We start from the raw sequence: 867770 nt of genomic DNA on the forward strand, positions 1-867770 counted from the left end.
CCACAATGGAGGACTTCAAAAAAGATGCAGCTGGAGAAGACTGGGCAAGAGTCCGGTGGAATCCAAGGGTGGATTCTTGAAGTGAAGAACATGTAAGCAGAGGGGACAGTGTCTAAGCCACTCGGAGGTGACCAAGAGGCACGGAAGAACAATGCCCACCGATGTCGAATGGTTCAAAAGAGTTGACGTGACCAGTTTGCTGCTAATGTGAGGACCAGGCGATGCTGATGAAGACCAGAATCCATGCACAAGTTCTCATGTCCAGATTCGAGAACCAGGGGTCAGTGTCCGGCGAGAGCACCAACAAGCCTTGGCTGCTACAATAGGCATTGTAAAAGAAGGAGCAAAGTAGGGACCAACAAGGTCCAAGGGACTTACTACAAGCAGGAGTGTCAGAGCAGGCCCCAATAAAGCAGAGGAGCCCACTGAAGCAGGAGAGGACCCTCAGGAGAACCACCAGGCCGAAGGCACAGGCGTTGCATGAGGACCTCGAGCAGCTCACTAAGAAGGAAGGCCCACGGTGCAGAGGATGCAGTAAAGATGCTGTACTTGGCAGGAAGAGATGCTGGAGACTGGAGCTTCTTGTAGCCCAAAGATCTCTGGAGTGCAGAGCCAGCACACCTTGGCAACTGCAAGTCGCTGCAGTGCACAGAGGTTTGGTCCCAGCGGTTCCGATGAGGGATACTGGCCTCAAAATTGCAGAAAGGATGAGTCAGGCCTTGAGGGAGTTGCAGAACCATCACCTGTGTTGCTGAGCCTTCGAAGTCCGTGAGACATCAGGAGCAGCAGATGGGTCAGCTTCGTTGTGGCGCCTGCAGATGCAGGAGAGTGACTCCTTCTCTCCCAGGTAGATTACTTTGAGTGTCCTTGATGCCCACAGGTCTGTAGAAGATCAGGCATGGATGACAAAGAAGACTTGCAGAACACTGAGACCAGAAGCAGCAGGAGTCTTCCTTGATACAGTCTTGGTTCCAGGCAAAATCCAGCGAAGTCCAAGTGTCCAGATGGTCGAAGAGTGAGGTGGTTTCAGGTTTGAGTCTTGTTGCACGACGAATCTGAAGAGCCATCCACAGGTAAGCCCTCAAGTACCCTAGGGAAACGGTTGGAACGACTTGGGGGTCTTTTCTATAGGAAGGGCTGGACAGAGGGCAGGATACTCCATTGTCCTTTGTCCAGTTTCACACAAAGGCGGGAGCTAAGGGCCCCCAGAACTGCTTCCAACTGGAATATGCAAGGAGGGCACCAAATGTGCACTTCAAAGCAGTCTGGTTGCGCTGGGAAGCCCCCCCCGCCCCCCAGCCCAGTACACTAAGTCCTAAATGGGAGGTGGTCACATCGCCCTGTGACAAACCTATTGTCCTACCTTCCCCTGCACAGCAGCAGGAGGGCAGAATTGTGTTTATGGTCGGCAGCAGCACTAGCTTGCTGTCAGACCCTGAAAGGCTGTAACCACGAGTACAGGGAGGGGTACGCTAAGGGAGCTTCCCAGTACATGGGATCATAGTTCCAAAACTGGAATCAGTGTATCATTCCAACATGTTTGATATTAAACATGACTGGGCTCGGTGCAGACACTATTTAGTTAGACATCTTGTAATGTCTGATGCCCACTATATGTATGAAAATGTCTGACCACACTTGTAAAGCCTGGAAAATCGTCTCCGGGGTTTGTAGAGGTGTTCTGCTCATGCAAGAGCACCCTCACACTTATAACCAAGCACCCTGCCTTCAGGACCGAAAGCCTGCCAGAGGGGTGACATGGATTTTAAGTGTAGTGACCTCAGACATAATGAAAAGTATAGCTGTCATGAGAGGTGCTAGCATCAACTCACCCAGGATGCAATAGCAGGCCTGTAGTCACAATTTGAGTGGTCTCTCATGGTTGACACAATACAAAATGCAGCCCATGGAAGACCCCTGGTGTACCTAGGCCCTGAGTACCTTAGTACCATATACAAGGGGACACCAGTAGCCAATTGTGGATTTACAACAGTACTTACTATGGTCAATTTAGGGAGGGAGCACAATTACTGGGATCCGGATTAGCAAGATCCCAGTCAGACTAGTAAAAAACAATATACTGACACTATCAAAAAGTGGGGGTAGCCATGAAAGCAGATCTAACTTTCCTACAGGCAGGTAGATCAAAATGGATGCAGGAACAGAGGTTGCAGCACCGAAATAGCTTGTAAAGCAGGAAAAACATAGAAGCGCATATTGGATCAGCATTAAAGTACATGGGAAAAGAGGCTGTTGTTAGAGCTCCAGATGGCACCAACTGTTATGTTATGTTAGATAGGTCTTCTATAGCGCACGGCTACTCCGAGGAGTGTCCCGGCGCTTTGTGCTACCAGACCTAAGAAAGAGCAGACAAAAACATAACAGTGAAAATAAAAACAAGCAATCACAAATCCTAGAACAGGGCAGGAAGTCTCTAACAAGTAAAGAGCCAGGTCTTTAAGCCCTTCCTGAACGCAAGTAAGTTAGGCGTGGAACGCAAAGTCAGAGGTAAGGAGTTCCACAGCTGAGGGGCTAACAGCTTAAATGACCGTCCTCCAATACGGGCTTTTTTTTATTCGGGGGACTACCGCAAAAGAAAGGGACTCCGATCTCAAGGATCGTGCCGGATGGTAAAAAGCCAGCCTCCTTTGCAAGTATTGAGCTCCTGTGGCATGCAGAGCTTTGTGGGCCAGCATCATAGCCTTAAATATTATCCGCTTCCGGATGGGGAGCCAATCTAACACTTGCAATAGGCTCGAGGCACTGGCTCGCCTATGAAGGCCGAAGATGGCTCGCGCGGTAGCATTCTGGCCCACCTGTAGGCGTTGTAGGAGGTACTCCGGGAGGCCAAGGTATAAGATGTTGGCATAATCCAATCTGGATCCAATGAGGGCCTGAACTGTTGTTCTCCTGTGTTCCTCCGAAAGTAATGGAAAGAACTTCCGGAGCATCCTGAGAATGCCAAAACATGTTCCTGTAAGAGCCAGCACCTGGGATTTGAGCGTCAACCCATTATCCCCAGGTTCTTGGCTGACTGGGATGAATGAGCTGGGGGGAACATGTCGGCGGGCCACCACCCATGCCAATCCGGATCAGATGAGCATCCGAAAAAAAGTATCTCTGTGGCTTCATGTTATCTAATTCACCGAAAAGCTGCAGTAAATCGGAAGCTAAGCCACCACAGACATTCGCAGGAGTCCTACTGTAATAATTTCAGATTCATTCTGGCACGGCGAAGAGATCATGAGGTGAGAAATCTACACATAGAATACATCAGAAATGAGGAATATAATATTTTGGTGCCCTGCATTCATGGACAGAGCATTGCCCAGGAACACCATTAAGCTGCTAACTAAGTACCTGCCAATGGGACATGACCCAAACATACACTAAGGTAAATGATAAGATGACTTTAATGATAAGCACTTTCGTTCCTAATATGTACTGATGTTGTTCTGGCATTATCAAATGTGCGCCCTTGGAAGTGGAGGCTTGGACCACCAGGCTCTCAGGGGTGGATTGATGAGAGAGGAAAATGGGGTCACTGGGCGGTGGCGGCGGGCAATCATCCTATTCACAGGAGCCGCTGTGTTGGGCTGTGTTCTCCCTACTAAAATGTTGTGACTGTTCCACCTTGATAGAGCCTGATGAACCTTTGGTGAAATCAACACTACATCGTCCAGATTTCCTCCCGCTTGTGACCACAGAGATGCTAACAACTCCTGGAGGGATCTCATGTGTAGGCGGGAATGAGGTACTTTTGCTATCTAAAAAGCCATAATTTCTAAAAGTTTTATGATTGTTTTCACTGGGAGGTGATGATGTGGCTGAAAAAAATCCAGTTTGTTTAGGATAATGAGAACCCTTTGGGGATTGGGGTAAACTGTCCCCGAAATGGTATCAAGAATTGACCCCAGATAAGGTTGAATTTGGGATGGATGGAGATGTGATTTTGTCACATTGATTGAAAACCCCAATTGATGCAGTAAAGAACAAGGTACCTTGGGTAACTAGGTATCTGTAAGAGACATGTTAGTTATAGATTCCTTACCTTAGAATTACCACCAGGCGTCAGACTGGATCCGGAGAATTTTTACTCAGCAGTATCCCAGAGCGTCAATGGGTGGCGTCAGTCGACTTCACATCCATTGTTGTGGTCGCCAGGATGATGTTGCAGTGCCGACTTAGATGCCGCCCCTGCGCACTGACGTCAGTTCTGACACAACTTTCCACACCAGAAGTGCAGTGCCATGAAAGACACCAACCACTGGTGCGCCACAATTAGGGCCCTGTAAGGGAGTCCCTATCCCTAGAAATCAGGTCGCAGAGATGGGAGGATGGGTGTGGCGGTAAGGAATCTATAACTACCTTATGTCTATTACAGATACATCGTTACCAAAGGTAAGTAACTTGTTTAACTGAAAGAGACAGTTACAGATTCCTTACAACAGATACCCAGGCAATACCAACCCCAGAGGAGGGACTGCAAACTAAATTCACACCAGAAAGTCCTGGGGGACGGAACTGGCAAAATAGCCATCCCTCCGGGCCAGACTGTCCAGGCAGTAGTGTCTGGTAAATGCACACGTGGCTGCCTAGCAGATGTCAAGAAGGGGGAATCCACGTGCCAAGGCAGTGGTTGCTGATGTAGCCCTAGTGGATTAAGCACGCAGCCCCACTGGAGGCTACTTTTTCGCTAAAGCGTAGCAGATTTTAATAGAACGGACAACCCATCAGGAGATAGTAAGCTTCTGAACAGCCCCATCTTTCTTGGCACCTACATAGCCAACACAGAAATCTTTTGTGCGGTCTAAGTAAAATAACAACACATGTTTTGGGTCCAGACGGTGGAGTCTCTTCTCCTCTTAGGAAGGGTGCCAAGGTGGGGAAAAAGGTGTGCAAAGGGGTTGTTTGTCCTACGTGAAATGATGTAACAACTTTAGGAAGGAACGAAGGCTTTGTTCGAAGCATCATTTTGTCCAGATGCATAGAGAAGAAAGGGGGCTTGGAAAATAGAGCCTGAAGCTCACTCACCCTGCAAGCAGAGGGTGATAGCAACAAGAAATGCAGTTTTTAGAGTGAGGAGCCTGAGAGGAATGTTGTGAAGAGGCTTGAAAGGAGAGCACATAAGGTAAGTTAAAATAAGATTCAAGTCTCTCTGAGGCATCATGAATGGAGATGGAGGAAAGAGATGACTAATGCCCTTAAAGAATCTATTTACAATAAGGGACCTGAATAATCTGGCAGCCGAAGGAAAGTAGAAATAGCTGCAAGATAGCCTTTAAGAGTGTCCAGAGCAGAGCCCTGCTGGGCCATAGAAATTATGAACAATAGAACCTCAGAGAGAGGGGCAGAAAGGGGATCCACAGCCTTCCCTATGCACCATGCCAAAAACTTGTTCCATCAACAGGTGTATATAGTTTTAGTGGAGGGGTGTCTGGCTGCCCAAGATGACATTACAGACTTCGGTGGAAGGTCAAAAGCTGTCAACTGTTGCCGCTCAAACTTCACGCAAGGAGGAGGAGCCTGGACAGGTTCAGGTTGAGGACCGTCCCCTGTTGCTGCGACAGAAGATCATACCAAAGGGGCAGTGTGATTGGAGGATCGATGGCCATGCTCAGGAGCTCACGTTACCAGGTTCTTCGTGCCCAATCTGGAGCCACAAGAATGACTTGGGCCTGGTCGCGCTTGATCTTCTTCAGCACTCTGGGCTGAAGTGGTACAGGCAGAAAGGCGTATAGAAGACCGCAACTCCACTTGTGATGAAAAGCATCGCCTAGCGAGTGCCGCCTTGGAAATTCCAACACGCAGAATTGCTAACATTGCGCGTTCTCTTCGGTGGCGAATAGATCTGACCAAGGCTCTCCCCACTGCTGAAAGAGACCTTGCACCACCTCCAAGTGAAGACACCATTCGTGATCCATCAAGCACCTGCGGCTGAGTTAGTCTGCCCTGGTGTTCAGTGAACCTGCCAGCTATTGAACCACCATGGATATACCCTGAGGTTCAAGCAATGCCCGGAGGCAGAGGGCCCCTTGACATAGGGTCCACGACCCCACGCTGCCTTGTTTGTTGGAGTACCACATGGCGGTGGTGTTGTCCATGAACACCTGCACCACTTCCTCGGACAGAGGGAAGGAATGATTTGAGTGCAAGACTGATCGCCCGAAGCTCCAGAAGGTTGATGTGGAGCCCGGACTCCACCAGAGACCAGAGGCCTCTAATCTCGGCCTCTCTCAAACGGCCGCTCCATCCCAGAAGGGATGGGTCTGTCACCACTGTGTGCTATGGTTGGGGAAGGGAGAGGGATCTGATGTTGACCCAATCCTGGTTTATGAGCCACCACTGCAATTGTCGTGCAGTGCCCTCCGAGATCTGGACGCATTCGGACAGATTCCCCTGATGCTACGCCCACTGGAACTTCAGGTCTCACTGCAGAGCCCGCATATGCCACCTGGCATGATCGACCAGCAGGATGCAGGAGGCCATGAGGCCCAGCAGCTTTAGGGCCATCCTGACCGAAACCCGGGATAGGGGTTAAAAGAACGGAATCATAGCCCGAATATCTCGGACTCACTGTTCGGGAGGATGAACCCGAAACTGCGTCATGTCCAGAATCGCTCCGATGAAGAGTAGCTTCTGAGAAGGTGTCAGGTGTGACTTCGGCACATTGATGGAAAACCCCAGTAAACGCAGAAGGTCGGTCATAGTTTGGAGGTGGGAGATGACAGCCTGGGGCAAGCTTGCCGTCAACAGCCGGTCGTTGAGATAGGGAAAGACTAGAACCTCTGATCCAGAAAAGGGGGTGGTGATGAACAGAGTGTCTGAATTAAGCAGACCACTCTTACCCAGTCCAAAGATCAGGGCTTGATCCATCACCGTTTTTTAGCTCACTGCACCATCCCAGCTAAGAACCTGGCTACATGCAAATTAGTCTGTTCCTGTCCCAGTGCATGATGGGAACAGGGCAAACCAAACTACCAAGCCAATTCTTATACTGGGAAGGAAGCAAGCTACCGGGGACCGGTTTCTGGCATTTCAGCCGTCGTCGGCCCGGCTTGCTTGAATCCTGATGGTGCAATGAGCAAGGGACTCACGTCGGAGTATACCCTTCCACGCTTATGGTGGACAAAATGATTCAGAAAAGGGGGTGGTGATGAACAGAGTGTCTGAATTAAGCAGACCACTCTTATCCAGTCCAAAGATCAGGGCTTGATCCATCACCGTTTTTTAGCTCACTGCACCATCCCAGCTCAGAACCTGGCTACATGCAAATTAGTCTGTTCCTGTCCCAGTGCATGATGGGAACAGGTGTACTCAGACATGAGTCCCTTGCTCACTGCACCATCAGGATTCAAGCAAGCCGGGCCAACGACGGCTGAAATGCCAGAAACCGGTCCCCGGAAGCTGGTCTCCTTTCTGGTGAAGAATTGGCTTGGTAGTTTAGTCTGCCCTGTTCCCATGATGCACTGGGCCAGGGACAGACTGATTTGCATATAGCCAGGTTCTGAGCTGGGATGGTGCAGTGAGCTAAATAACGGTGATGGATCAAGCCCTGATCTTTGGACTGGGTAAGAGTGGCCTGCTTAATTCAGACACTCTGTTCATCACCACCCCCTTTTCTGAATAGTTTTTGGCCACTATAGGCGTGGCAGGGTATACTCAGACATGAGTCCCTAGCTCACTGCACCATCAGGATTCAAGCAAGCCGGGCCGACGACGGCTGAAATGCCAGAAACCGGTCCCCGGAAGCTTGTCTCCTTTCTGGTGAAGAATTGGCTTGGTAGTTTAGTCTGCCCTGTTCCCATGATGCACTGGGCCAGGGACAGACTGATTTGCATATAGCCAGGTTCTGAGCTGGGATGGTGCAGTGAGCTAAATAACGGTGATGGATCAAGCCCTGATCTTTGGACTGTGTAAGAGTGGTCTGCTTAATTCAGACACTGTTCATCACCACCCCCTTTTCTGAATCGTTTTTGGCCACTATAGGTGTGGCAGGGTATACTCAGACATGATTCCCTTGCTCACTGCACCATCAGGATTCAAGCAAGCCGGGCCGACGACGGCTGAAATGCCAGAAACTGGTCCCCGGAAGCTTGTCTCCTTTCTGGGGAAGAATTGGCTTGGTAGTTTAGTCTGCCCTGTTCCCATGATGCACTGGGCCAGGAACAGACTAATTTGCATGTAGCCAGGTTCTGAGCTGGGATGGTGCAGTGAGCTAAATAACGGTGATGGATCAAGTCCTGATCTTTGGACTGGGTAAGAGTGGTCTGCTTAATTCAGACACTCTGTTCATCACCACCCCCTTTTCTGAATCGTAAAACCTCTGATCGGCGCAGATGAGCTGCGACTACCGCTATCAGTTTTGTGAACACCCAAGGGGCGCTGGTAAGGCCAAAGGGGACCACAGTAAACTGAAAGTGCTCGTGGCCTACTGTGAACCACCGGTAACGCCGGTGGGCCGGCAGGACGGGAATGTGAAAGTAAGCGTCCTGCAAGTCCAACGCTACCACCCAGTGTCCAAGGTCGAGGGTAGACAAGACCCGAGTGAGAGTTAACATCTTTAACTTGTCTTTCTTGGATACCAGAAAAAAGTGGGAATAGCAACCACGATCTACTTCTGGGGCAGGACTATTTGCAAAACCCACATGCCCAACGTGATGGCGCGCCAGTGGGGGAGGATCCTGACGCCCACTGGCGTTTGGTGGCCGTGAAAAGTCAGACTAAGAGGGTTTGGAGGCTGTTGCAGAGGGGGCTGTGGTGGATGGCCCACCCGCTGGCCACCAGAACCACGCCGGTGGTTCCCACGTCCCCGGTCGCACTGGGGCTGAACAGCTTGTGCTGGCCTGTGGCCCTGGGTGGGACGTAGCGGGGCACTCCTTCCGTAGCCAAAAAAAGGGCGTAAGGCAGACTGCGCAGGGCGAGTGGTAGATAGGCCCAAGGACCTGGCCATAGCCCCAGAGTCCTTAAAGTGCTCTAGTGCATTGCCTGCCTTGTAGCCAAAAAGGTGACGGCCATCAAAGGGCATGTCCATAAGTGTGGATTGGACATCGCCGGAAAAACCAGTCGAACGCAACCAGGCGTAACGTCGAAAGGCTACTGACCTGGAAATCGTCCTGCAAGTGCTTTGGCGGTATCCAGCCTACAGCAGATGGTAAACTTCGCTGTGTCTCTCCCCTCGGCAACTGCACGGGAGAGTACGGCCGGGGCCTCCTGGGGGCACTGAGGCAGCATCTGCGCCACCGTATCCCACACAGTGAGTGTAACGGCCCAAAAGACATGCAGTGTTTACCGACCGCAGGCTCAAGCTGGCGGAAGAAAACATTTTCTTTTCAAGGTGGTCCAGCTTTTTTGATACCTATCAGGTGGTGCGGTAGGGTAGGCGCCTTTAGAAGTGGAGGCTTGCACCACCAGGCTCTCAGGGGTGGGGCGTTGGGAGAGGAAATTGGGGTCGCCTGGGGGCGGGCGGTCACATCGGGCAATCATCCTGTCCTTCTGTGTTGGGCCTGGACCACATGCCCAAAAGGAAGTCTGGGAGGGATTCATTAAAGGGCAGCATGGACTCTGAAAAGCTTGCTGCCGGTTGAAGGACCTCTATCAGGAGGTTAGTCCCGACTGCCACCATAGGTAGCTTGAAGTGGAGAGCCTCGGCCACCCTACGCAGCACCACTGCGTATGACGCTCCCTCCTCCGTAGCCACAGTAGGAGGAACATGCCATGGTATGGAGGTTGGTTAAGGGGTCCCCAGACCCCTCCCAGTCCTCCTCACCGTCCTCTGGCTGCTAATCTGATCTCAAACACCCAGGGAAGAACAGGGGCACAAAAGTACCCGCCAGCGTTGGATCCAGGTCCATGTCTACTTTGAGGTGGAGGCTGGGGTCGACTTTGAATGGGGACACAGCAGACGCCGGTGGCGGGCGTGGTGCCGGTGGAATCGGCGCCGGGGGAGGTGTAACAATGTTGACCAGCACCGATCTGGATCCTGCCTGGATTCAAGGGGACCCAGCATAACCGAGGCCGAAGCCACCGACACCGAAGTCCCATGGTCCCCAGCCGAGTCAGCGGGGCCTGAAGGCGTGCCAGCAGAATCGGGCTGCCCAAAGATGGCGTGCATCGCTTCGTAGAACTGACCAAGCTGGGCAAGAGTCGCTACAGGTCCTGGGAAGGGGGTAAACCTGGAGCCAACCCTACAGGCTCCGCATGCAGAGCCATGGCAGGCGCACCACCTGCATCCCTCGTCACGTCGCCGACGGACGGGTAGGTCGAAGAGCAGCGATGCTTCTTCGACTTCTTTCTGTGCTTCTACTTACCTGACCCCGAGTGCGAAGACTTAGCGGAAGAATGGTTTTGGCTCCACGACCGGTCCCTCTACCTCCTCCCTGACCAGGAGCTCGAGTAGCTTTTGGTACCGCTCCTGCAAAGAGTTTGGGACCATGGTCCAGCAGTCGGAGCACGACTTGGGGTTGTGGTCGCGCTCCAGACAGTAGAGGCACACGAGGTGAAGATCCATCACCGACATCAGTTGGTCACAGGAACTGCAAACCTTAAAGCCGGGCATATGGGCATCTCTCATGCACCAGGAGTTGATCTGCATTTGCTGGCACAGAAATAGAAAGAACTGACGTCAGCGCCTGAGGGTGGCCTCTATGTAGCTACCGGGACCCCATGCCAGCGACCACGCCGCCGACGAACACGGAGTCGACCGACGCCACCTTCCGACGCGCAGGGGTACTGCTGCCGAAAAACTTTCCGGATCCAGTCTGACGCCTGGGGGTAATTCTAAGGTAAGGAATCTATAATTAACTGTTTCTTTCAGATAGAAATATTTATGCCCCTAGCTAAAGTGTTAGCTCCATCTAAGGCACATTTGATGGTCGCATTTGAAATAAGCTTCCCTTCATTAACAGGATCTTCTGCCTTCTTCACGTATTCCTCTGGAAGATTTTGCAGGCGCTCCTGTACATCGTCCCAGGTAGCTCTGTTACAGCGTGAAAAGATTCCCACAGAGTTTGCAATCTTTCAATGGTTTGCATGGCCTGTAGCAAATCTTATTCTTGCAGCGTCTGTTCTTTTGTGCAGCAGCTCTCTTCCAAGCAGAGGTGACAACTAGTGAATCTACAGGTGGTTGACCTCGAATACATACATTGGGTCGTTTAGTGAGGCGTTTGATTTTACTGGGTCATTGAACACCTCTTTAGCCACATTTAGAATGGATCCAATCATGGACAAATATTGGACAGTTATTTCTCTGTGACATAGTGTTTCAACCAAAAAATCACTTTCATCCTCTGTTGAATGCATGGCTAGGTTATGATATTCAGCAGCTCTTTGTATGAAACTATGATAGGAAGATGTCTCATCGAGGGAGAATGCTTTGTGGACACAGGTGGGTCTATGTCATAATCTGGTAGCACCTTATCATACTCTTTCCATGGGTCAGGTGTCTCAACAGTACTGAATGTACCCTGGGAGTCAGGGTCATGCATTTCTCCCTCTTCTCCTCCTGGTTGAGGAGGTGAACAATTATGAGGTGCAGCAGGTACACTAAACTATACAGCTTGTGTCTCTATCTTCTTGAGTTATAATCTTTTGCGGAATCTCAGAAAGTTGTTCCTCTTATGGTTTTCTTTTTGTATCCTCTCTTTTTGGCATGAACTGTTGTAGTCCCTCAAATACTACCCCATGATCAATGTTCACTAGGAGGCACTCTTTTTGCCCCCTCCTTCAGGCCCGCTCAATAACCATGGTGCTCCGACGCAGTGAGTCCAGCACCAAATGTTTGTGATTCCATGACCCCTGGGAATCACAAACATTGTGGGCTCGTTGACTCTGACTTTTGTGGGTCCCCTGATGTACTATCTTCCATTGCTGGTATGCCTGACCTGATCTGTTTTCCAGCCTCTTGACTCAACCTCCCTCCCTCCCCCACTACCTTCTATGCTCCATTGGACTTGTTTATGTGTTATTCTATGGTCTGGTAACCTGATTTAATTATGTAAAACTGTTTGGCCTGAAGGAGGGGGCAAAAAGAGTGCCTCGCAGTGACCATTTATGTCGAGAGGGGTGTCGGAGTCCCAAAGGGGGGGTCAGGTAAATCAAGAGAGGAGTGCCAAAATATTGAAAGAAGGTTTTTCCAGTCCAATACTGTAGTCCGTGAATACTTTATTTTCAATATCCAATATTGTCCAACAAATCAAGATGTATCAGATCCAATGTAGAAAGTTCATGATCACAAATCCAATATTTCAAAAAGTTCAAAATGATACAGCCAATGACACAGCCTACGCATTTCGTCCTACATGGACATCATCAGGGCTGCGAAATAATAAAACAAAAAAAACAATTAACAATCAAACCGTATCTAGTACATTGTAAATTAATTCCAAACATTTCCATGAGCATCCTGCCTATATTCCATTCTGGTTTTTGTAATAAGCTAACAGGTAATACCAGAAAAAGTATGTCGGATCCACCTTAATTCATTAATTTTGCAAGTGTCCACTCTATCCCTACAGTGCCTACATTTTTATCTCTCTGATACGAATTCCAATATGATGCAACAATACCTTCATTATTAAAAAAAAGGAAAACGAAAGTACTGGGCGCACCAGGAGTGGTCGGAGGCACAGGAAATACAAGGATGGGCACCAGAAATCAGGACAAATTAAGGAAGTAGAGAGAATGTATAGCAACATCACTGGAAGTAACACGGATAGAAGTGATGAATTTGTCTGACAGAATATTGAATAATGATGAATTACATGTACTGAAAAAAGGATTAGCTTTTTGTCCTTCCAATTTGTGGAATTTCACTGACTTAGAGATTAATTTGTTTCAATTTACAAGAAGGCTGAAACTTAAGAGCTTCTTTGCTACTGTTGATAAACCAATGGATGTATGTCATTCGATTAAAAGTTGTGAGATGACTATTTCAGACTTACGGAATACTCATTTGTTGATGTCAATTTCTAAAGGTGATAATTTAACATTGAATGATGTTGCTAGCTCTTTAGATATTCCCACTGATTATAGTCACTCGAGCGGATTAAGATCCAAATCGAAATTTATACCTCAAGGTGCACAATTTGCTGCAACAGATCTTTACACTCAAAAAACATTGGAAGAATTTCATAAATTAGAAGATATGGAATTTAGTAAACGTGTAATGAGATGTGACAATTTGACTAAAAATGAACCAATACATAGACTGAGATCAGAGTATTGTGATACAAAATGCCGACAAGGGTGGAAATATTGTCGTGATGAATAGGATTGATTACTGCCAAGAGATCAATAGGCAGTTACAGGATAATTCATGTTATGTGAAATTGAGTACGAATCCAATTACTCAAGCATCTAAGCAGATTAATGAAAGACTATTTGTTTGGAAGGAAGAGGGTTTATTAGATGAGGCAGAGTACAAATACTTGTATGTGGATAACCCCACCTATCCATTCATATATATTCTACCAAAGGTACATAATTCAAGAACCAATCCACCGGGAAGACCGATTGTTTCGGGGATTGGGGGAATGACAGAGCATTTGTCAGAATTCGTGGATTTACATCTGAATTAAGGATACAATGGATGTCCTCAATAAGTTGCAGGATGTTAAGTGGGAGGATGGTCTCATTCTTGCCACCCTGGATGTGGTAGGACTATACACCAGTATCAAGAATGAGAAAGGGATACCGGCTCTACATCACTTTCTGGGAACACGCAGTGCTAGATTAAGAGATCATTCCACTATGTTGGAAGAAATGTGCATGTTGATCTTGACCAATAATTATTTTCTTTTTGGTCACGATGCGGATCATCAAATAAGGGGTACAGCGATGGGCTCCAGGTTTGCTCCCTCTTACGCCAACCTTTTTATGGGGTGGTTCGAGAGGGAGCACGCCTGGGGTCGTGGTGCCAACAAATGACGGATCACATTTTATTTTGGGTCCGGTTCATAGATGATATTTTGATAATTTGGAGAGGTACAAGGGTAGAATTAACTGAATACCTGGGACATCTTAATGAGAATGATTTTAATGTGGAACGGACTTTGTATTACAGTACCAAAAACATACATTTCCTAGATGTAGAGTTATTTGTGGAAGGAGACAGAATCAGGAGTAAACTGTTCAGGAAGAGCACTTCCAACAAATTCAATACTTCGAGCTGATAGTTCACATTCCAAGTCAGTGATGCGGGGGATCCCGTATGGGGAAATGATAAGAATTAGAAGGAATTGCAGCAAATAAGTAGATTTCAATGCAGAATTAGACCAGTTACAGAATAGACGGCACCAGAGGGGTTATAGTAAGTACTCTTTGCGTGAAGCTAGGGGACGCATTATGAATGTAAAGAGAGAGTCCACCCTGGTAAAGAAACAAAAGATGATCTTGTAAGATCGATTAACCTTTGTTACAACATACACACAGAAGGATAGAATCTTTAAGGCATTGCACAAGAATTGGAATACGTTGAAAGGAGTACCAGGCTTGATGCATTTGATAGGAGATAAACCCGAGGTAATCTATAGGAGGAGTCCTACGATCAAGCAAATGACATACTGTATTCAGACGGATAGAACCTTTAAGGCATTGCACAAGAATTGGAATATGTTGAAAGGAGTACCAGGCTTGATGCATTTGATAGGAGATAAACCTGAGGTAATCTATAGGAGGAGTCCTACGATCAAGCAAATGATGTCTAAAAATTATTTGGAACCTGTGGTCGCCAATAATTACAATTGGCTTCCACAACCACCTAATGGTTTTTATGAATGCGGCTCATGTAATGTATGCAACCTGGGACTGAACAAGACAAAAACGTTTTGTTACAATACTCAACAGACATATGCAATTAAGGAATTTATTAATTGCAATAGTACAGGGGTCGTTTATGCAATTATTTGCGACTGTAATAAAGTGTACATTGAAAGTACTAAACGTTTATTGAAGCTCAGAATACAGGAACACAGTAGAAGCATTAGAAATAAAGATGATAAGTCACCACTTTACAGACACATTAGAGACAACCATGAGACGCAGAATAAAATCAGATTTCATGGTATACAGAAGATAATTCCAAACAAACGAGGTGGAGATTGGGAATTGAATATTAGACAAAAGGAGGCCAGATGGATCAGCAAATGTAGGACGGTACATGCGGGGCTGAACTGTGATAATGAGGTGCATTATTTTTTGTAAACTTAATTCAGTCAGGTGTGTTTTGAAGAGATGACTATTCAATAGTATTGTTGTTCCAGAAATGAGTTGTTAACGTTGGATCAGGATGAGTATTTTTTTCTTGACTTTTGAACTTATGAGTACCAACTTGCGAACTAATGGCTAGATGTAGGTAAATTATTTACCGATTCATAAATACTGAATTTTACTGATTCGGTATTCATGAATCGGTAAATCTAAAGTAGGTAATCATTCGGTATCAAATACCGAATCGGTATTTACCGATTCGGTTATTACCGAATCAGTATTTGCCATTGATTCCTATGGGCCTTAAAGCCCATAGGAATCAATTGCAAATACCGATTCGGTAATTACCGAATCGGTAAAAATACCGAATTGCCAAGGGGGACAGGGTGTCACTTTGACACCCTGTAGCACCCCTGTTTCTGGCTTGTGTGCCATGTGGCCATGTGGTATGTGTGCCATGTGGCACACATACATGCCCTAAGGGCATGTATGTGTGTCACATGGCACAGGTGTACATGCACAGATGTGCATGTACACAAGAATTAGTTATTTACCACCCAATAGTATTGGGTGGTAAATAACGAATTCTTAACGGCCTGTGGCACTGTTTACTGTGCCACCTACATCTGGATTTACAGAATCAGTAAATTTACCGATTCGGTATTTTACCGATTCAGTAAATTTACCGAATCAGTAAATTTACCGATTCGGTAAATCTCAAGCCCTCTAAATTGGCTGTTACCGACCGGTATTTGGTCTCCTACATCTGGCCCATAGTGTTTTAAAACACCTGGGGTGATGATTGAAAGAATAGTGAGGGTAACTGTTCATGGACTTAGTGTCTGACAATATCTGGGGTGACGCTGGAAGGAAGAGAAGAGAGAATAAAGATAAAAGCAAATAGGGATGTTAACTGGTCATGTTAGCATATACCGGGGTGGTGGAAATTGAATCCTTTAGCTTTGCATATGATAATGATTAGCTTCATTATTCTCAATGCCCGCTACTTTCTAGAACAAGACACACAGTGAAATGGAAAGGAATAATTTGTATATAGGGCTGATGTTAATACTGTGAGTAACTTGATACCTTAAATATTATGGGTTACCACAAGAGAACGGAGAGTGTGCATGGTGTATTGGGTTTTACTCTTCCGATTGTTTGCCAATTATGGGAGTGGGTACAAATGCAAATTTTATTTTTAAATTATTGAAGAACGAGATTTGAGAAGTAAATATATGGAGTAAATGGGACGGTTTTAACATCACCATCAGAAACGGGAGTTCATTGTACGTCAGAACGAATTAGGAAAGGGATATTTGAAACTTTACATATGCCTTTAAATATAGAAACGTATGAGCCAATTTGATTGGTCAGAAACAGCATTTCCTGTCTGTGAGATGGATTGTGAAACATGTGGCCACGACAGGAAATGGGATAGTGGACCAGAAAGGGAACTGCATAGGCTAAAGGGATGCCGTATGCTGATTGGTCAAAAACAGCATTTCCTGTCTATGAGATGGATTGTGAAACATGTGGCCACAACAGGAAATGGGATAGCGGACCAGAAAGGGAACTGCATAGGCTAAAGGGAAACCGTATGCGGATTGGTCAGTAACAGCATTTTCTGTCTATGAGATGGATTGTGAAATATGAGACCACGACAAGAAATAGGATAGCGGACCTGAGTGGGAACTGCATAGGCTAAAGGGACGCCGTATGCTGATTGGCAACTGTCATGGGATTGGTTAGCAACGTGGCAGTTCGATACATTTTCTGTGAATAGAATCTGATTGGTGGAACGGAAGAGAGGACCAGAGAGGGAACTAAGATGGTAGAAAAGGCGGGTAAATTGGGTCTTTGTGATTGGTCGAGTGGATTATTTAAGAGACCGGTGAAGCAGGGTAGCGATTTATCAGGATCGGGCGAGTCGCGGGACCAGAAGGAAGCGGTGTTGAAAACTCTTGATTGAAATAAGGAGGAAGGATATATTCTCTTCAATGGCCTTTAGATAGGGTATTGAGCACTTTACTGGGCAGATCAGTGACATATGGTTTCTTTCTTACTACAGCTTATTATTCTAATGAGAAAGACTGGTCCCTAGTGAAGCAAGATGGTTTTGGGGAACTGAACTTAACAAAATCAATGGTGAGCCTTATGTATATACATGGTAGAAACAGAACTGTATGAATTTGTGAGAGATAAAATAGAAAGTACTGTTAGTAACAACACACGAAGGACATGGGGAACAGCTTGATTTATTGATTTAATGTTGTATTGACTGGGGAAATGAGTGATAATTAGAACCATACCTGTTAGTACAGAGATGATCAAGAGCACATAGTCTACAAAGAAATTTTTTGGTTATATTTACAGGTTTTTATGTTAAGCAGTGATATTGACGCATATTGGAAGTTTTTTGAATTACACTAACACCATTGGAAAGGGACATAGCTACTCTATGGTGAGCATTTTATGAAGAACATAGGTGATATGGACATGTGAATTATGTGTTATTTTATCTTTAAAACTCACCTACGCCTGTCTGATTTCTACAGTTGGAAGTGTTTAAAACGTGCGCATATTTGAGGACTTATGTATTCATGCTTTATGGATCGCACAATAATGAAGGTATGGCTGCATCATATTGGAATTAGTATCAGAGAGATAAAAATGTGGGCACTGTAGGGATAGAGTGGACACTTACAAAATGAATGAATTAATGTGGATCCGACATACTTTTTCTGTTATTACCGGTTAGCTCATTACGAAAACTAGAATGGAATATTGGCAGGATGCTCATGGAAATGTTTGGAATTAATTTACAATGTACTAGATACGGTTTGATTGTTAATTGTTTTTTTTGTTTTATTATTTCGCAGCCCTGATGATGTCCAAGTAGGACGAAACGCGTAGGCTGTGTCATTGGCTGTATCATTTTGAACTTTTTGAAATATTGGATTTGTGATCATGAACTTTCTACATTGGATCGGATACATCTTGATTTGTTGGACAATATTGGATATTGAAAATAAAGTATTCACGGACTACAGTATTGGACTGGAAAAACATTCCTTCAATATTTTGGCATTCCTTCTCTTTTGATTTACTTGTGGACAATTTTGAGGCTTGGACGGCGAACCACAGGAAGAAGAGTGCCACGGCAGTTATACTTTGTTCAAGTGGATAATTTTTGAATATACCCATGTGCATACCTGGTATTGCCCTCACCGTCATGGTTTGATAAACCAAAGGGGGGGTCAACTTGAAGAAACAGACAGGCTGGCGACACCAAAACGTACACTGGCGGCATGCTGGGATCAAAGAACCAGTCGAAGCCGTCAATATGGAGGACACCGGTCACGGACCCATATAACTTCAGCATAAATTGTCGGGATTGCAGATACACAAAAAACCCAATCCAAAAACCCAATCCAAAAACCGGGAGGAACCCAACCTCATGGAGCAGGACTGGATGGGGAGGCAGCCACAGGATGGGGAGGGCGGAAGACTGGAAATAGACGATCTCACTCGAGTCGACCCGAAAAACACTTGGGCCACAGGGGCAGCAGCTTCTTTGATTTAACATGCTGCATTGTCAAAGGGAAATCTACTTGGGTGCCCAGGCAGCAGCCCCGGAAGAGGGAGGCAGCTAAGGGGTCAGGAGAGGGCATTCTCTCGGGATTCGTAACGGGCGCAAGCTCAGGGACACAGGGCAGCGGCGTCGCGGCATTCACGTTGCTGCTTTGTCAGGGGAACACGACTTATGCGCCCCAGCGGCAGTCCCAGAAAGGCGTATCAGGATGCCGATCAACCGTGGCCATGTCTGGAAAGTAGGCGACGGCTGGAGGGTTGATCCCCAGCCCATCTCCTCTCAGCTACCTAGGCAGCTCAACCGAAGCATCAGTCATGTTGATAGGGATCCACTAGCGTCTATTTGGATACTTGGTGGGTGTTGTAGCCGGACAACCAACTTCACTCAGGGTGGGAGGAAATGCCGGGTTGCAGTCCACAGATCCCCGGAGTGTAGGTGGTAGAAGGGGGGATAAGTCCCGGGATTAATGCCAAAAGTCAGTCCGTAGTCAGGGAGCTCCCGGACAGAGCTCCTCACCCGGCGGCCATCTTGATGTCCACAGTATGGTGTATTATGGATTTTAGGTCAACTTGAGTCAAAATGACAAGGTCCATGTTCACCACACACAGAACTTTACATGTACAAAGTGGTTTTCCAATGAAACAAAACAGGAGATAGAAAAATGATAGCATGTTAATGTAGAACATCCTGTTGCACCACAAAATTGGGAGAGGTACCCTATTATATGGGAAAAGGGACAGGGTTACACTGTAGAATCAAGCATCACGATCTGCAGCGTGAAATGGTAACTCTCCCCCATAGAAGTAAAACATTGTGGTGTTTTAATTCAAAATTTCAGTACAGTGGTCAAAAATGCGCTATTTGTGTCGTGTTCCCCAAAGGGCCTACTGTAGTTTTCTGTATGTTAGCCTGACAGTGCACGACATGGGCCGCGTTAGCTTTGCACAAGTTACTTGAATCATGTTTGCTTTTGTGCCACATGATTTTTTCACCCAGAATTTACATTTGTTTTCTCTTTCTGTTCTTTGCTGGGATTTAGTCTGAACAGCAGACAAGGTCAAACAGCAACGTCCCTTGTTATGTTCTGGTCAGTCACTCGCGCTAGATACAAAACAGTAATGCAGGTGTAGTTTATGAACATGTTAACTTTGTCATATAGGTATGCACATCACTAACACACAGAGAGATCAATTATTCCTGAGAGAAGATTAGGGCTGTATTTGAGATGTAATACATGCCTCTGTGTATGCTGTGGGGTCCGATGCTAAACCTAGAGATCTTTGCTTTATCATTTTTGCTTCTGTATAAAGGAAGGGAGGTAGGCTATTCGGTCTTATAATACGACAGTGCTTTTTTAATCTATGGTTTATGGACAATGCTGATGGTATGTTTGCTAGGCATTTGTTTTCTTATTGTGGCACATATACTGCATTTCAGAGCACAATAGTTTAAATAAACATTTCAAACTTCCTTTGTGTATCCCTCATATATTCTTGTGGACGAGTACAAGTGAGTGAGCGAAAGGGAGTGTCTTGTCACCGCGATCCCTGAGAAGGGTCGGGTGTGTTGTGTTCTGGAGTGTCAATTGTTCCTCTGGGTACCAGTAGGAGGGCAAGTGAGACGCTATAGCTAGTCAGACTCTGGCTCACGGTACTGAGGTGGAATGGGGACTCAATCCCCAACTACTGATGTTTCTATGATCCCAAGTATAGTTATGTTCCTGAGAAGAATCCCTGCAACATTTGCACAACCCTGAAATATGTTAGTTGTATTTCTCTTTTACACACATTGAAGATCAAAATAAGCTGGCCATGTCCACAAAAATCAGATACTATTGAGACAGATCTTCCAGCCAACAGACAAAATAGATGGAACAAGGTATATTTTACCCTAACAAAACATAATAATTTAACGTTTCTTGCATAAAAATAGCTTTTGTGTAACACTTTGCAATGGAATATGTAACTCATAATTAAATACAGAAGACTTGGCTCCCAATGACAGCTTTATAGTGAAAACATACTGCATCAATAAAAAAAATCTGCAATGAATACTTACAAAACAATAACAATACTCAAATGTTTGCATCAGATTTCAGAGGAATGCAATTTGCATTTTTATGAAACATAATGTGTAAGATAATTATATATATATATATCTTGTTTTAAAAACATAATTCAATCATAGTTATTGATACAGTAGATTAGTAAAAACTGATTGAGAAAAATAAAATAAAAGGATATTAACAATACATTATTATTTAATAGTACACACTTTGAAAATGAAAATACTTTAAATATTTTTTTTCTAATTTTCAATGCCACCTTAACACCAGAAATCCCTGGCGGCAATACTGAGGTGTAAATGACACAATTTGAGGGCTGCTTATGAATTTACCTCTGTGATAATTAGCTGCAAAGAAGAACAATAACTATCTTAGGACAAAAGGGCGCCCTATTGTAGACAAAAGATTATACACAGAATAGGGACCATTTCATATTCAACAGACAGGTAACAAAAGTAAGTATTTGTTCAAATGATTTTTTTCACAGTAAAGATATGGAGTACAAATACAAATGCTGACAGATATTGCTTTATATCCAATCAAAAGGGCATTGTTCTTTTCTGCTTATTATCCATACATTTCGGGAGCAGTGGTGTACTGTCAGTTTAAAGCTGCAAGATAAAAGCTATACAATCACTTTTGAGACATTTAAAAAAAGACTATTTACATTTTTCCTTAGGTTGAAAGTCTACATAGCCAACACGTTACAATCACAGAATACCGACATATAATGATAACGTGTAGCTAAATCTTGTGATGTAGGAACTGCAAATGCAGAGGGAGTGAATGCAAAGTTCATGTTTTTTTCTTGTGCAACCCCATCTTCGGCATGAACAGCCCTGATCTCTGAAACAGAATACGTCCTCCTTGTTTCCTTATGGTAGGAGCTCCACTTCTCATCGCCTTTCCCTTTTGGCATTCTTACGTCGGATCTGCGAAATGAAAACAGTAAAATGTTACATAGTGGGTACATTTACAATCCTTGAGTATGTATCCCTGCCTTGCTTCACATATTCTCCACACGATTTCTGACCTTTGAAACCTCTAACTACAAGATCTGGGTAAAACACTGATACAAATACCGTCTAGCTCAATCAGTCCAGGTGTCCGAACTATCGTTCCACTACTCCGTGCTATTCTAGCATTAGGGAGTGGAGCAAAATGTGTTGCCGCAATTATCAGACACTGCATGGTCTCAGCTCTTGCATGCTTAATTCACTGTTAAGGAAGAAGGGATTACTTACCTTTACTAACACTTTTTTATTTTATATTGGTTTGCTGTCCTGCACGTTCCACCATTTTGAAGATCCTCAAGCTGTCAGACTAGGTAGGAACACTTTCAATAAAACCCATACTACCTGGCAGGGGTGCTGAAGTACCTCCCTCAAAGTGGAACCAAAGGTCTGTAAAGGTGCCACTTGTGCTGGTGACCTCGCATTCAACTAATTCTCATACTCAAGAGATGTAGAGAGAAAAAGACAAAGCCACAAACACATATTAACGTGTAGCCAAAGGCCAACTACTTACTCCAAAGTGCCCAGGCGGGAAAGAAATGATGATCCTCTAGGAAGGAAAATATCCTTTAGGAAAATGTTACCAGAGGTGAAGTAACTTCTTATTCAAACGTATATTTCCTAGCCCCCATATTCGACCTATGCGGCAAAGCTTACCTTACGATGAGGGTCTGAGAAGCCCCAAGAAACATGTCCTAAACCAAGATATTATGAGGCTTTGCTTGCGCAAACCCCAACAATGTTTTGTGAGAGTATAAAGAAATAGTCGAGATGGAATCCAGTAGATTTCTAGAACACACTCCTCCAGAAAGCAGATTCATCTGCCTGGTCTTTTATGAAGTAAGTTGCAATTGCTTCTGGTGGTTCGTTTGGAGCCAAGCAGAGGAGGACCAAACTGGATAGGGTTTGTTTTGTCTCCAAGCTTTCCTTTAGTTTATGAGATTCCAGAAAATAGTTGATGATTCATCGGAAATACTTTGGACATATACAAATAAAAACGCAAAGCTCTTCCCTCATCACTTATATGCTTGTGTTCTCCCACTATGGTCGAAAACTGTCCTCTGAAAAAAATTGCAGAGGAAGCGAGAGTGCCCGCTGAAAAAGTGAAATTACTCTTAGCAGAAAGAAGGACAAGCTTTCTGAATGACTGGACGTGTTTATGGAGATTTACCTGGCTGTGCTTGTAATTCTTCAGCTGCAGTGGCTAAAGTTATACCATTAAGGAATCCTGTCAAAAAATGTGTCTAGACAAACAGAACACAAGCAGAGATTCACAGGGAGGTTTCATTAAGTCATCTCAAAATTCAGGTAGCACAACTGCGTAAAAAAGGGCTTAGGGAGCTATTTGACTGCGCCTTCAAAAGCCGCTAAATACTGTTCAGCAGTGACTGTATTTCATCCATTCCTAGCTAACTACAGAGCAAACTCAATAATAATATATACTTTTGTCCCCATTTCACAAACTTGCAAATCCTCCACATTACAATAATTTGAAGATGGTTTAACAGTGAGTGCAAAGTTAATTCTCAAATATGAAACAGCATATGGGGTTAAATGTTTCTGCAAAATTGCCAAGCTTGAAGAATGAGGTTCTGAATATTTAGATGCAAATTTGTATCCATTGTTGAGAAAGGAGATCCTACCCTCAAAGGTAGTTTTCGCAGCAACAATACACGGTGTCCAATAGAGCTCGGTACACAATATTCTTCACATCCAAAAGAACAAGTTAATTACCTTTGGTAATGCCCTATCTGGTAGAGAGACTATCTAACTGCAGATTCCTTACCGTAGAATATTTTCCAGGCGCCAGACTTGATCCAGAAAGCCTCGAGTAGTATCCGCGTGTGCAGGTAGGTGGTACATGACTCGGTGTCGGTGCCATAAGCGTCGTCAAAGCTGGCTGTGACTCACATGGTACCCATATTGACATCTCCCCAGAACGCTGACTTCAGTTTGTGACTTTTTCTGTGTCAGAAACATGGGTACTATGGCAGAAGGTCAATGACCAGTGTGCAGATGCTAAGGACCTACAAGGACCTTTTTATGGTGGAAAAGTTCGGTTTGCAGAACCAGGAGGAGGAGACGGTTGGTATGGAATCTGCGGCTAGATAGTCTCTTTACTATACAAGGCATTACTGAAGGTATGTAACTGGTTCATCCAACAGATACTTCTAGGTAAGATTCCTTACCTTAGAAAGCAATACCCTGCTGGAGGTGGGTCTGAAAAGTGACTCAGGCAAAAATGTCCTGGAGATCCGAACCGGAAAAATGCATGTCACAATAGACCGGACTGTTGACAGGGGTATTGTTTTGTAAACATGTGAAAAGATGCCTGCATAGCAGCCTGACAGATATCCAGTAAAGGGACTACGCAAGCTTACACAGTAGAAGCAGCCTTGGCTCAGGTCGAATGAGTTCAAAAGCTCTCTGAAGGTTGCTTCCTGACCAAAGTGTAGCATATCTCAATAGAGAGTACTATCCATCTAGAGATGGTCTGTTCCTGTACTGCTTTCCCGTTCTTAAAACTAGTGAACCCTACAAAGAATTGATCGTCCACCTGATATTCCTTGGTATGGTCTTCATAGAAGTTCACTACCATCTAGGGTCCAGGTGGTGTAGTTGCTCTTCCTCCTTGGACGGATGAGCTGGAGCAAAGAAAGTCGGCAGAGTATGGGTTTGGCCAACATGAAAGGGTGTTACAACTTTTGGCAGAAAGGATCAAAAGTTCAGAGAACCAGTTTGTCTGGAAAGAAGCTGGTATATGGAGGTTGGACAGAATGAGCCTGCAGATCGCTGCCTCTCCTGGCCGATGTGATGGCCACCAGGAAGACTGCTTTTATTGTCAAAAATGTGAGAGGATAGGTATAGTTTATATTCATGGTCTGCAAAGCATTGATGGCTGAGTTGGTCTGCCCTGGCTTTTAGAGATTACACCCGACGCTGAACGACCAGGAAAATGTCCTGACATTCCAGCCATGTCCAGATGTGCAGAGCCTCCTGGAAAAAGGTCCCCTACCTCACTCCGCCCTCCTTGTTGCAGTACCATACGGCGATAGTATTATCCATGAAAACCTGGACCACCATCCCTTTTATGTCACTCTTTTGAAACAGGAATAGAGAGCCCTACTGCAGGGTGCAACATATTTAAAAAGCATAACATGCATTTGATATGTTCTGACAGTAAAAAAAATATTGCTCTTTTCACTGTGGAAAGACTTGGTCACCCCATTGGCGAGCACAGGGTTACACGGGGACACTCTCAGCTGTGCTAACTCCTGAATGAAGCACACAAAGTTGCTACTACAAGGTATCAAACAACTTGTTACAGTAAACTAGACTTTGATACCAGACTTGTTGCCCAAAGTCTCCTGTGTCCTTCACGGTTGCACCTGGGGTCTGGGTCCTCAGGAGCAGGGCAGTGGTGACATGTAATCGTCCAGGGCAAAGAAGTGCCTGTGCTGGACGTGGCTCAGAGCAGGATATCAGGGAGAGATTCATTAAAAGGCAGTAGTGGTTCAGAGTGGGACACCCGCGGGTGAAGCACCACCATCAAAACATTGGTCTTGACTTACACGGATGGTAGCTGGAGGTCGAGGACTTCAGCCGCCCTCCTTACCACTATATGAAAAGAGGCCACTTCCTCCATAACCACACCAGGAGGAGAGACCAATCCAGCGCTTGGCGAGGTCTCCAGACCACTTGCATCCGACAGCTCCTCATACCAGTTGTAGTCCTCTGACTGGGTAAAAGGGTCTACTGGACGTCAGGGCAGGCATAGGGGATCCCTCGGAACCACCCAGCTAAAATTCCTACAGGGCCTGTCAAGCAAGGTAGGCAGTGTCTCTGACTTGGACAATCTGTGTGGTCTGGTTGTCGCCTGTGTTTACGTCACCAGTCCAGATCCGTGTCAGGAACGCCTAAGAACTTGACGCTGCTGAGTGGCATTGGTGGCACCAGGAACTGCGCCATGGAACCAAATTCAGGAGAAGGTAGTGGTTTGACAACCAGGGTTAGTCTGGATCCAGAGGCTGGTGAACACCGAAGAATCCCCTTCTCAAACTCAATGGGACAACATTGCAAACTTTCTCTCTCAAAAAATAGAAAACATATATCAAAAGATTACTTCAGCCAACTACCCAGAGTTAGGTCCTAGCATAGACCCTCCCTTGATCACACCAGATGCCTTAACCCGGAGAAAACTTTCCAGCTCTTGTGACGTTCCAAGTGGATGTTCTCCTAAGAACAGTCAAATCAGGGCCCCCACTTGACCATATACCAGCTAAGACCTCTGCCATGCTATCTAAAACACTTGCCGCTCCCATTTGCTCAATCCTTAATAGAGCCATGGAGGAAGGAAGCCTTCCCCTTGAGTGGAAAGCTGCTCAGATCATCCCCATCAGGAAGAACCCTAAAGCCGCTCCGGAAGATGTTGCTAATTATCGTCCCATCTCTCTGCTTCCTTTACACAGCAAACTTTTAGAGAAGCACATAAACAAGCACGTATCAGATTTTGTCGAATCCTCTAATCGTCTTGACCACTCACAATCCAGATTTCGACCTGGGCACAGCACTGAGTCAGCGCTGGTGGAAGTCACTGTTAACATACGAATGCTAGCGGACAATGGTCCGGCAGTACTCCTGGTGCTGCTTGACCTAACTGCAGCTTTCGATACCATCTCCCACCAGATCCTGCCCAAACGTCTAGAGGACATAGGCATCCAGGGAAAGGCCTTGAAATAGTTGACAAATTTCTTAACCAATACAACTCAAACCATCAACTTAGGCTCTTTTCGCTCACAGACATACAAAGTCACCAAGGGGGTTCCGCAGGGATCTTGCTTGAGCCCCACATCATTTAACATCTATATTACCCTCTTGGCCGGCCTACTGAGGAAATTGGGCTTCATTCCTATCTCTTATGCTGATGACACACAACGTCTCCTCTCCTTTGATAAATCCGACCCCAACATTCAATCCACCTATTCGGAAGGTATGAAAAGCATTCTGCATTGGATGAGAGAAAACTTCCTTTAACTCAACACTGAAAAATCCGAAATTGTTGTTCGGAGAAGCAACAGTTATGTTATGTTATGTTATATGCACTTATAGAGCGAGCGATTACCCATGGGAGTCCTGGCGCTTAGTACTGGTCATCCTGGGAAGCTGAAAGAGTGCTACTGTGAAAAAAGCCATGTTTTCAGGCCCTTCCGGAACATAAGGAGATTCGGGGCGGTTTTGAGGGCGAAAGGGAGCTTGTTTCAGGCTCTAGAGGCACAATGAGTAAAACTCCTGCCTCCCCAGTTTAATTTTTTAGACATGGAGACTTGCACTTGTTTAGTACTGGTGGATCGTTATGTTCTCCCAGGAACGTACCAGTTAAACTTTTGCCTAAGAAACTCCGGACCAATACCGTTAATAGCTTTAAAGACTATACAGAGAGCCTTAAAGCGAGTTCTTTGTTTTATTGGAAGCCAATGTAGCTTCTTAAGCTCTCTTCTAACGGAAACAAATTTAGGTGTTCCGGACAGCAGCCTGGCCGCTGCGTTTTGGACTAATTGGAGTCTGTTCATATGTAGTTTTTGTATTCTTAAATATAGGCTGTTACAGTAGTCCAAGCGCGATGTTATGAGGGCCATGACCACTGTCTTGAGATTGCTCTCGGTTAGGAAGAACTTGATTTTCCTTATGATTCTAAGAATCATAAAGCAGGCTGAGGTCACCAGGCTCACTTGATCCACCATGGCAAGTTTGTTATCCACTAGTACCCCCAGGTTTTTGGCCTTCTTAGTGGGTATAGGGCAAAGGCCCAGGTCTTCTGGCTACCATTCCGCTGTTCACACCTGTGGATTATTCCCGAACTTTAAGACCTCAGTCTCATTAGAGTTAAACAGTGAGATGGTCCCCCAGCTGTTGGCCTGGGGAATTAGGATCAGCCCCTTCCCCATAACAGGTAGTGAAAAATCTAGGAGTGCGATTAGACCAGAAACTAACATTAGAGGAGCATGTGAACATTACTGCCGGGGCATGCCATCATACACTCGGCCTCCTGTGAAGGGCTTTCCCTCTCCTGCCACTAGTTATACGTAAAACCCTAATCCAGGCTCTGGTGATCAGCCGCTTGGACTATTGCAATGCCCTGCTGATTTCTGCAAAGGAAACTTCCCTTAAAAAACGACAAGTAGTCCAAAATACCGCAGCCCATTTGGTGATCAATGCCCGACTCCTGAAGCGCATCTATTTCGTTACTTCGAAAACTACACTGGCTTCCAGTAATAAAGAGAATCATGTTTAAAGTCTGCTGTATGGTGCACAAATCCCTAAACAACATGGGCCGTGGCTATCTGACAGAAAAGCTGGTCAGATACACACCGTCCAGGCCCTTGCGATCGAGTCACCAAGCGCTCCTTCACACCCGGTGCTTCAAATTAGCCCGCATGGGCAGCAAAGCTTTCTCCCACCTTGCTCCACGTTACAGAAACCAACTCCCCATCCAATTGCGCCAATTTACCAACTTCCTGGCCTTCAGCAAACTGCTGAAAACTTCACTGTTCTGAATCTTTTTCCTGGGTTGGTCACGGGCAGTCAAAGCGCGGAGATACCCCGATGGGGGTGATTTGGGCGCTCTACAAATTACATAAATAAATAAACCTGTTGACGGAAATTTGGTTGGTGTGCCTCCTGGACCCATGGGGACTGAAGGTGCGTGCTCCAGATGCCCATAAAACTTCATGAGTAGGCAGGGGTTGCTCCAGCTCCAAGAAACTCAGAGAGGAGCAGAGCAGACCCAGGCACAGGCTCTGCAGGTGGAATGAGGGAGCAAGGCAGTGGCGGCTGGTGACATTTGAAAGTGGTGGGGCGGAAACTGATAATCATACTGCACCGTAGCGAGCGAGCGTAGCGAGCGAGCCCGAACCCCCTAAGGAGGGTTCGGGGGGAATTCCCCCCGAGAAAATTTTGAAAAAATTGTGGAAAAATGGTGCATTTTCAAGCAAATTTGAGAAAGCAGGAAGGTTAATAAAGCAATTGTGAAAGTGCAGGTATTACATTATTGAAGAGCTGTCATATAACAGAGGTAGCTGGTTATTCAGTATAACCACAGAGCTTCATAACAGGCTATGCCAATGAAAATACTGGCTGCTACCCGCTGTTATGGCTGACAAATTTGAATAGCGACTGCCCAAATCTATTTACAAGCCACAGGTAATAGAGCTGGAAAATTCAAATGCTTTCGACGGTGGACCAAAACATGGTTTATAGGATGGGGCCTTGCCCTAACAACGGACCACATAATTACTACTGACATATAAAAATAACTATAACAATTTGCACTGCAGGCGAATTTAAATATTGCAAATCCAAATGTGTTTACACGATACAGTTGATGCGCATTAAAATTCCACGGACCAAAAAGTAACTGTTTACTAGACCTTAAGAAAACTTGGTCAGAACAAATTTTATTAATCAGAATTTGTAGTGTAGAAAACAGTTCCTTTCTGTGCACCTTAAATTACACAGAAAGCATTGTAAATGATAAAAGCGGAAAAATTTGCTGCTGCTGGCTAGTGCTGTGTTTTTCTGATTCAAAAGTGCGTCATGGCTTGAAACACCCATCCCTGGGCAGTGCAGTGGGGCACCTCGAGGCGAATTCAGCCTGTTATCACTCCATATGAGATAGCCTCCCTACCTATCCTCCCCAATCCCCTCCACCGAGATAGAGGACAGATACGGCAAAGCCTTCTGAGACACCAACAGGCCACATAAATACTCTACTGTGAGCCTAGCTCTCTGGAACACTCGTTGGATGTGGGAATGAAATTGGAAGCAACCCAGGAGAAGCAGTGGGAGCTTTTCACGGGCAAGGCCAGGGAAGATATTAAGCATGTATTGGTCCAGTTTCTCCCAGAGGGTGTGCACTGTATTTTGTTTTAAAACAAGATAAAAATACATACTTTAAATGGGATCACCTCGGCTTTTGCCCAGGCACACAGGCCTTTCTTAGGCCATGCTTTAGATCCCCACAGTATTTCCCAAATTTATGTGTTATTGTTAGTCAACAAACGCAGTAAAATGGGATTTTGAGCCAGGAATTTGCTAACTTTCTAACCTCACATTCATTAACCCACACAGCAACCCTCCATGCATTTTAATATGTCTTACACAGTTATATTTACGTTATAAACCTCACAAGGATGAAATGTGGAGCCAGGCCGCATCTAACTATCCAACTCTGCCAAGGGCCCGCACCACTTTTAGAATAAGAGTTACTCTTAGAGATGACACCACCCCCACCATCCCATCCACAGGGTAGCCCACCCCTGTCTTATTTTGCAGAGTTGTGCACACTTTAAAACAATGACAGAGGCACATGTGGGTAGAAATGTGGTGTATAACCAAAAGAGCCTCCAGGAAGCTCCGATAGCTTGGAGTTCAAATTGCTTATTCTTGCTGATGCTGTTCTTAAGGCACGCAACCCCACAACTTAAAAAAAAAAGTTAAACAGTATTCAGGACATTTGCTCCCACCTAGATGTGCCCAAAAGCTAATTCAAAAGCATCCTACTGGGAAATTACACGTGTTTTTATAACAATATATCCTTAAAAAGAAGCGAAAATGCAGCAATAATAATAATTTTAAAAACCGCTTTGAAATCCTAATGGTGTTTTCTAGTGTTAGACGTGTCAAAACTTGTGCAAGCAGATGCCGCCTAAAAGTGATTATGGTGTTTTAACAAATTACCAGGGGACTGATGCTTCCCGCATTGCAGGATTTATCCCTTTCCCAGCAATTCACATCAATGCCTGGCGGATTCACCAGCCCTAATCCCTGCTGGGCTCTCTCCGGTAAATATATATATAGAGGCACATCGGTCGAAAGAAGCAATACGGGCCACACCTCCTCATTTAAATCTCATCATACTCTGATATGCATCTGCTCTTCTATGAGCCTGTACGTAAGGTATTCTGGGACGTGTAGTCAATTAAATCCAAAGAAGGATGCTTCTTATGGTAAATGCCCAATGTAAGCTTGAGCCCCAAGGAAAGGTGTGCTTCTAAATTCGGAAAGCACGCTCCACATTTAAGTCCATTTGAGACTCCGTGGCCCCCTGCAATCCCGGGGTGGTGTGACTTTTATTAGTTGGAATCATCACTGGTGTTTATTCTCTGAGGGTTCCACATAGGCAACAGTTAAAAAAGATGCCACATAATACGCTAAGCTATTTGTCCAGGATGTGCCTACAATCTTTCTCTTGGGCATTACCGTAATGTTAGCCCCTCCAACAAAAAGCCTAGTCATTGCTATTAAGTGCAGCTCATAGAAGACGCATCTAGTACAGAGGGCAGTTCAAAATGAAATACATACATGAATACACACATAGACGTCACTTTTCGGATCCCTCTATTGATCCCACTATTGAGGTTTACCTGTTGGGGTTAGTGCAGTGGCCCAGATGTCGTGGGTTTATTGCACCAGCTCCTTTAGAGCTGCACGTGAATGAAGGAGGGCGATGATAATGATGTAGCAAGAGTATCAGGAGCTGTGAGATTTAAAATTGTTCCCTTATAAGCTATATGTATCATGTGATTGATTGGGGTAAGCAAGGTTCAGAGCTAACAGAGCACTATTTGTAACCTGATTAGCGTAAGGAGCCTGGGATGTCCCAGCACATTATTGCAGTCCTTGGAGAAGGCTGGAAAGAGATCTGTCCCATGGGGGTCGGAAGAGCACTGTGCAGGACTGAACCGAGCAACCACTGCAATACATTATCAAAACAGCGAGCAGACACGGCGTTACAAGCATCATGAAAAAAACACACAGCTCTGTCTGGCAAATTTTTCTCTATAAAATCTGCTTTGCACAAGTCATTTAAAAAAAAGGGGGAAAACCAATTTTCTTTTAAAGGAACAGAAAAACATTTGCAATTAATTTTTTTCGGACCCCAGACTGAACAGTTATGTCCAAGGTGGGGTGATGAGTCCAACTTAATCGTAATTGATCCGTGAAGGTGTGCGTGGCCCGTGCTGGGTTTGGTAAAATTACCTCACCCTGAGGGTTGTAGACTAGAGACAGCAGACACATACTTGTGCTGTGATTTGCCAGAAGGCCTGCTGTTAAGCGGTTCTATGAAAGAGAACAGAATGACAGCCCCGGGCACCATGCCTTTTTTTACCTGTCAAATGCAGACAATGGCAGGTACAATACTGGGTATGCACCTCGTGTGCCCACTCTTCACTAGATGTTCGGAATTACTAGTGGCACACATTTTCTGTAAAAAATGCAGGCCAACAGGGACACAGAATAGTTTCATTACTAAAAAAAAATCTTTGTTAAAACACAGTAAAAATACAGCAATGGATAACATTTTGACTTCCAGCCACACTAGTCCAGAGAAGTCCAACTATCAGTGCCATTCACTTTGGGGCTCTGATTGGAAAGAGGATAGTCACTGCATAGAGAAAGAAATACTCTAGACTCACGACAGAACCCGGAGCCATGAGATGAGCAGCCACTTCTGAGTATATGTTTAGTTATGGAAATAAATCATATTCTATAAAATACGAGCGAAATAAATAGTAAACCAGAACAACAAGCCCCACGTCTGAGTACAAAAGGAAAGATTTGTGTTCCAACACAAGCATACATGCAAACATGAAAAGCAATGCCGCCAGCTCTTCAATTAACGTGGTAATACATGCAAACTGCTATGAAGAACTGGCTGTATGATTTATCACATTAAGGGCAGACATTTTGGCTTTCCCAAAGCTTTTTTTGCCACTAGCACAATCCGAATTTTAAGAGTGAAGCCAAGCAAAACAGTGCTGGGGAATTAATCAATGGCGTTCTTTGAAGTAACCTAGTATTAAATCACAGTATACCTTTTCCGTTTCACCTACTTACATGTAAACAAGAAAGAAGAGGAGATTCAGATAGGCACAGGGAGATTAAAGCGCCAGACTTTTAGTTCATGCCAAAATGTAACCGGCATGACCACCTTATAGTAAATGCAACAGTCTCTCTCTTTGCAGCATTATCACTGAGCTTGCAGCCAGCTTGTGCACACAGTTTTAGAACCCTAAAGCAGCCCAAGCACGGCACAACAAATAATTCCCAGAAGTCTTTTCAGTCTTGAAACAAAGAGGAAGTTGCGGGGAAATATTGTACTGCCCTGCCTCTGAAACTGCACGTTAGATCAATGAGTATGCCTACAAATCAGTTATATACAGCTAAAAGGCCATACTCCCAAATTTGAAGTGAAAAGTTAATATGTTTTTTATACAGCTATTTCAAATGTATTAAAAAAAGTTTAAAACCCACACTTATACACATGTGCAACTCCCACAAAAGAGTTATGCTGGCCGGATGCCCATCTTCAGCAGCAAAACACCAATGCTCAGGTTGTTAATCTAGGTCTAACACACAAATCCCTGGAAGGTCTTAGGTAATCAGTAACCAACCATGAATATGTCTGCAGCTGTTTCTGGAGATGCACTCAACAAGACCTTGAATAATCTCAAACTGTTTCCTCAACCACAGAACCCTGTGCCGAAAAAACATCAAATTGTTCTAGTCTGTTATCAAACTGATCTACACACGTTACTGGGGATTGTCCCTCAAACGCTTGGATGTCATATTTACGCAGCTTATTCAGAAACTGACTGCCCATGAATCAAACTTTACCCAACTACAGACCTATGTCCCTTCATCACATAGCACTAAAATCCTCAGAACTGCTGTTAGCTCACAATTATCAAATTATTTGGAAACAAATAACCTCCGCAGTGACTTTCAGTCAAGGTTAAGACTGTGTAGCGGTACCGAAAATACATTACTAAGCATTAAATAACAACTGCTTTCCACAATGACCAGAGTAAGTATCCTCGTAGACATGCTTTATGTATTCGATAAAGTAGATTTAAAAAAAAATTATCTAATGTGCCAGTGAACACTTTTGGCATGGACAAAATTGTACTCTAGTGGTTACGTTATTCCTCTGAAACTTTACCTCCTCCTTAAAATATCACAAGTGACACAAGGGCTTCCAAGAGTTTTCCAAAAAGTCCTTGCCGACAACTACACCACTGAAGGCCTTCCACAGCAGCCATATCACTGGTTATTCGTTTAAGTTCACAGTTAAATTGAAAGAAAGCTCTAATAATAATGAAAACCAGTCAGGGTATTGGCTTTTGCTTTTGCCTATTGAAATGCAAAGTACATGCATACATAAACTCAGAGGGTGAAGTGTTGTTTGCAAGCTGTGGTGCACAGTGAAAGCCATGTTAATGAACGAAATTAAATAAGGGGAGTAGAAATTAGAAAATTCAAATGCTAATTTCATCATTGGCGAGAAAACCAAGGAAATCACTAGGGAAGTATTAATATTGCATCCAATTGAATGTAGAAACAACCAAACAACAAAGGGATTGAACTGTTACACCTACTGCTTGTCAAAGATTAAGAAACTATGTCAGGGAGTTCACGAACAGTCCATCAGTGAGCTGCATGGGTTTTCTTCTCTACCTCAGCCCATGTCTGTAGGCAACTTTAGAAACTAATTGTTCTGGATGACTTTGGAGAAAACCCTTTAGGCGCCTATTTCTGGCCACGTTGTAGTATATTTGACCCAGAATAATAACCCGTAGCTGCGATATTACGCTATTACCATATTGGAAGGTGTCAAGGAGTGCTAGGGTAAACAACTTTACTTTGCAGATAAATTGCAGCAAGAATGGTTTTAAAACAAAACAGGATAGCATTTTGGAAGGTGGCCTTGTATCACTAGTGTCTGGTTTCCATATATTGACCAAACCTGTCTGTTTTTTGTACTTATGGGAAAACTTCAGTGGGGTCTTCCTATAATGACTCTTTGATCAGGCAGTTATTAAACAGTCCATGTTCTGGAATCCAAAGATAGGGGACCATACATTTTCTATATATGTGCTTGACTTTTTGAATTCGTCACCAGGGAATATCAAACAGCTGCTCATCCTGATGAAGTTCCAAAGGGCTCTCAAAACCCTACTTTGTTATCTCAAATTGTCATTGGGTGTACTTTTTACTTACTGTTCAGACACACACTGCTTTTTTGTCTTATTTATTTGATAAGTGAAAGAGACACCTAATTATGTAGATATATTACATAAATTCTCTAAAATAAGGAAAAAATAACCAACACAACGTGCATTATAAAACTCCTAAATAAAATTGATAATGACTGATTAGGTCAGGGAGTTCACGAACAGTCAGTAGTCCATCAGTGAGCTGCTGTGATTTTACACGTGTTCCAAGGCCCATGATATAGGTGTGTGAACTAGGACACCCTCTGGCACCCACAGCAATATGTAATTACTGAGTGCTAAAACCGGGCCATTGCAGAAAATACCGCAGATTATCACGGAGCTGGCAGGCAATGTGTGCAGGAGGGCCAGTGTGAAAAGAAAGGAGCGAGTGAACAGCAAGGGGAGGGGGGGGGGGGGGAGGACTCGTCATTTTTCAACAGGCGCTGGAATGTGGGAGGAAGAAGAGAGTGTGAAAAGGGGTAGATGTCATGTGAGGCCACAATGAACGAAACTTTTTTTTTTTAAACAATAATAAAACAAATACCTGAAACAACTAAACTCGCCTGCTCATTACGAGGCCTATGTCCGACCACAAGTTGGTTTCTGTCTGCTCTGAAACCAACCCACGTGTGAATCACTGGAAACAGCCATCTCGAGTCTGCGCAGACTCGATTTCTCAGCTTCCAGTCTGTTTACAGCCTTAACCCCACCCTTTCCCAACTCGTCACAGTGACGAGTTGGGAATGGGTGGTGTGACCAATTCTCCATTCCCTGATTGACGTGAAGCCCCGGGATTACAGGGCTTCACTGCAAAACGCCCAGGGCTGATTTCATCCCCACGGCATCAGGGGGTGGAGACTGGTCCGCAACTCCATGCTTTTGCCGAGCTGATGACATCACAAGCCCCAGGGCTGTGAGATCGTCAGCCCGGCAAAAGCTGTAGACATTGCCACTCAGCATCAGCCTCGCTGCAGAATGAATCATCGCAGGTAGTGTGTGCGCACCCCCGACCCTGAAATAAAAAATAAGAAACTATCATGCATTTTTAGGCTGTGTGTGTTCACTGTGTCTCTAACACAAAACAGTGAAACACAACACACTTTGCTTTTTTGACGAGTGCCAGCTAAAGTTAAGGGGGCGGAGCCCCGACGCCCTCAAGGAGAAACCGCCCCTGGAGCAAGGTATACACGTGACATTATTCCCGCACATCATCCAAGGACCTGGACCAGCACAGTTGAAGTCCTAGAGCGCTTAAACTTCTTATGCTTGTGGGACTTAACTGATGATGACTTTGAAAGCGACAACACTGACGTGGGCTCTGAGAGCGGGTCCAGAACATTCAACTTGACCAGAACATGGAGCTGAGTCTTCCAATGTCGGGCTGCCAGGGTCTTCATCTCCTGCTCCTGAATCTCTTTGATATTCATGGTGTGGCAGTCGAGACAGTTCCTGGAGTCCTGATCCAACTGTTCTTTTCACAACCGTTTCACATGTTCCTTCGAAGCAGTTTTCTGCTTTTAATTAGGTAATAATAAAATATACATTTAATACTCTTATTTTTTTCATCTGAGCACCTGCTTGTGTTTTTCTCTGGGGACTCATTTAATTGTTACACTCTGTACTCATTGCATCTTTTTCTTTCACAGCCTTGAGAAAGCCCTGGTTAACTTGCCACATAGGGCGAAACACGTGTCGGCGGTTTCCTTTTTTTGTAAAAAACGTTCTAAAAAAACGAGCTAAAAAAGGAGTGAAACCATGCACAATGGATCTATAAAGCGGTGAATGCAAATAAAAACTACCATCATTTAAACCAATTTGGACTATTGTTCTGTGTTATATGAAGCAATTACCCTATTGGCTAAAACAGATAGTTTGTAAGGAAGGAACATATGCTTACACCTCAATTCTTACTTGTTAATACGAAGCTGGAAAGGTCCAGAGCCTCGAGCAAAGTTCCACCAGAACTACAGGAATTAATATCCAGAATTAGGGTCTCTGGACCCTCCATTATTGCCCCGAACTTTAAAAGCAGGAACCTATGCCAGAATGCTATGGGGGGGGCAATATAGTTAGGTGTTGTCACATCTGGGGAGCATGGAGTCATGACTGGAGTTGTGTGGCACTACTTTGCAGCATTGGAAGGCTGTTGCTAGGGAAAGAAATGTCCAGATACCGTGTAGCACCTGGAAAATATCTGTAAGGTGAGGAATATGCAGGAAGATATATTATCCATCAAACACAGACCTTATAAACTAGGCCAAAGGTATGCTCAAAGTCAAAGAAGAATAGATGTCTGAAGGAAGGAGCTATGTTTCAAAGACACTTATTCAAGATGATCCCCATTTCGATGTGGGGGAACTCATTAGAATAGCAAGACAATCTATAAAAGATCCAGTGTTTGATGACTTACCATTGGTTGTAGTTTCTCGGGGTGAGGTCAGAAGACTAATTCAAGCCCTCCACTAATGGCAACGAATGGTGTAAAAGGTATTGATGTTCAACATTATACACTGAATTTTTTTTTGTGAACATGCAAATGAGCTTTCCATTTTGTTATTGTTAATTAGCACCTCAACATCGCACAATCTGGCAACCTAGGTGGAATGTGAAATAAAGCCCTTTTTCTGATAGTGTTGGGCCAGAATACGTTTCACCTTACTCTGTTTTATGGCTTTTGGTGAATCAATGAACATGTGGCACAAAACGCAACAAACGCACATCGTGCCAGCCAAATAAGGACCGGGCACGAACATCTCTCTCTCACAATTCAGGCATGGCTTAAATCCCATAGTCTTCAGTGCAGACATGCCCAGACTTTGTAATACTATCAATCCTGATAAAAAGCGAGGCCATATAGAGAGAACAAATATTAAACAGTTATTTATGAATCGTATCCAATGAATTAAGAAAAAAGAGCTGATAGTCAAAGCCACATGAATCTTTATGAAACAGAAATGCCCCTTCTTAGGAGATATCTTAATATGTGGCTGGTGCCAACTACACTCAGTGTGAGGTATTGATGAGGTTTCCTCCAAGTAAAGTTTACTGTTTGAGGAAACTACAAAGACAAATAATCTGAAAAAGCAAGCCATGGCTCTGACTGCTTAATATTTTTCCTTGTGAGAGACACAGTCGCCCCTTCGACTGCCAATAATTTGGAATGTATACATAAAACGGGACTCCAACCTGAAATTCTCATACTTATCACTTTGATCTCAACTGACGTCAGATTTTTATTTTACTGACCATCTAAAAGATTTGCCCATACTGATCAACTATCCCACTCGTCTGCCACAATATCATCTACCACTCCGCAAAATCAACTTCTCTGTGTCACGCAGCCCCTCAACACATTAGATGACTCTCCGAAGGCCACTTTTTTTTTAAAAAAAAACCTCCTCTTTACCAGGCCCTCTCCCATTACATCCCAACACATGTGCTGCACCTTTAAAACGAAATCTTCACTATGACAAGCAAGTGTAGACTAAAATATGTTTGCTCAATATAAATATATCAGGCAAATACGAGAAGTACAAAAGCCAGCAGGAATTACATTTGCAATTAAGAACAAATAATGTTCTCTTTCTCAATCCAATTGTCTTTCCAAACACAAAAACAAAACAGAAATAAATATATATATACAGAAGACGCAGAGTACAAAAACACTACTTTGATACCACTTTTATCGGATCTGGGGAATAGAAGTATACATAATAAAGGTAGACTTCATTCCCTGGAGGTGACTATGGTCCACACCAGAACTTGTACACTACACCGCTGCTCTACAGGATGTCATCTCAGCTGGCCACTCTGTTAAAATCCCTTGGCTCCTGCATATTAAAGTGTTATTATATCATATATTTGGGCTCCTGAGCACTGGGTGAATCTAGGTAATACTAATTATCCATCAAAATCGGTCCTGAAAAAGCTTTACTGGACAGTAATTGAGATTAAATCTCTAAGAAGATCAGACCTCCCTAGAACATCTTGTGAATTCCAGAATATGAAGGACCAGATAGGATATGAGGCATAATGGGATCAAGTGACGGGTACCAGTCACAGAAAACTGTACTTTCAACCTAGAGCGAGGACTCTCCTGCTGAGGGTTTTCACAAAGCGTTGGTCTGCAGGGGCCGTTGGCACCGGTCTCCTTTGCCCTAACACGATCGAGAGTGTCCCCATGTTATTTCTGCCTCTCCGGCGTATGCAAGCCCTAGCAGGTACTGGTCAGTCCCTGTTTGCAGGCAATTAGGCCAGCAAAGTCATTTAGAAGCTCCATTTTTTGAGGACGGACTCTAGTCTACCCCTAGCTATTTCTCTTGATAAATTCCTTGGGCTATGTGGATATTGCGTAGAAAGCTTTAATCACCTGTACAACATACATTGTAGTTGATAAACCCTGTGACTGTAGCTGGCACTTAGAAGTGTTAATATGTTTTTTAAATGTATATTTATGTCTTCGGCCCTTACATTTTTAAACTGTTTATCATTATGGAGAAGTTTTATCACAAATTATACTGTATTTTTATCCTAGTTTGCTTTATATTTGTATTGTGTTACATTTTATGTGTACTTTTATGACCCTAGTGGCTGAAAGAAAGTATATTGAATGACTGAATGAAAGACACACAACTGACAAACTAGGGAGTCACTAAGGTGTTCCAGGTGATAAGGTCAGAAAATGTACGTGTCTGAATGGCACTTCTGCACCATCCCTATCAGCACGCAACGCTGCTTAGACCAAACTCACCAGTCTCGAAAACTTATGGCCAACCATCCACAAATAATTATGAAGATTCAATATCCTGAGCAACAAGACTATGCTTTCCCTACACTCATTATGGGACGCTAGCTAACAGCATACTATCACGAATAAAACTTAGTAATTACAAGTTATGGACAGTAATTTACAATCCTCCAGCTGTCTGACATTTTCACCACTGCTTTATGTAATGATTTTGGGAAAAATCATTAATACAATACCTGCCGTTACCCCACCGTCTATAAAATCTTAACATTTTCTGCACAACTGTAAGGTTGACGATCAATGTCACTGATCATAAATGAAATCGCCCTAATATCAATCCCCCTTTCTTTAAGTGTGACATACCTACACTTTTCCAGCTTTCTTGAACACTGCGCTCTTCAACCGACTTGCTCAATAGTCATAAGTAGTAGAGCTAAAATATAGTAGCTGTTCCCCTGCATTATTTGATTTCCTGTGTTTTAACATGCCATCACAGTTTTTACTTCATGTCTTGACACATTACAGATTGGTCCGCCTCTCCCTATGCTAAGTGATCCTCTGCTAAAAGTTTCAACAAGGATAGATGTGCTTCTGGCAAAGAAAAAATGAATGGCACTGCACTGGATTCTCAAATCAGAATAGTAAATTACTTACTGTCCGTAACAAACTTTCTTGTGGATACTATATCTATCAGCAGATCCATCACCACTTTAATATCCCAGGTGCAGACTAAAACTGGAAACTTTCAATAGCTTTTCCAGATCAGTAGGGGGTGCTGGTTTCATGTCAATGCTGGAAGCAACACCAGTTATGTCACCGGAGCCAAAAAGGGCCCTAATGCACAAGTTACTACTTGTGTAACAATATATCTGTAAGAGACATTAGTTACTGATAGATTCCTTACCTTAGAATATCCCAGGCGTCAGACTGGATCCGGAAAGTTTTTGCTTAGTAGTTACCCCTGAGCATCAGTAGGTGGCGCCCTGCCGCTCAGAGTCCGTCACTGGCGTCCTCAGCAGCGCTGAGATGACGTCACGGAGAGCACTTAGTCGCCACCCATGTCCGCCGACGTCAGTTCTGTACATGACTTTCCTCGCCAGGAACGCAGAGCCTTGCAAAATACTGACCATTGGTGCATAAAACTAGGGCCCTAAAAGGGGATGACCTTAACCCTAATAATCAGTTCGCAGAATGGGGAGGATGGGTGGGGCGGTAAGGAATGTATCACTAACCAATGTCTCTTACAGATATAACGTTACACAACTTGTGCATTTGAAAGAGACACGTTAGTGATAGATTCCTTACCTTAGAATAGATACCGCAGCAATACCAACCCGGGTGGGGGGTCTGCAAACAAAATTACACCAGGAAGTCCCGGAGAACAGAACGGACAAAGAAGCCGTCTCTTCCGGACTTGACTGTCAAGGCATTAGTGCTTGGTAAATGTGTGCAGCGAGGCCCACGTAGCTACCTGACAAATGTCCTGCAAGGGAACGCCACGTCCCAAGGCAGTAGTGGCTGCAGTTGCCCTGGTCAAATGGGCACGCAGTCCCACAGGAGGCTCCTTCTTGGCCACGGAGTAACATGCTTTGATGCACAGAACGACCCACCGGGAAATGGTCTGTTTGTGCACAGCCCAACCTTTTTTGGCGCCCACGTAGCCAACAAAAAGCTGTTCGTCCACCCGGAACTGTTGTGTATGCTGCAGATAGAATGGGAGCGCACGTTTTGGGTCCAGGCGGTGGAGCCTCTCCTCTTCCCTGGAAGGATGCGGAGGCGGAAAGAAGGTGGGCAAAGTAATGGTTTGCCCCATGTGGAAGGGCGTGACAACCTTTGGCAAAAAAGAAGGACAGGTCCTTAGAACCACCTTGTCTGGATGAACTGAAAGGAAAGGAGGTTTGGAAGAAAGAGCCAGGAGCTCACTCACTCTTCTGGCAGAGGTGATAGCTACCAGGAAAGCCGTCTTTAAGGTGAGAAGACGTAAGGGACAGTTATGAAAGAGCTCAAAGGGAGAGCACATTAAGTAAGTCAAGACAAGATTGAAGTCCCACTGAGGCATTATGAAAGGCACGGGAGGAAACGTGTGCGTAATGCTTTTGAGGAAACGGTTAACATCCAGGGACTTAAGAAGAGAAGGCTGATCAGGAAGCCTTAGAAAGGCGGAGATGGCAGAAAGAGAACCTTTGATAGTGCCCAGAGCAGAGCCCTGCTGGGCCAAGGACAGAAGAAACAGAAAACCTCAGAAAGAGGGGCTAAAACTTCCACAGCCTTTGCTGTGCCCCATGCCACAAATTTGTTCCATCGGCAGGCGTATACCGTTTCAGTGGAGCGACGCCTGGCTGCCAGAATGACATTACAGACTTCGGGAGGAAGGTTGAAAGCCGTCAACTGTCGCCGCTCAATCTCCACGCATGGAGGTGGAGGCTGGAGAGTTTCGGGCGGAGGACAGTCCCCTGAGCTGCGACAGAAGATCCTCCTGAAGAGGCAGTCGGATCGGGTGATCGATACTCATACTGAGTAGTTCGGGATACCATACTCTTCGAGCCCAGTCCGGAGCCACAAGAATAACTTGGGCCTGGTCGCGCCTGATCTTCTTCAGCACTCTGGGCAGAAGTGGTATGGGCGGAAAGGCATCGCCGATCGATTGCCGCCTTGCAAATTCCAACGCGCAGAACTGATGAAATTGCGCGTTCTCTTTGGTGGCGAATAGATCTAACCAAGGCTCTTCCCACTGCTGAAAGAGACCTTGCGCCACGTCCGAATTCAGACGCCATTCGTGATCCATCAAGCATGGGCGGCTGAGTTCGTCTGCCCTGGTGTTCAGAGAACCTGCCATGTGTTGAACCACCAAGGTAATGCCTTGATTTTACAGCCATGTCCAGAGGTGCAGAGCCTCCTGACATAGGGTCCACTACCCCACACCGTCCTGGTTTGTTGCAATACCACATGGCAGTGGAGTTGTCTGTGAATACCTGCACTACCCTTCCCTGGACAGAGGGAAGAAATGCCTTCAGTGCAAGTCGGATTGCCCGCATCTCCAGAAGGTTGATATGGAGCCAGGACTCTGCCGGAGACCAGAGGCCTCTGATCTCCGCCTCTTCCAAGTGGCCTCCGCATCCCCGGTTGGGGAAGGGAGAAGGATCTGCCATTGATCCAATCACGATTCGTGAGCCACCACTGAAAGTGTCGTGCAGTGCCCTCCGAGATCTGGACATGATCGGACAGGTTGCCCTGATGCTGTGGCCACTAGTACTTCAGGTCCCACTGCAGAGCCTGCATATGCCACCTGGCATGTTGCACTAGCAAGATGCAGGAGGCCATCAGGCCCAGGAGCCGGAGGGTCATCCTGACTGAAATTCGGGATAGAGGCTGAAAGATCGGAATCATAGCCTGAATATCCCGGACTCGCTGCTCGGGAGGATAAACTCGAAACTGCATCGAATCCAGAACCGCTCTGATGAAGGGGAGCTTCTGAGAGGGACTCAGGTGCGACTTCGGCACGTTGATGGGGAACCTCAGCAAATGCAGGAGGTCGGCCATAGTCTGAAGGTGGGTGACGACTGCCCGGGGTGAGCCCGCCTTCAACAACCAGTCGTCGAGGTAGGGGAAGACTGATATCCCTGACCTGCGCAGATGAGCTGCGACCACCGCCATCACTTTCGTGAACACCCGAGGGGCGCTGGTAAGGCCGAAGGGGAGCACAGTAAACTAAAAATGCTCCTGGCCTACCGTTAATCACAGGTAACGCCGGAGGGCCGGCAGGACGGGGATGTGAAAATATGCTCCCTGCAAGTCCAACGCTACCATCCAGTCTTCAGGGTCGCTAAGCCCTGAGCCAGAGTTAGCATCTTGAACTTCTCCTTCCGGAGGAAGCGATTGACGTCCCGGAGGTCCAAGATAGGACGCAGACCTACCTCTGTCCTTCTTGGGGACCAGAAAGTAGTGGGAATAACAACCACTCCCTACTTCTGGCCCAGGAATGCACTTGATGGCCCCCTTGGCCAAGAGGACCACAACTTCCTGTCAGAGAAGAAACAAATGATCCCCCGACATGCGGTGGCACCAAGGTGGCATGGCTGGTGATGTGGGGGGTGGGGGGGGGGGGACTCAAAAGGAAGGGACCATGGCAGATTATCTGAAGCACCCATTTGTCTGATGTACTATCGCGCCAGCCGGGGAGGTGGTGGTGGATCCTGCCACCCATCTGCGTGGGGTGCTCCCTGAAGCTCAGTGGCAAAGGAGGACGGTCGTGGCGGCAGAGCCGGAGCGGGGACAAACGGCGCTGGCCGGGTCCGGACCAGCGCCTGCTTCCAATGTGGATCCCAGTTCGTAACAAAATGGTCTAGGAACCGGTACAAAAGTGGGATAAACGGCACCCAGGGTGGAGCAGAGGGTGGCGCCGGTGCCGGAAACGCCGCACCTCGTGGCGCCGCAGGTTCCTGTGGCGCAGGGGCTTTAGCCAGGTGGCGGAGCCGCCAGGCCAGCAGGATCTTGACACGGTACCGCGGGTCCCGAAGGTGCGCAGGCGGGAGCCCGAGGCCTGTTAAAGCAGTCCATAGCAGCAAGGAACTCTTGCATCTGTTCGGGAGTCACCGACGGACCTGGGTATGGCGGGTAGGACGCGGGTCTCCCAGGCTCCCGTGCAGCCGCAGGGGCAAGGCCCCAGTCCCCCTCGTCCGCCTCTGAGGAACGATGGGGGGACATCGGAGAGCGAGCACGCGTGTCCGACTTCTTTTTATGGTGACACTTACCGGAATCCTAAGGTGAAGACTTGGAGTCTGAGGAGCGACGGCTCCGGCCCCGCGAGTGGCCCCTAGACCCGGAGCGGCGACGTGACGAATGCTGGATCTCCAGCAACTTCCGGCACCGCTTCCGCAAGGCCTTGGGGGCCAGGGCACAACAGTCCAGGAAGTCGTGATCGGTCTCCAGGCAGTAGAGGCAAACATCGTCGGGGTCCTCTACCGACATATTTCGGCGATAGGCCCCACAAGACTTAGAGCCGGGCATCCCTACGTGCACCAGGAGAAAAAGTGGGGGGACAAAAGTCTCAAATTAGCGGTCAAAAAGTGACCATGGTACGTGCTCAATCCGGATCTGCGTTTACTGGCGCGGAAAAAAAGAACGGACGTCAGCGCGCATGGGTGGCGCCTAAGTACTCCCTGTGACGCCATCTCGGCGCTGACGACGCCAGTGACGGATGCGGAGCTGCATGACGCCACCTACTGACGCGCAGGGGTACTGCTAAGCAAAAAACTTTCAGGATCCAGTCTGACGCCTGGGGATATTCTAAGGTAAGGAATCTATCACTAATGTGTCTCTTTCAGATCCTGGTGCTCTGACATCAGTCCCCATCCATTTTTCCCATGCCTTTCGAAGCAACATCCAGAAAGAGAACCACATCAATTTGCAAGAATGCACTGCAACAAACTAATTGGGAGATGAATGGGATATCAGTGAGGAATCTTCAAATAGATAGAATATTCACCAGAAAAATTTCCGTTAACAATTTTTTTTCTGATGGATACTTGAACATACAGATTCATCACCTCTTGAACAGATTACAAGACAGTAACCCCAAAATGCACAGGGCCTCAAGGATAGTATTACGAGGAAATCTCACAGCACAGATCTTGCAGAATAGCAATCCCTTCTCACCTGCAATTCCAAAAAATAATGCCTGGTGAAGGTTTGACGGGAAGACCAAGTCATCCCCTTACAAAGCTAAGACACACCTGGCTGGCTAAAGCCAAGGTAGAACACTTTGCACTAGGGGAATGATCTCAAATTCCCTCATGTGGCTCTTTGCAGGGGTGCAACACATCTTGATGCATAACATTTTCCAGGGGTATTTGGTTCATTTCTGGACTGCCCTGCACTTCTTACTACATGTGTTACCTACACACAGATGATCTCAAAGAACGCCTACCAAAAAGTCATGTACTTCCCGCTCATCTACGAGTAGTTTAATTTTGCAAGCTTGAACAACGTAATACTTACAATTATTGGTTTGATTACTTCTTTTTCCACTGGTACCTCTTCCTGGGAAAGGTCTTCACTGACGGCGGGGCTACTTTGTGACACATCCATCTCCTCTGTGGATTCGTTTTCTTTACTTGCTGCTTTTTTTGAGAGCTTACTACGATTTAAAAAAACAAAAACATTAATTGCTATAAACAGTACACAAGAAATATAAAAAAGTCAGCTTTTGGATATAAATTGCGTGACATTGTAAAATACATTATATAATTAATTAATATCCCTGTTCGAAATTACGGCACTGACTGGGTATTTATTTTACTCTGACATTTTCTGGGTTTTGCGATCCCAAAGTTGTAATTATTTACCACCTGAATAGTAAACCTTGACTATTAAACTGTGCCATGACACTACAGGAATGTCAAGTGCAGGAAAGGCAATGAAGTCCTTGATTATCCGAATGGAATGAAATATTGTTAGTAGTCAAAGGGCACCAGTGGCAGTAAGCAGTGGGCACTTAAGTCATGGACAGTCCGAATCAGACACAGAACGACATGAGTGAAGGCAGCCTTTCTCATTTAATTCACAATGGTCCAAATAAATGTGAAGATTGACACAAAAGTTCAAAGATGATTCCCTGAAGCTCAACAAGAAACACTCAAGAGTACACTCTTTCGACGTGAACAAAAAATGGAATCAATTGTGCGGCATTGAATCACACACATATCAAAGTATGCAAAGAAAGAACTTACTTTTTTTTCCAATACAGTAAAATGCTTTGCAGGGGAGCGTGGATGATAGATTTATACATCTGGGAGTGGAGAATGCTATCTTTAAGAAGTTTACAAAATATACATATTTCATATATTGGTACCTTATAGAAAGCGCCTCATTGAGTTGCGTTATTATCTTACAACATAATAGATGTGCTCTGAATATATTAAAGCTAATCATGGTTAGGACTCTTTGGGTACAGTAGCTAAGTAAATGCAATACCTGTAATAGTCCGCAGCACCCACTGGTCTTAATTTATTTTGAACCTCTCTCGATTAAATAATGTTAGTTTTCCTTTGGCAAATGTGGCATGATATAGGTTATTTAAAGAAGCTGATGTTGCCTGAAACCCCTGGCTACTGATACCCAGCTATACTTCGTACCTCTATAGGTTAGTACTGGAACGATGCACACTGCAGTTTGGAGGTGGATTTTTGCTGTCTGTAAGAAGGTACCAGTGGCATTTAAACCTCATGGGGGCATGGAGTATCCAAAAATGGAGCACCAAATGGCAGAGCAAAAACATAGGGTAAATTAAAAAAATAAAATACAAACCAGTCACACAACAAATCACAAGATACATAACAGGAAGCTCATTCTTGTGCACCAAGTGGTGAAATCACTGAAACCTTACCAAAGGGCTCTCTTCATATCAAGAGTATAAAATGATCTTCCTGTGGAAGAGGAAGGATTGGGAAGAACTTTGGGAGAGAAGAACACTTCAAGAAAAGGAAGGAAACGGTTTCAGAGGCACTTGCATACTGTACATATAGCTCTTATGAACTTTACATCAGATATTCTTAAACAAAAGTGTTGGCTCTTCAAGGATGATAAAGCAGATTCACAGTGAGCACAGATGTGGCAGAACAGGACAAAGTTGCTACATGCCTTTGATTAGTTCATATCTTTTAAGAATGGATCAAGCCAGTACAACAATACAAAATGTTTCTATTATCAACCACAGTATCATAAACAATGACCTCCTTGCATATATTCTAAATGATTACAAAATCATATCTAAATTTCATATGATCCTATATTTTTTTTTATCAGAGGAAAGAAGGGGGTCAGGTAGGAGCAAAGAAAGACCCGGTCTCAAGTTAAACATACATAAATTAAATCAACTACGTTTTGTTTTTAGAAAAAGAGGCCAGTCTCGGGAGTGACTTCCTCTTGCCTAGAATGGGTATATAGCATAAGTCAAATCAAAGATGTACTTAAATGGAAAATCAAAAACAGCCCAAGAAGGCCATCCTCTTCAGTCTGGTCCATGTTGTTTATATGAGCATGTTTAGGTATATAGCAGCATCAGATGTAGAAAATAGTAAATACAGATCCTCCCAAGGTAATCCTCCCCACGTACTTGTAATCAGGTGGAAATGTGCACCTTTGCCCAGCTTATAGTCATGTGCTTCTTTTTTGCAATAGACCTGGTAACCAGTTCTTGTTGTATGGGTTCACCAAGCTCAGCTAGCACTGTGCCTACCCCAGAGTCTTTCATGTTGGTGCTCCGTGAGGAGATCCATTTCACTCCGATTACACTTTACTGAGTTCAGTAGCACATTTCAACACAACTTAAAAGATCCAACCTTAAATCCGACCCCTCAACGAAGGTGGACAGCCCCAGAACTCACATCCTGGAGACACTAGCCTCTTTCTCAAAACATAAGTCATTGAATTCAACATGAAAAATTCAAGATTAAGAAATCACTGGTTTCTTAAACTTTTTATGAACACCCACTGAAGCCTCCAACAATAAAATTTAGCAGGCCGGGGTCCCAACATATTGCTCAGAAGCAGCAAGCTCAGATTTCTTCAGGTGAACCCTTCAAGAAGTTTGCCCTGCTCTCATCCACTGAGAAGTGAATTGCAGCTTTTTCAGTGGAGAAATTATTACAGTTTGCCCCTTGGTACCATCTAGCTCTTAAGTTTTAAGCCCTTATTTCTGTTCTCTGCAGTTTCATTCAGAGACAAAAAGTCACATTTCCCTCTTACCAACTACTGCTTCTTCTCCTTGGGCGCTGCTATAATGAGAGAAGCAGTTACCGCCAAGATCAGCGGCAGTGCTCACCTCAAAACACTTTGACCGGTTTGTTTCTGCTCATCTCTTGAATGTCAGATAGGTTTCGCACTGTAGTCCCGTAGTCCTTAGCATACTACCTAGGGATAACACGGCCAAGCCAGTTTAAATCACCAGAACCCCCCTGGGCTGGAATGGCAGACGTACTACTGGTAGAGGAAGACTGATTTCTTCTGGATGATCATTAAAAAGCCAGCTTGTAGCGCCTCGCAATTCTGAGGGTAAACAGGCAGCATTTTGCATGTTTTCATATTCCACCCATATTTGCTCAAGCAAAACCAAGGAGTAATTTTTCATGCTTTACAAGAAAATCTTAACAAAAAACAAGAGCTCTTCTAGGTTCAAGCTTCTGGAAGCATCTCTCTACTGGTGGTGAAGAATTCCATTGTTGGGGGATATAGAAGATTGCTAAAGTTAAATATAAAACTGAAATCACATTTAAAGTCTGGTTGGTTTACTGTCAACATTACTCTAACTGCACTAAAAACGTATGTGATTGAGCACCCTATGGCACCAGTATTTCTCCAGTGTATTTGGCTCTAGAGAGGCAATTTTGAGAGTTCTAGGTTTCAAAAACACAAGTGCATAGGTTTGAAAGATGAAATTATCAAGGATGGTAGAAATAAGTGAAGTAACCAAGAATCTATAATGAAAGGGGTTCTGCAATCAATTCAAGATTATGTGCATAATAGGAAAGGAATAAAATGACCTTGCTCAGAGCATTTGAAGGCTAAGATAAACCAGAATACCTTCACACTACAGGTGCTCAGTACAACTCATGACAAGGTATGTATGTAGGTATGTATATGGTATTTCTACAGCACAATTATAGCCAAAAGGTAGTGCAGCCACACATTGCACAGCTGCGATACTAGGTTAATTGTACTATGAAGTGTTCCAAACAGCTAGCACTGCTCTCCTGTCGAGTGGACAGCTTTATTGGGGTGTCCTAAGAGAACCCAAAACAATGTTAGAAACGGCCATGGGTTTTCGAAGCTACCCAGACTGGGATTTAGGACCCAGACCGGTGGTCTCGGAATAATGTGGGTCAGAAAGCTCTTCAACCTTCTGGATTATCCACATAATGAGAGTTCTAGGAACGGTTATGCAGTGAGGACCGAATAACCAGAACATGCTTAAACTGTCTCTTAGCGATCCCTTCTGGGGGAATTCAAATGAACAGAAAAGAGAAACGTACTGTGTTTATGTGTTAAGACTTGCCAACATCTTCCAGTCAAAATGTATTACAGTCTGCCTGTTGATGGAGGCTGCTATCATGTCCTGAGTCTTCGTGAAATGAGATGTGGCCACTCCAGTTCTTTTACATTTCTGCCCATAGCCACAGAAGATGCGGTTCAGTGCTTTCGGACTGACTCCCCATTCCTAATGACCTAAAACATGGTTGTATGATGGTCTCTCATAATCTGGACTGTTTTTTCATCACTACAGATAGAAAAGGCCTTAGGAGCTAATGAACCACCCAAGGTTGCACAAGGTATATGCATAGTTTTTTTTCCCTGGGAGGTTTAAGGGCCTTCCACTGAACTATCAAACTCCCCATCCAGTAAGAAATATGCCTATGACAGCTGAACACAGGGGTTCTGAGAGCTCCCCCACCAGATAATTTGGCAGGCTGACTCAAACATTAGAGCTTGCATGACAATTCAAAGATATTTGGTCAGGTGATGAAAACTAATTTATTTTGGATGTAAACTTCACCATAAAGGACTCTTTTCAAGGCAGTCTTGAGGCAAAATAGAAATGTGTGGATCATCAGACATCATCTCAGTACAGATCTGACGAACTGTAGCATGTGGAAAACAAACTGATCATCCATAGAATGTTTTACATTGTGCCTGAGTGGAAAAGCTAACTCCGTCACAGTTCCCAGGACCAGACTTACAAATTACAGTTCCTAAGTAGGTCTCAAAGTACCTGCTAAATATCGTGGAAAATGGTGTCAAACTGTCTTTTACACAGTCCTCACTGGTGCAGATTAGCTTTGGTAAGCCTATCAACTAAAAATTATTCATGTGCATCCTCTGTCTATGTGAGCGACTGTTGTATGTTTTGTTAACAACCTCAGGTCATATGGACCAATAAGAAAGACAATAAAGTGATTGTGTTATTCTGACACTCCAAAGCCCATGGTAAATCCCATTTTCTGTGATTCACTTGAAATGGGATAAGAAAAGCATGCATTTAGCGGTCTAGAGAAACATACCTGTCTTGCCCCTAAAGTGCCAAAAGGATTCGTGAAGGATTACTATTTTATCAAGAGCAAAAACACTTTCTGTATCTGAATGTGCAAATCTTTCTCCCCTTATAAAGGCTCTATACAGAAGTTAGTGAAAAGATTATGATCTCTTTGGAAATCGAAGGGAATACCTCATCCTAACAATCTAGGCTGCCCAGTTGTGCGAGGTGATCTGCATCCAATTTTTACCACCGAATACAGTTTATTGATTTTCTGGCAGTCAAATACAGCTTCCATTCAGTACATAGGCATTGTGTATGAATAGAACAAACAAACTAGCATCCACACCTTAAAGTCCCTCACCCCTCCCTCCCAATATACAACATTCAATATTCAGTTGTTCAAGTAGGATCGCATCTACAGAACACTAATGGTCCACAGTATCAGAGTAGTGCAATAGCTAACAACTTACTCTATTGGGCATGAGGTGGAATCCTCACTGGAGACCTAGCTGAATAAATTAAGTGCTCATAGTCTTGGAGGACGGGTCAGCACACCTTAAGCATCACCGATATACAAAAGTACCAGCTGCTAAGAGATTATAAGATTGCTCCTGTCCTCAGCTATGTGACCTATCATATTCTCAGTTGCCACGGTGTCACAAATATGACAAAACCATTTGTGCCATCCAGGAGTCATCATCTGTCTCCAATTTTTGGCAGAAGTCATCCCCCAATAAAAAGTATCTGGTATATCAAGCGCCAGTGTTTAAGAGCACCTCCTTGACTGCATTAAGGACATAGTCCTAGTAATGTCACTGCAGGCTCAGCTGGCACTGTGACTCCCATAATGTCTTTAGTTGTGGATAAGAATTCTGATTGCCCCCTTCAAAAACATGCCTGGTATTTTACAGTCTATCTCCCTCCAATCTAGGCGACAGGATGCCCCTAGTGCCGTGTGAAGTCTGGATTGTCCAACACAGGGTCAGGGGGGATGAGAAAGTCGTTTTGGCGTGCTGGGCTCCCACAGTGCCTCATGTATTTAACAGAGAACTAGTGATTTGGCTACAATGTGTTTTGGGGTCTATTCTTGTGGACATCCACATTACATAATGTACAGCCCTGTCCAGGTGGAACCAATGTTTACAGGTATCCTGCCTAAACCATTCTCCTATTCGCAGTTGAGGGGCTCCATAATAGTGGAGGATATATGTCACAGAGACACCAAAGTTTTTTTTCAGATACTCGGAGTCTTACCTTGTCAGACAAAGTTAATAAAGGGGCAGGTGAAGTACCCCAGTCTGGAGCGTGGCATGTGTAAGGGTAGAGCCTGGAAGACATACAGGAGTTGGAGGACCAAGATAATTTTGATCATTGCAATCCAGCCCAGCCACAAAAGTAGTAGTTATTCCACTTTTGCATTTAGAGTTTAATACACCTCAGGAGCTGGGGGATGTTGGCAGGGATCCACCCTAATAGGGAGCTGGTAAGGTTAACCGCTAGATAGCGAAGAGCTTCAGAGGTAACTGTGAAGGGTCTATTATCTTTTAAAAAATTAATCTCAGAAGTTGTGAGTCCTTCTGTGCCCCTACTTCCGTTTGTCAAGTTACTGTTTGGAGTCTATATATAGCAGGTTAAGACCCTCCTCTACCGTCATTTGATGCCATTGTTTCCCTTCCATTGTGAAGGTCACTCAATATGGGAATATCCAGCAGAATCTAAACTTGGCCATTTTCAGGGTGTCTGTTTACGGACGTAGTTCGCAAAGTTTTCCCAAGGTAGTCTGGGATAGATCTTGGAGCAGAATCAGGGCATCTTCAACAAAATGGAGCTTGGACGTTTTGTGTGCCTCTCGAAGGATGGACTCTTTTGTATGTAGGATGATAATCTGGCCACTATTTGAAGTCTGGGGCTGAAAGTTTAATAATAATTATGAAGGCCGTTAATCAGATAGAATAGTAGAAAAACAATCCAGTGTTGTTTGCTATGTGTTTGATGAATGTTAAGATAACTCTGGGAAAATGAACGACCTGGCTCAGCACCAGTCTAGTAGGTGGCAATTCAGCACATTATCTTTGCACAAACTAAGAGTTTTTTTACCACTTGGTGAACTTGCGCGATGGTGGTGGTTTCCCTCTCTTTCAGGTGCAAAATCTGGGCGAACAGGGAATGGACATATGCCTAATAATGTCTGTGCCCTCAGCTTCCTCCGAGCTATTTCGAATCCTTATGTTGTCTCTTCAATCTCTATTTTCGAAGTCTTCGCATTTAAGCAGCAGGGAGTCGACATGATATTCCAGTGCTTGGAGTCTGTCCGTGTCCAATGCCTGTCTTGCCAGAGTGTTTGGAGGTCTCCCACAATCTCCACAAACCTACCCCCAATCTGTTCTGTGTCCTTTCATAGGGATGCCACAGCTACGTGAAGGTCCCTAGTCAATATCTGCAGTTCCGCCTTCAAATCCAACCTCCACCCAATCCTCGGGTCCTGAAGGCAGGATATCAGGTTGTTCTTTGAGAGGGCATTATCACTTCCCTGCACCATGGTGCCCGCCACAGTCACACCCACACAACTGTGGTAGGCGATTTCTGGCTTTGGTGGGTCCAAAATGTAAGCAGGTTGGATCCTCAATTTTATTGCATTTGGATGGCATTCAGATCACCAGTGCGGTGGCGAGATCGGGGGAAGCGTAGAGGCCGTAGAGCACAGGGTCTGGGCACAACCAGGTGACATCACCACCAACACAGGAGGGGGGCCTCCCCTCTCCAGGAGTGAGCCATTAATAGGTTTTTATTAGTTCAATCTGATAGAGACTACTATCCACAGAGTCCTTACCTTAGAATTATCCCTAGACATCAGACTGGATCCGCAAACTTTGTTGTGAGTAGTACCCCTATGTGCAGGTAGGTGGCGTCGATCAGCTCTGCGTGGCGTCGTCCGCGCTGGATGTGGGGTGCATGTTGGCTATTGTAGACCTGAGCCCAAGAGAGAGATAACCCTTCCGTACATTTTTAACTAGGCTTTTTTAGATAGTTTGTCAAGAGGTTTTAAGTTTTTCCTGGTGTGGCAGGAATGTCCTCTAGGAAAGCTGCTTCAATCCTTAGGGCGCCTGCCACCGACCACTGTTGGTGACAGACCCGCATCTTGTTTTGATGGTTCCTTGAGTGTGATGACTACAAAATGAAGAGCAATGAGGCGAAGAGGACTTTGACTTCACCTCGTCTGATGAGACGAGGACGCTGTCATTTGAGCCATAGCTCCGCTGTTGAGCCAGTGCCTGGGTCAGCTCCACACTTCACTGAGTTTCCGGGAGTCGGAGCCACCCACGCTCAACTTCATGAGCTTTGTGAGGCTGTGCGCCTCATATTTGAGCAGCCTGCTCCCGCTGGCACACCTTTGAACCCAGAGGGCTCAGAAGGGGCACCGACTGGATCACTTGCCGACAGCTCTGGCACCAGTCGGGCCCCTATTGCATCCAAGGATGGATAAGAACAAAAGTTACTTACCTGTAAACTGTGGTTCTCCAGTATTTGTGTCTTTCATAGATTCACATGTTGAATAATTCCCCGTCGTCGAAGTGGGAGTACCACGGTACATAAAATAGTAGTAAGAAACATACATACATAATATATATATATAAATATATAATATATAAATATAATATATATATATATGTATAAATATCAAATAATAAGTAGAAATTTCGAAAAAAAGTTCCATAGAACAGCAAAGCCCGTAGAAAGCATTGAGGGAGAGCTCACTTTAGTAACATATCTGAGTCATTATAATGGTCCACATTCCAGCCAATCATGCTGTAGCACCCTCTAGAACCTTCTCCTCAGAAGCTCAAGCCCTCAGATTTTCGTAGCACAAGAGTGACCAAAGAGTGCATGAGGAGAAGAGAGCCTCTGAAGGGAGGAAGGGTGGGTCGCATGTGAATCTATGAAAGACACAAATACTGGAGAACCACAGTTTACAGGTAAGTAACTTTTGTTCTTCTCCAGTATTCGTGTGTCTTTCATAGATACACATGCTTGAATAAAAATAGAAAGCAGTAAGCCATAACCATAAGAGTCATAAAAGGCATTAATGAAAAGTACAGTCATATAAATATATATTGATAACGTTGCATTATTTGCACAAGAATAACCTGTAATGACAGGAGGCGAGAAGCAGCAGAGGCTCACCTTTATTTGAAGAGATTTCGAAGCACCGTTTCGATGATGACACTGGCGTCGAAGAAGAGGTTGCAGCCGCCGCCGAAGCCATCAGCGTCGACTGAGCCACAACAGTGTCCGCAGTGTTAGAAGTCTCCAGGCAGTATTGCCTCGAAAACGTGTGCCTGCTGGACCACGTTGCTGCCCTACAGATCTGATGTAGAGGCACTCCAGCAAACCGGGCAGTAGAGGATGTTACTGCTCTCGTCGAGTGTGCTCGCACCGGAGCAGAAAGAGGCTTGCCAGCCCGGTGATGGCAGAAGGAGATGGCAGAAGAAATCCAGCGAGTGATGGTCTGTTTAGTGACCGGATGTCCCTTGCGCATCCGCCCATAGGCCACGAAAAGTTGGTCTGACTTTCGAAATGCAGCAGTGCGCTGAATGTAGAATTTGAGGCATCGCTTCAGGTCTAGCGATTGAAGAGTACGCTCAGCGGAGACTGAGGGTTAGGGAAGAAAGTCTTGAGTATTACAGGTTCATTTAGGTGGAAGTCTGATGGAACCTTTGGTATAAACTTAGGGTTCGTACGTAGTACGACAGTGTCCTTTGAAAACTGAGGAAAAGGTGGCTGAATTGTAAACGTTTGTATGTCACTGACCCGCCGGGAGGACGTAAGTGCGAGCAGGAGGGAAACCTTCCAAGTAAGGAATTTCAAATCCGCTGAGTGGATTGCTTCAAATGGAGTCTTGAGAAGCTTCGCCAAGACGAGATTCAGGCGCCATGAAGTTGGAGGACGCCGGATAGGTGGAAACATCTGGAACAGACCTTTAAAGAACGGTCGAATGATTCGAGAGGAGTATAGAGATGTGGAACCATCATGTCGAAAGCGGGAAAGTGCAGCCAGGAAGACCTTCAGAGTGGAATGTGAAAGGCCCGACTTAGCCAAAAGAAGGAAGAAAGGTAAGATTTGCTCAGGGGTGGTGAGCATAGGATCATTGTTTTCTGAGTGGCACCAAATACAAAAGCTTTTCCATTTCAATGTATACGTTTTGATGGTATAAGAAGCCTGTGCATGAGTGAGGACCTCCCTACAGTCAGGAGCAATGTTTAGGTGGGCAAACTCAAGGTGCTCAGGTTCCAAGCGGTAAGCTGAAGATATGCCGGGTCTGGATGGCAGATCTGTCCGTGGTTCATGGTGAGAAGGTGAGGCAGGGGGCGAAGAAGGATCGGATCGCACTGGGAAAGAAGAAGAAGGTCCGTGAACCATCGTCAACGCGGCCACCTGGGCTTAATTAGCAGGATGTGACATGGTTGTGCTCTCATTTTGTGCAGGAGGCGAGGTAGGAGAGGGATCAGCGGAAAAGTGTATGCAAATTTTCTCGACCAGTTGATCGAAAATGCATTCCTGCTTGACCCTTTGCGGGGATGCCAACTTGTGTAGAGTAGGCATTTGCGATTGAGGGGAGTCACAAATAAATCCAACTCCGGCTGGCCCTACCGGCGGAAGACATACTCCAGAGTTGGTTGGTGGAGTTCCCACTCGTGGTTGACCGTGGCTGATCTGCTGCGAGAGTCCGCATCGGCGTTGGAGATGCCCGGTACGTGAACTGCAGTCAATTGGACTTGATGTTGTATTGCCCAGTCCCAGATCTGCTGTGCCTGTTTGGAGAGCAGTAGTGACTTTGTACCTCCCTGTTTGTTGAGGTAGTGCATACAGGTGGTGTTGTCCGTACGCACTAACAGGGACTCTCCTTTCACCAGTAGACGGAAGGATTTCAGAGCAAAGAAGATGGCCAAAAGTTCTAGGCGATTGATGTGCCACCTACGTTGGTCCGCAGTCCATTTGCCGTTGATGGACAATCCTTGGAGCTGTGAGCCCCAACCCTCTAAAGAAGCGTCTGTGGTAAGGTTAAGTGTAGGGGCTGCCTTCTGGAACAAACGCCCTGTTGCGATGTTTGGAGGGTGAGCCCACCAAGTCAATGCTCCTTGTATGAGAGGCGTCAGAGAAACCTTGTCGTTGAACGTCCCCGAGATTTGTCGCCATTGCTTGTCCAATTCTTCTTGGATTACTCTCATGCGTAACCTGCAGTTGGGGATCAATGGTATGCAGGATGAGGTCATGCCCAGAATGGATTTCAATGTTCAGACAGAAACTAGTCTTCATGAGCGTAGAAGAGCCACCATACTGGAGATGAGTGCTTGGCGTTCCGTTGAAACAAACACCTTTGCTAGGTTTGTGTCTATTAATGCTCCCAGAAAGACTCTTTGCTGTGCTGGAAGTATTTGTGATTTTTCGTGGTTGATTGAAAGACCCAAGCTTTCGAAGACTGACAGGCAAACCTCAGTGTGCTGCTTTGCTGCAAGAAAGGTTGGAGCCTTTATCAGGCAATCGTCTAAATAGGGGTAAATTTGTATGCCCTGCAGGCGTAGATAAACCGCTACCGGAGCCATGATCTTTGTGAAGATCCTTGGAGCGGAACGAAGGACAAAAGGCAGAACCTTGAATTGGAAGTGTTTTGTTCCTACTTTGAAGCGGAGGTACTTTCTGTGCCTCTGATGGATAGGCACATGAAAATAGGCATCTTGGAGGTCGATCGCGGAGAGGAACTCGTTGGGGTTCAGGAACTGTAAGATTTCCAACGTCGTCAGCATTCGAAAAGATTGAGACTTGATGTATTTGTTGAGGGCCCTGAGGTCTAATATTGGGCACCACTCTCCTGATTTCTTTCTGATAAAAAAAAAAATCTGGAGTAAAAGCCCGTCCCCTGTTGTAATCGAGGAACCACTTCGACTGCCCCCTTCTGAATCATGACTGAAATTTGTGCAAACAGTTCCTTCAAATGTGCAGGAGGGGAACCTGCTGGAAGGCGGGTGGGAGGAAACTTGATAAATTCTAGAGCATGGCCTCTTGAGATCACATCTAAGACCAAATGATCCGATGTTATTTTTGACCAATTGTAAGAGTATTGGGAGATTCGACCTCCAATCTTCGAAGTAGGAAAAGAGTTGGTTTTGAGGAAGTCATTGTTTTTTAGAGGAATTACCTCCCCTGTAAGATGATTTTCTCCTATACGGTCTTGAATCATTTTGTCTGGTTTGATTCTGGTTGGAGTAACGCTGTCTGTTGTCACGATAGGAGCGGTATTGAGAGGAAGAGCCATGAAAAGTGGATGATGCGCCCCGGCCAAGTGCTCCTCGAAAAGGCTGCTTTCGATAATGGAGAGATCCTAAGGCGCGAGCAGTGTCCGTATCCTTTTTGATAGACTCCAAGGCATAGTCCACATGCTTGCCTAAGAGGGACTCCCCATCGAAGGGCATGTCTAGTATCTTTGCATGCACCTCCGGTCGAAAAGACTTAGCCTTAATACAGCCCGCCTTCTTAAGACTGCAGCGCCTGTCATTTGTCGGAATCTTGTAGAGAAAATATCGATTGCGCAATCTATAATTTCCGACAAAATCTTTTCACCCTCTTGTAGGATCTTTTGTGCTTCCGCCCTAGAGGATTCTGGAATCAGGTCGACCAAGGCTGAGATTTCCGGACAAATTTGCTGATCGTATCGTCCGAGGATGGCTAATGAATTTGCCGCCCTCACTGTAGTCGCAGCCATTGTGGAGAACTTTTTGCCGATGGTATCTAGGTATCGACCTTGCTGGTCAGGCAAAGATATTAAAGGAGAAGCTGGATTACGCGATCTCTTTTGGGCAGCCTGCGTAATCACAGAGTCAGGCTTCGACTGAGAAACAAGGCAGGCAGGTGAATTTGCAGGCGCCTTGTATTTCTTGCCAATACGTCGGAGTACGGCCGGAACTGAATTAGGCCGTTCCATGAGTTTGAGTCCTTCCTGCCAGATGAAGTCTATAATAGGAATGGCATGTACTTGTTTTAGAGGTTGGTCTTTAAAATCATAAAGAAAACAATCCTCTTGTCTGGTGACCAAAAGGCAAGTGGAAACGTTTTGCTGCCCTTCCCATTAAAAGGTGAAATCCTCCTATATCTAGTGGAGGAGATGTCAGAGGAGAATCAGGAGGAGGGGACGGAGTCTGAGGCTGGTAACTGTCCCAATCTGTAAGGTTAGCGTCCTCATTCTGGTCCGTATTGTTATCATTATCATCATCTTCATGAGCAGCGTCTTGATGAACTGGGGACTGGGCCGGTGCAGCCGGAAGTGACGCTGGCATTGAAGGTGGCGTTGGAGGCCTGCGAAGAAGGTGGGAAACGACGATTATAGTCGTCCAGCATATGTTGAAGGTTTGTAATCAACGACAATGGTAATTGAGCCATAGGAACACCTTGGTCATCATGTTGATCGTTATCTGCAATAGAGATATGCGACTCCCGATCATCATCATCACAGTCCTGGTATTTTATATGCAGCTCTGACGGGCTATTTGCAGCACGAAAGGTGTCATCCGCATACGAATCATCAGAGGAATCCTCACCTGCAGATTCAAATAGTTGAGCAGGTGGGCCTGTTGGATGTTGTAAAGGGCTCAAAACCAGTGGTGAGGGACGTTTTCTCATGGTAGCTGTTGCAGTCGCTAGGAAAAATTGTGCCATCGGCAGTCCCGTCGACGAGGTCGTCGAAGTCGCCATGGAAGCCTGCATCGATGATGACACTGGCGTCGACGAAGAGATGGTTGCCGTCGACGAAGCAGAGACCGTCGCCGATGATGACACTGGCGTCGACAAAGAGGTTGCAGCCGTCGACAAAGCCTTCAGCGTCGACTGAGCCACCGTCGACGAGGTACTTGACGACAACGAGCCCTTCGTCGACGATAATTGACACGCCAACAAAGCCTTCGTCGACGAATGACGTTTAGGATGGGCCGGCGACGAGATTTTAGTAGTCGACAAGATATGCCGGACCTCCTGGACCATCGTCGACGAGGTAGATGATGTTGTCGTCGACAGAGTGCTGGTCGTCGTCGAAGTAGGGATGACGGTAACGGATCTAGTCATTGTCGACGGACCCGTCGACGGGCTGGCACTCGATTTTGAGGACGAGGGCATAGCGGGGGTCTGCAACACCAGAGAACTAGGTCCTGCAGGCGTAGAGGCTGGCAGACCCCGTGGGGAGACCGATTTCTGCGTGTCCACAAGCAGCTTCTTTTTTAGAAAAGGAGAAGGAATCTCAGTCTCAGATCCACGCTTCAGAGAGGTCTTAGAATGGTGGGAAGACACACACTCTATGTCAGACCCTGGGTTGTCTGATGTCTTCAACTTCTGTAGCCACAGAAGGAGACGGGCCTCTCTACCCTTTAAAGTTCTGCAAAATTAGCAACTCCCCACCTCATGGTCCGGATATAAGCAGTAGATGCATTTTTTATGAGGGTCCTCAGAGAAAAGGCGAAGTTTTCCACAGGCAGAACACGGTCTGAACAAAGACTTTTTTGAAGAAGACATATTCCTGAAGTTCTGTAGGTTTGAAGAAGAAAAAACTGAGCAGAGCTCACGGAGACTCCCTTCACACAACGTGCAGTAGAAAATCTGAGGGCTTGAGCTTCTGAGGAGAAGGTTCTAGAGGGTGCTACAGCCTGATTGGCTGGAATGTGGACCATTATAATGACTCAGATATGTTACTGAAGTGAGCTCTCCCTCAATGCTTTCTATGGGCTTTGCTGTTCTATGGTACCTTTTTACCAAATTTCTACTTATTTTTTTATATTTATACTTATATACATATATATATATACACACACATATATATATATATATATATATATATATATATATATATATATATATATATATATATATATATACACACACACACACACATATATATATATATATATATATATATATATATATATATATATATATATATAATGTATTTATGTTTCTTACTACTATTTTATGTACCGTGGGACTCCCACTTTGACGACGGGGAATTATTCAAGAAAGACACACGAATACTGGAGAAGGACCGGTACCGGTCGTACCACTTCTACCTTCCCCAACGCAAACGCTCTCAGCATCACTGGCGACCTGTCCCCATTCTGATCCCTGGCTCTGACACAGAGTGGATGGGTGTCACCGGACGACGACTCTGATGGCCGACTGGAGCCATGCCTTCCAGGCCAGAGCCTGAGTCATATTCTTACGGGCTGGGAATCAGGGAGGATTGGAAGGGGTCAGTGGGCCCTGAAGAATACCAGTCCTTTGACCCAAAAATGGACTGGTGGGAGGGTTTGGCAACTTTATCCTTCTACCATGGCTACGGAGGAGCTAGAATAATTTGCAATGGTGGTGAGGAGAGCGGGCAAGTCATGGACCTTGGCCTGACCTCTGTTTGCTTCTCCCTTTTAATGAAGCCCTATACAGATGTCCTGTTTGGGACTTGGTCCAAGCCGCGCATAGGGGCCCTTGTGAACAGGACGATTGCCTGCCATTACTGCCCTGCTCCAAGGTTCACCAATGTCCTCCCACTACACCTTACCCAGAAGAGCTGGATGGTCCACGCCTCAACCTCCCATGTTGCATTCCCTACCAGATAGGGAATCCAAGAGGCTAAATACCTTTGGGAAGAAGAGGTTTTCTTCCAACAACCTGGCACTGCAGTTCGAAGATCGCATACCTTTTGGGCCACTAATCCCACGCTCTGTAGGATACGGTTACGCACGTGCATCCGACGGTCCCAGCAAAGCCCTGGATCGTCCTCTCCCAGGCTGTTCTTGACGGGAGAGATGTAGTCAACTTCACCATCCGATCTAGACTGGATACTACTGACTTGCCGGGCAGAGCAGTTTCATCTGCGATGGCCGTATTGCGCCACGCCAAGCATTTTTAATGGACATGCCCTTTGATGGCTCCCATCTGTTTGGAGACAAGGCGGATTTAGTGCTGGAACACTTTTATGACAGCAGGGCTACGGCCATGACCTTCGGCCTTTCCTTTTAAAAAAAATATTTTATTAAAAGTTTTTGGGTGTTACAGCACAACAAAAACCAGATTTCCATCAACTACAGTACATTCCTAATCATATTTCTGGAGTGTACAGACAGCACGAGTCGATCACGTTAAGGAAAAACAATAACCGTAAAGAGGAAAGGAATATAGGAAGCAGAAAATAAAAATAGGGAAATGAAACAAGAACAAATCTTACAGTCCTTCATGGCTGAGACCCTACCGAAAATTTTTAACTTTTTCTTTCCATTTCTGAATAAGTTCCCATATTCGTCTCCCTAACAATCTGCCCCTTTTACCTTTTTTTGCATATATATTCCCTTTTCTAGATTGAACGAAGCAAGAAGGCAAGCCAACCACTGGTGTAGAGTTGGTGGAGCTCTATCCAACCATGCATTCGTAAGACAGCCATAGCCATAAATAGAAAATGAGCATCAGGCCCCTGCTTGGGCTATCCACTAACCCCAAGAATAATCCAGACCGGTGTGAGTGTAATCTTGATTCCCAAGGACCCAAGTAGAAAAGTTTCTGTGGCTCTTAGGAATGTATATAGCTGGGGGCAGCCAGCGAAAATATGGATTATGTCTGCCTCCAAGGAGTCGCAGCATGGGCAGGTAATCCCTGTGCTCTCCCCCCACTGGGCTATCCTTGCCGGTGTGGAGTATAGAGAATATATTGTTTTATAGTGTTGGGCCTGAAGCCCAGCTGAACACAGTGAGGTCTGTCCTAGATCAAGTGATTTCTGGAAGCATTTCTGCTCTATCCCCAGCCTGTCTGCCCATTTAATGCCATATTTCTCTAGATCATCCGTTTTTATAACAGAGAGCTCTGAGTAGAATCTACGAATGGAGCAGTCCATCCCACTCTCTATAGCTTTGAGAATTTTGTTCTTGTTAAACCCTGCTGACTCTCCCTGTTTTTTCCAGAAGAAGCTCCGAACCTGCAGATATTTAAAAAAGCTCCTTCTATCAATCCCATATATCACCTGCAGCTCAGTGAATTGGAGGATCCCATCAGGCCCCATCATGTCTCCCAGCTTCAAGATACCCTTCCTTCCCCATTCAGCCATTACTGTGTTGGCAAATATTTCTCTTGGGAGGGACACGTTCCTAAACATGCGCGTATAATGAGTAAACCTACCAAGTCCAAATTTTTTAGAAAATGCTGTCCATACTTTACCAACTGCTTGCAGTGTTTAAAACCTTGTTCTTTTAGAATAGCTAAAATCTGCACATTTAAGAAGGCAATTCTCTGCTTCTTCACCCAGAAGTACAGCATATACCTCAGTAGAGCCAACCTTTACTCTTGGGTTCCCTGCCGGTCCCCCTACCAAGCCCTGAGTATACTGGAGCGCCGCCGCCCAGTAATACATTTTAAAATCCGGGATCGCCAAGCCTCCTCTAGCCCTAGGAAGAGTCATATTGCAGCGCTCTCCTTGTCTTGCGGTGAGGGAGCCCATATAAACCTGTTAAGAGTTTGTTCTTGAGCCACAAACCATTTAACCTCAAAAAAGAGGGGCATTGTCCTGAATAGGTACAGAAATTTAGGCAAGAAAATCATTTTGATCACGTTCGCTTGCCCCACTAGTGACAAGTGTAGATTATGCATCCTGTCGAGATCATGTTTAGTTTTAGTAATCATAGGCTCGATATTCCTTTCCACTATTTTATCAAGATCTGCTGAGATCTTGATCCCAAGCTAGACAGCTGAACCAGTCACCGTCTCGTCCTCGCACACTGCCCTATTGTTCTTAATTATCTGGGTTTTGGCCCTGTTAAGGGCATATCCTGAAACCTGCCCGAAAGCCTAAGCTTCTCTCTCGACCTCTTCAACCGTTCTAGCTGGCATTGAGGTTACAATTGCCACGTCATCCGCATATGCAAATGTTATAAAATCTCGCCCTTTCGTTTTTAATGACACAATCCTGCTGTTTAATTCCAACCTTCGTTGCAGTGGGTTAATATAGAGGGCGAAAAGGAGTGGCCAGCACAGACACCCTTGGCGAGTCCCACGCTTAATCAGCAAGAGTGCAGTATATCCTCTATTGATTCTGAGCCGGGCTGTAGGACCTCTATATAGAGCTTGAATGTCTTCTATAAATCCCTCTCCGATACCGTTCCACCTCATAGCCGCCCAGAGGTAGTCTCAGGACACCCTGTTGAATGCCTTCTCTGCATCTAAAAGTAAGACAGCCATAGGGTCCCCTGAGACCTCCGCTAAATCAAAGAGAGTGATGACCTGTCTTATGTGGTGCGCCGTGTCCTTTCCTGGTATAAAGCTGTGCTGGGTGGGACTAACCAATCCCTCTATTACCCTGGCTAACCTTGAAGCTAATATCTTAGAATAGATTTTTGCGTCTGTATTCATGAGGGTTATGGGTCTATAAGATCCTGGCTCTAACAATGGTTTGCCCTTTTTCAATATTATTACTATCCCTGCCCCTGCCCAAGAATTCGGTATAGAAATCCAGTTGCTCATAAAATTTATGTAGTGATCATCTTTTAATAACGCCCTCTCAAACGACCATGAACTCTCCTTCTTAACTGACCTATCCAGCTTAAGGGTGATAACGAACAAGTTACTTACCTTCGGTAACGATATATCTGTAAGAAACATTAGTTAGTGTTAGATTCCTTACCTTAGAATATCCCCAGGCGTCAGTCTGGATCCGGAAACTTTTGCGTAGCAGTACCCCTGCGCGTCGGTAGGCGTCGTCTGCAGGCGTCCCCTGCGGCTCCGCGTCCGTCGTCGGCGTCGTGCGCCGTGATGACGTCGCTGGAGTATATAGACGCCGCCTCCGCGCGCTGACGTCAGTTCTTTGTACACAGCTTTTCCGCGCCAGAAAACGCAGAGCCATGAGAGAACCAACACTGGTGCAATTTGAAACCAGGGCCCTGAAAGGGATGTCCTTAACCCTAGGTATCAGTTCGCAGAACGGGGAGGATGGGTGGGTTCGGTAAGGAATCTAACACTAACTAATGTTTCTTACAGATATATCGTTACCGAAGGTAAGTAACTTGCTCATCTGAAAGAAACACGTTAGTGTTAGATTCCTTACCTTAGAATAGATACCCCAGCAATACCAACCCCGGTGGTGGGTCTGCGAACCAATACATTCCTACACCAGAAAGTCCTGGAGGACAGAACGGCCAAAGAAGCCATCCCTCCAGACTTGACTGTCCAGGCAGTAGTGCCTCGCAAAGGTGTGCAGGGAGGCCCACGTAGCCGCCTGGCAAATGTCCTGCAAAGGGACTCCCCGGCCCAGGGCAGTAGTAGCCGCCGTGGCCCGAGTGGAATGGGCCCTCAGCCCAACAGGAGGCTCCTTCCGAGCCAAAGAGTAGCACGCTTTGATGCACAGAACGACCCACCGAGAGATGGTTCGTTTACACACCGCCCGTCCCTTCTTCGCACCCACGTAGCCAACAAACAGTTGGTCATCCACCCGGAACTGGCGTGTGCGATCCATATAAAATGACAGCGCACGTTTTGGGTCCAGACGATGGAGCCGCTCTTCATCCTTTGAAGGATGCGGAGGCGGGAAGAAGGAAGGGAGGGTGATGGACTGCCCGATGTGAAAAGCAGAAACTACTTTGGGCAGGAAAGAAGGTCTAGTCCTCAGAACCACCTTGTCAGGATGAATGGACAGGAAAGGAGGTTGGACAGAAAGAGCCTGGAGCTCACTCACTCTCCTGGCAGAGGTGATGGCAACCAGGAAAGCCGTCTTCAAAGTCAGGAGACGAAGAGGGCAAGAATGAAGGGGCTCAAAGGGAGCACACATCAGAAAGGTAAGAACCAGGTTCAAGTCCCACTGAGGCATCACAAACGGAACAGGTGGATACATGTGTGTGATGCCCTTCAAGAATCTCGTGACAATCGGGGACTTGAACAAAGAAGGCTGATCAGGAAGCCTTAGAAAGGCTGAAAGGGCAGAAAGGTAGCCCTTGATAGTGCCCAGAGCAGAGCCCTGCTGGGCAAGAGAAAGAAGAAACAGAAGAACCTCTGAAAGAGGGGCAGAAAGAGGATCCACAGCCTTTGCTGTGCACCATGCCACAAATCTGTTCCACCGACAGGCGTATACCGACTTTGTGGAGGGACGCCTGGCTGCCAGAATTACATCACAGACTTCAGGAGGCAAGTCAAATGGCCTCAACTGCCGCCGCTCAATCTCCAAGCATGGAGGTGGAGACTGGACAGGTTCGGGTGGAGGACCGTCCCCTGCTGCTGCGACAGAAGGTCCTCCTGAAGGGGCAGGCGGATCGGGGGACCGACTGACATGCTGAGTAGCTTGGGATACCAGTACCTTCGAGCCCAGTCCGGAGCCACAAGGATAACTTGGGCCCGGTCGCGCCTGATCTTCTTCAGCACTCTGGGCAGAAGTGGTATAGGCGGAAAGGCGTATAACAGACCGCAACTCCACTCGCGCCGAAAGGCGTCGCCGTGCGAGTGCCGTCTTGGAAACTCCAATGCGCAGAACTGATGACATTGCGCGTTCTCTTCTGTGGCGAATAGATCTAACCAAGGCTCTCCCCATTGCAGAAAGATGCCTTGCGCCACGTCCGAGTTCAGACGCCATTCGTGATCCATCGAGCACCGACGGCTGAGTTCATCCGCCCTGGCGTTCAGAGAGCCTGCCAGGTGTTGAACCGTCAAGGTCACGCCCTGACGTTCCAGCCACTGCCAGAGGCGCAGAGCCTCCTGGCAAAGGGTCCATGACTTATGGTTGGTGGCACCTAGTGTAGATGCCAACTCTCAGCGCACAACCTTTTTAGAAACAGATAAGTTTCTTCAATAGATCATTCCAAGTTGTAGTCAAAAATTAAATCAAGTTCATCATTGATTCTCCATGTTTAATTTCACATGTATTGTTTCTTCAGATCAATGAAATTTCACGTCATGCATGTATCCAATATTACAGAGTCTGGGTGCACATCATTTCCCAATGCATTTCGGATACTAGATCCTTCATCAGGGGAATCCTAGACACATCGGTCCGCCGTCGAGGATCATATTTAGTTTACTTTATCTTGTTTCTAGGATTCCCCTGATTCAATGATGAACTTGATTTAATTTTTGACTACAACTTGGAATGATCTATTGAAGAAACTTATCTGTTTCTAAAAAGGTTGTGCGCTGAGAGTTGGCATCTACACTAGGTGCCACCAACCATAAGTGATTTCCACACCTTCTTGTCGGGGGGTGATATCTCCGTAGCACACCACAAAATACCAACTTTGATACACCGAGGAGTGCGTGACCCACACCTTTTTCTTTTTCAAAGGGTCCATGACTCCACTCCGCCCTGTTTGTTGCAGTACCACATGGCGGTGGTGTTGTCGGTGAACACCTGCACTACACTCCCGTTGACAAAGGGGAGGAATGCCTTCAGTGCTAGACGAATCGCCCGCAGCTCCAACAGGTTGATATGGAGCCGGGACTCCGCCGGAGACCAGATGCCTCTGATCTCTGCCTCTCCCAAGTGGCCACCCCAGCCCTGGAGGGACGCGTCCGTCACGACAGTGTGCTCCGGTTGGGGAAGGGAGAGGGATCTGCCTCTGACCCAATCGCGGTCCGTAAGCCACCACTGCAGTTGTCTCGCAGTGCCCTCCGAGATCAAGACGTGGTCGGACAAGTTGCCCTGATGCTGGGCCCACTGAAACTTCAGGTCCCACTGCAGAGCCCGCATCCGCCACCGGGTGTGATGCACCAGAAGGATGCAGGAAGCCATCAGTCCCAGCAGCCGCAGCGTCAACCTGACCGAAACCCGGGATAGCGGCTGAAAGATGGGAATCAAAGCCTGTATATCCCGGACCCGCCGTTCCGGAGGATAGACCCGAAACTGCGCCGAGTCCAGAACCGCTCCGATGAAAAGGAGCTTTTGAGAGGGACACAGGTGTGATTTCGGCACATTGATGGAGAACCCCAGGTCGTGCAAGAGGTCTGCCGTCATCTGAAGGTGGTGGACGACTGTCTGGGGCGAGCCCGCCTTCAACAACCAGTCGTCTAGGTAGGGGAAGACTGAAACCCCCAACCTGCGCAGATGGGCTGTGACCACCGCCATCACTTATGTGAACACCAGTGGGGCGCTGGTAAGGCCGAAGGGAAGCACGATAAACTGAAAGTGCTCCTGGCCTACCGTGAACCGCAGGTAACGCCGGTGGGCCGGCAGGACGGGGATGTGAAAATAGGCATCCTGCAAGTCCAACGCTACCATCCAGTCTTGTGGGTCTAGAGCAGCCAAGACCTGAGCCAACGTCAACATCTTGAACTTCTCCTTCCGGAGGAAGCCGTTGACGTTCCTTAGATCCAAGATAGGACGCAGGCCCCCCTTGTCCTTCTTGGGTACCAGAAAGTAGTGGGAATAGCAACCACGCCCTACTTCTGGCCCAGGAACGCGCTCGATGGCCCCCTTGGCCAAGAGGGCCGTAACTTCCTCCTGCAGAAGTGTCAAGTGGTCCCCCAACACACGGTGGTTCTGCGGTGGCATGGCTGGAGGAGTGGTCTCGAAGGGGAGGGAGTAGCCCCTTCAGACGAGTTGCAGCACCCACCTGTCCGACGTGATTGTGCGCCAGTGAGCGTGGTGATGGCGAACCCTGCCACCCACTGGCGTCACATGGGGCCGAAAGCACGGACTAGGAGGATTTGGAGGCAGATGCTGCGGGGGGAGGTGTGGTCTGACCCTGCCGTTGACCCCGACCGCCGCCACGGCGGTTTCCACGGCCGCCACCGCGTTGAAAGGATTGTTGCTGTGCGTGGCTGGCAGCACGTGTGGGGACGCCCCTTCCTTGGCCACGAAAGGAGCGAAACGAACCCGTTTGCTGGCGCTGGGTCGAGAGACCCAAGGACTTGGCCGTGACCCTGGAGTCCTTGAAGCGCTCCAGCGCGTGGTCCGCCTTGTCACCAAAGAGGCGACAGCCATCGAACGGCATGTCCATCAGGGCATTTTGGACATCGGCCGAAAAGTTGGCGGATCTCAGCCAGGCGTGGCGACGAATCGCCACCGTCGTTGACATAGCTCTGCCCAGCGAGTTGGTCGTATCAAGACCACACCGTATTGAATATTTAGCTGCGTCTCGGCCCTCAGCCACAGCCTTGCCGAGCTTCGCCCGCACCTCCATGGGGCATTCTGGCAGCACTTCCGCGACCGTGTCCCACACAGAGTGGGTGTAGCGGCCCAAGAGGCATGCGGTGTTGCAAAGAGTAGCACGCTTTGATGCACAGAACGACCCACCGAGAGATGGTTCGTTTACACACCGCCCGTCCCTTCTTCGCACCCACGTAGCCAACAAACAGTTGGTCATCCACCCGGAACTGGCGTGTGCGATCCATATAAAATGAAAGCGCACGTTTTGGGTCCAGACGATGGAGCCGCTCTTCATCCTTTGAAGGATGCGGAGGCGGGAAGAAGGAAGGGAGGGTGATGGACTGCCCGATGTGAAAAGCAGAAACTACTTTGGGCAGGAAAGAAGGTCTAGTCCTCAGAACCACCTTGTCAGGATGAATGGACAGGAAAGGAGGTTGGACAGAAAGAGCCTGGAGCTCACTCACTCTCCTGGCAGAGGTGATGGCAACCAGGAAAGCCGTCTTCAAAGTCAGGAGACGAAGAGGGCAAGAATGAAGGGGCTCAAAGGGAGCACACATCAGAAAGGTAAGAACCAGGTTCAAGTCCCACTGAGGCATCACAAACGGAACAGGTGGATACATGTGTGTGATGCCCTTCAAGAATCTCGTGACAATCGGGGACTTGAACAAAGAAGGCTGATCAGGAAGCCTTAGAAAGGCTGAAAGGGCAGAAAGGTAGCCCTTGATAGTGCCCAGAGCAGAGCCCTGCTGGGCAAGAGAAAGAAGAAACAGAAGAACCTCTGAAAGAGGGGCAGAAAGAGGATCCACAGCCTTTGCTGTGCACCATGCCACAAATCTGTTCCACCGACAGGCGTATACCGACTTTGTGGAGGGACGCCTGGCTGCCAGAATTACATCACAGACTTCAGGAGGCAAGTCAAATGGCCTCAACTGCCGCCGCTCAATCTCCAAGCATGGAGGTGGAGACTGGACAGGTTCGGGTGGAGGACCGTCCCCTGCTGCTGCGACAGAAGGTCCTCCTGAAGGGGCAGGCGGATCGGGGGACCGACTGACATGCTGAGTAGCTTGGGATACCAGTACCTTCGAGCCCAGTCCGGAGCCACAAGGATAACTTGGGCCCGGTCGCGCCTGATCTTCTTCAGCACTCTGGGCAGAAGTGGTATAGGCGGAAAGGCGTATAACAGACCGCAACTCCACTCGCGCCGAAAGGCGTCGCCGTGCGAGTGCCGTCTTGGAAACTCCAATGCGCAGAACTGATGACATTGCGCGTTCTCTTCTGTGGCGAATAGATCTAACCAAGGCTCTCCCCATTGCAGAAAGATGCCTTGCGCCACGTCCGAGTTCAGACGCCATTCGTGATCCATCGAGCACCGACGGCTGAGTTCATCCGCCCTGGCGTTCAGAGAGCCTGCCAGGTGTTGAACCGTCAAGGTCACGCCCTGACGTTCCAGCCACTGCCAGAGGCGCAGAGCCTCCTGGCAAAGGGTCCATGACTTATGGTTGGTGGCACCTAGTGTAGATGCCAACTCTCAGCGCACAACCTTTTTAGAAACAGATAAGTTTCTTCAATAGATCATTCCAAGTTGTAGTCAAAAATTAAATCAAGTTCATCATTGATTCTCCATGTTTAATTTCACATGTATTGTTTCTTCAGATCAATGAAATTTCACGTCATGCATGTATCCAATATTACAGAGTCTGGGTGCACATCATTTCCCAATGCATTTCGGATACTAGATCCTTCATCAGGGGAATCCTAGACACATCGGTCCGCCGTCGAGGATCATATTTAGTTTACTTTATCTTGTTTCTAGGATTCCCCTGATTCAATGATGAACTTGATTTAATTTTTGACTACAACTTGGAATGATCTATTGAAGAAACTTATCTGTTTCTAAAAAGGTTGTGCGCTGAGAGTTGGCATCTACACTAGGTGCCACCAACCATAAGTGATTTCCACACCTTCTTGTCGGGGGGTGATATCTCCGTAGCACACCACAAAATACCAACTTTGATACACCGAGGAGTGCGTGACCCACACCTTTTTCTTTTTCAAAGGGTCCATGACTCCACTCCGCCCTGTTTGTTGCAGTACCACATGGCGGTGGTGTTGTCGGTGAACACCTGCACTACACTCCCGTTGACAAAGGGGAGGAATGCCTTCAGTGCTAGACGAATCGCCCGCAGCTCCAACAGGTTGATATGGAGCCGGGACTCCGCCGGAGACCAGATGCCTCTGATCTCTGCCTCTCCCAAGTGGCCACCCCAGCCCTGGAGGGACGCGTCCGTCACGACAGTGTGCTCCGGTTGGGGAAGGGAGAGGGATCTGCCTCTGACCCAATCGCGGTCCGTAAGCCACCACTGCAGTTGTCTCGCAGTGCCCTCCGAGATCAAGACGTGGTCGGACAAGTTGCCCTGATGCTGGGCCCACTGAAACTTCAGGTCCCACTGCAGAGCCCGCATCCGCCACCGGGTGTGATGCACCAGAAGGATGCAGGAAGCCATCAGTCCCAGCAGCCGCAGCGTCAACCTGACCGAAACCCGGGATAGCGGCTGAAAGATGGGAATCAAAGCCTGTATATCCCGGACCCGCCGTTCCGGAGGATAGACCCGAAACTGCGCCGAGTCCAGAACCGCTCCGATGAAAAGGAGCTTTTGAGAGGGACACAGGTGTGATTTCGGCACATTGATGGAGAACCCCAGGTCGTGCAAGAGGTCTGCCGTCATCTGAAGGTGGTGGACGACTGTCTGGGGCGAGCCCGCCTTCAACAACCAGTCGTCTAGGTAGGGGAAGACTGAAACCCCCAACCTGCGCAGATGGGCTGTGACCACCGCCATCACTTATGTGAACACCAGTGGGGCGCTGGTAAGGCCGAAGGGAAGCACGATAAACTGAAAGTGCTCCTGGCCTACCGTGAACCGCAGGTAACGCCGGTGGGCCGGCAGGACGGGGATGTGAAAATAGGCATCCTGCAAGTCCAACGCTACCATCCAGTCTTGTGGGTCTAGAGCAGCCAAGACCTGAGCCAACGTCAACATCTTGAACTTCTCCTTCCGGAGGAAGCCGTTGACGTTCCTTAGATCCAAGATAGGACGCAGGCCCCCCTTGTCCTTCTTGGGTACCAGAAAGTAGTGGGAATAGCAACCACGCCCTACTTCTGGCCCAGGAACGCGCTCAATGGCCCCCTTGGCCAAGAGGGCCGTAACTTCCTCCTGCAGAAGTGTCAAGTGGTCCCCCAACACACGGTGGTTCTGCGGTGGCATGGCTGGAGGAGTGGTCTCGAAGGGGAGGGAGTAGCCCCTTCAGACGAGTTGCAGCACCCACCTGTCCGACGTGATTGTGCGCCAGTGAGCGTGGTGATGGCGAACCCTGCCACCCACTGGCGTCACATGGGGCCGAAAGCACGGACTAGGAGGATTTGGAGGCAGATGCTGCGGGGGGAGGTGTGGTCTGACCCTGCCGTTGACCCCGACCGCCGCCACGGCGGTTTCCACGGCCGCCACCGCGTTGAAAGGATTGTTGCTGTGCGTGGCTGGCAGCACGTGTGGGGACGCCCCTTCCTTGGCCACGAAAGGAGCGAAACGAACCCGTTTGCTGGCGCTGGGTCGAGAGACCCAAGGACTTGGCCGTGACCCTGGAGTCCTTGAAGCGCTCCAGCGCGTGGTCCGCCTTGTCACCAAAGAGGCGACAGCCATCGAACGGCATGTCCATCAGGGCATTTTGGACATCGGCCGAAAAGTTGGCGGATCTCAGCCAGGCGTGGCGACGAATCGCCACCGTCGTTGACATAGCTCTGCCCAGCGAGTTGGTCGTATCAAGACCACACCGTATTGAATATTTAGCTGCGTCTCGGCCCTCAGCCACAGCCTTGCCGAGCTTCGCCCGCACCTCCATGGGGCATTCTGGCAGCACTTCCGCGACCGTGTCCCACACAGAGTGGGTGTAGCGGCCCAAGAGGCATGCGGTGTTGCAAGACCGCAGTCCCAGACTCAGGGACGAGAAGACCTTCTTGCCATATTGGTCATACCTCTTGGATTCCCGATCGGGCTGGGCCGACGGGAATGCAGACTAGGAGGTAGAGGCCTGGATCACCAGACTCTCGGGAGTGGGATGGGCGGACAGGAATTTGGGGTCGTCCGGACATGGACGGTGGCGCCTGGCCACGTTCCGATCAACAGGCGAACCTGAAGCGGGCCTGGACCACGTGCCCAACAGAACGTCTGATAAGGCTTCGTTAAACGGCAGCAGAGGCTCCTGTGGGCATGACTGCGGTTTGAAGACCTCAGTGAGGATGTTAGGCCTCACGGCCGCGACGGGGAGCTCAAGGTATAAGGCCTTGGCAGCACTCATCAGCACCACTGAGTATGCAGCTCCCTCCACCGACTCCACAGAAGGAGGAGAGACAAAACCAGGGTTAGGAGAATCGTCCAGACCACTGGCATCCCCCAAATCACCTGTCCAGTCCGGGTCATACTGGCACTCGCGTGACAGAGGGTCCTCAGACCCCTCCCAACCTTCCCCGTACTCTTCATCTTCTCCATACTCGGAGTCAACGATGTAGACCGGCTCCTCGGGGTTCACAGGCCCCATCGGCGTCGCACCCGGCGTCCGGATTCGGGGAGGGCATGGGGACGGCGCCGCCCGGAGCCGGCGCCGGGCCCCCGGCGCCGGCCGAAGCCGGCACAGGAGAACCGGCGCCGCGCGGGGGCGGCGTCGGGGGCAACCCCGATGGAATCGGCGCCGAACCAGCCGGCAGGCCAGCCGGCGCCGACCCCGAAGGCCCTTGCGGCGCCGGGGTCGGAGCCGTCGGCGGCACCGGGCCCGGAGCACCCGATGGCGTCGAGCCAGGGACACCCGATCCGCCAGGGCCTCCAGACGGTAGCACTGGGCCCGAAGGCGCCGTAGGCCCCGTCGGAGAACTGAGCGCCCTCATGGCCATGAGGAACGCCTCAATCTCCTCAGGCGTCGCACCGTGCCCAGGGACCGGAGGGTATGGGGCAGGCCGCGCCGGCGACTCACGCGGAGCCGCGGAGTTGGGGTCACCCGAACCCCCGGCCACGTCGCGACGCGAGCGTCGGGGGGAGTCGGGGGTACGATGACGACGCCCCGACTTCTTGTGTTTCTTACCTGATGAGCCCGACGAATGGTGACGACTTCCGGAGCGCTCGGCGCGGCTCCGCGACCGCTCCCTCGAACGCTCCCTGGACCTCCGGCCGGACCGAGACCTTTCCTGACGCGGGGCCGACACCCGGACCTCAAGCAGCTTGCGGGACCGCTCCCGTCTAGCCTTGTTAGTGAGGGCCCGGCAGTCGACGCAGGCGTCCACGTCGTGGTCGGGGCCCAGGCACCGGAGACAGAGTCGGTGATGGTCCGTGACCGACATCGTGCGGTCACACCCGTCACAATTCTTGAAACCGGGCATCCTACCAGGCACAAAAAGAGTTATAGAGTTGAACAAAGTTGGTCAAAAGACCGGAGTACTGCTCTTCGGATCTGCGCTTGCTGGCGCGGAAAAAAGAAGAACTGACGTCAGCGCGCGGAGGCGGCGTCTATATACTCCAGCGACGTCATCACGGCGCATGACGCCGACGACTGACGCGGAGCCGCAGGGGACGCCTGCAGACGACGCCTACCGACGCGCAGGGGTACTGCTACGCAAAAGTTTCCGGATCCAGACTGACGCCTGGGGATATTCTAAGGTAAGGAATCTAACACTAACGTGTTTCTTTCAGATTAGTGGGTTATGGTCGGATATGATCTGTGGGAATTTCTCTATCTGGATTCTTCCCATTAAAGGGTTAGTAACTAAGAAATAGTCCAGCCTGACACAAATTTATGCGGTGCTGAGTAATATGTACTACCAGTACCTGTAGGATTCAATCATGCCCAGACATCTACTAGAGAGTTGTGTTGGGCCAAGTTAACTATTGCACGGCACGTCCTTTTCTTACGGCCTGTATAAGCCTGCCCCCACCTAAATCCCTAGACCAGCCAAACCATTAACATTAAAATCTCCACAGCAGATTATTGGTTCCGGCCATAGGGCTAATTCTGTATCCAAGTATTCAAAGATGTCGGGGTCATCGTCGGTTGACCCATAGACTGAAGCTATGGTGAATACTTATGCATTATACTCTCAAGAAGAAACCATCTGCCCCATTGATCTTCCAGTTTCCTGTTCACTGTTATGTCGCCTCTTTTTTAGCTAATACCGCGACCCCCACTAGTCTTGGTGCCTTGCTTGATATGAGCCAGAAGTCAAAAACCTAACTGCTCCAGGAGGTAGCCCCTCATCCCCTCTATGGAAGTCTCTTGTAAACATAACATTGCCTTTAACTTACTGGCAACTTGCTGCCTTTTAGCTTGATCGCTGAGAACGCAGACATTAATTGACGCAATCCAAACACTCATTAAAATACATCAAATGAAAGTCCACATTTTTCCACCAGCAGATTAGAAAAATGTGAACATTGTGATAATCTGGACTGTGCTGTATGTGCTCCCCTTCGTGCCCCCCCACCTCCCCCAACTCCCCCCACCCTGTCCCGTCCCTCCCTAAGCCCCCCACCCCTTATGGGCAAATAGGTCAGCCATGACCATTGTGTGGCCACTAAGCTAGCAGCTGTGGCAGCATCCTCCCCCCTCCTCCCCAGTGCCATGTTGTGCGCCACGATGTGGCCACTAAGCTAGCAGCTGTGGCAGCATCCTCCCCCCTCCTCCCCAGTGCCATGATGTGCGCCACGATGTGTCCAAACGATGTGTTCCTTGCTTCATACACTGCAGATTAATCCAATTATCAGGTTTGCCATCTATCTGTGATTACAGCACACAGAGAATACATGAACCGAGCACTCCTCAATAGCCATATCTCCTACCTCGTACCCTCTCCTGCCCTCATACTCTCTCTTTCCCTTTCAACTCCTCCAAATATTGTTGTGCCTTCACCTCAGAAAAGAACATTTTAACCTGGCCCTTCGTGATAACCTTAAGCCTTGGATGATACAACAGATATGCCTCTGACCCGAGACCCTGAAATGGAGCTATCATCTGCCTTAGCCTCCATCTTCTTTCCACTGTAGCATGGCAGAAGTTTGGGCGGGCAAAGAACGTAATTTAATTAAATGAGCGCTTTGAGTCAGGCTTTGCTTTATCCAAGACCTCCTGCCTCAGGAGGTAATTACCCACATACACCAGGATTGCTCTTGGCCTGTCTGTCTGTGATGTCCCGTGCCCTCTCCTTAGGGTCAGAGGGTATCGGTGTGCTCTCTGTACCTCGGTCTCCCAATTCCGAGAGGTCAACTCGGGGAACGCACCTTTGAGTAAATTAATCAGAAACTTCCTGGCATCCTGCCCCTCGACCCCTTCAGCCATCCCCAGTAATCTTATATTGTTCCGCCTCTGCCGGTTCTCAAAATCCACTAGCTTCCACTGGACATTGTCAGTCACCTTCTCCTGGGCTTGCTTAAAAGACTGCCATCTACTAACGTCGTCCTCAAGTCTTCCTGTCCTTTCCTCGACACGGGCCACTCTGTCTGCCATACCTTCGTACAGCCTGTTCATCTTCCTGAGAGACGCTTGGATTTTTTTCATTGCCTGTTTAGCCCTGCGGCTCTCTATCCTTGCTTCACCTTGCATCTGCTTTAGAGTGGCAAGCAGTCCAGTGAGGCATCCTGCGGTCGAGTCTTAGGGGGGTCGGCTTGCCCTATTTGCCCTTCTTGCTTACTGTCACTACCGCCATCTTGGTACATCTGAGATGTGGCTGAGTAATCCCAAACTTATTTCCTGGCGGTACTAGCTGACTTCTCTATAGCCTTTGTTCTGGATCTCCTTTTTTGCTGGGTATTTGCGCATAATAAATGATACTAACATAACATAACATATTTCTTTGGGCAGAGGAGGTGCTTGCTGAGCCTGAGTCCTAGTCCTCGAGCGAGCTACCTCCACTTGAAAATACTGACTCTGAGTCCTCGTTTAGTGAGAAGAAGCAATCTCCGCCTGCCCCCCCCCTCTTATGCGCGGTGGCTCATTCAAATCAGCCTGCATTAAATCAGTTTGCAAAGTACTCACAGTTCCCTTAGGGGTAGCCTCCTCTGCCCCCCCCACCCCCCTCTCGAGAACGGCTTTGTTTCTCCACCACGGATACTGGGCGGGCCTAAGTATTGCCTGGAGGCTCTCCAAGATGTTCCCCATGCCTCTCTCCCAGCCGCCCTGCAGTAGCGCTCGTGAAGGTCGTAGAATCCTCATCGGCGCTCCTAGCTGCTTCCCCGGGCTGCGGCAATGAATCACGGCGTTGCCTGGCAACCGATTCCTCAGCGTCCTCGCGGCAAACTCCAACGTCGCTCTCCTCCGCATTCGCCGCGTTCTCTGAAGCCTTCGGTGGTAATAGCTTCGGTACTTTGAGTGAAAAAGCTTCATCCAAGGTGGATTGGCGAAGGGAGGAATCTCTAGGTTTGGGAGCTTCTTCTATGTCGCTCTGTGCATAGGCTTTCTGTGAACGATCAGCTGCTCCTTTCTTTAACGTACTTTTGCCTCCTAGGTTCCCGACATTATTGCTTACTTGGAGGTCTGTTGTCTTATTAGTCAGTGTTGCGGGGGGCCGTCTTACATCCCCCGTGATTGGAGCACTGTGCTGTTTGGCTGCGGGGCTGAGGTTTCTTTATTGTGATCCTTGGCGCCATCCATAGGGCATGTAGAGTCTTTAGAATCCTTTGCCGATTTTTGCCACGTGGCACCATCCTAGCGTTGTCTGGTATGGGTTTTGACAGGAACGCTGCAATTCTTGTGAGGCCGTGTCTGGCTAATGCGAGGATCAAAGCTGCCGAATGGAACAACCACCGTACTTTAGCGCCGTCCTGCTGCTTCACCAACACGCCAAAATCCTGACTCGCAGGGGGCCAAAACATTCCCCCTAGACCGTCCTGTTACAACGGGAAGGGAGAAGGGACACCTGCGACTGTGCGCTACGGAGAGTCAGCGGCCATCCTGCCCACTTTGGCCTTTCCATGGCCCGTCCTCACCCCCAATCCACCTTACACTCCTCTCCCTGGCCACAGAAGAGGCTTCCACCTGAGTCTATAACCATTCAGCCACCACGGTGTGCAAGCTTGCCAGCCTCTGAGTGGCTGAGGACGTGGCACCCACAGACCTTGTGGGTCAGGAAGCCAGAAGTCGGGCAAGTCCACGACCCCGCCCCCAGCAGCCGCAGCCTTATAGTCTGCCCCCACTGCCATCATGGGCACCCAATGGGCGTCAGGACCCGCCATCGTCTGCACCATTGGCGGTCTATAACATCAGACCAATGGGTTTGCAGATTGTCCGGAGGGGCTACTCCTCCCCAAAGAGGCTACCTCTCTACCCATGCCACCTGCTTGCAACAGGCTGACGGAGGACCACCTTTCTTTGCTCCGTCAGGAAGTGATGGTTCCCTTGGCCAAGGAAGCCATAGAGAGAGTGCCGACACAAAAGGTGAGTCATGGTTGCTATTCCTGCTACTTTCTGGTGCACAAGAAAGATGGAGGCCTTCATCCTATCTTGGACCTGCATAGTCTCAATTTCTTCCTAAAGGAGAGGTTTAAAATGCTCATACTCGCTCATGACTTGTCTGCCCTGGACCTGGGAGACTGGATGGAGGCGTGGACTTGCAGGATGCATACTTCCACATCCCCGCCCTGCCTGCCCATAGGCGATACCTGCCATTCACAGTGGGCCACAACCACTTTCAATTCTCTGTGCTGCCTTTTGGTCTTACGAGCACCCCATGGTGCTCACCAAAGTGATAGCAGTGGTTGCAGCTGCGAAGAGTAGGGGTGCCAGTCTTTCCTTATTGCGACCATTGGCTGTTGAAGGTAGACTCGCCCCAGACTGTCATCTTCCACCTTCAGACTACAGTGGACTTCCTTCATTTGCTGGGGTTCACCGTCAACATGCTGAAGACACACCTGACTCTCTCTCAGACGCTCTTCTCGAGCATGCTACAGTTTTGGACCTATCCTCCCGAACAGCAAGCAAAGGATATTCAGGGCTATGATACTGATGTTTCAGCCTCTACCCTGGATTTCAGTGAGGAGGACTCTAAGGCTGCTGCACCTCATGGCTTCTTGCATCCTGCTGGTGACACATGCCCGCTGGCATATGTGGGTTCTGCAGTGGAACCGGAATTCCCAGTGGGCACAGCATTACGGAAATCTTTTGGACATGTTCCAACTGCACAATATCTGCTGTGGTGGCGAACAAATCGCAAATGGGTCAGCTGCAGACCCCTCTCCCTTCCCCAACCAGATCTTGCAGTAGTGACAGAAGCGTCACTCCTGGGATAGGGCAGCTACCTGGGAGGGGTGGAGATCAGAGGCCTTAGTCTGCTGAAATCCAGACTCTGTATCAACATTATGGAGCTCCGGGTAATCCATCTGGAATTAAAAGCCTTTCTACCCTCCATCAAGGGAAGGCTAGTGCAGGTGTTCATGGACACCACCTCGATCCTGTAGTACTACAAGAAACAAGGTAGAGTGGGGTTGTGGACCCTTTGTCAAGAGGCCCTGCATCTCTGGACATGGCTTGAACATTCGGCAATTTGCCTGGCGGTTCATCACCTGACAGACATAGATGCCTTATAGCTCACTAATGGCGCATCAGCCGAAGGAGGTTCAAGGTTCCTTTCAGCAGAGGGAAAACCTTGGTTAGATCTGCTTACTATTGCAGAGAACATGCAATGTCCGCAGTTCTAAGTGATGGAGTTTCCAAAGCAGCTCTCGCTTGGAGACTCTTTTCTTCTCGAGAGGAACTCAGGCCTCCTGTACGCCCATATATCTCCAGACCAGAGCTCTCAAGAAGGTCAGGGAAGTCGGGCCCCCAAATTATAGTTGAGGCTCCGGACTGGGCTCAGACAGTGTTATCCTGAGTTGTTGAGCATGGCCATAGGTCCTACAATCAGGCAGCCCCTTCGGGAGGACCTTCTGTTGCAGCAGCAGGGGAGGGTTCTCCACCCGAACCCGTGAACTCTCTGCCTTCTTGCATGGTGATTGAGAGGCGACAGTTGACAGCCTTCGACCTTCCGCCTGAAGTCTGCAATGTTATTCTGGCAGCCAGGCATGCTTCCACCAAAAGGGTAGACGTCTATCATTCTGAGGGCAAGTTTGGGTCATGGTGTGCAGAAAAGGTGGTTGACCCCTTTTTGCTCCCCATTCTCAGATTCTTTATTCTTTTCCTTGCCCAACAGGGCTCTGCTGAAGACACCCTAAAGGGTTATCTTTCTGCTATCTCAGCCTTTCAGCGGTTGTGTGAGTAGCCATTCCTCTTCAAATCCCCTATTGTACATAGGTTCTAGAAAGGTTTGCAGTATGTTTCCTCCCTCTCCCTTTATCATGCCTCAGTGGACCCTTAATCTCGTCTTGATGTTCTTGATGTGCACTTCTTTTGAGCCCTGTCCTCTTAAGGCTCCTTATCATCAAGACGACTTTCTTGGTGGCAATAACATCACACCTGAACATCTATCCGGCGAGCTAGTTCTACGAACTAGAGCTTCCTTTCTACCAAAAGTTATTACTTCCTTTCATGTAGGCCAGCGTATCACTCTGCCTACTTCTTATGCTTCCTTTAAGGAAGAGGAGAGACTTCACTGACTGGACCCAAAAAGAGCATTGTCGCTCTACCTTGTCCGGACAAAAGAGTTCTGAGTGGATGACCAACTCTTCGTGGGGGTAATTCAGAGCAAAGAAAGGAAAGGCTGTTCAAAAACGGCCCAATCACGATTTGTTAGCTAGCTCTGCAGATCCTTTTGCAGTCTCCTACGAAACTAGGATGTAATCCAACTGGTTACCCTGGTGCAATGCCCACTGGCACTTCAGATTCCACTACAGAGCAAGCATGTGCCTTCTGGCAAATTGGATAAGCAGGATGGAGGAGGGCAGAAGTCCTGGCAACCTCAGCATCATCCTCACTGAGATCCAAAACAGAGGTTGAAACATTGCAATCGTAGCCTGATTGTCCAGGAACAGGTGTCTCCATGTAGTCGATCAGGAGCTCCCGGACACCTTCAAAGTAGCTCGCAGCCGTGGCATTTTTCTTTTAATGTTAAGGGAAGGCTGTGTTTACTTTACATTATCATCAAACTACAGATAGCAGAGCCTGATAATGAGTAGTGCTCAGTCAGATTTATGGGCCAGACAGGGTCACAGAGATAAAGAACTGAAGCATTTAACTCTTAAATACCTTTCTGAATGCTTTTAAATAGGAGAAAATAAAAATGAAAAGTTATCTTCATGATTAACTCATTTAAATGTTCTCCTGTTTCAAATTGTTGCATTTACAAATGGGAGAACATTTAAATGATGAGTTTTATGGAATCTTTATAAACAAAGTTTCTCCAGCTTAATTTTCTTGATTCAGTGCCATATTTATAAGCGGAAAATGACGCCATTATTTTAAGATGGAGGAATTTAAAATGCAGAAAAACGTTCCTTACTCTGAGCAACTCTGCAGAACATTTTCCTGCACTTAAAATTTCTCCTATTTGTGTAATACACCACGAAACAGTGCCACATATAGCAAAAGGTATGTCTTGTGCCCCAAATACATACATACCCCATCCGTACACATATACCCCATTCATACGCACACATGTACATACATCCCCAAAGACCACGCTCTCACATGGCTGCCCGGTCATAGTACCCCTAGTCAAAGTATTTTGTTCAAACCATAACATCTGTTTGTATGGATATTAGGCTTAAAGTCAATTAAGCTGGGTGTGGGGGCGTCTGGTAACAATCAATGTCATTGATCAGAAGTAGCTCACACTACAGAAAAGGCTGGAGACCCCCATCTTGGACACTCCGCTCCAGGGGAAGCTCTCACGTTTGAAGATGTGCTGCAATCATCACCATTACGCTCGTGAACCACCAAGAAGCACTGCTAAAGCCGAACAGGAGCACCGCAAACTGGAAATTGTCTTTGGGTGCCACGGCCTAAGCTGAGAAATGGCTGAGCAGGCTGCTGTGCTGGTGTCTGGCATTGCTGGTATTGAAACCCCTTGGTGCAGCAACTAAAGGGTCAAATTGCGACAGAAATTGTCTTCTAGGGGTACACAGCTCTAGGCAACACACTGTGGAACAACTCTACTTGAAGCATTCCAAGGACGAATCCTATTTTCACCAAAAAGGCGAAAGCCATCAAATAGCATGTGCATAAAGATACCTGGACATCCCCAGGGAAGCCTGTAGGCCACTTGAGGCGTGGGGCTGAAGCACCGCACTTGGGCTTGTTGCTCGACCTAAGCGGTCAGTTGTGTTGAGGTGAGACTAAATTATAAACTTTGCAACATCTCACCATCCTGTATAGTTCGGGGTAAAGACACCCATAGTTCTCCAGAAAATCTGACAGGATCAGACCAACTACATACCACAAAGCATAACTGTAGCCTAGAAGGGAGTTAGCATTGAATGAGCACAAAGCAAGGCTAGCTAAAGAAAATATGCAAATAAAAAAAGAAATATCCTTGGTAACTCCGCTTGGCCCCAACAATGCCACGCTCCGGTATCTGATGCTATGAAAAAAACATTCCCAGCATGCGGATTGGGATATTTCATGTACGAATAACAAGTGGAGGAAAGGTGTTCATTGCAAATATTTTAGAAACTCTTTGCACAAATTTGAAGCCTGAACTTACACACTCATTTTCTTTTGTGATGGAGGTGTTTTTGGTGGCCTTCCACGCCTTTTTTGTGGTGTTGATGGAACTGAATTGTCGGCACCAGAATCAGAGGGTTCTGAGCTGTAAATAAAAACAAAGTCTAACTATGCAGATAAAAAAAAAAACTATTCGAAATACAGGCCAACATTCTAGGTCTTATTTAGAAATGTTCCTATGTTTAGATCAATGTAGCTCAAATATCAACTATGTAAAACCTTGCGTATGAGCTAAACCTAATAAATACACATGGTTTGAAACATTCCTCTAAAAAGTTATCTGCAGTCATTAATTTTATTCATACAGACACTATCTGCCAGGTGAATTTGATGTAGCATACCCTTAGGGGCCTGAATGGAGCCAAAGACAGGTCACCCAGCAGTCACAGGATGTGATAACAGTTCCACAGAGAAAACATGATGTATGATACAACTTAAGTCTAGACGTTGGTAGAAAGAAAAAAAATACAGAGGTATTCATAACATACATTATGAGAACATTTTGCTAAAATAGCCCTCGCTTAGATCTGGGTGGGGAGGAGAATACGGGTGATGAATCAGCAGAATTATCCACAAGAAAAACATTTAGTAAAGGCATGTAACCAGTTCCAACGAATAAATCTTTCTACAGTTTCTTAACATTGTTAATGACATGCACAGGTGATTTGTGATGGAAATTACTAAATTCCATGTTGCAGTAAGACAATGTTAGAAATCACTATGGACCTCAAAAAGGTATAGTTTCCTGCTCTCCATAATAGAGCAGAAACCTTTGGCAAACTACTGGTGGTCCTAGCGCTTTCCATATCCCCTTCTACTCACTCCCAACGCAGATCGTATGGCCTTCCATTTGGTTTGCCAGCCCTTGTTTATCTAATCGGTAATTTCCAGTGAAAACAAATAAATGTTAAGCCCTTGGACCACCTAAGTCGACCTCCATGTGGCAACGCTATCGCGCTTACCTCAACAGATTTTAGCCCCCTGCGGGACCTAGTTCACTATTGTGAACGCTCAACAGGCCTTAGTCTCGGGCATATATATACCTATGTCCTGATGAAGATCCCAGTATTCTATTTGTAAGGGATCGAAACGTCTTCGACTGTACACACCTTGACACTGGGTATGTATTATTATTTAATGAGTTGTGCTATGCTGTTTAGGTTCATTTTCGCATGGTAATCTGCTCCTTTGTCTCCAAGTGGCTAAAAAATGCCTGAGCCTCTCTCTCTCTCTCTCCTTTTTTAATTGTCACAGTGTTTGTGTTCCACTTGATTGTTTTTCTTAAATATAAATATCTTAAAGAATTCTTGTCCGGACGGACAAACTAATACAGTTATCATTGCATTTCTATATTAATTCGTTTTTTCAGTCTTTTCCTTTGAGGGACACTGTATGTATAAAATACTCCATAATAGATGAGCCATAACACTTGCCTGATTATCGTAAGAGTTGAATAAGCAGGACTTCTGCCCAGTGTCTCAAATACTATATTACAATCATTTGATATTCTCAATGTAAACATTCTTTATGTAAACACCTACTATGCCACTATGTTTGGTGCACATAGGTTCATATGCGCACTTTACTGAATGATATGCAATATGTGCCTAAGATAAATAATTAAAAAAATACACAAGCATTAACGTTAGATACAAAACTCTGAAAATCTGTGGATGAAAAGTGCAATTAAAGAATAAAGGATATTACGGTCTAACTAAAGTGATTTGAGAAAAAAAGGAAAATACAAGATGGGAGACAAAAAAAAGCTAATAAAACAAAACATTGTACACCACTCATGAGCTGGACTATAAAATTAGATTTTAGGCAACTATAGGTCCAATCTAAAGTAATACATTTTAAATTATACTCTGTAAGAATGCACTCTCACACAAAAAAATAGGGCTTTACATGCATCAAGGTACCTCAGCGGAAGGACCTTACCTTGGGATTGCTTTCCTTTTCTGTGGGGTCTTCGAGGGACCTCGCCTTTTTGGTTTCTCTTCCACATTTTCGATCTCCTCTTCCTCCTCCTGCTCCTCTTCCTTCTCTTCCGGTTCTACAGCTGCTACTGCCGGAAGTGATTTTTTTCGGCCCCTCTTTGTAGCCTTTACAGGGGATTCTTCCTTCGATGGCAGACCTTTTGCTGCTTTGGGAGGTCGCCCTCTCCTTCCTTTTTTGGGAGGGCTGTTCTGTTCATCCTCACTTTCAAGAAAATCAGCCTTTAGCCTCTTCTCGTCTTGCCACGTGATTTCATCCGACTCAATGGTAACTGCAGCTCGCTTCCTCCCACGCTGGCCACCTTTTGTCTTCTGTTCTGGTACGGAGGCCTCCTCCATATTAAAAGTCTCGTCGGAATCTAAAAGTGCTGATTTTTTTCTACCTCTGGGCTTCTCCATCTCAGACTAAAAAAACAGAATGCACAACATTTGATCACATGAAGGAAAATGTTCAAAGAAAGGCATTTAAAAGGAGTTGCACCTTAGTTTAACTGAACACCGTTTAGTGTGCAATGCGGTCACTGGAATTATGTTCTGCAACCATTAACTAGTCTTGGGATTCAAGCAAATGTTAAATATCTACCAACTCAAATGAGGCAAAGGTGGGAATTACTCATTTATTCTTTATTTCGGTTAAGATAACCATAAAAGATTGCATAAAGTAATACAATTAATCCACAAGTACATCCATACAAATTAAAACCCAGTGCTACAGAATTCATTTTAGAGCAAACCTAGACCAGACCCGACCAAATTAACGATGTTCTTGTGGTATTGCAGGTTACATAAATATTAAATAAATAAAAATGTTAATAAAACAGATTTGAGGAACAGCTTTCAAACCATTCCAAAAAAAAAAAAGATGAAGAAAATGATACCAATCATAAAACATTTTTAAAACAAGCATTCTCATGAACAGATTTTTTACATAATATACAAATAAATATATATTTCATATTATTACAGTAAAGTGCACATGCCAGATTCAAATATCTCCCCATTCATTTTCTTAACCTAGAGTTTCAGACCTACCCTTTTTCTCATCAAGCTCACGCCTAACAAATATCGACTGACACTAAAAACAACAGTCTGCCTGGTATCGGAGCGTAATAGTCTCTCTGCTTCAAGGCAGGATCTAGTACCAAGCAGACGGCAAATAGGTTTTATCAATTTCTTCCTACAATGCGCATAGGGCAGACAAAAGAACATAAAATGTGCCTTGCTCTACATTACACCTTGATCACACGAAACACATCTATCCTCCTTGTCCTTGCCCAACGCCCATTTCACTGTATTTGACTTAATTTGTAGGATACCATAACAATATTTGAGATGTAGAGACTTGTCCAATTGTGGCTGTATTTCATCTACTAAAGGTTCAAAATTCCAATCTATTTTCATTTGAAGGAATCGTGTGGTCAAAGCCCCAACCCTAGAAGAATGGGACATGGAATCATGTATAAATGACCAGTAATTTTCCTTTAAAAGCTTTATTGAGGCCAATGTCAGATCGGATGGCTCATCCCAGTAATGCCTTAATCCCAATTTAAAAAACCCAATCATGAATATGTTTTAGCCAGGGCAATCCCACACCTTCATTTAACCCCAACATTTCTTCTAGACCTTCCCTATAGTGGATAAGCTCTTCTGTGCTCCACAAGCGAACCCAAAACAACAACGGTCTAAGGTTAGCCTGTTTGTCGACACTTAAAATGTAAGTCCATCAGAACAGGAATAAATGGTGCCCGTGTGGGCAAACTTAATATTGTCCTAAGAAACTTATTTTCACCCACCTTGAATGTTTCATTTACAACGGGGCCCCACAGCCCTGCCCCAAACAATGAAGCAGACTGTGCTTTATATTTATACACTTCAAGAGCGAGTGAAATTGCTTTGGAAGTACTATTTTCGATTTTCCTTATTAATGGAAATGTATTCTGGAGGAGTATAGTTCTAATTTTCTCTAGCTGGGGCCTCCAGGTCAGTTTTAAATCCAAGGTAATACCCAAATAATTAAAATCATGCACCAGCTCAATTGTCTGATTATCCACAGTTACATTTTTCCTGAAGGTTTTATGTGGGTTAATTGACAGATATTTTGTTTTACTGGGGTTTAATTCTAACCCCTTGGCTTTACAATATTCTCAGAAGGAATTTATTAGATTTTGTAACCCTTTCGGTGTTTGGGAGATTAAAATAGTATCATCGGCGAAGAGGAGTGCCGGCAAAGGCAGCCCCCCTAACCTAGGAGAGTCATGATCGCATCCCAACAATAATAGACACCAATAAGCCGTGGGAGGAGTTATGCGCGCGCCCAGACACAGGTGTGACACGCTCGCCACTTCCTTTTCTTTACTTTTGGTATAAGCGCAGCACCGGCGCTTTACTTTTAACATTAAAAGTAAAGTGCGGGTGCCGCCATTATACCAAAGTAAAAGAAAAATATGTTTTTTTCTATTTCTTTACTTTTGGTATAATCGCGGCACCCGCGCTTTACTTTTCATGTTAAAAGTAAAGCACCGGTGCCACGATTATCCCAAAAGTAAAGGAATAGAAAAAAACATCTATTTCTTTACTTTTGGTATAATCGCAGCACCAGCGCTTTACTTTTAACATTAAAAGTAAAGCGCGGGTGCCGCGATTATACCCAAGGTAAAGAAATAGACTTTTTTTTCTATTTCTTTACTTGTGGTATTATTGCGGCACCCGCCCTGCAATCGGTCTCGCATTACTAAATGTTTGAGTTATTAGCATTGCATTATTATTATTAGCAACGCTAACAGCTCAAACTTTTAGTAATGCGAGGCCTAATACATTGCAAATGCTTGTTTCCCTTAGGGCCACTATATTTTTGGATTTCGAAGCCATAATAAGCTCATTTTTTGCAGTACGACATGCTTTGTTATACCATGGGTTTTTTAACTCAGCCGCCGCCCTAATTGCATTATTAGCTCCCTTCGGGATTTTACTTAGTATAGGTCCCAAGTCCTTACCTAGATTGTGGTGAATATCCATAATAGGAACTTCTGGTACAGGACAGTCCACGTACGGGGTGGCCCTGTCAACTAAAGCTTCATAAATCTGTTTAATAGCCGCTGGATTATTCTCTATCAAAGGCCATTTTAAAGCTCTACTGTTGCTTACAATTGGATCTATGTTTCCATTTCCCCTCTTATTAGGGGAACAGGGTTAAAAAAGGGGGCTGACAATGACAAGCACAGTGGGCAATGGTCACTCTACTCTAGTTTCAACTTTAAAGTCAAGGGCTATTGACCAAAGCTCAATTGAGATTATATAATCTAAATGGCTTTTTGTATTCTTCCTAATAAATGTATGAGCTGGTGGGTTATCGGATGGTAACCGACCATTGCAAGCCCTTAGACAGTATCCTAAAACAAGTCTTAATAGCTGAGCAACCACTACTGTACACAGCACTACTAGCTGGCTATCCAGATGCAGCATATTGTTGGCCAAATCTTCTTCCTGAAAAACATTTTCTAGCCCCACCACAGGTTCATATTTGCGATTAAAATTGCCTCCCACTATTTTCAATGCCCTTGCCTCAATCGTGCTTAATTAGTTATCTAGGTACTCGATTGCCTTCGATTGTTTACTTGTTTGGTGCGGTCTAGAATATATATTTATTATATAGACTTCCTTTATATCGGGTGTTTGGAATTTTACTCCCAGGATGTCCTCAGAGCATATATCAACTTGCTTAACTCTAGACCAAGAGTGACCCTTACCCAGATACAAAGGCCTCCCGAAGACCTCCCTTTAGCAGATGGAATAGCGCTTTTGCTAAAGGTTTTATAGCCTACTTTATGTAGAGGATCTACGGACCAAGTTTCCTGCAGCATAATTATGTCTTTTTGATCAATGTACTCATGCCACACCACGTCCTCTAAATTCCTTCTAAGGCCTGCAATGTTCCAGGAGATCAGTACTATCTCGTTTAATTTTCCTGCTTCACTTTCTTTCATACACTCTGTTGCTGTGCTTAAAACACTAACAAATGTGGATTATTATCTGATCTAATATGATTTTTATAGCAGTTAACATTGTTAACAGGAGCCATATTTAAAGCAAACGTAAAAAACATTGCAGGCCCTCCCTCACGAGGTAGCGGATGGACTAGAGGGAGTTCCATATAAGGCACTGATAATTGTCAGTATTGGGCATCCAAGCCTGACAAAGCATGCTATCTATTCGTCTGTAGAGATGTACACTGTCTAGGTATAAAGTTCCATAGCAGTGGTCTATAAAAAAAAAACAGGGGGAGTGCACAGATGCTAGTATTTGTCAAGCTTTTCTCCTCATTCCTAATCAGAATACGGCGTACCAACTGTGGTCTACAGAAATTTACCACTATACAGTCTGCTTCTGTACTTTTAGAGGAATAGCCAAGCCAGCCTACCCTGAGAACCATTAATATTTCCTTTGTGTCCTTAGATGAAAGTTCTTGTTTTTGGCTAACCAATCTATAGTTTTATTCCGAAGGTCTTCCCAACTTTCTTTCTCCCTTGATCTTTGGGCAGGGACACCAGCTAGTATTATCGTATATGTGCTTGAGGCAGGCGGCAGATTTAAAATGTCTGTGTTAGCAGTTCTACTCAAATTCCGTGCATCATGTACCCTATCTACTTTAGGGACTGCTGTGCAATTCCTTAATGCCAATGGTGAATCTGGTCCAGGTGGTAATGCCGGAGTTCTATCACCTATACCAATCTGCATAATCTGAGTAGTGCTGCCTTTTATTTCCTTCAGTATATTGCCGGGCATTTCATTGTGTAATTATATCCACCCCTTCAACTCTTTCGATATTTCTCCCAGTATAATCTTCACTAGTCTAGTTTCCCTATTGCTCCCCAAATCTTTTACTATTAATTCTAGGCTGTTTAGTTTGTCCCATGACTGTGTAAAGCCCTTGTTAAGCAAGCCCTGCATCTCATTAACCATTGTTTCTATATTACTAGTGGTATTTGTCGCGGCTTCTTTAACATTAGTTATGGCTACATCAAAGATCACAGGGTCTGTCTGTGTGCCAACAGAAGTAGTAAGAAATTGACCTCTATTAGGCACATATTCCTTGCCAGTATTATATATTACCTCTATAGCCCCCCCCCTTGCCCCCCATTTGGGTTTCCTTGCAGGACCCAACCGCTTCCCTTTTGCGTGGATTGTAGGTTTCCCCCTAGTGGCCACATTGTTTTTGCACCGTATGCCTAGTAACTCTACACTCTACCATTTCCAGCATCAGTTCATGGGCGCTAACGATAGAAGGCGAACTTAACGAGGGAATCGTGGGAGAGTTCGTGAGTAACCCATTATTCATACTCAACCCTGTATCTGCCAGTTGGTGTTAAGGGGTCCATAGATAATCGACGTTCTGTAAGTTCAATTTCATGTATCAAGAGCGATTCTGCCCTGACCAGAAAAGCGTCCAGTGTCCCTGCTGCACTCTTGCGTTTCTCCATCTCCTTAAAATGCCCAGTTAATTAACTATGCAGCTTGATCTTAGCCAGAAAGCTGGACCACAATATTGAAAGAACTTCACAGAGCACAGTACCTTCCTGCGGCAGTGTACATCTTGTTTACTTCCTGGGGCAAATGTTAATGGGGGGGCCCAGCCTCTTCCTGGCTGATGGGCGTGGACGGGCCTGCCCTTGGCCTGGGCACGCCCGCCCCGCGCTGCGGGATCCCTGGCCCCCCTTTAGCGCCTCCTGGCACGGTGATGGCAATGCGGCGCTGTGTGGGTTGCCGCAAGGGACGATACTCAATAGCAACAACAATCTGCACAAGGCCAATATTTACATTTACCAGCATAATGACTCAGAATACTTTAAAATGTATCAATTATTATGCATGGGTAACCAAATTGTGATAGCTCTACAGGAGGTTCTGATATGCCAAACTAAAAGCTCCCTTTACGTTTTCCTCTGGAGCACCAAAGCTAAACAGCATCACATTTTGGAACAGGAGCATGTTTGAATATTTTGGCCATTGCTTGTGCCAAGTCAAGATAGCCCTCTTCATTAACCCTCCCACAGTCCACACTTAAATTCCAAACCGATTAGTGTCGAGACCAAACTGAGCCTAAACAAATCAATAGAATTGCCTGAATAATTATATGTGATTTATTGCCATTATGAACCAATAAACACTGGTTGTCAACAATATTAGTTTACAGCAAAGAAAGCTGCTACATCCAGCTAAATTCTAAGGGAATTTAATAATGCATTACCTTAATACAAGTCAATAATTCACCTGAGCATTCCTCAGCGTAAAACATACCTGCATGGTATAGTTTCCAAATAACATGCAATTATGTTACTTTTACTACTGAAAAAAAACCTAACCAGTATTGAGAAATTAACAGGCATATCCCATATGTATGAGTTTTGTTAAGCTTCAGTAACACTCTTTCTGGTGGATAAGCTAACCTTAGGTTCCTCACTTTAAGAATATCCCCAAGCATCAGACTAAAACCAGAAAATTCTCAATAATATTCCCATGGCGCATGTGTTTCTGTGACTTTATTGCACCCTGACGAGGACCAGAGACACCTTTAAGAGCCACAATTTTGAAAAGGCGTCAGTTTCTTATTTATCCTCCTTCCCTGTCTAGAAACACGAAACACTACAAAAAAGTTGCAGATGACAGTGTACCAGACCCTAACTTGGAACCTTACTATGATGTCCACCGAACGAGAGGTGGGAGAGCAGTCAACTAATTGGTTACAAAGCGTAGCCAGCAGAAAAACAGCACTACCAAACGTAAGTAGCTCCCTCTTCTGATAAACAATTCTAAATTCAGATTCCTCAACTTAAGAACAGTTTCCATAGCAGGACCACCCAAAAGTGGCGGGTATGGCGAGTGGTCCCAGGCCACAAAGCCTAGCAGTACTGAGCGGGCAAATTGGCGGTCCCGTCAGATCTGGCTTTCAAGGCAGTAGTGTTTCATGAATATTTACACAGACGCTCATGACCTGTTGTAGCAGCCTTGGCGGAATGAATTCACAGGTCTTCAGGTAGTTGCTTCTTTGCCAGCACGCAGCAGATTTAATGTAAAGAGCTAGACATTGTGTCAAAGTCCTTTTCTGCACAGCCTTCCCTTTTTCTCTCCAAAAAATGCTAGGAAGAGTTGGTCAATGTAGTAGCTGAATGTCCTTTCAAAGTTGAACCTCTGGAGCCTATTCTCCTCCTTTGAAGGATGAAGTTTAGCGAAAAAAGTTGGCAAAGTGATGGATTGGACAGTGTGGAAAGATGTCACAACTTTGGTAATGTAGGGCACCCAGGTCTTCAGCACTAGATTATCCAAAAAGATGGTGGTGCAAGGCAGCTGCATTGAAAGCATCTGCATTTTACATATTTGACATGGAAAGGTGAAAGCAACAGCACATCCAAACGTTTGACCTGCAGAGTCGGTGTGACGAGCACCGTACGAGGCAATAAACCTCTCCTAGCGCCCAGTGTAGATGGACTTTGGCAAAGGCAGTAGGTACCCAACCTCCGGAGAAGAGGCAGTGTCTGAAGACGAATCAGCGACTCTACACCTGTCTGGCACCATAGAGTCCGCCGCCTGAGGCAGGACGTCATCACCATCCGGCGCCGAAGGAGACGCCGGATAGGGATCCATTAAGTCACACAGCGCCAGGGGGGACAAGAGCGGAGCCGAAGAGGCCAAGGGGCAGCGCCGGAACGACACCGACTAGACCTCCGACGAGGCAGCTGCCTGCGTGGAGGGACGAGATGGACTAGGGGAGTGACACGAAGCCCTTCGCCAGCCAAGGCCAAGAATGTGACGGAGGTGGCCCGCTGACCCATGCAGCGCCGCCAGGGCCGATTCAACCTCAGACGAGGCAACTGCCTGCGTGGAGGGACGAGAGGGGCCTCGAGGGGGGAGAGGGGTCCCCGTCCAGCCTCGACCCCGAGCGGGACGAGCGGGGTCCACTGACCCTCGTGGCACCGCCCAGGCAAGCAGGCGCCAGCAGCTCAGCCGTGGACAAGGTCGCCGCCTGTCCAGAGGACCGAGTGGACCTCAGGGATGCGACCAGAGCTCTGGCGACCTTCTGCGATACCACAGGGATTCCCGCAGGAGTTTGCGGCGAGGCAAAGGCGCCGTGGTCCGAAGGAGGGAGACCCGAAGGCCCGCACCCCAACAGCACCACATCCTCCAAGCCAGGAGCCGAGCCAGTCAGCGCGGGCCGGAGCCGCTGGCGACACCGCGGAGGGCTCCGCGCAATGCAAGGGATCCGCTGACGTCCCAGGAGGGGAAGGAGGAGGAGATGCCAGCGAGGCCTGCAAAGCCGCCGCATATGTCTCCATCTGGGCTCTTGACATCCCTTCACTGGGAAACGGTGGATAGGAGGACAACAAGCGGGGCTGCATCACCCGCAGAGAGCCCACACCCCCGGCAGGCCGAACACCAGCCCCCGGGGACAAGCTGCGACACTTACCCACCGGGGAGCGACGCTCTCGCGATATCGGAGAGGGATGAGGGCGCCAACGACAACCGCTTCTGAAACAGTCTACCGAGGCTGATCGAGGGCTTGAAGCCGATCTTTAGAGACGCGCCAAGTGTAGTTTCATCCGGCTCTCCCGCCGCAACTTCGGTTTCAACTGTTGGCACGCCTCACAATCAGTGGTGCCGTGATCTTCCCTTAAACACCACATGCAGATGAGGTGAAGGTCTGTCGCCGACATGAGACGCCCACACGATGTGCAAGTCTTGAAGCCCGAAGGCATTTGCACACTGTTCCACCAAAATATATCACAATGAGGAAGAGAAGGGGCCCAAACAGGCCCGAACAGAGACCGTATCCAAAGGAAAAAACTGAAGTAGGCGCGCCAGGGTGGGACTTATGTGACCTCGCTGATGTCACGTACGTGGACGGCGCCTGGGCGGAGTCGCGTGAGGCCGTCCCTCCGGCGCGCGAGGATGCAGTGGCAAACAGTTTTCCAGTTCCAGTCTCACGCCTGGGGATAATTCTACCTTAAGGAATCTGCGGCTAGTAGTCTCTATCAGATTTTGTCTTTGCACCTCTGGGATTTTCCTCTAATTGGAGCAATTTCTGCTCAGATTCAGGAGTTTTTTTTAGGCAATGGCCCACATCTTTGGGCAAACTGGCTCCCTATGGTCCGCCTTTTGGGCCCAAGGAGGTGGCAGAAGCTCTATTTGTTTTCCTGTCAGCAGGACCTCCCTAGATGCCAACTGGACTCCTTAGATTAGCCCCTAGATCTGGACTGACTCTGGTCCCAAGCCCCATCCCAATTCCAATACCTTTGCTAGGGTTTGGTCCCTCAATACCATTTCCAACACCGAACAAGAAAGCTATTGTTCTGTCTAACCCGGAGCAGGCGTCACATTAACTCTGTCCAAAGTAAAGCCTGGGACCACCGGGACCGCAGCAACCGTATCATTCGTAAACAGTGTCATTGTCTTTTGCTGTTGAATTTGAGGATGAAGTGGCATATGGGATTCTTGACCATTCTGATGACGTTGCTCGGTCCTTCCCTGAAGAGCACTGTTATAAGGAGTTTGGTGGCGCCTCTGAGATTGATACACGCCCCCACCCCAGACAATGACTTTAGGGACGTCCCTTCACTCGAAAAACTTCAGAATCTAACAGTGAAAGCGTGTGACAAGGGTGGGGGGATCGTACTTTATGATACTTCTAGCTATGTCTCCAAAATGGAAGACATGCTGAGCGATACTCGATTTTATGCACCAGTGACCAGAGACCTTACTACTCAGACTAAGAATAAAATAAAAAAAACTAACAGATAAAGCCTTAAGGGAAGGTGAAATTTGCAAAAAAGAATGGGAATATCTAAATGTTACTAATCCCAAATTAGCCAGAATCTACGGAATTCCTAAATTGCACAAAAACATCTTTGACCCTCCCTTAAGGCCCATAGTGACCACCATTGGCTCAGTCACGGAGCCCTTGGCTAAATATGTGGACGCGATTTTATGTCCACACATCTCCCGTATTTCGGGATATGTACAAGACACAAGACACATCATTAATCTAGTGGAAAATGTGAAATTTTGCAGTACCTCCCAGCTGTTATGGACATAGAAGCACTATACAGCAATATTCCCATCATGGGAGCTCTTAAAGCCAAACACTATACATAGAAGCTATGGACATAGAAGCACTATACAGCAATATTCCCATCATGGGAGCTCTTGAAGCCACACACTGGTTTCTGCAAAAATACAATATCACCTGCCCCACTGTATTTGTTCTAGAATGTCTGAAGATTGTACTTATGGACAACATCTTCAATGGCAATCTAATAGTTCGATTGTCCATGTTCTGTTGGTCGTTGTTTTATGCCTCCTCCTTGCAACGCTTCGTTGTTCGTTGGTATTTCTTTCCCCAACCCCGGACAATATTGAGGAGGGACGGGGGATAGAGCTCGAGGTCGATAGGGTTTATGTGATGTTAGGTAACGGTCTAGGGGTCCCCACATGTTCGCCTGCCTATGGGTTTTCGGTGAGTGTTTCGCTGTGATGTTATCTGCCCCCCTTAGGAACGTGACCCAATTGAGCCATGCTTGGGGCGCGGTGTCAATGAGGTCGCGATCTTCTGTCGTTGTGATTGACGGAGACATAAAGCCTAGGACTAGGTTGGGAAAATCTATGTGTATGTCTAGTCCTGTGATCTCATTGATGTGTTCCAATTCTGTTCCAGAATCCCCTGACCTTAGGACAGCTGAGCAGAAGGTGTTCTAGGTCTCCCTTTGCTTTGTGGCAGTTCCAGCATGTATCGCTGTCTTGGATCCTCAGAGCGGCAAGGCGGGCCGTGTCCAGTATGCCTTGTGCACTAGCCAATATTTGGTCTGGTTGAGCACTGCCGTTATTTTCTTCCTACAACAGCAAGGAGTCAGCATGGGTGCTTCATGCGCTCCTACGATTGCCAATATTTACAAGTCTTTTTTTGAAAATCAACTTATCTTCAACGAAATTACACCATTTTATGAATCAGTGATCAATTGGTCATGATTCATTGATGATGTGTTTTTTATTTGGATTGATAATGAAGACAACCTAGATCAGTTTCTCCAATGGATCAATCTGTGTGATAAGAACATCAGGTTTACTCACCATGCAGACAGGACACAAGTGGAGTACCTGGACGTCATTATTAAACATCAAGACGATGTTCTTGCTGTGGATTTATTCGTTAAGCCCACAGCAAGAAACACTTTACTCCACTATGACAGTTACCATCCGGCCATACAGAAAAATAGTGTTCCATTTGGTGAGTTTCTTCGATTAAGACATAACTGTACTAATTTATCAGATTACGATGATAAATCTACCATGATGAAATCTAAATTCTTGGCCAGAGGATATCCTAAAAAAATAATTAGAGACTCATAAGCGGGCCCGCTTTTATGACCGCCAACACCTCTTGGAGCCAAGTAGAGACATAGCAACCCCCAATCTAGTGTTCATTACCAAACACTCAGTTCTAAATGAATGAATTAGACAAACAATATATGCCCATTGGCATATACTAAATGTGAACACACTCAAGGGGGATCAGTTATCAAAACCCATGTTCGCCTATAAAAGGAATAAATCATTAAAAGATCACATTGTACGATCACGCATGACAGCAAGAACTTTAAGTGGACAACAGTCACTGACCAACATGCAACCAGTCTCGGGCACTTATAGTTGTCTAAACTGCAAATCCTGTAACACAGTTATACAAGGCCCTACCTTGCTGTTTAATAAACAACTAATCAAACCCCAAGACCTTAACAACTGCAAAAGCTCCAATGTAATCTACTTAATTATATGTCCCTGCCAAAAAGGATATGTGGGACAAACAGGTCAGGCATTGCATGTCAGACTCACAGAACACCGTTCTGTAATCAGGACACGCAAATTAACAGCCCCAATGGTTGCCCATTACCTAGAGCAGAATCATGCACCTGAAAATATGTCTTGGTATGTCCTGGAGAGGATACACCCAAAGACAGGTTTAGATCCAGATAAGATTAGAAAACTACGTGAAGTGTACTGGATTGTTCTATTGGGGGCAGCAGTTCGAGGATTAAATGCAGAAATACCTTGGGAACAGGCCATAATGTGAAAATAAGATATGGTCAAATATTGAATTGATGCTGTTTCAGTTCTTCTGTGGATTTACAGATGTGTTACGTGTTTTTAATAATTCGTGCTGACAGAAAGTACATTCAATAAATATTCACCACGCATCACACAGTATAATGTGGTATATCATATTCAATAGGGAACTTAGAAAGATCAGATCAGTCCCCCACATTGTATTGACATTCCTTACAATATGCCTCCTTTCAACATTTAATTTTTCCCTCCCTTTTTCTTGCATCGCACACCAGTAAGCCCAGTCTGGCAGTGATTCAGTAATTGTTAAGTTGTGTAGAAGGAAACGCTTTCCATCTTGGAAACCACAAGCAGGAGGTTATCTTGACACATACCGTTTTTGGAGTGGGCCTTGCTATCAGCAATAGTCTATACCCCATACCCTGTCAAGATGGCGGTAGCATCATTTATGATTCTTCGAGTGCCGTCAGGTAGGAACATCTCTCTAGTCGATCTCTATTAAAACACACCTGGAACCCTCCTTTTGATTGTACCAACTCTTTCGCTATTATTACTGGTATCTACATACCAGTGGTATATTTCTCGAACCTTTATATAATAGAGTTTTCCTTTGTAACAATTTAGTTGCTGATCAATCGTTCTAGAATAAGAATTCTTCTCCCAAATTTTTCTCGATTAACGTGTAGTTTTGATATATATAGAGTTATCTGAATATCGGTTTTAAAATTAACAATCTCAGATTTTGTACCCTGTTAAGATGGCGCCTTCATTTATCATACTCGGACACACTGCCGTGAAGCAAGGACACCTTCTCGTTTTATGTCTTGCTTATCGCAAGATTTGGCTTTTTCGCGCGCTAATCTCGACGCTTTAAATAGACCAGTTTGTCAGACTCTGACTTAGCAGGGATCCATTGGAAGACGCCCGTTCCAGGTACCCGATCGTATCTTACCAAGTAAGTGACAGGCGCGTCCACCATGGCTGTTCCGTTATCTAGATCGTTCCATTACCGCTAATGCGCTTGCTTCGCAATGTGAGGGGACTTTATTTAATCTCAGTCAGTTCGATTTATCCCCCTTAGGTGTACTTCTGGTAATCGAACATTCTTGCTAAGATTAGCCTGCCTGGGTAGACATAGATTAAATTATGCATGTTTGCAATAAAGATTGTAAACAAGAGTAGTTCTGGTCTATGCTAAGACGTGCGGCTCCCCCATAACCTTGATATATATAGTGAAGCGTCACAACATCAGTTTATCGGAGAGATGTCGCTACGTTTAGTTCCGTCGATATGACTATAGAATTATTGCTGAATTGCATATACAATATACCCCTTGAGTATACATATCTATCGTTCCCCTTAGATTTTTCAAGCCATGAAGCAATGATGGTACACACACAGCTCCAGCAGAAGCAACTCCCCACACTCTGTTGTTATCATTCTTCGAACTAAGGTAGGAGTGGCATTTTGCTAATTTTCTGGTCACTAGTTCTTGGTAGTAGAACACCAGCGACTGACCGCATGCATGCTATCTTTCAGGTTATTCTTCTTTCACAACAATCTGGTAAAGAACGGGCGTTGATAATCTCATCCATCAGCAGACCCTCGTAATCCCTCTGTTTATTATAAAGGCACCACGAGGATTTCTTTCCCACAATGTATATGATTAGAGCTATACTAGATCACTACAAGAGATAGTGTTTGCTAACCTAGGGCAATTGCACCCTTACTGTTCTATTCTGTTTCATCCTGTTCCCCTTGTTCTTGTAGCTATAATGCGACACACTTAAGAATCCTGGTGCAATTCATATTCGCTAAATACCTTCAGAGTATATCCATCCATACTACAGGTATTCTTTCATACATAATTTTTTCTTTTTTATGAATCCAAGCTAGTCATAGAAGCGTATGATCTATGTCCACTATCTGTATTTAGGGAGACCTTCACCTCCACCCCGGAACAACGGGTTTCTGCTTGGTTTGCTCGTAAACTTCCTTTATTTAGTTGTCCATAACGCTCCAATAATACAAGAATGCGACATTATTACCTTTCAATTGTCCCTCGATTTACATTAAGGTCCGAGTATCTCCCCGAACATTCCATGATCTTAGTATCTCCCCTATTGAATATGAATTCTGTGGCGTGGCCTATCTGTAAGCATATATTGGTTTTGTCCGTGCTTATTAGCATGTCCAAACCAGGATTAATACCTCAGTGTATGTGTGTAAATAGTGTACAGTTGATTAGAAAATACTGGTGAGATATAATTATGTATTGTAAATATGTATATTTATGTATAAAGATGTGAAATTGTGTAGTGTATATTAAATGTACATGAATTATTGGCTCTGCTATACTAGTTTCACTTGGTGTTATGAGAGGTCTTTTCATATAAATAAATTACAAATATGTAGCTTAATTAAATCTTGTAAATGGAGAAGACGTTGTGATTGAAATTGTAATATATCAAATTCTAATTGCATTTCATTCTTTATTTTATAGTAAACGTTATTGTGTAAGAAATACAGACTTCCTGAAGAAGGCTCACGCCGAAACGCGTTGAATGGGAATGTGTTACTGTATTCTATGAATTGTTCTGATTCCTTGATACCAATTTTTTGTATTACTTATTCATAATATTTATGTCACATGTGCAAGCACCTTGTCTGTATATATTTCCTATTAGCTAAAAATGTCCTATAAAAAAGATGAAATAATAATAAATAAAATATCAGAATACATCAGGAACACGTATAGTGTCAATTGATTAATTAGTTCAACGTCGTTTCTCACTCCTTTAAATAGGCACATAACCTGGTGCATTTGTGCTCCCTTTTTCCTAAAAAAAAATTCAGAAGCGGGCCAGTGAGCGGCCATCAGATCGCAGCCAAGAGCAACGCAGCGTCTACCATTGCCATGCCAAGTTTAATTGCCCTCTCCCGAATCGCCTTCTGATGCACATTTGCACAGGCCTTAGAGTCAGGACTTGACCCTCCCCTCACAAACAGACCTAATGGGGATCAGTTATAGACATTTTTCTGTGACATTTCCCACAACACCTTATAGGTTTTCGGGGGTGGGGGAGAGGAACATATCTTTATAACACTGGGTAAAAGAGAGAAATAAACAATAAAAACAACAAAAGTCTATAAAATGTTGGTAAAAATGGGACCAGGGTAGCTCTCCGGATCCGCGACTGTTGGAGCAGAAAGAAATGTGTTAATGTCAGCGCCCTTGGGTGGCACTAATATAGGCACTGCCTACATCACACCAGGCATGGGACACTTTGCCGCCAACTACCGGCACGCAGAGGTACTGCTCATGATTTTCCTAATTGATCTGATGCCTTGAGCTTTTTCTGAGGTGAGGAATATTTGGTTAGAAGTCTCCTTCAGAAAGCTGGTTATCTAACCACTTTGAACTTGTCCAATGAACACAGGTAACAGTTTGCCTATGGTCAAGCCTGTGCAAACGTTCCACCTCCTTAGAAGGAGCAGGAGGTGCATATAAATACACAAGGCACCTTCAACTTTTCTATCCTATGGACCAGTATGGGTGGAGAGATACAGAGTGAACCTTCCAAGAAACCGAACACTAGGTGATACCTAAATAAGGAAGGCTCGTCAGAAATACACTAATAAACAGACAGTACAGGATCATTTGAGTGCAGAAACGGCTATGTTCTGTTGGCGCACAAGACACATAGCGCAGGACGTCAGACGAGCCTTTGAAGGGCCTGCAGCCTGGAACCCTGAAACAAACATGTTCCAAGGACCTATATAGAAAGACTCGGTATCTGGTACCCAGGCAGCTAGGATGACATCAACTACCTCTTGCAGTAAGTTACAAGCCTCTGACTAGTACTGATCAATCATCACTCATGCAGGTGACGCGTCCGAGGTTTGGAGTGGAAGGTCTGACCATCTTTCTGTGAAAGTAGATGTATCAAGACTCCTCAGGTGATGAGAATCAACTCCACATTGTTCTCTATCACTTTCTGCCAGATCCTGCAGCGCTGTGAAACTGGAAAAGATCCATAAAGCAGGCCTGCCACCAGCCGAGTCGGAAGGCTTTGCTAAATCATAGGCAGGCTCAAGCACCATATCACCAACATTGGTGTCAGACAGAGACGCTCTGCTTGCAACAATGTTAAAAGGGATTGAACATCGCACAACATGTGAATCTAGAAGAGATTCATGCTGCAAAATCAAAGTTACAGCCAATGTTGAATTTAGAGAAAAATTACTAATAGACAATTAATTTCAGATAATCTAAAACTATTCTTTTATTTACAATATGCCAAATAATAGAGCCATCGCCAATGAAAAATTTTACTAAAAATGAATGTTACTTTGTTTTTATTGATATAGACAATGGTACTGACTTCTTGTAGTTTATACTATCTACTAGGTTTTACAAAGGATGTACTCTGCCAAGCCAGTACTATAAAATGCAATCAGAATAGTTACCTATAACCAAATCTAAAGACAGCATATAAAAGACTAAAACAGATTTTGGATGGATAATGCAAATGTAATCTCCAATTGTTAAACAACTTATAGAAATACAAAATTGCCTCCAATAAGGCACTCACCCTTAAGAGATCAGAGTCATTACTTTTATCCCCCTTTTTTCCCGATAAAGGGGAACCCATCATAGTGTAGTCTTCACATTCACTAGGATCCAATTCTGAACTGTCAAGCCTTTCAATAAAAAGAAATACATGTTATTTTGAATTAAACCAACTAAGTTCCTCTGATGTAGCTCTGGCATTACATTTTTGAGGCCGTTACTCCCCCATGAAAGCAGCAGCTCGCTGTCTTTCACCCACTCATCCCACCATGTGCATCCCATCACTTACAAGTATTTGTGCACTGTGTTCCAGTTCTCTTAACAAAATCTGTTCAGTTTCTGGACCTTCTTTCATCCTGTTGTGGAATATCTGCTGACCCATTAGATTATATTTTATTGGGGACCAGCAGTTTGCACTACAAAAATATACTCAGATCTTTGAAAGTTCATTAATTGAGTCATGACAAATAATGTTCTGACCTCTGGGTGCAGCAGCCGATCTTGAGTGACTACAACACGTTGAGTGACAACACAATAATATGTAAATTAAGAAAGATGGAGGTTTTTTTGACAATTTGCCTGAGGGTGTTTAGATTCACAAAAAAAAAGTCTATTGTGTGCATCCTGGCAGTGCGCTTCGTTGAAAGTCCAGATTACATAAGATATTAATGATCTACATGCTCTGTCACCAAGGCTTTTGTTAGAAAAGAATAAAATACTGCAAAGTATTGCCTCTGGTCTCTGAATTGACATAGGCCCTGAGATAGAGTTTTACAACAAAGCAACTCCCTAACTTTTGGCAAACTGGGTCGTGGTACACCTAGACTGGGCTACAATGAAAGGTAGATTCTTGGTTTCTGATCCACACAGCACCAGAATGTGTCTGTTAAAACACAGGAAACACACCTTCATCCAAGGCAGGTTTAGATAGGCAGGTTGTTGAAATGTTTTCTGTGTGGTTGTGGCTATTCACTTGACAGGGCACCAAATGTTTGGCCAAGAAGCCTCTGTATATGCTGAAAGATATATAGGGCTCATTCCTTTAGCACTCCTAAGACACCTTGTGGTAGCACTACTGCACAAGTTACTACTTGTGTAACGATATATCTGTAAGAGACGTTAGTTAGTGATAGATTCCTTACCTTAGAATATCCCCAGGCGTCAGACTGGATCCGGAAAGTTTTGCGTAGTAGTACCCTTGCGCGTCGGTAGGCGTCGTCTGCGGCTCCGCGTCCGTCGTCGGCGCCGTGATGACGTCGTCGGAGTACTTAGACGCCGCCTCCGCGTGCTGACGTCAGTTCTTAGCCACAGCTTTTCCGCGCCAGAAGCGCAGAGCCATGACCAAAACCGACACTGGTGCCAAGAAACTAGGGCCCTGAAAGGGGAAAACCTTAACCCTAGATATCGGTTCGCAGAACGGGGAGGATGGGTGGGTCGGTAAGGAATCTATCACTAACTAATGTCTCTTACAGATATATCGTTACACAAGTAGTAACTTGTGCATCTGAAAGAGACACGTTAGTGATAGATTCCTTACCTTAGAATAGATACCCCAGCAATACCATCACCGCGGTGGTGGGTCTGCGAACCAATATTTACACCAGAAAGTCCTGGAGGACGGAACGGCCGAAGTAGCCGTCCCTCCGGACTTGACTGTCCAGGCAGTAGTGCCTTGCAAACGCGTGCAGCGAGGCCCACGTAGCTGCCTGGCAAATGTCCTGCAAGGGCACACCTCGGCCCAAGGCAGTTGTAGTGGCCGTGGCTCGAGTGGAATGAGCCCTCAGCCCAACAGGGGGTTCCTTCTTAGCCAAGGAGTAACATGCCTGGATGCACATGATAATCCATCGAGAGATGGTCCGTTTGTGCACCGCTTTCCCTTTCTTAGCGCCCGCGTACCCAACAAAGAGTTGATCATCCACCCGGAACTGTTGTGTGCGGTTCAAATAAAATGAGAGCGCACGTTTTGGGTCCAGACGGTGGAGCCTCTCTTCCTCTCTCGAGGGGTGCGGAGGCGGAAAGAAGGTGGGCAATGTGATGGATTGCCCAATGTGGAAGGCTGTGACCACCTTAGGCAAGAAGGAGGGCCTAGTCCTTAAAACATACTGAGTAGCTCGGGATACCAGTACCTTCGTGCCCAGTCCGGAGCCACAAGGATGACTTGTGCCCGGTCGCGCTTGATCTTCTTCAGCACTCTGGGCAGAAGTGGTATAGGCGGAAAGGCGTACAACAGACCGCAGCTCCACTCGCAACGAAAAGAGTCTCCGAGCGAGTGCCGCCTTGGAAATTCCAACGCGCAGAACTGATGACATTGCGCGTTCTCTTCGGTGGCGAATAGATCTAACCAAGGCTCTCCCCATCGCAGAAAGAGGCCTTGCGCCACGTCCGAGTGCAGACGCCATTCGTGATCCATCGAGCACCGACGGCTGAGTTCGTCCACCCTGGCGTTCAGAGAACCTGCCAGGTGTTGAACCACCTGAGTCATGCACTGATGTTCCAGCCATTGCCAGAGACGCAGAGCCTCCTGGCAAAGGGTCCAGTACCCCACTCCGCCCTGTTTGTTGCAGTACCACATGGCGGTGGTGTTGTCCGTGAACACCTGCACTGCACTCCCTCGGACAGACGGGAGGAATGCCTTCAGTGCCCGACGAATCGCCCGCAGCTCCAACAGATTGATATGGAGCCGGGACTCTGCCGGAGACCAGAGTCCTCTGATCTCCGCCTCTCCCAAGTGGCCTCCCCAGCCCTGGAGGGACGCGTCCGTCACAACTACGTGCTCCGGTTGGGGAAGGGAGAGGGATCTGCCGTTGACCCAATCGCGGTCCGTGAGCCACCACTGCAGCTGTCTCGCAGTGCCCTCCGAGATCAGGACATGGTCGGACAGGTTGCCCCGGTGCTGGGCCCACTGAAACTTCAGGTCCCACTGCAGAGCCCGCATCCGCCACCGTGCGTGATGCACCAGAAGGATGCAGGAGGCCATCAGTCCCAGAAGCCGCAGCGTCAACCTTACCGAAACCCGGGATAACGGCCCGAAGATCGGAATCAGAGCCTGTATATCCCGAACCCGATGAAGAGGAGCTTCTGAGAGGGGCACAGGTGTGACTTCGGCACATTGATGGAAAACCCCAGCCGGTGCAGGAGATCCGCCGTAGTCTGGAGGTGGCTGACGACTGCCTGGGGCGAGCCCGCCTTCAACAACCAGTCGTCTAAGTAGGGGAAGACTGAGACCCCCAACCTGCGCAGATGAGCTGCGACCACCGCCATCACCTTCGTGAACACCCGTGGGGCGCTGGTAAGGCCGAAGGGGAGCACCGTAAACTGAAAGTGCTCGAGGTATACCGTGAACCGCAGGTAACGCCGGTGGGCCGACAGTTCCTCCTGCAGGAGCCGCAAATGATCCCCCGATACGCGGTGGTGTTGCGGTGGCATGGCTTGAGGGGTCGTCTCGAAGGGGAGGGAGTAGCCTCTTTGGACGATCTGCAGCACCCACCTGTCCGAAGTGACTGTGCGCCAGTGAGAGTGGTGATGGCGAACCCTGCCTCCCACTGGCGTCACATGGGCCGGAAAGCGCGGACTAGGAGGGTTTAGAGGTGGATGCTGCAGGGGCAGGTGTTGACTGGCTCCGCTTGTTTCCCCGACCGCCTCCATGGCGGTTTCCACGGCCGCCGCCGCGCGGCGAGTGGCTGGCGGCGGCACGTGTGGGGGCGCCCCTTCCTTGGCCACGAAAGGAGCGAAAGGCACCCATTTGCTGGCGCGGGGCCGAGAGGCCCAAGGACTTGGCCGTAGCCCTGGAGTCCTTAAAGCGCTCAAGCGCGTGGTCTGCCTTGTCGCCAAAGAGGCGACGGCCATCGAACGGCATGTCCATGAGTGTATTTTGGACGTCTGCCGAAAAGTTGGCGGATCTCAGCCAGGCGTGGCGTCGTACCGCCACCGTCGTAGCCATCGCTCTGCCCAGCGAGTCAGTAGTATCCAGTCCGCACCTGATTGAATACATTGCTGCATCCCGGCCCTCCACCAGGGCTTGGCCGAGTTTGGCCCGTACCTCCAACGGACACTCTGGCAGCACTTCCGCCACCGTTTCCCACAGAGAGTGGGTGTAACGGCCCAAGAGGCATGCGGTGTTGGAAGACCGCAGTCCCAAGCTAAGGGACGAGAAGATCTTCTTGCCATAGTTCTCGTACCTCTTGGACTCCCTACCCGGCGGGGCCGTCGGGAAGGTGGGCTGGGAGTTAGAGGCCTGGATAACCAGACTCTCGGGGGTGGGGTGGGTGGACAGGAAACATGGGTCGCCCGGGGCCGGGCGGTGGCGTCTGGCCACATTCCTATCTACAGGCGAACCTGTAGCGGGCCTGGACCAAGTGCCCAAAAGAACGTCCATCAAGGCCTCATTAAACGGCAGCAGAGGCTCCATGGAGCATGACTGCGGCTTAAGGACCTTAGTGAGGAGGTTAGTCCTCACGGCCGCGACGGGAGCTCAAGGCCCAAGGCCTTGGCAGCCCTCATCAACACCACACCATAAGTAGCACCCTCCTCCGAAGCCACGGTAGGAGGAGAGACAAATCCAGTGTCTGGAGAGGTGTCCGGGCCACTGGCCTCCCCAAGGTCTCCTGTCCAGTCCATGTTAGACTGGCACTCTCTTGCCAGAGGGTCCTCAGACCCCTCCCAATTCTCCTCTTCCCCCATCTCCTGAGATTCAGGGTCTTAATTGAATGAGGTCGGTTCATAGAAACTAAAATCTCCAAACGGCGTCGAGATCGGCGCCGATAGGCGTCGTCCCGACGTCGGAACCGATTGCAAGGAGGCAACGGGGACGGCGCCGCCCGAGGACGGCGCCGCCCGAGGACGACGCCGCTCGAGGACGACGCCGGAGGGGACACCACACGGACCGACGCCGGGGCGGTCGTAAGGTCCACCGGTGACTATCCATCGCCCGAGGAGGGTCCAGCGGCGCCGGCGACGTCAGGCCCGAGGGCACCGGCGGTGTCGGGATCGTGGGGCCCTGCGGCGCCGGGCCCGAAGGCGCAGGCGGCGTCGAGGCAGAAGCACCCGACGGCGTCGGGGTCGTAGCCCCCGACCCACTAGGGCCCCCAGACGGGTTCGCTGGGCCCGAAGGCGCCGCGGAACCCATCGGAGGAGAAAGGGACCTCATGGCCATGAGGAAACGCTCAATCTCCTCCGGCGTCGCGTTCAGCCCAGGGACCGGGGGTATGGGGCCGAACGCAGCGCCCGCGACTCCCGAGGAGCCGCGTGGGCGGTGTCACCCGAACCCCCGGCCGCATTGCCTTCTTATGCTTCTTACCTGACGACTTGGACCCGGAGGAGTAGTGCCGACTCCCGGAGCTGTGACGGCTCCGTCCCCGCGACCTGTCCCCCGACCTCCCGTGGGACCGGGACCTCACACGGCGCGGGCCGACTGGCGGATTTGGAGTCGCCTGCGGGACCGCTCCCGCCTGGCCTTCCTCGAAAGGGTCCGACAGTCAGAGCAGGCCTCGTCGTCATGGTCGACGCCCAAACACATCAGGCACAGGCGGTGGGGATCTGTGACCGACATGGTACGGTCGCACTCGTCGCAATGCTTGAATCCGGGCATCCCTAACGGCACCGTCGGAGTCGTAAAGACTTCAAAATGGATCAAAAGATCACAAAAGTTTAGTCAAAAAATGACTAGGGAACTGCTCTTTCCAGATCTGCGCTGGCTGGCGCGGAAAAAAGAAGAACGGACGTCAGCACGCGGAGGCGGCGTCTAAGTACTCCGACGACGTCATCACGGCGCCCACGACGCCGACGACGGACGCGGAGCCGCAGACGACGCGCAAGGGTACTGCTACGCAAAACTTTCCGGATCCAGTCTGACGCCTGGGGATATTCTAAGGTAAGGAATCTATCACTAACGTGTCTCTTTCAGATCCACATATCCAAAATCAAACAATTTTGAGAAATACAAGAAGGTAAGGACTTCAAGGGTGTCTTTCAATTGGTTTAAAGTTAAATGGGATTAAAATTAAAAAAAATAAAGAATGTACATTTGGGGTTTTCATTCCAGCTGATAACAATTTTTCTTTTATTTGTCTGATATAATGGTTTCCAATACACTACAGCTCCATTGAGCGTGAGTGAATCATTTAAGCTTGTAAAGTTCCAAGACAAACAAATTACATTTTATCTGTAAATGTTTGCTGATTTGCCCCATCGTCAATCTAATATCCATGAACCCGCTTCAATTATCAGTCATAAAAATGCGAGTGAAAAACAAACATCTTAGACTTTTCAAAACCATTCATGTCATTAGAGCAGAAAAGTGAGTTTTGGAGCATGGTTTTATGTTGTTTACAACTTTACACAGAACATATAGCACCTATAATGGACTGAAGCCTGCCCAGTAGATTTGTTAAAACAGTTTCAATAATTTGAGTGGATTTTAACACTAAATGTATAGTCGGGCAGGAACAAGCAACTTAAGCTGCAGCTTGGCTATGAATATACACTAATAAATATGTACAGTAAGGCAGATTATATGATTAATGATGTCATGGTGCTAATGTTAAGAGATCAAGAAACTTCTGCCAACTTTAAAGTAGTGCTGCCTTGCCTGTATACCTTGATTTGATCCTTGCTGGAGAGTTTGGATTAGAACTGTTGCTGTCATTGCTTACAGTTTCCATGCGTGATGATTTGGATTGAGACTGCTTGCCTGCAGCGGCAAGAGGCTTATTGACTACACCAAGGACATTGGAAGCTTTTGGCTGAAAAGAAAACAGTAAGCATGAACATAGTACACTATAACATTTTGCAGAAGAATCTACAAAAGTGCAAATTAGTGCACAGCGTCACATTTCTAATGTTAAATATATTATGTTCTTTGCAATGTGGATAATTGTGTGATCCAAACATTACATAGGTTTTAAACAAAGTGTTGCCTCAAAATGACATATGTGTATTTATGTGCAAAAAATGTTCATTGTGATATCTAGGTCTATATATGTAAGTATTGTAAATATTGTATATGTTGGTGCTTTGCTACAAAGAAAATGACTGGGGGTCGATAATAGGAACCTTGAATATAAAAAACTATAGAAAAAGATGAAAAATCAGGTAACTGAGTTAATTAATAAAACATATGCGGTACAAAGTAAAACTGAATGTATGGTTTCTGAGGCAACACTTTGTTTAAAACGTATCATACTGATTCCAGCCTCTGAATACCCCAACCGAATCACTCCCCCGTTGTGTATACCAAACATTATGTAGAGCAGCATGCAAATTCTTACCATGCAGCAAAATAGATGAGTGATGAATTTCAAAAAGCAGACCGAGAACCCAGAGCTACAAATTCTCCCAGAAGCACAAGTTACTTACCTTCGGTAACGATATATCTGTAAGAAATAGTAGTTAGTATTAGATTCCTTACCTTAGAATACCCCCAGGCGTCAGACTGGATTTGGGAAACCTTTGCGTAGCAGTACCCTTGCGCGTCTGTAGGCGTCGTCTGCGGCTCCGCGTCCGTCGTCGGCGCCGGGTTGATGTCGCCGGAGTACTTAGACGCCGCCCTCGCGTGCTGACGTCAGTTCTTATACACAGCTTTTCCGCGCCAGAAACGCACAGCCATGATAAAAATCAACACTGGTGCCATGAAACTAGGGCCCTGAAAGGGGATGACCTTAACCCTAGATATCAGTTCGCTGAGCGGGGATGATGGGTGGGGCGGTAAGGAATCTAATACTAACTACTGTTTCTTACAGATATATTGTTACCGAAGGTAAGTAACTTGTGCATCTGAAAGAAACAGGTTAGTATTAGATTCCTTACCTTAGAATAGATACCCCAGCAATACCAACCCCGGTGGTGGGTCTGAGAGCCAAAGAAGCCATCCCTCTGGACTTGGTTGTCCAGGCAGTAGTGTCTTGCGAACGTGTGCAGCGAGGCCCACGTAGCTGCCTAACAGATGTCCTGCAAGGGAACTCCCCAGCCCAGGGCAGTAGTAGCCGCCGTGGCACGAGTGGAATGGGCCCTCAGCCCAACAGGAGGCTCCTTCTTAACCAAAGAGTAGCATACCGTAATACACAACACGACCCACCGAGAGATGGTCCGTGTGTGCACTGCCTGTCCCTGCTTAGCGCCCGCGTAACTAACAAAGAATTGGTCATCCACCCAGAACTGGCGTGTGCGGTCCAGATAGTATGAGAGCGCACATTTTGGGTCCAGACGGTGGAGCCGCTCTTCCTCTTTAGAGGGATGCGGAGGCGGAAAGAAGGTGGGCAAGGTGATGGACTGCCCGATGTGGAAGGCTGTGACTACCTTGGGCAGGAAAGAGGGTCTTGTCCGGATGGACAGAAAGACAAGGAGGCTTGGAGGAAAGAGCCTGGAGCTCACTCACTCTCCTGGTAGAGGTGATGGCAACCAGGAAAGCAGTCTTAAGCGTAAGAAGGCGGAGAGGACAGTAATGAAGCGGCTCAAAAGGAGCGCACATCAGGTAAGTCAGAACCAGGTTCAAGTCCCACTGGGGCATCACGAAAGCAACAGGGGGGAACATATGAGTGATGCCCTTCAAGAACCTATTTACAATCGGGGACTTGAACAAAGAAGGCTGATCAGGAAGCCTTAAGAAGGCGGAAAGCGCAGAAAGGTAGCCCTTGATAGTGCATAGAGCAGAGCCCTGCTAGGCAAGAGAAATAAGGAAGAGGAGAACCTCTGAAAGGGGGGCAGAGAGTGGATCCACAGCCTTTGCTGTGCACCATGCCACAAATCTGTTCCACCTGCAGGCGTATACTGACTTTGTGGAGGGACGCCTGGCTGCCAGAATCACATTACAAACTTCAGGAGGCAAGCCAAATGCCTCAACTGTCACCGCTTATCTCCAAGCATGGAGGTAGAGACTGGACAGGTTCTGGTGGAGGACCGTCCCCTGCTGCTGTGACAGAAGGTCCTCCTGAAGAGGCAGACAAATCGGGGGATCGACAGACATGCTGAGTAGCTCGTGATACCAGTATCCTCGTGTCCAGTCCGGAGCCACAAGGATAACTTGGGCCCGGTCGCGTCTTATCTTCTTCAGCTCTCTGGGCAGAAGTGGTATAGGCGGAAAGGCATACAACAGACCGCAGCTCCAGTCGAGATGAAAAGCGTCTCCGAGCGAGGGCCGCCTTGGAAGTTCCAACGCGCAGAACTGATGACATTGCGCCTTCTCTTCTGTGGCGAATAGATCCAACCAAGGCTCTCTGCACTGCTGAAAGAGGCCTTGCGCCACGTCCGAGTTCAGACGCCATTAGTGATCCATCATCCTCCGACGGCTGAGTTCGTCCGCCCTGGCGTTCAGTGAACCTGCCAGGTGTTGAACCACCAAGGTCATGCACTGATGTTCCAGCCACTGCCAGAGGCGAAGAGCCTCCTGGCATAGGGTCCACGACCCCACCCTGCCCTGCTTGTTGGGAGTACCACATGGCGGTGGTGTTTTCCGTGAACACCTGCACTACACTCCCCGGGACAGAGGGGAGGAATGCCTTCAGTGCAAGCCAGATCGCCCGCAGGTCCAGAAGCTTGATGTGGAGCCGGGACTCCGCCGGAGACCAGAGGCCTCTGATCTCCGCCTCTCCCTTGCGGCCCCCCCAGCCCTGGAGGGACGCGTCCGTCACAACTACGTGCTCCGGTTGGGGTACGGAGATGGATCTGCAGCTGACCCAATCGCGGTCTGTGAGCCACCACTGCAACTGTCTTGCAGTGCCCTCCGAGATCAAGACGTGGTCGGACAGGTTGCCCTGATGCTGGGCCCACTGAAACTTCAGGTCCCACGGCAGAGCCCGCACCCGCCACCTGGCGTAATGCACCAGAAGGATGCAGGAGGCCATCAGCCTCAGAATCAGCAGCTTCAACCTGACCGAGACTCGGGATAACGGCCGAAAGATCGGAATCAGAGCCTGAATATCCCAAACCCTCTGTTTGGGAGGATGAACCCAAAACTGCGACGAATCTAGAACCGCTCCGGTGAAGAGGAGCTTCTGAGAGGGACACAGGTGTGACTTCGGCACATTGATGGAGAACCCCAGCAGGTGCAGGAGGTCGGCTGTAGTCTGGAGGTGGCGGACGACTGTCTGGGGGGGAGCCCGCCTTTAACAACCAGTCTTCGAGGTAGGGGAAGACAAACCCCTAACCTGCGCAGATGAGCTGCGACAACCGCCGTCACTTTCGTGAACACCCGTGGGGCGCTGGTAAGGCCGAAGGGGAGCACGGTAAACTGAAAGTGCTCATGGCCTACCGTGAACCGCAGGTAACGCCAGTGGGCCGGCAGGACGGGGATATGAAAATAAGCATCCTGCAAGTCCAATGCTAGCATCCAGTCTCCCGGGTCCAGGGCAGCTAAGACCTGAGCCAGTGTCAACATCTTGAACTTCTCTTTCCGGAGGAAGCCGTTGACTTTCCGCAGGTCCAAGATACGGCGTAGGCCCCCTTTGCACTTCTTGGGTACCAGAAAGTAGTGGGAGTAACAACCACACCCTACTTCTGGCCCAGGAACGCACTAGATGGCCCCCTTGGCCTAGTGGGCCTAGTGGGCCGTAACTTCCTCTTGCAGAAGTTTCAAGTGATCCCCCGACATGCGATGGTACTGCGGTGGCATGGCTGGAGGGGACGCCTCGAAGGGGAGGGAGTAGCCCCTTCGGACGATTTGCAGCACCCACCTGTCCGATGTGACCCCCACTGGCGTCATATGGGCCTGTAAGCTCGGACTAGGAGGGTTTTGAGGCAGATGCTGCAGGGGTAGGTGTGGACTGGCCTCGCCATTGTCCCCGACCGCCGCCACGGCGGTTTCCATGTCCGCCACCGCGCTGAATGGTAGTCTGCGGCCTGTGGCTGCCAGGACGTGTGGGGGTGCCCCTTCCTTGCCCACGAAAGGAGCGAAAAGCAGCCGTTTGCTGGCACGGGCCGAGAGGCCCAAGGACTTGGCCGTAGCCCTGGAATCCTTAAAGCGCTCAAGCGCATGGTCTGCCTTGTTGCCAAAGAGGCGACGGCCATCAAACTGTATGTCCATAAGGGTGTTTTGGGGATCAGCTAAAACGTTGGCGGACCTCAACCAGGCGTGGCGACGAATCGCCACAGTCGTTGCCATCGCGGATACGGAGGGGCCCTGCGGCTTCGGGACCAAAGTCGCCGATGGCGCTGGGGCCGAAGCACCCGACGGCGCCGGGGAACCCGACGGAGGAGTGAGCGACCTCATGGCCATGAGGAAGGCCTCGATCTCCTACGGCGTCGCGTTCTGCCCAGGGACCAGCGGGTATGGAACAGGCCGCGACGCCTGCGGCTCCAGAGGAGTCGTGTCGCCCGAACACCCGGCCGCGTCGCGCAAGGGTCAGGGGGAAACAGAAAAGCGATGACACCTCTTCGACTTCTTGTGCCTCTTACCCGAGGACTTTGGCCCGAAGACTGGTGACGACTCCCGGAACTGTAGTGACTCCGGCCCCGTGACCGCGGCTGACTGCCGGAGTTCGAGTCCCTTGCGGGACCACTCCCATCTAGCTTTAGACGTCAGGGCCCGGCAGTCGGAGCAGGACTTGTCGTCGTGGTCGGGGCAGAGACAGTGAAGGCACCAGCAATGGGGGTCGGTAACCGACATCAGTCGGTTGCAATCGACGCATGTTTTGAAAGCGGGCATCCCTACCGGCACCGTCTGAGTCGAAAGATGATCAAAAAGGATTGAAAAAGTTAGTCAAAAATTGACTTCGGGTACAACTTTTTCCAGATCGGCGCTTGCTGGCGTGGAAAAAAGAAGAACTGAGTCAGCGCGCGAGGGCGGCGTCTAAGTACTCCGGCGCCGTCATCCCGGCGCCAACGACTATGGACGCAGAACCGCAGACCACGCCTACCGACGTGCAAGGGTACTGCTACGCAAAGGTTTCCGGATCCAGTCTGACGCCTGGGGATATTCTAAGGTAAGGAATGAATATGCTACTTACCAGTATGCATCTGTTCTTGGCATGTAGGGCTGCTAACATTCATATCTTAGCATTAGATCGCCGCCTAGTGTTGGGTCCGGATGATCGCACATTGTTGTCCTGGAAGAGTCTTCGAAGTATCCTGAGATAGGTGGCTCCTCCCCTGGACTACAGTGCGCATGGGCATCGGCTCCATCCCCAGATTGTTTTTCGCCATTGTGGCAGAGGATGGAGTGAAAAGTGTAAAGGATGTCCATGCTAATGATTGAATACAATAGTATATCTGCAGCTGCGACAGGCACCGGGGAGGAGGGTGGGCGATATGAATGTTAGCAGCCCTACATGCCAAGAACAGATGCATACTGGTAAGTAGCATATTCAGTTCGAGGCATGTGGGCTGCTAAATTCATATCTTAGCATAGAATACATAGCAGTCCCTCCATCAGCGGCGGTTGCCCGTGCCAGCTGCAGAAACCTGAAAAAGTGTCTTGAGAACAGCCTGTCCTACAGCCGCTTGCTGTTTGGAATGTACATCAACACAGTAGTGTTTTGTAAAGGTATGTGGTGTAATCCACGTGGCTGCTCTGCAAATGTCCTCTAGAGGAATGTTTCCTAGGAAAGCCATGGATGCCCCCAATTTGCGTGTGGAGTGCGCCTTTGGGGGTATTGTTAAAGTGCGCTTGGCTTTTTGATAACAGATTTGAATGCACTTAACAATCCATCTGGCTATTCCTGCTTTGGAAATCGGGTTGCCTTTGTGTTGTGGTGAGAAGGCAACAAAAAGTTGTTTTGTTTTCCTAAAGTGTTGTGTCCTGTCTATGTAGTACATCAATGCCCTCCGTACGTCTAACGTATGGAGCATTCTTTCCGCCACTGTTTGTGGGTTCTGGAAGAATGCCGGCAAGTCGATAGTTTGGTTGAGATGAAAATGTGACACCACCTTTGGAAGGAATTTGGGGTTAGTACGTAGCACTACCCTATTTGGATGAATCTGAATGAATGGCTCTTGGATTGTGAGCGCTTGTAGCTCACTAACACGCCTTAGTGACGTAATAGCAATTAGGAAAGCAACTTTCCACGTTAGGAATTGCAGTTCACACGAGTGCAGTGGCTCAAATGGTGGTCCCATCAGTCTGGTGAGGACCACATTGAGGTTCCACACCGGAGCTGGCGGTGTTCTTGGGGGAATGACTCGTTTCAGACCTTCAAGAAACGCTTTAATGGCAGGCACCCTGAAGACCGAGAGATGCTGCCTGTTTTGAAGGTAAGCTGCGATGGCGGATAGATGTATCCGAATAGAAGTGAACGCTAGTTTGCACTTATAAAGGTGTAACAGATAGCAAATGATGTTAGGGATAGATGCATCTAGCGGGTTTATGTCATTGTCTGCACAGTAAATGACAAAACGCTTCCATTTTGCGGCATAGCATGCTCTGGTTGACGGCTTCCTCGCCTCCTTGATGATGTTCATGCATTCAGGAGGTAGGTTGAGGTATCCAAACTCTAAGACTTCAGGAGCCAGATCGCTAGGTTGAGCTGTTGCGGATCTGGATGCTGAATTTCTCCATGGTTCTGCGTCAGAAGTCTGGGCGTGAGGCGCAGTCTTTGATGCGGTACCACTGAGAGTTCGAGGAACGTGGTGTACCAGGCCTGGCGCGCCCACGTTGGAGCAACTAGGATGAGTGTCATCGAGTGTTGCCTTAGTTTTCTCGCCACCAGTGGTATCAGAGGTGTCGGGGGAAAAGCGTACGCAAATTTGCCTGACCAGTTCATCCATATCGCATTGCCCTGCGATTGCGGGTGTGGGAACCTGGCGGCGAAGCTTTGGCATTTTGCGTTCTCCCTTGTGGCGAACAGGTCTATGTCTGGACGACCCCACCTTTGGAAGTACGGCTGGAGTACTGATGGATGTATCTCCCACTCGTGCATTTGATGGCTGTATCTGCTGAGCAGATCCGCCATCTGATTGTCCTTCCCTGGGAGGTGTTCTGCCATGAGGAAGATGTTCCTCTGAATGGCCCACTTCCACATGCTCTGAGCCAGGTGAGACAGCTGCGGTGAGTGGGTGCCCCCCTGCTTTTGGATGTAGTACATCGCGGTCATGTTGTCCGTCCGGACTAACACCACTTTGTTGCACAGATGTACAATGAAGGACTTGAGCGCCATGAAGATCGCCATCAGTTCTAGATAGTTGATGTGCATCTTCTGTTGCTGCATCGTCCATAGTCCCTGCACCGTGTAAGTGAGCAGATGAGCTCCCCATCCCTGGAGAGATGCGTCCGTTGTCAGGATAACCTGTGGCACTGGCTCCTGGAACAGTAGGCCCTTGCAAAGGTTGTGTGGAGTCCACCAATGCAGAGAGTTGTATGCCCGACTGGTAACCAACACTAGGTCTGTTAATTGTCCCTGAGCCTGTGTCCACTGATTTGCTAAGCACTCCTGGAGCGGGCGCATATGCAACCGTGCGTGAGGGACTATGAAGATGCAGGAGGCCATCATGCCTATCAACTGCATGAACACTCTTGCTGGAAGTGAGTGTCTCGGTCTGAACTTCTGGATTAGAGACTGCATGCTGTCTATCCTGACCTGGTTTGGTTGCGCCTTGGCCGTCAGGGTATTGATTGTCGCACCCAGAAACTGCCGGACATGTGCCGGCTGAAGGTGTGACTTTGGGTAATTCAACGAGAAACCCAGGTCGTGAAGGAGGTGCATGGTAGTCGACATGTCCGCGGCGCACTGTTGTTCCGACCTGGCTTGAACGAGCCAGTCGTCGAGGTAGGGGTAGACATGGATGTTCTGCCTCCTGAGGTGCGCTGCTACTGTCGCCAGGCACCTGGTAAACACCCTTGGGGCTGTGGTGACTCCGAAGGGTAGGACTTTGAACTGATAATGCGTGCCTTGGATAGTGAACCTGAGGTACTTTCTGTGGGACGGGTGTAGTGGAATGTGGAAATAAGCATCCTTGAGGTCTAAGGTTGCTAAGAAGTCTCCTTTGTTTAACATAGGAAGAATCTGTTGCAGTGTAAGCATATGGAAATGCTCTGACAGTATATACAGATTGAGGGGACGGAGATCCAGAATTGGTCTGAGAGATCCGTCCTTCTTTGGAATGAGGAAGTACAGGGAATATACCCCTGTGCCTTCCTCCCCCACTGGCACGAGCTCGATTGCTCCTTTTTGCAGCATCACCACCACTTCCTGCTGCAATAAGTGCAAGTGCTCTGCGGACATAGGTCTTTGCATTGGTGGAATGTTGGGTGGAGTGGATTTTAACTCTAGACAATATCCGTACTGGATAAGTTGTCGCACCCACCTGTCTGTGGTGATGTTGATCCAGACGGGCAGGAACTGCTGTAGTCTCCCCCCGACAGGTGTTAAGTGGTCGGGGGGCAGTGACAGAGAGTCACTGGTTGCTTGGGGCAGAGGAGCGTGAATTGTTGGTCCCTCTGCCGCGTCCTTTGTTGCTGTTTCCCCTGTAGCCCCTCTTGTTCTGTTTGGGGTACGAGGATTGTGCTCCACCTCTAGGGAACTGTGACTGCTGACCCATCTGTCCTCTGGTGACTCCACGGGCACCTGAGCGACGAAAACTATTGCCACGAAACTGCTGTGATTGTAGGGCCCCCATAGATTTAGCAGTTTCGGTGTCTTTTTTAATTTTTTCTAGGGTGGTGTCAACATCTGGACCAAACAGTCTATCAGGATTGACTGGTTGATTAAGTATGGTTGTTTGAATGTCAGGTTTAAACCCCGATATGCGGAGCCACGCCTGTCGTCTCAGCATGACACTGGTGTTAATGGCCCTAGCGGCTGTGTCCGCGGCATCAAGTGCACACTTTATGGCCGCGTTGGAGATCAGTTGTCCTTCCTGTATAATCATTTTGGTGCCCTCTTGAAACTGCGGAGGCAGGTGTTGCACAATTTGCTCTAGTGTGTCGTAATGTGACCTATCATAACGTGCCAGTAGTGCCTGTGTATTTGCAATACGCCAGAAATTGCCAGCTTGCGCAGCCACTCTTTTGCCTCCTGCCTCTAGCACTTTGGACTCCTTATCCGGGGGAGGAGCTTCACCCGTTGTTTGGGAGTTGGCCCTTTTACGGGCATTTGCGACCACAAGGGAGTCAAGCGGCAACTGTCCCCGAATGTATGCAGGGTCTGCAGGCGCTGGTCTGTACTTTTTTTCAATACGTGGGTTGACCACCCTCGCCCTGGTAGGCTCTTTAAAGATGTCCGCAGCATGCTTGAGGACCCCTTTGAGCATAGGCAGTGTCTTTACAGTTCTTTCCGAAACTGAAAAAGTGTCGAATAGAAAGTCTTCTTCAACTGGGTCAGCATGCATGTCCACATCATGATTAGCAGCTGCCCTCTCAATGAGTGCATGGAAACCTGCAGAATCCTCTGTTGGGGATACACGTGTACTGAAAGCCTGTGGGTCTTGTCCCACATTTTGGGTGCCTTGGTCCCCAATGTCATCATATGAATCCGGCTGTGCACCTGGTTCATTGACCGGGAAAGTGTATTGGTCATCTTCATCATAGCCCTCACTTTCAGAGTGGTCTGGAGACGGTGTTGGGCTCCTTCTTGGAGGGGGCTGGATAGGTTCCATGAGGCCTGAGGCGTCCTGTGGAAACTTTTTCTTCTTCAGGGGGATGACATAGGATTCCACCGGCTGTGAAGTGATCTTCCTTTTGTAAAGGGTTAATTTGCCCGTGTCTGCGTCTATGAAGCACTCCGAATCCTCTTGAGTCGAGTACTCGACCTGAAAGTGCCCCTGCCGTAGAAGATTCCGACTTCTTTGGCGTCGATTTTGATGAAAAGGCCTTCGGCGCCACTTTTGGCGGCAGAAGGAAGAGGAGTTTACTTGCGGGCTTGACCGGGACGTCTGTCGCCTTCTGCGGCGATGGCGCCGGCGCCGACGAAGCAGAGGCCTTCTCCCTAATTCTTTGTAGTGAAGAAGCAATGAGAGATGCGTCGGTGACAGTGGCCTTTGGCACCGACGAGGTGGCCTTGCCTTCGGATCCGACGTTCTGTTGGTCTTTTGGAGGGTTGGACGATGATGCCACGTCCGCCGACCCCGAGTCCTTGGACCGATGCGCAGATGTCCCAGTCGGAGCCGGAGCTGTGTCGCTGGCTTTGGCGGGCTTTGCCGGCGCCGGCGCGCTTGTCTTGTGCGTGCCACCCTTTTTAGAGGATCTCTCCTCCGGCGCCGATTTCGACCCTGTGGAATCGCCAGATTTCTTCGACTTCTGTGGACCGGAGGTCGACGGAGTCGATGAGGCTGCAGGCTTATTCGTTTTTGTTGTTACGATCGCCATCTTAGGGACGCCTGAGTCCTTAAGTTTCGGTTTCGGGTCGGCCATTTTAGGTGTAGTCGATACCGTTGCTTTCAGTTTCGGTTTCGATACCCTCTGCGCAGCAAGTATGTCCGTGGCCGGGCCCGAAGGCGGGGCCGTGGCTTGCGCTACGGGGTCTTGGGTAAGGCCGACAGGCGATCCCGTGACCCGCTCTTTATGTCCGTAAACTTCGGGGCATAGCTCGTCCTCTGAGCTATCTTCCGCGGCCCCATAAACCTCTTCGTCGTCCCCTACCTCGTCGACGTATTCAAGGCCTTGACCCACGACTCCGTCGTCGTCTTCCGGATCTGCCTCGACCTCCGTCTCGGGCGGGGAGATTTGAAGATGATGGCTCTGGTCCTCCTCTTCTTGGTCGTCGAAGATGTTTTCTGGATCCGGGGCCGCTTGTTTGGCCACAAGGCGCACCGCGCGCCGAATCGTGAGAGTCTTCTTTGACCTGAAACTCGCACAGGCCCTGCAGTTTCCTTCGTCATGGTCTGGCGAAAGGCATTTGTTACAGACCGGGTGCACGTCTATATGTGGGTATTTGGACCCACAGAGCGGACAGAGCTTAAACGGACTCCGCTCCATGTTGGAAACTCGGTGTCGAGTCGCGATGAGAAGGCCTCGATGTCCGAAGAGTGGAAAAACTCCGCTGATTCCGGCTCCGAGAGACGGAAGAACTCGAGACCGCACGCAAACAATACCGACGTAAAGAACACAAAGCCTTTTGGCCGTTTAAAGTTATGTTTTCTCGGTTCCGACGGAGAGACGTCGAGACCGCATCCGAACCCAATGGCGGAAAAAAACAATCTGGGGATGGAGCCGATGCCCATGCGCACTGTAGTCCAGGGGAGGAGCCACCTATCTCAGGATACTTCGAAGACTCTTCCAGGACAACAATGTGCGATCATCCGGACCCAACACTAGGCGGCGATCTAATGCTAAGATATGTATTTAGCAGCCCACATGCCTCGAACTCGAATACTAACCTGTTTCTTTCAGATATTACTCTCAAGGTAACGATTGTCCCCAAGTTAACACATCTGCTTCAACGAATTCCCATTCATCCACCCAGGCTGTAAATATCCCGGTTAACCTTCAGGAAGGAAATGTGCGCAATGAAAAAGGCATCAGGGGCACAACGGATATACAATACCACAGAACAAGAGTTGGGACACAAAACTCAATTTACCTCATTACTAAAAAGCTGTCCGGGGGCGTGGCCAAGATGGTGGCACAGTAGGATGTGTGTTTTCGCCCCTCCGGCTTAGCCACAACCACGCCTTGTAATTGCCCCATCCCCGGTCCCCAAACAGCTAGATGGGGACCGGAATTGTGTGGCGCTTCCTAAGGTGACAGTGTGAGCAGCTGTCAGCTGTTCTGACGCTCTTTGCCCAGATTCCTGATTGGACCATGAGGGCCCTGGGGTGGTAAGGCGGCGGCAACCGCGCACCTAGACGGACCTGAGACCTGCCCGAGGTGGCTTGCGTGCACAAACCTACAAGCCCTTGCACGGCCGGTGCATGGTCCAGAGGGCGAGGGACGGCCAACGACTGGAGAGATTCTGCCCGGCGAGGGGACACGGCGACTGCCATGCTGGGGCCCTGCGGATTACCCGCCATCTTGACTCCTTCCCTGTCCCGGCCGGGCTTGGCAGTTCGGGCTGGACTGTTCCCATGAGGCACAGGGTCAGACTGATTTGCATATGGCCATGTCTGAACTGGGGTGGCAGAGTGGGCTAAAGAACAGTGATGGATTAAACCCTGATCTGTTGACAAGGTGTGAGTGTTTGATTGGTTCCGATGCTCCGTCCATCACCAGCCCCTTTTGTACCGCTTTGTTCGCCATAAGTTGGCAGGGTATGCTCAGACGTGAGTCCCTTGCTCACTTTGCCACTGGATTCAAGCAAGGCTGGCATAAGACGGCTGGAATGCCAGAAACCCGTCCTGCAAAGCTTGTTTTCTGGTCCAGGGAAGGCATGGCTTTGCAGTTCGGGCTGGACTGTTCTCATGAGGCACAGGGTCAGACTGATTTGCATATGGCCATGTCTGAACTGGGGTGGCAGAGAGGGCTAAAGAACGGTGATGGATTAAACCCAGATCTGTTGACTGGGTGTGAGTGTTTGATTGGTTCAGATGCTCTGTCCATCACCACCCCCTTTTGTACACGCAGCGAATGCAGCAGCCTGGGACTCGAAGCACCCGGAGCACATAGACTAAGCAGACGCACCGGCTACGAAAACCTTAATGATGGAGCTATTCTCCGCTATCAAAGTGGACATTCTGGATTTGAAGGGCCAACTCTCTGCCGATCTCAAAGAAGACTGGCGAGACATAGATGAAGTAGGAGAAAGGGTGGCCGTCCTTGAAGAGCACAAGTTGAGCCGGGAAGATGACCTGCACCAGCTACAACTGGAAGTACTCCAGCTGTGGGATCAAAATCTGGACCTCTAGACCCACGCGGAGGATCTAGAGGACCGCTCATGAAGGAACAATATCCGTATTCGTGCGGTCCCATGGCGAGTGAAGGGAGACTACCTGCGATCCCATGTCCTGGCTCTCTTTCTGCAGGTTTTGGGGGACGAAGGCCCGCAAGAAATTCAGATGGACAGTGTGCATCGTGAGGGTCTGCCCAGAGGAGGGAAGGCCTCCCTCACCAGATGCACTCGTCTGCACGACTTCCAGCTAAAGAGCAGATCCTACGCAAGGACAGAGCGGCCCGCCGATCCAGTTCCAGGGGATCTCACCGGCTCTCTTTCAGGATCCTGCAGTGTCCACAATAACCAAAAGAAGAGAATTCCGAGTGGTCACCTCCTACCTTCGCGACAATGGAACTTCCTACTGGTTGGGCCATCCCTTTAGCATCATATTCAAGCAGCAAGGGAAATTACGACAGCTCCGCTCACTCACTGAGGCTCTTGATTTCCTGGGACTGGACAACACGTTGGAAGCAGAGCGGAAGGAGGGCCCCAAAGGCCGGGCGGCACGGAGACTTTCACAAAAGCACACTGTTGGGAAACCGATGGCCTCTGCGAAACCAGACCTTGAGGAGATAGCGAAGGAACAGTAGGCTGTGATCTCCTCTGTCTCACAGCCCCACGACTGTCTGTGTTCCCCTTGAGCACCCCAATTAACCATACAGGAATGGATGGCATGGAGTGATGCCGGAGGGGCACCTGGGACGGTTATCTTTCCTCGCTCAGTTGAATGCCGCTAGACAGTTCTTGGTTCTCCAGGTACTCTATTCTGTGGTCTGCCGTCAAGGTTCCGTACCCCTTTGGTCTTTCCTTGCAGACAGACTTAAGTCTATTGTTCCTTCATGGGCTTGAGTTATCTTGGGATGTTTTTTTATGCATACTTGTTGAGGTTTCTTTTAGGGGTCTCTCGCACCAAGCCTTGTTGTCCCGTGCACTCTTCAGACCGCCACCTGCGCTCTGCTCCCTCAACCTTATGGATGTGCCTTACACGTTAACCCCCATAGGTTATGTCTAAAGGCCTGAAAATTGTGAGCCTCAATGTTCGGGCCCGAACCACCCTACAAAACGCGTTGCGATCCTTTCCCTACTCGAATAGTCTGAAGGTGATATCTGTATGCTCCAAGAGACCCATCTGCTTGCTAAAGATACTCACTGGAACTCTTTAATTTGCTTGACACCGAATCTCCTATTCCTGACGGAAACTTGGTTCTCGGCAGACTCTTTGGCCAATGTCTTATCTACACTCCCCGACTCCTATTATGCCCTTCGGGCTGACCGTCCAGATGGGAAAGTTGGCGTGGGCATGATCATCCGGTCCAATTTGCAGTTCCAACTCCTGCCCTATCCTCCCATACCTAACGTGGACTTCCTAGTTGCCCGTTCAGTGAATCTCTTAGCTCCCCTAACCGTAGTTCTTCTCTACCGCCCCCCCACCCCCCCCCCCCAAACCATGCCCCACTTTGTGCCCGCTCTCCAAGATCTGCTGGCCACCCTGGTGATCAATAATTTGTCAGTTCTTCTACTGGGTGACTTCAACTACTGGCCTGGTGACCCCAGGGAAGATCAGCCTTCCAAAGATTTTTCTGACACCCTTCGTTGTTTTAATTTCACTTCTCACATTTATGCCCCTACCCACGTCCATGGTCACACTCTTGACCAGATCTGGTCGGCCAGTCGGACCATCTCTTCTATCGCCATCCTTCCCTGTACTTGGTCTGACCACTCCCTCATCTCCTTTTCCATTGAACTTGCAGTCACTGATAAGGCCCCCTGCCCAAGAACGTCTTAGCACGGAATTGGAACCGGGTGGACTTTAACACTCTTCATTCTTCTTTGGTGATCTCTCTTCCTGACTTATCCGACCTCTCTTTCGATCTTCAAGTTGACGCCGTTAACACCTGGCTATCTACTTCTTGTGACTCGGTCGCCCCCCTCAGGAGGGTCAAGGCTTGTCGCCTCCACAAAGCCAATAAATGGTTTTCCAGTTACCTCAAAGCCCTTAAATTGGCTCTTAGACAGTCAGAGCGTCAGTGGAGGCGCAACTACTGGCCCCTCCTGAGGGATCGATATAGGTCTCTTTTAAAGAACTATAAGAGAGCTATCCTCTCAGCTAAACTAGAATACTTTTCTGGAAAAATCTTACGTGCGGCTAACAAATCCAAGGAGATTTTCTCCATTGTTCATAACCTGGCCGCATCTGGCCGAGTTAATCCCAACCCTGTGCCCCCCCCCCCCCCAAGCCCTCGGTCTCTCCCTGAAGATTGCCAATATCAAACGGAACATTCCTTTGACATCTTCTCCTCTTTCCCCCCTCCCTCCCCCCTTTGTCCTCTTCTCTTAATCACTTTTCACTTATTTTGAAGGAATCCTTCCTTGCTCTGCTCAGGAAAGTCAAGTCAGGCTCCCCTGCAGACTGTGGACCGGCCCGCATCTTAAGGGAGCTATTCTCTGGCTGCCCGACCCCCCTTTATCCCTTCTCAATGCATCCATTTCCCAGGGCATAGTTCTGTCCCTCTTTAAATCAGCCACAATTATTCCTATTTTGAAAAAACCCGGCTCTGACCCTACTCTCCCTGCAACTTTAGGCCCATCTCCCTGCTCCCTTACTTAGGTAAAATCCTAGAGAGCCACATTACTTCCTGCTTGTCGGCCTACATCGAGGACAACCATTTATTGGCCTCCCATCAAGCGGGTTTTCGTCCGGTCCACTCGGCCAAATCTGTGGTCCTCTCTGTCCTGGACGAGCTGAAGAGCAAGGCGGATTCCAACTCTCCTCAAGCCCTGGTGCTTCTCGATCTGTCCGCTGCTTTTGACATGGTCGACCACTCCATCCTTCTCGACCGTGTCAGGGCAGCGGGCATCCAGGGCACTGCTCTTTCTTGGCTCGCTTCTTTCCTCAAAGGCCGGACGCAAGCTGTTCGTCTCTCTGGCTTCTCCGCCCCTTCCCTTCCGGTGTCCTCTGGCATTCCCCAAGGTTCTTCCCTCTCCCCTCTTCTTTTTTAATCTTTACATTTATCCCCTTATTATTTCACTGCTCAATATGGGGGTCTCCGTATACAATTACGCTGATGACCTTCAGCTTGTTTTCGATCTTTCTCCCTCTCCTGATTCCCTTCTTAAATTTCAAACTACTCTTATTTCCATTTCTGATTGGATGAACCAAAATCACCTCAAGCTTAACCCGGACAAAACGGAGTTGGTCCTGACTGGTGGTCCTACTAGCCCTTGGACTTCTGCCTTCTGGCCTCCCATCTTCGGCCCTCCCCCGGTTCCTTCTGCTTCAGTTAGAACCTTGGGAATCAAAATCAGCCAGGACCTCTCCATGCGCCCGCAGGTCAGCTCCGTTGTTTCATCCTGCTTTCTGTCCCTCAGGATTATTCTTAAGATCTCTCATTTTTTCACATCTGATGCCCTTAAGATAATTGTTTTGGCTATGATCCTCTCGAGATTGGACTACGGGAACTGCCTGTACGTGGGCATCCCTGCCTACGAGCAGCGCCGCCTCCAGACTATCCAAAACCAGGCCGCTCGTCTCATCCACCGGCTCCCTAGGGCTCATCATACCACCCCCTTACTCAAGTCCCTCCATTGGCTTCCTGTCCTGCAGAGAGCCCTCTTCAAGTTAGGATGCATAGACTTCATGGCCCGCGCTCGCAAAGCTCCTATTTTCATCAATTCCATGATCACCCACTATCTCCCCTGATGCGATCTCCGTTCCTCCAGTCAGGCACTTCTCAGTGCCCCCCGCTTCCGTAAGTCCAGAACAGGCGGCACGAGGTTCTCTAACCTTGCCCCGCGCTTCTGGAATACTCTCCCATTCTCTAAAAAGTCTATCACTGACTATCTGCATTTCAGTAAGGCGCTCAAAACTCACCTGCTTGCTCAAGCTTTTTCTTCTCAGTAATCCCCTGGTGTCCTCTACATTTGCTACCGCCCAACCATCCAGCGCCAGGAAGCTTGGCCACAGTACGCTCTACAAATATTTTCAACTTTCAACTTTACATGTGTACGCAGCGCTTCCCTTGCCAATTTGGTCCTCTGGTCCAGCGAAAAAGAATGGGGTGGCCATCCTCCTGGGGGCTAAATTTGATGGCAAGGTACTGGCTACCTTCTATGAGTCCAAGGGCATGGGCCTGGCTCTCCGGATTCAGTAGGGGTCTACTGTATTCACTTTAATTAACATTTACACACCCAATGCACACCAGGAGCCCTTTCTCCGTCTGCATGTTGCAGAAGGTTTGGCTTCCCCGGACACTGCATTGATAGTGGGTGGGGACCGCAACTTGGTCATGGACGACGACTGGGACCGCTCGGGGCAGCTTTATATGCAGGTGGGATCTATCTCTCCGGAAGGTAAACAATGGCTAGCTGATAGCGGCCTTCACGATGTTTGGCGCCTTAAGCATGCGAACATGCGCGAATACACCCACTACTCTGCGGCACACAAGTCATATGCGCGTCTGGATATGTTTTTGGTCTCCAATGAGCTTCTCCCCAGAATCAGGGACGCCTCTATAGCCACACGCTCCCTCTCCGATCATGCACATATCTCTTTTCGTAAGACCTGACGGGTCTGGCATGTCCCTGCCAGATAACGTAGGTCTCTTACACTCACCTGACACTGTAGAGGGTGTGCGGGCAAAGATATTAGAATACCTCCAACACAATGATACCGGTGAGATGTCCCTGGCTACTGTTTGGAAAACCCTCAAGGCGGTGATTCACATGGAATTCATAGCTATTTCATCCGGAGACGTAAGGAAGCCCGTTCGGGACTCGAAAAAGAAGTGGCAGAACTGGAAGCAATACATAAACGTTCCGGAGCCCCGAAAATTTGGCGGTCACTGGAGAAGACGCGGATGCTTCTTAAACGCTTAGACCTTGACAGGGAAGAATATGCCTTGCTTCGCCTCCAACATAAGTTTTATTTGGGTAGTGACAAATGTGGGAGGTTGTTAGCACAGAGATTGTGTGCCAGGGACTATCCCCTCCCTCAAGCGGCCTACAGGCAAGGAGATCCACCTGGACTTCCAGATCGTTGAGGAATACAGACGCTTCTACCACTCTCTACATAGCGCAGATGCACACAGCCCCCCCGGACGAGCTAGACTACCTGGACTCCAACAACTTCACTCGCCTCCCAAAAGCGCAGGCAGACCCTCGAGAGGACCCTATATAGATAGACAAGGTTATCTCAGCCATTTTTCGACTGAAGCTTCACAAATCGCTGGGCCCTGTTTTATAAAACATTCTGTCACGAATTAGCACCCCTCCTAACCCTCCTGTTCAATTCCTTCCAAGACAGCGGGGCAGTTACGAACTCTATGGCCGAGGCGGCGATCCAAGAGCTTTATCCACCTCATAGACTGTGTTCCCCGCTAGGAGCTGTGCTTTTCTCCGTCGACGCTGAAAAGGCGTTTGATAGAGTATGCTGGAAATACCTCTTCGACGTCTTGCGGGGCTTTGGGTTTGGGACCGCTTCATTCATTGGGTGCAGTGCATCAACCATGCCCCTCGGGCATTTGTTAGAGTTAATGGGGTACCCTCGTCCCCCTTTGAGATCACCCAGGGCACGAGGCAAGAGTGCCCCCTCTCGCCCCTCCTACTTGCACACTACATGGAGCCCCTTGCGTAGAATCCGTGATCACCCAGGCATCCAGGGTCTCAAGTTCGGAGGTGACATCCACAAGATAAGCTTCTACGCAGATGATCATAACAGTGGGGAGCATTAAGATGGAAATATTGGTAATGAGGTAGGGTGAACATAGTATACATGGAAGGGTTTATGGGGTGATCTCAGTGAGATAGAGTTAAGAAACCCAGATAGAGGGTGGATGACGACGCTCGAGGAAAGGTGGCAGGTGCGAACATGGGAAATTTCACAATCGATGGGTGGAAAAGGACTGTTTGGGTATAGAGGGTTTATTGTTTGTTATGATTTTGACTATATTTGTTATGCTATATGCAGGGGCAATAGGTTGTATGCTTTTAATGTTGCGCGAATGAAAAGTGAAATGAACTGTATATGTTCGATCAAAGATTACACAGTAATAATGTGTCATGTCGAAATGGTTTAATTGCAGTTACCCCTGACGAAGGGCTATTTTTAGCCCGAAATGCATTGGGTGTTAATAAAGGAATGCTGTCTTGGACGAATAATGGGTTTTGGTCGTATTCTTGATGAGGTCCGGATGGGCACGCTGTGAATATGAGAAGCATTCAAAATGCACAATAAAACATGCCTGTGGATTATTACGAAGGAAAGCATTATGAGGTCGGGAAACAACTGTATAAATATGGTTTGAAAATGGACAAAGGGACTTTGGAAACTTGAAGTAGGATTGAATATCCTTTCCGGCAGTGCGACCGGGAGTGGAGCATCTTTATGCTCCCCACTGTTATGTTTAATAGTTTGTACCAAATAGGGCAAGGTACATTCCCAGTTAACGCACGCAATTTTTCGATGATTAATAAAATGGATTATAGCGAAAAGCAACGGTGTGCACACCACCCCCCTCTTTATTTATGCAGATGATGTCATCCTCTCCCTCGCACAACCTCTGACCTCCCTCCCCATGCTGGTCGAAGAACTCAAGTCCTTCGGTCTGGTTTCAAGGTCAACCTTAGCAAGTTCCAGGTCCTCAACTTGTCCTTACCACAAATACAGGTGGAAGACCTCAGGCAGACTCATCCCCTGCACCGGTCTTGCGATCCGGTGCCCTATCTGGGCATCCTTCTGACTCCATTGCTCCCAGGCATGCTGGAGCTGAACTATACAACTTTAGTGGCTCAGACATGAAAGGCGCTAGACGGGTGGATTTAACTCAATTTATCTTGGTTTGGGCACATTGCCGCATTAAAAATGATGATCCTGGGGGTGTGGCTTGAGCGCCAACGGGGATGGCGGTGCCGGTGTGAGGCTCCGCGGGACCCCGGAGGGCTTTCCAGTATTTTCGCCCTGTTCCTGCTTCTAAGGACACGTCGCCGCTGCGGAGAATGCCCGCTACCATTTCCTGCAAGGCGCGTCTCTGTAAACTCTACGCCGACGGAGGTTTCTGATCGGGCGGATTTGCGGCCGGACTGCCGCGGTCGCGCCCGCCATTTTGGGATTTGCCGGCGCTACGTATCTCCTGGATTTTGATGTCCTGGACACCGATTCCAATGCCGAGGTGCGTTTTAATGCCCTCCCCAGGTACTTTTGGCCTCATTACACCCTGGATGTACTACAATGCTGCATTTTGTGCATTTTTCTCTCCTCACCTGAGGTGTTCATTCCCTGTCACGGCCGCCGCCATTTTCAAATTTGAACTTTAGCGCTTCATGCAGCCCTGTGCCTTTACGCCTTGTGACTCTTTTGTGGCTCGCATATACTAACTCTATGAAGTCCCTCTGGTTCTCCTGTCATGCTTACAGACCGTGGCTGTCGCGCAATTTCTGCTTCATGAGCGCTGCCAATGCTTTTAAGCAGTGCTGTTTTCGCCCATAACTGTTTCCAGTTGCTACCGGCTGCTGAGGACTAAATGATTTTGTGCACTTCATAGCGCATTGTTTTGGAGCCCCCTCAGGCAGTTGTCACACTGCCTTTTCTTGCCTCAGTGAACGCTCGCTACTTCACACACTGTCTCACTGCTGCCTCCCTGCTGCAACCTTGCCTCAGGTTCTTTTCGACAGTTTCTTCAGCCTTATCCCACAGCGATACCTCAGGTGCCTTTGGTTCTCCCGACCAATTTCTGAAGCACTCTACTACGTTTCTGCATCGTTTCTTGGGCTCTGCGTATGGGTAGGCTTAAACATATGTCGCACAACTCACGCACGACCAAGCCTGCTTTCATCAAGAATTCAAGGATTTTCTCAGCTTTCTTCAGAGTGGAAGATCCCCTGACCTCCTCAGGTTCGGACACACCCATGGAGCTCACCCAACAGGCTTTGGGGAAAGCTAATTCCAAACGACTGAAGAAGGACTCCCCCTCTCCTACTAAACAACAGACACAGGTCTCGATGGAACTACTACTGGACGAGATTCGATCCCTACGTCCTTTTATGGAAGAGACCAACGTTAAACTACAAGTCCTTACGGACAATTGGGCGCAGATGGAAACCAGAGTAACCTCCGTCAAACTCTCTGTTGAATCGCTTCAAGAAACATGTTCTACTGTCTCTCATTTGAACTCGCAAGTGTCAGCCCTGCAGAGACAGGTGGAGGAATTGGAAAAAGGAATCGGCGGAATAATCTCCGCATTTATGGCCTTGTGGAGGGACTTGAGGGGTCCGACCCCCTCACTTTCTTTAAGTCTTTCCTTCCTAAGTTACTACGCCTTCCAGAGGGTACTTCACTTAATATCCAACGCGCACATTGTCTGGGCGACCTTCTTCCGCTCTTTCTCCTTCACAGAAGCCCAGAGGGGTTATCCTCTACTTCCTGGAGTACACCGATCTATTAAAGGTCTTGTCGGCAGCCAAATCTGCCCCATCGTTGTCATGGTCTGGATCCTCCTTGTTTTTTGCCCAGGATTATGCGAAAGCCACTGCCAATCGGCGGAAGGAATTCCTTAACCTCAGGGCGGACCTCCGCGAGATGGGTGCGAGATATGGCTTATATCATCCTTGCCTGTTCAAGGTCACCTATAACAATAAAACTACTGCCTTTGAGGATCCAGTCCGGCTCCGGAGCTTCATTAATGCGCACAAGACTTCAGCTATGGACTCTTCGGGTTCGTCTTCTACTGCGCCTGGTTGAGTGGCAGCGATGCTGCTCCTCTGGCATTTCCTCATAAGGCTCTCTCTCCCTCCTGAGAGGATCCTTCAATTTGTTGTTGCAGTTTCATGTTTTGTTTCTATATGTAGCTATATACGATAGTTTTTCTGTATTCATGTTATGCGCTCCTTTGATGTTATCTTAATGCATGTATTACTGTCTTACGTGTTCTAACCCTCCTCATCTCTCCTTATCTCATCCCTACAGGACCCTTCTTCCCAGTCTGACCTTGCCCTCCGGTTCCCTCATGTGGCTGAACCCGGTACATCGTCTCGCCCTTGTTGCTCCACCCCTCCTCCGTGTTTTCTCTTGTATTTTTTGCATTGTAGGTATGGTTCTCTTTTGTCCTTTATGTTCTGTCTTCTCTTCTTTTCTTCTTCTCATTTTCTCCTAATGTCCTCTCCCTCCCTGTAAGTCTTCGACTTATTTCTCCCTCATCTTCTTCTTAATTCTGGTCTCTTCCCTACTTTGTCTGAGTTTCCACGTATTTTCTTCTCCAGCTGGTATGCTTTTGTCCTCATTGTTGCCTACTGTTTTTTTCGCTGATCGCTTAACTTTCTAACTCCTACGTCTTACTTCTTTCTCTTCTATGACCTCTTATTTCGCCTTACTGCTCATTTTTGATTCTCTCCTGTTCTCTTTCCTTTCCCTTCTCTTCATTATCTCTCTTTTTGCTCCGCCTCTTATTGCTTCCATGGGCTCTCCTTTTTCTTCTTTTTATTGTATTTTCTTTAATCTTATTTGCTTGCAATGTCATTGAATATTGTTTCTTGGAATGTTAAAGGCATTAACTCCCCAATCAAACGTCAGAGAATATTGTCACATCTAGCCAAGCTCAATGTTGATGTAGCCTTTTTGCAGGAAACCCGCCTATCTGAAACTGAATCTCCTAAGCTTAAAAAGGGATGGGTGGGTGAGGTCTTTTACTCACCGGGGGACGGGAAAAGAAATGGTGTTGCTATTCTATGCAGGAAAACGCTCCCCTTTTCTGTTACTGCCCAAGAATCAGACACCAATGGCAGATGGACTTATGTGAAGTTATTGCTTAGAGGTGCCTCAGTCTCTTTTCTCAATGTTTATGCCCCTACTGCTGGTGAGCCCCTATTTTGGTCTGATTTTTCCCGTCACATCACACGATTTATAGATGATAATTTCATTCTCGCAGGAGACTGCAACCACCCCCTTGACTCCTTTGTGGACAGGAATTCCAAATCTCACTATGTCCCCAATAAATCTCATAAGCTCTTTGCCCAAGCCATCTCCCAACACAAACTTGTTGATGCGTGGCGCATCTGTAACCCTTCTTTGCAGGAATTCACCTTCTACTCACCCTCCCATCATTCTCAGTCCCGAATCGATTACATTTTCCTTACCCATAATCTCTCCCAAACTCTCGCTGCTGCTGAAATTGGCCCCATTTTGTTTTCAGACCACGCCCCTGTCTTTATCACTGTTGACGTGCTCCCTAAATCAGATGGACCTAAGAGATGGCGTTTTAATAATGCTCTACTCCAAGATCCCGCCTTCACCTCCTCGTTCACTACCTTTTTTGATGATTTCTTTATGCTTAACGATACCCCCACTATCCCATCCCATACTATTTGGGATGCCTTTAAAGCAGCGGCACAAGATTTTATCATTCGTTTTGTGTCAAAGAAACGTAGACTCGCCCGTGCGTCTACCAAACAAATTTTGTCAGACATCAAAAGATTGGAACATGCCTACTTCCTTTCCCACTCCTAAGACTCTCTTACTGCTCTAGTAGCTGCTAAACTATGCTTTAATAAGAAATCTACTGATGATGCTTCACTATATCTGCTGAAATCCAGTGCCAAATTCTATGGGGGCAAGAACAAAGCGGGTAAGCTTCTTGCTAACTATTTAAAGGTCAAACATAATAAATTGAACATTGCTGCTGTCTATGACACCAACTCCAATCTTCAGCATACTGACACTGCTATTCTTTCTGAATTTTCCCTCTTTTATAAAACTTTGTACACTTCAGAATCTCAGCCCACTCCCCACTCGCTCACTCACTTCTTCTCCACTATTCAGAAGCCCACTCACTTTCCCCTAGACCTCTCTGCTTTAGAATCTGACATCTCTCAAAAGGAGTTGCATATAGCGCTTCAACACCTCAAATTGAATAAAGCCCCGGGACCTGATGGTTTCACTGTCGAGTTTTAACCTCCACTTCTCTAAAATACTCCTCCCCAAGCTTCACTCACTTATTGGCTCATTCTCCGCTTGCGGAGGCTCCTCCGGGACCTTCTTGGAAGCACATATATGCCTGATCCCTAAGGAAGCAAACAAAACAGGTGATGGACCGGTAACACCTCTCATCATCCCGGCTAGCTTGACTCCAGTGGTGTGGAGTGCCTGGGACCCACGTCTGAGCATCCCCAGCGCTCTTATGGCAAATTTGCAAACAAAACAGGTGATGGACCGAATGTGGATCAATGTCACACATTCACCCCAGTCCAAAGATCTGGGCCCAAATCCATCGGTTTTTTGCACTCCAAGCATCCGAGGACCGGACCGGTTTCGAGGTAACACCTCTCATCAGCCCGGCTAGCTTGACTCCAAGTGGTGTGGAGTGCCTGGGACCCACGTCTGGAGTCAAGCTCGCCGGGCTGATGAGAGGTGTTACCTCGAAACCGGTCCGGTCCTCGGATGCTTGATTCCGTTCTGGGAAGGACATGGCTTTTGTAGTTCGGACTGGACTGTTCCCATGGGGCACAGGGTCAGAGCTGATTTGCATATCGCCATTGTCTAACCCAGGGTGGTGTGGAGTGCAAAAAAACGATGGATTTGGGCCCAGATCTTTGGACTGGGGTGAATGTGTGACATTGATCCACATTCGGTCCATCACCTGTTTTGTTTGCTGATCCCTAAGGAAGGCAAGGACGCCCAGTATTGCAAGAATTACAGGCCGATATCGCTGGTAAACATCGATTATAAGATTTTTGCCAAATCTTTGGCCGCACGGTTGGATTCCCTGCTCCAGACCTTTTGGGTGAGGAACCGTCCGGCTTTGTTAAAGGCCGCTATATCACAGATAACACTAGGCTACTCTTTAACATTCTAACAAAATCCCCACGGCTCCACTCTTCACTTGCTGCAATTGCTCTAGACGCAGAGAAAGCTTTTGATAGGGTGGAGTGGTCCTACCTCTTCCACACCCTCAAATGGTTTGGCTTTGGTCCTCATTTTATTTCCCTAATCTCCCTTTTGTATTCTCGCCCACGTGCAGCTGTTTGCGCCAATGGCAGGATCTCTCCCTTCTTCGATTTGGGTAGAGGTGTTCGCCAAGGCTGCCCCCTTTCACCCTTCCTTTTCAATTTGGCCCTGGAACCTTTTCTTTCCAGGTTACGACAAAATCCCAACATCCATGGTTTCCAATCCACTGATTCCCATGTCAAACTTGCCGTGTATGCGGATGACATATTACTTTTCATTTCTGATCCTGAATCCTCCATTCCTGCTTTTCTGGAAGAGGTGCAGGAATATTCCCGGATTTCAGGTTACAAGCTTAACCACGATAAATGTGAGATATTACCGCTGACCAAATTTACCTTTAAACCAGACTTTATTGCTTCTAACTTTGTCTGGAACTCCTCCAGTATAAAATATCTTGGCCTTCACATCACTCCCTCCATACCTGATACAGTCTCCCTATGCCTGAACAAGTGCATTCAGAAGCTCTCTGACCTCACTGCCCGCTGGCACCCTCTTTACCTATCTTGGTGGGGGCGCCTTGACACTATTAAAATGATGTTAACCCCTGTTATCCTCTACACCATATCCAATATCCCTGTACCTATCTCTGCTAAGTCATTTAAAAAAATCAACTCCATTCTGTCTGCCTTCCTTTGGAACAACAAAAAGCCACGGATGTCCATTGCTCGACTAATCCGCCCCATCTCTGAGGGTGGCGTCAACTATCCAGATTTTCCTGCATATCAAAAGGCTTTCCTACTCCGACAGGCGTCCTTCTGGCTGCAGGACCCTGACTCTCCGTGTCCTTTGTGGGTGAAGTTGGAACGTCTCTCCCTCTCTCCTTTTTCCTTTGCAGAGTACCTCTCCTTCTCCCGTAAACCCTCCTCAATTTCCACACCTATTCACAGATTTACAACCAAACTCTTTCTGGCATCCTCTCCCACCTCTCCTAACTCTGTTGCGGATTTTCTCTCTTCGCCCATATGGCACAATACACACCTCCTGATCCGCGCTAAACCCTTCTACTGGAAGTCCTGGAGACAGAGAGGTCTTTTATGGATCTCACAACTGTTTTCCCACTCTACATTTCTATCTTTCCCAGACCTTAGAGAGTTGTACGCCTTACCCGCTTCCTTTTCTTCTAATTACTCCTTGCTTAAGACGGCGGTGATGGCTGTGTATACACCACTTCTCCAATTGCACACAAACTTAGCTCCCCCTTCACCTGCATCACGCCTACATTCCCTTCTCCATACAGCTCCTAAGGCTTCAACCATTTACAAACACCTTCACATGGTTGATACTCCCAGACCCAACTCCAAGGTGGAGTTGCAGTGGGAACACGACTTTGACACAACATGGCCCTCACTTGCCTGGGACAAACTGTGGCTCAAGGTACGCAAATCTTCGAGGGCGGCGTCTCTAACGCAATCCATGTTCTTAATTTACAATAGATTACTTCTTACCCCTTCGACCCTTCACAAGAGATTTCCCTCCACCCCAGATGCTTGCTGGTCATGCTCCTCCTCTCCTGCCACCTTGTTCCACATGTTGTTCTTGTGTCACTCTGTTCACAGCTTCTGGCTACATGTGTGGGCTCAGATCAATGTCATATTTCAAACATGTATTCCTTTCTCTCATGTACACATTTTTCTGGGGAGCTTATCGCCATGTTGAGAGATGTTTCAATTTGATATACACATTGTTGATTTGTTGCTAGCTGTCGCATTCCAACAGATTACTACTCACTGGAAATCCTCGTCTAGCCTCTCATTTCAAGCATGGTGGAACAATGTATGCCATAACCACAGGCTAGACACTACCTTTGTTTTTCCTCCTAAGCTGGCTCCGAAGAGAGCGGACTTATGGCTTCCTGTTGTTTTATACTTAAACAGATGTTCCACTCGTCCTCACTGCCCTTTACCTCTTCAGCAGGAGGTCCCCAAACCTCCTTGATTGCCTTATCATTCCCTTAATGCTATGTTCCTATATGACCTGCTTACCTCCCTTTTACATTGATATTCTTGTGATCATTTCCATACCCATGTTATGCTTATGCTTTTGTATCAATTATACTTGCTATGCTCATGATTGCACTTAATTTTTTTTTTCTTCTTCTTTATTTCTATTTTTCCCATTACTGTTACCCTTGCTCCCTTTCTTTTCTTTTTGTTCTTCCCTTTATGCCTGCCTTTTGTGCCTAATAAAGTCTTTTTGAACTTAAAAAAAATGATAATCCTACCACGCATATTATACCTATTTCAGACCCTCTCATTAATATCGCTACCTAAAGCACTGCGAGCCTTACAGCTTGCTATGAATAAATTCATTTGGGACAATAAGAAAGCACGCCTTTCGGTAGTGCAACTGTCGCACCCCAAGGGTGACGGAGGGGTGAATATGCCGCTGGTCTACCGATACCACCAAGCCGCGCACCTTCGATATGTACTGGAGTGGAACCGCCCACTTTCTGAGAGGCCCTGGACCTTTATGGACCAGGCAGTAGCTGGTGCAAATGCCTGGCGTGAAATCTGGCTTCCCCGCCGATCACGCTTATGGGGCCTAAACTCCTCCCCGGTCACGGCAGCGACAATGAAAGTGTGGGGCGAAGTGGCGCTCTTTAAAGGTCTTACCACCAATGGGACAAGAACCACACTGAAGAATGTTGGCGAGGTTATGGCCTGACAGGCTGCCTTGCACATCTTTGGCACTGCCCTAGGTTAGAGCGCTTTTGGGAGCAGGTACTTAATGACACAGACGTGGCATTTGATACCGAGATCCCCCCTCTTCCCGGCTTACATTCTGCTGGGGCTATCGAACCCGCTCAATTTCCCATTACAGTCATTACGAGGCAGGCAGATGGTGCCGTTGGCACTACTCGCAGCGCGACAGGTGATATTAGTTAATTGGGGTACTCCGACGGTTCCGGATCACATGGCTTGGCTCTACAGGCTCTGGTTGACCCTTGCCATGGAGCGACTCTCGTTGGTCCAAAATCAGAAGAGCAAGAAATACGCAGAGCTTTGGCTACTTTTATAACGCTTGAACCAAAATCCTGAAAGTGTTACGTCTAATACTTTCAAATGTGAAATAGGTAGAGCCCCGTCTGGGAGGGTGGGAGGTATGGGTTGCTATGCAACTCCTGAAATCTTGGTGCAGGTTCCCCTGTTTCCCTTCTCTTTTGGTGGCGGGCGGGAGGGTGGGTTTTCTTTATTTGTTGTTCCCCCTTCTAGGTGGGCGCTCGTTTCTAAACGGACGTTGTCTTTGACATGGTAAGCCGTTTCTAATTGCTAGATTTGACTCTGAGCGCTGGCAGACTCCGGGATGTCGGCATTAATGTGGTGGTGTTATATTTACACTTAATGCATTGTCTTTTAGCCGCCGGCGCCTCTGGTTGTAGGTGACTGGATGTGTGCAAATGTTGACACCTACCAATTAACTCAGTAAAAAGATATGTTCCATAAAAAGCGGTCAAAAAAGCTCCCTATAATGAAACTGAATGGCATATTGAATATTAATTTTCCATAAACACACTGCTTTTACTAAAGTTGCCCAACAAAGCGAGGGAGGGTTACTTCCATGATGTGACTTCTCTGAAAAAGGTGATTCAGGTGAATGCAGAGGGTGTATTCAGGTCAAACATTTTCATATGACTCGGCTATGAGCAGTTCTAGCTATTGACTGATATTTCAAATTGGCTACAATTAGAAAAAGGTCACAGGTGCTATCACCAATTGTCTTCAGAGCTATCCTCAAGATGAGCACATGCAGGCTCTGAGGAGGTTCTACATTCGTCTGCAGCACAGTTTCTATGTTCACATCAAAATACATCCTCATAGACTAGAATGTAGGATGTGGTATTTATATATCACTTTTTAATTCTGAGTTTGGCCAAACACCACGTTTGGGGTAATAGGGAACTGCGGCCCAGTTAGGATGAGATTGTTTGAAAATTTGAACTCAACATTGCAGCTGATGGAGCCATTTACCAAAATAGATGCTCCTGCCAACAACATGCCTGAGGTGAGAATGCCTTCAGATGGAAAGGTGCTAAATGTTAGTCTAGTGTCTACCAGTCTTGATTAGTATCTAGAAATAATTTCAGAAAGTAACCGCGACTGGATCCAGAAGTAGTCTATGTTGTGCTCTGACAGAGATGTTATTAAGTCTCGGGCCTGTTTAACACGTGTCAAATTTCAGGACTGTATGAAGACGGTATTCAATGAATATAGTCAATATGCAACAGTATATTGATCCCTTGTTAGGACTCGCATACCTGACAACGTGAGCGGACTATTTGCTAAAGACCTAACCCCAGCTTACTAAGAACTTATAGGTGCTTTTAGCCTGCCCATTGCTTATGATTGGTTGTCTTTATTTGCACTCTCATTTGTTTGTTTCTTATTCAATGGCTTTCTATTTCCTAGCTTGTCCACCTTATGTTTGTCCCTCTCCTAGAGCATTGCCTCTGTCATCTCTATAATTTGCTGACTAGCAACGTTCCACTGCTCAATTTCAGGGCACCTTTCCGGTTACGCACGACATGAGTGCGCAAGTTCCTTTCCGGTTACGCACGACATGAGTGCGCAAGTGGAGCCTTCCTGCCCCCAAATGCTGTTCCCTTACACTCTATGTTGCTCTCTCACACGTGTGCTGCTCTCTCTGATCTACTTCTTCCCCACCCTCGCACTACATGTTGGTCTCTTCTTCATGTGCTTCTCCCCAGCTTTGCTCTCACCCTCATTTGCTTTACTAATGCCCCATGTTACTCTCACTCGCGTGCATTTCTAACCCGACCTTCTTTCTCCATCGTGTGCTTTTACCCAGACGCCAGAGTGCGGTCTGCCTCATCTGCTGATTTATGAAAAAGTTGCTTGCACATATTTCATGCAAGTGTGCAGTACTGCAACAGCAGCGATTGAGTCATGGCGCCTTTTATCTTTTTTTTCTTTGATGCTGCACAGCTTTGTAAAACAGCATTTTGCTCCACCCTCACATCAACCTTCACCCCTTTATTTCCGCTTTTCAAAGAATTTTCATATTGTTACCTTTGCTGCTTTGCAAATTGACAATGTTTACCAGATTCTCTTAGTATGCAAATAAAATGTACCTTTCCGGGTGTGAAGAAGGCTTTCATTTCCGAAGGCAGGTAGTTTTTGGTGTTACTGAAGTTCTGTAGAACAAAACAAATTAAAAAAAAGGAATGAAAAATGAATTTGAACAAGCTGAATATCAAGTAGAAATTTTAATACAGAACATAAGGAAAAGTTTTTAAAGCAACAACGAGAAAAAAGGACTTATCCAACAACAAAAATAAAACACATCCTTCTCGTTCTCCTAAAATCAATCTGTCCTACTTTAGAAAAAATCAACATGCTCAAAAATGTTAAAGTAGTGACAGCTTTCTATGTGACAATGGTTCTATACTGCAAATGCAAATTTGTGTGGATTGGTCAAGAGCTTCAAAAGCTACTTCAATGTTTCACTTTTGGGTGCGTGCATTCGAAACTCCTGTGTTGAATTTTGCTGTCCTCTGCAGAGCAGTTTTACAACAAATCAGGAAGGAAGACAGAGGATGTGGCAAAATGCATATTTTTTTGTTTGTTAGATGGTGTACATGTTTTCAGCATTTTGGGAGCTCTTTGTCCTTAACTGACTTTCTGGTAGAGAACCTATCTAGCTGCAGATTCCACATCTTTTGAAAGTTCCCCAGGCGTCAGACTGGAATCAGTAACTTTTTTGAAGTTCATCTGTGTGTCGCAAAGTGGCGCTCTGCATCTCCGCATTGATGGTGTTCCGTTCCGAAATGACATATGGTGCCTTTGGAGGTGCTACACTTGCATTCTGACGTCAGTTGCCATCGAAACGGTCTGTGCCTCCAGACGTGGAGCCCCAAAAGTAAGGAAAATGCTACTTAATAATAGGCATCTGTACTTGGCATGTAGAGCTGCAGAGTTACACACTGTGCATAGATTGCCACCAAGTGTTGGGCCCGGATGTTGGCAGTTGTTTTTGTCCTGAAAAGTTCTTTGGAAGTTACGAGATAGGCGACTCCTCCTTTGGACCACATTGCGCATGGGCATCGGCTCCATCCTCAGATTGTTTTTCATCGTTAGGGAAATGATGGAGCTTTGCAAGAAAAGAAAGGATGCCATGTAAGCTGTATCTAATTAAGATAATACTGGAACAGATAAGGGTACCCTGCGAGGCAGGTGGGCGTGTGTAACTCTGCAGCTCTACAGGCCAAGAACAGATGCATACTGGTAAGTAGCATTTTCCGTTCGAGGCATATGAGCTGCAGATTACACACTGTGTATAGATTGTATAGCAGTACCCACTGTATAGCAGTACCCACTCTTAACGGTGACCACCCCTATCTGTTGCAGTAGTTTGAAATACTGTTTTGAGAACAGCCTGGCCTACATTAGCGGAACGAAATATCTCTATAGGGGTCCCTCAGGGCTCCTATTTGAGCCCATTGCTGTTCAATATTTATATGACACCGCTTATCTCTTTGATTGGATCATTTGGGATAGAAGTCACATCATACGCAGATGATACCCAAATGATCCTTTCCTTAGATGATACTACTTCAGAGGTAGAAGCTAACTTCAAAAGCTGCCTAGCGCGGGCTTTCAATGGATGAGGAACAATCACCTTAAATGCAACTCAGATAAGACAGAAATCCTCCCTGTGGGGAAGGATGTTCGGTTTCTTCCCGAGAAGTGATGGCCGGAGAGTATCACCCCACCGCCAGATGTGGTCAAGGTGTCAAAGAATTTGGGAGTACAATTTGATGCAGGACTCTCCTTTATCCCTCATGCGACAGCAGTAGCCGGGACATGCTTTAGCATTATTAGATCACTAAAAAATGTTTTACACTTTCTTCCGATAACAGCGAGGAAATCTGTGGCAAATAAAGCGATTTTCAAGAAACTGCAAGTGGTACAACATGCTACGGCGCGAGTGGTGCTTAAACTACCACAAAGATCGTCAGCATTGAAAAGTCTGCATTGGCTCCCGTTGCACAAGACAGTTCTCTTTAAGATACTCTTGATTACCTATAGAGCCAGGTTGAGTTTAGGACCCAAGTATCTGATAGGACGTTTTACTCCTTACACTACAATGAGGTCCCTCAGGTCATCTGCTGCCAATTTGCTCAAACCCCCCACTTTTAGATTGAAACGAAAAGGAGGAAAAACGGTGGCAGTTCTTGGGTCCAAAGCCTGGAACGCACTTCCCTCACAGCTAAGGCTATTTAACACAGAATCCTAATTCAGGAAGGCCCTGTAGACGTGGATCTTTACTGCCTCAGATGAATTATGCCTTTCCTTCATTTAGGACTCTGTTGGTTATTCTCTCTCTCCGCTTGGATAGCGCCAGGATACTCCTAACCGATGGACAGTCGCACTCTATAAGTACCAAATTACATTACATTAGCTTGTTGTTTAGTCTGAACATCTACACAATACTGTTTTGAGAATGTGTGCTGTGTAGACCATGTAGCTGCTTTGCAGAGGTCATCTAAGGGAATGTTCCCTAAAAATGCCATAGCAGACCCTTTTTTCCTTGTAGAGTGGGCTTTAGGAGGAACAGATAACGTACGTTTAGCTTTGTGGTAGCAAATCTGTATGCATTTAATCTGCCTATGTAAAGGAATGCTTAAAGCACGGTGCAATTTCCTAAAACAATTATTCAATCAAAAAGGCTTTGGCACCAGGAGGCAAGCTGTGTTAGCCTGTCTAAATCCAGAAAATATCCAGCTAAATGGCAGTCTAGTAAAATTCTTAACGATAGCCGAACAAAAACTGCGTATGAACGGTTAAGACAAACAAGGCATAGCCTTCTCATTCAACCTATCTCTGGGAACATGCTCCAAAAAAGACCATCTTCTCGGATTCATCGCTAATCGTACTGGGACCATGCATGCTGTATGTAAACACACCTTAAATTAAACTATGATTAAGATCTGGGTTCTGGCCGATGTGCTATGATGCTAAAGCCACTGTGGGCTACCTCTAAAGAACATACAATAACTTTAAGACCGACTGTACAGAACCTTTTTTTGTATAAGACTTAATCGCAGGAACTTTTACACAAACCTAGAAACGCATTGACAAATGTTAAAAATGGTAAGGGCTTTAGAGCCGGACTGAGATGTTCATAATTTTACTTTTATATCTTTTATCTTGTGTATTTGATTTGGTTTTACTGTAAGCAATGGTTTTAATTAACTATGCAAAATAAATAAACTTAAACACACGTATGCATTTGACAATCCACCTAGCTAACCCAGATTTTGATATAGAGTTGCCCTTGTGTGGTGGTGAGAAAGACACAAAAAGTAGTTTGGTCTTACGGAAGGGTTGTGTTCTCTCAATGTAGTATAAGTATGCTCTTTTGACATCTAAGGTATTAAGAGCTTTTTCTGCTACTGTCTGTGGCTGCGAGAAGAACACAGGCAGTTCCACCGATTGATTGAGGTGAAAGGGAGAAATGACTTTGGGAAGGAATTTTAGATTAGTACGGAGAACGACCTTATTGAGATGCATTTGCAAGAATGGTTCATGAATGGTTAGTGCTTGTAGTTCACTAACTCTCCGTAGCGAAGTAATAGCTACTAGGAACGCAACCTTCCATGTTAAAAATTGTTGTTCTTATTTATGTAAAGGTTGGAAGGGAGGTCCCATTAGCCGTGTGAGAACAATGTTCATATTCTACACTGGTGAAGGTGGTATTCTGGGAGGAATTATTCTCTTGGGTCCTTATATGAAAGCTTTAATAGCAGGCACTCTGAATAGAGATAAATGCTGTCTGTTATGTAGATATGCTGCTATGGCAGCAAGATGCAGTCTAATAGACGTGTAGGCTAAGTTACATCTTTGGAAATGTAATACGTATCATATGATGTGTTGAATAGACATGTCTAGGGGATTAATATTGTTGTGACAATATATTACAAAGAGTTTCCACTTCGCTGCATAGCATGCTCTAGTGGTTGGACGTCTAGCTTCCTTTATGACGTTCATGCAGTCAGGAGGAAGGCTAAGATATCCAAACTCTAGGATTTCAGGAGCCAGGTCGCAAGGTTGAGCTGAGCTGGGTACGGGTGTCTGATCTCTCCACGGTTCTGGGTTAAAAGGCGTGGAGATAGATATCATTTCTGGTGCGGCACTACAGGCAGTTGTAGCAGTGTATTGTACCACGGCTGCCTAGCCCACGTTGGAGCAACTAGGATGAGGGTTAGAGAATGCTGCTGTAGTTTGCGTACTACTAGTGGCATGAGCGGTAGAGGCGGAAAAGCGTATGCAAATTTGCCTGACCAGTTCATCCAGATCGCATTGCCTTTGGACAGTGGGTGTGGATATCTGGCGGCGAAGCTTGGGCATTTGGCGTTTTGGTGGGTGGCAAAGAGGTCTATCCGAGGTTGTCCCCACATCTGAAAGAATGGTTGAAGAACTTGCGGATGAAGTTCCCACTCGTGGATCTGTTGTGTCTGATGACTTAACAGATCCGCAATGGTGTTTTGTACTCCTGGAACATGCTGGGCTAAGAGGAAAATGTTTTGAGGTATAACCCACCGGCATATGTTTTGTGCTAGCTGAGAAAGTTGCAGGGAGTGTGTTCCGCCCTGTTTTTGTATGTAATACATGGCTGTCATGTTGTCCGTGCGGACTTACACAGCCTGGTTTGATATTTGCTTTTGAAAAGCTTTTAATGCTAGGAATATGGCTAGTAACTCCAGATTATTGATATGGAGTAACTTTTGTTGTGGTGTCACCTGCCTTGCATGGTGTGCTGCAGTAGATGTGCTCCCCAGCCGGAGAGCGATGCGCACGTTGTCAAGACTATCTGAGGAACCTGCTCTAGGAACGTTCGCCCTGCATAGAGCGATGAGTCCGACCGTCCACCAACACTAGATCTGTTAATTGACCTTGAGCCTGGTTCCATTGGCGTACTAAGCACTCTTGGAGAGGACGCATTTGTAGTCTTGCATGGGGCACTATGAAACTAGAGACAAACCTCTGCCAGTTTCCTCGGTCCGCAACCTGGGAGCCATGCTCGATAACAAGCTGAGTATGGAAACCCAGGTAGCAAAAACAGTGGGGGATCTGTACAGCCCTGTTACGCTCCCTGCGTAAAATCATGCCACTTCTCCCTGCACAAGCCCGGGCGTCGATAGTCAGGTGTACGATACTCAGTCGCCTCGACTATTGTAACGCCCTGCTCCTTGAGTCTCCAGTCACGCTGATGGACCGACTACAAAGAATTCAATCTGCCGCCGCCAAGCTGGCTCTTGGCTGGACGAGAAGGTCTTCGGCCACAGCAGCTCTGGCCGAGCTACATTGGCTACCCTTAAAGCAGCGTGCGGCATTCAAGTCCCTCTGCATTGTCTTTAAGGCTCTGCATGGACTCGGGCCCAGACCTCTGCAAGCCTTGTTTCTGTGGTACACTCCCACCAGAGACTTACGCTCTTCCTCGGCCTGTCTGGTAAAGGTGCCCAGATTCAATAAAGCCAGAACCGGGGGCAGATCCTTCAGGGTCGCAGCGGCCAAGTTATGGAACAGCCTGCCCATTGACATACGCAAGATCTCACAACTTCTTCCATCTAGGAAACGCATCAAGACCTGGCTTTTCCCCTAAAATCTGCCCGTCCGCTAGTTACTCCGGCTATCCGTCAGCAGAGTATTCTCCAGCGCCAGGAAGCCTGCAAGGTATCAGCCGCGCTTTATAAATACTCAAAATAAAATAAAATAAAATATGAAAATGCAAGAGGCCATTATCCCTATGAGCTGCATGAACACTCATGCTGGAAGGGAGTGTTGTGGCTGAAACTTTGTGAGAAGAGCTTGCATGCTGGCTATCCTTATCGGAGTGGGATAAGCTAACGCTGTCGAGGTGTTTATTGTGGCACCGAGGTACTGTTGTACTTTGGACGGTTGCGGATGGGACTTGGTGTGGTTTATTGTGAACCCTAAGTTGTGAAGCAGTTGGATAGTGGTAGGAGTGTGTTCTACACACTGGTTGTAGGAGCTGGCTTTCATGAGCCAGTCGTCCAGGTATGGGAAGAAGTGGATGTGCTGTCTTCTTAAATGTGCTGCCACTACTGCTAGGCACTTGGTGAATACTCTTGGTGCTGTTGTGACTCTGAATGGGATTGATAGTGCTGCCCGTCTCCGTCCCACTCGTTTTTAATCATACCTGTATTTCCCACTAATAAAGGCAATCCCCCTGGGAACCATCAGTATTTTAAACCCACTGATCTGGATCCCTCCCTTATCCAGTAGATTTTTATCTAAGAACTCCCTCCTGCACCGAGTCCAACAGGAGGTCGAGTTTGCCCTGGTGGTACTACCCTACCAGGGTGGGGAAAGGCTGCCAATGTATTTGAGCTTATATAGCGCACAGCTACCCGCAGTGGGTTTCCCGGCGCTTGCTTAGGGAACCCGTCCTGGTATTCCCCTGTGAGATAACCCCGGCAGGGTATGCACAAGGTGAAAGCCAGGCATCCCGCCACGAGGGGCCGTTGTGGAGATTAAGCAAGCTATTGCCCAGAGTCGCAGAGTGTGAACCCGTGAGTCGAGAAGGCACCGGAGCGAGAATTATCGAGTCCGTGGAATTTTTTTTTAGCCCAAGACCTGCCGAGGCGGGGAATTGAACCCTGGTCCAGAGCTGATCTCAGCTTCCAGGTCTGCCGCCTCTAACCCCTGAGCCACACTTCTCCACAGCCAATGACTGAGCATGACACAATTTTATATGCGAGGGTTCCTCTTCCATATGGATGACCTTCCTTTCCCTCTGCACTCATCCAGGAATTCTGTGACTGTCCTACTTGGACTTTTGTATGTCTGGTTTAGGGTAGTAATACATGACCTTGTATTATCCCTACATTTGCCGTACCTTTTTGTGTTGGTTGTGTCTAAACAGACGGGCTTAAGGTGACTTACCTCCTCCTCTCCCTTATGTGTTAAAAATTGCCAGCCCTGCCGTGATTGGGAGTATTGGCTGTGGGGCAAATCTTATCCCGAGATGAGTCAGAGGACCGCCGCTGGTAACAGTCAGGTGCCTTAGGCGCAGTATCTTCGTCTGGTCAAGTCATTAGCTGGTCTCTCAGAGGGGCAACATTGGCGGGCAGCGCTTTTCTATCTGGTAGGTTTGAGCCCACATTTTACAGTATTCTCACCCTCAAATTCCATCTGTTTCAAGCCAGAACACAGAATTGCATTGTATGCATTCCATGTAATTATCAAAGGGTGGTGGATGGCTGGGCTAGACTGAGGATTTACAAGCGATGTTAATCCCTATCCTGGGGCTTCCTAGGAGAGCTCCTCTTGGTCAGCCATCTTGGATGGAAGGACTTCTCTTCCTTGTGCTGTAATGCATTTAAGGAAACTGTCTCTGGACTGGGTGTTGTCTGGATTCTGAGTGGGCCGGCCGCCTCACATTTGTCAATGCTGAAAGGATCTTCTTCTCTGGAGATGTCCATGGTTTTGGAGGTCGTCTCTTGGAGCATCTTGCAATGTGCTTTCTCTTCAGTAACATAGGGTCATTATTGAGCGGAAGGTAAGGCAAGACTCATAGGAGGCATTGTCAAGTTCACGAGAATGTCACAGGTTTCTGACATCATGCTGATTCAACAGCAGGTCTTTGGAGTTCAACTGGGGAGGTCAATTTTGAGACCATGTTCATTCCAGCACCCAATTCTAGTCCGCATTCTCTTTATTCTATGTCCGAAGGAGGATACTCAGTCCTCGAAGGGCACAATGAGCCCGGTAGCATCCAGGGAATTGACGGTCAGGCCTCTGAATTTGTCTTGTGATGAAGCGAGGCAAAAGGTTGTTGAGGTATCGCCGAGTTATGCTGATACGTCAGTACTGAAATCCAAATGTGTGACCTTAAAAATGTGTTGAAAAAACATTGAACTCTGTGTGCTCTAAATGTAATTCCGAACAAGATGGCAGAGAAGAACGATCTAAGATGCAGTTGGTGCCCTTAGGTATGGTCCACTGAGAAAGCAATCACAGCGCATCTTGTGACTCAAAACACTTCTTCAAAGAAAAACAACACTAGATGGCAGGATTATGCCTAGTATGTAAATCTATAGCCACATATGCGATGTGTGTAGCCTGTAAAGCACTGGTTACCTTCCAATAACTTCATGACACATTTGTACAGAAGTAAGGCCTGCAAATAGTATTTAGTAGACAGAATGCCATTTGAGCTATACAGCATAAGGTGAGGACAGTCATCTGGCATTTTTTCCCAGTAGATTGCATTCAGATAAACAACGTCTTTAACAGTGGCTTAGTTCAGAAATTATTTGGGGATCTAGTGTGCTCTAGCTATCTGAATGTGTGTTGTGAGAACAAGTGCTGCATAGCACAACAAAGGTTCCAGCTGGAAAGGTTATGTGGTTTTGATGCACATTTATTCCAGTAAGCCTTAGGATTAATATAGAGTAACTTCAATTTATTTGTTTTTAATCTTCAGTGAGAGCCAGTAGCGATCTTTCAGAGCTGATATGGCACAGTCGAACTTTTGAAAGCCCAGGTACAGCTTGTTAGCTTATATTAAAATCGTAAGATGTGTATCAGTTTGTTTTGTAAGCTTGTTTAAATTACACAGTAGTAAACTAAGCGCCCTTTCATCTGCCACCTTGTTAACTCAATCCTGGATGCTGTTTGAGAAGAGGGTGAGTTTTGGAGCAGAGAGAGCTACAAGTTGATGTCCTCAACAACAGCATTAAAAGTAGGTCTGCATTAAAGATGATTCACAGATTTTCTGGTTTCCAAGTGATCGATGATGCAGGTTTGTCCTAAGCTAGCAAGTTAAAGGAGAGAGAGAAGTAGAGCTGTGTCATTGCAGATCGATCTTCTGCTTCTTTTTCTTCACAAATTAGATACAGTACACTTGGTGAATTATAATGCTGGATGTGGTTAGGCTATAGGTCATGTTGGACAGACATTGAGTTATAGAAAGATATAGAAGCGTGTCTTTAGAGTACATAAGAATTTGATATTGTATTGGACTAACGGGTGAGATAAGGTATAGAAATAACAATTAAAAGGTAAAAAAAGAAAGCTATGGTTTGTGGAGCACACCACAAGTAAACAGGATTCTCAAGATCCCAAGATGTTCCAGTTGAGTTTGGTTATTGAGGAATCAACTGATACACTTTACAGAACGTAACCTTTACCCAACCTTTTAGTCTGGTCAGCAGAACAATTGAGTCAACTGTGGGTCATCAATTTTCTGGCGGGGTGAAAATACTCTCAGAAGAACTGCATCTAGGACAGCCCATATGAACTTGAGTCGTTGGGATGGGATCAGTATCTATTTTCCCATACCTCAAAAAAGAAAATGAGAGTGTCTTGAAAAGGCTATTTCTGTAGCAGGGCTACAAAAGAGACTCTCAAAACCCAATGGTCTAGGCAGGGATAGACAAAAAAAACTTGAATTAGATGACGAGCTATGATGACTGCAGTACTCTTGCTCTTCACCCTCAAGTTGACTATAACCAACTAAAAGGACTGCAACCTGAGAATGTTTGTTCCTAACAATAAAACTCTGGTATTACTTGTATAGTTTCAAGAAAGGGGAGTGAATGTATGCATCTTTCAAATCAAATAGAAATTAGATTAATCAGTTGTGCACAACAAGTGTGGAGAAACCACTTAATAATGAACATTTGGAAATTTTCCATCTGAAAAATCTTTTTAAGAATCTGAGATCTGAAATAGATCGTTCACGATCAGATTAGAAAGGTTGTGAAGGGACTACCTCAGTCCATCAGTGACAATGGAACAACCTCAATCACGCATTCTGCCAAAAGAGATGCAACCTCTGGGTGAGTGTTTCAAACAAAGTTTAAGTGAGTAACCTTGCTTTAGAATCTGAAGGAGCCTCTATTTTTTCTCTCTGGCCTGTTGAACAAGCATTTACAATGCAATAGGTCTCACAGCTTTAAAGTTTGAGTTACTGGCATTGTAAATGACAATGCTTTGCAGTAATTTTTTTTTAAATTTGCAATTGGTATATAAACATTGTTTGTGAATGGTTAGCTGTTGCTTATGCTAAGCAAAGTTGGCAGTAATATAGAGTGCTAGTCTTGCTTGTTATAAACATGCTGATGAAAAAAATTATTTACCGCAGGAGAATCTTACCGACTGCACTAAAGGGTAATAAGCTACATGAAAATAAAAATATTGCTTAATATGCTTCAGCACGGAGACGGAGTTTCTTCACGTGCGCACTTAACCCTCAGTGTATTTTTTAAATTAATGAGGTGGTTGACGCCATGTGATATTTATTAGTAATGGATGTATTGTATTAATAGCTAATCTTTGATTTTATGTCTCATTTATTTTCAGGATTTGTACAATTGCACACTTTGCAAGTTATTCTTGTTTATTTGAACATTTATTTAAATGTATAATCTGATTTTTAAGTGTCTGCAGCTAGTGCAGTATTTTTACCACTTCTTTGACTAAGCACTATATATGTGGGATAAAAATGGCGTCCAGCAGATTGATAAAGGCTGCTGAACAGCCGAAAACGTTCTCTCTTTCATCTGCTGAGTCACGAGGGACCCTTTTCATTAAAAGAAGCCGTAATCTTACAAGCTTTGTGTTTGAGCCTTTTTTCCTGCCGGAGTAATGGGGTTTTGTGTATATATATATATAGTGCGGCTAGAACCAATCAACAGGAAGAGTTGATGGAAAACTCGGATCCGGATACAGTCTCGCTGGCCAGCTCATCCAGCATGTCCCTTTCAGAAATCAGCATCACAGAGGGTCAACCGGGAAGAATTTTAGAAATCGGCGAAGAAATCGATTTTTTAGTAGAGGACCGGCTGCAAACATTGCGTCCCAGACACAAAAAGAATTACAACGCAAAAGGCGTAACGCAAGACGCCATGCAAGACGCAAAAAGAGGAAAGCCACAGCAGCCGCAACAGCAGCAAAAGAAAAAGAAACAATGGTTCAACAAGAAGAAACAATAAAGGATTGTACCATTACCAATCTTTCCGATGTCACCCTAACCACAGCAGAAGAGCAATTACTAACCCTAGGACTCAATTTTTGTCCGGAAAGTTCATTCAATTACACCAATACAAGAGCGGATGTCTTTAAGTTCATTCGTAAACTTAAACTTAGAAAGTTTTTTGCATCCAAAACTGTGACTAAAAATATGGAACGTACTGCCAACACCACCACCAACCGCAGTACCACTGTCACAGCTCTAGCAGCCCCAGCAGCAAGAGATGCTAGACTCTTGCTCACCCTTTGTGACCTGGGAGAGGCTGTGGATCCAACATCCGGTGATGAAGGTGTTTTAACCACTCAAAGAGAATTGATAAATGTGAACATTCGCCAGAAAGGAGCTGGAGAAAGTCCGTTCAAGCCGGTAAGCACTTTTTTACCTGTCATGCCAAAAGATGCTATTGACATTTATCACGAATGCGTGACGGAAGATCTGAAAAAGTTAAACCGTACTGTGCAGGCACAAACTCATAAGAACAATGCCAGGATCATACAGTATAATTCTTTAATGAAAAAACTAAGTCAAAATCAGGAAGTGGTTATTAACAAGTCTGACAAGGGGGGAAATATTGTCTTGTGGAGAAAGGAAGAATATACGGCCGAAGCCATGAGACAGTTAAGTGACCCCGCTTGCTATGAAAGATCAAATGGGATGGCCTACAAACGTGCCAAAGACAATTTGAAAAAAATGCTAATGTCTTACAAAAGAAATAACCTGATCTCCCAGACTGAATTTGACTACCTTCACATAGAACATCCGGTAATACCGATACTGTATTTGATCCCCAAAATTCATAAGCAGAAAATTCCCACTCCGGGCCGTCCCATAATAGCGGCCATCAACAGCGTGGGGGAGAATATCTCACAGTACATAGACTTTTTTCTGCAGGACATTGTCAAAGACTTGCCCAGCTATTTGAAAGACACGGGGGACTTTCTAAACAAACTTAATTCTATCCAGTGGCGCGATAATTGGTGCATTCTGACTTTAGACATAGAGTCACTATACACCTCCATAGATCACTCCAAAGGTTTAAACGCCATCAAACACTACCTTGGTTCACGATCCTGTGAATATTACGCACACAACAAGATGTTATGTGAGCTAGTGCATTGGTGTTTGCATAACAATTATTTTATGTTTGCTAAGAATGTCTGGAGACAAGTGCGAGGTGTGGCGATGGGATCGTGCTTCTCCCCCAGCTACGCATGTCTACATGTGGGCTGGTGGGAGGAGCGCGGTCTCATCGACACTCCCGGATTTCACAAGGTTCAATACTGGAAACGGTTTATTGATGACGTGTTTTGTATTTGGGAGGGGGATGAGGAAAGTGCTTGTGTATTTGTTGATGCGCTTAATCAGAACAATGACAATCTGTTCTTTACGGCCAACATCAGCAAAGAGCAAGCAGATTTCCTAGATGTTCATGTCACCATAGCCAATAATACTGTTACCACATCGTTATACCGTAAACCCACGGCTGGTAACAGTATATTACACGCCAGTAGCAAGCATCCCCAACACGTAATTACCAATATTCCGTATGGGGAGTTGCTGAGAGTTAAAAGGATCAGCAGCACTCCTGAAATTTTTGAACATGAGGCACAAATCACGATGAACAGATTAAGAGCAAGGGGCTATAAAGACAAAGTCTTGAATAGGGCGCTTAGGCGGTGTCGAGCCAAGCCTAGGGAATCACTCCTGACATCCGAGACTGTAGAACTGGAGTCAGACAACCCTGCTCCTCGACTCATATTGGCATTCAGCAAACAAGAGAGACAAATAAGGTCTATTGTGAGGAAGCACTGGCCTATCCTTCAAACTGATAGTGTCTTGGGTGATATTATCCCCTGTGCCCCCACCATAACTTATAAAAGAGCACCAAGAATGCACAACTGTCTAGTTAAAAACAGTCCAGAACTAGGTAGTGGCAGTACCTGGCTAAAACAAAAAGGTTTCTTTAAATGTTCCTCCTGTAGGGCTTGTAAATTCGGTGTCAACACGTCACATTACTTTACACCTTTCAGTTCTAGGAGGAAAGCCATCCGAGGATATTTTAACTGTCACAGTGAGTTTGCAATATATGTCCTGACGTGCACCTGTGGCCTTCGTTTTGTGGGCAGTACCAAGCTACAGGTGCACTACAAGGATCTTGCAACACTTGCGTGCCATAGTTAACAGTGACAGTTCTTACCCGGTAGCACGTCATTTTAAATCCACACATAACAATGATCTGTCCAACTTAACATACTATGTTATTGATGTGGTAGCGCCCCTCGTTCGAGGAGGCGACAGAGAAAAACTGCTACGTAAAAAAGAAACCGAATATATCATTGAACTAGACAGCAAATATCCAAATGGTTTAAACACCACTGAAGACTTGCACCATCTGTTGTAGTCATGTTTATCTCTGTACTGTTTCTGGTTTTCTAATATCAATTCCAAGTAGTATATCCAGAGAATATTCACATGTGGCTTTCTCATATTTTTCTTTTCAGGGTCTTTCTGAACTCAACAACTGATAATTGTTGGCGCCGACAAGGCACCGCATGGGAGTCCAGTCAGGATTCTTTAATCATACAGATCTTGATGTACATTTGCTCCATGTAAATAGTTATCTCTCTGTCCATTCGAAGTAGAAATTGGTGATTAATGAATTTTATGTCAACCAATAATTAGTTTTTAGCTCACATTTTTTTCACTCTCACTTTAGTTCGTAGTGGGATAAATCACTAGTGGGTTTTGCAATTTGGTTGTTGGCACGCGTAATGTACATGTACATACCTTAGTCATGAGCTATTCATACCAATATGAATTATGTTCTGGGATAGGTCCTTATGATTATAAAGTGGTTATGGAAGGTCATTATGGTAACGTATGTGGATTTGTATATAGAAATAGAGTATGTACATATGTAGATACATGTATATTTATATTATATATTTTTTCATAAATGTTTGTGACAATTGTATATAGATAGTATATTTTTGTAGGAGTATATATATTTATTGACCTAATGGACAAATCTTCATATAGGACTTCTATATATATTTTTGTACATGACCATTATGTATCCTAGTAGGGTATATGCATTCATGCAGATATTATTGTTTTCAGTGCCAGCATCACTGTTGTTTACATTGTAAATATAGGTGTGCACGTAGTTTACAATATAATACGTGTTTTTTCTATGTCTACACCTGGTGACTCACGAAAATGGGTGGAGCATCACTTCAAAAAAATGGTTTAAATTTGTAGCTGACCTGGTGCGCGGTGTGTGACCAAGGGCACTAGTTGCTCGAAACGCGTAACCAGAGAGGTTTCTAATAAAATCTCCTTTACTGCAGCCATTGGGTCCGTGTCTTCGTTTCCACAGCAGGAATGTGGCGTCTTTGAAGATTTTACCGTATATATATATATATATATATATATATATATATATATATATATATATATATATACACACACACACACACACAGAAAAATAACTTAGACATAATTAAACTTTTTTTTCCAAGTAGCACAGGAGGTCAGATGTAAATGTAGCCTCCTACATGTGTCTATATATAGTCACATTTTACAAGACTAGGTTTACATAAATTTAGCTATGACAGGACCACCGTCCTGAGCACCAGTGCCCCCCTCCCGTCTTTTGCCTCCCTACTGCAAACACTAGCTGACCTCCTCCAGTAATCCGTGAAAGAAAATGAGAAATTAGGAATTAGGTCCCTTCAGATGCAGTTAGGAGGGCATACGCTTCATTTCTGCTTTGCACAATGAGCTGGCAATTTTCTCAAAAACTTGGGTATGTAATTAAAGTGAAGAAAAGAATGTCCTGCCCTCCCACTGCAGCGGCGCAAGGCAGGGCTTGGGCTCAGTGGTCCGGGAAGGGTGGGCTCCCTCAAGGCTCAGCCAGCAGCAGGCTAGGAGCAGAAATATTGGCTTCAGAATTCCTGCCCGTGCTGGAAAGATATTCAAACTCTGCCCGCTCGCCATGGTATAGGGAGGATGTGGTCCGGGTTCTGATAATGTGGTACCTCCAAAGCCGTAGGCACAGCCGCTTGCAATGCATAGCTTTGGCAAGGAGAATGAGCAGTGTGCTGGAAGACTCCGGGGGCAAACAGGTTCCAGGGTGAACGTCGCTCGATGGGAAACTGCTGCGTCAGAGTTCCGAGGATCTTTTAGTCCAGTTCACAGTAATATTAATATCTGTCCTTCGTACCATATTCACCATCTGCTTTCGCTTTTAGTACGTTTGCCCATTCTAACTTCATAGCTGCCTGCCTAGGGTTGTCAATGGAGCAGCTTTGGGGGTGGGTCCTGTGTCTGTCAGTCTTGTCCGCCATTCCCGAATGACAGGATTATTGTTTAATTGTTTACTTTTACAACCTACCAACGATTTTTATTCGGCATAGGCAAGGAAAATGCACTTTGAGGCTGAAGGACACACTACAATAACCTAGTAAAGCTGCTCACGTTTAAGTTAGTGCTCACTGGAAACATTTTAAGATAGCTCAGTGTGTTGACTACAGGGATCTATGGTCTTCATTAAGACTGCTCCAGATTTTTAAGATGCCTTTGAAAACACCTGTTTGTGCAGGGACGACAAAAGAGGTGTGGAGTTTATTGGGTCCGTCATTTACTGTGTGCGAGAAAGTTCTGAACCATTACATAAATGTAAGTATTTTTATTTTATTTAATGCGTTTTTATATAGCGCGGACAAAGGTGAAAGGCTAAATAAGTACAGGGACGTACAGAATTTAATGCCGAAATCACAAAAATCCCCGGCTATTATTCCATTTTGGGAGAGGAAATTCCAGATAATTATTATACCCTGAAAATCCCACACCCTATTTTAACAGATGCAATCATTGTTACACAACCCTCTGAGTCGGTTTTAAGCATGGTCTATGTGTATCCTGCAAGTCTCATTGTATAATACTGATAAACTAGTTCAAAAACTATTTTTTTACGAGACAAAGTGAGTGCAAGGACTCACCAAATATAACTGCAGTTTAGGAAACAAGAGACCCCTCCCCCGCCTGGCGCGCGCTTCAGTGCGTCTCGCGCGCGCCTTCCCCTCCAATATTGCTTCTCTCGCGCTCATTGTGCCCGTATCACCCCCCGTGATGCCCCTCCCCTGGGTAGGAAATGCCAGTGTGACCAGTAGTCTCCACGGAAGAAGCCGGACTAACGCTGGTGGGGCACCGGGACCTAGGCGATGTGCCTGGAGGGTCGGAATCAGATGCCCCACCTGGGCCGGGAGGACTGGCGCCGATGCCTTGAGTGGCGCTTAGTTGGAGGCGGCGGGTGGGGCTCTGTGCGCGCATGTATGTGTGTGTGGGCGGCGGTGGGGGATGGGTGGTGTTTGTCTCTCTGTATGTGTGCGTGTGCTTATGTGTGTGTGTGTGTGTGTGTGTGTGTGTGTGCGCGCGCGACAAAGCAGGGGGAGGTGTGGCTGTGTGTGTTGGAGCTTCCCAGGAGATGTGCACACGTGCGCGTGGCCGCTCCGATCCGATTCTTGAGGATGCGTGTGGCCATCTCTTGTCTCCAGGGAAGCTGAGCCGGTGACTATAGGTCTCTAGCGAGACCGCGCTTTCGCGTGGTAATCGCCACGAGACCTAAAAATGAACTGGCGCTTTTCACCCATCACTGAACCAGAGAATCGTGAGTTCTTGCAAAATCAAGTGCTCAGATATATTTTGTAGTTATTGGATCTGAAGGCAAAGAGGAGGAAAAAAGAAGTTTATACTGTGGGACTAGCCACCACTCTCCTTCATTAGGGACCTACATGCTGATCTCTCTGAGGTTCTATTTGAGGTAATCATTGTTTAGCAAACTGAATTTGCAAAATATTTGGTGGGATCTTTTTGAGGTAAACATTAAACCGAAAGTTGGTATATTTAGCTCTACTCAAATCTTAAGAAACAAACCTGTTTATTCGATAAGTAGGCCTGCCTGTCAGAAAAGGGCATGCCCAAAAATCAGACTGCACTTCACATGGAAATTTCGTGGTACACATCAACCAAGCCAATGCACCATGGTATCTGACCCGTCTGCCTTGCTTGATGTGACGCTGTTATGCCAGAGGCATAACGGAAAATGCTGGAGGCCCCATGCAGAAGGTGATGAGGGACCCGGGTGTCTCCCAGATCGCACAGATGTTGATTTCTCTTGGACTCAAAGGGGGCTCCCTGAACAGCTGGTCGCCCCAATACTGCAGGAACCAGCTTGGGAAAGCAGTGTCTTTCCACATATTTAACTATTTCTTGATCCATGCAATTGCACGCATTTTGCAAAGCATGCAATGGCATGGCTTAGGGGGTCAGAGCCCCTACAGCAAGAAACACAGAGGGCCCCCCAAAACATTACAGGGGTCTTCGTTACGCCCCTGTACAATGCCAGTGCTGAGTTTGTAAAAGAATAAGTGCCAGGGACCAAAGGTTTGCTCAGAAGCCCACTGCCGGGGCTATGAATGGGTGGGTGCCAAATGCTAAATAAACATGGTCTTTAATCCACCACTAGACACTCCTTGCCCCATTCACTCATGTGGGTTTCTGCTTTCTCCCTTTCTCAGTTTTCATTCTTTGTCTTCCTCTTTCTTTTCTCCTAGTTTGCTTTCCCCTCTCTTGCTCTGGGTCAAAGTTTAGTGAGGAAAAATGAGTGCTGGTCGGTGCCACCTTTAATTACTGGCCCAAATTAAGCATTGTGCAATGCCATCCTGGGGATGATTTTGAACACAGGAATGCTGGCAATTTGGGAATAGCTAAAGTAGCAATATCCGAAAAGGCTTGGGTACATCTAGCTAACAGGCAGGCTGGGTACATCTAAATAACAGGCAGGCAGTGTTAAACAACTGTATTGCCAGACTGCTGGAAACAAACATTTTCTTCCACAATGTATCAAGGCTCTTTCACTGTCAGGGGGAAAGAAAGTTTAGCGGTCTGCGTTTTACAGGGTGACACCTGTACCATTAATATATCAGGGTTTAGAGTTTTTATATATATATATATATATATATATATATATATATATATATATATATATATATATATATATATATATATATATATATATATATATATATTACCTACTGGCGGTCGCCAGTAGGTATATATAGTTAGGATTTTCTCTCTATGGGATTTTTGAAAATTCTATGTCTAATAACTTTGGCGTTTGTGGACGGAATTGGCTGAAATTTTCAGGAAAATGGAACATTTTGTTTCTGAGCAGCCCCTGACAATTTGGGGGGGGTTTCATCAAGGGGGGGCCGAGAAAAAAGGGGGGCCCCAAAAAGCGTTTTTCCCATGTTAATTTCCATAGGGCGGTTGGCCTCACTTTTAGCTCGAACGGCTGTATGGATTTGCACGAAACTTGGCAAAATTGTAGGGACTGTTAGCCCGATGTGCCTTTGCTAGGTCTCAATATATGTGCTCCAGTGGATTTTGAGTAATTTAGGTTCAAAAAAAGATATATATCTGGGCGGAGCCTAACCACACATCTGATCTGATTGGCTGTCAGCACTTCATCCAAGAAGTGTTGGCAGCCATCTTGGGACCAATATACATGATAGCACCTCATTAAAAAGCATTGTAGTTAATAGAGGGTTTTAGGACTTTAGTTACATTATAAATCATTTGTTGATGGTACCATACTCGTTTTAGGAATTGTGGTGGGTTCTAAGGTGATTTTACCATGTGAAAAAACCCTCTGCTGTGATATCATGAATATTGTTTGAAAGAAAACTAATATCTCATGATTGTCCCACAGTGGTTTGGAAGGGGATCTATAAGCTAAACTGAAAGCATATTTTCTGTAAATTCACATTATCTTTCTCAGTCATGTGAAAATGAAGTCTGACATTCTCAGTAAAACATGTACATCCAACAAGGACAGAGACTGTCAGTTGATTCCTTTGTGTTCTACTGCAGCCTCCTACAGTGTTCTAAAGAACAACTAGAGCGCTAACAGTCCTACTTATTACAAAGGTATGGCACACCTGAAGCCATCTTGATTGGAATAAAGTGGTAACTCTTAAAACATTTAATTTAAAAAGAAACAACATGAGGGGGTATATTTTGCCATAGAAAGTATGATTAGTGCTGCAGAATGAAAAATTAGGGCACATTTTGAGTGACTTCTCAAATCCTTTTCTATTTCATTAAAACATTCTGACATGCAGTCTCCCAAAATGGCCACCAGAGACAAAAGAGCCCAAATGTAGCCCAAATATCACCCAGATGTAGCCCAAGTATAGCCCAATGACAGAATGTCCCAGAGTGTTCTAAAGAACAACTAGAGCGCTAACAGTCCTACTTATTACAAAGGTATAGCACACCTGGAGCCATCGTGATGGGAATAAAGTGGTAACTCTTAAAACATTTAATTTAAAAAGGAACAAAATGAGGGGGTATATTATGCAATAGAAGGTATTATTAGTGCTGCAGAAAGAAAAATTAGGGCACATTTTGAGTGACTTTTCAAATCCTCTTCTATTTCATTAAAAAATTCTGACATGCAGTCTCCCAAAATGGCCACCAGAGACAAAAGAGCCCAAATGTAGCCCAAATATCACCCAGATGTAGCCCAAGTATAGCCCAATGACAGAATGTCCAAGAGTGTTCTAAAGAACAACTAGAGCGCTAACAGTCCTACTTATTACAAAGGTATGGCACACCTGAAGCCATCTTGATTGGAATAAAGTGGTAACTCTTAAAACATTTAATTTAAAAAGGAACAAAATGAGGGGGTATATTTTGCCATATGAATTATGATTAGTGCTGCAGAAAGAAAAATTAGGGCACATTTTGAGTGACTTCTCAAACCCTCTTCAATTTCATTAAAAAATTCTGACATACAGTCTCCCAAGATGGCCACCAGAGACAAAAGAGCCTAAATGTAGCCCAAATATCACCCAGATGTACCCCAAGTATAGCCCAATGACAGAATGTCCCAGAGTGCTCTAAAGAACAACTAGAGTGCGAACAGTCTTACTTATGACAAAAGTATGGCACACCAGAAGCCATTTTGATTGGAATGAAGTGGTAAGTCTGAAAACACTCAATTTAAAAAGGAACAACATGAAGGGGTTAATTTTGCCATAGAAAGTATGATTAGTGCTTCAGAAAGAAAAATTAGGGATCATTTTGAGTGACTTCTCAAATCCTCTTCTATTTCATTAAAAAAATTCTGACATGCAGACAGGAAACATGCACTTTGAATACCAGCAGCAGACGTCCCTGGTGAGCAGTAGCTTTACTACAGTGATCTAATGCGCAACTAGAGTGCTAACATTCAGAATTTATGGCAAATGTGTGACACATCTGAATGCCTTCTTGATGGAACCAAAGTAAACAAGCATTGAAAATGCAATAGATCTCGCCCTCGTTTAAGTTAAAGCCATTCTGTTTGTAATGAGGTGGCTTTTTAGCTTTGCTTTTATTAGTGTTTTTTCAACTTTCATGTAAATAACATGCATCTGTATGCATATAAGTATATGTATGCATGCATTTATGTTTGTATTTATATAGATATACAGATGATATATGTATGTATATATATATATATTCACTGAAAAAAAAATAGGTTATAGACCATATATAGTTAGGAATTAGCATTTACAAAACCTTGAAAATTCACTGAAAAAACCATAGGTCATAGGCCATATATAGTTAGGAATTAGCATTTGCAAAACCTTGAAAATTCACTGAAAAAAACATAGGTTATAGACCATATATAGTTAGGAATTCGCATTTACAAAACCTTATTTTACTCACACAAAACCATTGAAATTCCATATATAGTTAGTTGCACTAACTATATATCGCGCACCCGCAATCCACTGCTGATGATGTCACATATTACATCATTCATGACATGGTCAGTGACATCACTGATGACATCACTGATGACATCACTGATGACCACATCCAGTGACTGTATGTTTCTGTAAAGTTAAAATATGTCTTACATATTGAAGAATGAGTGGATGTATAAGTGTCTGGATGAAGGATTTAGTAGGTGCATGACTGACTGTATGAGTGAGTGACTAAATGTGTCTCACTGAGTGCATGGGTTAATGACTAAACTGTCTTAATTTGTGCATCATTATGTCTGTTGTTCTGTAAACTGTTGCATGTGTTGATAAGTAGCTATATGAGTAACTATATGGGTTATTGATTGGTTGCCCAAGTATTTGTATGGGAGACTGAGTGTGTGTGTGGGTGGCTGGGAGGTGTATGACTCTGTGCATAGATGTGTGAGCAGTTGATTCACTAGATGTATGGTTTCAAAAGTGCATGTGGAAACAGCTGTATGGGCGGTTGACTGTGTGCATGAGTGTATTGGTGAGTGAATGGATATCTCAGTGCTACATGTCAAAGTAAGTACATATGTAAAACACAGTACATGTGAGAGTTGACATATATAAATAACTGTGCATAAGAGCCAGTGAATGTGTGAGTGGCTGTATGGATCATTGTGAACTTGTATCAGGGATTGTATAAGAGAGTAAATATGTATTAGTATATGTTTGAATAAGTAAAGTTTGTATAACTGTATAGTTGAGGAAATGGAGGTGTGATTGATTCTTTGCATGACTGACTAGGTGTGTGAGTAACTCCATGGATGAGTGACAGTCTGTGAGTGTCTGTTTACACTGATTGTATCTAAGGTTATATTAGAGTCTGAAGAGGTTCATCGTATTATCACATGAATGATATCATCAGTGATGTGATCAGTAATGTCAAATGAGATGTCATCAGTGATGTCATCAGTGATGTCATTTGAGATGTCATCAGTGATGTCATTTGAGATGTCATCAGTGATGTCACTGACCATGTCATGAATGATGTAATATGTGACATCATCAGCAGTGGATTGCGGGTGCGCGATATATAGTTAGTGCAACTAACTATATATGGAATTTCAATGGTTTTGTGTGAGTAAAAAAAGGTTTTGTAAATGCGAATTCCTAACTATATATGGTCTATAACCTATGGTTTTTTCAGTGAATTTTCAAGGTTTTGTAAATGCTAATTCCTAACTATATATGGTCTATAACCTATGGTTTTTTCAGTGAATATACATATATATATATTGTATAAGCAGGTTGCCTTATATTTACGACTGGTAGACCCTGCATGCAAAAACTATGGTTTCTACCAAGCCTTCTTCCCACAATCTGAAACCTATTTGAAAGAAATTAAGAACTTGGAAGATTGCTTTTCAGCCACCATCTCTGTGAAGAGAGGATTTAATCAGTTCTCTTGGCAAAGGAATTGTTAGTTTTTAAAAACATTTTTTTATACATTGTCTCTTCAGTCACGGCGAACATCAGAAGGTGAAAATGACTCCTCTAGGGAGTATTAGTAAGCAAGTTTAACAAATTGCCTTCCAGAAGCATTAACTGTGTCTGTAATAAGGAGGCGCAGGATCTTGTGGTGCCGGTGGCGGAGCCGCCGGACCAACAGGATCTGGACACGGGACTGGTGGGCCCGAAGGCGCGCCGGCGGGAGCCCGGGGTCTGAAAAGGCGGTCCATGGCAGCAAGAAACTCTTGCATCTGGTTCTGGAGTCGCCGACGGACCCGGGTAAAGCGGGTAGGCCGCGGGACTCCTTGGCTCCAGAGGAACTGCAGTGGTGGAGCCCCTGTCCCCCCTCATCCGCCTCCTGGGAGCGACGAGGGGAAGTCTGAGAGCGAACATGCTTCTTTAACTTCTTTTTATGGTGTCGCTTACGGGAATCTGATAACGAAGACTTAGAGCCCGAGGAGCGATGGCTCTGGTCCCGCGAGCGGTCCAGTGAACGGCCCGTAGACCCGGAGCGGAGGTGAGAGCAACTTCCAGCACCGCTCCTGCAAGGCCTTCGGGGCCGTGGCCCGAAAGTCTCAACAGTCCCGGGAGTCATGATCGGTCTCCAGGCAGTAGAGGCACACATCGTGGGTGTCCGCCACCGACATGTTACGGCAGCACTACCCACAAGACTTAAATCCAGGCATCCCTACGTGCACCAGGAGACAAAAAAAGGAGACAAAAAGTCTAAAAAAAAGTAGTAAAAAAATGACTGAGTTATGTTCTCAATCCGGAGCTGCGCTTTTGGCGCAGAAAAAGAAAAATGATGTCAGCGTGCATGATTGGCGCCTTAACTAGTCTCCGTGACGTCATCACAGCAGTTACGACGCCAGCGACTGACACACAGGAGTACTTCTAAGCAAAACTTTGCGGATCCAGTCTGGCGCCTAGGGATATTCTAAGGTAAGGAATCTATCACTAACGTGTCTCTTTCAGATTAATAAATTGCTCAAACTCAGGTGTATATTTAAAAGAGAATTACTAATCTATAAGACTGCTGAGGAAACAGCAGATATTTTGGCTACTAAAACAAAATTCCAATAGCACGATTTCTAGCTTTTCACGGGCGTCTTGTGATATTGCAGTAGGATGGAGCCAATAATCACTCAAATCTTGCTTTAATAACCAAGTTTGCATGTGTATAAGCCAGGGAATTGTGATGACTGACTACCCATCTAATAATTGTCTAAAACAATCCCTATCAGAGCCAGGTTCTCAGTTGACCAAAGCTGAATCCAATATAGAATGGGTCTTAAAACTGCAATGTCTGTGATTTATCTGAGATTTAGACTGTTGGAGAGCTAGTGGGAAGTCTTTAAAGAGACATTATAAAGGCATTCTCAGGCTTTTCAAGTGTTTTGAGACAGCAAGAAACCCACAAAGTCGTTACGTCCATTATGCGTAACCAGTGCCAAAAAAAAACCTAATATCCTTGTCGCATCCAAACAATCTTTCCAAATTCTAACCTCCCACTAGACTTTGCTAATCTTAGCAGCCCTAGGGTATTTCATTCTTGCTTCGATAATCTCTATTCTCGGTTTGCTCTTTAACGCATTCACCAAAGCCTTCTTCGTATTTTTACAGAAGTTGTTAAACCATTCATTCACTTTCGGTTTTTGGGGAACTTTGCAATTATTAACATCTTTCATCAACAGTTTCCCTAGCGCTGGGGAAAAATTTTAATGGAGCTTCATAATCTGTAAAGGAGTCTGAGCTTGATTTTCAAAAACATGCAAATCATAGGAGACAATTATAGAAATCTCTGATGACCCTTTCAGATTTAGATATAACCTTCCATTTCACATTTTGCTTATTAGTCAGCACAGTAAGGTTAGATAGTAAAAAGGACGCTGGGCACACTAAGTCCCTTTGTCAGAGACCATTTCCAATCAAGTGTAATAGGGAAATGATCACCATTTGGCGATCAACAACTACCATTTCTACATTTCATGCCAAAATCCTAACATCAATTAAAATAAAATCAAGATTACTTTTACAACTTCTCCTCTCAAAAGTTGGTTTGGCACTGTTGTCAAAGACAGATCGACCATTACACGCTCTCAGGCTTTGAAAAACCACTAAATCTACAAACTGTAGGGCAGCAGAGCCAATTCTAGGTGTTTTCCTCAGGCCAGAACAGGAAGGGATTCCACAACATTCATCTTCATCCCTAGTCAACTCCAATAAAGACACATATGGGTCAAAACAAGTGTTAAAGTCACCGGAAATATTTACAGTGACTACAACTTAGATCTACTAGAAGAGCATTCAACGCTCCTAAAGTCTTGGAGATTTTATTAAAAGGAGATGACATGTTGTAGATGTTAATCAACAGTTATGGAATACCGGACTTGGGAGGGATACCAAGTAATAGATGTTCTAGGGAAACAGGGTCAATTATCTTAATAGAAATATCAATTGACACTTCGGTCCATAAAATAAGCCCTCCAGATAGTCTGCCTGCTTTCGACAGGGTAGCTTTGAAGATATATGTTCTAAATCTCTACATCTGGATTTTTGTAAGCGGGCAAGTCTCTTGAAAAATTCTGAAAGTAAACTTTTCTATAAATAAGCACCAATCCTCCTCTCCAAGTTTGGATCGAACACCTGCAATGTTCCAGTTAAGTAGATGCAAGGAGGAATCAGAATTTTAGGTATTATATTTTGTATTCAAAAAGGTATTCAATGACATCAAAGGACTAGTTGCAAATGAGTTGTTGACACTCGTCATATATAAATTTGTTAGGGTCCCTCTTCCTACCTGGACATGAAACATGCTCCCTCAAAACAGATATCAACTGGTTATCACTTGCAACTGAACAAGTTGGTTGGAGGTTTGTAACAAATGGGAAAATAGATAAAATTTGCAGTTGGTCAAACTCTGTCAAACTACTCTCCTGGGAATGAATGGGCAGAGATGGCAGCATCCATCTGTCCAGATTCAATCCTATTCATGATAGAATTAGCACACCTATCCGTAGTCTCGACCGTACCAACTTCCAAGGCCCTTAACTTAAAACAAATTTCAGATCCATTTGGGAGAGAGGTAGGTTGATCTAATAAGATTAAACCTTCAGCAAGTTCGGAGGTCGCTAAATTCAATTTAATTGAGTCCCAACAAAGATTCTATGTTTTGGGAGAAAGGAAGTAAGATTCAGTTGGTACCTAGGTCCTGAAAAGCTGGAAACTGTAGAAGAGTACAGGTATCTGGGTATGTGGTTTCAGAAAAATCTAAAATGGAAAACCCACCTAGATGCTTGTAGAACAAGGACAGCAGCATCTATAAATGGCCTTAAGAAATGTAATGGAATTTAAGGAGAAAAATCGGAAAGGTCAGTTTTAAAGGCTTATCTAGCTATGGTCCCTGCGCAATTCCTGTATGGGGCAGAGTTACTATTCTTGGGTGGCAAACATGGATGGGATGTAGAGGAGGGAAAAGCTTTGAAAAACTTATTCTCACTCCCTAAAATCTCCATGGTGCAAGCTGTAAGGTTAGAAACATGTGTAACCTCATGTTAGATAACAGTTTGTATGGCCTTAGTGAGATTTTGGCAACGCCTGGATACTGAGGACGAACTAAAGGTCTCGCAATGGTGTAAAAGAGAAGTGCTGGTGAGTGAACGAATATGGGCTAAAGGGGTTAGAAATTCCCTCAGTATGGTTGCAAACTGCTAAGTCTTGATGTAAATCCTGTGTCTTTGCAAATGGAGATCACGGGAAAGGCCTTGAGGGAAGTAGGATATGAGGTATCTCGAGCTGAGGACCTAGCTTATCTAGCGACGAAAAAGTTGGTTCAGTTTATGGCCCAGGCCTGGCAAAAAGATATACACTTCCCTTATATGGATAGATTACCGAATAGATGGCTGAGGAGAGAAGTTCTAAGACTAAGATCTGGATTGAACCCCTATTATGGTAATATTAGAGCAAAATCATAGATGATAGATAGCGCTGGAAACTGTAAGTGTATAGTGGGAACCTCGTGTGATATGATGCATATTTTATTAGACTGTTCAAAGCTCTTAGAACTTCGAAAGGAGATTTTATGTCCAATTAAAAAAAAATATGGTGCCCATAATAGACTTGCTGCAAGTATGCTCCTAACAGAAATGTTTTCTTTGGATATCGCTTGTGCTCTGGGGAGCTTTATGCAAAAAGTTAAACTAACAATGAACTGCGATTAGTCTAAGCCCCGTGCAATGAATTTTAATGAGTTATAGGTGTATATGGTTTTAAAAGTTTTTATCTGACAATGAATTGTTTTTAGAATGTTTTATCTGTTTAAGGACAATGGTCCAAATAAACTTGATTTTTGAACTGAGTCCCAAGTTCCAACAGGCCCTATAAGGTGTTTTGCATACACAATGCCTGAATAGACAACCGAGTAACAATATCTAGTGTGCATGATCCAATGTAGGGTCTTGTTTTTCATTGAATGACTACCTTCATTGGAGCCTGGCAATATCTTCAAGACTTTTACCATGAATACAGAATGACCGGCTCTGGGGGAAAGACTTCTCTGCATCCTACTGACAGAGGCTGCTCCAAGCAGGGGGGGGGTTCCAAGGGATCATAATTATGATTACAATAGGCTAGACCAATTGACCGTAGAGAAATAGGGTGGTTGAATGGTGCTGGGGCATTCTCCAGCATACAAGGGGTGGCTTAGGCTGGTGACATGAAAATAGAAAATGAACAGCTCTGCTATCAGAGCAATGGCCAGAGCTACTGTTGGGATTACAATGATCACTTGAGGGATCTACATAATGAGAGTAAACATTTTCTTGAGAAGCAGATAGTAGACTCTTCTTATCCCGTAAAACCTGTGGGGCAGATAGACTCTGTTCTCTATAAGGCAACTGCAGAGAATGATTTGGAGTCTGTGGCAATTTGCTAAGAGTGTTCACCACACCCAATAATTATGCTTCAAATTGGTCACTTCGTCCCTAAAGCGCATATTATACCAACTGTTTCGGTGAGGGTAGAAGGGTCCCAGTTAAAAGGAACAGGGGGGAGAGGGGTGTGAGGGTGGAGGAGGTGGAAACATTCTGTGAATGAGTAACTGAAGGAAGACCCTCTCGCAGTGGATCATATCTACTAGAGCAATCAGTATTAATATTAACTCAAGTTTCCCCTTTGGGGTCAAAGTTAAAAGTAGCTTTTTTTGTGAATTAAAAATGAGAGGTTACGCCTTGCTATGAAGGGAGCCCAGCTATAGTTGAGCTCTTAGGGACCCTCAAACTCTTGCATATTTCAATATACAGTGTTACCTCTGCACTTAGCAAAGACAAACTCAGTTGTCTTAAAGTTGACTTTGATGCATCTGTTTTTGTATCTTAAGGAGAAGGCTCTGAGGAAAATCCTCTTTAAATAACAGAGAAAGACTATATATCTCAACCATTCCTTATACAACCAAGAACGCTCACTCCTGACCATTCCAATGTACAAACTTGAATCTAGAGGCAGAAGAACCTTTTCTGTAGCATATCACCTGCCTTGGATTTCTCTACCCTTAATGCTTACAGTCTAACTCTCCATCCCCAGCTCTGAAAACCTACCACTTCTATACCCTCAAAAGACTGGCACCTAGATGACTCATTGTGGTGGAGAACCCCTTATAAGTGGCATTATTCACTCAAAAACTACAAACCTTGGGCTGTGGTTTGATTAGAATCTTTTTTTCGAAAATCAAATCAGGAAAGTAGTTGGTAAGTGCTTTGGAGCTCTCAAAGTCCTAAGGAAACTCCTTGACCCGTTACCTACAGTGGCCAGAAAAACGTTTGTTCATGCTCTGGTTACATCTCAAATAGATGATGACAATATTTTATATTTAGGAGCACCTACAGAAAGTCTAATTAAACTCCAACGCATTCAAAATACAGCTGCGCATCTGGTTCTCATCCTCCCGAGAAGAACTTCTGCCTCTAAGGCCCTGTCAACCCTTCACTGACTGCCCATGGAGAAGAGGATCATTATAAGTCCATGTGCTAATGACACAGAATTTGGTGGAATATGAGTCCTAGTTACCTTCGGTCTAGGGTTACTTCCTGTACTCCTAACAGAATCTTAGATCTAGAGACTCACCTGGTCAAGGTACCAAGAATTCAAAGAGCCGGGTTGGGAGCTCGATCATTTAGTTACCTTGCAGCTAAAAAACACTTTGCCTCTGAATCGGAGATCCGAAACCGTGGAATGGACCTTTCGTAAATAACTAAAAACCTGGCTGTTTGCACCTTAACTTGGGTTTTATTAGTCTGTTCCTTTTTAGTCTAGGCTTCGGCCCTGTAATTTGCCTTTTCGTCTTGTCAGATGTTCAGATTTTTAGCACAGGGACACACCGTTGGATGTAACCTGGCACTTTACAAATGGCAAAAATATAAAACAAAAAATTTTCCCAAATAAAAAAAACAACAAAAGCAAAGTATACTTAAAAATTTGACAGGCATAGGGTTACCAGTAGAGAAAGCTCTGAGGATTTAAGTATGTTGTATTTAGAAGGATCACACAACGTTCCAGGAAGGCATTCTGGCATAGCAATACTTCTATATAAAATAGTAATTTGAAGGTAGATTGATTTTCAATCATCAAATACTGTGTCCTACCTTGTCTGGCTGAGTGAAAAACCGAGCTGGAAGTACTGGATCTTTTGGCGATTCCAAGCTATACGTTGTGCTTTTGGCTATGATTATATTCATTGCTACATCACAAACTGTGTAAAGTTTCTGTGAATTAAAGAGCATAAAGATTAGTAGATACATTAAAGCATGTGTTTCAAGAAACCAGCATAACATATAACATGTGTATTTGTAAAGGGTACATTCACCCCTAGGCAACTTAGCGCTGAAAACAGATTTTTATTGTTAACCAACAAAATGGTACTCATTTTATTAAACACAGATGGATGATGAGCTGCGTGGACCTGCCGGGATTTGAACCTGTGACCATTAGGTCAAACACAGGCCCCTGCAGTGGACGCATTAGTGCACTGAGCCACCAAACCCAGCAACATTTGCTACCAGTTTCAACTTTTGGAACAACATACAAATGTCTCCTAGAAAGCAGGTGCATAGAATCAATAAATGGTCATATTTGCACTTTGTCACTGAAAATGGTAGCCTACAAAAACTTTCATTTTTTTAAGTTTATGATCAACCCATGAGACACCAACTTGACAACAAGAAATGTTGGATGTACATGAATTTGTTGCTCAATCATGATGCATAATAGTGATGAATAAAAGTATTTCTGTAGCAAAACACAGCCACAAAATTCCATCCTAAGATATTCACCAATTCAGTCTGATCTCAAAAAAATACACCAACGTTGAGCATACAACATTTCTAATGTAAAAACTACAGGTTTAAAACACCATGTATAAGACAGAACAGCAGCAAATGGGAGGGTAGCATTGGTAAAAGGGCAGATATAAGAAGAATAAGTACTAAATTAACTACACACACTAACTTTGGATGGGAATTTCTTGCTCCATCCTAAACACAGACAAAAGCTTACCATGCCAAGAAAAGTGAATGCATACAGGGGGTATTTGTGCGAACCACCGATGTTGGATAGCGAGGATGACTCTGAGTAAAGACGGAGTGGGGATGGGGGACTTTTGCAATGTACCGGGTAAACTTCATTGTAACAATTGTAGTTATTCCTATCATGTGTATTTACGATTTCATGCTTTACTTATCGTTCTCTACGTATGCACCCTATGATTACTTTATGCCCTGTATTTTCTCAGTAAAACAATAAAAATATATTTTTTTTAAAAAGAAAAGTGAATGCAAGTCAGTGTAACAAAATAGATTCAAGCGAGCAAGCATATACCTTGGAAAAGCTAAGAATGCTGCCCTGATTAAACATTCAGGGATTGAGGTTAAAAAAAGCAACATAGAGTCCATTGTGTGGCTGCCTACCAATTATCCAGATGTTAAAATGCTCATAAAAAAGTTACAGAACTTTAGTAACAATTAGTTTGGTGGATACTATATCTACTACCAGACACCTTGAATATGCTGCAGGCACTAAACTGGATATGGAAACTTTCCATAGTGCTCCTCCGCCTGTAGGTTGTGGTGACTGTGAGAAGCTAGGTTTCTGTTGCAATAACCCCGCCCCCCACACTTTTTGCTAGACTACTGATGCACTTTTGACTCTATGTGCCCTGGGTCCATGCCAATCAGGTTCCCAGGGCCTGTGTCCATTCCCAAAACTAACCCAAACCCGACGGGCATCCCTGGCCACAAGTCAGCCTCTGGTAAGTGGTACCACAGATACCCAGGGCACTGTGTGTGACCAGGGAAAACCTCTAAGGGCAGCAGCACTTATAGTGCCACCCTTAGAGGCCGTGTCTTGGTGCAGGACAAAGTGAAGAGTAGACATGGCACACATCCCTGTGTACCATGCTTACAACACACTGCCCTGGCATAGATCAGTCACTCCTCTAGCTGGGTGCACTATACCAGAGGTGAGGGTAGGGGTGCATGAGCCCTGTACCCCTACAGTGTCTAAGTCCATTCATAGATCTTGTAAGTGCAATGCTGCCATTAAAAGTATAAGTGCTGGGAGTTTGTCATTACGAATTCCACAGCACCATAGTGGCTACACTGAAAACTGATAGGTTTAGTATCAATCTTCTCAGCACAGTAAACCCACACAGATGCCAGTGTGGGATTTAAAAAAAATACACACAGAGTGCATCTTAGAGATATCCCCTGAAAAACGACCTACCACTAGTGTCCAAGCTGAGTGGCTGCTTTCAGCTGCCACCACCAGACATGTTTCTGGAGCCCTGTGTCAAGAGCCTGTTGCCCTTAGGGGCCTGAAACAATGCACATCCTGGGACGAGGTGCCAGGCCTCCTCCCCAGGATGGGCAGGATTCACTAAGGGGAAACTTAAAAGCTTGCCTCATTAGTGAGCTTCCCTAGGAGCTCGCTGCTTTCAGCAACTGGTCCCCACTGGTTCTGACCCCCACTTTGGGCGGAAGAACCGGAGGGAAAAGCAAGTGAGGAAGAGGGGTGTGCCCATCTCTGCCAACTCCACCCCTCAGGTGGGGGAGGCGAGGTGAAGCACAACTCTCAGTCCCCACCATCTTGCAAATGGGGGCCCAGCCATGCAGGGAAAGGCTTATGCATCCCTCCCACTGAAGATTGGCATAATAGTGGGTGTACCCACCCTAGGGAAGGGACCCACTGGTCCCAACCTCTTACCTACCAATACCACCCCTAAATCTAGTATTTAGGGTCAACCGTGAGCCTTGCTTCCTCAGACCAGAAGAAACTACAAGAAAAGAATAAGACGGACTGAACAGCCGTGCCGAAGCCCACTGACGTGGCCTCAGCCCTACCGGTCTGTCTCCACCTCAAACCTGTTCCTGCCAAATCCCAGTGTGCCCTGCAGCCAGCAACCTCGAAAACGCCTGAGGACCCGCCTGCCTTCAGCCACAAAGACTGTGTCTTCTGTGAACACCGGATATGTTCATCTCCAACATCTGGCCCCGGCCGGATACAGCGAATCTACACCACTCTGCATCCGCCGCCACGGCCCGAGCTCAAGTGGGCAAACACCACGTGAAGGTCTAGCCAATGATCCTGACCGTGATGCGGCGACCCCTAACCTGTTTCCGTCTTCCAGCTGACACCTGAAGCCTAAACCCAGAAATCCCCCCAACCGTGACCAGGAGCTGGTAAAACGATCCAACCCTAAAAGGCACCCCTGCAGCCGACGCCCCATGGCCTTGGATGGTCCAACTGACGGTGCCTAACCAACCCTCAAGATCCCAACTTACCGCTCAAAGTGATGGTCGCACCCAGAAGACCTTCGAACCCAAGCCTGCAGTACCTTAGCCAACCTGAGGTTCCCCATTGCAAACAAAAGGGCACCCGATGTTGAAACAGCACCCTGCACCCGGCCAACCTAGTGCCGCTGAGGGTGCACCTTTGGTGCTACTTTGTTTCCCCATTTGCCCTGAGCTAAAGTCTAGGAGCTTTGCTCCCACAACCAAGTGGCCTGCTCGTCAGCAGCCACCAACCAAAGGACCTGTATCCTGCATTGGATAACATTGGTCCTCAGTGCTCTGCACCCAGCAGCCCTAGTGCCGCTGTGGGTGTAACAAGAGTGCATCCCTGACCCTGGGGGACCCCCGAGTCTACCCCAGAACCTCAACCCCCACTACCGCATACTTAGCCTAAAACCGATAACACTATTTTCCTCCATAGGATAACATTGACTATTTTTCTTGGAAAAGTTTGTGTGGAGTTTAAAAACCTAAAGAAATTCTTTAAAATTGCACTAACTAACAGAAAGGATTTTACTTACCTCTATATGGGAAATGTTCCAGTGTAGTATTATACAATGTGTAAGAAAAGTAATCTCAAAAGTAACTTACCTGTAATTTTACTGAAAATGCTATACAAAGTATATGTACTGTATTTACAAAGCACTACATTTATCAGAAAAAAGACTAAGTCAAAACAAAGTGCATTTACAATTACAATATAAACTGTATTACAACTGTATATTTACTGCAAAGTATTTATCACTTCCCTGTGCCAGGCTTGCTTGGTTCTAGAAAATAAAATAACTAAAAGAATATTTTATACAAAAACAATTGGTCTGAAGTTCAGTCTTTGAGTGTGTGAATTCATTTGCTGACTGAGTGTTGACAACAAATGCTTAACACTGTCCTCTGATAAAGTCTTACTGCTCGACCACACCACCACAAATAGAGAGTGAGGTTCTATCTAACTTTACCTCTGCCTCCCTCTGGGGTTCCACTGGACTCTGTGCACACTATACCTCACTTTGGTATAGTATATACAGAGCCAGCTTCCTACAGTGACTCCATCTCAGCTCCAGAAACTGTGCAGGAAGGTGGTGCTATACAGCATCACTAAGGCAACAGTAGTGCCATCCGTCCAGGTCATGGTTCAACACTGACATCAAATCCGAAAGGAGACAACAAAGAGCCAAAGAAAGAAGCTGGAGGAATAACCCCACTACCATCCTCCGCGAACAGCTCTTGGGAAGTACAACAATCACATCAAGAACAAGAAATCCACGTTTTTCTACTCTGCGCTGGACAGCGCAAAAAATAGACCCAAAGAGCTCTATAACATCATCAGGCAACAAACCTCCAAGCCCGCTACTTCCTCAATACAGGCGTCCCAAGAACTCTGCGCCAACTTCGCCAACTTGTTTAATGACAAGATTACTAAGATCAAACTCTCAATGGACATCAACAATACACACCACACAAAGAGCAGCACATCCGGGGCATATGATTTTGCCCCTTGTCCCCCTATCAAATCCTGGCTAAGCTTCCGCCCTATTCAGGAAACTGAGATAATCAGTCTTATATCCATCTCCAAACCCTCATCTCATGTCCTAGACCCCATTCCCCCCCAACTGACCAAAAAGCTGAAGCACTCCCTAGCACCACTCTGGTGCACGATCATAAACAGCTCCATGAAAAATGGAGTCGTTCCAGACTGCCTTAAAGTGGGACAAGTCACGCCTTTTCTGAACAAACCCAGCCTTGACAAAGGGTTTGAATAACTTTAGACCTGCCTCTAAACTTCCTCTTCTGTCCAAAATCCTACAAAGATGCGTACTCCAACAACAAAGCCAACACTTGGACAACATTGACTTCCATCAGTCTGGCTTTATAAAAGGCTGTAGCACTGAAACCGCGATCCTCAACATCATCGATGATCTCCACAAATCACTAGACTCTGACCAATGGTGCATCCTCACTCTCCCAGACCTATCAGCAGCATTCGACACGGTAGACCATAAACTCCTCATTAGGGCTCTCCAAGAACGAGCCGGTCTTGATGAGGTGGTACTCCAATGTTTCTCTTCCTTCCTTCACAATCGCACTCAAAAAATCGAAATCAAAAACTTTGCATCCGACCTTCACCCAGTCAACAAGGTAATCTCTCAAGGCTCAGTGCTCTCCCCGCAACTCTTCAACATCTACATGGAACCTCTCACCAAACTACTAAAAAAAGCCAACATCCACTTCCATCTTTATGCTGACTATACCCAGATCTACTTGGAAACCGCCTCCATCAGAGACATTCAAAAACTCAAAGTATTAAGAGATGTTCAACACTGGCTGTCATGTAACCACTTTAATCTAAACCCTGACAAAACAGAAATACTCCTCATCTCGAACAAAGAGGAGAACCACCAAATTGCTGAATGGCTAAAATCTGTTGATGTGCTCAACGGGAACCTTACCCTGGCCGAATGTCAAATCACTAGGCATCACACTAGACCCGAAACTGGACATGACCAAACACATCAAGAACTCAGCTAAGAACGCTTTCCTTAACCAAAAGCTACTGAACAAAATAAAACCATTCATTCCGCCCAGTGATCTCAAGGCCAGCTGAGCATTGGTGTTGTCAAGACTGGACAATGGGAATGCAGTCCTCTCAGGAATAGAAAAATCACATCTGGCTCCCCTCAAAACAACTCAAGAAATTCGATCAAATTTCTCCAGCACTCAGAGAACTTGAGTGGCTCCCAGTTGAAATGCGGGTTCATTTCAGAACAGCCTGCCTCACATACAAAGCCCTGCACATTGGCAAACCCGAATATTTGGTGGCCAAACTCAAAAAAGCTGGTCAGGCCAGGTATCTCAGAAGCTCAAACTCCCTTCTACTCATCCCGCTGAAAACAAAAAACTGCGGCACGATCCTTCGCCGGGAACGTGCCTAAAATCTGGAACTATATTCCCCCTCACATCAGAACTATTCCCTCTTTTGTAAAATTCAAAAGCTAACTCAAAATCCTGTTCCTCGACCGCTCCCTAGGGAACTGATAGGAGCAGTCGGAGCGGGGAAGCAGACACCTCGCACTCCTTGTCCCCAAGACTTCGAATCAGATTTCCCCACCATCGACCGACACTGTTAATGTTTTTTGTGATTCTCTGCAATGTATCTGTTGTAAAGCGCTCCGATACCCTCGGGTCAGGCCAGCACTATATAAAACTTCTTAAATAAAATAACAAAGAAATAGTGCCTGATCCACCTAGCATTCATGTTGTGATGACTGGGCATACTTGATTTCAGATGGATACTTCCACCTGCCTGCAGATCACTTATCTATTTATACCCCAGGTGGCAGACTGGATAGGGAAAACTTGATTGTTCCCCAGGGCATGCACTACCCCACGTTGCCAAATAGATCTGTGATCAGAGATACATGCATTCAGGGAGGAGGGTGGGATTGTGAATCTACATCACTAAACGTTACAAACAGATGCTTACAGGGTAAAACCTGTTCGTAGCATGTGTTCCTGTATACATGCTCTGCACAGACTATAAAGCAGTACCCCCACCCACCCTACAAGCGGTGACTAGCGCGTGGACAATGCAGACATCTGACATAAGACCTTTTGAACAACCATTGCATGTTCTCTTGCAACAATAATGTTTAGTGAATGTGTGTGGGTTGCCCAAGTGGCAGCTAGGGGAATATTTCACAGGATGCCTTGGTTTCTGCCTTCCTGTGTGCCGAGTGGGTCCTGGGTACACCAGTCAAGGCTCTTTTAACTTGCCCTCGTGAAGTTTAGCAAAGTCTACAAACAATGGTCTGCCTTACGAAAGAGCTTGGCCGTATCAATGTAGCGCTTGAGAACGTGTTTGACATCTAAGATGTAGAGGGCTCTCTACTACCCAGTCTGCTTGTGGGGGAAAAAGACAGAGCTTTATGGCCTGGTTGAGATGAAAAGGGGAGATCACCCCAGGGAGGAACTTAGTGCTAGTTCCGAGTACTACCCTATCTTTATGAATCTGAATGACAGTTACTGTAGCACGGAGGCTTGTAACTCACTAATAAACCTGATAAATATTATGGCCACAGCAAAGGTCCTTTCCAGGGGAGGTACTTGAGAGGACAAGAGTGTAAGAGCTCAAAGAGGGTGGGAGTGGGAATATATTAGGCACAGGAATCTAGTAAGTACTATATTAAGATTTCACACCGGAGGAGGGGGGCCCACTGGAAAAATAACTATTCCGAGGCCTTGCAAAAAGGCTTTAACGATATGTATGTGGAAGAGGGAGGAATGCTTCCTGTTCTGCATGTGAGCTACTATGGCTGCTAAATGGAGCCATAGGCTAGTTCTTACTTTTGCAGATGGAGCCGGTAGCAGATGATATCTTGGACTGTAGTTTAAGGGGTTCCAGGTCATTGTGGATGCAGTACTCAACACATCTTTTCAACTTTTCTGCACAGCGGGCTCTTGTGGTAGGTTTGAGGGAGTCTTTTAAGATGTTTATGCATTCCTGCAGCAGACTGAGTTAGGCAACCTACAGGACTCCAGGTGCCAAATCACAAGATTGAGCTATTTGGTGTCTGAGTAATTGACCTAACCCTGGTCAGAAGGTCAGGCCTGTCGGAGGTTCTAATGGGGCTTTTTATATTGAGGAGTAGCAAGTACCAGGTCAGCCTGGCCAAGTTAGTGGCTACGAGGATGAGAGTCTGACTGTGGGTACCTGGGGAAAAACTTTGGCATTTTGTTTTTTTAAGGTTGGCCAATAAGTAGAAGTGGAGGGCCCAGCCCCGTACGTACTGGTGCAGGACTTGTGGGTAGAGTTCCCAGCTCAGACTCAGCCCCTGCGTTCGCACACGTGACGTCAGCAAGGGCACATAAGGCCTGCCCCAGCGCCCCTGTGCCAGTTTTCTTCGGAGAACTTTTCCGCGCCACAACGCGGAGCCATCAGACAAAACTGAGAGTATAGGAACAGTGTGCGAAAGAAAAAAGCGATGGTGGGGAACAACACCAGAAGGAGTAGTGCCAAACACTGCAGTACCCCAAGCAGGAATAAAGAATAAGGAACAGAGCATAGGCCTGAACAACAACCCTGCCAGCACCAAGATAGCCCCCCTGGAGTCAGAACACATGAAAAGTGTCATGAAAACATACAACAGGACCACAGCCCCAACCAATTACAATGAAGGGGAACCAGTTTGGGACAACCAAGGCACAACAAGACTTCTAGATAGCTCCAACACAGAATGTGACAACCCCTAAAAGGAACATGGGTAGAGGCCCGACCAAAAGACCCCAACCAAAAGGTTAGCAGAGTGGCCAGAACCCCTAACAATGAGAGGGGCAAGAGTAAGGGGGTGGGGGAAGGAAACTAGAACACAAAGGCACAGAAGTACCTACAAACCGATCCTCCAAAGCGCCAAAAGGCAAGGAAGGAACAAATAAACAGGACGAACATCCTGCCAGAAAAGAGCGACAGAATGCACACACTGAAGACATAGCCAACCACAGGGAGGTGAATGCAGAAGACCAAGCCAAACGGTCCTCGCAGATCAGGGAGGAAGGACGGGCCGTTAAGGAATCTGCGGCTAGCATCATCTCAACCAGATACATCGTTACAAAGGGAAGTAACTCGTACATCTGATAGAGACTACTAGCCGCAGATTCCTTCACGTAGAATAGATACCCTAGCCATACCCAAGGGAAAGGAGGGTCTGCGAGAGGACCCTACCGGCCTGGTCATAAGAGAGGGTCTCACAGGGGCAGAGTCCCAAAGACAGGACGAGGAGCCCGTCCCTCAGGCAAGGGGAACCCCCGCAAGACCATCAATGGTGCAGAAAAACAGCAGGTCAGCGAGTGCAGCCAGACGCCAAAAGCACCACGGAAGGATGCCCTCAGGGCAAGCCGGACGTCAGCCGACAGAGAGCGAGAAGGGTCCGGACACCCACAAGGGAAGAGTCCGCACCCATAGTCCAAAGGATGTGGAACCAGGCAGAACCAAGATGCCCGGCCGCAGACAGCAGGCTAGACCAGGCAACAACGCAATGACCCCTGAGAAGAACCCCCCCCGGGCTGAACTCAAGCCGTCAGCAAGAGAATTGCATCTGCAACATACCTTAACGCCACAGAGAAGATAGGCACAAAGGGATAAACAACTCCCCAGCGCATAACAGAGGTATATAACAGCTACCACTGCCCCACATAGGGCATGTTATGTCCCATGGTACAAACCTCTTTGGGAACAAACGTCCACAGCAGAGGACAACAGAAAACACCTGCGAAAAAACCCTGCAGAAGGCATATAAAGCAGCCAGAAAGAAAAAAACAGCAGGCCTAGTCTCAGGGCCAGCATGGTGTAGAAACTCAAAGCAAAAACAAGCAGTCAAGAAGGGCCGGCCAGCGGCCAACAGAACCAGAGTCCCAACAAGGAGGACTCGAGTGGCCATGAAGCACAAACACACAACTGGGGCGACCTACCCAAACAGAAGAACACCTCCAAGAACCAGAACAAGTCACAGGTCACTGAGGGGGGGGAAGAAGGAGGAAGAGGAGGAGGAAGCCCCGCCAAGAACCTCTGAATGGCAGAGTCCGCAGAGGCGTGGAACAAAAGAGCACCATCGAAGGGAAGGTCCACCAGCCGTTCCCGAACATTCTCTGGGAACACACTGTCTCGAAGCCAGGCATGGCGACGGAGGGCAACTGAAGAAGCCATGGCACGACCCAGCACCTCCGAGATGTCCAGAGCGGAGCGAAGAATAAACGCCGCCAGCTCCCGGCCATCCAGCACATGATGCCTCAGATCACCACAGGTACCCTCCTGATAAGCAGCAGACACAAGGGACTCCGCCGATTCCCACAAACAAGAAGTAGCCCTAGCCAGGACACACAGCGTGTTAAGGGCCCGCAGAGCAGCACCGGTTGAGGCAAACATATTGCGCCCCCAGGAGTCCAGTCAGCGGGCCTCCCATGACGGGGGAGACAACAGCGTCGGCAGAGAGGGAAAGGCATTTTGCAAAAGGGGGCCCCTGGTAGAAGGGTGGAGGGAAAGACAAGCCGGATCACGTGGCGCCGATGGTGGCGGTGTAGAAGGTGTTGGGGCACCGGATCCCCCATGCCGGGACGGCCCCAAGTCCCCAAGAGAGAAGAATTGAGTGAACCCTCGAAGGGAAGCAGCAGCTCCCTACCACCAGAGCCCTGATTGGGAACCTCCAGAAGATGGTTCGCAGGTAACTGGGTAGCTGGATCACCCATGCGCAAAATTCCCACAGCTGTGGAAACAGCGTGAGTGAAGGCCCCGTAGAGCACCGCGGAGAGGAAAGGAGCTCCTCGGTAGGTGACGGCTGCAAGCTAAGACGGCCATCCCCCACGCCAACCGGAGGAAGGACGGCCCAGGTCCTGAAAGAAGGAAGAGGGAAGAGGAGTGGGGGACCTGTGGCTCCTCTGGCAAAGACCGCAGCTGCGGAGACGGCATGGAGCCGCCCTTAGACGACGCCGGGGAAAAAGCCACGACACGTCGGCCCATCTCCGGGGAGGATGACACCAACAAGCGCCGAACCTTCAGAGAAGAGGCGTCCGAGGACGAGTCAACGATCCAACGCCGTCCTGGCGCCGTAGAGTCCACAATCCGAGGCAGGACTTCGTAGTCCGACGCCAGGAGAGATGCCGGAACGACCTCCGCCGCAGCACAGGAGACCGGGGCTGGGCCGGAGCGGCGCCGGAAAGGCACCGGCCTAACCTCCGACCAGGCAGCCGCCTGCGTGGAGGAACAAGAGGAACCCGGGGAGGGACGAGGAGTCCTCCGCCAGTCCAGTCCTCGACCAGTGACGGGACGAGAGGGGCCTTCCGCTGACCCCTGTGGCGCCGCCAGGGCCAGCAGCCGCCGAAGTGGCGTCACCTCGGCCTCAGACAAGATTGCCTCCTGTCCAGAGGACCGAGAATGGCTCGGGGGTGCGACCCGAGTCCCGCCGACCTCCCGTGACACCACAGGGACTCCCGCTGGAGTTTGCCGCCTAGCAGAGGTGCCGTGGTCCGAAGGAGGCACCCCTGAAGGGCCGACCACAACCGCACCACATCCTCCGAGCCAGTCGGTGCCGGAGCCGGAGCCGGAGCCGCCGGTGACGCCACGGAGGGCCCCTCACAATGCAAGGGATCCGCTGATGTCCCAGGAAGGGAAGGAGGAGAAGCCAGCGAGGCCTGCAAAGCCGCCGCATACGTCTCCATCTGGGCTCTAGTCGCCCCCCCCACGCCGAAAAACGGTGAATAGGGGGACGACAGGCAGGCCGCACCCCCTGGTGAGAGCCCGTGCCCCCAACAGGGCGGAAACCGAACCTTGGGGGCAAACTGAAACACTTACCGACAGGTGAGCGACGCTCCTGTGACCTTGAAGAGGGGAGATGTCGACTAGGGAAGTAGTGGGTTCGAGAACCCTCCGCAGGGGCCAGGCGGGGTGATGACGCCAACCTGGACATGTGGCCCGAAAGAAGTTTCATCCGGCGCTCCTACCGGGACTTCGGATTCATCTGCTGGCACGCCTCACAATGGGCGGAGTCGTAGTGTTCCCCAAACACCACATGCAGATGAGGTGAGGGTCCATGCCGACATCAGGCGTTCACAAGACGAGCACGTCTTAAAGCCCGAAGGCATTCGCACACTGTCCCCACACACACAAAATAGCGTAAAGGGAGAAAAGACCTAAACAGCCCCAGAGCACAATCTGGATCTGCGTTGCACATGGAAAAGGAAAAAACTGACATAGGCGCGCCGGGGCAGGACTTCGCTGATGTCACATGCGCGGAGTCGCGTGTTCCCGTCCCCACCCTCGGCGCGCGGAGATGCTGTAGCAAAAAGTTTTCCGGATCCAGTCTCACGCCTGGGGGTAATTCTATGTGAAGGAATCTGCGGCTAGTAGTCTCTATCAGATCACACAGATACTTCCAGTGCTACTGAAGAATTGGTTGAGAAAGCAGGCATCCTGCAAGGCAAGAAACACCATTCAGTCTGCTGAATTCAGGGCAGAAGAACCTGAGCCAAAGCAAACATCTTAGCCTCTCGGTGTGAGAAGAAATTCACCAGCCTGAGGTCTAGGATCAGACAGACTGTTGTTCTTCTTGAGGACCAGGGAGTACTGAGAGTAGCACCCATGCCCTTTTTACTGCTCTGCTATCAACTCCACTGCTCCCTTTTGCAGCAGTGCTGCCACCTCCGGCTGCAGAATAATCAATGTTCTTGGTATGCTGCTGTTTGAACGGTAGGGTAACATCCCTTTTCTGCTATCTGTAACTGCCATTGTTCTGAAGTATTGGCCCTCCTGGCCTGTAGAAAAATAACCTCCCTCCCAATGGCCATACATGTTCCCTTACAGGCATGCTACTGCAACTTCCCTGGTGGTGAGGAGGACTGAATCTATTTAGTGAGGCCTTTTTCACTGCCTCTGAACTGTTACATGAGGGGATTGGGCTGCTGTTGCTAGGATGTTCATGAAAAGTGATGCGGTCTGTAAGAATAGCCTCTAGAAAAGGGTCTTGTTCTATTATGGCCATAGGAAGCTTGGAAACCTATTACCTGGGTGCAGCTCGCTCTTCCTTGATTTGTTTTAAAAGGGCATCTGCTTTCTAGCGAGAAAGTCTCTACCTGTCTAAAGCAAGGTCCATTAAATTATTTAGACATCTCCAAATAAGCCCAAGGAACAGATCCAGGGACACCTCCATAGGGATGCGGAAGAGCTCACTCAGTGATGGAATTAGCAGTGCCTAACCCTGCTTTCATTATGTGACTGGCTGCATCCCCTCCATCAGGCACAACCTTAGCAAAGTGTGTTCTGAGTTGGTCAGGTAGGTTCGGGACTATAATGCAAGCCATAATGCCTTTGGGTGTGCTCTAGATGCCAAAACTACATGCCGCATTTAGTGAAAATAATCCCAAATTTCTTGTATTTGGGGGTGGGGAAGGGTTGAAGGGGGGATCCTTTCCTGCCTACTCCAAGTAAATTATTTGACTTCCTGTCCCTCTGATGCTCTGACTAGGGGAAGGAGGAGTTTGAAGGATTCTGAAGCCCTTTTAGCACCAAAATGAAAATAAGCCATTTATTGTGGACCTGGTCCAGGGCTTGGATTTATATCAGTCTCATGAAAGCTGTGAGGTCGGAGGAGCCTGAAGAAAAGGAGGTCATAAGAAAGTATTCCAACAGTGCCCAGGCCTGATATGGGTGTAAGCCAATCGAGTAGCAAATCCACTAAAAAAAAAAAATATATATGTATCTATATATGATATCTTCTCTGTATTGCTCCTCTTCATGAAGCCTTTGTTTCTCCTTTCTTGATCTCACTTTCCTGCATGCAAAGCTGGCAGGAGTGATGGCAGTGTCACTTGTGGTGTCAATGGCACCAGTACCAGGGTTGAACTCTGTGCTGGTGTCTGTGATGGAGCTGGAACAGTTGCTGGGAAGGGAAGCAGCATTGAAAGAAGGCCTCCCTGTACTTGTGGAGCGCTCAGCAGGAATGGAACATTCAGTGTCCAAAAGGAACCGAAAGCGGCCCATTTGGACTCATGAGGCAGTGTGACCCCGTCCATGTACCGTAAGAAATTATTCCAGCATCGCTTGGATCCATTCCAATGCTGGCGAATAGGTGGCATAGATGTCAGCAATGGAGTCAGGTAACAGCAAAGCCTGTTGTGGCGACAAGTCTACTAGTAGGGATGTAGGCAAAGCCTGGGGTTGTGGAGAAGCCATAGGAAGAGTCTTACCTTTGTATGTGGACTACTGGGGTAAGAAGAACAGCACTGCATTTTCTTGTTGAGATGCCTTTATCCCCCATCGATGATGTTGATGAGGAAGAGAAGAATGAGAAAAATCTTACTCTTGTCCTAGAACGAGATCTAGGTCAAAGACAACTTCCGTGTTTGTACTAGCCACAAACAATTTGGTCTCATGCGCCTTCATTATCTTATGACTCATTTTAAGGCAACGATTACACATTGACATCTTGTGCTGGGCCACCATAGGCAACTGACGTGTATCTGTAATAGCCATCTGTACATCACATTTTCAAAAAAACAAGTTACTTACCTTTGGTAATACTCTTTTTGGTGAATACTTTATCTAAGTGCAGATTCTTTACATTAGAATATCTCGAGGCATGGAAACTCAAAAAACAGTGCGCATGTGCACCCACCAGGAGGTGGTGCCGTGCAGCATTACGCTCCGCTCTGAAAGTGATGAAGGTAGCTGCATATGAGCATCACCTACGCACGCAGTATCTTTCGTAGGCTGTTTCGTCCTCTCAGCATGGAGACTATTGGCAACTTGGAAAGATTAGTATGCAGATTCCTAAATAGGGAACTTTTTTAGATGGATAAGGAGACAATTCCTAAGAATGGGGAGGGTAGTGCGAAATAGGCAGTTTGAGTATCCACCAGTAACAGTGTTACAGAAGGTAAGTTCTTAGTTCTTCTGGCAAATATTTCTAAATGCACATTCCTCACTTTGTGAATAGATACCAAAGAGTTATCTCCCAAAGTGATGGGTCGATGGAATGACTTAAGTAAAAAAATCCTGCAGGACCAAATGAGTAAAATGGCCATCCAGATGGACCGGACTGTCAAGGCAACAGTGCTTCATGTAAGTGTGCACAGATGCCTACTAATGCACACTCTGCATCCCAATTCAGTGGTAGCAGCCTTGGCTCGTGTGGAATGAGACCTCAGTCTTCCTGAATGCTGCTTCTTAGCCAATGCGTATAAGATATTAACTCGGAGGACTATCCATCTTGAGATGGCCCGGTCATGCACCGCCTTGCCTTTCGTTGCTCCTAAGAATACAACAAAGAACTGATTGTCAACCCCATGGTCTCTGGTACGATCAGTGTAAAAACTGGTTGCTCTTTTGGGATTCAGCTGATTAAGTCTCTCCTCCTTTTTCTAGGGCTGAGGCGGAGCACATAATGTCAAAAAAGTGATACCTTGCCTGACATGAAAAGGTGTCACTACCTTTGACATGAATGCAGTTTCTTAAAACCAGTTTTATCCAGAAAAAGGGGTGTTTAAGTCAGTTGGACAAAGAGAACCCGAAGATGACATGCGACAAGCAGATGTCACCGCAACCAGAAAGATACATTTCAAGGTCAAGATGCGTGTCCCATAGTGAAATCACAAAGGGTTTTGGTGAAAACAAATGTTGCAAACCTTCGAGATATCCGATAACAGCAGGTGAATTGAACAAGGACGGCTAATCCGGGAAACGTAAGAAGTTCAAAAGGGCTGACCGTTTACCTAACAGTGCCCACTCCACGTCCTTCCTGGGCAAAAGACAAAAATAACAACAACACGTCTGACAGTTTGATCTATAACATTTTCTGTCTGTTGGGTGCCAAAACAAACTACAAACGTATCTCAGCACTGGGCATGCACCAAAATCAAGTAAGGGTGCCTGGCTATCTAGATGGCATCAACCACTTTGGAAAAAAGATCAAAGGAAGTCATATGCTGCCGCTCAATCTTCAAGCATGATGGTGCAGGCTGTGCCGATTCGGGTGCAAAACCCTGCCCTGTTGTTGCAACAGAAGGTCCTCTCGAAGCAGCAGCCCAGTCAGAGAACAGATGCTCATGCCCAGTTGCAAGGGGGGCGGGAGTGTTGGGGAGGACAGTATGCAGAGATGGCTGGTCAGGCAATCTCAAAAAGATGACAGAGCCAACAAATAACCTTAGATAATGCCCACTGTGAATCCACGCTGGTCCAGAGTTAAAACAAACTACAAGACCTCAGACAGTGTAGCCTGTAATAGATCGATATTGAGAGTGCCACAACAAAGTCCATATCTGTCGGAGCTACTGGCAGACAGACTTTGTTGAGGGACATATGGAAGCAACGATGAGCTCCACAACTCCCAAAGGAAGTCGAAAGCAGTCAACTGCGCCTCTCAGTCTCCATGCATGGAGGTGCACACTGCGCAGCCTTGGGTGCAAGACCCTGCCCTGATGCGAAAGAAGATCCACCCGAAGCAGCATCCTGATGGGAGAACAGGTGCTCATGGCCAAAAGTTCCAGGAACCCCACAGTAATTTCTGATCTTTTTCAGAACTCTGAACAGGAAAAGGAGCGGTGGGAAAGAGCAGGGTCCCATGCTCAACTCAAAACGGAATGAGCCTCTGAGATGGAAGTTTTTCAGGATCTCCAAGGCACAAAAATCTTGACACTGTGCTCTCCTAGCAGGGAATAGATCGCACCACAGTTAGAAGTTGCCCTGTGCCACCTCTGAGTGTAGCTGCCAATTGTGATCTGTTAGGCAGCATTGACTGTGTTCTTCCACACTGGCATTTAGATAGATTCCTTCAGGTGGTGCACTATTAGGGAGATGCCCTGATGATGCGGCAAGTTCAAGAGGCTCATGCCTCTTGGCCAAGGACCTCACTCAGTATGTTGCAATTCCACATGACTGTGGTGTGGTCCGTGAGGACCTGAACCAGTTTCCCCTTGATGCACGGCAGGAAGGCTTTCAATACCCAAACAAATGGCACACAATTACAACAAGTCGAGGTAGGTCTCCCCTGGAAAATAGCAGACTCTTCTGATTTACACCTTTCCCAGATAACCCTCCCACCCCCGCAAAGTCCAGCAGCGACACATCAATCACCACAGTCAACTCTAGGTGGATCAGGGAAAGGGGTCCAACTTCAGTTGAGCAGCCACCAGATTTTTTGCAGTGTACTCCAAAATTCTATTTGTTTTATATTTTATTTTGCATTTATTTCAACAGTACGCTGTACAGTGAGCAGAAATGAATATCAAAACCAAAGCAAATGAATAAAGATATTGGATGAAAAAATTATACTTCTAAAATGCAAGCAATTATTATAAGGTACTTAAATCACATTAAACCCAATTAATTATAGGTTCCCATATTTTTAAACCCAATGTCCTTTTTATCCCTTTAAGTTTATACATTGCAATTTCTAAACGATAAATAGAGAGCAATTTAGAACGCCAACGGTGAAAGATTGGAGGTTCAACATCAATCCATCTAGAAGTAATACAGTAACGAAAAATTGACGTACAGATAAACAAAAAAGCTTCTTCGGATGTCGATCTAGTACCGATGTGATCCGTTTGTATACCTAAAATTACTAATTCAGGGGTTAGCTTTACATCAAGTTTTAAGCAATTATTAATAAAAAATTTCTATATCAGAAATAAATCGTGAAAGTTTCCTGCATTTAAAAAACATGTGGATAGAATCAGCCCCGGTCTCGTCACATCGGTTACAACTATCATCAGCATCTGTTTTCCATCTCGCTATTTTGATAAAAAAATAATATAAATCAAAGATTGACATGTAATGTTGACTTTGTAATGAGCCGTTAAAAAGAATCTTAATTGATAATTCAATAGATCTTCCAATATCAACGCTCAAGTTCAAATTTCCTTTTCCATTTGCTCTCTATTGATAAAAGATAGTCTTCAAATTGATTAATTGCAGTAGCGTAAACTAAACCTATTTTTTTAATTTTCTTACTTATTTCTAAAATAGAATTTTTATTCATACAGCTATGATCAAGAAGGCCTTTAGATTCGAAAAAACTACGGATCTGGAGGTATTTAAAAAAATCATTCTTAGACAAACTATATTTAACTCGGAGATCTGCAAAAGAAATAAGTTTAGAATCTTGATATGAATCTCCTAATACGTAAATACCGGATTGATACCATCTTGTGATAATTTGATCATGAAAAATTGCTGGCAAGCAATGATTGTTTAAGATAGGAGAATAGTAGTGAAATTCTTTTAAGCCTACCATTTTCTTCCTTATTTGTCGCCAAACAGTAAGTGACGCTAAAATAATTAAAAATTTGTTTTTTTTGTAATAGCTGGGTTCTGCCTTGTCCCCCTTGATCTAGAAAAACCTTCAGAATTGGTATCTGTAACCCTAATAACTGCTTTGGGATTGGAATAAAGCGCTTTTACTGCAGTGATGTAGAGATGTGGAAATCCCATCCAAGTTAGTACGGACCACAGAAACCCCCAGGTGACCCTGTCGAACGCTTTTTCAGCGTCCAACAGGACCACCACAACGGGGGACTCTGAGGCCTGAGCCCAATCCAGCAAGGCTATGATTTTATTAACATGATCAGTAGTGTCTCTTTTGAAAATAAATCTGTGTTGTCTAATATAAACCAAAGATGGCATTAATGTATTTAATCTATTAGCCAAAATCTTAGAAAAGATTTTGCTGTCGGCCGTAATAAGAGAAATGGGTCTATATTAGCCTAACTCTTCACTATTTTTACCTTTTTTTTTTTTTAAATGATTATTGTGGCGGACGACCATGATGCTGGTGGATAGCCGGAAAAAGCAGACAGAAAAATCTTGGTCAATTCTGGCTTTAAGACAGTCCTAAAGACCCGATAAAATTCCAATGGAATCTGATCTGGTCCCCTTGCCGGCAGCTAAGCTAGGAATGGCTGATTCTATTTCTTCCCAGATAATTGGAGCGCGAAGTATCTCTTTTTGTTCAGTCAATAATTCGGTTCTAGGAATTGCATCAAGGTATTGTTTAATATCTAAATCAGATGGCTGGTTAGCTTGGTGATAAAGTATTTTATAAAATTCATTAAATGCAACCACAATGTCACCTTTCGAGGTTTTCGCGTTTCCATTTATATCGAAGATTTTAAAGATCTCATTAGACATTGCACGCTGACGAAGTCTTTGGGCCAGAACTTTCCCTGTTTGTTCGCTCAGTTCATAACTTTCTGTACGATATTGAAAATAGCGTAATGCTACCTGGTCAGCAATGCGAGAATAAACTTGATTACGTTTAATGGATAAATCAATTTGAGATGATTCTACATTCTTATTATTTTTAATACTTTCTGCCAATCGTAATTCTGCTTCTAGAACTAAGTCGCAATCTTTTTTAAATTTTTCACAATTGCATTTATGTTGAAAATTCGAGTACTTTAAAGTTTCACCTCTAATAATAGATTTAAATGTATCCCAGACTATTGGAATTAATGCGGATCCATTATTTATCTGGAAACACTCTTGAATAATATTTGACATGAAAAGTATATAATCTTGTTGTAGTAACAGATTCCTCTGGAAAGACCAAGTTGATTGCGAGGACGGCCCAATAGATGGCAAGTTAAAGCTGAGAAGAATAGGGTTATGATCAGACAATTTTGGAAGAACTTGTATCTTATATTTATCAGAAAAGAACTGGGAAAGAAAAAAATAATCGAGACGGACAAATTTCCTATGTGGGGCAGAAAAAAAACTATACCCAGGAACTGCAGAATGTAAAGTGTGCCAAGCATCAAAGAGACCATTATCTATTACCAAAGACCTTAAAGCCTTGAACGTCCGTGGTTTAGAGCCAACATAACTTTCATTTTTCCTAATATCAAACTAGCTTCCAAATGAATGTTTAGGTCTCCATTAAAAATAATAGGAATATTACATAATGCTAGCTCCTGGTTTAAAGAATTAAACAATTCTGAGTCATCTAGATTAGGGCCGTATACAGAATAAATCATAATCCTATTCAGAGATAGTAGAATTTCAGCCGAGGCCCACCTACCCCACTTATCAGCTGACGTCTGAAGAACAGTACCTAAATTCCGCCTCATAAGTATAGCTACTCCCCGTTTAATTCCTATTTGTTTGGAACAAATCAACAGGTCTAGTCCCAGACAGAGGCAAAGAATATCAATTTGTAATAAATATATCATTTTGGCAAGGATTCCTCTCTTTTTACCATCATTGAGACCGTTAACATTAAGGGTACAAATTCTAATTTCCCTACCCATCAGCGAAAATAATAATTGAATATCGGCAATTCCTCACCAGGAATTTATTTATTAGAGATCTCCTTGTGATACTATTATCAAGACTTTTAATAAGACAAATTAAACTATCTGAAAAAAGAAAACCGTACAAAATAAGTACCATAATATACAAGTTCTGCTCAGTTCCAGCTGTTGTTGATTTACACCCCCACCACCACCCCCCCAATCCACCCACACCCACCCAGCCACCCCACCCACACCCCCAACCCACCTTATGAGGCACAGGGACAGCCAGTCCCTGGGATCACCGAGTGCTTTCCCCCCCCCGCCTCCCATCTGACTCGAAGGAAAAAAGAAAGAAATTTAAAGCTAAACAAGAAATAAAAAGGCAAGCAGATTGACAGCCTAGCCCGACCTAACCCAGCCAGGACCAGCCTAAAAATTCTATATCAGCATAGAGTCATCGTAGTTAAATACACTCAAAATGAAACTATGTATAACTACACACGATAATGCTTATCTATACGCATTTAGCGACATATTTAACAAACAGTCATAAAGAAGCTAGGTATTCTTTGGCAACAATCTCAGACACAAAAAATCTTGTTTGTCCGTTTACAGTAACTTTCAGTTTGGCCGGATTCTGAAGGTTAACCGTGGCATCATTTTCTTGAAAACCAGAGAATAGCTGTCTAAGATGCCAGCGTTTAGACACTGTTGCCTGGCAAAAGTCGGGTCTCACAAAGAAACTACACCCTTTTGCAGAACGTTTTTTATCAGGTCTGGCTAGGTCAAAGACGGCTTCTCTGGCCAGAAAGTTATTAAACCTCCAAAATTCTAATGCAATCTGACATGTTCCCCTAGTGCCCACAGACTTTAGATCCCACTGCAAAGCCTACATGCACCAAGTAGTATGGTTGACTAGCAGGATGCAGGAGACCAGTAGGCCAAGAAACCTCAAAGCCATCCTCACTGAAAACCAGGACAGAGGTTGAAATGTTGGATCAAACCTTGAATGTCCTTAACTAGTTGATCCGAGGGATAGGCCCAGAAGCGCATCTTATCCAAGATGGCTCAGATAAAAAGGAGCATCTACAAATGAGTCAGATGTGAGTTCGGCAGATCGATCTTGAACCTCAGCGAAGTCAAGAGGGTCGCCATCGGTTGGGGGTGGTCTACGAGTGACTGTGATGAGCCTGTCCTAAATAGTCAATCATTGATGCAGGGGAAGACTGTTACCCCATTGTCTGAAGATGGGTAGCGACCACCACCATTACCTCTGAACCCTTAGGGGTACGGATGAGGACGAAATGGAGCACAGCGGAATTAAAATGCTTGTCGGTGACCTTGAACAGCAGGCAGTCTATGAGCCTGCAGGATGGAAATATGGAAACAGCCTACAGGTCCAACGCCACCCCATCCAGTCTCCGGGATCCAGGCCAGAAAGAAGATTGCAGCTGCATTTTGAATTTGTGTTTTTGCAGAAAGAGATTGAAGAGGGGAGGAGGGTCTGTCTAAGGTACGGAATGAGTTGGAGCCTCCTCACTTCTTCAGCAGAAGGAAATACTGGTAGTAACCAGTGCCAATCTCAGAGGCTAGGACCCTCTCTAAAGCTCTTTTCCACACAAAAAATCTAGACTTTTTGCAGTAGAATGGATAAATGTTTCTTTTTTAAAGTGGCTTTGATGAAGGTGGAAAAATCAAGCAGGACCAAAATTGATGGTAAGGAATAGCCATGTTGGATTATTTGCAGGACCCACCAGTCGGATAAAATAGCTTAACACCGATGTGGAAAATGCATGATCCTGTCACTCACAGGGTGTTCGGTGCTGATAAGTCCTAACTAAGGCAGCTAAGAGCTTGCTGCAAGATGGGTTGAGGACTGAGAGGTTCACTGTCCCTATAGGCCTGGGAATTACCTGCTGGATCAGTACCTCCACCCCATAAGGACTGGGGTACCCGTTGTTGAGGTGGAGTCCCTTGATGATGTCTGTAAACAAAACTCCTAGCGATGCCTTGAAAATTGTTGTGTATGCTGCCTTGCAGGTGTGGAAAGGGTGAGGGTGCAGTGGCTCTACTTTCTTTAAATCACTCAAAGGCAGACCTGGTCTTCTCGCCAAAGAGGTTAGACCCATCGAAAGACATATCCATGAGTGAAACCTGAATGCCCTCTCACCCCCTAACCCCCAGTGCCAGCACTGAGTACCATGCTAGTATTTATTGCTTTGACTCCGCATGCCCGATCAGATGACTTACTTGGCTACATACTGATTGGTCTGCATCAAATTAGAGTAGAATTTTTCTGAAACTACCGGTCAGATTTCATCAACAAGTTACTCCGCTTATCTGGTAGAGACTATCTAGCCACAGATTTACAACCTTAGAATATTCCTCCAGGTGTCAGACTGGATCCGAAAATTTGCAAGCAGTACTCTTTGGGCTCTGCATCGGCAACGCCGGAAGTGATGGTCTCGTGACAATATAGACACCAATCCAGTGCACTGACATCAGTACCTTTCGTGACAGAAGCACAGAGGAAAGACAGAATGCTGATGGACCAGTGTGCCGACACTAAGGACTGCCAAGATTTGCTCTAGAGAGAATTCCATCCACAGAGCGGGGAGGATGGGAGAGTTGGTTAGGAATACGCAGCTAGACAGAGTTTGATCTGATAGAGACTTCTAGCCACAGATTCCATACCTTAGAATGGATACACAAGCAATACCTCCCGAGAGGTGGGACTGCTAACAGATTTAGACCAGAAAATACTGGAGGACCAAATAAGCATGGTGCCCGCCATGGCGGACCCGACTGTCTAGGCAGTAGTGCTTGGTAAATATGTGCAGACACGCCAATGTTGCCACATGACGGATGTCTCTTCAAGCTCATGCAGTGGCGGCAGCCTTGGCTCTGGTAGAATGAGCATGCAAGTCCTCAAGAGGTGCTTCTTGGCTGGTGCCTAGCAGATTTTAATGCAGAGCCCAATCTATCTTCAGATGGTCTGCTTCTGCACAGCCTTCTCTTTCTTCACCCCAACGAACCCAATGAAGAGTTGATCATCCACCTAGAACGTTTTGGCATGAAAAAAGTAGAACGATAATGTTCTTTTTGGTTCCAGGCAGTGGAGTCTTTCTTCCTCTTTGGAAGGGTGAGGCGGAGGTATCACCACTTTCAGCAGGAAAAAAGCATGTGCTCACCCCAGTTTCTCAGCGGGAAAAAGTAGTGTAAGGAGGGTGCACAGAGTGCCTTCAGTTCACTGAACGTCCTCCTGCCATTGTAAAAGCCACTAGAAAAGCTATTTTAATGGTCAAAAGGAATAGAGGGCACCTGTGCATAGGTTCAAAGGGTGTGCACACCAGAAAGGTCAAGACCAGGTTTAGTCCCACTGGAGCATGATGAAGGGTTTTGGAGGCAACATATGCTGTAGTCCTTTTAGAAAAAGTGTCATAACAGGTGACCTCAACAGGGAGGGCTGATCCAGCTACTCGCATATGGCCGAAGGATACCCTTTAACTGTGACTAAAGCAAAGCCTAACCAGACTAACGAGAGAACAAAACATTTTTGGAAGCACACCAAGCCATAAGTCTTGGTTAAGGGGTGCCAGGATGCCAAAATGACCTCACATACTTCTGTAGGGAGAGAAAACCAAATTACACAAGCACCCTCTTAACAGTCCATTAATCTATGAACATGAATGTAGTTGTTTCCAAGGTTCTTGCACCAACATTATTCAATGATTCGATGTCAATTCAAAAATATGGATCCAAAACCAAATCTTGTGCTTCAAGTTCTTTATTATTCAAATAGGTTAAAAAATTCCCAGCTTTACACTGCCGACACGTGTTTCGCCCTCTCCAGGGCTTTTTCAAGGCTGGAAACATAAAAGTTGCAATAAGTATATCTCATAAAATATAAACACTAAATATATACAGTGTCCCTAGATATATACACTTGGTCTATTTACATGGTCTCATACATATAATCCCATATATATACATTCATATTAACATCCCTAGAAAACCACTAAAAACAGGGACATTAACATGTTGCCTGTGGGCTGATCACAAAGAAATAGGGAAGTGTCATATATTGCCTGTAAAGACATCACAAACACATCAGGACAGGCTAGAAAAATCCCTATAGTTTAGAACTAAAAGGCTGTATTCCCATAATACTGCATGTGTAGATTTGGTATATTAGAGGCTTCTTAGCTCCAGTATTTTGAAGGTGTCTAATATCTGAGCAGTATCAGGATTTTATTAATTTCTCACTTTTCACTTAACCATGTTCAAGATATGATAACACATTATTTCGCAAAACATGTTCGGATTTGGATACATAAGATGCAACTGTAATGGGACAAAGACCTACCTATCTTGTTCTGGTCTTATGCTGCTCTGGTCTCGTGCTGCCCTAGACTCGTGCTGCTCAAGATGTTTCAAATATAAGCGAGACTGTAGCCTGATTTAAGGAGACTACCCCCGCTGTGACCAAGACATCCAATAGGTAGGGGTAGTCTCCTTAAATCAGGCTACAGTCTCGCTTATATTTGAAACATCTTGATCCTAATAGCTGTATAACATATGCTGTACTCCATTTAGGTTTCGCATAAAACGCTTCATACCCATGTCTTTTTGAACTATAAACCTCTCCAATTCCAGAGCAGCACGAGACCAGAGCAGCATAAGACCAGAACAAGATAGGTAGGTCTTTGTCCCATTACAGTTGCATCTTATGTATCCAAATCCGAACATGTTTTGCGAAATAATGTGTTATCATATCTTGAACATGGTTAAGTGAAAAGTGAGAAATTAATAAAATCCTGATACTGCTCAGATATTAGACACCTTCAAAATACTGGAGCTAAGAAGCCTCTAATATACCAAATCTACACATGCAGTATTATGGGAATACAGCCTTTTAGTTCTAAACTATAGGGATTTTTCTAGCCTGTCCTGATGTGTTTGTGATGTCTTTACAGGCAATATATGACACTTCCCTATTTCTTTGTGATCAGCCCACAGGCAACATGTTAATGTCCCTGTTTTTAGTGGTTTTCTAGGGATGTTAATATGAATGTTTATATATGGGATTATATGTATGAGACCATGTAAATAGACCAAGTGTATATATCTAGGGACACTGTATATATTTAGTGTTTATATTTTATGAGATATACTTATTGCAACTTTTATGTTTCCAGCCTTGAAAAAGCCCTGGAGAGGGCGAAACACGTGTCGGCAGTGTAAAGCTGGGAATTTTTTAACCTATTTGAATAATAAAGAACTTGAAGCACAAGATTTGGTTTTGGATCCATATTTTTGAATTGACATCGAATCATTGAATAATGTTGGTGCAAGAACCTTGGAAACAACTACATTCATGTTTATAGATTAATGGACTGTTAAGAGGGTGCTTGTGTAATTTGGTTTTCTCTCTTGATTTGTGGTATTTGCATTCAGTTGCATTGCTCTAACACCCCTGGTGGTGGGTGTCTTATCAAGTTCCCAGTGCACCTCTATTTTTTGATACCTCACGCATTACGTACCCGGGGAGAATAACGAATAACAGTAGGTGCGGACGTTTTCTCTGATGAGAAACACTACCGCCATTTTGTTTGTATATACTTCTGTAGGGAGGTCAGAAACTGTCAACTGCTGCCATTCAATTTCCGTGAATGAAGGCGAAGCGTACGCAGGTTCAGGTGCAGGACTCTGCCCTGCTGCTTTGACAGTAGATCCTACCGGAGGGGCAGCCCGATCGGAGGATCGATACTCAGACGATCGGAATACTATAGGCTCCATACCCAACCCAGAGCCACAAAAATTACTTGGTCCTGGCGGTCCTAATCTTCTTGAGAAGCAGGAGTGGTATTGACAGAAATGCGTACAGGAGGCCCAGCGCAACTGGAGATCAACAACCTCTCCGAGCGAGGCCCCTTGGAAACTTCAGAGCACAGAAGTGCTGACACAGCGTTCTTGGCAGTGGCGAACAGATCTAACCAATCCTCCAATCACTAATGCAGACGTCATTCGTGATCTGCTAGGCATTGACGGCTGAATTCGCCTGCTCTGGTGATCAGATAACCCGTCAGATGTTGAACCACCTAGAATATGTCCCAACGTTCCAGCCAAGTCTAGAAACACTGGGTCTCATGACACAGGGTCAATGACTTTCACTTCTCTCTGTTTGTTGCAATACCACATGGTGGTGGTGTCGGTCAACACCTGAACCAGCCTTCCCTTGATGGTGGTAGAAGGGTTTTAAATGTCAGACAAATCACTTTCAACTCCTTTAGGTTGCTCTGGAGCCAAAACTCATCTGCCACTATTAGCTCTGGGCGAGAAAGGTAGAGGGGTCTGCCACTGACCTAACCTCAGTTTGTCAGTCAGTACTGCAGATCATTTTCAGGTCCCTCTGGCAGCTAGACTAGGTAAGAGAAATTCGCCTGATGCTACACCAACTTGGACTTCAGGTCCCATTACCGAGCCCAGATATGCTATGGGGAACATGTTAACAGCCAGATGCAGGAGGCCATGAGGTCCAGTCTCACCCAATTCAATAATAGAGGCTGAAACATGGTTATCTTAGAATGAATATCCTGAACTCACCACTCCAGGGGACAGGCCCTAAACTGCACAGTGGCCAAAATGGCACAGATGAAAGAGTGCCTGAGAGTCAGGTGTGACTTCGGCACCTCGATCGTGAACCCCAGCTAATGCAGGATGTCCACCGTAGTCTAGGGGTGGGAGGCAACTGCCTATGGCGAGCCTGCCTTCAACAGCCAGTCACTCAGGTAAGGAAAGACTGGAACCCTGACCTCTACAGATGTGCTGCAATCACTGCGATCACTTTGGGGGACACACAGGAGCACTGGTAATGGCAAAAGGGAGCACAGAAAATGCTTGCAGCCCACTGTGAATTTGAGGTAACGTGTGGGCACGTAGAAAGGGAATGTGGAAATAGGTGTTCTACAAGTTCAGCGCTACTATGCAGTCTCCAGAATCCAGGGCAGACAGAACCTAAGCTAACATGAGCATCCTGCTTTTCTCTTTCTTCAGGAAGAATGCGCTGGTCTGAATTAGGGTGGAGGACTCTGGTCTTTTAGGACAACAGAAAATAGTGGGAATAGCAAGTACAGCATACTTCTGATGTGGGCACCCTCTGAACGACTCTTTGCGACAAGAGCATGTACTTCCGGACAAGAGGATGTACTTCCGGACAAAGCAGGGAGATGGTGCCCTCATATCAACTGGTTTGCAGATGGTGGCATGGGTGGCGGGGTTTCTAAGAAAGGGATGAAAAAACCCTGCTGAACAATCTGAATTACCCATTTGTTTGCAGTTATGGACTGCCAGTGGGGCAGGTGACGTTGGTTTCTGCCACCCACTGGGTGCCTATGATGAAGAGGGCAAATTAAATGGGGTTTTGATGCTGCTGCTGGAGAGGAGGGGCTGAGTAGACCTCTGGCTGTATGTCCCACGAGGCTTGTGGGAGCTGCGTCCATGGACACAGGATTGGGGAGCCTGTGGGCCTTGGTGGCTGGGAGAATATGCACATGTCCGGCCCTACTTTAGCCAGAAATGGGGCGAAAGGAAGAATGGGGCTGACATGGGGCCATGGAGAGACCCAGCGAAAAGGTAGAAGTCCAAGAGGAATGCGGTGTTCACCAAATGCAGTGCAAGGCTGGCCGAAGGGAATGTTGTCCTGCCATAGGTATCCAGCCTCTTGGATTCCATATCCGGGAGTGTGGTAAGGAACGTGCCACGATTAACTTTGGAGCAGGAGGCCTGGACAATCAGACTCTCTGGGGTGGGGTACTGAGTCCTCAGGAGTGGGGCCCAGGAGTAATTGTCCTGTCCACAGGAGCTCTTGTGCAGGGCTTTGCCCGTGCCTCGAGAAGGACATCTGTGAAGGTTTGTTTAAAAAGGAGGAGAGGTTCTGTAGGGACGACTCCCTGCTGAGGGACCTCTGTCAAGTCGTTCGTCTTGACTGCCACAGAGCACAATGCAGGGTCCAAGACCTAAGTCAGTCTCCTCCCCTCCATGGCTAAGGAAGGCCATTCCTCGTTTGCCACACTAGGAGGAGAGACTAGGCTAGTGTCTGGGGAGGTGTCCTGACCACTGTCATCCACTAGATCCTCAAACACGTTTTCCCCTGGCTCTTCTAAGAGGTTCTGATAATCCTAGAATCCTCCACAATCATACTCCTCACAGAGCCTGTCAAAAAACGGAGGCGCCAGAGTCAACATATCCGTATCGGGTCCTATGATGGCATTGGCGGCGCCGGGAACAATGTCACAGGAAGGTTGCGGTCTTATAACCAGAGCCAGTCTGGATCCAGCATTGAAACCAGGGGGGGCTGACTAGTGCAGAGGGCGGACCCGCAGGCGGAAATCTAGTGGAGGCACCTCCTGAACCCATGGTGCCTTAATGTGCTCCAGAGAGTTCAACTGCCCACAAATTAGGTGCATGACCTCATAAAATTGACGTAGTTGGGCAGTATTGGCTCCGACTCCGGGAACTTGAGGAAACGCGGTGACTGAATAAGAGGCAGGCTCTGCAGTGGACACATTGGAACAGGACCTATTCTGGTGACTTTCCAGTGCCTCTTTTGATGACTCTGACTGTCGTGGTGATGTTGAAGAATACTTTGACTTCTTTGATTTCTTGTGGGATATACCCGACAACTTTAAACACAATAAAAAGCACCTGGAACGGCTTTGCAAACAGACTCAGGACCTCAGGATGTTCCACATGATCGGGACCTGGAGAATTCATGGTATCAACCTGGTGCTTCAGGGACTCATTCGATCCAGAGTAGGACAGAACAACAGGGTCAATTTCCTCCCCTGGCGTGGATGAGGTAGGAACTGGCAAGGACTGTGGTGCCGGGCATGGAGTTGGCTCTAAAGCCAGAGCTGATCCAGAAATAAGTTAGGGTGGCACAGCCAGCACAGAGGAAGGACATGCTGGCAGTAACTGGTCTTGAAAGGGGCACCTTGGGATCCTTCCAACGTCTCAGAGGTAAAGTGTGACTACACTACAGTTTGATCATTAAATACGAACGTGATAACTGCCACAGGTTTTCAGTTTCTACTACACCAACTAAATACTTCAATGTCCCAATATACGAATTCCAATTTCGTCATTTGGTGTCTTTACTTTCAGCGCAACATCAACCATCATTACTTAAAACGACTCCTATTTCACAAAGGGTTTTGCATCCTAACTGGTAAGGACTGGAATTAGAATGATAAGTTGTTATGTTAAAATGTTTCTAAAGCGCTCGAATACCCATGGGTGTCTTGGCGCTGGTTGGATGGCAGTGAAGGTGAGGGTAATGGGGGACTAGAGGTTAAAAAGCCAGAGAAGCATGTTGGGAAGGCTTCACTTTTTTCACATCCGATACTCCTTCCACATTCTCTTTTGGTACAGGGTTCAAACGTTTGAAAGGCAACCAAGCTTGTAGAAGCTTCTTTCCAGGGGTAGACTTCTTTTCCTTGGATAGCCCAACTCCCGGACTCCTCCGGGGGCCCCCAACCATGACTGCCGGTTACTCGGAGGTGGGCATAACACTTCCTGCAGAGTTCCATTGTCTCTGTTGCTCGGTTGCCCTGGGGTACCCCCTCTATGTCTACTTCCCGATACCCCTCAGTCCTCCTGGTGATTCTCCTCAGCTGCCATCGTATTTGGTGGGATAAGAACACCAGGTGGGATGAGATTGAAAGTGAGGATTCACATCATACCAAAATGAACTACAATTTCAGAAAAAATATCAAATGTTTCATGAATAATAATCCTAAGCATCGTTATTTGATTAAAAAAAAATAAGCAATTGGTGGACAAATTCAGAAACTTGTGTAATCTCCAGTGAGTTAGACAATAAAAAAACACTAACCTGTTGAGGGCTCACTGGAGAACTGAAGAGATTGCTACTAGTCTGAGAAACTGTGAGCTCTTCTACTGTGCACGATTTGAACCTGGCTCTCTAACCTGCCAATTCACTACTTCATTGTTAATTTCCTGTGCATATCATTCCATATTCATTATATTCACTTGACATTACACCTAATCTGCCCAGCATACTTGATCTCATTCATCTGACTTTAAATCTATTGTACATTTACTCTTACCTTTAATGAAATCGAGACTTTAGCAATCCCTATACAAACCTTACATGTTTCGCCATCAGTATCTAGACATTTCACTTGGCTCAAATGTAACTATGAGTACCCTTAAAGCCATCCAAACAGTCAGAATGATCTCTCCCATCCTGACCTCTATATAATTGACTGGATCACCAGTACAAGGCAACACAGCACTCCTTAGAACCAAAGCGAGCTATGTTGACAAACGAGAAAACTATCACTTACCTTTAACAGGAGTATTCAATTTCTAGCTTTGATCCACAAATCGTGCATACAATTTCACCACTAAGTGGGTTGACTCAGAAATATCCTCTTGAATCAATGTTTCAAATCTGAGGGTGCCAGCCACATGTAAACCCAATAATAAAGGCATGGTTGCTCTTTTAGCTAAGTAACATGAGTGCCCACCAATAACATAACAGGGGAGAGTTGAAACTAGAGTAGAGGCCTCATTTAGGGCTCTGAGGGGACAAGAAATAACTCCAATGTCTGGGGAAAAAACACTAGATACATAAAATAATCTCTTCTACCATGAGTATATTATGTAGAGAACCTTTAGCAAGAATCTACATTTTAAACCTAGTATGGTGCCGAGGTGAAAGGTAATGCCTCTCACTATCAGGGTAGAAAAAGCTGGTTGGCCTTTTCCTGAAGTTGGTTAGGAAAGGTCAAAAGGTGTTTTTCGAGGAATTACTACCTTCCAATGGGGGAAGGACTAGTCCCTGGTTGGTGTAATGTCAAAATCTATTGAAAAACTGTTCATGCAATAAAGCAACATTACCTTAGTGCAAAACATTTAATGTTATTAGTACTCAAAACATTAGTCCAGAAGAAAATACTTACTTCATTCATTTTAGGGTCATCAGGTGCTTGAGCATCTTTTGTTTGCTTAATATTTTCCACCATTTTTCTAACAAAGGCATGGCTATTGTTTTCATTTTTAGCCATCAAGATTTCCAATATGAACCACAGACACCTGAAAAACAAATGAACTCCTTGTTTGCAATTGGGTAATAATAGATAAAATAATATCAACCACTTATCATAATGCAATCAATTGCCCAAACATTTATATTTATAATGCAAAGACATGCATTCACGTGATGCAGCATCTGTGCTCACTGCTCTTAAGCATCTATTCATGCGATTTGATCCATTACAACCAAGATTCTACAGGGACAGCTTCAAAGCTACACAGATTATGTGTGGTAAGACATCACCTGTCCATTCATGGCATTCACCCCTCATACATGTAGGCTTCATTTAGCACTTAATTTTAATCAGTAGTAGCACAAATGTAAGCGAGTCAGATGTGCTCAGTTAGAACAGGGGCTCCTATTCTTGTGCCAAGCATCCTCTAGTCTCAATCTGTCTTAAAAACCTAGTAGATTAAACAGGACAGCACAGACTGAAATGGAGTAAAAACAAGATTATTTTGAGTACCACCTACACAAGTGTAACTGTCTGCCTTAGAATTGGCTGTTTAGTAGTCCTTTAAATAGGTTGAAGGCGGGCCAATATCTAAGGGAAGTACTCCTCTTTAAGGTCTCTAGAAAGTAAGTAAACCTTACACACCTTGGGAGTGTAGCCAGAAAACACCTGCATTGTAGATGAAACTTTTTTCATCTGCATCTGACAAGCTCCTGGCTTCTGATTTGGCTATTTGCCTGAGGTGGGTATGTTTTTGGATAGCCAGAAACTTAGGGTATTGTTCCTGAGGGCCTTGTAGGTTATGAAGCGCTGGATAGGAAGCTTTGACCTGATGTGGTCACATTTCTTAAGACCTTGATGAAGGTGCCAAAGTGTGTATGGTGCTGTTGACTGGTGCTACAGTGGTACCATGAAGGCCAATCAGCAATGTTGTACCCATCAAAGTGTGAAAGGAGGAGGCCTTGCACCTTTCCTATGAAATCAGTTTCCAGGGGAAGTGTTTCACTTTTATTTCCGAGAGGGAGAAGAGTTACCAAGAAGTCCTGGATTTCCTGGTGATGTATTCTTTGAAAATCAGAACCTAACAGTTAGAGCTGTAGAACTCGAAGCTGGGGTCTTGGGTTTGAGTCCAGACAGGAACGCTTATCCTGTGATTCTGGGCAAATCACCTAAACTCCTCGTGCCTAACAAAAATGATTGCGCCCATCTGTAATGTAACTTAAGCTCATGTAAAGTGCCCTGATACCTTTTGATCGAGTTCCATCTATATATAAAAAAAAAACTAAAAAAAAATCCTGTGTTGAAGGCGACTTCAAGTAATTCTGCATTCATTGACACAACTGACAGGTAAAGGCATCTAAGTTAATGTTGGATAGCCTAGCTTGAATCTTTGGCTATTAAGAGTTGTTGGCAAACAGAAGCAAGTGTGTCTTGTTGGGTTAAGAATTCAGGAGTATCCAACATCCAGGTCTGAATTGACTTAAGGAAGGTTTTATGTCACTGAAAGCTGTTAGAAGAGGAGATGAACAAGTTATTACTTGTATAACAATACGTCTGTAAGAGACATTAGAATATCCCCAGGCGTCAGACTGGATCCGAAAAGTTTTTCATCAGCAGTACCCCTGCGCGTCGGTAGGTGGGGTCGTGTGGCTCTGCGTCCGTTACTGGCGTCGTAAGCGCCGAGATGACGTAACGGAGACTACTTAGGCGCCACCCATACGTGCTGACGTCAGTTCTGTACACGACTTTCCGCGCCAGGAACGCAGAGCCATGCAAGAAACTGACCACTGGTGCAATTAAACTAAGGCCCTGAAAGGGATGACCTTAACTCTAGAAATCAGTTCGCAGAACGAGGTTGATGGGTGGGGCGGTAAGGAAGCTATCACTAACTAATGTCTCTTACAGATATATCGTTACACAAGTAGTAACCCCGGTTTAGGGTCTGCGAATAAGATTACACCAGAAAGTCACGGAGAACAGAACGTCCAAAGAAGCCGTCTCTCCGGACTTGACTGTCAAGGCAGTTATGCTTGGTAAATGTGTGCAGCGATGCCACGTAGCTGCCTGACAAATGTCATGCAAGCGAAAGCCAAGTCCCAAGGCAGTAGTGGCTGTGTTGCCCTGGTAAAATGGGCACGCAGCCCCACAGGAGGCTCCCTCTTACCCAACAACTAACAGACTTTGATGTGGAGAACGACCCACAGAGAGATTGTCTGTTTGTGCACGGCCCAACCTTTTTTGGCTCCCACGTAGCCAACAAAGAGCTGGCCATCCACCCGGAACTGTTCTGTGCGCTTCAGATAGAATGAGAGCGCACGTTTTGGGGCCAGACAGTGGAGCCTCTCTTCCTCTTTTGAAGGATGCCGAGGCGGAAAGAAGGTGGGCAAAGAGATGGTCTGCCCGATGTGGAAAGACGTGACAACCTTTGGCAAGAAAGAAGGACGGGTCCTTAAAACCACCTTGTCCGGATGAACAGAAAGGAAAGGAGGTTTGGAAGAAAGAGCCTGGAGCTCATTCCCTCTTCTGGCAGAGGTGATAGCTACCAGGAAAGCAGTCCTGAGAGTAAGAAGATGCAAAGGACAGTTATGATGGGGCTCGAAGGGAGCGCACATCAGATATGTCAAGACAAGGTTTAAGTCCCATTGAAGCATGATGAACGGCACGGGAGGAAATGTGTGCATAATGCCTTTCAGAAAATGGTTAACAACCGGGGACTTAAAAAGAGAAGGCTGATCTGAAAGCCGTAGAGAGGCGGAGATAGCGGAAAGATAACCTTTGATAGTGCCCAGAGCAGAGGCCTGCTGGGCCAAAGATAGAAGGAATAGAAGGACTTCGGAAAGAGGGGCAGAAAGGAGATCCACAGACTTTGCTGTGCACCATGCCACAAACTTGTTCCAACTGCAGGCGTATACCGTTTTAGTGGAGGGACGCGTGGCTGCCAGAATGACATCACAGACTTCGGGAGGAAGATTGAAAGCTGTCAACTGTCGCCGCTCAATTTCCACGCATGGAGGTGGAGGCTGGACAGGTTCAGGTGGAGGACCGTCCCCTGCTGCTGAGACAGAAGATCCTCCCGAAGAGGCAGTCGGATCGGGGGATCGATCGCCATGTTAAGTAGCTCGGGATACCAGTATCTTCGTGCCCAATCCGGAGCCACAAGAATGACATGGGCCCAGTCGCGCCGAATCTTCTTCAGCACTCTGGGCAGAAGTGGTATAGGCGGAAAGGCGTATAATAGACCGCAACTCCACTCGGGACGAAAAGCGTCGCCCAGCGAGAGCAGCCTTGGAAATTTTAAATGAGCAGAACTGATGACATTGCACGTTCTCTTCGGTGGAGAATAGATCTCACCAAGGCTCTCCCCACTGCTGAAGGAGCCCTTGGGCCACATCAGTTTAGACTCCATTCGTGATCCATCATGCACAGGCGGCTGAGTTTGTCCGTCCTGGCGTTCAGAGAACCTGCCAGGTGTTGAACCACCAAGGTAACGCCTTGATGTTCCAGCCATGTCAAGAGGCGCAGAGCCTCCTGACACAGGGTCCAGGACCCCACTACGCCCTGTTTGTTGCAATACCACATGGCGGTGGTGTTGTCCGTGAACACCTGCACCACACTTCCCCGGACAGAGGGAAGGAATGCTTTCAGTGCAAGTCGGATAGCCTGAAGCTCCAAAAGGTTGATATGGAGCCGGGACTCCGCCGGAGACCAGAGGCCTCTGATCTCCGCTTCTCCCAAGTGGCCTCCCCATCCCAGGAAGGACGCCTCCGTCACCACTGTGTGCTCCGGTTGGGGAAGGGAGAGGGATCTGCCATTGACCCAATCGCGATTCGTGAGCCACCAATGAAATTGTGGTACAGGGCCCTGCGAGATCGGACAGGTTGCCCTAATGCTGTGCCCACTGGGACTTCAGGTCCCACTGCAGAGCCCGCAAATGCCATCTGGCATGTGGCACTAGCAGGATGCCGGAGGCCATCAAGAGGCTGAAAGATCGGAATCATAGCCTGGATATCCTGGACTCGCTGCTCAGGAGGATAAACTCGAAACAGAGTTGAATCCAGAACCGATCCGATGAAGGGGAGCTTCTGAGAGGGACTCAGGTGTGACTTCGGCACATTGATGGAAAGCCCCAGCAAATGCAGGAGGTCGGCCGTAGTTTGGAGGTGGGTGACAACTGCTTGGGGCGAGCCCGCCTTCAACAACCAGTTGTCGAGGTAGGGGAAGACTGACACCCCTGACCTGCGCAGATGAGCTGCGACCACCGCCATCACTTTCGTGAACACCTGAGGGGCGCTGGTATAGGCCGAAGGGGAGCACGGCAAACTGAAAATGCTCCTGGCCTACTGTGAACCGCAGGTAACGCTGGTGGGCCGGCAGGACGGGGATGTAAAAATATGCGTCCTGCAAGTCCAACGCTACCAACTGTTTCCAGGGTCAAGGGCAGCCAAGACCTGAGCCAGAGTCAACATCTTGAAATTCTCCTTCCGGAGGAAGCGACCGACGTTCCCTGAGGTCCAAGATGGGGCGCAAGCCCCCCTAGTCCTTCTTGGGGACCAGAAAGTAGTAGGAATAGCAACCACATCCTACTTCGGGCCCAGGAATGCGCTCAAAGTGATCCCCTGACATGCAGTGGAACTGATGTGGCATGGCTGGGGGGTAGGCTCGAAGGGGATGGAGTAACCCCTCTGGACAAGTTGCAGCACCCACTTGTCGGAGGTGACAGAACGCCAGTGGGGGAGGTGATGACGAATCCTGCCGCCCACTGACGTGGGGTGCACCCCAAAACTCGGAAGGCTTTGACGCAGATGCTGCGGGAGCGGAGGTGGACTGACCAGCCAGCTGGCCCCCTGTGCCGCCAGAGTAGCCTCCACGCCCATGGCAACGCGGAGTTTGGTTCTGCACAGGCTTCTGACTGAACGAGCGGGCAGGGGGGCCCCTTCCGTGGCAACGAAAAGGAACAAAAGGTAGACGTGGCTGGGCGTGTGGTGGAGAGACCCAAGGACTTGGCCATAGTCCGAGAGTTCTTGAAACGCTACAGCGCACTGTCTGCTTTATCGCCAAACAGGAGAGTACTATCAAAAGGCATGTCTATGAGGGAACTCTGGACATCCCCCAAAAACACAGTGGACTGCAGCCAGGCATGGCGACATAGGGCCACTTTTTGTGGAGATCGCTCTCCCTAAAGAATCCGCTGTGTCCAGGCCACACCTAATGACTAACTTCGCAGCATCCTTTCCCTCCACTACCGCCTAGGAAAGTACAGCCTGAACCTCTTCCGGACACTGGGGTAGTGTCTGCGTCGCTGTGTGCCACACAGCGTGAGAGTAACGGCCCAAAAGGCATGCAGTGTTGACTAACCACAGCCCCAAGGTGGCAGAGGAAAATAGCCTCTTGCCAAACTGCTCCAGCTTTTTTGATTCCTTATACGGTGGAGCGGTAGGGAACGCACTCTGAAAAGTGGAGGCCTGAATGACCAGGCTCTCCGGAGTGGGATGATTTGTCAGAAAGGCAGGGTTACCAGGTGTCAGGTGATGACATCTGGCGACGTTCTTATCCACAGGGGCTCCTGTGGCTGGCTGCGACCACGTGCCCAGTAAGACGTCAGTGAGGGTCTCATTAAATGGCAGCAGGGGCTCCGACAAAGTGGACACCGTCTGGAGTACCTCAGTGAAGAGATTAGTCTTTAGGGCCACCGTAGGGAGATCAAGGTCAAGGACCTCAGCGGCCCGACAGAGCACCATCGTGTAAGAAGCGCCCTCCTCCATGGTAGGTGGAGGAGAGGCAAACCCCGGGTCAGAAGAGACATCAAGGCTGCCGGCCTCCTCTAACTTGTACGCCCAGTCCTGCTCAGTCACACTCACGAGCAAGAGGGTCCTCGGACCCCTCCCAATCGTCCTCCGCCGTATGTGGGACACACTGCAGGGGTAGGGACCGGGGAAGGAACAAACAGGGCCGGGAACTGCACCAGACGGGGCCGAACCGGCACAGTGTCCCAATGCGGATCCCAGGTAGGGACAACATTTTCTTGGAACCTGGGCAGAGGCGGAACAAATGGCATCCACTGCGGCGGCGGAGCAGAGGGTGGGGTTGGGGCTGGAGCAGACAGCGTGGAACCTTGTAGCGCTGTGGCTGCCCGACAGGATCCTGACACGGGAGGGACCGCGGGCCCAAGGGCGCGCCGGCGGGAGCCCGAGGCCTAAACAGGCGGTCCATGGCAGCAAGAAATTCTTCCACTTGTGCGGGAGTCGCCAACGGACACCGGTAAGGTGGGTAGGCTGCGGGACTCCCGGGCTCTGAAGGAGCCACAGGGGCAGAAACCCTGCCCCCCTCGGGGGACCGACAGGAGGACGTTGGAGAGCGACAACGCTTCTTCGACTTCTTTTTGTGTGGTCTCTTAACCGAATCTGAAGGTGTAGACTTGGGGCCCGAGGAGGAATGATGGTGGCCCCACGAGCGTTCTCTGGAGCAGCCCCTGGACTGTGATCAGTGCTGGGACGAGTGCTGGACCTCAAGCAGCTTCCAGCAGCACTCCCTCAAGACCTTCGCGCCAGGGCCAGACAGTCCATACAGGACTGGGAGTCGTGGCTGCTCTCCAGGAGAGACAGACTTTGTGGGGGTCCGTGACCGACATATTGTGACAGCAGGCCCCACAAGACTTAAAACCAGGCATTCCTCCGTACACCAGAGTAGACAACTTACAGGAGACAAAAGTCTCAAAAAGATAGTCAAAAAGTGACTAAGTTATGTGCTCTAACCGGATCTGCGCTTACTGGCGTGGAAAAATAAAGAACTGACGTCAGCGCGCATGGGCAGCGCCTAAGTAGTCTCCGTGACATCATCTTGGCACTTACGCCGCCAGTGACAGACGCGGAGACGCACAACGCCACCTACCGACACGCAGGGGTACTGCTGAACTTTCCGGATCCAGTCTGACGCCTGGGGATATTCTAAGGTAAGGAATCTATCACTAACGTGTCTCTTTCAGATTTTTAGGTACAGTCTAGTATTGTTCGCATATTGTCTAGTATTGTTCGCATATTAATAGATCTTGAAATTGTCTGAGTAAGGATCCAATAAGGCACCATGTAGAAAATTCAAGATGAGGTTAAAAAGGATTGATTCTTGGGGAACTCTGCAGGAGACAAAGTGTTCCTAGAATTATACATCCTTACCTGTACAAACTATTGCTGGTTGCCGAGGCAGGAACTGATCCACTGCAGGCCTGTGTCAGAGAGGACCAAGCATGTTTTAGAGGTGAGACTCCATTCATGATGGTCAACTGCTGTGGAGATGTTTAGCAGAAACATGAGGTATGGGTTACTGGTTTGGATGGTGTCTTTGAATACTTGAAAAGATCACTCCGTGCTGTAGCATGGTTTACATCAGACTCATCCCATAGAAGACTATTTCTTGTTGATCTGCTCTTTTCTTATGATGGAGATTGCTTTACTATGATTTTTCTTAAGAAGGATACTTGGGTGATACAAAAAAAACTGGAGAGATTGTGTAGGTTAATGGTTGGTTTCTCCAGCACAGGGAGGATCTGTCCCATCTTAATTGCATCTTGCAAGGTTCCTAAGCTGAGGGGAAATTTACAATGGTGAAGAGGGGTAGAGTCATTTCTTCAAGAGATTTGATGACTAGCAATAATAAAACAGAGTCTGCAAAAGAGGTCACCTAGAGGGAGTTCATAATATTGGTGGTTGTAGATGTCAACAGGAGGTGAAAGCTGTTCATTTAAGGGTTACCATTGTTACCTACATGGGATACGATTGTTGTTATTGGTGATTCTGCGAGTCTATTTATGCAGTGTTCACCAGCCTTAAAACGTAGTGTGTGGTGGTGTTCGTGGGGGGCTGAGAATAGAGAGGGGCAGAGCTTGGCCTCTGCGATCTTTGATTTACCTGGCTGCTCCTGCAAGTCATAAGTACTTGACTTCTTGACCCAATTTATTTAAAAAAAAATTAAATTACAGTCACAATGCTGTAGAGTCAATATACTTTGAAATGGGGTGCAACCACCAGTTGTATAGTCCCCATCCTGAGAGAGATCAACCACCAACCGCAGCAGAGCGTATTGACTTCAGGTACCATGCCTTTCTAACATCCCTGTAAGCAGCACCTGAGGAAATTCTTAATTGCAGAGGTGTTGGTGCTGCCACTCTCACCCAACTGTGGTAAACAGCCTCTACTGAGCTAGAGGTGTAGGCTCAAACCTTCCACCTACAGCAGGCGTGGAGGGTGGTTTTGGCCAAAAGAACCTGCAGGAGCCAGGAAGTCAGGTAGTGTCTGCCGAACTGTCGGCGGGGCAGAGGAGAGCCCAGTGTGTGCAGCTGGGAGTGAGGGGCAGGAAAGTTGCTACTGGAGGGAGGAGCTGTGACAGGAGTGCTCTCCCCTCCCTAACCTCGAGTGTGTGCACCGCGTGGGGACAAAGAGGTTGCAGGAAGTCAGGCATCTGGCCTGGTTGTGGGCGAGTCTCTAGCTGGGCACGTTGTGTCAACAGGAGCTGATGAAGAGGAGAAAGCCTTACTGTGGGTGGGGCTCCCATATGAAGAGGGGTAGCCCTCGTGTCGTCAGGGCCTGGTGTCGATGGAGCGTGTGGCAGGAAGTAACTGCAAACACAGGAATTCAGGCATCTAGCCTGGCTGTGGGCGAGATTCTTACTGGGCACGATGCGTCAGCAGGAGCTGACGTAGAGGCAGGGAGCCAGGCACCTGACTGTGGGCGGGGCTCCCATACGGAGAGGGAGAGCCCCGTGTGGTTCCGGCTGCAGTGGTGAGTTTTGGGGGTGCCCCTTTCCAGGGAGCAAGCCGCACTGTTGTTTCCCGGCCCGAGGGGCCATTGGACGTCATCCCTCGATGCTGTCCTAGCACCAACGTAATTCCCTCATCTGCCTACACCGCCACTGCTGGGCTGCATGGTCGCGGGCAGCCGCCTGCTGATTGGATGTTGGTGGGCATTTTCGCAGCTGCGGCGCGAGGTTGCGGGCAGTTGCCATCTTAGGTGCTCGTGGGAGACAGGAACATGGTGTGTGTGTGTGCTCAACCCCCATATTTGGTGTACAAAGATCCTGGGGCATTTGTACTCGGCAGCGGGGGTCCCCAACGGCATGGTATGCTTCGGGGGCACCCAATCGTTATGAGTGAAACATGTCTAGGGGCACCATGAATTCCACATTCCTTGGTGTAGACCGGCAGGTGGCCCAGAGCCAACATGGGGGAGTCAAAGAACTGTATATTCTTGAATATATGCAAGGGCGCTCTTGGTATGGTAAAGTGTTTTACCCAATTCTGCCTCACTCTACTTGCCACAGATTTATGCCTGGATGTGGGCTAATGCGCACCGTAAAGACGTAAAAAATTACAGGTGCTCATTGCTGATGATGTTGTGTATGTATAACCTACTATGATGCCGACGCCTAGGATGTACATGTTATGGGTACCAAAAGTGTTCACTTTGGTTCACTATTTATTATTTTATATATCTTTGTATTCAACCTTCTGTGTCAGTCAACTTTACATAGACACAGCAGAGTCAATAGAACAATTATGGAGACTTGAGAGTTACATAGTACTGCACTCCAATTGCAGTGAGACATGATAGTTAGTATGATTAGGGTGATGTTGGACAGTCTAGGGAAGGAAGGACAGGGGGATCACATATTCCCACGATACACATTCCATTTACCCCGTATAGCAATCCATTTCTGGGGGCACCCACGTGCAACAGACAGTTTTTTCCCTCACCATACACCAGTCCATATCCTCCTTCCAGGCTGCAAGCATTGGCGGTGTTGCTGTCCCCCACAGGCGTGCAATGTTCCTTTTGCCAACGTTTGACCCAAAGATGCCCATATTTTGTCCTTACTGTTTAGGTCTGTGGGTTACAACACGTTCAGGAGACACCGCATGGCTTCAGGCTTGATCACAATTGTCAATACCTCGCTCATACACATGTGTATCTTCCTCCAGTAGTTCTCAATCAACCCACAGTCCCATAGAATGTGTAGAAAGGAGCCCTCTAGGGCTGTCTCCTGCACAGCCAATCAGTAATCGTCCCCATTTGTACCAATCTGTGCCCAGAGATATATATTCTGTGAAGTATTTTTAGTTGAATGAGGCGCAACTAGGATGAAATCGCGACCTCCCGAGGGGAGGCCACCGCCTCCTGCCATTCTTTGTCATCCAGGTCTAGCCCGTCCCTCTCCCATCACTCTCGTAGAGGTACAAGAGGATCTGGAGTGTTTTTGATGAGTTTTTTATATGTAAGGAAGATTACTTTATCTGGCAGGTAGCCGTAAGCAGCATGTCCTCCAGTGGGGGGAATTCTGGGGGAGAGGACCCATCAGAAGGGTAGACTGATAAGCGTGTCAGACCTGCAGGTACCTGAAGTATTCTGTGTCAGCTAGTTGATGTGTTTGCTGGAGCGAGGCAAACGATACCACCCCGCCTGTCTCCCATAAATCTCCGATCCGTGACAACCCAATGAGATCCTACTAATCGAACCCTTTGGTGCCCCCCAGTGTGCCTAGTTGTTTGGCGTCTCACAGCGGAGTAGCCAGTGTGAGTTTTCGGTCCCAGCATAAACCACGGTTTACCTTGTGCCAGACCTGGACCGAGTGATAGGTTGGTCCTGTTAATTAATACCTGCGGGGTCTGGAGTATAGTGCTCTGCTGAAGTTCCTGCCAGGAGCAGCCATCTGTCCATCCTGTATCCAGGATCGTCACCGAGACGATAGGTACAGTGGTTCACCACTGACAAATGAGCCACCCAATAGTACTTCTTGATATCAGGGAGCCCTATACCTCTGTCATACCACCCCAATGCGAGTTTGTGAAGTGCTATTCGGGGTCTACCGTCCCACAGGAGGTCTCTCTGGAGGCCCTCTATGTCGGTGAAGAACCTTGTCAGTACTGGGTCTGGGGACTTCTTCAGGGCTTATAGAAGGCGCGGGAGGGACATCATTTTGAAGAGCGCAGTACTTTCGAGCCGTGACAGCGGAAGCGCCTTACAGGTCGCAACGTCTCGCCGCAATATTTCTAGGGGGGGGGGGGGGGGGGGGAAGATTGCACTCATACCGACGTTTGGCATCGGAGGTAATGAGGATGCCTAGATACTTGAATCCCTCTAGTGTTAATTGTATGGGGCAATACCGAGATGGTGAGGGAGGGTCTCTGTGTAGAACGTAGAGCAGTGACTTACTCCAGTTAATTTTATACCCAGAGTTTTTCCCAAAGCTAGTGAAAATGTCCAGGACAATAAGAAGTGATTTCTGGGGAGAGGCTAGGTATAGGAGAACGTCGTCAGCGTACAAGGAGATGCGGTCCTCCCACCCCTCTGTCCATTTGAGTCCCCTAATGGATAGGTCTCTACGTATCCAGGCCGCTAACCGTTCAAGGGATAGATTGCACTCATACCGACGTTTGGCATCGGAGGTAATGAGGATGCCTAGATACTTGAATCCCTCTAGTGTTAATTGTATGGGGCAATACCGAGATGGTGAGGGAGGGTCTCTGTGTAGAACGTAGAGCAGTGACTTACTCCAGTTAATTTTATACCCAGAGTTTTTCCCAAAGCTAGTGAAAATGTCCAGGACAATAAGAAGTGATTTCTGGGGAGAGGCTAGGTATAGGAGAACGTCGTCAGCGTACAAGGAGATGCGGTCCTCCCACCCCTCTGTCCATTTGAGTCCCCTAATGGATAGGTCTCTACGTATCCAGGCCGCTAACCGTTCAAGGGATAGGGCAAAGAGCAAGCGGGAGAGCTGACAGCCCTGCTGAGTCCCTCAGTTAAGGGTGAATGCAGCCAACATATTGTTATTAACTAGAACTTGTGCCAGTGGGTCCGAGTAGAGGAGTTTAACCGATCCAGTTAAGCTGGGGCCTAAGCCCAGTTTCTTGAGGACTGCGAATAAGTAAGGCCATTCGATAGTATCAAACGCCATAGTGGCGTCCAGTGACACCACAATCGCTTCTTCCCAGATTGTGGACAGTCTCACCAGTACACTATGCAATTGATGCAAATTTAGGGCTGTGTTTCGATGCAGCAGCAAGCCGGATTGGTCAGGGTGCACCAACTTACAAATAACCTGGTTTAGCTGGGTTCTTAATAGCTTAGCAAGGATTTTTGGTTTCGCATTTAAAAGGGAAATGGGCCTATAGGATGAGCATTCGTCTCTGGGTTTCCCTTCCTTGTGTATGGTGACTAAGGTTGCTATTCTTCGGTCACGTGAATGTTAGCCTCAATCTAAACTCGCCATGAACATGTTTTTAAGGTGGGGTGCAAGTTTGTCAGGCTTAAGCTTGTACAGCTCAATGGGTATTCCAATAGGACCCAGGGCTTTCCCTGGCCGGAGGGTCCTAATCGCCTGAGCTATTTCATCATTTGTTAGGGCACTGTCCAATGTTTGCCGTTCTTCGGCTGGATGGGTAGGCAAGGCGATATCCGCCAGGAGTGCTTTTGAGTCCTCCTCCGGTCAGAGCCGCACTGGTAGACCACTTTGTAGTGATCTGCGAATGCGTTGGCTATATCCTGGGGATCTGTTAGTACATGACCCGCGCGACTTGAGTTCAGTCTACCCATGCACTTAATTTGCCAGCTTTGTCTCCCTGGTCATATAGTCTGCCGTCCCTGTCTCTCGCTAAGGTTTTTCCATGTCTGTTGTGATGGCCTTGTACTCAGTTTTTTTCAGCAGTGAGTGGAGATGGCTATCCTGGGTCTCCCCTGCACCTGCTTCTTCCTCCAGGCGGAGGGGATCACTTCAAGGCGAACCATGTCTTTACATTTTTCTGTACGTGCACCGTCATTGGCCGACAGTGCTTGCACCCTGATTACTGTTTTGAATGCCTCCCAGAGAGTTGAGGGAGAGTCGACCGACCCCTCGTTTTCCTGGTAGTAGTGGTCAATGGCGCGTGTGATTTCAGTTTTAACTACTGGATTGCGTAGGTACCCTGCGTTGATAGGAGCTATACTACCCACTCTTTTGTCACTTATTGCCAAGAGCATCCATATCGGGAGTGATCAGATATCCCTCTTGCCATGTGTCATATTTCACGCACTGTCGCCATCTGAGACATGGGCACGAGCAAGTTGTCTATTCTGGAGAAGGTGCAATGTGCTCCCGAATAAAACGTGTATCGTCTGCCTTTCAGGGTGATACGTCCTCCAGAGATCCGTGAGGCCCACTGCTTCTAGGTGTGAGCCAGCTATCAGTGGTGCCAATGTCCTGGGGCGGAGAACGATTCAGCCAGCCCGAGACAACCGAATTGAAGTCACCACCCACTATCAATTGGCCCTCCAGGAGCGAGAGCATGAAAGTCCCTAGGAACTTTAAGGTCTGGCTCTGTAAGCCTAGTGGCACATAGACCGTTACCACTGTAAGAGTGCGCCCCTCCCATTGTCCCGAGACCACAGAGTAACGTCCCAGTTTGTCAGCCCAGGTGTGCTGTATGCTAAATGGGAAGGATTGTTTAAGGGGAATGCCAACCCCTTGTGATCGTGATGTGAAACTGGAGTGGGCAACGAGTTTGTACCCCCATGTGTTTAAAGCCTTACAGGTGTTTCTAACTAGGTGTGTCTCTTGTAGCAGCACTTCGTCTGGGGTGTTGTTTAATGTATTGGAGCATGATGCTCCGGTTTTACCTTGTTCTCAAGCCAGTTGACGTTCCAACTCAGGAGCGTAAGGCTCTTGTCCCAGTGCTTACTCATTTAAAGTAAGGCGGCATGTGCTAATCGTTTGCAGTATGTAACTCAGTCTTAGCAATCAGAGTTGTGTGTGTCATGACCATCCAGTCCCATCCCAACAACCCCCCTCCCTGGGTCCCAATGAAAAAGAAAAGCCAACCAGTAATCAGAAAACCTCATAAACTGTCCCCTCCCTCCCTGCTACCCTGCTGTGTAGGTTCAACTACCCACATCCCCAACCAGCAGAGCGCATGTCGCCCAATTAACTCGTCAACTGGTAAAGGGGCTGTTAGGTGGCACCACGTCAGGTCCCCCATGGCCCGACCTCAGCCCTCACTAGGAAAGTGGAATTATGATACGTTATCAGTCCTGCAGTGCCCACCCTGCTTAGTGGGTGCCATCCCCTTGTCAAAAATGATGCATTATACATTGCTGAATGTTGCAATGAGTCCCTGAGTCCGATTCCGGTGAGAGGAGTTCATTCTCCACTGGCCTCCAAGGTCGACTGGAGCATTTGATCTCGCCTACTGTGCGTTCCCTTCATCTAGCCAAGCTTGCACCTCCGACGTAGTTGTGAAGAAACATGATTTACCATCTGCTATAACTTTGAGCTTTGCTGGAAAAAACATCATATACTTGATGGCCTTGCCTCTGAGCACTAGTTTCACCCGGTCAAAGGAACGGCGCTCTTGCTGCACCTTAAGAGTGAAATCTGGGAAGAACCGGACACTGGTATTTTCATATCGGAGATCCACTTTGGTTCACTATTGATTATATTTTTTGTGTAATGTTCTGCAAATACAGAGTGCCCTTTGGTCAGTAGTTACTGGTTGTTTTCCCTACTTGTGTGTTCTAAGGATTCTAACAGTGGTCCGATTGGCCCCGTCATGTATATAATCCCCTGTAAAGTAACACCTAGTGCCAGGTGGCACCGTGTATATATGTGATTGCATTCTGATGTTTTAGGAGCAATACAAAGGCTATTTTTTATATAACCTTGTGTAGAGTTTCTTTTGTGGTGTGCCTAGAGTGTCGCTTCCCTATGAGTGTGCTGCGCAAACGCTTTACACATTGCCTCTGGGATAAGCCTGATTGCTCTGCCATGCTACCAAGGGGGTGAGCAGGGGTTATCTTTGGTGTGTAACTCCCTTGCCCCGACTAGAGAGGTGGTGTCTGCCTGGTTTAGGCGCCTGCCCTAGCCAACCAGAAATCCAATTTCTAACAGAAAGGAATTAAAAAATTAGGTTGGTCCGGCTGCTCCTTTCCCTAAAAGTTATATGGATCTGATGTTTTCAGTGATGGTCCACACATGCCAAGTGTAGGGGGGTGGGATCAGCCTGGCAGAAACTGTTAGACAAACATATTGACAACAATGGAATATCCCTACGAAAGCCATACATATGGCTGCACTAGAGAGAATGGTGTTAATTCTACCTTAACTTTTTTTTCTTCAGAAAGCGATGGGCAGAGAAGGTGGCAATGTTGTATATCCTTGTTGCAGTCCACCCCCTGCATTGGGCTAAACCAAAGGCAGAGATGAGTGTCTGAAAGCCAGTGATGTTGGGAAAGTGCTTCCTTTCCCTTTAATGCTTCTTGTTCTTTTACAAAGCAGGGTTTTGGGCAAATAGGGCAAGCTCTTGGCATAACTAAACCCTGGAGCAGGACTAGCACATACCCCTGTTGTGGTGAGGCTCTCTGCTAACTCTCCCTCTCAATTAAAAATATGAAACAGCACAAAAGCCAGGACTAACCGCATGGACAAAAGACAATTAAGGAAAGAGGTCTAACTGATAAATCTGAGATTGCAACAAATAACTCTTGCACAGGAGGAGCTGGGCTCAACTCCACAGTGCAGTTGTGAACAGTTACCGAAGCCAACAAGAGGATATTACACTCACAAGTGACCATGGAGTATGTCTGACTCGAGCATTGAGTCATATGCATTTACAGAAGAGTGCTATGAGAATGTGGCTCTATATACACTGGACCAGAATGAGGTACAGTGTGTATAGAGTCCACAAACCCCAGAGTTATAACAGAGGTTAAAGTCAGGACTGACCTTACTCTCAAAAGTGGTAGCTTGGTCGAGCAGAAAGGCAGTACCAGAGGACAGTGTAAAGCATTTGTTGTACACACTCAGTCAGCAAAGGATTTCACTATGAGTACTCATGTAATTACTTTGCAAGGAAGCAATGAAGTTTGTGAACACAATAGATACAGGGGTTGCAGTAGGCAACACAATTCTAAACACACACTAGCATTGAGCTCAATGGATTGTCATCATATAAGTACAGTTGATTATAATACAGATTACTTTAGAAGTTCGAGGACTAGATCCTAGATTCAGTCCTGGGGTCTAAGCTGAAACCAGATTAGCAAAAAAGTTTTCGTTACTGTAGTGAATTTTCATGAATGTAAAGCGGTTTTAAAAGTTCACACTTAGAAACTTTTCAACGAAAATCTGGCAATGGTATCCAATGGGAGAAAATTCAGGTCGCAGGTAAAGTACGATTGCGTTACTTTTGTAATCCAGTACTGGGCTCCTAGGGCCAGCACTGGGGTCTTAACTCAAACCGGGTAGGTAATTGCTTTTCAGTATTTCGTATGATTTTTAAAGAATATTTCAAGGTTTCCAAAGTAGACAGAAGAAATTTCATAGAAAAGCAGACAATGGGTTCCTATGGAGAAAATACAGATTACTAGTAAACCCGGTAATGATTACTTTTGCGGTTCAGTACTGGGCTACCAGGTACAGTACTGGCTTCTCCCCTGATCACAGGTGAGTAGTTCGGAACTCGGGTGATTTTATCTGAATATTTTAAGTAACCAAAACTTCACACTTAGAAGATTTTTCAAGTCAAACCAATCAATGTTATCCAATGGCAGGTAAGTGAGTTATCGGTTTTCAGGTGAGTACTTGGCTGGTGAAGTTTGGGTTCTGGGCATAGACTCAGGGGTCCCCCAGGGTCAGGTAAGTACAGTTGGTTCACACCCAGAGGCTCAGGTGCGGCCGGGTGCAGAGGTAGTTAGGCCCAATGTTATCCAATGAGAGAAAGGGGGCCTCCGGTTGGTGGCTGCTGCCTAGCAGGCCACGCGGCTGTGGGAGCGGTGCACCTGGTCACTTGCTCGGGGCAAATGGGGAAGTAGGATAGGGTACAGGTTGCACTGCCAGGGGCACTGGGGCGGCTGGGTGCAGGGTGCTTTTTAGCCGTCTGGAGCTTAATGTTATTCAATGAGGAACTTAAAAAGGGAACAAAGGCTGCAGGCTCGGGGACGAAGGATCTTCTGGAGCAACCAACACTTTAAGGGGTAAGTTGGGATCTTGGAGGCTAGGTAGGCACCCAGGAGTTGGGCACAGGGGGTCGTGGGGCGCCGGGTGCAGGGGTGTCTTTTGAGGTCGGGAAATCTTACCCCCTGCTGGTCGCGGTCGGAGGGGTCCTCTGTCCTGAGGCTGCAGGCGTCGTCAAGGAGGGTCTTTGGGCACTGGCCGGGCTCGGCGTGTGCAGAGTGGGTTGGTCCGGAGCTTCCTGGCTGGCACCAGGGGTGTTGTTGCAGCAGAGCCTCTGCTGATGGGAGTCCCAGGCTTTAAGAGGGTCAGGGCAGGCAGGTCCTCTGGGTGTCCCAAGGTTGCTGTCCGCAGGAGTCGCCGGGATTAGGCAGGAGCAGGTTCCAGGATCGATAGGCCGGTATGGCTGGGGCCAAGTCAGTTGTTGTTGTCGTCCTGTTAGCAGCTGCACAGCTGGTCTTCTTCTTGATCTTCTTTCTTCTTTTCTTATCTAAGGAAGGAAGGTTCAGGGAGCCCCTAAATACTGAATTTAGGGGCGTTACAGGTAGGGCAAGGACAGGGACCAATAGGTCCCCGTCCTGGGGTGGGTACACCCCCCTAGCCTGCTCCTCTCCTGTGGGAGGGGGGCAGGAGCCTTGTTGTGATTGGGCAGGGCTCCCCATCTACAAGATGGCCGGAGCCCGGGGTCGTGCTTCACCTCGTCTCCCCATTTGAGGGGTGGGGTTGGGACAGGCTGCACACCCCCCTTCCGGACGTAGTTTTTCCCGCCAGAGTGGGGGTCAGGACTGGTGGGGGCCAGTTGCTGGGTACAGCAAATGGTCTGGAGAAGCTCACAGATGCCTTTGAAGCTTCCCCCTGCCCATCCTGGGGGAGGAGACTTAGCACCTCGCCCAGGATGTGCATTGTTGCAGGCCCAGGAGAGCGGGGGGGCTCTCCATCCAGGGGTCCAGCAACATGTCTGTTGTGTGGCAGCCACTGCAGCCAACTCAGCCCAGATGTGGATTGTAGGTTAGGTTTTCAGGGGGCATCTCTAAGCCGCTCTCTCGTGCATTTTACATTAAATCCGACACTGGCATCAGTGCGGGTTTAATGTGCTGAAAAGTTTGGTACCAAGCTTGTCAGTCTTCAGTGTAGCCATTATGGTGCTGTGGAGTTCGTAATGACAACCTCCCAGCACCATATGCTCTTAACGGCATCACTGCACTTACAGTGCCCAGGAATGGTCCTGGACACTGTAGGGACACAGGGCTCCTGTACCTGTGCCCAAACCTCTGGCATAGGGCACCCAGCTAGAGGGGTGACTGAAGTATGCCAGGGCAGTGGGTTCTGTGGGCATGGCACACAGGGATGTGTGCCATGTCGACTCTTTGTTTAGTTCTGTACTTAGGCACTCAGCCTGCAAAGGCAGTGTGTGGGTGCCAGGAAACAGGGCCCCTGAGGGTGGCACAATAGGTGCTGCAGCCCTCAGGGGTTTTCTCTGGTCACCATGCCCTGGGTACCTAGGCTGCCATTTACTAGGGGCTGAAAGGTGGCCAGAGATGCCATATGGATTTTTAATTTCAACACAGTTTTAGGGAAGGAACACAGGCCCTGGGTACCTTGCTGGCAGGAACCCAGGGCACACTCAGTCAAAGTACATCAGCAATTCAGAAAAAAGTGGGGGCATACCAATGCAAGAAAGATGGCACTTTCCCACAAGTGCCTTGAAGGAGAGACTACTAGAAACATTCAATGCCACGAAGGCTAGAGACCTTCTTGCCCGGATGGGAATTTGAGCTCTACTAAACAGTGAAACTGATTCTCCAAAGAAGATGAAAACTTGGTCCACAAAATGCCTATTGGTCTGGTTTGTTTTAACCCCTTCGAGGCGGATGACGAGCTCAGCTCGTCATGAGTGTTACCTGCCGTGCGCTCATGACGAGCTGAGCTCGTCATGAACCGCGGGGTTTTTAAAACTTCAGTGCGCAGCGGGAAAACCCGCCGCGCGCATGTGGTTAAGACCCAAACATGAGGTCATAAAACGTGTGTTACAAGAGGGGAAAAGCAGGCTGGTAACTGCCTTCCAAAAATGTACCATAGCCTTCTCCAGAGTTACTCACAACAATATCAAAGGGCCGTTGACTATGACTTTATGTGGAAAGGTCCCCTAGGAGTGTGCCATGACACCTTACTGTAAACAAGAGCATTCAGTTATATCCCTGATGGGTCGGACACCACATTTACATTAGGACTCATTCCTCGTGATAAAATCCAATGTCTCTTTAAGAATCAATTCTCTTTGGCTCTGCAAACAAGACATGGTTCCAGAAGGACTACAACAATGCAGGCAGCTCATGCATTCTAGTCCCTAAACATGAGACAGAGAAGTCAAGTGGGCTAGCTGCTGCAAATGACCGATGGGAGGATATGCTTGGCTTAAAAATTCGGACTATTCCTTCCTAATCGGAAAGAAGGCTAAAGAGAAAATAAAACAATAAAAAATAATTGTAAAAAATCTGAAAAAGAACTGGACTACGGCCCACTACACAAACTCACAAAGCACAAGAGAATCTAATTTCAAACAATGCCATTCAATAGAAATAAAGGGAACTAGTAAGGACAAGTGCAGGGAAGGAAGAAGCATGCAGTGTATACCTCATGTTTGATACTGGTAACAAGCTCGGATTTAACAGCATTTGTAGTAGTTTCTGGTCAAGCAACTAGGTGGAAAGGTACCCATACACAGAGAACAGAAAACGGAAGGGACACAATAGTTGTTATTTTGTGTTCCAAAAGGTGGGCAATCATAAGAAAAAGAAGCAGGTAGTAGTGAGAGAAATGTGGGATTCACTGTCCATAAGTTCTGTCAATAGATCATATTCTGCTATCTCCATAAATGTTGCAAATCAGAATGATGAGAAGCAGGCAAAAGAGCATTGACTTGCATGTAGCTCACCATTAGGGAGTGGCAATAATACAGACTGCTCTTGTAACATACAGTGCAAAAAGAGGAAACCAAGTTTTTCGTCAATTAAAACTTTTCCATATGACCACCTCAAAAATGCCATAAAAACAATATATAATTATTCACTCAACCATATGTAAACTTTACTCAAATTTCAAGCAATCTTGCTCTTCTTTTAAGACTGCATATTATCTTTTAGGCCCATAATTACTGAAAAACAATGATAATAAATGGATTAAAAAGCTTACTCTTTAACATCTTTAAGTTGCTCAATATCTTGAACTTTGACGTAATCAGGGTCATGGGCCAGAAGATGTATAGTGTATGGAACAACGTACTCTGGTAGTAAAGATAACAATTTTTCTGAAACAAAATGTGTAAAGGTTTGAATTAGAAAACTGTGCACATTACACAATTTGAATGAAACAAGCAGGTTACTTACTTTCGGTAATGCTCTTTCTGGAGAATACCCTATCTAACCACAGGTTGCCCACCTTAGAATATCCCAAAATCGCTGGAAGGAATCCTAAGATATTTTCAAACCACTGCTCCTGCATGATGCCAAGTGGCGTTGAGCACACCTGTGTTCAAATCACAATGCCTCAGAAGTGACAGAGTTGCATATAGGAGCCCTCCATCCGTGCTGCTAACATTATCTTATCTGGGCCATTTTCGAGCCCTTGATACAGTGCATACACAATTTCTGGCAATGGTGTGCTGGATACTAACTTGGGACATTTTGAGAGGTTTAAAAAAAGCCACCCCAGAGAAGGGCAAGGTTGGATGGTAGTAAGGAATCTGCAGTTAGACAGAACATACACCATAAAGAGTTTACCGAAGGGAAGTCATTTGTGAAGGATACCTCGAACACCAAATTCCTAAACTTTGAATAGATAATAGAGCAGTACCTCCCCAAAGTAGAGGGTCTGTGGAGCAGACTGAAACCAAATGTTTTGCAGAACCAAATGAGCGAAGTGACCTTCCGGTCAGACCTGGCTGTGAAGATAGTTGTGCTTCGTAAAATCATTTAACAGCGCTCACGTTGCAGTGTGGCAGTTGTCAAGGACATGCACTCCACGTGCCACAGTAGTAATAGCTGCCTTAATCCTGGTAAAATGGGCTCTTAGCATTCCGGGGATTGTTTCTTAAGCAAGGCGTTGCAGATCTTAATGCAAAGGCCTAACTACCTCGACATGATCCGCTTCTGCACAGCTTTTCTTTTCTAAGCTCCAGAGAATCCAACAAAAAGCGGATTGTTCCAACAATGGTCCTTACTATGATCTTTACAAAAGCTTAAAGCCCCTTTGGAATCCAACCAGTAGAGCTTCTCCCCATCTTTCAAGGGGTGAGGGGAGCAAAGAATTCTAACATTAACGGATTGCCCAACATGTAAGGGAGTCATGCTGTTTTGTAAGAATGCCACTCGAGTCCTCAGCAAAATTTTTACCGGGAAAAGGATTGTGAAGGGTGGTAGTAATGAACATACGTCACTCATGTGAAGAGCCGACAATCGCAATGAGGATGACAGTCTTCAAGGTCATAAGACACAGCAAGCCCTTCTGCACAGGATCAAAAGGAGTACAGATTAGGAATGTCAAAACCAAGTTTAGGTCCCACTGCGGAATTCAAACGGCTTGGGAGGGAACATGTATGTCTAACCTTTCATGAACCTCGTAACAGAAGACTTAAATAAGGATTGTTGGTCCAGTAAACATAGAAAGGCTGAAAGGGCAGAAAAATAACCAATTACAGTGCCCACTGCAAGGCCTTGCTCGGCAAAAGTTAAAAACAAAAGTATATCCAACACCTTTGCCTGTAAGGGGTAACTGTTTCAAATACTACACCTGGTTCAAAATGTGTCCCAGCACCCAGCCTACATGAATTCAGTGAAGAAAAAGTAACCTACCTTATGTAATGCCTTATCTGGTAAAGACTATCTAGCCACAGTCTTGTCTTTACAATTATCCACAGGCATCAGACTGGATTCGGAATTTTTTGTGTGATCAGTACACCCTGTGCACTGGAAGGTGGCGTAATTTGGCTCCGTGTGGCATTCACACCTAAAGTGACGCATAGCACGCAGAAGTCCGTTTATTTACGGGATCTGCCGTGCCAGGAGCGCCGATCCACTAAGAACAATGACAGCTGATGTGTAAAACTAGGGTCCTAAATGGGAAATAAACCCAGTACCTAGAAATCAGTTCGCAGAGGAAGAGGAGGGGGTCGGTCGGTTAGGAATCTGAGGATACATAGAGTCTCTTCCAGATAAGTCATTACTGAAGGTAAGGAACTTGCACATCTGATAGAGACTTCTAGCCGCAGATTCCTTACCTTGCAACAGATACAGAAGCAATACCTCTCCAAAGGTGGGTCTGCAAAACAATTTCACACCAAAAAGTCCTTCAGGGCGGAATTGGCAAAGAGCCTGTCCCAACGAACCCAACTGTCCAAGCAGTAGTGGCTTTGTGAATGTGTGCAGAAAATCCCACGTTGCTGCTTGGCAAATGTCCAGGACCGGGACTCCAAATGCTAACGCAGAGCTCGCAGCCTTTGCTCTGGTGGAATGAGCACGCAAACCCTCTGAGGGTTGGTTTTTGGGCAATGCTTTGCAGATTTTAATGCGAAGCATGATCCATGAGGAGATGGTTTCTGAATGGTTTTCACTTTCTTGGCTCCGACATACCCTACAAAGAGTTGGTCATCCACCCAGAACGCTTGTGTGGTCAAGGTAGAACGATAACGCTCTTTTTGGGTCCAGTCGAAGGATCCACTCCTCTTCCTTAGAGGGATGCAGTGGAGCGAAAAGGGTAGGCATTGTGATGGAATAGCCTACATGAAATAGAGTGACTATCTTCCGAAGGAAGGAAGCCTTAGTGCAAAGGACTAGCTTGTCCGGTAAGATGTTGAGGTAAGGAGGTTTAGATGACAGCCTCGAGCTCACCAACCTTCCGGGCAGATGTTATGGCCACCAGAAAGGCCGATTTTATGGTAATGAGCCAGGACAGGACAACTGTGCAGCATGTCGAAGGGAGCGCACATGAGAAAAGTGAATACTACACTTTGGTCCCACTGAGGCAAAGGTGAAAGAGGGAACATGTGCTGGAGACCTGTCAAAAGGAAAATGCTACTTACCAGTATGCATCTGTTCTTGGCATGTAGGGCTGCAGAACCACACACTATTGCATTAGATCACCATCTGGTGGTGGGCCCGGATGATTACACTTTGTTGTTGTCCTGGAAGAGTCTTTGTCTTTGGATGACTTCTCCCTTGGATCCTAGTGAACATGGGCATCGACTTAATCTTCAGATTGTTTTCGCCATTGGGCAATTGATGGAGTTGTAGGAGTACAGATAAAGATGACCATGTGTTGTGTATCTAAATAAGATAATACTGGAACAGATACAGGTAGCCGGGTGGGCGTGTGTGGTTCTGCAGCCCTACATGCCAAGAACAGATTCATACTGGTAAGTAGCATTTTCCGTTCGAGGCATATGGGCTGCAGACCACACACTATTGCATAAATTGCACAGCAGTTTCTCCCTTAGCTGCCACCACCTGTATCTGTTGCAGTAGTTTGAAATAATGTTTTTAGTACAGCCTAGCCCACACTTGCTTGTTGTTTTGCCTGCACATATACACAATAGTGTTGTGTAAATGTGTGCGGTGTATACCATGTAGCTGCCTTACAGCTATCATCTAATGGTATATTTCCTAGGAATGCCATAGATGCCCCTAATTTACGGGTAGAATGAGCCCTAGGGGTAACATATTTGAATGCACTTAACAATCCATCTTGAAATCCCTGATTTTGAAATAGGATTGCCCTTATGTGGGGGAGAAAAGGACACTAACAGTTGTTTATTTTTGCGAAAGATTTTGTCCTATCAATGTAGTATAGTAGTGCTCTTTTAACACCTAATGTATGTAGAGCTCTTTCCACAACTGTGGTTGTGGAAAAAATACTGGCAACTCAATACATTGGTTGAGGTGGAACGGTGAAATGACCTTCGACAGAAACTTTGGATTTGTTTTAAGAACCACTTTATTGTGATGAAGTTGTATAAATGGTTCTTGAATTGTTAATGTCTAGATCTCACTCACTCTTCTAAGTGAGGTGACGGCAACTAAAAAGGCAACTTTCCATGTAAGAAACTGTAAATCACACTTATGTAGTGGTTCAAAAGGAGGACCCATAAGTCTGGTGAGAATAAGATTTAAATTCCATACTGGAGAGGGTGGTATTCTGAGAGGAATGATTCTTTTGAGTCCTTCCATAAATGCTTTGATTGCAGGTACTCTAAACAATGACAAATGTTGTCTGTTTTGAAGATATGCTGCTATAGCAGCAAGATGTAACCCGATTCAGGAGTACGCCAGGTTAGATCTTTGTAGATGTAACAGGTAGCATATGATGTTTTGTGTGGAAATATCTAAGGGATTGATGTGGTTATTTGTGCAATACATAGCAAATCTTTTCCACTTTGCTGCATAACATGCTCCAGTAGTAGAAAGTCTTGCTTCTTTTATGATATTCATGCAATCAGGTGGTAAATTTAAATATCCAAATTCTAAGATCTCAGGAGCCGAATTGCTAGATTGAGCTGCATTGGGTCTGGATGCACAATCTCTCCATGGTTCTGTGTCTGTAGATGTGGGGAGAGTTTTAACTTGTGATGTGGTACTACCGATAGCTCTAGCAGTGTGGTGTACTAGGGTTTTCTTGCCCACGTTGGTGCTATGAGAATCAATGTTAGAGAATGTTGCTGTAGTTTGTGTACCACCAATGGAATCAGTGGGAGAGGTGAAAAAGTGTACGCAAATTTGTTGGACCAGTTCATCCATACCGCATTGCCTTTGGACAGTGGGTGTGGGTATCCGGCGGCGAAGCTTGGGCATTTGGAGTTGTGGTGTGTAGCAACCAGATCTATTTCTGGTTGACCCCACTTTTGAAAAAATGGCTGAAGAACTTGATGATGAAGTTCCGATTCGTGCATCTGTTGTCTTTTACGACTTAACAGATCTGCAACTTGGTTGTGAACTCCTGGTAGATGTTCTGCTAACAGGAAAATGTTCTGAGGAATGGCCCACCTCCATATGCTCTGTGCCAGCCGGGAGAGCTGTAGGGAGTGTGTTCCTCATTGTTTTTTAATGTAGTACATTGCTGTCATATTGGCCGTCCGGACTAGTACAGCTTTGTTTGATAGGTAATGCTGAAAAGATTTCAGAGCTAGAAAAAATGCCAGTAACTCCAGATGATTTATGTGGAGTACTTTTTGTTTCAGAGTCCATGTACCCTGTACTGTGTGTCTTTGCAAATACGCTCCCCATCCTGTGAGAGATGCGTCTTGTCAGTATCATTTGTGGAACAGGTTCTATAAACGGCCGGCCCTTGGAAAGGTTTTGGGTGTTCCACCATTGCAGAGAGCAATGTGTCCGGTCGTCTACCTCCACCAGATCTGGTATTTGCTGCTGAGCCGGATTCCACTGACTTGTTAAGCACTCTTGTATGGGGCGCATTTGTAGTCTTGCGTATGGCACTATGAAAATACAATATGCCATCATTCCTATTAATTGCATGAACACTTGAGCTGGTAGTGAGTGTTGTGGCTGTGATTTTTGATGAGATCCTGCATAATCTGTATTCCTGTTGGATTGGGGTACGCTATTGCTTTGGAGGTATCTATTGTGGCACCTAGATACTGTTGAGAAAGGGACGGTTGAAGATGTGTCTTTTTTTTTTATTTACTGTATATCCTAATTAGTGTAGCAGGCAGATTGTCTGATGTTTGTGCTGCACACATTGGTTGTAGGACTTGGATTTTATTAACCAGTCGTCCAGATATGGGAAGACATGGATGTTGTCCCTTCTTAAGTGTGCTGCTACTACTGCCAGACACTTTGTGAACACTTGAGGTGCTGTAGTTACTCCGAAAGGGAGTACTTTGAATTGGTAGTGTTGACCTTCTAGTATGAACTGTAGGTACTTTCTTTGCGATTGATATATTGGAATGTGGAAGTAAGCGTCCTTGAGATCTAATGTGGCAAGGAAGTCGCCTTTCTTTAGCAACGGTAGAACCTGTTGTAGTGTGGCCATATGAAAGTAGTCTGATTGTATGTACAGGTTTAGGGGTCTTAGATCTAGAATTGGTCTGAAGGACCCGTCCTTTTTGGGTATGAGAAAATATAGAGAATAAACTCCTGTGTTTTGATGTTGTTTGATGTTGTTTTGGGACTGGTTCTATTGCATTCTTTTGCAGTAGAGATGCCACCTCTTGTCTTAGTAATATGAGGTGTTCTTGTGAGATGGGACGCTGTCTGGGTGATATTGTTGAAGGAGTGGAAGTGAGCTCCAGGCAATATCCTGACTGAATTATTTGTCTCACCCACCTGTCTGTGGTGATGGAATTCCAGACAGGTAGGAACTGTTGCAACCTCCCCCGACAGGAGTGGAATGGTCTGGGGGTATAGAAGAGAAGTCAATGTTTGGGGGTAGAGGCGTTGCAATTGTTGTTGCCTCTACCTCTGCCCTTATTGTTGTTTCCTCTATACCCTCCCATATAATATCCCTTACTGGGCGATGTTTGGTTGGGCGCTTTGTAGGAAGAGGAGGTATTATCGGTTTGGAAACCTTTAGAGGTGCCCCTATATGAGGAGCGACGAAAGGAAGGTCTATGGGCTTGAGTTTGGATTTTGCCGTATCAGTATCTTTTCTAGTGGAATATCGACTGATGGTCCGAAAAGGTGTTGCTGGTCAAATGGTTGGTTTAAGATACTGGCTTGTACTTCTGGTTTGAAACCAGAGATGCGTAGCCATGCATGTCTACGTATGTGTACCCCTGTATTAATTGCTCTAGAGGCTGTGTCTGCAGTGTATAGTGCACATCTTATGGAGGTATTTGTAATAATTTTGCCTTCTTGTATGAGTTCAGAAGCCCTGTTTTTTTATTGTTCTGGTAAGTGTTGCATGAGTGACTAATTCATCATAATGAGCTCTATCATATCTCGCTAACAAAGCCTGAGTGTTAGCAATCCTTCAGACATTTGCTGCTTGTGAGATGGTGCGTTTCTCTGAAGCATCTAAAAGTTTAGACTCTTTGTCAGGAGGTGGAGCATCCCCTGTTGTCTGTGAGTTAGCTCTTTTCCTCGCATTTGACACTACTAACGAGTCCAATGGCAACTGTCCTTTGATATATGCTGGATCAGTTGGAGCCGCTTTGTATTTTTTTTCTAGTCTTGGATTAATTACCCTGGCTTTGACTGGGTCTTTAAATATTTCGGGTGCATGTCTTACCACTCCACTAAGTATTGGTAGTGTGGTTGTGGTCTTATGTGAGGACAGTAGTGTATCCATGAGGAAGTCTTCTTCCACTGGATCTGTGTGCAAGTCCACTCCATAGAAAGTGGCTGCTCTATGAATGAGCTGCGTGAACCCAATAGTGTCATCTAGGGGAGATGGTCTGTAGTGAATCAGCCACTTTAGTGGTCTGGTGCTCTGTGATGACTCTCGATCACCACCATTGTGTACTGACTTTAGTGTGCTGTTACCTTAGCCTTAATGTAGGATGGTTTTGCATATGCCTATTTCTCTTCTGTTCTATACTCTAGCTGTTTTTCAGTAGAATAATCTTGCCAAAGAATAGAAGGTATGGCTCCACTGGCTTCCGGTTGAGAAGAGGATACACTTCAAGACCCTATGTCTTGCATTTAAAATCCTGAAAACCGCTTCTCCACCCATGCTTAGTCCACTATTAACACCATATACACCTCAGCGCACTCTGCGCTCGGAAGGACAGAACCTTGCAGTCGTCCCCCGTGTAAAGTTATCACGGATGGGTGGCCGATCCTTCCGGTATTTGGCAGCCAAGCTTTGGAATGCTTTACCTTCCCAAATCCGCGGTCTGAATGACCTTCTGTCTTTTAGGAAAGCTAAAAAAAACCACCACTTCGGCTAAAAATGTTTATGTTATTCAAGTTGCAACCTACAGCCGCAGCAAACCTCTATCTTGGTGCAAGCACCGGGACACCCCTTTGCTGGGGCAGCCAAGCGCTATAGAAGCGTATATAACATAACATAACATGTCAAGGTGCAGTGTTGTTGGTGATGGTGCACACATGTGCTCCATAGTGGATACTGAGGGATTAAGTGCATAGTGTTATTTGAGTTAGGTGAATTATGACTTTAGCCTATTGGCTTTGACGTGGTCTAAAATCATTCTGTTTTCCAAGTAGTAGAGGCCTATGCTTGAGCAACTCCGTATTCTAAACTGCAGCCATCTTCGGAGCCTCTTTAGGTGAGAGGTTATATTTTTTTTAGTTTTCATGTGTTGTTCGCTAGCAGTGAACCAGAGAGGACCGGTTCTTATCGGGTGGAATGTGCTCTCTTCGTGCGGAGTCACAACGAAACGCTTGGCCAGCTGCTTGTTGTGCTCTTGGTACGAGGTAGTACAGGAATCCAGTGAGAACTGTAGGAGGAGTTAGCTAGAAACTTCGATGGAGAGCTGCATTCTATATTAGAGAAAGGGGGTCCGAGAGATGAGGGGATGCTGGTCTGGTGGTGATGATACATCATGGTGCAGACGTGCAGTCGTGTTTGTGGAACAGAGAGTCCTGACCCAACCAGAGAGGGAAAGAGAGACGGACCCTTCTTCAGATGAAAAGATGCCTAAGATTATGGTGAGGTGTTCCAGGTGTACTTATTGTATCGAAGTCTTTTATTTTCAGGTTCTATGTATATGTATGTGTTAGTGATTGCTACAAATGTTTACTGTCTTATTCTTCCTTGTCATTCTATTATCATGTAATAAAGAAACCCTAGAAACTTTTGTGACAACAAGGGACCCCAATTAAGTCAGCTAGGGACCTCGGGGAGCAAATTTCTTAAAACAACAGTGGTCCCATGCAAAGTTATATTCACATCCAATAAATATAGACGAAATCAATTCTATATTTTAGAATGACATGTCCAGCCGGACAGAGGTCCTTCAAGTTTACTCAATAAACAGAATTTCAGAATGAAACAAGGATACCTTCCACAATGCGACTAATGTGCCCGTTCACGTCTGCACTGCCTTCTGCAATTAAGCAATTTCGCTAAGAGGCTTTGGTTAGAATTTCTTCACACGAGCTTAATTCAATTAGGTTAACTGCTGCAATCACCTCTTCACCTTTAGAAACAGTGCGACATCTTCACTTGGTTCCTGAATTGGTTGCACCATGCACTAAGAGTCACCCGTTTGCAACTTCAAATTATTGATTCCTTGTTCTTAAAGTGTGTACTTTTCTTTTCTTATTTTTCCTATTTTTCCCTTAGGCAATTTGAGGTTTAGTGAAATAAGGCAACTATTTGTTTGTCCTGATGATGGTTCCCATGACCCTTTAGGGGAACCGAAACGCCGTTGACTTGCTCATGCACCTCATACAAAATTTGATTGTGTAAAATGATGTAATGGTGCAACTTGATATTTTCTGTACAATGGATATGTAAACAGAAAAACGCTTGTTTGCCTTAGAACCTTTCCTATTTTCTTCAACTGTAATCACCCCGCATGTGTTGGGCACAGGCTTGTGTACCTCACGGGGGCATTGTGGAAGGTATCCTTGTTTCATTCTGAAATTCTGTTTATTGAGTAAACTTGAAGGACCTCTGTCCGGCTGGACATGTCATTCTAAAATATAGAATTGATTTCGTCTATATTTATTGGATGTGAATATAACTTTGCATGGGACCACTGTTGTTTTAAGAAATAAAGAAACCCTAGAGCATATCATTAGTTTGTATTCCTTGTGAGGGAAGGTCGGAACCCTTTTTTACCAAGTACTTACAGAGGGATGGGCGATTCCCCTCTAATGGGTATTTGTTGATACGGGAGGGAAATCGGCTCCCATCAGGGATGTCTAAATTCTAATTATTCTATCCAATACATTGCTAGGAGGAGCATGCGCTGCGTACCCTATCGGATGGGGAGGTGCTGTGACTTGTTATTTGCGAGCTCCTCGGCAATAGTCTTATATGTTGTCAGTGTTTATTCCTTTCTTGGGTAAGTATTGTGAAATGTGGTGTCTTTCTGGATACTGAGAAAGGATGTGGTAAGTAATGGCCTGGTGATTGACAGAAGCACCAAAACATACAGAGAAGTAGGTCATTACATGGTCTAGACGGGTATGCGTCGTCTTGTGTCAGATCTGGTGCATCTGGCGCATTAGAATCTTCCTATGGGTCACCTGATGGCCCAGGAATATCATCTGGGTCAGTAATGTCGTCCATGTGATGTTTACTTTCTACCTCCTGTGAGTAACTATTCCCATAATCCTCATCTTGTGGTATCAGACTATGTGTACTAGATGGTGAATGTACAGGAGAAATATCTATAGATATTTCTACTTCTAGTGAAGGAATCCTCAATGGGGAAGTTTGAACATGCTTTTTTAAAGGAACTGGTGGTGGTCTAGGACAATCCATCTTCCTCTTTTTAAGCACTGAAGTAATATGTCCAGTCCTTGGATTAATATGAAGAGTCTTTTGCCTTGGGTCAGGTTTGAAAAGCTCTTCCTCTTGAAAATGTTTTTTCTGCGTTGATTTATCTTGTTTGGAGTCGAAATTAGATTTTTCAATGTCTATTGTCTTCGGAGCCGGTTTTGGTTTCGGTTCACAAGGCTTATCATCTCGTTTTTTCTTAGGAAGCTTGCTCTTTGGATCTAAAGTCTTTGTTACTGGAGTACGTTTGGACTCCTGTACTCTCGGAGCCGAAGTATGTTTCGGCACCGGCGCTATGCTTCGGGTCCACTTTTTTCGGAACCGGGGTGGTCTTCGGTTCGGTAGCTTTGGGAACCTCTTTTGGTGCCGGGCTTGCCTTCGGCTCGACCACTTTCGGTACCGATGGATGTTTCGGTGCCGGCGTCAATTTTGGCTTTAGGACCTTTTGCTTATCGGGACCGACAGGCTGACTCGAGCCCGAGTCGACTGGGGGCTTTTTTATAATCTACGCTGCCGAGCCAGAAGGCGAGGCGTCGGAAGGTTTTGGTCGGTGTGCACTTGGACCCGTAGGTGGAGGTGGAACTGAAGCCTGTCCCGGTATGGTGGGGTGAACAGGGTCGACTTCAGTACTCACGACCTGTTGACCAGCTGGAAGATAGTCATTTTAGGATTGATCCTCGGCTCCAGAAGTTGAACCCTCTGCTTTGGAAGTATGTCTTCGTGCTGCTGTTCTTCGGCGTCTACTTCAATCGGAGCCTCGTCTATAATGAGGTCTGGTGTCGATGAAGATGACTGCACCATTACCCTTCGAGCTAGACGGTCCCGGATTGTTTTCTTGGACCGGAAAGAAGCGCAGGCCTCACAGTCTCTACTCTCGTGCTCCGGAGATAAGCAGAGATTGCAAACCTCATGAAGGTCAGCATGGGGGAATTTGTGTCCACACGGAGGGCACTTCTTGAAGGGTGTTCTTTCCATGAGCCAAAGGCCCAATGTCGCAGTTGGGCCCGATGTCCCCGACGAACGCTGGAATCGAGAAGTGAAGCCTCTCTTCAACGCTGGTAACCGGAATCAATGTCAACGACGATGCAGATGGTATTATGATTGATTTATGGATTCGAAAAGAGATCGGTAATGGGACCGAACGATGAACACATCCGAGCCCGATGGCAGAAAAAAACAATCTGAAGATGGAGTCGATGCCCATGCGCACTATGATCCAAGGGAGGAGTCATCCAAAGACAAAGACTCTTCCAGGACAACAACAAAGTGTAATCATCCGGCCCCACCACCAGATGGTGATCTAATGCAATAGTATTTGGTCTGCAGCCCATATGCCTCAAACACCTATGTACAATAAATAAAAAAAGCTAATCCGCACTCCAGGAATTCTACTTTGCACATTTTTGTTTACATAGCACACAGAACCAAAGCATTTTCAACCATCACAGTCTTGCTCACGGTTATTAATTCCTTTCTCCATTTCCCATTATATAAAAAATGCCAATTTTAAGTAATTCTGGGTTATGTAGCTCTGTAAAAGCCACTTTTTATTTCTTTTCGTTTTTCAATTCTTTCTAAAATAACAGTCTTTAAATCTTAGGTCACTTTCTATTCCTTTCTGCTTCATAAACTTTCCTTTGATCACACATAGCTTTGAATTGCTTACATGTTATGAGGCTAGTATACTTAATTCATTTTTTTGTTTCCTCATGCCAGCATGGTTATTAGAATCCAACAATCCTCATTGCCCAGTACATGTAACTCTGCTTATTGCACTGAATAAACATTGTTGCCTCTGTTTTTATACTGCCTTGTTCCAGTTTACTATACTGGACACTGTTTATATCCTATTTTTGCCTCAGTGGCTTCTATTTATTTCCACAGTTTCATCAACCTCATTGTGAAGCTTCTCATCCTTTATACCTCAGTGGCTCGTCGTATCATGTATGTGCATATGTATCTGTTTGCCCACAGTCACGTTTGTTCCCCATTGCCAACCATTTGATGTATGAATTGTAAATGTTTTTCCCTATTCAATTCCACACTTCAGAGCTGGCATAATGGTTTTAATCTGAATATTCAATGATCTATATCCACTTATATCTCTTCTTAATATTGGCAAGAATCTTCGGAACCTGCCTTCTACAGGATGGCTGTGCTTTACTAAGGGCACGCTAAAGGGTCTTGGTAGGTAGGCCTGCACTGGTGTGGCATTGGACTGTTGAATATTAATTCAGGGGCTGGGTGCTGGATTGGCAGACGGCATGGAGTAACGCGGCCAAAACCAAGAAACTAATTGTAGGGCTGATGTAGCTGGTTGTGGGGATAAACCAAGGAAGCATACTACTGCCCTGCTCGCCTTGAACCATTTAAGAGTGAAGTCTGCCTTGTCCCCAAACAGGAGAGTCCTGTTGAAAAGCATGTCCATGAGGGACAATTGGACATAAAAAGCTGGCCTACACCAAGTATGGCAGCGAATGGCAATAGTGCCACAATGATCTGTCCAATGCAATTGGTGGAGTCAAAGCCACAAAGAACTGAACATGGTTACGTCGCAGCCATCTTTACGGCCTGAGTGAGGACCGGCAGGAGATCGTTGGTGTTACCTCGGAGAACTAGAGCCACTGAGCTGCAAAGGGTGTGAGAAGAGCACCTCAGCAGGCAGCTGGCATTGACTGACCCGAGCGCCCAGCTGCTGGATGAGAAAACCCTCTTTCCAAACGTCTCCACTCATTTAGACTTCCTTTCCTTGGGAGTCATTGGGAATGTTGTAGTGGTCTCTCCTTGTCATTGTCTTTGTTTGGAATGCTCACGTCATGGTTGTTCCTGAGGTGAGCATTCCACTTCAGAACATAGTGTTCTTCGGTTTGAATACTTTGTCAGTTGCGGTCTTATGCTTCAACTGTGCCGGCTGCTGCGCAGTCCCTGTCAACAATAAAACTTATCTTTGGAAATATTCCTCGTTTGCCGTTTGATGTCACTACATTATTGATGGCGACAAGGATGGGATTATCTATCCACAACCATGGGATCAGAGAATTTCAAATCTCCCTTCTTGTTTTTTTTAACTTGTATCTCTTTCTTTCTTTCTCCTTCTCTTTTGTTGTCCTTTTCTTTCCTGACCATGTTTTCTGTTAATTTGTTCAAGAGGGGGGGTGGGGGGTTATGTAGTGGTCTTTCCTTGTCACGGTCTTTATTTGGAATGCTCACGTCATGGTTGTATCCGAAGTGAGCATTCCAGTTCAGAACATAGTGTTCTTGGGTTTGAATACTTTGTCAGTTGCGGTCTTATGCTTCTAATGTGTCGGCTGCTGCGCAGTCCCTGTCAACAATAAAGCTTACCTTTGGAAAGGTTCCTCGTTTGGCTTTATGATGTCACTACAAATGTGCTAGGATTAGTCTTGCTTGCAGTGCAGACACCTGCACCACCAAACCTTCAAGTGAGAGTGCGGAGATAGAAATGAAGGGTTGCCAAGAGCAGGGGATGGCGTCCTGCAATCTGGAGGTTGACGGGGGAGTGGATTTGGGGGGGCATACTCCAATCAAAGTATCCATAAGGACCTTGTTAAATGGTAGGAGGGGCTCAGTAGAAGTCTGCCCCGGCTTAAGAACCTCCAGAGAATTCTGGTCTTGACCTCAAAGTTGGAGAGTTGGAGGTCAAAAAGTTGTGACATTCTACACAGACCCATGGGGTAGAAAGCACCCTCTTCAGTGTCTGGGCCGGGGGGTGAGAGGAGACTGGACTCTTGGGAAGTATAAAGGTCACTAGCCTCCTGCAGGTCGTCATAGCAATTCCTATAAAATTGTTATAGGAATCCATGCTGAACAGGGACTGCAAGGTGTACTAATGTTGCTGTGGAGGCACCTCAATTGGGGGAAATGGGGCCTCAATGTAAAACGTCAGAGAGGGCAATTTAGGCCTCATCTTCCGGAAATCAATTTTGATGCACTGGGAATCGGTGTGGGCAGTGGAGGTGGAGGAGCCTGACCCAGCCAAAGAGACTACTCTTTGAGGGTCTCAATACAATATAATTTGATATACTGAAATAATGTTTGTCCTGAAGAAGGTGAAAAACTATCATATTTTAACCGAAACTCCGCGTCACAGTTTGACAGTTTTTCTTAGTTTTTATGTCAGTTTTTTTAAATCTGTATTTCTCATTTGCCTTTAATGAAGTGGATAAAGGGAATAATATGAATATGTTAATGAAATTACTGTTTTGGGTGATTATATGAATGTGTACTCAATAAATCCGCACTTTAAGAATTTCAAAACAATTTGTGTTTAGATTAACGGTGTTTTTAAACAAAATAATTTAAATTTGAGCACATTCGTGTTTTTGGAGTAATTATTGTTACACATCACAACAACTTGTAAACTAATCATTTCTTTCTTCTTTCTGTAATGTTAGGAGCTTTGTTTTTGTAAATGTCAAGTACCTATACCACATGATCCGAACTTTAGGAAGGTTATAATATCTACTCGTATATCCATCTTGGTTACAGTTGATCTCTCTGAAAAGTGATTACATAACAGTGAATTTATATTTACCTCCTTTTTCATTTATTTCAGTCTTTCACCCATTTCGCAATACTGTTTTTATTCAATTTATGTTCTTACCACTCACTGCAGCATGTTGTTTCAGATAATCCCTTCTCACATTTATATTCTTCACTAGGCATTGCCTGGCATGAGCTCTTCGTTCCTTCACTGGGTCTTTTGCACACAGTGCACATATGGCCATGTATTCCAGTGGTAGCCGTAGTCTAGAAAGGCCTTTGTGAAGTTTCTGAGCAAATATTTGTCTTACTTGGTAACACTCATCCTATTGAAGAAAGGACCAATAAGTATGGGTTACATAGATAGATTTCATTAATCAATGGTGCATGAAGTAATGTGTCTTGCTCAATTGAATTCTACATTTTCATTTAGCATTCAGTTCAGGTGCTTTTAAAGAAACTATGTGTGTAAATGTCAAAAATAAGTACAAAATAAAACATTTAAAGAAATACAAAACAATACATCTGTGTGTATTAATTAAACTAAAATAAAACCAAAGCTTGCATTTTAAGAATAAATCAGAGAGCTTCAACATTACCAATAGACAGTTAGCATCAACTCAGTCACTTTTATCAGACAGAAGAGGGGATTATATCTGATAGTGGTTCAATTCATAAACAAAAAATTACATTCAAACTGGAAATCAGTTACATGGGAACTTCAAATGTAAAAAGATCCTCCAAACGCTGTGAGTAAATACACCTTCAAATACTCCATTTTTAGCATATCTCAAATCTTTAAGTTTATTTTCTGTCACACTGGTGCTCACTTTAACATTTCATTCTTAGCTGACCTTATGTTGCACGAACCACATCTCAAAAACAAACAAGCCTATGCAATGCAATAGGTCTTGCACTTACGCAAGTTTAAGCTATTGGCATTGTAAATGACAATGCCTGTTATTTATGTTTTGAAAACAAAAACAAAAATAAAAGGCATTGTTATTTGCAATGTCAATAGCTCATATTCGCGTAAATGCGAGACCCATTGCATTGCAAATGCTTGTTTTAGGAGGGTAAGCGGGAAGGGAACAGAGTAGGCATGCGTCCAAGTGCCCCTGTCCAGCACGTGCCAGCTGAGGGGGAGTGACTCTAGTCCTGGCAGCCCATTATATATTGTGGTCGCCTAGTTTTATTTTTAAGAATGAGGTTAGTACTGTATTTTCAGCATGTTTTTGGGAGCAACCAGTTTTGTCCTACGCGGGAACTGGAGCACAGGGAGATAACAAAAAGCTACAAGATGTAGAAAGCGGTCAGTTGGTATTTGAATTCCGTGCCTCTTGCACAACGAAGGAAATTTACAATCAAGGGGTTATCCATCTTCCTGTGCAAATATTTTCCTCTGCGTAAAGAGCTTGTACCAGAAGCTCTCAGTTCTTTTATCAGCTGCAGGTCGGGAACAGTCTTGGCATGGAACCTTATCTGTGACGTCCCCTAAAGTTTAACCGAGAACATAAGGTTGCCCCCACACCCAAAGAATGAAGGTCAGGTGACGGGATGGATTCATCCTGGGTTCATCTCAATGAACAGGGCCTTGCGCATTTCTTACCAGCGTTATATGCTATTTCACATCAGACCCCAGAGGAGACTGCTGAGCTAGCTCTCTATTCACATAGTTTGTAACAAGAAAAGTGGCACAAATGCCAATCTTACTTGTAATGTAGCACTAGTGTGCCAAAACAAAATCACTAGTATGCATGCTGGTGATATGCTGAAAACATGCTGATTGTCTAAAAAGCAAAATAAATTGGAAAAGAGAACATCAAGTGCCTAAGGAAATAAAAGACGGCCCGTCATGTTTGAGAAGTTGACATAGATGATAATACGGAAATATTGTGCTTGCATCATAAACGTCGCGTTACAGCGTAAGTGTACATAAAGATTCATCTACGTGACATTCTATAAAAAAAGAAAGTGAGTCACTAATCAAGTGCACCTCTGAAGTTTGTGCATGAAGAGGTAGAAAAAAGTACATTAGCAATGTTGTCCAAGTGCTCGAAAAAAGCGTGAAGGCTAGATGGCCGAAGTGTTTATTATTAAGTAAACGTACTTACTGGAATTCACATGCACTTGCTCATGCTATTGTGAGATGGTCTGTGAAATAAGGTAAAATACAAACTTAAACGGAATACTTGAAAAAGGCTTAACAGCCTTACGACTACACGTGTTGGTGGATGTACTGTGACCAACGCTTACCCTAAAAATGGATGAAGTTAGCGTGGTCCATTCAGCTTAGTTAATAAAGAGTGGCTGTGAACTGAACGTGAAACCAACATTCATTTATTTAAAGAGTTTTATATAGCGCTGGCTAAACCTGTAGGTATCAGAGCGCTTTACATAAGGTCAGCAAAGTAACAACAAAAACAACAATTAAGCGATGCATCAAATAAATGAGACACATTAACGTGAGATAAAGAGAGACTGTAGAGAGGGCAGAAATAGACAGGGAGAAGGGGAGAAACTGTGCCCAAGGTCCGGCTGGGCAGATGACGGTCAGGGGATGAGCCGAGAGCAATCTCCTCATTAGCTGAACAGAGCAGCTCCACAGGGCGTCAGACATAATGCTCGGACTCCGCTGTCAGGAAAGAGGTCATGTGTAAACAGGGATTGTCAGAGTAGGGGGATGGTGGGGGGGGGGGAGTCATGGACCAAAGGAATTGTCGAGATCCTCTTGAGGTCAGGCATAGTCCTGGAGGGGTTGAGAAAGTAAAATTTAAGCAAGGAGGTAGGAGTCATCATTGTCAGCCATGTTGGGGTCAGGCATACTGGGACCCTTTTCCAGATCAAGAGTATGCAGAGTACCATAGAGCTTTGTGGGGAGGGAAAGGTCTGAGTCACCATTGGTTCTAAACAGGGACACAAGATCACCCCTGGAGACCCTAGGCACTCCAGTCGTAGCGTAGTCCCAGAAAGTGAATAGGAACACATCGCCCATTAAGGTGGGCAGCGAAGTGGGAGCCGCCATTTTGACTCACGCTGGGGAGGAGGCGGGTTGCGGGTCCGCTCACCTCAATCTACTCCATCAACTGTTATTTTTGCATTTGTCACCCCGAGTGGGATGGGTATGCTCAGACGTGAGTCCCATGCTCTCCACACCACTGGAGTCAAGCTATCCTGGCTGAAGACGGCTGATAGCCAGAAACCGGTCCTAGGATGCTTGATTCTGGTCCAGGAAAGACATAGCTTGGCAGTTCGGGCTGGACTGTTCCCATGAGGCACAGGGTCAAGGTTGATTTGCATATGGCCATGTCTGAACTGGGGTGGTGTGGAGTGCAAAAAACGATGGATTTAGGCCCAGATCTCTGTACTGGGGTGAATGTATGACATTGTTCTGCATTCTGTCCATCAACTGTTATTTTTCCACCTCAATCTTCAGCAAAAGGAGCCACTCCGGGCAAAATATCCGGCACGTCCACTGCGGCCGAGAGATGATGATCACACGCAGCGGACAGTCCACAAAAGCGGACACGGGCAAATGGAGGATCGCCATACATCAGGAAGAAGATGTGGGCAGGTCCAATGAACAGGGCTGAGCTTACTGAGTGTAATCTCGCTATTCTCGGGATCGAGTACACAGGAAGAAACCCTGAGTCACCACAAATAGTAAGAGTAGTACTGTATGTTTGTTTAATGGACACAATGACATACAGGTAAAAGGCAAATCAATAAGATGCGATAAATAGTCTCGCTGATAACAAGTTAAAGTATACCATACCCATCAGTCGCTGGCCCGGTTCTCAGGAGGGCCTAGTCCAACCGTCCTCTGCAAGAACACCGGTCCCGGTGTTCGCCCAACAGAGGACACCGTGCTAAGCAACGGCCGAAAATGCCGTTCGTGTACGACTGATGGGAGCGGGGCCTTAGTCCAAAGTAAAGCAACCTCAGAGAGCGTCTGAGCTTTGGGTGGACACACGACTCTGGAATGCCCAGCCGGACCTTCCACCGAATGGTCTGTATTCTGCCCCAGCACAGAGACGCGGCAACACCTCCTGTGGCGTGCGTCTCTGTTACCCAAAATCCGCCTATGGAGCGTAGAAACCAACGCTCAACCCAGACTCCAAAGCGTAGGTGCAGTAACGAGCAGCCGCTCGCTTCCCGACTTCTTTCCGACGTATTTATATGCGGGACCGCGTCTAAGTCCCATGCAAGGTTCTGTGTCCCCGAGGAGCAGCAAGCAGCCGGACACAGCTAACGGCCGGCAGGAATCAAAATATCCGACGGTGTTCCCGGCTTCCCTTGCGCCTTATGTGCTCTTCCTGCGTGCGCGCTTATCTCGCCAGGCATGCTGGATCTTGTAGTTCCTTCCTTCGAGCCGCGGTGAACTGCGTTTGATTCGGCTCCTGCAGTCCGCCTTAATGCGCCGCTTCCCGGGGATCCTGACACTGAGTAACAGAACTAATTGCAGCTTCGGGTGACCAAAGGGGAAGCAGGTAGTGAAGCCCTCGGTAATGCTGCTAATTAGGCATTGGATTCTCTAGGATCCACTCTGATTACTTCTCAAAGCAAGTCCGTTCCTTCCCAGGCACCATCTTGAGGCTAAAACGCCGGGCAAGATTTTAGCTGATATCCTGGCGTTGTGGCGTCCAGTAGAAACAGCAGCCAAAGCGGCAAACACTCCAGACCATCCGATGTCAGGAGATGGTTAAAAAAGTAGTTTAAGTGGGATTAAGTGCCTCGCTAGGTTGTTTAAAAGCGGGGCTTCAACGGAGTAGAAACTCTGAGCAGGAATGGGCGTGGCCAAGCTAGGTGAGTTAGACAAGCCTGGCAGACACTAGTAAACGCAACTGTACATTGCGTTAAAAAAACGCTGCTATAACACTGTACTTAACGCTTACCCAAATCGTGGTGAAGTTCACGTAGTCAGCCATTCCCTGTGTGTCTATGATAAATGTGCCGACATTGCGAGTGTTTAAACAGGTGCCGACCCGCCCACCCCCTCATAAGAAGGGAGAAGTGAAGAGACACAGCGTGCATGACATGCAAAAGTTCCAGTCCGGATGGGCGGGGCCTAAAGACAGGGCGGTCACCAAGCCTCACTTTCAATCGGAGGCCAGCATTTACCATAAAGGATGATGCCGGCCAATAGAATGGATGGACGGAGCTTCCAGTCCACTTCCGAAATCAACTCGACGAGAATAGATCTCTCAGAGCGAGGAGTGCATGCGCATGCGCTGCAAAACTAGGTGAGACCTAAAAAGGAGCAGTTGGCGGGAGGCGTCAGAGTGTTCTGAGAACAGGGAACTGGCATTATGGTTATGACACTACTATAGACAAGCAATCATGCAGAGTTTCCCTCTCCCCTTCACAGGTGTTGTCTAAAGTTTGCATTTAGCCGTCTATTGTCAACAACCTAATGTGCAAAGTTGCAATACTTAAAGTGGACTTTGGGTCAACCAATTCCTCATCTTTGGTGGGCTTTCATAACAATCTCATTTGGGTGCTCTTTATTTGACGGCTTTCCTTTCACTTGTGCATTTCAACGGTGAAGTTATAATGACTGTTGCCTAATATTTAAATAGAGGGAAGTTTGGGGTCTCCATCATATATGGTTAACTGTTTCCAATGCATCTTCGTAAAGCAAATACGTATATAAAGGTCCCATACATTCCTAGGTCTTGTTGATTACTGTAGGAAATAGGCATAGTCATCATTTGTGTCTTTGCCGCATCAAATTACGCATTCAATCTTAGTGTTTGGGAATAGGACCTGGAACCTAGCTTATGGCTACCTGCCTTTTAAACAAAGACAGAGCTACTGCTGTGTAATTATGGAAGCGCCCCAGGGCATCCTTGTCAAACCCCAATAGTGCTATCAGCAGAACTTGTTGAAGCAGCATGCCCTCGTACCTAAATACCTCACAACAGTGCTCTGCTCCACCTGGGCAGTGTCCGGCCAAATGATGAAATCCTGCCACAATGCTACATCCGCAACATTGTGAGTAATCACCCAAGCTCACTTCCACCACGCTCTCAGGGGACTGCTAGACGCTATGCTGATATTTATAGAGCAGGGCATAAGGTTTACTGTTGTATGATACTTCTGGTTGTGTGTGCATCCAAACACCCATGTTTCAATGTAATCGGCTCAGTTAGATCAGCATCCCATTACCTACAGCCATTTGGGAATATATCTCCTACAGTCCTAAAATGCCTACTCGTAGCCGAGAGAATTTTCCTTTGGTTCCCAAAGTGTGAGGTATTGCTAGGTTATCCAGGACTGGTAATACTCACCATAATTATATAGTATTATTTCTCTTACTACTCAGCGTTTGCTATGCCCCACAGATGTAGGCCACTGTGTCAAATCTGCCTATGGCCTTTTTACTGATATATGTCAAATTCCTGCCAAAGGTTTGTGGATGTACAATATCCTGTTCAACTACCAAATGTGATAAGAAAGATGGAGCATAGAAACAGTAATGGGCATAGTAGGTGTGGGCACAATAGTAGTGTGTTTGAAAGTTAGGTACCACATACACCCCCTTCAATTTATACACAGGTGACTGTGTATCCCACTTGATTTGCAGCTGCTTACCAGCCCAGACCAGCTTAATCAGGAGGCTTTTCAGGGTAGAAAAACTGTGAGAGTCAGTGGGGACGGAATATTGAGCCATGGTTTTCCTAATAATGTTTTTTTGTCTCTGGATCTCTGATAGAGTAGACTATAACTGACATATATTTATTCACACAATCTGATTTGTGGTCCTTGAGCTCCAAGGTATTGCCTGAGCATACTTGCAAGAAGCTTCACAGCAATGGCAAACAGGATCAGCAAGAAGTGGCAAGCCAGGGAAGGGGCATCTGTGCAAGGACGTCTGAAATGTTTGCAGACACACCTGAGTCCATGAGGGAGATTGTCGATTATGTAGGGAAAGCTCATGGCAGCTGCCCTACACAAACACAAAGGAAATCATAGAGAGTCAGTTCCTTATCAAGTCCAGCACAGCAAGCACATTTGTTTAAGGTCTACATAAAAGGGGTCAGAACTAACAAGATTAAGCTTGACAACTTATGCTATATGGCTCGCGCTCTCGCCAAGTTAGTCACTAGATTGCACCCCATGCCTCTAATGTTAGGTTCCTTCTCTCGGTTCTTGTTTCTTTGTGTTACCATTTGTGCTACCTTGTGTTTTACCTTGACTCCTGCATTCAATGAATGCCAGATGGATAAACCTCATCAAAGCCATTGGTCTGACAGTGTGCTAAGTGCTAGCTCCTAAAGGGTCACAGGAGTTTAGAATGAATGAAATACATTTGTAAAGTATGCACATACTTCAGGAAAATGTCCGGGCGCTACATGACTAAGGGAACACCATTCAAGCCAAAGCAAATAACTGTATTACAATTGTTAATTAGGGACAATACCCTATATGATTCACTTTTGGCCTGGTCCTTCTAGGGCGAAAATAAAGTGTGGAGGGTGGGAGGCCCTTCTTTCTAGATTCTTCATCCATGCCCATCAAGTGTCGAGCTAATATATCTGCATAATCCTGATTATATTCAAAGGGAAGCCTGTCACCTTTTGGGGCTCTACCACTCTCTAGCCTACGTGCATCACCTATAATCTCTGACAGTGGATTTTGACAGCAGCTGCCAGAAGTATCACCTTGCAGTATCCTGTCATAGGCCTAACAGTTCAGAAATTCATTGATTATGGGTTGCGGCTGGAACACCTGGAGGTGGTCTGCAGACCAGTGATTTACTGGTGCCCTCCCCAACAAACTTGTGAAGTTGTGATGTGTCAACTGTTCAGTGAGTAACTCCTCCACAAATAGTTCAAGTTTACCACTAGTCATCTTTTCCTGCGCCCTTACAATGATATTGTTATTGAACTTACCATGATTTGAGGGCTTTACATTTGGTCTTGAAGATCACTAGGGCCTTTTCCATTTTAAGATTTTTTGTCATTTCTGGAGACTGATTAATCAAGGTCTGAAATAATGCATCCTGCCACATGAAGGCATGACAACTACCTGTCCAGTCTCTCCGTCATGTGGTCAAGGGCAGTAGTAAAGAGTCTGTCTTGTTGACAAAGGCACTGAGTTTTTTTTTTACATGTTCAGTAGCATCCTTGCACTGCTTTCAGAGAGTCTAACACCATCTTAGATTGCTTATGATCTCTTCTCATCTTGGTTGCACAGCATGGCCAGACAAGATGTTGCGACTTGTATGATACAGTCTTCTTCGCATTACAGATTTCCCCATCAGCGCACAAGGAGATCATGATTCTTTGTTCAGGGATCTGTTTTGGAGGCGCAATACACTGATGCCTTTCTCTTTGTACAATGATACTGTGAAGTGTATTGGGTGATCTTCTCTAGACCAGCTTTCAGTTGGTTACCAACACCTATACTGACCAAGTGCAGTCCACTTCGACTGCTGTGGCATGACTTTCCTATGGGTAGGTTAAGGAGGAGAACCAGCCAATATACAAAGTAGGTCAGTGCCACCCCTCACACAACACTCGTGGCCCCTAAATCCTGTGACTTCCCACACAAAGTATTTATTGTGTCAGTACTGTGGGAGCTATACCCTAAAATCTTACAACTCTAAAGCACCCCACGGTGGGTGAATCAGGGATGGTGTTTACCCCAATTTCATGAAGCAATGTGTCCCAAATAAAGTCTGAAAGAGCAACACCAAAATACAGTGAAATAAGAAAGAATTGACTCAATAAGTGAGTTCTAGGGCAGAAATATACAATTTTTAAAGATATATTTTTTTAAATTCTAAGGTACAATATATAACAATTAAATACAGCTATTGCAGTGTTACACACAAAATGAATTACTATAACGGCCATCAGTGCAGAAAAATGAGGAAAATGACAAGTCTCAAATGTGCAGCAAAATCTTTAGGATGAGATGGGTCACCTTTAGCTACCAGCAAATTCAAGACAGCATTAACTTGGGTGTATGAAGAATGCTAGCAGGAAAGCTGCCCACACCTATATAAATGTACCTTAAACTCCAGTGTAAAAAATACAAACCAAATTTTAATATTCTCCTGGTATCAAACTGGATCCAGGAAACTTTTCTGCAGTATTCTGTGCACCAGTAGATGGCGTTGTACGGCTCTGCACCAACATTGTTCTGCTCCAGAAGTGACAGGCCACTTGCGCCAGAAGACATCAGTTGCTTTCTAAGCTGTCCGCATCCCCAGATGCAGAGTGAAGCAGGAAATTGGTTTTGATCACTGTGCAGATCTATATTTTTGGGACCTCTTTAGGTGGAAAAGAGTCAAGTTTATAGAACAGGGAGGATGGGAGAGTTGGTGAGGATTCTGCAGTTAGATAAGAGTATCTACCAGAAATAGCATTATTGAATGTATGTAACCTGTTCTTCTGATGGATACTTTTAACTACAGATTCCTCCACCTTTAAAGAAATACCAAAGCAGGACCTCAGGAAGTGGGTCTGTTAAGTGGCTCAAACCATAAAGTGTCCTGTAGAACAGAGCGGAACAAATGCCCATCTCAACACACTTGGCTATCCAGACTGCAATGCTTTGTGAAAGTATGGCGTAACGACCACCTAGATGCCTGAAAAAAATCCAGGATAGGCACTCCATATACCAACTGAGTGGTAGCTACTTTGGCTTTGGTGGGACGAGCCCGCAAACCTTGCAAGGTTGCTTCTTGGTCAATGCGTAGCAGATTTGAATGCAGAGCGCGATCCATTGTGAGATGATCCTGTTCTGCTCTGCCGATGCCCTTCTTTGCTCCAGCAAATCAAACAAATATGTCACTGTCCAAACAATGTTCCCTGGTGTGATCGATGTAAAATCCAAGAGCCTTTTAGGATCCAGCTGATGGAGTCTCTCCTTCGAGGAGTGAAGTGTGTCGAAGAACGTCGGAGGGTTGATGATTTGCCAGACATGAAAAGGAAAACACACAAGATGATGGACGGAATGTTGCACAATGGCAAAACATTCACCCCCAATCACAGATCTGGGTTTAATCCATCGTTATTTTGCTCACCAAGCCACCCCAGTTCAGACATGGCCATATGCAAATCACTCTTGACCCTGTGCCTCAAGAGGACAGTCCAGCCTGAACTGCCAAGCCATGTCTTCCCTGGACCGGAATCAAGCATCCTAGGACCGGTTTCTGGCTATCAGCCGTCTTCAGCCAGGATAGCTTGACTCCAGTGGTGTAGTGAGCACGAGACCCACGTCTGGGCATACCCTTCCCACATAGGGTGAACAGCAAAACACACAAGATGATGGACGGAATGTTGCACAATGGCAAAACATTCACCCCCAGTCACAGATCTGGGTTTAATCCATCGTTCTTTTGCTCACCAAAGCACCCCAGTTCAGACATGGCCATATGCAAATCAGTCTTGACCCTGTACCTCTCATGGGAACAGTCCAGCCCGAACTGCCAAGCCATGTTTTCCCTGGACCGGAATCAAGCATCCTAGGACCGGTTTCTGGCTATCAACCGTCTTCAGCCAGGATAGCTTGAATCCAGTGGTGTAGTGAGCACAGGACCCACGTCTGGGCATACCCTTCCCACATAGGGTGAATAGCAAAACACACAAGATGATGGACGGAATGTTGCACAATGGAAAAACATTCACCCCCAGTCACAGATCTGGGTTTAATCCATCATTATTTTGCTCACCATGCCAAAAGCTGGTCCTAGGATGCTTGTTTCCAGTCCAGGGAGTTCCTGACTTAGCAGTTAGGGCTGGACTGCTCCCATGGGGCACAGGGTCAAGACTGATTTGCATATGGCTGGGTTCAAACTGGAATGGCATGGTGAGCAAAAAAACGATGGATTGAGGCCCAGATCTCTGTACTGGGGTGAATGTATGACATTGTTCTGCATTCTGTCTATCAACTGCTGTTTTTGCATTTGTCGAGTGGGACGGATATGCTCAGACGTGAGTCCCGTGCTCTCCATGCCTCTGGACTCAAGCTATCCTGGCTGATGAGGGCTGAAAGCCGGAAACCGGTCCTAGGATGCTTGTTTCCAGTCCAGGGAGGCCTTGGCTTAGCAGTTCGGGCTGGACTGTTCCCATGGGGCACATGGTAAAGACTGATTTGCATATGGCTGGGTTCAAACTGGAATGGCATGGTGAGCACAAAACGATGGATTTAGGCCCAGATCTCTGTACTGGGGTGAATGTATGACATTGTTCTGCATTCTGTCCATCAACTGTTGTTTTTGCATTAGACATGAAAAGGAGCCACCAATTTCAGAAGAAAAAAAGATGCTCAGGTTCTCAGGACCATGTTCTCCAGAAAATAATTAGTGTAAAGTTGATGGAGAATACACTATCTTGAGGAAAAGAAACCGTAATGGACAGCTGTAAAGTAGTTCTAGAGAATACACAATAGAATGGTGAGGACTAAGTACAATCCCACTAGGGCATGATAAAGGCGTAGTGTGGAAACACATGTTTGAAACCTTTCGAAAAAATGCATCACAATGGAGACTTAAAGAAAGAGGCCCGATACGGTGACAGCAAAAAGGCCATAAGAGAAGACAGATATTCAATTACTGTGACCAAAGCAAGTCTTGGCTTGGCTAGGTACAACACAAAAAGGGACACCTCAGATAGTCTGGCCTGAAGTGGGTCAATAAGTCTAGTACCGGACCAAACCACAAACTTGCCCAAATGGCAAACTTATACAGATTTTGTTCAGGAATGCCTGGCTGCTGAGATACCATCTACATTCCATCTGCTATTCACTTTCCGAGCATGGAGGTAAAGACTGCACAGGTCCGGGTGCTGGACCCGGCACATATGGTGCAACAGAAAATCCCCATAAAGCAGCAGCCTGATCGGAGGACAGATGCTCATGACTGGAAGTTCTGGTTGCTGCTCTCTCCATGCTTAAGCTAGTGCCAGGGAGAGAGGGGGAGAGAGAGAGAGAGAGAGAGAGAGAGAGAGAGAGAGAGGGGGGGAGAGAGGGTGAGAGAGGGGGAGAGAGGGGGAGAGAGAGAGGGGGAGAGAGAGAGGGGGAGAGAGGGGGAGAGAGAGAGAGAGAGAGAGAGAGAGAGGGGGAGAGAGGGGGAGAGAGAGAGAGAGAGAGAGAGAGAGAGAGACAGAGAGAGAGAGAGACAGAGAGAGAGACAGAGAGAGAGAGAGAGAGAGAGAGAGAGAGAGAGAGAGAGAGAGAGAGAGAGAGAGAGAGAGAGCAAGCCTTGTAAACAATATAGCGCAGTAGTGAGGACATTGCACTTTCTCGGCGGTGGCAAAAAGATTGTGGCAAGCTTCTCCCCATTCACAGAAGAGACAATGAGCTACCTCAGAGTGTAACCTCAGTATCCTCTGGGCATTGGTGGCAACGTCCGTCTACCTTGGCATTTGAAAAATCCTGCCAGGTGGTGTAACGCCAGGAAAATCCCCTGGTGTTTCAGCCATGCCTGGTGGCATAGTGCCTCCCCTGGCACAGCTTACCAAACCCAACGCTTCCGGTTTGTTAAAATACCACATGACTGTGGTGTGATCCTTGAGCCTCATCAGCACTAGTCTCTCTTTGATGGGTGGTAGTAAATCCTTCAACACCAAGCGGATGGCCTGCAACTTCATACAGCTGCTTTGGAGCCAGAATACTGCCTAAGACCAGATGCCTCTGATCACCTATCCCAAGTGTCAGCCCTACCCCAGAAGCAACACTTCTGTCACCACTTTTATCTCTCTGTAGGGTAGGGAAAAGGGACTATCTCTGCGCCAATTACAGTTCAGCAACTGTAGGTTATTTGCAGTCTCGCCCGAAACTGGATGTTGTGAGAGAGGTACCCCTGCTGTGCCATTGGGACTTTAGATCTCACAGAAGAGCCTGCACAAGCTACTTAGCAGGCTTGATCCAACAGGATGCGGGAGGCTATCAGTCCCAGCAGCTTCTGAGCTAATTCAGGGCAGAGGCTGGAACCTCTGGCTCATAGCCCGAATGACCTGGGACTGTCCGTTCCGATAGGAGAGTACAAAACTGCACCATGTCCAGAAAGGCTCTGATGAAGGGCAGCATCCGTGAAGGAGTCAAAATGTGACTTCGGCACATAGATTGTGAACTTAAACTATGTTAACTGTACTCTGGAGGTGGGCAACGACTGCCTTGGGTGAGCCCACCATCAACAACCAGTTGTCGCTGTAAGGAGAAGACTGGAACCCATGTCCTCCAAAGATGTGCTGCAACCACCGGCATCAATTCCGTGAACTAGTGAACTACAGATAGTGCCTGTGGGCCTGCAGGACGAGGATGTGGAAATAAGCATTCAGCAGGTCCAACACTATCATCCAGGCTCCAGGGGGGAGGGCAGACTGGAGCTGGGCCAGGGTGAGCATCTTGAATATGTCCTTCCGTAGAAAGGCATTGAGAGGGCGGAGGTCTAGAATAGGAAGAAGTCCTTTGGCACTAGAAACTGGTAGGAGTAACAAACACAGCTACCTTCTAATGCTGGCACCCTCTCTTGGCTCCTTTGTGCAGAAAACGCTGCACTTCTGGTTCAAGAGGGACAAGTGATACTACTTCAGCCATTCTGGGGATGGTGGAAGGGGCAGTGGCATGACAAGAAATAGCAGGGCATAATCCAGCAGGACAATTTGTAGGATCTACTTCTCCTTGGTTATTGCTGCCATCCTGGAAAAATATTGGATCTTGACTCCAACAGGTTATCTGTGTGCCTCGAAGGGCAAGCCATGGAGCAGCGGGAGATTGCTATTCATGCTGCTCCTGTTGTACAAGTGGCATGTAGGTACCGCGGCCTAGAAAAGGCTGTTGGGTTTGCAGAGCAAGCTCGACTTAATGCTGTTAATGGAAGCCCCCATCATAGCCATGAAGGGGGCAAAACTGTTGGTGCAGCGGACGTTGAAGGGCAGACAGGTAGGATCATGCCGTGGCCTGCTATCCTGAAAAGACTCAAGGGCTGCATCTGCCTTCTCACTAAAAAGACGAGTCATCGAAGGGCAGGTCTATGAGCCTGTACTAAACATTGCTAGAAAAGCCCATGGAAATCATTCAAGCATGCTTCCTGCTGGCTACACTTGTGTCAATCTGTAGCAGCCAATCCACAGCAGATGGTAAATTTAAACTAGCCACTGCCATCCTGGATAGCCTGTGTCAGGACTGGGCACAAGTTCTCAGGGACATCAGGTAAAACCTGTGCAATGGAGTCCTGAAACTGAGTGAGTATAACGACCCAGGGGCAGCTGGCATTACCAGAACGTAGTGCCAAACTGGCCAAAGAAAACACATGCTTCCCACAGCTTTTGAGGTGCTTTGATTCCGACCTAATGGCTGACCTGGTTCGTTGAGTGCTGTAAGGCTAGGTGTTCATGCATGAGGTGCAGTGTCAAAACTCCAGATCACCTGTGGTTGAACAGTGCCATCATGCTATGTGTCTGTTTACTGAAAACCGGAACAGGGGTTTGGCCATACCATGAGAAGGCTGTCGGTGAGCGCTTCATTAAATGAAAGTAGGGAATCAGTATTTTTTTACACAGGCTGAAGCACTTCAGTGAAGCCACTAGTCTTCATATCCAAAGTGGGTAACTGGAGTTCAAGAACCTCAACTGCCCTTCATATGACCATGGCGAAGAAGACACATTCTTCAGTAGAAGGCCTCAGAGGCAAAACCAGCCTAATGTCTGGTGAGAATTCCAGACCGCTGGAATCTTGAAGGCCCTCATATCAATTGTCATCTGTGTATGGTTGTGCTAATTTACCCAAAAGTATGCCAGAGGGAGCTGGAATTTTTTCCCATAGTTTTATATACCACAAGCTTGACCCGAAGGTATCAGAGCTCTTTACATTAGTACCAGTTGCATTACAGACAGACACATTCATTTTTGGTAAGCTCAGGGAGATTAAGTGATTTGCCCGGAATCACAGGATGTTGAGCGTTGTTACTGTGACTCGAACCCAGCTACCCAGCTCCAAGGTCGAATGCTCTAGCAGTAAGGCTACATTGTCTTTGGTATTGTGCCAAAGAGCCGCAACACGGCTTCAGAGAATTGTTTGATTTGCTAATGCATCGCCAACAGCCCCGGAATTTCAGGTTGCTTCTGTTCCACAGAATCAGCTCTGAAGGGTAATGACTTCAGAAGCAAGACAGCGAGCCATGTTGATGCCCCTTGCGCCTTCTCTGGAGTTTGAGAGTGGTGGGAAGGGTGGAATCCCAATTAGACTTTGCTTTTTTATCCCCAGACTTACCCAAAACCTCAACCGAGGCTATGTTCGGCCACGGGAACTACTTTTGGAACGGGATCTTCCCTTCAACTTCCATTGGTCACGGTTTGGAGTTTCTAGATGCTTGACGAATTAGGTCCTGACAGCATTAAGGTTTATTAAAGCGCAGTCACTGCAGGCCTGGAAATCTGTCCAGCAAAAGGCACCACAGGCAAACCTGATAAAGATTTGCCAAAGACATTTGCTTGCAACAGATCCCTCAAGGTGTAAACCCTGTAGCACTGCGAATTTACATTTTCCTTGTATACTAGATTTTCAAACGATTTGAGATTGTAAGGGTATTGCGAATATACAAAAGGTAGTGCTGCTACAAAGTCTGGAGGCACAGGAAGAAAAGAACTGACATCAGCCTGCATGAGTGGCGCCTATATACAGTGTATTGTAACAAAACCACAGTGTTGAGGAGCCGCACAATACCAACTACTGGCCCGCAGAGGTACTGCTGAAAAGTTTCTGGTTTAGGTCTGATGCGTGGGGAATATTCAGAAGGTGAGGAATCTGCAGTAAAAAGTATTTATCAGAATTCAGTTTTAATACACAGATTAGCTCAAATGCTTAATGGTACAGGTTAAACTGAAGTAAACAACGAAAATACATTCTGCAAAGATGGTGTTGAATAGCCACATGTACAGTAGTCCCCTGATCTATGCTCCCTCCACAAAGGGTACTGTTTTAATTGCCAGCAGAAAAGGCGTTCTCTTTGATCTGTAAGTCTGCAGCAACAAAGCTCTCCTGAGCGTGGACTTTTATATGGATTCATGAAGATGCTGCATTTTCAATTGATCTGGTGGGAGGCACATCACCAGTGTGCTTTCCTGGGGATTTCAACAGCATTGCGGTTTCCTGTCCCCAAATGAAGGTTGCAATCTGATAAATGCATATATGATTCCAACAATTAAAGACATGCAAAGCTGTGGTAAAAACAAACTTTAAAAAATCAATGTATTGTATGTTCGCTGTAAACAGTTCACTGTCATTACGTAATATAGCAAATACAATTGACATTTTATTGAAAAAGGGCAAACAAAAATACGTTAAACTTACATTAATAACAAGCGCACATAGCTGATACTGATCAAGCGTAATGATTTCATGGTAACACGGTTCCTGTGCTAACTTCACAATAGCACTTCCAGCAGCAAGCCTCAGTCGTGACATATCTGGTTTACTGCAAAAGAAATGCAGGAGCGGTGAAAGAAAGAAAGCCTAGATGAACCTCATGGTCCCATAAAACTCAGTAGCAGATATTTGGATGAGTAATAAATTCAGATTATGAAGAGAACATATGTGCCAGTGAAAGAGATTTTGTTTGGTAATTGGAATGGTTCAGTGATAGAATTTCAGAAGGAATTTAATATGAGGATCCAGAGTTACATTTAGTGCGGCATGCCTGCCACTTAAAAGTTTCATCTCAACCCATACTTTAGCGCTTCCTGCATGACTGCTTAAAAAGAAAGAACCTTAGGGAACATTCTTTTCTCCAATATTTCCAAGAGAAGCATGTGTCACACTAATAGCAGAATCTAAAGGGGCATGTGCATAATTACAGTATTTAAGTTTACCTAGAGTAATTATGTTACACCTGTAGTTCTTAAAAAAAAAAAGTTACTAAATCACCATACTGAAAATTCTTCCTCAATAAGTGTAGATCAAGCAAGCTTTTTAATGTTCTTTCCCTCCACGCTTGACAGAAATCTTTAGTGTTTACTTAGTTCTCCCCAGAGTTACAAAAAAATTACATGAGACCAACAGTAAAAAAAAAAAAAAATTAAAGTTAAGTCTGTGTCCGGGTGGTTTGTGGGCTTAGGCGCAACACAGCACTGAATCACTCTGCTTTTGTCAAAGTAGACAAAAACAGCTTCATCATGTCAAAGTTCAACAGTGGATGGTGGATTATTCACTTTATGTTAGTTCACAGTCAGATGCTGCTAAATTTATCATCAACGTCAGGACAATACTTTGTTGCATTACTTTGGGAAGCAGTGTCACTGTGACCTTAAACACTTTTGGATAAGCTTCTGTTTTTCTTCAACTGAGCTGGACAGCCATTTTGTTAAACATTAAAATCGTGGTCTGATCTCAGGGGGGGCACAAAAGTGTACCCATATTCTGAGAGAGTGCTGATACTCCATCGTCCCAGTCTATGTGGCAATTGGCAGTTGTGGTAGCAGTTGAATAGTCTAGGGACACAGCAGAGGGTGAATACGTATGACATTAGACATTTGTCATTAGGACAAGATGAGTGCTGCATAAAATGGTGCCTTTCCTTCAATCAGGTTGATATTGTCTAATGTTCACATGCCAGGTTCCACATACTCTATTCTAACAACCCCTCCCTAAAAACATTCTTCCTGTTATGTGGGAGGACGTTTCTTGCCAGTTTCCCTGCTCAAGAGAACCCCACTCTTCTCCTTCTTCCTGAGCTGCTGCTGGTCATGGAGGTAGAGATGACCTGTACAGAAATGATATAAAAAAAACTACCCAGACTAGTCCAAACTGATCTGAACTAGGATTACTAGCTACAAAGCCTGAGAACACAGAGGACACAAAAGGGAAATGTTCAAAATTGAAGAACTGAGTTGAGTTATGAAAAATACAGTTGTCTGTTTGGCTTTGAATTCCAGTCCTTGCTAACAGAGGAGGAAAAATATAGCCCCCTTCAAAACAGTAACTCAAAATCTTTCAGACACTCCAGGTCATTGTGCATCGGAAGAGGGTAAACGTACGGCCGGCAGGGACACGCCTCTGCCAGGTTGACTCTGCACCCAAACATGGACTAAGGGCCTGATTACGATCTTGGCGAATGGGATACTTGTTCACAAACATGACGGATATCCAGTCCATCATATTACACGTTCCATAGGATATAATGGAATTGTAATTTAGCAGACGTGATATCCGTCACGTTTCTGATGGAGTAACCCTACCCGCCATGATTGTAATCACTCCCTCAGTCTCATAGGATGTTTAATACCTAGTTGTTGTGACATGAGCTTGCATGAGGAGCTGAGTTGTACCTGCCAGAAGGAGCCGACCTGATCCCAGGGAGACCGGCCCAAGGACAAACTGACCATGGAATCTGAGTGGAAGGCAACACAAGTCACTGAAATTACACAGGAACCATGAGATTGCTGTTCCCCAGCAGTCTGAAATAACTAAGAGCTGGCTGTCTATGAGCTACTGAGCCAGCCCAGCCCCGAACTGTCTTTATTTACAGGATGTTGATATGCCTCTTTCCAGTCCCAGAAGGGCCAGGAAGCGTCCGAGTCTTTCTTCACATTTCCATGGGGAGGAAAGTTTCTGCCCACACATTTGAATGATGTCTTGATCTCAGGATAGTTTGAACCATCTTTATAATACATAACATTTCTGCAATTTCATAATTTCAAGCCATAAATAAATTCTAACCGACAATTTTAGTTCCAACAGGGAACTTGTAAAGCTATTGGACTCAGTGGGTGTTTGTTTTCTTGAGTGGCTGCCACACAGCAAAAACAGTGAGATAAGAACCATTACAGTCTAGGCAGTCCGAGAGACACCAAAGTGATGCTAGCCGACATTCAAGTTGGTCCTTCAGAGCAAAAGCTTCAGCCCATTGAGTTTTTAAGCCAATTAAGCAGGAATAGACCAAGCCTAGGGCAAGGTCCAGAAGTCCATCACCCATTTAACAAACAGTTCGGAATCCCTTGCCAGAGGAAACATTCTTGCAGAAAGACCCAACGAGTTTGCAAGACACCAGAGCCAACTTGACTGCAGCTCAATAGAAAAACATTGGCAATGAGGTCAAGATTAAAGGAAATCCAATACCCCGTTCATAGCAGCAATAAAAATGATTGGTTTCCAATGGGAATATTGTTTTAAACTGATCTCTCTAACTAAAACAAAATACCATTTCTTTATAGCACAAACTATTCAGGAAGATATTTAAATTATATTATCAAAGGAGGACACTCCCAGGTAGCTTTTGACCAGGATGGAGCCAGATGGCCCAAGGTGAAGCCAAGTCCCCTCACCCTGGTCAATAACTACCAGGGAGTGCATTCCCTGTTAGATAATATGGTTAATGGAAATGAGGTCCCTAACATTTGTGATGAAATACACAAAAGGGTTTGTAAGATGGTGCATTTTTCATGGGACTATTTAGGGTGAAGGTTACAACAAGTCTACCTGTTTGATTATTTTGGGGGTAAGGTGCTACTATTTATGTTCCACTGAAATGCATTGTAGTGAGTGACTGGCTTGAAGGACACATAAAGGAGAATATTGAATAACAAGTTACTTACCTTTGGTAACAATGTATCTGTAAGAGACATAGGTTAGTTATAGATTCCTTACCTTAGAATTACCCCAAGACATCAAACTAGTTCCGGAGAATTTGTTCTCTTGGCAGTACCCCTGCATGTCAGTAGGTGGTGATGGTCGACTCCGCATTCGTCATCGGCGTCGTGGTTGCTGAGATGATGTTGCGGTGCCTACCTAGACGCCACCCCTGCGGACTGACGTAAGTTCTAACACTACTTTCCACGCAGGAAGCAGGGAGTCATGAAAGACAGTTGTCACTTGTGGCCCAAAACTAGGGCCCTGTAAGGGAGTCCCTATCCCTAGAAATCAGTTCGCAAAGCGGGGAGGATGGGTGGGGTGGTACGGAATCTATAATCACTCTACGTCTATTACAGATACATCGTTACCGAAGATAAGTAAATTGTTCATCTGAAAGAGACAGTTCATTATAGATTCCTTACCTTAGATTAGACACCCTAGAAATTCCATCCCCAGAGGAGGGTCTGCGAACTAAGTTCACACCAGAAACTCCTGGAGGACAGAATGGGCGAAGTAGCCATCCTTCCGAACTTGACTATCCAGGCAGTTATGTCTGATGAACGTGTGCATAGCAGCCCACATGGCCGCCTGGCAGATGTCATTAAGTGAGACTGCACGTGACAAAGCAGTAGTTGCTGATGTAGCACTAGTGTAAGGAGCCCACAGCCCCACTGGAGGTTCCTTTTTCTTTAAAGCGGAACAAATCTTTATACAAAGGACAACCCATCTTGAGATGGTAGGCTTTTGGACAGCCCGACCTTTTTTGGCACCAACATAGCCAACGAAGAGTTGATCGTCCACTCATAAATCTTTAGTGAGGTCAAGGTATAAGGACAGCGCATGTTTTGGGTCCAGACAATAGAGTCTCTCCTCTTCCTTGGAAGGGTGCGGAGGTGGGAAAAAAGTGGGGAGAGTGATAGTTTGTTCTATGTGAAAAGGAGAAACTACTGTAGGAAGGAACGAGGGTCTAGTCCTAAGCCCCACTTTCTCCGGATGCACAGAGAAGAAAGGGGGCTGAGAAGAAAGAGTCTGAAGCTCACTCGTTCTGCGAACAGAGATGATGGCAACGAGAAAGGCAGCCTTCAGAGTAAGGAGCCTGAGAAGACAGTTGTGAAGAGGCTCGAAGGGAGCACAGATAAGGTAAGTCAAGACAAAGCTCAAGTCCCACTGAGGCATTATGAAAGGAGAAAGAGGAAAGAGGTGAATAATGACCTCAAAGAACCTATTAACATTAGGGGACTTGAAGAAAGAGGGCTGATCTGGTAGCCGAAGAAAAGCAGAAAGGGCTGCCAGATAGCCTTTGAGAGTGCGCCCAGAGCAGTACCCTGCTGGGCCAAAGAAAGAAGGAACTAAAGAACTGCAGAAAGAGGGGCGGAGAGTGGATCCACTGCCTCTGCTGTGCACAGTGCCACAAACTTGTTCCATCGACAGGAGTACACCGTTTCAGTGGAGATGACATTAGAGACTTCGGGTGGAAGGTCAAAAGCAGTCACCGCTTAATCTCCACGCAGGGTGGTAGAGGCTGCACAGGTTCGGGTAGAGGACTGTCCCCTGCTGCTGCGAAAGAAGGTCCTACCAAAGGGGTAGTCTGATCGGAGGATCAATGGGCATGCTCAGGAGCCCGGCGTACCAGACTCTTCGTGTCCAGTCCGGGGGTACAAGAGAGACTTGGGCCCGTCAAGCTTGATCTTTAGCACTCGAGCCAGAAGTGGTACAAGCAGAAATGCGTGCAAGAGGCCGCAGTCCCACTCGCGAGGAAAAGCTTCGCCAAGCTAATGCCGCCTTGGAAACTCCAACGTGCAAAACTGCTGGCATTGAGCGTTCTCTTTGGTGGCGAACAGATCAAACCGAGACTCTCCCCATAGCTGAAAGAGACCTTGCACCACCTTCGAGTGAAGACTTCATTCATGATGCACAAGGCACCAACAGCTGAGTTTGTCCGCTCTGGCGTTCAGAGAACCTGCCACATGTTGAACCGCCAGGGTCATGATCTGACCTTCCAGCCATTTACAAAGGCGAAGAGCCTCCTGACAGAGGGTTCACAACCCCACCCGCCCTGTTTGTTGCAGTACCACATGGCTGTGTTGTTGTCTGTGAACCATGCGCTGCCTTCCCCTTGAGGGAGGGAAGAAATGCCTTCAGTGCCAAGCGAATCGCCCGGAGCTCCAACAGGAGTTTGGACTCCGCTGGAGACCAGACCCCCTTGATTTCCGCATCTCTCAGGTGGACGTCCTATTCCCAGGAGTGATGCATCGGTCACAACCGTGAGGTCTGGCTGGGGAAGGGAGAGGGATCTGCCTCTGATCAAATCCTGGTTCGGAAACCACCACTGCATTTGTTGAGCAGTTCCCTCCGAGATCTGGACGTCGTCAAACAGATTTCCCTGATGCTGCGTCCACTGGAACTTCATGTCCCACTGCAGAGCCCGCATATGCCATCAGGCATGATCCACCACCAGGATGCAGGAGGCCATGAGGCCTAGCAGCCTTAGAGTCATTCTCACCGAAATCCGGGATAGAAGCTGAAACATCGGTATCATAGCCTGAATATCCCAGACTCACTGTATGGAAGGATAGGCCCGAAACTGCGTCCATGTTGGGAAACGAGGCATTATTTGTGAAGACTGCACAAATAATGGGCCTACATTTGTCATTCACTGGTATCCAGACACCCCATTGTTGCGCTTGATCTCCGAGGGTAGCGTTGCAGAGCAGTCTAAGGCTTACTCATGGGAAGTGGTGTAGGCTAGTAATCGCCATTTACAGGTTCACAGAAATAACACTCAATAATTGATTGTCGAGTTTGTACTTTTCTTTATAAAAAGGAAGAGTACATTTATTACACACACACTACTCAATACTATGCATTAATTTACAAATATACATTAGCTGTTTGAAAGACTTCTTGAAATTGCGTAACATTCCCACCCCTCCCGCAAGGAGGGGCGGGAGGGGGGGCGGTTAGGGGGAGTCTAGTACCACCACTCAGATGTGTGAACATAAATGCAGTGGGTTGACCATAACCTGGAGCGAGGGCCCAACCCACTGGCACAACCCTAGTGGTGGCCCAACCCATTCTTTCAACAAGAATTTATAATGGGAACACCTGCCATAGTTGCAAAAATTTAGAAAGACGTTGGCGCTGAAACTATGATAATAACGATAAAGATCTATATAAAAAAGCCTTGACTGAATACAAAAAGCTTCTAATTACAGAAAAACAAAAGTTCTATCTTGAGCAAATAGAATTTGCTAAAAATTCTACTAAACAACTTTATCAAGTTGTTACAAAACTATCCATTCCACCAGTAAGTATTACTACAGAATCGTCCCAAAATCTGTGTAATGACCTAGCGGATTTTTTTAAATCCAAGGTAAATGATATTTTTTCTAACTTTGCGACAAGATGAGCACTGAACCCATTGGTTCTAATAGGATTGACCCCACTTCTGTTACAATTTTTAATGAATTTAAGCAAATTTCTCAACTGCAGTTAGAGGAACTTATGATTAGTATTAAGTCAGGGTCTCCTTTGGACCCATGTCCCCCCTCTGATTCTTAAACCAGTGATTAATTTGATAGCCCCAACCCTTACAAATATTTGTAATTCTATGTTCCTGTCAGGCTCTTACCCGTCAATCTGGAAGAAAGCGATCATAAAACCATTATTGAAAAAATCAGATTTGGATCCTTCAGAACCCAAAAGTTATCGACCGATTGTATCTCTTCCCTTTCCCTCCAAAATATTTGAGAAGATTATTAATTGTCAGCTGATGGATTACATTGATCAAAATAATCTTCTTGATGAAACTCTATTTGGGTTCAGGAAAGGGCACGGGACGGAGACTGCATTGATTAAAGCAGCAGATGAAGTCAGAGTGATTTTGGATCAGGGAGGAGCAGCCGTCCTGATTTTATTGGACTTGTCTGCGGCCTTCGACACGGTCGATCACAACATCTTAATCGACCGTGTAGCCCATATCGGCATCCAGGGTAAAGCCAAATCTCTTCTGACTTCCTTTCTGTCTGGCCGCAATCATTCTGTTTAACTGGGTAGTTTCTATTCCCCTGTTTTTACCTTACCATGTGGAGTCCCCCAGGGATCCTCTCTAAGTCCGACACTATTTAACATCTATGTGTCGGACTTGGCGAGGGTCATTAAAAGATATGGAATAGGGGTGACATCATATGCAGATGACACCCAGTTGGTACTGGCCATTCCCAACAACGGAGGAACAGTTGCGGCTAATTTTCAGGAAGGTATGATGGCTATCAGTTCCTGGATGGATCACAATTGTTTGAAATTAAATTCTGACAAGACAGAGGTCATGGTCTTTGGAAAACTGACCCCGTCTTGGTCCCCCAGTCTGGTGGCCATCGGACCTAGGAACCTCCCTCCCCCCCCCCCCCCCAACACCTGTTACCAAAGTCAGGAATTTGGGGGTACTATTTGACAATAAGCTATCCTTTTTGAACCATGCTATTGCAGTAGTCTCCTCATCCTTTTACACTCTGAGGATGGTTAAGAAACTACTACCTTTTCTTCCTTCTGGCGCAGGCAAAACCCTAATGTGTACTTTAGTACTCTCTAAAATTGATTACTGCAATGGTCTGTTACTAAACGCCCAAGAACAAGTTCTGAATAAAATGCAGTTAATTCAAAATGCGGCCGCCAGAATTTTGACAGGCACACCAAAATTTTCTTCCATCACCCCCATTGTTCGCCAACTCCACTGGCTCCCGGTCAGGAGTCGCATCAAGTTTAAGGCGCTCTGCATTACTTATAAAGCTATGAATAATGCAGGCCCAGAATTAAAAAAAAAAGGTTTATGCACTTACTTGCCCAAAAGAACGCTATGTTCATCTGCAGCTCTCCTGCTTTCAGTCGCGCGACCGAACAAAAAAAGTGAACTGGGGTGATAGACGATTCATAGTATCTGTATCTAGACTCTGGAACTCAGTCCATCCTTAATGACTTTTCGGAAACTGCTAAAAACATGGCTTTTTACTCAATAATAAATTAGAACCCCTCCTGAGCTTTGGATCCAGCAGCGCCGAGACACCTGAGGGTATTTGCGCGCAATATAAGTTGTATAAATAAATAAATTAAATAAAAGCTCAAACCTCAGGTGTTCAAAAAGGGAAAAATCCGAGCGGCTCAGATGGTCAGAACAGGAGCGGGAGGCAGGCAGGATGTCTCCGGCCCCCCACAGCATGTGCAGAGATGAGAGGCCTGCCGCAGCCGGAGCCCACGGGACGGTGCCATCCCGGTACACGAGGGAGACTGCAGGCGGCAGTGACGCACAGGATCTCAGCTCTGTGCACCCGAAGAGACCCCTTGGCTTCGGCCCCTCAGCTGCGCGTCAGGTGCTCTGCCCGCCGGAATGTCAGCCCGGGCTTGAATGTGCGGGCGTGACAGAGAGCCCTTGTGAAGACTTTTCTTATCTGCTTGTTAAAATAAACAAGCAGATAAGAAAAGTTCTTTACCACAGCCTTTAACCAGGCCATGTTGTCCGTAGGGGCTGTCCGAAAAGCGGACAGGGTGGCACCCAAAAACACTCCTTTCCGTTGGGAAGCCAGCGTTTATCATAAATGCTGACGCTACAAAATGGAAAGGAGGGGCGGGGTTTACAGTCCCTTTTAGAAATCTTGTATTTACAAGATCTCAGAGAGGCGGGACAGCTTCGCTGCCACGCCCAGCCGAGACCTAAAAAGAGGGAATTCTTTTTGTCAAATAAATTACACTTAATGTATAGAAAGTTAAAATAAGGACACATTTTCTCTAAATTCTCAAATGTCTTCATCAGTGTAAGAACATTTAAGTGAATCCTGTAATTCAAACACAAGCAGCAGTCGTGCAATTGACTCCCCAAGGCTTCTACTGTACCTACACCATGAGGTTCTAAACAATTACTAGAATGTGAAGATATGCAACCGTAGTCAAGACAAAAGTGAGGCACTTACCAACATTTAACTTTTCAGGAACAGGAGATGTTGAATTGTAAGCTCTTGCTATGGAGCAGGCTTAAGTAAATGAACACTGAAGTGTTACAACAGATATGAAACCAGCTATTTAGAAAAAAAATAACAATTTACTTACCTGGGGTAACGCTATTTGTGGTGTATACTATATCTAACGTCAGGTTCCTGAACTTTCGAATATTCGAGGAAACATTTCAAAGTGGTGCTCCAGTGCACTTCTAGGTAGCTCAGTGTGGGCTCCACGTAGGAATTGTTGTTTGGAAAGCGATGGAGCAGAGATGCATATAAGGGCCATGCCTGTGTACCACTGACAGTTACTTAGAGGCATCTTTCTGGGTCCTTTTATATGGAGCACAAAACGAATGTTGGGATCAATGTGCAGATCTCTAATTTGGGACCTTTTACATGTTAAAGAAATGCCACTATACAGTATAGGGTGGTGAGGAATGTGCAGTTAGAGAATTATCTACAAGGAAGACATTACCCAAGCAACTTATACCTCACCTTTAAAATGTATACCAAAGCAGTAACCAAGGTAGAGGTGAGCAGGCTCAGGCCAAAAAGGTTTGCATGACTGAGAAGGCAAAATTTCCTTCCCACTGCACCCTGCTGTCAAAACAGAAGTGCTTGATCAAGCTTGAATCCAGTCTTTTTAGATTATATTCCTGCCACATCAGGGGGAAAAAAGTTCAAAACACTACATCAAAAAAAGTAAGTAAAAAATTAAGGGATAGCTTTACCCAGATCTGCCCTGACTGGCACGGGCAAAAAAAAAAAAAAAAAAGGACGTCAATGAGCTTGGGTGGCGTGGAGCCTATATAGGCACCACGCATGTCACTTCTGGCGCAGATGACACCACCCAGGATCTGAACGACACCACCTACTGGCGTGCAGGGGTACTTTTAAAGAAAAATTTCTGGATCCAGTTTGAATCATGGGGATAATTTAAAGGTAAGGAACCTGTGGCTAGAATGCTCTATCAGATATATAAACTGTTATGCAAATCAACTGTGTTTCAGACACAAACCTAATAGTAAATGGGTTTCTTGATCTAGATGTTGATAGTCAGTTTAGAGTTTTGTTCCTCTACCACTTCCAGAATAATACCCGTTTCAACCTACAATTAAATAAAATAAGCAATTCGAAATTATTTGAACAACACCGTTATTAAAAAGATACATAGTACAAAACAAAACACATTTGAAACCTCAGACATTACACATTTTATTCAACTCCTGACCACATACCTTAATTTACCCTGTTCCGTTAGGTCTCCATCGCTGTGCAATATTGCAGTCAGCAGTCGGAGTGTAGAGTTTCCCGATTTACTTAGATTATTTTTCATTCCTAGCAACCATCTGACCATCATCTTAATAGCCTGTATCTGTAACAGTGAAATAAAGCAATTTGCGGTTAAAGTAGTATTTCCAGAAAATCTTATAGCATGAGGAATTACACCTGAGCAGCCAACAAATTAGGAACCACTGATCCTGGTCACTATCTGTAAGCGTTTAAAAATGACCAATCCGAGGCTCCGCTACATGGAAGTTGCAGTAGCTCACCAAGGTCACGGGTCCACTACTCGATACTTTTCCACCATTTCCAAGAACACCACAAAAGCTTCCTACTACCCAGTCATGCTTGGTAAATGGCAGACAATATCAGGAGGGTCACTTGATCAGGCCTAATACAACCCTGAAAGGCCAGAACCCCTAGCCACCAATCAGGGAAACCATCATGTGCTCACACACACCATGCACCACATACCTGCACACAATCACAACATAGACTAACCATGTTCACATCCTTATCACTAACTCACATACGCTTACAATGGAACACGGCTCATCTACACACCCTCTGCATACCTCATAATCCTATTTGACCTCTTTGTAGTCTTTGACACCGTTTTAGAAAGACTTAATCCACACAACAGAAACACACATGGGTTTCTCTGAAATTCCTATCTGTGAACTAAGACACAGTAGCAGGCAAACACAGGATCCTATAAACTGCCTGTCCCCTGCAGAAACTTGCAAGGGCTCCATCCTGCCCCCCACCCCCACCATCATGGTCCACCACTGCATTGAACCCCCTGGACCTGGACTCTCTTTTGCATAATGAGGATCCATTGATAAGCTGAAAAGCTACCTCAAAATCTCTGTTAGCAACAGACTGAAAAGCGCCCTCAACCTCATTCGAAACAAGAAGTCCAGAGCTTTTCCAAAACTTAACCAAAGACCGAAATCTTCCTGTTCATGAAAAGTAACAAACAACCACAAATGTGAATCTGGAAAGCTTCTTAGCCTGCCCGGCAGTCAATGCAAAATCACTCTGATTATTCCTCAACAAATTTCTCCTTCAAAGAAGACACCATGAGGAAAACAAAGTCCCAAGCTCTCTGTTCTGAAAGATATAAAACCCCTAATCCTTGAAACAGGCTTTAGAATTAATGCCCACGCCTCGGTCCTCCCACACCAGTAAAGTGGCAACACAGTACTCTACAGACCCCTGGAAAAACCCATGCATGACACCGCAGCCAAGCCTACATCATCTTTAAGATCAGCCTCATGCCATACAAGTACATCAGAGACTGCAGCCCTCCCAAACTTGGCTGAGAAAATATTCGCTTCAGAGTGACGCCACCACACTAAAACAAGCATTGGCATAGCAAATAGGTCTCGCCTTTAAGACCTTATAAGTGTTTAGCCAAAGGCGAGACCTATTGGCTATGCCAATGCTAGTTTATATTTGTTTACTTTTGCTACAATAGCGGCACCCGCGCTTTACTTTAACCATGTTAAATGTAAAGCGTGGGTGCCACGATTGCTACAAAAGTAAAGAAATAGAAAAAAACATCTATTTCTTTACTTTTGCAGCAATCGGGGCACCAGCGCTATGTCTAGTGCACAGTAGATTACAGTTCAGAACGTTCTAGAAGGCTGCAGAATGATTGTCTGTTTTTCGATGCAGCTTAGAGCAAAGAAGACTTTAGGCTGTGTTCTTTATGAGAGATTTGACTTTCCATTTTGAGGCCACTCTATGCTAGTTGGTCCTCTTCTTTAATGACTTAGAATTGATTTGAAGTTAGTATTTACTGATGCATTCATATATTGATTAATGATTTGCCACTACCTTGATTGATTTTGCCTACTGTAGGCGATTAACCTTTAATAAACCTACATGGTTTGAAACTTAATCCTTGTCTGTTTTTCTTGCGGAGCTTCATTAGCTTCATGCTATTTGAATCTGTTGAAAAGCCTCAGTTTTGAATCTCGATTCATTATATAATGCTTTATGTGCCCTGATATTTGCGCAAAGAAAGGCGCTAACATGTTAATCAGTTGATTCCCAAATGCATTTTGGACTGTATCCTTCATCAGGGTGTTCATTATCATTAGCATTAAATAGCTGTAAATTACAATCAAAAAACCCCACGCACAAAAATTACACATGACAAAGAGCAAAGCAAATAATGCAAAGTGGTCAATTGTAACTATCACTCCCCACTGTATCTATAGAAAGCTGACTCTTTAGTTTACCAAAAAGAGGTAAACTGTGCAATTAGTCCAGGTATTCATTTATAAGGGGACAGGAGATTGTTCTAGCAATTCCAAGGTCCTCTTCTAGGAGGTAGGGGGCTTAACAGCCTTGTGTTTATCAGAGAGGAGTGTTATACAGCTGCAAATACACATAATAGTCAATAAATGATGCACACGACTCAATAAGGATGTCCACACCAATTTATAAAAATAACATGCATCTTTAAATCTGTTGAGGCACCAGAATCAATATGATCAGGCAGGTATGTTTAGCAAGAGAAATACTTCATGTTTTCAAAAGTCGACAGTGCATTTTCTGAATCTGCAATGTTATCCTATGGGAGGAAAAACAAGCACAGGATTCAGGTAGCGACTTAACAAGATCAATTTCCGGTTCTTCAGGTGAGTATGGGGCAAGGTCCAAGGCAGCACCAGCAGGTCACCCCCAGTGTCACTAGGACGGCCAGTTGAAGTGGTGCAATAAAGCGTTGGTTGCCAAATGTTAGTCTATGGTGATCGGTCTTCATGAAAAGAGGCTGCAGGTTTGACTGGGAGGCCAGTCAGGCTGAATCAACATGAGCGCTCAGGCCCCACGATGCCCCGGATGTGGGGACACCTTTGGGCCACTTCCCAACGGTCAGGGGTGACAGGTGCAAAAGTGCCCTTAGGTGTTGGGTTGTTGTCACCGGGAGCGGTTGAGGAGGTCGGCAAGCCGAGGCTGCAGGTGGCGAAAAGTCCACATTGGAAAAACCCAAGGTGGGCTTCTAGTTCTGACACAGTTGGCCCACTACAGCCCGGGTTCAGTGGTGCTTTCCAGCATCAGGTTTTCACTATCTTGTAGCCTCACAGCTCAGTCATTGCTACCTGCAGGGGAGCAGTTCCGTTGTTCAACAAAGTTCTTGGTTCCTGGGTGAACTGCCAGGATTTGGAGACACAGCAGCTGCAGGACAGGAAGTTTTTTGGTGCAATTGTCAAAGGCAGCAGGCAGCTCAACAGGCTTGGTGCGAAGTCAGTTGCTGGTTCTTCTGTTCTTGAACTTTGCGACTCTTCACGTCTGTCGTCTTCTTTCAGGTCGTCAAGATGGGATTTCCTGGTGCCAGGGGCTCCCCTTAATACTGAATTTAGGGGTGTTAGGGGAGTTTGGGAATAGTAGCCAATGTTTAACACCCTCTGACCGAGCAGGCTATGTTTCTGGCCTCCTGAGACCTAAGCGCTCACCTTTGGGGGCTGGAAACTTGTCTCTGGAGGCAAGCTGGTGGAAACTGGTCAGTCAGCAGACCAGTATAGCTGGTAGGTTTTCACGGGGCGAATCTAAGTTACCCTCTGTGTGCATTTATTAATAAATCCAACACTAAGATCAGTGTGGGTTTATTAGTACAAGACTTCTGATACCAAACATCCACATTTTCAGTGAAGCCATCATGTAGCTGGGGAACTTGTTTTCACCAGTGAACAGCACATGTATTTAAAATGGCTTCCATGTTTACTTGTACTGGCAGCAATAGAGCTGACAAGCTCAGGGGCATATCTGCTTATGCACGTATTTCTTCACATGTAGTGTAGTGCAGTGCACCATATGTTAGGTCTGTAAGGCATGTGGGGTCTGTGGGCAAGGTATACAGGGATGATGTGTGCCATGTTGTATTTTCCCTTTTGTCTGTGCTAAAGAAACAAGCCTGCAGTGGTAGTCTATATGTGTTTGGTAAGGGGTTCCTTCGGGTGGCACAATTCGTGCTGCAGCCCTTAAGGACCCTTTTTAGCCTCCTTACCATAGGTTCCATTTTGTGGTAAAGTGCTTCTGCTTTGCTTCATCATTACATCCTATGTGCAAGTTCTAGAATGCTTGCCAACCCTTTGCTGGTTGAAGAATGTTCTGGGACTTGAACAATATCTATGGGCAGAGCCAGTTGGGTGGCTGAGCTATCCTTCCCAACTACAACCTAATAACAATCTCTCATCTTTAAGAAAGAAACCACTTTTCAGCACATTTACTAGGGGCTTACAGGGGGGGCTAAAGGATTTGCCCATTAGGAGTACAATTGCACAGTTTTGGGACAGAGATCTGGCAATGGGGGCCTGGTTAACAGGAAACTAGTGCACGTCCTGTCAAAACTACATCAAGTACCAGGCAAAAAGTGGGGATGACATGTCAAAAAGGGTCACTTTCCTACAGTATCATTCTGACTATACATTACTAGTCTGCTGACTCTGTCGGAGATTAAATTCCCTGTTCATGTAACCCTGAAGGCTAATTAAGCTCCACCACGTTAAATTCAGGAAGCACATATTGCCGGTTTCTGGTTTCCATATGGAACGCTATTTTCGCAACTGATAAGCCGAGGACGCATACAATGCCGGCTACTGCATGATATTTTACATTACATTCCCTACGCATTCTGTTGTCCTTGGTTTCTTTTATCACCTCGACTGTGGCCAGTCAAGTACTTTATTAACTACAGTGAGAAGCCCCCCTTGTGGTGTTTTCTTCGCCTATTAGCATTACATACACAGGGATCGTGAAGCCCCCCACCAAGAGAAAACCTCTACTGATTTATGGTTTCATGAAATCGAGATGCCTTCGATTGTCAAGTTTTTTCAGTGTTGCATTTATACAATTCTATATACTTGAATGTTATGATACATAGACCGGTTAACCCCGCCTTAGATAAATTGTTCTTTATCCATTGACGGAATTCTGATTGTAAAGCAAAATTGTATCAGCTGCGCCCTGATGAAGGAACTGTGGGAAAAGGTTCCAGTCCGAAACACGCGTCAGCACTGTTCTTAGTCTTGAAATTATTTTTGTATGTTGCACATGGCAATTATTTATGTATAATGTATTTAGTAATTGTTTTCTTTTTTTGTTAGTGTGTCATGATCAAACTAGGTCTTGCTAAGTTGGGATGTGTATGGTATGATTGATGGTTGTGTGATGTGTGGTGATATATTGTTTTTGTACAACTTTTTGTATTGTTCTTATTTTTGGGTCTTTCGTCTTTGATTCAAGAATGCTGTTTTTTCTACATAAATGAATTCACATATATATATTTTTTAAATAATATCTTTTGATACAACAATAAGCTGTTCTGTGGGTCAATGTTACTGTTTTCTTATTTAGGATCTATGACCTATGGACTAATTAATGTTTAGGGAGAGGTTTCTGTGTTTCTTTCTTATACATTACTATGAACCATTATTAACTATGCCAGTTTGATATTCCTGTGATCCTTACAGTAGGGGAACAGAAACACATTACTGTTTGGGAGGAGTTTATAATTCCTTATTGTGTAAGTTACTTACCTTAGGTAACAATGTATCTGGTAGAGACGTTGCCTAGCCACAAATTCCTTAACTTAGATTATCCCCAGGCATCAGACTGGATCCGGAATTTGTTTTGCAGCAGCACCTTTGCGCACCGGGGAACGGCGCCTCACGACCCCACGGACGTGACATCAGCGAGGTCATATAAGTCCCTCCCGGCTGACGTCAGTTTTCTTTGTAGAAACTTTTCCACGGCACAACGCGGAGCCACCAACAAAACTGTTAAAGTATGGTAACAGTGTGCGGAGAATGAACAATCCATAAAAGAAGGAAGGAGGATGGTGCAAAACACCATCATAAAAGACAGTATTAGCCACTGTCTCCATATAAGAGAAGAAGTAAGGGCAGAGCAAGCTCTGAGAAAGAACCCCGCAAAGCGAAGCATGGACCCTCCCCACATGCTGAGTAACAGGGGATGAATATCTCAACAGAAAAAGGTAGATTGTTATTACCACGTAGAACTGTGCCGCCCAACAAGGACGGGCACAGGAAGAACAACAGTCTACAAAACCAATGGCAACTGAAGGGAGGCCAAATGGAGAAGCCAACCTGCAAGGTCCTCGCAGAACGGGGAGGATGGGTGGGCGTTAAGGAATCTGAGGCTAGACAACGTCTCTACCAGGTACGTTGTTACCGAAGGTAAGTAACCCGTACATCTGATAGAGACATCTAGCCGCAGATTCTACAGCCATACCCAAAGGGGGAGGAGGGTCTGCGATAGAACAACAGAAAGTGCCCAAAGCACTCAGCTGGCAACAGAGTGCGACGGACTATTGGGAAGGCTGCGGCGGAGCAGCCAGGCAGCAACCCAAGTAGCTCGGAAGAGCAAAGGACAACGGGGGACCAGGTATCACGAAACTGCCAGAATGGCAAGACACCAGACCCGTGTGAGTATGAGATGTATAAACGGCGCTTGCCACATCCCAGGACAGAAGAGTGTCCAGAACGAAGGGGGAAGAAGGACTACTCCCAGCCCAATGGTGCACAAAGTGGACACCAACCAAGCTAGAGGATAACATAAAGAGAGGTAACCAGAGCCTACCAGGCTAGCCCATGCAAGGGAGGCCGGAGAGTCCACATCGAGGAATTGAAGGGCAAGAGTCAGGAATAGAACAACACCTTAGAAGTACAGGCGGGAACAAAGGACACGCCAAGTGCACACCTAGTAACCAAAGGGGTGAACAGTATCACTCTGATGCAGGCTGATGCGGGCCACAACTAAAACATGCACAGAGCAGACAGCCACTGAGACAACAAGGTGGCGCAGCTAAAATGAGCATGGGACTGCCCAACCAGGCAACTTGAAGCCCAAGCTGAGAACTTACTCACGAAATACAGATGTAGGGTGCAGCAGCTGGGATGACCTGCATCAGAGGAGCTGTCCCGCAGGCACAGCAGACAGAGTGTAGGATGACACCCAATAAAAAATGACACATCTGAAGTGAGTGGCAGCAGAGGGACCAAAGTGCCCAGAGGAACTGTGAAGAGGAACATGCATAAATGTTGAGAAGAACCTGCTTCAGAACCATTCAGAAATGCTGGGATCTCGGGCCTGGCCCTGTCCTGGATTGTGTCCTTTCTCCAACTCCGGACCCAATCTGTTCACCTATCCTCCTTCTCTGCCCCTTCCACTTCACTTTCTTGTGGTGTCCCCCAGGGTTCTGCCTTATCTCCCCTTCTGTTCAATCTCTATATGCAGCCTCTTCTGGTCTCCCTCCGTCACTCTTCTGTTACCACTTTTAATTATGCAGATGACCTGCAACTTATCTTTCCTATTGACTCTTCCCCTCTCTCCCGCTCTAATTTCCAATCCACCATGCTTTCCATCTATGAGTGGATGAACTTCAGTCAGCTGAAGCTCAACCCCAGTAAGACAGAGCTGGTCCTGATCGGTGGACTCCCTCATCCCTGGACTGCCAACTTCTGGCCTCCTGCCCTCGGCCCTTCCCCTTGCCCAGTTGACTCCGTGAAGAGCTTAGGTGTTGTTATCTCCAGTGATCTCTCGATGCGGCCGCACATTAATGCTGTCACCTCGGCCTGCTTCTTTCATCTTCGCAGGATCGGGAAGATCCGAAGGTACCTGTCCCCAGAGGCCCTCATACTTGTCATCCTGGCCCTGGTTACCTCACGTTTAGACTATGCCAACTGTCTATACGTGGGGATCCCAGCCTACCACCTCCAACGCCTTCAACTGGTGCAAAATCAGGCTGCTAGATTAATCTTCCAGCAACCAAAACACCAACATGTCTCCCCACTGTTAAAAACCTTGCACTGGCTCCCGGTTGCGCAACGATGCATTTTCAAACTTGGCTGCACCGTTTTCAAATCTCTTTTCTCTTCTGCTCCCGCTTTTATCTCTTCCTGTCTCCACTCTTACATCCCTTCCCGACATCTCAGATCCTCCGCCCACAATCTGTTGGTCATTCCAAGGTTTCGACGTAAGAAGCACGGTGGTGCTAGCTTCTCCTTTCTTGCCCCATTCACTTGGAATTCCCTCCCCCTCTCTACTCGGCTCACTCCTGATTATCCCACTTTCCGCAAATCTTTAAAAACTCATCTGTTCCACCTTGCTCACGGTTAGCTGTTCACATTCCCCTTGCCTACTCCCACTGTCTTCGAGCGCCAAGAAACCAATTGGTGTATGAGCGCGGTACCAAAACTTTTGTAACATAACATAACATAACAACCTCAGATCTCTAGACCACGCCCCCCCCGACAGGGAGGGGGAAATTTACACCCACAGAAGAGAGGAACTGTTTAGTATATGAACACCAAGAAAGGAGCATTGTGAAGCTGGGGTACCACCCCAGGGAGTGGAATGCAAGGAAACCTTATTGCCGAAAATGGAGGAAAATGCCCGAAGTGCACTTAAACGTACTAAGAAAAGACCCTGCCATGCAGAACCAGGCAAGCCCGAGTACAGAAATGCCCCACTGCACAGAGAGTGAGTGTGTGAATTTTTTTTCCAGATCCCTCGTGGTGAGGGAAAGAGGGTCGACCTCCCAGTTTCGGTGTTTTAAACAATCCCTTATTGGTATTTCATCAAAAAAGCTGCACCAACAAGTTTTGTTCTCCTCCGAGAACTTGATCACGGTTTACACAGTCAGGGGTCACAGGGACCAATAAGAACATTTCTACTACATGATGCATTATCCTGTCCATTATTTGTGTTCAATGTTGCCCTGCATTATGGGAGCTATAGTATCTGGATACATTTCATAGCAAAAGTGATTTGTGAAATTCATTACTGAAGTAAATAAAACAGTGTACATATGTGGTGAGGGAGGGGCTGAAGCGTTTTTCAATAAATCATTAAATCATTTTCCAATGTTGGGTCCTAGGAGGTAATGTACTTTTTGTGTTTATGCCACTTCACGATTCTTAGAGTTTGACCGGTTACGGAGATACTTTTCCTTACTCTCTTGCCCTCCACTGGGCGTTTGTGAGTACAATATTAGACCGGTTAAGAAATCATTCAACATTCCTTACCCTCCAGTGGGTTATTGCTCATGAACACTCATTTTGGTTTTATTTTTAACCTAGAACCCCTGTGTATGGTTAGTTTTTAAAGGCATGTCTCATTATCATTTGATTGCCTCCTCAGTGTGTTGTGTGTTACAGTGTACAGTGGGAATTTCCATAAACTAAAATAAAGCAATTCATTCATAAAAACTTTACATGAGAGAGGTCAAAATATTGCTATTCTATTCTGTTACATTTCAGTTCTATTTACAAGTGCACATAAAGTTCTTCACTCTGATTCAGGCCGAATGGAGTGTAGGTTCGGAAATTCAGGATCTGCCGTGATTTTCTTTCACTTAGTTTTTTCCCCTATTTGCCCCTCTGTTGCTTGTCATTATGGTCTCCAATGCGTAGAATTTTAACAATTTCCAATTGCCCTCGTGGTTAGTCGCCATATGTTTCACCACTGCATTTCCCCGATCTTTATTTACAGTTGCTCTAATATGTTCTAAAATTCTCTTTTTTAGTTCACATATAGTGCTCCCTATGTACCTCAAATGGAAGGGGCACTCTATGACATAAACCACATATTGACTCTTGCAGGTTATTAAGTCCTTGATTTTCCACATTGTCGTTTGACATTCGCATTTCAGTTATAGCTTTCGCTATTTGGCAAACCTTACATCCAAAACATTTCACGAAGCCTTTCATTTTCAACCACTGATTCCCCTTCACATTTTTTCCCCAGAAGTGGCTGTAGATTAGTTTATCCTTTAGGTATTTTGCCCTTTGATATGTTATCATGGGATGCTTTCCAATAATTTTTCCTACTGTTGGGTCCAGTTGGAGAAACTTCTAGTTCTTTTTTAGCATTTCGGTAATTTTCTTTGTCTCACTTGAGTAATCACGGATCAATCTTATTGGTTTTCCCTTTGGTTCTGCATTTATTCTGATTTGTAATGTTTCATCTCTTGTTTTTGTTTCGTTCTTTGTCAGCAATTTTTTATATTTCCCTCTTTGTATCCTCGTAGTTTGAATCTTGCAGATGTTGATGCTCTATGCATTTCCCATTCAGTTTCCTCTGAGCATATTCGTCGGATTCACAAGAATTCTCCGTAGGGTATATTTTGGAGTGCAGATTGATTGTGGAAGCTTGTGGCGTGCAATGTGGCATTAGTTGACGTTTCCTTCCAATGCAAAGTTGTTTGTATTTGGTCATCTGATATATAGATTTCTCTGTCCAAGAAATGAACTCTCTTTACTGATGGTATGCATGAATTTTAGATTTGCCTGGGCTGAGTTTAAGATTTCAAAGTATTCTTGGAATTCCTTCTCCGACCCGTCCCAAATAATCAGCAGATCGTCGATATATAAATACTACGGGTGCCATAGGAGGATCCCACCTAGTGTACCAGTGGCAGGAAATTGCTGCAGCTTGAAGTGTGTTAAAATACAGTGAAAACCTCTGAAGGAGGAGAACGAGGCACATATGCAAGGCTCAAGCAAGGTGACCCATGGCGTATAGGAGACAGCGCCAAAAGGCACAACATTGAATACCGTGCAATGGTAGATAATGGAGTCAGTGGACATATAGAGCCCAAAAGGGCCTCCAGGCCCCCTTGACAGATAGCAGAGCTATACAATAGCATACAAGTACCCCAACTTGAAGTATGGCACACCCCCAAAACAACGGGGACAACCTCTTAGGGCAAGCAACAGTCAGAGGACAACTCAAACAACCAGTGGAACACTGCCACAGTAGCTTACTGCCACTTTAAACGCATAATGCATCCGGAGGATGCTAAATAAAAGGGTAACCACCCCAGAACCTGCGAAACACAGACCTATGGGGAGGGCGAAAACCCGCAAGGAGGCGCTGAACAGCCGATTCGGCGTGAGCATCAAACAACAGGACCTCATCAAAGGGTATATCAACAAGGCGCTCCTGGATATTCTCCGGGAAGAAGCCATCCCCTAACCAAGCATGGCGCCCTTAGGGCAACCAAACCAGCCATAGCTCGGCCAAAGGAATCAAAAGTATCCAAGGCTGAGTGGATCGCAAATTCCGCCGAATCATGGCCATCACGGAGAAGATGAAGGAGCTCAACAAGAGCGCCTTCAGAGGTGTCTGAAAGAAGAGACTCAGCAGAGTCCCAAAGGGCAGAGGTAGCCAGAGTCAAGTCACACACTATATTTAGTGAGCGAAAAACGGCACTAGTGGAAGCGAAAATGTACAACCCCAGGACTCCCGCCATCTGGACTCCAGGCGGAAGGAAGCATCAGCTGAGGCTATGAGCGGAAGGCAGTTTGCAGAACAAACCCCTGAACGTCCGGGTGAACAAATAAGCAAACTGGATCATGTGGAACAGGACGGTGGCGGTGCAAGATAGAACGAGCCACCGGATCACCGGAAGCTGGGGCGAGCCCAGGTGCCCAAAAGGCATCATAAAGAGAAGCTTGAAAGGACAGAAGCAGCTCCACATTCCCCGACCCCTGGTGGAGGACATCCGGCAGAGGGTCCATAGGGGGTTGCATACTCAGAACATGATCCGCCAAGGAGACAACCCTAAAGAACGCCGCACCGGCCTCAGTAGCACTCCGGGGGGGGAAAGCACCTCATCCATGGGTGTGGGCTGTAAACTAAGTCTCCCACCCCAAGGACGTTGACAAATGAACTGCGGATGTGACCAATGCCCAAAAGAAGGAAGCCCCATTGACGAATAAAGGTCCAGGCGTTGAGGAGACGTGGAAAACCCCCCGCAAGCCTCTGGAGAGGAGTCAATAATCCGATGTTGGAGCGGCGCCAGGTTGACTTTGGACGGCCTCGTCCGGCACAGACTCCACGTCAACCACGGCAAGCTCCGTTCCCGAAGAAGGGGATGGCGCGGGAGCCGAGGAGGCAAGCCTATGGCGCCGGAGTGGCGCCGACTCAGCCTCGACCACAACAGGCCCCGACTCGAAAGTAAGGAATGGAGTGGGAGAAGTGGAGGCAAGCCTACGGCGCCGGATAGGCGCCGACCCCGGCTCCGGACAGGCAGCCGTCAGTCCGAAAGGCTGAGGTGTGCTCGAAGCAAGGCTGCGAGCACCAGCAACCTCCTGTGGCGCCACAGGGAGCCCCACTGGGCTATGCGGTGTGGCAGGTACGCTATGGGTCGAACAGGGGGACCCAGCCGCGAAGCGCCCTAACTACACCATATATCCATCATACCTAGAAGCAAGGGGCTCAGTCAGTGCCGGGGCGAACCTGCCGGCGAGTCTGCCTGAGACCCCGCACGTAGCGGAGGCTCAGAGGACGCCCCAGGGAGAGGAGGGGACCCAAGGGAGGCCTGCAGGGTCTGAGTCGCCCCCGCACCAGGATAAGGTGGATAAGGGAGGGGCGACTCCCGGGGCCCCAAGTCCAGAGGATTCTATGAACTAGTGCCCCCGGCAACAGAAGGAAGTGAGGTCTAGGACCTCAGCAACATGCACCATGACTTACCTCAGCGAGGCGAATGACGCACCTGGGACCCAGAGGGCGACAGACGCCGCAAATGGAACTCACTGCCAGAGGGACCTGCCGCCGACGAGTAGGCCGGGGGCCGAGACGACTCTGACTGGGACTGGTGTGCCGAAAGCAGCTTCATCCTGCGCGCCTGCTGGGACTTCGGCTTGAGGTGCTGGCAGGTGTCGCAATCCGTTGAGTTGTGGTGTTCGCCCAGAAACTACATACAGATAAGGTGTGGGTCTGTCGCAGACATTTGCCGCGAACAGGTGGTACATGTTTTAAAGCCTGAAGGTATCGCACACCGTTATAGACGCAAATGCGGCCAAACCACTTACTCCAGATCCGTGTTGAACGCGGAAACAAAGGAGACTGACATCAGCGCGCCGGGAGGGACCTATATGACCTCGCTGACGTCACGTCCGTGGACGACGTCAGTGCGCCGCCGTGTGTGGTCGCAGAGGTGCTGCTGCAAAAAAAATTCCATGTCCAGTCTGACGCCTGGGGATTTTCTAAGTTAAGGAATCTGCGGGTAGATGTCTATCAGATAATAGTAATTCACAAGCTTTTCATAATTGTGTCTGCCTCATATTACTTGTGTTGAAAAGATGCGATCGTGCATGTGCAGTAAAGTAAAGAAACTGTAGGAGTTTGATAGCTTCCTGGCGGACGCAGGCACCACGGGGTTCGGTTGGAGTAAAAGCGGTTACAAAATGTAGAATGGGTATGTTTATAGAAAGGAAAATTTGATAAAAGCAAGTTTCAGTGGTTATAGCTATTTACAAGTGTACTGGCTAGCGGGCTTTGTCCTAAATATGTGCGGGTCGGTAGTTGATAAGATCACAGGTTGTTGCAAGTGGACAAACTGGAGCCAGTACCATTCAATGGGGATGATTTACAATTTAACATAAGCAGCAGAGCGTTTCGACAAAGTTGTGTTTAATTTAGAAACAGGAGGTATCATTTAATTTTACACAGATTTTATTCTAGAGACCTAACAAACAAGTTACTTATCTTTGGTAACACGTTATCGGGTAGAGACCAGATCTAGCTGCAGAGTCCTTACTTTAGAATCCTCCCCCAGGCGCAGGACTGGATCCAGGAATTGTTTTCCACAGCACATCTGTGCGTCAGAAGAGGGGGATGCGCAACTCCACATCGACGTCATGCAATGCGCCGTTGACGGAGTCCATAAAAAACCCTCACTGATGAGCTGATGTCAGTTCCTTCTTTTCTGCGCTTACAACGCAGACACGGAGCGGTTAGGGGGTCATTTTTCAGCCAATCTCCACATTTTGTGAAATAAACAGTGCTTTTTGCGATGCCTTCAGGGTTTAAACCTGGTGGATCTTGTGACAGACAGTTGTCGATCACAAATCCTCATACCATCTGTTTTTGGTGCCTAGGAGACTACAATGAGTTCATACACATGCAAAACTGCGCTCAATGCTTTTCAAGATATATATATATTTATATATATATATATACACACACACACACACACACACACACACACAACAAGATACCAATGCTGATACAACCAGGATGATTCTGTGCACGCATAGGGAATTACAAACCGCATGATCATTAAAGTTGCTACTGCTTTGAATGATTTATGAATCTGGCGGGCCAGACACATGCATAACCACAGCTTTTCAACCTAAGTAATGCGAAGCAAGCACGTTGACAAGACCGTGATAATCGTGTGACTTCCTAATAGATAGGAAATCACACATCCAACCCAAACAGTAATGGGCATTGTTTCCCACATGTATAGATCATGTGAACTTCACACTTGCATAGTTAATAAAGGTTCATAACAATGTATAAGCAGAATAATACATTGAGGATGTATGACATTTTTGATAGTTACAAGCGGATAATTTGATTTGTCGTTTGTCATGACAGTTTTTGTGTGGGAATTTTTTTATGGCAATTTACAGCTATTGAATGCTAATGAAAAAAGACACAGACCAAATGCATTGGGGAAAACCAACTGATGAACATTGTAATGAGCATTAAGGACACAGATTCTCATTATTTCACATGTAAACATGTGGACAAAAATACAGATGAAATTACGGAGTATGAATAAACATGTACACTTGATTTCACAAATTGATGGTTTAAAGATCTTAATTTGAATCAGCTGTCAAGTAGCAGTGCATCTGTGACACTTATGATTGCACGGGAGATTTTTCAGATTCATTTGAGCACCCACGAACAGACTGCACGCAATGATGGTCACAAATAGTGAAGAAGAATAAAATAAGGGATTGCAGTACAAAAAAACTTAGTTTTTCCTACATTTTTAGGTCTCGCCTATGCAACACGCTGGCGCTGATTAGGAGACCTTTAGTGATCGATTCTGTTTTGGCCCCAAAAACGTGCACGAGTTGCATTGCCTTCAATGGCAAAGCGTGCACGTTTGGCGATTCCCTTGCTGGAGCGAGCCTTGAAACCATACGGTTCCTGCTCGCTCCCGCAAGGGAAACAGGCGCAGGCCCCCCTCCTCTCTCCCCTCCCCTTGCTGCCAGCGCATGGCACGCGCTTTTCTTTTTTGGATCCATTTCACATAGAAGCGACTAAATGACAGAAGGAAGGAGATGTTGTGAACCGTTTCTTCAAATCAAGGTTTTCAGTAAGTGAGGAGCAAGACAGAAAGAGAGGAAATAATAGGAAGAGAGAGGGGGTGGGGCAGCTGCAAGCACAGAAAATAAGAGGACATTTAAGGAACAGACAGAGTCCTTTTCCTTCTCTGCCCGTCCCAGAACGGCCAAGCAAGCAAAGAGAGCCTTTTCTGAAGGCCTTTGCTATTTCTGCCCTCTTGGGCATGCCCCTACTTTTATTGAAAATATTCCTTTCCCCTACTTTTTTATTTCAAAACTGTGTCCTAGGACGGCAGAAATAGCAAAGGCATTCAGATAATGTTTGGCTTGCTTTCATGAACGGTCAGGGACGGGCGAAAGGACTCCGTCTCTTCCTTACTGCCCAGAGAAGACACGGACAATGTCCTCTTCTTTTCTGTGCTGGCAGCTGCCCCCACTCTCCCCGCTTCCTATAATTCCCTTTCTTTCGGTCTTGCTCCTCACTTACTGAAAACCGTAACTTGAAGAAACGGTTCACAACCTCTCTTTCCTTCTTTCATTTAGTGGCTTCCCTGTGAAATGGATCCAAAAAAGAAAAACACTCTTGTGGGAAATGCCCTTTTTCTGACATTTTTCTATTCCAAAGTGTAGCCTCGGGATAGAGAGAAATAAAAGGTTTTAAATATAAGAAATAAACACTTAACTAAATAAAGCAAGTCAGAGTGGTGGCTGCAAAGTGGACAGTTTGGTTTTATTCCCATCCAAACACATCAGCCTCACTTTACAGACTTTGCAGTGAAGCGCTACTTTTGTTTTCTCCTCTTTCTTTGAATAGCATTGTTGTCCCCAGGTGGGGACGCGCACCATTCCTGGATGTGTTGCAATACCCTGTTCATGGGTGGATTAGAAAACAAAATGTGTACCATGGCTCTGTGTTTATGGATGTGGTCTTTTTAAACTATACTGCTTACGTTTTGTATGGATATAAGCAATGGACATTGAAACGGTTCCCTTCAGGGCCCTGTAGTCATGTCCTCAACTTTTCAGGTAAAATCACTTCCTTATTTCGGAATAGTGAGTGAGAGATCGTTAAGGAAACCATGTTTTTCTGCTACATTTCACATGCTTTACTTAATCTTGCATTCCCTAGGAGTGTTTGCTTTTACCTTTTTTTTTAGGCAGCATATTAGTCTTATCAAGGGTATAATTTGAATTGAGCCACATCCAAGTGTTTATAGCGGGTACAATTAGGTTGTAGCTGAAGGCAGTGCGAGCTTCTCTCAGTGGGGGAGAGGATGTGGCGCTATGGCCAGAGCTGTCAAATTTAGAACTGGGTTCAGCCTTCATGACCAGTCCACCAGACCACTCTGCTGCAGGAGCATATTCCCATGCTAGACCTTAGAAGACCCCACTAGACCTTAGAAGGCCTGATGTCTTAGCACAAGCAGGTGTACCCTAGCAGTGTCAATTGTGGGTTAACCCTGAAGGCCTGTCCACCACAATCCATACTGAAGTTCATGTCCAATTTTGCGGGCAGGCCTACGAAGCAGCACTGCCTAGAGCAACAGTGATCCAGTCACTGTGATGGTCACTGAGATCACATGAACCTTGAGCAGGTTATTGCGGTGTGAACGCACTGGGTACCTATTTCGGGTGGGTGCGTAGTGTTTGCAGGTATATTATGGTTTAACAAAAAACTTCTGCCTCCTTCCTGGCCTACTGCAATTTTCAGCAACAATAAAAATGTCATGATCACTTCTGTGATTAATGTTCTTCCTAGAGAGAGATCAGAGTTTTGTCTAGTGGAAGGGTTGACTCCAGGAAAGGTAGCACAGAGGGTTAATGTGGTTGCTGCAAAGAACATGTACCATGCAGATCACAAAGTGCTCATAATGTTAACTAGGTTAGTAGGTTACTGCTTTTGTCAGAGAGATCCTATTGTTATGTGCAGTTTATGAGTTAAAATCCTAACATAGAACAGTGTGCTATTAAACTATACTGCCTACTAGTATGGCTGTCATGTGGCTTCTACACCTTGTAGTCCTTTGTCTTATGTAACATTTCCTATACAGTGATTTACACACGTATAATTGATTGTCTCTGTGTAGTGTGTGTGATGTAAAGTGCTCTGACACCATACACTGGTATGAGTGGCACAGTAAATATAATTAAATACATCTGAGAAAGAGTGTGGTTATGGAGATTTGAGGGGGACTGTTAAAGGGTGGTAGTGAGGGAGTCCGAGGCATAGGTGATCATTGGGGGCACCAGCAAACATTGTTGCACAGGGCGCCACCAGCACTAAAGCCTGCCATCGAGGTCAGTCCGCCTCACCCATTGGTAACTCCATTGGCCTTGTTTCAGCAGTAGTAGCTGCAACTCACCAAGGATCGGCAATGCAGGATTTGCACGCACACCAAACTAAGTTTGCAAACTTCACAGTCTCTCTGCTTCATGCACAAGCACTGTTAACATGTGCTACCTGCTGTGGAGCCACTGGAATTATGCAGCAATGGGGGACGAAATGATGCTGCAGTGTTGACTTAATTATGCGACAAAGAAAAGGCTGCAGCATAGTGCAATATATTTTCTTATGCTTTATCGTTTAGACATTTTTCCACATGTTAAGTCTGCAAAGATTCTGCTTTATTAGTATCAGTATAACATACAAATGCAGCAGTGAGAAAAGTGATCAGTCAACCGTTGCAAAGGGTCATCCACTTTGCAGCAACTCAAGTCACATTTTTTAGTAACTTTTTATCCGTTTGAGCTACAAAAATGATTAGTTAAAATTGTAAGATTATGCAGTGAATGATGTATTATGTGGCAACTATGGCAGAGCCATAATTATATAGAAAATATTTGCCAACTAGGATATTTTGCCATCCATGTTTGAACTGCTCTTGTGGAAGAAGGGAGGAGAAGTGCTAATGAGAGAAACTGCATGGCTTGGAGACGATTGGCTTGTGATTCCACTTTTAAGTGTATTTGGGACATTGTGTGATTGGAAATATATCCCAAGATGCCAATAACTCATATTAAACCTTAAATAATCAAGTGCATCCATTGGTTGAATTAAATAACACAATAAGCTGTAACTGGTTGGTGAAATGCCAAACAAATACTAAAAATTGGGATGTTTGGCACATTCTGGCCACACCTCTGACTCCACCCACTGATTCAATCCTTGGGTTATCCCCGTCCCCGGAGTCTCCGCCCACAGTTCCCCTACTCCCCCCCCCCCCCCCCCCCCCCCCCCCCCCCACTTCGACCCCTGGCTTTGAGTCGTTTGATGTTGAAGCCAAGCACTGTGCCTGAATCCTCTCATGACATCAGGAGGCTTCTGCTGAGGAGGAGCATCCAATCCAATACATGAACCTGGGATCGGGTCCAACTGTGACCACTGGGGCAAGAAGCTGCCCTTGTCACTGACCCTCCATCGATTGAAAGAAGGCCAGGGATTCTGCTTCGTTGTTTTAACTAAACCGCTTTCGGTGGAGTGAACAGACGGTTGGGCCGGGGGTCCCAAAGCTCCTAAGATCAACCGAGACCTTTTTAAAGGTACTGGGGTAAGGATTAAGGGTCAGGACATTTTCATCTCTGGAGGAAATTTACCACAATCAAGGGTGGAAGGAGGAGTGCGAAGTGCCAGCCATGCCGTTCCATCTTGAGACAACTTCCATCGGGTCCAACTCAGTGGAAACCAGGATATTTTCCCCCAAGCGAGGAATCCGATGATTAAATGAAGCCCGAAGAGTTTGTAGCCTCTTACTACTACTGAGGGGTGGGGTCTGGCAAAGACTGAGCCGCAAACGTCACAGCGCAAGCCTAGAAAGGTCCTGGCTCCTGTGTCTCACCTCCTCAGGAGCCTGTAGATCAGTCTCATGGTTGGTGCCATGCCATGTTGGGGTCAGGCAGTCGCATATGCGGTGCTCTCCAGACTCCGTGGGCGGCTTCAGATCCCACTCCTCAGGACCTCAACCGCGGCGATCATTGACGGGCCACAGATATCGTCAAAGTCTCCTCTTTTTGAGGCCGCCGTTAATTTGGATGGGTAGTCCCGGTCGTCTGAGCCGCCCTCAATGCCCCCGCCGCTAGTCCTCTCGGTTTTGACACATTTTGGGTCTCCTACATGCCTGCATGTGACAGATATGTGCAGTGGAGAACGGAGGCTGAGAGGATTGCGTACACATGCCCATGACGGTGGGCCACGCCACGAGCCTGCTTTTTCATGCTCTCAGAACTGGTGCACAATGTTCAGCAACAGTACAAGATTCCTTGTATGTGTGTGAAGTACAAGTTACTTACCTTCGGTAACGTTGTATCTGGTAGAGACGATTCTAGCCGCAGATTCCTTCACATTGAATTAGTCCCAGGCGTGAGACTGGATCTGGAAACTTTATTTGCCACAGCATCCCTGCGCACCGGGGGTGGGCACCATCACGCGACTCCGCCCAGGCGTCGTCCGCGCACGTGACGTCAGCGAGGTCACACACGACCTGCCCTGGCGCGCCTACGTCAGTTTTCTGAACTTTTCCGCAACACAACGCGGAATCACCAGATAAAAAACTGTGGAAGCATGGGAACAGTGTGCGAAGAGCAGAAAAATTGGAAGAAGCGGTGACCAACAACACCACACAGAATAGTGGCAACACCGCAGAACCCAAAGACAGGAAAGAAGAAAGAGCAAGCAGAGCCCTGCACAGCCACCCTGTCAGCACAGACAGCCTCCCACTCCCGTGCCCCAGAGGCAAGGAACATGCGTAAAGTCATGGTACCCGTAGTAAACCTACCACCCTCATCCAGAGAGGGGACCAGTCCCAAGACAGACAGGGCCAACAACACTCCAAGCCACCCAACATAGAGGGCAACCACCCACAAGGGACAAGGCAAGACATGGCCCGATGACCCTTAATCAGGGGATGGCACTGGAAGGGAGGGGAGGACAGGGATAGAAGCAATCTCCCCCAAATCTGGAGTAGCCAGTGCAGCCAGTGCAGCCAGGCACCGGAACCCCATCCTCCAAGAACAAAGGAGGAATGAACCGACCCCAGATGGCGACACCCGTCAAGAACAAGGAAGGCACTCACAGGAGAAACAGCCCCCCACAGGAAGGCAAGTACCGAAGACTAACCCAAGGGTCCTCGCAGAGTAGTGGAGAAAGGTCGGGCCGTGAAGGAATCTGCGGTTAGAATTGTCTCTATCAGATACATCGTTAACGAAGGTAGGAAACTCGTACATCTGATAGAGACTACTATCCACAGATTCCTTCACGTAGAATAGATACCCTAGCAATACCCCCTGGGAAGGAGGGTCTGCGAAAGGACCTCACCAGAAAGAACCTAGTCCCTGCCAAGCAAGGGGAACCCCCACAAGCAGAACCCTACCGACCCCAAGGGGATGTAGGAGGGAAAAGAAGGCTGAAGAGGCTCGTACACTCACAGCAGAGAAACCAAAAGCAAGGGCGGAGAGGCCGAAGCATCCCACTCCCCCACAAGGCAACATAACATCCGCCCAAGACCAAGACAGGAAAAGCGGAAGAAGAAGCCTAGAGGGCCCAAGGAAACGAGGGAAAAGAAGGCGGACCCACACAAGATGGAGAGCAGCCTGCCAGCCAGAACAGCGCCGGCAGTCAAGCAGCCAGAAGCAAGAAGAAGAACAGCCCGAGGCCTCAGGAAGGACGAGTAGGCGGTGCCTGGCAAGGGAGAACACAAGAGCATCCCAGACCTCAGGACAGGAGCAGGGAAAGGAGGAAATGCCAGGGCACACTGAGTGGCCGCGCACACGACCTTAAGGAGCAAAAGCAACCTACACAAATGCCATGGAGAACAGGCACCGAAGGCGACCAGAACCCTCCAGCAGAGCACAAGCCATATGACCTAGGGTACGATAAGCCCCAAAATGGGAACATTCTTTGGAAGAACTTACTCAGCAGAGGAACGAACAAAAGAGCCACAAGGAAAAAAACACCCCTGCAAAAGGCTTGACAAGCAGCCCAAGCAAGCAGAAGGCCTAATCTCAGGGCAAAGTCTGCGCAACAATTCCAACACGTACACATAATCAACAACGGGGCCGTCCAGCAGCCAACAATGCCAAAGTCCCAAGAAGGACCAAACAGCCAGAAAACGCTTTCCAAAGGCAGAAAAACCGGCCTAAGAAGGCCCAGAATCAACCCGGCTCAGGAATCACTGAGGTGGGGACGGAGGATAAGGCGGAGGAGGAGGACGGTGCCCTGCCAAGAGCCTCTGGATGGCGGAGTCAGCCGGGGCATGGAACAACAGACTGCCATCAAACGGAAGATCAATGAGACGCTCCCGAATATTCTCAGGGAATACTCCATCCTGAAGCCAAGCAAGGCAATGGAGAGCGACCGAGGAAGCCATGGCCCAGCACAACACCTCTGAGATGTCCAGGGCGGAGCGGAGAATAAACCCCCGCAAGCTCCCGCCCATCCAACGCATTATGCCTTAAGTCCATTTGACCACCCTTCGGGGACGCCGCAGATCCCAGAGATTCAGCCGAGTCCCACAAACAAGAGGAGGCCCGAGCCAGCACACAAAAGGTGTTCAGAGCCCGCAGGGTGGCGCTGGTCGAGGCGAACATGTTGCGCCCTGTTACAATTGGAGCGGGTTGCGGCGCAGGAGAGATAGGTAATAGACGTGCTCTTGGTAACTTAGGCTTTATTGTGTCAAACAGTTGATCCGTACAGCTTTTACGGGCAGGGTATTTCCTTGGGGACCGGCTTCTACTCCTGGGTCTGTGGACGGTCTTTTCCTTCTTCCGTGTCCCTTCCGGTCTTCGGACAGGCGGTTCCTCCTCCTCCGAGTCCGTCCCGACTGTCGGAGTGGCTCTCCAGCGATCACCCAGTCCGAGGGAAGGAAAGAGAGAGAGACAGTGTCAGGGGCTGTACAACTTCGCACACGGTGTAGGGTAGGGGAAGTGAGGGGACTCCCAGTGCTCAGTTTAACGCGTGAACGGCAGTGAAGGGTGATTGACGAATCCCGTTAAACTATACGTCCCTCGGGGTTGTACCTAACGTACGCTGACCTCCTACCCAGCCCCTGAAACGATCACGTACCTGGAGGAGCCACGCACCTCCCCTGGGTGAGTGGCTGGGCGGCTCGTGGAAACGGTGGCCTCCTGGCTTTCCTCCGTCCTGGGCAGGCGCCGACTCTGCTCGCTTTTCATCTCCAGTCGTCCGACTCTCCACCTCTTCTCCGGCTCCTCGAGTCTCAAGGTCTTCCGAGTCGTCTCGCTCTATCTCCTTCTGATCGTCGCTCTTCCTCCGTTCTAATCCTTCCTCCTCCTTAATCTTCGTCCTCCTTCCTCTTTCGCCTTCCGTCCTCCAGGTGAACAAGCACACCTGAGAGGCTTCGGGTTCTCCTTTTGATGGGCAGGGCTGAAACGCTGACTCCTCCCACTCGGTGTTGTCCTCGCAGTTAAAGTGCCAGTCCACAGCGTTCGACTCAGTCCAGGTTGTCGCTGCTTCCTGTGGTTGAGACAGAGAGAGAGGAGGGGAGGGGGCAAAAGTTAAGTCGGACCTCCCCTGGTTCGTTCCCGGGTCGATGGGTAGACCCGCACCGATATCCTGCTGGCCCGACTGTACACCCCGTTACACACCTCCCCCCTAGGACGCTCCCGATCGGGGAGCGGATGGCGAGACAGGAAGTCCGCATTAATGTTCTCAGTCCCCTTTTTATGGTGCACTGTAAACGAAAACGGCTGGAGCGCCAGGAACCAGCGCATGACCCTGGCATTGTTGGACTTATTCCTAGACATCCATAAAAGGGGAGCGTGGTCAGTGTACAGGTGGAACGGTCGGCCCTCGAGGTAGTAGGCCAGTTTCTCAATAGCCCATCGGACAGCTAAACACTCCTTTTCGATAGTAGCATATTTCAATTCTCTGGGGAAGAGTTTTCGGCTGACATAAACTACAGGGTGCTCCAGCCCGTCCTTGCCTATCTGTGACAGAACGGCGCCTATGCCGTATTCTGAGGCATCGGTATGGAGGAGAAAGGGGACAGAAAAATCTGGGGAGGCAAGGACAGGGGTCGTGGTAATGATGCGTTTCAGGTGGGAGAAGGCATCGGTCATGCACTCAGTGGGCTTAATGGGAGTGTTGGATTTCCCTGTATGGCGTAGGGCGTCTGTAAGGGGGGCGGCAATGTCTGCAAAGAGAGGAATGAACCTTCTGTAATACCCCACCAAGCCTAGGAAGGCCCTCATCTCTTTCCTGGTGGAGGGGAAAGGGGTGTCCGCTATAGCCCTGACTTTCTCAATCTGGGGCTCAATCATGCCATGTCCCAATACATATCCGAGGTACTTCACCTTCTGGTAGGCCAGTCTCGATTTCTTGGAGTTTACTCTTAGTCCGGCTTTCTCTAGTTCTTGAAACACCAGATGGATGTGTAGCAAATGTTCGTCCCAGGTCTTGCTGTGGATGACTATATCGTCTAAGTAGGCTGATGCCATGGAAGCTACAGGGGCGAGAACGGTGTTCATCAGTCTCTGAAAGGTGGCGGGAGCCCCGTGTAGCCCGAACGGGAGGACTGTAAATTCATAATGCCCTTCGTGGGTGCTGAAGGCGGTCTTTTTCTTGTCCTCCTCCCGTAATGGCACCTGCCAATATCCTTTTGTAAGGTCCAGTGTCGTGATATACCGGGCTTCACCAAGGCGTTCTATGAGTTCATCCACTCGTGGAATCGGGTAGGCGTCAAATTCCGAAATCTCATTGAGGGCTCGAAAGTCCATACAAAAACGCCGACTACCGTCCGGCTTTGGAATCATGACGATCGGACTAGACCACTGGCTGGTGGACGGTCTTATAACCCCTAGTCCCAACATGTCCTGTACTTCTTTCTTTATGGCATGTCTTCGGGCTTCGGGAACTCGGTAAGGTTTGATGTTAATGACTTTTCCGGGAGGAGTGTTTATCCGATGTTCGGCCAGGTGGGTCAGTCCGGGCTGGTCTGAGAACAGTCCCTCATGCCGGTGGAGGACGGTTTGAATATCCTTCCTTTGTGCTTGGGTTAACTCCTCATTGATGTTCCGTTGGTCTTGAGTGGAAGGAGACGTATTACTGCCAGTCAGGACTCGTACGTCGGATGCGGGCGGAGCTCCCAACCATTTTTTTAGGGAGTTGATGTGGTAGGTTTGCGTTTTTCGGGGTCCGATTTGTAGCTCATAGGTAGTTTTTCCAATGGTACGTACGACTTGAAAAGGTCCTGTCCAACTGGCACGGAACTTCTGAGTGGGTGAGGGCAACAATACGAGAGCCCATTCCCCTATCTTCAACTGTCTCCACTTCTTGCCTTTATCGTAGCATAGTTTTTGTTTCTGCTGACTGTTCCCCATGTTCGCATAGGCCAGGTCTCGGAGCTTTCCTAGTTTGGATTTAAGGCTCCGGGCATAGTCCAGGGTGGCTGCGGTTTCTTCTGGAACCTCGTTCTCCCACGCTTCCCTTGTCATCTCCATCAGGGAGCGGGGTTGTCGACCATACAAAAGCTCAAACGATGACACGCCGAGACTGCTTTGGCGTTGCCCTCTTATCACATATAGAGCCAAGGGAAGTATCTGGTCCCATTCACTCCCATTCACTTCCATCATTTTCCTCAATGTTGTCTTCAAGGTGCGGTTATAGCGCTCTACGAGGCCATCCGTCTGCGGATGGTAGGCGGAGGTCCTGATTTGGTGCACGTCCAGACACTTGCACACTTCTTTCATCAGCCGTGATACGAACGGGGTCCCCTGATCCGTTAGTAATTCCTTTGGGAATCCCACACGGCTAAATAGTTCGATCATTCTGTCCGCGACTTGTTTCGTCGTGGTAGCCGTGAGGGGGAAAGCCTCGGGGAACCTCGTGGCATAATCCACCAGAACTAGTACATACTGGTGTCCTTTTCGAGTTTTTGGTAATGGTCCGATGATGTCCATACCGACCCGTTCAAACGGTTTCCCGATAATGGGGAGAGGTTGGAGAGGCACTGCCGGTGGTCTGGTCATGTTCATGGTTTGGCATATGGTGCACTCCTGGCAATAGCGTTGAGCGTCCTTATATATACCGGACCAGTAAAAAAAACGTAAGATCAGCTGCGTGGTCTTTTCGCTCCCGGTGTGCCCAGCTACTAGATGGGTGTGGGCGAAAAAGAGAATTTGTTCTCGGTAAGATACCGGCACCAAAAGTTGCTCGGGTTCGTCCTCCTTAGCCTGCCGGTATAGTAGCTCTTTGGAGATGAGAAAACGGGGGTATCCGGGGTAAGGGTCGTCCATCTCACGGTGGGCCTGCTCCCAGGCATTAAGGAGGGTGGTGTCATTGATTTGTGCAAATTTGAAACTCCGGTCCATTACCCAGGGTTCAGGTGTCAAAAGGGCCGGCTTCACTGACTGCCTGCTGGGTTCCCCTGTTCCCAGACTCTGCCTGAACCAGTGAAGAAAACGTGGATTGTCAGTACCTATGATCAACGGCTCAGGGAGGGTATTGAGAACACCTACTCTCACTCGCTGTGGGGGCCCTCCCTTGGGGACTATGGGAATTAGGGCAAGGGGGTATGTCCTAACATCCCCATGTACACATCTTATTGCCACGTTTTGGTTCTCGAGGTATTGAGACCTTAGCACATGAGGGGTCTGAATAACAGACTGCCTGCACCCTGAGTCTAAGAGAGCCTGAATGACCGCTCCGTTCACCTGCACACTCACCCTATAAGTGCTCCCCACCTCCGCGGAGTAAAGCACGGTCCGTGGCAGGTATCCCACCTCCATCGGGTCCTCTTGGGTTTTCTTCGTGGGGCAGAACCGGGCGATGTGGCCCCAGTTCCCACAATCAAAGCATTGGGGTCCAGAGCTAGATGGACCCTCAGGTTTCCAGCTACGGGGCTTCGGAGGGTCGACGGGTCTCTGGACGGGGCGTCTCTCGGGTTTCATGGGCGGCTTTGGGTGGCGCTCACTTTCCCACCCTGTGGAGCGGGGTTGGGCTCTGGAAAAGGTAGTGGCCATCTCCACGGCTTCCGCAGTCGTCAGATTGTGGTGTTGGCGCAGCCAACGCTGCGTCGCATAGGGAAGGGCTTCCAGGAATTGTTCGAGATATATACGGTCCATAATCTCGGTCTTGGTGCTAGTGTTAGGGGTCAGCCATTTATCGGCGGCCATTTTCAGTCTCACGAATAGGGTTTTAGGGGTCTCTCCTGGGGTGCCCCGTTCTTTCCGAAATCGTATCCGGTAGGCCTCAGTGTCCAATCCTAGGTGATCGAGAATTATCTTTTTTATCTCTTGGTAGGACGTATCCCCGTTAGGATTAGCGACCTGGTAGGCGGCTTGGGCCTCCCCTGAAAGTAGGGGTGCCAAGAAGAAGGGCCATTTGCTGATGGGCCAGCCACAGGCCCTTGCGGCCCTTTCAAAGTTTAGCAAGAAAGCATCTGGGTCGTCTCCGGTATGATACTTCTGTAGAGCCACTGCAGAGGATCCATGGGGGATGGTTCCTTCACCTCTAGTACCCCCGGTGGCGACGGGATCTACCCAGGGCTGTTGAGACTCCTCTCGGGCGGCTAGGGCTTTCTTTAGGATCTCCCGGTCAGTCTGGGCTGAAGTCAGTTGCTGTTCCGCCACCCAGCCGAGCTTCTCCTGTCCTTTCACGAGCTCTTGAAGTATGGTTTCCATCTCTGTGTCGAGATTTAGCCTGCCCGCATTCTCCACCACTGTTACAATTGGAGCGGGTTGCGGCGCAGGAGAGATAGGTAATAGACGTGCTCTTGGTAACTTAGGCTTTATTGTGTCAAACAGTTGATCCGTACAGCTTTTACGGGCAGGGTATTTCCTTGGGGACCGGCTTCTACTCCTGGGTCTGTGGACGGTCTTTTCCTTCTTCCGTGTCCCTTCCGGTCTTCGGACAGGCGGTTCCTCCTCCTCCGAGTCCGTCCCGACTGTCGGAGTGGCTCTCCAGCGATCACCCAGTCCGAGTTAAGGAAAGAGAGAGAGACAGTGTCAGGGGCTGTACAACTTCGCACACGGTGTAGGGTAGGGGAAGTGAGGGGACTCCCAGTGCTCAGTTTAACGCGTGAACGGCAGTGAAGGGTGATTGACGAATCCCGTTAAACTATACGTCCCTCGGGGTTGTACCTAACGTACGCTGACCTCCTACCCAGCCCCTGAAACGATCACGTACCTGGAGGAGCCACGCACCTCCCCTGGGTGAGTGGCTGGGCGGCTCGTGGAAACGGTGGCCTCCTGGCTTTCCTCCGTCCTGGGCAGGCGCCGACTCTGCTCGCTTTTCGTCTCCAGTCGTCCGACTCTCCACCTCTTCTCCGGCTCCTCGAGTCTCAAGGTCTTCCGAGTCGTCTCGCTCTATCTCCTTCTGATCGTCGCTCTTCCTCCGTTCTAATCCTTCCTCCTCCTTAATCTTCGTCCTCCTTCCTCTTTCGCCTTCCGTCCTCCAGGTGAACAAGCACACCTGAGAGGCTTCGGGTTCTCCTTTTGATGGGCAGGGCTGAAACGCTGACTCCTCCCACTCGGTGTTGTCCTCGCAGTTAAAGTGCCAGTCCACAGCGTTCGACTCAGTCCAGGTTGTCGCTGCTTCCTGTGGTTGAGACAGAGAGAAAGGAGGGGAGGGGGCAAAAGTTAAGTCGGACCTCCCCTGGTTCGTTCCCGGGTCGATGGGTAGACCCGCACCGATATCCTGCTGGCCCCGACTGTACACCCCGTTACACGCCCCCAAGTGTCCAGTCAGCGGGCCTCAAGACGGCGGAGTCAACAGGGGCGGCAGGGAGGGAACAGCGGTCCGCAAAAGAGGACTGGAGGCCGAGGGGTGGAGGAAAAGGCACGCCGGGTCAAGCCGCGTCGGGAGATGCCGGTGCAGAAGATGCTGAGGCACTGGGTCCCCTGAGGCAGGACGCCTCCAAGCCCCTGTCAAGGAAGAAAGGAGGGAACCTTCAAAGGGGAGCAAGATCTCCCTCCCACCAGAGCCCTGGTGGAGGACCTCCAATAGATTGCCCACCGGAAAATGAGCCACCGGGTCACCCATACGCAGGATGCCCACAGCCGTGGACACCGCGTAAGCGAAGGCCACACCCGCCTCCATAGGGCCCCGCAGCGGGGAAAGCAGCTCCTCTATGGGTGACTGCTGCAAACTATGGCGTCCGTCTCTGAGGCCAAGCGGGGCGGGCAAGGGCCAGACCTGGAAGTCAGAAGGAGCCGTCGAATGAGGGACCTGCTGCCCTTCCGACGAACACCTCTGCCTCAGAAAGGACGGGGAGACGCCCTTTGACGTCGGTGAAAAATACACCATACAGCGACCAGTCTCCGGGGAGGATGACACCAATATACAGGCTGCCTCCGGAGAAGAAGGAGAGCCCGAAGACGAATCTTCGGAACGCCCCCTGGGCGGAGCCATAGAGTCCGCTGCCTGAGGCGGAGTGCCGGCACCATCCGGTGTCGCCGGACAAGGTTCCTCCCAGTCGCCCCGCGCTGGGGACCGGAGCAGGGCTGGAGCTGAACAGGCTCCGGGACGGTGCCGGAACGGCGCCGACCCGACCTCCTCGAGGTAGCCATCGCGTGGGGAAACGAGACGGGCCTGGGGAGTGACACGAAGCCCTCCGCGGCCCAGAATGAGGCGTAGATTGCTCGGCAACCCATGAGGCAGATCCAGGGACTCCACCTCCAAATTGCCCCCCGTCGAGGTGGCCGCCTGCAGGGAAGGACGAGAGGGGCACGGAGAGTGGCGAGGGGTCCTCACCCGGCCTCGACCCGGAGCGGGGTGAGGTGGGTTCGCCGACCCCTGTGGCTCTGCAAGGTCCAGCTGCTGCCAGCACCGTAGCGGCGTCATCCAGACTTTAGACAGGACCACCCTGTCAAGGGACCGAGAGTGGTGTCAAGTAGTGTCAATAATAAAGTGCTTCTTGCATAGCCTTAATTAGGTACTCCCACTGCAGAGACTGGTTTGCTATGCCAATGCTTGTTTGGGATTGCAACTACAAAAACATACAGGTTTGTCTACTAGATTGTGTTTATGGTAATCTATGTACACTTAGGAAGCTCATTAATTTACAATGTCATGCTAATATGGTGCAAAAGACAGGATATTAAAACTGACTATCCCCAAGGTTGCTGGTATTGGCCACAACGTCATTATTGCTATAGCTCTCCAGAAGGCTACAGATGAAGGGTCAGCCCTTGTAGGATGAGCATGAATTACTTTAGGAACAGGTGGTGGTTTTTAATGACCATTTGCTGCAAGTGATGCCACTGCAAAACTGGGCAAAACCCCAACACTAGCAATAAATGTATGGTAGAACAGGATAATGCTCACTGGTCACAAAGGTATGCCCAGCTTCAACATAATATAACTTCCTCAACCAACCTAAAATGTGCATTCCTTTCAATAAGCACTTTCACCAGGAATTATCGAGATAGCACCATTTGTCAAAAAGTATTAACTGTATTTTAGAAAAACAGCAGAGCAACAAAGACAGAATAATGAAGAAAAAACATTTTAAATGATAAAACTTCGATATTCTAGAAACAGAATATACTTACTTTGACCAACGTTTCAGGAGAAACTTCATCATCTGGAACCCAGAGCTTAGCTGTCTTTTTCCCAGGAAGCTACATAAAGGTTTCACAAAATATTGTGTCATTTACATTCAATACAGACCACACAGAAATAACATCAATTAACGTCTCTAACAACACCGAAATAGTGATAAAATAAAAGCTCTGTACAAAGGTTTTTTTTTAGACAAAGCTTAACATTCAAGAATTAATATTGTACAGAAGATTTTAACTGAAATACAACAGTTAACAAATTTATTTCTGCCCAAGAGATGCAAAAGACAATCTAATTAGATGTTCTTCAAATATAAATTGGGAATACTACATTGTGCCACAAGAATGTTTGGATTTTGAGAATGCATACAAAGCAAGCAATAAGGACTATCTGCATCAACTCAAAACATTACAGAAACAGCAGGAAGACAAGTTAGAAGAACAACACTAAAGTAGTCAGTAAAGAAGATGCACTTGCATTTAGTAGTAAGCTCAGTCCAAGATGTAGCCATTTTGAGTGTGCTTGAGAAAGAACAAAAAGTTCCATTCCCAGCAGACATTTTAGAGTGACGCAAGACAGGCGCCAGCCACCACGAGGCCAGTCACCACCAACAACCTGGAGCTGGCCGTCCGGAACTTCTGACTGGATTTCCAACAGCGCCGACACAATCGCCCCCATGAAATCGTCCAGCACCAACAAGCATGCCAGCTGGTTTACCCCCGAACTCCGGGCAATCAAATGTGAGTGCAAGAAGCTTGAGGAGACAATGGTGCTCCAGCAGGAATCCCACGGACCTCACCACCTTCAAATCGGCCTGCAGAAACTACCCTCATTGCCTCAAAGAATGCATAACAAACCACTTGTAAGCAAGCTCCAATCCCACCAAGGCACTCTTCAGCATAGTCAGAGTTCTCCTGCCCGTCAGTCCCAGAGAACACGATTTGCACTTCCCAAGCCCCCTGCGACACCCTAGCCGCCTATTTCTACAAAAAGATATCTGACATCAACTGCAACTTCAACCCACAGACTTCAGCCACCTTCAACACCCATGAACATCACCAACGCCAACTGCTCACCGAATGGAAACCTCTGCCCCCACCACATTTTCAACCTGGGACAGAAGGAAATCAGCGGTACATGCACCAACATCCTTAATGCATTCATCAACACGCCCACCGTCCCACACACATGGAAACATGAGGAGGTTGTTAAACCCCTTCTGAAAAAGCCTGCCGCCGACCACAGCAAACTCAAGATTTACCGCCCCATCTCGCTACTCCCTTTCCCCGCCAAGGTCCTGAAAAAGCAATCAATAGCTTGCACACCAAACACCTAGAAGGAAACAACCAGCTTGACATCTCCCAATCCGGATTTCAATCCAACCACAGCACCAAGACCACCTTGATCGCCGCAACAGAGGACATCAGAACCCTCCTCGGCTGAGGTGAGAGAACAGCCATGATCCTCCTTGACCTCTCAGTGGCCTTCGACACCGTATCCCACCTCATCACAAGACTCCACCAAATCAGCATTCAAGAAAACGCTCTTCCTCACAGGATGCACCCAGAGAATCTGCCTACTGTCCTTAACCTACGAACCCAAGAGCAACATCTGCGGCGTTGCAAAAGGATCCTCCTTCAGTCCCACGTTGTTCAATACCTACAATTCTCCACTGCCAACATTGTACACTCCCACGGACTCCACATCATCCCCTACACTGATGACACCCAACTCATCATCTCTCTCTCTCTCACCGAGGACCCAGACCAAGATCCAGCTCTTGGAACGCCATGACCAATGTTGCCGACTGGATGAGGTCCAACTGCCTGAAGCTGAGCGGGAGGAACATTTCGCCACTGGACATCAACTGGTGGCCCACCGAACTCGGACCTGCACCAACTCCTATGTACCAAGTCTGCAACCTCTGCATCTTCCCGGACAGCAAACTCACCATGAAGCGCCAGGTCAATGCAGTATCCTCCGCCTGCTTCCACACCCTTAGCATACTTCAAAAGATCCTTAGTTAAATCTCCATGACACCAGGAAAACAGTCACACAAGCCTCGTCACCAGCTGACTGGAGTACGGAAAGGCACTGTATGCCAGAACCACCACCCAACTCCTTGAACGACTACAGACTATAGAGAACAAAGCAGCCAGACTCATCCTCAAACTCTCCACTCGGATAAGCATGGATAAAACTACAACACAAGTGATTACATCCATGTAATGAGTGAAAAATCACAATATCTAGGTCTTCTGGGTATGAACTTAGTTGTGTGATTCTGTAAACTGATTGTAGAACAGATTATAGGAGGAATTAATCAGGCTCTACAATGACAATGACACCTTTGTACTGTAGTAATAGATTTGTAAATCTTGGTGCAATAGTATACGTATTCCAAACAACATGCATTACTCTGCCACATTTGTTTTTTTAGGCATGGCATAAATATTTATAGACATATACACATAGTCTGGGTAAAAAAGAGCAGCTCTCTACCTAAAGACAGGAACTACCCAGAGTTCCTACCTGGCTCTTTCCATAATTTATGCAGATAGATTCATCCGAGAGGGGATTATTAAAGAGCAACCAAGTAATATGGCCCCATATTGTCATCAATGAGTTATGGGGACAAGGAGATAAACAATGAGGCTAGAAGCATAGTATTTTGTAAATGCAACCAGGACCGTAACATGCTACCATATAGCGCATTACACAAATGCCTAGTATGTGTTTTGATATAACATATTTAGTTTGGCACACTAAGCAAGAACACAATATTTTAACCAAACACAGAAATGTGTAATGAAAACAGCAAGTTAAACACTGGACTATATCAAGTTAAGATTACATAATTTCTGGTAACATTTGCTTTCATACAAACACATTCTTGCTATAGAAACCAGAGACTGGTAAAGTGAATTTCAGCGAGACCAGGCTAATGATGGCCTCTAAAGACAATTTAAATGTTCAGCTTGCATGAATACACAATTAAACGACAGACAGTGGATATGTTCAGAAATAGTCACAGCAAATGTCAGCACGTAAGAGTCAATAAAAGGTCCCAAGTGAAATTAGGATGTTCAGCTTACGTGAATAGTCTGTTGATTAAACAAAGGGCGGTGGTCAAGTTCGGGGATAGTTGAGGCTACTACTGGCAAGGAGAGTAAACAATGGTCCCCAACTGCCTTTATAATGTTCATGCTTTACTAGGCTTTTACAAATAAGATAAAAATGAAATAATAGGCAATAGCTAAGCTCACAGATGTCAGAGCTTCTCTGTCATCAACACAAAGAAGGGGAGAGGGCCATTACTGTTTAAACTCCACTACCGCAGGCCCCAAGCACAATCAAATGTTCACACACAAGGGGTATGTAGAGTACACACTAAACATAACCAAGAAACATTTCTCAGTTTGGAAAAACTGCCCTCACTCACATACCGAAGTATGTGACATGCTTCATCATAGGGCCTGCTACAAACGCCCTGGTGTAGCCACATCCAGGGCGGAGCATTAGGGAGGGGGAAAAAAATAATAAATTCCACACTACAAGACGTACAACCAGATAATGTCAATACATACAACGAGTAACACAAATGAGATGCGAAGCGTGTGCAAAACACCCCGTGGCTGGAACTGATAGTGCGACAAAAAAGTGCAGTATAGGGAAGTGATTAAAACTGATTAAGGGTGCCAATAGAAATAATTACTTTATTGAACACAATTAGGTACCCCTACCAGGATTAAAAGTAAGAAAAGGATGGGAAATGTCTTGTCGAGAAAGTGAAGTTCCTCAAGACTTCCCTCCTACCACTGCTGAAGTCAACATGTTTCGACCGCTGGAATTGTGCCTAGAAAGGTCACCCCGGTCTTCGTCAGGACTGTCGCGATCAGTGCCACTGTTAGCCCTTCCGTAATTAGGTCAAAGGGCCCTCAGAGGAGAGTAGGTCATCAAGATCCATACTCTTCCAAGTCTTCTAACTGATAAGTGGAGGCTGATCCCAGTAATGCGGGAAAACATTCACTGAAAAGGAGCAGAGAGTTCATAGAAACACAAATTCTTCCCATCACTCACTCTCCAAGCCCCTATAAATATACAGCATCTCTGTCGGCAGTATTACTCTAAATGTATTACAAAATGCTCATACAACTAAGGCAGTAACAATGTATCTGCTCTGTTAATGCCCGGGTTCTAGACTCCATTCCCTCTGGATTCTAAAGTATCAATCACTTGTTCACCAATGGTGACGATTTATAGTATTCTTGTAAAAGGGCAGCACACTGCATGCTACCAAACCCACTCGGTGTACCCCCGTGACCAACCACACACCCATACACATAAACCACTCTCTCAAAGGATGCGAGTTCTATCTAGCCCCAGGTAAGGCAGGTAACCCACTCATAGTTCAAACTCACCGAGTTTATGAAATTCACAAACCCGAACTGGTGTCCGCCAGGAGGGTCTCCCTGAGAACACAATCTGCAAGAGAGTCAAGCGAGAGGCTTCTGTGTCTCATAAGTTTAGAATCTCCCATCAGAGACTCGTCAGCGGTACTGCAACCGCCCGTGAGAGCAGCCAAAAAGATAAAATTTTTGCCCCTTCTCCAACCGCCTTACCGTTCTGCGGGTTAGCCCTGCCAAAAGGGGAGGGTTGGGATACCCTACTGGAACTTAAGAAAACACAGGTCAAAACCATCTTACATGGGGCTATCCTTACAGAATACTTACGGGTAAATGCAACCCAGATGGGCCTCCTAGTGACTAATGAACCGCTCATTTTCTTGGAAGATGAAGAATTCAGACGCGATTGGGCATTAGTGTCTTGGAAATGTACCAGGGATTGGCTGGTTCTAATTATCCGGACAGCCAAACGGCTAGCTGATGCTCTCCTAATTAAAATACAGGCAACTGAAGCAGGATTACAAGCAGATATTGTAATGACAACGTTTGATCACAAACTAGAACAAATCAATACTGAACTTGCGGAATATAGGGACCATCTTATCCACTCGAAGATCTCAAAACTTCAGAAGGACCTGGAGAACTTCACTAGAGAGAAGGCATACCCATACACGTCCACTGAATATACCAAACAGAAAATGGCAGAGGGTAACAGAAGTAACCAACAAGGCCGTCCTCTCCAATATACCACCAGTAGCTCCAGCGAGGGCAGTGATAATGAGTACCAACCCAAGAGGAGAGGGAGAGGGCGCGGCAATTGGCGTGGCCCAAGACCCCCATTTTTCCAACCGCGTTTCCATCAGTACCCTAATCAAGCCTATAACTGGCCAATGATGGGCTACCAACCTCCTGTACCTTTCCAGAACTAACCTTATGTGAATCAAAGGCTCCAAAATCCTGAATTCCAGAACACCCAATTCCAAAATTACCAGCGGCCTTTTTTAGCGAGAGGCCGGGGCAAGGGACGCGGCAAACAGAAGACACCCACGCGGGTGAACTGGTCAGACCAGGACCAAGAAATCACCCAACGGGTAACCAGGAGCATGGCACAAGGAATCGTGCCGAGCACGAGCCGCGACCCTCTTCAGTGGTTAACCTGTCTTCCCACCCTTTATCCCAAATCCAGGAACAAGTTCTGAATAAAGGCTTGGGCTTTGTCCCAACCAATCACCCAAACCTGTACAAACTCCGACAGGACTTTGCTATATTCTTCCGCAATTTGAGATTGAGGGTGTTTTTGAGGATCGGGACCCTAAGGAGGGACATAAGGGTGATACACCATTCCGCCCTCAATCGACCTTCACGCCACAATTGGCTGTACTCCCTCCACAGATTGCAGCTTTTGAGGAAGCAGTGGTCCATGATTTAGAAACATCCAACCTTACACAATTGAGTCATTTCTCCAATCTTTCCAACTGCGAGAGAAAGGTACTCAAGGACTTGGGGAATAATAAGGAAATTATTCTGAAGCCCGCAGATAAGGGTGGTGCCACTGTAATTAAGGATATAAAGGCCTACCGACAAGAATGTACCCGGCTCGTAGCGGATTCTAGAACTTACAAAAAACTCAGAGAAGACCCCACGGAGGAGATCACGAAGGAAATTGAACGGCGCTCTTGGAAGTTTCGGAGGCAATTAAGGAGGTACTGGATTCAGGAGGCAAAGCGATGCTTGTGATGCTCGATCTGTCGGCGGCCTTCGACACCGTCCCCCATGAGGGTCTCCTCGCCAGACTTTATGAGATCGGTCTGAGGGGGGACGGTGTTCAGCTGGTTTAGATCTTTTTTGGCCGGCCGTCGACAAACGGTCTGGGCCTCTTCCTCCTCTGCCGAGATGCCGTCATTGGGAGTTGGAGTCCCGCAAGGTTCAGTGTTGAGCCCGACGCTCTAACATCTTTATGACCCCTCTGGCGGCACTGGCGGAATCTTTCGGGGCCCAGATCATTTCCTACGCCGATGATACCCAGCTCCTCTTTACGTGCGGGAAGGGAGCAGATTTTGACGGAGAGAGTATCCGCGGTTGCCTTGGGGCTGTTTTTAACTGTTTCCAGCTTAACAGCCTCAAGTGTAACTCGGATAAATCAGAGCTACTCTTCTTCGGCTGCAAATCGGATCCAGATTGGCAGGAATGGTGGCCTGCCAATATGTTCCCTCCAGCAGGCTCTTCCCAGCTAGCCAAGAATCTGGGGATCAAGATCGATAATGGTCTGACTTTGAGATCCCAGATCCTGGGCCTCACTGGTACTTGCTTTGGCCTCCTTAGGATGCTCCGCAAGTTTCTTCCTCTGCTTCCGGAGGATCACAGGAAGATCACGGTTCAGGCCATAATTGGCTCGAGAATGGACTATTCGAACGTCATTTATCTCGGCTTGCCGGAGTATCTTCTGCAACGACTGCAGGTGGTCCAGAATTCGGCAGCACGGGCCATTTTTGGACTACCCGGACGAGCTAGAACCTCGGGCCTCCTACAGTCACTTCATTGGCTGCCCATCCGGAAGCGGATAGTTTTTAAGGCCTTGACCTTGGCCCATAAGGCCCTACACGCTTCTGGAGCAAAATATCTCCAAAAGAGGCTAGCTTTCTATCGCCCTGCCCGTTCCCTGAGATCTGAGTCTCTGTTTCTCACCGTGGTCCCTCGTATAAAAAGGGCACGTACAGGGGGCCGGTCCTTCAGATTGCTGGCACCGCAGCTTTGGAATACTTTACCAGTGACATTGCGCAGCACCTCCAATTTGTTGGCTTTCAGGAAGGGCCTGAAAACCTGGCTTTTTACTCTTTAGATAGGAGTCTTGACTTTTGTTCATGGTCTCTTATTCTCTGCTATTTTTCCTTGTTATGTTTTGGTACAGGTCTGCAATAAAGCGCTGGGACACTCTTTGAGTAGCCGTGCGCTATACAAGACAAATTTAACATAACATAACATAACAATTGCTAGCATGGTGGAAGAGGCAAGAAGCAATGACTGGATCACGGATAAGGAAGCAGAGTTCCTTGTGAATAAACAATCCCCTATTTCTATTGTCTTCCGAAGATCCACAAAACAGCGAGACCCCATCCCGGTAGACCTATTGTCTCCGGGATGGGGTCTTTGCTGGAGCCTCTCTCGCAATTCTGCGACTTCTTTCTCAAACCAATGGTACAACGGTTACCTACCTACCTGAGGGATACCCTGGACATTCTGAATCTGTTGAAGGATATACCATTCGATCCGGACAATGAGTTCTTGATAGGGCTCGATTTCGAGGCCCTACATACGAACATTCCACAGTTGGAAACTCTCAGGGTACTGGAAACATTACTCTTTGAAAGCGATCGGCCGTACGAAACCCCACAGACATTCATCTTGCATTTGGCTGAGATAGCTCTCACTAAAAACTTTTTGGAGTTTGAAGGGGGGCTATATCTCCAAACCCATGGCACTTCCATGGGGAGTGTTTTTGCCCCTAGCCTAGCGGGACTTTATGTAGGGGCTTTTGAAGAACTGACAGTGTTGCATACCAATGGACCATGGGCTAATAATCTGAGGCTGTGGAGACGTTATATTGATGATGTCTTAGTGATCTGGAGGGGCGAGAGAACATCTGTTGACCTATTCCTTGATTGGCTCAATGCCTAGAATCCGTTCCTCCATTTCACTTCGACCATCACTAAGACCAATTTACCATTCTTGGGCTTAGTCATTGAACCATGCGGCGGGATTTTGAAAACAAAGGTATTTCACAAACCTACTGATAAGAACGCTTTGCTGTCATTCGAGAGCTTCCATCCACACTCCCAACGGGAGAATTTGCCAGTCGGCCAATTTTTTTGAATTCGCCGGAATTGCTCTGAAAAAACTGACTTTATCGTGGAATCAGAAGCTCAAACACTGAAACTACAACAGAGAGGATACCCGACACGGGTTATCAAAAGAGCTAGAAAAAGAGCATTAAATGCAAACCGCGATTCGCTGCTCTCTAAGAACATGAGACCCCAAACCAAGAAACCGGTGTTTGTATCGACCTTCAATACCGCATCACATCAAATCAAACGTTTGGTTTTGAAGAATTGGAAGATACTAAACACGGGGGCATGAGCATAGACACCTCTCTTTTCTTTCAGACTGAGTCAAAACCTGAAAGATCTCCTTATACATACTAGACCCAGGGACCTGGGGGTAACAAGAGAGACGACTACAATGGTAGTGGAGAAGTATGGCTCACTGGTTAGAGGAGGCAGACACTGAAGCAGAGGTCAGACTCGGGACCAGGGTTCAATTCCCGACGCGGCAGGGTCTTGAGCCCAAATGTCCATGGACTCGATAATTCTCGCTTCGGTGCCTAACCGAATCACGGGTTCACACTCTGCAACTCTGGGCATTAGCTTGCTTAATCTCCACTACGGCCCCCCGCGGCGGGATGCCTGGCTTTCACCTTGGGGATGCCCAGTACAGGTTATCTCACAGGGAAAAAGCCAGGACGGGTTCCCAAAGCAAGTGCCGAGATGCCTCAGGATGATTCGAGCGCTATAAAAGAAGACATAACATAACATAGGCTTACCAAAATTGATGGGACATACACAATGTGGTTCATGTAGTGTATGCCACCTGACGAACAACACCACATCCTTAGATCTAGGACTCCGCACCCCCTGGGAACAGAGATCCCATACAAATTGCAACTCCCAGGGTGTGATTTACCTGATAACCTGCCCTTGTCAGAAAAAGTATGTAGGGATGACCAGTAGGAGGGTGCGGACTAGGATCACTGAACATCGCAGCACGATACGGTGTGGCAAAACAAACACGAAACTTACAGCACATTTTTCAGAAACTGGACACAGCAAAGAAGATCTGAGATGGACTGTGATAGAGAGGGTCCAACCTGGTAGACACCAAACAGGTGACCAAAGGGTGTTACTCCAACGAGAACAGAGATGGGTGTATCGCCTTAAAAGTCACCTGGTGGGATTAAACAACAACATCCCATGGCAGTCACTGGGGAGAAACTAGACATTCTGCTGTGATGCAATACTGGTATCTGTTACTTAAATACTGATATAATGAGTCCTCTCGATGCGGTCAGCATGTCTGGGTTCTATAGAATATATGAATCATGTCCAAATTTACTGTTATTCCATATTGGAGGTTTTCTACCAGGCGTAGGTCTTGCCCTAACAATAACATCTGAGACATGGGTCTTTGGGTGATAGTATGAGCATTGCGGCATATGATCATACATCCCGACGATGGGACCACAGGGGTTTAAAGTTGACCTTGATGTGTTTTGTCAAGTGGCTCCAACAGAGAAATATTTATTTCCCCCGGGAAATTTGAGATTTAAATAATCTTTATTTTCGGACATGTACCTGTAATGTCTGCAGATTGCTGTCCATTTACTATAAATTCTGCAGATTGCCACCCATTCACTATAAAATTTTAGATTTAAATAATCTATATTTTCGGACATGTACCTTTAATGCCTGCAGATTGCTGTCCATTCACTATAAAATTCTGCAGATTGCCACCCATTTACTATAAACATAGGAGGGTTCACACATATGGGGGACTGGGAACTGCTGGAATTATCGAGAGATCACATCCCCTAGCTCCCCGTATTGTTTAAGACACGCTGCGTTTGACTATACAAGTGGCTTGGACCACGTGTGTTATTTTGGGTGGAGCAGTGAGGAGCATAGTTTAAGCGACTCCCTTAACTTGACACCGCGCACGTCTTCTGGGCGTTGAATCATTTCGAAACTACAATTCCCTATTGAACGAAGACGCACCACGCGTGACGTCGTGATGCCACGACGTCAGTCACGTGGTGCGCCAGGGACGGAACGGGGCACTGGTCACTTTTCCTTAAAATACTGATCTCACACGGCGCATATCATCTATGCGGTGTTTCGAGGTACAGGCAGATTTGGCAGGGCTAACCCGCAGAACGGTAAGGCGGTTGGAGAAGGGGCAAAAATGTTATCTTTTTGGCTGCTCTCACGGACGGTTGTAGTACTGCTGACGAGTCTCTGATGGGAGATTCTATACTTATGAGACACAGAAGCCTCTCGCTTGACTCTCTTGCAGATTGTGTTCTCAGGGAGACCCTCCTGGCGGACACCAGTTCGGGTTTGTGAATTTCATAAACTCGGTGAGTTTGAACTACGAGTGGGTTACCTGCCTTACCTGGGGCTAGATGTAACTCGCATCCTTTGAGAGAGTGGTTTATGTGTATGGGTGTGTGGTTGGTCACGGGGGTATACCGAGACCGAGTAGGTTTGGTAGCATGCAGTGTGCTGCGCTTTTACAAGAATACTATAAATCGTCACCATTGGTGAACAAGTGATTGATACTTTAGAATCCAGAGGGAATGGAGTCTAGAACCCGGGCATTAACAGAGCAGATACATTGTTACTGCCTTAGTTGTATGAGCATTTTGTAATACATTTAGAGTAATACTGCCGACAGAGATGCTGTATATTTATAGGGGCTTGGAGAGTGAGTGATGGGAAGAATGTGTGTTTCTATCAACTCTCTCTGCTCCTTTTCAGAGAATGTTTTCCCGCATTACTGGGATCAGCCTCCACTTATCAGTTAGAAGACTTGAAGAGTACGGATGTTGATGACCTACTCTCCTCTGAGGGCCCTTTGACCTAATTACGGAAGGGCTAACAGTGGCACTGATCGCGACAGTCCTGACGAAGACCGGGGTGACCTTTCTAGGCACAATTCCAGCGGTCAAAACATGTTGACTTCAGCAGTGGTAGGAGGGAAGTCTTGAGGGACTTCACTTTCTCAACAAGACATTTCCCATCCTTTTCTTACTTTTACTCCTGGTAGGGGTACCCAACTGTGTTCAATAAAGTAATTATTTCTATTGGCACCCTTAATCAGTTTTAATCACTTCCCTATACTGCACTTTTTTGTCGCACTATCAGTTCCAGCCACGGGGTGTTTTGCACACGCTTCGCATCTTATTTGTGTTACTCGTTGTATGTATTGACATTATCTGGTTGTACGTCTTGTAGTGTGGAATTTATTATTTTTTCCCCCTCCCTAATGCTCTGCCCTGGATGTGGCTACACCGGGGCGTTTGTAGCAGAGCTTCTCTGTCCGTAATGCAATTTGAATAACAGTTTTGCTAACAGCCTTTGTGAAAAGGTTTCTCAGCATAGTTTGCAATTATGATATATAAAAGATGGAAAAAATGTCATGGATTCCTGTGGAATTCGTTTTTTTCGACAATGTTGTGTTGTGCAATGAAACACAAACACGGACGATACATATTTTCACACAGTCTAGATTTACACGTATTTCCATCAAGAAAGGTTTATTGAAGGAGAACTCTTACCAGTGGACACCTTGTATCTTTATTCCTGATACTCTGACCCAGTGACGGAGACATGTTATCAAAAACTGGAATAAACGGCCCACACATCACAAAGCTGCCCACAAACAACTGAACACAGCCCATTAGGCTAACACTCAACATTATTTGAAAACCTAGCATCTAAACACTATAAATACAATGACGTGGGGTGATTTTTAGGTTGCTTTGTAGTTAAAGTGAATTAACAATTGTATTTATCTATCACACTGAAGTAATAGAACTGGCTGGATATTGAGTTTATAGTGTGTTATTTACTTTGCCATGCTATATCTGCGTTTCTACCCCCTACCACCACTCTGCCTTCACAACACAATTCTGCGACTCTTAGAAAGTGAAGTGACTGATGGGAGAACTTGGTAAACTAACTGCAGTGGAATAGTATTAATAGCTGTGGATCACCAGTGGTAAACAATAGTTTCTTCTCAAACTGCACATTAGCCTCTAACTTGCCCAAGACCCAAAGAAAATACCTTACCCCCTAGCATAAAAGTTATTCATGAATTCAAAAGACTCCTTCTGGTTAACTAAGACGGAGAAACTATTTCTATTACCTGGTTACCAATGAAACAAAACACAGAATAAGGCTTCTGGTTCTGCGAGAAAACTCAGTTTTCTCACACCCAGAGGAGCAACTCAGAACTGTGAAAGACCCCCACACTTGCCTAACTCTCCTTACTAGAGTTCCCAGACCACGTTCAATGTCTATTGTCATCTGTATTACATACCAAGACGTTGTAGACACCCGTTTGAGAACCCTAATACAACGTTAACACCATCTCAACAAACTCACTCAGCTGCACAGGCTTAGCAAGTTTCAGGTACAGTGAACGTCGATGGCAATGGATACATAGTCTGAACCCCGACGGGCGGCATAAGTCTACTCAGGGATTCACAGTATTAGCATGAAAATTAACATGGAATAAGAGTATGGAGCTGTCACAGCAGACAGCGGCGTCAATGCAGCATAGGTGTGAGTGAAAGTAGGCAAGACCCCACACACATATTTGTGTGAGGGGGCAAGTGGCACAGCCTTGGTTAAAGGTGTATGAAACAGTTGTGAATACAACAAACAGGTATTGGGTGTTTGGATTACATAGTGAGCCGAGAAATCCAGACATAGGAGTACTGAAAAAGTTACAATTTCTTACAAGGATAATCTGAAAACTTAAAATGTGCAGGAATTACTTCCCTAAAAATGAATTACTGCAAATTAACCTCAAAACAAAAGGAAACCTAATATAAAAATACTTACCCTGTCATTCATTAGCAAATCTTTGACAATAAAACTTGCTACCAGAGATTTTAATGGAGAAGCGAACTGATCAGGTGCCAGCATAGCTATGTGACCAATAGAAATCAAAGGTGTAATAAGCTGTTCTAGGTTGCTTGGGTCCAGACTCTTGTGCAATGGCTGAAATGAGAAATGAAATAGAAATAAGAGGCAACACAATCACACTGTACTGCTTAAGTAGCACAGAGTTCACAGGCACTATCCTATGGAAATAGTTTTAAATGTTATGAAATCCTTATGCTCTATAATGAAGAAATCTGAATAATAAGCCAAGAAGAGTTTTAAATATTGCGGCCCCTCCCCACACCTTACTAAAATTATAATACGTGAACCATCTAATCTGAGTAACTGGTGTTTCTGTAGTGGAGCATGAACATTTGATTTGCAACCTATACAAAGTTCTATTAAAAACAATGTGCAAATCACAAAGTTGAGAAAACGTCTGCACACGTTTACCACTATGCCTAGGAAAACTGTGCAATAAACAGGTGCCATCTTGCCTAAGTTTGTTTACGGTAAAAATGATCTCGCAATGCAGTAAAAATTACATTGCAAAGCACAGAAAACTTCACAATAGTGAAGGCAAATTTAAAACGGGGAAGGTTCGGGATAGCAAAAATCGAGAACTATGCATAACGGTCTGCTTTTTTTAGTTTAAAAAAAGAAAACCTTTTTCGCACTCCTAATTCCTATAAATGGGTCACATTTGACACAATGCTATTATGCAAAATAGTATGTGTATAAGTAATAACTTCTTAAAAACAGTTTTGGTGATGTGTGGTAAATTTTACAATCAAAGTCTCTTCATCTTGGTCCTCAGATAACAGACTTCTTTCATTCTATGTACACCTTTATGTATATCACCTTACCCATCTGTGTGACTTTGTGAGTAAAAATAAGTAAGAATACTTAAACACATCAAAACGCGTTTTTCTTTCTATAAATACAATTGTACGTTTATGCAGTAAAAAAAATAACTTTACAAAATGTGCCTGCACTACTCCACATGTAATACATTCTTTATTTGTTGCCCCACCTACTGGGTAGAGATACTAGAAATAATCTCACAGATGTACATTCAGGCTACAACGCTCACAAGAGATAAAGGCATGAAAAGAGTAAAAGACAATTAATTCAATGCAAAAATAGTTTTGGGAAAATATTCTAATTTTCTTTATTTAATAAAGAGCCATAAAAAAACTGCAATGAAGGTGCCACAAAAACAAAATGTTATCACTGAATATCTGCATGTGCGGCTTTCCTTTTTGAGCTTGCGGTTTTCTTTTGAGGTTTTAGTACATACTTTCACCCACTCCCAGTTGGTAACCCCAAGCTATTGCATCATACTATACTGGGTAGGGTCTTGGGACTAACTTAACCCCCTCGACAACAACCCGCTCCCCTTCCAGAGCGTCCAAGAGAAAAAGGGGACGCTGAACTGACTCTTTCTCTGAGGTCTTCCACTTCAGGGCTAGTATGGATTAGTGCTCAAACTTCTCCCTTCTTCCCCTTTCCTCACTCACTCCAGGGGTACCTCCAAAACAGCACAAGCTCTGCAGTTTAAAAGCCATACTTGGTTGGTGGAGCATCAGCGCCTACACCAGATGGGCACCAGACTTAATATGGCAATACTTTAGTGGTTTAACAGTACCTCCGATAGGCTTCAGCTTTGATGCTAATGTAAAACATCTATATAACCTCAGGGCTCAAGTGATGCACAAATAAAGTCCTCCCTAAAGTTGCTAAGCACAGCATGTGTAACAGCATCTAACTTCACCCTCTCAAATACATCCCATGTTTATGTACAGCAACATCAGTAGCATAATGCTATCATCACATTGTTCGAACCCAACGCGCCTACCATGTCTGGTACAGGTCAAATAACAAACTTTCATTAATGCACTGTGAAGGGCATCTAGGAACCCAATATACATCTGAGCACTTCAGGATCCCACCAGGGGTATGAAGAAGTATATAAATAATCCAATCTTACCACCCACAGAGCACTGCAGGCCTCACATGCGTAGGAACATTGCTATGTTAAAAAAATCGAATTGTCGAATTAATGTGTTAACCTCCAGCAAAAGATTAAGCTTTTAAGCCATTTTTGAACTGAGATGCATTTATGCTTTCATAAGACCTAAAAGTCAAAGTACTAGACCTAAGGAGCAACTTTCCATTAGTAGGGGTAAAAAGAATGGTCTTACCCTAATGGCAGGGAGTCTTAAGAACAATCGTACAAGGAAATCATTTTTACGTTAGGATTTTATGCTGCTTTTACACAGTTTTTTGGTTTTAGTGTTTAACGAAGAAGTCATAATTCTCAGTTTTACCACTTTATGAATAACTGCCTGAGCTTGGCATTAAAGACACTAACCAAGATTTTTTTTCCAAGACTCCACTCTGAAGAGTCTGCACATTTATTGCTTAATTACCTTGTAGAGGTGAGAAATGAAAAGGTGTGTGGTGGGCATGCTGCTGGAAACGTGCTCAAAATGCCAGTCCCATTTAAGGGAACATCGAACAAATTAATGCACAATCATAAATCTGGTTTTGGAAAAGTGAACAGTCACGATTTTAAATGAGGTAAAAGTATAAGTAAATAATCAGGCTAAAGACTGTCAAGCAAATGGGAGGAAAGAAGTGAAAATAAACAAGTTACTTACCTTCAGTAATGCTCTTTCTGTTGGATTGTCTATATAATCACAGATTTCTCATCATTGGAATACTTGCGGGCAACAGACATGATCTGGAAGATTTCTCAGCCTAGTCCTTATGCAATGGTAGATGGCGTTGTGCGACTCTGCGTCGACCGGAATCTGCCCTGTACGAGACGGCTGGAGTCGCTTATAGAAACCGCCCAAGCGTTGATGTATATGAATTCAGGACCCTAGTGTAATTATCCCGATTCCTGCCCATATATAGGTATAAATCACCCTATCCTTATATAGGCATAGAAATCATAACCATATTTAGACTTAGCCCATGCAGTCCAAATATGGCATGGCTACTTCCACTAGTTCCGAAAATCCACAACCATTTCTTGGAAAAACCCGCCTTCAGCAGTCAGGGACTTCCCCTTGCTTGAATATTAATTTATCCAAGAAATCATGGAGTTTTCAAAGAACTGAGTCTTAGAAGACGTTATTATGTCCAACCTTACGTCAATCTCGGTACCTTCAAGGTATAAATATGCCCACACTTACCCAGGCGCACACACAGTGGTTTGGAGCAGTTCGACTATCTACCTACACGACACAGCTCACCACAGCAAGTGCTGAAGGAAGCCGACCCCGCCAGCAGACGCACTGAGAGATGCTGTCTTTTCTTCTGCCGAGAAATACAGCTCCAGTATTTCCAGGCTGCCCTTGCGGGTTGCTGGGAAATCTAGTTCTGAGAGAGAGATACAAGACCTCCTTCATTCTAAAACTAAGGTACGGAGCTGATTAGACCCTTAGAGAATTCTTGGAGAGATTCTTGGCAAAGAATACTAAAACTTAAGCTACACCTCACTTACTTCTTCCCTCGAACTAGACCTAGGTTAGGTACACCGGGATAGGCGTATTTTATAAGCACAAGTTTAGAGTTTTAGAGTACTTTTAGTCATTATTTATTACTGTATGTATTCTATGTTATATTTTATGGCTTAGAAACCATATCATGCTTTTACAGTATTATTTTTATAATACTCTTTGTACTGTACGCATTGTACTTTGCAACCAGTATTACGATTGTAGCAGTACATTTCATATGCTTGAGAAAGAAGACTGTTCAATAAAACCCTTTTATTGAATACGCCTGTCTCTCTATTTCTCTGCACCTCTGGTGAAACTAAGCATGCATGATTGACTGAGTGAAATTAATATCTATTGTTTCCACGACTCTAGAGATACGTTTGTTATTCTTGGGAAACAAAGTTGTCATGTTTATGCGGTTGTCAGAAACTAATCCCTCTGAGCTACCTGGCACTCACAATTAAGTCTAATATATTCGATAGAGACCTAGTCGACCTCAGTCCTACGTCTAAACTATAGTATATATATTCCAATGCGCAGAGCCTATTGGGAATATAGGAACTACACTACAGCGTGAAAACTTCAGCGTCTTCCTGGACACAGTCTGCACCCTCTGACATGTAGCCGAAAAAGTTGGTCATGCCTCTGTGCAGATCTCTCATGTGGAATCTTTTTAGATGGAAAAAAGTCTATTCTATAGAACGGGGAGGTAGAAGTGCATGACAATTCAACCAAGTATCCACCAGAAAGAGCATTACCGAAGAGAAGTAAGTTGTTCTTCAGACTGAAACTTATAACAGCAGATTCCTCACCTTTAGAATAGATACCAAACCAGTACCTCCCCAGTGGTTGGTCTGTGGACTGGCTCAGACCAAAAAGTCCTGCAGGACCAAACGGACAAAGCACACTTTCCTTCAAATAAGGCTGTCAATGCATCATCAAAGTGTGTATTGATGCCAGACAAATATCAAGGGCAGGTACTCCGTATGCCAAAGCAGTTGGTGGTAAGGTCCCTCAAACATTCAGGAGGCTGATTCTTGGCTAGAGCAAAGAAGATCCTAATGTAGAGGACTTTTTACCCAGGCAAAGTCTTTTCCTGTACGTCCTCCGTATGGTCTTGGGTACAATCAATGGAAAAGCTCAGCACTCTTTTGGGTTCGAAATTATTTCATTTTTCCTTTTTTGAGGGGTGAGACTGGGCAAAGAACATCAAAAGAATGATAGACAGACTGATGTGAAAGGGAGTCAAAACCTTTGGCAGAGAGCCTTGTAATTTTCAATACCAGTTTGTCTGGAAAGAAGGTGGTGTAGAGCGGTTTGACACACAGGGCTTGAAGCTCACTCATGAGATGTACTGAAGTTATCGTGATGAGAAAGACCATCTTGAGAGTCAGATGTAGAGTACAGCTGTGCAACAGCTCAAAAGGGCTGTACATAAGAAAAGGATCAAATAAAGGTAGCACTGTGGCATCATGAAGGGTCCTGGAGGAACAATGGAGTAACCTTTTGTGAAATCACATCACATCCGGTGATTTTAACACGGACAGCTGATTCGGCAAATGGAAAAAGCCTGAAAGGGCAGAGAGATAACCAACAGTGCCCACTGCTAGCCCTTGCTGGGCCAAAGACAAAACAAACAACAAGATAACCATGAGTTGGGATATGTATTATGGGTGTCACACCGGGACAGAAACGAGTCTCGGAGTCTCGGGGTCCAGCGTACACAGACTTTTTTTTTTTTAACTCTTTATTTATGTTTTTGAAACATAGGCGATAAAAGACATTCTCACAGTGCAGCATGTACATCATAAGTCGCAGGAGGCTATTTTATCGTATCCATGTGTGCTTCTTATATAACTCGAGGGCATCATATCTCAACCATTTTGCTCATATGTGACATCATTATTACTTGTTATACAATATATAACTGCTATAGGGGTTATCAGAAAAAAAAACCAGGAATACAATGGAGATGACATTCCATAACATAGCAGGTCCACCATGTCAGTCCAGGATGAAGCAGCCGTAGGGCAGACAATTATACCAACCATCCAAGCAATCATTCGGCAGTAACAGTACCTCATCCAGCAAAAACACCCGGGCTACACCATCACCTCCCCTCTATCTAGCAGTGGAGCATCATTCTGTGAGGATGTTGCAGAACCCCCACCTGCGCTTTGAACGAGATATGCTTGTAGTACTTTGTACTTGTCCTGTCTCCCCACTCAGCATTAATCCCTCCAACCTTTTCAGGTCCTTCTCCAGATTCCTCAATGTACGCTGTATGTCACTTAGTATGCCAAAACTTTTAGGGATACAGAAACCTCGCACCGTAACTTTAAAAGCCTCCCATATTACCTCCACACTATCTACTGAGCCCTTGTCTCGTGAGAAGAAATCCGTTATTTCCCCCCCAAGCTCGGTCTGAAATACCATGTCCAACAAAGCAGTCAGCTGCATTCTCCATGTCGGCCTGGGCCTATCATATCCTGGCACACTAATTGTGATCTTTACAAGGCAATGATCAGAATATGTTCTGGCAAGGTGTGTGGTGCTGCCTAAACCTGTTACCAACCCTTTGGTAAGCAAGCAGTAGTCTAATCATGCCCACGTTACATTGTATGCTGTAAAATGTGTCCCCTCCCTCCTCAGTTGATGCAGTCGGCGCCAGCTATCCACCAGGCCTCCCTCCTCCAGTATGCCCGCTAGCATCTCTCGAGATTTGTTATTACAGTGTATTGCGCCGTCAACTCTATCCTGGGTAGGAATGAACGCTACATTAAAATCCCCCCCCATATAATGTGCATGGATCCTATATCCACAATTTTGCCCCACAAGGATGTGAAAAATTCAGGTGTATCCACATTGGGGGCATAGCTATTCACAATGGTTAAAGAGTCCCTGCCCATCCTCCCCCACACAATGACGTATCTCCCCTGTGGGTCCGATATTACACCAGCAACTGCAAAGGGGACACAATTTTTAACCAATATGGCAGTGCCTCGCGCATAGGAGGAGTAGGAAGAGAACACTCGAACACAGGCCCATCTACTAGCAAAGGGATTGTGAGTGTATATGCGTCTCCTGCAGCATAGCCACCTGCACCTGCTGCCTATCTAGGTGAGCCAATACCTGCCTGCATTTTCTCGCATTATTCAGCCCCCTGATATTCCAGGACACCAACTTCAAATCAGAATCCCCCCTCTCTGCCCTAGTGCCCCGTATGATCCTTCTGATAATCCTGCAGGAAGCAATACCAAACCACGGATCTCTCAAACATGCCGTATGTCATAACCATACAATGTACAGCACTGTAATGTACATTGTAAACTCCCCCCATCCACCCCCCACACACTGAAGCATCCCAATTATGCCAGCATCAAACAGATCCACCCCCTCCCTCCCATTAACCCAAAATAAAAATACAACAGGGGTGCTCCCTTTGGGGAATTCCCACCAGGTGACTCACGGATACCTCGCACCTGTCCAGGAAACAACTGGTCAGTCCCCCTTTAGGCAGCAAGGGTGTCCGGTTTTTCTGATCGGCTGTGCTCCGCCCAGCTACATCATGCCCAGTTAGAGGCCCACAGTTCAAGGCACATATGAAAAAAACATTTGTGGACCGCATATAAGTTCAGACATCATGGCGCTACAAATGAGGTACAGTTGTACGTCAAGGGGCAGTCCTGCACCATCGCCAGAGATTGTCATTCCACATCAGATAAATGAGGCTCAAGTGTGTCGTCCCGTTCAGGAGTCGCAGCCTTCCGTCGTTTGATTTTCTTAAGAAAGTCCTCCACTTGATGCGGTTTCATATAAATGGTTTGGGTGCCCTGATATGTAACTCGAAGGCGCGCCGGATATAGCAGAGCGTAGTCCACCTGCGCCTGTCTCACCTTCTGTTTCACGACGTTAAACTTGCGCCTCTCCTCCTGCACATGTGCCGTGAAGTCAGGAAAGATAGTAAAGGAGACTCCATCAAAGGTTAACTGTTTCTTCGCCCTGGCCACTCTCAATACAGTATCCCCATCCCTATAATTGAGGAGGCGCACTACGAGGGCCTGGGCGCATTCCCAGGAGGTTCTCTCGGGCCGAGGGATCTATGGGCCCTTTTCACTATGAACTGAGGGGAGAGCGTGCCCTCGTCGGTCACCGCAGCCAACATCTTCTCTACATAGTGCTCAAGCTTGCCTGTATTCGTGCTCTCGGGCACACCTAAAATTCTAATATTGTTACGCCAACTTCAGGCTTCAATGTCCTTGTTTTTTGCGTTGATGACTCAACAATTTATCCATTTGGGTCACCGCAGTCTTTAGTTGCTCCGTGACATCCTCAGTATCTGATATTCTGTGCTCCGCTTCTTTGAGGCGGGTGTCGTGCCAGTCTAATTTGCGCGCAATAGCGTCCATACGGGTAGTGAGCCTATCCATTTTGTCGGCAATTGTCGCAAATCCTTGGCGCACTTCCCCAAGGATCGTGTGCGTGTCCGTGCTAGGCACAGCACTCTGCTCAGTGGGTGTTTCCACTGCGCCATTTCCCGTCTCTGCAGTCTGTTGACGCGTGTTTTTCTTGGTCTCAAACGTGAGACGCGGTTGTCGTGAGTCCATTCTACCCATCGTGCAGTGTCCAATCATATGATGATGCCGCCCAAGCTCGTTACGTGGTCAGGTTGGAAGCGTACACAGACTTTGTACCTGACAGAAAGGATGACATCCACTACTTTGAAAGGGAGATCAAATCCAGGCAACTGCTGCCACTCAATCTTCGTTCATGTTGTGGTCTATGTATACATGAACTAGCCTCCCCTTAATAAATAGCAAGAAAGATTTCAACGCCAAGCAGATGGCTCATAAATCCAACAAGCTGATGTGGAGTTGAGCCTCTGCCAGAGACCAGAGGCCTCTTATCTACACATCTCCCAGATGGCTGACCCAGCCCAGAAGCGATGCATCTGTCACCACTGTCAGCTCTGGGTGGTGAAGGGAGGGGGCTCTTCCACGGACCACAATATGGTCCTGAAGCCATCACTGCAGGTAATTTTCAGTCTCCTCTGAAATCTGGACTAGGGCAGAGAGGTGCCCTTAATGTTGCTCCCATCAGACCTCCAGATCCCACTGCAGAGCCCACATATGCTCAGTCAGCAGGATGCAGAAGGTCATCATCCCCAGCAGTCTACGAGTCAACCTCACTGAGATCCAGTACTGAGGCTGAAACATCAGGATCATAGCTCAAATGTTCTGTCTTTTCCACTCTGGGGATTGGTGCAAAACCACACCATATCCAGAACCGCTCAGACCAAAGGAAGCATCTGCGAAGGAGTCAGGTGTGATGTCAGCACATTTATAGCGAAGCCCAGCGATGAGTGTTGTACGTTCATACTTCATCAGAAAGACTGCATTTGGACAACATAAACATCAAACCTGAGCGAGACTGACTCCACACACACCATCAGGATGTCTTGCCATTACACCTGGCTAGCTCATAGTGCAGCCTGTAGATCTCTAAACCTACAAGTTACCAAAGGGCATGTGCAACCTCAGAACATAACTCTGACTGCTAAGGAAAATCGTGGAAACAGATCAGTTCCTTTTGTTAGTAACTCATTCATGTCCAAAGGGATACACAAGAAATACTCAAATTGGCATGCCAATCATTTATTTAAGCATTATGATTCTTATGTAAAATATGTGCGCTATAATGATCAATAGAAGGAAACAGAACAGAGTAATCAGCATTACTAGAATTGTAAAGAAGTTGAACAATTCAGCCACTGTAGTGTTCCATTGATTATAAGCAAACATGAATAATCATACCTACACTGATACCTAGAGTTTCCACACCTAATGTGCCTAGGGTTGGTGAATCTGCCAGAATCCCTTTGGATGATCTAACTCTCCAGTTACCTGTGGGTATGTTTCAGCGGGGCCCAGTTTGTTGTAGAGCTTGGCACCATCCTTCTCTGGAGGTAAACAGGATTTAGCTGGGCTGGAATTCTGGCATAGGGAGACCTCAACAGTGTCAGCGAAATGCTCCTCTCCCTCTACAAAGGAGTGATGTAATTTATATAATAAATTGCACCAATCTTACCATGCCGAAACTCCAGTTTGGCCGCCATTATTGATTCTAACTTCACCTGGCTGTCCCAGAGCAGAAAATACTAAATAACATTTTGCGCAGTGAACTTAACCCTCGTACAGAAAGTTCAATGCTCTGATAATATGCCTATGAAGAAATGTAAATGTAAGCAAAGCCATTTCAGAGATTATCCAATACAGGCATGTGAGTAAATGTGTGTGAAGGGTCAACATGCAAGAAAGAGGTCAATTTTAAACATGAGAATCTAAAATGGTGGCTCTCTTGCCCTGGGCCCAAGTGACCACATAACATGAAGACATTTGTCATAGTCTGGAGGTGGTTGATGGCCACCTAGGGCTGCCCAGCCCTCAGCAGCCAGTTGTTAAGGTAGGAGAAGACTGGGACCCCAACCTCCTCAGACTGATCTGAGACCACGCTATCACCTTTCTGAATACACAAGGGGCGCGCTGGTGAGGACAAATTGAAGCACAGCAAACTGAAAATGCTTTTGGCCCACGGTGAACCGCTGGTAATGCTAGTGGGCACACAGGACGGGGATGTGAAAATAGGTGCCCTGCAGGTCCACATACTACAATCCAGCTTCTGGTGTCATGGGCAAAAAAGACCTGAGCCAAGGTGAACATTCTGAATCTGTCCTTCTTCAGGAAGGAGTTTATAACATTCAGGTCCACGTTAGGAAGAAGGCCTCTGTCCTTCTTTAGCACCAAGAAGTAGCAGAAATAGCAACCACGACTTACTTCTGGCGTCTGTATCCTCTCTATAGCCTCTTTAGCCAAAAGGGCCTGCACTTCCTGTTGCAACAAGGATGGATAATCCTGCTGCAGCAGTTCTTGGGATGGTGGAATGGACGGCCAGGTCTCCAGAAACTGGAGGGCATCACTCTGCCCTAAAATCTGCAACACCCACTAATCCAAGGTGATGGTCTCCCACCCTGTCAGGAAATCGAGCTAATGTCTTAGTGTGGGCATGATGCTGGAAGAGGGATGGATCCAGGAGCAGATCGAGAGAGCTAAACTGGTGCTAAGGGAGGTCCCGCCTGTGGAGTTACAGTTAAGAGGTCTCTCAGCTCCATGAGACACGAAGGCGAACCAGAGTGAGTCTATTGTGCAAACCAGCATATCATAGCCTCCTGAAACACACAAAACTGAGCAGGAGTCACCCCAGGTACACAGGCTGATTTGAAGTAGAGGCCGGGACAGGTGCCAGAGAACAGCTCCAGGAGTGGGTTCTGGAGGCACGTGACCCGCACCTGCTCAGGGGACTTTGAGTCCAGTTTAGATCACTCCTTTTTCTTGGATTTAATGGAGAAGTGAGACCTTCACAATGAATTCTCTCAGGACCGCTCGCAGGAACAAGATCAGAAATGGCCCAGACCCAGTGGCTTTGAATGATGTTTCTCCTCCTTATGCTGGGCGATGAACATCTTTACGTCCTGTTCTCTGATCGCCTTCAGGTGCATCCAGGAGCAATCACCACAGTTTGTGGAGTCGTGGGACAACCACAGGCAGACAAAGTCGGGATTAGTAATAGACATCTGTCTGTGACTTTCCCCACAGGCCTTAAACTCTGAAGATTTATTTGGGGACATTGTCCCTTGCACGGAGGAGAAGCATTTTCAAAAGGGCCTGGAAAATAGTCTTAAAGAGCAGAGGGGTTGAGCTGTAGCTGGTGAGGAAAGTAAGGAATTGATGTCAGTGCAGCTGGCTGGCACCGTATAGGGCTGTGCAAGTCACATTTGGTGCGGACGCAGTATATGCAGAGCTGCCTGCGCCACTATCCGACACGTAGAGGTAACTGCTTCAAAGTTTTCCAGATCCAATCTGATGCCTGGGAAATATTCTAAGGTGAGGAATCTGCAGTTAGAAGTATCCATCAGAAAGAACATTTCCCAATATTGCTACATACCACAATTTACTAAACTAAGTTTGTAGAGATCCCGCTGTAAGTTTGCCACCTGAGTAATTGCTCACTGAGAATCCACTTTTTATCTCTCCCCCCACCCCGGGGATTTTCTTCATTAGTGTCATTTGTTCCATCTCAGTAGACATCTAACAGGGGCATGGTCCGCTAATTTTAAACATCTCACACATTTTTATGCAAGACAATTATTTCTAACCTGGCATAAGCTTAATGGCTATCTGAGTAACATAAGTAGTCTGTCATTACCAGATTGTGATCTCGGACCCCAAGATCGCCATATCCGAGACGGTATATCCCCTCCGTTACCGCCTCGCACTATATCCCGTTCAGGCAGACACGTAGACTCCCCAACAACAGCGTCCCTGACGACAGGCATCCCGCCCCTCTCTCCCTTGCAGGAACCAATCAGACGCACCGCAGGACCGGAAGGAATACCCCGAGAACCCGGAAGTCCCGCCTCTCCTCCGACGGACGGATACAGAAAAGCCGGAAGGGAAGACACAAGCGGCGTCGAAGGATTGTGGCAGGAGACTTCGGCTGGACCGGTGACGGACGGAGAAGACGGGATCGGAGAACGCGAGGAGTGGTCCGAAGAGTGGTGGAGTCCCACGGAGGTGGCTGGAGAGCGGCCGTAACTCGGAGGAGAGTTACGGCGGAGCGCGTGAGTACCAGTTGCTCCCTTGTGCCTGTGTACATAGTTAGAAACCCCTCCCAGTGTAAATTGTTCCCGCTATCCTAGGCACGTCACCAGTAAGCACTAGTTAGATTGTAAATACGCACTGCCCACTGTATAATAGAGCACCCCTCTCCCCCACCTCCCGGAACACTTCTGTTTCTTTCCTTCCCTTGAGCCCTTCCTTACCTATACCGCCCCCACTTCCCCTTCATTTCCACACACTCCCGGGTTAACGGTGAAGGAACCGGATCAAGAGTCCAAGCACAGCTAACGGCTCCCTCTTTTTCTCTTGTTTGCCCTCCGAGGTGTTCTCCGACCACAGCAAGGCGGCTACCCCAAAGAACGAGGACGATCCTTGGACCCCATCCCGCCAGGACCACAGAGAAGAAGACGCATCCACCCTACTGGTTGTTGGTCCGGACCCTCATACCGACCCCGAATTACCTTGTACAAAAACCCTCAATAAATCACTATCGCCCACTATATCCGGCCTCCGCGCCTGCTTTACCAGTCCGCCGACCGCCCACGATCACATCTGGTGTCAGAAGTGGGATTACCTGGAGGAATGGAGGCCGTGATGAAAAGGATGGCGGAATCCCAAGAACAACTGGGAAAGTTGATGGAGCAGTTCCTCAAAACTGCCGAGGACGATCGAGGACAGCTCCATGATGTCTTAAAGGGACAGGGAACCTCCCACGATCAGGCTATGGGGAAACTGACTGATATCCTGGGTCAACCACGCCCGATGTCCTCTCTCCCGTCAGTGGTACTGCAGAAATACGTACCGGGGGAGGACCCTGACTTTTTCTTTACCAACTTTGAACGGCTGGCCCATGCCGCCGGATGGCCAGTGGACCTATGGACCCATTATTTAGGCCCCCTGCTAACGGGGGATCTGCAGGCGGCCTATCAGCAAGCTAATATTCAAGGTAACACCCCATATGACGACGTAAAGAAATGCATTCTTGAGCGGTTGGGTATAGATGAGGAAACCTACCGAGTACGTCTCCGCCAAGTAAAAGAAGGGCCACAAGAGACTCCCAGAGCCCTCTCCTTCCGAATCAAAGACCTCGCCAACCGCTGGCTGAAACCCGACAACTCAACTAAAGAGAATATCCTGGAAAAAATTTACTTGGAACAGTTCCTATCATCTTTGCACCCAGGCACGCAAAGATGGGTACGTCAGCATGCTCACCTGACGCTGAATACAGCAATCGAAATTGCTAGCGCTTATAGCAGGGCACAGGAGCTCCAGAGAGGAAAGGACGACCACCCCCACAAACCTCATTCCCCTACAGGACTACGACCTCCACGTCCCCCTGTCCCGAGGAGACCAGATCCTCCCCTCTTTTTCCCCACCCCAGTGCTACATCGCCCTGTTAATCCCGGACCACAATGCTATAGCTGTGGCGGATTCGGTCACATTGCCAGGAACTGCCCACACAAGGATGAGCCGATGGAAGTGGGTCTGACACGGAACTATGTGTGCTCCGTACCGGGGGCCCCTCCTCCCCCTTTCCGACGTCCAGTGAACTTTGATGGACAGACCCTCATGGCTCTTACGGATACCGGGTGTCGACAGAGCGTCCTCAGACCTCAAGACCTATCGCACCCGGTCAAACCTTCGTCCGGCATGGTTGCCATCCAATGCGTGCACGGAGACACAAAGAGTTATCCCACCGCCCAAGTAATGGTCCAACATGAAAAGGATCCCGGCACAGCTCTTACAATGGGACTAATCCCCGCCCTTCCAGAACAAGCAATCCTAGGAAGTGATTACCCCGGACTGCCCGGAATGCTGCATGATACCACAGAATCCCTGACACACTGGTGGGAAGAAGCCCCCTTCCCAATGGGATTGTCCTCCCCCATGCAGAACCGTAAATCAGCGAAAACCAAAGCACAGAAGAAAAAGGAGAAAAGGGAATATGCTGGCGCCTACCCAGTGCTTCCGGATGAACACCCCTGGCAAACGGACCGTGAATTTCGGGCAGCCCAACTGGAAGACCCTCGGTTACAGGAAGCCTGGAGAAGGGCTGTGGATCAAGAGGACCCCCTTAACGTAGGTCCCTACTTCTTTAAGAAAAATGGCCTTTTATACCGGAAAGGGGGGGTCCAACAGAAACCCCAACTCCTAGTCCCCGGTCCCTTTCAGGAGAAAGTGCTCTTCCTAGCACATAGCCATCTCCTGGGTGGACATTTCGGAGAAGAAAAGACCAGCCAAACAATCCTGGACAAGTTCTACTGGCCCGGAATATACCAACATATTAAAAAGTTTTGCAAAGAATGTCCGGTCTGCCAAAAGCATAGTAGATACCGACCCCCTAGAGCCCCGCTGCAACCCCTTCCCATCATTGACATACCATTCAGCAGAGTTGGGATGGACATAATCGGACCCCTGTTACCGTCCCGGAGCGGGTGTCGTTACGCCCTGGTGATTGTTGACTATGCCACCCGCTTCCCAGAAGCCCTGCCCCTGAGACAACCCACCACCCAGAACATTGCGAAGGCCCTCATATCTGTATTCACTCGGGTGGGTTTTCCCCGGGAAATACTAACAGATCAGGGCACTCCTTTTGTCTCCTCTCTGATGAAACAAGTATGTGCCAACCTGGGGATCAAACAAATTCGAACCTCAGCATACCACCCGCAAACCGACGGCTTAGTCGAGCGGTATAATGCCACCCTCAAACAGACCCTTAAGAAATTGCTGGGCTTAGAAGCCAAGAGGTGGGAAGATATGCTACCCCTTGCCCTGTATGCTATCCGTTGTGCCACCCAAAGCAGCACCGGGTATTCCCCCTATGAACTGTTATATGGGCGACCCCCTCGCACTTTTCTTGATATGGCCCAAGAAGCATGGGAAGCAGAACCCGACCGTACCCGGCCCCTTCCGGAATACCTGGAGAACCTAAAAACCCACCTAGCCCTTATGAGAAATATAGTAAACCAGAACCTAGAGAGCGCCCAGAACAGGCAAAAAGGACAATACGATAAAGGCACAAAACCCAGAACCTTCCTGGTAGGAGACCTGGTGTTACTTATGCTTCCATCCTCCGATCAAAAACTCCTGGGACAGTGGCAGGGTCCATATAGCATATTACGTCAGGTGACCCCAGTCACTTACGAGCTAGACATCGATCCCGTTCGTGGAGTCACTCAAATCTATCATGTCAATCTTTTAAAGAAATGGGAAGGTCCTCGGCCCGTCTTAAGTGGGTCGGCTAACACAGATCCCCTCTCCTTCACCCCTTGTATCGATCCCGACATCACCCCACATCAGAGACAGGAACTCGAAACAGTCCTCTTCCCTTTACGACAGGTGTTCTCCTCCTCCCCGGGACATACCACCATCACTGAACATGCGATACAAACCATCCCCGGGAAGGTAATCCGACAAAGGCCATACAGAGTCCCCGAGGCCCGCAGGGAAGTGATACGACACGAAACGGAACAAATGCTGAAGATGGGTATCATCGAGCCCTCGGTAAGCGAGTGGAATTCCCCGATAGTACTCGTACCCAAACCGGACGGGTCTGTCCGGTTTTGTATCGATTTCCGGGGGGTTAATAAAATATCCTCCTTTGACACATATCCCTTACCCCGCGTCGATGAGATGGTCGAACGCATAGGGAAGGCCCAATACATCTCCATGCTAGACCTCTGTAAGGGGTATTGGCAGATCCCCCTCCGGGAAGAAGACAGAAAAAAGACGGCCTTCTCCACCCCTGACGGGTTGTATCAATTCCTAGTCCTTCCATTTGGACTTCATGGCGCCCCAGCCACTTTCCAACGGGCCATGAACAAAATCCTACAACCTCACTCTCTCTATGCTGGGGCATATCTCGATGATATCGTGATTTACAGTGACAACTGGTTCCAGCATTTAGAACATCTGTACCAGGTCATCTCCTCCCTAGGGGCTTATGGTTTTACCATTAATCCCTCCAAAACCACCCTCGCGGCACAGACCGTGAAGTACCTAGGCTACCTCCTGGGAGAAGGTTTGATCAGACCACAGGAGAGCAAAATCGAAGCCATACAGTCCCTCCCCTTCCCTCAGAGCAAAAGAGACCTTCGTGCTTTCCTGGGACTCCTGGGTTACTACCGACGGTTCGTCCCCAACTTTTCACAAAGAGCGGCCCCCCTCACAGACCTCCTAAAAAAATCTATGAAAACAGACACCCTCCTTAGATCCCCTACGGTTGAGTTGATGAAAGCCTTCTCCGACCTTAAGAACGCGCTGACCTCACATCCCGTGTTAGTTAGCCCGGACTATGCACAGCCTTTTATCTTACAGACGGACGCCTCCGAACAGGGACTCGGGGCAGTCCTGTCTCAAAAAGACCCCCAGGGAAACGAGAGACCTATACTCTTCCTTAGCAGAAAACTGTTTCCAAGAGAGAAAAACTACGCCGTGGTGGAGAAGGAAGCCCTGGCCATAAAGTGGGCGGTAGACAGCCTACGTTATTATCTGGAGGGGAGACAATTCACCATCTACACTGACCATGCTCCCCTGGAGTGGATGGCGCGGAACAAGGGACACAACGATAGAGTCCTCCGTTGGTTCCTGTCCCTACAACCATATCACTTCGCCACTGTCCACAGGAAGGGCTTGGAGCAAGGTAACGCGGACTACCTTTCTCGTTACCCTATGTCCCAAAGGGGTACAAGAAAGACAGCTAGGGGAAGGGAATGTGATCTCGGACCCCAAGATCGCCATATCCGAGACGGTATATCCCCTCCGTTACTGCCTCGCACCATATCCCGTTCAGGCAGACACGTAGACTCCCCAACAACAGCGTCCCTGACGACAGGCATCCCGCCCCTCTCTCCCTTGCAGGAACCAATCAGACGCACCGCAGGACCGGAAGGAATACCCCGAGAACCCGGAAGTCCCGCCTCTCCTCCGACGGACGGATACAGAAAAGCCGGAAGGGAAGACACAAGCGGCGTCGAAGGATTGTGGCAGGAGACTTCGGCTGGACCGGTGACGGACGGAGAAGACGGGATCGGAGAACGCGAGGAGTGGTCCGAAGAGTGGTGGAGTCCCACGGAGGTGGCTGGAGAGCGGCCGTAACTCGGAGGAGAGTTACGGCGGAGCGCGTGAGTACCAGTTGCTCCCTTGTGCCTGTGTACATAGTTAGAAACCCCTCCCAGTGTAAATTGTTCCCGCTATCCTAGGCACGTCACCAGTAAGCACTAGTTAGATTGTAAATACGCACTGCCCACTGTATAATAGAGCACCCCTCTCCCCCACCTCCCGGAACACTTCTGTTTCTTTCCTTCCCTTGAGCCCTTCCTTACCTATACCGCCCCCACTTCCCCTTCATTTCCACACACTCCCGGGTTAACGGTGAAGGAACCGGATCAAGAGTCCAAGCACAGCTAACGGCTCCCTCTTTTTCTCTTGTTTGCCCTCCGAGGTGTTCTCCGACCACAGCAAGGCGGCTACCCCAAAGAACGAGGACGATCCTTGGACCCCATCCCGCCAGGACCACAGAGAAGAAGACGCATCCACCCTACTGGTTGTTGGTCCGGACCCTCATACCGACCCCGAATTACCTTGTACAAAAACCCTCAATAAATCACTATCGCCCACTATATCCGGCCTCCGCGCCTGCTTTACCAGTCCGCCGACCGCCCACGATCACACAGATGTAGCAAACTTCAAGTGTCTAGCATTCCCTCGCCCTCCAGCCAGAGGGCCCCATCATTCACTAAAACTATCATGCCTATGTAGTCTAAGGAGCAGTCAAGAACTAAATTCCAGTCTCCCCAATAACTAAGAATGCCACACCATGATTCAACATTTTTCTTCAAAGAGATTCTTAAAGAGGTTTTCCTGACCAGTGTTAAGAGTCTAATACACAGCCAGAGACACCCCCTCACCCCACCCCTACAAGCCATCAGGCACTGCCCTTCACCATCCACATGTAAGTTAATTAATAAAAATCCTTCAAATTTGGGCAGCAAAATTCTCAAACTCTTAGCCTTTGCTGATACCAAAATGGATACAGAAAAAAGCATGCTATGGATCCTACACCAGTGAGTTTTCAGTATCAAACATGCCTCATTTACACTGGGGTAACAACTGTGGGACTTGAAGAGTCTTAACTGAAGCATCAATGTTGCAACCATTACACGATATGATATCCACCTCAGGTCCTGTCTCGTTGTGAGCTAACAAATAATGCAATTCCACCTGTCCCCGAATGTTACATCCCAGAGCACACAACCTCCACACTGACACTGCAAAATCACATTTCGATCTCCTTGAGATGATGTAACTACCCATCCATCCATCTAGTACTCACGGGCTCAACCTCGATGGCTCAATCAGTTGCTAACACTGCCAGCCCCATAGCCTCCAAAAATGAAACTTCCCTGAGTCTTCCTTTCCCAGGATCATTTCATAACTATCATCCAAAACCTTTATCCCTAAAACCTTAATGCTCTCCAAGTTCAAAACCTCTAACCCACAACCTCCAGCTCAGGTCACATTCATGAAAAAGGCTACATGAAACAGTCCACTCCAGAGGACTTTATATAAGGTAATTCACTAGCCAAGTATAATGCATCACACCGATCGAAAGCCAACAGTCTTTAGGAGGGTCCCTGCAGCTGGTCAAGAATCACCTTATTTTCTCTAATTATGATCACCTTGAAGGGCCTTTATATTGTGACTGCTCCCTGCAACTTCCTTCTATTTCTCCCTCTATGTGAGATTGAGTCCTAAAGCGTGTATGATCATCTACCATACTACAGCACTGTTAATTGTCCTGCTACTGAAGCCTTTTAGTCTCCGCTTGTGATTTCATCTCACAAAAAAGCCCCTCATGCTGAAAAAATAAATGAAAGGGATGTCCCCATTTATACTTAATGTTGCAACCCCTTAAGAATTCAGGCTCAGGTCAAATTCTCTCCTCTTCTTAAGAGTGGCAAGTTAGAAATCTTGAAAGAACAATCTTGTGACTCTCAAATATAAGACTATTCCCTTGCCCTGCTGCAGTCATTATCTTTTCATTTAGTTGAAAATGGTGTACTCTTGTTAGGATATTTGATGGCAATTTCCTTGTTAACCCAAATCCCACCATCCTGTGAGTTCTGTCCAGCTCTATGTATTTTAAGTCTTCTACCTAAAGGAAGGCAAAGCCATTCTTTTCACACAGTTCCCTAAGGGACTACTCTGGTACCTGCATTTTTTCTACAAGAGCAGTTCTCCAAAACTTTTAGCAGCAGAATTATATTTTGATCCTTTGATCTTTGAAAGTGAGAAGATCTTGCCTTAAAACTGTTTGCTAAATAGATCCGTTTTCAGTCGACCAACTTGTGCACATCCGCACAGGTGGCACCCTTAGCTTTTCTTCAACACTTTTTTGTTAGAATGACAGAGGATGGATGCTGCCCACAGGGAGCAACTCTATTCCCCATTCATTCTTTCCCAAATAGTTTCCAACCACAACAGCTGCCTGGAAGGCGTACTTGGTCATCAACATATAGGAAGAGACCACTAAAATGCAATCTTGGGATAACACTTTCCCAGACTCCTCTCTGGGGGAGGAAACTGTGGCCTACCCTGATTGGAGGGAACTCCAACCTCTCTTCACACAATCCTGGGTCTGCTCATAATCCACGCAGACATGACCTCTCAAAAAGCCTTCTGCTAGCAGTTGCCAGCATGGAAATATTTAGCAGGTCATTGTGCTGTTCCTTTTGCACCTCAAATGCTTCAGAGGAGATGGGTGAAGACTACTATACCCTGATCGCTGTCTGGGATAGACATTTTCATTTCTTTTTCTGACAAGACATCTCACTGCCCATTTAACTGTCTTTATCATCCCCACAATCCACTGCACTGAGATGATGTCAGGCTCCACCATAGAGAAAGGATAGGGGCTAGACAGGTCTCGTGAGGTTGGGGCTCCAACTGACGACATCCACAGGAGAAGATAAATTCAACTCACTAGTGTAACCTCACAGCAACACCCAAGTGGAATGACACAATTATGCGTTTGTGTGCTTTAGGGGGTTGATTGGCCTACTAATGCACTCCGCATTTGAAAGACGTTATGCCCCTGCCACTATTTGGTGCAATACTAAAGTTTAAGCATGAGAGAGCACCAGTAAGTAGATGTAAACAACGTTACTGGAACATTTTAACCCATAGCCCCAATAACAATCAATCAATAATAATTTATGCCTCATGTAGATAAGCCGACTGGGAATATGAACTGGAAATTTTTCGAAAACAAAGGATTAGACTCTGATCAGACAAACATGACAATGATGTTTTGTCTTTGTTAATGGCACAACAAAAAGGCTGCAATAGCGGATAATTAACTCAAACTATGCAACTTAACTGTTCACATATTACTCTCCTAGCCTGTATCTACCGCTAGAACCGCTCTTACATTTATAGGATAAGGTCTCCAAGACACATTTTAAAAGACAATTCCATGTTCCTTTCAGGGTCCATTATAGGGCAATGGAAATACTAAAAGATATTTTCAATGCAGCCAGAAACTGCTACCCTGCCTGTACAACATATTGTTTATAAGTATTTTGAAAAATGATGTAATGTATTGCATTTAAACATTGATATGACAAATTTCCCAGTTGTATTCCATGTTCTCTGAGCTGCATTCCGAGAAAGGGAATGTCCCCTCAAACGAGTGCTATTCTAACCAATCAAACACATACAATTGGTACCCAACTCCAAATATCCAATAACCGAGCAGTATGTAAAAATGAATACAGCAACAACGTTTCAATTAAATTTTACAATGCTCTAAAATAATACCAAAACCTAGCACAATCATTAATGTTAGTTAAAAGCTAATGCCATGTGTGACATCACGAAAACATTGTCTAAAGTTTCAAAAAGTAGGTCATTACCTCAAATATCTGAGCAAACTGTGTTTCTTTGCTGGAAAATATTGAATGGATGCAGTGAATAGAATACTTGGCCTGACGAGGAGGACCTTTTTTTGCTTTCTGCTGCAATACTGGAAGCAAGGCTCTAAAAGAGAACAGAAAGACATAACTTCCATCATCTTCAGTGAATATAATCCATTACCTGAGAGCCATTAGTAGCAAAGTCCAGAACTGGATATCGGACAACCCCTGCACTGCAAACAATGGGCTGAAATCTGAATAGATCAAGCATTTTGCAATCGGTCTCACATTAGTTGAAGTTAGAGCTATTCGCATTGCAAATGATAATGTGTTTCAGTTGCTGTGATTTACACCCTGGAAACACCCTCTTGTAACCTGCAAACCGCCCCTATGTGGGGTGAGATCAGGAGAGCGCTATTATGGCTGCTGTCCTTAATTAAGAGGTCAGAGTGGCTGGGACTTTATCTGTGGCGATTACACTGAAAAGGCTCCACAAACACAGGAAAGATGAATGGTGCTGCAATATTTAAAAAATCCAGTTTGGCGGGCCGCGCCAAAGAACAGACAGGCATGCAGCTACCAATGTTTAAGATGAAGCGCTGTGTGCCACACTCCTTAATAATAAAAGAAAGACGTGCGGCCACCATGGTTTATGATGAAGCGCGACTTGCCACGCTGCAACAAAAAAATTACGTGCGACGCCTGTGTAAGTTTCATGCCGTGCAGTAAGAACTCTATGAAGAGGCTAAAGCACAGGCGATGGGAGGTGATGGTGTGGGGCGATTAAGTGACAGCAGCAATGGCAGAAGGGAGGGAGTACGAGCGGGAAGGCAACAGATGGCCAGAGCTGACCAATCAAAAGAATAAATTGGTGATGTCCGCTGGGAGGGAACCAAGCACCCATAGACTGGACAGAGATACTATTGACCAACCATAGAAAAGGAATTTTGAAAGGCTGGCCAACCAACTAAGAGCTGGGCATGTCGAAGCCCATATACTGACTTCAGCGTGCCTCACAGAGAAGCACATGTGCTGCCCAGGCTCGAGCTACACTGAAAAGGCAGACACCAGTACAATGAAATGCTCATAGTGAGACCTTGTGGAACCAGTCACCAAAATTGATTGCTGGGGTCCACACCCCAGTACGACAAAAAATGAGGCTGCTGAAATTACATGATGAGGAGACAGCACCACCGTTTGGAGAACTCAATGATTTAGAAACAAACACTGGATCCATGGCATTTACAGAGACATATGAGCCAGAGCACAGCAAGCCAATGCATATGTATCAATTTCAGTTTTGGTGCTGTTTGAATGCTTTACACTTGTTCCTTTGTGTAAGCCTGGCTGCTAGGAGACACAACTATCCAGGGTTGACTGAAGGGTTCAACAAACAGAACCTACTGGTCTTAAAGGAGATGGTAAATGTATTACACGTTGAGGTTGCACAACCACACCATATAATACACTGCATTTCCTCACTATCACCATCTCTGATTAAAACACACTAGCAGGGACACATCTACCACCACCATTACGTTTGGGAAGGGAAGGGAGCGTGGGCTGCCATGAGTTAGGATGGAGATTGCCTGCCACCAAATAAGATCTTAAGCCATCACCTGTGAAATATGGATAGAGTTGGAGAGGCAGCCCCGATGACAGGCTCACTGAAACAGGACGTTCCACTGCAGGGCATGAATGTGCCATCTGGTGTTGGGGACAAAGAGGATACATAAGGCAAGGAGTCAAAGAAGTCTCAGAGCCCTACTCACAGAAGCCCAGGATTGAGCCTAAAACATCAGGATTATGTCCTGAATGTCTTGGACTTGTTGTGGCGGTGAAAGGACCTTCAACACCAGAGTCCGGGACAGCCACTGTGTGGTGCTCAGATGGGACTTTGCCTCAAATGTGTCAGTAATTCAGTTGTAGCTCGGAGATAGTCTGTGATTAGCTGTGGGTAGCCCTTTTTGAGCAAGCAGTTGTCAAGGTATGGGAATGTATGTACCCCCAACTTCATGAGCTGCAACCACCGCCATCACTTTTATTAACACACAAGGGAGCGAGAAGTAAGGCTGAGGGGCAGCACAGAGAATTGGGAGTGCTCAGAACCCACCACAAACTTCAGAAAATGCCTTTAGGACGGCCTATATGTAAATAAGTTTCCCACAAGGCAGGCAACACGTTCCTAGGTCCAGAACAAGCAGAATCTGAGACTGTAAGCATTTTGAACTTTTCTTTCTTTAGAAAGATATTCAAGGGCCTTAGTTGCAGTATAGACCTGATGCTTTCATATTTCTTCAGCTAAAGGAGGTACAGCAAGTAGAACGCTTTCCCTCGCCTAGCGTTGGCACCCACACAACTATATCTTTCGGCGGGGTAATAATGACTTCAAGCATCAATTCTGCACCACACTATGCGGTGCGGGAAGAAGATGGCAAGAGGAAGAGCTGATAGGCAAGAAGTACCTGCCTAATGTGATTGATCTTCAGCTGGGGGAAAACGTATTCAGCCTCTTACCAGCTGGGTCTGAGCTAGTGAGGGCAAACTAAAGCTGGCTGGAAGCCACTGGAGCAAGGGGAGGACAGTGGTGGGGTAAGACATGAAGGATTGCAGTCCCCGCTGTTGCTGACTCAAACTTTACTACAGCCTCTGCCTCAAAAAGATTGAGATTGGTACTGTAGTGGAAGATGGGGAGACACAGCTGCCTTTAAGCCACTAAATTGTTAGTACTGTTGGTGAAACTGTTTGGCAAGAAAGAGCCTTCAAGATTGAACAGTGGCACAGCTCTTCTTAAAACGTTCTAGCACCAAATCAGCCTTCTCTCCAAACAATCTAAACCCATCAAAGGGCATATCCATCAATGACCCTTGCAGGTCTCCCGAAAACCTTTCAATCTCACCAAGGCATTGCTTCTGTTGGGTTATGAACACTTGTTGCGCGCACAGCTACCCCAAGGGGTGTTCCAGCGCATGTCTTGCAAGGTAGACAGAGATCTCATTCAAAAAGGAATGTTTTCAGGTTCTTCCCAAATACACTCGGAACACAGACCGCCCGAAGCTCCAACAGGAGTTGGTTCCAGGCCACAGCCCCAAGTCGTGACAGGGAGCAGCCACATGCCCTCTGTTTGAGGACCCTGGGAACGCATGCCATTAGCTTGTTAGAGGTATGAAGCTACCTGGCCGGTGAGTAGAAACTAAATCTTGATCTTAAGTAGGCCGGGCCGTGGCAATGTAAGGCGGAGTGAAACATTAAAAGGGATTTAAATTTCACCCTCTCTACCAATGGCAGCCAGTGCAAATCACGGAGGTGCAGCCTGACATTCGCCCTCTTGGGGAGGTTAAGTAGTAATCTGGCTGCTGCATTCTGGATCACCTCAAGTTTGTTGAGCAGGTAGCCAGGCAGACCAACATTTAGTGCTTTGGCATAATCGATGAGGGACACAATCAGAGCTTGGATGACGGTTTTCCTGGTATTAATGGGGAGCAGTGGTAAAACAAAAATGAGTGATATCAAGATACCAAAAGATGTACCTGACAGTCTTTTAATCTGAGGACCAAAGCAAAGTTTTTCATCAAACCACATCCCCAGGTCTGTACAGGACCACGGTGGGGTGATGGCATGGGGAACTGATCTGGCCAGAAGGAGCGCCGGAACTGAGTGGGAAAATTCCCGAAGAGAAGAATCTCTGTCTTGTCCTAGTTGCATTTTAACCAGTGGAATATTGAAGAGAGGCAGACCTTAACATGTGCGCTGTTAGCCTTACTGTCTTTGTTCTCGGAAAAAACAGATGTGTGTCATCTGCATATGAGATGACTTTGGCCCCAAGATCCTCCGCTAACTGAATAAGGGGAGACACGTAGATGCTGAACAGAGGACTCAATACCGAGCTACGAGGGACACCTGTGTCCAGATTCTGGGGGGTTGCTGCGAAAGGCAGGATTCAGATTTGTTGAAACTGTCTACCAGGTACGATTTAAGCTAATTTCAGGTCGATCCATCCACGCCAAGATCCTGAGACGGGTCAGTAACAAGGCACGCGGAACCGTATCGAACACCGCTGATAGGTCCAGAAGCACCAGGGCTGCCCTGCCCCCCCGCATCTAGGGTCCCTCATATAGCTTCAGATATTTCAGTCAGCACAGTTTTTTTGCTGTGCAAAGGTCTGAAGCATGATTGAGCAGGGTGGAAAATTCGAATCCCTCAACAAAACCTGACAATTTAATGTTAACCTGCTTTTCTCGGATTTTAGCCACTGTGGGGAGAAGCGAGAAGGAACTGTAATTGGAGGGCAGTGATGGATCCAAGGCAGGTTTCGTAAGCAAAGGAATAATCATGGCCTGCTTCCAGGTCGAGGGAACCCTGTTGCCAATAGTTTTTCTGATACTGTATGGGTGTCCAGGCAGCCACACAGAAAATACTTGATCATGTTGTGGCTATCTTGCATCATTAAACCAACAAGGCACCAAGAGCATCCGAGAGGGCCAGCAAGATCTAACTGGCCATGTACAACAAAGCATGGGTGTACCTACCTATTCAAAAGGCAAACTTTAGTGAGAAACGGTTGGGCCAAGCTGACTGAGAAAAACCTTTATTTCTGAAAAACATCAATTGGAAGAAATGCGTTACTTACCTGTAACTGCAGTTATCCAGTATTAGTGTCTTTCATAGATTCACATGCCTGAATCATTCCCCGTCGTCGAGACGGGAGCCTCCGGTATATAAAAAAGTAATGTCCTATAGACATACATATAAAGGAATAGGCCTAAGGATCTCACCTTAGTGTCCTATCTACGTCCCTATGTAAGAAGGACCAAAACAGAGTAGGCCCAAGGGTCCCACCTTGGTAGCCTATATGTGTCCTTTTGTAAAAAGGACCAAAAGTAAAGAGAACCAACCAATCAGCTACCACCTCCTTCTAGAACCTTCCTGTCAGGAGCCTCAGTCTCTCAGATTTTCGTACGCACCAAGCTAGTTAGGCGCAAACTTGTTAGAGAGATAGGTGAGTCTTTCCAGGGGAGGCGGGAGGGTGCATGTGAATCTATGAAAGACACTAATACTAGATAACTGCAGTTACAGGTAAGTAACGCATTTCTTATCCAGTATTTGGGTGTCTTTCATAGATTCACATGCCTGAATCAGAGTAGCAAGCAATACATTATGCACATTCTGTGAAGGTACATCATATATGAGTCTGTAGATAATACATATCACGCGACTGCAAACCACCAACATGCAATGTCATGTAGTTTCTAGGAAAAGGAAATGTGCATACCAGTAAAGGATAGAGGGATGTAAGAAGGCTCACCTCACTGGAACAGATGGCGAAGCACTACTCTGCCCACTGCTGCATCCTTCGTCAGCTCAGTCTCCAAGCAGTAGTGCCTGGTGAAGGTGTGCGGGGACTTCCAGGTCGCCGCTCTACAAATGTCCAGTACCGGTACTCCAGCAAATAGTGCCGCAGACGTGGACATGGCTCTTGTTGAATGAGCTTTGACTCTTGCCTCCAAAGGCCGTCCAGCCTTGTCGTGGCAAAAAGTGATTGCTGAAGAAATCCACCTTGAAATACTTTGTTTCGTCAGGGGCATACCTTTCCTTGGTCTACTAAAGGCAACGAAGAGTTGAGATGACTTTCTGAAGTGTTGTGTCCTGTCGATGTAGAATTTGAGACATCTCTTCAGATCTAATGAGTGCAGGGTTCTTTCAGCTGCAGTAGTTGGGTTTGGAAAGAACGACTTGAGCACCACTGGTTCGTTAAGGTGGAAGTCCGAGGGAACTTTCGGTATAAAGCGGGGGTTAGTTCGTAGAATGACCCTGTCCTCTCTGAATTGCAAAAAAGGATCTTGGATTGAGAGAGCCTGCAGTTCACTGACCCTTCTGGCAGAGGTTAGGGCCAGGAGGAGGGCCGTTTTCCATGAAAGGAATTTGATGTGCGCTTTATGGATGGGTTCGAAGGGGTGCTTCCTTAATTGGTGAAGGACCACGTTGAGGTGCCACGACAGAGGGATTGGTCTTGGTCGTGGAAAGGATCTGAATAGACCTTTTAGGAATTGTTTGATAAGTCTGTCCGCCCACAGGGATGACCCTTGGAAGTTCTTGTGAACCTGGATATCGCTGCTAGATGTACTTTGATGGATGCATGCGCAAGGCCTGATTGCGCTAGATGCAGTAAATATGGTAGCAGCTGCTGTGGAGTGATATGGAAGGGGTGCAGGCCTTCAGCCACACACCAAACACAGAACCGTTTCCATTTTAGTGAGTAGGTCTTAATAGTGCTGTCGGCTCTAGCCTTTGCAAGGACGTCTCTACACTCCTGCGGGATGTTTAGGTGGCTGAATTCGCGGTATTCAGGAGCCAGGCTGACAACTTCAGAGGGCTCAGGTTCGGGTGGAGAACCTGCCCGTGGGACATTGTGAGCAGGGCTGGATGTTGGTGTAGGCGAAGAGGTGGCCGGGCGGATAGGCGATTAAGTTCCGTGAACCAGTGCTGCCTCGGCCAGGATGGGGCGATAAGGATCAGAGTGCAGGGCTCCGACTTCATCTTCCTGAGGACCCGGGGTATCAGTGGAAATGGTGGAAAGGCGTAGGCAAACACGTTCCGCCATGCGATGGAAAATGCATTCCCGAGGGTTCCTGGTTGGTGAAGCCTGCTTACGAAGCTTGGGCATTTGGCGTTCTCTCTGGTGGCAAAGAGGTCTATCTGCGGGGTTCCCCACTCCGCGAATATATATTCCAGCACCTCCGTATCCAATTCCCATTCGTGGGATGGTGCCCTCTCCCTGCTCAGGGCGTCCGCCAAGACGTTGTCCTTGCCCGGGACGTATTCGGCTTTAAGCGTTATTCCATGCTCCAGAAGCCAATTCCAGACTCTCTGCGATTCTCGAGAGAGTGAAAGTGATCGCGTCCCTCCCGGTTTGTTTAGGTAGTGCATCGTCGTGGTGTTGTCTGTCCTGACGAGCACTGGGGAGTTTCGGATGCGTGGAAGGAACGCTTGGAGAGCTAAAAAGACTGCTCTTAGTTCCAGTAGATTGATTTGGAGTTTGGATTCCTGTGGCGTCCACTTGCCGTTGATCTGGAGTTCTTGTAGGACTGCTCCCCAGCCTTCTAGGGATGAGTCTGTTGTTATTACGTGTGGTTCCGCTGGAAGCAGGAACAGTAGTCCCTGTGACAGATGTCTGGGCGACCTCCACCACTGTAAGTGGTTGACCATAGCTCGTGTGACATGTATGTGGTCCTCGAAAGATCCCGCAGCTTGTGTCCATTGCCTCGTTAGTTCCTCCTGGAGAGGGCGCATTTTGAGACGGCAGTGTGGAATGAGCATAATGCATGAGGACATCATGCCGAGGAGGGACTTGAAGGTGCGGACCGGTAGAGTCTTTCTCGATGCCACTGACGTGGCCAAGGAGATGAGTTTGGTCTTTCTCTCTTGAGAGGGGAAGGCTCTTACGCGTTCCGTGTCCAGAGTCGCTCCAAGAAAAGTGATGACTTTGTTTGGTTCTAGTGCCGATTTCTCTCTGTTGAGGGTCAAGCCTAGGCGGCGGAAAATATTCAGACAGGCGCTGGAGGATGTGGCTGCGGCTATCGCAGACGGTGCCTTTACCAGCCAGTCGTCCAGGTATGGGAAAACCTGGTGACCCTGTCGACGAAGGAAAGCTGCCACAGGAGAGAGGCATTTTGAAAATATCCGTGGGGCAGATTTGACGCCAAACGGGAGAACACGGAATTGGTAGTGGTCTCCTGCTACTGCGAACCTGAGGTACTTCCTGTGTCCCTCGAGGATAGGAATGAGATAGTAGGCGTCCTGCAGGTCTAGGGGCGTCATGTAGTCGCCTTCCTCCAGGAGGCCCAGGATTTCTTGTAGTGTGACCATACGGAACGACTTTCTTTAGGAACACATTGAGCGCTCTGAGGTCGAGGATTGGTCTCCATTTCTTTCCTTTCTTGTGAATTAGGAAGAAAAGTAGAATCCTTTCCCTTTTTGGGTGTGACAAACTCTATTGCTCCCTTTAGTAGCATGGAAGCGATTTCCTGAAGAAGCAGCCGTAGATGTCTGTGGGACCGTTTGGCTGGTGGTGTCGTTGGGGGAATTGAGACAAATTCTAGTGAATGTCCGAATTGGATGAGCTGTAACACCCACCGATCTGTTGTTATTTTTTGCCAATTTTTTTGGAAAAATGTGAGTTTTCCTCCAAGTCTTAAAAAATACAATGGTGGATGGACTGGCCATTGGGATGAGTCATTGGCGGTTGCCAGCAGGTCTTTTTTGTTTTTTTCCCCTGTAGTTTGACTTATTGTAGGAAGATTGACGTCCTGCCTGGCCTTGTCGCTGTTGGTACTGTGTTTTGCTCTGGGTGTACGGGTAGGAGGACCTATTCTGGTAGGAGCCTCTGTATGCAGGTTGTCCTCTTCCTCTGTTACCACGAAAGGACTGGTTCCTGAATGCAGAGTTCCCAGAGCTTTGTCCGTATCTGTGTCCTTTTTGATAGTGGTGAGGGCCTCGTCAATTTTTTCGCCAAAGAGATGTTGGCCGTCGTAAGGCATATCGATGATTTTTGTTTGTACTTCCTGACGGAAGGAGGTGGCCTTGAGCCAACCTTGTCGTCTCAGAACAGCGGCACCTGCCAGCTGCCTGAAGCCAGTCATGGCAAAGGTCTATCACACAGTCAATCAACTCAGAGGCAGATGTTTGGCCCTCTAGGAGAAGCGAATGTGCCTCCTCCTTTAGATCCTCTGGCAGATTAGCTAGGTAGGGTGCGATGTCCGCCAAGAGTTGACGGTTGTAGCGGCCCAGAAGTGCTATTGAATTCGCCACCTTCACCGTCATTGCCGACGTGGTGGAGAAGCGTTTTCCAATGGTATCTAGTTTCCTGCCTTCCTTGTCAGGTGGCGTCGACAAAGGAGATGCTGGATTGCGCGAGTTTTTCTGCGCCACTTGTGTTACCACGGAGTCTGCTTTGGGGTGACCCGTAAGGCATGCTGGCGCCGATGAGGTTGCTTTGTATTTTTTATCAAGCCTGGGCACTACCACAGGAATTGAAGCTGGCGTTTTCATTAGTTGTTTGCCTTGTTTCCAGAGGAAGTCAATGATCGGGATTGACCTAGTCGTCTTTTTTGTAGGTTCCTTAAAATCGTAGAGGAAGCATTCAGTCTCCTGGGTTTCCATAGACATATGGAACCGTTTGGCCGCCCGCTCTATGAGGTTATGGAAACCACCATTGTCTACACGTGGTGATTCCGAAGACTGTGGTTCTGGCAAGGCCGGGGATTGTGCGACGTAGTCCTGGTCTGCATCAGGGCCTGAGTCGTCGTCACGGACCTCACGTTCTTCTTGATCTCTCTCCTCGTCGTCGGACGAGAGAATGTCATGTGTTGGCTCTTGGTCTTTAGAAAGCACTAGTGGAGGAGGCTTATGTCGAGGTACAGGCGCAGGTACCTGTGTAACTGGAGGTGCAGGTGTAGTGATTTTCTCTGGGAACCGCTCTTTGTAGTCCTTTATGAGGAATTGCAAATCCGAGACAATGGATGCTGGTAGGCACACCATCGGTGTTACTTGTGTGTGCACCTGAGTATGGATAGTCTGTTCTACGTGTTCCTCCTCTTCCTGTTCCTCGTCTGTGCTTTGGCACTTAAGCACCAAGTCTGATGGACTAGTGGCCTGTGTATATAACTCCTCCTCCGACTCTTCATCTTGCAATAGGCAGGATGGGGTCAGTTGTTGCACCTTACTGGGTGACGTCAGGTCTGGCGTGATTGGCTTTTTCATTATTTTGACTGTGACATGGGATGTCTGGGCATCCATGGTATGCGACAGTAGCTCAGACTATTTCCATGTGCCTGCAGTCGTCGACGCTTGTGACGACGGTGCCGCCATAGAAATTTCCTTTGTCGACGGTGTTTCCGTCGACGGCAATTTTTCCGTCGTCGACGATTTCGTCGTCGTCGATGGAATACTCTTCGTCGACGAGAGAGGCTTCGTCGACGTCCCGGTTTTCGTCGACGGAGTCGTCGTCGATGTCTTCGACGTCGATCTCGTCGTCGACGGCACAATCCTAGTCGTCAATGGGGTGACTGGGATGGTAGACGGCACAGGTCTACTCGCCGACGATGAAGGTGTCGTCCTCGTCGTCGAGGAAGATGCCGACGATGCCGTCGTCGTCGACGTCGAGACGGTTCTTTGCACTGAGGTGACCATTGACGTTGTCGTCGTCGCCGAGATTAGCGGCTGCTTCCTGGAGACAGGAAGGCCCTTGTCAGACACTGGTGTTCTGCCCTCTGAAGACTTTCTGGAGGCCTTCTTAGGAGGGGTGTCTGAGAGGCTAGGGGAAGTAACCCTTAGCCTCTTCAAGGAGAACTGCGAAGTACCAGAAAAGCTCTCTCTGAGACCAAGTCGCTTTCAGGTTTGTTCTTCAGTCTGTTTAACCATAGTAGTAGGCGTCCTTCTCGGTCCTTCAGGGTTTTGTTTGAGAAGGTTCTACATATCTTGCAGTCCTTGGCTTGATGTTGAGGGTAGAGGCAGTATAAACAGGTTTCGTTTTCGTCCTCTACATGGAGCCTTTTTTACTGCAAGAAGAACAGGCTCTAAAGAGACCTTTTTTCTGGCTATCAGCCATAACGATAGAAGTTGGATAAATTCGTTTTTGAAGAAAGAAGCAAGTTTCCTGAGGAGAACTCAGGTGGAGACTCTCTAGCACAATGTGCAGTAGAAAACCTCAGAGACTGAGGCTCCTGACAGGAAGGTTCTAGAAGGAGGTGGTAGCTGATTGGTTGGTTCTCTTTACTTTGGTCCTTTTTACAAAAGAACAGAGATAGGCTACCAAGGTGGGACCCTTGGGCCTACTCTGTTTTGGTCCTTCTTACATAAGGACGTAGATAGGACACTAAGGTGAGATCCTTAGGCCTATTCCTTTATATGTATGTCTATAGGACATTACTTTTTTATATACCGGAGGCTCCCGTCTCGACGACGGGGAATGATTCAGGCATGTGAATCTATGAAAGACACCCAAATACTGGATAATCAAACTTCCCATCTGGAGGACTGGTTGGATAATAATTCAGATTGAACTTACCAGTTGAAGCTGAACTACCAGGTTTTCAGGTGTGAGGTGTTCAGTCAGGAAATCAGTACCATCAGGGACTGGTTTATATCTGTTAAGCACAGGTCAGATAACTGGAGTGTCAAAATATGGCTTAGCCCATGCCGCCAATAAGGAAGTCAAATGTTCAAAGGTAGGGACTTGCGAGGAACCCAGCGCCTCTGAGCAGGACTTGTTCAACAGCTGCCTTTTCTCATGTTTAACGAGGCAGAGCTTCACCTCGATTCTGGATCGCTTTCGGACACATCTATCCCACAACTCTGAATCTTGCCCAGAGCCCACGCACCATAAGCACACATATTAGCCACATCAGCCTCTAGCAGTATGGGCATGGCTTCAATCCTAGAATTGTAGAACAATTCTGAAGTTGTCGGAAGACGAAGTTTGTAGGAGACAACATGTCGAATGGAAATAAATAAATTGACAACAGGATACAGGAGTTGCACTTATGAGGTTCCACTCTGTCTCTTCCAGGGTGGGACAGCAAGGAGTCACAGTAGACACACTGGAAATTAACAGAATAGTGAAGAATTTCAGGATGTTTGAGTTTTCCTCACACAATAAGATAAGAGGCTCCTGTTACTTCATAGCTAATTGTCTGATGAGGTTCCCAGCCACTTATACACCTTAAAAAACTACTGGAAAGGGATACAAGCTATCATTTTTGACTGAAGACAGATAGGGGTAAGACAACCATGCATAGTGAAAGAGGGTCTTTTAAAAAAAATGTTCTAGATCAATCAACAAAGAAAAGCATTGCAAAAACATTACCAAACTGTACATTAGTCATACTAGACTTTTAATAGATATTTTTCAGTCAGACAGTGGATGACGGACTTCACTTAATGAAAAGCGGTTAGTTTTAAAATTCTAAGACTTCTTAATTATTAAAGAGAATTATATTGGTAAAACAAATTATCTTCCACCAGGAAGGTAAAGGGGCCTCCACAAAAGATAGTTCAATTTTTAGTAATGTGTAAGTTACTGAATCATACTTAAGTTACGTATTACTGCAGCCATCAGGGAATACTAATTAACTAGTAGAAGTAAAAAACTAATCGTACTCACGATCTTATGTGTGGGAAGTCCTCTTCTATTTTATGTCCAGTATTTTTGAAAATTTGCAGTGCTGCCTCTGCTACTTTTTCGTCATCCATTTTCAAGCAAGCTAGGAGGGACTCAAAAGTTTCAGCTGAGTGGAAAGTAATGGGGTGTGTGAAAGAGAGGACCTGAAAATACAAAAAAGAATACATTCTCATGCCTATACACTTAATTAATTGGGTTATTAGAAATGGTTGTTTTTTAACCAACCTATCTTCATCAAATTTTTGTATTAACACTCAGTAAAATTATAAACCAAATGGGAAATTTACATGGGAGAAACAAAAATCATGAAACATTCACTTTTCATTACAAAGTGTCCAACCTTATGATTCTAAAATGATAAGATTAGCAGGTGTAGAGCTCTGAGGAAATTAGCACGAGCCGAAAGGAACAGTTAGCAAATCCTGCCTTCAGGTGTGTCATTTTACTTACATAATGGTTTTAAACAATGTAGTCACAACGATCAACAATAAAATAAATCTTAACGTGTTGCTAATGATGCTGTGTGATTGAATAGTTCAATGGGCTGTTTAAAAATCACTTTCCAAAACAGCTGGTAAACACAGTTGGCATGCTATTCATTGTTTTTTGTTATAAGACACTGACGACCTGAAGTCCTAGCAATCCTAGCAATCCAATCATTATTAGAATATTATGCACTTTGGATGGGACACATTTTAAACACTTACTACAGGAGAAGGTGTTAGGTGGCGGGTCAAATGTGCAGTGGAAAGACTATTCAATTTCTGTCAGTAAGCAAGAAAAGACTTGAACCACCACAGTAGACTTAAGTGCTCTCAATCAAATGTTTTGCATGAGCAATACATTGCACCAGCTTCTTGAAGGAGCACAATTTCAGGTATCTTAATGGGTGGCTCTCAGGTGATGTTGTGGCACAGTCTATGTGGTCTATCGGTAAAGGCTGCAGGAATAAAATAGTTACTTAGCTGTAGGAGTCGTTTTGAGTTTAAAGAAGTTTCTGGATTCCCATGCTGTGCATTCTTCCGACATCTAGTGGTAGAGTCTGGGCTTCTTCCAGGCTGCAAACTCCCTCCCCCACCCCCCTTCCACCCCCACCATCGGGTGTTGTCAACCACCAATTGTAATATGTCCATCCTCCTGTGAAGTCAGACGTGTGGCGCTGGAAGCCCATGTGCCTGGTCGCCATCTACAGATACTTCTTTTAAACTTTCACAGCATTAACTACTACCTGGTTTTTCGGTTGGTCTTGTATTTAGTCCCTGTGTTGATGTCAAATAGATGGTGAAATTTGCAAACTCGGACCATAAACTAAAAAAAAATGTCACTGCATTCCCCTTGATCTATTAAAAACAGCCATCCAGTCCCTTGTCGTAGCTAGACTCCATTTTGGGTATGCAACATTGGCTGCAGTTCATCAATCATCTTCAACCCTAGTTGAAGCCGGATTCTCACTTGGTTCCTACGTTAGTTCACTCTGCAAGTAAATTTGGCCATAATACTTCAATGCTTTGTGATATGTATTGGCTGCCCATTAAGGCCCAAATCAAATTCAAAATCTGTAGCCTGATCTCAAGGTCATCCATGATAATACCCAGCCAAATCTTGATGATCTTCTGACCTTCTCCAGTGATCAAAGGGGTCTAAGAATTCACAAAACCCTTCTTCTTAAGCCTCCCAAATTGAGAACCACAACAGCACAAACATGTTCTCAAGTGTGGCATCCTCAGCCTCGTACTCTCTACTCCCAGATCTCAGAACTATGTATGAAATCACTCAATACCTTAGTTATTCAGACAATACCTATATTAACTTCTTACAGTCAAAGTACAAACTCCAAAAACATCCATTCATCAATGTCGGTTGGGAATCATTCCTGCCCTGTAGGAAAGTAGAATCTGCTTCTTATGGTTACCCCCATGTTTTGCTAAATGTGAAACTGTTTTTGACTAGTCTGACTGGGATCCTGCTAATCAGGACCCCAGTCTATCTACTCTCTCCATAAACTCTTATGTCATGTACTTACGTACACTCCATATTGGATACTAGAGTACCCTAGTCAGTCCCTAGTATATGGTACCATGTACCCAGGGCTGAAGTATGTGTTATGCCACCCATGAGAGGCCATGCAAAATGGAACTACAGGTTTGCCATTACAGCCTGTGTAAATTGGTGCATGCACCACTTACTTAAGATATAGGTTTACTATATCTAAGGGCCACTACACTTAAAACCTATAAGTCACCCCTATAGCAGGCATTAACAATCCTGAAGGTAGGGTGCTTGGTTCTAAGTGAGAGGGTGCCACTGCATGAGCAGGACACCCCTGCAGCCTACAGAGTCCAATTGGCACGTTTTGTGATATCGTAATAGAAGACCTGAAGGGCCTACAAACTATCACTTCAAGAAAGGCCAAACGACAAAGATACATGGAAAAACAATATACAAACGTCATGAAAAAGCTCAGAAATGACTACGCTTATAATCAATAAAGCGGATAAGGGAGGCAATATTGTTATCTGGCCACGTACCCTTTACATGGAAGAAGCGCATCGACACTTGGATAATACAGCCTGTTACAGGAAAGGAACTTTTAACGACATAAGATGTCTTAAAGACATAGTACATAAAGAGCTCAATCAATGGAAGAGAGAAGGACTCTTAAGCAAGCAAGAACATGCTTTTCTAAAAAATGACTTTCCGGTGACACCAACCTTTTATCCCATTCCAAAGATTCACAAGCAAATGACCCCTTGTACCTGGACGAACAATCATCTCAGCCCAGGGGAGTTTGTTGGAAGCAGTCTCTAAATATGTAGACCCCTTCCTACATTACTTTGTAGAAAATCTACCCTCGTTCATCAAGGATACGGGTCACTTTCTCAACAAACTTAAAGAAGTTGAATGGGAACCAGGCTTTGTACTTATTGCCCTTGATTTCAGTACATTATATACTAGTATCCAACATGCAGATGGGCTCAATGCTGTCAAATATTTTTTAGACAAATGAAACATCACATATAGACAGCACAATGCTATGCTGCTTAGGATGATAAAACTTTGCCTGACAAAAAATTATTTTTTGTTTAACAGAGAAGTGTACCAACAGTAAAGAGGTGTGGCTATGGGGGCATGCTTCTCCCCAACCTATGCATGCTTGCATGTGGGATGGTGGGAGGAGCATGTCCTCATGGGAACACACAAATCCAGGTTTTCTGACAGCATAGTCCATTTTTGGAGATTTATAGACTACGTTTGCATGATATGGAAAGGGTCACAAGAATCAGCTAGGGATTCTGTGAATGTAATAAATGAAAATGATGTAAATCTAAAATTCACGTCCCAAAAAAGTACAACCCATGTTCAATTCCTTGACGTAGAGGTCTACATTAATGAGAATAAAGTTGAAACTAGGCTGCACAGGAAATCCACAGCGGGGAATGCGATCTTGCACGCAAGAAGTGCCCATCGCGGCCACCTTATTAAGAGCATACCCTATGGCGAGTTCATCAGAATGCGTAGGATATGCAGCTCGGACTCTGATCTGGAGGCATTCCAAACCGAGGCCCATAATAGATTCCTTGCCCGCGGCTACTGCCCAAAGGAACTTAAGCGCTCCAGAGACAAAGCCAACAGTAAGAGCAGAGAGGAGTGCCTGTCAGGTAGCACTAGCAGCAATCAACCACAAAGTAACCATGACCCTAGCGAGGAAAGAGAGAGAGTAAGCCTAATCACGACCTATAACACAGAGGAAAGAAAAGTGAGGGGGACAATGAAAAAACACTGGCCGTTGCTTAAGACAGACATCAGTCTAGCCCCATTACTACCAGAGGAGATATCCATCACTTTCAGGAGGGCCCCATCCATGAGATACCCTTGTGAAATCTAGTCCTGAAGTGAAAAATGTAAAAAAACTAGTTGTCCAACAAATCAGGTTTCAAAAAGTGCATATCATGCAGAGCATGCAAATTCGGAATTAATACCAGCGAATATTGCTCTGCGTTTGACCCTAATCCGATTTAGTTTAAAGGGTTATATACGTGCTGCACGGATTTTGCTGTGTATGTACTTCAATGCACCTGAGGGCTCAAATACATTGGCAGCAAAAAATTACAAGCCTTTCATCGGATCCTCCAATACTTGGGGGCAATTGTAAATTTGGATGCAAATATTTCATAATTGATGCGGTACCCAAGAATATAAGGGGAGGGAATAGAGAGAAACAACTTAGGCAGCTGGAAAGCAAGTATATTCTTTTATGGGACACTAGGATTCCAAATGGGATGAATACAGGGGAAGATTTACACAGTTTCCTGTAGGTTTTTAAACTGTTTATGATCTTTGAACTGTGTAATTGGAAAAATTAGTTTTATTTTACTCCCCATGTACACTATTATGCAAATAGTGGGTGTGGGTAGATGCTTACATGTCGATCCAGGGACCCCACAACTTGTTTGACCGCAGTGCCCTGCTAACTAAGTTGCCTCCATGATCATTTCCGCATCAGGACATAGGTTGTCGTATTCATTTATGTATACTCCAGCAGTTTTACAATTTGTAAATCAAGCACTTGCACTTTAATGATGTAATCAGCAATCCAACATAACATCTTAGTGCCAGGAATTTGAACAAGCCGACGGTATTACAATCATAAGATGACATTTACATACATTAGATCTTTCAGACATGATGTCATAATAATCAATTGTTACATGTCATCCGTTCGTGCTTTTACTGAGATCAATGATTTTAATGCTTTTTTCTAACTTGGAGATTTGATATGTCGCTTTTAATATCTTTTTATCCAAGACAGTTTTAGGAATTTGCACAATGCACATTTTGTACATTATTCACACTTGCACTTTATTCTTACATGCAGAGTACACTATATGTAATAGGAAGACAAGAGGACGGTGTGCATCAATTTTGGAACACCATTGGTAATACTTGATATGTGGTCGACAGATTTATAAAATTGTTGCCATTTCTAGATACTACATTTTATCCTTTTTTATCCAAATTTATTTAAATTTGATTCAGGATGTTGTGTTATTTATGCCTCTATTTTATCATGAATGTGTATTTATATTGCGTATTTGCACTATAACTTGGCGACCAATAATGTTCCTTTGCCATAAGTAGGTCTCCTATGTCTATGCACCTGGTGACCTGCAACAATCATCATTCACAGTATTTAAGCATTCCCATTGGTTCTGACAGTCATGTGAACAAGGCTGCGGTGAAGTAGCCGAAACGCATCATGCTGGAGACGATGGAGAAAAAAACCACCTTGAAATTCAAATTTCTTGCGTAATTGTGGTCTGTACACGTTGGCGATTGTGGCCGAGGTTCAGGATATATATATATATATATATATATCCTACTGGTGGTCGCCAGTAGGTATATATAGTTAGGACCTAGTTACCATAGGAAATCCCCAACATTCTATTGGGAATAACTTTGGCGCCGATTGAGGAATCTGCGTGTAATTTTCCTTAAATTTGCTCATCTACGCTCCGCTCCGTCCCTGAAAGTTTCGGGGGAATTCGTCAAGCGGGGGCCGAGAAAAAAGGGGGGTCCCAAAACGTGTTTTCCCCATATTAATTTCCATAGGGACCTTTAGACACGGCTACAGCCCGAACGGCTGAACGGAATTACACCAAACTTGGCAAAATGGTAGGGGACAGGTATGCAGTAGTGCCTTTTCTATATTTGGTAAAAATCCCTCCAGTAGTTGTTGAGAAAATTAAATTTGAGCAAATGATATATCTATATGCGCTCACCGTACGGTACGCGTACTGTACGCGTACGTGCACGTAACCTTACGTGCGCGAGCGAGTTTCTGATTGGCTGGCAGTCGACTGTCAACATTCCAAACTGTCCAAACCAGGAAGTGTTGGCCACCATCTTGGTTTTCAGGAGAACTAAGGCACAAGAGAGCCCAAAACAAGAGTGGAAAACACGAAAAGGGGGCAGGGTAGAGACTCCCCAACCCTCTAGCCCTTCTCAGGGGGTCCCAAAAGGAACCCCAAGGACAAAAATAAATTTCAAAAAATAAATTGAGGGGTACGCACACAGTACGCGTACGGTGCGCGTACCCCGCGATTTAAAAAAATATATATTTTTTTGCACTTGGTGGTCCTTCTGGGACCCCCTGAGAAAGGTTAGGGGATCAGGGGGACTCTACCCTGCCCTCTTTTTGCGTTTTCCACTCTTGTTTTGTGCTCTCTTGTGCCTCACTTCTCCTGGTGGTCCCAGAAGGTTAATAACATATATAAACGTTATCCGCTAATAGAATTAACATTTACAAAACCTTTGAAATGTATTGAAAAAAAATATAGGTTTCACGCCCGATATAGTTAGGAATTAGCATTTAAAAAACCTTGCAAATTCACTGAAAAAACCATAGGTTTCAGGCCTTATATGGTTAGGAATTAGCATTTAAAAAACCTTGCAAATTCACTTAAAAAACCATAGGTTTCAGGCCTTATATAGTTAGGAATTAGCATTTTAAAAACCATTGAAATTGCTCCTATATAGTTAGTTGTACTAACTATATTTCGCGCACCAGCAATCCACTGCTGATGATGTCACATATTACATCATTCATGACATGGTCAGTGACATATCATGCTGTCTTGCTGGTTCTCATCCAATAGGAGCAGCTTTCACTGGCTCTGTATAAGGCCAAATATCTTGATTAGTTCAAACTGAACTGACCTCTGGTTATATTATACAAGTACACAAAATTAAAGACAACGTGACAAGATGCACTTCTGATTGGGAGAAAACGTTTAATAAAAAATAAATCACTTTAGTTGGCCAAAGCTTTCTGCTTGTGCCTCCACAACGGGATCAATGCTGGCCCTTACAGTCTTGACCAGAAGGGCAAATAGTTAATTTACTTTGATACTCCGGTGTAAAGCCAGTGACAACTTTGTCCAAAATTGCAAATCATCCTCCAGTCATGAAGTGCATCTTAGTCTTTGGCCTTTCTAACAGAGTATTTTCTCTCTGGTAGTTGCAGGTCATGCTGGTCAGCACAAGCTTAGGCATTTTTCTGACTCAAGCCATAATGCTTGAGCGACATTTTTACCAGCTTATTGGACAAGTTACTTACCTTTGGTAATGCCTTATCTGGTAGAGACATGATCGAGCCGCAGATTTTTTACAATAGAACTTCCAGGCATTAGGCTGGATCGAGAAGATTTTTAATAGCAGTATCCGTGTGCGCCGATAGGTTGCGTTGGTCGACTCCGCGTGATGCCGGAGTCAAGCTAGTCTTTGTGACATCCGCGTCATCTATATAGGCGCCATCTCAGTGCGCTGGCATCAGTACTTTTCATGGCTTTCCACACCAGAAGTGCGGAACCATGGACTGACCATGGTGTGTTAAAAAAAACAACTAGAGCTCTGAAGGGGGACAGCCCTGACACTAAAAACTGATCAGCAGTGCAGGAAGGATAAGTGGGTCGGTAAGGCATCTGCAGCTAGATCATGTCTCTACCAGATAAGGCTTTACCCAAGGTAAGTACCTTGTCCATCTGTTAGAGACATCTAGCCGCAGATTCCTTACCATAAAACAGATACTCAAGCAATACCATCCCCAGAGGAGGGACTGCGAAAAGTGTTAGACCATAAAGTCCTGTAGGACTGAACAGCTCCAAAGGCCTTCCGTACAGACCTGGTTATCCAAGCAATGTTTGGCAATCGTGCGCAGGGACGTCCACATAGCCGTTTGGCAGATGTTTAGGACTGGAACACCACACTGAAGAGGTATGGTGGCTGGCCTGGCCCTGGTTGAATGAGTTCCAAGGCCTTCAGGAATGTGTTTCTTTATCAAGACGTAACAAATTTTTATGCAGAGGATAACCCAACGTGAGTTGGTATTCTTCTGCACAGCACAACAGTTCTTTGCTTCAATGTACCCTACAAAGAGTTGGTCACCCACCTGGAACCTTTTTATGCGGTCAAGGAAGAACGATGACGCTCTTTTTGGATTCAGACGGTGGAAACGGTTGTCTTATTTGGAAAGATGCGGAGGAGCATAGAAGGTGCGCAAGGTGACATATTATCCTGCACGGAAGGGTGTCACTACCTTAAGCAAGAAGGAAGCCCTACTTAGAAGCGCTACTTTGTCTGGAAAGAGGGCCAGGTAAGGCGGCTGAGAGGATAGAGCCTGCAATCCGCTCACCATCCTAGCAGACGTTATTGCCACTAGGAAGGCTGTTATGATAGCAAGCAGCCGGAGTGGGTAACTTTGCAGTGGTTCAAAAGGAGCACTCATCAAATAGGTGAGAACCAGGTAAAGGTCCCACTAGCGCACGATAAATGGTGATGAAGGGGGGGGGGCGAAACCAATGTGCAAGGATGACTTGGGCCCGGTCGCTCTTGATCTTCTTAAGCACTCTGGACAGAAGTGGTATGGGCGGAAAGGAGTACAGGAGGCATGTGCTCCACTCAAGACGAAAAGCATTCCCAAGCGAGAGCAGCCTTGCAAACTCCAAAGTGCAAAATTGAAGACATTGCGCAATCTCTTCGGAGGTGAAGTGATCTAACCAAGGCTCTCCACACTGCTGAAAGAGACCTTGCACCACCTCCGATTGGAGATGCTATTCTTGGTCCAATAGGCACCGACAGCTGAGTTTGTCCGCCCTGGCGTTCAGGGAACCGGCCTGGTGTTTAACCACCAGGGATATGCCTTGTTGTTTTAGCCAAGTCCAGAGAGGTAGGGCCTCCCGACAAAGGGTCCACGACCCCACCTTGCCTGTTGCAGTACCACATAGCGGTGGTGTCTGTGAACACCTGAACTAGCCTCCCCTTGAGAGATGGTAAGATGGCTTTCAGTGCCAAACAAATCTCTATAAGCTCCAGCAAGTTGATGTGGAGCCCGGCTTCTGCCAGTGACCAGAGTCCTCTGATCTCCACCTCTCCCAGGTGACCACCCCATCCCAGAAGTGAGAGATCTGGTTGGGGAAGAGAGAGGGATCTGCCTCTGACCCAATCGCGGTTTGTCAACAACCACTGCAAATCGTTTGCAGTTCCCTCGGAGACCTGGACCAGGTCGGTGATATTCCTCCAATGCTGCGCCCATTGGTACTTGAGGTCCCAATGCGGAGACCGCATGTGCCACCTGGCATGAACTACCAGCAGGATGAAGGAGGCCATGAGGCCCAGCAGCATCCGAGTCCGTCTCACCGAGATCCAAGATAGAGGCGTAAACATCTGTATCATAGCCTGAACATCCTGGACTCGCCACTCTGGAGGATAGGCCCAAAACTGCACAGTGTCCAGAACTGCTCTGTTGAAAAGAAGCGTCTGAGAGGAAGTCAGGTGTAACTTCGGCATGTTGATAGTAAACCACAGCAAATGCAAAAGATTTGGTGTAGTCTGGAGATCGGAGATGACTGCTTGGGGGGGAGCCCGCCTTCGACAACCAGTCGTTGAGTTAGGGGACGACTGGAACCCCTGATCTCCGCTAATGGGCAGCAATCACCACAATCACCTTGGTGTACACCCGTGGGGCAAAACACACAAGATGATGGACGGAATGTTGCACAATGGCAAAACATTCACCCCCAGTCAAGAATGATTTGCATATGGCCATGTCTGAACTGGTGTGGCTTGGTGAGCAAAATCACAATGGATTACCCCCAGATCTGTGACTGGGGGTGAATGTTTTGCCATTGTGCAACATTCCTTCCATCAACTTGTGTGTTTTGCTGTACACCCGAGGGGCACTGGTTAGGCCAAAGGGGAGCACGGTAAACTGAAAGTGCTGGTGGCCTGCCACAACCATGGGTAGAACAGATGGGCTGACAGGACGGCGCCTTGCAAATCCAACGCTATCATCCAGTCTCCCGGGTCCAGGGCAGACAGTACTGAATGAGCATCTTGAACTTTTCTTCTATTCTTTTCTGAGTAAGTAGTTGGGGGTCTGAGGTAAAGGATAGGACAAAGGCCTCCGTTCTCCTTTGGAACCAGAAAATAACGGGAATAGCAACCGGAGTGGAATTCAGGTCCGGGAACCCTCTCTATAGCTCCCTTGGCCAAGAGTTTTGTCTTTCTCACGAAATAAGACAAGATGATTCAATGGCAGCCGATAGCAAATTGGAGGCATGAAAGGATGAGTGGTCTCGAAGGGGAGGGAGTAGCTCCTTTGGACTATTTGCAGAACCCACCTGTCTGAGGTGATGTCCTGCCAGTGGTGGAGGTATCCTACCACCAATTGGTTGCACATGAACTGGGAGGATCGAACTCCCAGTTCAATTGGTTGCCCATGAACTGGGAGGAACGAACTAGGCAAGTTTGGAGGGGTTAGGGGTATGGGTTTGTGGCCTGACCTGACTTCTGGATTCCCGATTCACGCCGGGGTGAACCACGCCCACTGCCATGCAGAGGTTGTTGAACTTGCGTGGTCCTCTCGCTTGGGTAGGGCTGGCACGATTGGATGAGCCTTACGTAACTATGAAAGGAGCGAAAGGCTGGCGCAGGCCGGGATGACACTGAGAGGCTTAAGGACATGGCCATAGTCTGCGACTCTTTAAAACGTTCAAGCACCGCGTCCGCCCTGCCCCGAAGAGAAGGGAGCCATTAAAGGGCATGTTCATGAGGTTGGCTTGGACATTCCCCAAAAAGCCAGACGTACTCATCCAGGCGTGTAGCCTAACGGCCACCGTCAAGGAAATCGCTCTGCCGAGCGAGTCTATTGTGTCTAGGCTACACCATATGGCAAACTTTGATTTATCTCTCCTGTCTGTGACAGCTTGGGAGAGGACAGCCTGGGCCTCCTCCAGGACTTGTGGCTACAGATGCACAACTGTTTCCCGCAGCGAATGGGAATAACGGCCCAAGAGGCTTGTAGTGTTTACCAACCGCGATGCAATGCTGGTGGAAGAGAATATCTTACCAAAGCTGTCCAGCCTTTTGGATTTCCTATCCGGGTTTGCGGGAGGGAGCGCGCCATGTGAAGTAGAGGCTTGGACCACCAAGCTCTTGGCATTGGGTGGTTGGGAGAGGAAATCTGGGTCACATGGTACAGGGTGATGGTGGCGGGTGATAGTTCTGTTAACAGGAGGACATGTGCTGGGCTTGTACCAGGTGCCCAGTAGAACATCTGTCAAGACCTTGTTAAATGGCAGCAAGGGTTCGGAGGTGGAGTACCTCCATCAAGACATTGGTCTTGACTATCATAGTAGGAAGCTGTAGGTCCAAGACCTCCACAGCCCTACCTACCACCATTGGAAATTAAGATTCTCCTCCATAGCCAGGATAGGAGGAGACTGCATGCCAGGCTCTAGGAAGATGCCCATGCCACTCGCATCACCCAGGTCCTCATACCAGTCCATTTCCTTGTTGAAAAGCGGGATTTCGAATGGATTCTGCTGCCCCTCCCAATCCTCATCCAATCCTAGCCCTTCAGAATAAGGCACAGGATACGGCATGAAGCCCAAAGGTTCCATTGGCGCGTGTCTCGACTTTGGTGGATGCCCAGCCGGTTCTGTGCTGTCTGGAATAAGGATAGGGGAAGTGCTGCCAGTAGGGTCCGAAGATGTCAAGGGTCTTGGCGTCGGAGAAGGCCGAGTGGGTACAACCGAGCCGGTCTGGATCCGGTAACTAATCCAAAAGGTGGCCTGGGTGCTGGGGCAGGAGCCGAAGGCACAGAACCCAAGGGAGATCCTTCTGCTGAGTCTGCAGGGCCCGAAGGCGCACCGGCAGGGTCAGGCCACCCAAATAAGGTGAACGTGGCATCATACATGGATTTCAACTGGGTGGGGGGCGCTCCTGGCCCAGGATAGTGAGGGAAGCGCAAAGTCAACCCAGGCACCCACTGTGCGGAGCTGGCCCTCGAATGTGGAGACTCCTGTCTCTTCAGTTGATGGACGGGGCAAAGTCGAAGCATTCTTCAACTTCTTATGTTTTTTGTAGTTACCAGATCTCAACAACTTCGCGTGAGAGGAAGATGACTTTGATCACCCGGAGCGGTGTTCGGACTTTCCTATCGACCAAGACCAGGAGCGCAAATGAGATCTTCGGAGAGATCTGCAAGGCGCCTGACGCCGGGCCATTAGGTGCTTCAGGGACCGCTCCTTCAAAGCTTTTGGCACCATGGACCGGCAGTCAGAGAAGGACTTTGGGTTGTGGTCCCGCTCCAGGCACCAAAAACATAACAGATGGCGGGTGACTGGCATCTCACGGTTTGAACCCCAAGGTCTTCTTACTGGACATATCCACACACCAAAAATTTCGACAAGAAGTCAAAAAGTTTATTAAAAAATGACAGGTGGTAGCTCTCTTCGACAGATCTGCTCTGGCTGGCGCAGAAAGAAAAGAACTGACGTCAGCGCACCGAGGTGGCACCTATATAGATGACGGGGAAGTCACGATGACTAGCTCAACACCTACGACGTCACACGGCGTCAACCGATGCCACATATCGACGCACAGGGGTACTGCTATCAAAAATTTCCCAGATCTAGCCCGACGTCAAAGTTCTAAGGTAAAGAAACTGCAGCTAGATGTCCCTATCCGATTGTGTGCCAGCACAAACAAGAAAGGGGGAGTAGTGAGTTTCTATGGAGCAAGAAGGAAACTTAATAGGGAAGAGCCAGTGATTATCCCCAGTCCATGAAGCAGCTTTAGTTTGCCAGTGAGCGGGGGAAAAAAGAATCTGCAGGAGGTCATGAATAATGACAACCTGTAAGAAAGGCACAATTCTGTGTAATCACTCGCAGTGTGTACTAATGAGCACAAGTCATCACCACAATCACCTTTGCCCCATGCATATTAAACACATATTTTGGGTTAGAAAATACACACCACATACTCAAAAGAAAGGAAAGACACACAGCTATAAAGCAATCACCATACAGCCTGCCACTTGAGGGTCTTAGCTGCCCTCGAATAAAAGTGGAAATATACATTGGGTATAGACATCTATCAGCAGAGTAAAGCTGTGAAGTTTCAAAAAGTGAGTCACTTCCGGTCGACTTGCAAGTTCTTGAGTCCACTTGTGGAAAGATATGGCTGGGTATATGTAACAATTAAAATTTCTTGAATCCAGTATGTATAAATAGGTTTGATTTATTGAAGCTTAGTTCCAGGTTAAGATAATAATAAAGATATAAATAGATGTAAGTGTAACCCCACCAGGAGCTGTTCTCCTGTCGCTCAGCCTGCCTGCCATAAACTGCCACTCCACACACACAAGCCAGGCACCAACATTCTATGATGTCATCAGGCATTCTACCACCTACACTGGCTAAGCAACAGGGAAGTCTAAGCAAGGGAAATGAAAGACATAAGCTAGATGTAACAGTATAACTCTATTGCTTTTCGCAGACCTGCTAGGAGTTTGAAGCCTATAGCAGGTCACCTGCTCTAGAGATCAGAATGTTATCTCTTCGCAATCCCTTGGGGAGGATTTATCTGCAAGTCAGGAACACCAATGAAGAGAACAACACACCAGACGTCAAATGAATTAGGCAAAACTGCAATTTCAGTTTCCAAGTACAAAACAAATTATTAGAAAGCAAGCACTAAAGTGCATGTGATATTAAAGTGGCCTGAGAAACAAATATAGGCTGATCGCCATACATTTAAGTCCTTGAGAACTACAGGAGAGAAAAGGTTGCAATTAGTGGAGAGCTAGTGTCAAAAAAGCCCTCCCAAGCTTTTCTCCTGGAAGCAAACAGCGAATCTCATACAGCAAAGTAGTCACTGGGCATCAATGAATGCAGCACTGTGACCCCAACAGACCTATCAAATCTGCAAGTAGCAGAGGTATAGCACATACTTCAAAGATGTGTATTCCCAACAAATAATGAGTGCCTATTTTTCCTGTGGGACTATCCCTAAAATTTTCATTTCACTTTTCTAATCTAATGTAGTAGATGACACCGAAGTACAAGCAATGAAGGTAACAAAGCCATAAAGGAGCATCTAGAGAAGTGAATACAGAGTCAAGGCAAGTCAGCTATCGTTCATATAATGTTGGAATATTGATGTGCTCTTCCCTATATCACTGCTGTAGGTATCAGAGTGCTGTTTAATGAGATAATAACCAGTGCAGAAAATTAAATGGTAGGCGACAGACAAACCCTATGGAACAAAACATTAAATGCAGCATAGAGGGGAAAAAAGAGCTTAAATGACTGACAAATTCCCTAGTGTATTTAAAAAAACAGTGGTAAACAGCGGTATGAGTCCCAAGTAATCCTTGTAAACTGATGCCGCAAACTAACAAGGCTCTTAAAAGAATCCTGCTTATGGGCCGAAAGCATATAATTAGTGAAGATGCTTAGCAGCTTTCAAAGAGGACCCTTTAACCAGAAAGGCAGTCAGCGTGGGTAACAATTACAATGTATTCCCTTTACAGAAGCGTGATCAAAAGCAAGCAAAGGAGAAAATGGGAAATTAAGCTGAAATGCAAATTATATTTACCAAATGTATTATATAACTTTAAGGAAACCTAGCTCTAAGGCCAAGGTTAAATAGATCAGTGGAATTAGCAGTTACTTTAGAACATATTTTTATGGGAAGAGGCACTGAAAAATAACTGTTAAATTATCTACCCAGACTCAACCTAAAGCTTTATACAGGTCCTAATGAGAATAGTAGTGATCAAGTCAGCGGAGACTGAAAACAAACAGATTATAAGATTTTAGTTACTGACAAATATACCATCAAAAAGAGTTACACAGCACCATTGAGACCTATTTGGTCACTGCTGTACAGTCGGCTCAATAAGACAACAATACAAGCTTTAGTAGGCAATACTTTACCCCTAAACATCAAACCCTATATTTCTCCTGCAATGTAACAGAAGTAAAAACTCAGTAAATGGCAATATCCTCCTGTGCCACTAAGCAGCATACTCTCAACCATATAATCACTCAAGTGAGATATATTAAACCCAAAAAAAGAGAATGCTAGAACAAGTCTATGGAACACGCATCACATTTTAGAGGGACATGAAGGAGAGAATGTTTTTAGTTAAGAATAAATGAAACGTTCATACAACCTTTAGTAGAAACAAAGTATTAACCTACATCTTAATATTGTACTGCTCAATGCAGCAAGGGAGGCATAGTACGAAGAGCATGTACCTAAGCGCACGGAGTAGACAAAAGTACTGTTTTTAAAATCTTATAGTGCTTCCGAGTCAGACACAGAGGAATAGTGTCTAGAGCCTTCAAATCTACAAGTAGTTGGGACTTTTAATATATAGCATGGCAAAAACATTCCAAAACAAACACACACACCTTCAATAACTCAAGACCAGCTCGAATTGCTTGATCTGTAGATACCCCTTCTTCTTCATCATCAGCAGTCCCATCTATTGATTTGTTCACCTGTTTGATAAGGGAACTTGAAAAGGTAAACACACGATTAACAACCCGTTTGAAAACATATAGTAATTTCATTTATCAGTAAGGGAATGGCCAATATAACACATCTACATAGAATGCAAGATAAAAGGCACACGTAGGACGCAATTTTAACAGCCAAAAAATATTTTAACAGTATTTACAGGCAAAAATGGCATACAAGCTTTCCATGCTTAGGGTAACAAAAAACTAATTTTCAATTGCATCAGAAAGGCTTACAAATCAGAATAGTTCTGTATAAAATTAACTCCTTGTGTGCTAAGAATGAATCTTAGAGATGCCTTCTGAAAATCGACCAGCCCTGGTGTGGTTCCTGGACCCCTGGGTGGACAGCTTCCGCTCTCTGGGTCCATAAACAAAGCTCATCCTGGGCAGAGGTGTCATGTCTCCCCCCCCCCCCCCCCAGGATGGGATGGGGAAGCTTCAAAGGCCTGCTGCCTTTGGAAGCTGTTCCTGTATTTTGCTGCCCCCAACAACTGACTCCCACTGGTTCTGCCCCAACTTTGAGCGGGAGAATCTGCAGGAAAACCACACTAGGAAGAGAGGTGTGAACACCTTTCCCAACCCCACTCCTCAGGTGGGTGAGGTGAAGCACACATCTCAGTCCACTCCATCTTGAAGATGGGGGCACTGAGCCAATTAGGGAGAGGCTCATGTCCCCTCCCATTGGAGTGTGGCGTAATAAGGGGTGTACCCCCCCAAGCAAGTGACCAATTGGTCCCAACCTGCATGCCCCTTTAATATCCCTAAATGTAGTTGTGAGTGGCAACCCTGAACCTTGCCTCTTCAGATTCGAGGATGAAAGAAGAAGGACCAACTAGCCATGCATACCCAGAAAGTAGAAGACACCAATTGCTTTGGCCCCAGCCCTACTAGCCTGTCCCCTCTACGACCTGCTACAGCAAGAACCCCGGCGAGTCCAGCAGCCAGCAACCCCCAGAGCCCAGAGGACCTGCCCTGCAACTATATTACAGACTCAGTCTCCCGTGAGCACCGAATTTGCAAAGCCTCACCACAGAATCCAGATTCCGGCGACTTTGCACCAGACGCATACAGCCAGAGTGGCCCAACACCACAAGGCGGTCTCCCCAGCCATCCTGACCTGGGATGTGGAGATCCCCGACGTCCCTCAAGCCTCAAGACGATGCCTGTAGCATCAATCTGAAAAGTCCCTGCGACCTGAGCTGGTAAGAAAACCCAACCCCAGAAGACACCTCTGCACTCGACACCCCAAAGCCTTGGGTCGCCCAACCGACGGTATTCAGCCATTCCCCACAATCCCAACTTGCCTCTGCAGCCGGTGGTCGCCTTCAGGAAGTCTCACTGCCCGAGCCTGCAGTAACTTCGCAATACTGAATGTCTGCATTGAAAAGTACAGGGTCCCTGAAGTCCTTCTTGCACCCTGCCCCCGACCACCCCAGTGCCGCTGGTGGTGCAGCTCCTGTGTTACTCGTTTGCCCCTGCAACGCTGACCTTTAATCAAGCAGCTTGGCTCCCACAAACAAGTGGCCTGCTCGCCAGCAGTCCCTAACCGAAGGTCCCCTTAGCTAACATTGCGCCCCTGAACTCTGCACCCGGATGCCCCAGTACCGCTGGTGGTGCAACTAGAGTGCCCACCTAGACCTTGGGGAACATGGACCCGAACCCCTAAAACTCCCACTCCTAAGTTGTGTACTTACCTAAAAAGAAGCAAACACTTTCTCTCATAGGCACCCATTTTGAGATTTAGGGCCTAAAAATGTTTTTTGTTTAACTGTTGTTTGTATGAAGAAAAGAGATCTAAATTGCAAAGAATAGCACGTTGTACTTACCTTGTATTGTGAGCTCCTAAGGGGTGGTATCTAGGCATACCACCCCCCAGTGCTCAAAGTAATACAAAAGTAACTAAAAAGTAATCTGAAAGTAATTACTGTGTATTTTACACTGTTTCCAAAGCATATAGAATCCTGTAATGCTTGTAAATTCAACCACAACTGCATTTGCTTTAACAGTCTTGCACTTGAGAGTATGTTCTACTCACCAGTGCCAAGCCCTGCTTGGTTCTAACATAAAACAAAAATATACCTTTTTTAAACTTCCATAGGTCCGGATTCTGTATCTGAGTGTTTACCATCAGTCTTGATTAAGTGAATACAATATATGATGAACACACCCTCTGGATAAGCCTTCTAATCGCCCACACAACCACAAGGAGCTGATAGTACTTACCTAAGTTAGCTTCTGCTATACCTCTGGGGACACCCTGGATTCTGTGAACACTATATATTACTTTGGTATAGTATATACAGAGCCAATTTCCTACTGGTGACTTTCACACTGAAACGGTAAACCTATACTAAAAGGGACTGGGGCTGCCAACCTTCTCACCCACCAAGTGCACCAGCTGGATCAGACTGGAATGTTTAAGATGGGCAGTGCAGCACAACGCAGAGAACACACTCGTTTTGTGAAGTGAATACACACACAGATAAAAAAATGGGGATAATGGAGACCAGCCCTCACCAATCCAGTTAGGCATTCCCTAATGCACAAAAACACATCAAGAATTTTATAGGCGACCTCCATACAAACCTCAAAAACAAGGACGCCCATGGATCTTTTCAAGGGGAGAGCTGGTATTCAGTCTCCCTGCAGGGGAATAGGTACAAAGGCACATGCCCCTAACTATAAACATAATGCCACCACCATTAGTCGCCGCAAAGCCAGGTTTAGCGGGCAGAGGCTACTTTCACAAAACAGGGGTACACTTTTAGTCTACTCTGACATAGTACGGCTGACAAAAATGTGCATGAAAAGGAGAATCAGCAATGGGATTTTCAAGTTCACTGGGTGACAATCAGACAGAACAGACCATGCTCTTACATGGGCAGTGTGGAGCAGGATAACCAAACCTCGCAGAGGACTTTAATACCCACACATGGGCATATGACTATGTCAAAACAGAAGTTGATTCGAGGTGAAACAAGGGCACAGCACATACTTTAAACAATACCAAGGACGAAGGAATCAAAGTACTTTTCAAAAATGCGACCCTTAGGGAGAATCAAACTTAACAAGGAAAACAACTAGTTACAAAGGAAAGGAAGGCATTCATCAACACAGGCAATTCAACATATTCTGGTGATCTACATTATCAAAAGCTGCAGCAGGACATGAAACATACCATGGCTTTCTTAAGCCCGTTTTAATCTTTGCTCCAGAAGCCTCCAAAAAACAGTTTCCTTTCAAAATCAAGTTGAACACCAGATAGGATCAATCGCACAAGTTACTTACCTTCGGTAAAGATATATCTGTAAGAAACAGTAGTTAGTGTTAGATTCCTTACCTTAGAATATCCCCAGGCGTCAGACTGGATCCGGAAAGTTTTCGTCAGCAGTAGCCCTGCGCATCGGTAGGCGAAGTCTGCGGCTCCGCGTCCGTCGTCGGCGTAGTGATTGCCGGGATGACGTTGACGGAGTACTTAGACACCGCCCTCACGCGCTGACGTCAGTTTTGTACATAGCTTTCCACGCCAGGAACACAGAGCCATGCAAGAAACTGACACTGGTGCCATGAAACTAGGGCCCTCACAGGGAGATACCTTAACCCTAGATATCGGTTCGCAGAACGGGGAGGATGGGTGGAGCAGTAAGGAAACTAACACTAACTACTGTTTCTTACAGTTACATCGTTACCGAAGATAAGTAACTTGTGCATCTGAAAGAAACAGGTTAGTGTTAGATTCCTTACCCTAGAATAGATACCCCAGAAATACCAACCCCGGTGGTGGGTCTGCAAACAAAATCACACCTGAAAGTCCTGGAGAACGGAACGACCGAAAAAGCCATCCCTCCGAACATGGCTGTCAAGGCAGCGAGTCCGTGGTGTCAAGTCCACATCTTATTGAGTACCGCGCTGCATACCGCCCGTCCGCAACCGTATCCCACAGAGAGTGGGTGTAACAGCTCAAAAGGCAAGCGGTGTTGACAGACCGCAGCCCCAAACTCAGAGAGGAGAACAGTTTCTTCCCAAACTGATCATACCTTTTGGATTCCCGATCCGGTGGAGCGGTCGGGAATGCAGAGGTCAGAATTGCCAGGCTCTCAGGGGCGGGGTAAACGGACAGAAAGCATGGGTCGCCGGGTGCTGGCGTCGGGCCACGTTCCGATCCAAAGGGATGCCTGTAGAGGGCTTGGACCAGGTGCCCATCAGAACGTTGGTAAGGGCTTCGTTAAACAGCAGTAGAGGACCCGAGGAGCTTGCCTGCGGTTTGAGCATCTCAGTGAGTAGGTTAGTCCTCACTGCCACGACAGGGAGCTCAAGAGCCAAGGCCTTGGCCGTCCTGTTCAACAACACGCTATAAGTGGCCCCCTCTCCGAAGCCACGGAGGGAGGAGAGAGGAATCCAGTGTCGGGCGAAGTGTCCAGACCACTGGCCTGCCCCAGCTCATCTGACCAGTCCTGGCTTAACTGGCACTGCTGTGCCAGAGGGTCCTCAGACCCCTCCCAGTCCTCCTAGTCATCCACCTCCTGGAAACCAGGCAAAAATGATGGTGCCGGTTGTTGGTGAATTTGTCACCCATCAGCGTCGGGAGATGACGCCGAGCGCCACCGCTCCGGCGTCGCACCGGACCGGGGCTGGAACCGAGGACGGTGTCGTCCTTAGACGGCAGCGGGAGCGACACCCTCTAGGTCGGCGCCAGCAGAGGAGTTATGAGGTCGACAGGCGACGACCCGGATCCAGGCCTGGATCCTGTGGGGCCCTGTAGCATCCAGACCGGAGTCTACGACGGCGCCGAAGCACCAGACAGCGCCGGGGCCAGAGCCGCCGGCCCGCTAGGGCTCCCAGTCGGACCCGCGGGGTCCGGAGGCGCCTCGGCAAGCTCCGACAGAGGGAAGTGAGACCTCATGGCCACAAGGAAAGCACTTCTCTCCACCGGCGTCGCGTGCAGCCCAGGGACTGGCGGGTATGGAGCTGAATGCGGCACCTGAGGCTCCGGCGGAGCCACCCGGGTGGTGTCGCCCGAAACCCCCGGCCGCGTCGAGCGAGCCTCGGGGGGAGTCGGACGAGCGATGACGCCTCTTCGACTTCTTTTTCGAATGCCTCGACTTACCTGAGGACTTGGAGCCCGACGAGTGGTGGTGTCTCGGCGAGCGGCGATGACTGCGGCTCCGCGACCGGTCCCTCCACTTCCTCCGCGACCGAGACCTCGAGCGGCGCGGAGCCGACTGGCGGAACTCTAGCAGCTTACGGGACCGCTCCAGTCTAGCCTTCGAGGTCAAGGCCCGACAGTCGGGGCACGACTTTTCATCGTGGTCGGCCTGAGTCAGTAGAGGCACCGATGACGGGGGTCGGTCACCGACATCAGGCGGTGACAGGCGTCGCAAGGTTTAAAACCAGGCATCCCTAACGGCACCGTGAGTGGAACTCGACTCGAAAAGTGATCAAAAGAGATCAAAAAAGTTAGTAAAAAAATGACTAGAATTCTGCTCTTCCCGGATCTGCGCTTGCTGGCGTAGAAAAAGATTAACTGACATCACCGCGCGAGGGCACCTTCTAAGTACTTCGACGACAATTTTCCAGCGATCACGACGCCGACGACGGACGCAGAGCCGCAGACGACGCCTACCGACGCGCAACACACAAAACCGAAATTGTACTTATCATCCAAACACTTAACTTAGACTGCCTCTTTGTCACCGAGACATGGGCCAACTCCACTTGTGACGAAAAGCGTCGCATAGCGAGTGCCGCCTTGGAAATTCCAACGCGCAGAACTGCTGACATTGCACATTCTGTTCGGTGGCGAATAGAGCTAACCAAGGCTCTCCCCACTTTTGAAAGAGACCTTGCGCCACATCCAAGTGAAGAGGCCATTCGTGACCCATCATGCACCTGTGGCTGAGTTCGTCCGCGCCGGCATTCAGTGAACCAGCCAGGTGTTGAGCCACCAGGGAAATGCCCTGATGTTCCAGCCATGTCCAGAGGCGAAGGGCCTCCTGACATAGGGTCCACAACACCATCCCGCCCTGTTTGTTGCAGTACCACATGCGGTGTTGTTGTCTGCGAACACCTGCACTACTCTTCCCTTGACAACAGGAAGGAATGCCTTCAGTGCAAGTCGGACCGCCCGAAGCTCGAAAAGGTTGATATGGAGCCAGGAAACCGCCAGAGACCAGAGGCCTCTAATCTCCGCCTCGCCCATGTGACCGTCACATCCCAGGAGGGACACATCCCCCACCACTGTGTGCTCCGGTGGGGAAGGGAGAGGGGTCTGTCATTGACCCAACGCCGGTTCGTGAGCCACCACTGCAATTGTTGTGCAGTGCCCTCTGAGATCTGGACAAGATCGGACAGGTCTGCGCCTACTGGAACATCAGGTCTCACTGCAGAGCTCGCATATGCCATCTGGCATGATAGACCAGAAGGATGCAGGAGGCCATGAGGCCCAGCAGCCTCAGGTCATCCTGACCGAAACCCAGGATAGAGACTGAACGATCGGAATCAGAGCCTGAATATCCTTGACTCGCCGTTCGTGAGGACAGACCCGAAAGTGCGTTGTATCCAGAACTGCTCCGATGAAGAGGAGCTTCTGAGAGGGAATCAGGGTCGAGGGCAGACAAGACCTCAGCCAGAGTCAACATCTTGAACTTCTCCATCCGGAGGAAGCGATTGACATCCCTGAGGTCCAAGATAGGCTCTTGTCCTTTAAAGTAGTGGGAGTAACAACCACATCCTACTTCTGGTGCAGAAACGCGCTCGATGGCCCCCATGGTCAAGAGGGCCGTGACTTCCTGTCGGAGAAGTGCCAAGTGATAGCCCAACATGCAGTGGTACTGAGGTGGCATGGCTGGTGGGGTAGTCTCGAAGGGGATGGAGTAGCCCCTTTGGACTATTTGTAAAACTCACCTGTTCGAAGTGATGATGCGCAAGTGGGGGAGGTGATGGCGAATTCTGACTCCCACTGGTGTTTGATGGGCCTGAAATACTGGACTAGGAAGGTTTGGAGGCGGTGGTGGACTGACCGGCCCTTCTGGCTCCCTGACCCGGCTCAGGGGGCCCCACATCCGCAGCCACGCTGAGACTGTTGCTGCGCAGGCCTGTGGCTCTGAAGTGAACGAGTCAGGGAGTCCCTTGCGTGGCCACGAAAGTAGCGAAAAGCAGAAGGCGGAGGAAGGCGCGTGGCAGAAAGGCCGAGGGACTTAAAGTGCTTTAACGCACTATCTGCTTTGTTGCCGAACAGGCGATAGCCATCAAAGAGCATGTCCATCAAAGTGTTCTGGGCATCCCCAGAAAAAACAGTTGTGCTCAGCCAGGCGTGGCTACGGAGCGCCACCGTCGTGGAAATCACCCTGCCCAGCGAGTCGGCGGGGTCAAAGCCACAACGAATAGTCAACTTGGCTGCATCCTTCCCTTCAGCAATAGTATGAGAGAGCACTGTCTGGGCTTCCTCCGGACATTGAGGCAGCACAAGCGCTACTGTATCCTACACAGAGGGTGAATAACAGCCCAAGAGGCATGAGGTGTTCACAGACCGCAGCCCTGAACTGGCGGAAGAAAAAAATCTTGTTACCAAATGGATCCAGTTTCTTAAGATTCCCTTTCCTGTGGTGCGGTAGGGAATGCGCTCGGGGCGCAGAGGCTTGGACAACCAAGCTCTCAGAGGTGGGGTGTAGGGAAAAGAAAAGGGAGTCGCCCGGGGTCTGGCGATGGCTTTGGGCCACGTTCCTATCCACAGGAGCCCCAGGTGCCCAAAAGAACGTCTGAAAGTGCATTGTTAAAAGGCAGTAGCGGCTCCGAAGAGGTAGCTGCCAGCTGAAGCACTTCTGTCAGGAGGTTAGCCCCGACGGCCACTGTAGGGACCTTGAGGTGAAGGGCCTCGGCCGCCGTACCCAACACCACTGCGTAACTTGACCCTCCTCCGTAGCCACAGTAGGAGGAGACAGCATGCCAAGGTCAGGAGAGGTATCAAGACCTCTGGTCATCCCCCAACTCCTCTACCCAGTCCAGGTCAAACTCACATTGTGCTGTGAGGGGGTCATCAGACCCCTCCCAGTTCTCCCCTTCCTCCGAAGGCTGATAAACAGACAGAAAATAAGGAGGTTAGAAATAGGGATAGAAATCCTCCATCTGCGTTGGAAACGGCGTCGAGTGACGCCGTTTCAGCGCTGTATTCACATCGGGGCTGAGACCAGGGGTGACGTCCTCCGGTGAGCTGGGCGACGTCGGAGGTGGTGTCACAAGGTCAACTGGGATCCAGGCTTGGATTCATGAGGGCCTTGCGGCTAGAACCCGGGCCCGAGGCGCGCCGACGGCCCAAAGAGGCGAGCCATGGCTGATAAAAATTCATGCAGCAGGGCCAGAGTTCCCAACGGACCCGGGAAGGGCGGGTAGGCCGGCGGCGGCTGCGTAGACTCTGCCGGAGCTGCGGGGGAGGCACCACCCGCACCCTCAGCCGCGCCACGCCACCTTCCAACGCGCAGGGGTACTGCTGACGAAAACTTTCCGGATCCAGTCTGACACCTTGGGGTAATTCTAAGGTAAGGAATCTATCACTAATGGGTTTTTTTCAGATTAGGCTATCCGATAATTATAACTTCAAAGGCCTCCTTGTATACCTCCTGCCTGACCCTAGAACCAGGTTTACAGAGTATTGGTGTAAAATATTGGAATGATTTGTTACCTCCACTCATCTCACCATATATGGGGATTTTAATTACCATTTAGAAAACACAGGACAATGACTCGGCACTCCTTGAGCTCATGTCATTGGTGGGATTTGAGCAATTGGTTCAATCTCCAACCCACAACGCCAGCCACACATTGGACGGCATTTTCATCAACCACGACATCTTAGAGATCGAGACTGTTCAGCCCCTCAGCTGGGTGGACCATTGGCTGATTGAGTTCAAAGTCCCCCCTCCCCTCCCCACTGCAGTGAAGGAGGATTCTATTCCTAGGTCCATACGCTGTAGACATTTGAACAAGTTCAGAGCCACTAAATGGGAGGCCGCCTTTGTTACGGCCTGTGAGGGGAGGCACACTCTGTTCCCCCAACCCCTCCCCCACGGCTGACGGCTTCCACAACTGGATCAATAAGGCCCTTGACATCGCTGCCCCTTTAAAAACTGCATCACTAGAAGAGCTAAACCATCAGCCCCATGGTTCACAGAAGAGCTCAGACACCTTAGGCGTGAATGCCGCAGACAAGAACGTAAATGGCGTAGGGACCCCTGCTCTAGGGAAGAGGTTTAGCAGAAATCCCTGGCACAGAAATTTAAGCACACTATCTTCTAAATCAAATCCCATTTCTTTACTGAAAAGATTCTATCTGCAGACAAATCATCTAGTATGCCTCTCAGGCTCATCAAGGAGATCTGAGCCACCAGGAACACAGTTGCTGACCCCCTCCCAAGATATCTGTGATAGAGTAGCTACTTACTTCCAGGACCAGGTCCTCAATATCTTCAAGGAGTTTAGTACTACGGAAACTGAAGATGCTGAGGAGGTCACTCAGGACCGCGAGAAGCATGCTCTTACCCTCCTTCCCTCAAATACTGCTCAACAAACTAAAGATCTCCTAATGGGCCACAAATCCGGCGCACCATCAGATCCCTGCATGTCCTCCATACTTAAACTGGTTCCTGACCCTGTAGCTAACTTTCTGTGCAAGGTAATGAACAACAGTCACCTATCCGGGAGTTATCCGGCTACCTGGAAGGAGGCTATTGTCTCACCACTCATTAAAAAACCTAACGCCGACCCCTCAGAGCTGGAAAAGTATTGCCCTATCTCTCTTCTCCCCACCCCGCTAAAATTGGAGAAATTAATCAACACCGAACTGCTGAATCATGTTGAGTCCCAGAAGAGCTTAGACCACTCACAGAATGGGTTCCACGCCGGTCACAGCACTGAGTCTGCCCTTATTGCAGCCACTGACCATATCCGCATGCAGATGGATCAGAGAGGATCGGCAGTGTTTATTATGCTCGACCTGTCGGCGGCTTTCTTTTATGTCAGGAAGAACGAGCATTGTTAGCTGCAGAGGTTTTAGCTAGGGACTTCAGCACTCCTTGTGGGGTCCCTCAGGGCTCCTCACTGAGCCCCACTCTATTTAACATAGAGTGGGGCCCCCCCCCCCCGGCTGGGATGGTGAGGTCATTTGGTTTCCAGGTGATATCTTATGTGGACAACACACAAATCATTGTCTTCATCTCAAAGGATTTACCAGTGCCTGGCAAGCAGCATCTGCTGGATGAAGGACAACTCCCTTAAGATGAACGCTGATTAGACAGAGATATTGGTTTTTGGCTTACAGAATCCCATCTCGATGTGTGCCAGGTGGCCAGCAGACTGTGATCCCTTTCCAGCTAAGACAGCAAAAAATCTAGGGGTCATTTTTGACGAGGCTCTGACCTTCCATGTTCAGGTCAAACGTACGGTCAGCATGTGCTTCTATATCTTAAAGATCCTTAGAAAGGTGTTACCGTTTATCCCGCCTGAACTGCATCGGTCCACCATCATTGCACTTATCACCTCCCGGCTTGATTACTGAAATGCTCTATACCTTAACATCAATAGGACCTCCCTGAACAAGCTTCAGGTTGTTCAGAACACAGCAGCAAGGTTTACCCTAAACATTCCAAAGCAACAATCTGCCAGAGGGGATTCGTGCCTTTCACTGGCTTCCCATTAGAAAATGCATCTTCTTCTAAGTTCTGAGCACGGTATATAAGGCTGTGCATAGTAAAGCCTTGCCACAGTTGAAAATCATGTTCCAATGGTATACCCCCCAGGAGGGTTCTGAGATCCTCTTTCCAGAAAAAAATGCATCTCTCCAAGATACCGCAGGGCTAGTCTCCTTCTCGGTAGCGGCCACCAAACTCTGGAACTCACTGCCTTCCCCCATTTCCAATGCAGAATCTCTTCCGGCTTTTAGAATGTTGCTGAAAACATGGCGATTCTCATCCTGGTCGGCTGTCTTACGCTTGTCTCCGTGCCGTCTGCCTAGCACTTTGACACTCCTGGGTAGAAGTGCGCTTTATAAATGCTATTGTATCCTATCCGACAAGGGCCCTCTTATGGCATCCATCCTGATATCTGTGCCAATTAAATATTCATCACCAGATTTTGAGGTCAGGCAGTCTACCTACGGACCCTGGGCATGAGCTTCACACAAGGACAGTGGTCTTTCGTGCCACCTCGACATTCTATACATCTTTTGGTCTGGGGGACTTGAAGAGCTTGATCCAGGACTGTAAGTTGCTAAATATTGAAATGGGCAAAACTCTTCACCCTCCTCAGTGCTGAAGAGATCTTCCTTCTTGAAGATATCTAGGGGCATAAAATGCATAGTGCCCCGGAGAAGCAACAGGCATGTGCACCCGCTTAGAGTGGCCTGGTGACAGTATGGTATTGAGGAGGGGGCCACAGACGCTTGTGCAGCCCCTTCTGTAACACTGACGGCTCTACCTTCAGCAGACATTCCCTCATTTGCATGGAGGTGGGGTCCATGCAAATGAGGGAAACACTTTGCATCTGGGAGCAGAGACACACATAAATTGGGAGGCATACTGTCAGCCCTCCAAATGTCCAAGCCAAACACTTGATGGCAGGACTATGCAGAGCATGTGAAGCTACAAACATACATGCAAGGAATAAAACAGAATTCTAAAGATGATGAATCTGCAGTTAGAAGTGGGACAAAGGTTGTTTTTTGTTCTAATTAAGCTTAGGTACTCCTACATTTGTTGCAGCTGAGGATAAGAGAGTGGCAGTTAGGCTAATTTGGACTAGATTAATAATGTGTGAGGCTTTCTCGGGGGAGGTCATGATTTATTGGATTTTATTATTTTGCTGATTTTACTTAAAACCATGTTGCTTTGCTTCCTCTTTCGAGCTCCTAGTGTGCCACTATGTTATTTTCTCTAAAGAGGTTAGCCTGTGTGATGTTAGGCATTGGAAATGTTATACTGATTGGGTTAGGATCTATTGTATTATACTTGCTGTCTGACCTAATGTGACTGACACATTAATACACTGATTTAGTATTAATTGGTTCACCAGATATTCTCTCTATAGCTTTTCTAAGAATGGTTTTCCCCTTAACAGTTTCCAAACATTCAGTGGGATTTTAAGTTGCTCATACTAGATCCATTATACAAAATATAGCAATTTTAACAAGGACATACAAATAGAAGGTTGAATTACTCTAGATTAGCTTAGCTGGAGTTACATGGTAGGAGTTTGAAGACACAGCTAAATGACTTAACACCAAAGACTTGTGTTATTTTTCACCCAAGCACACAGATTGGACTATTACATTTAAGGCAAATGCCTCATGGTGAATGTGCAATTATCTCTATACTGCCAAATTTTCTGCAAAGATCTGAGTACAGCTGGTATTTCAGATGAACTTTCAATTATTTACACTTCTACAAAAGACGTAAAAATAAGTTTCCTACCTGATGGACTCTGTATCAATATGTACAGGGGCTATCCGCTCTAGAAGAAACTTGATCATTTCCAGAAAAGGATTTGTAGGTTGCTTCGGATTCCCCAACTTCTTCGTAATATCACGCTGCAATATAAACACTTTATTTGAACTTGCCTGTGACCGATATGCTAATATGCCAAACTTAATTTTTACTACCTTAGCGCTAAGAGTCTTGAGGTGCCTTTTTTTACCATCCATTTCTAATATGGCTCAGGATAAAGCGTGGCAAGAAGAATATGCATTGCTTACCAGAGAAAAGGTATTTAATGCATGCCCCCAAAAGAAGCCTATCAAAACTGTCTTATTTTAGACCAAGAGATATGTTCTGACTAGTTGCACCAAACATTTTAAACCACAACACTTGGTAAGTCACATCTGAAGGTGGTGGGTTACACTAGAAAGGAAAATCTTACTTACCCTGCAATCATCTGTTCGTCGCTGTAGATTCACATGCTCTGCCTACTCCTGCCATCTAGTGTTGGCCTTGGATGTTTTAAGGTTGTTTTTCCTCAAATAAGTCTTTCGAGTCACAAGGTATATGGCAACTCCTCCCTTAATTGGCAATGCGCATGGGCATCAACTCCATGTTAGATCATTTTTCGCACAGCAGGTGAGAATAGTATGGAGTGGAGAGTAAATGCGGTGTGGCACATAGGAGGATTGCAAAAGGAATCCAGTTAATGAAAAGAAGAGAAAGCTGTGATTGGAGCCACACACTTTTGGGGAGGAGGGTCGGCGCATGTGAATCTACAGAATCACACGCTACAACCCGATTCTTACAGGGTAGTAGAATTTTCTGTTCAGGGCATATATTGATGTAAATACACATGCTCTGCATAAACTTTACTGCAGGGCAGCGGTGGCTAGCATGTTAATGGTGCAAATGTCTGAAATAAAGTCCTTAAGACTGTTTGGCCAACCATTGCCGGTCTAGGATATGCACACAATAATGCTTAGCGAAAGTGCTCCCCTGGGAGGGGTAGCCGCCCTGTATAGCGACACATAAGCTCATAAAGGGATGGTACGGCGGAGGTATTGGACAGCCAGACGTGTGCAGATATTATTGGGCTGCACATCTATCTGCGATAAATCAAGGTGTATATACAGTCTCCGTGATGACCCGGATTATAGCATGGACCGATGGCTTCTCCCCGACAGCAGTTACATGAATGTATAAACCAATTTAACAAAGATGCATTTGACAGCCCCACCGATCACGCAGTCCAAACATGGCATACTGCAAACAAGAGCTGGGGGAGGGGGATGGAGGCAGGGTCGATTACACAGGTGATCCCATTATGGGACCCAGATAAATTGGGCAACCTGAGAAAGACCAAGGGTTTCAATAAATAGAACATGATAGGAATCTCGAGGGTGGGAGACCTGTGGAAAACTGAGGAGGTTGTCCCCTTTGCGCAAATGCAAAAGGAGTTCGAACTTGCATACACAGAACACTTCAGGTATTTGCAAATATGTCATGCACTACTGGCAGTTATCCCTATGGGAGAATATCTTACAGAGTCCACCCCATTTGAAGACAGAATCCTTGGTGGGAATATGCCCCAGAAAGCCATTTCTTTGACTTACCAAAAGCTAATTAACATGCCTGATCCCCTCCTGCGGTTGCGGGAACAATGGAACGTGGATGTAGAGGGCATGGAGGACGCGGACTGGCAGACGGCCCCGGCATCACCCCGGGAGGTGGCTATCTCATCTAGATTTAGACTAGTGCAGCTCAAGGTTCTGCACAGAGTGTACTTAACTGGCCCAGCGTTTGTTAAAAATGGGATACAGAAAGGACCCTAGCTGTGTGAGAGTGCGCGGACGGGATGGTACATTTATTCTCATTTGGAAATGCGTATACATCCAAGGCTACTGGTCTGCGGTGACTCAATGTATGGCAGAGGTTCTGGGAACCCTGATTGAGCATAAGACAGGGCTGTGTCTCCTGATTTTTTAGGAACCCGCCAACCTTAGCTGTAAGGAACAGATATGGGTGACACTGGGAATGACAGTAGCGAAACGAAATGTAGCCAGACTATGGGGCACAAAAGAGGCGCCAACGCTCACAGCATGGAAAAAAGGACTAGAATGGTGTATGTTGACTGAGAAAACAGTATACAAATCAAGGGGCTGTCCCAGGAAGTTGACACAAATATGGGGTAAATGGAATGAATACAGGTGGAACATTTGTGAAACAATGCAAGCGATCCGCCATGTGCCCACTGCTACGGACTGAGCAGATCACTTCTAACCCTTATGTTAGAGACGGGTTAGATAGAATTGGGTGGGAGGTTTGATATACGTATTCATCAATGTATGCTCCGCTCAAAGAAATGTCTTGAGATTTGTTCTATGGTTATATTGTCCTCAATACAAAAATATATTTTTTTAAATAATGCTTAGTGAAGGTCTGTAGGGCTGACCAAGTGGCTGCTTTACATATCTCAGCAAGGTTGATGTTTCCTAAAAAAGGAACAGTTGCAGTCATCGTGCATGTAAATTACCCACTGCGAGGGATCTTTTCACTTTGTGATAGCAGGTCTGGGAGCATATTACTGTGCACATAGCGACGCCCACTTTGGATATAGGATGACCCTTATGAGGTTTAGCAAAGGCTACAAGCAACTGGTCGGCTTTACAAAAGGCTTAGCCCTATCAATGTAATACAGGAGAGCACAACTGAAATCTAAAGTGTAAAGCCCTCTTTGGTATGGAGGCTGGCTGGGGAAAAAAGACTGGTAGCTCTATAGTACAGATGATGGAAAAGGTAAACCACCTTGTGGAGGAACTTGGGGTCCTCCCTATCGTTGTGGAACTTAAAGGAAAGGTTCTTGGAGCATAGGGGCCTGGAACTCACATTATCATGCCTAAAAGAAGCTATGGTCACAAGAAAGACCACTTTCCACGAGTGGTACTGGAAAAGGAAAGAGTGTAACGGCTCAAAAGGAGGTCCCATGAGTCTGGATTAGACTATGTTAAGATTCCATAATGCAGCAGTGGGGACCTTAGGAGGGATGACTCATATGTTGGTATGCAAAAAAGGGAGGCATGTTCTCTATTTTGCACGTAGGAAGCTATGGGCGCAAAATGAAGCGGCAATGAAGTGTAGGCGAGGCCTGCATTCTGTAGATAAAGCAGGAAGCATATTAATGTTCTGGACTGCCAGTTTAAGTAAATCCAGGTGTTTTGAGAAGCAGTAATGCGGCGCTAGATTGATCTGATTGTGATCTTGCTGCTAGAACTGGACTTGGCTCATAGAGAGAAGGTCAGGCCTGTTAGGGGGCTTCCCATGGGGACTGATCAACATCTGTGGCAGTATCGATTACCAGCCCTGTCTGGCCCAGGCAGGGGCTACGAGGATGAGGGTCGACATCATAGTTTTCCCATCAGTGAGCACTTGATCAAACAGTGCATTATAAGGGCTAATGGGGGCAAGGGTGGCTGCCTTTCCATTCAGAAAAGTAAGGATCATGCTCTGATGACTGTGGAGGATACCTTGTTTGCCTGGACTTTGCTGTGGGCTGTTCCCTGCACCTGCGGTGTTTCTCTTCTGCCGCAGCTCCTCGCCGGACCCGCTCCGCGGGTCTCGCTTCGCGGTGTGGAGAGATGCGCCTTGAGCATAGAGGGGCTCTGTTCTTGGACACCGGACTCTGGGCTTTGGCAGGCAAGTACAGGGCTGCGAGCTGACCCGCAGGGACTCTAACTTCCAGGAGCCCCTGCGTGAGGTCAACCCACAACACCTGGGTCGCTCTCCCTGACTGCCACGCCCCCCGCCCCACCTCCTCCTCTTTTATTTTTGCACCAGGACCCCGCTGCGCGGGAGCGCGCGGGAGGGCGCCGGGAGAAGCCCGGGACAAGGGCGGGACCGTCTAAGGCCGTCCTAGGCCGGAGTAGGCTGGGCTGGGCCTACTCTCTTGGTTTCGCCTTCTGGTACTTGGTCTAAGCAAGGGATAGAGGGCCCCATAGTCTTCATTAAACCCTAGACGCCATGCCGTCCCCGGCAAGGGAAAGCACCCCCATGAAGCAGGGGGGAGCTAAAAATAAGACCCTAGAGAATTACTTTCCTCGGGCTGGGGGGAATGGGGATAAGGAGATCACTTTAAACCGGCTGAGGGCTGAGCGGAGACGCTCTATAGATAACCTGAAAAATATACCCCTTGGAGAATATCCCACCACGCCTAGTGAAGCGTTGACCCCAATAGATGATGTCCCAATTCTGCTGAGGGATTGTACAAAAACTCCCTTAGCGTCACCCACGAGTTTAACCCCAGGGAGCAGCATAAGCCCAAGCAGGGTGACGATTGATCTAATTTCTCAACCTCCCCCAGCCTCGAAATCTAGAAAAGCTAAACCTAAGCCAGCTGCAGCACAAGGAGTATTTGGGCCCCCCCCAAACAAACGCAGGAGGAAGACGAGGTGTGCCCAGGGAAAAAATAAACCCAAAACCCCTCACTCCGAGTTTGGGAAGTCATCTAAACCCCCCATACCGACTGTGACAACAGTGGATGATCCACAACCTAAACCTGCTGCACAGGACGGTTTGGCCCCATTTTGATTAAAGATATAGCAAATAACATTGCTAATGCCCCCCTTTCTGTCGCCCCGCTAGGCAACTTGGAATTTCTCCTCAGGTCACTATTGTTACCAATAAGTGAAAGCATTAAAAAGGTGGAAATTAGATTAACCATCCTTGAGGCTACATTAAGTAGCATGAAAATCTCGGCCAACCCTCAAGGAAGGCCCCCTGAGCTCAACGCCACTCTAACAGCCCCTAAGCAGCCTCCAATAAGCGCTATGAGTTCAGCCCCGACACAGGTTGCGATTGCGGCCGCCCCACCACAATCCCAGACTAATAACCCTGTCCCAACGAAGTCATCTAATCCTATTGGGCCTACCCCCCGGTAAACTCTGCTCCCCCAGTACAGCCTACAGCTAGTGCCGCACCAACACCACTAATGAAACTTCCCCCCAGGCCTCGTAGACCTAACTTACCACCAGAGGCAAATGACTTCACTGTAGTCATGGCGGGCGTTCCCCCGCTAGGGGCGGGTGAAGCTGAGGATTTTTGTGCCCTAAAAAGCAGGGTAATTAAGTGGCTAAATCTGAATAGACCCTTACCAGTACATCTAAATAACGAAATTATAATGGTTAGAAGGGTTCCATGGGTGGGGAGAACACGCAAATCCATTTTAGGGGATTGCATAATGGTGAGCTTCAGGGACGCCGGAACTGTCTCTCACATATGTCAGGGAAAGAATAGATCGCAGGTGTCAACCATTCAAACCCTTCATGTGTCTTTCTTCTTTCCCCCTATCCCTGCCCCTGTACACTCGCTTCGAACCTATGATACCTGGGAAAGGGTTGGTCGGAGGGGCGATCGTCACGAATTTAACCCCAGGCCAACATTCAGCCGCCCAGAGCCACCCTTTAATACATTTAATAGGTTTCATTGTTTGGATGGCCTAGAAGGGGTAGATTGACAAATGGACAATGGTGCTCGGGGAGAAGGTGGTAAATGTGTCTTGAAAGAAGTTCCGGAGGAGCACAGTCCTGTGGTAAAGCAAATGCCATCGAGTTGTGGCTTGACGCCTGCACTGGATGAACCCAGGGCGGTAGATATTGAATGTATAGAAGAGGGTCATGGGCCGGTTACGGAAAAGTCAGGGTGTGAGTTACAAAGGGGGCATCATGGGGGAGTGGAGCGGGGGGCGGAGGCAATGAGAATTATCTCATGGAACATAGCTGGTCTAGCTGGAAAATTTAATAACAAAGAGTGGCTTGACTATATTGGGAAATTCCATGTAATCTGTCTGCAGGAGACTTGGGCATCGGAGAATAACTTCCATTTACAAGGGTATAAGTGTTTCTTTGTACCAGCCCAAAAATCAAGATCTGGGAGAGCTATGGGAGGATTATCTATTTACATAGACCTGGCCCTCCCAGGCAGCTGCTCTTGCCTAGACTGGAACTCCCATAGGATTCAGGCAGTTAGGTTCTCCGGGAAGGGGCTTAGATTTGTAGTCTTTAATATCTACAACAATGAGACAGTGGGAACCCACACCCCTCTTGCCGCTGAATTGGACCATAGGTTGGGTCAGGAAATAACGGGCCAAAAAAAGCCATATGCACTGTTGGTTATGGGAGACTACAATTGTCATCTGTGCCCGGCACTGGTTCAAACAAACACAGACTGGTCCCAATGCCCTATGGAGAAGGGGCCGCACTTTTCCCACACGCCGACAGGGTTAGCCTTCAGTACGCTCCGGCTCAAGTATGATCTTGAGCATAGCATCAACATGATGGGGACGCAGGAGGATGGCACACTCCCACCCACATTTAAGGGCAGAGGATGCTCATCCTTTATAGACTATATCCTGGTCTCAAGATCCCTGATAAATAAGATAACTAGTGCAGGGATTGAATGGAGCGGTTTCAGTGACCATAACCCCTTTGTTTTGGAGTTGTTGTACAGGGTGGGCCCAAGAAATAGTGTCCAACGCATAATCACTGAGAAGGCAAAAGATCAAGGCAGGAGGCTAAAGTGGTCTAAAATAGACGGGGAAAAGTTTTACAAGGACCTGGTGGACACCGGCAAACTTGCCATCAATGACTGTCTAGATATAGAGGTTCACGGATTGAGGATTCTGGATGCTTTCGATCAGATTGCCAATCTGATCGACGGTCTACTAAAGACTAGTGTGCCCTTAAAGAACCACGGGATTCCTCGTTGGTTAGATATGGACTGCTCCAAAGCTTTGAGGGAGTTGAAAAGCTGCCTTAAATCTAAACCAAGGGTCCCCCATATAGTGAAGGCGTGTAGAGAAAATTATAAAAAAGAGACTAAGAGAAGGAAACTTGTCTTGCAGGCAGAAGCGTGGGCAGATTTAAGAGAAGCAGGGGAAAGAAAGGATCTAGTGGGCTTCTGGAGGATTATCAATAACCCCACTTTCCAGGAAAAAGACACCCCGGAGATAGGGGCTAATATCCTCCCAGAACAGTGGGTTACGCACTACAGGAGTCTGTATAACCATGAGCCTGGCACTACTGTAGAGTTATCGGCTATTCCAACTCAGGCCCCACCAGTCGAATTCACCATTAAGGAGATTACAGCAGAGATTGAGGGTCTGACTAAAAATAAAGCCCCGGGGCCCGACGGAATTCCCCCAGATCTGTTTTTGAGTAGTATTGAACTTTGGGCCCCTTTAATGACAAGAGTCATTAACACCGCTATTACCTGCGGCCTACCTCCGTCCTGGTCCAAAGCGGTAATTGTGCCGATTTTTAAGAAGGGAAACAGGGACGACCCCAAGTGCTACCGCCCGATTTCCCTGATCGATGTGTCAGCAAAACTCTTGGGAAGGGCAATTCTCAATAGACTGTCTGAGTGGACCGAAGAAAATAACATCTTTTCGGACACTCAATACGGATTTAGGACAGGGAGGTCTACTAGTGACCAATGCCTGAACCTTTATATGCTGACTGCCAAATATACCATGGCTAGTGATGAACCCATTTATATGGGTTTCATGGATTTGGCAGCGGCATTTGATCACGTCAATAGGGAGAAACTGTGGGGCATGATGTTTAGTATGGGGATAGAGAGTGGCCTAATTAATATACTGAGAGAATTGCACAGTGACACCACGGCCAAGGTCCGTTACAATAGGGAGGGGGGACTGACTGATTCTTTTCCCTGTATGAGTGGGGTCCGACAAGGCTGCATCCTCGCCCCTTTTCTGTTCTCCCTTTACATTAATAATTTGGAGCAGTCCCTGTTAGGTTTAAAGGTTGATTGCCCAAGGGTCAGGTCGCGTCATATTCCTGTTCTGCTTTACGCAGATGACGCGGTGCTGATTGCACGTACACCCAGGAGTCTACAAATCTTTATCGATGGATTCGTCAAGTTCATGGGTGCCCTGGACCTCTTTGTTAACTTGGGTAAATCCTATGTGCTCCTGGCGGGGAAAAAACCTACCTCCAAATTTACCTACACAATAGGGAGTCACATTATAGAAGAGGTCAAAACGTTCCCCTATCTTGGTGTAAAATTGGATGGTGCCTTACAGTTTGATTCCTTGGTGGAGGAGCGTTGTGGCAAAATGATCAATACTAACGGGGCAATAGCTAGCTATGGCAGGAGGCTAGGAAGATGGTCCCCGGAACAGGTGATGAACCTGTATAGTTCTGTATCATGCTCCAAAGTAATTTATGGGGCAGAAGTATGGGGCTTTGTCAATACCACAAGAATCCAACGGGAAGAAAACAAATATTTGAAATCAATCCTGAGGGTACCCCAAAGTACTGCTGGATTGATTGCCCACAGGGAGCTAGGGAGGCCATATATAGAAGATCTGGTTAAACTGAGGCCCATAGTATCCTGGTTAAAAATCTGGGTCAATCCCGATGCGTCACTAGGTAGAGAAATCTTATCTGATTGTTTGGCGAGGGACAAATGTATGCGTATCCCCTGGCTCCATTATGTGAAGAAAAGCCTAGAGGAACTAGGCTTTGGGAACCTCTTTACTAACCCTGCAACTATTGTAGCCCAGAGCAAGCTGCAAGTAGGGAAAATTTTTCTAGAGCGGAAAAACCTAAGCAGAGCTAAGGCGGAAGGGTGTAAAAAGACAGTGAGGGCCCACAATTTAGTGAAGAGCGTGGAGGGTATGGAGCCATACTTGTACCTCATGTACAACGCACAGGACAGGTTCTTGATGTGCCGTTTTAGGCTGAACTTACTCCCATTTATGTTGGCTTCACCAGCAGGATTTGCTACACCAATTGAGCAGAAGGGGCCCTGCGGCTGCGACAACAGGTCTCCGCAGGACTCCCTTCACTTTGTTTTACTCTGCCCCTTGTATTCAATGCCCAGGCGCAGATTTCTTGTAAACCTCTTAAAAAAAAAAACAAATTGGTTCACGCTAGGGAGGCACTAGTATTTTTACAGAAAACTTCGGACCCCTTAACATTGTGCAGTATTATGAATTTTATCAAGGTAGCGGTCCGTTTAAGGCTCACCAGGGGAGAAGAATGAAATGTTTCTAGTTTTATCTCTTTAAGTGTCATACACTGTTTTACTGTTTGTAATTTATGTATTGTTATACTCTGTACAAAGGATCTTGGAAATGTTTAATAACTTCTTACTGTGTATATACGTGTGTGCTTTTTTGGTGTTTTTTAAATACAGAATAAAGATTCTTTGAATTGAATTGAATTGACTGTGGAGGAGGTGGCTGAGTTGAGGAAGGTGGTGGTGGAGGAGAATGTGGTGAAAGTGAAGGAGATGGTAGAGGCGAAGGAGGTATCTATGGGAGAGAATTGTCCTCGAGTTTCTTATGCCTGGGAGAGATTCCATAGCAGGCTCTTCCTCGAACGCAAAGTCTCTTCACGCATGAGAGGGAGTTTTATGGAGATATTTCCCATCAGGGAATGGATAAACCGCCATTCTGCTTCATATTCAACTCCTCCTGGAACATCTGAAGGATGGTCTAATTCAAGTTGACGGGGTCCACAGTTGAAAGGGGCTTCCACGCAGACAATGTCTTTGACCCTGGATGGAGTCTTCAGAGCATATGAGGTTTGATGCCAACGGGTGCTTCGAAGTTGTGTTTGTTCTTGGTACGAAGGCTCTTCACCCTTGAAGACCTTTAAAGTATTTGGGGCTTAACAGCCACAAGGGGTTGACGCCTGTGGATAGGAGCACTGCACGCTCCAAGGCCTTTGACAAGAGCCACCCAGAGGACCAGATGGATGGAAGAGGAGCCTCCAGGTCTTATTCCTCTGGATCTAGGTTAGAAGAGAAGACTACCTCTGGGCTAGGCGGTGGCTGTTGGGGAGTGGTGCCCTAAAGACAGACATGCTAACACACTTTTGCGTCAGGCAAGTTATGTTCCTTAAAGGGGTCAGGGGAGTCTTCGGAGGCCTGCTGCAGCATCCTCTGGTGTGCCCAACTTGTTTCCTGTCAACAGCAACGCCCACTGTGTCATTGAGTAAGGAGGTGAGGCAGAGGTTAAACAGGTCTTGTCGGTCAGTCTATATGAACTTCACGTAGCACTGGGGATAGTACTGGAAGCACATCTTTTCTATCCCCTTGTGTGCATTCTCCGTGAAGAAGTTAACACAAATTAAAAGATGAGGGCTATGCGACCAAAAGGGCGACCCAAGGCCCTGACTGCTAAGAGTTGATTACAGTCTCCAAGAAAGAAAAAGTTGAGCAACTTGGGCATTGAAGCCTTTTTTCACCAGTGTTGGGAGTCAAATTGACAAGTTGGGCCAAAATGAGAGCGAAAGGAACATGCAAAACTAGAAGCCTCCAAATTACAAGTCAGAACCTCATGGTGAAAAAAAAAACAATCAAACATGGAGTTTGTGCCAATAATCACTACCAACTAAGTGAGGAGTCACCATATACCTTGTGACTCAAAAGACATCTTTGAAGAAAAACAACCTGCAAACGTCCGGGCACAACAATAGATGGCAGGAGTATGCAGAGCATGTTTACCTATAGCAGCACATGCTACAAATAAGTATGTAACATTCACTGTCTCCTAATAGTAACAAATGAGAAAATGGAAATTAATAGTTACTGTCATACAGTGGTTCTTAACCTTTTGACTTCTATGACTCAGCGTAATCATTAATGGAACCTGAGAATCACAGATCTTGGGCCCCCACTGAGTGATTATTGGAATTCCCAGACCCCAGTCTAAGCAATTTCAATGATTGGAACTGCAAAACAATACCCAGAATTATGGAACAAGCATTCATCAAACAAATAAACAAGTGACAAAATATTTTTTAATATTAAAAAATGCAAAAAAATAAAAACAAACAAAAATAAAAAAAAATATTTTAATGGGTATGTTGGAACTAAATTAAATTGAGGCCACCCCGCTCAAAACCGTTTCGGTTTGATGCACTTGTGCTGCTCCTAGGAGTCAATCTGAGGATACCAACTAAATTTTTAGCCTCCAATTTCACATTCCTTTACAGAACATTTTTAAACTTTAAATTTTGCTTCTTAATTAATATACACTTTAATATTCTATTAATATTAATGAATTTTCTATGCAGTCACGAACCCCCTGTGGTGGTGTCCACAGGTTATGAAATGCAGCTGTAATACTTTGTTCTTATAGGTATAATTATACTAGCAAAAATAAACAAGCATTGGCAAAGTCAATAGGTCTTGCCTATACAAGAGGTATAGGCTTTGGCAATGTGTTTTGTCATGTTGTACACCAGTGTGGCTGCTGTTCAGCATGGCTAAAAGTGGAGTGGAGTGTCACAGCGTGGATTTGTTGGAGTAGAGTGTCACAGCGTGGATTTGTTGGAGTAGAGTGTCACAGCGTGGATTTGTTGGAGTAGAGTGTCACAGCGTGGATTTGTTGGAGTAGAGTGTCACAGCGTGGATTTGTTGGAGTAGAGTTTCACAGAGTGGATTTGTTGGAGTAGAGTGTCACAGAGTGGATTTGTTGGAGTAGAGTGTGTTGGAGTAGAGTGTCACAGAGTGGATTTGTTGGAGTAGAGTGTCACAGAGTGGATTTGTTGGAGTAGAGTGTCACAGAGTGGATTTGTTGGAGTAGAGTGTCACAGAGTGGATTTGTTGGAGTAGAGTGTCACAGAGTGTCGTAAAGGAATAGAGGAAGTAGAGGTCAGTGTCAGAGAGTGGCAGAGGTCAGTGTCAGAGGTCAGTGTCAGAGGTCAGTGTCAGAGGTCAGTGGCAGAGGTCAGTGGCAGAGGTCAGTGGCAGAGGTCAGTGGCAGAGGTCAGTGGCAGAGGTCAGTGGCAGAGGTCAGTGGCAGAGGTCAGTGGCAGAGGTCAGTGGCAGAGGTCAGTGGCAGAGGTCAGTGGCAGAGGTCAGTGGCAGAGGTCAGTGGCAGAGGTCAGTGGCAGAGGTCAGTGGCAGAGGTCAGTGGCAAAGCGTGTCAAGAGGTCAGAGGCAGAGCGTGTCAAGAGGTCAGAGGCAGAGCGTGTCAAGAGGTCAGAGGCAGAGCGTGTCAAGGGGTCAGAGGCAGAGCGTGTCAAGGGGTCAGAGGCAGAGCGTGTCAAGGGGTCAGAGGCAGAGCGTGTCAAGGGGTCAGAGGCAGAGCGTGTCAAGGGGTCAGAGGCAGAGCGTGTCAAGGGGTCAGAGGCAGAGCATGTCAAGGGGTCAGAGGCAGAGCGTGTCAAGAGGCAGAGGCAGAGCGTGTCAAGAGGTCAGAGGCAGAGCGTGTCAAGAGGTCAGAGGCAGAGCGTGTCAAGAGGTCAGAGGCAGAGCGTGTCAAGAGGTCAGAGGCAGAGCGTGTCAAGAGGTCAGAGGCAGAGCGTGTCAAGAGGTCAGAGGCAGAGAGTGTCCAGAGTTCCGTGGCAGAGTGTCCAGAGTTCCGTGGCAGAGTGTCCAGAGTTCCGTGGCAGAGAGTAGTGGCAGAGGTCAGTGGCAGAGGTCAGTGGCAGAGGTCAGTGGCAGAGGTCAGTGGCAGAGGTCAGTGGCAGAGGTCAGTGGCAGAGGTCAGTGGCAGAGGTCAGTGGCAGAGGTCAGTGGCAGAGGTCAGTGGCAGAGGTCAGTGGCAGAGCGTGTCAAGAGGGCCGTGGCAGAGCGTGTCAAGAGGGCCGTGGCAGAGCGTGTCAAGAGGGCCGTGGCAGAGCGTGTCAAGAGGGCCGTGGCAGAGCGTGTCAAGAGGGCCGTGGCAGAGCGTGTCAAGAGGTCCGTGGCAGAGCGTGTCAAGAGGTCCGTGGCAGAGCGTGTCAAGAGGTCCGTGGCAGAGCGTGTCAAGAGGTCCGTGGCAGAGCGTGTCAAGAGGTCCGTGGCAGAGCGTGTCAAGAGGTCCGTGGCAGAGCGTGTCAAGAGGTCCGTGGCAGAGCGTGTCAAGAGGTCCGTGGCAGAGCGTGTCAAGAGGTCCGTGGCAGAGCGTGTCAAGAGGTCCGTGGCAGAGCGTGTCAAGAGGTCCGTGGCAGAGCGTGTCAAGAGGTCCGTGGCAGAGCGTGTCAAGAGGTCCGTGGCAGAGCGTGTCAAGAGGTCCGTGGCAGAGCGTGTCAAGAGGTCCGTGGCAGAGCGTGTCAAGAGGTCCGTGGCAGAGCGTGTCAAGAGTTCCGTGGCAGAGTGTCAAGAGTTCCGTGGCAGAGTGTCAAGAGTTCCGTGGCAGAGTGTCAAGAGTTCCGTGGCAGAGTGTCAAGTGTTCCGTGGCAGAGTGTCGAGAGTTCCGTGGCAGAGTGTCGAGAGTTCTGTGGCATAGAGTGTCGAGAGTTCCGTGGCAGAGAGTGTCGAGAGTTCCGTGGCAGAGAGTGTCGAGAGTTCTGTGGCAGAGAGTGTCGAGAGTTCCGTGGCAGAGAGTGTCGAGAGTTCCATGGCAGTGTGTGTCAATCGTTCAGCTGCAGAGTTCAGTGGTGTGTCATGAGTTCAGTGGCAGAGTGCAGTGGTAGAGTTCAGTGGCAGAGTGCAGTGGCTTGTCAAGAGTTCAGTGGCAGAGAGCAGTGGTGTGTCAAGAGTTCAGTGGCAGAGAGCAGTGGTGTGTCAGAATTCAGTGGAACAGTGGAATAGAGTGGTGTAGAGTGGAGTGGGGAAGAGTGGCGTGGAGTGGCGTGGAGTGGAGTGGCATAGAACGGAGTGGCATAGAACAGAGTGGCATAGAACAGAGTGGCATAGAACAGAGTGGCATAGAACAGAGTGGCATAGAACAGAGTGGCATAGAACAGAGTGGCATAGAACAGAGTGGCATAGAACAGAGTGGCATAGAACAGAGTGGCATAGAACAGAGTGGCACAGAACAGAGTGGCATAGAACAGAGTGGCATAGAACAGAGTGGCATAAAACAGAGTGGCATAAAACAGAGTGGCATAAAACAGAGTGGTATAAAACAGAGTGGCATAGAACAGAGTGGCATAGAACAGAGTGGCATAGAACAGAGTGGCATAGAACAGAGTGGCATAGAACAGAGTGGCATAGAACAGAGTAGAGTGGCGTGGACTAGGGTGGAGTGGTTTGATGAGTGTCACAGAGTGGATTTGTTGGAGTAGTGTCACAGAGTGTCGTAAAGGAATAGGGGAAGTAGAGGTCAGTGGCAGAGGGCAGAGCGTGTCAGAGGGCAGAGCGTGTCAAGAGGTCAGTGGCAGAGCGTGTCAAGAGGTCAGTGGCAGAGCGTGTCAAGAGGTCAGTGGCAGAGCGTGTCAAGAGGTCAGTGGCAGAGCGTGTCAAGAGGTCAGTGGCAGAGCGTGTCAAGAGGTCAGTGGCAGAGCGTGTCAAGAGGTCAGTGGCAGAGAGTGTCATGAGTTCCGTGGCAGAGTGTCAAGAGTTCTGTGGCAGAGAGTGTCAAGAGTTCTGTGGCAGAGAGTGTCAAGAGTTCCGTGGCAGAGAGTGTCAAGAGTTCCGTGGCAGAGTGTCAAGAGTTCCGTGGCAGAGAGTGTCAAGCGTTCCGTGGCAGAGAGTGTCAAGAATTCCGTGGCAGAGATCAGTGGCGTGTCATGAGTTCAGTGGCAGAGTGCAGTGGTTTGTCAAGAGTTCAGTAGCAGAGTGCAGTGGTTTGTCAGAATACAGTGGAATAGAGTGGTGTAGAGTGGAGTGGCGTAGAGTGGAGTGTCATAGAGTGGAGTGCCATAGAGTGGAGTGGCATAGAAAGGAGTAGAGTGGCGTGAAATAGGGTGGAGTGGAATAGGGTGGAGTGGTTTGATGTAGTGGAGCGGATTGGGCTGGAGTGGATTGGGGTAGAGTGAGTAGGATTGAGTGGGGTGGACTGGAATGGGTGAACTAGTAGGGTGGATTGAAATGGGGTGCAGTGGATTGGACTGGGGTGGATTAGATTGATTTCGGTGGATGGGTGGATCGGCTTGTGATGGTAGTGTACTGCATTAGAGTAGGATGGTTTGGAGTGGGGTGAAATGGAGAGGGGTGGATTGGAGTGGAGTGGGTGGATTGCGGTAGACGGGATGGATTAGACTGCAGTGTTGTGGACTAAACTGTGGTGGGGTGGATTGGAGTGAGTCGGACTGGGGCACTTTAGTTGAAGGTGGATTGGGTTGGGGTGGTATGGGATGGGGTGGAAAGGAATGGAGTGGGTGGATTAAATTGCTGTGAGTTGGAAATATTTGGCATGAGGTGTTTTGGATTGAGTGGGGTTGATTTGATTGGACTGGATTGGGGTAGGGTGGAATGGTTTGGGGTAGGCTGGACTCAATTGAGCTGGATTGGACTGGGGTGGGGTAGATTGGATTGGAGTGGGGTATTTTGGATTCGGTTAGAGTGGGGTGGATTCGGTTGGAGTGAGGTGAAATGTACTGGGGTGAGGTGGATTGGAGAAGGGCAGTTTGTTTTGGATTGAGCGGGGTAGATTGTTTTGGACTGGAGAAGTGGAGATTGTTTTGAACTAGAGAAGGCCAGATGATTGTTTTGGACAGGAGAGGGGCAGATTGTTTTGAACTGGAGAGGGCCAGATTGTTTTGGACTGGAGAGGGCCAGATTGTTTTGGACTGGAAAGGGCCAGATTGTTTTGGACTGGAGAGGGCCAGATTGTTTTGGACTGGAGAGGGCCAGATTGTTTTGGACTGGAGAGGGCCAGATTGTTTTGGACTGGGAAGGGCCAGATTGTTTTGGGCTGGGGAGGGCCAGATTGTTTTGGGCTGGGGAGGGCCAGATTGTTTTGGACTGGGGAGGGCCAGATTGTTTTGGACTGGAGAGGGTCAGATTGTTTTGGACAGGAGAGGGGCAGATTGTTTTGGACAGGAGAGGGGCAGATTGTTTGGATTGGAGTAGGGTGCATTCTTTTTCGCCTACCGCAAAGCGCAACCCCAGCCCAAGTGCAGCTGGAATTTGGCCTGTTAAACCAAGTGTTAATACAACACGGTCCATTACTTAAATATATGTCACTACTGAAGCGGTCTGATCAGTCGACACTGCACGCTGAAAGAAATTCGAATGGCAACACCAAAAACAGTTGGATGCAGGCTTTCGATAAGGCTGTGAATGACCTGGAGGCTAATGAACTATGGGAATCCACACTCCCACATGCCCTCTTCAAAACCTCTTTAAACAAGCAATTAAAGAAGATTGCATGGATGAGGGACAGATTGTTTAGGATTGGAGTGGGGCAGATTATTTGGATTGAGTGGGGCAGATTGGAGTGGAGCAGGCTATTTTGGACTTGAGTGGAGCAGATTAGAGTGCTGCAGATTGTTCTGGATTGGAGTGGGGCGGATGCATTGTAGTGAGGCAGATTGTTTTGGATTGGACTAGGATAGATAGTTTTAGATTGGAGTGGGGCAGATAGGAGTAGGGTGGGTTGAGAGGACTGGAGTGTGGTGTGGTATTGTGGATTGTAGTCGGGCGTATTAAGGTGTACTGCATGATTATATATTAACCCCTTCTATGCTCATGACGGAATGGTTCCGTCAGGAGCATAAGGGAAGGTGTGCTCATAACAGAACTATTCCGTCCTGAGCACACATTAAAAAAATAAATACCTCTGCTGTAAACAGCAGAGGGATTTCCCATTTTTTTCTTGCCTTAGGTGGTGGGAAAGAGCTTCCCCAACTCCCAAAGCATAGTGTCTGTTTTTATTGTAATGACGACAGCACGCATGGTGCGCCATCGTCATTACCCCCCGATCTTACCCCCAGGGGTGGGCAGAAAGCACCCTAGGCGCCAGGGATTTTTTATTATGCCGGGGGTGCGCAGAAAGCCCACTAGGCCCCAGTGATGTTTTTTATTTTATATATACGTAGGGGTGGGGGCTGCCCAGAATGGGTCTGCCTATGCCCCCATCCCCCAAAAAATTCCACAGTCTTTCTGCTCCCTCCCTCCCCTCGGAGGCAGATAGGGGTACTTGACCCACCCAAACGAGTGAGGTACCATTTTTATCAGGAGACCTGGGAGGACGCTGGGTGGTAGGAAATTTGTGGATCTATGCTGATTCCAGAACTTTCCACCACAGAAATGTAAGGATTTTTTTTTTTTTAAAGGTTGAGGTTTGCAAGGGATTCTGGGTAACAGAACCAGGTGAGAGCCAGGCAAGTCATACCCATCCTAGATTCCCCTGGGTATCTACATTTAAAAAATGTATAGGTTTCCCTAGGGGCGGCAGAGTTAGGGTTCAAAATCTACTGCTAGGCACTTTGCAAAAAAAGGGTCTGTTTTCACTGTGAAAATGTGGTGTGTCCACGTTGCGTTTTGGGCCGTTTCCTGTCGCGGACACCAGGCCCACCAGCACAAGTGAGGGAACATTTGTCTCTGAAGACTTTGGGAAATGCAGGGTGGGTGGAATTTTGTGGATCCATGCAGATTCCAGAACTTTCCACTACAGAAATGTCACGAAAATATGTTTTATTTTTACAAAGTTTGAGGTTTGCAAGGGATTCTGGGTAACAGAACCTGGTGAGAGCCAGACAAGTCACCCCATCCTGGATTCCCCTGGGTGTCTAGTTTATAAAAATGTATAGGTTTGCTAGGTTTCCCTAGGTGCCGGCAGAGAGCTAGGGCTCAAAATCAACAGCTAGGTACTTTGCTAAAAAACAGTCAGTTTTCACTGTGAAAATGTGGTTTTTGCACGTTGAGTTTTGGGCAGTCTCCTGTCGCGGCCACTACACCTACCCACACAAGTGAGGTATCATTATTATCGGGAGAGTTAAGGGGACACAAAATTGTAGATCAACTGTTATTACCTATTGACTTTCAATGCATTTCTGCCTTCCAAATGTAGGACAATGTGTAAAAAAGAAGTCACTTTGAAAAATGACCTATAATTTGCATGCTGGTATTGCTTTCATACCCATTTTTACCATTATCTGGAAGGAGGTTGAAAGCACAAAAAAAGCAAAAATAGGCTATGTCCCAGAAAAATGCCACAACTGTATAAAAACTTTTGGTTTTCTGACAAAAGTCTGCGTGTCCCTGAAAGCTGGGAAAATGGTGATTTCAGCACCACAGCTCCGTTGTTGATACCATTTGCAGGGAAAAAAAACAGACACTCATCTGTAGCACCCCCCCACCCCCCCCCCCCCCCCCAAAAAAAACAAAAATTTACTGTATTTTGGCTAATTTCTGGGTTCCCTCCAGGGGAATCCACAAACCCTGGGTACCTGTAGAATCCCTGTGATGTTGGAAGAAAAGGATGCAAATTTGGCGTGGATACCTTATATGGTCAAAATGTTACAGGGGCCCAAGCGCAAATACCCCAAATAGCAAAAAAAAAAAGGCTTAGCACAAGGAGGAAGTGGGGGGAGGCCTAACAGTGAACATTTAAAACATGATTTCTAAAATTATACTTAAAGAAACAATGTCGCTTTGAAATAAGGTAATTTTCATCTTTTTAGAACAGCATTCACGAGCAAAAAGAAAACACGAGTGCAAAGTTAGAAAAGAAGACTTGGCAAAATAAAAAAAATCAATTATAGAAAATAAATGTTGCTGTTTTCTTTTCCTGCTGTGCATGTTTTAACCAATTAAACGCCTTCTGTTCGCAGGGCACTAAAAGTTAAAAAGAACAAAACAGCACCTCAATCACGTTAAGAGCAGTGGACGGGCACTGATTAAGTGGAATCAATAAGTGCTTCGTCCTTGCTCCACAGAGAGGAACGAAATTTTGGCCTGCCTTGACGAATTACGTGGCTATCAAGAAGAGTTGCATGCACGCCAACAAATGGTAAGCAACGGGCGGGCACCAATCTCTTTGTTAACCATAGTGTCTTGCAAGCGAGATGCATTTGCTAGCTTATGCTCTCATAGGATGAACTCTAAAAAAGCCAAAGCTACTTGTTTGCTCGGTTCAATATAGACATCTATTTGGTTTTAGAAAAAAAGCAAATACGTATACTCTGACTAAATAATAAAGTCATTGAAGCACTTGAACTTGTGTTGTACATGCCGACACTAAGCACCTCCAACACTAAAAGGGCTGCAGATGCTCCCTTAAGCAAGCACTCATATGCTAAGGTATAGGGGGGGCAATTATGGGTATTGTAAAGCACAGCCACTTAGTGAATTGCCCATCAATTAGTGGTGTTTTGGGTAGAGTAGTAAAAGTTGATGAAAAGACTGTCCCACAGAGTTGAGTGATGGAGCTGTGGAGGATGGAGGGACCTTGAGGAGGTCATTTACAATTACTTTTAAACTTGAATGGTAGGCAAGGAAAGAAAGATCAGTAACTACAAGTTTAGAATAGAAGGCTTGGCCTTAAGGAAAGGGGAAAAAAGCTTTGGTGGATGTAACCAAACTGAAGTATGCCCAGTAATTCTTAGTTAACTGAGCAATTTGGCTGCATCCATGCCTGTATTGTACTGCTGCATAGACTAGACATGGGAAGAATCAATTGGTTTCCAATTTGTCATGAGTTTTTTGGGCTTATGGCCTGTCCTCAACCTAAGGAAGCTCCTCAGGAGGACAGGATGAAGAGTCCATAAAGGACATTTATTTGTACATCTCTCACATGGGCGAGTGGCCTTTCATGTCGGTCCGACCATCGCCCTTATGACATTCTTTGCTGCCCCTCTCACATCTAAGGAGGAGGAGAACTCAATCAATTGGATCCAAAGAGGGCTCTTATTATTGGTCGTACCAAAGAACACTGGCTGAGAAGATATGCTTTCTTTGGATTCATTGCTGAACCAACAAGACAATCAGTAACACCTCAGACAGTTTGGCATGAAGTGGGTCAACATGCTTGGCTGAACACCAAGTCATAAACTTGTCCCAATGCTAGGCGTATACAGATTTATTCGAGGGACACCTAGTTGCCAGAATGTTTTCTATCTCCAATCCGAGATTTTGTCAATCTGTTGTCGCCACTCTATTTCAATGCATGAAGGTGAAGCGTGCACTGGTTCAGATATCTCCCCCTAAGAGGAAGCCTAATCAGAGAACGGATGCTTATGCTTAGGAGTTTGGGGTACCATACTCTCCATGACCAGTCGAAACGACTAGGATGACTTTGGTCCTGTCATAATTACTTTCTTGAGAACTCAGGACAGGAGCTGTATCGGTGGTAAGGTGAACAGGAGTCTAGGGTTCGACTCCAAGTGGAATGTGTCTCCAAGTTAGAGCTGCTTTAGAAACTCCAAAGACCAGAAGTGTTGACAGTGTGCATTCTTGGCGAAGGCAAACAGATCGAGCTTTGGTTCTCCCAATTTTTGTAAGAGACCTTCCAACATTTTCGGTTGCAGATGCCATTTGTGGTCTGCAAGGAGTCAGCAGCTGAGTTCGTCCACCTAGGGCCAGATGTAGGTAATCTCAATTTACCTATTCTTAAATACCGAATTTTACCGATTCGGTATTGAAGAATAGGTAAATGGGATGTAGATAATTTTTTGGTAACAATTACCGAATCGGTAAGATTCGGTATTTACCAAATCAGTAAATACCGATTCGGTAAAATGGGGGACACATTCAAGGGTGCCAGGGTGTCACTTTGACACCCTACTGCACCCCTGAATCGTGCTTGTGTGCACATGTGGCAGACATACATGCCCTAAGGGCAGATTTGCGTTTTCAAAAGGTATTCGTTATTTACTACCAACTTATAGTTGGTGGTAAATAACGAATCCTAAAATGGGAAAACCACTCATTTGAGTGCTCCCTACATTTCAGATTCGGTAATTTACTGATTCGGTATTTTAAGGAATCGGTAACTTACCGATTCGGTAAATTACCGAATCTGAAATGTAGCCACCTACATCCCAAAGGCCCAATACCGGTCGGTAACGGCCGAAATTCGGTAATTTCAGCCGTTACCAACCGGTATTGGCCAACCTACATCTGGCCCCTAGTGTTTAGAAACTCCAAAGCCCAGAAGTGTTGAAAGTGTGCATTCTTGGCAAAGGCAAACAGATCGAGCTCTGGTTCTCCCAATTTTTGGTGGAGACCTTCCAACATTTCCGGTTGTAGGTACCATTTGTGGTCTGCGAAGAGTCAGCAGCGGAGTTCGTCCACCTGGTGTTCAGAGATCCTGTCAAGTGTTGTACAACCAGAAGAATGTCCTGACATTACAGCCATGTCTAGTGGTGCAGAGCCTCTGGGCACAGGGTCAACAACAGCATCCCACACTGCTTGTAGCAGTACCACATGTCAATGGTGTCAGTGAACAACCGAACCAGCCTCCCTTTAGTGGATGGCAAGGTTTTCAATGCCAAGCCGATGGCCTCAGCTCGAACAGGTTGATGTGGAGCTAGGTCTCCACCGGAGGACAGAGTCCTAGTCAGAAGTGATGCATCAATCACCGTTGTTAACTCTGGAAGGGGTGCAGAGAGGTGTCTGCCGCTGACCAGATTGCGATTCAGCAACTATCACTGCAGATCTTTTGTAGTCTCCTCCAAAATCTTGTATCGATCAGAGAGATGCCCCTAGTGTTGTGGTCACTGGCACTTCAGATCCCATTGCAGATCCCACATATGCCAGCTGGCATGATTCACAATCAGGATGCAGGAGACTATCAGACCCAGCAGAATCGGTCTCAATGAAATCCAGGATGAGGAAGAAACATCTGGATCATAGCCCGAATTTCCACTCGGGAGGGTAAGCACAACATCACAATATGTCCAGAATGGCTCAGATGAACTGGAGCATTTGAGGAGTCAGGTGTGTCACACTGATAGTGAACATCAAACAATGTAGAAGGTTTGGCAAAGTCTGGGGGTGGATGAAGTCTACCTCTGGCGAGTCAGCTTTCAACAGCCACTCATCAAGGTTGGGGAAGACTGGGACACCCAAACTCCAAGGCGAAGTGTTACAATCACTTTCGTGAACATAAAGGAGCCCTGGTGAGGCCAAAATGGAGCACTGCAAACTGGAAATTCTCATGGCCCACCGAGAACCGCAGGTAATGTCTGTGGGCTTGCAGCACTGGGATATGAAAGTAAACGTCCTGCAGGTCCAACGCTACCATCCAGTTTTCAGGGTCTAGGGCAGACAGAACATGGGTAAGGATGAGTATTTTGAAAAAGTTCTTCCTCAGGATGGCATTCAGAGGGCGAATGTCTGGAATTGGATGGAGACCTTTGTCTTTTTTCAGCACCACATAATAGAGAAGTAGCAACCAAGACTGACTTCTGCCACTGGAACACGCTCAAGGGCTCCTTTGGCCAAAAGAACCTGCACCTCTTGATGCAACAAGGACAAGTAGTCCTCAGTCAGCCACTGTAAGGATGGCGGCATAGGTGGCGGTGTTTGGAAGATTGTAACCCGTCTAACAATATGTAGTGCCCACTAGTGTGAGGTGACCGCGTGTCATTCATTCCGGTACAAAGTGCTATATTCTGTCTGCTAATGGATGGTGGTTTGTCGCGGAGGGCACATTAGAGAGGTCTGGCTGGTGCAGTAGCATATGAGTGGAGCACTGGGTGGCACATTGTCCCCAGTTTCCATTAAATTTGTGGGAACCTCGACCATGGCCACAAAAATACTGGGAAGCCTGCTGGCGCTGTGGTTACGGTTGTATTATGAACAAGACTGAAAACCTCTACTGTAGCCACAGAAGCGGTGACACGAAGAGTGCAGTTGGCAGGGGCAGTGGGGAGGCCCAAAGATCGAGCTGTGACTCTGCGGTCTTTACAGCACTCCAGCGCTGTATCTGCCTTGCCATCAAACAGGTGAGAACCATCAAAGGGCATGTTCATGAGGCTCACTTGGACATTCCAAAAAAGCCCATTGACTGCAACAAGCTTGGGCTCACTTGGACATTTCAAAAAAGCCCATTGACTGCAACAAGCATGGGGCCGAAGAGCCAAAGTAGAGCTCAAGGCTCTGCCTAGAAAGTCTGTGGTGCCCAACCCACACCTGGTGGTGAAATTGGCTGCATTTCGGTCATCAAGCATGTAGGAAGGTACATCCTGACTATGGTTGCCCCCAACTTTTTGCCCTGTGTTTTAGCTGGTTTTGGACATAGTCGACCTGGGACCCTGCCAATCAGGACCCCAGGCCTACTGCTCTCTCCCTAAAATGGATTCCATGAACCCTAGGTGCATTTACCAATTGGTACTGGGCCACCTTATCAGACCCCGTAACGCCGGGCATAGGTGTACCCAGGGCCGCCAGGGGCTGAAGCATGTATTATGCCACCCCTGACTGGCCTCCTAAATTTGACACAACTGGCTGCACGACAGCTGGGGCGAAGCCGTGTAACCACCCTTCGCTTTAGGTATAGTAGCTCTATATCTAACCATACAATGGACACCCGAGTTCCTATCAGTCACTCCTATGGCAGGCCTCAACAATCCTGAAGGCAGAGTGCGTGGGCTCGTGTGAGCTAGGTTCAGGCCCGAGCCGAGGCCGGTTGCAGCTTGCGGAATCAAGACCCAATGGCTGTTCCATGATAACGCGTACCATAACGGTAACTCCGGTGTCGCGTTATCCAGGCATGTCGAGTAAGGTGTCATACGAATCGGGGTGCTGCCCTCTCACCAATTCTGGCGATGAGGTTAGCATCCCACCCTTCTAGAGGGACACGACATGTACGTAACTGTGAACCCCGGTTAAAGTTAACTGAAGCCTCAGCTCCACAAAATGGATGCTGCCACCACAGACACGAGTCTGACCTCCTGCTGCTGGGAGTCCTTCCAGCGAGGAGCACTTGGACAAAGGGTTTCCTGTCGAGGGCGGTGTTCGCACCGTCCCAGACAGGGTTTGTGTATTCTGGGTAGGTAGGGCTTTTGCGAGAAGGTGACTGCGGAGTGGCACCCCGGTGCTCACTACGCATCTGCCGGTTAGAACCAGTTCCAGGGGCGACAGCCCTGGCCTGGGGAAAATCCGGCAGGGGAGAGGGGTGTAACTGCCCCCTTCCTGGTCCCACCCTTAGGGCAGGACCTAGTCATGTACCCACCCCTTTCTTTAGGATAAAGACCGGAGCGGGGACCCTTCCAAATTAGATCATCTTTGATTCAAGAACTACTTTCTACGAAAGGACATTCAAGACTCTTCTCAAGATTTCTCCCTTGTGACTAAGGAGTAGTCACCCTGCATCAGCGGGCACCAACTAAGAACTCTGCGGTTTGCTGTAAGTCCTTCCTCAAGGAATTCGACGGCCCAGCTCGACGAGAACCGGCTTCCCTGGCACCTCTGACCTCTACCCACGTCATCAGCTCAGCTGTGATCTGTGGGTGCGACGAGACCTCGAGGGACCGGCCATCATCAGAACCTGCACGCTCTTAAAAACCAGCACGACCATCGAGGTAACTCTCTGGTGAGTGCTCTGGGGTCCGAGAAGCCCCGACCCTGAGCCGCTCCAGCACCGAAGTGCAGTCTCCCCAGCATCTCCACGATCTGCGTGGGGCCCTTCTGCTCGCTGCTCAGCACGTTGTCTGGTCACTAGCCGCTGGCTGGTGTCCTTCTGTGACGACATCCAAGAATCATCACTGCTGGTCTGGTTGCTCCAGACTGGCCCTTGCTTCCATCTTTGCGAGAAGCACCCCGGACCCTCCTGGTCCACTCAAGACGCCATCTTAGGCCCACCACGTGGCCCTGAGATTTGCCGAGGCTTGTTGCCCCATCCTGGGCCCAGCGACGCCGACAGCATCATCCTTCGTGGGACAGCTCGCACCTCCACCGTGGTCGCCGACAACGCCTCCTGGTCCGTGAGACTGCAGAGCCTAGCGTCGCCCACTCACCTGGTCGAGGTGACGGCCAACCGGTGCCTTCCTGGTACCCTCTGACTACTGGCTAGTAGTACGAACTTGGTCCCCTCTGCTTTCAGGTTTCATCAATCTCCGATCCAGGCTTGGATCTCTACGAACTATTCAGCACTGGTCGCCGGTCAGCAACTCCTTTTCTTCCGGCTCCTGGCTCGTCAGCGAAGACCCCGACGCCTGTAAGACTTGTGCAGCCGCAGCCCTCGTGGCTAGGTAACTCGGCATTTCGGTGCCTGCATAGCCTCCTTACTCTAGGGTCCCGAGTCCCTCGCTTCCGACTTGCCTTATCGGGTCCGCCCGAGACCTTAACCTTTCCGTGTCCTCGGACACTTGTTTAAACGTGCACTTGAAGTATTTGCTAAAGAGATTTGGTTTGTGCTTAGTACCCTGTCCTCATAAAGAGTACAGGGCTGTTGTGATTCTTAATAAATATACGGTTTATTTTCATAACACTTGTGTGGTGTCCTTTCACTGGGTGTTCAAGGGGTACATGTGTGGTAAACAGCTGGCTTAATGCGCCCTCTCGAGTCTTTAGCCTTAGACTGCTCGTATCCACGCTACTAGGATAGCTGGTCTATAGGTTGACTTACAACCAAACACCATAAGGGTCGTTGGAACGATACATAGCGGTCGCTAGAATAGCGAACGTTGCATATCGGGCCAACTTCTCACATTGGTGGCAGCGGTTGGGATTTGAGCTTGCTGTTGTTTTACCACACGTATCCTAAGAATATCTTGTTGAAAGATCGCACAAGTACTGTTAGTACATATAACTAAAAGCTTAGAATACTCTGAGTTCTACTGAACCAGCTGTTGTAGCTCCTCAAGGCTTAGCACACCTTGGCTACAACTCTTAGCAAGGGATCAGTAGGAAAACACATAGTGTAGGTAGGTGCATCACTTACACCACACTAGAAACAGTATGTCGGGCCAAGGAGGAAACTCTGAGTCTCCCCTTGTGTCAGTTGACCCTCCACAGGTCATCCCTTCAGGATATACTGTGCTGAGCTTCAAGGAGTTAAGACGACTGTGTCACTCCAGGAAGATTCAGCAGGGGTCTAACCCCACAACGTCCTTTCTGATTGGTCTCTTGGAGACTTATGATGCCAGGAGAGCTGAGAAACTTCGTAGCTCTTCTAATCCAGAAGGAGACATGCCTCCCCTCGAGGGAACCCGAGACGATCCTGACCTCATTCACCTCGCAACCGAGAACGAGGATGTGGAGGAGGATGAGGATGAGGATCTCTCTGGGGACGAGGCAGATAAGGGACAGGTAGAAGTCGTCAGACTAACACGGTCCAACTTAAGCAAACATGATAGCGGTACTGGGGGAACCCCGGCGCAGCTGTCAGGTCCGCTTAACATGGGGAATGGACGAGCCAGATCTCTGTCAAGAGACTCTGGCAGATCCCTTCATACCAATGGCTCTCACAACTCTTCTCAAAGAGGGATGACGTCCCCTCAGAGGAGAGTGTACGAAGCAGAGGAAAGGGCAATCAAACTGAGGATTGAAAGGGAAGAACTTGCCCTGGCCAAAGAGAGACTTGCCCTTGCTAGAGAGCAAGAATTATGTGGGCTACAGCCCACTGGTGGCAGCAAACCTAGCAATAGGGAAAGGAGTTTTGACACAAAGCACCTGAATAAGATAGTGCCCCCCTTTAAAGAAGGGGATGACATCCACAAATGGATTACTGCTTTGGAGAGAGCCTGCACTGTGCAGGGTGTTCCCCAAAATCAGTGGGCAGCTATCTTGTGGCTCTCCTTTGACGGTAAAGGTAGAGATAAGCTCCTCACCACAAGGGTGGAGGATGCTAACAATTACCAAATCTGGAAGAATGTACTGGTTGATGGGTTCGGTTTAACCACTGAACAATACAGGATGCTGTTCAGAGACACCCAGAAAACTCAGTCTCAAGATTGGACTGACTTTGTTGATTGTGCCACTAAGGCTTTTGAAGGCTGGCTACTGGGTAGTAAGGTTACTGATTTTAAAGGATTGTATAATCTAATTATAAGGGAGCAAATCTTAAATAATTGTCAGAACCAGTTATTACACCAGCACCTGGTAGACTCTGATCTGACCTCTCCACAGGAATTGGGTAAGAGGGCAGACAAATGGGTCAGAACCAGGGTTAGGCCTAAAAACCAGGGTGGTGACCAGAAAAAGGAATCAACCAAGCCTCAAGAGAAGGGTGGGGATACATCCACAGAGAAGACTTCCCAAGGGCCCCAAAACTCCAACAAGGGTGGTGGGTCCCAGAACACTCCTTCAGAACGGAAGAAACCTTATTGCCATACCTGTAAACAGGTGGGCCATTACAAAAGTGATGCCAGTTGCCCTAAAAATGGTAATAAGGGAAATATACCCCCAGGTAATACTCCTAAACCTCCTGTTACCACTAGTGGTAATCCCCCAGGTGGTGGGAGTGCCCCCAAGAATGTGGTGGGCATTACTTTGGGCAATCAGGAGGACTATGGCCTAGCCAGGTTCCCTGACCACACTCTTGTCTGTGAGACTGGCATGGGGTTTGCCAACTTCACTACTGGACCCCACCTTTTGGGAAAGTATAGACAAGAAGTTTTATTGAATGGTCAGAAAGTTGAGGCATTCAGAGACACAGGGGCCAGCCTCACCATGGTGAGTGACCATCTGGTCCCCTCTGCTCAACTGACCCCTGGTTTTACTTATCAGGTGACAGACATTCATGGAGTGAAGAGAAGGCATCCCATGGCAGTAGTCAAGCTCAGTTGGGGTAATGTCACAGGGCCCATGAGAGTGGCAGTGACAGATAACCTACCTGTAGATTGCTTACTGGGGAATGACCTGGAACTCTCAGCATGGGCTGAGGTGGAGCAAGAAACTCACTACCGAATGATAGGCCTATCCAGACAGGTTAGTGGGGCAGTAATAGCTACAGCCCCAGTCCAAGCACCATTCCTCCCTGAAAAGGTTGGAAGAGCAGTGGTAGCCACTGCCCAGGCTCAGACAGACTTTCCAGAACAGGATAGGAGGGCTGTGACAGTCACAGCCCAAACACAGACTGAGTGCCCTCCTGAAAAGGTTGGCAAGGTTGAAATGGTCTCAGCCTCTACTCAAACAGATAGTGAGGTTGTGAAGCCTGAAACAATGGATCACTCCACTCAAACAGAGAGCATTGAGGAGGAAGAAGAGTCTTCCCCCTCCCAGACACTAGGTGAGAGCCAGCCTCCTCAGGGAACTGACTCTACCCCTGTTGAAGGAACTGCTCCAGAGGTAGTCAGGCCTAGCCTGACAGAGCCCCTGATGGCAGTGGACCCTTCCCAGGTGGGACCCAGTCTGGAGCAGGTAACCTGCACCTCTCTACCCTGTCTCAGTCAGCCCAGGGCTGAAGAGATCAGGGAGGCCAGTGGTGGACCCCAAAGGGCCCCCTGTCCAAAAGAACCCCTTAATCAGAAGATTAGGATCACTGAAGCTGGTAAACCTAGCCAAGTGAAAATAGAACAGACTCCTGAGGGATCCCCCTTAAAAGTAGTTAGGGACCTCCCACAGCTGGACACTGTTGGGCACAGCCAAACCTGGGGCCTAAAAACCCCAAACCTGACCTGTCCCTCCAGTAAGCCAAACAGAGGGACTCAGCCTCCAGCTTTAGGTAGCCAGAGGCTGTCCCTGAGAGCTCAGTGCATCTCAGCTAAAGAAAGAAAGGCACACATGATGAATGGTGATTGGAGGAAGTTGAGCCCAAAGGTAGAGGAGCCTCACTTCAGTACTCCATCCCAGCATCAGCCTTCTTCTTTCCCAAGACACACCAGAGACAGAGATTCCCTATGGTGGAGACCCTCAGATACCCTTAGGGTGAGGGGTTGCCTAGTGGACCATGACACAGGGGGAAACCAAGCCAGAGCTGATCCTTCCTTTTATGGCCACTTAGGTAATAGAGGCTTACCTGGACAAGGATAGCCTTATCTCCTTACGTTTGGGGGGGGGTTGTGTAGGAAGGTACATCCCGACTATGGTTGCCCCCAACTTTTTGCCCTGTGTTTTAGCTGGTTTTGGACATAGTCGACCTGGGACCCTGCCAATCAGGACCCCAGGCCTACTGCTCTCTCCCTAAAATGGATTCCATGTACCCTAGGTGCATTTACCAATTGGTACTGGGCCACCTTATCAGACCCCGTAACGCAGGGCATAGGTGTACCCAGGGCCGCCAGGGGCTGAAGCATGTATTATGCCACCCCTGACTGGCCTCCTAAATTTGACACAACTGGCTGCACGACAGCTGGGGCGAAGCCGTGTAACCACCCTTCGCTTTAGGTATAGTAGCTCTATATCTAACCATACAATGGACACCCGAGTTCCTATCAGTCACTCCTATGGCAGGCCTCAACAATCCTGAAGGCAGAGTGCGTGGGCTCGTGTGAGCTAGGTTCAGGCCCGAGCCGAGCCCGGTTGCAGCTTGCGGAATCAAGACCCAATGGCTGTTCCATGATAACGCGTACCATAACGGTAACTCCGGTGTCGCGTTATCCAGGCATGTCGAGTAAGGTGTCATACGAATCGGGGTGCTGCCCTCTCACCAATTCTGGCGATGAGGTTAGCATCCCACCCTTCTAGAGGGACACGACATGTACGTAACTGTGAACCCCGGTTAAAGTTAACTGAAGCCTCAGCTCCACAAAATGGATGCTGCCACCACAGACACGAGTCTGACCTCCTGCTGCTGGGAGTCCTTCCAGCGAGGAGCACTTGGACAAAGGGTTTCCTGTCGAGGGCGGTGTTCGCACCGTCCCAGACAGGGTTTGTGTATTCTGGGTAGGTAGGGCTTTTGCGAGAAGGTGACTGCGGAGTGGCACCCCGGTGCTCACTACCCATCTGCCGGTTAGAACCAGTTCCAGGGGCGACAGCCCTGGCCTGGGGAAAATCCGGCAGGGGAGAGGGGTGTAACTGCCCCCTTCCTGGTCCCACCCTTAGGGCAGGACCTAGTCATGTACCCACCCCTTTCTTTAGGATAAAGACCGGAGCGGGGACCCTTCCAAATTAGATCATCTTTGATTCAAGAACTACTTTCTACGAAAGGACATTCAAGACTCTTCTCAAGATTTCTCCCTTGTGACTAAGGAGTAGTCACCCTGCATCAGCGGGCACCAACTAAGAACTCTGCGGTTTGCTGTAAGTCCTTCCTCAAGGAATTCGACGGCCCAGCTCGACGAGAACCGGCTTCCCTGGCACCTCTGACCTCTACCCACGTCATCAGCTCAGCTGTGATCTGTGGGTGCGACGAGACCTCGAGGGACCGGCCATCATCAGAACCTGCACGCTCTTAAAAACCAGCACGACCATCGAGGTAACTCTCTGGTGAGTGCTCTGGGGTCCGAGAAGCCCCGACCCTGAGCCGCTCCAGCACCGAAGTGCAGTCTCCCCAGCATCTCCACGATCTGCGTGGGGCCCTTCTGCTCGCTGCTCAGCACGTTGTCTGGTCACTAGCCGCTGGCTGGTGTCCTTCTGTGACGACATCCAAGAATCATCACTGCTGGTCTGGTTGCTCCAGACTGGCCCTTGCTTCCATCTTTGCGAGAAGCACCCCGGACCCTCCTGGTCCACTCAAGACGCCATCTTAGGCCCACCACGTGGCCCTGAGATTTGCCGAGGAATGTTGCCCCATCCTGGGCCCAGCGACGCCGACAGCATCATCCTTCGTGGGACAGCTCGCACCTCCACCGTGGTCGCCGACAACGCCTCCTGGTCCGTGAGACTGCAGAGCCTAGCGTCGCCCACTCACCTGGTCGAGGTGACGGCCAACCGGTGCCTTCCTGGTACCCTCTGACTACTGGCTAGTAGTACGAACTTGGTCCCCTCTGCTTTCAGGTTTCATCAATCTCCGATCCAGGCTTGGATCTCTACGAACTATTCAGCACTGGTCGCCGGCCAGCAACTCCTTTTCTTCCGGCTCCTGGCTCGTCAGCGAAGACCCCGACGCCTGTAAGACTTGTGCAGCCGCAGCCCTCGTGGCTAGGTAACTCGGCATTTCGGTGCCTGCATAGCCTCCTTACTCTAGGGTCCCGAGTCCCTCGCTTCCGACTTGCCTTATCGGGTCCGCCCGAGACCTTAACCTTTCCGTGTCCTCGGACACTTGTTTAAACGTGCACTTGAAGTATTTGCTAAAGAGATTTGGTTTGTGCTTAGTACCCTGTCCTCATAAAGAGTACAGGGCTGTTGTGATTCTTAATAAATATACGGTTTATTTTCATAACACTTGTGTGGTGTCCTTTCACTGGGTGTTCAAGGGGTACATGTGTGGTAAACAGCTGGCTTAACGCGCCCTCTCGAGTCTTTAGCCTTAGACTGCTCGTATCCACGCTACTAGGATAGCTGGTCTATAGGTTGACTTACAACCAAACACCATAAGGGTCGTTGGAACGATACATAGCGGTCGCTAGAATAGCGAACGTTGCATATCGGGCCAACTTCTCACAAAGCATAGCTTGTGTAAGGATTGCACAAGCTTCCTCTGGACCAAGGGTAGCCCCAGCGCCACCGAATCCAACAATGCATGGTGTATTGCTACATTTGATATGCTGTGTTCACCAACATCAAGGCCAGATTAATAAAGAAAATCCGCTTCCCAGAAGTATCCAACCACTTGGACTGTACGAGGGAGTTGTAGGGAATGCACCTGGGTTGACATTGGTTGTTCAAGTCTGCAGCAACAGATTCTCCAGGGCGGGGTGAGGAACACCAGATCCCCTGGAGCATGGCGACTTGCAATCTGTCAGCCTACTGGGATCCCCTGAACAGGGTTTAGACCAACTCATCAGGACATCCAAGAGGGAAGCTGGGACTCTAAGCTGATGTGCCTTGGCCAAAGCACCTCAGTTTAAATATTAATTTACCTTCCCTTGATGGAAGTTTGAGATCAAGGACCTCAGTTACCCTCCTGATAACTCGCAAATGATGCACTTCACTCAGTGGCCAGGCCAGGAGGAGGGACTAAACCACAGTCTTTTGAGGTGCCCAGCTCGCTGGCCTCTCAAAAGTCGTCATACCAGTTATTTTCATGGAAAGACTGAGCAATATCATCAGTGGGGGCAAAGGCCCTGTACTCCGCGCCTTCACCCCCAAAGTCCATGCCAAACTTTGGCCTGCCAAAGAACAGGGGCACTGTCTAAGAGCCAGAAGGCTGCTGTGGTGGTTGGCTCCAGTCTAGATATTGAGGTGGATCCCTGCAGCTCTGTCACAGAGTCAGACAAGACAGGGAGGGTCCTCATCATTGTGAAGTGACATTGCAGTAACATTGATGAGCATAACTGCAGCGAGGGTCGCAGAGCCGGAATGGATCTTGGGACCGGAGTCGGCCCAGTTCTGGCAACAGATCCAGAGGGCCCACATGGAATAGGGGAAGGTGTTGCTGGTGGTAACCCAGTTGGGATATCTCTCTGCTCCTTGCGGCAAGGAGGAGCAGAAATATGTCCCAACTGGCTAGGAGGCAATCCAGAGGGCGTTGGATGACCAAAAGTGAGAGTTATAGCCTCATAAAAATCCTTATGTTGGGCAGGAGTTGCTCGAGCTGCATGAAATTCAGGGATGCGTAAGGTGTCCGCTCCGCAGGAGAAGTGCCCAAGCGGTGCCCAGAGGCATGATTATACCCCCACGCCCACACTTGGGACTTCGAGGGGCAGTGAGAAGTCAAACGATGCTACTTGTTGATTTTCATTGACTTACTCAACAATGACTGACTTCGGCAAGAAGACCTCTAGGAATGGTCCTGAGATAGTCTGCGGGACCGAGATTTTCTAAGAGACCAAGAGCAATGTGGGTTCTTCCGATGCCGTGCCGGGAGGTGCTTCAGCTTCCGTTCCTAAATCATCTTCAGGTGCATCAACAAGCAATCTGAGTAGTGGCTCGACCTCTAGCACCAAACAGGGATCAGTAACAGACATCTGTCAAACATTCCCCACAAGGTATAAAACCTGTAGGTTTTGTCGGGAACATGTACCCAGCACACTAGAAACAAATGGGGAAAAATGCAGACAAAAGTTGAGAAAAAGTTGTCCAAAAGTGACCGTGGTAGCTCACCGGATCCGCGACCATTGGCGCAAACAAAAGGAACTGATGTCAGTGCCCTGGGGCAGTGCCTATATAAGCACCCTGCAAGTCAAATCCAGCGTGGACAAAGCTGACAAAGAGCTGTTGGCAAAAACTACTGGAGAGTAGAGGTACTACTCAAGATTTGTCAGATCAAGTCGGACAACTGGGGAATATTCTACGTTAAGGAATCCGCAGTTAGAAGCCTTTTCCAGAAATACTCCTGTTATCTGGCTCCTGCATGTGAGATTGAGATTACTCCTTCACCCACTAAAGCAGATGGGGGTTGGGAAATGCTCCACAAAATGTTTGTAGAGAATCTTTTTATATGCAACCATGTGGCCTTTCTGAGGAAGGATTTGGGAGGTATACAGGGGTGGGGGAGAGCCATTTACTCTGGGCACAAAACAGGGGGATTTAAAGAGTTACAGAGCTACCACTCAAATTATTTTCTTCAAATGATATGCTGGTCCTGTGGCTCAGATGGGGAGGGATTATTCACCTGTGTGGATAGGACAGTCGTAGAAGCTGCCGAGAAAATTGGTTGTTGGGCAGAGAGACATGGGTGGGCTACTGTTAAAAAGAAAGACAATCAGTGGCTCATTACACTATGTCCAACGTGAGATTGAAGCAAGACTCTATAGGGTGTACTCCTACAAATCACTAAAACATTGGAAATCTCAATGAATGGGTTTTATGAGAAGACTATCTTGGTGTTTTGAGACAGATCGATCTAGTGTGTTTTACTACTTCCTACTCATCCAGCTGTTGCTCTGCTACTGGAATAATGTGTTCTTGTGCAGAAAGCCTTGCAATCTACTTCCCCTGTCCCCCTCAATTCAACAATTGGAGCCCATTCGCCAACGAATATGCTACTTACCAGTATGCATCTGTTCTTGGCATGTAGGGCTGCTGACATTCATATCTTGTGCATAGATCGCCGCCTAGTGTTGGGTCCGGATGATCGCACATTGTTGTCCTGGAAGAGTCTTCGAAGTATCACAAGATAGGTGGCTCCTCCCCTGGACTACAGTGCGCATGGGCACCGACTCCATCCCCAGATTTTTTTTGAGCCATTGTGGCAAAGATGGAGTGAAACTATGTGAATGATGACCATGCTAGAAGTAAGTGTGAAAAACTGCAGCCGCTACAGGCGCCGGGGAGGAGGGCGGGCGATATCAATGTCAGCAGCCCTACATGCCAAGAACAGATGCATACTGGTAAGTAGCATATTCGGTTCGAGGCATGTGGGCTGCTGAATTCATATCTTGTGCATAGAATACATAGCAGTCCCTCCATTAACAGCGGCCACCTGTGCCAGCTGCAGCAGTTTGGAAAAGTGTTTTTAGAACAGCCTGCCCTACAGCTGCCTGCTGTTTGGAGTGCACATCAACACAGTAGTGTTTCGTAAATGTGTGCGTGGTAGACCATGTGGCTGCTCTACATATGTCTTCTAAAGGAATATTTCCAAGGAAAGCCATGGAGGCCCCCAGCTTCCGGGTGGAGTGGGCCCTCGGTGGAATGGTGAGAGTGCGCTTGGCTTTCAGATAGCAGATCTGAATACATGTAACGATCCACCTGGCTATACCAGCCTTAGAAATGGGTTTGCCTTTGTGTTGTGGCGAAAAGGCAACGAAAAGTTGTTTAGTCTTCCGAAAATCTTTGGTCCTATCAATGTAGTACATTAAGGCTCTTTTGACATCAAGTGTGTGGAGCATTCTCTCCGCAACTGACTCCGGATTTTGGAAGTACACAGGTAGTTCTATAGTCTGGTTGATATGGAACTGAGAAACCACCTTAGGCAGGAACTTTGGGTTAGTGCGAAGCACCACCCTGTTGGAATGAATTTGAATAAATGGCTCTTGGATAGTTAGTGCCTGGAGTTCACTAACTCATCGTAGCGATTTATTTATTTATTTATTTTAAAGGTTTTATATAGCGCTGGCTAGACCCGGAGGTATCAGAGCGCTTTACATGAGCATCAGATTATAGTTACAGGTTACATTGTTTTAAAGGTTACACAGTTATTAGAGCATGGCAACATAGTTACTTGTAAGGTCAAGATAAACAATAAGCACAAATACAAAAGGGGAAAAGCAAGCAAGGGGAAAGAATCAGGGGAGGGGGGAAGGAGCTGGGGAAGAAGACAGGTAATGAAGGCGGGACAGAGGAGGGGAGGGTGAAGGACATTGCATGGAAAGAGGAGGGAAAGGGCGACGGGGACACAAACCGGTAGAGGAGTCAAAGCAACGTCCAAAGTCCAGTAAGCTGTGATCCCAGGGGAAGTGGTATCACTTCCCTATCTCTGTTGCGGGAGGCTCCCTTTATGCAGTGGACTCTCTCAGAGGGGTCTCTGAGACTCCAAGGCCTACATACTGGATCCTTCCCTAAAAATGGGAGAGGGAGCGCTTTGGCAAGGGGTGCCATACCATACCTCAGCTGTGAGTGGCTCCCTTGCCGCAGTGGACTCTCTCAGTAGGTACGCTGAGACTCCAGAGTATAAATATTGAATCTTTCCCCAACAAGGGGGAGAAGGAGTGCTTAGTCAAAGAACACAAAGGACAGGTGGCTATGCAGCCTAGAAGGCAAGGTGAGAGATTCAGGGGAGAGAGGATAGGAGCAAGGTTTTAGGGAGGTAGACAAAGGGAGAAAGAGTAACAAATGGGAACAAATTTAATTAATGAGGTATTATATAGCGTGGCTAGATCCGATGGAATCAGAGCGCTTTACATGAGGGACAATAATGTTGCAAATTACATCAGTTAAAAGTTACATAAGTATGAAGAAAAGCATTTAAAGAACATAGGGGACAAGGTGAATGGAGCAGGAAGGGTAAGGGGATAGGGTAAAGGGGTAGGAGGAAGACAGGACGTAGAGACAAGGGGAAAATAGTTACAAAAGATACCAGAAAAAAGTTTTTAGGAGCATAGAAGAAAAGGAAAATGGGGTGAGGAATGGAAAGGGAGTTAGGGCAAAAGGGGATACAGCGGAGAGACGAAGGGAACGTTTTTCCAAGGTCCGGCTGGCTAGGTGACGGCCGAGGGGGAATCCTCGGCCCATCTCCTCCTCAGCTATCAGGTAGGTTTACCAGGCATCGATCAAATGGCTAGGTCTCAACAGAAAACATTAAAGGGGAAGTGGGAGAGAAGAAGGGAGCATAGAGGGGGAAGGGGGAGGGGTGAAAGGGTAGGAGGGGGAAACGACAGAGAGTCAAAGGAAAGTCTGCCCAAAATCCGGCTGGGTAGGTGACGGCTGAGGGGAATCCACAACCCATCTCCTCTTCAGCTAACAGGTTGCTCCACCGGACATCGGATAAATAGCTGGGGCATTAAGGATCGAGGGAAGGTTCAGAGTACATGCCCAGGATGGAGAGCAGGATCAAGGTCAGGTGAGGGATGTGGTTAAGCTCATGACGCTGACCAGTTCTATTGTCCGGGAGCGTTAGAGCATCGTGGGGAGACCAACTGAGGCTGTCAACTTGTCGGTCCCCAAAATTCACAAAGTATAGGGGGTGTAATCTATGCCGTGAAGCAGCAGGAGGACAGGGCCAGTGTCCGCATGTCTACAGAGGGGGTGAGTGGCAGGTCTGGCGTGGCGTCTCCATAGCCATTCTGCAATAATCAGGGAGCCCTCCCGTTCTGCAGCCCCATCGAGCATACAAGCTCCTCACGTACATAATTACATCAAAGAAAAGGCACAGTAGCACATAAGGCGAGAACTCTATTCTGCACCATCCTCATAAGCTTAAATCTAGTAGACCACAACTCCTAAACATTACTTGCAATAGGAAATAAACTTAAACTTAGTAACATAACTTGCAGTAGGGAATAAATCAAACCTAGACCTGAGTAGAAAACATAAGACAGTAGGTAAAACCTAGTAAGAATAAAAGCACATCAATCAGCGTAAATCAAGGTGCATAAATCACACTACAAACATTACATTTCCTAGCACCGATAAAAAGTACACTAGGGCCTTGCGCCCTACAAACCTAATAGTCCCCTGGGCCAACTGGACATCTATATATCTCAAATGCCCTCTGTCCAAAAAGTCAGGGTGTGCTGCCAATGCAGCGACGGTCAAGGGGGGCGCGATGTAATCGCTATAAGGAAAGCCACTTTCCATGTTAAGAACTGAATCTCACATGAGTGCAGTGGTTGGAAAGGAGGACCCATCAGCCTGGTGAGGACCACATTTAGGTTCCACTCTGGAGCTGGTGGGGTCTGCGGGGAATGGCTCGTTGGAGTCCTTCCAGAAAGGCTTTAATGGCCGGCACTCTGAAAAGATAGAGGTGCTGTCTGTTTTGGAGATAGGCAGCCATTGCGGATAGATGTATCCGAATGGAAACATAGGCCAGATTACATTTGTACAGATGTAAGAGATAACAAATTATGTTCTGAATAGATGCATCCAGCGTGGGCAATGTTGTGGTCTGCACAATAAATGACAAACCGCTTCCATTTCGCCGCATAGCATGCTCTGGTGGTGGGCTTTCTCGCATCTCTGATTATGTCCATACAGTCAGGAGGTAAATTGAGGAAGCCAAACTTTAAGACCTCAGGAGCCAGATCGCCAGGTTGAGCTGTTGCGGATCTGGATACTGAATGTCACCATGGCTCTGCGTCAAAAGCCTGGGTGTGAGGCGCAGCCTTTGATGCGGTACCACGGATAGTTCCAGAAACATGGTGTACCATGGTTGGCGAGCCCACGTTGGAGCAATCAGGATGAGAATCATCGAGTGCTGCCTGAGCTTGCGTGCCACCAGCGGTATTAGAGGTGCTGGGGGAAAACCGTACGCAAATTTGCCGGACCAGTTCATCCATATCGCATTGCCCTGCGACTGTGGGTGTGGGAACCTGGCGGCAAAGCTTGGGCATTTGGCGTTTTTGTTTGTGGCGAACAGGTCTATCTCTGGATGACCCCACCTTAGGAAGTACGGGTGGAGTACTGATGGATGTATCTCCCACTCGTCATCTGATTGTCCTTGCCCGGGAGGTGTTCCTCCATGAGGAATATGTTCCTCTGAATGGCCCACTTCCACATGCTCTGAGCCAGATGAGAACTGTGGAGAGTGTGTACCTCCCTGCTTCTGGATGTAGTACATGGCCGTCATGTTGTCCGTCCGGATCAACACGACCTTGTTGCACAGATGTAGCTTGAATGCTTTCATTGCCAGGAAGATAGCCATCAGTTCTAGAATGTTGATGTGCATCTTCCTTTGCTGTGGTGCCCGTAGTCCCTGCACAGTGTAATAGAGTACATGAGCTCCCCAACCCTGGAGAGAAGCGTCTGTCGTCAGAATGATCTGTGGCACAGGCTCCTGTAACGGTCGTCCCTTGCAAAGGTTTTGTGGATTCCACCAATGCAGAGAGTTGTATGCACGACCGGTTACCAACACTAGGTCTTTCAACTGTCCGTGAGCCTGAGACCACTGACGTGCTAAGCACTCCTGAAGCGGACGCATGTGTAGTCTCTCGCCCGGGACTATGGAGATGCAGGAGGCCATCATGCCTATCAACTGCATGAACACTCGAGCTGGAAGTGAGTGTTGAGGTCTGAATTTCTGTATCAGCGATTGAATGCTGCTGACCCTCACTGAATTTGGCTGTGCTGTGGCTGCCAGAGTGTTTATGGTCGCACCCAGATACTGCCGTATGTGGGCGGGTTTGCAGGTGGGACTTTGGGTAATTCAGTGAGAATCCCAGATCGTGAAGAAGGTGAATGGTGTGGGACATGTGGGCGGCACACTGCTGGGCTGACTTTGCCTGGATTAGCCAGTCGTCCAGATAAGGGTAGACGTGAATGTTTTGTATGCGTAGGTGCGCCGCCACCGTCGCCAGGCACTTTGTAAACACCCTGGGTGCCGTGGTGACTCCGAAAGGTAGAATCTTGAACTGGTAATGCCTGTTTTGGATTGTGAACCGGAGGTATTTTTTGTGAGACTGGTGCAGCGGAATATGAAAATACGCATCCTTCAGATCAAACGTTGCTAGAAAATCCCCCTGACTGAGCAACGGTAGGACTTGTTGCAGCGTTAGCATGTGAAAGTGCTCCGACAGAATGTACTGATTGAGGGGTCTGAGGTCCAGTATGGGTCTGAGGGACCCGTCCTTTTTTGGTATCAAGAAGTACAGTGAGTTAACTCCTGTGCCTCTTTCGTCCACAGGCACGAGCTCGATTGCCCCTTTTTGCAGCATGACGAGTACCTCCTGCTGCATTAAGTGCAAATGGTCGGCGGACATAGGACGGTGTCTTGGGGGTATGTTGGGTGGAGTGGATGTTAACTCCAGACAATAACCGTACTGGATAAGCTGTGTAACCCACCTGTCTGTGGTGATGGACTTCCAGACTGGCAGGAACTGTTGAAGTCTCCCCCGACAGGTGTTGCGTGGTCGGGGGGCAGTGACAAGGCGTCACTGTTTGGTAGTGGCGGAGGATCTGGGGTTGTAGCTTCCACGACCTCTGTCTTTGGCGCTGTTTCCACGATATCCACCCCGACTTTGCTTGGTGTAAGTGTTCTGCATGCCGCCTTTATAGTACTGTGTTGTTTGGGAGAGCTGACCTCTGGAAACACCTCTATTGCTTGAGCGACGAAAAGAACCACCCCGGAACTGCTGGGACTGCAGGGCCCCCATGGACTTAGCAGTGTCTGTGTCTTTTTTGATTTTTTCCAAGGTGGTGTCCACCTCTGGGCCAAATAGATGATCAGGGTTTACCGTCTGATTGAGAATGGTGGTCTGTACTTCTGGCTTGAACCCGGAGATTCTGAGCCGGGCATGTCGTCTCAGCATAACACTAGTGTTAACTGCTCTGGCCGCAGTGTCTGCTGCGTCCAGTGCGCATTTTATAGAAGCATTAGATATGAGCTTCCCTTCTTGGATGAGCATCTCAGCTGCCTCTTTATTTTGATCTGGGAGGTGCTGTAACAGGGTCTCAAGTGTGTCGTAGTGTGCCCTGTCATACCTGGCTAGAAGAGCCTGAGTGTTTGAAATGCGCCAAATATTGGCCGCTTGAGCTGCCACCCTTTTCCCCGATGCCTCAAACACCTTAGATTCTTTATCTGGGGGAGGAGCATCACCAGTCGTTTGTGAAATAGCCCTCTTCCGGGCATTGGAAACGACAAGAGAGTTCAACGGCAACTGTCCCTTGATGTAAGTAGGGTCACTAGGTGCCGGTTTATATTTTTTCTCAATCCTGGGGTTTATCACCCTTGTTCTGGTAGGGTCTTTAAAGATTTCCCCAGCATGCTTCAAAACACCCTTCAACATAGTCAGAGTCTTGACAGTCCTCTCTGAGACGGAAAAGGTGTCAAAAAGAAAGTCTACTTCAATGGGGTCAGCATGGAGCTGGACGTCATGATTCTTAGCTGCCCTTTCAATGAGGGCATTAAATACAGCCGAGTCCTCAGTGGGTGATGTCTTTACTGCATACATTTGAGTGTCTGGGTTAGAGTGAGGGTCATCTGGGTCAGCAGCAGCTGCCCAGGGTTCATTGTTATCATCTGTATCAGTGTAGACAGGATAGCTGTATTCATCCTCTTCATCACCTTCCCCAATGTCCACATCCGAGTAAGTGGGTGAGACATCGGCCATGCGGAGACACCGGTTCCACAAGAACGGGCATCGAAGTAGAGTCCCTCTTCTTCAGTGGAATTTTGTAGGACTCCATCGGCTGTTTCGGGGCGATTTTCCGCTTATAAATGGAAAGTCTGCCTGTTTCGGCATCGATAAAGTGTTCCTGTTGCTCTTCCAATGAGGATTGTCGATGCTTTATGGCAGGGACCGCTGTTGTGGCCTTCGGCACTGAAGACGCCTTCTTGGGCACGTCGGTGGTTATCTTAGGGGCGAAAGCATTCGGCGTCACTTTCGGCGGTAGCGTTAAGTGGATGGGCGTCGACGTTTTCTGAGGTTTGTCGGCAGGCTTTGAAGGTGGAGGATCTTTAGGCCCGACACCCGAGGCCTTGTCCCTGATGCGTTTCAGGGAGTCTGCCACCTGCTTTGTGAAGGAGGCGGACGGTTGCGTCGACTCGACGGATTCCTTTGAGGCCCCAGATGTGGACTCGTGGGCTTGTACACTCTTGGCCTTGTCCCGTCGACGCGGAGGATCGAGAACTTTGGAATCACCGAGTCCTTTGTCAGTGTCGACTGTCTTCGGCGCCGATATGTTCGGGTCGACTGCCTTGACCTTTGCCTTGGGCGCGGAAGACTTCGTCTCGACGCCCCTGAGCTGTTTCTTCGGGTCGATAACGGCCTTGTGCTTTGTCGGTGCCGACAGATCCGAGGACTTTAAGCCGACCAAAGCAATATGCACTTTTGGTTTCGATGTAGGCACCAGTGCTTTAACTTGCGTCGAGACCGGAGCTTTCACTTTCGGTTTCGATTTTGCAGGTTGCGGCTCCATAGTAATGTCCGAAGCCGAGCCCGAAGGCGGGGCCGTAGAACTTATTGGAAGATCTTGGGTAAGGCCTGCTGGAGATCCCGCGACCTGAGCCTTAGGAAGCGTTTCGGCACCAATGTCAGTTTGAGTTAGCTCCTCGCTCGAGCTATCTTCCATGGCCCCAATGGCCCCGTTGTCGTCTCCTACCTCGTCAACTTCTTCCGCTTCGAGTATTTCAACATCCTTGTCGTAGTTGGAGTCGACCTCCGAAGCGGGATGAGACAGGTTCTCACGAACTTCCCGGTCAGCTCCTTCATCATCCCCGACATCGAATATGTCCACAGGCGCCGGTGCAGTCTGCTGGGCCTCCTGGCGTGCAGCGCGTCGATGCTTAAGCTTCTTCTTGGATCGAAAACGGGAACAAGCCATGCAGCTGGCTTCATCATGATCCGGCATAGACACTTGTTGCACACCGGATGGACGTCGATGTGGAGATATTTTGAGTTGCACACGAGACATCTCTTGAACGGGCTCCGTTCCATGATAGTTCGTCGATAAGGCCTCTGGCGTCGACCGGGCCTTCAGCGTCGAGAAGCACGCGCTCTCTGGAAATCCGGCTCCGACAAGAGCTGGAAGTAATCGGGCACCGAACGATAGACTATACCGACGAAAAACTAAAGGCCTTTTGGCCTTAAGAAACTTTTATATCGATTCCGACAGTGAACCAATATACATCCGAACCCAATGGCGGAAAAAAACAATCTGGGGATGGAGTCGATGCCCATGCGCACTGTAGTCCAGGGGAGGAGCCACCTATCTCGTGATACTTTGAAGACTCTTCCAGGACAACAATGTGCGATCATCCGGACCCAACACTAGGCGGCCATCTATGCACAAGATATGAATTCAGCAGCCCACATGCCTCGAACCCTAATTTTATCACCCTTCTAACCTTTTATCACCTTAATTCATGAAGGTGGACGTCCCAGGGTTTACTGAGCACTGGGCAATCTTGCGCAATCACCTTCACTCACAGTGTTGCCACCATTACAGAATAAAACATGAGAAAATGAAAAATAAATCTTTACATGCAATTAAGTGACATTTCGAAAAATAGTTTTCATACACTGTAGATGCTATACAACAAACATTTGAGCATTTTTTAATAAAACATACCACACAAGTTTCAGCTTGCTTGCACGAACACGTCGGACTAACAAGTTTCTCTAACTGGCCTCTGATTTTGTCATCATCTTCTAAAACTTGTGTAAATTTCTTCATAAAATCTTGAGCCTTTCCAGGATCTGGTAAGTTCCCTATAGAAATGTTTTTTCAAAATAAGGAGAGGTTCACAATTAATTTCATTCAAGGTAGCTATCGCTTTGTCAAAAACTAACATTTGCACATACAACATGCTCATTTTTAGAAGACTAAGGGCCAGATGTATCAAAGAGTTTTGCCCATTCTGTGTCTATGGGGACATGTGTTGATACATATGGCCCTCAGCCCCATGCTTTATTGATGCATAGGGCTTGCCAGTCAGTCAGTCATAAGCTTTTATTCGATACGCAGAGATATCTTATAAGCACATACATAATACAATCAATACAAATATACAAAAAGTTTTATGCCATAAGAAGTCAGTAGAAATGTTAGAATATTAAAAGTGATAAAAAGGTGTAAGGTCCATTAATAAATTAGCTAAAACAAGTATTAAACGGCTACTGACAATCTCTTAGATCGAATAAGCCAAAACTGTTTTAAAAATTTAGCTATTCCACAGACTATGGGAGGGGAAGTGTCCGTACTTAGGATACGCAAGGCTACTAAGTGACTGCGTGTGCCCATGTTACGGCAAAGTGGTTTCAGCCAAAAACTCCTAGGCCTTGCATAATCCGGGCATTCGAATAAAACGTGCGCAATAGACTCAATCTTACTCGGGCAACATGCACAGTTGGGAGAAGTGCGATCCGCTGTAGACCATTTCGATACCAGGGCACCTAGCGGAAGGGAACCAACTCTAAATTTAAAATAAAGAGCACGGTCAAAGGGGAGAGTGATCAGGTCCAGATAAGGTTCAATGGCCACAGTGTCTTTAATTTGTAAAAAGGTGGCTGTGGACCTGCAGTGATTGGAACTGGAGATTAGACGCTCTGCAGTCCATTTCCAAAAAAGCGCCTTGACAACTTCTTTTGGAGGGGCTGAGCGGGATGACCAACAATCCCCTAGTCCTATATTCTCCAACAGCTTTTTGGTATCCTTTAACCATTTTATCTTGGCCCAACCCCCCTGGCTCATTATGTCTCTCAGGGCATCAGCATAGGATTTTAATTCTCCGCTCCTCCAGATCCGTGTCCACAACAGGAGCGGACGAAGCTGGGCCTGATCTTTAATGTTTTTACATCCCGTGTCCATCCTCACAGGTACTGACGGTATGCTCAGAGGAACAGCAATGAAGGATTTTAGTAGCTTGCTCTCAGCCGTAACTAGGGCATCCAGACGGCAATGGCCCCACAGTTCTGCCCCATACAAGGCTGATGTCACTACTTTGGCCTTGTAGATGTCGAGTACTGGGGTAAGTGATCTCCTGGTTGAGGCCCTGTATTCCCTCATGAGAGCTCCTCCTACTCTCCTGTGGTTAAGGACCATCTTTTCAATGTGGTTTGCCCAAGTCATCCTGTCTGTAATCCGAATGCCAAGGTAGTCGAATTCGGCTACTTTCTCCAGGGGAATAGAGTTGAGTGTAGGTGGGCGGCCCAATTTTTTAGGTGGGTTAACAACTAGGTATTTTGTTTTGTCCACATTTATTATTAGCCCTTTTGCAACACAGAACTCCTGAAATCGTGTTAGAAGTTTCTGTAGTCCTTGTGGGGTCTTCGAGATCAGGAGCGTGTCGTCCGCAAAAAGCAGGGTTGGGATACGGACACCTCCAAGACAGGGGGCGTCGGCTGGTTCTTGTTGAAGGTGTTTTACCACCCCGTTCAGATATAACGAGAATAGGGTGGGTGCCAAGACGCAGCCCTGTCTTACGCCCCTAGACACTGGTATTTTTTCCGTAAGCTCTCCGTTACTACCCCAGCGGACCTGTGCAAAAGTTTGGGCGTGAAGGCTTATAAGAAGGGACAAGATGTAAGGTGGTAGCCCCAACTCATAAAGGACCCTCCATAGCTCTTCCCGGGGAACTAGGTCAAAGGCAGTCTTCAAGTCTATAAAGGCTAGGTAAAGACTACCCTTGCCTAGTTCCACCACCTTCCACCCCAAAAGGGACAACCTAAACACCTGCTCTATAGTCCCCATACCAGCCCGGAAACCTGCCTGAAAGTCTGATAGGATTTTATTCTCCTCCACCCAATGGAGGATCCTACCAAGGATAGCTTTGCCAGCTATCTTTTGGGTGGAGTCTATCAGACTTATTGGGCGATAGTTACCCGGGGTTTTCCTACACCCTTTTTTATAAATGGGGACAACCACCGCCCCCTTCCAGGATTCTGGTACAACTCCTCCCCTCATGATATCATTTAGGAGAGCTGCTATAATCCTTCCCCATTCCGCGGGGTAAGCCCTCATCAAATCACCCGGAAGGCCGTCCGGGCCCGGTGCCTTACGTGGTGCCACCCAGCCTATAACACCCTCAATCTCTAAGGGAGTGAAGAGGTCATAGGCATGAGGATTGATTGCTAGTGTGAGATCCATCCTCACAGACAGTTCCCCCTCTGGTGGGAGGTATAAAGACCCAAAGTGTTTTGCCCAACTTTGAGGCGGGATGCTGCAGGGTCTCATAACTGCATCGGATTTACTCCGTTTTCTTATGAGATTCCAAAACACCCCATAGGGCTTGCAACAATGAATCTAATCTCTCTGCCTTAAGATTTACTCAGAAAGATAAGCAAACTAGAAAACTATTGATAAACATTCCAATTTTAAAAACCTACAACAAGTTTCAAGAAAATGATACTTGCATATAAGCATCAGTTGGCTCACTATTTTCTTCCTGCGATCTGCTGTTGTGTTGAATATTACTATTTTGCTACCTAAAGACTTTGTTTTCAGCTTAAAGGGAGACTCAAATGACTAATTATCTTTAGTGGCATATGATCATGTTCCTCCAAGACATACACCAACTCAGATAGTGGATTTGTTTTCTTCAATCATTTCTCCGACTACCCCATGGATATGGGAATGTTGCATTTGAATCTCGAATTCAAAATTTTGGAGAATGTGGTTATAGCAGATGAACAAGATGCTCAATTTCTGTAATGCTTTCGGGTGGATTCTGTATGCACAAATTACTCACCTTGTGAATTTCCTCCAGGAACCAGAATGGATATGGAAAACTCAAAAGCAGTGCTCCTGCGTGCCGGTAGGTGGTGCGGTGTGACGACCATGCCATTCCACTATGGAAGTAACAAACTGAGCCGCAAATAAGCACCACTCATGCACAACATCATTTTCTTTCAAGAGCCTTTCTGCACTCAAAGCAAATTCAACAAACCATTGTGCAGATTCCTAGGTTGACCATTTTTTGTTTTTTGGATAGAAAACCCAAAACCTGAAGGTGGAGGATCTGTGGAGTGGCCTCAGACCAAAACAATCTTACAGGAACTGAACAGGTTAACTGCCCTTTCCATCAGACTTCGCTAATACGGCAGTAAGATTCCTGAAGAGTTCGAAATCCTTGTAGCTGGGGACCTAATCAACTACAACCAGCCATATGTATTGGATTTCTTGCAACTGAGGGAGGGGCCAAGTCCAAGACCACTCCTTTCAAAAGAATCCTCTGCAAAGGAGTCAGGTTCGACTTTGGAAGGCAATCAGAAGGTAGAGGTCTAAGATAGGCCGAAGTTCTCCATCCTTCTTCCGCACGTGGAAATAGCAAGTCTAACAACTCACCCTTATTTCCAACTCTGAAACCCTCACCATGACTTTTTTGGAGAGCAAAGATTGCATTTCTTGCTTGACAAAGGATAGGTGCTCCTCCTAAAACTGTTCTGATGTGGGTGGAAGGTGCGGCGGGGCTGAAAGAAACGATAAAGAATAGCCCTCTGTATAGTTTGGAGTATTAATCTGTCGGATGTGATTTTTCACCATCCTAGGAGAGAATACTAGTTCCTATCTCCCACAGGATGGTTGTGCTCAACAAATGGCAAGCTAAAGCAGCTCTGAGGGTGGTGCCACAGGGGAGGGGTCTGGGAAGACTGATGCCCATGGTGACAGCACATTGCACAACAGAGCCACGTCCATGGCCACGAAAGGACTGGTGTTACCTGTGTTGCCTATACGCCAAATCCTTGGAGTAGTTGAAAGAGCTAGCAGCAGCCCTACACATCTTGAAAACGTTCTAAGCCTGAATCAGCTTTTTCGACAAATAGACATGAGCTATGGAAAGGCATATCCACAAGGGAGGTCGGTATGTCTCCCGTAATTTTCTCAAGATCACACTCACGCATGGCGATGGAACACCACACTGGTGCCAAACACCCGAGACAATGAATAGCATCAGAGCAAGCACAAATCATATATCTGCCTAGACTGTGAGTATCTTGAGAAGTCTAAGCCAAGGAGGCCCTAAGTTCTTCAGGGACTGCTGGCAAGATTTTGCTGTCCATGTCCCGGAGGGCAAGCATATACTGTCCCAGTTGGCGAAACCTCAGTAAGAATTTGTCTTTACTTCAACCAAAGGCAGTTTTCTGTCCAGTACATAAGCGGTTAGTCAAATTACCACAGCAGGATGCACGCTTTTCCATTGGAGGCCCAAGTGGCGAGATCAACCATGTATCAGGGAAAATATAATGCTCATTGGCCTCACGTGAGACATTGTAAAGACTGTCACCATCATAATGTGGGTTTGGGGGGAGGGGGCGACAAATAATCCCTATGCCCACCACGGTCATCTTAGTGGTGGCAAGTTCTGGTCGGAGCTAGAACCAAAAAAAGACAAGGGAGCCTCTGTGGTAGTGGAAGCATAGCTTCAGAATCCGACTGCATGAGGAGCACTGTGGCAGATTCAGAGCACTACCTCAGACATAGTCAAAACAGATGCTGGTCCTGGGTTGGCCATCAGTTCCATGGCCAGGGAACTCGGAGCATTGGGATCAACTGGGGAAACTGTTCTTCAATCAGAAATGGGGAACGAGATAGAGTGGCACCTTTATGCCTTTGCAACATCTCTTTTGAACAAGAGGGGCGGAAAAAGGTTGAGTCCCGCTTCGCCTTATTTTTTCGCTTCGATTTCAACTTACGGGAGGACTTTAATTTTGAAGAAGACTTTTTGCAGGAATAGCTGAGGGAGCCAGAGCGGAACAATGCCCTCAACTTGGAGCAGGACTTATGAGAGGCCAGTGATTTCTTCATGTGTTTGGTGACATACAACTTTGCATGCCCGGATCAGCTTCAGGTGCAAGAGGGTGCACTTATCTCATGCCTTGGAATTGCACACACCGCTCTCAAAGAACAAAGACACGCCTCGTGCAAGGCTGCGACCAACAATTATTTTCTGCCGACACTGCATGGTTTAAAGCTTGTGGTTTTAGGAGGAGACACTGTTCCCGTACAAACTGGATCTTGATTTGGGAGTCGTCTAAATTCTGTCAAAAGTAGGAGCAAAGCCCCAAATCCGTGTTTAAAGATGCGGAAAGAAAGGAAATGGCGGTGCATGGGGGTAGAGGAACAAAAGCCTAAATGGAGCTGCATAGTGCCACATAGCAGAATGCAGGGGCACTCTTTCCTGTTTTAGCCTGCAAACTTGGTTATATTTTAAAAGGTGATGAATCAACCAAAATAAAGGGTTGCAAAAACTTTAGAGGTCTATATCTTAAAATCTATTGGTAATGAATGGAATTTCCCACTGGGGGGTGATTCACAGGTCCAGGCCCCCAAGAGAGGCTCAATCTCTCAGATTTTTAAGCACAAGTGGGAATAACATCCCTAGTCATAAGGGGCATACAGGAGGAGGGTGGGTCGCATGTGAATCTATGAAAGATATTGTAGTTCCGTAGTTTGAGGGCCTGAGGTTCGGTTGTTCCGAACCCGTTCAATAAAGGTCGTCGGAAATAGACGATTTTGATGTCAGCAGACCGCAAATCACGAGTGTTTTTGTCTTAATCGATCAATGAGAACACTACGTATTCAGGGATTTCGTTTGAACCCTCGGATTCCATTTTGTGGACGGCAGCCATTTTGTGTGGTTGCCCTCACATAGGCCGATGACTGCGGCCAAGCGAGTCCTTGGGACACGTACACCTTAGCTGACTTCTGAATGACCTGGCCGAACTGACTCCCTTGCCCGAGGCTGACCTCGCTGAGCCAGTTCCTTGTTAAACAGCTGGTCAGATAAAGATCAAAGAGCAGGACATGCTGAATTTACAGTACACTGCACCCACTCTTCTATCTTGCTTCCAATCTTTTTCTGCTCCTTTCTTTACGACATAATCACTGATTTGGGTTAAGGTTTTATGATGGTTTTGTCCGGCCTGATCGAACAGGAAAGTTGGAATTTGCTTGGTCATTTCTGGTGGGCTGGACAACGGAAAATGAGATTGTCGTCATGCGCTACTTTTGAAATGTCAAGATCTTATTGTACAATTTGTATGTAATAGATACTACTTTGGAATGTGATTTTTTGCATAAAAGACCATGCTCCGCTCATTGAAATTGTGCAGTCTCTAGCGAACCACCCGTGTTGTGCTTCGTAGATCTCTGTTCCTGGTTGCAGCCAATAAACTTTGGCCTTTGACGTCATCAAGAAGTGTCCCGTGTCTCAGTTTGCCAAGGCAGGGGAACTCGAAGACATCAGGCGTATTCCCTGGCGCCGCTGGGTTTTAAAACCCGGTTCTTCAATATCAAAACTGGATAACTGCAGTTACAGGTAAGTAACTTATACTCTTCATAGAGTCACATGCTAGAATTGGAATAGCAAGCAGTATTGTAGGTAACTTAAGTACCATCGGAGGATGGTGGGTGACAAAGCAATACACCTTCATAGTAGTTCATATATGAAGTGTAAGTCTGTGCGTAAAATATGCCTGTAATGAGATTGTAATCGTTCAGATCTATAACTTTTAGCTAAATAAACGTTAATAGAACAATCAAGTAGCAATATATAGCAGTCTGAAAAGCATTTGAATGTAATTTGAATAAACACTCTATTTAAAGAGGTTCACCTTATTGGAATAGATGGCATAACACCGCCTGTCCTATGACTGCGTCTCTGCGCTGTGTTGATTCTAAGCAGTAGTGCTGGGTAAATGTGTGGGGGCTCTTCCACAACGCAGCTCAGAAGATCTTCTCCAGAGGAATGCCTGCAAACAGAGCAGCCTAAGTGGACACTGTTCTTGTAGTGTAAGCTTTAGCTTTCATCATTAGGGGTTTGCCCGCTTTGGAATAGCAAAACTGAATTGTTGTTGAAATCCATCGTGCTAGTGTTGCTTCAGTTACTGAAGTCTCTGGACAACCTTGTCCATAAGAGACTAGTAACCGATCCGTTTTGCAAACATGCTTAGTTTGATGGAGGCAAAACTGACACTGTTAATGTCTAATGTAAATGTAAATGTACAGGAATTTATAAAGCGCAAATCACCGAGCGGTTTCTAAGCGCTTGCTTAGGGAACCCGTCCTGGTATTCCCCTGTGAGATAACCCCGGCAGGGTATCCGCAAGGTGAAAGCCAGGGATCCCGCCGCGAGGGGCCGTTGTGGAGATTAAGCAAGCTATTGCCCAGAGTCGCAGAGCGTGAATCGAGTAGGCACCGGAGCGAGAATTGTCGAGTCCATGGACATTTTAGGACTCAAGACCCCGCCGAGCTGGGAATTGAACCCTGGTCCCGGACCTCTGCTTCCAGGTCTGCCTCCTCTAACCAGTGAGCCACATGTAAGGAGAGACATTTCAGCCTGTGTAGCTGGATTAGGGGAAAAAGTCTGAATTATGATAGGCTCATTGAGCTGAAATTGAGACGGAACGTTTGGAATTAATTTTGGGTTTGGTCTGAGAAGAACAAACTCTTTGGTGAAACGTAGAAAAGGCTCTTGTGTTGTGAAGGCCCGTATCTCGCTAACCCTTCTCGTAGACGTGAGTAATAGAGAAACTTTTCAAGAATGGGTTTGAAAGGATGTTTCATTAATTGCAAGAGGACCACATTGAGATGCCATTCTGGGAGAGGTGCTCACACCGGAGGAAAACCTCTAAATAGCCCCTTCATGTAATGCTTGTTGAGCAGAGTTAGAATCTGTGTAGAGCGTCTGTACCTTGTGATAGCCGCAAGGTGAACTTTGACAGATGCATGAACAAGGCCTGACTTGGCAAGCGAGCGGAGATAAGGTAAAATCTGTTCAGGAGAGGCTTCAAACGGGCGTGAAGTTATTCTGCCAACACCATGAACCAAATCGTTTCCATTTTAAATTGTATGTTTTATTTCTGCATATCGATTTTGGATGTAATATCTGGCCCTGGTTCATAGTCCAGAGCGTTCTTGTTGATAGAATGCGTATGGGACCGGTCTTTAACAGGAGGGTAAGTTCCGTAAACCAGTGCTGCCTGGGCCACTTGAGAGCGATCAAAATGAGGAGACAGTCTTCTGCTTTCATCTTGTTGAGAACCATGAGAATTAGCAGCGACAGGGGGTTAAACGTATGCCTACATTTCCGACCATCTCATCGAAACACATTTCCCCACGACCCTTGGAGGGGATATCGACTGGCACAGAACTGGCATTTGGTGTTGCTTCTTGTTGCGAAGAGATCAAGTGCTGTTTTCTCCCACAGCGAGAAGATCTTGTACAGCAGTAGTTGGTCTAGTTCCCATTCGTGGCAACTGTCTTTGGCTCTGCAGAGAGTCTCCACCAGGGTGTTGTGCACTCCGGACACAAGTTCAGCCTTCAGGGATATCTTGTGGACCATGAGCCAAGTCAAAAGCTCCTGGGCTTGGTACCACCTTGCTTGTTGATATAATACATGCTGGTCATATTGTCCATACTGACCAGCTCCAAGGATCATGCTATCCTTGGGATAAAGGCTTGCACTGTGAGGAAAAATGGCTTTCAGTTCCAGGCTATTGATGTGCATAGCCATTTAACCAGTGAACCACTTTCCGAGGGTCTGTAGGTCCTATAGGTGGCCTCCCCAGCCTTCTAGTGAAGCGTTTGTGGTGATGATGAAATCTGGTACCAATGGCAGATACAAGAGGCCTTGTGATGGGTGAGATCACCATGCTAGCGCGTCCATCATACTTGCGGTTATTGTTATCAAGTCCTCGAAGGACCCTTCAGATTAAATCCATTTGAGCTGTGTTAGACGAAGACTCGGAGGGTCGGCCGAGTACAGGGGGAGAGGCCTCCGGTGAGGGCCGTCTCCGGTGATCGTACAGACAAGTAACTTCCCCCCCACAGATGGACACCACACAAGGATGAGTTCTGCACACTTTATATAAGTATCTTGAGGCAAGGTGATAACGATACAGTGGGACCAGGACACGAGGATCCTGCCAATTCTAGTCTCTGTAGGGAAAAGGGGTAGCGGGACAGTCTTAGTACCGGTCCGGTGCGGGAGCAGCAGGAGGTGAAGCTCACAATCCTCGAGCTTGGGGGTCGCAAAGATGGGCCGCGGCAGCGCCAGCAGGCTACGAAGATGGGTCGAGGAGATGAGGGCTGCGGCAGCAGGCTACGAGGATGGTTCTAGGTGATGAGGGCCGCGGCAGCACCAGCAGGCTAGGAAGATGGTTCATGACAATGAAGGCCGCGGCAGCGCCAGCAGGCTAGGACGATGGTTCATGTGGAAGAGGGCCGCGGCAGCGCCAGCAGGCTTCGAAGAAGGTTCACGACGAGGAAGGCCGCGGCAGCGCCAGCAGGCTATGACGATGGTTCACGTGGAAGAGGGCCGCGGCAGCGCCAGCAGGCTTCGAAGATGGTTCACAAGAAAGGGCCGCGGCAGCGCCAGCAGGCCTCCAAGGATGAGTTTGTCTCGGTGTCTCTCGACTCCAGGATACAAATAACTTCCTGCTCTGGAGCTGCCCCAGTTATAGGTCTGGCCTCCTTTGATGTCTGGACCCTCGCACTTGGAGGTCGGGAGGTCCGGGATGAGGGAGTCCAGACACCCAGCAGGGGGGTGGAGCCAGCGCCCGGGGAGGCCGGGGGCGATCGACACCTGGCGGAGGGGAGCCATTGACACTCCTTCTCCCATTGACCTGCCAAGTGGTCTCTTCACCTCCTGGGTGGAGGGTGGTGCCTCGATGTTGGGGCCTGGCCGGGCCCAGGGTTGGGGTCGAGCCGAGGCCACGCGGCCTTGTCGTGTAGTGTCCAAAGATGGCGGCTGGGCCGGGGCAGTGGTACTGACGGGGGCCCGGGCCAGCCGATACTGGGGTGTTCAGGAGCTGGAGTTCCGTTATGGACGGGCCGTGGGTTGCCGGGATGGTTCTTGTCTTGGATACAGGGAGAGCAGGGGTCCGGGCCCCGCCATGCGGGGAGGGAGCTGGCCTTCCACGAGGCCTGTCCAACATGCGTCCCCCCAGCTGAAGGCAGGGAGAGTCACCCATCCTCTTGGGTACTCTCCTCGCCGAGGCGGAAGAAGCGTGACAGGCCGTCTGCGTTGGCGTGGTCATGGCCTGGACGATGCTCCACAGTGAAGTCCATCCCCTGCAGGGAGATGGACCAGCGCAACAGTTTTGGGTTCTCTCCCCGCATCTGCATCAGCCATTGCAGGGGTCGGTGATCCGTTTGCACCCGGAAGTGGGTACCGAAGAGATCGGGCCGGAGCTTCTTGAGGGCCCATATTACGGCAAAGGCCTCCCGCTCGATGGTGCTCCAGCGCTGTTCTCGGTCCAGCAGGCGTCGGCTGATGAAGGCCACTGGCTGATCGACTCCTTCGGTGTTGAGTTGAGAGAGGACGGACCCAATGCCATGATCTGAGGCGTCCGTCTGTACTATGAATTACCGGCTGTAGTCGGGGGCCTGGGGCACGGGGGCGGTCACATGGCGGACTTCAATTTCTCAAAGGGCGCCTGACAGTCCGGAGTCCAGTTGACTGTTTTGGGGTTTTTCTTGGATGTGAGTTCCGTGAGGGGCCCCACAATGCTGCCATAGTCTTTTACAAACCGCCGGTAGTACCCGGTGAGCCCCAAGAAGGCTCAGACCTCGGTTTGGGTGACTGGGGGCTTCCAGGCCTGGATGGCAGCGATCTTGAGCTGGAGGGGGGCCACCAGACCGCTCCCCACTTGGTGTCATAGGTAGGTCACGGACCCTTGGCCAATCTGGCATTTGCTGGCCTTGATGGTGAGCTCGGCCTGCCGGAGGGCATGCAGGACCTCCCGGAGGTGGAGGAGGTGGTCTGCCCAGTGGCGACTGTACACAGCAATATCGTCCAGATAGGCGGCGCTGAATTCTTCGAGGCCTGCCAGTACCTGGTTCACGAGTCTCTGGAAGGTAGCTGGGGCGTTTTTCATGCCGAAGGGCATCACCTTGAAGTGGTAGTGGCCATCCGGGGTAGAGAAGGCGGATCGCTCTTGGGCCCCTGGGGTGAGGCCGATCTGCCAGTAGCCCGCTGTTAGATCGAAGATGCTCAGGTAGCGGGCGGCCCCCATGCGGTCAATCAGCTCATCCGCCCGGGGGATGGGGTGAGCGTCGGTTCTGGTAACGGCGTTCAGACCCCGATAGTCCACACAGAACCTGAGCTCTGGGGCAACGCCCGGGGCGGCCGCCTTGGGGACCAGCACGACTGGGCTGGCCCAGGGGCTGTCAGAGGGCTCGATCACTCCCAGAGCCAGCATTTTGGAGACCTCTGTCTGGATGCAGGCGCGCACTCGATCCGGCACTCGGTACGCCCTGTGTCGAATAGGGGGGCTATCCCCGGTATTTACGTTGTGAAGGCACCAGGGGGTGACCCCGGGGATGAGGGAAAACAGGTCGGCAAATTGGAGCAGAAGGTCTCGACAGTCTTGGCGTTGCTCTGAGGATAAGGCATCGGAGAGTCTGACCCCTTCCACGGAGCCGTCCTTCTTGAGCGTTCTCAGTAGGTCAGGAAGGGGCTCGGAGTCTTCTTCAGTCCCACTATCGGTAGCCATCAGGAGGCTGAGTTCCGAGCGTACGAAGTGGGGTTTGAGTCTATTGGCGTGGAGGACCCGTAGGGGGTTCCGGGGTGACTCCATGTCGATCAGGTAGGTGACTGGGCCCTTGCGCTCTACCACCTTGAAGGGCCCCGTCCATTTGTCCTGTAGGGCGCAGGGTTCAACCGGGGACATCACCCAGACCTGTTGTCCCGGCTCGAACTCGATGGAGGAGGCATGCTGATCATACCATCGCTTCATGTCCTCCTGACTGGCTTCAAGGTTGGCCTTGGCGAGTTCCCTGAATCGCCGGGTCTGGTTGCGGAGGGTCAGGAGATACTTGTATACATCCGGAGGAGTCTTCTGAGGGGCCACCTCCCACCCTTCTTTGATCAGGCTGAGGGGACCCCGGACGGGGTGTCCATACAGGAGTTCGAATGGGCTGAAGCCCAGGGATTTCTGGGGGACTTCTCGGTATGCGAACAGGAGGCACGGGAGCAGCACATCCCATTGGCGACATAGGGGTTCTTCCAGGCCCATGATCATCCCCTTGAGGGTGCGGTTAAACCGCTCGACCAGCCCATTTCCTTGCGGGTGATAGGGGGTCGTGAATTTGTAGGTGACCCCGCACTGTTGCCAGAGGGACTTCATGTATTTAGAAATAAAGTTTGTGCCCCTGTCGCTGACGACTTCCCGGTGGAAGCCCACCCGAGAGAAGATCCCCATCAGGGCTCGGCCTACCACGGGCGCCGTCACGGTCCGAAGAGGAATGGCCTCAGGATAGCGGGTGGCGTGGTCCACCAGGACCAGGAAGAACCGGTGTCCTTGTGCTGTTCGGGGCTCCAGGGGCCCCACAATGTCTATTCCCACCCGTTCAAACGGGGTGGTGGCGATGGGGAAGGGCTGCAAGGGTGCTTTGATCTTTCGGCTGCTCTTCCCGCTGGCCTGGCAGGTTGGGCAGGCCCGGCAGTGGTTTGTTACATCATTCCGCATTTTGGGCCAGTAGAAGTGGGTCACCAGGCGGCTGTACGTTTTGTCTTGCCCCAGGTGTCCGGCAAGAGGCACATCGTGGGCTAGGTTCAAGAGGAAGTCTCTGAAGCGGAGGGGGACCACCAGCACCCGGCTGGCCACCAGCTCAGCAATCTTTTGCTCACAGTAGAGCAGGTCATTGTCCCAATAAATCCAGTGGGCCCCCGAGGTGTCTCCTGTGCTCTGGGCGAGGGCTGGCTGTCGGAGTCCCTCGAGGGAGGGACATGTTCTCTGCTCCTGTCGGAATTGTTCCTGAGTGGGGCCACCCTCTTGACGCCACTGGGCCAGTTCTGGAAGGTCCCGGAACTGATCAAGTCCTTCTTCGCTGGACTTCGGGGAACTGGATTCCAGGGTTGCTCCTTCTTGGACGACCGGTGGAGGGGGTTCCAGCCATTCTGGTTCTTCGGGACTGGGGATGGCGCGGGCGGCCATGGACCGGGTCGATAAGCAGACCCATTCCGGGAGGCCCAGCATCCCCAGGTGCTCTCTCCGCTCAACGGCTGACCAGGGAGAACTTTCGAGGTTGTTCCCCAGGAGGCAGTCCACGGGGGCATCGTTGCGGACAGTCACTTTTAGCATTCCGGATACCCCTCCCCACTCGAAGGGGACGCAGGCCATCCGACACAGGCTCTCGGAGTTATCGGCCGACCGTACTGGGCAAAGGATATTTGGTAAGATCTGGTCCGGGGTCACCAGATGGCAGCGGACTGCGGTCACACTGGCCCCTGTGTTGCGGAGGGCTTCAGCCCGGTGCCCATCAATGTTGACCCACTGGCTGTACTTCTGCGTGTTGGCGGGAAGAGGTGCCCGCGGGATCAGGTCTCTTTCCCCTAGGCAGACCAGGGACATGGCTGCTGGTTCCCACTCGGGCTGGTCTGGCTCGTACTCTTCAGTGTCTTCTTGGGTTTGTTCTTCTCCCAGGGCGGCGGCAGCGACCTGGCGGGCATGGGGCTCTGGTTTTTCGGGCAGTTGGGATCATTGGCGTAGTGGCCGGGTCGTTGGCATCGGTGGCAGGTAACGTTGGCGCGGAACCCTGGTCGCGTCGGAGGGCTTCCTCTTCCGGCCGGGGACGGGGTGTTGCTGGTGGGAGCCACCGGGACGGTGTCTCTGCCCCGACCCTGGCTTCCTCCTCCCCCTCGGGGGCGATGGGGCCCTTGGGAGGCTCGGTTCTGTTCGCTGGGCCAATTTCGGAAAACTCGGGTGCTCTCCCATCGGTCTGCCTCGATGGCGAGTTGCCGAGGTTCAGTCAGTTTACTGTCAAGGAGGTGCTGCCTGAGCTCGACGAAGCAGTTATTAGAGAGGTGCTCCCATACAATAAGGTCAAAGAGCTGCTCGTAAGTGGTCACCTTGCTGCCCTTGATCCACCCCTCGAAGGCTCGGCTAAAGAAGTTCACGTACTCCACCAAAGTCGTACCCGGGATCCATTTGCAGTCGCGGAACCTCTGGCGGTACATCTCGGGCGTGAGTCCGTATCGAGTGAGGAGGGCGGCTTTCATGTGGTCGTAGTACGTCATCTGATGGTCCGGGAGTTGCAGTAGGGCGTGTCGCCCTTCGTTGACAAACCTCCCCCATAACCCGGCTCCCCAGACGCTCCGTGGGATCCGGTGGGAGGTCATGGCTACTTCGTAGGCTTTGAACCATTGCTGGATATCATCGTTCCGGTAATATTCTCTGACAACATCCTTGGGGATGTGGACCTTGGGGTCCGTAGTGACAGGGGGCTCGGGTGCCCGGGGACCCCGAGATCTTTGTTCTGCCTCCGAATCTCTAGTTCCTTCAAGTTGCGCTCATGCTCGTAGGCTAGTTTTTTCTCTTCCAGCTCTCTCTGTCTCTGTTTCTCTTCTCGCTCCTCTCGGAGCCGTAAGTGTTCTAAAGTTATTTTTTGTTCCGCCAATTTGAGCTCTCCATCTAAGCGAAGTCGAGCCAGTTCCAATTCGTGGAGCCGGCTCTTCTCCCGTTCCCGGGCCTCCTCCGGCGAGAGACCCGGTCTTCTTTCTTCTGTAGGAGCGGTGCTTGTTTCGGTGGTCTCGAGGCTTTGGTCTTGGGGTACGGCCGTACCCGACTCCGCCCAAGATTCCAAGGCGTGTTTGAAGTCATCTTTTGTGCTCAGTCCTGTGGTAGCAATGCCCAGTTCTATGCAGAATTGTTTTAGTTCTCTGTGGCTGTATTCTTCCAGTTTTTTCCATCAGGAATTTTTCCGTTGTTCCACTCTCTTTTGTCGTCATGGTGGCTGTGTGTGGTGGGGTGAGTTACTCTCTGTACGATTATGCGTCGGCTCGGATCGCGCCGCTGGCCACCAATGTTAGACGGAGACCCGGAGGGTCGGCTGAGTACAGGGGGAGAGGCCTCCGGTGAGGGCCGTCTCCGGTGATCGTACAGACAAGTAACTTCCCCCCCCACAGATGGACACCACACAAGGATGAGTTCTGCACACTTTATATAAGAATATTGAGGCAAGGTGATAAACGATACAGTGGGACCAGGACACGAGGATCCTGCCAATTCTAGTCTCTGTAGGGAAAAGGGGTAGCGGGACAGTCTTAGCACCGGTCCGGTACGGGAGCAGCAAGAGGTGAAGCTCACAATCCTCGAGCTTGGGGGTCCGCAAAGATGGGCCGCGGCAGCGCCAGCAGGCTACGAAGATGGTTCGAGGAGATGAGGGCCGCGGCAGCGCCAGCAGGCTACGAGGATGGTTCGAGGTGATGATACTCGCGGCAGCGCCAGCAGGCTAGGAAGATGGTTCACGACGAGGAAGGCCGCGGAAGCCCCAGCAGGCTAGGACGATGGTTCACGTGGAAGAGGGCCGCGGCAGCGCCAGCAGGCTTCGAAGATGGTTCACAAGAAAGGGCCGCGGCAGCGCCAGCAGGCCTCCAAGGATGAGTTTGTCTCGGTGTCTCTCGACTCCAGGATACAACTAACTTCCTGCTCTGGAGCTGCCCCAGTTATAGGTCTGGCCTCCTTTGATGTCCGGACCCTCGCACTTGGAGGTCGGGAGGTCCGGGATGAGGGAGTCCAGACACCCAGCAGGGGGGTGGAGCCAGCGCCCGGGGAGGCCGGGGGCGATCGACACCTGGCGGAGGGGAGCCATTGACACTCCTTCTCCCATTGACCTGCCAAGTGGTCTCTTCACCTCCTGGGTGGAGGGTGGTGCCTCGATGTCGGGGCCTGGCCGGGCCCAGGGTTGGGGTCGAGCCGAGGCCACGCGGCCTTGTCGTGTAGTGTCCAAAGATGGCGGCTGGGCCGGGGCAGTGGTACTGACGGGGGCCCGGGCCAGCCGATACTGGGGTGTTCAGGAGCTGGAGTTCCGTTATGGACGGGCCGCGGGTTGCCCCGGTGGGTTGCCGGGATGGTTCTGGTCTTGGATACAGGGAGAGCAGGGGTCCGGGCCCCGCCATGCGGGGAGGGAGCGGGCCTTCCACGAGGGCTGTCCAACAAGCTGCATTTCTTCCTGCGATGGTCTCATCTTGAGGCATGCCAGCGGAACTTAGTTGATTGTAGAAGAAAATATGCCCAGTAGCAATTTAAACAGCCTCACTGAAATATACTTTTTTCTTGAGATTTTGTGAGCCAAGTCTGCTAGTCTCCTTTGTCTTTCCTGGAAGAAAGCGGCTTTGTTTGGAGTTGTATCTAGGTTGGCTCCAAAACGGCAACCTTTGACGGGGAGTAGTTGAGGATTTTCGTCGAGTTAGACCCAGCTTGAGAAACCATGACAGGTAGGCTTTCGCAGCTCTGGCAGCTTGCCTTGAAGTTGAAGCTTTTAGCAGCCAGTCGTTTAGGCAGGGGAATAACTGATGACCTTGCTTCCTCGGAGTGGCTGCTACCAGGGCCAAACATTTGGTGAATATGCAAGGGGCTGACTGGAGGCTGAATGGGAGGATTCTGGATTAGTAATGGGTACCAGCTACAGTGAAGTGGAGATGTGTGGGGTTTAGGATGAATGAGGATTTGGAAATATGCATCTTCCAGGTCTAGAGAGGTCATGAAGTCTACGCTGTACAGGAGGTGAAGGATGTCCGAGTGAGTAATCCTCCAAAAAGTTTGCTTGCAAAGGAATGTGTTTATCTTTCTGTGATCTAGGATGGGTCTTCCCTTGATTTCTTGTGTTTGACAAAAAATTGGGAGTAGAAAAGATGAGGAGGCGTGCTCCCCTAAGTGGATTGTTGGGTGGTCTTTCTGTAAAATCCAGGGGATGGCCATAGATATGAGGTCCAATACCCATCTGTCTACCGTGACGCTTTTCCAATGATAGAGGTAATTGACGACAATCGCACCCACGGACTGAGAAGGTGGTGGTGTAGCTGATAACTGGATTTTGGTCACTGTTTGCGACCTGTGTCCCTGCACTAAGGTGGTGGCATTCTCGGAAGGGTCTTGTTTAGAGAAACCCGCTGATGATGGTTTGTCTGCTGTTGGAACACGGACCAGTATTGGGGCTGGTAGGACTGGTATTGTTGGGAGCCACCTTGTAGGTTGATAAACTTCACCGACATGCCCCCCGAAAAGGCAACTTCTTGTACTGGAGGTTGCCACAGGATTTGGCTGTGTCAGTGTCCGGCTAAATAGCAAGAAGAGGGTCATCAATGGGCTTGCCAAACAGTGTGTCTCCATCATACACCATGTCAAGGATATTACATTTGACTTTGTGCCTAGAAAATGGCACCTTAAGCCATCCCTGGTGCCTTAGGACAGCTGCGTGTGCCAGTTAACAGAAGCCGGTGTAGGCGATGTCCATGGCACATTCTATAATCTCAGAGGATGTACGCTTGCCTTCCTGTAAGATCTTCTTGGCTTCACATGTTTTTTCTTCCGGTATGAGGTCAATGAGGGAACTGATATCTGATCACATCTGCTGGTCATAGCTGCCCAGAATAGCCAGGGAGTTGGCCGCAAGAACTGTGATGGTAGAAATGGTGGAAAACCTCTTGCTGATATTGTCTAAACGCCACTGTTCTTTGGCTGGCGGCGCAGATATAGGAGCCAACAGATTATTGGATCTACGTTATGTGCTTGAGAAATGACAATTGGGTTTGGGGTGTCCTGTCAGACATGCAGGGGAATCCTCTAGGGCCCTGTATTTCTTGCTCAGCCACCACTTTGGCAGGTTTCTTCATTATCTTTACACCCTCTCACCAGACCAGTCAATATTGGGTACAGCCCGGACTGTCTGTTTGTTCCATGAAATCATCAAGGTCTGCTTAAATGATATAGGGAGGTGGTTACTTGGTTGCCGCTCTTTACAACAGGTTATGAAAACCTCTGATGGCGAATCGACAGGCTGTTGAGGAGGTGGGGACGGTGTGAGTATGATGTGGTCATCCCAGTCATCTAGTGGAGACGGAGGCTCGGGAATCTCGCCTTCCTCTCTGTCGTCATCAGATGATGATGGATCGTCCCTCGGTGGTGCTGCTATATGGGAAGCAGGCGTCATTTTAGGAGTGGTGGAGAGATAAGTGCTGGAGTAATAGCAGACACTTTCTTTGGTGATGCCACTGATTATTTTTCAGGAGGTTGCAGAAAAAGGTTCCTGTAGTCAGTGAGCATAGCCTGAAGATCCGGGACCAAGGACCTACGCCAGGCTTCTTAAACGAGTAGTTTGTGAGCTACTGGCAGATCTCCAGCTACCTGTAGGTAGCTCTCCTGCGTACAGCATAGCCTAACAAATTAGAAGCTTTTGCCAGGTTGAAGTAATATATGTATACCAAAATTGAAAAGAGTGCAAATGAGATACAATTGTGTATTTTCAGAACTCATAAGCTGATGTTTTGAAGAAAATTACAGGTTTTGTAAAAAAAAAAAATCTAAAGATGATATCGGAGTGATAAATCAGGCAGCATATTGGAGACTTAGGACTAATTTATTGTCTTGGTGACAGGTTTGTTACAGCTATGTTTTTTATTCATTACCCATGTAAAGGAGTTCCAAATTGCTACATTATTTTTTACATTACTGGAGGCGACCCGATCTATGGCACGGAGGTGTTCACTGCTTGTAATTTTGCATGGGGTTCTTGCTAATGTAACCTTGTCTGATATGCTCGCAATTACAATTGTAATAACAGTAGCTCAGGATGGTATTCATTTAGCACAAGCAGCTCTTGTTACAGAAAAGGTTGGAGACTCCTGATCTAGCCACTTGTACATCATCCTGTCTAGGTGAAGTATCTGAAGGGCTCAATGTCTCTCAGTAGGAGGAGGATACTAGCCTTGATATTACCGTCTTTCTTCATCAAAGTCATCACCTTCACCCTAGCATTTCAGGTGCAGCTCCGAAGGGCTGTCAACTGGGCCGAAAGGAATCATCAAGGTCCAGTAAATGGCTTGGAGGTGGAGGTGACGCTTTGCTGGGCGAAGTACCTCATGACCTAATGAGGTCTTGAGGACTCGAAAAATCATAAAAAGTTTACTAGACCTGCAGGTCTAGTAACTTGAATAATCTATTCGACCCAACTGTAATGTGCTTGACACGTGAACTGTTGTCCAACTGTGTGATCCTAGGCAAATATGTTGTTTTATGGAGTCGCCTTTATCTTTATTATTACTTAAGAGAGCACCTTCAAATATGCAAGTTCACTTTTCCTGCTGTACAAAAAAACTCTGTTTACTAGACTAAATGTTTTCTTCATGTATAACTAGAATCAAGCCCATATATAGGGTACACATGATCCCGGGCTTGCCTCTTAGTTCACTAATAGCATTGTCATCTGGGCAGGAGCAGTAATATTAATTCTCAGTTCATGTTTAAAAACAACTTTTTTTATAAGTGATGTGGCAGTACACTGTCATTTACAGATAGCATATTTCCCATTGAAATGGTAATGAAACTTTCCTACTAAGATGCAGTTTTACTAATAGCGCATAAACAATGTTTGGAAATTGGGTTTCAGTAAAAATGTTTAAAATGTGCACATCACCAAGTAGTGTTCTCATTTGTTTTGATCCTATAAAAAAATAACCATAGAATTACAAAAAGGTGTCTTTATAACTAGTGAAATAGATTTTAAATGTTTAAACAGTTCACTTATTAGCTATTCCAGTCTAGTCTTAGAGAGAAGGCCCGACATCTTACAGCCTTTCATTTAATATGCTTTGCACAGTTCAATTGTCACAGTTCACTTTACAAAATCCTCGAACTTTAGTCAGAAAGAAAAATAAATCTAGGAAGACAAACTGACTTTTTACCTCTGTCTCTCAAAGCGGAGCAAATGTGAAAAGATCAGATTTAAAGGCATCTTTATTGCTCATTCGCTTAGTGAGCAAGCAGAACACCTGTTGTCATCTCGCCAGAATGGGCGAATAGCCTCTAGAAATCGCTTCTCCTGATTAAATCTTGCTCGACATTGCAAGTGGGCGAGTGGATTTTTTGAGCCCTGTAATCTTGATCCTCGTCAGCAGTGGCATCGAAGGTGCTGTAGTCAAAGCAATGTAAGTATCCTTCACTGATGATGTGCCACTCGTAGATGGATTCGTCATTGTCAACGGGATCGCGTCAACTTGATCTTAGTTGAGGACGCAATTTTCCTTGAGGAGTTGAGAGCATATATGGAGGATGTTGTCGTTTTAGCCATTGATGATCTCGATGATGAGAAAGTTGTAACGTCGTCGTTGACGATCTTGCTATTGATTTTGGGTTCGACTGGGCCTTGTCGCCGACGGGTCTGAAAAGGAGGCATGATAGTGATTTCTATTCCAGTTAGAAGGCCTAGATCTCTGAGGAGAGTTGTTTTTGCTTCTCCTTTTTCTCAGAGTTCTTAGCCTGATGAGAAGTCTTCATGGATTTCCTGCTCTACTCAGAAGTCCCTTCATGGGACCTTGCTCTCTTGTGAGACCTAGAAGAGGTGTCGCTGTCTTCCTCAGAAGATGTTATCTGAGGTTTGCCTTTTTGAAGCCATAAGAGCAGCCTCCCTTCCCTGTCCAATGTTTTTGAGCAGAAAGAGGGACAAATCTTGCACTCTTTTACTTTGTGCTGGGGGTAGATTCAGTAACAGCATTCCTTGTGTGGGTCATCAACATGTACCCTTTTCTTTCCACAGGTCTTACAAGGACAGAAAAGGCCTTTTCTGTCAGACATTGTAGTAGTAGAAAAAGCGTTCAATATCTTTCTTGAAGAAATGAGAGCAGAGCTCAGAGAAACTCCCTTCACACACGATGTGCAGTGAAAAACTGAAGGAATCAGCCTCTTTTGGGAGTGTTCTAGAGGATGCTAGCACCATAGGCAAATAAACTGATGGCCTAATGCCATTACAGCCTATGATGCTTATACATACTGTTTTACTATGGTACCGAGGGACTCCCACTTCGACAAATGAGGAATGGTTCAAGCATGTAAATCTATGACTGATCCAATACTGGATAACACTGTTTTGCTGTAATTTGTGGATGGGCTCCAATGACCCATGCTGGGGCATGGATAGGATGTTGGTTTTGCAGTGATCGACCTGGTGACATACTGTTTTGCGTGGTGGTAGTCTAAGTGGTCTGTGAACAAACTTAAGCACCTACCCAAATCAAACCAAATGAAGTACTTATCTGATTAGATGGTAGCCCTTTCTATGTAGTAGCTGTAAATCCTCCTAATTAATGGTCCCAGAGGGCTGGGATGGAGTGACAATGTTGTGAGTGCGTGTAAACTGTCAGCAGCATCTTGGCTTGTCCTTCTGCTTTGTTTGGATGAGACCCCTTTTCTTGGGTAGTTGTAGGGTATGTGAGGAGCCAGATAGGCTCTATAATCTACTGGAGTATTTCTGCTAGAGATATGGCACTTGCTGCTGTTGGGAGCTATGGGCCTGAAATATCTCCAGAAATAAGGGTATACATGTACCTCTGGACTCCTGTAAATGCATTTGTCTCTTGTACTAGAGTGATTTTGACTTGGCTTTGTTCTTGCCATCCTTGTTAGCGTGAAGAATAGTCACCCATATGGCAGATGCACAAGGCCCCATCAAAGGTCATGTCTACAATTAACACAATTTTGAACTTCAGAGCAGAAAGTGGTGCATCTGACTCTTCTATGTCACCCAGGGACCACTGCTTCCACCAGCAGCATAAAACCTGTAACTGCTACATTCATTGATCAAAAAAATCATTGCAACCAACACTACTTCTCAGAGAATGGCCTGTTCTTTCTCTCTGTTTTCCCCTAGATTCACAGGTTTGGTGAAGATGGCTGTAGTTGTGTTTGCTCCGAAGGTGGTGGCTGAGGTAGTTGAACAAGAACAAAGAACCTTGAAAAAGAGTCAGTCATCATGCAGTGATGAGTGTTGATAAGGTCAGTATGAAGTTTGAGTATTATTTGAGATTATAGTGTAAGTATCCATATTCCTAGTTGATATTCTCTTTGCCCTGGCAATATAAGTGACAGACATGCTTACTCTGGGAAACCTTGTCGTCATGACCCAGATCCTGACCTATATCACCATCATCGTTAGTCTTCCTATTCCTAAACTTTAAGTTTAAATTGTCTAGAACTCCTAACGATTCCAAACTGACCGTCATCCAGGGAATTCTCCTCTGTGTCCTGTTGACAACATCCACAAAGGATCTTGGCTTTACAAGGAGCTTTAGAATGCATGTTTGACCTGATGTTGCAACTTCTTTGTGGCCTGCAAGGAGTACTCTGCAGAAAGCATTATAAGGTGGTCAACTGATGCCATCTTATGGACCACTCATTATCTATGTTTTCATAGATTTCTTGCCTACAAGGCGAGCATTTCGAATGGACTTCTCCCTGAAATGTGTGCTTACTGCACCTCACCTAGCTGCCTTTTAAAGCCGCATCAAGGCCATTTAGGGTTTTGAAAAAACATTTCTGCATATCTTGCAGTCTTTTTGAATAATGTTTTGGATAAAAGCAGTACACTGACTACATGTGGCGATTCCTGAGAGAAAACATGCTTCTTCCCGCAGGACCTGAACCAAAGCTTCTTTGCAGTCCATGCCACAAAAACACAAACATTACATTGGGTCAAGCTTTACGGATAGAGAGCTTAAAATAAAAGGAGCTAGAAAGAATGAAGTAATCCAGTGGAAGAACATGATCAGAGAGGAAAATCCTGGAAAAAAATAACCTAAGAGGGCAGAGCTGTGAGGGACCTCCTTCCCCCAACCATGTGTAGTACAAATCTGAGGGATGGTGGAATCTAGGGAGAGTGGAGTTCAAAAGACTTTCACCTCATTGACAGGAGTTTGACTTTTTTCCAATACAATACTTTACTACTATAGTGACAATGTATAAAACCTTTCAGGCAGCGTTTAGTCTCATGAAGCTATTATAAAGCTAAAGTGAGACTTCCAGCTTGACGAGGATGGGTTCAAGCATGTAAGTCTATAAAAGACCCAATGGTTAAGTGCAGTAGTTTTGAAGCTCAACAAACAAGTTGTTCATTATCTTGGTACATGTTGATTGGGCTTGAAGATTATTTTCTTTTTTCATTAAAATTAATTAAAATTAATATTTTTACACTGGGAAAGACTTACACAAAACATTACTGGCAAATAAACACATAAAGGGGCATTGTTGCACAAATATCTAAAGCAACACACACCAAACAGGAGATGGAAAACTATCAAGTGGAGAAAGAGACAACAAAAGAAGAGGTAAAGAGGAGAACAGTTAACTGGGAGTGTGAAAAGTACAGAGATTCCTGAAATGTTCAGGAAATGTAAAGAAATTAGGACACCAAATGTATATTATTGGTGTCATGATAACCCAAATCAGTAAGATAACAAATGGAATAAGATAGCAGTTATAGGTGGGCCAACCGTTCTTACCAGAGAATCAACATACAAAAATACTAAGGGAGATGGGACACTGGAGAGGCGATAAATTCAGAGTTCCTCAGGGGCAGAGAATAAAACTTTACCAACAGCACATGCGGCGGTGATCCATGCACACCGCATCGAAGTGATTCTCTACCCCTACCTTTCCGATACATTGTGCAGGATTGTTAACCTTTCTGAAGACTGTAAATGTTAGCCACCCCGATCCCAAACGATTGAAGTTAGGAAATGATCTAAAGGTAGCTATGGTGAGAAGACTTTTTAATTAAGAGGCGGAAATAGGGGCTAATTTGGGGACAGATTAAGATAAACATTTTCCTGAGTATGATCAGAATATAGAAGACCTGGATTTGGAGGCTTACACCCTAGGCTAAGTGTGGATTAAGTCACAAGCTCTTGTGAGAGCTTCACATTCCGCTATCCATCAGAGCTCTGTACTGCTTGAACACTACTGGATTTGGAGCAGCTATTCCTCACCAGAATCTTGGTTCAGGGCGAGGAAAGTTCTGGTTTATACTATATATACCTGCAGATTCCTCACCTTTTGAATATTCCCAGGCGTCGGAATCAAAGCAGAAACATTTCAATAGCTTTCCACACCGGTAGAGGCGCTGGCTCCACTTTTGCACTAGATGCGACACATTAATGAAGTCACTGGAGTCCCAAAGTCCCCCCACGGCACCCGGACATCAGTGTCCCATCCAGTTTGCACATGGACTTGAGGTGAACAAAATGAGAATTACATCAGTTGAGTTAGGAGCAGTAAATTTGCTAGTATTGAGACCTTATTAAAATAGTTGGCTTAGTAACAAGCCTGAAAAGGAGAAGAGGCGGTGAGGAATCTGCAGGTAGATGCAGTATCTACCTGCAGACAAAGTATCCAGGAATACCAGAACGATTGTTACCCGAGATGAGTGACCTTGTCTTCTGATGGATGCTTCTACCTACAGATTTCTCACCTTTTGAACACATTCCCAAAGCAGTACCTAACTAGGAGGTGGGTGAAGGGCTGGTTAAACTAAAAGGTCCTGAAGACGGACAGAGCGAGTGAAGTGACATTTACTTCACACTTCCGTATCTAAGCAGCAAAAATTTGAAAGGGTCAAAGCATAACATATTTTGATGCACAAGATAATCCACCTAGTCAGTGTTCTCTTGTGCACTGCCTTGGCCTTCATCTTGCCTGCGTAGTCAATAAACATCTGGAAATCCACTCTTGGCTCCGTAGTTCTGTCGACATAGGCTGACCACAGTCCTAGTGTCTAGTCTACGAAGCCTCTCTTTGTCCTTTATAGGATGTGCAGGAGGAAAGAAGGCTGTCAAGGTGCACAAAAGCAGTCCTGGTTGTGAGAACAAAATTGTCAGGAAAGAAAAGCCATGAAAGGGAGCTTGATGCCAAGTGCCTGCGACTCACAAACACGCATAGCTAACATGATTGCTACAAGACAAATGGTCTTAAAGGTAACCAATCGCAACTGGCAAACGTTAAGAGGTTCAAAGGGGAATTACATAAAGGCTTGAAAATAAGGTTGACGTCCAACTGAGGCATTATGAAAGGAGGAGGGAGCAATTTGTTGGTGAAGCTGTTCAGAAACCTAACTATTGAGGACTTTTAGTGAGCCGGCTTGTCCGGGAGACATAAAAAAGCTGACAAAGCCAGCAATTACCTCTTAACCATGCCCACTGCAAACACTTGTTGTGCCAACGAAATGACAGTGCAAAATATCAGAAAAGTGGGTCTGGAGAGAGTCTACAAAATTATCTGTACTCCACTTGATAAACTTGATCCAACTCTCCATGGAAGGTGAGGAATCTGCTGGTTAAAGTATCCATCAGAAACAAGAATCAGGACCATTTGAATAACTTCTTCTGGAATGAGATCCCAAATATATCCAACCCATAAAATGATGTAAATAGCCACAACGCATAGTTGAGGGAAAGTAAAGTGTTTGGTCTGATCAGACAGTTTGACCAAGTCATCTTAAGTCTTTTCGGCCTTTATGGAGACTCATAATGATACTGTGCACTGAGCTTCACCAAAGATCATAACCTAGAATTAAACCTATGAGCAGTAGTCAATTTACTTACTTGTTATCACCATCACTTTTGAGAAGATTGCTTTACTGCCACCATCTGTCTGAAAAACACAATAAAAGATAATTGAAATATCACTACAGCCGTATTTAAACGTAAGATAAGGCTGATTTAGGAAAAGGAATTCCAGAAGAAACTATAGACAAAAATGCCAAGCCCCATAAATCAGAAGTGCAGATAAACAGTTATATAAACATCTTTTATATAGAGCAACCTGCTTACCACACAAAATTGAATTAATAACATCACAATGCTTTATTGATTGATCATACCATACACTTAAAATAGCAGTGAAAGTGCTGACCTAATCACAAGATCATGCATGATGAACAAGTTACTTACCTTTGGTAACAAGGTTTCTGGTGGATTACCCTATCTAACCACAAACTCCTCCCCGTTAGAATTTTCCCTAGGCATCGGACAAGTTACTTACGGTCAGAAGCGCCTTATCTGGTAGAGACTCGAGCAGTACCAGTAGGTGGTGTCTATCACTTCTGTGTCGACGCCGACTGCGTTAGAAGTGATGTCACGTGTCTTCAGAAGCCCCAACTTGGTGTACTGACATCAGTTGTTTTGGGATTATACCTGTGCCAAAAACGTGGAGCCACTTTAACCTCTTCAGCGCAGCGCAAATTTTCGCGCTGTGCTGAAGATTCGAAAAACGGGTGTGGTCATGACGGAACGGTTCCTTCATCAGCACAGCCCAACAGACGCTGATGACGGAACCGTTCCGTCATAAGCATCAAAGGGGTTAAAGAACAAGTTACTTATCTTTGAAAATGCCTTGTCTGGTATAGACTATCTAGCTGCAGATTCCTTACCTTAGAATTATCCCTAGGCGTCAGACTGGATCCGGAAATGTATTCATTAACAGTAACCCTGAGCGCTGGTACTGTTCCATTCTCAGTCTGTCCTGGTGAGGTATACCCTTTTCACTCCTCTTTTTGGTCTCCCTTCGTGTAGAACCATAAGGAAACACGCATTTGCAATGGAATAGGTCTCGCATTTGCCCGAGTGTGAGCTATTGCATTGTAAATGACAATGTCTTTCATCTATGTGTTTTGAAAACCTGCAAGTGGTGTGTAAACTTGTACTTTGTGCTTATCGTCATTGTGTACAAGAAGCGGGGCTGGCAGTGACTGCACTCCTTTTACTGCCACCCTTCCTTCTCGTAAGCAAGGACTATAAGTATTTTTGCACCGCTTGCAGGTTTTCAAAACACAATTAAAAGGCATTGTCCTTTACAATGCCAATAGCTCAAACTCTCGTAAATGCAAGACATACTGCATTGCAAATGCTTGTTTTACAGAGTTACGAAGAAACTTTCTAATACTGTTAAACAATAAGCTGCAAACATCCAGGTTCTAAGAATCGGTTACTATCCAGTAACAAATTACCTGCTCAGTTTTGGTTATGTCCGCTAAGGCTATTAAGAAATGGACTGAACCGCCCTTTTCTGAAAAATGGTTCAGGTACCCATGTGCACACGATAATGAAGAAGAATTGTTTGCATTAGCTTCCTTTTATCCTCATCTTCCATAGGTTATGTTTTATCATGTCTCATCCAGTCATGTTGTGTTATGCAAAGCCATCATTCACGTAGCAATGCCTTTAAAGAAACAACTTCTAAAGCAGCTGAACAAAAAGCTGGACACGTCCCTCCCAGGTTCACAGAAGCAAAGTTAAACTTGTTGCATGCCCACGCCCAGCTATGTGTGAAACACTTCCAGAGGCACCGCTCTATTGGTAAGAAATCTGCATGTTATTAATTAGAACCAGTAACCCCAGAGGCACCACTGTAAAAAATAACTCATGGGTGAAGCCCTGCATCATCTCACTGCTGGGGCCTTGGTTCAGAGCCTGGTCTGCAACTGTCCAGTGCCGCAGGCTAACACCACCAGGCAAAGGCCACGATCCTGCCAGCAGCAGTAAAGTCCCAGGGAAAACAATGAGGTAGGATGAACCAAAGCCAGCAACGTAGCCCGCAGTGGCTTTGGCTGCTATTTAATGGATCTAAGATATAAATTATGCAACGTATAATCTTATGAGAATGCCTAATGCTCTTTGATCCTGGATACTTCTCGCACTGCTGCATATAGACGGAAGGTTACCCGAGGCTTGCTGCAGGTAGAAGGTTTGATCAGGCCGTCTACACAGCTGCCTCCACCGCTTCCTCTCATTGTAGACGCTGCAGTACACACATACATCTGGAGAGTTCTCTTGTTTGTGGTGGAAGCTGAAACCTTAGCAGCCAGTTCGGCAAGCCCCCACTGCAAGGCTCAGTTTCTGCAGACGCTGCAGTTAGTGTGGATGCTGTACAATCCACCCAGTCAGCGGCCTTGAAGCTTTGCTCCTCGCCCCTCCTTGTCACTCCTAGCACTTGAGAAAAAAAAAAAAAGGTGCAGCCTGCATAGTGAAAGCGGGCGCTGCAACAACAATAAAAAAACATGGATTAGTTAAGTTGGGCAAACTAACGTTATTTATGGGGGGCGGAGCTTGCCGGCGACCGAGATGGCCGCTTGATCCCACAGCTCCGCCGAAGCCGTGCTACTATCCTGATTTATCCTAGCCCAAAGTGAGATTGCAGAGTCCTCTTGTCCCTCCCTGGACGCTTTGAGTGTCGGAGCGTGCACGGACCGGGCCCGACAGCGGTGGTTGTCCCTGGGGAAGAGTGGCGAATCCGGACTGGAAGGCGCGAGGCTGGGCCTCAAAGCACCGCTCTGGAGTGGTGAGGGATCCGTTGTGCGTCGCGCTGCGTGCGGCCAGTGCAGGCGAGGAGGGGGTCGGACTGCCCGGCGGCTGCTTCGCCGCGACTACTTTAGTGCCCCCGCCGCATCATACTCTGGTAGGAGTGCGTGCGGACAATACTCGCACTACACAGTGGACACTGTTGGTTGCAAGGCTGATACCGGACCTGGTCTACGCGCCGCCACTGATCCCGGCCGCCAGGCTTTGCAGCCACAACTTTGCTGTGCAAGGCCCTGCCCTTGATTCAGAAGTCCCCCCGGGGCGCATTTAGAGCCGCCATTACCTGCGAGGGCTGGGGTGTTCAGTAGGGCTTCGGTCAGAGACTGATACTGGCCACATTGGAAGGCGGCCCTGAAACTGCTGCGGGGTGCGCATCCCCCCCCCCCCCCCAAAGAAAACAATCCTCCCAACAACAGCCCGACCTAAAAGAACCACAGGTCTAGTAACGTAACTGGAGGCATGGGCTGCCGTGAGCCACTCTCTCTGACAGGGCGAGTGCAGGGGGCCAGTGAGACGGAAGGCTGAGCAGGAGCGTCAGGGTCTGCACGGACGGCACCTATCCGCCGGCAAGGTGCTGCTACTGGACGCACTGGGAAGGGCTGACCTACAGGATTGAACACATCAGGGCCTCGCACTGGATTTGCGTACTAGGCCTGTGAGCACGCGCCCTGAGAGGCAGCTGGTGCGCGAAAAAGTCTAACAACGTGGATTCCGACCCCAGGCCTTGACGCGACACCGCGAACGCAGCACAGTGATCGGAGACCCTTGCATGATGGGCAAGGGCGATAAAACGCAGAGTAAACTTCCCTTCTCACAGAGGCAATTGCAACACCGTGAATCGCCGGTAGCAGACAAAGAGTTGGTTCGACGAGATGAAGAGCAGACATCAAAGCCCTCCTGTTAGCAATGGAGAAGGGATTGCAGACGAGCATATCATCGCTTGGCACAAAAATAGATGCATTGACTTATAGAATGGACCGTATGGCGGAACGCTTGGATAAGCACGCGGAAAGGCTGGACATGATCGAGCGTAGAGTATCTGAGGTGGAGGAGGCCCAAATGGAGTTAGATATGGGACACAAAAGAATGAACAAACTCATGCAGGCCCTCCTAGACAAGACTGAGGATTTGGAGGCCCGCTCCCGCCGCAGTAACCTTCGCATTACGGGTCTGCCGGAGACGACTTCTAAGGGCCCTATGGAGAATTTCGTAGAGGGCCTTCTTACCACTCTGTTGGGCGAGGGCGTGTTCTCGGCAATGTTTGTGGTTGAGAGAGCGCACGGCATATAGGGACCTCGCCCGGGTGCACCCCTACGAGCCATAATTGCGAAACTCCTCAACTACCGCGACAGGGATACGGCCCTACGGCTAGCAAGAACGCACAAGTCTCTGCAACATGAGGGTTCAGCCATTTCACTGTTTCCAGATTTCACCACCAAGGTTCAGGAAGCACGGAAGCCATTTGTCCCCTACAAAAAGCGGTTGAGAGAGATGGGTCTAGACTACGCGATGCTCTACCCCGCGAAACTCAGGGTCAATCGACAGGGGCAGTCACATATCTTCACGGACACACAAGCATTGCAGAAGGCGTTGAAGAACTGGGCGAGGGCCAGGACTAACAGGTCTGATGAAAATCACGAGGAGGACGAGACCAACAGCCGCCTGGATGACCAAGAATAACGACAGCGCAATGAGAGGCGAGGGGGCCCACTGCTACGAAAGCCACTCATGTCGTAATGTGATTCCCCTATTGCTCCCACAGAGACATACCACCCTCAACGGTGGGGAGAACTCGGACCTCGACACATGGGAGGTAACTTGTGTTAAACATTGAGAGGGGGGGGGTTTCCGGTGGGCGCCCAGCGCTTGTGACAGACCCGTGGGCGGGAGAGAAGACATGGATTAATGCTGGACATATTTTGGTTCTGCACTCCTCACTTTGGTGCACGACACATGGTGCGGCGGGGTTGGGGGAATAGGCCTAAGAGAGGCGACATGCATCGTTAGTCCGCATAATCTAGCAGGCGACTTCGGTCCTAGCGCGTATTGCACCACAGGGTATTTCATGACCCTATTGAAAGTTCGGGCAATGGGAGGTGGGGGGGGGGGAAGGGGTTCGGCCAGGCCAGGTTGGGGGAGGTCGGCTGTGGGAGGGGGGCTGGTATGGGTTCGGGACTTAATGTTGTAAGGGGGGAGACTATGAGAGAAATGTTGTTTATTCTGCCTGTTTGCTCTGCCTGCGGTGGTCCTGATGTGTCTGCGGGCATTTGCCGAGCTGCATTGCTGATGAGATGGCTGGTGCACATGGTATAGCTGTGGAGGGGGAGCCGGGAACGCTCAGAGCTGTAACTTGGAATGTGAGAGGTCTAAAGTACCATCGTAAACTCAGAAAGGTATTGAATTATTTGCAGCGACAAAATGTGGACTTGGCACTAATACAGGAATCTCACCTCCCGCTCACAAGTAAAATGCTTCTTGGTAGAGGGCTGGTGGGAAACATCACAATAGAAGGGTTCACAACTCATTCTAGGGGAGTATTGACATGGGTGAACCCAAGATCGAAAATGACATTAACCTCACTGAGAGCGGACCCGGAAGGCCGCTACTTAATATCTAGATGTGTGGGGAAGGGATATGACCTCATTGTGGTTAACGTGTATGGGCCTAATTATGACTCCCCAGAGTTTTATGACACCCTTGCTCAGCACTGCAGAGAACATGCCACGGCTCAAATGCTATGGGGGGGGGGGGGTCTTAAAACCTGGTTCTGGATCCGGAGTTAGACAGTTCAGCGGGCCCACCACGTAGACCTTCTGCAGCTGCATTGAAAATACTAACTGAGATGTTGACACTAGACTTAGTGGACGTGTGGAGACGCAGGCACATAATGAGAGGTGGATTCACACATTATTCGGCCTACTAAATTAACGTAGGCTAGGTCGACAGCTTCCAAACAGTTTGGGAAGCGTTTAAAGTGTGCATTCGCGGAATAGCCATGTCCAAACACTCGAGTGTCCTCAAGGCTATACAGCAGAGGCTACAGCACTTAGAGAAGGAACTTGCCGAGCTAGAACGGAAGCAGCAGGGAGGCCAGGATTCAAACGTGTCGGAGGAATTTAAACACCTCATAGTAGAATATAACGAAGAGGCGGATAGGGAAGTCCAACACATGGGGAAATATGCAACCGGCCGGACGTACTGTGAGGGAGAGTGCCCCGGCTCTCTCCTAGCCAGACTGCTGAAAAACAATTGACACCCACAGGTAATACCGGAACTGGAGACGGCGTCCGGTGACACACTCATGGAAGAGACTGAGATAATAGACTAATTCAGCAAATATTACTCAGAGCTCTACTCGACTAGATCGGACCATGTTGAGGAGGAAATTGACGACTATCTGAGCTACATCAAAATGCCTTTCCTCTCTAACTTGGACCGGGAGTTCTTAATGCTGCCCATACATAAGGATGAGATATTGGAGGCGCTGGCGGGAATGCGCTCGGACAATGCCCCTGGAGCGGATGGACTCACTGTGGGCTTCTACAAAGCGTTTAAGGATAAACTAATCCCACACTTGTCCACATTGTTTGATGACATCTGTGTTGAGGGCAGTATGCCACGCTCTATGAGAGAAGCGTTGCTTGTGACCATTCTAAAACCAGGTAAACCCCCGAATACATGTGCCTCCTACAGGCCGCTGTCCTTCATGAATGTCGACGCAAAACTGTATGCCAAAGTCCTGGCGACTCGCTTAGCGTTATTGGCCCCGGAGTTGGTAGCGCCGGAGCAGGCAGGATTTATCCCTACCAGGAACCTTACCTATAATATTCGCACTGTGCTGGGAATTCTGCAGCATGTCCGTCAAGATACGAAGGCCATAGCCATCTTCCTTGATATGGAGAAGGCCTTCGACTCAGTAGAGTGGCCATTCATGTTGCGGGTCCTCCGAAAACTGGGACTTGGCGAGCCGTTCTTGCAAATGATAGGAGCGCTATATCACCAACCTACGGCTAGACTCCGTATAGGCGACCGGGTCTCGGACCCATTCGAGATCAGTCGTGGTGCTAGACAGGGCTGCCCGCTCTCGCCGCTCCTCTATGCGCTGGTGGCCGAACCGCTGGCGTGCGCTCTTAGGGAGTATCACTGTAACGAAGGTATAAACTTCCCAACTGACAAAATTGTCACCTCGACGTACGCTGATGACACACTTCTGTATGTCCGAGACCCAGAGGCGAACCTAACATCAGTACTGAGGGAAGTGGTCCGCTTTGGTGCGCTTTCCGGAGTTCGCATAAACTGGTCTAAATCCGTGGCGTTCCCATTGACCCCAGCGACGGTACGTTTTGAAATGGAATATCCATTGCAATGGACGACAGAACCGATTAGATATCTCGGAGATATGATCCACTCTGACCCAGAGATTCTCATGAGAGAAAACTACGGTGTTGCATTCAGTAGGTTCGCAGATGACGTGGACGCCTGGTGCAACCTCCCTTTGACATTGATGGGACGTATAGCCATTATGAAAATGGTCGTCCTGCCCAGGTTCTTATTCCTATTTAACAACATACCAATAGTTCTTTCGAAAGCCTTCTTCAAAAACCTGACGCAGCTACTGATCAGACTTGCTTGGGGAGGTAAACAGCCGAGGGTGAAATGGACAATACTAACGCTCCGGTATGAGCTGGAAGGGCTAAGTGCCCCAGATATGGAACGGTACTACAGGGTAGCGCAAGCCTCCCACTTACACACGTGGATCCACGGAAACACCAGCATTCCGCATGTGCGCTTAGAAAGGCTTTTTGCAGACCCTATTCCGCTACCGGCCACGGTATTCAAACCGGTGGACCGCAGAGTTGGCATGCTGGACTCGATTGCAACCACTAACCATGCATGGCACGCTCTTCTGCAGATACAGGACGGTGTGTTATTATACTCCCCTCTAGTGCCGATAGAATTGGCATTATGGATTGCTCCGGTGGCAGAGAGGGGAGTGGTCAGTGCGCTACACAAGATTGGCATAAACACAATGGGAGACTTATTTTTAAATGGCACGGTAAAAACATGGGAACAGACTGTGCCGCCACCTGGCGAGGCCCCTCTCTTACTTCGCTTCCAATATCATAGAATACGCAGTGCGTTATTTGATCTCTTGGACCCGGATCTGGCGGAGTCGCCGAAGGTACCGGAACTTACTTATGTTATCAAGACCACCTCCCCCAATAAATTAGTCACCAACTTATATAAAATGGGCGGTACCCACAGGGAGCAACAACTATCGAAAGCAAGAACGGCATGGCAGAGCGATCTGCAGGAAACAATAGATGATGGAATGTGGAAATACTGCTGCGCGGGCACCAGGAAACTGTCTCTCAATGGACGACACAGACTAATTCATTTTAAGTATCTCTGTGGGAGGTGAGGTCGGATATACAGACGCGGAGGCTGAATATATTGGCGAACAGCACTTTTATTGTCAGGCAACAAGGTTTTAGGTTTCACGACAGGGTCTGAACTTCCACACGCGGCACCAAGTTCTCCAAGGTTGAAGGGGTCGGCCGTTGTAGGCGATTCTTCTTCTTCGTCCGAGGGTCGTTGTTCTTGGGGCGACCGCGTCTCCGTGGTGTTGATTAACCGGAGGTACCGAGAGGGAAGAAAAAGGGACCGTCAGTGATCTGGGTGGTTCGAAACCCTTGCTCCTACACCGTAAAGTAGTGCACGAAAATCGGGTACAGTGAAGGGGAGTGCGTAAAGGTATTGGAAGTGGTGGGTAAGGAAATAGGGAGTGAGTGGGTATGGAATAAGGATAAGAATGAAGTGGGGTTGAAGTCATAGACCAAGGCCCTAATCCCAGTCCAGTAGCTTAGGTGAAACAGTGGGTATTACTCTATTACCAATGTCCGTTTCGTAGTTCCCTTTACAAAAATCCACCCGCCACCCGCAATGTCCTCCCTGCCTCCCACCTCCCTTAACACACAACAGTTTCCCCAAAAGGGCTTCGGTTCAAAGTCACTCACCGGCCCCGCCGTAACTCTCCTGAGTCACGGCACGCTCTCCAGCCTCCTCCGGGGGACACCACCACTCCTCCGTCCAGCGGTCTTCGGTTTCCCCCGCCACTTCCTCCAGGTCAGCAACGCTGTCTTGACTCTCGGCGTTCAGCTCCGGCTCCCGGCTCCGAGATTCAGCGTCCTCCTCGTGGTTCGTCTCTGGTCCCGCCTCCTCGACGTTCTGCGACGACCCCGTGTCCTGTGAGGCGTCTGTTTTTATTCGTCCATTGTTCGTAGCACCTCCTCTAGCCGTTGCCTCACGCTGTGGAAAGAGAGGAGAGATATCGGTCTTCGTCCAAGTTTCAGGTGAGACGGAATGTCGCCATGGCCGAGCAAGGGTATCTGGGCTTTGTAGTTCCGCCTTAACAGGGGTTCCGACCCGATCTTTCTCACATCCCCTTTCCCTTGGTGTCCTGTTACTAGGGTTTCTGTCCTGAGGATACCTGGATAGGAAATCAACATTCCCTTGCTCTGACCCTTTCCGATGTTTCGTATGAAATCTGTAGGGCTGCAGTGCCAAGAACCATCGTAATACACGATCGTTGTTTCCTTTGTTGCGAGATAACCATTCCAAAGGGGCATGATCCGTGAATAAAGTAAACTCTCTGCCTTCCAGATAATAACGCAGTGTTTCTATGGCCCACTTAACTGCCAGGGCCTCTTTTTCAATAACTGCATAATTCTGTTCTCTCGGAAACAATTTTCTGCTTATATATAAAATAGGCTGTTCTTGTCCCTGGTGAGTTATTTGTGAGAGCACTGCTCCTAATCCCTGATCTGACGCATCTGTCTGTAAGACAAATGGGAGAGAATAGTCAGGACTGGCTAGTACCGTTTCAGACGTTAGGGATCCTTTTAGAGTTTGGAAGGCTCTAAGTATGTCAGGGGTAGGATGTTTTAAACGCTCCTCAGTATTGGAGTTCTTTTGCAGCAGGTTAGTGAGAGGCGATGCAATTTGGGAAAAATTGGGAATAAATCGTCTATAATATCCCAAAAGCCCCAAAAAGGCCCGTAGGTCTTTCTTGTTTTTGGGAAGTGGAATCTGGGAAATAGCTGCCAGTTTGGAATCTTGTGGTCTTATCATTCCCTCTCCCAAGAGGTATCCCAAATATTTCACTGTTTGGGCTGCTAGATGGCTTTTTGATGGATTGATTTTCAATCCATTTTCTCCTAGAGTGCTTATGACTTGCTTCAGGTGTTGTACGTGTTGGTCCCATGTCTCACTGAAAATGACGATGTCATCTATATACGCACCGGCATATTTTTCGTGGGGGCGTAATATACAATTCATCGCCCTTTGAAAAGTAGCTGGTGCCCCGTGTAAGCCAAAGGGCATGACCTTAAAATGGTACAATCCCTCTGGAGTGGAGAAGGCTGTTTTTTCCTTATCTTGGGGACGTAAAGGGATTTGCCAATACCCTTTACACAAGTCCAATGTGCTGATGTACTGAGCTTTCCCTATTTTTTCAATCATTTCATCCACTCTTGGAAGGGGATAAGTGTCAAACTCCGATAACTTGTTAACCTCTCGGAAGTCAATGCAAAATCTGACCGAACCATCCGGTTTCGGTACCAAAACAATTGGGGACTTCCACTCACTAGATGATGGTTCGATAATATCCATTTCCAGCATCTTCTGGACTTCCTCTCTTATGGTTTGACGACGGGCCTCGGGTATCCGATAGGGCCTAAGTCGTACCCTTTTACCTACAGGGGTTCTGATGGCATGTTGCACTAGGGTCGTCCTTCCTGGAGTTAAGGAAAACACTCCTCCAAGGGGAGCGAGATTCTGCATTAACTTTTCTTTCAAAGGGTTTGGAAGAATAGTGTCAATACATTGAGAAAATAGAGGTACCTCATTCTCAATTTGGGAATTTAGAACAGGTTGAGGGCCTTCCCATTTTTTTAGCAAATTGATGTGATATATTTGTGATGTACCCCGGGTCGAATCTAGCTCTATCCTATAAGTCACAGGAGTGACTTTCTCTGTAACTTTATACGGGCCCTGCCATTGACCCAGTAGTTTGTGGTCGGATGAGGCCATCATTAACAAAACGAGGTCACCCACCTCAAATTTTCTCTCTTTTGCCTTTTTGTCATATTGTTTCTTCTGAGCCGCTTGTGCCTCTTCCAGATTATTACGGACAATAGTCCGAATCTGACTCAGATGTGTTTTAAGTGTGGATACATAATCCACTAAGGGCTTTGCGTTATCGGGTTCATTCTCCCACTTTTCTTGGGCCATGTCCAAGAAGGTTCGTGGCTGGTGTCCATATAGTAGTTCAAAAGGTGAATAACCTGTACTTTTCTGTAGTTTGCACCGTATGGCGAACAATGCCAACGGTAACATATCCTCCCACTTTCTCGTTTCGAGTTCTAACAGTTTTTTAAGGGTTGTCTTAAGCGTAGCATTATACCTTTCAACTAATCCGTCAGTCTGCGGGTGGTAAGCCGCTGTTCTAATTTGATGTATGCCTAGTTGGGTACACACTTGCTTCATGACCTTGGATATGAATGGGGTTCCTTGATCTGTCAGGATTTCTTTTGGAAACCCCACCCTGGAAAACACGGTTATCATTGCTTTGGCAATATTAACCGCATCTGGCCGTCGTAAAGCAATAGCCTCAGGAAAGCGGGTGGCGTAATCCACCAACACCAACACAAACCTACACCCACTCCTTGAGGGTAACAAGGGCCCTATAATGTCCATACCTACTCTGGTGAAGGGCTCTTCTATCACCGGGAGTGGACGCAAGGGGGCACGGGGAGGTATGTAACTACTGTGTTTTTGGCATATGGGGCATTCCCTGCAATATTTTTTTACCTGTTGGTAAATCCCTGGCCAGTAGAATTTCTCTAGGATTTGTTTCTCAGTTTTGTCCGGACCAAAATGTCCACCTAGCAAGTGACTATGTGCCAGAAACATTACCTTCTCTCGAAATGGGGTGGGTACTATTAACTGGGGTTCTTGTGTAGGATTTCCCTTCCTATATAGTAGCCCATTTTTCTTAAAAAAATAGGGACCTACATGAAGGGGATCTTCCTGTTCTAGTGCGTTCTTCCACGCCTCTTGTAGAATTGGATCCTCTCTTTGTGTGGATCGAAAACTTCTGTCGGTTTCCCAAGGATTATCTTCAAGTATAACAGGCAACACGATAGGTGGTTTCCCTTTTTCTATTCTTCTCTGTTTTCTACTCTTTCTTGGTTTGGATTCAGGCCACTCATGTTCGTCTGCATTGGAAAAAGGAGCCTCAGCCCACCAGTCTTCTCCTTTGTGCTTATCATATGCTAGCATGTGAGACAGTTGGGGATAGTCGATACCCAGAATGACTCTCTCCGGTAGATTAGGGATCAGCCCTACTTTCAGGGGGGTTCCGGGGTCGTTGGTGTGTTGAATCGTAACCTGGGAAGTTGGGTATTGTTTAACGTCCCCGTGTACACACCGAATAGCCACCATCTCCTCACTGGGTACTACTCTGGGTTGAAAATCTTGGGGCCGAACTACGCTCTGTCGACAACCCGTGTCGGCTAACGCCAAAGTAGGCTGTCCATTCACTTTCACTTCACAATGATAGGGTGGCAATGGTTCTCTCGGGTTAGAACAATAGTAGTTCCTGGCTATTCCTATTTCCATTGGTTCCTCTTTTTGGGGACAAAATTTAGCAATATGTCCCATCCCTCCACAATGGAAACATTGGGGTCCCGGGTTTGGTGGTCTGAACACTGGGGTGGGGATCACAGGTCCAGGTAAGAAAGCAACAGGATCTGGTTTTTTAGGGGTAGAAGTACGAGCCGGTCTGTGATGTCCCGGTCCGGGGTTTCTCCACTGGGTATCCTCTCTGCCCTTTTGAAGTTCTTGGGCCCTGTTATAGGCACTTGCAATTTCTACGGCAGATTCGAGGGTCAACCGTGGTTGTTGTCTAACCCACCTCTGTATTGGAGGATGAAGAGAGGCCAGATATTGTTCAAGATATATTTTTGACATGATACCATCCTTATCCGAGGTGGCCGGCTTCAACCATCGGTCAGTCATATCTTTTACCCTAAAGTACAAGGCTCGGGGTGTTTCTTGTGGACCCTCTTTTATCTGACGTAACTTTATCCGATAGGACTCATCGTCCACCCCCAACCTTTCCATTATGCAGCGTTTGATATCCGCATATGGTACGGCCCCTTGTATGGTAGCCGCTTGATAGGCTGCTTGCAGATCCCCTGAAAGAAGCGGCCCCAAATACTGTCCCCATTTGTCAGCAGGCCATGCGGCGGCAGTAGCTATACGTTCGAAGTTCGTGAAAAAGAAATCGGGGTCCTCTCCACTTACATATTTTTGCATGACCATGGAGGGCAGTGTGGTAGGACCTTTTTGATTCCCGAGTATTTCAGCCAACTTGTCCATGGCTGCTTCATGTGTTTGACTCTGTCCTGTAAGGACTTTCTGCGTCTTCTCTCGGTCTTCCTCTACAACATGTAAGAACTTCTCCATGACTTTTCCCAAATGTTCTTGGTGTTCAGCCATTTTGGTGATTGCAGCCTCCATGTCTCCGTTGGATCCCACTTCTGACACCACTTGTGGGAGGTGAGGTCGGATATACAGACGCGGAGGCTGAATATATTGGCGAACAGCACTTTTATTGTCAGGCAACAAGGTTTTAGGTTTCACGACAGGGTCTGAACTTCCACACGCGGCACCAAGTTCTCCAAGGTTGAAGGGGTCGGCCGTTGTAGGCGATTCTTCTTCTTCGTCCGAGGGTCGTTGTTCTTGGGGCGACCGCGTCTCCGTGGTGTTGATTAACCGGAGGTACCGAGAGGGAAGAAAAAGGGACCGTCAGTGATCTGGGTGGTTCGAAACCCTTGCTCCTACACCGTAAAGTAGTGCACGAAAATCGGGTACAGTGAAGGGGAGTGCGTAAAGGTATTGGAAGTGGTGGGTAAGGAAATAGGGAGTGAGTGGGTATGGAATAAGGATAAGAATGAAGTGGGGTTGAAGTCATAGACCAAGGCCCTAATCCCAGTCCAGTAGCTTAGGTGAAACAGTGGGTATTACTCTATTACCAATGTCCGTTTCGTAGTTCCCTTTACAAAAATCCACCCGCCACCCGCAATGTCCTCCCTGCCTCCCACCTCCCTTAACACACAACAGTTTCCCCAAAAGGGCTTCGGTTCAAAGTCACTCACCGGCCCCGCCGTAACTCTCCTGAGTCACGGCACGCTCTCCAGCCTCCTCCGGGGGACACCACCACTCCTCCGTCCAGCGGTCTTCGGTTTCCCCCGCCACTTCCTCCAGGTCAGCAACGCTGTCTTGACTCTCGGCGTTCAGCTCCGGCTCCCGGCTCCGAGATTCAGCGTCCTCCTCGTGGTTCGTCTCTGGTCCCGCCTCCTCGACGTTCTGCGACGACCCCGTGTCCTGTGAGGCGTCTGTTTTTATTCGTCCATTGTTCGTAGCACCTCCTCTAGCCGTTGCCTCACGCTGTGGAAAGAGAGGAGAGATATCGGTCTTCGTCCAAGTTTCAGGTGAGACGGAATGTCGCCATGGCCGAGCAAGGGTATCTGGGCTTTGTAGTTCCGCCTTAACAGGGGTTCCGACCCGATCTTTCTCACAATCTCCAACGAGTATTACACTCGGGAGAGACTGCACAGATATGGCCTTAGACAAACGGCAGAATGCGAACGATGCCATGCACTGATAGCGGATTTTATGCGCCTTGCATGGTGGTGCCCAGGCATTCGTAAGTTCTGGGATGCAGTGTTCACTGAAATGAGCACAATATTAGAGATGGAGCTGCCCGCTGACCCCGCTCTGGCCCTCCTGGGTCACTCCAGGGGACTCCCGGTGGCGCTGAGTAGACTGGCTGACATGGGCATGCTGATGGCCAGGCGAGTGGTTGCAATATGCTGAATGAGAGGGCCGCTGCCTACTATAAAAAGATGGGCACATGACATGCTATACAGCTGCACTCAGTCAGAATGCTACAATGAGCTCCTTCCCCCCACTAGTCGCCCCAAGAATTTCTGGGGCCTGTATCAGGCCCATTTGAGAGCCAAGAGCGCAGAGACGGATAAACAGGCAGACGAACCCGATGTACAAGCACCCATTGAGGAGGACGACGGGGTAGGTTAACATGGCCGGACACAGTCTTGACACCATTTAATGATAGGGGTCGGTCCCTGACTCGGGAGTGGTGTAACTAAGCTTGTTGTACGGGGATATACCTTGACGTATCGTAGGGCGTAGATAATGGATCCCCCTCGGCGACAGGAAAGTGGACCAGCAGAAGGTTTACCTTACACGAAATAGGCAGCACACTACACATAGCAACGATTCTCCTTAGTTGGGCGGAACACATGACAAAGCGTAGGTTAGAGCAACAGCATAATCAGGTAGGGGGGGAGGGTTGTACGACAGTAAGGGAGGGGGGAAGTTGGGGTTTTGCTTAGATAGTAGTTTCTTCAGGAGTTATAGGCCTACACACTCTAGCGGAGTCATCAAGCACCCCCCATAGAAAGATGGGGGCAGTATTGTTCCACGCAAACCTGGGCAGACAAGATATAATAGCGTTGCCGGACACATCCGACTAGGCATGTTTAACCTTTGCTGAAAGCGCCGCCGAACCCTCGGGTTGTCGGCTAATTGGCTGTGTATACTATGATTGGAAGCGTAGCTTTGCTGCTAAAGATTCGCTGCCGGACCCCGGGTTGTTGACTGCAAGCTGTGTATGACATTGCGAAGGATAATAAAGGTTGTTTTAAAATTTAAAAAATAAATAAATAAATAAAAACCTCACGTTATTTATTACGGCAAGTTTTAACACGAACACGTTTGTTTTGTTGAAGTCTTCCTCGATGTTTTAAAAGTTAAGTTAGGCAAATTCTCACTATAATTGCAAGCTTCAACATGAACATTCTTGTTTTGTTGTAGTAGTAGCCCCCAAATTAACAACAGAACATGTTTAGCCTAAGAAAACAGTACTTGGCGGGTGCTCATGATTGAAAAAAGGAAGTGATGTATCAGGAGCACCAGCCAATGAGGAGCCACCAAAAAAGACAGACAGCAGAAATGTACCAATTATTAAAGAGCAGGCGAGATTACACTCTTAACACTGATTACAGCAGGTCTTGCAGACAATGAACGCAAACTATAGCTCGACCTGAAAAGGAAAGAAGTATTTAGGGAATATGTGGAGGGAAAGAGAAGAAGAAAAAAAATCTGAGGAAAACCTTTCCTTTAATTTTCCTCCTTTTATATGGGTTGAGTGTCCTGTCTTATCACTGTAGGCAAAATATGCAGGTTGCCAATTCTCTAGATGTGGCCTGTAGTTTTAAAACTCTCTCTCGTCAGACACCACCTGTGCATTTCCCGTGGGATAGCCCCTTCTCCCTCCCTCTCAGTTCCTGTTTCGGTCACTCATCGCTGTCATTGGCCTTCCTCCAGGGCTAACCACCACTCCTCGCTTCCCACCTGCACGTCCCAGTCCAGGCTGAAGGTTATCATCGGTGATCTCTGGCAGTCCCACATCAATGCCGGGCTCTCCTTCCCAAAAATGATGCCTTCGATCCCCCTTCCAAACTGCTCCCTGCTGCGCTGACCATCTTCTCCTTGTTGTCAGGGTCCTTGTCCTTGCCCCCTCCCGGCCTTTTGATTTCCTTCTTCTGTCCTGCTGGGGCCTCTAATTGGATGGAGTTTCTCTTTGCACCCGCCTGTTTAAAGAGACAGACTTTTCTTAAATTAATGTTCCTTACATCGATAGTACGATTGTGTCCTTTTCCTTTCCCTGGTTGCCAAGAATTCCCGGCGAGAGGATAACCTAAGAAAGAGAAAAGAATCCTCGCATGCAGTCAAGAGGTTTGGCCTCTTTTTGGGTCCAGTCAATGTAGTCGCTTCTTTTCCTTAGTGGGATGTGGCGGAGCGTAAAAATTAGGCAGAGTGATGGATTGATGTAGGAAACTGGGCTTTTGTTGCTGCACCTCCCTCCACTTTCTGCATGGTATTGGTGCAACTTTGACTGAAAGTGTACTGGGTTGCTGCTAACCAGGTCCATAGTACCAGTGTGCTTTCCCTAAACTGCACCATTGTTCCACAATTGGCACCCCTTTAGGATCCCTGGAAGTCCCTAGTAAGTGGTACCTTTGGTGCCTAGGGTATTGGAACTAAAGTAGGTCCCTAAGGGCTGCAGCACAAATTTTGTCACCCTAAGGGGCCCCCTCACCAACTCATGCAAACTGTCATTGCAGCCTGGATGTCTTGGTGAAGAGAAAAATGGAGTCAACATTGCACACCCCTGTGTCTCAAAATCAACCGATGAGTGCACTCGCTGCTATGAATGGCCACATTTCGCTAGTACGATCACTGCATAAATACTGACACCAAGATACAGGACACAGCGCTAAAATATCCCCTTTAATAAGGCAGGAGGAGAGACTACTAGCACCATTGGGAATCCCGCTGAGAAAGGTGACTCTCCTGGTTCCCGTGAGGTCTTTGTACAAAAGTTATGAAGCTAGTTAAAGAATAGACCTTGATCTGGGGAGTCTGGTTGCAGCCTGCCTGACCTTAAAATGGGGGCCGCCGCATACTATCAGACCTAGCCTATGCAGGCAGTGTACAGCAAACCTGCTTCTCCTTTTCCCTTCATTGTACACAAATGCTGCTTCCTTTCTGGTCAACTGATCTCCAAAATGGTAGCAAGCTGGAAAGGCAATAGAAAGAGGACTAGGCAATAGAAACAAACAAGGGCCTTTAGCTATTTCAATGAGCTTAGATCACTAAGCCGGCGGCCATCTTGGAATGACTCAATATAACTCCAACAAAAGGAAATGTGGACTGCGAAATTACTTGGAATAGTACTTTTTCGATACGCCCCAACCGATTGTTATATAAATAAATAAATTCTACTCCCTAGGAGGACAGACAGGAAAAACAGCAAACCTGTAAACATCCGGAGACAGGTAGTGGTCTAGAGGATACATCAAAGTGAGGTCACACCTGCAGGAACTCCCCGGTGAATTATTTACCACCATCAGTAAATATGGCCAGAATCAATTTAAAATCAACAGGCATCAACTCTTACGTCAGAGTACCCAACTAACCTATCCAAAAACGCAGCCAAAAAATTTAAACACAATCTAATTAGAATAAAAGCCTGAAACGCTGATCTCTGACCCCTCCTTTAATCTAACCAAAGGCATTATTGTAAATGACTTGATATTTTTCACCAGAAAAACACCGTAATGGCGCACTGTCTTTACGAAAATGCTCAACATAAAAAATATAAGCAATATCCCTCATGGTACCAAATTATCGATCATCCCATCACCAAGACTAAGAGCGGTACAATGCATAACCATCTACAAGAACGGAATTGTGCTTATACAAGCGGCCAACTACGATTTAGAAAAGTTCGACAACCTGTTTTCAACCTTAAAGGAATGTGTAGATAGCTTGTGTGGTCAGGTGTTGTTGAGAACTTGTGCTATCACCCTATCCACCACCAACACTACTACCACAGACGTCATAATACCTAGTGACCCTCAAAAACCACAACCTACAATGCTGTCAGGAGACTCAACTTTGACAGGAGGCACAGTGGACGGGAGTGCTGCAGAGATAGGAGAAGAATCTCTACTATACACTGATACCGCCCGGACGCCTTTACATCGGGAAAAATCAACGCCTCTCCCTCAGGATTTGATTACTCCCACACGTAGGTCACTCAATGGAAACCTCCATCTAGCAATAAAAGATAAGGAAGCTAACACCCCTGCCATACCCCCTCTACAACAGTACAAAGTACTCCTGCATACCTACGAAACTCATATCCCCCTAGCTTGGTACTAAGATCACAAGACATAGGGCGCGCATCTCACATCACACATAGAGGAAGTGCAGACACCCAAACTAGTGACAAAAAAAGGAACACTGAAAAAGTCGCAGATCTAAAGCACTGGGACACAAACAATCCTCGAAATAGGCAGATGCGTACTCCTATTATATCACCTCAGACTCCGAAAGAAATCGAAGCTCTTCAAATTCAAGCGAACAATATGTCACAGGACATTCTAAGAGCACTGCAAGTTATGGAAAAAATACTAGAAGTCACTGCAGGTACTCACTCCAAAGTCGAGCTCATTCAAAAATCAGTACATGATATTCTAGGAAAGAGTAAAGAGACAACCATGCCATTACCAAACGGTCATAATCGACCCTACAGAAATCTGAAATACTTATTGGATGTTGAAACCAAAACCCTACTCCGGTCATATGAGTCTAAAGCCAACAACAGACGGGAGGAAATTAGATCAGTCTTGATTGAATGAAATAGAACGTCCTGGCCTAAGAACAGGAAACCTAACCTTAACAACTTAAAACAAGTCCAGCTAACAGACAATACTCAGGAGATGAACCCTAGTAGCTCAGGGAAACCACTGCTATGCCTACTGCCCAACTGCCGCTCCGCAGCAAAGCATGCCTCTTGACATCACTGCCCTCATCATTAACCAGGAAATTGACGTGATAATCTTAACAGAAACTTGGCTTACGGAATTTTCTTCCCCAGTCATGGATCTACTGGTGCCTCCTCACTATAACAGTGTGAGATTAGACAAACTAAAAAAGACTGGAAGCGGTATAGCCTGCATACACCAATCTGACATCGAGATCAGCCAAATACAATCTGACCCTCTTGAATCATGTGAATACCTCGGTCTTGGTATAAGAACTGCAGATAATCAAAGGTGTAACTTGCAGGCCCTTTACCATCCACCAGGCAATAATGCCACCTTCACAGAACAGTTAATGGAGATTATCAGGGCTAACTCTAACAGTCACATGAACAACACATTTCTAGGAGACTTTAATTTACACTGGGACGACAATAATGACAAACCGGTCAGCGCACTTAAATAATTTTTAAGAGATCTAAACCTTACTCAAGCCTGTACTCAGCCAACACACTCAAAAGAGGCAACCTTAGACTGGGTAATCGCGAGAAACAAGGATATTACAATCCACTCAATTGTTCCGTGCGATTGGTCGGATCACCATGCCATAACCTTCCGGATACCACCATAAAAAAAGATCAAGACTACACAACCGGTCAAACTTAAAAAGTGGACTCGAGACACCAAAGACCCTAGTATTGAGCTACTAGTAGCAAGATGTGGGAAGGATCTAAGCCTGCTTAGTGACTTGCTAAACGTTAACAAACTAACTGATCACTACACTACGTCAATGACGAATATAGTCAACTCCACCATGCCCCTAAAACTGAAAAGAATCTCAGAGAAAGATAAAAATCCATGGTTCAATGGGACACTGAATGAAGATAGGCGGAAACTGAGACTGGCAGAAAGAAAACAGACAGCATCCATCATACCCCCAGCTGAACAATCTCAGAAAAATCAAAAACGAGTACAACAAAAGTGTTCTCAATTCCAAAAAGGATTTTTTCAGATCAGAACTGGATGAGCCCAAAAACAGACCTCGGAAACTATTTGAGATGTTAAAGCAACAATCCAATAAGCTGGCCAAATCTGCCCAAGAGACAGCTAAAACGCAACTGAGCTGTGAGGAATTCTCAACATTCTTCACAGACAAGGACATCACTCCAGAAAGAGCTCAGGATGGCAGCCGACAACCTGCTAGCCAACTACCACCACTCAACGATGCTAACACGAAAAACTATCGTGAGAGTTCGCAAAACAATGCAAAATGGGCAATCTTCAAGCTATATGACCAAAATACCATTGCCAAAAGTATATTGGAGATAAAACCAAATATCCACTACAATGACCCCTCCCCTAAAAATGCCTAAAAAGAATCACCCATGTTGTGGTCCCTTTATGGACAAAAATAACCAATGGATCCTACCAGAATGCCTAAAAACAAGTCTTCCCCATCATCAAAAAACCTACAGCAGACCCGGCAGATCCGAATAACCTTCGCCCAGTAACCAATATTCCATTACTTGCCAAACTAATTGAGAACTGTGTGCAAAATCAACTGAGAAACCACATCGCTAATTTCAATCTGCTGGACCACTGCCAATCGGTATTCAGACCAGGCCACGGTACGGAAACAGCAATCTTACATATAGTGGATGATGCGATACAGGCCCTGGATCACAATCAAACATGTTTATTAATAATTCACATTTGTAGAACGCAAACAATCACCTGTAAGTCTAGGCACTGGGGGCTGTCGGGAAGATTAAGCAAGCTATTGCCCAGAGTCACATGCTGCTGGGCTAATCTGCCGCCGGCACTGAGGATCCAACCGTGATCCCCAGATTCCAGCGTCAGTCACCCTGGCCGCGGCGCCACACCTCTTCCTAGTCCTTCTTGACCGGTCGTATGCATTTGACACAGTAAATCATGAAAAATTGCTAGCCCGGCTTCAAGGCAGGATGGGAATATCTGGAAATGTTCTGAAATGGTTTGAATCCTTCCTCCAGAACAGAACACAAAGGCTCCTGGTCAACCAGACGCTATCCCCATCATGCCCGAATTCGATTGGAGTCCCTCAAGGATCAACACTATCTCCATCACTATTCAACCTATATGTCGAACCTCTTACACAAATTCTCCGAGACACAAACATATCCCATCACATGTACGCAGATGACACTCAGATCTACATCAAGATCGCATCACTGGAAGACATCAAGAATGAATGAGGCCTTAAAAGTGTCACTACAATGGTTAACTAGCAATCATCTGAAGCTAAATGCACAAAAAACGGAATTCCTATTAATATCACCTCCAAAGAACACCACAAATGTGAAGGAATGGACCAAACAGATCACAGCGCTGAACTGCCCCCCTTCCCTAGTTGACTAGACTAAATCACTGGGAATCATGCTCGATAAGAACCTATACATGAAAGCCCACATCAAATCAATGGCAAAAAGTGCCTAGTTTCACCTGAACTATATCAGAAATGTGAAACCTCTCATTACTACGACGGACCTCAAATTGGCAGTTCAGTCCTTAGTTATCTCAAGGATTGAATATGGATGTACAACACTCGCAAGTCTACCACACATTTCTACAGCAACACTAAAAGCCTGTCTCAATGCGGCCACAAGACTCATTACTGGGTCTAGAAAATATGACCATATCTCCCCACACTTGAAAGCATTAAACTGGCTACCATATGAAGCCAGAATCCAATTTAGGCTGGCATGTATTACCTACAAAGCTCTCCACTACAAAACACCAAGGTACTTAGTCCATAAAATTGAGATATCAGGGAGTGCCAAGGAGCTGTTGCTGAAGCCACCCATCTTTCGGAAGAAGAAAACGTATGACAGAGCTTTTTCCAGAGCAACCCCCAGAATCTGGAACTCACTTCTTCCAAACATTAGAAAAATTCCAAACACAGCAACATTCAAGAGGGAAGCGAAGATCTTCCTAATGAACAAGTTCCTTCTTTAGGCAAGACTTTCCATCAGGACTACCCTGGAATCTTGATGTAGAACGTAAGGAAAATACACATCGGGACCATTTGGAGAGGATTATAGATACACCTTTGTAAACTAAACAGATCCTAAATGTGTTATTATTGAAACTGCTAAGATAGACATGTACCAGAGTCTTATATTTATTAACACTACTATACCGTTGTACTCTAACTGTAACACACTTAACTGTGAAGCGCTCAGATACACTTGGGTCACGTTCGCGCTATACAAAACTCTATAAATAAATAAATAAATAAATAAATAAATAAATAAGAGAGATTGATCGAGGGGTCAGGACGGAGCGTCTGTGTGTACACTGGGGGAAAAAAAGGTTAAATAACGTTACATTTAAGTTAATATGTCAGTGACATTATCAGGTAACATTAAATTCACCAATTATACTAAGTAGAGCTAATGGCATCATTCATGACATGTTCGATGTCATCAACATGATATCATCCAAGCATATTTTGTACACATTACCCTATAAACTAGTATTGCATTAGAGGCCTGAACGTAAGTAAAAAATAGCACAGAAATTATGAGCTCTTTAAACAAAAAAAGATCTTTTGATCACATCCAACTAGAACTTTAATTTAACCTTTGGCTTTTTCAGTGAATTTCTAGGGCTTTTTTTTTAAACGTAAAGTAATATTTAATTAACATCCATAATACGTCTTTGGTCGTGCACATCCGGGGTTTGGCAACACGGCCTGGCCTGCAGCCAGACCTGTGGGCAACCCACCCAGAGCCAACACTGTTGTATACTACTTGCGTGGAAGGGGCAAGGTCAAACGGGCAGAGGTTGTAGGTGATTTGACTCCTTTGCATGCTCAGCAGCAATTAAAAAGGGACAACCTTGGACTCTCCCCTTAGACCATGAGACGACAAGAATGAACCCACTCACGTTGGATAGTAATTACAGAAGAGATTGCACTACATTAAAGCAACAAAGCCTTTACCTCCATCAAGGATTTCAGATAGTTGTTTAAACATGCAATTGTATAGAAAACACATAGTCCATCAACCTGGACAATTGCAGGAAAGCTGTTCCATACTGCTAACGTGGAGGTTGCTGAGCCAAACGGGCGTAGCTTGTAGGTGATTTGAATCCTTTTTCTTAAAGGGTAGGGGAGCTGTGTGGCCCTCTTCCCAGAGTCTTTTACAGGCCATTGGGGGCGTTTTTTTTTTAAGGGGAGGAGGGCAGAGTAGCCTTCCTCTCCAAGCCTATTCTAGCTCTGAGGACACTAAGCCCCAGGGCCTACATTTAATATAGGTGCATGCCTTTCTGACCACCCACCATACACAACATGCCCACGCGGCCCAAGCTGGCTCCCTACATGCTGTGGGAGCTGGCATTGCTCCAGCCCGCAGGGAGAAGCTATTTATGCTGCTCTCTCCAGAGGGGAGCAATCTGTTGATCTGTTTCCCTGCCCGCATCAGTGTGGAAAGAGATACAGATCAAAAGTGTGCTCCCTGCTGGTAGAAGCATTTTTAAAGCTTCTGCCTGCTGGGAGCAGACAGTGTTTGATACCGATCGGCAGGAGTATTAAAAATGTTCCTGCCAGGGGGGAGCAAGCACACATTTTCCCTGTCTGCACCGGTGCAAACAGGGAAAATGCTGTGTCCCCGGGATACAGCAAGAGAGCCAGCCCCAGGGAATGGGGTCCCTGGGCCATTAATGTCTCAGGAAGGGGGTAGAGGCGCAACACACCTCCCTTTTAATGTAAACAGCAGCCCTGGCTTATTAAAGCTCCCCTTCTCCCCCCTTTTTTTTTTAACTATATGTTTTGGCCCTGGGGAGTGGGCTCTCTGAGACCTATATTGGCTGGAGGAGCGGGGGCCACAAGCCCCCCTCCCCTTATGAAATGTAACCACGGGGGTGGGCTCCCAGGGACTATAATGACTAGGCAAGGGGATGCCCCCCACCTTAATGAAACCATACGGCCATGGATACTATTATTATTTTTTTTACAATTCCGTATGAGTAATGTGGGGTCACAGCAAACATTGCTGCCCTTTTTTCAATTTTGGCCCCAGGGGGTCCCCCTCATGGAGTCTTTGTGAGCAAGGTATCCCAACCCCGCCCCTTTATATATCTTTTTTTGTTTCCAATCTTTAGGATAGGGGGACTAAGTCGTTGAGCCCTGTAGAACAAGTTACTTACCTTCGGTAACGATATATCTGTAAGAAACAGTAGTTAGTATTAGATTCCTTACCTTAGAATATCCCCAGGCGTCAGTCTGGATCCGGAAACTTTTGCGTAGCAGTACCCCTGCGCGTCGGTAGGCGTCGTCTGCAGGCGTCCCCTCGGCTCCGCGTCCGTCGTTGGCGTCGTGCGCCGTGATGACGTCGCTGGAGTATATAGACGCCGCCTCCGCGCGCTGAAGTCAGTTCTTTGCACACAGCTTTTCCGCGCCAGAACACGCAGAGCCATGTGAGAACCAACACTGGTGCCATTTTTGAAACTAGGGCCCTGAAAGGGATGTCCCTAACCCTAGGTATCAGTTCGCAGAATGGAGAGGATGGGTGGGGCGGTAAGGAATCTAATACTAACTACTGTTTCTTACAAATATATCGTTACCGAAGTTAAGTAACTTGTTCATCTGAAAGAAACAGGTTAGTATTAGATTCCTTACCTTAGAATAGATACCCCAGCAATACCAACCCCGGTGGTGGGTCTGCGAACCAATACAATCTTACACCAGAAAGTCCTGGAGGACAGAACGGCCAAAGAAGCCATCCCTCCGGACTTGACTGTCCAGGCAGTAGTGCCTCGCAAAAGTGTGCAGCGAGGCCCACGTAGCCGCCTGGCAAATGTCCTGCAAGGGGACTCCCCGGCCCAGGGCAGTAGTAGCCGCCGTGGCCCGAGTGGAATGGGCCCTCAGCCCAACAGGAGGCTCCTTCCGAGCCAAAGAGTAGCACGCTTTGATGCACAGAACGACCCACCGAGAGATGGTCCGTTTATGTACCGCCCGTCCCTTCTTCGCACCCACGTAGCCAACAAACAGTTGGTCATCCACCCGGAACTGGCGTGTGCGATCCATTTAAAATGAAAGCGCACGTTTTGGGTCCAGACGATGGAGCCGCTCTTCATCCTTTGAAGGATGCAGAGGCGGGAAGAAGGAGGGTAAGGTGATGGACTGCCCGATGTGAAAAGTCAGGAGACAGAGAGGACAGGAATGAAGGGGCTCAAAGGGAGCACACATCAAGAAGGTTAGAACCAGGTTCAAGTCCCACTGAGGCATCACAAACGGAACAGGTGGATACATGTGTGTGATGCCCTTCAAGAATCTTGTTACAACGGGGGACTTGAACAAAGAAGGTTGATCAGGCAGCCTCAGAAAGGCCGAAATTGCAGAAAGGTAGCCCTTGATAGTGCCCGGAGCAGAGCCCTGCTGGGCAAGAGAAAGAAGGAAGAGAAGAACCTCAGAAAGAGGGGCAGAGAGAGGATCCACAGCCTTTGCTGTGCACCATGCCACAAATTTGTTCCACCGACAGGCGTATACCGATTTTGTGGAGGAACGCCTGGCTGCCAGAATCACATCACAGACTTCAGGAGGCAAGTCAAATGGCCTCAACTGTCGCCGCTCAATCTCCACGCATGGAGGTGGAGGCTGGACAGGTTCGGGTGGAGGACCGTCCTCTGCTGCTGCGACAGAAGGTCCTCCTGAAGGGGCAGGCGGATCGGGGGACCGACTGACCTGCTGAGTAGCTCGGGATACCAGTACCTTCGAGCCTAGTCCAGAGCCACAAGGATGACTTGGGCCCGGTCGCGCCTGATCTTCTTCAGCACTCTGGGCAGAAGTGGTATAGGCGGAAAGGCGTATAACAGACCGCAACTCCACTCGCGCCGAAAGGCGTCGCCGTGCGAGTGCCATCTTGGAAACTCCAACGCGCAGAACTGATGACATTGCGCGTTCTCTTCTGTGGCGAATAGATCTAACCAAGGCTCTCCCCATCGCAGAAAGAGGCCTTGCACCAAGTCCGAGTTCAGACGCCATTCGAGTTCCATCGAGCACCGACGGCTGAGTTCGTCCGCCCTGGCGTTCAGAGAACCTGCCAGGTGTTGAACCGTCAGAGTCACGCCCTGACGTTCCAGCCATTGCCAGAGGCGCCGAGCCTCTTGGCAAAGGGTCCACGACCCCACCCCGCCCTGTTTGTTGCAGTACCACATGGCGGTGGTGTTGTCCGTGAACACCTGCACTACACTCCCGCTGACAAAGGGGGGGAATGCCTTCAGTGCCAGACGAATCGCCCGCAGCTCCAACAGGTTGATATGGAGCCAGGACTCCGCCGGAGACCAGATGTCTGATCTCTGCCTCTCCCAAGTGGCCTCCCCAGCCCTGGAGGGACGCGTCCATCACAACAACGTGCTCCGATTGGGGAAGGGAGAGGGATCTGCCCCCGACCCAATCGCGGTCCATAAGCCACCACTGCAGTTGTCTCGCAGTGCCCTCCGAGATCAAGACATGGTCGGACAAGTTGCCCTGATGCTGGGCCCACTGAAACTTCAGGTCCCACTGCAGAGCCCGCATCCGCCACCGGGCGTGATGCACCAGAAGGATGCAGGAAGCCATCGGCCCCAGCAGCCGCAGCGCCAACCTGACCGACCTGACCTGAACGCCACCACAGCAGTTTCCACGGCCGCCACCGCGTTGATAAGTTTGTTGCGGCGCGTGGCATGGCCAAGTGTGGGACCGCCCCTTCCTTGGCCACGAAAGGAGCCAAACGAACCCGTTTGCTGGCGCTGGGTCGAGAGACCCAAGGACTTGGCCGTGACCCTGGAGTCCTTGAAGCGCTCCAGCGCGTGGTCCGCTTTGTCGCCAAACAGGCGACTGCCATCAAACGGCATGTCCATCAAAGCATTTTGGACATCTGCCGAGAAGTTGGCGGATCTCAGCCAGGCGTGGCGACGAATCGCCACCGTCGGGACATCGCTCTGCCCAGCGAGTCGGTCGTATCAAGACCACACCTGATGGAGTATTTCGCTGCGTCTCGGCCTTCAATCATAGCCTTGCCGAGCTTAGCCCGTACCTCCGGCGGGCATTCTGGCAGCAGTTCCGCGACCGTATCCCACAGAGAGTGGGTGTAACGGCCCAAGAGGCATGCGGTGTTGCAAGACCGCAGTCCCAGACTCAGGGACGAGAAGACCTTTTTGCCATATTGGTCGTACCTCTTAGATTCCCGGTCGGGCGGGGCCGACGGGAATGCGGTCTGGGAAGTTGAGGCCTGGATCACCAGACTCTCAGGGGTGGGATGAGTGGACAGGAACTTAGGGTCATCCGTATACGGACGGTGGCGTCTGGCCACGTTCCTATCAACAGGCGAACCTGAAGCGGGCCTGGACCACGTGCCCAAAAGAACATCAGACAAGGCCTCGTTGAACGGCAGCAGTGGCTCCTGTGGGCATGACTGCGGTTTGAGGACCTCAGTGAGGATGTTAGTCCTCACGGCCGCGACGGGGAGCTCAAGGTTTAAGGCCTTGGCAGCCCTCATCAACACCACTGAATAAGCAGCCCCCTCCTCCGTAGCCACGGTAGGAGGCGAGACAAAGCCAGGGTTAGGGGAGTCATCTAGACCACTGGCCTCACCCAAGTCACCTGTCCAGTCCACATTGTACTGACACTCACGTGTCAGAGGATCCTCATACCCCTCCCACTCCTCTCCGTAATCTACCTCCTCATCATAATCGGGATCAACCAGGTAGACCGGCTCCTCGGGGTTCACAGACCCCATCGGCGTCGGACTCGGCGTCGGGCGGCTCCGGGACCGGAATCGGAGAGGGAATGGGGGGGGCGGCGCCGCCCGGCGCCGGCGAACCGGCGTCGTGCGGGGTCGGCGTCGGGGGTAGCCCCGATGGAAGCGGCGCCGGAGAGGTCGGTTGGCCAGCCGGCGTCGATCCTGAAGGCCCCTGCGTCGCCGGGACCGGAGCCGTCGGCGGCGTCGGAGCACCCGACGGCGTCGAGGCAGGAGCACCCGACCCGCTAGGGCCTCCGGACGGGGCCACAGGGCCCGAAGGCCCCGTCGGAGGAGCCAGTTTCCTCATGGCCATGAGGAACTCTTCTATCTCCTCAGGCGTCGCGCCTTGCCCAGGGACCGTAGGGTATGGAGCAGGCCGCGCCGGCGGCTCATGCGGAGCCGCGGGGGTGGGGCCACCCGAACCCCCGGCCGCATCGCGTGAGCGTCGGGGGTACGATGACGACGCCCCCCTTACACCCCTGAAGCACAAAAGCAGAAAAGAAGGCACCAAGGGGAAGGAGCAGCACAGCGAATAGGCATCAGGCCACAATTGGCAGTGACCGGGCCAACAGGGGACGCCCGAATAAGGCACTGTGGACGCACACAAAAGCCAAGAGTAGCGCACCAGGAACAGGCAGCCACCTGGTTGATAAATCAACAAAAGAGCAACCTACATGCAGCAGGTGCAGAAATATAGAATTGCTCAAAAGCATTCACATCGGACAGAGACATCCACTAAGAGCGAGGCTACTCCCCCCACTAAAAAGACGCAGCAGTGCCCTCGCATATCCTACAAGCAGCAACCAAGGCCCAGAAACGTACTCGTCGACCTCCTAAGACGCCAACTGATCGAGCATCACTATCTCAGGAACCAGAAAGCCCACCCGGGGAAAGCTGATCACTAAACACATGCAGACGAATCATGGGGTGGCTGCGATCCAACACAGTTGGACACTGCCAGTTTTAACACGGCCCCCCTCCCCGGCGGCAAACAGCCGACCCCTGGAAGAAGGACCAGCCACCACATAATTCATGTCAGACAAGCTAGATAATGTACTAGGTGCAATAGAGCACTCAAGGGTCTTAATGGAGGACTGATTTAGGGTGCTAGCCACCGACCTAAACCTCCTGAGGGACGAACACCGCAAGCTGGCCCCCAAGGTAGCAGATGGAGAGAAGGCTATCTCTACCCTCCAGCCCCTAGCCAACACACAGCAAGACACCCTGAGGGACCTCCAAACCCAGGTCTCGCTCCTGGAGTGAACAGCAGACGATCTGGAAGACCGCTACCGGAGGAGCAATATCTAAGTAGTAAATTTGCGTGAGGGGGCGGAAGGACCCGACCCCGCTGGATATGTAGAGACATCGCTCAAAACATTTATGCCGGCTTCAGAGCTCACACCCTTCTTCTCTGTGGAGAGAACACCGGGTTCCAATGTGGCGCCCACCACCAGGATCGCCACCCAGGCCCCTGCTGCTGAAACTCCTCCACTTCGGGGACCAATACGTAGTGCTCCTGGCGGCCAGACAAAATGGGCCTATCCACGTGGAGGACAAGCATGTGATGTTCTTCCCAATTACTCTTGGGTGGTGCAACGACACCTTCCTGGAGTTAAAGCGCTTGCTCCAGCAAAAGGGTTCCAATACTCTCTGCTCTTCCCAGTGCAACTCAGGGTCGTATAAGACAGAGCTACCAATATTTTCACAGATCCGAAGGAAGGTTACGGCTGGATGGAACAGCACACACAAGCAGACGCACTGCGGGATCATACAAGAGATTCACTGAAACACCAAAAGAAAAGACGACGCATGAAGAAGGCTGCGCAACTACTTAAATCACAACTTAGGGGCTCCACCTCTGGGCCACCCAACCTAGAAGAAATGATCACGGAGCGCAAGAGAGCACTGCAAGTGGCAGCAGACCTGGGAGCAGCCACGGGAAGCACCGATGAGGAGAAAAGTCAGCATATCTACACATCGGAGGAGGACCTAAGTGATACCAGTTCCTCCAGAGCAGACTCAGTGACTCCACCACTGGTCACCCCTCAGACTGCGCACACCCTTATATGAAATACACCTATGGGTACCTAAACAAACACCCCCCGCACACCTAACAGCTTCCCCCCCCCCCCCCCCCCCACTCGGACAATTATACCAGATCTCCAACACAACCAGACTGCCAGCAAAAGAACCCCCAGGGAGGACGAGGGCCCACCGTCTAATAACAAGCACGGGCCACGCACAACTGAGGCACCTGGTGCATATACGCACAGACCTCATTATACTCTAGTACTCTACCAACATGTTTAGTTTGGACGTATCACAAGTTGTGATAGGTCTGCAGAGTTGGGGCCCGGTCCCAATACAGTTTTCGTCCTTCCTCCCAGTTCTTCCACAGTATCACAACCTAACTCCTACAATAGGCAGGCAGCACATCTACTCACGCCTAGAGCGGGGGCACAACTTGCATAAGGGTTCAACAGCTACCACCCCTTGACCAGCAGAAAGGTTGCAGTATGGCCCAAGCTGCAGATACCAACGTCCTCACCCTAAACGTTAGGGGGATGCACACAGCACGTAAACGATACTCTGTCTATTTCTACATCAAGCACCAACAAGTACAGATAGCCATGCTGCAGGAAACGCACCTTACAAAAGGCGAATTAGAGCGCTTGCGTAGAAGATGGCGGGGCACCAAATGGCTATCACATATTCTGTGTACGCGTGTGGGGTGCTGATCTGGCTCACAGCAGGGGTCCAATTCCAAGAAACCCGTAGAGTAGTGGATGCAGAGGGACGCTGCGCACTTCTGGAAGGACTCTTAGGTGGCCAACCACTACTAATAGGTAGTATATATGCCCCGAATTCTGAACAGCGAAAATTCTGCGACTATGTCAGGGTTCCTAGATCAGTTCACGTCCTCCACCTCGATCCTAGTAAGACACTACAATTGTGTGCTAGACATCTCCTTAAACTGATCACATCCCCCTACTCCCCACTCCACAGCTAGCAAGCAAGCAGAGCGCCTCCGGTCATGGGCCCACCACTGGTCACTTGCAGATGCCTGCAGAAGCCGACATCCAACAATTAAACTCTACTCCTTCCATTCAATCGCCCACAACCAGTGGGTACTCCTCGACCGATTCCTATGCTCACCAACAATAATGCCCGCAATCCAGCATACAGACTATCTTGGCCGAGTCCTTTCTGACCACGATGCGCATCTCCTAACTCTTAAGTGGCAAGCTTCCCTCCCCCAGTCTCTACATGGAAACTTCCATCGGACTGTCTAGAGGATTTGGTGTTCTGCCATAAAAACGAAAACAGTACTCCAGACTATTTCGCGACAAACACCCATACGGCATCCACTAGGATGATGGAATGGGATGCTTTTAAGGTAGTCATCTGAGGTGCCTGTTTCAGACAAATAACGGGATTCTGTAAAACACTTGATCGCACCCTACATAAAACTGAGGGCGAATTAGCGATGATAAGCAAGGCCGCAGATGCAGGATCAGCGACCCCGGTTCAGGTCGCAGAGGATAAAACAACATATGCAGAAGCATTAGTAGACCTGCGCAGGTATAATTTTAAAGCATAAGCAGCAAGGTCATACAGGGAATAAGGATCGGTCTGGAGCACTCCTGGCCTGGTTGGCTCGTCAAGACACGGATGTGCGGCCTGGAACGAAAATACGTGGCCTCACAGGGATTATGGTCCACTCGCAAGCAGCTATCCTGAAGCTCTTTCACAGACACTACACTAAGATATATAGGAGCCAGGGACAGAACTGTCAAACGCTTTTAGAACAATTCCTAGCTCCCTTAAGCATACCACAAAATTCGGCAGCAGACAGAACTTCCCTCGATGTAGAGATCACATCTGCGGATGTGAAACGGGTAATTCAGGATCTAGCACGTAACAATGCCACCAGCATGGACGAGAGCCATTAGAATATTATAGGGAATTCTCGACACTACTGGCACCACAACTAGAAGACCTATATAGAGCTGCGTCCGATTACGCCGTTGTCCACTGACTAAGATCCTTGGCAAGATATTGGCAGACCGAATTGCCCAAGTCCACCCGCCACTGATACACCTGGACCAAAGCGGGTTAGTTCCGGGTAGAAGCAACTCACAAAATATTCGCAGACTGTTCGACGTCCAGGGTCAAGTCTAGAACCATTACCCCAGGAGAAAGCATTCGATACCCTGACCTGGCCCAACCTCTTTGAGGTGCTCCAGCAGATGGGGTTGGGCCCCACCATGCAGGCCTACACAAGACTTCTATACACAAAACTAACATCTCGGGTGCATCTGGGCTGCTTTATTTCAGCCCCCATCCAATTGGAGTGTTGCACTTGCCTTGTTGTCCGCCATGTCAATGGAACCTTTGCTGATCTGTTTCCACCGGGAGGGAGAAACCTGGGGCATCCCACAGCATGTCCCTATATGGGGACGACCTATTGATCTATGTGAGGGACATTACGGTGGATCTTAGCCTCCTTTGGTGCACACTCACAGAATTTGCGGCAGCAGCAAGGCTGAAAGTTAACTGGGCAAAAACTACCATTTATCCATTGCGCCTGGATTTTCCCCTGAGGGAGGTGCTCGTGGGAAACTCCATACTAACCTGGAGGACTCAAGCCCCCGATATCTAGGAGTCAGGCTCTACCATTCCCCAGCAGACCTTTATGAAAGCAACCACTAACGCATTGGAAGGAATAATAACTCGGTGGGTTTCTGTATGACCCTACAATTAGACCCCATAGGTCTTGGCGAAAATAATTATACTGCCCAAGCTCCTGTACCACTTTGCCAACATCCCTGTTATTCCCCCTGTATCTTCTTTCGGGAATTAGACACCCTACTCAGCTCTCTAATCTGGGGCAAAGGTTCACAGGGGAGTGGCACTACGCAAAATAATGACTACCAACAGACCGTGGAGGACTGGGTGCCCTCTCCTTTGAGGCCTACTTCCTAGCGGCACAGCTCAATTGGTTAACCTGCGCTGGACAGCGGATCGCCACATGGGAGACTACCTCAGTCATAGGATCAGTGCCACTACAGGCTCTTCAACAACTACTCATCCCAGGGACGAGACCCAAGCCGACATACACACTGCAGGTGGCAGTGGCCCATACTTGCATACCACGGAACCCCTACTATACACCCCCCCTCCTACCGTTAGTTAGCCTGCCCCTTGGCGAGGGACACTATACAGCCCAAGTTAAGCAGCCCTAGAAAAACCACTCACTCGAAATGGAGTCCCTGTTCGCAGACGGCGAACGGTCTCCCACAAGGACAGTTCCTGCTCCACAGGCAAATACTTCTAAGTTGTCACCAACTCTGGGACCTATCCGAGGGGGAACCAGCAACACATCCAGTACTCCACACAATACTGCACATGGGTACAGGGCACCACCTAATTACCTGGTTATATAAGGCCATACGAGACCTAACTGCCGCTTCACTCATTCCCTTACGTCAAAAATGGGAGGACAAATTGGGGTCGCCACTCCATGACAAAGAATGGGAACACTTTCTTTAACACCCAAAGAAAGTATCTCGAAAATCAGTTTAAGAGCATACAATTCTCTATCTTACACCGTGCATACCTCATGCAGGCACGACTCCTACGCTTTTACCCTGAAACTTCCTATGCCCAAGTTTCTAAACCCCGATGCAACATTCCAACACGTTCTTGACATGCCCCATCATACAATCCTATTGGAACACAGTCCACGAAACGTTACGGGAGACCACAGGTCTCATTGACACCAACACATGGGAGGCCTGCTCGCTGGGGGTATTCCGTCTGCAGAGGCATCACACTCTTCAAACACGTTTCAACTCGCTAGCACTCCTAATGGGAAAACCGTGGGATCGCCATGCATTGGCAAGCTCTGACGAGACCCCAGCTGGTGGCCTGGACGGGAGCAGTCAACAAATGGGGTGCAGCAGAGTACGACGCAATTAGTAATGAGGAGGTGTGGGGAATACGCCAACTCTACATCTCCATGGAATGGACCGCCCTCCAACACCACTTCCAACAACACATGACAGACACCCACCAGCAGAGTCTGAGGGTGCCTGGGAGGAAGCTCACCAACCAAATCCCCTAGGGCACTCACAACATTATAGAGAGGTCCACGCATCGTGAGGATACCTGAAATTGCTCTGGTCCTGTAGGGTCAGAAGCCCACTTTAGGACATTCAAACCTGCAACCATAGCAGCAGTGTGGCCCCCATCTCACAGCACACTCCCGCCCATAAGCCCTTACCCAAAATCTCCCTCTCCTGGTACTATCCCAAGTTCGTAGATAGTAGCCAAAGCCGGAAGTTCCACAAACCGGGTACAATCCAGGAAAGACAACCCTCCTCTCTGAGAAACGGTAAAGCACGACAGCTCCATTCAGCATTTCACTGGTACACAACTCACAAGTTCACTAGCCTACATCCATACCATCACCACAGAAATACTAGTGACAATGTAACATGTTTGTGAAACGTGAATATGCGGCAAATTGAATAGGTATTTGAAAAAATAAATAAAAAAATGTATTTTTAAAAAATAATCCTTGTCAGAGACTAACCCTTCTGGTAACCGAGAGCTTCTTGTGTTATTGCAGGGACTCTTTTCTCACAAGGAAATGCCTTTGCTTTTACTGTGTTTATTTTCACTACCCAGAAGAGCTTCTCCCGTTCTGAAGTGGCAGAAGATTCTCCATGTTGATCGTGAACCCCAATCTGTGGAGTGTCGTCATCACTGATTTTATGCTGTCTCTGCACTTGTGTGCTGAAAGTGCGCTCACCAGTCAGTCATCTGTGTAAGGGAACACATGTCTCCTCTTTCTTCTCAGGTGACACAGCTGTCAGGCACTTTGTGAATATTCTAGGAGCCGATTTTATGCCAAAAGGATAGCACCCTGAATTGGTAGTATTTGTTTGTCTATAATGAAGCGCAGGATTTTCTTATGCCTGCGATTCATTTGAATATGAAGATGGCCATCCTTTAAGTCTATGTTTACCACGTAATCCTTCGCTGGGGTTGAGTTGTCATGTTTAACTTTTGTATCCTTATGAACTTCTTTAGGAAGCAGGGGTCTAGTACGGGCCATAGTGACTTGTCTGGTTTCGGTATCAGGAAGTTTGAGGAGTTGCTCTTTCAGGGGCACATTTTCTATTACTTGTTTTTGCAGCAGATCTTTTGCTTCCTATTGAAGATAGGTCTTGTCTTCCTTCGTGTGGGTGTTGTGAGCCCCAAGTTGGTGGGTATTTTTCCAGTTCTAACAAAAGCCATGTTGGATGATGTAGAGAATCCATTTGTCCAATGTGAACTTGCTCAACTCCTGGAGGAAGCCTCCTATTTATTCATTCCCCAAAAGGTGTTGTGTGTGGAAGGAAGTCCAGATTTAGTGAGCTACTGATTTGTTGTTGCCACCCTTCTTGACAGTTGTCCTTTGCCTCTTGCTCGCACACGAAAGGACGGTCTCTGTGGCGCCTGAATTGCCACGGTTGGGCCAGTGTTTGTGCTGGGCCGGTCTGTTGAAAAATGTGAATGTTTAAAAAACTCCTCTTCCTGTCCGTCTTCTAGTGGGGGTGGCTCCCATTCTCTGCTGCCCCAGAAGCTGTAGGGTCCCCATCAGCTTTGCTGTTGATGTTTTATATTTGCTGCAGTGTCCTCTACTGCATTTACGAACCAGTGTTCTTTATTGAAAGAAGTGTTGATAATGTTGCCCTGAACTTCATTCTTGAGCCCCAAGATTCGCAGCCACACGTTTACTTAAGGTTGGGGGGGAGGGGGGCTTTGGGCGGTGGCCTGCATGTTGCTGGATCTTTGAAGACCTCTGTTTCCCGATTCAAGATGCTTGGAAGCACTAGCACAAATGGACTCTCACTGTGAGGGTAGGAGTGTTTCCAGCAGCAGCCTGTCTGGGATTTTTCTTCATCAAGGTGAACTCCATACAGCTATGCTACCCTTTACACCAGTTGGTTATACATGGCAATGTCACCTGGATGCGATGACCGTGACGGATAGAGGTCCATGGCTTCCTCGGGTGAAAATGCCTCAAGATCCAGTCATTGGTCCTCAACGCCTTCGGACCCTTCAATGTCCTGGAACAGGCCTTGTGACTCTGGACCCTTTTCTTCATAGATGAGTTCTTGTTCCTTCTCCTCTTGTGGCTCTGGTATCATTGGGGGTTCCAGATCCCCTGAGTCTTTGTACTCCTCTTCACTTTCAGTCTGAGCAATAAACTATTTCGAAATTTCCTAAAAATGCCATGGAAGCCCCTATTTTGCGAGTGGAATGAGCTTTAGGGGGAATAGGGAGTGTACGTTTTGCTTTGTGATAGCAAATTTGTATACATTTGACAATCCACCTTGCAATTCCAGACTTTGATATGGGATTACATTTATGTGGTGGTGAAAAGGAAACAAAAACATTGTTTTGCGAAAGGGTTTTGTTCTGTCAATGTAGTAAAGAAGTACTCTTGACATCTAATAACCTTTGGAAGGAATTTGGGATTTGTTCTGAGAACCACTTTGTAATGGTGGATTTGTAAAAATGGTTCTTGAATAGTGAGTGCCTGTAGCTCACTGACTCTCCTGAGAGATTTGATAGCCACAAGGAAAGCGACTTTCCATGTAAGAAATTGAAGCTCACATTTGTGTAGTGGTTCAAATGGAGGACCCATTAATCTAGTGAAGACAATGTTTAGATTCCACATTGGAGAGGGGGGTACCCTGGAAAGAATTATTCTTTTGAGGCCTTCCATAAATGCTTTAATGGCAGGTACTCTGAATAATAACCAATGTTGTCTATTTTGCAGGTATGCTGCTATGGCAGCGAGATGTAGTCGGATTGATGTGTATGCTAGATTATTCCTTTGAAGATGTAGTAGATAACATGATGTTTTAAATAGACGCATCTAGAGGATTGATTGAGTTATTGGTACAATATATTATAAATCTTTTCTACTTGGCTGCATAGCAGGCTCTAGTGGTGGGGCGTCAAGCTTCTTTGATGATATTCATACAATCAGTTGGAACATTCAGATAACCAAATTCTAGGACTTCAGGAGCCATATCGCCAGGTTGAGCTGTGCTAGATCTGGGTGTCTGATCTCTCCATGGTTCTGTGTTAACAGTTGTGGGGAGAGATGTAGTTTTGGTGCAGGACTACTGATAGTTCCAGCAAGGTTGTGGACCAGGGTTGTCTTGCCGATGTTGGAGCAACTATTATCAGTGTAGTGACTGTTGCAGTTTGCGTACCACTAGTGGAATGAGTCAGAGAGGTGGAGAAGCGTATGCAAATCTGCCTGAGCAATTCATCCACATCGCATTGCCTTTGGACAAAGGGTGTGGATATCGGACGGCGAAGCTTGGGCATTTTGTGTTGAAACGTGTGGCAAAGAGATCTATCTCTAGATGTCCCCACATTTGGAAAAACGGTTGGAGGAATTGTGGATGAAGTTCCCACTCGTGGACCTGTTGTGTCTGATAACTTAACAGATCTGCCATCTAATTTCGTATTCCTGGAAGATGTTGGGCTAAAAGGAATATGTTTTGAGGAATTGCCCATCTCCATATGCTCTGTGCTAGTTAAGAGAGCTGCAGAGAGTGTGTCCCCCCTTGTTTTTGTAGGTAATACATCGCTATTATATTGTCTGTCCGGACTAAAACAGCTTTGTTTGATATGTGTTTCTGGAATGCTTTTAATGCTAGAAATCTTGCTAGCAACTCCAAGTGATTGATGTGGAGTAGCTTTTGCTGTGGTGTCCACCTGCCTTGTATGGTGTGATGTAGTAGATGAGTTCCCCAGCCGGTGAGCGATGCGTCTGCTGTTAACACGATTTGTGGAACCGGCTCTAGGAACGGCCTTTTTAAAAGTTTTGGGTGTTCCACCACTGCAGAGAGCGATGTGTGCGGCCGTCCACCAACACCAGATCTGTTAACTGACCTTGAGCCTGGTTCCACTGTCCTGTTAGGGGTGCATCTGGAGTCTTGCTTGAGGTACTATGAATATGCAGGAGGCCATCATCCCTATTAGCTGCATAAACACTCGAGCTGGTAGCGAGTGTTGCGGTTGGAACTTTGTTATAAGGGCTTGCATGCTTGCTATCCTGGCTGGATTGGGACATGCAAGACCTTTTGAGGTGTCTAGTGTGGCACCTAGATATTGTTGGATGCGGGAAGGTTGGAGGTGAGACTTGGGGAGATTTATTGTAAACCCTAAGTCGTGAAGTAGTTGGATTGTGGTGTGTGTGTGACACTGAGTATGTGACTTGGCTTTTATGAGCCAGTCATCTAAGTATGGGAAGACATGAATCTGTTGTCTTCTTAAATGGCCTGCTACCACTGCTAGACATTTTGTTAACACTCTGGGTGCTGTGGTAACTCCGAATGGGAGAACTTTGAATTGATAATGCGGACCGTCCACTACAAACCGAAGATATTTCCTGTGAGCAGGGTGAATAGGAATGTGGAAGTAGGCGTCCTTGAGATCTAAAGTGGCAAGGAAATCGGCTTGTTTCAGTAGGAGAAGGACCTGTTGAAGAGTGACCATGTGAAAATGGTCTGATTGTATGTATAGGTTTAATGGTCTGAGGTCTGATGGGCCTCAGGGTTCCATCCTTCTTTGGAATCAGAAAGTACAGGGAGTACACTCCCGTATTTTGATGGTGAAGGGGAACTGGTTCTATTGCATGTTTGTGCAGTAGGGAAAGCACCTCTTGTTGAAGAAATGTTAAATGTTCTGATGACATTGGATGCTGTTTGGGTGGTATGTTGGGGGGGGGGGAGAGGGGGGGGGGGGGATTGTTCCAGACAGGTAGGAACTGGGTTAATCTTGCCCCAACTGGAGTAGGATAGTCTGGGGGGAGGGACTTAGGATAGTCTGGGGGGAGGGATGGGAAGTCATTGTTTGGAGGTGGTGGCAGTACGAGTATTGGTAGTTTTGCCTCTACCTTTGCTGTTATTGTCTCTGTTACCTCCTCTGCAATAACCTCTGGTAGAGGAGGTTTGTGTGGGACTTTTATATGGAGTGGAGGCATTATCTGTGTTAAAGCCTCTAGAGGTGCCCCAATAAGAGGAGCGACGAAAGGAACTTCTTGGTTTAAACCCGGATATCCTCAGCCAGGCATGTCTGCGTAAAATGACACTGGTATTTATTGCTTGGGAGGCAGAATCTGCAGCATCTAGAGCACACCGAATGGAAGTATTGGTTACCAGTTTACCTTTTTGTATAAGATCATGGGCTCTTGTTTTAGATTGATCTGGAAGGTGTTGTAGTAGGGTCTCTAGCTCGTCATAGTGCGCCCTATCGTATCAGGCTAGTAAAGCCTGCGAGTTGGCAATCCTCCATATATTGGCTGCTTGTGACGCTGTTCTTTTGGTAGATGCGTCCAAGAGGTTTGACTCCTTGTCAGGTGGTGGAGCATCACCTGAGGTTCGAGAGTTCTGGCATTTGAAACAACTAGGGAAACTAAGGGAAGCTGTCCCTTAATATATGCAGGGTCAGTTGGGGTGGCCTTATACTTTTTTTTTCGGAGCATGTTTAAGTACCCCTTTTAACATAGGTAGAGGTGGACCTTTGAGATGTTGCAAAAGTGTTGATGAGAAAGTCTTCTTCTATGGGGTCTGTATGTAAATTTACCCCGTGGTATTCTGCAGCCCTGTGTATTAGCTGGGTGAAACCTATAGTGTCCCCTGGAAGGGATGGTCTAGATGGGTAGATATCCTCTTGTGGTACATTAGGAACATCTGGTGAGCCATAATTTTCCCATGGATCATTTGGGTTGGGATGTAATGAATAGGCTCTTCTAGAGGTTCATTATCCCCTTCGTCACCAGTGGTATCATCATGTGGAGGAGGAGGAGGAGGAGGAGATTCTGTTGGTACTGGAGATGAAACAGGAGAAATGTATTGTGGAGGAGAAGGTGGAGAAGGAACCCTTAAGGGGGAAGTAGCAAAGTCTTTTTTCTTGAAAGGAATTGGAGGTGGTGTAGGTTTGTCCATTTTCCTTTTGTTGGAGGGACTAATTCTAAGATGACCTGTTTCAGGGTCTATTTCCAGAGTTTTTTGGTTATTATCAGGTCTAAAAAGCTCTTCCTCTGAAGTATGGCGTTCAGTGCCGATTTTACCGGGTCTGAATGCTTGTGTGATACAGTCTTTGCAGTTGTTTTATGGTCCTTTGATTTGGAATCAGGAGCTTTTGCAGGTTCCGAAGGTTTAGTTTTCTTTGGAACTGGTTGCTTGGTGGCTCCGATGATTTTTTGGGGATTGGGGGTGCCAGATGTTTTAGGAACCAGTAGTTTCTTTGGTCCCAATGGTTTTTTGGGATCCAAAGGTTCATTAGTGGGTTTCGGTTCTGAATATTTTTTTGGATCCGAATGTTGAGTGTCTTTTGGTTCCGGTGCCGAATTCGCCAGTGTGGAACCAGGCTTCGACGCGAACAAAGACAATGGTTTCACTTTCAATTTCTCTTTTGTCGGTGCCGAGGATGGGGTTTTGGCACCGACGGTAGGCTGGCTCGATCCCGAGTGGCCTGAAGGCTTATGCGTAGACTTCTTTGCCAAGCCCGAAGGCGAGGCGTGGGAAGTTTTATCATGGTGTGCACCTAGGCCTGAAGGTGAAGGTGTTACCAAAGCCTTTGGAAGGGTGGGTGGGGGGGGAAGGGATAGACTTCAGTACTTACGGCCCGTTGATTCGGGGTGATGTCTTCGACGTCGGATTCCCTGGCATCTGAGGCGCTGAAGGTGCTTTCTTCCATCCGCTCCTCCTCCAGTACATCAACGTCTCCTGGAAGATGTCGTCTGGTATCGATGTCTATTATCGAGCCATGCTTCTTCGAGTTCGGCGATCTCTGATGGTTTTCTTGGAGCGGAAAGAGGCACAAGCAGGACAGTCTTTGGCCTCGAGCTCAGGTGAAAGGCAGAGGTTACACACCTCATGAAGATCGGCGTGTGGAAACTTGGATCCACATTGAGGACACTTTTTGAAGAGAGTCCTTTCCATGAGCCAAGAAGGCCTGATGGCGCAGCTAGGCCCAAAGGCCTGCTTCGACGACCGAAACCTTAGTAGAAGTTTGTAGAGATGTGCGACGAAAGAGAAAACGCGATCGAAAACAATACCGAAGAATTGGGTCGAAAGTTAGATCTGTAACGATACCGAACTGGAACGCGTGGAACACATCCGAACCCGATGGTGGAAAAAAACAATTTGAAGATGAAGATGGAGTCGATGACCAAGCGCACTGTTGTCCAAAAGAGGAGTCACCTATCTTGTGACTTCCAAAGACTTTTCCAAGACAATAACAAACTGCAAACATCAGGGCCCAACACCATATTGCGATCTATGCATAGTTTGTGATCTGCAGCTCACATGCCTCGAACATAATCATTTAACTTGTGGTGAGCGCAAGCATTAAGATGGCAGGTGTTAGAAACCCAGCCTGAACACACCATTTTCTGCAATACTGAGAGATTAGTTCCTTAAAGGCTGTATGTGATGATAAATTAGGCAGGCGGTTTTCAGTAGTTCTCATACTGAGAAATGGTGAAAGAAAGGAATACATACAACCTGACAAACACTGTAAACTTTTAATATTAAAACATCTGTTAAGGTAATACTTAAATGTGACAATTTTGACAAGTACAAAAATCTCCAAAGAACCCTTCTAGTGCATTGAGGGGGTGAGAGAAAACTTACCAAAAAGAAGAAAAAAAAACATCAAGGGTTTCAAAAAGAACTAAAGTTGCTTATTTTTTCTAGGACAGTGTCACTATCCCTTCAATGAAGGGATTCTATAACATGACAGTTTCGTCATAAGTGAATCACTAAAACACTTACTTTGGGCTGTTTAATTAGATCCAGCATGTCCTTTACATGATGCCGTAGCATGTTTTGACATTTCCACATTTCATTCAATGCTCTGTGAGGAAAAAACTGTTCTTAGATTAACATAATTATTCACTGTTTTATGCATGGAAACTTCCTTTTCAGAGTATTTTAGTAAGCGAGATTTAAATGTTTTGCATATAGCAGCTTGATAAAAATAGAACACGCTTTAGTAATATTTTAAAAATATACGCAAGCAATATAAAACAAATTTCAATGTCACTGTTACAGCTTGTGCAAATTACTAGACCTCATGCGCTGTTTAGTCTGGAACTGTTAAGTCATCTGTGTGCCTTGCTGTCGTAAATTATACAATAATAACATTTTACGGAAGCAAAGTTAGATTTCTTTGCCTCAAACCACATGGCTCAAACATTAGGCTAGTACTAAATCTTCTTGTTGGGACTGTAAGTTTTGCAGATCGGGGTCTACTCGTTAGTCCTATGCAAGGAACAGCAAGTGATGCTTCAAAAAAGAGCACTCAACATTTTTGTCTTACTAATAACATGGAGTGCATGCTGCAAAAAACAGCAGAATTTTGAGGGCACTTTTCAGAAACTGTTAGGCTGAACCCATAACACCCACAACTGCATTGCATAATAATAAAAAGTATTTAATCTCTGAACCACACAGACTTGGAAACGTGATGCACTGACCACAGGATACTACTCAAACGTTCATCAGGCCTGATCGCTAGCCACAAAAGAAGGAAAACCTTTTCAAATTCATGAGTCAATCTCATGAATAGAACATCTAACCAAGCAGCCAAGATGACATCCACCTCTTCTGTAGGTAGGTCAAAACCACTCAGATAGATTCAGTTACCTTTAATCTCCTAGCCTGAAGTGAAAATCGGGATGAAGAGCCAGGCCCTCTTGCTGAGACAGCAGGTATTCTTGAAGATGAATCGGAGACAAATGCACACAGGCTCAGGAGCTCAGAGTACCAAACTCTGCAAGACTAGTACAGGTACTATCAGAATGAGCGGAGCTTGGTCTCATCCAACTATGCTAAAGAATTGAGGAAGTGAGAGGGGGTAAAAGGCACACACTAGATCAGAGTCCCAAAGAACCTCGAACCAGAAACTCCAAGTCACAAAAGGCACAACACAGAGAGGTGGCAGTGTGGTGAAAAGATGTAACCAAGGCATTAACATGCCTTGGACAATCTCTGGATGTAGATGCCACTTGTGGTCGTACAGATGGCGCCTACTGAGCTTGTCTGTTCTAGCGCTGAGGAAACCCAAGTAGTTCACCATCAGGGATATCCCTTAAAGGTTCAGCCATCACCAAAGTATCATCACTTTCGAACACAATACCAGTGACCCCATGAGGAGGAAGCTGCCTCTGTGAATACTATACCATATAGTAGAGGCTAAATTAGATAAGTACTAACAGCTCTCTTTGTGGTAGTGTGGGCGAGGTGTCCGGCCCATCAGGAGGGTGGGTTAAGCATTTATTGTATTCACTCAATCAAGGACTGATTTCCCACACTCAGAGACAGAATCCAGACCAATTGAGTAAATATAAAAAAGGTATACTTATGTTTCATTTCAAGAACCATGCAGGGCTTGGTACAGGTAGGTTAAATGTACTTGCAATGGTAAAACTTTACAAGGTAATGAAATTGGGAATGGATTTGCAATAGCTAAAGGTTTTTATATGCTTTAAAAACAGTTTAAATTACACAGAAATTGCTTTTGATTACTTTTGTGTTACTTTTGGATTACATTGACTACTCTGGGTGGTATGCCTAGATACCACACTATGGACCCTACAATACAAGGTAACTAAGACTTTTTCCAAGTTTGCAATATAGGTACTTTTCTTTCATACTAAAAGCTCAGCTTGACAACATTTTTAGGAACAAAACTCAAAAGATTAGTTCGTATCTGAGAAAAAGTATTAACGGTTCTCAGGTAAATAAACAACTTACAAGTGGGAGTTTTGCGGGTTAGGACCAAGGTTCCCCAAGGTACATTTGGGCACTCAAGTTGCACCACCAGCTGCACTGGGGCGGCCGGGTGCATAGTGCAGGGGCCCAATGTTGGCTAAGGGGGCCTTCGGTCAGGGACTGCTAACAAGCAGGCCACTTGGATGGGGGAGCGAAGCTCCTGAGGTTAGGATCAGCACTGGAGGGGCCAACAATCAGCACATGAGCTGCACGACCAGCGGCACAGGGGCAGCCGGGTGCAGAGTGCCATAACGTTGAGAACCCTGTGGATTTCAATGGAGATCCCTGGTTTGGCAAAGATGCTGCCGGCTCGGGCAGAGAGGCTTCCTGAAGGCAACCACCGCCTGAGAGGTAAGTTGGGTTCTAGGGGGATGCTTGAACACTGTTGGTTGGGCCACCCAGGCAGAGGGGCGTCTGGTGCAGGGGGTGTCTTTTGGCATTGGGTTCTTCTTACCAGCTCTGCTCGCGGTTGCGGAGACCCTTCAAGTTGAGGCTGCGGGTGTCAACTTGAAGCTTGAGGGAGGTCGGGGATCACCAGATCAGGTTCACTGAGGAAACTTCCTAGTGGTGTTGGGCCACTTCAACACGGGCCGTGGGAGTCGGGTGCAGAGTGGTGCAAAACGAATATGCTACTTACCAGTATGCATCTGTACTTGGCATGTAGGGCTGCTGACATTCATATCTGTGCATAGATCGCCGCCTAGTGTTGGGTCCGGATGATCGCAAATTGTTGTCCTGGAAGAGTCTTCGAAGTATCACAAGATAGGTGGCTCCTCCCCTGGACTACAGTGCGCATGGGCATCGACTCCATCCCCAGATTGTTTTTAGCCATTGTGGTAAAGATGGAGTGTAACACCGTGAGTGATGATCATGCTAAGAGTATTTATGAGTGCTGCAGCCGCTACAGGCGCCAGGGAGGAGGGCGGGCGATATGAATGTCAGCAGCCCTACATGCCTAGAACATACTGGTAAGTAGCATATTCGGTTCGAGGCATGTGGGCTGCTGCATTCATATCTGTTCATAGAATACATAGCAGTCCCTCCATTAGCGGTGGTCGCCTGTGCCAGCTGCAGCAGTTTGAAAAAGTGTTTTTAGAACAGTCTGTCCTACAGCTGCCTGCTGTTTGGAGTGCACATCTACACAGTAGTGTTTTGTAAATGTGTGTGTGGCAGACAATGTGGCTGCCCTACATATGTCCTCTAAAGGAATATTTCCAAGGAAAGCCATGGAGGCCCCCATCTTTCTGGTGGAGTGGGCCCGTGGGGGGACCGTTAAAGTGCGCTTTGCTTTTTGATAGCAAATTCGAATGCACTTAACGATCCACCTGGCTATACCTGATTTGGAAATGGGGTTGCCTTTGTGTCGTGGCGAAAAGGCAACAAATAGTTGTTTTGTTTTCCGAAAATCTTTGGTCCCATCAATGTAGTACATTAAGGCCCTTTTGACGTCTAGTGTGTGCAGCATCCTCTCCGCTACTGACTCAGGATTTTGGAAGAATACAGGCAGTTCTATAGTCTGATTGATATGGAACTGTGAAACCACCTTAGGAAGAAACTTAGGGTTAGTGCGAAGCACCACCCTGTTTGAGTGAATTTGTATGAATGGCTCTTGGATAGTTAGAGCCTGAAGTTCACTAACGCGTCGCAGTGATGTAATGGCTATCAGGAAAGCCACTTTCCATGTTAAGAACTGAATCTCGCAAGAATGAAGAGGCTCAAAAGGTGGACCCATTAGTCTGGTGAGGACCACATTTAGGTTCCATTCAGGAGCCGGTGGGGTCCGGGGAGGAATGACTCGTTTGAGTCCCTCCAGAAAAGCTTTGATGGCAGGCACTCTGAAAAGTGAGAGATGCTGCCTGTTTTGCAGATCAGCTGCTATTGCGGACAAATGTATACGGATGGAAGCATAGGCCAGATTGCATTTGTATAGATGTAACAGATAACAAATGATGTTTTGAGTAGATGCGTCTAGCGGGTTAATGTTGTGGTCTGCACAGTAAATGACAAACCGCTTCCATTTTGCTGCATAGCATGCTCTGGTGGTGGGCTTCCTTGCCTCTTATGATATCCATACAGTCAGGAGGCAAGTTGAGGTAGCCAAATTCAAAGACCTCAGGAGCCAGATCGCCAGGTTGAGCTGTTGCGGATCTGGATGCTGAATGTCGCCATGGCTCTGCGTCAAAAGCCTGGGTGTGAGGTGCAGCCTTTGATGCGGTACCACGGATAGTTCTAGAAACGTGGTGTACCATGGTTGGCGTGCCCATGTCGGAGCAACCAGGATGAGAGTCATCGAGTGTTGCTTCAGCTTGCGTGCCACCAGCGGTATTAGAGGTGCTGGGGGAAAAGCATATGCAAATTTGCCTGACCAGTTCATCCATATCGCATTTCCCTGCAACTGTGGGAGTGGGAACCTGGCGGCAAAGCTTTGGCATTTTGCGTTCTCCTTTGTGGCAAACAGGCCATTCTCTGGATGACCCCACTGCTGGAAGTACGGGTGGAGTACTGATGGATGTATCTCCCGCTCGTGCATTTGGTGGCTGTACCTGCAGAGCAGGTCCGCCATCTGATTGTCCTTGCCTGGGAGGTGTTCCGCCATGAGGAAGATGTTCCTCTGAATGGCCCACTTCCACATGCTCGGAGCCAGATGAGACAGCTGTGGAGAGTGTGTACCTCCCTGTTTCTGAATGTAGTACATTGCAGTCAGGTTGTCCGTCCGGATCAACACGACATTGTTGCACAGATGTACCTTGAATGCCTTCATTGCTAGGAAGATAGCCATCAGCTCTAGAAGGTTGATGTGCATCTGCTTTTGTTGCGTTGTCCATAGTCCTTGCACTGTGTAGTGGAGTACATGAGCTCCCCAACCCTGGAGAGATGCGTCCGTCGTCAGAATGATCTGTGGCACAGGCTCCTGGAACGGTCGTCCCTTGCAAAGGTTTTGTGGATTCCACCAATGCAGAGAGTTGTATGCACGACCGGTTACCAACAGTAGGTCTTTCAACTGTCCATGAGCCTGATTCCACTGACGTGCTAAGCACTCCTGAAGCGGACGCATACGTAGTCTTGCGTGCAGGACTATGAAGATGCAGGAGGCCATCATGCCTATCAACTGCATGAACACTCGTGCCTGAAGCGAGTGTTGAGGTCTGAATTTTTGTATCAGCGATTGAATGCTGCTGATCCTCACTGAATTTGGCTGTGCTGTGGCTGCCAGAGTGTTTATTGTTGCGCCCAGATACTGCCGTATGTGGGCAGGTTGAAGGTGGGACTTTGGGTAATTCAGTGAGAATCCCAGATCGTGAAGAAGGTGAATGGTGTGGGACATGTGGGCGGCACTGGATAAGCCAGTCGTCCAGATAAGGGTAGACGTGAAGCCACTGTCGCCAGGCACTTTGTGAATACCCTGGGTGCCGTGGTCACTCCGAAAGGGAGGACCTTGATTTGGTAATGCTGATTTTGAATGGTGAATCTTAGGTACTTTTCTGTGTGACGGGTGTAGCGGAATATGAAAGTATGCATCCTTCAGATCTAATGTTGCGAGGAAATCTCCCTGACTGAGCAACGGTAGCACCTGCTGCAATGTTAGCATGTGAAAGTGTTCTGATAGAATGTACTGATTGAGGGGTCTGAGGTCCAGTATGGGTCTGAGGGACCCGTCCTTTTTTGGGATCAAGAAGTACAGTGAGTACACTCCTATGCCTCTTTCTTCCACAGGCACAAGCTCGATTGCTCCTTTTTGCAGCATGACGAGTACCTCTTGCTGCAATAAGTGCAAATGCTCTGTGGACATAGGACGGTGTCTTGGGGGTATGTTGGGTGGAGTGGATGTTAGCTCCAGACAATAACCGTATTGGATAAGCTTTGTGACCCACCTGTCTGTGGTGATGGACTTCAAGACCGGCAGGAACTGTCTCCCCCCGACCGGTGTTGTATGGTCGGGGGCAGTGACAAGGCGTCACTGTTTGTTAGTGGCGGAGGATCTGGAGCTGTTGTTTCCACGACCTCTGCCCTTGGCGCTGTTTCCACGATAGCCACCTCTATTTTGTTTGGTGTATGTGGTTTGCGCCCCACCTTTATTGTACTGCATTTGCTGGGACAGCTGGCCTCTGGAAGCACCTCTATTGCTTGAGCGACGAAAAGAACCACCCCTGAACTGCTGGGACTGGAGAGCCCCCATAGACTTTGCAGTCTCCGTGTCCTTTTTGATTTTCTCCAAGGTGGTGTCCACCTCTGGGCCAAATAAATGGTCAGGGTTTACTGGTTGATTTAGGATGGTGGTTTGAATCTCTGGCTTGAACCCGGAGATCCTGAGCCAGGCATGTCGCCTCAACATGACACTTGTATTAACTGCTCTGGCCGCGTTGTCCAGGGCGCATTTGATAGAAGCATTTGATATGAGCTTCCCTTCCTATATGAGCATCTCTGCTGCCTCCTTATATTCATCTGGTAGGTGTTGCAACAGGGTCTCCAGTGTGTTGTAATGGGCCCGGTCATACCTGGCTAAGAGTGCCTGAGTGTTTGAAATGCGCCAGATATTAGCCGCCTGAGCTGCCACCCTTTTCCCTGATGCCTCTAGCACCTTAGATTCTTTATCAGGGGGAGGAGCATCACCCGTTGTTTATGAGTTAGCCCTCTTCCGGGCATTGGAAACAACCAGAGAGTCCAACGGCAACTGCCCTTTAATGTAGGTAGGGTCCCCAGGTGCTGGTTTGTTCTTTTTTCAATTCTGGGGTTAATCACCCTGGCCCTTGTAGGCTCCTTGAATATCTCCCCAGCATGTTTTAAGACACCCTTCAGAATAGGCAGAGTCTTGACAGTTCTTTCAGAGGTGGAAAAGGTGTCAAGCAAAAAGTCCACTTCAATAGGGTCAGCATGGAGCTGGACATCATGATTTTTGGCCGCCCTTTTGATAAGTGCATTAAACGCCGCTGAATCCTCAGTAGGCGATGTCTTTACAGCATACACATTAGTGTCTGGGGCAGTGTGTGGATCCACTGGGTCAGTAGCATCTGGCCAGGATCATCTGGATCAGTGTCCACAAGATAGCTGTACTCCTTATCATCACCCTCCCCTGCTTCCACATCAGAATAAGTGGGTGACAAATTCTGGCCACGTGGAGATATAGGTTCTACAAGAACTGGGGTTGTAGTAGAATCCTTCTTCTTTTTAAGTGGTATTTTATACGACTCCATGGGCTGTTCCGGGGCGATCTTTCGTTTATAAATAGAAAGTCTGCCTGTTTCGGCATCGATGAATTGTTCCTGTTGCTCTTCGAGAGAGGGTTGTCGATGCTTTGCCGTAGGTACCATAGTTGTGGGCTTTGGCTCCGTTGACACCTTCCTGGGCGCTTCGACGGCCATTTTAGGGCCGAAGGCCTTTGGCACCACTTTCGGCGGCAGCGTAAAGTGGATGGGCGCCGACGGCTTTTGCGGTTTCTCGGCAGTCTTTGGAGGTGGAGCATCCTTCGGTTCGACAGCCGAATCCTTCTCCCTAATGCGCTTTAGCGAGTCCGCTACTTGCTTCGAGAAGGAAGTGGGCGGCCGCGTTGACTTGACGGAATCCTTCGAGCCGCCGCCAGGCGTGGACTCGAGGGACGCACCACTTTTAGCCTTGTCCGGTCGACGCGCAGGCTCGAGAACTTTCTGAGCTCCGAGTCCTTTCTTGGTGTCGAGGGTTTTCGGCGCCTATTTTTTCGGCTCGACGACCTTGACCGATGTTTTTGGTGTGCCAGTCTTTGGCTCGGCGCCCTTTAACGGCTTCTTTGGGTTGATAACTGTTTTATGCTTCGTCGATGCCGATAGTTCAGAAGACTTCGAGCCGACCAAAGCAATACGCACTTTCGGTTTCGATTTTGACTCTTGTGCTTTGGGTTGCGCAGACACCGAAGCTTTCGGTTTGGCACCTAGCGGCTCTTTATAAATGTCCGAAGCCGGGCCCGAAGGCGGGGCTGTAGAACCCATTGGAAGATCTTGGGTAAGGCCATCTGGCGATCCCTCGACCTGAGCCTTTTGCGGTATTTTGGCCCCAGTATCAGTTTGTGGGCCTAGCTCCTCGCTTGAGCAGTCTTCCATGGCCCCAAAGGCCTCATCGTCGTCTCCTACCTCGTCGACGACGTCTTCGGCATCGAGCATTTCAACATCCGCGTCGTAGTTGGAGTCGACCTCCGATGCGGGATTAGACCGGTTCTCTCGAACCTCCCGGTCTGCTTCCTCATCATCCTCTGTATCGAAAATGTTCACCGGGTCAGGTGCCGTCTGCTGTGCTTCTTTGCGCGCTGCGCGTCGAAGTCGAATCGTTTTCTTGGATCTGAAACAGGAACAAGCCATACAGCTGGCTTCATCATGATCCGGCGACAGGCACTTGTTGCACACCGGGTGAACGTCGATGTGAGGATATTTCGAGTTGCACACGGGACATCTTTTGAACGGGCTCCGTTCCATGATGGTTCGAAAAGCCACGCGGCTCCTCTGGATGTTCGGCTCGGGAACTGAGCTGGAACAGAACTGGGCACCGATCGCAAGACAATACCGACGATAAACTAAAAGCCTTTTGGCCAAATGAAAGTTTTATATCGATTCCGAACTTGAGTGAACCAATATGCATCCGAACACAATGGCGGAAAAAAACAATCTGGGGATGGAGTCGATGCCCATGCATCGACTCCATCCCCAGATTGTGGTCCAGGGGAGGAGCCACCTATCTCGTGATACTTCGAAGACTCTTCCAGGACAACAATTTGCGATCATCCGGACCCAACACTAGGCGGCGATCTATGCACAGATATGAATTCAGCAGCCCACATGCCTCGAACTCGCAGAGCCGCCTGGATCCGGATTCTGTGGGTGAGTCTTTGTTGAGCAAATCCGTTGCTCACGGGAGACAGTCTTTAAGAAGGTTGCAGAGCAGGTCCTTCGGGATCTGCTGGACACGCCGAGGTTCCGCTGTAGGCAGGTCGGAGTTGGGACAGTCCGGTAGGGCTGGGGCCAAAGCAGTTGGTGTCCTCTTCTTAGGGGGTCAGCAAGACACTTCGGCCCTCCTTTCTTCCCCGAATCGGAGACGGCAAGGTTCAGAGTCGCCCCTAAAGACTACATTTAGGGTTGTTAAAGGGGTGTGCAGGTCGGAACCAATGGGTCCCTTCCTTAGGGTGGGTACAACCCCTATTATGCAAGCCTCCAGAGGAAGGAGGGCATTAGCCTCTTCCTAACTGGCTGGGTCCCCTCATCTTCAATATGGAGGGGACTGAGATGTGCGCTTCACCTAGTCTTCCCCACCTTAGGAGTGGGGGTTGACAAAGGTGGGCATACCTTTCCTCCTAACTTGGTTTTCCCGCCGATTCTCCTGCCCAAAGTGGGGGGCAGAAACCGTGGGAGCCAGACGCTGGAGACAGCAAAAGGCAGCGGACAGCTTGCACAGGTGGGAGGCCTTTGAAGCTTTCTGTAACGGGGTGTACTGGCGTACCCCTCCTGAACAGGATGCAGGGACCCTTCAAGGACTGTCCAAACATACCCCCCTTCTTTCTTGCCCTTCACAGAACAACTTGCCTGATAACGACTGGGGAACAGGCTCTCGGGACGAGGAGATGAAAACGCACTGGCCCTTTAAATTACAGTCTGAGGACAAGTGGGCGGGGCTACACGAGGACGCCGATGCGTCAAATGCGGAAGTCTTGAAGAAGCCGGTGTGCTTGTTCACCCGGAGTGGAGACATGAGGAAGGAGAACGAAGAGGAGCGGAGAGAGCTGAGGAGTGTTGCAGAGACGAGGAGACGATCGGAGGAAGCAGAGAGCTGTGAAGAAGCGGCGCCTGAGACCGAGGTCAAGCCAGGAGGCAAACGTCCCCACGAGCCGCCCAGCCACACACCCGGGGGAGGTGTGTGGCTCGGCCAGGTACGGAGTAAAATCAGGGGCTGGGTTGGAAGGAAGGGCGTTTCCACCAATTAGTCCTGAGTATTCCCTTGTCCCGGTATCCCTTTCCCTGAGCACAAACCTCCCCCCTTTTTCACAGGCTGGACTTAGAGAGAGTGTGACAGGGGTTTGGGGCTTCCTCACTCCTTTTCCCCTGAACACTTGTAACTATATAGAGCGCCTTACTCACGGCTTGCTGTGTTTGTTTATATCGAGAGGCAAGACGGACATCGACGGAGCCTCAACTCGACGTAGCCCCGAAAGACATCGGAGAGGCGAGAAGGACAAACCCCGAAGCAGACTAGCCGTTAGAAGCCACTCACCCCGTCTAACTGTCCCTACCCGAAAAACGTGTACAGATTTACCTTTTTGCCACATTAAAGCCTACTAAAACTAAGAAACGCCTCCTGCCCATCACTCCCGCACCCGTTACAGTGGTGGAGAATGCGGGCAAAGAAACCATCTGTATAGAAAAGATGGAGACAGTAGTACAGCAATTGGTGAAGGGACAGGAGCGGCTAGAGTGGGTTGTGGAGCAGCAGTTGAATTCAGCACAAGCCGACAGGGAGATCCTAAAGAAAGCCTTGTCAGCTCGGCCAGAACCGTCTCAGCCCTGGGTGGATCCGGTATCACGAGGAGGCAGTGAAGAAAGACTCATCCCACATGGCTCAGCAGCAGTATCCCTCCAGAAGTATCACCCTGGTGAGGATCCAGACTCGTTCCTGTTGAATTTTGAGAGAGCGGCCAGAGCATGTGGATGGCCCATTAGCAAGTGGCCTTTCTTCCTGGCCCCGCTTCTCGTGGGTGAGGCCCAGGCCGCGTATCAAGTGGCCAATCCCACGGGAGACATCCCATATGCCGATGTAAAAAGAATTACACTGGACCATCTAGGCTTGGATCCAGAAGCCTACAGATTGAGGTTTCGGAAAGAACGGGGAGCCCCTGGAGAAAACCCCAAAACCCTTTTTGTGCGACTAAAGATGGCCGCAGACTAATGGCTCACCCCCTCCACCAGCTCCAAGGAGGAGATCATGGACCGTATATATTTAGAGCAGTACTTAGAAGCTCTACCCTATGCCACCCAACGGTGGCTTCGCCAGCACCACAACTTAACGACTACACAGGCCATTGATATGGCCGCCACCTTCGCCAGGGCCCAGCCCAAGACCCCCGGTTGGGACAGTGAGAAAAACTCCAAGCCTGGTCCCAAACCTGAGTAATGGCCTATACGACCTCTAGACCCACCACGGCCTCGCCCCTGGAGGCCCGAAGGCTCTGGGCCCCAATGCTTCGACTGCGGCAACTGGGGCCACATTGCACGCCTATGTCCGAGACGACGACAACAAGACGAACCCATGGAGGTGGGGTACCTGCCCAAAGCCGTCTTATATTCAGCTGAGATGGGGAGCTCGTACAGAGTAAGTGTCAGGGTGAACGGTTCCTCTATTCAGGCCCTCTTAGACTCAGGCTGCAGACAGTCCATGGTCCAGACCCAACATGTGGCCCTTTCTCAATACTTACCCAGGGAGAGGGTGAGCATAAGGTGTGTGCATGGAGACGTTAAACCATACCCCGTAGCCAACCTCCTGATACAGCCCTTGCACTGGGATCCCCATATATTACGGGTAGGGGTCCTATCTTCCCTCCCAGAGGACTTGATTATAGGGACAGAAAACCCCAGCTTCCTGCACCTGTTTAAGAAAAGTATAGAGCAGGTCCAGGTTCCCCCTTCCCGACCATCCCGATCTATAGACCCGTTCCCTGCCCTGCTGTCCCCGGACCCCTGGGTGTTGTACCGAAGCTTCCGATTCGCCCAGGCCAATGATCCTACCCTCTTCAACGCGTGGGAACAAGACCAAGACAACAAACCATCAAAATACCCCCGGTTCCTAATACAAAAGGACTTGTTATACCGACAAGGAAAGCAAGATGAACCAGCGCAACTCTTAGTCCCCGTATCCTTTAGGGACCAGGTATTATCCTTGGCGCACAGCCATCTGGTCGCAGGGCATACCGGAGCAGAGAAGACCACCCAAAACATTCTCCGGCACTTTTATTGGCCTCGAATCTATAAGGACACTGCGGTGTACTGCAAGGAGTGTAGCATATGCTAGAGGAAGAACATGACCAAACCGCCATCCGTCCCCTTGCAACCCCTACCCATTATAGGGAAACCCTTCGAAAGGGTAGGAATGGACCTTATCAGGCCTCTACCAAAGACACGGAAGGGATACCAGCACGTGCTAGTGGTCGTCGATTATGCCACAAGGTTCCCGGAGGTCTTCCCCTTAACCACTGCCACCTCGAAGCAAGTTGCTGAAAAGATGATAGAATTGTTTAGCCGAGTAGGATTTCCCAAAGAGATCCTGACGGATCAAGGCACACCCTTCGTCTCCAAGCTCATGAAGGAGGTCTGTAACAACTTAAACATACATCAGATTCGTACCTCGGTATACCACCCGCAGACCGATGGCCTGGTCGAGCGCTATAACCGAACCCTGAAAACAACGCTCAGGAAGATGCTAGAAGTCAGCGGGACCGAATGGGACCAGATAATGCCCCTAGCGCTGTATGTGATACGAGGCCAACGACAGAGTAGCACAGGAATATCAGCTTTTGAATTACTGTACGGCAGACAACCGTGATCCCTACTCGACATGACCAAGGAGGCTTGGGAGAACGAGATACCAGAAGAGACCGCCACAACATTAGACTACGCCCAGAGTCTCAAATCCAAGCTGGGAAAACTACGAGATCTAGCATATACGCACCTAGAAGAGAGCCAGAAGCGTCAGAAAGTAGCTTATGACAGAGGAAAGAAACGGAGGCAACTGCAAAAAGACGACTGGGCTTTGGTTCTCCTACCGTCTCCAACTCAGAAATTCCGAGCGGAATGGGTGGGACCAGATAGAGTGATCGAGGCAATCGGTAGAAAGAGTTACAGATTACAGATCAGCCCTTCCAAGACGCAGACCTACCACATAAATCTGCTCAAAAAGTGGTTGGGACCACTCCCGACGGGAGTGAACCTGGTCTCGGACCCCCCAGTAGGTTCTTCTACTCGGGATCAACTGGTGATCAATGATGAGCTAAATATACAACAGCTGACGGAGCTACAAGATACCCTGAGGGACCACGATTCTTTGTTCTCTAATGTCCCTGGAAGGACCTCTCTGGCCGAACACTGTATCGATACCCCACCTGTAAAAACAGTCAGGATCCGGCCATATCGAGTACCCGAAGCACGAAGAACAGCCACCTGGAAGGAAGTACAAGATATGTTGGACCTTGGGGTTATCCGCCCCTCTAAGAGTAATTGGTCCAGTCCGATAGTCATGATCCCTAAACCTGACGGGACCAGACGTTTTTGCATGAATTTCCGAGCCCTAAATGATATATCCAGCTTTGACGCGTACCCAATACCTCGAGTGGACGAACTCATTGAGAAACTTGGCGAAGCTCAGTATATCACAACCCTAGATCTCACCAAAGGCTATTGGCAGGTGCCCCTAAGGGAGGAGGACAGAAGAAAGACCGCTTTTTCTACGGATGACGGACACTTCGAGTTTACTGTCCTCCCTTTCGGGCTACACGGGGCACCTGCCACGTTCCAACGCCTAATGAATACCGTCCTGAAGAACTTCTCCGGATTCGCGTCAGCCTATTTAGACGACATAGTCATCTACAGCGGGAACTGGACAACGCATCTCTCCCACCTACACTCTGTGTTTAACGCCCTCGAAAAAGCAGGCCTGAAGGTAAATTTGAAGAAATCGCGTGTGGCGTACCAAAAGGTGAAATATCTGGGCTACGTTTTAGGACATGGCCTCATCGAGCCCCAGATCGAGAAAATACGAGCCATCGCGGACACCCCATTTCCAACTAACCGGAGAGAAAGGAGGGCCTTTCTCTGCCTAGTTGGATATTACAGGCGCTTTATCCCCCAGTTCGCCCACCTGGCCGCCCCCCTCACAGACTCCCTAAGACAGACAGGTAAATCCACCACTCCAATCCATCCCACTGAAGCCATGCAGAACGCTTTCCACCAACTGAAGGGCATCATTACATCCACTCCCGTCCTTTCATCTCCCGACTTCACACAACCTTTCTCCTTGCACACAGATGCCTCGGATTATGGCATTGGGGCTGTACTCTCCCAGAAGGGGACCGATGGTCTTGAACACCCCATACTATACATAAGCCGCAAACTGTTTCCCCGTGAGCTTAAGTATGCGACCATCGAGAAAGAGTGCCTAGCCATAAAATGGGCCGTTGAGAAGCTTGCATACTACCTTGAGGGACGCCCTTTTGACTTGTACACTGACGATGCCCCCTTGTTATGGATGAAATGTATATTGTAGGGTAGCACACCGTTGTTTGCACAATGTTTTCCAATCCTCAATGTTAACCGTTGCGTGCTCCCTGGAGACGTGCCCAGCCCGTACAGCACGTTAACAAACTGAACTACATCATAATGGCACACCTTCAGGCTCCAACCAGTGGCACAGCATAGCTCAATTGCATTTGCAGCCAAATTATGTACTTCATTTCTATTTCAGCACTTTACTCCTTTTTAAATTCTTTTTCCACTCGACCATTATTCGCTTTTTACATCCACAAGCCAGGAAACGCTATTTACCAAGTTTCTCATATCTGTGTAGGGCCATCCGAACCTCTTAACAAAGATACGACTGAAGCCAAATCCATTAAAAAGCAGTTTTAATTGTAACCCAATGCATTTCTGGCCTCTGGGTCCCTTCGTCAGGGGTAACTGCTAACAAGCTAACTTCGTTCTCCCTCCATCAGAAAGCAAAATGGTAAATAGCGTTTCCTGGCTTGTGGATGTAAAAAGCGAATAATGCTCGAGTGGAAAAAGCATTTAAAAAGGAGTAAAATGCTGAAATAGAAATGAAGTACATAATTTGGCTGCAAATGCAATTGAGCAATACTGTGCCACTGGTTGGAGCCTGAAGGTGTTCCATTATGATGTAGTTCCCTTGTTATGGATGGCCAGCAATAAATCCGATAACGCCAGAGTAATGCGTTGGTTCTTATCCTTGCAGTCTTATGCTTTCTCGGTTCACCATCGCAAGGGATCTGACAATGTGAGGGCCGATTTCCTCTCTAGGCATCCGCTCCCCGAACGTGAGCGTCCAATGGGGGAGGTGTGTAACGGAGTGTACCGGCGTACCCCTCCGGACCAGGATGCGGGGACCCTTCAAGGACTGTCCAAACATACCCCCTTCTTTCTTGCCCTTCACAGAACGACTTGCCTGGTATCGACTGGGGAATAGGCTCTCGGGACGAGGAGATGGAAACGCACTGGCCCTTTAAATTACAGTCTGAGGACGAGTGGGCGATGCTACAGGAGGACGCCGATGCGTCAAATGCGAAAGTCTTGGAGAAGCCGGTGTGCTTGTTCACCCGGAGTGGAGACGTGAGGAAGGAGAAGGAAGAGGAGCGGAGAGAGTCGAGGAGTGTTGCAGAGACGAGGAGACGATCGGAGGAAGCAGAGAGCTGTGGAGAAGCGGCGCCTGAGACCGAGGTCAAGCCAGGAGGCCAACGTCCCCACGAGCCGCACAGCCACACACCCGGGGGAGGTGTGTGGCTGGGCATCACGGTAGGAGAGATAACTAATTTCAAATATTCAATATAGGTTACACTTTCAAGAATGAAAGATCATAATGCGATGCTGGAAACATAAAAGCAGTCAGAACTTCTGTGGCTTTTATATAACAAGATATGATGCACTGAAGCCCTCCTTGCTTCCAAACTCCCAAAAACTATTACAAGACTCACACGATAAAACTAGGGGATGTTTTCACTTTCTAGTAATAGGTGATGCCCTAACTTCATGAGATTTTTTGCAGGAGAAAACATTCCTGGTTGGTATCGACATTGGACTGCACTAAGAGATTAATATATATTTTTTTTAGATGGAAACACGCTTTTGGGCATTTGGAGCATGACAATTGGTTCCAGATAAATGACACAAATTGCTAATTTAAGTCTATTAGCGAAAAAAACACCTGTCATCTGCACAATTATTTGGACACCTTTTACTGAATCTTCCGCTTTTATGTTAAAATCGGAGCAATTAAGTTACGATTAAAATGCATTCCAGTCTAACATTGCTTTTCTACATAGGTAAACATTCAAATACTATCAACATTTTATCTCAGTTAAAACAACTCTTAACTAAAAACAATATAGGAGTATTAAAGGAAAGCATAGACCTACTTTACAGCATTCGGGTCCAGTGTTGCATATAAATAGTACAAGCATTTCATTCGTTCTGTTGTATCTAAATTGTGAGGGACCATGTACTGCGCGAAGATGCGTTCGACAAGCAACCTAAATAAAATGGAATTGCAATTAATAGACAGTTTGTGCACAATCTGTACTTTCATCTATGTGCAGAGAATTTCATGCATAGACCGCACAGTAAACAAAACATACCGGAAGTCGTGCAGTCACATTTGCATTATAGCTACAGCACTCAAGTCACAATACTTAACTACTCAAATACTTTAAATAGGATTTTGTACAATTTTAAGAATCATCCCAAATGGGGCAAACCTAGATTTAGAAACTGGGTACCATACACATATGTGTCATAGAATGAATATAATTATTCATTATGATTATGCAACAAAGTATTTTTACACACACATATATACATATACATATATATATATCCATACTAATATAATAAAGAGGGAGCCCAAACCTTTGAGGCGGGTAATCTCAGGAACCACAGCACCAATCACAACACCCAATACAGCGTTGGAAAGGGCAGTTGCAGCAGAAGGACATAGGCTATGCAGACGCCCACCATATACATTTAAAAGGTGAAAGAACCGTGCCAGCAAAGTAGCCCCTTGTGGGCGTATCTGCGTTGTGCTGTGGGTGTGTGCTGGGGCGTGACAAACGCTGGGGCGTGTGGTACATTCAGCCCTTCATGCCATGTCTCATACTGTGTGCTAATCCCACCCCTGCACCCCATAATCATAACCCACCCTTACTCCTTAAAATACCCCAACACCCTTAAACACTAACCCATCTTAACCCTATAAATATACCCTGTACCCCAAAACCCCAACCTACCCCTAAACCCTAAAAATACCCCTGTACCCCAAAACCCAAACCTAGCCCTGAAACCTATAAATACCCCTGTACCCCAAAACCCAAACCTAGCCCTGAACCCTAAAATACCACTGTACCCCAAAACCCAAACAGCCCTGAACCCTAAAAATACTACTGTACCCCAAAACCCAAACATAGCCCTGAACCCTAAAAATACTACTGTACCCCAAAACCCAAACCTACCCCTGAACCCTAAAATACCCCTGTACCCCCAAACCTACCCCTGAACCCTAAAAATACCCCTGAACCCCAAAACCCAAACCTAGCCCTGAACCCTAAAAATAACCCTGTACCCCAAAACCCAAACCTACCCCTGAACCCTAAAATACCGCTGTACCCCTGAACCCTAAAATACCCCCGTTCCCCAAAACCCAAACCTAGCCCTGAACCCTAAAAATACCCCTGTACCCCAAAACCCATACCTAAGCCTAAAACTACCTCAGTACCCCATAACCCAAAACTATATCTGAACCCTTAAAATCCCAAAACATATACTTCAGTACCCCAAAACATATACCCCTATACCCATACTTACCTTATCCAAACATTAAAAAAAAACATGCTTTTACCATTCATGCATTTACAACGAATTTCGTTGTAAATGTATGCGTGGTAAAAGCATATCAAATGTAATGCCATGCGTTATAATGGCATTGCGGAGTCATGGTACTTTCGTAATGAAAGTATGCGGAGTGATGGTATGCGGAAAGAAAGTTGCGGAATAATGGGTGTTTACCCTCCCCGTTAAGTACATTGGTGGCACGGCGGCCCACATCTCCAGCATCATGCTCATATTTTTTCCACCACCCATTTGAAAAATGCACAGGTCTCTCTCATTGATGGCCAGCACCGACATACACTTTTAGACACACCTCCGCCACAAGTTCTAGAATTGCGAACTTTAGAGCTGGGGAGCTACATTCGAATCTCGGCATCAGCTCAACATCCTGTGATTCCAGGCAAATCGCTTTGTCTCCCCGTGCCTACCACAAATGAATGTGTTCTTCTGTAATGTAAATTGTGCTCATGCCATGTTGTCGAGTTCGCGCTATATAATATTGCAAGGAAAAATAAAGTAGGGAAACTCGAGTTCACACACTACTGAACACGCAATCTTAAGTGCATCAGCAGTGCACTGTGAATCGGAGCGTTTCACAGGCCTGTCACAGATAAGAAATGCTATCTAAACGAAATCCTACAAAACAATATACTACTGGCCGGCAGCAATTCATACCCGGACAACGTCGGGACGGGCTGTATATATATATATATATATATATATATATTATTTTTTAACACCCAGTGGCAGTTGCCACTGGGTATTTATAGTTAGGTCAGCTGTCATCTAGGAAAAACGTTTTTTTGTGTTGCTAATGACTTTACCTCGTTTTGAAGAATCTCCACAAAACTTTCCAGAAAGGTGCTAATTTTTGACTAGTTTGTGTATGGAAGGTTATGGGGTGATGCAAAGCGGGGTCCGAAAAAAAGAGGGGGGCCCAAACGCAATCTCCATGCATTTCCCACTGACTTATTTAGACAGGGATACAGCAAAAACTTCTGAATGGAATTACACCAAATTTAGCAAGAAGCTAGATCTTGGAAAGCAGATTGTTCTTTGTCTGATTTGGTGAAAATCCGTTCCGTTGTTTTTGAGGATTTAAGGTTTAAAAAATATAGATAAATAAATAGTTTATGTCCAGATATGCTCTGACGTGCCAATATTTAAAGGGAATGCTGATTGGTTAGTTTCAACCTGAACAATATGTTTTGACAGCCATTACAAGACTCAAGGACTTGATTCCGGTGTCCTTTTTAAATTAATTTACAGAATATCTAAGGGGGGGGGGCAGTGTGTGCACACCCAGAACCCACAGGGTATATGTGTGTGTGAGGGCAGGCGGGATGGGATTGAATTTAATCCCTGCATCTCCCTCTTCCCCTATTGACTGGTCACAACAAGGAAAACATGCTGATGCAGCCGTTTGACCCGATTCAAATGCATTGTAGTGAATTGCAGGCTTCAGGGGCACAGAATAGAAGCGATAAGAGATTTTAGTTACAATATAAAACATTCGTTGGTTTCACCATACTAATTTAGGAATTGTGGTGTGCTCTAAAGTGATTTTACCCCGTTAAAAATGCTGACCCTTTGCTGGAATTTCAGGTCTCATGTTTCAGAGAAAACGGTTTACGCTCATGATTTTCTCAGAGAGGTTATGGAAGGTGCTCTCTAAGATAAAATGAGAGCATATTATCTTTCTCAGACACGTGAGAATTATGTCTGACATTGACAATAAAACATGTGCTTTCATCAGGGCAGCCTATCAGTTGATTCCCCTGTGTTCTACGGTAGCCGTCCAGTGTTCTAAAGAACAACAAGAGCGCCAACAGTCTTACTTATGAGAAATGTGTGGCACATCTGAAGCCATCTTGATTGAATCAAACTGATAAAACTTAAAAAAATTTCATTTAGAAAGGATAAGAATGAGGGAGTTCGTTTTGTCATAGAAATTATGGTTAGTGCTAGTGAAACTAAATTAGGACCCATGTTAAATGAATTCTCAAATATTTTCCTCTTCTATTTCATTAAAACATTCTGACATTCACACTGAAACACGCATTTTCAACACCAGCAGCAGATTGCCAGTTAATTCATTGGTGAAAAACTGCAGCTTAACATCGGTGTTCTAAAGAGCAACTAGAGTGCTAACATTCTGAACTTAAGCCAAAAGTGTGGAACATCTGAATGCCATCTCAATGGAATTGAAGTGGAAATCAGAAGGAATAATGAGGATGCTGGAGTAGGTGACGAAATTTGGGAACATAATACCAAAAAAAGTCTCCCAAAATGGCCACCAGAGAAAAGAAGAGCCCAAATGTAGCACAAATATCACCCAAATGAAGCCCAAGTATAGCCCAGTGACAGCAGTATGCAAAATGTTTGATGTTTTTTTTTTCTTTTCTTGCAATTTCATATAGCGCAGACTTGACCCGAAGGAATTGGAGTGCTTCACATGAGCAACAGTTACATTAAACAAGGACACATTCATTGTTTTAGGCACGGGGAGAAATTAACCCAAACAAATTGGTGTGCTTTATCTTAGCAATAGTTACACTACACAAGGTCACATTCTTATTTTTGAAACAGGGAGATGGAAGTGATTTCTCCAGAATCACAGGATGTTGAGCCAACGCCAAAACTCAAGCCTGGTTCTCCAGTTGCAAAGTCGGCAGCTCTGGCGGTAATGCCAGATCCTCTGCCCTAAGGCAAACAAATAATTAAGTGATCAATTGAATAAAAACATTTATATAGCAAATAACTAAAATGTGCTTTGTCGCTATTTGAGAACTCAGAAAATGTGTCTTCATTTTAGATTTTTAAGGCACTTACCATAATTTCTATGGGAACAATTGTAATTGTATTTATATATCGCTTACTTCACCTACAGAGGCGTCAAAGCACTTTTCGGTGAGTAGCACGCTACTCCGGAACACAAAAAGTATTAGTGGCGATTTAGTACAGGGAAATGAGAGTTAATTTTAGCGGTGGACATGGGAGTCTGTTAGCTGGATTGAAAAGGATAACTGAGGTATAGAAGAGCTAGGAGTTTATAAAGTGTTTATTGGGAGATCATAGAAGATGGGGGAGGTTTGGGATGAGTAAAGGAGAGATGGAGGAGGGGAGAGTCTCTAGAAATGGATTATGGAGATCATAGTATTAAAATGAGTCTTCGGATGAGTCCAAGGAGGGATACATGAGGTAAGAATCTAGTAAGGGTTATTTTGGAGATCATAGTAGTCCAATGAGGTTTGGGATGATCCCCAGTGGAGGTAGAGACTGCTGGAGTGGTATAGGGTGAAACAAGGTAGTGCATTAGAGAGAATGTATTTTTGTTTTTACAGTAGGGGTATAGTAATAAATATATTGATACACAAATACATGGAGGGTATACATGTATAAGGAAGGTAATATATCAACATTTAAGTTTCATAAACTCAGACTTGCAAGTGTTGCTATACTTTAAGCTAATTTGTGTACTATTTTAAAACTTTAAATATTTTTGTCAATATTTAAATAGTGAAACAATTGCATATAGTTATGATAATATTTACATATTGTGATAAAATGAAAACTAAGTATCTAATCAAATAACTTGTATGAAAACTATGCAGTGACCTATATACATGTTAAGCATTTAATTATATACATCAACACAGTCCAACTGTCGAAACGCATAACAAACCGGGGAATACATTCTGCATTACTTTCACATTTCACTATACCAATTCAACACTAATCCTTCATGGGTCTCGGAGTAACATCCTACTGGCTGAAAAAGCGCTTTGGTGCCTCGTCAGGGGTAGTAAGCACTATATAAATGCAATTACAATACAATACAATACATAGACAATGGAGGGAAGGCGGGAGGGGGTCAGGGGCAGCAGGGGCAGCAAGCTGACCACACAGAGCAGATGGGAGGGGCAGAGGCAGCACAAAAGACCAAGCATGTCAAGCGGGCGAACTAGGTATATAAAACAGAGGCTATCCCAAAAATATATAATTTCAGGTTCAGGAATGTGGGAAGAACAACAATTAATGATAACACTTCTCACTAACCTATTTCATTAATCAGTAGAGAACCCCCAAAAATTATTTCATTTACATTTTTTAATTACACTTTCTATAATTCATCTTCAAACAATGGGCCAGATGTAGGTAAATTAGATTTACCGATTCATAAATACCGAATTTTACCGATTCGGTATTCATGAATCTGTAAATCTAAATCGGTAGGATTCGGTATTTACTGATTCGGTAATTACCGAATCGGTAATTACCGAATCAGTATTTGCATCGATTCCTATGGGCCTTGAAGCCCATAGGAATCAATTGCAAATACTGATTCGGAATTACCGAATCTGTAAAAATACCGAATTGCCAAGGGCGACAGGGTGTCACTTTGACACCCTGTTGCACCCCTGTTTCTGGCTTGTGTGCCATGTGGTACACATACATGCCATAAGGCCATGTATGTGTGTCACAGATGTGCATGTACACAGGAATTCGTTATTTACCATGCAAAAGTATTACATGGTAAATATCGAATTCTTAGGGGCCTGTGGCACTGTTTGCAGTGCCACCTACATCTGGATTTACAGAATCGGTAAATTTACTGATTCTGTAAAATAAAGGCCCCCTACATTTCAATACCCAAATACCGGTCGGTAACGGCCGAAATCGGCCGTTACCGACTGGTATTTGGTCTCCTACATCTGGCCCCATATTTCTTATTCTCATGTATGTCATTTTCACATGAGTTTTTTTAAATGTAAATACAGTACTTAAAATTCAAATATTAATTTTGTAAACACCAAAACAATTGAAGCAGAAATCGACAACACTCAAGAAATCCGATACCAATTTATCAAAATAGACTATTTTTATAAGAAATGACACACTACAATGAAAAAGGTCCACCAGAGAGTTCTGGATATATAGATTTAGAAGCAATAATAAATCAAAGCAATTTCACTCAACCATGAACAAGCCTTGGCAAACTAGGAATCGGAAACTTTTTCAAGGAAAACTTAGTAAGTGTCAATGTGGTTGGTTTCAAGTATTTGGGGTGACCAACGCCAGCATGGAGTTAGTCAGGGGGACTAGCAAGGTCCTCAAGAGCAGTTAACTTCACAGAAGAAGCAGTCCTTCAACAGTTACAGGTGCTTTACTCGCTTTGCAATGGATCCCTTTAGGGAGGTCTTTATGCAAGGGATGAAGGATGCCTTAATAATGCTTTGGATGTGATGCGGTCGACGGGGGGGGGGGGGTCTTCCTGAAGGGATTCCTCAGCCACAAGGATGGTGAGGGGGTCGTGGTTGCAGGGTCGACATCTCACAAAGTTCTCTATGGTCTGGCTGAAGTTCAGCCGCCACTGGACTATCAGTTGCTCGATGTCACGGTCACAGGCCAATCCTTCCTGGGTAGGCAACTTTCCTCCTGAAGGACCCAACAACTCTCTGTCCGCACTGCTGCACCTAGCAAACTCTGTTGCAACTCTGTGCAGCACAACAGAAGTGGAAGCGGCTTGAAGACTTCGGGCTAACAACTTGCCTCAGCAGGCTTCTTCAGCTGTTGTGTCCCTAAGCTGCAAACAGGAGGTCAGTCAGCTGGCCCTTTGAGTTATCTTGGCTTGACCAGGCTCTAGAGATGTCTTCTCCTGGAGCTGGACACGGCAGGCACAGTCCCTCTCTTTGTTAGCAACCAGGTGCAGCCCCTCCTCCCATAGCCCCGCCCCCTCGGTGCAGCCTCTCTTTGCTGGTCCCTCGGTGCAGCAGGGGAGTCCTTTTGCAATCCTTCATTCAAGTCGGTTGAGATCTGGGTGACTGTATGCTCGGAAAGAGCCCTAAGGGTAGGATACGGTTGGTAGGGAATTGCCTACCAGGTTCCCTCCCACATGGTGGCCCATTCCTGTAGTGTGGCATCTGCCTATCTCAGAATGCACCATTCTGCCCATCCCCAAGATGGCGAGACCTCTCTGCTGGGGTACAGACCTCACTAGCTCACCCCCAGGTTGTGGCTTCCTCTGGGCTACACGTCCCTGGGGAAAGCAGTTTAGCAATTGGTTTCCCCTCTCTGCATCTCAGGCTAGCCTGTCTACCTTAACAATGTGGTAGAACCCTCCCATCCACCGTGCTACACGCCTGCTCTTCAAAGGCGGCTTCACCTTTGAAGCCTGTCTTTTGGGGCCAACACTCAAGAGGCTTCCTGCCGGAGCGAGGTGACAACTCCCTGGCCTGCAATCCCTCACTGTTCTCCTTCCTGGGAGTCGTTAGCACATCTTTTCAGGACGGCAGATAACTGTCTCATGGAGCAAGCTCCATGTGTGCCTGGGAAGGCACATGAATTTTGAAAGTGACAAAGTGGCAGGTTTGCTAAATCTGCACACTGTAATGAGTTACAATAATTTCAACTGGAGACACAAGTTGGGCTTCATGTAATGAGTTGTTGGATACCTTGGAATGCCCACTTTAGTCGCAATGTTCAGGAGTTAGCACAGCTGAGGGGCCAGCGTGTAACCCTAGCATCGCCAATTACGCGACCAAGTCTTTCCACAGTAAAACTGTAGTTTTGCGTGTTTTATTGCCTGGGCATTTAAAGCACATGTCCAACCTGTGTCATATGTTTCACCCTGCCTTAAGGGCTTGGTCGGCCTGCCAGAGGATGTCAGAACGAAGCTTGGACATCCTCTGAAAAATCAGTTGTTCTCAGTCAGGCGTGGTGCTGTAAGGCCACCAACGAAGAAACCACTCTGCCTAGCAAGTCGGTCGTGTAAATGTAAATGTGTGTATACTTGTAAAGCGCACTATCACCTAGAAGGTATCTTGGCGCTATATACCGCTGTGGAACCCTTCCTGGCTTTCCCTGTGAGATGCCCCTTACTGGGCACCTCCAAGGTGAGGCCAGGCATCCTAGCGCTTTCGGGGCCGTTGTGGAGATTAAGCAAGCTATTGCCCAGAGTTGCAGAGTGGGACCCATGATTAGAGTAGGCACCTAGGCGAGAATTATCGAGTCCATGGACATTGAGCCCAAGACCCTGCCGCGTCGGGAATTGAACCCTGGTCCCGGCCAGACCTCTGCCTCAGGGTCTGCCGCTGTAATCGGTGAGCGACACTTCTCCACTTCTCCACCGTGTCCAGACCACATCGGTTTGTGAAATTAGCTGTGTCTTGCCCATCAGCTATCGCTTGAGAAAGTATGGCCCAAGCCTCCTCCGGGACTGTAGACAGCACCAGCGTAACTGAAACACAAAAGGAATGGGAGATACGGCCCAAAAGTCCTGCAGTATTCACTGACCATAATGCCAGTCTGGCGGAATAAAACATTTTCTTACCCAAGGTGTCCAGCCTATTGGAATTCCTATCCAGTGGGGCGGTAGGGAATGCACCAGGATTTACTCAGGAAGTGGAGGTTTGTACCACAAAGCTCTTTGAGGTAGGGTATTGGGTGAGGAAAGAAGGGCCCCTTTGGGGCGGGGAGATAGGGACAGGCAATTGTCCTGTCCACAGGAGCCCCTGTGCAGAATTTGGACCAGGCCCCAGGCAGGATGGACGTATTTAATTAAATGGGAGAAGCGGTTCTGGATGGGTGGCTTCCGGTTGAAGCACCTCAGTGAAGACTTAGACTTGACAGCCACAACTGAAGGTCATGGGCCTCAGCCGCCCTCCTCACCACCACTACATATGTGGCACCCTCCTCCATAGCCACAGTAGGAGGAAAGACCTAGCCAGTATCTGGGGAGGTGTCCAGCCCACTGGCATCCACCAATTCCTCACAACAGTTAATATTCTTCATGGTCCAGTGGCCGATAAGAGTAGGGCTCAGACTCCAGCCTGGAGGGAATGGCTCCTGTTGGTGTTGGATAACACCCCTCATGCTCTGTGTCGGAGTCCGGGATAAGAATAGGGACAGCACCGCCGGAGGGCAACGGCAGCGCCGGGAGCGTCTACAGTAGGACAAGGAACGGGGGAAGACCGAGTAGGTACAACCAGTGCCGGCCTGGATCCATCGGTGGCTCCAAGGGGCCAAACTGCCGCGAACCAGTAAGGGCCCCTCTTAAACCCAAAAGCGCTCCAGCCGGGACTCGCTGTCCAAATATGAGGTGAATGGCCTCAAACAATCTCGAAGTTTGGCAGGGGTTGCTCAGCCTCCAGGAAACTTGGGGAGGTGCGAGACGGCCCAGATGCGGGCTAAACCGCAGAGCCAAGCCTCGAGTGCTGATGCTGAATCGACTCATCGGATGACTTTAAAAGGCGGAGAAAGGTCATTCGCACGTCAAGCGGCCTCGAGCTTGGGGGATCGCTCCCTCAAGGCCTTGAGGTGCAAGGCATGACAATCAAAGCAGGTCTTGGCGTAATGGTCATGCTCAAGGCACCAGAGATCGACATGGTGTGGGTCCGTCGCTGACTTTTGCCAGTGACAGGCGCTGCAGGGCTTGAATCCAGCCTTCCTTGTGGAAATCCCTGCCACACTAGGAGAAAAGTCTCAAAATTAACTTATGACAAAAGTTTAAAAGGGGTCAGTCAAAGGTGGCCGGGCGTAGCTCTCTCTGGATCTCCACTCACTGATTTGGAAAGACAAGAACTCACTCAGCGCGTGCTGAGGTGGCGCCTATATAGGCACCACGCACGTCACTTTCAGCGACACACGCAGCCGAACGGCGCCAACTAGGGGCACGCAGGAGTACTCCTCACGAAACAATTCTGAATCCAGACGGATGCCTAGGGATAATTCAAAGGTAAAGAATCTACGGCTAGAAGTAGATCAGATACTAGGAATATCACTAAATATGCATTTTAAATGCATAAATAAGTAGGAGAAAGGGTATAGAGAAGTGGGTTACTGTTGCAGTAACCCCCCCAACCCCCCACCCCCCACACACACACACACACTTTTAGTCAGATTACTGCATTTCGACTGAGTGTGCCTTGGGTCTCTGCCAATCAGGTTTCCTAGGTACTTTGTTCTTTCCCTAACCTGTACCATTGTTTCCACAACTTGCACAACTCCGGCTTACCAGTAAGTCCCTTGTAAGGGCTATCTAGGGTACCAAGGGCAGGGTGGCCAGGGAAAGGCCTCTAAAGGCTGTATGTAGCATGTAGTAGGTCACCCTCAGAGACCTCTCACCACCAAACTGCACCACTGCCATTGCAGCCTGCAAGTGGTGAAGCAGCCAAAAATGAAGTGTCAATATGGCACACATCCCTATGTGCCATGTCTGCCCAGAACTGCATGAGGCCCAGGTAAGCCACCCTTAAGGCGGGGTGCCCTGTAGCTTTATTCTTAGATATTATAAGAGCCCACTAAAGCCATATAGAGTATATGGTCAGGAAACTGGTCACTACGAGTTTCCTACCACCTGAATAGCTTTACTGAGTCCTGGAATATTTGGTAGCCAACATCTCCGAATAGTACACCTGCATTGATTTCAGTGTCTGATTTATTATTCCCTGCATTCAGGGGTACCTTCTAGAGGACCACTGAACCAAACAAGTCTCTGGTGGGTGTCTGACCACCAGCCTGCCACCACGAGACAGGTTTCTGGACCTCTGATGTGGGAGCCTTCGCTCCAAGGGCCCAGTAATAAAGCCTTCCTGGACAGAGGTTTTGACACCTCTCCCAGGTCAGGAAGAGCAATCTGTGGCAGGGAAGCTTCAAAGGCCTTGCGGCCTCTACAAACCAACACCCAGCCTCTCCTGCTATCGAGGGCATGCCTCCTTCCTGTCTCACCCCCTTTTCGATAGGTAGACAAGCGGGAAAAATTGGAACAGCTGAGAAGGTGTGCCAACCTCTGCCAACACCACCCCTCAGGTGGGAGAGGCAAGGTGAAGCCCTCTCTTCAGTGGCTGCCAACTTGCAGATTTAGGGATTGTGTCCCCCCTTCCCACGTCGGGTGAGCACACTGAGGGTGTAGCCGCTCCCTAAGGTCAGTAGCCCATTGGCTAGTACCTTGAGATCCCTAAAAAGACCCCTAAATACAGTATTTAAGGAGAAGCCCTGAACCCAGAAGGCAGTTCTCAACAACCTTAGAAGACTGGAATCCCAAAGGCGTAGCTGCAGTGAAGACTCCAGTCCCAATTGACTTGGACCCAGCCCTACCGGCCTGCCTGCAGCTCCAAAAAGGACTAGCAACCTCCAGATTTGGTGAGGATTGGTCCCCTACTGCAATAAAGCCTTGAGACTCCCGAGAACAGCGGCCCTGTCCACAAAAAAAGACCCAGCCCCAGCGGGACTAACAAACCCTGCTCCAGGACTTACCTCTGCACCCGCGGTCCACGACTGGTGTGCTGAGCGTTCATCGTTCATGAAGTGGTCCCCTAGCAGTTCTGAACTCCAAACCATAGAGGGGTGTCACCTCCAAGGTTCCGTGTCGATGCCTGCGGCCTCTTCACGTAGACCGCGAAACACCCCCCCTCCTCCACCACGATGGGACCGGTAAGCAGATTCCAGACGTCAAAAGGCACCCATGCAATCTCCGACCCTGCATCCTGGTGACCTCATCCTGAAGTGTTGTGATGTCGAGTCACATCTCTACTTTTCTGCCCAGCTGTTAGTTCCGGCCAAAGGAAAGCATTGGGCTCCCGGCCCTTCCTAAGCACCCTGCACTCAGCCACTTCTGTGCTGCTGCTGGTGTGGACTTTGCTAACTTGAGACCCCCTTTTGCCCTCACCTTAACCCCAGGAGCTTGCCTCCCAAGACGGAGTGGCACTGCCCGAGAGCAGCCCCCAACCGAGGTGCCCCCGAGCCCCTTTTCCTTGGCACCCTGCACTTTGCACCTGGCCGCCGCTGTTGGTGACCCTTGAGTGTCAACCTGAACCTTGGGGAACATTGGTTCTACCCCCAAAACTCCATACATACCCAAACCCGTTTAATGACGGTTAACCCAACACATTGTTTTTCTCCATAGGATTGTATGGTGGGCTTCCTCTGAAAAATCTTCCAGGTTGAACAGTCTTGAACTACAACAAAAGTAACTTTGTGCCTTCAACAGAGTTAACCTGTGTGAAAAGTTAGCCTGGCATATGATGTCCACTAGTTCTAGTGGGCACCTTGCACCAGTCTAATCGACCCTTATTGATGGTGGTTGTAAAGTCAACCTTATAGAAAACTATCCTAGTGGTAGCATGAACCAGCAGTCTTCAGGCTAAGACTTCAGTAGGCGAGTTAAGCAAGTTGTTTTACCATATATAATCCCTTGAATACCAAATGAAAGGACACCACACAAGGTATACATCAAATATATATGTATTTAATCTAAACACAACCCCTCTGCATTCTTTATGAGGTCAGAGGTCAAAATACAATACAAGTCACACAGTTAATATACAATAAGTTGCACAGTATACATTATGCCCAAGGGTCCTCACAAACATAAACTAAGAAAGTGGTATAAGTACCACGTGAGAGTTAGAAAGCAGGCCTGTGGAATCGCTGGGGCTACACTAAACAACCAGAGGTTAGGAAGTAGGAGGCCCACGGGAGACGCGTGCAGTGTCTAAACACAGACGCAGGTTACCACTGACTTTCTATGAGAAACAAAAAAGTTACAAAGTTACTGTTTAAGGACACTTCCGGATCGACTAGGATGAAACCCTTTTAAACTAGGACACTTCGAGAGTCAAGACCCACGGTAGCACCGGAGTACTCTTGTTACCTCACCCAGGGAAGCCGGGTGCATAGGTGTCTTTTCGTGTCAGGTTTCGTCGTTGTTTTCTATGGAGAGCTGCAAAGAAGTGCTGCAGGCGACCAGAGGAGAAGTGTCCGGGTGGATTGGTGATGTGAAGAACCTGAAAGCAGAGGGGACAGAGTCTGGGTCACTAGCCAGTGACCAGGAAGGTACCAGGAAGGAACCAGGCGATGTCGGGTGCTTGAAGGTGAAGAAGGTGAGTTTGTCTCTTCAGCCACGAGGTCCAGGAGGCATCGACGATGACCAGGCGCTGGAATCGAGCTGTCCCACGATGGATCTAGATGACTGCGGTGTCGGTATCCGGATTGGACCCAACAAGCCTTGGCAACCGCAACTCACGCAGGATGTCTAGATTGGCTCCGTTGCAGACCAGAAAGGTCTGTGGCGCTTCTCTTTTTCAGGAAAGCTGGAGCAAGCATGGAGCAACCAGGAAAGCAAAATAAATTCAAGATGGCGTCTTCAGGGGGCTCACTAGCCAACGGGCAAGGAACCGGGAAGACACGTCGAGCTCAAATGCAAAGGCGGGGCCCACGGGACACTCACGGAGTGTGGGGGCCTGGGCTTCTGTGCAAATGGTGCTCGGGGCTGGGGCTTCTCGTACCCCAATGCACAACTTACTGAGGCTTCAGGAAAGGAGTGCAGATAGCAAAATGCAGGATGTCCAAGATGTCTGGTCCAATGCCTCTCGTGTCCGCCACGGGTCTCAGCTTTGCTGTGGATCGGGGTCAGAGAAGTCTGGAAGTCCAGTTCTTGAGTCGCAAAGTCTTTGGGTTCCGGCAGGAGCCTTGAAACTGCAGACCGGCAAAGTTGCTGTTGGTGCCTGTTTGCACAGGGTGGTCACTCCTTGACCACAAGGGAGATATCTTCCGACTTCTAGTCAGAATGGAATGTCGAAGGTTCTAGATATGTCTTTCAAGATTCGTCCAGGATAATCTAAAGTCCTGGGGACACAGCTCCTATACTTATACTAAGAAAGGGGGCTGGATTACCTGACTAGGTCCCTCCTATGGGTGGACATGAGAAGGGGGTGGTTACACCTCTTTCCCTTTGTCCAGTTTCGCGCCAGAGCTGGGACTGGAGTGCCCCAGCAACTGGTTTGCATGGAGCACCTTGTGTGCCCCAGGCAGTGTCCAGATGCATTCACTGAATGCAGCCCTCCCTGCCCCAATACACAAAACCCCTGTCTGGGGAGGTGCCAGCACCTTCCTGGACAGGAAACCTATTGTCCAGGCCTCCCCTGCCATAGTTTCGTCCAGGAGGTCAGACTTGTGTCTGTGGCAGCAGCATACATTTTGTGATGCTGAGGCTCTGTTTAACTTTAACCGGGTAAAGCAGAAAGCTACATGTCTTTTCCCTCACGAAGCGTGGAATGCTACCCCCGCCGCCAGAATTGGCAGGGGGCGGTAGTATTCCAAAGTGTTTGACACCGTACACAACATGTTTTGATAAAGCCAAACCAAAGTTATCATTAACAGCGAGGATTATAATGCACTTAAGAGTATATGGTATGGCTATATCATAGAACAGCTATAAGGAGATGGTTCCGAAAGCTGCTGAGGGGCTAAGCTCAGGCTAGGGCACCCTCTCACATAAAACCAAGCACTCTGCCTCCATGATTGTCGAGGCGTACCATAAGAGTGGCTTATAGGTGTATATGTGTCTATATGTAAAGGCAGATATAGGTATACTATATCTAAGAAAGGGGTGATTACACCACCTTACCCAGTCAGTGTGAACAGACCTGTGGTGTCAGTTTGGAAGGCAAACCAGGGGTGGCACAATACACACTGCAGCCCCTGGTAGGCCTAAGGTGCACCTATGCCCCGACTACCTATGGTACACTATACAGGGGCTCACAAGGGTGACCCCAGTAACCAACCTGGTATGTACCTAAAGTACATGGAGTCCATTTTGTAGAGAAAGCAGATAGTTGGCCTGGGACCCTGCTATTCAGGGCCCCAGACTAAGTCGAAAACCAGCAAAACATCAGGAAAAAAAAGTGGGGGTAACCATATAGTAAGATTCCACCTTCCTACAACCTGCTTATTGATGTCCTGTGATGATATACTGTGTTAGTAGCTTGTTTCATGCCAAACTAGAAAAGTAACTACAAAGTAATCTGAAAGTAATTTCAAGTGGTTTTTTTTAACAGCTTACAAACCATTTTCTCAACTGCTAAAGTAATCTGAATGTTCCTTCAAAACCAGTGCTCACTGTATTTTGAAAAGTAACATTATATGAAAAGATTAACTTGACTGCTACCAAGTAAATCTTGGTTTAGAAATAAAACAATGTAATAACTTTTTATACCAACAGTTGGTCTGGATTCAGCCTTTTGAGTGTGTGACATAATGTCTTGCCCGAGTGTGTATAACAAATGCTTACCACTAACCTCTTATAAGCCTGAGTGCTCAGCCAGAGGAACCAGAGAAGCAAGCAGTCCTCCGTGATACACCAGGAAAAGAATCCCAAAACACGAGGACATGACGTAAGCGCCTCTGGTTCTGCAATTCAAAGATTAAACGTAACCAGAGAAGCGAGCAGTCCTTTGTGGAAGATTAGCAAAACGCAACTTCACACTGCAAGGACAAGACTTAGGCGCCTCTGGGTTTTTAATATTTTTAATATTATAAAGAAAAGCAGTAGCACATCATTGGGCACAATAATTCCGGACTGTCCATACTCTACGCCCAAGAGCGCATATCATCAGGAGCATTCTATCGGTAGCCTGATCTACATATGCGGTTTTAATAATTCGTACACAGATATGGAATAACATAGAAATCTATAACAACCTTCAAATACGGACTCTAAGGGTAATTAAATTGACCCCTATACCCCGACAGAAATCAAACTGTGTCTTGATAAAGGTGGACAAAACTTTGGATAACCACCGAAACGCGTCAACGCTTCACCCAGTCGAATTAATGATCTCAACATCTTTGTTGATATACTGCATTATGGTGTATATAACTTAGGTGTTCAAAACAGAGTCCGAATATACAACCAGTATTGCACAAATTCTATGTCTTACAGTCCTTTCTGTCTTTGTGTTTCAATCTTGCTGGCCAATATTGAATGTTGATTGGAATTTTTTTTATTGTTTTACCTGTGTTGAGTGGGTTCCTTTTTGGTCCACTCTTTTTAATATTTGTATTTTCAATAAATTGTAAGAATTCTTTATATATACTTGTATTTTGTAATTGTTTTTTTCTTGACCCTCTGGCACATTTCATTCAGTCACGCTCAAGGGAACACTTTGTTTCACTCAACCACACTACCACAAAAGAGAGTAAGGTATTATCTACTTTAGTCTCTGCTATACCTCTGGGGATCCACTGGCCTCTCTGCACACTATACCTTACTTTGGTATAATATATAGAGAGCCAGCTGTCAACAAAAGGTGCTTGAAAATATGAAATTCATGATGTGTGTAAAACGACTACTACTGTTGCATTGAAACTGTAGTCACAGGACACTATTAATTTTTATTTGTTTTAACAGATTATCCATTTCCTTAGCACGAGCTGCAGGGACCAATCAAAGATTAGAATAATAATTAAAATGATACAAACATAAATCAATGCCTTTACAGTACATTTAAGAAAGATTCTTTGCAAAGATCCCTTCTTTTAACTTACCGGTCATCAATACTGTTCTGGTAATATATATGAAGGAGCTTGTCCTTAATCCAGTTAATTTGCTTTGCGGCTTCTTTTCCTGCTTCGGCTTGCAAGGAATATTTCTTATAGATTTGAGCAAGTCCCATCATGGCTTCTTTTCTCACTCTCCACTTAAACAAAAAAAAGTGGTTGTCAAACTATGTGCCTTTGGCCCTTCATTCATACTGCATTGAAGATTATAGTGTACCTAAACATCATTCCAAATAGCAAAATAGCCAAAGCAAAGCAGACTACTAGTCCATGAACATCATCCGCACATTATTGTATGATATTAAATGATACTTTTAAATTGACCTTTGACGCCCAAAACTATTTCAACCAATGAAGGAAGATTTTCAGTTTAAAAAGGATTGTGCTGAAATAACAATTTACTCCAGTATTGGATCTTTCATAAATTACTATTGCTTGTATCATTCGTCGGGATGGGAGTCCCCGGTAAATAAAATAGGTACAAAAAAAGAAAAAAGGCCTCGGCCTCATCTCATTTTGTATCATATCCACCTCTTTTTGTAAAAGAGACCAAATAAAACGAACAGCTATTCATAACAGCCTCACCCATAGACCCTTCCTGAGAGAGCCTCAGATTTCTTACTGCACATTGTGCAAGGGAGTCTCCACTGAGCTCTGCTCAGTTTTTCTTCAGCTACAACTACTTTCTTCATCTCAACTCTTCACACGTCAGACAAGGAGGCCGTGAAAAGAAGGCTCTTTTCAAGGCTTGTGCCACCTGCTCAAAAAATACTTTATGTGGAGGACAAACAAAGACTGTATTTACTGTTTGTATCCGGACCATAAAGCTTCTGACTGCAAGAGCTGACGGACCTATTCAACTAAGACCTTGCTGGACCGTGAGGGACGTCTGCTCACTTGGCTTAAAAAATTAAAGTCGCAAAAAGATCCTGTTTCAAGTGACAGTGATGATGCTTCATCAGCGACTTCGTCCAGGAGATCACAAAAAAAGGGTCGGTCTTCACCTTCTACTTCTTCAGAACCCCCTTTCAAAGCCTTACAAAAGACGTCGGATAGGTCTGACATGCGTAGTCCCATCAAATCGCCTCACCGAGGTGTAAAGGAGAGGGAAGGACTTGCTGTTGATGTGGCACCTGTGAAGAAGGCAAGCCATGGGCCTTCTGCTTCTTCTCCGCCTTCTATCAATCAATCAGGAGTTTGTTAAAGCGCGACTACTCACCTGTAAGGGTCTCAAGGCGCTAGGGGTGGGGGGGGGAGGGGGGGGGGGGGGGTGCAGGTTCCATTCCATCAAGGAGGGGGTCTGTCAAAGAGCCAGGTTTTGAGGTTTCTTGCGAAGATGGGGAGCGATGTCTGTCTGAGGTGGAGCGGAAGGGCGTTTCCATGCTTTGGCCGCAAGGAAGGAGAAGGAGCGGCCTCCCGATCTGGTCTTTCTGGTGCGAGGGACCACGGCGTAGGAAAGCTGGGCTGATCGTAGGGTCCTTTGGGGTGCGTGGAATTTGAGTCGGCTGTTCAGGTATGCTGGTCCGGTGCCGTGGAGGGCCTTGTGTCTGAGAAGCCAAAAACCTTCAAAAAATCAGCTTCTGTCCCTCATGAGGGGAAAGCCAACAGAAAAATTCGCTCGTCGACTACAACATCAATACCGTTGACGACCGCTTCGAAAATCTTACAGGCGTCTGCTTCGGCAACGGGCACGTCGACGAGAGTTTCCTAGTCTCCATTGGCTTTGTCGAAGACAACTTCAACAACGACAACACAAACAGAGGTACCTTTTATTCGGTCCTCGACATCTACTTTCACAATTTCAACGTCGACGAGGATGACTACTGTGATGGTGTCCAGGGTGTCTACGTCGAGACCTTCCAGGCTGATAATGACGCTTGTCTAGTCGACAGTCCCGTCGAGGGTGGCTCTTTCATCGTCGACTGTTCAAACATCAGCGCCAACGGCTCCGTCAACGACGTCGTTGATGATACAAAATGTGGCAATTTCTATACGGAGACGTCGCATTACTCCTGAAATGACTTCTCCAAGGAAAATGACACCCCTGCTCACCTTCTGGAAGAGGAGTTTTCCGAGGACAATGAGGGTCCTTACGGTGATGCAGATAGCCCATCTCAGCTGCATGTTAAATATCAGGACTCGGAGGAGTATTATATGGAGAAGCAACAGTATGTTCCACAATCCAGATCTCAGGATCACTATCAACAAGACATGGTTTGCAGGCCATCTTCCCTCATTACAGACCTGCAGTTCATGCTTTCGGACTACAGGAAGATGTTTTCAACGCAGTCCTCTGGCCAAGAAGCAGGGCAAGTGCTTCCAACTCCACTTGCTCGTCCGGTTACACCTCAGCCTCCTCTAATTCCAGTACCGGAGCTCCCGGAGCCACAGGAGCATGTAGTTACAGTCCAGTACGCCACATCTGATGATGATCAAGGCACTATGACGATCCCGGACAGGGAATAGGATGACTACATTATTCCGGACCATACCTCTCCCGTACCTGAACCGGCGGACACTCCTCCAGCTGATATTGGAGGTTTTCACAATTTAATGGAGAGGGCTTCTAAGCATTTCGACCTACCCATTCCATCAGTGCAGTCAGAATGTTTTTTATATGACTTCAAGATACTATGCAGGAAATATGTTTGCTCTATCAACATCGTGGGCCATGTCTGGGATGAGGGACTAAAATTAATGAAGTGATGCCAGTGCTTCTTCGTCTGGAGAAGGACAAAGCTCCAGATGATCGCCCAGCTTGTCTGGTCAGCCAACCGAAACCGAATTCTGTGATTTCACAATCAGCCCAGATAAAATCTAACAAGCCGGCGGCACCTCTTACCATTCCACCTGCTAAAGAGGGAAGGGGGTTGGATAATGCTGGAAAGAGGTTCTCTTCCATGTACAGCCTCCTGGTCAGAGCAGCCAATGCCTTGGCTATTCTTGGACGGTATGATCGCCAGATGTGGTGTGATCTGTCTCCATATCTGGGCTTGAAGAGGCTAAAGTCGAAGCAAGAAAGATCCTACAGGAGGGAGAAAGAACATCTTCCGAAATAATTGACTGTGCAATGAACATTGCCACTACAGCTTTCCGCTTTCTCGCAGGGGCAGCAGACCTTCGACGACAAGGCTGGCTTCGTGCCATTTGGTTCCGGCCAGAAGTCCAGAACAAGATCCTGGACCTTCTCTTTGATGGTAAAGAACTCTTTGAGAAGCACAGTGATGATGCGCTGGAAGACAAAGAAAGACACGGAAACTGCAGAGTCCCTTGGGACTCTACAATACAGCAAGGTTCCTTTCTGTGGAGTGAGAGGTAGAGGTTTTTCATCATACAGAGGCGGATACCAGCAATAGCGCTGTTCCACCTACTCGCAGCCTTCTCTATCTTACCAGCCGCAATATTCCCAACGACAATGCCAGTCGTCTTCTTTCTCTCGATCATCATCGAGAGGAAGGCAAGGGTGCCAAGGGAGGAATTCCTCTAAGCGCCAGTAGCGGGTTCTTGGCTTTTCCTACTGTTCCTTTGTCCCCTGTAACACCAGAAAGGGGCAGGATATCCAAGTACAAGTACAAGTTCAGTATTTGTTTAGCGCACTACTCACCCAGAGGGTCTCAAGGCGCTTGAGGGAGGATGGTACTTTACTTATCGAATATCCAGGTTTTTAGTGGTTTTCTGAAGGAGAGGTGGTTCTGTGTAAGGCGGAGGTGGGTGGGGAGAGAATTCCAGGTTTTGGCCGCTAACTAGGAGAAGGATCTTCCCCCATGGTGGATCTGTGGATGCGCGGAATTGCGGCGAGGGCTTCATTGGACGATCGTAGTTGGCGGGTGGGGGTGTAAAAGGACAGGCGCGTGTTGAGCCATTCGGGTCCTAGGTCGTAGAGGGCTTTGTGTACGTGGGTGAGGAGACGGAACATTATTCTCTTGTTGACGGGGAGCCAGTGGAGGTCTTTCAGGTGACCGGAAATGTGAGCTTGGCGGGGGATGTCGAGTATGAGTCTGGCTGAGGCGTTTTGGATGCGTTGGAGTTTTTTCAGTAGTTTGGCAGTGGTTCCGGCGTAAAGGGTATTTCCGTAATCCAGTCGGCTTTGACCAGTGCGTGGGTGACTGTTTTTCTTGTTTCGGTGGGAATCCAACGGAAGATTTTTTTGAGCATGCGTAGGATGTTGAAGCATGATGATGAGACGGCGTTGACTTGTCTGGTCATAGAGAGGGAGGAGTCCAGGATGAAGCCCAGGTTACGTGCGTGGTCCGTAGGTATGGGTGCGGTTCCCAGGGCCGGTGGCCACCATGAGTCGTCCCAGGCAGAGGGGGAAGAGCCTAAGATGAGGACTTCAGTTTTGTCCGAGTTCAGTTTTAGACGGCTGTTCTTCATCCATTCGGCTACTTCTTTCATTCCTTCGCGTAAGTTGGTTTTGGCGGTGTTTGGGTCTTTGGTGAGGGAGAGGATCAGCTGGGTGTCGTCTGCGTAGGAGATGATGTTGAGGTTGTGTTGGCGCGCAATGGATGCGAGGGGACTCATGTACACGTTGAAGAGGGTGGGACTGAGTGATGATCCTTGTGGTACGCCGCAGATGACTTTGGTGGCCTCTGATCTAAAACGAGGAGGCGGACTCTCTGGGTTTTTCCGGCGAGGAACGAGATGATCCAGTCCAGTGCTTTTCCTTGTATTCCGACGTTGCTGAGGCGTTGTATAAGGGTGTTATGACAGACTGTGTCGAAGGCTGCGGAGAGGTCAAGTAGGATGAGGGCAACTGTTTCTCCGTTGTCCAGTAGTGTTCGAATGTCGTCTGTTGCTGCGATGAGGGCGGTTTCGGTGCTGTGTTTGGCTCGGAAGCCGGACTGAGGGGTCGAGAGATTCTTTGGATTCGAGGAAGGCGGCGAGCTGTCTGTTGACAGCTTTTTCAATGACTTTGGCAGGGAATGGGAGGAGCGAGATGGGGCGGTAGTTCTTAAGTTCAGTAGGGTCTGCTGTGGGTTTCTTCAGAAGGGCGCCGAGTTCGGCGTGTTTCCAGCTTTCCGAGAAGGTAGCGGAGTTGAGGGAGCAGTTGAGGATGTCTCGGAGATGGGGTGCGATAATGGAGTCTGCTTTGTTGAAAATGTGGTGGGAACATGGGTCGGTTGGTGATCCTGAGTGGATGGAGTTCATCAGGCGGATGGTGCCTTCAGTGGTGATAGGGTTCCAGGCATAGAGGTTGTAAGAGGGGGGTTTTGGTTCGGAGGTGGGTGGAGTGGACTGGTCTACGGACTGGTTTTCAAAGCGGTTATGTATGTCGGCGATTTTGTTGTGGAAGAATGAGGCGAGGGAGTCGCAGAGTTCTTGGGAGGGAGTGATGTTGTTGGTGCTGGCGGTGGGGTTGGTAAATTCTTTGACGATGTTGAATAGTTCCTTGCTGTTGTGGGCGTTGTTGTCAAGTCGATCCTTGAATGCTGATTTCTTGGAGGATCGGATCAGTTGGTGGTGTTTGCGGGTGGCGTTCTTGAAGGTGGCCAGGTTGTCAGTGGTTGGGTTTTTTCTCCAGGCTTTCTCGAGGGTGCGACAGAACTTCTTGGATTTCTTAAGGTCATCGTTGAACCAGGGGGCTTTTTTGCTACCTTGCTTGATTTGGTGGTTTTCAAGGGTGCTAGTACGTCGGCGCTGTGGGTGATCCATTGTGTGAGGTTGGTGGCTGCTTGGTTTGGGTCCGATGATTTGACAGGAGGGTTTTGGTGAAGCGATGTGAAGAGCTGGTCGGTGGTAATTTTGTTCCAGTTTCTTCGGGGAATTGGTTGTGGGTGGTTGTGGGTCGTGGTCTTTTTGTAGTTGAAGTGAACGCAACTGTGGTCCGTCCAATGGAGAGCTGTGGTGTGATTGAAGGAGATGTGCTTGCTGGAGGTGAAGATTGGGTCGAGCGTGTGCCCGGCGTAGTGGGTGGGGGTATCAACAAGTTGTTAGAGTCCGAGGTTGGCCAGGTTGGCCAGAAGGGTGATGGTGTTGCTGTTGTTTTTCTTTTCCAGGTGGAAGTTGAGGTCTCCCAGTAGAATGTAGTCCTCGGAGGGGAGGGCGTGTGGGCTGATGAAGTCAGCTATGTCTTCGCTGAATTGTGTGCGGGGTCCTGGTGGCCTGTAGATGAGGGTGCCTCTGAGTGTGGACTTGGGGTCGGTGTGGATCTGGAAGTGAAGGTGTTCGGCGGTAGTGAGGTTATCGTCGGAACTGGTCGTGATGCGGATGGTGTTCTTATGGACGATGGCGATGCCTCCTCCTGTTTGTTTGGTGCGGTCCTTTCGGATGATCTTGTAGCCGTCCGGGATGGCAATGGTGATGTCGGGAGCAGATGAGGCGTTCATTCAGGTTTCTGTAAGGAAGGCGACGTCCGGCGATGTGGTGTCGAGTAGGTTCCAAAGGTCAATGGCGTGTCTGTGGACTGAGCGGGTGTTGAGCAGGATGCATTTCAGGTGGTTAGTGTCGGAGCTCTGTTTGGAGTTAGTGGATTTGGTGTGGGTCCTGATGCAGTTGAACTTGCATGAGTGGCAGGTGAAGGATCCATCGGTGTGTCCCGGGGCGGCTTGGTAGCAGTTTGGTGGTCGGCCGGGGTTGAGGGCTGAGAGGGTTTTGGCGCCGTACGTTAAGCGGGCGGAGAGGGTATTGCGGGGACCAGTGGGTCTGGCGCTGGGCGCGGTCCAGGCGCGGACGGGCGTAGACGGGCTTACCTTTAGCGCACCTTCGGCGCGCATGGGGCGCGTCCGCTGGGCCTGAACGCTGCGCGCAAAAGCATCGGTCATAAGTGGATAGTGGAGGGGGGTGGAGCGAGGGAGGAGCAGCTGGGAGGCGGGAGCGGGGTGGAGAGCCGGGCTGGGAAGGCACAACAACAAACAACAAAATGGCAGCAGGCCAAAAGCCACACAGGACAATCGGTATTAACAGGGAAGCGTCACCGGCACAATCAGGCACAAATAAATCAAAGGCAGCAATGCACAATCGATTATTAATCAAAGCGCAGCTCAGCAGGCAGTATAGCGCTACGATACAAATACACTCAGGCACTAATAAAGCATAAATAGTTCCAGGGGCAGTGCGAGCAATGGGCAGCTGATTCTAAAGGCAAAGAGCACTCAGCTGGCCAGTTAGGAGTCAGAAAAGAAGAGTGAAAATCAAGCCAATGAAGGGTTAGCGAATAGGCGGGCTCCAAGCCCTCTATTGTAAACAAGACCCCTCTCAGCGACAGCCATGCGCTGTCAGCAGACAAGAAGCTCCAATAGTCAAGTCAAGTCAAGAGATTTATATAGCGCGCTACATACCCATAGGGTCTCAAGGCGCTAGAAGAAGGGTGGGAAATTACTTGTCGAATATCCAAGTTTTAAGTTGTTTTCTGAATGCTAGGTGGTTCTGAGTAAGGCGAAGGTGAGTGGGAAGTGAGTTCCAGGTTTTAGCTGCCAGGTAGGAGAAGGATCTACCTCCCATGGTGGTTTTGTTGATGCGAGGAACAGTGGCAAGGGCTTGGTTGGAGGATCGTAGCTGACGAGAGGGGGTGTAGAAGTACAGTCGTGTGTTGAGGCATTCGGGTCCAAGTTCGTAAAGTGCTTTGTGTGCGTGGGTTAGGAGGCGGAAGGTAATCCTCTTATTTACGGGGAGCCAGTGGAGGTTTTTCAGGTGACCAGAGATGTGTTCTTTACGCGGGATGTCTAGTATGAGCCTGGCTGAAGCGTTCTGGATGCGTTGCAGTTTTTTCTGGAGTTTTGCGGTGGTACCGGCGTATAGTGTGTTTCCGTAGTCCAGTCGGCTCGTAACCAGTGCGTGGGTGACCGTTTTTCTAGTTTCGGTGGGGATCCAGCGAAATGTTTTTTTGAGCATGCGAAGAATGTTGAAGCAAGATGATGAAACGGCGTTGACTTGTCTGGTCATCGAGAGTGAGGAGTCCAAGATGACGCCCAGGTTCCGAGCGTGGTCCGTCGGGATGGGTGCTTTTCCAAGGGCTTCTGGCCACCAAGAGTTATCCAAGGCGGAGGGGGAGGTGCCTAGGATGAGGACTTCTGTTTTGTCTGAGTTCAGTTTCAGACGGCTGTGCTTCATCCACTCGGCTACTTCTTTCATTCCTTCGTGTAAGTTGGTTTTGGCGGTGTTAGGGTTTTTGGTGAGTGATAGGATCAGTTGAGTGTCATCCGCGTAGGAGATGATGTTGAGATTGTGTTGGCGAGCGATGGCCGCAAGGGGGCTCATGTATACGTTGAAGAGGGTGGGGCTGAGTGACGATCCTTGTGGCACGCCGCAGATGACTTCAGAGGCCTCTGACTTGAATGGTGGGAGGCGGACTCTCTGGGTTCTTCCGGTGAGGAACGAGGTGATCCATTCCAGTGCTTTTCCTTGTATTCCGATGTTTCTGAGGCGCTGTAGAAGGGTGCTATGGCAGACTGTGTCGAAGGCTGCGGAGAGGTCGAGGAGGATGAGGGTGACTGTGTCTCCATTGTCCAGGAGAGTTCGAATGTCGTCTGTTGCTGCGATGAGGGCGGTCTCAGTGCTGTGTTTGGCTCGAAAGCCGGACTGTGAGGGGTCAAGGGATTTGTTGGTTTCGAGGAAGGAGGCGAGTTGGTTGTTGACAGCTTTCTCGATGACTTTGGCCGGGAATGGAAGAAGCGAGATGGGGCGGTAGTTTTTGAGTTCGGTGGGGTCAGCTGTGGGTTTTTTCAGAAGGGCGCTGAGTTCTGCATGTTTCCAGCTTTCCGGGAAGGTGGCGGAGTAGAGGGAGCAGTTGATGACGTCTCGGAGGTGTGGAGCTATGATGGAGTCTGCTTTGTTGAAAATGTGGTGAGGGCATGGGTCAGTTGGGGATCCTGAGTGGATGGAGTTCATCAGGCGGATGGTGTCCTCAGTGGAGATGGGGTTCCAGTCATTGAGGATGTTCAAGGGGGGTGAGGGTGCGGTAGAAGGTTGGATGGGTTGGTCTCCGGGTTGGTTGTCGAAGCTGTTGTGGATGTCTGCAATTTTGTTGTGGAAGAAGGAAGCTAGGGAGTCGCAGAGGGCTTGAGAGGGAGTGATGTCGTTGGAGTTGGCTGATGGGTTGGTAAATTCTTTGACGATGTTGAATAATTCCTTGCTGTTGTGGGCGTTGTTATCTAGACGGTCTTTGAATGCGGGTTTCTTGGCAGACCGGATTAGTTGGTGGTGTATGCGGGTGGCGTTTTTGAAGGCGTTCCTGGTGCTGGTGTTTGGGTCTTTTTTCCAGGCCTTCTCGAGGGAGCGACAGTGTTTCTTCGATTTCTTAAGATCATCGTTGAACCAGGAGGCGTTTTTGCTGCCTGGTTTGCTTTGACGTTTTTTCAACGGTGCTAGGATGTCGGCGCTGTTGGATATCCATTGGGTGAGGTTAATGGCTGCTTGGTCGGGACAGGAGGGTTTTGAAGAAGCGATGAGGAGATCTGGTCGATGGTGATTTTGTTCCAGTTTCTTCGCATGGTGGGTTGAGGATGGTTGTGGATTGTGGTCTTATTGTATGTGAAGTGAACGCAGCTGTGGTCAGTCCAGTGAAGAGCTGTGGTGTGACTGAAGGAGACATGTTTGCTGGAAGTGAAGATAGGGTCGAGTGTGTGACCAGCAATGTGGGTGGGGGTAGTGACCAGTTGTTTGAGTCAGAGGTTGGCAAGATTGTCCAGAAGGGTGGTGGTGCTGCTGTCGTTGTTCTTTTCCAGGTGAAAGTTGAGGTCTCCCAATAGAATGTAGTCCTCAGAGGGGAGGGCGATTATATAGGTTAGCATCATGACCGTGTCAAACGGCCCACTGCTCACGAATTAAAGCATGGAATCTCTAGTTAAGCCAAACTATTGGAAATGGAAAGAGGGTAATGCAATGGTTAAAATTGTGATAAAAACACATAGAAGGTGATAGGAGGAATGCTAGTAATAAGTCTAATCACGGACTAGTGCTTACGGTAGCATTCCAGCCCATCGTTCCTTTGCTCACCAAGCCACCTTAGAAGTAGGTCCCTTGCTCAATTTGCCCATGGAACCATACTAAACCGACTGAGGAGCCCCATTGAGGGTGAAACTGCTCTTGGTTTGCTTGCGTTCCAGTTCAGGGAGGAACTGGCCTGGCAGTCCAGACTAAACAGGGTGAAGACTGATTTGCATTTGGCTGGGTCCAAACTAAGGTGGCATGATGGGCAAAATAACGATGGGATGGAACGCTACCCCAATGAATTGGCAGTGGTTAGACAAAATGAAAGCAATTCCCCCAACACCTTTTGTGTGCTTGATGAAACAGTAGCAAGCTCATTGGCTGTAGCACCCTTAAAAGTAAAGCTAAACAATGGCTATGAGTCTTATTTGAATAAGATGGATTAAAATAAACGGTCCTACATAATAAAGAGTCCATCTAGCTTTGTTGACCCAGTCCTGAATCACTAGCCATCACAGCATTCTAGTATGCTCCTGTTCGATGATTGAGACACCATTCGCCAAATGGGTCCTTTAAGCTACAATTCAGTATTTTGCAAGTGTCTACTATTACTGTTTTCAAGACAAACTATGTAAATATGGTTCAGAAAAAGATGGGATTATATAAAAGATGCTACTGATATCTTTTTATGTTTTTTATTAATTTGTTTGGCGTTTACAATGTTTCGCAGAAGAAGGCTAGGACTCTTAGTAGGAAGCACTAGCACTTACTATAAAAACAAACCAAGGTCGACCTTCATACGAAACCAACCGATCGAAGCACATTACTTAACAAGTAACCATCTGAGAAGCAAAAAGGGAGAATATCTTGTTCAGACAGGTTTTAGGTCTCCGTAGAAGCAGTACTGGATGGTGGGCTACTAACCACTCAGAGCTTGTAAGTAAAACTATTAGACAGACTATATACCCCCTTATAGTGATTAGGCATGTACGCAAAACAGCTAGGGTGGTCGACTTCAAATCTGGGGAACCGGGTTACTCTCTGCAACGATGCTCAACATCCTGTGACTCTGGGCAAATTAGTCAATCTCCCTGTACCTAACAAAAATGAATGCGTCCTTGTGTAACATAACTGGTGCTCAGTGAAGCGCTCTGATACCTTCGGGTCAAGTTCGCTGTATAGAAGTAGTAGTAGTAGTAGTAGTATAAATCTTTATTATGTAAAAAATATCACCATAAAAGAACATTTTATACAATTATACATTACTTGGAGTTAAAAGAAAGGGAAATAAAGAACATTAGATAAAGCCTAACACAATAAAATTCCCTTGTTAAAAAGGATAAAACCTGCACCTTATACAGTAAGTTGGGTAATTTTTATGAGCCCCAAACATTCATATCAGTACACTGTTGCATAATGGTTGGAATGACTTAAAAAGCTGTGCTGATCTCACCATATCATCCAGCCAATAGGGGCCAGCTAGCAGTTTGGCGGGGGAGAGTGTTGCTTCATCCTCCTAATACGAGTCAACCATGCACTGCTCAGAAATTTGGCCACCCCGCATACCATAGCAGAAGAAGACGGGTCAGTGGTGAGAACTCGTAGGGACATTCTATGGCACCTCAAACCCAACCCCATGCATACTGGTTTCAGCCAAACCTTCCTAGCAACTTTATAAGCAGGGCAGGCAAAAAGTAAATGCGCCACAGACTCCTTTGGAGCCGCACACCCGGGGCAGGAGCGCGGAGAGCCACCAGCGTTAGACCACCCCGAGGTGAACTCGTGCACCGGCAGGGTCCCATACCTGAGTTTTAAATAAAGGGCTCTGTCCAGGGGCTTGGCTATGAGATCGAGGAAGGGTTCCAACTTCCTAGACCATTTAAACTCTAAGAACCTCTCTGTGAGTACACCCCCAACCCCACTGCGTGTTGCCTCTGCCTGAACCCAGTCCCAGTATATCTTCTTAACCACTGGTTTAGGAGGTGGCATTTGGCTCGCCCACGCATCCCTCAGGCCCAATTGCACCACCAGCTGCCTCACATTGCTCAACCACCTGATCCTATTATCGATGACCAGCAAAATTAGTTCGTCCAGCACGGCAGCATAGTTGGCGAGTTCCCTGGTCCTTCGCAGCCGAACCCAAAACAGTAGGGGGCACAGCCGCACTAGGTCTTTAAAGGATTGCCTGCCTAGATCTAGCCGCAAAGGAATTAGCGGGGTAGAGACAGGAAGAGCCACTAAGTCCCTCATAATGCAAATGCTACTTACCAGTATGCATCTGTTCTTGGCATGTAGGGCTGCTGACATTCATATCTGTGCATAGATCGCCGCCTAGTGTTGGGTCCGGATGATTGCACATTGTTGTCCTGGAAGAGTCTTCGAAGTATCACGAGATAGGTGGCTCCTCCCCTGGACTACAGTGCGCATGGGCATTGACTCCATCCCCAGATTGTTTTTAGCCATTGTGGCCAAGATGGAGTGAAACTCAGTGAATGATGACCATGCTATGAGTATATATGTGGATACTGCAGCTGCTACAGGTGCCGGGGAGGAGGGCGGGCGATATGAATGTCAGCAGCCCTACATGCCAAGAATAGATGCATACTGGTAAGTAGCATTTGCAGTTCGAGGCATGTGGGCTGCTGAATTCATATCTGTGCATAGAATACATAGCAGTCCCTCCATTAGCGGCGGCCGCCCGTGCCAGCTGCAGCAGTTTGGAAAAGTGTCTTGAGAACAGCCTGCCCTACAGCTGCCTGCTGTTTGGAGTGCACGTCTACGCAGTAATGCTTAGTAAATGTGTGTGTGGTAGACCATGTGGCTGCTCTACGTATGTCCTCTAAGGGAATGTTTCCAAGGGAAGCCATAGAGGCCCCCAACTTTCTGGTGGGGTGGGCTCTTGGTGGAATGGTAAGAGTGCGCTTTGCCTTTGCATAGCAGATTTGAATACATTTCACGATCCACCTAGCAATACCAGCCTTGGAAATAGGGTTACCTTTGTGATGTGGCGCAAAGGCGACAAAAAGCTGCTTAGTCTTTCTAAAATCCTTGGTCCTATCAATGTAATACATTAGGGCCCGTTTAACGTCAAGGGTGTGGAGCATCCGCTCCGCCAATGACTCAGGATTTTGAAAGAACACCGGCAACTCAATGGTTTGGTTGATGTGGAACTGAGACACAACCTTGGGTAGAAATTTAGGGTTAGTGCGGAGCACTACCCTGTTTGAATGAACTTGGAAGAAAGGCTCTTGGATTGTGAGGGCTTGCAGTTCACTAACCCTCCGTAGAGATGTAATTGCTACAAGGAAAGCCACTTTCCATGTCAAGAACTGAATCTCGCAGTGGTTCAAAGGGAGGACCCATCAGTCTTGTAAGAACCACATTGAGGTTCCATTCAGGAGCTGGTGGAGTCCGTGGCGGAATGACTCTTTTGAGGCCTTCCAGAAATGCTTTGAAGGCAGGCACCTTGAAAAGTGAAAGGTGCTGTCTATTTTGGAGGTATCAATCAATCAATCAGTGACACTTATATGGCGCGCTACCTATCAAGGGTCTCAAGGCGCTGGGGGGGGGGGGGGGGGGTGCCGCTACTGCTCGAACAGCCAGGTCTTCAGCTTCTTCCTGAAGGAGAGGTGGTCTTGGGTCAGGCGCAGGTCGGGAGGGAGGGAGTTCCAGGTCTTGGCGGCCAGGTAGGAGAAGGACCTTCCTCCTGTAGTCGCTCTTCGGATGCGGGGGACGGCGGCGAGGGCGTGGTTGGCAGATCGGAGGTGGCGTTTGGGAGCGTAGAAGTTGATCCGGCTGTTGAGGTAGCTCGGGCCTTGGTCGTGTAGGGCTTTGTGTGCGTGGGTGAGGAGGCGGAAGGTGATTCTTTTGTTGACGGGGAGCCAGTGGAGGTCTCTCAGAAGTCCGGTGATGTGGCTGGTTCGTGGGATGTCGAGGATGAGTCTGGCTGAGGCGCTCTGGATCCGCTGGAGTCTCTTTTGGAGCTTGGCGGTGGTACCGGCGTAGAGGGCGTTGCCGTAGTCCAGTCGGCTGGTGACGAGGGCCTGGGTGACCGTCTTCCTGGTCTCGGTGGGGATCCACCAGAAGATCTTCCGTAGCATGCGTAAGATGTTGAAGCACGCCGAGGAGACGTTGTTGACTTGCCTGGTCATGGAGAGGGAGGAGTCCAGGATGAAGCCCAGGTTGCGTGCATGGTCTGTCGGTTTGGGTGCGGTGCCCAGGGCGGGAGGCCACCAGGAGTCGTCCCAGGCGGAGGGTGAAGAGCCCAGGATGAGGACCTCCGTCTTGTCAGAGTTCAATTTCAGGCGGCTGGTCGTCATCCACTCGGCTACCTCTTTCATCCCTTCGTGCAGGTTGGCTCTGGCGGAGGTGGGGTCGTTGGTCAGGGAGCGGATCAGCTGGGTGTCGTCGGCGTAGGAGATTATGCTGAGGTTGTGTTTGCGTACGATGGCCGCGAGGGGGCTCATGTAGACGTTGAAGAGGGTGGGGCTCAGCGATGAGCCTTGAGGGACGCCGCAGATGACTTCGGAGGCCTCCGACTTGTACGGTGGTAGGCGGACTCTCTGTGTTCTTCCGTCGAGGAAGGAGATGATCCATTCCAGCGCCTTGTCCTGGATCCCGATGTTGCTGAGGCGCTGTACTAGGGTGCGGTGGCAGACCGTGTCGAATGCAGCGGAGAGGTCTAGGAGGATGAGGGCCGCTGTTTCTCCATTGTCCATCAGGGCTCGGATGTCATCGGTGGCGGCGATGAGGGCGGTCTCGGTGCTGTGATTGGCTCGGAAGCCGGACTGTGAGGGGTCGAGGGATCCGTTCGTCTCGAGGAAGGCGGCCATCTGCTTGTTGACGGTCTTCTCGATGACTATGGCTGGAAACGGGAGGAGCGAGATGGGGCGGTAGTTCTTGAGTTCGGTGGGGTCCGCTGTTGGTTTCTTGAGTAGAGCGCTGAGTTCCGCGTGTTTCCAGCTCTCAGGGAAGGTGGCGGTGTCGAAGGATGTGTTGATGATGTCTCGCAGGTGGGGTGCGATGACAGCGTCGGCCTTGTTGAAGACGTGGTGAGGGCAGGGGTCGGTCGGTGATCCGGAGTGGATGGAGTTCATCGTGCGGATGGTGTCTTCGGTGCTGATCGGGGTCCAGGCGTGGAGGGTGGTGGTGGGGGGTGGTTGTTCGGTCATGGTGTGCGTTGGTTGGTTGGTGAAGCTGTTGTGTATGTCCGCGATCTTGTTGTGGAAGTATGAAGCGAGGGAGTTACAGAGGTCTTGCGATGGGGTGATGTCGTTGTTTCCTGCGCTGGGGTTGGAAAGCTCTTTCACGATGTTGAAGAGTTCCTTGCAGTTGTGTGCGTTGTTGTCCAACCGGTCCTTGAATGCTGTTTTCTTGGCGGCGCGGATCAGCTGGTGGTGTTTCCGGGTGGCAAGCTTGAAGGAGGTCCTGTTGTCCGGTGTAGGTTCCCTTCTCCAGACTTTCTCGAGAGCTCGGCAGTTCTTCTTGGAGCTCTTGAGTTCGTCGGTGAACCATGGGGCTTTCTTGCTGCTGGGTCTGCTGGGCGGGGTTCTCAGCGGGGCGAGCTCGTCCGCGCAGATGCTGATCCACTTCGTGAGGTTGTCGGCGGCCTGGCTGGGGTTCGCAGAGCTGGCAGGAGGGTGCTGGCTCAGGGAGGTGGCGAGCTGGTCTGCTGTGATCTTGTTCCAGCTTCTGCGGGCGGCCTGTTGCTGGTGGTGGTGGGTCGTCGTTCTCTTGAAGGTGAAGTGGACGCAGCTGTGATCCGTCCATTGAAGCTCTGTGGCGTGGCTGAAGTCGATGTCTGTGCTGGAAGAGAAGACTGCGTCGAGTGTGTGTCCGGCGAGGTGGGTGGGGGTGGACACCAGCTGCTTGAGTCCAAGATTGTCGAGGTTGTCGAGCAGGGAGCTGGTGTTGCGGTCGTTTTTGTTCTCCAGATGGAAGTTGAGGTCCCCCAGGAGGATGTAGTCAGCGGAGGGGAGGGCATGTGGGCTGACGAAGTCGGCGATGTCCTCGCTGAATTGTGTGCGTGGTCCAGGGGGTCGGTAGATCAGGGTGCCTCTGAGGGTGGTGTTCGGGTTGGTGTGGATCTGGAAATGCAGGTGTTCGGCGGTGGTCAGGGTGTTGTCGGTGCTGGTCGTGAGACGGATGGTGTCCCGGTGGATGATGGCGATGCCTCCTCCCATCTGGTTGGCGTTGCGGTCCCTCCGGACGATCTTGTAGCCCTCTGGGATAGCGATGGCGATGTCGGGAGCTGAAGAGGCGTTCATCCAGGTCTCCGTGAGGAAGGCAACGTCAGGGGCTGTGGCGTCTAGAAGGTTCCAGAGTTCGATGGCGTGTCTGTGGACGGAGCGGGTGTTGAGCAGGATGCACTTGAGGTGGGTGCTGCTGGTGTTCGATTTGGCGGGTGCTGGTGCGAGGCAGGTATGCGGCCATCGCAGACAGGTGAATGCGAATGGAAGTATAGGCCAGATTACACTTGTATAGATGGAACAGGTAACAGATGATGTTCTGAATAGAAGCATCCAGCGGATCAATGTTGTAGTTTGCACAATAGATGACAAACCGCTTCCATTTCGCCGCATAGCAGGCTCTAGTAGTGGTCCTCCTAGCCTCCCGAATGATGTCCATGCAATTGGGAGGAAGGTTGAGGTAGCCAAACTCTAGGACTTCAGGAGCCAGATCGCCAGGTTGAGCTGTTGCGGATCTGGGTGCTGAATGTCGCCATGGCTCTGCGTTAGAAGGCTGGGTGTGAGATGTAGCCTTTGATGCGGTACCACGGACAGTTCCAGAAACGTGGTGTACATGATTGGCGAGCCCAAGTTGGAGCAACTAGGATGAGAGTCATCGAGTGCTGCCTGAGTTTGCGTGCCACCAGCGGAATCAGAGGTGCTGGGGGAAAATCGTACCCAAATTTGCCTGACCAGTTCATCCATATCGCATTGCCCTGCGACTGTGGGTGTGGGAACCTGGCGGCGAAGCTTTGGCATTTTGCGTTCTCCCTTGTGGCGAACAGGTCTATCTCCGGATGACCCCACCTTTGGAAGTACGGTTGGAGTACAGATGGATGTATCTCCCACTCGTGCATTTGGTGGCTGTGCCTGCTGAGCAGGTCCGCCATCTGATTGTCTTTGCCTGGGAGATGCTCTGCCATGAGGAAAATGTTCCTCTGAATGGCCCACTTCCACATGCTCTGAGCCAGATGAGACAGCTGCGGAGAGTGCATGCCTCCCTGCTTCTGAATGTAGTACATGGCCGTCATGTTGTCCATCCGGATCAACACGACCTTGTTGCACAGATGTACTTTGAATGCCTTTAAGGCCATGAAGATCGCCATCAGTTCCAGAACATTGATGTGCATCTTCCCTTGCTGTTGCGTCCATAGTCCCTGCACCGTGTATTGGAGTACATGCGCTCCCCATCCCTGGAGAGAAGCGTCCGTTGTCAGGATAATCTGTGGCACAGGCTCTTGAAACGGTCGGCCCTTGCAAAGGTTTCGTGGATTCCACCAATGCAGAGAGTTGTATGCCCGACCGCTCACCAACACTAGGTCTTTCAACTGGTTGTGAGCCTGCGTCCACTGACGTGCCAAGCACTCCTGAAGCGGACGCATATGTAGTCTCGCGTGCGGAACAATGGAGATGCAGGAGGCCATCATGCCTATCAACTGCATGAACACTCTTGCTGGAAGCGAGTATTGAGGTCTGAATTCTTGGATCAGCGATTGAATGCTGTTGATCCTCACTGAATTCGGCTGTGCTGTAGCCACCAGAGTGTTTATGGTCACACCCAGATACTGCCGTTTGTGAGCAGGCTGGAGATGGGACTTTGGGTAATTCAGTGAGAACCCCAGATCGTGCAGAAGGTGAATGGTTTGGTACACGCGGTCGGCACACTGCTGGGCTGACTTCGCTTGAATAAGCCAGTCGTCCAGATAGGGGTAGACGTGAATGTTTTTTTTCACAACCAATTTTATTGAGCAAAAGAGTATCAAGAATGTGGTATCTTCACACACCAAGATCCCCACAACAGTATCAATGTAATAGTATTCCATGAAGCAAGTGTCAATGAAGCTCAGCTTTAAAAATGCCCTAACAACCCATCCCAACCCCAACTACACCCCCACCCGTACCCAACATCCCCCCCCCCGCCACACATGTACAGAAGCAACACAAAGACGATTCACATAGAGGAAGCAGGTATAATGCAACCAGGGTTTTGCCATATGGGCCAGAAGAGTCACTGCGATCAAATGTCCTCCTCCTGCTCCGCCGGGGGTTCCAAGGACAGGCCACGGTAGTCGGCCCACCGCTTCCAGATCTTGAAGTGTTTGCGTGGGCAGCCCCGCGCCTCAAAGACCGGTTTTTCAAGACCCATAAAGTAGTCCAGCCCAGCCTTCCACGCAGACAAGGGGGGGGCCCTCACAGATTTCCAGGCCCGAGCCAGGTCACGCTTAGCAACCACCAGGCCCAGGAGCAACAGGTGACGCTTATATATGTTGCCCCCAACCCCTTCCATGATGTGCAGCAGGCCTAGCCGGTGGGTTCGAGGAAGATCCCAGCCCAGGACCTCAGCCAGGCAACTCCATACGCCCCTCCAGAATCCAGCCAGGCGACCACACGACCACACCGTATGCAGCAGGGAGCCAGGCACTTCCCCACAGCGCAGGCACTCCGATGACGCAATCAAACCAGCCTTCCACAGTCGTTCACGTGTATAATAGGCACGATGCAGGTATTTGAATTGTATCAGGCGGAGCCGAACCGCAATAGCGGTGCCGCGCGGGGACTCCAGCGCCTCCCTCCAATCGTCCTCATCCAAGGCGCCCACGTCTACCTCCCACGCCTCCCGAAGGGAGCTGAGAGTGGATGAGCAGTGAGTAACAAGGGACTGATAGATCCTAGAGACCTTCTTGTCTCCCAAGTCTCCCATAAACACTTTCGCCTCAATCGGGCTGAACTCCGGCAGGGAGTCGAGGCCGGCAATGCTCGGGGCGAGGGCATGCCTCAGCTGTAGGTAACGGAAGAACTGGGACTGAGGCATCTGGAACTCCACACGGAGTTCCTCAAAGGACTTGAGGGTGGCGCCTGACACGACCTGGCCCAGTTGTGTAATTCCAATAGCCTCCCAACCCTCGAACCCGGCCAGGGCCGCCAGTTCCGGGAGAAAACCGTTGTGCCACAGCGGCGTTTCAGCCGTTAATTTGCCCCACCAACCCATGCGGCGCAGAGACTGCCGCCACACTGCAAAGACCACTTTAGTTACCGACGGCAACCCACGGCGTATACGGGCCGAATAAAGAATGGTGTGGAGCGTACGATCACCCATGAGATGTCTCTCCAGGGCATAGGCCGGGTCACTCCTATCCCCGTACCACCAGTCATTGAGGACAAGTAGATGTGACGCCTGGTAGTAGGAGAGGAGGTCGGATGTGGCCAAACCACCACAGTATGTGGACAGAAAGCACGTCCTCAGGGCCACCCTGGCTGCACCGCCATCCCACAGGAAGCGGCTCAGCACAGAGTTCACCTGGCGGAACCACTCCATGCCAATAGGGTGCGGGAAGTGTTGGAGTTGGTACAACAGCCTCGGCAGCGCCACCATCTTAAAGATGGCCGACCTCCCAAAGATCGTAAGGGGCATCCTGGACCATGTTTTGACATCAGCCTGGACCCGTTCCCACACCGGCAAGACACTGCGTGTCCAGGCCACGGCTCGCGAAGTCGAGAGGAAAACACCCAGATATTTCAGGCCGTCCGTCGCCACGCGCAGGTCGGCGGCCCAAGGGTCGGCAACCACTCCGCCACGTAAAATCCACAGGGTCGATTTAGACAGGTTAAGGTGGAGCCCTGAGACTTCGTCAAACCCCTTCATGATCTCTAAAACTCGAGGGCCCGAGCGCCGCAGGTCGGTAAGGAACAGGAGGACGTCATCTGCGTAAAGTGCAATCCTATCCGTTAGAGTATCGTTCCAGACAAAGCCACGCAGATGGGCATCCATTCGTATCCGCGACGCCAGGGGCTCCATGGCCAGGGCGAACAGATAGGGGGACAGCGGGCAGCCCTGCCGAGTACCACGTCCGATTTGGAAGCGCCCTGAGACCGCACCGGCTACACGGGGACGCCGTAACATTGGTGTATAGGAGACGGATATAGGACAGGAAGACAGGCCCTAGATTGAGGCGGGCCAACAAGGTGAACAAATACGCCCAACTCACTGAATCAAAGGCCCGGTCCATGTCCGCAAGGAGGAGTGCGGCCTGTTCATCCCTAGCACCCATGGCGTCGATCGCTGCCTGCGCCCGCCGGATATTATGCCGGGTGGCCCTGCGCGGCATGAACCCGGCCTGGTCAGGGTGGACCAGGTCGGCGATGTGGGGCAGAAGGCGGTTCGCCAGGGCTTTCGCCAAAATCTTGGCCTCGATGTTGAGGAGGGAGATCGGCCTGTAAGAGTCGTGCCGGTCCGGCGCCCTGCCTGGCTTCAAAAAGACTACAATCTCGGCATGACGCCAGTCATGTGGCAGCTCGCCTCTAGTCCGCGCTGCCTCCAGGGCGTTGCGAAAGGGGGTCCCAGCTGGACATGGAACTTTTTATAAAATTCGGCAGGAAAACCGCTCGGGCCGGGCGCCTTCCCAGTATTCAATTGGCCAAGGGCCTCCCCAAGTTCCTCGGACGTAAGCGGGGCCTCCAAGGCCATTCTAGTCTCCTCCGGGACTGCCTGCGGGAGTAGGTCGTCCAAGTATGAGGCAATCTCGCCCTCCACCAATGGGTCACGAGGAGCGTATTGTGCCTCGTAGTAGCGGGCAAAGCTAGCCGCCAACCGACCCGGGTCGGTCATAACCGAGCCGTCCTCCGCCGTAAGGCCGGGTAGCTCAAGGGGCTGGAAAGTCGCCTGGCAAAGCCTATGTAACATGGTGCAGGACTTATCGCCCCACTGATACACCCTGCTGCGCGTGGCGAGCCACGCCTGTCGGGCCTCCTCGTACAGGACCGAGGAATATGTCTGCTGGGCCTGCAGGAGCTGTCGCACGACGCCCTCGTCACCCCCGAGTCGAACACGCTGCTCCAGCTCCTCCACGCGGGCCGCGGCAGTCACAATGGCCTCCCGACGCTCCCGCCGAGCGGCCGCACACCAAGCTATATCAATGCCCCGGATCGTAGGCTTCAGCGCCTCCCACACAACAATGGCATTGACACCCCCCACCAAGTTCTCGCGCCAGAAGTGATCGATCTCTTCGCGTAAATGCGCCACGTACTCCGGCCGCTGCAGCTGCCAGGCGGACATACGCCAGCGAAAGGGTTGCCGTTTAGAGGGGAGGGTCACGGTGGCTAGGACAGGGGAATGATCCGAGAGGCCCCTGGGGAGTATTGTGGCGTCCCTGACACGGCTCAGACAGGCACCCGGTACAAACAGATAGTCGAGTCTCGAGAAGGACCCATGCACCGCCGATACATACGTGAAGGCCTGCACTGCGGGATGAAAATGCCGCCACACATCAATCCAGCCCAGACTACGCACAGTCGCACACAACCGGGTGGGGGCAGCCGCGGGGGGGGGGGGGGGGGGGGGGGGGGGTCAGACACCACATGCGCTCGCCTCAGGCGGTCCAGGCCCACATCCATGACTTCATTCCAATCACCCCCCACCACAGTCAGGACCTCTGGGATTTCGTCCCACAACGCAAACAGCCTAGACGTGAATGTTTTGACGTCTGAGATGCGCCGCCACCGTTGCTAGGCACTTTGTGAAAACCCTGGGTGCCGTGGTGACCGCAAAAGGCAAAACCTTGAACTGGTAGTGTTGGTTTTGTATGGTGAATCTGAGGTATTTTCGGTGTGAAGGATGTAGTGGAATGTGGAAGTACGCATCCTTCAGTTCCAGAGTTGCCAGGTAGTCCCCCTGTTGAAGCAGTGGAAGAACCTGCTGCAGCGTGAGCATGTGGAAATGCTCCGAGAGGATGTAAAAATTGAGTGGCCTGAGGTCTAGAATGGGCCTGAGGGATCCGTCCTTCTTTGGAATCAGAAAGTACAGGGAGTAAACTCCCGCACCTCTTTCCTGCAAGGGCACGAGCTCTATTGCCCCTTTTTGCAGCATGACGTTGACTTCTTGCTGCAATAAGTGCAAGTGCTCGCCGGACATAGGACGGTTTTTTGGGGGTATGTTGGGTGGAGTGGATGTGAGCTCCAGACAATAACCGTATTGGATAAGTGTTCTGACCCACCTGTCCGTGGTGATGGACTTCCACCTGGCCAGGAACTGCTGGAGTCTCCCCCCGACTGGTGTTGCGTGGTCGGGGGCAGTGACAAGGCGTCACTGTTTGTTGGCGGTGGAGGACCTGGAGCCTTTGTTCCCACGTCCTCTGCCTTTGACGTTGTTGCCACGGTATCCACCCCGACCTTTGTTGGTATAAGAAGTTTGGGTGTTGCTTTTGTAGAATTGCGTTGACTGTGAAAGTTGAATGTCCGGCTTGAACCCAGATATCCTTAGCCATGCATGTCTACGAAGCAGAACGCTAGTGTTGATCGCTCGCGAGGCGGTGTCGGCCACGTCCAGAGCGCACTTAATGGAAGCATTGGTGATAAGCTTCCCCTCCTGTATCAACATCTCTGCCGCTTCTTTATATTGATCGGGTAAGTGCTGCAAAAGGGTCTCTAGAGTATCATAGTGTGCCCTGTCATAACGCGCTAGTAGCGCCTGTGTGTTGGATATGCGCCATATGTTGGCTGCCTGCGCCGCCACCCTCTTCCCAGAAGCCTCAAAGACTTTTGATTCCTTGTCTGGGGGAGGAGCATCACCCGTAGTCTGAGTTGGCTCGCTTGCGTGCATTGGAGACAACCAGGGAATCCAGAGGCAACTGTCCTCTGATATAAGTAGGATCGGTGGGCGCTGCCTTGTACTTCTTGTCGATTCGTGGGCTGATGACTCTTGCCCGGGTGGGCTCTTTGAACACCTCCGCCGCATGTTTCAACACCCCTTTCAGCATCGGCAGAGTTTTTACAGTTTTTTCAGAGACCGAAAAGGTGTCAAAGAGGAAGTCGACGTCCACTGGGTCAGCATGGAGATAGACGTCGTGATTGGCTGCCGCCCTCTCAATGAGGGCATTGAAAGCCATAGAGTCCTCTGTTGGGGAAGTTTTGGCTGAGAAAAGCTGAGGCTCCTGCCCTGAATGCGGGTCTCCAGGATCGCCACCTGCAGACCATGGTTCAGTCACATCCTCTGGGTCTGAGTAGACGGGGTAGCTATACTCATCCTCGTCGTTGCCGTCACCTTCCTCGACATGGGAATGAGTGGGTGAAAGTTCTTGAGCCTGTGGGGATACGGGCTCCATAAGGGCAGAGGCACCAGCAGAGTCCAACTTTCTTTTGAGTGGAATCTTGTAAGGCTCTAATTGTGGTTCAGGGGTGATCTTTCTCTTGAGGAGAGAGAGCCTGCCCGTGTTGGCGTCGATGGAAACTTCTTGACGCTCTTCTTCTGTCAGTTGTCGTGGCCGTGGGCCAGGGACCACCAACGCTGGCTTCGGCGTCGAAGACACCTTCACGGGTACTCCAGCCCCTGATTTAGCTGCGAAAGCTTTCGGCGCAGTCTTCGGTGGCAAGGTGAAAAGAATCGGCGTCGGCGCCTTCGCCGGTTTCTCTAGAGGCTTGGGCGGCACAGGGTCCTTTGGCTCGACTGCTGCGGTCCCCTCCCTAATACGTTGAAGGGACTCCGTAACCTTCTTAGTGAACGAGGCGGAGGGACGCGCAGGCTCGAGAGAGTCTTTAGCAGCTGGTTTCGGGGTGGCGACCGACGATGCGCTCTTCGGAGTCGACGCCGCTGCACCCTTGGCCTTGTCGAGTGGAAGCGAGGCAGTGAGGGACTTGGGGTCATCCTGCCGCTTCTTCGGGTCGAGAGTGGACTTCTTATGGTCGTCGACCTGCTTTTTGGGATCGAGTCGACCTTTATTTGCGTCGGCCGTCTTCGGCGCCGATGCAGCTGCGTCGGTCCCTTTAACCTTCGGCTTCGATACAGTAGCCTTTGGGTCGGCCATTTTGGCGTGGCTCTTGAGCTCGACAGCCATTTTAGATTTCTTCGGCGCAGAGGCCTCCGAAGTGTTCGACCCGACCAGCGGGATCCGCGCTTTCGGTTTCGATACGTCAGGCGTCGAGACCGTTGGTTTCACTTTCGGTTTTGGCTGCACCGGGAGTGGCGCCGTATCAATGTCCGTGGCCGGGCCGGAAGGCGGAGCCGTGGGACGGGTATCAAGGTCTTGGGTAAGGCCCGAAGGCGATCCCTCGACCTGGGCCTCATAATCGCGGATGGCCCCGGAGTCAGTCTGAGGAAGCTCCTCGTCCGAGCCATCCTCTACGGTGGCAAGGGCCCCGTCGTCATACCCTACCTCCTCGACGACTTCACCGAAATCCTCGTCTTCCGCGTCGTAGTCGTCCTCGACCTCCAACGCTGGGTTAGATTCCGTGATCTCCTGGAGGAAAGAAGTTGCTGGCAGGCGACCAGTGAAGAAAGTTCGATGGATCCAAGCCTGGATCGAAGGTAGATGACACCTGAAAGCAGAGGGGACCAAGTTTGTGACAACTAGCCAGTAGTCAGGTGGCACCAGGAGGGCACCGGATGGTAGTCACCTCGACTAGGTGAGTGGGCGACGCTGGGCTCTGCAGATCTCACGGACCAGGAGGCGTTGTCGGCGACCAGGATGGAGGAGCGAGCTGTCCCACGATGGATGAAGCTGTCGGCGTCGCTGGACCCAGGATTGGGCAACAAAGCCTTGGCTAATTCAAAGCCGACGCGGTGGACCTAAATGGCGTCTTGAGTGGACCAGGAGGTTCCGGGGTGCTCCTCTCTTGGAAGGGAGCAAGGGCCAGTCTGGAGCAACCAGACCAGCAGTGGTGATGTCGTCGGGCGTCGTTAAGAAGGCCACAAGCCAGCGGGCTAGTAGCCAAACAACGCGGTGAGCAGCAAAAAGCAGAAGGGCCCCACGCAGATCGTGGAGATGCTGGGAGGCTGTACTTCGGTGCTGGAGCTGCTCAGGGTCGGGGCTTCTCGGACCCCAAAGCACTCACCAGAGGACCCCTCGGCGGTCGTGCTGTAAAGAAGTCGTGCAGTCTTGAAGATGGCCGGTCCCTCGAGGTCTCGTCGCACCCACGGTTCTCAGCTTAGCTGTAGAGGTCAGAGGTGCCAGGGAAGCCGGTTCTCGTCGAGCTGGGCAGTCAGATTCCGGAGGAAGGACTTGCAGCAGACCGCAGTGTTCTTAAGATGGTGCCTGCGGATGCAGGGTGACTACTCCTTAGTCACAAGGGAGAATCTTGAAGAAGAAATCTTGAAGTCCTTTCGAAGAAAGTCGAGTCTTGATTCCAAAGATGATCTAATTTAAACAGGGGGCCCGCTCCTATCTTTATACTAAGAAAAGGGGCTGACCCGGTGACTAGGTCCTGCCTATGGGTGGGACTAGGAAGGGGGGTGGTTACACCCCTCTCCCATGCCGGACTTTCCCCAGGCCAAGGGCTGGTGTGCCCCTGGAACTGGTTCTAGCTGGCAGATGAGTAGTGAGCACCGGGGTGCCACTCAGCAGTCACCTTCCTGTAAAGCCCTGCCTACCCAGGATACACAAAACCCTGTCTGGGATGGTGCTAGCACCGCCCCGGACAGGAAACCCTTTGTCCAAGCTCTCCTCGCTGGAAGGACTCCCAGCAGCAGGAGGTCAGACTCGTGTCTGTATTGGCAGCATCCATTTTGTGGAGCTGAGGCTTCGTTTAACTTTAACTGGGGTTCACAGTTACATACATGTCGTGTCCCTCTAGAAGGGTGGAATGCTAACCCCGTCGCCAGAATTGGCGAGGGGTTAGTATTCCAATTCGTATGACACCTTACTCGACATGTTTTGATAAAGCAATACCAGAGATAGCATTTAACCGCGAGGATTATAATGCACTTAAGAGTATATGGTATGCGTTATCATGGAACAGCTATTAGGACTTGGTTCCGCAAGCTGCAGACAGGCTCAGCTCATGCCAGAGCACCATCTCACACGATTCCAAGCACTCTGCCTTCAGGATTGTTAGGGCCTGCCATAGGAATGACTGATAGGAATCTGTGTGCCCATTTTTAGGGTTAGATTTAGGTGTACTATATCTACAGCAAAGGGTGATTACACGACTTTGTCCCAGCTGTCATGCAGCCAGTTGTGTCAAATTTAGGAGGCCAGCCAAGGGTGGCATAATACATGCTTCAGCCCCTGGTAGGCCCTGGGTACATCTATGCCCTGAGTTACAGGGTCTGATAAGGTGGCCCAGTACCAATTGGAAATGTACCTAAGGTACATGGAATCCATTTTACAGAGAGCAGTAGGCCTGGGGTCCTGATTGGCAGGGTCCCAGGTCGACTATGTCAAAAACCAGCTAAAACACAGGGCAAAAAGTTGGGGGCAACCATAGTCAGGAGGTACCTTCCTACAGCGTCGTCCTCGACATCCCCAACGTCGAAGATGTCCGTAGGAGGTGGTGCAGATCGCTGGGCCTCCAGGCGCGCAGCTCGGCGGAGCTTGAGTGTCTTTTTGGACCGGAACTTGGAACAGGCCATACACTTGGCCTCGTCGTGGTCCGGCGACAAGCACTTGTTGCACACCGGGTGTACATCGATATGCGGATACTTCGAGGCACACACCGGGCACTGTTTAAATGCACTTCGTTCCATGATGAAAGAGGTTGGAGCGTCGAGTAGGCCCGTCCGCGCCGAAAGCACGCGGAAGGGCAATGTCGGTTCGGAGCCGAGGAAATTACGAACCCGAACGAGAGACAATACCGACGCAAGTCCTAAAGACCTTTTGGTCTTAAACAAAGTAAGTTAACAACTATTGATTCCGACAGAGGGAACCGAACACATCCGAAACCAATGGCGGAAAAAAACAATCTGGGGATGGAGTCGATGCCCATGCGTACTGTAGTCCAGGGGAGGAGCCACCTATCTCGTGATACTTCGAAGACTCTTCCAGGACAACAATGTGCAATCATCCGGACCCAACACTAGGCGGCGATCTATGCACAGATATGAATTCAGCAGCCCACATGCCTCGAACACTTGTTTTCCACTGCAACTAGCTCTGCAACATTTTCGAACCCCCACAGCTCTGAGCCGTATAGTGCAGCTGGGAGGATCTGACCCTCATAGATTGCCATGACCGGTGCCACGGGTTTACTCGTTGACTCCCGATGCTCTCTCAGAGTCACCCCTGACACTCTTTTATGGCTGAGCAACATTTTAGCCAGGTGGTCCTTCCAGTTCATCCGACTATTTACCCGAACCCCCAAATAGTCGAATGAATCTACCAACTCCAAGGGTGCCCCATTGAGTGAAAAATTACTTCTAAATCTTTTGGAGGGTGAAAGAGCCATGAGCTTAGTTTTCGAGGTGTTAATGGTGAGTCCTCTATCTGTACAAAAGGTGCTGAATCGATGTAGGAGCCTTTGGAGTCCCACCGGGGATTTGGAGATCAGTATGGTGTCATCCGCGAAGAGTAGAGTGGGGATTCTTTCCCCCGCCAGGGATGGTGCGTCCACCTCTTCCTCTCTCAGATGATCCACCACTCCATTAACGAACAGAGAGAAGAGGGTCGGTGCCATAACGCATCCCTGACGTACTCCCCTCCTCACGTGCACCCTGTCTGTCAACTGGCCCTGGGTGCCCCATGTGATCCTCGCATAATTCCCCTCGTGGAGCCTTACAATGAAACTCAAAAGAGACCCGGGGAAACCCATCTTCTCCAACGTCTCCCACAGCCTTGCTCGAGGGACCAGGTCGAAAGCCGTCTTGAGATCTATGAAAGCCATATAAAGGCTACCCCTTTTGATGGTGACTGACTTCCAATAGATCCCAAAAAAGCGAAAGACCTGGTCCATCGTGCCCACCTTCTGGTGGAATCCTGCTTGAAGGTGGGAGAGGATTTGTTCTTCTTCCATCCAAGCTCCAACCCTTGAGATAATTACCCTGCCAACCACTTTCTGAATCACGTCTATCAGACTGATGGGTCTGTAATTGGCAGGGTCCTCTCTGTGAGAAGTTGGCCTGATATATAATGTTCACTATTCTAGTGAGCACTTTGTATCAGTCCAAACAACCCTTATTGATGATTGGTTGTAGGTCAACCTTATAGACCAGCTATCCTAGTAGCATGGATACGAGCAGTCTTCGGGCTAAACTCTAGAGGGCGTGTTAAGCCAGCTGTTATACCATCACATATACCCCTTGAACACCAAGTGAAAGGACACCACACAAGTGTTATGAAAATAAACAGTGTATTTATTTGGATCACAACAGCCCTGTACTCTTTATGAGGACAGGGTACTGAGCACACAACAAAACTCTTACGAAAATACTATAAGTTGCACAATTTACACAAATGCCTGAGGGGCACGAAAAACCATATACTCTAAAAGTGGAATGCAAAATTACTAGCAGGTAAGTACTATATTAATAGGCTTTGGGATCGCTAGGACGCGACTACTGAACCTTTTGATTACTAGTAGGAGGCCTAGGGAACTCGGGTGCAGAGTGTGCACTCTCACGCGGGATGCGGGACAAAGTCTATGGATGCTAGAATTTACAAAGTTAGTGTTATCTGACGAATCCGACTTGGTAGAGCTGAAACGAAAAAGGATCTGGACCCTTGGATAGTGAGGCTATGCTGGGGCACCGAAATGCCGAAGTTACCTAGCCCAGGGGCTGCGGATGCATAGGTCTGGAAAGACGTCGGGAATCCTCGTTGCAGTCTATGGAGCCTGAAAGAAGAAGTTGCTGGCAGGCGACCAGTGAAGAGATTCGGATAGATCCAAGCCGGGATCGAAGATGGAAGACACCTGTAAGCAGAGGGGACCAAGTTCTGAATCACTAGCCAGTGATTAGATGGGCACCAGGATGGCACCGGCTGAAGTCACCTCGACCAGGTGAGTGGGCGACGCTGGGCTCTGCAGTCTCACCGACCAGGAGGCGTTGTCGGCGACCAGGAAAGAGGTGCGAGCTGTCCCACGATGGTATCTGCTGTCGACTTCGCTGGACCCAGGATTGGGGCAACAAGTCTTGGCAAATGCAAGCCCACGCGGTGGACTCAAAATGGCGTCTGGAGTGGACCAGGAGGGTCCGGGGTGCTCCTCTTTTGGAGGGGAGCAAGGGCCAGTCTGGAGCAACCAGATTAGCAGTGTTGATGTCGTCGTTCGTCGTCGGGAAGGCCACAAGCCAGCGGGCTAGTAGCCAGACAACGCGGTGAGCAGAAAAGAGCAGAAGAGCCCCACACAATTCTGGTGGATGCTGGAGGGCTGGACTTCGGTGCTGGAGCTGCTCAGGGTTGGGGCTTCTCGGACCCCAAAGCACTCACTCGAGGATCCCTCGGCGGTCGTGCTGGATAAGTGTAGTGCAGTTCTGAAGATGGCCGGTCCCTCGAGGTCTCGTCACACCCACGGATCTCAGCTGGGCTGATGATGTAGGTAGAGGTCAGAGGTGCCAGGGAAGCCGGGTCTTGTCGTGCTGGTCGGTCGGATTCCGGAGGAAGGACGTGCAGCAAACTGCAGGTTACTTAGTTGGTGCCCGCTGATGCAGGGTGACTACTCCTTAGTCACAAGGGAGAAATCTTGAGAAGAAGTCTTGAGTTCCTTTCGTAGAAAGTAGTTTCAGGATTCAATGATGATCTAATTTGGAAAGGGGCTGGCACGCGACTAGGTCCTGCCCATGGGTGGGACCAGGAAGGGGGGTGGTTACACCCCTCTCCCTTGCCGGACTTTCCCCAGGTCAGGGGCTGGTGTGCCCCTGGAACTGGTTCTAGCCGGCCTATGCATAGTGAGCACCGGGGTGCCACTTGCAGTCACCTTCCTCTAAAGCCCTGCCTACCCAGGATACACAAAACCCTGTCTGGGATGGTGCTAGCACCGCCCCTGACAGGAAACCCTTTGTCCAAGCTCCCCTCGCTGGAAGGACTCCCAGCTGCAGGGGGTCAGACTTGTGTCTGTGGTGGCAGCATCCATTTTGTGATGCTGAGGCTCGAGTTAACTTTAACCGGGGTTCACAGTTACATACATGTCGTGTCCCTCTAGAAGGGTGGAATGCTAACCCCGTCGCCAGAATTGGCGAGGGGTTAGTATTCCAATTCGTATGACACCTTACTCGACATGTTTTGATAAAGCGATACCAGAGTTAGCATATAACTGCGAGGATTATAATGCACTTAAGAGTATATGGTACGCGTTATCATGGAACAGCTATTAGGACTTGGTTCCGCAAGCTGCAAACGGGCTCAGCTCATGCCAGAGCACCATCTCACATGATTCCAAGCACTCTGCCTTCAGGATTGTCAAGGCCTGCCATAGGAGTGACGGACAGGAATCTATGTGTCCATTTTAGGGTTAGATATAGGTATACTATATCTAAAGCAAGGGGTGATTACACCACCTTGCCCCAGCTGTCGTGCAGCCAGTTGTGTCAGATTTAGATGGCCAGCCAGGGGTGGCATAATACATGCTGCAGCCCCTGGTAGGCCCTGGGTACACCTATGCCCTGAGTTACAGAGTCTGATAAGGTGGCCCAGTACCAATTGGTATATGCACCTAAGGTATGCGTGTCAATTTAGTGAGAGAACAGCAAGGCTGTGGGTCGGATTAGCAGGCCCACAGCCAGAGAAGTCGTAAACCAGTGAAGCAAAAAGCAAAAATCTGGGGTGATCATAGGATTGCAGACCCTACTCTCCTACACTCTCTAGCCCCCTTTTTAAACACAGTAACCACCTCAGCGCCCTTCCAAAAATCTGGCACGGGGTGACCCCTGGCAATGAGGTTCATAATAAGGGCAATTAGTTTGGCCCAAGCCCTAGGTTCCTTTATCAAAAGGTCCCCCGTTATCCCATCCGGTCCGGCGGCCTTCTTCGGGATCAGATGTCTGATAGCCACTACTACCTCCGAGGGCAAAAATGGATCCTCAAGCTCCCTTATAAGTTCCCCTTCTCTACCCCTGGCTGCCGTTAAACAAGGGGCGACTTCAGTTCCACCATTTAGTGCCGAAAAATGATCTACCCATTGCTGACTTGTTATGTGGGTGGCTAGTGGCTGTGTGCTCTGTTGCCTAGCTTTATTAATAAGGTCCCAGAATACCCTTGAATTCCTCATGCTGACTGCACAGGTTAAGTCCTGCCAATATTGTTCCTCCCACTCTCGTTTGGCCAGTGCCACTACCCTTAAGTAGTCCTTCCTAGCCGCTCTAACTAGTGAGGGATCTTTTATGAGTAGGGCAGCTGTTAACTCTTGCCTTTTCCCCTTACCCTGGGCCAAGTACCAGAAGTTAATAGAAATGGGAGGTCTATTATTAGTTCTACAGCTTTTCCCTTTAGATGAGAAATATTGGCTCACCTGCTCTATTGTATTTTGTAGGCTGTATCAAAAGCAATGGGCGGCTCCAGGGCACGTCCCATCCCCTGTTGCTGTGCTATCAAGTCCAAGGTTAGATCTACCACAAGAGATTTTATACTCCCAAGTTGATCTTCCTTTAATTGTGCCTTGTCCCATTTCAACCTACGGTTGCTATTGTAGGGGACAACCTCTTTGGTTGACCTCAAGGGAGCACTCATCACCCCGCCCTTTGGTTTACCCCACCTAAACTTAGTGCAGAGGGGGTTGGGGTCACTATCCTGTGTAGCCACCACCTCCATATCTATTAGGTCTTTCCACAGTCTAACGTCCAGTAAGATATAATCAATTCTAGACGGACCATTAAGCCTATTGAATGTCATTGCACCAGCCCTGTCGGACATAGTCCTACCGTTGAGTGCTCTTAGGTTGTGTACCCTGGTTAGGGCATTAATTTGTATTGCCCTTGCTGACCATTTTCGAATAGGGGTCAAGTTCACTGTATATAAAACTCAGAGAAAAAAAAAGATAAATATTACAATATGGGCAGCATGTTCTAGGATAAAAAGAAATATGCAACTTATGATAGCATAGCCTCAGGTGTAAATTATTCCCCCATAAGTAATCAACCTAAAAATTCAAATAATAAAAATTGGGATATTTTGAATAACGAAACGCGAGAAAAATTTGAGAAACAGTTGTTAGTTTTCAGGAAGAGTGAGACCCTAACTAAACACTTTGGTCAAGGCATCCAGGCATTGCACAAGAATAGTCCAAGCTAGGGTCGACAACATGTCCAAGGTGATGGGCAATTCTGCTGTGGCTCATTTGCAATATGTGCGTTTACAGCAGGAGGGATGAAAAAAATGCTGTGGCAGAAAACATCAAATTGATTTTATAGTGGACTGCAGGAGTTAAAGCACAAGTTGCTACGTGTGCAACAATATGCCTGTAAGACACATTCACTAGTGATATATTCCCTACCTTAGAATATCCCCAGGCGTCAGACTGGATCCGGAAAGTTTTGCAAGCAGTTCCCCTGCGCGTCAGTAGGTGGCGTCCTACGGCTCCACAGCCATCGCTGGTGTCGTAAGCGGCAAGATGACATCACGGAGTCTACTTAGGCGCTACCCCTGCACGCTGCAGTCAGTTCTGTGCTCAACTTTCCGTGCCAGGAACGCAGAGCCATGCAAGAAACCGACAACTGGTGCGATGAAACTAGGTCCCTGAAAGGGATGTCCTTAACTCTAGTAATCAGTTCGCAGAACGGGGAGGATGGGTGGGCCGGTAAGGAATCTATCACTAACTAATGTCTCTTACAGATATATCATTACACAAGTAGTAACTTGTGCATCTGAAAGAGACACGTTAGTGATAGATTCCTTACCTTAGGATAGATACCCTAGCAATACCAACCCCGGTGGTGGGTCTGCGAACAAAATGACACCAGGAAGTCATGGAGAATAGAACGGCCAAAGAAACCGTCTCTCCGGACTGGACTGTCAAGGCAGTAATCCTTGGTAAACGTGTGCAGTGAGGCCCATGTAGCTGCTTGACAAATGTCCTGCAAGGGAACGCCACGTCCCAAGGCAGTAGTGGCTGCAGTCGCCCTGGTCGAATGGGCAAGCAGCCCGACAGGAGGCTCCTTCTTAGCCAACAAGGAGCAGGCCTTGATGCAGAGAACGACCCACCTTGAGATGGTCTGTTTGTGCACGGCCTGACATTTTTTGGCACCCACGTATCTAACAAAGTGCTGGTCATCCACCGCGAAATGTTATGTGCGGTTCAGGAACACGGAGAGAGCGCGTTTTGGGTCCAGACGTTCAATCCTCTCTTCCTCTCTGGAAGGATGCTGAGGCGGAAAGAAGGTGGGCAAAGTGATGGTCTGCCCGATATGGAAGGGCGTGACAAACAGGAAGCCGTAGAAAGGCTGAAACGGCCGAAAGATAACCTTTGATAGTGCCCAGAGCAGCGCCCTGCTGGGCCCTGCTGGGCCAAAGAAAGAAGGAACAAAAGAACCTCGGAAAGAGGGGCAGAAAGGGGATCCACAGGCTTCGCTGTGCACCATGCCAGAAAATTATTCCACCTGCAGGCGTGTACCGTTTTTGTGGAGCGACGCCTGGCTGCCAGAATGACATCACAGACTTCGCGGTCAACTGTCGCCGCTCAAAATCCATGATGGAGGGGATTAATTTGCAATAAATAATATAATAAGGGCAGAAACGTTTAAGGGACAGGTAAGGGTGATGAGGAATATGAAATATGCAAACTAAATTGGCTCATTTTAGACTTTGGTGACATACTGAAAGAGTTTGGATTAGTAGGAGAAAATATTTTCCTATGACTATACGTCTCCAGATTTATAACTCTGGGGATTCTTTATCCATACTAGTATAATAAAGAGAGAGCCTCCTGAAACTTGCCTTTGCTTGTATAGGCAAGGAAGATTGTTTGGTGAGCAGCCACGGAAGCGGAACTCGGACCCCCCTTCTCCTGCCGAAGCCCTGCCAGAATTCGTTTCAGGCAACCATATGCTTTTGAAAAAAATAGCGACGAACGCGCTAAACGGACCCCTTCTAACTAACTGGGAATCCTTTTACATAACTCCCTTAACTCAAGTAGGACCCTCGTCCCAGTAGCAGTGACTGAGCGCTACTTGTTTTCCATTATTAGAAGACCGTCTAAAACAATATCCCATTGAGAACAACGGCAGTTAAGCAGCTGCACCACCAAACAATCTTCCTTGCCTATACAAGCAAAGGCAAGTTTCAGGAGGCTCATCTGTCCTGATGATGATCTAAAGCTAAATAGATCGAAACGCCGTCGACCTACCCAAGGAATTTCACTTGTTCTATTTGTATATAATTGTTGTGTTTTTATCCTTGTTGTTGTTGTGTGACAGTCCGTTCACTTTGATCACTTATGTCACTTCCTGCACCACACTATTCACCTGAGCACCTGAAAAAGAGTATGACTATTTATGTATATCCTTGAGAAAAGAGTAAAATAAAATACTCCTACTTGTACCTACTACTTCTGCTCCCTAGCGATTTATTAAGTATTCGCTTCCTGTTCTATTTCCTACCAAGGACCCCTTGAGGCCTACCCTGAACCATTGTTCTTCCAAAGTATCTTGTTACCCCAGGTTCTATTGTATGGGGTCCCCTTGTTTCTAACAAACATAAGTACCGCTCAGAGCATAGAGACGAGGCCTAGGGCCGGTAGAACCGCTGGGGCAACCAGGAACCACCCACGGTAGGGACGCAGGAGACCCACGGGGGACGCGTGCAGTGTCTAAACACAGCAGCGAACCACAATTGACTTCTATGGAGAAAGTTAAAGTTACAAGTTTAAAGAATAAGGACACTTAGGAGTGGACTACGTAAAACCACTTCGAGAGTCAAGACCCACGGGAGCACCAAAGTACTCGTATTACCTCACCCAGGGAAGCCGGGTGCATAGGTTCTCTTTTCGTGTCGGGTTTCGTCGTCGTTTACAATGGAGAGCTGCAAAGAAGTGCTGCAGGCGACCAGGTGAAAAGTGTCCGGATGTATCCAAGGGTGAGATCTGAAGAACCTGAAAGCAGAGGGGACAGAGTCTGGGTCACTAGCCAGTGACCAGGAAGGCGACAAAGATGCCAGCCAATGTCGGGTGATTTCAGGGGATGTAGGTGAAGCTTGACTCTTCAGTCACGAAGACCAGGAGGCGTCAACGACAACCAGGAGCTGGATTCTAGCTGTCCCACGTCGGCTGTCGAGTGCTGCAGCGTCGGTATCCAGATTGGACCCAACAAGCCTTGGTAACAGCAACCCACGTAGAATGGAAAGATTGGCTTCCGGGCAGACCAGCAAGGTCTGAGGGACTCACCCTTTGGAGGGGAGTCCGGGCACCTCTGGAGCAACCAGGAAAGCCCAAGAAAAAAAGGATTTGCCTTTGTAGGGACCCACCAGTCAACAGACCAGGGATCGCGAAGGAGCCTCGAGCAGAAATGCCAAAAGCGGGCCTACTGAACACTCGTGGATTATATCCCCACAATCTTTGATGCAAAAGGTGCTCAGGGCTTGGACTACAAGTAGCCCAATGCACAACTCCGGGAAAGCTCGGGAAGTCGATGCACTAGCGAATGTGCTGGATGTCCAGGAGTTCCGGTCCCAGATCTCTAGTCAAGGCGACAGGTCTCAGCTTTGCTGGGGACTTGTGTCGGCCTCGGAGATGTCTGGAAGTCCGGGTCCTGAGTTGCAGATTTTTCGGGTTCCGGCGGGAGCCTCGAAAATGCAGACCGGTAAGATGCTTCTTTGGTGCCTGTTTGAACAGGGTAGTCACTCCTTGACCCCAAGGGAGATTTCGTACGTCTTCCAGTCGAAATGGAATGTTGAAGGCCCAAGATATACGTTTCAGAGTTTCGTCCAGGGGTGGTGTCATTTTGGAAGGCTTCCCAGGGGTGGCATAAAACATGCTTCAGCCCCTGGTAGGCCTCTGGGGTACCTATGCCCTTCGTACCTAAGGTACCATATACTAGGGACTCACAAGGGTAACCCAGTAACCAATCGAGAGTGTACCTAATGTACATGCAATCAATTTAGAGAGGGAAACATATAGGCTGGGACCGTGGATAGCAGGATCCCAGCCAAACTAAGTCAAAAACCAGCAAAACACCAGGCAAAAAATGGCGGTAACATGCAGTCGGATCCCACCTTCCAGCAATCATAAGCCAACAAAATGATGGTGAGGCTACAACGTTCAATAACATCAGCTAGGGGGCAGATGTAGATGTTAGAAAGAGTTGCACTCAGAAGATTCCTGAGGCTCTCCTCAACACAATGCCAAGGTTGTTGACAGGTTCAAACTTTCCCGCAATCTTTTTAAAAAGATGTTATGAGATACTGTATCGAAAGCAGCACTAAAATCTAGCATTATATCCGCCACTGAATCAGCTGAGGTCAAAATAAAACACATTGATTCAGTGGCAAGCAACAAAGTGGACTCGGTACTATAGGCTGGATGAAATCCCGACTGAATTTTATGGAGCAAAATATTGCTTTCAAAAAAGTTGGAAAGCTGTTTATTTACGTGTTTTTCAGTAACGCTGGAAAATAAAGATACAAGAGAAATAGTTTAACAATTCTCTGATTGCAAGGGATCGAGCAGAGGCCTTTTTTAATAAAGGAACTACGATTGCATGAGTTTCCAGTTATGTGGGTTGTGTGTCAATTGAAACCCTGTCCGTGTGGTTTAGTGGGGATACTCTAATTTTTCTTGTTAGCATCTACACTCAAAGAATTGTGGATCTATTATATTTGCTCTAGTTAGCTTTATTTGATATCAGCTTTGGGTCTTCTAACTTATAAATGGCTTTTTAACTTGGATATGCAAGCCTGGATCCTGTGTTGCAGGGGACTGTCTAAGGAAGAAGGAAGAAATACCAGATGACTAAAATTAGGGTGCAATGAGTTTATAATCCTTCCAATTCAGAATGATGTCCTGATGTCATATTTCAGGGATATTATCCTTATGAAATGGTATTGATTTTAGGTTCAAGAGATCTGGTGTAGACAGTGCCTGATGTACATGGTGCCAAAGTATTAAAAAGATTGCTTACAATCCAATTAATGTTTTTAATGTGATTTTTTTGTTTTTCAAAATAAATCTGGGCTTACTTTGTGAAGTATCTTTTTTACATTTACTACTGACAAAGCTTCTCTTCTGCTTGGTGAATTTTCAAAAGATAGCTATGACAGTTCCCCAAATGTTGTGTCCAAGTTCCTTCTCCTCTAGGAGATAGTTAAGACTTAAATATGCTCACCTTGTGTTGGCTAGTAATAAAAAGAAGAATTTCATATCTCCATTTAAGGCCATTCACACATCCATCACACATAAAGCTCCACTGCAAGGCTAAGAATCCGTTGGTGCTGATGTAGCATCACTCAACTAACCCGTTGCCCTGAAAACACTCTGCAGACAAATAATAATATATTAAAACAGACTGTGATGATTGTATGACGGGCCGGAAAGAAAACAATTGCTTAAAAAAAAGTCAATACATCCGTGTTTTATAATTCTCCAAACACAATAAAGAAAGTGATTTTCTCTTCATCGGTTTTATGCCAAGATAACAGGTGACTTACATGAAAAATTAGCAATGAATGCATGCACTATCTCTGTTTTTCACATACCCGTTTGTCTAGCGTTCTCTCTCTCACAAAATTAAGGAGATGGTCATTGACAAGCAAGAGTTCTTTTTTAGCAGCAGTAACTATAGACACAATAACATCATGCCGAATAGCTTCCTCTGGGTCATGTGATCGTACTTTGAGATACTCTGTAAGAAAATAATAACATTAATTAACCAGCAAATTATACAATTTAAGTTCAAATAGGAAAGCTAAGGCAGCCAGTGAATAATCATGGCTTCGTCTCTTTCACTGAAAAGAAATTCAGATATTTTCATTATTTAGCTACCTGCAGTACAAGGCTATTGTATTTAATAGGGTGAGCACTTAAAGTAACTAAACTCAGTAATTAGCAAATGAGCTCCTTAATAGTCCCTAATAATTTGATACTTTCAGCTTGAATATTTAAAAACTCCCATACTACACAAGTTATCTTTCCAGATACAAGCCTTCAGCAGTCTTGATCTCTTTATAAAACGCTTACAACAAATCAAAGACATGTTTAAGGGATAGCAGGACTATCAACTAGAATATGATGGGGAGTATAGTCTAAATATTAAGATGTTATATGGGAAATATTAGGTATAAGTCTTAACTAGACAATAGACATTGTGGTCCTTCTTGTCTCGTTTGCATGGATTCTTGACCACTTCAATCATTGATCTGCACCCCTGCTCCTTTAAGTTCCAGCCACTAATTCTAACCAAAGCTCTGCCATACCACTTGTCAATTGCTTAAACTATCACCTCCGCTCTCCTTGTTCATAGGGTGGCATCATGTAAAGAGGTGAGGTTGTGGCAAACCCTTTACAGCAGAGCATCCACGTCCAAGCTGTATTCCCATGATACTGCCTGCCAATTTACAGTCATTAGTAAATTAGTAAATTTTTGAAGTGCCTCACCACCCAGTATACCAACTCTTATGCAAGAGGTGGAAGGTACTGCTCATCTGAAAGTTGAGAGGGACCCCCCCCCCCCCACCTCATTCTGAGATGGGACTTCGAAAACAAATTCACCTTTTAAAGAAAGTTACATTTTCAGAGTCTCAAAATATCTGTGATTTCACAAAAATTTCAATTGCAATTTTATGCAAGGATCATAAATTTAGGCTGGGGCCTACCTTGTGCCCAGGCTAGTCATTTAATGGAAGCTTAGGCTCTACTTAGACGAAAAAAAACTTTTTTTATTTTATATCAAATGTGTCACACAGGTCAAAATCTCCTATTAGGTTTAGCCAGGATCTAGTCTGGAGAAGTCAATTTCAAGATTAAATTAAAGAATTTACACTTACATGTATGCAGTAGTCCCGTAGCAAGAGTGCCAGGGCCTTCTTCAGCGAAGTTCCCGTGAAAGCATGCTTCTGTTTACGTTAATTAATTTTCAGCTTCTAAATTACGTATGTCTAGCATCTGAATGTGAACCAAGTGGGTGTTTACCAAAGCCATTTCAGAGTAGGCATAAATGTGTGTTAGTTTTTTTCCCCACCAATTGTTTCCCAAAATTACTGGATTAATGTCCTTCGCAAAAATTGTAAACCTTTCTGGTTCCCCTTAAACTGTGTAATGTTTCTCTACATAGCAAGATCATTTTCATTCTTAAAGAATCCAGTGAAGCCAAAAATATCAAACAGAGTATGATTCAAGCTACTTCCATCTGTGCAACTTCATGTTGGAAATTGTATGCCCTATTCGTCACTACAAGTTCTTATTTGCAGGACTTTTCTACACAAAATGGCACTCAGCATAAAGGCAGTGAGAAGAACCATTTTCTTGTGGTAAACAAGGGTATATGAGACAAAGTGGTTATTAGGGGGGAGGAAGCCTACACAAGAACAGGTGGTTTAGAGTATCCCTGAAAGTGCTGGTCAATGGTAGATTGCATCTTCAAAGTTAACAAAAACTCTCTGGCTTTTTCATTTTATTTTTTACAAATATCTCCGTTTCTTGATTGTCTAACCAGCGCAAAATCGGTACTTTCTGCTTGGTCCAAGGAGGATGGAATATTTAAAATCTACACGTGAGCAAAATGATGTAGAAATCTAGGTGTCCTGTAGATAAAACCACTTGCTCCACTTTTGCTCGAAATTTTTAAATATATTAACCGCACAGAAACATTACCAGATTTTACTGGGAAATTTTGTGTTATTGCTTTTCAAGCTACAAGTGCTAGAAAATAAAAGAAATATCAATAGCTCTTGAATTAATAACATCAGGTGCTACATTGCTCATCCCATAAGGAACGCTGCTACTGTTCGAAGAGCCAGATCTTGAGGAGTCTCCTGAAGGTTAGGTCTTCGGTCTACTGTAGGCGGATGGGGAGGGTGTTACACGTCTTGGCGGTGAGGTGGGAGAAGTATCTGCCGCCGGCGGTCACTCTTCGGATGATGGGGACGGTGGCGAGGGCGTGGTATGCAGAGCAGAGCTGGCAGGTGGGGGTGTAGAGGCTGAGTCGGCTGTTGAGGCATGCTGGTCCGGTGTCGTGGAGTGCCTTATGTACGTGGGTGAGGAGTTTGAAGGTTATTCTCTTGCTCATGGGGAGCCAGTGGAGGTCACTCAGGTGGGGTGTGATGTGGCTGCGGCGGGGGATGACGAGGATCAGGCGTTCGGAGGCATTATGAATGCGTTGGAGCAGTTTCAGGAGTTTGGCCGGGGCTCCTGCGTAGAGTGCGTTGCTGTAGTCCAGTCTACTGCTGACGAGGGCCTGGGAGACCGTCCTTCTAGTTTCGGTGGGGATCCACTTGAAGATCCTGTTGAAGCAGGAGGAGGAGACGGCGTTGAACTGCTTTGTCATGGAGAGAGGTGGAGTAGAGGATGACCCCTAGGTTGCGTGCGTGGTCGGTGGGTGTAGGGGGTGCTCTTAGTGCAGTCACCACCAAGAGTCGTCCCAGGCCGAGGAGGTGGAACCGAAGATGAGGACCTCTGCCTTGTCAGAGTTCAGCTTCAGTTGGCTGTTTCTCATCCATTCGGCGACAGCCTTCATTACTTCGTGGAGGTTGTTTTTGGCGGTGTGTGGGTCGTTGGTGAGGGAGAGGATCGGCTGGGTGTCGTCGGCGTAGGAGATGATGTTGAGGTCGTGCCGACGGGCGGCGTGGGCGAACGGAGCCAAGTAGCCGTTGAACAGCGTGGGGCTGAGGGATGAGCCTTGGAGTACACCGCAGATGATCTCGGTGGCTTCGGAGCGGAAAGGGGGGGGGGGGGGGGGCAGACGCTCTGTTTTCTGCCAGAGAGGAAGGAGGTGGTCCAGTCCAGGGTCTTCTCTTGGATCCTGGCGTAGTGGAGGCTAGTTTGCGTAGTGTGCATTGGCAGACCGTGTCGAAGGCGGCTGACAGGTCCAGGAGGATGAGGGCTGCGGTTTCCCTGTTGTCTAGCAGGGTCCTGATGTCATCTGTGGCGGAGATGATGGCAGCTCCGGTGCTGTGGTTGCTGCGGAACCCGGACTGGGATGGGTCCAGGATGCTGTTCTCCTTGAGGTAGCGGGTCAGTTGTCTGTCGACGGTCTTCTCGATGACCTTCGCTGGGAACAGGAGCAGGGAGATAGGCTGGAAGTTCTTGAGGTCCTTGGAGTCTGCCTTGGGTTTTTTGATTAAGGCGTTGATCTCTGCTTGCATCCAGCTCTCCGGGAAGGTTGCTGTCTCGAGGGAAATGTTGATGGCTTTCCGGAGATGGGGTGCGATGGTGGTGCTGGCTTTGTTGAAGATGTGGTATGGGCATGAGTCTGACGGAGATCCGGAGTGGATGGTGTTCATGATCTTGGTGTCATCGTCGTTTATGTTGGTCCAGGAGAGCAGGCGGTTGGTGCGGGTGGAGGATATGGGGGTGGTGGTGTCCGTGGTTGTCGGGCGGTTGTGGTGTTGGGGCGGTCGTGGAGGTCTGCGATCTTGTGATGAAGTAGGTGGCCAGCGAGTCGCACAAGTCTTGCGAAGGTGGGATGTTGTTGGTGTTGGAGCTGGGGTTGGAGAGTTCCTTCACGATGTTGAAGACCTCTTTGCTGTTGTGTGCATTGTTTTCTAGGTGGTCTTTGAGGGAGGCCCTTTTGGCAGATCTGATGAGGTGATGGTGTCTGCGGGTGGCGTTTTTGTGGGCTGCGTAGCTGTCCGTTGTTCGTTCATGGAGCCAGTTCTTCTCTAGCTTTCGGCAGGTTTGCTTGGAAGTCTGGAGGTCTTCAGTGAACCAGCTGGCTTTCTTGCTCGTGCGGCCGTTGGGAGTGTTTCTTGAAAGGGGCGAGGGTGTTGGCGCAGTCGTCGATCCACTGTCTGAGGTTGCGGGCGGCGGTGTCTGGGTCACCTGCACCCTTTTCCTTTGTCTTGTGTTTTTGGGGGGGGGGGGGGAATTTGACTGAAGCAGAGTACCAAGATGGCTGCCAACACTGACTAGTTGAAGTCCTGGCAGCCAATCAGAGCTCCGTAGATCTCTGCAAGCTACTTATTATTCACAAAGGCTTCGCAACCCTAAATACACTAATTTGGATTCCTACAATATCGACAACGGATTTACACCAAATAACAAAAAGGAAAGATATGAGGAACAAGCTCTACCTTTCTGCCAAATTTGATGTAATTCTGTCTAGCAGTTAGGGCTGCGGGAGTGTCTTAAGACTTTATAGGGATTAACATAGGATACACACTTTTTTTTACCACCTCCCCCCTCTTTTTGCCAGCCACCTCTTCACAGATCACCCCGAAACTTTGCATGTACAACAAGAATGTAAAGGGCACATTTTTTGAAAAACTTTATGAAGATTTGTCAGACACCACAAATATATTATTTGCAACAGACCTCATTAAATGTTTAAACTGTTACACAAAACCTTTATTGAAAAATATTTAATTTTAAATTAGTACCTGTTAAATCTTTAGCTAGATCTGGGTGGTTTACCAGGCAGTGGCTAGCAAACTTTACACATTCCAGACGAATGGGCACATGGATATCATTAAACCTGTTAAAAAAAATTATACTCTTAAGAACACAAGAAAAGTATCAAAAATCTGCTGTAGGGTAAATCATTTTGCATTCAAAATGATACAGAAGGAAAAAGATACCTACCTGTAAATTCTAGGTCTAGTTCTACACCTAGCCTTCTTTAAAGCCAAACACCGTAAACATCCCTGCATGAGCAATACAGTTAGATTGGTGGTTGTTTCCAGCACAGCCAACACTCCCAGGGCTAAAACCTACCCTGTTCACTGGTTTTGTGGGCAAAGCAATGTGTCAAGGCTCTGATGGAGTTGCTCGGTTTTCCTCTGCTCACAGCCGGTGACAAGGGGGCAGGTGTGTGACCTGGGCAAAGCAGTTCCTGCTTGTGGCCTATCATCTATCAGCTGCATTGCTTTTTTGCTTATTGCAGCCCTTGCAGAAGGGTCAAAGTATGTTGACCACACAGTGCCGAGGCATGGAAGGAGGCTACAAAATTCAAGGCAATGAGAGAGACACCAGCCCTGTAGACCAAGTCAAGCAGCAGGAGCTGTGCCTACCACAGAGGAGAGAGCTGATGAAGGAAATGATAGGCAGCACACAGAGCCAAGCTCACCAGTCACTAAGGAATAATCTCAAGTTGGAAACACTGATCCACAAGTGACTGCTGTGAGAACCTGTACAAAAAAAGGAAACAGAGCAGTGTATGTATGGTTTCCAATGATAATGTACTTCAGAAGAGGAAGAGTCAAGAACTGTGAAAATAGTAAAAAGCTTATTTCGTCAATGCTACTAAAAAAACTTCATATGTAATGGAAAAGAGAACCTGAGATCAACCATAAAAGATAAATCTCATTTGGAAAAACAACTATGGTCATATACTAGACAAAATAAAGGAATATGCAAGAAGAACTATCTTTGCTCTGCAAAGGTCAACGGCAGAGGCAGAAAACTCGAACAGAAATTGGCTATGTGCAGATCAACGACATGTTTGCAGGACTGCAGAAGAGAAGAGCAAAAGAAAAAGTAGTCCTTCCGCTGCTGTTATAGGCAGATGATGCACAGAAAGATCATCACCTCAGATAATTGGAAATGCAAATGAAATTACCAAATGACGTAGGTGCCATGGGAGGATCTATCCGGTCCAGAGTTTCTCTACGGTCTAAGACAGGGAAAAGCGTCTGCATACAAGGAACAGTAGAAGGGTAATGGAGTTTTGCCCATTGATTTTGAAACATGAGCCATAGTAGTGCAAAATCAAATAAACTTGTAGCAATTCTGAACAGGATGGCACTAGCCTACAAATTACTAGCAAAGCTAATAATACAAATATCAAAAGAATTAATGAAGCAGAACCAAAAAAGCGATGGTACTTGTTAAGGGCAACTTGGTCTGATCGATACGAAGATCCCTCTAACAAGTGCTTGGGAACATTGGGAATAGGAAGAGAAAAAAAAACAGAGGGTCATATTGAAACTGATCGCGTGCCCAAATCATCAATTCACAGAAATGACAAATTCATTAAGAAACAGGAGCAATTCAGCCGCTCGCACAAATCCAAAACCTCAAGAAGAAAACAGCAATAAAAAGACAGATACAAGAAGGGAGAATCCAATTCCATTGTTAGACCTCTCAAAAAAGGCAGGGAGAGGGAGAAAAGAAGGATATTGAATCTGCTCCCCTCAAAAAAAAAATGTAATGCTAGTCTTTTTTGAGACACAAAATAAAGTATAGAACAAAGACTACAGGAACTGGACACTACTGGAGGTGCGGGGTGTCTGCGCTGGGACAATCTGCGAACACCAGAAGGCAGCAGCTCCGGGGTGGACCGCAGACATGACCAGAGGGGGCGGCGCTACCTCCAAGCAGGGGCCCATTGATAAATTCACGGGGCCAAGTGGGGGGCCCGGAGCGTCTGGAGGAGGCCATGGAGCAGGGCCGGACAACGCAGCGCTCATGGCGGCGATCACCCAGTCCAGGGATATGCTGGACGCCAAGATTGCAGCGGTTGGGGCGGACGTGACCCTGCTGCGTCAGGACCTGCGGAATGCTGTAGCACGCATCACGGAGGCGGAATCCAGGATTTCGGTGGTGGAGGACGACGTTGGGACCCTGAAACAGAAAATGGTGGCGATGGAAAACATTCAAAGGGGCCTTGCGCTCCGTGTGGAGGATGCAGAGGGGCGCGCACGCAGGAACAACCTTCGCTTTGTGGGTTTTCCGGAGAGATGCGAGAAAGGCAACATGGAACGGTTTTTATCCCAGTGGTTGGAGAGCTGGCTACCCACGGGGGTTCTATCCAATTGTTTTGTGATTGAGCGTGCCCATCGGGCCCTGACACAGAGGCCACCGGAGGGAGAGCGGCCCAGACCAGTAATCGCTAAACTCCTGAATTTCCATGATAGAGATACTATCTTAAGGGAAGCAAGGGCCAAGGATTCCATTTTATTCGAGAATCAGAAGATCATGATCTTTCCTGACTACACCAGACTCGTGCAGCAACAGCGGCATTACTTTATTGCCGCCAAGGCGAAACTACGAGGCCTGAAGATTCAATACTCCTTGCTCTATCCAACCAGACTACGGGTGGTCTTCCAATCGCGGACACATTTCTTCGAAACCCCTGAAGAAGTCTTTAAATGGACAGACGAGACAGTGAGGGTCAGGCCACATGCCCAACCGGGGCTGAACCAAGACCACTCTGGAGGATCGTCACAGGACCACGGGGACCAACTTGCCCGGGGCAAAAGAAACAGGAGGTCTAGATCGCGGAAGCGCTCCGCTTCCCTCAGTGGGACACAAGATGGTGCGTCTATAGACTCCGATCAATCGGGAAAGGACCATTGAGAGACCGAGGAGAACTGTGTCGACTCGTCGATTCTACGGGTGCCAGCTGAGGGAGCCGCATAGCCAGGTCCCATCGTCTAGATGGATGAACACTGCATATATATGCATAACAGTGGGCGACCATTCCCTCAACGGTCTGGCCAGAAGTGTTCGGAGAAATTCCCATCCCGAAACGCGAAATTAAGACCTTGGGAGTATGGATCGAACCCGAGCTCTCAATGAAAACACAAGCGGCCAAAACCGCAGGTACTTGCTTTGGGCTCATGCGCACCACACGCAAGATCCTCCCCCTACTCCCCCTTGCATCCAGGAAACTATTAGTCCAAGGGCTCATACTATCACGCCTGGACTATAGCAACATGGTCTACTTGGGGGCCCCCGAGTACACCCTGGCGAAACTGCAACGTACTCAGAATGCAGCAGCCCGTCTAATCATGAATCTCCCCGCCAGAGCATCAGCGAAACCTGCCATTAAGGCCCTGCACTGGCTCCCTGTTCGCCAAAGGGTGGAATTCAAAGCCATGTGTACGGCGTACAAACTGATTAACGGAAGCGGCCCCTCCATCCTCAGCGACCTAGTTACGCCCTATAAAGCTTCCAGATCCCTGCGGTCCGAGAATGAACATCTAGCTAACATCCCCAAATTTAAAAAGACTCGCACGGGAGGTCGGCGATTCTCTGTTAAAGCCTCCACGGGTTGGAATTCTCTCCCACGTACCCTCAGACTCGAACCCAACTACTTAGGGTTCAGAAAAAAACTGAAAACTCTCCTATTCCCCAAGTAATGCCTTCCCCCTCTTCCCTCTCTTCTGGATATACAAACCCTCATAGCGCGGGGATGCCTCCGGGTCACCAGGCGCTTTATAAATCGCCAAATAAATAATAATAAATAAATATATTGCTATTTCTAAATGGTTTCTTGAACATGTGCGAGGTTGCGGGGAGGGGTTCGGGGTGCTACTTTACAGGGGCTATTTGCCTCCTGCTAGAGTGGGAGTTGATTGGGGGGGGGGCGGGCGTTTTCTATTGTTTATAGGGGTAGTTGGGATCCATTGGTATGGTTGGCCTTGGGCGCTCTGTTTTGGGCCCGCGGTTTCCCATGCCGCGACAGATACTTCAGAGTTCTATGAGGTATAGGGGTGGAGGGCGAGGGGCAAAGGGGGGGTGGAAATGGAGGGTTCTGGTTGGGGACAAGGTGGGTGGGGGGTTGTTGTTGGAGGGATTAGGGGTGGATGGGGGGGATTGCACGTGATTTCTGATGCGTTGCTAATGACTGTGGTGTGTGCTTGGGTGTGGCGCCGGAGGCCTGCTTGGTTCGTTCCATTCGATTATGGCTGACACGCCGCTTCCAGGGCTCCCCAGAGAGTCCATGCGTGTGGTAACTTGGAATGTCAGGGGAATGCTTGACAAGATCAAACGGGGGGCGATTTAGCGATGGGGGAAGAGGGAGGCAGCAGATGTATTATTGTTACAAGAAACACACATGATGGGAACGAAAGTGCTTAGCCAGCAGAGATTTGACTACCAACAAGTCTATCATGCCGGGTTTTCTAGGGGGTCCAGAGGGGTTGCTGTTTTGGTACATCGCAGGTTGGCCTACATCCATGAGAGACAATGGACTGACCCACAGGGTCAATACATTTTTATCAAGGGGGTGGTGGGTACTGAACCAATGGTTTTTGGGAGTATCTACGCCCCTCCTCCATTGCAGTAGTCCTTGTCTGAGAAGTTGTTTGCGGTGTGGGCGGACATCCCGGAGTCCGTGGCTGTGCTGGGAGGCGATTGGAATGAGGTAATGGATGTGTGTCGGGACCGTCGGAGATTGCAGGGGACATAGACAGCTGCTGCCCCTACCCGGTTGAATGCAATGGTGGAGGAAATGGGCTGGGTGGATGTGTGGCGACATATGCATCCCAAAGTACGAGAATACACATATGTTTCGGCGGTGCATGGTTACTTCTTGCGACTGGACTATGTTTTTGTGCCCAGTGCGTTCCTGAATAGAGTGCGGGAGGCGGGGATCTTGCCTAGAGGGTTGTCTGACCACTCCCTGGTGGCCGTCAGGGTCGAGCTGCATAGGAAACGACAGCCGTTCCGGTGGAGGATGTCCTCGTGGCACCTTCAGCGGGCCGACTACGTCCAGCACCTGTGGGGTGCGATTGCACATTACTGGCAGGAAAACCTAGTGGAAGATGTAGATGCGGTCGTGGTCTGGGAAGCCATGAAGCCCACCATAAGAGGGATAGACATTGCATGGTGTGCGGCGGCCCGTAGACGACGTCATGAGGCCATCGCTGAGGCGGCCACCCCGGTGGAAACTCTAGAACAGCGGTGCCAGAGAGGGGGAAATGAGGTGGCGGTGAGGTTGCTCCTGCAGGCACAGCAGTCATATGAGTCTGTGTTACTTGATGAGGCTAGACAGGCGTGGCTGGCCACGCGGAGTAGAGCCTATCAGTGGGGGGATAAGTCATGTACCATGCTCCATAGGTTATGTCAACATACCCTCCAACCACTTACGCTGCCGGGTCTCACTGATGGGGACGGTGTGGCGATCATGGACCCAGCGGAACTGACAACGAGTTTCGCCCGCTATTATATGGAGCAATATGCTCTGCTGGATTGTCTATCGGCGGACGCGATCGATAAATTCATTGACAACTTGTCTCCGAGGGCGGTCTCAGATGAGACCAGAACGGCGCTAGACCTCCCCCTAACGGCGGAGGAACTGGGAGACGCTTTGGGACAGATCAACACAGGGAAAGCACCTGGGCCGAGCGGCTTCCCGAGTGAATTCTATAAGAAATTCCAACTCCAATTGGGGTCCCATTACCGGAGTGCACTGGAGGCGGTGCGAACACAGGGTAGACTGCCAGCTGACTGGCGACACGCCGAAGTTGTGGTCTTCCAAAAGCCGGGCAGACCCCCAGACAGATAGGACTCCTATCGCCCAATATCCCTGCTCAATATCGAGGCTAAACTGCTGGCTAAGGCTTTGGCGAACCGCCTTCTCCCGTATGTGACTGACCTGGTCCACCCGGACCAGGCCGGCTTCATGCCACATAGGGCGACGCGGCACAACATCAGGCGGGCGCAGGCGGCGGTCGATGCTATGGGGGCCACGGGGGAGCGGGCGGCTCTACTACTGGCAGATATAGATAGAGCCTTTGATTCGGTCAGTTGGACATACCTGTTCGCACTCCTGCCTCGCCTCAATCTGGGCCCAGTGTTTATCTCCTACATCAAACTGCTCTATACCGATATCACGGCATCTGTGAGTGTCTCCGGGGCGGTCTCCGAGAGGTTTCCAATCGGCCGGGGGACCCGACAGGGGTGCCCGCTCTCCCCGTATTTATTTGCACTGGCTATGGAGCCCCTGGCCTCGTGGGTACGCATCGACGCGCAGATGCAGGGCTTTGAGTGGGGTGGACAGCTCACAGATAGAATTGCACTGTATGCAGACGATGTCCCCTTCTTCCTTACAGATTTAAACAGATCTTTCCCCCCCCCGAGTCTTGGAAATTATGCGTATTTTTGGTGAGGTGTCGGGCCTTTATCTAAATCCGCGTAAGTCTACCCTATGGGTGTTGGGTGACGGGGTCGAGGCAGACTCTTGGGCATCAGCGTTGCAGGTAGCGGCCGGGGGATTGAAGTACCTGGGAGTGTTCCTCTCCGAATCCGCGGATATTGCATGGGAACGTAACGTGGTATCAGTGTGGGAGAGGGTCCAGACGGATGTCAAAATGTGGTCCCGGATGCCTCTTACTATATTCGGTAGGTCTGCGATCTTCAAATTGGTCGCACTCCCGCGCCTCTTATACCAGCTGCAGAACTACCCACACCTAATCGCTCCCCAGTGGTTTCGACAGGTTAACTCTGTTCTGGGCCGTTTCCTGTGGGCTGGAGGTGCAGCCAGGGTGGCGCTGCGGACAGCTTCCTGTCCACGTATTGTGGTGGCCTGGCCACATCGGACCTCTTGTCCTATTATCAGGCCTCCCACTTGCTAGTACTTAACGAATGGTGGTATGGGGACAGAGGAGACCCAGCATATGCCCTGGAGCGTTCGCTGATGGGTGACAACACGCTACACATGATCCTATACTCGGCCAGGCTGCGGAGAAAGTTGCCATGTGCCACGCGAGTGGTCTTTGTTATATGGCGACAAGCGTTGCGTCGCATGGGCCGGTGAGGCAGATTAACAGCGGAGACTCCGTTGTGGAGGAACGGGCGACTCCCCGGGCTGGCCTCGTTGTCGGGGTTTGGTGGATGGGACGCCATTGGGATCTCGTCACTAGGACACGTTCTGACCGGGGTCACCCTCAAATCATTCCAGGAGCTCAGGACAGAGTTCCATATGCCCAAGACCCAATTCTTTCGGTACCTACAGCTTCGTCATGCGCTAGCGCCTAGCATCGCTGACTTGGAGTCGCTACCGGAATTCAGCCCAGTGGAGGCGAAAGTCTTCATGGGAGATCTTGGTGATAAGAAAGTGTCCCAAATCTATCAAACACTGGTCACTCACTGCTCCACCTCCCTGCTTCCCCTCAAAGATGCCTGGGAGAGAGATGTTGGACCCTTAGATGACGATGATTGGAGGGAGGCACTGGAGTCCCCGAAAGGGACTGCCATAGCGGTACGTCTCAGGCTAATCCAATTCAAATATCTACGCAGGGCCTATTACACCCGGGAACGGCTGTGGAGGGCAGGCCTGATCGTGTCCCCGGAGTGCTTGCGCTGTGGAGTGGAGAGGGGTACGCTGCTGTACACTGTGTGGTCTTGTGCTGGCCTGACCAGATTCTGGAGTGGTATTTGGAGTGGTTTGTCAAAGGTATTGGGATGGGATCTTCCCCGCACCCCTCGATTATGGCTTCTCCATGTATTGGAGGGTGTAGGTGGAAATATATACAAGCGCCATCTCCTGTTACTGGGGATAGTTGTTGCCAAAAGGGACCTGGCACGAGCATGGAAGGGAGAGCGAGCCCCCACACTGTGTGCATGGAAGGCAGGACTGCACTACTTTATGGGGCTGGAGCGCCCAGTGTTTGAGGCCAGAGGATGCCCCCGTAAACATTATAACATCTGGAAAAGGTGGGCGGAGTATAGGGGATTGACTCTGGAACCTCCAGCAGAACCGGAGGATAGAATACGGGTGGAGGAGGACTCTCAGGCCTAGGGAGGTACGCCATACCTAGCACATTACGACCAAGTACAGAAGGCTTAATGTGCTCACGTGCATAGGGTTAGGGAGGGATAAGGGGTGGGTAGAAGGGTAGCTGGGTGGTTGGGTGGTTGGGGAAGGGGGGTGGAGGGGGGGGTCTTGTTTTACTCTTTTCATTGATTAGGCTTTGCAATAATACTAAAAAGTGTCATGATACTTGGTGGTGATCTCCTGATTGTGGGGAGCCACGTATATATGCCTTTACCTGATCAATCAATAAAAATTTGTTGTGAAAAAAAAACTACAGGAACATTTGATGAAGGCAAACTGTGTTGGAACACAGTATATGAAACGCAATAGGCTACAACTATACCAGACCTCTCACTAGACAATCTCGGCATGCCACTAAACGCAAATTAGTTATGATCACTATTGTATAGGACAACGAGATGCCAGAGGATCATCAAGACCAGCTTCCTAAACAGACATACTTTAGAATGCAACCTCAAGTTAATCCTGATCCCTAGGGAATGAGTATTCAAAAGTTGCAAACTAGTATCATTAGATCAAGTTAGAAGATTGCTAAAATAGCTCAACTGTATTAGAAGCTACTGAGGAGACAATCCAATAAAAAAAAAAAAAGAGCGTGACAGCAGAAGGTCTCCACATCCTTGGAAACAAATGCTAAAAAACGTTCGAACAGAGGTTACAACAACACAAATGGTTCACAGAGATACTAAAAGCAAAATATTGGAGAAAATAAATTCCCACCTAAGGGGATTAGATATACAATTACTATAACTTTCTCAAAGAATAATGGAGGAGGAAGAAAAGCTAACAAAAATGGGGGAAAAATCCACTGGAATCCAACCGAACACCAATCAAAGAAAAAAAAAGTAATTCCAGTAGATCAAATATAAGGTTTCTTGGAATTCATGAAAGAATTGAGCCATACATTTTGTATTGTGGTTTTAAAACGAACGAAGTCTGAAGAAAAACAATATAAAAGAATAAAAAAGGATATTTTTTCAAGTATTTTAAAGACTCATTCGATTCATTTGAGAGATCGTTTCTTGTTCATCAATCACTAATTCGGGATATTATATTGTAGTCCTTGTCCCTGTATCTTTTGACCATAGGTGTGTGCTGAGCCATCCTGTACCAAGAATGGAATCCATCCTGTCAAAACAGATAAAAGAGGCTCTGCTCATAGACATAGTTGCGTCCCTAGTGGATTTAAACACAAGCCCCTCCAGGGCTTTTTGATAGCTCGGAGTATGCATCTGATTTGTATAATGTAAAACATTCTCTTTTAAATATCATGAGACAATGCAATGCAATTCTCAAGGGCAAAGAAGAGAAGACCAAAATGCAAGAGGCGTTCCTCTAGCATGAATGCTGTAAGTTTGTTCAGTGATGCTAAAAAATCGTTCCAGTAGAAGAAAGCCCACTTGCTCACCATTTCGTCTCATATGAAGTACAGGATTTATTAGTTATACCAAGGGGGGGGAGGAATAGGACCCTTGGAATACTTAGCGCTGAACAATGTACAATTTTCTCACTGTTCCCTTATAATCAGACACTAACCTATACAGATTCTAGGTTTTATTTCTTTGCAAAGTTTCATATAGCGCTGGCTAGACCCAGAGGTATCCGAGCGCTTTACATAAGGATCAGGGAGTTACAGGGTACATAGTTATATCAGTTGGATCAGCAAGTTAACAGTTACATAGTTACAACTGTTTGAATAAAAGAAACCGAGGGAGGAGGAGGGGGAGGGAAGGAGACCCGAACGGGCAGACGAGGAAGACAATGTCAGATGTCCGGCTGGGTAGGTGACGGCCAAGGGGCCAGACTCCTCTATAGCTGCATAGGACAGCTCCACCAGGCATCAGCTAAGGTTGTTCCTGCACACACACCATCACACGCACTGATATGCACAAGCACACACCAATGTGCGCACCCACTCTCATACGCGTACAGAGGGCGCATACAAGCACGCATACAAAAACATCCACACACTCAAGCCCACATGCTCTAATACAAAGACACACAAAAACATGCGCACACCATCGCACGAACAGACATAGGCACACATACAGAAACATCTGCTCTCACAAACACGAGCACACATAGATTCACATGCTCCAATACAAAAACAACCCAAATACATGTCCACACCATCACATGCACAGATATTCACAAGCACACACAAATGTGAACATAGTCTTTCATACCCGCACAGGCGCGCACACACACACCCTCATACACGCAGAGACGCACACACAAAGGCACACCCATGACACATTTCTCCTGCACTGCACTGCTCTTAGTTCTTGGGTTCAGGATAGTCCAGCAGGCTGTGTCACATGGATAGTTGGTAGATCACCTATGTAGTTCGTTTGTTGGGGATAGTTTAGAGCCGGGGCGGCCATCACGAGGTCAGGCACTGGTGAGTGGCGGGCTTGCTGTAGCTGGAAGCCTTGAATCCTTCATTCCAATCTTGCTGCAGTTCTGCTTCTTGTAGTTTTGGTTCCGGTACAGGACAGTGGGGACTCTCTCAGTTCACCTATGTAGTTTGTTTGTTGGGGCCGGGGCGGCCATCACGAGGTCAGGCACTGGTGAGTGACGGGGCTCGCTGTAGCTTGATGCCTTGAGTCCTTCACGGAAACCATTTTACAGTTTAACTTCTTGTAGTCTCGGTTTCCGTCCTGGGTCCCGGGCAGTGGGGACTCCCGCAGGTCGCCGGTTTAGCTCGTTAGCATGAGGAAGATTCAATGCCGGGGGCAGCCATCATGAGGTCAGGTACTGGCTAGTGGCGGAGTTCGCTGTGGCTTAATGCCAGTTTCTCATGTAGCTTATGCTACGGTCCTGCTCAATTGGTAATTCCGGCCCAGGTCCTGGGTTACAGACACTCTTGTGGGTCCAAATGCTGGGTGTCCTTGAGTCTAATGAGGACCGCATATCCGATCACCTCCGAGGCATCCGTAACAGTCCTGGAGGTGTCGGGATGTGGATCGTCATTAACGCGTTCCTGATGTTTGAGGAAGCGCGATTCAGGCTTGCCCTCTTTGGGATCGGTTTCGGTGAGTCCTCGTTCTCCTGGGGGGATGTGGGGGGGGGCACTGTTGGCTGGATAAACAGAGGTCAGCTGCGTCGGAGAGCACTTCTTTCGACCACTGGGTGAGATCTCACAATTCAGTGGCAGCGACGTCGCGAAGCAAGATCGGAGAAGGGCAATTTTACGCTTCAAGTCATCCGCCTGCATGCTGGTTGAAGAATCTTAGTAGGATATCAGCGCCGCATAGGAGGCTGGTGAGAGGGCTTACCTCTGAGCATCAGCTAAACTTCACAGCTAAAAAGCACAGAAAATAAAATGATTAGGGAGAGGATGGGATGTCTTCTAGGAGTTCATCTCACTATGTACAAATTGCTGAGTGGACCTCCAAAAGGATGGCCCTCAGGTTAGAACCTGGTTGTAAAGAAGTTTCATTAATCCTGTACACCCTATCTTTCCATGAGATAAATGGCAGATTGTTCAAGAATTCTGCGAAAATTCTTACAACACTGAACTCTGATTACAGTTCATATGTTTTCCTTCTTCAGTGAGGATAGTTGTACAGCCATTAGATAAATATAATTCAACCAAACAAACTCCTGAGACACTTGGACGACTTGGGGATGGTTTCTGGACTTTCAGTCTAGGCAATGGCGCGGTGTAAAAGGGTGGGCTAATCTCCAGGAAGCACCCGTGAATATTTCAGCAATAGCATTATTACAAAGAAGAGCTGTATTTACCGCTTTTCACCTTCAAATGAGAAACTGAGCTTTACCGACAGGAACTGATTTGCATTTTGCAAGCACAGTACAATATAGGACAAAACCTATGAGAAATTATTTAATTGTAGTAATCCCTGGAAAGGACAAATGAACAAGCAGTGAGTAAAAAAAGACTCCTCCCTTTATCCCAGTCTTAGGAATACCAGAATTCTTTTCAATTAAGGTGAGAAAATGAGGGTCTGCCAAAAGGGAAAGTCTGGGGAAAAAAAATAAAGAGACGTACTCTGATTTACATAGTATTCGAAGATGACTTTATGCAGGAAGGTTGAGTGGGTTCTCAGAACAATTTCTCTAATAAAAATATGTGATAAGGCTCAGAGTACTATGATCGAATTAGTTGTATGCGCAGAAATGATGACCACTAAGGAAGCATTTTGCTAGTAAAGAAGTTGCACAGTGGATCTCGCATGACTTTACTAGCTTGCCTGGGGAGTTGGCATTCTGACAAAGGATGGTGGTTGGGAAAGTAGGGATGACTACTTTTCTAAGCACAATAAACAAGTAGCTAATAAAGAAGAATTTAGGAAGGGATTTTTCTATATGCAATAAGAGCCACAAAATCCACATTCACTAAAAAGCTTTAAGTCGGATTAACCTACTGTTGAGGTAGGGTAGTACTATTGCCTCATTACATGCTATTAAGTCTATAGACTTCCTGAGACTCTAGCTACAAAAACCTTGGCACTAGATTATGTATATTGGGCTAGTGAAGAGGTCAGCTTCTTTCAGAATTTTCAATGCAGCTGGTTGCAGATTCAAATGCCTTTCCTGTAAACATTCATAACAACCTCAGCTTACCCAGGCAGGTGAAGCAGGACAGTGAACCACTGCTGACTAAGCCACTCAAACTTGCATTCATAATGGTTCTGTGTTATTTGGATGTAATGATCATTGGAATCAGAGAAATTGATTGAAATACATTCAAAAATTACTTCAACCATTAAATCAAAAGAGTTATCACAGCAGAGCAAACACAGGTTAAGGATGGCTAAAGTGAAAGTCTTGACTAAAACCCTCTCTTCAGACCTGCTCAATGCCTCAACTTGCCAAGCAGGTCACTGAAGCTGGACTCTGTGTCTTGAAAAGTGTGGTGCCCTGGCATGCAGAAGCAGTGGAATACTGGTTGAGTAGGGTGACAAGCTGGGACTCGCACTGCATTCTCCATACTAAAATAACAGGATGCCATCAGCTGAGCGGTAGTGGCAGTCGGTATACTGGAAATTTAGAAAGCCTACAAAGGTAAGAAGCAAAGTGTCAACAATAAATAGTGGTGTGAGTACAGGTGGGGGGACTGAGCCAAAGGAAGAGCATTTTTCACCCCCCTCAAGAGAACAAATTGTGGCCCGCTGGTGCCCATCCAAACCTGCACACTGCCATCTAAGATCAGGCTCTCACTTCTTTTTCAAAGCTGCCTTTCGAACACACTCTTGTTCTTTGGGGCAATAATGCAGGGTCACTTTGCACAGGAAGTTCGAGGTCCAATTTACTCTGTTGCGGATCTATACTCTCCAACTTTTGTTTTAAAGTTTGGCACCATCTCCAATAAATAGAATTTCAACTTCTTCAGGCCTCATGTGAAGAAGTGTCAAGAAAAGTGCAGTCTACAGAGATCTTCCCAAAGGACTAAAGATTGCATCTGCTTCAGCCCATTACTGCTTCACATACCAATTTGAGAAAAATATGAACAGAGACGCAATAAAGGGCGCGGAAAACACACTGTAGGGCCAGGCAGGTAGGGTGATGGAGGCTTGAACAAAGACTTTAAACTTCTATTGGCAGTGACGGATTGCTTGACAGTTTTATGACGGAGTCCAAATGTGAACTGAAGGGGATGCCTTCCTTTCCTTATTGTGCAATGAACACATTCATCAATTTAGACTCAAGGGTCAAGCTCTGTGACAATCTACGAAAGGGTGTCTAATTTAAGGTATTGGTGTCCATTGCATCAATTCATCTGAATCAATGGCTGAAACAATTGAAATTTATTTCTAGAAAGAATGGGACTGCCAACTCAAGAGTTGCTGAAATAAGAGGACAGCAATGAGATGATGGTGCAGCAGTCGATCGATTGGAGGAACAAGATACTGATGGCGATGCAGAGGTGGTGCAAAGTGATGAGAAACTACTGGATTCTGGTTTTTCCAGGACACGAAGCCCCACATATTTGTCAGGAAGAAAGTCCTAATGGAAATAACTAATGAAATGGTGTTTGTCAGCATAATGTGTGTGTGTGGAAGATAGAGAGAATAATGGTATCCTATGAACAGTGATATAAGAGAGAGGGTTACAGGAGGGAGATGGAGTGTTGATCTGTTACTTTCTGCCATGCTACTGCTCTTGTGTTTTGCTTGGGCCACTGTATGAGGTATTTGATTAAGGACAAAGAGTGATATTATATTAGAAAAGTGAGAGCGTTTCTGGGTTGTGCCAGACTGGTGGAACAGAGGAGAGATCATGCAAATGTCCCCTGATAAAGGGCACAAGTCCCGAAATGCATAGGGACACAATTCTTGCAATCAGATGAATCGGAAATCGTTTCTATTACATACTATTATTAATGGATTAAGTCCAGATGACTTGAATCTGGTATCAATCGAATAAATATTTGTTGAACTGAAAGAATTTTTATTTCTGTGCCCACAGTCAGCAATTACCAGCCTATTACATTGAAACACCGTCTCCCATAGGTGTGCCACCAAGGACCCAGTGTCGTTTGATTCGACACTTAGTTTAGCTTGGAACAGAGGAATAAACACAGCATTTTGCTGGAATGCATTCCTGTGTTTTTATGGTCTATACAATGATGTAAAGGTAAACTTATGTTCCCCTTAGGTCTGGGCTGGTGGTACCAGAGTTGGCGTTTCACATTAATTACCTATGCATATGTTATTTGGGAGGATTAGTCAGGAGCGGAATATCTATTTGAGAACACAGTTGTAGACAAATGATTTATGGCTTTCCAAATGTATTCTGCTAAGAGCATCTACCTCCTCTTTCTGTACTCTCAGCAAGTGAGCTGTTGAGATAGCTAGATTTGTGGCCAAATTCTCTAGGCATTTGTGCCCACGCTCAGCACAGTGCCCAACACTGAGTAAATGGAAATATGGAGCTTTGGAGGAAATCTGTACTATTTGAGGACAGTTACAGCCATGGCCCCTTTATCAAGGCGCTCCTAGCCCAAATTAACTGAGGTGCATGGATTGCAAGCGGCACGCACTGTGCTGCTGATATGAGACCTGCACACCGAGATAGTGACTGGGATAATTTCCTTAAATGCACTCCTTGCAGCTTCCAGAAGGATAGGGTCAAATTTGCCCAGAACTAGCTTCACCTCTAAAAGAAATAACCTTATGTTCCCTGGGGCACATGCTGTTTTCCCACATTGCCATTTATAGGGGGCTGATTTTTACCATCTGGGGCGACTTTGTCGTCTACTATGAGCTACTGGGATACAGTGCTGTTTTTGATTAATGAATACATGTTAAGAAATTTCATCATAACTCTGACAATGTGCCTGCTTGAGCTTTTTCCAAGACCTAAATCAAATGTGTTTGTTCTGGAGATTCCCAATAGGACCTGCCCTCTGGGTATGGAGGTAGGAGTTACTGAAATGGGTGGAGTGCAAAGGGGCATCACTAAAAATGGATGCACAAAGAGGCTGCAAAGTTGTGAGCGTGTGCAGGCTTAGGAAGCTATCCTGAAGGATTGGCCCCAAATGGATGAGGCTGGATACTTTGTATCCTGGATGGGGATGAATCAGGGGTTTGATAGCATTATATATCCCATGCTGAAGGGACATGATATAGCAAACAGGCTGGGCCCACATACTCCTGCAATGTGGACATCCTGGAGGGACCTACCTCCTTTGTTTTCCCCACCAGCTATAGTACCATTGTGATTGTGTAGCTGCTTCAGTAGACATCTGTTTTTGCTCTTTTTCTACTTTTTGTCTGGTTATTTCTTTTCACTCTTATTGTGTGCTACCGCGATTTAGTCCTATATTCACATACCACAAAAGCAGTTTATTGGTCGATTATCACACTTGTCTAGACAATTGTAAAATTTCAAGTGAGTACCAGAAATGTTTGTAACTTATGCCTATACCTTGATTGCTGATGACCGATTTCGACACACTACATCCCCACACATTACTATTAAGAGACTTCGGATTAATAAGTACTGTCCTGGAGAGGATCTCATTCCAACTTGTTGTAAGATCTAACACCGACTCCCTTTCACCTTTCTCACATACACCTTTCCCCTCCATCGTCAGTATTTCAGAAGGTTCCACCATCTCCACTTTTCTCTTTCACGCTTACCACCATCCTCTATCAGACCTCAAGTTCATTAACCTTACCTGATACAACTAAGCAGAAGACATCCAGATCATTGTAAAGCTGGAAACTCCTTCAGACCTGGGCTCAACCAATGCCTCAAAGCAGTAAACAAATGGATACTATTCCTCCATATCAAACTTTACTAGTTAAAATAGTGACTCTCACTTTAGGAACCCGGAGAAAACTTCAACCAATCACCATTTGGCCTCGAGAAACAGATGTGATATAATAAGGAACTGGTGGTTATCAAGTACTCTAACATCTCCCATATTCTGCAGGTAAATGACGTAACCAAGTGTGCCTTAAACATCATGCACATTTTAGGCAGTATTTCTCATCATTTAGGCATTTTGCACAAAGTGCTGAATGTATCGGCCCTGGGCCTAGATATAACAAAAACAATACCTTGGGATTCCATGTTATAAACTCCATTGACTCCAGAATGGAGTCGCCAAGCAACATTTTCATCTTCGCATGCATGACCATATCACTCTTACCATCCCAAGCTCTTCAATTGCTGTCTGTGGCCAATCAATTTCATTCAGCGACCTTAGCATCACAATATGGATGGCTCGATCTTCATTCAACTAAAACTCTGCACACTGGGTCACTACAGTGCAGAGTGGCTCTACTCCTGACCATTCCTGCCTTTCAGGAAGTCTTGCATTGGCAGTATCTCCTACTCGGGCCAGATGGACATGCTCTGGAACTCACTGCCAGAAAGAGGTATCATATGATCACCTTCAATTCTGGAGGGCTGTAAAGACTTTGTTGTTACCAAACACCTTTCAGGAACAGGTTTGACTAGACAAAGATGGTGCCCCATCTGCAAGCCTAACTAGATTTAACTGTGCGGTTCAATTATGCTCCAAGCATCACCACAGCTACAAGTCCTAAGCAACATGACTGGAGCACCCCTTTGAACCTCAGACTCCCAATACAATCAAACATCACCCACGTTACTAACCCAAACTCCACCAACAAAGCACAATACAATAGCCACTCAATAAACCACAGAAAAGTGATTCAGGGCTTTTACAGGGGCTTTGAAAAGATAAAATATTAATATTAAATGCTACAATAAAATACACTGAGGTACTTCCACTAACATTGTGATTGTTTTCTAAATGATTCCTGAAGCTCCTGAAGTTATCTTCTTTGGTGATGCTATGAACCATTCTTCCCAGTATCTACGTACATCAAAGTTCTGCTTAGGTGCTTACAATACCTGGTATTGTACACTGTGTATTAGGTTCCTAAAATGTATTGTGTAATATATTTTCCCTAATGGTCTGTCACATAACTCCACACTGGAAGTTAGATCCACTGCTATCATTTCAATTAATCAAGAAACATGCCCACTATCACATCTAGAATTTTAAAAGCGTTTCCATGGGTTCACACGTGCTATCTGAATTGCATATGTTCTTTTTGTAGATTTTGGGTGTACCATTTGCAACAGCCTATTACAATAAACGTGTATTTAGGTTACATGCTTGGCAATGGTGAAACTAATCGGCGTTTTCGGGAGCACCACTTCAGAGGACAGATGAGAATTTGAGCTTTGTTACTTATTTATGGTCCATGGACCACAAGTCAATAGCCTACCTGGCCAGCACAGGCACTACATCAGTGTGACCAAATTCAAAACAGAAAGTCAGTCTGATAAATCTTCAACTTGAAAGATGGTTCAAAAAAAGGCATCATTTTTGTTAAAACAATGGAGCAAAATACACTGGCCCAGGACTAAATCCCAGGACTGGAGAAAAAACATCCCATCAATTCCTAAAACATTGAGATCCAAAAATATAATTGTTTATTTTCTGTAAATTATTAGAATGGGGTCTCTAGCTTAAAGACAATGTCTACAGGGGCCCAACTTGAAAGGAGAAGCAGAGGAGCAATGAAACAAACTATATTTTGCAGAGCAAGTACAGGAATATAAAACAGGTGTGGGGTGAAATACTGGGTTGGGGTAGTGTGGCGTAGTGGGAAAAACAAGAGGGCCAGGTGAGCAGCAGAAGGTGATTGTAAAGGGGCATCAGAGGATGAAGTAAAGAGGAGAAAACTAAAAAGAGTATAGCCCCTTTTCACTCAGTGAAGGCACAAAAGGGTGTCAGTGGGAAACGGGGACACTGGAGTAGAGAGGACTGATGTAGCTAAAATGAGGGACAGGGAGGGTCTGCCAAATAACACGGGAGGGGAAAACCGCATACATACCTGCAATGCATTTTCAGAAGAAAGTGCATTCGTCAGGAAGGATCCAACAAATCCACCCTGGCAACGAAAAACATTTTGTTCAGGTTGGATTCGGCAGGTCCAATTTGTCATACTCGGCAGTTGTGAATAAAATAGAACCTCCCCACCGATTTCCTCTAGTATTGGTTATGCGACAAAACCTAAAAACTGTTATTTATTACCCATCATTTCCCAGAATGTATGCATCTGATTTTACAAGGATGTAGACTTCCCCTCTCGTTGTATGTGCTTAATTTAGATATTCTGCTTTTTATTGCCATTTACTTTGCTCTTACATAATACGCTCTGTTTTATAAGTCTAGGTAACAAAGTCTGTGGAATTTGTTGATGGATACGGGGTAAGATTTTGCCATTTCCTAATGCAGTAAATGGTCTCTCTTCAAAAAATTCTACTTGGTATTACTGCAATACTAGTGGATGCGCTGCTAGTAGTATTGCAAATTAGGCACAATTAATTGTGTGTATGCAAGAAGCAGCAAGAGTCTAGCATCAGTTGAGAATGTTTAGTGTAACTGAGTTTGGAAGCTTAGTAGACACTAGGATGCAGTGTTGCAGCATTCACGTTAGTAAATGTTTTCTGGGTAAATATGTACTTTAACTATAATGTGTCTGTCACCAGTGCTATGGTCAATAAGGATAATGTTACTTACCCAGTAAGAATCTGTTCTTGGCATGTAGAACTGTAGAGTCACATGCTGTGCATACCTCGCCATCTAGTGTTGGGTTCGAATGTTTGCCCTTGTTTTTTTTTTTAAAGAAGTCTTTTCAATCACGAGGTAGGTGACTCCTCCTTTTGATGATAGTGTGCATGGGCATCGACTCCAGTGTTGGATTGTTTGCCGCAGAGGGTGAGAATGGAGTAGTAGTAAAGAACAGAGATGTCCATGCGTATGTATGTAAATTAAATATAGAGCTACAGCAGCTACAGGTATCCGGGGAGGCGGATGGGCTCATGTGGCTCTACATGCCAAGAACAGATGCTTACTGGGTAAGTAACTTTATGAATTCGAGGCATATGAGCTGTAGATCACATGCTGTGTATAGATTGCACAGCATTATCCACCCAAAGCGGTGGCTAACCTGTAGCTGTTGGAGCGGTCTGAAATAGTGTCTAAAGTACTGCTTGACCCACATTGGCTTGTTGTCTTGCTGACACATCTACACAATAATGTTTAGTGAAGGTGGGTGGTGTAGACCATGTTGCAGCTTTGCAAATATCAACAAAAGGAATGTTTCCTAAAAATGCCATAATGGCCCCTGGCTTACCAGTGGAATGTGCCCTGGGGGTACAGTTAAAGTTTGTTTTGCTTTCGCATAGCAGCTTTGACTGCACTTCACAATACACCTTGCAATACCTGATTTTGAGATAGGATTGCCTTTGTGTGGTTTGTGTGGTGGCGCAAAAGCAACAAAGAGTTGTTTCATTTTACGAAAAGATTTTGACCTTTCAGTGTAGTACAAGAAAGCTCTTCTAACATCTAAGGTCTGTAGAGCTCGTTCTGCAACTAAATCAGGTTGAGGAAAGAATACAGGTAATTCTACAGACTAATTTATGTGAAATGCAGATATGACCTTAGGTAAAAATGTAGGATTAGTACGAAGAACCACTGTCTTTGTTTAGTTGGAAAAAAGGTTCTTGCATGGTTAATGCCTGTAATTCACTCACTCTCCTTAATGATGTGATTGCAATGAGGAAAGCTGTTTTCCAAGAGAAGAACTGTAGTTCGCTTTTGTGCATAGGCGAAAAAGGTGGACCCATTCATCTGGTTAGGACTATATTAAGATTCCACAGTGGAGCTGGTTGAAGTTTTGGTGGTATGACTCTTTTTACTAATTGTTGCAAGTGTAACAAATAGCATATGATGTTCTGTATGGAAGCATCAAGAGGGTTGATAAGATTGTTACCACAGTAGATAACAAATCTCTTTCACTTAGCTGTATGGCAGACCCTTGTAGTAGGTCTTCTAGCTTCCTTAATTATATTCATACATTCAGGTGGATGGTTTAAGTAACCAAACTCCAAGATTTCAGTAGCCAGATTGTGAGGTTCAGCTGTTTGGGATCTGGGTGTCTGATTTCTCCATGGCTCTGTGTGAGGAGACTGGAGGTTAAATGCAGCTTTTGATGCTGAACCAGAGATAGCTCCAACAGGGTTGGTGCTCATGTGGGAGCTACTAGGATTAGTGTGAGAGACGTTTGCCTGAGCTTGTGAACCACTAATGGAATGAGTGGGAGAGGTGGAAAAGCGTAGGCAAATATCCCTGACCAGTTCATCCATAGTGCATTGCCCTTATATTGCGGGAGTGGGTACCTGGAGGTGAAGCTTTGACATTTTACATTTTGGTATGTGGCGAACAGGTCTATGTGAGGGACTCCCCAACTTTGAAAGTATGGGAGAATAACCTGAGGGTGGAGTTCCCATTTTTGCATTTGCTGCCCCTGCCTGCTGAGGAGATCCGCAATCTGGTTGTTCACTCCTGGGAGGTGTTCCGCTAGGAGATAAAGTTTGTGGTGAATGGCCCACCTCAAGATGTCTTGGGCTAAGTGGGACAGTTGGAGACAGTGTGTCTCCCCCCCTATTTTTGTATGTAATACATAGCTGTCATGTTGTCTGTACAAACCAAGACAGCTTTGGCCTCTAGGTGAGTCTGAAATGCTTTGAGGATAGTAAGATTGCAAGCAGCTCTAGATGATTGATGTGGAGAAACTTCTGCTGCTGACTCCAAAGGTCTTGCACTGTGTGATGTTGTAGGCGAGCTCCCCAACCAGTGAGGGTCGCGTCCGCTGTCAGTACTATCTGTGGAACCGGGTCTATGAACACCGTCCTTTTGACAAATTTTGTGTGTTCCACCACTGCAGAGACCGAGGAGTATGGCCGCTTACCAACACTAGATCGGTCAATAGACCCTGTGATTGTTTCCACTGACTGGCTAAGCATTCTTGAAGTAGACGCATGTGCAGCCTGGCATGGGGGACGATTCTGATGCAAGATGCCATCATTCCCAGCAGTTGCATATAAACTTGAGCTTGAATCCAATGATTGGGTTGAAACTGGTGAACTACAGCCTGAATATTTTAAATTCTGGCTGCGCTGGGGAAAGCAAGAGCCTTTTGAGTCTCTATTGTGGCTCCAAGGTTCTCTTGAGCATTGGCTGGTTGGAGGTGTGATTTTGTCACATGGATTGTGAACCCTAGTAGATGTAGTAACTGAATTGTTCTGAAAGTTTGTTGAAGACATTGCTGGTACATGCTGGCTTTGATGAGCCAGTCGTCCAAGTATGGGAAGACATGGATGCTTTGTCTTCTTAGGTGATCAGCTACTACCGCCAGATATTTGGTGAAAACTCTGGGGGATGTGGTGACTCTGAATGGGAGTACCTTGAACTAGAAGTGTTGACTCGCTACTACAAACCTGAGGAATTTGCGATGAGCAGGGGGATTTGAATATGAAAACTAGGAGTCTTTTAAATCTAGAGTAGACAGTAAGTCGCCTTTATTCAGCAGAGGAAGTACTTAAGTGTTACATGTGGAAATGATCAGACTGAATGTAAAGATTAAGTTCTCTGAGATCTAAGATTTGTCTAAGAGAACCATCTTTTTTGGGTATTGGGAAGTAAAAAGAGATTACGCCCCACCCGAGATTTTGCGGTGGTACAGGTTCTATAGCTCCTTTTAGAAATAGAAACTGAATCTCTTGTTTGAGGAGATGTAGGTGATCTGGTGAAAGTTTGTGTGACTTTGATGGAATGTTTGGAGGAGTGTTGATGAACTCCAGGAAGTACAGAGAACGGATAATTTGTAGTACCCAATTGCCTGTCGTTATTGACTGCGAGATTGGTAGGAAATGTGACAGTCTTCCCCCGACAGATGTTATGGGGCCGAAAGGAAGTGGAGGCAAGTCACTGCTTGTGTTGGAGGGGGAGGTGCGTGTGTTTGGACCCCTGCCCCTGCAGGTGGCAAGCTGGGCCGCTGGCCGTGAGCGGTGGGCCGCGATCCGGTAACCAAGAGGCCGGCAGAGGCGCCGCAGCAGTAGCAGTCACGGCGGCGACCGAGGTGAGAGGCACCCTAGGGCGGAGAGCGCGCAGGCCCAAAGCGCGGAAATCGAGGTGCAGGCCCAGGGGCCTACTCCCGGAGGGGCGGAAGGCGGAAGGGACGGCCTACACACCGGGGGCGGCGGAGGAGGGTGTCGTGGGGCCCCCCAGAGAGCAGCGGACAGCGGCAGACAGAGGGACGCACTGGTGTGGCAGCGAGGGCTGGCGCAGATAACCTGTGGCACGGCAGCGGAAATAGAGGCACAGGCTTTAGGGCCTACATCTTGAAGTGTGACTGGAGGTGCAGGGAGCGAGCGCAGGTCGAGCTCCAGGCGAGACCGGGACTTTGGGGCCTGGGGGCTGTGCCAGGAGTGGGGCCCCTGCGGGCACGGGGCCTGTAATAGCACAATGTGGGGGACTCTGTGGTCGCCACGAGGTCGTGAGGCTGCATAGGAGGCCCCGGGAGCACCCATTGGAGAGAGAGTGGGGGCCCATTGAGGATTTGCAGACGGCACGTAGCGCGGGCCAGGCCCTGAAACCTCGTCAGGAAGGGGCCCCCTCTGGAGCCTTGGCCGGTTGGCGGGAAGCGGGCCTTGCGAAGGGGCCCCTGAACAAGTAAGGTGTCTGGAGTGGTGCAGAGGTGTGCTCCCCGGGGGTCAAGCGGTGAACGGAGCGGGGACTGGACAGTGGTGGCCCTTCCTGGGGCTTAGCGGACACCGCCGGCTGAGTTAGTTGGCCTCTCGGCTGGGAGAGGCACAGGGCGGGAGGAGCTGGTGAGCCCGAAAGACTGTGGTGGAGACAGAGGGAGTGTGGCCTCGAGCCACGGCAGGGAGCTCCCGGAAGCACTTACACGGCGGGACCCGCTATGTCGGGGGGGGGGTTACGCAGAGGCGGACGCACTATCACGGACATGCTCACGAAGGGATCGGCTAAGGGGACGAAGAGCCCTTCGGGCCCGGAGGCGGCCAAAGACTCTACGGGGCGAGAAGATGAAGGGGCCCGATCATCAAAGCGTTTCTGGAGTCCCTGTTCAATTCATTGAGGAAGGATTTCCAGACCCTGAAGCAGGATATGGCAGGAGAGTACCGGGAACTCCACCGAGACGTCGACGGTCTGGGGGAAAGGGTGGCCGCTGTCGAAGATGCGGATCAAACGCGGAGTGACGAAGGGGAGCAACTACAGCAGGAGGTGCTGCGCCTGCAGGAACAGCAATTGGACCTACAGACCCATGCAGAAGACTTGGAAAAATCGTTCCCAGAGGAATAATATACGAGTCTGTGGTGTACCATCCAAGGTGGAGGGGAGTGATATCACCCTGTTCCTGCAAGGCCTTTTTAGAGACATCCTGGGGGAAGGTGATGACTTTGTGGTACGCATCGACAGGGCACACAGAGTGGGCTTGGCGCGCAGGGCGCCCGCTCCTCCGACGGACATTTTAGCATTTCTGCCGGATTTTCCATATAAGGAGAGGATAATGCAGGAGGCGCGCCGAAAGCAGCCTCTGCGCTACCAAGGTCAGCCAGTAGCACTCTATCAGGACCTTTCTGCTATTACTCTACAGAAAAGGAGGGCCTTCAAAGTTGTCACCGCGTTCCTGCACGAGAAGGGGGTCCCTTACTCTTGGGGTCACCCCTTTCGCCTTGTCTTCAAGTGGAACGGCGCACTGCAACAGCTCCGATCTCTGAAGGACACGTGCGCCCTGTTGGGAATAGAAATGGTGGAGGATTCGGCGGCCTGAGACGACGCAGGCGGCCTCTCGCAGGGGAGACTTCCCCGCTCAGCGGGGGAGGGCTGGCAGAGTGCGGCATAGGCGAGCATCCAGGACGGCCCGTAGGCCGGATCCTGCGACGGTGCCATGCGGGCTTGATTGGGGCTGGGCGGGGGGCCGCTGGGGTTGCTGGTGCCACGTTTCCCGCTATTGCTTAATTCCAGGGGCCTGAACAGGGACATGACTGGCCCAGGACTCTTAATACTGACGGGGAGGTTGCAGTTGGGGTTAGGGGGGGCACCGGGGGGAGGGTTGTTGAGGGTCGGGGAGTGTTCTTCATTCTTGGAGGGGGTGGATGGGGAAGATCTGGTTGCGACTTGGGGGGAAAGGTAGGTCTCGGAAGGGAGGGGTTGGGGAGGGAGGGGTTGGGGGGGAGTGAGGGGGGGGGGGGGGTCGTCCAGTGCTCCATGTTGGTCCCTGCCACCTGGGTTTCAATTCTGCACCTCGCGCCTCCCAGGTTGGAGAACAGCCTTTCCGACTCCAATGTCACGCATGCCATCTAAAACCTTTAAGATTTTGATCCTTAATGTAAGGGGCTTAAACAACCCGGTCAAACGGTGCGCAATTCTGTCCCACTTACAAAGCACCCAGGCAGACATTTGCTTATTACAAGAAACTCATCTGCTATCCCGCGATTGCCACAGGCTGCGCTCACACAAATTCCCAACTCAACTCTTCTCTTCTGGCAACAGTAAGACTGCAGGGGTAGCGATCCTGGTAGCACGGCATTTTAAGGGGGAAGTTCTACACAAATGCGCAGAACAGAAGGGGAGATTACTAGCGTACCGCTTTAGGCTAGGGGGCCTCACGTTTACGATTGGGTCCCTATATGGCCCTAACGAGAACCAGGAGCACTTTTTACACTCGGCCCTGACAGACATCACGGTCACACCGGACAGACATATCATAGTAGGGGGGGGGGGACTTCAACATGGTCTTCGACACGGTCCTGGACAGGTCCGCCCAGCGAACCCACCAAACTGGAACGTTTTCTTCAGGGTGTACGGACCGGATGGCAGAGCTGGATCTTCATGATCTCTGGTGCCGCGCACACCCCCATGATAGGGAATATTCTTATTATTCCAACGCGCATAAAACTTACGCCAGGCTGGACCATCTCCTGGTCACAGGGCCTGTCAACCCCTATCTCCGTCGTGGTAGATAAGGCGCAATCTCCCTATCGGACTATGCACCAGTCACTACCACACTCCAGTTACCACCAATATCGTACTCCCACAGGATCTGGCGTCTTAGAGACACATTACTGCATAAAAAAGCGGTGGTGAAGCGCATTCAGGACACTATCCAAGATTACCTGTCCCACAACGCCAACGCAGACACCTCCTTGGCGACGCAATGGGCGGCCATGAAGGCTGTTATCAGGGGAGAATTTCTGGCCCTCTCCTCTGCGGAGAATAGGGACTGGCAATGCAAGCGAGACAAACTCACCCAATGTGTGCATGAACTTGAACAAATGCATCAGCGAAAGGGGGCTCCCAGAATATGGAAACAACTTAAAGTAGCGCGGCAACTCCGGACGGCCCTGGACATGGACCGAGCGGAGTATGCGGCCCTGCGGCTGCGACATGCCTACTATACAGGAGGGGACAGGTGCGGCCGCCTCCTGGCGAATAGGCTCCGAGTTGCGCGCCAACAACAGTTGGTGAAAGCTCTCCGGGCCTGACGGGGCAATGGTCACAGAGGACGCCCAAATCGCGGAAATCTTCCGCAGCTACTATGCGACTCTTTACACAGAGAGCCCTCTAGATTCTTGGCGGCAGCTGCATACCTGGACTCTGCCACCTTCACAGTCAGAATACCTGGACAGGGATATCCGCATTGAAGAAGTGATCTCCGCCATTGCCAAACTCAAGCACGGGAAGGCCCCGGGGCCAGATGGCTACACGGCCCTCTTTACAAAACATTTTGCACTACACTAGCGCCGATTCTCACCCGCCTTTTCAATTCCTTTTCTGAACCCGCCGCCATCCCACCTGACCTTCTGAGGGCGTCCCTTACGGTCATCCCCAAGCCAGGGAAAGATAGGGCCAAGTGCGGCTCCTACAGGCCGATATCACTACTGAATGTGGATCTTAAGTTATATACCGGGGTACTGGCTGTTCGACTGGGGGGTACTGGCTGTTCGACTGGTCCCCCATTTGCCGGGATCATAGACCCAGAGAAGGCGGGTTTTATCCCCGGACGGCAGACCGTAGATCACACCAAAAGGATCGTCCACCTCATAGAAAAGGCCTCCCGAATCCCAGGAGAGAGAATGATGCTAACGGTTGACGCTGAAAAGGCGTTTGACAGAGTACACTGGCCATACTTAGAACGGGTCCTGACGAAAGTCGGTATAGGGGAGAAGTTTCGCACCCTCATATTTAACCGCTACAAATCTCCCACTGCAGTGGTGTGAGTGAATGGTTATAGCTCGCAGAGCTTCACAATCGAGAGGGGCACGAGGCAGGGGTGCTCGCTGTCGCCCTTGTTCTCTGCCTTGTATATGGAGCCATTCGCCCAGAGGATCCGCCAGACCACTGAGGCAACGGAGGCGAAGTTTGGTGGCTTCACCCACACCATCAGTCTCTACGCGGACGATGTCCTACTGTCGCTAGAGAATCCGAGAACGGCCCTCCCGGATTGCATAGCGGAGCTGGAAACTTTTGCGGGTGTTGCCGGATTTAAAATGAATACAGATAAATCAATAGCTCTGGATTTATCCCTCGCCCCTCCACCAAAACTTGCTTACAGGACCTCTTCCCCCTTCAATGGTCGTCAGGCATCATGCCGTATCTAGGGATCCATCTAGCTCCCACTCTGTCGGCCATGGTGACGGACAACTATGCCGCACTCCACGTGAAGATATGGGAGGAGCTGGGACGCTGGAAACACTTCCTTCTTTCTAGTCTGGGTAGAATTGCAGCGGTCAAAATGACCGTCTTGCCCCAAATTCTCTATCTCTTTAGAGCGCTACCACTACAGCCGCTCATGGGTTGGCTCCAGCAAACGCAGGCAGACCTTTTGCGCTTTATTTGGCAAGGTCGGAAGCCTAGACTGAAGATGGCGCTGACCATGCTAGCCCCGGAAGCTGGGGGACTGGGGATACCGGACCTGCGCAAATACTGTCAGGTGGCACAGTTGCGCTACTCAGTAGAATGGAGTAAGTGGGAGTCGGAGAAGCAGTGGCTCTTCCAGGACCAGGCAGTTGCGGGGGGCCCGCTCCAGGAAATACCCTTTCTACGCAACGCCCATCGACCCGCTAACCTGTATGTCACAAAGGTTTCCCTGAAGGTGTGGGACGCCACTAACACCATACACGAGCTCACCACCTTCCCTTTACTGCTCACATCACTGGTCGACAACCCAGACTTCACTCCGGGGCTAGGAAGAGGAGCCTTTACTCACTGACGACCCCGGGGTGTCGCCATGTCTATGGCCCAGACGGCGTAATCCCCTTCCCACTCTTTAAACAGGAATAAACATTCCCAGAGACGGAGCGGATGCGCTACATGCAAGTCCGCCACTGGGCACTGCACCCACAAGTGAGAGAGACGGCCGATAGGAAATTCCTGCCATACGAACGGTGGCTTCTATCCCGCACTTCGGACGCAAAATTAATATCTGATCTTTACAAATTCCAGCAACCACCGACTGCACATCTCCACAACCGAGGTAGGGAACGGGAATTGGGTAGGCCCTTGAGCCATAAAGAATGGGACCAGATCTCTTACAGAGCACGCCACTCTGCATACCAAACGGGGCTCACGGAGACACTAACCAAGGTATCTACATACTGGTATTACACCCCAGAACGGGTATATGAGATGGACCACAGCAAGGACAAAACTTGCTGGAGGGAGTGTGGGCATACAGGCACCTTATCACACATCTTATGGGACTGTCCACTTCTCCACTCTAACTGGAAGCAGGTTATAGATGACATTGACACTCATTTTAAGACCAAACTGCCTCGCTACCCTGCCTACATCTTGCTGGGGCTCCCTAACCCATTGACATACCCCTTGCAGTCCCGCAGAGGACGTCAGATAGCTATCGCCTTAGGCTCTGCAGTGTAGAACATCCTTGCACACTGACGCACTACTACGGTCCCCTCCATTACAGGGTGGTTACATAGGTTGTGGCATGTACTGGGGATGGAGAAGTTGTCACTTACATTAGCTGGAGATATAGATCAGTTTGATGAACTTTGGCAGCCATTCCACTCCCTGTTGGTCACTGAATTTAGGGAACTCACCTGCCCGAGATATCTCCGCCTGTTGTGGCCCCTGAAGGGGCGGGCTCCTAAAGGGCCTCAGAGTGGAGAGTCCTTCAAGGGTGGGTGCAGGGGAAAGCGGTGTGGAGCAAGTCTGAGCACTGGACGGAGGGAGGGCGTGGAGGGAGGGGCTGGCGAGTTTGGAGTCGGGGGTGGGGGGATTTTATGGAGGAAGTTTCTTCTTTTTTCGCAGCACTGCCTTTATTTGTGTAACCCTGCTGGCTGGATTGGTTTTGGAATATTATCAGGAGGGCTTTTGGGCCTCGCACACGCTTCAGATCCGCACTTAATATGCAATGTATGTCCTGTTTTTGTGCTGCTTCAATAAAAACGATTTAAACCTAAAAACGATTTAAACCTAAACCCTGATATGTAAAGCCAGGCATGTCTTCTCAAGAGGACACTGGTGTTTATCGCTCTAGCAGCAGTGTTTGCAGCATCTAATGAACATCTTATAGTGTTATTGGAAATAAGTTGCCCTTCATGCACCAGGTCTTGTGCCTTAGATCTATGTTCCTGGGGCAAATATTGTATTACCTGCTCCATCTTGTCCAAGTGCGCACAGTCATATTGTGCTAGCAATGCCTGAGTGTTGGAGACACGCCAGAAATTGTCCACCTGAGAGACTATCCTTTTCCCCTAAAGTATCAATAAGTTTGGATTCCTTATCCGGGGGAGGAGCATCTCCTGTTGTCTGGGAGTTGGCTCTTTTCCTTGCATTGGACAAAACCAGGGAGTGTAGTGGCAACTGACCCTTATTATATACTGAATCCGATGGTGCTGGCTTGTATTTTTTGTCTACGCCAGGGGTAAAAATACGAGCTATGACCAGGTCGTTAAAAATGTCATCTAAATGCTTGATCATCCCTTTGAGCATAGGTAGTGTACGTGATAACCTCTTCGTGGTAATGAGGGTTTCAAAGAGGAAATCCTCTTCTAAGAATTCCTAATGTAGGTGCACCCCATGGTAGTTGGCAGCTCTACCCAGTAACTCAATGTAGCCTACACTGTCATCTGATGGAGAGGGCTTGTTAGGATCATTGCCCAGGGATGAATTGGTATTGCAATCATCCCATTGGTCTTGCATTGGTTGATTATCTCCCCCATCCCCATTGTCATCCCCATCATCCTGGTTGTCAGGTGTATGCAGTGGTGAATGTTCAGTTGAAATAGGCTGAAACGGAGGTGAAGGTAAGAAGAGGAGGGAAGGGTTAGTTCCAACCGTTCTCTTCTTTAAAGGAATGTGGTATTATTCCTCTGTATCAGTCTTTCTTTTTAAAGTCACTTTAGTGGTGATATGTCAAGTTTGGGGATGAATATACAGTGTTTTTTGTTTCGGATCCGGTTTGTCGATCGGAGCGTCGAAACAGTCTTTTTGGTGATTTCAGCAGGTCTGACTGTTTCAGCGCCGAAGTCTTGGATGTTGATGTTTTAAAATCCGAAGTGTGCCGAATGGGTGGGGTCAGCGCCAGACTTGTATTTCGAACCAAAGGTTCTCGGCTCCGAACCTGATTTAGGAGGAAGCTTTTCGGAGTTTTGGTGCTGAGCCTGAAGGCAGAGCGTCGGAAGTATGATCTCTGTGCCGACTGGAGCCCGAAGGCACGGGTTGGACCAGAGCCGCCTTCTTTTGTGGAGTTGGGTCTTTGGACGAGGGTGGAGCTGTACTCCCGGTACGTTGTCCATGTGGGATGTCGTCCTCTTGGTCGGAGTGGATCTCTGGGATAGCGATCAGCTCCTGCTCCTCCTAGGTTCCCATGGCCTCGCCGGACTCTTTGTCCCGATTGTTATCCAAAGATGTCCGGAATGGAGCTTGTGTGCTGGCTGTGCATGTCGCGACGTCGAGCCAGACGGTCGCGAAGTGTATTTTTGGAGCGGAAAGCCTGGCATGCGTCGTATTCCTGTTCTCTGTGTTCGGGGGACAAACACAGGTTACACACTTCATGTGAGTCAGTGCGCGGGTATTTCGCGTGACACCGAGGGCAGAATTTAAAGGGAGTTTGGTCCATCGACTGCAGGTCGGCCCGACGGCCTTCCACAAGCTTTCTGATCGAAAATACTATACACGATGGAAAGGGAGATGCAATCGAAAACAATACCGCCAAGGGGGAGTATCGTGCGTACCGAGGGAAACTGAAGGAACGGTGTTGAACCAGAGAGCAGCGATAGATGTCCGAACCAGATTGTGGAAAAACTATTTAACAATGGAGTCGATGCCCATGCATACTATCATCGAAAGGAGGAGTCACCTACCTCGTAACTGGAAAGACTTCTTTGAAGAATAACAAGTGCAAGCATTCGGACCCAACACTAGATGGCGAGCTATGCACAGCATGTGATCTACACATCACATGCCTTGAACCATCAATTATTTCTCTTCTAAATGTTAATTTTGGAGGTTATTTCTGACCACTCTGTCTGTAGGTTGGTAAGTGATTTTTAAAAGGATGTCATTAGACAGTATAAGTCAGAGGTTTCTCACTCACTGGGGTTTCTATTGGCACTTGTTACAAGTGGGTGCATTTCTAGGTTTACAGTTGTTGCTTGGTATATCAGTCACTAAGAGAAACTACAATTCTACATGCAAAACAATGTTACTCAAGGCATTTCAAACTCGAGTGGATGTGTCATGTGTTCCAGTTAGGCCTAGAAGGAAACGTTGCCATTTTACATGAACATATGGCTTTCCTAAAGTTGCCTTCACTTTTTCACATCGACTTTTGACACACATTTGCATTTGTGACACTTTGGGTTAGTTTCCTAGAAACGGCAACCTTGCATACAAGAGTCCATTTCCAAAGTCATATTGCCTTTACACTATATACAAGGACTACAACGTACGGTGTGCAAAAGCGCTTGTCATTTCCGTCCCTATGGCGACACAGCTACCCTACCTGGAACCCACAAAGAATGGCAGCCTGATAACAATCTCAGCCCAGGACAAGGATGCCTTTTGTTATAAATAAACATCTGTTTACAGGTATTGGCAGAGGAGCACTTCTGGGGTCAGAGAGGCCTCTACACGCTGATGCTTTTGCCCAGCAGCTGACCGATCTCTGCAAAGGGTCTCCAGCTTGTGACCAAGACCGGGTCCTACACTCTTTATCATCCGGTAATTAGGTTAGATCATCTAGTACAGGGATTCTTGCCAGAACATACACATACACCCTAGACACATAGGTTAGGATACGCATAGTAGGAGTGCGCTTGGTTGTTATATGCTTGCATATGTTTATATTGTTTCAACAAGATGGTGGAAATCTTTATTTTGTTCACTGTCATGATACTTCGCCTAACTTTTATCTGCTTCTGTCTATTGATTATTGCAGCACATATATTCTATACAAGAATCAGGCTGGTTCAATAAACATAATTCTTTGTATATTTCTCCGAGCAAAGGAGAGCACGAGTGATTGACCACATCTACTGACTATGTGACACCCATCCACATGTTACACAGCATCTTTGCATATTAAGGTACAGTGTGATTTCCCCATACGCCTACTATTCTTTTGGGGTTCAGGATTATGTCTGCTTCAGTTCACCACGCTAGGCTGTTATTTACATTTTCCCAAACCTCCTTTTTGTGTGGGCAATCTTACCACAATTGAATAATATCCTGCCCCACCCTCTCAAGTGTAGAACAGATGTACTGAGCACATAATCCTTTAACTGTCACTGTATACAACATTTCATGAATTAGTTTGAGAAGAACTAGGCAGATAAAGCTACAGCGACCGTTATGAGTCCCCACAACGCCTCTTCCTACTCAGTCTTCCAGATTTCTTGGGTCTCTTGCTCATCAATCCCTCACACATCCAATGCAATCAGGGGTGTTATTAATTATTATTTTGTAGATTCGGGATATTGTCTTGAAAGGCATGGCCTCCAAGAGTATACTGTTTTTGTGGATAGAATATTTCTGTACATTAACAAGTCCCAGAATGAACTAAAAAGTGCATATCTAAGATTTAAGTATGTGAACATTTGGGTCTTGGCAAGCCAAAAGCCTGCCTCCAAGTTCGCATATGCCTTTATATCACAGCCAACCCACAAATAGATCACCTTGGATACACCTATTCCATCTCAAGACTTTTTTGAAGGATTGATAGTACCACAAGTGGTTTCCCCCATTATCTTGCCATCCTATTGAGCTCAGTGCCCTTTCAGGTTTGTTCTACTACAGGAGCTGGTCAGTCATCTGGATAAGACTACCCATAAATGATCACAGAACTGCAACTCAACACTATTGCGAGCCTATTGGTCAGAATCCTGTGGGGAGAAAGTCCCAAAGGTTAAGGACAGCTACTAGGTTGAAGGACCAGTAAGATCTTATATTTCCCCTATTTTACGCCATTTCCCCGTCATAAATTCCCTTGCACAATTTGTTCAGGAACCTAATGGGATCCCTCTATTCCATAACATAAGCATACTTAAAACAGAGGGTTGTAAAATCCCCGGGAGAGTACCCAAGAGGGCATAAAGTTTCCTGCTCTGGAGTCCACTTGGTAAGTGTGAACGCTGTGAACTTCGCCCAATTTAAATGGTATCCGGAGTATTCACTGTACCCTCTTAACATTCCAAACCTCTTTATTGATCGGTCAGGATCCACAAAACATAGCAGTATATTGTCTACGAGGAAGATTCTAGAGTCCCATCCATTCAGACCTTTCAACAGTGTGTACTTTCTTATCCAACAGGCTTGAGCTTCAGCCATCATAGTACCTCCGACCAGTAGGAACACATCACAGAACAGGCCATTTACCTTTAACTCACCCTATTGTTTTTATGTATAAGAGCTGTATCATGTAAATTAAGTCCTCCCCTAATCTCATTCAGTGTAGATCCACAAACAGTAAGCCCCACTTCAAAGTTGAATGCCTTCTTGGAGTAAAGAGTCCACATTGGGCTCGAGTATGCTCAGAGTATTAATTAAGCCTCCTGAGGCAAGGCCAAGATGGCACAGAACCAGGACGCGTCTCCTCAATCTTTCCACCTGACTTGTTAAAGTCAGCTACTATCCTGATAGCCTGAGTGGCCAGCGGACCCCAGTAGACATAGCAGGTCATGGGGAACCCCATGTCCATGCATTCGGATGGAGCAGAGTCAATTGCCCATTGACACTGCATCCCCGGGAACAAGCAAGGAAGGTGGAGGAGGTTAAAAGCATCATAAAATGGCGGTGCCCGGGGGCGTGGCCTGAGGCGTCAAGATGGCGGTCGCACTCTAAGAGTGCTCCGGACCCCCCATCCGTCATCCGCCCTACATCCGCCCTCAGCAGATGCCATTGGCGTGTAGCCCTTGTGTTCCTGAACTCCCCTGGCCGCCCTGCACTTCCCGGTGGCACGGAGTGTCTCCCCGAAACTCTACATCGCCTTCCCCGGCCCAATCCTCCCTGGCTGCGAGGCGTGCAACACGGCAGCCCCCATCTGAGCCGGCGGGGTGATCTGGCACTGGGAGGCCTGCTCCGTGATTCCGAACTGCTTGGCAGGCTCTCCGTTTTCGCCGGGCGGGTGGAGCCACTGCAGTGTCCGCTCCCCGCCGGGACCCACCCTGCTGGACATAAGGGCCCTCCCCGAGGCCGCTGGCCGGACCTGCCGAGCCTGAGGACGAGACGCAGGCGTCTCATCCGGACTGCTGTGCCGGCAGGTGGCTCCCAGCGAGGCCGGCCCTGACCCTGCGGCTTGTGGTGACCAGATGCTGCTGGGGGCCCTGGAGGAGGGGGAAAGCTCGAGTTGGACCGGGGCCCCCCCTTGGGCCTCACCCGTGTGCTGGTTGAGCGGACTGGGAGGCCTGGAGGCTCCAGACATTCCGCCAGCGCTGACAGCCCCCCTGCGGACGTCCCGTCTGAGCCGCTGAGGAGGAGTGTCGACCCTGCGAGGCCGGCCCTGGATCTGCTGCGACGTCGCTGCATCGATGGGTCCCGCCCCACGGCCTGAAGCGGCCAGGGGCAGCTACAGTCCCTCGGAGGTGAGGAGAGACTTGGGGCGGGACAGAGGGCTCCCGATTGACCTCACCCGTGTGTCGCTCGAGCGGGCTGGGAGGCCTGGGAGCCTCGAGCGCGCAGCCAGCGGAGGCGGCCACCCCACCCGGCCATTGACTTTCTCACCCGGCGCCTTGGGATCCTGAGGGTGTTCAGCCGGCGGACGCATCGAACCGGCTGGACGCCTACCTCCTGGACTTGCTCTCCACGGGCTCGGAGGCCCCGAAACGCCTCGCCTGCCCACCATCGCTGCCACTGAAACCTTTCCTGCCCAATACCGAAGGCTTTGGAGGTGTGGGAACTGTACCGGGCGTTGTGCCCGTGGACCGCCTCGCTGGGGCCTTGCTCCGCTTTTATTGAAGGCTGACCGAGCCCCGTAGTTGACCGGCACCTCACCCTGCATGACCGCTCGCTCTGTCCCTTGCTGCACGAGGAGCGACGTCCCCCCTTCTTCCCCCCTGTCTCCCTGCTCTCTGGACCTCGCCGCCTGTGCCGCAAGAGGAGGTCTGGAGGACTGCGGCCTGCAGCAGATCCGCTGCACCACCATTGGACCCCGAGGACTCTGAATCCTCTGGGAAGCCGGTAGGCTTGGCCTTCCGGAGTGAGCTCTTGAGACTAAACCACCCCCTACGCCCCGGCATCCGGTTCGCTGCAACCCTGGGCAGGGGGAAGACCACAGAATCCGGTTCCCCCGACCCAGATGTGGATGGACCAGTTCACTAAAACGGGCCAAGAACCCAGTGCCGGCCTCACGCCTCCACAAGGAGCTGGGGGGAGGGGAAGTGGGGGGGGGGGGGGGGGGGTTTTATCCACAATCCTCCAGGCGATCAGCACATCCCAGGCCTCCTTGGAAAACAAGATTGGAGAGGTGAGGGTGGATGTGGCCCTCATCAGACAGGACCTCCGAAACACCACGGCACGAATCACGGAGGCGGAGTCTCGGATTTCCACGGCGGAGGACGACCTGCCCATCCTGAAAACCCAGGTGGCTCGTCTTCAGACGCTGACGTTGGAGCTCCATCACAGGGCGGAGGACGCCGAAAATCGTGCTCGCAGTAACAACTTGCACCTCCTGGGATTTCCGGAGGGAGTGGAACGGGGATCCACCGCCGTCTTCCTCGAAGCCTGGATCCGCTCCTGGATGCCTGCAGAGAAGCTCTCCCCATGGTTTGCGATAGAACGGGCCCATCATTCACTGGCGCCCAAACCACCTCCTGGAGCCCCGGCTCGCCCCTTCATTCTTCGCATCTTCAATTTCCAGGATAGGGATGCCATCCTGGGGGCCGCCGGGGACCTGGGGCCCCTGCTTTTCCAGAACTCTAAAATAATGATCTTCTCGGACTACTCCAGGGAGGTCCAGTCCCAGCAGAGGTCTTACGATGAGGTCAAACTGAAGCTCAGGGCTATGGGGGCTGCGGTACGGTCTCCTCTTTCCGGCTCGCCTTAAGGTCCTGTTACAAGACAAGTCCTTCTTCTTTGACAGCCCACAGTCGGCATGGACCTGGCTTACTGAGGAGCGCCCTCTCCGGCCTGGGCGGGCCCCATCCCCGGCCAGGAGGCCCACTGTCCACCTGAACCACAACTGCCCAAGCCACGGCGGCGCCGCACCGGATCTCGTAGGCGGGGCCGCAGAAGGAAGGGTGCCTCTCACTCCCCAGGGGAAAGGTCCCAGCGGACCAAGTCTCTGCACACGGGTCAAGACGTTCCCCCCTCTGCTGACTCACCCTCCTTGGTCGTCATTGATGGGGCCTCGGCCTCCGGTGCGAGCTTACGGAAGGCAAGATCGGACTCGGACTTGTCCTGCAGCCCTGTGATCCGTGGAACCCTGAATGATGTGGAGGTCTGAACCAACATCACCTAATGTCTGGTCTTTGCTGACTGAGGCCGACCTGCCGGGTCTGCTCAGACCATCCTTCGGCGCCTTGCTCGATGCCGGAGTGTTGGACAGGCCTCGTGGACGGCCCGCTCCCTCCCCGCATGGCGGGCCTGGACCTCTGCTCTCCCTGTATCCCTGACAAGAACCATCCCGGCAACCCGCTGGGGCAACCCACGACCCGTCCACAACGGAACTCCAGCCCCCGAACACCCCAGTATCGGCTGGCCCGGGCTCCCGTCAGCGCCACCGGCCCAGCCGCCATCTTTGGACACTACAGAACAAGGCCGCGTGGCCTCGGCTCGACCCCAACCCTGGGCCTGGCCAGGCCCCGACATCGAGGCACCACCATCCACCTAAGGGGTGAAGAGACCACTTGGCAGGTCAATGGGAGAAGGAGTGTCAATGGCTCTCCTCCGCCAGGTGTCGATCGCCCCCGGCCTCCCCGGGCGCTGGCTCCACCCTCCTGCTGGGTGTCTGGACTCCCTCATCCCGGACCTCCAAGTGCGAGGGTCCGGACATCAAAGAAGACCAGACCTATAACTGGGGCAGCTCCAGAGCAGGAAGGCAGTTGTATCTTGGAGTCGAGAGACACCGTGAGGAACTCATCCTTGGAGGCCTGCTGGCGCTGCCGCGGCCCTTTCTTGTGAACCATCTCCGAAGCCTGCTGGCGCTGCCGCGGCCCTCTTCAACGTGAACCATCGTCTTGGCCTGCTGGCGCTACCGCGGCCTTTCTCGTCGAGCACCATCTTCGTAGCCTGCTGGCGCTGCCGCGGCCCTCTTCGTTGTGAACCATCGTCCTAGCCTGCTGGCGCTGCCGCGGCCCTCCTCGTTGTGAACCATCGTCCTAGCCCGCTGGCGCGGCCCTCCTCGTTTTGAAACCATCGTCCTAGCCTGCTGGCGCTGCCGCGGCCCTCCTCGTTGTGAACCATCATCCTAGCCTGCTGGCGCTGCCGCGGCCCATCTTTACGGACCCCCAAGCTCGAGGATTGTGATCTTCCCTCTTGCCGCACCGGTACCGGACCGGTACTAAGACTGTCCCGCTACCCCTTTCCCCTACAGAGACTAGAATTGGGAGGATCCTCGTGTCCTGACCCCCCTGTATCGTTTATCACCTTGCCTCAAGAATCTTATATAAAGAGTGTTGAACTCATCCTTGTGTGGTGTCCATCTGTGGGGGGGAAGTTACTTGTCTGTACGATCGCCGGAGACGGCCCTCACCGGAGGCCTCTCCCCCTGTACTCGGCCGACCCTCTGGGTCCCCGTCTAACATGGAGGAACTGGCTACCCGGGGAGGGTGCCCATGGGGATAGAGGCCCGAACTGTCTACGCTCCCCTACTTTGTGCTCTTGCCCCGTCTTCTTATTCTCCTTTATACCACATTTTCTCTGCCATTTGTGAGATTGCTTCTGGCACCTTGACTCACATTCACCTTTGAAGCTCTAGTGTTTAAAGCTGTTGGCATTTATCCGTTCATACGGAGGGGGGTCCTCCTTAGCAAACCCTTGACTGGTGCTACTGCTCCCTACTAACCGTTTTAAGTTTATTACCTTTCCCCTAGCGGGGGTGTTCTTGGTTGTTTGGACTTCGGGGCGACAGATGCTTCCTGTTTTGAAGTGTAGTGTGGGGGGACTTTGGGGGGAGTACGGGAGGGGAGGGTGTATGTTGGTTTCCATCGGTTTGTTGTTTTCAAACGCTTATGGGCCGCTTTTTGGTTAGGCTCTACTTAGCCGCTCCTCGGCCATTGTTGGGGCTACCTGCGGGTGGCTGGTTGCAGCTCTTCTTTTTGAGGAAATGTGTGGGTAGGTCAATGCCTGACACACACCTCCTGTTGCCTCATACTTTGTTATTTTCGGCCGCCTATGGACCGCCACGGGGGGGGGGGGGGGGGGGGGGGGGAATCACTCCCCCCCCCCCCCTCCCCCACTTGCTGCATCCTCAGACCTCCAGCGCTCCGGCACTGCTAACTCCCCTGGATAGTCTCTTCCTGCCTCTGCGCAGCGCTGCTGGCCTCCCCTTTCTGGGAGCGCTTTCCGGCGATCCCATGCTCCCCCACATCTTCCCCTCCCCCCAATGGCGTACACGCTGATTAGGCCCCTCCACGTTCTCTCCTGGAACATTAATGGTCTCCTGGACCGCATCAAACGCACAGCCATTCTCCAGGCGGTCCACCGCCATGCGGCGGACGTCCTTCTCCAAGAGACCCACCTCTTAGACATGCAATGTAACTTCCTGGCCCGATACGGCTTTGAGACGGTCTGGCACTCTGGGTTTATGCGTGGATCCCGAGGAGTAGCGATCCTGCTCAGGAGAGGCCTTCCCTTTACCCTGGCCAAGGCATACACTGACCAGGGGCGCTATGTGGCGATATCGGGCATGGTGGAGGGGTGCCCTCTAAACATCCTGAATCTCTACATTCCGCCCACCCTCCTGCCCCCGACGCTTCGGTGCTTTACACAAGTTATTTCCTCCCTTCCACGTGGCCTCACAGTGGTTGGAGGCGACTAACGCCGTCATGCAGCTCCACCGTGACACGACCGGGACTCCGTCCGTGATCCGGATTTCCTCTGCTGCTGCTGCTCTGTCGAGCTGGGCCTTGGCTCTGGGGCTCTGCGACATATGGCGAGTCTCGAATCCCCGCAAAGCACAATACACCCATACGTCGGCTTCCCACCGGACCCACTCCTGCATAGACCTTCTCTGCTTCCGGCCACTGACTGCCACCTGGTCTCGGGAGCGCTTATTTTGCGCAGAGGACTGTCCGACCATTCCCCCGTCGCCCTCCGGCTTGGCTCTGCCCCGAAGGGTCAGCGGGAGGTCAGGCGTCTCAACGCTTGGTTCCTGCAGGACCATACGCTGGTGGACACGCTGGGACAAGAACAAACCCACTACTTCTCAATAACGAGGGTTCAGTTCCCTCGCCAGGGACCCTGTGGGAGACTGGTAAGGCGAGGGGGCTTGTACATGCCAAGCGGGCAGACCAACTGGCCCGTCTCGCGGAGTTGGAGTCCCAGGCCGCGCGACTGGAGGCAGAGCAAACCTCCGCTGGGCGCGCGGACCCCACCCGGCAGCTGGCGCTGATTCAGGGAGATATCCGCTAGATCTCTTTGGACTCGGCCCAGATGTTGTGGCGGTAGTCGGCTGGGGGAACAAAAATAGCAAACTACTCCATAACTTGGTCTCTTATCCCAAATTCCATTGCATTATTCCAGAGGGTCGTGCTCCGGACGGCACCCTCCAGGTGACCTCCGCGGCCATAGCTAGAACCTTTGCAAACTTTTACGCACGCCTCTACGAGGCGAGACCGCCAGACGCGACTCCGACCACCCTCCTGGACGGGGCTAGTGCCCGGCTCCCCGCTCTCACTTCTGAATCCGCAAAAGCCCTAGAGCGACCCTTTACATCAGACGAGGTTCTGGAGGCCATCCCTCTTCTCCACTCTGGCAAGACGCCCGGCCCAGACGGGTACCCGCAAGAGTTTTACGCTGCCTTCCGAGATAGCCTGGCTCCCCGACTTTTGATCCTCTTCCGGCATGTGGCGAAGAATGGCTCCTTCCCCCCTGAATCGGACCTGGCCACGATAGTAGTCATCCCCAAGACCCAGCTGCCCTCCACGAGATGCGCGGACTACCGTCCAATCTCACTTATCAACACCGAGATCAAGCTCTTTGCCACAATACTAGACCAGAGGCTTAAGCCTCCCCTGAAGGATCTGGTCCTTCCCGACCAATGCGGCTTTATGCCGGCCAGGGGCACCAGTCATTGCATTTGCTGCCTTCCCTTGGCCTTGGCCCACCGTGCCCGCCTGTCCCCATATCTGGCCCTCCTTTTTCTCGACTACGAGAAGGCCTTTGACGCGGTGGGCTGGGACTATCTGCAGGATGTGCTGAAGGCGATGGGCTTCGGCCCGCTGTTTTGCCACCTTATCAAGGTCCTCTACGCCAGCCCTAGGGCCCGGGTGCTTGTCAACGGGACGCTCTCCGATGCCTTTCTGCTGTTTTGCCGCCTTATCAAGGTCCTCTACGCCAGCCCCAGGGCCCGGGTGCTTGTCAACGGGACGCTCTCCGATGCCTTTCCGATCTGCAGAGGTACGTGCCAGGGGTGTCCCGTCTCCCCACTCCTGTTTGCGCTAGCGATCGAGCCCCTGGCGGCGCTCATCCGGCAGGACCACCTTGTCCAGGGATGGGCCTGGAACGAGAGCCATGTAGACAAAATAGCCCTCTACGCTGACGTGCTCCTATACTTGGCGGATCCAGCAAATTCGGGCCCCAGGTGCCAGCAGATCCTCGTGGACTTCGAAAGGGTTTCTGGGCTCCGGCTCAAGGCGGCCAAATCCACACTGGTCCCATTGCATCCCTCAAGGGAATGCTTTGACTGGCAGTCGTCTATTCCCCTTAGACACCACTCAGTTAAATATTTGGGAATATGGGTTGCCCTCCTGCCGGAACTTGAGTGGACGTTGAATATCACACCCTTGGTGACCCGGATGAAGGTGGACCTTAAAAAATGGCAAACCCTTCCCCTCAACTCCCTAGGACGAAGCGCTCTGCTTAAAATGATGGTCCTCCCCCGCTTCCTCTACATCCTACAAAACATCTCCATCTCCCTCTCCCGCACCTGGGTCCGAGAACTCAACAGGACCTTGTCCCGATTCCTCTGGGGAGGCAGACGACTGCGGATGTCCCTGGCGCACAGCCGCATCCCCCCCTCGATGGGGGCCTGGGGGTGACCCACCTTTACCTCTCCTACCTTGCCACTAAACTGATAGTCATCCACGACTGGTACGCGGGCGGCTGGTCCGACCCAGCGTACAGCGTGGAGCTCGAGGCTACGGACTTTCCACAGATTCGGGCGTTCCTATACGGAAGCCCGGTGCCACAGTCCATAGTGCCCATCACAAGAACGGTCCTCCTGGCCTGGCGCGCCGCCCTGCGCCACGCAGGGTGGGACCCTAAACTCACTCGTCAGACTCCGCTCTGGCACGGCACCTGGCTCCGGGAGGTTGCATCCCTGAACGGATTCATGCGCTGGGATCTTATTGGCATCTCGGTCCTTGGCGACGTCTGGGTGGGACACCATATCCGTGCCTTGCAGATCTGCAGCAGTGCCATTCCCTACCCCACGCCTAACACTTTCGATATCTGCAGTTGCACCACGCCATCCACACACATCTCCCCTCACCAGTTACTCTCCCGGAGTTCAGCCCGCTGAAGGCCCAGGTGATGATGGGGAACCTGGGTAAGGGAGGAGTGTTCCGCATTTATCGCTCCCAGTAAATAATGGCCCTGCGTCCTTAGATAAGCTGCGTGCTCAGTGGGAAGGTTGGGTGGGCCCCCTAGAGGAGGCAGATTGGAGGGATGCCCTTATGGCTCCCAGAACTCTGACCACGTCGTCCAGGCTTCGCCTGGTGCAGATATTCTACTTACACGCGGTCTACCTCACCCCGAGCGACTCTTCCGTGCCCACTTACGACCCTCCCCAAACTGCCCGAAATGCGGGTCATCCCCTGCTGATTTCTACCACATGGTGTGGCTCTGCCCGGTGCTGGGGAGGTTCTGGAGGGGGGTGGAGCGGGAGCTCACACAGGCCCTGGGATGGGAGGTACCACATGACCCATTGCGGATGCTGTTGGGGATCTTTGATGGCCTGGACGGTTCCAGAATGGACAAGCGCCTATTGGGAACGGCGGTGGCTGTGGCCAAAAGGGACATAGCGCTGTACTGGTCATGCGCCGCGGCGTCTACTGTAAAGGGGTGGAGGAGGGGGGTGGATTGGTGCGGCACCCAAGAGGAGGCCCTGTTCGTATCCAGAGGCTCTCCAGAATTGTTCCACAAAATATGGGGGAAATGGTTCAACATGGTCCCGCCATAAGTCTAGTTGTATTGAATGTCGTAAGATCTGCCATTACTATAATACAGGATGAGATGGTGGACTGGAGTGGACCGGCCCCGTCTACTTCTCTTATTGATTCAGATCCGATGTATATGTTGATTTGTGAGCTGCAACCAATGAACTCTATTCTACTGTTTCATATACCTAATAAAGTTGATTATCAACAAAAAAAATGGCGGTGCCCATGGGGCCCAGTTGACGAAATCAAGCAGTCTGGTGCAAGTGAAATTGTGGGGGTCTCCTCAGAGGATAGTAAAGAGTCAGTAAGTGGAGGCACATTAAAGGAAAGCTGCTACTTGGCCATGCAGCTCCCAACTGGGACAGAAAAGACCACTGGAGTCTGCACAGGGAAGAGATGCAGACAACCAGGAGGCGTGCTGAGCCTTGGCTAAAGCTCTGCAGCCCATAATCATGAGTGGATTGGCAAGATGGGGGCACACAACAAGGGTGGCCTGACCTGGTTCAACCCCATGCTCTGCACACTCATCCACACAAGCCCCAAAGAACCCCAGCAAGCTCATACTTGTATCACCAGCCTAAAGGGGCAATTCCACAGCAGTCTTTGGAAATGACGAATTGAGCCAAGTTTACATAGTGCAGTTACCCCTCACAGGTAAGTGCAGGGGACACACCAAGCTATCTCCAATTGTTGCAAAGCTGATCAATCCCAGGGACGCTACCGACAATAAACAACATTCACACTCTACTAGAAAATTCTGGATGCTAATTTGATAGGGCTGGGCCACAGTGCAAATACAGTGGTGAAAGACCTAGATCGCCCCTGTTTTTCAACCCTATCATAATCACCCCTTTCACCCAGTGCCACCATGAAATAGTGCATCACAAAAGGCATAGCCCTAACTCTGAGAGGTGCTAGATAGCAACTTAAAGCTGTAACCAATCCTTCAAAGGCTAACACCAGGACCTGGTAGTACCCGGCTTACACATGGAGTGCTTGGAAAAGGCTCATCGCAGCAACAGTTTTTTAATGATATAACTGTGTAAGGTACCCTGTGTCTCTTGGAGTAGTGGGGCCGCTCTCCTTTCTTTGAGATCATCGTAGCAACACCCATAAACATGTCCTTTACAAGGCCCAAAAGAGACCAATGTCTTAAAAAGTATTGAGATGTGCTGGTCTGAAAAGTGACTGCCCTGCCTCAAGAGAAATATGTGGATAAACAGCAGACTAGGCCGAGCAATGAGCAACTCCACAGTGACAACAGTGATGTTAGAATGGGCTTCATGGAGGATCTGTTCAAGGTTCTCAGGAAAGACTTTGCAATCTTAGAGGTGATCTGCTAACTGGAGGAAGCTCGAAAGAACTGTGAAGGACTGGAATTATTTTGCAAGGACTTTGTAGAGCTGCACAAACATAACAATCCTTCAAGCAAACATCAAGCTGAAGGGCGCCCCTTCCCTGTGGAAATGGCAGCCTGGAACAAATTAGCATAGCCTAGGCGAAACAAAGGGGATAGGCACCTTGTCTGTTGACAGAGACAAAGATTGAAATTATCAATGAACTTACGCCGACCATCATAGGCGAGTTTGAAGGCTAAACCAGCAGTATTTCAAGAACGGAGATTCGTGGGAGGCCCAAATTAAACTCCAGGGTTAGAGAGACTAGGGCTATTAAAGGTTTCTGGCGCTGGGCTACTAATGACAGGAGCTGGGGAGATAATATGGCCCCTGGGGATCGCAAGTTCTTGAGCACAGGGCTCCAAGAAATCCCAGATGAGACTGGGGCATCAATCTATGTTGGACAAATCAGACAGAGGGAGAAAGTGAGTTGATGTAGTAACTGTGGGACTGAGTGACTCAACAGACCTGAGCACACAGGCTCTTGGCCACTCCCCCACCTAGATTGTAGAGGTTGATTAAAGTAGCCCTGGGGAACAATATTCCTCCTAACACCAGATTGTATTAGACAATAGGCCAGAGTTTTTACAAGTAACAACATCACAATCTCCTCCAAGTTGTTTTTCAGCAGGACAGACCCACACTGCCCTCCTAACAAACAAAATGTCATCACATTTGTTCATTTTAAAATCAGAATTACAGGACAGCCAGTGACAAACTTTCTTTTTCGGTTTGAGTTTATTTTCCTCCCTGGAGAACTGAAGATACAGTACACTGGTCAATACAGCTACATAGGGGCCGCTTTCAGGTGGGAAGGTAAGACGTCTTATTAGAAATCGTCTTTGTGGATGAAGCAACTCCTCTGGGCTATTTTTAGCCCGAGCCTCAATGCAACAATATACCACTCCACTCTACTGACAATGCCTGGTGGTGGGGCTCCCACACCACTGAATGGAGGAGGCTGAACATTAGTAGCTGGCACACCTCCTGGCTTAGAAGAGTGGCCTAAGGTGAGGTCAGCATTCAGAGTCATAGGCCTGACTGGAGCAGTTGCTGCCCTCTGAACAGGTGCTGATTGAGCTAAAAACGTAGGCCGCGCCAAGGACAACTGTGTCATTGTGTCCTTCAAATTCAGCAACCAGACTATTAGAGGAGTAACAATCAGCCACACTGTAGCTATGATGTGCTCTTGTAACCAGATCCAATCAGTGTTGGTAGTGACAATAACGGTACTAGGAGGGGTGGCATGACTGGGCACGGGTTCTGGTAAAGTAGGCTCTGGCAAAGTAGGATCGAGTGAACTGCAAATGTCCCCTTGTGCCCTTCCTGCTCTACCTGTTTTAGTTTGCCCCCCACCCCGTTTGGAATTGCATATCCTTTTAATTGAAGGGCCACAGGAACCAGTGACAATATTACTCAATGGTTTAGCATTGGTCTGTGTAACAGTCCCGGAAGCAGGTACTTGGTAATCCAAAGCGTTGGGCTGCTGGTCACACAACACAGGAAATTCTCCCAACCCACTGCTGAGTGAAGGTCCGACTGAGCGAAAGGTAGGGCGAAGGATGTACTAGGGCCCTCACACAAGTTGAGGAATAGAAGTCTCTCTGCTAGATCGATTTCTGATAAGGACGTCTGCGCTAGAAAGGAGTCAAGTGTAGGGACAGTACCTCCACCTTGTTCGGCGGTGACATCCGCCAGATCTCTATCCCCGGAAGCTTACACTTAACCATGACTCTGTTGGTTTGACACAATAATGAGAAAAAGGTCAAGAAACCTCAGGACAGCACAAGGGGACTCCCCGTCTTTTCAAGCAGTAGGATCTCGACTTTGGAATAGCCTCCCTCCCCCACTGAGACAGATCCCGGACCTCCTGACTTTTAGGCGGAATCTGAAAACATGGCTTTTCCAGAGATAGGCTTACCCGTTTCTGTGGCAAGGGCGGATCTCTGTTTGATGTAATTATGGTCTCTTTCTCAGCGTCGGGACACTCCTGGGAGTAGCTGTGCGCTCTATAAATTCCAGATAACATAACATAACTGTGCATCTGGAGCCCACAAGATGGACAGACCAAGAGGGGTGGCCCAGCCTAGCCTCTTCCAGACACAGGATGAACCTGTCCTTGGCCCAGGCGCGCCGCGCGCAGTGAGGGCTTTTAAAGCACTTTGTAGGGCTCAAGGATCATGGGGCTTCTCCTCACGCCCAGCGGATGCTCAGCAAGCTTCTTGGAACACGTAGTCCCTTACACGCAGCACTCAGCATTAACACCTCAGAAGCACTGGAGGGGCAGATCTTTTTCACAAACTACTCCACATACACCTGTGGAACCTTGATTTGGATAAAAGCTGGTGTTCCATTTCAGCCAGACACACTATTAGACAGAGAGGGTAGATGTGCAATAGTTGAGAGGCAAATACAAGGTTGTCGAGTTGTTCTATTATATGCGCCCAATTTGGATCAATTCCCTTTTCTAAATAGATTATCAGACCAACTAGCGCAATCAGTTAATATACCCTGGATATGTAGAGGGGACTTTATGGTGTGCTAGACGTTTCCCCTGGCAGACTCGTCAAGCACCTACATCACTCAAAACCAATAATCTATCTTGCTGATTGTAGAATTGGTCCTTAAACAACATATGGAGTCGGGATTTACTCCTTCTACTTTACCGTCACATCAGCTGTACATTAGACTATATAGAGTTGTGTTCTACGTCTATATGCCTCCTTATAACCTGTACTGACTATTAAAGCAGAACCATTTCCGACTTCAATGTATTGCAGGCTGAGTTCAGCTGGTGAAAGTTGCACCTCTCGCTCCCATCCCAACATGACCGATGCAGAGCTCCATGCTTTAATATGCTGTGTTTCTAGCTAAGCAGTGTGAGAGAATTAGTGACTACTTGAAATCCAACCAAAACACCTCTTCTTTACCTTTTCGATCGAATAGGAAGCATTTAAGGTGTCAACTAGAGGACACTGTACACGCACTGGCAGGAGCCGCAAAGCAGTCGACAAAATTACAGGGAGTTGAGAACTACTTGCTTATGTTAGAAATAAAACAATGTTAAATGCCGCTCATAAAAACTCTCAAAATAGCAAACACAAAACAAGTCTCCCTGCTTGAACAGCGTTATCATGTCAACTATGAGGACCACGAGGCCACCACCCATACTGAGGGTGACAAAATAAGTGCCCTGCTGGTTTGGCTTATTAGACCAGAATAAGCACAGAGCAGGATCTCATCCATTAGATAGTATGCCAAATGGATACCTTCCGTATATTCCCAAGTGAAAATCTAAGTAGAATTCTATGTATGATGGTGTAGGGGGTCTACATCATAACAGAATAGGGAAAAAGCTACGCTGTTGGATTTGGTTTGCGAAGGCAGAAATAATTAGCACATACAAGCTGGACAGGAAGAACCTACTTCTAACAAAGGAAGTGTGTACTTCTTTAGTGAATCTATACTGCACGCTGCAATAGAGTTTGCCAATCAGATAGAAGTGGAACCGATAATTGAGTCTTCCGATGGTATGATGGATGCAATTCATGGATATATACATTTGTTATAAAGCCTGAGATAATATTTAACATAAGAGGGAGAGCTAGCATGACACGCCACTTGTGAAATATGATTAATTAGCGGTTTCTAAATGCACAGCCCTGAAGAAGCCTGTTTCCCACAGAACAAGTGTTGGCTACTAACAACTAAGTTTGAAGCCTGCACCATACAAAAATTGAATCATTTGCCATCTGTAAACGTGAGAATATGTCACATATAATGATATCACAAATTTGTATATTTGGATACTTGTCTTTTATCAAGAGAACCCATGTTAATGTAACTGTTTTTAGATATTTTTGTTGATGATTCCGACGAGATCCAGTTTAAGAATATTTTTGTTAACACCTACATGAAATTTTTGTGATGTAATGCTTGGAGTGTGACTAGTGGATTTTATGGTCTTTTTTTCAAGTAGAGGTTTGTAAAGTAACTGACAAAAAAAATCCACTTCTATTCTGCATGCAGGAAGTCGCACGTTCTCTGTTCTTCAAAATGCTGCTCATAATTCCTCACCTGGTGTGTTACTTGTTTTGTCGAAATACTTTGCTTATACTTATTCACCAATTACAACAAATACATTGGCCTAATGCTTGCAACAACTCGCTATGATTTTCAGTGATTGCTGATCTATATACCACATTCTGAAAGCATGCAAGTCAATGAATTCGTTCTTTGCTTTGTATCATGGGTTTACTAACAATCTTAATGAAATGTTAAAAATACGAAAGGGGGCCACACAGAGGCGGACTGTACTCAGAGGTAGAATCCTCTTGCAGCCCTCCATGGACTCTTTTACTACGGGCATCCTAAACAAGAAAGAATGTTCCCCCGTTTTGCATGGAGGCCGTCATGGCAGCTAAATGTACCCGTATGGAAATGTTGATGCGTCCTGATTTCGGCAGGTGCAAGAAGTAGTAGATAATATTCTGGAAAGACAGTTCAGGTGCTTAGAGATTAAGGCTCCTTAACGCCGCTCCATCTGCCGTTAATGGTTTTTCCCTGTAGGCACCCCTGGTGTAACTCCTTCCTGCTTGCTAGTGGAGGAACAGCTGCTGTCTTTGGTAAGATTGAGGCTGATCGAGGGAAAAGGCTTTGGTTCCTTCCCTAGGCTGTTTCGAAAAGGATCCATAGTAGCTTAAGTTTGGAGGGCACCCATAGATTATACAATCTCAGTTTCCTTTATGATTTTTTCCAGCATCTCATCAACCTGTGGCCAAAATAGATTTTTCGCATGAAATGGAATGTGAGAAGATGCTGCTGGACCTCCGGTTTAAAACCCGAGATGTGGAGGCAGGCGTGATATTCGAAGATGGCGCTAATGGTAATGCCTCAAACTGCGTACGCGGCACCAAGGGCACAACAAATGTTGGCGTTCAAGGTAATCTTGCCACTCAAGCAAAATGTTCTCTTCCATATTCCTAAATTCCTCCAGGAGGTGCTTCACAAGTTCCTGCACCTTCTCCCACTGAGACCTGGTGTAACAGAAGAGGAACCCGAAAGAGTTGGCTATAAACCAGAGGACTACTGCCTCTACGGCCACCGTCTCGCTCGCTATTTCTATTTTCCTGCTCCCCTTGTCAGGCCCATTGAATCACTTGTAGCCTAAGCGGAGGCCCTTTTATGAGTGGTACGGAACACCAGGGAGTCGAAGGAGGACGGTGCAAGAGGGGAAAAAAGACTGCGCTATATAAAACTTTATAAATAAATAAAAACGTGGCTTTTCACTTAGATATGTACGCTGGATGAAGGTCTGCACTTTTTCCTCAACCATGGGAGATACTGCCTTCGCCTGAATGGGTTCTTTAAAGGTCTTAGCAGCAGATTTAAGGAGGCCCTTGAGCATTGGTAAAAGCTGTACCGTCCACTCCAACTCCAAGATAGAGCGTCTCTTTGAGGAAGTCCTCTTCCTCGTAGATGGCATGCATGTACACCATATGCAAGGTGCACCCTGTGTCATGACCGTATAGTAGGCCTATGTATAATCGGGTGGGTATGACCCGACAGGTTAATGGTACGAATCTAAATCACCATGGGGGGGGGGGGGGGCGGTTGGCAGATATTAGACTGTCGACTGCTTTTAGCGTCAACACGATCAAGCATGTTATCCATTAACTGTATTTTGGGTGTTGATGAAGGCTTCAGTGGTGCCTTTGCTGCTGGGAAGATTCAACAACTTTGGGCGGATGCTTCTGTGATTCCTAAGTCTTCTCTCTGTGCTGACTGGCACCCAAAGGCAGGAGGAAGACGTGCTAATCCACCAAGTGAGGAGTCACAGCACTAGAAAGACTTTTTTTAAAGAAAACCAACCGGAAAATGTCAGAGAAAACACTAAATGGCAGGAATATGCAGATCATGTGTATCTGTACCACCAACTTTTCACACAAATACCATGAAAAACCTTACTCTAAAGGCTTAATATCTTAGCCTACCAAATAACTTGCTTTCATGTTTCCAAATGACTGTTGAAGTACAACTTTTTAAACCCAAAAAATTCTTCCCAACTACTTTGGTCTTGGAGCCTATCCCTGACTTGAAATACTTCCTACATTCTGAGAGCTAGAAGCCAGTTTTTGCATAACATTTATGGGTGCTGGGAAACGAGGCAATAGTTGTGAGGCCTGCACAAATAATGGGTCTACATTTGTCCTTCACTGGGAACCAAACACCCCATTGTTGCACCTGACTCTCAGAGGGTAGTGTTGCAAAGCAGTCTAAGGCTTACTCAAGGGAGGTGGTGTGGGCTAGTAATCACTATTACCATGTACTCAGAAATAACACTCAATAATGGATTGTTCAGCCTGAACTTTTCTTTATAAAATGGAAGAGTACATTTATTACACACACACACTACTCAATACTAGGCATCGATTTACAAATATACATAAGCTGTTGGAAATAAGTCTTGACATTGCGTAACATTTCCACCCATCCCACGGGGGTGGGGAGAGGGCGTCTAGTACCACCACCACATGTATGAACATTATCTTGCCCCCAAATGCAGCGGGTTGACCATAACCTAGAGCGAGGGCCCTTCCCACTTGCACCACCCCAGTGGCGGCACACCCCATTATTTCAACAAGCATTTATATCGGGACCACCTGCAATAGTGACAAATAACCATGACTGCGCATCTCATAATGACCATACAGTATACACACTTTAATCACATTGGCTGACAGTCTGGCTGTTCAACTAATCCACTAGCAAGACTACATGTCTAGGGATCACTTATAATGACAGGTACTTATCAAATCTGTAACAGGTATAATGCAAGTCAATCAAAGTCCATATAAGGCTTCACATTCATAATCACATGATTATGCAATTACAACCAGGCACCCTGGCAGGAATGCCTAGCAACATATTTCCTAATTACTTATTTCACATACTGCATGCGACTTCCAGTCCCCAAAAGGTACAACATTACGTATAAACACCACCAGTGCAATTACACCTTTCCAAGCCTAGGGGATGTCACCACGATGACAATCCATGTTTAACCTCTCGCACCTCAGTGCAGTCCTAAGCATCAGCAGCATAAGTAAAGTTCCAGCATTAGATATGCTTTACAAAACTTGTATAGCCCTTGAAGGGTTCTTTCCTTTAAGTCTTTGCTTCCTCGGGGGCCCGTTCCCACCCGCGCACCCCATGCGCAGGTAAGGTGGAGAGCACCCCGACTGCCCAGCAACCTCGCCTGCCGCCGCAAGAGCCGGCCCTCTATTCTGGTCTACCCGCTCCTGCGGGCAGACACGGACTCTGCAGCTGGCCGTGGCTCCTTGTTCTTGCTGCGGGGGGAGTGCGGAGGCACTCCTTCCTCCCTTCCACTGACACAGTGGCCAGAGGAAGGGTACTGGGCCCCATCTTCACAGGGAGTGTGCCAGTGCTCCCCGGCCTCCTCTTAGGCAGGGCCCAGAGTTGGGGGTCCCGGGCCCCTGGTACCACGGGGCTCCCCTGCTTCAAGTTTTGTCGGGCCCATGGTAGGCTCTCTGAATTTCCTTTGTGGGGGGGCCTAGGTTTGAGAGCCAGGGTCCCGTAGGCACCTTCACTGGGGGAGTGACGGCACTCCCCAGCATCCCTTTCTTCTGGGGAGGGCACATCAAATACCGATGGCGGAGCCCCACGAGCTTAGTCGTCAGTCCCAGAAAATGTCAACAATCGCTTTCCTTCTGGGGGCATATCTCGGCCCGTGTGGCCTTTTCCGACAATCTTGGCTTCCTCTCGCTCCTGGTGGCCAGCCCTAGCCACCTGGAGCACTTTTCACCACCCTCCTAGCCTCAAGAGGGTGAATCAGCAAGGAGCGGTCTTTACTGGCTCCCTGCGCCAGCCTTCCGCCTGGCTCTCCTTCTGGGCCTCTCTTCTCCTTGCACTGAGGCCCAGGCTTCTTCTCACTGGCCCTGTACTTCTTCAAAGGAGCAGTCCAGAGTCCTTCCAACTGCCCATGGCGCCAGGTTCAAGCACCAGTCTTCCTCAGCAAGACCACATCCCAGAGAGCACTCCTCTTCTTGTGCAAGACCTTTTAAGAGAAATTGGAGGGGGCTGGCAGGAAGGCACTTCTGCCCGATCCTGCAGCGACACATCACCTCTCTGCCTCTGCTCCCTCCTTCCTGCACAGGCCTCTGAAATACTTCAAGATGGCATTGGCCAAGGGTCTTATGCCAAATGGTCTCTCAAAAGCCCCCTTGCTGACAAAGGCCCGGCCCCAGAGCAGGCCTGGTGCCTGGCACCGGGTGACAGCTGCTGACTAATACCCTGCAGCTTCACCCCATCTCTCCCTCCTTGAGAGAAGACCTTCGCCCTTGGGAATGCTTGCAGTGAAGGGTTAGGCCTCTGATGCTACAGCTTGGGAAGGAAGGTAATTAATCCAACCTGGCAGGGCCACACCCGGCCGTACTCTGGTTATGAGCTGAGTCAGAGGAATATGACATTTCTGGATGACCCATAAGCAGTAGAGATATGGCTTTAGACTCAGCAGAATAATTATTTTTACACAACTTACAGGGTACTTTGGTGCGCGTCTGGAGTTTGTAGGCCCTAGGGAACCAAAACTACCCCATGTGATCTCTGTCTCCACAGTAAAGAACACGGACTTTCCCTTACATGTGTCTCTTCCCACATTATAAAGCCTATTCCATGTCACCACCAAAATCTGCATAATCCCTGCTACACCATTCTATCTGTACCAGCTCCTGGGCTGCGCACAACAGGAATCTCCCCCACGCAGCTCTTACACAAGTGCACACTTGTCCACATTTTACCAGTCCGGTGCCCCTTACCCTGGCTGCAGCGCAGTGACCTTATCTCACAAGGCGGACACCGGTGAAATCCACATGCAGTCTATTTTATCATGAGTTCACTGTCGGTGAGTCCCAGCTTTTGAGGCACTCCCACAGTAAAAGCAAAAAACAAAACAGGTCTTCAAAGAGCAAAAAATCAAGGCAGCTCAGATGGTCAGAACCGCATTCTCACAATGAGCGAGGTCATTCTTCTTTCGAAGACTTCCTGTTTTAGTGTGCTTCATGTGAAAAACTTTAAATGATCGTGAATACTCAGTAATTGGACACCTTTGTGTTTAAAAGTAATTCTCGAATACCACAGTGTGCACCTAAAAATCTGCAATTAAACACTGAACGGAGTACAGCAAATTAATAAAGGGTGAAAGTTCTAAACTGATTACAAAAAACATTTATCAATACAGAGGGAAGATGTAAAAAAAAGAAAAAATAACTATAAAGTTCCTCTTAGCTAATCTGAAATTCTGTTCTCCAGTGCGACCAATGTACTGTTACTTAAATGAATGGCTTTTCAAAACATACCAAAAATTGACGAGTTTCTGAAAAGTCATGGAGAAGTACAATTGCTCTAGTGAATTGTCATAAATCATCTCAGGAACAGTTGTCTAATGTCATAAGGGGTAATTCAGAATCACAATCCAAAGGGAATTTGAGGATCAAAAACCTTTCCATTAGACTTAAAATAAAAATGATCACTCAATCACAGAACATAAAGATAAAGAAACATCAGTCTGTACATCAGATTATACTTTAAGAAATAAAAAAGAAGAACAAACTACCTCCCCAGGAAGCACTGCCAAAGAGGCTTGTTTTGAGATGCCAACTCAGAGTCCTTTGCCCCAAACATTTTTGCTAACAGTTTAACAACTTGCAGACGCTCATCGTTGTCATTGCTCTAGAAAATAAACACTTTTATTAGAATTTTAAGACTAAAATACAACTTTCAGAAAGCAAAATTCCGCTTTTTTAATTTATAAAAGTTCTTATGCAGGACTTACAATTGGAACACTAAATTAAAACTTTTTAAAAAGATACATGCAAGTGCAAGAACATAGAATCTTCTTCACAAAAACACTTTCCAAAGTACGTTGTCCCATAAATTAGTGCTGTTCAGGTTTGAATGAGAATTCTGTAGCTAGGAAAGTCATACTTTATTTACTTTCTACATTATTTTGTAGTTAAGAGGTGGCCTCATTTTGATTACAGCACACAAGAGGCTTACTACCAAACAATACTTAGTGTATACACAACAACAACATGTTATTATTATTATTATTGTGTGCAGGGCACTTACATTTACAGTCATATATCCAAAACAATTATATAAACAAATACACTTAAAGAATTTGCATTTTTGACATTTATTGAACAAACAATGGTAGGAAGCCCCATTTGGAGTTATGCTCATTTAAGTAAACGTTCAATAAAGAGTTAGTACAAAGTTACTTACCAGTTGGTAGAAATTTACCATTCCCGAATGGTCACCCCAAATGTATTTGCTTTCTTGCGGAGCCCTAATTTTTCTTACTCTAGTACTCTGTGCATTTTACCCCTGCTAACCAGTTATAAAGTGTTTGTGCTCCTCCTTTCAACATAGTCAAATTGGCATATTTAATTTATCTACAAGTCCCTAGTAAATGGCGCCCAAAGTGAAACCAATGCCGGTAAGCTAGATGTCAACATTGGGCTGCAGGACTCATGTAAACGTCCTTACAGTGACTAGCACCTACAAGTTATTTTCACTATAGCAGTGTTGGCTATTCCATAGGAAAGCAGTAGGATGTAATTAAATACTGTATGTACGGAACGCGACTATCTAGAAAACTAATGAAACAACTATTTTTAAGTTTAGTTATCAAAAATCCAAATCAATGGTTAAGTTAGATTTTCTAGATATTCCGGAAAACTAACTTTTAGAAAGTTTTACCCTGCTTGTAGTTCCTGGAACATAACCCTGCATTTTGAAGGCTCCCTTCTGCCAGGCAGTAATTTGAATGGGCATGAATGAGGTGGGAACTTGCTTGCAGGACAGGGACAAAAGGCCTTGAGTGTGGGGAGGCATTGTTGTGCCCCTGATAGGATGGCCTATTGACTGGTCCCAAAGGCTTGATTAAATTAAGAGGTCTACCCTGTTGCAGAGGTAGCTAACAACCAAGCCTCCACCCTTCATTACTCCCTCTATCCCTGACTTGCATCCATCACAGTTGGCCTCTTGCTGACGTCCGTGTCAGAATCTGCTGGAGTGTCGAGACTAGCCTGACAGGTATGCTGGTTTTACAGGTTATATTTGGGGTGCACTTCAGGGGAGGGAAAAAGAATACCAAAACACTTTGTGCGTATCTACTCTCTGGTTGCTGAATGCTCCGCTTTGTTATATCAGATTTCTGCATCTGAGGTTGTTTTGGGTACAGGGACGGATTTTGGTATTAAATCTGGGAGGACAATAGACTTTATAACCACAAAAGCCCAAGGGAAAATCTGGGGGAGGGAACCAGAGGCACAGGGTACTAGGAGCAGTCAGCCTCCAACATATAAGGTTCAGCACAAATGGGGCCGCTCCAAGTCAGGGGCCATGGTGCTACAGTGTTAGTTTGTGAGTGCAGGCATCTCACAAAAAGTGAGACTGGTCTCACAAAACACCTGGTGTCATGCATCATCATTGACCAGTCTTCGCCCTCTAAAAACTTGGTTTGATAGAGGGCTGGCATACACCCGACGACGGGGATGCACTTCTAAACTAAGAGGGGGCCCTTAACTCGTTCCGTGCTCAGGACGGCTCCCAGCCGTCATGAGTCATGGTAGTCATGTGCTCATGACGGCCGGGAGCTGTCCGAAAGTTGCCGCTCCGCCCACACGCATTTAATTTCCAGCCTGTGCAGGCAAATTAATCAGTGGGTGGAGTTCGGACGGCTCCTGGCCGTCATGAGCACACGTCTACTGTGACTCATAACGGCCGGGAGACGTCCTGAGCACTGCCCCCACATATTGCACCCCCAGGCACTGACTAAAAACACACCTTGACCTGTGTAAGATCAGAGGAGGTCTGAACCTCCTGTCTGAGAAGCATCTAAATGACTGGTCCTGCTCTCCCTCAAATTTTTGTGTCATTTTGTTTAACCTCTTCCGTGCGTCGGACTCACGGTGGGAATGTGCAGAGGACGGCGGGGGCTATCCAAACCGCGCACGTGGGGAATTCCAGCGGCAGCAAAGCGGTTAATACATTTTACTCTATTTTACTAATTTGTTTTGTGATTATGGATTTGCATTACAACGTTATTACTGTTAGTATTGCATAAATACTCTACAGATTGTCTCAAGTTACGCCTGTCTGCTCTGTGCCATAGCTACCAGGGGGTGATCACCGGTTTGTTTAGCGACTTCAGCGGCTCACCCCGACAAGGATTTTAATTATTACTCGAGGTTGGTACTTACCCTACCTCAACTAATAACCCAATTTCTTACATCGGTAATCCTAATTTTACACAACAAATATTAATTGAATTAATGAACACCGAATAGCTCCATCAATGTACATGAATTAGGGTATATATATTTTTAACATGCTTGCCTTTAAACATCTGTCTTTTCCTTTATATATAGTTAAACTATTAAACTGAAAATGTAGATATAAATGTATCCTCTAACGTTCCCTAATCCTTTTAAACAGAATAAATTAGAGAAAAAGGACAAACAGACAGTACAGCCATAAAGTGAGAAAAACTGCAAAAGAAATGTAAGTTCAGACACCAGCAGTTCTTCACCAAAGGTCACAGCTTTTACAACTGACTGTCCGCACACTGGAAGACTCAAGTAAGGCATCAGGCTCTTAAAGTAGAGCTGTGCGTGCATCAAAGACCACTCACTAGCTTTCCAGAGGAAGTGGGCTTGTTTTTCACAAGCTCAGTAACATTGCTTTGATGGTGAAGATTAGAAGAAACATTTCTGACATATCATAATGAAAAACACCGAATAGAACGGCAAGGTCACCCTCATCCTTGCTAACAAGACACTCATAATAAACGAAGGAAGGGGGAATACGCAATCACTAAATAACTGTCTTTTCAGTAGCTTCTGCTGAACAATTACAATTTTACAGCCATTCTAGACAGAAGTGCATCCACTTTCTGCACATGGAATGAGCCCAGGGTAAGCATGAAAGTAACTAGCTTGCATACTAGCAGCTATGCGTTGTAAAGGATAAAAGCCAGATATATATGTCTGAATTGAACCACGCCTCCCTGTACAGATCGAACACTAAGTAATAGGTTACTAACCTGTAGCAATCACTTTGAAGCTTGAAACACTTTTTAATTCTATTGCTGTACAGTATTCCACCTTCTAGTGGGTAAGTCTGAAATTGTATCTATAACAAAGTTTTAACTTTTGTATTTGACCATAGGTGGGATCATTATGGCTTATGTCATAGATCTGAAGCTCCCAATCCCAAATACATGGCTTGTAATACCAATGTTACCTCAGTATTCAATTATGCTCCAGGAAACGGTCTACTCTCATCAGAAGTGGGTATGATTTGTTTTCGTATCGACCACAACACACACCTTGTATAAAAGATCTACAATCTGCTGAATACCTGCTTGGTGTTCTGAAACAAATTCCCCTACACCACCCAATCTTCTAGGTATTGATAAACATTAATTGGTCGGTCCCTCCAGAGGCCCATAGTCACTGTCCATCCATTTGTGATGATCATTAGACATCATTTTATGCTGAAAGTTAATACATTAAACTGATAAAATACAAATGGACATAAAATGTTTGCATCACGATATGAAATGGCATTTTTCAATCTATTTCTGCTGGAAACTTTTTGTTTTTTTCTGACAATGGGATAACCGTGTGAAGTGTGGCAATCCGGAACTTTTTCATCTTGACAAATATGTTTGACAGCACGCAACACTGTTCTTAGTGTTAAGTCTCATACAGGGATCAAAAAATGTATATCATACTCCCATGTTTGTTTCTTGCCTGTGTGGGGACCTCCTTTATAGCCAACTTCACACAGAGGTCTTGAACCTTCTGTTGAAACAAATGAATATGATCTGCCTCATGTGTTTGACTTTTTTGTGGCAATGTGGGTGATTCTGTTATGCACTCAATGCAGTACTGTGCTTAAGTTAAGAACCCACGTGCCCATGACTAATAACTTCAACTGAGGTAGGAAGTCCTTTCTTCGACCCCATCCACTTGTAGTGCAGGGTCATAATGAGAAAGATTTGTTTACTGTCGAGATTCTTGGCCTGATCTTTTCTTTGACCTCTTCCTTCACAATTCTGTCTTAGTAGTGCAGATTGTTCCCATTAATTTGTAGTTTGAAATAAGAGCCTCAAGCCTGACCATAATAATCAGGTTGTGTATAATATAAGTGTCTGAGCTAAGGGTTGTTGTAAAGCACAAATCACTTTAACTCTATCTTAAGCTTTCTTCCTTTTTTTCAAGACAGTGCTCCACACTGGCCTAAACAAAGTTTCTCCTGAAAAAGGCATATCCAAATATTAGTCTGTACTTCTGGCTTAAATCACAAAATTCTTATCTGTGAACAGCCGAGTAGTAATGGCTGCTTAATATATTATATCATCGGAGAGCAAAGGCATGAAATGCACATGTTATGTTTCAATGTGTTGGTCTCTCATTCACAATTGTCGTTAAAATCTTATATATTGCCCTAAACATTTTATCACCACCTTCCACATCTGTAGAACCATTTTTATGTACTGTGGCCATTTAATTCTTTGCCACCTCCCATAGAGTGCAGCTGGGTATCCCCTCAAGCCGATCCAATGTCCGTCATGTCGGACCAACAGTTCATCCTCTGGGACGAATGCCCAGTCATTCACAACTACCAGTTGCAATGCCTTCCTTACATCAGGGAGGGCCATGCCACAGTCAAATGCCCCTCGTGACAGTTTATTTAGAGCAATTCTAGGGGGTCCTACATCCCACAATGCAATCCACAATTCCGTGGCTACACTGTGACAAAATCTGTCAGGCTCCTGATATAGTGTGTTCTGTAATGACTATATGAGCTTCGGTATCACAATCATTTTAAACAAGGCTGTCCTATCAGTCAATAAAGCAGCAACTGCTTTCCAATAGCTGCAATCCTCTCTGAACTGAGTGAGAATAGTACATAGGTTTTCCTACTTCCAATATACATACTGAGGGAATGGAATCCCTGTGAATCAATGGGCATCTGTCCCCTAACCTGGGCTCCTAACTCATCCCCTAAAGACCCAGGGCATTGGTGGATACATTGTTGATTTTGTAAAATGTACTCGAAATCAACTGTACAGATCATTAACTTCGAGGGCTTTCCACAATTTTAAAGCTAGTATGGCTTTCACTGGTATATCCTGAATAATTAGGTACGAATGTTTTCGAATTGGGATTCGTTGGACAATATTTCAAATGCACTAAAATAAAATACACTTTGTACTTTTTTGCTTTTGTATCCACCTTGCTTGATTGGTGGTTTTATGTTCCCACAGTGTATGCAGGTATTAATACAAGAATGTTTTATACAATTTGATTAAAAGTAACAAAAAAGTCATGCAGCCAAGACCAGCAAACATATTTTCATCTTAAGCCTTTGAGCTTGAAAGCTCGCAAGCTTTCAGGAACAAGCTTTTCAGGCCAGGGAGCAATTAGGCATTCCACAATGAAATGCATTAAAATAGACTCCACATAACCAGCAAAGAACATCTTTTCAGCTGTGAATAGTCATTTGGAAGTAAATCATATATAAAATTTGGAGGTACAAAATGTTCACAATAATATTTACCTTCAGTTTGAATTCAAGTTGTGGTAGAACAGAAAGTAGGAGATGGCTGTCAATATTGTAGAGGTCCAAAATCAAGTCAAAGACATGTTCCGATAGATCGCTAATAGACGTTTTCCCAAGCATCAAGACTTGATTAAAGAACTGGGAAAATAAAAAATGCTGTGTTATACTACCTACTAATAAATGCAGGGCAGCAAATTAAATTGATAATCCGGACAACAAAACATTTGCAATGAAAGCATCTATACAGCAAGGAATTCAATATCTTCCTCGCCCTACTCTGAAAACCTATATGTAAAATGAAAGGCAAACTATATGAATTTACATCTTCGTTGTTTAACCTACGTACAGCACATAAAAAGCACATATACAGTATATCAGTCTGTATTTGGTTTACCTTTCTATTCGATATCTGTAACACGCTCATGCAGACACTGGTTCACTGAAGAGTACAAACAGAATTAAGAAACTTCAGAATGCATACATTTGTAACATGATGTTAAGAGAGAGGAAACTGTATATTAGGTAGTTGAGGAAGAAGACAAGATGGTCAGAATATGGGGCAGCACAAATAAGAGCTCAGGTTTTGTTACAATTATATCAGAAGCAGTAGTAGTTTTCCTGCAAAACAGATACGGGTTGAAAAGTAGATGCTGTGGGAACTTTAGTATTTTAATTTCACAGATGTGGTTTCAGGAAACCAGACGTAATGAGGATTAGACTGTGAGAAAGTTAGTTTCCGTTGCAGTACCCCCCCCTTTTTGCCTGATACCTGATGCACTTTTCCTAGGTGTGCCCTGGGTCCCTGCCAATCAGGTACCCAGGGCCTGTGTTCCTTCCCTAAAAACTATACTAAAGCCTAAACCCAATTGGCATCTCTGGCCACATATCAGCCCCAAGTAAATGGTACCCTAGGTACCCAGGGCATTGTGACCAGAGAAGACCCCTAAGGGCTGCTGCACTTTTTGTGCCACCCTTGAGGGCACTGAACCTTGACACCCACACACTGTCTTTGCAGGCTGAGTGTCTAGGTGCAGAACTAAACAAAGAATCGACATGGCACACATCCCTGTGTGCCATGCCCACAACCCCACTGCCCTGCCCAACCCCATCAGCCACCCCTCTAGCTGGGTGCCCTATGCCAGGGGTGTGGGCACAAGTGCATGAGCCCTGAGCCCCTACAGTACCCAGGGCCATTCATGGGCACTATAAGTACAGTGATGCCATTAAGAGTATATGGTGCTGGGAGGTATCATTACGAACTCCACAGCACCATAATGGCTACACTGACAAGTTTGATATCAAACTTTATATTTCTTAAAAATCATAGCAATAGCCAAATCGTTTTTGCTAAACTGTTTCCAGCTTAGACCCCAAGACTGAATGTATGATCCAGTCCTGGGACTACTAAAGTAATCTGTACTGTAATCAATGGTACTTTTATGGTAACAATTCACTGAGCTCAATGCTAAAGTGTGTCTAGACTTGAGTTGCCTTTAGCAACTCCTGTACCTATTGTGTTTACCAACTCCATTGCTTCCTTGTAAAGTAATTACATGAGAGTTCTCATATCTAGCAAAATATATTTTTATGCCTGTTGGTTCTAAAAATAAAACAACTATATCTTTGGATATAACAACCATTGGCCTGGAGTTCAGTCTTTGAGTGTGTGAAATCCTTCCACTGCTACCAACCCAGCCGCCCGAGTGCCCCTGGCAGTGCAACCTGTACCCTATTCTACTTCCCCATTTGCCCTGAGTAAGTGACCAGGAGCCCAACTCCCACAGCCGCGTGGCCTGCTAGCCAGCAGCCACCAACCGAAGGCCCCCTGCCTCTCATTGGATAACATTGGGCCTAACTACCTCTGCACCCGGCCGCCCCTGTGCCGCTGTGGGTGTACTAACTGTACCTACCTGTCCCTGGGGGTTCCCTGAGTCTATGCCTAGAACCTTAACTTCACCAGTCGAGTACTCACCTGAAAACCGATGACTCACTTTCCTGCCATAGGATAACATTGACTGGTTTGACTCGAAAAATCTTCTAAGTGGGAAGTTTTGAAAAGTTTGAATATTCATCTAAAATCAGCCGAATATCGAAATCCGAAGTACTCACCTGTAATCAGGAGAGAAGCCAGTGCTGTATCTTTTAGCCCAGTACTGAACCGCAAAAGTAATCACAACCGTGGTTACTAGTAATCTAAATTCCGTCCGTAGGAAACCATTGACTGTTTTTCTGTGAAATTTCTTCTGTCTACTTTTGAAAATTACAAATATTCCTTAAAAATCGTAACTACTACTGAAACGTAATTGCTTACCTGTTTTAAGTAGAGACCCCAGTGCTGGACTTAGGAGCCCAGTCCTGGATTACAAAAGTAACAAGAACGTACTTTAACTGCAACTTGATTTTCCTCCCATTGGATAACATTGACAGGTTTTCATTGAAAAGTTTCCAAGTATGAACTTTTGAAATAGCTTTATATTTCTTAAAAATCATAGCAATAGCCAAATCGTTTTTGCTAAAATGTTTCCAGTTTAGACCCTAAGACTGAATGTATGATCCAGTCCTGGGACTACAAAAGTAATCGATAAAGTAACTAGCTGCATTTATATCGAAAACCCATTGAGCTCAATGTTAACTTGTGTTTAGAATTTATTTAATTATTTATTTGTGTTGCCTACTGCAACCATTGTACCTATTGTGTTTACTACGTTTATTGCTTCTTGGCAAAGTAATTATATGAGAGTACTCATATCGAGAAAAGTACATTTTTATACCTGTTGGTATCAAAAATAAAACAACTATATCTTTTGATATAAAAACAATTGGCCCAGAGTTCAGTCCTTGAGTGTGTGAAACCTTTTGCTGACTAAGTGTGTACAACAAATGCTTTACACTGTCCTCTGGTACTGCCTTACTGCTCGACCAAGCTACCACTTTAGAGAGTAAGGTCACACCTGGCTTTAACCTCTGTTATACCTCTGGGGTTTGTGGACTCTATACACACTGTACCTTATTCTGGTCCAGTATATATAGAGCCACTTTCTCACATTGGTGGATCAGCGGTGGAATACAAACTTGCATGTTGGACTACTTGGTTACCATCTGATCACACGACAGAACTCCTAAATTGCCTTTAAGAATTCTGAAATAGTTTTTTCCAAAATACTAAAAGTCTTGTAGTGCCTTGCTTAAGTCCCATTAGAATTTTAGAAAAATAAAAGTCAGGGTAGAGGGTTAGAACTGTCAGGTTAGAATGCCTCAACAGAACCCAGCTATTAGTGAAGATAACACCATGGACCTGGTGGTTGAGGAGCTCGACCTCACACCTTACTTACACTTGAATTTCAAGGAACCGAGGTCCTTATGCAAACTTAAAAATATGCCATCAGTCCCGCATCCAACCAAACTAGGGCTCCAGGAGCTCCTGGCTGATGTATGCTAAAGGCCACCCCTCTGAACATGGTGAAGACCAGACAGAAGGGGGAGAGGTTTCTGAGGGGGAGGATAATTCCCTACCCACAGTCATCTTAAGGGAGGAAAGGGCCCCCATACCCTTGAACTCCAGAATCAGCATCTGGGAACCTAGGGACCATACAGGTGGAACAGGTACCACAGAGTTCACTGGGGGTACCCCCAGTGAAGAGGACAACTTTCTAGCAAAGCTGGCCAAAAGAGTGGATCTAGAGTCCAGACTCCAGGCTCTAGAGAAAGAAAGGAAAGAGATGGGTTTAGCACCCATCAATGGTGGCAGCAATAATAGAAATGAAGATAGGGAAGAACTTTGTGACCCTAAAAATCCCCAAAGGGATTGTCCCTAAATTTGAGGAAGATGATGACATCACCAAGTGGTTCACAGCCTTTGAGAGGGATTGTGAAATAAGAAGAGTAAAGAAACCTCTCTGGGGGGCACTCCTGTGGGAACTGTTCTCTGGTAACTGCATAGACAGGCTTCTGACCCTCTCTGGGCCAGATGCAGGGTCCTATGATCTCATGAAGAGCACTCTGAGGGATTTGGACTCACCACTGAGGAGTACAGAATTAGATTCAGGGGGCTCACAAAACCCAGAATCAATCCTGGATTGGCTTTGCAGACTACTCAGTAAAGACACTAGATGGCTGGTTAGCTGGAAGCAATGTGCATGACTTTAATGGAATTTACAACCTCTTTATGAAGGAACACATCTCAAGTAACTGCATTGATGAAAAGTTGCATCAGTATCTAGTAGACCTGGGTCCACTTTCTCCCCAAGAATTGGTAAAGAAGGCAGACCATTGGGTCAAAACAAGGGTAACTAGGACGTCCACTGGGGGTGACCAAAAGGAAGGAGTCACAAAGCCTCCCCAGAAGAGAGATAGGGAACCCCTTAAGGAGAAAAGTAAGGAGTTCCTGATAGCCCCCCGAAAACCTATCCAGGAGGGTGGGCCCAAAGACACCTCACGAGCCAAACCAGGGTACCAAGATAAGAATTGGGATCCCAACAGAGTATGGTGTCAAAACTGTCAGAAGACAGGACACCACACCAAGGACCCTAGCTGTCCTAAAAACAAGGTCCCTAGTACAACTCCAGGGGTGACTAGTGTAGTCCCAGGGGTTGCCAGAGTAGCATGGGAGGATAGGTCCTCAGAAGAGGAGGTATGCCTAGCCTTCAACTGAGGAATGGGGCAAGAGGGCGAGCTGGAGATCCCAGAGGGGAGTAGACCCTTCCACCACCTACTGGTGAATGGAGTCCCAGTCACTGCCCTGAGCGATACTTGTGCCAGTCACAATGTGGTACATGACAGGTTGGTACTACCTCACCAGTATGTCCCAGGAAAAACAAGAAGAGTAAGGGCTGTCCCAGGGGGAGTCACTGTTAGATCTGTGGCTGAGTGCCCCTAGTCGTAGCTGGGTCCCTCCGATGGAGAAAGGTGGTAGTCAGTAAAGACCTCCCCCTTGATTGTCTCCTGGGGAATGACCACTTAGAGGTGGATCTGAGCCAAAGGGAGGCACTAGCTCAATGCCAGGCCTCAACCAAGAAACCTAGGGGGGTGTCACCTGCAGTATGTACAGCTGAGCCCCAAAAGAGAAAAAAGGAACAGGATAGGAAAGGTGGGCAACTGTTAGCCACAGTTCAGAGGGCCAGGGGGATTCCATCCCAGTGAGGGAAAACTCCGAACCTGGCCTTGGTAAAGCCCCCCTAGCCAACACAAAGCCTTGACTAGTCAGGCAACTGCCCCGCCTGAGTTGGAGGCTCCTCAGCTGGCAGAACAAAGGGTGGATGGAGGGTGCTCACTACCCAGTGTGGTGACCCCCACCCTAAAACAACAGGCAGACAGACAGGACCCATAGGGACCTGTAAAATAACCTTGAATTTGTAAAGCGCACAGCTACCTCCGAAGTGGTTTCCCGGCGCTGGGGGCCCTCGGGAAGATTAAGCGATCTATTGCCCAGAGTCACATGGTGCTGGGCTGACCTGCCGCCGGTGCCAAGGATCGAACCATGAACCCCGTGGTCCGGAGTCAGGCACCCTGGCTGCTGCACCACACCTCTTCCACAAAGTAGCCCCTTCAATTGCCAGTCAGGAGCTAACAGTGTGGTTTTGGGCACGGACAGCAGTCAGCAGCCTCTGCTGGGTGTTAGCCTTTATGGCAGCCCTATCCATGGCATGGTGGCTTAACCCCCTGCCAAATAGTAAGCTAGGCCCCCTGACCCTATTGGTCATGGTGGGGTTGCTCAAACTGTGGGTAGCCTCTGTGGGTAAGCTGGGCCTTGCCCTGGCTAACTTAGACTTTACAGAGGTAGGCACCTCTGGACCCAAAATAAAAAGATGGGATGAAGACACTAAAGAGCAGGGAAAGGAGCTTTGGGAATTAGGTCCTGAAAATGATAAAGTAGGCCAACTCCCCAAAGGGACTGACCTGGACAGAAAGATGTAAGGCGGAGTAGGCCCTGCAACTATCAAACCACTTCCCCAACTCTTCCTCGCCTGAAAGACTAGAGAGACTCTCTCAGCATTGGCTGAGTCTCCTAGCCTTTGGGCTGTGGGGTGCAGGGGGTGGGCTTGTGTGAGAAAGTGAGGCTCCGTTGCAGTCCCCCCCACTTTTTGCCTGTAACCTGATGCACTTTTCCTAGGTGTGCCCTGGGTCCCTGCCAATCAGGTACCCAGGGCCTGTGTTCCTTCCCTAAAAACTATACTAAAGCCTAAACCCAATTGGCATCTCTGGCCACATGTCAGCCCCTAGTAAATAGTACCCTAGGTACCCTGGGCATTGTGACCAGAGAAGCCCCCTAAGGGCTGCAGCACTTATTGTGCCACCCTTAGGGGCCCTGACCTTGACACCCACGCACTGCCTTTGCAGGCTGAGTGTCTAGGTGCAGAACTAAAAAAAGAGTCGACATGGCACACAGGGATGTGTGCCATGCCCACACCCCACTGCCCTGGCGTACATCAGCCACCCCTCTAGCTGGGTGCCCTCTGCCACTGGTGTGGGCACAGGTGCATTAGCCCTATGCCCCTACAGTACCCTGGGCCATTCCTGGGCACTGTAAGTAAAGTGATGCCATTAAGAGTATATTGTATTGTATTGTAATTGCATTTATATAGCGCTTACTACCCCTGATGAGGCGTCAAAGCGCTTTTTCGGCGGGTAGCACGCTACTCCGGGACCCATAGAGGATTAGTGTTGAATTAGTATAGTGAAACATGCAAGTACATTTTAAGTGGTGGATATGTTAGTCAGTTATTTGGATTTGGAATGATAGCAGAAGGATAGAGGAGGACAAAGGTTTGTATTTATTTATCGCTTGTTGGCGCACGCTATTCAGGAAGCCTATAAAGGATTAGTGGTGAATTAATATGGTGAAATATGAGGTCATTTCAGTGGTGGATATTAGTCTGTTACTTGGAGTGAGAAGGATAGTGGAGGGATAAAAGGGGAAGAAAGTTTTGCATTCATATAGCACTTGTTACCCTTGATGGGTGTTGAAGCGCTTTTCTGGCGAGCAGCACGCCACTCCGGAACCCATAAAGGATTAGTGTTGAAAATTAGTATAGTATAAATATGAAGTAATTTGAGTAGTAGATATGTTATTCAGTTATTTGGGAAGTATATTAGTATAGTTGAATATGGAATTTGAGAAGTGAACATGTTAGTCTGTTAATTTTGATTGAAAAGGATAGTGGAGGGATAAAAGAGTGAAGGATCTTTTTTTTTAGGTTTTAGCAGTAGGAAGAGGCTTTTGGATGAGTAAAAAAGAGTTTTGGAGGGAAGGAGTCAGAGGAGAGAGTTTAGAAAGGTTTGTTTTAGGGGACCGGTGTAGTGAAGAGGTGTCAGATGATGCAAGGAGGGGTAGAGCAGGAGAGAGTCTAGAAAGGGTTATTTTGGCGATCATAGTAGTGGTATGGGGGTTTGGGATAAAAGAGAGTGGATGTAGAGGTGTTAGAAGGTGGTTCTGACACTATGGGCCGCCCAGATTTTTCGCTTTTTGAGCACCTAATTGTTGAGCTTTTACTGTGGGGGAGCCTCATAATCTGGGACTCACCCACAGTGAACACATAATGAAGCAGACTGCATGGAGATTCTACTGGTGTCCCCCTGGCTTGACTAGGCCGCTGCGCAGCAGCTGGAGTATGGGGCACTGTGCTGGTTACATGCAGACACAGGTGTACATGCGTGTGCACACGTGTAGGGGCTGCGCAGGGGAGATTCCTAGTGTGGGCAGTCCAGGAGCAGCTACAGAGTGAATGGCGTGGCCGGCTTAGGCAGAATTGGGTGGTGACATGGAATAGGCTTTATACACGGGAAAGGAAAATGCCAGGGAAAGTCAGTGTCTTACTGTGTTTTACTTCATTATTTCCCTATGGGGATGTGAGGCCCATGGCTAAAATTACTTCCACAAAGCCTACAGATTCCAGACACGCACTAATGTACAGTGTAGCAGATGTGAAAATGAGTATTCTGCTAAGTCCAAAGTCATATGTTTTTGGGTCGTCCAGAAATGACATATTTCTCCGAGTCCCTGGCTGGGGTCTGGCCATGGTAGGTTAGATTAATGACCTTTCCTCTCAGAGCGAGGATCTTCCCTCCAAGGAGAAGAGATAGGTGGAGCTAAAAGCCAATCCATCAACTGCTGTCGCTGGGTGCCAGGCACCAGGTTGCCTCATGTGAAGGCAGTGAGGGGGGGAAGGAGTTGGGTTTCAGAGGCCATGTGGCCAGAGACACTGGACGACGCCATGTTTGAACAACCCAGAGGCTGGACAAGGAGGAGGGAGCAGGAGCAGGGAAGTGATGTGTCGCTGTTTGATAGGACACCCAGAGACTTCCTGCCAGCCCCCTACTCAACTTTTAAAAAGTACTTGCACAGGAAGAGAAGCTCTCTCTGGGGTGTGGTCTGCGGAGGTGAAAGGTGCTGGAGCCTGGAGCAATGGGCAGTTGGAAGGAGGACACCCCTGACTGCCCCCAGGCCTCTAACCGGGCCAGGTGAAGAGCCCAGGACCGGTGCGCAGAAGAAGAAGCCTCTGCGCATGGAGAAGAGAGGCGCAGGGAGCCAGTGAACACCGCTCCCTGCAGAATGCACCCTCTTGGAGACCTGGAGGGCAAAGGAGAGTGCTCCCAGTGGCTGGGGGGGGCGCCACCAGGAGCGAGAAGACGCAAAAATGGGGCAAATCGGACTCTAGGGGGCCGAGATATGCCCCCGAGAAGGTAGGCGGCCTTTGACCCCGCCTTGGACCGACGACGAAGAGCATGGGGCTCCGCCGCCGGTCGCAATCATGCCCCCGGGGTCAGGTCCCGGGGGCTGCCCCCGCAAAGAAGTAAAGCCGGGGTGCGCCGTCGCACACCCCGTGAAGATGCCCACGCGGGGTGCCCCCGACAAAACGTGCGCTGGGGGGCGCAGTTGCGCTCCCCCTGAAGCGGTGCGGGAAGAGGGGCCCGGGAGCCCAACTCCGGGCCCCGTGTGAGGAAGCAGGGGCGGGGAGCGCTGTCACGCCCCCCCCCCGCCAAGAAGAGGAGAAGAGGGGCCCGGGACCCCATCCCCGGGCCCCTAGGTGCCTGGGTGAGGGGGAGCGCCATCGCGCGCCCCCCCCCCCCCGAACGAGTCCGTGGGCCCGGGACCCCACCCCCGGGCCCCGATGTCGGGAGGAAGGAGGGGGAGTGCCGCTGCACTCCCGAGGCCAGCGGGAGCCGCGCTGGTCTCCGTGTCTGCCGCCGGAGCGGGCAGACGAGACCTGAAGAGCCGGCTCTCACGGTCGCACACAAGGGTGCGGGCCGAGCGGGGAGCCGGCGGGGGCAGCCAGGGGTGGGCTCCTTGGACTGCCCTCCAACGTGTAAAGCCTGCGGGGGTCCCGGGTGGGACCGGGGCCCCAGAGAAGAGAAGGAGGAGCCAGGGGCCCGGGTGGGACCGGGCCCCAGAAAATCGGCAGATCGGCCGGGGGTGGGCTCCCCGAGCCGAAGGATTTACCTGGGGGTCCGGGTGGGACCGGACCCCCCACCGAGGGCCCAGGAAGCGGCGAAGCACCAGCGCGACTCTCCCCGGAGCAGCAGGAGAGCCGCTCATCTAATATGCGGCGCAGCCCATAATGCTTTGCAGGCCAGGACCGGCCTGCAAGGGCAATACAGCGTTTTCTTGGCTCGTGGTGGCCCCAGAAGAACGGGGTCACCCCAATTCAGGTGCAAAGGTGCTGGGGGAGCTGCAGGAGAAGCGCAGTCTCCCCCCAGCACGAGAAAAGTCCCACCCCAAGTGTCTTGGGGATTTTAAGGAATCAACCCCTCCAGGGCTCAACTGACAGTTAACACCTTCTGGGCTGGAACTTTTGTTCTTCAGCTGAGGGTGTTGTGACAATTGCATCAAAGAGTGAAGAGCTGAGATGGAGGATGTCTAGAAAGGCATCCCCTGGAGGTGAAGAGGTGTAATTGCACTGAACTGCGATTATTACTGGTTATTTCTTGTAAGGGGGACTGAATTTCACCTGGTTAATGTGAAGTGCTGGTGCAAAGTGATGTCATAAGCAAAAGTGGATTTAAGAGGCTAGACATTCCAGCTAGGGTGTCTGACTGTAGATACTTAAACCTGTGATTTTATCTGTGATGCCTTTAGGGGCTGAAGTTGCAATGCATTCTAATGATATCCAAATGTGCTGAGTACTGTCCTTCTAAAGTGTGCGTAAACATGTATTCTTGCTGCTGCGCTTAGGTGAAGACCCCAGACTGTTAGCCCTTAAGGTGAAGAGGTGCATACTGTATGGTCAGTAGGGGATGCTCAGTCAGGGTCATGTGTCACCAAGGCAGGTGTAGCCTGTTTAATGCTTGTTGAGGTTATGGAGGGGGGTCGCCGCTGGGGTGGTGCCAGTGCGCAGGGCCCTCGCTCCAGGTTAAGGCCAATTCACTGCATTGGGGGCAAGATGATGTGCATACGTGGGAGTGGTGGTACTAGACCCCACCCCCCCTGCGGGAGGGGTGGAGATGTTATGCAATGTCACAAAGTAATTCCAACAGCTTATGTATATTTGTAAATTGGTGTATAGTATTGAGTGGTGTGTGTGTTTAATAAATGCACTCTTACTTTTATAAAGCAAAGTACAGACTGGACAATCAATTATTGAGTGTTATTTTTGGCACACCTGCAAATTGCGATTACTAGCCCACACCACCTCTTGAGTAAGCCTCAGACTGCTCTGCAACGCTACCCTCTGAGAGTCAGGCGCTGCCCTAGGGTGTTTGGTTCCCAGTGAAGGACAAATGTGTCATGTTATTTGTGCAGGCCTCACAGACGCTGCCTCGTTTTCCAACAAGAGGATATATTGACAGATGTATAGGATGAGAGATAGGGTAGTGCATTAGAAGGAGTAGTAGAAAGAAGTTTGAGAAGAGTCAGAAGGTTGGGCTAGAAGATGTATTGAGCGAAGTATAGGCTGAGAAATAGGCTAGTGCATTGGAAATGCTAAATTAGAAGAAAGTGATAAATATATAGATCCATAAGTACATTGAAAGTATATAGATACAGAAAGGAAGTAAGTATATTTAGATTAAATATATTGATAGAGGCAAAGGATGAGAATTAGGGTAGTGCATTGGATATGCTTTTTCAGAAGAAAAGTAACAGAGACACAGATCCAAGTACATGGAAGGTACATAGATGCACAATATAAGTATGTACATGTAGACCGAAAGATGATTTTTATTTAATGATGAATATTATTATTATTTTTTATTTTCTCTTAACAACGTAATTATTTTACATGTTTTATAAAGTAATACACAAAGATAGGTACACATCTATAGTGAAAACAAATGCTTATATACAGAGGGATATGCTGTAAATTTCTGTTTCCATATGGTGCTTATTTAGGGAAGAGCCAGATCTTGAGTAGTTTTCTGAAGATAAGGTGGTTGTCAGTGGATCTTATGTTGGGGGGGTAAAGAGTTCCATAGTTTGGCTGCTTGAACAGAGAAGGATGTGCCACTCATGGTTTTTTTCTTGTATGGTGGGATTTTGAGGTGAGATGCTCCTTTAGAGCGGAGGTTCCTCTGTTGAATGTGTTTGGTGATTTTACTCCTGATGAAGAGTGGTCCTATTCCATGTATTGCTTTGTGGGTAATACAAAGCAGCTTGAACGTGGATCTTCTGGCAACCGGTAACCAAAACAGGGCTTTCAAGGCAGGGGAGATGTGGTCTTGTGGTTTGATATACAAGAGTAGTCTGGCAGCAGAGTTCTGAATTCGTTGTAGACTTTTCATGGTCGTTAAAGGTGATCCATGGTAGAGGCTATTGGCGTAATAGAGTTTGGATAGAACAAGGGAGATGGTAGCTTGGACCTTGTGTGGGAATCCCAAATGAGGGAAAATTTGTTGCAGCGTTTTTATAGTAGCAAAGCCTGATCTTGCTAGTTTATCCACTTGGACATTCATCGACCGCTTGGAGTCCATAGTCATTCTGAGGTTTCTTACTTCCTTCGATACTTTAGGCAGTGATCCCAGTTCATCAGGCCATGCGGCAAGCGGGTTGTAATTTTTCCAATCGCCACACGTGAGTATTTCAGTTTTTAAAGCATTCAATTTGAGATGGCTCCAAGTCATCCACTGATCCACAGCTCTGAGACAGCTGAAAAATTGGTGATTTTCCAATGTCTTTGGGGCATTCCAGTTGAAGGAGTATTTGCATGTCATCTGCATAGTTGTAGCACGTGAGGTGAAATTTATTGATCAGTACTGGTAAAGACTTCATGTAGATGTTGAAAAGCATGGGCGAGATGATAGAACCTTGAGGGACCCCTGCTTTTGTGGAATACGGTTTGGACGAGAAAGGTGGGGTGTGGATAACATTAGTTCTGTTTCGAAGGTAGGACGCGATCCAGTCTAGAGCAGTTCCCTCTATGTCGACTTCATAAAGTCTTTGTTTCAGAGTGTCATGGTCAACCATGTCAAAGGCAGCTGAGAGGTCCAAGAGGAGTAGCGCAGCAACCCCGTTGCGGTCAACTGTATTCTTTAGGTCATCCCAGATGGCAAGGAGGGCAAATTCAGTGCCTCTTCCCGGACGGAATCCTGTTGGGAAATCTGAAAGTATGTCATGATTGGGGACAATCTGATGCAGGTTCAATGAGTCTAGGCCGGTGAATATTGTTTTTGGATGGGTCATATTGGTTTTATCAAACCAAATGTTAAGGTCACCCAGAAAGCATAGGTTGGAGTGTATTGTTATCAGGTTTGAAACTGTGTCTAGAAGTGCGTCTGGGAATGTTGCCTTGCTAGGTGGAGGTCTGTAAAGGAGCAGGAAGTTACAGGTGGAAGACTGTAGGATTGAATCTTGTTAGAAGAGCCTCACAATTCTTAATGGAGATGTTGTCAACTTTAGTGATATATATTGTTTGCCTGAATACAACAGCTAGACCACCTCCTTTTTTGGCTATACGATTTTGGGTGATGATTTGATAGCCTAGAGGAATGGCTTCATGCAGGACTGGAGCCATATCCTCTCCCAACCATGATTCGGTTATGAATAGTATGTCTGGTTTTGCATCTGTGAGAATGTCGCAGATGTGATGCTTGCTTTTAGAGAGGGATCGAGCATTTATTAGAAGACCGTGTAGAGAGAGGCCTATGGTGATAGTGGGACTTTGTTTTGTAGAAGAGTGATCAGTATTGTGTGGGTGTGTAGCAGGTGTGCTTTTAGTGCTGGTATTAGCTGTATTAGGATAGCAATCGTGCTGCTGTTCTTTATCGTGTTCCTCATCCAGCATGCTAAGAAGACATTTTGATGGGTCTGCATGTGTATGTGTTGGAGATGGTGTTTGAGAGTGAGTTGGAGTGCTGTGTTGCTTTTGTGGTGTAACATTGTTGTGAGGTAGACTTGGGGAAGCAAAGTTGTGAGGTGTGGCATGTTGCTCATATTTTGTGCGTGTGTTTAAGGCGGAAGGTGTATGAGTCTGGGGAGGTGGTGCAGCATGTGGGTCATGTCGTAATGTTCTAAATTTTCCAATGGATGAGAGGCGGTTAGAAGGAAGGTGCTGTATTGCTGTATCTGTGTTAGGTGTGGTGAAAGAGTGAAAGCTTGGCATTGGAGTTTGTTCCTTTGTGTGCTTTGAAAGGTGGTTATATGTATGTATTTTGTGATGGTAAGTATTATGAGGTGTTGCGCTCTGAAGATCTTGTTGTGCTGGTGTGTGTGATATGTTTTGCTTTTGAGGTATAGTGAAAAGGGGTGCTGATGTATATGTTTCATGCACTGGATTTGGTTGTGTAGTATTGTTTGTGAGAGGAGGTTGTGACAGAGGGGGTGGTGATGTGTTTCTGAGTAGTGTATGTTGTGTGTAGGAGGGAATGAAGTAGAGGTGAGAGTGTTTATCTTAGACTGGTTTGTTTCAAGAGTTACAAAGTGTGGTGGTGTGCAGTGTGTGTGTTGTGAGTTAGTGTTATTATGGTAGAAGAGAGAGGAGGGTGTTTGTTGGACAACTGATGGAAGGATCATTATATGTTTGTTAGTGATAAAAGGAGGACTGTTAGGTGTAGTTACAGCAGGGAGAGTGTGTCTGAGTGGGATGTAGTTATGTATGGTGTTGATTGGCGTCGTGTTGGTGATGAGTATATTGGTTAGTGGTATAAGATAGAGTTGTGTACTGTTTGTGGGTGATGGTGGATATGTGTGGTAGTTGGGAGAGTAGCGTGTGTAGATGTGGTTTGGTTGGGTTGGTGGTGCATGCTGGTACATTAATCTGTGCATAGTGTTGTGCGTGGTGTATATTTGGTGTGAGTGTGTTGCTCTGTTTGTGGTTGTGGATGGTGTGGCTGGGTATTGCTAAATGAGAAAAAGGGCAGCATCTGGCCCTAGTCCCGACCAGTCTCGAACAGGCTCAAACCGGCAACTAGGCTTGTCCTCTCCGCCCTTAGCTGAGACGCCCTAAGCCTGGCCTTTTTTGTAGCCCTAGTAATCGGGTGATCCCTTCAGCCAATGGGAACCCTAGCCCTAACACTATCCAATCACAACACTAACCCTACAATCTAGAACCAATAGGAGACCAGGACCTTACAGCCAATCTTAGCCCTAGTCCAAGCACCCAATCAGTTCAAAAACCCTAATCTCTATGTCCAATAAAGGCCTTTGCCCTACCACTAGTCCCAACCAAAGTCCAAGCAGCCAATAGTACAGGTAGCCCTAGTCCCTATTTCCAATAGAAAGCCTAACCCTACTCTTAGTCCCACAACTGGTCCAACAACCAATCGCACCAGAAGTCCTAAATAGCTACTTCCAATTAAAGGTCTAACCCTAGCCCTAGTCCCACCCTACTCCCAACAACCAAAAACATAGGAAGCCCTAGTCTCTACTTCCAATAGAAATCCTAACCCTAGCCCTAGTCCCAACCCTACAATGATTGAATCACAGACCGAGAAACCAATCAGAACCCTCAAATACCCAACCAATGAGGACATTAACCCTAACCCAATAGAAACACAAGATACAACCACCGATCAGTGTAAACTTGTGCCAACCACTAGCAGACCATATACGTTCCCAGCGACCTCAGACAAGGTTTGCTGGCCAGGGAGTTGGAAACTGCTTCTCCTGTTCAGAATCTCCGAGGAGAGAGACAGGCTGAATCCAGTTTGGACTTCTGCAGGTAAAGGCTTCTCTAACTCGAAATCTAACAATACTGTTTGAATAAAGCTTTACTCCCCCTGCTGGCCAAAAAACGAAGTGCACAGGCCCCAGTAAATACAGTTTTAACAGCTCACAGAACCACCCTCTGATGCAGAAAATCCCTGTTGCAGGGGGGCTGGCCTCACTGACTTGTGAATGCAAAATGGTGGCTGGGGGTGCACTGTTTTAGCACTCAGGTCTAAGCACAGAGCAAAGGAGAAATTTGGAGGGAAAACAGATGTCACCAAGGAATGAGAGGGACAAACTACAGGAGTTGGACTGCAAATCCCACAATTCCACACACTAAATGGAGGCCATCATGGGCAGGGAAAACCACAAATTTAAAACACAACAAAGGTGATAAAATATGCAATTACAGGCAGGCTAAAACTACAATTTCTGTAACAACCACCGGCATAGACAGTAAACACAGAAAGTGAAAATCGCTGTTTAAACAACTTTTTGTCTTGGGAAGAGACAGCACTAGTCTGTCTACTTACCACTTCCTGGACTCTGCTCACTGCACCATAATGGCTTCACTGAACACAGACAAGTTTGATATCAAACTTCTCAGCACATTAAACCCACACTGATGGCAGTGTGGGATTTAATGTAAAATGCACTACAGAGGGCATCTTAGAGATGCCCCCTGAAACCTAACGTCTGGGCTGAGTGGCTGGAGAGGCTGCCACACAGCAGACATGTTGCTAGACCCCTGGGTGGAGAGCCCCCGCTCTCCTGGGCCTGCAACAATGCACATCCTGGCCGAGGTGCTAGATCTCCTCCCCCAGGCTGGGCAGGGGGAAGCTGTGAGCTTCGCCAGACCATTTGCTGTACCCAGCAACTGGCCCCCACCAGTCCTGACCCCCACACTGGTGGGAAGACTGGCGAGAAAAACTACGTCAGGAAGGGGGTTGCCAGCCTGTGCCAACCCCACCCCTCAGGTGGGGGAGACTAGGTGAAGCACGACCCCAGGCTCCGGCCATCTTGAAGATGGGGAGCCCTGCCCAATCACAGCTAGGCTACTGCCCGCCTCCCCCAGGAGAGGAGCAGGCTAGGGGGTGTACCCACCCCAGGACAGGGACCTATTGGTCCCTATCCTTGTCCCACGTGTAACGTCCCTAAATTCAGTATTTAGGGGCTACCTGAACTTTCCTTCCTGAGATCCAGATACCGAAACAAGAAAGAAGAACAAGAAACAAGAAGACCTGCCGTGCAGCTGCTAAGAAGAGGAAGACACCAACTGATTTGGCCCCAGCCCTACCAGCCTGCCGACCCTCGAACCTGCTCCTGCTAAACCCTTGGTCAGCAACCTCAAAAACCCCAGAGGATCTGACTGCCTTGTGACTCTGACTACCTGGGTCTCCCACGAGCAGGGGTACTGCTCAAAGCAAGTAACAACCCTGGAATCAGCCCGGAGTCGCGAACCCTGCACACTCTGCACCCGCCAAGCCTGGCCTGTGCAGGAGTGAACAGAGACCCTGTGGACATCCCCCCTGCAATTCTGACTTGGAATCCAGAGCCCAAGGACCCTCCCCGACGACCCCGACGACGCCTGCAGCCTAAGGACAAAGGACCCCTACGACCGCGACCAGCCGGGGGTAAGATTTCCCGACCTCAAAAGACACCCCTGCACCCGGCGCCACACGGCCCCCTGCGCCCAACTCCTGGGTGCCTACCTATCCTCCAAGATCCCAACTTACCCCTCGAAGTGTTGGTCGCTCCTGAAGATCCACCGTCCCCGAGCCTGCAGCCTTTGTTCCCCTTTCAAGATACTCATTGGATAACATTGAGCACCAGACGGCTCAAAAGCACCCTGCACCTAGCCGCCCGAGTGCCCTTTGCAGTGCAACCTGTACCCTATTCTACTTCCCCATTTGCCCTGAGTAAGTGACCAGGAGCCCAGCTCCCACAGCCGCGTGGCCTGCTAGCCAGCAGCCACCAACCGAGGCCCCCTGCCTCTCGTTGGATAACATTGGGCCTAACTACCTCTGCACCCGGCCGCCGCTGTCGGTGTACTAACTGTACCTACCTGACCCTAGGGGGACCCCCAAATCTATGCCCAGAACCTTAACTTCACCAGTCGAGTACTCACCTGAAAACCGATGACTCACTTTCCTGCCATAGGATAACATTGACTGGTTTGACTCGAAAAATCTTCTAAGTGTAAAGTTTTGAAACTTTAAAATATTCATCTAAAATCAGCCGAATAACGAATTTCGAACTATTCACCTATGACCAGGAGAGAAGCCAGTACTGTACCTTGTAGCCCAGTATTGAACCGCAAAAATAATCACAACCGTATTTGTTAGTAATCTAAATTTCTGCCATAGGAAACCATTGACTGCTTTTCTGTGAAATTTCTTCCAAGTGTGAAGTTTTGAAAAGTTTGAATATTCATCTAAAATCAGCCAAATATCGAAATCCGAAGTACTCACCTGTAATCAGGAGAGAAGCCAGTGCTGTATCTTTTAGCCCAGTACTGAACCGCAAAATTAATCACAACCGTGGTTACTAGTAATCTAAATTTCGTCCATAGGAAACCATTGACTGTTTTTCAGTGAAATTTCTTGTCTACTTTTGAAAATTACAAATATTCCTTAAAAATCGTACCTACTACTGAAACTTAATTGCTTACCTGTTTTAAGTAGAGACCCCAGTGCTGGACTTAGGAGCCCAGTCCTGGATTACAAAAGTAACAAGAACGTACTTTAACTGCAACTTGATTTTCCTCCCATTGGATAACATTGACAGATTTTCATTGAAAAGTTTCCTAGTATGAACTTTTGAAATAGCTTTATATATTTCTTAAAAATCATAGCAATGGCCAAATCGTTTTTGCTAAACTGTTTCCAGTTTAGACCCTAAGACTGAATGTATGATCCAGTCCTGGGACTACCAAAGTAATCGATAAAGTAACTAGCTGCATTTATGTCGAAAACCCATTGAGCTCAATGTTAACTTATGTTTAGAATTTATTTAATTATTTACTTGTGTTGCCTACTGCAACCATTGTACCTATTGTGTTTACTACGTTTATTGCTTCTTGGCAAAGTAATTATATGAGAGTACTCATATCGAGAAAAGTACATTTTTATACCTGTTGGTTCTAAAGATAAAACAACTATATCTTGATATAAAAACAATTGGCCCAGAGTTCAGTCCTTGAGTGTGTGAAACCTTTTGCTGACTAAGTGTGTACAACAAATGCTTTACACTGTCCTCTGGTACTGCCTTAATGCTCGACCAAGCTACCACTTTAGAGAGTAAGGTCACACCTGGCTTTAACCTCTGTTATACCTCTGGGGTTTGTGGACTCTATACACACTGTACCTTATTCTGGTCCAGTATATATAGAGCCACTTTCTCACAGTGACAATTGGGGAAGTAGAACTTCTCTCCTGAATTGGATTGTAGAAGGAAACATGTGGTTCAAAATTATACAGGATAAATCTGAAACACAATACAGTTATGTAAGCCCTAGGAGTGCTTTGGTTCATGAAGGAGTAAGTGTGCTTGTTTTGTTCTGAACAGTTTGAAGGGTACATCCCTACTACACATACACACACACACTGGAAACAAAGGTTAATGTGAAGTTATTGTTAGGTGTCAATGCCAGTTGCAACATAACATTGTAAACAGAAAAAAACACTTGAATGAACCTGTTCAAGTTAAATGAAATAACTAATAAAAGTCCTGAAGTAAATATAACTCGCACTCCCACCATGCACACTGTTGCCATCAATGATGTAATTTGAGATCTCTGGAGTGATGATCAATTATGTCAGAGAAAAGTCAAATGTATGGGGGCTGTGGGAGGAGGTGAGACTGTCTCCGCCAAGTGGTGCGGGCTAAACATTTGGGGAGAAACTGACATAGGCCGCATGCAGAGAATCCGGAGGACACAGAGCAGTTATGGGGAGCCGCTTAGACCCTGCTGCTTGAGGTTTGGAAGTGAGATATAGATTGGTGCATGCTGGGAGAGAGGATGGTTTACGAAGGCAGAGGATGCCCCCAAAAATGGGCAAAATCTGGAATAACTGGAACACCTACAGGGGCAATATCTGCAGAGACCCCATCCTACCCAATACTGATGAGACATCGCCAGGGAGTGCCGCCAACTAAATGTCAGGAGAGGAAGGGAGGGAGGGAGATGAAATTGACAATTGATGAGAGCTTAGGATGTGCAAAAGTGCAAAGTTACTAACAGTATGTAATATTTAAAATACCAATAAAAATATATGGAAAAAAATTAATTGTGTTATAAAAAAAAAGTCATATTGATGTACTATGTGAGGGTATAAGCCTGTGTAAGGCTCAGAAAGTGTATGGGGGTCCCGGCACGCGCTCTCCATAAACCCCCTGGTCAGCTCCTTCCCTCAGCTATCAGCAGCACATATTTCCAGGCAAGTAATTATGCTCCTTACGTCTAGGTACTTTTTTAGATTATTATATTATGATCTAGACCAAACCAAAGGTATGCTCAAACATAAATCACAGCAGTCAACTGGACTATACATATCCGTGTCGCAGATCTGCAGTACTAATAAAGAAAATTATGTTATGTTTTTGGCCCCGGGGACATGCCTCTGGGATCCCCCCTCCTGCACCTGGCCTAGGGGAGCAGGGTATCCCTACACTACTGCCCTATATGATGTTTTACTTAGTTTTTCAGGCCAGGGGACTGAGTTCTCGAGTCCTGCTGCCGACACATCTTTGTTGATGCTGTAGCAGCCAAACAGATCTTAGCTTAAGATTGGTCAGCTTCGCAGATCCCTTGCAGCATGATATATGCATATATTTTTAACTTTAATTTCTCAAAAACTACTGAACGGATTTACACCAATTCAAGTTTGGAAGAAAATGTGCTTCTTTTTGAAATTCTAGTCAACCGTTTTGGCTGTAGCAATATCTAATTTTCCGCTGGAAAATTGCATGGGGAAAATGCGTTTTGGTAGCTTCCCCCTTCGGGATGGTTTCGGGTATGTGTGCGTGTGAATGTGCATGTGCGAGTGTGCGTGTGAATGTGCATGTGCGAGTGTGCGTGTGCGTGTGTGTGTGTATATATATATACACACATACATATACATATATATATATATATATATATATATATATATATATATATATATATATATATATATATATATATATTTAAAACCAAACCTACATGTATTTGCTATTCAAAGAGTGCCAGGTCCTTCCATGCACGGTCAATCGAAGCAGGGATTGGCTATCAGAATATTATTTGTGTACAGTCTCGCCAGAGGCCACACTAAATGCAATGTTAATGACCTTAAAACAGTTACACCAAAAAATAATAACACTTAAAAGCAAAATGTAGTTAAATACCACATACCAAAAAATTATTCTACATTTAGAGTTATATGTCACTGTGATGAAGGTAATGGAATATATAATCTGATCTGTAAAATGATTTGCAACATTTGTTATTTCATCTGTTTCGTTACATGTGTGATCATCCGCATTGCAGTTGGTGTGGGAGTTATGACTTATGGAAGTTATGGATTGTGCTCCTAATCATAACCAGGACATGTCTCCTTTTTCATTTCTAAACCATAACTGCATTTCAACTTGCTTATTTGGTCAATTTCAGAGGGTTTTTTAAGTATACATTAAGGTGTTGTGTCAAAGTCAACCCTGACTTCACTTTAACCTTTGATTTTATTCAGTTAAAATTACACACACGCACACACTTGTATTTTGAGGCAACACACATTTATTATTATTTTGAGAAGTCATGTTGCAGGTAAAAAGGTAACTGCTGGATTTGAATAGGGGGTTGATTTGAGAATTTAGAGAAAGCCTTTCAATAAACCGGACTACGATGCAAAACGATTTAATGGTGGAAGGTCTAAGCTCAGAGAGCATGGGCAAAAAAGCAAAAAGGCCACAAAAGAAAAGATACTCTACATTGACTTTCTCGATAACCTCTGGATACAATCAAATTCTGGAAAGGTAAAAGCCCAGTTAATGTATACCTCTTGTTTAAAGGAACTGGAGAGTTAAAAATTGAAAAAGATTTTCCACAAAGCACGTGCGGAAATACTACAAACTGTGCCTCAAGCCTTCGGGTCTACAAAGTAAGCACTGCCAACAGAGTGACGAGAATAGGTATTAAACATTGACTACAGTGTCCAGTTCTAGGAAACTGGACAGGCTATAATTAATCATACAGGCAAAGTAAGAGTCTGAATCTTAATTGACAAAGAAGGAACCATTCATATAACCAGTTTCATATTTACCCATCTCGATTCAGGAAATCAGATGGAATGTGGCTGAGAGTCCTGCAGTATGGCCAGTCCATATCACTCTACAGAAATGTCCTTGAGAGCACACTTCAAAGATGTATCTATTACTGGGTGAAGTAATTCATCCAATTTGAAGGGGCCAAGATTGGTCTATCTATAGAATTATGTTGCAGAAGAATGCCCAAACCAAAATATTATTTGAAAAAAACAGCCTTTATGATTTATGTTCTTGGACCACAGGCCAATCTGTGATAACTAGGCAGTGTACACTGTGGCTAATGTTTACCACTGGTGTCCAAGGTCCCCAGCACTGTTGTACTCCCAGTTGGACAATCAACTTCAAAAGAGGAGTAAAGCAGAGTGGTCAAGGTTTACACGTTGACGTAGTAGGCATTAGAAAAAGCCATTGACCATCAAAGCCAATCTCCAATAGCAGACAGCAGGTTACCAATTCTTGTTACTAAAAAAGGGAAATCATTACTCTCAAAAAGTAAATTTAGAACTGCTGTTCAAGCAATCATACTCTCGCAACTTCATGATGTCAGTGCAGTGTGCAACAGACTCCCAGACTTCAAGCTAACTCTATTTAAAGACACTACATGCAGCAGCGCAACTCTTAAAAGATCTGAAGAAATAGGAACCCAACTGGCTGCCCCTACCAGCCCACACTATCCTTAAAACCATTTTCATATTCTACAAAGCTATCCAAACAGGCAGCTATCTCCTGCCCATCTCGCTGAAAAGCTCAGAGTTTCTGGTCACCCTCACCACACCCACAACCAGGATACATCAGACTAGTGATGAAAAAGGCAACTGGCCTTCTCCGTCAATGCATCTATGATCTGGTACAACAACCCCATATCAATCAGGGCTGCCTAAACCCTCTCCAATTAGGAAAGAACAAAAGACAAACCTTTTTAGAGACCACAACTTCGTGATCCAGCAACTTTCACTTTCCTCTTAGAACCCAGCTACCTCACCAATCACAAGCGGTCTGTGTATTTGCCTTGGGCCCTGTTCAGTACTCTGCTGTGGTTTAGCTTGGTTTGCACACTGTAATCACATACAAACATAAAAGCTCTAATACTGCACAACATCACAGATTTGTGGAACATGAATAAAAAGACTGTTTCCATCAGTTAATAGGTCTCTTTATGGATGGATCAACTGTTAAAAGATTTCCAATAGATCTTTGTTATTTCGAAAGATTTCATGCCTTTCTTAGAAGATTCTGCTCAATGTATCAGTCTCTACAATGCTATAAATGTGGGTTTCTTTACTAACTAATAGTGTTACGGGGTTTTCACATCACTTAAAAATGGTAAAGATGTCATGCCTTCCTGTTGATTTAGGTAGAAAATTATTTGTTGCATTAACAGTATAAACTGGAATGGAGTTTGTACCTTGAAGTCCTCCTTCCCAAGCTTCATGACAGAGGTTGATTTGGCAAGTAGGCCCCTTGGAGACATAAATTCCCTCTCTTGGAGCCACTATGAAGGAAAGGGACATCTAGAATATGTCACTTGTGTTTAATATGCCTAACCCATTAGCAGAACTGAGAACTAACTGGGAAGCAGAGGAACGAGGGCTGGACACAAACTAGAAATGGTTTTATCTCATGTAATTTAAATACTTTCACAAAGCCTACCATCACCCCAAAAGTCTGGAAAATAGACAGAAACTATGACCCTCATTGCCTCAGATGCAAAGTCTCAACAGCGTTGAATTTCCATACAATATAGGATGCCCTATTGTCAGTAGGTATGGTCGCAAAAACGTGACATTCTTGAGAGAATTGTGGCATATACCTTCGTAGTTAACCCTAAAAATGCAATTTCTGTAAATATGCAAGATAATGGGGAGGGAGGCGACAAACATTTGCACACTGACCGCAAGAGATTTGGTTATTGTAAAGAGGGCTATTGCATGGTATTTGTGGTGGGGTACAGCACTTCCATTCGCAGAAGGTTTTAGTAGAATGGACTACTAGGCAAAGGTAGAGAAATATCTACAAAAATATAGGATGTGCACATAAATACCAAAAGATATAAGGAGGATGGATTTTTCATCAATTGTTAAGCAACGCAAACCATAACAACACTTTAAATGTCAAGCTAAATGTACGCTGAAACTTGGGATCCTGTCCGTTGTAGTTTGGCTTTGTGTTTTAAAAGTAATAAAAAGATGAATGTTGCAGCAATTACTTTTATGGGTCTTGGTGTGGATTTGTCCAGCAAAACAGTGTAATTGCTTATTGTTAAAAGACTGCTAGGTGCTTGATCGAGTCCAGAGTATCTATAGGATAAGTTATGCAAAGGATTGTTTTATTAAGATGGGTCATCCTGAAATTTTCTATCACCCAGAGTCTTTGACCAAGGAGGATTTTCACTGGAGTAAAAAAGATTTTGTAACCTGGAGGGCCAGGGAGAAGTTCCTTCTGCACATGGATAAGCAAGTACGTTATAGCTTTTTTTCCCATTACAGAGCACCCTTTTAACTGAACCATATCTTGTACTCAATCGGTCTGATCACCATTGATTTCCGTTAATCAACTTCAGCTTGAATTGAATACACCATTTACTAGATGTTCTCTGGGGTAGTTCATACGGCATTACCACCTTTCCCTGTAGCTGTGATAACCGCTCGGCCCAGGACACTTTGCACTTTAAAAAATGTAAATCCAGTATTTGTAAAGCCCACAGCTACCCAGAGGCATCCAGCGCTGGGGGCCGTCGGGGAGATTAACCAAGCTATTGCCCAGAGTCACATGGTGCTAGGCTGACCTGCCACCAGTGCCGGGGATCGAACCGTGACCCGCGACATTTGAACTAAGTGGATCTAAGTGGTGGAAAGTGACTTAATATTCATTTCCCATTATCTTTTATTCAAATTACACTGACAGTATGGAGGAGTGTTCTTTCTTAGGAATCAACAAAAGTCTGCAAGATAAATCTTTGCCAGAAGGTTTGGAAAAATGTCAAAAAGCAAAACTTGTGCTTCTGCGAGGACAGTATTCATTATGATGTGAAGTACGTGTCCAAAAATTTGTGCAGAGAAAAAAGTGGTTACCATTCCTCTACGGTGTTGAATGTCTTCTTCAGGAGGAAGAAAAATGGTAATGGTGATTCAGTATTTCAAGTCTCCCTCTTGGATTGTGAGAAAAAGTGGCAGCTCCTGTTGACATAGGAGATCCCTGCCATTTGTATATCCAGAACCTTAACCCCTTGCATGCTGGTGACTAACCACAGCCGTCACGCTCCGTGGTGCTCGTGTGCTGATGACGGCTGGGGTTCGTCATGGCCCCGCCCTGTTCATTTGTTTACCGCACAGCGGCGGAAACGGGCCAGCAGCGAAGGGGTTAAAGTCTAGGTCAGCTCGAATATTCCTAGGGCTGGAAAGTCTATCAATATATCAATCAATCAGGAGTTTGTTAAAGCGCGACTACTCACCTGTGAGGGTCTAAAGGCGCTAGGGGTGGGGGGGTTTGGGGGGTGCAGGTTCCACTCCATCAAGGAGGGGGTCTGTCGAAGAGCCAGGTTTTGAGGTTTCTTGCGAAGATGGGGAGCGATGTTGTCTGTCTGAGGTGGAGCGGAAGGGCGTTCCATGCTTTGGCCGCGAGGAAGGAGAAGGAACGGCCTCCCGATCTGGTCTTTCTGGTGCGAGGGACCACGGCGTAGGAAAGCTGGGCTGATCGTAGGGTCCTTTGGGGTGCGTGGAATTTGAGTCGGCTGTTCAGGTATGCTGGTCCGGTGCCGTGGAGGGCCTTGTGTGCGTGGGTGAGCATCTTAAAGGTGATTCTCGCCTCGACGGGGAGCCAGTGGAGTGTGCGCAGGTGCTGGGAGATGTGGCAGTGTTTTGGCAGGTTGAGGACCAGTCTTGCAGCGGCGTTCTGGATGTTCTGTAGCTTGCGGATGAGGTTTTTGTTTATTCCGGCATAGAGTGCGTTGCCGTAGTCGAGTCTGCTGGTGACCAGGGCGTGAGTGACTGTCTTTCGGTGTTCGAGGGGGATCCATTTGAAGGTCTTACGAAGGAGGCGGAGGGTGTGGAAGCAAGAAGATGAGACAGAGTTGATCTGGCGGTCCATTTTGAGCTCGGAGTCCAGGATGATTCCCAGGTTGCGTGCGTGGTCTGTGGGGGTTGGCGGGTTTCCGAGGGCGGTGGGCCACCAGGTGTCGCTCCAGGCGTCTGGGTTTGGGCCCATGATGAGTACTTCTGTTTTGTTGGTGTTTAGTTGTAGGCAGCTGTTTTTCATCCATTTGGCGACGGCTTCCATGCCTTCTCGAAAGTTGCGTCTGGCGGTGTTGGGCTCGTTGGATAGGGAGAGGATGAGCTGGGTGTCGTCTGCGTATGACACGATGTTGAGTCCGTAGGTTCTGACGATGGGGGCAAGTGGAGCCATGTAGACGTTGAAGAGCGTCGGGCTGAGGGAGGAGCCCTGGGGGACTCCGCAGGTGGTAGGTGTGGGGTCCGAGAGGAAAGGGGGGAGTCTGACCCGCTGCGTCCTGCCGGAGAGGAAGGAGCAGATCCAGTTGAGGGCCTTGTCCTGGATTCCTGCATCGTAGAGTCTGCCTATTAGGGTGCGGTGGGAGACTGTGTCGAATGCCGCTGATAGGTCGAGGAGGATGAGGGCTACTGTTTCTCCTTTGTCCAGTAAGGTGCGGATGTCGTCTGTTGCGGCGAGGAGGGCGGTTTCCGTACTGTGGTTTTTTCTGAAGCCGGATTGGGAGGAGTCGAGGATGTTGTGTTCTTCAATGAATGTGGCGAGTTGGCTGTTGATGGCTTTCTCGATGACTTTCGCTGGGAACGGGAGCAGGGAGATGGGTCTGTAGTTTTTGAGGTCGGTGGGGTCCGCTGAGGGTTTCTTCAGGAGGGGGTTGACCTCGGCGTGTTTCCAGTCGTCGGGGAACGAGGCGGTCGCCAGGGAGCGGTTGATGGTGTGGCAGAGCATGGGTGCGATGGTGTTGGCGGCTCTGTTGAAGATGTGGTGGGGGCAGGGGTCCGTGGGGGCCCCTGAGTGGATTGACTTCATTGTCTTCAGTGGGTCTTCGGTGGTGAGGGCTGTCCAGTCATCAATCGCTGGTTTCCGGGTGTAGGGGTGGTTGGTGAGGGTTCAGTGTGTTGGTTGTCTTCGTCGAAGTTGTCGTAGATGCTCTTGATTTTGTGATGGAAAAAGATGCTGAGTTTGTCGCAGAGGTAGGGATGTCGGTAGACTCGCTCGTGGGTTGGGCGAACTCCTTGATGATGCTGAAGAGTTCCTTGCTGTTGTGTGCGTGGGTGGAGATTCTGTCTTCAATCGCTTTTTTCCTCGTTTCTCTGATGAGTTGATGGTGGGCGTTGGTGGCGGCTCTGAAGTTGTTGTGGGCTTCTGTGGATTTGGTGTTTCTCCAGGGCTTTTCGAGGCGGCGGCATGTGCGCTTGGACTCTCGAAGTTCGGTGGTAAACCATCTGGCTTTCTTGGCACGGGTATTGTTGTTTTTCTTGAGGGGGGCTATGGTGTTGGTGCTGTCCGAGATCCATCTATGCAGGGTTCGGGCTGCGGTGTTGGGGTCGTCGTTTTCCGCGATGGTTGGGGTGGAGTTGTTGAGTGAGGAGGTGAGCTGGTCATCTGTGATTTTGGTCCAGTTTCTTTGTGGAAGCAGGTGCTGGTGTCTGTGGATGATGGGTGTTCTGAAGGTGAAGTGGACGCAACAATGGTCGGTCCATGGGAGTTCAGTGGTGTGGCTGAAGGTGATGGAGTTTCCTGTAGTGAAGAGGGGGTCGAGGGTGTGTCCTGCTGAGTGCTTGGGCTCGGTCACGATCTGCCGGAGTCCAATGTTGTGAAGGTTGTCCAGGAGGCATGTGGTGTTGGGGTCCAGTTGATTGTCGAGGTGGAAGTTGAGGTCTCCCAGCAGGGTGTAGTTGGTGGATGCGATGGCCTGCGGGGAGATAATGTCCGTGATGGAGTTGGCGAAGGGTCCGCAGGGTCCAGGGGGTCGGTAGATGAGGGTTCCTCGGAGGACACCGGTGGGGCTGGCCAGTACCTTGAAGTGAAGGTGTTCCATCAGTTTTGTGGACTCGTCAGGGAGTGTGCTCAGGCGGAGGCTGGATTTGTGGACGATGGCGATCCTCCTCCTGGGTGGGTGGGGCGGTCCTTCCTGGAGATCTTGTATCCTTGGGGGATGGCGATGGCGATGTCCGGTCCCGAGGTGGTGTTGGTCCAGGTTTCGGTGAAGAATGCTACATCTGGGGTGGTGCTGTCGAGGAGGTCCCAGATTTCTGTGGCGTGTTTGTGGAGGGATCGGACGTTAAGGAGGATGCATTGCAGGGTCTTCGGTTCGGTTGTGTTCTTGTCGACGGGTTGTGCTGGATCCGTGTTCTTGGCGGTGCTGCAGGTGTGCGGGCAGCGGTGACAGCTGAAGGGTCCATATGTGTCGGCTGGTGATGCTAGCTTGCAGTTGTTGTTGCAGCCTGGGTTGAGTGCGTGGAGTGCTGCTGGGTCGTAGCGTTGGCGGGGCAGAGGTCCAGGGTTCCTGGTGCTGGTCGCGGACGGGTCGCAGACGGGCTCAGACGTGCTTGCCTTTGACACGCCTTCGGTGCACCAGCGGCGCGCCCGCAGCCTGCGGCTGCACAGCGGCCGCGCAGTGGCCGCCATTAAGTAGGGGTCGGGTAGGGCTGGACAGCTGGGAGGCGTGAGGGGAGCTGGATTGGGCCGGTCGCGCTTGGGGGGGGGGTTTGGGCTGCGGGGGCAGCAGCGGCGGGGAAAGGTAAAGGGAGGAAAGAAGGGATAAAGAAAAAAAGGGAAAATAAGCAGAAATAAGGCACAAAAGAGCAGAGATGCAGAAAAGAGCAGAAAGGTGAAAGATAGAAAGGGTAGAAAAACGAGTAAAAACGAGTGAAGGAGCAGAGGGAGAGAAAGGGAAAATGGGCAGAAATAAGGCACAAAAGAGCAGAGGTGCAGAAAGGTGAAAGATAGAAAGGGGAGAAAAACGAGTGAAGAAGCAGAAAGAAAGAAAGGAGACAGAGGTCCACTGGACCACCAGCGATGAGGCGCAGGGAAACCTGCGGGTGGAGGAGGGCCTCGATCACCAACACTCAAGAGTGCAGGGGCAAGGGCACCTCACTTAATGGTGGAGCTGCGAGGGTGGGAGAGCAATTTCACTGACAATGAGTCAGTGGTCTTGCTTCTATGAAATCTAATAACACCTCTGACCTTTAGAAATACTCTGCAGCTCTTCAAAAGATAAGTATTTATTGAAGAGCACTTGTAGAGCGCAATGTACATTGTGGTCTGAGTATCCTGGCCCTCGTGACAAACCCAGACAGATGGAGAAGGCTAGATTTACGTGGAGAACAGCTTAATTTTCAGTGCCTTCCTGAATTTTAGCAAAGGTGTGAAGCGTTATATCTCCGTTCAAGAGAAGGGCGATCTGGACACGGAAACCCCATTTAGTAAATCTGTCAAGGGAATTTCTAAGGTGGTTTTGTGCACTGACCTAAGATTACGAGCAGGAACATTATATTCAGTTTGTATACATAAGACAAGGAGCTTTGAAGATCACTTGTGTACACAGGTTGTTACATTAAATTGTTTAGGCAAAATACCTAAGCGTTGGACATATATTAAAAATAGGGGGGCAGGGGAGTGCGCCTCAGCACAATGAAGTGGATACAAAGGTCAAGGGGTCTAACTGAATTAGTGGTATCCTTTAGGATAATAAAGGCTATCCATTAGAGAACCATCTCTTTAATATTAAGACTATTCAGTTGCAACAGGCTCTTATGATTGACAGTATCAAATGCTGCAGACCGGTCTAAGAGTATTGCAACTCCTGAATTTCCCTGTCCGCAATCATTCTTCGGTCATGCATGGCAGGAATAATAAAAAAATCTGTTTCAAAGCCTAGTCAGAACCCTGCCCGAGAATCCTAGAGGATGTTCTCTTCTACAAAAGAATGTAGTTGTATAGTAACTGCCTTCTTTAATATCTTGGCTAAAAAAATGTGAGTATGGATATAGGTCTGAGGTTAGCTGGGTCTCCATGGTCAAGGGAAGACGACAATTCAGGATAACTTAAATTATAGCTTTTTTGAAGGCTAAGGGGACCTTGACTGACTCAAGGGAAGTGCTGATGACATGCATGACCACAGGAGTGATAGTGTGCTTAATACTTTTCATCATATGGGCCAGATAGCTGTCTAATTGAGAGCCAGAAGGCTGGCTGATAGAAGCTTTGGCAATCCGCTTCAGTGATAGAAGGTAGTAAAAACAGCTGTTTTTTATGCAACTAAATATTACATTCTTCTACAGGGTCTACGATGAGGGCACCAGATTTAAGATCATCCCTTATATTCATTTTATTGTAAACCAACAGTAATAAATGGTGAATCTCCGGAGAGAGAATGACGTTACAACTGGAGGCTATTGGGTTTTGTATTGTTATTATTTAAGTATTTGTAGAGCACAACAGCTACTCCAGAGTGTCCCGACGCTAGTAGTGAAATCTACGCCCATAGAAGAAGCACTTAGAAAATAGACCCCAAAAAAACAAGTTTTTAGGTGCTTCTCAAAAAGCGAGATTTCCCAAGTGGCCCGTAGTTGAGGGGGAGGAGCATTCCACTCCTTGGAGGCCATACAGGAAAAAGACATGCTGCCCCTTTTCCTCCCTTTGAACCGCGGAGTGACCACCAACAAATAATCGGAGGGCTGAAGAGATCTGGTCAGATGATATGGACAGAATCTGTTGGGACAGATTTGAAGACCCTTACGATGGAAAGCTCTAGGAGTAAGGACTAAGCCTTTGAACCGGACACAATCTTTCACAGTTAACCAATGTAGACGTTTTAGGGCTGGCTGAATATGAGCTCTGCTTAAGGGACACAACAAAGTTGGGCAGCAGGGTTCTGTACTAATTGCAATCTCCAGAGGAGATGGGCAGGGATCCCCCAGTAAAGTGAGCTGGCATAATCCAGCCTGGAAGTGATAATGTTTGCTGCTTAAGAGGAAGCAAGTAAATGTAGCATGCCAAAACAGGTACTTACTATCCCAGCCACCTGAGGCACAATAGACAGATTTGTCAAACTGCGCCCCCAGATTACGCACTACCACAGCTGGTGGGGGAGGAACATCCTGTGGCCACAAGTCGTTGTACCGGGTGAGGGTGAAGTAGGATTTCGTTCTTGCACACATTACACTGGAGACTGCTATCACGCATCCATTGAATACAGCAGACATGCAGAGTTAAAACTGAAGATGGCAATGGGAGATTTGTGATCTAGTGTGAGTAAAAGTTGCATATCCTCAGATGATCTTGGAGAGTTCTTGAGAATAATTTTTGCCGTTCTGAATCTTTTGTAATATACTCTTAACTTTCCTCAAGCCCCTGATTTTATAAGGTCATCTGTTTTCAGTATTCATGTTTATTTTGGCTACTTTAAGTATTGCGCCAAGATCTTTTAAGTTTAAGCTTCTCTCTCTGTTGGTAGGGAGTGTAGCAAGAGAGAAATGTTTTTTTTTTTGCTATTTTCTTTTGACATGGGCAAAGAAGTTCTGCATTTCATTTAATGATGTGCTGGACTCCAAAAGTATAGATTCATCGTCAATGGAGGGAGTAGATGCCTTGTAGTAAATTATTAGTGAAGGCAGGTTTGTGACCAGCTTCCAGACGTGCTTTCTGGCGGCATTATGATCTTTCTTTAAGCCTGTAATAATAATACCAAAAAAAATTCATCCAAGGGCGTTCCCGTATGCTAATAACTTTATTTCGGCCTATGTTGGTTAATATGAGATCGACAATAAGCCCCCCTTTGCGTAAACGCTTATTAACCAACTGGCTAAAGTCCAGGGAGCTGAAAATATTAAGGGTCTTCAAACTAGTTGCACTCCCTGATTCCTGCACATATGTCTAAATCACCCAACATACAAAGAAAAATTGGTTAAAATGTATTAACTCTTCTATACAATTAGCGTAGCTCAAAAAAACTTGAGGGGGACGATATGTAACGGATGCAGCTAAGAGGGCGCCCCTTTTTTTACTTTGGAGACTGGAACAGATGGTCCCATCTCTGTTGAAATGCAGGAGTTGTTTCACATTAACTGTCAATGAAAAATTAGCACCACCTCACCTTCTGGTCATGTTTATCGATTTTGTGATGTAGATACTATAAATGTTCTAGGAAAGATTTCAAATCCTCCAATACCCAGTTCTCTGGCATATAAAGACTGTGTATATGTTCAGTTCCCTTTATGCATTAGTTTTACTGATGGGTTTACTGTACAGCTGCTCAGTGTTCAAGCGGATAAACAGCGTAGACATGTTACCGATTCTGTTGTTCTGTCGGAGGTAATGAAAATAGGGGCTTAACTGCAACCTCGGAGGCGTGCTGTTCTACAGAGTGGGCTTATAACCTGCCCACAACATGCCATTTGTTGTTTTCATTCTCACTCATTTGATAGCATTCTATTTGTTATTCCCATAGGCTTCCCTACCTTTTAGGTTACTGTCTGCCAGACCTCACAGCTGTCTGCTTTGCTAAAGACATTTTGGGGACATTCAGAAAGTTGACCTAGGAATGCATTCTGCCCGTTGCTTGCCATTTGTGGTTTGTAACGCATGTTTTCTTGCTTTCCATTTGCTGGCTTGGTTTGCTTTAGGCTGTACAGCTTGAGATCTTATCTTTCCATGCACAACCCTTATTTACAGTATCCTTCCGGTGCTTCCCTTCTGTAAACAGACCAGTAAATCTCATTCTTATCGCGTCACATTTGCTGTGCTTTCAAATCAAAAAGGCAAATGTCAGGCGCCGTCTTCGGAGGCGCTTGCTTACTTTTCATTCTCTGACTTCAAAGTGAGAGCATTTATGTCACAATCTTGGTGGATACTGGGGATAGGAAGGAGTTTTTTTCTAGCACATGACAACATTTATACGAAGTATTTTAGAATTAGGAAGACAAATAATCAAAACAAATCATTACACTAGGTGATGTATTTTCACATATTTTCGCCTGTGCACCTTACACTTTTATTAGTAAAACTGTAGGTCTGTGAAAATATAATGGTCATTTCAATGGAAAATATAGTCTGTATTGACAGTGTGTTACCACATCATAAATACTCACCTCTACTCTACACCACACCACTGCACTCTCCTCTGCACCACTCCACTTTACATCACTCCACGCCACTGCACTCAGCACCACTGAACTACACGCCTCTACTCTGTACCACTCTATTCTATGCCAACACATTCTTCGCCAGTCTACTCTACACCACTCCAGTCTAGGCCACACCAATCTACTCTGCTCATTTCCACTCTACACCATTGTACTTTACGCCACTCTGCAATACAGCTCTATGCCCCTGTACTCTACACCAATCCACTGTATGATGTGTTAATCTACTCCCCACCACTGCACTCTATACCACTTTACTCTACGCCACTGCACTCCACAGCACTCTATGCCACTGAACTCTACTCTTAACCACTGCATGTTGTGATAACGCTCGCTTCGCAACTGCTCGCTTCGCCACTCTACACCACTGCACTGACACTCTACAACACTGCACTCTCCGTTACTTCACTCTGCGCTACTGCACTCTGCTACACCACTGCAATCGACCCTGCACCACTCTACAGCACTGCACTCTATGACGCTCAACTCCACTCTGTGACGCTGTACTGTATGCCACTGCACTCCATGCCACAATACTCTGCAACACTTTGTGCCAATGCACTCTACACCAATCCATTCTACTATATGCAACTCCAGTATATGCCACTCTATGTGACGCCACACTACACCACTCCAATACACAACATTCTCTGCCACTCCCAACACTCCACTCCACTCCACTCTTCCGCATTCCACTCTACAACACGCCATTCCACTCTACGACACTCCATGCCACTTACTTGCTGAACAGCAGACAAACTGGTGCATAACATGGCTAAAACAAATTAGCAAAGCCAATAGCTCTTGCATAGGCAAGACCTATTGGCTTAGCCAATGCTGGTTTTAATTAGCTCCTCCTTGGAGCATGGACCAACTATGTGCAGTTCCAAGTTTTTAAGGCTTGCTCAGTTTATCCCTGCCCCAAAGAGTACGTTGCCTTACTTGCGAGAAAAACATTTAAAATCTTTCACTTTTACATTAATGTGTACTGTTTCTGCCTGTGTTCTTATTTGTGTGTGATATATATATATATATATATATATATATATATATATATATATATATATATATTATATTATATATCTCCACCAATCCCACTTCCTCTTCAGAAAACAGGTTTGACACAGCTGGGGTCTTGTTACAACAGGGCTCTAAATTCCGCCATACAGCACCAAAATTACAGCGTATTTAGCATCAGTCTCGCGCCTGGGACGCGTTTCCGTGATTGCCTTTTTCCTGCCATTGACTACACTGACCAACATACATTCAAATCGTCAAAACCTGTAGGTCGCCATTGCCAGTATCAGATTTGCCATTCCCAAGGCTTTGCTGCCTTACTGTGGTAAGTCAATGCCAAACGATTTGGACTCTATCACCATACAGAGGTCTTAACAGTTAAGGTCACAGGCGTGCCGAGGTCTTAGTATGGAAGGTTAAGGATGAATTGAGATTACGTCAATCTCATGGTCTTAAACTTTGGCATAAACTATCTGGTGGTTGGGCCACTGCAGCAAATGGGAGTTGCTGTCGAACTGGTCAAAGCTTCCTCCATACTGAAAACATCCAAAAAGACACTGGATAACAAAGACCACCTACTAAAACATATGTGACTATCACTGGGGCGGCAATAAGCTAACCGAGATCCAAATTAAGTTTGTTCAATAGACTTCAGCGATAGCATTACTTCCACCCCAGAATGAAAATCTGATAAGCACTTAATGTTCGGCCGCGATATTCTAAGAGAGTTCTCAATATTTCCCTGGCATTTCCTGCATGGTATAGTATTTGTAGGGACACTATTTTCCTGAAACTTCACGTTTAAGATACTTTTTCTTGAAGTGCAGTACTGTGACATGCATTTACTTTTTGACATAGTATTCAGATTGCATTTCTTTCCTAACACCAGCCTTTTGAAAAAAAGCCAAATGTAAAATATGGAGCAGAAAGCAGTAATTCTGATAGAAAAGCACAGTAACAAAGATAATCATTGCAGTGAAGAACGGCGGCATGGAAAAAGGTTTCAGAAATGCTCCTTCTGAACAAGATCTCATTGCATCTCAAAAGAAGATGTGCACCCTTAATAACACAAGTATGCAAAATACTGACTTACATTAGTGATGTATGGTTCAATGGACTGGGCTGTTCTCTTCAACAGAGCCTTCGCCAGGTCATAAGCTTGTTTATTTAAATTCTGAAAAATAAAGAGCCTTGATTATCAAAAATACCTTGACTGTATCTCAAACTGACACAATTGATTGCCATCTCCAACAATTTCCACTTTTTTGACTCATCACAGAAAACCAATAGCAAACGAGAGGTATTAAACAAAAATACTTTTTGAAATAGCCGGTCGCAGATACCAAACATATGTAACTAGTGAGGCGAGATGATATGGTTGAAGACTATCTAATGGCTTGGAATGGGATGATCAATAAGATTATGGAATAACAAAACAATTGGACTCCCCAGTAGTCCACAGGGAACAATGAGGATTAAGTTGTAAAAATAATGTACCATAAACCTTTACACAGCACAAAGCTGCATGACAACACTCTGCTGTATACATGTGATGTCTTGTACCGGTGTACACTACTGGTTGCAACAACGTTTGTTTGACTTTGTAAAACTCAATAACTTTTTTTTTTTTTACAAAGAATTGCAAAAAGAGATATAATGCGTTAGCTGCACAGAATATATACATGTTCTCCTTATAGAAAATATGTCAAACACTCAGTTATTTTCCTACAGTGCACATTAACTGTTAGTAGCTCAAGTCAAACACAGAGATGGCATTCCACCTGTTGTCATCTTAACAGTTCCAGATCAGCAGATTTAATGCACAAAAAGATCCTGCCACAATGATCCCATTGGGTAAATAAAAAGGGTTGCACACGAGAGACAAGACCTATTACCTTGATAGTGGACTTGCCTGTGCCACAAAATCAGAAATCCAAGAGTATTACTAGCTAAATGAAGGCTCTCCGGACAAACCCCTGGAGCCTGTGCTTTGATTAGCCAGTCGTCCAGGTAGGTGAACAGATGTATCCACCCATGCCCCTTATATTACATGCATTTTCGAAATACTTTTTCCAAAACGCAAGATTGCAGTAGAGCATGTGCCAATTAGTCAACAGCAGAGTTGCTGTAATGGAGAAGAGTAAGCCACGAGTAAGGGACCTGAATAGGAGCCCTTTGCAACTACGTAAGTAGTATGAAGCACCATATACATCCTCCAATAGGATACAACATTGTGAAGATATTTTCAGCTTACTAGGTCATCCTGCACTCCCTCTCTGCAATTGTTTGGTAATCTTATTTTACAACTCTGAATACTAGAAGGAGGAGAGACAGCATAACAAGACAGGTGTATAAACAACTTCCATATACCTCCTGCATAAACGTAAGCTGCACCTACTCTAAAACATGCATTCAGAGTTAATACATGCAGAAAACATGCAGAGGGGCCCATGTGGCTGGACAACAAATATCTGTAATGGATGGCTATCCTTGCAAAGCCACATGTGATATCTTTATGCTGCTGGCATGAGCATAAACTCAGATTAACCTGTGCTCGGCGGGGGAGACATGTCACAGTGTTTTCCCAGGAATTAAACTTGATCTTGCTAACTTATTCACTTGGGAATTCATTGACAGCTAATGGTCCATGGTAATACTGAGGTTTTTTACCTCCTTCGATACTTTAGGAGGTGGTCCCACATCGTCACGCAAGGTGGGGGTGGTACTTTTTTCCAATCGAAACAGGCGAGTATATCAATTTTGGACGCATTCAATTTGACATGGATCCATGTCACCCACTAATCAACAGCTCAGAGCCAATTGAAGATTTTTCAGTTTCCAAGGTCTTTTGGGCTTTCCAGTTTAAGACATATGTTTATGTCATCTGCATAGTTATAGCAGGTGAACTGAAATTCATTGAGGACTTCATGTAGATGTTGAAAATCATGGGTGAGATGATAGAGCCTTGAGGGACCCCTGCTTTTATGATGTAGGGTTTGGCTAAGAAATGAGGAGTATAGATGACACTTGATCGGTTTTAAAGGTAGGATGTCATCCAGTCGAGAGCAGTCATCTCTATGCCGGCTCTGCGGAGTCTTTGGATTGGAGTGAGATGATAAACTGTGTCGAAGGCAGCTGAAACGTCCCAGTGAAGTACTGCAGCAACTCCGTTGTGGTCTGCTGTGTTTTTAAGGTCATTACAGATGATGATATGGGCAGAGTCTATGCGTCTCTTCCTGGACAGAATCCGGTTTGGAAGTTGGAAAGTATGAAATACATTGAGACATTTGCGTGTCAGCTGCTCTTTCTATTAGTTTGCCTAGGTCTGATCCAGTAGAACTAAGTCCATAACTGTTTGGCTCTTTAGGGTCCAGGTTTGTTTTCTTTAATAATGGGTGTATACATGCCCTTTTTTGAGTCTCTGGGAAAACTCTTGTTATCAAAACTCTTGTTGTTGAAGAATAATTGAGGATTGTTCTGAACGGTGCATCAGCAGAGGTTGGTAAAAGAATGTTCTTGAAGATTTCTGGTGGACAAGGGTCAGAGGGGCAGCCAACTAGTCTACTTGTTTTGACAAGATCCATAAAATCGGTTTCTAATAGTTTTTTGAAGGACTACAGAGGCTGGGTTAACCTACCCTTGGTGGGGTATTGTTGGAAAAAGGCTGGTGCTGGTGGCTTTCCTTTGGATTAAATAGGAACCCAAAAGATTTGCTTTGGTAATGTAATGCTTTGCCAATTGGTCAATAAATTCTTGGGAAATAGGATAGTTTCGTTCTGTGCTTTAGGTTAAAGGAATTCAGTGAGAATTTCATAAAATTCTTTTATTTGCACATTTTGCATTCCGAATTCTGATTTAACAGTAGCCTTTTCTGGCTTTTTTGATAGATGACTTGTATATTCGGTTGTATTTTTATGGGCAAAGTTTGTCTTGAGTGCCATTTGTTTTGAGTCAGGTTTGTTGCACCTTTATAATTTTTTGTTTAATCTTTTTAAGTACTGAATTCATCCAAGGGGCCAGTTTTCTTTGGGCATGTTTTGTTGTTTTTGGTGGGATTAGGTTATCAAAAGCTTCAAGATGTTACTCAGTTTTTTAACCATATGTATTGTGTCCAGATCTGTTTTGGATAATATTTGTGTTTCTTTGTCTTTAAATTTCAGTTTGTCCCAAAGTCAATTTGTGCTTGTTGGTATGTTGGCCTTAGGTGTGGAGAGTTGTGGTGCCTTTCCTGGACAGACCACTATTTAATCAAATTTCCTAACGCCATTACTGACAGGTCAGAGCAGGCGGCAAAAGCAGAAAAAAAAACAATCTTACAGACTTTGGACTAATATCACACCAAAGAAATGTTCTAGGGCCTGATTCTATCAATGTTGCTCTAGACAACTATCACTATGTCTCAGCGGCAACATTTGATAAACTTGCACCCTATAAAATATCTAAACAGACATCATCCAGCCCTCATGACCCCTGGTTCACCAATGACCTACGCCTGCTGAAGGCAGAGTGTAGGAAATTGGAAAGACGATTTCGAGGTTCAAAGACTTTGAATGACAAAGTAGATCTTAAATCTGCTCTCACTGAATACTAAGCTCTTATCAGAAAGTCCAGCAGGAGATTGATCTGCAATCAAATAAATAATGCAGATAACTCTTCCAAAGAATTGTGCAAAGTGCTTAATGATTTTATTCACCCTCAAGCGTGTGGTTTTGAAATACCTGCCTCTCAACTCTGCAACTTGTTTGCAGAATTACTTGAGGAAAAAGTTGAGGTGATCTATAGGAAATTTCTATTGGATCAGGATCGATCTACCTCAAACCTCCCAATGTGGCTTTATGACAATCCTTCCCCCCACTGGGATAAGTGTACACCACTGACATTACAGCAAGTTAACAGCCTTGCATAAAACCAAATAAGGCTATCCGATGGACTTATGTTCCTCAAAGACTGTAGCCTCTTTATCAGTAAAATAAGCAGCAGCGGTTCTGTCTTTGCTCAATGTGAGACGCAGGCTTTGTTTATGGGGCTCACTTATAAAAAGGTAGTACCTTGCACTAATCCAGGCAACCCTTAGGGTGATTTTAGTGGTTTTAGATAACCTTAGAAAGTTTTCTAAGTGGTAGCTGTGGCGAGAAGCCTTCAGGCTTAGTCCAGAAGGAGTGTAAAGCAGCTTGTATTAACAGTACTTAATCGTATGGTATAGGTTAAGTGAAAAATAAATCACACAGTGTAGTTATAAAAAATAGGTATTTTATTACGGACACTCACTAATACAATTGTACAACCTCCTACCCGGGGATAGAAGCACAAAACACACAATACTTAGGAAATAGAGCTCATAAGTAGCACAAATACAAAGTGGTCCCCAGGGGGCGAACACATCATATGCTAAAATAGTAGTATATGAACCACAACTTCATTCCAGGATGGCCCCATAGGACAGAGAAGCGTTCGTGACCCAAGGAACCACCCAAGGTAAGTACCCAGGAACTCCATGGAGGCAGTGTGCAGTGTGTAAACACGACCGCATGATCAATCCAAGCCAATGGGTAAGTCGCGTTTGCAATTTTAAAGGAAAAGGACCCTTCCCTGCGGTCTCTAAAGAAACCCAGTGGAAGATGTAAGGTTGGAGAGTCACCCCACGCGTGGATACTCAAGAACCAGGATACCTGCGCCAGGAGAGCCGGGTGCATAGGCGTCAAGTGACGTAGCAAACCGCTGTAGACCATAATGGAGGACTTCAGCAAAGATGCCGCTAGGGAAGACAACAAAGGAGACTGGAGGAACACAAAGGTGAATTCAGGAGGAGAGGTAACTGCAAGCAGAGGGGAAAGGGTCTATGTCACTCAGGAGTGACCCGGAGGCACAGATGAAGAATGCCCACCAATGTCGATAGGTGCAGGATGGTTGGCTGTGCCCTTATGAGGACGCTGTGCGGACCAGGCAACGCTATGGAAGACCAGGAGACTTTCACAAGCTGTCCCATGCCGGATGTCGAGAGTCAGTGGGTCAGTGTTCGGCAGAGGCACCAACACACCTTGGCAACGGCAACAGGCACAGAAATCAAAGAAGGTGCTGTGTCAGGACCAACAAGGTCCAAGTGACTCACTACGACAAGTAAGTCAGAGCAGGCCCAAAGCAAGCAGGGGAGCCCGCTGGAATCAAAGAAGTCCCTTGAAAGGACTTGAAGATTTCTGGAGAAAAGAGTAGCCCAGCATTACGCGACGCGGTGTATAGGGGCTCGGTTCTAGCGTTGCCGACGAGGGATACTGGCCACAGACTCGGTCTGAAGACAGTGCAGGCCCTGAAGGAGTTGGAGAACCGCCACCTGTGTTACTGAGCCTTTTGGGGTCCGTAGGGGCCCAGGATCAGCAAACCGGTCAGCTACGTTGCAGTGTCTGCAGATGCAAGTGAGTGACTACTTCACTCAAAGGGAGATTCCTTCTGGTGTCTTTGGATGTCCACAGACCCCGTGATGGACCTTTATGGAGCACGAACACTGACGGTGCAGCGGACTTGCAGGACTATGAGACCTGGAGCAGTCTGAGCCTCCCCGGTTGTAGTCTCGTTCCCAAGAAAAGTTAGATTCAGTCAGTTCGATGCGGTCAGTACAACATGGTCAGAATGTCCAGATGGTTGAAGATGACGAGGAGTTGTATCGGAATTGAATCCCACAATGAATCTAAAGCCCCACCCTCAGGTAAGCCCTTAAATACCCTTAGGAAAGGGTTGGTAGGATTCAGGGTCCCTCCCAGAGGAGTGGCTGGACAGTGAGGAGGATACTCCCATGTCCTTTGTCCAGTTTTGCGCCAGAGGGGCAGCCAACAGCTCCATGAACTGGTTTGAGCTGGAGTATGCAAGCAGGACACCAAATGTGCACTTCAAGCAGTCTCCGTGGTGCTGGTAAGCACCCCCACCCTGTCCCAATACACTAAATCCTGTCTGGGAGGTGATCACACCTCCCTGTGACAGGATACCTATTGTTCGGCCTTCCCCTGCGCAACCTTGGCTCAGCAGCAGGAGGGCAGAAACGTGTCTCTGGTTGACAGCAGCCCCAGCTTGCTGTCCAGTTCTGGAAGACTGGTACCGGAAGCACTGAGGGCCTTCCGGAGGAGCTTTACAGCGCATGGAATCATAACTCCCACACGGTTTATGGTGTGGGAGGTATGATTCTAACATGTTTGATACCAAACATGACCGGGTTCGTTACAGCCAGTTTAGAGATGGTCATCGTGTAATGACGCATGGCCACTCTATATGTCAAAATGGCTGATGCACTTACATCCTGGGAGAATGGACTATGAAGGTTGGTGGGGTACCCTGCTCATGCAGAGGCACCCTCACACTTGGGACCCAGCACCCTGCCTTCAGGATTGAAAGGGGTGACGTATAGGTTTTAAGTGTAGTGACCTCAGATATAGAGAAACTTATATCTGTGATAAGTGGTGCTAGCACCAGCTTACACAGTCTGCAATGGGAGGCCTCTAGTCACAATTTGAATGGTCTCTTATGGATGGCATAATAAATGCTGCAACCCATGGGGAACCCCTGGTGTCCCTATGTCCTGGGTACCTTAGTACCATATGCTAGGGACTTACAAAGGTACACCAATAGCCAATTTGGAGTGTACCTAAGTACTCACCATGTCCAATATAGGGAAGAAGCACTGAGACTGGGGTGCTGATTAGCAGTATCCTCGATTTTTTCCTAACTTCAGCTGTCAAAACGGTGCTTGCCAACTGGAAAGACACTACCAAGGCTACGTTCAAAGGGTGGTTGAACTGGATAACATTCCTCAGAGGTGCAGACAATACAGCACTTAGATACGCCCCATGTAAGAATCCCAACAGAGAGATGTGGACAACGCTAGATAAGTTTCATGACCCTTACAAACCCCCATGAAGGAAAGAAGGGCAGAATGAAACAACACAAGATAGGACGAAACACTAGGAGGGTCTTCCACAACTTCCAAAGCAACATCTGCATGTTTTTATCTGCAAGTTTTAGGTTTTACGTGTAACAGAAAGACTGACATAGAAGACTGCTCTGGCAGTTCCCATACAAAAAATAAAACATAGACCCCAATAACGTGAGCGATTATCGCCAGGTTTCTTCTTATCCTTTATTAGGAAAAATACTTGAAAGTAATGCAATTCTAGACCCCTCTCAATCAGGATTCTGAACAGCCAATGGTACTGAAACCGCATTGGTAGCAGTTGCTAACTCCATCTGGCTCTCTTTGGAAGCTGGTGCAGCAGCTACGCTGGTTCTAATAGACCTCTCTGCAACATTTGACACAGTTTCCAATACAGTTCTGATTAGCAGACTGCGCGAGATAGGTGTCAGGGGTGCTTTCTTGCAGTGGTTAGCTGATTTTCTAGAGGATCGCTCCCAAATTACCACTCAGGGCTCTTTCAAATGTCAGCAGGCACCTCTCACCAAGGATGTGCCCCAAGGCTCATTGTTGAGCCCAACGTTGTTTAATATCCACGTTGCTCCCTTGGCGCAGATTGTTATAACGTACGGTTTTGAAATAATCTTATATGCTGATGATATGCAGTTGATCATCTCTATAAACAGGGCAGTGTGAGTACTAAGCTTTGCTTCCCAATTTGTATAAGATATAATACTGCTTGGAAGTCCAGGAACTGTCTTCAACTGAATAATGAAAAGACAGGGTTCTTTCTGTTTGGCAGCGAGTAACATCTATGGTCTTTCGGACTGTTGGCCTGCGGAATTAGGTACTGCCCCATGCCCCAGTCAAACAGCAAAAAACTTAGGGGCAAAAATTGATTATGAACAGTCTATGAAAAACCATGCAACAGCAAAGAGAGGGACTTGTTTTGCGACCATGTGTATTCTGAAGAAAGTCTTTCCTTGGCTCCCGGCTTTGGATAGGAAAACGCTAGTCCAGGTACTGATTATCAGTTGCCTGGATTACAAGAATGCCTTGCTTATGGCAGCCAATAACACCCTTTTAACAAAACTTTAGTCATTCAAAATACTGCTGCCAGACTGGTGTGTAACCTCTCTGCAGGCTCTCCTTTGGTCCCATCCTGGGGTCCCTCCACTGGCTATTGGTCAGAAAGCGCATCTTTAAGACATGCTGTCTCATCCACAAAGCTCTACTACAAAGATCTCTGCAGTATCTGAGGGACAAATTATGTTACTACCATCCTGTACACACACTTAGGTCTTGTGAGAAGGAATTCTAGCTATTCCTCTAATTTGTGCAGCAAGATATGGAGGCAGGGCTTTCGCTTACACTGCTCCGAGGGCATGGGAATCAACTTCCTGATGAACTTCGCAGCTGTGTGGATTTCGCCAGATGTAAGAGACTACTGAAAACTTGAACATGTTAATTAATGGTTGCGTTACTTGAACAGGTCTAGCGCAGAGATACACCTCCTGGTGTAATTCGTTGCGCTCTAAAAATAGATAAAACCTAACAATCAGAACTCAACCCTAAGCCTTTGGTGAAATCGAAACCCTAGCCTAGGAATCAGTTAGAACACAGAAGCAACAAACAATAATAAACCTATTTTAAAATCATGTGACCTTAAGCTTAAGGGGCTGTGCAAGGTGTCAGGTGCCCTGTAAAGCATAAACTGGTGTGAAGGAGAGGGGGTTTGGCAGCTGCTCCTGAGTTCAGAATCTCCTTGGATACAGACCGGTCCAATACACATTTTGCAGGTCCTATTCAACCCTGCAGGTAAGGTCAAATGTAAAGCTACTAAAAAACGATTTTCGAGCACTTAAAACCCTTATGCTACCTACAATTTTCAAAATAAATTTCTAACCACAAAACAGGTGGAGAAGTCTGGTAAACACCCGCTCTACAAGAAGTGTTTTTTTAAAATCAAAATTCCACGGACCTGATAATTCTCGCCTCGGTGCCTATTAAAATCATGGAGTCCCACTCTGCAACTCTGGGCAATAGCTTGCTTAATCTCCACAACGGCCCCCACAACGCTAAGGATGCCTGGCCTCCACCTTGGAGGTGCCCAGGAGTGGACGCCTCACATGGAAAGCCAGGATGGGTTCCACACCGGTATTCGTACAAGCGCCTTGAGACCCTTGCGGGTGAGTAGTGCGCTATACAAGTATCAATTTACATTAAGTTTACTCTTTTTCTCAAATTCCTAGACAGGTCTTTCTTTGGCAGAGAACTCAGAGTTGGAAAAACTAGTCTGCCTGCTATCTGCACTATTCTTTCTCCTGCATTCAAAAGAAAACTTAAGCCATCTTACACTTTTCCTCCCTTATACCTCAAATTACCTGCTCTTTTCTATGGAGCCAGGTGTTTGGCCTTTTCTGGCAGACCTAGAGTGTCCTTCAGATTTGTGAAATTAATTCCACCTATGTTTACTCGTTATTGTATAAATCATGCACAATGTTCTCGGTTTGAAAGAACCTTCATCTATGTAAATATCTTTAAATTCATATTTTGTTATAATGCACTATTCTATGTAAATTACAGTTGTACCAGAGCTTTGTACACACCCTATAAAAATGTTCAACAGAAAAAAGTACAGATTTACTTTGTCAGTATGCAAAAGGTGAAAGCACAGGAACACTTTGGCCCTACTTTTAAGGTATTTGGAAGGATGAACAGCAAAAAAGATTTAGGAAAGTCTTGCTAAGTCAATATCTAAGGAGTTTTTTCACACTGTACATAAAAAAGCACTGGCGACGCGCAAAAGATCTGGCATTCTTTCGGCTTTGTTTTGTCATTGGTTTTGCAAACTTTCATTGTTGGGAGTGAGATGTAGTGTCCTTGCCAATACAAAACAAGTTCCTAAAAGCCCAAATATTTTGGGGTCTCAAAAAGCATACATGCTTGCAGAGTGCTCCGTGAGAAAGAGCAGAATGCAGTCATTCATGGTGAAGTTAGCTAATGGCTGGAGTGGGGGAGCCAAGCGCCCTATACTGCATGTTGTGACGGCCCAAAGAAAAATTTAAATGACAATAATAGACCAAAGTATAAAGAGTCTGCATGAAAGCCCCTATAAATAACAATAAAAAATATATAATTTTAGTAAAATTAAAACTTCTAGGCCAATGCCCAACCTACAATTTAACAGAAAATGGCTATTTTTTTCTATGTTTGGATGTGAACTCACTGTAGGGAAGAAAAAAAAAACAATTACTGATGCTTATTACTTTTAATCAAATATGGCTGCAATATTCAACCAGAAAATGTTCTAGAGATTAACTTTCTAAATAAAAAATGCCATCCAGACCCAGGCTTCCAGCAAAGGGTCTAACTAAAACACAGTACTTTAGACCACGTGGTCATGATTAAATTTAAATTCATACGTCAATCTTTTGGGACAGGAGGAAATTCCAAGCAGGAAAAAGGTTTTCCATAAAGTTAAGATAGGCAAGATCTTTAAAGAATGCACAGTTGTAATAAAACCGTTATAACAAATTAAATGAAATAAGAATATAACGGAAATCGACCTACACAGAAGCACCATTTTGTAGGGCCTATCTATTCAAAAACAAATATATCCTACATAGGTATGGATAAAGAAGATCACATTGAGGCCAGGCTCTACAAAGATCTGATGTGGACCTAATAACACAATTTCCCATGAAAACCTCCAAAAGGAAGTTTCCCAGCAAAAATAGGACAAAAGGCTGAACAAAAGTGAACTAGATTTAGCAGGCCTGTATAACGTGGTTCCATTTGGTGCTATGTGCTTACTGGTTTGGTGCATTTGTTTACACATTAGGGGAGAAAATGACTCTGTCCAAATCCCATGCATACGTCACACTGTACATCTAGTCATGATAAAGTTCAAACGAAAGAAAACAACCTTCTGATTGGAACACTTTTCCAGATGTACAAATGGGGTACAAAAATGATTAGCTGAAGGTCTCTGAAAAGTTTGATAGAGGCTGGCCAACTTGGATCCCCTGAATTTAATTGCAAATATCAAGATGAATAATGCAAATGCTACTTACCAGTATGCATCTGTTCTTGGCATGTAGGGCTGCTGACATTCATATCTGTGCATAGATCGCCGCCTAGTGTTGGGTCCGGGTGATTGCACATTGTTGTCCTGGAAGAGTCTTCGAAGTATCACGAGATAGGTGGCTCCTCCCCTGGACTACAGCGCGCATGGGCATCGACTCCATCCCCAGATTGTTTTTAGCCATTGTGGCCGAGATGGAGTGAACTTTGTGAGTGATGACCATGGCATGAAATGCATGTAAATACTGCAGCTGCTACAGGCGCCGGGGAGGAGGGCGGGCGATATGAATGTCAGCAGCCCTACATGCCAAGAACAGATGCATACTGGTAAGTAGCATTTGCAGTTCGAGGCATGTGGGCTGCTGAATTCATATCTGTGCATAGAATACATAGCAGTCCCTCCATTAGTGGCGGCCGCCCGTGCCAGCTGCAGCAGTTTGGAAAAGTGTCTTGAGAACAGCCTGCCCTACAGCTGCCTGCTGTTTAGAGTGCACGTCTACACAGTAATGTTTTGTAAATGTATGTGTGGTAGACCATGTGGCTGCTCTACATATGTCCTCTAAGGGAATGTTTCCAAGGAAGGCCATAGAGGCCCCCAACTTTCTGGTGGAGTGGGCTCTTGGTGGAATTGTAAGAGTACGTTTAGCTTTTGCATAACAGATCTGAATACATTTCACAATCCACCTAGCAATACCAGCCTTGGAAATAGCGTTACCTTTGTGGTGTGACGCAAAGGCAACGAAAAGCTGCTTCGTCTTTCTAAAATCTTTGGTTCTGTCAATGTAATACATTAGTGCCCTCTTGACGTCAAGGGTGTGGAGCATCCGCTCCGCCAGTTACTCAGGATTTTGGAAAAACACCGGCAACTCAATTGTTTGATTTATGTGGAATTGAGACAACCTTGGGTAGAAATTTAGGATTAGTGCGGAGCACTACCCTGTTCGCATGGACCTGGAAGAAAGGTTCCTGAATTGTGAGGGCCTGCAGCTCACTAACCCTCAGTAGCGATGTAATTGCTACTAGGAAAGCCACCTTCCAAGTCCAGAATTGAAGTTCGCAGGAATGTAGTGGCTCAAAGGGAGGACCCATCAGCCTTGTAAGAACCACATTGAGGTTCCATTCTGGAGCTGGAGGGGTCCGTGGTGGAATGACCCTTTTGAGTCCTTCCAGAAAAGCTTTGATAGCAGGCACCTTGAAAAGTGAAAGGTGCTGTCTATTCTGGAGGTATGCGGCCATCGCAGACAGGTGAATGCGGATGGAAGTATATGCCAAATTACACTGGTACAGATGAAACAGGTAACAGATGATGTTCTGAATGGAAGCCTCTAGTGGATTGATGTTGTGGTTTGCACAATAAATGACAAACCGCTTCCATTTGGCCGCATAACAGGCTCTAGTAGTGGGCTTTCTTGCCTCCCGAATGATGTCCATGCAATTCGGAGGAAGGTTAAGGTAGCCAAACTCTAGGACTTCAGGAGCCAGATCGCCAGGTTGAGCTGTCGCGGATCTGGGTGCTGAATGTCGCCATGGCTCTGCGTCAGAAGGCTGGGTGTGAGGCGAAGCCTTTGATGCGGTACCACGGACAGTTGCAGAAACGTGGTGTACCATGGTTGGCGAGCCCACGTTGGAGCAACCAGGATGAGGGTCATCGAGTGCTGCCTGAGCTTGCGTGCCACCAGCGGTATCAGGGGTGCTGGGGGAAAAGCGTACGCAAATTTGCCTGACCAGTTCATCCATATCGCATTGCCCTGCGATTGCGGGTGTGGGAACCTGGCGGCGAAGCTTTGGCATTTTGCGTTCTCCCTTGTGGCGAACAGGTCTATTTCTGGATGACCCCATGTCTGAAAGTACGGCTGGAGTACTGATGGGTGTATCTCCCACTCGTGCATCAGGTGGCTGTGCCTGCTGAGCAGGTCCGCCATCTGGTTGTCCTTGCCTGGGAGGTGTTCTGCCATGAGAAAGATGTTCCTCTGAATGGCCCACTTCCACATGCTCTGAGCCAGATGAGACAGCTGTGGAGAGTGTGTCCCTCCCTGTTTCTGAATGTAGTACATGGCCGTCATGTTGTCCGTCCGGATCAACACGACCTTGTTGCACAGATGTACTTTGAACGCCTTTAAGGCCATGAAGATTGCCATCAGTTCCAACACATTGATGTGCATCTTCTTTTGCTGTAATGTCCATAGTCCCTGCACTGTGTAGTGGAGTACATGCGCTCCCCAACCCTGGAGAGAAGCGTCCGTCGTCAGGATAATCTGTGGCACAGGCTCCTGGAACGGTCGGCCCTTGCAAAGGTTTTGTGGATTCCACCAATGCAGAGAGTTGTATGCCCGACCGCTCACCAACACTAGGTCTTTCAATTGCCCATGAGCCTGAGTCCACTGACGTGCTAAGCACTCCTGAAGCGGGCGCATATGAAGTCTCGCGTGCGGGACAATGGAGATGCAGGAGGCCATCATGCCGATCAACTGCATGAACACTCGTGCTGGAAGTGAGTGTTGAGGTCTGAATTTTTGAATCAGCGATAGAATGCTGTTGATCCTCACTGAATTTGGCTGTGCTGTAGCCACCAGAGTGTTTATGGTCGCGCCCAGGTACTGCCGTATGTGAGCGGGCTGGAGATGGGACTTTGGGTAATTCAGTGAGAATCCCAGATCGTGCAGAAGGTGAATGGTTTGGGACACGTGGTCGGCGCACTGTCTGTGCGACTTTGCTTGAATGAGCCAGTCGTCCAGATAGGGGTATACGTGGATGTTCTGACGTCTTAGATGCGCCGCCACTGTCGCCAGGCACTTTGTGAAGACCCTGGGCGCCGTGGTGACCCCAAAGGGCAGAACCTTGAATTGGTAGTGCTGGTCTTGAATGGTGAACCTTAGATACTTTCTGTGTGAAGGATGCAGGGGAATGTGAAAATATGCATCCTTGAGGTCCAGAGTTGCCAGGAAGTCCCCTTGCTGAGGCAGTGGGAGAACCTGTTGCAGAGTAAGCATATGAAAATGCTCTGACAGAATGTACATGTTGAGAGGTCTGAGGTCCAGGATGGCGCTGAGAGATCCGTCCTTTTTTGGGATTAGAAAGTACAGGGAGTAAACCCCTGTTCCCCTTTCCTGCAGTGGAACGAGCTCTATTGCCCCTTTTTGCAGCATGACCTGAACTTCTTGCTGCAACAAGTGCAAGTGCTCGCCGGACATAGGACGGTTTTTTGGAGGTATGTTTGGTGGGATGGAAGTGAGTTCCAGACAATAACCGTACTGAATAAGAGATTTGACCCACCTGTCCATGGTGATGGGCCTCCACACGGGCAGGAACTGCTGGAGTCTCCCCCCGACCGGTGTTGTGTGGTCGGGGGGCAGTGACAAGGCGTCACTGTTTGCTGGCGGTGGAGGACCTGGAGCTGTTATTTCCACGTCCTCTGCCCTTGACGTTGTTGCCACGGTATCCACCCCTACCCTTGTTGGTATATGAGGTTTGGGTGTTAGTCTTATAGAATTGTGTGGATTGTGACGCTTGACCCCTTGAGGTGCCTCTGTTATTGGAGCGGCGAAAGGAACCACCCCGAAACTGCTGGGACTGAAGGGCACCCATAGATTTAGCGGTGTCAGTGTCCTTCTTCATCTTTTCGAGTGGGCATCTACTTCAGGTCCAAACAGGTGGTCTGGATTTACTGTTTGGTTGAGGATGGTGGTCTGAATGTCTGGTTTAAAGCCTGATATTCTGAGCCATGCATGCCGGCGCAGCAGAACGCTAGTATTTATCGCTCGCGAGGCGGTATCAGCCACATCTAGAGCACACTTGATGGAGGCATTGGTAATGAGTTTACCCTCCTGAATCAGCATTTCTGCACCCTCCTTATACTGATCTGGCAAGTGCTGTAGAAGTGTTTCTAGGGTGTCATAGTGTGCCCTATCGTAGCGTGCAAAAAACGCCTGCGTGTTTGATATGCGCCATATATTGGCTGCCTGCGCAGCAATACGTTTCCCTGATGCCTCAAACACTTTTGATTCTTTGTCAGGGGGAGGAGCATCACCCGTGGTCTGTGAATTGGCTCGTTTACGTGCGTTAGAGACAACCAAAGAGTCCAGTGGCAACTGTCCCTTGATGTATGTTGGGTCAGTGGGCGCTGCCTTGTATTTTTTATCAATGCGAGGATTGATGACTCTTGCCCGGGTGGGCTCCTTGAAAACCTCTGGCGCATGCTTTAGCACACCTTTGAGCATTGGCAATGTCTTGACGGTCTTTTCAGCCACTGAGAAAGTGTCAAAAAGAAAATCGACATCCACTGGGTCGGCGTGGAGGTCGACATCATGGTTGGCCGCAGCTCTTTCAATCAACGCGTTGAAGGCTGCAGAGTCCTCCGTTGGTGAAGTTTTTGCAGCAAAAAGCTGCGGCTCGTGTCCCGACTGAGGGTCCTCGGGGTCGCCTCCCGCAGACCATGGCTCATGGACATCCTCTGGGTCAGAGTATGCTGGATAATTATACTCGTCCTCCTCGTCTCCGTCACCCTCCCCAGCGTTAGAGTGAGTGGGTGAGAGGTCCAGACCCTGTGGAGATGTCGGCTCCATAGGGGCAGATGCACCGGCAGAGTCCAACTTCTTTTTAAGGGGAATATGGAAATGTTCCAACGCAGGCTCCGGGGTGATTTTCCTCTTGAGGAGAGAGAGCTTGCCTGTGTTGGCGTCGATGAGGACCTCTCGACGCTCCTCATCTGCCAGTGGTTGATGCCGTGTCTTCGGCACCACCAATGGTGCCTTTGGCGTTGAAACCAGCTTTAAAGGCACCCCGGCTCCATGTTTCGGAGCGAAGGCCTTCGGCGCCGTTCTCGGCGGTAGCGTGAAGTGAATCAGCTTCTGCGCCTTTGCCGGCTTCTGTGGAGGCTTGTGCGGCACAGCGTCCTTTGGCTCGGTCGCCGCGGCTTCCTCCCGAATCCGCTGCAGGGACTCCGAGACCTTCTTGGTGAGGGATGGGGAGGGCCGGATCGGCTCGAGCGAGTCCTCCGAGTCCGGATTTGGGTCGGCGACCAACGCAGCCGTCTTCGGAGCCGACGCGGCACCTGCCTTCGCCTTATCGACTGGGATTGGTGCAGTCATAGGCTTGGGGTCGTCCTGACGCTTCTTCGGGGCCTTCTTATGGTCATCGACCTTCTTGGCGTCGACGCGACTCTTTAGAGCGTCGACCAGCTTCGGCGTCGACGCCGCCGCGTCGGGGGTCTTAGCCTTAGGCTTCGGCACCGTGGTCTTCGGATCGGCCATTTTGGCGTGGCTCTTAGGCTCGACAGCCATTTTGGATTTCTTCGGCGCCGAGGTCTCCGGCGCCTTTGACCCAACCAGTGAGACTTGCACTTTCGGTTTCGATCCGGATGGTGTTGACCCCGATGGCTTCACTTTCGGTTTCTGGACCGGGAGTGGCGCATCACCAATGTCCGTGGCCGGGCCTGGAGGCGGGGCCGTGGGACGAGTATTAAGGTCTTGGGTAAGGCCCGAAGTCGATCCTCGACCTGGGCCTCATGATGGGGATTGACCCCGGAGTCAGTCTGAGGATGCTCCTCCTCTGAGCTATCCTCCACGGTGGCAATGGCCCCGTCGTCGTCCCCTACCTCCTCGACGACTTCATCGAACTCCTCGTCTCCCGCGTCGTAGTCTTCTTCGCCCTCCGACGCCGGGTTAGAGTCCGAAACATTTAGGACGGTGTCGTCTTCAACATCCTCTTCAAAGATGTTTGCTGGTGGGGGTGCCGAACTCTGGGCCTGCATTCTTGCGGCCCGGCGTAGCTTGAGAGTCTTCTTCGACCGGAACTTGGAGCAGGCCATACACTTGGCCTCGTCGTGGTCCGGCGACAAGCACTTGTTGCACACAGGGTGCACGTCGGTGTGCGGGTACTTTGAGGCACACACTGGGCACCTCTTAAACGGACTTCGTTCCATGTTGAAGTAGTCTGGAGCGTCGTGTAGGCCCGTCCGCGCCGACAGCACGCGGAAGGGCAGCAGTTGATCGGAGCCGATGAATAACCAACCCGACCGATAACAATACCGACGCGAGATCCTAAAGACCTTTTGGTCTCAAGTAAGGAAAGTTAAACAACTATCGATTCCGACAGAGGGAACCGAAACACATCCGAACCCAATGGCGGAAAAAAACAATCTGGGGATGGAGTCGATGCCCATGCGCGCTGTAGTCCAGGGGAGGAGCCACCTATCTCGTGATACTTCGAAGACTCTTCCAGGACAACAATGTGCAATCATCCGGACCCAACACTAGGCGGCGATCTATGCACAGATATGAATTCAGCAGCCCACATGCCTCGAACACAATGCAATGGAAATAATGGAAAAAGGCTACTATTCTGCTCACACAGCTTAACTTGAAGTGTGCTGCTCCATCCGTCGAGGGAGGAATCTCTGCAACACGCCAATCAGTGCTTCTTTGGCCACAGCCTCCCCTCAACGCGGACTCGCTGGTGTGAGCGCGTCCTGCAATCGGCAGGACTTGCTAACGCTCCCAGCTTGAGTCCCTAGGGTTGAGGCCAGAGGCGAATACCATCAGCGAGGGCACAGACCGGGGGACTGCGAGGACCGGCATTCTTCACGCAGCTCAGCTGGTTCCTCTTCCCCCGGCGGCCGCGCCCACGGACACGCCCACCGCCTACACGTACATAGCTGATACAACCATTACCGCGACGCGGGACGCGTGCGGGGCGGAGCACGGGGCGAAGACCGGGCAAAGAGCGGGCCGTTTGAGGCCGTTCGAGAACGTGAGAGACCGGTCCGGGCCCTTGCTTTAAGCTCTGCATTAACGGTCTATCACTGCAGGTACTCTTCAAAATCACCTCTGCGAAGATAATTACCCTTTCTTACCATCAATCAAGTTCTAGTATATTTCATTCATTGAAAATGAATACGAGGGGTAGCAAACTAAAAAAACTTAAAAAGACTGGGGTAGGAGAACAGCTGTTAGGAGCAATGGATAATTTTATTACCAAAGCAAACACATTCATTGATCAAAGCATTAGCCTGATTGAGGGTAGAGTATCCACCGATCCTGCAATTGCAAGGCGATCCTCAATGGGTCCACTAGCGAGAGCAAGAACCCCAGAAACACAGAGTACTCTAACCCAATCTTCACTAGGTAACAATAGGCTTAGTCTCCCAAATGTTGTAGATCTCTCAGCTTCCCAACTTTCTGTAACAATTTCAGACTCTGAGCTAGAAAAAACGCCCGAAATCTTCCCTGACCACACCCCTGAAGAAGTAAGGCAAGCAAGAGGGAGGAGGGAGGGAGCCATCAAGAAAAGAAAAGAGAAGGAAAAGGTAGATAAAACTGTAAACAATGAAGTGGCTGATCAGACAGATCTCATCGTCACTACAAACATGGTAGGTCCATCCCACCAAATAGCTGATCCAGCTAACAACCTCATGACGATTCACCACCCACCACAGAATATCCCAGACACCATCACACCAGAATCTCCTCTTTTTCCGATAACTGGCAAAGAACAGGATACATCAGGGTTGGTAAACGAAATAGCTTCCCTACTAAATTCCTTCTTCCGCCCAATAGAAACCAGATTGCTTAACATCGAGACGCAACTGACTAAACTTGCTAGCTATCCAAAGCCAAAATCTATCCAGGGTTCGCAAAAAACGGGGATAAATAACCCGGTTACTTTACTCGCACAAAAGAAAGCTACAACTTCAGTCTGCCCATCCCCCAAACAACAACTCGTAGTAAAGGCTCCTATAGCAGTAAAGGCTCCCACAGTACCGAAACCCCCCCTAAAGCCCTCACCATCACCCCCAGATTAATACGGCCCCAAAAACACCTACAATAAACACGCCAGCTGTAAAAACATCTGCCCCGAAAACTCCTGCCACTAAAAAAAAATTCCTCCAGCAAATAAAGGAGGCATGAGAGGGACTATTGACAGCAGGTTCCCCCTAAACATGCCACCTGAGGCATGCCCATATGTGGTAGTGATGACAGGGGTACCAGAACTAACGGGGGAGGGGGCGGAACCGAATTGGTCTTTAAAAAATAAGGTTCAATATTGGTTGAACACAAACCGACCCATTCCACCAAATTGGTCAAGTAGGATAACATCAGTATGTAGGACCCAGTGGGTGGGACATAGGAAAAAAACTATACAGGGAGATTGCATCGTGATCACCTTTGAGGACCCAAGCGTAGTCGAGTATATTTGTTCTTGGGAACACCACAACACAAGTGGTGGGATTGACACAAGGTCTCTTTCCTTTTTTTCCCCAAAAAGACATCACAATAACTACTCCCAAGAATTTGATAATACCTGGCGTAAAGCAGTCCCACAACCATGGGAACTAGACTTCGCCGGGTCTAAAATGCCTCAACGAGACAGCGATTACGATAATTTCTGGTGGTCAGCAAACCCAAATTACCAGCACTATGAGGGCCCGTGGCAGACCATGGGACCACAGAATAGAAGTAGAGACTGGGAACATTGGGGCAGGTCCCGATACCGACCATACAGACCTACCTATAGAGATACCCCACACTGGGAAAATTGGCCGGGCATACCGACTATGAACCGGTTCAGTAGCCTGGAAATGGTCGACTGACCACTAGTCGAAATCCCAACTCCCGCACAGACTGTCCCAGTCCCAGCCCCAGATTCTGGAGAGAATAAGACGGAAGACCCACAAAAGAATACATTATGGATTTCCGTCATCTTCGGGAACATTGCAGGCCTCCGACTGAAAATAGAGGATGGCTCTGCTGCCCACTTTCTTGAGGAAGGCAAGATAATATGTCTTCAAGAGACATGGGCCATGAAGGCCCTACATCTTGTGGGCTACAAGACATATTTTTCCCCAGCCCTCCCAAGTAATGCAGGTAGACCCAGAGGGGGTCTGGTAACCTACATAGCCAATACAATAACAGACATAAAGGTACTAGAGGTAGAATCTTTTACAAACTTTCAACTGCTATGTCTCACGGTAGGGAAAAAATATACCATCATCCTAATAAACCTTTACAATAACTTAGAGGATGATCACTTTCTCAATATTCTTTTTACTATTCAAAAAAAAATTGTGCATGTTAGACACCTACATGAGAAAAAGGGTAATGTCCACATATTATGGGGAGGGGATTTCAATTTACACCCCTGCCCGCCATCGGGCAACCAGAGCTGTGGAATAGTGGATGAAGACGAGAACCCCCTCATACATTTCCTCCACTCACGAACGGGGTTAGCCATGAATGACCTCCTTTCAGACTTGGAACTAACAATAGTAAATCCAATTGATCCAACTAAGAATTTACTAGATCCCACATATCGAGGGAGGGGGCATGAGACCACAGTCTATTATATAGCCCTGACAGACGGTCTGAGACACTTAAGTAGGGACTTTAAAATCATGGAAAATATCTTAAGCGACCACTCCGCTCTCAGGCTGGACCTTCAGCTGAATCATTCAGTATCCCACATAACAACAATAGCAAATACACTATCTCAATATAGGTTTGAACTGGGCAAAAGAAATGGATACACTATAAAATGGGAAAAAGCGGATCCCAACAGACTGACTAGCACATTAATAAAGTCTGCTTACAATAACATAAGGAATTAGTTACTTACCTGTACACTATAGTTCTCCAGTATTATCTTTCATAGATTCACATGCTTGTATCTTCCCCGTCGTCATGGTGGGAGTCTCACGGTAACAGAATGACCAAGCAGTATCATAGAGAAGAAAACTGCATAGAAAATCCCCATAGGGGCTGTATTATTTGGTAACCAGACCATTTCTTTGTTTTGGTCCAAAAGCTAGCCAATCAGAATTGCTGCCCTGCCCTCACACTCCCCAGCAGCAGCTTCCTGCCTCAGATTTCCGTCCCCGAGTGAGAGACAAGGATAAACTCCGAGAACAAGATCTGCCTGAGAAACGGGGAGGCGGGCGGGCGCATGTGAATCTATGAAAGATAATACTGGAGAACTATAGTGTACAGGTAAGTAACTAATTCCTTCTCCAGTATTACATCTTTCATAGATTCACATGCTTGTATCAGAGTAGTAAGCAGTGCTCACCATATCCGTAGCGTTTCCAGGACAGAACCTAGAAGGAAGCTCTGCCGCAAAGCAATGACCTAATAATAGCTATGAAAAACATCAGCAATACTATAAATGCATGTAATTACACATCAAAGTACTGTATAGCAAAAAACAATATGCCATTAGGCCATACCTTACTGGAATAGACGCTTCAGAACAGCTTGACCCACTGCCGTGTCCTCCTTCCACGCAGTGTCCAGACAGTAGTGTTTTGTGAACGAGTGGACACTCTTCCACGTTGCTGCCCTGCAGATATCTGGCAGTGCCACTCCTGCGAACAAGGCCATCGAGGTTGCCATCTTCCTCGTTGAATGCGCCTGCACTTTAGAATGTAGCGGCTTCCCCGCTTTGTCATGACATTTCAGGATAGCTGAGGATATCCATCTAGCAATACTCAGTCTCGACAATGAAAGACCTTTTCTCTGCCCTTCAAATGCGATGAACAATTGCTTGGACTTACGGAACGGCTTTGTCCTCTCAATGTAGAACTTTAGGAATCTTGAAATGTCTAGAGAGTGTAAGGCTCTTTCTGCCTCCGATGAGGGCTTGCTGAAGAAAGTAGGTAGAATAATGGGTTCGTTCAGGTGAAAAGACGTCGCCACCTTGGGAATAAAGGTAGGATTAGTTCTCAATATAACCCTGTCCTGACGGAATTGTAAGAAGGGTTCCTCCACTGAAAAGGCTTGTATCTCGCTAACCCTCCTTGCAGATGTTAAGGCAAGAAGGAGGGCTGTTTTCCAGGACAGGAACTGCAAGTCTGTCTTATGTATGGGCTCAAAGGGTGGCCTCATAAGCTGTGATAGCACTGTATTCAGGTGCCACGGTACAGGTGGTCGTTGGATGGGTGGAAAGACTCGAAAAAGTCCCTTGATAAATTCCTTTATTACTCTGGATGACCAGAGAGATGGTTCGTTTGGCTTTCGCCTGAATCTTGATATTGCTGCTAAGTGCACCTTGACTGAAGCATGCGAAAGGCCTGACTTTGATAGTAAGAGCAGGTAAGGCAGGATACCCTCAGGCTGAACCTCGAAAGGATGCAAGCTTTGCCTGTTGCACCAGTGGCAGAACCGGGTCCATTTTGCTGTATATGTTTTGTTCGTGGATACAGCTCTCGCTTGTGAGAGGATATGCCTGCACTCTTGCGAAATAGTTAGGTCCTGAAATTCACGCTCGTGAGGTTCCATGCGGACAACTTTAGAGAGCGTAGATCCGGATGCAGAATCTGGCCTTTCTCCATGGAGATGAGGTCTTGAAATGTCGGTAGCTGGATGTTGTCGCCCCTCGACAATTGAAGGAGGTCTGAAAACCACGCCTGCCTTGGCCAGGCTGGAGCAATCATTATGATCCGGCACGGTTCCAGTCTCATCTTGCGCAGGATGCGCGGAATCAACGGGAACGGAGGGAACGCGTATGCAAACCTTCCCGTCCAGTCCAAGAGGAATGCATTTCCCATGGATCCCTGTTGACGGTACCTTGACGCAAAGTGAGTGCACTTTGAATTGCTTTGAGTCGCGAACAAATCTAATGTGGGAGTGCCCCACCTTTGGAACAGAATGCAAATCTGAGTGTCGTGAAGTTCCCACTCGTGTGTCGCATTGGAAGTGCGGCTCAGGGCGTCCGCCCGAGTGTTGAGGACTCCCTGTATATGCTGGACTTGGATCGAGATTTCGTTGGATATGAGCCACTTCCAGATCCTTTGCGCCAGTGCTGACAGCTGTTTGGATCTCGTCCCGCCCTGTTTCAGCAGGTAGAACATGGACGTGGTGCTGTCTGTTTGAATCAGTACTGACGACTGACGTATTCTGGGAAGGAAAGCTTGAAGCCCTAGGAATACTGCCTTGAGCTCCAACATGTTGATGTGAAGCTGAGCTTCCCAATCTGACCAAAGGCCCTGAATCTCCAGCTCTTGAAGATGCGCGCCCCATCCTTTCAGTGAAGCGTCCGTCGTCATCATGAAGTCGTGATCCCGAGGAATGAAACTCAGTCCCTGGTTTAGGTTTTTTAGGATCTTCCACCATGACATGGCCACCTTCATACTGGTCGTGATGGTAATGCGATCCTCGAAGGTTCCGCTGGCCTGTACCCACTGCTCGTCGAGTTGTTCCTGCAAAGGTCTCATCCTTAGACGACAGTTTGGCACCAACGGGATGCAGGATGACATCATCCCCAACATGGACTTGTAAATCCTCACGGAAGTGGACTTTTTTGCTTGTAGAGAAGTCGTCAGTCCTCTGATCTTTCTGATCCGATCTTTGGAAGGATAGGCTTTTCCCTCTTTGGTGCATATCCATGCCCCTAAGAATTGTATGCCCTGGGCCGGAGTCAGCGAGGACTTCTCCAGGTTGGTTCTCAGGCCTAGACGCTGAAACAACCGGACGCAGTTCTGTAGAGCTTCTGCTGCGTCCCTGAAAGATGGACCTGTCACCAGCCAGTCGTCCAGGTATGGGTAGATGTAATGGCCTTGTAGCCTTAAGTGGGCCGCCACCGGGGCCATGCATTTGGTGAACACCCTCGGGGCTGATTTGAGTCCGAACGGCAGGACCTTGAACTGGAAGTGGCGACTCTCCACAGCAAACCTCAAATACTTCCTGTGCTTCCGATGGATGGGAATATGGAAGTACGCATCCATGAGATCCAAGGACGCTAAGTAGTCTTTGCCCTTTAACATGAGCAAGATCTCCTGCAACGACAACATTCTGAAGGGTATCTTTTTTATGTAATGATTGAGATCCCTCAGGTCCAATACCTGTCTCCATTTCTGGGCCTGTTTCTTTTTGATGAGGAAGAAATGTGAATAGAAGCCTCTCCCTCTGAGATGCTGAGGTACTTCCTCTATGGCTCCCTTTTGTAGGAGCGAGAGAACTTCCATCTGCATTTCTTTGCGATGATGGTTGGGCCTGAGCACTGGAGGGTGGTCCGGTGGTATTTCCACAAATTCCAGTGTGTGGCCCCTGCTGATGACGTCCAGGACCCATCTGTCCGATGTTATGGACATCCAGTTGGCGTAGTATTGAGACAGATAGTGGTCGTTGTCCGGGATCCGTATTGTGGGGAGCGCCTGCCTGAAATCATTGACGTCTATTAGACTGCTGATTTTTCCCCCTGGCGTTGGATTTACCTCTGGACTGTTGTTGGTAAGAGGAGTTGGAGGACCTGTACTGGTTGTTGGAGTTAAACTGACGATATCCCTGCTGACTGTACGGCTGATATCGGTTAGACTGAAAAGAGGATCGTTGGTTAAACTGTCCTCTTGCGCCCCTCTTCCGAAAGGACTGAAACCTTCCCTGCTGGAGAGATCCCAGCGCTCTAGCCGTATCAGTGTCTGACTTTATGCCTTGCAAAGCCTCATCGATATGTTTCCCAAATAGGTTCTCACCATCGAAGGGCATATCGACAATCTTCGCCTGCACTTCTGGTCGAAAAGAGGTCGCCTTTAGCCAGCCTTGTCTGCGAAGCGAGACCGCCCCTGCCATTTGCCTGAAGCCTAGGGACGAAACATCCATGGCGATGTCGATAGACTCAGCTGCTGATTTTGCTCCTTCCTTGAGAAGGGCTGCCGCTTCTTCCTTTCGATCATCTGGAAGCGCCGATAAGATGGGGGCCAGATCTGACCATATCTGCCTGTTGTAGCGGCCTAGCAGAGCCATCGCATTCGCCGCTTTAATGGTAGAGGCTGCCATGACCGCAAACCTCTTACCCGCTCCATCCATTCTCCTCCCTTCCTTGTCTGGTGGCACAAGTGACGTAGCCACCGGGTTTTTTGAGTTTCTTTGCGCCGCCTGTGTCACCACCGATTCCGGCCTGGGATGACCAATGAGGCAGGCTGCCGTAGATTCTGGAGCTCTGTATTTCTTTTCAATTCGCGGAACTGAAACCGCTATGGAGGCTGGTGTTTTTAGAATCCTGAGGCCTTCCTCCCATAAATGCGGGATAATAGGTATTGAGCGGAGTGACTTCTTGTTATCGTCCTTGAAATCGTACAAGAAACAATCCGTTTCCTGTACGTCCACCTCCAGACTGAATCTCTTGGCCGCCCTTTCCATAATATCGTGGAAGCCTCCGATGTCCTGAGGAGGGGAGGTAGATTTGAGTGGTTCAGGCGATGCAGCTGAAGGCAAAACGTACTCGTCCCATTCCTTGCCCGAGGCATCATGGACTAGCTCTCCCTCTTCGGGCTCTTCATCTTCCTCAGAGTCCGTCAGGTCATCCCTAATGGTAACCACCTGCGGAGATTGAACTCCCTGATTTTGCGGGGCAGGTGCCTGCTTAGGCGTCTGCATGGGAGGCGTGAGCATAGCTGGCTGCGATGAGTTCGCCTCCGGGAAGCGACGATAGTAGTCGTTCAGCATCAGTCTAAGGTCAGACACAAGGGTGAGAGGTATGGAAACTGTCTCCTGACGTTCCTCCTCCCGTGAGTCCTCGTGCTGCTCTTCTTCGTCTTCATAGGCACCAGATTCCTGGAATGATTCATATCTGGCAGATTGTGGCCTGTCCTTGAAGGAAAAGGTTTCCTCCTCATCCGTATCCTGACTTTTTATTTGAAGCTGCGAGGGGCTGTAGGCAGCACCTGAGGACTCCTCTCCCTCCGAATCCTGCTCCAACAGCGATGATGGCGGCAATGGAGAGATCTTTGTCCAAGAGGTGAATTCCGCGGATTTACTAATGGTAGCCGCACCTCTTGTCGACTGAAAAGAGCGTATGGAGATCATGGTCTTTGATTGAGGAGAACTGTAAGTTTTAGCCGTCGAAAGTAAGATTTTCGTCGCCGGAACCACCGTCGGCGGGATCATCGTCGACGGGACCATCGTCGACGGGACCTCCGTCGACGGGACCATCGTCGACGGGACCTTCGTCGACGAGACCTTCGTCGACGGGACTGTCGTCGACGGAACCTTTCGTCGACGGACCTTTCGTCGACGGGACCTTCGTCGACGGGACCTTCGTCGACGGGACCTTCGTCGACGGGACCTTCGTCGACGGGACCCCCGTCGACATTCGGGGCATCGAACCTGTCGTCGACGAAGTCGTCGTTGTCGTCGTCGTCGACGGGCCTGACAGAGACATCCTACTCATCGATGTCGTTGCCGTAGACGTCGTGGTCGTCGACGCAGCCTTAGATGAAGCTGAAGATGACTGAATCAAAGGTTTCACCACAGACTTATGAGCAGAAACCATCGAACTGGTAGAAGGTGCAGATCCAGGACCTTTAAGACCAGACTGCTTCCCCAGAGGAGTAATAGGAAGAGATGATGCCAATTTTTTTTCAGATTTACCCCTTTTAGGCTCCACTTTCTCCACAGAAACAGAGGCCTTTCTTTTCTTAGGAGTGGGGTGAGAAGATTCTTCCTCAGAATCTGTGCCTGGAGTGGCCTTCTTCTTCTGAAGCCACAACAGTAATCTTGCCTCCCTGTCACGCTTAGTTTTGTCAGAAAATTTTCTACAAAGCTTACAGGACGTCACCAGGTGTTTAGGGTAGAGGCAATAAAGGCAGTCCTCATGTGGGTCCTCAGAGAAGAGTCTGGCCTTCCCACAGGATCTGCATGGCCTGAACAGCCTCTTCTTAGAGCTTTCAGCCATCTTAAGCAAAAAGAATATACACAATACCTCAAGGTAGAAGGCGGTAAACAGATTCCCAAAGGGTCAAAAGTTCACACAGGAAACAGAAGAAAACTGAGCAGAGCTCAGGGAGACTCCTTTCTCACACGAAGGCGGTTGGAAATCTGAGGCAGGAAGCTGCTGCTGGGGAGTGTGAGGGCAGGGCAGCAATTCTGATTGGCTATCTTTTGGACCAAAACAAAGAAATGGTCTGGTTACCAAATAATACAGCCCCTATGGGGATTTTCTATGCAGTTTTCTTCTCTATGATACTGCTTGGTCATTCTGTTACCGTGAGACTCCCACCATGACGACGGGGAAGATACAAGCATGTGAATCTATGAAAGATGTAATACTGGAGAACAACATGCTTAGATCCATTAGCAGACGATGATACAATCCTGCACAATTTTAAGCTAATATTAGATCAAGTAAAAATATTGCTGACCAGAACCCCTAAACAAAATAATTCAAGTACTACAGGTTGGTTCAATCATGACTGCACCAAGGCGCAAACCAACCTAAGAAAGGCCCTCGGGAAACCGATCAGAGACCAGCTAGAGATACAACACCTTAGGCTAGAGCAGGGTTACTCATAGTACGGCCCGCGGGCCAGTGGCGGCCCGGCAAGCCTTCCCTGGCGGCCCGCGGACCTTGCACACATCATTACCAGTGTTTGAATTTTTTATTTTTTTTTAAAGTGTCTGCAAACTAAGTTACAGCAGCACGACTCTAAGGCTCTGCTGCTCTGTGGGGGCCGGCCGGGGGATTCCTGCCATAGTTAGAGTGGAGCTGCAGGGGCGCTAAGAGGTCAACAACACAGCCTCATTAACATGCTAATGGTCTTTTAAAGACCTGTTAATGCGCTTGTGCGGCTATGTGTGTGTGCTCCGAAGCTGTATCAGCCCGGGCTGACACAGAGGCAGGGTAAGATGGCAGAGGAGACAAAGGGGAGGGAAAGGGAGACCGGGAGAGGGAGTAAAAGAAAGAAGGAGGGAAAGGAAGGGAGGAAGGGAAAAGGAGGGTGAGGGAGGGAAAGGGAGAGAAAGGGATCTGAATTTTATTGCAGCATCGTCAAAATTGTGAATCGATTATTATTTGCAATTTATATGCTCTTTAAAAAACATTCACAGCCTTGGGTGGCTACCCCCAGAAGTCTGTGACTTGAGGGAAGTGGTGACGGCAAGCCAAAGGTATGCAAATCGTGAGTCACACACAATTAAACAGTGTAAAAGCCTGCACGCGAATCATTTAACCTGCAAGTTGCCATTTTAGATGCCAGATTCAAGCACATTTTTATAAATGATTCACAAATCGATTGTGATTCACAAGTTTTGTGTGGTGAAAATAAATCCACAGGCAGAGGGAGACACATTCATGAGCTTCTGACCCCAAGGCATAGGTGGGTGGAAAACACAAGGCTGCTGGCAGCAGTTTGGCTGTTGATGAGGTTAGGTGCAGGGCTGGTTGCAGCCCAGGCCCTATACCCAACCCCACTGTGTGCACCCTGTGGCCGTGTGCAGAAGGGGTTGGCCAACTGCAAGGTTTGAACCCTGCGCCCACTAGATATCTAGCTAGGTAGACAGCAGACAGACAGATTTTTTTTTGTAGAGCCGCAATGACCCCACTTCTACCTGTGGTCCACCTGCTCTATTAAAATATTTCCACTTTATTAGCATGATGTTTCAGTCAAAAGCGATTTCATCAATGTGGCAGGAGCGCTTTTTGAGAAAATACATATCTGTTAAATCCAGTGGCGTAATGAACCTTGAAGAAGGGAAAGGGAGACCAGGTGAGGGAGTGAGAGAGGGAAAGGGTAGGAGGAAAAGGGAGGGAGGAAGGGAAAAGGAGGGGAAGGGAGGGAAAGGGAGTGACAGTGAGGGAGGGCGGGAAAGAGAGACCGAGGGAGGGAGTGAGGGAGGGAAAGGAAGTGACAGAGTGAGGGAGTAAGGGAGGGAAAGGGAGACAGAGCGAGGGAGGGAAAGGGAGACAGTGTGAGGGAGTGAGAGAGGGAAATGGATACAGGGAAAGGGAGGGAGGGTAAGGGATGGAGGGAAAGGGAGTAACAGAGTGAGGGAGTGAGAGAGGGAAAGGGATACAGGGAAAGGGAGGGAGGGTAAGGGATGGAGGGAAAGGGAGTAATAGAGTGAGGGAGTGAAAGGGAGACAGAGTGAGGGAGTGAGAGAGGGAAAGGGAGACAGAATGAGGGAGTGAGAGAGGGAAAGGAAGGGAGGGAAAGGGAGTGACAGAGTGAGGGAGTGAGAGAGGGAAAGTGAGGGAGGGAAAGGGAGTGACAGAGTGAGGGAGTGAGAGAGGGAAAGGGAGACAGAGGGAGGGGGATAGAGTAAGGGAGAGGGAGGGAGGGAGACAGAGAGAGAAAGAGAGCGAGAGAGATATACGTATGCCAGGTCTGGTGGCTCAGTGGACGAAGGTGTCCGCTGCAGGGATCAGTGATCAACCTCATGGTCAATTTTTTTTTAATTGCTCTAGCCCCGCCCCTCCCCCACTGACTCCGCCCCCACTGGTGCGGCCCTCGGACACAAACCACAGTGTAAATTTGGCCCCCGAGAGAAAGTTTGTGAGTACCCATGGGCTAGAGTATAACAAGGCCAGAAAGATGAGGAAAAAAGAGTTGAAATCGTCTTTATGGAATGATCTTCATAAAAGTGCACTCATGAAAGATAGTCAGTCCTTTTGGCGAATAGTGAAGTCCCCTTTTCTATCAGATTCCAACACACCCCAGATTGATGTTGCTATTGACGAGGAAACCTGGGTAAATCATTTCTCTAAAATTTTCAAACTAACATCTCCAACAGAAGAAGCCCTTCATATTCTTCCCCCGGTAGTGTTTCCAATAGCAATAGCATTCGAACTACAAGACATCGAACAGGCACTGCAAATGAGTAAGGGTGGTAAAGCACCCGGACCCGATGGGGTCCCAGTAGATCTATTTAAACATCTTCCTGATCTTTGGGCCCCCATACTCACACGAGTATGCACTGCAGCTGCAAAACTGGGACTGATGGAGTCATGGTCAAACTCCATCATGGTTCCAATTTTCAAAAAAGGGGATCGCCAGGACGCAAAATGCTATCGCCCCATTTAACTTTTAGACTCCCTGGGCAAAGTAGTAGGTAGAGTAGTCCTAGAACAACTCCAGCAATGGGCAGATGACAAAAACATTCTATCGGACCTACAATTTGGATTCAGGGAAGGCTTCGGAACTGTCGAACAGGCCCTTAACCTAAGTATGATTGTGTCCAAATACATCCACGCAAAGTCAGGAACAATGTATATGGTATACGTGGATTTGTCCTCCGCGTTTGACTGCGTGTCTCACGCGAAGCTTTGGACCCTTCTAGGAACCATAGGGGTGGATCCCCCCCCTCTTGGATTTCCTAAGAGAGTTATACGGTGAAGCCTCTGCAAGAGTGCGCTATGGAACAAAAGGAGAGCTCACCGCGCCATTCAGAGTAGAACGAGGAGTAAGGCAGGGATGTGTCCTAGCCCCCTTCCTCTTCTCCCTGTATACCAACGGATTGGAGGAGACGATGTTGAGGGGGGGGCAGGACCTCCCTAGACTGAAACACCGCCTGATCCCCGCACTGCTCTATGCGAATGACGCAGTTATTTTAGCACGCACCCCCATTGAGCTCCAGAAATCCCTATCCAAGTATGCTGATTTTATGGGTGCCTTAGATCTACACATAAACGTAAAAAAACATTGGTCATGGTAGCGGGCGGAGGCCGAAAAGCCACAAAGAACATTTACTTAAAAGACCAAAAAATTGAGAGGACCTCGCAGTACCCTTATTTGGGCATTATGATCGATGAAAGCCTAAACTGGAGGGCCGCTGTTGAAGCCAGGAGACATCTGTTCAAAAGAGCAATTGTAGCATTAATGACCTTTTCACACGGACTTGGAAAGAGACCACCAGCCGAACTTTTAAAGATTTATGCTGCAAAATGCCAATCCATCGCCCTGTATGGAGCGGGGGTATGGGGACACACAGCCACTGGTTCACTTCAAACAGCAGAGAACACATTCATGAGATTCCTCTTATCCACCCCAAAATGCTCTTCCATCTATGCTTGTCACATGGAACTGGGATTCCCATATATAGAAGACCTGATTAAGATCCAGCCACTGCTACTCTGGAGACGCATCTGGCTGTCGGACAAAAATTTGCTGACTAAAGACATTCTGAAGGACACCATGGCACTGGATTGTGCACACAAAATAGCATGGCTCACCTACATCAGACACTTTTTTCCGACTTGGGTGTAGAAAAGTATTATTCCACCCCAGAAAAATTATCTGAAATTTCAAAGAAAGACCTAAAACAAACAGCGGTGAGCCATCTAGAGTCTCTCAGGCTGACTCTGCTATCGACCAAACAATCTGTGCTCCATGCAAACATGATACAACATACCCCGCAAATCCAGCTTTATCTGACATTAGAACTCAACACATACGACAAGATGCTCTTGACAAGGTTCAGATTGAATCTTTTTCATAGACTAGTGGCCTTTCCAGAAAAGAACACTTGGGACGCAAATTTGGCCCTTTGCCCATGTGACGATACGTCCCCTCAGTCATGTATCCATACAATATTGTTCTGTAAATATTTTCACACCCACAGAAAGATCTGGCTATTTCCGCTATTAAAATGTTGGGGTTTCAAACAGTGTCGCCCCGCCATGCTAGCCCTGCAGATGTTGGATACTGAACGTACTTGCTATCATGTACTCAATTTTTTAAAGTGCATTATGAGACATAGGAACAACCTTTAAAAAAATCAGACTGAGACTTATCGATTTATTCCTCATTTTAAGAAAAGTACAGGACTCTGGTCACATTTATGTCTTAAAACTAATAATTTGCTTTTTATCTCATATATGAACATGTATGTACATTGTGATAACTTTTATGGTTTTGCACTGTTAAAAACCGAATAAAGGAATTTATTATTATATTATTATTATTATTACTATTCTGCGAGGTAAAAAGCATGCTGCGCAATCTACAAATGCTGATCAGAGTGTAGCTTATTAATGCTTTAATAAAAAAAAGTCCAATTTATAAAAAAAAAAAAGAAAAAAAAAAAAAGGAGAGAACAATCCTGCACCAAAGCAAGAGATGCACTTCCTCCTGCTGCATTCATAAAGCGGAAAGCAAACACCAGCCCATCGTTGAAAAAAAGATATACTTTGCAGCGTAAAAAGTGCTTCACCACCATACATCCACACCACAACTGGATGGAAACATAAGGAACCCTGAAAGAGTACTATTTGAGAGGAAGCAAAGGTGGATTCACCACCTCTGCACCCATATCCAGGGCATGAGCGAGGATATTCCACTGGTCTCGATGAACAGATGAAGAGTGGTCCTGCTGCAAACACCTTTAGTGGCAATCCCGAAGCTAGCAACCACTGAAGATAAAAAGAGCAATTGACCAGGACAGCAGTTTTGTGATAAATGATGTATGGTGAGATACAAACAATGGAAGTAAAACAAATGGGATTTTTCTGGTGGACAACCCATACTTAGACGCATTGATTAACATATGTGAGGCATTACTGGGCAAAGTGCTTATCAAAGGAAGTAACTGCAGAGGTGTTACAAGTAATTATCTCAGCGCTCTAGTAAATGACAATAAATAAATCACCCACTAACTAGAGCAATAATGCCTCATTTCGGCTAAAAACGCAGAGACAACGAAATAACAGACCATTCAAACTCCTAATAAAATTCGCCGTGTGAGACGAGGGACCCTGGAGGGGGCAGAGCTTTAAGTCCAATTACCTCTGAAGCTCAAAGTACTTCTGCGGGGGTGTGGCTGGCTATCAAGGTAGGGGCGGGGCTTTGGGCCGTGTAAAAGGAACCGAAATCGTGAGGCGCACGGTGGCTCCGTGCGAGTTGGCAGGTTTGAAATCGAAAGAGGTTGGTTTGCGTCGAAATATGGTATGACTGGGGCAGGGAGTCACGTGACCCGGAAGACGCCACGGACCAAGAAATAACACGGAGTTGAGACCTTTGATGAAGTATGTCCCAATTAGGAGAAGCTGTATAGAGTTACAGGCCTCAGCCGATTTTTTAAACAAACTTAACTACATTGGTTTACCTTGGGTTCTCTCTGCAGTGTGTGAATAAAAGGTCGATACCTCCCAACATTCCTATGCAGCCCGACACAAGAAAATAAAAAAGCTTTTGTGCGTTCTGCATCTGCATGCTGCAATTTCACAAAGGTTGAATCGGCACCCGGATTACTTTAAAAAAAAAAAAGTTTTGGGATACACAGACTCGTCATGCTACGAACGATTGCATTACATCAGCATATTCCATTTGAGTAAGTAGTAGCCTTTCAGAACAAATATTGAATGAGAGAGCATGGTGTATTCCACATGGTACAAACATTTTTGTTGCAGTGTTCACTTGATAAGCCGCAGAAAACTGAATAATAGCTGTGATGGCTAGCAATATGAATATCTTTTTTCTCTTAACCTCAGAACTGGTTGTAGAGGATGTGGCACTGAGTATGGGGCACAGCTTAAATAATTTCAAATGCAGTTCCAAGTAGGTTTTGGACTACTCGGTCCTGATGAAAGGTAATCAACCAGTAGGCCGAAATATGTAGACCTTAGATGCAGGAATAGATTATTTCCCACATTACCATCAACCCTTGGTTTTAACCTTGGCAGGGAGGCCATAAGCTGGTTCAAAACATGGAGTGATATTGTAGGACACCCGAGGCAATTTTAATGATAGATCCCTCCAGAAGAGAACAAAGAGATCCCTCGAGTTTCAAGGTTGAGCCCATCCAGATACCTCTATGATTCAGGGAAATAACTCGATAATGAAACATGCGGCGAGGGAAACCACAGTGAGCAAGAGCCCTGATAAAAAAACAAGAGGATTGTTTGGGAGCGTACATGCTAGTGACTGTCCCCCCAAAAGTGTCTGTTCGATCCATTGGCAATACAAAATGCTGCCTGGCTTTGCAAAGGTCCAGGAAGGGACATGTAACGTTTCACCTAACCTCACCCCATTTTTAACCTCTCCTCCAGTCTTACTCAAGAATGGGAATTATATGTCAGCACCCCAAACACCAAACCACCTGGTGCGAAGGTAAGGGGAGTGTTATCCTCACACTCAATTAGCTAATTCAAACCTCTCCCCGGCCTTGGAATTTCAAACCCTTTTCAAACTGCCCAAGGGATGCGCCACAAGCATGCCTACAGGAAATACATCTCTGTGGCCTTGCCAAGGGAAAGAGTGGAAACACTCCATTGTCCATAGTGAGTGGCTAAAGATCTACAGAGTGGCTTTGGGAACATAAGACCTTTGCAGTGTCTGCTAAAAACAACATCTGTGCACAGTGGCCTCCTATTTGGGGATGGAGGTGTAGGGGGAAGTGTGTGCTAAAGGCTATGCACTATGTACAATGTCAATGTACACAGCAAAAAGCAGAGCTCTGTGGTTGAGAAGCCCAGATAAAGGGCACAAAATGCCCTTTAAACACGTAGTGAGCATCCATTGCTCGCAACACAAGCCAAATGAATGAGACGTGGGGACCTCAACTCTAAGGGGAGGGGAACTAAGCTAAGTGTTTGCCCAAAAGCTGCATCCTGCACCCATTGGCACCTAAGCAGATGGTTTGGTAGCGAAGGGCCAGGCTCCACACCTAGTGCCTCCTGCACATGGCTCGAGACTGTGCCCAAAAGCCATACCCTTGCCAGGACTGTGGCGCTCAAGACGCAAAAACGAATCCATTTCTAAGTTAATCTCCCATTCCACTATGTACTGCTCATGCTCGTGTGTCACAGTTGATATCACCAGTAATTAACTTGAGCCTCTGTTTGCAGGTGGGGCCCACCATCACTCTTTTTTGGAGACCTGCACTTTTTTTTATCAGACTGATCAAGAGCAAAAGAAAGAAAAGCAACAAAAAAAATGTGTGAATGGAGGAGGAACAGAAAGCCAAAATACAGTGACAAAGTAACCAGCGATGAAAAAAGAACACAAAAGCCTGAGATAAAGTGATAGGGATTGTCTGATGGAGGATGAAAGAGGCACGAGATGGAATCAAGACTACGCAGCCTCGGTATTCAGCACCACATATGTTTAAAGGTGCTGGTTGTAGGCTTCTGAGCAAAACTTTAGGCATTGTCATGAATTGTTTTACAAATTAGGAACTGGATACATGTGACACAACTTAACAATTGACATTAAATACATCACTCAAGGAGTCCACACACACATTCCATTATACTCAACAGTTGGTTGTATTCAGAGGCCTGTGGGAGCAGTCTAACCTTGGGCAGGCCAGAATTTGTATGTGGAAAGCTTCTGAGCTCATAGCCTACCTCACCAGAGACCACATTGCTCTGTCTGGAAGCATGGAGAGGCTTTTGCCAGGCTCTATGCTCCACAACTTACTTCTCTGGCCAGGTTCTATACGCAGCACCATTACTTTCAACATGCAACTGAATATTGTTTTCCACCATGCCCAGTAATCTCTGGATGAAGGATTTGCTTTTAGGCCAGGCCCCAAAACGGAGACTGCCTCCATCTAAAAGCAATCTAGGCATGGCCAGGGTGCCAAGCAAGTCCTAATATTCATGCTTTTTAAAATAATAAACATGATCTCTTCATAGTAAAACCAATGTAACTTCCCTTCATATAATGCTTTGCCTTGGAAAGGGGCTAAAATAGATCATGACAACCCTCCCAAAAGTAAGTTCAACCTATCTGTAAGGTTTTGTTTGGATTGAGAAGGAAAATAATGTTAATTTCATACAAAATACCTCCAAGGCAGTTTTGTACTGATATTATGTTAACAATAATACTGTAACAAACCATGTAAAAATATAACTTTGGAAGAAGCAGTCACAGCTTGCATTTTCACTGGGAGCAGCTTTCAGTTTATTTTTTTTTACATAAAAGGTTTTTCAACATCACAGACTGAAGAAAGGAAAATCTTTTCTGTTCTTTGTTCCCACAGATAAACATACTTCCTTTACATGAAGCACGAAACAAGGTCTATGGGTACATGGAGTTTTACGTACACTGTACCTACATGCTGTGTTTAAATAAGTTATCACTACGTCGTCAGGGTTTAAGAGGTGAGTCTTAGACCTGTGAGCCTTATGGTGGCCTTCCCCCAACTTTTCACCTGCTTACCTCCATTTTGCTGAATCTTCTCGTTGGCCTTAGGACTCTAGCACTGTTCAGCGGTGGTGACGTGCACAAAGTGCATGCACTTACCCCTGAACACGGTAACATTGGTGTATACACAATTGGCATATTTAACTTACTTGTAAATCCCCTGTAAAGTGGTATACCATATACCCAGAGCATGTACATTAAATGCACTAGTTGGCCAGCTGCACCGATTGTGTCACCCACACAAGTAGCCCTTTAAACATGCCTCGGGCCTGTCACTGCAGAGCCTGCATGTGCAGTTTTACCGCCAATTCGACTTGGTATTTAAAACCCTTTGACAAGCCATAAACTCCCCTTTTAGTACACATAAGCCACCCTCAGGAAGACCCTAGGTGGCCTATAGGGCAGGATGCTGAGTAAGTTAGAGGTAGGACATGTACCTTTAAATTTTACATGTACTGGTAGTGAAAAACACCCAAGTTTATTTATCGCAACATGTAGGCCTACGCTTATAGGCTAACGTTGGGAAATCCTTAATACATTTGGAAGCTGTAATTCCCGATTAGAAAGGAGTAGCTTTGTTATGTTTCATATCTTTTGAATGATAATGATAAATCCTCTTTACTGGTAAAGATGGATTTAACATTACTATTTTAGAATTGCCACTTTTGGAAAGTGGACCTTTCTCTGCTCTTACAGCTCTGTGTACCTGCAGACTGTCTTCAATACAAGTCTGGGGTGGTTGACAGCTTCACTTTATACATTCTCCCTAGACAACCATAAACACAGGAAGGTTAGGTGTGCCTGAGTACTCATCTGAATCTTGATGGCTCTTCTTGGGCGGGCAGGCAGGGAGGGAGGGGCTGACACCTGAATAGGCAGTGCCATGTCCCTACACAAACGGCTGATTACCCCGTGCCAGGGCAGAGACAAAAGGACATTTGTGCACTTCAAAGACCCTTCTTTGAAGTCAACTCCACATCAAAGGCACAGCTGAATATAAGAACTGGGTATGTGACCCCTCTATACCAGACACTTCTGGACCTACAACTGGATTCTGTAAAAAGAATTGCTGTACTGCACCAAGAACTGACACTCTGCTGGACTACTGACCAGGAAGGCTTGCTTTTCTGCGGTGCTGCCCTTCTGCTCTCTGACCCGGCTGCGGTGAGCTGGATTCTACCTGCGACTGAAGTGATCTCCAAGGGCTGGTTGGCTTGCCTCCTGTTGCTTGAGACTCGGGGCTATCAAAGTCTTTACCCCTGCTCCTGTGCCTGGTTCACTGGAAACAGACCCAGATACTTACACCAGAAACCTAAACGAATTCCCAGTCTGCATGTAGCAGAACCAGCGCATCGCCGCCACTGCGTGGAGAAGATCAACGCATCACCCCTCCAGCGTGGATTTACCCAGCGCATCGCATTCGGAACCACAGTACTTTGAACTGGAGCTTCGCTTGACAGACTCAAAATATCGCTGCCACTGTGTGGCTCTTGTTCCTGGCCAGTGCTCCATCGCGGTCAGTTTGAACTGTTGACTTTGTTCAGGTCCAGAACGACCAGATAACACCAATAAGTGCTTATAGCTTCTAAGGGCTAGAAACACTTATTATTCTTTTAAAAATTCATAACACCACTTCTACTTATTGGATTTTTGTAGTTTTGGTCTTGATTTATTTATAAACTTCTTGTCTGTTTTGTTAAAAACCTTTGTGATGTCTTTTTGTGGTGTTTTCACTGTTACTTTGTGCTTGTTGCACAAAAAAGTTACACATCGCCTCTTTAAATAAGCCAGACTGCTCTCTGCCAAGATACCAGAGAACAAGTTATCTCTTGGTGTGTATCTAGCTTACCCGGACTAGAGTGGTGGTCCCTACTTGGACAGAGTGCATACCTCTGCCAACGAGAGACTCCATTTCTAACAGTGAGCTTACAAAACTTAAGAAAACTAAACTCATTATGGTGAGAAACACATCAAACTCCACCTCAGTCATGCACTTCTTACAGACATGTGCAGAGATACTGGAATGCGTACATGATGGGGATACATCAGAAGAACAACCACTGGAGTCCATTTGCGCTAATGGCTAATGCAAGACCAAGGCCAATACAGACTCATGCCCCAGAGATGGCCTGGATCCTTGATACAAAGAAGATTAATCACTAAATGCTGCCTCCACTTCATTCTTCAAAGACACCCAGTATTTATATAAGCTGCAGTGGTTTAAAAATGGCTATGAAAGTATGCATCTTAGGAGTTATATATGGGCATTGCCAAGTCCAAAATCTCCTAACCTCCCCCTCCTACCCCCACCCCATATATCAGATCTAGTTACATCACTGACAACTCCCATAAACAATTTATTTAGGTCAGAAAGGTACGATGTCCATCAGTTTTAGGGAGAGTGAAGCACACAGAGAGTAAACACATTTCAGTAACAAGTAGCTGTATGCTGAACAAGGAAGGACATCAGGCTCTCCCACTACAATGTATCAGCATTCCAGGCTGGTTTAACATTAGGTGTCTCTGTGCCTGCACTCTTAAGACATTTATTGAGAGACTATGGGCTCTAAATGACTTGCTGCCACATCAAAACAATTTGCATCTGAACCAATCTTTATCTTGTTAACTTTTCTACAGATGTTTTAACAACATATTTCTCAAAACAATATTAATAATAATCATCATCATCAGGACTTGCCTTGTGTGCAGGAACCAAATTTACAAGAACTGTATCTAGGAGCTCTTGTGACACAGTATCACCTTCACAAACGATAGAGCTCATCAGATCCACCATGTGCATATGAACTTTCTGATTATGGCCATTGCTGGAATAAAACAAGCACAACATATTTTAGGAAAAATACAATAGATATAAATAAACAATGTAAGTGATACAGTTCTCCACCCAACACCACAGCTCCAAAGAAGCGGGTGGTGCCACATATGATTGCAGACTATGAGGAAGTTGCCACTGCCACCCCCATAATAATTCTAGTCTGAACACGTTTATACAAATATTAAGCTGCACTTCTGACAAAGCCACAGAGAAACACAAGGCTGGGGTCGAAGAAGAGTCCCAGTAATATAAAGGAAGAAACATTTGTAACACTATTTTTCATCGAAAATATTGTTAATCAAGTCAAATCCTGGACAGTTCTGCCCATCTTCGGACCACAAATAACTTTCGTAAAAGATTGTTCTTTAAAAAAAAGCGCTTTTTTTAAATAAAGAATAGCTACAGGGCCCTTTAAAGTAATTCTATGTGCATTTCATTTAAAAAGAAGCTATCCCACGTCATAAAAACCAAGGAGCAAAATGTATACATCTTGAACTAATTTTAAGGCATTAGCTGGGGAGACTTTTTCACCCCATTGCTGAGCCCTTTTGACATTTGGGGCACTTCACGCTTAGGCCTTCATAACTTCTTTCCACAAAAGTTATCCAGACCAAATGAGAGTCCTTGCCATGATGGTTTCATACGTTCCAGTTACGGGAACCCATTCCATCCACACAAGCTGACTACCATTTAAGAAGTGGGAGAATGCTTGGTGGGAAGAACTGTACGGATCTGCAAAGATTCCAGACATTTTCCTCAAAGAAATGTAATAAAAAGGTGTGATTTCAGTCAAAGCTTGAGGGTTGCAGGCCATTATGGCTAAGAAACGTGGAACCCAGGCAAGGCACACCAACCTGAACTCTGTCTGTTGGGTGTCTGGCTTTCAGAAATTTCTGGGTTTGGTAGGTTTCCCCGGGAGGCGTGTGATCTGAAGCCTTAAAAAGTGCAGCAATTCATCATGGCAAGTAAGAGGAAATTTTGATTTACCCCCAACTCTGCTGGTTCATATGTCAAAAATATGCTGAAAAAAATCAAAATGTCCCATCGCTGGCGATGTGGATGCTCCAGGCAGGCAGATAAGACTGTTGGGGCATTAAGGGTGGGGATATGTCCACAGCCAGGGTGGCCCACCCACACCCCATATTTTTGTTTCCCTAAAGGAAAAAAATATATTCACGTGATGGGCTTACTGCTCCTCTGAGGGCAACATTGTGGTAAACTGTTGGGCCTCTTCTGGGGAGAGAGCACCGCCATATGCCTGAGTGAGCCACCCCACGCCTTTTTTATGACCATTTTTCCTGCAGGGGCCTAGTGGACCTTTTGTTCCACTGGCGAGCAGATTAGGTGTAAACTCCCACAATCTGCTATAAGGGGGCGGGGAAGAGCAACTGTTGGACCCGTTTATAATGGGAACACAGACGCCCCCCACACCTATTTTTTCTTCTGACCATTTTTTTCTTGTATCTAGTGAGACGTTAGCCTTAGCCCCGAGAGGGGCAAACAGTAGATAAACACCCTTAACCACCCCACCCTGAGGCAGAAATACAGTTATGGGCACTATCTCATGACTAGAGGGTGGGGGCATACCCTCTCCAAAACAGTAAAGACATCACTCCCTGGTGTTCTAGTGTGCAGGGTTTGAAGGGGTCTGACTAAGGGGTAAACATCCCCTATCCACCCAACCAGGTTGTGAAAGGAGGTGGGGGGGTGGGGGTAGAAAGACTGCTGTGGCTTTAAAGAATGATTCAGAAAAGGGGGTGGTGATGAACAGAGTGTCTGAATTAAGCTTGTTTCCTTCCCAGTGAAAGAATTGGCTTGGTAGTTTGGTTTGCCCTGTTCCCATCATGCACTGGGACAGGAACAGACTAATTTGCATATAGCCAGGTTCTGAGCTGGGATGGTGCAGTGAGCTAAAAAACGGTGTTGGATCTAGCCCTGATCTCTTGACTGGGTGAGAGTATTCTGCTTAATTCAGAAACTCTGTCCATCACCACCCCTTGTTGTTTAATTATTTTGTCCACCATAAGCGTGGAAGGGTATACTCAGATGTGAGTCCCTTGCTCATTGCACCATCAGGATTCAAGCAAGCCGGGCCGAAGACGGCTGTAATGCCAGAAACCGGTCCCCGGAAGCTTGTTTCCTTCCCAGTGAAAGAATTGGCTTGGTAGTTTGGTTTGCCCTGTTCCCATCATGCACTGGGACAGGAACAGACTAATTTGCATATAGCCAGGTTCTGAGCTGGGATGGTGCAGTGAGCTAAAAAACGGTGTTGGATCTAGCCCTGATCTCTTGACTGGGTGAGAGTATTCTGCTTAATTCAGAAACTCTGTCCATCACCACCCCTTGTTGTTTAATTATTGTGGCTTTAAAGAACACAGGCCTATACCTGTCGGAAGGGGTGGGGGAGGGGTTGGAAGGGTGCCCCCAAACATAAGCCCTGTTATCCAGTGGAGTGGATCCCTGTTGGGGGACTCCATATCCCAAATGATCCTCAAGCAGAGATCCACCAGGAAGAGACAGTATTGTAAAGTGGACATAGCCCCCTTTCCAAAGCTGCCTCTACAGTCTTGATCGCTGTGCGTTATTCCCCACCGGCACCGTTCAAAAGTGGAAACAGGCTGTAATTAGCATGGTCTGCTTTCACTTTTGTTATGGCAACAGCTTGCAGTGTGTGCTGCTAGTCACAGCAATCAAATAAATAATAAAACTCCTGACACATGGGGAGCTCTTCTCTCACCTCCATACTTTGATTTTAGAAAATAAAATGTTCCTTGTTGTTCTCTACAAGGTAAAAGAAATGAATACAGATATGTAGAAGCTTTCCAGAGCTGTATTACACAAGAGACGATTAGGGTACTCCGCATTTCCTGTATTACATCATACCACGTACTTGTAATTGCTTAATCTCTTTATTTTTGGCTATATGTAAATGTAAATGTATTGGCATTTATATAGCGCACTACTTACCCGTAGGGTCCCAAGGCGCTTCGACCGCTGCGAAACCCTTCCTGGATTCCCTGAGAGATGGTCCCTTAATGGGTATCTCCAGGGTGAGACCAGGCATCCCCGGCGGTCTGGTGGGGCCGTTAGTGAAGATGAGGCAAGCTAATGCCCAGAGTTGCCGAGTGTGATCGCTGATCAGAGTGGGCACCGAGGCGAGAGAATTATCGAGTCTGCTGACCCTGGTCCAGAAACCTGCCGCGCCGGGAATCGAACCCTGGTCCCGGGCCGTCCTCTGCTCTCGGGTCTGCCGCCTCTAACCAGTGAGCCACACTACTTCACCCACTATAGAAAGCTTTGGCTGTCAGCCAAAGTTTATGTTATCACAAAACATAAAGAATTGCCAAGTTTTGGCAATGTCTACAGATGTGGTTTTCACCTGAGCATTTCTGGATGACTCCACTCCATCCAAACAGTCACTCATCCATCCATCCATATACTCAATCGTTCATCCATAAATTCAGTTACTCATCCTTGTACACATGCTTGTATTAATACACCTAATAAAGTAGGTCTTGCGTTTAGTTACACACACATCCACAAAGAGGCACTTTACAGTTATCAGAAAGCTCTTTTCAGCTAGTTTGTGTGGGGAGCAAGATTGCTTCAGGTAAGCGCTTGACTGCTAGTCTGTGAAGGGTGTGACCAAACTGCCCGCAGTAGAAAACTGCTACTTAGTGAGGGGTAAGAGAGTGCTACTAGTACTTTGTGACTGCTAGTCTGTGAGGACTGTGTAGTAAAAGACAACAAGGGTGCAGGAGTGAGGGTGCTTTTTGTAGTGTCAGACACAGAGTGGTGCGAGTGATGTCAGTATAACTAGTCAAGTCAAGTCAAGTCAGGAAATTTATATAGCGCGCTACATACCCATAGGGTCTCAAGGCGCTAGAGGGAGGGTGGGGAATTATTTGTCGAATATCCAAGTTTTAAGTTGCTTTCTGAATGTTAGGTGGTTCTGAGTAAGGCGAAGGTGAGTGGGAAGTGAGTTCCAGGTATTAGCTGCCAGGTAGGAGAAGGATCTACCTCCCATAGTGGTTTTGTTGATGCGAGGTACCGTGGCAAGGGCTTGGTTGGAGGATCGCAGCTGACGGGAGGGGGTGTAGAAGGACAATCGTGTGTTGAGGCATTCGGGCCCAAGTTCGTAAAGTGCTTTGTGTTCTTGGGTTAGGAGGCGGAAAGTAATCCTCTTATTTACGGGGAGCCAGTGGAGGCTATTCAGGTGACCAGAGATGTGTTCTTTACGCGGGATGTCTAGTATGAGCCTGGCTGAAGCGTTCTGGATGCGTTGGAGTTTATTCTGGAGTTTTGCGGTGGTACCGGCGTAAGGTGTGTTTCCGTAGTCCAGGCGGCTCGTGACCAGTGCGTGGATGACCGTTCTTCTAGTTTCGGTGGGGATCCAGCGAAATGTTTTTTTGAGCATGCGAAGAATGTTGAAGCAAGATGATGAAACGGCGTTGACTTGTCTGGTCATCGAGAGTGAGGAGTCCAGGATGACGCCCAGGTTCCGTGCGTGGTCCGTCGGGATGGGGGCTTTTCCAAGGGCTTCTGGCCACCAAGAGTCATCCCAGGCGGAGGGGGAGGTGCCGAAGATGAGGACTTCTGTTTTGTCTGAATTCAGTTTCAGACGGCTGTGCTTCATCCACTTGGCTACTTCTTTCATTCCTTCGTGTAAGTTGGTTTTGGCGGTCTTAGGGTCTTTGGTGAGTGAGAGGATCAGTTGAGTGTCATCCGCGTAGGAGATGATGTTGAGATTGTGTTGGCGAGCGATGGCCGCAAGGGGGCTCATGTATACGTTGAAGAGGGTGGGGCTGAGTGACGATCCTTGTGGCACGCCGCAGATGACTTCAGAGGACTTTGACTTGAATGGTGGGAGGCGGACTCTCTGTGTTCTTCCGGTGAGGAACGAGGTGATCCATTCCAGTGCTTTACCTTGGATTCCTACGTCTCTGAGGCGCTGTAGAAGGGTGCTGTGACAGACTGTGTCGAAGGCAGCGGAGAGGTCGAGGAGGATGAGGGCGACTGTGTCTCCATTGTCCAGTAGAGTTCGAATGTCGTCTGTTGCTGCGATGAGGGCGGTCTCAGTGCTGTGTTTGGCTCGGAAGCCGAACTGTGAGGAGTCAAGGGATTTGTTGGTTTCGAGGAAGGCGGCGAGCTGGTTGTTGACAGCTTTCTCAATGACTTTGGCCGGGAACGGAAGAAGCGAGATGGGGCGGTAGTTTTTGAGTTCGGTGGGGTCAGCTGTGGGTTTTTTCAGAAGGGCGCTGAGTTCTGCGTGTTTCCAGCTTTCCGGGAAGGTGGCGGAGTTGAGGGAGCAGTTGATGACATCTCGGAGGTGTGGTGCTATGATGGAGTCTGCTTTGTTGAAGATGTGGTGAGGGCATGGGTCAGTTGGGGATCCTGAGTGGATGGAGTTCATCAGGCGGATGGTGTCCTCAGTGGAGATTGGGTTCCAGTCATTAAGGATGTTCAGGGGGGGTGAGGGTCCTGCAGAAGATTGGGTGGATTGGTCTTCGGGTCGGTTGTCGAAGCTGTTGTGGATGTCTGCGATTTTGTTGTGGAAGAAGGAAGCTAGGGAGTCGCAGAGGGCTTGGGAGGGGGTGATGTCGTTGGAGTTGGCTGATGGGTTGGTAAATTCTTTGACGATGTTGAATAATTCCTTGCTGTTGTGGGCGTTGTTATCTAGACGGTCTTTGAATGCGGCTTTCTTGGCAGACCGGATTAGTTGGTGGTGTATGTATGTTAGTGTGCAATGCTTCAGGTGGTGCGCAACTGCTGATCTGAGAGGTGGTTGAGAGTGCTGCTGGCACTTAAGATGTTTTTCTCTTCGACCATGAGACATTTAATAGTTCCCCTTGTTTTTTTTAGGTCTAGCCTAACGCAGCGCGCAAGCGCTACTCTAGTAAAACGACCTCTTGGAATCACTATGGACTTTTCACGCGCTCGCGAGTGTGGTTGTTTTTTGTGCATCTTTTTCTATTGGGATTTGCGTGCGTCATTCTAAAAAGACAGCAGGCAATTGGGCAAAGGCGGGTACATGTCCCACCTTTCCCAGGAAATGTATCCGCCCACGGCCTACAGCTTGCGGTTACGAGCAGGGGCGCCTTCTGTTCGGGGGTCATGTCACCATCTGTTTTTAATTAGCGCGTTCGCCACGCTGCCGTGCTCGTTCGCCACGCTGCTTTGCTCACTCGCCCACGCTTCTCTCTCGCGCCATTCTTTTTAGAATAGGAGTCATGGTCTGAGAGGAATAAAAAAAAATCATGCGCGCTCACCAAAATAGACGGTCTTGATGCATTTTGGCCACTTGGGTGCCATCGTCCGCTGTGGGCTGCACTCTGCACCGCTGGCTGCCTCCTTTCTCTCCACGACTCCTCCTCTAGACTATTCTACCCGATTCAGCACCAGGGCTCCAGCTCCGCTGTGTACCTTCAGGCCCCGCCCACTGCTCCAAGGCGCGCCTCGGATTGGAGGAGGAGAGGTGAGCTACGCGTGGCTTCCATCTCCGCCATCTGCGTGCCCTGCGCACCGATGTTTGGGACATTCCTTCCTGGAACCCATCCCGCGCGCCAACGCCGTGCGCCATGCGCCATGCGCCATGCTGCTGTGTGAGGCAGATAATGTCCGAAACAGAGGCACCGAGTGGGCGTGGAGGGAGGGCTCTTGCTCCAAGTGCTGCAATTTGTATTCTATTCTGCCTTTCTTTCCACATACTTACCCATGACTAAGAAATTTATGAGAAGCCTGAATGTCAACGTTTTTACCAGTCGTCCCCTTTTTAGGTTTTGCCTGGCCATGCGCTTTGCGCATGCGCCAAAAAACCTCTTGAGTTGTGTGTGTGGGTCGGGATACGCCCCCTCCTCCGATTGGCTAGCTCCATAAATGGAGCATAGCCATTGGACGAGGGGCCTGTCCGTCAATGCCGGACCAGATTCGGGGGCGTTCCCGAGATTCTTTGGCTTTTGCCGACGTCACGCGACGTCAGCCAAAAGCCGGGAACGCCCCCGAATCTGTTCCGCCATTGAGCCGGCACCGGTCTTCCAGGTTACACTATGTTAATGCTACCCAACACTTTGGAACCTCTAGAAAGGTGGTGAAGCCGAGAAATGGGAATTGGAAAGGTAAACGCAGTCATTTAAACTGTTCGATGTTGCACGGCGCAGCAGCTCCTCTTATGCTGCATGTATGGCTTATGAAATGCTCCATTAATAGGACCTTCTACTCGAAGGTGAGTGCAGATTAACATGCCCCTTTTCTTTTAAGTCACCCCACACGGTTGGTGATATCTCCTCTGTTGTTTCATCTAGACGGCTGCCACTCGCCCTGTATTTTCTCGCTACATTTTCGTTGGAGGGCTCACAGCTCACCGCCGCCATTAGTTTTGCAGCACAGGTTGCTAAGACATGGGCCCAAGCAACTTGCTCCCTTGACAGCGGTGATTGGTTGCACGTTTGTTAATGGGAGACGGTTTTCGGGCTTTAAATATAAGCCCCAGTGAGCGAATTGTTTCTTACGAGGACACTTACAGACAGACTTGTGGAAAGGGTAAGGACACATACTTTTTCTTTTCTACGTTTATGGCGTAACAGAAGCCTTTAATTGCTACTGAGTTGAAGATATGATTCATGTTTTATTCACATGTTATGGGGACAAGTAAAGATCATATTTAGTATTGGTTTTGCTTAGGTACTGGCAGGGCATGTTTAAACACTCGCATTGCCATGAGGAGAGCGGAGTGTTTAAACTAGTTAGCAGAGTTGTGCATGTATATCTACTGGCATGTTAAGACCTGCAGCGGACGCACAGTGTGGTGGTGTGCTTCAGCCCGTCTCCCTGCTCTGAGGAGGTCAGGCAGGCTCACCCGACCCTCGCTTGACGCCCCGGCCCCACCCCCCTCCGCGCCCTGCCTGCCGTGCAATCCCCTTTACCTGTCACCCCCCACGTCAAGGTCAGGTTGGCACAGCCTCATCCGCGTCCCTTCACCTCTCCACCGCGGCTTGGCCGGGTTCCATCGACACGCAACCACTATGCCATTGTAGGCCTGTGGCTCTACCTTCACCGCATCCCCACCGTCCCTGCTGGGCCATGGTCAGACTAGCTACCTCAGACCGTTACCAACCCCCCCCCCCCCCGTGTCACGGTCAGGCTGGAATCCTCAGACCTTCACCCTACCGCACCCACCCCCCCCCCCCCTCTCCCCAACGCCACGGCCAGGCTGCCATCCCCAGACCCTCGGCTCACCCCCTCCCCCACCCATCATACCCCGACCACACTGCGGAGGACTTCAAGCTGCATTCCTAGACATCCGCCTGCTAGAGGTAAGCCATTTTGTTTATTTTGCTAATCTTATGTTTATTTCTTTGTTTTTCAGGTCCAATATGGCCCGTGGCGTCTCTGTGCAGCTGTGTGCACTGCTGTGCACGAAGTGGTTCAGACAGGTATGTATGCTGCTGTTTTGCTGTTGGAGGTAAGCCATTTTGTTTATTTTGCTAATCTTATGTTTATTTCTTTGTTTTTCAGGTCCAATATGGCCCGTGGCGTCTCCGTGCAGCTGTGTGCACTGCTGTGCACGAAGTGGTTCAGACAGGTATGTATGCTGCTGTTTTGCTGTTGGAGGTAAGCCATTTTGTTTATTTTGCTAATCTTATGTTTATTTCTTTGTTTTTCAGGTCCAATATGGCCCGTGGCGTGTCCGTGCAGCTGTGTGCTCCACTGATCACGAAGTTGTTCCGATGGGTATGTATGCTGGTGTTTTGCTGTTGGAGGTAAGCCATTTTGTTTATTTTGCTAATCTTATCTTTATTTCTTTGTTTTTCAGGTCTAATATGGCCCGTGGCGTCTCCGTGCAGCTGTGTGCACTGCTGTGCACGAAGTGGTTCAGACAGGTATGTATGCTGCTGTTTTGCTGTTGGAGGTAAGCCATTTTGTTTATTATACTAATCTTATGTTTATTTCTTTGTTTTTCAAGTCCAATATGGCCCGTGGCGTCTCCGTGCAGCTGTGTGCAGTGCTGTGCACGAAGTGGTTCAGACAGGTATGTATGCTGCTGTTTTTCAGTTAAGGTAAGGCATTTGGTTTATTTTGCTAATCTTATGTTTATTTCTTTGTTTTTCAGGTCCAATATGGCCCGTGGCGTCTCCGTGCAGCTGTGTGCACTGCTGTGCACGAAGTGCTTCAGACAGGTATGTATGCTGCTGTTTTTCAGTTAAGGTAAGGCATTTGGTTTATTTTGCTAATCTTATGTTTATTTCTTTGTTTTTCAGGTCCAATATGGCCCGTGGCGTCTCCGTGCAGCTGTGTGCACTGCTGTGCACAAAGTTGTTCCGACGGGTATGTATGCTGCTGTTTTTCAGTTAAGGTAAAGCATTTGGTTTATTTTGCTAATCTTATGCTTATTTCTTTGTTTTTCAGGTCCAATATGGCCCGTGGCGTCTCCCTGCAGCTGTGTGCACTGCTGTGCACGAAGTGGTTCAGACAGGTATGTATGCTGCTGTTTTTCAGTTAAGGTAAGGCATTTGGTTTATTTTGCTAATCTTATGTTTATTTCTTTGTTTTTCAGGTCCAATATGGCCCGTGGCATCTCCGTGCAGCTGTGTGCACTGCTGTGCAGGAAGTGGTTCAGACAGGTATGTATGCTGCTGTTTTTCAGTTAAGGTAAGGCATTTGGTTTATTTTGCTAATCTTATGTTTATTTCTTTGTTTTTCAGGTCCAATATGGCCCGTGGCGTCTCCGTGCAGCTGTGTGCACTGCTGTGCACAAAGTTGTTCCGACAGGTATGTATGCTGCTGTTTTTAAGTTAAGGTAAGGCATTTGGTTTATTTTGCTAATCTTATGTTTATTTCTTTGTTTTTTAGGTCCAATATGGCCCGTGGCGTCTCCGTGCAGCTGTGTGCACTGCTGTGCACGAAGTGGTTCAGACAGGTATGTATGCTGCTGTTTTTCAGTTAAGGTAAGGCATTTGGTTTATTTTGCTAATCTTATGTTTATTTCTTTGTTTTTCAGGTCCAATATGGCCCGTGGCGTCTCCGTGCAGCTGTGTGCACTGCTGTGCACGAAGTGGGTCAGACAGGTATGTATGCAGCTAATTTGCTGTTGGAGGTAAGGCATTTGGTTTATTTTGCTCATCTTATGTTTAGTTCTTTGTTTTTCAGGTCCAATATGGCCCGTGGCGTCTCCGTGCAGCTGCATGCACCGTTGTGCACGAACTGGTTCCGATATGCTGCTCTTTTGATGTTCGAGGTAATCTATCTTTTTGATTTTGCTAATCTTAGGTTTTTTTCTCTCTTTTCTAGATACAACATGGCCCGTGGCGTCTCCATGCAGCTGTGTGCACTGCTGTGCACGAAGTGGTTCAGACGGGTATGTATGCTGCTGTTTTGCTGTTACAGGTAAGGCATTTTGTTTATTTTGCTAATCTTATGTTTATTTCTATCACTCACTACTGCACTCTCTCCTCAGCCTCTTACTGCACCATCCCTTCACTCTCTCCTCAGCTCCACTATATCGTCTCTTCACTGTTGCACTCTCCTCAGTCTCTCACTGCACCATCCTTTCACTGCTGCACTCTCTCCTCAGCCTCGCCCTGCACCATCCTTTCACTGATGCACTCTCTCCTCAGCCTCTCCCTGCACCGGCCCTTCACTGATGCACTCTCTCCCCAGCCTCTCCCTGCACCGTCCCTTTATTGCTGCACTCTCTCCTTAGCCTCTCCTTGCACCGTCCCTTTACTGCTGCACTCTCCTCAGCCTCTCACTGCACCGTCACCTCACTGCTGCACTCACTCCTCATCCCCACTGCACCGTCCCTTCACTGCTGCACTCTCCTCAGCCTCTCACTGCATTATCCCTTCACTGCTACACTCTCTCCTCAGTCCCACTGCACCGTCCCTTCACTGCTGCACTCTCTGCTCAGCCCCCCACTGCACCGTCTTTTTACTGCTGCACTCTGCTCAGCCCCCACTGCACCGTCCTTTTACTGCTGCACTCTCCTCAGCCTCTCACTGCACCGTCCCTTCACTACTGCACTCTGCTCAGCCTCTCCCTGCACCATCCTTTCACTGATGCACTCTCTCCTCAGCCTCTCCCTGCACCGGCCCTTCACTGATGCACTCTCTCCTCAGCCTCTCCCTGCACTGTCCCTTTATTGCTGCACTCTCTCCTTAGCCTCTCCTTGCACCGTCCCTTCACTTCTGCACTCTCCTCAGCCTCTCACTGCACCGTCACCTCACTGCTGCACTCACTCCTCATCCCCACTGCACCGTCCCTTCACTGCTGCACTCTCCTCAGCCTCTCACTGCATTATCCCTTCACTGCTACACTCTCTCCTCAGTCCCACTGCACCGTCCCTTCACTGCTGCACTCTCTGCTCAGCCCCCCACTGCACCGTCCTTTTACTGCTGCACTCTGTTCAGCCCCCCTTGCATCGTCCCTTCACTGCTGCACTTTCCTCAGCCTCTCACTGCACAATCCCTTCACTGATGCACTCTGTTCAGCCCCCCATTGCATCGTCCGTTCACTGCTGCACTTTCCTCAGCCTCTCACTGCACCATCCCTTCACTGCTGCACTCTCTCCACAGCCTCTCCCTGCACCGTCCCTTCACTGCTGCACTCTCTGCTCAGCCTCTCCCTGCACTGTCCCTTCACTGATGCACTCTCTGCTCAGCCTCTCCCTGCACCATCCCTTCACCGATGCACTCTCTTCAGTCTCTCACTGCACCATCCCTTCAGTGCTGCACTCTCTCCTCAGCCTCTCCCTGCACCGTCCCTTCACTGATGCACTCTCTCCACAGCCTCTCCCTGCACCGTCCTTTCACTGCTGCTCTCTCTGCTCAGCCTCTCCCTGCACTGTCCCTTCACTGATGCACTCTCTGCTCAGCCTCTCACTGCAGCATCCCTTCACTGCTACACTCTCTCCTCAGTCCCACTGCACCGTCCCTTCACTGCTGCACTCTCTGCTCAGCCCCCCACTGCACCGTCCTTTTACTAATGCACTCTGCTCAGCTCCCACTGCACCGTCCTTTTACTGCTGCACTTTCCCCAGCCTCTCACTGCACCGTCCCTTCACTGCTGCACTCTGCTCAGCCTCTCCCTGCACCATCCTTTCACTGATGCACTCTCTCCTCTGCCTCTCCCTGCACGGCCCTTCACTGATGCACTCTCTCCTCTGCCTCTCCCTGCACGGCCCTTCACTGATGCACTCTCTCCTCAGCCTCTCCCTGCACCGTCCCTTTATTGCTGCACTCTCTCCTTAGCCTCTCCTTGCACCATCCCTTCACTGCTGCACTCTCCTCAGCCTCTCACTGCACCGTCACCTCACTGCTGCACTCACTCCTCATCCCCACTGCACCGTCCCTTCACTGCTGCACTCTCCTCAGCCTCTCACTGCATTATCCCTTCACTGCTACACTCTCTCCTCAGTCCCACTGCACCGTCCCTTCACTGCTGCACTCTCTGCTCAGCCCCCCACTGCACCGTCCTTTTACTGCTGCACTCTGTTCAGCCCCCCTTGCATCGTCCCTTCACTGCTGCACTTTCCTCAGCCTCTCACTGCACCATCCCTTCACTGATGCACTCTGTTCAGCCCCCCATTGCATCGTCCCTTCACTGCTGCACTTTCCTCAGCCTCTCACTGCACCATCCCTTCACTGCTGCACTCTCCTCAACCTCTCACTGCACTATCCCTTCACTGCTGCACTCTCTTCAGTCTCTCACTGCACCATCCCTTCACTGCTGCACTCTCTCCACAGCCTCTCCCTGCACCGTCCCTTCACTGCTGCACTCTCTGCTCAGCCTCTCCCTGCACTGTCCCTTCACTGATGCACTCTCTGCTCAGCCTCTCCCTGCACCATCCCTTCACCGATGCACTCTCTTCAGTCTCTCACTGCACCATCCCTTAACTGCTGCACTCTCTCCTCAGCCTCTCCCTGCACTGTCCCTTCACTGATGCACTCTCTCCTCTGCCTCTCCCTGCACGGCCCTTCACTGATGCACTCTCTCCTCAGCCTCTCCCTGCATCGTCCCTTTATTGCTGCACTCTCTCCTTAGCCTCTCCTTGCACCATCCCTTCACTGCTGCACTCTCCTCAGCCTCTCACTGCACCGTCACCTCACTGCTGCACTCACTCCTCATCCCCACTGCACCGTCCCTTCACTGCTGCACTCTCCTCAGCCTCTCACTGCATTATCCCTTCACTGCTACACTCTCTCCTCAGTCCCACTGCACCGTCCCTTCACTGCTGCACTCTCTGCTCAGCCCCCCACTGCACCGTCCTTTTACTGCTGCACTCTGTTCAGCCCCCCTTGCATCGTCCCTTCACTGCTGCACTTTCCTCAGCCTCTCATTGCACCATCCCTTCACTGATGCACTCTGTTCAGCCCCCCATTGCATCGTCCCTTCACTGCTGCACTTTCCTCAGCCTCTCACTGCACCATCCCTTCACTGCTGCACTCTCCTCAACCTCTCACTGCACTATCCCTTCACTGCTGCACTCTCTTCAGTCTCTCACTGCACCATCCCTTCACTGCTGCACTCTCTCCACAGCCTCTCCCTGCACCGTCCCTTCACTGCTGCACTCTCTGCTCAGCCTCTCCCTGCACTGTCCCTTCACTGATGCACTCTCTGCTCAGCCTCTCCCTGCACCATCCCTTCACCGATGCACTCTCTTCAGTCTCTCACTGCACCATCCCTTCACTGCTGCACTCTCTCCTCAGCCTCTCCCTGCACCGTCCCTTCACTGATGCACTCTCTCCACAGCCTCTCCCTCCACCGTCCCTTCACTGCTGCACTCTCCTCAGCCTCTCACTGCACCATCCCTTCACTGCTGCACTCTCTCCTCAGCCTCTCCCTGCACCGTCCCTTCACTGATGCACTCTCTCCACAGCCTCTCCCTGCACCGTCCCTTCACTGCTGCACTCTCCTCAGCCTCTCCCTGCACCGTCCCTTCACTGCTGCACTCTGCTCAGCCTCTCCCTGCACTGTCCCTTCACTGATGCACTCTCTCCTCAGCCTCTCCCTGCACTGTCCCTGCACTGTCCCTTCACTGCTGCACTCTCCTCAGCCTCTCCTTGCACCGTCCCTTCACTGATGCACTCTCTGCTCAGCCCCCATTGCATCGTCCCTTCACTGCTGCACTCTCCTCAGCCTCTCCCTGCACCATCCTTTCACTGACGCACTCTCTGCTCAGCCCCCATTGCATCGTCCCTTCACTGCTGCACTCTCCTCAGCCTCTCCCTGCACCGTCCCTTCACTGCTGCACTCTGCTCAGCCTCTCCCGGCACTGTCCCTTCACTGATGCACTCTCTCCTCAGCCTCTCCCTGCACTGTCCCTGCACTGTCCCTTCACTGCTGCACTTTCCTCAGCCTCTCACTGCACCGTCCCTTCACTGCTGCACTCTGCTCAGCCTTTCCCTGCACCATCCTTTCACTGATGCACTCTCTCCTCAGCCTCTCCCTGCACTGGCCCTTCACTGATGCACTCTCTCCTCAGCCTCTCCCTGCACCGTCCCTTTATTGCTGCACTCTCTCCTTAGCCTCTCCTTGCACCGTCCCTTCACTGCTGCACTCTCCTCAGCCTCTCACTGCACCATCACCTCACTGCTGCACTCACTCCTCATCCCCACTGCACCGTCCCTTCACTGCTGCACTCTCCTCAGCCTCTCACTGCATTATCCCTTCACTGCTACACTCTCTCCTCAGTCCCACTGCACCGTCCCTTCACTGCTGCACTCTCTGCTCAGCCCCCCACTGCACCATCCTTTTACTGCTGCACTCTGTTCAGCCCCCCATTGCATCGTCCCTTCACTGCTGCACTTTCCTCAGCCTCTCACTGCACCATCCCTTCACTGATGCACTCTGTTCAGCCCCCCATTGCATGGTCTCTTCACTGCTGCACTTTCCTCAGCCTCTCACTGCACCATCCCTTCACTGCTGCACTCTCCTCAACCTCTCACTGCACTATCCCTTCACTGCTGCACTCTCTTCAGTCTCTCACTGCACCATCCCTTCACTGCTGCACTCTCTCCACAGCCTCTCCCTGCACCGTCCCTTCAATGCTGCACTCTCTGCTCAGCCTCTCCCTGCACTGTCCCTTCACTGATGCACTCTCTGCTCAGCCTCTCCCTGCACCATCCCTTCACCGATGCACTCTCTTCAGTCTCTCACTGCACCATCCCTTCACTGCTGCACTCTCTCCTCAGCCTCTCCCTGCCCCGTCCCTTCACTGATGCACTCTCTCCACAGCCTCTCCCTGCACCGTCCCTTCACTGCTGCACTCTCCTCAGCCTCTCCCTGCACCGTCCCTTCACTGCTGCACTCTGCTCAGCCTCTCCCTGCACTGTCCCTTCACTGATGCACTCTCTTCTCAGCCTCCCCCTGCACTGTCCCTTCACTGCTGCACTCTCCTCAGCCTCTCTTTGCACCGTCCCTTCACTGATGCACTCTCTGCTTAGCCCCCATTGCATCGTCCCTTCACTGCTGCACTCTCCTCAGCCTCTCCCTGCACCATCCCTTCACTGACTCACTCTCTGCTCAGCCCCCCATTACATCGTCCCTTCATTGCTGCACTCTCTGCTCTGCCCCCCCCATCCAGGCTGCAGCCCTCACTCCTCCACTGCACCATCACTCACTGCAGCACTCTCTCCTCAGCCTCTTACGGTACCGTCCCTTCACTGATGCACTCTCCTCAGCCTCTCACTGATGCACCATCCCTTCACTCTCTCCTCAGCTCCACTATACCGTCCCTTCACTGTTGCACTCTGCACCCTCCCTTCACTGCTGCACTCTCTGCTCAGCCTCTCCCTGCACCGTCCATTCACTGATGCACTCTCTGCTCAGCCACCCCATTGCATTGTCCATTCACTGCTGCACTCTCCTCAGCCTCTCCCTGTACTGCCCCTTCACTCATGCACTCTGCTCAGCCCCCCCATTGCATTGTCCATTCACTGCTGCACTCTCCTCAGCCTCTTCCTCACCGTCCCTTCACTGGAGCACTCTCCTCAGTCTCTCACTGCACCATCCCTTCACTCTCTCCTCAGCTCCACTATACCGTCTCTTCACTGTTGCACTCTCCTCAGTCTCTCACTGCACCATCCTTTCACTGCTACACTCTCTCCTCAGCCTCTCCCTGCACCATCCCTTCACTGATGCACTCTCTCCTCAGCCTCTCCCTGCACCGGCCCTTCACTGATGCACTCTCTCCTCAGCCTCTCCCTGCACCGTCCCTTTATTGCTGCACTTTCTCCTTAGCCTCTCCTTGCACCGTCCCTTCACTGCTGCACTCTCCTCAGCCTCTCCCTGCACTGTCCCTGCACTGTCCCTTCACTGCTGCACTCTCCACAGCCTCTCCTTGCACCGTCCCTTCACTGATGCACTCTGCTCAGCCCCCCATTGCATCGTCCCTTCACTGCTGCACTCTCCTCAGCCTCTCCCTGCACCATCCCTCCACTGACGCACTCTCTGCTCAGCCCCCCATTGCATTGTCCCTTCACTGCTGTACTCTCTGCTCAGCCCTCCCCCCATCCAGGCTGCAGCCCTCACTCCTCCACTGCACCATCACTCACTGCTGCACTCTCTCCTCAGCCTCTTACGGTACCATCCCTTCACTCTCTCCTAAGCTCCACTATACCGTCCCTTCAAAGTCTCTCTTACTACCTCACTCTCACTACCCCACTCTCTCTTTCACTAACTCACTATCTCTCTCACTACCTCACTATCTCTCACACTACTACACTATCTCTCATTCACTCTCTACCTCAATCTCTACCTCACTACTCAAGTCTCTTTCTCACAGCATCACAATATCACTACCACAGTAACTATCGCTCTAACACACTACTTCACAACTTCACTCTCTCTATCTCACTACCTCACCCTCTCTACATCACTACCTCACTCTATCTATTACTATCTCACTGCCTCACTATATCATGACACTCTCAAAAATTCACTACAACACTCTCACTACCTCACAACTTCACTCTCTCTCTCTCTCTAACTCACTGCTTCACTCTCTCTCTCTATCTCACTACCTCACACTCTCTATATACTACCTCACTCTATTTCTATCTCACTATCTCTCTCTCACTATATCACGACACTATCTCTATAGTTCACTACATCACTCTCTCACTACCACACAACTTCACTCTCTCTAACTCACTACTTCACTCTCTCTCTCTATCTCACTACCTCACACTCTCTCTCTCTCTCTCTCTCTCTCAAATACACTAACTCACTTTCACTCTCTCATACACTACCTCACTCTCTCTCTAGCTCACTACTTCACAACATCTCTCTGTTTCTATCTCAATACAGCACAACAACTCTCCCCCTCACTACCTCATTCTTTCACTACCTCACTCTCTCTCACTACCTCACTCTACATCTACTTCACTCTCCCACAAAACAAAAATAACTACATCACTACTCAAATTATATCTATAACACTATCTCACTCTCTCTCACTAACTCTCTCCATAACATCACTCTATCTATTTCCATATCACTCTCACTACCTAACTATAACACAAGTCACTCACTCAAAAAATAACTACAACACTCTCTCGCTGACTCACTCTCTATCTCACTAGCTCACAAGTTCACTCTCTCTCTCCAACTCACTACGTCACTCTCTATCTCACTAACTCACTCTCTCTCTTTCTATCTCACTAAGTCACTTTCACTCTCTTACACTACCTCAGTCCTTCTCTATCTCACTATGTCACAACATCACTCATTGTTTCTATCTCACTACCACCAAAAATCACTCTCCATCACTAACTAACTCTCTCACTACCTCACTCTCTCTATTTCACTAAGTCACTTTCACTCTCTTTCACTACCTCACTCTCTGTCTTCTTTCAGAGGTAAGCCATTTTTTTTTTGCTAATCTTATGTTTATTCTCTCTTTTCTAGGTTCAACATGGCCCGTGGCGATTCCCTTCAGCGATGTGCACCACTGTGCACGGAGTTGTTCAGACAGGTATGTATGTTGATTTTAGTTTATGTTAGAGGTAAGGCATATTTTTATGTTTACACTGCACTGTCCTTTTACTGCTGCACTCTCTCCTCAGCCTCTCCCTGCGCCATCGCTTCACTGCTGCACTCTCTGCTCAGCCCCCCCATCCAGGCTGCAGCCCTCACTCCTCCACTGCACCATCACTCACGGCTGCACTCTCTCCTCAGCCTCTCACGGTACCATCGCTTCACTGATGCACTCTCCTCAGCCTCTTACTGCACCATCCCTTCACTCTCTCCTCAGCTCCACTATACCGTCTCTTCCCTGTTGCACTCTCCTCAGTCTCTCACTGCACCATCCTTTCACTGCTGCACTCTCTCCTCAGCCTCTCCCTGCACCATCCTTTCACTGCTGCACTCTCTCCTCAGCCTCTCCCTGCACCATCCTTTCACTGATGCACTCTCTCCTCAGCCTCTCCCTGCACTGTCCCTTCACTGATGCACTCTCCTCAGCCTCTCCCTGCACCGTCCCTTCACGTTATGATTTCTGTGTGGGGTCGGGTATCCGCCCCCTCCTCCCATTGGCTAGCTCCATAAATGGAGGCTAGCCATTGGGAGTGGGCTCTGTCTGTCAATCTCGGACCAGATTCAGGGGCGTTCCCGAGAATTTTTGTCTTTTGGCTACATCAGCCGAAAGCCTCTTCTCGTCAACGCCCCCGAATCTGGTCCAGGATTGAGGGCACCCGCCTTCCTGCTCCTGTCTCGCGTGGCGCCCGGGCCGTCACGTCCTGCTTCCAAAGGCGGGGGGTTTGTTACGGCCAAATTTGCGATGGCGCTTTAATCATGGCGCATGCAGCGCTGCCTCCTTCTGCTTCCCGCACCGGTCCGGGCTGCTGCGTGCAGTCAAAATCTAATGGACCAGCACCGCGCCTAATTCAGTTACAGCTGAGCTGCACGTCACACAGTGATCGGCGATTGCAGCGGCCGGTGGTCGGAACACATCGCAAAGAAAGAAAGCGGTAACTGTGTCTTACCCTAATGGATTACTAGTAAACTGTGCCCCTCCTAACTTAAAAATTGTTGCTTCTTATAACCCTAACTGCTGCCTTTGTCGGTGCTGCTCCATTGTGGGGTTTAGTGGGTAGAGTCTTCGGGATGTCTGAGGGCGTCAGGATGCCAGAAAGAAGTCTGCACATAAAATGCGTGCTGTTGGTTCAACTAAGGGGTGAGATGGTACAGTGTGCCCTGGTACATGTGCCCTGTTACAGCTGAAGTTACTCTCTGACTTAAGTGACATTAAGCCCACAAACTCCTGTTGAGACGGTCGGGGTCACAGTACTGATGGATTCTGTGACTGTAGTGGTGCCGCTGCCCGTCCAATTATTTTCTGTGCCAGTGGTGTCGCCAAAGTCTGTCAGCAAAGCCTCTGTGATAGCCGGTGGGTCATGTTGATGTGTGCCGATGCCTGAGGGGTTGGGCAGGTAGCGGCGAGCCAACAGGGGCGGCCGCTCGGGGTTAATGATTTCAATAGTGTTAAAGTGCAGTTCGATTGTGATATTTACAGTTTTGTCAACAAGACGCTGTACTCATTTGCGTAAAGTCTTATTTATTCAGCTTTTACCTATTTCCCTCATTTTCATTGCTTGATTTTGCACGTGAGAAAGTGTCACTCGTACTCATTAAATGTCACTCATAATTAAAGTACAATTCTGAAAATGTCACACAAAGCAATCTGAAACCTTGGCAGCTATGTGGGTGGAAGGATGAGTGGGTGGAAGGATGAGTGGGTGGAAGGATGAGTGGGTGGAAGGATGAGTGGGTGGAAGGATGAGTGGGTGGAAGGATGAGTAGGTGGAAGGATGAGTAGGTGGAAGGATGAGTAGGTGGAAGGATGAGTAGGTGGAAGGATGAGTAGGTGGAAGGATGAGGTGAATGGATGAGTAGGTGGAAGGATGAGCGGATGGATGCGTGGGTGAAGGATGAGCGGATGGATGCGTGGGTGAAGGATGAGTGAGAGGATGGATGAGCGGGTGGAAGGATGAGCAGATTGATGAGTGGGCGGATGGATGTGTGAGCGGATGGATGAGTAGGTGGAAGGATGAGCGGATGGATGAGGTGGTGGAAGGATGAGCGGATGGATGAGTAGGTGGAAGGATGAGCGGATGGATGAGTGGGCGGATGGATGAGTGGGCGGATGGATGAGTAGGTGGAAGGATGAGCGGATGGATGAGTGGGTGAATGGATGGATGAGTAGGTGGAAGGATGAGCGGATGGATGAGTGGGCGGATGGATGAGTGGGCGGATGGATGAGTGGGCGGATGGATGAGTGGGCGGATGGATGAGTGGGCGGATGGATGAGTGGGCGGATGGATGAGTGGGCGGATGGATGAGTAGGTGGAAGGATGAGTAGGTGGAAGGATGAGTGGGTGAATGGATGGATGAGTAGGTGGAAGGATGAGCGGGCGGATGGGTGGGTGGAAGGATGAGCAGATTGATGAGTGGGCGAATGGATGTGTGAGCGGATGGATGAATAGGTGGAAGGATGAGTGGATGGATGAGTAGGTGGGCAGCTGGAGGGAGGGACGAGGGAGCGGATGTATGATGAGGTCGGCGGGCGCCGGCTTTGATAGATGAGTGGGTACCGGAATGGACAAGTGGGCAGCTGGGTGGGTGAATGAAGAGATTGGCAAGCGCATGCGTAGATAGATGAGCGGGTGGATCAGTGGCTGGGTGTTCAGATGGGTTAGATGAGTGGTTGAATTTGCTATTGTAAATGACAATGCCATTTATGTAAAAAAAAACATAAATAAAAATAATGTCAAGAGCAATGCCAATAGCTCTAACTTTAACAAAGGCAAAACCATTGCATTGTAAATGCTTGTTATTAAATATAGAACTCGAACTCTTTCTTCGTAGTAAAACTACCAGAACTGTCTCTGCCTTTTATCCAGTGCGTGTAGTGTTACTTATTGCTTTAATGCCACCACCTCCTGGCAAGAAGCAGCCAAGAAGTAAAACACCAGACTGGACTACCCATGAAAATAAAAGTTAACTGCACTCGAATATCCAGAGCAACCTTAGCAACTGAACTTATGTGAGTGTCTGTGTGCCTAGCTCAACGCACCAACCTGTTCCTAGCCCTAAAATCCCCTGCGCAGAGATCTGAAAGTTGGCGCCTAAGGTTGGGCTGGTGTACTTCTTTTCAAAGCTATGCTTTCCCAACTGTGCAGCAAGTCAGCTTGAGCAAAGAGGTACTTCCTCAGTCGCATTCACACAATTATTCCACCACCATCCACATTGCCTAAGAATTAAATGAATTATTGGGAAGCTATTTTGGTACACATTTGTGTTCAAGGGCATGTATACCCACACCAATGTGGCTTCTCAAAGGAAAAGCAGGAGCCTTTTACAGTAAGTTGGGGAATCAGGTCCGGTTCTAGAGGGTGAGCCGGGCCCTGCCAAGATAGCCGCATGGCCCACCCAAGGCTTGATCCACAAGCAGAAACCATCTCCTGTTCTTTTTCTTAATGCAAAAATCATACGGGCCTAAACACATAAAGGTCCAAAGGCGAGACCTATTGGCTATGCCAATGCTGGTTTGTTAAGGTTAGGACTGAAGCCACACAGTGCAATTAACAAGGGACCACTCTTGCAGTTATCGTTCCAAACTGGAGGCCCCTCCATTGCGTACACTCCCAGGTGAGGCTGCTCAAAGATTCAGGAGCGCTTAATAGACCAGACTGACCATTTAGTTTCTTTACAAAATACTTGGCTAGTGACCAGTAGCAGGCCTTACAGCCACACACCATTCCCACATATAGTTCACTAAACCCACAACCTACGCAGAAATGGGTGTGCATACTTCCATCAGAAGTCACCAGTTGGATCACTGTTAAGACACCTGACACAGGAGCCCTTTGTGTTCCAATATATTCACACCCTACTCTGTACATCCGCCTGTGTAGTGTAGTTCCTATTTTCTCAATAGGCTCTGCGCATTGGAATAACAAAAACAGCAGTGTAGACGTAGGACTGAGGTCATCTAGGTCTCTACTGACTATGTAAAACTTAATTTAGGTTTGCGCCAGCTAGCTCAGAGGTCACTGGAAACTTTCTTCAATGAATAGGGAGGGACAACCTCCCCTGGCTCAGACAAGAAGGGATTCAGTTTCAGACAACCGCATAAACATGAGAACTTTGCGCCCTCAGAATAAGAGTATATCTCTAGAGTTGTGTGAAAACAATAGACAGCTATTTCACTCAGTCAGCAGTGCATACTTAGTTTCACCAGAGTGCAGAGAAATAGAGAGACGGGCGTTTTCAATAAAAAGGTGTTATTTATTGAGCAGTCTTCTTTCTCATGCAAGAGAAATGAATTGCCACAATTGCAATACTTAAAGTAAAGTGCGTACAGTAAAAGTAGTATCATGAAATAATACTGTAAAAGCATTGATATGGTTTCTTAGCCATATGATACTTTAAAATGGATAAAATCTATACATACATAAATACTTTGACTAACGTACTCAACTGGTGCTTCTAACTAAGCCTACCCCGGTGTACCTGACCTAAGCCTAATACATGGGAAGGGATGAGTAAGTAGCAGTTTAAGTTAAGTTAGTTAAGATTATTTTGCCAAGAATCTGCATCAAGAATTCTCTTAAGGGTTTAGTCAGCTCCGTACCTTGGTAATAGAATGTGGGAGGTCTGGTATCTCTTACCTCAGGACTCGATATTCCAGCAACCCGCAAGGGTAGGCTGGAAACACCGGAGCTGGATTTTCTCGGCTGGAGAAAAAGACAGCGTCTCTCTCAGTGCGTCAGACAGGAGGGTCGGCTTCCGTGGACACTAGCATCAGCTGGGCTCTCGGGCAAGTAGATGGCCGCTCTGCTCCAAACCACCGTGTGTTTGCTTAAGGCAACTGTTGGTATTTTATACCTGGAAGGTGCCGGGTTTGACGTAAGGTTGGACATAAGACGTCACTAAGAACCAACAGTTCTTTCTGGGCTTCAGGAGTTCTTGTTCAAAACAAAAGCAGGAGGGTTTTACCGGGCTGCTGGATGCTTGGTCTGTTTATAGAACGCGTTGTGCTTTCTAGGAGTTGATGGGAGTAGCCGTGCTGTGCTTTGGATTGCTTGGGCTATTACTGAATATGGATCGGATTGTTAGGCCTTTATCAGGATATTATTGATTATAACCTCACAAGGGCATAAATCGGGAATATAGAATTAGGGTCCTAGATATGAACACGATACCCACTCCACAGACTGATGTCCATCATTACTAAAAAACTAAGCAATAGTAAACATTCAATGATGCATGTGTGTTTTCCGACGCACCCCAAAATACATATTTCGCATCTGAAATGGTATAAGGTAAATACACGAAAAAATGAGTGTTTGTACTGTACGCTTTTCAAGCAGTGTCATCATTCAGATAAAGGTGTATATATATATATATATATATATATATATATATATATATCTATATATGCGCATTTATCAGCTGAATGAATTGCGAAAATTACACATGAAATGGCTCTAAATACAGAAAAGAAGGTCGAGACCATTTCATCACATGTTTATACAAATTGCTGTATATGTGTTAGAGGCGGAGGTAAAATATTGTCTTTAGTATCCTAAAATAGAAGCTCTGTTCTCTAAGAATAGTTCTTCTTTAAGCAGAGTACCATCTGCCAAAATAAAAGGTAAATATTTTGAAAAAATGGGCAAAAATAATTTCGCTTTCAGGGGAAAAAGTTCCAAATATTTTCTGTAGCTTTGTTTATCTAAAACTGAAGGCCGATTTCAGAGTTCAGAGAACACTGTGTGCTCATTGTTTTTATTAAGAGTTATTCTCGTTGACTGGAGAGAACATTATTTCAGACAGACCTGCAAAAAATTGGTCTACCACATCAGGCGAAAATTCGGCTAAGTTTGAAATATTGCTACTGCGCAGTTCTCTGTGTGAGTGCTATCATCGATGGTTGGATCAGCAATGCTCACAGAAGGCTGTACCTGTTCGGTGCTGCTTTCCTCTAGTACCTCACCGCCACCTACTCGTAGTGGTGAAGTCTCAACGAATGCAGTCATCAGAATCGGTAGCCGCTGGAGACAACACGATGCATGAGTCGTTACCGGACCTAGCAAAGTATCGATTTCCATTGGTACTGCTGATTGTAGTGTAAGACAGACGTCCAACACGCATTCTTCTCCGCATAGCAGACATCGAAGCACAGGTATGATGCAATCTTGCCAGATCGGTCTGAATGAAAGAAACCAGGTTGTACTTAGATCTCTTAGCCGGGCCAATCCGAGGACCTTAGTGATACGGTCTCGGTATCCTATTGCTAGGATCGTTTCTTCCATCGTTGCTAGAGTCTTGTCTGTGGATTGGCTTGCCATATCGGAGCAGAAGGAGCAAAAATAAAACTCCTGCCACGAGTCCCAAGATTAAGGGTAGCCCGCTGAAGACAGAATGGACAAAATTCGGAAAGATGCCCAGAACTGTTTCAAAGGGTGCTAACAGTCCCGAAAAAATTGTCTTAAATACATGTGCAATGCCACTGGTATCAGACATGTTTAAGATTTGGCTTAACACATCTACGAAATGTACGGGGCAATTTGTTGATAAAAGGGTATGTATCTCTGCTGCGGTCCTTGCAACTTGCAGATCATAGGTTTCTTTTGATGACGTTAAAGGCACAGTTGTTTGTAAAAGAAAAGACTTCATTCTGCTTAAAGTATCAATTCGAATAGAAGAGATATTCAACAGAGGCCATAATGCAGCCCCCATATCTGGATTGCTGTGTGGATACAATATTTGCATACAGTAAATAGCCCTGGAAGATACAGTTGTCAGATAGGCTTTTCCTGGCAGCATGCCACAACAGCTGTGGTCACTTATTAAAATGTAACTACCGTTAAAAAGTGGTCTAAAAAACGGCTCTGTTTTGCAGGCGTGCCATGCAGGTGACATGAAAGGTTGTTTGAAGACCCTTCGCAGGCTCCATGCAAATTAATTCCTTGACACACAAGTGTACCGCTTAGTGATTTTTTACAATTTTTACCACTAAGAAATACCTCCTTGTTTCCTTCAGTATAACATCGGTGTGTATAAGGTAAATCCCTGGTTGATTTGATGTATTCTTTACCCAACCTTTCATACTGGCCTGCTGGTATATACTCTTGGCAGTATTTAAACTGGAAAGTTGTAATCGGAATTGTAATCGTTCCATGTATTATCCATTCAATGACCGGTCTCTCTGACATGGTCAATGGTAATCTCTCGAGTTTTTCAATGCTCAGAATCGTATAGTCTGCTCCTTTTTGTGCCAAACTGATTTGTTTATCAGTAAGGTTAAAGATACCGAATAATGACGTTGTGTTGATTAAACGTCATGGTACGTAGCCAGAACGCAGATTTTGCAACGTCCAGCCAAGCTGTACAATAGAACGTAATTGAGACTGCCCATGTTGTAACATTAGTAAGTCCTGCTCTATTATATCAAAAGCAGATGATACAATGCTGTCCAGTGAATATATTCTGGAAGACAGTCGTTGTCCCATTGTCCACAACAGAAAGTGATTTTTCCAAATTTATACAATCAATTTCTCGTATTTTTTCTGCTGTTTCAATTTGCATTACTTACCATGCTTTGTTGTACGCAGCGTATATACCGGCCGCTATGAAACGTTTTTGACGCTGTTTGCGTGGTCCCATTATGAAATCACGCAAGTCAGCACCGTCTTTAAGTAAAGTCTAGTGTTGCTTAGTTTCAGCCAGTGTGAATTTCTGTAGCCACTCAAGGCATAGTTTCCCTACACTGTATGTTGTAACTATCCCTGGATGTTGTCTCTGGGAATATCTAGGGTCTGGTCTGGTCATTTTGAACCCCTGTTTTTGTTCAGGGATCTATCTTGACAGTTATTCGTGTCTGTTGGCCAGATCAACCACTTTTTCCAATCAGTATGTGTTCTGTTTTGGTGTAAAATATTAGATACATCTATCTCCACATCAGTAGTGCTGTCACTATCAGGTATGGGTTTCGGAATAGACAGTGTATTCAAGTCAGATTGTTTTTGTTTCAATGGTGTTTTTCCAAAAAACGAAACCTAATGTAGACATTTTGTCATAAAATTCTTCTGAATAAATCAATTTAGTATTTGTCAACCTTGTTTTCATTCCTGTTCTATTTAACATTTTAAAATAAAACATTCCTGGATCACTGTTATTAAACCCTGAGAAGTATTCGAATTTCTCAACAAAAAAAATTCGAACTGCCTTTTGGTGGAGTTGGACAGTGTTCCCACTGGTTAAAAGATGAAACATTTCTAGGCTGAGCAGTTTTATGCAAATAGTGATCACCATAATGGTTGTAGCAGTATAGCTCTTCATAATTGGATGAACCCTGTAAGTAATCATGTTCTGTAAATTTGGCTGACATTAAAAATCTGACATCATATTATTAATGTTTTCAAAGTCCCAGTCATCAGAGAAGGTATTAGGTGTCACAAAGTCACTTAATGAAATCTTGAGCTGGTGGAGATACTTTAAGAGCTCGACCGGGCCAAAAATGTCATAATCAGTTCTGTCCCATGCTACCCCACCGGGTATTGGAATGGCTGTGATGTTCACTGATGACAGTTCTCTTTTCTCGATGTGAGAGGATGTGTGTGGCTTTAGGACCAAGTTGAGGTTCTGACTTGCTGTGTCCATAGTACTATATTTCCCCTCAATGAATATTCCCAAACATAGAACCATGATGAGCCAAAGCAGGAGGAAAAGTACACCTAACACAATCCAAAATTCAATCCATGGTGAAATTAGATAGGTTTCTTTTAGTTGGTGAAAAAGTTCAATTACTTTGTTTTTTAAAACTTTTTGTTGGAGGCGTTTCTTCATGCTTGCTTGGATCTAAAGAGAAATTGTCGAAATTGATGAAGTAGCCTGATGCAGTTCTGTCAATTGTTGGAATTGCTTCCGGATTTTCATTTGCTTTTGCATTTTTATTTGTTTCATTTGCATAGTCCGAGGCTACATCGTTGTAGACAGGTGTTTGACGAACTGGTGAGTTCCATGGCTTTGTTGCATAGTCCTTTTTTAAGCATTGTAGGTTTATCACATGTGATTAGTCTCTCAGTTTGAACCTCTTGGATAGTTGCAAATTTTGGTATTCTGTTATTTCTTGGGAGTCCACTGGGCCTACTACTTATTATCGGCCACATGATTGTGGTTTTACCAGGTCGATGGATACAACTTGGTTCTCCTTTTTACCAGCAAGTGGCGGTAGTACAACTGATCTTGTTCCGTTGATAGCTAAGACAGGTACTGCTTTTCTGTAGGAAGGCCCAAATTCCTTCTTTACCGCGATCTTCTCTCTGACCAGATCCCCAATCTTTGGAATCCAGACAGGTCTTGCTGGGACAGGTGGTTTTTCTTCAGTGGCTGTCGACTGTTTCAACTTTATGTTACTCAGGTTTTTTCTTGTTTCATTTAAATCCTGTAAAACAGCCAAACGATCTTTGATATCAAAGGTTTTTTCTTCTACCACTGAAGTGTGACTATCAAGGTCCTGGATATGCATTCTAGTTCCGAACAATAGTTCGTATGGAGTGAGACCTTTTAGAGAGTTTCTTGGCAGATTGTTAAGACTACGTTGGACACTTGTTAAATGTTTGACCCACCCATCACCCAAACCTAATACCCTCGCCGTTATAGATTGCTTTATGTCCCGTTTTTTTCTTTCCTCAACCGCATTTCCCTCAGGATGGAAGGGAGAAGAGTACCGCAATGCGATGCCCCTACTGTTCATGGCCGCTTTGTAAGCTCGAGAGCTAAACGCAGGACCCTGATCAGAATGTAGCATGCCAATTGCGTTTGTGCCGATAAAGACTCGCAAATCTTTTATAACAGTTCTGGCGTCAGCCGAGTGCTGGGGTCTACATTTTTAAGTGAATTAAGTCTTTTATTAATTATGGGACGCATTTCTCCGACTGGATTTCTGCGCTATAGATAGCCTCATGCTATCTAATAGTGGTATCTGGGCTACAGGCTGGTCCGGTTCACAACTGCGATCTCTGTTGTAGTCCTTGCAATTTTTTGCAAAATAGTAGATATCTACACTCATTCCTGGCCACCAGTACTCCGATTGTAGTTCCATCAGAGATTTCAGGATCTCTTGGTGCCTCAGACCCAACCCCATATGTGCTTCTTGTAATAAGAAGATTCTCTGGTTCGTGTTTGGAATTACCCTATCCCCCACTCCAGGGATTCGAGCAAACGGAACGGAGTTTGCATCAATTATGTATGTATTACTGAGTGGATAGTTGAGGGGTAATGCTGCATAATCGCCTTTTAATGAGGCTTTTACCCCTAGCACGGTTCCCCATCTATGTGTTTTTCTGAACGCTTTTCAGTGGCTACGGAAGGCGGTTGAACCGCTTCCGTTGTGGCTGTGTTAGGCAATGAATTCCCTGCAATGCGAACGCCATCACGTTGATGACTCAATGCGTGTATCACGCGAGTCCTTCGTAGTTCTTTCTGTAAAAGAACTACCTCTACCTATTCCCAAAGCCTTTTATGCTTTATTGTAGCACCTGTCATCTTTGTAACCGTTTTTGATCCAGGTCTGCATGTCACTGTTGTAAATGTAAATGTAAATGTACATGTATTTATATAGCGCAAATTACCCACATCGCAGTATGATTTGACACAGAAATACGAATCACACACTATTAGTGTGGGGAATTCGCGATCGGCATTTTCAAGCACCATCTTTAAAGTTCTTATTTCAGCTCGCTGAGCTGAACATTTCCTGAATGATTCAGTTTTGGTAATCATTGGTTTGAATTTACCAGAGCGCCAGCGACCTTTAACAATCGCGCACGCTGCATCATAGGATTTATTTTCTACATCATAGTGTTGTGCGAATCTGTCCATATAGATTATGCCGGTATAATTTTCTAGAGGCAGAATTTCAGCTGGCAGAGGATATTCGCGTTCATATACTAGATCTAGTTTTTTCAGTTTTGGGTCAAAATAGTATTTCACGTCTTCTGTAGCAAAAGAATTTTCCCATTCTATCCATTTTGGATCTAAGGCCACTTTAATCAGATTACGTGGACTTGTTAATGCCTCAAGGGCTGATTCTGCTGAAAAAACAGATATTCTCCTGCCTTGGGCTAGGGCTCTTTCTTTAGCTACAGCAGTTCTAACTTATGTCAGAATTTTTTCTGTGGCGCTGAATTTCATTTCAGCTTTAGAGTACAAATGTGATTTGTAAGCTATAGGTACCGTTTCTCCCTCATTAGAGGTCAGGTATGTGAATCCGCATCTTCCTGGGATGACTGATTACAAGATTGCGTGTATTTTCGCGAGTTTGTAAATTTTGTTTTAGTTATCATGTCTATTTGCAATGATCTCAAAATCTCTGTGCGTTTCTGAGTCCAATTGGTTTGTTTGAAATCTGGTCTTATTAATTCATAGAGAGGTTTAACCCTCTCAGCATCATTTAGAATGTATGTTCTTCCGAAATTCAGGAAACCTAGTAGTGTTTGTAAATTCTTCAGCGTTTTTGGTGCTTGTAGTACAGCACATTTCTCTGAGAAATTGTCTGCCAGGCTTTTGCCTTCACTTGATAATTCATATCCTAAAAATAGGACAGTTAGATGGGCAATCCGTGACTTTTTAAAGTTGATTTTGTAACCCTGTGATGCGAACCCAAGTATTATGGTGTTCACCCTTTTTAAGTGAGTTTCCAGGTCCTCATCTGTGAGATAGATGTCATCGACATATGATAATGCTTCATTATCATATATTTGTAGTAACTCTGTTACCCTTGTTGAGAATAATCCTGGGCTATTCTTGAATCCCTGTGGGAGTCGGCAAAATTGTTTTTGCGATCCAAATATTGAGAAAGCGGTCAAATACCTGCTTTTAGGTGCAATGTTTTGACAGAAGAATCCATTAGAGATGTCTAATGTCGTTTTATATTTTTTGCGCACAATGTTATTCATTAGTGCTGCACTATGTGAGTTTTGTACTGCAAATGTTTTACAACAGGAGTTAAGGTGTCTGTAGTCCAAAACTAGACTATATGAATCGTCTGGCTTGGAGACAGGAAACAAAGAATTGTTCATTTGAGAGGTGCATGTTTCGATCACACCTTGGTATTCAAGTTGATCTAAGATCTCCATGACTTGTTTTTAGGTCTCGGCTAAGCGAGCGAAGCTCGCTCTCGCCAGAGACCTTATTGTTAGCGCCTCAGCTTCCCAGGAGGACAGCACTGGCCGCGCGCGGCGATTTGTTAAGGCCACGCGCACGGGAACGCGCTCGCGGCCAGGTGCTGTCCTCCTCGAAAGCTGCCTCCCTTCCCCGTGCAGGTCGGGCCGCCGCGCTGCCTGCGGCGACCCGGAAGCATTGCCGGCCAAACCGGAAGTAGGTGCTCCTGAGTGACAGGCCTTCTCCCTTCAGCGGATGGCTCTTCATAATGAGCGGACAGGCAATTATGTGGCAAGAAAACACGCGGGCACACAACACAATGCTTGCCTAGCTCCCCAGCCGTGTCACTGATGAAATATGAGCGCTCGGTGGACTGGTGACTTCTTTGCGCGTCTTATACATTATCCTGCCGGCGCAAGAAGCAAGCAATGCGCAAAAGTACTTAATTATTTTAATTAAGCTCGTTGCAAGAGTGATCATCTTTGCCGTCAGTATCATTCCAGGGCCGAGCACGCGGGACTGCAGCATTCGGCGTTGGTCCAACTCGGATACCCCCGGCCGGACCGTATGAAGACAGCAGGATTCTAGGCTCGCACAACCTCGGCCAATAAACTGTTGCTGCCCGGAGCATTGCGCCCCCAACGTGAACCGCCTATGTTGCTCTGCAGCTAATCGCTGATCCAGTCCCCTGGTCCCACAGCAGAGTGGTGAGTGGTGAGTGCAGAGTGGTGAGTGCAGAGTGGTGAGTGCAGAGTGGTGAGTGCAGAGTGCAGAGTGCAGAGTGCAGAGTGCAGAGTGCAGAGTGCAGAGTGCAGAGTGCAGAGTGCAGAGTGCAGAGTGCAGAGTGCAGAGTGCAGAGTGCAGAGTGCAGAGTGCAGAGTGCAGAGTGCAGAGTGCAGAGTGCAGAGTGCAGAGTGCAGAGTGCAGAGTGCAGAGTGGAGAGTGCAGAGTGCAGAGTGGAGAGTGCAGAGTGGAGAGTGCAGAGTGCAGAGTGGAGAGTGCAGAGCATTTTGTGCTGTTGAGTGCAGAGTGCAGAGCATTGTGTGCTGTTGAGTGCAGAGTGCTGTGTATTGGCAATGTTAATGACAATGCCCATTTATTTTTTATTTAAAGAAAAAAAATGTCATGAGCAATGCCAATAGCTCTACCTTTAATGATGCCGAGACCATTGCATTGCAAATGCTTGTTTAGCTTCTTGCTTTACTGGATGCTGCCTTTGTGCAGTGGGCTCATTTGGTGAGTGCAGAGTGCAGAGTGCAGAGTGCAGAGTGCAGAGTGCAGAGTGCAGAGTGCAGAGTGGTGAGTGCAGAGTGGTGAGTGCAGAGTGGTGAGTGCAGAGTGGTGAGTGCAGAGTGCAGAGTGCAGAGTGGTGAGTGCAGAGTGCAGAGTGCAGAGTGCAGAGTGCAGAGTGCAGAGTGCAGAGTGCAGAGTGCAGAGTGCAGAGTGCAGAGTGCAGAGTGCAGAGTGCAGAGTGCAGAGTGCAGAGTGCAGAGTGCAGAGTGCAGAGTGCAGAGTGCAGAGTGCAGAGTGCAGAGTGCAGAGTGCAGAGTGCAGAGTGCAGAGTGCAGAGTGCAGAGTGCAGAGTGCAGAGTGCAGAGCATTGTGTGCTGTTGAGTGCAGAGTGCAGAGCATTGTGTGCTGTTGAGTGCAGAGTGCTGTGTATTGGCAATGTTAATGACAATGCCCATTTATTTTTGATTTAAAGAAAAAAAATGTCATGAGCAATGCCAATAGCTCTACCTTTAATGATGCCGAGACCATTGCATTGCAAATGCTTGTTTAGCTTCTTGCTTTACTGGATGCTGCCTTTGTGCAGTGGGCTCATTTTTTAACTGGATCTTGTGGTGAGGTGAGTCCTCATCCCATCCTACATGATTTTTATATAAAGCAGGAGCTTGGGCTACTGCCCATTTTCTTGCCAATGTGCATTATTTATGAATCGGGATGTGATTCGAGAAGGCAGGCATAATCATTTCTTCGCCATGAGGGCACTCCTTGACAAACTCTGGTAGCCAGTCTTTCTCAGCTAACAGAATTTCATAGCCTTTTGAGAGTTTTTCCCAAAAGAGACCTTTTATTTTTCAGTTTTATCTCCTCTATACGTAATGTTATTTCATATAGTTTATGGGGCACACTAACTTGTGTGTCTGCAGTTTCAACCTGAATGTACTCATTCGTGTCCACTGTCTCCAGAAGATTCATCAGGATCTTGCGAGCTATACTCACTTCTGCTGCGCTGTCTAGCATTGTCTGTGCCCACTCTCCGTTTTTCAGCTGTGTCCTCAGAATTCTCGGCATGTTTAATCTTAATACTTGCTACCTTCTTTCTGGGAAATTGTAATTGTTTACTTTGATGAGCAGGTTCCCTGTCTTTGGACTGGACGTGCTCTTCTCTGTGTTCTGACCGTCCTCTTCTTTCCGATTTCTGTGAGGAAGTCTGAAAAGATCAAGAGGGACGTGTATCAATATCTTGAAATCTATCAGGTTTTTTCAAATTATCCCTATTTCTAAAGTTGTATCTTTTCTCAGAGGGCTCCCTTTGGGGAGACTTTTTTTCCTCGGTCTGGAGATTTTTCTCTCCGTTGAGGAGACCTTCCTCTGGACTGGAATCGTTTTTCCCTGGGATTGGATTGTTTATTACCATCCCAACTCTTTTTTGGAGTATTTAAATTATTTTTAATAAATGTTTTTTCAGGATTTTCCGTTAGTTGGGGTTTTACCGGTTTCCCACCCAAACTATCTCTTCCTAGCTCTTCATAGGATTTTTCTATGATTCTGGCGAGTTCAAATGGTTGTTCTTCTATATCTGTTTCCTTCAATTTCTGGAGGTTCTTTATATCATCCCTTGCCACTTGAACTAATTCTCTATATGCCTTTGTTAATTCTTTTAGTTTAACTAGGAGTTCTTCGCTTTACATTATTTCATAGTCTGGGTGTGTTGCATAATTGCATAGGACCGGCCCCGTTGCTCCTGGTCTACCTAGTGGACCGAGCCTGGTGATGTGATCATTATGTTTTAGGGTGCCTTTAAACCAGAGCAGGTGCTCTTGGTATTTTAGTGGGATTTCAACCTCCTCGAAAGGAGTGTATTCATCCGGAGGTTCCTCTATTTTGTAATAGTGGAAGTCTTTTTTCGTAGCGTGTGCTACTGGAAAATGTATCCATGAATAGAATACCGCTGTCTGCCGATATTCATGTGCCTCGATCACGAATATGACTGTACCACCTTGTGCTGTCAGTCCATTTTCTATAAGTTTTAGAGTTATAGTTCTTCTTACAATGACCGGAATGATTATTGCATCCGGGTCTGTTTCATGGAGACTTGCGTCTTCCTCTAAGAGTCGAGCTGTTATTCTTGCTCGCTCCCTCTCTTCGCCACTTTCTGCCATTTAACTGACTGAAAGTTTTCTGTTGCAGATCGAGTTTCAAGGAAACAAAGATTAGGTGCACAATATTTTGGAACACTGTATCCTTCAACGTTGATCAAACCAAAAACTAATACATAGGATTCTCATCCTACTAAGTTCCGTCGGATATTAACCTTCCACCCACTCCAGACGTCTATTGGAGTTTTTACGGGGAAAGGGTTCTGTGTGAAAAAGCACGACTGAGTTACTCTAGTGTCTTGCGTTAGATTATCGCCTTTCCAAACTTTTGGCGCCATGTAGTGTAGTTCCTATTTTCCCAATAAGCTCTGTGCATTGGAATAACAAACAGCAGTGTAGACGTAGGACTGATGTCATCTAGGTCTCTACTGACTATGTTAGACTTAATTTAGGTTTGCGCCAGCTAGCTCAGAGGTCACTGGAAACTTTCTTCAATGAATAGGGAGGGACAACCTCCCCTGGCTCAGACAAGAAGGGATTCAGTTTCAGACAACCGCATAAACATGAGAACTTTGCGCCCTCAGAATAAGAGTATATCTCTAGAGTTGTGTGAAAACAATAGACAGCTATTTCACTCAGTCAGCAGTGCATACTTAGTTTCACCAGAGTGCAGAGAAATAGAGAGACGGGTGTTTTCAATAATAAGGTGTTATTTATTGAGCAGTCTTCTTTCTCATGCAAGAGAAATGAATTGCCACAATTGCAATACTTAAAGTAAAGTGCGTACAGTAAAAGTAGTATCATGAAATAATACTGTAAAAGCATTGATATGGTTTCTTAGCCATATGATACTTTAAAATGGATAAAATATATACATACATACTTTGACTAACGTACTCAACTGGTGCTTCTAACTAAGCCTACCCCGGTGTACCTGACCTAAGCCTAATACATGGGAAGGGATGAGTAAGTAGCAGTTTAAGTTAAGTTAGTTAAGATTATTTTGCCAAGAATCTGCATCAAGAATTCTCTTAAGGGTTCAGTCAGCTCCGTACCTTGGTAATAGAATGTGGGAGGTCTGGTATCTCTTTCCTCAAGACTCGATATTCCAGCAACCCGCAAGGGTAGGCTGGAAACACCGGAGCTGGATTTTCTCGGCTGGAGAAAAAGACAGCGTCTCTCTCAGTGCGTCAGACAGGAGGGTCGGCTTCCGTGGGCACTAGCATCAGCTGGGCTCTCGGGCAAGTAGATGGCCGCTCTGCTCCAAACCACCGTGTGTTTGCTTAAGGCAACTGTTGGTATTTTATACCTGGAAGGTGTCGGGTTTGACGTAAGGTTGGACATAAGACGTCACTTAGAACTAACAGTTCTTTCTGGACTTCAGGAGTTCTTGTTCAAATCAAAACAAAAGCAGGGGGGTTTTCCCGGGCTGCTGGAGGCTTGGTTTGTTTAAAGAACGCGTTGTGCTTTCTAGGAGTCGATGGGAGTAGCCGTGCTGTGCTTTGGATTGCATGGGCTATTACTGAATATGGATCTGATTCTTATGCCTTTATCAGGATATTATTGATTATAACCTCACAAGGGCATAAATCGGGAATATAGAATTAGGGTCTTAGATATGAACACGACACCTGCAGCTCTGCAGCAGTTCCTATCAGCTGCTCTTCACAAACCCCTCCCCCCACTGACTGGCACCAGTCCCACTCTACCGACCCAAAGTCACTTAGTGCATTTGACGATATTCTGTGAATGTGCTTAAGAGCACGTACTCGCAGATGAATCGAAGAGCACCATTTTCTTACACTTAGAAACCAACATAGTGCAGTACATAACACATGGACCATTGCCACTGGGATGAAGGGGGGGCAGCTCTGGAGAAAGCCTGGTACTGGTCACAACAACACACAATGCAATAAACAAAGGACGAGGCAGGAAGAACTAGACAGCGGTGTGGCCGTTTGTTTAATGCAATGTGCATAGCCCAATCAATGCACCACTTCATCCTGATATTTGCACAACTCTTCCTACTTAGAATAAGGAGTCTGGAGCGTATCATGCAGTGTTGTACCAGCCCTTTTGGTGCTGGGACGCATGACAAGCCAAGCTACTGCTGTTTTTTCAGTAGTGCCTGGTACTGGTGGAAAGTGCCCTGTAGAACATGGACTGTGGCAGGGCTAGTTTCTTCCGGGGGCAGTGGGCAATACCAATGAACTTTCAATGGATTTAATTAGGAAAATGCTTTGGGAAGGGGCGTATAGAAAAATCAGGGCTATAGGGGTTTGAATAGTGAAAATTGGAATCTTCTACCTCTCATTTCTAGGCTGGGGCCACCATCTGATTAGATGCAAAATGATAACTAAATACAACTCTTTAGCACTTGACCATACACACAATTACATATTAAATCAATGTCCAGCCATGCGGTTACTTTTATACCATACTTTAATGCCCACACAACTAAATACTAATGATAATTGCAAACGTGTGCAATGAAAACAAAACCATTCAATCCCGATCCTGAAATATAGATCTCTATTAAAAAGGCCTCCACCTTTAACAATGCCACCTACTATATTTGTTGTGGAATACACCATGCAAAGTCCCTTATTACTGTATTTGAGAAGGGGTCTCCATTAGCAAAGTTTGCAGAAGTTATAATCTATGGAACTAATTTGTAGGAGGGCTAATGCAAATGCTACTTACCAGTATGCATCTGTTCTTGGCATGTAGGGCTGCTGACATTCATATCTGTGCATAGATCGCCACCTAGTGTTGGGTCCGGATGATTGCACATTGTTGTCCTGGAAGAGTCTTCGAAGTATCACGAGATAGGTGGCTCCTCCCCTGGACTACAGTGCGCATGGGCATCGCCTCCATCCCCAGATTGTTTTTAGCCATTGGCAGAGATGGAGTGAAGAATGTGAGTGATGACCATTGTTAGACGGACCGGGAGGGTCGGCCGAGATTACGGGGAGAGGTCTCCAGGGAGAGCCGTCTCCAACGACTGTACAGACAAGTAACTTCCCCCCCACAGACGGACACCACACAAGATTGAAGGTTAACGAGACTTTATATGCAATTCTTAGGTTACGTTGGTATGATACAAGGAGGTCTGGACTCAGGGGTCCCCTCGATTCTAGTCTTTGGTTGAGGAAAGGGGTAGCGGGACAGTCTTAGTTACCAATGAATAAAAAATAGCTCTCAATCCTCGAGCTCGGCGTTCTAGATGATCGGGCCGTGGAGGAGCCAAGCAGGTCCCGAGATGGATGAAGGAAGGACGACGGTCCGCGGCGGAGCCTGCAGGTCCCGGTGAAAGATGACGGTTACAACGGTCCGCGGCCACGCCAGCAGATCCCGACGACGATGAAGGATGAAGGTTACGACGGCTGTGGCAGCGCCAACAGGCAGGACGATGGTGCACAGGACAGAGCTATGGCAGCGCCAGTAGTCCGTCCAGGATGAGTTCCTCTTTACGTCTCTCGACTCCAAGATACAACTGCCTTCCTGCTCTGGAGCTACCCCAGTTATAGGGCTGGTGTGCTTTGATGTCCGGACCCTCGCACTTGGAGGTCGGGAGGTCCGGGATGAGGGAGTCCAGACACCCAGCAGGGGGGTGGAGCCAGCGCCCGGGAAGGCGATGGGCGAGCGGCACTTGGCGGGGGAGAGCCATCGGCACCTCTTTCTCCCATTGACTTGCCAAGTAGCCCGCTCACCTCCTGGGTGGAGGGTGGTGCCGGAATGTCTGAGGCCGGGCTAGGCCCCGGGTTGAGGTCGATCGGGGGCCAGGCGGCCTCGTGGTGAAGTGTCCAAGATGGCGGCCCGGGCTGGGCGCGTGGGCCGGCAGTGGATCGGATCCACGAGGTTAACGTGCTCGGGGGCAGGGGTCCCTGAGGGGACGGCGGACGTGCAATGGTGGTGTGTGGTGCTTGCGTGACCGGGCTCGGGCCTGGTTGGGCCGGGGGAGAGCGGCCCTTCATGTGGCCTGTCCAACATGCGTCCCCCCCAGCTGAAGGCGGGGAGAGTTACCCATCCTCTTGGGGACTCTCCTCGTCGAGGCGGAAAAACCGGGACAGGCCATCCGCGTTGGCGTGGTCTGACCCAGGCCGGTGTTCGACTGTGAAGTCCATACCTTGCAAGGAGATGGACCAGCGTAGCAACTTTGGGTTTTCCCCCCGCATGTGCATCAGCCACTGCAGGGGTCGGTGGTCGGTCTGCACCCGAAAGTGGGTGCCAAAAAGGTAGGGCCGGAGCTTCTTGAGGGCCCATACCACAGCGAAGGCTTCCCTCTCTATGGTGCTCCAGCGTTGCTCCCGTGGTAGGAGTCTCCGGCTGATGAAGGCCACCGGTTGATCAAGGCCTTCGGTGTTCACTTGGGACAGGACCGCTCCAATGCCCTGGTCGGAGGCGTCCGTCTGGACGACGAACTCCCGGCTGTAGTCTGGGGCCTGGAGCACAGGAGCGGAACACATGGCGGCCTTCAACTGTTCGAATGCCGCTTGACACTCTGGGGTCCAGTTCACCTTCTTGGGCTGATTCTTTGACGTGAGTTCGGTGAGAGGCCCCACTATGGTACCATAGTCTTTCACGAATCTTCGGTAATAGCCCGTGAGGCCCAGGAAGGCTCGTACCTCGGTTTGGGTGATAGGGGGCTGCCAGTCCTGGATGGCGGCGATTTTCAGCTGTAGAGGGGCCACTAGGCCGCTTCCCACCTGGTGTCCGAGGTAGGTCACAGACCCTTGTCCAATTTGACACTTGCTGGCCTTGATCGTGAGGCCAGCTCGCTGAAGGGCTTGCAGCACTGCTCGGAGGTGGTGGAGGTGCTCGGTCCAATGGTGGCTGTACACAGCGATGTCGTCTAGGTAGGCGGCGCTGAACCCTTCGAGCCCCGCCAGGACCTGATTGACGAGCCGTTGGAAAGTCGCTGGGGCATTCTTCATGCCGAAGGGCATGACCGTAAAATGGTAGTGGCCATCGGGGGTGGAGAAGGCAGAACGTTCCTGTGCTCGGGGTGTGAGGCCGATCTGCCAATAACCTGCTGTCAGGTCGAAGATGCTGAGGTAGCGGGCAGCTCCCATTCGGTCGACCAGTTCATCTGCCCGGGGGATGGGATGTGCGTCCGTTCTGGTGACTTCATTCAGGCCCCGGTAGTCGACGCAGAACCGGAGTTCTGGTGTGGTTCCGGGGGCGGCTGCTTTGGGGACCAGTACGACCGGGCTGGCCCATGGACTGTCTGAGGGCTCGATGACCCCGAGCGTGAGCATCTTAGCCACTTCCGCCTGGATGCAGGCCCGTACCCGATCAGGTACGCGGTAGGCCCGGTGGCGGATAGGAGGGCTGTCTCCGGTGTCCACATCGTGCACACACCAGGAAGTGACACCTGGGGTGAGGGAGAACAGACTGGCGAACCGTGACAGAAGGGCTTGGCACTCTTGGCGTTGTTCTCTGGTGAGGGTCTCCGAGAGTCGGACCCCATCCACGGAGCCGTCTTGCTCCTGGGTCCGCAGGAGGTCAGGGAGAGGCTCGGAGTCGTCTTCAACCCCATTGTCTGTGGCCATCAGTAGGCTGAGTTCTGTTCGTGCAAAGTGGGGTTTCAGTCTGTTGGTGTGGAAAACTCGGAGTGGGTTCCGGGAGGACTCCATATCGATCAGATAGGTGGCAGGGCCCTTGCGTTCGATTACCTTGAAGGGTCCCGTCCATTTGTCTTGGAGAGCGCATGGCTCCGTGGGGGACATTACCCATACCTGTTGCCCCGGCTCGAATTCAATGGATGAGGCGTTCTGGTCATACCATTTTTTCATGTCCTCTTGACTGGCCTCTAGGTTGGCTTTTGCTAGGTCTCTGAACCGCCGGGACTGGTTGCGGAGGGTGAGGAGGTACCGGAAGACATCTGGAGGGCTCTTGGCCGGAGGCATCTCCCAGCCTTCTTTGATCAGGCTGAGCGGCCCCCGCACTGGGTGCCCATATAGCAGTTCGAATGGGCTGAAGCCTAGGGATTTCTGTGGGACCTCTCGGTAGGAGAAGAGGAGGCACGGCAGCAGCACATCCCACTGGCGACGGAGGGGCTCTTCCAATCCCCCGATCATCCCTTTTAGCGTGCGGTTGAACCGCTCAACAAGTCCGTTCCCTTGGGGGTGATAGGGGGTCGTGAATCGGTAGGTGACCCCACACTGTTGCCAGAGGGATTTCATGTATTTAGAGATAAAGTTCGTGCCTCTGTCGCTGACGACTTCTCGGGGGAACCCCACACGGGAGAAGATACCCATCAGGGCCCGGCCGACCACTGGGGCTGTCACGGTCCGGAGAGGAACAGCCTCAGGGTAGCGGGTGGCGTGGTCCACTAGCACCAGAATGAAGCGATGGCCTTGTTTTGTACGCGGGTCCAGGGGTCCCACAATGTCTATTCCGACCCTCTCAAATGGGGTCGTGACTACTGGAAAAGGTTGCAAGGGGGCCTTTAGTTTGCGGCCGCTCTTCCCACTGGCTTGGCACGTGGGGCAAGATCGGCAATGCTGGTGCACATCGTTTCTCATTTTGGGCCAGAAGAAGTGGGTCACTAGGCGACTGTAGGTTTTATCTTGTCCCAGGTGCCCTGCCAGGGGGACATCGTGGGCCAGGTTTAGCAGGAAGTCTCTAAAGCGGAGGGGCACTACTAGTACTCGGTTGGCCCCCAGCTCGGCGATTCGTTGCTCGCTGTACAACAGATCATTGTCCCAGTAGACCCAATGAGTTCCGGAGGTATCCCCTGCGCTTTGGGCGAGCGCTTGTTGGCGGAGTCCCTCGAGGGAGGGACAGGTCTTCTGTTCCTGGCGAAATTGTTCTTGGGTGGGTCCCCCCTCTTGGGCCCACTGGTCAAGGTTAGCGAGGTCGGAAGGTTGAGCAGATTCGAGGGGGGTGTCATGGTCGGGGGTCTCGGCTGGGGCGACCGGAGGCGGTGGCGCCGGCCATTCTGGTTCTTCTGGGTGATGGTTGGCACGGGCGGCCATGGACCGGGTGGTGACGCACGCCCAGTCCGGGACGCCCAACATCCCCAAGTGTTCTTTTCGCTCCACGGCTGCCCACGGGGAGCTCTCCAGGTCGTTTCCGAGGAGGCAGTCCACGGGGGCGTCGTCTCGGACCGTCACCTTCAACATGCCGGAGACCCCTCCCCACTCAAAGGGGACGCAGGCCATCCGACACAGACTTTCCGAGTTGTCGGCTGATCGCACAGGGCAGAGAATGTTCGGTAGATATTGTTCTGGGGTCACCAGGTGACAGCGGACGGCTGTCACACTGGCCCCGGTGTCCCGAAGGGCTTCGGCCCGTTGTCCATTGATGCTCACCCATTGGCTGTACTTCTGGGTGTTAGCGGGTAGGGGGACCCGCGGGACCATGTCTCTTCCCCCTAAGCACGCGAGAGTCATGGCGGCTGGCTCCCACTCTTGATACTCCTGCTCGTCTGTTTCTTGTTCCTCGGAGATCTGTTCTTCCCCTAGTGCCGCGGCGGCCACATGGCGGGGTTTTGGACTCTGATACTGCGGGCAGCTTGGGTCGTTTGCATAGTGGCCGACTCGTTGGCATCGGTGACATGTGACATTGGCTCTGTACCCCGGTCGCGCCGGGGTGCTGCCCCGGTTGGCCGGGGGGGTGGTGCTGGTAACGGGGGCGGCCGGAGTGTTGTCTCTTCCTCGTCCTTGGCCCCCTCCTCCTCCTCTGGGTCGGTGGTGACCATTGTTGTTCCTGTTCTGCTCGTAGGACCCATTCCGGCCCACTCTGGTGATCTCCCACCGGTCAGCTTCGGCTGCGAGCTGCCGGGGATCGGTTAACTTGCTGTCGAGGAGGTGTTGGCGTAGTTCAATGAAGCAATTGTTGGACAGATGCTCCCATACCATCAGATTGAACAGCTGCTCGTAGGTCGTGACGTTGTTCCCTCTGACCCAGCCTTCGAAAGCTCGGCTAAAGTACGTTACATAGTCCACCCAGGTTGTACCCGGGATGCGTGTGCAGTCTCGGAACCTCTGACGGTACATCTCGGGCGTGAGGCCATAGCGGGTGAGGAGGGCCGCTTTCATATGGTCGTAGGAGGTCATCTGGTGGTCTGGGAGTTGTAACAGGGTATCGCGGCCCTCATTGAGGAACCTGCCCCATAGGCCGGCTCCCCAATCGTTTCTATCGATCCGGTGCGCAGTCATAGCGATTTCATAGGCCTTAAACCATTGCTGGATGTCGTCCTCTCGAAAATATTCTCGGACAACATCCTTGGGGATGTGTACTTTTTTCTCCGTGGTCCCTGGGGTGTGTGGTCTCTCGGGCACCCCTAACTCTTTATTCTGCTTGCGCAGGTTGATCTCGGCTAGGTTCCGTTCGTGCTCGTACGCCAGTTTCTTTTCCTCGAGCTCCCTTTGTCTCTGTTTCTCCTCTCTTTCTTCTCGAAGACGTAGGTGCTCTAAGTTTATTTTTTGTTCGGCCAACTTGGAGTTCTACGTCCATCTTGAGTCGGGCCATTTCTAGCTCGTGTAGTCGGGTTTTTTCTCTTTCTTGGATCTCGTCTTGCGAGAGACCGGTTCTTTGCCCTTCAGGGGCCGTGTTGGTTTTTTTCGCGGTGCTTTGCTCAGGGGTTTCGGCATCCCCGGTCTCTGCCCAAGATTCTAGGGCATGCTTAAAATCGTCCTTGGTGCTTAGTCCGGTGGTAGCGATACCTAGTTCGATGCAGAACTGCTTTAGTTCACGATGGCTGTATTCCTCTAGTTTTTCCATTTGGAACTTCTCAGTTGATCCGCTCTCTTTAGTTGTCATTGTGGTTCGTTGTGGGGTGAGCTACTCTCTGTACGTTATGCGGTGATTCGGATCGCGCCGCTGGCCACCAATGTTAGACGGACCGGGAGGGTCGGCCGAGATTACGGGGAGAGGTCTCCAGGGAGAGCCGTCTCCAACGACTGTACAGACAAGTAACTTCCCCCCCCACAGACGGACACCACACAAGATTGAAGGTTAACGAGACTTTATATGCAATTCTTAGGTTACGTTGGTATGATACAAGGAGGTCTGGACTCAGGGGTCCCCTCGATTCTAGTCTTTGGTTGAGGAAAGGGGTAGCGGGACAGTCTTAGTTACCAATGAATAAAAAATAGCTCTCAATCCTCGAGCTCGGCGTTCTAGATGATCGGGCCGTGGAGGAGCCAAGCAGGTCCCGAGATGGATGAAGGAAGGACGACGGTCCGCGGCGGAGCCTGCAGGTCCCGGTGAAAGATGACGGTTACAACGGTCCGCGGCCACGCCAGCAGATCCCGACGACGATGAAGGATGAAGGTTACGACGGCTGTGGCAGCGCCAACAGGCAGGACGATGGTGCACAGGACAGAGCTATGGCAGCGCCAGTAGTCCGTCCAGGATGAGTTCCTCTTTACGTCTCTCGACTCCAAGATACAACTGCCTTCCTGCTCTGGAGCTACCCCAGTTATAGGGCTGGTGTGCTTTGATGTCCGGACCCTCGCACTTGGAGGTCGGGAGGTCCGGGATGAGGGAGTCCAGACACCCAGCAGGGGGGTGGAGCCAGCGCCCGGGAAGGCGATGGGCGAGCGGCACTTGGCGGGGGAGAGCCATCGGCACCTCTTTCTCCCATTGACTTGCCAAGTAGCCCGCTCACCTCCTGGGTGGAGGGTGGTGCCGGAATGTCTGAGGCCGGGCTAGGCCCCGGGTTGAGGTCGATCGGGGGCCAGGCGGCCTCGTGGTGAAGTGTCCAAGATGGCGGCCCGGGCTGGGCGCGTGGGCCGGCAGTGGATCGGATCCACGAGGTTAACGTGCTCGGGGGCAGGGGTCCCTGAGGGGACGGCGGACGTGCAATGGTGGTGTGTGGTGCTTGCGTGACCGGGCTCGGGCCTGGTTGGGCCGGGGGAGAGCGGCCCTTCATGTGGCCTGTCCAACAACCATGCTATGAGCATATGTATATATATGAATGAATACTGCAGCTGCTACAGGCGCCGGGGAGGAGGGTGGGCGATATGAATGTCAGCAGCCCTACATGCCAAGAACAGATGCATACTTGTAAGTAGCATTTGCAGTTCGAGGCATGTGGGCTGCTGAATTCATATCTGTGCATAGAATACATAGCAGTCCCTCCATTATCGGCGGCCGCCCGTGCCAGCTGCAGCGGTCTGAAAAAGTGTTTTTAGAACAGCTTGACCAACAGCTGCCTGCTGTTTGGAATGCACGTCTACACAGTAGTGCTTAGTGAAAGTATGTGTGGTAGACCATGTGGCTGCTCTACAGATATCTTCTAAGGGAATGTTACCTAGGAAAGCCATAGAGGCCCCCAGCTTCCTGGTGGAGTGGGCCCTCGGTGGGATAGTGAGGGTGCGTTTAGCTTTAGCGTAACAGATCTGAATGCACTTTACTATCCACCTAGCAATCCCTGCTTTTGAGATAGCGTTTCCCTTGTGGTGTGTGGCAAAAGCAACAAAAAGCTGCTTGGTTTTGCGAAAATCTTTTGTCCTGTCTACATAATACATCAAGGCCCTCTTAACATCAAGGGTGTGGAGCATGCGCTCCGCCAGCGTCTCCGGGTTTTGGAAAAACACCGGCAATTCAATTGTCTGGTTTAAGTGGAATTGGGATACCACTTTGGGTAGGAATTTAGGGTTAGTGCGGAGCACCACCCTGTTAGCATGTACCTGGAAGAAAGGTTCTTGGATGGTGAGCGCCTGCAGCTCGCTAACCCTCCGTAGCGATGTAATTGCTACTAAGAACGCAACCTTCCAAGTCAGAAACTGAAGCGCACAAGAGTGCAGTGGCTCAAAGGGAGGACCCATCAGCCTCGTAAGAACCACATTGAGGTTCCATTCTGGAGCTGGTGGGGTCCTTGGTGGAATGACCCTTTTGAGTCCTTCCAGAAAGGCCTTGATAGCAGGGACCTTGAAGAGTGACAGGTGTTGCCTATTCTGGAGGTATGCTGCCATAGCAGACAGGTGAATGCGGATGGAAGAGTATGCCAGATTGCATTGATACAGGTGGAAAAGATAGCAAATGAGGTTTTGAATGGAAGCATCTAGAGGGTCAATATTGTGGTTAGCACAGTAGATGACAAACCTCTTCCATTTAGCCGCATAACAAGCTCTGGTAGTGGGCTTCCTTGCCTCCCGAATGATGTTCATGCAATCGGGAGGAAGATTGAGGTAGCCAAACTCTAGGACTTCAGGAGCCAGATCGCCAGGTTGAGCTGTTGCGGATCTGGGTGCTGAATGTCGCCATGGCTCTGCGTCAGAAGGCTGGGAGTGAGATGAAGCCTTTGATGCGGCACCACGGACAGTTCTAGAAACGTGGTGTACCATGGTTGGCGAGCCCACGTTGGAGCAACCAGGATGAGAGTCATCGAGTGCTGCCTGAGCTTGCGTGCCACCAGCGGTATCAGAGGTGCTGGGGGAAAAGCGTACGCAAATCTGCCTGACCAGTTCATCCACATCGCATTGCCCTGTGACTGGGGGTGTGGGAATCTGGCGGCGAAGCTTTGGCATTTTGCGTTCTCCTTTGTGGCGAACAGGTCTATCTCTGGATGACCCCACCTTTGGAAGTACGGTTGGAGTACTGATGGATGTATCTCCCACTCGTGCATCTGATGGCTGTGCCTGCTGAGCAGATCCGCCATTTGATTGTCCTTGCCCGGGAGATGCTCTGCCATGAGGAAGATGTTCCTCTGAATGGCCCACTTCCACATGCTCTGAGCCAGATGAGACAGCTGTGGAGAGTGTGTGCCTCCCTGCTTCTGAATGTAGTACATGGCCGTCATGTTGTCCGTCCGGATCAACACGACTTTGTTGCACAGATGTACTTTGAACGCCTTCAAGGCCATGAAGATTGCCATCAGTTCCAACACATTGATGTGCATCTTCCTTTGCTGTAGTGTCCATAGTCCCTGCACTGTGTACTGGAGTACATGCGCTCCCCATCCCTGGAGAGAGGCGTCCGTTGTCAGGATAATCTGTGGGACAGGCTCTTGGAATGGTCGGCCCTTGCAAAGGTTGTGTGGATTCCACCAATGCAGAGAGTTGTATGCCCGACCGCTCACCAACACTAGGTCTGTCAGTTGCCCATGAGCCTGAGTCCACTGACGTGCAAGGCACTCCTGAAGCGGACGCATATGTAGTCTCGCATGCGGGACAATGGAGATGCAGGAGGCCATCATGCCTATCAACTGCATGAACACCTTCGCTGGAAGCGAGTGTTGGGGTCTGAATCGTTGGATCAGCGCCTGGATACTGGCGATTCTCACTGAATTTGGCTGCGCGGTGGCTGCCAGAGTGTTGATTGTCGCGCCCAGGTACTGTCGCACGTGGGCGGGCTGGAGATGGGACTTTGGGTAGTTCAGAGAGAATCCCAGACCGTGCAGGAGATGAATGGTGCGTGACACGTGGTCGACGCACTGCTGTTCTGTCCTTGCTTGAATGAGCCAGTCGTCCAGGTAGGGAAAGACGTGGACGTGCTGGCGACGGAGATGCGCTGCCACAGTCGCTAGGCACTTGGTAAACACTCGGTGCCGTGGTGACCCCGAACGGCAGAACCTTGAACTGGTAATGCTGGTCTAAGATCGTGAATCTGAGATACTTCCTGTGGGAAGGATGCAGGGGGATATGAAAATAGGCATCTTTCAGATCCAGCATAGCCAGGAAGTCCCCCTGTTGAAGCAGGGGAAGCACCTGCTGCAACGTGAGCATATGGAAGTGCTCCGAGAGGATGTACCAGTTCAGGGGCCTGAGGTCCAGGATCGGCCTGAGGGATCCGTCCTTCTTGGGAATCAGAAAGTACAGGGAGTAAACCCCTGTTCCCCGCTCTTGCAATGGAACGAGCTCTATTGCCCCTTTTTGCAGCATGACTAGAACTTCTTGCTGCAACAAGGTCAAGTGCTCGCCTGACATAGGACGGCTCCTTGGGGGTATGTCCGGTGGAATGGACGTAAGCTCTAGACAGTACCCGTACTGGATAATAGACCTCACCCACCTGTCCGTGGTGATGGTTTTCCACGCCGGCAGGAACTGCTGGAGTCTCCCCCCGACCGGTGTTGCATGGTCGGGGGGCAGTGACAAGACGTCACTGCTTGTTGGCGGTGGTGGACCTGGAACTATTGTTTCCACGTCCCCTGCCCTTGACATTATTGCCTCTGTAACCACCTCGACCCTTGTTGTTATACGAGGCTTGGGTGTTACTTTTGTAATATTGGGTTGACTGGGACGCCTGTCCCCTTGAGGTGCCTCTGGAGTTTGAGCGGCGAAAGGCACCACTCCGAAACTGCTGACTTTGTAGAGCCCCCATAGACTTGGCAGTTTCCGTATCTTTTTTCATTTTCTCCAGTGTGGCATCCACCTCAGGGCCAAACAGGTGGTCAGGATTCACTGTTTGATTGAGGATCGTAGTTTGGATGTCGGGTTTGAACCCCGAAATTCTAAGCCAGGCATGGCGTCGAAGCAGCACACTGGTATTGATAGCCCTGGAGGCTGTGTCTGCCACATCCAGTGCACATTTGATGGATGCATTCGTAATGAGTTTACCCTCCTGAATGAGCATCTCCCCCGCCTCCTTGTATTGGTCAGGCAAGTGTTGCAGTATGGCCTCTAATGTGTCATAATGGGCCCTATCATAACGTGCAAGTAATGCTTGGGTGTTAGATATTCTCCAGATATTAGCTGCCTGTGCAGCAATTCGTTTGCCTGAGGCCTCAAAGATCTTGGACTCTTTGTCCGTGGGAGGAGCGTCACCAGTAGTTTGAGAGTTCGCCCTCTTCCGAGCGTTGGAAACAACCAAGGAGTCCAATGGCAAGTGTCCCTTGATATATGTAGGATCCGTGGGCGCTGCCTTATATTTCCTGTCGATGCGAGGGTTGACCACACGCGCTCGGGTGGGCTCCTTGAAAACCTCCGTTGCATGTTTCAGCACCCCCTTAAGCATCGGTAGCGTTTTGACAGACTTTTCGGCTACCGAGAAGGTGTCGAACAAGAAGTCCACATCCACGGGGTCCGAGTGCAGCTCGACGTCGTGGTTAGCAGCAGCTCTCTCTATCAGAGCATTGAAGGCCGCCGAGTCCTCAGACGGGGACGTCTTGGCCGCGAAAAGTTGTGTCCTGAGCCGACTGCGGGTCATCCGTGTCGCCTCCGGCGGACCACGGTACGTGCTCCTCCTCCGGATCCGAGTACGCCGGATAGTTGTACTCGTCACCTTCCTCGTCCGCATCGGCTGCAGCGGAATGCGTCGGCGAGTGTCCTAGGGTTTGCGGGGACACAGGTTCCACCAAAGCCGGAGAGTCCTCGGAGTCCCTTTTGTTTTTGAGAGGAATCTTAAAGGGTTCCAACGTCGGCTCCGTCGTGATCTTCCGTTTGAGGAGCGACAGCTTTCCGGTGTTGGCGTCTATTATTACCGCACGACGTTCCTCTTCCGCAAGCGGCTGGAGACGCAGCTTCGACACCGCCAAGGCAGCCTTCGGCGTTAACACCTCCCTCGAGGGTCCGCCCTGTTTCGGTGCGAAGGCCTTCGGCGCCGACTTGGGCGGCAGGGTGAAACGGATAGGCGTTTGCTCCCTCGCAGGCTTAGGCGTCGGCTTAGGCGCACTGGTGTCCTGTGCGGGAACCACACTGGCCTTTCGAATCCGCTGCAAGGATTCCGCTACCTTCTTTGTCCAGGCCGGAGAGGGCTGGGCCGGTTCGAGCGACCCCTCATCTTCGAGAGCCTGTGCGCCGGCAGGCACCGTCTTCGGGGCCGACGCCCCCTGCCTATGCGCGTCGTCGCCCTGACGCAGCAGTCTTCGGGTCCGCGACCCCTTTCGGCGCCGACGCAGCCGCGTCGGAGGACTTCGCCTTCGGCGCCGACCCCAAGGGCTTCGGGTCGGCCATTTTGGCGTGGCTCTTCAAGTCGGCCATTTTGGTTTTCTCTGAAGTTGACACCTCCAGAACCTTCTTCACCTGCGCCACTTTCACTTTCGGTTTCGCATCCGAGGATGCGTGACCAGTTGGCTTCACTTTCGTTTTCTTCGACGTAAGTGATGGTTCATAAGTGTCCGTGACCGGGCCCGGAGGCGGGGACGTAGGACTCATAGTTAGATCTTGGGTAAGGCCCGAAGGCGATCCCTCGACCTGGGCCGTATGAAGGGGAACAACCCCTGAGTCAGGTTGGGGATGCTCTTCCTCCGAGCTATCTCCCATTGTGGTAAAAGTTTGTTCGTCGTCCCCTACCTCGTCGGTGACTTCGTCAAAGTTCTCCTCACCCGCGTCGTAGGCCTCTCCCTCGGATGCGGGATTAGAGTCCGAACCTTGCACGTCGTCTTCTCCCTCGACATATTCTTGGAAAATGTCGTCAGGCGGGGGCGCCGTGGCCGATAACCTAGCCTGGAGCCTATTGGCCCGACGAATCTTTAAAGTCTTCTTGCTCCTGAATTTCGAACACGCCATGCAGGTGTCCTCGCGGTGATCCGGCGACAAGCAGGTATTGCACACCGGGTGCACGTCGAGGTGCGAGTATTTAGAGTGACACAACGGGCACTTCTTAAACGGAGTTCACTCCATAGCAAGAGTGTAGTACAGGCCCGACCGCGCCGAAAGCACGTGGAAGGGCAGCAAGAGATCGGAGCTGAGAGTCAGAAAGAAACCCGTACGCAACTATACCGACGCCCAGCCTAAAGACCTTTTGGTCTCGAGTAGAAGTTGAACAACTATCGGTTCCGACAGAGGGAACCGAAACACATCCGAACCCAATGGCGGAAAAAAACATTCTGGGGATGGAGGCGATGCCCATGCGCACTGTAGTCCAGGGGAGGAGCCACCTATCTCGTGATACTTCGAAGACTCTTCCAGGACAACAATGTGCAATCATCCGGACCCAACACTAGGTGGCGATCTATGCACAGATATGAATTCAGCAGCCCACATGCCTCGAACTACCTTTTATCTTAGCAAACGCCTGTAAAACTACATCTCTCCCACCAAATGTGAGACCTCACGTTTTTTAAATCAATAACAGGTATTAACAATGTGACCTCATTAAATAACTCCTATTCCAACAAAACGATAATACTGTATTATGAGTGATGCTGTCCATGTTGATGGTAAGGATATATATAATGTAAACAGGAATGCCATCAACAATCAATTCTGATGGCAACTTTATCTCATGTGTGAGATCGTAAGCATTGCAATTGGTGGGCATGCCATTGTTTTTATGATGGTGCACCAGTTATGGTTTGTGTAGCTAAGCATAACTGGCTAATTTAAAAAAGATTTTTTTCAAATTTTGCAACCACATTTTTACGGCTCGCGCCTAGCGATACACTGTGCAGCGGTGTTCGCGCAGCGAGAGTCCTTTTGACAGGGTTTTGAAATGGACCCGGGAAATGAACACGCTCATGCGTGTTTTTTTTCTTTTGCGGCCAACTATTGGCCTTTCTCTGCGTGTTCTTTTTTAAGCTAGCACACAATAGGCCAGAGACGGGCGCATAGGTCCGCCTCTGGCCTATTGGTGTCTGTTACGCGCATTTCCTGCCATATGGTTTTATATATCGTGCCCAGACACGGGCGCGATAATTGAAAGCATATGGCGCGCATTTGCACCACTCGCAGCTTTTGTTTCATCTCCTGTGCCGATCCTCCTGCGGTGTTCATCGCGCACCACTCGCGGCTTTGTTTTTTTCTTCTGTGCCGATCACTAGCCTCAAGGGGGGCCACACCCCACTACCTGCCTCTTCCGGGTTCCGCCCCTGCTCTCCGGTGCATGGGGGCCTCCTGCGGTGTTCATCCGGACGCCTCCATTTTATGTTTCGAAAGTGCCCACAGTGCTGCTAAATCATTGGCTGCTCCCCGGTGGTGGAGAGGGGCTACTTCTGTGGGATAGGACCTCGGGCCTCCAAGGGCTATTGTGCGGGTGCTGCCAGTCACGCTAGGCTGCCGACGGACCGCAACTCATGCACTCAGGATCCAACAAAGCCCGGACTCGCCCGCTCCCAAGCTCAGCGAGCAACACCAAAGAGGAACAACTTCTGTACCGTAAGTAGGTGCCGCAATGGCCACAGGCCCTGAGAGCAATGTCCAACAAGCCCGCTGTCACCTCTGGTATCCGGTGGAGTGGGTCGGCCCCATCAACTTCTTTACCGCGAGCGGGCACTGGAACAGCAACGCACCCCCGCCTGTTAAGTGGGGAGCACTGCAGGGTATCCGATCCCAGCCTGGGGGATCTGACAAAGCAGGCCGGGAGCAGGCAACAAACCATGCTTTGATAATAAGTTTGTTTCAGTAGTGTTTGTGCGAGGCTTCCATTGGGCAGGCTCCAAATACAGAGACAAAACAGGCAGGCAACAATAGCCTAAAAAAGGAGGATGGCAAACTGCAAATCAGCCATTATCCGTTCCTGCTATCTCAAAGCCCATGCTCTTGCATTTTGTTATGTTACATATGTTTTATATGGCCAACTTTCCGTTTATTTTGCTTACTAGTGCAGTTGCCTGTCGAATTAGCAAAGTTCATCAACTGGTAGCGGGATACCATGTTCCGGAAACCATTTATGGTGTGAGGTGATGCCAGTGAGATGTGTAGTTCAGTTATGTTAGTGTGCCCCAGCTAGAGTATCCATGTCTGTGTCTTCCTACTAGCAAGTGTCTCTCTAACCATGTGTGTCTCTCTAGTAATGCATGCATCTCTATCAATGTCTGTGTCTCTATATTCCCGGTCTGATTCTTCATGCCTATGTCGGTGTCTTCTTAGTAAGTGTCTCAATAACAAGGTGTGTGGCCCCATCATGTGTTGTGTCTCGCTATCCATGTCTGTTTCTCTCTATCAATGCCTGTCTCTTCCAAGCAAGTGTCTCCATGGCCATGTGTATCTTCCATGTCCTTGTCTCTCTATCGACGTCTGTGTCTTCCTATCCAGCTGTGTCTTCACAGCAAGTGTCTTCCTATACATCATTATCTCTCTAACCAGGTCTGTGTCTCTCTAGCCCTTCATGTGCTTCTCTATCCATGCTTGTGTCTCGTTACCCATCTCCGCGTCCATGCCAGTCATGTCCGGGTTTGTTTCTCAGAGCCCCTCCTCCCTGCCGAGTGCTGAGCCTGTGTCTCCAAGCCCAGAGTCTAATCCCTTGTGTGTTTCCCTGTCCTTCTGTAATAGCCTGTGTGATTGCCTCCAGCTTCAGTTTTGATGCCCGTGTTGCCACACCTTTATGTCTATGTCATGGTTTCTCTCTCAGAGCATGCATATGTGACCCCTGACCCATTGCTGGAGTCTGAATCCTCTCGCCTTCCGTTCTGTGTGTTTATGCCGTGAAGTCCATGTTCATATTTTTTCAAGGTGAAACCGAATCAAATCTTAGGAAGAAACATCTGCCTGTGTGTCCATGTATTTGGGTTCTTGCCCTCTATACGAGTGCCTGATGTATGTCTGCGCGACCAGGGCTCTGCATCAGTTTGAGCCATAAATTCTGATTGTGCCTATCGCTGCCCACACACACAATCACACACACAACCACAACTACACACAAAACCACACATACAACCACACATACAACCACACCGTCAGTGCACACTTTCACCAGGCACAGACAGCATCAGTTGTCAGTGCACGCTTTCACAGGGCCCAAACACCACCAGCCGTCAGTGCACGCTTCCACCAGGCACACACCACCAGATGTCAGTTCACGCTTTCACCAGGCACACACACACCACCAGCCGTCATTGCATGCTTTCACCAAGCACACACACACCACCAGCCGTCAGTGCACGCTTTCACCAGGCACATACCACCAGACGTCAGTTCACGCTTTCGCCAGGAACACACACACCACCAGCCGTCATTGCACGCCTTCACCAGGCACACACACCCCCCCAGCCGTCATTGCATGCTTTCACCAGGCACGCACACACACACACACACCACCAGCCGTCATTGCACGCTTTCACCAGGCACACACACACCAGCAGCCGTCATTGCATGCTTTCACCAAGCACACACACACCACCAGCCGTCAGTGCACGCTTTCACCAGGCGCACACACACACACACAACCAGCCGCCAGTGCACGCTTTCACCAGGCGCGCACACACACACAAACCACCAGCCGTCAGTGCAAGCTTCCACCAGGCGCACACACCACCAGCCGTTAGTGCACTCTTCCACCAGGCACACACACCACCAGCCATCAGTGCACAATTTCTACAGGCACACACACCACCAGCCATCAGTGCACACATCAATTGTCAACGCATCCACAATTACCTATTGTAGCAATCGCAGTATGGCGCACTTTACTTTTAAACATATTCATCTAAAGCGCAGTATTCCACCATTGCTACAAACATAAATATACATTTTTTAGGCCTACAATTTATAGACTTTTGTTGCAATTGGTGTTGCAAGATTTAGCAATGCCAATAGCTCAAACTTAATTAATGCGAGCCCTATTGCATTGCAAATGCTTGTTATATTAACTATGTGTTAAGGGAATTTCTGAGGTTTTGTTTTAAACATACACAAAGGTGTTAGGAGCAGAAAAAAACATATCTTTTCCTTAAGTGTTTGCCAGACTTTTGCAATTGAAAAAAGGCTAGGCCCAACAATACAGGTTATTTACATCAACTGTACAAAAATGCATTCATACATTTATTACTAACGCGCAAAGGTCATAGTTTAGCCAAAACTATTAAATTCCAGAATGCTTTTTCTGGTGGATACCCTAACCACAGATTACTCGCCTTCTGAATATCCTCAAAGTTCTAGACCAGATCTGGAGAAATGTTCAGCAATGCTCCCACACATTCCCAGGTGGTATCATGCGGCTCTCTGATGATTCCATAACACCCAGGAAGTGACAGAGCACAGCCACATATAAACACTACTTCTGAGCACGGATGTCAGTTTCTTGTCTTTCTCCTTCTACGTCCTTGGACGCGCAGCGCATAACAGATGTTGGTGCTGTGTGTTGAATTCCAACTTGGGACCATTTTGGACATGTCAAACAAAGGCCTTTACTCACAAGACTGGGGTGTGGGAGAGGAATGAAGAATCTGCAGTTAGACACAGTATTCACCGGAATGAACCTCACCAAAAGGTATGTTACTAGCCATTCTGAGGAATATATCGAACCACAGTTTACTCACTTTTTGAATGGATACCAAAGCAGTACCTATCAAAGGCCAGTGGAATGGACTCTGAGTGAGTGAAGTAACCTCCTCATCGGACTTAGCTGTCAAGGTAGCAGTGCTCTGTGAATGCACCAACGCTAATGTCGCAGCCTGGCAGACATCAAGACAAGCAGACCTCAAGCCAAAGCGTGTAGGAGTCATTGACCAGTTAGATTGGGGTCTCAGACCATCAGACCACAGTTGAGTGGGCTCTCAGACCCTCAGGAGGCTGTTTTGTGGCCAGTGCAAAGCAGATCTTGATCCAGAAGATTATAAACATCGACAGGGTCCTCTTATGTACAGCCTAACCTTTCTTCGCTCCAGAAAAACCACACTAAAAGCGGATAGTCTACTCAATAGCACTTGATACGATAATTAAAAACTCAAGGGAGAGTCAGGTGTGAGTCGCTGAGAATAAACTAAAACAGCATGCATGGTGGCCACTGAAGCAGGGAAAGAGGAGACACAAAAGGGCTGTGCTGTCTGCTGCATCATTGATTGGGAAGGTTCTTGTTGAATTTAAGTTATTTCTCTGGAGTAGATCCTAAATTTGTGGACTGGGGGGTGGAATTGCTTTGTCGGAGTCAAAAGCCTCAAGAAATGCGCTCTGGCCCTACTATCCTTAAACCTTTCCAGAGCGGAGTTCCCCTTCTATAAGAAAAGCTGGGACCCATCTCAGGGCATGTCTATCAGCAATGCCTGCACATCGCTACAAAATCCGGTCGACCTCATGCAGTTGTGTCAGCGGAGCACGATACTGGTACCAACAGCACTATCGATCTGTAGTGTTTAAGCAAGCATGATGACCTATTCAGCAGTGGCCATAAAGGATCGTCTTAACCAAAGAGGCCCTAAGGAATTCCGGAACCTCTGGCAAGAGGTTGCTGGCCAAGTCCCATAAGGCACATATCTGATACACATAATGCGTTTATCGACAACAGCGTCAAACTGGTAGAAGAAAACATTTACTTACGAAAAGCACAAATTATCTTGAATTCTATATTCAGGGGATTATCGGAAATGAGTTAGTTAGAATTAACCTTATTGGTCGAAGCCTGTATAATGGGACTCTGAAGTAGGGTTCTTGGCGAGGAATGCTACATCACCAGGTGCAAGCCTGTCTCTTCTGGCCACTTGCTGTCTAACGGGCACAAAAGAACATGGTTTCAACCACAGCTATCAAGGCCAGTGAATGAGAGCAAGGGCTCTGATGCTGTTGGCTCGTGCTGGAGAATCTGCATCTGAACATTTATCTTAAGGATGTTGCAAGTCTAGTACCTCACCTGCCCTCCTAACCACCACTGCGATTGAGGCACTTTCCTCCACTGGTAGGTCCATGAGGCGAGTCAAGCTCAGTTTCAAGGAAAGTAACAAGCTTATTAACAGCATTTTTAAAGTCAAGTTATGAGGCACCATCAATATAATGAGAGAGAAGCAGGCCATCCTTCACCATCGGTATCCTGGGGTACTCCTTGTTCTGGCACAGGATCAGAATCTAAGCCAAAAAGAGAATGGAGCCTCCACTCATAGCTGTTTTTTGCTTTTGTGATATTGTAGCGACACATCAGTCAAGCTCAGACCGATATCAGTATGGGATAAGACATGGGTGTTCCATGGGTGTGTAGTCTTATCGCCCCAGTAAAGTCTGTACTGGCATCTGGGTGATGTAAACCAGCGCGAATCTTGGGGCCAGTGTTGAAGTTTGCACTGGAATCAGCAGTGGGTCGGTTACGGGTCAGAAAGGGACTCACTGAGTCAGGGGAGGGCTGCCCCTGGTAACCCAACTAGAGACCCCTGTGACCGAATCGGGTTGAGACCCACTACACTTTTTGAGCTTGCATTTGGACCTTTCTTACTAGAAGATTTAAAGCAGGAAGTGGACCAATCGCAAGAATTGCTTTGTTACCAGAACTGAGAGCAGGCCTGCGAGTTACAGGAGGACCTGTGTGACGACCAGCACTACTAGTTATGTTCAACGATTTACTGATTCACCTGTCAGCCGCGACTCACCTTCGGGTTGCTTAAAGGCACACTGCTCACATGTCGTGACAGGAGCCCAAATGCACACCCTGGCGCAGGTCTATGACAGACATCTGCTTCCTGCAGTCTCTTCACGACTGGAATCCTGTTGTCTTCAGTGGGACATCCTTCCCTAGCAGAATGTACATCAAGGTTGGGAGTGGAGCTCTGGATCCATGTCAGAAGACGCAGAAAGGAACTAGCATCAGCACTCAGAGGTGCTCTTATATAAGGCTTTACTACATCACTTCATCTTTTGCCTTACACATAAATCAATAAATTAACCTTTTTCAAAATCGTTACCAATCATTTCTTCTGAAAATCAACAATTCAGCTGAATTTTTTCAACCATTGATTTCTTTCACAATTAAAATAAGTTGGGCACAAATCACAATAAAAAAACACGTATTTCAAGGGAAAATCACAAAAGAAAATTAGTAGTTGCTAGTCAAACTGTATAGTGGGAAATGTCACAATTGTTATCCTAAGTGGTTTTTAGAAATTATGTGGGTGTACAATACAGAGTTGGATGAAAGCTATCAACGCCGATGCCCTCAGCACACCAGGAGATCCCTGCCCCTCGCCACACACCCACACCCCTAACTTCAGGACCGCATGACCTTTGACAAAAACGAGTTAAACAAGACTTACAAAACGATGCTGAAATCTAAGTCATGCAAACAAGCAATGCCACAGGACTTTTCATCTAAAGGAATTTACTTTACTTCATCCTGTATATTCTATGACGCTGTTTATGCAGTTTAATGAAGCTGGCCAGCTGCAGCTGATAATTACAAGACTAATTATTTAATTAATGTAGGAAAGATCGTGGACAAAACCAGGATCAAAGAGAACGAGCAAAAAGAAAAACTAATTCTCGTTCAACTAAAGATCACTACAACTTTGTTTAGAAGAACAAATTCGGCTTCTCTTTTGCTATGAACACTCGTGCCAAAATTGCAAGGACAGCGGATATATTTACTAAGAGCTTTCAAAATCTATCATTTGGCATATCGTGGCTGTTGTGATCCTGCAACTGATGTAATCTGTTTCTCTGAATTGACCTACTCATTTGTTGGTATATGTACTCCGCTTACCAGAAATCATTGTTAGCCACTGCATATGTTGCTCACTGCAAGCATTAAGCATTCATTCATTGAAATGTTATATGTAGACAGTTTGATTGTAATCCACTTACTTTATAACGGAGAAAAGTGTTCTGTACAACTGGGTAAAGATATCATTGCTATCTTCTAACTCGAAACATATGTTATAAGATTTAACCCACGCAATGTTCTAGAAGGAAAAAAAAATATAGATATATCAGACAAAAAGCAAAAGATGGTAATCACACAAAAAAGAATAATAAACAGAATGTCATTATGCTTACCTCTAGTAAATAAAAATATCGATTGAACTGCGGACTCTTTGTATCTTCTAGTCCCTTTAACTGCCTTGTAATAAACATAAATATATCCTAAACAAAAGAAAACAAAGAGATAGGTATTTCGCTAGCAAAATTCAGAAAATCTTCCCTTTGAAAGCTCTGCATGAACTATTTTTTTCAAACCATAAATAAGGACAATGTGGACTTAACTAGTCACAGAAGTTTATGCAGCTACCCCCTATGCTTTCTCTGGGGAAAGCAGGCATGTTTATTAATGTAATGCAAATTCCACGATAAAGAACAGAATCATGCCAGCTCATCCGACATCAATGGGAGAATAAAATGAAATGAAGAATAACCGTAAGGCCTGACTAACATTATTTTCTACTTACTAAACAAGGATTTAGCTGGACATCACTGCCTAGCAGAGATAAGTACCAACCTCTACGTAGCTGCTAGCGTTTTGTCATTTGCCAACATTTTCAAAACTAATACGACACTCACTTCAGCTGCTGTGTTAAAATGTTCAAGGAGATCCGTCAAGCGGGAGCCGAGAAAAGAGGGGGGGGGGGGGTCAGGAGCTGGCCAGGACCGAGGGGGCTTTAAGGTTTCCCCGCGCGCGGGGCCCGACGAGGCCTTGCCCCGTGGAATGGGGTCGCCGGGGCAGAAAAAGGCGGGGGGGGGGGGGGGAGGGGGGGGGGAGATACCGCGGCCCCTCTCCCATTAAAATTAGAAACAAATGGCCAAGATCGGCCCCACTTCCCTTTTTGTATAGTAAATAAATAAAGGCCTAGCCGATTGGGTCATCGAGGCAGAAATCAGCCTCGGGAGGGAGGCTGAACAGCACCCCTCCAGTTTAATTGCATTAAAATTGATCAGGCCCCAGGAGATGGGGTCCCAGGGGCCCAAATGGGTCAAGGAAGGGGGACCACGCAAGCCCCTCCCCCCCTTCCTTTCCTTTAAAAAAAAAAAATTTAAAAGCCGGGAACTCGCCGGAAGCCTGCCCCCTTTCTCTACTACTCTGCAACGGCACCTTCTAGAGCTCTCTAGGTTGCGGGATTAAGCCCCCATTGCTGCTGATGGTCCTTAGGGAACAACTAGCCCTCCAGTAAGCCCCACACAGTGGAACTGCTGAGAGGGGGTCGCAGGCCACGCCCCTTTCTTCACCACTCTGCAAACACGCCTCTCGGCGCGCTGCTGGTTGGCTGCTGGGCCTCAGGACTAAAGTGGACTTCATCCCCCAAGCAGCAGGGCGCCAGGATGCGCATTTGCAGAATGGTGGAGAAAGGGGGCGTGTCCTCCGACCATCTCTCTGCAAACCCGCTGTGTGGGGGAGGGGTAGTTGGCCCCCAAGGACCCTCAAAAGACAAGGGGACTTCATCCCCCTACTAGTAGTGCATCAGGAGGTGCGTTTGCAGAGTGGTGGAGAAAGGGTGCCGGCCTATCCGATCTCAGCAATCCTGCTGTATGGGACATACTGGAGGTAATAGGAGGGATAGTTAGCCCCCAAGAATGTCCTTGGGAGGCCAACTACCCCGCCTGTTACCTCCAGTAAGTATCACACAGCAGGGTTGCTGAGAAGTTGTCAGAGACCACGCCCCCTTTCTCCACCACTCTGCAAACGGTCCTCCCGGCGCACTACTAATTGGGGGATAAAGTCCCTTTGGCTCCAGAGGGACCTTAGGGGCCAAGAAGCCCTCCTGGTACCACCTGCAAGTCCTATGCAGCGGTATTCCAAGCCACCTTTCTCCACCACTCTGCAAACGTGACTGGTAGTTAAAAAAAATTGGGAAATTAACTAAAAAAAACAAAGGTTACAGGGACGTTATAGTTAGGGTCAGATTTTACTCCTACAAAACCAGACAAATTCAGCTGTTATAGTTACTCGAGTTAACTATAACTCGCGCCCCCGCAATGCACTGCTTATGACCTCAAATATTACATTACTCATGACATGGTCATTGATATCACTGATGACATCTCAAATGACATCACCAATGACATCATCCACAACATTTTTGAGGCACCTACTCACACCCCTATAGAATCTTTTATACACCCACTGCCACTCTCACACAACCATTTACACACACTCACTGAGCCATATCAATATTTACACACCCACTGACTTATTCATAGATCTACTCACATCCACTCGCTCACTTATACTGCCTCTCAAACAGCCATTGAAATATCTACTCATACACTCATACAGGCACTCACACAGTGAGTCCGCCATAGAACTACCCACACGCCTAGACACTCACCCATACAGTCAATCACAAAGCCGCTTACGCTCCCAGTTACACACACCCACTTACTCATACAAATAGAAACACATACTCACCTACAGTTAGTGAGAGACCCACACTCATCCATATACCCACTCTCATACTCACTCACACATACAGTCACTCATATACCCTGTCGCTCAGCTATACTGCCTTTCACATACCCAGTTACTCACCCATACCGACACATGCACTCAATCACTGACACAGCCATACAGAGACTCACTCACACAGCTTCTGAGATATGTACACAGCACCCCATAAAGCCACTGACTCACCCACTCACTCATCCACCCATTCATTCATTCACTCACTCATCCATCCATCCATCAAATCATGGAGTCACACACATTCTCGCCCACAGACACCCAGTCAACCACAGAGGTAGTGAGACAACCAATCACCCATATAGCCATTCATGTACCCACTAATACACAACACTTAGACTTCAACTGACAGATACACTCATTTACACAACCAGTCACTCACCTATACATTAAACGAGTCACCTAATCACTCACCTATACAGGTACTCATACACCCACTTATTCAGCAATACACCTTAGTATATATATTCAAAACTCAAACTTTTTAAAAAGTCACTGGATGATGTTATCACGGATGTAATCAGTGATGACATATGATAGGTCATCAGTGATTTCATTTGATATTTAATCAGTGAGGTCAATGACCATGTCATGAGTGATGCAATATGTGAGGTCATAAGCAATGCATTGTAGGGGCGTGAGTTATAATTAAGTCTCATAACCCAAACGGCTGAATTTCTCTAGTTTTGTATGACTAAAATCAACCATAAACTCCCTGTAAATTTTGTTTTTTTAGTGAATGTGAATACATCTCAACAATATCCCGTTCAACGAACAAAGGACTTCATCACACCGATTCAGTTCTCAGGTGATTTAATGTGCAAAAACCAAACAACCGTTTCGTCCAGAAAGGCCTTTATCAAGTTGGCATGTACTGCCCAACATCCCCCGAGAAATACAATTGATGTCATACAGGACATAAAAGAAAGACAAAGTATGTTATGTACTATGTAGTTCGTGAAAACAAAAATTTATCGGCATTATTTCGAATGTTCCCAATTCCATGCATCTTAATCACATCATTGTAAATGTAACCGATCAGCAGAGTGTAATCTGTTTGCCCGATAATAAACCTAGAAAAAAAAAAAAGACTTCACTGAAGCACTCGAAATGTCATTGCCTCCAACAAACTTGTCTACTATCACCTAGACAGTCAATTTGAATCAATACATTTTGATATAATCCTAAGGGGGCTTTGATAAATAATATTTACAATTGCGAATGAATAAAGTGGGTGCAATAAGCAAATCATAAATCAAATGATCTAAAAACAATATATATCATCACAATGATATACATGTTAAATACAAAGGCATACTTGTTCTCATATTTATAACTTTATACTCAAATCAGAATATGTTCACCATTTCCTACTTGTGATATTCCCGTATGGAGCATCACTCCATTACTTATAAAGGTGCGAACCAATTCATAAGACTGCTGTATAACAATCTAATCAATAATGGGCAAGTGCCCAAACATATAATCAATTAAATGTCATAACAAATTCCTCTTAATAGAAGTTTTAGATCATGATTTTAAAAGCCATGTGAGATTCTTGCAAGGAAAAATAGAAAAAATGGAGTACAAAGTTAGAAATAAACATTTCATTAAAAGCTAATAGCAGAAAATGTTATTTATACATCGGTTTAACATGGAAAGAGGATCAGCATCCTATGTACGGGCCAATTCTTCCTCACTTTTCAAGCCAAATAGAATCCTAGTTGGTAAATCAATAAAGTATCGTAATTCGAGGATGCGCAGAGGTTTTTTTCTATCCCCCACCACACACAATTTTCATTACACGATCGATTAAAAATAATTTCAGGAGTTTATTGTCACTATTATGTGTATTGTGGAAATGTCTTGCCACAGGATAATGAAAATCCAAATTAGCTATGCCTCGACGATGTTCAGCTGTAACTTACTGATGCCAATATACCTAAGGCCACATGGGCATTCCAAGACATAAATCACAAATACCGTAGTACAAGTAATGTATTTACAAATCGGCCCCTCACTTTCATCATAGCTTTTACGGCTAATACTGCTTTTGCACGCTTTGCAAAATTGCACTCATAGAAACCTTCTTGTGATTTTAACCAAGTTGTGGGGGGATCAGTAATTTGGAATCTGTACTAACTTATCCTTGATGGATCTTGCTCTTCCCTAAGGGAGCATAGGGGCAAAACCCACACTTTTTCCAACTACTCGGAGAGAACAAACCATGCCACAATGTTTTTTTAAAATGGTTTTGAATTTATTAGATATTCTATTGAAAGAGGTAATTATTCTAGGTATACCTTCCAATTGTTCCTTTGGTGGAGGGGGTGGGGGGGGGGGGGGATTTGATGTTTTTCAATAAAACATCTTCCTGTTTTTCATGAAGCTATTTTCTTCTGGTTTGGGAAAGGATTTTTGGGGAATAACCCCTTTCTCTGAATCTTTTTATCATGGCCTCTTGTTCCTAAGTGAACATTCTCATCCTCATCCGAGCTGCAATTTCTGCGAGCTCATTATAATTCACCATATGGAATGCTTTTTATGAGAGATGTTGGCTGCGTGCATGTAATGTACAGTTATCAGCTGTTTAGTTTCTACACAAATTGGTGACTAATTTGTTTTCCTTAATGGTAACTGTCCCTTCTAAACATTTGCAAGACGTTTTACTGATCTTGTGGGGAAAGCTCAAATGTAAATTCTTGCGTGATCTAGTATCAATAAATTCCAAAGCTATATCTTATGGCCCATCCCAAATAAGAAAAAGGTCATCAATGTACCAAATCCATAAAGGTACAGGTTCAGTATACTTTTCATTTGCTTCTACCCAAATCACCTGCTCCTCCCACCAGCCAAGGAATATATTTGCTAAGCTGGGGGCGAAGTAGGTGGCCATGGCAGTACTGGACAGTTGACGGTATAGTGTTTTGTCAAATAAAAATTTTTTTTCTCCAAACAGTAAAACATCATTTCTTCAAGCTTATTAGTATGGTCTAACATGGAGATGGGTCTACTTTTAAAACAATATGAGCAGGGCTTCACTCCTTTCTTTTGATCTACACAAGTATAGAGGGAACAGACATCCAATGATATCATCCAAAAACTTCCCTCCCATTTGATATCATGTATCCCTTTAAAAAATACAATAATCTGTGCTGTCCTTACAGCAGGAACTATGATTGGTTACAAAAGGTGCAATACAATAATCAAGGAAAATAGATGTATTCTCCAGTAGACCCCTATGGAGGATACAATGGGCCTCCATGGCAGCAATTTGATAGAATTGCTGCCTGGGAGGTCCATTGTATCCTCCAATAGGTGTATACCAGAGAATACATCTATTTTCCTTGATTATTGTATTGCACCTTTTGTAACCAATCATAGTTCCTACTGTAAGGAGACAGAGAGACAGAGAGACAGAGAGACCCTTTTGGCAGGTTCACCCCGAAACATTTTGCATTTGCCTAGCCTGTTTCTGTAACCTGGTGTTGGTGATTTTAGGCCTTTGCGCACTTTTCCCTGTGGTCCAGTGTAAAGTGTGTGCGCTCTCTGTGTATGTGTGGTGAGAGTGGCCTGCCCTCCCATAGGAATGCATGGGGAATATGTGTGACCATGGTAGTTCCTGATGTGTGGGGAGTACAGGGTTGAGTTTGATAAGTGCAAACTTGTGAAATTAAATGCTGCGTGATGATGTGCACGGATGTGTGTCTAGTGTGGAAGTGCCACTTCTAGAAGTTGGCATGTCTGTGCGGTAAATGTGAATTGACTGCCTGGCTTGTGATTGGCTGGAGCGGGCTGGTGTGCCTGGCTCCAGGAGTCAGGATTGGTCTGCCCTGGTGGTGAATGGGGAGATCTGCATGTTGATGAGAGGGAGGAGTGCACCTGAGACCTGAATATGGCTGGGCCTTCCCTCCACAATGCTGGCTCCACCACTGTGGTGTGTCTGATGTCCCTGACCCATCCTGTGAATAGGCAGAGGGGCTGAGCAAAACAAAGTGCTCCAGAACCAGTTGCATCTGGTTCGCCCCTTGCCTGCACCTTTGTAGACAAAGGATTCCTGTGTATAAAAAGGGGCTGTGACCCCATGAAAAATGTTCTTGTCTTTGCTACTTGAATCTACCAGGAGTGTGCTGCTGGTGGGGCCCAGGAGGGACCGCCATGGGGCTGTCTCCTTGCTGGAGTGCCCTGTGTGCTGGCCCCTGGGCCCTACATTGCCTCCCTGACCTCCAGGACCTTTTGCTTTGCTTTTGCCTTTGCCCCAGGAATTGATGCTGCATGTGTGCGCCCTGGGAGCGCCGAGGGTTGGTTCTAACCAGAGCCCTGAAGCGTGGCAGCGCAGAGCTGCCCTTTTCCCTGAGGGAACCGCCGGTGTAGGGATTCCCTCGAAATTGCCGCACTTACGGGTGCCGCTGCTTAGAGACTTTGCCTGTATTTGAATGCATCTATAGAGGGTGCCCACCCCGCTTTATATAGTTAGTAAAGAGGGAGCCTACCCCTCGTAGTGCCCGATGTAAGGAAGTCACCGCTGAGGCCCGGTTCGGCCAAAATCAGAAGTCGCCTGACGTGGGGCGGGAATTCCGCTTCCCTGAGGGAAGCCCCGCGCCCACTGTAAGATCGGAAGAGGAGGCGGGCCGAGTGAAGGCGTCCGCGGCCTAGGGCTCCCATGAGCTGTGGAGAGCCCAGGGGCCGCCAACAGGAATCCGCATGAGCGGTGCAGGGCTCCCATGCACTGGAGGGAGCCCCGGAAGAAGAGCTAGCCCGGAACCAGGAGGGCTCCACATCGGAAGTCCCGGTCCCGAGATGGGGGACCGGGTGAAGACCGGCGCCTTGTGAAGGCGGGATCTCAAGAGGAGGGAGCCCCGCAAGCGCCGCCTGTGTCCTGTGGAGGGGGGGGGGGGGGCGCGAGGCACATTGGAGGTGCCTGCCCCCCTGCCGCCTTGTGGGAACTGGCGCCGCCCAGAGGAGGCCCAGAGGAGCTCCCCGCCAGAGAACAGCCTGGTGAGTGTTGAAGGGCTGCGGGGGGGGGGAGCTCTGGGGGTGCATCATGGTGCCTTGGAGGCACAAGGACAGAGCTTCTAACGAGCAGCCCCGCCTGGCAGAGGGCTGCTCTCACGTGTTGTTGATCAGTGAGGGAGCCAACGCGCTCCAACCGGGGGTATCTTGATTGCAAGAGCCAGATGGCTCCCAATGTGCCCCATTTATGTAAAAGGCCCCAGTGGGGTCCCGAGGGCCAGAGAGGTCAGTGTTCTTGCCCCTGAGGGCTCCAGTTCTAGGGGGCACAGATATTTTAAAGCACCAGAGGTTGGGGACATGGTTATTTGAGAAGCCAGAGTGCCCCAATGGGCATAGCTTATTTCAGAGCCTATAGGGCTCCAACGCAGTGCGCAGTATGTATTTTCAGAGCCAAATGGCTCCCACGATGGGCACACGCATTTACTAGAGGGCCAGAGGGGCTCATGTTTCCCCCACAGTTCTTCGACGGGACATGCTTTTTAGGGCCTCGGTTTGCTCCAATGTTTGGCGCATTCCTGTTAAAGGGCTGGTGAGAGCCCATGTCGCAGTTTTGATTAACAGCTGCCCAGCAAGTAGTGGGTAGCTGCACCGTTTAGGTTTTTCTTTCAGGTGAACCTAGGAGTGAGTCGCACTCCCTTCGCCCCTACCTTGGCCTTCCACAGCTGCGCAGCACTTGGTGCCAGCTGCAGCGTTTAGGCCCCAGTTCATTGTTCTCAGCTGCCCAGCAAGTAGTGGGCAGCTGCAACGTTTAGGTTGGCGCAGATGGGCCACCCCTGACTGGCGCTGCATTGGCAGCGCGCCCTGAAATTCTGGACACAGGGCATTGGAGCCCCTTCTTGGATGGCTGGTGGGCCAGGGGTGCTGGTATATGGATAGGGAGCAAGGCCCTAATGTGATTCATGTGCTAAATGTGGTGCTAGAAAATGTAATGCGTTTAGTATGTGTTCACGCACCCTGTGTTTGATAACTCTAGAGATGGTTTTACCTATGGAGGTTTGTGTTAGTGAGATTGTACTTCACTGAGATTTACGCCCTTAATGTGAGTTAGACTTAGGAGGTAGGGTCTAATGTGTTTAGACTAAGAGTACATAATGTAATTTATGTTACAGGTTGAGGTGGAGTACAGTGATTACCAGTAGTTGCTGGTTGTAGGTTTATGATCTATTTTTACTTGTACCAATTTCTGCTAAGTGTTGATCCTGACAGTGGCCCACGTGGCCCTGTCCTGTGTAAATAATCTGATGTGTTTTGACAATACAAAAGTTATTTTTATGTAACCTTGTGTGGAGTTCCTCTTGTGGTGTGCCTAGGATGTTGTTGCGCAAACGCTTTACACATTGCCTCCGCCTGTCTGCTCGTGCCAAGCTACCAAGGGGTTGAGCAGGGGTTATCTTTGGCGTGTAACTCCCTTGCCCTGACTAGAGTGGTGGTTTCTGCCTGGCTTTGGCGCAAGCCAGACGGCATGTCGGGTGGAATCAAGCCTGTGATCCTCTTAAGAAAAAAGGAATATGCTACACTTCAGGAGTTCAATACAAATGTATTTTTATTGTACCGCTAACACCAACGCGTTTCAACTGTGAACTCTTGGAGATACATACATACATACATACATACATACATACATACATACATACATATATATATAAGGCCGAGTGCCGAAAGCGCTTTGTGAGAGAATAAAACTTAATTTGTGTAACCTGCCTTTGGAGTGCTGCCTCCTGGTTCCCGAGGATTGCGGGGAGGGATTGTTGGAGCAGATATACGAGTCGGGTGCACCCCCGACCGGCAGGCACCCGCCTTTGAGTGCGACAGGCTGGTGTGAGTGGAGCTGATATATATATATTTATTTATTTTCACACACAAAACGAAGGTTACATGGGCGTTATAATTAGGAAATATAAGATTTAACATAGGTTATAAGGACAATATATGTAGGCTCAGCTTTCACTCATACAAAACCACTAAAATTCAGCAAATATAGTTAACTGAACTAACTAGAACTTATGCCCCCGCAACGCACTGCTTATGAACTTACATATTACATCACTGATGACATGGTCAGTGACAGTGTTAAAAATAAATATACTAAGCTACTACAAAAGTTACATAAGTATACTTTCTGTACTACTAACGAGTGATCCTATATCTAGCACATTAGGAGAGTGGATGTGCGACTGTGTACTCACGTGTAAGTGGGGTGTCAGTGGCCGTATAGGGAAGTCTGGCTGTGTTGGGTAGTGAGTGGGAGAGTCAGTGGCTGTATGACTGTGTGAGTGGCTTTATGGATGGGTAAATCGGTGTGTTAGTGACTCTATAGGTCAATGAATTGCTGTGTGAGTGGCTGTGTTTTAGGGCTAGTTGAGCTTCTGAAACCAATAAAATTACCAGATCCGAATCCGGAGTTGGTGACTGCGCCGAACCTATGGCATTAGTCTCACAACCACGGGCAGTGCTGAACGTTGCGCCAGGGTTGGAGCTGGCAGTGCCAGGCTCTCGAAGGGGTCGACCTCGGATGGAGGCCACCTGTCATGGTCGGGGACATATCTGCCGACGGTACTCAGACAAGCTGCCTCCTCAAACTTTTCAGCCTGCAGGTTTCTTGGTGAGGCAGGAGGCTGCATGGAAGCACTTCGGAAGGCAGAATCACAGTACTACTAATGTAGTGAGTGGTGCGACTTCTGCAACCTGTGTTTCTACTTCCTATGCGATTTACGTGCCCTACCTGAACTCCTGGCTCTCCATGTGGAGCGGTCCAGAGATCGGTCCCTGGAGTGAGACAGCGTTTGTGCTCTCAACCAGGATGGAGGTCACTTTCAAAACTTCTTCTGGAGTTTGCTAACGCAAGCTGGACTTTACAATCTCGAATCTCCTATGTTTAGGTCTTTGTGATGTTAAACATTATGATTGTGTTTGTTGAATTCAGCAACCATATGGAAGCTGGTACGTTAATCGTTTTAAGAATTTTTTCAAGGGAAGCACGGGGGATTCGGGACAGGCTGAGAAGAAGACAGGGGGATGAAACTCTCTGTGGGAGTGACCAGGAGTATACAATTATCTTTCCTATGAGATGGCTTCTAAAAGGGTAGAAAATACTTAATTGATAACATGAATTGTTCCAGGCAATTATAAGCCAATTCCCCTTCTTCCAGCGCCTGCTAAAATAGTTGAAATATCTGTCAATCAACAACTCTCGAGTTATCTAGAGGCCAATGGGCTTCTTCATCCGAGCCAGTTGGGTTTTAGACCTAGGAATAGTACTGAAACTGCCTTGGTGGAGGTCTCGGATTATATAAGTTGTACGTGGTAGGGCAGTCCTTTTATTGTTGGACCAGTCTGCAGCATTTGAGACAATCCCAATTGCCAGGCTGCTCACACGCTTTGGCGAGAATGGCATTGGAGATAATGCCTGGAGCTGGCTTAAGTCCTTTCTTGAGGACAGGAGTCAGGAAGTTTGGCTACTCCTTACTCTTCTGCCAGGCGACACGTGTCAGTCGGAGTCCCTCAGGGCTCTGCACTAGTCCCACTATGTTTAACATAGTCTTGTCCCCCTTAGCTAAGGTGGTGCAATCATGTGGGGCAAACATTATTTCCTACGCTGATGACACCCAGATCCTCTTTACCTTCAAGTAAGGGGGCTTCTATCGATTCAGCCCTGCCTCGAAGTTGTTTTTCAATGGCTGAAATGCATCCATTTGAAATGCAACACGGAGAAGACAGAGGTTTTAGTTTCAGACATACCTTTGTCTTAAACTTGAATGTTCACTGGCCTTCAAGGGGTACCTTCACCAGACACTCAAGCTGCTGTTGTAAAAATCTGGGGATCACATTTGACAATAAAATGTAATTCCATAATAAAATAAAGTCAGTGGTTGGTGTCTGCTTTGGCATCATGCATATGGCAAAAACAATTCAGCATTTTCTTTCTTTTTCATTGAAGATTACTGTGTTATTGGTCCTGGTGATGTCCAGACTGGACTACGCCAATGCATTATATGCAAGGGTTACCAAAATATCTCCTGAATGGACTTCCGGTCATTCAGAATGCAGCAGCTCGACTGGTTCTGCGCTTGCATGGACTGGAATATATTTCCTGTCATTTGCACAGGCTTCCCATTGGAAAACAGATTTTTTTAAAGTAGCACTCTTAATGCATAATGCTCTCCATCATCCTGATTCGGATTATCTTTGGGCTAGAACTGCCTTATATAGCCCGGCGGGACTTTTACACTCATCCGGTAACAATCTGTACAAGGTCCCCAAGGTTAATTTGTCCACTGTGGGAGGCCGTTCCTTTTCCTTCCTGGACTCTGTATGGTGAAACAAGCTCCCTTATGACCTGCGTCAAATAAAGGCTGAAGCGGTTTTAAGAAAAAGCTTAAGATCTGGCTTTTTTCTCAGTAACTACCAGCTGTATCTGCTTCCTTTTACAGACTACATAGCGCCTGGACTCTTGAGTAGATGTGTAATCTATAAATCCCTTCACGTTCACTGTAATGAAATGCATATTGCACTGTGTAGGAGTGCTAAATTATTATGCACATCTAATGGGTGTTTTCATTCAAATAGAACATATGCGCACAATAATAAAATAAACATGCGCAGAATAAATTGACATTCCTGCCTGGATATGAATGTCGGTGTCATTAGGATGTGCCAGATAAGCATTTAGTGGGCAAGGAAAACACTCCCCAATAAGAGAATGGGTATACGACTATTGGATTAGAAATCACCAGGAAATTATCATGTAATAATTTGCTTACCTTCAGTTTGTCTGGGGAAGTATAGGGAGCTTCAGGGGCATAGATCCTAAAAATGTCAGCCAGGCAACAAGCCACTAGGAGACGCACATCTTTATCGGGATGTTTAAGGAAGAAATCAGATGCAAGATGCAAAGCAAGATTCAGATACAGCTCCTTTTCTTCCTCCGAGTCTTGATCCATATCCATGAAGGTTTTAACAACCATCTGTAATATAAAACATTGAGAGAAAATCAGACACAAATACTTTTAAATGTATACGACATACCCTAAACAAATCACAATCATTGTAGGTTGCTTATTATCATGATTTTTTGAGAAGCAGGGATATTAGATAGGCACAGTTTAGTGGACTTAAGATTGAACTTCCCGAACTTAAATTAATTTTATTTGTGAATGCAGTCTCTGCTATTTTGAGATGTTAGAATGAATTCCCAAATCAGTAGGCTGCTATCCCACTATATATGCAGAAAAGTAAAAATGTTGTTCTAAAAGGGGGTTCAATATTTTAGTTTTTCAGCAGTAGAGACTTTAAACACATTCCAATATGTGGGTGACTACTGAATTCAACTGTAGATTAAAACTATGTAGAAATAATTATGCTGCAAATAGAGGATACTCATCATGTCCTATTCTAATAGCTGCACCGTCCTACACACGAATACATGCTCCAGGCACACAAAGGTACGAAAATGTGATTGTGCAAGAGTCCTAATTGCAGATGGGCTATTTGCTAATATCCAAACCATCATTATAACTCCCATCATGACACACACCAAACAGCTTTCTCTAAACTTCAGTTTCAGGTTTTTAACTGCCATTATTGGGTGGGTCACCTGAAACAAAGAATGATTACATGTCCAATAGTCAAAACACAACAGCATGCTTGCTTTTCAAGTCTCCTGGCCATTCCTAATCCAGACAAGAGAAAGATTGATAAAAGCACTAGGGAAACCCGAGGTAGTAGGTATCAAAGTAGCACAGTGGTCTAGTTAAAATCACTCTTGTGAATTGCTTGTGAGTCGTAAAATTATCTGAAAATCATGCACACATTTAAGAGAAGTCAAGATCAAGGCATTACAAATCATATCCTGTAGACTAGAAGACTGATAAGTCTTAAACGCTGACTCAGTCTTGACCCTAAGTGAATGAACGCCCTTCAGAAAGCAAAACCTATAAACAGAGTAACATTCCACAATAAAGGAGAACCCCCAAAGAGCATCAGAGGTAGAATTGCCTTGTGACGATGAAACTGGCACAAAGCAAGACACAAGTGACTAGGTTATCTGTATAGTGCTAGAAGGCACCAATGCGCTGGCACAGCACAAAAGCACAGACACCAAGTGCATCTCCTTATAGGACAATAGATGACACATCCTAGTAGCAGATCGCAGAGAGAACCTACAGAGTCTTTAGCGTGGTCACCAGACTCAGGGACTTTGAGAGCAGAACTTCTTTCAGAATGTACTCAAATGGTTGTATGATTTTACTTCGCATACGGGATTCTGCACAATGCCCAGCTTCATACTATCTCTGCTTGATTAGGAGAGGTTTTGTTGTGGGAGTGATGGGGTAGGGGGCGTCGGAGCCTTCCACAGCAGGTTGTGAATGGTAATGAAAAGAAGAGGACCCACACAGACTAAAGGCTTGGATTTCTTCACCTCACATTTGCCCTACCCACGCCAGTGCTCAGATTTGAACAATACCCTAGGTATCTGGTCAACATTTGCTAACATAATATTGTTTAAATTGCTCCTGGAAACCTCCAGGTGTTAACCTGCAATCAATGACAAGGGGATGGTGTAGGTTAGATTAAACACCACCCATGTTCAAACTCATAGTGAAGCTATGACACACAAGATTGTAGGGTAAGGGTGAAGGCAGGGAGATGGTGGGACTTTCGTCCTTGATCCTTATGTTCAATGATGATTTTTTCCTAATTCTTTGCCACATCACATCTATGACAGCACGCAATCAATGTACATCAAGAGTTGCATCTCTACCACCATTAGGTGAAAGACACTGGTCCAAGAATCATATAAAGAGACCCAAGGGGCAAAAAGGGAGCCCTAACACAGAATAAAGAAGAAGAAGGCCATCTGTTTCTATTTTGAGGAAACCCTGCTCTTTTACTTTTAATTATACACGCATTCCTTACCTGCTCAAGTAGACGCCGCTCTAAAGAAATCTAGTGAAGAGACTGTTGATAATCCATTAAGAAGGACACTACTGAGGGACTGATAGAAACTCACTACAATTATCGCAAACCAAGTGAACAAATGTAATTTATTAATGTGACCATGCACTCAATAGAGTGGGGGTGGTGCACTTTAAGGGCTAAAGAACGTGAAATGTTAAAGGTTTCATGAAAGGTTGTTTGGCAATGGTAAAAGGGGGCTTAAGCAGGTGAGAAGGTCCCAAGAGTCAAATCAAACAAAATCCCCACAGCCTCAAATCTTGGACAAAACTTTTGAATTATTCCTATTGACCCAAACAATTACAAAAATAAATAAATGGAAGCACCTAAATTTTGCTTACAAGTAAGCACCAAAGGAAGATCCCAAAAAGCTGCCAGTAAGGCTTTGCTCCTGGGACCATGTCACAATATAAGTTTCCAATCTTTCCTATCTGCATCTATATTGTTATCTGGTGAAGATGTACTACTAAGCCACGTTCTAAAATAGCAAAGTAAATAGAGACTGGGACAAAATGTCAAACCATTATCTTAAAGGACAGATTTTTGGAACCAACATGGGCTAGTCACTTAGTGCAAGAATCTAGGATATAGAGACCGCAGTTAAGGGAGCCATCTCCAAAGTCTTTTAAAATGCCATGGATATTAATGAAGGAGAATGTCCCTGCTACAGGCATGATTATAGTTATTATTACTTAGACCATGAGCCATAAAGCAAACATTCACATGGGTACCTCCAGATCTCTATACCATGCGGAGTCCCCCATTGTTCCACAATGTCCAGTCATCATGAACATCCACATGGAGCACCTTTGAAAAACCCCCACAGATAACTGCATGAAAAGTAACCATTATGCTGATGATACACAACGCTGTTTGAAAGTCTCCTCCACTCCAGACATCCAACACCTCCAACACTGCCTGCAGCTCATGTAGGCAGAGTTTCTCCAGCACCTACACGAAGCTCAACCCCACCAAAATCGAATTCCTGTTATTTGCCAAACACAACAACCAAGAAATAGAACAAACCTCACCCAATAACATGAATCATGATGGCTTCTAACACAAACATCCACTAATTGCCAAGCCACTTGGATTCACCCTAGACACGATAATCATCATAAAGGGACATACTGCCAAAAGAACAAAAATGACCTAGTGCCAGCTCGCTAGAAAGAGGACTGCACAAGTTCTCGTACTCTTGCATCTGGATGCTGTTAACACCATGCTCTATGCCCTCCTAGGCCCCACATTAGGGTAATCATACAAGCCACTGCACGTCCCATCAAAGGCCTGAAGAAATATGATAACCCCAGTTATGATGGAACTTCTTTGGCTCATCTTGCCAGCAAGCTTAATCATCAAATCCGCTACATCATTCGCAAAGCCAATACTGCTGACAGCCCATATTCCTGGAGAAAATCTCACAGTCTATGATAGTGGTTGGCACGCCTACAGCTAAGGAGTCAGACCAGAGAATAAGGAGCGTAAAGAGGAAAAAAACAGGGCAGTAGGCCTTCTAAATCTACACACCGAGGATCAGGAACAAAATTCCAGTATTCATTAGGACTGCCACAACAGTGCACCAAACTAATAGAGTTGAAGACGCAGACCTTAAAATAACACTACATCAAAGTGCAGGAACAATACAATTCTGTTCCCTGAATAAACTAGCTCTCCTATCAATTGTTGATTGTATGCCTTTTGGCTAGTTTTGCACTATACCACAGCCCTTTCATACATACAAATATATATTCAGTTTTTTGTTGTCCAATGTCTCTACTTATTCACTTAACATGTGGCTTGGCCAGACATTCACATAGCATGTCTTGAATTTGTATGTTGAAGCTCAAGTGTGGCCTTAACAATAGGATTTATTGTTCGTTAAAGGGGTCGGAGGTGAATGATTTGATTTTTTTTCTTCATGTTCTTTCAGTCATTTATGATATGCGGTGGGCTCAATGATTAACACTCAAAAAATGTCGTTGTGTGTGCAAATGAATCCGTGGTATTCATTGATAATATGTACACAATTGTACTACACATGTTCCTGGAGCATCCTTCTACATAATCTTTAAAAATTGGCATCTCTGGATTGTTCACTTCAGATGAGCGACTGCTTTCTTCCATCAGAGAGGACTCTCCAAAACAGTTTCAAGAAATTAATCGATGAGAGTTAACTAGCTACCAAAGAAGTCATGAGACAGTTTGAAGGGGAGTCATTCTGAACTTAAAAACTGGTGGTGTGGAAACTAGAAGGCAGTTAAAATTTGTACCCAACTGGATCCAAAGAGGAGGCCAAAAAAACTCATAGAAACTTTCATTTCTTCTCATATTCCTTTATATTGAGTCTCCAAGATTTACAAAACGGAGAAGCTCCCCATCAATGGCAAAGGGTGTATTGAAGTCATGGTTGTACCTGGGGTATGAATAGCTACTGCTACCAGATCATGTCTTTACTCACTGCTGTGTCGAGGTTAAGGCCCCTGCGGAAGTGGGAACATGTTCAGAAGGCATATGTCTATTTCAGTCATCCCCATCTTTTCAATTAGCCATTCCCCCCCCCCCTGAAAGAGGCGTTGAATTTGAAAAATAGGGAAGCTTTGTAGCTAAAACCAATTACGCATCGAAATGGGACCTTTGGTACAAAAGATAAGCTTGCGCCTTGTACAGAGCCCAGTTAAAGCATTACAAATCTTACTTACTTGAGAAGGGTTAACTTTGCAGTTTGCCTGGGAATCAGCCCAAATCTATAATTCCATTCAGGCTACTCATTCTCAAGATCCAATGGTTTAATTTTAATATAGTCAGCTTCATCTGCTCTGATGATGATGCCAGAGGAAGAGGTTGCTTCTACTCTTTCAAAGCTTATATCTAGCTCCCTAAATGTCTCCATGGTACCACTCTTGCAGGTCCTGACACTGCTCACAGTTGTGGCCATCACAGATATCAACACTTTCTTTGGCTATGGCCTTGTTCCTCTACTGATGAAAAAGTCCAGTCTTGACCAAGTTGACGGCCAAGAACCATCTCACCGGCTGGCTAGCTAATTACTAGAAACCAAGGTCCTTCAAGTCAGACTCTTGTTCTCGGACAGGACAGAATCTGTTTTTATTTATTAAAGTTACATGTTTTTATTGATTTCAATCAAAAGCAAAGCAAGAACCTTTAAAGCGTCCTCCATAAAGATAGCAATAATTATCCACTATATGCAGCGCCCTTTTTAGCATTATTGCTACACTGTAAAACAGAGGTAAAGGTCGACTGGAAAGAGTGGATGAAGTGGGGCATAAGGCTATCTCCTCAGGCCACCATAATTCCTACAAAACATTCGATACCCTTGGATGGGGGAAAAAATATAAAATGTACAAGCTACATCAACAGTGTCCTTACCTGGTTTCGGGGACATCAAAAACTAGGACTCACTCATCTCTCTGAGAAAAGACCTTCCAGTCAAGAATAGAATAATTCTTTGATTCTATTCATCCAAATGAAGCCACTGAGGTCCGGAATCTTTGCTATTTTAGCCTGCCTATGGTTTTCAGTATTCCATTTCCAGTCTATTTAACCTTGAACGTGCATGGATTTAAGAAAGCTTAAAGGCTAGCTTCCCTATACAAAAATATGCAAGTTTTCTTTCTACTGACTCACTAGCATACAATTCCTACTGAAAATATTATGCCTTAAAGCAATGAATAAAGCAGACAAAAAGAAGTACCTGTTAGTAACACAGCATCTCTTGGAAGACGCTGCTTACCCAACATGTTATTTTTCTCTACACTTATCACCATTTTCAGGTAGGGTTTATTTGGTAGCTTGGAGCTTCTTTCAAATTCCACTGGCAACCCCAGCCACACGTGGGGAACACAGTTTCTCCATACCAGTTACTAATAAAAGCTCTGATCCAGTCCCTATCTTGGAGGTTTTTTCTTGGTCCTGCCAAAAGTAGCATGCAGGGGTTTTGTCACTGAAACACGCTGCCAGTCATGGTAACAATCTCCCTTTGGAAAAAAAAAAGTCAATATTTATGACCGTCAGTGCAGACACCGGTTTGGCTGTCAAATCTTAGGCCAGCTGCTGGGGGCACGCTGCCATGCCCAGTACCCGAGGCTAAGAGTCTGAGATCAAGATCTTGTCTTACTACCTTGATTAAGGAAATGACCTTCATTTTGTGCTGCAAATTTGGTAGTCAAAATTGCAGCGTATTCTACTTTTTTCCATCCACCGTGTCTGCAATCTGAGAATATGTAAACATGTCTCAGCCACTCGCTGCGTACTGCAATGGCTTCCAATTAAACAGCATAGTCTCCTTCTTTAAAGTCCTGTATATTATTTACTACCATGTTTATATTTGTCAGAATGATTTTCCTGGAGAGATCTCTCAGTATAGGTTATCACCACTGTATGTAATATAATCTTGCTTCGGTTTCATCCAATAGAAAATTCCATAAAATATACATTTTAACAGATTCAATGAGATACTTTCTTAGATTAAAACAGAGGAAGCATCGTTATAGTTCATGATTGGAGAAGTTACTTTAGTTCTAAACAGAAATTGCTGCTTTAAGAATGTTCTCCAATACATTAATAATTCTCAGTACATGTAGAGGCTGTTAAGGGTGTAAGGCTTGCTCTGGGTGGAAGAAATAGGAAGTACATTTATTGAAACAATTATCTTAAAACACATGTACAGAGATGTTGGTCATTAAAAAAATGTCAAATTAAACAAAAGGGGATACTTCAACTTAAAATATACCAATAAAACAAGGCATAATATGTTTCTAGCAGTACAGGTATAGTGTGAGCATAATTCCAGACAATGCAACCAAGAGTAAAAAAAAAAGCAGTTATGTATGCGACAAGTTGCAGGCTACACGTACAAGTCCCATATGAACATTCAGTATGGCTTTTACACAGTACAGAAAAACAATTTGCTTAAATGTGAAAATTGGGAGGTAGAGGGGAAGAGAGCGAAATAACACAAATGTGGAGGATTAAAACAAACATGTATAGTGCAAAGTAGAATGTGCACTTGATTTCCAGGTCTTCAAGCATGATCTGGTAACTTATCGATGTACTAACCTTCAATCGTCGTACCATCTCTTCTTTTGAAATTTTATCAGAGATTTCTTTGACTCCCGGTGGGTACGTGATTTTTCCATCATTGCTTTTTGATTTTGAATGGGACATGATTACAATGTATGTGGTTCAATCCTGTAAAAAAAAAAAAATTGCTAAATGTTTGTTAAACAATGAATAATTTGAAGAAACTTTTTAACATACATTACTTAAATCCCTTCTCGCCAACAACATTTCTCTAGTCAAATGCATACTTGGAATTTTCTAAAAACGTTCCTACCCTCAGGACTAGTGATCTTCACTAAACTTCCATCCCCTTCAGTGAAGCTACAAATGTGATTCAAATGAGGACCCTTCCATTGTAACCCCACATTCCAACGGGCACCTTCTGTTTTGGAGAACTGTGTTCAATTTACGGACAATATGGATACAAATTTACAGCAGGTCATATTGAAAGTACACCCAGTCACCACAAGAACAGTATTAGCAACTGCCTAGCTGATAGAGAGAAAACACTACAAATAGACCATTATGATTTCCCTTTAGTGACAGTTTTATTGTTAGTTAAGAAACAAGACAATTAGTAATATGAGTGTATTAATACAGCTTTTGCTCCTCTTCTAAGCGTAATTTTGTTTCCGTATGAAGCAGAATGAAAATATTAGACGCTTAGATGCCTGTAATAACTATATAAAAGCTTGGAAATTAAAAATACACTTTTTTAAGTTCTAGAGCTACAGCAGACTTTTATTTCGTTTTAAAAAAATTCACGTGGCTTATTGTTTCTGTTGATAGGGGTTTAGAGTAGTATAATGGGGTACTTTCCTGCAAACTCAAAGTGGCAGGTGCCACACTTTTAAGATCCCTCCCCGAGGTCCACAAGTGACCCCACCTGTTGGCTTGCCTACTAGGTCCCTCCCCAGAAATGAAATCGTTCCATGTGACCCGACTAAGAAGCACCACCCTGACCAACAAATACAGTGGCCCCTGGACTGGAAGTGATTTCATTCGACCCTAACCCATAACAATGGTTTCACTCTAGGCACTGTCCAGTAGTCACACCTCGGAAATATTTCCTGCTGTGGAGAAGTTACAATCAACAATCACAGTGGAACCAAAGCAGTCTTTTTTACCTCCTCACCGAAAAGGGGTAGCATCTAGCATCACCATGTAGCCAAAAACTCGTACAAAATGCCAGCTGAAGGTTATACAAGGTGTTTGAGAGCAAACCCTATACCCCTCTTCACTGAAATGTCAGCTTCAGATAGTAGCCTCTACTGTAAATTAGATCTGGCAGAAAAGCACGGCGGGGAAGGGCACCCACTTATGTACCACAAATTGCAAAATTACGTCTTTTACACTGTATACAAAAGAAGATGATAATCAAATGTATTGTGCCTAAAGTAGTAAGAAGACCAAAGAGAGACCAAGAAAGATAAAATGCGGAGAAGACACAATGAAATGCAAACTATGGCGGTAAAAACTTTTTGTTTTCAATAGTATCTGAAACTTTATAATGTACCTTTACAATTTTTCCGAAAAAAAATGTATATCGCTTTAGAGATTACAGTAACAATTTGTTTGAAAAATTATTTTACTATAAGAAATAACTGAAGTGTTGAAGACACCTGATAAGGTTTAGCATCTCAGAGGTATGCCATTCATTTGTATATTTGATTTCACATTTTGCGGGTGTCAAGCAAGTCAGTCGATGAAAAAAGTGTGGATTTAATTGTGTTCAAGACGGTTGTCGCAACGTACTTACCTACAGACATCAGAGGCCAAAGTATTATTTAATCATTTTCTTTCCAACGTATTAAAAAAAATAGACATGCAATAGCAATACACTGTATTGAACAGAATGTGTTACTGTGTGGTGGCTGGGGAATCGCTTAAGTGGTTCTGCCTGCAGCAGCAGTAATGAAAAACGTATTTTGATGCATCAAATGTAGCTTTGACTTTAGACATAATCCAAGTGTTTTCGTTAACAAAAGGACAGGGGCTGCTTTGGAGGTTTTACAAAAAGCTGTGCATGTAATGATGTTCTTCCAGATTGTGCTCCTAAAATGCAAGTGTGGTTGGCTTTTGAGAATTACATATTTTTATGTGTAAAGGGTGGTCGGTTTATTAATTCTGTAAAGAATGGTTTATCTATCACCAGCCTAAATCAATACATATTACCTCAGCCAAAAAGGGTATTTGAATTCATTATTTGTTTTACACAAGACATTCGTGTTACAAATTGGTCAACACAAGAAGTGGTGGAATATATTGAGTAAGTCAAATAATAGGGCAAATGTTAGTAGCACTAGATAGTTTAGTAGCTTTAGAGTGCCTGGTTACGTCAACGGAGTGTCCCCGCGCTAGGAATTCTTCCTCCAGGTCGAGTCCCCCCGGGGGATCTTTGTAAAAAAAAAAAATGTTTGAAACACGTGGGTTCCACATTTATTCTTTGCTAGAATATAAATTAGATCCATATAGCAGGAGATGCTGTGCACATGCTTAAATATTTATGCATTATATTTCAAAAAGGGGTTCATTATAAAATTAAAATTGAGAAAAAATTGAGGTCATATTAAACATAAGACTTGAGGTTATTGAGCCCCATATTTAAAAAGCCCCACTGATTAAAAAAAATAAAAATAGGACAGTAAAGATTCAATCCTAAATAAAACCCCTTGACGACTGAAAGGTGACAAATTTCCTAGGCACCATACTAAAGACTATAAAAAACAAAGACTCTTATCAGACAACACAGTTCAATTATGCAGATAGCAAAAAAAAACTAAGCAGTACATAGAACGTTATAAGAGTTTTGATGTAAGTGAATCCAGTACACCAACAGGTTGTAGGTAAGCAATAAGTCAGTTTATTGCAGCACAGATAAATACAGGTCAGTAACCGATCTGGCCAATACACAAACTGCCAGATTGTAGAACAGGGAAAGACATCATAGGTGGAACACATTGAACAATCTAGAAGTCTAACATAGAAGAGGCTAAGCAGAATACAACATATCTTCCCCCCTAATAAAATAAACAAAACAACAGAAAATAAAAGAAACAAAAGAGCAAAAAGAACCATCAGTGAATGTAATCATTCAAGTAAACTGGGGGATGATGGGAGCAGAGACTCCTCAAACTGACACTTGGAGGAGGTAAGTCAACGGGAACAGAAACAGAGGAGCCAGCAACAACGGCATCATCAGAGGAAGAAATTGAAGAGTTACCACACAAAGAAGTTGAGGCATCACCACTACCCACCTCCCCCCGTACAAGAGGCAGAGAAGAGACATCGGAGTTGTAGGAAGACAAAAGGTAACCATTGCAGCTCTTATCACACATATCAACAGCAACCCCTTTGGAAACAGACCCAGTCCCACTTTTGGAACTATTTTCACCCTTTTGATAAAGAGCCACCCTCCGGTAGTTCCATTTTTCACCATTGTCAAGTAGCACAAAATGGGGAAAAGCCTTCTTTACTGAGTAAGGGCCCCTAAACTTGGTAAGACCCTTGGAACAACGGCCTGGCTTGACTTTGACAAGATCCCCAGTTGAAATCGGTGAAGAAAACATGTTAGGAGAAGAAACCATATCATTAGGATGTCTCAACCAAGAGGGTGTCAATCTCGACACCGGAGGACGACCACGCATCAACTCAAAGGGAGACTTTTCTCCATGTTTATGAGGGGTAGAGCGATAAGCCCACACAAGTTCCTGGACACGCTCATTTGAGAAACGCCCAGAAGCAACACACATTTGAATCACACCCTTAACAAGACTATTAACTCTCTCACACAAACCATTGCTTTCAGGATTGTACAAGCACGTACGGTGATGCTCTATACCGCACTCACGAACAAAAGAAGCCATTTTAGCAGAGGTCAATTGAGTGCCGTTGTCGGTAATCAACACTGAGGGAAAGCCCTCATCAACAAAAACACACTTTAAGAACGAGATGGTGGAGTCAGTAGTGATTTCCTTCATAATATGAACAGCCAACCACTTAGAAAAACAATCGATTACTACGACAGCGAAACGCTGATTGGTAGGCAATTCATTCATTGGGCCAATGAAATCAAGGCAAATACTATGCCAAGGTAGATTTTTAAAAGAAATGTTCCCAATAGACCGAGAGCCTACAACCTTGAGGCGTTTCTCACCCTCCTTACAGAAGCTACAGTTAACCACACAATCCACAGCATCAGAGTCAATCAGAGGCCACCAAAAATTTTCTTTCACACGTCTTTGAGTGAGGGTCTGCCCTAAATGACCCTCGTGGGCTAAGTTAAGAATCCTGTTCCTCAAAGCATAAGGGGGAATAAACCGATCACCCCTCATTAAAACATTCTTGCCAGATAGCGACAACTCATCCAAAATTTTGAGAAAAGGCCTAACCGAAGGCTCGACAGTACTCTCTCTTCTGGGCCCTTTGACAACAAGATTAACAACAGCCTTCAAGACAGGATCCTCCTCCATGCCCTTAGACTATTCTTCCGCAGAGAATGAACCCTCACCCAAGAATAAAACATCTTGCAGGCAAGCAACAGCAGCATCATCCTCTATGACAACCGGTGATCCAATAGGTTGTACAGGAAGACGAGACAAGCAGTCCGCTTGGACGTTCCTCCAGCCATGAACAAATTCTACATCAAACTGATAGTCTTGAAGACGAGAGGCTAATCTGGCTAACCTAGGTGAGCCCTTACCAGTGCCCCCAGGAGCCAAGACATTAAGTAGAGGTTTGTGATCCGTGCGGAGGACAAATCGAGAACCCCACAAGTACGTTCGAAAATAGCCTACTCCCCAAGCAGCAGCAAGAGCCTCCCGTTCAATGACTGAATAATTTAATTCAGACGCAGTCAAAGGTCGAGATGCAAAAGCTATGGTTCTCTCCTCCCTGCCATGCTTTTGGAGAAGAACCGCACCTAGGCCAATTCCACTTGCATCAACCATCAATATAGAAGAGCAACTGGTGTCAAACGGAGTAAGCACCTTAGCATGTGAAATTTCAGCTACCTTAGTCTCTAACCCACTTTTTTGTAGTTCCTTCATGTACTTTTCGCTTTCTTCAACTATTTTGGCCAATTCAATCACCACTTTCAGAGTAGGATTCTTGGCAGCCCATAAACGTTCCTGTATTTTGCGATTATTCGCCTGCACTATGAGCTGATCTCTAATGAGTTTGTCTGCCATATGGCCAAAATTACATTTAACAGATAATTCGCGCAAACGCGCGACAAAATCATCGATGCTCTCATCCTCAAGCTGCTTGTTTTTATAAAACTTGTATCTCTGTAACACTAAATTTTCCTCTTTCCCAAATCTTGTCAGATTGTAGAACAGGGAAAGACATCATAGGTGGAACACATTGAACAATCTAGAAGTCTAACATAGAAGAGGCTAAGCAGAATACAACAGTTTTCATATATTTTTTTCTATGTTATATGTTAACACAGTGGGAATCCATTCACACGATAATAGTCTAAGTAGTAAGCACATTGGAAAATACAGGTACCTCTAATGATTTAAGCAGCTCCCAACATATTCCTCAACGTAAAAAAATATAGGCATCCTTAGGTAGCCATTCATTTTTTACTATGCCTAGGAAAAACTAGAACCCTGCATGAATGCATTCAATTATATTATACTGTAATTGCATTTATATAGGACTTACACCCGTAATGAGATAATGATGCGCTTTACGACGAGTACCCGCCTACAACAGATTCTACGATTAGCGGTTACTCTAATGGTTATTATTGGTTATGGGGATTAAAAAGTGTGCTCTCAAGAAAAGCCTTACGTGCATGTATTCAAGATTCCTTGAAGTTCATTGAGAGAAGTTAAGTGATCTTGATTCTTTTTCAACCCTGCCTTCTCCCTTTGTCACGTTTTCAGTATTTCTCTTCTAGCTTCTCCCCCCCCCCCCACCCCCACCCCCCGTGTGTTTTTTTCTCTGTTGCTCAGGGTCATAGTTAGATGAGGAAAAATGTGTGCGATCTCCAAAAATGACTGGCCGCGAGTCCGACCTGCAAGCCCCGACTCATATTAAACACGGAGGTACCTCCACTACATATTTAAAATCTATCCAGGAATTTTAATGGGCTGAATAACAAATTAAAGAGAGAGAGACAGCCCTACAACATGCCAAACACCATTCTGCAGACTTTTTTTCTTTTTCTTTACAAGAAATCCATTTTATGGATAGCCACTGCAATTTCCTAGGTAGGCATGGATACACCATGTCTTTCACACAGTCTTCGCCTCGGGCTTCTAAGTGGTAGAGGTTCTTCTGCACAAACCCTTGCCACTTACTGTTGAGCAAACCAAGACTGATGATCTAGGTTGCAATGTCCTGGTGACTGGCATCGTGCATGGCCAGGGGTGGGCAACAATAAGGGTATATGCACTACATCTCTCTTGGATGAGACACTACAAACAATCACGTCCGTCCTAACTAAGCTGACAGTCAACAAGCTTGTTTTGGGAGAAAATGTTGATAACGTTATGGACAAAAGCAGAAAGACATGGCACCTCCAGCTATCAGCCTCACACCAGACATTCAGATTGCCTGATTGGTTTGCTTAACTGAGAACAGGTGATATATGGTGCATTTGGAACTGGGAGGACCAAGGCTTCATTTCTGAGGCTGCTCCCCGCAAGTCATTAATGAGATTGGACTACTTCTACGTCCCAGAGGCGGACATACATTATGTAGCAGAGGGAAAAACTCTTGTGCATTTTTCACAATTCTACAGCTACTTATTAAGGCATATCCGGGAACCTCTTAAAGAACCTCTTAAAGACCGTTCAGTAGACCTCCCAGAATTTAAGCCATCAAAAGCGAAACTGAAACTAGATCCACTGACTAGAAAGGGTTTGTCTTGAAATTACTGCTCTCTGCCTACGGTGCTGTTGACCCAAGAATTCTAGGCGATGAAGAGGGAAGGCCAAGATTCCGCACCCACACGACGGGCTTCATGCTAGACAGCATGAACGGCTGACGTGGACCCACACACGCCGCGGCTGTGCTTCCTGCTTCCTCTTGCCCTGTAGACACGCCCACGTGAACAGAACGCCGCCACTGCCGTTCCCTCGTTAGATGCTGGAGCCGAGCCGTGTTCGGGAAACTGTTCTGCGGGACCAAACGGGGTCTCTCGGAGTATTTCTGCTTTCCTTGGAGGTAAAGGCTGAGCGTTGTGTGAATTCGCTCTGCCCTGCGCTCTGCCCTGCCCTCTGCCCTGCCCTCTGCCCTGTCCTACTGACAAACGAAGATAACGGTGTGACGGAAGTGCCGGAAGTGTTTGCAACACAACGCTGCTGTTTCTGCTCTGCACCCTGCCATATGGAGTGACTGAAGTGCTTGAAATACTGCTGGCAACTACAAAGGCGAACTACCGGGAAACCGGGGGCACTGGTTGTTAGACGCTGGTCGCTGGACGTCGGTCCGTTCTGAGAGGTAAGGCGCACTGGGTTTTTATCCAGTTCGCGCTCGCTGTGCTCGCATTGTGCCCTCCTCTGAGACTCCTCGCTGGTGCGTTGTTGGTTAAGCTGGTTGCAAAGCTCTGAAAACTGCAAGGGGGTGAAGGGGTAAAGCAACGCTGCTGTCCCTGCTCGGCGCCTGCCTTGTCAGCTGCTATATGGACTGATTGAAGCTCCTGTAATACTGCTGGCGCCGCTGCACCTTCGACGGCGAATAACTGGAAACTGGGGGCATTGGTCACTGGACGCTAGTCGCTGGGCGCTGGTCTGCTGGTCTACTTGCGAGGTAAGGCGCGCTGGGTTTTACCCAGTTCGCGCTCGCTCTGCTGTACCGCGCCCTTCCTTGCCACTCCTCACCGATGCACTGACTGTAAATCTGATTGTGATTGCAAAGCTTTCAAAAACTGTGAAGGGGCAATGCTGACTCTCCCTCCTCATACCCCATGAACCTTGCTCCTCGCTTCCTCACTTAGTAGCGATCTGAAAAGCTGTGAAATTTTCCAGAGTATAGGCCAGTGTATTTAAAATCCCACGTTTCAGATGGCGGCAAGAGTGAGGGGTAAACAGTCCAACTTTCAAAAAGAGAGAGTTTCCCAGAATTACAGAAAGGACTGGGTATAGAACAAGCAAAAAAGGGGTTTCCTTTCTGTATGGCTAACTTCTAGTTTGTGACCAAAAGGACTGCACACTAATGTAACTTTTTTAGTGTTATAGAGTGACACAGATAATTAGATCTGCACAAAACCTAAGGTATCTTTTGTTTCACAAATTTTATTATAAAAGAACATATGAATTCATTTGCTACATTGATTTCTCTAAAAACATTGCATTAGTTCAAAATATATCTAATGCGCACAATTTAAGTGCATTTGTTACAGTTAAATAAACATTCAATACAAAACAATAAACATATAAAGCAAGTTTTAACAAAACATTATGACTAAAAAGAAGTCGCAGAAAGTCCATTGTCGAAGCGTTTCGGTGCAATGTTTTTAGAGAAATCAATGTAGCAAATGAATTCATACCCCTTTTTTGCTTGGGTAAACAGTCCAAGCCAGAGCTGGGAAAGGAGGTTAAGCTCCCAATTCCGATCAAATCTCCATCAACCACAAAAGGAGAGAGAAAAAACAAAAGGAAAAATCAATAAAAGGAAGCCCTAAAACAGAAGGCATTGGAATCCACTGACTTATACAGAAAAAATAAGTATAATGTGTTAAGGAAACAGGCTGGGGATGAAGACAACGAGGAAAATGATCAAGAGGAAGGTGGAGAAGATGAAGATGTAGAGAGCCTGACCTTGTCTGAACTATCTGCAGAATTGAGCTTGCTTGCTGTTGGCGACAAAGAAGAGGAAGGTGCGAAAGACAAGGGAACAAGAATGGACCAGGGGGGTAAAAATATGGAAAAAATACGGACAAAAAGGTTAATGCTGCTAATATGTCCCCTACTACCCCCAAACAATACCCTCTCTTTTCAAAACCCCTTTTACAGCAGGGACAGTCTTCAAGCACTCCTACACATGGGGGGTTAAAGCAGGGGAGTACAAGTGTCATTTTAGAGCATGATGTCTCCAACACTGGAGGTAAAGTAAGCAGCCCCACAACGCAAAAGATATCGACAAGGCTAGAAGATGCTGCATTACCCACACCAACGGTTCCAACTGCGATCTCCTCCAATACTCCCCTTTCCTCCCATCCTCTGCTGCCATCGGCTATAAGCCCAAGCCCAAGCACAGGCCCAAGCAACAAGCAAACCATGATAGTTCCAAGTCAAGCCCTAAGCCTAGAAGCCTCCCTGATCTCCCAAGATGACGGCTTGCTTGCTCTTACGAGTGCTACAAAAGCAAACACAATGGAAGATATCCTAGTTACTATCCTCCAGGAACTAAGAGACTTTAAATCCTCTCAGGCTCAGGAAATTTCACTCTTACACAGCAGGCTTACAAAGATGGAGGAGTGCCTTGGCAACATTCCTTTGAGGGTCTCTGAAGCCGAAGTTCGGATATCTTCTCTAGAGGACTCTTTAACTACAATTCAGAAAAATCTTGTGGAGGCTAATAGAGAGAAATCCCACTTAGAGGAAAAGCTCCAGGACCTTGAGAATTATAATAGGAGATCTAATCTACGACTTGTAGGCATACCAGAGGGCCTTGAAGATAAGGATGTAGTCAGGTGGACAGATTCTTTATTGAAAAAAAGCTATCCCTGAGCTGCAAGGTGACAAGACTATTACAAGGGCGCACAGAATCCCTGCACATAAACCGAATAATTTGAAATACCCCAGTACAATTCTGCTTAATTTTTCAGACTTTAGGGTAAAAGAAAAAATTCTAAATACCGCATTTTCTAAAAGAACTTTTAACATGGAGGGGGTGAATAATTTTCAAATTTTTGGTGACAAGTCGGTAGCATCTGCTCACAGACGCAGGGACTTTGTGAAGCTCATCGACTCCTTTAAGAGCAAGGGAGCCCAAGCCATGATAGTGCAGCAATCGAAACTCAAAGTCTTGGCTAAAGGAAAAAAATGTATATTCTCGGTCCTACACGAAGCCCAGACATTCCTCGACGGCCTCGGGGGTTAATTAAATAAGCTGCTGAATTTTGCCGAAGTTACTATTACCTTAGGGCGGACACTTGATGGAAACAGGAAGTACACAAGGATGCAATGAGATGGCATCCAAAAAGAAGACACAACAGAGAAGGACGGAAGTGGGACACTGGGGTCTCCGTCCACTCAAGGGGGGAGTGAAGGGGGGGGGGGTCGCAAGGGGGAAAAAAAGAGTTCAAATGCAATATTTGCTTTTCAGACTTTAATGATTACGGTATGAGCAAGGTTATTCTTCTATTTTCTTTTTTTTTCTTCATCCTGCACAAATAATATCTTGCACTCGTCACTTTTGTCCATAGGGATCATGATAAGATGACAAGACCCTATAAGTATATCTGCCTATTTTGCACTAGGGGGGCTTAAACCTTCAAGCCCGTGCTGCTATTTGTACCATCTTGCTGCTTATCTGCATATTTGCACATACAATGGTATTCTATTTCGATCTGATGATATTATATATTTATACGGTCTATTTTTTTATATAAGAAAAGATTTTACAATGCGTTGTCTATCTTCATGTCTTGCATAATGAATGGTATGTCTCCTCAAATAACATCACCTTACACTTTTGCTGCCCGCTTGCATATTTGCACATTAAAATTTAGATTCTTCATGTATTGCTCTTTACTGTTTTATAGATATATATTATTTATCAGTTATATATGTTGCTGCTGCTGATTGCACATTTTTCCATTTGCATACTTGCATATTAGCTGAGGGTTACGTCCAATATCTTGATCATCAAATAACATGGTGAAATGTATTTCTTTAAATGTTAATGGCCTGAATAACGTTCGTAAAAGGAACGCTATTGAGTGCTGGTTGAAAAACCTTGTACCAGACGTCATCTATTTGCAAGAAACCCATCACAAAGATCAGGCAGAATCAGCTAAACTCTTTAAAAGCTGGGTGGGCTATAACATATCTGCTCCTGCCGGGATGGCCCAGAGAGGAGTTTCCATATTAATAGGGAGACATGCAGGTTTTAATCTTGAAGGGACGTGCATAGACCCCAGAGGTAGATGGGCAGTTGCACACGGTAAATTAAACAATGTTAATGTTATCCTTGCCACAATCTATGCACCAATTTTTGACAACCCTCAAGCTATTCTACAGGTTAAGCAGGCATTAACCGGTCTTTCTGGGCGAATAATTTGGGGGGGCGATTTTAATCTATTACAAAACTCTTGATTTGTTTCTTCCAAGAAAGACCGCCGACAGAATAAACCCCAAGTTGCCTTAGCTGTCCAAAGTTGTAAAATTGACCTAGATGTTACTGACCATTGGCGTAATTTAAATCCTACCAAGCGAGAGTATACATGCCACTCCGCAAAATATAATTCTGCGTCAAGGCTAGATTTTTTTCTATCATCCCATGACCTAGAATTATACAACTACGCCCATCTACCTAACGCTTTTTCAGACCACGCAGCTCTTTGCATGGAGGTCAATTTGGGGAATTATGAAGCAAGACCTACAAGTAGATGTTTTTTTAATAAACTTAACCTTCTTGACCAACAATGGTGCACGGATATTAACGAAAAGATAGAGCATTTTTTTTTACACAGAACAGAGGTACAGCCCCATTGAATATAATCTGGGATGCATTTAAAGCCACTTTACGTGGAATAATTACATCTAAAGAAATTCCCAAGCTTAAGGCAAGAAGGGATGAGAAAACCAAACTCCAAACTGAACTTTCGCAGGCAACCCAAGAGGACTACAGGGTCAGATCTATGATCTCCAGACAAAAAATCCACGAGGCGAAGCGCAAAATGAAGGATTTTTATTATGATTTAGGTGAGACAAATAGTAATTCACAAGCACAAAAGATTGATAAGGAGAGTGATTATACAGGAAAGCTGCTGGCCTGGCAATCTAAAGAAAAGCAGGTGCGTAATAGAATAGATCAGCTAACAGATCCCACCACTAAAATACACTTCCATCAGTGGGCTGTTTTTAAAACACTATGAGGGGATATATCAAGCGACTGAGGGGGCTACACCTGACTATCATGGAATTTCTACAACCACTTGAAATACCTAAAATAGATGCGAAGGGTAAGAATTACCTTACACAGGATTTTACATTATTAGAATTAGATGAAGTGATAGAGTTCTTCCCCAATGGCAAGGCCAACGGTGAGGATGGCCTTCCCTTGAATTTAAAAAAAAATTTGGGGGAACATTACGTAAGGAACTTTTGAAATTAATGAATAACTTACTTCAAGTAAGTCCCCCACCGGACTCCTTTCATGCAGCAGTGGTGGTCAGTATTTTAAAAAAAGGAAAGGACAACGAAAATATAAATTCATACCGACCGATTAGCCTTCTGAATACAGATTACAAAATGTTTACAAAACTTTTAGCAAACAGATTAAATAAAATAGTAGGATCTCTGGTAGCCCATGATCAGTGTGGTTTTATTGCAGGCAGGCATCTCCATTCCAACACTACATTTTTACTGGAGGTACTAGATTATTTTAAAACTAATAAGGTGAAGGCTCAAATTTGATTTTTAGATGCAGAGAAAGCCTTCGATCTAGTGTCCTGGGATTGCCTGTTATCAAATTTTTTTTTCAAAACCATTTTTATTAGAGGGTCAAGCAAGTGCAGGCACAGCCCTCCACAATCAGGAGGAGACTGTCAACAGCAAAGATGAAAAGGCACATTTATGGCATAGCATCGAACCCCTCGTATACAGCAATTTTCAAAACATTCAGAACACACAGCCACCCACCAACCCCCCAGAACTCCCCCCAATCCCCAACTACTGCCCACCCCTTATCCCACCCTAACCCTGTGCACGTGACCATTAAGCAACCAGAATAGAAGAGGGATAGATGTGGGGCCGGTCAGCGGCCTAAGGTGCAGGGTCCACATCTTGAGGCAATGCATCGTCCATGTCCATAGGAGGGTCGAGGGGGAGGCCCCTATAGTCCGCCCACCGCTTCCATATTTTGAAATGCTTGCGGGGGCACCCCCGAGCCTCAAAAACAGGCTGCTCCAGTCCCATGATGAAGTCCAGGCCTGCCTTCCATGCACCAAGAGGAGGGGCTCGTTCGCTCTTCCAGGCCTGCGCCAGGTCCCTCTTTGCCACCACCAGTCCCAACAGCAGTAGGTGGCGCTTGTAGACGTTGCCCCCAATGTTCTCCAACACATGCAAAAGGCCCAACCGGGGTGTACGGGGCAAATCCCATCCCAACACCTCAGACAGGCAACCCCAAACCCCAGCCCAAAACCGAGTCAACCGCTCACAAGACCATACAGTATGAAAGAGGGTGCCCCTCTCCGAACCACACCGCAGACACTCCGGGTTGGCAATCAGACCCGCCCGCCACAGTCGCTCCCTCGTAAAATAAGCTCGGTGCAGATATTTAAATTGTATAAAGCGGAGGCGGACTGCAATGGCCGTCCCCCGGGGGGATTCCAGGGCTTCGCGCCAATCGTCTTCGTCCAAGGGGCCGACATCGGCTTCCCATAGGGCCTTTAGTGTCAGGAGCGAGGGGGAGCAGTGCGTGACCAGGGATCGGTAGATCTGGGAGACTTTTTTATCACCCAAGTCACCCATAAACAGCTTTGCTTCTATGGGACTGAAGTCTGGGAGCTGCTCCAGCCCTACCAGGCTAGGAGTAAGGGCGTGGCGGAATTGGAGGTAGCGAAAGAACTGGGACCTGGGCATGTCGAACTCAGTGCTGAGCTCCTGAAAGGATTTAAGAGTGGTGCCGGAGAGGACATGCCCCAGGGACGAAATCCCCGATTGCGTCCCAGCCGTCAAAGCCCTGCAGCGACGCCAGCGCCGGCAGCAGGCCGTTACGCCACAGCGGAGTCTCCGCCGTAAGTTTGCCCCACCACCCCATGCGGTGTAGAGCCTTCCGCCAAACGGCAAACACTAACTGGGTCACGCGGGGGAGCAGCCGTCTCCTCCTGGCCGAGTACAGCAGAGTGTGGAGAGAGGCGCCGTCCATCAGAATGTGCTCCAGGGCATAGGCCGGGTCACCACGGTCCCCATACCACCACTCATTGAGCACCAGGAGATGAGAGGCCTGATAGTAGGACAGCATATCCGCGGTAGCCAAGCCACCGCAGTAGGTAGAGAGGAAGCACGTACGGAGCGCCACTCTAGAGGCACCTCCAGCCCACAAGAACCTGCCTAACACCGAGTCAACACTGCGAAACCACTGCGGGTCAATCGGGTATGGATGGTTCTGCAGCTGGTAAAGAAGACGAGGCAAGGCCACCATTTTGAAAATGGCCGACCGGCCATATATGTTAAGGGGCATACGTGTCCACGTTTTGATGTCCAGTTGGACCCGGTCCCAGACCGGCTGAATGTTCCGGCCCCACGCCACCGTAGGCGAGGCAGAGAGAAAGACTCCCAGGTACTTCACTCCCTCCACTGCCATCCGAAGGGAGGCTGCCCATGGAAGGTCCATCACGCCATCACCCAGCACCCAGAGAGTCGATTTGCGCGGGTTAAGATAGAGTCCCGACGCCTGGCCGAAGCCCTGCATCAACTCCAGAACCCGGGGGCCAGTAACTCGGAGGTCGGTCATAAAGAAGAGCACGTCGTCCGCATATAAGGCAACGCGATCCGTGTGATCCGAGCCCCAGACGAAGCCCCGATACAGCGCGTCAGCGCGGACCCTAGCAGCCAGCGGCTCCATGGCCAGCGCAAATAGGTAGGGAGAGAGTGGACACCCCTGACGTGTGCCTCGGGTAACCGGGAATCGTGCAGAGGCCGCCCCCGATATCCGCACCGAGGCAGTAACCTCCGTGTAGAGCAAGCGGACGTAGGAGATGAAAGTCGGGCCAAGGTTCAACAGCGGTAGAAGAGTGAATAGGAAGGTCCAACTGACTGAGTCAAAGGCGCTGTCTATGTCGGCCAGCAACAACGCCGCCTGGTCCTCTGAGGCACTGATAGCATCAATCGCCGCCTGCGCCCGCCGAATGTTGTGCCGCGTCGCCCGGCGCGGCATAAAGCCAGCTTGATCAGGATGTACGAGGGCAGTGATGTGTGGAAGCAGGCGGTTCGCGAGTGCTTTGGCCAAGAGCTTGGCCTCAAAATTAATAAGGGAAATAGGTCGGTAGGAGTCGTGGCGGTCCGGGGGTCGCCCCGGCTTCTGGAACACAACGATCTCAGCATGCCGCCAGTCCGGCGGGAGGCGGCCCTGCCCACGCGCTGCCTCCAATGCACGTAGGTAATGCGGCCCCAGCTGCAGATGGAATTTTCGATAGAACTCACTGGGGAAGCCGCTTGGTCCAGGCGCTTTGCCCACATTCAATTGACCTAGCGCGTCTCCAAGTTCCTCCGCCGTCAGAGGGAGGTCAAGAGCGTCCCGCACCTCATCTGACACCGCAGCCGGGGGGACCAAGGCAAGATAGTCGGCGATGGCGGCGGGAGCAAGAGCCTCCCGGGAGGCGTACTGACCCCTATAGTAATGCGCAAAGCTTGCGGCCAGAGTGGCCGGGTCCGTGATAGCCACACCCGCAGCGTCTACAAGGCCTGGGAGCGTAAGAGGCTGCAAGGTTTGTTGACATAGTCGATGAAGCATCTTGCACGATTTGTCGCCCCACTGATACACCCGGCTACGGGTGGCCAGCCACGCTTGTCGAGCCTCATTCAATAAGATTGCAGAGTGCGTCCGCTGCGCCTGCAGGAGTTGTCGCAGGGAGATGTCATCCGCCGCAGTTCTGTGGCGCGCCTCTAGTTCCTCCACCCGTTCCGCCGCCACGGCTATGCCCTCTAACCGCGCCCGGCGAGCCGACGAGCACCATGCTAGATCGACACCCCGCAGCGTGGGTTTCATGGCTTCCCAAACTGTCACCGCGTCCACCCCCACATCTAGATTATCCTGCCAGTACTGGGCAATAGCGCCACGAATATGCTGGGAGTAGTCGGGTCGCTGCAGATGCCACGTGGACATCCGCCATCGGAAGGGCTGGCGCGGTCTATGTAGGTCTATCTGGACCGCCACCGGGGAATGGTCGGAGAGCCCGCGAGGCCGAATCGCCGCCCCTTTCACTCTGGCAAGGTAGGCCCGTGGGACGAAGACATAGTCTAGGCGCGAAAGGGAGCCATGTACCGCTGAGACGTAAGTGTACTCGCGGCGCTCCGCGTGTAAATGCCGCCATACATCAGCCCAACCCAATACATCCAACATAGCGCCCAGCCGCGTAGGAGCGGGGACAGGCGCCACCCCAAGACTCCGCTGCCGGTCCACAGCCACATTCACCACATCATTCCAATCGCCGCCAATCACCGCCAAAGAATCAGGGAGTTCAGCCCATAGAGCGAATAACCGTTCAGCCAGAGCCCATTGCAGAGGGGGGGGGAGCATACACACACCCAAACACCACCGGCTCCACACCAACTCTCCCTTGGATGAACACGAAGCGCCCCTGAGGGTCTAGCCACTGGCGCTCGTGTGTGTACGACAGGCGCCTATGAACAAGAACAGCTACCCCCCTGGAGCCCCTGGCAAACCCGGCATGGAACACCTGGTGGAAACCAAAGCGCTGGAGACTTAGGGCCTTCGTACCAAGCATATGCGTTTCTTGGAGCATGAGCACGTCTGCAAGATCCCTTTTGGCCCAGCGTAGTACCGCCCCCCGTTTTATCTTATCCAAGAGACCCCGGACATTCCAGCTAAGAATGTGCATAGCGGCGCCAGAAGGCGCCAAGCAAGGGACATCAGCCATCATCTCGATACAGCAAACCCCACACACCCCGGCCCCCGGCCCAGGCCCCTACCCCCACCGTAGCATAGGTCAGAAAGATCACGTGCACCCCAACGAACAGTACCCCAGTTCCCATACCCCCCACACAGCCAACCCCCCCCGACACACCACCAAAACAACCCCGACCCCCCACCCCAATACCTCAAGAAACAATGAAGTACCTGTCGCGGCATACGGTAGTTAAGGCACAAAACAGAGCACCAAAAGTTAGGCATACCAATGGATCCCACTTACCCCTCAAGTACTAACCAAGCACACAACCCAAAACACGAACCTCCCCAACCCCAACAGCAGGAGGCAGCCCGCCAAACATGCCCACCCCCCCCCCCCCACCTCCATCAATAAGCATCAGCAATAACATCGCATATAGAGTGCATTGGTCCACATGAGTCCAGCTGAGGCCCGTAAAGGCCAAGTAATACTGCACCAGATCCGGCCTGGATCGTTGAACAGCGCTCCGCCGTGTCAGCAGGTGACCCCAAGCGAGAAGTAGATATCAGTAGAAGGGTCAGCCGTTGGAAGTCACGACCCCCCGCCAGAATGATCTGTCTCCGGCTGCGTGTCGCCCAAAAGAGGGTCCCGAGACAGGGATCTCCGCCTCGATCGGGACTTGCGGTGCCGCTTCCCTTTGGCCGGCTGTTCGCCCCGCTCCTGAGAAGAACTGCGGGAAGAGCCGGCGTGGAGCCCCGGCTGAACATGTGGGCGAAGCCGGACCGCCTCGTCGGTCCAAGCAAAGACGGCCTCCGGGGTATCAAAGAAGTGAGTCCTTGAGTTGAAAATGACCCGAAGGCGGGCCGGGTATAGCAGGGAGTACTGGAGTTTCAGGCCCCGGAGTCTGGCCTTGGCCGCCAGAAAGGAGTGTCGCTGCTGTTGAACCAACTTTGTATAGTCAGGGAAAATCATGATTTTGCAATTATCGAACTGCAGGGTGTCCTTGAGCCTCACCTCCCGGAGGATGACATCTCTGTCGTGGTAGTTCAGGATCCGGGCTATTATCGGGCGAGGCCGCTCTCCAGCCGGAGGCTTCTGTGTCAGGGCCCGATGGGCTCGTTCCACCACAAAACAGTTCGATAGGACGTCCGGGGGCAACCAGCTCTCCAGCCGCCGGGAAAGGAAGACGTCCATAGGCCCCTTCTCGCACCCCTCCGGAAAGCCCACAAAGCGGAGGTTGTTTCGCCGTGCCCGCCCTTCGGCGTCCTCCACTCGGAGCGCCAGGCCCCGCTGCGTCTGTTCCAGGTCGGCGACCCTCTTCTTCAGGGCACCCACATCGCCTTCCACCGTCGTGACCCGGGTTTCTGTCTCTGTGATGCGGGCCACCGCATTGCGGAGGTCTAGGCGCAGCAACATCACGTCGGCGCCCACCGCGCCGATCTTCGCGTCCAGCATGTCCCGGGATTGCGTGATGGCCGTGAGCAACGCTGCATTGTCCGGGCCGGCCGTCTGACTCCCTCTGGCCGCTCCAGCACCATTCCCCGGGCCAGCAAACTTGTCCATGGGCCCCGTCGTGGCCGCGGTGTGGCCGCCTCTGCCCCTCGTCATGGCCGCCGACGGGGCGGACCGATGGAAAGAATCCGCTACGGGTCACTGAAGGGACGGGTACAGGTGCAGGCCGTCCCACGTCGTCGGGAGAGAAAGCAGACCCTGAAGCGAGGGGGGGGGGGGGGGGGGGGGAACTCCTCCTTCCTCCGAGGCGCCGGGGCCACCAGGCCAGGGCCCACCGCCGGATCCTCCGGGCCCGCCGCAACCCCGCTAGAGACAAGACGGGGCAATCAGGATAAGTCGTAGGTCCCTTCCATCGACGGGCCGGGACCACTCTCAGTCGGGCACGGTCACGAGCCCTTGACTCCGGCTCCAGTGACTCCGCCCCGAGAGCGCGGGCCAAGTTGACTGAGACCCCGCCGGTCCCGTGGCGCCACCAGCGGAGGGATGAAAAATCGAGGCCCCGGTTCGCCACGCGGCAAGTAGGCCCAGAATGGACGGCCCTCGATGGTCGCGTCAGCGGGCGCCCGGAGCTCGATGAAGCACACCACCGGGATCCTCTGGACTCCAGGAAACTCCTGCACTAGCTGAGATGGGGGAAGAAGAGGTAGGGCCAGGATAAGTTAGCGGATAAAGAACGGGCTGGCAGGAGCTCTACAGAGCCGCGTCCGCCATCTTCGCCCTCGAAGCCACGCCCCGCCTGTTTGCAATTTTGACGTAGTTTTAATTTCCCGAATGTTTTTAATCTCTCTTTTACGACAATTGAATATGAATTCTAGGGCAAAATGATAGTCAATAATACTAATATTGGGTCCTGTGAGGTCACTAGAGGCACGCGACAAGGATGCCCCTTGTCGCCAATTTTATTCGCATTATTTATTGAACCTCTAGCGAACGCTATCAGGAATACCAAAGCTGACACTGCCCCAATATCAGGAATGACAAACATAAAATTATATGCGGATGATATTGCCCTTTTCATAGACTCTAAACCCTCAAGTCAACTGAAGATTTTAAAAATCTTCTCTGACTTTCAAAAGCTAGGGGGTTATAAAATGAATGTAAACAAAACGGAAATTATTCTACTTAACTGCACTATAGACACTTTAGCTCCAGAATTCAGGCGGATATACAATACGGATCCAAAGAGATATCTTGGAATATTTATATCGGATAGCCCTGATGACATCTTTTCACTTAATTTTTTACCTTTATTAAAAAAGGTGGGCTCACTTTTAGATCGTTGGAATTTACTACCCCTGTCTCTTATGGGGCGGGCATCGCTAATTCGAATGCCGGTGTTACCCCTTTTCAATTTCCTTTTTAGTGCAATTCCCTGCGCAATCCAGGCCTCTTATTTTAAAAAAATAGAAGCTTTGATCTCCTCTTTCTTATGGGCAAAAAAATCTCCCAGACTTGCACTGAGCACTTTATATTTATCATCTATACAAGGAGGGCTGTCCCTCCCAAATATCAAAGAATATTACTTCGCGTCTTTTGCACACTATAGTCACTGTTTTTTTTTTCTTAGATTCTCATGAGACAGATAATTTTTTTATGAATAGGATGTTGTTGGAATTGAAAATCTATGATCCGGTCAGAACCACGAAAGATCCAAAAAAAAGTACGATCTAAATCCCTGCAGTGGATTTTCAAGGTGACCATTTTAAGTAATAAGACGAATTTAATAAAACTTAGCTTGGGAGATGCTTGCTGTATGGACAAAAATATATTAACTCTTTGGAAGGAGAATGGTTTTGAGAAAATTGAAGACTTCCTGCTGGGAAATAGGTGGAAATCTTGGGATGAAATTTATAGCCAGTTAATCCACTGGCACTGAACGCTGAACAGGTCCTTTATTAGGATACATCCAAAACATAGAGAACTCAATATAGGAAATGTATTCAATAAAGAAAATATTTCCACTATCCTTAATAATAAAATACAAAAGAAAATGAGTATCTGGATTAAAATATTAAAAGAAAGTAAGGACCATGACTTCTACAGCAAGATTACTGAAAGATGGAAAAAAGAGGGAAGATATGACAATTAATCAACAGGTATGGGACAAAATAAATAAATTCAATAAAACCATCTTTCGAGGAGCAAATTTTAAACGTATGCAATTTTATAACAAATGGTTAATATATAGAACCGCGTCCTTTACATAATATTTTCCCCCAAGTAGCCGACAAATGCTTCCGATGTGAAGAAAAAGGCACTTGGAAACACATTGTCTGGGAGTGTCCAAAAATCCAGGTTTTATGGAAGGAAATAGAAAAATATCTTTCAATCGTTCTTAAAACTAATATTGTATTCGATGACCTAATTCCCCTCCTAGGTTGCTCTCCTATTCACACCCAACATGATGAGTCCCTTTTTATAGCTTCTTTAATAGCTAAATCCCTCATATTACAGTCCTGGAAAACAGATCTTGTTCCATCCTTCCAGGCATGGAAGGCAAAGTTACTTCGAATCCAGGGTAGGGAAAGAAAATATGCTCTTCGATCAGGGGCTCTCAGAAAATATGACAAATATTGGAGTGTGTTTGATCTTTAAATTTGTCCTGCTATTACTTAGCCAGATTTATACTTTTCCGAGAACATTTATTAGTCTATTATGACAGTCTTGACTCCGCACGCTGCACTTGATAACTTAGCTTTGGAATATTAACTGAGAAGACGCTCATTGTATTTAAATGCTACGTACTGTTTTAATTCTAACAACATTTTTTGAATATCAGTGACAGTCGATTGATTGTTTGCTCTTACACAACCCTGCACTTTATAATTTAAAGGTTAAAATGACAAATTGCATGAATGTTTTTTAGTATTCTCTTTCTCGTACTGTATTAATTGGATTTCAACTGTATCCTGTTTCCTATATTGTATTGTTATATTTGAACTCTCAATAAAAAATAAAAAAATAAAAAAAAGATTCCACACCCACACCTTAGCAATCTCTGCTAACCTACAACTCACGCAATTAAATTATATACAATGTACTACACCCCAGAAAAACTATGGAAAATGGACACCAGTACACTCCCTACAGGTACACATTGTCAAAACATAAATGGTACATGGATACGTCATATAGAAATTCACCCTCATCCAACGCTAATGCTAACAAATTCAAAATTCTCTGACCAAAGTGATCGGAAGACTGATTGAACCCTTACCCAAACAGGCTATTAAGGGATTATGGAAGATACGGGGGCCCACAATGTAGGTGCGCATTCACTGGCATAGTATTCCAAATTGCAAAAGGGAATATAGATCGTAAACATCAAGAGACCCACACTCACTACAAGAATGGAAAAGGACTATATACCATTGCGTCCTCATAGAGGTGCACAAGAGAGGGGCTACGCACTTAAGCACAAAAAGGTTTGGGAAGCATGATGGGGAAAAGTCTTTAATTTCAGCTGCACTATCTTGAAAGTCCTTACTTCCAACATCCATAAATCTGCATTGAATCGCTCCCTACCACCCTTCCCATCAACCAAGCTGGGCAAATATACAGCTTGGCCCAACCATGCACAGCCTGCCACCCATGGTCACTTGGTTATAGCAGTAATGTCTACACTTGTGCATGCTATAGTATCATTTGCAGTGTTATTGTATTTGTTATTCTGCAGCACTGCTTTCAAAAGCAATAAAACATTTTGCAAATAAAAAAATATCTGTATATGGCAGGGCTGAACGGTGCAGGGCTGCAGAGACTTCTGCCCTCTTTACAGCTCCTACTGTTCATGTCCGACAGGTACTGCTTTGCTCTTGTACACAATAGTAATCGTAAAATATGGACCACATAAGCTGTTGAAAACAGGAAGACTCACCAGAGAGCCATGACTGGAGAGGGGATTCACCAGTATCACTTTAGAGGCTTTACTTTTTTCAATAAAAACATTCCACCCCATGAGGGTAGACTTTCATATTAGCCGTATAGCCCGCCAAAGGAGGATACCCAGCCATTAATGTTCCATACCCTCGTTAGAGGCCCTCGGTCCAATAATAGTGGAAAGAGCATTTACGGCCTGTTCTGCCCACTGCAGCGGGCTATAAATCCTTAGTCAAAGTTTCAGGGCATGAGAAGGCTCGACATACCTATTCATAGGAATGTGGGAATGGACGCTCCTGTTTTATGCATGTGGAACAGGACCACACATTTTTGCGGCACAGCTTCTCCGAGTTATTTCCCACTTGCTCTTTGTTATGATGGACCATATTAACAACATTCCAATACAATGCGCAACTGCGTTGGGTATAGTGTCTAACTAAATATCTGAATTAACTACCTCTAAGATTCTAATCCGTTCGGGACTAATGATATTTATTTGTTTGCATGAATACTGCAATACGATATGCTATTTACTCATCTTGCGTTCGTGTTATTATAACTTGAACGATTCACTAATGGTCTCTATGCTGAGCTGTAGTACAAACTTTCTGCCTTAGTGGTTGCCATGCACCATGCAAAGCCACGAGTTACCAAGCAACCCACCCAGCAACTGGTTCCAATTCCAATTCAACCATCATGCCTTACTCCTTGTTTCACGGGAAACCATTTCTGTATGCTATGTATTTCCCCAGAACAAAGCAATGAAGAAAGAAATAAATAGCTGTTATGTACACAACATCCGGGGGAATGGTTAAGAATAGTAAAGGGTCCGTTTGGTGGGTAGCAGAAGTGTATCTGTGAACAGGTAGCAATTATCAATAAATCAAACAAATAACAGCATAAGGTTGTATTACACCATGTAAATAATAAGCTCTAAACACTTAACAATATATCCAAAAGGGGACAGGTTACGTTTAGCAAAATCAGCAGCTTATGGTGTAGGAGTTTGTTAAATCAGTAGTATTGGACAGAATCTCTGGCCCAGACCAGACTCCTCAGGCCTCTGAGGGTCTAAGAGAGCTCACCCTTTGCCCGGGCTTAGCCTGGCGCTCCCGCGACGCGGGTAATTGCGCCGATTTTTAAGCGCCTCCTGGCGCCTTGTCCCGGAATGCGGCTTCCGGCCGCAAGGTCTGTTGGTGCTTGTGGTCCTCAGCCCAGAGTCTCACCCCCGCTCGGCGGCCGCACTAGTGATGGAAAGGGCGGCGGCGGGGGGTGAGCAACAGCGCCAACACAAAGAAACAGGTCCGCGGGAAAATTGCTTTCACGGCAGGTACAGGTCACAGGGTCCTCCTAAAGGCAAAGCAACTGGTTCCTATATCAACTCTCCCAGTAAAGGGCTATCAATCCATCCCAACAAGGCAAACACACAACACAGGCACACAACACAACTATATAACCTAGTCCCAGGTAGTAAGGAGAGGGAAAACTGTCCACATGCCAAGGTTAATTGACATCCTCTGCGATAAGTCCCTGCCATACGAGGTGCAAAAAAATGTGGGGCTTAACAGATCCGAGGTAAAAGGTGGCAATTTTGGAAGTGTGTGATATGTTATATGAGCTTGTATAGCGCGCAGCTGCCCCAGCCAAGGGGCGTCCCGGCACTTACTGTTCTGCTACCTTGGCTGGCCAAGGGAGGAGGGATATTGGTCTAAAGTTTTCGGGTTTATTGGGGTCAAGTGTAGGCTTCTTGATAATAGGTGATATCCGGGCCTGTTTCCATTTGGAGGGGATTATACCAGTGGAGAAGGATTTGTTAATGATCCCTCGCAGAGGGCCTAGAACGATTTCATCTGCTTCTCTAAAGGTTTCAGGTTTGAGAGGGTCTGCTGGTGAGCCGGACTTGATTTTATTGCAGATTTTAGAAAAGTCTTCTTGGCTGAGGGCCGGAATGTTAGCGAGGTTGGGTTTATTAGGATCATCAGAAGGGGTGAGTTCTGGGGTAGGGGGAAAGGTGCTGTAGATTTTTCGGATTTTTTCTAAGAAATAAGAGGCCAGGTTGTCGCATAGCGTAGGTGAGGAGTTTAGGTTAGCCATTGTTTTTTGGTGCTCAGTTCTTTAAGAATTTTAAAGATGGTTTTTGATGCGTTATTGCTATTTTTGATCTCCGTGGCGTAGTAGGTTGCCCTGGTCTTGCATATACTACGATGGTAGATTTTTGGGGATTTTGTATAAAGGATCTTGAGGGAGGGATCATAGTCTTTTCTCCAGCATCTTTCAGCTTTTTTGTATTCCTTTTTTAGTGCTGCCAGTTCTTTGTTATACCAGGGACTGGATTCATGGGTACGTGCTTTGATCCATTTAGTAGGGATTAAGGTATCCAGGGCTTGGCTGATCCAATTGCAGAATTGGTCGTATCCATGATCAGGGTTATCACTAGGTTGAGGAGGGCACGTAGTGAGGAGACCGTGGAAGTCCTCCAGACGGAGCTTCCTCCAGGGTCTTTTCCGGACCTGCTGGGACGGTACATTGAGCCGGATGTTTTTACAGGGAATTGACACGGATACTAGATAATGATCAGTCCAGGTCATAGGGATGGGCATTTCGACCAGTGCATTGGTGATGTTAGAAAAGATGGGGTCCAAGAGGTGACTACCTGAATGAGTGTGGCCCTTTATGAGTTGGTCTAGTTGTAGCGCTCCAAAGTCCGCTAGTAGAGTGTTAATTTTAGAGTCTCCCGTCTGATCAAAATGGATGTTCAGACCTCCAATAATGGTGAAGTTGGCGGTATCAGTAATCTGGGAGCATAGGTTCTCAAGGAGTGAGGCGATGAATTTACCATCATTTCCTGGGGGCCTATAAATCAGGAAACCTACCAGGCTGAGCTGGGGATTGATTTTAATGTTGTAGCGAGTACACTCGCTATCTGAGATGTCAGCTTTAGTTAGCGGCACGTAATATTAGCTCTGGTCATCACGGCGATACCACAGCCTCTGGAGTTTCTATTGAGAGTGTGAGTAGTATATCCTGTAGGGGTTGCCAGGTTTAGTACAGAGTCCATATCATCATGGAGCCACTTCTCAGTAAGAAATAGTATGTCCAGGGCATGGTTAGTGACCAAGTCGGAGATTTCAGCGTGGTGTTTGGGCATGGATCGGACATTCAAATGGCCGATTTTGATTGTTGAGCATTCAGCTCTGACGTAGGTGGTTTGCCGGTGGGGAATCGGAAGGGAGAACCCACATGAGCATATTTGGGGAGAGTCTATAAGAAAAGGGGTTGAGGATAGCGCATCCTTGCCTGAGGTGTCGTAAATTAAGTAGCTCAGTTCTAGAATATGTAGGCTTACCACATTGGCGAGAGGCATGGTGTCTGGCGTCTGGCGCTGCCTCGGCGCTGACGAGCGCAGACGAGCTTGCCTTAAGCGCGCCTTTGGTGTTTCCATTCTTTTAAATACTAATATTACTTGCCTAAGCTTGTGTTATTCTAGAGGCTAGAAGTAGATTAGAGAACACATTCCCGTGATCATACCTTTCTATTGTGTGTACTGTTATGGGAGGTCCGAAAAGTGCAGGGTGCTCGGGTATTTTTTCTAGTCGGACATTCAGCCCGCTCGTACTCAAAATGTGTTTTTTTAAGTACCAGCAGTTAACCATGTTCTTGATTAAATATTGGTCACAAATGGATCAACCAGCTAAAATAATAAGACGAAGCAAATACAATCAGAAAAAAAAAATTGTACTGTACAATAGAAAGTAAACTCCCTTAAAATACGAATGTATCTGCAGAGCAGCAGTGGGAATCCATCTGCGGGGGAGGGGTCAGTGGGTCAAGAGAATAAACGGTGAATATGTTCTCTATGTAAAATACGAGTGCGAAATGTGTTTCCAACATTCAGGTACAAACAAAAGAATTCAAAATCATGTTCTGGGAAAAAGCACTGACTCCGTATGGCGGTTGTACATCACAAATAGATAAAGCAAGTCCAACATTTTGACAATTTAGAATAGATCATACATTTATCTCCTAGGTAGAACAATGCTGCCCTCTGCTGTCTCTCTACAGACTCTCAGTTGAAGACATCAGTTTTCTGAACCGCACTTAGCGGCAGTTGCTGCTGTAGAAAGAAAATGGGTTGAAAACTATTTAGCGTTAGGGAACGTAGGCCCTCTTACCTAGCTCATGAATTCAGAAAGGGTACCTGCCTAAAACACTGCCCACTCAATAAAATCAAAGATATCAAATGACGATCTATTCCAACTGACAAACACCAACTCAACAAACTTTAATTAGGGGCCTGGAACAACTATCTCCCAGAACATATTTTTGGAGTGGAGTACAATATGTTTTCATGTTAATTTTGCTGACTGGACAAATAGGCTCAGAACCCTGCAGCAAATGCCCTTCGGCTGCCAATTTACAGTACCGCAATATGGATTTGTGAAAGAGAACTATCTGCCGCTAAGGTAAGGTTTCTATCTAGTGGTTAATTTGAGTCAGTGGTTGCAGGTGGGGCACACAGGTACTCTTTTTATGGGTACCGCAAATTTTCTTTTCACCACGAACAAGAGAGAAAGGCAGAAAATGGTGGAAAGAAAGGATGAGAATAAATGAACAGAGACATGTTGAGAAATCAGAGGAAAAAGAACCTGCAAGGCTGATCTAAAGGGGCAAGGTGTACAGGGTGGTGCATGAAAGAGGGACATGTTGGAATCAAGACTAAACAGCAATGGTATTTGGCAACTCCAACATTAGGCAGGCTGACAGTAGGCTTTAGAGAAGAAAACAAAGGTTTAGTGACCAGCACATTTAGCACTGTCGGATTCCATATGTACAAGTTGTTCAAAGCATGTATATACAATTCATAAATGCAAAGCCTTTACTATTAGGGGGAGCATTCTAAGGCAACACTGAGCTGAGCTTTTATTACTAATAGTGATTCTAGAAAACAAATGTGTGCATATATTTGCACACATATACTTGGAATTGAACATAATCTGTGCTATTTATAATGCTACCAGAATGGTCTCTGATTATATAAGAGATAAAGTACAGCCTGCCATACCTTATAAGGATACTGCAAGTCACAGGAGTAGTTCCGTAACCATTTAGAGAATGAGGCCAAGGGCAGAGTTCCTTTATAAATGTATGGAACTCCGAAGTGACTTGCAATATCCTTATCATGTGCACCATGGGATACTTTATTCATGGTGCACATGATAAGGATTCATTCCTCAAAGGTTTCTTCCCTTTTCTGATTTGCCTTTTCTCCATACCCTTGTATCCCTCCCACCCTCCTTTGGTGCTGTGACTGCGTCCGCCCTCCGACCCCACTTAATGGAACTCTGCTATTCTGGTTTTTTTTTTGGGTCTTGACCTGAGAAAATCTACTATGTGTGTCTATATATGTATATAGAGATAACTCTAATCACTAGTATATGCAGTAGACCTTTGTACTCTCTACCATTCCTATGTGACTCTTAGAGTATATCCATTTGTATCTCTTCCTTGAGTGACTTTACATCTTGTACATTTGCAATTTTTCTGTTAGGATTACATGCGTTACATAAAAGATACAAAGTTCTTATGTTTTGCAACTGGTTCTTTTGTAAAGCGCTCTGACACTTTCGGGTAAAGTTTGCGCTACATAAAATTGCATTAAATAAATAAAATAAATAAACTTAAAACCTTGGTGAGTAGCTCTGTCATATGAAAGAGCGAGCATTTTTGCAAACATGAAGAACAATAAAACCTCAGCAAAATTAAACACAATAAGAACCAGTTAGATATTAGTTGCAAACAGATAATAGAAACTGTTCAATATGTCAATATATATATATTTTTTTAAGCCTTAGTAGCTCAGAACGTGCAAAAACAAGCAAAAAGATTCTAGATTTTCACTATCAAAGTAGTGCAGAAAATAAACTTCTTCTCTCTGCTTGTCATGGTAAGCTATTAAAATAGAGCAGGCTATAGAAAAGCAATGTTTTATTTACTGCTTCAAACAGTTGCTTCAATTATACTCTGTGACCTGACCCACACCTTTCATCTTGGTTGCTGGTCTGGCAGCAGGCATTGTGATGTCAGAACTCGAACGAAATAACCTTATAATAGTCTAATTTGAACATCTTTTCTTTCTAATCAGTGACTTGGTGTATCACAAATTGCCAATTATAAATAAATGTATGACTGCTGCTTATACAGGTAATATAGAACAGGGGTGTTATGAGGGAAGGTATGGAATAGACTAAGAATGTCTTTGCTTTAACATTGTACAGAGAATCATAGAATGTTTTGAGGTAGGATGGAATGTACGATGATGAGGTGGAACCTTAGAGGAATGTACATCGTGCTTGCAGCTCCTTACCGTGCTGGGCCAAATGATAATAAACCAATTGTGCTGTTGGGGGTTCAGAACGGGATGCTTCATGTTCAAGGACAGGGAGGCTGAATGTAAGTTGCATGTCTCCAGGGCTGGACCCTGAGTGCTTTGATGGTGGGATCAGGGTGAGGTAGGTATAATCCTTGATCCTAACAGCCCTGAGCCTGTCTCCATGGTCCACGAAGAAATCCACAATGGTAAAATGTATGAAGCAAACATCATAAGTGCATTTCCCTGAGTAGTTTCAGGTTCCACCAGGGAGCTGAAAGGGTTCTAACATAGACAGTGTTGAAGGACAATGTGATGCCTGGGGGTTGTACTTATCAAGGTGCATGCAATCAATGGTACTACGAGCAGGTTAGTTGTGGCAGCCGTCATCCTCTGATGAAGGAGCCTGTGGGCTCTGAAACGTGCAAGGATATTGCCATAAGACTGAGCTGAAACGCCGGTCTTGAAAATAAACAGCCTTGAAAGCCATTAGCTGTTAGAGGTGTTCTTGCGATATATATATATATAGCTTTTGTCATTTCACAGCTCGGCATGGACAGCACTGTGCTAGTCCTATTAATAAAGACTTTGCTGTAGAAATGGCAAAAGACTTTGTCCCTTTCTATCTCGACGTAGATGGCACTGTGCTAATCCAATGCTTAAAGACTGATAGAAAAGCAGACATTTGAGGTGAGCAGATCTAGAGTGTTACTGCTGTTGAGAGTGCTTTATATAGGAGCTGCTTTCCACCTAAACTTGAGAACTACCCAGAGTTCCCTGCTTCTTTTTTGCAATATATGTATATATCTATCTATACTACTATTATAAAGAGAGAACTGTGTCCTTTGAGCCAGGTAAACTCGAAAAGTACACCACCAATCCAAACACCCAACACATCTTTGAAAACGTCAGGGCAAGCAGAAGGACATAGGCTATATAAAACCAAAATATATATGTTAGACGGGAAACGTAATTTTTAAGGGAAAGTAGTCCCTTAGAAGTAATGCCAGCTAACGACGTGCGTGCTGACATCACGGGGGAGCGCGGAAGTCGGAAGCAACACTCTGCGAGGAGCGGACAGGAGAAAGGAAGAGACACCCTCCAAGGTCCGGAGCGATTAGAGGAGCGTCGACATGCCCAGGGGAGCGCAGAGTAAGAGCGGACAGGAGAGAACAGAGTAAGAGCGGACAGGAGAGTCGGCAGAAGCGGCCAGGACCAAGAAAACGAGCGCGGAGAAACAGCGGAAGCGATACCCCCCAAGGTCCGGAGCGAGTAGAGGAGCGTTGACATGCCCTGGGGAGCGCAGAGTAAGAGTGGACAGGAGAGTCGGCAGAAGCGGACAGGACCAAGAAAAAACGAGCGCGGAGAACCACCGGACACGAGCGTGGGCAGAAGCGGCCAGGACCAACAAAACGGGAGCAAGGAAACACTGTACGTACGCTCTGCTGCTCCCGGCCGCTCTGCTGCGCCTCTCCTGCTGCGATGCTGCCCCCAGCCCCCTTCTGCCCCGGGCAACGCTGGGGCGGGCTGCTAGTTTTTTTTATATATTTTTTTAATAAAAAATATTGGGGATGGAGATGAAAGACCAACAAAATTGTGTGGACTCTAGAGTCAGTTAAACGAGAATCTAAACAAATCAGAGAAACACATTAAGGAATTTTATGATCACAAGCATGGAATAAGCAAGTCAACATACACACAGGTTATTTGGTAAGAGTCAAAAGGACAGGTATAACGAGGAAAAATGAAGGGAAATTCTACCACCCTTTGAATGTAGTGAACGTGATGTGCAATTCTGTACCATCATCCAGAAAAGTTGACATGTGAGGAGCAAGCAAAGACGAAACAAGGAGTAGGTTTGGAAGGAAAATTGTCAAACCATCTAATCTTAGAGATACTTGTACTCAAGTCAGCTTTGTATGAATAATGAGGCAAGACGTCAGAGGAGCATACATCGGTGTACTTACAGCTCCTCACTGTTCTGGGGCAAATGATAATAGGCAATGATAATAGACTACACTCCATTGAAACTCGAGTGTGGCATATTTACTACAATAGGTATGAAACCAAGATCAATGTTTGCTTTCAAAATTAACCACACACAGCTGTGGTGCAACACTAAATACCATTTCTCTGAGGCATCATTTAGTAAAACATTTGATGTATGCCAAGATTTTTTTTTAATTTATGGGGAAAACAGTGTAAAACAATATTAGGGCAACATGAAAATAAACAAGTATTGGTAAAGTCAATAGGCCTGGCGTTGGCTGCCAGCCAGCCATTTAGCTCTGTCAATGTCCATTTTGTATTGTCATGGTTTTTACAAAACCTTAATGTTTGGAAAGCTGCAGGAACCATCTGCAATTAAAAATGGTTAAAGGAGGAAAAAATACCCAATTGAAGGAACCAATTTTAAGTGTGGATATGCCTACTGCGAATGGGAAGAATGCTGTCACTCAAATTGAAGCTCTCCAGTGGCTGAAGTTTGCTCACCCAGTGCCCCATGCTCCATGCTGTGGTACGCAGAAGTAAACCTGAATGACAGTAACAAATGGATGAAGCATGTTGGCTTAGTAGAAACATCTGGTGTATTCTTGGGCGAGGGAATATCCTAGAAATCATCAGCCGTGAACAAGGAAATATTTTCAAGTGACTCAAATACATCTACTTAAAGATATTTTAAACATTGACAAAAAGGTCACAATAAACAGGACAAAAGTGTGGCACAGGGATGTGGAATTCCTATAGCCAGACTCCCAAAACGTATTGCTTGGGGTCAAGGGCAACACGTTTTGATGTGTATTTTGACAAGTAGGCCCAAACCCCTGCAGCACAAACCCTTTGGCTGCCAGTTTGCAGTACCACACTATGGATCAGAGAAGGGCACTGTCTGCAGTTCAAGTAATATTTTTGCCCATATGTTAATGCTGTTAAAACATGTATTTATGGTTAATTAATTGAAAGACATTATTATTAGGGTGAGCGCTCTAAGTAAATGTTGTAAGCTCCGACTGCACTACTGACAGTGGTTCCAGTATAAAAATGTGTACACACGTTTTCAAAGTTTAGCAAAATGAGCCTATGTATAATGCTCCCAGAATGCCCTCTGGTTGATGCAAATATTTGCAGAAGCTTGAAAGCAAGGTTGATGATTCTTTGCTTTCAAAATAAAATGTTCATTATAAAAATGAAAGCAGAAAAAACATTTTGCTAAACCACTGTAAAATTTCAGATACCATTTCTTTGCAGCATCATTTAGTAACGTATTGATTCTTGCTAGTATTTCCCAAAAATATTCATAATGGAAAATCAGTGGAACCAGTTTCAATAAGATTATGGGAAACAAAATAAACAAGCTTTAGCAAAGCCGGTAGGTATGAAACTGGTGGTCAGCGTTTTAGTTCTGTCAGTGTGTGACGCCATGGTTGTGTAAAACCTTATTAGTGTGGGAGCTGCCGGGTCCTCACCATTATGCAAAACATTGACAAAAGCAAAAATAGTTTTTGGGTCTCAAAAAGCACACATTGCTACAGTAGTTACTGGCACTGAACAAAACTACTTTGTGTGCAGATATGCTCCTTGTGAAAGAGCAGAATGCTGTCACTCACAGTGAAGCCAACCGATACAGATTTTTAATAAACATGAAATGCCACAGTCAACGCCAGACCAAATTAGGGCCCAATTAATAAAGAAAATCTCAAAAGTGCACCCATGGTATATGTCCTTGCATTAAGTGCAGCGATACCGCTTTTGTGAATTCACAAGAAATAGAATTCATAGAAAATATTTTTGAACCGCATTTTAGCACGAGAAATGTGCATGTGTAGATCTGCTCATGCAAAAATCTTAGTGTTTGCGAGTTCACTCTCCCTCCAACCACTTTTTTCCCAACTCTGGAAGAAGGTTTACGTCTGCCAATGTCAGGAGTAAATTTCCAACATTTCTCAGTATGGGACAATATTAGAGAAGAGTTGTTGAAAACCCTTAAAACAGGCAAGTTAGTAGGTTTACACAGACTTCAAATAGCATTCTAACCCAGGAACTAATGCTTACCACTACCTTCAGCCCCAGGATGTATATCTGTGAAAACTTAGCAACACAAGGGGATTGCAAGTATTCAAACACGACTATGGTATGAGCCCCGACATAATCAGAGAGGCTATATCAGAGCTCTTATATAACGAAACTGCTGCCATAATGCATCGCTGCACTACATGGTACCAAAGGGGAAAGTGGATTTTGTTACAGGACAAGTAGATGTATAAAGCAACCTGCCCAATGGGCAAGTAGATCTTTTTTTTAATTCCACAACACTACTGCCAAGCTCATAAAATGAACGGAAATCCATTTATAAAGTGCGAGCGGCTGCTCCTAAGGGAGCATCCCGACACTAAGCCAACGAAGATATCTGCCATTTAACTACAACTTTCTAAAGAGAAAGGTCCGTTATAAAAGCTGGTTCAAGTTTTTTCACCCTTCATTGGTTTAGCAAGGCATTCCCTAACCTGACTTGCCATACGGAAAAAGATATACCACCTAGTCTGGCTTTGCGAACCCTAGGAACGCATAACAGGTGTTGGATGGCTGACAGACATACCCTATTCGAAACACTTTATCCTGAAGGCAGAGTGTGTCTTTTTTATCTAGAGCTTTATAAGGGATCATTAAGGCTTTGAATTTGACTCATTGCCTAATAAGTCGTTGCAAAGCCCTCAGGTCATCACTGATGAACTGCTTTTTGAGGACATTCAGGATTACATGTGCTGCAGCATTTTGCACCAGGTGAAATTTATTTAACAATTCGTCTGGGGCACCCCAAATACAGTACATTAGTATAATAAAGTCTAGCTGCAATGAGGGCATGGACAAAATCTTTTCGTGTTTGCATGGGCAGGAAAATGATAGTCTTTGGGAACAAGACAGAACAGCCAGACAACTTTTAAAAGGACAGCATTATAACAAAACTACTATGAATATATGGAATTGTGAATTAAAGCCAAAAGAATTGTGAGGCAAGCAAAACACTTGCACACAAACACAGAAATAAGATTTAATACCATTGCAAGTAATATAGGATTAAAACCACACCAGATATTTATAGGCATTTATGTAGAAGAACCTAGATTTTACTTGTACAGACCACTTGCATGAAATAACTAACTGTCAATAGTTTCGCTCAAAAGGCCGGGCTGATTTAGAGACCTAAAATAAGCATGCTATTAGATATCAAATAAATATGAGTTAACAGAAAACTGGACCCTTTATCAAAAACTCTTCTTCTGGCGAAACACATTCGGGAAGCGAGAATTCCTCTCTAAATTAACAAGAATATTACACTGGGAAATACTGGTAAACTCTGATTTCTCTAAAGAGAAACCAAAGGTGTTTATTAACGGCGATCAAGCACGTAACTATCAGCAAAGTCCATGTTTTAAGAGCTAAAGTTCACTAAGTATAGTGTCACCAATTATGTATTATGTCCACGGTTTGACTTGACAACTGTTTTGTCCTCTGGACTGGTTAGAAATGCCTACAGTCAATAGCGGCCACCCCAATCCTGCATACTAGCCATGCAAGGCCAAGCACCCACTTAGATCTTTCTCACGATACACTAGTCTCAGACAAAGCAACACATGACAGCAAAGCACCAGTCCTCATATGTATCCACCTCCCAATACATGTCCAATATCAGGAATAATGCTTTACAGGAAAATGTGGAACACAATGACTGACCCATAAACACAACCCAAAACAACACGTCCCCGTACCCCATAAAATTGCTACACACCATACATTAACGAACACTGAACCCGAAGTTCTACTGGCCGGCAGTACCTGTACATACCTTAACTTACAAATAAAGCAACAATGCTAAATGGTTGTGCCATTTTTAATGCTTTTATATTGCAATTTTGGGATCCGCTCCAGTCGTCTTTATACAGTCTTTATACCCAGTACATCGCCTTGGAACTCAGTTAAAGCGTTGCGAGGCCTCTGGGTGGTTTATGCGCTATACAAATATAATTTTTCATTTCATTTCATACATTCCAAGTATCCTCTATAAAGCACTTCCTTATTAATTGCTGGAAAACTCATCACACCAGTTGTGGCACAGCAGAACCCCTTGAGCTATGAATTAAAAGGTATATAAAGCTCCTGCCTACAGTAGCACTTATGCAGCAATGCCCATCCGATGTGTGAGAATGCAACGTAGCGTGTCAGTCCTGTGCACACACATCATGTGAGGAAGCACAGGTATTGAGACAGCGCTCATTTGCATAAAGCATGCCATTAGGCTTTTGCATTACCCCTTAAGTGAAAGCAATACCAGTATTACGGCCTTGCAAAAGGAATACCAACTTGCAGCAGGTGCATGTCCTACAAATCCCAAAACGGCTGGTTAAACAGAAGTAAGAACCTATTTAGAGCACCAATCATCAAGCCCTCTGTCATCGCAGTCAACTCCTAGCCCTGCCACGGCCCGCTTGCGGGCAGAGACGGTCTGATGTGGGTGCCTTGGCTCAGTAAGTTCTACCGGGCTATTGAACGCACAGCAGCCGACCCATAAGCACTGGCAGCGGCACCATCACGCTCGATCGCATGCACGCTGAGCAGAAGCGGAATAATTGGAGCCTGCGGCGGCCAATCCACACGCCACGGAAGGTGTGGAGCAATGGGGCAGCCCATCGCTGCAGGTGACAGGCGCGTGCTACACTCACCGTACTCACAGCGACACCCGGAGGAGGCGCGTGCCCGGGGCGTGGGTTGGAGAAGCAATGGAGCCACCCTGCAGACGGGAGACGCTTAGATCGGCCTGAGCCCTGCGTACACAACGGGCACTCTGCAGCGCTCAGCAGCGGCGGGAGGGGTACCACAGGAGGTGACGTTTGTCAGACAACTGTACAGGCCGGGTGGCTTACGGTGGTACATCTAACTGCATATTTCTGCTGAGGGGGCGGAGTTAAATCTGACATCGACCGCAGTGGAGTACATTATACTCACCAGCTCAGAGTCTGCTCGCCTGGAGGTGTCTTCAAACCACCCCAGACATAAGCGCCAGTAAACTGGAACACAGATAGAAGCAGTCACCTCGCAAAATACGAGAACATCTTCATTGATGTTGTCACTGCAGACCGCCCACTGACAGAAGGCGGGAAGGTACAGCAGCAAACCAGGATCACGGCCAGGCTCCTGGGACCCAGAGCCAATGAATAAAGAGCAAGCATTTCTGCAGCCAATCGTAGGGGAAAGTGTCCGAAACCGCAGCGAATGATCAAAAAATACAAAGATCTTGCAGCCAATCCTGGGCCAAGAATTACTCCAACCAATCCAAGGACACCATAATCCCAAACACTAGGGTTTGCTGTTCTGGCTGCAACCTTTAGGTATTTATTAATGTATGCAATGCGACTTTATACAGCGTGTATGATATCCGATCAATGCGCCAGACAGCTTGACGTAGAAACGAATCACATTTACAAGTGTTAAAAGGTTGCACGCGTGTTGCGCTTTGGAATTTGAAACAAGCAAGTACAAAGTTACACAAGGTGCATACGGGTACAGGTAAACAAAACACATACAAAAACCCAGCCCTCATCGCCGTACTAATGGAACAAAACATGTCCATCAAAGGAACAAGATCAGACTACGGATTTCGGTTTCACATAGGATATTCTGGACCGGTGGCAATACTGTCGCTGTAGAAGAAGCGCCTGTGGCGCGGTGGTAAACCGAGTGGCTCTTGGTAAGGCTTGTTTTGGTGCTGGCAGAGTCTGTTCAGACGGAGTCAGCCCAACTGCGTTAAGAGGCTATTCAGTACCACTGGCGCCTTTCTCGCTGTTCAGCCGAGTCTTTTTGCTTATTCCTGGGAGTGCTGGCGTTTTCTAATTAGGTATCCTCTCCTCTAGGGCGGTCTTCATAAATGCACCTGTACTTAATGGACGCATAGGTAGCCACAGCGCATCTCAAAGTTCCCCTGTCTCGGAGTAATCCACATGTGTGGATTACTCCGAGACAGACTAGAGATCTGATAAGGACAAATCCCAAATATAATGCAGTAACTTGGAATGTTCTAATGTAAAGTACCATCCCATGGGCATTAATCCACACAGCAGCAATAATGTACAGCAACATCGTCATTTTAGCTACCCACTTCTCAACCAGCATGTGAAGCATGTTACTACCATGGTAATCACCTACATAGCTCATAGCATATGAAAGGTGCTCAGATCACAACAATGTGATCACATCACCACCCTCATACCAGTCACCCATCTTGCTTCAGTATGTAAAACGTCACCTCACCAAGCCACTAAGCACTACCCGCACATTAGGGGCCTATTCAACAGACTGCATTTCTTAGTACGTTTAGTACAATAATTACTAATAAAGTACTGCAAAATGCTATTCACAAACCTACAGTGCAAAGCTCGACTTCTCCTATCTTTTCTACACAAAGATCCTCACTTTTTACGTTTACTTAGTAGTTACAGGTGGCTGGATAAAGGGATAGACTCACCTCTAAATGGGAGAGGTTTAAAGGTGACATGCATCCACCCACAAAAGAGTAAGCTCATTGCTATTCACAAACTGCACTTTTAAAGTTAGTACTGACAAAAAAGGGACAAAAAACTGTTGTAAATTACTCTAGGTCAGAGCTGGAGTAAGTTCTCCAACACACATTGCCAATCACTGGTATCGCAAAACCCTTCCATAGAAAATAATGGAGGTAAGGATTTAAAATAAAAGGAAATAAACAAAACGTACGTCTGGTATTTAAAGTGGAAAACGAGAGAAGACAACACGAAAGGTGAGTGTCTCTCAGAAAGAGTGCTTCTTTAAGGATGAGAATCCAAACTCACCAAAGGGTGACATGCTTCATCAGTGGGATCTCTCTTCACCAGTGGCGGCTGACACAAACAAAGGATGATGAGGCGGGTGGAGGGAATGCGGGAAGGGGGGCACGGGAGGGTGTTAATGATAATATATTTTTTAAAACTTACCTTACGCTGCTGGCCACGTCGCACCTCCTCGGAACGCATTGGTGAATCCAGGTCCGGTTTTCTTGGTTGCCGAAGCCAAGCGGAGAGCGAGGAGAGCGAGACCGAGAGGCGAGGTGCAGGGAGCGAGGACGCCGAACCGCTGCCGCCCACCATCGGTCCTACCCTTCGGCCCCCAGGTGCCCCGAACCCCATGCACTGGTCTCAGTGGGGGCTTTGCGGGGACTCCCGTCCGCAGGCCGCTCTCAGGGCTCAGGACGGCTTTTTCAGCGCCTTTCTCAACGTTATCCCGTGAGGCTCGAAAAGGCTGAGCAGCAGGAGCAGCAGGAGCAGAGCAGAGCCTCCCCCCTGACATCGCCAGAGTGTGAGGGTCGGTGAGAGCAGCGTGAGGGGAGCCATCACAGGAGAGCCTTCACCCCTGACATCGCCAGAGAGCGAAGGTCGGCGAGAGCAGAGCGAGGGGAGCCATCACAGGAGAGCCTTCCCCCCGCCACAGTGAGGAAAGCAGCGCAACCCCAGCGGTTAGCCAGGGTGAGCAGGAAAGGAGCTCCAACCCAACCGAGAAAAAGAGAGTGCAGTCCACCCGGCGTCCAGAGCCCACGACCGCGGAGCACAGCGCAGCGCCAGAGTGGAGTACAGCGAGTGGAGGGGCGGCTGTGCAGCTGTGCGGTAATTGAGCGATATTGTGCAGCGTAGACATTTTAACTGCGCCTGAGAGCTTCGAGCGTTGAGAGCCGTGCTGCCTACTCGGAGGTACCTGGAGTACTGGAGTACTGGGGCATTTGGAATATCTGGAGCCTGGAGCATTTGGAGTGCCTGGAGCCTGTCTGAGCAGCCAGTGCGGGAGGTAAGTGGTGGTGGCGAGCGCGGCCGCCATTAGAGACGGTCGCGAAGTAAGAGCTGAGGGTGCGGACCAAGGGGCTGCTTCACTAGATCCCCTAGCCTGCGGCCACCCTGTGTGCACCGCTTGCCGCCTCCCTCTCCCCTGTAGAGACGCTGACCATTACAGTTTGCGTGGAGAGCCAGACATACTAACCAGACACATACAAGAAATATAAGGCCCTCACAAGAGAGATACTCCAACAAGTAGGCACACAAGTAAACGAACTTCACCACATAGAGCCCCAGTTCACGGCGCCTAAAGGATGACGCTCAAAAAGACCAAGTTTAGCATGGAGGAGGAGGGGGTGGAGGTGAACCCTGAAAACACGGCACAAAGAAGAGTAACTAGAAGTACTAGCACACAAAAATCCCAGGACTCAGTCTCTGGCAATTCCCTCCCACAAGGTCTCATTACCCAATTCTTTCAGGCCCCCAGTGGACCGACAGCCCCGGACGTGAGTCAACCAGGTCCCGAGGGCAGTGCCAAACCGGGGTCGCCAAAGCCCAACCAAGATCAAATTGGCCTTTACTCCAGCGAGCCTGCCTATACCGGAAAAATCGGAAGCCCGGAAGCACGACCCCAACCTGTCGCCAGGGTGAAGAGCCCGTTAAGGATTACAGCTGACTTTCACACGAGACCCACTGCGGGGGCATACACGGAGACAGGCATTGCAAAGCAAAACGTGGCTACTGCACCCTCTCCCCCAAAGAGCACTGGGAAGCGACTGAGTACAACGGTGACACCCCAGTCAATAACAAAGTCGACCTCTCCAGGTAAGGTCGCGCTAACGGCATCGTTCCTACAAAAATTAGAACAGTCAATAGAACGCACACTTGAAGCCACACCTATAAACTCAGGTAGAATTAATGCAGGGAGAACATCACAGACGGAGGAATGGAGCCCCTTGGGCCTGACACAACATCAAGACTCTATCGACGAAGTCACTGTCAAAGATTTAAACCTGACCGTAATAAGAGAAGTTCAAGACACCATGGCTAGGGCCTTACTATGGCAGTCCACAAAGATGGAAGTTCAAGTCGATCTCCTGCACTCAATTGCCCAGCACCTGGTGCGCCAAGATGATAAATTACCAAAGCTAGAGGCTCTATTCGAAGCCCAATATGCCCACGCGGTTAATATCAACTGTTGTGCCGCCATTATAGAAAAATGGGCAAGTCTACCCGAAGTTCTAAAAGACATGCTTGCACTAGCCAAGGGTCTGGGAGAGAGGTCTCCTCAAGTACAAGCCGCACAAAAGTTACCAGCTCTAACGAAAGTGCATGACGAAATGACCGACCATTGCACCGCGGTTATCAGCTCACCAAAAGATCCACTGGTAGGGCCATGCAGTAATCTCATCTTGGCAGAACAAGGGAGCGTGGGCCTCGAGGTCTTGGACCTGGACACCGAAAGTGACGACTTATCCGTCACCATACCTCTCTCGGAGATGGCCAAAGGTGCACCGGCTAGTCTAATTGCTCCGCTGTCAAGGAGAGCCAAAAAAGACTAAAGAAACAACTAAAGAAATCTAAAGTCAAAAGCAGGAACATATCACCAGCCATAATAACCTCTGGCGCCACCAAAACTAAAAGTAGCCTTAAACCACCCTTTCCCATCTTCATCCCTAAACACGCACCCAAGACCGACAAGCCTAGCGACGCACCTCTCGTCCCACGCGAGGCCCTCAGATATCTAACCCCTCACCTGGAGGAACAACCCAACGTGGAGGCTCAACTAAGGTCTTCACAGGTGGTAATCGGCGCACAACCCAGCGCCAACGGCTCAACTGGTTGGGCACTTCAACGTAAGACAGAAACAAACCTTTCACTACACCAGGGGGCGCAGCTGGGACAGCCCTGCCTGGTAGGACTACCAACTGAGGTATCCCGCAGTCAGCAGCCAGGAGTTACATATAAAAACCTTCCACACCAGAATGCAATCAACGACGAGTGGCAAGGACCGTCAAGAGAGGCAGGACTAACAATAGTGGCGCCAGACAGACAGCGGCCAGGAGACTCCCATAAAAACCTTCCACTTCCAATTCATCAGAGGCCCATGTCCTTGGGAGAAGGGGTACAACGGTGCTCCACCGAATATAAAAATCCATCAGAAATACATGAGCTGCTGCTCACTCCCAGATACACAGCCATAGGCTCCTTTGACATTCTGAACAGGTCCAATATTGTTCGACTCTTCGGCCACATTGACTCCCTGGCACTAATCCCCTCGGAGATGATCGAATGGTTGATGTTTAAGAGCTTGGAGACAGACACCCACTGTGACTCCACCATAGTCGGATTTGCGAATCAGCAAGCCCAACAGGCTGTCCTCAACAAAGCAATACAACTGGCAGAATGGGGCATAGAAGTGTCCGCCCCAGGGCACCAAAATACCCGCATGTCCTCAGACCTCATTACGGCCTTCAAGAACCTATCTCTGTTTTCAAAGGCACAAAATCCACCAGTCCAGACGGGGGATCGAAATCAGGGAGGCCAAGAACCCCGCTAAAAATAAAAATCCTGCTAAAAGAAAAGCAGCGTAGAGTGCAGCGGCCTCAGCAAGGACTGGCTCACACGGAGGACACATGGAGACAGGGCTCCCAACCCTGCCTACACCCATGAAAACAGAGCACGCGTAAATCCATCAAGGGGCCAAGAACGCAAGCTAACCATCATCTCATGGAACATCGCGGGGCTAAATAATATTTTCAGGGACATGACCACTCTTGATTACCTTGCAAAGAGGGATATATTGTGCATCCAGGAGAACTGGGCGAGGTCATTGACCCCAATAGCTAGCTTTTACGAACATTTTAAATCAGCAACCAAAAGGACGATCTTTGGTCGCCCGTCAGGGGGACTTTCCATCTTCGTAAGCCATGCCTGCAAATTTAATGTAAAAGAACTAAATCTGGAGTCATCCGACCTGCAAGCCATCACAATAGAAGGGTTGAGAGCGGATCAAACACCCCGCCCGCTTTTATTAATCAACTGCTATCTCAACCCAGCAAAACTTCATTCCCCTCACGCCTTGGAATGACTTACCATCGCTCTGGAAGACCTACTAATAAGCCGCTTGCACCATGATGTAATAATAGCGGGTGACTTTAACCTGAGAGGCCTGGACCTGATCCCTGAGGCACCCCCAAGTAAGAAGTCAGCCCCATTGATTGAACTTCTAGCAAACTACAATCTGCAATCCAGCCACGGGACTTATAAAATGAGCCACCCCGCATGGACCGCTAATCCGACTTTCAGGAATGTCTCCACTATAGATTATATCTTTACCAATGAAGGACTGGCTCAAAAACTTTGCAATTTCACCGTGGATGATAGAGTCGAAAGCGACCATAGGCCCCTCCGTGCCATATTCAATCTGACGCGTGAACAGGTGGACCCCCACGAAGTAATTGGTACGACCACAGGCGAAGAACATCATCTAGTCCTCAAAAGAATAAAATGGTCGACCAATCTCAGCCATAGACCTTCGGTATATGTAGCCAACAGGGTGGCAGAACCAAGGCCATAAGACAGTGTGAACACCATACACCTATGGGAAACACTGACCAAGGATATATTGAAGTGCCTGGGTAACACTCATCAACCAAGAAGCAGCCAAAAAAACACCAGGCCATGCCGCCTAAAAATGCAGGGCCTGAGACAGATTAAGCATGCACTCAACAAGGCAGCTAGGGAAAAAAAGAAAGGCTCTCACCTGCCAGGGGCGCCCCCATTGCCGTTTTGCGATCCAATTACAAAAAGAAAATCTTGGAATTGAAAAGAAAGCAGACCGAACAGAACTGGCTGACAGTGTTTTCCTTAATCAATGAAAAAGACAACAGCAAGCTCTGGCGCTATATCAACAGCTTGTCATCTTGAGGCGCATATAAGGAAAACATTGTTGCAGGTAAAGTGTGGGAACAGTATGCAAAGGGGCTGTATACCAGTGAGCCAAATCGGCCAACTCCCTGCAAAGCCGCATGGTCCAAAGCGGCAGCCGCTACCATCAAAACTGAAAGCGCCCGACAGAAGAACTAAGACCAACCCGACCCGGAAAATTTTCGGAGGCGGAGATTATAGAGCACATCAAGGCCAGCAGAACTGACGGCGCCCCTGGCCCTAACGGGATCCCCGCCCAGGTTTTTAAGACCGCCCCAGCCTTCTTTGCAACCAAACTTACTCCTTTATACAACCACTCATTCGCAAACGCAATCTTGCCAACTTCCTGGAAAGGCTCAATCCTATTCCCCATTCATAAAAAAGGCGATCGCTTGAACACGGCTAATTACAGACTCATAGTCCTTCTTGACATTGAAGCTAAGGTATATGCCCGCCTTCTCTTAAAGGACCTGGAGACCTGGGTGGATAAGAACGGCATTCTTCCGCCCTCACAGACTGGCTTTAGGGCTAACAGTTCCACTCTGGATAACATCACAGCGCTCACGTACCTCGCGAAGAAGGCTAACACGAGGAATAAGTTGCCTTTGTTCTGTTGCTTTATAGACTATTCTACGGCCTTTGACCGAGTGAACAGAAGCCGGCCTTTGGCAAAACTAGAGACCTGGGGGCTCCCCAAAGCCCTTATAAGCCATAATAGCACTTTATGAGGGGACCTGGGTCCAGGTGAAACTAAACCCTACAATCACAACCACAAGAATTGCCACCAACTCTGGTTTAAAGCAGGGGTGCGTCTTGGCCCCCCTACTTTTTAATCTGTACACAGCGGACATGGGGCAAGCTCTGAAAGATGCCAACCTAGGACCTCCTAGACTGGGGAAGCTGGTCCTGGGAACGCTCCTGTACGCAGATGATACAGTAATAATGGACCACACCAGGGTAGGGCTTCAAAGAGCCTTAAATAGTCTTGCCACCTACAACAAGGAGAATGAGCTATGTATCAATGTGAGCAAAACTAAGATAGTAATCTTTAACAAATACCATCACAAAACAAAAGCTTCATGGTCCCTGGGGGAGCACCGAATCACCACGGCCCCATTCTACAACTACCTGGGCATATGGGTATCTGAGAGGGCCACCGCAGTTAAACATCTGAAGGAGCTTAAACCAAAAATAGACACAATAACTGGCTCCGCAGCGCGACTGATGATGTCGAACTTCTATACGTCTCTCAGACTCTAGCAGGCGTGGTCTCATGGAGAAACCAAAACTTTTATTCTTTTAATAGAACCCTGATTGGACAATAGTAGTTAACACAGTTAGTTTTGTAACTATATAGTTGCACTAATGGTTTTACTTGGTTTTGGCCAAGAAGGGGGGGGGTATTTCATTGCATTTTATTGTAGTTCATTGTATCTTATACTGTAAAGATTTTAAGTAATCGTACAATTTATCAATAAAACAAACCTCCTCGGACAGACTCCCTGTGCGGGCTGAAAAGAAACTCCACTCAGGACAGGGAGACTGTGGGATTTCTCCAGACCCGGCTGTTCAATGCAGCTGGGTTGGAATAATATAAGTGCGCATGTGTGTTAGGACGGCCTGAGACGTCCGGGCAAACACACATGAGCACTTAGAACATAGCGCACATAGCACTCCTTCTCCCCCGTCCCATGCCTCGGCCTGCCCCTCCCTGTATGCGGTGGTGCACAGCCTGCAAATAAAAAATAAAATGATGATAGAACATTGTTTTATTTTCAACCTGCTAGCTCTGATCCAGGCGGTGGGGCGACGCTCCTCCGCCATTGCAGAGGAGCCACTGCTGCTCCTCACACCAGGAATGGAAGGTGCCAGTTGTGTGCTACAAATTCCCTTAGGTGGAAGAGCCGAGGTGTTTTAAAATGATGAGCAAATGTTGACAGAGAGTGAGAGGCAGAGTGCAAAAGGAACTTGAGATATAGGATAAAACTATCTTCAGAAGGGCTGAACCGAGTTTATTCGGATGCCATCCGGGATACAGTTAAAAATGAGAGAGGACTGGGGAATTTTCAACAAATATACCCCTTTTTATGGTCAACATGTTTCTGCCAATCATGGACCCCAAAGGTGGTTCTACGGCATTAGCCAAGACCCAGATGGTAAGTCACTCTGCTAAAGACATTAAAGTAGAACTCAAAAAAGAGAAAATAATGAAATACTGGCCTATCAAGTGTAAGCCTAATAGGAATGGGGATGGCCCAACAGTTCTCAGGGTCCACTAGCATTCCGTAAAGTAACAACAGAGAAAGATAATTTTACAAGAAGCGTTCACAATGCCATCTGAAATCATTTGGCACAGTTCTTTTTTAGTGTTATCACTGAGTTCAGTAGTGCCTAACACCAACCAAAGTGATGCCCAGTGAAAGAGGTATTTGGGTCATCTTACCAAAAATTAGATGAGGTAACATCCACTCTCAAACCTGTAGGTAATGCCTCAACCGCAGAACTGTATCATAGTCATAGGGGAATAGAAAAGGGGAGAAAAACACTAGTACAATCACACACTGAAACCTATATGTAAATGGTGACTAAAATTACAAGCTTATGAGTACAAACATATAAAAAGAAGCGCGTATTGGAAGCGCAAAGCTGTATCTTAGTCTAACCCTGATGTGGTTCTGAGGTAAGTATGTTTGAAGCGCGTACTAATCCAGCAAGAACTGTGTGTCATCTTGCCCTAGATGACACTCTTGAGAGAGTGAGGGTTCTCATCCTTAAGGAAGCACTTTTTCTTGGAGACACTCACCTTTCCTGTTATCTCCTCTCCTTTTCCACTTTAGATACCAGACGTACCTTTTGTGTATTTCATGTTACTTAGGGAGCAGTACGCTTCAAGTTGTGCATCTCCCTGTGGATCTTTTGTGTGTGTGTAATTATTTAAAATAAAACCCTGTATGAAATAATTTTAAATTAACTTAAATAATTTAAAACAGTTTAAATATAAATACATATAGATTAATGTTAGGAAAGAAATCTAAAAATAACATATTTATTATTTAATTGTAAAATATTTAACAAACTTTTTGGAATGTATAAATTCATGTAATCACTTTTTGTTAGTAAATGATGACATCATTTTTAATTGATTATATGCATAACGTGTAATTATTATAAATGCATAATAAGAATTTCTTTTGTTTAACTGTAGATAGAAATCTATTTTTTAATTAAAACTTCAGAATTATATTTTTTATTTAACATAGTAAGTTACTTAAATATTGAATTCAAAATTGAGTTAATAGAGCGGAACCATTTTTTTCTTATTTTGTTCTACGTTTAAAATACATATCTAAAAGAAATTCACTGTAATATTAAACATAAACATATTTGTACTAATTTTATTTCCGTTAAATAATCTTTTTTACCTTGCCTTATGCTTTACCATAGGGATAATCCGCAGTTGGAGTGGAGATCTTCCTATGGTAAAGTATAGGGAACATTTAAAAAGTTTTTTGAACTTTATAATAAATAAGTACAAATATTTTTAGGTTAAATTTTAATGAAAATTAATTGTATATATTTTAAATGTAGAACAAAATCAAACATTCTACAGCACCATCAACTTTATTTCAACGTCGTTTTTAATTAAACCTTTGATTAATTTAAAGATATTCAATTAAATAAAATATAGTTTCCTGAAGTTTAAATTAAAAATACGAATTCCAAGCAAAGCAAGAAAGCATAATCCGGAGGAGCCAAGATGGCGATCGGGACGGACGTGTGAGCTCTCGGCTCCGCCGGTCGTCCGATCCTGTAAAGATATCCTGCCTGTAATCCTGCCTGCACCGCATCCAAATGGGAACAAACGTGCACTGAGGGCGCTGGCGCCTCTTTGAGACCTTCGTCGGCTGTTTCGACGGTGAAATCGCACCGTTCGCTGATCTCCTAAGCGGACCCGAGATCCAGAGCCGTTCGCCGCCGCTGGACGCGGCTGAGCATTGTTTGCTGGGACGAGCGGGGAGGGTGCAGACCGGAGCGGTGGTGTGGCCGATCGAGGTGGTGAATAACGTTGGCCCCCCACATTGTGGTGAGACTCCCTCCTGGATCGACCTGACTTCTAGCGAGACGGGCGCCCCTCACACGGCGCTCCCATTGACGGGCTGCTTGCTACCAGGACGGAGTCCATCTTGGGGCACCTTCCCTGCCGCGGTTGCCCGCACTACTGGTGGCCGAGGGGGCTCTCGTTCTACATTGTTCCGCGTTGGTGAGCCGCGTCTCCGGTGGCTCCCTCCTGCCCTGACCTCATCAGCGACGGGGCCCCCCCTTTTTCCGTTATCTGCTCACTGCCGGAGCAGCCATGTGGCCCCCCCTGCTGGGACAATTGGAGGGTGCTCACGGACTGGTGGCTGGTCTGCCGGAGCTGCCGTGTATTCTGGAACAGCTAATGCCGCACGGGGACCCGACTTGTGGCGATATCCTTTCTGCCCTCGCCGATCTGCGGGCGACATGGTGGCGACAGTCCGGAGACCTGGGGCGGAAGATTGATAGTGCTGTGCCGCGTCTGGTGAGCCCGCGACCGCCATGCTCTCTATCACCGCTGATTACTCCTGGCCCGGATACAATGATGCAGCGTGAGAGTGAAACTGTGTGGAATGCTACTGGATACAATGATGGGTGCTTCTCTCTCGCTGCAGATACAGTTGCACAGTCTCCCCGCGTCTTGACGCCTGATGCTTCGACTGCGGAGTCGTCACTGTGGCCTCACTCGTCGATCTCCTGTATACTGACCCCCCTTGCTGTTTCTGCCTCTGTGTTTATTTTTCTGCAAGTGTGGACGGTGTGCCATCCTGCGGTGGAGGGGGAGTTCGTCATTCTGGGCACTGAACTTACTGGTGATTGCATACGCCCGTCCCCTCCTTCTCTTCGTCTTCTTTGTTTGAAGCGGCCATCTTGCTTCTTTGTCCTGCCTGAGGGGAGCTCACGGCGGCGGCCATACCTGGAGAGATTTCGGCGTGCAGGCCATGGCTGATGGTGTTCCTTGACTTGGTTCTGGCAGATTGACTGGTGACTCTGACTACATTTGCTATTGCTTGGCATGCTCATTTTCTCTCCGGGTTGTACTCGCTGTTTAAAAAATTCTTTGGCTCTTCCCACTGGGGTGAATGTATTGGGGGGCTGGGAGTCCGGGGGCGCCTGTTATCGTTGGTGGTCCTCACTTGTTTCTGATCGGATGGGAGGGTACTTTTGTATTCGCTCAGACACAGTGGATGTGATGTAGGTCCCGAGCGGGTGGTGGAGTCCGGGACTCAGAAATTATGGCCCTCCTCCGGGGTTAGTTATTTCGTGGGAGCTTTAGATTAGACTTCTCTTCTATGACTCCCTATTTCTCATGTGATATTATACCTTTTCCTTTCTCTTACTTTACTCTCTACTCTATATTTCGGGTTTATGGGGCAACAGACGCGCTGCTGGGGGGGGGTAGGCCGTAGCCTTCGCATGCGTGTAGGGTGGGGGTTGAGGGCGGGGTTTTCGTTTCTTTTTGTTCCTATGGTGCCTTGTTTTTTCTTTTTAATTTGACTTTCTTTTTTCTATCTGGGATTCGTGTCGATGTTACTGACGGGCGGGTGGCGGTGGATCACTGTTGGGGCCTTAGGTCTGATATCCTTGTTGCATACATTCTGGCCGCCATGCCGCCTGGAGGGGTTTCTCATTGGAATAGTTGGGTGCTATTGCTATTTTATGTCTACATGGACCCTGTTTTTCTTAGTTTATAATTTGTCTTTATTGAAACGGAATAGTTGGTCATTACCAGTTGCTACGAAACTTCAAAATTAACCTTCATTACTCCTGCGGCGCAATAGCACGTGACCTACAGTGTAACTGCTTAATGCTTGCTATTTGACCCTGCTGTGCTATTGCGTCACCGTATTGTATGCTCTTGTGCTCAGTAATGTTTGTGGCCGGCCTGAGGGTTGTAGGCCACTATTTGTACTTCTTTGAATGCACCAATAAAGGTTTTCAAAAATTAAAAAAAAAATAATACGAATTCCCGCCTAAAGTAAAATAATATTTTTACTATGCATTAGTATTTATTAAACATGATGCATAGAATTAAGTCATTTATTATAATTTAATTATAATGTTACATTAATTTATTCAGTCAGAAATAGTTGATAAAATAATTTAAATTTAAATAATACATGTTTTATTATTTAATTTTAGTAACATTAAATCATATCAATTTATATGTGTAACTATTTTAAATAGTTAAATTTAATATTATTTCCTATGGGATTGTATTTTAAGTTCTTGCCTCCATTATTTTCAATAGAGGGTGCTGCAGTACCAGTGGTTGGCCATATGTAGTAGTGTACGTACTACTGTTTCTTTTTGACACATGTACCTTACTCTCGTAAATTTGGCTTCAGATTCTCTTGCAGGGGCTGGACATGTCAACACTTTTGAATAACTTTACACTCAGATATTGTGAATAGCTCAAAATAGTAAAGTTACAAAAACTGTAAGAATAAACATACGTGTTACTCACTCATTAGTGTAAGTTACCTTTGTGAATTGCCCCGTACATATTAAAAGCAACCCCTGGCTTCACTCCATCAGTGTGTGTTATGTAAGCACAGAATTAACGGAAAAAAATAAAGAATAGCCCTCCTCTAACCAGGAAGTGCCCAAAAGGGGATAGGAGAACCACCATGCTTAGTGCTCTAGCTGACTCAACCCCCCACTGTCTTTCCATACTCCCAAAAGGTATTACAAATCACTACAGGTGAGGGCTACCTAAAGCCGTGTGTCAACAGTGCTCAGCCTGGACTGACTACCAAGTAGTGAATTAGCTGGCAGAGTAGGACCTTCCAGAGGAGGACTGACCGCTAACTCAATCTAGTGAATACAGGGCTGACTGTCTGCTTTAAATACAATTAGGCAGGTCTCCTGCTGGATTAGGACTGGGCTCCTATTGGTTTGGGGGTTTTCACATCACCGCTTATAAGCATTTTAAAGGTAACCAAGTTTCTAAAGTTGGGTTGTGAAGGACACTTGTTGTGCTGCAGCTCTTTCCTCAAAGTCAATCTGCAAATAAACACTGGTAACCATTACACGCAAGTACAGTTCTAGAGGAAGGCAAGCAACACAAGCCTTGCTCGGGTGAATGTCTGGATATGTCTAGGACTCTAGGCCCTGTCCAATGAGGACTTGTGAGCCAAAATAGAGCCAAGTCAGGCTCCCCAGACACTACCCGATTGCAGTTTTACAAGTAAAAAAAACAGAAGAGCCATGAAAGCTGAGCACACAAAATCTAAAAAGTTGCTTTCTGCTGTGTGCTTCTGCATTTGGCCTGAGCTGCAATTTGCATGTGGCTCAATAAAGGCTTGTGGGAAGTCAGTTTCTAGTTTGCTAATCAGTGTATTTGCTATCCTTGAGGTGCTGACTGTCTTCGTCTTTAATTTTTATTATGTTAAGAGAGCCAGTCTAGTAATATAAACATAGTCTCCTGCCTTCCCTTACATGTTGTACTTTTTCAAGGAAGCCATTTACATTTGTTTAATGTACATCTTGATAGACTGAATTCAAATACAATACTAGTATTAATTGAAAACAGTGTACAGGTTTAGGGAATCAAGGGCTCGATTAGGATGGCGGGCGGGCTTACGTCCCGCCTGCCACCCTATCGGAAACAGGACCAACCGACTAGGTGTTGGCGGTTCCTCCATAGGGATTACGATGCGACCGACTGCAAGGTGGTTGCACCTTGTATTCTTTGCATTGTGGCGAGTGCTGCTGGCTGCAGCACCCGCCGCAATGTGCAAAAGATGTACCCTGTACATATCCCAGCACTATGTGGCAGGCCCCATGCGTAAGCCCCTACACGGTGCAGGGATATGTAGAGGGCACCATAAGTGCCCCCCAGTGCCCATATCGGAGGACCAAAGGGGAAGGGGTGCTCGCTACGGCCCCCCTAAGACCCTTTCCACCTGCCTGCTCATGGCGGGTTAACCGTCATAAACAGATGGGCAGAAAGAGACATCGTAATCACTATGGCGGTGCCTGGTAGGCACAGCCACCATTGTAGGGACTACAGCCCCATCTGCTGCACCGGTGGGCTCAAGGAGCCCGTCGGATGCATGGCGGACGGTTTTTCCGACTGCCACCCATCCGCCCTCATTGAAATATGATGGGCGGCTATGATGGTCCGATGGTGGTGGGACCGCCACCGACAGGCTGTCGGTGGCGGTCACACCATCATCCTAATCGGGCCCTAAATTACTGAATAGAAAGCATCTTCTTTTGATGGTAAAAGGTAAAGAGAAGGAGAGCATCATCCAGTTTCAAAGCTGCATGCATGTAACTAGGACATTTTTGTTCAGATCCCAGCTCTACTACTTTACCAAACTGTGAGATCCTACATAGATCAATTTTCCTCAGTGTGCCTTATTTTAAATTAGCATCAACTCATAACACCATGTACAAATTTAGTTTTGGAAGTGTGCTAAATAAAAATGTATGTATGGTTCAGTAGCCAATAGTGTGGCTCCACACGCAATAAAACGTTCCTTATACACATTTCAACTGTCTAACATAGTCTTGGTTCAATATTGTAAATGCACTTGAGGCTGGGGAAAGTTCATGTTTAAAAAACATTACTTTTAAAAGTTGTCAATGCAGTGATATTATCTTATGTTCTAAGATAAAAACACAAACCTCCAAGAAATTATCTATTTTTAATGGAAAGTCTATTCAATATATTTTTACATGATATTTGCTATTTTATGGACATGGACAAGACAAATCTTTAAATGGATCGGCTTGTGCTTGGCTCCTAAAGACAAGGGTTGCCTCTCCCTGTGAAATGCCTGGTTCACCCACCTCTACTCATTTCATCTTGACAGTGTGTGGGCGTTCCTTCCTCGGCCACTCGATTCAAGGCGTTCCAATCTGCTGTTCCCAACTGGGCTCCAAATCGTAGCATCAGGATCACCAATGTAAGCAAATAGATTTGCCATCTGGCTGTGTGTTGTTTTTACTGGCATGACCGGTATTTTAATGCCTTGGTCAGTACCAAAATTAGGAAAATCATCTGAATCCAGTATTTTTTCCCTTTATCAGTGCATAATTTAATGTAATCAGAAAATATAAGACGAAAGAGCTGTCTTAATGATCCCTGACTGACAAAGTGTTAAAAAGACAAAACGGCTGTGTTAAAAATGATTAGATATAATTTAGTATAAAGTTCTGTTTCCCTGTAATGTCCAGGCCTTTGCAGAAGCTTGAAAAGTGAACAAATGGCTGTATTTTTCTCTGTAATGAAACACACTTTCATTCACTCTTTCCATCACTATCAAGTCTTTCTTTTAAAAGCATTGTTCAGATTCCAAACCCGTATCTCGAGAGAGCAAGCTCCCATAATGCATTTTTGATATTTACCCACCAGATGTCACTGTTTGCAAGGGAATCTCTATCGGAGTACACTTTACCCAAAAACAGTGGTTCCTAAAGTGTCATTACTGGAACCTGGGTTCCCCCACTAAATTATTATTGGGATCCGGGGACTCCTACTAAATCATCATTGCGACCTGGGGACCCCCCTCTGAGTCATTACTGGACACCATGGAGCCCAGCCTAAGCATTTGAGATGATTTGAACCACATCACAATACACACAATTGCAGAAACAAGCATTCATCAAACAAATACACAAATGATGAAATACTTTATTTAATTCACCAGCAAATATTTGTTTTTTAAATCACAATCTTAATTTTTATCGGAAGGTTGGAGGTTCTCTACATTTAATTTGTGCTACTCAATGTCCATACTATAATCTGTTTGCTCAACTTGCACTGTTTCCACAAATCAGTCTGAGGATACTAACTTAATGTATAACTTTTAAATTCCTGGACGTTTTCAGAACGTTTTAAAATGTTCATCTTTACATTTTACTTCATTATTTATATACACTTTAATACTCTGTTAATATTATTAAATTTACTAAGCAGTCACGGACCCCCTGAATAGGCTTCCCAGACCACCAGTGGTCCCCAGACCACAGGTTACGAACTACTGCCCTAAAGTATGCAACAAGCATTGGCATAGCCAATATGTCTCGCCTTTGGGACCTTAAAAGTGTTTAGCCATGCAACAGTTGATGTTGTAGCACCAAGGATATTGTCCTGCATAACTGAATACTTATAAGGTCCCAAAAGCAAGATCTATTGGCTATGCCAATGCTTGTTTCCAGTAAGTATCGGTAGGTTTGATCTGCCCAAATGTATCTGAGGATGAAGCTCTTATTGCACCCAGTATGTTTTGGGGAGAGGATGAAGCCTTACAGCTAGAGCTGCTGACTTTGGAGCTGAGGAACTGGGTGGAGCCTCTGCATTGGCTCAACCTTCAGGGATTCTGGGCAAATCACTTAATCTCTCTTGCCTACCAAAATAATGAATGTGTCCTTGTGTAATGTAACTGGTGCTCATCTAAAGCGCTTTGGATCTAGTTCGGCTATATACATCTGCAACAACAACAAAACGCAAAATCCATTATTTTATATCTGTGGTAACAGGAATTATGGCACATATGGGACATTATTAGTCAGCTAGTAATGTGTGCCCCTGAGGAAACAAGCTCCCTCTTGCTCCCTGGGTGAGTGCAGAGCAGCACCTCAGTGGGGCAGGTAGGTAGAGCTGGGTCGATCAATAATTTGACTTAGAGGTGTCATGAAAACTTGTTTTAGCAGATGAATTAGAGGTTGTTACTGGACTCAATTAATACCTTGATGGGACAAGACAGGAAGGAAGGAAACGTGAAGGAAGGTGAAATGGAGGACGAAAGGGATGACTTAAATGAACAAATGAAGGAAGAGTGCAAGGACGGGTGGGTGGATGTGGCAAAGAAGGTTGAAAGGGTGGATGGATTGATGGATGAGCGAAAGGGTGCTTTGTGGATGAATCTATTTGTGAACAGAAGCATCGTGGCTGGCTGGAATGGTGGATGGAGGGATACACAGGGACGGGGGAAGAGGAAGGAATTGGATGTGTGTGTAAGGATAAATGAACGGAAGAATGGGGGAATGAATGAATGGATGGTTTAAGGGATGATGAATGGGGAGAGGATGTGGCCTAACGGTTAGACAGACCCTCCAGGATATCGCGATTTCGCGATTTGCAAAAAAATCGCGAAATCGGCAGCTTTGTCAAAATCCCGCGATTTTTGCAAAACCGCCCGCGAAATCCACCGTTTGTATTGGCTTACCACGGAAGAGCCAATAGAAAGGGTCTCTCTCGGCAGCGGCGTCTCCGGCTTCACTACCTTTGTTGCCTTGCCTCTCCTCACTCACTCCAGGATTTTGCGACCGGGCGACGAGACCCCCCTCTCTCCTCTCTCCAGCGGCAGGGAGACGTGACAACGACCGGACGACGAGACCCCCGCTCTCCAGCGGAAGAAAGGCAGGAGCAGGATCTGCACCAGCAGGCAGGATTGCGGGAGATCGATTGCCAGGTACTCTTCACGCTACTGTGGGGGTCCACCGCACACGGGCCACGCAGTGGGCCCCCAAGGGCCCTAATTCATTATTAAACATTTACTGTGGGGGCCTGCCGCATACGGGGCACGCGGCGGGCCCCGGGGGCCCTAATTTATAAAAATTTGCTGTACTGTGGGGGCCCGCCGCACACGGGGCACACGGCGGGCCCCGGGGGCCCTAATTTATAAACATTTGCTATACTGTGGGGGCCCTAATTTATAAACATTTGCTGTACTGTGGGGGCCTGCCGCACACGAGGCACGCGGCGGGCCCCTGGGGCCCTAATTTATTATTAAACATTTGCTGTGGGGGCCCTAATTTATTATTCAACATTTGCTGTACTGTGGGGGCCCGCGGCACACGGGGCACGCGGCAAGCCCCGTGGGGCCTAATTTATTGAAAGTGAATGTACCGGGGGCCTAAATAAAGTCAATGTACTGTGGGGGCCCACCGCACACCGTTTGGGGTTCTGGTCACTTCTGGGGGAATTTCATAATTCTTTATTTTGGTTTGGGGCAATTCAATTGTCGTGTTGTATTGTTGTATTTTCTGTACAAACTCCAATTACAATTTGCTGCTCCTATTCTTCTCCGCCCCTGAGTGTCAACGCCTTATGTGCTCCTACAAAATACACTTGTACAAATTTGTTGTAGGCGCTTAGGTTTCACTTTCTTTGCACGTGGCTGATCTGGCACTTTTTGGTCCATTTTTCGCCACCCATGCAACCTTTGTCGTGTTATTTTTTTAATTTTCAGGCACTTACTAGGGCCAGGATTACTGGTTTTCCGAAAAACATTTTTGCCTTGGAGTTTTTCAACAATTGCAATGGCTTTTTCCCCTTTTTTCCCCTTTGAACCACAGCTAACACCAAATATATTTGTAGGCGACTGCCCATGCTGTTTTCACACTGTTTGCTCAACGCCGTTCGGGGACTGGCATTTACCATTGCAGTTATGGCCTAACAATTTTGTCACTTTACTTAGTGCTTCAGAGTTGCATGCATTTTTAATAATTGAGCCCTGGCTTCCCATTCAACAATTGCCTTTACCCCCTTTGAAACGCATTTAGTAACACCAAATATATTTGTAGGTGAGTTAACTGACTGCGTCACAACACTGATATCTTCTGTATTCCAAGGGAGCAACAAGCCACCACATCAAAAGCAGGATGGAGAAGTTTCTGCAGCCTGCGAAGGCTGTGAAGCACAGATCACGTCTAACCCCCAGATAACCGCAGCAGATCGGGCCAGAGACTACAGCACGGTGATGCATGCTGATGGTGGCGTGCTGTTTTGCAGTGTGTGCAATGTGGCGGTGGACCACATCCGGAAACACACTGTTGATATGCATGTGCAGTCCCAAAAACACTTGATGATCCTGACCTTCAAACGTGCACGTCAGATGACTGTGAACTCGCTATTCACAAAGAGTACAGCTGCCGGTGCCTCAAACCATGACATTATAAGTGAGTGGGTTAATGTCTGCACCGCGTTGAACATTCCGTTGAGCAAAACTGACCACCCTGTGTTGCGCAAGTTTCTACACGAACGAGTACGGAATGGTGGAGCAATACCTGGAAGTCATCAGCTGCAAGAACGTTATCTCCCATAGAGATATATAAGTGCCAAGAACGAGCTGAGAGAGCTATTGAAAGATCAGAAGATCAGTGCTATCTTTGATGAAACACCAAATGTCGAAGGGCGGTGTGTTTTGAATGTGCTAGTTGCAGTAGTCTCTCCACAGGGTGCCCGTCAGATCCATACCCACCTGACAGACACAGTCTTCCTATCACAGTGCAACCATGGGACTGTAGTGCAAGCTGTTGTAAAGGTGCTCACAGAGTACAGCATAGCCTTCCAGGACGTTATTTCCTTTAACACTGACAACGCGGCATACATGCTCAAGGCATACAACACTGTGTTGAGAAATCTGTATACAAACTCCATACACATCACCTGCTTGGCACACATAATGAATCTTGTTGGAGAGTCATTTAGGAAGCCTTTTGTCGAGCTAAATACTTTCCTTCTATACTTCTCGCGCATATTTTACATGGCCGGTAGCAGAAAGAGAAGGTACCTGCACCATCTTGCTGAGAATCATGGGATGAAAGCACGGGTGGCACCTGACCCTTGCAGTACCCGCTGGAATTCTTGGTTTGCTGCTGTCCAGTGCCACTGCAAGCACTTTGAAGCCTATCCTGGGTTTGTTGAGTCTGAGATGCTACTCAGCACGACTCCCCCAGATTCCCTTGAAAATCTACAGAAGATTTTGAACAGCGACCAGAGAAACTGCATTAAAGTCCAATTGGACATTGTGGCAGAAAAATGCCAAAGCATTGTACACCTGATGGAGTTATTACAGAGTCAGACACCAGTGACCATGAAGGTGTATGATTATTTGGAGGACCTCCATATGAACCTAACAAACAATTCAGTCCTCACTGTGGAGTCACTACAACCATTTCTACAGACCACTGCAGGGGCAAAATTAAGTCTGGCACAGAAAAAAAAGATAACAGCCCAGCTTAATGAAGCTTTTGAACATTCACTGGAAAAGGTGGGCAAATACATGGGGGAGGCCCAGCCAGGCATACAATTCTTGAAACAAGTGCGCCTTTTCCATCCTGCGCGACTGTGCATCTTGCCTAATGAGAAGAGTGCATATTCAGCCATCCCTGGTTTCAGCGAAGTGCCCGATCAGGAGCTTCGCCTGTACTTTGAAAATGTAGGCCCAGAAGCAGTACAGGCATCTGTTTCTGGGGTGATTGACACTGACCTCTTTTGGCGTGGGATGGCTGACCGCATTCCAGCTCTTTCCCAACTTGCAGCTGTGTACAAGGACTGTGTGACCAGTTCTGCAGATGCTGAAATGAGCAACAGCATCTACAAAATTATTCTGTCATCCCGGCGACAGTCCCTTTCAGAGCAATCCATCCGGGCATTATTGTTTTTTTTGCATAATAACCAGCAGCACAGTACTGGGGTACATTTGGAGTGCTCAGAAGAACTGGACGTACATGGCCAAGATTAACATGACAAGCATACAGGTTCCGTGGCCATTTATTCATTACCAAGTTTATGTCCTATATGTAGCCTGTTAACCAAAACACATCCCCTAAAATGTAACTTAACAAAATATACATAGCTTCATGATGTTGTCAAGTAACTCAAACAATAAGATATATGTGTTTGTTGTGGGAAAATTAGCAAAATAAAATGCCGCTAAATGCCGCTAAATTTCCAGATTTGTGCCGCTAAATTTACAGATTTGTGTCGCTAAATTTACTATTTCATGCCGCTATACCCTGGGGGGTCTGGTTAGAGTAGTCGACCTTGAAGCTGGAGAACCAGGTTCGATCCGGGCAGGGACGCTCAACATCCTGTGATTCTGGGCCAATCACTCAATCTGCCTGTGTCTAAGAAAAATTAACGTGTCCGTCTGTAACTCAACTTGTGCTCATATAAAGCCTCTGATACCTTCGGGTAGAGTTCGCACCATATAAAACCCTTAAAACATGTATACAGTGTTAGCTGTAAAGATGATGGAAACATTTCCAGCATGACTCTGGCTTGTTTATTTTGCTGACTCTCACGTTCTTAGGAGTTTGGTTTCAAGAGTGTGTGGGGTGGGTGTGTGTTTGGGGGGGGTTGTAATTATAATTTTCTGGCAACTGCCTTGCATGGACTTTCATAATTGAGTCATTTGTAGTTAGCGAGAAGTTAAACACCATGCAAATGGTCACTGTTTGAACATTCATCTACTCGACTCTCAAAATTAGTGGCACCATGGCTCACAGAGACAGCGGCCTCCAAGAGCCTCGAGAGAGACAAGGCTCCTGTGGTGCAGACCAGTTGCGCCCCTCAGCCCCTTGTGTTGTTGGCAGAGCGTGGGGTCACCGTCGCTCCCATAGCTTCAGCAGCAGCAGGTGCGGAGGACGCAGCGCACCCCGGCCCACGGCTCGGAGCCTCCCACCCCACATTCAGAAATGAATGGATTTTCAGCCCAGAGGAGGGGCGTTGTTTCTGTGAGGGGAGGGGACGCACCACACTGCACATGGAGGCAGCGCCGGAGCAGAGAGCCGATGCTGGTCCTGTGCACGCTGCACTGTGTTGCCTGACAGAGACAGGCAGAGAGGCCTCTGCCATTGAGACAAACCAGAGGTTACAGTGCGGAGGCCGCGGGTGGAGGCCGCCAAAGCTCGTGACCAGCCACATCAGGTATGGGAGTGGTAACAAGAGCGGCGGTATGAGTGGGAATGTGGAGTGGGGGGCACATGTAGGTTACAGAGAGTTACGGTTTGGCCGATCGAAGGAACCCCTCGGGGAGAGAGCTGAGCCACCGGGGGTATCCAATCGGATACAAACACTTTTATGTACCTACCCAACGACAGCCAAGAAGTAACAGCCGCTCCAGTGTAAAATTACGCAGTGTAAATTAAAATGTTCAAAGAAAATTTGAATCCACCATCCTTATGCTCACCCCTCATCGATGACGTCTCCTCAGTCACACAATATCACCAACCTTCCAAGGTGCACACCTACCTCATCGACGCCATCTTTTCAGAGACCCCCAGAATATCACTGCCTCTCCAGGCTCACATCACCTCAACAAAAACGCCTTATGGATACACAGTATCTCACCCGCCTCCTCAGTTACACACAACTGACACAAGCCTCCTCGGAAACCCACACAATTAACAACACCACCACCCTCCGGGAGCACAACCCACTTTCCCAGGGCACACACCATCCATCGCCTTCTCGTTGGCACCCACCTGCAGCACAGAAATGTGCTCGGATTCTTAGAGTGCCAACTCTAGGACTGAAGTCCCAAGTCCCCACTCACTTTGTAAAATGTTCACCAACAAGGCGCTGGTGAAAAGTGTGAGTAAAGGGGGCCGCACTGTCTAGTTGGTGCGTCTCCGAGGCCACCTAGAGGTGGTCTGCTTTCTGTCGGGAGTCGGGGCATGCGACATCTATGCTGAGACTAATTGGTCTGTATGTAGTCCCTTCCCTCCCCCAAACTATTTCAGTGTCACACATGCTACACAAGTAACCAGCTTCGCGACCTTAACCTGACTCTTGTCTCCTTGCATCTGAATTTACACTGTTTGGCCAAAGCATTGTTTTGCCCTGAATCTCCACACATTTTGTGATGAGAAGCCCAGATAACTGAGCTACCATCACTACATCTACGGACCACATTTTGCATATGAATAGCGCACAGTACTCCGGATGGTTTCTAAGTGCTGTAAAAGTCAATCTCCTGAAGGAGTTTCGAAGAGGAAAGCCTCGAGTGATTTCTTGGAGTTACCGGGGCCGTAGACAAGGGCGGCGGAGAAGCTGTGAAGTGCCTTTGGATGGGAGTGCAGAGTCTTGCCTGGCTAGAAGGAGACAGGCCCACTGACAAAATACTGTGGGATGGCTGGAGTGTGACTGTTAGCTGGTCGGGAAGACAGCAGATTGAGCTGTAGTAGTCAAGGCGAGAGGTATTTGTGGCAACCAGGACTAAGCTCTGATGTGGGGAGGAGAGTGGGGTGGGGTAGGGAGTGACAGAACAGCGAGGAGATGTTTGCCTAACGACCAGAGCTACCGACATTGCAGCAGGCCGGAAGTCCAGAGCGATTCACAAGGGAGGCAGCAAAAGTGAAAGCTGCTAATTAAAACGAGCACGGCCGCAAAAGCGAAAGCACTGCAGCGTCCTCTGGACCTCCGGTCTAAGCCTTGTGGTTACGAGCAACACGAGTGAGAAATGCAGCAGCAGCGTCCCACGAGAGGTGCAAGCGTGCTCATGGATAACCTAGGACTCCATGAAGCTCAACCTGCTAGAAAGGAACAGTGGTCTCAGCAATACCTAGCAGAAAATGTGAGTCATCAAAGATTTTCTGACTAATTCAAAATCTTTCTGCACATAAAGAGAGTTTGCAGAGCATTCCACAGAGTGCGAGCAAGCGCTAAGTATGCTCGACCACCCACTGTTGTCTTGGCGAAGCGAGACGCTATCATAACTGGCAACTTGCTTCACCAAAGAGGATAAAGAGCAGAACATCTGGGAGAATTCTGGGGAAGAACAGGGAACAGTGTGCATACAATGCTTTATGGCAGTTAACAAAGGGCTTTGATTTGCTTTTTAATGGGTACCATGTGAAGACTTCACTGGGTTTTAAAGCACTTGTACTTGTGCTAGCTTGGCCCTAGCGGGAGCGGGAGTGGCAGCACCGGCGTGCAGCCATGCTAATTAAAAAAAGATGTTCGGCACGCCACTGCTCGCTCCCGCAAGGTGGATGCCACCACCAGCACAAGTGTGCTTGAAAAGGAGAAGACCGATTTCTAAAGGGTATCTCCTAGAGCAGTGCATGCGCGCTGCCTAGGCGAGACCTAAAAAGCAGCGGATGGAATGGTTGACTGGTGATTAATCGGGCCGCATCCCAGTCCATCATTATACTGCACACCATTCCATCTGTTACGACCCAGCCATATGCTAATCAGTCTTGACCCTGTTCCATTAGGAACAGTCCAGCCTGAAGTGCAAGGCCAGGGCCTCCCTGAACCAGATTACAAGCAACCCCGGACCAGTTTCACCTTAGTTAGGGCTCATCAGCCATGTATAGTATGGTTCCAATGACACAGGGTGCAAAGGACCCACGTCTGGGCATACCTGTCCCACATAGGCAGGCACAATAAAGTACACAAAAAATGATGGAGAGTTCTAGCTTCACAAAACATACAGTTCTACTGGTTGATAGGGGAGAACATGGCGACCAGCTAAGGGCAGGTCGCAGGAGCCGCTCCTAGTGTGCCAAGTTACGGATGGGCGGAGGAGTTTTTTGGATGCTAGAATAACGTTGGAAGTGGAAGCTGGACGAGGAAAAGTAAAAGCATAGAAGGTTTACTGTTATTAACCTGATTGGGTTCACGTGGAGGTTCGGAGCAGTCACGGCCGGAACCAGCAATCGGGAACAGCGCTGGTCAAGGGCCGTGCTGGAACTGCCAAGGGGGCAGCATCCAGGATTCCCTTCCGGGGTAGAGGAGGGAGGGGTAGCCCCGGAAGTCGCGTGGAAGCGGGCTGGAGTCACAGTTGGCCCGACTACAGAAGCAGGAGGAGCGGGCTCAAGAGGGTGCTGTTAAATCACTGGGACCGGACCGAAGTCGTGTGGAGGCAGAGAAATGCAAAGAAAAGCAGTCTGGTCAGTCTGGGGAGAGGAGGAGTATCAAGATATTCTTTGAGAAGTATGAGGAAAGGAAAAGAGTTTTTGGAGCAGACAGTGAAAGGTGAAAGGAGACAGGGAGGAGGAGTAGAGGAGGGGAAAGAAGAAAGATTAGCACCTTGTTAGACCTGGCACCATTGGCGTGGGCCTCCCTTCCATTTATTTTCTGTTGCCTCCTGTATTTTTGCTATGTGTTTTGCTGGTCTAGATGCTTTGAGCACTTTACCACTGCTATTCAGTGCCAAAGTGCAAGTGCTCCCTATTGTAAAGTGTTGTAATGGATTAATGACTCCATGATTGGCTTATTTGATTTACTTGATTGGCTTATTTGATTTACTTTGATTTACTTGTCAGACCCTAGTACAGTGCACCGTGTGTGCCCAGGGCCTGTAAATCAAATGCTGCTGGTGGGCTTGCAGCACTGGTTGTGCCACCCACAGAAGCAGCTTGTAAAATGTGACTCAGGCCTGCCATTGCAGAGCTTGTGTGCAGCCTGGGGCTGCCATGTCGACTTGGCAAGAGAACACACTTGCCAGTCCCTAAACCTTCCCTCGTCTACATGTTAGTCACCCCTAAAGGAGGCCCAAGGTACCCCCATGGGTAGGGTGCATTGTATGTAAAAGGTAGGACACGCCCTGATGTGTGTGGCAAGTCCTGATAGTGAATTACAGACAATTTCGTTTTTCACTATTGCAAGGCTACCTGTTCCCAATAGGCCAGAATGGGCAGTTATAACATCTTATAATCCTAACTGACCCAGGGAACATGGAAGAAAAATGAATTTAGTATGCCTGAACTCAGAATGATAGAATCTTCTAGTGAAGTTGGTTTTAATATTCTGTGTTTGAAAATACACTTTTAGAAAGTAGGTATTTTCTCACCTAACCATCCAGCCTGCCTGTGCTAAGTTGTGTATTGCATGTCTGGTTTGTGATTGACAGGGGCTGGGTTGGCCCCAGGAGGCAGGGTGAGTCAGCACTAGGCTGAATAGACCTATCTGCATTGGGAGTGGTGGGAAGAGTAGCACCTGGACCTGAATAGGGCAGTGCTTGTCACGATTCGCTCCCTGTGCTCTCGTATCCACTACCAGGGGGGCGCATAGGGGGACTTTCCAGTCTTCTAATAAGCTTCCAGACCCTCCCCTGCATGCATATTCTGACTTCCAGCCATTTTGACACTTATTGGGAATTGACATCCATTCCCAATCCATGCCGGGTTTTGTGAAAGCCAGCCTGCTTATACTTTAAGCCAGCCTACTCATGCCTGAAACCCCATTACCCAGAATTCCCTGCTTTGTCTCCACCCCTGCAGGCCAAGGATGGGTGGAGGAATTCAGCTCACCTGTGGCCGGCTGCTGCTAGCCTGCACACATCTGATGTATGTGATTACTGTGAGCTCTTTTAAGCCCCAGCTCCCTTTAGGCCAAGGGTGGTCATTGTAGATGTATACTGGTAAGCCTGATCCTTGTTTCCAGTCTTTCCTGAGCTTTAGTTTTGCCTTGTTCCTGACCTGCTGCTGTTTTCCTTGTTCCTGAACTAGCACTGCCTGCAGTGCTGCCTTGACCCTTGAGCCTTAGTATTCCTTGTTCTTGAACTGCAGCAGTTTCCCTGCTCCCGAATTAGCACTGCTTGCAGTGCTTTTGTTTCCTGAGCTATAGTATTCTGTGTTTCCTGAGCTGTAGCTATGTCCTGTTTCCTTGAAACCGTACTGCCTGCAGTGCTACCTTGACTCCTGAGCTCTAGTAATTTCCCTGTTCCTGAACTAGCCCTGCCTGCAGTGCTACCTTGACTACTTGAAGCTATAGTAATTTCCCTGTTCCTGAACTAGCCCTGCCTGCAGTGCTACCTTGACTACTTGAAGCTATAGTAATTCCCTGTTCCTGAACCAGCACTGCCTGCAGTGCTACCTTGACTCTTGAGCCTTAGCTTAATTCTTGTTCCTGCCCCAGCACTGCCTTCTATGCTACTTTCTTTTCTTGATTGTTTAACCTGCACTATTCTATATACCCTTGTAGCCTCCCCTTCTGTATATCCCTTTTCAGTCCCTGCCTTTCTTCCCATTTTCTTGGTTCCAGTTCCTAGTTTGCGGTCTTTCTATTCTGCTGCCTTGCTTCTTTTGCCTTGTATGTTTGTTACCTGCTTTCTGTCAAGTGTGCACTGTGATTTCCTTCCTTTCCTGTTAAGCACTCCTTCTTGCTAGCTCCTTGTCTATTGTGCTTGTGTTTAGTTCTACCCCCTTGCTGTTACTGCCGTGCGTGTTCCTGTTTGATCGCCAGGATCCGTGGGCACAGCGGACTACCTCAGTGGTGTTTCTTGTTCACTGTAAGTATTGTCTTTGAGTTGCATTTATAACATCACCATGGGTATAAGCTTCACAGACCCTGCCTTTGCATGCATATCCTACATGTGGGTATTTGCAGTCAGTATCTGTAACAGCAATTGTGGGTAAGAATCTTACTGAGCTTCAGTCTTACTGTGTGGAGCTCCTGAGTGCTTTACCTCATACCCCCTTTCATTGTTAATGTAGTTTCTTATATATGTCTTGAACATACGTCCTGGGTGTAGTTATTCTGAATGCTAAATTGCCTTGTGAGTGGCCTTCCTTTCTGACTCTTACCCATCTTGTTCACTTGTACAGGCTTCCCCTTTGGATCCCTTTTTCTCCTCTGACTCCCTGTATCATCCTGGGCAGCGCTGTACTCCACTTCCTGTGTAAGCTTTCTACCCAGTTCTCAGTCCTTGCCCGGACAGTCCCTGACAGAGCTTGCCTTCCACAATGCTGACTCCACCTCCTGTGGTGCGTCTGATGACCCTGGCCCACACTGACAAAGGAAGAAGTTGTGCACTGGTAGAATGCACCCAGAACTGGTTTGGACTAGGTACAGACACTCTCTGCCTTCAGAGACAATTGATTTTGCAGTATAAATATTGGGGCCCAGACCCCACAACTTTAGATCACTTCTGGGAATCAAGACAAACCTTTGCTGAGGAGAAGAACCAGGAAACTGAAGGAGTAGACTACCCCTGTGCTGTTTGGGGGTTGGCCTGCAGTGGTTGCTTCATTGCCAAAGAAAGGAGAATAAGGACTGAGTGTGCTTTCGTCATCTTGAAGAAGAATCTCAAAGGGCTTGAACTGTGCGTGCCTCCTGCCTGAAGTCTCAGGGATACAAGACTTCACCCCCAGCTACCCCCTGAGTTCCCTTGCTGGGAATTGAAGTGCCTGCTGTTGTGCTGGGCCTTCTAAGAGACTGCTTGTTGCTGGGAGCTGGAAGCGCGACTCAACGAAGAAGAAACGTGTTGCTGCCACAGCAGTTGGTGTTGCATCGCCGAATAAGCGTGCCGCTGCTTCCGCTGTCGCCATCACATCACCGAAGCGCGTCCGATCACCGGAAATGCGTTCTGCCAGAGGCCGTCGTGGCATCACCAGAGAAGCGTGTGGCAGAGTCTGTCACGGCTCAGAAGTTCACTGTCGCCGCACGGCCGTCGGGCATGCACACATCACATCTACGTTGTCGCACCGTAACCAAGACAGTATTTTTGTGACATCGCACCGGAGCGTCATCGCATCAGATCGCAGTAAGAAACTGGCACATCAACTCCCCACACAGTAAAGAAGCAAGACTCAACTCCTCTGCGCAGCAGTAAGGAACCGATGCATCCACTCCCGGGAGTAAGGAACGGCGCATCACCTTCCCTGTGACCCTTTTGTTTGTTTTGCGTTACGCATCCCAGGTACTTTGAGAGTAAAGTGTTGCATTTACAATGTAAAGTGAACTAACTATTTCTACCATTTTAGAGACCTATTTTGATTACAGTATTGTGGATTTTTGTTGTTTGGTCTTGTGTTAAGTCTAGTAAAGATTACTTATTTTTCTAAACTGGTGTGGTGTCCATTTGTAGTGTTTTCACCATATTGATGTATGTGTTCACACTGCCTCTGAGAAAAGCCTGTCTGTTTGTGCCAAGCTACCCAGGAGGTGAGCAGGGGTTATTTTAGAAGTGTAGAAAGGGTCCCTATTTGGACAAAGGTGTATACTATTGCCAACTAGAGACCCCCATTTCTAACATTGGTGGTCACCGGTGGGTATTTGGACTTGCATTTGTGACTCATATACAGTGATTGGTGTACACTACTAGTGAGTGCAGACCATAATGGGACCACATACAATTTGGTTATATATTTTTTTCCTTGGAAACGTCTTTTCTATTTTGTTTGATTCTTGAGAACTGACAGTCTTTCTACCATGAGTAAGCCAGCATCCATTGCATCTGTGGACATTGAATTGGAAGAGAAGTGGATTGATACCTACACTGTGCCAAACCTCAAGACTCAGTGCAAGAAATTTAAAATCTCTTTGAAATGCCTCACCAGGAAAGAGGAATACCAAAAGGCGGTGAGGGCCTGGGTAGAATCAAGGAATGCCAGTGAACAACCTGAAGATCCGGTGGAGGAGGCAGAGAATTTAGATGGGCAGCTTGAGGGGCCATTGGGCCCAACTGGGGAGAAAGTACCTTCCAGGGCGGGCAGCAGTGAGAGTGCCAAAGAGGGTGAGAGTGCATAAGTTGGAGCTAGCCAAGCTCAAAATAGATGGTCGTAAGAAAACAGAGAGCAAGAAAATAGAAGTTGGGATGGAATGTTGAGGGAATTGAAACTCAAAGCCAAAAGTTTAGAGGTTTCTCCCTCTGGTGGCAGCGCACCACCAGTGCCTTTAGAAGCAAGGGCCGACATCCCCAAAGAAGTAGTTAAAGATTTCCACAAACATGAGGATATTGGTCTATGGTTTAGTGCTTATGAAGCTGCAATGTAGGCCCACCGGGTCCCTGAGAAGGATTGGGGAGCGGGTTTGTGGGGCCGTTTTGTTAGTGATGGGCAAGACACCTTGTTAGATTTACCTACAGAGGAGCAGGTAGGTGTCCTATGTCCTCAGGAAGGGAGCCCTAATGTCCAGATATGGTTTGACCCCAGAGTTGTACAGACAAAGGTTTAGGAATTGCAGGAAACTGTAGTCTACCACATGGGAGGAATATGTGTCTTTCTTTTGCAGAGCATTGGATAGTTGGGTGAAGGGTAGCAAAGTGTAAAATTTTGAGGCGCCCTGTGATTTGTTTGCATGGGAGCACTTGCCCAATAATTGTTTTCCAGCGCTACAACAGCACCTGATTGATAGTAAGCTGACTAATCCTAGGAAGCTTGCAGGGGAGGCGGACCGCTGGGTGAGCACCCAGGTCCACAAGGGTCATGTGGGAGACTTTGCCAAAGGTGGGCTGGGTCCCCAGCAGAGGAGAGGGGCGGACAAGGGTAAATGGAGGGAGTTCCAGAAAGGGCCCCCAAATAATCCCCAAGGGAACCAAAGAAAGGGTTCCCAGCCTCCCCCTGGGAAGAAGGCAGGGGCCCAACAGATAAGCCTGTTCACAGGGGGCCCAAGACCTGTTTTAAGTGTGGCCAAGTGGGCCACTGCTCTTATGATACTAGATGTCCCCCTGAATGGAACAACCGCACCCATTAGTGTACCACCCCGGCAGATGGCCAGTGTAGCCCTGGGGGAGGAGATGGGTGCCCAAGGTGGGTAGGGTCCTGCAGAGATGTCCCTAGTCTCTTTAGGAGACGGTGAGGTAGTCCCCAGGATCCAACTGCCTGATAACACTAAAAAGTACAGGCAGTGGTTGACCATCAAGGGCCATAGAGTGGAGGCTCTTAGAGACACCGGAGCCAGTGTGACAGCTGTCAGTTGTCGGCTGGTGTCTGAAGAGCAGGTAGTCCCTGATGCATTTTACCCAGTTGTTGCCACTGACCACACAGAGAGCCACTGCAAGGTGCCTCAGGTTCCCTTTGAGTGTGGGGGGGGGGTCCTCTGGTACTCTTCAAGTAGCTGTGAGGCCAGCCATGCCTGTTGACTGTCTGTTGGGTAATGATTTGAAGAGCTCTCCTTCGGCCAAGGTGGAGCGAAGTGCTCATTTGAAGATGTTGGGTCTGCCTGAGTGGGCGTGTGTGACCACCCAGTCCATGGCAGCCAGTAAGGGTGTTCAAGAGGATGGCAGCCAGTAAGGGTGTTCAAGAGCACCTGGGGCCTGAAAGAGTGGCCCAGGTGCCTGCCTTAAAGAGAAAAGGCCAGGGGCATGGGAAACCTGCCCCCACAGTTCCCACGGTCCAGGAGGAAGCAGACCATGAGGGGGATGCCCTGGAACCTACAGGGGAACAGGTAGCTGAACTGGGGGACCTGCCTGAGCTGACCCATTGGCAGCAGGAAGGAGGACCCTCCAGGGAAGAGTTCTGTAAGGAGCAGAAAAAGTGCCCTTCTCCTGTGGTTTTGCAGCAACAGGCTGAAAACCAGGCAGCAGGTGATCAGTCTAGATCACATTGGATCTACTGGGAGAATGGTCTCCTGTATAGTGAGCCTAAGGTTGCTGATCCTGGGTCAGCCTGTGTGCTGGTGGTACCCCAGCGCTTCATAGCCTTCCTACTGGGGCTGGCTCATGATGTGCCTTTAGTAGGACATTTGTGCAGGACAAGACTTTTGAAAAGCTTCTCACCCACTTTTATTGGCCCCAAATGTGCTAGAGTTTAGATACTCATTGCAGGACCTATCAGACTTGCCAGACAAGTGGAAAGAGTGGGAGGAAGCACAAGGCTCCTCTCCAGCCATTCCTTGTGGTCTGCACCCCCTTTGAAAGGGTGGGCATTGACATTGTGGGGCCTCTCGGTCCCAAGACAGCCATGGGCAACAGGTTCATCCTGGTCTTGGTTTACCATGCCACTCGGTACCCGGAAGCCATCCCTCTCCGGTCGGTGAAGGCCCCGTGGTGGGTTGTGCGTTAATGTTTTTTTTCCCGTGTGGGGTTCCCAAAAGAGGTGCTGTCAGACCATGGTACAAACTTCATTTCTAAGTATATGAAGTCCCCGTGGCAGGAGTGCGGTGTAACATTCAAGTTCACCACTCCTTACCACCCCCAAGGTAATGGGCTGGTTGAGAGATTCAACCGACTCTTAAAGGCATGATTATGGGTCTTGAGGAACCCATGAGGTGTAAGTGGGACGTCCTCTTGCCATTCCTCTCTTTGCTTACCGAGAGGTGCCACAGAAGTCCCTAGGGTTCAGCCCCTTTGAATTTCTCTATGGACACCTGGTAAGAGGACCTCTGAGTTTGGTAAAGGAAGGCACAGGGAGTTTTTAGGCGTCTGGGACGAGGCACAGGCCTTGTCGGTGTCACTGTAATCCAGAGCGTGCCCTCTATAGTTAAACGAGACACGTGATGCTCATCTTTTCACAGTCACACGCCCCTTAGTGGACGGCCCGCCTCACTGCTCTCGTGTGGTCCCGCAATCCATACAAACCCAGCCACAAAAGGGACACTGACGCGATCCCGCAGAGGCTACTTTGCTCAGGATAAAACAGTGCTAAACGCAATATGACAAATGCAAAAAATAACAATTGATGGGCAGAATGCCGAACAATGTCATACATTCACCCCAGTACAGAGATCTGGGCCTAAATCCAATGTTTTCTTGCTCACCATGCGATTCTAGTTTGGACCCAGCCATATGCAAATCAGTCTTGACCCCGCTCCCAACGGAAACAGTTCAGCCCGAACTGTCAGGCCAGGTCCTCCCTGGGTCTGAAGTTCTTGAGATCTGTCAGGTTGGCAGCGGGTTTCTACAGCAAGAGAGGGATGCTGGTTGACATTGTTTTTGATCTTGGCTATTTGCTCTGTGATTTTGGTTTAGTATTTGCACATTGCACTTTTTTGGACGCTCTTTTATAGAAACTGTATTGATTTTTCAAATGGACTCTTTATGAAATTATCGATATGTGCTTTTAAATAATTTTATGTATCTCCTGTTTTTATGTGATTGTGCTTTTATGGTTTTTATGAACTGAATAAAGAAATGAGCAAGAACTTTTATCAAAACTGTGATATAATTGTAAACAATGGTATGATTTGAACCTCACTGGATAGCACCAAATAAGTCAAGTGAATTTGTTTACTGGACAAGTAGATTTATGAAGCATCTCATCCCTTAGACAAGTAAATATGTTGTCAAATTTCACACCCCAGTAAGATGTTGTTTTGGAAGAGGTACATTTAAGATGGTCCCTCAACAGTCCCTAGTCGACGATTCACAGGCAGTAGTATAGACCTGAGCCATCCAGGTCCTTTGGGTTTTACAGTTTTTTTTCACAACAAGTTTTTATTAATTGATCAGGTAGAAGCAGGTATACAGTACTCCACAAACAGGAGGTCACTGTGAAATCATCAACACATATATATCAGTGTATCCCAATCAAGAAAAAAGAAAAGTTTCTCCCTAATCCCCCCAACTCCCACAGCCACCCAAGAACTCCACTACCCACCCCTTATCCCTCCCTAACCCCGTACACGCGATCATATCAAGCCCTCTGTACGTGCTATCTGGAAGTCCAGTGCCATGCGCACTCTAGGCCTGGCGTCCATCAACCAGATCTAGATCGTCGTCAGGCTCTGCCGGTGGATCAAGAGTCAAACACCTGTAGTCTGCCCACCGCTTCCAAATTTTATAATGCTTCCTGGGACAACCTCTGGCCTCGAACACTGGGCGCTCCAAACCCATAAAATAGTCCAATCCAGCTCTCCACGCACTCGGGGGGGTGGGGGGGGCTCGCTCATTCTTCCACGCTCGAGCCAAGTCCCGCTTGGCCACCACCAGGCCCAACAGCAAGAGATGACGTTAGTAAATATTTCCACCTACCCCCTCCAGCACATGAAGGAGACCCAAACGATGTCAGTTCCACAACGCAGGCACTCCGGGGACCCGATTAAGCCCGCCTTCCACAGTCGCTCTCGTGTATAGTAGGCCCTGTGCAAGTATTTAAATTGGATTAATCAGAGTCGCACCGCAATAGCCGTCACACGTGGGGACTCCAGTGCCTCCCTCCAATCATCTTCATCTAGGGGCCCTACGTCCTTTTCCCAAGCATCTTGGGTTTTCCAGTTTTAGGATGATCTGAGAGTCATCAGCTTAGTTGGAGCAGGTTACGTGAAAGACTTTATGAGGTCCAGTAGCAAGAAGGCATTGAAGGGTGGTCTTCTAGACCACATGTTGAAACGAGGCAAACAGGAGAAGCAAGAGCATGCAAAAGATCTTGCACCCTTGTTCTAAGTAAATAACTTTTTTCTGTGTTCATTTCAGATATTTTCTCTTTTAAGTTAAATATGTTACGGAATCTTTCAAACAGACCCAACACTCAGCCTTTATGATTCTTAAAAGTGATCACAACCTGAACAGCATTAGTTCTTTATAGCCTGTGAAGGGCTATCACAAGGCACACCACTTACCTGATGATCCGCTTCCTACGATCTTCCTCGACGCTTCACCTCCTGGAGAAGGAAGAGACAAAAGAGTTAATAAAAACGACGACTGACACAATGAAACCAAAGGCGATAAACACTAAAGACAAACTCCCACTTCTTCCCTTCTAGGCTTTAAGACCAGAAGAGGTGAGAGTCTGGAAGGAGGCGGAACAAGACCTAGAGGAAGAAGAACGCAACAAGAGTGAGGAGGAACTTGGAGTTATCCTACAACAGGAGCCTTTCCAGAAGCCCTGACCTTGGTGAGGGAGATGATGTCTCTGGAGCCTGGGAAGTTGCGACAGCAGAGTCACCCGGTCCAGACCAAAACAGGAGATGCCTGCAGTTTCTGCCACGTCCCTGGAGAGGCATAGCTATCTCAGGTGTGTGCTCCTTGAGGAGCTGGACACAGACACAGGGAAGGGGTCAGGAGAGAGGGCAGTTAAGCTTCTACAAGGGGGAAGAGAATGAGGCATAATTGTCTAAACCTCCCCCTCCATAATAACTAGAAGGTCGAACAAGCATTTGCACTACAATAGGTCTTGCATTTGAAAGAGTTTAAGCTATTGGCATTCTAAATGATAATGCTTTTTATTTATGGGTTTACAAAACCTGCACAGCTTGTAGGTTTTGTAAACACATAAATTAACCCGTTAACCGCGCCCGTATTTTTCGCGGCAGTGCGGCCGTTTTAAAGAACGGGCGGGGCTGCGTCGGCCGTTGAACATGCACAGCACCAGCCAGGTAGTGCTCCGAGCGTTCAACGGCCGACGGCAGCACTTAACGAGTTAGAGGCATTGTCATGTAAAATGACTCTCTCAAATGCGAGATCTTAAGCAATCGCGTCACCCGCGCTATAGCGTATGATGTTGAAAGCTTAACGCGGGTGCCGCAATTGCTTTAAAAGTAAAGAAATAGAAAACTTTTTTCTGTTTCTTTACTTTTTAAAGAAATTGCGGCACCTGCGCTTTAACTTTGAACATGGTAAGCTAAAGCGTGGGTAATAGAAATGTTTCTATTTCTTTACTTTTGAAAGAATCGCGTCACCCGCGCTTCACCTTAAGATCTTGAAAGCGAAAGCGCGGGTGCCGTGTTTGTAACAATAGTAAACAAACTGAAAAAATGGCGGTTGCGCTTTTTTTCTATTTATTTACTTTTGTTACAATGGTAGCACCGGCGCTTACATCTTAACCCCTTAAGTGCTGCTGACGGCCAATGGTCGTCAGCAGCGCTACCTCCCCAGTGCTGCGCACGACCATTGAACGTCCATTCAGCACTAGTTCTAATGGACAGCGCAGCACTGGGGAGGAATGTGTAACAGCAGCTATGAGGTTAAGCTAAAGCATGGGTGCCGCGATGATTCAAAAGTAAACAAATAAAAAAAATATGCTTTGTTTGCTTTTAAAGCAATGGCGGCACCCGCACTTTAGCGTAAGATGTTTAAACCTAAAGTGCAGGTGCCGCCATTGTAAAAAAAAAAAAAAAAAAAAAAGAAACGGAAAAAGAACAGCAGACAGGTGCTTTCGGCCAGCATATAATGAAAGAAAGGAGCAGCCACCATAATTATTGCCGAGGATAAATGATTTTTTTAAAAGTGTTGAGAGAGAGCCTGTCCTGCCTGTGTTACAGGCAGGACAAAACACAGGCAGGACAACCCTATTAAATAAAATAGTGCTCGGAGGCTGTAATTAAAGCCTACAGCGTAAGAACACATGTCACAGGGGGTGTCCTCATGGGAGGTTACAAGAATAACAAGCATTGAAAATGCAACAGGTCTCGCCTTTGGTTAAGTTAAAGCCATTTGCTTTGCTAATGGTATTGTATAGCAAAGCAAATGGCTTTAACTTAATAAAAGGCGAGACCTATTACATTTTTAATGCTGAGTCAGTCACGTGTCAGGCTGAGGCTGATGTCTCCATGGGGCTTCATGGGCTCGGGCAGAGTCAGTCACGTGTAAGGCGGATGTCTCCATGGAGCTTTATGGGCATTGGGGAAGTAAGTCACATGACTGACATCCCTAAGGAGCTTCTTGGGCTTGAGCACAGTCAGGTTGTTGTCTCTACGGGGTTTAATGCGCTGGGGAGAGCCAGTCCCATCACATGCCTTGCTTCTGATGCTGAAGGGCTTTGTGGAGTTCAGCATGCTGGTCGACGTAAAGTGCTACAGTACCTCCTCAAGGGAAGTAAGCAATAGTCAGTCAGTAAAATCTTTATTTCGATGAAAAATCATCATAAAAAGTACATAATACAAAATACAAACATTCATTATGAGTCTGAACCGAAGAGTTTAAAAACACTTTACACAAAGAGATTTTAAAAGTTTCAAGGTTAATTCATCTTTATTCAGTCTCGGGTTTTCCTAAGTCTTACTGACACTTTCAGAAAATTTACAATCGAGCACAATGTAAGCACTATATAAATTTAGCAATACCGTATAATTGAGTGTTTATTACTTCACAGTCTCTAATTTAAACATTGGAACATTTTCAATATTAATTACAACTAGGACATTGTTGTTCTTCATTTCCCTTATGCAGCTAACAACCATTGCCAAAATCAATAGGGCTGGCTTGTTTTTAGGTGTAATGTCAGTTGTTGTGTTACATATCTGGAGGCAATACCAGAAAGGTAGCCAAATAGTGCAGCGGCATGACATGGTCAGGAAAGATTTTTAATGTACATTTTTATGCCACACCCTTAATTATACTGGGGGCAGCCCCCCTGTTTTTTAATCTCACAGTCCTGCTCACACATTACCCAGAGCCCAGACTCCCTGCTCTTATCTTCAGTCACACCACACAATGCCTGGGCCTCGTTCCTTGAACACAAAGGGAAAGCAGGCAGTGGATAAAGTGACGCAGATCTTCTGACTGACGCCACCTGGTCAATCTCTGTCTCCTCCCAAGCCTCGAGTTACTAAAAAGGTCAGGCGTCCCCTGGATGGGAGCCATTACCACAAGGTTAACAGCCAGTTTATCGTCGGCCTAACCACCTCTGGCTCCGCTGCCGGCAATTAAGTGAAGCGTGAGGGCTGCGCAGTGGCTGCAAGTCCGGCTTCTGGGGGCAGAGGACTTATTTATGAGAGGGATAAAAACTTCGCCGCTGCTGCACACGGGCCCTGCAGCGACAGAAAACGGCATTCCCGGGGCAGGTTTGCGTAAGAAATGGCGTTCGAGGCACCTGTACATAAATGTAAAAAGATGTTTTTGGTTTTTTTTTAAAACCTTTATTGTTCATTTCAATAACATTACAAGCATGGCCCTACAACCACACGGGCCGGCCACTAATCAAAAATAGGAGCAAGTATACTACGATATGCCACAGCTATTCAGCCGACATCCCTGAGGTCCGGCAGCGATTCAGGATAAAGTTGGCTTTAAAGGCAGAATGAAGTCACAGAATAAGATAAAGGTTTTATTTTAAATTAACTAAATAAACGTATCGGGTGTTACACAATCAAAATACTAATACGGTGGCTAGGCAGAGCAACAGGATATGCAGATCAGGAACAGCTATAATTGAGACACAGGCGTTAAAGCATACCATCCCGGATATAAGACCATACAATACACAGTTTACCTCAAGCGCCAGCCCTCAGAGTCCGCACACCCACAGATCAGGATAATGAAAAAGGCCAGAGCACCCGACACGGATACACAATACAATCAGAACGTTTCGCCACTAAGAAAAGGAAGAAAAGGAAAGGGAGAAAAAGGCAATAGAAACAAAATAAAGGCAAAAACAAAAAAAAAACCTTCCAGCCCCCCACCCTGCACCCCTGCAGTTGGCTACGGCCTAACCCCCCTAGCAGCGTGCCTGTCGCCCCGAATAACTAAAACCTAAAAGTAGGAAAAAGTGGAGGAGGAGAAAGCGTAGAAGCGCCCGGTCTCTTTCTCCCCACCAAGCACCCCTACGAATAGCACAGATAATAACAGGAGATATGACAGTGGAAATACTGGGGAATCACTAAACCCCGCCCGCCCTCACTCTAATACTAGATCCAAATCCCATGTCCGCCAAGGCCCCAAATTCATACCCATCGAATCAGTCTCATCCCTGGCCATTCCGATCCTGCACACAAACACAATCCGGCATCAGCACCGCAGTCATTGTAGGTCCAGGATACGAGAAGAGTACCGAGGAGGATAGTCCACAGAGAGCCCGAAAAACAAAGTCGTTACCAGCATTGATCATCAACAGGCCCTCTATCATCGGCACCCTGTCTAAGCGATGTTTCCTCCGCAGCGGCAAAGCAAACGGAGAAGGCAGGGATGTTGTGGCAACCCAGTCGGGTCCGACGGGAAACTCCAGGATAAAGATGCCAAGCGGAACCACCCCAGGAGACAACAATGGCGGGTGCGACCAACTTTCCGGGGAATCAAGTTCGCTACTCTTTGTCGGTACACAACACAAGGGCTGCACCAGATCATCTTGCCCCGGGCGGTCACCATTGGCCCTCCCTGAACCCACGGGAAGCGTCGATATTGGTAGACGTAGCGGAAGATCAGAGCCCGGTCTCAAACAGTCCACGTCAGGCCCATCTGCAAGCATATTATCAAATCGAGATTCAATATGCGCTTGTAGCTCCATGACGGCGGCTAGCACGGTCCACAATGTCGGCTCCTTATTCGTCAGATCCGCCTCCGCTCTTCCGATCACAAGCATAGTGTTAGGCCCAGAGGAGCCCGGTCCTCCTGGGGGAGCCATGACAGAGCGGAGCGGGTCACAACTGAGGGTGTCCTGTAGACAAAGTGGCCCTGGACAGCAGGCGAGGGCCCCAGCCCGGCGGACCCCGGCGATGTCACCGGGTCTCCGGGCCAGGAGTCCCAGAACCTCAACAACCGCTCAGGTCAATTGTCCGACAACATCAGGGAAACTACATCGATCGCCATCAAAATCGGATCTGGAGACTTCCACTGCCGAGACCGGACCCTGTCGTAGTCACGCGGCCGATGTTGTTCAACTACGTCCCGGCTGGGCTCAAACTCGAGGCCCTGGCTTACAAGCTGCGTTAGGCCAGGATCAAGAAGACGACATAACTCCGTAAATTCTGGCGACAAAAGTCTGGGGATTGAACCAAACGATTCAGCAAGGCTTCATCTCCCTGTAGGTCGGGCGTGATTTCAGGATAAGTTGCAGGATCATCCGGCTGGAAACGGAGGTCGGCGGAGCAGGGCGCATATGCGGCCCTCTTGGTTGGTGACGTAGCTCCTCCTAAAAAAAAGATTTTTTTTAATGGTGCCTTCTGCCAGAGTCTTGCAGGTTTGCATTTATGTGAAGAGTATGTGTTTTTCTTACTCTTTTCAGAGGTATTGCAGTCCTGTGGGTCTCGTTTTATTGCCCTCGCCGGGTTTCGAAGCTAAGTATCCCGTGCCTATAATCAATCAATCAATCAATCAAAGACATTTATAGAGCGCACTACTTACCCGTAGGGTCTCAAGGCGCTTGGGGGGGGGGGTGCCGTTACTGCTCGAACAGCCAGGTCTTGAGCTTCTTCCTGAAGGAGAGGTGGTCTTGGGTCAAGCGCAGGTCGGTCGGGAGGGAGTTCCAGGTCTTAGCGGCCAGGTAGGAGAAGGGCCTTCCTCCTGTTGTCGCTCTTCGGATGCGGGGGACGGCGGCGAGGGCGTGGTTGGCTGATCGGAGGTGGCGTTTGGGAGCGTAGAAGTTAATTCGGTTGTTGAGGTAGCTCGGGCCTTGATCGTGTAGGGCTTTGTGTGCGTGGGTGAGGAGACGGAAGGTGATTCTTTTGTTGACGGGGAGCCAGTGCAGGTCTCTCAGATGTCCGGAGATGTGGCTGGTTCGTGGGATGTCGAGGATGAGTCTGGCTGAGGCGTTCTGGATCCGCTGGAGTCTCTTCTGGAGCTTGGCAGTGGTACCGGCGTAGAGGGCGTTGCCGTAGTCCAGTCGGCTGGTGACCAGGGCCTGGGTGACGGTCTTCCTGGTCTCGGTGGGGATCCACCAGAAGATCTTCCGTAGCATGCGTAGGATGTTGAAGCACGACGAGGAGACGGCGTTGACTTGCCTGGTCATGGAGAGGGAGGAGTCCAGGATGAAAACCAGGTTCCATGCGTGGTCCGTCGGTTTGGGTGCGGTGCCCAGGGCGGGGGGCCACCAGGAGTCGTCCCAGGCGGAGGGCGAGGAGCCCAGGATGAGGACCTCCGTCTTGTCTGAGTTCAGTTTCAGGCAGCTGGTTGTCATCCACTCGGCTACATCTTTCATCCTTTCGTGCAGATTGGCTCTGGCGGCGGCGGGGTCGTTGGTCAGGGAGAGGATCAGCTGGGTGTCGTCGGCATAGGAGATTATGTTGAGGTTGTGTTGGCGTGCGATGGCCGCGAGGGGGCTCATGTAGACGTTGAAGAGGGTGGGGCTCAGCGAGGATCCTTGAGGGACGCCGCAGATGACTTCGGTGGCCTCTGACTTGAACGGTGGTAGGCGGACTCTCTGTGTTCTTCCGTCGAGGAAGGAGATGATCCATTCCAGTGCCTTCTCCTGGATTCCGACGTTGCTGAGGCGCTGCACTAGGGTGCGGTGGCAGACAGTGTCGAATGCCGCGGAGAGGTCTAGGAGGATAAGGGCCGCTGTATCTCCGTTGTCCATCAGGGCTCGGATGTCGTCGGTGGCGGCGATGAGGGCGGTCTCGGTGCTATGGTTGGCTCGGAAACCAGACTGTGAGGGGTCGAGGGATCCATTCGTCTCGAGGAAGGCGGCAAGCTGTCTGTTGACGGTCTTCTCGATGACTTTGGCTGGAAACGGGAGGAGCGAGATGGGGCGGTAATTCTTGAGTTCGGTGGGGTCCGCTGTGGGTTTCTTGAGTAGAGCGCTGAGTTCGGCGTGCTTCCAGCATTCAGGGAAGGTGGCGGTGTCGAAGGAGGTGTTGATAATGTCCCGCAGGTGGGGTGCGATGAAAGCGTCCGCCTTGTTGAAGACGTGGTGAGGGCAGGGGTCGGTCGGAGATCCGGAGTGGACGGAGTTCATCATGAGGACGGTGTCTTCGGTGTTGACCGGAGTCCAGGCGCGGAGGGTGGTGGTGGGCGGCGTTGCTGCGGTCGTGGCGTGCGTCGGTTGAATGCTGAAGCTGTTGTGTATGTCCGCGATCTTGTTGTGGAAGTAGGAGGCGAGGGAGTTGCAGAGGTCTTGCGAAGGGGTGATGTCGTTGCTTCCTGCGTTGGGGTTGGAGAGCTCTTTCACGGTGTTTAAGAGTTCCTTGCAGTTGTGTGCGTTGTTGTCCAGCCGGTCCTTGAATGCAGTTTTCTTGGCGGTGCGGATCAGTTGGTGGTGCTTCCGGGTGGCGAGCTTGAGGGTGGTCATGTTGTCCGGTGTTGGTTCCCTTCTCCAGGCTTTCTCGAGGGCTCGGCAGTTCTTCTTGGAGCTCTTGAGTTCGTCGGTGAACCATGGGCCTTTCTTGCTGCCGGGTCTGCTGGGCGGGGGGTCCTCAGAGGGGCGAGTTCGTCCGCGCAGTTGCTGATCCACTTCGCGAGGTTGTCGGTGGCCTGGCTGGGGTACGCTGAGCTGGCAGGAGGGTGCTGGCTCAGGGAGGCGGCGAGCTGGTAGGCCGTGATCTTGTTCCAGCTTCTTCGAGCAACCTGTTGCTGGTGGTGGTGGATGGTCGTTCTATCGAAGGTGAAGTGGACACAGCTGTGGTCCGTCCAGTGGAGTTCTGTGGAGTGGCTGAAGGCGATGTCTTTGCTGGATGAGAAGACGGCGTCGAGTGTGTGTCCGGCGAGGTGGGTGGGGGTGCTCACCAGTTGCTTGAGTCCAAGGTTGGCGAGGTTGTCGAGCAGGGTGGTGGTGTTGTGGTCGTTCTTGTTCTCCAGGTGGAAGTTGAGGTCCCCCAGGAGGATGTAGTCAGCGGAGGGGAGGGCATGCGGGCTGACGAAGTCGGCGATGTCCTCGCTGAATTGTGTGCGTGGTCCCGGGGGTCGGTAGATCAGGGTGCCTCTGAGGGTGGTCTTCGGGTCGGTGCGGATCTGGAAGTGCAGGTGTTCGGCGGTAGTAAGGGTGTCGTCGGTGCTGGTCGTGATGCGGATGGTGTTCCTGTGGATGATGGCGATGCCTCCTCCCATCTGGTTGGCGGTGCGGTCCCTCCGGGTGATCTTGTAGCCCTCTGGGATGGCGATGGCGATGTCGGGAGCTGAAGAGGCGTTCATCCAGGTCTCCGTGAGGAAGGCATCGTCTGGGGCTGTGGTGTCGAGGAGGTTCCAGAGTTCGATGGCGTGTCTGTGGACGGAGCGGGTGTTGAGCAGGATGCACTTGAGGTGGTTGCTGCTGGAGTTCGGTTTGGCAGGTGCTGGTGGCGGGCAGGTCCGGACGCAGGTGAACTTGCAGGCGAGGCAGCTGAAGGGTCCGTGGGAGCGTCGTGGGGTGGCTCGGTAGCATCCTGGGATTCGCCCGGTGTTGAGTGCGATGAGGGTGGCGGCGGAGAACGTCAGGCGGGCGGGCGGGGGTCCTCGAGGGCCAGGGGTCCTGGCACTTGGCGCGGTCCAGGCGCGGACGGGCGTAGACGGGCTTACCTTTGGCGTGCCTTCGGCGCACAATCGGCGCGCCCGCTGCGCGTGACCGCTGCGCGTTCGCACGGTCGCCATATATGGCCAAGTGCGCCTATATACCTGAGGTACGCTCTAAACCTGTTCTGGTATTTCGGAGACATACATACATTTGTTGAAAGCACTTATTTTGGGATGAGGTCCTGTGGTGCTAGAAGAAGAGTGACATCTAAAATGCACAGAGGGAAAGGCTTGGCATTGCTTACTGCATGTACAATGGCAGACATGATAAACAAGCGGCAGTGAAAGCGATCGCGAAAGTGAAAGCGATCGTAAAACAAACAAGCTGCGTACAGGAAGTGGCATTTTGGTTGCTATGACCACGAAAGCTTTGTAAGATGGCGTTGGACTGTCGACAGTCCCTACGGACACTCGCATGCTGTTTGCTATGGACAAATGGCAAGAGCAGCCATGTTTGTCCATGCAGAGGCGTGCATGAAAGCCCTCGGCAGAATCGATTACAAAAGGTACTTGCAATGGCGAAAGCGCATGTACTCTTTTCAGAGGTATTGCAGTCCTGTGGTTCTTGTTTTATTGCCCTCTCCAGGTTTCAAAGCTAAGAGCCCTGTGCCTATATACCTGAGGTACGCTCTTAACCTGTTCTGGTATTTCGGAGCCATACATACATTTTTTGAAAGCACTTATTTTGGAATGAGGTCCTGTGGTGCCAGAAGAAGAGTTATATCAAAAATGGACACAGTTCCATGACCAGAGGGTGCGTGAATGTCACCCACTGTATAGATAAGGAAAGAAAGAGAGTAAAGGGTAGAGAAAAGTCGGAAGGAGAAGAGTGAAAAGAGGTAGATACTGTTCCCCGGTCTCAAGGATACACTCCCGAAGGGGAAGATCAAATCTTGCCTCTTTTTCTCCCTCACACACCCCGAAGGATGTCATGCTTCATCATCGGGCTTTTTTTGCTCCTCGTCAGACCGGCGCTACAATGTCCGACGGGCCCCCGAAGGGTCTCTTTGGCGGAGATCTTTTAAAGAGAAAACGCCGTATGGTGCATGCAGGTGTGAGGGTTCAGTTTGTAAATGGGAGTGTTTCTTTTGAATAGAAAGGTGCGCGCTAGTGAGTTAAAAATAACTAAGGGCATCCAAACTGGGATATTTTTATTAATGTGGTGTCCTTGGTATAATAAAAAACCAACAGGTTAGTGTGTCACGTGATGTTACAATGTGCCAATGTGACAGGTCAAAAGGTCGACATGTTTCACGCCTATGTGTCAGACAGATCGGTGGCGTTTCTTCAGGACCTAAAAAGTGAAAAGCACCTCTAATTAAAAAGGGGGAGGGTACACATACAGAAGGATGTCCATTAGTCGTCTTGTTACTAGTGGTGCAGTGTCCTAGAGTGAATCTTAGGGTGTGCAACAGGATCTCCGTAGGTAGATGCTGATGTATGTGTCTAGAGGGGGGGTTGGGGGGGGAGGATGAAAAAGACAAAAAAGAAAAATCAAGAAGACGGTGAAGACCATGGGGTTATGGGGTCCCTGGGTAATGGGACCGGGTCGAGAGTCACCGTTACTGCACACAGACAAATAAACAATGTAGACAGTATTTACAGTAGTAACATTCAATGACTTCAGGGATCGTCAATGCGCGCCAAGGTCGTGTGTTGAGGATAGACACATGCGATCAAGGTAGGGCAGAGGGGATCGCGTCTCAGAGAGAGGCATGTCCTGCTCCAACCTCCTACGGCGGCGCCCGTGTCGTCCAGCATTGCCACGGCATGGTTCTTAAGGTGCCACATAACACAATTGTGCCTTAAAATCGCGTGTCTGGCGTGATAAACCCGGAACAGCAGTCACTCGCATTTGAGGACTACTGATACCCGGGCGGTGCCGGTACACGTGTGCTGCCCAGCACGATGTGTGCCTCTAGTGTATAGACTAAGACTCTTATGTGCCATGAGGAAGAGAATCATAGCCCACTCTCTGATTCTTACATGCTCGCATGCTCACCCTCTATTCCAGGCCAGGTGCCTGAGGCTATGCTGCGCTGGTCGTATCAGTATCCGGAAATACTAAGGAGAGAGGGAGAGGCGGAGTATAATCAGCATAGCTCATAGCCCCAAGTGTGGCTAGAAATGACTATGTCGTGTGCTCATGTTCCCCTCACGGGGAGAAGGTACTCACGGTTATGTCGGAATGCTCTTGTTTCCGCACCTACCCCTCCCAGCGGCTGCCTTGAAATGCCGAGTGGTCGTCCCTCTACAAGTACGCTACCGATCACAAAGCGTACGGCGTGGTGCACTTCACTTCCTGGTTAGAGTTGTAAGGTCTACGCATGCCAAGAAAGCAGTGTACGATGGCAGCATGCATCGGGAGAGTGAGTGCAAGATAGAGCATGCGTACTAGCTGCCGTGCTCGGAGTATGGGAGATGACAGCTCATGAGTCAGTCAATGTATTGGCAGCAGTGAAATGCACGCCACCGATCTGTCTGACACATAGGCGTGAAACATGTCGACCTTTTGACCTGTCACATTGGCACATTGTAACCTCACGTGGCACACTAACCTGTTGGTTTTTTATTATACCAAGGACACCACATTAATAAAAATATCCCAGTTTGGATGCCCTTAGGTATTTTTAACTCACTAGCACGCACCTTTCTATTCAAAAGAAACACTCCCATTTACAAACTGAGCCCTCACACCTGCATGCACCATACGGCGTTTTCTCTTTAAAAGATCTCCGCCAAAGAGACCCTTCGGGGGTCCGTCGGACATTGTAGCGCCGGTCTGACGAGGAGCAAAAAAAAGCCTGATGATGAAGCATGACATCCTTCGGGGTGTGTGAGGGCGAAAGAGAGGCAAGATTTGATCTTCCCCTTCGGGAGTGTATCCTTGAGACCGGGGAACAGTATCTACCTCTTTTCACTCTTCTCCTTCCGACTTTTCTCTACCCTTTACTCTCTTTCTTTCTGTATCTATACAGTGGGTGACATTCAAGCACCCTCTGGTCATGGAACTGTGTCCATTTTTGATATAACGAGTCATTCAGGAGCACGGACACTGGACCTCATCAAGCTCCCGGTCCCCCCCTCTCCCCTTGTTGACCCAGCCAGAAGAAGAGTGACATCTAAAATGCACGTAGAGAAAGGCGCTGCGCTACTTGCTGCGTGTATGATGGCAGATATGATAAACAAGCGGCAGTGAAAGCAAGCGATCAGTGAAAGCGATCGCGAAAGTAAAAGCGATCGCAATTGTAAAACAAACAAGCTAAGTAAAGGAAGCGGCATTTTCGTTGCTATGACAACGAAAGCTTTGCAAGATGGCGTCGGACTGTCCACAGTCCATACGGACATGCGCATGCTGTATGTTATGGACAAATGGCAAGAGCAGCCATGTTTGTCTATGCAGAAGCGTGCATGAAAGCCCTCGGCAAAATCGATTACAAAAGGTATTCGCAATGGCGAGAGCAGCGCATGCGATGCTTTTGCCAGGCAAGACCTAAAAAAGGAGGTACTAAGGCGGGACTACTAAGCCTACTGACCAATAAAAAGCCACCATTTACGAAGGACAGGGACAGGAGCCAATTAAAATGATGGGCGGAGCTTCATGCCCTTACCCTGAATACAGTATGTCTCGGAGAGACAACCCAAGCACTGCCTAGGTGAGACCTAAAGAGCAACTCTAGGTCTTACAAAGAGCTGATCGAGGGAAAGGTAGGAGACAGTAAACCAATGAGAGTTGGTTTTGAGCTTTTTTCTTTTCTTCTTTTACTGGCTATATTGTCTAATGGAATAAATACAGAGGACAATTAATAAGGAAAGAATATGCAATAAAAATAAACCTCAAGAGAGCTAGGAAGAGAAGTGTTTTTCTCTTTTTTTAATTACCTACCAAATCTTTATTTTCTAGAGGGATTCTCCTATCTGGAGCTATAGCTGGGAAGATAAGGGGAAAGAAATTATGGCAAAAAACGCCAAGGGGTTCCACAACAGTGTTCTCTTCATAGCAGGAGTGAAACCAGAAGACTCATGATGTTGGTCTTATAATGGAAAATATATATTCTATTAATTAAGATGCCTCCTGAAAACTTCACCCAAAAGCCAACAATGGCATACCTTCAACTATGCTCCTCAACTTCAGCTTATTTTCTAACCAGAGACTCACATTTAAATAAGGATGCGTAGTAATGTATTTGTATGTTCTATACGCCTCTTCTCTCCCTCCCCCTCCAGTCTTCCATTGGGTCCCTTGTTTTATCCCTGATTTACAACTCTCCAAATGGAATGTTCAGACAATCTCCGCATGAGTGTTCAAAACTTGGCAAGTGGAGAATGGCTGAAGAAGACAATGCTGAGACTGAGATCTTATCTTGAATAAATTCATGTTTACTACCTTCTGCACAGTTTCCACTTCTTCACACTGGCAACGAGGATGGGATTGTCAAATCGGACAAAGATGGTTTCTACGACGGGAAGAATATAATTATGTGACGGAGTACCTGCGTGAGTTAAGCAATGTTGTAGCAGACTGTTTATCCGCTCTTCCTCTCAGAAAGAATATCGAGGTGGCGAGTCCCCTGATTATATTTAGGGGTGGGTGAAACTGGCGGAGTTACATAAAAACTCTGCAATATTCTCTGAATTTCCGCCAATGAGCAGAAAATATGCATGCTGTGCTACAATTTACTACTAGTAGCATGAGCAGCGCAAAAATATGCGCAAACTGCACCGTGTGGTGCGCAAGAGTGCACTGCCATTTGAGTTGATTTCGCTGTAGCATCTAATCGAGTAGCAGCCCTCTGACTGTAACCACTTTGGAATTTGGAGCTAGGGAACGCCAAATCTTGCTCGCTTTTCTGGAGCCTCACGGGAAAAAAATCTGCTATACGACGAATGATGGAATTTAGCCAGGATTCAGTCACCAAATTCAGGCAATTCTGCCCACCGCTAATTTTATTGTCTTGACGGAGATGGCTAATGATACTTAGCAAGAGGAATGGGAAAAAAAGGGCTTCTGAGGATATGATTTGATTTGTCAACTTGGAGAGCGTGCGAATGCCCGTGGGCGTCTTGGCGCTATATGACTCCACAGAAACTGGGAATTATGTTCTACAAGAATTACCAAGGAAGAAATCTCTTGAGAAAGATCTCAAATCATCTGTTGAGAGGTGAAAAATGAATTAAGTCTTAAATATGGAAGGCTGTTGAGAGGCGACACGTGTCACAATCCCACTCACCTGAAAAACAGGAACCGCGGAAACGGAGAGAGTCACCCCTCTCACCTCCAGACCAATACTCCACACTGAATATAATAGGAAGGGCGATTGATCTCAAGGGCAAAGGGACGTAAGATACCCCACACCAGATGTGCTTGGTGTCGAGGTTGGTGGTGATAAAGGTGAAGTCCAGAAGTAACTGGGTATGGATGAAGGAATCACAGACAGCGTCTGTATAGTAGGAGTGATGGGAAAATCAAGGTCTGGAAGACATAAAATATGAGAGGGACTTTAGAGAAGGAAAGAGAAGTGGGAGGTACACAGAAGTACAAAGAGATTGTGTTAGGGGTGGTCGGATTTGACCTCATTCATAAGTGTTCAATATAGATTCCTCAGGGCTGCGTAGAATGCTCATTTCTGCAAATCTTCTTTTGCCCCTGTGAGCCTTTTGTGACCTTCCCTAAACCTCTTACAGGGTAATGCCATGGTATTTGGCGATTCAGAAAAGGGGGTGGATTAAGCAGACCACTCTTACCCAGTCCAAAGATCAGGGCTTGATCCATCACCGTTATTTATCTAACTGCACCATCCCAGCTCAGAACCTGGCTATATGAAAATCAGTCTGTCCCTGGCCCAGTGCATCATGGGAACAGGGCAGACTAAACTACCAGCCAATTCTTCACCAGAAAGGAGACAAGCTACCGGGGACCGGTTTCTGGCATTTCAGCCGTCTTCGGCCCGGCTTGCTTGAATCCTGATGGTGCAGTGAGAAAGGGACTCATGTCTGAGTACACCCTGCCACACCTACAGTGGCCAAAAACGATTCAGAAAAGGGGGTGGTGATGAACAGAGTGTCTGAATTAAGCAGACCACTCTTCCCCAAGTCCAAAGATCAGGGCTTGATCCATCACCGTTATTTATCTCACTGCACCATCCCAGCTCAGAACCTGGCTATATGCAAATCAGTCTGTCCCTGGCCCAGTGCATCATGGGAACAGGGCAGACTAAACTACCAAGCCAATTCTTCACCAGAAAGGAGACAAGCTACCGGGGACCGGTTTCTGGCATTTCAGCCGTCTTCGGCCCGGCTTGCTTGAATCCTGATGGTGCAGTGAGAAAGGGACTCATGTCTTGAGTATACCCTGCCACACCTACAGTGGCCAAAAACGATTCAGAAAAGGGGGTGGTGATGAACAGAGTGTCTGAATTAAGCAGACCACTCTTACCCAGTCCAAATATCAGGGCTTGATCCATCACCGTTATTTATCTCACTGCACCATCCCAGCTCAGAACCAGGCTATATGCAAATCAGTCTGTCCCTGGCCCAGTGCATCATGGGAACAGGGCAGACTAAACTACCAAGCCAATTCTTCACCAGAAAGGAGACAAGCTACCGGGGACCGGTTTCTGGCATTTCAGCCGTCTTCGGCCCGGCTTGCTTGAATCCTGATGGTGCACTGAGAAAGGGACTCATGTCTGAGTATACCCTGCCACACCTACAGTGGCCAAAAACGATTCAGAAAAGGGGGTGGAGATGAACAGAGTGTCTGAATTAAGCAGACCACTCTTACCCAGTCCAAAGATCAGGGCTTGATCCATCACCGTTATTTATCTCACTGCACCATCCCAGCTCAGAACCTGGCTATATGCAAATCAGTCTGTCCCTGGCCCAGTGCATCATGGGAACAGGGCAGACTAAACTACCAAGCCAATTCTTCACCAGAAAGGACACAAGCTACCGGGGACCGGTTTCTTGCATTTCAGCCGTCTTCGGCCCAGCTTGCTTGAATCCTGATGGTGCAGTGAGAAAGGGAATCATGTCTGAGTATACCCTGCCACACCTACAGTGGCCAAAAACGATTCAGAAAAGGGGGTGGTGATGAACAGAGTGTCTGAATTAAGCAGACCACTCTTACCCAGTCCAAAGATCAGGGCTTGATCCATCACCGTTATTTATCTCACTGCACCATCCCAGCTCAGAACCTGGCTATATGCAAATCAGTCTGTCCCTGGCCCAGTGCATCATGGGAACAGGGCAGACTACACTACCAAGCCAATTCTTCACCAGAAAGGAGACAAGCTACCGGGGACCGGTTTCTGGCATTTCAGCCATCTTCGGCCCGGCTTGCTTGAATCCTGATGGTGCAGTGAGAAAGGGACTCATGTCTGAGTATACCCTGCCACACCTACAGTGGCCAAAAACGATTCAGAAAAGGGGGTGGTGATGAACAGAGTGTCTGAATTAAGCAGACCACTCTTCCCCAGTCCAAAGATCAGGGCTTGATCCATCACTGTTATTTATCTCACTGCACCATCCCAGCTCAGAACCTGGCTATATGCAAATCAGTCTGTCCCTGGCCCAGTGCATCATGGGAACAGGGCAGACTAAACTACCAAGCCAATTCTTCACCAGAAAGGAGACAAGCTACTGGGGACCGGTTTCTGGCATTTCAGCCATCTTCGGCCCGGCTTGCTTGAATCCTGATGGTGCAGTGAGAAAGGGACTCATGTCTGAGTATACCCTGCCACACCTACAGTGGCTAAAAACGATTCAGAAAAGGGGGTGGTGATGAACAGAGTGTCTGAATTAAGCAGACCACTCTTACCCAGTCCAAAGATCAGGGCTTGATCCATCACCGTTATTTATCTCACTGCACCATCCCAGCTCAGAACCTGGCTATATGCAAATCAGTCTGTCCCTGGCCCAGTGCATCATGGGAACAGGGCAGACTAAACTACCAAGCCAATTCTTCACCAGAAAGGAGACAAGCTACCGGGGACCGGTTTCTGGCATTTCAGCCGTCTTCGGCCCGGCTTGCTTGAATCCTGATGGTGCAGTGAGAAAGGGACTCATGTCTGAGTATACCCTGCCACACCTACAGTGGCCAAAAACGATTCAGAAAAGGGGGTGGTGATGAACAGAGTGTCTGAATTAAGCAGACCACTCTTACCCAGTCCAAAGATCAGGGCTTGATCCATCACCGTTATTTATCTCACTGCACCATCCCAGCTCAGAACCTGGCTATATGCAAATCAGTCTGTCCCTGGCCCAGTGCATCATGGGAACAGGGCAGACTAAACTACCAAGCCAATTCTTCACCAGAAAGGAGACAAGCTACCGGGGACCGGTTTCTGGCATTTCAGCCGTCTTCGGCCTGGCTTGCTTGAATCCTGATGGTGCAGTGAGAAAGGGACTCATGTCTGAGTATACCCTGCCACACCTACAGTGGCCAAAAACGATTCAGAAAAGGGGGCGGTGATGAACAGAGTGTCTGAATTAAGCAGACCACTCTTACCCAGTCCAAAGATCAGGGCTTGATCCATCACCGTTATTTATCTCACTGCACCATCCCAGCTCAGAACCTGGCTATATGCAAATCAGTCTGTCCCTGGCCCAGTGCATCATGGGAACAGGGCAGACTAAACTACCAAGCCAATTCTTCACCAGAAAGGAGACAAGCTACCGGGGACCGGTTTTTGGCATTTCAGCCGTCTTCGGCCCGGCTTGCTTGAATCCTGATGGTGCAGTGAGAAAGGGACTCATGTCTGAGTATACCCTGCCACACCTACAGTGGCCAAAAACGATTCAGAAAAGGGGGTGGTGATGAACAGACACTCTGTTCATCACCACCACCTTTTCTGAATCATTTTGTCCACCATAAGCGTGGAAGGGTATACTCAGATGTGAGTCCCTTGCTCATTGCACCATCAGGATTCAAGCAAGCCGGGCCGACGACGGCTGAAATGCCAGAAACCGGTCCCTGGTAGCTTGTTTCCTTCCCAGTATAAGAATTGGCTTGGTAGTTTGGTTTGCCCTGTTCCCATCATGCACTGGGACAGGAACAGACTAATTTGCATGTAGCCAGGTTCTGAGCTGGGATGGTGCAGTGAGCTAAAAAACGGTGATGGATCAAGCCCTGATCTTTGGACTGGGTAAGAGTGGTCTGCTTAATTCAGACACTCTGTTCATCACCACCCCCTTTTCTGAATCATTTTGTCCACCATAAGCGTGGAAGGGTATACTCAGATGTGAGTCCCTTGCTCATTGCACCATCAGGATTCAAGCAAGCCGGGCCGACGACGGCTGAAATGCCAGAAACCGGTCCCCGGTAACTTGTTTCCTTCCCAGTATAAGAATTGGCTTGGTAGTTTGGTTTGCCCTGTTCCCATCATGCACTGGGACAGGAACAGACTAATTTGCATGTAGCCAGGTTCTGAGCTGGGATGGTGCAGTGAGCTAAAAAACGGTGATGGATCAAGCCCTGATCTTTGGACTGGGTAAGAGTGGTCTGCTTAATTCAGACACTCTGTTCATCACCACCCCCTTTTCTGAATCATGGTATTTGGCGACGCTCCCTAGGTAGCTGAAAAGGGAAGCTCACCCGCGAATCATTGCTTGGCTTACTGTTTGGTTAGTGACCACGCCCCCTCTACTCAGCGTTCTGCTCCGTGAGGTTCCCGTAGTGTCCTGAGATCCTGCTTTGTCCTATCGATCCCGTTTGTGCTCTTTTACGGCTCCTGAGGTTTTTGCCCTAGTGTCACGGTATTTCTGTTCCTGTTCTGGGTTCTACCTGTTGTTTGTTCCTCCCGCCCTGCTCCGCTACCTTTCTTCTCGGCACGCCCTTCCCCTGTGCCTAGATCCCCCTTCCGCCTTGATTCCCCGTCTGCCCTTCTCTCTGTTGTCAGTTCCTAGCTGGCGATTCAGCTCTGGTGTATTTCTCCGCGGTCACTGTTGTGCTCGTAGGGGTTCTGTGTTTTTTGCGCTCCACTCCGTCTTGAGTTTACGAGTGGAGCGCGGCTGGTCTATCGCGTCTTGTTACATGTACGCCCACTCCCCTCTGCTCTAGTTGGACGGGGCGTGTTTATTGTACGTGTTCTATGTTGTTTGTTTCCTCACTCCGCTCTGTCTTAAGCTTATGAGCCGAAAGTGGCGATTGTCTGTGTTATATGTTTGTTTCTCACTCCACGCTGTCTTAAATTTATCCGCTGGAAGTGAGAATTTCTGTATCACTTTGTCTTTAGCTTTATAAGTGATACCATTGTTATCAGCTGCGTTGGTGGCCCCAGTCCTGCTCTGTCTTCAGTTTATGAGCAGGACTGGATTTGGGTGCATTCTGCCTTGGAGATATCATTGCTAGTTGTCACCCAGGTTTTCTTCTGTACCTCCTGGTTCTCGCCTGGAGTCCTAGCTTAAAGCCCTGACACTCACCTGGTGAGGTAAGTGGAATGTTATGTTGAACACTTGTGTATCCGCCCTGTAAAGTACTGGTGAGGTTAGTATTGTTGTACATTTATTTTTCAGTCTTCTCCTGCCATCAAGACTGCAGCTACGCCACCTTGCTGGGGGAGAGTGGTATACTCCCTGGGAAAATTCCCCCCACACTTTCTGGTAGCAGCTGACTTGGAGCGAAGTTATATCTTCTTGCTTGGGTAGTTGTTGTCTGGAAGTGTGTGGGACATTCATCTTTGCTCCTGTGAATGAACAGCCTCCTCTACCGAGGAGGATCCTTGACAGAAAGCCAAGCCCAAGTATATAGTCCACCCGAGCAAAGATGAATATAGATCCGAGTGTGGGTTCTACAGAACATACTCCTTCCATGGAAGAGATTAGTGCAGTAGTTACCAGCTTACAACAGGAAGTGGCAATGTTACGAACAGAGAACCTGAAGTTACAGGCAGAGGTAGCCCACTTACAAGCACAAGAGACGTGGGTGGGAGTAATGCAGGAGCGGTACCCAAGAGAAATTATATTCAACCAGCCAGGTTTTCTATACAAACACCCACAGTTAGTTCATCTGTTTACGCTGCCAACTTAGGTCAACCTGTACAAGTTACAGTTCACACCCCTAGTCCTGTTCCTTTAGCCATGCCAGAGAGGTTCATGGGAGATAGTGCCAAGTTTAACAGTTTTATGACTCAGTGTCATCTTCAGTTTAGGTGCAAGCCGGCAGCCTTTCCAGTCGATGCATCAAAAGTAGCGTTTATTCTTTCCTATTTGGGCGGGAATGCCTCAGAATGGGCGGTCCCTTTGGTAGAAACAGATGATCCCCTGTTATATAATTACAACGACTTTCAGCTCAAATTCAGGAGTCTTTTTGCAAAGCACGCTTATATGCAAGCCAGTGACAATGCCCTGCTTAATCTTAAGCAGGGGTCCAAAGATCTTCTCACATATATAACACAGTTTAACAGGCTACTGGCCGAAACATATTGGCCTGAAGACAAGAGAACATCTCTATTCTATAGAGGGTTGTCGGATGAGTTAAAAGACATACTGGCTCAAATAGTTAACCCGCCTGAAGACTGTCCCTCATTCATCGAACTCACGGTCAAATTAAATCATAGACTTCAAGAGAGACGAGGCGAAAAGAATCGTATCGGATTCCACAGGTTGGTCTTACAGAAAAACGACAAAAAGGAAATAAAGGATATACCTGAACCTATGCAAATTGAGGGAGTGAGGGGACCTATATCAGATGAGGAAAAAGCCAGAAGAAGGAAGAATAACTTATGTCTATATTGTGGCAAGAGTGGCCATTATGCCAAAGACCGTCCCAACCGTCCTTCAACTAATCCCAAGAGAATTGCTGGTGTTCAGGAAAACTAACAAGCTTGATGAATGAGGAGATCGATTCTTCAAGTACCAGCCTTTGTCAGATCTCTCAAAATCAAAAGACACTAATGAGGCCGGTGAAAGATTTGTTATTAAATATCACATTAGTGGTCAGCAATCAAGATAGACATCATATGACCCTTCTTTTAGATTCTGGAGCAACTGGTAATTTCCTTGACATACAGCTAGCCCATCAGATGAATATATCTTTTGTGGCAAAAGAGATACCTGAACCTGTCAAGTCGGTAGATGGCTCTGAACTTTCATCAGGATTGATTAGTCATCAAACACCTCCCCTGCTCCTGGTCTGTGGTAATGGGCATTCCGAACATATCATTTTTGATTTGATAGACACTCCTAATTTTGGAGCAATATTAGGAGTTCCCTGGCTCCAAACCCATAATCCAAAGATTGACTGGGTAGACAGAACTGTGACGCTAAAGTCACCCCATTGCATGACTCATTGTTATCAAGAAGCCAGTGACAGTTTGCACCCATTATGTTGCTCAGTCCAGTCATCAGTCGTGGCTTCAGAGATACCAGACGTCTACGCTGAATTCCAGTCAGTATTTAATGAAGAAGAAGCCACTAAATTGCCCCCACATCGTTCCTACGACTGCCGCATTGATTTATTACCTGGGGCTGAACTTCCTAACAGTAGGATACATGCGCTGACTTCAGCAGAAACCGAATATTTAAAGAACTATCTAGATGACATGTTACAAAAAGGGTTCATCAGACATTCAACATCCCCAGTATCCTCGCCCCTTTTTTTATACCAAAAAGAGAAGGTGGCTTGAGAGCATGCCTGGACTATAGGGCATTAAATAAGATTACTATAAAGAACAAATATCCATTGCCGCTCATCCCTGTGTTGTTGGATCAAGTACGAGGTGCAAAGATTTTCACAAAGATAGACTTAAGAGGAGCCTATCATCTAATCCGGATTAAAGCAGGAGACGAATGGAAGACGGCGTTTCGCACCAAATTCGGGTTATATGAATATTGCGTGATGCCCTTCGGGTTATGCAACGTGCCTGCAGCCTTTCAATACTTTATCAATGAAGTGCTTCGAGAATACCTTGATGTTTTTGTCATTGTGTACATAGATGACATTTTAATATATTCTCAAACAGAAGAAGAACATGTGGTACACGTTAAAAGAGTATTGCAGAAATTACAAGAGAATACCTTGTTTGCCAAACTGGATAAAACCACCTTTCACACGGATACCATTGACTTTTTGGGATATGTGATTTCTCCTCAAGGGATACTTATGGATCCTAAGAAGACAAAGGCATTGATGGATTGGCCTAGCCCGACCACTGTCAAGGAAGTACAGTCCTTTCTAGGATTTTCTAACTTCTATAGGAGATTCATAGACCACTTTTCAGAAACCATTCTTCCTATAACTAAGTTACTCAAGAAAGGGATCAAGTGCGTTTGGAACGAAGAAGGAGAACAGGCATTTTGCAATCTCAAGAAGAAATTTATGTCTGCCCCCATTATTCGGCATGCTGATAACACTTTGCCATTTTTTTTGGAAGCCGACGCTTCACAAGCAGCTGTTGGTGCGGTTTTGTCGCAGAGAGATTCAGGAACAGGACAACTTCATCCGGTGGCCTACTTTTGTAAGACATTGCTCCCTGCCGAACAAAATTACACCATAGGCGAAAGAGAACTCCTTGCCATTAAGTTATCCTTTCAGGAATGGAGACATTATTTATTAGGATCTCCACATGTTATCACAATATTTTCGGACTACCGGAATTTGCAATTCTTTAAATCTGCAAAAGCTCTGACCCCAAGACAAATGCGTTGGGTATCCTTCTTTAGTGAATATGATTTTATAATCACGTATAGACCTGCCGCCCAACAGGGCAAAGCTGATGGTCTCTCCAGAATTAACAACTCTAGCATGGAACATACGAACAGCACACCTCCTATCATCCCAGAACATAAAATCATTGGAGCTGAAGAAAATCATTCTCAATCCTTTTTGGATATTTTAAGAGAACAATATGCCTTGATCGACAAACAAGAGTGGATAAAGAATCCGTTGAATACAGTCAAAGAAGGTTTATATTTTCATGATAACCGCTTGTACATACCTTGTCCCCCCTTACATACTCAGGTATTAGAATGGTGTCACAGTAGTGTACTTGCCGGACATCCAGGAGTAGCCAAGACTGTTAGTCTATGTCAGAGATGGTTTTGGTGGGATAATATCATCAAAGACACAACGACTTATGTTAGAGCTTGTTCAGTATGTGCTAGGCAAAAGTCTTCGCATTGCGCCCCCACAGGGTTGCTGAAGATCATACCAGCTCCTCCTAAACCATGGCATACCATTAGTATGGATTTTATTACCGAACTGCCAAGTAGTAAAGGGTATTATACCATACTGGTAGTGGTAGACATGCTGTCCAAGATGGCTCATTTTGTTCCACTTAAAAAGATACCATCATCACAAGAATTGGTACAAATTTTCCTAGAGCAGATAATACGTCTACATGGTACTCCAGCAGTGATATTTTCAGATAGGGGTCCTCAATTTGTTTCCAAATTCTGGAGAGGAGTCTGTTCAGTGTTACAAATGGATCATAGATTGTCCACTGCATACCATCCTCAGACGGATGGTCAAACAGAAAGGACTAATCAAACACTAGAACAATATTTACGTTGTCTACTGACCAATTTACCATCCACTTAGTTGGAAGCATTACCTTTGGCAGAGTTTGCTTATAATAATTCAACACATTCAGCCATAGGAGTGTCCCCTTTTTACTTCAATCATGGTCAACATCCTGGGTTCCTTCCTATTCCCTTCCCTACCGATCTTGACAAAATACCTGCATTAAAGGAGCATCATCAACACATAAAGGTTGTATGGGAAAAGGCCATTCAAGAACTGAACAAAGCCAAAGAAAACATGAAGTATCAAGCAGATAAACATCGCAGAGAGGAACCTCAGTATAATGTGGGGGGAAAAGTATGGTTATCCACCAAGAATCTCAGACTTCCTGGGTCCAAGAAATTACAGCCTCGCTTCATAGGTCCCTATCCCATTTTTAAGGTCATAACCCCCGTGACTCTCAAATTGCAGTTACCACCACACATCAAGATTCACCCTGTGTTTCATTGTTCCCTTCTTAAGAAATACATTCCCCCTTTGACCCCTGAACCACCACCTCCTCCTGTAGTGATCGAAGGCGAAGAAGAGTTTGAGGTACAACAGATCCTAGACTCTAGAAGGCAAAGAGGCAAATTCCAATACCTTATAGATTGGGTGGGATATCCCCCAGAAGACAGAACTTGGGAACCTGCTGAGGATGTACATGCTCCTAGATTGATAAGGAGGTTCCATAGATTACATCCAATGAAACCTGGCCCCGGCCCCGGGAGGGGGGTTTTGAGGGGGAGAACTGTTAGGGGTGGTCGGATTTGACCTCATTCATAAGTGTTCAATACAGATTCCTCAGGGCTGCGTAGAATGCTCATTTCTGCAAGCCTTCTTTTGCCCCTGTGAGCCTTTTGTGACCTTCCCTAAACCTCTTACAGGGTAATGCCATGGTATTTGGAGACGCTCCCTAGGTAGCTGAAAAGGGAAGCTCACCCGCGAATCATTGCTTGGCTTACTGTTGGTTAGTGACCACGCCCCCTCTACTCAGCGTTCTGCTCCGTTAGGTTCCCATAGTGTCCTGAGATCCTGTTTTGTCCTATTGATCCCGTTTGTGCTCTTTTCCGGCTCCTGAGGTTTTTGCCCTTGTGTCACGGTATTTCTGTTCCTGTTCTGGGTTCTACCTGTTGTTTGTTCCTCCTGCCTCGCCCTGCAATTCTGCACAAGAAATCCTCCAGCAAGCAGCATAAACCTTCTGGAAATGATGATTTTTATCTGAATAACTCCTCAGGTTGACATTTGCCTGCACTTTTTTTGCGAGGAGTCCATTTTGGGGAGGGGGGGGGGGGGGTGGGAGGAAGGAAGTGCCCCACAGTCTTCAACTTCCTGTTCCTGTCCAGCAGGCTCCTCCCAGTGCTTTGTCCATCTCCTGCTCACTTTTCATGGTCGGATTTGACCTCATTCATAAGTGTTCAATATAGATTCCTCAGGGCTGCGTAGAATGCTCATTTCTGCAAACCTTCTTTTGCCCCTGTGAGCCTTTTGTGACCTTCCCTAAACCTCTTACAGGGTAATGCCATGGTATTTGGAGACGCTCCCTAGGTAGCTGAAAAGGGAAGCTCACCCGCGAATCATTGCTTGGCTTACTGTTTGGTTAGTGACCACGCCCCCTCTACTCAGCGTTCTGCTCCGTGAGGTTCCCGAAGTGTCCTGAGATCCTGTTTTGTCCTATCGATCCCGTTTGTGCTCTTTTCCGGCTCCTGAGGTTTTTGCCCTTGTGTCACGGTATTTCTGTTCCTGTTCTGGGTTCTACCTGTTGTTTGTTCCTCCTGCCCTGCTCCGCTACCTTCCTTCTCGGCACGCCCTTCCCCTGTGCCTAGATCCCCCTTCCGCCTTGATTCCCCGTCTGCCCTTCTCTCTGTTGTCAGTTCCTTGCTGGCGATTCAGCTCTGGTGTATTTCTCCGCGGTCACTGTTGTGATCGTAGGGGTTCTGTGTATGTGTGTTTTTTGCGCTCCACTCCGTCTTGAGTTTACGAGTGGAGCGCGGCTGGTCTATCGCGTCTTGTTACATGTACGCCCACTCCGCTCTGCTCTAGTTGGACGGGGCGTGTTTATTGTCCGTGTTCTATGTAGTTTGTTTCCTCACTCCGCTCTGTCTTAAGCTTATGAGCCGGAAGTGGGGATTGTCTGTGGTATATGTTTGTTTCTCACTCCACGCTGTCTTAAATTTATGCGTAGGAAGTGAGAATTTCTGTATCACTTTGTCTTTAGCTTTATAAGTGATACCATTGTTATCAGCTGCGTTGGTGGCCCCAGTCCTGCTCTGTCTTCAGTTTATGAGCAGGACTGGATTTGGATGCATTCTGCCTTGGAGATATCATTGCTAGTTGTCACCCAGGTTTTCTTCTGTACCTCCTGGTTCTCGCCTGGACTCCTAGCTTAAAGCCCTGACACTCACCTGGTGAGGTAAGTGGAATGTTATGTTGAACACTTGTGTATCCGCCCTGTAAAGTACTGCTGAGGCTAGTATTGTTGTACATTTATTTTTCAGTCTTCTCCTGCCATCAAGACTGCAGCTACGTCACCTTGCTGGGGGAGAGTGGTATACTCCCTGGGAAAATTCCCCCCACACTTTCTGGTAGCAGCTGACTTGGAGCGAAGTTATATCTTCTCGCTTGGGTAGTTGTTGTCTGGAAGTGTGTGGGACATTCATCTTTGCTCCTGTGGATGAACAGCCTCCTCTACCGAGGAGGATCATTGACAGATTGTCTCTATAGTGGTTGAGAAGACATAGGTATGTACACTCACCACAGTCAAAGGAGTGTAGAATTTAGATGTTAATACATGAACTAGATAATCCCTTCTCATATGAGTTTCAGTGTTCCAAATGGGGTGGTGTAGAAACTAAGTATGGGCGTAAAATCCACTCCGCTCGCGGATTTTGCGGATTTTCGGGAAATTCGCAATCCGCGAGATTTGCGGATTTCCCGCAAAATCCGCTAAATTCGCACGCAGGTGATTTTTTTTCTGGGTGATACAATTTTTGCGGCGCGCGGCGTTCACTTACCGTCATTCAGCGTTTGCCGAGTTGTTTTTCTCAATATTTTGCGAGTGCTGCGCCATTTTGAATCTTGCTGCGGGATCCCGCGAGAATTTGGCGAGCGCGATTACGTAATCGCGGCTTGCCAACTTGCACAGCGAGAGTTTGTCAACGCGAGTACGGCGTGATCACGTATCGCGGGATTTCGCAATTGCGAGCTTGGAGATGCGGGGAGCAGCAACAATCTCGCACTCGCGAAAATATAAAATTTACAATTCTGCACAAGAAATCCACCAGCAAGCAGCATAAACCTTCTGGAAATGATGATTTTTATCTGAATAACTCCTCAGGTTGACATTTGCCTGCACTTTTTTGCGAGGAGTCCATTTTGGGGAGGGGGGGGGTGGGAGGAAGGAAGTGCCCCACAGTCTTCAACTTCCTGTTCCTGTCCAGCAGGCTCCTCCCAGTGCTTTGTCCATCTCCTGGTCACTTTTCATTTGGATCTGGAGCTGGAAGGATTACTTTTTGTGGATGCTGCTGGATATTTGGATTTGAGGCCTTTTTGACTTTCTTTGGATCACTTTTGGATTAGAAATTTCACAAGTAAGTCTGTTTGGGGCATTACAGTTGCTGCAACTACAATTTTGGAATTTTTGATTTTTGGGCTGTTTTGGGGCCTTTTGCCCAGGGGTACTCAGTGGTGGGTGGACTGAGTCTTTCTGTGGGGTGTCTTGAATTTAAACATCATGGAGGGCATGGATGGAATGGGATTGTGCTGATTTTTCAGTGATTTTCGTTTTTTGGGGCTGTACTTGTGGCCTTTTCACCAGGGGTATTGAGTCTTGCATGGGCCTAGTCTTTCTGTGGGGTGTCTTGAACTTAAACAACATGGAGGGATTGTGCTGATTTTTCAGTGAAAAAGAGCTGAGGGAAGTAGGACTGCCTTACTCTTTGCTGTTCCCCTCTCGCCTCCGCATGATCACCAAGGAGGTTGCCCGCTTCTTTGACGCACTGTCCGATGCCTGGGACTGGCTTGAGGAGACGGGGCAGTGGAAGGGCACACGACCCACGGGCACGGAGGAGGGCGAATGGCAGGTGCAGCGATCAAGAAGACGCAGGAAACGGGGCACCCGCCGTGGCTCGGGCCCCGGCCCAGCTGCACTCAGTCCGGAGAAAATGCGGCTTGAACGGCAGGAAGCGCTCAAAGCGGTTGTGAACCTGGAAGCAGTGCAAGGTGTGGTCCGACCGGCCCCCCAGACACGCAGCGAACCAGACACGAGCAGCTCGTCATCCCCATCTACAGTACTGTCTGAAGACATGAGCATGCCAGTGGTAACACCACAGACAGCTGACCTTCTTATGTGATGCGACCTGTGGCGGACCTGCAAGGGTCCCTATCTCTGACTTTGCAATTGATCGTGGTATCCTACTCATACTGTTGCTGTGTGCGCTGATGTGATATGTTTGTTTTCTCCAAACATGATTGCGCTGCTGTGGAAAGCTGTGTGGCTGATTGAATATCGGTATTATGGCAGGACGGGGCAGGCGGGTGCTGAGTGTTCATTGCACTTGCGGGCTCCCCTGCTGTCGTCCTGCACCGGCCTGGTGTGTTTGTAGGTCCTAGATGCCCCGAAACACCTCTCGAGCATCCGGGTGGTCTGAGTTAGGGGGGCAGTGTAGTACGGTTGTTGGCAGCACACACACCCAGACAGCCATTGCGCTGACCTAGCACTCTCTTGAGTGGTGGCTCTTATTAAAGTTTGGATGTATGCCCTGTTGGGTACTCGCCCCTTTTGTTACATCGTTTGTGATTGTTCACGTTTCAGTTGCAGCATGCTGACCTTCTTCCCCCTGCCGGTGCCGGTGCTCGTGCCCCCCCCCCCCCCACCCCCTACCCGAGGCGTTCCCCTGGCCCGGTGTGCATGCGAAACGTCTTGACACATGACACACACTAACATACTGACCTGGAACATCCATGGTATGCACACCTCGTCCCGCCGCTACTCTGTATTTTCCTACATACAGCGTCATGGGGGGGGGGGGGGATTGCTCTCCTCCAGGAGACACATATGACACAGATCGAGCTTGATAAACTTTGCAGGCATTGGAGGGGACAGATCTTTGGTACAACCTTTTCTGCACATGCGCGTGGCACTCTGATATGGGTGAGGACGGGTGTCTCCTTCATCTGTAGGGAAGCGCTGGTAGATCCTGCGGGCAGGTACTCCCTAGTGAGGGGCGGTTGAATGGTCTAGAAATCCTGTTAGAATCCCTTTATGCCCCGAACACAGACCAGCCCTCTTACCTAGAGAGCCTGAATCAAATCCTTCATCCGTACGCTGGTCTCCCTTTGCTGATTGGTGGGGATTTTAACATGGTACTAGACGTGCATCTGGACCGATCTTTCCTTCCCCTCCCCTGTGACAGTGGCATCTAATGCGCAAGCGTTTAGGGATTGGCTTTCGCACTGGGAGGTGTATGATCCCTGGCGCGCTCAGCACCCATAGATAGAATTTACTCCTACTACTTCTCCGTTCATGACCTGCATGTCCGGTTGGATTGGATAATAGGCATCCAGTCGCTGCTCCTGCTCCTCGCCAAATCAGAATACCTAGGGAGAACGCACTCTGATCACAACCCCCTATGGTTCCAGATTAGTTGGGAGGGATATCGCTCACCTGTACCCACGTGGCGGCTGCAGCCTGCTGCGCTCGAGGATGCTGAGTTCCGATCATCGCGGGCACGGCCATCTTAACTTACTTTAAGGCCAAAGAAGGAACGGCGAGCAGCGCCTTAGTGGAGTGGGATGCACATAAAGCAGCTGTACGCGGGCACTGCATGGGGGCCATATGGAATATACGTAAAACGTTGTCGGCCTCCCTAGCGCGCTTGGAGTCGGAGCTCCTCCGGTATGAGAGGTAGGGTGAGGCGGGCGGGTGAGCACTCGCCCACGCTAAGCGACCTGCGCACTAGGCACGCAGCCCTCATGGAACAGTTGCGTTGCCATAATTATGCGGCGCACACGGCCAGGACGCATGCCAGGGCGGACAGAGCTGGACGACTGCTAGCCTAGCTGGTGCAGAGAGACGGGCATGGAGCCCGGATAGGCCCTCTGTGCACAGCGGAGAGGGAGATGGTGTACACACAACGAGAAATACACCGTGCTCTGACCGCCCGCTATAAGCAACTATACAAAGCCCGAGGCACTGGCCCTAGGCATGCGTTAGGCGCGTTCCTGGATGTTATTAACTTGCCTGCGGCATCTGAGGAACACAGAGACGAGCTTAATGCCCCCCTCACTCTGGAAGAGGTAGGGGACGCGATCCGGGATATGGCGAACGGGAAAACTCCCGGGCCGGATGGCCTACCCGCCGAATATTATAAGGCGAACAGAGATATACTTGCGCCCCTGCTCCTCCAGCTGTACAACACAGCTATCAGTGATGGCTCGTTTCCTCCGTCCATGCGGGAAGCGTTCCTGGTCTCATTGCCCAAGCCAGACAGAGATCCCACTACTTTGAGTTTGTACAGGCCGCTGGCAATGCTAAATGTGGACTATAAAGTTTTCGCGAAAATTCTTGCAGGGCGGCTTGCAGCAGTGGTCCCTCATCTAGTGCACTCTGATCAAAATGGGTTTGTACCAGCATGATCCACATCCCTGAACCTTAGGAGGTTCTTTAGGGTGGCGGCTTAAGCGCCGAAGGAATGGCCCAGGGCGGAATGCCTGATAAAAGAGACCTGGAAAAGGCTTTTGACTGCCTGGAGTGGGGGGTACCTGGCGGCGGTGCTCTCGAGCTATGACCTGGGCGTGGGCTTCCTACAAATGGCTGAGCTTCTCTATACAAACTCTGTGGTCAGAGTGAGGCTGGGCCCCTATATTTCTGACATGGTGGCGGTGGGCCGGGGCACCCGGCAGGGATGCCCCCTGTCCCCGCTATAGTTCGCGTTGGCTGTGGAACCCTTGGCGGTGGCACTGCGGCAGACACTGGGAGAGGGAATTCCCCTGGGAGATGCGACCCACCAGGTAATGCTTTATGTGGATGACCTGCTAGTGTTCGTTAAGGACGTGACACACATACCGGAGCGGCTAGCCCATTTGCTGGAGCAGTTTGCGGTGGTCTTGGGGCTCCGGGTAAATGCGGGCAAGTCTTCCCTATACGCATTTAACTCTGAGATAGAAGACCCTGGGTACTGTCTCGGCGGCACAAGAGTCCAATGGAAGGCTGACACCTTCAAATATCTAGGGATTCAGATCTACCGACAGCCGGCTGATCTCTTTGATGGTAATTTGGGACGGGCGGTGGCAGCGCTTAAATCCTAGATACGCTTTTGTACCTAACTCCCGCTGACCACTACGGGTAGGGTGGCTCTTGCCAAAATGGTTATGATCCCCGGCTCTTGTACTATTTTGTCAATTTGCCTCTTTATGTCCCGGTCTCTTTCTTTTCGTCGCTCAATGCGGTACTGCTGGATTTCATCTGGGGCATGTCCCGGCATCGACTGGCACTTGCAAAGTTGTTCCTGCCAACAGACAGTGGTGGGCTGGCCGCTCCCTGTTTCGAGCACTATTACTTTGCTGCGCAACATCAATGGATTGGCAGCTGGTTGGCGGATAGAGGTAGGGATGATACAGCTACAGTTGAGCAGTCATATTCGCTGGAGCCTGTCACCAAGCTTTTCCATCCTCTGGCGGCGCCTTCGAGGCCTACTCCGCTACTGCTGGCAGTGGCGTATAAGTGTTTTCGCAGAGCCCTTTTCCTTACTTGACTGGTGCTCCCGTACGCACCTGCGGTGCCTTTGGGGGGTTTTCCGGGAGGTGAGGGGGTCCTTACACGTCCCATGCTGGAGGACTGGAGAGCGGCAGACGTCCAGCCGCTGGCTGACATCTTTAGGGATGGTGCGTTAGTGGCGTATGAGACATTGGTCTCCGAAGACGGGCTTCCCCCTGGGGGGGGGGGGGTCCTGCTACATCCCTCCATAGTGGAAATAACAGCCAAGTGGGGAGACGTGGTGTCGGAACCCGAACAGCATTTAACCATGCAATACCTTCACGTCATGGGGAGGGGCAAGCATCTGGTTCGCTGGTTTGCGGGGTCGTTAAGGATACAGACAGGGACTAGTTTGGCCCGCTCAGGGGTAAATGGGAATGTGACATGGGCAGGCAACTATCCGATAAGGAGTGGGGGAGAGTCCTTAAAAGTCCGGTGCGCATTCCCAGAAATCTGCACTTCCGCCAGATACAACTTTATGTTGTACATAGAGCCTACCTCACGCCTCAGCTTGTCAACAGATACTTCCACCGCGTAGATGCGTCCTGCCCCAGATGCGGCGAGGTGGGTGCGGGGATCCTCCACCTCTTATGGAGTTGCCCTAGGTTGGGCTCCTACTGGAGTGTAATCGGTGAGCTGCTCCGTAAATGCACTGGTCTTATTATACCCTTTGACTGGCCGGAATACAATTTGCACCACTTTAGGAGGCCGTCCAAAGATAGGGCGTCGTCCCGCTTTTTAGATCTAGGGATGGTGGTGGCTATGCGCCTTCTTACGAGGCGCTGGAAGGCGCGTGACCCACCAAGCATGCAGGCATGGACCTCCTCCTTTCAGGCATGGGCCCGGGCGGAGTGGACAGCCAAACGCATAGAGGAAATGGTGGGGCTCCGAAAGGAGCCAATGGCGGAGCACTGGGAGCACATGCTGAGTGCCTTGCCTGCTGCCGGGTGAGGACGGGCGCGGGAACTGGAGAGAGTTGGGCGGCGCCCTCGGGGGTTGGGGTGTACCGTGGACTATTCTCCTGCCTGCATAATAGGTTTGATACCGTCTTTAACTATTGGAGTCATGTAGATTTCAGGTGCAGGTCCAGGTGCGGCTGGGGCGTGCGCAGAGAGTGGGGTGAGGGGGAGGGGGAAGGGGGAGGCGGGGAAGGGACTAACATGTATAAGAGCTGATGGTTTTGCCGCTATTGTTTTCTTCTTTCTGTTTTCTTTTTGCTTATTCACAGTTGTTATATAAAAGTCATCTTTGTGCACAAGCCTGAGTTGGGAGGACCCACCCTAAACTATGCTAATGCAAATAAGCTTAGCGTGTAGACAGTTATGGACCAATTTGGGGGCGGCTGCCCCGGCAACACGCGCTCCCGCCAGTATTGGGCGGTTATCCTTCCCTTCTGACCTACTGCATCTGTGGCTTTGTGTCTTTTAATTGTATGTTATAATGTCTCTGAATGCACATCTGATATGCCCAATTTACTGATCTGCCACTGTTGAAATGACTAATGTATTGTAATATCTTTACAAAATACTAATAAACAGATTTGACAAAAAAAACAAGTACTTAAGAGAAACTATTCGAGGCAGGTGAAGAAATTGTGAATGCACTGTAAGAATGCCAGATGTATCTTTCTGTATTTACATGAATAATGATTTAAATGGAGCCTACTATTTGTTTTTATTTCATTCTTTGGGGTGTTACAGCATGGGGTGGGCCTCCTCCTGCCGCGGTCTAGGGCAGGGCATTCTGTTAGGGTTAGATGGAAGTAAAGTACAAAACAAATGTACAAAGTTAAAAAGAAGAGGTTATAGTTCTTAGAGAGTCTCATCATTTTAGAGCTGAAGAATTTTTATTATATAAAACAATGCCATAGTTGCTGCTTTTTTATTTTATGCAACGATCATCCATTGAAAAAGCCATTACCCATAGCTTGTTGTAGGTCTGTTACTGGATGCAATGATAGAAACAGCAAAATACCAATCGGGCAGCATATTATGCTCAGCACATATTTATAGCTGAAGTGTTTTAAGCCACGCCCTTAATTACATCAGACACGCCCCTTGGAGAGACCCCCAGTTTTTTCATTCCACTTAAAGACCTGTAAACACCACCATGTCAAAGTCATCTCATGTCCGGGCACTGAGCATCATGCATGACTTTCAAGTTTTCAGATTGCCTATTTGCAGGGGCATAGTGAACGCTCCCACACCCAAGCCCACCCCTTGCTTTAGGAACTACAGTGAGGGTGAAGTTCTTGATGGGCCTCTTCTGTCTGCAACTGAATGGGTGAAGGATGGGTGGCTAAGTGAATGGGGAATGGAGAGAGAAAGGGAGGATGGATGGATGAGTGAAAGCATGGATGAATGACTTACAGAATGGATGGGCGAATGGATGCATGGATGAGTGAAAAGAAGAATGTAAAGATGGATGAGTGAAGAATGCGTACATGAGTGAAAGGGGGAGTAGAGAGCTGGAAGAAAAGATGGATGAGTGAAAGGGTGGACGGATGAGTGACTGGGTGGATGGATGAGTAAGTGAAAGGATAGCTGTATGGGTGAAAGGGTAGACAGATGAGTAGATGGATGTATGGATGAGTGAAAGGATGGATTGGATGAAAGGGCTTATGGATGGATGCTGGATGGATGAGTGAAAGGGTGGATGAAGGAATGGATGAGTGAAATGATGGATTGAAGGATAGATGATGGATAGGTTTGTAAATGGCTGAAAGGGTTTGTATATGGATGGGCACACAGATAGAAGTACAGAATGAATGGTGAAAGACTGAATGATGGATGAAATAATTAATACATGTAAATTTGAAATGGTGGATATCAGGGGTTTGATGGATGAATGGCTAGATCCTTGGACAAGAGAGCTCTTCTGGGGAGGGTTGTGATGACTTGTTTTGCTTTCTTGGTGCCATAAGAGCTTTAATTCAAATTGGGAGGTATTTAAATGTTCTGGCTACTCCCTTACCTATGTGTTACTATTCTGTATTTGCTGTGTGCTTATGTGTGGGATGTATAAATCATGCACATGACATCTTGAGTGACACCCAACTGCTACTTGAATGTTACACTAGTAATTGTAAATGTTTGCATATTTTGTTTCAGGTGTAAGGTTTTAGGGAGAGTCTCATAGTGCCATGAGCTATGCTTAACATGTATATTGTATTTGTAGCAATTGGCAAGGCGTCAAAAAGAAACAATTTAATAGTGTAGCGACAGTGCATTCTTTAAGAAAGCTGATGAGAACAAAAAAACCTTTGTAACTTCCCTCAGCTTGTGCAACTCTCTGTGAAGCCCCCATAAGCAAAGTCAGATACCATATTTTAAGTTCAACTTGCTGAAACACCCTTAATGCGTTCCCTATGGTGGGTTCATCACAGCAACCCTCCCTTTAGTTCACCTATGCCTGCTCTTCACATCTCACAATGGCACTCTGATAAGAGATGCTAGTAACTAAGTCTATCCAAGTAGATCTTCCTGACCACTTCTCTCACCAAACATGCCTGCTCAGGACCATGAGTAGTAAAAAAAATATCAGACAGGACAACCCAGTGCAGTAACCATATAAATAGATTATCATATGAAATACCACAAAAAAACCTGCACAGTTGCTCAAAGCTGCACGTATACCGAAAAAAACGCGAAGGGCGCAATTGTCTCATCCTAACATAAAACTTATTTTGACTTGTACTTAAGTGGTTGTCTATTTACTTACTTTTATACTATCGCACAACTTCCTCTGATGTGTCTGTAAAACTTACCTTTTGTTCCGAAGTTTTGTCCTGAATTTTGACCCTGACCTGCATTTTTAGGTCTCGCGACCTATCGATGTGTGCAAGCGCATCGAGCGGAGCGAGAATTCAAGTGGCGAAAACATCGTCAAACCAAAGGGCTTTCAGCCCTGCGGTTTTCATGCAGTTCACTTGAACCACGTGATTAAACATGCACGCGCATTCAGGGCCAGCCCAGCACATCAAAGGGCTTCTCCTCCCCTAATTATTCATGGCCGGCCGCAGGCCGGCCGTACTTTCAGTTTCCCGAAACTGCTTCTCCTCACCTAATTAGGGGAGGAGAAGCCCTTTGATGTGCTTCACACCAATGCGCCTCACAGTCATTCCTAAGTCAGTACTCTGCCTCTGCCCAAGACCTGCCTTCTAACACTTTGAGCCTCGCAGGCAGGCCGTGGCCAATTGCTGCTTGTTTGTATTTGCTTCGGCTGCCATTCTTTATCTTCTTGGCTTAGCGCGGCCTCCACGTCCCTGTGTCTGCTTCATGGTGTATGCGTTTTATTTATTTATTTATTTGTTGCCACAACTCTTAGCGGGATGGCATAAGTCCTCAGACTCCACGATCTGCTCATGTGACATGGTTGCTCCACAAGACGCTTTATCCATTACACTCATCTGCCTGAAGTGGGAGAGCATATGTCATAAGTACATATGTCCTCTTCTTTTGCCTCTGAGTTTTAAACAAGCAAAGCTGGTCCTTCTGTACTTGCAGTTTCACTTCTAATGTGTGTTGTTATTTATCATGATTTTTAGCTGAGGTGTATCACGCTCGTTCATGAGTTTGATCTTTTCATACTGTGAAATGTTTTCTAAGTTGTTTTTGATTGTCTTACCGCTGGAGGTCTCCCTGTGCTACATTTAGCCTCTGACACATGCAACGCCACTCAACCACGCAACACCACGCAACAACGCAACGCCACTCAACCATGCAACGCCACTCACACATGCAACGCCACTCACACATGCAACGCCACTCACACATGCAACGCCACTCACACATGCAACGCCACTCAACCACGCAACGCCACTCACACATGCAAAGCCACTCACACATGCAACGCCACTCACACATGCAACGCCACTGAACCATGCAACGCCACTCAACAATGCAATGCCACTCAACCACGCAACGCCACTCAACCACGCAACGCAACTCACACATGCAACTCCACTCACACATGCAACGCCACTCACACATGCAACGCCACTCACACATGCAACGCCACTCACACATGCAACGCCACTCAACCACGCAACGCAACTCACACATGCAACGCAACTCACACATGCAACGCCACTCAACCACGCAACGCCACTCACATGCAACGCCACTCACACATGCAACGCCACTCGCACATGCAACACCACACGCACATGCAACGCCACACGCACATGCAACGCCACTCGCACATGCAACGCCACTCGCACATGCAACGCCACTCACACATGCAACGCCACTCACACATGCAACGCCACTCACACATGCAACGCCCCTCACACATGCAACGCCACTCAACCACGCAACGCCACTCAACCACGCAACGCCACTCACACATGCAACTCCACTCAACGACGCAACGGCACTGACACATGCAACGCCACTCACACATGCAGCGCAAATCACACACGCAATGCCACTCACACATGCAACGCCACTCACACATGCAACGCCACTCACACATGCAACGCAAATCACACACGCAATGCCACTCACACACGCAACGCCACTCACACACGCAACGCCACTCAACCACGCAACACCACTCACACATGCAACGCCACTCACACATGCAACGCCACTCACACATGCAACGCCACTCACACATGCAACGCCACTCAACCATGCAACGCCACTCAACCACGCAACGCCACTCAACCATGCAACGCCACTCAACCATGCAACGCCACTCAACCATGCAACGCCACTCAACCATGCAACGCCACTCAACCATGCAACTCCACTCAACCATGCAACGCCACTCAACCATGCAACGCCACTCAACCATGCAACGCCACTCAACAACCCAACGCCACTCAACCACGCAACGCCACTCACACATGCAACGCCACTCACACATGCAACGCCACTCACGCATGCAACGCCACTCACGCACGCAACGCCACTCACGCACAAAACGCCACTCACGCACGCAACGCCACTCACGCACGCAATGCCACTCACACACGCAACGCCACTCACACACGCAACACTACTCACACACGCAACGCCACTCACACCCACGCAAGCCCACTCTCACACACGCAAGCCCACTCTCACACACGCAACGCCACTCACCCATGCAACGCCACTCACACATGCAACGCCACTCACACATGCAACGCCCCTCAACCATGCAACGCCACTCAACCATGCAACGCCACTCAACCATGCAACGCCACTTAACAATGCAACGCCACTCAACAACCCAACGCCACTCAACCACGCAACGCAACACACGCATGCAACGCCACTCACACATGCAACGCTCATCTGCCTGAAGTGGGAGAGCATATGTCATAAGTACATATGTCCTCTTCTTTTGCCTCTGAGTTTTGAACAAGCAAAGCTGGTCCTTCTGTACTTGCAGTTTCACTTCTAATGTGTGTTGTTATTTATCATGATTTTTAGCTGAGGTGTATCACGCTCGTTCATGAGTTTGATCTTTTCATACTGTGAAATGTTTTCTAAGTTGTTTTTGATTGTCTTACCGCTGGAGGTCTCCCTGTGCTACATTTAGCCTCTGACACATGCAACGCCACTCAACCACGCAACACCATGCAACAACGCAACGCCACTCAACCATGCAACGCCACTCACACATGCAACGCCACTCACACATGCAACGCCACTCACACATGCAACGCCACTCACACATGCAACGCCACTCAACCACGCAACGCCACTCACACATGCAAAGCCACTCACACATGCAACGCCACTCACACATGCAACGCCACTCAACCATGCAACGCCACTCAACAATGCAATGCCACTCAACCACGCAACGCCACTCAACCACGCAACGCAACTCACACATGCAACTCCACTCACACATGCAACGCCACTCACACATGCAACGCCACTCACACATGCAACGCCACTCACACATGCAACGCCACTCACACATGCAACGCCACTCAACCACGCAACGCAACTCACACATGCAACGCAACTCACACATGCAACGCCACTCAACCACGCAACGCCACTCACATGCAACGCCACTCACACATGCAACGCCACACGCACATGCAACGCCACACGCACATGCAACGCCACTCGCACATGCAACGCCACTCACACATGCAACGCCACTCACACATGCAACGCCACTCACACATGCAACGCCACTCACACATGCAACGCCACTCAACCACGCAACGCCACTCAACCACGCAACGCCACTCAACCACGCAACGCAACTCACACATGCAACTCCACTCAACCACGCAACGGCACTGACACATGCAACGCCACTCACACATGCAACGCAAATCACACACGCAATGCCACTCACACATGCAACGCCACTCACACATGCAACGCCACTCACACATGCAACGCAAATCACACACGCAATGCAACTCACACACGCAACGCCACTCACACACGCAACGCCACTCACACACGCAACGCCACTCAACCACGCAACACCACTCACACATGCAACGCCACTCACACATGCAACGCCACTCACACATGCAACGCCACTCACACATGCAACGCCACTCACACATGCAACGCCACTCAACCATGCAACGCCACTCAACCACGCAACGCCACTCAACCATGCAACGCCACTCAACCATGCAACGCCACTCAACCATGCAACGCCACTCAACCATGCAACTCCACTCAACCATGCAACGCCACTCAACCATGCAACGCCACTCAACCATGCAACGCCACTCAACCATGCAACGCCACTCAACAACCCAACGCCACTCAACCACGCAACGCCACTCACACATGCAACGCCACTCACACATGCAACGCCACTCACGCATGCAACGCCACTCACGCACGCAACGCCACTCACGCACGCAACGCCACTCACGCACGCAACGCCACTCACACACGCAACGCCACTCACACACGCAACACTACTCACACACGCAACGCCACTCACACCCACGCAAGCCCACTCTCACACACGCAAGCCCACTCACCCATGCAACGCCACTCACACATGCAACGCCACTCACACATGCAACGCCCCTCAACCATGCAACGCCACTCAACCATGCAACGCCACTCAACCATGCAACGCCACTTAACAATGCAACGCCACTCAACAACCCAACGCCACTCAACCACGCAACGCAACACACGCATGCAACTCCACTCAACCACGCAACGCCACTCACACATGCAACGCCACTCACACATGCAACGCAAATCACACACGCAATGCCACTCACACACGCAACGCCACTCACGCACGCAACGCCACTCACACATGCAACGCCACTCACACACGCAACACCACTCACACACGCAACGCCACTCACACCCACGCAAGCCCACTCTCACACACGCAACGCCACTCACCCATGCAATGCCACTCACACATGCAACGCCACTCACACATGCAACGCCACTCAACCATGCAACGCCACTCAACCATGCAACGCCACTCAACAACCCAACGCCACTCAACCACGCAACGCCACTCAACCACGCAACGCAACTCACGCATGCAACTCCACTCAACCACGCAACGCCACTCACACATGCAACGCCACTCACACATGCAACGCAAATCACACACGCAATGCCACTCACACACGCAACGCCACTCACGCACGCAACGCCACTCATACACGCAACGCCACTCACACACGCAACACCACTCACACACGCAACGCCACTCACACCCACGCAAGCCCACTCTCACACACGCAACGCCACTCACCCATGCAATGCCACTCACACATGCAACGCCACTCACACATGCAACGCCACTCACACATGCAACGCCACTCACACATGCAACGCCACTCAACCATGCAACGCCACTCAACAATGCAACGCCACTCAACAACCCAACGCCACTCAACCACGCAACGCCACTCAACCACGCAACGCAACTCACGCATGCAACTCCACTCACTCATGCAATGCCACTCACACATGCAACGCCACTCACACATGCAACGCCACTCCCACATGCAACGCAAATCACACACGCAATGCCACTCACACACGCAATGCCACTCTAACATGCAACGCCAGTCACCCACGCAACGCCACTCACACCCACGCAGTGCCACTTTTACCCACACAGCACCACTTTCAGACACACAAC

At 47.5% G+C, this 867770-nt stretch overlaps 1 protein-coding gene across 3 annotated transcripts; it reads right to left on the minus strand.

Moving 5' to 3' along the window:
- Positions 1 to 20794: 20794 nt before the first annotated feature.
- PDS5B (PDS5 cohesin associated factor B) lies at positions 20795 to 793284 on the minus strand. 3 transcript variants are annotated; one of them, XM_086935125.1, is made up of 35 exons: positions 793095 to 793284; positions 757576 to 757707; positions 750303 to 750506; positions 738135 to 738221; positions 737943 to 738040; positions 680978 to 681104; positions 642546 to 642626; positions 607907 to 608047; positions 601887 to 602002; positions 548569 to 548663; positions 543733 to 543878; positions 506313 to 506464; positions 489521 to 489634; positions 473377 to 473458; positions 431524 to 431572; positions 405783 to 405922; positions 363561 to 363676; positions 350992 to 351097; positions 335714 to 335874; positions 323554 to 323677; positions 302410 to 302568; positions 289316 to 289384; positions 259643 to 259779; positions 249139 to 249262; positions 232955 to 233159; positions 218107 to 218221; positions 197863 to 197995; positions 166904 to 167023; positions 138020 to 138082; positions 107806 to 107951; positions 101234 to 101342; positions 84475 to 84935; positions 82514 to 82618; positions 45680 to 45818; positions 20795 to 21799 (listed from the first exon to the last, which is right to left on the minus strand). In XM_086935125.1, exons 2-35 carry the CDS (start codon positions 757681 to 757683, stop codon positions 21764 to 21766), a joined length of 4368 nt encoding a protein of 1455 aa, XP_086791251.1. In that variant the 5' UTR covers positions 757684 to 757707; positions 793095 to 793284; the 3' UTR covers positions 20795 to 21763. The 3 variants fall into 3 exon arrangements, with proteins under 3 accessions (XP_086791251.1, XP_086791250.1, XP_086791252.1); XM_086935124.1 differs by lacking the exon at positions 793095 to 793284 and adding an exon at positions 792812 to 792958; XM_086935126.1 differs by lacking the exons at positions 20795 to 21799; positions 45680 to 45818; positions 793095 to 793284 and adding an exon at positions 792812 to 792958 and having other exon boundaries at positions 82510 to 82618.
- Between the last annotated feature and the right edge of the window lie 74486 nt (positions 793285 to 867770).

The sequence above is a fragment of the Lissotriton vulgaris genome, chromosome 8 (assembly GCF_964263255.1).
Source record: "Lissotriton vulgaris chromosome 8, aLisVul1.2, whole genome shotgun sequence".
In the NCBI taxonomy this organism is placed as follows: Eukaryota; Metazoa; Chordata; class Amphibia; order Caudata; family Salamandridae; genus Lissotriton; species Lissotriton vulgaris.

Excerpts from the sequence above, each read along its gene's own strand:
- PDS5B (XM_086935125.1), bottom strand. The coding sequence starts at position 757,683 with ATGTCCCATTCAAAATCAAAAAGCAATGATGGAAAAATCACGTACCCA. Across the intron at positions 750,507-757,575 it reads AGATGGTACGACGATTGAAG|ATGGTTGTTAAAACCTTCAT; the intron begins GTTAGTACATCG and ends TTTATATTACAG. Across the intron at positions 738,041-738,134 it reads GATATTTTTATTTACTAGAG|AACATTGCGTGGGTTAAATC; the intron begins GTAAGCATAATG and ends TTTTCCTTCTAG.